General features: G+C 37.6%; 9 protein-coding genes, 3 long non-coding RNA genes and 3 pseudogenes across 26 annotated transcripts; 8 read left to right on the forward strand and 7 right to left on the reverse strand.

Annotated features, from left to right (window-relative positions):
* Positions 1–139,526: 139,526 nt before the first annotated feature.
* Positions 139,527–139,797, reverse strand: LOC129478362 (U6 snRNA-associated Sm-like protein LSm5; annotated as a pseudogene).
* Positions 139,798–146,773: 6,976 nt separating this feature from the next.
* On the forward strand, positions 146,774–169,937 carry AGR3 (anterior gradient 3, protein disulphide isomerase family member). The gene is made up of 8 exons (XM_055269969.1): positions 146,774–146,813; positions 150,222–150,357; positions 155,261–155,324; positions 166,722–166,774; positions 167,325–167,401; positions 167,922–167,985; positions 168,758–168,841; positions 169,718–169,937. The coding sequence occupies exons 2-8, from the start codon at positions 150,249–150,251 to the stop codon at positions 169,765–169,767; spliced, it is 501 nt and encodes a 166-aa protein (XP_055125944.1). The 5' UTR covers positions 146,774–146,813; positions 150,222–150,248; the 3' UTR covers positions 169,768–169,937.
* On the forward strand, positions 163,309–165,135 carry LOC129478363 (cell cycle checkpoint protein RAD17-like; annotated as a pseudogene).
* Positions 169,938–223,538: 53,601 nt separating the features above from the next.
* Positions 223,539–237,165, forward strand: AGR2 (anterior gradient 2, protein disulphide isomerase family member). Its single transcript, XM_055272519.2, has 8 exons — positions 223,539–223,646; positions 226,774–226,919; positions 227,194–227,257; positions 227,376–227,428; positions 228,766–228,839; positions 231,245–231,308; positions 233,946–234,029; positions 236,011–237,165. Exons 2-8 carry the CDS (start codon positions 226,781–226,783, stop codon positions 236,058–236,060), a joined length of 528 nt encoding a protein of 175 aa, XP_055128494.1. The 5' UTR covers positions 223,539–223,646; positions 226,774–226,780; the 3' UTR covers positions 236,061–237,165.
* Positions 237,166–248,850: 11,685 nt separating this feature from the next.
* On the reverse strand, positions 248,851–280,180 carry TSPAN13 (tetraspanin 13). Its single transcript, XM_055272520.2, has 6 exons — positions 279,652–280,180; positions 257,005–257,172; positions 256,266–256,346; positions 255,479–255,592; positions 254,261–254,374; positions 248,851–249,969 (listed from the first exon to the last, which is right to left on the reverse strand). The coding sequence occupies exons 1-6, from the start codon at positions 279,712–279,714 to the stop codon at positions 249,895–249,897; spliced, it is 615 nt and encodes a 204-aa protein (XP_055128495.1). The 5' UTR covers positions 279,715–280,180; the 3' UTR covers positions 248,851–249,894.
* Positions 280,181–326,397: 46,217 nt separating this feature from the next.
* BZW2 (basic leucine zipper and W2 domains 2) lies at positions 326,398–386,306 on the reverse strand. 5 transcript variants are annotated; one of them, XM_055272524.2, is made up of 12 exons: positions 386,164–386,306; positions 366,712–366,776; positions 357,939–358,115; positions 350,660–350,763; positions 349,208–349,273; positions 345,909–346,044; positions 343,263–343,372; positions 337,923–338,093; positions 335,851–335,997; positions 334,704–334,842; positions 328,251–328,373; positions 326,398–326,856 (listed from the first exon to the last, which is right to left on the reverse strand). In XM_055272524.2, the coding sequence occupies exons 2-12, from the start codon at positions 366,767–366,769 to the stop codon at positions 326,828–326,830; spliced, it is 1,260 nt and encodes a 419-aa protein (XP_055128499.1). In that variant the 5' UTR covers positions 366,770–366,776; positions 386,164–386,306; the 3' UTR covers positions 326,398–326,827. The 5 variants fall into 5 exon arrangements, with proteins under 5 accessions (XP_055128499.1, XP_055128497.1, XP_055128496.1 ...); XM_055272522.2 differs by having other exon boundaries at positions 386,148–386,306; XM_055272521.2 differs by lacking the exons at positions 343,263–343,372; positions 345,909–346,044 and having other exon boundaries at positions 386,164–386,278.
* A 323-nt stretch (positions 386,307–386,629) lies between these two features.
* Positions 386,630–431,603, forward strand: ANKMY2 (ankyrin repeat and MYND domain containing 2). 3 transcript variants are annotated; one of them, XM_055272528.2, is made up of 10 exons: positions 386,630–386,939; positions 395,975–396,039; positions 405,130–405,268; positions 407,226–407,324; positions 416,379–416,539; positions 421,502–421,716; positions 422,499–422,634; positions 427,406–427,534; positions 428,866–428,995; positions 430,430–431,603. In XM_055272528.2, the coding sequence occupies exons 1-10, from the start codon at positions 386,873–386,875 to the stop codon at positions 430,612–430,614; spliced, it is 1,326 nt and encodes a 441-aa protein (XP_055128503.1). In that variant the 5' UTR covers positions 386,630–386,872; the 3' UTR covers positions 430,615–431,603. The 3 variants fall into 3 exon arrangements, with proteins under 3 accessions (XP_055128503.1, XP_055128500.1, XP_055128501.1); XM_055272525.2 differs by lacking the exon at positions 386,630–386,939 and adding an exon at positions 387,657–388,100; XM_055272526.2 differs by lacking the exon at positions 386,630–386,939 and adding an exon at positions 388,146–388,534.
* On the reverse strand, positions 425,246–437,315 carry LOC129479434 (uncharacterized). 2 transcript variants are annotated; one of them, XR_008656676.2, is made up of 4 exons: positions 437,060–437,315; positions 428,396–428,514; positions 427,347–427,488; positions 425,246–425,386 (listed from the first exon to the last, which is right to left on the reverse strand). It is a non-coding gene; the product is annotated as an uncharacterized lncRNA (long non-coding RNA). The 2 variants fall into 2 exon arrangements; XR_010120263.1 differs by having other exon boundaries at positions 425,253–425,412.
* A 7,201-nt stretch (positions 437,316–444,516) lies between these two features.
* Positions 444,517–447,938, forward strand: LOC129478365 (ataxin-2-like protein; annotated as a pseudogene).
* A 1,027-nt stretch (positions 447,939–448,965) lies between these two features.
* Positions 448,966–505,332, reverse strand: LRRC72 (leucine rich repeat containing 72). 2 transcript variants are annotated; one of them, XM_055272534.1, is made up of 10 exons: positions 505,115–505,332; positions 499,606–499,679; positions 494,245–494,314; positions 474,453–474,534; positions 472,899–473,009; positions 465,164–465,253; positions 464,024–464,176; positions 451,140–451,167; positions 449,768–449,939; positions 448,966–449,037 (listed from the first exon to the last, which is right to left on the reverse strand). In XM_055272534.1, the coding sequence occupies exons 1-9, from the start codon at positions 505,202–505,204 to the stop codon at positions 449,774–449,776; spliced, it is 864 nt and encodes a 287-aa protein (XP_055128509.1). In that variant the 5' UTR covers positions 505,205–505,332; the 3' UTR covers positions 448,966–449,037; positions 449,768–449,773. The 2 variants fall into 2 exon arrangements, with proteins under 2 accessions (XP_055128509.1, XP_055128510.1); XM_055272535.1 differs by lacking the exon at positions 448,966–449,037 and having other exon boundaries at positions 449,696–449,939.
* A 134-nt stretch (positions 505,333–505,466) lies between these two features.
* SOSTDC1 (sclerostin domain containing 1) lies at positions 505,467–579,569 on the forward strand. Of its 2 annotated transcripts, XM_055272536.2 has the most exons (9): positions 505,470–505,512; positions 509,032–509,118; positions 542,572–542,705; positions 544,772–544,873; positions 557,014–557,139; positions 570,605–570,717; positions 571,509–571,659; positions 574,761–575,154; positions 577,664–579,569. In XM_055272536.2, exons 8-9 carry the CDS (start codon positions 574,950–574,952, stop codon positions 578,077–578,079), a joined length of 621 nt encoding a protein of 206 aa, XP_055128511.1. In that variant the 5' UTR covers positions 505,470–505,512; positions 509,032–509,118; positions 542,572–542,705; positions 544,772–544,873; positions 557,014–557,139; positions 570,605–570,717; positions 571,509–571,659; positions 574,761–574,949; the 3' UTR covers positions 578,080–579,569. The 2 variants fall into 2 exon arrangements, with proteins under 2 accessions (XP_055128512.1, XP_055128511.1); XM_055272537.2 differs by lacking the exons at positions 557,014–557,139; positions 570,605–570,717; positions 571,509–571,659 and having other exon boundaries at positions 505,467–505,512; positions 575,074–575,154; positions 577,664–578,735.
* LOC129479438 (uncharacterized) lies at positions 569,298–620,221 on the reverse strand. 4 transcript variants are annotated; one of them, XM_063637048.1, is made up of 8 exons: positions 619,976–620,221; positions 617,844–617,902; positions 609,560–609,614; positions 606,103–606,157; positions 602,526–602,573; positions 571,874–572,025; positions 571,440–571,536; positions 569,298–570,048 (listed from the first exon to the last, which is right to left on the reverse strand). In XM_063637048.1, the coding sequence occupies exons 1-7, from the start codon at positions 620,205–620,207 to the stop codon at positions 571,523–571,525; spliced, it is 615 nt and encodes a 204-aa protein (XP_063493118.1). In that variant the 5' UTR covers positions 620,208–620,221; the 3' UTR covers positions 569,298–570,048; positions 571,440–571,522. The 4 variants fall into 4 exon arrangements, with proteins under 4 accessions (XP_063493118.1, XP_063493120.1, XP_063493121.1 ...); XM_063637050.1 differs by lacking the exons at positions 569,298–570,048; positions 571,440–571,536; positions 571,874–572,025 and adding exons at positions 579,318–579,452; positions 588,176–588,880; positions 591,305–591,353; XM_063637051.1 differs by lacking the exons at positions 569,298–570,048; positions 571,440–571,536; positions 571,874–572,025 and adding an exon at positions 596,737–602,272.
* On the forward strand, positions 601,558–608,864 carry LOC129479439 (uncharacterized). Its single transcript, XR_008656678.1, has 3 exons — positions 601,558–601,604; positions 606,656–606,794; positions 608,564–608,864. It is a non-coding gene; the product is annotated as an uncharacterized lncRNA (long non-coding RNA).
* Positions 619,296–955,747, forward strand: CRPPA (CDP-L-ribitol pyrophosphorylase A). Of its 2 annotated transcripts, none has more exons than XM_055272530.2 (10): positions 619,296–619,832; positions 634,549–634,825; positions 655,579–655,728; positions 729,108–729,212; positions 736,248–736,293; positions 761,505–761,602; positions 780,827–780,919; positions 781,363–781,455; positions 818,309–818,440; positions 952,982–955,747. In XM_055272530.2, the coding sequence occupies exons 1-10, from the start codon at positions 619,576–619,578 to the stop codon at positions 953,084–953,086; spliced, it is 1,356 nt and encodes a 451-aa protein (XP_055128505.1). In that variant the 5' UTR covers positions 619,296–619,575; the 3' UTR covers positions 953,087–955,747. The 2 variants fall into 2 exon arrangements, with proteins under 2 accessions (XP_055128505.1, XP_063493115.1); XM_063637045.1 differs by lacking the exon at positions 952,982–955,747 and adding an exon at positions 830,023–831,409.
* LOC129479440 (uncharacterized) lies at positions 769,343–830,210 on the reverse strand. Of its 2 annotated transcripts, none has more exons than XR_008656679.2 (5): positions 830,093–830,210; positions 803,152–803,256; positions 777,734–777,931; positions 773,508–773,592; positions 769,343–771,077 (listed from the first exon to the last, which is right to left on the reverse strand). It is a non-coding gene; the product is annotated as an uncharacterized lncRNA (long non-coding RNA). The 2 variants fall into 2 exon arrangements; XR_008656680.2 differs by lacking the exon at positions 777,734–777,931 and adding an exon at positions 804,594–804,671 and having other exon boundaries at positions 803,213–803,256.
* Positions 955,748–1,153,433: the final 197,686 nt, after the last annotated feature.

The raw sequence follows: 1,153,433 nt of genomic DNA on the forward strand, positions 1-1,153,433 counted from the left end.
TGGCATTAAATGGGAAATAAATAAATGATAGCTTTCTGGAGACTCTTTGAATATCTATAATCTGATTTGAAAACTCCCCCTTGAGAAATTTACCCTAAGGAAATTCTCAGAGATATGCATAAAATATTAAATGCTAAAATGTTCATTTTAGTCTTATTTATGACAGCACAAGATTGCAAAACAACATAAATACTCAAAATTAGACCAAATAATGGGATTTTCATACAATAGAAGAACATATAGTCATACAAGATCTTACTATAGAAGTGTATATTCATGTGAGAAATATACTATTATAAAATATACAGAATGATTCCAATTTTACAAAACTAACTACATATATATGCATAGCAAATGCCAAATAAAATGTTAAAGATGCTTGTCTCTGGGCAATAGGATTATGGGTGTTTTGTTTCACAGTTTCAAAACTGAGTGTGTGTATATATATATTATATTATATACATATAAAGTTTTATATGTATATAAAGCTTCTTTTAAAAATAACTAAACAGAGAATATAGAGCAGGAGGAAGCAAGAAGCATGGAGTGGAGTCCAACAGTCATGTGGAAGAGAACAGTGAGAGAACTAGTGGGGTTAGCCAGTACACGGCAAGGGGAAGCTGTCCCTCTTCAATCAGTTTTTCAATAACCAAGGATCCAACCGATTAACGTGTGGTCTTCGAGGATATTTAATTGAGATTGTGCAGTTGCCACACTGTGAACTTCTTTCGGTTTCTGGTCATTTTCATTGAAAAAGACAGGAAAGGGAAGTGGCTGACACAGCTGCTCTTCCCATGGGTAGTCACGTTAATTAGGGGCCAAGGAAGGAGAACAAGGGAAGTTTTCTGATTTTTCCTGAGGAAAAAAACTTACTGTCAGCAGCTGTCTTTCTAATCTCGTTCTTTTAGCAAACCCCTCCTTCTCTTTCTGTCCTCTTTGGGATTTTATTGATGAAAAAAAAATTGTAATCTCTGCCCTAAAATTGAAATAACTCACCTGCAATGCAAATAACAGGTATTGGTTTGCACAAAAGTAATTTAAAATTGCACCTCAGACCAACTTCTCAAAAAACTATAATTCACCAGGCTAATGTTATAAGAAGAAACATCTGGAGTGGAGGAAAGCAAGAGATGGCAGAATTAGATAGAATACAAGGTGTAGAGCAAATGCTCTCAGATTCCTAGAAGTGCAGAAAAAGCATTAGGTATTCAGAGTTTCTGCTACAAGGTGATCAATGTCTATTCTTGGAGGGAAAAGTCACTGGAAGCCTCATCCATGAGAAATCTTGGAATCTTTGGAAATTCTGCCAGCAGGCTGGTGTTTGCCCTTGTGCAGGGATAGAAGCTGTATGCTCATCTCTCTTCTTAACCAGAAAATCCAGGAAAGCCAAGCAGCCACCTTTCCCTGTCTATTTAATGAATGAGGGTGCTTTTCTTCAGGAGATAAGTCACAGCTGAAGACCAGAGTTCTAAAATGCCAGGGTGGCATTCTCCCTAACGCTGCCTCAGAGCAAGATTCTGTCGTACATCGAAGAGAAAATGACTCTAGAGTTTGGTTGATTAAGACTTCCGTGCAGTCATATTTCAGTCATACTTCCTTTAGGAGACATGGAAGCCTTCATGATAATACTCTATTTACAATAGAAATCTAATTATCCTTATTAGCTATTCTGTTTCTCTTGACAAATTAACATTTGATAGTCTTGATAATTCTATTTAGAGACTTTGTTATGGGAAAAACAACCCTCAACAAATGGCTAAATTTCCTAAGCTTACCTCAGATATAATTATTCGATATAAAGTACAGATTGCTTTGATATTTCGGTAAATGGGATTAAAGTTTGTAGGATCCACTTTCTTATTAAGAAAATAGCTGAGGGCAAGTGGGTTGAATCTAAGGTCCTTTGCAATATTAAGTGCCCAGGAGATATCCACCCAGAATCACTGAAAAGTTCCTTTGGGCTTTTCTTTGTGAACCTCAGCTCTACAGCGAAAATGTATTCTGATCTAGAAAGGTCACATTGTTTTTTATTATCTTGGACTACATCTCTAAGCAGGGCTAAAACAGAAAAAATTCTAATGCCACTTCCTGTCTCCCTGGGTTAGCTCTGATACGTCGACAATGACCACAAAATAGATGATGTCGATTATAAAGCGCTAGCTAGTATAGGGCAGTAGATCCTGTTTCAGTTTGAAACAGCAAAATGCCACTAATCCAATTAAGAAAGTTCAGCTTCCCAGGTCACTGAAGGAAAATGTCTCTCAGGAGAGGTTTGGACATGATAGAATTAAGGCCTGCTTCCAATACAATGCTTGGTAGACATCTCAGTCAGGAAAATAATTAGAGATCAGCAGAAATCCATAGATAAATATATGTATTAATATGTTTGCGAGAAATGTGATAGAGCATTGGTTTCTTCATCATCTTATGAACAAATGAAGACCACTTCCACACTGTATCTTTACTTTCATGGCTTTTCTGCCTAGAGTACCTCTACTCTCTTTACTTTTCTGGTTAAAACTGTATGCCAAGGCGTAACCCAGGTCCCACCTCTTCTGTGAAACTTTTCCAAGTTGCGTGAAGATTATTTTCTTTATCTTCATCCCTGTAATAACCACCTATTCCATTGTTTAGCTCATAATTTGCTGTCTGATATTCATTCATTCATTCATCTAATCAACAAATATTTATCCAAACTTATACTGTACCAGGCACCGTATTCACTCCTGAGTATACAATGATGATGAAAACAGAAGTAATACTGCCTTAGTGAAGCTTCGATTTTGGTAAGTTCTAAGGAAGAAAAACCCTAGGGAGCTGTGGAGGGAGTGACAAGGGAGACATGCTTTAGATGGGTGATCAGGTGCGGGAGGTGGTAATGAACATCTGCCATTGGGGGTGCCCAACATCTTTTGAGTACCCTCCCTGTGTCATAGTAGAGTTCTACATTGTGAAAACAGCCTTCTTAAGGTAGAAACCAAAAACATGACTATATAGGGTAAAAATGTGGTATGTATCCTTAGATTCCCTCGACTGCCTTCTTCCTTCTAAAGGTGCTACCCATATCTGAACTGTGCCACCACTCTGCTGGGCTTGCAGGCTGGGAGGAGGCTGAGATGAAGCTCTGGGCCACATGCTCAGTTGTTGAAGCAATCCACCCTAAGTTTCCCCTACATTTCCAGACCTAGAGGAAACGCCACAGTACCAGGAGTGGGATTCAACAGTGACCTGAATTATACAAGTTGAAAGTCTGAGGGAACTGGCCCATGGTGAGGCCAGTCTAGTAAAACAGGAAATGTATATGGGAGAAAGCTCCATAGATAAATTTCTCCTCCTTTCTCCCTTCCTTCTAAAGATTACCCTGAATCAGCTCCTCTTTTTAACTGCTCTGGAGAAGTACGACAGACCAGTGGATACACATCCTGAACACAGGAACCAATACAGAAATACATTATAGCACCTTTCTCTGCTCATTTTCTTCACCCTCACTGCTGGATTTGTACTTCTCAAAGAAAGTGTCAACATGTTAATCCTTGCCTCAGGCTCTGCTTTCTGGAGAACATGGTCTAAGACATGTACATTTCCTAGACTCCTTTGCAGTTGTGAGAGGACAAATATCCAGGTTTCATTAGTCAGATGAATCTCACCTGATATTTGAATGTAGACAGAAGCAATATGAATGAGTGGCTACCAGTGGGGACATCTTTTGGCATGTGCTGTTGTGAGAATAGCATTGTGGAGCTTCTGGAATTCAGATCCAAGATCCGCAAATGAGCACTGCCAGTCAGGGACAAAAGCAGCTGTTTTTTCCTAGGGGTTCGAAATATTGCATACTTCACAAAACTGTTGAAAAGAAACTGTGCCAGCATATGTGAATGAGGTGCACAATCTCTGAAGTGTTACATAAATGCCTGTCTTTTTTTTTCTGTGAATTCAGGATATTGAAATAGATTAGAGATGTCAAAACACCTAACACACTTGCCAACATTCTGTATGCTGGGTCAATGCCTACATAAGTAATCAATTATAGAATTCCTTTTTCCTAATCTACATGCAGTCCCAGAATTCTCAAACAATATTCCACACAACCACTACCATTTCAACAGCATTAACACAAGAAAAAATACCTATTTAAAATCCCAGGTTTAGATGGTTTCTAAGATCTAGTCTATCTATAACACACTAATTCCAATAGTATACTATACATGTGAGTATGTTACAAATAATTACACACTGTGCTATACCAAAAATTTAGTATAATAGATGTTTAATTTAAGGAATGTGTCTGGTGGAGAATTATTTGTATACACTTTTGAATCAGCATGATGCTATTATTAACATGCCTGCTTTAGGAATATGATAGCCCAGATTATTTGACAAATTGAAAATCAGTATAATTATTATGCATTCTAAACCATGTGTTTATTACTTTGATTTTATTTATTTTCAAGATGCTTACTACTCTGTATGCCCACCTAACTTTTATTCTTTTCTTTCCTTCATTACCATAAGCACACTCATATTGATATCAAACACACACACGGATTCATACATATACATAGTTCTTCAAAGTTCTTAAGGTATAAAACAGAACCTACATTAAGAACAAAGGTATAATGAAGTATTTCTTTTTATAAATGACATTACACATATCCACAAAGGGAGAATATGGGAATAATTTATAGATAATGCTCTGTGCTGTATTTGAGATGATAAAATCCAGGAATAAATGTCACTCCAGCTGGGCACCCTCAAAAATCTGTAGAAATTTACAAATAACTCAAAATGCATAGTAGTTTGAAGTTGAAGATCTCTGATCTTCAGATAATAAGTAGTAAACCTCAACATTTAACTTCGGACCCAGGGGACACAACCCAAAAACATCAGATTCACTTGCTTAGCCAGGATAGCAACTAATGAGAGAGGTTTTTCTCTCACTTACACAGGAGGAAGGAAGGCTTTAGTTAGCAAGTTCACTTAAGCACTAGACCAAACAGAGACAAGCCGTGGGCTGCCGCCCACTGATCTCAGAGGTTTCCCAAGACACTGAAGGCTTTAGGTACCTGTCCTCCCAAATGAGGCTCTACCTTAAGCAATTATTAGCATAGTTCCACGTAAAAATACTGTCCATGGGTGTCCTAGTATATATAACAAGGATATAGCTTTGGTCAAATACAGGTCAGTTATTGGTTATGTGTTAAGATGTTTTAGCCAAACTTATTGTGAATTAATATTTTTTGGAGATTAATCTCCCCCATTATCTATTTCTTATCTTTTCATCTAATATGAATAATCAATAAGAGGTCAAGTAAAACATTTATTTTTTACTTAATTTCCTACTATCAACACATAGGAGGAGCAGGGCAAATGGGATTTTCCTCTTTCCCCTGCTTCTTCTACAAGAAAAGGAATAAAGGAGGGTCAAAAGATAAAGTAGGGGAAAGGGAATTTTTTCACTTGCCTTCTTATAGTTTTTACCCTCTAATGTTCTACAAAAATAATTTGATCATTCCAATAGGCAACAGAATGAAAAATGTTCTCGCTATTGAGATAAGAAAATATGGTCATAAAATTAATCTTGAAAACATACACCTACAGTTATATTGATTAGCACAATCCAAGAACCAGAAATCCATTTGGCATGGCCCCAAAAGTCAATGTCTGGAAAAACAATAATAATTTAAATTCTAATCTATGTTTTCTGGTGCAGTAAAGCATTTCTTAAGACTGTTTATGCCAATTACATTCAGATGCATCAACATTATGATATTATTAAAAGTGAGAGGAGGAAGACAAGTCAAATCTCATTATCACAAATAAGGTTTTGTGTTTCCACGCTAGAGCAGTTAGCTTGTTCATTACACATAACTGTAATTTCAATGATAGGGTAAATTCCAGGACAGAGATGGAGAATCTTAATGGAAGCAGTGATACCCCATTGAAATATTGTGTGTATTGAGTCTGGACTATGGAAATTGAGAAGTATCAAGATTCATAATTAAAATGTAGCAGAATATTTTGAAAAACTAATAAATCATATGAAATATATACTAGTAGAAAACTTAAGATTCAAGCAAAATTATATTCTGTTTATGCACTGTAGTAAAAAGCAATAATAGAATAATGTTAGATAAAACCTATATCCCTGCAACAGTGAAAAGTTTCAATGGACATGATTTTGTACAGAGTTACAGATATATTTTCATGCAGAGCTTTTTTGAGCAGTGCTGAAACAACAACATTCAATGTCTCCAAAACTCTACCACCTTGACCTGATTCTGTAAGGCTCATTCAGTCTTGAGTGAATTTGTGCTGCCTAGATTTCCAGATAGAGTACATGAGTCTTGGCTTTAAACTCCATCTTTATGTAAGGCATATGTTAAAAGTCTCATATTACTGAACTGTATTATATTAGGATAATTTTTCAACTACAATAGAACTGTGCACGTGATTCAAACAATTGAGGCATAAAATTATACAGTTAGGTATGCTGTGCAAAATAAACTATACGTATAAACAAAGAGGGGAAAGAAAATTTAGGAAGTGATGGTACCTGAGTTGGATCTTGAAGGATAGTTAGAATGTAAAAATGTCTTGCAAAGACAAATTCAGCCCCTTTGTTTAACTTCATTAATATAGATAACCAATCTAATATAAATAATGAATCAACATGATACAGAGAAAAAAGTCTATTGGGGTTTAACTAAGTGTAAATTATCCACAGATCACCTGTGATTTCATAATAGCATGACATGTGTATGTATTTTTATTGTTCCCAGTAATCTTTATGCAATTAAGGGTATCCTTTTGCTAAATTCACTTATAGAAGCATTTAATCCTCAAAGCACCTATGTTTTCTATGTAACATTTATGTAAACACATTCCCTAAACACCTTTGACAATCTCTACCTCTTTTATGAATTTGAAAAATCTTAAATTTAAGTCTTCTTGCCAATTCGTCAAAACCACAGACATAGACTGTATTTCCGTTGTTTATGGTTTTACTCAATTGAATTTCATGATTACCTTAAAAACACGATAAACACAGCCATATGACTATTACTACATTTATACTTCTTAGAGGAAAGTTGTACACTACACACTTTATATGCACACTATAATTATCCACTGTATTATGCCATTTTTTTCTTGATAATAAAGATGAAAATAAAACATTTCTCTTGGGATTCAGCCTAAAGGAAAGCTCTACTTCCGAACAAAAGATTTCCTTTCATTATTATAATCACCATGAACCTACAGATGTTTTCCTTTTTGCTACTTAGAAATGAATTGAAGAAAGCCTAAATAGATAATAGACTAGTATCTCAATAAATGGCAGATGATCAAAACATTTTACCCCATCATATTGTATTAGAGTGAGTTCAAATTCCATTCAACTAACTCGCTAAGGGGACCCACTCCAAACCACTAATTGCAGAAATGACCTCACTGAATATGGGAAAGTCTTTTTTTCTTCCCCTGGTCCTTCAAGATATCCAGAATCTGCCTTGCTAGTAGCCACATTTATAAATTGTCTAGTTAATTAATGTGACATAAACTCCTCACAAATCATCTATCATTGTAGGATGCTGTGGGACCATTAGTACTTTTTTATCAAACAATGTCAGAGAATATATATAATTCATTTTTAAACTACAAAAGCTAATCATTCTTGGGTCATTTATGAGTTATTATTATTATTACGTTAGCAACAAGATCTTGCTACGTTGTCCAGCCTGGAGTGCAGTGGCTATTCACATGCATGATCATAACGTACTGCAGCCTTGAACTCCTGGCCTCAAGTGGTCCTCCCACTTCAGCCTTCCTAGTAGTATATTAATTTTGAGACACCTTTTCTATATAGGCTTTATACTTCTTGGCTTAAGTTTGTGAATCATTTTAATAAGCTAGTTATCTAAGAAGCCTAGTAGAAATGCTTTTCGGGCTGAGTATTCAGTGAGACCCATGGGAAAACGATGTTTGGAGATGGAACTCACAGCTGGCTCCCACAGCCTTAATCCTCAAGTGAGACTTTCAGAGTGACAAACCTAGACCAAGGACCTTGGCTAGGAGAAATGAAAAGACTTGATTTTGTATGTGAAAGACAGCTACCTATGTAAGCTGTCCTCCAACTCAGCCTCTCAAAGACCTGGGACAATTTTTTCAAGAGTGGAGAGATATACTAAAAATGAATCAAGAAATGTACTCTATAACTAAAGGTATAGTAGAAAAACAAGAAAATGAGGTCGCCCTGGTTTTTGACTCACTAATAAGATCAATGCATGTGATAAAAGGATATTTACCACAAATCTCTTTATGATCATGGTTTGAACAGAGTCAAGACAGTGATACAGAAAAGGTGACCTGAATGCAGTCAGCAGAGAGGGATGGCAATGAAAAATGACTAAGAGCAAAGTGTGAGTATATGCTGGGAACTGGAACCAGGATCCCCTTAGCAGAAAAGACGATGGAGTCTAAAGTCAGAGAAAGTGAGCTTACATTCATGTTATGACTCTATTCATCATTCATCAGTCGCACCCAAGGACAACTGGGTAACAACCTGTCAAAAAATAGGATTTTATAAGTTAAAAGTATAAGATGCACATAGGTGTTAGAGTTCAAGATACAGATGACAAAGAAGTTCAAAAGAGCAGAGGAAACCAACATAGGAAAAAAAAGAATACAGAGTGTTCAGGGCACTTGAGACATCTGCAGTTACTGAATTACAGGATGAATATATTGAAAAGATGGAATTGGAAAGAGAGGTTGGAGCAAAGTTAGGGTTTGAGAACCCTGAAGAGTGGGCTAAGGCATTTAGATTTGTTACTAGAAGAATTTGGGATCCATTAAATATTCAAGAACAGGAGAGTACATCTACCATATTTGTGTCTAAAAAGTAAGAACATTGATAGTTTGGTGGATGGAGTCAAGGCTGATGGTAGGCAGGAGATACTTTCTCCTCCAAGGAATGTCATTGGGGATGATGGTGAAAAAGCAGATTTGAAATATATGTGAGTTGATAGAAGAAAAAAGATAAAGTGACTGATTAAAGTTAGAGGGCATCAGGAGATGTCAAAAAGAGGTCACTCCTTCAACATCTAAGATGATTTTTTGACAGCCTTCCATGTCCCAGGGACTGTGCTTGTTGCCAAGGATAAAATGGCTGACCAGAATAAAGATGGCTTCTGTGGTTTTGGAAAACAGTGGCAGAAGTTAGAAATATATTTATTTATGTAATAATCATTCAAGTGTTTGTATTGCCAGGGCAGGCAGGTAGATGGGGCTGGAGACTGAAAGTCTGGATTCATCAATGTCCATTTGATACTTTTATTCATGACTTAGTGAATTTTTCCAGGGAAGGTATGTGGAAACGAAAAAGAATAGAGTTTAGAATGGAACCCCAGGGAAGAAGCAATAATTAAGCAATACATGGAGTAAAAAGAGGGAGTAATAAGATTGGGTAAAAGTTGTCAGAAAGACTAAAAGAGGGACACAAGTGTGATGTCATGGGAGCCAATGGCAGCAATTTCCACAGAGAAAATGTTAATTGGGTTGAATTCATGTACATGATCAAGCACCATGTACTGTAAAAAGCTCATGTTTAGTCAAGTCACAGGTCAAAGGTAACTTTAACAAAAGAAGATTCAGTTCAGGATAGAGTCCGGAAAGCTACTGAGGAATGAAAAGAAAGAAAGTTCCAGAAACACTGTAAAACAAAGCAAAAAAAAAAAAAATCCAGTTTTATTTCTATATCTCTTAGTAACCCTTAATTTTTCCCCCTTAAAAATAGAGACTTTACCACCTTCTCTAAAAACTGAAGTTGCAAAGCCAAATTCAGTGGATGGTTAGATGCTTGATATGGGAGAGTTTACAATTTTTAAAACTAGCCTGAGATAATTTGAGGGGAAACAAATCTGATATAATTTGAGAGAATAATATTTTTATTTTTGTGCTTTCCTTGTAGAATCAGATTTGGTTTGCAAAAAGGTAAAGGTTACATGTGTGTGGGTAGGATATCATCTTAAACACACAGCAGATTCCAAGAAAGCATTCAGTGGTGTGGGTGGTTAGGCAAACAGTTTTCCCTCAGTTCCGGTACTTTCCGCTGGACTTTCGCCTTCTGAGTTTGAACTTGCCTATTGGGAAAGCAAAGAATGTTGTAGAAACACGTGTCTGCAAGTGTATGCTTATTTCAAAACAGTACAAAAGAATTAAGTATGTAGGTTGCAGTGACTTTGTATAAAAAGTAGATGACCCTCACAAAGTGACAGGTTAACACAAATTTAAATAAATTAAAACTTTTTAACAGCTTTATTGAAGCATAACTGATATTATAAAGAAGTACACATATTTAAAGTACACAATTTGATAAGTTTAAATATATGCAAACACTCTTGTTACAATTACCACTATTAAGGTAGTAGACAGATCCAGCAATTCCCATAGTTTCTTTTTTGTTTTTGTTTGTTTATTTTGAGACAGAGTCTCACTGTCACCCAGTCTGCAGTGCAGTGGCATGATCTCAGCTCACTGCAGCCTCCACCTCCTAGTTCAAGCTATTCTCCTGCCTCCCTCCTGAGTACCTTGGACTACAGGTGCACGCCACCATGCCCGGTTAATTTTTTTGTATTTTTAGTAGAGACAGATTTGGCCAGGCTGGTCTCGAACTCCTGACTTAAGGTAATCTATCCGCTTCGTCCTCCCAAAGTGCTGGGCTTACAGGTGTGAGCCACTGAACCCAGCCCCCGTAGTTTCTTTGTGTCTCGTTTTTATGTTTTTTGTTTACTTTTGTCGTAAGAACACTTAAAACGAGATCTACTCTCTTAACAAATGTTGAAATACACCATACTGCATTGTTTACTATAGGTACAACGTTGTGCAGCAGATCTCTAGAACATACTCATCTAGCGTAGCTGATGAATAACATAGCAGCCCCTGGCAAGCACTATTGCATTCACTACTTCTATGATGTTGACTATAAAGATCTCTCACACAAGTGGAATCATGCAGTATTTGACCTTTGGTACCGGCTTATTTTGCTTAGCATAATGTCCTCCAGGTTCATCCCCATTGTCCATAAATGGCAGGATTTCCTTCCTTTGTAAAGCTGAATAATATCACATTGTACATGTATAGCACATCTTCTTTATCCATTCATCTGTTGATGAACACTTGGGTTTTTCCCACATCTTGCTATTGTGAATAATGCTGTAACAAATAAGGGAGTGTAGCGAGCTCCTCAAGATCCTAATTTCAATCATTTTGGAGGTATTCCCAGAATAAGAAATAAAACTCTACTTCTTCAGCTGGTGAAGAACTTTTATAAAAATACATTTTCAGAACTGTGTTAAAGCTATATATTCTTCTTAATTAACATCCTAGTATAAGTTTATGCAAAATGACAAATTTCCTCCCTATTACCACCAGGTAGGCAGGTGCACACACACACACACACACACACACACACGAAAACTAAAAGGCCATACAGAACTCAGATGAACTCCAAGCTAACAATAAAGGATACAGCATGCAATTGATCTTCATATTAACTTTTAAATTAATAACTTCTGGAAAATTTCACTCACATTCCAAAGAAATTCATTATTTAATGCAGAACACAGATGAGCTTGAGAGTGAAAATATATGGCATATAATGAGATATGTATGTCAAATTCAACAAGAAGACTGATTTTACTTTGAGCAGCGCACCTTTGCTCCATATTGACCCTTAGATTGTATTTCATTCTCTTTAATCTATTAGCAAATCTCACTAAATACTATTTTTATATTATCTTAGCCTAATTTTCAAAACAGTAATCATGATAATAAAACAACAATTTCTCCCATCTTATATGTTGCAGAAAACATGTAGTAGGTGTTTTATATATTTTCATCCTATTTTATAGACAAACTGATACTTGGCGAGTTAATGTGATTTGTCCAAGTTCCCACAGTTAGTAATTGTAAAAGCAGGGATTGAAAACTCAAGTATTAATCTGAAACCCCAACTCTTTCCTTCACCACACTGTAATCCATTATTAGGTCAACAGCTGAATGGAAACATCATGAAATGAGAGAAAAAAAAACAACAAACTAATGTATAGAAAAAAAAATCTGTTAAAATATGGGAAGCCAAAGCTTCTTACGTGTTTCAAGCATTTGTTGTTGCAGCTGAAAATGATTAAATTCAGAAATCCAGATCAAGTGTTCACAAAAGGATTTTTATTCTGGAATCTGTTTCCACGTTACAACCATTTTTATAACTTTCTTAAGTAGTATATTTGACTTGACCACCCCTGGTTGAAATTCTTTCTCTTAGTTCTTAAAGTTGGAACAGCATGTTTTTACTACGATCTTCCTTGAAAACCTCCCTATACCTTCTTCTGTGACTTCTACTGATGCTCCTAAGACATTCCCCAGGGACCCCACCCCTACATACACTCACTTTATTCTATCTGCCAGCCTAAGCCACTGAAGTTGGAGTAGAAATTCAATGGCTCACTCTGCACAGCCTTGCTGTGCCTTATGGGGCAGGGGGAACAACAAGTGCTTTGCTAAATTAGGCACTATTCAGAGGCATCCCCAGTGTATTACCAATCTTATTATCCAAACATGCACCCTATGATGTGACATGAACTACTAAACAAGAAAAGGAAAGGAGAAAGAAATCTCTTCAAAAAAGCATTAGAGATACCTGAAACTCGCTCTGTTTCTAGGCCATGGGTACACTGCTACAACACAGAGGCTGTTCTGTTTTGAGAAAAGTCTAGCTAACCTTGAGACAAAAATGACAACTGGAAATATCATCTGCAGCTACATCAAAACAAACACTCAAGGTGCACAATGTGAAATAACTGCTGGCAACATACGCCCACACAGAGATAGTAATCACTGCCAGGAATGTTATCTTTGAAGGGCAGAAGTCTAAGTGATTGGCTAGCCAGAAAACATAGCATAGACCCTTAGAATTACTGATCAAAGCAAACTGAAGTTCCCTAAAGGAATCAGGATATGAAGTAATATACATGTTTTTAAAATGAAGATACACTCAGATTATGAATGTGTGTATATAATTTTTTAAATCATATATATATATTTAAAATCATATATATATTTTCAAATCATATATTTTTGAATCTATATATATTTTTAAATCATATATATATTTTAATCTATATATATTTTTAAATCAGATATATTTTTAAATCTATATACATATTTTTAAATCATATATATTTTTTAATCATATATATTCATATATATATGAATATATATGAAACCCCTGGATATCACCCACAGGCATCCTAGTCCAGACCACACCTTTTGAGCTCCAAAAGAGTTTGGAGAAATAAGCTTGGCATGGCTGACCCTCTTGTTCATGGTTTTAAGATTGGGAACATTGAAATTCCTCACATTTCTTCCAAATAAGATATTTCAATTGAAAACCCTTTAATCCAACTAGAAAGAGATATCTGGAATGTCTGAGCTCTCCTCCTAGATTGAGAGTTGTTTTTCAATTAGTAACATGGACTGAGGAATTTTCTGGCATCTGCCACTAAGTGAGTAAACTCAAAGATGATAAAATAAACTTAAAAAGAAAACAAAAAAAAAAACCCAGCTCATTTTAATTAACTTCCGGTGAGGCTTAAAAGACAGCCCAAACCACAAAAAGTCCGTTTCCAAAAACACTGCTCTTTTTTATTTTTGCCAGACAGCATGACTCCACTGCTACTTATTAGTACTGATTTTTAAATGCATTGCTTTCTTTTTTTTAAGTAACAGATTCACAAACAGAGAGGATACAATTCTCAGAATAACTGGGACTATATTGTCATCTCTAAGTTGTTTTAAATTGATTCATCAAAACTAAAATATGAACATATCTCAATATTAACTATCTCAAAAATCTAGGCCAAGACCACACTAAATTTGGACCATTTCCCTTAATAGTGCAATAAAATACAATGGGTTTTTCAACAAGGAATACTTCTCTCTCTGTGTGTGTGTGTGTATCTATATATATATAACTACTGCCTCAATTTCCCTTATCCACCACTAGATCCTTACATTTACTGCAATATCCTAACTACAACACTGAAAAGAAAACCTTATATCTATGAATTACATAAATGTATTGGTATTTTGAGAAAAGCTGCCATCATATTGTCATCGGATTCGAGTAATTTTTCTGTTTAATTTTAACTTCTTAAAATTTATTTAATTGTATTTATTTCTTTTATTATCAGTATGTTCTTTGCCCTATGTTTAACCCTATCAAACTTTTTGACAAGCGGAAAGTTTATAAAGGATGAAATTTTATGTTAGAAACACTACACTAAGATCTTGCCCAGATTAGAAATCTTATTCATGTGAAAAATCTTTCCTTCATACATAAATGTGGCCCAATAAAGTGAGAGCTATTCACAATATCTTAATTCAGTTCTCGTATTTTGCAGAGTTGGCAAAAATCATATTTGTAGAAGTTTTACCCCAAGAAAATTGATTGATTGATCTGGCAACTTACTCAGTTTCCCAAATTCATCTTGAACTATAACCTTAGTCAAATCTATACCTAATTGCTCTAAACAATGATGTAGTATTGTTTGCCAATTAGCTGTCCGAAGAATTAGCAACTTTTATTTACTATACTATATAGGGTTTACTTGATATAGCTATCTATGTGTGAAAGGTTGATAACTTTTTAAAAGAAGGTGTTGAAAAACATGGTAACAAATAACCTGTATTCATTTCAAAGAATAATAGCTACAAATTCAACATGTGATATGTGAATTCTAATACTGTAATTCCCCACACTTGAATTCTCTTATGATTCTCTCACTATTCACCCACCACTTGAGAATCATTCTGGAGGCCATCTGAAAAAACACTGGATTTTTCCTACTCACTTTCTTAGAAATTGTGGTGAGAAAACAAGATAGTATTCTTTCTATAGGGTATCTGCTCGAGTGTCAAAAAAGTTCGACATTTTTCTATGTGTTTTTGAAGAGCAAATTTTCCTTTCTTAAAAGACAACTGAATCCTAACACTTTGGGAGGCCAAGGCAGGCAGATCACTTGAGTCCAGGAGTTTGAGACCAGCCTGGGCAACATGGAGAAACCCCATCTCTGCAAAAAATACAAAAATTAGCCCGGCATGGTGGCACACACCTGTGGTCCCAGATACTCAGGACGCTGAGGCAGAAGGATCACTTGAGCCCGTGGGGCAGAGGTTGCAGTGAGCTGAGATCGTGCCACTGCACTCCAGCCTAGGCAACAGAGTGAGACACTGTCTCAAAAAAAAAAAAAAAAAGACAGCTGTAAGAATGCACTTGAAATAACTATTAATAATTGCCTCTCCCTTAAACTCTTTCCATCTCTTTTAGTCATTGAACCTGAATGGGTTTAAGGCAACTAGACTACTTTGTCCCCACTCTAGTCAGGTCTTGTGGGCAGCCTCAGAATTGATTGTGCTCCTTCAAGAATTTTCACGCCAAAGGTGTTGCATACATGGATGACGCTTCCCCAGGATGCACACCTCTCCTTGTGAGATAGCTGAGTATAGAAGAATCAACTGACCCAAGATAGAGAAACTATCTTCTCCTCCCTGCCAGGCATACAGAAATAAAGGGCACCCATTTTGCTGATGTAAAGGACATGAGTGGAGTGAAGCAAAGGGAAGAAATCAGGACCAGTAGCCCAAATTGCAAATAAATCCTCTTAATTAGGCCCTTGTTAGTGGAAAACTAGAAAAGTGTAACCTGTTACCAAAAGGAAGAACTTGTTCTAACATAACAAGAACGCCAGCATAAACATATTGTTCTGCTCTCAGCAATGCCTATCAGTCCCCACCTCAGATTAGCTGCAGAAAATCCTTCCTCCCTGCTCTCCCATCCTCTGACACCCTCCTCTATAATCTAACCTCTTTCAGCCACTGGCTCAAGCTCATAGTGAATCATCCACCCACTTTCCCCTTAACACTTGATGTCCTTTACTCCTCAAGTAGGAGTAAAGCATCGAAGGAAACAACCTTTGCTGATCTGGCCTCAGAAAGACACAGCAATAATGCCAACAATTGATGTCTTGGTAAGTCTGACCACCTTATCACTAGCATAATTCCAGTGAGTTATGACCCACAGTCACTTCATAGCTTCTCCATTTTACCAGACCCTTTTTTTTAATTATTAGGAGACAAGGTCTCAGAATAGGAGTGGGTGAAACACTTATCTCCAGAAAGCCATCATACCATACATGGTATGATGCTGAGATTCCTCACATATCTTCAAAGCATCCTAAGAAAGTAAGTTTGAGTATCTGTGGGCACTTGGGCTTCAAAGAACAAACAAGAGAGGCAGAATCAAGGGAGTTCACAACTCTCTCTCTTTCATTCTTACATTATAACATTTACACATTCATAGACAGCAAATGAAGAGTCTCATATACATCATGTTTAGGATACAGGTCAGAAAGCTGAGACACAAAGATGTCAACCACTTGAGTATTTCTGACTCTTAGTTCGGATTCTCAGGACTTAATTTTTGTCTTTTGTTAATGCCCCATCCCAGAGTAAGGTCAACTATTTCTTCAGGGCCAAGAGACTGTGGGTGTCCAGAGAATCCTCAATTGGAATATTTTTTCAGCTCTTTTTTTATTATACTCTTCAACAATTGTTGGGGGGTGGTTTTTTTGTTGTTCTAAAACAACTCCAGTGGGTTTTTAGCTCTACAAAGTCCCTCTACACAAGTGGTGATGCTTGACATTTCAGCTCCAAGAAGGTAAAATTGCTTGGTGATGAAGTTATCAATGGTGATGTTGAAGTCAGAGCTGCAGCTCTGCAGACCAGGTTATATTTGAGGAAAATATGCTTAGCTAAAAAAAGAAAAAGAGGCCGGGCGTGGTGGCTCACGACTGTAATCCCAGCACTTTGGGAGGCCGAGGCAAGTGGATCATGAGGTCAGGAGATCGAGACCATCCTGGCTAACACGGTGAAACCCCGTCTCTACTAAAAAAAAAAAAAAATACAAAAAATTAGACGGGTGTGGTGGCGGGTGCCTGTAGTCCCAGCTACTTGGGAGGCTGAGGCAGGAGAATGGCATGAACCCGGGAGGTGGAGCTTGCAGTGAGCCGAGATTGCGCCACTGCACTCCAGCCTGGGCGACAGAGCGAGACTCCGTCTCAAAAAAAAAAGAAAAAGAACAGTGATCAGATATGTCAAGGTGTCTGCCCAACCTCTTGGCCTGGGTCTCATGAGGGAGTTGGTGAGATTCAGAAGGCAATGAAACCATTTTCACTGAGTGCATAAGCACAAGTAGATCTGTCCTTGGGCCTGAAGGGCAAGGAAATCATGGGTTTTTACAAATTTAATTAGTATCTGGCCACTTTAACAAATTTCTACTAATGCTAATAATTCTTCAGTTGATTTTTTAGTGCACAATCATATTATCTTCATTTAAAGATAATGTTACTTTATTTTTTTGAAAAGTTGTACCTCCTATTTCCTGCCTTATTGCTTCAGCTGTAAAGCAAGTCTGCATATACTTAGTTTGAATGATGAAAAGGGTGTTGAGATTTTTAAGTCGTTTTGAGAAATATGGATTTGAGTGCAAAATGCTGAAGATAGAGAAACTGAAGAACTATTGTAGTAGTTTAGGTGTGGGCCAGGTGAAGTGGCTCACACCTGTAATTCTAGCACTTTGGGAGGAAGAGGGAGGCACATCATGAGGTCAGGAGTTCAAGACCAGCCTGGCCAACATAGTGAAACCCCGTCTCTACTAAAAATAAAAAAAAAATTAGCCAGGCATGGTGGCGGGCACCTGTAGTCCCAGCTACTCAGGAGGCTGAGCCAGGAAAATTGCTTGAACCCGGGAGGTGGAGGTTGCAGTGAGTCAAGATCATGCCACTGCACTCCAGCTTGGGTGACAGAGTAAGACTCTGTCTCAAAAAAACAAAAAAAAAGTTGAAGTGATGTGACAATGCATGAAATAGGATGATTGCTAAAAATATATATAGAAGAAGAAATAGCTATAGAATATTTTAGATTTAAGAAAAAGATCAGCTGAAGAAGATGGGTAGGCAACAAAAAATAACTCCAGATTTTTAACATGCACTATGGTTGACTAATGGACAATAACCAGGATTGCTACATTTTTATAGACACTAAAATGTGTGACAACATACAAATCTAAACAGGGGATTTAAAATGGTAAATTAATCTTACTTCTTAGTTTAGAAACAGTGTAAAGTATGCAGATCAAGAGAAACATTTAAATATTCTACCCTATCTCCATGATCTCATACAATTTTGCTAATACCATCTCATATCAATGACATTTGTATAAGCTTTCACACTATATGAAGTAATTACACATATGTTATATATAAAAATGGTTCCTGAGAGATTGACACCAACACTTCCTAAAAATAGTTATACTTTAAAAAATATTTTCTATGATCTCAGTTGATAATTGCAATCCATTCTTTATTCTCTGTGCAAACTCCATTCTACCAAACCTGATTTACCAGTGGCTTATGTATGCAAACATCTTGTTCTCTCCTGTTCTATATATCCTTCCCCTTTCCATTCTTGTATACAAAGTGAAATCCTAATTAACCTTCAAAGCAATCTTTTGCCATTCCCTTGAAGCAGGGGACTAAAGGGCAGAGGAGAAGAAATTGGGGGTACAGACAGCAAGTTTCTATAGAGAAGAAATGTCAGTCACCTTGCCCTTCCTGGGCATATGGGTAGAGCAGAGGGTCAGGGAGTGCACCAGCAGCTCCATTCCACAGCCCTTAAGGCAATCACAGGAAGTCACTATGCCAGTAAGCAAAGCAGAGGAAACCGTATCACTGATGATACTAATGCATTTGCCTTGTTTCCATCCCCAAAAACAAAATAAAAATTGTTCCTTCTTCCCTCTCCCTTACCCTCCCCGACCTACAAATCTTTCCCATCAAGCCAAATTCATTTTCCTTATTTAAAGGAGGAAAAAATAGTGGCTTTTATTGCTTGTAAAAGCAAACCACAATGAAAGTTGCAATTCATTTTTCTCCAGTCTCAATTTTACTGATGATTCTTTTGGCCGAGAAGAAATTTTAAAGAAAGCAGAAGAAAATTCTATGAAAAAAGTTCAACATAAAATGAGATAAATCACAAGCAATTAAATTCGTAAAATTATATCACTGAAGTTTTTAATATCGCTTCTATGATGAAGAATGAAGTTATCCAAAAATTTAGCAATTGCTCTTTGTAGAATAGTTTACTCTGTTTAATAAAGTGTATTTAATAGATACAATTTAAGTTCTTTTATGTTTCATCTATTAAAACACTGTTGAGTCTTTCGTGTAAACAAGACTGGTGTCACAAGTATATTTTTCCAAGTTGTATCCCTTCCCTTTCCATTCTTACATTCCATTTCCTTTTTCTAACTAACCTGCTGTTTTCAAATAGTTTTAAAGTTTTCACAACAGTTTGAATCATTTAAGGTATTTAAAGCCCAGATACGACATTCTTAGGGAGTACACAAATAAAGAAGGTAAAAGCATCATGTAAGTATGATGGGGAGAGGTGAACAGCTAGTTGTTAAACTGTAGTTTTTGCCTATTGTGAAGTGAGCACAGCATTTCTTTCTGACTTTATGGCAGAGGTTTATGGGCCATAAGCAGGAGCTTCTTTGGAATCAGACATTCACGATACTAAAAAAAAGCAGAAGTTCCTGAAAGTTAAGATGGAACTGTTATCACAGAGAGGTAGTCCCTATGATCTTGTTTACTATTAACAATTGCTGCTGACTATCCTACTGTTTTCAAATGGCCAAGGTGTCATTAAGAGAGTGAGGCACGGAAAAGGAAGAGGACATACACCATGTTGATTAGAGTAAAACAGTTTTATGCACCATTTTTAGCAACCAAAGAGGTACCATGTGAAAAATCAATGTCTGTTGCTAGTGATCTTATCCCAGACTCTGATCTAATTTTGGCAATGTTAGAACAAAGCACATGCTGTCTGTATTGCTATTTGCTTACCCCATTCACTATGACAATAGCAAAATACAGATTATGAAATAATTTTCCTTGGCATAGATTTTGAGAAGTATTTTTTCCCTTTTTTTAGTTTCGAGACATTGATCTTGGGTAACTTCTCAGAAACTGTGCTCCCAGGAGTAGCAGCTTATCTGACTGACACAGGGTCCTAATATCCATTCTCATTCATCCTACCCTGTGGGTACTTCTCGATATACTAAATCACTCATGGTAGGTGACAAAAAAATCCCAGTCATTTACATCTGTTCAACAAACATTATTGAAAGTGTTATGATATTTTTAATATAAAAGTAGTGATGCTGTATTCAGCCAACAGTGAACTTATTACATCTAATGTACTGAAATCCCTTAGCTCCCCCTATAGGAAGGGTTGGATTAAAGTAGGAAGGAAGAGAAGACAAATTCACATGCAAGCCCAATTTCATGGCAGAAAATAAAAGTTAATGAGTCTGTTCTTCTTGTCTAACCATGTAAAAGCCAAAATACCAACTAAGAAGATTGGTCTTATCTTTACAGCTGCCTGATCCAATGAGTAAAGGAAAAGCACACCGTTGCTATTTTGCAGAAGAGGCAATTAAAAAAAAAAAAATCTCATCTCTGTTATTCACCATTCTGTCTATTCCCCTATTCCCTCTACAGCTCAGTATTAGCACTAGCAAAGGGTCTCATTGATGAAGTTAATACCCAGCTTGGGTTTCAGTCTCATTTAAGCCATTGCACTAAATCATTCATTCATTCAATGAACATTATTATGCAACTAATATATTTAAGAAACTCATAATTTCTCCTCTCAATGGTGGCTTTGAAATAGAGAGGTAGACTGGTATCCGTGTGTTCCAAACTCAGTGAGATAAGAGCTATAATCAAAGTGTGTCTAAGGTATGGAATATTGTGGCACACATAGAAAATTGCGTAATCAATTCTCTGTGGTTGAGAAAAAGAATAGTTTTAAGTTTCACTAATATATCTGCTGATTTCTTCATCAAGTCAAACTGATCTGAAGAGCTTTTATATCAATATTTCCTTTGCATTAGCACTGCCACCGCACTAATTCAGACCATTATTACCAAACACCAAAACTATATAGTCTTTTAAGTGTATTCCATGTTATCTTTCTGTTTCTCAGTACTCACCAGAACTGTGAGTTTATCTTCTTGTATTACTTTTTTAATGTCTCATTGAATAAAATTGTGAATGCCCCATCCACATTATACATAATTTGAATATAGAAACGAGGCTAAATACTTGGACTTCAGGGCTATTACCATTAATCTAGTTCCCTCTTTTATTATTAAGGGTTACATCATAATAACCCAATTGTTATAAATCCATTTAAAAAGTTGCAATGCAATATTTGCTTAATTCAAAATCAAGAGGTATTACAGCACTCCAAAACACCTCCATGCCCATAGTTTACACCTTTTCCATTACGATTTTTCCCTCCTTGCTAGGGATAACCAGCAATGCTGAGTCTGCTATTAGTCATAATCTTGCCTTTTGTGGCAGACACTTTTGGGCTGTGCATCACAATTCCTCAGTCCGCCTCTAATTGCAATCACAGCTCTGTTGGACAGTTACCTGTAAGCTCAGTTAATGCTGACAATGCTGCACATGAAGTGCTTGGCTTGCAATCTCGGCTTTTCTGTTCCAAGAAATTTCCAAGACCACCACATATAGGAAGGGGAGTTATCACCCCAGAGTACAACCCTCTCACAATGGTAAATGGGAGCTGATGGATAAATTCCCCAACGTCCTGTTCATCAGACCTAATTCTGGAAGGCATCTGTCCAGCCCTCAGAGATCCTGGTGTAATACAACCTGTTGTCTTTATCAGTGGCCTGGAAAATACACGCTTATATTGGTCTGCCTTTTTTTTTCTCAGTCTCCCTGCTTCCTAAGATCTCTTCTTACATAAACGATTTGCCATAAGCCTTTGACTCATGTTCTGCTTTGGGAAACCCTAAATGAAAACTTTTAAATAATTTTACCACTTATGAATGCAGTCACAACTGACACATTTACACCATTTTGAACTTCATAAAAATGGAACCACATCATATGAGTTCCATTCTATCTTGTGTCTTTAAATCAATATTATATTTGTGAAATTTGTCAATGTCGTGAGTGTATTTGTTTAGATCAGGTGTGTCCAATCTTTTGGCTTCCCTGGGCCACGTTGGAAGAAGATGAATTTTCTTGGGCCACACATAAAATACACTAACACTGGCCAGGTGCAATGGCTCACCCCTGTAATCCCAGCACTTTGGGAGGCCAAGGCGAGCAGATCACAAGGTCAAGAGATTGAGACCATCCTGGCCAACATGGTGAAACCCCGTGTCTACAAAAAATACAAAAATTAGCTGGGCGTGGTGGCGTGTGCCTGTAGTCCCAGCTACTCGGAAGGCTGAGGCAAGAGAATCACTTGAACTTGGGAGGCAGAGGTTGCAATGATCTGAGATTGTGCCACCGTACTCCAGCCTGGCGACAGAGCGACACTCCATATATGTATTAAAAAAAAATAAAAAGAAAAGAAAAGAAAAAACAAAACAAACAAACAACAACAAAAAAAACTAAAGCTAATGATAGCTGATAAGCTAAAAACATCACAACAAAATCTCATCTTTTAAGAAAATTTACAAATTTGTGTTGGGCTGCATTCAAAGCCATCCTGGGCCACATGTGGCCCACAGGCCATAGGTTGGACAAGGTTGGTTTCGATTATTCATTTTTTGGCTGTACAGTGGGGGCATTGGAAAATTTTTCTCTCAGGAATCCAACTATCCCCCGAAAAACCTTAATGATTATAATATCAGGTGTTTCCTGAACAAAAATAACCAAACTATACCCTCCTACTGAGAAGCCTACATTCAACAAGACTCATGAAATTGCCTACAGCTTGCAATCAGCTCCTTAATGATACACTTGTTAACATAAACAGCCAAACCAAACATTAATAAACTTTAGGCAAAACTCTAACATGAAAGCAACCCAAAATGGAGGTCATTATGACAACAAAGAGAGTAAAAATTTTACAAAATTCATTATTATTCAGCAAAATGAAAGAAGATGTATCTACAAACAAGAACAAAATTTTATTTTAAAATGTCAATAGAAGGAAAAATCCAAATTATCCCTTAAAATTTAAAATATGATGGTAAAAATAGAAAACTTAGAATTAAAGAAAACATTAGAAAGTGGAAGGAGAGAGGAAGGAAGTGAGAGAATGGAGAGAGAGAAAGAGGGGTACAGAGAAAGAGAGAGAGAAGAAAAGGAGGCCAAAGAAGAGAAAAATAAACCTAAAGAAATTATTTATGATGTCCAACAGGTGAATAATAAGGATTCAGTGAGGATGGTATACAAATAAGCAGACAAAATTATCAATGAAATAATTCTAAAAATTATTCCAGAATTGAAGGACCCATGTTTTCAGATCAAGATGCTCCAGCTAGTAACCTGAACAATGGAGAAAAAGGAACTCACAGCAGGACATCCACCTGGAAAATGCAACCACTATGGGAAAAGGGGAAATACTAAAAGTTTCAGAGAACAAAAGTATGTCACATACAAAAGACCAAGAATGAGAATGGCTTTTAACTTTTCAATATCAGCTCTAGATGTTAAGGACAATAAAAGAAAAAAGATTTCCAACTACTAACTAATAATCCAGACAAAGTGTAAATTAAATGTGAAAGTAGGCAATCCAATTGGCCATAGAAGTGGATACCTGAATCTAAATCTCTCCACAAAATTTCCAAGGAGGAGGAGACGGGGAGGAAGAGGGAAGAAAAGAAAAAGGAGCTCAAATCAAATGACATTTGACCCACATTTTCAGCATTACTAAGAGACCAAGAATACTATGAACTTCAATTTCCCTTCAGATAAAGACACAAACAATTCCAGCAGATTTTCACTGATTGGGAAAGGTAGGGTAGAAAGCCTTTAAACACTTTGTGTAAAAGAAAAAAAACGTCAGGGGACTTTTAAATAAAGCAAAGACAAAAAGAGAAAAGTCCAAAGCTAAATACCAAAATACTGAACACAGGTCTGGAACTGGAAAGTTCACAGCAACAGCCACAGGGAAGGGGTTTACAACTGAGTGAGTTGGAAATTGGCAACATTGAAGCATTGCTTCTGTGGGAAAGGGAAAAAAATAGAGAACAGGAAATACCCGTGATATACTGGCAGTGAAGTGAAAGCAGGAAGCAAGCAGGAAAAATTAAGGAGCATGCAGAAATAAAAACTATCACAGTACATGTAGACCCTTCTTATTTCCCATCTACCATCACTGATCACCAACAAAATCATCTATTAGTGATAGTTAACTTTCTTACACTCACTGAAGAGAACATGCTTGACCTAAAAAGCCCATCAAGAAAATGCATAAGAATAGAAGCAAAACAAATTAACCTTATACAAAGCTATTGTAAAAAAAGATATTACATATCATAAAAAATTTCCACCACAAACAACCACAAAGCAGAAGAAACTATAATATAACCTCAGGTCTTAATTAAGTATCTTCAAATAAGCATTTAGATATACATATATAATTTCTAATAAAAAATGCAAAAAGCACAGAAGTATACAAATAAAGAAAGAAATGCAATGAGTTGATAGATGTCAGGAAAGAAATTACACAGATAAAACATCCCTAAAATGAAGAATAAATTATAAGGTATTCAAAGGAAAATAGATTTAAGTGACACATTACTAAGGAATAAATGCAAGAAAGAAGCCAAGAAAATGAAAATAACATAAAGAACTTTTAAAAGTCAGAGAGAAGGAGGTTGGAATCTAAGGTAGACAAATATTCAATATATGTACACTTAGAATCCCTGAAGAAGAAAAACAAGACAATGAAACAGAGCTAATATTTAAACCAATAATCCAAGAAAATCTAAATCTATACATTGAAAGGGCTTCCTGTGTACCTGGAAAATTTTACTGAGGATATTTGAACTTGAGAAATAGCCTTGCAAAATATCAGACTTTTTAAAACAGAAAGAACAAAAATCCACAAGCAGGCCCTCCAGACAAAAAAGAGCAAATTAGGTATAAGAGTAAGACAAGCCAACCATAATTCTGAAGAGCAACTTACAAAGAAAGCCAACAACAGAGTGACATTTTCAAGAAACTTAAATGTTGCGGGAAGTCAGGGACCCCGAACAGAGGGACCCACTGAAGCCACAGCAGAAGAACATAAATTGTGAAGATTTCATGGACATTTATTAGTTCCCCAAATTAATACTTTTATAATTTCTTATGCCTGTCTTTACTGCAATCTCTGAACATAAATTGCGAAGATTTCACGGACATTTATCACTTCCCCAATCAATACTCTTGTGATTTCCCATGCCTGTCTTTACTTTAATCTCCTAATCCTGTCATCTTCATAAGCTGAGGAGGATGTATGTCACCTCAGGTACCTGTGATGATTGTGTTAACTGCACAAATTGTTTGTAGAGCATGTGTGTTTGAACAATATCATATCTGGGCACCTTAAGAATAGGATAACAGCAATGTTCAGGGAACAAGGGAGATAACCTTAAAGTCTGGCTGCCTGTGGGCTGGGTGGAACAGAGCCATATTTGTCTTCTTTCAAAAGCAAATGGGAGAAATATCGCTGAATTCTTTTTCTCAGCAAGGAACATCCCTGAGAAAGAGAACGCATCCCTAAGGGGAGGCCTCTGAAATGGCCACTTTGGGGATGGCTGTCTTTTACAGTCATAGATAAGGGATGAAATAAGCCCCGGTCTCCTGTAGCGTTCCCAGGCTTTTTAGGACAAGGAAATTCCTGCCTAATAAATTTTGGTCAGACCGGTTGTCTGCTCTCAAACCCTGTCTCCTGATGTTATCAATGAAAATGCGTGCCCAAAACTTCATTAGCAATTTTAATTTCGCCCTGGTCCTGTAGTCCTGTGATCTCGCCCTGCCTCCATTTGCCTTGTGATATTTCACTACCATGTGAAGCATGTGATCTCTGTGATCCACACCCTATTCATACACTCCCTCCCCTTTTGAAAATCACTAATAAAAACTTGCTGGTTTTAAGGCTCAGGGTGCATCATGGAACCTGCCAACATGTGATGTCTTCCCCGGATGCCCAGCTTTAAAATTTCTCTCTTCTGTACTCTTTACCATTATTTCTCAGACCAGCTGACACTTAGGGAAAATAGAAAAGAAACTACGTGATATATCGGGGGCTGAATTTCCCCCAATACTTAAAGAAAGCAAAACCCAGAGATTTTGTATCTAAGCTGAAATTGAAATATCAAGACTATAACAAAATAGTCTTAAAAGTACAGAAACTTAGGAAATAATGAACCTATAAACATTTGACAAGAAGTCTTCTAGAGGATGATCTTCATGCAACCAAGAAATAATATTAATAGTAGTAACAAGAAAACATACTGGTAGTGAACATTTAATATGTTTAACTAGAAATCTATGAATAAAACAAAATTGAGAGTATAGGTAAAAAAAAAAGCATATAAAATCATATGTTCTGACAAAGTAGAAAGAATGCATCTATAAAATATGTAGAAAAAATATAAATAGGCCGGGCACAGCGGCTCACGCCTGTAATCCTAGCACTTTAGGAGGCCGAGGCAGGCAGATCACGAGATCAGGAGATCAAGACCATCCTGGCTAACACAGTGAAACCCCGTCTCTACTAAAAATACAAAAAATTAGCCGGGCATGGTGGTGCATGCATGCCTGTAATCCCAGCTACTAGGGAGGCTGAGGCAGGAGAATGGCGTGAATCTGGGAGGTGGAGCGTACAGTGAGCCAAGATCATGCCACTGTACTCCAGCCTAGGCAACGGAGCAAGACTCCATCTCAAAAAAATTAATTAATTAATTTAATTTAATTTAAAATAAAAAATAAAAATAAAATATAGGGTAATGAAGAATATAATAAATTGTTGTATAGTTAAAAGAGAAAGTCAAATGATGCCATTTAGAACTATCAAGAAGTTAAATAAGAACGAGAAAAGCAACACTTTTTCCTTTTTTTGAGACAGGGTCTCGCTCTGCCACCCAGGCTCGCTGCAATCTCTGCCTCCCAAGCTCAAGCAATCCTCCCACCTCAGCCTTCTGAATAGCTGGGACCACAGGCATGTGCCACCATGCCTGGCTAATTTTTGTATTTTTAGTAGAGATGGGGTTTCACTGTGCTGCCTAGTCTGGTCTCAAACTCCCGGTCTCAAGCAATCCTCCAGCCTTGGCCTCCCAAAGTGCTGGGACTGTAGGCTTGAGCCTATGTGCCCAGCAGAGAAAAATCTTTTTAATTTTGGGTTAGCTCAAGTTATAGCATTGAAAATAAAAGGCATTTACTCAATTAAACTGTGTCTGAGTTTCTGTGAAACCACCCAAGGAAGTGGTCCAATTAATAAATTGTACTTCATAAACATTAAAACTTTAGCTCTGTGAAATATCCTGGTAGGAGAGTAAAAAGACAAACAACAGACAGAAAACATTTACAAATCACATATCTGAAAATGAACTTTTATCTAGAATACATAAAGAACAAGAACTCTCAAAACTTGACAGTTTGAAATAACCCAATTAAAATATAGCCAAAAGACCTGAACAGACACTTCACCAAGAAGACATACACACAGCAAGTAAAAACAGGAAAAGATATTCGACATTATTAGTTATGAAGGAAGTGCAAATTGAAGCCAAGTACTGAGTAACTGGAACTCTCATATATTGCTGGTGGAAAGGCAAAATTGTTTGGCAAATTGAAAGTTGCTTGAAAAATTAAACATACATTTACCACATGACCTAGCAAGCCACATCTAGGTATTTACCCTGAAGAAATGAAAAGTTAAGTTCCACAAAGACTTATGTATAGATGTTTATAGTAGAATTATTCATAATCACTAGAAACTGGAAACAACCCAAATGTTTTTCAATGAATACATGAATTTTTAAAAATTGTGGATGGAATGCTATTGGGCCATAAAAAAGAATAAAATCCTGTCATTCATGGCAACGTGGGTGGAACTTTAGAACTCTATGTTAACTGAAATAAGCCAGGAACATAAAGTTAAACACCACATGTTCTCACTCATATGTGGAAACTAAAAAAATTTATCTCATAGAAGTAAAAAGCTCAGTAGAAGTTATTAGAGGCTGGAAAGTGTAGGGAGAATGAGACAGGAAGAGATTTGTTAAAGGACACAAAATTTCAGCTAAACGGGAGGAACAAGTTCTAGTGTTCTATAGCACTGTAGGATGACTACAGTTAATAATACTATATATTTTCAAATAGCTAGAAGAAAGGATATTGAATGTTCCCAACACAGAAAAATGATAAATGTTTGAGATAACAGATATGCTAATTACCCTGATCTCATCACTACCCATTGTATGTATCAAAACATCACTATGTTCCCCATAAATATGTACAATTATCATATGTTAACTAAAATAAATAATTTCAAATTGCAGTCTATCTATATAATGGAATATAAAAAAGCAATGAACTATTGATACATACAAAAACATGAATAAAGCGCAAATGCATTATATAAATTAAAGAAGTCAATTTCAAAAGATTACCTACTGTATGATTCCGTTTATAAGATGTTCTGTAAAAACCAAACAGTAGGATACAGTCACCTACAGGTAACAGTGTTATCAGAATCAATAGGTACCAGAGTTTATGGGCAAAAGGAGGGACTGACTTCAAAAGGGACTTTTGAAGAAATGTTTTGAGGTGATAAAACTGTGTCCTGACTGTAACGATGATTATATGAATCAACATGTGTTAAAAGTCACAGAACTATACATCAAAAAAGTTAAGTTGGCTGTAGATAACTTTAAAATATTTTATAGGAAATTGTTTGTAAATTAAAAGAACCTAAAAATACATAATTAATTGCAATGCATAAACCTAGATTGGACATTGTTGTTGTTTTTCTTTTTAGCAAAATAGTAAAAAGCCTTTTGGTGATAACTGTGAAAATTTGATTCGAACCTGACTCTAGATTTTCATAGGTGTGTAAGGGTACTATGTTTTTGTAATAAATTACGATCACTTTGGAGAGATCTATGTTGACATATTTTGGTGTAAATTTCTCAATGTCTACTTATCTTCACATGGAAAAGCAAAAAAATAGTGAATATATACGTATGTATGTAGATGTATGAAACCTAGGTAGATGCAGGTAACTATTTTAGTATTTTTTCAAATATTTGTGTTTGAACAATTTTAGAGTAAAAAGTTTAAGAAAAACGTATCACAAACAAGTCAAAAAGCAGTTCATTTTGAGAGTGTACAAAAGCTTAGTCATGTAACAAAAAATTACATTTTATAAATTTCTACTTATATAACATCTATGGAACGAAGCAATAATGATCTTCAATGAAAAAAGAGGTGTGCTGGAAGGATGGGGACCAGGTTTATTCATCTCTAGTAAGGTGTGAATAAGAGGAAATACAGGGTGCATTGCATGGTTTGCTCACAGTCACTTCTAGGAATCTTCCTACTTCTCAAGCTGAGTTGACTTTTGTGGTTGAGTGGTATGATGAAGGCCCAAGTGAGGCAAACAGTATAAGGAGGAAGGAAATGTGTTAACCTATCATACTTTCAGTAAACACCAATGTTTCCAAGCTAATTGGGTCTTGTGTGCCAATGCATGTACTTTCATTTAGCTCTTCATTCTGTGATATGCTTGTGACACCAATCTGTACTGCCAGTTCTCTTCTCAGCTGATGAACAGAGTGGTGTGGAATGGAATGGAATGAAAAGAAAGGAAAGCAGAGGGAAAGGGAGAGGAGTGGGGGAGAAGAAAAAGGAGAGGAGAGAAAGGGAAAGAGGAAATGAAAGAAAAGGAAAAGAGTAGAACTTCCTTGGGTAGTTTCACAGAAACTCAGACACAGTTTAATTGAGAAAATGCCTTTTATTTTCAATGCTATAACTTTAAAACAGTTATAATTTTTTCTTACCTGTGAAGTGGGCATACCCATAGCACCTACCTTGTCAGGTTGTTGTAAAGGTTATAATTTATACAAAGTGTTTACTAAAGTGCTTGGCATTTATATAAGATCTCCTATTATATAACATCTCCATAAAATTATATAACATCTCCTATTAAACATTTAGGAGATGTTAGTTGAGCTGTTGTTATTAAGATTGTGGCAAAGAACTTGAGCTAGGGTAAGATAGGTCTAGCTTTATTAACAGATTCAATCATTCAGGTCTGAAGGAGTAAAAATGAGGCCTGACGCTCCCAGGCACCCACATTATAGCTCTATCAGCACTCGATGAGGTCTTCTGTCCACTAGACCTGTCAACTGGATATAATGAAAAAGAAAAGAACTGTAATTATAACAACCCTCATTTATCGGGCTCTTCTATCTGCCATGAACTCTTTCAAGGGCTTTACTTGTATTAAATGATTTAAAACTTATAGGTCTTATAAAATATAATTAAATCCTATTTGAAAGATGTTATAGATGAGGAAACAGGGGCAGACAGCTTAAGCAACTTGCCTAAAGTCATGGTCATAGTAAGTGGCATAGCCTGGGCCCCAGAGTTCATGTTGGTAACTAGACCTAGCTTCTCAGGTTCACAATGGTTTCAATTCCACCTTAAGTTCCTAGGTGTCAAGGGAGTGTGGAATGAGAATTTTCTCACTATGTCTTTGAAGAGGATCATTTGTCTCTTGCAAAATTTCCTAAGAATTGGCCTCTTAAGTGCAGACCCAAGACATTTCCTGGAGTCCCAAGTGACAGGGCTCATGGGCTGCCAGCTTCATCAAGAGCAGCCCTGCAGATGCTAACTATTTATACTTTGCCACAGCTTGGACCTACTTATCAGTGGGGAGTGTGACTGGAAAGCTTCAAGGTAAATACAGTCACTAACACATACTGCTTAAGAATGTAGATTCAACGTCAAACAAGCGCAAATCTCCAGATCTGCCATTTGATAGAAATGACAAGTATTTAACTCTTTTAACCTCAATGTTTTTAATCTGTGAAGTAGGGGTAAGAAAGACAGCTACATGATAAGGCTGCTGTAAATGTGATCATCATAATGACAATAATAATTAAATAATGCACATAAAGTGCTTACCACCAGCCTGAAACTGCTCAATAAGGACTATTATTTTCATGATTAAGGTTTTTATCTCCCTTCAACAAACTAAGCATCAAAGGAACACGCCTCAAAATAATGATAAGACCCGTCTATGACGAACCCACAGCCAATATCATACTGAACAGACAAAAGCTTCAAGAATTCCTCTTGAGAACTGGGACAAGACAGGGATGACCACTCTCACTTACTCCTATTCAACACAATACTGGAAGTTCTAGCCAGAGCAATCAGGCAAGAGAAACAAATAAAAGGCATCCACATAGGAAAAGAAGAAGTCAAACTACCTCTCTTCACAGATAATATTATTCTATATCTAGAGAACCCTAAAGATCAACCCAAACAGCTCCTGGAACTCATAAACAACTTCAGTAATGTTTCAAGATGTACAAAAATCAGTAGAATTTCTACACACCAATAACATTCAAGCTGAGAGCCAAAACAAGAATGCAATCCCATTTACAATGCCACAAAAAAAATGAAACTACCTAGGAATACACCTAACAAAGGAGGTAAAAGATCTCTACAAAGAGAACTGCAAAAGCACTACTGAAAGAAATAATAGATGACATAAACAAATGGAAAAACATGCTATGCTCATGGATTAGAAGACTCAATATCATTAAAATGGCCATAATCCCCATGTGTCACAGGAGGGACCAAGTGGGAGGTAATTGAATCATGGGGGCAGTTTCCCCTATGCTATTCTTAAGATAGTAAGTTCTCACGTGATCTGATGGTTCTATACGGGGCTTCCCTCTTCGCTAGGTTCTCATATTTCTCCTTCCTGCCATCATGTGAAGAAGGACACATTTGCTTCCCCTTCTGCCATGACTGTAAGCGTCCTAAGACCTCCTCAGCCAGGCTGAACTGTGAGTCAATTAAACCTCTTTCCTTTTTAAATTACCCAGTCTTGGGTATGTCTTTATTAGCAGCATGAGAATGGACTCATACAATATCCAAAAGAAAATAAGTTGTTCTACGAAAAAGACACTCATGTTCATCACAGAGCTATTCACAATAGCAAAGATATGGAATCAATCCAGGTGCCCATCAATGGTGGGTTGGATTAAAAAAAGTGGTGTATATATATGCCATGGAATACTAAGCAGCCATAACAAAGAGTAAAATCACATCCTTCACAGCAACATGAATGCAACTGGAGGCCATTATCCTAAATCAATTAATTCAGGAACAGAAAACCAAACACTGTACGTTCTCACTTAGAGTGGGAACCAACCATTGGGTACCCATAGACATAAAGATGGCAATAATAGACACTGGAAACTACTAGAGGAGGGCAGGAGGGGAGCATGGGTTGAAAAAACTATTGGGTAATATGCTCACTACCTGGGTGATGGGATCCATCATACTCCAAACCTTAGCATCGTGCAATATACCTATGTAACAAACCTGCACATGTACATCCTGAATCTAAAATAAAAGTTGAAATTATAAAAAAATTGTATCTCCTTTTAGTTTCTTGCTATAACTATCTTTCTCTCCCACTTAACCTTATTTTAAATGTGTTGCATGACAGTGGGTTTAATATGATAAATTGCCTCAATTCAGTCCTTTTTACAAGTTAAATAGGATTCAAGTAATTTAAAATTAGGTAGGTTTGTTGCTAGTGATAGAAAAACATTATGTTTTCAGCAATGGGTAATGTGTTATTATAAGCATCTATTGGGGGGAGAGTTGTGCAAAAGATAAAGGAAGCAGAAAACCTAATAACTCAGTCTTACCTTGCCATATAGAAACAAAAATGGTTGCTCAACAGCTGCAGGAACCTCAGCAACAAAATTCAAATATCTCTGTCAATGACAAGACTTAGTTTTCCTCTCCATTTCCACTTTTTGTGTGTTCCTCCTCTCTTCTCATACTACTTTCAGCAGCATCCTCATTTTCTACCCTATGTCTTTTACTCACCTAAGCTTCTGTTCATTTATGGTTTCTGCCATCCTCTACTTTTGTCTTATATATGGTCGTCATAGTCTGACTCTGACCATTTCTGCTGACTTTAGCTTTAGCTTCCACTGCTAACTGATATCTATCTTGATGTTCTACTTCAAACTGCTGATATAGAGATGCTGATTGACCTAAATCCTCTTTTCATACCGGAACATGTCAATCACAGGCCACTAACCGTTAGTCTATGCATTGACTGCACTGGTTAGTTTCCCACCTTTGGTCTAATTAGTTGTGTTGCAATAATTTGTGTGACAAATAATTGAGCCTATTACTGTCCCTTCAGCGAGATCCCTGATGTAGCAATTATTAATACTTTATAGGTCCCAGTGAGTATGACAAGGTACTATGCCCTTATGGACTTAAGATTTTAGAATCGGAGAAATGGTCCAGGCTATGGAGGCATTCCTACCAGAAGAAAACTACTCTTTAAACCCATTGTCAAGGTTACTTTTAATGAATAATTTTACTTTGTTTCTATTAGAAAGACTGATGCATCCACTCTTTCTGACAAATTTCCTGACTCATAATGTTAAGAATATCTTCATATTTGTATAGTTTTACCTTGTCAAAATTAGTTTCAGCAGCATATGAAAGAAAAGCCAGCTTAACAAAGGCTTAAACACAAAAGGCATTATTCTGTCATATAAAGAAAGTATGAAGGCTGGCAGTCCAATGCTGACTTAGCAGATCCACAAATTCATCAGTGTTTTTGTTTGTTTTTTTATTTTTTTATTTTTTGAGATGGAGTCTCGCTCTGTCGCCCAGGCTGGAGTGCAGTGGCGCAATCCCTGCTCACTGCAAGCTCGGCCTCCCGGGTTCACACCACTCTACTGCCTCAGCCTCCTGAGTAGCCGGGACTACAGGCATCCACCACCACGCCCGGCTAATATTTTGTATTTTTAGTAGAGACTGGGTTTCACCATGTTAGCCAGGATGGTCTCGATCTCCTGACCTCGTGATCTGCCCGCCTCGTCCTCCCAAAGTGCTGACATTGCAGGCGTGAGCCACCACACCCAGCCAAATTCATCAGTGTTTTACCTTGTGCAATTTTTCATTCCAATATCCCTACAGTGAGAAGCCTCATCTCCACCATCCAAAATAGCAACTAGAGTGTCAGCCATTACACCGGCTAACGTGCTTACGTCAATCCGGTAAGCAGGATTGACGAGAAAAAAAAGGAAGAATCTGAATCCTTCCTTTTAAAAAGTATAATACAATACTGCCTCTTACCGCTTATTTGCCAGACTTTGTGACATAGCTGCACAAGGATGCAAGGGATGCTGGGAAATATAATCATTTAGCTGAGTCAATAGGCCCTTAAAGTGAATTTGCCGTTTTATGATGGAGAAGGAGAAGAACAATGGATTACTTGACATAATCAGTGGTCTTTGTGATAGCCTGCGCTTTTGGTTATTCAACTCCTTCCATGTGCATTCCTCTCCCACAAAAAGAACATGCTTCCTCTCCAGCAGAGATGAACCAAAGTCGTCCCCAGTTACTGCATCTAGCTCAAAGTCCAGGATCTCTGGGTGATTGATGTACAGTTCTCTCTGTCAGGTCAAAATGTTGGCCGTCATAATCTGGTGATCTGATTACTAAGAAAATCCTGCCTGAGGCACACTTGCTACACTCTGGCAGAAAAGAAACAGCAAAACAATACTAAAGCCTCCCAGATGGAAATGAGAAGAATGACCAACACAGCACACTCACTGGCTGAAGCAATTATAAAATCCATCTGAGTAGAGTTGAAAGATGCCCAACCCTAGCAGTGAGGTTGGTTCCTTGGTTTACCCTTCTTGTAGCCTCTGGTTCTGCCTTCTGGGAAAGCACTCTTAGCCATTTTCTGTGACCCTTTGGCCTTTTCTCCTGGGGTCTATGTCCACTATCAGCTATGGACATAGTGAACTAGGTTCTAGAGTGAATGGCCTACTGGGGACCTGCACAGCTTTCACAGCTCCCTTCCAACTGGGACCCAAAGCCCACTCAAAAGGTTTAATTGTCACAGGGCACTGTAGACCAAGTTTGGGGTCTCTTTGCCAATGTCATTCTTCAAATCTTAGTAAGCTTCTATTTGTTTCCAGTCAGTTCCACATACAAATAACCAAGATCTTGTGTGTACTAAGTTTTTCAGCCTGGCAACTCTCATTTTTATTTGCTGTCTTCTCTTCATTATCTATTGCCCTCTCTCTCCAATGAGTGGGAGCCACTAAGACACTATTTGATAAAACAGGCTTGGATGGGAAAATAAGATCCCTAAGCTAATACTTTCAATCTAGTTCCCATTGTCTGCAGAGAGCTCTTGCTATAAGCTTGCTTGCTATAGCTCTTGCTATAAGCTCTTGCTGGCACAGTTATTACCTCCTACTAAGGAGGGCTACTTAGCTTCCATCACCTGTAAGTGCTCTGATTTGAGCTACGGGAAAAGAAGGCTTTTTCAAAATTTCAGCACCTCAAATTACAGGACACATAGGCAATTTATGCCACAGGATACTCTCAGAAAGAGTCTCTGTAAAAAACGATGTGTTTCCTGTCTGGCGTACTGTAGTCCAAGCTCCTCTCTCACTCCTTCAGGACTTTGCTAAGAATGGCAAAAGGTACACAACACCCACCAACATTCTGATGTTTTCCTACCATTTCCCTCCCTTTTGCTTTCACTCTAATTCACATGCGGTTTGACTTCCAAAGGATAAAAAGTGAGCATATGACCACATATTTTCCTATGCCATATTAAGAGTTATTTGTTGTCCAACGTTTGCTATCTGAGTACCCACTATCTAAATGCCTCCTCGCGACTAGGCCAGCCCACATGTTGTTGAGTTCTGTTATTGCACCCCACCTCCAGATGCCAAATTCTGTATTTGTTAGGATTCAGTTTGTGTACAAATAAAACATCGCAACATAACAGAGTCTAAACAAGATAGGGTTTGTTTTTCTCTCATATTAAAGAATTTTCGGCTGAGCACAGTGGCTCATGCCTGCACTCCCAGCACTCTGGGAGGCCGAGGCAGGTGGATCACGTGAGGTCAGGAGTTCAAGACCAGCCTGGCCAACATAGTGAAACCCCATCTCTACTAAAAATACAAAAAAAATTAGCCAGGCGTGGTGGCGGGCACCTATAATCCCAGTTACCCGGGAGGCTGAGGCAGGAGAATTGCTTGAATCCGGGAGGCAGAGGTTGCAGTGAGCCAAAATTGCACCACTGCACTCCATCCTGGGCAACAAGAGTGAAACTCCATCTCAAAAATAGAGAGAGAGGGAGAGGGGGAGAGAGAGAGAGAGAGGGAGAGAAAAGAAAAGAAAAAAGACAAGAAAAGAAAGGAGGGAGGGAGGGAGGGAGCAAGGAAGGAAGGAAGGAAGGAAGGAAAATTCTGGGGGCAAATATGCTAGGAATCCCCCCAGAGCAAGGAATAAGCATGCTTACTGTCCAGTTTACGAAAAATAATATCCCACTGCAGAGCAAGGCCAGGCCTTCTGATTTGCCCATTATAAAATACTTTGGTTCCTAGAATTTGGGTTCATCTCATGTAATGCAATTCACTGCTTGTATCTGGCCCTCTTCGTGTTGCCCTGTGGGAACTGGAGTTCAAGGGAACACTACAAATGCTGCTACTTAGCAACTGTGGCTGCTATGAGTAACAGCCTCGTGTTTCTGATCCAGGAGTTGCGTGTCTTCCTTCAGGATCCATAGAACTCTGAGAGGCTAATTTCTTAGCTTAGCACCAATTATTAGGGCAAAATCTCAAACCTGTCCCAGTTCTCGATGGATAAAATAGATAATATTAGTTCTGTTTCCAGGGTGAAAATTCTGCTCAGGGAAGTAGTCCGAGTCACCTAAAATCACATAACTTATGAAATTTCTTCTCACCCTCATCCAGCATACATTGCCCCACCCATAGTTGCTTCTGTGGAACCAGAAAATAGTTTTGGTGAAAGTTGTGGAAAGTGGCTATTTGTCTTAAAAGTAGGTCCGGATACTAGGATGAGGCAAAACTGTCTCTCAAGGTGCAAAATGTAACCAGGCACTCAAACTCAGGTGCTCAGCCTGCACTTGCATGAGGCTGAGAACAAATGCCTCCTTAAATACTATGCCCTAGGACATTATGCCAGGCAAAATAAAGCAGCCACGGAAGGACAAATACTGCATGATTCCATTTATATGAGGTATCTGAAATAGCCAAACTCATAGAGGCAGATAGCAGAATGGTGGCTGTCAGGGGCTGAGGATTAGGGGAAAGAAGAGTTGTTGTTCAACAGATAGAAAATTTCAGTTATGCGAAAACGTTCTAGAGATGTGCCGTACAACATTGTGCCTATGATTAACAATATTGCGTCATACACTTAAAAATTAAAAGGGTAGATCTCAGGTTAAATGCTTTTACCACTACTATCAGACACACACACACACACACACACATACACCCTGACAGCCTCACTTAATCCTGGCCCTGCTTGGAAGTCTTCCAAACCAGTACTTTTTATGTCTTTAGATGGATTTCCTTCTTACCTACAAATATCCTTACATTTTCTAACCCCACCGTATCTGTCCTCAAAATCTGTAATTTGAAACAAATCTAAAACATATTCACCCAGTATAAAATAACTGCCAACCACTTAACACTATACTCCCAGCACTGTTCAATTCTGAAAGTAAGCTTTTGCCAAAGAAGGAGCAGTAAGGGTAGAATCTCAAGGATTCCAACTAGAATTGTACGCTTCATGTGAAACATCTGAAGGAGAATTTATGGTTGGGAGGAACACTGATAAAGTACTTTTATGACACATAAAAATCAGACCACTCCATATTACCAGATACCAATACCATGTTTATCCCTTAAATCTAGAATCCAATATGTCAGGGTTATTAATAACAAAAAGAATTTTTTAAAGAAATCTTAACAATTAATTTCAGAAGCAGAGATGACCTTATTTGTCCTTTTAAAAATGAATACAAGTGAAGGTTGAAAAGGCACTTCCATTCACAGTCATTCTCACTTTGGTCCAGCCACAGGAAGAAATGAAAGGATTCTCCATCAGCCAGATGGTGCGAGCGAGAAGTCAAGTGAAGACAAACCTTCGATTCTCTCTCTGCCTGGAAGCTGCTGGCATCTCCATCCAAGTGCTGAACAAATGGGACTTTGTGTGCTCTCATGAGAGATCTCTTTGATGTTCTGGCATCCCGATTGGCAACTTTTCATATCTGGCCATCTTAGAGCAGGGGAGATTGAGAAACAGGGAGAGGAAGAACCAGGGAAAGAAGTCTGGCTCCAAGCCCAGTGGGTAAACATGCTGGCTGCCTTCTCACACAGATTACTTTTCAAAAATGAAAAGGGAGTGTCCAGCTTCGTTTGGAATAAAGATGAGGAAATGACTCTCAGCTGTCCACACACAACAAAACAACCAACCACTACAGAGTAGGGGAGCCTTCCATCCAAGGTAGACCAGACGGGATTTGTCTCCCAGACCCAGAATATATGTTCCCCTTCAAGAATGTTTAGACTGATAGTATCTTCAGCATCCTGAGGTTGGGGACATTTTAATGAGATCCATAGTCCTTACTTTCTGCAAAGAATACACAGTCACAAACTTTCCTTCAGGACAAGAGCAGCTTTGCTTTTCTGAGTGCTTTCTTAATCTAATTATATAGATGGAGGCTGTGTGGCCTTTTGTTTTGAGTTTAGAATTATGGGTTTGAAAGTCTGAGGTCCAACTGTAGTTTTATACCTAACTTCTTGTGTGGCCCTTCACAAGCAATTATTTCCTGTCTTATTTTTCTCAACTGTTGAAGGGATTAAGGTGGTATTAGTGGAGGGGGAAGGGGTTTATATATAGTTTTAAATTCTTAGACTTGATTTCAAGACAACAAATTATCAAGCATCTACTCTCAACCTAGCAGTGGGCTAAGAGAAAGAAGAAAAATATATAGAAGAAAACTGTAGGGACTCTGTATTCAAGAACCTTGTAAATGACTTGACAAAACTTAAGTATCATACGTAAGCAAGGCAGTATCCAGTCCAATATATATAATTGGATAACACTAGCTATAAATACTGTAATAATTAGAAAAAAATTAACACATTACTATTAGTGGGGTTATTTGGCATAGGTTTATAAAACAGAATAAATTTCAGATTAACTGTAAGAAAAAAGAAATAATGTATTGACTTGTAAAGAGGAGAGGTAGTCAAAAAAAAACATTCCATCTTTTAGATAAAAAATAAGCACCAAATGGCTTTATCATGGTTAACATCAAGGTTAACCAAAATATGATCTGATTCTCCTGAGTAATTTGGAGACCTATTAAATTAAAAACAAATGCTTATGAAGAGATACTTTGCCGAATTTCTAGTGAGATTATAGCAGGATTACCACAAGGTAAGCGACTTTTTAAGATATTGAGCCATTGTATCTGGTCCCCTGACTCCTAACATCATCCCAAAGTATTTTCTTACCTACTGTTTCTTCGTATTTGTATTTTCTGTTTCCCAAAATGACAGTGTGTTTAAGCTTTGCTTAAAAGGCTTAATGTTGTATGCCTTAAGTTTATACAATAAAAAATAAATTTTAAAAAAAGGTCATTGAAAGTATCTTTATGTGAAAGATGTAGCAATAATATGACATTTCTCCTATTTTCTTATAACTTTTCTAGAAACTAACACACATCCTTACTTTGTACAGTTGTATGCCTTGTTTGTGAGAAGTCTTTTTCTTCTAAAATTCTTAGGACTTCACCAAATTTTCAGTGTTCCCACTCATGTCATCTGTGCCAGTCATGTTTTCATTTTCAACACATTGTACACATACACGGACACACACACCATATTCACTTGCCACAAGTAAGTTTTAAGTTTAACACATCTTAAAAGAGCTTTCAATGGAATCAAACAGGAAAGTTAAGGAAAGCATAAAGCCTATTCAATTTTATTGTCTCATCATCTATCTGTAAAGATACTACTCTAATTTCTTCTAGATATGTAGTATATGATCCAGAACTTGTTATTAAAACTGGATAAGGCAAAACATAAAAATAAAAATAAACTGGAAAAGGCAAAACACAAGCCTAGAATAAAGTGACCTGCATTTACACTCACAGATCTGCTAATGATTACATATCCTAAAAGTAACCTCTGAGAATATGCAATCATTGTGTGCTCTAGAGATGCAGCTATTCTAAAAGAGAGAAGAGAGAGAAGAGACTTTATAAAATGAAGTCTATAAGTTTTATCTTCAAAATTAAATTTTATTTTATTTAAATAGAAGTGAAACTCAACACCAGAGCTATTTATCATAGTAATCAACCTGTAACTAACTAATTTTGCAGAGACATCTGTAGTACCATTAAGGAGTCTTGTCAACTCTCTGACACTTGACACTCTGTCTTCACAACGTCTTACCCTAAAGCAGAAGATGGTAAACCAACTCACCAGTGTAAAAGATAACATTTGTTTGGAGTCATAGGCAATTTTTAATAGAGACAGCAATAAAGAATGTTTTCTAATTTAAAATTGACATGGTTATTTCCAGACAAGACAGAGTAAGAGGGACTGAATTTATCCCCTCCCATGAAACAACTAAAAATATGGATATAATATATGAAACTGTGATTTCCAGACATTGGACATCAGGCAGCATAGGACAGTGACCCAAGAGAGAGAGGAAACAAAAAAAAAGAAGTGACGTCCGTGTCGTTGACACAGCTTTCTACCTGGAGAGAGTTTCCGGGCCACAGTTTGGGGAATAAAAATCCAGGAGGAGACTGGTAGAGTCCCAGAGCTGAGGAAACAGAGCTGGGAGGCCAAGACAGCCAGAGTTCATAGGCAGATTCCCAAAAGAAAGCCACATACAAGGGTGTGCAGAGGGTCCCTTTTGAGCCTTCAGCTGAATTCTGATCAGCACACAACTGAGGAGAAACTACGCAAGTCTAGCAAAAGAAGCCCCTCCGGGATCAATATTTAAATATCACACAGGGACAGGAATAGACTGGGTTCCCACCAGGCCAAGGGGAGAAACTTCGTAAGTCACAAGACATCAAATTGAGCATTCAGAAGGATATCACCTCAAGAGGGGGACCAATTAGCTCTAGGCTAAGGGCTGTTCTAATCCCACCTAACAAAACTTAAAATTTACAAGGTTGAGATCATTTATTTCTCATCCTTGGGGAGAACTATCTTTGAGAATCATCTGGTTCCTCAATCAATATTCGTTAAGTACTTAAAGATTGAATAGAGATTTTGACTTTGTCCCAATTTCAGCTCTGATTCCTGTTATACATGTGCAAAGGAGGATATGGTGAGAATAGCACAGATGTGGAATAAAGCAAATCACTCAGTTTCTACCTTCCCTTCTACCTTGAAGTTTTTTTCCATTTAGCAGGAGATTAATCCAATTCTCTGGATAAAGTCATAGGACCTAATGTCCCCATAAGTTCAACTTGTGATGGCAACATTGGAAACTGTTTAATTCCTCATTTTGAAAGGACAATGTACCCACTGTTCAGTAGCATTACTACATGGTTCTTATGCAATTATCCACATAATATAATTAAGGCAATATATATACATATATAAAATACAACAGAGACCATCCTGTTGATCTTTCCACCCGTGACATTTGCTTACAGCTCAATACACTATGAATGAAACCATGAATTTAATAAACTTAGTAATGTTGCCATCAGATTTGGAGGCTTGGTTTCTGAGGTTGGTCTCATAAACCTTTTGCTCAACAGAAATTTTTTTTAATTGGAGGATTTCATAGTCTTATTTGGAAAACAAAAAACAAACAAAAAGTTGTTAATTCACTTAGGATTTCCCACCTGTTTTGATAAAAAAAATTATATATTCCTCAGAAAAACCCTAATGACAAAAATGCTAAATTGTTCACACTTGCCACCTCCAGCAAGCATGGAAGGGTGCAATATCCTGTAGCAACATGGCTGGTATTCTTTGATTTCTGAACCCAATTGCTGTGACCGGAGAGTAACTGCTGACTTCTCTGTTGGTAGATTCTATTTTGAGAGACTGCTTGGGAAGTGGTTGGCTGCAAGATTTCAGGGGCTGCCTGGATAATATCGGAGCCAGGTGCTTCTCTTCCCTGCCCTCTCACTACTGGTAATTGCTTAGCGCCCCTCACTGAGGGTTTACACAGATGACAACAAGCCTTTGGATGAAACCATATTCTTCTTTGTTATCTTTAACCCATAGTTATCCTTAGCTTAGGAGAAGTCACCGGGATGGCTCTATGACCATTATCCAGTGAGGAAAACCACAACTTCTTGTGTCATTCCTGAATTCAATCATAGGCCAGATAAAGGCCAAATACAAGGAATATAGGAGGAAAAATCCAGAGATCACCTCTCTCTGGCTTCAGTCCATTTCAGCCCTTATTGAGTGTCTACTACTTTGAGAGTCAATGGAGGGAGGGAAGAATGAATTAGAGTCTGTTTACCCTTATCTGATATGGGCTCTGAAATGTTACTCACACCTGGGTACTTGTTCATAATGCTGGAAAGGTCTGTCTCCTTTTTCCTAGGTGATGCAACTAGCCCTTTTTCTTGCAAAAGGAGGGGCTCATATTAACTCATATCTAGTTAAGAATTCGTTCCAAGAACATGAGATAAAAGGAAAAGTTGAGATCGATTCATCAAGCCCAGAGTTTAGAAGAAATTTCCAATTGATTTGAGTTTCTTTCACAGGTAGTTTTGTTTTGTTTATTGTTTTTTGTTTTGTTTTTTGAGATGGAGTCTCACTGTCACCAGGCTGGAGTACAGTGGCGTGATCTAGGCTCACTGTAACCTCTGCCTCCAGAGCTCAAGTGATTCTCCTGCCTCAGCCTCCCAAGTTGCTGGGACTACAGGTGGCACACACCACCACGCCCAGCTAATTTTTGTATTTTTAGTAGAGACGGAGTGTCACCGTGTTAGCCAGGCTGGTCTCGATCTCTTGACCTCATGATCCACCTGCCTCAGCCTCCCAAAGTGCTGGAATTACAGGCATGAGCCATGCCGCCCAGCTCATAGGTAGGTTTTTTAAATGTATTTTTAAAAATCTGAGATTCTTTATAGCATGTACCTTTTATAGTAAAGAAACCTTTATCTGAAGTGTAGCATTTTCTTCAGTTTCCCTTCATCTCTTTCTTCAGTTAAATTGTAGTAAAATTAAATGTAAACTCATTATTTTAAAATAGCACTATAGTATGATCACATTTTCATAACAATGTCTCTGCCCATCTGCCTACCCAACTATCCAAATATATATATATATATATATATATATTCTAGACATTTCTCTCTTTCTATAGACATATATATATATATATATATATATGTCTATAGAAAGAGAGAGAGAGAGAGAGAACAATTTTTACCTAATGTTAATGATGGTGGGATTTATGATAATGAGATTTGAATGATTTTTTTTTTTTTTACATCTTCAAACTTGAATAGGGTTTTGGGTTTTCCTTGGTTTTTTATTTAGGATGACTTTTACTTATTTACTGATACCTTGCTATTTTCAAATTTCTATTCAAAATATGGCTGTTTCATTTTTTAAAGACGAGCGAAAAAAAAAAGTAAAATTTTTAAAAATCCTTGTAAAGACATCAAACTATTTAAGGACTCTTTGGAAAATATGTCCTTAGATTGCTGGTTCAAGGGCTGCAATATTGAGTGTAGATGTGGGTCTCTAGAAAGGTAAAACTAGCATAAAACCATTTTGAGAGAAGCGGCCACCCTCTCTTCAGATTACATCATTACACTCAGCACACACCAGTCTCAAACACGAGGACTCTCAGGCACTATCCCGTAACTACTGTCAAGCAATCTTTTCTATACATAGCCTAGACTATGTTCCTAGTTTTTCCCTTTTAAAGTCCCCTCCATAAATAAAAACAAAAGGCTTTGTACACCACCTACTTATTAATTCGTACATGTCAAACAACAGTTTACTCTCCTAACTGCTGTGATGAATTAATCTCACAAGACAGTGGGTAGCTCTGTCAAGCCTATTGCTATGCAGGCACCCAAGAGACAAAGATTTCTGAGGTTGTCAGTGGTAATGGATATAGCAACAAATAGAAAGCACTTTAGTACTATACTGAGACTTTGAGACAACCAATAGAAAAAGCAGTTAGAAATTCAGACAAGCCTAGGAGCAAGGTGAAGAAATCCTGAGAGAACTATGTAGAAAAACAGAGGCTATAATTATGGAATAAAAGGGCTTTTTTTCTGGATCATATTTTATTACCACCCCAAATGAAGCTCATAAAAATACAGAAATTTAGAGAAAGTACACAAGCTTAAAGTGTGAAGAAGTGGCAGTATCTATATAATATTACCATATAATCAGGAAGTAGTTGTGGGAATCCTTAAATTTAGAAACTTATTTTGTTAATTCTGAAGATATTTTGAGTGGCTTTCCAGAATTAAAAAAGAGTAATAATTAGGAAAAATGTAAAAATTGTGGTAAGAAGTGATAAAGAAAAAATATTAATAAATATCTTATTCACTGGGTTACATTATGAAATTTTTCAAAGAGAAACAAACATATGTCTGGATTCTGTACTGACAGAACCAAGTCTTGAATCACAGCAACATAAACCATCACCTGAGGACCAAACTATCTTTATAGAGAAGTAGCAGAAAACATGAGACAAAATCTGGATAGAGAAGTCAGATCATATGTTACACTCCAAATAAGAGTCTATTTTCAATGACCAAAAATAAGAAATAGAATAAAGTGATATGATTCTTAAAACACTGTTAAGCTCTACAGAAAGAGCACCCAATATATTAATGGACTGTTGATTTTAGGACAAACAATTGTTGAAGTCTCCATCTATACAATACACAACTGTCCACAACAGGTACCGCCACCTATTTAATAGTATTAGATATATGTTGGGTACCTGTCTACTTTGAGCTAGCTCTAAGAAAATTACCCAGAGCCACAGGGCATTCTCTTCCAGTTGCCCAACCTGTTTAAAAGTGGCTGTGAGCAGGTGGGGATAAAATTATGCTCTTACTGAACTCATGCCTCTCTGCATTTCCAACCCAAGTATGATTTCAAAGCATGTGAGAGTTTGTATCTTTTATTTGCTCTCCTCCCCAGATAATTAAGATTTCGTTATATTTAGGAAAACTGCCTCCTTGGTCCCTTGTAAATTCCAGGAACTCTAATTTAAGATCAAACCTCTAAGGAAAAGTCCACTCATTTGTAAAGGCTTTTTTGTGTGTATGTCTTTGATAAAAAGTCTAATTGGCACCATTTCTTTTTGAACATTTTGTTTATCCACCTAATTATCCTGGGAAAACTGACATATTTACCAAGTTAAACTAAACAGTTACACAGTAGAACAGACCCATAAAACAAGGACCTCAGAAGGAGCTGCAGATCTATTGGCAACTGGTTTGAGTTTGTCTTATTTTAAAAACGTATCATATTCAGAGAATTAAATTCTCATAAAGGAAAGAGTACATCGTTAAGTGCAGCTATTAAGGCAAAGTTTGTTTTATGAAGTACGAGATCATGGTAGGCCCATGTAAATCACCATAATTAAAATGCAGTAGGCATTCATGTATTTAACAACATTTACAAGCTTGTTTTAATCTATCTTCTTTGAATTCAATCAGCAATTTATCTTTTAGATTGTTGATGCCCAGACTTGCTGCAGCATAGTGTCCTCTGCTGGTCACACTGAAACACTGCACCATGAGGAAAACAGGAAGGTTCAAAAAAGTAAATGAGTGACTGCGACAGAATGGAAAAAGGAGAGAGGCAGAAAGGGAAGAAAAAAGGAAAGGAAAAGAAAGTAAATAAATATGTTAAATTGAGACATATAATCTTTAACCCCCAGGATATGGCGCACATTAAAAATACAGTGTGCCACATAGTTATGGTTGCTTAGTAAATTGAGATTGTTCTTTCATTGGAAAGAAATGTTTGTCAGACTTGAAATATTAAACAATAATATTGGATTGAAATTGTTCTGAAATTATTTTCTGGTGATGTTAAATTAATTTAGAAGAATTTCAAAGTTAAGGTGCTCAAAAATTACCAATCATAAGATGCAAATCAAAACCACAATGATATTACCATCTCACACCAGTCCAAATGGCTATTATTAAAAAGTCAGAAAATAACATGTTGGCAAGGTTGGGGAGAAAAGGAAACACAATACAACTGTTGAGAATGCAAATCAGCTCAGCAACTGTGGAAAGCATTTTGGAGATTTCTCAGCGAACTAAAAACAGGATTGCCATGTAAGCCAGCAATCCCATCACTGGGTATATATCCAAAGGAATATAAATCATTCTACCAAAAAGACACCTACACTCATATGTTTATTGCAGCACTATCACAATAGCAAAGACATGGAATCAACCCAGGTGCTCAGCAGTGGTCATTTGGATAAGGAAAATGTGGTGCATATATACCATGGAATACTACAAAGCCATAAAAAGAAATGAAATCATGTCCTTCACAGCAACATTGATGTAGCTGGAGACTATTATCCTAAGTAAACTAATACAGAAACGGAAACCAAATACTGCATATTCACATTTACAAGTAGGAGCTAAATATTGGGTACTCATGGACACAAAGATGGGAACTACAGACACTGGAGATTTTAAAAGTGGGGAGGTAGTGAGAGGAACAAGGGTTGAAAAACTACCTGTTGGGTACTATATTCACTACTTGGGCAATGAGATTATTAGAAGCCCAAACCTCAGCATCACACAATATACCCATGTAAAAACCTGCACATGTACCCCCTTGAATCTAAAATAAAAACAAAAATTATACTCTAAAAGAAAAAAAGAGGCAAGTTAACGGTCAATGAAATACAGTGACATCCTCTCCTTCCCATGGTGTCAATCCCCTTCCCCCAGACCAAGATTTTCACATTTTAATGGACATCAAGAACCTCCTAGGGAGCTTGTGAAAAATACAAATGACTTTTGCTCTATGGTTAAGGATTCTGATTCACTGTACTATAAACTTCAGAATATTATTTTTAATATTTACCTTTAGAAGACAATGGTGCAGATATTTTATTCCCCTCAATTAGAATACAAGAGCCACTGTGTCCCTGCCCTCTTTGTTCAGGTACTAAGAACCCCAACCTCAGCGCTCCAGGAGGGTTTATCTTATCCAGATATTTGCATGTCATCATCATCATCAACAATAACCATAGTTGCTATAATTTATCAAATATTTCCTATGTATCAGGCACTATATTACCATTTTCCTTACATATTCATGTTCCTTAGACAGTTATGACTTTGAAAATGCCTCTGCTTTCTTTAATATCAAATTCTGCATGAAAGAAAGCTAGACCATACCTAGTACATAAATGACCTCAACAAATGTTAGTTTTGCTTCCCTTTCTCCATGTTCCTTGTTATTTTAGATTGAATAATTAACTGTAGATTAGCTATATCAAGATCCTTATTAATATCGACAAACTCCTTGTTGTTTTCCATAATTGCTCAAAGATCAAGTTTCATGGAACACAGGCATTATTCCCTGATTTCGGAAGAGATTTTAATTTTCTTCAAAACATTTTTTGAAAACGTGTTTTGATAGCATTAATAATGTTCAAAGAACAACCAGGAATATACCTGCATTCTCTGAAATGCATTTATTTGTGCCTCATTCTGCTTTTCCCTCTCTCTGGTACGCAGTTACATGTCTGGTCAGTTGCCTCTGCATTCTTTGTGTGCTAAGGAGTGACAGCAGAGAAACTGATGGAATTGCATTCAAGTTGAAACGAATTCCTTTATTTCATGTCAACATAGAACCTGATTATTTCTCAGTAGCACCATTAAACAGACATCAGCAGCTTTTGTGATAGAATTATTTCATACCACTTTATGTAATTTATCTAGCACATGTAGGGTCATGTGTATCTCATAAAGCTGGTACACTTTAATAAGAAAAAGGAGTTGGCTAGTGGAATGAATAGAAGCCCAGAAGAAGTTACCAAATTGAATTGATGAAGACTCATTTAGGTGCAAGTTGCATAAATTTACTGGAACTGGCTTAAAGAGGGAAAGGTATCTTTATCGGCATATGTAACACAAAAATCAGGAGTGATACAGCATTAGGCAGGTTAGATTCAAGTTCTACAAAGATGTCCCCAGTAAAGTTGCTTAATCCATCTATTAGCTTTGTTTTCCTCTGTGTTGGTCTCATTCTAACATAAGCTCTTTTTCTCTCTCTTTGAGGAGTTAGAGATGGCCCCTTAACAATCTCAGAAAAAGAGACAGTCCCCCTTGCAGGGATTTCAGTAAAAGACTTTGGTTGAGCCATTTGTATGTCCCTGAAGCAACCATTGAACAGGAAAGGAGAACATACTAACCAGACCAGGGTCCCGTGCTCAGCCCTAGGACAAAAGGATGGAAGCTCCCAGCAAATCACACTGAAGGAAAATGGGGCGAGAAACTGGCAGGAAAAGAAAAATTCTTACTGGTCAGATACGCCCTCATGAATACTCACAGAAGACATTTGTCAAAAATAAAAAGATTCATAATTCTATGACTTAAGAATCTGGAAGTGAGTGTAACTCAACATGGTTGGAGAACCAGCAAAAATACTGTTCTGGTTGAGTAAGTCTGAATCTCAAAAGAGGAGTAAAGGGAGGGGGAAGCTAAAGACTCCAATAAAGACACACAGAAACCATTACAAAAAACAAAGCACACTAAGATGCCTAAATTTCAAAATAGAAAGAATGACGATATACTTTTATAGTCAATAAAATGGACTTATTACTCATGTTTGAAACAAAAAGATGGTTAAAAACCTAAACTTATTTCTCAAGACAAATGTGTTTTTGAAGGACATAAAAAAGAACTCTTGAACTCCTAGTTAGCTTGTTTTCTCTGAGTTTTAGCAGAGATGGCTCATTGCTACCCAATAGCTATTCTCATCTTCTAAGTAATAGAAATCCATTTTCACTGGGGTTGCAATGCCCCTGGACAAAGGTTGCATTTTACAGCCTCTCTTATAGCTAGCTATCCTTACAAATGATCATTAGAAAGCTGTGGCCATTGACGAAGTTCTCGTAAGAGAGGGTAAGAAGGGTACTTACAGAAAGCTGGCTTGGTGGTGAGATGTCTTGTTCCTTCCACTTCCAGCTGCCTGGAAGATGGAGGCAATGGAAGGAACTCCAGCAGCATGTTGAACCTTGAGGCTGAAAGCCAAGTCTCTGCAAGCTACGGTAGCCTAAGGGACAGGTTCACCCAACACCTAGGAGTTCAGGTGATTAGAGAGGATAAATGACAGTAGTGAGTGCCAACTGTGATAAGAGATATATGGGGGATGATCACAGAAGGAAGAGTGACCATGTAAAGCAAAGAGAAGATAGACAGAAGCTGGTTACTACTAAGAAATGTTAGAGTGGGAAAGTGAGCAAATGCAGACTAATTGAGGTGGGAAGCCTAGTGACTCAGGGGACAGACTGTGCAAGTCAGTCTTGCTTAAAAAAGAACTATGTACTGTTAATCTTTCTTTTGTTCGGGCTTTGAAAAAATAAATCTAGGTTCATTTAGTTGTACATTGGTTTTGTGTGATCTAACAGATTAATGTCAATATCTTGTTTAGTATTTCCTTTGGAATGTCCAGGAAGGAAACAAAAATCAACAGCAGAGATTTCTGTCAGTGCCTGGAATGACTCTGCTTTTTCCATTTGAAAGCACCAAAAAGCATCCCATAATGAAGAAAAAAAACTCTAATTCTGCAAGTATAGGGAATCTAAACTACATGAGATTGGCCCTATGGTCAAACAATAGTACTTTCCTAACAGAAAGGAAAGAGAAATTCCAAAGGCAAATTTGCAACGAAAAATGCCCTCTGAGCCTTTACAGTTCAGATCAAAGCCATCAACTTACTCAGCCATCATGAGAACACACACTCCAAGTTTCTAAAGGAGCCAGTAAGCTGAATCATTCCATATTAAATAAACATGCTGAGTTGAATCACAAAGTAAATAAAGGCCTCTTCTGACATAAGTTTGTATTTACAGAAATTCTGTGACTAAAAGCAACTAAATTCGGATCATTAAAAACAAAACAAAACAAGTTTCTCCAAGTTTACATTAATTATACAATGCATCCAGAAACCCAGGGCCTGACAAACCATGTAGCAAAGTCTTAAAAATAAGTTAATCAAAAAGTATTTTTAGCAAAAATGAAGCTATCATTTAAAACAGAAATAAGCCTATTCTCAGACTAACTCTACCTATAGATGAAAAAAATTATCATACTGATGGCACTGGTGATTATAAGTCCATAAAAATAATACAGATGCTGTTTTTTAAGAAATTCAGCATCACCTACGTGAAAACATTTCTGGTTACTTTGCAATCAAAGTACTATAGTGGAATTAAATAATCTATACCTCCAAATAAATTAATTGATAACATATTCTAATATTTAGGGAACAATTTGATCTCACGCTCTGTCTTCAACTACTTTTTTTTAGTCTCAAAAAATAATAACATGAAGAAAACAAAACCAGCTCTTCAGCAGAATCCTATGAAGAGTCCGTTGGAGAATCTCGGGTCAGGAAGATTATTAGCTTTAGGCGGGTCTGCCTGTGCTGTGCGACTTGCTGCACCTTGAAGATGTACATATGATAAATAAGCTGTGGTCTTCTCATAAAAAAGGTAATTAATGCTGGAAAAGATTTCTGGGGAAAAATGAGACATGTTTTTTAAACAACTAGGAGTTAACCAGCAAAATAATTGTGAGGAGAAAAAGAGGATGGGAATTCTAACCGGAGAGCAAAACTGCAGGAGTCCAAGAAAGAAGGGAAAAGGTCTTGTGAAACTCACAGGTACTTCAGTGAAATTGACTGTGGCTGATGGAGAAGCAGAGCAGCAAAAGATGAGACCAGAGAGTTAGGCAAGGGCCAGATCAAGTGCTAAGGGCAGACCAAGTGCTAAGGGTGCCATGAAAAGAAATGTGGACCTCATCCTGAAAGCTGCTGAAAACCACCAATGGGTGCTGATGGTTGCTGTTGCCTTTCCTTTAAGATAGCAACTTGATCAAATTTGTGTTTCATAAGGCCACGCTACCAGCTATTGGTTAAATGGCATGGGATGGGCAAGGCTGGAAGCAAGAGATTGTTAATCACAATCCATGTAGAAAATGTTGAGAACCTGAAACAAGCCAACTAAAGTAGAAACAGGGAAAGAGGAAGAGATGTGTAAGAAGACACAACCAATTAGACTGGATAGGATTTAGGAACTAGGGGAACATAAGACCCTGATTTTTATTGAGAGACAGTATTTATAACTCGGATTCTGGACTTACGAATGTCTCTTGGAGTATAGCTGGATATTAACTCATTGAGGAATTATAATGTGGGAAGTGACATGTCAGATGAAGGGGCAGTGGAGATAGCAAGGAAGACAAAGCTGGGGAGAAAAAAACAGTATGTGGCCCACTGCAGTGTAGTTCAAGCTAGGGAGGGCGAAGTGTCAGGAGAAACATATGGAAACTCCCAGATCTGTGGCTTGGATGCCATAAAAGTACCGGACACATGTTGAGACACGAGCCTTACTTTTTTCTTCCACAATCAGGACAAGTGAATTATATGAAGCCATGCACTTATTCCTTAGAAGTATCAACTATAGAGACATGAATTTGTCAATCTCCAGAGCTGAGAATTGTTCTAGAAGCATAGTAAGTACTAGGTAAATATTTAGATGCATATTTGCATTAACACTAAGAGAAAAAAATAGTACTAAAGCAAACTTGAAAGTGTTCAGATATAAACGCACATATTTACCAATCTGTATCCTCAAAAGTGTGTACAAAAGTGTGTTACTGAACACTTTTGTAACTTTTGAGAATTTCAAGACCCAATCCCTCAAGCTGTTTGAATGCTATTTCCAAGCAAACAACAATCGCAGTCATTTTAAAACTGGTTCCAAGTTGTTAATGGAAACTATTAGCACAATACAACCATCTTTTCTAATTACACAATTTAAACAATAATAATAATTCTTTTGTCTGTAACTCCTGCATCAATGTAAAGAGAATGTTATGTCTACAAAATAATCAAATGTAACTTTCAAATTAACACTGTTGGCAGTATTCCTGAAGAGTTCTCATTTCTTGCACATTTTTTGGCATAATTGAAATCAAACATTTAAGGTAAATAGATGACCAAAAACAAGGTCGAAAATGTTTTTTTCTTTTTATCTGTGGACATTTCAAAAACTGCTTGAAGGCTATCACCTAATGGTTAGCATGCTTATGAAATGAGATCTTATCATTCTTATGAAATATCATTGAGAGTGTCAGGGACAATTTTTCAAGTTGCAAGCAGCCTGCAGAGGGAGGGGCATCTTCCTTTGATTCTCTCTTTGAGGAGTTTGAGATGGAATGTCTCTGGCTCCTCTCTCTGATGCCCTTTTTGCTCCTCCAGAAGAAAAGAATAACTAATTTGATTATCCTAAACTTGATGTTCATGGATTACGTTTCACTGTTGGAGGCCTGCAGCAGCTCAAAAGCAAGAATTAGTGCAAGCACTTCCTCTTTCTCTTCTTACCCTTAGGTGAGGTGTGACCTCTTCCTCAAATGCTTCTTTCAAGCAGTTAGCAAATGTGGACTATGCTTTACCCAAAGGCTGGGAGGAGGATGCCATTCACCCCACATCCACTCTGAGAGAGTAGACGTGAGACTGGCCTGTAGACTTACTACATAAAAGCTGGTTGGGCAACTGGATCCCACAGTCTACTCTACCTACATGATCGTAATCCACTCCTCCAACAAGCACCCCTCAGCATTTTCATTCTGAGATTTAGATTTTCAGTATAGGAGGAAGAATACCTCACTTTAACCTCTAGTCTAAGCTACATTTTCTTTAACCAAAAAGCTCATCATTGGATGGCTTTTAGTCCTAGCTCTAAGTAACAGTATGTCATCCTATGGCTCGTGGCTTGTATGCATTCTCTATATGAAAACTCCTGCAAGGAAGAAAATGTGAAGGATAAACCAAATCCCTGACCAATAGCCTACTCAGAAAATATGTTTCCAAAAATTATTATTAATGAGAATTTTTGATGATTAAATAAGAAGGTGATTTGTAAGGTGAAACTAAGCAGGTTTACTCAGTATGTTCAATTTCTACTTTATATTATAACCTGAATAGTAAACTCCAAGGTACTTAAAAACAGAAAACTTATCTTGTGTTTTTAATTTTGAAAAATTGTGTGTGTATGTGCATGTACATGCATATGTGTGTGTATAAAATTTGTTTTTAGAAAAATGCATAAATAGTCTATTACACATACTGGTGTAGATTTTAGTGCAGTCTCTTAAAATTTTTTTATAGTTCCTCCCTTGCCTTTCCCCCTAATAAGAATATAATCTTATTTTTTTCCAACTAGTTATCCCATTTTAATAATCTATTGTTCTTTATGAGAATGTTATTAAATGCAATTAAATATATATACATTACTGGTTTTACCAAAATGGGATATTACATACACTTTATACTCACACATTGACACATTCTTCTATTCCTGGGCATTAGCTTTTTGATAGATTGGCTCTGTCCACACCCAAATCTCATCTTGAATAGTAGCTTCCATAATTCTCACATGTCATGGGAGTGACACAGTGGGAGGTAACTGAATCACGGGAGTAGTTTCCCCCATACTATTTTTGTGGTAGTGAATAAATCTCATGAGATCTGATGGTTTTAAAAATGGGAGTTCCTCTGCACAAGCTCTCTTGCATGCTGCCATGTAAGAAGTGACTTTGCTCCTCATTTGCCTTCCACCATGATTGTGAGGCCTCCCCAGCCATGTGGAACTTTGAGTCCATTAAACCTCTTCACTTTATAAATTACCCAATCTCAGATGTGTCTTTATTAGCAGTGAGAGAACAGACTAATACGCTTTTCTTTCTTTTTTTGCCATTTCAACAGTCTCACTGTAAATATCTTGTTCCTATATCATATGTACTGGTCTTTTATTAATATTTTTTAGTTCTGAGGGCTAAATTCACAGGTGTGAAATTGCTGAAATGAAAGGTATGTGTGTGTCTAAATTTAAGAGGTTCCACCAAATATATTGTCCCAAATGCTGTAACAATTCATATATCTACCAGTCATTCATGAGTACCCATTTCCTACATTGATTGAGTTTACTCATCTATTAAATCTTTCGTATTGTTTGCCTCTTTTCTATTGAATTGTATTTTTTCTAATTGTAAATTTGTTGTTGTTTATGTTAAGTCTTTCCATTCAAGAATAGTGTCTTTTCATTTGTTTGGATCTTTTTTTTATATCCCTCATAAGTCAATAAGATGTGATAGTTTCTTCATATATATGCTGTGCTTCTCTTGTTAAATTATATGATATTCATCTATATATGTTTTTCTCTTTTTTTTGAGATGGAGTTTCACTCTTGTTGTCCAGGCTGGAGTGCAATGGCACAATCTTGGCTCATCACAACCTCCGTCTCCTGGATTCAAGCAATTCTCCTGCCTCAGCCTCCTGAGTAGCTGGGATTACGGGCATGTGCCACCACACCTGGCTAATTTTGTATTTTTAGTAGAGATAGGGTTTCTTCATGTTGGTCAGGCTGGTCTTGAACTCTTGACCTCAGGTGATCCACCCACCTCAGTCTCCCAAAGTGCTGGGATTACAGGTGTGAGCCACGGCGCCTGACTCATCTATATTTTAATAGAATTTTTTGTGTTTCATCTCTAGGTGTGTATAGCTAGTAGAGAAGGTCTATTGATTTTTGTAGATTTATATTGTGCTATGCAACGTATTAAATTTTTGTATTAACTTTAAAATTTAAACGTAATATCTTGAATTTGTATCATCAGCACAAAGAAAATTTAACTTATTTCTTTCCCATGCTTATATCAATTATTTCTCATTTTTGTCATAAATATCTTAATTAAATTAATTAGGGAAATTTTCTTCTTTTTCTATGTCCTGGGAGATCTTTAAGTAACACAACACAATATATGGTTTAAACATTTTTTAACTTTGCAGATAAAATTTAGTGGTAAGATCATCTAGTCTTGATGAAATTTTTAATGATATTCCTGTATCTTCTATGGAAATTGCTTTGAGTATTGTATTATTTTCTTGGATCAATTTTTGATAATTTGTATTCTGATAGAAATCATCTGTTAAATTCAGATTTTTTTAATGTGCGGCTATAGAGTTGAATGTATTCCTTAGTATAGTTTCTTTCCTTTATCGCATTTGAAATTACTTAAGGATAAAATAATGTGATGCCTGGGATTAGTTGCAAAATAATCTGCAAAAACGTGTATAGGTGAACCACACTCATCTTCATGCTTATCATTGTTGAAACTGAGTGATGAATCAGTGAAGGTTAATCACGCTATTATTTTTCTAAAATTTTTACATAATAAAACAAAAATAAATTTGTGGACAAGTTCTAACGTTTGTAGTATGTAGTTACTGTATAGACTTAGGCACATCACTTATTCTTTTTCTATGCTAGTGTCAAGAGAGAAATCACAATTAAATGCTTTGCTAGTAACCTTCTATTAAGAAAATCAAGCCTGGGAGCAGTGGCTTGCACTTGTACTCCCATCACTTTGAGAGGCCAAGGCAGGCAGATCACTTGAGCTCAAGAGTTCAAGACCAGCCTGGGCAATATAAGGAGACCTAATCTCTACAAAGAAGAAATTTAAGAAAAATTAGCTGGGCATGGTGGCACATTCCTGTAGTCCCAGCTATTCAGGAGGCCAAGGTGGGAGGATCACTTGAGCCCAAGAGGTTGAGGCTGAAATTTAAAATTTCAGACAGAGAAAGACCCTCCCTTGAAAAAGAAAAGAAAAAAGAAAAAAAAAAGCACTAAAATTAAGATCATCGACTGAATTTTCCATTCATCCTCATGTACTTTAAATACAGTGAGTCCTCATGTAAAGTTTTGGAAATGTCAACTTTTAAGTGAAATGATGTACAACACAACCAATTTTACTATAGGCTAATTGATATAAAAGACAGCAAGATCCTAGGGCATAGTTCTGGTCACAAAAACATTACGGCACTTCTAAATAAAAACCAAAACACTTCTAATACTAAACATGGAAATAAATGAAAGTTACATTTAAGAAAGATGAATAAAAGCAAGCAAAATAATGATTTACCCCATTTTTGGTGAGTCAGTGAGTGTGATCATAATACAGGTGGGTTAAATTAAGGAACAAAAATTTGCAAAGCAAAAATTGTCAGGAACACCTACTACTCACCACAAAGTTAAAAAAGAATCACAAATTTTACGGACTCGCTGAGGGATTTCCTGCCTTGTTGTTCATTGTCATGTATTTGTATGACTATTGTCCACTTTACAAATTGGTATTTTACAATAATTTGTATTCATTCATTCATTTTTCAACCTACTTATTCCAGTTCAGAGTGGAGGATGGCTGGAGCCTCTCCCAGCTCTCTCCTGCTTAACCTCTTCCGTGCAGTTAAGCAGGGAACCAGGCCTAAACATGATGCCATTGCGTTGCAGGGCACACTCCCACTAACAACCACACTCACTCAGACTGGGTCCACTTAGACACGCCAATTCACCCAATGTGCCCAGCTTTGGGATGTGACAGGAAACCCACACAGACATGGGGAGAATGTGTCAATTCCACACAGATAGTGGCCCCAGATGGGAATTAATTTTGTTTTTCTCATCCAGGGTGTAAGGAGACAAGTCGAATGAAACGACGTTATTCAAGGACCTGCTGCATTTGGTCTGAGTGAGTCTTCTTTGCTTTCTGTTTTGGATAAAGAGTTGTCTGTCCTCTTCTTCAAAACTAACTCCCCTCACTTTTTCCAAGAACCCATCCAATTATCCTTACAGCATTTTATATGTTCCATAAATCTCCTCTGCACTCAAGTAGGCACAAGCTGACATAGCTTTAAAATATATTTGCAGATTATAGCCACCGAGCAAAAGGATGAATCACAGGACACAATTTCTATTTCTTTCTTCTCTATGAAAAGAGGTATCGGAACCAACTTGAAATGACTGAAGTCTGCTGACTTCTTCTAACCAGCAATGTGTGCGTATCCTAAAATCACTTCGGGAGTCCCCGTCAGAAGGGGAGGAACAGATGTGAGAGATCACCCAGGGCAACCTCCTTTAGAAATGTCGGCAAGTAATCCCCTTATCCAGGGAAAGCATGGCATTCTATATCCACTGTTCTGCACCTTCCCTTTTTTTAGTACCAGTATGTCTTGGAGGTCTTTCTAGGTCAGTAGTCAGCTTGCTCATTCTATTTCTTTTTCTTTGCAGATGCAAACAGTTCCTTTGGATGGCTGAATCATAATTTATTTAACCATATACTTTGTGTTCTGAAGCAAAACAGGAAACTGTTTTATCTTTGGGGGAAGGGGGAAACAAGTGGAATCAGGGATGAACCAGCCAAGTACCACCCCAGTAGGGAGCCTACCCTGGAAGTCACACTGTGCAGGATGCAGCTTCCACACCCGACCCTGTGGGTCAGAGACAGCAGTGGCACTTGACTGTTCATACTGCTCAGGGTAGACCAACACCCTGCATGGATTGTGTTAGTCCATAGGAGTCCTGTATAATTGAAGAGGAGGGTGTTGACTTGGAAGGAAGAACCAAAGTACCCACTAAAAAGGCAGGTGAATGCTTGAATAACTTATTAGAAAGGTGAAGAATGCGACCCTATTAGGTCTAAAGTGGTAGAGTGCTTTCTACAGAAAATATAAGCACAGTATTACTCTTTCTACAGCTAAATTTCATAAATAATATGTCTCAATCTGCTGCTTCTATTTTCTCATCACTATCTTTTTAAACCTGCTTCCTGTTATCTACTATAAGATTACTCAAAAAATAATGAATGAATGCATGACTACTACCTAATGGGCTTTCCTTTATCTCTATTTGACCGAGTATCTATCTCTACAGCACTTGACATGTGCCTCTGCTAAAATAGTAGTGCAGGCTTAATCATCCATCCTCCTTGAAATTATTATTTGGTAGTTTCATGAATTCCTTTCTAGCCTATTCTCCTACTCCTCTGTCTCTTTCTCTATTTTCTGCCTCTTTCCTATCTTTGCCTACTCCTCCTCCTTAAATGTTAGACTTCCCCAACTACGACTATAATTTAAGATTTAATAGATATCTTTATGTATAAGGATATAGAATAGGATAAAAGAAAGAAAAAATGCTTTATCACAAAACGCCAGTGAAAAGGAAATTGCAGAGCCATAATGATATTAGAAAAAGCAAACTTTAAGAAATGATACTAAAGATCAGTAGATATATTTTGTAGTACAAAAATCTCATTTTAACAGAAAGATATAACAAGTCTAAATACATCTGCAACTGACAAGCTTCCAAATCAATAAAGAAAAAAAGAAACAGAACTAACAGAAGAACTAAACAAATTCATGATGATAGTGGGAAAATGTAACATGCTTCTCTCATTAACTGAAAGAACAAAAAAGGCATTAAAGAAGCATTGTAGAAGGTCTGAACACTATGATGAACAAACTTGACTTAATTGACATTTATAGAACACTGTATTCAACATTCCAGAGTCCATATTCTTTTCCAAAGCAATGGAACATTTACCAAAATAGAAAATTTCCTAGGCCATAAAGCAAGTCGTAGCAAATTTCAAAGGATTGAAATAATACCAAGAATGTTTTCTGGTTTCTGTGGGATTAAGCTAAAATAAATAACAGAAAGCAAATTAGAAAATTTCTAAATTTGTTAAAATTAAGCAACACATTCTGAATAGCCCATGGGTCAAATTAGAAAAGATAACATCTCACAGCCATAAAACTGAGCAAAGAAGACAAGACATGAAGGGGTAGATGCTAGACAACTTCAAGTATATAAGGTTCCAAATCACCTCTAGTGACAGAGATCAGAATAATGGCTATCTTTGCAGGAAGAGAATTATGAGAAAAACTTCTAAGGTGGTGCTAATATTCTACACCATAATTTTCTGGGTTATGTGACTGTATCACTTTCTAAAATTTTGCTTAAAATTTGTACATCGTACTATGCTATATTTAAATACAAACTTTACCAAAAGAAGCAATTAAATTTTTGTTAAACGGAGCTTATCTTTAACATCACTCCTTGCTTCTCCTCATCCACTACTATGGTTTCAGTAATTTCCTCTATGCCTTGGCTCTATAACTCTATCATATTTCTGACGTCTAATTTTAGTACCAGTCCTGAACAATGAAATTTATTCCTATTAGACATGCCATTCATGATCCCATTGTAACAGGTTTAAAACTGAATTCTGCTAGAAGATTTCTTTCTACCTTCTCAACAGTGCTATTATTTGCCCAATTATACAGGCTCACAACAACCAGTTGTCCTTAAATTTTCTATTTTTTTAAGTGTCCATACCTTGTCATGAACACCTGAAGATCTTTTCTTCAAATTATCTCTTGCCTACTCCCATTATTTCCATTTTCACTAATCCGATGAAGGACCCATTTCCCTATAAGAGAGCCCCAGTTATCCTTGACCATGTAACTATGACTTTCTGCCAAGAGTACTGCAACAGTCTCCTCACTGGCCTCAGACTTCAGCTGCTCCTCCTTCCAAAGCCTCCTTTGCACAGCTGCTGCATAAATTTGCTTAAAACATTATTTTTATAATATGTTTCTCTAATTAAAACAAAAACTTATTATCTTCCATTAACTGAAAGAAAAATGAAAAGTTTTGAGCCTAATATACAGTTTTACATATTGACTCCAACTTGTGTTTCTAGTTTTCCTAAATCTCCCATAGCTAAATCAGCCTTTGTTATTTCCTTAATCTTCTTTGTGCTTATTTTCCAACCCGATTTGTCCATCTCATTTTTCTCCAGATACTTAAATCTTATCCATCACTTCAGAGCATTACACCACAAGAGGACTTAGGATTTGCAACCACATAGACTGAGATGCAAATGCTAGCTTTGCCATTTATTGGCACTGTGACCTTGGGCAAGTTATTTAACCTCAGACCTTCAGTCTCAGGCCCTCATCTGTACTCCAGAAATAATTATTAGGTACTTCCCATCTGCCAAAGATTGTACTAGGCTTAAGGATGCAAGGGTGACCAAAGGCAGATAAATCCATCTCTGTCCTCATGGAACTTCCAGGCCAACAAAAGAGAGACATTAATAAAATCCTGTAAGACCCACGTTGCAGTGTTAGAACTAAAGAGAATACATGTAAAGCAAGTAACTCAGTGTTGGACACTGTGAGTAGAAAAAATAATAGTTATTACTAATCATCCAAAACCCAGCAAAATATCCATCTTCTGTGATACATTCTAACACTTCAATTTCCTCTCCAAGGACTCTGGAAATTCAGATCACCCTCATGTTACCATGAAGTCTACAAATATCCCCTCATTCTCCAAGTTCTTCTTTTACTGTCTTTACCATGCATCTGGCAACTGACCATGTACTTTTCAGAGGTATTTTCATTTGTTATATTGCCATTAAATATGGCAAGCATTTTATCTCTGCAACTCAATCTAAGCTTTTTAAGAGTATGGACTGAGTTTTTAAAAGTTTGATATGCACTAAAGCTCCCAGAACATGCTAAATATTTGTTGATTTAGTGAGTCCAGCCCTACAAGTCCGGCTCTATGAATCTCTATGGAGTACTTGAAGTGATTCCAGAGGTTTTCTTCCCTCACATAGAAAAACAATCTAGCCAAGAATATTGGGAAGTGGAAACATCATTACTCATTTACCCTCTCTGAGAGTTTCTCCTACCCATTTTCCTCTTTAGCCTGCCAAAATGTTTCAAATTTCTAGGAGCCCAGGAAAAGGCTGGTTTTGGCAGCAGACAAGAAAAGGCTGAAATGTTGATTACGAGGGGAAAAAATTAAAAAGAGCCAGAGCCAGAATCCCTGAAAAAAAATTTAAATTGAATTTCTAAAAGGAGCTTTGATTCTTGGAGTATGTTTATTTCCCATTGAGCTTGGGAGATTTTCCAAAGGAAGTTAAAACCAAAATATTTCCCACTAGGAATAGTAGACATTGGCTCGCCAAGTTTAGAATCTACTAACTCATTGGGCCCTAGATTTTAAAGCAGTCACAAAGAATACCATTTCACTTTTCCCTTGGGAAATGACTTCCAGTTTCATAGTTTTAAATTGTTTGAAGATGTAAAGTTATACTCAAATAATATCTTACGAATGTTAATTTTAAAGAATAAAAAACACAAGTTTCTGTCAGCACAAGTATGTTTGAAAACTGATGAGAAGGCTATTTTGTTAGAATTTGAAATCTTTAAGATAAAAAGAGAGGAGGTGATAATAAATTTTTAAACTACGTGCCTGAATTATAAGCCATAATAATTCTAGCAGTCTGCCTCAAAACATCTGAAACCGGCCGGGAGCAGTGGCTCGCGCCTGTAATCCCAGCACTTTGGGAGGCTGAGGAGGGCGGATCACGAGGTCAGGAGATCGAAACCATCTTGGCTAACACGGTGAAACCCTGTCTCTACTAAAACATAGAAAAAAAATTAGCCGGGCGTGGTACTGGGTGCCTGTAGCCCCAGCCACTCAGGTGGCTGAGGCAGGAAAATGGTGTGAATGCAGGAGATGGAGCTTGCAGTGAGCCGAGATCACACCACTGCACTCCAGCCTAGGTGACAGAGCGAGACTTCATCTCAAAATAAATAAATAAATAAATAAAAATCGGAAACCAATGTTCTAAAATACGGTTTTAAAATACCCACCCACATCTCTCTAAGTACCCACTGTTCAGCAACTAATGTCTGTTAACATCAATCATCCAACTGGATTAATTAGCCATATTTTGTTCCCTGCTTGTATTAAATTCCATGGATATTTTCCGAATGACAGTGGCCTTCAAAGCACCATGTCAGGTTCTATGGAGACATAAAAATGAATGGCATACTCTCAGCCCTTCAGAATCATATCTTAGTTAGGGAGTCAGACACCTACAGTCATAACACAATCAGGAAAATGTTACAAAGCAGCCTTTCAGAAACATGATGACAGAGATCCATACACTGTGCCATGGGAAACGAGACTCATGGATGGGTGGTGGTGTGTCCAGAATTTATTCCTTCCGATGGGTTCTTGGTCTCGCTGACTTCAAGAACGAAGCCGCAGACCTTCGCAGTGATTGTTACAGCTCTTAAAGATGGTGTGTCCGGAGTTTGTTCCTTCAGATGTTCAGATGTGATCAGGAGTTTCTTCCTTCCGGTGGCTTCATGGTCTCGCTGACTTCAAGAATGAAGCTGTGGACCTTCCAGTGAGGGTTACAGCTCTTAAAGGTGGCACATCCAGAGTTGTTTACTCCTCCCAGTGGGTTCATGGGCTCCTTGACTTCAGGAATGAAGCCACAGACCCGCTCGCTGGGAGTCTTGCAGCTCATAAAGGTAGTATGGACCCAAAGAGTGAGCAACAGCAAGATTTATTGTGAAGAACGAAACAAAGCCTCCACAAACCCCAGCGGGTTGCTGCTGCTGGCTCTGGTGGCCAGCTTTTATTCCCTTATTTGGCCCCGCCCACATCCTGCTGATTGGTCCATTTTACAGAGCTCTGATTGGTCCATTTTACAGATTGCTGATTGGTACGTTTACAATCCTTTAGCTAGAGGCAGAATGCTGATTGGTGCTTTTACAATCCTTTAGCTAGACACAGAGCACTGACTGGTGCATTTACAATCCTCTAGCTAGACAGAAAAGTTCTCCGAGTCCCCACTCAACCCAGGAAGTCCAACTTGCTTCACCTCTCAGTGGGAACATAGCATATACACATTCAACTGAGGGAATCCAGGAAGGATTCACAGAGAGATGGCCTTTGATCAATTAATCAGTAGAAATTATTTGTGGGGCAGAAGTTTTCCAGACAGAAGGAACAGCTTGAAGAAAAAGTTTACAAAAAGAATATTTTTTAAAAAGAGAGAGTGTGTGTGTGTCTGTGTGTGTATGTGTGTGTGTAGGGTTTTTGTGCCAGTGTACAAGGTATGCTATAAGAGTATAGGAGAAGCTCAAATGAGAACGGTCAGTGAATGGCTTACACAAAGTATGAAACAATCAGAGGCTGGGTGCGGTGGCTCACACCCGTAATCCTAGCACTTTGGGAGGCCAAGGTGGGCGGATCGTGAGGTCAAGAGATCGAGACCATCCGGGTCAACATGGCGAAACCTCATCTCTACTAAAAATACAAAAATTAGCTGGACGTGGTGGCACGTGCCTATAATCTCAGCTACTCGGGAGGCTGAGGCAGGAGAATTGCTTGAACCTGGCAGACAGAGGTTGCAGTGAGCCAAGATTGCTCCACTGCACTCCAGCCTGGGTGACAGAACAAGACTACGTCTCAAAAAAAAAAAAAAACACAACAACAACAATCGGGAATTCTAGGATTCCCTGGCACCCCAACATGGTTATGGGGCTCAGGCCTAGCCTGGATGCAATGACAGACTCTCACAGAGCAAATACAGATTCTGATTCAGAGAAGACATTGAGGTTCAGTTTTAGAAGAGGCACGGCAGTTGCTGTGGGGACAAGTCTAAAGAAAATGAGGAAGAGCTCAGGACCCAAGAGGACCACCGTGAATAAGTGGCAACAGATGGTGAGTGAAGGTGTAAACCTTGGGAACCTCTAGCAGGAGCCACATCCCATGTGGAAGGTGACCAGAGGGCAGTGCAGCCAGTGCCATGACCCAGGGCCAAGACGTAATGACTCTAATGCTGCTACCTCCACCATTTGGAAAAGCAGATTTCAGTCAAATATTTTGGTTTTCTCATCTACAATATGTAAAGCAAGTGGTCTCATTTTGGCTCTGATTTGACTTTTTTTTGTTTGTTTGTTTGTTTTGTTTTGAGATGGAGTCTCGCTCTGTCGCCCAGGCTGGAGTGTGGAATGGCACCATCTCAGCTTGCTGCAACCTCCACCTCCCAGGTTCAAGTGATTCTCCTGCCTCAGCCTCCCGAGTAGCTGGGACTACAGGCAAGCACCGCCATGCCCAGCTAATTTTTGTATTTTTTGTAGAGATGGGGTTTCACCATGTTGGCCAGGATCGTCTTAATCTCCTGACCTCATGATGTGCCTGCCTTGGCCTCCCAATGTGCTGGGGTTACAGGCGTGAGCCACCACACTCAGCCTGATTTGACTAGTTCTTTCAAAATGTTATAGAGCTGGGCCTCCTTTTATGCAGATTTGGGGATGTATAGAAGATGTCACAGCATAGATATTATGGTTATACAACATGATTTCTTCACAGGAATGGATCATCATCACATATTTTAGATTCTCCAGATTATAGCTCAAGTTTTTTTTAATATTAGCATTTTGAAAACTGATGAAACTACTCATAAGTACTGTAATCAATAAGCCATTTGATAATCAGTTTTATATATATGTGAAAAAAATAGATGTTATATTTCTTAAATATATTCAATGATTGAAGCTGGGGAAATAAGTTGGAACATCAGTGTTTTTATTTTATTTTATCCAATATTATTTTGTATCTATCTTATACAGGAATTTTCTTTGGTTGCTTGTCTTAGAGAGCTGTTGACACAAGATTTCTGCTAAATACTCAACTCCTAGTGGCCTTTTGCCACTTTCCAACTCTTTCACTCTGCCTCTAACCCTCTAATTCATTTGCACCACCTCCTTCCTTCCAAAAACTAAAATATACTTTTCTGCATGAATTCATGATGTAATCAGCAATGTAATTACAGGACACAAACTAGTCTTTATTTCCCTTTTGTCAACAAATCTTCCAATAGGGAGGGGTGATTTTTTTTGAAGGGTAGTCTGATTTCCTTCTAATACCATCCCCCAAAACATTCACTTCTTTCTCTGCAAGATTTCTCTGATGAGGAGGAAAAATCATAAAAGAGTAGATAGGAGAGAGTGAGAGAAGAATCAGGAAGACCAAAAATTATACTTCAGAAAGTCCAGCCTACAAAACATAGCCTGCTGAAAGAATACCATGGATCGAAACAGCAAAAGATTTGAATGAATGGAGTTAAGACAATATGTATGGAGAATAATGAAAATTGAGACTATGGTAATTGACAGGCTGTGATTACTAGGATAAAGAGTTTAGCCCCTGCCCAAACACTATTAGCCCTGCTGAAAGGTTTTAAGTCAGGAGGTAAGAAATGCAATATGTCTAGCATGAGCTTTATGTTTCTGACGTAAACAACCATTGAGATAAGAAATACCAAAAGAGATAAAGATTTGAGGCCATAGGAGTGGGTTTGATGAGGTAAACATTAGAAGATGAATCAATTAAAATACATGTAGATCACGATTCGAGTTTTGAATCCCTTGCTCCAGGCCTGTGTTAAAATGCCTCTCCTCTATGAATCTGTAATTCTCTACCATAGCATATATCATACCATACCTGAATTACTCTTATTTCTTTGTTTGCTTGCTTTATTTTGTCTTGTTTTGTCTTCTTTATGGGATTTTTTTAAATTAAGACCATAATAATAACTAGCATTTTTGAACTCAATGTGCTAGCTACTCTACGCCAGACACTACATATATTTACTCATCTAATGATTAAAAAATGAGATAAGTGTCTTTATTATTACCCATTTCATTCAGCAAAAACAGTTAAATTGCCAAAGCCAGCCAAATTAGAAAGTTCTTGAAACAAGCTGGAACCAGGCCTTGAACCTAAGTAGATCCATTTCGTTCCAAAGCTTATACCCTTAGTCTCTTCACTCTGGTATACTCCCAGGTATCATTGATTATATGATGTTCAGAGGCAAACACATAGCCTCTATATTCTCCTGACTTTGTTTACTGCCTATAAGTTCATTGAAGGAAATAATTTCCTTCATTAACTTCAGGAAACTGGCCATAAAGTTATAATGCTCTTTTTTTAATGCCCTTTTTACTGCCTATAATATAGGTTCATTGAAGGAAATTATTTCCTTCATTAACTCCAGGAAACTGGCCACAAAGTTATAACACCCTTTTGTCTACATTGATATATAATAATACAGGTGTTTCATATTTTCTGGTCATCATTTCCTCTGTTTGCAAAAGAAACAGTAAGATGTAACAGAGAAAATAACTTGAGCGTTAGCCCCAACTCTACCACTTGCAGAATGGCCTTGATATTTTAGGCCTCCACTGGATAAAGGCATTTGGACTAGAATCTCCAATGTCTTCCAGCTCTATAATTCTGGCATTTTCTCATGTTCACATTACTCTAAACTTCTACAATGCCTTTATATTATAGGAAGCATTTAATCCAAATGTTTTAGATGGACAAACTTAGGAATCTGCACATTATAACTTTCTTGTTCCAGAAAGGAATAATAAAACTCAGCTATCCCATTAAATACTTACTGTTCCAGAGAGGGGAAAAAATAGACCCTAGCTATTCTCTCTTCCATCCACTAGGTCTTACTAATTCCAAGTCTATGATTTCAACTGCCTTTATTGGCCTTCCAAAAGCCTGTGATTCACTACATAGTTTAGCATTTACTTTGTAGACTCAAAATAGAGCTCTGCCAGGCCCCTCTCTGCAGCTTTTATGTTTCCTAAATCCAGCCCATCCCCAGGATAGCTATTAGGATAGCCATCTGTTTCTTAAGTGGCGCTGCACAACACTTCCTGAGTTACATCTCCAGTGTGAGGCAAATGTTTATAAAAAGGCAGAAACAACTGCTTATATTTCACTTCTTCAAAGCACTACCTACAACACTTTTTCTCCCAGATAATAGCACTTCTTCAGAATACTCTTTCTGCATTGCATTGTGGATTTTTAAGAATTTATTTTGCTAACTCTTTTTGCTTTCTTTAGGAGTATATTCCTTAAATTCAGATTTAGAATGCTCTAAATCCCCATGACAAACAGAACATGTGGCCAAAATCTAGATTCTTACTATTAAAATAAAAAGCACGCAATTTTACAAAAATGTTATGGCAAGCGTTCTCAATTACATGATCAATATTCAATTTGGAAAAACTTCAAACACTTTTACTCTTCTATGGAAGTGTACATTTTTACAACTTAAAAGCATCCAGTTATCAATATTTTCCAAATGAGCTAGAAGTTTCTGGACAATTTAATCCCATCATCTTAGCTTAGAAATAAGAACAGTAAGAAGCTAGGGACAAGGTTCTAAGGAAATAAACAGAATCCTCAGGCCACAAAAGGAGCTAAAGATAACTGAGTCCATCATCTTCTATAAACAGATGCTGATTTTACAACCCCTAAACAAACACTAAATAAGTATATGTAATAAATAAGCAAATAATATATAAATACAAAAATGTAAGCTTAATATATAAATAAGTATATATTATTAAGTTGCCAAACACTAAAATAAATTATTTTATATAATCATGTTTTATATATATATAATAAGTACATGGTAAAAAATTATAATTACTTCTAAATACATTTTAGAGTGCATTAGTTGATGAGTTTCAAAACTTGTTAATATTTCAGACATTTCCAAAAAGAGATGCTAATGTTATAATTATCTCATCATTTTATAAGAGATGATTCACAGCTGAATTCTACCAGATGTACAAAGAAGAGCTGGTACCATTCCTATAAAAACTATTCCAAAAACTTGAGGAGGAGGCACTCCTCTCCAACTCATTCTATGAGGCCAGCATCATCTTGATACCAAAACCTGGCAGAGAAAAAACAAAAAAAAAGAAAACTTCAGGCCAATATCCTTGATGAACATCAGTGCAAAAATCCTCAACAAAATACTCACAAACAGAATCCAGCAGCATATAAAAAAGCCAATCCACCACAGTCAAGTAGGCTTCATCCCCAGGATGCAAAGCTGGTTTGACATATGCAAATCAATTAGTGTGATTCATCACATAACTAAAGACAAAAGCCACATGATTATCAAAATAGACACAGAAAAGGCCTTAGATAAAATTTAACATCCCTTCATGTTAAAAACTCTCAATAAACTAGGTGTTGAAGGAATATACCTAGTTTAAGATAAATTTTAAGTTTTAAGAACAAAATAATAAGAGCCATTTATAACAAACCCAAGGCCATTACACTGAATGGCCAAAAGCTGGAAGTATTCCTCCTGAAAACTGGCACAAGACAAGGATGCCCTCTGACTCTACTTCTACTCAACATAATATTGGAAGTCCTAGCCAGAGCAATCGGGCAAGAGAAAGAAATAAAGGGCATCCAAATAAAAAGAGAGGAATTCAAACTATCTCTGTTTGCAGATGACATGATTCTATATCTAGAAAAACCCCTTGGCTGGGAGTGGTGGCTCACACCTGTAATCCCAGAACTTTGGGAGGCCAAGGCGGATGAATCACAAGGTCAGGAGTTCGAGACCAGCCTGGCCAACATGGTGAAACCCCATCTCTACTAAAAATACAAAAATTAGCTGGGTGTGGTGGTGGGCACCGGTAATCCCAGCTACTCAGGAGGCTGAGAGGCTGAAGCAGAAGAATTGCTTGAACCCAGGAGGCGGAGGTGGCAGTGAGCCAAGATCGTGCCACTGCACTCCAGCCTGGGTGACAGAGCAGGACTTCATCTCGAAAAAAAAAAAAAAAAAGAAAGAAAAAAGAAAAGAAAACCCCATAGTCTCAGCCCAAAAGCTCCTTCAGCTGGTAAACAACTTCAGCAAAGTTGCAGGATACAAAATCAATGTCCAAAAGAAAAAAAAGGAAAACTAGCATTCCTATACACCAACAATAGCCAAACCAAGAGCTAAATCACAAATGCCACAAAAAGAATAAAATACCTAGGAATACAGCTAACCAGGGAGGTGAAAGATCTCTACAATGAGAACTACAAAACACTGCTCAAAGAAAGCAGAGAAGACACAAACAAATGGAAAATCATCCCATTCTCATGGATAGGAAGAGTCAATGTCACTAAAATGGATATACTGCCCAAGGCAATTTACAGATTCAATGCTATTCCTATCATACTACTAATGATATTCTTCACAGAACTAGAAAAAATATTTTAAAATTCACGTGGAACCAAAAAAGAGCACAAATAGCCAAGGCAATCCTAAGCAAAAAGAACAAAGCTGGAGACATCAGGTTACCCAACTTCAAATCATACCACAAGGCTACAGTAACCAAAACAACATGATAGTGGTACAAAAACAGACACATAGACCCATGGAACAGAATAGAGAGCCCAGAAATAAGGCCACACATCTGTGACCATCTAACCTTCGACAAAGCTGACAAAAACAAGCAAGGAGAAAAAGATTCCCTCTTCAATACATGGAGCTAGGATAACTAGCTAGCCATATGCAGAAGATTGAAGCTGGACCCTTCCTTACACCATATATGAAAATAAACTCAAGATGGATTAAAGACTTAAATGTAAAACCCAAAACCCTGGAATGCAGCCTAGGCAGTATCACCCTGGACATAGGAATGGGCAAAGGTTTCATGACAAAGACATCAAAAGCAATTGCAACAAAAGCAAACATTGACAAGTAGGATCTAATTCAACTTAAGAGCTTCTGCACAGCAAAAGAAAAAGTATCAACAGAGTAAACAGACAACCACAGAATGGGAGAAAATATTTGTAATTTATCCATCTGACAGAGATCTAGTATCCAATGTCTATAAGGAATTTAAACAACTTTGCAAGAAAAAAAAAAAACAACTCTATTAAAAAGTGGGCAAAGGACATGAACAGACACTTCTTGAAAGAAGACATACATGTGGCCAGCGAGCATATGAAAAAAAGCTCAATATCACTGACCATTAGAGAAATGAAAATCAAAACCACAATGAGATACCATCTCACACCAGTCAGAATGGCAATTTAAAAAGTCAAAAAAAATAGCAGATGCCGGTGAAGTTGCATAGAAAATGAACACTTATACACTGTTGGTGGGAGCGTAAATTAGTTCAAACATTGTGGAAAGCAGTATGGTGATTCCTCAAAAAGCTAAAAGCAGAACTACTACATTTGACCCAGCAGTCCCATTACTGGGTATTTATCCAGAGGATTATAAGTCATTCTACTATAAAGACACATGCACATGTATGTTTATTGCAGTACTATTTACAATAGCAAAGACATGAAATCAACCTAAATGCCCATTAATGACAGATTGGATAAAGAAAATGTGGTACATATATACCATGGAATACTATGCAGCAATAAAAAAGAATGAGATCATGTAGGTCAGACGTGGTGGCTCATGCCTGTAATCCCAGCAGTTTGGGAGGCCAAGGCGGGTAGATCACAAGGTCAGGAGTTCGAGACCAGCCTGACCAACATGGTGAAACCCCATCTCTACTAAAAATACTTGAGTTTTTTAAGAGAATTGCTTGAAACTGGGAGGGGCAGGTTGCAGTGAGCTGAGAACATGCCACTGTACTCCAGCCTGGGCGACAGAGGGAGACTCCATCTTAAAAAAAAAAAAAAAGATCATGTCTTTTGCAGGAGTATGAATGGAGCTAGAGGCTATCATCCTTAGCAAACTAACACAGGAACAGTAAACCAAATACCGTATGTTCTCACTTATAAGTGGGAACTAAATAATAAGAACTTATGAACACAAAGAAGGAAACAACAGACACTTAAGCCTACTTAAGCAGGGACAGAAGAGGTAGGGAGAGGAGTAGAAAAGATAACTACTGGGTACTGGGCTTAATACCTGGATGATGAAATATTAGATTTGTGCAAAAGTAATTGTGGTTTCAGACCGTGAATTTTACATCATTTTAACTAGGCTCAAACACATCTTATAGCAACCCTTAAAATCAACACATTTTTACCAATGAGAAATAAGTTTGTTTATTCCTGTAGCATAAAGATCTGTGCTTCAGGATTCGATTAACTCTTGGAAAGCATTTTCTGCATCTTGCTGGCTGTGGAAGCGTTTTCCCTGCAAAAAGTTGTTGAGATGCTTCAGGAAGTGGTAGCTAGTTGGCAAGAGGGCAGGTGAATATGGCAGATGAGGCAAAACTTCGTAACCCAATTCATTCAACTTTTGAAACTTTGGTTGTGTGACATGTGGTCTGGCATTGTCATGGAGAAGAATTGAGCCCTTTCTGTTGACCAATGCCGGCTTCAGGCACTGCAGTTTGAAGTGCATCTCATTGATTTGCTGAGCATAATTCTCAGACATAATGGTTTCGTCGGGATTCAGAAAGCTGTAGTGGATCAGACGGGCAGCAGACCACCAAACAATGACCATGACTTTTTTTTTTTTTTTTTTTTTGGTGCAAGTTTGGCTTTGAGAAGGGCTTTGGAGCTTCTTCTAGGTCCAACCACTGAGCTGGTTGTCACTGATTGTTGTATAAAATCCACTTTTCATTGCACATCACAATCCAATCCCAGAAATGGTTTGTTGTTGTTGTGTAGAATAAGAGAAGACACTTCAAAATGACAACTTTTTTCTTTGCTCAGCTCATGAGGCACCCACTTATCAAGCTTTTTCACCTTTCCAATTTGCTTCAAATGCCACATGACCGTAGAATGGTTGACACTGAGTTCTCCAGCAACTTCTCCTGTAGTCGTAAAAGGATCAGCTTTGATGATTGCTCTCAACTGGTCATTGTCAGCTTCCGGTGGTTGGCCACAGTGCTCCTTATTGTCAAGGCTCTTGTCTCCTTTGCAAAACTTCTTGAACCACCACTGGACTGTACATTTGTTAGCAGTTCATGGGCCAAACACGTTGTTGATGTTGCAAGTTGTTTCTATTGCTTTATTACCCATTTTGAACTCAAATAAGAACATTGCTTGAATTTGCTTTTTGTCTAACATCGTTTCCATCGTCTAAAATAAACATAAACAGCAAGTAGTAAGCCATTAGAAAAAAAATTAAGGCGAGAAATGTGCATTAAAATGATATATTAATATAACATAACTACATTTAAGAATGTATTCCAATATCAAACAGCAAATTTCAACCATGCAAAAACCACAATTATTTTGTTACATAGGTAAACATGTGGCACGGGGGTTTGTTGACAAACCCCCAAACCTAAAATAAAAGTTAAAAAGAAAAACACGAGAGACAGGCAGACAGAAAATGAGACAAAGGAACATTACCAAATTAAAAAAAAAAATTAGTAAGATCTCCTCCAAATCCTAAATTCTGAAGCAGTCAAGGCACGAAGATAGCAAACCAAATGGGCTGAATTGGATGTACAAGTGGAGCCCTGAGAAATCTATGGGTCAAAGTCAGATGTGTTGGATGTTTTAAGTGACAGGTCTGAGATAGAGGAGTAATCACCTACGGTGATGTCAACTAAGTCTAATTTTGGATTGAAAATCTGGGCACATTAGACAGGAGAGGCCATGATAAGGCCATTTTTAGTGGGCCTGAGAATACTCAAGGAAGGAACAAGCTGAATCTTTGGCCACTGCTGAGCTTCAGCATGTGACCCAACAGAAATCTGTTTTCAGAAGGCAAATGGAACCCACTTTAGAAAGTTCTTTCCAAAAGGAAAAGCAGCAGGCAGGTAACAACCTTTATCGAGTTAGAAAACCTTAGTGTCAAAAGAGGTAAAGTGATTCTTTACCTAGACACCAAATGATGGCTGTTACTTCAACCAATACCTCAATGAGCCTGGACACATGTTTGGGTCCTAGTTTAAGAGAGTTTTATGGAGAGACTCGTTTGATGAACCACATGTGGCCAAGCAGCATTGACTTGGGCTGCTAGTACGGTGTGAATCTAAGAGAAAAGAGCTTTCTTCCTCACTCCACTGCAAACTACCAGGAAATGTTAACACCTTTAGAACACAAGCAGACATTAAAATGGAATTGTGTCTGACAAGGAAGCAGGAAAAGCTGATGTAGCCCCTTGTTGAGCAACAATATGGACTGCGTAGATGCTGAAGGAGTACCGCACACATGATTTAGCTGCTTACAAAAATACTTAGAGACAATGATCAGGGGAATGGAGGTTTTGTATTACCAGGTATAAGCATTTAACAAACAAAATTTAAGTATGGCTGTTCTATGATTTTATTTGTACCAATAAGTTAGGGAACATGGATAAATACTAATATTTGTTGCAGCCAATGCTTTAATGTGACATAACTATTAACTACTAGTAAATAATAAAGAGGAAGCTACATTCATATATTCACCCTTCATGTCTCTGTCCGCTTCCCTGGCAGCTTTCCTCCACAAAATAGAAAGCGTTGCTAATCATATTGGTTAGAAACAGAGGTATTCATTGGTCATGGTTACTCTAGGGTAAAGTCCCTGTGCCTTACAAGACACGGACCTGCAAGTCCTCCCCCTCTAAAACTGCTCTTCCACTCCTTACAGCAGAATTAGTGAGTGAGGTTGGAACATCATCTCAGAGACCTGACTCTGTCTCTCTCACAGATTTCATACAGCCCATGTAGGACTGTCCATCCTTCTCTGCATATAGGCACAGCAAAATATACTAGTCCCAAGTTGTAGAATGGATGGGAAGAGGGTGGATGGGGGAGGAAGTTCCACTTAAACCTCTAGTCTAAGTCATACACTCCAAGTTGGCCTGTGACCGAAGCTCTACTTTGCAATAATAGGTGTTTCTTCAGCTATTAATAATATGGTTATGTAACATCCGTTTTAGCCCACATGAAAGAAAAATGATTGATGAGACAGGATTTATGTGTATTTATCAAGTATCTTAACACTCTCTGCCTGCATTCCTAACAATGCCTAAATAATTCCATTAATTTTGAAGGCTGTGAAAATCTATATGATGATCATTTAGATAGGTACTTTGGGACAACAGGATCACAGAGAACTTTTCCATATCACAAATCTTTATCAAACTCCCCATTCCCTGTCAGCACAATATTGTGAATGGTAATGTGACCCCCGGATAGATACTTTTGCTGCCAAAAAACAATTCCCCAGTGGGAGTTGAATCTATTTATATCAGTGCCTCTGCTGGAAGGAATCCCTTAATGTGATTTCCACAGATTGCTTACGAGCCAGGCATGCTCCTGCCACTGTGTACCTATTACACATCTCAAATGCACCTGCCTTATGTAGAACTATTCAGAGTACATACATATTTTTGACTATGTAATATTAAAGCACAGTCATCCTTTTTTTGCTGTTTGCTATGTGTCAAAAATAGATTTCTGCTTCTGTTAGTATTTCCTAAAAATAAACAGTTAAGCAATATTTCATTATATTCCTTAAGGTAGCTATTGCTGCCCTGATATCTAAGTGCTATTCTATTTTTGCTCACACTCACTATTGATTTCAGCAAATAAATACTAAGTACCTACTGTGCACCTATAGGCACTCTGCTAAATGTTGTGGAGATGCAAACATGCTTTTAAAGAGATTTTTAACTGACTAGTCAGGAGTTGCTTAGAAAATATCCTCATCTGGCTGGACACGGTGGCTCATGCCTATAATCTCAGCACTCGGAGGCCGAGGTAGGCGGGTCATTTGAGTTCAGGAGTTCAAGATCAGCCTGGCCAACATGGTGAAACCCCGTCTCTACTAAAAAAAAAATTACAAGATACAAAAATTAAATTGGCATGGCAGTGCATGCCTGTAATCTCAGCTATTTGGGTGGCTGGGGCAGAAGAATCACTTGAACTGAGGAGGCGGAGCTTGCAGTGAGCCGAGATCACACCACTGCACTCCAGCCTGAGCGACAGAGACTCCATCTCAAGAAAAAAAAAAAAATTGTGATCCAACTAAGGTGAGTAACAGAGAGCCCTGCTATGGTGGCTGGTTGACAGATTGCTATACATAAGGACACATGGATTTGTGATCCTGTCTCTACTTGGCTTTTCACTGTGGTTTCTGGGGGTTATTCTTTAACCATTCCAGATGTTGAAACTGGTGCCTGTGGCAGACCCAGGAATAGGTGTCACCTGGTTTACCATCACAATATATTGCTAAACTTGAGCTTGGTCTGGAAAAATTGATTCCACTTTGGGATGTTGGCACTCAAATCAGTGTGACAAGGAAGAAACAGGACATCCCTTTTTTGGATTATTAGCTTTTCTTTCATGTCTTCTTGTACAGCTAAGTCATCACAATCTTAATTGCCTCACCAAGGGGTTCACAGTAATTTTCTAAGGTAACTTTATAACACTCACCCAATTAACACTCAAGCACACATTATATGTAGTCATTTCAGAAGAATATTGCATAGTGACCCAACAGAGATACGCAGCATAGCATTTAAGATGCATTGAGAACACTGAAATATTTACAGCTGAAATGAAATGATGTTTTGAATTTGCTTCAAACTAATCTGCATTTATGGAGATTGATTATAGATAAAATAAGATTGTTTATGTGTAGATAATTGTTGAAGCTGGGTGATGAGTAGATCAGGCTCACTTTTGTGTGTGTCTAATTTTCAATGTAAAATGTTTTTTGAAAAATGCAAGTAGTTACTAGGATATCAACTCTAATCTCTATCTCTATAGATATCCAATCAAAAGTTCCCCAATCAAAGAACCAGTTGTTGATTTCTCATAAATACTTCCTTAGTGCTTGTCTAAATGTTGCTATGGGAAGTATCAGTTAATCAATCAATAAATGTTTAAGTGGCTATTATGTGAAGGCACTATTGAGAATTAAAGGTAAATCACAGATCCAGCCTTTAAGTAGCTTTCAGCCTAATGAAGAAGATAAACCTTGAATATGTGCCAGGGTAAAACAAGAGAGAAAATGATAAGTACTATGAGAGAAAGTTATATGATATTAATATTATGTCCAAGATGGAGAGAGAGAGCCATTACTGGCTGTCTTTCATAGGCTGATCCACCACAATGAGCCTCCTATGTATTCTAAGTGTGTGTGTGCATGTATGTGTGTGCATGTACACACTCATAAACAAAGAGGAAAAGAACGACATCCAAAATTCAAAGTAAAGGCTTGGACCAAAATACATGCAAAGCTCCTAATTCATAGCAGTTTGTTATATTTAAGAAGCGAAGTTCTCCTTTAGGCTAAAGACAGGGCTGAGTCCATCACCCCTCTCCCTGACAGAGGATGAGGTTCCTTGTCATCCTCTGTTCCCTTTGCCCCATTTCCCTCAGCTCAAACCCTAACCTTGGCCCATAGACTGTAGCACTCTGAAAGAGAGAAGAACCCAGAAAAAGTATGCTGAGAAAGAAGGCATTTTTCCCTCAGGCTTTGAACAGTAGTGTAAACTATTCCATCCAGGTGTGCTTTCTGCTGAGCTTTCCATAAGCTGTCTGGGCTGTCTCTGGGAGCTAGAGGGGTGTAGGGGAAAGAAGCCCCTGAGTTCTGTCCAGCTACACAGGAGAAAAATAGAAAGTGAATGTGAAGTAACAGTTAATCACCAGTGAGACGCCATCACTCCAAGAAGACAGAATCTAATTAACAAGCCATGTATAAACACACTTTTAGCCACTAACATTTTTACTTAAAATGCCTGTGCCCAGTGCTGTTATCCCATAATGCCCCTAAAGAATCCATTCTGTCCCTGGCCCAGGTCTCTAATACTCCGCTTCTCTTCCTGATTTAGAAATGAAAGAAAGAACAGATGAAGAGAGTTTTGATTTCCTGGGAACACACAGAGCATTGAGCAAGACACTTATTCCCTGTTGGAATCTCTCATGTCTTACAATTGTTTCCTTTGTGCATTTTTATCCTTTTTATAGGAAATTAAAAAGAAAATTCTTCATGCTATCAATATGTCTGACCTGATTCATAATCTTAACTACAATTTAGTTTTATGTACTTTTCATTTTCACACAGACACACACACACACAACCATTATTTTCTCAATGTGCAAGAATGAATCAGCCTCAATGTTCAATAACCCACGACCACATCTGAAAAGTTTATAGCCATCTCAGTATATTTACTGCTTAGACTTAGTGTATTGCCATAAATGTATGAAATGAAGGCATATATTTTTAATTACCCAATTCATGAAGATGACTTTTCACAGCTTCTTATTGTGAGCTCAGCTGTTTGTTTCATATTAAAGTTCAAGAGCCAAGTTTCAAAGGCAATGAAAGTTTTGCTATGCATCACTGTCTCAAAGACAACCTCAGACCAACTAAGCAAAAACTTGGTATTTTGCAGTCTTTACATAGTTAAATCCTCCACATGTCAAGGGTAACATTTTCAACATTGATAAGGATTACTGACAAAGTACCATACTTGAGAAAAGTTCCAAGTGTTGGATGGAGTTTGTTTTTTTTTTTTTTGGAGGGGGGTGGGTGGCTATAAAATCATGCCATCAGGAAGATATACCTGTCTGAAAAACAGAATGAAGTGGATGGCATGGATTTTGCCATAAGTGTTGGCCAGGCTAGACAATTAAATCCTATGCCTAGTGTACCCAGAAACTTTAAACAGAAAATTCACATTCCTGTTGAAATACGCAAGGATGAGAAATTAATTTCTGTTTTAAGCTTAATGCACATAATTTTACATGCCATTGATACTTTGAAATGGAGAGAATGAGGATGATTGGCAACCTATTTAGTCTTTGGGCTGCTGCCTTTACAGAAACTGTTCCTACTCCTGCTAATGAAAATCTTCTGAAGTTATGTTTACTTAGCTAGAAGTGGGTATTCATGAGACAAGAGTAGATGGAGAAATCAGGAGATAAAGAGAACTTCCATAACCTAAATTTAATATAGGTTACAATGAGCTAGACAATCCAACTGGAACCATCATCCTTTCCCCGCACATGTATGCAATTTAATGAAACAAACAGTACAATAAGCCTGCTTAGGGAACACATCAGAAAGGTTCCCCAAGATAAAAGAAGAGTATTCTAAATACCTTCCATAACTTCATAAGAAACACATACATCGCTACATGAGGGAGTTAAAATAATATGCACTGGCTTCCAAGGTCACAGGTACAATGTCAAGTTTACCCATTGATCTCCATATTGAGAAAACATTTGTTATAGAGCCACAGTCAGTAGCTCTGATTTTATCCAATAATGTTAACATTGAGTACCAGAACATTTTATTAAAGTAAATAATACCTATGAAAATTGTCTTTTATATGACTGAAATTAAATTTGTAATAATCATTCACAATGACCAAGCCACCTTAAGTCAGTAACATCCTTGTTGATATTATATATATGAACAAATAAGCAATTAACAATAGCTATGGGTATACAGTTTGGTCTTTCTTATTGCTTTAAAGTTGCAGGTTTCAAAATCTTCTGGAATATGTTCACCCTTCCCCAGCTAAACAATCTTGTGAATTTTTCATAGTCTTGTTCCTGCTCCTGCAGGAAACCTTGTAAAGAGCTGCTGTCTTTTGCAGAGTGAAAGTACAATTTTATCTCCTTGACTTCTTACATGGTCTGGAAGTATACATTCAATTCTATTCTACACCCATTTTTAAAAAGGATGTTTTCCAATGACAGATTTCCAGTTTTAATCTTCTTGCATGGTCACAAGAGAAAAAAGCAAAAAAAAAAAAAAAAAAAAAAAAAACCATAGAGATTTTTTCTGGCAAATGCACCAAAGCTAATGATGTTTCCCTTCACAACATATGACTATAATTCATGAGTAGATCTAGCTCTTGGTCCAGCTAACCTCCTTTGAATCTTCCTGTTTATATACAAGTTAATATGTTTAGAATGCTGGGGATTTCACTTTACCTAATTTAGCTAAGGAACTAAAACTATATAAACAGGAAGACTGAAAAAAAATGATTTATTAGCTAGATCCAGGTTAGATATACCAATAAAGAAAGGCTCAGATTTAGAAAAGCTGACTAGCTTTTGTGCAGCTATATATATACTTTTTATATTTATAGACTATTTTATAACAATGCATTTGTATAATTGAACTATTTTTTAAATAGAGTAGGTGTATTAGTCAGTTTTCATGCTGCTGATAAAGACATACCTGAGACTGGGCAATTTACAAAAGAAAGAGGCTTAACTGGACTCACAGTTCCATGTGGCTGGAGAAGCCTCACAATCATGGCAGAAGGCAAAGAGGAACAAGTCACGTCTTACATGGATGGCAGCAGGCAAAAAGAGAGTTTGTGCAGGAAAACTCCCATTTTTAAAACCATTAGATCTTGTGAGGCTCATTCACTATAATGAGAATGGCACAGGAAAGACCTACCCCCATAATTCAATCACCTCCCACTGGGTTCCTCCCATGACACCTCGGAATTGTGGGAGTTACAATTCAAGATGAGATTTGGGTGGGGACACAGCCAAACCATATCATTCCACACCTGGCCCCTCCCAAATCTCATGTCCTCACATTTCAAAACCAATCATGCCTTCCCAACAGTCCCACAAGGTCTTAACTCATTTCAGCATTAACTCAAAAGTCCACAGTCCAACGACTCATCTGAGACGTCTCTACCTTTGAGCCTGTAAAATTAAAAGCAAGTTAGTTACTTCCTAGATAAAATGGGGGTATAGGCATTGGGTAAATATAGCCATTCCAAATGGGAGAAATTGGCCAAAACAAAGGGGCTACAGGCCCCATGCAAGTCTGAAATCCAGTGAGGCAGTCAAATCTTAAAGCTCCAAAATGATCTCCTTTGACTCCATATCTCACATCCATCATGCTGATTGATGCAAGAGGTGGGCTCCCATGGTCTTGGGCATCTCTTCTCCTGTGGCTCTGCAGGGTGCAGCCTCCCTCCCAGCTGCTTTCATAGGTTGGTGTTGAGTTTCTGTGGCTTTTCCAAGAGCACAGTGCAAACTGTCAATGGATCTACCATTCTAGGGTCTGGAGGACATTGGTCCTCTTCTCACAGCTCCACTAGGCAGTGCCCCGGTAAGGACTCTGTGTGGGGGCTCTGACCCCACATTTCCCTTCCACACTGCTCTAGCAGAGTTCTCCATGAAAGCCCCACCACTGCAGCAAACTTCTGCCTGGACATCCAGGCTTTTCCACACATCTTCTGAAATCCAGGCAGAATTTCCCAAACCTCAATTCTTGACTTCTGTGCACCCACAGGCTCAACACCACATGGAAGCTGCCAAGGCTTGGGTCTTGCACCCTCTGAAGCCACAGTCTGAGCTGTACCTTGGCCCCTTTTAGTCACAGCTGGCACATCTGGGACACAGGGCATCAAGTCTCTAGACTGCACATAGCACAGGCATCCTGGGCCTGACCCATGAAACCATTTTTTCCTTCTAGGCCTCTGGGCCTATGATGGGAGGGGCTGCCATGAAGACCTCTGACATGCCCTGGAGACATTTTCCCTCTTGTCTTGAGGATTAATATTTGACTCCTCATTACTTATGCAAATTCCTGTAGCTGGCTTGAGTTTCTCCTGAGAAAATGGGATTTTCTTTTTAATCACATTGTCAGGTGCAAATTTTCCAAACTTTTATGCTCTGCTTACCTTATAAAACTGAATGCCTTTAACAGCATCCAAGTGACCTCTTGAATGCTTTGCTGCTTAGAAATTTCTTCCACCAGATACCTTAAATCATCTCTTTCAAGTCTAAAGTTCCACAAATCTCTAAGGCAGGGGCAAAATCTCACCAGTCTCTTTGCTAAAACATAACAAGAGTCACCTTTGCTCCAGTTCCCAACAAGTTCCTCATCTCCATCTGAGACCATCTCAGCCTGAACCTTATTGTTCATATTACTATCAGCATTTTTGTCAAAGCCATTTGACGAGTCTCTAGGAAGTTCCAAACATTCCCACATTTTCCTGTCTTCTTCTGAGCCCTCCAAACTGTTCAAACCTCTTTCTGTTACCCAGTTCCAAAGTTGCTTCCCATTTTCAAGGATCTTTTCAGCAACGCCCCACTCTACTGGTACCAATTTACTGTATTAGTCAATTTTCTTTTTTTTTTTTTTTTTGAGACGGAGTCTCGCTCTGTCACCCAGGCTGGAGTGCAGTGGTGCAATCTCGGCTCACTGCAAGCTCCGCCTTCCGGGTTCACGCCATTCTCCTGCCTCAGCCTCTCCGAGTAGCTGGGACTACAGGCGCCCGCCACCACGCCCGGCTAATTTTTTGCATTTTTAGTAGAGACAGGGTTTCACCGTGGTCTCGATCTGCTGACCTCGTGATCCGCCCGCCTCGGCCTCCCAAAGTGCTGGGATTACAAGCATGAGCCACCACGCCCGGCCATATTAGTCAATTTTCATGCTGCTGATATAGACATATCTAAGACTGGGCAATTTACAAAAGAAAAAGGTTTATTTGGACTCACAGTTTCACATGGCCGGAAGGCCTCACAATCACTGTGGAAGGCAAGGAGAAGCAAGTGATGTCTTACATGAATGGCAACCGGCAAAAAGAGAGCTTGTGCAGGGAAACTCCCATTTTCAAAACCATCAGATCTCGTAAGACTCATTCACTATTACAAGAACAGCGCAGGAAAGACCCACTCCCATAATAAAATCACCTCCCACCAGGTTTCTCATATGACACATGGGAATTGTGGGAGCTACAATTCAACATGAGATTTGGGTGGGGACACAGCCAAACTATATCAGTAGGGTAGTGATTTCTCATGAATATTATAATACACATAAGAAAGTAAATTCAAAATGTCATCTGTCACTAAAAAAAAACCTAACCTAACAATTTACTGTCATTATAAAACTAAATAATGTCTGATCACCAATGACTCCAATCTACTATTATGTCTATTCTAAACCTATGTCAGGCCAATCAAATTCACTCTAAAACTGACAGGAGTTTTTGAAAATATGACCTCCTTTAGATAGGCCCATTACTGTTTTGTTTTTTGTCATCATTACTCATTTCTTACAGTGCCTGATATGTACCCTCTATGATGATGGACAAGCTCAAATAGTTGATGATATATTTATGACAGCTGTGATTTACCAGATGACTCCAAATAACTAATTTTAAAATCACAGTGCATAAATAAAAGGTATTAATATTTGGAGGGTGTACAAGATGACTTTTATAATGCTTTTTTATATTTTGATGAGATTACTTAAAATTCACTATGTATTTTTTTCCTTTCAAAGGTATTTACTTCTTTCACTTTTTTATATTACCAAAAGTTTCCATTTCTAATCTTATCTATATCTGACTAGATCTATTAAAGAGCATTTATGAATTTACTTTTTTCTCTCCAACTAATTTTTCTAGAACTTTGTCTATTTTGTTGCCCTTTACCTTTTTTTAAGGAGGTTTTAATAAGCAGTTAAATAGTAAAGAATGGCAATAACAAAAATAATATGCTCCCATGCAAAACTGCTTCTTGCATATATGATTATACTTGATTATTTCACAAGAGCAACAACTACCATGTAAGACAAGCAAATATATTTAGTATTTTTATAAATAAGAAAATCGAGCTTAAGAGAGGTTGGGACTTGCCAAGTTCACTTAGATAAACACATACATTTCTACAGACACTCTTCTTAAATCTAATCACTTTAAAGATTAAAATAAAGTAATATTATTAGAGCTACTACTCTTCGTTGATATTTTTATGTAATAAGTACTGTTTTAGTAGCTTATCTGGATCTCATTTAATAATAATAAAACAAAACCACTGTGGGAGTACACATATTTTTTTCCCATTTTTATGGATAAAGAAATGGAGACTTAGGGACTTAGGGTACCTAAGCAACTTGCCTGAGATCCAACATTGTCCATTTTTTGGCTAGACGTTCACAAGCATATTATGACTTAAATATATTCTAACAAATATTAGTTATTGCCATTTTGATACGTGTAGTAAGTTATCTCACAGTTTAACTTTCATATCTTTGATTATTAGTCTTAACTAGTAAGCTAGTTACAACAAAGAATGTCTTTTAAAAAATTGTATCCTATATTCTCAGAGGAATGAGTTTTTTTATATAACTTATTTTTCTATGTAAGGAAATGAGAAAATAAAATAGGAGAAAGAAAAATAGAAAAGGGACTCTGAGTCTATCCACCCTGCCTATACATCAAGCCCACCACGCAGAGGTCCATAGCTTCATTCCTTTTCTGCCAAACCTGAGCATGGATCTTCTCTCTGTGGCTTCCACACCTAAAACCCAAATCCTTATCAAGTACCTGGCCAATCAGGCCCTTTCACTCAGCAACAGACTCCTCCCAGCTCCCATCCCAGGCTATTTCTGCCTTGTCTCTTATAGTTTCCCAGAATCTGTAAACAAAAGCGTTGATGGGGAGCCTTATCAGGAAGGTTTCAGAAACACTGAAAATAGTTAATTTCACCTCAGGCAAGGGAAGCCTGGAACAGATGCCTGGCTGTTCCTCCAGATTTAAGGAATCAAATAATCTTTCACGTCTCTTCCAACATGAAAATAAGATCAGAATGAATATCTCAGCTAATTATCCAGAGGGAGCAATGGGGGAAAAAAAGAAAAAGAGAGACTATATTTAATAATACTCTGCTGCAAGTAATGCCACTTTTTGTTGTTAAAGAGAAAAATTATACCAGATGCTTATTGAAAATGGTAAGGAAGACTTTATTCAAGTCTATTGCATTAAGGGTCAAGCCTTCAACAGGGAAGAGAGGTTGAACTATAAAAGAAAAATAGAATCTAGGACCTCAAACTCACTATGCCACAGGGAAAGTTAAGCTTGGGAACTGAGTCACCAAACTGTCTTCCTCTTGTTCCCAAACAGATAGGTGTAATTTCACAACCCCATGTGCAACTCCCTGTGTCACAGCCTCATTTCCTCTACTCCCTCTTTTCACATGTTCACTTTATTTTATGTAAAATGGAGATTTCCTGTCTGAGACAGAATGCATAATCTGACTTTTTCCTCTACTCCCTCTTTCCCCCTGTAAAATGTAGATTTACTGAAGCAAATCAAAGCCTCACAAGAATGTAGCCACTCGCCTCACTGCCTACTCCAACATCTGTTTTCATTCTTCCTTCCCCTCCTGCCTGCTCTTTCCCCTTTAATACTGAAGTTCTCAAAACCCTTTTTGGAAAAAGCACAGATGACAGATGCTCCTGTGATTTGTGATTTTCCCCTGCTGGTTCTCAACCTTGGCAAAATAAACCTCTAATTGACTCATATCTGCCTACATCACTTTTTGGTTTACAGAGCTCAACTCCAGAGAGTTTTTAAGTCCTAGGGTGAGCTAGAGTAAGTTTAGGGGTAGGAGAGCCTGGTCAATGTGATCAGGTCACCTGTGTTTGCTAATTGTGCTTAACAAAGTTAAACTTTACCTTCCCATAGACTGGGAAAGAGGGGTCTTATCTTTCTTGATCATTACATTTCAAAGGAATGGTTCCTAGATCTGTAAGAAGGACATTCCCAATTGTAGATTTACATCTCAGAAAGGCAGAAATTCAGAACTTGCAAGTTTTCTAATGTAAATTCTCTAAGAAAAAGAAGGTTGGGGCCCCCAGTCAGGAAGAAACCTGTCTAAAGTTTAGTCCACCTGAGGGGATATTAAGGCCATGTTGTTCATCTTTATCTAAATCAGATAATTCTACCAAAAACCACATCTACTTGGCTGTCAAGAAATTCTGTCATACATAAAGAGGGACATTTCCATGGAGTGTTTTGGAAGAATCACAAGTGTTTGACACAACTTAGAACATTTGGAGAGAGGCCCCTACCCCAGTCCACACTTGACACCACTGACACTCTCACTGCCTGTTTTGGTGGACACTCACTAGAATTTGCATAGTGCCACAGCTTCCTTGCCAATCTGTCACCTGTAAAGTGGTGTTGTATCCAGAATTGGTGGGTTCTTCGTCTCACTGACTTCAAGAATGAAGCCGCGGACCCTCGCGGTGAGTGTTACAGTTCTAAAAGATGGTGTGTCCAGAGTTTGTTCCTTCTGATGTTTGGATGTGTTCGGAGTCTCTTCCTTCTGGTGGGTTGGTGGTCTCACTGGCTTCAGGAGTGAAGCTGCAGACCTTCACGCTGAGTGTTACAGCTCATAAAGGCAGTATGGGCCCAAGATTTATCGCAAAGAGCGAAAGAACAAAGCTTCCACACTGTGGAAGGAGACCCAAGCAGGTTGCCACTGCTGGCTCTGGCAGCCTGCTTTTATTCCCTTATCTGGCCCCACCCACATCCTGCTGATTGGTCCATTTTACAGAGAGCTGATTGGTCCATTTTGACAGGGTGCTGATTGGGGCATTTACAATCCCTGAGCTAGACATAAAAGTTCTCCAAGTCCCCACCAGTTTAGCTAGATACAGAGTGCTGATTGGTGTGTTTACAAACCTTGAGCTAGACACAGGGTGCTGATTGGTGTATTTACAATCCCTTAGCTAGACATAAAGGTTCTCCAAGTCCCCACTAGACTCAGGAGCCCAGCTGGCTTCACCTAGTGGATCCTGCACTGGGGCCGCAGGCAGAGCTGCCTGCCAGTCCTGCAGCATGCACCCGCACTCCTCAGCCCTTGGGTGGTGGATGGGACCGGGTGCCATGGAGCAGGGGTGGTCCTCGTCGGGGAGGCTCTGGCCATGCAGGAGCCCACGGCGGGGGCAGGGAGGCTCGGGTATGGTGAGCTGCAGGTCCTGATCCCTGCCCCGCAGGGAGGCAGGTGAGGCCCGGCGAGAATTCAAGCACAGCCCCGGTGGGCCAGCACTGCTGGGGGACCTGGCACACCCTCTGCAGCTGCTGACCCAGGTGCTAAGCCCCTCACTGCCTGGGCCGGCAGTGCCAACCAGCCACTCCAAATGCAGGGCCCGCTGAGCCCATGCCCACCCAGAACTCGCGCTGTCCTGTGAGCGCGCGGGCCTCTCCCTCCGCACCTCCCCACAAGCAGGGGGAGCCAGCTCTGGCCTCCGCCAGCCCAGAGAGGGGCTCCCTCAGTGCAGCAGCAGGCTGAAGGGCTCCTCAAGCGTGGCCAGAATGGGCGCCAAGGCCGGGAGGTGCCGAGAGCAAGCAAGGGCTGCCAGCCACACTGTCACCTCTCAGTGTCATTGTCTGGGCTAAATACCCGAAGTTCGTTGCCTCAAGCCAAGGAAATCAAGGACACAGACATACATAGAGTGAGGTTAAGAGCAGAGGTTTAATAGGCAAAAGAAAGAGAAAGGAGGCCGGGCGCGGGGGCTCACGCCTGTAATCCCAGCACTTTGGGAGGCCAAGGGGGGGCAGATCATGAGGTCAGGAGATCGAGACCATCCTGGCTAACACAGTGAAACCCCGTCTCTACTAAAAATACAGAAAAAATTAGTCGGGCGAGGTGGCGGGCGCCTGTAGTCCCAGCTACTCTGAAGGCTGAGGCAGGAGAATGGCGTGAACCCGGGAGGTGGAGCTTGCAGTGAGCCAAGATAGTGCCACTGTACTCCAGCATGGGCAAAAGAGCAAGACTCCGTCTCAAAAAAAAAAGAAAAAAAAAAAAGAAAGAAAGAGAAAGAAGAACAGCTGTCTCCTGCAAGAGAGAGAGAGGGGCACCTGAGTGGAACTTAGAGCCTGTGGTAGAGTGCACAGGGTTTTATAGACAGCTTCCAGCTTGCTTGTCTATATCTGCAGCTCGATTTTACAGGCTGCTCTTTGTTAGAAAAGAAAATGATTTGGGGGTTGCTTTTCATTAAAAGGACAACCTTACCAAGGACTTCCTTACCCTCACTATCTGCCTAAATAATTTCTTCTTAACTCCTATATCACCTGGAGATTCTTCATTAATTTCCCAAGGCCACAGCTCTTGGCAATCTCTGGGACAATTGTTCTTCATGACCTGCCCTATGACCCGTAACTTACCAACAACAACAACAAAAAAGAAGAAGAAGAAAGAAAGAAAATACCAAGAATCACAAAAAACTACAAGAAATATTTTTCTTCCAAAAGACTTGTGTGCTTTTGTCTTTCTCACACTAGGTTTTTCCAAAAAGAAAAGCATAGGTGATGATCTTCTGAGTACCTGGCAACTCTTGCTTCTGGCCAGTCAACACAAAAGTCATAAATAAGAATCTTGGAGTACAACACGTGGCTACATCATGGGATGCACAAGAGGTAGTTCTTTACTTTTTTTTCCTGATTCACATGGCAGAGAATAAAAAAGATAATAATGACCAAGTATCCTGCCATTTATGTTTGTGTGTGTTTACTTAGAAATAAAATGTGGGTATTAGAGGCCAAAAGATTACAATGTTTCTTTTTCCACCTGGATAGTAGAGTAACGATAATAGTTAAATTTCAGATTTTACCTTTTCTTTTTACTTGTTTTGATTGTTCTGTATTTTATACAATAGCCAAGAAAATATCATGGATTTCTTGTGAAATGAAAAAATTTAAAAAGTTATATCATTAAAGAAAGAAAGTGGAAAATGCTTCATATCAATAATTTTAGCACTCCTGGAAAATGTCTTTTTTAAAGTAAAACTTGAAACAATGAGTTTAAACGAGATTCAGGCATACCAAGCCTTTTTTCCCCATAATAATCTCAGGGGAAAGTCAATGAACAGTCATGTGGATTTTGATAAACACTTAAATATGCACTAGGACATTCTGGGATTAAAAGTCTCCACTAATAACTTGTGTATGTCTCTGATAAGAGAGCATCTGTTACAAGCAAGTTTCCATCGTCTAATGTCCACACAGTACCAAACCACCACTGCAGCCTCATCTACTGAAATAATCCAGTAAATATTAGCCTATCAGGCTATGGCTTTTCTTTAAAGCTGTACTTCAAATGGTGAAGAAAGCTCTGCACTCTATGGGGAATTTGTCAGACTGAAAAAAAAGGCGCAATTGAGAAGAGAACAAAGCTATTATGTTATGAAAAAGTTTCTTATCTTCATATTTCCTTTGTGTGTTCCTATTCTTTCTTTCCTATGGCTTGCCCGAGTTCCTGCCACAAAGCTTCCAATTAACTAAAAGGAAGTCCTGTCTAGACTAGATAACATCAACTGTTTCTTGTCTAAAAGATAACAACTTTTATCTCTTACTAGTGTTACAGATGCATTTGCCTAAATTCTAGCTAGATTGTTACAGTTCTTACATTTCTGTTCCTGAAATCAGTGATCAAGGAAAGCAGCTTTAGAATAACTAGTGTTGCTACAAATAGCTACTTTTTATTTTTACAAATCAAGAAATTTCTGCTTGGAGAATTGATACCAAAATTGCATTCAGTTAACTGGATCACATGCATTGAGTCCATCTAGAATCTACCTTAAATTGTCAGTATACTAAAAAAGAAATAAAATAAATAGATCAAGAGATTAGACTACTTCCCAATATTAGAATATTAATCATATAGTATTTAATTCTTATAGATAAATGAAGTAAATATATAAGATCTTTATCTAGTAGCATGGTTTGTTTTCTACATATCAAGTAGTTGTTTGGCAATCATTTATATAGGTAATAACCAACAGATTAAGATTTTGTATAGCAGTTAAAAACAAAAAATCATCAAAGTTGATCAAAGTATGACAAAAAGCTGGGATCCCTAACCCCATATTACTGGTACTGGTCCATAGCCTGTTAGGAACCAGCTGCACAGCAGGAGGTGAGTGGTGGGTGAGTGAGCAGGTACATCACATAGCAAAAGCAAGAGCAAGAGAGAGCGAGCAAGCAAGGTGCCACACACTTTTAAACAGCCAGACCTCATGAGAAGTCACAAACTATCACGAGGACAGCACCAGGGGGATGGTGCTAAACCATTCATGAGAAATTCACTACCATGATCCAACCTCCTCCCACCAGGTCCCACCTCCAATACTGGGGATTACAATTCAACATGAGACTTGAACCGGGACGCATATCCAAACTATATCACCAGGGATCGCTACAATGATCTTATCACTGCGTTTATTACATTTACTTTTCCTTGCATCTTGAATCCTTCCTGCAGAATATGACTAAACCCATTTTCACTAAAACATAATTTTCCTTTTTGAATTATTTTCTGAAATACCAACTACTCTACCTAAATGTTATCAGTCTTACATATTCACAGGGCCCCTCCTGAGAAAACCTGCAGTAAAAAAGCCTATTTAGATATGTCTAACCAGCATTTCCGAAACTTATTCAGACTTGGAACTCTTCTTTGTTGTGTGCTTTGAGAAAGAGAGTCTTTTCCATTTAGCTTAGTTTCATGGATCCCAGTAGCTTTACTTGCTTGGAATAGAGAAGGCAAAAATCAACCAAAGCTGTCTTATTTAAACGGAAAACAAAATTAAGTACATCACATTAGCATAGATTTGGGCACATACATTCCTTTTGTTACTTTTCTCTGCATTATTATTTAACTCTTTTTATGAATTAATACATGCTCACTATTAGACAATTCAGGCACACATATTTCAACTAGTGATTCCTTCCCCAGATGCCTTCAGATGATATCTGCTATGATTGGGCACATTGGGATCTTGGTCCTATCCCCTTTGCTTGAAATAGAGTTACAAGTCCTATTCATGCATGTCTTCCTGAAAACAAACAGCAGGAGAGACAGAGCTCAGCAACAGCACCTCACTGACAGTGACTCACCTGCCACAGGTGAGGGGCCCCATAGCGTGATGCAAAAGGTAGATACAGCAACTAGTGAGAATCATTTCCAACACTAATGAAAAACAAAATCTTAGTAACTTTGATTCAAATAGAATGAAGTAGTTTTGATAATCCTTCAGAGTATGAATATCATTAAACAGGTAAATTTTCTTGAGGTTTTTTTGTGGCTATGAGCAATATCCTTACTTGAAGAATGTGATTAAAAAAACAGCCTTTTTAATTTTTTTATTAAAACAATATGTATGTATGGTTAAAAAAAATCAAGCACTATAAAAGGATCTTAAAATGAAAAGCAAAAATATTGAGCCCAACCTCTACCCACCCACTCCCACCACTTCCTACTTCTGTTTCTGTTTTTATTTCTCATATTGGTTACCTCTTCTACTCAAAAGAATATACCTACAGCATAATTTCTTAAGTATTCAAGGTGTTATCTATTCACTCTGCTCTAAGAAATAGAATTATCATTTTTGGTTGTGTTTTAATTATACTCATATATGTTAATAGTACATTTAAATATTTTGTTATTGCATTTACTTTAAACAATGTTAATATTTATGCTTTGTACTAAGGCTACTTTTTACATCTTCCGTATTTTGCCTATAGGTCCATTCTAAAAATTGAAAACAAATTTAGTATTATCTTTAATAGGGGATTTTGCTTATAGGTACTCCACATATATCCTTAATCTGTTTTAAACTCTGCCTACTCTTGTAGGAGTGGGACGCCTCAAACCACATTTCCTCATCAAAGCATAAGGGCGCTTTCCTGCAGCCATTTCTATGGCTGTTTTTACCAGCAACTAGATTTTCACCAATCAGTTGTACCCAATTCCCTAATTCACTTCTGGATTGTGATTCCACTTCTGGAATCACTTCTTGGAGCCATCCAAAATGGTGCTCCTATTACTACATTTTGCTCGGCCATGTTATGTGTAAGTTCACATCCTACCCTAAGATCTGCAGTTTTGCAAATCCCTCTGTATTTAGCAAATTTATTTTCTACCTTAATATCTCAGTGTATTTTTCTCATAAAATAAAGGTATTCCAGTGCCTTAAGTATAGATAAAAATATTGTAGCTAGAGGGTTCTAGAATCAATTTAAGAGTCATCCAATGAGATGCACTTCGATAAATGTTAGAAGCCAGAGCGGGAGAGAATCTATTCTTTCCCAGGCAGAGATAGCAGCGGGCACACCTGGAGTGCAGAAACATGAGTGTTTGCGGAAGCCAGCTAGCTAGATTCTATGTCCCCTGCCAGTCCCTGCCCCAGGGCCAGCAGAGTGCCTTGTGACTTCTGTGAGGATTTCCTGCAGCTTTCTCCCCTAGGAGACAGTTGAAGTTGCCAAACCTCTATGTCCAAATTGTAAAAGTGGGACCAAAGATCCTACCGGTGGTGCCGTAATCTTCACCCTTCAGCCCTTTCAATGATTATGTAAGTACCTCATCCCCTGCCATAAAATTCATTCTCCTTAAAAGACTATTCAGTGTTTTTTCCACACTGAAACCTGACTGGTACGTGTTTATAAATATTTCCTTCACAGAAGAGCCAAGTAACGTGTTAGGAGTACACTCCTTCTTTGTAGGTCCAATGGCATTACCTCTATGCTATGCAAAAGAAAACATTCACTGATCCCACATCCCTTGCTCAGCATCATGCCCCATTTACAATTCACTCACACTTGACCCACAGCTTTGTTTTTCATGGAGTTGAACTTTTTATTTTCTTGTTGGAGACTAACATATGCTTTTGTCACTGTATCTTTAACCATCCAGCATCCTAACTATATCCATTTAGAATTTCTCCTTTAAAATGGTATGACTTACTCTTTGGAACTATGGTTTTTCAGATCTGCTAATAGAACTGTTATCCTAAAATTAACACAAACCAAACTCCTGGATTAGTGCCACTGTTTATTATACTCCTTGAATTCATCTTGCTTTCTTTTTTTGCTTTCTTTCTTTTCTCTCTTTCTTTCCTTAGCACATATTTTCAAGCAAATTCTTCCAAACATAGGTACATGAAAATTATACTTTATAAGTCCCTGTGTTTCTGACACATTTTAGTTTGCCTTCCCACTTGATTAATAGTTTTGCTGAGTATACAATTCTGGGTTCAATCCATTTTTCCTCAGAGCCTTTATGCATTAATCTGTTGTTTTCTGGTGTTCAGGATTCCTATGCTGTTGTGATTCTTCCTAATATGTAGAAAGCATTTTCTCTGACTCTCTAGAAGTGTATAAGACCTCTTTATCCTTAGTACAGAAAATTTTACAAGTGTGAATCCAAGTGTGTCTCCTCTTCCTTTGCCCTGGTTGTCAGCAGCTTTTTTACTCTGAGGCTTCAGTTCTCTCTTTAGCTGTAGGAAATTTGCCTTTCTTTTCTTTTGATTTTCACCCCCTGTTTTTCTTTGTTTTCCATTTCTGGACCCTCCATTTGTAACTCTTAACATTGATTTGTCTGTTTTATCTTTTCTTTCTAGTTACCTTTACTTCCCTCATTGCTTTATTTTCTAAGAAATTTCATCAGCGTTATCTACAAACTCTTCTACAGAATATTTTACTTCAGTAAAGGCATATTTAATGTCTACAAGTTTGTTCTTGTCCTCTAACATTTTATAGTTTCCTAATTTTTTTGTATGACATTATCCTCTGTTTACTGAATTATCTCTATTTCTATTGGAATGTGTTCTTTTTATTGGTTTTTCTCTTTTATGCTATTGATGTTCTTCATATATTTTGGATGTTTTCTAAATTTAGAATGACATCTCATATTACGTTGCCAAGTAGCTGGTAGGTTTTCTCAACTCAGTAGGTGTTGAATTCCTTTTCTTGGGTATACAAATATATGCATTTATATTTTACCTCTTCTACTTTTCTCTCTGTATAAATCTATGTACCTGAGCATGACTTAGAACTGGCTGGCTTTGGTTGGGTCTTCAGGTAGGAAATCTTTGGGTGAGGAAGGCCTCCCAATGCCAGAATGGAGAGGGGTTTAAGTTAGGGCCAGAGGACCCACACTGGGAGTCTTACATTTTAGAATAGGAACCTCGTAGTTTTTCTCTATGCTCTGAAAACAATGACAGGAGAGGGAGAGGGTCAGGGAATACAGGAAGCTGACATTCGTGGACAAAATGGAGATCTACCCAGTGAGGGCTCCTACAGGGGGCTTGGCTTAGAGATAAAACCACACCAAGAGAACTGGAGGCAATATCAGACATCCTCAGTTTGAAACAATAATAAGGAAAGAAAAACAAGAAAAAGGACCAGCCTAGGCAACGTAGTGAGATCCCATCTCTACATTAAAAAGAAAAAAATTTGCCAGGAGTAGTGGAAAACACCTACAGTCTTAGCTACTTGGGAGGCTGAGGCAGGAGGATTCCTTGAGCTCAGGAGTTTGAGGCTGTAGTGAGCTATGATTGTGCCACTGCACTGCAGCCTGGGCAACAGAGTGAGACTCTTGCTTTATATAAAATAAAAAATAAAACACAGGAAAAGGGAAAGTAGCACCCCAAAGGAATAAAATACACTGAAATGCTCAACCATTTTAAATACTCAATTAATGCTTGTTGAACACAATCTGTACATTTAGAGTTATTCAACTGCTGCGTATTCTTTAACTTGATTATTTCATTGTCTACAGATGAGTAATTCTTCATATCTTGTCTACATCTCCCTAAATAGAGCATTTTCTTCCTGCTCCCTGCCTCTCAAGAGACTAAGCATAGGTAAAGCGTAGCCTAAATATGTCCTTACCTGCTGGCATGACCTTGGCACCTGGGAGAGTGAGAATCTTGGCACAGTTAACGTTTACATCATCACAGCCCTTACAAGGCTGAACTCTATAAGGAAGTTACAAAAATCAGAGCCAGCCTGAGACTGCTCCTAATTTTGATCATGTTGTGAGTATGTGCGTTATTTACATGGTATTGTTTGGAATTGTTGTAACTTAGCATATAAATTCATTAGTTGATTTTTATAATCTTTTATATATACAGGAGGTCTCCGTATTATATTTCCATTATAAATATATGTCCTTATTGCTTTGCTTACTCTTTAGTCCCTGGGAAATCTGATGGATTTTTAATTTTTAATTTTTAATTTTTAATTTTTAATTTTTTTTTTACAAAGTCAAGGTTTCACAAAGTGTGGTCTGTGAGTCAAACACTCAGGGGTGCTTGGTAATAGCGAGTCATCTGGGTGTTACTCCAAACCCAAGCAATTAAAAATAGGCCTCCCAGGCATCTGCATTTTAACGTGTTCCCTCTTGGTGACAATTGATTCTTGAGTATTTGTACATAAGTAAGTACTGTCAGAGATGCAAAATAAATGCCTTGAGCCACCCATGTGCTGGGGGAGAGGACACTGGGAGGGAGACCCCACTCCATTTCCTTGTCAAATGCAGAGGGAGTGGCGTGGCAGCGGCACACCCTGGCGGATGGAATGCCTTAGGCCCCCTGAGTGGAGTTACCACTATGGGAGTGTAATCTTGAAGTAGCCCATGGCTTTAAGGGTTGGGTCCAAGTTTTGTCAAGAATATGCCTTAATTAGGGAGCCATTGTTTTCCTTTATAACCTTACTGTAGGATGAACAAACACACACACACACACACACACACACACACACACACACACACGGGCAAAATCCATTCCTCCCTGCCAGATGGGTTAGCATCCAGTGTTTTCTAGAAGGGGCATGGGTGGTTCAGGACTGCAAGTGTACATCCATAGAGAGAATTAATTCACCACACATAAAGGTGAGAAAGTCCTCCACAGGATAGTGTATATTTGCATTTTTGTTTATAAGAAAATGTTGATTTTCTTCCTCAAAAAGCAGAAAAGAAGTTTGTTTTGATGAAGATCTTTATGACTATTGAAGTGTAAACATGCATAAACAACATGCAGCAGCACCTTCCCAGCCAAGAGTGCAGCACATCCTCTTACCTTCACACTCGAAAAAGGGATCGACAAAAGTGATAGGTTATTTTAAGGTAGAATCAAATGTGACTGGACATTTTAGTATTTCAACAACAGCTTTATAAATAACTTAAAAGCAGCGGACTCCATAATGGGGATGGATTCTGATAAAACAAAAATAATATTTTCAAATTTTAACAGTGTGAGTATGCTGTCGGTATTTAGCTACACACATTATGGATGGGGGAAGGGAGGAATTACCCTTAGGTAGGGGCACCAGGAGAAAGAGGAAGCTGAATATCAAAAAGGGAAGAAGCTCAGAAGGAATAAAAAGGGTGTGGGAAGAGGTAGTGGAGCAGAGGAAGTGGCTGTGCCTGCCCCCAAACCCACAACAGAGAGACAGAGGAAATAAGCCACCAGCCTCGGTGGAGATGTTTCACAGCACAGATGCTGAAAAGTGCAGTCATCTTCATGCCCCGTCTCACAACATCTCAAATGGCTGCTGTGTGCCCCTTTGGTTTTCCACTTGGGAAAATGGCACCATGAAAATGTCCACTGTTTTGACAATGTTTTCTGGCTCAGATGACAGAAGAGGCCTAATGTAAAGTATTTTAGGCATTTTTTGTTGTTGTTTCATTTTATTGTTGTCAGCAGCGAAGCAAAACCACTTGAGGCTTTGAGTGCCCAATTGGCACATTTAGTTCAGTCTCATCACAATGGTATTCGAAGTCGAGACACAACAGAAACCAACACGAGAACAGCAAGAAGGAAGGAAGGACATAAAAAGCCCTGTGGCTCTTAGTACAGAGGAGGCATTTCTCATTTGGTCTCACCATCTTAAGTTGTAGTTAATTTTAAGAAATCAATTAGTATGACTTTACAAAGCTCTAATCCAGTGAGCATTTTAGTTACTTTTGTTGACCTTCCAAGGTATGAGCCATGTCCCTTTGTTCTTTTTTATATTTTGGCTTAAAGAGATACCAACCCACCCTGTGCTCCTTGAGAAATACAAGCCACATGCCACATTCCTTCTGAGACAGGTCAAGAAGAAATGAATTCTTTATTTTTAGTTCCTGTTTCAAAAATAATATAATTTGGCAGAAACAAACAAAAAGTTATAGGGCAAAAATTAACCCACAGCAGATCCTTTGCTGATGCCTGCCATCAATCTAGATCACTGTCCCCACTGGACAGCCTGCACAAACTAGGAGCAATGGTAGCACACTTGTCTTCAAGGTGTTCACTCAGGCTGGGTGCAGTGGCTCACACTTGTAATCCCAGCACCTTGGGAGGGTGAGGCAGGAGGATTGCTTGAGCCTAGGAGTTCGAAACCAGCCTGGGCAATGTAGAGAAGCCCTGTGTCTACCAAAATAAAATAATTAATTAGCTGGGTGTGGTGGCATGCACTTGTGGACCCAGCCACTTGGGAGGCTGAGGTGGGAAGATCACTTGAGCCCAGGAGATTAAGGCTGCAATAAGCCATGATTGCACTACTACACTCCAGCCTGGGAGACACAGGGAAAAAAAAAAAAGAAAAGATGTTCATTCAGCTTAGCCTAAAAATACTCTCTCAGTAGTAAGAGTGAAGCAGCTGCAAAGAATACCAGGAGAAATGCAAAGTTCTCTCTAAAAGCAAACATGCCTAAACCACTCAAAACACTCTGCACTGAATGGTACTATTTAAATAAAAAATAAATTATATTCTTCATATTATTTCAAGCATTTATAATCATAACCAACTTATAAACCCAGAAATGCTGACCATTTCTAATGCTGAAAAGTAAACTCAACTAAAGAAGTAAACTAATTCATTTGCTATCTCAACCTATGCCTAAAAATGTTAATACTACTATTTAAATCTTAAGTATACATAATACAGTTAAATTTTGAAAATATTTTAATTTTATGTAAAAAATGTTTGCTTCTCTCATATTACTGACTAGTTCTTTTAAAAAAAATTCTAAATCTTGTGCAAGGTAAATATCAAGGATCTGGAAAATGTTTTCACAATCAGAAAGCAAAGATTATTAAAACTGAGATTCCTATAAGAATCCAAGGGGTTTTTTTGAAGAATAAAAATAAACGCCAAAAACTTTTATTCTCCTTTTTCATGCATTGACTTCCATGAGGAATCAATTTTGTCTTTCTTAGTAGTTACAGGGCTTAATGATATTTCTTTCTAGTAAGAGTAAAATAAGTTATGTCAGTTAGATCAAGGTTTTTAGGAAAAAATAAAGGATGGGATTCAGAAATAAAATACTCAAATGAGGAAAGGAGAACTAAAGGCATCTTTAAGACTACAACAATGGACTTAGAATGAAGGTAAAAGGTAGAAAAAAACTGGAAAGAGGTTTCTATGCCATTGTCAGCTATGTCTGACAGTGAGAAACAGATAGGAACATCATGCTGGGAAAGAATATTTGGAAGAGAGGGTAGAGTTCAGGAGAAAGATCTCGACTAGCCTGAAGAATCAAAATGCCATAAGCAACAAATATAGTAAAGGCATTAATTATTCAAAGTATTTAAATAGCAAGTTAAGAAAGTAATACTACAGGCATACCTTGTTTTATTGCACTTTGCTTTATTGTGCTCTGAAGCTACTGTTTTCCTACAAATTGAAGATATGTGGCAATTCTATATTGAGCAAGGATATCAATGCCATTTTTCCAACAGCATGTGTTCACTTTGTGTCTCTGTGTTACATTTCGGTAATTCTCAAAATATTTCAAACTTTTATTATTATTGTTGTTGTTATTATTAACTGTGATGGTGACCTGTGATCAATGATATTTCATATTACTATTGTAATTGTTTTAGGGCACCAAAAACTACACCCATATGAGACAGCAAACTTAATAAATGTTGCTTGTGTTCTGACTGTTCTACTGAACAGCCATTTCCCTGTCTTTCTCCCCTCTTTGGGCCTCCCTATTCCCCAAGCCACCACAATATTGAAATTAGGCCAATTAATAACCTACAATGACCTCTGAGTGTTCAAATGAAGGAAGAGTCCCACATCTCTCACTTTAAACCAAAAGTTACAAATGGTTAAGCTTAGTGAGGAAGGCATATCAAAAACCAAGATAGGCCGAAAGGTAAGCCTTTTGCATCATTAGCCAGGTTGTGAATGCAAAGGAAAAGTTCTTCAAAGAGATTAAAAGTGCTACTTCTGTGAATCTACAAATGATAAGAAAGTGAAACGGCCTTATGGCTGATATGTAGAAAGTTTGAGTGGTGCGGATAGAAGATCAAACCAGCCACAATATTCTCTTAAGCCAAAGCCTAATCTAGAGCAAGGCCCTAACACTCTTCAATTCCTTGAAGGCGAAGAGAGATGAGGCAGCTGCAGAAGAAAAGTTTGAAGCTAGGAGATGTCGGTTCATGAGATTTTAAGGAGAGGAAGCCATTTCCACAACATAAAAAAGCAAGGTGAAACAGCAAGTGCTGATGGAGAAGCTGCAGCAAGTTACGTATACCTAGATAGGTTAATTGATGAAGGTGGCTGCACTAAACAACAGTTTTTCAGTGCAGACAAAACAGCCATGTATTGGAAAAAAATGTCATCTAGGACTTTCATAGCTAGGGAGAAGTCAATGCCTGGCTTCAAACCCTCAAAGGACAGGCCAACTCTCTTATCAGGAGTGAAAGCAGCTGATGACTTGAAGTCAATGCTCATCTGTGCTGCTGAAAATCCTAGGGTCCTTGGGAATTGTACCGAATCTACTTGGCCTGTGCCCTACAAATGGAAAAATAAAGCCTGGATGACAGCACATCTGTTTACAGCGTGGTTTACTGAATATTTCAAATCCACTGTTGAGAGCTACCACTCAGAAAAAGAAAATTCTTTTCAAAATATTACTGCTTATTGACAATGCACCTGATTATCCAGGAGCTCTAATGGAGATATACGAGGAGGTTAATGTTGTTTTCATGCCTGCAAACACAACATCCTATCTGTAGCCCATACGTCAGAGAATCATTTTGATTTTCAAGTTTTATTGAAGAAATACATTTTGTAAGCCTGTAGCTCAATAGATAGTGAGTTCTCTGAGGATCTGGGCAAAGTAAATTGAATGCCTTCTGGAAAGGATTCAGCATGCTAGATGGCTTTGTAAAACAAAGTGTCTGAGATAGGTCTCAATTAATTTAGAAGTTTATTTTGCTAAGGTTGAGGGCATACCTTGGAGAAGACACAAATCACAATAGGATCTGTGGTTCACACTTTTTATAAAGAGGATTTTGAGGGTTTCAATATTTAAAGGGGAAAGAGCAGGCAGGAGGGGAAGGAGGAAAGAAAAAAAAAGGGAAGGTATAAAGTGAGGTAAGCGGTCACATTCTTGTGAGGTTTTGATAAGCGTTTACTGAATCCACATGTTACATGTGAAAGGAGGAGGGAGAGGAACAGTCAATTAAACATTTGTCTCATGCATCAGTAAGACGGCATTTTACGCAAGATAAAAATAAACAGTAAAGGAAGCCAAGCTGCCAAATACGTATTTGTCCTATACCTGTCTTTGTTCCATACCCTGTGAAGATAAGCTGTTAATTTACCTTGTCAGGGTGAGGAAGGCCACCTGGGAAGATATGTGATCTTCTATCTTGCAGGTTCAGGAACAAAAGGAAAGGCAGTTTTTTTGGTGACTCAGTTTCTAAGCTTAACTTTTCTTTTTGGCATAGTTAGTATGGCGTCCCAAAATTTTATTTTATTTTATTTTCACAACTTTAAGAACATTCATGATTCAAGGGAGAAGGTCAAAATATCAGCATTAATGAGAGTTTGAAAGAAGTTGATTCCAACTTCGATGGATGACCTTTGAGGGGTTCAAGACTTCAGTGGAGGAAGTCATAGTATACTACAGTATAGTGTATACAATATGCACTGGGAAGCCAAATCATTCATGTGACTCACTTTTTATATTTCCTTATTGCACTGGTCTGGACCTGAAGCTTCAATATCACCTAGGTATGCCCATACATCATTTATGAAAGAAGTTCTGGGACTTGTAGAGTCAGACAACAAAATACAAACACTAGACGTTGGCAACCCTGTTCAAGAATGGCAAACTGTGGTCAATAGAACCGGTGAACTGCTTCCTTTTCTGAACTATTCAGCACCTACTTCCTCTTTCGACTCTTCAGCTCCTTCAGTGTTCCACTTAACATGTTTAACTCTCTTTTTGTGGGTATCTGAACGCCCACCAATAGATCTGAAGGTTCTCGGGGGCAAAGAAATTGTCTTCTTATTCTTCCATCAGTCTCTGCAGTGTAAAAGGAAATGGCATCTCTTTGGTGCTAGTGGTATCCCTTAAAATGTTGATAGAGAAAAGTATATTTTACTTGCCAAGATATCTTTAAAATGAAAAGGAAAATGCTTGATGTTCAACAGATGTCTAGTGACCAAACTTATTACTTACATCAAATCAATTTGAGAGATTTGAAAAACTAAGGGGAAAAAAATAAAGATGGAGGTATGGGCACTGCACCAAGTCCTTGATAAACATAATCTGATTGGATCATGATATAAGTACCATATGCATGCTGTCACCTCTCATTCAAAGTACGTAAGAAAAAATGGGAATGTCTTTATATGTGTACGAATTGGACTGCAAGGACAAGCAACAAAATAAAATTTAAGTAACAGGATTTCAAAAATCGATGTAGTCCTTTATAAAATTGATTTAACCACAAAATACCATAATTACCATCAATACAGAGTGATAATCACTAATGTGTTGATTGCTAAGATTTCCTGTGCCTATGATTTTGGCAAAGTCTCAAAACACAATTTTTTCACATTTTAAAAATTCATTCCTAGGCCAGGTGCAGTGGCTCACACCTGTAATCCCAGCACCTTGGGAGGCTGAGGTGGGTGGATCATTTGAGGTCAGGAGTTTGAGACTAGCCTGGCCAATATGGTGAAACCCCACCTCTATTAAAAATACAAAAATCAGCTGGGCGTGGTGGCAGGCACCTGTAGTCCCAGGTACTTGGGAGGCTGAGGCAGGAGAATCACTTGAACCCAGGAGGCGGAGGTTGCAGTGAGCCGAGATCATGCCACTGCACTCCAGCCTGGGCAACAGGGCAAGACTCCTGTCTCAAAAAAAAAAAAAAAAAAAAAAAAATTCATTCTTTTGACAAATATTGACAGAGGACTTTTTGCCGACAACTATGATTCATGTCAGGAATGTACACGTAAGGTAGGCAGGTACAACCCCTGCTTACTTTTTAGTGAGGGAAAATGATAATGGTGATAATGACAATGATTTCTCAATTATTTACTCATGCAACAGATATTCATTGAGTGCATAATATCTGCCTCTACTGGACCCTTGAAATATAGGGTCTTTCATGGAGCTTATAGTGGGAAAGAGACATCATCAATAAAAACAGATAAATATACACAAAAATTTTTAAATACTGTGGAGATAGATTAAGCAGGGCAATGGGACAGGGAATGGAATACTAGGGGGGCTGGCCTGAGTTTATGAAGCATGGTCAGGGAAGCCCTCCCTAAAGGAAGGAAAAGAGAGGAAGGTGCAATTAGCAAGGGAGGAATGTTCTACCACCCAGAGGCAGTGTTGATTAAAATAGCACTAATAATAATTAATATGTATTGATATTTTGTTATGTACCAGGGCAGGTTCTACACACTTTGCTTGTTTTCATGTGTTAATTCTTTATGACAACCCTATCAGGTAAATAGTAAGCTCACTTTCTAGATGAGAAAACTGAGTTTTAGAGAAGTTGCATTATTGTTCAGGGTCCCTAATTCATAATATTTAGAGTCACAATTTGAATGCAAGCAGATAAAATTCCTTTTAAAAACAAGTAAACAACAACAAATGATAAGCTTTAATGACTGGATAAATACTATGAATAAAACAAGTAAAGGCCCAGAAATAACAAGGGAACCACTTAAGATAAGGTCAACAGGAAAGACTTCTATGAGAAGACCACATTTCACCTGAAAACTGGAGGATAAAGAGGATGGTTCAGAGACAGACCTGAGCAAGGCAAACCAGGGAAGAGTGAGGAGAACGTGTCTACATCCTGCAGCCAGAAGAAGCCAGGCAGGTTGCAGGAGCTTGAGGAAATCAGGACTCTGGAGCCCAGAGAATGGAGAGAAGCATCCTGAGAGATGAGGGCAGAGAAATTAGCAAAAGGCATGTTATGTCAGCCTAATCGAGTCTGGATTTCATCATAAACCATTGGGAAGCCATTTTTTACAGACATTATCTGGTTTTCCTTTTAAAGAATATCACTTTTGCTTCTATGTGGTAAAGGAATTAGATTTTCCTGGACAGTTGATAGAAAATGTGTTATTGGGGCATTTTTATGGCTCACTGTTTTATTTAACTAACAACATAAAGACAGACAAGGTACAGTAAACAGCCCTCAAGGTATGTACAGGTCATACATAATATGTAAATCTTGGTGTCTAATGTTTACTTATAAATAAAGCAAAGTTTTAAAAAAAACTTCCCTGTTGTGCTCATATCATTTTGTTAAATAGACCCCTCAAGCAAAAGGTGTATTCGGCCTGTGTTCCCTAGGATTTCTGGATCCTTGCTGTCATAAATTTACTGAGTGAGGAAGAGAATATGTTCCTTTTCCCTTGTGAACTTTATTCTATAATGTTATCATTTATCTAACAACAGAAGGTCATTAGAATGCTAGTTATGGTTTGCTTGGACTTGACATATTCAAATGCCTTTTAGCCACACATTAGATGTACGATTCTCTGTGAGAAGAGGCTGTTGACAGAAGACTTTTCTGGATCTGTGCAAACAAACTCCACCTCTGTCTGTTTTCGCAGGAATGTTCAATGTTTTATAGCACACTGTGGTTTCGCATTTAGGATCAAATTTGGAATGGAACCTCTTTCTGTTCAGTAAAGCAGAACTAAAATGTCACAACTGTGAAGATTCATATCTTTTGGAAGAGAGCTTCCCTGTCATGAGCACCACCAAGTGGCCTGTACAGCTCCTACAGTCTCCAAAGATGTTACTTGATTACAAGTTACTAAATCCAAAAACTTGACCAGCTGTTTATACAGAGTACCAGTTTTTAAGCATACCTTTCAATGACTCAGAGAATCCATTTGTTAGACTTCCACAAAATTTAACCAAAAAATAAGAATTCCTGCTGCCATCTGAAATCCCAAATGTGGGGCCTAAAAAGTGCTGTTGGATGCACTACACTATATTATCACATGTGTATACATTGATATAAGGGAACTAAAAATAAGCCAAAAACTTGAGGGCATCTCTGCCTCCATGAATGCAAGCTGGCCCCATTTCACACAGCTGTATAAATAAATTGCTCTCTGTTCCTGAGATGCAACCCAACTTTACTGAGCAGCTGTAACCTAGGAACAGGAAGGAGATGAATTGCCACTATTCTTAGTTTCATATTAAAACATTTCTCATCTCGTATGTGTACAAACACGAGGCTGAAAGATTTTTCACATTGACAACTTGCCTGATTTTTTTTTTTAACTATACAAAAACTAGGTTAGGTACAACACTAGAAAATGTGACCTCTGCCTTCGAGAAGATGAGACTCAAAGGACAATGCTACCACATCATCATTCCCTTCTCTGGTTACAAATGCAAAATGTGTGCTGTGGGGAAGAGGAGAGGGCTGCTGGATGGCCTTTGGTGAGAAGAGTAAGCTGAAAGTGATACTTCAAAGAACGTCTTCCAGAGCCTCCATCCCTAGCCCTGTCCATCCAAGTAATGGCTCACTCCCATTCTGACAAACAAAAAGCAAATTATAATTGGTCAAGATTTGTTCAATATTTTAGGAATTTTAACTTATTTTAGGGTCAAAGAATGTTGACTGGAAATCATTTCTGTAAGTAATAAACAAAGGATTACGATTTCACGAAGCAATTAGTAACAAATGCCATTAGAGTAGAAGAAGCCTACTTCTAGAGTAGAAGTCATAATGCACTTGAAAGGTATTTAAGAGTCAGAAGTATTACTATTGTTTTTAAAAATATACTTGACAAGCCTTAAAATTTTTTACAAAAGAAAAATATATATACGTAGTCAGTTTAAACAGATTTCTAAATAGACAGTGATTAAAAGTTGCATAAAATATATATATATATACGTGGTCAGTTTAAAAAGATTTCTAAAGAGAAAGTGATTAAAAGTTGCGTAAAAATATACATACGTAGTCAGTTTAAACAGATTTCTAAATAGACGGTGATTAAAAGTTACATAAGCCCTCAGGTAAAGAACTGGAGACCCGACAGGTGCCCAATTTGCCTGAGGACACAGAGCAAGGAAGCAGTAAAGTCCTGTGATGCCACCTTTGCATTCATGTGGTATTTTGCAGTTTACAAAATGCTTTCAGGTCCTTTTGTCCCCTTCATTTGAACCTTACAAAAATGCTGTAATGTAGAGTGCGCACCATCCCTTTAAAGTTAGAGACTGTGACTATGCTCTCAGAAAGAGTAAAGATTTGGTAGTGGTTGAGTGGCTGAGGGATAGAACCAGGCAGGGTTACCTCATTCTGCAATAATTTGCATTGACTTTATAGTTTTCAACACACTGTAGTGTTTCATTTATTTCTCCCATATGGGTAAAGCAAACATCTTTCCTAATTAACAAGTAAAGAAATTGGCAATACAGAGAGAAAGCAATTGGTCCAAGGTCCAGAATAGCTGGAGCTAGGAGTAGAACCATATCTGCTGAATCCTCACTTGCTTTCTTCCTACTATTCTCTACTGCCACCTTCGAGATCCTAAGTCATCTATTGCAAGACTCAAAGCTGAAGTCAGACTTTAGGCCAGGCACAGTGGCTCATGCCTGTAACGCCAGCAGTTTGGGAGGCCAAGGCAGGCAGATCACGAGGCCAGGAGTTCAAGGCCAGCTTGGCCAACAGGGTGAAACCCCGTCTCTACTAAAAATACAAAAAATTAACCAGGTATGGTGGCAGGGGCCTGTAATGCCAGCTACTCGGGAGGCTGAGGCAGGATAATCGCCTGAACCTGGGAGGCGGAGGTTGCAGTGAGCCGAGATCACGCCATTGCACTCCAGCCTGGGCAACAAGAGCAAAATTCCATCTCAAAAAATAAATAAATAAATAAATACATACATACATACATACAAAAAATTAGCCAGGCATGGTGGCATGTGACTGTAGTTCTAGATACTCGGGAGGCTGAGGCAGGAGAATCACTTGAACCCAGGAGGCAGAGGTTGCAGTGAGCCAAGATCACACCACTGCACTCCAGCCTGGGTGACAGAGTGAGACTCCATCAAAAAAAAAAAAAAAGACTTTAAAGAAAAAATGTCTAAAAAATTAGTTGGAAAGCAATAAAGAAGGGAGAGGTGGGGATTTCTAAAACTGTATCCATGAACTTAGACAATTGCCACACATCATGTTAGTCACAAATATTGAACTAAGAAAAAATATGTTGGCCTATAAAATGGCAATTTATCAGAAGATTTTATATCTAGTAGCAAAATGATTTAAGAGAGATAAAAATTCCAGAACTACTTCTTCACAACTGCTGAATGGTCAGTTCTGAAGGTGACATTTGCACTTTCATAGAAGGCAAAGTGTGATGGGTAATCTCGGGCAGCCCTGGACGTGGAAAGAACCTTCGGTGTGAAGCAAACTGCTGAGATCCACGATCACAAAGCTCTTGTAGAAACACATGTCAGAAAACCTGGTTCCAGCTCGATTCTGCTACCTGGGAGTTAATCAATTACTCTCTACCTCATATTGTAAAATGATATAAATGATCATAACAGTTACTTCCTTTACGCCAAACAAACCACTTGCTTACATTCTGTCAATCATTCTTCACACAACCCCATAATGTAAGTATTATACTCATTCCCATTTGACTAAACAAATACCTAGAGAAGTTGTTATACTCAGAGGCACCGTGGTCTGATTCTAAAGGTAATTCCTTTAACCTGCCTTACTGGAAAGTATTTTGTTTTCCTTGGTAAAGTAATAAACTAGTATTCTGGTTTTACATATTTGTCTTTCATGAGTTTTGTTTGTGAATCAGTCCCCTCAAACCCAGCTTCAAGAATAATGCCAAATTTCTGACATTTCAGAGCTGAAGACTAGATCTCAAAGCACAGTAACAGTGAAACTTACGTTAAATGGCCAGGAAGTCAGTCACTGGAAACACTCCTCTAGGCCTATTTCCAGTACAAATGTTGGCAACTATCATGACACTGCCATGACCGCTTATCAACTATAGTGGGTGGGAAGATGAGGTGGGGTTCAAGCTCACTCTCAGGCTGGGTGTTAAAAACCATGTTTATCAAACAGAGACTGAAAGAGTGAAGAAAGTCAGTGCCTTGAACTTATGCTCTGACTGAATATATTTGAGATCTCAAAAAAGATAGTGGCAAAGATAGAAACTGAAAGACTTCTTCACCAGAAATGGAAATTTGAACTTAGATGTGAGACAGACCCCTATTACCAAACTGTATACAGTGAAAAAATAGCTAGGACAGCTTTGGGCTGAAGTGAGGGATGGGCTGAGAGTTTTTCAAAGGGTGATTTGTATTGATTAGGGAGAAATAGATTATAGCCAAAGCAAGGATTTTAAAATGCGGATTTTACAAGGAGGCATGCTCAAATTGTTAGCAGGCTGAGGCCACCAGGCCTCATTTGCTTTCATCATGGGGATTAGGAACCCGACCAAGTACCCACCTCTTCTCCTATTAGAGCAGGTAGAAAGGAAAGTTGTTTTTTTTTTGTTGTTTTGAGACCAAGTCTCGCTCTGCCGCTCAGGCTGGAGTGCAGTGGTGTGATCTCGGCTCACTGCAACCTCCACTTCCCTGGTTCAAGCAATTCCCTGCCTCAGCCTCCCGAGTAGCTGGGACCATAGGCACGAACCACCATGCCCAGCTAATTTTTATATTTTTAGTAGAGACGGGGTTTCACCATGTTGGCCAGGCTGATTTCAAACCCCTGACCTCAGGTGATCTGCCCGCCTTGACCCCCCAAAGGAAAGGAAAGTTCTACATGCACAGGTTTGGGGCTAAGTAGGTGAAGGTGTGATGAGAAGAAATGTGATCAATCACAAAAGAAAGTTGTGTGTGTGTGTGTGTGTGTTTAAAAAATAATAATAATAATTTAAAAAAAATTTACAGTGGGTTAGAAGTCCTGTACTTCCTGGGAATGGGGATGGGGTGATGTATAAGCAGAAATAAAAATTAATGCTTCACTAGAGAAACACTGGTGTTTCATGTAAAAGACATTTCCTGCCTACTCCCTAGGCAAATATTTCAAACAAACAGAAAAAAAAAAAAAAAAGATGTGTTTTAATCTCCCTTGTAGAGGTAACACCCCACCCCATTTCTCTATGACAGGTTGGCTCTAGAAAAGGTCTAACCAGTCTAACACCTTGGGCCACTGCACAATTTGACCCCATCTCTTCATGGCCTGGGGACTGGGCCTATCTGGTGAAAACAGAAAATCACGTGGGAAATGAATTGCTTAAGAAATGAACTCTATGGAAGGTAATTTCTAAGACTAAATACTGCATACTCTTTCAGAAAGAGAGGGCCTTCTAATGTATGCTGCTCTGGAGGAATCCACTGTGCCTCCTGCAGCATGATTTGTTAAATATTAATGAATCCACAAGCTGTAAAGAACCCCTGGAGTGGCCTAATTGCTTTTAGAACTGCTTAATTCCTGTGAGTAATCCACTTCATTAATTTTGCCAAGCAATACTTATTCTGTGTTCGACCTTTCATGGCTCATTTCCAAAATGCTAACGTTAAGGCAACAACACTGTTTGCAAACCACAGTCTGATAAATAAAATGCTAAAAGAAATAGCAGAAACTTTCAATTACATTCACTTCTTTGAATCGTTCTGTTCAGTGCTTTAAAGACTAAAATCCCTTGGCCTAAGCTATTTGGTTTTTTGTTTGTTTGCTTGTTTGTTTGCTTTTTAGTATGACCCCACGGTAGACTAAATAATAACTCCCTCAAAGATGTCCACATCCTAATCCTGAGAACTGGATGTGGTCTTACATGGCAATAGGGACTCTGCTGATGTGGATAAGTTAAGGATCTGGCGATAGGGAGATTGTCCTGGATTACCCAGGTGGGGCCCTGTAGTCACAAGGGTGTTTATAAAAGGAATACAGGAAGGTCAGGCAGAGGGGAAGGCAATGTGACGATGGAGGCAGAGACTGGGGTGATGAAAGCACAATCCAGGGAACACAGCAGCCAAATTCAGTCAAAGCTTCCAGCTCTAGAAGCTGGAAGAGCCAGAAACAGATGCCGCCCTAGAGCCTCCAGAAGGAATCAGATGCTCTACCACCCTGATTTTAACCCTGTAAGACTCATTTCAAGTTTCTTACCTCCAGAACTTTGAGGCAAGAAATTTGTATCGTTTGTAGCCACTAAGTATGTGGCGAACACTTGTTGCAGCAGCAACTTTCTTGTAAATGTATGAAAGTTTGAAATATCACTGTAGACAGCCCATGAAACACCCTCAACATCTGCCTTGCTTTCCACTGCTGTTTGAGCACAGTGGTCAGTCCGTTCCTCATAAATAAGCTGTCCATCGGCCTGGCTACATCTGATTGGACCCCCTATAAGCTACACACACAGGCCTATGGCTATGAGGAAGCCTGGTGCAAAAAGTCCGCCTTGGAAGACACTTCAGGAAGGACAGTGACCAACCAAAGGAATCAGGTTCTCTCCCAGAGACTTTTGACTGCAGGACATTGACAAGGCAATAAAACTATAAGGAAAAGAACAGGAAGTACAAAAAAGACAGGAAGGGAAAATGGAGAAAAAGGATAAGGGGCCAATAGAATGGAGTCAGGAGAAGAGGGAGTAAGGGACACCAATTTCTGGGAACCAGGCCGCCACACTTCTCCACGGCTCCAGTGCCTACCATAAACCTGCACAGGTGCCCTCAAATGATTGCCGAACATTTGAACAATAGTAAAGTGCATTCCATTTCTTCATGAGACACCACTGCATTACTGCTAAGATTGGTTTTTGTGCTTCCATATTTCCCCACGCAGCCTTATAATAATCACTTCCCACCTGAGATGACCAGAGTAGGTTTTGGTTTTTACAACTCTATTTTATTTTATTTTTGAGACAGAAGTTGTGCTCTGTCACCCAGGCTGGAGTGGAGTAGAGTAATCTCAGCTCACTGCAACCTCCGCCTTCTGGGTTCAAGCAATTCTCCTGCCTTAGTGTCCAAAGCAGCTGGGACTACAGGCACCCACCACCACGCCCAGCTAATTTTTTATATTTTTAATAGAGTGGGGGTTTCACCACGTTGGCCAGGCTTGTCTCGAACTCCTGGCCTCAAGTGATCCTCCCACCTCAGCCTCCCAAAATGCTGGGATTACAGGCATGAGCCACCGTGCCCGGCCTGTTTTTAACAACTTTGACGAGCCTAACCACGATTCTCTCCTCTCTAGTCTTATCCTTATAATGTTATTTTAAAAAAAATCATTGGGGGCAAAGAACTTGAATAAACGTTTCTCCAAAGAAGTTCTACAAATGGCCAACAAGCTCATCCAAAGATGCTGAAGTTCACTGGGGAAATGCAAATCAAAACTACATGGAGAGACCACTTTATACCCACGAGGATAGTTATCCTCAAAAGAGCTTTGAGGAAAATGCAACAAAATTGGAACTCTCATGCATTGCTGCTCGGAATGCAAAATAGTGCAGCCACCACAGAAAACAGTTTGGTGGTTCCTCAGTAAGTTAAACATAGAATTACCACATGACCCAGGAATTTCACTCCTGCATATACACCCCCAAAAATTAAATAACAAGTGTTCAAACAAAAACTTGTACACAAAAGTTCGCAGTGGCACTACTTACAATAGCCAAAAGATGGAGATAACTAAAGCATCTGTAGATGGGTGAATAGATAAACAAATTTTAGTATATACACACAATGGAATATTATTTGCCCATAAAAAGGAAGAACCAATACATGCTACAACATTAATGAACCTAGAAAGTGTTATTCTTTGTGAAAGAATACACAAAGGGCTACATAATGTATGATCCCATTTATATGGAATATCCATAATAGGCAAATTCATCAAGACATAATGCAGATCCGTGGCTGCCAGGGGTTGCGGGGGAAATGAGGAGTAAATGCTTAACGGGTGCAGAGTTTCTTTTTGGGGTAATGAAAATGTTCTGGAACTAGAGAGTGGTGATGGTTGTACAACATGTTGATGTACTAAATTCTACTGAATTGTACATTTTGTAATGGTTAAAATGGTGAATTTTACACTATGTGAATTTTACCACAATAAAAAAGATGATGGGAAATGTATTTCATGTGAGATTTTCCTTTATTTGCCACATGACTGATAGACAATTTATTATATAACCATTTCAACTTATGGTTAGATATCCGAAATGCTGCGCTTGCCCCAAGTGGCTTTAGGGCTTGAGTTACTCCTTTGTTAGCAAGGGTACAATCTAGGGTGTATAACACACAGACACCTGTCTGTGATCTCTCAGTGTCACACTCAAAAGTTTTTTCATGTGGGCCTAAAACTTATAGATTGTTTTGTAAAATGGAATAAAAAGCCAGCCAATGTCACGTCCTGATTAATCTGATCCTGGGCTAAGTGAGAAAAACTATGCAACATTTAGAGTGATGTGGGCCTTTTATTTCAACATTTTAATGTGAGATCAAGATACCTTAAAATAAAGAAACTAAACCCTTGATAATAAGGGTTAGTCACTAAGTGGATTAAGAAGTTAATGATGACACCATTAGGGAATCATTTCTTTAAAGACAGTGACTGATACTTCAAAAGAATGTCATAGGTATTTGTCACCTAGCTCTTCAACAAAATTGAATTTCTCAGTTAAAAATATGACAGATTGGTCCACCTTTGCTGAAAAAAGTAGAAAAGAACTCATAATTGTATTTCTTGCTTCTCAAAATATTCCAGAAGTGTTTTTATTTCCAACAGCAGGTGGCGCTGCCAACATAACTGAAATTCAAAAGCTGCCTGGCCATTTTCTTCAAGCCCTTTATTATATAGGAAATATGGAATAATTCACTTTTTGAATCCGTTTCATGCTTGAAATACATTTTACTATTCTTGGCATTAGTTGGGTATATTTAAGGTTCTGAAATCTTAAGAAATTTAATTCAATTAACTCATGGAAACAGCTTTTAAAACATTATCTTCGTTATTAACTAACATGGATAGGGTATTTTCTATGGGTAGGCACTTTACTGCACCCTCACATCAGCTTTCTCCTTAATCTTGATAAATTTAAAGGGTATTATTTTCATTTCATTTTAAAAAGGAGAAAACAGACAGGTAAGTTGTTCTCTGCCCAACTCACACATCCCTGCAAGGAGTAGAACAAGGATCCAGTGAGACCTGACTCCCTCCAAGGCCCACATCCTCAACCATATCACCCCACATCACACATAGTGCCATAGTGCCCTAGGATTCCCAGCATTTTGGAAAGACATTCAAAGGCAGGTTTACTAGATGAATATCAAGGTAGATAACCTGAAACCACTGAACATGCAGGTGGCCCTCATTCAAGCCATTTAGACAACTAAGTTCATTTAACTCCTAAGCACCAGTTGTATTCAGAATTCAGTCAAAGCTTAAAACAAGTTTGACCTTGTTTCTGTTTGGGAAAAGTTAAGAGTGAAAGGTGATATTCCATTGAGTCAAACTGTCTAGGACAAAGACTTTGCACAATATTCAGAATGAAAGGCACCCTGAAACACAGAAATCATGCCAACTCCATTTACTGTGTGAAACAAAAGGAAGCTAGACTTCAGCAGCAAAGAAGGGAGAAAGAAATAGGTTATTTGCATACTTAAAATTTGACCTTTCCATGATCAGATAGTCGTCTGCTGTTATGACACTATTCTGAGTAAACAGTTTGATATATAATGCAAAAGTTGAAGAAAAAGGAAGTACAGCACAACATAAGTATTCTAAATCTTTCTGATAGACACATCCTACGTAACAATCTACAAAGGTTATCTGTTTTTAACAAATTGAACACTATATGAGTTTTTTCTTCTCTCTAAAAACAAAAATCGTTAGCCATCTCACAAGTAAAGATAAACTGAGGACTGGTCAGAACCCATTGCTCTATTTTCTCATTCAGTCATTTGATACCATCACCCTCAGGAGAAGAAGGAACACTTCAAGCACATGATGGTGGTTTTAATAAATTCAAGAAGATTTTATTCCCGGGTACTTAGGATCAACCGTCACGGACTGGACTAGACCATGTTGTTTCTCTGGCATAATACAAAACCCAGAGTCCCTTTACTGGAAGCCACATCTGAACATTAGCCCTTGTCATTTTACCTTTTCCACAGCAAATCAGGACAGACCCAAGATGAGAGAAAGCTCTCTCAGGCATCCCCAGGACAGAGAGGCCTTCCTAAGCTCCTAAGCATGGCAGATCCCACAGGTCACATGGGAGGGAGCATAAGGACAAAAGCAACCCCAAGAGGCCCTAACATACAACAGCATCGCTTCCAATTTATTCATTCTTCACACTGCACTGCCCCCCGCCCAACTCCTAGCACCACAGCCCATCAGTTTTCTTCCCTTTGATACTATTTCTGGTGTGTTGACTAAGCACAACTCATGTTGTATGCAAAACACAACTTTATTTTTTGCCTCCTGTCGCCTTTTAAAATGTATCCAGTGGGAGTAATCTTTCTTTGCCCCTGGATAAACAGCATGTCCCATGCTTTTTCTGCTCATTCTTAGGTACATACATTTCTACATACATTGGAAGTTGCCAACATACTAATTTAAAAAATAAAACTTTCAGTACAAAATATAAATCAAAACTACTTTGATTAAATAGCAAAACCTTCTTCCTTTTCTTGGCTCAGGCTGGCTTCAGGCTAAACCTACAATAGGAGAAAAAGGCACAGATGGATTATTTTGTTATTTCTCCCGCTTGTACTTTTCTCCCTCCTGTCTCCTTCCCTGTTTCCTAGCTGGTTTCTTCTTCCTCCTGAATGGAGTGAAGGGCTGGGTACAGGATGAGAAAGAGCAAAGCATTGAAATTAGATGAGAAATGTCTTACCTAAAATGGTAGCAAAGACAGCTGGCAACTCTCTGGGTCTGGCAGAAGTAAGGATGACTCACTCTTGTAGAAATACCATTGTAGGCTCTTTATAGAGGTGCACACTGGGGATTTCTCTTGTAAAGTTTCCTTGACTTGGGCAGATGCTTCTCCACGCTGGGTGGGCACTTGCAACTCCTTCCTTGACCCTTAAGTATTAGGCCTTTTCTTCCAAGTCGCTGCTCCTCTATAGGCAGCACTCTTTGCATACAAATGTCCCTGCTGTAGGAGAGCAGGTCCTCGGGTGGCCTTTTTCGACCCAGCTCTCCCCTCTCCAACTTGTAGTTCTCAGAATTACTGTAGAACTTGTGCAGAATACATTACCATAAGAAAAAAAAGAAACAGGCTAGAATAGCCAGAGCTATGTTCCTTCTAGAACAGGATATTCTGCAACACTTGAGCTTAGGGAGCAAATGATACCCAAGGCGCAAAATACAAGATGACGTGCTTTGGGGGTCCCTTGGCTGCAGTACAATATGGGACACACACAGACAAGACTCTATCCACACTGGAGAGCTTTCCTGAGCCCTGGGGGACCAGCTCACCATGAATCCTAGACTATGTGTTTTTGCTGTCTATCAGTGAATAATATATTTGCTTTGCCTGACTTGTTGTGAAAGTTCTGTATCTCACCGTCCTCATGCAAATAGTAGAAAACCTTTGCATCTGCCAGTACATTCCACATCTAGACCACAAGAAACAACCATGCATTCCTCATCACTTGCAATAAACCCTGGGGTAAGCAACTCTCCTGGCTTCTCAAGCACTGAGAGCCCATCTAAATACTTTCTATTCATGAAGATACTAGGGTTCTAGTGTTGCAGAACAGGTTCTGGACCATTTTGTACCTGCAGGGTAGGGTGTATATTACATCACACATTTTGTGACAATGCTTTAACCAGTTCTATAATTCCCCGTAGTAAGTAGTTATGGCTTCCTGGAAATTGTTGAAGTAACATATTGAAGACTGAAGCCACTGTGGTTTGCAGGCCCTTATGATTTTTATTTACTTCATAACACATACCAGCATCTTGGGAATAATAGAGGGAACATCTTAATTTCAGGTCAAGTAATAGTCGCTAATGTCTACATAGGCTAAATACTTTATAATATTTTTCACAGAGCTTCTTCCTCAATAATTTAACCCCCTAACAATCAGAATCTTAAAATAGGGACTTTGAGAATTGTTGTACCTCAAAAATATCTTCTGGTGATCATAGAATGCTTAAAATGCTAACATAAATAGCGCAAGCCAATGAACACTTGAAAATAGCCAAGTAAGCCTAAGCACACCAGGTCTCTTGATGATCCACACAGTGCTCAGAGCCAGAGGCCTCCTCCCTGACATCTGACACCAACAGAGGCTGTGATCAGGGAGCAATGTCTGCACGGTTATGAAACAGAGGAGTGATTGCAATCACATAGCGTATTTACCATCACAGATCTAGATGCAGGGTATTGAGCCACATATACACAATGACAGGGAATCGGTCATCCTAAAATATTAGGTAGAGGAAATTGAAGATTAAAAGAAAGACTATATTTTTGCCTGTTGCCATTTTTACAAGAAACCTCAGTTTTTCGCAGTCTTTCATCTATAAACTTAAAGGAGCTTGGACTTGGAGAAATCTACTATCAAGCGATAAATAAAATCCTGTTATTTGTAGAAACATGGATGGAACTGAAGGACACTGTATTAAGCAAAATAAGCCAGGCACAGAAAGGCAAACAAATATCATATGTCCTCATTCATATGAGAGAGCTAAAAGAGCTGATCTCATAGAAGCAGAGGGTAGAATGATGGTTACCAGAATCTGGGAAGGGAACTGGGGAGGCGGAGGATAAAGAGGGGCTGGTTAACAGGTACAGAAATACAGTTAAAGAGAACAAATAAGATCTAGGGTTCTGTAGCATAGTAGGGTAGCTAACAACAACATTGTGTATTTCAAAATAACTAGAAGACTGAAACTGGCATGTTCCTAAAACAACGAAATGATTAATGTTTGAGCTGATGGATATCCCAATTACTCTGATTGATCATTACACATTGTATGCTTGTATCAAAATAACACATGTACACCCCATAAATACATACAACTCTTCTGTATCCATAAAATTTAAAAAATTTTTTAAATAACTAAATCTTTTAAAAAATAAAAGAGGGGGAAGCAGAGCAAGATGGCTGAATACAACTATCGACACAGGGAAAAGCATCCTAAGAACCAAAAATCAGGTGAGCACTCACAGTACCTGGTTTTAACTTCATATCGCTGAAACAGGCACTGAAGAAGCAGATAAAACAATCCTGAATCTCAGACGTGATCTCTTCCTCTCCCTCAGTAGCAGTAGCAGCAGCAGCAGTGCGGTGTGCAGAGCATCTCTGGGTGCTGGGGGAAGAGAACACAGCAATTGTGAAGCACCGATAGGTGCTGTCCTATCAGAGCAGAAAGAAAAAACAGACCAAACTCAGCTGACACCCACAGAGGGAGCATTTAAACCAGTCCTAGCCAGAGGGGAATTGCTCATCCCAGGGATCCAAACTTGAGTGCTGGCAAACCTCACCACTGAGGATCAAGGTGTGCTCGTTGTCTAAGTAAACTTGAAAGGCAGTCTAGGCCATAAGGATTGCAACTCTTAGGAAAGTCCTAGGCTGAACTAGGCCCAGAGACTATGGATTGTGGGAGCACGCGACATATTGAGACACCAGCTGGGTCAGCCAAGGAAGTGCTGGCATCGTCGCCCCCCCAGCCCTAGACTGCACAGCTCACAGCTCCAAAAGAGACCCCTTCTTTCCACTTGAGGAAAGGAGAAGGAAGACTGGAGATGACTTTGCCTTGCATCTTAGATACCAGCTTAGCCACAACAGGATAGGATACCGGTCAGAGTCGTGAGGCCCCCTTTCCGGAGGTCTCATACCCTAGGACAGAAGGGAACCCATTGCGTTGTAGGAAAGGACTTAGTGCTGCCAGCATTCATCACCTGCTAACTGAAGAGCCCTTGGGCCCTGAATAACCAACAGCGATACCCAGATAGTACATCAACTGCCATGGGTGAGCCTCTGGGACTTGCTGGCTTCATGTGAGACTCAGCACATTACCAGCTGTGGTGATTATGGGGCAAAACTCCCCTGCTTGAGAAAAGCAGAGGGAAAAGTAACGCGGATTTTGTCGTGTACTTTAGGTATGAATACCACCACAAGGGGGCAGAGCACCAAGTGGGATCTTGGGGTCCCCAATTCCAGGACTTGACTCTTGGATGGCATTTTTGAACCTGCCCTGGGCCAGAGGGTGGCCCACTGCCCTGAAGGGTGAGTCAGAGGCCATGCAGAATTCACCACAAGCTGACTTAAGAGCCCTTGGGCCTTAAGGTAACAGTGGTGGTAGTCTGGCAGTACTCCTCATGGCCCAGGGTGGTGGTGCTATGGGCTGAGACTCCTTTGCCTTCGGAAAGGGAAGGGAAGAGAGAGAAGGACCCCGTCTTGTGCTGGTTTAAGTGCCAGCTCACCCACAGTACAATAAACCACCAAGCAGACTTCTAAGGTTTTTGACTCTAGTCCCTGACTCGCTGCACTTCTGGACCCACCCAGGGCCTGAGGGACCTCGCCACCCTGGAGGGAAGGACACAGCCCTGGCTGACTTTGCCACTTGCTGATTGTAGAGCCCCAGGGCCTTGAACAAACCTGGACAGTAGACAGGGAGTGGTTAGAGCAGGCCTGGGGTAAGACCCAGCACTGTGCTGGCTTCAGGTCTGACCCAGCACAGTCATAGTGGTGGTGGCCACAGTGGTGCTTGTGTCACTCCACCCCTAGCTTTAGATGGCTCACAATAGAGAGAGAAACTCTGTATGTTTAGGAGAAAGTAAGGGAAGAGAACAAGAGTTCCTGCCTGGTAATCCAGAGAATTCTCCTAATTCTTATCTGAGACCATTAAGGTGGCACCACTACAAGTCTGCAAGAACCACAGTGTTACCGGGTTCTTTCAAATATCTGAAAGCCTTCTCAGGAAGGATGGCTACAAATAAGCCCAGACGGTGAAGACTAAAATAAATACCTAATTCTTCAATGCCCAGACACTGAAGAACATCTACTGGCATCAACACTATTCAGGAAAATATGACCTCATCAAATGAACTAAATAAGATACCAGGAACTAACCTTGGAGAAACAGAGATATGTGAACTTTCAGACAGAGAATTCAAAGTAACTGTGTTGAGGAAATTCAAAGAAATTCAAGATAACAGAGAGAAGAAATTCCGAATTCTATCAGATAAACTTAACAAAGAGATTGAAATAATTAAAAAGAATCCAGCAGAAATTCTGGAGCTGAAAAATGCTACTGACATACTGAAGAAGGCATCAGAGTCCCTTAATAGCAGAATGGATCAAGCAGAAGAAAGAATTAATGACCTTGAAGACAAACTATGTGAAAATACCCAGTCAGAGGAGACAAGAGAAAAATGAATAAAAAACATAAAACATGCCTACAGGATTTAGAAAATACCCTCAAAAGAGCAAATCTAAGAGTTATTGGCCTTAAGGCAGAGAAAAAGACAGGGGTAGAAAGTTTATTCAAAGGAATAAGAACAGAGATCTTCCCAAACCTAGAAAAAGATATCAATATCCAAGTACAAGGTTATAGAACACCAAGCAGATTTAACCCAAGGAAGACTACCTCAATGCATTTAATAATCAAACTCCCAAAGGACAAGGATAAATAAAGGATCCTAAAGGCAGCAAGAGAAAAGAAACAAATAACATACAACAGAGCTCCAATACCTCTGGCAGCTGATTTTTCAACGGAAACCTTATTTACTAAAGACTCTCAGGAGAGAGTAGCATGACATATTTAAAGTGCTGAAGGAAAAAAATGTTTTACCCTAGGATAGTTATCCAGCAAAAATATTCTTCAAACATAAAGGAGAAACACTTTCCCAGAGTAACAAAAGCTAAGGGATTTCATCAATACCAAACCCATCCTAAAAGAAATGCTAAAGGGAGTACTTCAGTCTGTAAGAAAAGGAAATTAATTGGCAATAATAACCTGAAGGTACAAAACTTACTGGTAATAATAACTGCATAGAAAAACACAGAATATTATAACAACTGTGTTGTGAAAACTACTCTAACACTCCTAAGTAGAAAGACTGAACAATAAACCAATCAAAAATAATAATTACAGCAACTTTTCAAGACACAGTACAATAAGGTATAAATAGAAACAACAAAACGTTAAAAAAAAAAAGTGGGGGGATATAGTTAAGGTGAGTTTTTATAGTTTTCCTGTTGCTTGTTTATGCAAGCAGTATTAAGCTGTTATCAGGTTAAAATAATGGGTTATTATTTGCAAGCCTCATGGTAACCTCAAACTGAAAAACATACAATGGATACACAAAAAATAAAAAACAAGAAACTAAATCATATGACCAAAGAAAATCATTTTCACTGGAAGAAGACAGGAAAGAAAGAAGAGAGAGAATACCACAAAATAACCAGAAAACAAATAACAAAATAACAGTAGTAAGTCCTTACTTATCAATGATAACATTGAATGCAAATGGACTAAACTCTGTAATCAAAAGACGTAGACTGGCTGAATGGATGAAAAAACGAGACCCATTGCTCTGCTGCCAACAAGAAACACACTTTACCTATAAAGATACATACAGACTGAAAATAAAGGGGTAGAAAAAGATATTTCATGCTAAAGGAAAGCAAAAAAAGAGGAGGAGTTGCTATATTTATATCAGAGAAAATAGATTTCAAAACAAAAACTGTAAGAAGGGGTCACTATATAATGATAAATGGATCAATTCAGCAAGAGGATATAACAATTTTAAATACATATGTACCCACCACTGGAGCACCCAGATATATAAAGGAAATATTATTACAGCTAAAGAAAGAGATAGGCCTCAATACAATAATAGCTAGAGACTTCAACACCACACTTTCAGCATTGAACAGAACTTCCAGACAAAAAAATCAACAAAGAAACATCAGACTTAATCTACACTACAGACCAAATGGATCTCAGATATTTATAGAGCATTTCATCCAAGAGCTGCAGAATATATTCTTTTTCTCCACACATGGATCATTCTCAAGGATAGACCACATGTTAGATCACAAATAGGTCTTAACACATTTGAAAAATTGAAATACTATCAAGTACATTCTCTGACCACAATGGAATAAAACTAGAAATTAATAACAAGAGGAATTTTAGAAACTATACAAGTACATGGAAATTAAACAATATGCTCCTGAATGACCAGTGATCAATAAAAAAATTAAGAAAGAAATTGAAAAATTTCTTGAAACAAATGACAATGGGAACCAAACATACCAAAACCTGTGGGATATAGCAAAAAATAGTACTAAGAGGGAAGTTCATAGCAGTAAGTGCCTACATCAAAAAAAGAGGAAAACCTTCAAATAAACAATCTGACAATGCATCTCAAAGAACTAGAAAAGCAAGAGCAAACCAAACTCAAAATTAGTAGAACAAAAGTAATAATAAAGATCAAAGCAGAAATAAATGAAATTGAAAAAAACAACACAAAAGATCAATGAAACAAAAAGTTGGTTTTCTGAAAAGTTAAACAAAATTGACAAACATTTAGTCAGACTAAATAAGAAAAAAAGAGATCTAAATAGATAAAATCAGAAATGAAAAAGGAGACATTACAATCAATATTGAGGAAATTCAAAGTATCATTGGTGGTTACTATGAGCAACCAGTTGTGAAAGACAAATAATGTATGTTATCATTTATATATGGGGTCTAAAAAATCACAACAATTGAACTCATGAACATAAAGAGCTGTTTATCTTAACTTTTTCTACCATGAAGACGTGGGTAAATTTAGCATAGTTTGACAGATGAATAAGACCTACTATTTGACAGCACAACAGGGTGACTATAGTCAATAATAACTGTACATTTTTAAATAACTTAAACAGTATAATTAGATTGTTTGCAACTCAATGGCTAAATGTTTGAGGGGATGGATACTCCATTATTCATGATGTGCTTATTTCACGTTGCATACCTGTGTCAAAACATCTCATGTACTCCATAAATATATACACCTATAATGTACCCACAAAAATTTAAAAAACAAATAAATAGTTGAATTTTTTCTTAAAAAGTGGTAAATGCTACCACTCTGTTCTTGCATTCACCTTATCTGAGAGAGCAATTTTACTGAGAGGTGAGAAATTGGCATCTGAAATAAACTATTTTTCTTTTAAAGTCAGAATTTACAGCACAACAGAGTGATTACAGTCAACAATCATTTATTGTACATGTAAAAATAAAAGTATAATTGGATTGCTTGTAACAATAAACAAAGGATAAATGCTTGAGATGATGGATATCCCATTTGCCCAGATGATTATTACACAATGTATGCCTGTATCAAAATATCTCATGTACCCCATAAGTATATGCACCTACTATGCACATACAAGTGTTTTTTTAAAGAACTGGCATTGGTGACATCACTAATCTCTAATTCCGTTTGTTTCCAGCAGTGGCTGACCTCTATTCTAAATTCCTGAAATGACAACTGGGAGTAAGACTTCATGAGTATCCACTGAAGATCCCTGACCAAAAATAAAAGCCTTGGGTATCTCATGTCAATCCCTCAAATCGGCACCACTTGGTCATTTTTTTCCTCTCTTCGGATATAATCATACACACAATTACAGAAATTAAAGAATATCTAAGAAATAAATCAGAGTTGAATTAATAGCCTGTTGAGGAATGAGAGAGATTAGGAATTTATTCCTTGTTTGATTGCCTCTTTGGTCCTAGATGTTGACAGGTGGATATCAATTGTAGTCACATAAGGAAAATTGAAGCTGAAACTGAAAGAAAATAATCCAGGTGATCAATTTCTTCAGAATCCACCACTCATGGCACCATCAATCCAAAATCCAAAGTGTTACATATTAAATTGCTGCCTGTTTTGAGATGAGATTTTTTTGTCCCCCAAAATAATTAGCTAGTACCAGTTTTCTACAAGCAAGAGGCAGAGATAAAGATATTCTCTATTGTCAAACTTGTTTTTCCATGTGGAATTTTGACCTAAAGTTTCAGAATCACTATTTTCATCATTCCAGATTTTACTAACTACACCTAGCACTTACAATACTTGCAAGTTGTAGTACTAACAGCAGAGGCTGCTCCTGATGTCAGTTTTAAACTTTATGAGGAACTTTATTTCTTAAATATGTGGATGGTGAACATTCTAACTACAATCTGTCAAACTATACTAAAATTTACCCATGTCTTCATGGTAAAAGAAAAGTTAAGATAAACAAAGTTAACCAATGCTAAAGCTTCAGCCAACCTGCTACCACCAGCACTAGTTTATGAAGATTCAGAAAGTGGACACTCAAGACAATGTATGTTTTCAGTACTGTAAGGCATTGAAGTCAAAATCTTATGTAAAACAGCCAGCTCTGGTGAGGCACTGAACTGCTTTGGTGAAGACTTTTGTAAGTCTTTTTTTTTTTTTTTTTTTGAGTTCCTTGATATTTATTACCAAATTTTTTTTTAATTCACTGGTTTTCCTACCTTTTTTTTATTTTTATTTTCCCATAGGTTATTGGGATACAGGTGGTATTCGTTTACATAAGTAAGTTCTTTACTGGCGATTTGTGAGATTTTCATGCAACCATCACCCAAGCAGTATACAGTGCACCCTATTTGTAGTCTTTTATCCCTCGCCCTCTCCCACCCTTCCCCCCAAGTCCCCAAAGTCCATCATTCTTATGCCTTTGCATCCTGGTAACTTAGCTCCCACATATCAGTGAGAACAAATGATGTTTGGTTTCCATTCCTGAGTTACTTCACTTAGAATAAGAGTCTCCAATTTCATCCAGGTTGCTGCAAATGCCATAAATTTGTTCCTTTTTATGGCTGAGTAGTATCCCATCCTGTATATATACTACAGTTTCTTTATTCACTCATTGATGGGCATTTGGGTTGTTTCCACAATTTTGCAATTGTGAATTGTGCTGCTATAAACATGCACGTGCAAGTATCTTTTCATATAATGACTTATTTTCCTCTGGGTAGATACCCAATAGTGAGATTGCTGGATCAAATGGTAGTTCTACTTTCAGTTCTTTAAGGAATCTCCACACTGTTTTCCATAGTGGCTGTACTAGTTTACATTCCCACCAGCAGCGTAGAAGTGTTCCCTGATCACCACATCCATGCCAACATCTACTGTTTTTTTGGTTTTTTGATTGTGGCCATTCTTCCAGGAGTAAGGTGGTATCGCATTGTGGTTTTGATTTGCATTTCCCTGATCATTAGTGATGTTGAGCATTTTTTCATATATTTGTTGGCCACTTGTAACTAATGGTGTCTTTGGCCTTTAAATTTGCACCCATATCTTGACCCTTTGCATTTTTCCACTCTATCAAGAAGAATCAAAGAAATATAAACTCAAGGAAAAGTTCAATAAGAGAAAACAGAGCTAAGCCAGCTACCACAATCTCCTTGATAAGGCTCTCTCAAGAAAAAAGCAGCTTGGGCTGCTTTATCATGTCTGCTTCATGTAAACCCTTTGAGAGGAGTAGCCAAACAGAACATACCATGAGGAAACAGAAGCTTTTAACCTCTTTGAGCTTCACCAAAACATTCACTCCTTTAGTACAATAGCCCAGTGAAAACTTCACCCTTAACCCAAGTCAGAATTTTACTTTGCAAGGAATAAAATAAGCAAAGAGAGTTTTAAACATCTCAAAAAAAGGGATCGGAATTCAGGGGGGCCAGCAGAATACTATAAAGGAAGGTAGAGTATAATGGCAAAAGGGTAACTCAAGCTTAGTTTTATTCTCATGATTGCATCCAGCCAGGCCAAAGAGATTTAGTAAATACATAATAAAATATCTAGGATAGCATTTTTTCCAAAATTTCAATCAGCTTGAGAAAATCATTTATACACACAAAAAAAGACTCAGAACAATATTACAAAGTAACTTTGACCTGAAGAACCACTGTAGGAAGAGATCATGCCAATAATGCTTGACCAAAAATGAAAAATGAATGAGTCTCATCATGCACCACGGACCTTTTTGACTAAAAAATTTTAAAGATGTTCTTTCCTTATATCTAAGAAAATAACCACGTGTACATTTATGGAGAAATCCATCATAAACTAGCTGTCTGGACAATTCTTAATAAGTACTTGAAAATTTTAAACCTCAAACATATAAAGAATTACGATAAAGAACAAAAAAACGTGGTGGGAAATATGTGTAAGATGTGTCCAGTATAGGTAGTAAGTGAGTAACCTGTGAAACATGTTAGCATAGAATAAATGAAATAAGCAAGTAGAACATATGATATTTTTACATAGACTTAAAAGGATAAGGGGAAAAAAACCCAAGAGCATTATTTAGGAATAAAGAGGAAGGGAAGGATGAGGTAAACATTAACTATGCATAAGGCACAAACCTTCACTTCTTCTCATAAAGGAGTAACTGTTACAAGATTGGACAAGACAAGTAGACAAATACTGAAACAACTGTTTTTCATGAATTACACAATAGGCAATATAGGAGGTAATTCCTGAGAGGATAAACAATGAAGTGAGTTCTACGATCACCCCAGCTTTTTGCCTGGAGGTAATTTCTGGACCATAGCACAAGGAAGGATAATATTAACAGAGCTGAGGGGAAAAAGATTCAAGTTCAGGGAGACCACGAGGGTTAGAAATTATGGACCAGAGGATGGGTTAGGTATAGAAAGGGTTATATACTGAAAGAACTACAGAAATATGCATAGGGTTTTCCTTAAGTCTTTGGCTGAATGCCAATTTACAAACACATAAAGTGACATTCCAGGAGGCCAGAGAAGAGCTACTGCTGGGAAAGAACAAATATCAAGAATCTGTAAACTAAACAATTCACTGAGTTCACACAGGGCTGGGAATTGTTTGAGTTTCCACCAGCCAGAGTGGAAATACCTCATTGAACATATGAACATTCACAAGAAATCCCTTGGGTCATATCTTAATAGTGAGACTAAACTGCCCTAGAATAAAAGCTACACCAAGATCACCTTCAAAAAGCTTAAAAATATGGCCTGTAATAATCAAGACTGTCATGAAAAGATCCTACACATTTTAAATAAATTTTTTTTAAATCCCTCAAAAACGTAAAAATTTAAATATTTGTCATCCAATCAAAAATTACCAAACATATAAGGAAGCAGAAAATTCAACCACTATACAGGAAAAAATCAATCAATATAAACAGATCCAAGAAAGACAGTGATGAAAGAATTTACAAAGAATAATTCTAAACAAGCTTTTACAAATACAAATAGTATATTCTTAAGAATATAAAGAAAAACGTAAGTCTAGAAAACAGGGAAATAGAATATATAAAAATAATCAAACGAAACTGTTGGAGATAAAAAATACAATATCTAAAATAAGAATTTCATGGGGTATGATTAACAGCACATTAGACACTTCAGGAAAAATGATCAACGACAATATATAACAACAGAAACTATGCATACTGGAGTACAGACAATTCTAAGAAATGTCAAATACATATATATTTATATATTATATAAACATTCACAAAGTGATAGAAGAGAGACAGGAAAGAAAGTGAAAAAAAAGTTGAAGTTATAATGGCTGAAAATGTTTCCAAATTTGGTAAAATTTTAAATTCACATATACAAGAAACTCAATTTATCCCAAGCAGGAAGAACTCAAAGTCAATCACAGCAAGTCAAATTTCTGAAAAATAGTGATAAAGAAAAAAATTCTAAAAACCAGACAGAACTAAAGGATTCAATATTTTAAAAAGAATAAATCTAAGTATTGTCATAAATTTTGTGTCAGAAACGATTTAACACAAAAAGCAATGTAATGATATCCTACAGTGCTGAAAGAAAAGAATGTCTATTTAGAATTCTAAATCCACTTTTAAAGAAACAGTCTTTAAAAAACAAAAGGCAAAATAAAGACATTTTTCAAAAGTGGGAGTGAAAAGAATTTATCAGCCACAAACATGCACTCAAGCAAGTAATTAAGGGCATTCTTTTGGCAAAAGGAAAATGATCACAACGAAAACTTGGTTCTACTCAAAGGAGTGAATAAAGCTTAAAATAGTAAGTATGTAGGAAAACATTTTTTAAATCTGTTTTAATTTCTCTAAATAGTAATTGATGGTATAAAGCAAAAATAATTCAATGTATTATGGGGTTTAAACATGTAGAAATATAATTCAACACATCTGTTCCAACCACTGATAGATCAAGTAGGCAAAATATGAATAAGGACATAGAAAATCTGAACACTGTCAACCACTCTAATCTAATTAATAATTATAGACCACCTTACCCAAAAATGACAAAACATATATCTTTTTGTTATATATCTGTGATATATATGTATCTATATGTTTATATATTTATATATACACACCCAAAAAAGAATAAATCTAAGTATTATCATAGATTTTTTTGTCAGAAATAATTCAACACATCAAAATGAAATTAAAAATCAATAACAGAAATTACCCAAGAAATTCTCAATATTTAGAAATTAACGCATTTTACCAACCAGTGCATAAAAAAGGAAAAAAAGAGAAATTTAGAAAATCTTTTGAACTGAATCAAAATTCTTTGAAAAGGTCAAAATTTGGGGGGATGCAGCTAAAATAGTGTGTAAAGGGAAATCTGTGAATTAAATATTTTTATTAGAAAAGAAGATGTGAAAACAGTGGCCTAAACTCCTACCTTAAGAAGTCAGAAAATGAAGAGCAAATTAAATAGAAGGGAATCAGAAATAAGGAAATAATAAAGTGTAAACCAGTAAAATATATAACCGAAAATAGAGAAAAATCAATGAAACCAAAGTTGGTTCAATAAAAATATTAATAAAGTTTATAAACTACAACATAGACTTACCTAGAAAAAAGAGAGAAATGAATTGCCAATATTAGAGAAAAGGTGACATTATGGCAGAGATTTTAAGCATAAGAAAATTACTTTATGAAAAACTGTATTCCAACAAATTTGAATATATACATGACATAGTCAAATTCCTTAAAATATTCATATTACAATAACTGACCCAAGAAGAAAGAGAAAATCTGCATAGAATATCAACTTAACAAAACTGAATTCCATAATCAGAAGTTTTTCATTCCACTTCTGCACATATGGAGTAGAAGAAGTACTTTTTTCTACTATTCCCAATAAGTGCAACTAAACAGTCAGGACATTTATATATAAAATTAACATACGACGACTCTGAAAGATGGAGAGAAGAAAGCCGACAACTTAGAGACCTCTGGTCTTGAAAAAGATTATGTTCGTGAGTTTTGGGAATTTTTTTATCCCCTTATATCCCAAACTTAGTGTTGAAGAAGGCAGCAAGTCAAAAACACCAGCAGGAGTTGATCAACAAGAAATTTCAACAAAAGTCAGTTCATGTAACCAAAGAGCAGGAAAGGGACAACCTAGAAATACAGAACATTTTTAGACAATATCTTCTCTATTCCACCAAAGTACCATAGAAGAAAAACCCCTACAAATTCATGCTAACACAGGTCAAATAAAGAATCTAGATTCCTATCATTGCCAGGCTGGAAGGAATCACCTCAACTTACCTGTCAGAGTGATGTCAAAGAAGGCCAAGGAGAAACCTGGATTTTTATATTCATGAGGTCACAGTGAGGTCTACTCTCACAGTGTCTGTGAAGACCACACAGGGAGCCTAGACTTCCACACCCACTAGGTGATAACAAAGTACTCTTTTCATTCACCTCTGAGTTAATGTCAGAAACCTAGTAGAAAGTCGGGACATTCACCGTCACTCAGTATTAATGAGGTCATCTCCCCTGTGGCCTCATGGAGGCTGCATGGGGAAAAATGGCAAAGTCCTCCTATTCTTCTCAAGCAGAGTGGTATTAGCAAGGCATAACGGGGAGTCAGTACTCCCGCCCTAGGTGCCAACTGAGGCCATTTGGGGGAACTGGAATTTCATCTTCCCCTAAAAATAAGTGGGCATTATTTCCTAACTCCCTACCCTTACAAGAGTGGAGTCAGAGGAGGACAGCTAAAACAGAAAATTTATTAAGATAGTCTCATAACATAACACCAAAAATGTCCAGGTTTCAGTGAATAATCATGCTTCATATTAAGACCCAGAAAAGCATCAACCTGCCTGAAAACAGACAATAGATGACAGAAATATTAAAATTCTCTGACAAGGATTTTTAAACAGTGATAATAAAAATCCTTTAATGAGCAATTACAAACATGATAAAACAAATTTTTTTAAAAAGACAGAAAAGAAAGAGAAAGTCTCAATAGATAAATAGAAGCTATTAAAAAATCAGAAGGAAATTTTAAAGCTGAAAAATACAGTAACAAAAATTAAAACTAACTAGATGGGCTCAACAGCAGAATGGAGAAAACAGAAGAAAGAATCAGTGAACTTGAAGATAGAATAAAATAAATGACCCACTCCGAACAACAAAAAGAAAATTGACTGGCAAAAAATAAACAGAGCCTCACGAACCTGTGAGACCATAACAAAAGATCTAACATCCATGTCATTGGAATTTTGGAAGAGAAAGAAGGTAAGGCTGGAAGAATATTAAAATAAATAATGGCTAACAAATTTCCAAAAATGTAAATGACAGAAATTCACAGATTCAAGATTCTGAGTGAATCTCAAATAGAAAAAAACCCAGAGAACTCCTCCTAGAGACATATCATAATAAAAAATTCTAAATAAATACAAAGAAAAAAATCTAGAGAGAAAAATTATACATTACCTAAAGGGAAAAAATATATTATCAATTAATTTGTGACAACAATTCAAATGACAGCAGATTTATCATCAGACACTATAGTGAACAACAGTTTTCAAGAGCAGAAAGAAAAAAAGACTTATCAATACAAAATTCCATCCAGTGAAAATACCCTTTAAAAATTAGATGGGGAATCAAAATCAGATAAAGAGAAATTGTTGCCAGCAGATCTACCCTGAAAGAATGGCTAAAGGAGGTTCTTGAAATATAATGGAAATAATAAAAGATAGAATCTGAGAACATCAGGAAGGAAGAACGACAGAACAAGTAAGAATATCAGTAAATACAACAGACTTCTTGAGTTTTCTAAATTATGTTTCAAGGTTGAAGCAAACATTAGAACACCGAAGTAGCTCTTAATTTATATAGAGTAAATTTTTAAGATAATTGTATTATAAGAAGAGGAAGGTTAAAGGCCATAAATGGAGATTAGTGGTTGTCATGGCTTACAGTTGAAAGAGGGAAGAGGATAGGGGTGACTATAAAAGGATAGTATGAGGGAGATTTTTGTGATGATGGAAGAGCTGTATATATTAGCAGCATAAAAACTGCACAGAACTATATACACATTTTGTGGCAATACCAGTTTCCTGGCATTGTATTGTAGTTAGGTAAGATATAACCAACAAGGAAAACTGCTGAAGACTATGCAGAACCTCTCTGGACTATCTTTGCAATTCCTTGAGAATATATAATTATTTTAAAATAAAAGCCTTTTTTTTTTTAATTTTAAACTTTCCACAAATAAAACTCTTGTTCCAATTGTCTTTATGGTGAATTCTACCACATGTTTAAAGTAAAGAAATGGAGGCATGTTTGGATGACGAAATAGGTGGAGGCAAGATGACTGATTAGAAAGCTAGGGTCCATGGCACTCACAGAGAGGAAAGAAAAGGGATGAGTGAATTCAGTACCTTCAACTGAGGTATCCAGGTTCTTGCATAAATAGGCAAGCAGCTGGACCAATGGAGAACAACGAGAAGCAGGGAGAGGCAGCGGCCTACCCAGGAGTGGCATGGAACCAAGGGAACTCCCACCCCCAGCCAGGGGAGGTGGTAAGTGACTGTGCAACCCCACCCAGGAAGTCACACTTCCCCTATGGATCTTTGCAATCTGTGAATCAGGAGATCCCCTAGTGAGCCCAGGCCACCAGGGCCTTGGGTCCAATACACAGAGCTGTATGGAGTCTTGGCAGAGCAGCCACTCAGGCATGCAAAGACCTAGGAGTTTTACATACTCTGACCCCCAGGTCCCTGCCAAGGTGGAAAATCCATCGAAGAGAAAACACCAACACCAACACCAACAAAAAACACAAAAACCCCATTCAAAGGTCAACAACCTCAAAGATTGAAGGTAGATAAGCCATTAAAGATGAGAAATAATCAATGAAAAAAAACGCTGAAAACTCAAAGAGCCAGAATGCCTTTTCTCCTCCAAATGACCACAACACTTGTCCACCAAAGGCACAGAACTGGACTGAGGCAGAGATGGTTGTATTGACAGAAAGAGACTTCAGAAGGTGGGTAATAACCAACTTCACTGAGCTAAAGGAGCATGCTGTAACCCAATGCAAAGAAGCTAAGAATCATGATAAAACAATACAGGACCTTATAGTCAGAAAAGCCAGTTTAGAGAGGAACATAACTGAGCTGATGAAGCTGAAAAACACAACATGAGAACTTCACAATGCAGTCACAACTATCAATAGCAGAATAGAACAAGTGGAGGAAAGAACCTCAGAGCTTAAAGACTATCTTTCTGAAATAAGACAGGCAGGTAAGAATAGAGAAAAAGGAATGAAAAGGAATGAACAAAACCTCTGAGAATTATGGGTTATGTAAAGAGACCAAACCTATGACAGATGAGGGTACCTGAAACAAACAAGGAAAATGGAACCAAGTTGAAACACATACCTCAGGATATCATTCAGGAGAACTTCCCCAACCTAGCATGACAGGTCAACATTCAAATTCAGGAAATGCAGGGAACCCCAGAAAGATACTCCATGAGAAGATCAACCCCAAGACAAATAATTGTCAGATTCTCCAAACTGAAATAGAAGAAAAAACATTAAGGGCAGTCAGAGAGAAAGGCCAGGTTACCTACAAAGGGAAACCCATCAGACTAACAGTGGACCTCTCAGTGGAAACCCTATAAACCAGAGGAATTAGGGAAGCCAATATTCAACATTCTTAAAGAAAATATTTTCCAACCCAGAATTTTAATCCAGCCAAACTAAGCTTCATAAGCAAAAGATAAATAAGATCCTTTTCAGACAAGCAAATGCTGAGGGAATTCATTACCATCAGGCCTGTCTTTCAAGAGCTCCTGAAGGAAGCACTAAATATAGAAAGGAAAGACTGTTACCAGCCACTACAAAAACACACTGAAATACAGAGACCAGTGACACTATGAAGCAGCCGCACAAACAAGTCTGCATGATAACCAGCTAGCATCATAATGGCAGGATCAAAGTCACACATAACAATACAATCTTAAATATAAATGGGCTAAATGCCCCCAAATAAAAGACACAGAATAGCAAGCTGGATAAATAGCCAAGACTCATCAGTATGCTGTCTTCAAGAGACCCATCTCATCTGCAAAGACACACACAGGCTCAAAATAAAGGAATGAAGGAAAATTTACAAAACAAATGGAAAACAGAAAAGCAGGGGTTGCAGTCCTAGTTTCTGAAAAAAACAGACTTTAAACCAACAAAGATAAAAAAAAAGACAAAGAAGGGCATTACATAATGGTAAAGTGTTCAATTCAACAAGAGGGAACTATCCTAAATATACATGAACCCAATAGAGGAGCACCCAGATTCATAAAGCAAGTTCTTAGAGACCTACAAAGAGACCTAGACTTCCACATAGTAATAGCGGGAGACTTTATACCCCACTGACAATATTAGACAGATCACCAAGACAAAATTAACAAAGTACCTAAATTCAGCTCTGGATCAAGTGGACCTGATAGATATCTACAGAACCCTCCACCCAAAAACAACAGAATATGCATTCTTCTCATTGCTGCATGGCATTTCCTCTAAAATTGATCACATAAGCCAAAGTAAAACATGCCTCAGCAAATGCAAAAGAACTGAAATAATAACAAATAGTCTCTCAGACCATAGCATAATCAAATTAGAACTCAAGATTAAGAAATCCACTCAAAATCACACATCTACATGGAAGTTGAACAACCTACTCCTGAATGATTCTTGGCTAAATAATAAAATTAAGGCAGACATCAAGAAGTTCTTTGAAACTAATAAGAACAAAGAGACGATGTACCAGAATCTCTGGAAAGCAGCTAAGTCAGTGTTAAGAGGAAAATTTATAGCACTAAATGTCCACATCAAAAAGCTAGAAAGATCTCAAGTTGACAACCTAACATTTCAACTGAAAGAACTAGAGATTCAAGACCAAACAAACCCTAAAGCTAGCAGAAGACAAAAAGTAACCAAGATCAGAGCCAAAACGAAGGAGACAGAAACACAAAAATCCCTTCAAAAAATCAGTGAATCCAGGAGATGATTTTTTGAAAAAAATAGTAATAATAAAATAGACCACTAGCCAGACTAATAAATGAGAAAAGAGAAAAGAATCAAGTAAGCAGAATCAGAAATAAGGGGAATATCACCACTGACCCCACAGAAATACAAACAACCATCAGAGAATACTATAAACACCTCTGTGCACATAAACTAGAAAATCTAGAAGAAATGGATAAATTCCTGGACACTCACACCCTCCAAAGACTGAACCAGGAAGAAACTGAATCCCTGAATAGACCAATAACATGTTCCAAAATTGAGGCAGTAGTAAATAGCCTACTAACCAAAAAAAAAAAAAGCCCAGGACGAGACAGATTTACAGTAGAATTCTACCAGAGGTACAAAGAAGAGCTGGTGCCATTTCTACTGAAACTATTCCAAAAAACCGAAAAGGAGGGACTCCCCTCTAACTTATTCTATGAGGCATCATCCTGACACCAAAACCTGGCAGAGGTACAACAAAAAAAGAAAACTTCAGCTCAATAACCTTGATGAACATTGATGCAAAAATTGTCAATAACATACTGGCAAACTGAATCCACAGCATATCAAAAAGCTTATACACCATGATCAAGTTGACCTCATCCCTGGGATGCAAGATTAGTTCAACATATACAAATCAATAAATTTAATTCATCACATAAATTGAGCTAAAGACAAAAACCATGATTATTTCAATAGATGCAGAAAAGGCCTTCAATAAAATTGAGCATCTCTTTATGTTTAAAACTCTCAATAAACTACGTATTGAAGGAACATACCTCAAAATAATAAGATCCATTATTGACAAGCTCATAGTCAGTATCATACTGAATGGGCAATAGCTGGAAGCATTCCTCTTGAAAATCGACATAAGACAAGGATGCCCTCTCTCATCACTCCATTCAACATAGTATTGAAAGTTCTGGCCAGGGAAGAGAAAAGGTAAAGTGTGTTCAAATAGGAAGTAAGGAAGTCAAATTATCTTTGTTTGCAGATGACATGATCATATATCTAGAAAACCCCAAAAGCTTCTTAAGCTGATAAGTTAAGCAAAGTCTCAGGATATAAAACCTATGTGCAAAAATTACTAGCATTTCTATACACCAACAACAGGCAAGCAGAGAGCAAAATCATGAATGAACTCCCATGCACAATTGCTACTAAAAGAATAAAATACCTAGGAATACAGCTAACAAAGGAAGTGAAGGACCTCTTCCAGAACTACAAACCACTGCTCAAAGAAATCAGAGGACACAAACAAATGGGAAAATATTCCATGCTCATGGAAAGGAAGAATCAATAGCATTAAAATGGCCATATTGCCCAAAGTAACTTATAGATTTAATGCTATTCCCATTAAATTGCCACTGACATTCTTCACAGAATTAGAAAATACTATTTTAAAATTCACATGGAACCAAAAAAGTGCCCAAATAGCTAAGACAATCCTATGCAAGAAGAACAAAGCTGGGGGCATCACGCTATCCAACTTCAAACTATACTATAAGGCTATAGTACCCAAAACACTGGTACTGGTATAAGAACAGACACATAGACGAATGGAACAGAAGAGAGAAATCAGAAATGAGACCACACACCTACAACCATCTGATCTTCTACAAACCTGACAAAAACAAGCAATAGGGAAAGGATTCCCTATTTAATAAACAGTGCGAAAGAACTGGTTAGCCATATGCAAAAAACTGAAATTCGACCCTTTCCTTACACCATATACAAAAATTAACTCAAGATGGATTAAAGACTTAAATATAAAACTTAAAACTATAAAAACCCTAGAAGAAAATCTAGGCAGTACCACTCAGGACAACCTGAGTTGTCTGGGCAAAGATTTCATGATGAAAACACCAAAGGCAATTGCAATGAATGCCAAAATTGACAAATGGGATCTAATTAAACTAAAGAGCTTCTACACAGCAAAAGAAACTATCATCAGAGTGAACAGGCAACCTACAGAATGGGAGAAAATTTTTGCAGTTTATCCATCTGACAAAGGTCTAGTATCCAGCATCTGTAAGAAACTTAAACAAGTTTACAAGAAAAAAAAAAAAAACACTAAAAAGTGAGCAAAGAACATGAACAGACACATTTCAAAAGAAGACATACATGCAGCCAACAATCCTTTGGAAAAAAAACTCAGTGACACTGATTATTAGAGAAATGCAAATCAAAACCACAATGAGATACCATCTCACACCAGTCAGAATGACTATTTTGAAAAAGTCAAAAAGTAACAGATGCTGGTGAGTTTATGGAGAAAAAGGAATAGTTAAACACTGTTGGTGCGAGTGTAAATTAGTTCAACCATTGTGGAAGACAGTGTGGCAATTCCTCAAGACCTAAAGACAGAAATACCATTTGACTCAGCAGTACCATTACTGGTTATATACCCAAAGGAATATAAATCATTCTATTATAAAGACACATGGACATGTATGTTCATTGCAGCACTATTCACAATAGCAAAGACATGGAATCAACCTAAATGCCCATCAATAATAGACTGGATAAAGAAAATGTGGTACATATATACCATGAAATACTATGCAGCCACTAAAAAGAATGAGACTATGTCCTTGGCAGGGCCATAGATGGAGCTGGAGGCCTTTATATTTAGCAAACTAACGCAGGAACAGAAAACCAAATACTACATGTTCTCACTTCTAAGTGGGAACTAAAAGATGAGAACACATGGACACATAGAGGGGAACAGCATACACTGGGGCCTATTGGAGGGTGGAGGATAGGAGAAGGGAGAGGAGAGGGAAAAATAAGTCGTACTAGGCTTAATACGTGGGTGATGAAATAATCAGTACAACAAACCCCCATGACACAAGTTTACCTATGTAACAAACCTCCACACATAACCCTGAACTTAAAATAAAAGTTAAAAAAATACAAAAGAAAAAAATCAGAAAAAAAAAATAGTTGAGTGGCTAAACAAATTGAGATCTGTTTATATAGTGGAATAACACTTGGCAATAACAAGGAATGAACTACTGATACAAGAAATAACATGGATGAATCTCAAAAATGTGGTTAGCATAAGAAGCTAAACACAAAAGATCGCATTCTATATAATTTTATTTAGAAAAGACTAAATTAATCTATACAGACAGACAGAAGAGCAGTGGTTGTCTAGGGTTTAGGGTGGGCCATTGACTACAAAGTGGCACAAGGAAATTTTGGAAACTGATGAAAATATTCTTTATCTTAATTGTGCTGGAAGTTACATAAGTGTGTAATTTCTTCAAAAGTCTTGGAAATGTAATTTTAAATGGATGCATTTTTTTCAAATTAAATATCATTAAAGATGTAAAAGTACACATATATAAGTGTGTGTATATATATATCTTTATACATTTTTCTAGATTCAAATTATGCCACCTTCAGTAACATCATAGTTAAGTCAGTCACGCATTGTTGACACTTATTCTGGCTCCTCATGTTTTCTGCCCCATACAGACAAAAGTCATTGCTATATAAAAATAGCTACTGGTCATTTTGCCCTGTGGTATCTCAGATATACCAAGGTGTCTTTGAGCACCTTCTTTCTGCTGAGCCTCCTTTCCCACGTGCAACTCAGTCATCATTTGCCTACCATTAACAGGGAATACTAATGAAGTGGAAAGGGGCAGGATATATGGATATTATGCAGCTCTAGATTTAAGTATTGTAGTCCCTCCTTCTTATTTGCATCCCATCCAAGTTATGTTACTCTTTGTCCTTTGCTTCTCACTGTGCTCTGACTCAATAAGCCACGTAGTTTGAGGTCTTAATTTGGTCTATGAGACCTTGGATCCTGACTTCTGAAACAGTAGCATAGTTAGAAGCTATCATGGCATCATGGTAATCTCTCATCTTGACAAGACTACAACCTAACTATATACTGTGAAATGTAAAGATGTACAATGGAATCAACCTTAAGAATTGGAATTTTTAAGACATTTTTACAAAAAAGATACATGTAACAATGAAATAGAGAGAAAACCCCTAAGTGGCCAAACAATGAGAAATAGTGGAATTAAAAGAAAGTAATTTCACATAATAGTAGAAAAATACAGTTCACTGTGACATCAATGTGTGTCTGGTATTGGTGAGATAAGCTTCCTAATCATGATGGTAATCAGTGATTGTTAAAGTTATAGTGCCAAATATTAATAACATATTCATATTTTTAAATTGTATACTCCATTCACACTTTTGTCAGTGAAAACTTGGCATAATTAAAACAACGTGGCACAGGCACGTTGAGACATATATAAGTAGTAGTCCTCTTTCCTTCCATTATAAAAACTTAGCAGTTTTAATGCATGCAAAGATTAATATAATGCAGATAATTTAGCTGTAAGTTTGGTTCTGAATCACCAAGAAAATGATACAAGTATTCAGAAGAACAGCTTAAATAATTATAGCAAATTCAAAACATTACCAAAATCACTGGTCTGAAATCAGTCATAGGTCCATTTCTTCTCAATGAGAATAATCGACAGAAAACAAAAATATCAATCAAGTATCAAATAAGATTTAGGTAACTACTATGGGCTCAGTAATCTCAGCACTGCATATGATGCGAAAACACCTTGAACATGAAAACTGCCTGCTCTTAGGCCCTTGCAATCCAGTCTTCTTCAACCAATCTACATGAAACAGTTTACATATATTGCAAACTGGTGCATTAATTCTCATGTAGAGCAAAGGAAAAAAATCAGGACACTTTAAAACAAACTTTGTCACCAATACTTAGAACCGTACTCCTATCCCCAGTCTACTTCCTGGGATCACCAAGGTAATGTAGTTATGCTAGACACGAATCTGCCTTTCTGAATCTTCAGAGCTGTATCCGCCTCTTGATGCCCTTCAGAATCAAGGCCTTCATCACAGCTTGAAAAAACATGTAGACATGTAAAGACCAAGCTCCTCTCTGCATATTTCATAAAATTTCCCTCCATGTGGGACCTTCCCATCACTAAAGCAATGTAAAAATTAGCAGCCCAGACCATTATCAAGAGGGTAATGAGAATGAACTTCGATACTTGTACTTGGAACCTAAACCAGAGATCTTGTGGGCTCTTGATAAGCCAAGTTATATATACACAGGCTGATATTCAACCAATAGATACTGGTACAGTCATCCCAGTTGTTAATATGTGTAAGTACTTCCCTCAGGAGTTGATAAATAGGCACTGCAGCAGTTGTTCCCCATCAGATCCTCCCTACACCCATATGGAGCACCCTTATTTTCCCCTGGAAGCCATAGCCATCACTAGATTTAATTCATTGGTACCTGTGCCACATCAATTGTTAGATATTCTGAATCTATTCCAATAGTGTGTGCCAGTTCACACACATAAAAAGATATATTTAATATAATATCCCTTGGGAGGATGGACTTTTCAGTTCACCCAGTTGCCTAGCAATAATTGGAAACATTAGTTGGGTCCCCTGCCCTCCAACTGTTTGTAGATATTTTGCTTAAGTAAACAACTGTGAATGTACCTCGTAATTCTACTCTTAACACACAAATACCAGTAACCTGGGGTTCTTCACATCTTTAAGCAAAGAAACTTTGGAAACACCTGATAAAGTATATAATTGAAGAATATTTGAAAGACAACTTAAGCTTTAAGCATTGAGCTCATTAGAAGAACTAGACTTAGTGATCTGGTCCAGTAAAATTCTCATTTAGAACCTATTAGGAATATTCTGCACTGAAAATCCTTGGGGGCCTCTGTCAGTTCTATTATCTATTAGGGGAAGAAATACCAAGATGTGCAAAGTGGTTAGGAGTTGTTCCTAGTCAATGTCTTAGGAAAATGAATGTGGCTGTCATACATATCTTAAAATGCCCCTTTTTCCCTATGGCAAGGTGGATAGGAAAATCATGTCACAAGTTCTTATCCAGGAGCTTTGCACCCCAATCTAAACATGTCTCTTTCCTCCACCATGTTCAAGTTTCACTTCACTGCTAGCTTGCCCACTCTGCTTTCCTTTGACTGTAGTGACATCTAATGTCAGAGTCAGAGAGCAGCTCAGCTCAGTTCCTGTTGAGCTTCCAAATTTACTCTTCAGGTTGTAAACCTACCTCCTCAGCAGACAGACAGTTCACTAGGATAATTTGTTGGGCCAAGAAAAACATGAACAAAACTGAATTAAACTTGTTTAAATTGAAATGGAATTAGTACTTGAATCATGAATTTTCAAAACTAGCTCCTTCTCCTCTTGAGAGAAGTCTACCCTCTAAAAAATCATGTTTTGGGAAAATACCTAATACATCAGTCCATCTTATTGCTAAGAGAGTTTTCTCACTAGTTCCTGGGCTTAGTGGGCTCACTTGAATAATAGTTATATAATAAATAAGAGAAGTTAATATTTATTGGGAACTCATCAACTATCATTTTTTAAATATTCATTTGTTTTCTCTTCCAAAAAAGGGAGCAACTTGAGCTTTGTATTTGCTGTCTTATCTTCATTAACTACCAAAGAGCCTGCTCTAGGGTAGGCCCACATGTTTGGGAAGGTACTGCCTGCTTTCTGTCACTTTTCATGTTCTTTCACATTTCATCATTACAACACTTCTGTACAATAAACATTATCATCATTTCTATTTGCATTAGTAATTTGTCTGTGGTCATGGTGGCTACTGAGCAGGATTGGAACCCAGACATCCTAGCCCCAGTATACAAGGACCACTAGAGGCTGGATGCTCAGCGCAAATGGCCCCATGATCACTTCTCCTCGCATAACTAACAAGCCATGACAACTGTTAAGGCAATGACAACAATGTTAGAGGAAGCATCACAAAAGGTGGGATTGAAATCAGTGGTCACACTGTGAAGTAAGGTGTGAAAAGAAAATTCTCTTTTCGTGTTCCTGCTTGACTAGAGAATCAATTCCTTGTCATGGTTCCCTATGGGTCTACTCCTCCAGATGTCAGAACCTGTCTACTCTCCTTCTCTAGGATTACCACTCTTAACTACTATGCATACTGCCTTCCATAGTACGAAGAACACAAAATTTGGGTCCAAATGATGTAAGTTTAAGACCAGGCTCTGCTACTTACTGTGAGTTTGGACAAGTCACTCAACCTATGTTAGGTTCAATTTAAAGTGGAGTAAATGGTAGCATTCTATACAAGATGCCAAACTCAGCCCACATTCTTCTATTTTGAATATAGTAAGGAGACAATTATACCCACTTGGAAATGACAGAAAGATGTACTTAGTCAAACTGAAAATTCAAGAAATCTCTCTACGACAGCACAGACAAGATGTGAGGACTGACATACCCATAATCTAATATGTATAAAAGACAGCCTGCAGGGAGTAAGGGAAGGGACAGCACCTGCCTCCAACAAGTTTGCAGTGGGGCCTGAAAATAAAGCTAAGTCATGTGATGTTTTGTGGGAGAAATTGTTCATTCTGCTGGCATTTCCAGGAAGTACAATAAAACCTGGAGTCTTAATGCAGTGGGGAGCTACAGAGGCACCCACAGTGTAAACCTGACAAAGGTGCTGGCTTAGGAGATGAGGTCACTCTGGAGGTTTAATAGCTGGCTAAACCCCTTACAGAAGCATCTTATCATACAGATAAAAAAACAAGATCTGTAGTCATAAACAAAACAATTTGAAAACAGAAAAGAGGTTTCAAACTGAAAAGTGTGATTGCTAACTTTTTTACTGTAATGGGAACAAAGAAGAATAAACTGACTACTACAACGATCAAATCGGTTAAAAAAAAAAAAATGAGAAATTCAGGCCTTTGTGGAGGAAGGCTAAAGAGATGCAAATTTTAAAGGACACATAGATAATAATGTCAGATTTCCAATACAGATGGTTTTACTATGGTTTGACTTACAATTTTAACTTTATAATGGTGCAAAAGCCATATGCATTTAGTGGAAATCCTACTTTAAATTTTGAATTTTGATCTTTTTCCAGGCTAGTGATACGTAGTAGCAGACTCTCTTGTGCTGGGCAGAGGCAGCGAGCCCCAGCTCCCAGTCTGCCATGCGATCTGGAGGGTAAACCAATACTCTGCAGTGCAGTGTGTTGCCAGCTGATTTTACCCAGTTGAAGGCTAATGTGAGCGTTCTGAACACACTTAAGGTAGGCTAGGCTAAGCTACAATGTTCAGTAGTTTAGGTATATTAAATGCATTTTCAATTTGCAATATCTTCAACTTATAATGTGTTTATCAAGATGTAACTCCACCGTAAGTTGAGGAATGTCTCAAATCTGGAAAACAAGTTTTCCAGAAATAAAGAGTTGATCATAATGAAAATCAATAACCAGCTAGATGATAAGAAGAAACATTTCTAGAAACTAAACACAGCCTTGGTGTTTATAATTAAACACATTTATTGAGTCTTAGGCAAAATTAAGAAGTAGCAATTTATATTTTATAATATCTTAATGAAATTTTTTAACCAAAACACTTCCATTTTAGTCTTCAAATAAACTCTTTTTTTTTCCAAGATAAACATGATTAACTTACAAAAATGGGTATACATCTTCAAAACATTTCCCTTAATAGGAAACTTAGCTTTACAGGATCTAAACACTAAAAGGCGAAAAAAAATCTATTTTCTTTTCATTACAAGACAAAACACAATCCAGCATAAGTCAAGGAAACACATTCATACCTCAGGTCCTCCTCCTCCATGAACCAACATTATTATATTATTTCCATTTAGCGAAATCTGACCTAATTTAGTATTCTTTCTTCTGGTGGGATTTCAAACTCAGTGATATCTTACAGTACCATATTGACAAAGTTATCAAATCCCAGAAGAGTATAAACAATTTCCTTATCACTCTTCAGCACAATGAGAATTTTTGATTCTTAGATTTGTCTACATGCTCTAGCAGTAGCAGCTGTAAGGAGCTGATACTAGTGTTAGCCGCCATAACTGTGATGGAAATGGCCTTGATTAACATTTTTTTTTTTTTTATTTTGGAGACAGAGTCTTGCTCTGTTGCCCAGGTTGGAGTGCAGTGGTGCCATCTTGGTTCACCGCAACCTCCATCTCCCAGGTTCTAACGATTCTCCTGCCTCAGTCTCCTGAGTAGCTGGGATTACAGGTGTGCAACACCATGCCCAGCTAATTTTTGTATTTTTAATAGAGACTGTGTTTTGTCATGCTGGCCAGGCTAGTCTCAAACTCCTGACCTCAGGTGATTCGCCCACCTCAGCCTCCCAAAGTGCTGGGATTACAGGTGTGAGCCCACCACGCCCGGCTTTAACATTTTTAATTTTAAGAACAAGCAAATAATTCTATAAGCTTCTAGACAAAAAAAAAAAAAAAAATAGGTCGCACAATAACGACAGATGGTCCTCAAACCTTTCTTCCATAACAAATAGAGGGTGGTGTACACTAAACAGGCAGAACCCTCAACAGCTATATCTAAAATGTACGAACTATGAGTAATCCAACATTCAAGCAAGCTCTCATTCCCATGAGATGAACAAAAAGGCATTTTAGACTTACAAAGATTAATTAACATCACCAATGAACCCTTCTTCTGAAATTATACACACACACGCAAATTTTACCCAGCCTATTAGTAAAGCAAAATAAATAATGATAAAGATAGGACATAAAAGAAATTTCAATCAAAAATGAAACTAAATGTCAAAAAAGGTTAAATATTTAATTATGAAATAAGCAAATGCTAAATAATGTTATCAATTAAGACGCTGCCTGATAGCTAAAAGTAACAAAAATTCAGCTGGCTTAAACAATAGGAAGAAAATTTTTTTCTTAGAAAAAGCCCTGAGATATGACAGTTTCAGGCTGGAGGCTGGTTAAAATGGTGATTCTCATATGTAGACACACACACACAGGGGCACACACACACACACACACACACACAGATTCTCTCCATCTTTCTCTCAGGCTCTTTAAGGTACATCAACATTGTTCTTCCTAATCATCTTCATGAATCTAAGGTGGCTGTCAGAGTTCAATACATTGCATCCAGATATGACTGTATCAGTGGAAAAGGGAGCCATTTTCTTTACATTTATTGATTTTATTTTTTTTTGTCTGCGACGGAGTCTCGCTGTCGCCCAGGCTGGAGTGCAGTGGCTCGATCTCGGCTCACTGCAGGCTCCGCCCCCCGGAGTTCACGCCATTCTCCTGCCTCAGCCTCCCGAGTAGCTGGGACTATAGGCGCCCGCCACCTCACCCAGCTAATTTTTTGTGTTTTTAGTAGAGACGGGGTTTCACTGTGTTAGCCAGGATGGTCTCGATCTCCTGACCTCGTGATCCGCCCACCTCGGCCTCCCAAAGTGCTGGGATTACAGGCGTGAGCCACCGCGCCCGGCCACATTTATTGATTTTTATTAATGAAACGAAACTTTCCTTAGATTTCCCCTATTTCATCAGCAAGAATTATATCACAGGTTTATGCCTAAACCAACAGTGATTTAGAAAGGGGACCACCATGATTGGGTAAAAATGTCATCACTAATGACATTTTGGGATGGATAATTCTTTGTTGGAGGGAACTATTCTGTACATTGTTTAAAATCCTCCTTGCTCTCTACCCACTAGATACCTATAGCACCCTCCCCAATTGCAACAGTCAAAAATGTCCCCAGACGTTGCCAAATGTCCCCTGGTTAAGAACCACCGGAATACACTAATCAATGTAGCCCCGGAGTCTGGCTATGGGGCCCATCTTAAATATAAAACAGCACAGTAGAAAGGGAAAAGCTGAACCAAATCAGCATGCTTCAGAAAAGAGAGCTATATGAAAGAAAAATAGTCTTAAGTAAACAACCAACAATATCTTGTATGGTAATTCTTTAAAAGCAATATATAGCAATGGTAAAAATATGAACTTAAAATTCTGTATTAATCAACTAAGAGGGGTTGGGCGTAGTGGCTCACACCTGTAATCTCAGCACGTCGGGAGGCTGGGCAACTTAGTGAGACCCTGTCTCTACAAAAAACACAAAAATTAGCTGGGTATGGGTGGCACGTGCTTGTGGTCCCAGCTATTCTGGAGGCTGTGGTGGGAGGATCACTTGAGCCCAGAAGGTAGAGGCTGCAGTGAACTGTGATCATGCCACTGCACTCGAAGTTGGGAAACAGAGTGAGGCCCTGTCTCAAAAAATAAATAAATAAATAAAATCAATGAAGAGGGAAATGAATGAAGAGTTTTAGCAGGACTGAGGACTGTTAGTGTATGGTTTAATCATCAAGCCCAGACAATATCAATTTTTACTTATAAGAATATACAATTTAGTTGACTTTTAGAAATACATCTTTGAAAACTAATTTTCACTGTAGATTTGTATATACAATATTTAGCCCTTAAGAAGAAGATCAACTAGAGGAGCTATATTCTCTTTCAGGAGATAATCTTCTATTAGAATTTTTGAAGCTATCAAAATAAAATGATTCCCTATGGAAAGATTCATAGCTTCCCTAGAAACATACTTTATTCTATGGCTTGGTGCTTTTACATCTGCAGCTTATGAATATATTTATTTTTTCATGTTAAAACATAACTTTTAAAACTTGGATCACATTATAACACCTTATTTGCCAACTTAAAAAGGTTCTTTATCCTCTAATCTCATGGTAAGACCACATCCATATTCTCCAGCCTGTTGTATGGAGCCAAATGCCCCACACATCACTCAAGAGCCCTACCACTCTTTCCTCCCCAAACCCATTATCGTCTCCCTCCTTTCCCTGCTTCTGTTACTCTCTGGCTCCGCTTTCTTCTTCCCATTTTCTGTATCTATCCTTCATCTACTTGAGAACTATTTGGGGATCTCACTTCAGATTTACCATAGCTGCCTCCGAGCTACACACAATCCATTTTAATTTTATTCACATCTTCCAAAACAGGCCCTCCCTGACCTGGGCTGAGGAAACTGGCCAGGCTAAGTCCCTGATCTCCACCATGGGAGGAAAAAATGCTATGCCTGTTTAAGATATAAGAGTATTTTTATGGGAAAAAGTACAAAGTTTATCATGACAAGCTACAGGTAAGAGCCTGATTGAAGGACTTGAATCTCTAATCCAAAAGCTACAGGCACAATTCTACTTAATCTTATTTAGCTCACAGGGCAAATACCAAGGAGAAAATCTCATTTATATTTATATTGTAAAAATACCACAGGTTTACCAAGTGTTTAAATGTACTACCCTGCAAGTTCAGAGACTTTATGCTTAATGGAAATAAAACATTATTGTTTTGCAATAGGAAGTGTAACTAATTTTGACAGAGCAAGAACCTGTAGATTACAGACATTGATTATGAGAGGCTTATAAAAACACTATGCATTTAAATGTTTGGTATAAAATTACATGGCTCAATAATGAATTCTGGAGCTATCTATTCCTTTAATCCAAAGAGTCTTTTTTCTCCAAACCCAATATAACTATTTGCCTCTACAGGATTTAGAAAATAGTGATACACAAATGCTCTCTGCAAGACATTATTCTCTTTCATTTACAGAATAGTTTCACAAATACCTGTCCTAATATGGTACAATCTTCAATATTATTACATAAAAAAGAGGTTCAGAAGTATTCCTTGAATGACACCATTTGTGTTAATATACAAACATAAATAGGTAGATATAGAAAGAGATAAACAGATTATTGATAGATGATAAACGGATAGAGACATGCTTTAATAGAGAGAAAGTATTTCTGGAAGAAGGCTCAGAAAGTAATCGTTATTGCCTCAAGAAGACCCATAGACTGGGCAAGAGGAATACCTACTTTCCACTGTCAGCCTTTTAAAATGTATATATATTTTCTTAGTAAGAGACTGATAAACTGAAATACAGACAAACAGATGGACACACACACACACACACACACACACAAAGTGAATAGGTAATCCTAATCCTATATTTAACTAATATTTATGTGACCAATTAAACTTGTAAAAATATAGAACAATGCCCTCAAAAGAATCAACTCCAAGAGCAAAATAGCTTGATTTATTATTAAAAGAGTATATAATTAAACACACTTATATTCTGTTCCTGAATAGAATGAAATAGAGAGGCCCTGCAATTTTGTAGCTTGGAAATTTAATGAAACATTTAAAATAATTATAAGGCAAGATGACTTATTTTACTTGTTTCATCTTGTAAAATTTTCTGTTGAAGAAGGTACTCTAAGCAGAGGCTAAAAGACAATATTTGAGATAATATTTCAGTGAGATTAAAATTAGAATTAAAACTGTCCTCCAGTGAACTGAACTTTCTCAAATTACCAGGTAACCCATCAGTTATAGAAAAATTATTTTCTTAATTAAAAATAGGATGTAATATGAGCTACAGGAAGAGTCAATTGAAGCTGTTGACAATTCCAAATCCATTAACCGTAAAATTGACTTTGAAGATTATTGCAGGCAATTTTATGAAAAAATAAATATGAGGTCGCATTGAAAAAAGAAAGACAGTTAATGCCAGAAAAATACCAGCCACCTGGTATCAGATAGGTACAGTTAAGAAAATGATTAACATAAATATATACAAAGAATAATTTGTATAATTTGCCATCATGTACATGAATATACTTTAAATAATTTTACTTCCAAGAATAATCTTTCATAGAACAATTTGTGATCTATTACACAATAAAACCAATTTTGGCTGACAAATATATATTTCAAAATATTATTTTAAGATGCTATAATTCCATTGGCTTTATTACCTCCTTTTACTTTCAAAATTGTCCTGGGTTAGAGGACACATTGCATTATTACCCTAGTAGGAGAGACCCAAAGACACTGATCAGCTCAGACATTACAGGATCTAGTTTCACTACCCCACAGGTACTCGACTTCCTCTTTCTCACTCTTATCTTATAATTTATTTAAATGAATATTATGTGAGAAGTTTAACAGGGATGCAGAATATTTTGAGATTTTTCCATAACCACTCTCAGTCAACAAGAAGTTGAAAGCATTCCCAGACTTTTCACTAACAGAGAAATGTAAGGCTTATTGCCCAGCCATTTCTTTGCTTTGCAAAGGCTGGTTGGATTTAAAATTAAAATTATATGTCAAGTTTCATAACCTTCAGCAAGAAGGATTCCATTTGAATAGCATGTTCCAGGGAAGGGTCCCTTTGAGAATCCTATGTAAGGAAGAAAGCACAGTTAGACAAGTACACAAATCAGCAGTACGGTTAAAGAATACACAGCCTAGCTACATGAAGTTTCTTTCAGGACAATGGAGAGTTTAATTAGGAAAACAGTAAAATTTTCTATATCAAATGAGAAAATCCATATAGCCATCTTTATAGAACAAAATCCAACATTCCTGATCTTAAGAGATGTAGTTTAAGAATAATGGTTACCTTCTTAACATGGTCAACTCAGCCAAATCCAGCACTACATCTAAAGTTAAAATATTAGAAGCACACCCCCTTTAACATCAGGAGCAAGACAATCATCACTCCCATTCATGCACAGTATATTTGTTAATATATTCAGAGCAATTAGACCCTTCCCCACAAAAAAAGAAACAAAAAAAGAGTGAGAGAAGGGAAGGATGGAGGGATGGAGGGAGGAAGAAAGGAAGGGAGGAAAAGAGGGAGGGAAGGAGGGAGGGAGGGAGGGAGAAAGGAAGAAAGGAAGGAAAGGAAGAAAGGAAGGAAGGAATTCATAAACAATACCCTGGATTAAGGTTCAACAAACATTTTCTGTAAACATTTACTAAAGATAGTAAATATTTTAGGTTTTGCAGATCATACAGTCCCTGTCACAAGCACAGTTGACCCTTAAACAACATAGATTTGAATTGTGTGGGTTCACTTAGCGGAGGATTTTTTTTTAATAAATATATTCCTTCACATGGGCAAGTTCTGCATCCACAACCAAAAGTGGATCAAAAATACTGTGTTCACGGGATGCCAAACCTGCATATGTGGAGGACCAACTTTTCATATCTGTGTGTTACATGGGGCCAGATATGGGACTTTGAGTGTGCACAGATTTTGGTATCCAGTGTCCTGGACTGTACCGGACTTCGCTGTTGCAGTGCAAAAGTAGCCATAGACACTAGTAAGCAAATGCACATGGCTGCATGCCATCCGCCACATCTCTCTCTACTTATGGACACTGAAATTGAATTTCATATAACTTTTACATATCACAAAATATGATTCTTTTGGTTTTTTTTTCCCCAACCATTTAAAAATGTCAAAATCGTTCCTGTTTCCTGGGCTGTACAAAAAACAGGTATACCAAATTTGATGACACCCTGCCCTACGTTATTTTAACAGTAATTAAATAATTACTTTCAATTAATTAAACAGTATCTATTGATAAATTTAAACTTATCTAATTGCCTATTTTTCTAATTTTTTTGCGCAGTAAAGCTTTTATAGAAAAATTATAAAGAATAATCAAATTATGAAAATGTCCAATTTTAAAACAGAATTTTTATTTCCTTCTGTCTCAAAAAAAAAAAAAAAGGACCCAATCTCTTTAGCTGTTAATTATATTCCTGTAAACAGAGTAACCCTTAGGAATTTCTATTTGAACAATGGCATGCACACAGTTCTTAAATTCATTCCAGTTTCTTTCTTCTTTTTTTTTTTTGTGCTGAACTTCAGCCAAACATTAAATTACCTTGGGAAATAAAAGGTAAAAGAGAAAGAAACACAAAGATGGTATTTGACCTTATTTTATGAGGACATTCAATCTTAATTTACAGAAAAAGAAAAGAGCTTTTTTAGTGTGAGAAGCATGAGAACTGGAAAGAAGTACAGAGTTTTTCAGACCAGCCTATTTTTCTAAGTTTGTTTTCCGGTAACTATGCTCTTGTTTCTATGCAGGTGAGGTTGTAGGTCAGGTGTGTGCGTGTGTCTATAAATCCACACCCATTTTTAACCAGAAACATCCAGAATACATTTCCAACAAGAGCACTGGCCAAGTCAGGTAAGCAAGCAAAGTTTCCAGATTACTTAATCAGTGGTCAAGCTTTGCTATATTTAAATAATCACCTTTTGCTATTTAAAAGTGAAGCTTTCAGTAAAGGGTAGGAAAGTAAAATGAATTTTTATTTTTCTTCTTTTACTGAACTGGATTTCCTTTGCTGGTTTCAGAGTTTTATCTCTATTTATACTAATGGTATTAGAATAAATTGACATCAAGCACAAAAACGACTCTTTAAAAGGTATTCTACGAGTAATAATAGCTCTTCTTTATATTAAGTCTTGTTTTATTTTAAAATATAGGAACTTATAGTATCGTTACTTATGTTAAATTACTTTTGAAAAATGAAATACTAGTGTCAGAAAATGCTAATTGACCAATGTTTATACAATCTAATTGCTGACACATGGTTATGTGCCTCCCAAATGCATTTTAAGCTGCTGTAGGCCTGTAACCATGCCATATTTATCTGTGTTGCCCCGAGTAGCTTAACCTTGCAACTGATACTAAAGGACCCTCAGCAGTTTACACTATATTTTACCAAGGAAAGCATTATTTATTCAAAATCTACAATGTACAAGTTGTACTGCTTTGTCACAGAATATATTTAATATCTATTTTATAATTTATCAGTGTAAAACCAGAAAACCAAGATTTTTATTTTTTAATTAGAAAGTATTTGACAATAATACATAAATACTTGAAATTTTAAAGAAAAAATGGCTCCCACTTAACTCTAAGCTTGGCAGCTTTAAAATAGCAAGAATGATGAAGCTATGCTTTTTCTTTTTTAAAATGCAGATTCCACCTGCTTGTCTCTGTACCTAACATAGAAAAATCTTTCTAAAGATTCCTCCAGATTGACTTTTCTTAACTCTTCTTTATATCCAAGATCCCTGGAAGAATTTTAATGAAGTTTTGGACCCTATTCGCATGGAAAAGAACAGAGGCAGATAAAATTTTGCACACAATTTCCAGGGGTTTTGAGCCTTCTCTAGCTCATCCACAGGCCTTCTAGAAGCCTGCTGGATCCAGGTTAAGATCCTGTCCTAGATGGTTGCTTCAGTTCCTCCACTGCAACTCCCAACCTGTCTAACGAAGGCTGCCTTCCCTGGGTTGGGCTTCATGTTCCAGAGTCAACTGTCCCTGTCCTTTACTAAAATCCACCCTTTTTTTGTTTCAGTCTTTAAAGTATAAGATGACCAAGGCCTTAAGGTATAAGATGACATTCTGAAATGTTTTATGGTTTAATAAGTTATGAGAACTTAAACTGAAATTCTTATCGGGCATCATGATAATTGTTTAACAGGGTTTTTATATGCCTGGAAAGAAAGGACAGGAGAGGAGGGGAGGGGAAAGGAGGGGAAAGAAGAGGGGAAAGAGGAGGGGAAAGGAGGGGAAAGAGGAGGGGAGAGGAGGGGAAAGAAGAGGGGAGAGGAGGGGAAAGGAGGAGAAAGGGGAGGAGAAAGGGAAGGGGAAAGGAGGGGAGAGGAAAGGAGGCCGGGCGACGTAGCTCACCTTTGTAATCCCAGCACTTTGGGAGGCCAAAGCAGGTGGATCATTTGAGGTCAGGAGTTTGAGATCAGCCTGGCCAACATGGTGAAACCCCATCTCTACTAAAAATACAAAAATTAGCCAGGCATGATGGCGGGTACCTGTAGTCCCAGGTACTTGGGAAGCTGAGGCAGGAGAATTGCTTGAACCCGGGAGGCGGAGGTTGCAGTGAGTGGAGATGGCGCCACTGCACTCCAACCTAGGTGACAAGAGCAAAACTCTGTCAAAAAAAAAAAAAAGAAAGAAAGAAAGAAAGGAGACAGAAAGAGAGAGAGGAAAAGAAAAGAAAGAAAGAGGAAGGAAAAAAGGAAGGAAGGAAGGAAGCGGAAGGGGACAGAAGGAAGGGGAAAGGGAAGGAAGGAAGGGGGAAGGGGAAGGAAGGAAGGGGAAGCGGAAGGGGAAGCGGAAGGGGAAGCGGAAGGGGAAGGAAGGAAGGAAGGGGAAGGAGAAGGAAAGGAGGGAGGGACTACTGGGGATTAGGGAGGAAAATAAATTAAGGTTAACCTGGAGTGGTAACGATTTTCAGTCCACAGAGGGGCTGTAATAGATACACCACTGGGAAGGGGAAACTAGTATAATGGGAGGAATGAGGAAATGTCTGGAGAAATCTAGAATCTGTAAACTTCTTTACCACCAAATTGTTGTTCTCCTCTACGACTGCGGTTGCTATTTTACAATAACTAGGTGATTAAAATTGCCAAATGTTTTACTAATGCCAAAACATTGTGTCTTATTTTTCATTTTCCACAGTACCTACTACAATAAAATACAGCAACATCTTTGTTTGAACAGAATCACTAAAGAATCAGTCACTAGCCATTTTGGCTAAGGAATTTTACTATTTTGGTGACGAATTCAATACTAAATAATGTAAGTCAATAGGAAAGACATCTTAAAGGAACTTTAAATCAATGTGAAGGATGTCTGTATATTTATTTTATATTTTGAGGTAAAGTTTCAAAACTGCATGCGCCAACCATTTTCAAATGAGTTTTACATGCTAATGCTGTAACTAAACATCTCACAAGTATTAAAGACTTTCTGTAATATATTTATCAAGTGGTTTATGACCAGATCAGGCCCAACTTTGGACTTTAGTTTTTATCTTAACGTGCAAAGTACAAAAGACGCACATTGAGTTAAGAATCAGTTTGAATTCTAGCTAACCAGGAGAGAATGTAATCATGACACATCTACTCTTTTCTATACATATGTCTAATTTATAGTAATATGACAGTACTTGATTTTTATAAAGAGCTGTATCATAAACTGAAGGGCAAAAGTCTGAGTAATTGTTGGAAGGATGAGAAAGTCAAGAAACTATAAAGGAACTGAAGGACAAGAATCCTCCATATTCTATTTTTCCTCTGATTTCTATTTTAAGCAATATTTATTCATGTATAATCTTATCTTAGTATAGAGTTAAAATGTTCTGACCTATTTATTAGATGAAGGAGAATCAAAAGGCAAAGAATATTTCTGCATGCTAAAAGTCACTTCATAGTTTACAAGACATTAAAAAACATAATCCTATTTGAGTTTCATCTTGTTGCTGTGAACACTACAGGGCGGTTCAGAAGCAGGCTTTGTGTGCCCTGATCCAGCTCTCTTTTAATTATACAGCACTATGCCCTGGAGGTCAGAACATGACTTCTCACCAGCTGAGCATGTATTGAGTTGATTAAGTATTTTAAAAATAAAACGTGAATGGAAGTTCTATGTGGTTGGTTAAACCATGTCAAACCAAAAAAGCAGAACAGTTTGTCATCACAGTATTGGTCCAACTCTTAGCAAATATCTTCTAATAATAGCTTGAAGTAACTCACTGGATTCTGAGAATTCCTTTCTGTCATCTAGCTTCTGCTGAGAGATTCTCTAGAAGACATGATGCTACACTCAGCTTTGGGTCTCTGCCTCTTACTCATCACAGTTTCTTCCAACCTTGCCATTGCAATAAAAAAGGAAAAGAGGCCTCCTCAGACACTCTCAAGAGGTGCTGTAATCTCATTTTATTTTCTAAACTCAGTCATTTGGATTGCTTTTTAAAATATCTGGTGTCTTCACTCATAGTCTAATTATAAAGCAAATTCAACTTACTGAATGATTTTTGTTGTGTGTGACTTCAAAATGGATTTTCAAAAACAGAAGGAATCAGTTTATTTTAGGCAGTGAATCAAATCAATTAGCAAACAATAACATAAATTTGCATTATCTTTTGCCAAAATAATGGAGAATTGGCTTGCTGTCTATAACTTTGGTAACCAGAGTCCTAGAAAATAATGATTGATTGCTATGTCATATTGGTGTCCTAATAGCAATTTAAGATTCCTCAAAATTTGCTCAAATTCCCAGTCCTCTATTTCCCAGTCCTCCAAAAAAAAAATTTGGAATGATTTTATATAAGCCTTCCCAGAAAATTATACTATACCCCAAACCCTGAGAATTCGGGGTAACTAAGTCTTTGCTATATTGACTCTGGAAGACAGTGGTTTTAGACATAATCAAGGATTACCATTGGCTACATGTTTAGAAAACATTTCTTTTTGTACTTATTGTTTTACTTTGGCCTAAGAAACAAATATATATTTATGTGTAAAGAAACACTTTATAAAAAAAATTCTTTTTTTTTTTTTTTTTTGAGACAGAGTCTTGCTCTGTCACCCAGGCTGGAGTGCAGTGGCACGATCTTGGCTCACTGCAAGCTCTGCCTCCCAGGTTCACGCCATTCTCCTGCCTCAGCCTCCTGAGTAGCTGGGACCACAGGTGCCCGACACCATGCCTGGCTAATTTTTTGTAGTTTTAGTAGAGACGGGGTTTCACCATATTAGCCATGATGGTCTCGATCTCCTGACCTTGTGATCCGCCCGCCTTGGCCTCCCAAAGTGCTGGGATTACAGGCGTGAGCCACTGCGCCCGGCCAAGAAAATATTCTCAAAGTTAGTTCCTATATCTCTAAGTAACAGAAGTAGGAACAGAATTATTTGTCCCCACATAGCTATTCAAAATTAGCAGTATTACCACCAAGTACTTGACCATTTGTTTGCTCCATTCACATTACCACTGCAAATAGTGGTCAAGTGCCTTGTAGTAATACTGCTAGTTTTGAATAACCATGTGGGAACAAATAATCCTGTTCCTACCTCTGATATATATATTATATATATATATGTAATATATATGCTATATATGTTATATATATGTAATATATATGTTATATATATGTAATATATATGTTATATAGTTATATATATGTTATAGAGATGTAATATATATGTTATAGAGATGTAATATATATGTAATAGAGATGTAATATATATGTTATAGAGATGTAATATATATGTTATAGATATGTAATATATATGTTATAGATATGTAATATATATGTTATATATGTGATATATATGTTATATATGTGATATATGTGTTATATATATAATTATAACAAATTATATATTATATATGATATATATTATAGTATACATTTATGTTATATTATAATAAATTATATATAAATATATGCTATAATATAAATATATAATTTCAAATTCTAAAACATTGACTTGCTTCCCAAGTACACTCATTTCTTAACAGATGTATTGAGTGCCAGCCAAGTGCTCATCAATGTTTACCTAAGCTAATTAACTCTACTTCAGTTTAGCAAACACACAAACTATATATACAGAAAGTCAATATATTTTTGCAAAAGAAAGGAATGAAAAAGTTGAAATATTTTCCTAAACATAACTCTCTCTATATATATAAGCCTAATTGTTGTAAAACAATGAGCTCAGTAGCCTTAAAGTGACAAAGACTAAACTAGTTATTGCCCTTAAAGATTTTCCAGGTCTGCATTAAGCAGCACTGTGATAACTATACCTCAAGGCATCAATATTCTGTGTGCTAACTTGTAAATGTTTATTTAAAACTCTTGTTGAATGTTTTGAAAAATATATTACATTTGTATGCCCTATTTTAAACAACTTAAAGGTTCTGTTATTTCAATTGATAAGAAACCAATTTAACACACAAGATGACTGATATTAGCTGAGAACACCATTATTGAGAATTGGTTTATATTTGGCAAAGTCTTTTACCATCTATTGCTACATGGGAGACAATGGAGAGAATGAGGCTCAGAATGAATGAAGATTAAAGGTAGGGGTGAGTGGGAGGAGTCTGGATACAGTATAAAGTGTAGCATATGGAGCCCCTTAGATCACAGGAAAGCACCAGTTAAGTAGAGAAGGTAGTAAGGAGAAAAGGAAGATTAATGAGAAAAAGGTAGTAGAAGGTTCAGGGAGAAAAAAATACACACACATAGAGTGATCCAAAAAAAATCCAGCTTCCTTTGAATCAGAATTGCTGAGTACCTAGTCCAGTGATTGGCAGATAGTAAATACTTAATATATGTTAGATAAATGAATAAAATCTCAAAAGACAAGAAAATATAGCCAGAGATAGAGATAGGGCTAGAATTAGAGTAATGAGCAGAAGCCATGAAGTGCATTTAAACTGTGTACCAGCTTTGACCTATTGTGATTATAACAGAGTATATAAAAAAATCATTACAATGCAGTATGGCTTTCCTACAGAGCTATGGACAATTTGTTGAGAATAGAGATTATATTGCTCTATGTTTGTATTCCCACTGCTTTGTGGAGTAAGTTATGCAGCAGATGTTCCTTTACTGTTTGTGGAACTAAATTGAGCAGGAGCAGAGAATAGAAATTTTCCCCACTGCTAATGCTCCAGCATTGAATGATATTTGCAACAGAAGAGGGAAAATTAAGCAGAGGCCTAGTCTCACTAGCTGTTTTAGAATAACTTTTACTTAACGTAAAATGTGGTGTATAGATATTGCATGTGTGCAACCAAAGTTGGAAAGAGAATCTTTCAGGATTATTACAGAGAGCAAGAGTTCCTGTTAAGATGTGGCATTAAACTAACAAGAGATGTTTTTCCATGTTAACATTTTAAATCAGGCAAAAAAAAAAAACAAAAAACAAAAATGTTGCTGGTGAGTATATAAAATGATGCAGCTACTTTAGAAAATATCCCAGCAGCTCCTCAAAAATATAAATATAGAGTTACCATTGGATCAGCAGTTCTGCTCCTAGGTATATACCCAAGATAAATGAAAATATATACCACTCAAAAACTTGTACACGTATGTTCATAGCGGCATTATTCGTAAAAGACAAAGAGTAGAAACAACCCAAATATCCATTAACTGATGAACAGATAAATAAAATATGGTATATTCATACAATGGAATAATATTTGACCATAAAAAATGAATTAAATAATAATACATTTCACTGTAAGGATGAACCTTAAAAAGGTCATGCTGAGTGAAAAAATCTAGTCACAAAAGCCTACATATTGCACGATTTCATTTATATGAAATGTCAAGCATAAGCAAATCTATAGAGACAGAAAGTAGATTGGGGTTTCTTAGGGCTGTGGCAGTTGAAGAAAATGGGGAGCAGGTGATAGCTAAATGGTATAGGGTTTCTTTTTGAGGAGATGAAAATGTTCTAAAATTGATATGATGATGGTTGTACAATTTCGTGGATATGCTGAAAAAAGTATACATTTTCTTTTTTTTTTTTTTTTTTTTTTTTTGAGATGGAGTCTTGCTCTGTTACCCAGGCTGGTGGAGTGCAGTGGCGCGATCTTGGCTCACTGCAACATCCACCCCCAGGTTCAAGCGATTCTCCTGCCTCAGCCTCCTGAGTAGCTGGGACTACAGGCACATGCCACCACACTCAGCTAATTTTTGTATTTTTAGTAGAGACGGGGTTACACCATATTGACCAGGCTGGTCTTGAACTCCTGATCTCAAATGATCCACCCGCCTCAGTCTCACAAAGTGCTGGGATTACAGTCATGAGCCACCATGCCTGGCCAAAAGTATATATTTTCAATAGGTGAATTGTATTGGTATATGAATTTTATTTCAATAAAGCTGTCGCCAGAAAACAAACATGAAAAACAAGCAAAAATCATGGAATCATATTTATCAAATTATTATCATATTTACCATGATATTAAAGCCAGAAACTGTGGTCTGACAACATTTGAAACGTACAAGAAAATCTAGGCCCAAATTGACTTCCAAATATTGCTAATTTTCACATTCATTCAATCTCTCTCATTCGTAGACTGAGACACTTCCTGAAAATACTCAGTAATGTTTTTGGAGGTTCTGCACATTCTTCTCCTTGATGATCTTATTCTTTAATTGCTAATAAACATTCCCAACTACTCATACCATTTCTTTAAGGCTAATGCGTTCTCTCTATATTCATTGCTTTCTATTTTTTCTCTCCATTATTTTGGGTGTTTCCAAAACACATGTGTTTTATTATGTCTCTCGGCCATGAAATTCCCACACAAGAATTTTTTCCATGTCAATTCAAAGCAAAACTTGGAATTCCCTTATTTCACAATGTATACTGATTTAGAAGAGGTCAACATCTCCTGGGACCCAAAATAGGAGGACGTTGTAGAGTACAGCCCACAGGATTCCTAATAATATTACAAAGTATGCAAAGATGAACTGTTACTTTCCAAACATTCCTAAAGCCACAGCTTTTACATTATCCAAAGATGTCCTTTCAATCAGCTCTAATCATAACATGTATTAAGCACTTACTGGGTTCAAGGCCATGGGCCTTGAGGTTTGAAATGCAGTAGCAAAACCTCAGTACTGCAATCTAAAGGGAAATCACCTCCATATCTTGTGAAAATTGTGTGTCCTCTGCACCATATGTCAGCCAACAGCTTGATGGCTTAGTTAAATATTTGTAGGTAGATATGTGATTAATAGATACCCATTTCAGAGCGCTTCTCTAGTTGTGGGTTACTGCATTGATTTCTCTCTTCTATTTCAGGATGGGGAGATGACATCACTTGGGTACAAACTTATGAAGAAGGTCTCTTTTATGCTCAAAAAAGGTAACATGCCTCTTAGCTCATTTTTTTCCTTTTATATGTAGTAGACTCATAATAATTGTACATACTTACAGAATATAGAGTGATATGCTGATACATGTACATAATGTGTAGTGATCAAATCAGTGTAATTAGCATATGCATCTCCTCAAACATATCATTTCTTTCTGGTGAGAACACTCAAAATCCTCTCTACTAGCTTTTTAAAAATATACAATAAACTATTGTTAACTGTATGTACCCTATAGTGCTGTAGAATACTACTCGAAATTATTCCTCCTATCTAGCTGTATTTTTGCATCTATTAGTCAACCTCTGCTTATCCTTCCATCTCTGAACCCTTCCCAGCTTCTAATAACCAGAGTTCTACTCTCTACTTCTATTAGTACAACCTTTTTTTAAGCTACCCTGTATGAGTCAGAATTTGTGGTATTTATCTTTCTATATCTGACTTGTTTCACTTACCACATCCTCCAGGCTCATTCATGCTGCTGTGAATGACAGCATTTCATTATTTTTATGGCTAGGTAATAGTCCACTGTGAATATATAACACTTTTTCTTTATCCATCCATCCATTGATGGACATTTAGGTTGATTCTATATCTTGGCTATCGTGAATAGTGATTCCATAAATATGGAGATGCAGATATCTCTTTGATACACTGATTTTTAAAATAAATACTCAGTAGTAGGAAAGCTGGATCATATGGTAGTTATATTTTTAGTTGAGAATCCTCTATATGTTTGCATAATGGCTGTACTAATTTACATTCCTACCAACAGTGTATAAGAATTCCCTCTTCTCTGCATCCTCACCAGCATTTGTTATTTTTTATCTTTTTGATAATATCAGTTCTAACTATGGTGGGATAATATCTCACTGTGGTTTTGATCTGCCTTTCCCTGATGATTAGAGATGCTGAGAATTCCTTCATATCCTTGGCCATTTTTGTGTCTTCTTTTGAGAAATGTCTATTCAGATCTTTTGCCCATTTTAAAATCAAATCATTTGGGGTTTTTTGTTGTTGAGTTGTTTGAGTTCCTTGTATATTCTAGATATAAGGCCCTTGTCGAATGAATACTTTGCAAATAATTTTTCCTATTCTACAGGTTATCCCCTTATTCTTTTGTTTCCTTTGCTGTTTGGATGCTTCTCAGGTGATATAGTCCCATTTGTCTATTTTTGTTTTTGTTGCCTGTGCTTTTGAAGTCTTACCCATACATATTTTGCCGGGAACAATGTCCTGAAGGGCTTCCCTTATATTTTCTTCTAGGAGTGTTATAGTTTGGGGTCTTACATTCAAGTCTTTAGTCCATTTTCAATTTATTTTTGCATATGGTGAGAGATAGGAGTCTAGTTTCATTCTTCTACATATGGATATCCAGGTTTTCCTACACCATTTATTGAAGAGGGTATCCTTTCCCCAATGCATGTTCTTGCCACCTTTGGCAAAAATCAGCTGACTTTAAATATGTGGATTTATTTCTGGGTTCTCTATTCTATTCCATTGGTCTAGGTGTCTGTTTTTATACCAATACCATGCTGTTTTGTTTACTATAGCTTTGCAGTATATTTTGAAGTAGTATGATGCCTGCAGTTTTGTCCTTTTCATTCAGTATTGCTTTGAACTATTTGGAGTCTGTTGTGGTTCTATACAAATTTTAAGATTTTTTATTTCTGTTTCTGTGAAAAATATCATTGGTATTTTGATAGAGATTGCATTGAATCTGTAGATTGCTTTCGGTAGTATGGTCACTTAGCAAAATTCATTCTTCCAATCCATGGCATGGGATGTCTTTCCATTTTTTGGTGTTCTCTTCAATTTCTTTCATCAATGTTTTATAGTTTTTATTGTAGGGATCTTTCACCTCCTTGGTTAATATATTCCTAGGTTTGTGTGTGTGTGTGTGTGTGTGTGTGTGTGGTTTTTGTTTGTTGTTTTTTTGAGATGGAGTCTCACTCGGTCGCCAGGCTGGAGTACAGTGGCGCAATCTCAGCTCGCTGCAACCTCCGCCTCCCAGGTTCCAGTGATTCTCCTGCCTCAGCCTCCTGAGTAGCTGGGATTACAGGCACATGCCACCATGCCCAGCTAATTTTTTATTATTAGTAGAAACAGTGTTTCACCATGTTGGCCAGGCTGGTCTCGAACTTGTGATCTCAGGTGATCCACCCACCTCAACCTCCCAAAGTGCTGGGATTACAGGCGTTAGCCACCACACCTGGCCTTTTTGTGGTTACTGTAAATAGCATTGCTTTCTTGTTTCTTTTTTTCAGCTAGTTCGTTATTGTTATGTAGAAATGCTACTGGTTTTGCATGTTGATTTTGTATCCTCCCACTTTCCATTAATTTTAACAGATCATATAGATACCTCATAGATGAATCAAAAAAAGCATTTTAGTTTTCAAAAGGATGCCACAAGTATTTGCTCTGCTATTGTATGCCAAAGGGACTAATAGTTGCTATTAGAATGCATTTTATAAACAAAAGCTCTAAATACCTCTGTATTAATGTCTTTATTACTCAATCAAGCTTTTAAGTATGTTGTATAAACAAAGTAGTATTACTTATTAGGCATTATACAAGCTTAGACAGAAAACTGGTTTAGGGCAGCAGTTCTAAGGCCTGCCTGTTTGAATATCAGAGCAATTTGAGTAGCTTTTTAAAAAATCCAAATTTATAATCAATCAGTCAAGTATTCCTTGAATGTCCACTGCTATGTGCCAGACACTGTTCTAGGCTCAATGACCAAGTATGATACCATTTTTATTCTTAAAGACCTACTAAGTTTTTGGGAATGAAGCTGAGAAACATATTATTAAAAGCTCCCCAAGAATTAATGAAATATCTAAAGAACATTCTATGGAAATACTCTTTAAAGATGAATAAAGATTCCAAATTGACTATTGTTTCAATATTGGACAAGTATTAGAAAAGAAAGAAGTCTACAGAAGAATCTTACTTCCAAATATCATTGTAACAAACAAACAACATATTAGTAAGGAGCACCAGCAGAACATTTAAAAAATATACGCTGATAAATTGAGGTTTAGTCTGGGAATGCCAGGGTGGTTTAGGATTAAGAAATGTGCTAATTAAAATAATTTAATATTTATAAGGAGACAATTCATACAAGTATGTCTCATCTCCATCAATTCTGAAAATGCATTAATACAATAAAACATCTATATTTGAATTTTTAAGACTTTGTATTTGACAATATTAATTTATTTAAATTAATCCCAACAATAGCATTCCAGCAGTAGCAACAACAACAAAAAACCAACATCATGCTTACTGGGAAAACAAATAGAAGTGTCCCATTAAAGTGTGGATAAGACAAGTGTATCTACAAACACAACAATTACTAACATTTTTCTAGAGGTACTAACTAATGCAATTATAGGAGGAAAAAGAAAATGTACAAAGGAAAAGTTAAAATATCTTTATTTGCAAATGATAATTTATATATGTGAAAAACTAAAAAATTTAAATATTCAGAATAACAAAAATTCTGTTGAATTAGATGAGAATTGATATTTAAAAATTGACTGCATTTATATATAGAAAAACACATCCAAAAAAACTTGTAAAATACCTCATTTACAATGACAAAAAAGAAAATAACCCAGAATAAACTTGACAGATGTGCAAAATCTATATGAACCTAAATACACTGAAAAGAAAAAAGAAATTTCCAAAACAATGGCAGTGCTTATTATATTCTTGGATAGAAAGACTTTAACATCATAAAAATGCCAATTCTCTCTATACTTAAAAAACTTTTTAAGATGATCACAATAAATTGTGATAAGATTTTTTTTTTTTTTTTTTTTTTTTTGAGACAGAGTCTCGCTCTGTCGCCCAGGCTGGAGTGCAGTGGCTCAATCTCGGCTCACTGCAAGCTCCGCCTCCCAGGTTCACACCATTCTCCTGCCTCAGCCTCTCTGAGTAGCTGGGACTACAGGCACCCGCCACCACGCCCGGCTAATTTTTTGTATTTTTAGTAGAGACGGGGTTTCACCGTGGTCTCGATCTCCTGACCTCGTGATCCACCCGCCTTGGCCTCCCAAAGTGCTGGGATTACAAGCGTGAACCACCGCGCCCGGCCGGTGATAAGATTTTTTAAAAAGATAATTCTAAAATTGAAATGAAAAAATAGACACGAGTAGTTAGGATAGTTAGGAACATTCTGAAAAGAGAGCAATAGGGATTAGGCCTTTATCATTATTAAACATTTTACAAAGCAATAATAAACAGTAAGTTACTTGTAAATACATAAAATATAATAAAAGTATAGAAATAAAACTTTGAATGTAAATGGATTTGGACCTCCAATCAAAAGACATGGAGTGACTCAATGGGTTAAAAAACAGGTTCCCCCTGCCCCCTGCAAAAAAAAAAAAAACTTACAAGACCCAACTATAGGCCCAAGCGATCCTCCTGCCTCAGCCTTTCAAGTGGCTGGGACTACAAATGTGTGCCACCACATGGGCCAATTTTTGTACTTTTGGTAGAGACATGTTGCCAAACATGTTCATCATGTTGCCCAGTCTAGTCTCAAACTCTAAGCTCAAGCAATCCTCCCACCTTGGCCTCCCAAAGTGCTGGGATTACAGGCGTCAGCCACCATGCCGGGCCTCACTTCACCTTGAAGGATGTTTATTAACTGCAATTGAAAGGATCAAAAAGTATATCCTATATAAATGGAAACAAAACAAAAAAAAGTAGCTACACTTATATCAGATAAAACAGACTTTAAATCAAAAAATGTAAACAGAAGCAAAGAAGGTCATTATATAATAACACAGAGATTAATTTACCAAGAAGGTATAACAATTATAAATATATGTTCATCCAACATCACAGTACCTAAATACATAAAGCAGATATTAATAAATCTGAAAAGAGGAATAGATTACAACACAATAATAGTAAGGGACTTCAATACCCCACTTTCAACAATGAACAGATCATCCAAAAAGTCAATAAGGAAAACGTTGGACTTGAACTACACTTTAGACCAAATGGACCCAACAAACATATACAGAGCACTTAATCAAACTGCAAGAGAAGATACTTCTCATAGCGTAGGGATTATTTTTTAGAACAGATCACATGATACACAAAACAAGTCTAACAAATTTAAGAAGACTGAAATTATATCAAGTATCTTTTCTGACCATCAACAGATGAATTCATAAAATATGGTATATGTACACAATAAAACACTCTTCAGCCATTGAAGTGAAGGAAATCCTGAATAGCTATCCAAAGAGCCTATCTCCTTTGATGCTCACAATCCACTTAAAATTAAAGCAGTATTTAAAAATCATTCTACATACCCAGACATTAGTCTGGGCAATGATTTTTTTTTTCATATGACCGCAAAAACATGAGTAACAAAAGCGAAAATAGACAAGTGAGATTGCATCAAACTAAAAAGCTTCTGTACAGCAAAGCAGACAATAACAGAGTGAAGAAATGACCAACAGAAGACAATACATGAAAGCCGCACATCTGAAGAGAGGCAAATATGCAAGGAACTCAACTCAGTAACAAAACAAACATGGAATTTGTGTTTTAAAAATGGACAAAAGACCTAAATAGACATTTCTTAAAAGAAGACATACAGGCTGGGCACAGTGGCTCATACCTATAATCCCAGCACTTTGGGAGGCCAAGGCCTGACTTGAGGTCAGGAGTTCGAGACTAGCCTGACCAACATGGAGAAACCCCATCTCTACTAAAAATACAAAATTAACCAGGTGTAGTGGTGCATGCCTGTAATCCCAGCTACTCGGGAGTCTAAGGCAGGAGAATCGCTTGAACCTGGGAGGCGGAGGTTGTGGTGAGCTGAGATCGCACCATTGCACTCCAGCCTGGGCAACAAGAGTGAAACTCTATCTCAAAAACAAAAAAAAAAAGACATACAAAGGGCCAACAGGTAGATGAAAACAATACTTAACATCACTAATCATTAGGGAAATGCAAATTAATACCACAGTGAAATACTACCTCACTCCTTTTAGAAAGGCTATTATCAAAAAGATGAATAATAGCAAGTGTTGGCAAGAATGTGGAGAAAAGAGAACCCTTTTACACTGTTGGTGGGAATGTAAATTAGTACAGCCATTATGGAAAGCATAATGTATGGAGAGTACTCAAAAAATTAAAAATAGAACTACCATATGATCCAGCAATTCCCTGCTGGGCATATATCGAAAAGATAAAATCGGCATGTCTAAGAGATATCTGCACTCCCATGTTCGCTGTCAACAACATAGAAGAACCTGGAGAACATTATGGTGAGTGAAACAAGCCAGATACAGTAAGACAAATGTCACATAATCTCACATGTGTAATCTAAAAAAGTCAAACTTATAGAAACAAAGGAAAATGGTGGTTACTAGAGTCTGGGGGTGAGGATGGGGAGTTCTTGCTCAAAGGACACACATTTCAGTTAAGTGAAATAAATTGAAGAGATCTGTTGTACATTGTGGGAATAATAGTTAATAATATATTTTATACATGAAAATTGCTGAGAGTAAATTTTAAATATTCTCACCACAAAAAGTAAGTATGTGAGGTGGTGAATATGTCAAATAGCTTGATTTAGCCACTGCACAATATATACATATATCAAAACAGCATACTGTACACAATATATGCAACTTTTACTTGTCAAATAAGTAAATCAATTATTGATAGGTTGTTGACAAACTCCCTAGATAAATAGATACTACAGGAATTTTTTAATACAGAAAGTGGTATTTTAAATCAGGAATAGGGGAGACACGTTATGTAATAATTAGTATCAGAAGTTGATCGCCATCTGGGGAAAACAAATAAATTTGCATCCATATCTCACATTTATGCAAAAATAAATTAGAAAGATATAATTATGAAAATTAAATCATTAAGGTGCTAGAAGATACTACTGCAAAATTTTATTTCTTTAAATGCTTGGAATAGGGGAGAACCAAGATTATAGTGAGGCAAGAAAGATACCTGGGGTATAAAAGTAAAGCCTCTAATTTGAGTCCTCTAGATGCTCCCCTGGCCTCGTGCTAGTGCTGTCTGCTAGGCTTGAGCATAGCCAAACAAAGAAAAGGAGAAGATAAAAGAAAAAGTCTAAAAAGAAATTACTAATATTTTCAATTACATGGAATTTTCTGTATAACCAAAAGCTTACAGTAAACAAAGGAAAAATATTCTGTTAAATGGAAAACTGCAGCACATATTACAAGGGTGACTTTCTCTAATATACAACATACTCATATATTAATAAGAAAAAGGTCAACAAGTCAACAGAAAAAAGTGAGCAAAGAATATGAAAGTTCACAGAATAGAAAAATAACTCAAACATATAAGGTTGACTATTTTTTATAAGAAAGACAAACCACATTCGTTTCCCTCTTTTCACCTGTTGGAGAAAAAAAAATTTAAACTAATAACCAGCTTTAGTGAGAATAGCGAAAACAATTACTGCTCACACTACCAGAGAGAGTATGAACTGGTACAGCTTCTATGGAGAATATATATCAGAATTATAAATGCACACACTCTTTGACCCAGAAATTCTACTTCTGGAAATGTATTCACAAACATACCCACCTATGTGCAAAATCATTTTTTAAAAAAACAGCATGGTCTCTCATTTCAGAGACCTGGCATCTTCAGGGACAGTTACCTGCTTTTTAAGGAGGTGAATTATAGTTTAATGTATTACAGGTCCTATACTACGGATGGGAACTATTACAGCTTATAATGTCAAAAACTTTTCTTAGACCAAAGGTATCTTCCACAAAGGTAACAGACTGGATTGGTCCATCATTCAATGATTTTCTAGAGTGTAGAGACATCTCTACTATTACTGCCACATCATTAGGTGTGAATAACTGAAGTCATAGAGAAAAAATGAGTCTTCCACATTAGAAGGTAAGATGTTTCCAGCTAGAAAAATAGGAAATCTGTCTTCCTTAGAACAGATTTATGGTTTAGAAAATTCAAAAGACTACCTGTCTGAAAATGAACCATGGGTAGATAAATATAAACCAGAAACTTAGCATGAACTTGCTGTGCATGAAAAGAAAATTGAAGAAGTTGAAACCTGGTAAAAAACTCAAGTCTTAGAAAGGCAACCAAAACAGGATGAATCTATTTTATTAATAACAGGTCCTCCTGGATGTGGAAAGAAAATGACCAAAAAAAACACTATCAAAGGAGCATGGTATTCAAGTACAAGAGTGGATTAATCCAGTTTTACCAGACTTCCAAAAAGATGATTTCAAGGAAATGTTTCATACTGAATCAAGCTTCCATATGTTTCCCTATCAGTCTCAGATAGCAGTTTTCAAAGAGTTTCTACTAAGAGCAACAAAGTATAACAAGTTACAAATGCGTGGAGATCATCTGAGAACTGATAAGAAGATAATTCTGGTTGAAGATTTACCTAACCAGTTTATCGGGATTCTCATACTTTACATGAAGTTCTATGGAAGTATGTGAAGATTGGTCAATATCCTCTTATATTTATAATCTCTGACAGTCTCAGTGGTGATAATAATCAAAGTTTCTTGTTTCCCAAAGAAATCAGGAAGAGTGTTCTACCTCAAATATTAGTTTCAATCCTGTGGCACCAACAATTATGATGAAATTTCTTAATCAAATAGTGACTATAGAAGCTAACAAGAATGGAGGAAAAATTACTGTCCCTGACAAAACTTCTCTAGAGGTGCTCTGTCAAGGATGTTCTGGTGATATGAGAAGTGCAATAAACAGCCTCCAGATTTCGTCTTCAAAAGGAGAAAACAACTTATGGCCAAGGAAAAAAAGAATGTCTTTAAAATCGAATGCTATGCTGTCAAAATCAAAACGAAGAAAAAAAACTGATAGGGTTTTTGAAAATCAAGAGGTCCAAGCTATTGGTGGCAAAGATGTTTCTCTGTTTCTTTTCCGAGCTTTGGGGAAAATTCTATATGGTAAAAGAGCATCTTTAACAGAATTAGACTCACCTCGGTTGCCCTCTCATTTATCTGCATATGAACGGGATACATACTTGTTGAACCTGAGGAGGTAGTAGAAATGTCACACATGCCAGGAGACTTATTTAATTTATATCTTCATCAAAACTACATGGATTTCTTCATGGAAATTGATGATATTGTGAGAGCCAGTGAATTTCTAAGTTCTGCAGATATCCTCAGTGGTGACTGGAATACATGCTCTTTACTCAGGAAATACAGGACATCTACAGCTACCAGAGGTGTGATACATTCCAGCAAAGCCAGAGGATATGCTCATTGCCAAGGAGGAGAATCAAGTTTTTGACCGTTGCACACACCCCAGTGGTTTCTAATAAATAAAAAGTTTTGGGAAAATTGCCTGGCAGCAAAAGCACTTTTTCCTGACTTCTGCCTACGAGCTTTATGCCTCCAAACTCAGCTACTGCCATACCTTGCCCTACTAACCATTCCAATGAGAAATCAAGCTCAGATTTCTTTTATCCAAGATATTGGAAGGCTCCCTCTGAAGCAACACTTTGGAAGACTGAAAATGGAAGCCCTGACTGACAGGGAACATGGAATGATAGACCCTGACAGCGGAAATGAAGCCCAGCTTAATGGAGGACATTCTGCAGAGGAATCTCTGGGTCAACCCGCTCAGGACACAAAGCCGGAAACCTGGTCTCTTCCTCTGAGTCAGAATAGTGCCAGTGAACTGCCTGCCAGCCAGCCTCAGCCCTTTCCAGCCCAAGGAGATGTGGAAGAAAAGGTAATAATAGAAGACTATGAGAGTGATGGGACATAGAAGCCAGCCTGCTAATCAGATTGCTACTTCACAGATTCATTGTTTCATTCAGTGGTACTTCAGCAGAGTTAATATAGTTCTCTGATGAATTACACAACAGTTTGTTAATTCTCCGTTCTTGTAGTATTTCATCACGAGAAACTAACTCTTCTGTCACCTTGAAGTAAATAGAAGATCAAGCCTTCAAATAATCTCTGAATGTTTTTCTGTAGGATTTATTAAATCTGCGAGTGATTTAAGGAGAGGTCAGTGTGTATAAAGTGTGTTTGAACATTATGCCAAATATCAAAATGTGAAGGACTAATTCAGAATGCAAAAACTTTATAGGGGGTTGTAAATATGAACTATACAAGAGTTTAGGATGCAATTATGAGTGTAAAGAAATTGTGTGCCTTAAAAAAACAGCATGTTTAGCAAATAAATGTACAAATGTAAATGTTTTGGAACAATCTAAACACAAGAGATTGGAAACAATTTAAATATCCATCTTTGGGGAGACTAATAAGGTAAAATATATAATAGAACATAATATAAAAGAACAGTGGCATATCTAAGATTTATATTTTAAAAGCAAAATGTAGATACTTGTGTGCTAGTATTTTTGTTTTTTAAAGAGAAATACATACACATAAATGTGAACACGCATCTGGGTATATACAATATATAAACATATTCATATAGATTTTCAGTTATACGACCTGAAAACCTCTGGGAGAAAATATAAGAAAAAGTAATACAGCATAGTTACAAAAGCCAGCAGGAGGAAGAATTTTTATCTTTTTAACTTTTTATGGTTAAAATCAAAATGACCCCCCAAAAATGTATTAGAGAACTCCCACTCAGGTTGTTTGTACATTCTGCAATGTGCAAGAACCAAAGGATATGAAAATAGCCAAATATTAACAGCTTTTTTGTAAAAACTTTTTAAAAAACTAAATTTAAAAGTCTTTGACTTTCCTGAAATCTTATACTAAGTGTTCATTGGAAATGAATACATTGTTCATAATATCCCTTTATCTCTGGATACAGAATTGATTTTCTCTAACTGCACTATAGAGTACATAAGAATTACCTAATAAGCTTGTTAAGCTACAGATTCCTGAAACCACCCCAACCCCAGAGATTCTGATTAAATGGGTCTGGGATGAAGCCTTTGGTTTTTTGTTTGTTTGTCTCTTTGAGACAGAGTCTCGCTCTGTCACCCAGGCTGGAGCGCAGTGGCGCCATCTCGGCTCACTGCAACCTCGCTTCCTGGGTTCAAGTGATTCTCATGTCTCAGCCTCCAGAGCAGCTGGGACTACAGGCTCACGCCACCATGCCCAGCTAATTTTGGAATGAAGCCTTTCCTAATTTTGGAATGGAGCCTTTGAATTTAAGTTCCTAATAAGTTACCTAGTGATACTGATACTATCAGTTCTGGGGCCACAAATACAGTAACACTGCTATTGACTATAGTGCTATGATTTGTAAATCTGAGATTACTACTGTAAGTCTTATTGAAGCTAATAAAATTTTAAATCTAACTCTACTGTATGTTTTGACCCAAAGTTAATCATTTGACTTAATTCCATCCTTTCTTTGTTTAGTAAGAAGCCATTAATGGTTATTCATCACCTGGAGGATTGTCAATACTCCCAAGGTAATTTTAGCCCCTGAGATCTTATTATAATATATAATATTTCCAATATAAAATAGGAAAAGTGACCTGGTAATAATAGCTAAGAAGGCGCTCAGCAAATCCCATTAAAAACAAATAGACAACTGCCAGAGTACCATCATTTTACTAAAGAGCTTAAAGACCACAATGATTGTTACCAATCTACTGAATATTTCTATTATATTCCCTTGGGCATTAGATATTCCTCTTCTTCCCAAGAAAAGAAAAGGGTGAGCTGAGAGGGTGTAGAAACACTGAAAAAAAAGTTGTTGTCTTAACCAATGAGTCAATGAGTTACATAAAATTATAAAACTAGTGTCTTCACTGTGATTAACCTTTGATGTCTCCTTGAACGGACTGTCCCTCATTGCTTTCCAATGAGGGACAAAGTGGCAATAGGCCAATGAATTATTAATATTTACACCTGAGTTATATATGCAAACGAATGCTAAATATTGGCTTTATTTTGCTATGTTACATTAAAGGTCTCTTGATCCTTAAAACTAACTGGCAATTTTGTTTTCCCCTACAGCACTAAAGAAAGTATTTGCCCAAAATGAAGAAATACAAGAAATGGCTCAGAATAAGTTCATCATGCTAAACCTTATGGTACATAAACTTTATGATGTTTTCTTAATATTATAATGTCATGGAAAATTCTTTTTCTTTTTTTTTTTTTTTTAGACGGAGTCTCGCTCTGTCGCCCAGGCTGGAGTGCAGTGGCATAATCTGGGCTCACAGCAACCTCAGCGTCCCTGGCTCAAGCAATTCTCCTGTCTCAGCCTCCCAAGTAGCTGGGACTACAGGCACCTGCCATCATGCCCAGCTAATGTTTGTATTTAGTAGAGACGGGGTTTCACCTTGTTGGTTAGGCTGGTCTCAAACTCCTGACCTCAGGTGATCCACCCGCCTCAGCCTCCCAAAGTGCTGGGATTACAGGCATGAGCCACCGTGCCCAGCCTCCTTTTTTTCTATTTTTAAAGCACAAAGAGCTAAATGTTGATAATACAGAAAGTTATATGGAATTATAAAAGGCCAAAATAGAATTTACTGACAGTCACACAAAATCATCTTGAAACTATAAAAACAAATGAATCCAATAACATTCTTTTTTTTCTTCTCCTGCTAGCATGAAACCACTGATAAGAATTTATCACCTGATGGGCAATATGTGCCTAGAATCATGTTTGTAGGTATGTATGTGATCTCATTTCATCAGATCTACAAAATTAGTAAAAATCAGCATTCTTGCTTTTATTTTTAAATGCTAGTTCAAGTACTATTCTTTTTAAAGATAAGTCATTTCTAATCCAATAATATCAGCTCTTGTTAGTTCTACAATCAAAATCCACTATATCTGTAATCTGAAAATTTTAAGTATTTTTTCAAAGCATGTATGCTGTTAAATCTGTATCCCAATGTACTTTCAATATAGTGCCCCAGACTAGATTGACAGAGATCTATGACACACTAAAAGGAGAATTCAGGTTAATTCATCATGAACCGACATGTATGAAAACTAATTTTGCTTATAAATTGGCTTGACATTTGTTTTAGATTAAGAAACAAAAATGATTTTAAGAACATTTTATGGATGTAGCCAGAGGCCATTATCCTAAGCAAATTAACACAGAAACAGAAAACCAAATAGTGAATGTTCACACATATAAATATGAGCTAAACACTGGTTACACATGGACATAAAGAGAGGAACAATAGACGATAGGAACTCCAAAACGGGGAAGGAGGGAGGGGGCCAAAGGATGAAAAACTAACTGTTGGGTACTATGTTCACTATTTGGATGGTGGTTCAGTTGAAGCCCAAACTTCAGCATCACACAATATATCTATGTAATAAACTTGTACACATAACCCCCAAATATAAAATAATAATAAAATTTTTACAAGAGTAAAGAAAAGAGCATGCTAAATTATACTTTCGTGACTTGGTTTTTTTCTTGACAGACCCTTCTTTAACAGTTAGAGCTGATATAGCTGGAAGATACTCGAACAGATTGTACACATATGAGCCTCGGGATTTACCCCTATGTAAGTATTCACAAATGATCTCAAACAGTGGTCATAGCTGACCCCTGACTATTTGTTAAGGGCCAATGATGCCCTACATCAGTGCTTCTACACACCAGTCACTGAGGCTAGTGGCGGTGTTTAAATGCCAACTTCTAGCTCCCACCAAAATCAGAATTTTGGGGGTACCTCAGAATCTATTTTAACAGGGATGTCTAAGGGATTTTATGATTACTAAATTCTGAGCTCACTAAAAAGAATATAGTACACGTTAAAATGACACAAACTTGAGACAGTCCATTCTCCTAGTATCAAAGATCTCGTGTGATTTCATCAAATGATAGTAAAATCATTTCATCTTTCTTTAATGCCTGTAAGCAAGGAGGTACAGTCTTACTTAGGACTTTAATCCTTTTTTTATTCTTTTTTTTTTTTTTTGTAAAGACAGGGTCTTGGTATGTTGCCCAGGCTGGTCTCAAACTCCTGGCCTCAAGTGATCCTCCCACCTCAGCCTCCCAAAATGCTGGGATTACAAGCATGCCCTACCATGCCTGGCCAAATCTATTTTTTACAACATTCATTATCAACTATATTTAATAAGACAACTGTGCCTATAAGATCTAGCAATACTAATACAAAGTGATCCATTAAAAAAAGAGGTACTCCTCAAAACCCCTCTGATGAAATTGTTCAAGATAAAGTTGATCAACCAGCTCTCAATGGTCTAATCCCTAAATTTACATGTACACTTTTAGCATATTCTTTAATGTCATAGACGAATTCCCATATCCAAAGCTATTAATTTAAATGGGTCAATTTCAGGTTCTAGAGTTAATAGATCATAGCATTTGTACTTTCATTTATTAATAGCATAATATATATCAACTCTTATTTCAGTGATAGAAAACATGAAGAAAGCATTAAGACTTATTCAGTCAGAGCTATAAGAGATGATGGAAAAAAGCCTTCACTTCAGAGAAGTCAAATTTCATGAAGAAAACCTCTGGCACATTGACAAATACTAAATGTGCAAGTATATAGATTTTGTAATATTACTATTTAGTTTTTTTAATGTGTTTGCAATAGTCTTATTAAAATAAATGTTTTTTAAATCTGAGACTGACAATATAGTTTTATTTCTGCTTCATCAGTAGCAAAGAAAGCCTGCCAAGAGTTATAGTGGAGACAGGAGGACCTAAGTAAGAGATGCCTATACCGTTTGTCTCTGTTTCTTCACCTCTCCTTCACTCCATCAACTAATCTAATTTTATTTTTAATTTTCTAAATTTTTTTTTTTTGAGATGCAGTCTCACTATGTTCCCCAGGCTGGTCCTGAACTCCTGGGCTCAAGCAATCCTCCAACCTTGGCCTGCCAGAGTGCTGAGATTATAGGCCTGAGCCACTGTCCTGGTCTAACCACCAACTAATCTAATTTTAATTCTGTCTCCTCCACTGTACCGTACCTGCTAATCCAGGTCATAAATGATCTCCATGTTACCAAAACAAGTGGATAAATCTCTGCCCACTTGTGATTTTAACTTTTAGCTACATATTACAGCACTAACCACTTACTTCTTTTCATACTTTACACTAAGACATTTAAAACCTAATTATATTTTCAAAATTCAACTACATTTATTTATTTATTTATTTATTTGAGACAAAGTTTTGCTCTGTTGCCCAGGCTGGAGTGCAGCGGTGCACTCTTGGCTCACTGCAACTTCCACATCCCCACCGCTACCCGTTCAAGCTATTCTCCTGCCTCAGCCTCCCAAGTAGCTGGGATTATAGGTGTGTACCACCACACCTGGCTAATTTTTGTATTTTTAGTAGAGACGGGGTTTCACCATGTTGGCCAGGCTGGTCTCAAACTCCTGACCTCAGGTGATCTACCGCCTCAGCCTCCCAAAGTGTTGGGATTACAGGCCTGAGCCACTGCATCCAGCTACATGTTTTTCTTAATTATTGGGTAGATACTTTAAAACTTTTACTAATTTTAAAAAAAGTGTAACTACTTCAGGAAAATTGAAGAATTTCTCCAATTAACTAGTAGGAAAGGATTATATTTATTCTGAAATGATCAAATATCCAATCATCAACTCAGTCCTTTACAGGAAGCCTCCAGAGAGTTAATACCATGTCTTCTATTTATTTAAATAACAGCAACACGAAGAAAAAATCCTGCTAATAGAAATCCTAAAATCAGCTGGGAGTAATTATCAGAAGGTAGAAAATATTTTAGAGGCTGGGTGCGGTGGCTCATACCTGTAATCCCAGCACTTTGGGAGGCTGAGATGGGAGGATCACTTGAGGTCAGGAGTTCAAGACTAGCCTGGTCAACATAGTGAAACCCCATCGCCACTAAAAATAGAAAAATTAGCCAGGCATGCTGGTGAGCACCTGTAATCCCAGCTACTCAGGAGGCTGAGGCAGGAGAACTGCTTGAACCTGGGAGGTGGAGGTTTCAGTGAGCCAAGATCGTTCCATTGCACTCCAGCCTGGGCAACAAGAGTGAAACTCAGTCTCAAAAAAAAAAAAAAAAAAAAAGAAAATGTTTTAGATGGGCAAAAATTTTCCTAACTCACAGGATTTTATTGCATTTAGCAAAATTTGAATTGCTTTGTGATATAAAACTACACTTTTATATGAGATAGATATGCAATGTCTATGATATAGACACCTGTAATTTCAACATTTGATGAGTCAGAGAAAAAAAGGTTTCCTTTGGGTCTTATTTGATCACTATTCTGTTAATTTTAAGCAGGCTTGTAGTAAATTGATCTATTTGGATATAAATAAGTTACATGATTATCAGTACTAGAGACCCATGTATCCTATTTATTTACAAAAGAATATTAAATATCCTATTTTAATTTTTATATTACAGCCTATTTTGATTTTTTAGATAAAAGTCTAGAGTTTTTATTTTAATGAATGCTAAGAGATCAGAATGCACTGGCATTCTCTGATTTAATAGTTTAACATATGAAGACTAAGAAATATAGCTGATTCCATGGTTGCATAAGTAGTTCAGGGGAACAAAATATTAGCAGTTATTTGCAGTGTACTACAAAAGAGATCAGTTGACAATTTAGTTTTTTTTAAGAATTAATAAATAACATTGAACATTCACTTATCTTTCTTCAATTAGCATAAAAATGTTACTAAATGATAAATCGTTCTTTGTAATAAAAATGTATATACCTTTATATTTTAATATGCATGTTTCTATTTTGTTATACATATAATTTTGTTATGCATATAATTATATGTATGCCAACATTTAATATGCACATATTTTACATATAAATATTTGATAATCAGTTTCAGTCATTGTAATCTTGTAACCAACTTAGTTTTCCTTCTCTACCCACTTTAACAAACTCTATAATCCTCACTGGGTGCAGTGGCATGTGCTACTGGGGAAGCTGAGGCAGGAGGATTACTTTAGCCCAAGGGTTTGAGGCTGCAATGAGCTATGATCAAGTCTATGAATAGCCACTGTACTCTGGCTTAGGCAACATAGTGAGACCCCCAATGTGTTTAAAAAAAAAAAAAAAAAAAAAACCCTTTCTATTGTAGTTGATATTTCTACCCCACATCTTCTCATAAAATTAATTGTTTTGATTCCATTCCTTCTTAGGTTACCCTACTTTGGAAATGTAGGACTATGCTTAGTGAATGTGTGTGTGGGTGTGTATGTGTATATACATATAGGTGTGTTTGTGTATGTGTGTATGTGTATAAATTTACTTCCATTTGTTTTTACCCTTATAACCTCCAAGAAATTATTCCTTCCCTAACACAGCCAACAGTTAAAAAAAATTACCAACATCATCTAACTGAAATAGTATGCACAATTCTATGTGCAAAGCATTTTAATGCAGGCTTTCAGAGTTTTCATCTGCATTTCAAAGAGATAACAGTCAAAAAAGTTATACATTCAAAAGGGATTAATTAGATAAAGTCCAGCGTTGCCATATAAAGTACAGGCCATCCAGTTAAATTTAAATAAGGGATAAACAACATTTTCAAAATATAGGCATGTCCTGTTTAATATTTGAGACATTCTAAAATGTATTTGTTGTTTATGTGATATTTTAAATTAAACTGGGTGACCTGTACTTTTATTTGCTAATATTGCCAATACTAGTTTAGAATTACTGCACTAGATCCTTCACCTCTTCCTTGTCCTTCCCATTTGTTTTCCTAAAATAGCAACATTTCTATTCAGATCAAGCTCTCAATTTCTGAGATCAAAATAAAACCTAAATTATTTCCTAGCATTTAATCTTTCCCAATTATTCAATGATTAATTTTCACTCTGCCAGATACTAACTTTGATATTGTGGATCCAAAGATAGACTGAATAAAAGAAATTCACAGTCTAGTGGTAAGATATATCACTGGTGGGAAATAACTCCTTACTAAATAAGCTAATAAAATAATGTGAAATCAGTAGAGAAACAGCTCAACCTTCTAGTAGAACCGTCAGGCTTTATACAAGATGCAGTACCCATGAATCCTGAATGAAAGGAGAATGTATTTCACCATCATGGAAAACAACATGATAAAATAGAAGATCAGGTATATCATAGGGGATGAAGAAATTATTTTTCATTGGTATAATCTTAAAATACATAAGTATACAAAATTTTCTAGGTGGGATCTTTCAGACTTTTAGATTAGAGTTAGTAAGAGTAGGCCAAGCCTCAGGGAAGTGTACTTTTTAAACCCATTGATTTCATACACACATAAAGATTACTTGAGTTTACAAGTAGTACTTCTTACAATGCAATTATATACAATATGTATATTCATGAACCTCCTTACTGAGTAAAGAAAGATAAGCATTCTTTTCTTCTTTTAAAATTTGTTTCTTGTGCAACATCTGTCTTTTTCACTAAATGGAAAGTCCTTGGGAGCAGAAAGTCCCTGTCCCCAGGCCCCTTCTCTTTCACACACCCATGCCCACACACAATCTCACAAAATAAGTTGTGTGAGTGTTAGGAGGGCGACAGAATTGTGGAGAGCACCCACAACAGGAGGCCATTAAACACTTGGCTCCCCTGGTGTTAGCAGTTGATTCAGTTTCTGAACATCTTTTCTGGAATGAATTCACTGGAATGCAACTAGATTTTTGCTAAGTAGTGATTACTGCAACTTCTGGAAGTATATCATAGTTACTTTCCAGGATAGGATACTATAACAGGTTGAATTGTGTCCCTTCCACACAAAAAAATTATAGGTTGAAGTCCTATCCCCCAGTACCTCAGAATGGAGGTATTTCCTATTTGGAAATAAGGTCATTAAAAATGGGAATAAGTTTTAGTGTCCTATAGTACCGTAGGATGACTATAGTAAACAACAATATACAGTTTCAAATAGCTAGAAGATATTGAATGTTCCCAATACAAAGAATGATAAACGTTTGAGATGATCGATATGTGAATTACCCTGATCTGATCGTTATACATTATATGTGTCATAACATTATGTACCCCATAGACATGTATGATTATTATGTGTCAATTAAATTTTTTAAAGGAAAATGTTATTAGATGAGGTCATACTGGAGTAGAATGGGCCCCTAACCCAATATGACTGGGTTCCTTATATAAAGAAGAAATTTGGATATAGAGACATGCCTACAGAAGGAATGCCATGTGAGCAGGAAGCAGAGTGTGATCATGCAGCAGAAGCCAAGGAATGCTCAAGGTTGTCAGCGAACATACTGGATAATAGGCACAGAAAAGATTCTCCTTCACAGCCCTACAAAGGAACCAGCCCTGCCAACAACACCTTGATCTCAGATCTCTACCCTCCAGATCTGTGAGGCAATAAATTGATTGTTTAAGCCACTCAATGTGTGGTGCTTTTTATGACAGCTCTAGCAAACCAATACAGATGCTTTTTCCTCACCTCTCCAATTTACATGATTTCCATGATGGGTGGGAAAACACCAGAACTTCCTATCACACACTTCAAAACGAGCTATGCTAGAATGGAAGAATCATTTCTCACAATAAGTTTGTCAGCTTTTTGTTCTATCCTCCAAACAAAGTTCTGCCCTGTTAAGTATTATTTCAGTACCAAAGAGCTTTATGTCATTGTTTAAGTTAATCAAGTCTATGAAATACCCAAAGTCAATGCTGTAGTTTTAATTCAAAAGCAACAGTCATTCTCAGAGAAGGAGCTCATTACCATCAGCCGCAGTGGCCCACGCCTGTAATCCCACCACTTTGGGAGGCTGAGGTGGGTGGATCACTTGAGGTCAGGAGTTTGAGACTAGCCTGGCCAACATGGCAAAACCCCATCTCTACTAAAAATACAAAAAAAAATTAGCCAGGCATGGTGGCATGCACCTGTAGTCCCAGCTACTCGGGAGGCTGAGGCATGAGAATCATTTGAAAGAGAGAGGCGGAGCTTGCAGTGAGCTGAGATCACCATACTGCGCTCCAGCCTGGGCAACAGGGCAAAACTCCATCTCAAAAAAAAAAAAAAAAAGCTAATTACTATATTTGGTATTTTTGTTTTTATTAAAGCCAACATATATTGAACCTTTTCTATGTTCCAGTCACTGTGCTGAGGTCTTTGCATGGATTATCTGATTAATATCTTACTATCAATGTGAAATATTGTTATACTCATTTTACTAAGGAGTTAGCTGTGGACTGAAGATTTTCAATAACTTGGTAAAAAGGTTGCACAGCTAATGAGTAGAGCCAGGGCTCAAACCCAGCAAGTTTGGCTCCTGAGTTAATACTCTTGTGCTTTATTTCGCATACTGTGAAAAATAGAAGACAATCAAAATTGACACTGTACAATTGTTACCGACGGGTCTATGTTCTTAGAGCTCCCAAGATAGGGTGGACTGCTCCCAAGATGTCAGCAAGCCTTTTGTTCTTTGATCTGGGGTTCTTGGCCTCATGGATTCCAAGGAATAGAACCTTGGGCCATGCAGTGAGTGTTATAGTTCTATTAGAAGCCGTGGGTCACGGAAGAGAACCAGGGAACCCAGTGACCAGTGTTCAGCTCAATTAGGACGAACCCGGGCCCTTAGCCACGCAGGAACAATGGCGAACCTCTAATCCGGATCAGAAGTGGCAACGGGTACCTTGCTGGATCAGAAGCGCAGCGGACACCCTGCCGGATCTGGAGGGGTGAAAGTCAACGGTGGGTCTGCGACAGCAGCGTTCAACAGTGGTGGACTATGAGTGAAAGCTCAGCTCAAGCCGGAACAAACACTGACCAGAAGAGTGTGCAGTTGCAAGATTTAATAGAGTGAAAACAGAGCTCCCATACAACGGGAGGGGACCCAAAAGGGGCTGCCACTCCCTGCTCGAATGCCTGGGTTTATATCCCGATCACTGTCCCTCCCCCTGTGCTCTCAGGCGATAGATGATTTGATTATTTCTTTACCTCCTGCTTTTAGCCTAATTGGTATTTTAATGAGCTTTCTTTTTACTACCTGATTGGTCAGGTGTGAGCTGAGTTACAAGCCCCGTGATTAAAGGTGGGTGTGGTCACCTTCCCCAGCTAGGTTTAGGAATTCTTAGTCCGCCTAGGAAATCCAGCTAGTCCTATCTCTCACAATGACTGAAAATCCTTAGAGTATATCCTTTGTTAAAGAAAGGCAGTTAACATCGATTTTAATTATGTTTTATAGCAAAATCACAGGCAATCCTTCTTTTCCCAGCCCCAAGTTTTCACTTTGCCCCCCAACAAACCAAAGGGCAAGGTTCTATCAGTTTTTGGTGGATCAGTGTAACTGTGATGTTCAAGCTGAGAGGCTTGGGGGCCAGGAGGGGAGGGACAAGGTAGTATTGTTTTAATATCATGTACACATGCACCCTCATTTAAAAATCCCTGATCTAAATGCCCCAGTGTTCTTACTCTATAATATTATGCAATGTTACCCATAAAAAAATTTTTAAGAAGACAAGTGATCTTTGGCAGCATTCTTAACTTTCTTTCAAACCTCTTCCCTAGTCATTCATTGCCCTCTTAACATCACTCACTACTCAACTCCCTCCCCTCCACACTTTACTCTAGTTTATTCTAGGTAAACTCTTACTTTGGGATCTTTTGCTCTCCTCAGTCTCTTTTGCTTTTCCTCAAGCCTCCTGCCCACGCCGCCCCCACCCCCACGCCCCACCCCAGTATCTTTCAAAGCCTTATCTGCCCTTTGTCTAGATTCCCCTTAGAAATCATTCATGATTAAAGTAGCAAATATCTTCTGTAAGGTATTTGCAATTAACAGTATTCCCACCTGTATTTCCATATTTAACAGTGGAAAGCTGAGGAAATCAAAGCTTTAAGAAGTTCCAGGCCCCAATAGTAAGTGATGAAAGAGAGTAAGTGAGGCTTTCAAGTACCTCTATGATCCAGTTTGGCTCTGTGTCCCACCCAAATTTCATGTGGAATTGTAATCCCCACTTGTTGAAGGAGGAGCCTGGTGGGAGGTTATTGGATTATGGGGGCTCAGATTTCCCCCATGCTGTTCTCCAGATAGTGAGCTCTCACCAGATCTGATGGTTTAAAAGTGTGTGCCACTTCCCCTTTCACTCACTGTGCCACCATGTGAAAAAAAGTTGCCTGCTTCCTGTTTGCCTTCTGGCATGATTGTCAGTTTCCTGAGGCCTCCCAGTCATGCTTCCTGATAAGACTGTGGAACTGTGAGTCAATTAAACTTCTTTTCTTCATAAATTACCCAGTCTCAGATAGTTCTTTATAGCAATGTGAGAACGGACTAATACACTCTAAAATCACCTATTCTATCTACCAAAACCTGGATCTTGTACCATATTGAGGTCATACTCTTCTAATTTTATTACCTTATGGAACACTTAAGAATCTTACTAATACTAATTACAGAACTCTGGTAGCAAAAAAAAAAAAAAAAAAAAAAAAATCGCAAGAATTTATGATAAAGACCCCAAAAGCAAATACAATAAAATTAAAAATGAGACTTAAAGATCTCTGCAAAACAAAAGAAATTATCAACAGAGTTGAAAACAACCTACAGAGTGGGAGAAAATATTTACGCACTATGTGTCCAACAAAGGACTGAGATACACGATCTACAAGGAACTTAAGCAAATCAACAAGAAAAAAACAAAGGGTGGTCGCCGCTGTAACCGCTTCCACCCCACCATGCAGGGCACAGCGACACACAGGCCCCTGCAGGAGGCAGCTGCCCACATGGGGAGCTCTGCCCGCCTGAGCACGGCAGCCATGCCTCCTGCCACCACAGACCCGACCGCCTAGGTTCCTTCGAGGCTGGGATTTGCTTTAAGATGTGCCCCCAGCAGGAGGCTCTGGGGGGAGAGCCGCGGAAGCCCGTGACGATGCTTGAGTGGAGCCCGTGCCCTCCTCAGCCGCAGATCCCACTCTGGGCGCGAGGCTGAAGCCACTGGGATTTGACGTTGGAGGTGCGCGCCCGCGAGGGTCATCTGAGGACCTGTCCCGCCCCTCATGGCCAGCACTGCAGCCACCTCCCCTGAAACCCCCCACCCCCCGTTCCTCGTTCTCCATATCTAGGGCCTTATTCTCTGAGCAGACCCGGCAGCCTCCCTCCCATCTCCAGCTGCCTCCCGCCTCATCAGCACCCCGACTCCTCCCTCAGTGGGGGCGCCAGGCTGGAGTGGGAGGGATCCCCGTTCCCCGACCCCTCAGCGTGCCCCTGGATCCCCCGCAGTGGCCTGGGTGAGTGCGGCCCTTCAGCAGGATCAGCTCCGAATTCGTCAGGGCCAGCAATGCCTGCCTGTGCGCTTAGCCCTGGAGGAAGAAAACACTAACAGAAAGGAGAAGTGCCACAGCTTTTAACCCGGATAAAGTCCTGCAAAAACGGCCTAGTACCAGGGAAAGTCCTTCCACTAGCATCACACATGTGCAATTCTGTCATCATTTGTGTGCTCCAATAGGACTCTGTGGATTGACAGCCAGACAGAACTCGGAAGAGGCCTGCACAGACAGGAGCAGCATCTTTTCCTATTCAATGATCTGTTAGCTGTGGCCAAACTCAAATACAACATAACTGTAAGATACAAAATAAAATTAGATTAACTGGTATGTGGACAGCAAGCTGTCTGGATGAAGTGGCAGAAGGCAACACCAATGCCATGAAATCCTTGGTTCTGGGCTGACCCACAGTGAACTTTGTGGTCACTTTCAGTTCTCCAGAAAAGAAAGACAAATAGCTCTCTCTCCTTCAGAGATACATCAACCTAGAGAAAGAGAAGGGATGGCCCAAAGGGCATTTCCCTCAAAATCTGCACCAAGGACATTGAGAATTATGCCTATTCTAAAACTATAAGAGTAATGGATTCACATACAGCAAATGAAGTTATCAACGTATCATTACCAATGCTAAGGATAGCTGGCCCTGAGAGAGATTACAAGTTATGGGTCAATTCTGGCAAAGAAGAGGCTTCATGCCCACTCACTGGGCATGAAGATATGTATGGAATTAAAATGAGCCACCTTCAAAACACTGCACTGCTAACACCAGAACCAAAGGACTCTACCACCCTTTTCAACCAACAAGCACCCTTCCTCACGGACCAGCTTTGGCCTGTGGAGGATATGGCCAGCCCAGACTCAGGGCCTACAGTGACCTGTAGTCCCAGCTACTCGGGAGGCTGAGGAATGAGAATCGCTTGAACCCAGGAGGCTGGGTTTGCTGTGAGCCGAGATTGCACCACTGCATTCCAGCCTGGGCTGCAGAGCAAGACTCTGTCTCAAATAAATAAATAAATATGTATTTTTTTCTACATGCAGAAACTAGAAACTACTGCTAACTTTTAAAATTCTTTGGTTTTCAAGGCACTGATAATGTATGTGTATGAAGTCCATGCTGCCTGTTAAATAAAATGCCTTTTTGCAGAATTAACCATCACACCAGAAAGAAAAAAAACTCCATTATGAAGTGGGCAAAGGACATGAACAGAACAAACACTTCTCAAAGGAAGGCATACAAGCGGCCAGCAAAAATATGAAAAAATATTCAATATCATGAATCATTAGGGAGATGCAAGTCATCACCACAGTGAGATATCATCTCACACCAGTCAGAATGGCTATTTTTAAAAAGTCAAAAAATAACAGATGTGGCTGAAGCTTTGGAAAAAAGGGACTGTTTATACACTGTTGGTGGGAATGCAAATGAGTTCAGCCACTGTGGAAAGCAATTTGGAGATTTCTTAGAGAACTAAAAATAGAATTACCTTGTGACCCAGCAAATCCTATTACTGGGTATATACCCATAGGAAAATAAATCTACGACCAAAAAGACATCTGCACTCATATGTTCATCACAGCACTATTCACAATAGCAAAGACATGGAATCAATCCAGGTGCTCATTAACAGTGAATTGAGTAAAGAAAATGTGGTACATACACACCATAGAATACTACACAACCATAAAAAAGAACAAATCATGTCCTTTGTAGCAACATAGATGCAACTAGAGTCTGTCATCCTAAGCAGATTAACACAGAAACAGAAAACCAAATACTGCATGTTCTCACTTATAAGTGGGAGCTAAATATTGGGTACACATAGACTTAAAGATGGGAACAATAGATGCTGAGGACTCCGAAAGGTAAGAGAGGCAAGGATTGAAAAACCATCTATGGGGTACTATGTTTGCTACTTGAATGATGGGATCATTAAAAGCCCAAACCTCTGCATCATGCAATGTACCCATGTAGCAAACTTGCATATGTACCCCCTGAATCTAAAATAATAAAAAATTGCAGAGTAAAGCACTATATACCTCAAACAAACAGGTTTTGCTTGATTTGCTTTCATACCTAGATTTGGCAAATAACATGTAGATATTTGTCTAAATAACCCAAGAGTCTTAGACAATCAACTTTCAAAATCTAAAATACAATAACTAGTGGATTTTTTGCCTTCATTTTGTATAAGGTTTTTCCCAAAGAATAATCTAAGAGGCAAGCCCTTCAGGGGAACACTTGATGTGTTACGGTGAATCTGAAACTTTTGTCCTCTAAATAGCATTTTTTTTTTTTAGAGACAAGGTCTCAGTGTCACCCAGACTGTAGTGCAGTGACACAGTCACAGTTTACTGCAGCCTCAACCTCTCAGGCTCAAGCCACCCTCCCACCTCAGCCTCCCTAGTAGCTGGGACCACAGGTGCATGGCACTGTGCCTAGACAATTTTTTATATTTTTGTAGAGACAGGGTCTCGCTATGTTGCCCAGGCTGGTCTCAAACTCCTGGGCTCAAGTCATCCTCCCACCTCTGCCTCCCAAAGTGCTAGGATTACAGGCATGAGCCACCACGCCCAGCCAGGAGGGCTTCTTTTAAAAGCGATAGTAGCTACTTCAGGGAACAAGCCTCCACTATAAATTCATTTTCCTGATTCTATAAGCTTCCTGTTGAGTGGCAAGAACAAATATTTCAGGGAGAATTCTAAGGTATAGTATCAGTCGAATGTCTGTCAGTTTAAAATGGGGACTTACGGTCATTTAAAAGATAAACTAGTGTGAGGATGGCTTGAGATCCGGGGAGCAGAGGTTGCAGTGAGCCGAGATCACACTACTGCACTCCAGCCTGGGTGACAGAGTGAGGGTCCATCTCAAAAAATAAATCAATCAATAAAAAATAAAAGATAAACTACTATGAGCAGAGTGTCTTTTTTTCTACCCTGCTCTCAGTACTTGCTAGGAATAAGGTAATGAAAATCCCTTTCTTGCTCAGTTAATGTGACAGCAGTCATGCCTATTGACATAATCGCAGAATGCCAAATGATCTATTCTTTCATTTAATTCCTTGCACTAGAACATCAGAGCGGAGAATCCACAAATGCACCCACATATCCAAAGCTGATGGTATTTTGGCCTCTTTCTGCCCCCATTACTGTGAAAAGATTTCTCCAAGGGAACCTGAAAGTAATCTTTGTGGGTTGCAGCAAACGTACACACCCTTTTGGAATTTTATCAGGCAATCTTAGCACAGGGCAGCTCAAACAAAGCAGGGCCCCACAGCGTCAGTGGCCTTCACTTAAGCACTAAAGGAACAGGATACCAGCCTGTAACCGTCTCCTTACAGGTGGGTGTTGGCTCATTTTAAGCAGATGGTGGATTTATGATTCTAATGTGCTGTATATTGCTCAATGGACAAATATTTGCACTGGACCAGAATAAATAAAAAAAATTCTTCAGCTTAGCTTCCAAAGAATATCAGAAGTTTTAGGACACCTCAGCATTTAAACATTATAGGAAGTGAGTGAATGAGCCACGGCTCCTATCTTTCCTTTTTTTTCTGCTTCAAACCTGCCCTGAAAAATGAAAGAAAATGTTTGGAAGGCACAAGCATAGTGAGTTGTATTCAGGAATTGCTATGTTTCTCCCATGAGATCACTCTTAAAAATGTACAGTTTAAGCATATTTTAGCTGTAACAAAAAGATTCAAGTTAAATTTCCAACTGGAACCAGAAAATGGAGCCTATCTACTTTTCTTTCTCCAGTAATTTCTGTTGTTTCTTTCCATAGGATGACGGTGGTCATTTTTTCCCCCAGGTGTGAATGTACTCATGAAGAAATCTGAGTAATGCTCAACAGGTTTAACAGAACATTAGTTTCACATTACACCTTTAGGGCAAGGGTATCTGCTCTGTCTCTTCTTTATGGGCTTTTCCTTTTTGTTTTTCATATACTTGTTGAAGAGCTGGATATTTTTATTTGATCTGGTTTCCCTGCAGAACTTGAAAGGGCTGCGCCACTGCCGAGCTATGGGACAGATGGATTTCAACAGGGTGATAATATTATGGGAAGCAAATTAACCTTCTCCAAAGCAGCAACAAAAGAAAAGCAAGATTCAACCACTGGAATGAAAAACTATTTCACCAATTCAGTGAATGTTTTAAGTCCTCTAAAATTTGGCATTTTGACTTTTGGAATTAATGAGTAGGAAAATTTATTTAAAATGAATATTCCCTCAAAAAGAGAAGTCATTTGAACCCTAAACTCTCTCATCCAACATGGCTAGCAAATTAGATTTAAGAAGAAAGATAATTTGATTCATCTGAGTTTCTCTACAAGGAAACATCAATCAGAGTGAAAGAAGAATACATGCTTTCCAAGGAACTTCTTGCATTTCCCTCCAGGAAGAAGGTCCAGAGAAATAATTGGGTCTTTTAATCCCCCAAGAATGGTTTCCAATGGCTGGTACTAGGACCAAAAATCTCAGCAACCACAGGGAGATGGCAGTGTAGTAAGACATGGGGGAAGGTGGAATAAAAGAGAAACAAAAGAGGTGGGTATCTGCAAGAGATGTGGGAAAAATATTAGAGACAAACAGACACACACGTGTATACACACACATTCATTCTTCCCCTCTCCCCTCTCTCTTCTACAAATTTGAGAGAATTAAAGGAGAAAAGGAAAGGCACTTAAGATAAATGAGGCTATGAACTATGGCATAGATCTCCATTAATGTTCTTTGAGAACAGCAAGTAAATATGGGAATATTTTCAATTCTTTTTATTGGATAGAGCCGTATAGTGCCTGAGAGTTATTCAAATTAGAATCATTACTTTGGTAAAATATTCTGCTTACTTTATTTTTCTCTGAAATATATGGACATATAAGTGACATTCTGCTTAATTATGATTCATCATGAAATATTATCTTCAAAGCATAGATATTAGAACATATCTGTCTTAAATATAAAACATGATTAAATTATTTTTTGATTATATACATATCTTTCAATCCCTACTCAAACTCTCATCAGGATTCCACAGTGTTAATACCTCTCTTGAAACAATTCCTCTTTTTGTTACTGTAACTCTCCATCCTCCATTTCCCATCTGCCTTTCTGGCCAATTTTCCCTAATCTCATCCCAAGCTCTTCTAGTCAACCTCCAAACTTTGAAGTGCATGAGCTCTATCCCAGGCTCTCCTTAACTCTTTATCTACAATCTCTCCAAAGATTACTTCATCTCATTTCACTTATTTAAAACCCAATTACATGTTGATGTCTTGCAAACCATATCTTCAGCCTTGATTTCTCCACTGAGTCACACACTCATATATAAAACTATATAATTGACATATCCTCATCAAAGAAAAACAGTTCTTTTACACTTTAACATATCGCGAACTGAAATCCTTGTTTTCCACCCATGCCCAAACCAGCTACTCCCATTTCAGTAAATGGCATCATCTTAATTTTTTAAACCAAAACCTTCCTACAGTTTTGGGGAGGTCATCCATGATTATCTGTATTCCTCATTTTCTAAAAACAACTCTTTAACAAGTCCTGTTGATGCTAGTGCCAACACATATTTTTTTCCATATGTGTTTTTCTCTATTTGCAGTGTCACTAGCCTAGGTTTAATCACTTCTCCCTTACATACATTACTACAATTTCATCTTACCCTTTCCTCCATGCTCTGGTTTTTCCCTTTGTGAGTCAATAGATACCTTTATATGTAAACTAGAATAAACCTTTTAAAAATGGCACAAGGGCAATGCCGTTCCCTGGCATAAAACCATTACTTTTCAATGGACTGTGACTCTACAGGCCAAAACAAGGAAATCCAAATCAAATTGGCTTAAACAATGAAGGACATTTATTAACTTATATTTTAAAAATCCAGAGCTCAAAATTGTCATCAAAGTCCCATTTTCTGCTTTCTTCTACCATTCACAATGTTGAATTTCTCCCAGTGACAGCTCATAAGATGTCTACAAAATGCAATCAGGACAACAGGTTGTTTTCATCTCCAAAAGGAAGGAGCAAGGGTCCTGTGGTTTTCCCTTATTGGCTCTCTTGAGTCACAGGTTCACCCTGGAAACAACATCTTGACCACAGAGTTGAAATATTCTGATAGGCCCAAGCCAACCAGGACCCCATCATGGAAATGGAGAGGAGTCAGCTTCCTCTTGAAGTCCTGATCAATGCATAAAGGAAGGTAAGACTCAAAAAGTAGGGAACATGACAGCCGGGTGCGGTGGCTCATACCTGTAATCCCAGCACTTTGGGAGGCTGAGGCGGGCGGATCACTTGAGGTCAGGAGTTCGAGACCAGCCTGGCCAAAATGGTGAAACCCCGTCTCAACTAAAAAACGACAAAAATTAGCCAGGTGCAGTGGCAGGAGCCTGTGGTCCCAGCTACACGGGAGGCTGAGGTAGGAGAATAGCTTGAACACAGGCAGCCGAGGTTGCAGTGAGCCAAGATTGCACCACTGCACTCCAGCCTGGGCGACAGAGAGAGACTGCCTCAAAAAAAAAAAAAAAAAAAAAAAAAAAAAGTAGGGAACATCAAAAAGAGGAAAATGGAAGTTAAGGAGGCAACTAACAATATCAATGATTCCTAGCAGGTCAAGTGCTTATGATCCATTTCTGTTTCTCTGCTCTCCTCTCCATCAGTTGAGTATCAATCTCTCTCTTGCTCACTTGTGATGTCAGGGACACTGGCTGCTTACTTTGTTCTATCATGCTGAGAATCTCTTTCCTACCTCAGATTATTTGCACTTGCTGCTCCTGCCTGAAACACATTTTCCCAGACAGCTCTTCAAACGACTGGTTCCTTTTGTTCTCTAATCTAAACTCAGAACACTGTCTCTTTGGCTTTAGTAAACCCTGGCAGTTGTACACACCAACCATCTAACCATGTAGTCTTAGAAAGGACTACATCTCTTTGGGATTGCATCACATGCAATATAATTACTTAAAAAGTCATTCTACCTTTAATTACTACAATGTATACATTATGAACTGAAATAGATGCTTCATTTAATCTAAAAACAGTTACTTGCTATTTTTCCCTTTGAAACAAAAGGAAATTCTCAGAGGAGTATAGAAGGAACCCATCTCTTGAAACCTTTCTTCCTCAGCAGACCAGAAAGTCAGTTGTAAGGGCAACAGCCCGACTAAAAGAAAGAATGTAAACTAAAAGATGTGGAGCTATTGAGTCAGGGATTATGGCTACAATGGCCCCAGTAGATCAGCCATTTACCACCTGGTTGGTCACTACAATGCCTTCCTTTTATAAGCACTACCTAAAAGAATCCCAACTCTTATTATAATGTGATCATTCTTTTAATGAATATCAAGACCTTGGACTGGCCCACTCCAGCACATGAAAATCACTACACACATGAAAATCACTAAGTTAAACCTGTAGGAACATGACTGAACTCTGAAAATTGGATACGGTGGATGAAAACAAGAATCAGCAATGTTTAGCACTTTCACCACTACCAATGATGAAAAAAACTAAGTTGATATGAAAGCTTGCAAGGTACTCTGATATTTTGGAAAACGCTAAATATAAGATAATCAATTTAGGAAAAAATATTACAAGAAAAATGTCAGAATAAAATGAGGTACCAGAGAACTTTGATGCAGGAGCTGCCTTATTTACAAAAGAGTAGACTAATCGGCAACACCAGCAGTTCCCCAAGTAAGTTGGGCTGGGTTTGGGCTGTATCCCTATGAAACCTAATTCTAGCAGTGACTTTTTAAAATATTGATCACCAAGTGCCTGTATGTGAAGACAATTACCCGAGGGAAATGGGCTTTCATACATATACTTTCAAGGTAACAATGGATGCTAACAGTGGCCTTATTTTAGAGCCTGCTAGATCTCTGACACTCTTTCACTATTCAGTTTAACATTGCAGCAACTACTTAGGAGGGTTCTTGAATTATTTGTCCTGTCCTTGTCTATGTATGCCATTGTTGCAACAATAGTGTATGTCAGATTCCAGTATCTGATAGGTTAAAAATGTAAAATATATGCATTTTACCAAAATAAGACAGCATCTATTCTAAGAAGGATCATTATTTTATATATAACACTAAAAATGACTTAAAATATTGCCAATTTGATGACGAAACACGACCAATTGTAAAAGGCATTCTCATTTCAGAGTTGGCAAAATGTTGAAAAAAAATGTGCATCTGAGGATAGAAGAAATATAATTGTAAAAGACAGAATTTAAAGCTAATCTTGATTTCTAAGCTTAGATTTACTAATTCACAGTTTCCTGGATCCCAGAAACTGTGGATTAAGTTACTAAACTGTTAAGCTACTAAAAAAAAGAGATACAACTGTAACTCTAACACTTTGGGAGGCCACCAGGGATGGATCACTTGAACCAAGGTGTTGCAGACCAGGAAGGGCAACATGGCAAAACCCTGTGCCTACAAAATATTTTTTTTAAAAACGGCTGGGCATGGTGCCACATACCTGTAGTCCCAGCTACTTGGGAGGCTGAGGTGGAAGGATCAGTTGAGCCCGGGGGGTGGAGGTTGCAATGAGCTGAGGTCGCACCACTGCACTCCAGCCTGGGTGACAGAGCGAGACTCCATCTCAAAAAAAAAGAAAGTGTTCCAGATGCTACAGCTAAGTAACAAACCATCTCTAAACACAGTTCTGTATCTTAAAAGAGCGATTTTTTAATGTTCACTGATTTTGTGGGTCAGTATTTCACACAGAGCACAGCTCCTGATGTCAGAGGCCTCAGCTGGGAAGATTCGAAGGCGAGGAGAGGATGGTGTGACTCAACAGCTGAGGATTAGAATCATCTTAAGCAGTCTTCACTAACATGTCTGGCAGTTGATGCTGGCTGTCAGCAGGGACCTCAGCTGGTCTGTCAGCCAGAAAACATACCTGTGTATTCTCCATGTGGTCTCCCAATGTGGACTAGTTTTGGTTCTCACAGCATGGCAGCTGGGTTCCAAGAGCAGACATCCCAAGAGAGCCAGACAGAAGTCTTATTGCTTTTATGACCTCGTGTTGGAAGTCACATAGTGTCACATAGTACCACCAGATTTATGAGGAAACAAGAAACCCACATTTCAAATGGAAGGAGTGTCAAGGTCACATTGAAAGAGGAGCATGTGAAATGAAAGATATTGTTGCAAGCTATTGAGAAAACACAACCTGATGGAGAGTAAGAGAGATAGTGAGAGGCAAACTTTTAAGACAAACTGAAAGATGACTACCTCTAATGGCACAGCCATATGACAAAACAATTTGAGGATGCACTTAATTTTGAAGAGTCAAATAACCATTGCCTAAACACAACAATTCATTCAGAACTATTGAAAGCATACTAGGCTTCTATACTTTGAAAGACAGTGGACTATCACAAATTTTTCAAAGCCACTTCTCAAATTAGGCAGTGAAAGGTAACAAACAAAATAAAGGTTTTTTTCAGATATATAGATAATCAGGACTTATCATAAACTAGGTAAGTAGAAAAATTCAGTCGAGCTAGCATGTGCCTAGAAAATGAACAAAAACAACTTATTTGTAAGCATTCTGTTCATTTTCAGCACTAAATTGTAAAATTCTTATGATTTAAAAATAGTGGTCCTTTATTGTGCACTGGTGTGCAAAGAGCTTTAGTGGAATGTGCACTTTTTAAATATCTGATCTTTGTAACATTATGAAATTCGTATATTTCCCTCCAATTTATAGATGAGAAAGCTAAAGCTCAGTCTAAATAATTTAACTAATTCTACCTGCATCCCAAATTCATGCACATTCTATTATCAAAGACTACTTTTGGTTTGTTTATAAAATTATCTTCCAGAGAACACTTAAGTTAAAAATAACCCGGACACTTCTGGCCAGACTTTGAAATAGGGCCAGGTTAACTTTGAGTATTTTTGTGAAGATTATGAACCAGGAGAAAAAAAATAATTTGAAACGGGTAGATAGCAGATATCTTCAGGAAGATTTCTTAATGTGACAAAACACAAATTTTGAACAAAAAGAAATAAATATTGAGAGAGAGTTCCAGAAATCAATAAATATAAAAAAGTAATAGATACACACATCTGAAGTAGTCTGCATCGATTGGCTGGAAAAATAAATATAGATATTAAACCAATGTTTCTGAAGCTTAATATTGCCATTTTAAAAAAATAGACATTTACAGGAAAATGTTTCAGAATTTTTAATATAGCAGACTTTTTCATTTTTCTTTATTCTTCTTTGACTTCTCCTTAGGTAGTGACCTGAGCCTCCCTCAGGGACATCTTTAGATTTGTATCTCTCTTTTCATTTATTTTTGAGATGGGGTCTCACTCTATCTCCCAGGCTGGAATGCAGTGGCAGTTTCACAGATCACTGCAACCGCCCCCTCCGGGCCTCAAAAGATCCTCCCACCTCTGCCTCTAGAGTAGCTGGGACTACAGGCCCGTGCCATCACATCCTGTTAATTTTTGTTTTTTTGTTTTGTTGTTGTTTTTGTTGTTTTGTTGTTGTTTTTGTTTGGTAAAGACGAGGTTTCACTGTGTTGCCTCAGCTAGTCTCAAACTCTTATGATCAAGCAATCTGCCCACTTCAGCCTCATAAAGTGCTTGGGGTTACAGGCGTGAGCCACCAGGTCCAGCCTACATTTTTCATATTGTCTAGATTAACATGCCCTTTCCACTTTCTCTCAGATAATAGAGTATTTTATTGAGCTAGTAAGATTTTGTTATTTAGAAAGTTTTTTTCAGTATAGTCAAATAAAGGGATTTTTGTTGTAGTTTGATATGTAAGCCAGAAGGAATCCTGAGTATTTTAAACATGTGTCACAGCACAAAACAAATTATAAAACTTTATAAAAGATAATCTGATACCGATACTTCCATCTAAGTAGTGCATAAAGCTCTCTTATGAAGTTGACTATTTACCTAACATCTTGCTGAAGTTAGGAAAACACTTTTCCTTCTTAAATTGAGAAGCATGACCAACTTTTAATGTACAGACACGCAAGCAGAAAATCCAAAAGCAAGTTAAGAATATTAAGCTACATTCTTTCCACAAATAAGCTAGTTTTGCATATTTAAAAGAAGAAAAAAGAAACACTCTTTTCTGAAGCCTTACCCAATAAGAGTTTACATAACACTGTCTTATAACAAAATGCCAAAATCACCCTAACTAGTTTTAGAACCAAATTATTAATTGAATACATTTGAGAGTAATTTTAATTGTGAGCAAGTGCACACACATACAAAGTAGAGTGAGCCAAGAAATAAAACAGTGGTGGGTGGTGGGAGTTGTTCTTGTTTTTGGGTTTTTTTTTTTTTTAATTGTCTTTCTATATTACCTATAGTTACCTTTGGTTTAAATCCTTCCCTATTCCAAAAGCTTCTATATCTGAGACCCTGATTTTTTTCTTAACCTTTAGATTCAAAATTTGGAATTAAGAGTGCTGACTTTACCATTTTACCATGGAGTAAATCATAATTTAAAGAAAACCAGCAGTTAAAATATTTCTGCAGCTAGCAACGATTACCAGATCTGTTTCTGCAGTTACCTTTAGGTCATCTGACCCAGGATGGATGGACTTAAACAGAATCACCAGAGGCCAAGCAAGTGCTCCTGGCTTATTTAAATACACTGGCTGCTTCAGACTAATCCTTGAAAAGGGAAGTAAAAATCTCAGACCCTAACACTGATAAACATTCACCCAGTAGTAAATGACGACTACTCAAAGGTCCATCCTTTATAATCAGTCTTCAACTTATCTTCAAAACTAGGGAAAACACTCTCTTTTGGAATAAACATCATTATTCATTTGCACCTAAGGTTCTAAATTCAAATCCATTGTTGAGTAGGAGGTCATCTGAACTAGTTTTCCAATCTCTGATCTAGAACTACAAGTAGGACCCCAGGGGAACGTAACTAGTTAGCAGAAGGCCACCCTCATCTGCTGCTGGGGACAGCTTTATAGAAGGCCAAGAATTTTTTAGATACTAAAGGATATAGAAAGTCCTTTGGGTTAGAAATACTCCCAGGTCTTCTAATCCATTCCCTACCTTTTCGTGTGTGTTGTTCTGTTTGATACTTTCAGAGCTCTCAAAATCTCACAGACACCAATCAACACCATCAGTCAACCACTGTGTAGACCGCTGAATTGGCTAACAGATCTGGAATTTTCCCCAGATTCTCAGTGAATAGCTCATTTGTACTTCAGGAAGCAAAACAAAATGAACTAGTTAAAAATAAGTATAGTTTACCTCCAAGTTTAGACAGTAACTGGATCTAGCTTATCCAATTTCTGCTAAAGTCTTCACTTTAGCAAATGGATAAAAATGGTCGGTTTTTAATATATAAGATAAACTGTATAGACAAAGTGATTGCAACCTAATGCTATTTGGTTTTATAACTACTCAAGTTTTTAATTAGTTGTCTTAAATAAGTAAATGTTCCTACTCGAAATCTTATTTACACCATTTTTTGGCATAGACTCACTTTTCCAAAGGCATTTGATTCTAAACATTAATCAAAGTTTAACGTCAACTAGCCGGATATATATTATCGTAAAGTCCAAAATAATGATAATTGACAGTATGACATCAGAGCAACACAAAAGACACTGTTTCAAACTGGCACTTAACTATTTATGGAGTTGCAGCATTAAAAGTGTCCAACCCAAAGTTTACTTTTTTTTCCCTCTGCTGTACCTAAATACTCAGACTCATCAATGACAAAGTTTTAAATTAAAAGAACAAAAGGAACCAAAGAAAAATAATAATATAAATAATGGTATCCTCTCCTTAAGGGTCATGCAGTGACTGTGGAGCTTTCCGGACAGAACTAACACAGTAAGATAAATTAGGGGCAAATGTCACTGGATCTTAGTACAAAGTACCAACCATTCTAAAAGGGCGAATTTGAAGTATCTACCTAGGTGGCTGTAACCAATAGGTGTCAATTAACAACATACTCTGATTCCTGGCTTCAGTATAGCAGCATTTGCAGGAATGTTTCTGCTCTCTGTTGGGCCCATCTCATCTCTGCAGTCAGTCTTCCTTTAATTTCTCTCAGCATTTGTTGGTAGGGTGTGTTGTGTCCAAGAACCCAGGTGTTAGAGAGGGGCTAGATTCAAATTCCAGTTCAGCCATTTATAACCTATGTTAGATAAATCACCTAATTTGTTTCAAAACCTCCATTGCTTTATGTAAATAATTATATAATTGTATTATTAATAATAGCACCCACTTGACAGACTGTTTTAAGGAAGAGGGCTAATGCAGCAAAACACCAAACTTAGCACCTAACAAGTGTTTGATAAATAGTTATTATTCATTCAACAAATATTTATCCGATATTACCATTACGAGCTGCAAAGAATCATGAGTTGAATAAATTGAGTTGAATTCCCTCCTAATCTTCATATATTTTGAACTCTTCACCGCAACAACCGAAGTATAAGACGAGGAAATATTTTAACCACCACTAATAGGAATATGTTCTGATAGCCCATACATGTAGTCCAGCACACATTATCTGTATGTGAGGGCATCTTAGAATATTTGTATTGTCATATCATCAGAATAGCTTGAAACTTGAGAATAACCACTCTCCTTTTCATCTGCAGGCCCAACCTCCATTCTCCCTGAAACTGCCTTTGCAAAAATTATAACTGAGAAAATTATGATACTAAAAGATATCTGACCTAACCAATTCCATCTTGCTTCTAATCTCCAAGCTGTCCTTATTCATTTCTGGGCATAGGCTGAACTAACTTTGAGAGGAACTTAGTTTATAGTTTGACTTTGAAACAAAGATGGTAACAGCCCTTTCCCGAAATAAACCCCCTTCCTGCCTGGGGACTAGACTGCCTTTGCAGGACTAACAAATTAGCTACAAGATAAGAAATTATGGTTTAGGAGTCATGTGGCTGCAGGCTGAAAGATTCTAAAACTCCCAAATTTCTCCTCGGGATAACATCACTGTTGTAAAACCTAACATCAGTGCTTCAGATATTTTGCAGACCTTGCAGTGGGTGAATGAGCCGCAACACTCACACAGATAAACTGGCTCATCTGATCTGGTGATCCTAACCCAGGAACTGACTCAGTACAAGAGGACAGTTTCAACTCCCTGTGATTTCACCTCTGACCTGACCAATTAGCACTCCCCATTTTTATCCTTAAAAATTATCCTATCCACCAAATTATCCTTAAAAACCCCAAACCCTGAGTTTTGGGGGAGAATGGCTTGAGCAACAATAAAACTCTGGTCTCCCGTCCAGACAGCTCTGTGTGAATTAAACTCTCTATTGCAATTCCCCTGTCTTGATAAATTGGCTCTGTCTAGGCAGTGGGCTAGGTGAACCTGCTGGTGGTTACACCCACTCATCTTTATATTTTAATTTATGAATAAAAGCTCAGTCTTTAGAATCAGATACATGTTTGATTCCTGGTTTCAACATGTAGTCGTTAAGAAATCATGGACAAATTACGAATCTCTATGAACGTATTTACCTCATCTATACAATTGGAATTGTAATAACTGCTTTATAATATTATTGTAAGGATTAGAAATAACTGGTTGTACATTTCTGGCACATAGTTGGCATTCAATAGCTTGGAGTAATATTATTAAAGTTCTTTGTGTTATTTATCCCTAATTCTAAACTTTAGTCTTAAACTGAGTTGTTTCAGTCTTTGCAAGGATAAAAATCTCAGAGAAAAACTTTTAGAGTTTTAGACAAGATGGAGTAGATATACTTATTTCTATTCTTCTCACCAAGGACAGCTAAAAACCATGGGTATTATAAATAAAACAAACCTAAGAAGACTCTTAGAGATAGAGAAGAAAGCAAACCAGAGACCTTGGGACTGGAGGAATAGCACAGTGGTGAGTTCCCTGGGTTTTCTTTTTTTCTTTTGCCTCAAATATTCTAAAATCGAGACACAAGAAGCTGGCAACCTGAAACTTCCAATGGGCACAGATAAAATAAGCTCCAATAAAGGCGTGCTCTTTCTAGCCAAAGAAACAAGAGAGGCACAGCCCAGAAAGACAAAAAACTTTTGGACAATAACCATTCTACTCCAACCAAACGTTGTTGGAAAAGTTACGGCTTTACTACCACTTTTGTCAGCAAAGGCCAAGTGGAAAGCCAGGACATCCACCACCACCTGGGGATAATGAGGCACCACCTCCCACGGGTGATGGTATCAAGAAGACCAACTGAGAAGCAAGGACTTTCACCACTCTCAGAGTTAATAATGTCCAGAATACATTCAAAAACAAAAAACATTCATCATACCAAGGAACCATGAAAATCTCAACTTGAATGAGAAAAGCCAATCAACAGATGTCAACACGGAGATGACACAGATGTTGGAATTACCTGGCAAGGATGTTAAAGCAGCCATCATAAAGGTGCCTCAATGAGCAATTACAGACATGCTTAAAGCAAATTTAACAATTACAGAGTCTCGGCAAAGAAATAGAAGAGGAATGAATAAAAAGAAAAACCAAATGGAAATTTTGAAGTGGAAAAGTACAACTGAAATTTAAAAAATAATAATAACTCAATAGAGAAATGAAGAAAACAGATGAAAGAATTAGCAAACTTGAAGTAGAAGAAAAAGTCACTAAATATAAACAATAGAGAATATGATGAAAAAATAAAATGAACACACCTCAGGGGCTTGTGGGATTATAACAAAAGTTTTAACATTCATGTCATTGGCATCTTTGAAGGAATGGAAAGAGATGTTGGGACTGAAAAAGTATTTGAAAAAAATCATTTGACTGACAGATACCCAGTTTGACAAAAGATAGAAATCCACAGAATCCAGATAGAGAAACCTACAGAAATTTAAGATATGATGATAAAATTTCTGAAAACTAAAGACAAAGACTTAAAAAGCAGGGAGAAAAACAATGTATGACATATAGGGAAAAATAATTGAAAAGACAGCAGATTTCTCATCAGAAACCCTGGAGGACAGGAGCAGGGACAACATTTTTCTAATGTTGAAAGAAAAAACTGAACCTAGTAGCATCCTGTATCTGGAGAATCAAGGAATCCTCCAGTTAATGAAACTTAAGAGAATTTGTTGTCAGCATCTACGCCCAAAAAGAATGGCTACAGAAAATTCTTGAAACAGAATGCAAATGCTAAAAAGGAATTTGGGAACATCAGGAAGAAAAAACAGCAGAGAGAGTAAGCATATAGGGAAGTACAATGTATTTGCCGCCTTCTTTTGAGTTTTCCAAATTATGTTTGATGGCTAAAGCAAAAATTATAGTATTGTATGATGTGGTGCTCAAGATATACACAGGAAAGAGTTAAGACAACTCTATCTTAAAAAGGAGAAGGTAAAGAGACTTAAACGGAGGTAAATTTTCTGTTCTTCACTCAAACTGGTAAAATGTCAGTGCCAGTAAACTGTCAAGATTAAACAGATAGATAGAATGTAGTATCTAGAGCAACCACTAGAAAATCTAAACAAAGAGATACACTCAAAAATGCTATAGATAAGTCAAAATGGAATTCTAAAAATTGTTCACATAACCTATAGGAAGCCAGGAAAAATGTCTCATTCTTTTAAGTTTGGGTGGAAATTGCTAATGGCTTAGCCATGCTTTTCCCAGTGTAAGTTGTGTCTCAGCTTCAACCTCCCTCTATTCTGAATATTGATTTTAACATGAGACAATACTCAATGCATCCCCCACTAATAGCCATTACAGTCTCACACTCAATATTAATCAGAAAGTACACTGAGGAAAATAATACTTATGCCTGATTGTCTGAAGAACAAGGGGCCTATTTTGCCAAAGAATTAATATAGCCCTGGGTCAAGCAAGATCACAAGAGATAATGCACTTAGACTTCACTGAATTGTACCCCTCTCCTAGCTCCCCCGTACACACACAGGATAGCTTTTATTATATTAATATTTCATTTTGGTACATTGATGTAATTGCTTTTCAAAGAGATGGCCCTGCACCTAACGTTAATAATAATACTGATATCTTCCATTTATTGAGTACCTGTTACATACCAGACATCTTATAAAAATTATTATTAATTCTTAAAACAAGTTCTGCAAGGCAGATACTATCTCATTTACAAGTGTCTGGGCCAGAAGGTGTGCTTATACCTGGCTCACCTGAATAAGTAGTCTGGCTCCACTTACTCAGATTGTGACTGTACAGAGAATTTTATAGAGAGAATTTATTACTTCAGTGTTCTCATTAGGAGGAAATGCCAGAAGAAATTGAGTTCAAGAGAGAGAAACATTGCTAGCAGGAATTAGATTCATGAGGCCAACAGACAACCCAAAGTCATTAAGCCATGAGAGTGGAATGAATCTATGAAAACTCAGTGAAGACAGAACAAGAGAAAAATCTTTTCAGCCACGATGAATTAGGAGGACAAGATGTCAAATTACACTGATGTTGAGTCAAGCTTCTCAAAGCAAGAGATAATCAGGTATGGGAATTCTACAAATTTCAGGATAGCAGGTAATTAAATGTTCCAAGATGTAAGAGGACAATTGAAAATACAAGTCTTACAGTCAGATTCTGGTACAGAGGCTAGGTTTCTATTCATGTTCTGGAGACTTATTTGCATGTCAAAAGCAATCAGATCTGACCCTGGGAATTCTCCTACTGTCTTTCACTATAACACACAGCATTTTATTATTTTCATGGGTACATAATAGGCACACATATTTATGGGGTATGTGCATAGTAGGTGCTTATATTTATGACGGAGTCTCGCTCTGTCGCCCAGGCTGGAGTGCAGTGGTGCAATCTCGGCTCACTGCAAGCTCCACCTCCCAGGTTCACGCCATTCTCCTGCCGCAGCCTCCCGAGTAGGTGGGACTACAGGCGCCTGCCACCATACCCAGCTAATTTTTTTTTTGTATGTTTAGTAGAGACGGGGTTTCACTGTGTGAGCCAGGATGGTCTCTATCTCCTGACCTCGTGATCCGCCCGCCTCGGCCTCCAAAAGTGCTGGGATTACAGGCTTGAGCCACCACGCCCAGCCGGGTTTTAAGTTCTTAATGGTTCAATCTAGGTAGGTTATATGTGTCTAGGAATTTAACCATTTCTTCTAGGTTTTCCAATTCATGGGCATGTGGTTGCTCATAGTAGCCTCTAATGATCCTTTGAACTTCTGTGGTATCAATTGTAATGTCTCTGTTTTCATCTCTGATTTATTTGGGCTTTCCCTGCTTTTCATAGTTGGGCTAAAGGTTTGTCAATTTTATCTTTTCAAAAACCAACTTTTTGCTTCATTAATCTTTTGTATTTTTTTCATTTCAATTTCATTTATTTCTGCTCTGATCTTTATTATTTCTTCTAATTTTGAGTTTGATTTGCTCTTGCTTTTCTAGTTCTTTCAGATGCATTGTTAGGTTGCTTATTTGAAGTTTTTCTACTTATTTGAAATAGACACTTATTGCTATAAACTTTCCTGTTAGTACTGCTTTCACTGTATCCCATAGGTTCTGATATGTTATGCTTCCATTTACATTTGTGTCAAGAAATTTTTTAATTTCCTTCTTAATATCTTCATTGACCCACTGGTCATTCAAGAGCATATTATTTAATTTCCATTTGTATAGTTTTCAAAATTCCTCCTGTTGTTGATTTACAGTTTTACTCCATTGTGGTCAGAGAAGATGCTTGATATGATATCAATAATTTGAATTTTTTAAGCCTTGTTTTGCTGTAGCCTAACATACAGTCTATCTTTGATAATAATACATGTGCTGAGAAGAAAATGTGTATTCTGTAGCCATTGGATGAAATGTTCTAGAAATATCAATTAGATACATTGTTCTATAGTAAAAATTAAGTCTGATGTTTCTTCGTTGCTTTTGTCTGGATGATCTTTCCAGTGCTGAAAGTGGGGTGTTGAAGTCTGCAGCTATTGTTATATTGAGGTTGATCTCTCTCTTTAGCTCTAATAATATTTGCTTTATATATCTGGGTGCTCCAGTGTTGGGTGCATATATATTTACTATTGTTATATCCTCTTGCTAAATTTATTCCTTTATCATTACATAATGACCTTCTTTGTCTCTTTTTATAGTTTTTGTCTCAAAATCTGTTTTGTCTAATATAAGTATAGCTACTCCTGCTCTTTTTGGTTTCCATTTGCATAGATATCTTTTTCCATCCCTTTATTTTTGGTCTATATGTGTCTTTATAGGTGACGTGTGTTCTTTGTAGGCAACAGATTGTTGGGTCTTTTTTTTTTTTTCTTTATCCATTCAGCCACTCTATGTCTTTTGATTGGAGAGTTTAGTCCATTTACAATGTTATTATTGGTAAGTAAGGACTAACTCCTGTTGTTTTGTTTGTTTTCTGGTTGTTTTGTTGTCTTCTTTTCCTTTTTCCCTTTTCTTGCATCTTGCTGTTAGTAAAGGTGATTTTCTCTGGTGGTATTTTTAATTCCTTGTTTTTTATTTGTTTTGTATGTGTTGTAGTTTTTTTTTATTTGAGGTTACCATAAGGCATGCAAATAATATCTTATAAATCATTATTTTAAACTGATGACAACACTAATTGCCTTTTAAAAAACTAACAAGCAAAAAGAAAACCAATAAAAACTCTACTATTTAACTTCATCCCTTTTCTTTTCAACTTTTTGTTCTTTCTACTTATATCTTATTATACTGTCTTGAAGAGTTATTGTAGTTATTATTTTTGTAGGTTTATCTTGTAGTCTTTCTACTCAACATATGAACAGTTTACACTCATATGTTGTTTTTTGACACAAATATTCTGTTTTCCTGTGTACTTACTAGCACCAGTGAGTTTTGTAACTTCAGATTATTTCTTATTGCTCATTAACATTCTTTTCTTTCAGACTGAAGAACTCCCTTTAGCATTTCTTGAAAGACAGACCTAGTGTTGATGAAATCCCTCAGCTTTTGTTTGTCTGAGGAAGCATCTCTCCTTTATATTTGAAAGACATTTTCAGTGGATACACTATTCTAGGATAATTTTTTTTTCCTTCAGCACTCTAAATATGTCATACCATTCTCTCTTGGCCTATAAAGTTTGCACTGAGAAGTCTGCTGCCCGATTTATTGAAGCTCCTTTGTATGTTATTTGTTTCCTTGGTCTTGTTGGTTTTAGGATCCTTTTTTATCCTTGGCTTTTAGATGTTTTATTATTAAATGTCCTGAGGTAGTCTTATTTGGCTTAAATCTGCATACTGTTCTATAACTGTCTTGTACTTGGATATTGGTATCTTTCTCTAGGTTGGGAAAGTTATTATTATCCCTTTGAATAAACTTTCTACTCTGATCTCTCTCTGCCTCCTCCTTAAGGCTAATAACTCTTAGATTTGCCCTTTTGAGCTATTTTCTAGATCTTGTAGGCTATGCTTCATTGTTTTTCCTTTTTTTCTTGTCTCCTCTGATTGTGTATTTTCAAATAGCCTGTTTTTGAGCTAATTCTTTCTGCTGTTTGATAAATTCTGCTATTAAGAGACTGATGCATTATTCAGTATGTCAACTGCATTTTTTAGCTCCAGAATTTGTCTGATTCTTTTTAACTATTTCAATCTCTTTGTTAAATGTGTCTGATAGGATTCTGACTCCCTTCTCCACGTTATCTTGGATTTTGTTGAGCTTCCTCAAAACAGCTATTTTGAATTCTCTATCTAAAAAATCATACAATTCTGTATCTCTGGGATATGTCACTGGTGCCTTATTTGTTTGGTGAGGTTGTGTTTTCCTGGATGGTCTTGATGCAGGTGGACGTTTGTCTGTGTCTGAGCATTGTAGAGTTAGGTATTTATCATAGTCTTCACAGTCTGGGCTTATTTGTATCCATCCTTCTTAGGAAGACTTTCTAGGTATTCAAAGGGACTTGGGTATTGTGATCTAGTCTTTCTTCACTGCAGCCATATCTACTTTAGGGGAAACCCCAAGCCCAGTATCACTGTTGCTCTTGCAGACTCATAGAGGTACCACCTTGGTTGTCTTGAGTAAGATCCAGAAGAATTCCTTGGATTACCAGGCAGACTCTTGCTCTCATTCTTTACCTTCCCACGAGCAAACGGACTCTCTCTCTGTGATGAGCTACCTGGAGCTGGAGGAGTATTGCAAGAGCACCCCTGTGTCCAACACCACTACAACTTTTCTGGGTCAGGCCTGAAGCCAGTACAGCACTGGGCCCAGAGTGAACACTGCCTGGCTACCATCTATGTTCACCCAAGGCCCAAGGGATCTATTATCAGTAGGTTGCAAATCCAGCCAGGCTTGTGTCCTTCCTTTCAGGGCAGAAAGTTCATCTTGGCCCTGGGCAGGTCCAGAGATGCCATCCAGGAGCCAGGGCCTGCAGCAGAGAACCTTAGGGATCTATCTCATGCTCTATTCTACTGCAACTGAGCTGCCATCCAAGCCTCAAGGAAAAGTTCTTCTCACTCTTCCCTCCCCTTTCCTCAAGTGGAAGAATCTCTTCCTATGGTCCCCAGTGCCCCAGGCCCACTGTGATTACTGCCTGGCTACTGTCAACATTCACTCAAGGCCCAAGGGCTCTTCAGTCAGCTTATGGTGAATGCTGCCAGTCCTGAATCTGTCCCTTCAGGGCAGTGGGCTCCTCTCACCCAGGGCAGGTCCATAAATGCTGTCTAGGAGCTAAGGCCTGAAACTGGGGACTCCAGGAGCCCTCTTGTTGCTCTACCCCACTGTGGCTGGGCTGATACTCACGCTGTAAGACAAAGTTCCCTTTACTCTTCCCTCTTCTTTTCTCAAGCAGAAGGAGTTCGTCCCCATAGCCACCATAGCTGGGAATATACTGGGTCACACCTGAGGCCAGCATGGCTCTGAGTCTTACCCAAGGCCACAGCAAGTATTTCCCAGCTATCATTGCTGAATATTCAGGGCCCAAGGGCTCTTTAGTCAGCAGATGATGAATCCTCCCAGGTCGGAGTCCTTCCTGTCAAAGCAGTGTGTTCCCTTCTGGCCCACGGTATATTTAGAAATGTCATCCAGGAGCTAGAGCCTGGAATGCGGGCCTCAGGACTATGGTGCCCCATCTACTGTGGCTGAACAGGTATCCAAGTTGCAAGACAAAGTCCCCTTTACTCTCCCCTCTCCTCTTCTAAAGCAGAGGGAAGGAGTCTGTCCTGGAGCTATGAGCTGCACTGCTGGGGTTGGGGGAGAGGTGGTACAAGCACTCCCTTGGCCACCCTAGCTGGTATCTCACTAGGTCACGTGTACCCAAGTCCACTCTGCCACAAGAATTGTAGTCCTTATGGCCTAGACTGCCTTTCAAGTTTATTCAAGACCCCAGAGCAATATAGTCCACACTGGCAGGACTTGCTAGAACTCAGGTTCTAACTGCTGGGATGGATGATTTGCCTCTGGCTCAGGCTGATCTAAATGCTCCTTCTGTGGGTGCCAAGTGAGTTCTGTCCTCTGTTGCTTTTCACTATGACAGAGTAGCACTGAGTTCCAATGCAGAGTCCCATAATCACTGCACTCTCCCCCTCCCCTCACAAGCACACAGATTCTCTGTGCCACATGGCTGCTGTCAGGGAATGGGGAAGGGTGATGTCAGTGATTCAAGGCTGTCTCCTATCCCTTTCAATACTTCTTTCCTTGATATGATGTAAAAACCAAGCACTGTGATCACTAATCTTATTTTTAGTTGTTATGAAGGTGCTTTTTTGTATGGATAGTTGTTCAGTTTGGCATTCCTGCGGGGAAGACAATCACTGGAGGCTTCTATTTGGACATCTTGCTCCCAAACTTCCAGGCAGCCTTTTCTTGAAGAGTGAGATGATTTGGGATCTTGTCCAGTTTTGCACTAAAGCACTAAGTGTTTGGTAGAGCCCTTAACTCCTCTTGGCCTATTTCCTTATTTGTAAAATAAGGGATCTGGATTAACTGATCTATAAAACCATTCTCAAGTGTAAAATCCTATAATTCTATTGAAAAAATTTTAGATACAAACCTCTACACCCACTTGCTTGAAGAACATTGTAATTATAATTCTTGTCAACTTGTGGGCTATTACTCAAGGTCCAGTAATTTTTGTGAAAGTTAACACAACTCCATAATAACCAATCTTTATAATTCTTTTCATACTGTATTTTTTAGTTATTTCAATTCTCTGAAATACAAATTCATACTAATCTTTTCTCATAGAATATTTATTTTTGTATTTTTCTATGACCATAAACTTTTCTTTCCACCGTAGCCAGATGTTACGTAAGATGTTTTCCAATGACCATTAATGGGAATCACCAAAGAAGATGTTGCTAGATCAACATGAACCAGCAACCATTATGAAAAATACAACTTTAAACACAAGTCCCCCCAGCCAAGCAAGATCACAAGAGATAAGGTGGTTTGATACATTTGTGAAGCAGTGTCTTGTCATCAACCACCATATCTCTGAGTGTCTGAGTAGCTGGTGATGCTACCCTTTTCAGCCTCATTTTTTCTTACACTAACTGGAATAATATCTGCCCTACTTTCTCAAGTAGTGGTTTTAAGAGTCAAATGATATAATGTACATAAAAGAAATTGTGCACACGGGAGCATTATTGACATTAAAGGGTGTAAGTACTGTATTTTTCTCTGAATAGACTGTACATTATCATGTCAACTAAGCTGTGGTCTGAGTCTGTAAAGTATCTATTTTAATGAGACTTTTTTTTACATTAATTCAAGATTTCTTGAAGTTTGTTCCATGAATGTTAATAGATGTTTCACAAATAATTACAACAATGAAACTCCTTAAAAAATGTTTTATTAAATAGGCTGAATAAATGCTTGGTTAAGCAAAGTTAAATGACTTCTTTCCTGCAAAACTTCATAAAACCTTTAATATGCCAATGTGCAATTTTCCATGGGATCCTCACTGTATAATACAGTGATTTCCAGCTTATTTGACCAGAGAACTATTTTTCTAGAGAACATCTCTTAGAAATACTGCCCAGCAAGTATCACTTAGGAAACAGCACTAATAAATTGTTTTCTCTGGTATAACTTGCTGAATGAAGCAGAACCTGTTCAGCATGTACCTCAGAGCTGGAATTTCAGACACACACCCAGAAGCAAGGTAAAGTAGCTAATACTGATTCCAGCTGGGTTAATCACTTTTCTAATAACATTAAAATAAATTGGGTTTCTGAGCAGCAGATATTTTAGAGAAAATGCATCTGTTGATTCCCAGGTTTTAAAGTAAAACCATAGGTAAGTGAATGTAATGTGATGAGCAGCAGATATCTTAGAGAAAATGCATCTGTTGATTCCCAGGTTTTGAAGTAAAACCATAGGTAAGTGAATGTCATCTGATCCAAATTCACCTACCCACATCATTAGAGCTGTCCTCCCTTCTCATTTCCTGACTATATTGTAATAATCCCTTGTTTTTACAATTTTTTTCTCCTCAAAACTTAAGGCCCTGAGCTTTCTGGTACATTATTGAGGGACCTAATAAAGGACAGAATAGTCTAGTAAATAAGAACTTATTCTGGAGCTGGACTGCCTGGATCGAAGCTCTGTGTGTGGCCTTTGGCAAGTTACTTCACTTCCATTGGCCTCAGTTTCCTCTTATATAAAGCAAATATAATAATATAATTATCCTCACTGTCTAAATTTAGGAACTAAATGGACTGGAATAAATATCTTGCTATTTAAACTCCTACTACTTGCTGTCTTAAAATGAGGAACCAAATTGATTTGGATAGTATGATATTGTCATTTTCCAATTTTGCTACTCAAACTCAATGATAAAATAGATTTGAGAGCAATATTCGCTGTACTGACATCAAAGAATCGTTATGAGTACCAAATTAAGCACTTATGAGAGTATCTGGCAATAGTGTTTGCTATTTCTATTACTCTAGCTAATATAATATTCCATAAAAATAATAATACTAGACTTCTAGGCATTTTATTCTTATTTAACACAGGTTCCTGCTACTGTAATTTATAGTTTTATTAAAGGACTGATCCTCAAGTTTTATTTATGTATTCATTTGTTTTGTTTTGTTTCTTGTTTTAGGAAAGAAAAAAACATGGGACTATGAACTAGGAGATCTCATTTCTAGCCCTGTTTCTGCAAAGTACTAATTGTAACATGTTAGGTGGGAAAATAATCTCTTGAAATTTCAGTTTACTCTTCAGAAAAATGGAACTAATACCTACCCTTCATGCTTGGTTAAGCAAAGTTAAATAGAGACTACCCTACTAGGGTAGAGACTTCATTTTTTCTACCCTAGTAGGGTTGGCAGAGAAAATGAATATAAAAGTATGCTGCAAACAGTAACATGTAACACTCAGGAAAGAGACTGACTGTCACTCCACTTAGATCACTTCTTACTACAATCCTAATCCTAAAACCCATAGGAAACCCAGAGTCATGAACAAATCTATTGTTGCAGAGGAAAGCAGAATGTATTTCACACTGATTAGCAGACTGGCGATTAGACAATGGGACATTTTAAAAATAATATTCACTGAAGCAACGAACATTTATTGAACACCTACTAGGTACCAGGAATTGTTCTTGGTGCAAGCCTGCTGGAATCGGAGCATGTGACTCATTACCTACAGAACCAGATGTTAATGTAAATTTCCCCTCTCATCTGCCATCTTACTGATCCTTATCAAGTCACATATTCTTTGATCAAGCTTCCTTTCTTTGTAAAAATGGCCCCCTGCTTCATGAGACTAAGACTATTTGTAAGATCATGTACTAAAGTGTTTGCATTTCCTCAACAGGAAAGTATAACTGAAAACCAGTCTTGCTTATCAGTAATATATCAGGGGACTGATTTCCAATAGCAATGCCTGCTTTGTTGTTCATTCATGTTCTTCCCTCGGAAATTTAATAAACTTTATCTAAAAGGTCATGAGTCCTTCCTGGATAGCAGCACCAAAGGTATTTGTATAGCATTTAATATTTAGCCAGCCCTTTACAATATCGTTGTTTATTTTCCTCTTAGCAACCCAATGTAGTTCATTACTATCATACACTTTTTTAAAATGGAGAGGCTGAGGCCCCAACACATACACAATTTATCAAATTTAGCGACCAATGTTATTCTCACTCTTTTAGTCAAGTGAGAAGTCATCAAGTTGAATAACACTTTTAGCTCCAAAAAAAATTGTATCCCCAAAGTATAACTAACTATGCAAAGAAAATTTAATTCTAGCAGAAAAAAAAGGCTCAAATAGAATATCACCCCATGCCATGCAATAAAAAAAATTACTGTATTATTTAACAGGAACTCTCCTTTCTCTCTCTAATGTCATTTTCCCCTTATCCCAAATATCTGCTAAATGACCCATAAAATATGCTGTCAACTTATCTCACACTAATATGAAACTGCAAAATAAAAAAAGAAAACAAATGGAAAAGTCCCTAAGTGAATGATAACTCCACAATCTCTACTGTTTAATTTCTCTAATTCAAAAGCAATTGATTTTTCTGAAGAAAGGTCATCAACCCTGGCTGTCTGAAGTCAGGGTCTCTGATCTCAGCTACCATCTCAAGTCTTTTCCTTCTGCAATATCCAACTTTGCTTAAGTAGACAAAACCACCTCCCAACTACATGGGTGATGAAAAACAACCCTACTGAACCCCATCAGCTTCCCTCCCGCTGTCCTCCAAACTTTTAGCTGCTGCTAAAGAAAAGATATTCTACTTTCAGATTGTCAAGGAAAACCTTTCCTCCTAAGTTTTTCCACTGCTTCACCATGGATCATTGTGTCTCTTCAATTCTTGCAGTCCTTGGAAATCCCTTCCTTGTTATGCCTAACAAGCTCAGATGGCCTCTACTCTAAAATAAACCTGTATCCACCCTGCTACTCCCTCAAAGTATCATCCTCTCTTGCCACCCATTTCTTGAGTTATTGGTATTAGTTTTCCACAAATTACTCTCCACCCAATCACATCTTAAAGCCCTAAAAACTGGCTTTTGCTCCCAATCACCTACTTTCACATCATATAAAAGGGCACACATATTCCCTTAGCAAATACTTTTGGAACACATACTATGCTTAGCGCTGGAAGTGCAACAGTGACATAGAGCGTACAATATAGTGGGGGAAACCATGAAGACACAGGTGAACAGATTTTAAAAATACTTGCGGATATTGAAGTATCTGTGAAATATCTATGAAGGAAAGAAATGGGGAAAATGATAGATGATGGCAAGAGAAGCCTACTTTCTTGGATACAATAGCTATGGAAGCTTTTCTGAAATGGTGGCAAAAATAGCCAGTGGTAGCCTAGGCAACACGGCGAGACCCCATCTCTACTAAAAATACAAAAATATAGCCAGGCTTGGTGGCACGCACCTATAGTCCCAGGTGTGTGCTTTCTATAGTCAGGAGGCTGAGGTAGGAGTATCACTTGAGCCCAGGGTGCGGAGGTCACACCACTGCACTCCATGCCACTGCCCTTGAGACTGGGTGACAGAACGAGACCCTGTCCCAAAACAAAACAAAGCCAAAATGGCCAGTTGTTCTAAGAAGAAAGTAGAATGACCCTTTAGAACAGAGCAATGAGATCTACAAAGAGGTGAGGCAGGAAAGCACTTGGTGCCTTTGATCCAGTGAGGAATGGTCCAGTCCAATTCAGCAGGTGGGGCATAAAGTGAGGGACCAAGGACCCTGGAAAGAGACCTCCGAGAGCCAGGCAGCATTGAATGTTCAGACTCTGATACTAATTTTCGTAGAAAATTCAATCAGTCAAGCAGAAAACATTATCTAGAAGTGGCAGGTAATTTCAGACAAACAATTTCAGAGGAGAGATTCAACTTGGAGAGCCAGGGAGCCCTAACAAGAAAAACAGAGCATGGAAATACCCAAAAGCAGGAAACATTCAGCTATTCCAACAGACAGCATGAGGGAATTCTGAGAGCAGATAGCAGAGTTCCAGTTACTGAATGCTAGTTTTAGGAAGGTTCTGGAAGAATACGGATGAGGTCCTATTTCAGAAGGACCACAGCAGGTGAAACTTGGGCAAAGGGATCTAAATGAAGACCTAAGCATAGGAAATAACACAGAAATTCATTTACCAAAATCCAGGTAACTTGTAGGGCCTCACTCCTGAGTCTGAGTTTTGAGTGGCAGACAGTAAATACTAGGGAAGTTCAGATTAAAAATAAACTGTTTGCTCAAAATATTAAATCAAAGGTCTCTTTCTTACCATTTCTCATGGCCTGTTTTTATTCTTCATCATCCACTGCCCTTTAGATATAATAAGTCCATCCCACATTTATTCTCTTTTACCCCATCACTAGAAATCTTTTAGGTTAAAAATCATGAAGTTTTTTTCCTCAACTGTAAAGATGAAGATGAAGAAGAAGAGGAGGAGGAGGAGGAGGGAGTGGGGAGGAGGGAAAGAAAGAAGGAAAGAAGGGAAGGGAAGAGAAGGGAAGGGAGAAAGAAAAGGAAAGGAAAAGAAAGGAAAGGAAAGGAAAGAAGAATGAAAGGAGAGAGAGGGAGGGAGAGAGGCAGGAATAGAAGGGGGGGAGGGAAGGAGGGAAAGAAAGAAAGCAGAAAGAAAAAAATCTCGAAGTAAAATACATCTCTTCCATTTTTACACCAAACTAGTTGCCAATTCAGTCTCTTCTACCTCCTCTGTTCCTCATATTTATTCCCACTGGCACAACCCAATTTAGTCTAAAGTATCGACTAAAATTCCAAACAGTCTTCTATACCACTTTTTCTCCCTATTCAAAACAACATAAAATACTTCTAATTGAAAGCCCAGCCTGAATCATACGAGTCTCCTTGAGAAGCATTAGTATGTTGGCTAGCCATATGCAAAATATTGAAGCTGGACCCCTACCTTTCACCATATATAAAAATTATCTCAAAATGAAACAAAAATTTAAATGTAACACCTTAATGTATAAAAATGTTAGAAGAGAACCTAGGAAATATTCTTTTTGACATTAACCTTGGCAAAGAATTTTTTTCTCTTAGCCAATGACTGACCAAAGAATTTTTGGCTACATACCAAAATGCAATGGCATCAAAAACAAAAATAGAAAAGTGGGACATAATTACACTAAAGAGCTTCTGCACAGCAAAAGAATCTATCAACAGAGTAAAGAGACAACATACAGAATGAGAGAACTTTCACTAACTATGCATCCAACAAAGGTCTAATATCCAGAATCTATAGGGAACTTAAGCAAATTGGCAAGCAAAAATATAATAATCTCATTAAAAAATAGGCAAAGGAAGTGAACAAACACTTCTCAAAAGAAGACACATAAGTGGCCAACAAACATGAAAAAATGCTCAGCATCACTAATCATCAGAGAAATGCAAATCAAAACCACAATGAGATACATCTCACACCAATCAGAATGGCTCTTACTAAAAAGTCAAAAAACTACATATGCTGGTGAGGCTGCAAAGAAATGGAAACACTTACATACTGCTAGTGGAAATGTAAATTAGTCCAACCACTGTGGAAAGCAATCTGGAGATTTCTCAAAAAACTTAAAACAGAGCTACCATTCCACACAGCAATCTCATTACTGAGTATATACCCAAAGGAAAATAAATCCTTCCACCTAAAAGGAACATTCACTTGCATGTTCATTGCTGCACTATTCATAATAGCAAAGCCATGGAATTGACCCAAGTGCCCATCAATGGTAGAATGGATAAAGAAAATGTAGTACATATACACCATGGAATACTACACAGCCATAAAAAAGAATAAAATCATGTCCTTTGCAGCAATATGGATGCAGTTGGAGGCCATCATCCTAAGCTAATTAACCCAGGAACGGAAAACTAAATACCACACATTCTCACTTAAATATCCTTTAAACATTGAGCACACACAGGCATAAAGATGGGAATAATAGACACTGTGAACTACAAGAATGGGGAGGGAGGGAAGAGGGCATGGGCTGAAAACCTACCTATTGGTACTATGCATACTACCTGAGTACCAGGAGCCATATCCCCAACCTCAGCATCACACAATATTCCCATATAAGAAACCTGCACATGTGCCCCCTGTTTATAAAATAAAAGTTGACATTTTTTAAAAATCAGCATCTAAATTTTTTAATTATGATACTTATAAAAAGGAATGAAGTGCTGAGTTATGCTACAACATGATGACACTATGCTAAGTAGAAGAACCTTAAAGATATTGTGCTAAGTCTACATGTGACTATTTATATGAAATGTCCAGTACAGGAAAATCTAGAGACAAAGTAGGCTACTTTGGCTTAAGTAGGCTTAAGTCTGGAGGAGGAGGGTAGGGAAATAGGAGAGAACAGCTAAAAGAAACATGGTTTCTTTTTGAGGTGATAAAAATATTCTAAAATAGACTGTGATGTTGCTTGCACATACATGTGAGTATAATAAAAACACCTTATTCTTCACTTGGAATGGGTACATTATATGTGAATTATATCTCAACACATTTTTATCTAAAAATTTAAAAACTTTAAAAATTAAAAAAAGGTATGTTAAAAACTTTAGGCAAATTAAATTTAATAGAGTTTGAGTGAAGAACAATTTAGGAACTGGGTAACACTCAGAACTAGAAGAGGTTCAGAGAGCTCTGCTCACCAATGGGAGCAGCAAGCTTCTATAGGCTGAACGTGAAAGGAAAGTTGAGAAATCACCTGATTGGCTACAGCTAGGTATCTGCCTTATTGGGGTACAGTGTGATGAGGCACTTACCTTATTTGGGCATGGTATGATGAGTTGGCCACCTGTGACTGGCTAAAACCTAGCTATTTGTTACAAAAAACATACTCCTAAATTAGGTTTCGGTTTGTTTACATACTAAGTTAGGTTGCAGTTTATTATGTAGAAACTCCAAGTATGAAGACAGCCTCAGGCTAATTTCTTCCTGCTTATTTAATTTTTTTTTTTTTTTTTTGAAACGTAATCTCATGCTGTTGCCCAGGCTGAAGTGCAGTGGCATGCTCACTGCAAGCTCCGCCTCCCGGGTTCACACCATTCTCCTGCCTCAGCCTCCCAAGTAGCTGGGACTACAGGTGCCCGCCACCACAGCCGGCTAATTTTTTGTATTTTTAGTAGAGACGGGGTTTCACCATGTTAGCCAGGATGGTCTCGATCTCCTGACCTTGTGATCCGCCCACCTTGGCCTCCCAAGGTGCGGGATTACAGGCGTGAGCCACAGCTCCCGGCCCCTACTTACTTGATTTAAGAAGTACTTCCCACTACTGACCAAATCAAGTGTAAAACCCCTAGTGCGGCAATCCACCTCTTTCCATGCTTCAGTTGCAGCTGCCTTGTTTGAAATCTTGGTTCCTACTTCTCCCCTAAACATACTCTATGCAGCAACCAAATGGATGGGGTGCATTTTTCTATCTCTCTTTATTCACTGAATGCATGTTTGTTGAGTTCCTCTTGTGCGAAGCATCATGCAAGGTACTGGCCCTTTCGGGATGGGCAAACTAAGCAGGCTAGCAATGAAGAGTTTAGTCTATAACAGGAGCTTTCAAATGTTTTGCTTCTATAGAACTTTGTTCAAAAGAAGTTTTCACTCAGAAGTCCACTGTGTAAAACAAAAAATGAAGGTTGTTCTAAATGAGATTTGGGACTGCCTAGTTTTTCTCTTCCTCCACAGGATCCTTCAGAGAATCTATAAAAATACCTCAGGCACCCTTGATGTTCATATACTATGCTTTGAAACACACACACACACACACACAGACTCTCTGTGTGTCTTACTTCTCATAGATCATATATTTCCCCAATTTTTTGCCAACTATTTTTCATATTTTGTCCTCCCTCAATCGTATGTTCCTTTAGAAAAACTCTGAGTCAAGTTCTGTTTGGTAGCAGCTATGCCACTGCAAAAGACTTATTTTTTTTTTTTTTTTTTTTTTTTTTTTTTTTTTTTTTTTTTTTTTTTACAAACTCAAGCATGAATTGGGTGTGCTGTGAGTCAGCTTATTCATAAGCAAGTAGCTTAGTAAATTCTCGGATTACAGATGTGAAGTGTGAGTAGACAAACCTACAATAGCTTCTGAACAAATCAAACATTTTTAGCTTCCTTGTATGTCATGAATTACAGATTCTAAGACCTTCAAAAGACCCTTTAAAAATTCTGTACAGATGCAAGTGAGATAAAAATTTCTAAGTTTTAATTTACAAATAACTGGAAAGCACAGAAGTTACTTGTAATTTGTATATACACATATTCATGCTTTTAATTATTTTTCTATTTACTAAAACACTTGCTATAAAGAAAAATATATAGAAAGACTGCTAAGTAACATTCATTAAAGTTTAATTTTAAAAGTTCACCTATCCAGAAACTCCTATAACACTGAACAATTTTAAAATTTAAGAACATTTTTCCCCCAGGGTTTATAGGATCTCTCCATATATTTCTCTCTTGAAAGTCTCCAGATTGCTCTCAATGGAAGAAAAAGTTGTGTTATTTGTTTATGCAAGCATCAATTATTAATAAAGATAAAGCAACTAGCAAGAATTGGTGGCTAGAAAAGAGGAAGAAGAAGTGGGTTTGCTGCTTCGGATACTATATAACATTTGCAGAGGCCTTATGGTGTTCCAAGCACTGTTCTTAGTACATGACAGATGTTAACTTGCTTGTTCTTCTAAAACACCCTGTGCAGTAGCTACTATTTTCTTCCTCATTTGCCCATGAGAAAACTGAGCTACAGAGAGATCAAGAAACTTACTAAGGTCCCTCAGATAGCAGGCAGGATCAAACCCCGGGCACAGCCCTACCGGCCCAGGCTCTTCCTGCTGCCTCACACCACCCAGCAGTGCTGCAGGCTGTCCAGGTTAAAATAAGGTGCTGAGGATCACAGCGAAACACAAGACCAGCTTTTGCAGTTGCTGGCATCCTTATGTTTTAAAAATTACAAGTTATTCCTCCCGAAAAATATCTTCTACACTGGTCATTAACCGTTTCTGAAGTGCTATCATTAGCAGAACTTTATGGTTGGTTGTGAAAGTCTCTTTCCTCCCCATCCCTGTCTTAACGCATCAAGTTTCCTGGGAGCAGGTATCATGTCTCACTCCTCTTTGTATCTCCCTGAGGTACCTAGTACAATGCCACACACACAGTTAAGTACAAAAGTAACTTTCTGTGTGCAAGGAATCAAGTTAAACTATCTTTGAGTCTTAAAGGGTGTTCACCTTCAAGCATCTTAAAGAGGCAAAGTGAGTGACGACCTTAAATCAGTGTCAGCCAGGTCCTGGCTGTACAGGGACAAGTTTATCAGGTGACTTTGAAAGCATCACAGCTGAGCACAGGATGCTGAGGGAATGGTGCTGGGAGTCAGGACAAGCTGAGCCTGATGAAGTAGGCAAAACGGGCCTCAGAGAAACGCTTCACGGACTCTGCCTTTCCTGAGGCTGACCCTGGGAACAAAATGTGCCCTCTCTAACACCCACCCGTAATCCCTCATCACCCTTTAATCCAAAGAATCAGTTTACACAGACACTAAAGTTTCTTCCCAGTGTTCTCAGTTCCACAGAGATTGCACTTCAGGCTGTCAGCCGCACAATGAAATCAGCATCTCTCTGGCTGCATCTTCTACTCCGCCTGCCCCAGCTCATGTGATTCCAGCCAAATGGCCTCCTACACCCCCAGGGCAGGCTTTTGCCCTTGCTTTTTCCTCTGCCTGGCTGTCTCCCTTCCCTTAGCACTCCATTTAAAATTGTAGACACCTCTACCGATGCTCCATGTCCTCCTTATTTGCTTTATTTTTCTCCATCCTTGTTACTTCTATGTAACACACTATGTGTTTCACTAACTTATTTTGTTTACTGTCTGCCTCTCTGTGCAAGAATGTAAATTCCAGGAGGCCAAGAATGTTGCTGTTTTATTTGCTGCTGAATCTTCTGTGCCTAAAAAGGGGCCTGGAAATAGTGGCATGTCACAATTACCTTTTGGTTGAATGAAGTTTCCTTCACTGTTACTAATCAGTCATCACCACCAAAGATACTACCTGGTTATATGCACACAGACACATACATATACGTACATATACAACACATATATATACACACACACATATACATGCGCACAAATACGCAGACACAGACACGCACACCCCTGGATAGTATATTAGATATATTAAAAACATGCTTAGTGTTAAACACTGAGTTTTCTTAGAATAAAGATGGCACATCCTGGGAAATCTGCCGACTTACCCTCTATCCCATGAGATTACTTTCTTAGATATTTACACTAGAGCACACATATCCTGAATGTTATCATTTCTCATTCCAAGGACAAATACATAAAAGCAGGAAATAGAGGGCTTCTTCCACTTCTACAAGAAGAAGGAGGTGCTATTGCCGTTTCACTCACCCTAAACCAGGCCTCTCTCTGGGCACCCATCTGCTGCTCACCACCTTTATAGTCACCACCTGACTTGGCCCGGGCTTGCCCCTGGCTGCCCACCTCACCTACTTCCCTTCTTCAATCTCCCTGTCACCAATCAATATGAGTAAAGCCTGGTGCTGGCTCCACCAAAACTTTAAATAAAGCCACTCCCGTGTTACCACAGCAATAATCGCTCCTTAGACAACACTCTCTAAGCTGTCCTCCTGGATCCTCTTGTCCAGGGAGCAGATACGCAGTAAAAAAAAAAATAATAATAATTATGAGAGTTCACATTAATACAAATCAATTCAGACCTGGATATTCCAGGAGACAGGGTTTCTTTTATCCCTACTCCCCTCCAACTGACAGTTCCAGGGAACATTCGGAAATGTCAAGTGGGTTCAGAAAAAGTGATTTGGGTTCAAGGAAGGGAGCTAAAGCTGTGAGCTCTGCTGAAACTAGGGACCCTGGGGAAAGAGGGCTAGAAAATACCACCTAATGACCAAGAAACTCAGAAGAGAAACTTGTCTTTTTCAGAGACCTGGTAGAGAAAATCAAAATAAAACAAAACATGCTGTTGCGATAAAGCAAAATTCTAAGTCTGTCCTATGTGTGGGTTTGGAAATGAAGTTTATGCTATCCTCATTGTGCTGAAATCTTTTAAGGAAAGTAATTAACATAAAAATGGCTGTGGACTAGAGATACTATTCAGGCACCCGCCAGATGCAAACTCAAAAAGGCTCTATAGAAACCTGTCTACAACCCAGCACACCAGATTCCAACAGAAAAATAATTTGCAAGGAAAAGGAGTTCACAAATAAAAAAAAAATGGACCATTCCAAGAAAAGCATCCCCTCAAGGGAGAGTTGACAAGCAAAACAAATAGGTTTGTTTAGTACTTCCAATTTAAATATGTTTATACTTATTAAAGAAATGTTTAAAAGAAACAATAAAGGTAGAAGCCTATAAAAATAAACGGGTAGACTGAGAAAGAACCCAACAAAATGTCTATAAATGAAAAATAAAACCACCAAAACATGTAGAGAGTGTACCAGGTCAACACCTTGGGGTGGTGAAAGTGGAATATCATCCAGATACTGTCTGAGAGGACTTGAAGTGATTCCATTTGCATTTTATAAAGGGGAAACCTTCCCCAGATGTCAAAAAGACAGGATTCTGCCCCAGTTCTAGCAACGAGATGGCACAATACGTCTCTCTAGAGCCCCAGTGGCATTATGCTAACAAACTCAGTTCTCAGTTTTTTTTTTTTGTTTTTTTTTTTTTGTGTGTGTGTGTGTGATGGAGTCTCCCTCTGTCACCCAGGCTGGAGTGCAGTGGCATGATCTTGGCTTACTGCAACCTCTGCCTCTCAGGTTCAAGCCATTCTTCTGCCTCAGTCTCCCGAGTAGCTGGGACTACAGGCACCCACCACCACACCTGGCTAATTTTTGTATATTTAGTAGAGACGGGGCTTTCACCATATTGGCCAGGCTGGTCTCAAACTCCTGACCCTATGATCTGCCCTCCTCAGCCTCCCAATGATTTTTTTTTTTTTTTTTTGGTCATAACATAGCACTTTGCCTACTGAATACACAAGCATCCTTAAAAACGCTTTGAGGATAGCCAGTCTAGCTGCTGGGACAGATGCCGAGAGTGTGTAGAGGACCAAGGAGTCTTCCAGGTCTTGTGAGGTGGACGAAGCACTATCTTATTTATTCTCCTTTTGAAATAAGCACTGAGTCCAGATATGACTCGAACTACTTCTTTCTCCGACTTTAGGTAAGACAGACTACACAGTGCATTTCTGCGGTCATATCTTTGATGCTGACCTGTGGTTGGAAATAAGATATAAAACTCTTTGTGTGTACCCAGCACCCTAGAATTCTGGCAATTAGCTATTAGCATAAACTGGCCCCCTGGGCACTATTTTTGCATTGGTAACTTCCTTCTTCTGAGCTTAATACATTTGTGTTGGGTTATTGCCTAACCTGAAATGTTCCTCCAGAGTGCCTTACCCAAGTGAAAATGGCCACAAAATCTGAACTTCAGAATAAATGTGTGCAAAACTGCCATGTAAAAGCTGTCATTTAAAAAAAAATTGTGTGCTAGTCTCAATCTTTAGTTTCATTGAAACCTGTGGTGTTTTCAGGTGACAAGATGCCACAGGATGTACTATTGTTTCTGGTATAATGTCCTTTGGAGATTAGTTTTTAAAGTTTAATTTCTCTTGGATCACATATGCCAGAATAAATATTATATTACTTTATACATGGTCTCTGGTTTACTCTGGCTCAGAACATGTAGTTAGTCAACAAAGGAAGGCAGTTTTGCCAAAATTCAGTAGTGTATACTGTTCAAAATAGTTATAAAAGTAACACTCATAACCCATAAACATATAAATTTCATTTTTACCATAAGAGTCATTTTACAGAAAAATATCTTCCAAATTCATATCTTAGTAATCTCAAAGCAATCATTTTAGGTCCTTTAATCAACTTTTCCACAGTCCAGTAATACTAAATTATCTAAATGACCCTAATAGACAAAATTATGCAGAAAAACCTTATGATAAAAAGTTGACAAATAGTGCTGAAAGTGCAGTAACTATGGCAACCAATTCACTACAAATAATAAAGAAAATGCAGAATATAAGTGACCAATTACATTTTGAGAGTATCATGGTTAATAAACGAGTACCCTAATAAAACTTCAGAAATCACAGCTATAGATACTAACAATTTAAGACATATACAAAGGTGTGCTTTCAGAAATTTTTATCACAATTTTCACAGCTTTTCTGCTTTATTTCCTTCCTCTGTCTTCAGGAAGTCCTTAATCTCAGTTTTCTAAACTAATCGGAGCTGTAAATAATACACTTTGGACATGTCACATAAAAGTAATTTGAAAGCACCCTGAGAAAAAAGATTTTCATTTAAGAGCAGTATAAAATCAGCCTGAGCCAGGCCAGTAAAAATGAATCTAATGAGACCAATTTTTAAGTCACAAACAAAATGTCCATATATTCGTTTGAAATGTTTTTAAGTTACTTTCCTATCTATAGTTTGGTGCTTAAAAAACAAAAATTGTCTTAGTGCTAATTCTGGTTTTTTAAACAAAGTGATCTTAATCATGTCATATGGAAATCTCCTTATAGAATATCTACATTTCATGCCTTGGATACATTCAGATATCCCTCAAACCATATTGGCAGCCTCAGAAAATTCACCAAATTCATCAAATAATTTACCATTTATACTAATTAGTTGGTTGAATTGCTTGGACTAAGAGATCCTTTCATTCGGCAAGCCAACATAAACTGGGAATAATAGAAAACTGTAACTAAGAGACATGTATAAAGTTACATCATAAGTATTCACAGAATTGAAACCCATTTTCCCCCATTATAAAAGTCTAAAAGCCCATAAATAATGAACAAGTGTGATCTTTCCCTAAAATCACAGATTAGAAAAAAAAATGGAATGCAGTGAATAGAGCAAAGCTTAGTCTTGAAATGATGACGAGGACTTAAAGAAATCAGGAAGAAAGTAAATGTGACAAGTTTCTTTTCTGTTTGCTTTCTAGGCTGACCTATTGCTGAGGACTATGAGAAAAAAAGTTATTACAGAATGAGTCATATTGAAAACACTTGCAAACAGAAGAATATTGAGAACGTAGTACGTGTTATTCTCTCATTGGTACTTAACATTAAGGATAAAACATAAAAAGCAGGGTAAAGCATCCCAAAATAATTTGTGAAAGCAATAAGTGATTCTGCTTCTTTAAGTAACAATATGGCCGGTTTTTTTGAAAACCCAAGCTTACCCAAACTCTGACTTTGAAACCAATTCTTTCATTTGGAGAAACAAGACAATAAAACCAATTGGTATAAAAGACAAGCACAAGCCCACTCACTAGAGGCAAATTTGGAATCATAGATCACAAAAAAAGTAGTTTGGCCTTCCTAGAAATATATTCAATTACATGCACACAAAATGTGAGGTCTTGGAAAGTTACTTATTACTATTTGAAAGATGAGAAAAATATAAGCATAATAGTATTTTCTTTTGAGCCTATTTAATAATAAAGTGTGTATTCTGTTGTGGATTTAAAATATTTGGGGGGTTTTGCCTGTTAGGAAAAACTTCATAAACTGAAGTATTATATTACATGATGTAGTATACAACGTGTTATATTTACCAAGTTAATATTGATACGTAATACACTTATTATTTCCATAATATGTTGGTTTTTATTTACTAATGTTCCTTATGAAACACCTGCCTTTTCAGTATACAGATGACTAGATGAGATGGAAAACTCTAGATCTAGTCATGACCACAAGATAATTGTTTACATTTGATAATAACTATATAATAGTTTTCAAAGGAGTAAGGTTTAAAAAAAAAAGAATCAGAAGAAATTTCATGGAACTTAGTCAAGGTAAAGCTGTCTTACAAGGTAGAATTAGGCCCTTTTTTTTAAGTCACTTCCATGCTTAAGGAAGAATGACATCTTCTGACAGCATCTCTGTTTATTCAGTGCTCCACCCAAAGGAGTGTATTTGTCATCTAACAATATTGACTCTAGGGTCAGACTCAAACTGCTAAGGACACGTCGTCTTAATCTGTACAAAATCTGCCTTTCATATATGGTGAAAGTAGTTACTGAACCCAATTTGTTTTTTAATGCACTGTTTGTAGCCTATTCAACCTCATTAGCAGCATATCATTTCAATGGAAAATTCTAAGTATTGACTGAGATTATTCACTGCAAATTGTAAAAGAAAGATCTTAATGTCTGCTTTATAAATACCCATCTTCTAAAAGATTAGAGTTCATGGGGAAATCACTTAATAACTTTGGGTGTTGTTACATTTTAAATTACTTTTTATTCCTCTTTCTCTACAAAGCACAGCTCCACCATGATCTGAAAGGATTTCAGGCTGTGGGACTTTTCTCAGAGCAAACAAGGGATTTGAATGGCTGTGAGACTAGGATTCCTTCCAGCTTAGTACAGGGTATAAAATTTCTGCTCACCAGGAAGAAATATTAGATTATGCTTTAAAGCAAGTGTGGAGAGTTACATGCCAAATCTCATGCTGTGGGCTCCTTGAGAATGGCTAAGCATAGAAACTTGAACACAAGAGCAAAAGTTTCTAACCTGCAGGTTTTTACCTGCAGGCTAAGTATAGAAACTTGAACACAAGAGCAAACGTTGGAGGGTTTATAAACCCTCAAAAAGATCTTAGGATTGGATTCAATATGTAAGTGAACCCTCTGAAATAACCGTAAAATAATGCATATGCATATATACGTGTATCTTACCTGCAGATAAAATCAATAGATTTCATCATCCAGATCATGTAACTTATTGTCCAAATCATGGTACTTTTGAGAATGAAAGATGTTCTCAATTATTATACCCAGCAACAGGCTTAAACTGAGGCTCTCCTGGGCAAACTGAGAAATATAATCACCTCATTCATGACCCCAAAAGGTAATACACTATTGCACCACAGCACTTAGGTTTTCATTATTTCAACCCAAGAACCCTTCATGAATTTTCATTTAAAGCCACCGATTTTTATATAATCAGTGTATTCTCCTAGTGTCTAGTTACAAGTCTTGCTGCATTTGGCACCAGTTGTTGCCTTGAGATTTGTAGTTCCTACTGGACTTGGATCCAGGGCTATGACACTATCCTGCCTGTCCTCACACTTTTTACTTTTTGTGCTCTGCAAATATTTCTTTTCCTCACTCCTAAATGGACAATTATTACCAAAGTTGTATGCTGGGCCTTTTGCTCTATACTTTCCTGCAAGAAACACATCTAATTGTATGACATTAAGTTTAACGTATCAATGACTGGTTCTCAGCCTTTGACACATATCATGGTCCCAAACTTTAGACCCAGGAACCTTCGTCCACCCAAGCAGTAAATCTGCTCCACCATCACTAGTCTCAGGAAAGAATACAAAGAAGAGTAAAGCTGGTAAGCTTACTCAAACCTAACCCTCAATACTCTATAGTATTAAGACTTTTATGTTATGTTTAAGTTTTGAAAATATTACAATAAACTTTATGTGTTTGTCATTTCAGTGTTTGTAAGATATAAAAGAAGCTTATATTTTAACAACGCAAATATGAGTCTTGTGCTTAGAATTTGGATTTTAATTTTAAAAGTACAAAATAATTATTTGTGAAGCAAGATTAAAATAACTAATAGAACTTGATTATTCAGTAATTTTTATTTATAACATTTATAAGCATTGCTAAAATGCTTAGAAAGGTTTTGCTAATTATGTTTGCAAATCTGCCCTGTTGGACATTTAGAAAGTTTAGGAGAATTAGATATATAAGTACAGTTTAAACTATTTTTAACAATTTCATTACTGAATATCAATTAAAACTCCAGAAACTACAAACCATTATTTCTGTGCACAAAAGCCCAATTCAGAAATTAAAATAAATTCAAATGGTAACCAAGTTTTCCTCTGTCAAAACACAAATTTCTATGTATCTATTCTCTAAGCTAGAGTTTAGGGAGAATTTATTCAGCTACTTGGTCAGCAGTTAGATATGTTTTTGACAAGTCTTCTTTGAGGCAAACCCTTTGAGTACAACAAGTCATTTGTACTTCCCTCTGCATAAGGCTCATAATAATTCAGTAATGTGGAATTATATGCATCTACAGGCTTATCTCATTATTTCCTGACATCAGAAGGCAGCCTGATGGACTGAAAGAAATACTGGATTAATTATCACCAGCTATGGAAAATTTTAGATCTTCTCTCTGTTCGTCAACTTTGTGGCTTTGGGCTAATTATGTCCACTTACCTGAGCCTTTTTACTTTTTTAAAAGAAAATAATGAAGTCTGGTGAGATTGTTATAATGACAAATTAATTTTTCCAATGAATATGTGTTAAAAGTTTAAGCATTGTGATAGGCTATAATCAAAGGGTAATCCAACAAAGATTCTTCTGTCATAGACTGAGACCTAAATGATCATAATACAGAGAAGTAATACATTCTGTATTAATAACTAATACTTTTGAGTGCTTACTATGTGCTAGGTACCATTCTAAGCACTTTGTATGTATTTTCTTATGTAATCTTCCACAGATCCTATATAGTAAAAAAGTGGGGATAGGAAGACCTACAAGTGAGATGACTAAAGCACAGAGAAGTTAAGTAAGTTGCCTGGATTAGTAAAGTATGTAATAGTCAGGAAACTCGATTCAAACTCGAACCTATCTGAATCTACAGCTTGCCCTCTTAACCCTCACATTCTTCCTCTTGAGGGTAAAGTCTAAATTCAGAATGGCATTAAAGGCCCAGGCAAATAGCCCCAAAACACCTCTCCAATCCTATTGTCTATGAGCTACCTAGATGGCTCTCACTTCAGCTAGGCTTGTCCTTAAATATCCCACAAATATATTTTGCAAATTCTATATCCCTGTCTGTATTTGGAAATCTTGCTTTCTGCCATCAAGTTGAGCACTCTAGTAGGTAGCAATCTCTACTCTCTGAAAAATAATCACACCTGATGTCTATCACACTTACTTGCTTCTTGTTGCATGCCATTCTCATGTGAATGGCTAATTTTTAGTGTTGTTCCATCTCAATTCTTCAATCAGATCGTAAGTAACCTTAGAGTAGAAAGAGTGTTGTAAACTGCTACATGTTTTCCCCATAGCATGGCCCATCAGTCCGAATTGCAATTATCTATGTATGTGTCTGGCTACCTCAATAACTGACCATTATTTTTTCATTTTCATATTTTTAATGCCTGGCACAATATTTGCTACATAAACAGAGTTGATGAATACTTGGTGAAGAAAATAAGTGAATGAGTAAATGAAACATGAGAGTCAGCTACTCATGCATACTAGATTAACAATAATTGCCAGTTATAAGTCTCCTGTTTTAACTCAAAAATAGGATATAATCCACTTTAAAATATGCTTGAATATGGATGCAGCTGGAGGTCATTATCCTAATCAAATTAATGCAGAAATGGAAAACCAAATACCACATGTTCTCACTTAGTAGTAGCTAAACATTAGGTACACATGGGCACAAAGATGGGAACCGTAGACACTGGGGACCCCAAAAGGGTAGAGAGAAAGAAGGGAGAAAGGGCTGAAAAACTACCTATTGGGTGCTATGCTAACTACCTGGGTGATGGGATCAATCATACCCCAAACCTTAGCATCACGCAATATACCCATGTAACAAACCTGCACATGTACCCCCTAAATTTAAAAGTTGAATTTAAAAAAATAAAATATGCTTGAACAAATGCCTCTAAAATTATAATGACATAAACATTTAAAACACAAAGGTATAATATCCACTTAATTACAACCATTGTTAGGGTCCCTGGTACCAAGCTTAGTTTTACTTACTATAATGTTAGACCGGTATATCGAATTATCAAATCCTACTTCAGGAAGTCCTACTCAGGTCTCATCCAAAATATCTACCTGATAACAACATATTTTTACAGTATCAGGCAAACCTGAAGGACTGATCACATGGCATCATTGTTAAAAGTGATGAAGTTTAATAGCAGAAAACAAAAACCCCTCCTTTGCTTGTCTCAAAGCGTACTATATGTACCATCTACAGAACCCTAGTTACCTCACACCAAGACAGATATGCCAAAGATTCCACAGCCACAATAGCATGTGTAGGATATGTTCTAATAATTACCTCCTCCTTGCCATCCCTCAGCCACTATGACAAACTCTGGGTTTTTCCTGACATGAGATTAGGCACATGAGTATAGAATAATTATATCATTATAATTAACTATAACAAATCAGAGACTTTTTTTTAAGTTCCGGAGTACGTGTGTAGGATGTGCAGGTTTGTTACATCAGTAAACGTGTGCCATGGTGGTTTGCTGCACAGATCAACCCAACACCTAGGTATTAAGCCAGCATGCATTAGCTATTTTTATCAAATGTTATGGGCTGAATTGTGTCCCTCCAAAAATTCGTATGTTGAAGTCTTAATCCCCAGTACTTCAGAATAGGGTCTTTAAAGAGGTAATTAAGTTAAAGTAGGTCATTAGGCAGGACCCAAATACAGTATGACTGCTGTCCTTACAAGAAAAGGAAAAAATGACACAGACAGGTACAGAGCGAAAAACCATGTGGCAATACAGGGAAAAGTCATTTAATATTCAAAACGGTCCCATATGTTACTATTATCCCCATATTATAGATGGAGAAACTGAAGTTTTGGGGATGTTAAATGAGATCTCAAATCATCCTATGAGCACGCACCAGGATGCAGGATTCAGATGGGAATCTCGTGACTCCAAATCCCATCCACTTGTTACTTTCCCTGGATAAGGGACTGAAGGACTTTGGTCCCACCTCTGCCCTAAACTGGTTGTGAGACCTTCAAAAAGTTATGAATTTTTTGCTGTCTTCATTTATTCATCTGTAAAATGAAAGACTGGAATTGAATATTCCAAGGGTCTATATAAGGGCCTGCTAGTTTTAAGAATTTTGCTCAAATCATCGTTTTCAAACTCCCAAAGAAATTATTTCTGTAAATTCATGTAGAATTGAAAGGATATTCAGTATTTGGAGAATCACGATTTTGCCCACAGAATTCAAGGATTTATTGGAAAAATATACATACTTGCAAATGTTTTTGAAATATTATGACCTTAACTCATTTTAAAAAGTCATTTATATAAGGCTTGCATCCCATTCGTTAACTTTCTGTTGTTAAAATTTTCTTCATTCTGAGCTTTTAAAGACTGCACATAACTTCATGAACAAAATACAGGATTAAAATTTTCTGACAGAAATTTAAATTCCAGTTTTAAAATCTTCAGGGAGTAATTAAGTAATCTTGAGTGGAAAAAAAAACTTAGTTGCAGACCTTAGTTTTTAGGTCTGAGAAAATGGAGTAAATGGCTTCCTGCTTGAGTAGCAGGAAAGTTTGCCTTTAAATAAGAGATTATCTGCGAAATACCTTTGAACTCTGTGGAGGAAAGTTGCCACATACATTCAATGGCAAGGCCAGTTATTACAAGCTCATGATATTAGGCTGTTTTTTTTTGTTTTGTTTTGTTTTGCCAATACTTCCTCAGTTTTGAAAAATTTTATGGGTTACTTGATTTGTATTTTTTTCATACCTGTAGAAGTTAGGGTGCATTTTTTTGACAGGAGTAGGGAAACTGTAGAAAATAATTTTTATCATAATGGAGTATGGCAGGTTATATGACTGTGAGGATCAGAATTGTGAATCATCTCTTTTGTGTTTTCAAGTAAATAAAGGCAATCTGCCCATGGGGCAGAAAAAAAAAAATCTACAAACTACAAACTCTGTCCAATCATGTAAAGACAAATCAGCCTTCAGGCAAATCAAATGTCTTCATTCAAAGTCTACCTGGATTTGGCACTCTGCCCATTGTTTCAAAACCTCTTAACAATACACTTCACAAATAGTTAAAAACATGCATACTGAAAAGCATACTTTTGCAATGTTATTTTTAAAAACAAGGAACTTTTTAACCCAGGGAAGATAATGACTTGGGGAAAGGAAGGTTTGTTTCTGAGTTAGCAACAAGTAAATGCAGCACTAGTGGGTGGGATTGAGGTGTGCCCTGGTGCATAAATAGAGACTCAGCTGTGCTGGCACACTCAGAAGCTTGGACTGCATCCTGGCCACCGGCTCACACAAGGCAGGTGGGTGAGGAAATCCAGGTAAGGCTCCTGACAGCGGCTTTAGAAGGGTACTTGCTGGAGCGAATTCTGGCCACTGATTGCTATATAAAGTTGTAGGCAATCAAGTAACAGAGAACTCCAAGTTTCCAAGGGCAATGAAGTAGGATTCGGAAGAGAAATCATGGAATTTCCACCAAAGGCTTACTGGGGCCTTTCTTTGGCTAGAGCTGGCACAGTGTGACGTTCCCGAGTTAGTTCAGAGAAATGCTTTCTCCTTTGGGAAACAAAATTTCCACGAGTTGGTGAATCCTAGGATTTTTCAAGCCTGGGACAGGGTCCAGGGATTTTCGTCTCAGTCACCATCTAAAGTTTTCTTTCCCACGGGCTAAAGCAAAACCCCATAGGCTTCTCCACTACGACACCTCAGCTCGGATTGCCTGCTTGGAATATATTATTGCAAATCAGAAAACAGTTTTCTTTCTCTTTTTGGTGCAAAGACATTCTTGTTGCCTCTGCAATCTTTAAATTCATGGGATAGGCTGTTAGAGGAGACCGCTGGTTGCTTTCCTGAAGCATTTACAAACAGGGACACTAAAATGTCTTGCAAGTTCATTCTTTGCTAAAGGCAAGAAGACAGGGATACGGTGACAAGTAAAAAGTGCTGGTTTCACATAGTGTGTGTGTGTGTGTGTGTGTACCTATGTGTGTGTGTCTGTGTGTCTCTAAATTATCAATATTTTCCATGGCTGGAATTGTGTTTTGAGGTGGTTTATGCAGGAAATTTGCAGAGCAGAATCTATTCATATTACAAAAACTCAGTGGAGTGAATCTCAGAAAGTCACCCCAGAGCAGGATGTTTGTACAGCAGGAGTTATATTAGCCTTTCTTGAGTCATCCTGCCATAAAACACAAGCAATATATCAACAGTTCCAACCTGTGATCTTTGGAGATATTGCAAGGTCCTAATAGCTACTTGTAAAACAAGAACTGTAAATGGGCTAAGTAAATAAAAATGCTTTACCATCAATTTACTATTTTTTAGAATATACATAGATGCTGTTATAAATAAAAGACAAAATCAAATGTTTGTTGATAGATTCAAAGAAATTATTTGCCATATGTTTCTGAACCAACCAGTATTCCAAAAGTATAATTACTCTCATGTAAAAGTTCTTGTTTTTTTAACATTAAAAAGAAGGCTTTATACAAAGAGGGCTGAGAATTGTTGACTTACAGTGTACACTTAGGTTGTTTTTGCAAAACTCTAGAAGACAAAAGTTATTGGCATTTCCACATCTTTATAGGTATAGAAAATGAACAAAGTATATCCCTGATTTTTGCTTAACATCTTTTCTGAGTAAGACATTTTGTGCTTACATTCTATGAATTAGTTAATAATTGGTCAGTTAAATACAAAACGTCATTTCAATCTGGTAACTTAGCAACACTTTAAAAAAAAATCAGCTAATGCTTAGCAAAGGTTTCCACTCAAGATATTAGATTACGAAAAACTTCCTGCTTAACAATAGTAATTCCTTGCAGAGTTTGACTTCATTCAAAACCATTCACCATTACTAGAGTTAGGTGCTGTGGTTTCATATTTCCTTTTTAGCACTTTTAGTGTTTGGTTTTATCAGAATCCCAAATCTCCAGCCTTCCATGTTACGGCCCGGTGGACAACCTTAGTGACTTGCTAGAGCAACTCACTTTGCTCCCTCCCTCCCTCCTCACTCACAAAACTTATCTTTGCCATTTACTTTCCTGTTCATAGGCTTTAGCTTTTCCTGGGAATCAACTGTGGAACACCAGAAAGAAAAAGTAATTTAACTAAGATATCGGCTAGGCGTGGTGGCTCACTCCTGCAATCCCAGCACTTTGGGAGGCCAAGGCAGGAGGATCACTTGAGGTCAGGAGTTTGAGACCAGCCTGGGCAGCATGACAAAACTCCATCTCTATTAAAAAATACAAAAACATAGCCAAGTATGCTGGCACGTGCCCATAGCCCCAGCTCCTTGGGAGGCTGAGGAGGGAGGATCACTTGAACCCAGGAGGTGGAGGTTGCAGTAAGCCAAGATTGTGCCACTGTACTCCAGCCTGGACAACACAGTGAGACCTTTTCTCTAAAAAAAGTAAATGTAAATTTCCTTAGCTACTAGAGTATGTACATCTATTTTCTTAAAATATATCTCTATTTATCTATTTCTATATAGATATATCTATATAGATAACTCTATATCTGTAGAGATCTGTATCTTTTTGTCTGTATCTATGTGGATCAACAGACAGCTATCCATACTATATACAAACAGTCCCAGCTTACAGAAGTTTGCTTAATTTTTTGACTTTATGATGGTGCAAAAGCAATACACATTCAGCAGAAACTGTATTTCAAGTATCCATATAACCATTCTGGTTTTTACTTCCAATACAGTATTCATAAAAATTACTTGAGATATTCAACACTCTACTATAAAATGGGCTTTGTGTTGGATGGCTTTTCCCAACTGTAGGCTAATGTGAGTGTTCTGAGCACATTTAAGGTAGGTTCAGCTGTGGCGTTCAGTAGGTTAGGTGTATTACAGTAGTTCCCCCATTATCTGTGGGGGTTATGGTCCATGACCCTCAGTGGATGCCTGAAACCGCAGATTAGTACCAAACACTACATATGCTATGTTTTTTCCTATGCGTACATATCTATGATAAACTTGAAATTATAAATTAAGCACAATAAGAGATTAACAAGAGCTAATAATAAAACAGAACAATTACAACAGTATCTTACAATAAAAGTTAGGTGAATTTGGTCTCTCTCTCTCAAAATATCTTATTGCACTGTGCTCACCTATTTTGGACGCAGTTGACCGTGGATAGCTGAAACCGCAGAGAGTAAAACCCTGGGAAAGGAGAGACTACTCTGGATGCATTTTGACTTACAATATTTTCAGTTTACAATGGGTTTATTGGAACATTACTCAATTGTAAAGTCAAAGACCACCTGTATTCTTAGGAAAATCCCATGGAACAGAGCTGTTTACACCAATCTCATATGTCCAGTCTCAGCAGAGCCTCAGTTTCTGGTATATTCCACTGTTGTGGGGCAACCTGCAGACCCTGAAGACTGCTAGTTCAATTTTGTTTACTGATTTTGGTTGGTTTTCCATACTAGAGTTGCCATGGAGAAAATTTCAGTGTCAGCATTCTTACTCCTTGTGGCCCTCTCCTACACTCTGGCCAGAGATACCACAGTCAAACCTGGAGCTAAAAAGGACACAAAGGACTCTCGACCCAAACTGCCCCAGACCCTCTCCAGAGGTAGGAGTCAGCTTCTTGTTGGCTTCCAACTGCTACTTAATTGGAAAAGATTTCCTCTGTCTTGGTGCTTAAACCTGGTTCTAACCTGGTGCCAGGTTATTTTTGGTTGTGTTCCTTCTAGATTTATCATTGTTTATAATTATTTCTGCTTTCTCCAGGGGTTTTTCTTCATCTTTAGTATCGGGTCTATTAACCCAGTCTTTACCATTGCTTTTCAACAGCTTTGGGTCTGAATTTATACAAGCTTCAAATATACTGATTCATTTCATTCTAGGTTGGGGTGACCAACTCATCTGGACTCAGACATATGAAGAAGCTCTATATAAATCCAAGACAAGGTAAAGATTAAGATTACTCAGAGCTCCCTCAAAGCTCTCAAGAGCACCACCTAGTGACATCTAAATATATGTGAAATCTTACTCATTAAAACTTGTCTAATCTCTCTGTCTTTTAAAGCAACAAACCCTTGATGATTATTCATCACTTGGATGAGTGCCCACACAGTCAAGGTAATTTATTCTTCTAAATATGATTTCCTTTATAGGCTTTTAGCCTTAGGGCCAGGGTTCAGATCACTCATGTTTGTATCTTTAGAACCACAGTTGCATTAAAAAAAGAATATTTTATATAGTAAAAACATTTAAAAGTGACTTCAAATATCTCCACATTTTGTGATAACCATTGGTACATATTTTGAAAAACTAGTTTTAGGATTCATCTTCAACTTCTTGATTTCTCTTACAGTCCACATTCAATATACCAGCAAATACTGGCTTTATCCTCAAAATATATCCTTAAACCAGCACCAGCTTCATAGGCATGAAGCCTGTGCCATCTCACAGGGCCCCAAGCTTAGAAGGTTCCCACACTTGGTTTAAACTCGGCTATCATTGTCTTAAAAGTCTTAGTAATTCTTCAACAAGGGGCTCTACCCTTTCATATCGCACTGGGCCCAAATCCAACCACCTCCTATTGCCTCCATGCTACTGCCCTGGTCCAACCCCAGATCAGATCTTGTCTAGACTACCACAACAGTCACCTAACTGGCCACCCTACAGCCAGTCCACACAGAAGCCGGAGTGAGGCTGGTAGACATAAATCAGATCCTATCACTCACGTGCTCAAGTGGCTTCTTATCACAGAATTAAATCCAAATTCCTGATCACAACCTATGAGGCTGACATGATCAGGCCAATCAATGGCTATCTCTCCCTTCCTACCACTCTCCTCTTGCTTTCTTCACTCTCTCCAGCCTGGCCTTCGTGCTGTTCCTCCCACATCTGAGCTCATTCCCACCTCACAGCTATTGCTTTTGCAGTTCCCCCTGCCCACAGTGGCATACCCCAAAATGGACCACTCCCTCACTTCAACGTTAGCTCCTCAGGAAGATCTGCCCTGACCACTCAGTTTTTAAGCCCTTTGCTTTGCTTTATTTTTCTTCAAAGTACATCTCTCTACCTGAAATTATCATCTATTTATTTCTTTGTTTATGGTTTGTCTCCCACACAAGTATTTGAGCTCTATGAAAAAAAACATATGCTTCTTTTTTTTTTCACTGCACTATCCCTAGCGCATAACACAGTGCTTAACACATGGCAGCCATTCAATAAATATGAGCTGGAGAAAAAATGAATTGATGAATGAATGGATGAATGAGTGAATAGAAAGCAGAGGTAGTCAATGCCATAGATATTACTTCACTAATCATTTGCTAAAAGGCCAAAGTAGAATATTGTATTTAAAATGCAATTCAATAAACAAATAAAATGCAATTTAACTTAAAATAGAACAAAGCTTTTTAACCAATGCTAAGATGGATGCTTAATGATTTTTCTTTATATTATAGCTTTAAAGAAAGTGTTTGCTGAAAATAAAGAAATCCAGAAATTGGCAGAGCAGTTTGTCCTCCTCAATCTGGTTGTAAGTTTCCTTTTCATCATTACTGACATTTCTCTATGGCTCATTACTTGAAATGGATGATTCATTTTTCCTCTACATCTTAGTTATACCACATTAACTGAGATTGCTTTCAAATATCCCATCTCATAGATTAGAGAGAAAAAAAGATATTTCATTTCATTAATAATCCATTTGGCATGTCTGTCTTTATTTAGTAATTAATCATCTTAGTTTGCCTGGAAAATTCTCTCCCGTAGTCAGAATTTTTTCTGTTGCTGGAAGGTTTTTGTTACTTGCTGTGCCCATCCCTCTATAGTCCTGGCTTCTCTACACCCATTCTTAATCCTGGTCATCTCTCGGGAAGAGACAGCTCTCTGGCTTTCCAACTCTAATCATGCCTCTTGTGCTTTAGCTTCATGCATTCCCACCTTACTTCACTATCACCACCCCTCATGGTGCTCAAGCTTTCTGTCTCAGCGAGTTCTTTTTACTGTATACAAATGTTTCATTTTCCTTCTAAAAGCAAGCCAACAAAAAATGACTCTACCTAAGCATACGTTCTTTTGAGCCCCCCTGCCCTTCCTCTTCACAGGTTGGCTTCCTTAAAGACCACTTCACACCAGTAGTTCTTCCTTGCCTCTCTTCCATGGGCTCCTCTTCTTCTTCCTACTCCTTAATGTGAGTGACGTGATGAATCTCTACTTGACCCTTTTCTCTTTCCATATTTTGTATTCAGTGAACAACTTCATCTACAACTGCCTTTGATCAATTCCGACACACTAATAATTCCTACATCTTACCCAAACATGAAACAACTTCCAACTTGTCTATCCAACCATATTCCAGATATCTTATAATCAGCTTAAACTCAGTATGTTCCTCACTGCACATTAATCATCTTGGTTTGCGCTTTTCCAATAGCTCTTCTTTCTCTATTCCCTATTTTATTGAAAGTGGTACCGTGCTAGATTGGACTCTCCTACTCACCTACAGCATTCAATAAGCCCTGTGCTTCTAAATTCCAAGTATTCCTGCTATTAGTCACTTCTCTATAAACTCAGGACCACTATTTTAGTAAGCCTCTTTCACTTTCCCTAGCTTACTGTAATACTGCTAAATGGCCCCCGGTCTACAAGATAAACTCTGTCTAATCCCACATGGCTGTCAGAGTAGTTGCTTTACAGACCAAACTGGGGTCACGGTGCCTCTTCTAACATCCCTCCAGTGGTTCTTAACTATTTCTGAACAAAGGAAAACACTATGGCATGGTGTGCAAAGTCATTCCTAAGCTGGCCCCTGAAGCAGCTCTAGCACCTTCTCTCGCCACTACCCTCGTGCATCCCAACTCAGTCCTTCCCCAGCACTTGGCCATAGGAAAAAATGCTCCGCCTGTCCTCTCCACACTCTTCCCCCTGCATGAAGTATCTTTTCCACGTAACTGACTCCTGTTCATTTTGAAAGATTCCTCCTTATCCACTTCAGAAAGTCCTAGTCGGGGTGGAATCTGCATTCTGGGCTAAATGTCTTGCTCAAGGCAATCACCAAACCCGCATATGCTACACCATAACATTTCACCCACTGAATCCTCAATATTCATTTTCCTACCTGTATCTCTCAATAGAGTGTGCCTTCATTAAAGCACTGTGCCTTGCTAAATACAGTTCTAAATAAAAATTGATATATGGATAAATGAATACTCAAGAAAATCCCATATTTGTCTCTGTAATTTCTCCAGAAATGACAAGTGCTTTTTTCCTTAATAGCTTTTTTCCTTAAAAGGGAATTTATAGATTGTCTGGTCATACCTTGTACAGGAATTCTTTTTACGGCATCCCTGTGGAAGGGCATTTTAACCCACATTCAATTCCTTCAGTCCTAAGAACCAGCTCCAAGGCAGCTTGCTCTTCTAGCTCCGTAGCAGCACCCTGACTACATGTTTGAATCACCTGGAGGATTTTAAAGCTCAAGTTGCCCAGGCCACACCTCAAACCAATTAAATCAGAATCTCTGGGGGTGGGACGCAGGCATCCACACTGCTTACAGCTCTCCAGGTGATTCCAATGTGCAGCCAGGTGAGCTGCTGGTTGGGTATTTAAAAGGCCCTTCTTAGGTTCATTTCTTACAAAGATTAGATCTTATTTCATCCAAGATGTCTTCCCCAAACACAGTAACTCCTTCCAAATTCTCCCTTAATCTTTTTGCTCTTTATCACATCCACTCAGCACTTTATCTCATGTTCTGCTCTATCTTATTATTTCATGCTTGTAACCTGTCTCCTCATCTATATAATAAACTCTTTGTGGAAGAGAGGTGCCTTATGATAGCTTAAGATGCCTGGCCAGAAATGGACAGATTCTTGTATTAACAAGTTTGAAAATGACTGAAAAGTAAAAGTAAACTAAAAGATGCTTTTCTTTTTATCTTAGTATGAAACAACTGACAAACACCTTTCTCCTGACGGCCAGTATGTCCCCAGGATTATGTTTGTTGGTAAGTGGAAGTGACAGTGAGAGAACTCAGAAACTCATACTAGTGCTGCCATCTTCCTTCTCTCCTCCCCACTGTCCCTTGCCACTTTGCCATGGCCAATGTCATCACTAAGCTCTAGCAAAGAGTATGACATTCCTTTAAGTTCCGCAACATATTTTCTTTAGAAAATGTGAGCTTTTACCTATTTCCACACAACACTTTCTTTTCTCACGTGCTAATTGTAACTTTTCATCTTCTGCTATACTTCTGAGAACAAAGCACCCTATTCACTATTTAAACATATTGATAAATTTCCTGAATACAAGAGGCCTGCAAATATTTATTTTTTAATCTAGCAAACTTTCACTTTGTTAGGTTTTTCTGACATTTTTAATCATTATTTTTAAGAAAGTTAGGAATAAGGCTGCGTGGTTCACGCCTGTAATCCTAGCACTTTGGGAGGCCAAGGCCGGCAGATCACTTGAGGTCAGGAGTTCCCAGCCAGCCTGGTCAACATGGTAAAACCCCATGTCTACTAAAAGTACAAAAAAATTGGCCAGGCATGGTTGCAGGAGCCTGTAATCCCAGCTACCTGGGAGGCTGAGACACAAGAATTGCTTGAACCCGAGAGGCGGAGGTTGCAGTGAGCCAAGATGGCACCACTGCACTCCAGCCTGGGCAACAGAGCGAGACTCTGTCTCAAATAAAAAATAAAAATAAAAATAAAAAAAAGGAATATGAGGTGGGAAAAAGAAATGAAAGGAGCCACATGCTCCTTCCTGCCACTGGTATTTTTCATGTGCTTTTCCCACTTCCTTCTCTGTCCCCCAATTTCACATCATTAACTCCCCAATCATCATCATTCATTGACCCAGTCAAATCCCTACTATGTGCTCTTGTGGTACCATGTCTCTCTTTTTAGTCATACTTTCCTCAGGTATAATTTTGCATTTTGGGGGTGGTGATGTAATAAGTATTTCCCACATTGGACTATAAGCCCCTGTGGCAGGGACTGTACCTATTTCTGCTCACCATGATATTCCCAACAGGACCCTGCAGTAGGCTCTCCATCAATATGTGTCAAATTATTGAATGAATGTACTGAGTTTGGCTTTGTTCAAAGTCATACTGATTTAAGGACAATCCATAAAGAAATCCATCACAAGAATTCATGCTAATCGTACGATTCACCTGTGTAATTCAGTAAAGTTTACATTGAATGTACAAAGCAGGGAAAAGAAAAACAAGAGATAGAAAAAAAGGAGGAAGGCTGAAGTAAAGCACTAATTTTATAGGTTTAGTTTTGTCAGAATTTAGAACATTTGGAATCTTAACATTGAAAGGGAATCTATAGATTGTCTGGTCATACCTTGTACAGGAATTCTTTTTACGGCATCCCTGTGGAAGAGCATTTTAACCCACATTCAATTCCTTCAGTCCTAAGAACCAGCTCCAAGGCAGCTTGCTCTTCTAGCTCCATAGCAGCCACCCTGACTGACTACATGTTTGAATCACCTGGAGGATTTTAAAGCTCAAGTTGCCCAGGCCACACCTCAAACCAATTAAATCAGAATCTCTGGGGGTGGGACGCAGGCATCCATAGTGCTTACAGCTCTCCAGGTGATTCCAATGTGCAGCCAGGTGGGCTGCTGGTTGGGTATTTAAAAGGCTCTTCTTCGGTTAATTTCTTACAAAGATTAGACCGTGTCTTTGTATCCTCTGCACCAAACAGAAGTATAGTTGGTCTTAAATCTGGCGAATAAATGTACATCTGCTTCTTGTAATTTATGTGTCTGGCCTTAGTCCAACATTCTGAAATGACAGATTGCCCACTCCAGTACCAGCGACAGACTTTGCAAACATGCAGATGGTTCTCACATGTCCTCCTTGTCTCGTTTTCAGGGCACGTGTCCTAGGTTCTTTCGATTACGTCTCTCAAGGCAAGGTTTCCAGATCTCTCTGTATCCTCACACTTCCCTTTTGGATGCACCTTAATTTTAAAATACCCCTTTTTCTCATTAATTAGATCACTTCAAGTTAAATATAAAACATGGCAAGATGGATTTAAATTTAGAGGGATATAAGTATACATAAGAGAAGACCAATCTCTACTTTTAAAAATGCAGTTAATTAACAATAAAGTAAAATATAGTGATGGTACTATATGCTTATTTGAACTTTGCTGTTGTTAAGGACTTGCATTCCTCTATTAATTTAAAAAAAAAAAACTCGTTTTGAAAACTAGCATTGGATGTGGGTTTCCAATGATCTAGAAACATGTAAACTACAACATAATCATTTCAAGAATTTAAAATAATTTTGCAGTAGAGAATGTTAATGTTTTCACCAAAAAACTAAACACCATGTCACCCCTAAATATATATTATTCTGTTTTCAGGTTGCTGTAGATAGGACAGAAGGGTTCATAACCTTTTCCACAAATAGCACTGCACAGCTGTTGATGTTTCCAGCCCTGCATTTGCTACTAACTGCCAGGGGCTGGGTAGTAGAGTGGATGGATCAGAGCTCCTGTGAGTGCGGACACACTCCATTCCTTCACGGGACATGAATACATGAACTTCAGCTCCCCGGGGCAATAAATACAGGTTATTTGAAAACAAACCATTCCACTCCCTTTTGTTTCATTTATCTTTGCAGACCCATCTCTGACAGTTAGAGCCGATATCACTGGAAGATATTCAAATCGTCTCTATGCTTATGAACCTGCAGATACAGCTCTGTGTAAGTGTTACCTTCAATTTGGATGTTGCCCAAGAGTTGAACACCTCTATTGCTGTAGTGATGGGACTAGAGGCTGCATGGTGAGGTGAGAGAGAGCTAGGCTTAGGGACACCTCAGACTCAGTTTGATCCTAACTAGCCTTGCATCCTCAGGCAAATCACACTCTTTCCATCTCAGGTTTGTTTTTAATCTCAATTGAAGATGAATTATTTAGATTAGGTATCTTTTTCTCCAGGAGGATTCTATGACCACATTACCTGATTTTCAGGTTTTCTGTTAGGTACACTAGCACACACTCCTTCTATCACAGAACTGAGTGTAATAATTATAATAATCTGCATGTCTTAATTTTTTAAATAACAAAAGTGAAAGAATGTGCAGTCCAGCTTAAAATTAAATTCAGGTTCAATTTAAAGATCAGTTTGAAAGATGATCCAAATGATTGCCAAGAAAGTCACCTTCCCTATGGTTGCCATCAATGGAAGAGACAGAGAGAGAGAGAGAGAGACTGACTTAAGGCAGATGAGGTACCTCAATGCAAGGCTGTAGCTAGCTGTGACATCTGACTAGTCCTCTGGGAAGAAAAGTGGGTTTTATCCTAGGAACCAACTCTGATCAATTAGTAGTGGCTGCCTAGAACTGCACTGTCCAATATGTTAACCATTTGCCACATGTTGCTACTTAAGTTAAAGTTAGAAATTCATTCCTTCAGTCACACTGGCCACATTCCAAGTGCTCAATGCCCAGACACTGAACATTTCCGTCATCACAGAAATTTCTATTGGCCAGTGCTGACTTAGAACATCATGTTGGGAAGAGAAGTGAGGCCGTGTCTAGGAAGCAGGAGAGATCATCATGGTCCATTAGCAATGTTTCCAGTGTGTGCTGGACCAGGGGAAGCACATTCCAAGTAGTGTCAGCCATTATTGAGATACTACCATACATTTTAATAAGACTAAGCTCTTAAAAGGCAGGTGTCCTACACAAGTAATATCACAATCCCTTGTAGAACAGGCACTTAATAAAGATTTGTAGGAAGAGTGAATAAGCGGCTGTTCAATGCCTGTCGAGTGGGCATCTTATTTTTAGTAGATCACATACCTCATTTTGATGAATTGCTGTTGAAGAAACAGTGACCCAGAGTTTGGGCTCTGGAACAGTAGCTCCATTACTTGTTAGCTGTGTGACTTTGAGCAAGCTACTCAGCCTCTCTCTGCCTGTTTCATTATGTATATATAAAGTTCTAATCGTGTTTGTATGAGGATTAAAGAATTCATGTGCATAAAGCACTTCGTTTGCTATTATTTATATTTCCCCTACTTCTAAAACAACTTACAGTAGCTGCACACACCTACTAATAGACATTTCTCTTAAACATGATTTAAATTTACTTCTAAATGAGCCAAATTATCTTCTGCTGATAGAGCTTATAAAAGGATTCTTTTGGAAGTGAGGGTTGGAGATGAAGGATCTGGGAAGGAATGAATACACTAGAAAACTAGATTGTCACAAAAGCCATTTCATATAATTTTTAAAAATTACAATAAGATTACCAACTATTCACCTCATGATTAAAAAGCATCCTATCAGCCTGGGCACAGTGGCTCACGCCTGTAATCCCAGCACTTTGGGAGGTCAAGGTGTGTGGATCACTTGAGCTCAGGAGTTCGAGACCAGCCTGGCCAACATACCAAAACCCCATCTCTCCCCAAAATACAAAAATTAGCTGGGCATGATGGAGCACACCTCTAATCCCAGCTACTCAGGAGGCTAAGGCTGAAGAATCACTTGAACCCAGGAGGCAGAGGTTGCACTGAGCGGAGATTGCGCCACTGCATGCCAGCCTGAGTGGGAGTTAGACCTTGTCTCAAAAAAAAAAAGCATCCCATTAAATAATGAATTAAGCATCCAAGTTTGGGGTTTATTATATCGATATAACGTATGATGGTGTCTTGACTCTCCTGCTTTTATCCCCCATTAGTGCTTGACAACATGAAGAAAGCTCTCAAGTTGCTGAAGACTGAATTGTAAAGAAAAAAAATCTCCAAGCCCTTCTGTCTATGTCAGGCATAGACATAGAAGGGCTTCTTGAAACCAGAAGAAGTGTGAGAAGACTGGCTAGTGTGGAAGCATAGTGAACACACTGATTAGGTTATGGTTTAATGTTACAACAACTATTTTTTAAGAAAAACAAGTTTTAGAAATTTGGTTTTAAGTGTACATGTGTGAAAACAATATTGTATACTACCATAGTGAGCCATGATTTTCTAAAAAAAAATAAATCCTTTTGGGGGTGTTCTGTTTTCTCCAACTTGGTCTTTCACAGTGGTTCGTTTATCAAATAGGATTAAACACACACAAAATGCTCAAGGAAGGGACGAGACAAAACCAAAACTAGTTCAAATGATGAAGACCAGAGACCAAGTTATCATCTCACCACACCACAGGTTCTCACTAGATGACTATAAGTAGACATGAGCTTAATCAACAGAAGTATCAAGCCATGTGCTTTAGCATAAAAGAATATTTAGAAAAACATCCCAAGAAAATCACTTCACTACCTAGAGTCAACTCTGGCCAGGAACTCTAATGTACACAACTTCATTTAGTAATTAAAGTTTAGTCAGATTTTGCCCAACTTAATGCTCTCAGGGAAAGCCTCTGGCAGGTAGCTTTCTCCTTCAGAAGTCTAATTTAGAAAGGTCATTCCAAAGAACATCTGCACCCCTGAACACACCCTAAAGAAATCCTGGGAATTGGCCTTGTAATCGATTTGTCTGTCAAGGTCCTAAAGTACCACAGTGAAATAAATTCAGCCAACGTGACTAATTGGAAGAAGAGCAAAGGGTGGTGACGTTTTGATGAGGCAGATGGAGATCAGAGGTTACTAGGGTTTAGGAAACGTGAAAGGCTGTGGCATCAGGGTAGGGGAGCATTCTGCCTAACAGAAATTAGAATTGTGTGTTAATTTCTTCACTCTATACTTAATCTCACATTCACTAATATATGGAATTCCTCTATTGCCCAGCCCCTACTGATTTCTTTGGCCCCCGGACTATGGTGCTGTATATAATGCTTTGCAGTATCTGTTGCTTGTCTTGATTAACTTTTTTGGATAAAACCTTTTTTGAACAGATCTTTTGGCATTATTAATTTTTCCAGGGATATATTTTCAATCTTTTCTATCTCTCATAGTGACTACTGTCATTAGTAGGTGTTGAGCATATGCTGCTGATTTAATGACATACAAATCTTCAGCAAAAATATCACAGGTTAATCAGCTCCCTTCTCACAAGTAGATAACTTACATGTGCTGAAAAAGGTAAAACATTCCATTTAAAAAGCTCTCTGAGGGATAACAAGAGGAAAAAGAGGTTTCCCTTCCATAAACAAATATTTTAAATGACAACTTCTAAGTGATTCAAGTTTCTCCTATAGTATAGCAAAATATTTTTTCATTAGGTGGACGTGAATTAAGGTTAACTTCTTAAAATGTATTGAATGGCAAAATATCTTAACACGTACAAATACTTTTTAAATATAAATAAATATTTAGGAAATCAAATGTTACAGCTGTAAGGAAAATAAGTCCCCTTTTAAAAGCATTGAAGAAACACAAAGCATGAGTCATTAATTGACTTTGTCCCATCAGTCTCTTCTACCACTAAGAATTTATCCTAAGGAAATCATTCAACAGAAACAGTTCTGTCAAGATGCCAATGGTAACATTATTTAAATGTACCAAAGAAAAGCAACCTCCCAAAAATATAATGGCTACATGGTATATGAAGACAAAATACACTATGTTGTCATCTATAAAAATAATAAACATAATGGTAAAACAGAAAAGGCCTAAGTAAAAAAGAATTTAAGACCTTCTATGCTATAATTGCCACTACAAGAAATATGTACATACAAGGTTAAAAACAGAATTGAGGTCAGTCGTGGTGGCTCATGCCTGTAATCCCAGCACTTTGGGAGGCGTATCGCTTGAGCCCAGAAGTTCGAGACCAGCCTGGCCAACGTGGAGAAACCCCGACTCTACTTGAAATACAAAAAAATTAGCCGGGCACAGTGGCCCATGCCTGTAATCCCAGCTACTCGGGAGGCTGAGGCATGAGAAACCAAGGGAGGTGGAGGTTGCAGTGAGCTGAGATCATACCACTGCACTCCACCCTGGGTGACAAAGAGAGGTTCTGTCTCCAAAAAAAAAAAACAGAAGATACAAACATAGAAATGGTTGTTCTAAACTCATTGAAACATTAGCAATGCCTGTTCTTTCTACCAAATCCCTCTTCTGTCATCTCACAATCTATCATTTGCATTTAAATAAATTTCAAGTGAAAATATATCTTGACTATTTCTCTGACTACAGAGAAGTAGAAGAGTACTAGAAGACTGAAGAGTGCTATTTCAAACAGCCAAATAAAAATGTTCATAACATAGTGGGAATATAAAATGGTGCAGCCATTTTTGTTTTGTGGAAAACAATATGGTGGTCCCTTAAAAAATTAAATATAGAACGACCATCCAACCCAGTAATTCCACTCTTGGGTATATGCTTATGAACTAAAAGCAGGGAACAGATATTTATACACCCACGCTCATAGCATTATCCACAATAGCTAAAAGGTGGAAACAACTCAAGTGTCCATCAATGGATGAATGGACAAACAAAATGAAATATTATCAAATCTTGAAGAAAATTCATGGCTGGGTGCAGTGGTTCATGCCTGTAATCCCAGCATTTTGGGAGGTGGAGGTGGAGAACTGCTTGAGCCCGGGAGTTCAAGACCAGCCTGTCCAACATAGCAAGACCCCATCTCAATGAAAAAAAAAAAAGAAGAATAAAGTTCTGGCATATGTAACAATGTGGATGAACCTTGAGGGCATTATGCTCAGTAAATAAGCCAGTCACAAAAGGACAGCTACTATACAATTTCACCTATATGGGGTACCCAGAATCGTTTTCATATAGAAAGTGGAGTGGAGGTTGCCAGGGGAAGAGGGGAATGAGGAGTTATTGCTTAGTGGGTACAGAAGATTAAAAGTTATGGAAATGCATGGTGGCGATGGTTGGATAACAATATGAATGTACTTGGTGTTTAGCCAAGATGGCCGAATAGGAACAGCTCCGGTCTCCAGCTCCCAGCCCCAGCGACACAGAAGACGGGTGATTTCTGCATTTCTGCTTGAGGTACCGGTTTCATCTCACTAGGGAGTGCCTAACAGTGGGTTCAGGACAGTCGGTGAAGCGCACTGTGCGCGAGCCGAAGCAGGGCGAGGCATTGCCTCACTCGGGAAGCGCAAGGGGTCAGGGAGTTCCCTTTCCTAGTCAAAGAAAGGGGAAACAGACGGCACCTGGAATATCGGGTCAGTCCCGTCCTAATACTGCGCTTTTCCAACGGGCCTGGAAAATGGCACACTAGGAGATTGTGTCCCGCACCTGGCTCCGAGGGTCCTATGCCCACGGAGTCTCGCTGATTGCTAGCACAGCAGTCTGAGATCAAGCTGCAAGGCGGCAACGAGGCTGGGGGAGGGGCGCCCGCCATTGCCCAGGCTTGCTTAGGTAAACAAAGCAGCCAGGAAGCTCGAACTGGGTGGAGCCCACCACAGCTCAAGGAGGCCTGCCTGCCTCTGTAGGCTCCACCTCTGGGGGCAGGGCACAGACAACCAAAAACTCAGCAAGAACCTCCACAGCCTTAAATGTCCCTGTCTGACTGACAGCTTTGAAGAGAGTAGTGGTTCTCCCAGCACGCAGCTGGAGATCTGAGAACGGACAGACTGCCTCCTAAAGTGGGTCCCTCACCCCTGAGCAGCCTAACTGGGAGGCACCCCCCCAGTAGGGACAGACTGACACCTCATTCAACCGGGTACTCCTCTGAGACAAAACTTTCAGAGGAACTATCAGACAGCTGAATTTGTGGTCTCACGAAAATCCGCTGTTCTGCAGCCACCGGTGCTGACACCCAGCCAAACAGGGTCTGGAGTGGACCTCTAGTAAACTCCAACAGACCTGCAGCTGAGGGTCTTCTCTGGTAGAAGGAAAATTAACAAACAGAAAGGACATCCACACCAAAAACCCATCTGTACATCACCATCATCAAAGACAAAAAGTAGACAAAACCACAAAGATGGGGAAAAAACAGACCAAAAAAACTGGAAACTCTAAAAAACAGAGCACCTCTCCTCCTCCAAAGGAACGCAGTTCCTCACCAGCAATGGAACAAAGCTGGATGGAGGATGACTTTGATGAGTTGAGAGAAGAAGGCTTCAGACGATCAAACTACTCTGTGCTACGAGAGGAAATTCAAAACAATAGCAAAGAAGTTAAAAACTTTGAAAAAAAATTAGAAGAATGGATAACTAGAATAACCAATGGAGAGAAGGGCTTAAAGGAGATGATGGAGCTGAAAGCCAAGTTTCGAGAACTACGCGAAGAATGCAGAAGCCTCAATAGCAGATGCGATCAACTGGAAGAAAGGGTATCGCTGATAGAAGATGAAATGAATGAAATGAAGAGAGAAGGGAAGTTTAGAGAAAAAAGAATAAAAAGAAATGAACAAAGCCTCCAAGAAATTTGGGACTATGTGAAAAGACCAAACCTACGTCTGATTGGTGCACCTGAAAATGATGGGGAGAATGGAACCAAGTTGGAAAACACTCTGCAAGATATTATCCAGGAGAACTTCCCCAATCTAGCAAGGCAGGCCAGCATTCAGATTCAGGAAATACAGAGAACGCCACAAAGATACTCCTCGAGAAGGGCAACTCCAAGACACATAATTGTCAGATTCACCAAAGTTGAAATGAAGGAAAAAATGTTAAGGGCAGCCAGAGAGAAAGGTCGGGTTACCCACAAAGGGAAGCCCATCAGACTAACAGCTGATCTCTCAGCAGAAACTCTACAAGCCAGAAGAGAGTGGGGGCCGATATTCAACATTCTTAAAGAAAAGAATTTTCAACCCAGAATTTCCTATCCCGCCAAACTAAGCTTCATAAGTGAAGGAGAAATAAAATACTTTACAGACAAGCAAACGCTGAGTGATTTTGTCACCACCAGGCCTGCCCTAAAAGAGCTCCTGAAGGAAGCACTAAACATGGAAAGGAACAACCGGTAACAGCCCCTGCAAAAACATGCCAAATTGTAAAGACCATCGAGGCTAGGAAGAAACTATAGCAACTAACGAGCAAAATAACCAACTAACATCATAATGACAGGATCAGATTCACACATAACAATATTAACGTTAAATGTAAATGGGCTAAATGCTCCAATCAAAAGACACAGACTGGCAAACTGGATAAGGAGTCAGGACCCATCAATGTGCTGTATTCAGGAAACCCATCTCACGTGCAGAGACACACATAGACTCAGAATAAAGGGATGGAGGAAGATCTATCAAGCAACTGGAAAACAAAAAAAGGCAGGGGTTGCAATCCTAGTCTCTGATAAAATAGACTTTAAACCAACAAAGATCAAAAGAGACAAAGAAGGCCATTACATAATGGTAAAGGGATCAATCCAACAAGAAGAGCTAACTATCCTAAATATTTATGCACCCAACACAGGAACACCCAGATTCATAAAGCAAGTCCTCAGTGAACTACAAAGGGACTTAAACTCCCACACAATAATAATGGGAGATTTTAACACCCCACTGTCAACATTAGACAGATTAACGAGACAGAAAGTTAACAAGGATATCCAGGAATTGAACTCAGCTCTACATAAAGTGGACCTAATAGACATCTACAGAACTCTCCACCCCAAGTCAACAGAATATACATTTTTTTCAGCACCACACCGCACCTATTCCAAAATTGACCACATAGTTGGAAGTAAAGCTCTCCTCAGCAAATGTAAAAGAACAGAAATTATAACAAACTGTCTCTCAGACTACAGTGCAATCAAACTAGAACTCAGGATTAAGAAACTCACTCAAAACCGCTCAACTACATGGAAACTGAACAACCTGCCCCTGAATGACTATTGGGTACATAATGAAATGAAGGCAGAAATAAAGATGTTCTTTGAAACCAACGAGAACAAAGACACAACATACCAGAATCTCTGGGACACGTTCAAAGCAGTGTGTAGAGGGAAATTTATAGCACTAAATGCCCACAAGAGAAAGCAGGAAAGATCCAAAATTGACACCCTAACATCACAATTAAAAGAACTAGAAAAGCAAGAGCAAACACATTCAAAAGCTAGCAGAAGGCTAGAAATAACTAAAATCAGAGCAGAACTGAAGGAAATAGAGACACAAAAAACCCTTCAAAAAATTAATGAATCCAGGAGCTGGTTTTTTGAAAAGATCAACAAAATTGATGGACCGCTAGCAAGACTAATAAAGAAGAAAAGAGAGAAGAATCAAATAGATGCAATAAAAAACGAAAAAGGGGATATCACCACCGATCCCACAGAAATACAATCTACCATCAGAGAATACTACAAACACCTCTATGCAAATAAACTAGAAAATCTAGAAGAAATGGATAAATTCCTCAACAAATACACCCTCCCAAGACTAAACCAGGAAGAAGTTGAATCTCTGAATAGACCATTAACAGGTTCTGAAATTGTGGCAATAATCAATAGCTTACCAACCAAAAAGAGTCCAGGACCTGATGGATTCACAGCTGAATTCTACCAGAGGTACAAGGAGGAACTGGTACCATTCCTTCTGAAACTATTCCAATCGATAGAAAAAGAGGGAATCCTCCCTAACACATTTTACGAAGCCAGCATCGTCCTGATACCAAAACCTGGCAGAGACATAACCAAAAAAGAGAATTTCAGACCAATATCCTTGATGAACATTGATGCAAAAATCCTCAATAAAATACTGGCAAACCGAATCCAGCAGCACATCAAAAAGCTTATCCACCATGATCAAGTGGGCTTCATCCCTGGGATGCAAGGCTGGTTCAACATACGCAAATCAATAAATGTAATCCAGCATATAAACAGAACCAAAGACAAAAACCACATGATTATCTCAATAGATGCAGAAAAGGCCTTTGACAAAATTCAACAACCCTTCATGCTAAAAACTCTCAATAAACTAGGTATTGATGGGACGTATCTCAAAATAATAAGAGCTATCTACAACAAACCCACAGCCAATATCATACTGAATGGGCAAAAACTGGAAGCATTCCCTCTGAAAACTGGCACAAGAGAGGGATGCCCTCTCTCACCGCTCCTATTCAACATAGTGCTGGAAGTTCTGGCCAGAGCAATCAGGCAGGAGAAGGAAATAAAGGGTATTCAATTAGGAAAAGAGGAAGTCAAATTGTCCCTGTTTGCAGATGACATGATTGTATATCTAGAAAACCCCATTGTCTCAGCCCAAAATCTCCTTAAGCTGATTAGCAACTTCAGCAAAGTCTCAGGATACAAAATTAATGTACAAAAATCACAAGCATTCTTGTACACCAATAACAGACAAACAGAGAGCCAAATCATGAGTGAACTCCTATTCACAATTGCTTCAAAGAGAATCAAATACCTAGGAATCCAACTTACAAGGGATGTGAAGGACCTCTTCAAGGAGAACTACAAACCACTGCTCAATGAAATAAAAGAGGATACAAACAAATGGAAGAACATTCCATGCTCATGGGTTGGAAGAATCAATATCGTGAAAATGGCCATACTGCCCAAGGTAATTTAGAGATTCAATGCCATCCCCATCAAGCTACCAATGACTTTCTTCACAGAATTGGAAAAAACTACTTTAAAGTTCATATGGAACCAAAAAAGAGCCCGCATCGCCAAGTCAATCCTAAGCCAAAAGAACAAAGCTGGAGGCATCACGCTACCTGACTTTAAACTATACTACAAGGCTACAGTAACCAAAACAGCATGGTACTGGTACCACAACAGAGACATAGATCAATGGAACAGAACAGAGCCCTCAGAAATGATGCCGCATAGCTACAACTATCTGATCTTTGACAAACCTGACAAAAACAAGAAATGGGGAAAGGATTCCCTATTTAATAAATGGTGCTGGGAAAACTGGCTAGCCATATGTAGAAAGCTGCAACTGAATCCCTTCCTTACACCTTATACAAAAATTAATTCAAGATGGATTAAAGACTTATATGTTAGACCTAAAACCATTAAAATCCTACAAGAAAACCTAGGCAATACCATTCAGGACATAGGCGTGGGCAAGGACTTCATGTCTAAAACACCAAAAGCAATGGCAACAAAAGCCAAAATCGACAAATGGGATCTCATTAACCTAAAGAGCTTCTGCACAGCAAAAGAAACTATCATCAGAGTGAACAGGCAACCTACACAATGGGAGAAAATTTTTGCAACCTACTCATCTGACAAAGGGCTAATATCCAGAATCTACAATGAACTCAAACAAATTTACAAGAAAAAAACAAACAACCCCATCAAAAAGTGGGCAGAGGACATGAACAGACACTTCTCAAAAGAAGACATTTATGCAGCCAAAAAACACATGAAGAAATGCTCCTCATCACTGGCCATCAGAGAAATGCAAATCAAAACCACAGTGAGATACCATCTCACACCAGTTAGAATGGCCATCATTAAAAAATCAGGAAACAACAGGTGCTGGAGAGGATGTGGAGAAATAGGAACACTTTTACACTGTTAGTGGGACTGTAAACTAGTTCAACCATTGTGGAAGTCAGTGTGGCGATTCCTCAGGGATCTAGAACTAGAAATACCATTTGACCCAGCCATCCCATTACTGGGTATATACCCAAAGGACTATAAATCATGCTGCTATAAAGACACATGCACACGTATGTTTATTGCGGCACTATTCACAATAGCAAAGAGTTGGAACCAACCCAAATGTCCAACAACGATAGACTGGATTAAGAAAATGTGGCACATATACACCATGGAATACTATGCAGCCATAAAAAATGATGAGTTCGTGTCCTTTGTAGGGACATGGATGAAACTGGAAAACATCATTCTCAGTAAACTATGGCAAGGACAAAAAACCAAACACCGCATGTTCTCACTCATAGGTGGGAATTGAACAATGAGAACTCATGGACACAGGAAGGGGAGCACCACACTCCGGGGACTGTTGTGGGGTGGGGGGAGGGGGGAGGTACAGCATTAGGAGATACACCTAATGCTAAATGACGAGTTAATGGGTGCAGGAAATCAACATGGCACATGGATACATATGTAACAAACCTGCACATTGTGCACATGTACCCTAAAACCCTAAAGTATAATAAAAAAAAAAAAAAAAAAAAAAAAAACCAATATGAATGTACTTACTGCCACTGAACTACAAGCTTATGAATGGTTAAAATGATAGCTTTTATGCTATATGTATTTACCACAGTAACAAAAATTTCAGTTTTATCTGAGATCCAACAGCTTAGGGAGAAAAAAACAGGAATTAACTGTTTAAAAAATGTAGCTAACATAAATCATCTGTAAACGTCATTTACACAGACAGTCAACAAGCCTAATTAAACCATTTTTACCGATTTCGGGGCAACAATCTTCAAATGATCTTCTATGACTGTCTAACTCTGTTTTCTTTCTTTCTTGAATTCAGTAATTCTAAGTAGCCTTCTGAGAACCCTCTAACTAGCAATCACTGATAAGAATACCAGTCAGGAGAAAAATCATTAAAAGCTCTAAGGCAAGAATAGAACTTCCTTCAGTCCAAGGACCTTGACTTCAAAGTCCAAGTCAAGTCAGCTCAACCTATTAAAAGGCTACTTGTCAAGTTAGGACTCCACGACCTATGAAAAGCAAGATCCTAAAAGTAGGCAAAGTGGTTTCACCCTCCAAGTGATGTCAAAGTCCATTCTTTGACATATATTTTAACTCACAGGCCTCAAATCCTCATTTGAAAATGAATTCCAAAAGCTGGTTGGTTTTCCTTTTTTTTTTGAGACGGAGTCTTGCGCTCTCACCCAGGCTGGAGTGCAGTGGCGCAATCTCCGCTCACTGCAAGCTCTGCCTCCCGGGTTCACGCCATTCTCCTGCCTCAGCCTCTCCGAGTAGCTGGGACTACAGGCGCCCGCCACCACGCCCGGCTAATTTTTTGTATTTTTAGTAGAGACGGGGTTTCACCGTGGTCTCGATCTCCTGACCTCGTGATCCGCCCGCCTCGGCCTCCCAAAGTGCTGGGATTACAAGCGTGAGCCACCGCGCCCGGCCCAAAAGCTGGTTTTCCTAAGGAGAGTGACAAGAATTGGCCTGCCACATGGCAGAGTTTGATTTTCCCCTTTCTCATATTTTCAAGAGGTATTTCAATGACTACAATTGCTCAGTTATGACATTTCAGAAACATGTCCACATGAAAAGCCCCGTTCCCTTCTCTCTCTCCTCTCCTCGTGGAGTAGAGGTGTTGGGGAAAGGGTGGATTGCGCTCTTAAATTTATTTAGAACACATTCACTAACACATATTCTAATTTCATTTGGCATAGAAAGCCTGGTCTAAAAATTATTTTAGTCCCAAACGTACCAAATACAGAAGAAAACTTTACACCAATCCCCTCACTTATCCAGAAGCCTGGAAAAGCTGGTTTTTAACTTTATTGTCATCTCTAATAAAACAATTCACATGTGAATGGTCATGTCTGTACAATCACAATGACTAAAACTGTTTTTCTCCTATGAAATACTATGGAAAAATTTGATTCTAACTTTTTTAGTACCAGCTAAAAATTGAAACAGTTTCACGTATTTAGCGTATTTGCAAAATAATGAATAAACTTGAACAGAGTTAAACAAATATTTAGAAAAATTGCAGGAGGAGGTTTCGGCTCAAGGAAACGAAGAACTAAAAGCCAAATGTCTGGTTTCCTTTCCTTCTATGAAAGGTTCCATTCAGCAGCATGTAACTCAGGTCGAACATGCGACACTGGTTTTCACACCAAACACATTGTTGCTTAGATAACAGAGTATCTGAGATGAATTTAAGCTACAACAAGCTCAGGTTTTAGAAATTATAGCTGAACTCTTTTTTCCTTTGTATTAGTATTGTATTCTCTATATAAAATTTAACCCTTAACATCAAGGCTGACTGGGCAAATGTGCCAAAACACATTCCTATAAATAGAATGTGCAAATAGAGAAGAAGAGATTTTTTTAAGCAGTACAGTTTCTTTTTAAAGAAATGCTAGGTTTGGGAAGAAAGGGCATCTAGGGTCTTTGTTTGCCCTACAGCCCTTTGTTGTAATTCAAGGGCAGACCCTGATCTGAAACCCATCCTCCTCTGACACTACGTGTTTGTGGCAGCATTTCTGTGCATGTGGGCAGTGGCCCTCTCTAATCCTGGGATCAGGATGACCTTTGCAGGATCATAGCAGGGCCATCTGGGATTCAGGACTGACTTATTCAGAGGTTTTTTCCACTAAATATGCACCCAGACACAAAGATCACAGGAAGCATCACAGAAGGTGTTAGGTAATCTATCACCTTCAGATCTGCCTGAGAAAACAGAAAGCCCAGACTCATTTGATAGGGACAACCTTGGTGCTTGAAAATGTGTATTTCTTGAGTGGCTAACTGTCATTACCCACTCTTATAATCCCATAGTTTAGTAGTCCTAAATATTCATACTTCCCAGACCCTGACTTTCTTTTTCATTAACTTATTTTACTAAAATCTTAACATCTTAGATATCTTTACATTTTATTTAATATTTAGATATACATGTTTTTCTTAGCCATAATGATTTAAAATCCTAATTTAATGAACTCAATTTCATGAAGCCTTGGGCATGATTAAATGCATTTTGTCAGCACCAGGCTACTTTCAAAAATGTGTTTAGACTTCTCACCCTGACAGCTGTTCTCTTTGCACTTTGCTTTTTAAGTAACACACTTGAGGAAGGCTGACATCAGTCAATCTATATTTGAACAGAAGAAGAAACCTTCCTTTGTTAGAATTTCCAGGATGCATCATTCAACTTCAGCATGAAGCATACTGTGTTGACCCAAATAAGGGCACTGCAATTAGAGCACAAACCAAGGTAAGGGCTGATTCTCTATGGAATAGCCTTTCCACACATAATCATTTGTACCAAGGAAAGTATTAGGAGATTCCAGAGCCTTATAAGAATTTCAAAATGTAACAAAACAAACATGGAAAATGCCAAATGCCTTAAAGGAAGACAGAATTTTAAAATCTCCCACCTCGATGGCAGTTTAATAGGTGCAGCAAACCCCCATGGCACATGTATACCTGTGTAACAACCCGCACATTCTGCATATGTATCCCAGAATTTAAAGTATAATAATAAAAAATAATAATAAAATCTCCCTTCATGTGTCACTTATAATCTTATCTTATGGTATAGGTGGGGACACTGTTAGGGCTACCCCAGAGCTCATATGACATTGTGAAAATGGTACAATTCTGTTTCCTTGGAAGATTAGCTAGTGTTGCAAAGTCATGGAAGTGACAAACCTACAAAATGCTCTAAAACTCCACAGATCAACCATTTACCCTCTCTCGGTCTAAAAACCTAGTAAGACAATAAAATACCACATGCTACCTAGAATGTAAAACAAGAAATTAATAATTTTTTGTAATGGGAAAGAACTTATATATTTTTCCCAAATAAATATTAATGGCTTCTCTTTTTAGAAAAACTTTTTCTCACCATGGAAATAATATTAGCCACTGAAACATTTCAAGAAAGGATTTGAGGATGACTACCAATAGACATTAATGCTGGAAATTTATTTCCACAGCTTGATTATACACTAAAATAGCAATACCCAGTTCTAAGTCCAACCGAGAGAACCTAAAGCAGAAAGAAAAGAATTCCACCTCACTTAATTCATCCACCAATTCTTCCATTACTTTCTTTTAATTCAAACATGCATACACAAAGAAAGGTTTCTGTCCTTTAATTTTTTAACAGAATATACGGAGCCACACAATACGATTTCAATTTCAAATTATGAGAGATCACATTCAAATATGCTTAGGTTTGACAAGTTGCTGTTACAATACTAAGAAATTTCATGAAAACGGTATTTAACAATTTTTAAGATAATCAAATATCTTTTTGCTACGTGGGCCAACTCATTAACAGTAACTTGTTCAAAAATGCAGTCTTTTAGACTTCAAATTATTATAAAACAATATCAAGATTATACAGATATACTTCCTGATTACTCAAAACTCGTTCCATTCTGATGGAGGCTGAAGGTAAATGTTATTCTACATTAGAACATTTCATGAAACCACTTCTCCTTCGCACTTACCTGTAAAAGTCAAAAACTCAACTGCAATTTCCTAAGACATAACTATTTCTAGAACACATTGGTGTAATCATAAAAGACTACAAGTAAATTATCATTTTTATACTAACATATTTTACCACAACACATCTTTCCTAAAAAGACAAAAAAAAATTGGGAATTTGGATTTCCCTTAACATAATAGAATCTTATACTTTCTGATTTTAATAAACTTCAACTCTTTTTCCAGTAGGAACTATCTACACAGCACAGTGCTACATATAATTATACCAGTGAGATGTACGTTTAGATTCACCATATGACCAACACAGTGGTGCCATACAAAGTTTTTCTGCAGGTAAAAATGCTAAGAAAGGCCACAGTGGACAGTGCCCGACACTGAATACAGTAAATTCCAGGTGCCACTGAGCTTCAGAGACCACAAGTTTCAAATATTTTTCAGCAACAGAAAAAGAAAAAAATTTAGAGAAACAGAGTAAAAATATATAATTCCACTATCAATAAGGTAATTTTTCAGATAGTGTTTCCTTCCTTAAACTGGCAAATCGAGCTTAACAGAAAATTACAGAAAGTGAACAAGATCACAATACGAAAGGAAATCTTTCTTGTTTTCTCATCAAAGGAACGCACTAGGATTCGCACGGGGATCTTTCTGGTTCCTGTATCTGTAGGTCAGCCAAACACCCAGGATCTGGAATGGGGGAAAAAAAATAAAATAAAGAAAAAGAAAGTAACATTTATGTATATTTATTCAGTTTATCAATAAAATAACTTTGGAACCTCTGAATCGCTTTGCATCTTTCGTTCAACAGGGAGAGATTTTTTTTCTTTTTGAAATGAAGTAAACCAAATGACGGGCGCTGAGAAAAAATTAAAATGCACACTGTAGTGAACTGAATGACTGGCCCTGAAGGATGTCCATGTCCTAACCCCTACGACCTGCAAACATGTTACCTTACACAGTAACAGGGACTTTGCGGGTATGGTTAAGGGTCTCAAGATAAAGAGATTATTACCCAGGTGGGCTCAATGATATAATCACAGGGGGACACATATGACGGAGGCAGGAAGGACAGAGTCAGAAACATGGAGAGAAGACACTGTGATGGCAGAAGTAAAGAGAAACAGAAAGAGAAGCTGCAACTTTCCTGGCTTTGAAGATGTAAAAGGGGGGCTGGTGAGCCTGTCCTCCAGAAGGTACCTTTATTTTAAACTTTTGGTCTCCAAAACTGTAAGACAATAAGTCTGTGTTGTTTTAAGCAACTATGCGTGTGGTAATTTGTTACAGCAGAAATATGGAAAACTAATACAAAGTCAAAGTAGTCTAAATAGCTAAAATAGCACATATTTTGATAATTCAGGAATAAACTAGGTTCAGTAAAATTTAAGCAACAGCAAAAATCTTAAAATGAATAAATTTTCCAACACAGAAATTTAAAATGTTATAATTCCTACCTCTCTTGGTAGAAGAGATTAAGCTGTTACTGTGCCATTTCCCACACCAAGTTCACTAAATTGTTAGCCAGTATAGTTTTTTAAATTAAGAAATGTGTGCTCTGTTTCTATTTGAAAGTTGGTTTATTTAAATAAATGAAAATTCTAACTTTTTAGACTAAAAAAGATACAAAATTTTAATAGAATGAGTTTTAAACGGTATCTCCCACTTTACACGTGTGCCAACTTTTAACCTAAATTTTGCTTATGTGACTTTGTAGCCACCATTAGCCCTTTTAAACTACTACTAGAGAATTAGGTTAAGTCCTAGATTCTCTCCATTGACCACAATAAGAATCCACAAATTACTGTATGATTCATAACTGGCAGTGTTTATAGCTACAACATGTGTGGGCTGGTGGACTGAGGTCTGCAGGTTGAATCAAGGAAAGGTAAGCCTGATTTGAAGACGTGGAAAGTCATCTGTTTTGGAATCCATCTAATGCGGGAAAAGAAATGTATTCAACAAACATAACAAAGAGTTCTTTATGAAAGGTACCATTCTACAAACTACAAATTCATATAATCCTCCCAACAGCTTTCACAAAATACATACTATCAATATTGTCATTTTACCAGTGAGGAAACTGAGGCAACGAGAGGTTAAATAGAATAATCACACAGGTCCTTAGTGGTAGAGCCCATGTTCAAACCTGGAGTCCATAAACTACCCCACTTTTGTGGTTTTATTCCATAATCTGACATGTCACTGGCTGTTCTCAGCCACACTAGCTGTTACAACACGGAAATACTTATATATCCGAAGTAAAACAACTATTTCTTTGAGATCCCCCGCCCCCACCTCAACCTGCCCAAATATCATTTGCCAAAGCTCCCCACCTTGGAAATTTTTAGCACAGGGAGCTTCTGGTCAGAATTTTTGAGGATGTTAATATTTTGACTATCACCCCTGGATATATGCTGAGAGTGTAAATCACAGTCCTTATGGGAAGAAAGCAATCAAACAAACTAAATACTCATAATCTGGAGCCACATTTTACCAGAATTGTATTCCTCCAACTCGGCTGTAAGTGGCAAAAGGGGAAAATCTCTCCCCTTCCTTGCCCCACTGTTCAGAGAGGGATGGAAAGGAAGGCCACATCCAAAATGCAAAAAGATCAAAACTGGATAATGATTGAACTTCAAGCTTACAAAAGTGTTCATGATTAAGAGGGCACTTTTCAAAGGCAACTTTGATTAGACATCATCATCAACTCTGCGGTCTCTAGAACGTACGCTCAGTGTGCAGTAGGTCACCAAAATATATTGCTCATAACATGAAAATGTATGTAGAAAAACAAAGTATATGTAGAACATGCAATAAGCTGGTACTCATTTTATTAAATATAGAACAGGCAGAAGGAAATATGCCAAAATATAAGTGATTGTTTCTGAGTAGGTAATTTTAGCAGCTACGTCTAATTTTTCATCTTCATAATTTTTTGTATTTTCTGAAGTTACTACAAAGAACATATTAATCATCATAGCTTTTTTCAGATTCTAAATCAATGTTTCTCTCATGGTTTAGGTTTGTTTAAAGGTATAATAAATAGTTCAAATCAAATCTTTCTCTATTTCACCTATGAGAAGAAGTTGTCAGCTAAGTAACTGCATCCCTTCAAATTCTAAGAATCTGTGATTCTGTAAAATATTGAGCAAAATATAAACTTAAAAAGTGAGAGAGCCTACCACTATCACTATCCAAAAAACCAAGTTGCATAAGTTATAAAAATCTCTAGCCAGATTTCCAAAGGAGATAGTATGTAAGATATAAAGCAGGATTCCATGAAAGAATACTTTAGAAATCTAAGACTCATGAGTTCTATTTTTAAAGAACTCCCACTTAAAAAATAGCATAACTGAAGGCAGTGTGATCTGATGACAAGAAAACTGGGCTGCTCAAAAGAACTAAATTCTCAAAATAAATTCCAGAGATAAAAAAGAAGCCACATGGCAAAATTCTGATAACTGCTGACTCTAGCTGATGTGTGGAGAGAAATTACTCCAGTTTTTCTCTATCTGTATTTTTAAGTTTTCATAACAAAAATCTACGGTTTTTAAACAAAAAAAGAGAGAAATGCACAGAATTTTTGTCAAGCTGTATATCATTTTTCTAGAATTAATGTCACAACCAACTCACAAGTCAGATAGCTCTTTTCTGAGAAAAAGTGAAATGAAAAAATGGTCAGACTAAAAAGGGAAGTCAGAGGGAATTTTAAAAAAATGAATACTGGGCCGGGTGCAATGGCTCACACCTGTAACCCCAGCACTTTGTGAGGTTGAGGTCGGCAGATCACTTGAGGCCAGGGATTCCAGACCAGCCTGGCCAACATGGTGAAACCCTGTCTCTACTAAAAACACAAAAATTAGCTGGGTGTAGTGGCGCATGCCTGTAATCCCAGCTACTCGGGAGGCTGAGGTGGGAGAATCGCTTGAACCCAAGAGGTGGAGCTTGTAGTAAGCCGAGATTGCACCATTACACTCCAGCCTAAGCGACAGGGCAAGACTCTGTCTCAAAATAAATAAATAAAAATAAAAAATGAATATTAGGCAGGCACGGTGGCTCATGCCTGTAATCCCAGCACTTTGGGAGGCCGAGGTGGGCAGATCACGAGGTCAGGAGATCGAGACCATCCTGGCTAACACGGTGAAACCCCATCTCTACTAAAAATATAAAAAATTAGCCGGGCATGGTGGCAGGCGCCTGTAGTCCCAGCTACTCAGGAGGCTGAGACAGGAGAATAGCATGAACCCAGGAGGCAGAGCTTGCAGTGAGCCAAGATCGTGCCACTGCACTCCAGCCTGGACGACAGAGCAAGACTCCATCTCAAAAAAAGAAAAAAAAAGAATACTAATCTTGGTCTTTTTTTTCCTATGCTGTTAATGACAGCCAAATGTACATATTTCATTCTCGATGAGGAAAAAAAGAAACTAAACTTGAATAAAATATATGATAAATACACATACATAAATATTGTACTATATATTAATTGCATATTATACACAATACATTATACACATATAGACATTATGCATAGGTTTTAGAAGGCTAGGAACAAGGGAATGAAAAATGGTGTAGGAAGGCAATTTTTCAAAGTGTATCTTTTTATATATGTATGTCTGTGTATTATAGACATTAACGTACATATTAAACAATGTGAATGTCCTACCTTTTCCAAATTAAAATTATAATTCATCATACAACTGTAGAAATAGAAGAGACCCTAGAGATAATTCAATCTAATCTCACTCATTAGTTCATTAAATTTTACATAAGAGGAGACAGATCAAGCATTTCACCCGGTCCTAAAGTTGGTGCTATTAACAGACTTGTAAGATCTTCTGATTCTAAACCAAGGTTCCTCTTTTTACAGTGCTAGTTCTCAATGAAAATGCTCACTGATAACATTACAAGAATCAAGGCCCTTTGCCATACAAAACAGGAATCTCTGTGACAAAGGAGGAAAAATATTGTTATTTGCACATACCTCTGTAAAACTGAAGAAGAGGCCAATGCCACCAACAAATCTCAAAACCTCTCCAGCATATTCTCCTATGATTGGAGCACATGGGGGGCACGAGTGGTCACTTTTAACACAGCTCTGCACCAATTAAAGTAAAAAAAACCTTTATTTCAAAATACATTTACGAAAAGCCCATAAAAACTGCATACACACAAAATTAGTGTCTAAGAGTATTATATCCAATTCGAGGCCTTGGTTTTTTAGTGTGCAAATCTCTAAGATGGCCCCCAAGACTCCCGCCTTCGCCCTCAACGGTGTACACACCCTATACAATCACTGCTCTTGAGTATGCGTCGAACTTGTGACTATGATAGGACAGTCACTTCCATGTTACGTTACATTAGATAAGACTCCATTATTCATTACAAAAGACTCCATCTTAACAGAATGGAGACATTCTCACGGTGACTTTGATGCTGCCACATTGTGAAAGAGTAACATAGGACCTGAGAGCAGCTTCTAGTTGCAGAGAGAGACCTCCAGCCAACAGGCAGCAAAAAAACAGGGGTGGTCCCATAGCCACAAAGACTGAATTCTTCCAACAACCACTGAGCATGGGGAGAGGACCCTAAGCTTCAGATGAGGCTGCAGCCTCAGATGACGCCTTGATTTCAGCCAGGTGAGCAGAGGACCCAGCCAAGCCTGACCCAGGGAAACTGTGAGATAATAAATGGCTATTTAAAGCCACTAAATGGATATTTAAAGCCACTAAATTGTAAAGCCAGTGTGTTTCTATTGCTGTGTAATAACGTGTTATGCAGCAACAGAAACATAACACAGACCCCCTACAAGGAGAAAATCTCACAAAAGAAGTCTCACTGAGGAAATATTCAGCTTAGGGCTCAGAGAAGTGATAACAGGATTTTCCCCAAAATATGAACACATGAACTGACGTACTGTTATTTCTTTCACAACTTGTTCTAGGAAGAGAAGGATGGGAAGAAATTAGGGACAATAAACCATTAGCATCTGTGTCCAATAGGGCCTTGAAATTCTCAACACTCTGGAGTGGGTATTTGAGAACAGGCAAATGATATAACAGAGGACATGGAAATATAATGTAAATATACATATAAAATAATTCTGAAATAGAATGCAGCATCAGAAAGTCCATTTCTTCCATGTTAATCATTATTTATCTGTAATACATTTCCAAAAACATACATTATACAATGTACTTACAGCCAGACAGGTGTCATTTGGGTTAAAACTTCGGAACCCACAGCAGTTTAGATTTCTCTGGATGTCATTTCGAGCACTTGCCGTATTGTTCCAACCAACCTCCAGAAGCTGACCCTAGTAAATGTATTTAATATATAAAATGTGTCATCCCTGCAGAAAATGTATAAAGCTGAAGCCTGTAACTTTTAGTACTAAGTGTACCTAAAATAATTTTTATTTTAAAAATCCTTAAAACTTTTCAAAGGCTTATTCCTCAGTTTGCAGCAAAAATTAAGGCACTATTTCTATCCCAAGACTGAAAAACTCCTAATTTTTACATGCATTTAAAAGAATTTAAATGCAATTTAAAAGAAGCACTTGGTTCAAAGGCATAATTCTCAGAGTGTTAACAAGGCAGAAGTTCTGTTGCTCCATGACAGAAACCTGGATTTGCCTACATATTAGAGCTTGAAAAGAGTCATTGCTAGAATGGAACCGCAAACATTCTGGAGCAAATGCTTCATTGCGTAATAGTGGGAAAAGACTGGGGGAACATCTTTTAGCCATAGCCCTTTTTAACCCAGTGAAAGCAAAATCCGATTTAAAAAGATACCGAAAATGGCAACACCTGATGGTGTCCGGCTCCAACCTGCTGCACTAACGCAAAGGGAACGAGAGTTTTGCTATCCAGAGTGAAGATGGCATTCTGCGCAAGATGAAATTATTTTATATTTTAATCATTTCTCTCCTTTGTTTCATACTCATGCTATGTGGTATAATAAAGTAGAATAAAAAAGTCTTAGCTTACCTGTTGCTCCTGGTTCAGGGCTAAACAAGCGCAAGATACAGAAAACTGAACAATAAATACAAGTAACAGAATAATCATATACTGAGAGTTAGAAGTTAAGGATATTTCTAAATATTCTTAAAATGGCATAAAACAGAGGTACAGACGTACCGACAACTTTAGAATGCACGAGAAGTAATTAACCCAGGATACAGAACAGACGGCACTTAGAGAAAGTTCAAAAAGGATACACATATTATTATTTTGGTAATACACAGCTGCATCAAATTTTTATAGAAAAATACTAGTCATGATAATTACATAACTAAAAATAGATTAGAATTTCATTCAGAATAAAATAAAAATTCTTACATATACAAAACAGAAATAGGTATAGATAAATACATGTAAGCTTTTTTAATATTAAGTCTAAAAAAACACTGACATTCTCAACCAAACATTAACATGTAAAAAAGGGCCTAGAAGTCACCAAATCAATTTAACTCTGAATTTACAATACATAAATAGGACTACACTGAACTTGCAGAATATATTCTTCAGAATGTCACAAGGACAGTGAGAATATGAAAACATACAATAACATTACCCTAAGAAATGTTTCTAATAGTTGCTGAACAAATATGCATAAGGCTTGCTTGGAGTTGCTTTCTGGCAATAAATTTCCTAGTGATAATGTTAAATTAGTTGTAACCATCAAAGTAGTCATCAAGGGTAAAATCTTGATTTTTAAAAAGGATACAAAAAATAGCAACACCTGATGATGTTTTACGGCTCCAATCAGCCCCACTAAAGCAATCAGGAACAAGAAGATGCCCACCGCAATGACCACGCCGACCACTCGAAGACTGGAAATCAGCCCGAAGCCAATGCCCCACGCAGCAATTCCAATTAGCAGCAGACTAACCAACTGCAAAAACACCCAGGGGGCAGGGGTAGAGGACGAGGGAGAGGAGAGAGAATGGGGAAAATGCCAGTTAATTAAATATCAACAATATCCTTCAGGCGCCTACCTAGTCTCTTACAAATAAGCACTAAAACTTAATACAAGAATACACACAAGATCTCAATAGGCAGTATTGTTTTAACAAATTACATTAATCCCCAGGTGTGCCTTATTTTTTCAAAAGAAAAAAAGACTAATATAATAATACCCAAAATTCTCACAAAGCCTCAGAAGTCATCTGTTGACTAAGAGCCTAAATGCATGCTACTTAAGATTTTGAAGAAATCACATACGCAAAAACTTCTTGATGCCATGCTCAGTCCAACATATTGATCTCTTCAAATGGACATCACCTATGTTTCCTTCAAAGCCTAAATGCACTGTAAATTTCCCTGGGAAGCCCTCCTAGTCCCAACGAACTAAATAAATCCCTCCGTTTCCTGGCTGATCTCTGTTCCTGGAACGTGGTTCTCTCGTTCCCTTCATCACAAATTGTGTTTCCAAGCTTTTCTCTCCAGAAGACTGGCAGCAACTTGAGAGTAAGGACCCACATCTTTTCACCTGGCTATACAGCCCCAGAATCTATCACAAGACCAGGTCCCTGGGGAATACTCAAAACCTGCTCATAGAATTGCCACTGAAATTAATTGCTTTAAATGTCATCATCTATTTTATTAAAAATCATACATAGAGAGATCATTAAAACTCTTAGCAGAATAAAAAGAATGTAAGAGACTTTAGCTATTTAAAGTGAACTAGTATTCTGAGCAAAAAGAAATTATTTGATATTCCAATTGTTTTATTCATATATTTATAAAACAACACTGGCTGAAGAACACATGCCTACTGGCTATGACCTGTAAAATTCAAAATGATATTACTTCTTTAAAATCCCACTTAAAAATAGTATGCCACATAAAGATGATAATTCACTTATAGAAGATGAAGCTCACATAGGTATTAGGGGAGGAATGGGGGACAGTTGTTGAACAGGAAGGACACAGTATCTTCACTTCAATCATGAGTCAACCATTTCCTGGAGCAATCTGACACCATAATACCCAATTAGGAAGAATCAAAACAAAAAATCTATTTTCTAGCACCATTTAAAAGCCTGATAAACTTTGTTTAGAAATATAAAAATAAATTACCACTTACTCAAATGGATCTTTTTCTGCTCAAATGTGTAAATTTTAATATGTAATGTAATAGTTTATCAGGCAAATTTTACATCTACTGGTATAGTAAACCTTCTTACATATGTAGATACAAGCAAAACTGCTACATGAGTGTCTATTTGTACTCTTTTTTTTTTTTTGAGACGGGGTCTCGCTCTTTTGCCCAGGCTGGAGTGCAGTGGCGCAATCTCGGCTCACTACAAGCTCCGCCTCCCGGGTTCACGCCATTCTCCTGCCTCAGCCCCCCGAGTAGCTGGGACTACAGGTGCCCGCCACTGCGCCCGGCTAATTTTTTGTATTTTTAGTAGAGACGGGGTTTCACCGTGTTAACCAAGATGGTCTCGATCTCCTGACCTCGTGATCTGCCCGCCTCGGCCTCCCAAAGTGCTGGGATTACAGGCGTGAGCCACCGTGCCCGACCTATTTGTACTCTTAATAGAAAATTATTTTGTTGTTTTTTTTTGCCAAAGAGACAATACTTGAGAATAAAAGGAACCATCTATAGCATAATATAATCAAATTAGAGAGTTATATGGACTTGGTGGGCTCCACTGCAGTTGGTACACCCAGCAAGCTTTTCTTTTCAGAGGGACAAGGAGAGGCAAAAATTTTCACAAATTTTGCTGCTCAGAAATTCGTATAGTCCTTCTCATTTTCCCAACTGCTCCTTATCAGCAGGCCCATTTGCCTCTGTTTCATTTTATCATACTCACTGACAGTCTTCTCACAACTTCAGTCTTGGACTGAGAAAAAGTCCTCTGCCCCTTCACAAGTGAGCTTATTTCTGACTCTGTGGTATTCAAATTTAACACATTTCCTTTCAGGAGCTGTAAAAGACAGAAGCCTGAAGGAGGTGCGAAGGAAGAAGGAGGGCTGGATGATGCGCGGCAGGAGGGCTATGCTTAGCATCCTTGCTGCATCATGGTACCAAACACTGAAGACGGTCCACATGTGTAAGACATCAGAGCAGCTTGCTGTATTTCTGTTTCCAGAGAAACAGAACCAATAGGAAATATATCTATATCTGTATCTATCTATCTATTGAGTGAAAATCCAACAATGAAACAGAGACAGAGAGATTTTAAAGAATTGGCTCACATGATTGTCGTGACTGGCAAGTCAGAAATTTGTAGGGCTGGCCAGCAGGCTGGAAACTCAAGCAGAATTCCTTCTTCCTCAGAAAACCTTAATCTTTGTTCTTAAGGTCTTCAACTGATGGGACAAGACCCACTCACGTGATGGAAGGTAATATGATTTAAAGTCAACTGATTGTAAATGTTAGTCACATCTACAAAATACTTTTGCAGCAACATCTAGACCAGTGCTTGACCAAACAACTGGGCACCATAGCCTAGCCAAGTTCACATATAAAATTAACCATCACATTTGCCAACATCCAAGTCCTGGGTGTGATGCATATATCCTAATTCAGTTAAATTCACAGGAAGAACTACATTATATCTTATAAGTCTTAGAGCCAAAAAAGATAAGAAGCATGAATAGCCTGGTATTACTAATAAAATTCTTCTAACCCCATAGTTCTTTAAGATCTTTAAAAGATTCTTTAAATCCTTTTGGGAATTATACTACATCCTTACTATATTACTGAAATTTTTAAATATGAGAATATTAAAAGTTACATATGCTTAAGTATTAAATTAAAAGTTAATTATTCATCAACAAGTACTTGATGCTGAGTATGTGTTAAAAGCCAGAGACAAGACATCCCTATTAGAACAGGGCTGGCAAACTTTCTCTGCAAAGGGCCAGATATTTATTATCAGGCTTTGCAGATCACATGGTCTCTGCCACAACTATTCAACTCTGCCACTGTACACAAAAGCAGTGACAGACAATATGTAAACAAATGAGCAGGCAGGGCTGTGTTCCAGTAACTATTTATACATACCTTAAATTTGAATTCATATAATTTTAAGGTATCACAAAATATCATTCCTTTTTTTTTTTAACATTCAAAAATGTGAAACCATTCTAAGCTAGCAGGCTGTACAAAAATAGTCAATGAGATGGATCTGGCTGTGGGCTGTAGTTTTCGGACCCTTGCTCTAGAAGTCAGTATAGGAGAGAATGAAAAATTACAATAGGACAAATAATCAAATAATTGCCACACCAGAGATTTTTTATAAGGCGAGTCAGAGTATAGAACAATAATCTCCCCCCGACACACAAAAAAATTCAGATAAGTAGAACAGGCCAGCTGACCCCTCTGTGAATATAACCTTAAGTAGTAAAAGAGTAAGTATTTATTATTTATTTATTTTTTATTTTATTTTTTGGAGACAGAGTTTTGTTCTTTCACCCGGGCTGGAGTGCAATGGCGCAATTTCGGCTCACTGCCACCTCCACCTCCTGCGTTCAAGTGATTCTCCCACCTCAGCCTTCCCAGTAGCTGGGATTACAGGCATACGCCACCACGTCCAGCTAATTTTTGTATTTTTAGTAGAGACGGGGTTTCACCATGTTGGCCAGGCTGGTCTCAAACTCCTGACCTCAGGTGATCCACCTGCCTCGGCCTCCCAAAGTGCTGGGATTTCAGGCATGAGCCACCGCGCCCGGCCAAGGATAAATATTATCTCATATGGTAAAAGATGCAACTAAATTAAGGATCTTTAAAGGAGATGCTTATCCTAGATTATGAGGTGGGCCCTAAATGTCATAACAGGTATCCTTAAGAGAGAGGCACAGGGAAATTAGAGAGAGACACACACACAATGTAGAAAGTGACATAAAAAAAAGAGGCAGAGACTAATGCAGCCACAAGGAATGCCAGCAGCCACCAGAAAACGGAAGACACAAGAACAGATTCTCCCCCAGGTCCCCGAGAGAGCCTGACCCTGTGGACACCTTGATTTTGGACTTCTGGTCTCCAGGACTGTGAGGGGATAAATTTCTCCTGTTTTGAGTCACCATGTTTGTGGTAACTTGCTACAGCAGTCCTAGAAAAGAAATACAGAACAATTCACCTATTTGCAGTTTGACAAATCAGGAACTTCTCACTGTTATAGAACCTGCCTGGAATTTTACCATCAGTGGAATCCTTACCATGTAGCTAGGGTGAAGTGTTCTGGTACCCTCATCAGCATCCTCCCAGCAAAGCAAATACATTATTTGCATCACTGTTTCGGCAAAATGAGGAAACTCTTCAATGCTCACTCGGTTGCCAACTAATAGGCTCATTAATAATGAGAATCTATTAATGTAAATGTAAAGAAAAGATCTCTACAACCAAAAAGGGGGAGAAAACACTAGTTTAGTTCTCAGATTAGGCTTTATGCTATTATTGAGAATGTTATCTAGAATATTCACAAGTACCTCTGTTCTGGTTTTTTTTCTTTTCCTGCAGATAGGGGAAAAAAAGAGGCTGCTTCCTTCTACATAACCCTCTGTCAAGGGCATTCCTCACCAAGTTGATTCTGCTGTGTCTTCAATACAGTTTTCAGTCTACCCTAATTACCACTACCAGGCAGTCCTCTAAAACCATCAAAGAGGGTTTCTTATCGCTGCTTTTGCAAATTAACACAAGTGTAGTGGCTTAAAATAACACAAATGTATTGCCTTACAGTTCTGGAGGCTGTGTTGGTCAGGTTGTGCTCCTGAAATCTCCAGAGGGAGAATCTGTTTCCTTGCTTCGTCTAGTTTCTGGGGGTTTTCTGCATTCCTTGGCATATAACCCCTTCCTCTGTCTTCAAAGCCAGCAGCATACCATGTTCAAACCCCTCAAATATGCACATCCCTTTTTGACTCTGACCCTCTTTCCTCCCTCTTCCAAGGACCTGTGTGATTCCATAAAGCTCACCCAGATAATCCGGAATAATCTCCCCATCTCAAGATTCTTCATTTAATCACACCTTCAAAGTCCTTTTAGTTATGTAAAGTAATGTGTTTGCAGGTTTCAAGGATTAGGATATGAACGACTTTTTGGAGTGTGTGGTTATTTAGCCCACCACAGAGGGTTCTTGGAACATGGGCAACTGAGCTACCATAGAATCCTTTCAGCTACAAATATTTTAAAACACTGAAAAGATCGTAACATTTTATTTAAATATGTAACTGAGCACAGAAAAACTATGGGAAATTCCTACAAGCCAGAAATGAAAGGAGAACGGAAAGCTAGAACTGTAAGCATACAGCTGGTGCGGTGGGGTCCCATGAGCAGGTGGGGAAGGAGTTCCTGGATCAGAACAGTCTCTAACTGTTCTGGGGGAAGGATTTAGGTTTCGTAGCAGAGCTAGGAAGTGGAACTGAGACCCTTTCATAACTGGGATCTCCAAAAAGCTGTATTTTTAGTGTCAGGGGTTAGAGAAAAACCACAACAACCTATCCAGAAAGACAGCAAAGACTTTTCAGTCTCTTCAAAAAGTTTGCAAGAAAGAGAAACAGGAGCCTATCAAACAAGAGCCTATCATGCCCACGCTTGCAGTCTAAGAGTACACTGCTTCAGGCATGCAGGAATCCTCAAGACAAACAATTCAAATGAAAGCTGATTACAAGAGGTGACGGCATTTGGGGGAGAAAAGCTCATAAACGCATATCCAAAATTTGCCCAGGAGGGACCCTTCCAAATCCCAGTCCTTACAGGAATCCCAAAGAAAAAAATAAAAACACTGCTGCCAATCAAAAAATCACAAAATGACTAAGAAAAAAATGTACCATGAGATACGACAAATATAACAAAAGAAGGATAAAAGCTCCCAAGAACTTGAGATGACAGAACTAACTGAAGGAGACTAAAACAAAATATTTTAAACTGACTAAAAAGATAAAAGGGGGCTGGGCGCGGTGGCTCACGCCTATAATCCCAACACTTTGAGAGGCCAAAGCGGGCGGATCACTTGAGGTCAGTTGTTCAAGACCAGTTTGGCCAACACGGTGAAACTCTGTCTCTACCAAAATATTTTTAAGGAATAGCTGGGTGTGATGGTGGGCGCCTGTAATCCCAGCTACTTGGGAGGCTGAAGCAGGAGAATCACTTGAATCTGAGAGGCAGAGGTTGCAGTGAGCCAAGATCATGCCACTGCACTCCAGCCTGGGCAACAGAGTGAGACTCCATTTCAAAAATAATAATAATAATAATAAAAGAAAAAAATAAAAAATATTAAAAAGAAAAATAAAAAGATAAAGGGGGAATAAAAACTATTTAAAAAACCCATATTTTTTAAAATGCAAACTTAAAAAAGAGTCACATAAAACAAACCCAATGGTAGGAGAAAGAAGAGAAACTTACAATAGAAAGAATACATAAAGCTTCATTAAAGGAGAGAAAAGTAACAGCCGTTGGCAAAATTATTTAAGAGAAAGGTTAATAATAAATCCTTCCAAATTTTTAAACTGATAAATACCTATCAAAAAGCCAAAGCAAAAATCACACTCAGTGACAAAAGATAGGAAAGATTACTCTAGCTAATGGAAAGATAAAAATAAATCATAAACATTTTCTCCAAAATTCAGGAATAAGATAGGGTGTGGGCTTTCACCACATCTATTCAGCATTGTGGTGGGGGGGTTTTAGACAACTAAGTGTAAATACAAAAGAACAATGGGAGGACAGAAACACGGCTTTCATTATTCACAAATTATTAGGAGTATCTACAAAGGAAATCCAAAAAATCAAAAAAAATTAAAATTGGTAAGAACCAGCAAAGTTGCTAGAAACAGTATCAATACACAAAAATCAACAACATGCTGATGCACCAAAAAAATATTTTTCATGTACTTTTTAGGATATAATTTGTAATATACCCCCAAAATGAGATATATTAAGAAATCCAACAAAAGTAGTCCAAGATCTTCATGAAGAAAATTGTGAAATGTATTTGAAGAATATGAAAGAAGACCTAAAATAAACAGAGATAAAGAAGATTAAGGAGAAAAGCTTGTATCTGCTGCACTTTTTCTTAGCCCAGCTGCACTGTCACCAGAACCATGAAGAAGAAATGCTCCTGGTAGCAAATCAGTCCTGTCAGTGGTTCAATCTAACTGTCCTGAATGCCATCCTTGTTGTTGTTTTCACCCATGTCTGCAAAACTTGAGCCTGACTCTACATATTTTGGATATATTTCTTTTTTTTTTTAAGTAAAATTAAATAGATAAAATTTAAAAACTAAATAAGTTAAAAACCATCTAACAAGTATCAGAACTTATTATAATGGCCAGGCACTGTGGCTCATGCTTGTAATCCTAGCACTTTGGGAAGCCAAGGCGGGATGATCACTTGAGGTCAGGAGTTCGAGACCAGCCTGGCCAACACAGTGAAACCCCGACTCTACTAGAAATACAAAAATTAGCCAGAAATAGCTTGAACTCAGGAGGCAGAGTTTGCAGTGAGCCAAGATCATGCTACTGCACTCCACCCTGGGTGACAGAGCGAGACTCTGTCTCAAAAAAAATAAAATAAAATAAGAGATATGACAAGTACCTCATTTTAATGGTTCGGTCATTAAAGCAGGTAACTGATACAGATCTAAACAAGCCAGCAGCATAGTCTTTGAGAGAGGCAAAATTCTAAGTCAGTAGAGAAAGAGTGGACTTTAATAAGTAGCCTTGTGACAACCACCTTCTCATTTTGAAAACTGATATTATTAATCCCTACCTCAAACCATAAACTCTAAGCACAACTTAAAAGTATAGAAAATATTTTAATGACTTTGTGGGTAAGGAAAAATTTCTTTGAAACAAGTTTCAAAAAATGCGCATATAACACTGACATGGTATTTACTCTGTTTAAGAAAGTATTATAAGGGTTTTACATTTATTAACTAATTTAATCTTCGCAAAAATCCTAAGAGGTAGGTACTATTGCTTCCATTTTCCAGATGGGAAAAGCTGTGCACAGAGTGAGATGTTAAGTAACTTGCCCAAGGTTAGACAGCAAGGAAGGGGTAGAGCTGGAATATGAACCCAGGCTACCTGGCTGTAGATCTGTGTTTTTACCTGCCATACCATCCTACCTGTTACAAATTTAAACTTCTGTACTGTACAGTGAAAAATACGAGACAAACGAGAGAAGCTTAGGACTAGGAGAATATATTTCCAGCACACATGTATATTTAAAAATGCCTACAGGCCAGGTATGGTGGCTCATGCCTGTAATCCCAGCACTTTGGAAGGCCAAGGCGGGCGGATCACCTGAGGTCAGAAGTTCAAGACCAGCCTGGCTAACATGGTGAAACCCCATTTCTACTAAAAATACAAAAAATTAGCTGGGCGTGGTGGCACCCGCCTGTAATCCCAGCTACTCGGGAGGCTGAGGCAGGAGAATCACTTGAACCCAGGAAGAGGAGGTTGCAGTGGGCCAAGATGGTGCCACTGCACTTCAGCTTGGGCAACAAGAGTGATATTCCATCTCGAAAATAAAAATAAAAATAAATAAAAAATAAAAATGCCTACAAATGAACTTAAGACAAAAAGCAAACTGAAAAGTGGTGAAAGGTAGTAAGAGGCAATTCACTGAAGAAGAATTTGAAAGGCTAATCAACACATGAAAAATGTTAAATCACATCAAAAATCAGGTTAACAAAAATTAAAACAAGGAAATACCATCTCACATGCACTAGACTAGCAAAAACTAAGCATGATGACACCAAGAATGTAAAGAACCTAGAACTTGTGTACAATATATATAGAAATATAATATATAGAAATACAAATTGTTGTAGCCACTTTATATAACAAATTAACAACACCTAGGAAAATTATATGTATCCCTTACTACTCCAGCGATTCTGTTTCTAGGTTAATCCCCAAGAGAACACCTATGTCCCCAACTAGATATATACCAGGATTCTACCACAACCTTGTTTGTTACAGTAAAAAATTAAAAACATTTTCAAACATCATGACTAGGGAATTCACAGACTCTGGTGTGATCACACAATAGAATACAAATGATTTTTATCTATTTCTATTAAATTGACAAATTTCAAAAAAATGTAAAGGAAATCAGACAAGTTGCATAAATGCAGATAAAACATACCATTTATATAAATTTTCAAACACAAAAAACAATACTATATGTTATTTGTACACGATTAATGTATGTAATATACGACACTGTCATACACATTCATGGAAGTGACAGATCTTGATTTCAGAACAGTGACTACCTTTGAGAGGGGAAAATGGGAAAGGGACTGGAGAGTGGGCCTTCAGCTACAGAGTAACATTTAACTTCTTAAAAGAGAAATTAGCTAGGTCCAGTGGTGTGCCTATAGTCTCAACAGTAGCTAGGACTCGGGAGGCTGAGACAGACTGCTTGAGCCTAGGAGTCCTGGGCTGCAGTGCGTTGTGACTGCACCTGGGAATAGCCACTGCACTCCAGCCTGGGCAACAAAGAGAACCCTCATCTCAAAAGAGAGAGAGAAAAAAAACACTGGCATATGTGAAATGTATAAAGCCAGTGAGTTCACAGGGGTCTACCATATTATTTCCTGAGCATATGAAATTTCCTAATTAAAACTAGCCTTGAAAAATGTAACATCCCCTTCTTACTAAGTCACCAATTCTAAATTCTTCTGCTTTGCTTTCCTCTGTAAATTGGTCTAACTTTCCTCATTCAGCCTTAGCTCCCACTATCTCCCAAACCCAGCTACTTAAATCTAGACATTCTCACTTGTTTCTCAAATATTTTACCTCAATTCCCATCCATGCATATTCAAGAGCAGTCCACATTCCCTCCTATAATTTGTCCCTATTTAGGAAAGAGGAAGCTTGGGAATGAAGGTGGTATACAACTGAAGGCAACAGGCAGTATCTCCACATGTTTGTAACAAAAGGCAATGCTCTAGGTCCATCACACTCAGATGGTTTCAAAAGTGAACCAAGACACTGCCCTATCCCATTTTCATGCCTAACTCCTAGATGCACATATGCAAACACATGCACACGCAAATACACATTCTCATTTGTAAGGGCCATTCCCAAAGGTGAAAGAAAACATAGATTCAACTGTCCAATCCAAAACAAATTTTGCACTTATTACAGCAACAGTGAAACTGTACATCAGAAACTTGTTTGTGCTAACCAATTTTCTAATAAACACCCCAAAATATGTTGGATTTTTTCATTTAAAAAGCTAAAAACAATGTGTTTTCTTGTGTATGACTGGTGTTTCTAACACATTATTTTAAAAATCCCCCAAATACCCAAGTTAACTTTTAAAATTATAACACCTGAAGATTTATAATATGCCTCTAATAAGATCTGATTATCAGTGTATCTTTAACTTTACTAAAAAGGAGACTTTTAAAGATAATAGTAAAACAATTTATTTCTCAGTAGCGATTAATTATGTGTTATGGTTGGTTTGTAATTGTGAAGAGAACAAGATTATATGAGGTCTTCCAAACCAGTGATCTAAAAATTGTTGATTCAAACAGTTAACTCTAACTGCATAATTAAAAAGCCTAGGTTTGTCACTAGAACTTGCTAGACAAAGGAACTCCAAAGAATCTTTTGTTCTATTATAATAACAGTTTTCTTATGAAATTAACTGTAATAGAAAGTAAATGTACACCTATGACAGTTTCCTTCCCTTTGGGAGACAGAATGCTGATAAAAAAGGAATTATGCATCTGTTAATTCATTGCTAGTAATGTTTTTATAAGCAGGAAGCACCAACCTTTCCTGTTTTCTCTTTAAGACAAAGAAAGGTAAATCATATAAAAAGAGTTTTAAAAACAGAACTAAAGGAGCTGTAATGGAAAAGGTACACCAAAGTAAGACCATAAAACTGGTCATAAAAAGTGTCTAAAACTGGCATTTCTTCCCCCAAGTAAACGCCAAGAGAAAGTGGCAATGGCAAAACTGCAAGTGTACACATGAGTAGGGTCTAATGAAGGTGGAATAAACAGGAAGGTGCTACTGCAAGGAACATAGAAATTCTCAGCCAGGCCAGGCGCAGTGGCTCATGCCTGTAATCCTAGCACTTTGGGATGCCAGGGGAGGAGGATTGCTTGAACCCAGGTAGTTCGAAACCAGCCTGGGCGACATGGGGAGACCTTGTCTCTACCAAAAAAATAAAAAAATTAGCCAGGTGCAGTGGCAACCAGCTGTGGTCCCAGCTACTTGAGAGACTGACTCAGGATAGCTTCGGCCCAGGAGGTCAAGGTTGCAGGGAGCTGTGTTCATGCCACTGCACTCCAGCCTGGGCAACAGAGCAAGACCCTGTCTCAAAAAGAAAGAAAGAAATTCTTAGCCAGGGCTCACAGCACAAACACAGAACACTAAAGCACAGGTGGGGCGTAGTGGTTCACATCTATAATCCTAGCACTTTGGGAGGCCGAGGCAGGATCACTTGAGCCCAGGAGTTTGGAGACTAGCCTGAGCAACATAGCAAGACCTTGTCTCAAAAAAAAAAAAAAAAAAAAAAAAAACAAAAACAAAAGAGAGACAGAGAGAGAACACCGTGGCACTAAAGTACCTGGCCAGGGATCCTAATCTGCTCCTTTCATTTTATAGGTGAGGAGTGATGTGACTTTTTTTTCTCCCTATAGAACCGCACCATAGTGCCTAGGAATATACTTAAGAAATTTTTAACACCGAGATGTAATATTAAAGACACTATTACAATGCATAAGAAATCGTAGTTCTTGCTTTATAGGCATATCAATAGGTATTTGAATAGCATCTCTTTAATTTACTTCTTATGAGACTTGGTCACACCGTGATGTGTTAAGGACCAGTAATGCCCTCCACTCATATGACCTTCCCATTAGTTAACTACTAAATATTAAGCTTATTCATTTTGTGCTTTTTTACTTTTATCTGATTCAGAAATTTTGTCACATACACGTACATTCACATACAAGCAGAAGAGCACACTGTGTGTTGCCTAGAGTAGGGGAACAAGAAATTCTACTTGGAATTAAGAAACTTAATATATTTGAGATCACTCTAGCAAACAGAATTGTTTTAACATTAAGCAAAGTGTGTTTATGTATCTTTCAGATTGATATATACAATAATGGTATTAAAGAACAAAGAGAGCCAGGCACGGTGGCTCACACCATTAATCCCAGCACTTTGAGAGGCTGAGGCGGGCAGATCACGAGGTCAGGAGTTCGAGACCAGAATGGCCAGCATGGTGAAACCCCGTCTATATTAAAAAATACAAAAAAAAAAAAAAATTAGCTGGGCATGGTGGTGAGTGCCTGTAATCCCAGCTACTCAGGAGGCTGAGGCAGGAGAATCGCTTGAACCTGGCAGGCAAAGTTTGCAGTGAGCCGAGATCGCACCACTGTACTCCAGCCTGGCAAGACAGCGAGACTCCATCTCAAATAAAAATAAAAAAAAAACAAAGAAAGATATATGCATAATGTTCTTTCTAATCTAGCATAAGTGGGTGTTGAAATATTAAACCACTACGCTAAGCCTCGCAGATGATGAAGAAATTGCTAGGATATGCTAGAATTAAGAACAGAAGAACTGGGGAAGTTGCTGCCCAGAGTAAGAATGACCTCTGTCTTAGACATGTGTTGTTTTTGCAACCTAACACATATATTTCCAGTACGACCCTTAATGACTGGCCCCTCTGACCATCATCAGCAGCAGACACACAAAATTCTGGCCTACCAATCACGGTTGCCCATCCTTCTATCAACAGTGATTGATCCATGGGATGGGTCCATAAGCCAACAGGGTCAGTAAGTGTGTCCTGCAAGATCGATAAAGGAATATTGAAAGGAAAAAACAATAGGTTCATCTGACCTAGCAAGGTATAAGGACAACATTGATTCTGCCAGTAGCCATCATGTACAGGGAAAGATCTAGCCCCCAAAAGAAACTAAGCAGAGGCAAGCTAAGCTGAAAAGCAGATGAAAGGGGAGAGTGACTTCTGAGCCCCTTGATCCAGCAAAACCTTATGACCCAACTACTGGATGTCCCACTTATATAAGCCAACACATTGTTTCAAGAACATCTATAACCCATGAAGTATCCTGATTAATACAAGCTTCACCTTGTGTTTATCATAATTTTTTAATACCTGCAAATTTGCACTGACCCTATTTACCTTCACCATTGTGACCACCTTCCCTACCAATACCAAATCTAAATTCTCACCTTGTCAATAAACTTTTAAAAACATGAGCACTCCTTTTAGCTGAAAAGACGTCCCTAAAGCTTCTTACTCTGCCATCAAAAGAAGAGGGGAATCAATGAGCCAGAGGAATGTCCCATCTTTTTTCTACAAACACCCTCCTTAGCATTACTAAATTTAACACCAATGTAAGTTTTACCGCTGAGCAGGTCCGTGGTTGCCTGCAGACTAGGAGGGGGGTTTAGGGATGGGAAAGAGAGATTTCAAAGAAGGATGAGGAGATTTTCAGGGGTCTTGAAATGTGGTCATGGGTTCACAGGTGTACATATATGCCCAAACTTATCAAACGCTATACTTTAAAGTATATTCACCTTACTGTGTCAATAATATTTCAATAGATCTGTTTCCCCCCAAAAGACAAGGCTTTACAAGGAAAGACATTTTAGACCATCTTCTGCCTGGCCTGGAACAATTCATGGTACCTAGAGTTTTATATGGAATTTGGTGGCATGCCAAGGATAGTTGGGCAGGAAAGCAGACAGAGACTGGGCCCATGACAATATGCTTGAATTGTGCACATGCTCTGGGTTACCTGGGTCTTGACTTCTTTTTCCGTGAAAATAATAAAACTTACCATTTTAAGCAGTGATAGCTGGGTTTCTATTAGTTTGGGCTAAACTCTATTCCTAACATTGTGGTCTTTGTTTTAAAGCCCATCAGATCAGGTCATGTCTATGCTGGCTGTCCTTTGTTTCTGATCTGGAGATAAAAGTCCATACTCCAAGGCTGACAAATCCCAAGATGGGAAGGGCCTGGATTATCGCCTGAGGTTATTCATTAGCCACCATTCCTCCTCCCAGCCATACTTAGAATTCTTCTGACGCGCCTTCTACACTTTAAGTGCCAGACAATCAAGGCTCATGTTATCTTACATTCCTAGCACCTGGCTAAGAGTGTGATGCATAAGAGGTGCTCAAAACATACTGTTGAATGAAAGAGCATATGATATTGCTCATTACCCTTTCAGGACGAGGAAACGCTAATTCTCCAATCTATACAATATCTGGAGGGGAAGAAAGTCAGCTTAATGATGTTCCATATTATTCTCTGTCTACATAACCTTCAATCTTTCATCAAATATCCACCACATTTCAAGAACAAGATGAAAAGACAGATTTTAATATTGTGAAAACAACTACCTTTTTTTTAGTGTCAAAATTCTTCCAAGGTAAGTGAATTGCTTTGAGGATGAAAGAATTTAAAACATTTCAAAAAGACAGATTAGATGTTGTAAATTATTCAAAAATGTTATGTTAGCACTAAAGCAACACAGAAGTTATGATGGTAGTGGAAGGCAAGCAAATTTAAAACAGCAGTAAGATACAGAAGGACTATACCAACAAAATGTAACACAGCATCCATAGACATGTAAAGAAAACAAAGGTAGCCAGGTTCAGTGGCTCTCATCTGTAATCTCAGTACTCTGGGAAGCCAATGCAAGAGGACTGCTTGAGGCAAGGAGTTCGAGACCAACCTGGGCAACATAGCAAGACCCCTGTCTCTACAAAAAAAAAAAACAAAAATTTTAATTAGCTGGGTAGGGTGGAGTATGCCTGTAGTTCTAGCTACTCAGAAGGAGAGAGGGTGAGAGAATCGCTTGGGCCCAGGGGTTCAAGGCTGCAGTAAGCTATCATCACACACTGCACTCCAGCCTTGGTGACAGAGGGAGACCCTGACCCTAAAAAAAAGAAAACAAAGCCCCAGACTATCTTCCTTAATATGCCTCAACATTCATGATGAGGAATTACATGTGAATGCTGAACTCTCTTCTGAACTTCTGCTTAATGTGGAAAACTGAAGAGCAATTCAGAAAAGATCAAGCATGTGTTTCTACGATGCCAAACATCTGGATGGAAATGTGAAAACTCTATAAATAATCTAGATTTTGCTAAATAGCCAGATACTGAGTGTTGAAGCCAAAACCTCAGTTCTTTTATTGCTTTATGGTCATTCTTCAAATGACACAGAAGCCTGAAGCGCTCTTGCAAATATTTTTCTTCAATATGGTTCTCTATGATGCCATTGCTTTTATACTTACTAAGCAAAAAATACAAAGTATATGGAAATTATATAAATTATATAATTTATATATAAATTATATAATTTATATATAAATTATATAATTTATATATAAATTATATAAAGGTGATTGACAAGGGACCTCCACTTGTCATTTTCCAAGGGTAACTAGTTTGAGGTGACATCCACAGCTGCCAACAAAGTTCCAACACCACTCTATCACTTCCTTCTTTGGAGCATTTCTGGGAGACAAGAAATGAAGTATGGGCAGAAGAACCCTGTACTGATTCCTGCATTCAATTAACTAAATGCCAACCATATGCCAGGGCTGTGCCGGGCACACAGGAAAGCCAGAATGACTAGGACATGGCCTTTATTGTTCAGAGGATTATAAGGAAAATAAAAGGGTAACTGCTCTTTTCAATGACTTCTTCACTGACAAATTCAAGGACCAACTCTTGGTCCCCATCTCCTTGAAATGGTTTGCACTTGACTTCTGAGACACCAACCTCTCCACAATTTTCCTCCTACCTGACTGGCCATTCCTTTTCAGGCTCCCTTGCTGAATGTTCCTCATCTCCTGCATCTCCTAATGTATGAATGGCACTGTTTCAATCCATGGACCACTGCCCTTCTCTATCTACCTTCACTAACTTGTTGATTTCATCCAATCCCAACTCTTTAAATGGCTCCCTAAATTTAAATCTCCAGAAAGTCCTCTCCCCTGAATGACAGTGTGGTTACTGTAAGTGCTACCTGACATTTCCACTTGGGTTTCTTCAGCATCACATCTAATACTGAATCCTCGAATTCATCCCAAAGCCTGCTCCACCTACCATCTTCTCCATCCTAGTTAATGGCAAATCTATCCTGCCAGTTCCTTGAGCCTAAGCCACAAATCATAAGTAATCTGTGACTTGTCTCTTTCAGTAAATCAGGTCACCCTACCTCTAAAACAGTCTCAGAATCTATTTCTTTTAATTCTGTTGCCACCATATTAATCCAAGCCTCCATCATCTCATGCGCAAATTATAGCAATAGCCTTGTAACTAGTCTCAGTGCTCCCACCTGTGCCATCTACAATCTATTCTTAACTCAAGAGCCATAGAGCCTTTTACATAAAAATCAGACTATATCAGCCTTCAAACCTAAACACACCACTGGCTCCCCATTTCACTTGGTCTAAAAGCTCATGGCCCTATAGTGCTCTCCTGGGTCCACTCATAACTTCTCTGACCTCATTTGGAGGATTGCTTGAGGCCAGGTATTCAAGGCTAGCCCGGACAACACAGACCCTGTCTCTACAAAATATTTTTTAAAATTAGCCAGGTATGGTGGCACATGCCTGTAGTCACAGCTACTAGGTAGGCTGATGTGGGAGGATCACTTGAGCCCAGGAGACAGCTCTCCGGCAGTGAGCTGAGATCACACCACTGCGTGACACAGCAATACCCTATCTCAAAAAAAAAAAAAAGGAAAGAAAAGAAAAAAAAGCAGAAATACTCTTCCATCAGGGTCTTTTCAAAGACCATTCCCTCTACCTGAAACACTTTTCCTAGATAATTGTTCTTCATCTCCTTTAGGCCTTTTGATACAGTTTGGATATTTGTCTCCTCCATATCTCACGTTGAAATGTAATCCCCAATGTTGGAGGTAGGACCTGGTGGGAGGTGATTCGTAGGCATGGATCCCCCATGAATAGTTTGGCACCATCCCCTCAGTGATAAGTGAGTTCTCCCTCTGAGTTCATGTGAGATCTGGTTCTTTAAAAGTGTTTGGCACCTCCCCCTCACTCTCCCCATGTGACACAGGGACTTCCTTTCCCCTTCTGCCATGATTGTAAGCTTCCTGGGGCCCTCACCAGAAGCAGAGGCCAGTACTATGCTTCCTGCAGAACCATGAGCCAATTAAGCCTCTTTTCTTTATCCAGTCTCAGGTATTTCTTTACAGCAATGCAAGAACAGTCTTAACACCTTTCTTACACTGTTTTCTTTCCATGCAGGCCAAGCGTGACCACCACATGTGAAGCTGTGTACCCATCCTCCCACATCCACTCCACTGCCCCACCTATCTTTCCTTTTACTCCACTTTATTTTTCTCCGTAGCACTTGTTTACCTGCTAATATGATATATAATTTACTTACTTATTTATCATCTGTCTGCCCCCATAAATGTAAACTCCATGAAGGCAAGCCACTGGGGTTTTGTTCACTGCTACTGATGCTCAATTAATATTCATTATTAGAATAAAAAACAGAAAGAAAATAACTTGGGCACATCTTAAACTTACATTAGACTCACAAATAACCCCAACCAGTTACAATTATAATACAATTTTACAGGAAGTAGATTCATTCAAGAGAAAGGGTAGAGGAAACCCACAGACATGTTTGAAAGGTTGGCCAAGAATGGAAAAAAAAAAAGGGTATTACAAGAAATATTCGATTCTACAGTGGATAAATAAAAGTAATTCCTACTTAATATTACTACTTTTTAACCTAATGCTAACTTTCATGCTTTAAAATATTTAGCTGTGCTTCTGCACTTAACCTTGATCGCCGCAGACTAAAAGAAACAAAATATTGTTTTAGACGAGTTTTCTTTATGCAAGTTTTACCTGTGCAGAATAGCTGGAAAGAAGAAGCCAAGTCTATAAATTCAGCAAAATTCAACTTTTTCCACCTGAAGCTGTAACAACTTAATTTTATTTCTATTATACATCTAAAGCATTTATACACTATCTGATTTTATCCTTACACAGCTTCATGAGGGGACGACTGAAAAATATCACCACCAATTTATATATGAAGAAACTGAAACTCAAAGTAAGCTGTTTGTCTAGTAACAGAGTTGGAAAAGTTTCAGTTTTCTTCATAAATCCAGTGATCTTTCTTCCCATAATTTGTATGGATATATGTTTTTTATCTAACAGATTAAAAACAGAATTTTCTTCCCATAAATTGTATGGTCGTATTTTTTTATCTAACAGATATGGCACACTTTATCTACTATAAAACGCATCCCAGGCCAGGAGCGGGTTGGCTCATGCCTGTAATCTCAGCACTTTGGGAGGCCAAACTCCTGAGGTCAGGAGTTTGAGACCAGCCTGGCCAACATAGCGAAACCCCGTCTCTACTAAAAATACAAGAAATAAGCTGGACGTGGTGGCGGGCACCTGTAATCCCAGCTACTTGGGAGGCTGAGGCAGGAGAATCGCTTGAACCCAGGAGGCGGAGGTTGCAGTGAGCCAAGATTGCGCCATTGCACTCCAGTCTGGGCAACAAGAGCAAAACTCCATCTCAAAAACACAAATAAAAACAATAAAATGCATCCCAATTTCAGAGGTGATAAAAATATAAATTAAGGTGTTTATGAAGTAATTCAGTATAATTTTTATGCTGCAAGAGAATTTTTCTCAAAACAACCAGAAGTATAAGGAAAAAGAATCACGAAAAAGAGAAAGAAACAAACACGGAAAGATGCTATAAGAATGAACACACAAAGGAGAAACAAAACTGCAACTTCTGAAATTTCCCTCCTGATTTTAAAACTGGCAGGGCAACTCTTAAAAAGTCCCAGTAAATATAGGTTTGGTCATATTTTTCAGTTTTGGTTCTACTTAACAAAGTCAGCTACCTTTTTTTGGTTGTTTGTTTTTAATAGAGCTTTCTTCTCTGGTTAAGAAGCACAAGGAGACACATTATAAAGCTTCAAAATATTACATATTTTAATACAAATTTTATTTCGTATTTTCTAAAATTTCCCACAGATCACTAAGCATAATTTTCAGAAGTTTTTTTCACTATTTGTCAAAATCTTTTCAGCCTAAAATATTCCTATAAACTATTAAAAATAAGTCATTTTCCCAAATCGTTTTCATTTTTATGTATATCCTAAATGGTATCAAAAAGACCCACACACTATTTCTACATTTCCTTGATTCAATCACACCTCCTTTATTCCCCCAACTTCTCTAACCCACAAATATCTCCCACAGTCCTAAATTTTATGGTGCCTAAAGTCAGTATATTCCTTATACGCCATTTAATTTTCCCACTCCATGTCTCTCATCTAGATCCTGTCTTCACAACGCATTTGCCTTTATAGGTATTTATTATTTCCCGCAGTTCTCAAAAGAGTGCACACAGTACACAAAAGTTTATTGACTGAATACAATTCCTGAAAACATATGTATAAAAGGTAGTAAATAAAAATGAGGCTTCATAAAAGCACATTGATTTTTAAGCCCTGTTTGGTTTGCTGCGGTATTTCCAAACTGAGAACAGAGCCTGGCACACAGTAGGCACTCAAATATTTGTTGAATGAAGAAACTTAAAGCTTCCTTAAATGCAGGAAGTTCTGAGGCAAGTCATTCTCTTAGAATACTGTGAAGGTGAATTCAGGAATGTAGCTTCCCCCTTTTCTTCTATATTTACAAATTGTTAACACATACTACACTAATTTAAGCTTGTCCAGTACTGGCGATCCTATTAACTAAAATAATCAAGCCATAAACAACAACAAAAATCAATTGTTAACATTTTGCCTAGTGATCAAATTTCCTTGTTTGGGACTTGCAACTTGTTTTTAGTGACATGCTTTCTGAGCTGATCATGAATGTGGCACGAATCTCAGGCTCATTAGCAAGCCACCAGAGCATGTGGACAGTTCAGCTGATAGAGTCCTAAGTTCCTCGGTAAAATGCTTCAACACAGCAATGATGATGTTTCAGGCAGCCATGGCTTTTGCACCTGCTGTTCCCATATGCGATCCTGGTTTAACCAACACTTTTAGAAATGACCTCAAATGTAATCCTGTAGCGTTGAGCACATTTTAGAGGCAGTGACTAGGGTGGGATTAGAACCTACAAAGAATGTTTCTATTCATGACTTATACAGAAATGTCTCCCAAGTCTTCATGCTCAATCCCATCCCCAACTGCCTCACATTTTTTTCATCTTAAAATGTTAAGAGATCGGGGAGAAATAAAAGCTAAATAATGGCCATGGTACATTTTCAGCATCTATCTAAGACTTGATCCAACTTTTACCTGTCACTTGTCTCCACTTTAAACTGCTACATTTATTTAAGCCTATTTACAATGTAAAAGAAGCAAGTAGCCACTAATTCATTTTAAGAAATGTCCCTTTGTCTAAAAAGTCTATGATTTAAAAGGGCTAGCCATTTTTATTGTCCCGTGAATTTCCAATTCATTAAGTTTTACTGCATAGCTATTAAAATCAATAGAATACACACTTTGAAGGTCAATAATTTAGAACAGATATTAAATAGTCTTAATATGTCCCTTTAGAATCACCTTTCTTTCGCCTCACTTTCCTGATATACTCGAAATACAACTAAAAATGATGTCTAGAAAGCAAGGAACTTCATTTTAAAATAACTTTCCTTTTTAAAAAATAGTATACATTAATTTATATAGACCCTTCAGTGAAGTAAGTATGCAAAGTAGACATTCCACTCTGTGTAAGCAGACACTGTAAGACTGGCAAACAGATGACTAAATCATAGGCAGAAAAAAAAACAACTCAGGGCACAAAATAAGGAATTTAAAGTTCTAAGCAGGCCACTCACACTGATTAAAAAAAAATCCTAGAGAACTGGTCAGCATTTACTTATAAACAGCCAGGGTGATAAGCATGCCTCAGGGTGATATAGATGAATTTTGATCTGAAACTTGACATGTATCTCCAAGGAACTGTATCACCAGGTGTTCTAAAAATTTTTTCCCCAAGTCTACTATTAATGACCATGTTGACTAGATTCTAATTAACTAGCCATAAAAGCGTACTCAATGCCTGTTTCTGTCTTGCCTTCAAAGCTTGCAATCATGTTCACATACAAAGGAACAGTAATGGTAAAATGACCCAACCTCCTTCTCCTTTGGTGACCACAAGGCAGCCTCTCTATTCCAAGGATGTAATCTAAGCTTGCACAGATGGCCTAGCTCTCTGCTAATGCAGGGGTGCTGGGTTTGTTTTCAGGGTGGGTGCTGCAAAGCGCCAGGTATATTTATAGAAGGGAGCAAGACTACTATGGAGGGATGATGACAGAAGAGGAAGTTTCTTCCGCCCGGTAGAGGCACAGCCTGTGGAAAGATCTGGATTCCACAGCCTAGGTTCCACGCCTGACTCGTCAACTACCAGCTATGTAAACTTATTAAAACCTTTTTGGTCTGTTACCTTATGTATAAAATGCAGATAATGCCCCATTCCCTCAGAAGGTTGTCAGAATGATGAACGAACATTGTGTATGTAAAATCTGGGACGTGATAGGCATTCAATAAACGTCGATCTGTCCTGCCCATCCTCCTGTTCACCCAGAATTGCGCCTCAAAAAATCACAAAGAGAGCCTGCAGCGTTAAAACTAAGAGGCCCAAGCTGGCTGGCAGGGAAAGAAACGACTTGGGGCGGGGGGTGGGGGGGGGGCTCGCTTATTTCCTGCAGGACTTGGTTTAAAATGGAGTTAGGATATTGATCATGGGCAAGACACACAGAAAAAGCACCAAGTACGAGCAAAACTGACAACAACAAAAACAAAAAGACATCCCTTTACTGTGAGCACGAAACAAACTTCGGAAGCAGCGGACATCTGTGAACCTACTCAGTGGCCTCAATTAAAATCCCGAGGGTACGTAGAGCTAACCCAGAGGTACACCAGCCATATGCCGCCTCGTCAGTTTCAGGCCACGCCATTCCGCAAAACTGTCCGCAAGCCCGAACGGCTCTCGCGCCTCCACGCCTGGCCCAGATGCGTCTGGATGCCAGGAGCGAGCGGCAGAAGGGTACCGGGTGGGAAAGCGGGGAGATCTGGTTAAATGTTTGAAAAACAAGGCGGTGGGTGAAGGGGCGGGGTGGAGCAATGTGGCAGAGACGCGGCAATCGAGCCTGAGAGACCGCCCTTCACAATGAACGAAAGGAAGAGACTGCGACAAGCGCCGGCGCCCGGTCCCCGGCGGGGACGGATGGTGAGGCCGGGGGCGCGCAGAGCGTGGGAAGCCGGGAAGGGGGCGCAGGATGCAACGAGTGAGTTGCTGACCAGGCAGGGAAGCCAAAGAGCGCCCAAGCAGGTGCAAAGCCCCCAAGCGGGCAGGAACGGACTGGGGATACTCACGGTGTAAAGCAGGTTGAGGGCGCACAGGCAGTTCTTGGAACACGCGAAGCCCCCGCAAACCATGTTGGAACCTGTGGTTGCCGGCAGCTGCACGTAAATTCGACTCCGGCAGAGGTTCCCGGACAGCTGCTTTGTCCTTGCCTTTGGGGCCTGGCCCAGGCGGGGCAGCAACGAGGACGTGGGTGGGGGGTCGGGGCCTGGGGCTGCAGTACGCGGCGCGCGTGGCGGCGGCTCAGACCCGCTTTGGAACCTGCGGCCGCCGCAGCTCAGCCGGAGCAGGAGCCCGAGCCCCGCCCAGCCCCTTCGTCTCGCCCCGCGCGCTGATTGGCCGCTGGCCGGGAACAAAGGTAGAAATATGCAAATAAATGCGCTCCGCCGGCCGGGATCCGGGAGGGGCGGAGCGGTCCCGGGGCGAGGGGGAGGGGGCCCCAGGCCAGAGCTGGTGTCGGCGGCCTTGGTGTAGTTTCCCCAGGAGCAGGTGAGGAGGGAGGGCGGAGCTCGGGGGAGATCCACGCTGGCAAGGAGAAATATGACAGCACCTCTGGATTCTTGGCCCTGGCAGATGACGTGGCACCATTTTGAATGAGATTTCAAAACTAAGCACCTGTCCTTGTTTGAGGGAAGGAAGGCAGGAAGGAAGTAATGAATGAAAACGTGAAAGATTTAAAAGAGAACGAAGTAGAGGGAAATGAAAGGGAGAAAATAGGTGAAACAATAAAAATAAAATAAAATAAAATCCCTGCTTCTCTCAGAAAATAAGATATGTGCCCTATAATTGTGACCTGGACAGGTCAGACTTATCCAACAAAGATTTGTAAAATACTAATAAACTTTATGAATACATGCATGCAAAGGAAAATCGAGAGAGAGAAGGTGGGGATGGTTAATGGGTACAAAAAAATAGAAAGAATGAATAAGACCTACTATTTGATAGCACAATAAAGTGACAATCGTTAATAAGAACTTAACTGTGTATTTTAAAATAACTTAAAGAATGTAATTGGATTGTTTGTAACTCAAAGGATAAATGTTTGAGAGGATGGATACTCTATTCTCCGTGATGTGCTTATTTCACATTGCATGCCTGTATCAAAACATCTCATGTACCCCGTAAATATATACATCTACTATGTGTCAACAAAAGTTTTAAAACAAATTTTAAAAAGAAAATCAAGAGAGATTATTTTTGTGTTCTGGTCATGAATTTCAATAAACTTATTTTTTCACAAAAATAACTGTGAAAATCTTCAAATAACTCAGACTTCACCTCAATTAATTCATTATCAGTTTACTGCTTCTCTACTATAGAAATGCATCTTGTATCCTTAATTCCTCACCTATAAATTGAGATTTTAGAAGTATGTCAAGCACTTTTTGCATAGTGGCTGGCACAGGGGAAGGCCTCAATAAATGTCAGCTAGTATTCATAGATCTAACATTTTGTAAAGGCCTACTGTGTTCCAGGCACTAAACTAAGGCAATAAAGGTTTATTTATTTCAGGGTAGCTTCTACCAAAGAAAAAGGTTTTATAAAGAGATTTGCAAGTTTACAATACTATATCTAACCTAAAGGTTCATACGGAGTAAATTATGTAATTGCAAATGCTAAATTGTATTAAATTAAATTAAACATTGCAGCTGATTAAAATAATTTGTCTTCTTAGAATTCTCTGCTCCCAAGGCCGGGCGCGGTGGCTCACGCTTGTAATCCCAGCACTTTGGGAGGCCGAGGCGGGCGGATCAGAAGGTCAGGAGATCGAGACCACGGTGAAACCCCGTCTCTACTAAAAATACAAAAAAAAAAAAATTAGCCGGCCGTGGTGGCGGGTGCCTGTAGTCCCAGCTACTCGGAGAGGCTGAGGCAGGAGAATGGCGTGAACCCGGGAGGTGGAGCTTGCAGTGAGCCGAGATTGCGCCACTGCACTCCAGCCTGGGCGACAGAGCGAGACTCCGTCTCAAAAAAAAAAAAAAAAAAAAAAGAACTCTCTGCTCCCTCTTCCAGCCTCTCCTTCCCTCCCCTGACCCCATCATACCAACAAGACCTCATTAATTTGTTAGGTTTTGTATTCCACATTAGCCTTTTATATACAGCTAGAAATATTCCAAAAACTAACCTGGAAAATGATCCTCAAACACAAACAATGCTTTGATGATGCTCAGCTTTCCTTTTTAATAGCCAGAGGTTTACAAAAGATGAGGCATTGGCAGGGAATTCTATTCATTCTCTTCCCATTCCTGGGTGTCACCAACATTAGTACCACTTCAACTATTACTCAACCAACTATTGCAACTCTCTCTTTGGCTTCTGAATAATACCCTTCACTATCTCCCTATAGGCTGAATCACTTTCTTTTCCCAGAGAAGTACCACCTATCAGTCAGGGTCCCAGCAAAAAGGAGATGACTCGTTCAAATAGCATAATTGAGAAGAATTTCATAAAGGGACTATTTTCAAAAGTGTGGACAATGTTAAAGGAAACCAGCCGGGTGCGGTGGCTCACACCTGTAAGCCCAGCACTTTGAAAGGCCAAGGGTAGTGGATCACCTGAGGTAAGGAGTTCGAGACCAGACTGACCAACGTGGTGAAACCCCTTCTCTACTAAAAATACAAAAATTAGCCAGGCGTGGTAGCGGGCACCTGTAATCCCAGCTACTTGGGAGGCTGAGGCAGGAGAATCACTTGAACCCGGGAGATGGAGGTTGCAGTGAGCCAAGATCGCGCCACTGCTCTCCAGCCTGGGTGACAGAGTGAAATTCTGTCGCAAAAAAGGAAACCAACAAAGCATGATGAGGCAGCTCAGAGATAGTAAGAGCAGGAAGTTCTAATTACCCCTAAGACTAAGGGGGTGATTTAAGGGAACAGTTACAGAAGCCAGGCAAGAGCTATAGTTATAGGAGAGTTGTCTGATAGGAAATACATCTTTCAATAGAGGAAACAAAACAACGTCTGAAAATAGGAAAACAAATGGATATGTTGCGATTTCTCCTGATTTGGATATAGAAATTTTCAAAAGACCATTTGCTCCCACCCTAATAAGAACAAGCAGCCTGGACAACATAGTGAGACCCCATCTCTACTAAAAATTGAAAATATTAGCTGGGTGTGGTAGTGCATACCTGTAGTCCCAGCTATCCCAGCTACTCAGGAGCCTGAGGGGGAAGGATTGCTGAGCCCAGGAGATCAAGGCTGCAGTGAGCTATGATGGCGCCACAGCACTCCAGCCTGGGTACAGACCAAGACCCTGTCTCAAAGTAAGTAAAAACAAGGTAGATAAGCTACAAAATCATACTTAAAACAAAAAACTATCGAACAACTGAGGGGCTAAAGGCATCTAAAAGAATTAAAATCCAAGAAGTGATGAGATAATATTAGAGGGGGCAAAAAAACTCATAGTCGCTTTCATCTTTTATAGACTGGCTGTGGGAGGGAGACACTACCTTTGAGAGGGATAAGGAGAAACTAAATGACTATTTAACCATCTTCTAATGCCCCTACCTGGACTATGTGACAGTATATAATCCAGAGCCCCAGCTACAGAATGACTGCAACTATTTGCCAGCTCTAACCCATGGGCCTTCTTTTAAAACAAGAAATATAAGCTACAAAGGCTGTGGTCAGGCAAGAGTGCTGCATTAGTTCGTTTTCATTCTGCTGATAAAGGCGTACCTGAAACTGGGAAGAAAAAGACGTTTAATTGGACTTATATTTCTACATGGCTGGAGAGGCCTCAGAATCATGGTGGGAGGTGAAAGGCACTTCTTACATAGTGGTGGCAAGAGAAGAACGAGGAAGAAGTGAAAGCAGAAACCTTTGATAAACTCATCAGATCTCATGAGACTTATTCACTATCACGAGAATAGCATGGGAAAGACCGGCCCCCATGATTCAATTACCTCCCTTGGGTATGTCCCAAAACATCTGGCAATTCTGGAAGATACAATTCAAGCTGAGATTTGGGTGAGGACACAGCCAAACCATGTCAAGTGCTAACAGATATTCTTCATCTCTAACTATTTCAAAGTGCATAAGCCTTCCCCAAATGCAAGATAGTGGCTAAAAGCTGGGGTAAAGTGAGGAAAAATGAGAAAAATTCCAATAAAGCAATCTGGTTCTTTAACTCCAGGACTAACATAGCAGCAGAAAAGAAAACTCTATGGTACACTGAAAGAGCCCTCCAATGGCTGGAACAGAACCACAGGATAGCAAGAGATCTCACAAGATACAGAAAGCCAAGGGTGTGAGTGGAGAGCAAAGACTATTCCCCAGCAAACAAAAAGGTAGCAGGCTGTAAAGCACAAAGATCTCCCAAGCCTCAGATTGCTGGTGGCTAGTCTGCAAAGCACGAAGAAAGCTCTATGCAGACCTCCTTTCTGTAAAAGGAAAGTCTTGATCATGCCTTCAAGAATGTTTGAAGCCAATAATGAACTGAATCCATCAAACCTATAACAAACCCTAATTCAGCTTACTATAGTTTAGACAGACTTAGGCACCCACACCAGCAGCCTGACAGAATAAGTGACGTGCCATTTTCTGGGGGTAAATATTATTTACTTCAGGCTCTATTTTTCTTCAAGGTTGCAAGGCCACATTTTGGAAGAGCATATGTGATGAGACATACTGTGGTGTCTTTAGAAAATAAAATCTGCCATAGGCAATGTCCGTCTTTCATATTATGCCTCCATATTGTTCTTTTGATGAAAAACTGCCTTTTTTAAGTGAAAAAAAGAATGGGACACTGGACTACAGTTCTTCTCACAGAGTTATATTGGAGACTAAGCTATGAGATTACGTATATTTCTGAGTGGAAGGAGAGCTTTTATTTTATTTTATTTTATTTTGAGATGGAGTTTCACTCTTGTTGCCCAGGCTGGAGTACAATGGCACTATCTTGGCTCACTGCAACCTCCACCTCCCGGGTTCAAGTGATTCTCCTGCCTCAGCCTCCCAAGTAGCTGGGATTACAGGTGCGTGCCACCAAACCCTGCTAATTTTTTGTATTTTTAGTAGAGACGGGGTTTCACCATGTTAGCCAGGCTGGTCTGGAACTCCTGACCTCAGGTGATCCACCCACCTCAGCCTCCCAAAATGCCGGGATTATAGGCGTGAGACGCTGGACCTAGGCAAGGTTTTATTTTTATACAATAAAGTTGTCTTTATCCACAAAATCAATAGAATGGATAATTGAAATGTATTTCTTAAAAACTGGGTCTTCTAAACTGTTTTAAGATCTTAAGATGTAGAGTACCCATCCAATGATTAGAAGAGATACAAGATGGAAATAAAGGTTTTATTACTTACTGGGTACCTGGCATGCCTGGAGGCCACACACAGAGATATCCAGGAGTCTGCACAGGGGGAGAGAGGGGGGTCTGTGGGCAAGTGCCCTTATTGGTTCCGGGGGTTTCCCATGGGGAGTTTTAATTAGTGAGTTTGTAACAAGCAGGCACGACTTCCAGGAGGTCACACAGTGACTGACAGGTGGTCATTGTGGCATGTCTGCACAGTCCATGCAGGATGTGAGGCTCAGCGGGCCAGTCAGGCAGGCTGCGTTGATTAATAGCCATCCCACTGGGAGGTGGTCACCAGGAGGAAGTTGTATAAGGCAGATGTCTGGATTGGCCACATTGAGGAACTGGGAAGGTGTAGAACTGGAAACTGAGCCCTGCTTCTGACATGAGTCCAACTTCAGAATGTATGCCATGGCAGCGTAAAATTATAAGAATATACTACAGCCGGGCACGGTGGCTCATGCCTGTAATCCCAGTACTTTGGGAGGCCGAGGTGGGTGGATCATGAGGTCAAGAGATCAAGAATATCCTGGCCAACATGGTGAAAGCCCGTCTCTATTAAAAATACAAAAAATTAGCAGGGAGTGGTGGTGGGCGCCTGTAGTCCCAGCTACTCAGGAGGCTAAGGCAGGAGAATCACTTGAACCTGGGAGGTGGAGGTTGCAGTGAGCCAAGATTGCACCACTGCACTCCAGCCTGGCAACAGAGTGAGACTCTGTCTAAAAAAACAAACAAACAAACAAAAAATATATATATGTATATATACTACGTAAGCAAACTATTTTTAACAGTTTTCAATTAGGAATAACAAAGACAAACATCAATTTTACATATACTTTCTTAGTCTCTGAATAAATCTTTAATGTGAGATGACCTTCTAACAATTTTGGAGATCAGTACGCTTCCTTCCTCCTCCTTCTCCTCCTCTTCTTCCTCTTTTCCCACTCTTCCTCCTTTCTCCCTTCTCCTCCCCTTCCTCGCCTCCTCCTCCTCTTCCTCCTCCTTCTCCTTCTTCCTGCTTATTTAATATGTTTTTGAGGCTGGGCACGGTGATTCACACCTGTAATCCCAGCACTTTGGGACGCCGAAGCGTGTGGATCACCTGAGGTCAGGAGTTCCAGACCAGCCTGGCCAACATGGTGAAACCCCATTTCTACTAAGAATACAAAAAATTAGCAGGGTGTGGTGGTGGGCACCTGTAATCCCAGCTACTCGGGAGGCTGAGGCAGGAGAATCACTTGAACCTGGGAGGTGGAGGTTGCAGTGAGCCAAGATAGTGCCACTGTGCTCCAGCCTGGGCGACAAGAGCAAAACTCTTCTCAAAAAAAAAAAAAAGTATGTGTGTGTGTATATATATATATATATATATATATATACACATACTTTTTAAAAATATATATACATACATATACATGTTTTTGAGTCACAGCAATAACAGAATTCTTGTGCATTAGTCTAGATCTTCTGAGAAGCAGATGCCAAAACTGGGTTAGATGTGCAAGCAATTAATTAGGAGAAATGTCCGTGAGGGGTAATAGGGAGGGAGCTCTTGGAGGCTGGGAGAGTTAAAAGACCACAATGCAGGTTTGACTTCCCTGAAGGAGAGAGAGAAGAAGGGAAGAGAAGAAAGGAAGGGGAGAGAGAGGAAGGAAGGAAGGGTCTATGACTGCAGTGCAGTTTTAAGGAGATTTGGCAAGGCCAACAGGGAGTCCAAGCCAGATGTCAGAGAAATCCACATGCTCTCCTGGAATGACCCTGTCTTAGTGTTCCTGCCACGCTGTTACAGGCTGGAAATATCAGAACAAATGCTGTGATGGATTTCAGAGCATAACATGGGACAGGCTTCATTTATGCTCTCTACAATAGATCTGAGAAGTACATTTTCTTGAAAAATAATTCTGATTACATTTTTTCCCTGTATTCTACAAAGATTTCTCTAGTCACATTTCAAACCATCTTCCAGTTTTGCAGTCTTCATCATTTTATCAGGGAAGAAAATTCTCTCACTTCACTGGGTAATCAATTTCAGATTTTAACAATTCTGTTTTTTTCTTTTCTCTTTTTTTCTTTTTTCTTTTTTTTTTTGAGACAGGGTCTCGCCCTGTCGCCCAGGCTGGAATGCAGTGGTGCAATCTTGGCTCACTGAAACTTCCGCCTCCCAGGTTCAAGCGATCCTCCTGCCTAATTGGGATTACAGGCACGTGCCACCATGCTCAGCTAATTTTTGTATTTTTAGTAGAGACGGGATTTCACCACTTTGGCCAGGCTGGTCTCGAACTCCTGACCTCAGGTGATCAGCCCGCCTCAGCCTCCCAAAGTGCTGGGATTACAGGCATGAGCCACCGCACCTGGCCAGATTTTAACAATTCTTATTGTAAAACTGTTTTCATGGTTAAGGTTTAGCCTGACATTAACTCCAATTTGTGAAATTATTCAAACTTAAGGTCAACATTTATTTTTAAATAATTCAACATGGCAGTCAGGTGCAGTGCCACATGCCTGTAGTCCCGGTTAATCAGAGGGCTGAGAAGGGAGGATCACTTGAGCCCAGAAGTTCAAGTCCAGCCTGGGCAACATAGGGAGACCCTTTCTCTAAAAAACAAACAAACACAAACAAAAAAAAATCCCAAATATTATTCAATCCTTTTCAGACAAGACCATAGGAGGAAAAAAATAATAATAATTGAATACTAGGATCTGATCATCCTCAATAAATCCTAAGCAAAATTACTCCTAAACTGTTATACAGCACTGTTACTGACCCTACCAAAATACTTTCTTGACTTCTCCGAAATATAAACGTGAAATTAGATAAACTTATAATTGCTTATCTAATTGTTTATCATAGATAAGTTATAGACACATAAAATATCAGTGGCATAGTTAATTTTAAATTGCTTCAACTATAGTCCACATTGCTATAAACTTCAGTGTAATATTTCCTTAGCCAATCAAATATCATTATTAAATAAATTGACAATTTTAAAAATATCTGTCAATGATTTTAAGTGGATTGATTCGGTTAAATTTTTTCTAATGACAAATAGATTTTTTATTACACTTTTTTCCATTTTTCCTCTGATTCTTCCGCTTTCTAAGCAAACAAAGAACTGAAAACTTTCCTTTGTAATGATTTGCAGTCTTTCGGATTGAATGAAGCATAGGCAGGGAGCTTCTTGGCTGACAAAGAGACAAAGAAGCTGATCAACAACAGAAGTCTCTCTCCTTCTAAGTCTACCTCTTGCTCTATTTTCTCTGTGTTATCCTACTCTTTTTAATGTATTGCCAAACATTAGCAATTAAATGCAACACATTCATTGCACCTGCAATAATATTAAGTCTCCCTTTTGCTATGCAGGATGTATCACTGTTCACACCAGAGAACTTCAAACCAGAATTCAATTTCAGAAAATGTTTTTCTTCCAACCACAAATTAAACATGAAGTTTTTTTCTGGCTTTTACCAGCCAGATGTTGGATGTAAATTCTTTTTTTCTTTTTCCTTCATATGATGCCAGCAAGAATAAAACATACATATCTATTTGACCATCTGGTTAGATTATATTAGCACTAACATCCCAATTCTAAATTTCTAGAAGTGAGTATTTTTAGTGGTATATTTAGCTACTACGGTATTACATATAATTCCAGAGCCTAAAGAGCAAATCCAGCTGGACAACCAGACAAATCCAGCCTGGCCACTGACAACCTGCCTTCAGTGAGGGGGACAATCAGCTTTAAAGACTGAATAATCCACCTACTCTTTGCCTCTTTATTCTCTGCATCCTCCCTTTCCACTGGTCTTTTACTCACTTTTGGATTCTGAGGCCTGAATCTGTTTCCATTTTGAATATTGTAGGCCGATGTGTTGTATTTATTTGTCCAAGGGCCACTTCAATAGATGCATGTTGTTTGTCTCTGAAAGCTAATAATGCTGATAGTGACAGGAGGCAGGCAAATGCCTAGGTAGATAGGGGAGGGTCCCCGGTGAAACCCAGCCTTCAAGCCAAAGACAGTTTAAAGCCCAGCTACAAGTACAGGGTAAATCCACAGACCAGATTGAGAACCTGTCTTCCTATTTGGCATGCTTTCTTCTGATTGATCTCCATCCTTCACCTATTTTACATATACCTACCCTTTCTGAATTGGTTTTCTCCCCTGCTGTGGCCACCTTTGAGGAGTGCCTTTGCTTTAGGCTTTCTCTACATACTCACTCACAAACCAATCAGTACACACTCCCCTATTCTGAGGCCATAGAAGTCCTGGCATCAGCCACACTGGGAGAGAAACCACCCAACTGTGGGGGTAGGGGACCACCTCCCCCACCACTTCCCCTCTCCACTGAGAGCTGTTCCGTTGCTCAATAAAATTCTTCTCTGCTCACCCTCACCCTTCACTTGTCAGTGTAACCTCATTCTTCTTGGACGCATGATAAGTGCTCGGGAGCCACCGAACATGGGTACAAGCTATAGCACAGGTGGGCCAAGTGGGTGGGGTGCCTCCAGTGGCAGGCCTAGGCCTGAGCAAGGCTCAGGTGAGGGGAGAGGGGCATCAAAAGTTGTGGAGGTCCCTGATTGGCAAAGTGGCCGAGAAAAATCCTGCATCAATACTGCCTCAATTAATACACATAAATCAGAGAGCAATAGGTAAGAATGAACAGGGGAAAGTGCAATTAAAGTGGCCAGCTGAGTTTATTTAAATAAGCTGTCATTGTGTTTAAGAAAATGGAAGTAACCCTGGCATTTATAAGGGTGATTAAATGTTCTTAAATTTTATAAAAACATCTTTCTGTCTCTTATCTATGAAGAATTTATGAGTCCTAAAAGTCAGATTGATCAGTCTAATGCAGCTCCTGGTGTACTGGTAATCCTCCAAACTGGAAACAACTCAAATATTCATTAATAATAGAAATGGATAACTAAATCGTGGTGCATTCACATAACAGTAACCTATCCAATACTAGAAACGAACAAACAAAAAATACAGCTATGGCAACAATATGAATGTGTCTTACAAAGATAGAGTTGAGTAAAAGAAACCAGAAATACAAAAACATATATTGTACGATTCTCTTTATAGAACAAAAACATATAAACTTACAGTGTTTAGGGATGAATGTTAAAGAGTGAAATTATGAATAAAAGTGAGGGCTCCATAATCATAAAAGTCAGGGGAGTCATGCATTTTGGGGGTCCAGGAGTGGGAAAATAGTGACTAGAAAGGACCACAGGGTCTGAACCCCTGCATGTTGATGACATACCCAGATGATTACTTTATGATTAAGCTATGAAAGAGACCAGTGAAGGTAAGATAAATACTTATAGCCTAATGTGCCAGTAATCTGAGTTTTAGATTATATAAACAATGTTATCATAGAAAAAAATAGTAAAACCATCTGTGTGTTTTTTCAAACTTGATTTCTTACACACATTTTTCTTTAGAACCATAGCTGTTTATCAGAGAATGCAGATGGTGAAGTGACCTTTCTCATTTCACTTCAGAGGACTTTGCATATTGGCTGTTACTGCCAAAATATGCCAATTGTGTGTTCGTGATATTTCTGACAAAGTCTACTAGATACAACCTATGGCAAAGACACAGAGTTTTCGGAAATAAAAGTGTGTCAGAGTTAAGTCATATCCTGTTTACACAAGTGCAAATACACTGGAACACATTGTTTATTACTTTCCCAAAATAAGGTGAATGGTTGAAATGTTTAAAGCCCTGTACCCCAGTCAGAAAATACTTTTATTCTCTCTCTTTTGATAAAGGATTTCACAGTGTATTAAATTCTACACTGTTGGAAATTATTTCCTGCTAGAAGTTTGAGGGCTGTTTGCTATTAAATTTTATCTTCCAGTCGTGTAGAAAGGTCCAAAGCCATTTTGATTCTTTGTATGTGGTGATTCGGATTTGGTTTTATTTTATTTTTTCTTTCCCTTTGGAAGTTTGTAGAATCTTGACTTCGATTGTAGAGCTCTGAAAATTTGCTCAAGTTCTTTCAGAAAAAGAATACAAAGTACAAAATACAAAATTTGGTACAAAAGTGAATATTTACATTTAAAAAACAGCAAATTATAAATTTTCAAAACAAATGATATGATGATATATACCACAAGCCTCTTCACAAAATCCTGAAAAATATTATGTAGTTTGTACCAATTAACTGCCTTATAATATGCAAATAGCTCTATAATACATTTTTTCCTACCTTTATTTTTTTCTTTTTTTTTCTTTCTGAGACAGGATCTCACTCTGTCTCCTAGGCTGGAGTGACAAGATCATGGTCACAGCTCACTGCAACCTCAACCTCCTGGACTCGAGTGACCCTCCCAGCTCAGCCTCTTGAGTAGTGGAACTACAAGTACATTCCACAATGCCAGGTAATTTTTTTATTTTTTTTTTTGCAGAAATTTTGCCCAGGCTGCTCACCACGTTGCCCAGGTTGGTCTCAAACTCCTGGGCTTAAGTGACCCACCTTCCTCAGCCTCCCGAAGTGCTGGGATTACATGCATGAGCCACCACAACCAGCATTTCCTACTTTTTTGGCTGCTTACTTTTTCATATCTTCTTCATATGTCAATAGTTTTGTAATATTTTCCAGAGAGAATAGAAAAATAATTAAGTCTTTCCTCTAACATGGTTAATTAAAGCTATTTATTATCAATAATTTATGTTAACTATTTTCTTCTTTACAACTTATAGTCACGATTCATTATTAGTGATACTATATAAATTTGGGGAAATTCCTTGTCTCAATTATTTATTATTATATAATACATTACCCCCAAATTTAGCAGCTTAAAATGCTAACCATATTATTATACCTTGCGATTTTGTAGGTAAGGAATTTGAGCAGGGTTTAGGGGGCCAATTCTGCCCCTGTGATGTCAACAGGGTCACTCTGTGGTATTCAGGTGACACTCAGTCTGGTCTGGAGGGTCCAGCCTCACATGCTGGGGTTCAACTGGGATGTTCTCCCTCCCCATACGGCCTCAGGACCTCTCCATGTGGTTTCTCCAGCAAGGTTGTTGGACTTCTTACACAGTGGCTCACTGTGCTGAGACAAAGTGGAAGCTGCCAGTACTCTTAAAGACAGACCTCAGCACTGGCATTGGGTCACTTCTGCGGTACTCTTTTGGGCAAAGCAATCACAGGCCAGCACAGGTCCAAGGACAGAGGAAATGGACTCAACCTCTTGGTAGGAGTTGTAGCAAAGATTTTGTGGTCAGTGATTCGGTTGCAGTTATCTACTGCTACCTAGCAAACTACCCTCAAAACACAGAATCTTAAAACTACAATTTATTAACATCTTTCACAAGTTTGTGGATTGCCTAGACTCAGCTCCGTGTCTCTCACTTGAGGTTCCTCATTCTGCTCAGTTAGTTGGAGGCTGGGGTGAGAGTCCTCTGAAGGCTCTAGTGGGCTGGACATAGAAGATGGCCTCCTCATCACTTCTCTGGAGCCTCAGCTGGGATGGCTGAAATAGCTGGGGTATACTGGCCTTCTCTGCATGATTGGCTTAAGCTTCCTCATAGCATGACAATATCAGGGTAGTTGAACTTCTTACATGATGTCTTGCTTCCCCTACATATTTCAAGAGATCCAGGCAGAAGCTCCAAGACTTTCTTAGGGCTTAGTCTCAGAAGTCACCCAATCCTTCTACCACAGTTTTTGTGTCAAAATAAAGTAATACAGCCAGCCAAGATTCAAGAGGAGATGACTAGGCCGGGCGCGGTGGCTCACGCTTGTAATCCCAGCACTTTGGGAGGCCGAGGTGGGCGGATCACGAGGTCAGGAGATCGAGACCACGGTGAAACCCCGTCTCTACTAAAAATACAAAAAAATCAACCGCGTGTGGTGGCGGGCGCCTGTAGTCCCAGCTACTCGGAGAGGCTGAGGCAGGAGAATGGCATGAACCCTGGAGGCGGAGCTTGCAGTGAGCCGACATTGCGCCACTGCACTCCAGCCTGGGCGACAGAGCGAGACTCCTTCTCAAAAAAAAAAAAAAAAAAAGATGACTACACAACAACATTAATACCAGGAAGCATTGGGGGCCATCTTTGAGGCTAGTTACCACACCCTAACAAATTTCTTTACGATCTCTGGCACTGCACCATTGTGTTTGATTGCATGAACTGACACAGTGGAAGCACCTTCATACATGGGACCGGCAACAACTTAACTATATATGGAAGTGACTGCAGTCTATATAACTACATTGTACTAAGTCCAATCTAAATATATCCCTAAGTCAACTTACCCCTAACTAAATCTCAATATGTTGGTGGCCTCTATAAAGCCACCTGGCAGAGGTGAAGTTGTAGTAGAGTCAACAGCCTTAACGGTTTGAAATTTAAATATCTTAAGTTTGCAAATTTTACAAAAACATAGGACTATGTGAACACATTCCCAGAATCCCTCCCAAGGCCTTGGAAGAGATCTATTTATAATCTTTTAATTCTTTCCTGTTCTGAACCCTCAGTTCCTGCCTATTTCAGGATCACTTTCTTCTGACATGCTACTATAGCGTCTATAAGTAGTCTTCTTATCTCAGACTTCAGTTGCTTCCATCTATTCTCTACCCTTCAACAAAAGAAATCATTCTAAAAAATAAATTTGACCTGATTGTCACTCTAGCTTAAAATCCTTAACAGCTCTTTGCCATTTTAAAGATTCCTTAACAGTTTACAAAGTTTTTCCAAGCCTGGACCTTATCTGTCTTTCAACCTAATTCTTCTTACTGACCTTCAAGCACTCTTTGATGCAGTCACAGTAAACTATTTTTAATTCTCTGATATTCTTTTCACTCTTGGTCGTTCTAACTCCTAGGTCTGGGTTAGGCTCTGTATTAGTCAGATATGGTAGACTATACTGTAATAGAAAGTTTATTCTTCCCACGTGCAAAATTGAGTCAGAGCAGCGGTCCTTCGTGCAATGACCCAGCAATCCGACCAGCTTCTATCTTATCACACCAGAGGGAGACAGCCTGGAGAACACACACATGCTCGTAAAAACTCCACTCAAAAGTGATTCATGCAACTTGGCTCAGAGTCCTTTGGCCAGAATGAATCAAGCGGATGGAATAATTGGTGAGCACCACTAATTATACTAGAAAGGAATTAAAATTAACTGAACATTATCTTTAAACTATGGCTACTATATCACGGTGTAAATTACTGGGAAAAATCAAGTTAGTAAAAAATCTTCTCCCAAATGAGAAATCACAGTGGTAATAAAGAAAGAAAACAAACCCTTTTATTACTCAATAAACATTAAACCAGAATGTGATGTACATCATAGGCAATCTTCTAAGAGATTGCAAAAACAAAAAGGAATCTCACCCTCTTACATCATCAACCAGATATAATCCACTACACACATGCTTTCAAGATAAGCAATAACTACTTCTGTTTTGAGACAGGGTCTCACTCTGTCACCCAGGCTCGAGTGCCATGGCGTGATCTTGGCTCACAGCAACCTCGACCTCCAGGGCTCAAGGGAGCCTCCCACCTCAGCCTCCAGGGTAGCTGGGACTATAGGTCTGTGCCACTATGTCCGGCTAATTGTGTTTAGCTTTTGTAGAGATGAGGTCTCGCTATGTTGCCCAGGCTGGTCTCAAACTCCTGCAGTCAAGCAACCCTCCTGCCTCGGCCTCCCAAAGTCCTGGGATTATAGTGATGAACCACCATGCCTGGCCAATTAGTTTTCAAATAAGAGGACTGCCAACACCATTTGTCACACCATAGTTTATCCTACCTTTACCTAGCTATTGGGGTGACCATCTGTGTTTTTTCTCTAGTCTCATACAACAATCAACATAGAATACATCTGTGAACAAATGGGACAGGGGGTTCCCCACTACACCAAGCAGCAGACACCAGCAGGGTGTCCTCTAATTCAATTCTGATGATATCTATCTGGAGATAGCCTCACATACCATAGGTTGAGGGCTCAGTCCCCAAGATTATCCCCTCCTTACCCCTAGTTGCAAGTCCAGGCTTCTAGAACTTCTGATTGACCAGCTTCAAATTGGGGTTCCCATGACCCCCTCTTTGGGTTCGATTAATTTTCTAGAGTGGCTCACAGAACTCAGGGAAACTTACTTGCATTTACCAGTTTATTACAAAAGATATTTTAAAGAATATAAGTGAACAGCCAGATGAAGAGACTCATGGGGTGAAGTCTGGAAGTGTCCTGAGTGCAGGAGCTTCTGTCCCCATGGAATTGGGGTGCCGCATCTTCCTGCACATGCTTGAGTTCTTGTTCACCCTCTTGTAAGCCTCCACATGTTCAGCTGCGGGAAGCTTTCCAAACCATGTCCTTTTGGGTGTCCATGGAAGCTTCATTACATAGGCATTATTGATTAAACCATTTGCCATAGGTGATCAACTTAACCTTCAGCCCCTCTCTCCTCCCCAGAGTTTAGGCAGTGGGTGTTGCTGAAAATCCCAGTCCTCTAGTTCTGCCTTAATATTTCCAGTGACCAACCCCCATCCTGAAGCTACCTAGGGACCATCAGTCAACCCACTAGCCACAAAAAGACAGCACTTCAGAGTATCTAAGAATTTAAAGAGTTGTATGCCAGGAAACAAGGAAGAAAACCAAATATATATTTCACCATATCACACTATCTATATTAGTTAATTGACTTTATCCAGAGTGTCATCCAAAAGGCTATCAGGATGGCTAAATAGTAGAAAGGAGAGCTTTTTGGGCAATATTGGTTTGCAAACTTGGAAGAGACATTCTCTGGCATGTGCCAAAGGTGCTCTCTCTTGGAAAAGGGGAAGGACAGGTTGGATTTTACGCCTCACAGGGCCTGTATCACACAATAGAGTCATACATATTCAACAGGTTGGGGGGAAAAGCTACACACATTTAGGAGAGATGCTGAGTGCATGCACAGTGAGTAAATATGTATGTCACATACATTCCATGTTCGCTTTGTGGTGAAGTTTTACCATTAAAATGAATTGGAATTTGGCTCTTTATCTCAAAAGATGAACTACAGAACACAAAGACAGTTTGTATGTGTGAAGTCTCCATAAACTGGTTGAAATGGCTTAAAGTCTGCAATAGCTTATCAGAAAAGATGTCTATCTTTTGTCCAATCAGAGTGTAGTGGTTTGGGCTATAAATCACAGGAGAGGTCTGATAGTTCCATTGTTAGGAAGTTTAGAGCCGTAAGGATTCAGAAATCTGCCTTGCCAGCCAAGCCTCAACTCCCGTAGGTGATTTTGTTTCCTCAACTGTAGGGTTCCTCTTAGTTGATAAAGGAGAATTTGTTTTGGTGTCTCAGATCACAAGATGTTTGAATCCCTCTTTAAAAAAAAAAAAAAAAAAAATCACAGAGGGGCAGGCCAGGCATGGTGGCTCATGCCTGTAATCCCAGTGCTTTGGGAGGCCAAGGCAGGCAGATCACTTTAGGTCAGGAGTTCGAGACCAGCTTGGCCAACATGGTGAAACTCTGTCTCTCCTAAAAGTACAAAACTTAGCCAGGCGTGGTGGCACATATCTGTAATCCCATCTACTCAAGAGGCTGAGGCAAGAGAATCACTTGAACCTGGGACGTGGAGGTTGCAGTGAGCCGAGATCACAGCCGGGGCATCAGAGTGAGATTTTGTCTCAAAAAAAAAAAAAAAAAAAAAAAAAAGATCACAGAGGAAAAACAAACTTCTCCTATCCTTATAAGAAGACGTAGTTGTGCAACTTGAAGCAAGGTTCCCACCTAAATAATCTCCACTGAAACCAGTATGTAGGGTGCTATCTCCCTGATGTTTACATTTCAAAGAGATGGTCCCCAGTTCCTTGAAAAAGGCATTCCTGGGTCATAAAGCTGGAAACCTCAATCTAGTCTTCAAAAGGATTTATATACATTTCGAAAGAAGAAGAGAGTATCTACAATTACAAGTTTTTTTAAAGTAAATACTCAAAATAAGAGGAGAGAAAAAAATTCTCCCATTTTCAACAAGGAGAAATAAGCCTCTTATTTTTCATTTGTATTTGTACTTTCGTTATGTACATATTTTGACTCTAGGTACACAAGACAATTAAATAGGTGAAATTTCATCCAACAAATATTTCTAAGATTGCTTACTATTGTCAACTGAAGAATGATGAGGTTCATACACAAATTTGGAAAGGAGAGCTTTATTTTTCATAAAGAGCTGCAGCCTGTAAGTTGGCCATTCTGACAAGCTGGGAAGCATAATCTCCAACCAGAAGTCAAAAACAAATACTTCGAGGGAGGGACAAGGGGAACAGGAATTTATGCTGAGCAGGGTGGCCAGATATACATATTCAATAAGCCATAAAAGGAGTCCTGAATAGTTATGAAAGGAGAAACATGCACGTGAGCGATTGAGCTTCATGCCCCTTCATGGGTCCAATGTACAAAAAATGGCAGCATTAGCATGATCTGAGGGTAGAGTTTTCTGCCCTCTGACATCAAAAGGTAAAGCAGAGGACTTGAAAATCCTTATTGTGTATTCTCTATAGACTGGCCAAAGGAACTCAATTGTTCGTGCTCTCTTATCAGGCAAAAAATGAGCAACAGTATCAGGTGGTTGGTTGATACCTATGGTGGAATCTTTTGAAAGAGCTGGTTTCTGTTTAGCCCTTGTGGAAGAAAATCTAATCATAGGTTGCAAGGGAAGGGGTATAAGATGTGCATCTTACCCCTATCCCATCATCACCAAGAACTCAAGTTTTCAAGGTAGTTCTGGGGTCCTTTTGGCCAAGAAATGGTCTGTTCAGTCAGTTGGGGGCCTTAGAATTTTATTTTTAGTTTATGTTATGTACTAGCCATGCACTTGGCAAATGAAAAATCCTTCATGCTTGTTCTAAACTGAAAAGCTCTGAAAATTATACAAATTTTTATATCTAGTGCTGAGATTGTTTTGGTAGCAAAATTTGACCTAAAATGACATGAAACTATGTATAATCTTTATTTAGTTCGCTTGATGTAAATAATCTTAATACATTTTGCTGAGAACTATCAGTGTTCTTGAATCCTGGGCAAGACCCCAAATCCTGCTTAATTAGCTTCAGTTGTCATTTTGCTTTGATTTTTGAAGGAAAAATGCATTAAAACATGGAGCGGGAGGTAAAATATTAGATTCAATATAGATAAGTGGTATTTAAAAAAATTTAATTTGGGGCCAGTCACAATGGCTCACGCCTGTAATCCCAACACTTTGGGAGGCCAAGGAGGGTGAATCACCTGAGGTCAGGAGCTTGAGACCAGCCTGGCCAACATGATGAAACCCTATCTCTATTAAAAATACAAAAAGTAGCTGGGCGCGGTGGCAGACACCTGTAATCCCAGCTACTTGGGAGGCTGATGCAGGAGAATTGCTTGAACCTGGGAGGTGGAGTCTGCAGTGAGCTGAGATCATGTCACAGTACTCCAGGCTGGATGACAGAGTGAGACTCCATCTCAAAAATAGAATAAAATAAAATAAAATAAAAAAATTTAATTTCACATTATACCCAGTTAATGAAGTTGGAAGCGTAGAAAGAAAAAGAGAAAGAAAAAGCAGACAGACTGAAGGAAAGGGGAAATGCAAGCACCATGTATACAAATGAGGGCAAGAATCTTATTTGTTTTATTTTTAGTTAAATATCCAGAATTTAGCACAGAGCCTAATACAAAGTAGAAACTCAATAAATATTTGTTTATTTGTTTAATGGGAGGGACAGGAAGAAGTACAGCAAGATAGGCACAGAAAATAGAAACAGTCACAGGATAATCACCAAAGGAAAAGAAACAAATATCATATTCCTAAAACTGGAGATGAGGGAAAAGAGAGAAAGAGAGAGACAGAACACAAAGCTACAAGCAGAGAGAATGAAAAAGACAGGAAAGAGATAGACTAAGAGTGTTTGAGCTATTAGCCTGGTGACAGCTCTATAGAGATGAGAGGAACTCTAAGAGACCTATTGTCTTTGATCCTTGAAATTCTAACTCACTGATTAAAGACTTTCCTCAAATTATTTATACTTAAATTTTTAGAGGCGGCTTCTGAAAGGCCTGGCCACAGCAGTTCACCAAAAGTGAAATTATTCTTTTGATTTAACTGACACGAAAAGATGACGTGATTGGGTTGTATTTGCATGGTGAGTTCTTCCTGCTCACTGCACAGACAAAATCAATTCACTGAGAATGGGGCATTTCAGCAGAGAGTTTAATAGACACAAGGCCAGCCAACGCAGAAGAATTGGAGTCATCACTCAAATCAGTCTGCCCAAAGGCTTAGAGTTTAGGGTTTTTATGAATAATTTGGAGAACAAGGAGCTAGGGAATGGGTACTGCTGTTTTTTGTTTTGTTTTGCTTTGTTTTTTTTTGAGATGGAGTCTTGTCTTGCACTGTCACCCAGGCTGGAGTACAGCAGCACGAACTCAGCTCACTGCAACTTACCTCAAATAACAAAGGTTCAGGGTAAGTTAATTCTACTCAAATTTACAGGAAACCCAAATTAGATTCAACAGAGATAAGCAGTTAAAATTTCCTGGTAAGAGTCACTAATTGAGCTTAGGTATTGGTGTTTCCTTGAATCATCCTCTAAATTGTCTATCTTAAGATTAATTTGTTAGTGATTTTGTTATAGTGAATAAGCCTTCTGATCTATATCTTTGCCACATGTAGGAGAATCCTAGCTTTTTTTCTTTTCTTTTTTTTTTTTTCTTTTGAGACGGAGTCTCGCTCTGTCTCCCGGGTTAGAGTGCAGTGGTGTGATCTCAGCTCACTGAAGCCTGCTGAGTGTCCCTGTACCTAACTCCATGCTCACATTTAGTCATTGAGTCCTGTTGCTTTACTTTCAAGAAATGTATCACAAAATCTCCACTGCTTTCACGGTGCCCAATCACCCCTCATATTGTACCTGGGTTCCTGGCATGGCCTCTGACCAGCTTCTCTTCTTTCCCTCTTACTCTCTTGGCACAAAATTTATGATACAATCTTGCTGAAGAGCTTTCAGAAGCTTTTTAAATTCTGGGATAAAATCCAAATTGTGTAACTTGACTGATTAGGCCCAGCCCACTTGTCCACTGCCCTCACTTCCCCTGCTTCCGTCTCTCCACTGACCGCCTTTCCTTTTTTTTGTTCTGAGGTCTCCTCAAATCTCTCGTCTCTTAAAGCATCCTCATGCAGACTCATTGTCCATTCTACCAGAATTGTCCACTCCCAATCCTTCTTCTTCCTCTCCCACCCTAAATGCCAGGTCCCCACACTGCTTTCTTGTCAGTGAGGCCTGACTACATTTCTTTTACCCTTTAGTTCTCAAGTTAATTCTCTAACTCTGCATTTTTTCTTCAAAGCGTTCCCAACAATTGCAATGGAAGAGTTGCCTCTGCATTTATGTGTTCATCTTCTCCACGAGAATATAAGCTCCATGAGGTCACAGATTAGATATGGCAAATTTCAAAGATAATTTTCAAGTTTTTTGTTTGACTGTTTTTGAGACAGTGTATCACTTTGTTACCCAGGCTGGAGTGCAGTGGCACAACTGTGGCTTACTGCACCCTTGACCTCCCAGGCTCAAGTGATCCTACCACCTCAGCTTCCTGAGTAACTGGGACTGAAGGTGCGTATGCCACCACATGCAGTTAATTAAAAATTTTTTTTTTTAGAGGTTTCACCATGTTGCCCAGGCTGGTCTTGAATTGTTGGGCTCTAGAGATCCTCCCACCTGGGCCTCCCAAAGTGCTGGGATTACAAGTATGAGCCACCGTGACCGGCCCATTTTTAAGTTTCTTATTAATACTATAATAGGCTTGCAAAACAAACTTATTAGAATTTGTACTTTGAAAGTTATGGGCCGGGTGCAGTCGCTCACGCCTGTAATCCAGGCACATTGGGAGGCCAAGGTGGGCAGATCGCTTGAGCCCAGTAGTTTCAGACCAGCATGGACAACATGGTGAAACTCCGTCTCTACAAAAAACGCAAAAAGTAGCCAGTGTGGTGGCATGTGCCTGTAGTCCATCCAGCTACTCCAGAGGTTGAGGTGGGAGCATCATCTGAGCCTGGGGTGGTCAAGGCTCCAGTGAGCCGTGATCACCCCACTGCACTCTAGCCTGGGCGACAGAGTGAGATTCTGTCTTAAAAAAAAAGAAAAGAAAGAAAGAAAGTTATGCAATTTCTTTAAGGGTAGTAGAACATATACTTAAGTACCCATGCCTGGAAGTCACGTTTCCATGACTTATTATCTAAAGATTTGGATGAGTTACTCAGCTTTCCTAAAATGGTTCATCAGCTGCAAAGTTAGATTAATAGCTCAAACTTACAGAGTTGTTTTGAAGATAAAAAGAAAATTGATTGTTTGGCCATAGAGAATTTAGAATAATTGCTGAAATGACAATTATATTTGCCCATTCGCATTTGCAGAAGCCTATGTATTTATTTGATTAGTATATATTTTAATTTGGCAAATGTTTAAATTATGGTTGAGTGACAAGATTCCTAATATGGAAGCATTATAGAACACAATAGTGCACTGCATATTTAATAGTATCCGTTACATTAATCTGTCTCTAAAAGTAGTTCATGATCAATTTTAGGTTGCCCACTTACTAGATATGTTATCATAATTATCGCAAATACTATAAAAACATTTTGACTTTTGTCTTATTCTAGTTATCTCAAATACTATAATAAGACATTTTGACTTATTTGACATTTTATCATTATTATCTCAAGTACTATAAAAGACATTATTAACATAAACTTGACTTCAGAAAATCAGCAGGGGCTGAGCTTTGGGCCTCATGTCTGTGATCCCAGCACTTTGAGAGGCCAAGGCAGAAGTGTCACTTGAGCCCAGGAGTTCAAGAAAGAAAGAGAAAATAAAAGAAAGAAAGAAAGAAAAAAGGAATACTAGCAGAGCTGTTGTGCTTCATGCTCAATCTGGACTTCCTTGTGGGATTTGTAGTGTATTAATTGGCATCTTGGTATCTTAGCTTCAGCTGCTATAAAAAAAAAAAATCATAAGTTGGGCACGGTGGCTTACACCTGTAATCCCAGCACTTTGAGAGGCCGAGGCAGGTGGATCACGAGGTCAGGAGATGGAGACCATCCTAGCTAACATGGTGAAACCCTGTCTCTACTAACAGTACAAAAAAATTAGCCAGGCGTGGTGGCTGGCACCTGTAGTCCCAGCTACTCGGGAGGGTGAGGCAGGAGAATGGCGTGAACCCGGGAGGTGGAGCTTGCAGTGAGCCGAGATTGCGCCACTGCACTCCAACCTGGGAGACAGAGTGAGACTCCGTCTCAAAAAAAAAAAAAAAAAGAAATAAATAAATCATAGACTGGGTGGCTTAAGCAACCAATGTTTATTTCTCACAGTTCTGGAGGCTGGGAAGTCCAGGATCAGGGGCCCAGCATGGTTGGGTTCTTGGTGAGGGCCCCATCCCCAGCTTGCAAGGGCAGCTTCTCACTATATCCTCACATGGCAGAGAGAGAACAACCTCTCTGGTACCTTTTTTAAAATATATATAAAAATCCCATAATCCCATAATGAGGGCCTGTTGGGAATGAAACTTTTGGAGTTTCTCTTCCATTTTGCCACACTAGATAGTAGCTACTGTCCCCAGCAGCCACTAGAGGTCTAGAGGAAAAATCACCAGCAGCAGACCCACCTGCATGTGCCCCTTCACAATGGCCTTGCCATCAGGGGCTGGATTTCGGGCACGGCTTCAGTGACACAATCACAGTGTGAAGGTTTAAGAGTTTTTACTACCTACAGACTCTGGAAGGCAGATTCCCCCGCATGCCTGTAGGGGGGAGCAGGGAGCAGTTGTGTAAGGCAGATGTCTGGATTGGCCGCACAGAGACACTGGGAGGAAGTATACAACTGGAAACTGTGCCAAGGGTGACCGAGCCAAGCTTTTGGTATGGGAAAGCCCAACATATTTCAACATAGATGCCGAAGCAGCATAAATATAAGCATTCACTACAGGACCCCGTCTTCGTGATCTTACCTAAACCTAATCACCTCCCAAAGGCCCCATCTCCAGACACTATCACATTGGGAGTTAGACTTCAACATCTACATTTTGTGGGGGACACAGACATTCAGTGAGTAACATTTTCCTAGGGCTGCTGGGATCAACAGAATTTATCGTATCACAGTTATGGAGGCTGGGAGTCTGGAATCAATGTGGCAGCAGGGTGGGTTCCTACTGAAGGCCGCATGGGAGAATCTGCTCTCTCGGTTTCTGGTGGTTTGCTGGCAACCTTTGGTGTTCCTTGGCTTCTGCTGAATCATCCCAATCTCTGCCCCCATCGGCACATGTTGTTCTCCCTCTGTGCATGCCTGTGTCCAAATTGTCCCCTTTATAAGGACACAAGTCAGATTAGGAGACCATCCTACTCCATTATAACCTCTTTTTTTTTTTTTTTTTTTTTGACAGGGTCTTGTTCTGTCACTCTGAGGCTGGTGTGCAGTGGTGTGATCTTGGCTCACTGTAACCTCCGCCTCCCAGGCTCAGATGCCCAGGCGATCCTCCCACCTCAGCCTCCTGAGTAGCTGGGACTACAGGTGCGTGTCACCATGCCAGGCAACTTTTTAAATTTTTTTGTAGAGATGGGGTTTGCCATGTTGCCCAGCCTGGTCTCGAACACCTAGACTTAAGCCATCTGCCTGCCTCTGCCTCCCAAAGTGCTAGGATTAAGGGTGTGAGCCACTGCACCTGGTCCATTATGCCCTCATCTTAACTAATTACATCTACAATGTTCCTATTTTCAAGTAAGCTCATATTCTAAGGTATTGGGGATTACAACACCAACATATAAATTTGGAAGGTGATGCAATTCAACCCATAACACTTAGTTACCTTTAATATCTATACAACTTGGGTAAGGATATGAAACCTAGTTTTTTTAAGCTCTGAAGTGTTCACAGGCTATATTCATTTTCATACAATTATGAAATATGATGTGATCTAACTTTTTTCACTTGATATCTTTCTTCTGTGAGAAGCATTGGTAATATTGAAATAAAATTCAGAGCTGTGTGTAAGGAACATTTATTTATAAAAAGGAACTGAATCCTACATGTAATGTAGGAACACTGCCAGATCAAATTAGCAATGTGCTAAGTTTCCTGGTATGGTACTTCCAGTGTTAAAAAGTGGTCTCTAAATTAGCTATTAAAAAGCATTTAATTTTGCATAAAGCAGCTTTCACTACAGAGCCTTAATTAAAAGCCAGTACTCAATTATTTATGTACCACTCAGGGTATTCAAATGACTTAGAAGAACTAGCAAGTGACATTTTACAGATTTGGGCCCACTGGCATAAAGGAACTCAGGGTAAATTCAAAGTCTTCTTATGACTTTACTGCTTTGGGTTTGTATTCATTAGCCTTTAGAGAAAACTGCCAGCTACTGCAGTCTCTGCTGAGATCAAAAGCCAAGGAGATGCTGGAAGTAATCTGAATATTTCTTTAAAAGTTCTGAGAAATTTGAAGCTGTAAAAATTTTGCTAGCTCAAAGGAGAACAATTAGGCTGATAATACAAACAGATTTCTCTCCCCGCCCCGCCTCGAGACGGAGTCTTGCTCTGTCGCTCAGAGCTGGAGTGCAACGGTGTGATCTCAGCTCACTGCAACCTCCGCCTCCCGGGTTCAAGCAATTCTCCTGCCTCAGCCTCCCAAGAAGCTGGGATTACAGGCATGTGCCACAACGCCCGGCTAATTAATTTCTCTGTATTTTTAGAAGAGGTGGGGTTTCACCATGCTGGCCAGGCTGGTCTCGAACTCCTGACCTTGTGATCTACCCGCCTTGGCCTCCCAAAGTGCTGGGATTACAGGCGTGAGCCACCGTGCCCAGCCATACACACAGATTTTAAGAGCTAATTAATAATCACAGCCAAAGAAAGAAGACTCAGGTATCTAATGCAACTAGACCTCTGCAGCTCGGTGGTAACTAAGCAGGCTCTAAGGGTGTTGACGTCCCCATTGTGGTGAACTCCAGACATGGGCAGCTGCCTGCCTTGAGGATGCCTGAAGGGAGAGGAGTTTAAGAGCATATCCATGCACCTCTAAAACAATGAGCAAAATTAGCAACACGGGCACCCATCCCTCCTCTTTGATACCTTGATGGTGTCCAAGAGGTGTTCTGCCACCGGGATATATACTGCAGGACAGCTTCAGAGGCTGACGCTGCCCATCAAGGGCAAGGAGCTCAGGGATGAATTATAGGAGTTGCATTCCATGTGTCCAAGAAGCAAGTCTAGTAGTTCCAGGTGTGGCTGTTTTGGGGCAGTGCTTGAAACCCAGTGGCTCAATGGGGACTCAGGCCAGGTATGGCTCCAGCCAGCAAACCTGAATCTCTGATTTTACATACATGGTGTCCCAAAAGTCTTAGTTCAGTTTTAGGTTGTAATATCTTCAGTAGTACAGATGCTGTGAACGTACAAAATGAGCTCACAAACTTACAAAATGAAGAAGACTATTTAAATTTATCTGTACTTAGTTTTGAGATATTTGAAAAATTAATTTTTAAAACATTTTAGTCCCTCTAAAGATGGCAGACACTGACACAACTAAAGATTAAGTTAAAAATGTGTTATTTGGCTAAGTGTATGAAATAATCATTAGAGAAATGCAAAGAAAAAAACACAATGAGATATCACCGCACACCCATTTGGATGGCTACTATCAAAAAAAGGAAAGAAAAGAAAAGAACAAGTGCTGGCACTGATATGGAGAAAGTGGAACTCTTGTGCACCACTGGTGGGAATATAAAATAGTGCCACTGCTATAGAAAACATAGTGGTTCTCAAAAAACTAATAATAGAACTACCATATGATCCAGCAATTCCACTTCTACACATATATCTGACAGAATTGAAAATAAGTCTCAAAGAGCTATTTGTACACCTGTGTTCATAGCAGGATTATTCACAATAGCCAAGGAGTGGAAGAAACCCAAGTGTCCATCAACAGATGAGTGCATCAACAAATGTGGCATATACATACAAGGGCATATGACAGCCTTCAAAAGGAAAAAAATTCTGATGCATGCAACAACATGAATGAACCTTGAGGACGTTATGCAAAGTGAAATAAGCCAGTCATAAAGACAAATACTGTATGATTCCACGTATACGAAGTATCTACGGTAGTCAAATATTTAGAAAGCAGAATGGTGGTTGCCAGGGGCTGAGGGGAGAGGTAAATGGGGAGTTACTATTTAATGAATGTCTTAGTTTGGACTGCTACAACAAAATACCATAGACTGGGTGGTTTATAAGCAACAGAAATATATTTCACACAGAGGCTGGAAGTCTAAGATCAGGATGCCAACATGCTCAGGTTCTAGTGAGGGCTATCTTGTAGGTTGCAGATTGTTGACTTTTTTTGTAACCTCATAAGAGGGAAGAGGGCTAGAGAGCTCTCTGGGGGTCTCTTTTATAAGGCCTAATCTCATTCATGAGGGCTTCACCCTTATCACCTCCCAAATTGTCTTCCAAAAACCCTGCCCCCTAATACCTCACATTGGGGGATTTCAACCTATAAATTCTGGGGAGGCACAAACATCAGTCCACTGCAATGGATATAGAGTTTCAGTTTTGTGAGATGAAAAAGTTCTGGAGACTGGTTGCACAGCAATGTTAATATATTTAATGCTACTGAACTATACATTTAGAAATGGTTAAGATGGTAAAGTTTATGTTACATATTTTTTAATACAATAAAAAATTATTATTGAAACTTTCTCAAAACTTCCTGATTGTGATACATTTAAATCATTACATTTTCACTTTTTAAAATTTTGAAGGATTTATTCTTCTGAAATTACTAAAACTTAAAACTGCAGTAGGACTTTGGAAAGCTCCTATGCTTTGGGACTTCTCTGCATTTATGACAGTTGGTGTGCACTATTAGTGGGCTTTAGGTTTGCAGAAGTGTCATTGCTCCATGTTGCAAATAAAAGCTTGCATATTACTTTGAAATAATTAACGTTTACAAAGTTTGTATGGATTTGAAACCATTTGCATTATCACAGAAATTTCAGTATCACATGTGGCAATGAAAGAAGTGAAGTGCCATTAGATTCTTAAAATATAATTTCAAATGTATATTTTTGTTTCTTTTCAAATGTATATTTTTGAACGGTCATAGAAACAGTTTAAATTTTTTCAATTACAATTATGAAAATTTCAACCCTATAAAAAAAGAAATGCTGGGAGAATTGGACATCCACACGCAAGGCGCAAATGCACTCTATTGAGAAGAGTCGGAAGGATCAGAAGACGCATAAACATATTGTGCTACAGAGAATGGGAAGATTTTTTTGTCGTGTTTAAAAATGACAATTTAAAAAATCAACAAGTATTTATTTGCAAATAAAGTTTTACAAGAAAGAAGGCTATGAGTACATAGCCTTCTTAACTTACATGACTGAACTTCTATTTTTGTAACTGGCTGAATTGATTACAACAGTATGGATGAAGTCATAGTAATGATCACCGGGCGGGTGAGTAAATTCAACCTCCTAAACAAACATTGTTCGCAACTTTAAGTGAACAAACAATTCTCTAAAACAAATATTTTCACAAACATTGTTTTCTTAAGACGAAAGGGTTCTAAGATCAATAAATAGTCCTTACAGCATAACTAATAAAAATAAATTTTAAATATAAATGTAAAAAAAACCAAAATTGACATATTAAGGGAAATTTCCCTTCTCCTTTTAGTAAACAGACTAAGATATTCTGTTTTAGGATGATAAGGGACAGACTACATGTAGATTTAACTTATTTTTTATGGCAAATAAAGGCTAAATATCTTTATTCATTCTCTTTCTCCCTTACCTCTCTAAGCACATTGTAATGACTAACCTAGTACCTTGCATTCTCAGTCTATTATTTCAACACCTTTTCATTTTTCCTTACAGATTTGCTTTTAGAAATCTTTGTACCTTTTTTTCCCGCTTAATTTAATCAAGTCTTAATTAAAGTATCTGGGGATTATAATTTCGTTTACCTTATTCACTGTGAATGAGCATTATAATAAAACTTCTTTATATTCTGATTCACATTTTGACAGTCACTGCAGGCTGAATAATAGCCCCCAAAGATGTCCTTTTCCTAATCTCTGGAACTTGTGAATATGTTACTTTACATGGCAAAGTATAACTTACAGATGTGATCAAGAAAGGATTTTCAGATGGGGAGAGTAGCCTGCATTATCCAGGTGGGCCCCATAGAATCACAAGGGTCCTCTAAGAAGGGGAGTAGGCCCTGTGACCAGAGAGGTAGAAGCTATACTGCTGGCTTTGAGGCTGGAGGAAAGATCCACTGGCCAAGCAATGTGGACAGTCTGTAGAAGCTAGAAAAGGAAAGGACCTGGATTCCTTCCTAGAGCATCCAGAAGGAATGCAGCAGCTCTGCCTATTGTAAAATAATACATTTGTGTGGTTTTAAGCCACTACATTTGTGGTCATTTGTTTCAATGCCAATAGGAAACAAATGCAATGATCTGTAATCAGCTATCAGTCATCTCTTTTGTGGGATTTGCACATTTAGCCTGTGGCATTGCTTTCAGGTGTTTGTGAGACTAATGTGGTTCAAGTCACTCCCTCCATTTAGTGACCAAACTGAAAGGTAGTTGAAGTCTCAGGTGAATTGTGTTGCCTAAGCTATCTTATAATAAATAGTCAGAAGCTGGTGTGGGGTGGCTCACACCTGTAATCCCAGCACTTTGGGAGGCCCAGGTGGGCAGATCACTTGAGGTCAGGAATTTGAGACCAGCCTGGTCAGCATGGTGAAACCCCGTTTCTACTGAAAATACAAAAAGTAGCCGGGTGTGGTGGTGGGCGCCTGTAATCCCAGCTATTTGGGAGGCTAAGGCGGGAGAATCGCTTGAACCCAGAAGGCGGAGGCTACAGTGAGCCGAGATTGTGCCACTGCACTCCAACCTGGGCGACAGAGTGAGACTCCATCTCAAAAGAAAAAAAAGCTAGGATTCTCCTACATGTGGCTAAGATACAGATTAGAAGGTGTATTCACTATAACAAAATCACTAACAAATTAATCTTCAAATAGACAATTTAGAGGACGATTCAAGGAAACACCAGTACCTAAACTCAGTTAGTGACTCTTATCAGGAAATGTTAACTGCTCATCCCTGCTGAATCTAATTTGGGTTTCCTGTAAATTTGAGTAGAATTAACTTACCCTGAACCTTTATTATTTGAGATAAGTCTAGAACCATCAGACCAAATTGATATAAAAAATGTTTCTCCACTGCAATACTTTTATTTTCCTTAATTAAATATTGATCTTGGAAGTTTCCTCTGACTATCCTCTCACCTATTTGGTTCAGAGCCCAGATTGCCTACTGCTTACTTCTGCCTCCATGTAGAATAAAAATATTATTCCATCCCCCTTCATTCTCTAGGCCAAATTCAGTGCTTGGTCTCTCGTTCCGGCCTCATTTATGTTCTGAGGCAGTAAACGGAGGGCTGTTCTGCTGTGTGTGTCCTCCAGCACTTTCTGCTACAATCCTGCTGAAAGATGGGCTGTGGGAGTTCAAATTTTAAAAAAGGCAAGGCACAAAGTTAAATTTAGTTCATTTTGGGTATTGCAATCCTAGGAACTAGCACCACCTCTAACCATGCCAGTCATGTTGCAAAACTAAGATCTTCAACACTGTTTTTCATTTTTTAATTTTGTTTTCAGTGTTTAGGGGAAGAAAAGAAGAATGCATCCAAAAGAAACACTACTAGACCATAATCCGTAATTGATTATTGGACAATTCAAATTTATTACCTGAGTTTTTTGTTTTGTTTTGTTTTGTTTTGAGACAGCATCTTGCTTTGTTGCCCAGGCTGGAGTGCAGTGGTACAATCACAGCTTACTGCAGCATTGAACTCCCAGGCTCAAGAGATCCTTCCATCCCAGCCTCCCAAGTATCTGGGACTACAGGTATATGCCACCATGCCCAGTTATTTATTTATTTATTTTTTTGAGACGAGTCTCACTCTGTCACCCAGGCTGGAGTGCAGTGGCACGATTTCGGCTCACTGCAGTCTCCTGCCTCAGCCTCCAGAGCAGCTGGGATCACAAGTACAAGCCACCACATCTGGCCAATTTTTTATATTTTTGGTAGAGACGGGGTTTCACCATATTGGCCAGGCTGGTCTCAAACTCCTGACCTCAAGTGATCTGCCCGCCTGGGCCTCCCAAAGTGTTGGGATTACAGGCGTGAGCCACCACACCAGGTCCTGTTTTTTTTTTTTTTATTTTTTGTACAGACAGTGTCTCACTATGTTGCCCAGGCTGGTCTTGAATCCCTGGGCTCAAGAGATCCGCTTGCCTCAGCCTCCCAAAATGTGGAATTACAGGTGAACCATTGCTCCCGGCCTATTACCTGAGTTTTTAAAAACAAAAATATAATTTGAGTTATCTACTTCATATTTCTTAGAACATGGGCCTTTGCTTTTTTAAATCTTTTCCCCTCAAACAGTATTATGCAGTGTTCTTAGGCTAACTGCTGAGTTGTGAACAGGAGAAAGGGGCCATCGGAGCAGGCACTTCATTATGTCAGCACCAATTGACATACAATTCCTTTTTGTATCTCTCTTACTCTAAACACCTCATTTTCCCCTTTCTTCTTCATTTTTCCATTGTGAGAACATGTCAGAAGGAAGAACAGCCCTCAGGACAAAAATGAGATTCAATTAAGAGACTCTGATATTCAAAATGGCACATACATTTCATCTGGGAGGTGGGCTGTTGGCTATAACTAACTTCCATGAGTTACTTTTGGGAAGCCCTCACTAGCTGGGTGCTATTTGTTTTTTGTAGAAGTGGCATATTCTTTCATGTGTCCTGTGTAATTTTCCTGAGTGCACACATTTTTAGCATATTTTGCAGTCCAATTTTCAAAGGCATCTAGTGTATTGCTTCAGTTACAAATCTTTCACTGTTAGAATCATTCTTTACTTTCAGAATGATTTTAAGAACTAGAATATTTTCCCCATATCTAACATAATGCACAAATCATAATAGATTCTGGGCAGTTAATTTGTTTGCTTCCAACTTTGTTGGTCATTGTATATAGAAAATAACTTTTTTTAACACAAGGGGGGAAATATCAGTGGCTTTTACGAATTTCATTGATCGTTAAAAAATTGTGATTTGTGGAATTAGAAAATCTTTCAATCTCTGGTTTTTTTTCTTTTTTCTTTCCTTTTTTTGTTTTTTTTTTTTTGAGATAGGGTCTCTTTCTGTAACACAGGTTGGAGTGCAGTAGCACAATCATAGCTCATTGTAACCTCAAACTCCTGGACTCAAGCGATCCTCCTGCCTCAGTCTCCTAAGTAGCTAGAACTACAGGCACACACCACCACGTCTGGCTAATTTTTTATTTTTTGTAGAGAAAAGTCTCACTGTGTTGCCCAGGCTGGTCTCAAACTCCTACATTTAAGCAGTCCTCCCTCCTTGGCCTCCCAAAGGGCTGGGATTACAGGCATGAGCCACCATGCCCGGTCTAATCTTACTCTTATAATCGTTTTTTAGGGTATCTTGAGAGTGTTGATTCAAAGAGGTCAGAAGGCAGTTCTGGATCATCTCCAAGTCTCAGGTCTTATTTATGGAACTGTGGAAAAGTTCTTAGAAAGACTCAGAGAAATACTAGAGGTCATCGTGTCTAACCTCTGACATTGCAAGAGAAGGAACTCAAGACAAGAGGAGATAAGAATGAACAACAGAGAAGCTGTGATCTTTTGACTCCCAATCTGATGCACTTGTCTCAAAATTATGCTACTTCAGACTTTGAACATAAACAAACATGGTTCCCTGCAAACTATTACAAGAATAAAGAGGTTGTAATGTCTATTTTAGAGATTTTTCTGGACGGTTTAGGGAAATATAATTTTGATCTGAAGAAAACTTGAATTCATAATATTTTCAGCACTTAAAAAAATATAATCTTGTTATCCCCATGTAATGGTGTATAAGTCTGTTCTCACAATGCTATGAAGAAATACCCATGACTGAGTAATTTACAAAGGGAAGAGGTTTAATTGACTCACAGTTCAGCGTTGCTGAGGAGGCCTCAGGAAACTTACAATCGTGGCAGAAGGCAAAGGAGAAGCAGGTACCTTCTTTACAGGGAGGCAGGATGGAGTGAGTGCAAGCAGGGGAAATGCCAGATGCTTATAAAACTCTCAGATCTTGTGAGACTCACTCATTAGCATGAGAACAGCATGGGGGAAACCTCCCCCGTGATCCAATCACCTCCCACCTGGTCCCACCCTTGACAAGTGGAAATTATTACAATTCAAGGAGAGATTTAAGTGGGGACACAGTCAAACCATATCAAATGGAATAACCACATAATGGTTAAGAATATGGCTTCTGAAATAAGATTGCATTGGATCCATTTTTATTATCTGTATCAACTTGGGTGTGTTCCTTAACTTTTCTATCTTTGTAATATGTGAAAATATAATCAATCACATTGACCTCAAAAAAATTATTTGTGAAGATCAAATAAAATAAGGTATACACCATGTTGAACATCATTGCTAGAAATAGTCACTCAAATATAAACTATTAATTTTATTGTTAATAAACATAGAAAGACATTAATTTTGCCATCAAGTAAGAATAGTTCTTTAGAGAGATATGATATGTCAGAGAAAATGAGTTTTTTTTCCTTGTTGCTGTTCATCTACTCTCACCCCTGATGAAATGAATTAAAAAGGAAGCTAATCTGAACTGAAAGTAAACTACAGAATTAATAGATCAATGGTTACCAATTTTTTGAAAGGACAATAACTAAAGATACTCACATAGATAGACACACACAACATAATAAGGATCGGTGTTCTTATGCATTAAAATATACTGTTCCTAGTCTCCAAGTCTCTTTGGCCATAATTAAGATCTGTATGCATCAAAATGTGGAACTTATTTTATTTTTTTAAAACTAGTCAATTCATGGCCGGGCGCGGTGGCTCAAGCCTGTAATCCCAGCACTTTGGGAGGCCGAGGCGGGTGGATCACGAGGTCAGGAGATCGAGACCATCCTGGCTAACACAGTGAAACCTCGTCTCTACTAAAAATACAAAAAATTAGCCGGGCGTGTTGGCGGGTGCCTGTAGTCCCAGCTACTTGGGAGGCTGAGGCAGGAGAATGGCGTGAACCCGGGAGGCGGAGCTTGCAGTGAGCCGAGATCGCGCCACTGCACTCCAGCCTAGGGGACAGAGAAAGACTCCGTCTCAAAAAAAAAAAAAAAAAAAAAAAAAAAAAAAACAAAAAAAAACTAGTCAATTCTTTGCAATAAATCTCTCTCTCTCATACACAGACACACGCACACACTTATATACATGTACGTGCATCTGCATATCTGTGTGTATGTGTGTGTGTGTGTGTGTGTATATCCTGCATTCTACTGGTTCTGTTTCTCTGGTAGAATACTAATATAGATTTTAGTATCCTTATATATAGATATTACACTACAGTAAATAATTGAGACATTGATTAAGCTCTGGAAAGTAATGAAACCCACAATCTGTTTCTAAAATTGTTTATTATCATTATCTCTAAGTGCTTTGAACAAGTTGCCAATGGAGGTGATTCAAAAACTATCAGGGAATATGGCAAGATTTGTAATCTTCTGTTTTTCCAATCAACTAGAGCATAAAAAGGTATAATATGTTTTGAAGGTGCTACAAGCCCACAAAACAATCAGAGCCCTGACAGCTGCCATGCCTCTGATCCCCTGCTCAGATGGTGTGATACTGATGCTCATTCACTGTGTGATATTAATTTTGTGATGTGATAAGCTATGACCTAAAGTATTCCTTTCCCACATCAACATAAATTCCCAGTTCCTAAGTTTTAATCAAGATTTTTATCCTATAGGACCTATTCAGTAGGTAGGTACATAGATATAGATGATAGATATAGATAGATAGATAGATAGATAGATAGATAGATAGATAGATAGATGATTGATAGATAGATAGATAGATGATAGATAGATAGATAGATAGATAGATAGATAGATAGATAGATAGATACATACATACATACATACATACGTACATACGTACATAGTACAGAGAGATAGCTTTTAGCCTGGGGGCAGTTCTAGAACAATGATTTGAAAGCTCCTTGACTTCTCATTAGGAAAAAATGGAGCCATAAGACAGTGGAACAAGATCTTTAAAGTGCTGAAAGATAAAAACTGCAAACCCAGAAGAACACTGTATCCAATAAAAATATTCTTTAAAAATTAAAGCAAAATAAAGATATTTTCATATAAAAGTAAACAAGATAATTTTTCAGCAGATTTACACTACTAGAAATTCTGAAAGTAGGGTTTTGTTTTTGTTTAATAATTAGTTTGTACAATCATTATATGTATATGGAAAAAAAGAAATGATACCAGATGGAAACTCAGATCTCTAGAAAGAGGAACACTAGATACAGTAAATAAATGCATAAATATAAAACATATTTTTTTCTATTTTGTTTTTAAATTTATTTTTAGTTTTTCTAAGTTTCAGGGTCTATTGCAGGATGTGCAGGTTCTTACATAGGTAAACGTGTGTGCCATGGTGGTTTGCTGCACAGATCAACCCATCACCTAGGTATTAAGCCAGCATTTATTAGCTATTCTTCCTGATCCAATCCCTCCCCCCACCCCAACAAGCCCCAGTGAAAAACACATTTTTCTTAATTAAAAATGAATAGAACTGTTTAAAACAAAAATTTATAACATTGTATTTTGGAGTCCATAATGTTTACAGATGTAATATATATGACAACTATTATATAAATGATTGAGGAGAGGGTAAATAGACCTGTACAATTACAAGGTATATTTTATGCAACAGGTTACAATAGTAACTCTCACTAGACTGAAAATTGAAGATTGCACAGTGAAATCCCTAGGGCAACCACTACAAAGATAACATAAAGAGGTGTAGCTAAAAGGCAATAGATAAATTAAAATGGAATTCTAAAAAATACTCAATTAATCCAAAAAGAAGGCAGGGAAAGAGGAACAGAGGAGTACAACCAGAAGGAAAAAGCAGGAGAAAACTAAAATTATAGACTTAAAGCAACCATATTAATAACGAGCCAAACATACCATTTAGAAGGCTGAAATTATCACAATAATTTTTTTTTTAAAACAAGACTTGGCCCAGTGCAGTGGATCATGCCTGTAATCTCAGCACGTTGGGAAGCTAAGGCAGGATTGCTTGAGCCCAGGAGTTTGAGACCAACCTGGGTAACTAGGGAGACCCTGTCTCTACAAAAAATATAAAAATTAGCCAGGCATGGTGAGATGCACCTGTAGTCCCAGCTACTTGGAGGACTGAGGTGGAAGGATCATTTAAGCCCAGAAGGTCCAGGCTGTAGTTAGTCATGATCACATCACTGCACTCCAGTGTGGGCAACAGAGTGAGACTCTGTCTCAAAAAAAAAAAAAAAAAAAGAGTGCAAGACTTAGTAATGTGCTCTGTGCAGAAGAGTCATACTTTAAATGTAATGACACAGATAGGTTGAATGGAAATGGATGAAAAAGATACGTCATGCAAACAATATGCCTAAAAGGGTGGAGTGGCTATCCTAATGTCAGATAAAGCAGACAAGAGGCCAGGCACGGTGGCTCACGCCTGTAATCCCAGCACTTTGGAAGGACAAGGCGGGAGGATGGCCTGAGGTCAGGAGTTCGAGACCAGCCTGACCAACATGGCAAAACACCTTCTCTACTAAAAATAGAAAATTAGCCTGGTGTGGTGGTGCACACCTGTAATCCCAGGTACTCGGGAGGCTGAGGCAGGAGAATTGCTTGAACCTGGGAAGCGGAGGTTGCAGTGAGCCGAGTTCGTGCCACTGCACTCCAGCCTGGGCGACAGAGCAAGACTCTATTTCAAAAAAAGAAAGAAAGTTAAACTGAAGACTGTTAAAGTTGTTTATAAAAATCAGATATCTGTGGATTAAAAAGTAGACAAGACAAAGATTATTACCAGGTAAAGCGGGACATTTCATTGCCCAACTCATGAGAAAGACATAACAATCATAAATCTCTATGCATCTAATAACAGAGCTTCCAGATGTATAAAGCAAAATTGGCCAAACAGAGAAATGTAGTTTACAGTCACAGACTGAGATTTTAATACCCCTTTCTCAGCAACTGATACAATTACCAGGCAAACAAAAACAAAACAAAAACATTAAAGATGCAGAACTTCTGAACAACACTATCAACTACCAAGACCTCATCGATATTTGTAGAACACTCCACCCAACAACTGTAGAATACACATTGTTTTCAAGTGCAAATGGCATATTCACCAAGATAGACCATATGCTGGGCTATAAAACAAGTCTCAATAAATTTAAAAGCTTTGGAATCTTACCATTTATGTTCTCTTACCACAATGAAATTAAACTAGAAAGTAATTACAACCATATATTTTAAAACTCAAATATATGGAAATTATACAATGCACTCGTAAATAATTCATTGGCCATTGTCATTGCTCAAAATATTTCAAAGCCATTTAGCAGGTACAAGCTATGATGTGAAACAGGTTGTGATTTGAACAAAACACTAGAGGCCAAAGTGAACAGTTTTTCTAAAATCCATGAAAAAACTTTAAGGTTGGTCCAAAGCAAGATAAATGATCAAATATTTCATCTGTTATTTTATCCTCAGCATCAGAATTTTAAAATCCTTTGTTGCAAGCTAGTTAGCCTGGTACCCTCCTATCTAGACTGCTAGAAGCATATACACAGAAAATTCATCTTTCCCTACTCTGTAGCACTTGTATTACTCTCTATTCTCTGAAAGTTTTAGATATGTTGTAAATAGTCATCTCTTAGATTTCCTTGTATTTAGAAAAGTTGTTGTTTGGTACTACAACAAAAATTGTTGTTTGGTTGTCATTGTTGGTGAGCACACCAGAAAAAAGGAAAAAAAAAACTAAATACATTTTCACTTTATTGCTCACTAAGATAAAAAAATCAAGAAAGACCAGTTTTAGGACTATTACTTTTCACAGTGTTCCCACACACTTGGGAATGAATTCAGATTAGCTGTCATATGGCTATAGGGCACTAACATCTTCTATCCTCTTACATCAGGTAAAACCCACTGAAGGATGCCAGGACATCTTTCTCAAGAGATATTTGCCAGTTTTTAATCAGCTTTCAGGAAAAATGAAATCTACCATCTCACTAATCCCTTATCCTGTACCAAAGCCTGGTCCTGCCTCAGTTCTTGTCTGCTTGCCCTTATGTCTCCTTGGGAATGTGTTCCAAGATGTTTTGACACCTGAAGTTTGGGTTAGGTCAGTGTTCTTAAGCCCAAGCTTGCATCCAAATCACCAGGAGGGCTTGTCAAAATAGATTGCTCGGTCCACCCCCCCGAGTTTCTGATTTCACATGTCTTGGGGGGATCCTGACAGTCTTCATGTCCAGCTAGCCCCCAGGGAATATCAATGCTGCCAGTCTGGAGACTACACTCAGAAAACCATGAGGATTTCCTGCTAAAAAGAAAAGATAATGCAATGAAAAGGTCTAAGATTCCTCAAAGGATTTAGTTGGTTGTAAAACATCAAGGACTGCTTCTTCCCTGGGGAGTAAAAAATAATAATAATAATAATAAATCAAGACTTTGACTTGAGATATTTCCCACCCTCCTGTACCTCTTAAAATACTTTAGAAGTGTTTTATTTTATTTTATTTTTTATTTTTATTTTGAGACAGAGTCTGGCTCTGTCACCCAGACTGGAGTACAATGGCTCTATCTCGGCTCACTGCAACCTCTGCCTTCCGGGTTCAGGCTATTCTCCTGCCTCAGCCTTCCAAGTAGCTGGGACCACAGGTGTGAGCCACCACACCCGGCTAATTTTTGTATTTTTAGTAGAGATGGGGTTTCACCATGTTGGCCAGGCTGGTCTCCAACTCCTGATCTCAGGGAATGCATCAGCCTTGGCCTCCGGAAGTGCTGGGATTATAGGCGTGAGCCACTGTGCCCAGCTGAAAAGTAGTTTTAAAAATACAAAATAAAAATACTTGAAAATACTTAAAAAGTAAAAAAAAACTTTAGGATTTTATGAAAAAAAAAAAAAAAACCTCTCAGAAACAGAAAGTCAAATACCATGTTTTCCCTTTCACAAGTGAGAGCTAAACAATGGGCACACATGGACATAGAGTGGAAGAATAGACACTGGAGACTACGAAAGGCAGGGGTGGGACTGAGGGGTGAGAAATTGCCTGTCGAGTACAATGTACACTACTTGGGTAGTGAGTACACTAAAAGCCCATACTTCACCACTGTACAATCTATGCACCTAAGAAATCTGCACTTGTACTCCCTAAATATATAAACATTTGTAACAACTTTTAAAAAAGAATAATTGGCATTGTTACAGAGCCTGGTTAGATCCTCACAGTATAGTTATTTTTGCTTAGTTTGAAAACAAATAATAAGGGAAAGTGTCAGGAGTATTTTATAAATAAATTATGGGCCCACATTGTATTGGCTGTGTTCCAGGGAATGACACAATCAATAATGATGCGTTGTTGTTTAGTGCATTAATCCAAATTCTCATGAAGTAGCAGTCAGGCTGTGGCTCAAATGCTGAACTTGTTAAAGAAGGTATAGGAAAAATTTAGGATGAATTTTTAATCAACTCTTTAAAAAGGATTTCTTTTCTTTTTTTTTTTTTGAGGCGGAGTCTCACTCTGTCGCCCAGGCTGGAGTGCAGTGGTGCAATCTCGGCTCACCGCAAGCTCTGCCTCCCAGGTTCACACCATTCTCCTGCCTCAGCCTCTCGAGTAGCTGGGACCACAGGCGACCGCCACCATGCCCGGCTAACTTTTTGTATTTTTAGGAGAGACAGAGTTTCATCATGTTAGCCAGGCTGATCTCGATATCCTGACCTCGTGATCCACCCACCTCGGCCTCCCAAAGTGCTGGAATTACAGGCGTGAGCCACCACGCCTGGCCTAAAAAGGAATTCTTAATACACATTCACTCATTTAGACGTTCAGACTTTACGGGACACCACCTTCCTGCCAAGTTATGTGCTACGCTATATGGCAATTGAAGATACAGAGTTGAACAAAATACAATCTGTCTCCTTAACCGAAGACATAATGGACTTCAGAAAGTCAGCACCGAAATGGAGCTTAGTAACCATTTGGCCCTGCAGTTCTCCAAGTGTGGTTCTGACACAGAATAGTGTCATCTGGGAACTTGTTAGAAATGCAAATCCTTAGACCCCAGCCCTACTGAGTCAGACACAGCCTGGCAGGGGTGCAATCAACCGTAACAAACCCTTGGGTGATCCTGATGCATGCTGAAGTTTGAGGATCACCAAGGTAGCCCAGTCATTTTACTTTCCTTAGGTCACAGACCACTGACTATCTGATGAAAACAGAGTTTTGCAGATTACTTTGGGTGGCTCACACTATTGGTTCAAGGCTGAATCTTGTCCAAGCTCTTATTTTTACAATTAAGCAAAGTAAATACCAAGAGTTAAGTGACTAGCTAATTAGTTTAACAGCAAATTAAATGGCAGAGTGGTGTCTCCGCACTCAAGCCAATCAATTCCAAGTTCCTATCTCTACCCCTCCACTTACACAGCAGCAAAAGCCAAATGTGGGAAGAAGTCCAAAGGACTGAAGACACAGTAGTTTATGATTTCATTAAAAAAAATCTATCTTGCCCATAAAGATGTGACTACTCTCCAGAGAAGACATGGATGATTTTTTTTTTTTATAATGAGGAAAACCATGTGCTCCAATGATTATCTCCGAAAAACAGGTATGTACCTAGAAATTATTCTCTGCCAAGAACATAGTGCAACATTCAGGCTCATTAAAAAATAATGTTCTCATTTCACATGTTCCTGCTGAAAGAGCTGGGCATTATTGTTGGTAGGTCAACTGTATCTACTTAATCACACACCAGAAAACAACTAAACACAAAGAACAACAAAAAAGGTAAAACAAGGTTGAGTAAAAGAAGACATTAACAAAATAATATTAAATGCATCCATTTCAAACACAGGCAAAAATAATCCAGGATCTTGATTTCTCGGGTGGAGGCTAGGGTTGGGAGAGGCAAGAGGAGGCTAACGTTCAATTTCTTCATTGGATCGCTGATTACCCAGGTGTGCTATTTCCATTCAAGCCAAAGACTTAGATGCACTTTTCTATATGTTGTATGTCAATAAAACAGTTAAAACACACATAAAACCAAGATGTAAAAGTTTCAATCATGCAAAGATTAGTTCTAAAAAGGTGTTTTACGTGGAAGAAACATTTTACACCCCTGTATTCCACAAGAAAAGGTGTACCAAGGTATATACCAGGTGTAGGGTATACCAGGAGGGACTTTGAAGTCTATCATTTCTCAAAAGTACAGAGAACAGAAAGGAAATAATTTCCATTAGTTCAGAGAAGATGAGGTCAGAAACACTGAATCAGCATGAGCTGGGAGGTGTTTTAGAAATTAGTAATGGGATGCACATTGTCTCAAGCCAAACAATTCTGTGACTATGCAAGACATGATACGTTTCACGATTGTTGGTTTCTTGGTTTGCAAATGAAAGATTTTTATTTCCCTCTACCCCAACAAAATTTTGCAAATTAGAAACTGCTGAATTCCAGAAGTTTCGAAGTGTAGCGTTCTATTTTTAGACACTAACACATAATTTTAAATTTCTTATTGAAATGATACTGCCTTGAACTATGCCCAAAATGGGAGTAAAATCTATTTAAATGTATAAATGCAAATCCAGAAAGTGAGATCACATTGTGTTAAAATGTTCAAACCCTTTAACCCAAATTCCATGTTTTTTCTGAATAACCATAGATGAACAAAAATTTATATAAAGGTATGTTTTAGATGGTAATTTTTAAAAGCAAAAAGTTAAAGATACCTTATACAGAATTCTGGAATAATTAAATAAATTGTGACCCTTCTGGACCAAGAACAATGATATGTTTAAAAATCATGTTTTTGAAGAATAGTTATTGATATGGTAAAAATACAGAGTATGATTAAGGAGCAGGATATAAAAATAATATAGAATAAGCACATTAATTTTAAAATTATGAATGTATCAGATACTCTTTCTAAGGAAATCTAAATAGGTATGAAGAATAAAAAGAAAAATTATTCTTTCCCTTTCTTCGTCCCATCACTGTCCAAGATACATGCAGAAATAACATTTATAACAATTATTAGATAATATTTTCTCCTTTATGTATTTATAAGGGTAAGGTATACATACACATAACTTTTTTGATGAAAAAAATTCTTTAAAACTTGCATTTTTCCTTGAATAATATATTATTAACATCTTTTTTAGTTTAGCTTAACTTAAAATCACTATCTCAAGTTTTGTTTGGGAAAAATACTTCGTGCTAGAAAGTGTCAAGTAGTATTCTAAAACTGTTCGAGTCATAGATTAAAAATGCATATGATGGGACCACCCTGCTAAGCTGCTTCCAGATTCCTGACCTACAGAAACTATGGCAGAAAAAAATGTTTAAAAAATGTTTATTGTTTAAAGCTGCTAAATGTTAGGGTAATTTGTTCCACAGCAAAAAAAAAAAAAAAAAAAAAAAAAAAAAAAAAAAAAAAAAAAAAAAAAATTGATTCATGATATAGATTTATGAAAATTTTTAAGGTAGTCATTTCCTTCCTTTCTTCCTTTCCTTCCTTCCTTCCTTCTTCCCTTCTTCCCGCCCTCCCTTCTTCCTTCCTTCCTTCTTCCCTTCTTCCCTCCCTCCCTCCCTCCCTTCCTTCCTTCTTTCCTTCTTTCCTTCCGTTCTTTCTTGAGGCAGTTTCTCTCTTGTTGCCCAGGCTGGAGTGCAATGGCACAATCTTGGCTCGCCAGGCTGGTCTCAAACTCCTGACCTCAGGTGATCCACCTGCCTCGGCCTCCCAAAGTGCTGGGATTACAGGTGAGCCACCATGCCTGGCCAAGTGGCTTTTTTCTTATACACATTTTTCATCTACCAGCCTGTCACTAATACAGTGATCCGTGCACATAGGTCTTTGGGTACAACTGTGGAATGATTTCTAGAAATGGAGTGCTGGATCAATGGACATGCATTTTTAAAATCTTGATATTTATTGCCAGATTGTAACTGTAAAGGCCATATGTGAAAATAACTCACTTTTCATACAGCCAACATTATTGATTTTAGTAATTTTTTTCTGACTTTATTATTTTAAGTTGTACATCTCCAATTAACAGTAAGGTTGAGCATCTTTTCATTGTAATTATCCATTTGAATTGACTCATCATACTCTTTGTATATTTTCAGTTAAATTCTTTATTTTTTCTTATTAATTTATAGAAGCTGTTTATATTGTATTAACTCTTTTGTTATTTTTATCCATCTGTTGAAGCTGTACTGATCCTGTATGCATTTGGTGTTTATCATTCATATGCCTTTCAGTATAGACACACTTTAAACTTTCTATATTCAGAGCTTTTTTTTTTTTTTTTGCTTTTGTGTCTTGTTTTCTCTATGTGAAGGCTATAAAGACATTTCTCTGTTTTTTTAGTGCTTTCATTGTTTTACCATTAGGTGAAAATTTTAATTTTACATTTTTTTTTTTTTTTTTAAGACAGGGTCTCACTCTGTCATCCAGGCTGGAGTGCATAGTTTGATCACACCTTACTGCAGCCTCAACCTCCAGGTCTCCAGCAAATACTCCTGCCCCAGGCTTGAGAGTAGCTGGAACCACAGGTGATGCCACCATGCCCAGTTTGTTTGTTTAACTTTTGTAGATATGGGGTCTCATTGTGTTGCCCAGGCTGGTCTTGGGCTCAAGGGATCAAGGGCTCCTCCAGCCTCCTCGGCCACCCAAAGTGTTGGGATTACAGGTGTGAGCCACCATGCCTGGCAACGTGAACATTTTTAATTTATCAGATATTATTTTTGTATATGTACTACTGTGGTAGCCAGTCTCCAAGTTGGCCTGAAATTATCCTGATGTACTGGTATTCACACTCTCACTCGGTTCTCGGATACATTATACAGGGCTGGTCTACGTGACCAATAAAATATAGCAGAAGTGATGTTATGTCACTTCCAGTATTAGGTTATTAAAGGTGACTTCCTTCTTGGGCTCCTTGTCTCTCAGATTACTCAATCTGGAGGAAGCCAGCTATTATGTCGTGAGGTCACTCAGGCAGTTGAGTTGAGGTTCTGGCTAAAAGTCAGCAAGAACTGAGGTCCGGCAACAACCTTGTGAGTCACCCTGAAAGCAGATTCTACAGCCCTGGGAAGACAGCGACTCCAGCCCACGGCCTGACGGCAACCTCATGAGGCTGAGCTGAAGCCACCCAGCCAAGCCAGTCCCAGATTCCAGATTCCAGACCCACAGAAGCTGTGGCATCACATATGTTTATTGTTTAAAGCTGCCAAATGGCCAAATGTTAGGGTAATTTGTTCCATGGCAATGGATAACTAATTTAACTACTTTTAAAATAGAAACTGGTTTTATTTAAAAACAAACAAACAAAAAACAGGAAATTGTCTTTCAGAGAAAGACAGGGCTTTTGGTTTGAGGATTCATTACTGAGTCCCTGCTGTTTGAGCATTCCTTTCCCCTCCCCATGCGTGCTGACCTTACAATCACTACTTCAAGTTTTGTTTGGGAAAAATACTCTGCGCTGGAAAATGTTAAGTAGTATTCCATAGACTTCTAGTTCCATGTTGCTTCCATTCTAAGCCCTTGGATAACTGTGCTTTCTGGTTACCTTGGAAATGCTGGAGCCAGCAAAGTTGTTGGCTCACATTTTTTACTCATATTCTGCTAAAGTGGAGCAATAACTGTCTTACACATTGACATATAAAAACACATAAAAGTTGACATAAAATTTGTAGCATGTTTTCAATATTTTATCTTTAAATTTTGTCAATATATTAGAGATGCATATTTAACTTATTCAGTTTATACAATATGCTGGCCATGTATCCTAACTGGCAGTCAGCATGTGTCAAATTAGTTGGCCAAGTTTATTTTTCAGTTAAAATTTTGCATTTTTTCAATTCAAATAAGCACATTAATAGACACTCATGGTATAATTATTATTTATCTTCAAAATTACAATTTTTAGATATACGGAAGGGGGCAGGAGCAGTGACTTGCATCTGTAATCTCAGCACTTTGGGAGGCCAAGGCAGGTGGATCACCTGAGGTCAGGAGTTCGAGACCAGCCTGGCCAACATGGTGATACCTCCGTCTCTACTAAAAACACAAAAATTAGCTGGGTGTGGTGGTTCATGCCTGTATCCCACCTACTCCGGAGGCTGAGGCAGGAAAATTGCTTGAACCCAGGCAGAGGTTGCAGTGAGTCAAGACAGTGCCACTGCACCACAGCCTGGGTGGCAAAGCAAGACTGTCAATAAAAAAAAAAAAAAAGATAGATGGAAGAGCAGATAGATAATGGAGACTTGCCACGAATTGATGGCCTGTTAGAAATCAGCCACCTCTCCCATCAGTTTCCAGCTTTTCTCTCAAGGGACTAGCCTAAAAGAGCCACACATTCTAGAACTGTCCCTTTGTTTAGCGCCATGTGCTTGTCATCCTTGGGGCAGTGTACCGTATTGGAATGGATGCATTAGTACTTTCTTTTATAAAATAGGAGGAAGCCAACCATGAAGGGGAAGACCAGGAAGGAAAATCAGCATATGAAAGAGGGACATTATCCAGTAGGTCAATTTTAGGACGGAATATATATGTTACCACCAGGACTATGCTAAGCACTCCAAGGTGACATAAGCTCTTTATTCTATGACTTTGTTCTTGGCCACAGTTGTCCTGTCATTATTTCTTGTGCAATGAAAACAGCATTCTCACATATAGATGATTTTTCAAAGGGAGGCTGAGGCAGGAGAATCGCTTGAACCTGGGAGGCGGAGGTTGTAGTGAGCCAGTATCATGCCACTGTACTTCAGCCTGGGCAACAAAGCAAGGATCCGTCTCAAAAAAACAACAAAAAAGATCTATTTAAACAGATATTACTCTGTCCATAGCTGGGGCAGAGAACTTGACAGTGCTCTAACTACACAGAAAGAAAGACATTTATCAAATTTTTAAAAGATGGGAAGACTGGTCCAGTACAGTGGCTCACACCTGTAATCCTAGCATTTTGGGAGGCTGAGGTGGGCACGTTGCTTGAGCTCAGGAGTTCAAGACCAGCCTGGGCAACATGGTGAAACCCCATTACTACAAAAAAATTAAAAATTAGCCGGGTGTGGTGGCATGTGCCTGTAGTCCCAGCTACTTGGCAGGCTGAAGTAGAAGGATTGCTTGAGCCTGGGAGGTTGAGGCTGCCGTGAGCTGTGAACATGCCACTGCACTTCAGCCTGGACCATAGAGGGTGCGAGCCCCTCTCAAAAAAAGAGAAAATGATCTATCATCATTTTATGGATATAAATAGTGGTCGAGTCATAGGGAAAATATTTTTTCTTTTCTGAAGACAAACAGGAAATCAGAAAACCCTCTTTAGATAGAGGATGATGATGATACAACAATGACAATTTTCCTTTTGCTTATCTTAATGAGTACATGGGTTACTAATGTATCATCCTTTCGTTTCAAGTCTTAGATAAAATGTTTCCTTCTTAGAGATTACCATCACCCTAGCACCAGGGCAGTACCTTAAGCTTCTCAAAAGTTAAAAAAAAAAAAAGACTTCTGTATAAAGTTTTCCTAAATGTTCAGATGTTTCGTACTATTATTAATACTATTGAGAGAAGAATAACTTAAAGGATAAAATAACTTAGCCATAAATAAATATAAACAAAGACCTAAACCTATATACATAAATCTTTAGCTCTCCTCTAACTAGGGAGAAAATAGTGCTGAGGAAAACGAGCAATGTGAAACATATATTTATATGCTTAATTATTAATAATATAACCATGGTATTATTAATAAGACCAATGTGCATGTATTTGGGGGTTAATTTCTCCTTTGCCATGAGGATAACTGAAATGTATTACTCATGAGATGAGAGAAACAGAACAGTTTTTTGGTTTTTTTTTTATTTGAGACGGAGTCTCACTCTGTCACCCAGGCTGGGGTGCAGTAGCACAATCTTGGCTCACTGCAAGCTCCGCCTCCCGGGTTCACGCCATTCTCCTGCCTCAGCCTCCCGAGTAGCTGAGACTACAGGTGCCCACCACCACACCCGGCTAATTTTTTGTATTTTTAGTAGAGATGGGGTTTCACTGTGGTCTCGATCTCCTGACCTCGTGATCCGCCCGCCTCGGCCTCCCAAAGTGCTGGGATTACAGGTGTGAGCAGAACAGTTTTTAATAGATGACAAGAAATACAACCGTTCAATATTGTGGATGGGTAGAGAAAAAACACCGAAATACCATCTGTGTAAGAAGTCACGTACAGGAAAGAAATAAAAGCTCTGACAATATAAGCCCAGATTTTTAAAAAGCCATTTATTTTAAAAAACTGGTTTGTCAAATCACATACATGAGCAGATACACAACTACCAAAGTGGCCTGTAATAGACACCAGTGGGGCGGTCACCACACAGTACCTGAAAAATACAGCTAAAAAAGGAGGAGTCTGTTGAGTATTTAATTTCAGATTCCTACTTGACTCCTTGTTGAATGGCTTTAAGTTAGCATATAGTGAGTGAGAGGTAGAGTCCCAAGTATAATAGCTGATGCCTCAGGGCTCCATTTAAAAACGAAACAAAAACAAAACCATTTCTCCCTCTGCACAAGGGAAGCCTATCCTATTATTTTTTCCTTTGCGAAAACAGAAGCCAAGTTTCTCTTCTCAAATGGTTCAGCATTCCCAATCAAAAAGTGGTGTGTGGTAACCTAGGTATTGTGCTTGTTGAGCCATTTAATTTTCCTCACCTTCCGATTCGGATTCTAGGAGAGAAGAAAGAAGTTAGATATTTCCCCCCCAGATTCCTCTAATTAAAGTCAAAAGTTACTACTGTCACCAACCCAGAACCCTGCCATTGCGCCAGCATACTTTTACCCTAGGCACCCATTATAAGGTAAAGTAGTCACATGAGGGCAGATAGCAAACTCTTGCTCTTTTCTGCTTTCAGGTAAATTTTGCCTGTCTAAAAATGCAACATGCATATATATACAAATACCTATAAATGAATACATTTTATATATATTACATTTATACATATAAATTATATAAAAATTTGAATATATATAAAATTAAACAATATAACTTTTCTTCTTTGGATCACCTAAGATAAACTTTTTTTTGTTTTTTTTTTTTAGACGGAGACTCACTCTGTCGCCCAGGCTGGAGTGCAGTGGCGCGATCTCGGCTCACTGCAACCTCCACCTCCCAGGTTCATGCCATCCTCCTGCCTCAGCCTCCCGAGTAGCTGGGACTACAGGCACCCGCCACCATACCTGGCTAATTTTTCATATTTTTAGTAGAGACGGGGTTTCACTGTGTTAGCCAAAATGGTCTCAATCTCCTGAACGCGTGATCCACCAGCCTCGGCCTCCCAATGTGCTGGGATTACAGGCGTGAGCCACTGTGCCCAGCCTAAACTTTTTGTTCTTAATTGAATTCACTTTATTTATTTATTTATTTATTTATTTATTGAGATGGAGTCTTGCTCTGTCATCCAGGCTGGAATGCAGTGGCGCAATCTTGGCTCACTGCAACCTCCACCTCCTGGTTGAAGTGATTCTCCTGCCTCAGCTTCCTGAGTAGCCGGGACTACAGGCGTGCGCCACAATACCTGGCTAATTTTTTTGTATTTTTAATAGAGACAGGGTTTCACTATGTTGGCCAGGCTGCTCTCAAACTCCTGACCTCAGGTGATCCACCCACCTCTGGTTCCCAAAGTGCTGAGATTACAGGTGTGAGCCACCACGCCTGGCCTGAATTCACTCTTATCCATTATTATCCTTCCACTTTATATTTCCATTATTTAAAATTGTCAGTTAATTGGTAAAGGTGTCATAAAAATCTATAGAATTCCATAATGTGTGATTAAGCTAAACGTATTTTTCTCCTTTCACATCTACTGATCATTTCCTCCCTATTGTCCTCCATCAGAGTGGATAATTTAAGCATTTCATTTTTCTTTGTTTTTACATGTAGAGATTTTTATTGCCGTGATATCAGAAAGGAAAGCTAAGATGTTGGCAAAATGTTTGATACGAAAGATAACTCTAGAATTTTAGTTTTAGGAAATCAAGTAAAATCTGTGGAAGAGGTAAATATTTTGACATATAATGAGACAGTGTTTAAAGGTCATCAAAGTCTGTAAACAGAATCATACCTTCTTCTGCATTTTGTAACCACTCAACAAACTTCTTCATCTGGTCAAGAAAAACACTTTTGCCTTTAGCAACATGTGCTTCCTTATACCATTTCAGTATTGCTTCTTCGCTCAGAACATCAGCTGCAATTTTAAATCAAAGATTTCAAAGTTACTACACAAATGTCATGTTTCAAAACAACTTCATGTCTTACAGTTTAATAGAAAGCAATCATTTTAAATATAAAGCATTCTGTTACTTATCAGAAGAGAGGAACCAAGTTGATTTTCATGTAGCACAGTGCCATATTTTGATAGCTTACTAAAGGCTTAAGTAGTGATGATGATGATACACATCTTCTTAGGTATGATATAATGCAAGCCTATAGCTCACTACTAGGACTTGGAAATCTCTCACAGTGCTAATTTGCTGGTAGGAAATAGAATTATTTTGTAATTTTGCAAATGAATCAGCAATTCCAGCATTTTAGAACATTTTGTGTCCTGCCAAGTTCAACCATATCTTGATTAAAGAGCAACCTCAAATGACGAGTGTCTTTTAAGGGGGATTGGGATTTTCTTTTTTAGGAGAAAAATGGCAAAGGAAAAAAATGTAGATAGTATGCAATAATGCTGTTAGCAATTAGGTATAAAGAGGAACTTCTGGGGTATGTTGTGGGAGTAATACACACCTAAACTGAAGTTCTACACTTTCTCCATCAGTAAATCACGACTTATTTTCCCACAGTATATCCTAAATTACAAGAGTAATATTTTTCTTCTACTACATTAAGAGAAAACAGACATATTAGCTAATTTCCTACAGGTTTCTAAAAACAACAAAAAATTGTTAACTATCTCTTGTCTAAAACTCTAAATTCCACAAATGTGCCTTGATATTCTCAACATAACATTAATTGAGAGTATTTAATGTTAAGAATAGGAAGGAGAATATAAAAATAAGTGTATATATTCTCCCAATGTTCTAATGGGTTGTTCTAACATTCTTCTAATGTTCCAATGTTCCAATGGGTTGTTGTTTGGGAATCTGTAGTGGGAAATAAGACAGAAAGCAGGTACAAAGCATTTATTATTGCCCCCGAGATGTGCTCAATTCATTACAAATACTGACAAAGCCATATAATGTTAATAAATTACTCTAATGATATATTTTCAGTTAAAATATAATTTCAACTTATGAAAATGACAGAAACAATTTAATATTGTTTTCATTTAAAACATCACTGATATTTTCATAACAAAAACATTGGCTTTTTTATTTTTAAAGAATTATTGGCTCTTGGAAAATGTTCTTGAATTAAATTGAAGAGGCTGAGCTGACTAAAATGAACATGATTTGTTTATGAAAATAAAAGGTTTTTTTAAAAAACATGTTTATTATCATCACTAAAAACACTACATTTTGCAAAGGAAGCAAGAAGTCTGGATTTACTTATAGTGCCTGGATGTAAGAGCTACAATCAGGGGTCCTATGGACTTACTCTTAGCTTCTAGTTATTTTAGCTCTTTGTTTCTAGCTCTCCACTGAGATAAAAGAAATTTCTACTAGCCATCAGAGCCTAATTGTCATAGAGCTGACGAGCAGGCAGTTGTGTCCCGAGGAAGTAACCTGTTATTGTGTAAGACTGCCTTGCAGAGACTTTTAAAGAACATTAACAGGGATTTTAAGACCCTTTTATATAACTTGTAAATTATCTTTAAGATGCTTATGATTAGATCAGTAATTATCAAACCGTTTGGATCATGTCTTCCTGCCTGTAGGATAATTTTGAGCATATACACCCAACATATGTATATTTTTGAGTTTATAAATTATATTCGTGCACTATTAAACTATCATTATTAATGTTCTACACAAACAATATAATTTTAAACTGTGACAAACATGGAAAGGAGAATTTTTTTTCTCCACACCTTAATGAATTGAGGATGATACAAAGTACAGGTTGGAAAGCTGATGTAGACTGCAGTTTAGTGATGCTATTTGTCTGAGCTTTCCTTTTGAAGGTTGAGAGCTCATTCCTGTGTTTTATTGCCCCACAGAGGCTGAAAGAGACCATGCAGCTATTAAAATGCTTGTCAATGTCAGTGCTTGTGAAAAGCACACTAAATGATAGGTAAAAACTATCAAATGCATTGTTTATTGCAAATCTTTTGCCTTGATATTCTTGTTACCATTAATTGAGAATATTGAATGTTACGAATAAGAAGGAGAATTTAAAATAAGTCTACATATTAACGGTGCAATGTGGAGTTCTTAGAAGAAGCCAGTGTAGTAATAACTACTTGCTGAAAGATCAAACTTCTAGTACCAGAGAATTATTAATTAAAAGCTACTGAAGTATCTACACAGAGCATCATATGAGGCAAAGCATGAACATCAAAGAGTTTAAGAAGAAATTAAACTTCTATTTAGTGAAAGGAAAGGTCTGAAAAGGAAGGAACTCCTTGAGGAACAAAGAATTCAGACAATTTTTTCCCTCACTAAGGATAAAGTAGGGAAAAGAGTTAATTAAAACTGAGAAACAATTTTTGGTGGGATATTCCATAAATGCCTATTAGGAATATAGAATAACAGTAAAAGACAGTAAGAAAGAAAGACATTGTATGATAGCACATAGATATGTTTTCACCTTCTGTCTGGCCAACTTCTTCATAATGTCTGGTGAGATACATGTACCTTGAGAGCCTTCACTTCTCCCCCTCCAAATTAGCTTTAACAAGTTAGATGCCCTTCCTCTGTGGTCCTATCCCTTCTGACACCCTCTGTGTGAGGCTTATTTCAGCAGTTGACATGGTGAGTGTAATTCTTTGTTTTCTTCTACATCCTGAAATTCAGGAAGTCAGGGACTATATTTTGTTCAGCTCATTTCCAGCATTTAATGAAGGACCTGCCCTATAGTGTCCATTCAAGACATGTATAAGGAATAAATTTGTTAACTTGATGAGAAAAAATAAATATTTCTCAATTTGTAGAGTTCTAATGTATTCATGAGGATCGAAGAGACAATACTGTAAAAGTGGCTTGAGAACCGCTAAATTTTAGATCATGTTAGTTATCTAGAAAGTCTAAAACTATGTCACTTGAAACTCTTGAAATTCAGAATTTTTTTATTAGGAATGTCACATAGGGACACAAGTCAAAAATAATTTACCCTAAGAATGCTGGGAATATATGCTGAGAAGGGCACTCACCCTTTTTTAGAACTAGAATAAAAAACTTCTTTTAGAAAAATTTGCATGCAGAATAAAACTTAACCTAAAAAATTTCTGCAAACAAGAAAACCCATGATAGAGATAATAACAGTACTTGACAAGGTAGTTTTACACGTTTTAGACCATGCTGAGTCTATGGGACTTACCTTCAGGGAAAAAAGAAGAGAAAATCATTTTTAAAAGTCAATAATGTGATGCTTGAAAGTTAGCAATGGATTTACTGTTTCTTACTGCCTTAGAAATATGCAAATCTAGATTTTAATACAGAGAGTCTTTGCAAAATGACCCATCACCACTTTTTTCTTTGCTGACTAGTATTATTTAGTTTATTTGCTTTTATTGCACTGCTATTTATGTAAAAGATTTATAAATCTTTCAATAATGATATTCAATTAAGTAATTAGATTTGCCAAGGGGGACATGGCTAATCATATGCCCAAGTTTCTGTTATCATCAAGTTCTGGACATGTTGGGAAAGGGGAGGTGTGTGTGTGTCCATGTATATGTTTGTGTGTGCTGTGTGTGTAAGAGAGAGATAAAAATGAAAATGAAAAAGGAGCAACGGTTTCCATTACATTTTAAAAACTTGTTTTAGAGCACTACGCTCCTTATGACAAACTAAAGGAATCCACAGAAACTTGGTAAAAGAAGCAGAGAAGACACTATTCCATATTTGTAAGATGTGGATATGTACCTGAAATCAAAGGTAAGTATAATCTTGAACATGTCACTGGAGTTCATAGCATCTGTTGCTTCTTGAATGCTATACACTTTACACCAGTGGTCCTGGTACAACAGTCAGAGCATCACCTTGGAAACTTGTTAAAATGAAAATTCTCAGGCCCAACCCTGACCCTACTGAATCAGAATCTCTGGGGGAGCTGTGTTTTATAACAAGCTCTCTGGGTAATTCTTACGCATATTAGGAAAGGAGTGCTTTAACACTCACTGTTTATTAAGTCTGTCTCTAGGCATATAAAACACAGAATGAGAGCATCCAAATCTTTACAGAAACAAATCAAATACATGTCTCCTGGTGCACAAGTGTTTGGTGGACAAAATAAGGTGAAAGTAAAAATCTGGCAAAAAAGATACAAGATGGTAAACACAGTTAACACAGTAATGCTCTTAACAGTGGTATGGAACAATCATTCCTCAGGGATTGCATGTTCTCAAGAGAAAACATGGAATTATTTCACTTAAGAAAACAGCCTATATATATCATTCTGTGGAAAATTACCAAATTACCTAGAAAATGGTATTTAAAATGTTAGTTCACTGATGTATTTTAGGTTTACATTTTAAAAAAAGTTTCCCAATTTCATTTCCAAAAATAACGAAGGCAGAAATAAAATTGATGTTGACACTCACCCTTCCTGTGTTCCCTGGGGCCAGGTCATACTTGCCACAGACCTCACTAACTTTAGGTTATTTAAATGCTGATTACCTAGTTAATCAATGAGCCTAAGAGCTCATGCCTCTTCTTTTTACTTCCTAGTGCTTACTTCTTGAGTTATTTTATAATTTCAGGTCATACTGACCCTTAGCATCTGGGGCTGATGAAGAAGAAAAAACTCAAAGTAGCCAGTTTTACTACCTGTCAGTAGTTGTTATAAGAAGTCTAAAGGAAAAGGAGTTGGCATTAGTGGTTAAAATGAGAAATCGGAAGGATTTTAATAGTTCATGTGCCACCTAGATGCCATTTCCCATAACAATGAGTTTGCTGATTCTTTGTGATTTCATTACAATAATAAGATAGGGTGCTCCTGAAGATGAGACTCCAACAATGATGTCTCAGTTAAAAAAAAAATTTGGTGAGAAACACTGGTTGGGTTATCTTTTAAATGACAAGAAAGCAAACTATGTTCAGGTAACTAACTAGTTTACGAACAGTTTGGTTTTCTGTAGTGGAAAAAATTTACCACCCTCAAAACAAATGTGAAACCTGTCCTATAGGTCTCTCTGCCAGTTTTACAAATGGAGCCAGCTGTGGCCACAGAAGGTTGGGCCCCACTTCTCATTCTTGGCTGCTGGGTACCATCTATGAATTGGTAACATGGCTTGCAGGTTTGGTTCTGATGGGTGGATCACTTTGGGTATCATTGGGTGGGGCCTAGTTTTAGGACACTGCTATCTTATGACTAAATCCAAGAAGACCCAACTCAGATCTGGTTGGAGAAAATACCAATTACTGAACTTCAAGTGGCAATGGGTGGCCATCATATTTTCCTACTGACTATTATAATTGTTGCTGAATACCTTTGTGCTCTGAAAAAGTAAAATATCACCCAAACACTTGTGGACAAGATTCATTCATTTGAAGAATCTACGTGGCCAATTAAAATTCATTGTGAAATGCTATTAAGCATTTTTAAAAGAGCTATTATTTATCTAAAACCTTTATTTTCCAAATTCCCAAGATATAATTCAAAATAGACAAATTTAGGAACACATCAAAGGGAAAATAAACATTTGGCTGGTGTTATTTTAACTTTTCTGATATCATGATATTTATGAATATAATAACATAAACATGTTATAATGTTCAAAATGTATCATTTCTTAAGTGTTCCTTTTTCTCCCTCACGAAACTACATAAATGTAGGCCCAAAAAATAGCCTAGGACATTTTTGTATGCTGTAGATATACAGATTGAGATTGGTTAAAACCTTTAGCATTCATTTTTTAGTGCTAGTTGTCATGGCAACCTAATCCTTATAAATACAATGAAAAGACAGTAAATGTGAAAACCTAAAAATAGCCATTCCCTTGGAAAATAGGAGAATGGCTGGGCCAAGTAACTAAAATACAAAGTAAAAAGGCTAATTACTTCAGTAATTTTAAAGTCAGATTTATGGTACCTAAAAGGGTCTGAACATAATATATATAGCATTTTGATAATCATTGTTATTAGAGCTAATCCTTACAATTCAAAAACAGGCTCAATTTTATATAATTACATTTTTTTCCCCACCAACCCCAAGAAACAATTACCAGTTCATCTACCAATGAGAAGTGCCCAGGGGCCTAAGCAGGGTTTCCAAGGCAACGCATATATGGCGTGTATGCCTCCTCTCTATACATGGTATGGTTGCCTCAATAAAACTTTCACAAATTAGCATCTTGCTGTCCCTCTCTAAGCAGAGCCCCATGACCTCCTCTGCCTCATTCTCTGCTCTGCCCCTCAAAGAGCTTCAGCAAAACACAGAAGCACAGCAGTGGCACATGGATGGATACCTTTATAAAAGAGAACCACGATCTTCTGAAAGGCTTTCATGAAATGGATGTTGTCGTAGCAGTATTCCTGAACCTTCTGGAGGAGGATCAGCTCTGACTGGCCTTGGGAGCTGAACACAGCCAGCAGGGGAGCATATTGCTAGAACAGAAGTGGAGAGTAAAAGCCGTCACTTGCGTAGGAGATACAGAGCCGACACTGCTGGAGCCATAACAATAACCTGGAGGGTTGCTTAGAAAAGATTGACTTTCAGGATTGATACCTTTTATCATCATATTGTGCCCAATGGGGTGAGGGGAACAGAACAGTAGGAACAAAGCAGTATGGTCGACCTGTGAGGGAACTGGGAAGAAGATTCACACTTTTTCAATGGCAGAGCCACAGTCCAATAATACAATGGATATTGTATGAGGATATGACCTCATTTTTGAAATATCCCTTAGACATAGCAGGCCAGCAATTATCTTTAATATAGGCAGATTCTCATATTTGGTCTCTTAGTGGGTACAGGGAAAGAATGTTGATGAGCTGCTGGGATAAAAAGCGTTCATTTAGAAATATCCTTGACTTTCTGACAATGATGCATAGCCATTGTTTTTCTGAGACTTACTCAATTCAATACTTATCTCTTCCAAAGGGCCTTCCCTGATCAAAGTAACATGGACAGTTTACTCACTGCTATGTTCTCATGATCGCTGGGTGCAAACTTGAAAAAAATTAGGAAGTATATGTTTAGTCTGAGTCTAGGGTAATTGTAGTTGGAACCCATTTGTCATACTCTCAATTAAGGCAAATTTGGGCCTGGTGTGGTGGCTCACGGCTGCAAGCCAACACTTTGGGAGGCCGAGGCAGGAGGATAGCCTGAATGCAGGAGTTCAAGACCAGCCTGGGCCACACAGCGAGACTACATCTCTACCAAAAAATGAAGAAATTAGCCAGACATGGTGGCATGCGCCTGTAGTCCCAGCTACCTGGGAGGCTGAGGAGGGAGGATGGCTTGAGCCCAGGAGTTCAAAGTTGCAGTGAGCCCAGATCGTGCCACTGCACTCTAGCTGAGGCAAAAGAGTGAGACTCTGTCTCAAAAAAAAAAAAAAAAAAAAAGCTGCAGTTTGCCCTTGGCTGGGTCAGTTCCTTGCTAAGGGCTGTTACCTTCAGGTGCTTCAGAGCCTGCTCTGCAACAAGTTCTTCCTTCTTGTTCCACTCAACAGCATTCATTATACAGGTCCACAGAAGACCAATCACTGCTGTTTCTGGAAGATCATTCCTCTTCATTTCTTCTTTGACATAAAGCACCACCTACATTTCATGGAAATGGGGTCAGAAAGTAACAGGCAGATGGAGGGCTCCCATCTCCCCCCCTAGCTGCCCAGTCAATCAAGGTTTTGGGGCAGCTAAGAAACCATCTGCTTGGCTTCTCCTTTCCTTGTCTGCATTCTCAGACTGGAAGAGGGAGAAAAACTATAATGATTTGTTCTCAAAGCAGATTTATTTTTAGTCCCAAAATTAATAGGCTTAGCTCTGGCCAGGAGCTGCTGGATAATGTGGAGTAAGAGAGGATTTTTGTTTCCTCACGGAGAAACCCCTTTGGGTCTAGTAGAGTAGGGATACTTGAGCCAGTTTGACTTTTTGGAGATTTAAAGAAGGCAACAGAGTTGTGAACTTTTATCTCCATCCCTAAACTTTAAAACCTCTTGATGGATACCATCTTGGGTTTGTACAGGTCCATTCTCCACAATTTATTCTTCAGTGATTACTTTTGATGATCCTTATGCCCCATCTCAGTGAAAAGTTAATTTGTAAATAAATTGTAAGTGCAAAGGCAATTTTTAAATTTCATATACATCAATTCAGCAGTATTCAGCAACTTATTTTCCCCTTTGAATCATGTATAAATATACAAATTTATACTCAACCCTGAGAGTATGGAATATAGGCTTGCCTAACTTAATGTATTTTATATCAAATTTATTTGAAAGGCTTTTTCCTTTTAAAATAAAATAATAAATAGAGGTTTGGGCCTCAGAAGTGATTGAAAGTCATCATATATCTCCAGCATACTACTTTGTGAGTAGTAGTAACACCTTTTTATCCTCCCTTTTCTTTTTTACTGGAAACACATTGCTTTCTTTACTTCTGGCCTGGAGTGTAGAAATGCCAGCAGTGACTTGAGTAAACCTTGAAAGCAGAAGGAGCTGGGCAGTCCCAGTCCCTGTGCTGCCTGGAGGAAGCCACATAAAAGTGTGACATCCTGGCATCTACAAGCATCACAAGGCTTTTTATGTTTGCTTCTTTTCCCCATGGAAAATCATGTACAAATTCTTGCTTGGAGAAATATGATTAAATATACTGCTATCCTTAATACCATGAGACTTAAGAATATTTGTCATTGCAACACCTCCACCTGCTGGATAGTATCAGTCCCACATTCTCCAGGCTTCAACCATGTGAGCTGCCATGCAGGGCTTGGAGCATGGAAGGAGGTATGGGTCAGGCATTTTAGAGCATGTGGAAAAAAAGAAAGGACTCTTTATATTAATTTTTAGATTGTTGCATGAAAGATTTTAAAACTTCAAATAGAAAGCTTTCTCCAGATACACTAAAAATAAAAAAAGATATAGTCATAGCTTTGTGAACTATAGCATGTATATATAAACTATGTACATTCACATTATAAAAAATATAGCTTTTACATTATAGGGAAACACAGCTCTTCCAAGTGTGAGTGGGATTAAACAAGGCACTGATCCAACTAGTCTTTTCCCATAACAAGAATTCAAACTTTTTTCAAATAAAAAGCCTACATATTCATACAGAGTGATGAACAAAAAACCCAGTGTTAATTCCAAACACTAGACAAATGCTTAATCAGGTTAGATAATCTGCAACAAAATTTAAAAACTACCATATAATGGGCTATACTGATAGTGGATGGTCAAATCTCTTTGACAGATGAAATATTTTGAAAATCATAGCAGCCTGGTAAAATAAGTCATTTGTGTGGAAATCACTATTAATTTCTGGACCATCCTAGAGTGTTAACAAAAATGGAGGATACTAAATCAATACTTTGAAGCTGAGTTAATTTAAATGGTAGGAATAAGTACATAAAGTTTACAGCAATAAGCATAGGGCAGATTTTTTAAGGAAAGCCTTTGCTACACAGCCCATGTAATTCCTCTCATTTGTGTATATCGAGGTGATGTCTGCCTGTGGTCTCCCACCTCCTTGATCGGGCATTCCTGAGAAAGACGCTCCTGGAGCTCCTTCTGCAGTTCCTTCCTGGTGCCCAGGGACTGCTGGACTCGGAGGAAGTCGGAAAGCTCCTTAAGACCTGCGTCAGTGAAGTATTTAGCAAAATGATCCACACTCTGTCTGTTAACTGGAAAGAGTTCCTGAAAAACGGAAAAAAGACTGCTATACAACAAGCCATTCAAATTTCAGCAAGCATGAAGGACAAAAGTCTTCATTTCACTTAGAATATCTCACATTTGGAAGAAAAGAATAAAGACAAAACAACAAATTGCTGGTATATTTATTGAGCTAAACATCTTCTGAAATCAGGCAGTTTCACAAAGAAAAAGAAAAAAAGGGTAGGCAATTGAGATAAACTTGGACCCTACCGTGACAATACTGAGAGATGAGGCTTTTAAAGAGTTACTGGATTATAAGGGCTCTGCCCTCATGAATGGATTAATCCATTCATGGATTAGTGGGTTATGTTGGGAGGGGACCTGGTGGCTTTAAAAAAGAGGAGGGAAGACCTGAGCTAGCACACTCAGCCCCCTCGCCATGTGATACTCTGAGCCTTCCTGGGACACTGCAGAGTCCCCACCAGCAAGAAGGCCCTCACCAAAGGCAGCCCCTTGACATGGGACTTAGCCTCCATAACTGTTAAGAAATAAGTTCCTTTTCTGTATAAGCAACCCAGTTTCAGGTATTCTGTTATAAGTAATAGAAAAGGTCTAAGACACCCACCCTACCAACTCTAGTTTATTACATAATTCTGATGGAAATTTTCGAAAAGAGCAATATACCATAGCTGCTCTCATATTTTCACCTCATTTCCATTTTACCCTACACAGTTTGGCAGAATCTCAGTAACACTTAGTCATGATCTAATCCTGGGTGAGTTCAACACCCATCTATGAAATTAAGATGATTTTCAAAGTTCTCACATTTTTCAGACTGCTGCAGGGTCTAAAAAATATATCCAAGCTTTTGTATTGGTTAGACTTGCATATATATGGCCAATGGCTATGCGGTTCCAGGAAGAGCCTCAGTAGATCTGCAATGGGTTTGCCACCACCTATAGGAACACAGCTGGAGGGCTCCTATGTCAGGATTCAAATTTCAATGTTCTATCATCCTATTGATTTCCCCTGTTGAGTCATATGTTTCAAAAATGTCAGAAGAGAGCTGGTGGGAGCAGCTATTAAACACGCATTCATAATAAAGCAAACATTTTATACCACACTGAAACTGCGTCACTGATATTTCCTCTACTGCTCCACATCATCCAAATCTGCAGGGAAGGGAACTAATGTATTTTTATTGAGTTTCTTCTATGAATCAAAATGTACTGGCACTTTCCTCATAATAGTTGTGTAAAGCAGACATTTTTCTAGATGATAAACTAAGTTTCAACAAGGTTAAGCAGCTTGACCCAATCTATGCCGCCAAAAATATTTAAGAACAGAGCTGTGTGCCCCCAAGTCAATACTTATTCCATTACTCTGTGCTAGCACTCAATATTCTATTTAGGAAGAGTGTGACTGCAAAGTTTGATTTAAAGTTATGTTCAGAGCAATATGCCATTAAACATATCACTTATAGTTCACTTATGAACTACATTCCAAATTCTTATGAATAGTATATAATACATTGAAAATCATTATTCAGATTAAGTTGAGGGGAAGCCCGTCTAAATCATACCGTGTCATTTTTTGACTTGGAACATGGTTTGTATTTTTTTTAGAGAAACCATACCCTGGTACAAATCTCTATCACCTCATCCCTAGATTAAGGTCTCTCTGCTTTTGCTCTTGCTCCTGAGTCTATTCCCAAAGTGACAGCAAGAGTGATCCTGTTGAGACTCAAAATCACATTACACACCATTCTGCAGAGAATTTCCAAAAGTTTTCTATTTCATTTGGAATACAAGCCACAGCCCTAGATGATATGGGCCTTGCTACTTCTCTGAGCTTATCTACACTTTTGCTCTTACCTGCTCTCCCCTTGCAGTCCCCAACATCCCATGCCCCAAGGCCTTCCCATTTCCCATTCCCTTTGCCTGGAATGCTCTATGTGGAGATATTTAAACAGTTCACTCCACACCTCCCTCAAGTCTTTACACAAATGTCATCTTATCACAGAGGGCTTTCCACCACTGAAAATTACAACCCACATTTGGAAGCTCCTTAACTCTTTCCTAATTTTGTTTTGTTTTGTTTTGTTTTGAGACGGAGTCTTGCTCTGTCGTCCAGGCCGGAGTGAAGTGGTCTGATCTTAGCTCACTGCAACCTCCACCTCCTGGGTTCAAGCAATTCTCCTGCCTCAGCCTCCCGAGTAACTGAGATTACAGGTGTGCACCATCACACCCGGCTAATTTTTTGTATTTTTAGTAGAGACAAGGTTTCACCATGTTGGTCAGGCTGGTCTTGAACTCTTGATCTCAAGTGACCCACCTGCCTCAGCCTCCTAAGGTGCTGGGATTACAGGTGTGAGCCACCACATCCGGCCCCTACTTAATTTTTACCTTTATCATAATACATATTTTACGGGTTTTAGTTTATGGCCCACTCTCCTGAAACAGAATATAAGCTTCATGAAGGAAAGGGTCTGTTGGTTTGGTTCCTTTCAATCTCTGCATCTCTTGGAAGTTTCTGGCATATAATATAATCAATACATACTTATTGAATAAATAAAGGAAGAGATCAATATCTTTGATTTCTTAATCACCATTCTCTTTGTCAGTAATAAGGGTTGGCTTCTCCCATCCCCTCACCTCTCTGAGTTGCTATAAATTGTTCTTTCTTCTGTATTATAATAGTGGGTGATAGCTAAAGTCTGGTAATACACAAATTTTCCTAAAATGTAGTAGTTCAGAGTTAAAGAGAATTTTGTTGCATATGTTCATGAAACAAAATTTCCTCCTAAAGAGTGGAACTGACTCACTAGTTCCTCATTCTCTTGTTGATTCAACAAATATCAGGCAGGCATAGTGCATAGGCAACTACCCTGTTCTCACCCAGTTTATAAGTTTCTTGCAGAAACCACCACCTATGTTCCATATATATACACAAATGCACACATATGTACACATACACACACACAAAACCTAGTAAAAACAGCTAAATGACATGTGTTTCCAAAAAGAAAATGAATTTTGTAAATGAAGCCATCTAATTAAGTAACCGGGCTATAGTTGTGAATATCTTTAAGAAAATTACTGCTTTAAATTGAACAATGAGAACACATGGACACAGGAAGGGGAACATCACACACCAGGGACTGTTGTGGTGTGGGGGGAGGGGGGAGGGATAGCATTAGGAGATATACCTAATGCTAAATGACAAGTTAATGGGTGCAGCACACCAACATGGCACATGTATACATATGTAACAAACCTGCACATTGTGCACATGTACCCTAAAACTTGAAGTATAATAAAATTTTTTAAAAAATTAAATTACTGCTTTAAGAAATAACCAGATAGACTGTATCTTTGTTCCCAATCATCCACCTCCTCTCCTTCAAAAGAGTATTAAGAGAACCCCCTCCTTGCTATGTCTATCTGCAGAGCTGGAGAAGCAGCCTATTAGTGGACTGGATTTTCCCAATCTATTGCCAGGCATGGCAGCGTCCATAGGTGAGTTTTTAAGGTACTTGAGAGGTTCAGTTCAGTCTCTGTGTGCTGGTACTCTGCCACGAAGACAGAATGGCCCAGATGGGAGCTGCTCCCTCAGCCTGTGCCCGAATGAAAAGGCATGTGGAACTAAGCCAGGCTTAGCCAAGATAGAGCTAATCTACAGACAACCCACAGCCTCATGCACAAGAAATATGTTCCCTTCATATGAACCTCCACCTTCCTCAGCAACCTATTCACTTATCTTCTGTGACTTTTGTTGCTATTCACAGGGATTTGCCCTAAGTCCACTAGAAAGTAGGTTTCACGAGGGCAGGCAACTTTTCTATCCTGTTCTCTACTGGCTCTGCAGCTTGTGGCACCATACCCAGCACAGGGTAGACATTCAGGAAACATATGAGGAATGAAAATTATTAGGAACTAGAATCTAGACTTCTGTACCTTTTTTACCATAATCTAAAAACTTTAAACACACAAATCTATTTAAGGTAAACTTCAAGAAACAAAGTATTCTTAAGTGATTTAAATTGCAAGTATTTACATTTAAAATTACTTTCATGCGTTCTTGAGGAAAAGAGATAGATAGTCTTAGAATTATCTCATGGGATTGGACCTTTGCACACTGAAACACATTGGAAGAGAACAACAGAGAAGAGGCCAGGTGAAGAGAAGATGGCAGGGGTGTGTCTTATTTTTACACTTCATCCTAGAACTGTAAAAGCAATTCCACCTGGAGAAATCTTGGCATTTCACAGCTGCTGCATCAAGAAGAAAGAAATTGTAGGGAGCAGATAGAAATTATAAGAACAAAATATTTTTCTGGATTTTCTTAGAAAAACACAAAGATGGAGAAATAAAAATATAATCAAGCAATTGTGACACAATTAACTTGTTTACTTTCTGAAACAGCTTAAGTATTTCCAGGGAAATCTTGTTTAAACTTTTATTTTGTTAACAAACTATTTAACACACATTTGAGATTAGCACAGTCTGACTGCTACTCAAGACAGACATCACAAGTATTTGATTGAGATTGATGAAATTTTTATCATATTAAAACCTTAAAATGTCTAGAAAGTTATGATTATAGGCTGAGTGTGGTGGCTCACACCTATAATCCCAGCACTTTGGGAGGCTGATGTGGGCGGATCACTTGAGGTCAGGAGATCGAGACTAAAAGACTAACATGGCCAATATGGCGAAAACCTGTCTCTATTAAAAAAATCCAGAAATCAGCTGAGTGTGGTGGAGAGTGCCTGTAATCCCACCTACTCGGGAGGCTGAGGCAGGAGAATTGTTTGAACCCAGGAGGCAGAGGTTGCAGTGAGCGAGATTGTGCCATTGCACTCCAGCCTGGGTGACAGAGCCAGACTCTGTCTCAAAAAAAAAAAAAGAAAAAAAAAGTTATGGCTATAAAACAAAGTCTTAATTCTGATGAAATGTTAATACTATGTCAACAAACTTACAAATTTGGAAGTCTATATTCTTCACAATTCTTTAATTTTATTGTGCCATTTGTTGACAAAATAAAGATTAAAATGAAATCAGTTTCTACTACCAATTACACAGAAATAAAAGGAACAGTGCTCCAAGTCAACACAGATCCAGGGATCTTACACATATACTATATTGCAGGCATTGCTTAAGCTCCAAGAAAGGCATCATACATACAACCCTTTAACCAGAAAACACTTACAAGCAGCCTCTTGTCTAAGTTGGCTTTTCTCAAAGACGAGGTAACAGAGTTGGCATCTTTTTCTGCCATCCATGCTTTGAAAAGCTTGACAGCAAATGAGGCCGCAATGCCTGTTCAAAAACAAAAGAGAATTTCATTCCTTTTACGAGCAAAACCAATTGTGATGGTGTGCAAAGCAACCAGGTTTCCTGAAATGGGTTAATAACTAAAAGACTAATTTTGGTATAAAGGAAAAGTCAATAGACCTCTAGGCAAATTCTCCTCTTCTCATTACTCAAAATAGAATATTTTCAGGAAAAGGAAAATAAAATATTTTTCAAATTTGGACTCCTTGAATCCAACCTGGTCTAACTGCAAGTTTATTTTATTTTACCTTGGTCAAAAACATATTTAACACTCAGTATCTTCGGTGTTATTGCCTTTATTTCACCCTCTGGTTCATATGTATTTCATGTTTATAACAGTGATCTGGATACTGCTGTTCAGCCTGAGGTCTGTGCTAATTTTCTGTTTATTGTTACATAAGAAATCCATGTCCTTATATACCAATTGGACCCAGGTCTTCCAGCAACTGGAAAGTAAAAGCATTTAATTGGTCTATCATTCATATAGACACCAACTAAACCTGATTTTCTTCATTGAATAAGCAAAGAAACTAAGTTAAAAAAAAAAAGGCTATAATAACAAAACATGCATTACACCTTAACTGAAAGTTCATGTTAAACAACTTAAGATGAATTTTTAGCATTATCATTAGCTCATAAAACCAATATAAAATTTAATATAAATTAACACTAGGCTGTAATCTGTATTGTAAGCAAAGAAAAACTATGCTTGAAACTAGGAGCCTAAAATTGAGATTTAACTTTCTTTATAGTTACTCCTCTGAGTAGGATAATCCCATCTCCCTTGGTCATTTATTGAATGAGTTAGGGAAAATGATTAATTTCTTAACCATTTTCTTTATTTCTTTTTTTATTTTAGATAGTCTTTCTCTGTTGCCTAGGCTGTAGTAAGATGATGTGATTATAGCTCACTGTAGCCTCAAACTCCTGGGCTCAAGCAATCTTCTTGCCTTAGTCTCCTGAGCAGCTGGGACTGCACAGGTGTGCCAACACACCTGGCTAGTTTTTAAATTTTTTTTTGTAGAGAAGAGAGTCTTGCTTTGTTTCCCAGACTGGTCTCAAACTCCTGGCCTCAAGCAATTTTCTTACCTCAGCTTCCCAAAGTGTTAGGATTACAGGCATGAGTTACCATACCCAGCCATTTTCTTAATCCTTTTCCAATTAGGAAGCAAGGGTTTAAACCTCTAGTTTGTAAAAGATGGAAAAGCCGTATAACAGAGGCACTATGCTACTTCCATAGCAGTTATTTTTCTCCTCACCACTCCCCAAACATTTTACTATAATAATTTCCAGACATACAGAAAAGTTGAACAAATTGAACAATGAACACTCACATGCCCACCATCTAGTTTCTATAACTAATATTTTGCCGTATTTGCTTTATCACATATCTATCCACCTAATAATTTAATTTTTATATATATTACAAAGGAAGTTACAGACCTCACTTAGGTTTTTAAAAAAACTAGAAAGGCAATTATTTTCTGTTACGTTGGCTAGGATAATTTAAAATAATTAATGATTAATATTTATATTCCATGTTGATTTTCTGTGTGCAAAATGGCTAATAGCAAAAATAAGATGTGTGTTGTATTGTGAATTTTCTTCAGGGAAATACTTTAAAATGTCATAATACTAATAACATCCAACAATTACAGAGTCTGAATTGTCATAAATCTGAGTGATTTTAAGCTAAAAACTAGAGAGAGTCTCTGAATAAGACCAATTGACTCTCAATTTACTATTCTTTTCTTGGCTACAAGAAAACTATAACTCCTTTCTTTCACTATAGGCATGAATGAGGCTAGGACTTCATATACGTAGGAGGAAAACTTTAAGTTCTCAGAAGAAACAGATGTTCTCACAAAAGCTCTTTTAATTTATTTTTAAGGAAAAATAACTGTTTTGTGTTGCATTGTAATTTGACTATCATTATCCTCCTACAAGTAAACAGCCCACTTTTATTTTATTCTATAACCAAATCATGGTATGCATGCCTATCCAACTCTTAATGCCTTAAAATTAAAACAAGACTCCTTCTAATGCAGCAGACTTAAAATTGTTTTCTAAAACTGAGACAATGGATATCTTAAAAAGTGCAATCAAAATGAATATCTGAGCATCAGTTTCTCTAGACCTTGACAGGGGAACAGTTTTTGTTCTTATAATAGGGGTGAGAGTTAAAGGCTGCCATTTTGTGTCGAAGGGCAAAAAGATTACCAGATCGATTTCGGGGTATTTGACCTAGGCATCAAGTCTTCCATGAGATTTTAATTCGCTATTAGTCTTTCTTAATATGTCTTTGTACAGGTGTGCATATTTTTTCCTTCAAATTTCCTACAATTAACATGTCCACTCCTTTTATTATTTGAAAGGCAATATACACCCATACACAGATATTCTCTTATATGAAGAATGAGTAATAGAGGACACCAAAAAGAGCCACTGGCATTTTTCTAACTATCTGTGGCTTTATTTTTCTTTTGTTGTCTGACAGGCGAGAAAACAGGAGCCTCGTTACCTTCTTTGACTAAGCTGTCGGTGAAGAGACTGGTGAGGATGGTGGCGGGCAGGGTGCCATTGCCCAGCAGAATCCCCGACAGCATCGCCAACTTTGTCTGCTCTGTTTCGGAAAAGGCTTTAAGGAAGAGGAGAAGCTGTGGGTCAAAAAAAAAAAAAAAAAAGAAAAAGAAAAAGAAAAAAAAAGGAACCATGTCTATGAAGCAAAGGACTGAAGTGGGAAGATAAACTGTGAACATCCATGGCTACGTGGCACACACACAGAAGGTCATATGCAAAGCATAGTAATTCATTTCATGATAAACTGGATGCTGTGGAAAGTGACTTGAGCAGGCAGAGTTCCTTTCTTCTCAGTTAATTTACTCACAGCTGTAGATAACATTCACGGAAAGGAAAAGAGATATTTGGATGATATGTAAACAGATGGATTTATGTTTGACTATGTGCATGCAAAAGAGTTAAGTATACATGATGGACATGTTTTCTGAAATGTATTGTTTTTCAAGTTTTTCCACTCTTTGGGTGACTACCTCTTTGCCTGCTACATGTACCCATTTTCTCTGAATAGAATTTTTACGGCAAAAACATAGAAACAAAAAAAAAGCCCCACAAAAACAAAAAAACCAGGAAAGAGTCAAAGTTAAGCTTTTGACATTTAATATATACTTTTCTGAGCTCACAGAATACAACAGTCTTCAAAGCAAGACTGTTGAGGGAGAAAGGGGTTTTCTAGGTCCTTGATGTTTTTTTGGTAAACTTTTAGATTCCCTTGCCCTAGAGGCAGGGAACTGAAAAAGTAGCAGCCCTAGAAAATTTGAATGTAAGCTCAAAGCAAACAAAACGAAAAACCCACTTCCTGTATTAAATTCTAAGAGTAGTCAGCCCTGTGGGATGCCCTTCTCTCTCTTGACTCTCCTCTGCTTTGTGCTTTGACTACATTCTACTGTTACTTTCTCCATTTCAGCAGTTATTAGGCTTGCCATGGAAATTCCTTAGGGGCCACTATCACTACAGGGGCCTTGCTGATTTTCCATTATTTTGCACCAATGCAAAATTCACTGGCATTGATAGAGACTTAAGTGTCTCCATCCTGATGATATGATTATTCCACTAACTGTATAGGGGATAAGAAAATATTAACTTACTATTCCCCAAGAATTGAAGGATTGTTATATTATAGACTATTTACATTATGTGAAAGTGGCAGAACTGGAACCAAACCAGTCTATTTGCCTCTCAATTTATACCTATTAAATTCTCAACAAATTAAAAAGAAGTTAACATCTAAGTAAGTGCCAGGGAGTGAGGGAATGAGGGATTGAAAGGCTTAAGTTCCAAGGAGCATCAGAAATGGGGAAGAATGAAAGAACTAACATAAATATAGACAGTTCATGTCAATTTGTCCTTTTCCTCCATTATAAAAATAAATAACATCTAAATGAGAATAATAAAAAAGTCTCTAAAATAAAATTTTAACACCACTTCTTTAAGCTCACACATATAACCATATTCATTTAAAATATACCTAATCACATAGAAACGGTACAAAAATTAGATCATCATAAAAATAACCACATTGCTCAATTATATTAATCAACATTAAAACACAATTACATGTATACACACATATTGTTTTTTACTGCATTATATGCTAATGATAGCTAAAACTTGTTGAGTGGAACAGACACTCTTCTGATCACTTTATGTGTATTAATACCTACAACAGGCTCCATCTCCAATTACAGAAAAGAACACTAAGGTACAAAGATATTAAGTAATTTGCCCCAGGTCAAACTACTACCAAATGGTTGCTTTGCACCTCGCATTTCCACTTAATTTGTCACGGGCATTTTCCCTTATTAATACATGTAGTTATGCCTACATGTATAAAAGACTGCATAGTATTCCACTGTATAGATAGATTGTAATTTAATTAACCAGTCTTCATCTCCCACCAATGAACATTTAGGCTATTTTTCAATACTGTGGTGACATCTTTATACATATAGCTTTATATATCCATGCTAATGGATTCTTATAAATTCATGACGGCTGGGTCATGGGTTATGTAAGAAACATTTCTTTTAATGACTATTGCCAAATTGCTCTTCAATATTATACACGGAACCACTTTGAACTGGGCGGGGTCGGGGGCAGTTAGGTGGGGAGGAGTGGGGAGAGTAAGTAAGTAGGGAAGAAGTAAGTATATGTTATGGTTACTTTTTTCACTTGGTTTTTTACTTTAGATAGTTATCTAAAATTGGAAACAATGACAAAATAACAAACAAATCTGAAATAAGTAAAGGTAGTGGGTGCTATATATAAATACATGAGTTACAAATTGAAGAGGGAACATGCAATTACTCAAAAGAGGACATATTTAAGGAGATGCTACTGTTGATGTGACTAGAGACCAATCACTACACTGAGCCTCTTATATGTTATTTCATATATTCCCACAACAACCATAAGGTATATCCTCTTACAACAGCTATTTCACTGACGAGAAAGAGTACTGAGATTTACACCCATACACTCTATCTCCAAAGAGGTGCTTTTATTCCCTTTGCTAAACTGCATACAATTAAAGAATTTTGCTGAATATTAGCTGCTGTGCTATGTTCTTTCACAGGCTTTAACTACTTAAATCACTTTATCTTGATTCTAGTTTTCATTTTAATCTCTGCAAGGTCAGAGATTATAGCCCTTAAAACTATTCTTACTGAACAAAGCACACTGTCTTACACTAAATATTAATGCAAAAAGTCCAGAATAATCACATATTTCTTCCTATAGCTATTAGCTAATGATCTTTCATACTTATTTATTTACCAAACATTTATTAAAAACTATGTGTTTCACATACATGTTATTACATATATGGCACTTTTGCAATATCATTGTATGTGTAAATTATTTTATTTTATTTTATTATTTTATTTTATTTTTTGAGATGGAGTCTTGCTCTGTCGCCCAGGCTGGAGTGCAGTGGAGTGATCTCGGCTTACTGAAGCCTCTGCCGCCCACGTTCAAGCGATTCTTCTGCCTCAGCCTCCCAGTTAGCTGGGATTACAGGTGCACGCCACCATGCCTGGGTAATTTTTGTGTTTTTAGTAGAGGTGGGGTTTCAGCATCTTGGCCAGGCTGGTCTTAAACTCCTGACCTTGTGACCCACCCGTCTTGGCCTCCCAAAGTGCTGGGATTACAGGCATGAGCCACCATGCCCGGCCACTTATAAAATTTTTATCCACCTCCATTTCATTACTATAAAACAGATAGGCATTATATTTGAATTTTTACCTTTTTCATTTCATCTTCAAATGCCTTCTCCAAATACTTATATCTCCTGATGAGTTTATTGAAGACCTAAAAAAAAAAAAACCACCATTAAATATTAGGTCAACCGAAAAGACACAGAAAGAGGTATAGAAACTCACTATAATGACACCATAGATCTATAATAATAAAAGTGTATAGTTAAACAGGCTCACACCGTAATATAAGAACTGTAAGCATTTCAAAGATGCTATCATGACCTAGGGGAAATGATACATGTAAGATAAAACAAATTCATTCAAGAATATAGCAGGTAGAAAAAAAAATTCGACGAAAATAAAATAAATGTGATTTTTAAACTGTGAGATGCGGAGACTAAAAATCACGGAAATGAAGGTGTTAAAGATATAACCACTTAGATAATGATGTGATGGGGAGGAGAGCAAAGTGCAGGACAGATTCTACTCTAGGTGGACAATAAACATGTTTCTAGCAGATGAGCAAAAAATGTTATAATTTACTAGCAATAAAGGATGATTGGCCCCTACAGTCCTGTTAGAACTCTGAAGCAAAGTTTGCAACTATATTAGTAAGATTCTAGACACTTTTCTAAGTGGAATGATGTTTTTATTTAAATGGGGATTTTGTAAATATTGGTTATTTTAATAACTGTGGGAATGATTTCTTAATCTAGTTCCTTTTTCTCCTACACACAGGCTATAATACTCCTACTTACAACTCTTGGTGTATTCGTTTCCTAATGTAATCAAGATGGAGTCCAAGAGTAAAAAATATGGTTGCCCTTTATGGAGAAAGAATGACCCAGGCAGGGAATTAACACACAACAAGAAAAAGAAATAAATTGCATTAAAATCCCATAAATTTTATTTCCAACTTACACTAATACTTACATATTCCTTAACATGTATACAAGAAAAATGAATTCTCCTGATCCAAGAATAAATATTTAAATTCTCACAAGAGAGGTTAAAAAAAAAAAAAGCATTATATTCCTGTAGTTCTTTCTGTTTTGTTTTGAGATGGAGTCTCACTGTGACCAAGGTTGAGCAGTGGCACGATCTCGGCTCACTGCAACCTCCGCCTTCCGATTCAAGTGATTCTCCTGCCTCAGCCTCCCAAGTAGCTGGGATTACAGGCGCCCACCACCACACCCAGATAATTTTTGTTATTTTTTAGTAGAGATGGGGTTTCACCACGTTGGCCAGGCTGGTCACAAACTCCTGACCTCAAGTGACCCACCTGCCATGGCCTCCCAAAGTGCTGGGATTATGGGCTCGAGCCACACTGCTAGGCCTATTTTTGTAGTTTTAATGCCCATTATTTTCATAAGTTTAAAAGCTTTCTAAGATTCCTATTTAAAAACTGGGTGGGCTGTAGAGCTTCTACAGAGTTTTCCTCAATCCTCTTCAAATGCTTCCATTCTGACTCAAGGGCAATCTCTCAAACAGGCTCTACCTGAGCATAGTTTCGGATGGTTTCATGATCTTCATTTGCTGAAAACACACAGTGGTTGGTCTTCTTGGTCTTGTCACCATCATCTATGCGCGTTCCTCCAGGGGCTAAAAAGATAAAGGTAATTATAATTAGGATAATACTGAAATTGAGAACAGCATTTGCAGAACAGATCAATTCTGGCAAATGAAAGAAAATAATGAAAGTAGATGTAAAATCTAAGAATCACATAACATTTTCAAAGAATGACATGGATGTATAGAGGTACACACATTGCTGTATATTTTTTCCTTTTTTTTGAGATGGAGTCTCGCTCTGTCACCCAGGCTGTGACAATTGTGCAATGGCACAATCTCGGCTCATGGCAACCTCCACCTCCCCGGTTCAAGCGATTCTCCTGCCTCAGCCTCCTGAGTAGCTGGGATTACAGGTATGCACCACCGTGCCTGGCTAATTTTTATATTTTTAGTAGAGACAGGGTTTCACCATGTTGGTCAGGCTGGTCTCGAACTCCTGACCTTGTGATCCGCCCGCCTCAGCCTCCCAAAGTGCTGGGATTACAGGTGTGAGCCACTGCACCTGGTCTTTTTTTTTTTTTTTTTTTTTCAGACAGAGTTTCGCTCTATTGCTGGAGTGTAGTTGTGCAATTATGGCTCACTGCAGTCTCAACCTCCAGGGTGCTCAAGTGATCCTCCTGCCTCAGCCTCCCAAGTAGCTAGGACCACAGGTGCATGCCACCATGCCAAGCTTATTTTTTTGTAATTGTTGTAGAGACAGGGTTTTCCCATGTTGCCCAGCCTGGTCTTTAACTACTGGGCTCAAGTGATCCTCCTGCCTCAGTATCCCAGAATGCTGGGATTACAGGTGTAAGCCACTGTAGTTGGCCTTGTATACTTCATGCTTCCAATATAATAGAAATTAGTTTTCATTCATACTCCCACCATAGTGTACTTCATTTTTGTTCCACATCCTTGCCTTCACTACATCCTATCATTATAAGTCTGGTTCTTTCCAAAGTATATTCTTAATCATGGAAGAAAAGAACAACCTTTATTCAGTAAATTTTTCAGTAAATATTCTCAATGCAACTCCAGACACTTTCCACTCCAGGACATAGTTCTTTCTTCAGGCTTGCTAACATTTTGCAAGTATTTTTCAGATACTCTACCTAGATCACCAACTACAGAACTGACCAGACCTGACTCAGATCTTTTTGCCTTCTACTTGGGTAGCTATTACAATTGCTCCCTCCTTTGCTAACCCAGTTATCCATGACTGGTTGAATAGCATGGACTCCGATGCTTGCTATTTGAATTTGATCGCCCAGCTGCTATGTTGGCTAGAATAAATTATTTTATTCTCTCTCATCTTTTTTTCCCCATGGACTCAATAGATTAGATGCCTTTTTCTTCAATAACTTTCCATATTCAAAGGGTCCTCCTGTAAGTTTCAATGGTAGCCATTAGAAGCATTAGTTGATTAGAAGAGCAGAATGAGAACATTAGGAATTTTTATTTTCTAATTTTACTTCGTTGTAATTAAGGTAGAAGGTTTGAGTAGTTAGATTAATATCTTTCATATATACAACAAATGTTTGTAGTGTATATACTTATACCAGCTACTGTGCTAGGCACCAAGGATACAACGATGGTCAAAGCTGAAAAGACAAACACTCTCTACTCATTAGCCACTCCCTGTATTTGTTTGTGTATTAGTGTATAATCGTCTTGATTTAACTTGTGATTTCAGATCTCTGGATTAAAAGGGCCACCCACAGCCACCTTTTTTTAGCAGGCATAGGCAAATGAGAATTCAATCAAGTTATACTTTCCTTAGCTTATCATCTCCTCTATGGGCTTCAGACTTCAGCATACAGTTTAGTAAGTAAATTAGTTTTTGGAGAAGTCAGCCCCTTCAGGAATCTATTTTCACTCAATTAATTTATGCATGAGATTTAATTAGCCCTTTTAAATGAATATAACCACCTGGAACTGCTGCGGGAAGTCAGGGAACCTGAACGGAGGGACCGGCTGAAGTCATGGCAGAAGAACATAAATTGTGAAGATTTCATGGACATTTGTTAGTTCCCAAAATTAATACTTTTATAATTTCTTAAGCTTGTCTTTACTGCAATGTCTGAACATAAATTGTGAAGATTTCATGGACATTTATCACTTCCCCAATCAATACTTATGCAGTTGAAGATACGGGATGAAATATGCCCTGGTCTCCTGCAGCACCCCCAGGCTTGTTAGGATTGGGAAATTCCAGCCTGGCAAAATTCTAGTCAGACCAGTTGTCTGCTCTCAAACCCTGTTTCCTGTTAAGATATTTATCAATGACAGTGTGTGCCCAGCGGGACATGGACCTTCATCAGTAATTCTAATTTCGCCCTGGCCTTGTGATCTTGCTCTGCCCCCATTTGCCTTGTGATATTTTATTGCCTTTGAAGCATGTGATCTCTGTGACCCACACCCTATTCGTACACTGTCTCCCCTTTGAAAATCGCTAATAAAAACTTGCTGGTTTTGCAGCTCAGGCCGACACGTGATGTCACCCCTGGAGACCCAGCTGTAAAATTTCTTTCTTTTGTACTCTTTCTGTTTATTTCTCAGACCGGCCAACACTTAGGGAAAACAGAAAAGAACCTACGTTGAAATACTGGGGGCTGGTTCCCCTGATATGGAACAAACTTAGATAATGATCTTCTAAAAACTCTGGGCTCATTATTGCTATTGCTTTTGATAGAAATTACAAAACTGAAAAGTTTGATATTGAAACTACAGACTTTTGAGAGGTATGTTTTTAAAGTTACATTGTTTAATGAAATAAAACACTTATTACATATTAATAATATTGCTACAGCTTGCATTAAAATTTTCACTGCTATTAGGACCAATTATTGTTTGCAATTTCTAACGTTTTTGGAGTGACTGCTGTTTTTTTCAAGGTAGAACTAAACTTAATATATTTATTGTATTTACTATACGAGGGTAATATTGAAAGACCAAGACAGCTGCTGTTTTAAGAACAATGGGGCTGGGTGTGGTGGTGCACGCTTGTAATCCCAGCACTTTGGGACAGATCACCTGACGTCAGGAGTTCGAGACCAGCCTAGCCAACATGGTGGAAACCCCGTCTCTACTAAAATTACAAAATTAGCTGGGTGTGCCACACATGCCTGTAATCCCGGCTACTCGGGATAACTGCCTGATCCCAGGAGGTGGAAGTTGCAGTGAGTCAACACTCCAGCCTGGGCGACATCATTAAAAAAAAAAAAAAAAAAGAACGATGGAAGAAGGTAAATTGTGAGTGTCAAGAAAATTCCTACATAATGATTAAACAAAGCATTTATGTAAGAAGAATGCACCTAGCTGGCTTCAGTCCTTACGTTACGTGTCCGGACTCAGTAGACATTTGGTGTTGTACAGCTTATACCAAAACATTGGCCCTATGTTCTTCTTGAATGTATAGACATGGAGTGAAGAAGTAAAATCTGGGCTGCACTAACCAATGGAAATTACTTAAAACCCTTCACCAACCCTTTCACTTAGGCATTGATAGCACCCAGATGGCCAAATTATTATTTACTGGACCAGGCCTTTTCAAAACTATCAAGCAGATAGTCAGGGCCTGTGAAGTGTGCCAAAGAAATAATCCCCTGCACTGCAGGCCATACATTTCAATCCCTGTATCTTTAACTTCCTTGTTAAGTTTGTCTCTTCCAGAATCGAAGCTATAAAACTACAAATGGTTCTTCAAATGGAGCCCCAGATGCGGTCCATGACTAGGATCTACCGCGGACCCCTGGACCGGCCTGCTAGCCCATGCTCCGATGTTAATGACATTGAAGGCACCCCTCCCAAGGAAATCTCAACTACACAACCCCTACTACACCCCAATTCAGCAGGAAGCAGTTAGAGCGGTCGTTGGCCAACCTCCCCAACAGCACTTGGGTTTTCCTGTTGAGAGGGGGTACTGAGAGACAGGACTAGCTGGATTTCCTAGGGTCACTAAGAATCCCTAAGCCTAGCTGGGAAGGTGACCACATCCATTTTTAAACATGGGGCTTGCAACTTAGCTCACACCCGACCAATCAGGTAGTAAGGAAAGCTCACTAAAATGCTAATTAGGCAAAAACAGGAGGCAAAGAAATAGCCAATCATCTATTGCCTGAGAGCACCGTGGGAGGGACAATGACCGGGATATAAACCCAGGCATTCAAGCCAGCAATGGCTACCCTCTTTGGGTCCCCTGTCTTTGTATGGGAGCTCTGTTTTCACTCCATTAAATCTTGCAACTGCCAAAAAAAAAAAAAAAAAAAAGAACTCTGGGCTACAGAGATAAATCTGATCATGGTAAATGAAACTTTAAGAAACTCAATACAAATTATACAGATAATTTTATATGGGGAGGTGGTTAACAATGGAAGCCAGGAGTAATGTAAGAAGTGGCATCCAGAGAGGTAGGAGGAGGTCTAAGTGGTCTCGTGTAAGGGAAGAAAATAAAAGAGTTCAAGAATGACAAAAGGGCCAACAGTGCTGCCTGGAGGTCACTCAGTCTGAAAAGGGTCCATATAAGTGACTACTACAGTCATGTGACTTTGGCAAGAACCAAAACTCGCTGAAGATCACTCTGATAAAAATATATCATAATTAATGAAATACTAGAAGTCAATAATATATTAGGAAATATTCAACTCCACTATTAAAGTTTTAAAATGAAAATACTTATCACTTACCTAATTGACAGAGATCTAGAGAACTGATGAAATTAGGTAGCTAACATTGTTAAAGATGTATGTAAATAGGAACTCATAATTTTTGATAAAATATTAAATATAATGTTCCTTTTGAAGACTGTTTTTCTCTCTCAGCTAGGTAGATGGAGATAGATATAGATAAAAATATCTCCCACTCTGGGAGGCTGAGGTGGGCGGATCACGAGGTCAGGAGATCGAGACCACAGTGAAACCTCGTCTCTACTAAAAATACAAAAAATTAGCCGGGCGTGGTGGCGGGCGCCTGTAGTCCCAGCTACTCGGAGAGGCTGAGGCAAGAGAATGGCGTGAACCCGGGAGGCGGAGCTTGCAGTGAGCCGAGATTGCACCACTGCACTCCAGCCTGAGTGACAGAGCGAGACTCAGTCTCAAAAAAAAAAAAAATCTCCACCTTTTATTTAATCCATTAATCCCTTGCTAAGTAGATAAGGATGTAATCAGGTAAAAGCACAAAGATATGTGCATACAGACACTGATAACTGTTGTTTATAAAAGCAACAACTGCAAACAGCCTAAATATTCTTTTTTTTTTTTTTTTTTTTCAGAGAGTTTCACTCTTGTTGCCTAGGCTGTAGTGCAATGGCGCAATCTCAGCTCACTGCAACCTCCACCTCCCAGGTTCAAGAGATTCTCCTGCCTCAGCCTCCCGAGTAGCTGGGATTACAGGCACCCACCACCATGCCCAGCTAATTTTGTATTTTTAGTAGAGACAGGGTTTCTCCACGTTGGTCAGGCTGGTCTCGAACTCCCGATCTCAGGTGATCTGCCTGCCTTGGCTTCCCAAAGTGCTGGGATTACAGGCATGAGCCACCGCGCCCGGCCCCTAAATATTCTTTAACATCCGTTTGGCTTGCTTTTTAGAATCATCCAGTATAACACTCATGGGTGTGCAAGGCAGCAACATATTGCTGAATAAATACAAATCAGCACGCAGAATATCGTATTTGCATAATATCACCCATTCTCAAAATTTTATGAGGTAAAGAGATTTCTTTTTACTTTTTGAGACAGAGTCTCACTCTGTCACCCCAGGTTGGGGTGCAGTGGCTCGATCTCAGCTCACTGTAACCTCTGCCTTCTAGGTTCAAGTGATTCTCCTGCCTCACCCTCTCTAGTAGCTGGGATTACAGGCAGCCGCCACCAAATCCTGTTAATTTTTGTATTTTTTTTTATAGACACGGGGTTTCACCACGTGGGCCAAGCTGGTCTCGAACTCCTGACCTCAGGTGATCCACCCGCCTCAGTCTCCCAAAGTGTTAGGATTACAGGCATGAGCCACCACGCCCGGCTGCTAAAGAGATTTCCAGAAGGGAAGTAACCAAAATGTTAACAATGATTTTTCCCGGGTAATGGGATTTCAGCTCAATATAGGTAGCTATTATACTTAGACTTGAATTATCTACAGTCATAATGTAAGCTCTTCATAAACAATAAGAACAACAAAACTAATTCAGTATGTGTCAAAAACTAGCAATGCAGAATGACAGAAGGCCTAGTAGTCAATGGGGCCATGTACCAAACAGATTGCTTGAAATAAGAGCTCAGAGAAAAAGGAATTTATGGGCAGTTCCACCTCAAGATGGAGGAATGCATACATATTCTTTTTCAAAGCCAAGGTAGGCTGGCTTAAGCAGTGTTTTCTTAAGGAAAGGCAATGATGGCACTTTGGGCAACGCAATCTTTCATTATGTTGCATGTTCTTTGCATAGCAGGTAGACAGATACCTGCCCTCCCTCCTCAAGTCTTTTTAACAACTAAAACACTTGCACACATTTACAAACGAAAATTCCTGGCATAGGAAATTTGACTATTTCTACTGAAATACAGCTACCACAGGAACTAACTATAAGAACTCAGATCTAAGAATGACTATGAGAGGAAAAATGGGTGGCTATTATACTTAATAAATATTAGAATCATCTACTTAATAAACTTAAATAGTATTCTGAAGCCTACTTTCCTGATGCCTCTGTTCTATAAGGTATAGCTTTTATTTTGTTTTCACCTATCTTTAACAATTTCTAATCTTCTATCTTTAATTTTTCTACTTATACTTAAGACTTAAATGATTTTTCAAAAACCAGGTTTAAACTATGTTTCTTATATGCTTTATTTATGAATGAAATGGCATTAATGAAACCTTGGAAATTTATACACTAAATTATAGTCTTTTGCAGAAATCACCCCTTTTATGGCCCCTCCAAAAACACTGAAAGATTAGGGACATACGAGAAAGGTGGCTTTTAGGAGAAGCAAAGTGGCCAACTTTGTTGTAACGTCAACCAAAGTCCTCCGTTCTATGCTTCTATTAACCAGTAATCATTTCACATCTGCATTAATACCATTCCAAATCCTAAACCAGGTAAAAATTATAGGCTTCCATTTGTATTTTTATTAACTCTAATAAACATAAACTTATAAAGACTCTATCTTATAAGGAAATACTTCAATAGAATTAAAAATATATAAATATACTACAAGAAGCAATAATGCATGGTTTACCAAGCATACTGCCAGCCACCAGGATATCGAAGAGCGTGTCTGCATAGCGACGATAATCTAATCTTGAGCCTGTAGAGTCCAGAAATTTGGCTACAGCTTCAAGGTCATCACCAGCCTCATTAAGCCCCTGGACAAGTGTATCCCTGAAGACTGTGGGTTCGAATTTCTCTTTTTCATCTAAAATAAAACAATTCAAAATAATAGTCAAATAAATAAATACTGAGAGTATAACAATCAAAACTTAAATTCTATTTTATCTAAGATAGGAAAAAAAAAATCCACAGAGCATCGCCAAAGAATGTACGAGAATATACAAATATAAACAAACAAATAAAGATGGCAGAGGGGAATAAGAAGGGATGTCTCTTTTAAAATACATTACTGTAGGCTGGGTGCAGTGGCTCACGCCTGTAATCCCAACACTTTGGGAGGCCAAGGCGGGTGGATCACCAGAGGTCAGGAATTTGAGACCAGCCTTGCCAAAACAATGAAACTCCGTCTCTATTAAAAATATAAAAAATTAGCTGGGCATGGTGGTGGGTGCCTGTAATCCCAGCTACTTGGGAGGCTAAGCCAAGAGAATCACTTGAACCCAGGAGGTGGAGGTTGTGGTGAGCAGAGATAGTGCCATTGCACCCCAGCCTGGGAGACAAGAGTGAAACGCTGTCTCAAAAAAATTTAAAAAAAAAAAAAAAAAAGAATTTACTGCGGAGTACTTAAATATTTAATAGATGTAATGAGCCATATATGTATATCTACAGCTTCAGGACAGATATGCTAAACTTTTTGGTCTCATGACCTCTTGACACGTAAAATGTACATCTGGAATTAGGATTCCAAAGGATCCTTTGGAAAACGACTCTGGAATCCTAATTACAAAGGATTAGGATTCTAAACTTTGGAACCCTAATTCCAAAGTTTTGGATCCTAACCCAAAAACTCTTTGGAATCCTAACTCCAAAGCATTCCAAAGGGAGTTTCTGTTTATGGAGGTTCAATCTATGGATACTTATTTTAAGAAATTAAAACAAAACATTTTATAGTATTTATTTAACAAAAAAATTAGTGAGAAGGAGAGTATTGTTTTATACTCTTGCAAATCTCTTTAGTGCCTGGCTTAATGGCAGACAGATCAATTTTCATATCCACTGCATTCAACCTACTGCAATATCACACATCTTTAAACTCTAGAAAACTCCACTGTAAAATTATGAGAGAATGTGTGAAAGACGTGAATATCTTGGTATCATTATAAAAATGGTTTTGATTTTGTGGGGCTTCAGAGGACTGACAGGGATATAGATATTATATAGCTTTTTTTTCCTTAGAAAGTGGATAAGACAAATACAGAGTAATCACAAAGGCACACATGAAAAGCATAAATGAGCTGTCACAGTGAAATGGACACATGAGCCTGCAGAAGTAGTTTGATGTGGTGACTGGAAGTTTGGGTTTGGAAGGAGTTTTGGTCTAGACTCTAGCAAAACCTTGTGGAAGGTCGACTTGGAGCCAGGTCTTGAACAAAGCAGGGATCATATACTGTTGATAAGAAGTGAAGATGACAAACTACACGTCAGATTTGGTGGAAAAAAATGAGTGGATTAAAGGTAAAGGGTCTGTAGTTCAACTCAAAAGGACATCACCCTTTTTTTCCACACCCATTGAGAATAAGTCTGGATGTGAGGAGAGAGGAGCAAAGGTAGAACCCAAAACTTCAAAAGAAAAAATCATATCATAGATATCTCTAGAGAGAAAGGTGAAAGATACTGCAACAGAAGTGGGAGGGACGGAGGGAAGAGAATACTATAAAAATATTTCATAAATAAAGAGTTCTTGGAAATAAAAAATATGATAGAAAAAGTAAAAAACTCAATGGAAGCATTAAGAGAAAGCTAAGATTATCTTTCAGAAAATAGAAGAAAGGTCAAAGACCTAGAAAATAGTAGCAAAAAGAAGAGAACAAGGGCAGACCTGTCAAATATCCAAAAAAAAATACATCTAACAGACAGAATGAGAAAACAAAGGAAAGGAAATTTTTTGAAAAATCTCAATAAATCTCACAGAAATGAAAGATTGTTTCCAAGTACATGGCTGTCTGGGAACCCAGCACAAAGATTGAAAGTGGATTGACACAAAGTACATTGATTACTGTGAGATTTCAGAATACTGGGAACAAAGCAATTATCTGAAGTTTCCAGGGTAAAAAAAAAAAACAAGTGATATGTAAAAAGTATCAAGCAACTAAATTGCTCAACAGAAATACCAGACACAGAAGACATTTCTTCAAAATTATTAGGGAAAAGTATTTCCAGCCTAGAATTCTTTAATTAGTGTTCAACCAAAAAAAAAAATTTTTTTTTTTTTTGAGACAGGGTCTCACTCTGTCACCCAGGCTGGAGGGCAGTGGTGCAATCTTGGCTCACCATAACCTCTGCCTCCTGGGTTCATGTGATCTTCCTGCTTTAGCTTCCCAAGTAGCTGGGACTACAGGTACGTGCCTGTGCCACCACACCCAGCTAGCTTTGGTACAAAATAATTGTATTTTCAGTACAGACAGGATCTTGTCATGTTGCACAGGCTGGTCTCAAACTCTTGGCCTCAAAAGATCCACCTGCCTTGGCCTCCCAAAGTACTGGGATTACAGGCATGAGCCACTGTGCCTGGCCCAGCCAAACTACTAACCAAGGGTAAGAGCAACATCAATATACCTATATTGAAACACCCAAGGCCTCAAAAATGGATAATAACTGAAGAGCAAGTCATGAGATCCCAGGCAAGAGGGAAAAAACAAGACAGGCAATAGTACTCTTGTGGATAATGGTGAAAGGACATTTCAAGCTTTTCCTTAAGTGTTCTGTATTAAGAGATTCATACAACAAAGGGAAAGGTTAGGGTTGGCTAGTTTTAAGGCACAGAAAACTAAGCCCCCCCTCCAACTCAAGAGATAATTACATTTATTAAATCAAGAGATAACAAAATAATGTTATTTTTTAAAAATGCAGTCATATCATAGTTCAGCTGTGAACAGCATGTACAATGTCACAAAAATATAAACCCTAAACATTGGTGTAGCTGAAACTATATGACACAATGAAAGAATAGAGAAGGACAGGAAGTATGGGGGTGGGGGGAAGCGAGCAATGAAAGAGAGCTGAATCATCATTTTCCATAGTAGAAAAGGCATATCTAGTATCTCCAACAGAAAAATCAAGAACTAGCCATACTATGCGCATGCATAACTTTGATAAAATTTAAAACTACATTTTAAAACCATATAGCAACTGCCTAGTTTGTACTGCTTGGAAGTGGTCTAACAGAAGGGCTGGGTTGTAAGTGGTTAACACTAGTCACATCAGCATGAGAACCAGAGAAGAATGGCATTCCCAGTACCAGTCACAGTCACGCAGCGTGAGATACCATAAAGACACACATAAATTAACTGGGACAATATTCATCATGAACAAGAGATAAAAAGTCCTTTTGATGCTGTAAGCAAAACATTATGCAGTCAAGAACATGCAAATGGTGACTGCAGAAAAAATATAATTAGGGTCTTGTTGTGTAGAGGGGGAGGAAAACGGATAGGAATTCTAGAGGAATACATTAGGTGGAGCGGGAGGAGGGGATAACTGTGTTTCTACACAAAAGGAACCCACTGAAAAGCACAGAAAACTTCACCTCCCACTCAGGGTTTAGCCAACAGGCAATTCTCCTTCCTTGTTGAAAAAAGATATTTTCTTTCCTATAATATGAGAAAGTTGAAGTAAAACAACTACATGCTGTTATATTAAGTCTCGTGACCAGTTTCCAAAATCAAATAAAGTCATTCCCACAAAGGCCCCACAACATGGTTGGATGATTCAGGTGGTAGAACAGATTTTGATGATTTGAAAATTACAAATGGAGGCATTGGGAAATGTAAATGGACAAATGAGGAAAAACCTAGAGTATGCCAAGAATCCGTGCAGAGGACTTTGTTTTCAATGTAAGACACAACTTAAAAACTTGTTTGTAAAAAGATCTTCATCCTCCCATTCCAAAAGAATTACTAGCAAAGAGAAAAAGGAAGATAGCATACTACAGCCAAGGATATTTCAACAGCGAGCGATAAGGGTAGTAGGTCAAAATGATTACTTACAGCTTGGGAATCTTAAAAACTTATGATGGACTGATAGGACTAATAATTGTTTTGCAGGCTGAAAAAAGCTCCCAGCTGCTTAAACAAAGTGCCCATCAAAATGATTAGAAAATTCCCATATAAGAAAATAGCAAGTACACTAATGAAAACTTGAGAAACAAGACAACATTGGAACTGAAGAGTCTTTTCCATCTGAAAGTACAGTAAATGTAGTTTGTATTTTATTAGAGGACAGTCTAGCAGAAATACTAACAAAATTCAAATGAAAATATGCCATTGCCTCCTTGGATTTCCATTTGGCAGTTCAAGTCTCCCTCGAAGTGAGAAGGATGTAATTAGGGTCTCCAATTTAAACTGTGTTGGTGAATCGTAATTGTGATACTCAAGAGTTAGTCATAATAGCCCTTGTACTGACATAGAGAAGAAATGGGCCTAATTCTGACACTCAAATATGCCTATACATTATCTAACTTGCTTACTGTGGGAACTACGGTCACTGGTTAAAAACACATTAGTGAAGTGATATAATAGCAGAACCTACATCCCTTTCTGGATGTCACTGAGATGTTGCAATGAATTTTAAAAATCACATATTTTCTTTTTTCCTGTAAAAACAAATGTATTTTCTAATTATATATATACATATACTCATATTTGCACATATATTTCAAGATTTACAGGTTTACTCATTTAGTTACTAACACCACTTACTATAAAGCTAAAAGTGATTTAAAACCAATATTACATGGCTGGGCACGGTAGCTCATGCCTGTAATCCCAGCACTTTGGGAGGCCAAGGTGGATGGATCACTTGAGTCCAGGAGTTCTGAGACCAGCCTGAGCAACATGATGAAACTTCATGTTTACTAAAAAATACAAAAATTAGCTGCGTGTGGTGGTGCACGCCTGTAATCCCAGCTACTTGGGAGGTTGAGGCACAAGAATCACTTGAATCTGGGAGGCAGAGGCTGCAGTGAGCTGAGATTGCGCCACCGAACTCCATCCTAGATGACAGAGTGAGACTGTCTCCAGCAACAACAACAAAAAACATTATTACAGAGCTAAAATTTCAGGGAGAAACCTGAGCACATGGTCATGCTGAATGCCTGCAGTTTGGCCTGTTTTTCTCTCTCTTGTTTTCACTAATTGTAATCCAATTTTTCTAAAAATGTACAGAAAGACCAGTTTGATTATTAAATGTTTCATTTAGCAAAGCATAATCCAATTGCTCATGGGAGAAATTTTCATCCTTTCAGATTTCCACAAGCCACAGTAAAAAACATAACTACTTTGGAGAATATATCATAAGCGAGATGTATTTCATAAAGGAAAAAAGAATCTGATTAGAGTTCTATTACATAATGTGTCCTGCCATGACGTTTGTATTTTAATGCTAAGCAATAACGATAACGCGATAAGAAATACACTGTCATACTAACTTGGCATGCAGGAGCATTGGTTTTGCTAGGAAATGTTTCAAAGTGAAGACATATCTTCAGAAAACAGCCTATCACAAGGACCTTGAAATATCCTCAGTAGTAATTTTCCCCAGCTCTACAAAACTGCTAACCACTTATTTGATGTCAGCCCCTTCATAATAGCAAAGAAAAGTTAAGGATGAGAAATCATCAGGAGGCATTTCACTGCTAAGAGGAGCAGAAAATGAAGTTGATTCAATTTTTATTCCCCCATCAGCAGTTGGGCACAAAATGGCTCAAGTGTTGCTTAAATCCCCAAGAGATACGAGTTATATAAATCCAGATCAACTGGCAAATAATATATGTTTCTCAGTGGCTCTCCCTGAGTACTCCAACAGCACAATCTTGACCACCAAGTGATTCAGAGGCAAACCGGTTCTGAAGGAGAGAAAACTTTCTGGTTCTTAGCTGAAGACAAATTGTAAGGGCCAGTTTACTCACTGACTCATGTCTGCTGTTGTGCAACACATTCTGAGGCCCTCTCTTGAGCTCAGTTCCAGTGAATTAGCGTCACACTAATAAAGATGCTTGAGGTGGAGATCCAGCTCTGAGATTAACACGATCCCCCAGGGGCAGGCAATAGCAAACGTTTCTGTGCCTCATAGCTGGGCATATATTAGCTATTATCACATTACTAGGCTCCACAATACCTTCGCTGTAATTAGGTTTCTGGACTATATTGTTCATTACTGACAAATCCTTTTAAAATCAACCATGTCCTTTTTTCCAAGACTGCTTTAAAAGACGATAAATTCTGGTTAGCACTTTGTGTTTGATACCTGCTTCCAGATGGCGAGGGGCAATGTAGTGGGGCACAATTTGTAAGACTAAGATGAGAACTAAATAGAGAAGTGGCTCAGGCTATACTTGTACTTATTCTTCTTATGGGGATAGGCCAGAAATGAAAAAAATAGAAAAGGGAGAGTGCAAAACAGAAAAACTGTACAAAGTAACTATTTTCTGGTCACTTAAATTTTTTTTAATTTTTATATTTTACTTTGAACATGAAGCTTCCCAGCAGACAGCACACAGTTAAATTCAGTCTTACTGCTTCCTAGGGACTCTTACAAACTCTTCTGATCCAAATGATCTATTATATTGCAATTTCTTTTCTGTCTGCATGACTAGACTTGTTACTTAAATGGACACAGCACTGCAAGAGAACACAGGCTACTTAGCACTGACTGCCAAAGGCATATAAAGTCAGTTATCGATGAAATAATTTAGCCCTCCAAGATCATTACATGAGATTCTGCTCCAACATCTTTTATCTTTATACATACTTCCTTAAATATTTTTCAGTAATTCCCTTCAACTTTATTTAATTTAATCACTCACATCATGTCTCCTCTTTGAAAAAGTTTCCCTATTGCGTTCCAGTTCAGCTTTTTTTTTTTTTTTTTTTTTTTTGAGATGGAGTTTCACTCGTTGCCCAGGCTGCAGTGCAGTGGTTCAATGTCGGCTCACTGCAACCTCCCCCTCCCGGGTTCACGCGATTCTCCTACCTCAGCCTCCAGAATAGCTGGGATTACAGGCATGCGCCACCACGCCTGGCTAATTTTGTGCTTTTAGTAGAGACTGGGTTTCTCCATGTTGGTCAGGCTGGTCTCAAACTCCCAACCTCAAGTGATCCGCCCGCCTCGGCCTCCCAAAGTGCTGGCATTACAGGTGTGAGCCACAGTGCCTGGCCCCAGTTCAGCTATTCTTATATCCAAGAGGACCTCTATATAATTATGCAAAACTGACTAAATATAAAATCATGTTTAAAATAGTCTTGGCTTGGTATAGTGGCTCATGCCTGTAATCCCATCACTCTGGGAGGCTAAGACATGAAGATCGCTTGAGCCCAGCTTCAAAAACATAGCAAGACCTTGTCTCCACAAAAAAGTGGCTGCTTGGGTGGCTGAGGTGGGAGGAGCACTTGAGCCCAGGAGGTTGAGTCTGCAGTAGCTGTGATGGCACCACTGCATTCCAGCCTAGGTGTCAGAGCAAGACCCTAGCTCAAAAATAAATATGCCAATAATTAATTAAAAATAAATAAATAGGCAGATCACAAGGTCAGGAGATTGAGACCAGCCTGGCCAATATGGTGAAACCTCATTTGTACTAAAAATACAAAAATTAGCTGGGTATGATGGCGGGTGCCTGTAATCCCAGCTACTTGGGAGGCTGAGGCAGGAGAATCACTTGAACCTGGGAGGTGGAGATTGCAGTGAGCCGAGATGGCGCCACTGCACTCCAGCCTGATGACAGAGCGAGACTCCATCTCAAAATAAACAAATAAAAGTCTTTTATACAGGCCAGGCGCAGTGGCTCACATCCACAATCTCAGTATTTTGGGGGGCCAAGGGAGGAGGACTGCTTGAGGCCAGAAGTTTGAGACCCTGTCTCTACAAAAGAATTTTTTTTAAAACATAGCCAGGTGTGGTGGCGTGCATCTATAGTCCCAGCTACTTGGGAGGCTGAAGTGAAAGGACCACCTGAGCCCAGGTGTTTGAGGATGCAGTGAGCTCTCATCACACCACTGCACTCCAACCTGGGCGACAGTGCAAGACCCTGTCTCTAAAAAATATATATAAAATATTATTTATACAAACAGAATGCTAAGATGAATATTATAAAAAAAAAGTCACTCACACAAATAGAAATTTTACCAGTCATCATCAAAATGGGTCTATAACTACTCTTACCACAATTAAAGACACTTGAAAATATGGTTTTTAAGGGGAATTTAGGGCAATAGATTTATTTTGACTTCCTCATTTCTGAAAAATTAAAAAACTCTTCAATATCTCACTTTCTAATTTACTTTTCATTTTATCATCTTTGCCATCAACGTTTTCATAAAACGACAAAGAAAGCAAAAACCAAATACAATGCTAATGTCAAAACCAGTAAAATTTATCAATTGCCTTTATAACCTCCTAAGAAAACCTGAACAGAGATAGCTATCCCATTCTGTAAGTAGCACAGGCAAATTAAATAACTTGTCCAACAAGGAACTGGCAGTTCTATGGTTTCACTAAAGCACTTCAGATTCTACACTCAGAGCTCAAATGAGTAGAATCAGTGAGGCTGGGGGAAACAGGGATCATTCAGATTCTTCTCCAATCTTATATTTTGGTTACAACTTTAAACACACACACACACAACCTACCCCTTTTCCGAGTTTTGAACCGCTGGCCTGTTAGCACTGGCTTCTGATGCTTATTCATAAAATTTCTGAAAAAAAAGAAAATAAAGATTATGTATTTCAAATAAGCATTTTATATGGAAAACATATGGCCAATAAGTTTGGTTGAACATATGTTCAACCTCACTCATTACTGAATATGTCTTTTTTTTTTTTTTTCAATTGAGATGGAGTCTCGCTGTTGCCCAGGCGGGAGTGCAGTGGTGTGATCTCGGCTCACTGCAACCTCCCCATCCCGGGTTCAAGCGATTATCCTGCTTCAGGCTCCTGAGTAGCTGGGACTACAAGTGTGAGCCACCATGCCCAGCTAATTTTTGTATTTTTAGTAGAGACGGGGTTTCACCATGGTGGCCAGGTCTTGAACTCCAAGACCTCGTGATCCACCCACCTTGGCCTCACAAAGTGTTGGGATTACAGGCATGAGCCATGGCACCCGGCATAAATACACTTTCAAAAATGAGATCTAATTTTAACTTGGACTAGCAAAAATTTTAAAGTTTACCAATACTCAGTGTTGGCAAAGGACATAGGAAAAACAACCACAGACACCAACTTTGATGTAAAGATTAAACTCCATGAAATACTTTGAGGAAAATTCTGGTGAGTATTTACTATATTTACTATAAATATTTACATGGGCATAACCTTGGTCCAGCAATACCCTACCGGGAATTTATCCTGTAGTTATATTCACACAAGAATGCAAATATACGGCCGGGCGCGGTGGCTCACGCTTGTAATCCCAGCACTTTGGGAGGCCGAGGCGGGCGGATCACGAGGTCAGGAGATCGAGACCATGGTGAAACCCCGTCTCTACTAAAAATACAAAAAATTAGCCGGGCGTGGTGGCGGGCGCCTGTAGTCCCAGCTACTCGGAAAGGCTGAGGCAGGAGAATGGCGTGAACCCGGGAGGCGGAGCTTGCAGTGAGCCGAGATTGCGCCACTGCACTCCAGCCTGGGCGACAGAGCGAGGCTCCGTCTCAAAAAAAAAAAAAAAAAAAAGGAATGCAAATATACTTGTATATGTAAAAGGATTTAGTTGCAGCAATGTTGTATACATAAAAAATGGAACACGAAATGTCCTCAATTAAGTTATAATTTAGGCACCAAGTGGAACACCATGAAGCTTTATAAAAGCAAGAATTAGATCTAACTGTACCACATTTCTGATCCTGGCTACCTTTCTGACTATATATGTATGTTCAATACACATCTCGTCTCATCGCTCATTGAGTTCCAGTCACATTGATCTCTTTGTTGTTCTTCCAATAGGCCAGATAAGGTCTGGCTTCTGAGACTGTTCCTGCCTCTCTTTCAGGAAAGATCTTCTCCAGCTGTCCACATGGCTATCTCCTTGCAATCATTCAAATGCCTCCCTGAAAACGGAGGTCTTCTCTGACCATCTTCACCAAAGTGGCCCGTTGTCACTAGCTCTCCTTACTTAGCTTTATTTTTCTTTAGCAGTGCCTGCCATTTTATTATTATCTCTTTGTCTGGGGTCTATACCCTCCATGAGTGTAACCTCCACTAGGACAGGAACCTTGTAGATTTTTATTCCATAGAGCTCCTTTAGCTCCTCCATTCTGTATCTTTTATATTAAGCAAAGTATAAACATATAATAAATACTTTTCAAATAAGTTGCTGGACTGATATGGAAAGATGCTCAAGGGATATTGAGAGTGGAAAAAATCAAGCTGAATAAAAGAATGTAAAGTACTTGGTTAAAAGGAGGGTGTATAGAATATATGGTTTTCTATGCAATAACAATTTAAGAAGTATACAAGAAACAGTTAATAGATTTTTTATTTTTTTGGTTTACCTTAATGGACAGGGATTTGAGTACTTTATACTATTTTACTGGATTTAATACACAATTTAAAAAATGTAATATATTATCTTTGAAAAAATGTAAGGCCTGCTCCATAAGACTTCTTAAAAACTGAGAATATGCTTGCTGACTTAAATATTATAAACTGAAAATATGTCTAGATTGCTTCAATTATGAAGGCCAAACATTCAATATAACATGCATTATTCAAGCAAATTATTTAATTACCTTCCAAACCTTTTAGATATTCATTTGGAAATGTCTAGATTTCCTTAATTACTTATGCCATCAAACAATAAAACATTTACATTATTCAAGTAATTTAATTACTCCTGAAAGTTTTTTTAAAAAATCCTTAAGAACATGAGAAAATTATTTATGTACCAAATTTTCCTTCTTATGCATAAAAACTTGTAGCTTCACATAATAAAAAATCTGTTTATTATTGAAAACTTCAAGTTAATCATTATTTTAGAAGGGAAACTAATAAAAAGTCACATAAAAACAAAAAAAGTAATTACATGGTTTGAGAAATAATTTTTGTCAACCCTATAAAGTAAAATGAACTTAATACATCACGCTTCGAGATACAAAGGTTATTAAGCCAGAATCCATGCCCTCGAGAAACTCACTGGGAGGGATAAAATTCAAACGTTTGCAACACAGTGTACTAGTTCAAACAGTAGAAACACAGACCAGAGTAAGAATAAAGTAATTGATTGCTTATGTGTACGGGGCAACAGCAACATATCGAAATCATCACAAATGCTATAAACTTAATCAATGAATTCCCGTTTCACTTGATGGATGTTGAAAACAGAGCTTCTAATGCATCATTTATATTTACTGCAAAAGTTTCATTCAGAAACTTTCCTGCTGGCATTATAAACAGATTCACTCTGGATCAGCCAATACTTTATTGTTGCAAAAGTGATGATGATATACATATTACTGTCTCCATATCTCCCAAACACAAATATTATACAAAATGTATCTGTGTTAGCAAAGAAAAATATGTGTCAAGAATTTGGGTGTTGGGTCTTGTACCAAGATGCAAAAAGAATGTAGCTCAACTAGGCAAAAATCTCTCCAGCAGACTTCTCTGCCAAAGATGTTTTTCTTCTTTCTTTCTGTCCTTCCTTTTTCTTTCTCTCTCCTTCCTTCCTTTTTTTTCTCTCTCTACTTCCTTAGAGATGAGGGTGTTACTATGTTGACCAGGGTGACTTCAAACTCCTGGACTCAAGCAATTCTTTCATCTCGCCTCTTGAGTAAGTAGGATTACAGGCACACACCATTGTGCCAGGCTAAAAATGGTTTTTAACTTGTAATTTAAAAAATTCTAAAGGGTGAGCTCTTCCTAAAAGTTTTGTTTTGGGGTTTAGAACACAAACTCATGGAATTCCCTAATTAACTCTTTGCACCTTGTTTCTATTTTTTCTGTTAATGGAGAAGTACCACCAAACACAGCATATGAAAGAATTACTCTATTTTCAAATGTTAACCTTTTATATTTACTTCCTTTCTAAGCATAAAAGTTTGTTTCTTTATAACCCAGGTATGTGGGCTTACTTCTCATACCCTTGATATATTCCATGTGGAGAAACACACAATAACATGTAAACATAAAAATGTATGCAAAGACTTTGATATAACACCCAAAATTAAAACAAACAAACAAAAACTCACCCACTGGTGGTGACAGACTAAATGAAGATATTCTGCTCTCCAAGAGTGTCTATCCTTTAGCTGTTACTATTTGGAGCAGAGGCCCCACTTCCCTCTAAATTTAGCTCCTCATGCTACACTATAATCTGCTCCAGTAAGGGTCAGCCTTTATAAGGTACTCACTGAGCCCTTATAAAAGCCCTGGCCTAAGACAAGCAAGGACACTTTGAATAAGAAACTGCTAGCTTCAACCTAGCAAAATAACAAAGAAACAGTAACAAAGACAGTTCTATTAGGCCAATGTCAAAGGCTGTTAGTACACTGCCCTACAATGTATTTTCAAATCTAACAACTAAAAATACTTAAGTTTAAAAAAATAAAAGTTTAACATTATCCTCAGAGACAAATCCCCATGGGGGTACAACCTATGCATCATTGACAATTTGGCTTCTGTTTTAAAAACTATAAGCCACACACAAAATACGCACATATTCTATCAAAATGGAACAGTTCCATGGTTTAAAATAATATTAAAATTGTATGTGAAATGGTAAACAAAATGGACTTAAGTATTTCACACGTCATCTAAGAGACTACATTTCTTGGATACTCCACAAGGTAACAGAAGGCTATAAGAATACTAAAATGATTCAATCAATCAAATATTTAGAAACTGGATACTACATTAATGAACACTTTTGCATAAATTCCTATTTTAAGTGTAAACTGAAAGGTTTTTATGTCTAACCTATTACATCTATTTCTGTTACCTGCCTCATTCTGTTAATCTTATAACTGTCCTAATATCTTTTTCAAATTCGGTCCCTTAACTTGCAGTGAGACTCTGGGCCCAGGTGTGACAATGAGCCACACGCACAGATGCATCTCAGGGCAACTGTGCACTAATCCTTCCAGGTGCCCAGCCCACCTTAAGTGGATTAGCACCTTCAACGTAGACTGATCAGTTTTACCTGGGACTCTTCTTTAGTTCTCTCCATTTTGGAAAGGAACTGATCTACCAGAGGACTTACCTTCTAGTTATCCCTACAAGGGAATGACTGCTCCTGTCTAATTATCCAGCACTTTGGTCTTAGATTCTATTTTTGACTGTTCTGGTCTGACTCATCTTTGAACTATGATAACCTGCCTTACGTAACACGCTATATTACTAACATGTGCTATGCATATGTTATTCAAACAACTTTATGAGCATATATACTCTAAAGCAGGGAACACAACATTTTTTGTAAAGAAATAAAAGAAAAATATTTTACTCTCTCTGAGGGATACAAGGTTTCTGTTCCAACCACTCAATTCTGCTGTTACAGTGTGAAAGCAGCCATGGACAATATGCAAACAAATGGTCACGGCTGTATTCCAATAAAATCTCATATTAACACAACAAGTGGTGGACCAGATTGGACCCCCAGGAGGTCCTTTGTGAACTCCTATTCTAGCGCAGTGTATCCAATAGAAGTCTCTGTGATGATGGAAACGTTCTATATCAGCACTATCTAATACAGTAGCCACTACTGATCCCTTGAAATGTGGCTAGTGACTAGAGAAATAAGTGTTAATTTTATTTTATTTCCATTAACTAAATTTAAACAGTGTGGCTAATGGTTACTTATGTTGGGCCATGCAATTCTTATGTCCCAAAACACTTAAATTTGATACAAAGATAAAAATACATCTAAAGAATAGAAATTTTTAATTAATATTTTTCAAATAAAGTAGCTCGAAGAGTAGTCTGCACAAATTTCAAAGCCAGGTGGCTATAGTGAGGAAAAAAGAAAAATTACCACATTTCAAAGTAATACTCTGTGTGCAGTCAATACTGTTTAAGACTTCAGGGAAAAAAGACCTTTTTTTTTTTTTTTTTTTTTAAATGTGGAGTCTCACTCTGTCACCCAGGCTAAAATGCAGGTGTGTGATCTCTGCTCACTGCAGCCCCAACCACGTGGGCTCAAAAGATCCTCCCAAGTAGCTAGGACTACAGGCACACCACCAGGCCCGGCTATTTTTTTTATGTATTTTGGTAGAGGCGGGGTTTCCCCATGTTGCCCAAGATGGAAAAAAGACTCTGGAGTCTAAAAATTATAGGGCAACAACATAAAAAAGGATGAGTTCATGTCCTTTGTAGGGACATGGATGAAGCTGGAAACCATCATTCTCAGCAAACTATCTCAAGGACAAAAAACCAAACACCGCATGTTCTCACTCATAGGTGGGAACTGAACAATGAGAACACTTGGACACAGGAAGGGGAACATCACACACCGGGGCCTGTTGTGGGGTGGGGGAGAGGGGAGGGATAGCATTGGGAGATATACCTAATGTAAATAACGAGTTATTTATATGCACCAACATGGTGCATATATACATATGTAACAAACCTGCAGGTTGTGCACAGGTACCCTAGAACTTAAAGTATAATAAAAAAATAAAATAAAAAAATAAAAATTATAGGGCAACAATATCATTCCCAAAGTATAAAATGTTTCATAAAGATATAATAACAACACACAAAACTCAATAAAATTGAGACACTTCACTGCAGTGTTCTCATGAAGTACTTTGTATTTAATAACAAGTTTCAAGAATTACCTTTTATTCTATATTTTAAATGAGTAAAATTATCTACTATTAAAATAAACTTTAAAAATTACCCATAACTATACAACATTTTCCTTTCCATTAATGCTAAAAGAACAAGTAACATAAAATCCTTTACAGAAAATAAAGGAATCTAGGAATCTTTTGGATTGATAACATTGTATTATTCTCTCCAAAGAAACAAAAAATAATTAAGTTGGTTCTAAAAGTTTAAATTATTGACATTCTAAGCAATAAACTAACTATATGCCTATAATAACACCATACAATTTGTTGCCTGAAATAACATTAGCTTGTTTAATATCCTCATCATGATTTTGTAACAGCCTCTGCCTACTCAAAATCACTCAGCCAGTACAAAAAGCTTAATTACTAACAAATACTATGAAAGTTGTAGTATTTATAATAATTGAAAAAAATTAAAATTCAAAACATGACCCAAGTTATTTGGGCTTTAATAACTCTTTATAAGGTAGATAGTTGGCGCAAGTAAAGGGTCCACCATTAAAGTTCTTCACTGGAAAATATACATTTTTGAGGAGACTATACTTTTTTTATTTTTTTTTTTAGTTTTTAAGAGACCGAGTTTCGCCATGTTGCCCAGGCTGGTCTCCAACTCTTGAGCTCAAGCAGTCCTCCTGCCTCAGCCTCCCAAATTGCTGGGATTCCTCACCTGACCCTGTTTAATGCTTTTTTTCAAAAGTTATTTTTATTCTTTTATATTATTCAGGATAAGAATGAAAGGAATAGGGAAATGACAGCAATATTTTTTTTTTTTTCTGAGACGGAGTCTTGCTCTGTTGCCCAGGCTGGAGTGCAGTGGTGCGATCTTGCTTCACTACAACCTCCGCCTCCTGGGTTCAAGTGATTCTCCTGCCTCAGCCTCCCAAGTAGCTGGGATTACAGTTGTGCGCCACCATGCCCAGCTAATTTTTGTATTTTTAGTAGAGACGGGGTTTCACTATGTTGGACAGGCTGATCTCGATCTCCTGACCTCGTGATCTGCCCACCTCGGCCTCCCAAAGTGCTGGGATTACAGGCGTGAGCCACAGCAATATTTTTATATTAGAAAAAAGAGCACTTGACTTTATTTTTCCCTTAGAGCTGTTAATGCAAATCTCCTTTAAGAAAACATAAAGGCACCATGATAAAGTTTTCATTTTATTATGATACTTCCAAAACTACTTTACACCTTAAACTAATTAGAAGACCTAAGTTGTAAATGCTTGAATGCTTGTTTTTAAAATTTCCTTTTAAATAAAAATAAAAATATTACAAAAATTACATTTTAAATATCCATGTAGAAACAAATTAAGGCAACTACACAATGTCACTTACTTTATCTCAATGAAGCTATTTTCAAAAACTTTTAAGAAGTATAAATTAATTCCTAAACTCCTTTCATTCTAGGAATCACTTCCTGGTCTCTAGTTAATGCAATTCTACTTTTCTAAGAGGTCCCTTAAGGCATGTGCATTCCTTCCTCTGGGCCCTTGCACTTTCCCCAGATGGGTTATCTCCCAGGCCCTGCCCTTTCCCCAAGAGCTAGCCAGCTCATTCAATCTTCCAGATGGTCTAATTTTACTGATGTCATTCTTACGTCTTTCAACACTCTGAAGACACAAACACATATACACTACCCACATTGTAGCATACTTTGGCTTTTAGAAAACCCATCCCTCAAATATAATGTTTCAGGGTACTTAAACAAAATGACCTAAAACTTCTGCTCTCGATAAGTTAAGACCCTTAGGTCTGAAATGTCAATGAAGTGCTGAGGTTGAGAAACCCTACTGTAGAGAGGAAACAATGGTGAGCAAAGCCAGAGATGGTCCCCGCTCTCAAGGGCTGAAAATTTTGCACCCAGGTCTGAACATACCAGTGGCAACGAAGCACATATTTTATTGAACTACTTACTCGTATTTGCCAAACACTGGTGTCAAATTTTAGAAAAAAAAAGTTTATCACTGAATAGATAGTCATATCTCAAACCAAAAGTACAGTTAGAATGTACAAAATACGTGTTTCCCAGTCTCTGATACTAACAATTTATTTCTGAAATTGGTAATTTTACATCTTATGCAATTTAGCAGGAGGGCAGCGGATAGGCAAGAATATGGTTTTAAAGAGAGCAGAAAAAGAAGCTCAACACCAGCAGACAAACTTTTTCTACTTTAGGATATTGCATCAATGGAAACAAAAACAAGAAAGAAAAGAGAAATTTTAATATACAATGTGTGACTTAAAAATGCTAATTTCTATGACTTTGAGAAAACAATGACATGCTATGTAGATACAGCAAAATGCAATATTCTATATACATGATGTGATCTTGGCTATGTAAAATACATTTGCATCCAATGGTGGTCAACGTGAGTAGTGGGTTCAAGGCACCTCTTATTCTTCTTACCTATACTTGTCTATATTTTCTGTAATATAAATACATATCTTTTTTATAATTAGAAAATTGCATATACTTAAGTGAAAAGGTTTTAACCTCTTTTGAAGTTCAAACCAATTCTCAAAGAGTCACAAGCAATAACAACATTTTTGCATAAAAAGATATGTGCCACAGGATCTAACTATCATTCCCTACTGAGAGAAACCAAGGTTTCTTGGATAAATGGCTGACTCCAAGGTTGGAGCAGGGGAGAATCACTATGATCCTGGGATGTCTTGTGTTGGCAAATTCAAAAGTGCCTAAAAAAAATCAAACTAGATCAAAACAACATAAGAGCCATCTTGAGGACAATTCCACTGGCCTAGCCCAGGGCAATTTGAGGACCCAAGTAACTAAGGATAATAGCTAATAACCCATTCAACAAAATACAAACCCATAGGTCCATGCTCATAACTTTTAGGTTCATTTTAAAGAAAACAAATTTTTCAGTACACAAGGAAGGGAAGTAAGTGAAAGATTTTCTTTCAGTAGAATGTCAACTAATAAACAGAGAATGAAACATTGAATTAGAAAACCACCATTTTGCAACAATTAAATAAAAAATTGATTCATGCAAGAGTAATCAATGTATGCTAAACCTATGTGTGTGTGTGTGTGTGTGTGTGTGTGCGTGCGCTGGGGACTGCTTGATGATCAACAAGATACTTACATAGCCTCCAAGCATCTTCACATAAATTTTTTAAAAAATATAACTATATATTGGAGAAACAAGACCATACCTTAACCAAAGGACAACATACAATCACTATAACTCCAGATGTTTTACACTTAGAAGGACATATTGCTCATGTGGTACTCTAGACAAAAACACATGACCTGAATAGCTAATCATGAGGAAATAGATGTATATCTAGGGACATTCTCCAAAACAACTGGTCTGTATTCTTCATCAATGATAACATCTTTCCAAAACAAAGATTGAAGAACTGTTCCAGGAGAATTAAAGGGGCATTGCTAAACGCAATACACATTTCTGGACTGAATGCTGTAGTGGGAAAAAATATCTATGTATATATACATAGTCATTCATATACACACACACACACACACACACACACAAATATACGACTATTGAGACAACCTAAGAAGTTGGAGTATAAAGATAAAATTTACTGAATTTTTTTTTTGCACTGTGGTTCTGTAAGAAAAGTATCTTTTTTTACAGAATAAATACTGAAGAAATAAGGGATAAAGGCAGAAAGCGTATGCAACCTACTCTCAAATGATTAAGAAATAAAACTGATTATGTATACACAGAACCCTGGAGCAATGGCAAACACAGGAAGCCATATGTATTTTAGGGCTTGGCATGGTGGTTCAGATCTGTAATCCCAGCACTTTGGGAGGCAAATATCATATGATCTCACTCACGTAGAATCTAAAAAAGTTGGTATCATAGAAGTAGAGAGTAGAATAGTAGTTTCCCGGAGACAGAGGAGAATAGGAGTGAGGTGGGGATAGGGAAAGATTGGTGAACAGGTACAGAGTTACAGTTAGGAAGAATAAGCTCTAGTGTTCTATTGCACAATAGAGTTATTATAGTTAACAATAATGTATCATATACTACAAAAGAGCTAAAAGAAAGGATTTTGATTGTTCTTACCACAAAGAAATGACGAGTGTTCAATGTAATGAATATGCTAATCACCCTGATTTAATTATTACACAATGTATGTGTATATGGAAACACCACACTGTATCCCATATATGAACAATTACTATATGCCAGTTAAAAACAAAAATGTTATATAGTAACTTAATTTAAAAAAACATTTTCCAGCATTTACCCATCAAAGTAATTTCTTCCTTCAATAAAGAAAAACTATGAACTAATAATGCTTCCATTAACCAAAACTCCTTTTAATTAATAGATTTATGAACCTTTTTTAGAATTTCCTCTGGAGTCTACAGACCATTCTTTTGACTATCCTCAATGATGAGAAATTTCCTTGTTTGATAGAGGATTTAATTTTAGAAAGTCGCCAGAGATCATTCAGAGTCTAATCCATTGAAAAAAGTAGGTGGCCACTTTGAAGCTATCTGGTGTGTCTAACCAGGTTTTTAAAACAAAATACTGAAAAGAGGCAAAAAAGTAGGTGATTAAGCTGAGAAATAACAGCATCTTTAGTTGAAAGTGAGAGGTAACCTTTAAAAATGACTGATTATAAGGTCAGCTCATCATGTATATTATAGAATATTTAAGGAAAAATTAGACAAAATCTATCAGTCTAACTTTCAGTAATGACCACTGTTCACATTTAAACACAGTGTAGTATACAGGCTGGGCACGGTGGCTTATGCCTGTAATCCCAGCACTTTGGGAGGCTGAGGCAGGCGGATCACCTGAGGTCAGGAGTTTGAGACAAGCCTGGGCAACATGGTGAAACCATGTATCCACTAAAAAAAAAAAAAAAAAAAAATTAGCCAGGCATGGTGGTGCACGCCTGTAATCCCAGCTACTTGGAAGGCTGAGGCACGATAATCACTTGAACCCTGGAGGCAGACGTTGCAGTGAGCCAAGATCATGCCACTGTATCACAGCCTGGCTGACAGAGGAACACTCCATCTCATAAATAAATATCATCTGTTTCTTTTTTGGGGGGGGGAGGTTATATACAGAAAAAAATTAAAATTAAATTCTACCATCTTTTCTCACATTATGCGAAAATACAATTTAAAAAATGATTTGCATTTGGACTTGGAGTTACATAACTTGATTCAGTGATATCCTATAGAATCTTTATTTTAAAAGTCATGTGTTCCACTGCATCACTTTAGGAAACACCGAAACTCTTATAGAGAAGGAAATGTCCTTGAAATTTGTTAATATTATAATTTTAAGCTTAGAAAAAAGCAAGATGATCTCTATATTATTATTATTACTTTTTGAGACAGAGTCTTACTCTGTCACCCAGGCTGGAGTACAGTGGCACAATCTCGGCTCACTGCAAACTCCGCCTCCCTTGGATTCTCATGCCTCAGTCTCCCAAGTAATTAATTTTTGTATTTTTTTTGGTAGAGATGGGGTTTCGCCATATTGGCCAGGCTGGTCTCGAACTCCTGACCTCAAGTGATCTGCCCACCTTGGCCACCCAAAGTGATGGGATTACAGGCATAAGTCACCATGCCCAGCTGGTCTCTATATTATTTTAACTAGTGTTTTAAAACTTTAAAGTAATAATACACTGACGGCAAAAACAAAACAAAATCAAACAAACAAAAAACTCCAACACAGTACAGAAGCGTAGTGCTCTTCCCAGTCTTTCACTCTTGACCTCATATCCTAGCCCCACTCCATGGAGATGATAATAATTTAAACCCTTTAACATCATCCTATGTAACCTTTTAGAAAATGCCTATGCATTCGAGATTTTCACCTCCACTGAAGACAAAAGTAGTATTTATTATTAATGAGTCTCCTCATCTCCAATGTTCCTTCCTCCAGAAAAGTGCTTTTTCATTGGAAGATACCTAAATACATGTTGAGCTTTACATAGTAGAGGAGAAAGATGATTTTATATGAGATTTACTTTCCACCTAGAGGAAAGGAGCTATGGACAGCACACACAACACTGGCCTTGCTAACTGAGGCGAGGAGAACCACGAGATGAAAATCAGCAAGGAGTGGAATGGCAATGCCAGAGAGCAAGTTAGTTTACAACAGACACAAAACTGATGGGAGTGTTGGTGACTATTACTCCAATGGGGAAGTCAGAAGATAAGTTATTACAGTAAAAGGGTGTTGAAGTGTTTGCCTCTCTTCAGAGGATTTTTAATCAAGGAAAAGGGGAAAATAAAATCTTCAGGAAAAAAAAAAAGAAATAAAAAGAAAAGTAAGGCCTAGACTGGTAGCCACTGAGAGAATGCTGTTTTGGAGCAATTGCTTAAAAATCGTAATAGTGGACCTTCAGGAAGCTCAAAGGTGGTAGTGGGCATGAGTCCAAATATTTGCTCACTTACTAGTTCTCTCAACCAAGAAACTCCCATCCTCCCAGAAGGGGACCTGCCCAAGCCTGTCTAGCAGGTGAAGCTTTATTTGAAGGGCTACACACACACACACACACACACATGCACACACACATGCAAAGTTACTTTCCATATGCATGCTTATTACACAATGACAGCATGAACTGGATAGAAATGCCAAGCCTACTCTAGGGCACACTGATGACATGGGATTGGATTCCCTGACATAACTTTTAGAAGTGGACCATACAAAGTCGAATTAAAGGAAATAAAACAGAACTAGTACAGAGCTACAAGCTCTCTGAATCATACATTTTAAAAAGGTTTAAGCCAGGTATGGTGGCTCACGCCTGTAATCCCAGCACTTTGGGAAGCCGAGGCGGGTGAATCACCTGAGGTCAGGTGTTTGAAACCAGCCTGGCCAACATGGTGAAACCCCGTCTGTACTAAAAATACAAAAATTAGCCAGGCGTGGTGGCAGGCACCTGTAATCCCAGCTACTCAGTAGGCTGAGGCAGGAGAATCACTTGAACCCAGGAGGCAGAGGTTACAGTCAGCCAAGATCACACCATTGCACTCCAGATTGGGCAACAAGAGCGAGACTCCGTCTCAAAAAAAAAAAAAAAAAAAAAAAAAAAGGCTTAAACCTACAGAGAATCATTCATTTATTTGTTTGCCAAATATATCAGGTCTGGTACTAGTCAATAGGGATGCAGTAAGCACTAAATCAGGCAAGTTTCATGGAGGTCATTTTCTATCAGGTGGAGCTTTGTTCCAAGTATTCCACAATTGGGCAGAACAAGTTAGCAAGCACTGATGGTCTCCAGTATGTTTAAAGACAACATATGATGCATTCGAGTTGCAGTTGTGTTTATTAACGTTTTAATAATTAAGTGCATTTTTTTTTTACTTTGTAACTTACAAGTGGCATCCATGTGGAATGGAATACTTTGAAAACCATGGATGTAAGCCCAGTCCCTAAGCTAACCTTCAGATAAGGCACTGAGATGTCAAACCACTTGGCTGAGGTCAGGAATTCCATTCTAGCATTGGTAAGACAGTGGAGATCAAAGCAGAAAGATCCCTGCCCATCTGGAGCTTATGTACATAGAAGAGTTGGGGCCAGAACCTGATCCACTGTCTCTACTCAGTGCATTTTCCAGGGAGCCAACTAAAGCTGTTGCAATGTCTTAGAGAATTATTTATATGATTCTCGAAGGCAGCTTTTTTATTATTTGCCTCATAAATTTTATAGTTTGGAATTAGATGGAGTAGAGCATAAATATTAATTTGAAGTTGAGTTCAGCACTTGGATAAATTGAATTAGCATATGTTACTTCCAAAATACCAAAGAGTTCTCCATACAGTTCTATTAAGCGGTGGGGGGAGAAAGGCATTTATCTTTAGAGAGAGAATTTAACAATACTGCCTCTTAGGGACATACAAATATTAGAAAATTTATGGTACCATAATTTCCAGCACTATAGGATACAGTTTTTAAATTGTTTCCTGCAGAAGCTCAACTCTAACAAAAACACAATCTTCACACTCCCAAATACTAACACCGCATCCTTTTCCTCCAGCCAGCAGTTTCCTCTGCACCATCAACTAGGGGTTCTCTTTCCTGTTTATAATAGTCCCATTCAATTACCTTGTTCACTAAGAAAACCATATAACATTTCTTTTTTCTTCTTAGAAATGACCATAAATCCAGGTTAGTTTGAAAAGCATTAAAGTCTTCTGTGTGGATATATAAAAAGGATGACAGTAGAATATCATCCAATAGTAGCTTATGATATATTCTCTACAGTGCTAAACATTATTATCCCTTATTATTCATCTCTGCCCCAGGGCTTTTCTTGAGATTTATTTAGAAGTCCTCAAAAATAACAGTACACCTGTTATATTTTTTAAAGTTCTCATCTAGCATAAAAATAACTTGAGATGTGAAAAGAAAATATAATTCTACATCTGACACAAAATAATTCTACATCTTAAGTTATTGTTTTCCTACTAAAATATTAATATTTTCAGAATTAAAAGTATTAAAGATAGTCAAAGGATTATACTATCTTAAATATTAATACAAGGCATTATTCTTTCTTATTGTCATTATACTTTTTTCCTTTAATTTTTGAATAAACTTAAAAAACATCAATGGAAACACCTATTGCTAAAAAGAAAGAATAATGAGAACATTATCTTTTTGGCATTTAACAAAGAATGGTTCATTCAATGAGTTATCCAAATCTTTATTTTCAAAATAGATAGTTTACATATATGACTACCTGAACATTTTTGGCACTCTTCACTTAATACATGCCAAATTTAGAACAGGGCAAATCATTCCACTTGGCACCTAACTGCCCAAAAGATACTTGCTAAAGAGCGCCATGGCCTCAATACACAGAAATGAGTGAGTTAAGAATGAAAAGTATTCTTGTTTATGACCTGCTAATATTGGTGGATTTCATATTAATTAAATATTCTTTTAAAATCCCAAAGTCTAGGATGACATGTTATAAAGGACATTTAATATATCTAAAACACAATAAAAAATTGTAAACATCAAAAAATCAGTTTAAAAAATTGCACAAATTAGAAAGTAGGTGTCAGATTAAGTATTCAGCTAAGCAAACACTGAGTAAGAACCTACCAGTCACACCCCATCCTGGGCCTGCTCCTGATTTTCCTAGACTAATACTTATCCTATCAGTGCTGACATTGCTTGAAACAGTTTTGGTACTCTTTTTTTTTGGAATGCCTTCCGAGTTGGCTTATGACGCACAGAAGAACATCAGTATCTCCACTTCATTCACCTCTTGATTTTCTCTGTTAAACTAAATATATCTGTACCCCTTCTTCAGAATTTTCTTTTCAAAAAAGATGAGGATTAACTACCAGTAAGATATTTGTCAATTTGTTCTACAAGCACTGAGTAATGCCACCAACTTTTTACTTTTTGGAGAAGTTAAAATGTGATGTGAAATGTTTATGGAAATGCATTGTTCACAAGACAGTTCTTTGCAGATTTAGGTGTAACTGTTTTAACACTTAAATGAATAATCACATAAGCGAAACTCCAAGTATAGAAAAAAGAACATTTGTATTTATATTACTTTCTTATGTTGTGTTTAAAAAAAAAAAAAGATTTCTTAGAGGCTGTAATACTTCCAAATTTTCTTTTTAAAAACTGCATTATGGAAAACCTCAAATACATCCAAAAGTAGAGAGAACAGCATAATCAAGTGAATATACTCATCACCCATCTTCAACTGTTAACATAGTCAATTTTATCTCATTTATATTCTCATTCAGTCTCTCTTCCTTTCTGTCACAGAATTATATTAAAACAAATCTCAGCTGTCTTCTCATCCAGTTCTGAAATAATTCTGTTCCTATCTCTAAAAGATAAGTAATCTTTTAAAAATATAACCATAATCTACCTCAAACTTAAAAAAATCAAAATTTCTTATTATCAAATATCCAGTCAATAAAGATACCTAAGTTCAAGGAAAAAAAGTCAAATGTCAAGAAAAACAGTACCCTGAAAGATGTAATACTCAAAAATGCAATAAAAAGGCAGCATTCTCCTAATGTAGAGAGCTGGAAATCAGGGTTTTTAATGGGGAAATCTAAGAATGGCATGCCAAATTTGTAACATGTGCATAGGAACAATTTTTCTTGGTTGATAGCATTCATCAGAATGTCAAGAAGCTTGAGATCCAAAACATTTAAAGACTTTCTGCCTCTGGTTATGATTGTGCGTGCTTACTGCCACCTCACCTCACATTGCCAGGAAGGATTAGTGAAGTAGGAAAACAAATCCACCTAAAATAACTTAGAGATCAAACTGAATTCAACTCAGCTTGTACTGAGCATACACTAGGTGCAAGACACTGGGTTAAACCTGAGAAACAAAGATAAATTTGACCTAGTTAATGTATACTCTAGAATGAGAAGGGACCAAACAGATTAATAATAACTATAATAGAATGCGATGAGAAAGTGCTTGTTTTAGGTATTTTCATGGAGATTCAGATGAAGAAGCAATGATGTCAATTTAGGGGGGTGGTAAAAGAGGGGTCGCTAGAATCCATAAGAAGAGAGAATTAAAGGCTGCCAGCAATGATACCAGTAGCCATGTTGCATATCAATATCCTCCATGTACAAAGATTTTATTTATAACCCTTGCCAAGAGACATGAATAAATGTATTTACTAGAATGTATATTTCCCTTACTGGATAGAGAGGGAGAGATGAACACAAAAGCTGAAGAAAAGAGGTTTTGTTTAAATTGTGTTTGGAAAGTTGAATAGTTCATCAGATCTGGAGAGGAGATTCAGTGAAAAGGGAAGGGAAGTCATTCGGAGGAGGAGAAAAGCAGGAACAAAGGGGTGGAAATTACCGGCAGGTTGGGGAACAAGCAGAGTGGTGATCTTAGAGCCCAGTGTGTGGGAGGGCCCAGATGACTGGAAATGCCTGCTGAGACCATGGATGGATTGGAACCTTCCAGGCCAGACCCAGCCTTCTATTCTGTGGCCAGCAGAGAGCCATTCAAAGAATGATGGGTGCTCAATGTTTATTGAACTGGTAGTTCCCTGAATTAGCTAGATGGAGACAGGTGAGAGAGAAGCTGGCTACTTAAGATGCATTGCAATAGGTCTAGAGTGGTAGTAGCAGAAAAGATATGAGAGGACACATCCAACATTTCAAACATTTCAGAAATCATTATTCCTTATTCCAATTCTGACTCTGACACTTCCTAATATGGGGTTGTGGGCAAATTATTTCCCTTAGTTTCTGTCCTCTTATTTGCAAAGTGGGTATAATACTGGCTAATTCCTTGGTTGTCATAACACTAGAATAACTCTATGCAAAGCATCTGGTAGAACATCTAGCACAGACTAAATACTCAATATGAAGTAGCTATCTTATTATCAATAAAACTTCTTTGATGTGAATCTATTTTAATATGCTCATTATCTAATCTTATCCCTACATTAAATATTTATACCATACAAAACTACTAATGTAATCAGTCCATCTAATGAACAGTACCCATTATGAATCTGTTTCTAGAAATGTAAACTGAACTGATTTATCTGCATTTCTAGGTAGATGTTAGATTCTCTTTCAATGTTATTGTCTCTAAATTCACTGGTCATGTATTCAGAGAACACTAAATACCAACCAAGTGTCATAAGGCATCAAGAAAATAGTAAGCTGCTATCCTCGAGGAACTGACAACCCCAGTGAGACAAACAGGTGTGACCTTCAAGTAACCATGGCCCAGATTTGGCACAAGAGATGGAAATACTAGCAATTAAGTACCCAATTCTGTGTATGCATCTGCTGGTAAGATGCTAAATCACATGTTCCAGGAGGTTACCACTCAAGTGTTTTTTTCGGTTTGTGGGTTTCTTCCGCATGATACTATGTTATAAATCAACTGTAACTCTGAACTAACAGCATTACAAAAGATTGGTCACTCTCAGAAGCCTTACTACTTGCTTGAACAGCCACATCATTATTAAAGCATCATCCAACAAAAGTATCTTTGTTATACACTGAGATGAATAATTTCAAACCATTTTCATGTAAGATATTCTGGCTCAGATCTGTCCCAGCCTTTAATGCTGAAGCTTTAGGGGGGAAACACAGCTGGAGTTTAGGAAAGATTTTTGCTAAAGGCAGGAAATAATGATAAACATATTCCAGGAGATTTCAGATGTGTTAGTAAAAGCTTCACGCAAAATAAATGCCTAAGGCCAGAGGAAAATGCATGTCGCTTTTCGTATGGCACTATGAGAAGAAACAGTGGTCCTGGGGATGCTTAACAAAAACCACCTACATAATTATTCACATATTTCTCTTTGACACATACACCTCTCTTTGACATACATGAGAGAAACAACAATACTACTCTGTAGGGAAACAACAGTACAACATAAACACTAATTTCCAAAGAAACTTTCATTGATGATGTAAATACAAATGTGCACCCTGGAGAAATGACTGATTCCCACATTTTAGCAAGCAAATCTTATTTCTAAATACACACTTGTATTTACCCCCATCTACCTATGGTCGAAGCTCCAGGCTACATATTACAGTTGAATGAAGGTTGGATTAAGAGGCTAATCTAAGGCTATATATAGGCAGCAACACCAATTTAATCTCCGCCCTCTCCAACCTCCCCACCCTCCACTCCCTATTTCCATAAATCTCAAGATCTGAGTTACAAAGAGAACCGAGAACTCTAGCAGAGCAAAGAAGCCCTTCCCTCCTCCTCCCCCAGGCTGTCTCTTAAACGAAGTATTAGTGCAAGTGTAAATTGTTTCCAAACATCTTTAACAAGCAACATTGGGCGATCAGGTTTTCTTCCACAGCTTCCACAGAGGCCAAAGAGATGACAAGTAGTGGGGAGGGCGAGGATCACCAATGTAAAAACTACCTTCTCCCGAGTCTGTTCTCACTGACTCGCTAGTAATGGGGCGCTCTCCTCCCGACCCCTGGCCCAGAGCCCCGGCCCCAGCCTCCCCGGGAGCCGCATCTGGCGGTGCCACGCACGAGACCATGTGCACCCGCCACATCCCACCGCGTGGCTGGCCCCCGCCCGCTCGCCCGCGGTCCCAGGGTCTCCCGGGGCGGCCAAACGTTGCGAGTCGGAGATCTTCATCCCAGGGCACTGATACCCTGTACGCGCGGTGATGATGAGGTAGAGCGGGGGCTTCTCCACCGCGAGGCAGGAAGCCGCCCCAGGAGGCACATGCTTCCCCCCCGCCAGCTCCTGCCCGATGGAAACCCCGGCGGGGCGGCAGTCGCTACTCTCGCAACCCTCACGGCACCCCTTGCCTCACCTGGGCTGCTTCTCACCTGTCCGAGGAGGTAGCGACGACGCGCAAGGCTGGGGGCTGCGGCGATTCGTGCAGCGGCAGCGACAGCAGCAGCAGCAGCGGCGGCAGACAATGGAGGAGTGAAGGACAGACACATTGACATAGACACACGGAACCCGGCGCAGCCCCGCCTCCCGTACCGCCCCCGTCTCCCAGACCGCCCCCGCCCAGACCGCGCCACTCCCGGGGGCATGGTGGGGGTACGGCGACAACCGTGGGCACCTGCAAGCCCCAGAAAGCCGTCGCTGAGCGCATAACTGCCAGCTGTAGAATTTTCAACATGACATGTGGCGAAATATTTGAACCGGACAGGATAGGGGTGCGGAACGTGTAGGAGGAATTTAATTCCCCCCTCCGGCTTTCTGCATTTGGTTTTTTCCTTCCAGGTTGCTCCAATGGCGATCTCTCGCTGCCGCCTCCTGCGGCTCCTCCTCCTCGGCAGGGCCAATGACAGGCGGCAGGCGGTGACTGCCGCTGGGCCTGCAGAGACCGTCCGCCTGGCTCGCCCGAGCTCGCCCGCTGTCCGCCAGCCCGCGGGAGGGAGGAGAGAAGCGGATCGCTTCCGCGGTTGACTACTCAGTGTCTTGGTCTCAAGTTGCCTCATTGCGGCTCGCGTTCCCAATACAGACGCATCGTTTCTTTTTTAATACTTCCTAAGAAACAGAATAACCTTCAAGCTGGCGGGAGCAATGGTTCACATAAAGAAAGGCGAGCTGACCCAAGAGGAGAAGGAGCTACTGGAAGTCATCGGGAAAGGTACGGGTGCTGGGCTGCGACGCGGACGCGGCCAGCCTGGCCGGGGGGCGTGGCGGAGCCTGGGGGGCGCTTCTGGCCTGGGTGACCTTTGGCTGCCGTCTGCAAGGTTGGCAGCCTGGAACGGGGAAAGAGCGTTTCTCCCTTTGGTCTGGGAAGGGTTGCAGGGGGGGAGAGGTGGGGAGGTAGAAGCAGTGCTGGGACAAGAGAGGTGGTTACAGAGGCTCGGCCTCTAAATCTGCTTTTGGAAACGTACGGATTTCCACGCCCCGCCTTAGATTAATGCGAGCGTCCCGGGGTGTGGACCCCAGTGTGTGAATTCTTCACTGCTCCTGAGGGATTTTGACCGCAGTGGGTCCTGGTAGTTTCAGGTTCTTAGGCGGGTCTCTAAATGACCCTTTAGACTTCCGCAGGCCGAATGATCTGGATCCTTTGCCGATCCCCACCCCCGCTTGGGAGTGGAGGGCGCCCTTAGGGAGAGGGGTTCTTCATAAGGGCACAGAACTAGGTCTGTAATTTGCTGCATTGAGACTTCCGCATCCAGGGCCTCCCTGGCTTCCAGAAGCCCCGACAGCCTCAGGAACCCTAGAGAGACAAGGAATTTGGCGAGGCCTCCACACCCACCCCTCGGCCCACGTTGCACAGATGAGACCGTCTAATCGCGCTCCTTCGCGCTTTCTTGTCCACTCCCCCAACGCGTGCCCTACTTCCGCAGTGCTGAGTCCCAGCGAGGAGCCCTGAAGACGAGCCAGAAGCCATATTTCCCCGGAGTCCCCGAGTGGACGTCCCAGAGGAGTTCCCTGCTGAGTCCCGTTACCTGGCAGGTGACATCAGCGTGACTGCATGCTTCTCCTGCACCCTCACGGTGCGGGGATGGTGATGCGTGGGACTCCAGGCAATTAATGTGGTGATTTTAAACTCAATAATAATATAGCCGTGTTTGTCCTCGAATGGCAGAGATGCCAGTCATTGCAGCAAAAGGCTTCCCAGTTTCCATTTTTATTTACTTAGTAGCCAGGCCGAAATGTGGAATCCTAGAGAATAAGAGAGATTTATTCTTCATAGCGACAAGGAAACTCTACATGCGAAGGAGAAAAAATTCCAGTTTGAACTCAACAGGTGCTGATGAGCTGAGCCCACCCGATCTGATCTCAACTATTCTAAGTCAGTCACAGCTATATCTATCAATGATGTGTTCTTTGCCTGGAATTTGGGGATTTGGGTTAGAGTTTAGATTGTTGTACTGCATGGTTCTCGTTGACCTATTTGGCATTTCAGTCTTTCAGTTCTTCCTGTCTCTAGGTAATTTCTCCCTGCCTTTGATGGCTCCGGGATTCAATTAAGCAAACATGCAAGTTCTTGCTGTGTGCCAGGTACTGTGCTGGGCAAAAAGGAGACAAAGGATCAATTCACAATCCACCAGGGACAAAAATTCATTTAAGTAAGACAGAGCTAGTACATGTCCTCTCTCTCTCTCTCACTCTCGCTCTCTCGCTCTCTCTCTCTCTCTCGTTTGTTTGAGACAGGATCTCACTCTTCACCCAGGCTGGAGTTGCAGCTCTCTGCAGCCTCCACCTCCCTAGCGGCTGGGACTACAGGTGGGAGCCACCATGCCCGGCTACTTTAAAAAGATTTTTTTTTTTTTTTGTAGAGATGGGGCAGTGAGGGTCTCCCTATGTTGTCCAGGCTGGTCTTGAACTCCTGGGCTCAAGTGATCCACTTGCCCCGGCCTCCCTAAGTGCTGGGATTACAGGCACGAGCCACTGGGCCTGGCCCATCGTGTGATCTCTTAAAAGTGAAAAATAGTGAGCGGTTTTATAAATTGAGTCTTTGAGAGGGGAGAAGGGATTCCTTGGATACATTCTTAGGTGTCCATCAGTATTTATTCCGAAGATTATATAAACCTGAATTAATGTGCATTTATTCTGGTTAGTGCTGTGATACTTCTGGGCTCACATGGTACATCAAGTTGCATGAGTGCACTGATGCTTTCATCGCTTTAATTTGACTATGCCAATGACAAAAGAACTGATGTGGACCTAGTATGTGATGCATTCTTGTCAAATGAAGGTCTGTGGGACATCACTTGCACTCATAAAGAAGAGTAATGGGAGATATGAGAAAAACAACCACAGCCAACGTTTATTGACTGTTATTGCAAGCCACACATAATTTTAAGTACTTTACATATATTAGTGCATTTAATTTGGATGAGCTAGGAATTAATTTTAAGCTATGACAGTATGAGAGACAGCATGGGATAGTGGTTAACCATGCAGGTCTGGTTTGAAATTCTAACTCGTTTGCTGGTGATGTGGCCTTTAGGCAAGTGACTTTTCCTGAGCCTCAAGTCCTCTGTGTGAAAAATAGGAATAATAATAATACCCACCTCACAACGTTGTTATGGGGATGAAAGTAGTTAGTATAGTTAAAACATTCAAAATACTGCTTGTGTTTGTGATAAATATGGTAATCTTCACTTTATAGGCAAGGGAACTGAGGAACTAGGAAGTTAGGAGACTTAGTGGTGTCAAACAGGTAAGTGGCAGAAAGTGGCAGGGTAGAGGTATCACAGGGCCCATAGGCTGTACTTAAAAACAAACTAAACAAAACATGAAACCAGTGCCATAGCAGTCCATACAATATTCACTTTGAGAGGCCATTTAGTTTTAGCAAAACAGCATCTGTCAAGTTAACTCAGTTTTAAATGTTACTGATTTTGTAGTTCTGTGTGCATTAAATTTAAAGTAAATTTTTATTTTATAGTTGAAGAAAGGCCATAAGCAAAGTTTATATTTGTGCCAAAAAGAGGCATTTTTTTTAAAGTGGCTGAAGTGAGTTTTTTTTTCTTTCATACGTTTTTCAACTTTGAAAAACTCTAGATGAGACAATAAGTTCTAGTACTTTGAACTAACAACTTTTCAGCAAAGTCTAGCCTGGCATCTTGGCCAATCTGAAATAAACTCAGCAAATATTTAAGTGATTCCCATCTGCCAGCCACTGCTCTCCAGAAAGACAGATTGTAAGTAGGGCTTTTTATTTATTAGAATGCCAAGAAGTTCCAGATGAAAATGAAAATCTGTTTCCAACATACCCATTTAAATCACAGTTAATGACAGCATTCATTTAACAATATATGAGAGAAAATTGAAATCACTGAATTGTGTTTAACTGGCTTATATTACTTGTAGAGTGACCCATTCTTCTAAGCTTTGATACCTTTTTCATTAATCTCAGAGCAAGCACTATTATGAAATTAAACCTTTTTTAAGGCTATGAGCTAGATAATTTTCCCATTACTTCTCTTATTTAGTACCTGAAATTCCTGGGCTCACTGTTGCTAACAAGAAAGTACTATACTTCTTTTTTTTTTTCGTATCTGCTTAAAGGAGCTATGAAACAGGTTTGGATAATAAGGCTTTTTCTTACCAACTTTATTGAGATACAATAAGTTGCACATATTACAGGTACACACTTTTTAATCAGTTTTGATTTAAACATACATCTGTGAAACCATCACTAAGATCAATATAATGAACATCTTCATCACCCCCTGAAAAGTCCTTACGCCTCTTTGTGGTCTGTCAGTAACTTCACCCCCATCTGCTGGCAACCACTAACAGATCTTTGCCTCTGTTGATTAGATTTCTCTATTCTAGAATTTTATATTAGTGGAATCATACAATAAGTATCCTTTTTTTCTGAGGGGGGGCTGGCTTCTTTCATTCAACATTATGATTTTGGGGTTCATATTTATTATGTGTACCAATAGTATGTAGATTATTTTCTTCTTTCATGTCCACTGGAAGGATATACTACTATTTGTGCATCCATTCCCATTGACGCCCAATTGTTGTTTCCAATTTGGGACTATTGAAATGAGATCCTGTTCTAAGGTCCTGTGTCATTAATAATACTTCTAGTATCTTTATGGTTGAGAAACATTCAAGTCTGCTTATAACCAATTATAGTACAGAGTTCAAAGAAAAAATTAACTTAAAATAGATGGTTACCATTAGTTGGATGGCTGGACAGGTTATGCAACCTATATGGGCTTCATTGTCTTCATTTTCACAACAACAGCTCTTTTAGATACTCTCAATTTTATATAGTGCTCCATAATACTAATTTAAGATCATTTTGTTACGAAGTCTAAAAATAGATATGAGTAGGAGACCTTTTAGAAACATCACACAAATTCACGATTTCAAAATGCATGTTATAATTAGAAGTCTCGTGTGTGTGTGTGTGTGTGTGTGTGTATGTGTGTGTGTGAGAGACAGGGTCTCGCCCTGTCACCCAGGCTGGAATGCAATGGTGCGCTCTCGGCTCACTACAACCTCTGCCTCCCAAGTTCAAGCAATTCTCCTGCCTCAGCCTACTGAGTAGCTGGGATTACAGGCGTGCACCACCACGCCCGGCTAATTTTTGTATTTTTAGTAGAGATGGGGTTTCACTTTTAAAATATATTTATAGCTTTATATCTATGATTATATCAAAATCTATATCCATAGGTTCTTGTTTTAAAATTAAGGCACTTTAAACATTTTTACATGATTTTACTTATACGTAAACACTATAACAACTAACAAAGCCAAATAGATTTCTAAATCCTTAACTCGATTATATATTCCTTAAAATACCTGTTTTCGTGGCTTCCAATAAATAATGATTGCAATCCAGCTGGACATAGTGGCTCATGCCTGTAGAGTGACCCCTTTGCACTTTGGGAGGATCCAGGAGGATCACTTGGACCCAGGAGTTTTCCACCAGCCTGGGTCTCGACATAGTGAGACCCCAGTGTTACAAAAAATGTAAAAATTAGCTGGGTGCATTGGCATGCACCTGTAGTCCTAGCTACTGAAGAGTCTGAGGCAGGAGGATTGCTTGAACCCAGGAATTCAAGGCTGCAATGAGCCGTGATCACGCCACTGCACTCCAGCTTGGGCGATGGAGGAAGGCCTTGTATCTATAAAAAATTAAAACAATAATAATGAATAACGATTGAAATCTATACGTGTTTGAATCTCATGGTTGTGTGATGAATTGCTGAAAACAGAATGTTTGTTTCTCCTGTTCTGTTTGTTTTGGCTACGTCTTCTTGTCTTTGGTAGAGACCTGTGTTCCCTATCTAGATATTAGAAATGTCACAATGAATTATATTATGCTGCTCTGAATACAAAATAAAAAGAAGATCTAATAAAGGCTTATATGTGCTCCACATTAGGACACTCCTCAGATAACTGTGGGATGGATATTATTATCCTTATTTCATAGATAAGGAAACTGATAGTTTTACAGGTCTTTTTATTTCCTTATTTTTTTGAGACAGAGTCTCGCTCTTGTCGCCCAGGCTGGAGTGCAGTGGCGCGATCTTGACTCACTGCAACCTCCGCCTCCTGGGTTCAAGCAATTCTCTTATCTCAACCTCCTGAGTAGCTGGGACTACAAGCATGCACCACTACACCCGGCTAATTTTTGTATTTTTTTTTTTAGTAGAGATGGGGTTTCACCATGTTGGCCAGGCTGGTCTCAAACTCCTGACCTCAGGTGATCCATCCGCCTTGGCCTCCCAAAGTGCTGTGATTACAGGCGTGAGCCACCATGCCTGGCCAAGTTTTGCAGGTCTTGTTCCACTTTATAGTATTCCTGAAAAAGCTATGATGTAGTAGAAGAGAGAGCAGTAACAGTAAGAATATCTTTCTCTTTTGAGACAGGGTCTCACTTTGTTGCCTAGGCTGGATTACAGTGGCATGATCATAGGTCACTGCAGCCTCAACTTCCTGGGCTCAAGCAATCCTCCCACCTCAGCCTCCTGAGTAGCTGGGACTACAGGTCCATGCCACCACACCTGGCTAATTTTTTAGAAAATTTTTTGTAGAGATGGGGTCTCACTATGTTGTCCATGCTTGGAAAATATTATGTACATAATCTTTTCTCCTAAAATGCTTGTTCATCCAGATAAAGTGATCAATTCCACCCTAATGAGGCAGGTTATGCTGTATTTTCTTCTTTGGTTTGAGCAGTTGGAGAAATTCTCTGAAGGGAAATAAATCACTAATTATTACTTTCATTAGTTTAGGTCTGTTGTTTCCTATCTCCAATGAAGGTAAATGTTGGCTCCTTGCACATCCCTTCTTATAGTACTCTATCTTCCACCCCCAGCAGTTTGTTAAATCAGATTTAACATATTTATTTCCCAGAATAAAGCAATTAATCTTTTACACTTACTTGTAAAATATTATTTAAGTCTACTATGGACAGTAGGAACGACATAAAGTAAAAATCCTTCTGTGTGAGCCATGTGTTTCACATTTCTATGCTATTCTGGACCTTCTATAATTTCCGACTAATGTCATTACATTGTGAACACCAAATTGGAAATCATCACAGTTTTTCCTCTTGGAGTGTTTTGCTCATCCGTGTTCCAAATCTATTTTTATTCTCTAGAAGCCCAATCTGTTTCAGATTATTTTTCTCATTCCAGTCCCTGCATTTCAAAAGGCTAACCTTAGTGTGATTGTGGGTATGTGTACATATATGATATAATAAGAAATATCTATTTGGTCTCTGCCCCTGGCTCCTAACACAGAGCTCCTAAAACCCTTATAATCTCCTGAGCAATAGGGGTGCTAGGTGCATCTATTGTTCTAATATTTGGTCTTTGACCCTGGTACCTGACACAGAGTTTCTAATCCCTTGGAATTTCCTGGGCATTAGAAATGTCTTTTGTTCTAATGAGGTGACTGTTGGATAACTTCAGGATGGGGGCTGGTCATGAGAAAGTCCAAGCCATGATTAAAAGGTTGAATTTTTCAACTCCACCCCTCCCCGCATCTTCAGGAAAGGGAGAGGAGCTGAAGACTGACTTAATAATAGGTCACGCCTATGTAATCAAGCTTGCATAAATATTACTGAACTAAGGTTGCAGAGAGCTTCCAGAATGCTGAACTCGTGGAAGTTCTTGGAAGAATGAGTGCCTGGAAAGAGCGTGGAATCTCTGTGCCCTGTGCCACATACCTTGCTCTTTGCCCCTCTTCCGTCTGGCTGTTCATCTTTGTCCTCTGTAATATTATTTGTAATTGATGGGTAAATGTAAGTAGTGTTTCCCTGAGTTCTGTGAGCTGTCCTAGCAAATTATGGAACCTGAGGAGGGGATCATGGGAACCCTGATTTATAGCCAGTCAGAAGTACAGGGGCTTATGATTGGCATCTGAAGTGGGGACAGTCTTGTGGACTGAGCTCTTGACCTGTAAGATCAGACTAACTTTAGGTAAACAATGTTAGAAATGAGTTAAATTATAGGATACCCCATTGGTGTCCAATGGAGAATTGCTTGGTGTTTATGGGGGAAACCCCCATATATCTGGTGTCAGAAGTGAAGGATTGAGACTACTGAGTGAGAGTTAAGCAGGAGAGAACAGTTTGTTTTCCATTATACATGCATCATCTTTAAAATATATTGTTCTCTTACAGAATATGTTAACTTAGATTGTTGGCTATTTGGCAAACACCTTAGAGAATTATCAGCCTGTTCTCTAATGAGAGCCAAATGTTTATGATCTTAATCCCCATTCTACTCTTCACATGTAGCAGGCTTTGACATGCGCACAATCCCTATAGTATTCTCCCTTTCTTGCAAAAACATCTCCTGGGCAGACAGAAAAAGATAGAAAATAACTTTGGTTCTCAGTGGAGAATGGGATTTGGATGAAGCATCTTCCTCAAGAGAAACTGGGGTGCAGGGTTTTTTGCTCTGGTTTTATTCTTCTATAAAGATTTTTGAGAAAGTCCCTGATGAGGAGCCACAGATACAAATAAGGTTTCATGTAGAACTGGCTTGCATGCTCACACACACAAGAGCTTTGCCCTCTCATAGCGATTCAGCCAGTGATACTAACTGCTTTCAGATGGAATACAGGGTCAGAAAAATGCACTATTTATAAAAAGAAATAGCTGCCATCATACTCCAGGGACGTGTAGATCATTCACTTGACATTTTCCCAACAGAGCTACTTCTCTATGTAGGAGATGTTTCTGTTTCTTCTCTGTTGGTGAGGGGAACTCAGGTGACTTGCTTAAGAAGTGGGTCAGAGAGAAAAAAGCATACTAATCTTTATTTTGCATTTCACCTTTAACTCTAGAAGGCTAGCAGAGTTTAGCACATTCTTGCACTACAAGTCTAAAGAGAAGAAATAATCTGGTTGGGAGACTTACCTATTCTTTTATGTTCTTTTATAGGAGAGGCTTATCTTAGCCTTTCTTCCTCAGCACATTCAATTTCATTGTTCTCTTCCCAGTAAAACCAGAAATTTCTTGGCAAAATGTGTGGCTGGCTTGTACTAATGATAATAGCAACATTCTCTCCTGCAAGTATGCTTCTGTCATTATGCCTTATAGAAGACTGGAAAAACCTGACAACTATGGCCCAATTATAGCTTCTTTCCAAATTTACAGAGAAGTGACCTTCAGGTTTACATTAGTTGACTTTCAGGGTGGTGAGTACTGATCATAGAGCAGTTTAATATAGTACTAGGCATTAAAGATATGTTTCATCTAAGTATTTCCAAACCAAGCATTCTATTATAAATATGCCATCAATTCACAAGATGTGGTGCTGACAAATTATATAAATACTGACTGCATTTCGAATTCCAAGTATTACATTGACTGGAATTTAAGCTTCAGATGGTGATTTGGATTAGATGCCCTTTAAGATTTTTTTTTCAGTATTAAGTCTTATGCTTTGTGGTTATTGTATTACTGCCAAAAGGAAAATGTGGCCAATGTAATATACTTTAAGGTCAGTGAAAATAAAAACAAGATGGAGCTATTTTTAGTTTCTGTAAATCTATTTTACTGGACAATTACTTTGTAAAATAAATAGTATGTGATTGGATGTTTCATTTCTTAGCAACCTATACTGACTAGACCTACTTTTACAGATAACTCCTTGAAGTTTATTTCCTTGATGTTAGATTTTTCTCTTATTCTAGTGATAAATAACCTTACTTTTCATCTTTTTTTTTTTTTTTAAGGTACTGTCCAAGAAGCTGGAACATTATTATCCAGCAAGAATGTTCGTGTCAACTGTTTGGATGAGGTAAGATTTTAGAAGTTTAATAAAGGATTTTACTTCCTATAAGAAGAGATAATCTATCCTTTTTTTTTTCTTTTGAGATGGAGTTTTGCTCTTTTGCCCAGGCTGGAGTGCAGTGGCACAATCTCAGCTCACTGCAACCTCCGCCTTCTGGTTTCAAGTGATTCTCCTGCCTCAGCTGCCCAAGTAGCTGGGATTACAGGCACCCACCACCACTCCTGGCTAATTTTTGTATTTTTAGTAGACACGGGGTTTCACTGTGTTCAACTGGCTGAGCTCGAACCCTGAACTCATGATCCTCCTGCCTCGGCCTCCCAAAGTGCTGGGATTACAGGCATGAGCCACCACGCCCAGTCTTCAAATCTCTTAATACAAGTTTTTTTTCTAGCATTTTTGCTCATATTATACTAATAATTCCTAAACTAAATGTAAGCAAATAGGCCACAAAAGACAAATAAGCATGTAAAAATACTTTAGTCTTATTAGTAATCAAATAAGTGTAAATAAAGTCAAAATCATATTATTTCTTGTCAAGCATGGGGAAAAATGGACTTGTAAATGCTAATGGTTAAGTGTAAATTGATGTACTATTCTGTAGAAAATTTTGGAATATGTATCAATTTTAACTGAGTATATTATTTGATCCAGCAACTTCAGTTCTAGAGAAAGTTAAGCGAACCTAAACTCAATTTCCTAGAATAGTTGCTTCTAAAATAAGTTTTGGAAATGATGGAAACATCTGAACATTACAGTAGCCATTGGCCATGTCTGACCATTAAACACTTCAAATAAGGGATGTTTGACTGAGGAACTGGATATTTAGATTCCTTCATTTCTTTCAGTTATTAGCAGCTTTATTGAGGTGTAATTAATATACAATAAGCTATACATATTTAAGGTGTAAAATTTGTTAAGCTTTGACATATGTATATACCTGTAAAACCATCACTATAATCAAGATAATGAAGATATCCATCACCTCAAAGGTTTCCTCATACCCCTTTGTAATCTCTCCTTCCTGCCTTTCCCCACCCACTCCTGCAGAAAGCATTAATTTGCTTTTAGTCACAATATATTAGTTTGCATTTCCAAGAATTTCATATAAATGAGATCACACAATACGTACTCTTTTTTTAATCTAGGATCTTTTGTTTAGCATAGAGATTCACCCATGCTGTAGCATATATTATTCCTTTTTCTTGCTGAGTAATTTTTTTTATTGTATGTGTATACCATAATCTTTTTATCCATTCATCAGCTGTTAGAGTTTTGGGTTGTTTCCAGTTTGGGGACTATTACCATAAAGCTTCTATGAACATTTATGTACAAATGTTGGTATGGACATATGTTTTTATTTATTTTGAATGATTTATCTCCTCTTTATGGGTTGTATGTTTTTATTCTTTCCATGTTTGATTGTTTTTTACTGGGTGCTAGACATTGTCAATTTTACCTTATTGGGTGCTGTATGATTCTGTATTTCGATAAATACTCCTGAGCTTTTTTTCAAGAACACAGTTAAGTTACTTGGAAGCAGTTTGATTATTTCAGTTCTAGTTTTTAATGTTTGTTAGGTGGAACTAGCAAAATGCTCAGTGAAGGATTTTTTTCCTGGTGTTGAACTAAGGCACTTCCTTGTCCTCTATGCAATGTTCTCAGTTGCTTGAGGTTTTCAAGCCTGGCTGGTGGGAACAGGCACTCTTCCTGGCCCTGTGTGAGCTCTGGATGCTGTTCCTTGTAATGCTGTCAGCTAGTTCTTTGCCCAGGCTTGGGTAGTTTCCACATATGCGTGTATTGATAAGTACTCCAGCCAAACACTCTGAAGAAACCCTCTGCAGATCTTTAGAATTCTCTTTCTGTGCAGCTCTCTTCTCTCTTTTACTCTTCCTGGGAACTGAAGCCAACTTGGTGACCCTGGATGCTCAACTCCATCGCCTCAATGCAGTCTGCCAGGCTCAGTCTGGCTGACCTCTCCATATACTGTAACCTATAAACCCTCTTAAGGTGATAAGTTAGGCAATTGTAGGAGCCAATTCAGTTGCTTTCCTTTTCTCAGGGATCACATGTTTTATTGCCTAACCGACAGTGTCTTGCAAATTGTAATTTTGTCTGTTTTTCTGTTACTCTAGGAAGAAGATAACTCTGGTTTCTGTTACTATATCTTGGCTAGAAGTACCAGTTTCTAATTTTGTTTAATTTTAAATAATTAGAAGTTAAATTTAAATAGCCATATGTGGCTAGTGGCTACTATATTATATAGCACAGTCTAGTGCTAAAAAGTTCATTGAACTTCAGTTTCTCATGCAGAAGGGAAAGGGGTTCTGTTAACTCTTTACCCACACATGGGTAGCAAAATTAATATCAGACAAAATAAAGTTTAAAGCAAAACATTCTGTCTTATATATTAAATTAATAATCCACCAAGAACATAATAGCCTTAAGCCTTTTCTTATAAACTTATCAGTTATAAGCATTGAGGTTCATAAAGAAAAAAATGATGGTGCTCAAAGGAGAAATCTGTAAGACCGCAATAGCACCTTTTAGAAACTAACAGATTAAATAGAAAAAAAGTAACATAGGACGTAGAAAATTTGGATAACCCAATTAACAGTACATGGACTGTATATTAGCAGAAAAAAATAGTATGTCTCTTTACATGTAACATTGGTAAAAATTAATCCATGTATTATACTATTTTATAAAGGAAATTGTAGCTTATTTCAGACAGCTTTGCTAAATGTAGTATAATACATTCGAAAAGAAACAAAAATATAATCCAAATAATGAAGCACATATCTTGGAATTTGTTTTTTTGTCTCTAAATAATTCTCAGGTTAATGAAGATGTAGGAATAAAAATTGCTGACTGTTTACAACTGAAAATACAACATTTATCAAAAGCTTTGTTTGCTGGCCAAAGTGATACTCAAAAGGAATTTTGTGGTGTTTATCATTGCACTTTTAACCTTTATGGTGTTCTAAGCTTTCAATTCATGAAATTGTTAAAAGAGTAAATATACTAAAATAAAAATAAGAAATGATTTAGAAAAAACAGAAATAAAAAATTTTAAAAGCAGATAAGCAACAATATAAAAATAGATAAACTGGAAATAATCAAAATTAAAAACTTTTGTGTTTCAAAGCATACCACCAAGAAAGTGAAAAGACAGTCTGCAAAATGGGAGAAAAATTTTACAAATTATATCTGATAAGGGACTTGTAACTAGAAAATATTAAGAACTTCTACAACTCAATAATGAAACAATATATAACTCAATTAAAAAATGAGCCAAAGATCTGGATAGATATTGCTCCAAAGAAGATATACAAATGATCAATACATAATGAAAAAAGGCTGAACATCATTAACCATCAGGGAAATGCAAATAAAAAGCACAATGAAATACCACTTCATATCCACCAGGATAGCTATAATCAGAAAGGTGGTATAGCAGGTATTAGCAAGGATGTATAGAAATTGGAGCCCTCATACATTGCTGGTGGGAATGTTAAATTGTGTAGCCACTTTGGAAAATAGTCTCACAGTTCCTCACATGATTAAACATGGAGTTACCATATGACCCAGAAATCCTATATATATACTTAAGAGAAATGAAAACATATATCCACACAAAATTTTGCATATGCAAATGCATGTTTATAACAGCGTTATTCATAATAATCAGAGGTAGCTACAACCCAAATGTTCAACTGTTGAATACATCAACAAAATATAGTGTAATCCTATGATGGGTATTATTCAGTAACAAAGATGAAAGAAATGCTGATATTTGCTACAATATGCGTCAGCCTTGAAAACATTAATGCTACGTGAAAGAAGTCAGTCACAAAAGACTGCATATTTTAGGATTCCATTTATACAAAATACCAAAAATAGGCAAATTCATAGGAACAGAAAGTAAATTAGTGGATGACTAGGGCTGAGTAAGGGAGTGGGGGTGAAGTGGGAAATGACTGCTAATGGGTATGGAGTTTCTTTCAGGGATTATGAAAATATTCAAAAATTGATTGTGGTGATGGCTGCACAACTCTGTGAGTATATTAAACCCATTTATTTGTACAGATTAATTGAGTAAATTGTTTGCTATATGAATTGTATCTCAATAAAACAGGAAAGAAAAAACAGTAAAAATTATCAACTTAAAACCAAAATATAGATACAGCTTGGGAAGTACAAGCAAGAAAACAATATGTATAAACAGTAAGGAGGAAGGAAGGAAGGAAAGGAGAAAGGGAGGGAGAGAGGAAGGAATGAAAGGAGAAAAAGAGGGAGAGAGGAAGGAAGGAAAGACGGGGGGAAGGAAAGGAGAAAGGGAAGGAGGGAGGGAGGGAGAAAGAAAAACATAACTGCAATTATAAAGAAGATTGTCAGAACTTTTTTATTATGACAACACATTTGGAAACCCATATGATCTCTGTAGAAAATTAAAATGGATATATTCATCTCATATAGAAGTAGAAAAACTGGGCCGGGTGCAGTGGTTCATGCCTGTAATCCCAGCACTTTGGAAGGCCAAGGCGGTTGGATCACCTGAGGTCAGGAGTTTGAGACCAGCCTGGCCAACATGGTGAAACCCCTTCTCTACTAAAAATACAAAAATTAGCCAGGCGTGGTGGCGGGTGCCTGTAGTCCTAGCTACTTGGGAGGCTGAGGCAGGAGAATCATTTGAACCCCAGAGGCAGAGGTTACAGTGAGCTGAGATCGCACCATTGAACTCCAGCCTGAACGACAGAGTGAGACTGTCTCAAAAAAAAAAAAAAAAGTAGAAAAACTGGAATAATCAATAATTGGAATAATCAATAATTAAGTAAAATTTATATAAATATGTTTAAATCTCCTACCACTTTCAAAAGCTGCAAACCAGAGTAAGCTTTACCAAACTTTAAGGACCAGTTAATTCTCATTTTACACTAATTATACCATTAGTTTAGAAAAAGATGGGAAGATACTCAACTCGTTTATTTGATAAGGCTAACATAATGCTGATGCCAAATAGTAAGAAGTTCCGCAAAACTATGGACCCAATCCACTTTATAAATACAGAGGCAAAAATTCTAAAAATGTTAGCAGGTTGATGCAGCCATCTGTTAAAAGGATTATAAGATATCATAGCCAAGTAAGGTTTTTCCAAGAATGTTAGGATAGTTCAGTTTTAGAAAACCTTTCAGTGTAATTCACTGTATTACAGAATAAAAGAGAAACAAATAGGATCATCTCAACAGATGCTAAAATGTATATTATAAAATATAATAACCTTTGATGGTATAAACTAACAAATCAGGATAGAATGACTCTTCTGTAACCTGATAGGTTTGCAGAAACCTTCCACAAACTTTAGCATCATATTTAATGTTCAAATAGAAGTACTAGAATAAAGACAAGAAGCTTCCTAAGTGTTCCTGAAGATTGAGTGGGCTGCAGACAGCCTTGGCCTCTGTGATGAGCCTTGAACACAGCACAGAGTTTTTTGCACTTTCATTCCCTTTCCCTGGAGCATTCTTCCTATAGTTATCTGCATTCCTTGCCTCCCTAACTCCTTTCAGGGCTTTTGTTCAAGTGCCACCTTTTCAGCGGGACATTCCTTGAATGTCCTCTTTAAAATAATAGTCTTCTTTTTCCCTCTGGCATTACTTCCCTTTATTGTTATTTTATTCCAGCACTTGGATCACTATCCATCTAGTCACCTGTACTGTAAGTCCCAGGGACTTAGACTATGGGAGGCATGAAGTTTGCTTATTGCTGCCTCCAATGTATAGATCAGTGTCTGACATATATTAAGCACTTATTAAATGTTTGCTGAATGAATGGATGTTGCATTTAATGACATAGAATTCCAATGTAATAGTCTAATGTTGATTCTTTGACTTAAGAATTATGAGAGAGGAACCTTATTTTTAAGGAGATTTTATCTAAAGAATTGTAGAAGCTTGTTTCTCATGCTATTCAGTTAAGCAGACTACCTACAAGGTTATCTTTGGGAAATGACAAGGACGTGAGGATTTTTACACTTGCATATCATTGAATCTAAGATGTCATAGATTTAAAAATTCATCTAGATATTTTTTAAATGAGGGGAGTGGAAACTGATGGTAATTTGTGAGACTTTAGTAAAGTGAAAATTCTGGAGATTTTAAATATAAAAGTGAGATGCATCTTAGAATTGATGAATTACAATATGATAACATTTTATGAAATCTTATCACTACCTTTCTAGTTTGAGTAGAGATGGATATTTATTTTAATATTCTGTCTGATACTAAGTTATTTCATCTTTACAATTGTAATATAACATTTTAAATTAACTTGCATCATGTATTTTGAACATGGGAATCTTCTACTTCTGGTAGATTAGCAGTATTGTTTCAAATTATTTCCTTTTCTGGATATTTACACTGAAATACTATAAAAACTCTAGAATAAATAGAAAATTTATAACATGGTGGGTTTATATCTCTATGGAGCATCAAAATTTATTAATATTAGTTCTTTTTACTTTGCCCATGGAAAAGTTTTTATACCAAGAAAATGCATAGTAATCATTGCAGTCAAAATTTATAATTTCCTTCTTACTGTTCTAAATTCTTATAACACAAAATTGTACTAAGATAGGAAAGTACATGTGATATCCACTTCTTTGAAAAATAAGTGTAAATTTGTTACTTATCACTAGTTTTTTTTCTAATACCCAGGACCATCTACCACAGCACTTAAATTTGATGTCTGAAAATCATATACTGCATTACAAACATGACAAAAAGAGCAGGTTCAGAGACTGCACAGCAGATGCCATGATTGGGATACACATTTACCTTTTTTTTTGAGACAGAGTCTCACTCTGTCACCCACGCTGGAGTGCAGTGGTGCCATCTCGGCTCACTGCAACCTCCACCTCCCAGGTTCAAGTGATTCTCCTGCTTCAGCTTCCCGAGTAGCTGCGACTGTAGGCACCCACCACCAAGCCCGGCTAATTTTTGTATTTTTAGTGGAGACAGGGTTTTGCCATGTTGGCCAGGCTGGTCTTGAACTCCTGATCTCAAGTGATCTGCCCACCTCGGCCTCCCAAAGTGCTGGGATTACAGGCGTGAGCCACCGTACCCGGCCGATACTTACCTTTCTGGAAAGAAACTCTCTCATTGATTTGCTCTAAAAACCAATTTCTGCTAAGGTGACAGCTGGTAAACAGAAAAGAACAAGTGAGAAAGAGAAAAGAGCCAGGAAAATTTTTTTTACATGAGAGGAAAGGGAGTAGTAGGAGACAGGTGAATGGGCAGAAGTGATTAACACAGATGACAGTGAAAACACAAACACAGGAAAATACGGACAGTTGGCGATGTGAGATTCAAAAGTTCCGCATATCTGTTTTGCTCTTAAGCAGATTATTGCATTCTGTTGAAAGCTTTGTGTTTTGTTTTGGTTTGGTTTGTTTTGTTTAAACTATAGGCCAGTTCTGTAGGCTGGGGATTATTCATTCTCAGAGCTAGATAACCTCTTGTAGGTTGGATTGCTGGGTGATTGACTGCCCACCTGTTCTGGATAAACAGAAAAAAACTAAGTCCATGGTGAAGTCGGGGTCCTAAAATCTGCAAAAGAAACAGCTGTTTGCTTCTTTGTGGTAGCCTTTCTGATGGGCCTGTGTCCTTCCCCTACCACCCCTCAGGCTACACACTAGCTTCTTATGGACAAATTCTATCATCCTTTAGGAGATATCACCCTAGTCATGCTCGCGATATGGTTTTGCCTTATTTAAAATCTAAAGGCCATGCAGTCCATTCCTACTCCCTTGAAGCACTCCATTGGCTGCCTCTGTACAACGAGATTTACCCACACCCACCCACCCACTCCCAGCATACTAATATTCCATCTCTGTAGAGACTCCCAGCCAAGGGAGTCTTCAAAGTTATCATCTGCTTATCATTTTTCCATTCTTACTCTCAAGAAATGTCCGTTGCTTCCACGGAGTTGCCTCTTGTGCGACTGAAAGGTCCCAGCCTCTCTATCATTCTCGTCTCCACAACCCTCTGAACATAGTGTGTACTGCATTAACAAGATGATGGCTTATGTTCATAATAATAATCTGGAAGCATCAAGAATAATTCACATTATGTTAGCATTCTAAGCTTCACTAAGGTAGCGGATTATATGTTTTACAGAGCTTTTCATCCAAAACAACTTTGATGTTTTGGTACTTACAGTGTTTCGCCTACATAACTGAGAAAATTCACTCACAGTAACAGCTCATCCATTTATCTACCAAATAATAGTAGTGCCTAGTACATGAAATGTTGGATGTTTCTTTGAATATGCACAAAGCATGTGGAGACCAGTGTAGCCTAGCGTAAATACTACCAACCATTTCTCCATATATATACAATCACATATAATGAAATCATATGTATGATCAAAATATATGTGTGATTTGACCAAACAATATACCCTAAATACTACCAACCATTTCTCTATATTTATACAATCACATATAATCAAATCATATGTATGATCAAAATATATGTGTGATTTGGGGAATCATGGTTTTAAAAAATGATACCACTGTAATATGCATTTCCTGCACCTTTTCTCATTGACAATAATTTGTGAAAAATGTTCCAGTTCAGTAGATACAGATGAAGTCATTCATTTAATAGCTTCATAATATCCCATGTTATGCACATACCATACTTTATTCAATTTTCCCCTTGAGAGGCATTATTTGAGATTTTTCTTCTTTTAAAAAAATGTGTTTGTATCCATTTGTTCATTTGCTTTCTGAGAAAGTAAGTATGTTTGGAAAATGTGGTTTCAATCCCTGCCCCCACCATTTATTAGTCATGTGAGGTTGAGCAAGTCCTCTCTGAATCTGTTTGCTAATCTGTAAAAAAATTTGTAGTAATAAAACCATCTCTTCCTCAGAAGTTTATGGAAGATCCAAGTGTGGAAGTAAATATAAAAATACATATTATAATGACCATTTTAATTTATTCATATTCGTTTTATGTTTCTAATTGCAGAAATTGTTTATAGGTACAGAAAAGATAAAACAGTAAAATTAATACTTTTTTCCTCTTTCTATTAAAGAATGGAATGACTCCTCTAATGCATGCAGCATATAAAGGAAAACTCGATATGTGCAAATTACTACTGCGACATGGAGCAGATGTAAATTGTCATCAGCATGAACATGGATACACAGCCCTCATGTTTGCTGCACTTTCTGGTGAAGTTTTAGTATTTATAAATATGAGTTACCTATACAAACTTGTTATAAGTACATGTATACTAAAAGATTAAATTCATTTTGATTTTAGTAATTTTATGATCAACTTTTATGGAAAGGAAGATGACAGTTGGTTGTTGAAAAGCTATAATGCAGGAAATAAATTATATAGTGAATTTGGTGATTTGTTTCTTTTGTTATTTAAATCAATTGATTCTTTATGTGGACAACATTTTGATGGAATTGAGGAACTGGATCTGTTTTTCTTTCAAGTTACCTCCTTTGATGTTCTATATCTTTATATTTTCAAGTGATATGAAAACTTCTTTGTTCTCTTGATCAAACTGTTGCCGTGATAGAGCTGTCTGTTTGCCTCGCTGGCACATGTGTACTAAATATGATGATCCATTTAGAAACTTACTCGGATTTGTATTGTTTATTATTTGCTGAATAAGGACAATTTAGAAATACTGTCTAAAATTAAGTGGGGTTATCTGTAATTGGTGCAGCTCTTTGAAAAATACAGAAGTAATGTAATATCCTTGTACTTTGAAGATAATAATCTATATTTTCATAATCCTGGAACCCAGAAGCACTTCTAAGCATTATATAAACCACACAATCCGAAAAGGACAATATTGATAAAAATTTAACATTTTCATTTGTAGGATATACCATAGAGTTAAAATACAAATGAAAAACTAAAAATATTTATTATGTATCTTAAAAGATTATATTGTTAAATATAAAAAGTTCTTTTAGCTGGGCACAGTGGCTCACACCTGTAATCCCAGCACTTTGGGAGGCCAAGGCAGGCTGATTGCTTGAGCCCAGGAGTTCGGACCATCCTAGGCAACACCGTGAGACCCCGTCTCTACCAAAATAACAAATATTAGCCAGGGACAGTGGCGTATGTCTGTGGTCCCAGCTACTCAGGAGGCTGAGGCAGGAGGATTTTTGAGCCTGGGAGGCAGAGGTTGCAGTGAGCTGAGATCGTGCCCCTGAACTCGAGCCTGGGTGACACAGTGAGACTGTGTCTCAAAAAAAAAAAAAAAAAGAAGACTTCTTATAAATCAATTATAAAAAGAAAAATACTACAGTAGAAAATTGGATGGAAAACAAAAGAAATACAACTGGCTGATCAAAATATAAAACATTTTGCACAGTAATCAAAGAAATGCAAATTAGAACAATAAATTTTATTTTTTAGCTTATTATACTGGCAAATGTTAAGAAAGAGCTATAATGCTCAGGAACTTCTTTACACTGTTTGGGGGAGTGCATGTCAGTCCAACCTTGCTGGATGGCAGCCTGGCAAAATGCATTTAAAATATGCATAATCTTTGATCTGGCAATATTTCCCAGGAACTGTTCCTAAGGAAATCATAATTCAAACTTGCGAAAATGAATGGAAAATACTTTTCACTGAGATAGTTCATAATAGCAAAATACCCATAATGACTACTTTAGTAGAAGAATGTGAATAGAACAACGTGTATGTTTAGATAGAAAAAAGGTGTAGAAAGATAGATGCCCAGTGGTTAATAGTTCTTCCAGAGCCTGTAAGTGTGAGGAATGGGATGGGTTAGTCGATATTAAAGGGGAATCCTATTCATTTTATCTCTTTTTAAAAAATTGTTTTGTATGTGTATTTTGATTTTATAGTAAGTGTTACCTCTAGGAAAATATATTTCATTTTGTTTAAAAAGGCAATATTCAATTCCATACTGCTTTTGCATTGCTTGATTTGTTTTCCAGAAAATAAGGTTAATTTCTAAGGTTCTATAGCATTTTATTCTTTACTGTAGTTATGATTCATGTTTTAAAAGAATGAAAATATCCACATGACAGAAACCTAAAACTAACTGGGGGAATAAAGGGTATAGAGAGTTTAGAAAGGGATGTTTAAATTGTGTCCTCCTTAACATTAACAAATGTGTTCCCTTTAAAACTCTAGGTAATAAAGACATCACATGGGTAATGTTAGAAGCTGGTGCTGAGACAGATGTTGTCAACTCTGTGGGAAGAACAGCAGCTCAGATGGCAGCCTTTGTGGGTGAGATTTTGCTGGCAGTTTTACATTAGATTATACCCAAAATTTCCCTTGTGGAAAAAAAACCACTTTTCTTCTCATGGTGAAAATATTATCATGTTGCTTTAAAAAAACTTAAGTATTTACAGTCCACTGTAACTTAATGAAACACCTAGTCACTCTGGAGAAAACAAACGGCTATTTCGAATTTCCACTTTTTGGAACACAAAGAATAGTGGGGCCATTTTAATTGCTCACAAATGCTTATAACGTGTATTTTATGTCTCTGATGGAAGTAGCCAACGCTAATGTTTAAGAATGTGAACCGAGAAGTCAGTAATCCCAAGTTAAATTTTGGCTGTGCCACGTGATAGCAAAGTACTTAATAACTCTGACCTTCAGTTTCGTCATGGTAAAATGTTACAGGGTTATCGTGAGGATTAAAAGAGGTGATAGACTTGAGCTTTCCATGTAACACTAATAAATGGTATTAGTTACTGTTGTTAATAATTATTACAACAATGATATAACTCTTACGAAAGAGTACTTGATAATAATATACAACTACTTCGTTATCATTCTCATCAACCACAGACATTTATTTTGTGTGCCCAGTAATTCTTGGCATGTTAATCCTATTACTTGACATAATGTAAAGAAAGAGTGGGAGTGAATTCTTGTTCTTTGGTATTTTGACACCATTGAATTGGTGGTGAAGAGAGTCCACTGAGAGAAAAGCAAAGATAGCAACATCTGATTTATTGGGAGTGCAGTTAAGTGGCCTTATAGGGACTAATAATTCATTAAACAAATAATGTTCACAACCTATAAAGCAAGCATCACTGTAGGTGTCTTGGTTATAGTAACAAGACAGGCTGTTCATACTTTCATGGCACTTAAAGGGTAATAGCAATGACAAATGGTGCGAAAATACATACTCCAAGGTAGAACTTCAGAGCTCCATAAAAATAGACGTGGAGGATCTATGCCATTCAAGGGGGTTTTGAGAGAAGTCAAGTTCAGATACAGTGTAAATTAGGTGTGGAGGATGGTAACTGAATATTATGTTAAATTTTATTAGAACATTTTCTTGAAACTACTAATAGAAGCTGCCATTGATTAAGCCAGACACTCAGTTGCTTTATGACAGCTTTTTCTGTTAGAAGAAATATCCTTATTTTAATTTCAGAAGGACTTGAGAAAGGTATGGCCTTGTGTAAGCTTCGGAGAAATATTTTAACTCCCATATGTACAGGCCCCAAGTTGCCCCCATCTCCGTTCTAAGCTAATTTTGAGGGTGTCACTGCAGGGGGAAAGAACACTAAAGTAGGAATCTGGAGACTTGAACTTTAGTTCATGTGTGCTGATAATTAGTTATAGGATCACGGGCAAATTCCTTTACCTCCATAGGCCTCAGTTTTCTGATCTGTATGCAAAGAAGCAGGGGAATTAGGTGATCTCTGAACTTCTATTTAACTGTACAAGTTTTCAGTATATCCACGATGTAACGAAATATTGCTCAGATACAGGTAAAAGAATTATCCCAAGATCACAGGTCTGGAAATGGAGGAGTCTCTTCTTTCAGACATTAATACAATGTTCCTTTCTTTTTCTTAACACTACAATAATAACAAAATTACTACAGTAAAACTTGTTTGCAATCTTATCCTAAAATAAGAGTAATGTTTTCATTCCATTTTAATATATTTAGCTAATTTCACAGACAGAAAATTACATTGCACCCTTCCAGTTGTTACTGTATTTTCCAAATAATTAGCCTTTAAAAAAGCTCATTTCCCCTTTTTGTTTCCTTCAAGTGGATCAGTATGTATACATGTGTACATACATACATAAGATTTTTGTCATTTTTTAAAAATGCCACCCATCACACAGCAGATATTCCTTGTAGCTTGTTTTCTTCACTTACTAATACATCATGGAAGTTCCTCCCATCTCAGTAGGTGTAATTCGTTTCCTTCAACAGCTACATGATATTCCATGATATAGATGTTCCACAAGCTCTCCCTTATTGATGGATTTTACAGTTTTTTAACCACTTTTCTACAAATAATGTAATAGTCATCCTTGATTTTCTATTTTTTATAAGTTAGTACTTGAATATTTTTTACATGTTAGAACTTTAATATCTCTAAAGTATTTCTTAGAAGTAAAATTCTGAGACAAAGGATATAGAGTTTTTATTTTTATTTATTTATTTTTGAGACGGAGTCTCGCCCTGTCGCCCAGGCTGGAGTGCAGTGGCCCAACCTCGGCTCACTGCAACCTCCGCCTGCCGGGTTCAAGTGATTCTCCTGCCTCAGCCTCCCAACTAGCTGGGATTAGAGGTGTGCGCCACCACGCCTAGCTAATTTTTTTTGTATTTTTAGTAGAGATGGGGTTTCACCATGTTGGTCAGGCTGGTCGTGAACTCCTGACCTTGTGATCTGCCCACCTTGGCCTCCCAAAGTGCTGGGATTACAGCCACCACGCCCGGCCTAGAGTTTTAATTTTAATATAAGTCTAGATTCCTTTCCAAAAGGGCATAGTAATTCACAGTAATATCCTCATCAGAGCTGGGTATTATCATTCTTTCATTTTTGCCAATCTGATAGTTAAAAAGATGGTACATTTTCAGCTTACTTTCCCCTCATTATTCATGAAATTAAGCACTTCTGTTGTTGGTAATTTGTATTTTTACTTTTGTGGATTACCTGCTTATACTCTTTATTCATTTTCTTGTGGGGGGATGCCCTTGGTTATTGCTTTGAGGAGCTTTGTGCATACAAATCCATTATCTAACAAATGTGTTTCAAATATTTTATGCCAGTCCTCCTCCTCCTCCTCCTCCTCTTCCTCCTCTTTCTTCTTCTTTTTATTCCTCTTCCTCCTCTTCCTCCTCCTCCTCCTCTTCTTCTTCTTCCTTCTTTCTTCTTCTTTTTTAACTTCATGGAGACCTTTACCATAGGAAATTTATTTATTTATTTATTTATTTATTTATTTATTTATTTATTTTATTTTATTTTATTTTTTTGAGACGGAGTCTCACTCTGTCACCCAGGCTGGAGTGCAGTGGCATAATCTCGGCTCACTGCAACCTCCACCTCCTGGGTTCAAGCGATTCTCCTGCCTCAGCCTCCCATGTAGCTGGGACTACAGGTATGTGCCACCACACCCAGCTAATTGTATTTTTAGTAGAGATGGGGTTTAGCCATGTTGGCCAGGTTGGTCTCGAACTCCTGATCTCAGGTGATCGTCCCACCTCCCAAAGTCCTAGGATTACAGACATGAACCACTGTGCCTGGCAGGAAATTTATTTTTAAGTAGTCATATTTTTTCTTTTATAGCTTCCATGTTTCTTGTTTTGCTAAAAGTGGGCCTCTTAACCAGGAGTTACATAAGTATTCTCCTAAATATCCTTCAGTTATTTTTTGTGATTTTTTTTGGTACCTCTAGAATTTATTTGTTTAGAGTTCATTTCCCCCCAGATATATAGCTAATTGTGATGGCACCATTTATTACACCAGCTAACATTTTCCTACTCAACTGAAATACCACCTTTGTGGTAAGTTAAATTCTCTTTTACTAAATGATTATATAATTATTTGCAGAGAATTAACATTTGTATGAGGTTAGGACTTTCCATCCAATTACACAGTACACTTTTACATTTCTTTTAGGGGAGGGGACTGACTTTTGGTCTTTCAGTAATATTTAATAGGTTCCTTCATATCAATCCTTTCTTTCAAAATTTATTTCTTAGTAATTTGTGGTTACTGTCCATATGGTAAAAATTTGCACTACCACTTCCACACTCAGTCACTTCCAGCTGGTTGTGGATAATAAAGAAAAGCTATTGATTTCTGTATTTTTTCTTATTTTTATTACAGTTTACTGGGTTTTCTAGCTATTAAATTTTATCTTGATTTCTATTTGAATTTGCTTCGGGCTAAGTAAGAAGAAATAGTAGTGATAATTGACATGCCTTTTTCCTGTTTTTAATGAAAATATTTTTAGCTTTTCACTTTTAATATGATATTACTATTGGTTTCATCATTGTATAATGTCACTCTTTTTCTTGTTGAGTTCTTTTAGTTCTACTTTTACTGATATTACAGTTATTCCTAATTCCATTTTTTGTCAATAATCTGCTCATCTGTTATTTTCAATCTTTATCATTTCATTTAAGTAGTACAACTTATAAACATATAGGTGGGTTCTGTTTTATAATCTAAAATGTTAGTTTCCCTCTCTTAACAGGTATTTAGCTTATGTATATTTAATGTAATTACTGATATATGTGGTTGCATTCCTCCTCTTTTACCTCATTTTTACTCTTTATTTTACTTGACTATTGTTTGTGCATGCGTCTGTGTGTGTGTGTGTGTGTGTGTCTGTGTGCGCACGCACGCACATGTATTTCCTTGAAGTGATTGGCTGGTCAAAACTGTACAGTACCACATCCCCCATCCCCAAGGCCCCATATTTACCCATTTAGCAACCTTATAAGATGAAATCCTTATACTTCATTTATTTCACCACATTCTCTGTTTTTGCCTTGTCAGGCCACAGGTCTTTCCTTTCTGCCTTCTCTGATACTTCCTCAAAACCTGTGCCAATCATACCTGTAGCTGCGGACTTTGCTGAGAGAGTCTAGTATTTTTAGCACGAGCTGTAATGAGAGTGTCATTGACAGGGTGTTGCTTCTCTTTCAGTAATCCATACCACCAGCTGTATGATTTGGTTGTCATCTATCTTCACCCACTCATGTGAACTCACTCTCTTACTGTCCTCTCTCTCCTCCCCTTTGTCTCCATTTCTGCATTTTTGTCTTTACATCTCTGTTCTCATTTAGATTTTGGTTATAGGACCTTTTCAAATGGGTTACGTAGGTTGTATATTCTTTGAAACACATCATGACAAAACTATTAATACCTTTCTTTCTGAAATGTGAGTCATATTTTGCCTAGCTTTCTGACTCATATCACAGTTCTTTTCTCTCAGACATAGAAGTTATTCTACAGTTTTCTAAGTTCTGGCTTTGCAAATGAGAATTCAACTTACTTTCCATTGTAAACTTTACATTTCTCATTCTGGAAGAGCGTTTGATTTTCAGCTTATCCTTGGAAGTAAAATATTTGAAAAGAATATGTCTTGTATGTGTGTGTTCCTATTAATCCACTCAGTGAGCCCTGTAAGTCTAGAGGACTCAAATGTAGTGATTGTAATATGGGAGCAAAATGATATACTGGCTTCTCCACCTGCAGCATTTATTTTCTGTATTAATAGTATTATTTTATTTATGTATATTCAGAATTTATAAATTTAAAACTAGTAAAATGTTTAAGAATTTCAATTACAAAAATTTAAACCTAAACGACAAAGTATTTACAAAGATAAACTTTAAACATATTATTCAAATATGTTATTAGCAGATTAATTAAAATAAAATATCAAAATAAGCATTACCTAAAATGAAAAACCTTAATCTGGAAAAAAAAAGGTAAAGTAATATTTTTTTTTCTTTTTAAAAAGGTATAATTAGGCTGGGCACGGTGGCTCATGCCTGTAATCCCAGCACTTTGGGAGGCTGAGGCGGGCGGATCACCTGAGGTTGGGAGTTCGAGACCAGCCTGATCAACATGGAGAAACCCCGCCTCTACTAAAAAATACAAAATTAGTTGGGCGTAGTGGCAGGCACCTGTAATCCCAGCTACTCAGGAGGCTAAGGCAAGACAATCCCTTGAGCCTAGGAGGCATAGGTTGCGGTGAGCCAAGATCGCGCCATTACACTCTAGCCTGGGCAAAAAGAGCAAAACTCCGTCTCAAAAAAAAAAAAGGTATAATAAAGAAATCCCTAGTCTTGTGACAGTATCTTTGTTATGTAGCAATTATTTTTATGTACAGATATTTCTACCTGCTACCTGCTTTTCCTAATTGTACTAGTTGGAGGACTGATGAGAAGATGCAGTTATAAGCTAATTCCATATTTTTCTCTGACTCCTTTATCTTCAGGTCTTCCTATGTCTGGTTCAGTACTTTTGATGAGCTATTTTAGAACTTTTTTGTGTGTGTATGGAAACACCTATCTTTTTATTGAAGCTGGATGTAGATTTTGTTTTAAGGAAGCATGTGCAGTTTGTCTTCATCTTCTCTGGTTTCTTCACATACAGTTGTAAATTTCCTCACAATTACTTGGGTTGATTTTGATACTGTCTTCATAACCCACTTGCATTAGATTTGCTTGGTTGAATGTCATTTTTCTCTCTTGAAGATTCTGGAAGGAAAGGTGATCATTTTCTAAACAGAGCACCTTGGCTTATTTCACATTTTTAATATAGACTGGTACTGTTTGACTTCTCAAGACGTATATACTGGGGAAAGAAATAAAAGAAATACGCACCTCCCCCAGTCCTCCCAAAAAGAAAGAAATTGGGTGTTCTGGTACTTAATAAAAGCATAGAGTACCAAAAGTGGTATTGTGATCACTATTAAATTCTCTTTTCAAATCAGGGAAGTTTTCTTTTATCGTTTGTTTAATTCTCCATCTATTCCTTTTTTTCCTTTGAGATTTCTGTTAATTTTCACTATTAGATTTCCTAGATTTGTTCTTCAGCTCTTTCATCTCTTGTATAATGATTTCTATATCTGAATTTTTCTGTTTTGAGATATTTCATCCACTCGATCTTTTTTGTTTGTTTTGTTGAGACAGGGTGTCTGTTACCCAGGCTTGAATGCAGTGGTGTGATCAAAACTCATTGAAGCTTTGGCTGGGCATGGTGGCTCACGCCTGTAATCCCAGCACTTTGGGAGGCTAAGGCAGGCAGATCACCTGAGGTCAGGAGTTTGAGACCAGCCTGGCAAACATAGTGAAACCCCATCTGAAAATACAAAATAGATTAGCCGGGTGTGGTGGCACACACCTGTAGTCTCAGCTACTTGGGAAGCTGAGGCAGGAGAATTGCTTGAACCCAGGAGGCAGAGGTTGCAGTGAGCCAAGATCATGCCACTGCACTACAGCCTGGGCAACAGAGCCAGACTCTGTCTCACCAAAAAAAAAAAAAAAAAAAAAACACGCTCACTGTAGCCTTCAACTCCTGGCCCCAAGCAATCCTCCTTCCTTAGTCTCCCAAGTAGCTGGGACTACAGGCACGTATCACTGTATCCACCTAATTTTTTAAATTATTTGTAGAAATGGGGTTGTGCTATGTTACCCAGGCTGGTCTGCATCTCCTGGGCTTAAGCAATCCTCCTGCCTCAGCCTCCCAAAGTGCTGGGATTATAGGCATGAGCCACCATGCCTGGCCTTGATCCTCTGTGTTACTAATTTAGTTCTCAATAGTAACCAGGATCACCTCTTTCAGTTTGCCTGTTAATTTTTAAAATTTGAATCTCTCTGCAGCTCTTGAAAGTCTATTTATATATTATAATTGAATCTGCTTAACTTAAGTGCTCTTATTAGCTGTAGTTGTGGTAGTTATTGTTATGGTAAATGTTATCCACACATTTTCAACCCAAGAAGCCCTCTGTTGGAGGCATTGCATAGTCTTCAGAATTGCTGGATCCCCATAGATACCTTGTTCTGTACCTCTCAGGAAGTCAGGTAAAGCTGATAGGGTCCTGGATCAGTGAAAGAAGAAAATTTAATGTCTCAATTAAGACATTAATTAATTACTTTAGAAAATTATCATCCCTCCTTCTAGAATCTTCAAGAAGAGAGAAAAATGACATTCAACCAAGCAAATCTAATGCAAGTGGGTTATGAATACAGCATCAAAATCAACCCAGGTAACTGTGGGGAAATTTACAACTGTGTATGAAGAAACCAGGGAAGATGAAGACAAACTGCATATGCTTCCTTAAAACAAAATCTACATCCAGCTTCAATAAAAAGATAGGTGTTGCCATAAAAAAAAAAGTTCTAAAATGTCTGATCAAAAATATTCAACCATTTAATTGAGACATTAAGCTGGTTTGGTCAGCAAACCAGCTGAGGCACAAGGATGAAGCCCACCACTCCTGGGTTCTCCCAGGAACTTTCAGGGACAAGCAGAGCCCTCTGCCAGCCTCAAGCACCAGCGTCCAGCCAGCCCACAGTGCCATCCCCACGCAGGTCACCTGTTGTCGGCAGGATCAAGCAGGCGCTCCCAGGACCAAGCACAAGCAGGCAGGGGCCATGCAGGCTGCCCGGGGGGACCACTCCCCCGGAGCGGGGGCCATGGCATCTGCACGCTCTCCCCAGGCGCGCCTCCGCTGGTCCCCCAGCCCTCATCAGGCAGAGCGGAGGAAGAAGTCTCCTCCGGAGATCCAGGAAGAGCCTGCGCCCTCCTGTGTGCCCTGTGGATTCTGCCTGCTTGCCCAGAGTGACCACTGCTTTGCTCCAGAGAGGTAGTGGAGAGAGAGCTAGGGAGGGGTGGCTGCAGGAGCACACTTGCAGGCCAGCAGCTTCACCAGGGAAGAATTTGCTTTCATAGAACCATTTTTAACTAGAGATGGCTTAGAGAAGTGGCTTGGAATTCTATGCAAAGCCACGATGTGGATTCCAAGCTTATGGGAGCAAAAGCCTTTTCTCTACATTTCACAAAGAGGGCAAGCTTTTCTCAAATTTAGGGGGTAAGGGATAAGGGGGAGAGGGATTTAGTTTAATATTATCATTATAGTAAGAACAATACTTTATATGGAGTAAATTTAAATTTTGTGTAAATACAACCGGATGTGATTAGGGAAACGAGCATCATTTGTATAGGCTGGGAAGAAGAGACATTTAACTTACAAGCAACTGTTATAAAATACTTAAGGTCTCTTACAAGTTGAATAGTGCTTTCTTTTGTAACCTACGTAATCTTCATATGTATTTTGGATTCTGTGTCTTTCAAAGATTGTTTATCAACTTTACAAGGAATGTTTATAAATGTTCTCTATAATATTTTATCTCTCCTCCTCCTCCTCTACACTCCTTTCCTGAAAAATAAAGATACTGGTGCATGTTTACATCATAAAAATAGCAACATAATTAATTTTAAAAACCAGATATGTTATTTTTAATACTAAAACTACAACTTTTCTATTTTCTATGAAAAGGTCAACATGATTGTGTGACCATAATCAACAATTTCTTTCCTCGAGAGAGACTGGATTATTACACTAAGCCCCAGGGACTGGATAAAGAGCCAAAACTGCCCCCAAAGTTGGCAGGCCCACTGCACAAAATTATCACCACAACGAATCTTCATCCTGTCAAGGTAGTGTGGTGTCTACCGTATTTGCTTTTTATGTAAATATTGCTTCAGAGTTTAAACTGCTTTTATTATACAGGATCATAATTGTCTTGGGTTGGGTTTTGTAGATGTAGAGCTTGCAGTGGGCTCTTTTGGCCTGCTAATTTATTGAAGGAACACTCTGTTGAAACCTGGAAGTGAGCGAGCAAGAGAGAAACAGACTAAAGCATCAGGAAAAGCCATGCAAAGAGATGGGTTTGCTGAAGCCTAGCTTCCACCTCATCCCATCGGGAGCTCTGGAGTGTGAGTGGCTCCAGAGAGGCAAGGGGATTCTTTTGTATTCATCAGTCTGTTGTTGGGTGGGGCCTGTCTCCAGAGGGAAAGGACAGCCTCCCACATAGTACCAAGTGAGGTGGCTCCCTTTCAATGAGGATAGTCCTCTGGGGAAAAGACCATAGTAGCTGACCCTGAGAGCCCCTGGGGCCTGGTATACAGGCCTGGCAAAAAGGATGTATGTGGGGCACTAACAGCATCTATTACAATAATTGTCTTTCTAAGAAAGATTCTGAAATGTAATCATGAGCACGTTTTTAAGCTAAGTGGCTATTTGATGCCTTTAAATAACATAGTTCTTCCAGTAATTCATCAAATCAGATTTTCAAATTTCATAGGCCAACACATAAGTTCAAATGGCTTAACTGGGAAACTTCAAGAGCTATTCTGAAATATTTCACTGCTATTGTCTTCCAGATTTTAAAAATACAGGCTTTTGCTGTTGTTGTTTACAACATAATTTTTTTAAAAAAATCCAGCTAAACAAGTATAATTTCCTCAATAATCATCACAGAAAACTACACAGCTACATGCATGCTACAGTGAGGTCCTATTTCAATTTCAGTATCTATCACATGCTTTTACTCATAAAGATTTGATAGTAGTTCAGAGCTGTTTAAGTGAGCAAGATAGTAAGTTGTGTCAAAAGTTAAGGTTCTTCCTTAACATAAGGCGTTACTATCATGTAGTAAAATAGATTTCCCCAGAAGTTTATTACAAAAGAAGAATTTGTGCAGAGTCTGCTGAGCATCATGAAAATGAGTGGACAGTTCTTATAAGGTAACTAACTCTTTTGAAGACTGACACTCGTTCAAAGATATAAGATCCAAAATGTGCATAGTCTTATTACTTTGTTGATGCAACCGTGTGCATCTTTCTTGAGTACTTGAAGGTTGAGAAACAAACCAAATTTACTCATTGTGTGTTCCTCCACCCAAATTAATTTTCTAGGCCCTTAAGAGAGATGACAAACTAGTAGATACCTTTCGCATCAGACAGAAAAGTGAAATCTGCTATTTTTATTTTAGAAAACTCAGAGTTTTTCTTAATATTCTGGAAGAACTGCCAGAGGCAACACTTGTGATACTAAGTTGGCAAATTCAGTTGTGAACTGCATACTCATGTTTCTAGTGGAGATTACAGAGAGCTTAGAATTTAACCTTTAAAAAATATGTATTTTCTTCTGTGTTAGTGTTTCTCTCCCTCCCAGCATACCTAGGGAAAAGAGAACTAGAGAAGCATTGACCTCTGTCCATGGCACTCTTTCAGGCATGGGCTGGCTGGGATGGGGAGACAGGTTTCTGTCAGGGTACAGTATTTCTCAATGTAGAGAATGTGTGTGGTTCTATAAGACCCTTGTTCCTCTACTGCCTGAGCAATACAGGATATTCTGGCTTAGATTGATTTGAAGAAGTTCCCTGTATTTTGCTGATTCACTGTCTTTCGTATCTATGTTTCTACCCCTTCAGATTGCAATAAGGGTTTGTGGATTTTTTTTTTTTTTTTTTTTTTTTTTGAGATAGGGTCTCGCGCTGTCGCCCAGCCTGGAGTGCAGTGGTACAGATCTCAGCCTTCCAGGTTAAAGCAATTCTCCTGCCTCAGCCTCCTGAGTAGCTGGGATTACAGGTGCCCGCCACCACGCCTGGCTAATTTTTGTATTTCGGGTAGAGACGGGGTTTCTCCATGTTGGCCAGGCTTGTGGAATAATTTTTTATGTTTACTTGGAACCCAGTCTTTCAGGGTTAAATGTCCTAATAATAATTAATACTCTACCTTCAGTTATCTTTGAAGGTATATATTTTAAGTAAATTAGATTGAGGGCATAATTATGCAGACAATAATTTGTAAAGGTATATAGTCTGAAATAGACTACATAATATTTTTTAGAGTATAAAGGGGACTATCCTATTATATACCTTCCTCCAGACCAGACCTTGCTTTTTGTAGGTATAAACAATCTATTTGCTCAAAACCTTTTCTTTTATCCATCCTTTGGATATAAAAGCCACCCAGTTGCTTTTGTTGTTGTGGCCCATTTTTATTGCTCTACCCCCTTTTTAAGCTAGCATGGCCTTTCCTATGGAGTATTATTTAAAAAGTAATAACCACTGTGCAATGTTAAACAGCTTTTAAAACAAGCTCAGAAATTCTCCCCAATACACACCTTACTTTTCATTACAGTGCACGTAATATAGCTGTATTTGTGTCTAGATTAAGTGCCTGCCATAGCAGTAAGGATGCATTTGTTTTCAAAAAGGACTTGGAGGTTTGTGCTGATGCCCAGAATATGAAGGTTATCTAGGAGAAAAACAAAATCACAGAAAAAAATGTCAGCAGAGCAGGGTTTCTAAGTGGACAGGAGGCAGATGTGCACAGAACAATCATGTCTTTGATTATTGTGATTTTCAAGCCCAGTATTGAAGATTCAGCAGTTTTTAAAAATAGGATTTAAAAAATAAAAAGAATTCAAAATGCCACTACATAAACATATTCTCAGGTAGCAATCCTTTGAATGGTAAAAATTTACCTAGTTTTTAATGCCAATAGAAATATGTTTATTTGCTCCTCCTCATTAATTAATAAAATGGATTTCCTTTGTAATATATTACTTCATAATGCTGCAGAGATTAAGGAAGGAAACAAGTACAAATATCCTTTTGTGTGTAGCTATGTAATTGTTTCAATAAGCTCATGTTAATGATGTGGTTATTTGTCATTTTTCCTGGTGTATATTTGTGCTGTGTATTAAAACATAGATAAGGTCTGATGTCTCCAAACAAAAAATTATTAATCTGGGCTCTGTTTGAAATTTTTTGAAAGAATTCTCACTTGTAAGTTTAAGATTCTATAGTTGATTATAAATGCCATATATAAAAATACTGATCAAACAACTTTAAATGATTACAATTAGCAGAAGTAGAAACAGATAATTAATGAGTCTTTTCTTCTCCACCATAAATTGTCAAAGTATGTTTTGGTAAAGAGAGTTATCAATAAGGATTCTGATTATACTTACTTCATTAAGTCTAATACCTTATTATTAAGTGCTGGATTTTTGTAAAACACTGGATTGTGTATAAATCTAATAATGTCAAAAAGTGAAATTAGTTTAATTTTATAAGGACATTTAATCTGTGTTAAATTTCTAATTAGAGGGCTAGCTATGGGCTTTACTAATAGATGATCTTTTTTCATGCCTAAAGAAAAGAATCTAATTCAGGAAATCTACCTGTTGTTCCCTGACATGTACAGTCCCTGGGATATTGATTTAGCTGTAACAGGTAGGTTAGCAAGTACTGACTGGCTGTCTGCTCTGTGCATACAGTTGTGTCCCTGTTAACATTTGTTGTGGTCTTTGTGCTCCTTAGTTCAGCTAGATCCAAGTTCTTGTCTTACAACTAGGGAGAATTAGACAGGTGGACACTGGAGAATGAGTGGAGTAAAATTTATTAAGTGAAAGGAAAGCACTCAGCAAAGAGGGGACACGGGGGTGGTGGTTCCCTACCCAAAGGTGGGAAAGTGGCTGGGGCCAGGTCCTTTTATGGACTCAGAATGGGGAGTGCATGCTGATTGGTTTGTGAGTATGTAAAAAAGGTTAAAGCGAAGACACCACTCAATGGTGGGCACGACAGTGTAGAAAACCAGTTAGGAAAGGGTAGGTGTATGTAAAATACATGAAGGGTGGGGATCAATCGGAAGAAATTGAGTCAAACAGGAAGACAAGTTCTCAATCCAGTTTGAGGATTTAATTTGTAGCTTGGCTTTCAGGCTTTAAACTGTCTTTGGCTTGGAAGTGGGGATTCACTGAGGAGCCCCCCCATTCTCTCTAGGCATTTGGCTGCCTCCTGCCACTCTCACATTCACGTTTACATTACTGTTATGCCACCATGGATGTTTACAGCAGTCCTATGCAGACCTACTTCAAATAATCTACCCTACAACAAAGCTAATACAAAAATACTCCTTATTACACTAAATTTGAGCATAATCTGTGCATACATAGGAAATGTGGGACTCATGTAAGATTTGATCATTCTAATATTTCCCCTTTAAAGTTATTTATGGCTTCCTCTCTGACCTGTTCTCATTACTGTAGATGATTGGAAGCATCTTCAGGAAAATTTCCACAGAGAAATATAGTTAATTGGAAAGTAAAGCATGTTTCATTTTTAGACTTCATTCTGAAAAAAATCTCATTTTCTTGTGCTTAATAAGAATTAATGAGAATTGTAGTTCTCCTAGCCATGAAATTCTAGAGCTGAGTAATGTTAACTAAAAGTGGTTATTGCTCAATGATTTGATTCTTTATGTAAATGTACAAATTTGCCATGTTTATCTTTAGTAAAAGTGCATTTAACAGAGACTGTAAAATCATGTGCTCTTGAGTGGCATACTGGCACTCTGGCGTAGGTAGATGGCAGATCACATTATAACTTTGACATACAGAGTTCAAGAGATTCCACTATTTTAGGGTCTTTCTATATTAGTTCTATAAGTTCTGGGTAATTTGCATTCTAACAAATAACAGAATAACTTCATGATCCTAAGGAAGGCTTTCTTTGGTAATCTTTTGAAATCAACTAAATGGACTACTTAATTTGTACATGGACAAGTCCCTCCTTTAATACCTGAGTGCACTGGGATTTCCTCTAGATCGTGATGCTTGTAAATGAGAATCCCCTGCTGACAGAAGAAGCAGCCCTGAATAAATGCTACAGAGTGATGGATTTGATTTGTGAGAAATGTATGAAGCAAAGAGACATGAATGAAGTATTGGCTATGAAAATGCATTACATAAGCTGTATCTTTCAGAAATGCATTAACTTCTTAAAAGATGGAGAGAATAAACTGGACACCTTGATCAAAAGGTACTCTTTTTACTATGTCGTTTATAAAATACACTCAAGTGAATATTGGTTTTTTATATGAAGCCTCATTATTATGAGTTTCAAAATTAAACATTTTGGCAGCAATTGCTGTTGTTGGAATCACATTTAGTCTTTGACAAACAGAATAATATTATACTTGTATTGAGTGATTATTCAGTTCTGTATCCTTTACTGTGATGTTTTTGTTGTTACCAGCAATTTACAGATGAGGAATCTGAGGTTTGGAGAGGTTAAATAGCATGTGTAAGATCACACACCGAGAAAGTGGCCCAAGTCCAAATTTGAGAATATTTCATGCCCTAGGTTGCAGCTCTAGATTTATAATGGCATCCAGGGTGTCTCTGTTACTGTACTTTGGAGAGCTGTATGTTATGCTTGTTCTCTGACCACCAGAGATCAAATTCTCTTGCATCCTTACCTAGAAAAGGGAACTAAGTCTGAAGGGTGTGACTCTATGAGAGTTTTTATTCTTAGTACAAATAACTGACATGGTAATAAGTAACTAGCTAATCTGATAACAGCGTTTAGCATGTTTTATGGTGGTAGTCACCTTTGCGTATTCATTTAATGGGCCCGAAAACCTTATAAGGCCTAGCCTAACATATAGGTTGAACAGCAATTTGAATTGAGTCCATCATCATGATTTGAAGAGACAAAGAAAATCATAAGTAACAGAAGAAACTACTAAAAACTGTTGAGTTCAGCTAGGAGAGAATGCTTAGTGATTCAACTCCAATTACTCTTTAAAAAATATCTTTCAGCTTGTTAAAAGGCCGAGCTTCTGATGGCTTTCCAGTGTATCAAGAAAAGATCATTAGAGAAAGTATCAGAAAATTTCCTTACTGCGAAGCTACACTCCTCCAGCAGCTGGTTCGAAGCATTGCTCCTGTTGAAATTGTAAGGCTCCTCTTACCTAAGTTGACTCTATCAGTAAGACCTAATTACCACATATTGTATTGTTAAAGGCAAGTTCTTTTTAGTATTTATTTTTATTATTTCAGAATATTTTTAGGAACAAAGGTGGAGATAGGTTTGCCTGCCAAACGTGTTCCTGTTTATTTATTTCCCATCTCACGATCTTCTTCTTACCTTATTATGGTTCATAGTTTAATAAACAGGACGTCCCTATGTTGAAATGTAGATGGTTATGGTAGAAACTTACATTTTAAATACATTCACTATGTAATATAGGTACTCACATGTACACTTGTAGCTATATGAATTACCAGCACAAAGTCATACACTAGATGCAAGTATGAATTGATCGCCTAGGGTGATAGTGTCCAGGCAGTGGGGATGTAGTGGGATAAGCCATGGGAAGGCTCATTATCGTTCCTGATAACAATCTCAAAGTATGCCCCAGCTTCCTATAATACACCTTAATGCCTCTGATTAGAAAATGTCCATACTTAAAACCTATTTGTATGTATGCACTATATAAGTGCATTTTGTTAACTTTATCTGTTATTTAAATTACTTACTATTCATTTGTCATATATTTTAATTTATTTGACCTTTTCTATTTTGTGACAGAGTCTCTTTCTGTTGCCTAGGCTGGAGTGCAGTGGCACAATCTCAGCTCACTGCAACCTCCGCTTCCCAGGTTCAGGTGATTCTCCTGCCTCAGCCTCCTGAGTAGCTGGGACTATAGGTATGCGCCACCATGCCCAGCTAATTTTTATATTTTTAGTAGAGATGGCGTTTCACCATGTTGACCAGGTTGGTCTCAAACTCCTGACTCAGGTGATCTACCCACCTCGGCTTCCCAAAGTGCTGAGATTACAGGCATGAGCCACTGCGCCCAGCCACCTTTTCTATTTTGAATAGATTTTTGTTTACCCTATCTATACCCATTCAGGCTTTTATACGTTTCAATCAAAAACTTGATCAGCTTTTGTCAATCAGGCAAGAAATTGATCCTAAGACCAGTCCCATCCATGGCTTCCTCCCTCCCTCTGGCAAATCTGGTTCCCTTCTCTGTGCCTTCTCTCTGGGTTGTTATGTCATTCTCAGTGTGGAACATCGGGGCTTGAAGTGGGCTCCAGATGCTCCTTCGTACATTAAGAATTCACGTAGTCTGAACCATAAGATAAACAAGAAAGACCTGAGCAGACAAGACCATCTCATAAAGCTCATGCATTAATTTATTCATGTGTGCTTCCCCTACTTTCAAGAGTTTCTTTACTCATAGTTTTTAATATAATTGGCTATTTAGTGTTTATGCTTTTGGAAGAATAAAGTTAGCAAATTATGATTTGTCAATTACAAATGTGTCTTGGCAGCACATATCAAAGCCCAACCAACCATGAATTAAATAGATAAGGGTTTATGTATTCACATATACATAGATGCCCAAAGGTAGGCAGACTAGGTCTGGCATAGTGACTTAAAAATAGTTTGGGGACCCAAACACTTTCTCATCTTTCCCTTCCAATATTCCTTAGCTGTGTAGGTTCTCATACACATACTTATGATCTCATGATTATGAGGCATTTGATGTTCCTCCTCCAGCTCACATTCCTATCCCAGGCAGGCAGGAAGAGCAAAGGGGTCTATATCTGGAAAACATAAGCTCTCCCAGAAGCCCTCTGCCTGTGTTATACGACTTTCCTTAGCTACACAGGAGTCCAGGAAAATTATTTTTTTTGGCTTTTCTAAACACTGCTGCTCTGAACAAAATTATGCTTCTGTTAGTGAGGAAGCTGGGAGAATTGGTATCAGAGAAGCAACTAGCAGTACCTGTTATGTGGGATTTCCAGTACTCACCAACGGGTTGCTGACCTTTTACCTTCATGGGAAAAAAACAGAAAAACTGAAAGAGCAACCCAGATTTCTTTAAAAAAAAAAAAAAAAAAAAAAAGGAAAGCAGGTCAATATCATGGTCGACAAGTTATCCTAGCTCCATATAATAGAATATTGTAATTAGAGTTTATATAGTATAATTATTATTATTTTTATTTATTTATTGAGGGGGAGTCTTGCTTTGTTACCCAGGCTGGAGTGCAGTAGCACAATCTCGGCTCATTACAACCTCAGCCTTCCAGGTTCAAGTGGTTCTCATGTCTCAGCCTCCCAAGTAGCTGGGACTACAGGCACACACCACCATGCCCAACTAACGTGTTTCTGCATTTTTAGTAAAGACGGATTTTCACCATGTTGGCCAGGCTGATCTTGAACTCCTGATCTCAAGTGATCTGCCCTCCTTGGCCTCCCAAAGTGCTGAGATTACAGGCGTGAGCCACCATACCCGGCCTAGAGTATAATGATTAATGTTTATCCCAGTGATCTGAGTCATCAAGAAAAGGTTTATAATAAAGTTAAGATAGTATTTAATGCATTTTAGAAAGACTTTTCTTTAAACATTTTTGTTCTTTGAGAGTTTTATGTTCTTCTGTCTGGAAAACTTCATCCCAAATGCTTGTGATTGTGCATATCACAGCCATTGTTTACTGCCTAATGGGTTTTCATATTCTGCAAGTTCTAAGCATCTGAAGTGATGCCCACCTTTTCCCGGCATACGATGGTTCTCAGGGCTGGCTGCTGTGAGCTTCACTGTGTTGTTTTCTGACAGTGCTAATGCCTGGGTTCTCCTGCTCAGCTTTTGGTTCCCTCTGCTGCTGTGTAACTCTGGCTTCTGCCTGTCTCAAGGCTCAGCATGAAAGAGAATTCATAGCACTTTCATGTGAAAGCAGACCCAGTCATTATTATTTGTATTCAAGAAGAACATGGCAGTTTCAAAATGAGTGCTACTTTTAAAATACTTCTTGAATCTTTGAATATTTTCTTTGACTATCTTGAGTATACAGAACAGTGTAGGACATTGTTCCCAGGTGATATTTTTAAACCTCTATTATGTACAGTTGGTAAGATAATATAAAAACAAATATTCTTAGGAAGAAAAAGCAAATACTCAAATGAAATGAAAATTATAAAGAGTGTCAAAATTCTGGTTTGGAACAAATGAACAAATTTGAAAAACTCAGAACAAAGAACTATTAGGAGTAGATAAGAAAAATAGAAACGCTGTGATTATTTTTTGCTAAATAGGTTTTAGTAGCATTGTCTCAGATAGATAAATACTTACCCTTATAATTTTTTTTTTAAATACAAGGTCTTGCACTGTCACCAAGGCTGGAGTGCAGTGACACGATCTCGGCTTACTGCAACCTCTGCCTCCCGGACTCAGGTGATCCTTCTGCCTCAGCCTCCCAAGTAGCTGGGACTACAGGCGTGCCACCATGCCTGGCTAATTTTTGTATTTTCAGTAGAGTCGGGGCTTCACCAAGTTGGTCAGGCTGCTCTTGAACTCCTAACCTCAAATGATCTGCCTGCCTTGGCCTTGCAAAGTACTGGGATTACAGGTGCGAGCCACTGCACCCAGCCCCTTATAATTTTCTTTGTAAAAAAAAGTTTATAGGCCGGGTGCAGTGGCTCATGCCTGCAGTCCCAGCACTTTGGGAAGCCAAGGCGGGCGAACCACGAGGTCAGGAGTTCGAGACCAGCCTGGCCAACATGGTAAAATCCTGTCTCTACTAAAAATACAAAAAATTGGCCGGGCGCGGTGGCTCATGCCTGTAATCCCAGCACTTTGGGAGGCCGAGGCGGGCAGATCACGAGGTCAGGAGATCGAGACCATCCTGGCTGACACAGTGAAACCCTGTCTCTACTAAAAATACAAAATAATTATCTGGGTGTGGTGGCGGGCACCTGTAGTCCCAGCTACTCTGGAGGCTGAGGCAGGAGAATGGTGTGAAGCCAGGAAGCGAAGCTTGCAGTGAGCGGAGATCACACCACTGCATTCTAGCCTGGGCAACAGAGTGAGACTCCGTCTCAAAAAAAAAGTACAAAAAATTAGCTGGGCATAGTGGCGGGTGCCTGCAATCCCAGCTACTGAGGAGGCTGAGGCAGGATAATCACTTGAACCTGGGAGGCGGAGGTTGCAGTGAGCCAAGATCGAGCCACTGCACCTCTAGCCGGGTGACAGAGTGAGACCCCATCTCAAAAAAATAAAAATAAATAAAAATCATAAATATTTTTTAACCTATTTTAATTTTCCATTGCCCACTAGTAATAAGTTTCACACATTTGGTTTTTCTTAATACTTTGATTCAATTGCTGCATGTGTGTTTCTTAACAAATTTGGAACATACCGATTATAATAGTGATAATTTATTTGAATTGCAAGCCAACATCAAGTAAATGAGTTTAAATATATTGTCTTTAAAATACTTAGATTGTACTAAACTTTTCGGAATTAAGATAGTTAAACATTTTTGATGTGCCCTGTAATTGTCTCACTGAATATGAATATTTTCTGGATGTCAGTTCTCAGAAAAAAATTCCACTCTGGAGTTACTGTCCTAAATCTGAAACCCTATGGACTTACTGAATTATCCTCATTGGAAAAATACTTTTGTTCTAGATTAAGGGTGTTTTTTTCTCTTTAATTATTTGGACATATGACTGACTTTTCGTATGTTTTGTACAGAAAATGGTACATTCTAAAAGATTTTTGTCATTTTTGTCTTAAAGCCTGTGTAATCTATAGCCTTAATGATTTCTTCCTTTTTGTGTCACATTGTAGGACAGCAGTGTCCATGGGCTGATACCTCTGTAGTGTTTCCGTGGTGATTTCAGAATTTTTTTCTCCTCTTCATGCCCACTCTAGGGTTCTGATCCCACTGCATTCTCCGTCCTTACCCAAGCCATCACTGGCCAGGTGGGTTTTGTGGATGTGGAATTTTGCACTACCTGTGGAGAAAAGGGAGCAAGTAAAAGATGTTCAGTTTGCAAAATGGTAAGAATGGAGTTCTTTTTATTTCATTGACCTCTGGTTTAGATGCAGCCAAGCTGATGATTGAGTTTTAATATTCTGTAAGAGTGGACATTAGTTTTCTAATAAATTCTAGCAATGAAAATATTCTATTTAATACTTAAAAAGTAGTTTTGGAAAAGAATTAATAGGATCAATATAGTTCTTTACTGTGTCTGTCTTCTGCTAATAATACAATATATGTATAAGGGGCCAATACATGTATTGGGGCCAATAATACAATATATGTATAAGGGCCCAGCACAGTGCTTGGCATATAGTGTTTAATAACATTCATTCCCATCTCCTTTCCACCCCCACTTGCAAAATTATAAGGCCATTTACAAAAACTTCTTGCTGTTCTTGAACATATCATTTACTTCCCTGTTCCTGCATTTTTGTACTAGATATTTTCTCCAGTTGGAATTCTTCTTTCCCATTTTTCTGTCTACCTTGACTCACCACAGCTAGAGTGAGTTGCCGCTTCCTCTACGCCTCCATCACTCTTACATCCTGTACTGTGTTAAGAAATTATGTATTTAGGTACCTGCCTGTCTCCCTTCTTCCATATCTTTCTTTTTCCTGACCCTGGTACCTTTGGGACAACATCTCTATCTTCCTTGTCATTGTACTGTACTAATTCTGGCACATGGCGGGTTCATAATAAGCTATTTGCTGAAGTCTTTGGTAGACTGTTTGTTATATGTTCATTATTGTTTTAAAGTAAAGCTACGAACTATAAATCTAAATCAATACACAGATACTGTGTTAGGCCATTCTTACGTTGCTATAAAGAAATACTTGAGACTGGGTCATTTATAAAGAAAAGAGGTTTAATGGGCTCACGGTTCTGAAGGTGTACAGGAAGCATGGCATGGGCATCTGTTCAGCTTCTGGTGAGGTCTCAGGAAGCCTTCAATTATGGTGGAAGGTGAAGGGGGAGCAGGCATGTCACATGGCAAGAGCTGGAGCAAGAGGAGGTGGGGGAGTTGCCACATACTTTTGAACAACCAGATCTTGTAAGAACTCACTCACTATTGTGAGGGCAGCACCAAGGGAAGGGTGCTAAACCGTTCATGAGAAAACCGCCCCCATGATCCTATCACCTCCCACTAGGCCCCACCTCCAACATTTGGGATCCCAATTCAATATGAGATTTAGAGGAGACAACATCCAAACTATATCAACCACATATTATGTTTTAAAATAAAGTGTGGAAAATGACATTTTTATAGCTTAGTTCTTGGTTTAATCATAGTTGGGAAATCATACAACCCAAGCTCTGGAAATGAAAATAAACCAACAATTGCTTTCAGGTAATATATTGTGATCAAACCTGCCAGAAAACACACTGGTTTACTCATAAGAAAATCTGTAAGAATCTGAAGGACATTTACGAAAAGCAACAATTGGAGGCTGCCAAAGAAAAGAGACAAGAGGAAAACCGTATGTATATAAAAACCGAGTTCACTCTGCTTAGTGGAGAGAGAGAGATGATAGGTGATCTTAACACACTGAAACTGAGTCTTCTCTGGAAGCCATAGGAGCTCAGGAGTGACCAATGTAAGAATCATATTTAAATGTAAATGTGTCCCTTTTTTAAGTTCTTAGGATATAGTCAGCCTAGACATCACTGGAAAACAGAGACGTCAAAATCTGAGGGATGTAGTTTATTTCATATTTTACATTCTAGCTTAGGTGACTGCCCTGCAACAGTGGGACTCTTAATGGGTATTAACTTATATTCTGTTCATGAAGGATTTTAAAGTCTTTGAATAAGGGAATTAATTAAATTTCCACGAATGGCTACCAGAAGATTTTAAGGGTGGAAGCCTTTAAATTCCTTAATTAAATTTCAGAACTACACGTGAAATTACAGAGTACATTTATAAATCATTCATTAAATTGCAGATCTAATATAAAGATCAAATTTCTACAAGTGTCAGAGCAGTGAATTTTGTATTTTTTTTTCTCCATCCCTCTTGAGGTTTTGTGACCCATTTTCATCAGAAATAGTGAGTTGCTTCAGCAGTGATCATCAGACTGGAAAGGAGAACTGCCCCCACCCTCATGCCTCATTCCAGAGAATATATCATATGTTCTGGGGGAGTGCATGTAGTTTGAAAAAGATGCCTCGGTGACTCTGATACCAGGCATTTCCGCCTCCACCTCTCAAGGAACCATATCCCCTCTACTACTGGGTTGAGAAATACTCTCAGTGGAATTAAATGATTTGTACACAATTAAACCATTTATCCTTAAGAGAATAGTCAGGCTTTCTGACTGCCATGCCTTCTCTTGTTTTCTTGACCAAACTTTTTTATTCTATGTGCTAAGGACAGAAAGTAACAAATGTTCATTACTAACACACCATTGAGGGAGAATAAGATTGTCAGTAGAATGGGCACTCCCAGTTGTTAAGCATCATTCATGCACCAAACACTGCTCTAAATGTTAGAGACAACTTTATTCTTCACCAGTGTAGGATAGCCTTTATTATCTACATATTATAGACAAGGGAAACAACTGCATCCAGGCAATTACCTCTCCAAGGACATCAAACAAATTCACAGAAAAGCTGTATTCAAATACAGGCTTTGTCAAATCCCAAGCAACAATCTTGATTTAGAGATGGCTTTGGAGCCAGAGGCCTGAGTTCAAATGCTGGTTCTGCTGTTTCACTAGCTAGGAAACTTGCAGCAAGTTACCAAACCTCTCTCCTCTCAGTTTTCTTATTTGTAAAATAATGTTAGCGATGACAGTAGATAATCATATACCTCATATAGTTGATAGGAAGATTAAATAATACATGTAAAGCATTGAGAAGAGTGTCTGACACATGGTAGGAACACAATAACAACTTCTTCTTTTTTTAATCAGACAGCAAACTTGATGTCAATTCTAACTGTGTTAATGAAGAGCAACCAGAGGCTGAAGTGGGTATCTCTCAAAAGGATTCCAATCCTGAAGATTCCGGGGAAGGAAAGAAAGAATCTCTTGAAAGTGAAGCTGAGTTGGAAGGCTTACAGGATGGTCCTGCAGGGCCACAGGTGTCCGAGGAGTAAAAGCCAAAGCAAGTGCCAGTGTGGATGGTCCTCACCCTGCAAAAAGCTGGAAAACTCATGGGAATGCATTGTCCTCGCCTCGTTATGCCTGCATGGCACCATGGCAGGATTCCACATTTCATAGAATAGAGGTTTTCAAGCAAACCTCTGTTGACCATGCCCTAATTTCCTATTGATTTCTGTTCTATAATTGAACGGATATTCCTATGGAAAATTTTTTGTTTCAAAATACAGGAAAAACATTCCTATTCCCTTTCTGAGGCTGGCTTTCCAGCAATTGTTTCAAAGAAAAATAGATCCCCTTAAAGAAAAAATACAGGCTTTAGGGAACAAAGGGACAAGTAGAACAGGTGTGGAAGAGAGATTTTCAGGAAGGAAAAAATTTATAGCTACAGAGATGGGTAGTTAGAAAAATCATAACTTATATGTGAATAAAATACAAGTAAACAGCATTTACTGTAGTGGCATTCTACTTATTAAGATGCAATGAAATGAAGAAAAGCTTTATGTTCAAGGACCTTTGCCATAGTTCAGCTAATTGTAGTTTTATATAGAAATGATCCTGAACACTCTGAACTTGACGTAGTCCTGTGGTGATAATTCTATCTACAGTATTTGTACCTCCAGAATGGCAGATCCCTCAGCAGGAACAAAGGCATATTGACGGTTCTCTCAGCATGTGCATTAAAAAAGGTACTTCCTGAAACTTTTGATTCAATAATGACTAAACATACTATGTACACAATTATTGTAAGGCTAATTCAAGTGCCATACTCCACCTGAAAGCCCGAGTTATCTTGCTATAAGCTTTTCATGGAGCACTTCCTTTCCAGAAACTGATTTGTAACTCATTTAGAGAATGTCCTGGCGTCAGTTTTTAGCATATGTGGTATTTAAACAGAGCTAGAATGTGATGTCTGAAGGTAATGCTGCATTTCTAAGTTTCTTGTGTGGATTTTAAAATAAATTGTGCCTACAAATATGAACAACTCATCTTGTTTTATAATTTGTTGGGGAGTGGCAAATATTAGAGAAGTATTAGAGAACTTAAAAAATAATAGGGAACTTGACAAATATTGGAGAACAGCAAAGTAATAATTATTTTAATATGTACAATTGCAGAACAAAATGACTAGAATTCTCACCTCACTTTGCTGATCAAATTCTATCTTGTGGATTTTGTTTGTTTGTTTTTGTTTTGAGATGGAGTTTGGCTCTTGTCGCCCACACGGGAGTGAAATGGCACTATCTCAGCTCACTGCGACCTCCGCCTCTCAGGTTCAAGTGACTCTCCTACCTCAGCCTCCTGAATAGCTGGGATTACAGGTGCCCGCCACCACACCCAGTTAATTTTTGTACTTTTTTTTTGTTTTTTTTTGAGACAGAGTCTCGCTCTGTTGCCCAGACTGGAGTGCAGTGGCGCAATCTTGGCTCACTGCAAGTTCCACCTCCCGGGTTCACGGCAGCTAATTTTTGCATTTTTAGTAGAGACGGGGTTTCATCATGTGAGCCAGGATGGTCTCGATCTCCTGACGTCATGATCCACCCACCTCGGCCTCCCAAAGTGCTGGGATTACAGGCGTGAGCCATTGCACCCGACCATTTTTGTATTTTTAGATTTCACCATATTGGCCAGGCTAGTCTCAAACTCCTGACCTCAGGTGATCCACCCGCCTCGGCTTCCCAAAATGCTGGGATTACAGGCGTGAGCCACTGCGCCCGGCCTATCTTGTGGATTTTTATCTTCCTGACACTCCATTATTTTTTTCCTAGCCCAAACATATACCCTATACCATACACACCCTATACCATGCTGGCTGTAGGATGACTTTGAGTAAATTCAATGTTGAGGGTTAACTGGTTAGGAATTCAGCAGGCAAATTTAGACTGAATTTGTTAATCATGACAAGCCTCCCTCAGAAAAAAATAAAATCATTCATCCAGGTACTTCATCTATACACACACTGATGAACATTTATCTTCAGGTAGTAAAGGAGCCCTCCCAGCCCTCCCTCTCCCACTGACATGCTTTTTACCTGAGTTCCCAGATTTTAGTGATTTTTTGTAATGTTTGTGTTACCATCAATTCACCCCACTCTGTCACACACTGTGGGGGACTCTGCCAAGAGGGCATGGCCCCTGTCTTCACATACCATGGAGGGTTGTGGAAAAGCAGAAGAAATTGTCACCCAGTAAACTGAGTTATTTCCCTGCTCTGCATTAGCTGCAAAAAAAGAACGTACAATTGGGGAAAAAAAAGCAGGCAGGTTTTATTCCTGGCCAGGAATGGAAAAGGAGAGAGCTCTTGCTTGAAAGACACCCTCCTCCCAAGCTGTGGGAAGCTGGGGAACTTTAAGGGGTTAGATGTCGGGTGGAAGATAGGTAAGCATATTCAGAGAGGAACTCCAGATGCACAGGCATAGATCATAAACATGTCTCCATACACGCCACGTTCAGAAAGGGCAGCGATTCTCCTCTGGGTGAGAAGCTTAGCATTATAATGATATGCTAATGATCTAAAGGTAGCAAGGAGTCTCTGCTTCTGGTTTGCTGAGTTTCACTCAGGCCTTATCTTCCTGTAGTAATTGGCGAAGGGTCCTGAAACTCCTGGACCACAAGGAGTCCTTTTAAGCAGGCTTAAAAGGACTTCAAGTAAAAGATTAGAAAAAAAAAAAGCTGTTTAAGAAAATAATGAGCTTCCTCAGCTGTATCTCCTGGACTGCCCTGGTAACAGAATTAGGAAAATAAAGAGCAGTGGCAACGTAGAGGTACTTTTCTCCTTTATTGTCATGAATTACTAAATGAATCAGAACTAACAGAGCTGGTATGAATAGGAACTTTAACATTGGACAAAGAGAAATTCAAGCATAAGCCATATCAATATCAAAAATTTCCTTGGATGTACGTTAGGAAAGGGGTGGTCAGAAAATGGGGTTGGTTCTGATTATCATAAATTATCTAAAACAGCATTTTCCATTATAATACCAACAGAACACGTGGTCATCTTATTTTTTTCCCATGTTGAACTGTTTTCAATATGCTATCAAAAAACTCTTCTCAAACAAAAATAGGACCTAAAGAATTTTGAATACTGTTTGTTAGTATTCCAATACTTCTGGTACCTAGAGCTGATGTAATACAATATTAAATTGGCCAGTTAGTTTAAGAAATCAGATTCTGCTTTTTCATTCAGTAGATAATAATGATAGCTAACAGTGAAAGTTACTCTATCCCTGAAATAATTTTGTATAATATTCACAATGACCCTGTGAATTAGACTTTATCCAGTAGCACAGATGAAGAACTTTAAAGAGGTTGCCTAATTTATCCAAAATTGTAGAGCTGGTGCTTGGCAAGGTCTGCAGTTTTAACTAGTACATTGTACATTCTTAACATGTTAACCTCACTGTAGTATCCCTGCAGCCAGAAGATACAGGGTTGAAGACAAGCTGTTATTTTACAGGGTGTAATGGATATTCCCAAGGCCCTTAAAAAAAAAAATCACTGCTTTTGGTCAACTTTCATATATATGAGTTTACTTGAGTTTTAATGTTATTGAGTATAAAACATCATAGAAATTCTCTCTTTTTTTTTTAGACAGAACCTCGCTCTATCCCCCAGGCTAGAGTGCAGTGGTGCAATCTCAACTCACTGCAACCTCCACCTCCTGGGTTCAAGAGATGCTCATGCCTCAGCCTCCTGAGTAGCTGGGACTATAGGCGCCTGCCACCATGATGAGATAATTTATGTATTTTTTTTAGTAGAGAAGGGGTTTCACCACGTTGGCCAGGCTGGTCTCAAACTCCTGACTTCAGGCGATCCGCCCACCTTGGCCTCCCAAAGTGCTGGGATTACAGGCATGATCCACCACATTTGGCCAGAAATTCTTATAGTGGATATTCTTGCAGTGTTTTCGTCTTCTCAGGATACTGTCTCCCCCACTTCTGAAGCAAATTAGTGCCCTTCCTTCAGTGGAAACTGGCTCTTCCGATTTAGGTGGTTTTGTGGTTGTTGCCAGTAGTGATTGGCCTCCTTGGTCACAATGAGGACAATCAGAACAATTCCCAGAGATTTTTTTCATTCCTGAAGTTGAAGAAGGGGGGCTTTTATTATTTTCTTTATTTGTTTCTCCTTTGGAGAGATTGTAAAGTACAATGATTTGGCTCCAGAACTGAGGCCATGACCCCTGACATGTGAAGGCACCTGAAAATGCAGTTATTAAGTGGACACCAGCGAGATAGGGATAGAGAGAGGAAATGCTTATTTGAGCTGTCAAATCCAGTGGGCTCTGACAGAGCCCACACTTGGGGTTTACAAGGTCTGCTTACATGAGCAAATACATTTCCCATTTGGATTTCTGTCACTTAGAGCCAAAGAATCCTTATTAATAATGTGACAACTAGAAAACAAAAGCAAATTTCAAAAGTTAAATACATAAAAATATAGGTAAAAGAAAAATGAAGGCATATAACTTGAATTTTATGATTATATTCTCTTAGAAAATTAACAATAGCAGTTCAAATTTCAAATTAGATTTAAGGACTAACCTCTATTATTTATCTTGTCCAAATTCCTACCCAAGGGGTCTGGGGAGTCATGCCCTACAAACCATGGATTCTCATCAGATGGGTTTTATTTGACCCTGTATATTGTGACTTGCTTTTCAATCTGACTGTGGCATAACATTATGAGACAAGGAAAAAATATTTAACTGCAAAATATATTTCCTTGCCATGCCTTGAAATTGCCCTGCAAAGTGTTTTGTGGAAAGGATCCCCATTCTATAGAGAATCCCCTTCCCCCTTTGTTTTCCTTCCTTTCTTTCCAGATCCAGGAGATAATCAACTAAGAGCCAGGCACCCCTTTAGGTCTGATAAGAAACGTTTTACAACCTGCTCTCTCTCTGAAGTCTGCTATCTGAGAGATTCCTCTTCACAGCACAGTAAAACTTGGTCTCCACAATCCTTTATCTTTAACCTGAGCATTCCTTTCTATGGATCCCAGGTCTTTAGACAAACTCAACCAATTTTCAACCAGAAAATGTTTAAGTTTACCTATAGCCTAGAAGTCCCCCGCTTTGAGTTGTCCTGCCTTTCTGAACCAAACCGATGTATTTCTTAAATGTATTTGATTGATGACTCATGCCTCTCTAAAATATATAAAACCAAGCTGTGCCCCAACCACCTTGGGCACGTGGTCTCAGGACCTCCTGAGGGCTGTGTCACGGGCCATGTTCACTCATATTTGGCTTAGAATAAATCTCTTTAAATATTTTACAGAGTTTGACTCTTTTGGTCGACAGATTGCAGTTATTTTTGTTAGAAAACCAACACAAAGTGTTTTTGCACCTATTTACTGATATTAATTTTGAAAAAAATCTTGTATTTATTTAAAATTGGAATAGGGCATGTTTATGTAAACTTTGATCATATCAAATCATCATTTCTATGGACAAAGACAAGATCTTAATTTAGTAAAAAGAAATTTTCTTTTTCTCATAATTATTTTAGTAGATGAGCAGATTTTTCCCCCAAAGGTAGCTCTAGCCTGGTTCGAAGTGCTGGTTGTATATATCCTTTAAAGTCCTAGTTTTATAAATAGCCAAAGGCAAATGGTGATCATACTTTGCATAGAATAAATCAGGTAGCTACGTAATTGACCATTTCAGAGCAATGTAGCTAGCTAATTCAAGTACTCACACGAAACCACTTTACCTGATGATTCCAAATCGTTAATATTTTAATGTGAAAAAAATAATCCCAGGAGAAACCATGAGAGAATTCTTTATGACTTTAGCATGAAAGAGGCCTTCATAAATATACTAAACCCAGAAACCACAAAAGGAAACAAATTCAGCTATATTTAAAACATAATCTGAATACTTCTGCTCCTGGGAAGGTGGAGTAGACACACTTTTCACTATTCTTCCCACTAAGGAAAGCTAAAACCCCCGAACAATTGTATATAAAACAAATATAAGAAGACTGTGAAAGTTGGAGAGGAGGTAGACTGGCTAGGGATCCTGGACCCAGGGTTCCACGTAGCAACACCTGCTGAGTTCTCTGGGTTTTCTTCCTGCCTCACGTAGCCCAGACTTGGAGCTGAAGAAGCTGGAAACACGGAAACACCAACAGCTACAGACCAAGAAAAGCCCCAACAAAGGCCTGCCAGTCTGCCAGCCTGTCCTGTGGATTTCCAACTCAAGATTGCAGCATCAACTCATACCTGAAGCTCTGGCTTCCCTACAAACTTTGAACTTGCCAGTCCCCACAATGGCATAAGCCAATTCCTTAAAATGAATGTCTAGTTCTAGATATGCGTGTATTCTACTGGTTCTGTTTCTCTGGAGAAGCCTACTAATAGATCATTTGTCTTAGTCAATTCGAGCTGCTGTCACAGATTACCATAGACTGGGTGGTTAAAACTACAAATACTTATTACTCACAGTTTTGGAGGCTGGAAGTCTGAGATCAGGTTTCCAGCAGGATTGAGTACTTGGTGAGCATCCTCTTCCTGGTCTACAGAGTACTGTGTTACTTAAGTGGAAAAAGTATGGTGAGCTGGTTCTCTGGCCTCTCTTTTAGGGGACTAATCTCATTCATGAGGGCTCCACCCTCATGACCTAGTTACCTCCCAAAGGCTCCATCTCCAATACCATCACAATGGGGATTAGATTTCAACATAGGAATTTTGGAAGGACACCAACATTCAGTCCATAACACCAAGTATAGTCCACAAGGAGCACAACTGCCCTTGGGATAAGAATAATAGTAATAGCTAACATATATGGAGTACTTTAAGAAAGACAGTCTACCTAGCACTTGACATACATTATCTAACTTAATCTCTGAGACTCTATGAGGTAACTACTATTATTGGTTTAAATAAAAGGATATCAAAACCTTGACAGGTCAACTAACTTTTCCAAGTAGCATCTAGTAAATGGAACAGCTAAGCTAGATTTGTTGGATTCCAAAGCCCCAGCTTTTAGCCAAACCCTCTATAGATCTACATATCATTATTTTTTGTTTCCTAGTCATGAGAAATTCCATTGTAAATAAATATGCTTCCACTTGAGACAGTTTGAATGGTCATCTTGTTGTGTTGTTGTTATTGTTTTTTCTTTTCTCTCTTTCTCTCTCTCTCTTTTTTTTTTTTTTTTTGAGAAAAGGTTTAGCTTTGTCACCCAGGATGGAGTGTAATGGCGATCTCAGCTCACTGCAACTTCTGCTTCCCAGGCTCAAGCAATCCTGCCACCATTCCCGGATTTAATTTTTTTTTTTTAGTAGAGGCAGGGTTTCGCCATGTTGCCCGGGCTGGTCTCAGACTCCTGGGCTCAAGCAATCTGCCCGCCTTAGCCTCCCAAAATGCTGAAATTACAGGCGTGAGCCACGCATCCGGGTCTCTTGTTTAAAGCAAAGAACTTAATTTAAAATACCCTCTCAATAATGATGTATTCCATTTTGGCAGAGGTTTAGGTAACTTAAAGATCATGTCTTCTGTTTTGTGTTTCTCCTGAAATGGTATTTCATACAATGTTCCCCATTCACAATAATGAAGGGCCACTCATTAGCCCTTAATTGTTGAATAACATATCCAGTATTGAGGAGTGCGTTCTAAAGCACATCTTTTTTTTTCATGCAGGTGACACAGTTTTGTAAAAAGAAAAATAATTTCTACCTCTTACCAGATGAAGTAAAATTTTTTAGACATTTTAAAATTGGAGTAAATGTTTTATTTTCAGTAATTGTGGGATTAAGAATATAATGTCAAAGAGTACACATTTGAAAATGATTCTTTTAGTGGTTAACCAAGAGATTACATTAGCCCATCCTTAATTTACTTCAATCTGATTAAAAATTAATACTTCTTATGCAAGTATGGGCCACCTTAAACCTGATGTCAAATATACTATTTCCATCATGAAATGGCTTGTTGCCACCCAATGTTATTGCTTGGTGGATCTGATAGTACTCAGCTCATGATGAGTAGCTTTGGTCAAACAGCTACTTGGTCAAGGGTCAGACTCTCGGTTAGTAGTAGAATCTATGCAGCAGCATGTCTAGATGTGCTATTTAAACAGTGACTAGTTCTCTGCTGCAGATGGTGTGGCCTTGTTCAAGAACCCTTGAAACTGCACTGTGACTTTCCTCTCAGTGCTAGCTTGAGACTCCACCGAAGGACCCTGGATTACAGTGGGATATTGTATTAGTTATCTGTTGCTGTGGAACCAATTATCCCTAAATGTATCAGCTTGAAACAACAGTAAGCATTATCTCATATGATTTCTGCAGGCCAGAAATCCAGAAGCAGCTCAACTGGGTGGTTCTGGTTTCAGATGTCTTTGGCTTGAAGATACAGTGAAACTTTCAGCCAGGGCTGTAGTCATCTGCGAGTTTAACTGGGTCTGCGGTATACGTTGGCAGAAGGCCTTGCACTGTACTGGCTTTTGGAAAGAGGCATCAGTTCCTCAGAATATGGACCACTCCAGAGGACTGCTTGAATGTTCTAATGACATGGCAGTTGGAGTCCCCCAATGTAAGTGATCCAGGAGAGAGAGTAAGAGCAGTGCCAACCATAATTCCCAAAGATGCAATCCCGAATGCCATAATTCCAAACGTTATTACCTCTAAAGATCAAAATCCCTAAAGTTAAAAATCCCTAAAATCTAAAACCCCCCAAATCACAATTAGTGCATTTACAGTTGTACACAGGGTAGTGCAGCATATTAGGCAGAACTATTACCTTGTTATTGTCCTTATTTGGAAATAAAGTGTGATTTAAGGAGATGCATATGGATGCTAGGCTAACAAGGGGTAGACTTGTGGACTTAATCTTAGGTGTCAATTTAACTGGATTAAGGAATGCCTAGTGACCTGGTAAAGCATTATTTTCAGTGTGCTTGGGTATTTCCAGAGGAGATTAGTGTCTGAGTCTTAGTGGATTGGGTGGGGAAGATCTGCCTTCAATGTTTCTAGTTTTTCAAAGGTCATCAAAGAAATGAAAATGCAAGCAAAACATACAAGAGGCCAGGTGCGGCGGCTCACTCCTGTAATCCCAGCATTTTAGGAGGCTGAGGCGGACAGATCACTTGAGGTTAGGGGTTCGAGGCCAGCCTGGCCAACGTGGTAAAACTCCATCTCTACTAAAAATACAAAAAGTAGCCGGGTGTGGGATTGTGTGCCTGTAATCCCAGCTTCTTGGAAGCCTGAGGCAGGAGAATCACTTGAATCCGGGAAGCAGAGGTTGCAGTGAGCTGACATTGGGCCACTACATTCCAGCTTGGACAATAGAGCAAGACTCCATCTCAAAATAAAAAAACAGAAATCTCTCCTGCCAGATTATTCAGTGGTGTACTGCTCCTGCCCCTTCACACATAACACCATGCTTGCATTTTTAAAAATATGCCCTTCATCAGAGAACAAAAAAAATTCAAGTTCAGAGATCTTCTGAACCAAAGATGTTTGCTGATTTTGAGATTCCTCCAGCATTACAAAAAATTAAGGGATGACCAATTCTTGGTTAGGGATTTGACTATTAAAGAAGATAGACTTTTTCTATTGAAAATATAACATACAAAAACTAGCAGATGCTTCACTTTGACTCATGGATGTGTTGATCGAAATTAAGGCTGTTGAGGCAGAAATAATTTGATAAAAATTTTTTGGAAACTGAATGTGAGGATGGACATGGGAAGACACCAACAAAGTTAGGCATGTTCCAAAGTCTGTTACAAGTTGCAATGCTTTTATAAGGAAGTTTATGAGAAGGGAGAGGGACTCCTCATACTGGACTTGTCCTTTTTCTTTGGAGGGTACAATACAGAGGTTAACATCATTGGCTACAGATGTCAACATACAGGCTTAAACGTTCTAGGTGCAAGACAATACAACTTCATGATTCAGAAACAAATCAGCAAAACCTTATGATTCAGAAACAAATCAGTGTCCTTGTCAATGTCAGTAAGTTATGCATTAATCAGTGTATCAACAGTTTGAGGAACTCATGATAAGATTTGAGGGACTCACGTGAATCACAAGACTTTCCTCAGGCAGTTAATTTGGAAGCCTGCCAAATGTGACCTGTAAGTTATCAAATGGCGTATTCAAAACTGTCCTCACTGTTTTTTAATCAGATAGGTACTATTCATGCCCCTGTTGGATCTGAAAATTACAGAGCTTATCCATTCATTTATGTATTAATGACTGCAAAAAGTGAAGCACTTTACAAATGCTTATTTGAAGATTTGGTGGAGTTTGCAGAAAAAAAAAAAGAATTCCAACTAAATTCTCAAACCATAATGACAGATTTGGAATTAGGTACAATCAAGCCTTCTAAAAGTGAATTTCAAGGTGTTATCAATAAAGTCTGTTTTTTCCAATCAGCCCAATGCTTTGGCAAAAAAAAAAAAAAAAAAAAAAAAAAAAAAAAAAAAAAAAAAAAAAAATCAGATAAGTGGATTGGTCGCATAATACAGCAATGACAAAAACTTGAGTTTAGAAATTTGTCTGCATTGGCATTCTTTCCAACTGTGAAATTCTAGGAGCTTTTAATAGCTTTCTCTGCATTTGCCTGGAGAAGCCAGTAAAATTACTGACTCGTTCAAAAATAATTATGTGCACAGTAGGACAGGAAAACACTTACACAACAGTTTTCCTGTTCCGTCACCAATATCATTTCTGCCAAATTAGTGGTCTGTCTATAAGTGCATACAGAACAGATTCTGAGCACTCCAAACAACATAGAAGCATGGTACAGAAGATGGGAAAATTTAAAAGGGAATGCTTCTGTGAATGTATATTGAATCATAGAAGAATTTCAAAAAGAGCAGCACCACGTAGAAAATGAATGGAGGCAGGTGTACTATCATGGTTCACTGCAGTCTCGACCTCCCTGGGCTCAGGTGATCCTCCTAGCTCAGTCTCCCAAGTAGCTGGGACTAGAGGGATCGCTTGAGCTGGGGAGGTAGAGACTGCAATGAGCTGTGATAGTGCCATTGCCCTCCAGCATGGGTGACAGAGGGAGACCCTCTCTCAGAGAGAGAGAGAGAGAGAGACAGACAGAGACAGGCTAAAAAGAAACTTTAAGTACAATTAACTGTGATATTAATTACCTTTTACCTTTGCTCACTCCCACTTAGTTGTTTATTGTTATTATTGTTATTATTTCTTTGTTATTGTTTGTTATTATCATTGTTATTGTTTGTTGTTATTCATTTATTTATTTATTTTGAGACAGGATCTCACTCTGTTGCCCAGGCTCCAAGTCCTGGGCTCAAACAGTCCTCCCACCTTGGTCTCCCAAACTGCTGGGATTACGTGAGCCATCATGCCCGGCCTGGTCATATTTTTGATGTGTTGATTCTTTCCAGTCCATGTTCCAGTCCAGATGCATAGTGATAATACAAGAATTGAAAACAAAAATTTTGAGACAGATCCATCTCACGAAACTGCCTTTCTTTTCTAGTAGTACAAGCCCCGTTGAGTGAAGTGCTCCTAATCTCTGATGATTTAAAATACTGTAGAAAGCATTGCGGTAATTAACTCTGGGCACTGAAGATTTTTTCTAGTCCTAGAATACAGATCAATCTAGATATATGGTCTCGATCAATCACAAGAGGATCAATAAGCTTTTTTCCTTATTCTACTTCCTTTTTTTGAAAGGGCCTTGATTTGCATTTGCTGCCTATAGACAGCAATTTGTCTGAATTTTTTTTTTTTTTTTTTTTTTTTAGTATTCAGGGGGTACATGGTGCTTGTTTGCTAAATGAGCATACTGCATTCTGGTGGGGAGTGGGCTTTTAGTGTACCTAATACCTACATAGCAAACATTGTATCCCATAGGTAATTTTTCATCCCTTGTCCCCCTCCCACTCTCCTCCCTTCTGGAGTCCCCGAGTATCTATTATTTCCATCTTTATGACCGTGTGTACCCACTGTTTCGCTCCCACTTATAAGTGAGAACGTGCAATATTTGCTTTTCTGCTTTGGAGTTAGTTCATTGTATAATGAGCTGGAGTATAATGGCCTCCAGCTCCATCCATGTTACTGTAAAAGGCATAAAATCATTCTTGTAGCTGCATCATTGGAGAATTTTAACTTTTTTATTGGTTGGTCTTCCTTTGTCTCTCTCTCTCTCTTACTCTCTCTCTTTTTCTTTCTTTTTGCATCTCAGATGACACAAACCAATGTTTGTTTTTTGGGTCACTCTGTCACCCAAACTGCAATGCAGTGGGAATGATCCTAGCTCACTACATCCTCAGACCTCCTGTCCCAGCCTCCCCAGCCTCCTGATGATATAGGAGTTAAGAAGAAATAATTTAGGCAGATAGTGAGAGTAAGGAAGTCTTCAATAAGGTTTTCCTTTTGATGAAAAGCATCCCCAAATTATTTTATTTTCTAATAAAGAGCAGCCTGTAAAATCGAGCTGCAGACATAGAAAAGCAAGCTAGAAGCTTGCAAGGGTGAATGCCGGCAGCTGTGCCAATAGGAAAAGGCCACCTGGGACTAGGAATGTTCAAAATGCTGGCTCCATCTCCCCTTTTCCTTTCCAACCACTTGTGCAGTAGGGAACAGACAACATGGCACGGCCAAGTGGAAAGTCTATTTGCACAATAAGAAGATTAGGGTGGGTTAGCCAGCTTCCCAAAGCACTATATAAATGTCACACCTGGTCCAACCAATCTGTGGGCCCTGCGTAAATCAGACACCTCCTCCTCAAGCCTGTCTGTAAAATCCGGTGCACTCTGCCATGGGCTGGAAGTCCCATTCGGAAGCCCCTCTCTCCCGAGAGAGAGCTGTTCTCCTTTCTCTTTCTTCTGCCTATTAAAGGTCTGCTCCTAAATCCACTTCTTGTGTCTGCCTACTGGATTTCCTTGGTGAGATGACAAACCCCAGGCATTTACCCCAGACAACGACATGGCTTCACTGAGCTGGGCTGGGTGTGAAGCCTGGGCCACCCACCCTGCCCGGATTTTATTTTTTTTAAGCATTTGGGCTCACCCTCCCCATGCTGTTGCTCCCGGCTTTTCTTTTCTTTTCTTTTTTTTTTGCTACTGCTACATAGCTGTTCTATGTAGGAGAAATCTGTCCTAACAATGATAATCCTTGGAAATTTCCCTTTCAAATCTAGCATTTGCTTGTCAAATGATCATCTCTTGTAAAAGGGAAAAGGTTGAAAAATAAAGACAAAGATAAAAATATTAAAAAAAAGAAAAATGAATGGAAACATATTCTACAAGGAGAGCCATGCCTAAAAGAAAAAAAAAGCAGCTATTCATCAAGATGCAATACTGATAGATGTCGGAGGCAGACAAATGCCTATGCAGATAAGGAAGGGTCCCTGGAGAAGCTGCTCCACAAGTGTGTATGCCAGATGTTTTTGTGCAGATAAGGGAACCTGCACAGGGTCTTGCCTGGGCATGGCCACAAGGGACTGGAGGCCCAAATGCACTGGAGGAATAGGGTGGAGCCACCAGGAATTCACGCCTTATGCGTGGGAGGAACCTGACCTCTTCAACTCATGTGTTGTGGCCTGGCATTCAGTTTGTGAGGTGGAAACCTGCGTGCATGACCCCTCTTTTTGTTCAAATCTTTCCTTTCACTTAATAAATTCTGGCCTCCTCACCTTTCAACATGTCTGCATGCCTAATTTTTCCTGGTTGTGAGACAAGAACCTGGATTTAGCTGAACTAAAGAGCAAAAAAATCCTGCATCAACATTTCAAAATATAATCAAGAATAGGGGTTCTCTCCAGCCCCCGACACCTCGAGGCTCCCCCCGCCTGCCAATGGCAGGCCTGGCTTCCCGATCCCCCTTGCTTCCCATGCTCTCCCGCGGGGCCCCAGCCCCGGCCCCCTGTCTCCCTCCCTTCCTTTTAATTCCCCTTCCGGACGCTGCTATCATGTTGAAGCCTCAGCCGCCACAACAGCTGTCCAAGCCCCAGTAGCTGCCCCCGATGCAACAGGCCATGCCTCCTCCGCAGCTCCACCGGGGCCTCCTGCAGCATCCTCCGCCTGTCTGGGGCCTTCGGCTGTGGGGAGCGGGCTCCGCTGGGGAGCCAAAAGCATCTTGACGACGCAGCCGCCACCACAGAAGCAACACCAGGAGATGCCGGGGGCCGCTGCCATCGGCAGCACCAGGGGACAGAGCACAGGAAAGGGACCCCCACAGTCACCTGTGTTTGAAGGCGTCTGCAACAATTCCAGAATGCTGCATTTCCTTACAGCTGTTGTGGCCTCCACTTGTGATGTAAAGGTGAAAAATGGCACCACTTATGAGGGTATCTGCAAGATGCTGAGCTCAAATTTTGAACTAGCAGTGGATATTGTACACCAGAAAGCATCTGAGACAGCAGGTGGTCCTTGTCGGGAGGACACTGTAGACACCATGGTGTTTAAGCCAAGTGATGTCATGCTTGTTCACTTCCGAAATGCTGACTTCAGCTACGCTACTAAAGACAAGTTCACCGATTCAGCCATCGCCATGGACTCGAAAGGAATGGGGAACACAAAGAGAAGGTGCTTCAGCGCTGGGAGGGGGGTGACAGCAACAGCGACAACTACGACCTCGAGTCCGACACATCCAATGGATGGGACCCCAATGAAATGTTCAAGTTCAATGAGGAAAACTACGGTGTGAAGACCACCTGTGACAGCAGTCTTTTTCCTTATACGATGCCCTTAGAAAAGGACAACTCGGAAGAGTTTCAGCTGTGAGAGCTGTGTGCGGCCCAGTTGGCTCCAGAGATTGAATCAAGCTCCCAGTACCGCCTGCGGATCGCCATGGAGAGCGACGATGGGTGCACTGAAGAGGGAAGCACAGGGCGGTTCAGCGGCAGGGCTCGGGGCGGGAGAGCCCCAGCTTGGCATCCAGGAAGGGGAAGTATATCATCCCTTTGCCTCAACGAGTCCAGGAAGGTCCCTGGGGAGGAGTTTGATGCAGCAGCCCTCTGGGCAGTCGGCCTAGCCTTAGCGATTTGCCACCTCGTGGCCCTCACCATCTGGACAATAGCAATCCTGGCCCAGGTTCTGAGGCCCGTGGTATCAATGGAGGCCCTTCCCACATGTCCCCAAAGGCACAGAGGCCTCTGAGAGGTGCCAAGACTCTGTCTTCACCCAATAATAGGCCTTCTGGAGAAACTTCTGTTCCTCCTCCTGCAGTGGGCCGGATGTATTCCCCGAGTTCACCCAAGTTTGCTGCCCCTGCCCCAGTCTCACCTTCCTGTCCTGAGCCTCCCATCGGCTTGGCAGTGCCAACCTCTTCAGCCTCCATCCCTGTGACCTTATCAGTCTCAGATCCTGGAATGGGCTCCATTTCGTCAGCTTCTCCCTGGCCCCCACAGATGTAAAAGAACTCTCTACCAAGAACCTGGGAGAACCCTGGAGCCCCAGTAGCTGGCTCAGATAGCTGGGAAAGTCTCTAGTCTTCAGAATGAACAGAAACGATTCCAACTGGAAGAACTGAGAAAGTTTGGGGCCCAGTTTAAGCTTCAGCCCAGTAGTTCCCCTGAGAACAGCCTGGATCCTTTTCCTTCCTGGACCTTAAAGGAGGAGGCCAAAGGAAAGGAGAAGGAGGCTGATGGTCTGTTGACCTCAGAGCCCATGGGGTCCCCCGTCTCCTCCAAGACAGAGTCTGTATCAAATAAGGAGGACAAACCACCCCTGGCACCAGAAGGAGGCACTGAGGGGCCAGAGATGCCCCCACGACCTTGCCCAAGCCAAACTGGCAGCCCCCCGTTGGCCTCATCAAAGAGGAGGACAAGGATGAGGGCCCTATTGCTGAACAAGTAAAGAAATCAACGTTGAACCCCAATACCAAGGAGTTCAATCCCACAAAGCCTCTGCTGTCTATGAATAAATCCACCAGTACCCCAACTTCTCCAGGGCCTTGGACTCATTCAGCTCTCTCCATCCCAGTGCTAACAGCAGGCCAGAGTGGGCTATACAGCCCCCAGTACATCTCCTGCATACCTCAGATCCACATGGGACCAGCTGTGCAGGCACCTCAGATGTATCTGTATCCTGTATCCAATTCAATGTCTGGGCAGCAAGGCAAGTACTGGGGAGCAAAAGGCTCCCTGTTCCCACAGCTCTGGGACCAACACGAGCCAGCCTCAGCCCCACCGCGGTGGCTGCTGGGCCGCCTCTGGTGCTGCCATGCCCTGTTCTTCCTACATCCCCTACAACCCTCAGCAGTTCCCAGGCCCACCTGCCATGATGCAGCCCATGGCCCACTATTCCTCACAGCCAGCGTTTGCCCCCATGCTTCAAAGCAACCCACGCATGCTGACGTCGGGCAGCCATCCCCAGGTCATCATGTCATCCTCCACCCCTCAGTACCCTTCTGCAGAGCAGCCCACTCCCCAAGCCCTTTATGTCACTGTTCACCAGGCTTACCCACACTATGCCACACAGCTTCATGCCCACCAGCCGCAGCCGGCTGTCACGCCTACTGGGAACCAGCCTGCAGCCCCCAGTCCTGTCCAGCATCAGGCAGGGGTGGCTCCACACCTGGGCAGTGGACAGCCACAGCAGAATCTGTGCCACCCAGGGGCCCTGACAGGCATGCTGCCCTCTCTGCCACCGGGACCTTCTGCCCAGTCCCCTCAGAGCGGTTTCCTCCAGCCAGCCACTGTGTATGCCACCAACACCTGCAGCTGCCCCAATGGCTTCACCAACACGGCCCATGTTCCCCAGGCCCATGTCCAAACTGGAATCACAGCAGCCCCGCCCCCTCACCCTGGGGTTCCCCACCTGCCCCAGGTGATGTACTATTTGCTCCCCAGCAAAGCGCAGTGCCCAGAGTGGGGTGCCTGCATTCTCAGCTTCCACACCCTCACCCTACCCCTACATTGGACACCCCCAAGCTCTCAGTGACCCTGACTGTCTCCTGATTTACTGGTGGAGTTCAATCTTATCCCTCCCAGAAGCTCCCCTTCCACCCCGCCGGGGAACTGAAGATTTTCCTGGCCCTGACCTGAGACCTCCATGAGTGGAGGGAAGAGTGATCTATGTCTCTTCCCCCAGCAGCTCGGACTACTCCCAGCTCCCCATCCCCCCTTTCCCCAGGGGGAGCTGGGGAATTCCTGCCAAGCACCTTGAATAGGAGGGGCCTCACAGAGGGCAGAGCCAGGGTCCAGCAGTGGTGGGGGTTTCCTGCTCTGCCCCTGCCTGTCCCCACCCAGTATTGCCCTCCCATCCTCTCATCTATTTCCTTGCTGGACACAGAAGATCTTTTATTTTCTATTATTTATAACCTGAGACTTGGGCCCCCGGTTCTTTATTTCCCATTAACTTGAGTGACCTGTGTGAGAGACAGACAGATGCCCCATGCGGATGGCTGGACAAGAACTTTTACTTTTTATTACATAAAAATATTAAAAATAAATAAGTAAATAAAATTTTAAATAATTGTGAAAGTCAGCCAACTCTTATGGCCTACTTCATCCCAATAGCTTATAACCTATTCCCATAATATACTTTTTCATATGTACAATTGTCTTTTTAGTTTTTTGTCCACGATTTTAAATTGTGAGCATTGCTTTTTGTAATTTGCTAACTTATACCTCCATTTCCAATACAGGAATTATATCAAGACTTAGAGTTATAATTTGTTTTATACATTTTTCACAAATCTGACTTCACAAAAGTACATTATTGCAACACTGATTTTATGTGTAAGCTTTGTGTGTGTGTACATGAAAATATTGAAACTTCCTCAATAAATGAAGAGATGTCCTTTTTGTATGTCTGCATTTGTGATATACATTTTGCTTTTTGACCTATTTCTTTATGAATACAGTTTGTCTACTCATAACTGTTATACCTGTGCAACTGTCATTAATATACCTGAGTGCTTATGCTTGCAAAAATGTATATGTCATTATTGCCTATTTTATTGTGTAAAGTGGCCTATAAAATGTTCTGTAGATATAATGTTTCTCAAACAAATCCGTTTTAAAAAATGTAAACAAATGTCTTTTAATTTTTTTTTAAATTATTTTTTCCAGAATTACATTTTTGGGACTATGTCTTTTGTCTTTTGGATTATCGCCCAAGCCCGGCAAGGGAATGCTTCAATTCTTTCTATCACCTCATCTCGGAAGCCACGGACAACTACTTTTGTCATGATACCAGCCACTCACCTACATGAATGGTCAAATCTTTGCATTTTCTTTATTTTAGCTGCAACCTTTTTCCAGGGAACATATCTGAATTTTTAGACTCTGGCCGTGCACAGAATGATAAGTGCCCACAGGTGAATGGAGGCTGTAGATTCTCAGTGTCAATTCGCTATTCCTTCCAGGCCTTCGTCTCCTGCCTATTTTGATTCCAGTCCACTTCTACGGTGTGTCTGTGTTTCCCAAGCACCATCAGCTAGAGGGAGATGTCACTCTGCCCTTTGTAAGCCTTTTATCTAGATCCTTCGGGAAAACCAGTAATGAATTTGAGTTACATTCAATGTTCACTTTTGTCACTCAGTACTAGGCAACTGCTAAAAGCATTTGGATTTTTTTTTTCCCTGAGGAGCAAGTTTCCGGCTACACCAAACCCAGACCGTTAGCCAGAAGTGGCAAATATCTCCAGAGATGAGAGTCAAAAATAGTACACTAGATAAGTTAATTGTGTTATAGTCTTACAATGAAATATTATATAGCAGTAAGAATGATAGAATCATTGCTTCTAGCAACAACATGGATGAATCTTACAACGTCAAGTGAAAAAAAACAGAAAAAAATATTCATCTTCTATGATTCCATTTATATGCCTTTTGAAAACAGACATGGTTAATTTATTGTCTAGAAATCAGGACAATGATTACTTTGGAAGGGTGAGTAGTGACGGTACAGGAATGAGGGAGCTTTCAGAGTCCTGATAATGTTTTATTTCTTGATCTAGCATGCCAGTTACATAAACATGTTCAATTTTTGAAAATTCATTGAACTGAACACTTATGAATTTTATACATTTCTGTATAAAATTTTACTTAAACAACTTTACATTTAAAAACCTAAAATGTAGGAATTATTTTGCATTATTGGTGCTTCTGTTTACATTTAAATGTCTCAAATAACATCATCATAAGTATGTAATATGCTAAGTCACAGGGAAGTTTAGTATACAACTGAAAACCACTAAGATTTCTAGAAATACCAGGGCTTATCTCAGTGTAACTGTGAGCATTTGAGCTGGTTCTGTGCCTTCTTCTTCAAGGTATCTTTCCTCTCGTGTTGGAACTGTGTCCCAGTTCACAGAGGTCAAAGTCATCACTGATCTCTTCATGGACCTCACAAAAACAGCATCTTCTGGGTCATCAAACACAGTTCTGCAAAAAAAGCAATTACGTCAGAAAAAAGCAATCAAAATGAAAATTTGACCAAAATGAATTTTTATTCAAATGAATTAATGCCATGTTTTTCTGTGTTATTTGTAATATAATACCACTAGCAAATAATTTGCGGGCTCCACTGACAAATGACTTTCGGGCTAACGACACTGTTTTTATTGTATATATTGTTTATTTTATAAATAAAGTATCTGAACATATTTGGGGATCGACTATTATGGTTTAGGTCTCACACACTCATGCAGTCATGTTAAATGAGATGGTTAAAATATTTATAGATATATGCATATTATTATTGTAAGTTCATTGTATTGCTAAGTTTTTTTCTACATTACTCTGTAGTTTATAAATGTACATGGAGATAATATTCAATACTGTATCCAAAGAAAAACATCTTAAGTGAAAAAATAAAAAAAGAATGATGACTCTAAATTCATCAGTATTCATGAATTTGAAAAGTCTTCCGTAGTATTAGTGAAGTGCTTGCTTTTGGAAATGTAAATTCCAGTGAATATAAAATGTTAATCTACATGATAACTGCTATGACTGAACATATTTAGAGAATAGCTAAACAAGGAATGTAAAGCCCCACTTTCAGAATAGCTAATCATTAAGGTTTATTTTTTAATTTTTATTTTTTGAAACAGAGTCTCACTCTGTCACCCAGGCTGGAGTGCAGTGGCATGATTTAGGCTCACTGCAACTTCTGCTTCCTGGGTTCAAGAGATTCTCCTGCCTCAGTCTCCTGAGTAGCTGGGATTATAGGCGCCTGCCACCATGCCCGGCCAATATTTTGTATTTTTAGTAGAGGCGGGTTTTCACCATATTGGCCAGGCTGTTCTCGACCTGACCTGAGGTGATCCACCCACCTCAGCCTCCCAAAGTACAGGGATTACAGGCATGAGCCACTGAGCCCGGCCGAGGTTTTTTTTTTTAAGCATCAAATTATCTTTTTACTTATTTGGGATTTTGATAGTAATAGTAAAAGCCCAAATATGTCAATATGAATACAGAGCTTGAACTCATTTATCACAGAAAGACCTAGCAATTTTTCTCATCTATTGAAAAGTCAGTCATTTTTTAATTCATTATAATCTATTTTAGAAAATGGAGATGATTTAAAGGGACAACACAATTATGAAATAATCTGATAATAAAAGTATAGATAAGATTACTTACTTGTCTACATTATTTGCAAATGCAAAATCTAAAAAAAAAATACATTTTAAAGTTAGTATTTTAAAATATTTATCCAGCATTTAAAAACAGTGGAACAATGCTATAAAGGAAAAGTATAAAGCAGGGCTTTCTGTTTTCAAGTTATCCTTTACACAAATAGTTCAATCTGTCAAAAATGCCTTTTTATCTAACTCCAAAGCAAAACTTTCTCTTAGATATAGTGGGTTTTGCCTTAGGTTTGGGGGCAAATTTTTTTAATACAATACAAATCTCAAAACGCTGAGAACAGAAAGCTTAGTCAATTTATAATGTACCAATGGAATCCAAGTGGGAATTTTTATAATTAAGATATTGAGGCTGATATGCAGAAACCTATCCCTTTTCTTCTGAAAGGCATATGCATCTATAAATGGACTAACAGTCCAAATGAGGAGAAATATTTAGGAACATTTCAACCATTTGGATTCTTGGCATTAACTTTAAAGAAACAGAATAAACAAATACTAGATCACAAGAATCTAGATCTTCCTAGCTTTGAAGCTCCAAGGCTAGTCCCCAAAACCTGGATTTCTTACGGTGTCTTCCAGAGACTGTCACTGCTTTGTTGATTTCCCTCCAGAAAGCCTAGGGCCCGTCCAGCAATGGATTTTACCAGCACCTGTTGTGCCAGTAAAGCCCACAGTATCAGATCTTGCCATTCCACAAGCAGCAGTGACCACAAAGCCTCTCTGCCTTAGAATTCATAGCATTGTTCCCTTCACAAGTGACTGACGGAAGTCTCTCGTGTGTTTCTGATCATCCTAGTCTCATTCTTTTTCTACATTTTGCTCCCAGCTTTAGTGGTATAATTGACAAATAAAAACTGTATATATTTAAGGTGTACGAATTGATGTTTTAATATACGTATTCATTGTGAAATAATCACCACACTCAATCTAATTAACATATTCATCAGCCAGACGGTTGCCATTTTTTGTGTGTATGTGGTGAGAACACTTAAGACCTACTCTCTTAGTAAACTTCAAGTATACAATACGGCTAACTATAGTCACATCATATAAGATCTTTAGAATTTATTCATTTGTGTAATATAATTTAAACTTTGTACCTTTTGACTAACATCTCCCCATTTCCCCTTCCCCACAGCACATGGCAACCACCATTCTACTCTCTGCTTCTATGAGTTTGATTATTTTAGATTCTATATATAAGTGAGATTATGCAGTATTTGTTCTTCTGTGTCTGTCTTATTTCATTTAGTATAACGCTCTCCAGTGTCATCCATATTGTCAAAAAATGACAGGATTTCCCTGTTCTCTTCTACATTTTTAATTACAAAAAGCACATACTTTACTTACAATGAATATAAACAATAAAGAAAATAGTGAGTAAAAAGGGACATTTCCCTTTAACCTTTCCACTTCCTCTTATTACTATTAAGTATCACTATTAAAAGTTTTGTATGTATGTTTCCAGCCTATATGTCACACATGTACTCACACATATACATGTACATGTACACAGAGATTTGTTTGTTGACAAAATTCTAATTTTGTTATTACTCATAGTATACTATTTTTTCAATGTGTGTGGTTTTGTTTTTTGTTTTCGTTTTTGTTTTTGTTTGAGATGGAGTCTCACTCTGTTGCCCAGGCTGGAGTGCAGTGGCATGATCTTGGCTCACTGCAACCTCTGCCTCACTGCAACCTCTGCCTCCTGGGTTCAAGCGATTATCCTGCCTTAGCCTCCTGAGTAGCTGGGATTACAGGCACCTGCTACCATGCCCAGCTAATTTTTGTATTTTTAATACAGACAGGGTTTCACCATGTTGACCAGGCTGGTCTCAAACTTCTGAAATCGGGTGATCTGCCCACCTTGTCAAGGTGTTTTTAATACCTCCAAATATATTATGGATTAGTTCTATAATGGAATAGTTTGTATTATACAAATGTGCCGTAGTCTATTTAACATTCTCCTATGAATGACCATTCAACTTGTTTCTACTACTTTTGCTATTATAAAAAATGTTGCAACATGCAGCCTTACACCTATATATTTTTTCTTTGTCCATATGTGCAAGCACTTCTGTAGGGGAGAGATCAAATTTAGTGGCTGTGTCAAATGGTTTGCACATTTTATATGTTGGTGGATACTGCCATATGGTCATCCAAGAGAGTTGAATGAGTTTACATTCCCATAAATAACATGAATTGTGCTTGTTCCCCCCTCATCTTTAACAACCCTTTAAAACTTCTGCCTACTTGTTGGATGAAAATGGTATCTCATTGTTTTGATTTCCATTTATTTGATCATTAGTGAAGCTGATCATTATTTACATTTCTTTCTTTCTATATATGTCTTGTCCATGTCGTTTATTTTGTTTTCTACTGGGATTTTTAAATTGACTTGGAGATGTCCTTTAGAAATTATGGGTGTTAACTTTTGCCTATTATATATGTTATAAAGACTTCCTCCAACCTTGCATTTTAATTTTCTTCCTATATGATGCATTTTATTTTAATTATTATGGATACATATTAGTTGTACATATTTATGGGATACGTGTAATTGTTTTTCATTTTTATGTAGTTAAATCTGTCAACATTTCTCTTTGATGGCCTCTGGGTTTTGTGTGAGGCTTTCATTGGCCTTCACCTTGGGATTATGAAAGTATTTTCTTCCAGTACTTTTTGATTTCATTTATATTTGGATATTCAATCTCTCTGGAATCTATTTTTGTATATGGTATCTCCCTTAGAAAGTAATTCTAGTTTATCTCTTTGGCCCAGGGCTACTTTATGGCACAATTCTAGGGGGGCCTTAGTAAATGTTTTCTGTGCAAAGAGTGTCCACTGGAGTTAGGCAACATGGAAGCTCTATTGACTGCTGATTTTTGCCTTCACAAATTCTTCTTGTACACAACTCCCTCAGTTGCTCAGCCCTATGCCAAACAATCTCTAGATCTCACATTGACCTCTAATACCTACCTGAACCTTCATGCATAGGTAGCAGTTGGCATTTACTCTTCTGGGTGTGCCTGGTATGTCACAGCTACCCAAAGTCAGAAATGTCTTCAAGACTTGATTTCCTGAGCCGTTGATCTCCCAACTCATAACTTTCAATTATCTGTTCTCTCTGGATTCTGTCCTGCCTTGTCTGTACTGGTGCACTCTTTGGTGAATTGCTGTTTGTTAAATAGTCTGCCTGGCCTTCCTTTTTGGCCTTATCCTTCTGTCTTCCTGAGTAGTACATGCCTCATCTGCCAGTCCCAGGCTCTGCGACACTATACCCCAGCGTGGGCTCAGCACCTGGAGCTCTGTCTTGAGCAAACATGGTGGAAATCTGGCAGCTTCACTTTTGGACCACTAATGGACATTTTAAAAGCTTGTTGGTATTTTATTTTAAATACCCCTTAATGTCTTTCTACATTTAGATATAGGTAACTGGTGAAAAATCTGCAAATCAGTTTCTTAAAGCTAGGTAGAAGCCCAAAGTGTTTTGGTTCTGAGAATATCGGCTGTCATGCAATAAAACCCAGAGACAGTAATAAAAATTGGTACAACCCTTTTAACCATACTTATTTGATAAGGACTGATAGCTGGGACTTGAAGAAAACTTAAAATTGATCTTGCTTCTCAAGATATTAGAAATATAATTGGTTTCTTTCTCAACTTCAGATTAAGGATAATAAAATCAAAATATGGCTTTACAATTGCTTCATAAACATTTTTAAGTGTAGTTTCTTTCCAATAAAATCATATTTCCCTTAGAATTACTCTAATAATTTTTTAGAATGTCACCATAAGATAAGATTTATAACAAAACAAATATAGAAGCTACAAAACTATATGGATAAATTTTAAAAATTTACATGGTGTGTTTTATTAGTTTTATTATAAATATTTGCTTAATTAAGATATGCTAAAATAAGCCATACTCTGGGCTAAAAATACTTTTTAGTTGTTATGATATAGTGGCCTTTTGTGGAAAATGAGTAGATTTATAATAATTGTCCTATCAATTATTACAGGCTTTAGTCAACATCTGTTAATTAAGAAGAAAAAGTTTCAAATGCAATAAAATACTCTATCTTTTCAGCTCCTGATTTTGTTTTTGGAGGTTCAGTATGAAAAGGAGTAAAGAGAATTTAAAAAGGATTATAGTTCTTTCAGCAATCTGGTTAAACAAAAGTAATGTAGATCCCTAAAGGTAGGGATCACACCAATAATAATTATAGCACTGAAAAATAGATTGTGGGGGCTGACCTTGCATTGTTTGTTACTGTGTGCATTAGCTGTTTTTAAGAGGGGAGATTTTCTATCTAAAGACTCCTTTCCTACCACAGCATGGTCTACTCCAATAACATTCCATTTGGGCCATCACCTCTCACATGAAGTAAAAGGAAGGACTTTTACATAAACCAAGGAAGTGGCTGATTAACACAATAGTTCAACTTATTATACACTTGGTATGTGTCAGATCAAGTATCTCAATGTTTTGCACATCAAGCATAACAGTCAAAGCAAGATGTTATACTCATTTTAAAAATCAGAAATCTAAAGAAAATGTCCAGAATAAAACTTATAATTATTAGCAGATCTGGTATTCAAACCCAAGGGAGTCTAATCCCACACTGGTACTGCCACCTCTATATTGGTTGATCTCTGACTTGAGTGTACATCAGAATCATCTGAAGGGCTTTATAAAACACAGCTTCTCAGGTCCTACCCTTGTTTCTAGTTTAGTAAATCTGGTTTGGGGCAAGAATTGGTAAAAAGTTTCTAAGATATTGATGCTGCTGGATTGGGGACCATACCCTTGTTGATGAAAAGAGTCAAACTCCATAAAATATTTGAAGGGATTTATTCTGGGTTAAATATGAGTGACCAATGGGCCTATCACACAGCCCTTAGGAGATCCTGAGAACATGTGCCCAAGGTGGTTGGGTCACAGCCTGCTCCCTCCCTCCCTCCTTTTCTTTCTTTTTCTGAGACAGAGTCTTACTCTGTCACCCAGGCTAAAGTGCAGTGATGTGATCTCAGCTCACTGCAACCTCCAACTCCCGGGTCCAACCGATTCTCCTGTCTCGGCCTCCCAAGTAGCTGGGATTACAGGCACCCGCCACCATGCCTGGCTAGGTTTGTGTTTTTAGTAGAGACGGGGTTTAACCATATTGGCCAGGCTGGTCTGAAACTCCTGACCTCAAATGATCCGCCTGCCTTGGCCTCCCAAAGTGCTGGGATTACAAGCGTGAGCCACCATGCCTGGTGAGTTAGACAAGTGTAAAATATATATATATATATATATTTTTTTATTATACTTTAAGTTTTAGGATACATATGCAGAACGTGCAGGTTTGTTACATAGGTACACATGTGCCATGATGGTTTGCTGCACCCATCAACCCGTCAGTTACATTAGGTATTTCTCCTAATGCTATCCCTCCCCCAGCCCCCCAGCCCCCGACAGGCCCCAGTGTGTGATATTCCTCTCCCTGTGTCCATGTGTTCTCATTGTTCAACTCCCATTTATGAGTGAGAACATGCAGTGTTTGATTTTCTGTTCCTGTGTTAGTTTACTCAGAATGATGGTTTCCACCTTCATCCATGTCCCTGCAAAGGACATGAACTCTTCCTTTTTTATGGCTGCATAGTATTCCATGGTGTATATGTGCCACATTTTCTTTATCCAGTCTATCATTGGTGGGCATTTGGGTTGGTTCCAAGTCTCTGCTATTGTAAATAGTGCTGCAATAAACATACGTGTGCATGTGCCTTTATAGTAGAATGATTTATAATCCTTTGGGTATATACCCAGTAATGGGATTGCTGGGTCAAATTGTATTTCTGGTTCTAGATCCCTGAGGAATCGCCACATTGTCTTCCACAATGGTTGAACTAATTTACATTGCCCCAAGAGTGTAAAAGCATTCCTATTTCTCCACATCCTCTCCAGTATCTGTTGTTTCCTAACTTTTTAATGATTGCCATTCTAACTGGCGTGAGATGGTATCTCATTGTTGTTTTTATTTGCACTTCTCTAATAATCAGTGATGATGAGCTTTTTTTCATGTCTTTGTTGGCCACATAAATGTTTTCTTTTGAGAAGTGTCTGTTCATATGTTTTGCTCACTTTTTGATGAGGTTGTGTTTTTCCTGAAAATTTGTTTAAGTTCCTTCTAGATTCCGGATATTAGCCCTTTGTCAGATGGATGGATTGCAAAAATTTTCTCCCATTCTGTAGGTTGCCTGTTCACTCTGATGACAGTTTCTTTTGCTGTGCAGAAGCTCTTTAGTTTAATTAGATCCCATTTGTCAATATTGGCTTTTGTTTCCATTGCTTTTGGTGTTTTAGTCATGAAGTCTTTGCCCATGCCTATGTCCTGAATGGTATTGCCTAGGTTTTCTTTTAGGGTTTTATGGTTTTAGGTCTCACATTTAAGTCTTTAATCCATCTTGAGTTAATTTTTGTATAAGGTGCAAGGAAGAGGACCTGTTTCAGTTTTCTGCATATGGCTAGCCAGTTTTCCCAACACCACTTATTAAATAGAGAATCCTTTCCCCATTGCTTGTGTTTGTCAGGTTTGTCAAAGATCAGATGGTTGCAGATGTGTGGCATTATTTCTGAGGCCTCTGTTCTGTTACATTGGTCTATATATCTGTTTTGGTATAAGTACCATGCTGTTTTGGTTACTGTAGGCTTGTTATATAGTTTGAAATCAGGTAGTGTGTTGCCTCCAGCTTTGTTCTTTTTGCTTAGAATTGTCTTGGCTATACAGGCTCTTTTTTGGTTCCATATGAAATTCAAAGTAGTTTTTTCCAATTCTGTGAAGAAAGTCAATGGTAGCTTGATGAGGATAGCATTGAATCTGTAAATTACTTTGGGCAGTATGGCCATTTTCACGATAGTGATTCTTCCTATCTATGAGCATGGAATGCTTTTCCATTTGTTTGTGTCTTCTCTTATTTCCTTGAGCAGTGGTTTGTAGTTCTCCTTGAAGAGGTCCTTCACATCCCTTATAATTTGTATTCCTAGGTATTTTATTCCCTTTGTAGCAATTGTGAATGGGAGTTCACTCATGATTTGGCTTTCTGTTTGTCTGTTATTGGTGTATAGGAATGCTTGTGATTTTTGCACATTGGTTTTGTATGCTGAGACTTTGCTGAAGTTGTTTATCAGCTTAAGGAGATTTTGGGCTGACACAATGGGGTTTTCTAAATATACAATCATGTCATCTGCAAACAGAGACAGTTTGACTTCCTCTCTTCCTATTTGAATACACTTTATTTATTTCTCTTGCCTGATTGCCCTGGCCAGAACTTTCAATACTATGTTGAATAGGAGTTGTGAGAGAGGGCATCGTTGTCTTGTGCCAGTTTTCAAAGGGAATGCTTCCAGTTTTTGCCCATTCGGTATGCTATTGGCTGTGGGTTTGTCATAAATAGCTCTTATTATTTTCATATATGTTCCTTCAATACCTAGTTTATTGAGGATGTTTAGCATGAAGGGGTGTTGAATTTTATTGAAGGCCTTTCTGTATCTATTGAGATAATCATGTGGTTTTTGTTGTTGGTTCTGTTTATGCGATGGATTACATTTATTGATTTGCATATGTTGAACCAGCCTTGCATCCCAAGGATGAAGCTGACTTGATCATGGTGGATAAGCTTTTTGATGTGCTGCTGGATTCGGTTTGCCAGTATTTCATTGAGGATTTTTGCATTGATGTTCGTCAGGGATATTGGCCTGGAATTTTTTGTTGTTGTGTCTCTGCCAGGTGTTGGTATCAGGATGATGCTGGCCTCATAAAATGAGTTAGGATGGAGTTCCTCTTTTTCTATGGTTTAAAATAGTTCCAGAAGGAATGGTACCAGCTCCTCTTTGTGCCTCTGGTGGAACTCAGCTGTGAATCCATCTGGTCCTGGGCTTTTGTGGTTGGCAGGATATTAATTACTGCCTCAATTTCAGAACTTGTTATTGGTCTATTCAGGGATTTGAGTTCTTCCTGGTTTAGCCCTGAAGTTTGAACTTCCTGGCGGCTTTGTTTACACTGTGAGGGGAAAACCACCTACTCAAGCTTCTGTTTTGGCTGACGCCCCTCCCCCCACCAAGCTCGAGCGACCCAGGTCGACTTCAGACTGTTGTGTTGGCAAGGAAAATTTCAAGCCAGTGGATCTTAGCTTGCTGGGCTCTGTGGGGGTGGGAGCCGCTGAGCTAGACCACTTGGCTCCTTGGCTTCAGCCTCCTTTCCAGGGGAGTGAACAGTTCTGTCTCTCTGGCATTCCAGGTGCCACTGGGGTATGAAAAAAAACCTCCTGCATCTAACTCGGTGTCTGCCCAAATGGCCGCCCAGTTTTGTGCTTGAAACCCAGGGCCCTGGTGGTGTAGGCACCCAAGGGAAAGTCCTAGTCTGAGGGTTGTGAAGACCATAGGAAAAGTGTAGTATCTGGGCCAGATAGCTTCATTCCCCAGGGCACAGTCCCTCATGGCTTCCCTTGGATAGGGGAGGGTGAAAGAGTGACTCTACAGACTCAGGCTAAGACCACGCTGCACCGGTTACGGTCAAGAGATCTTTATTGGAGGCATCAGGTAGGGAGCCGAAGAGGAAGCAGAGAGAGAGGGCTTCGGGGCTTGGGCTTTTTATACTCTGAGACGTTACTTGGAGGTCATGGTTGGCTGGGGGGCTGGGCTCAGACCAAGGCGGGAAGGCTCTCTTTCTGATTGGTTTTTCTTTGGTGGTTCTGTATCGAGGAGGAAGAAGAACCCGGAACCAGCGCCATTAAGCTACCCCTGTTACCTAACAGAGGGAGTTCCCCAACCCCTTGCAGTTCCTGGGTGAGGCGACACCCCATTCTGCTTTGGCTGTCCCTCCGTGGGCTGCACCCACTGTCTAACCAGTCTCAATGAGGTAAGCCAGGTACCTCGGTTGGAAATGCAGAAATCACTCGCCTTCTGTGTTGATCTCGCACAGAGCTGCAGACTGGAGCTGTTCCTATTCGGCCATCTTCCCGGCCACCACAACTGTAAATATTTATCAGACTTAATATCTGTGTTGATGTTAATGCTGGTTGGCTTTTCCTGAATTCCAAAAGGGACGGGGGTATAAGGAGTCATGTCCGGAGCCCCCTTCCCTCACGTCCCGAACAAATTTTTCAGGTTAACTTGGAATGCTCTTGGCCAAGAGGAGGGGTCATTCAGATGGTTGAAGGGCCTTAGAATTTCATTTTTGTTTTACACTCTGAAAGCCGCTGCTTTACACTATGCTCTTCTGCACCTACAACATGTCCTATGGATGTTACTTTCGTTCTATGAGAAATACTAGGAATAAAGGAACAAATTGAATGACACCTTAAGGAAGTAATTTAAAATTGAGGCATTCTACAATATAACTGGCCTGGTCTGTTGAAAAAGTCATGGAAAAAAAAAATACAGAATCAAAAACCAGGGGATCTATTCTAAATTAAAAGACACTGAAGAGCATAACAAATCTAATTGTGAATCTTGACTAGATTCTGGTTTGAAAAAGCACTGTAGAAAACTTCTTGGAACAATCGAGAAAATGTGAATATGGGTTTTTCGTTTGTTTCTTTGTTTGTTTTGAGAGAGGGTCTCGTTCTGTTGGAGTGCAGTGGTGTGATCTTGGCTCACTGCAACCTCCACCTCCTGGGTTCAAGTGATTCTCATACCTCAGCCTCCTGACAGCCTCCTGAGTAGCTGGGATTATAGGTGCTCGCCACCAAACCCAGATAATTTTTGTATTTTTTGGTAGAGATGGGGTTTTGTCACGTTGGCCAGGCTGGTCTCAAACTCCTTACCTCAGGCGATCCACCTGCCTAGCCCTCCCAAAGTGCTGGGATTACAGGTATGAGCCACCACGCCTGGCGAGTTATATTTTAAATAATATAAATAAATCAGTTTTTTCTAAGGTGTGAGAGTGGCATTATGCTTAAACAGGAAAATGTCCTTATTTTTAAACTTTCAGTCTAAATTATTTAAAAGTGTGAAAGTTGCAGATACCAGGATGAAATCATTCTTGTCAGAATCAAACAAATTGGAGCCAGAAGGCAGTAAGGAGGAGAGCTCACGCTTGCATGTCTGATAAGACCTGTCTCAAGGGCATTCCAAAATAACCCCCACAATACATTATTTTGTGTCCTGCACACAACTCATGTTTGTCATGACCTACATTTCTCATGTATGCACACATTTCTATGACTAGGTTTATCACTATACATTCTTTAGGACTCAACAATTCAGATAAGATCCTCTCAAAAGAACATTTGCCTAGTAACAGAATCTCCACCAATGAACTCGTAGCTTTGGGCCTCTGGAATCGATGAACTGTGCTTCCAAGAGGCTTATGTGAATTCTTTTTTTTTTTTCTTTTCTTTTTTGAGATGGAATCTCCCTCTGTTGCCCAGGCTGGAGTGCAATGGCATGATCTTGGCTCACTGCAACCTCCACCTCCCAGGTGCAAGCGATTCTCCTGCCTCAGCCTCCCAAGTAGCTGGAATTACAGGTGCCATCACAGCACCCAGATAATTTTTACATTTTTAGTAGAGACTGGGTTTTGCCATGTTGTCCAGGCTGGTCTCAAACTCCTGACCTCAAATGATCTGCCTGCCTCGGCCTCCCAAAGTGTTGGGATTACAGGCGTGAGCCACCACACCTGGCCACTTTTTCCCAATTAAAAATCTTCCTTCCCTTCCCTTCCCTTCCTCTCTTGCACTTGTGGCTTGCCATAGCTGTGCATCCCGGGTTATAATTCTTTTTGCTTACTCCCAAATAAATTCATTATCTTAAGAGATATTTTTCTCTGATGTCTTTTTTTTGGTTGACAAGAGTGAAATGTAATGATGTCTGCCAGTGAAATATTTTAATCCTTCGGCAATACATTGATTTTCCAATTTACACTGTAGTTGGAAATGCCAAATGAAGTGTAAGTCATTCATTTAGGAAGGACAGGTCTTCTGAGGAGACCTGTCCTTGCTTTTTTTTTGTTTTTATTTTAAGATGGAGTTTCGCTCTTGTTGCCCAGGCTAGAGTGCAATGGCCCAGTCTCGGCTCACTGCAATCTCCACCTCCCAGGTTCAAGTGATTCTCCTGCCTCAGCTTCCTGAGTAGCTGGGATTACAGGCATGTGCCACCACGCCCGGCTAATTTTTGTATTTTTAGTAGAGATGGGATTTCTTCATGTTGGTCAGGCTGGTCTTAAACTCCCGACCTCAGGTGATCTGCCCACTTCGGCCTCCCAAAGTGCTGGGATTACAGGTGTGAACCACCGTGCCTGGCCACCTGTCCTTAAATAGGCAAAGCATCAGATATGGAGGGTGGTAAATATAGCAGAATATGAACACTTGTTGAATATATGTGGGCATATACCAATATTTATTTTAATATTCTTTAACTTTTTCTGTTAGAAAATTTTCACAATAAAAAGTTCAGGGAAGTCTTAATTTTGTCCTCATTCTTCTTTTTCTTTTCCTTTACCTTTTGCTCATTCTTGAATAATAATTGAGTTGGTTATAAAATACTTGGTTAGCCATTACTTGTCCTCAGCATTTTAAAAACTTTTGATCACTGTTTTCTGACTTCCACGATTGTAGTTGGAGAGTCTGTTGTGAATCTCTATGTTATTCTTTTGTAGGTCATCTGGGTTTTCTCTCCGACTGCTTTAAGATGGTTTTGCCTTTGGCGAAGACTTTTGTTGTTGTTGTTGTTATGTGTCCTTTTTGTATTTGAATTCATTTCGTCTGGTGCATCTAAGAATTCTTTGCCAATTCTGGTAATTGTCTGGTCAATCTAAGAATTTATTTATCAGTTTGGGAAAATTTCCAGCCATTATCACTTTAAACATTACCTTCTGCTCAATTTCTATCTATAATTTGTTTTTCAGGAACTATTACTAAAGTTATATTAGACCTTCTCTTTCTAATGTCTCTCCTTTTCTCAACATCTAATTCATATCTTCTATTGCTTTCTTTCTCCATGTAGCATTCTGAGGAACTTCTTCCAAACTATTTTTCAATTCAGTTTCCCCTTTATTTCTAGATAATTGGTTTGGTTTTTTAAAAATGTATGTTGTCTCTTTGGCAAAGTGTCATAAAGAAAAGGATTTTACCTTTGCACCTTTTCTCATCCACCCTCTCTTCCTTCCTGGAATGGAGATGTGAGGCTTGGTGGTATACCAGCCACCTTGTAATCATAAAGCACACTAAGAGTAGCAGAACAAAAGACAGATATATCCTTGAACACTGACAACATCATAGAACTTTATGCTAACCCTAGATACCCTATCTTTGTATTCTTTGCTGTCTGAGAAAACTAAACCCCTATTTTTTCTGCATTTCTGTTACAAATATGAAATTAAATTCCTACTAATGAAACATCCTGAAAATATTCAAGTTATACTTGCATATAATGACCCTGTATGTGAGTATAATCAAAATATTACCAGTGCTTATTTCTGGATGGCAGAATTGTAGATGATCTTTATTTCTTCTTCATATTTTTCTATATTATCAAAAATTATATAGCCTTAATTGGTAAAATCATCCATGTTAGTGGTAATAAAAATAACAATTGCTTATTTATTGAACCCTTTATACTGTGTTAGATACTGGGATAGAGGCTTCAATGTATTATCTCATTATTATCCCAGCACCCCATTTAATTTCACATGCATGAGTGAGGATGAAAATTGCATACCTACTTTAACTGGACTAAAAGTATTATAAAGTTAGCAAATATATTAGAAATTATTCCATTATATAGATACTTAAGTTTATTTTAAATTGTAGTTGTTATTATTACAATCAAATTACCCAAAAGTTTGAGGAGTTTTAATTTCATTAAATTTGTTTTTTTTTTTTTTTACAAAATACCTGAAGGTACTCTCTGGGCTGGTTTTTGCTTAAATGGTGATTTAGGATCCCATGAAGCATCCACTTTTCCTCTGAATGCTATTGATTGAACGATATGAGCCTTTTTATGGTTAAAAATGGTAATCATTGATCTTCTTTCTTTTTCTGTAACTTCTGATAAATGCAAAAAGTAATGTTATTGTATAACATTATAAATAGGCAGAGTGATTCAAAATAGAATTGAACACTTTCAAGAATGTATTTATCTAAACTATGGTATATGTGAACATCCTGTCAAAACTGTTTTGTAAAGGGGCTATCACAGTTATTTTCATAATCTTACAAGCACTCAATGTACACCCCACATGTCACAAGACAGAGCTTAATCCTTCAATCTAATGCATCCCAAACACCCTTTAACACATCACCAAGGATGATTAAAATTTTAGCATGAAACATCCTTTCATTTCCTCAAGGCTATTAGAAAGGAGAGGTGTAACCATAAGTTTCCGATGTATCCTATAGAAAGTGGTTACTCAGTAATAAACTATTAAGAATGTTCAAACCTGTAGAGACAGAAAGGTAAGTAGATAGATAATATAGCATTTGGGGGCAAAATAGGCCTCAAAAAATGTTAAGTGTAATATGCTGAGGTTGATTGTGTGTGTGTGCATGTGGCTTATAGAAATCTGACATGCTATCTTGAAGATGTATTCATAAAGAAGTCATCATTCATTGTATGTTTCAATATATATATTTTTACAGAATTTTAAAGTCATGACTTTTAGAACTTAAATAGGCCTTATGAGATTTATTCCGATTCCCTCACTTTTGAGATAAGAAACTAAGGTGCCAGGAAGTAAACGATTTGGCATCCAACCTGTTAATGTCAAAACCAGGACCAGAAGGAATACTTTCCTCAGCTCAGTTAGAGGGCCTTTCTGATAAAGTAGTAAAGAGACATGAATTTCTAAATTAGGGCAAATTTTGGAGAGCAAATCTTTCAAAAATAAATAATTGAAAAACTTCCATTTACAAAGACAATTATTCAAAGATATATTTTCTACAAAGACATATTTTCAAAGGTAGTCTTCGTTTTTAAACCGCTGAGCTATAAGACTACTTCTCAAATATTTCTTTGCAAGAAGGAAGGGTCCTTACGATTTCGGTCAAGCAGCTCCACTCCTGGAAGGTGGTAGATGATATATAAACGATACAGGTTATATTGGCACAAAGGATTTTGGTATAGACCTGCAAATGAAGAATCCAAAATAAAAATGTCAGATTTCAAAATTAGTTTCACTTATCACTTATAAAATACAAAAAAATTAAGAGATTCATATAAAACATAAGAACTTGTAAAGCTCTTCTTCATATCAAGCAATAGACCCATTAAACCTTTACTCAGAGCACCAGTTAATTTTTCTATCGTTAAATTCATTCATTCAACAAATATTTACCAAGTGCTTACTATCCACTAGGAACTGTGCTAAGGGCTATGATCATATCATTGACCCAAATCTGCCACAAATGAGGGAAATTTTTAACATGTCCATAAATAAGTTAGTAAATGAAGAACTAGATATCAGCTCTATTGGAGTCTTGAGGGTACTTTTTATTAAAATATCACTTGGTACTCTTCTTTCAGTCTCCAAGTTCACAAGGGTGCATGCTTGAAGATAGGTAGAGACACAACACTCTGCTCTAATAGAACTTACTTCCTCCACACCATTGCTCATAGTTCAGAAAGTGTCAATAGTAGCTTCAGATCTCGGTAGGACCAGAGCTGAGCAGATGTGGCTCTTGCATCCCGTCTACCTCTGGCCAGGCACGTGCAGTTCTGAGATCCTAGTGTGCAGGTGCTAGGATGTGTGATAAACCGCATTTCCTAATGCAGTGGTTGGAAGAAGGAGGCACGTGGATGCAGAAGAAGCCCTGGCACTTCTGACATCATATTCCTTGGGAATCACCACATAGGTATGTCTTTAAACATCCTCAACTAGAAATTGTGGGGGCTTTTTTTTAAAAAAAGATATTTTCCCTATTCATCCTAGATGATAATAAACATATTTTTTCAATACAATGTGAAATAAAACTAATGATTTTTAGTTGGGCATTTTTTTTTTTTTGACAGAGTCTTGTTCTTGTTGCCAGGCTGGAGTGTAATGGCATGATCTTGGCTCACTGCAACCTCTGCCTCCCGGGTTCAAGCAATTCTCCTGCTTCAGCCTCCTGAGTAGCTGGGATTACAGGCGCCTGCCACCACGCTTGGCTAATTTTTGTATTTTTAGTAGAGACGGGGTTTCGCCATGTTGGCAAGGCTGGTCTTGAACTGCTGACCTCGTGATCTGCCTTGCCTTGGCCTCCCAAAATGCTGGGATTACAGGCATGAGCCACTGCGCCTGGCCTGGTATCTTTAGTTATTCGGATTCCACCTACCTACATGCAATTTCTAGGAAATTCTTCTGAAAATACATCTAATAAGGAGAACCACTAGATGGCAGTAGTAGAAAGAGCTCCAGCTACTGCACAACTACTTCGTACTCAACAAAATGAAGCTCACTTAATGTACATGTGAAATTTAAAAGTACTGTTGTAGACTATTCATAAAATACAGGTTTGATAAAGGCATGAAAATAGTAAGCATTAGAAACTCTGAAAAAACTGATTAATATTTATAAAGAGCAGTTTGTAACATAAAGAACATTGGGGTAGGTGCATGCTTAAAAGATAACAAACTAGATAAAAACTAAAAAAAAAAAAATCAATCATCTGGATGTTTTCTCTGTAGTAATAAAACATTCTGATATTTGTTGTACAAACACAACTTTTTCTGGCTAATAAAAGCGTTATACATAGCTATTCCCTGTGGAAAACACGAGCTTTAGAGGGACATAAAGCAGGCAATGGAAGACACCTGGTACATAATAAACAAAAGTTACAGGAGTGAGGAGAGGCATACGGGAAAATGTAGAGCCAGGAGCCACAAAGAAATTTAAAAGAAAGGAAATATGTATGTAATGGAGAAAATGAGAAGAAAAATAAAACTTTTTTTTCAAGATTTCTTAAATGACAGAAAATGGTCTGAATTTTATTCTTGAAAGAGAAGGATTTTAAAGTGGTAACAAATAATTATAACTGCAGGACAGGGAATAGAATAGATGTATATTAAACCACTAATAAGGACAGATTTTAAAAGAGCCATAGGGATCATGAATTGTAGTTTGAGCCAGAGAAAGAAAAGAAAAGGACCCTCTTCAAGGATATAAAAGCAAAACACAATTGTTTTTAATGAGAACTCAGAAGGAAGAAAAAGTCACAGATGCTTCAGTACAGAAGTCTGCTTTGTGGTTACTGTCTTGGGGAATCACATCTGACACCTCATAACCCTGTTATACATTATAGCATCTGGAAGTAGAGTCTGCCTTTATGTGTGACGTTAATGGAAAATGTACCAACATCTTTCAATGACGTTTTCTCTAGGTGTACCCTTCGTCTTCTCTTTCGCCTCTGAGGACATTACTATCCATTTCATTTCATTTCTTGGCTTTTTCTGCTAATCCTTGGTTAAGTAACTTCTATATGGAAATTAAAAACTAGCTTCAGCTAAATAAAACACCAAACTTGGGTTTACTACTGTTACATTACTTATTAACAACATATTGATACTAAAAGCTCTATGGACTTGTGGTTGACCATTCATCTCATCCTAAAGGAAAAACTGAATGACACGAAATCAGAAAACTGAGCTGTTAGCCCAGCCCCTGCTTAAATTAACTTTAAAAATTGAATTAAATAACTTGACAGGCATTTCATCATTATTATTCACTGTTTCATAGCTCTTAAATTTTAGAAGAAGCAATCTTATTTTTAACTCTCTTTTTTCCTTTCATACTATTAAACATTTAACATTTTGGATTTATGAGTTTTGGATTGATGCTACTAAAATCAACATAAATTAAATGTCTAAGATGTGAAATCGGTTTCCTGTTTCTGAATGTTCTGAAAGCCCTCTATGATGTATGGGCACATTCTTTTAGAAACCATGAAGAGAAATTGCTTACACTTTCACTTTCAATAGGTTAATACTATTTAATCCACCTTCCCTCTAGGCTACTTACAGAGTACACCTCAGTGGCGCCAGCACTGTCTTGCTTATCTTAATTTGGGATTCCGAGGCTAAGCAATTTACATTTACCCAATGATATATCAAAATGTCTCTACTACCTTACCGCACAAGCTTGGCTTATATGAGTCACGTGTATGAAGCTACTTATTATCGAGACAGAAGAGGAAAAAAAAAGACATCTAAATAATTGGCTCGTTATTTTTTTGTAAACTTTAAAAGCAGAATTTAAAATCGTTATTTAAATGAACCCCAATGTTTTTAAGGCTGCCTTCGAAGAAAGTTGATGTAATTAATAAGAGACCAACATCCCAATTTTAATATATGGGAAAAAGAAAATGACATGGAGAAGTTAAAAGCCTGTAGAGAACAGCCTGTGGAAGGAAGTTCAGCTGTCAATAATCAGATACCAGGATTGTGAGGCTCCGGGTCAAGGTTACTTAGTAAGGTCAGCATCTCCATTGTTAATCACCATTTTGTTTTAACTAAAAATCTGGTGGCCACCACACACCATGTGCTTTTTACTGAATGTGGAAATCACCCCTGATTGTAAAAGGCAAACTACGATAAAGCAGAGGATCGAAAGAGGAGGGATCAGAATATTCTCTTTTTCAGGACAAACAGTGGTGAAAAACACTGTTGGTTCTTTTTCTTTGGTGAATTGTTTTGTCTTTTGGGAAGGGTGGTCTCACCTGGAAGGGCATTATAGGAAAAGAGGCTCAAAGGAAGGGACCCTGGAGATCCTAGTCCCTCCCCATATCCCAGCATCCCTCTGCACCCCTGACTTTTTGCCTTCGGCAGTGGATTGGGGCCACTGCCAAAGACATAAGGCAGACAATGTTTAAAAGCAATACCTGTGGAAACATGGAGACCCTCTCTCGAAAGGAGGAGCTCCCTGTTCCCAATGCTGATACCTGGAAGCTCCGGTAGGAAGCAGGTCTTAACAATTATGGCACGCGGGAGTCTTAAGCATACTTTCCAACAGTGGAGCTTAATAAAACAGAAAATTAGAAAGAACTGAGAAAACTGAAGGTTTAGAACAGGAGAGTGGATTAAGCATTTTGTTGCTGTGGCTTTTGGTGGTGGTGGTTTTTTTCCCTTAGTACTGGAAAGGGGGCAGGAGTTAATGAAAACCATCAGCCACAAAGTGGGTCTTTGACACATGTGGATTCTGATTTAGAAAGAGTTTGGAGGAGGGAAGAGGAAAACTGAGCTGGAAAGAGAGGGTGTGGAAAGGTAGACTGCCTGGAGAGAAGAGGTGGGGCCCCCTGACTCTGCCGGAAGACAGGAATTCCAGTTCCCAGGACCTCATATTCTGCAGCTGGTTTAGGCCTCCCTGAAGCTCTCAGCCATACGTCTCCTAGGCAATCCTTGGCAATTCTCCTCATAAATGCCAATGGAAGGTGCAATGCTGAGAATGGATTAGTGTTTTGCCCTTCAGTCTATTTTCTCACCCTCTGAAGAACTTGTAATTTAAGTGGAATACTAACAACACTTTATAATTTTATATAGATTTACAACTTAGACAAAAATGACCACATTTGAAAATACATAGAGGTCTCATTTTAGTTTATCAGCTAAAGCTAATCTGTGATTGCAAATGAGGATCATAGAAACTTAATCTGAGGACCTGACTGCACAAATAACGTTAGTTGTCTAATAAATACAAACTATTTTTCATACAATATCTTTAACCAAAATGGGACATGAGTTCAAAATGTGAATTTTTAGAAAATGCTTTTTGTTTTTTGTAATTGGACATAGCATTTTCTCCATTTCAAACAAATGACCCCACAACAAGATTCTCAACTGGGAAATTATAGTTATATAACTTCAAATATGTCACTGTGATTTTAAGTAGTGGTCGTAAACTATTGTGACTGGTAATGATACGGACATTATACTACCAAGCTGGTATTTAAAAACTAGAAAACTCCTACCCCTCATGCCTGGCACAATTCTACGCTCACATACACCCTTGACAAGTAGGGTGTGGGCTGGATTTCAGGATCCATTCAGTCCTGGGCTGGGCGCCTTTGTTTAGGGTATAACCTTGTTTATTACTATGGGCATAACTCTGTTTACTACTATGGGAGTAAGCTTGTTTACCACTCTCCAAATGTTGTTTTATAACAAATTTCCTTAAATTATAGAGTTTTTAAAGTAGCAAATTAAATCATTTTGCATCAAACCCCTTCGACTCTAAGAAAGATTTAGGCTGAGTGTTACAAATTTGTAAGCCCTATATAGGTATAGTCTGGGTCTTTCTTGTTCAAATTTGAGTCCTATTATCTAGAATAGTGTCATGTAGTGAATGTGTGATAAACATTTATTAAATGAATGAATGAATAAATTATAAATATTTATTGAGTGAATGAATAAATGATAAGTAAAACAAGGCATGAGTTTATGTTTCAACATTCCTTAAGAGTTTGGTTAAATCTCTGAGCTTTTCATTTCCATGATTAAAGGGAATAATTCTAATCACATCGTAGGATGCTGTAAAGATTTAAATGCGACTATAATAAAACATTTTTTTCAACAGGAAAGACATTCAAACATATTACTATATGATTATTATTTAAAATATCAGTTGTTTTATTGAGTCTATTAGCAGAATTTCAAGACTGGATGCAATTTATTTCATTGTCTGATTTACATAATCCACAATAAAACAATTTTTTTCTTTTTTTAGAATTTCAATTTTTGTTGTTGCTTCAAAATAACATTAATGGTGAGAAACGTTTTCTTAAAAAAAAAAACTAGTTACCTCAATGTTTGAAGCAACCCTGGGAGGTAGCTATCAGCCCATTTATTTATTTATTTATTTATTTATTTATTTTGAGACAGAGTCTCGCTGTCGCCCAGGCTGGAGTGCAGTCGCGCGTTCTCGGATCACTGCAGGCTCCGCCCCCCGGGGTTCACACCATTCTCCTGCCTCAGCCTCCCGAGTAGCTGGTACTACAGGCGCCCGCCATCTTGCCCGGCTAATTTTTGTATTTTTAGTAGAGACTGGGTTTCACCGCATTAGCCAGGATGGTCTTGATCTCCTGACCTCGTGATCCGCCCGCCTCGGCCTCCCAAAGTGCTGGGATTACAGGCGTGAGCAACCGCGCCCGGCCATCAGCCCATTTTATAGAAAAACGAAGGTAAGTGTTCTAGGTCTAGCATAACTAGTCTTTTAATTATAGCAGCATTTTTCCAGCAGACAGGGGCCAGGTGACTCAAATATGCAGGCCAGTTCTTTCACAGAAGATCCAAAAGCGGTAAAAAAAACTCCTGACAGCAGGCAGCCTTCTCACGTTTCCAAAATAAGCATAAAATTGCCATGAACTTGGTGTAATTTTGTGATTTTAATACTTGGGTTTAAAGAATCTAACTATAACAAATGAATCATTTTCCCTCAGTACAGTGGATATAACTGATAACACTGAAAATATATGGAAACCTTAGCAACTCTCTCTACATTTATCTGATTACAACCTTCACCATCAATACTAGTTTACAACTGCTCAAAACACTGTCTCAGGCAATTCTGAGAAATGAATAGAAAAGGAATTAAAAAATATATCCATTGCATTACATTATTATAAAGAGGACTCTAAACTCTAAAGTCTGAAAACCTACTCATTGATCTGCAGGTCTTTTACCTTAGTACACCCAGAATCCTTTATCTTGTATTGTGGTTGTATACATGTTTATTTACCCTTCAAGACCATAAGCTTATTGACAGTAGGAGTGGTGTATTATTTATTTATTTTTGACTCATCTTACACTTCTTTCCAATAGGTTAGTTCCTTACTGGGTGTGATTCAATATATATGAATAAAGTTTGCCGGTCATCCAGTTGAAAGCTTAAAAAGTCTTTTAGTTTTTTTTTTTTTTTTGGTATCAGCTTTATTAATATACTTCAGTACCACACTGTTCACCCAGTTTAAACATATGATTCATTTGTTTGTGGTATATTCACAAAGTTATGCAACTTATCACCACAGTCAATTTTAGTACGTTTTATCACCCCCAAAATAACCCCACACCCTTTACTCTCTAGCTGTCACAACTCCCAATTCCTTGGCCGTTGGCAACACTCATCTATTTAAAAACAGTTACCTCTTGGTGTTGCTGTCCCTATAGATGTGCCTACTTGGACACTTACATAAATGGAGTCATATGTGTTAAAACTTACTTTTGAGATAAAACCAAAAACAAATTTAAACATGTGAATCCTCTTGCTACTTTTGTCATTTTCATTAGACATGTGATAGATAGCATTTCACAAACAAAAATTTTTCTATCTGTTGTTTTTTCAAAAGCATGTCTTAAAAGACAATAAGATCTAGTCTTATTTTCAGGAATATGTAATTTTTTTTTTTTTTGAGCCAGGGTCTTGCTCTATTGCCCAGGCTAGAGTCCAGTGGCACGATCTTGGCTCACTGCAACCTCTGCCTCCCGGGTTCGAGTGATCCTCCTGCCTCAGCCTCTCAAGTAGCTGGGATTACAGGCATGCACCACCACGCCTGGCTAATTTTTGTATTTTTGGTAGAGGCAGGGTTTCGCCGTGTTGCTCAGGCTGGTGTTGAACTCCTGCACTCAAGTGATCCGCCCGCCTCTGCCTGCCCAAGCACTGAGATTACAGGCGTGAGTCACAGTGCCCGGCCTAAATATCTTAATTTTAAACATTGCTCCTCTAATTTTAAACTTGATAAATGGAAAAATGTCTTATTTTAATACTATTTTAATTTATGGCCATAAAAAATTGCAAATTGTTACTTAGGATCTTCAGATTTAGCATTCCCTTTAATTCCTTCACTGTTGCATCAATGTTGGTTAACTCATTGTGGTGTAGCAGGAGTATATGCAATGAAGGCAAATAATGCAGGCCTAAAAAAAACAGAATATTTTTACAAGATTTTAAACATTTTTTTCAATTTATTTTTTTACTGCAAATAAAAATAAACATTTTTAATGCTAATTAACATGCTAACTAAAAAGGAAAGCATATGATAGCTGGTTAAAGAAGGAATAACTATTAATATATTATAAGTTATTATTAAGAATATAATAAGGCATAATTCATACAATTGTGATGTGGGAATAAAGAGTAAATTTCTTTCCACTGTTATTGTTTTCCTTTTTTTATTTTTATTTTTTGAGATAGAGTTTCACTCTTGTTGCCCAGGCTGGAGTGCAATGGCACAATCTCCGGTCACTGCAACCTCCGCCTCCTGGGTTCAAGCGATTCTCCTGCCTCAGCCTCCCAAGTAGCTGAGATTACAGGCGTCCACCACCATGCCAAGCTCATTTTTGTATTTTTAGTAGAGACGGGGTTTCACCATGTTGGCCAGGCTGGTCTCAAACTCCTGACCTCAGGTGATCTGCCCGCCTAGGCCTCCCAAAGTGCTGGGATTACAGGCATGAGCCACCGCGCCCGGCCTGTTTTACTTTTTAAAATGTAGCAATGATTTTGTTTGTTTGATTGATTTTGGAGGGGTTATTTTCTTTCTTCTTTTTGTTTGGTTTTGGTTTTGGGTTTTTTTTTTTCCTTGTCAATGTTACTTAGATTTATAATGCTAGTCAAGGGAAAAATTACTCATCTCCTCCAAATTGCATAGCTAAGTATTTTCTATACATAACTGGAAGCCAAATATTCATATCATTTTCATAGATTGTAAATTGTATATTTTCCCACATTTTTAACATAAATGAAAGTGGGATGTGTCTTTTGATAGCCGTGTCATAGCTTCATTGGCAAGATGTTCTTTCTTAGTGGTGCATGAAATCATGATGGGCCTTAAAATTTATGACATTTTGATTCTATGATATATGATATTAAAGAAAAGTGTTTTGTACTGTACCTCTTTGTATTTCATGACCATGGTATGCCACATGCTTTTGTAACTGGCTTGAAATGATCAGTTTTGAGAGTGTTTTGCATATAAAATTAATTCAGAGTCAAAGCAGGAATTTGGCTAGTAGAACATATAGCCAATAAAATATTTTAAGACTATTTATAAAGTTTTTGTATTTATCAATGCTCCTAACTATTGTTAAAATTTGCTTCCACATGTCTAGTTTATGTCTAAAATATCGTTAAAAATTATTTTACATTTTGAATAAGACATATGGCAATATTAAATTAGAAAAGTAATCTAATAGCACATTTCTTAATATAAAATGTACATTAAAACATTTAAAAATACATTTCTTAATATATTTCCAACAGAAATGTTAAAACAGATTTTTATATGTCATTAGCAGTTACCATAGTTGAAAGTTATTACTTAATTGAAAATCTATTAAATCAACAGAAATTTTAAGACGTACCTTCTATCTCAAATATTGCATTGTTGTTTAGATATAGTTCTGTCAGACAATAGTTTCTAGTTAGAAATGTTATTCCATGGAGCTAAAAATGAGAGTTAGAGAACAGCATGTTTTCTATAATAACTGTATATATTACATAAATATAAATAACCTGATATACATAAATAATATATATTTAATTATAATAAGATAATAAAAGTTTGACCTTTGCTATTATTATTTGTGACCTTTTGGTCTGGCTGTAAGTTGCATTTGGATTGTCTTTGAGGAGAATGTGATGAAAAGAGTATTTTTATCTAACTTAAACCTCTCTTACCACATCTCAACCAAACTTGCTTGCTAGGCTTTCCAAACCACTGTAACCTGGCCCAGCCCTTTTGTGCTGACAGTATTTCTTCTGCTTCTGCTCCATATAGTCTCACTGGATCCGGCACCACATATCCACCACCTAATATTATCATGTGCCAAGGGCTCTCCCCTTAGATTATGCCGAGGCCATTTCTGCATCTGTAGGAGTCAAGATTTCCCTTTGCCTGTATGTCTTTTCTTGCCAGTAAGGCATACTAAACCGTGCATGAGTGGCCTGCCGCAATACGTTTTCACTTGCAGAAATCTGTTGAAACCAAGGGTTGAACTCCTTGTATCTTACTACTTACTGTCTTTTTGCCCTATTGACCCACTTTTTGTTTCTCTAAACTTCTACCTGCTTCAGCACTTTGAGTCAGATTTCCTGAGTGATGGTCTAATCCTGGACTCTTTCTTTATGGCCTCATCTATAACCATCTCCTCTTCTCTAGTCCTCTGCCCTTCTAGTAAACAGATCTCAGTTTAGCCATGGGCTCTGCAATCTGAATACACACAGGAGGCAGCTCTGCCAGATCAGGCCCAGTGCTAACAGCTCAACCAGCTACCATCTGCAATTAGAGGGCAAGGCACAGTATAATCGTGTTCATCATTCAGAGTTCATCCTTTTTCACAAAGCCTTTCCTGACAACTCCTATGCTCATGAACCTCCATTTTCTTGACCATCCCAAATGCTTACTTTGAATTGTACAGTTAATCGCTTGAACACTAGAGTTTTGTGTGTTCCTTAAGGAAAGGAACCATGTTTGTTCAGCACTTTATCCTTTCTACCTCCCTACTCTCCTAACAATATAGTGAAGAAGTCGCATCTTACTTTTAAGGTTAGAATCAAAATTCCATATGGATGGAAATAATAAAAAGTACTCTCTCGAAATTCCTCAAATGAACCATTAGGTACTGTATACATAATATGGGGTATTCAATGCTAAACTGTATGTCAGAAATCATTCTGGTACCCTGTAAGGAGAACGCCTATTTTTTTTTTAATATTGACTCTATAACATCCATCAAATTTAAAAGATGTATTTGCATTGTGAAGATGAGACATGGTAAAGCCATAGAGGAGGAGCAGTTATGTTCTAAGAACTGCAGGTAAGTTAAATGTAAGAATGATACCTTTACTATTTAACACAGGATCTAGCAGGGAAAAGATTCTCATGAACGAGTTATTGATCAAGTATTTAGTACTTTATGTATACAAGAATGTATGTTCCTGACTGTAAATTCTTTTTTGTGTGTTTTCTAAAGCTTATCATAGGAACTATTAATTTTTTTTTTTTTTGAGATGGAGTCTCTGTCACCCAGGCTGGAGTGTAGTGGCACAATCTCAGCTCACTGCAACCTCTGCCTCCTGGGTTCTAGGTTCAAGTGATTCTCCCACCTCAGCCTCCCAAGTAGCTGGGACTACAGGCACATGCCGCCACACCCAGCTAATTTTTTATTTTTAGTAGAGATGGGGTTTTGCTGTGTTGGCCAGGCTGGTCTTGAACTCCTGACCTCAGCTGATCCACCCGCCTTGGCCTACCGAAGTGCTGGGATTATAGGCGTGAGCCACCACGTCCGGCCAGGAACTATTATTATTAGTTAAATAAAAATATTTTGCTCATTGATGAACAGATTCAGAAAAAGGATCCCAACCCATCTGACTTAGTGAGGATTTATTGGACATTTTATTCATGCCCCTCTCAAATCTCAGAAAAGCCTTTTCAGATTTGTATTCAAAGTTTGAAAACTAACTTCTTTGATGAATTTTCTTTACTTTGTTTTTATATTGGCAACATTCACAAACTATGAAGCTATAAAAGGCACATCATGTGCTGTTCATCTGATTGTTCACAGACTCATCTCCACCAAATTATGCCAGTACTCCTTCTGGAGGACCACTAGTAATTTCACCAAATGTTTTGGTATGTCACGAGAGAAGCCGTGTTTCCCCAAGGTAGGAGAAACCGTTCAAAGCCAGAGGTGAGTGTCCCTGTTGGCTCCTTATCGATTTCTAGCTTTTCCCACTGGCCTCCTGGCAGCAATTCGCTGCCTTCTGTTCTTCCTCTCACCACTCCCTGCTTTAATAATAGCCACACTTGACATCAGCTTAGGAAAAGAACGCCAGTGGAAATCATGACTTTTTCCTCTCTCTTCTTCCAGTTACCTGCCAACCACACATTAATAGAACATTACTAATTAGCTGAGACTTTAATTTCTCTTGCATTGCTCATTAAAACAAGAAGAACACTAATAAACCTGACAGTTTGACCTTGATCATAGAATCATGGTTTTCCCACGAGCATTAACACCCTTGGACCATGATCATAGGGATTATAGGACTGCGGTGTTTGTGAAGGTGAGGGGGAGTGAAGGGAGATAGAGTGGAGTCAAAGCCAAATCATGAGGACCTTGGGGAGCTATTAAAAGATCTTTTTTAGAAGAATGTTATTGCCCAATTAGATTTTAGAAAGAAAATGGCCGATTTACAGGGGATATTAAGTACAATGGTAGGAGATGAATAGGAGGGCGTTTCCCTAATTCAGAAGAATTTGTGGTGGCCCAAAGTAGAGTAAAGGTTGCAGGAGAAGAAAGAAGTGGAGGAAATTGAGGGAGTATTTCAAGTTAGAGTTCAATAGACATTGCAAGATAGCAAGTTGTTAAAGTCAGGAACATTATAAGACATGCTATTGTCCTGATACTCAGCTATTATTAAAATAAAATGTTATTTGTTTATTTATTTATTTTGAGACAGAGTCTCTCTGTCACCCAGGCTGGAGTGCACTGGTGCAATCTCTGCTCACTGCAACCTCCACCTCCCGGGTTCAAGCGATTCTCCTGCCTCAGCCTCCCAAGTAGCTGGGATTACAGGCGTGTGCCACCACACCCAGCTACTTTTTGTATTTTTAGTAGAGATGGGGGTTTCCCCATGTTGGCCAGGCTGGTCTCGAACTCCTGACCTCAGATAATCTGCCCGCTTCGGCCTCCCGAAGTGCTGGGATTACAGGTGTGAGCCACTGTGCCTGGCCGTAAAATGTTATTATTATTATTATCCATTTAGAGAAATCTATATTACTGATTCTCAGGATTGCTGTAGGATTTATATTTAGTGTGGCATTTCACAAATCATATGTCTTAGCTTAGGCTTGGAGCATAGCAAGTGCTCAATAGATGACTATTATTTAACCATTATTAATTTTATGGAGCTGGGAGCTTTTATATTTAATGTAAAATACATACAGGTAATCACTAGGGTACTACCTAGGTACAAATGTATACTACCATTAATTTAAAATTAAGGAAGAATTCAGGGTTTCTTAATCTCTACAATAATCACATATATTGGACCAAATAATTCTTCGTTGGAGTTGATGGGGCAGGGGCTGCCCTGGGGGTTGTACATTAGCATCCCTGGCTTCTTACTCAGTAGATGCTAGTAGCATACACGTCCCAATCAGAAATGTCTCTAGACATTGTGAAATGCCCCCTGGGAGGCAAAAACGCCCCCAGTTGAGAAATGCTGATTTAGATGCAAGAGAAGAAAATATATTTATTAAGTGCTTATTATGAGCTGGGCGTTAAGCTAGATGTTTTCACAGACACTATACAATATAACCCTAACAAAAGCCCAATGTTATTTATTTGACCCCCATATCCCCAGTTTACCTAGGAGAAAACCAAGGCTCAGAGGAATAAACAACTTTCTCAAGATCCAGAGATCATAATTAGTAGCAGAGTGAACATTCAAACCCAAGTCTATCTGACTCTCAAACCAAAGATTGGCATATATTACATCATAACTGAGCTCTCTAATTTGGGGAGACTTCTATTTAAACCATCCAGAAGTTACTAATTTGAGAATATTTTGAAGTATATTAGTTTATTAGATTGAGCACTGGAAAATATTCGATGCATCAATTTATTCCTAGTATTTCAACAATAGCCCCAAAAGGTGTCTAAAATGCATCTAAAAATTTTGACCAGAAATGGAAAGAAGAAGAAATGAAATAATCTCTGAAAACTTTCAAATTGTTAAAATAAACAGAATGTAGCCTTACTAATCTTTACTATAAACTCATTAGGAAGGAGTATATTATTATCTTATTTTAAGATGATGAAACTGAGGCACAGAGAGGTTAAGTAATTTACCCACGATTATACAGCTAATACATGGTAGAACTGGGTAGGCTTTGACCCAGGCTCGAGTCCCTGCTGGAAACCACTGCACTTTACTAACGTTCAGGACAGGAAGCTGAACTGTCCAGCCCAGCTCATTCTCAGACTTGGTTTGAGCCCTGGCCTGCCTTGTTCTACCTACCTGATCTAACTTGACCTCTCAAGTTTTCTGGGTTCTTCTCAACAGTTGCTCTAACCAAGCTGCCATCTCTCAAGCTAGTTTTGAGTTCTGGGCACTGTCCTATCTTTTCCCCATCTCTTAGGTGGTGTTCTTATGTTTTTTAAAGAACTTTTCCGCAGAACCTAGATAGATTCGTATGGTTACCAATCAATCCAAACTAAAAAGAAGATCCAACACCGGCACTAAGCAACATCACACACAAGTAACTGTACTTGTTCTTGTCTTCTTCCACTCTTCCTTTCAGCGTTCCGTTTTCTCCTCCTGGCATCTTCTTAACCTTGACCATCCCAATATCCTCTTTTTCTGCACACTTCATTTCCTTTCACGTGCTCTGGAGTCCCATTTCTGCATGTTCCAGAGGTTTCCAGAGGTAAACTATTATATTCTCCCTAAAGATTGATATATTAGCCATCTCAGGGTATTTCTTTTAAATTAGAAGATTATAATCAATGATGCTGTAATTGTTGATTTTAACATCCCTGAATAGACATGTGTGATCTGAGAAAACTTTTGAATGTTCCTCAAATTATGCTTCATAACAACTCATTATTATTAGCTTATGAAATCAGCTTTGGGGACTGAGTTGAAAAAACAGATTTTCTCCTCTGCTCTCACACACAACACAGAAGACTTTTTTGACCAAGTGTGTGGGGCTTTACCCCACATACCATGCAAGCACTTAATTATGCAGCAGACACCAACTGTGTGTCCTCCAGTTGAATTTCTGCACCATCTTCCTGGAGATCGCATCAGATCTCACAGGTTCGGGGCTCAGTCCCACAAGACTGCCCCCCCACCCCACTTCTGATGCCAATTGCAAGCCCCAGGTTGTTTTACCTGTGCTTCTGACCAACTGGCTGTAAATTGGGGTCCCCATTACCCCCTCCTTGGACTTGAAATTTGCTGGAGTGGCTCACAGACCTCAGTGAAACACTTTCATTTACTTTTTTTTTTTAATAAAGGACATTACAAAGGATACAGATGAAGAGCTGCATAGGGCAAGGTATGGGGGAAGGGATGCAGAGCTTCCATGCCCTCCCCAGGGATACCACCTTCCAGGAACTTCCATGTGTTCAGCTATCTGGAAACTCTCTGAACCCAGTCTTTTAGGATTTGTATGAAAGCTTTATTACATAGGCGTAATTGATTAAATCATTGGCCATTGGTGATCAATTTAACCTTCAGGCCGTTTCCCCTCCCAGAAGTAGGGCTTCCGGGAAGCAGAAGTCCCAACCTTCTAATTTTGCCTTAGTGTTTTTGATGACCAGCCCCCATCCTGAAGCTGCCTGGGAGCTGCCAACCATCAGTCAATTCTTTAGCATACTAAAAGATGCTTATCACTTTGAAGATTCCAAGGATTTGGGGAGTTGTATGCCAGGCAATGAGGACTGGGACTAAACATATATTTCATAACATCACAGGGACTATGTCCATTAAACCCAAATAGTGTCATCAATATAAAGAATGGCTTCAAAAAGTTTATTATTATTGGCTTGTAGGTGGCCATTTGGTTCTGGTGTCTTCATGTGATCTCTGTCTATGTGCATATGTCTAGTCTCTGGCTCTCTCTGTCCTAGTCTCCTTTTGTTATAAGAATTTTAGTCATATTGCATTAGGTCCCACCCGAATGACCCATTTTAGCTTAATTACGTCTTTAAATGCCCTGTTCCCACATACAGCCACATTCTGAGGGACTGGGAATTAGGGCTTGAACATATGAATTTGAGGGAGACACAATTCAGTTCCTAACAAAAAGCTAACAAAAAAGCCCAACAAATATAAACTCCGGGGAATTGAAGGAAGTATAATCAAGGAAAACATAAAGCTGAATACATGGCTTAGCTCTGAATAGCATACTTTATCATAACAATATACCAGTGAATACTGATTTAACCAAAATTACAATACAACCGCATCAGGAGAATGGGGAAAAGAAAGTATGTATGTGTGTGGTAGAAGTGAGGGCAGGAAAGAGAAAGAATTAAATGCTCATTTCCTTAGTGAAAATTCAATAGCTATTTTCTAGAAGAGAAAAATCAAGAAGTAACAGCAATACCAGCAAGTGACTTAGAGAAAAGCTGATAAGTAACAAAAGATCACTTAAAAGAATTGAAGGTTGTTGCAACTGGGAAATGACAAGTGAGGGCAGATGTGCGCAACCCTTGCTAACTTAGAGAATTAGCCAATTCTTTCAATTCATATTATATGTTTATATAGCTATGCTAAGAACAACATAAAGAAAAGGAGTAAGGAGGTTGGGTCTTATTGTTTATTCTGTGACTACTGTGTGCAAGTTTCTTTGATTAGTACTTTACACTTGTCATCTCATTTATTTTTCATGACAACCTTGGAAGCAGTCAGAAAGGATAAATACCCCATATTGTGTAAGAAGAACATCGATTTAGAGATATTGTATGATTTGCTGTATATTATTAGATGGTTAGTGATAGAACCATTGCTATACTTCAGTTCTCAGTTTGACACCATTTTTTATTTTATTTTTTTGAGATAGGGTCTCACTCTGTTGCCCAGGTTGGAGTGCAGTGGTGCAATCACATTCACTACAGCCTCACCCTCCTGGGCTCAAGCATCCTCCTACCTCAGCATCCCAAGTAGCTGGGACTACAGGCACACACCACCATACATGACTAATTTTAAAAATTTTCATAGAGATGTGGTCTGACTATGTTTCTCAGACTGGTCTTAAACTCCTGGACTCAAGCAACCCTCTAATCATGGGCTCCCGAAGTGCTAGGATTACAGGCATGAGCCACCTCACCTGAAAACATCTGTTAATTTAATAACTATCCTTTTCTGGTACTCTAACAGGAATCATTAATGCAGATATTAGTACTTTTCCTTTTATTTTTATCTTTCTAAACATTAATAAAATATGAGACATGCCTGTAACTTTTTGGCTCTGTAGCATCTAAAACTCCTCCCCACAATTCAAGGAATTTCTTGTCTAATGAGTCTTGGTGGCAATCAGAAACTGCACCCCATTAAACAAGATATTTGCTTTTCCAGACTTCTGGCAGGGAGGGCATGGATTCATGACCTTGATGCACCCACTCTGAACTTCTAATCAAGAGCTAGTCATGCAAAGAAGCGGAGACAGTTGAAAGTTAATTCTGGTGGTGGTAGAGATGGAGAGAAAAAATATTGCTTTCCATAGCAGTGGAAATGGTGGCAGTGGTGACAGTAGATGTGTCCAGCGGCTGGTGCTGGTGACACCAACGGTACAAGCCACTGCTTCTATTGTTGACTGTTTTTCCACAAACAGTGTTTGTGGAAAGTAGTTCTGTGACATGGTTTTGACCATGGCTCCCTTTGATTTTGAGAACTTTCTGAACTTGATTCCCAAGCTCCATAATATCTATTCAATATCTTTTCGATAAATTATTTTTCTGCTTAAATCGACCAAAGCATGCTTCTGTCATGGCACTTCTGTTACCTTAACTAGTACTCATGCAAAGAAATATTCTTAGCCATGATGTCCAATAAACAGAAACTGACATTTTCAAATGAACAAAAAGTAAAATACTAAACAAAATATTATCAACTTGCCCTCCTCAAATTTATAACTGGTGACTACTTACATGCCATTTGGATTCACTGACAAAATGAAAATATTGTATTTATGAGAAAATATTCGAGTTTTTATTTACTCCTTCTTCCACTCAGCAAACATTTGCTGAGCATCTGCTATGTGCCAGACTCTGTGCTAAGTTCTGGGGGAACAGCCATGAAGAAAATAGACAAAATTCTCTGCTCTTATTGTAGTAGGGAAAGATTAAATAAATAATACATACAATGAGTAAATTATATATTATGACCTAAGTTGATAAGTGCTATGTGAAAAAAATGAAGCTTGGAGATTGTGTTGCGGGATCTTTGGGGTATTGCTTCACCAGCCAGAAACCTCTGTGGCCAGTGGCGCTTTTGCCTGAGTTTTGCTCTGTCCTGCTGGGCTGGTTCTGCCCACTCAGCCTGGAAGGCTGTGCTCAGCTCCTGCTACCAGCTTGGATCCCATGCCTGTCAAGGGTGAGCCAGGCACAGAGCACTGAGGGGTGTGTGAGCAAGTGTGGGGTCCAGCCGGCTGTGGCAGGACAGGCAGCTCCAGGGGTTGGCACGGGCACCAGCTTCCTGTGAGGCTGTGGCTGGGCCAGGTGTATCATAAGCAGCTTCCACGACTGACACTGGGGAATGTGGTGTGGTGCCCAGAAGCTTGAAGATGCCAGGAACTGCAGAACCCTAAAGAGGGTGTCACAGCCCTGGCTTGGGGAGCTCTTAGGTCTGGGTTCCCCAAAGGGCCTCAGCTCTTCTCTCCTCTCTTCTCTCCTTCTCTCTTCTCTCCTCTCTTCTCTCCTTCTCTCTTCTCTCCTTCTTGTCACCCACAATGTGGCAGGCAAGGGGCGTGTTTTTAGCCCTGTTTGTGTTACGGCTCTTTTAGCCCTGCCACTCAGCAGGTCTCAAGTTCTTGTCCTACATCCAGGAAGAATGAGGTACACAGACAACTGGAGGGTATGCAAGACAAAGGGGAGCTTTACTGAGCAATAGAACGCCTTAGAGAAGACCTGCAGTGGGCAGCTCCTGTCCATAACAAGGGTGCCCCAACAAGTGTCCAACTATCAGCAGAGAAGATAGCTCCTCTCTGCAGCTGGTCGTCCTGTTGTCTCCTCAAGTCTGGCTGAGTTCAGGGCTTTCATGGGCCTTAGAGGGGAGGAAGTGCTTGCTGATTGGTTCATGGGCAGCCACAGGCAGGCCCAGAAAAGGTACCACAAGTTTTCACTCTGGTCCATGGGGCTGGCAGCCCAGCCCTCAGCCTTTAGGCCCTCTCCAGCTTGAAGGTGGGGCTTCACTGGGGACCTGCCCCCATCTGCCCAGGAGCCTGTGTGCCTCCTGCCACTGTTCATGGAGCTCAGGTTGTTCATGCCAAGGGGCACCTGCAGGCCAGTGCCAAGCTGCCCTCAGCTCCTGTTTAGCCTCTCTCCCATGCTTGTTGGTGCCCAAAGTCTGGAGGGGGCCAAGGTGGCAGGGGACTGGTGTACCAGCATTGCCTCGAGTGTATGTACCCCCAGCCAGGTTGTGACAGCACCCAGGCTTGGGCTCAACTTTGCTCTGTTATCGGAGCGGGTGCTGACAGCAGGGAGAAGCCAGACAGCAGGAGGAGGCATTTCTGGGCCTGCAGGCGTAAGAGGGGCCTTCCTGGGTCCCCGAGAGTGCAGGGAGATGCCTGGGTCCACAGTGGCAGTTTGGGCAGCTGCAGCTGTGCCTGGGAGGATGGGGCTCCTGCCTGCTCCCAGCTCCCAAGAGCACAGGGGTGCCCAGGTTGCAGCCATGGCTTGGGCAGCTGTAGTTGTGCCTGGGGAGCTCCCGCCATCTCCGTGGAGCATGGCACCACCTCAGTCCCAGCTCTGCCTTGGGACCCCTCTCTGCCCCCTACTCCATTCCCAACCACACTGCTCCTCCACCAGCGGGTGACTCGGCCTGGCCCCATTGCAGCAGCTCCCAGGATGGCGGGCTCTGGTGGGATCTCCCAGGGGTGGGCTCTAGGGCCTTTCCACCTCCCCTCCAGGTTTTCCTGGCTGTGTCTTCAGCTGGGTAATCACAGGTTCCCAAGACACAGCAAGGAGTGAGGTTAAGGCCACAGTGGAGGCTCTGGGCCCGGGAGTGGGTCCTGCATGGCTGTGCGAGGGTGGAGGTGGTGCAATTGGCTGCCTTGGGGATGTGGGGCACAGGGGTCCCACTGCCACCACTGCTGCTCCCACAGCTGCTCCTGCTGTCACTGTCCATACCTCCCTGCTGCAGCTGGTGTAATGGCAGCAGCTGCTCCAGATGCGCCACCATCAATTGGAAGTGATAGAGTGAGGTATTGTTACATTTTAGTGGGGTTGAACAGAGTAGGCCTTGTGGAGGATGCAATGTTTGAACAGACTGTTGATCACAGGGAGGGAGAGGGCCACTGCAATATTTGTAGGAACACCACTGGGGACAAGCCAGTGCACAGGTCCAGAGACAGTATAGTGCCTGGGGTGGCTAAACCAGAATGAGCCAGGGAGAGATGGCAGGTAATAAGGTCAGACAGAGAACCACAGGCCCAATGTGTACAGGACCTTGTTGGTTACTGTAAGAACTTGGCTGAATGTAGCAGAAAACCACCAGAGGTTTTGAGGAGAGGAGTGACATGTTTTCACTTAGGTTTCCACAGATCACTCTGTCTGCTGTATTGAATGATTCTCAGTGGAGGTGAGGGGAATTTTGCCCCCCAGGGAGCATTTGATAATATCTGGAAATATTTTTGTTTGCCACTCCTGGGGGGCATCTCCTGGCATTAATGGGTAGAGGCCAAGGATGCTGCTGAGCATCCTAAAATGCACAGGACAGACTCCACCACCAAGAATTATCCAGGTAAAAACGCAATAGTAGCAAAGTTGAGAAACTGTAGGAGCAAAGTCCCATACATAGACCAGTGATTAAACAACATGATGAAATTCTGAAAAATTCTGTACTTATGTGTTAATTAAAACGGTATGTTATTGTATGTTTAGTACTGAAATCTCAATATTTACTAAATTTACGTAGAACATGAAACATTAGTTGGGAAGCATTTTAATAATATGCCCTAAATTATATAGGAGTAAAAAAAGAAACATTTCAATATACTTTTAGAATTTCTAAGTTTATTTTTATGGTGTTCTTATCCAATAAATTAAAACAATGCATTCATTTCTATCTTAGTTTAAAATGTTTACAGTACTTACACAGTCCATACCTTAAAAATATTCAGAAGTAACTATTTTTAACCAATCCAGACTTTCATTCTCATGTTTTTCCCTCTCTTTTCCAACATACTAAAATATTTGTACCTGCTGTTTCCAAAAATAGGTTATATTTTTTGGTTAAATCATTAAAAACCATGACTAGATATGTATTGTACATATCTTCAAATTTCACAACCATGCAGTGAAGTGTTATTTAGGTTATTTATATTGATTTGCTTTTTAAAGAAGTTTTAAAATATGGAGCAAAATATAATTTTTTCAACAAAGTTGACAAAAAGGATATAATTAATGTTGCCCTAAGGTAACAGAAACACGTAAGAGCCCAAAATATATGGAATGTATGCTAATTCATTTGTTTTTTTAATAGCTCTTACATCCGACAGTGGAATTTGTACTGCTCTAAATAGTTTTTTGGAACAAGGTATTATATGTATAAATGAATAAACAAATACATATACCCAAACTTAATATAGAAATATATCTGATTAAAGAGGCCAACAGAAATTCCATGATACAAAGCACGTTGTAAAGCTACCTGAAAAAGCACAGCCATTCAAAGAATTCTTTATCAAGTATTTGCAACAGCACATTAAAAATAATTATTTCAATTTCCAAAGTATGATTTGCTAATTTTGTAAACCAATATTCCTTCCTAAAATACGTAAATTTGTGCTATTTGCTGAATTCTCACTATGCGCTGCATGTCTAGGAGCTAGGAAATCACAACAGTATCGAAGATTGAGCCTAAGACATTTCTTAAAACATTTACTCTTTATTTTTATTTTATTTTACCTTAAGTTCTGGGATACATGTGCAGAACATGCAGGTTTGTTACGTAGGTATACATGTGCCATGGTGGTTTGCTGCACCTATCAACCCGTCATCTAGGTTTTAAGTCCTGCATGCATTAGCTATTTGTCCTAATGTTAAAGCATTTATTCCAAATCTGACCATTCTCTAGTCAGTTAGTATGAGTGATGTTATTATAAATATCTCAATTATTCTTTAGATAATGATGTTTATAAACAATGACTTCACCAGAAGCGTCCTTTTATGTAAACTGGATTTATAAAATTTATTAACCATTGGTTTTTGCTGCACAGCAGAAACCCAGATTCCATTTTGAATACTTGCTTGGTGAGGCATTAGACAGGTTCTTCATCTGAGACAAAATGTAATATACCAAGCTACTGTCATAATTCCAGAAATAGAAGGATATTAACATTGTGGCACCAATATTATGAATGCATAGTCATTATTGGACATCCATAAAAGAAAATTTTTGAAGTAATGAGCAAAGACAGAAGGAGATTATATGTATGTGCCATATAAATTGTTGTGTAAAATATAGGTCACTTAGGTAACTTATCTGAGCCTAACTCAACCTTTCAGGAAAGGCTGGAAAGAATGAATTCATGGACCTGAAATTCTCTGGGTCAGACTTGTTAGAGGATGAAACGAGGAAGGGAGACTTTAGACCTAAGAGCAGCTGCTTCCCACTAATTATGTCAGCGGATGTTAGGAAAACATGATCTCAAAAAGGAGGAGACGCAGCACTAATGAATATCTATGCAATATGAAGCTAAACAAGCCCTCACAGAGCATAATGAAAGAACTAGAGTTGCCAAAGCAAACCTAGGAAAGTTAGGACGTTGGAGGTCCTTAGAAATAAATTTGTGCTTTTTCATCAGCTAGTTCACGTTTGGACCAGAAGCTCAAGTTTTATCACCCACTAGATAATGATTTGAAGAAATATGCACACTTCCAGCATACTAGGCTTCAAATTTACCAAATTACATTCATTGCCTTCAAAGACAGCTGTGCTGTCTCATTCCAGGCAGCTATCAAATACAATGTACTTGCTAGGAGCAGAGCCACTCCCTTTACCCTTCCTAATTTTATCACTAGAGCAGGGGTAATCACATTTATTGTTGTATTCTGTAGCAGCCTAATGCAAGTACAGAATAAGCCATATCCAAATAGGATGCTTTTGGCTCCAAGCAACTTTTAAGCCCAACTCAAATTGGCAAATAAAGAAATATCATTAATTGTCTCTCATATCACTAAGTGCAGAAGTTGTGATAGCCTTAGTCTTGGCGTCCCCGTGAATCTCTGGGTGCTGCCTTTCTCTAAGTGTTGGCTTCATCAAGTTCGTAGGATAGTTAGTTACTGCCTTCATATCCAGGTAAGAAAACATCCAGAAGCAAAAGTACTCTTCTAGTACTCCCTTTTAAGAATAAGAGAGCCTCTCCCAGGAACCTCCCAGCAAATGTGCCCTTATGTCTCTATTACAGTTGGGTTAGATGCCTGTTCATTGACTAATCACTTGCCAGGGTTAGATGCCTGTTCATTGACTAATCACTTGCCAGAAGAGTGGGATTATTCTGGTTGGCTTAGACAGTTCAGGATCCACACATGGACCTAAGTGGGGCCACCTATTGAGTAGAATGGAGGAGGAGTGTGTACCAAAACTCAAACCCAAATTCTGTTGGACAGGAAGAAGGAAAGAATAGACACGAATGGACAACAAATAATGACCTCATATACTTCAATAAATATTGTGGATTGAATAAGTGAATAAAAAATGCATTCCCTTTATTTTATTCCTTTTGCCTTATTTATTCCTAAATAGAGGGTAGCTAAAATATTCACTAATGTAAGAATAATGCTGGTCAGGAATTCAGATCATTCTTAACAATGTGTTATAACTCTAAATCTATTCATATCTCAGGGTTAATGTTTTTCACAAATCTCTATATCATTTCTACAGTGGCATAGTTTCCTCTTAGTGGTCAATCTAGTATAATCTAGATTTTAAAGAAAACTCAAAATTTTATATATGAACTTTGATGAAATATTATAATAGTTAAAATGCCTGTTAGAGTTTGGCATCTGAATAAGACTTTAATTTTTGATGGAGTATGAATACTTAGGCAGCTTAGCACCCAGTCAATTACTGATCAATAAGAAAACTCACATTAGCTTATTTACTTATCCCATGACCACTCAGAAGCTGTTTTGGGTATGAAATCCTTTCAGTAATACATGGACTAAACCAGTCTCTTTCATAAAGAACAAATTAAGTGATAGTGATTTTAGAAATGTGAGAGGAAAATAAATCTCAGGATCCCAACAGCACTAAGCCAAAGGGAAAAATCAAACTAGGAACTACTTAGGACAAACCTCCCTCCCATTCTATTCCTAAAAAAGATAGCTACTAAGATAAAAAAGCTACACACCTCTCTCACAATTTGTCCACAAGGAAATTCTTTGGGGACAAAGGACACACAGAACTCAAAGTGCTTCCTCTGCTCACTGAGATAGATGCATATCTGATTGCTTCCTTTGGAAAGGCTTATCAGGAACTCAAGAATGCAGCCATTTGTCTTTTATCTACCCATAATCTGGAAGCCTCCTTCAGGTCACAGGTGGAAAATTGATTGAAGTCTCCTGTCCCTAAAATGCATAAAACCAAGCTGTGCCTGGACCACCTTGGGCCAATGTTGTCAGGACCTCCTGAAGCTTTGTCACAGGCACGTGTCCTTAACCTTGGCAAAATAAACTTTCTAAATTGATTGAGACCTGTCTCAGATATTTGGGGTTCACAGAAGTAATATATTTTGTTGCATATAAATAATCAAGCACGAGAAAAAAATTCAGCCTTTTGTTGTGTTCCTTTCCTGCCCCACCCCTTCAAAAACAAAAGAAAGTAAAACAGTTGATGGTGCATGCAATCCCTTTCTAAGCGCAGATGCATCTGCAAGTCCATTGTGTGCATATTCAATGAGTAGTTGGAAGTCAGATGATATCCATTCCCAGAAATATTCCAAAAAAATTATAAAATCCCTAATTATACCTCTCCCTTCTAGACATTTGTACATGTTCTTTCCCTCCAAACTGGACACCACTGAACACCACAGGAACACACACTAAAGACAAAGATTAGTCACTTTTGCCATGCCTGATGATTTTCATCTTTTTCTAACAGAAGTCGCACAATGTGACCGAGGACAAGTTTTGGCAGTGTGTGTGTGTTTGTGTGTGTGTGTGTGTTTGTGTGTGTGTGTGTGTGTGTGTGTGTGTGTGTTTGAGATGGAGTCTCACTCTGTCACCCAGGCTGGAATGCAGTGGCACAATCTCGGCTCACTGCAACCTCCGCCTCCCGAGTTCAAGCAATTTTCTTCCTCAGCCTCGCGAGTAGCTGGGATTACAGGCGCCCGCCACCACGCCCAGCTAATTTTTGTATGTTTAGTAGAGACAGGGTTTCACCATGTTGGCCAGGCTGGTCTTGAACTCCTGACCTTGTGATCCACACGCCTCGGCCTCCCAAAGTGCTAGGATTACAGGCATGAGCCACCGCGCCCGGCCAGCGGTATGTTTTTTTTAAAAGCATTTTGAATTTGTATGCTCTAAAGTGGCGTGTGCACTTTCCATTCCAGCTGTTAGCTGCCTGGGCCTTGAAGGTATTTGTGTTTGTTCTCCTAGAAATTATTTCAAGCTTATGAGATTTATGCTTATAGTTAATATCAAAGCACTTTCATTTTCCATTTTCCACTTAGTTGGTGTTTAAAAAGACTAAGAATGAAATAAACTATTGAAATATTGTTATAAACATGGCTGTTTACAGATTCAGTGCTGAGATCTGGACTTACTACTTGACAGGCAGATGACTACTGAAAACTCAAATTATTTCTTTTGTCAGCTAGTGTTTGAAAGTCTATATTCAAAATGCTAAGATTGGGTTATCAATATACTGTATAATGAACAAATACAAGCTGTCGGAAGATGAATTTTTGAAAGTTGCAAACAACCTAGTCACTAACTTACTGTAATGATTGTCTGGGTTTGAATTTTAGTTCAGTCTTGCTCTTTTGCTTGGAAGAAGCTTTGAGTCCAACACTCAGGCCCTCACTATGAGGGAGGGGTAGGAGAACACTGCCTCCTTAACCCTAGCCCTTAAGAGAAACTTCAACAGCCACACTTGGTGATCTTGAGACATGTTCCCTCATTTGGGGGCATGGTGGCCTGGTGCCTGACACTTCCTGAGGAAGTTAAATCAGCTTGGATAGTGTATTAGTCCATTTTCACACTGCTATAAAGAACTACCCAAGACTGGGTCATTTATAAAGAAAAGAGGTTTAATTGACTCACAGTTCTACATGGCTGGGAAGGCCTCAGGAAACTTACAGTCATGGTGTAAGGCGAAGGGGAAGCAAGGCACCTCTTACATGGTGGCAGGCAAGAAAGAGCATGAAAGAGGAAGTGCCACTTTTAAAACCATCAGATGTCATGACAATTCATTCACTATCATGAGAAGAGCATGAGGGAAACTGCCCCCATGATCCAATCACCTCCCACCCAGTCCCTCCCCTGACACGTGGGGATTACAATTTGAGATGAGACTCAGGTGGAGACACAGAGCCAAACCATATCATTTTGCCTCTGTCCCCTCCCAAATCTCATGTCTTTCTCACATTTCAAAACATAGTCATGCCTTCCCAACAGTTCCCCAGAGTCTTAACTCATTCCAGCATTAACCCAAAAGTCCAAGTCCAAAGTCTCACTTGAGACAAGGCTAGTCCCTTCCACCTATGAACATGTAAAATGAAGAGCAATTCAGTTATTTCCAAGATACAATGTACAGACATTGGGTAAATGTTCTCATTCCAAATGAGAGAAGTTGGCTAAAACAAAGGGTCACAGGCCTCATGCAATTCTGAAACCAGGTGGGGCTGTCAGTCATTAAATCTTAAAACTCCAATATCTCTTTTGACTCCATGTCTCATATCCAAGGCATGCTGATGCAAAGGGTGGGCTCCTATGGCCTTGGGCAGCTCTGCCCCTGTGGTTTTTCAGGGTACAACCCCCAAAGATGCTTTCATGAGCTGGCATTGAGGGCCTGTGGCTTTTCCAGGCACATGGTACAAGCTGTCGGTGAAGCTACCATTCTGGGGTCTGGAGGATGATGGCCCTCTTCTCACAACTCCACTAGGCAGTGCCCCAGTGGGGACTCTGTGTGGGGGCGCCAACCTCACATTTCCCCTCTGCATTGCCCTAGTGGAGGTTCTCCATAAGGGCTCCACCCCTGCAGCAGACTTCTGCGTAGACATTCAGGCATTTCCATATATCCTCTGAAATCTAGGTGGAGGTTTCCAAAGCTCAACTCTTGTCTTCTGTGCACCTGCAGGCCCAACACCGTGTGGAAGCTGCCAAGGCTTGATGCTTGCACCCTCTGAAGCAACAGCTCAATCTGTACCTTGGCCCCTTTTAGCAGCTGGAGCTGGAGAAGCAGGGCATCAAGCCCTGAGGCTGCACAGAGCAGCAGGGCCCTGGGCCTTTGATGCCCTGAAGATCTCTTACATGCCCCAGAGACATTTTCCCCATTGTCTTGGCTATTAACATTTGGCTCCTCCTTACTTACACAAATTTCTGCGCCTGGGTTGAATTTCTCCCCAGAAAATGAGTTTTTCTTTTTTACCTAATGGTCAGGCTGCAAATTTTCTAAGCTTTTATGTTCTGCTTCCCTTTTAAATAAAAGTTTCAGTTTCAGATAATCTCTTTGTGAATGCATATGACTGAATGCTTTCAGAATCAGCCAGGTTATGTCTTGAACACTTTGCTGCTAGAAATGTCTTCCGCCAGATACCCTAAATAATTTTCTCAAGTTCAAAGTTCCACAGGTCTCTAGGGCAGGGGCACAATGCCACCAGTCTCTTTGCTAAAGCATAGTATGAGTGACCTTTACGCCAGTTTCCAATAAGTTCCTCATCTCCATCTGAGATCACCTCAGCCTGGACCTCATTGTCCATATCACTGTCAGTATTGTGGTCAAAACCATTCAACAAGTCTCTAGGAAGTTCCAAGCTTTCCTATGTCTTCCTATCTTCTTCTGAGCCCTCCAAACTGTTCCACCAACCTCTGCCTGTTACTCAGTTCCAAAGTTACTTCCACATATTCAGGTTATCTTTATAGCAGTACCCCACTCTTCCAGTGCCAACTCTCTGTATTCATCCATTTTCACACTGCTATAAAGAACTATCCGAGACTGGGAAATTTATAAAGAAGACAGGTTTAATTGACTCACCATTCCACGTGGCTGGGGAGGCCTCAGGAAACTTAACAATCATGACAGAAGGTGAAGGGGAAGCAAGGCACATCTTACATGGTGGCAGGTAAGAAAGAGAGCAATGGAGGAAGTGCGACTTTAATAACCATCAGATATTGTGAGAACTCACTCACTATCATGAGAACAGCATGGAGGGAACCATCCCCATGATCCAATCACCTCCCATCATGTCCCTCCTTCAACATGTGGAGATTACAATTTGAGATGAGATTTGGGTGAAGACACAGAGCCAAACCATATCTGGTAGCAACTGGGAGGTACCAACCCTCTTGGCCTCTGATTGCAGGACAAAGATATGTGAGTCTGAGGACTGGGTATATTGACCTGGGACACTGTATAAGGGATTCTGCACATGAGGGTGACTTGCTAAGGCCAAAAGACCGTCAGTTGTAAATAACCCTGGGATAAAGGTGAGGTGAGCCAGGAGTGGCCAGTGAAGAGGATTCAGTGTTGGAGAGGCCTAGCAGAGGAACTTCTGAATAAGCCATAAAGGGAAGGATCAACTTTGAACATCTGTTAGTACTACAGGGTACAAAGCAAAGAACTTTGCTTCTCCCTTGCCTTTTTTCTACCACTACGCCACCACATTCCATACCAAACCTGGAGAAGGCTGAAGTGGAGATAAGAAGGAAGGAAAACAGCCAACCATGGCTTTCTAGTTAATAAAGAAGGCAGGTGGCCATCTGCAGTCAGCCATAGCTGGATATAGATGGGGGCGTATCTCATTTGTGATTGAAGATTGACAGTTGACTATTATATTCTCATTTATGAACTGGGACTATGACTATGACTCAATGGGCTGTAAGATTTTGTATTACCTAAGAGAGATGAAAAAGGTTATGGGGCTGCCCAGGTTTTCTTTCAGGAGTCTAAGTAGGAGTAGCTTCCACTAAGTGGCTTTGATAGGACATGGGAGACAAAAGTAAAACTGCAATTTGATAGCACCTCACAGATTGCCCTTATTCAATGTATCTCGTGTGTATATATGTGTATGTATACCAAATATATATATATATATATATATATATATGTACCAGATATATATGTTTTATATTGGTTTCTTAGCTGAATTTAAATTTTAAGAAAAATTTTAATACTTTTAAAGATTAGCTCTATTAGGAATATAAAATTAAGATAGTAGTTTAATTTTAGTAATTGAAAGATAAAATACAACACTACCTTGTTATGATGAAGCCATAAGTATTTTAATTTTTTAAACCTAGAAAGATCAATGACCTCTGTCAGTTCCCTGGAAAGAAAAAAAAAAATGTGAACATTAGCAACAATTAGTTCACATATAGGTAAGTCTGGGCATGTAGTTAGCATGGCTTTGTAGTAACTAGAAAGGCCTCTTTTTGTCCTTTCAAAATTATTGGCACACTCACCTGCTTATTTCAGAAATTCCATCATTATAACTTCATTCACTTGGATTAAGATTTTGTCAGCTAGTTAAAGCTAATACTTGAAAGGGAGCACTTTATCACATTAGCAAAAATTTACACCTCATTATGGCTGAATTTATTGGAACCTTAATTCAAAACAAGTTTTACTGGGGAGAGGACAAAGGAAAAAAGTGAAGCTGATACTGGACTTTCAAGTAAATGTGGGAAACGTAGCTGGGTCCTGCTTCAATATTGTCTGTGGGGTTATTAATGTGGGGCAATAACCTTGAAGTATTTGGCCAGACTGGACTCAGATGGAAATTGCAGGACACCAAGAGACAGACACTGTGTGAAGTGCTTTATTCTCCCTTTATTTATTAATTATAGGATTAAAATATTACCCACTTCTCTTGAACTGTGTGAGATTCCATCTATCCAAGTGGTCTTGGTTCTTGTTGCTAAGGCAGCTCACTCATCAAAGGGGCAGATGTGGGTTTGGGAGAGGGCCCTGTGTGAGGATAGTTGGTCATTTGATTGATGTGGCCTGGGGTAGTTGGATCTCTTATTTCTCAGGGCATACTTGGAACCCAAGTATGTATACATGTACATGTCTATTTATTTATCAAATGCTTATAGATCACATATTGTGTGCCAGGTACTTTTCAAAGCATAAAAATATCAATATTTATTATTATTACAGATATTAATTCTTTTATGGTAAAATTTTATCACAATTATTTTAAACCTTGGGATGCTGAAGGACTAATATTTTTCTAATTTTTATAAAAACATACATTTTTTGAAAGCATGCAAACATTTCTAAACAAAATAAACCTTTTTTTGCCAACTTTTATATTGAAAAATATCAAACCTGAGAAAAGAAGGAATAGCACAATGACTACTTGTATAACCATCGTAATTTTGAACATATTGTCACATGCTCATACTATCTATCTAATTTATATATTTATTGGTTGATATTTTCTTGGTAAATCATTTGAAAATAAAGTTGCAGGCTTATTGCAGGTGTCTCAGCTTAAGGAGTTCAGCATGTGTATCTCCTATATCAGGGCATTGTCCTGCGCAACCACGATACCATCCTCACACCCAAGAAGATGAAATTGAATTCAGTAATGTAATCTAATATGGCATTCATGTTCAAATTTTTCCCTGTTGTTCCTGTATTTTTTTTGGTTTGTTTAAATCCTGTATCCCATTAACATTCATGCATTGCATTTTGGGGTAGTATAACCTTTGAGTCTTTTTAAAGGTAATCATCTTCTTTCCTTTTTCTCCCTTACCATTAGTTTTTTCGGGCTGGGTGTGGTGGCTCATGCCTGTAATCCCAGCATTTTGGGAGGCTGAGGTGGATGGATCACCTAAGGTCAGGTGTTTGAGACCAGCCTGGCCAACATGGTGAAACCCCATGTCTACTAAAAATACAAAAATTAGCTGGGTGTGGTGGCACATGCCTGTAATCCCAGCTACTTGGGAGACTGAGGCAGGAGAATCACTTGAACCCAGGAGACAGAGGTTGCAGTGAGCCGAGATCGTGCTGTGGGCACTCCAGCCTGGGTGACAAGAGCAAAATTCCAGGAAAGTCCAGGATAATTGTCTGGTAGAATGTCCCACATTATTGATTTTTTGGATTGTTTCCTAATGATCAAATGCAAGGAAGATCATGTCTACTTCTCAATTACATGGCTGGTAATTACTGAATCACATAAGGATCCAAATGATGTCAGTCTGCCCCACTCTTGATGAAGCTAAATTCAGTCATTTGGTTAAGAGGGTATCTGCCAGTTCTTGCCACTGTAAAAGTACAAATTTTATAATTGGAAAGTCATACACGAGGCGAATATCTGAGATCATGTGTATATCTTGCTCCCTGACAACTCTTTACTCAATAGGTTTAGCTTCAATTGATGATCCTTACCTGAGCCAATAGATTTGGGATTATAAAATGATTTTCCTAATGTTCTTATTCTTTTAACATTTATTAGCTGCTATTCTTCTGTAATGAACATCTGTTCCCTCCTCTTCTATCTCATTCATTCTCCTCCCCATCTTCCCTGAATTTTCAAGAGTTTTTTTACTTAATCCTTTATCACTTAAAACAATTATCAAATTCTCCCTTACAAAAGACATTTCAAGCAGAATTGTGTGTCTCTTTGATATGTACCATTAATTTTTGAGCACTTCCTGGCACAACAAAGTATTTCAGACTCTTCCAAAACAACTTTCTTTTTTATTCTTTTTTAGAAAGGGTTTGGCTCTGTTGACCAGGCTGGAGTACAGTGGCTCCATCTCAGCTCACTGCAACCTCCACCTCCTAGGTTCATGCGATCCTCCCACCTCAGCCTCCTGAGTAGCTGGGGCCACAGGGGCATGCAACCACAGCTAGCTAATTTTTTGTAGAGACAGGGTTTCACATGTTACCCAGGCTGGTCTCAAACTCCTGGGCTCAGGTGATCCACCTGTCTCAGCCTCTCAAAGTGTTGGGATTACAGGCATAAGCCACTGTGTCTGGCCTCAAAGCAACTTTTAGTTAGGAAATTTCCACAAATAATAATACATTCTCCTCTCTCACTGTAGATATGTAGCTTATTTCAGGGAAAGAGTAGCTGGACCTTGGGGCACCCTAACTATTGCATGGGGTGATAGTGAGAGTACGTTAACTTCATCTGTTCCTATGATAAATAATAAAGAAATTATTACATGGCTACATCAGAGTATCTCATGCCCCACTCAGAGGATTTCCCATAAAAGTTATTTTATTTTATTTATTTATTTTTTTTGAGACGGAGTCTCGCTCTGTCGCCCAGGCTGGAGTGCAGTGGTGCAATCTCGGCTCACTGCAAGCTCCGCCTCCCGGGTTCACGCCATTCTCCTGCCTCAGCCTCTCCGAGTAGCTGGGACTACAGGCGCCCGCCACCACGCCCGGCTAATTTTTTTTGTATTTTTAGTAGAGACGGGGTTTCACCGTGGTCTCGATCTCCTGACCTCGTGATCCGCCCGCCTCGGCCTCCCAAAGTGCTGGGATTACAAGCGTGAGCCACCGCGCCCGGCCTATTTTATTTTATTTTTTGAGACTGAGTCTCGCTCTGTCGCCCAGGCTGGAGTGCAGTGGCGTGAAAGTTGTTTTTAATACACTAAAACTTTAAAGTATTAACTGTGTCAAGTTACTGTCACTAATTTTTTTGTATCAGTAATATCAATGTTGAATTTTCATTGATTAGGTAATGTAATACATTCCTTTTTCATTTTTCTTTTTTAAAATTTAATTAAAAAAAAATTTTACGAGCCCACATCTAATATCACATAAATTCACTTTTCAAGGGTACTTTAACTCTTTCATGTCAGAAGGGTTTATTCTGCACATAAACCTGTCCTAAATCAATAATGGGCTGTTACATTATAAGGTGAGGCCAGTCAAAGGATAATGAGAGGTAATTCTACTAATGATGGCTATGACTCATGCTGACAATAATTGTCAACATCTTGTTACAATGTATGTTCTCCATGATCACTCAAGAACACATCAATAAGATGCTTTCCATTTCCCAGAGTCAACAGAAACTTGGTAAATAACTCAGTATACCAGTGTATTGGCATCTGGACTGGGAAATAGTTTTTGTCCACAGCTGAATGAAATGGTAACTTAGTGTCCTTAAAATGTAAAAGGTGTTATCCTTCTCACAAGGAGTCGATTAATTACCTACTGTCAGGTGATGAATGTCTCAAATTTCTAGTATTTTAAAGCTACCCTTATTATCTGCTTACTGTAGTGATCAATAGTACACAATTTTCAAAATCATGAAAGATGCAATCTTTTGACCACATGAAATATTTATTGTTATTTTAAAACTAACTGACCTATCGAGAGGCCCAAAGCATGATGTTAAGTGTGTCAGAATGCTCTACCATACCTGTTCCATACTAAAAAATATGTTTTTAAACATTTCAAACTGGTCATCAATTTATTCCTTTACTACCAAGATATTCAGAGCCATTACAAAGGTAAACACTTTTCTCTGTACTGATGAACATAAATATTTATTTATAATAAAATATATTTAAAATAAAGGATTTCCCCAAATCACTAGAAATAAAAGTGATTAAATTTGTTGATAAACTAAGGCATTTTCTTTAGAAGAAGCTGAGTTCCAAAGATTACATATGAGCAAAAATATGTCAAACCTATTTAAAAATAATACACAGAATTCAGAGGAATTAAAAAGCACAAAGTAAGGGGGACAAAATGTAGGAATAGGGTCATTGTGCTTAAAATGCAAACTTCAGTGTCACTTACTGGCCAGTGAGAACTGTGGTATCAGAGTCTAATCTTATTTATAACTCCCTCTTCCTCTCATACCTAGGTTCTATCTCATTCTACTCTATAGAAAAACCCAATTTGTTGTCTGCCACCTTGGGGAGTTTGAGTGGAATCAAAGTGGTCTGCTGATGTAAGAGAGGGATTTTTCTACTTACCAGTAAAATTGGTATGGGGATTGGTAGAGGTTGTAGTATAATGGAGGTCATTATCATAGTATGTGGTATAATGATTCCTAATAATAGTAATAATATTAACCGTACTAATGCTCATTGAGTGCTTGCTGTGTACCAGTAACTTTGACTAACTTTTACTAACTCACCTAAGCTTCACAACAACCCTGAGAATGAGGTAGTATAATTACGCCCAGGGAATAGCGTTGCCAGATAAAATACAGGATATCGGGCTACATTTGAATTTCAGGGAAACAATGAATTTTCCAGCTACTGTATGGAATACACTTATACTAACTAAAATTATATTCATTGTTTCTATGAAATTCAAATTCAACTGGATGTCCTATATACTTATTTGTTAAATCTGACAATCCTAATAGGGAGGTTATATGACATACCCAAGATCACCCAGCTGGAAGAGACAGAGCTGGGATTCAAACAGCCTGTCTCCATAATTTTTTTTTTTAATCAATTTCAGTATCTTGTCTCTCCAATAGAAAACTGTGGATTCCAGGAAGTGGTAAAATAATTGGAGTCCTACCCAGTCCTTGAGGGGGAAAAATGGAAAATAACATTTGAATCTATGAAGCATTTTAACATGATCATGATAACATGATACTCTTTCATTTTTTATGTTAAGTACACTTACTTTTTAGAAAGGAACAGCTCAAAAACATCAGCATCCCTCTTGTGGCCACGTATCTTTAGCTGATCTTCAACTGCCTGATAACATATAATTAATCTGTCAAACTACATTCCAATGAACAAAAATGCTGAGGCATTTGCAGTCAATAACAATAATGTCTACATGAAGATCAAAACAAAGGTGAATATGGAGGTAACCATTCTAAACTGATAAATTCCAACACCACAATTATATATTATTTACTCATTTTTGTGGTTGAATTTCATTATCCTTAATCCTGGGCACAGATGTTTAAATAATTTTTAATCGGAGAGAAAAAATTACGTGTGTGTACATATACACCAAAAGCAAGTTTTTTTATTCTCTATGAGGCAAGGTAATTTGGTCTTTAAAGAACTATTCTTAAATGTTTCTTTGAACATGAAGAATTAGTATTTGATAGGTTTCCTATAGAGAATTCGCCCAGTATCAGGGTTGGAGGTGGAGACAGTAGGATAAAATGTATGTTATTATAGGACATTCTTTTTTGTGCCTATCACATTATGCTTGGCACCCAGTAAGTTCTCAAAAAATGTGAAATGAATGAATACATGTCATTTTTCTCTGAACAAATGAATAAATACATTTTCCCTTGCTTGGCAAGCAACAGTGACTTCGTTTTTCACGAACTGCTAACGTACACATGCTGTGAGAATTTTTGGTGGAGAAGCAACTTTTATACCCATAGCTCTGTTTTAAAAATAAAACTTTAGCAACAGCTATTTAAATGCTTTACTTTTTTTTCTTAAAGTCCTTTGCTAAATTATAAAATAACGTTAATAGGCCACATGACCTAAAATAATATGAAAAAAGTAAAGTCTGTCTGTAATTTGCCATGAAAAAGTAGAGCTAACAAGACATGACAAAAGTGAAAAGTATGATCATTGCAATCCTGGAATCTGACAAACATTGTAATTATCAGAGTCAAAACAATCACCGAATTTTAGCTGGGATTTGTTATGAATGGTGAGGTTATAATGACTTATAAATCTTTCTGGGTGATATATGAAATTTTGACAGTGGTTTTTCTATTTGGTAGAGGACTTTAACAGGAGTTATATTTAGTGCAATGAACATATTTAAAGAAATGAGGAAGATAGGTATCCTAGTGATGGAGAGCAGCTGCAAATGTATAGTCCCAAACTTCCCTTGACACCTTGTTAAGCAAGCTGAATCTAGGGGCTTGGAGCATTCATAGGCTCAGGTTTAGGCATTGCCATCAGGGTGCTTTGTTATCCAGTTACACAAGTCGAACCTGGGCTTGGAAAAACTCATTGGATCAGGCTTAGACATTCTCATCTGGGTTTTTGTTTTGTTTTGTTTTGTTTTTTGAGAGAGTCTTGCTTTGCTGCCCAGGCTGGAGTGCAGTGGCGTGATTTCGGCTCACCGCAACCTCTGCCTCCCAGGTTCAAGCAATTCTCCTGCCTCAGCCTCCCAAGTAGCTGGGACTACAGGTGCACGCTGCCACGCCCGGCTAATTTTTTGTAGAGATGGGGTTTCACCATGTTGGCCAGGCTGGTCTCGAACTCCTGAGTTCAGGCAATCTGCCTGCCCCGGCCTCCCAAAGTGCTAGGATTACAGGCGTGAACCACCGAGCCCAGCCCTCATCTGGGTATTTTAACTTAAAGATGTCAACTATCAGCCTCTACTACGTACAGTCAGTCACATCTTTGCATAGTGTTTGGGGTGGTTATAGCCCAGCCAAAGAAGAATTAAAACTTGGCAGCCTTCTATTAAAATTATAAATGTGCTTTTAAATTGATCCAGCCATTCTACCTCTAGGACTCGGAAACACACAGGTGCATGCATATACCCAGACAAATGTGATTTTCACTGCTTATTTCAGCATACATTTTCTGTGGTGTGAAATAGTCCCCATTAATTGGAATGCAGGTTAAATTGACATGTGACATCACAATGGAATACTGTGAAGTAGTTTCAAAATATAGACAGGTGGTCTGATGATTAATTTTATATATAAATTTGACTGGACTAGGGGATGCCCAGATAGCTGGTAAAACATTATTTATGGGTGTGTTTCTGAGGATGTTTTTGGAAGAGATTAGCATTACTATTAGTGGACTGAGTAAACAAGATCACCCTCGCCAACAGGGGTGGATATTATCCAATCCACTGAGGGCCCCAATAGAACAGAAAAACAGAGGAATGTGAATTCATGCTTTCTTCTGGAGTTAGGACATCCATCTTCTGCCTTCAGGCATCAGCATTCCTAGTTCTCAGGGCTCTGGGCTTGGACTAAACTAAATTACTGGCTCTCTTCTGGGCTCCAGATTGCAGACAGCAGATTGTGGGACTTCTCAGCCTCCATAATCAAGTGAGCCAATTCCTCATAATAATAGTCTCTTTCTATATATCGCTATATATCCTATTGTTTTGTTTCTCCAGAGAACTCTAACAATACAGACAGATATCTAGACATCTAAAGATATCTAAAATATATTTATAAATAAAAAGTAATTGGCAGTAAGTGTAACAATATTTCTGTTAAAAGTCATATTTATATGAATACAAAATGAACACACTTCAAATTACTAGCAAAAGTCAACACTTGAGATCATGAGGGACTTTCACTTTCTAGGCAATATATATTTTTAGTGATGTTTTAGTATTTTACAATAAGCACATATTAATTTGATAATCAGAAAGTAATGCATATTTTGAAAATTGTAGCCATAGAATGAATATTTTAAAATTTAAATCAAATTTCAAAAAATAGGAGGTGAAAGGGAAATTGAATGTATCACTATAATATGTAAATCACTATCATAATTATTTACACAAGTTTTTATCATAGCATGTTTCTTTCCAATCAATAATTTTGCATGAATCTTGTACAAAATATTAATATCAAAATGCCCAGAAACATGAAAATGTGCCAATTCACATTTCAGTGAATCCATGGTGGAACAATTCCAGTTCCCAGTTAACATACAGCTTCACTAGTACCATATGCCCTCATCTAAAGGAATTCAATTAAGTTTGCCATCTTATAGGGGCACAGTTCGTGGTCCCTTAAGCAATTACGATAGTAACATTACAAAAGACCCAAAAAACAGTATCTGCAAAGCACAATACAGTGAAGCACGGTAGAAATGAAGTATGCCTGTACTGTTAGCCCGGACATGCTGGAAGATTTCAGGGCACAACTGACAGCCAGGCTGGGCCTTAAGAGGTGAGGCGAAATTAGAAATGGGATGTTGGTGGAAGAGGAGAGTAAGTGCACAAAACAGAAGCAGCAGAAGAATGTATAAGGTATGTGGGGCTGTACAGCCTTTGGCTGAAGTAAAAGTCACGTGGAAGGCAATTGTGAGAAATAAATTAAGAAAGGTGGGTTGGGGTCATATTATTTATGCCAACTTTGAAATTTAGACTCAGAAGTGTGTACTTAATCAGTGTCCAGAGAAAACTTCTTCAGGCCTTGAGAACTCAAGAACTTAACATCATTTAATTTTATATGATACATAAACACATGTATATGTACATATATATGAAATATATATTCTAAGTAACTGTGTGGTAAAATTCAGGTATGAAAGTCTAATTAGTTCTGATTTTTCCCAGGATAACAATGTCAGTGCTTTTACACAATATCCAATATCAAATTATTTCACAAACATTTTTCCTCCTTCTCTGTTAGTGCCCTTGCTTTGTTGGTACCCTGAAAGCACAGAACTACTGGGTGATTCAGCATTGTGCTCACTTCCGGGGCAATAGGAAGATATGACTGGATTTTTGAACTAGAAAAACATGTGACAAAGCTAGGCTTCAGGAAGATGACTAGAGCAGTGATGTGTATGGGGGCCTGGGGTGCAGTGAGAACTGCAGACTGGAAGCAAGGCTGCCTCTGGGAAACAAAGTCCGCTAGCTAATGAGTCTGCCCCAGGGTGGGGGCAGGTGTGAGTGAGCAGTGAACAGATATGACATGGGGCGTGTTTAGGGAGAATGAATGGGAACTGGCAAGTAAATGGAGGCAGAGAATTAGCACGAGGGAAGTCACAGGTGATGATGATGATGATGTGATGACTTGATGAGAAAGGTGACGGGCGGGAAGACAGATGCAGCTGAGAAATGCTGAAATTGAGGCCCTGGTGGAACATACTGGTCAAGGCGCCCAACCAGAAAGCTGCAAGGGTAAATGTGGAACTCATCAGAGATCTCATCAGGGCAGCTGTGCAGATCTGATAAGTCAGTTAACCAGGGGAGAGTGGGATCCAAGGAAGATCACGATGAAGTGTCTACATGGAGAGAAGGGAGAGGGAAACATATTGGAAAGGAGACAGAGGAGGATGGTTGTCAAGTGAGGCAGAGGAACAAAAGGACAGCAGGAGGCAGAGGAGCATTTGAAGAAGGTAAAATTTCAATCTACAACATTGTTCTGGCTGGTGGAGGATGTCACTCAGAAAAGTTACTGAATTTAGAGGCCTGAATTTCAGTAGCTTGAAGAGGGTGAAAAGTCAGATTTCAAATTAGTTGGTTAGCCTAAAAGGAAAATAAAAACAGCCCATCACAAAATTGGGATGTGAACAGTTCTAGCATGGGGAGAACAGCAGCTGCTTCTTCCACCACCCGATGCCTGAGGATCTAGAATCAAAGGGAAAAAAATGTTTGAAAATGGTAGGATTATTAAATCCTAGAAGAATAAGGTCAGTATTAAAACCTATAGAAGAAAATGTCCTCTCTGATGATAAATTCTTATACCTCCATGCAACACGCAGGCACAAGTTAGGACTTAGTGTGAAGAGCTTTCAATTCATTACAGAACTCTCAGCCTCGCTTAATCACAGCAGCCCCCCATCTTTGCAGATGAGTCAGAGAACTCCAAAAAGCCTTGCTAGGTCTTACCTGGCACAATTCTGAGATTTTTTTTCCCCACCCAAATATCCAAATATTCTTTTAATCATTATCTTAACTGCTCTCGACTCTGCTTGTAGGGCTAGGGCTCATCAAATAACGTTTTCTCTTCAAGGTGTTGATTTGCACTTGCTGGGAACAATATATTAGGGATACACACCCACACCCACATCCACACACACACACACCCCTGTCGGAGAATCAAGACTGCAAAATTTACTTAATCTCCGTTTCACTTAATCTACAAACCACTATAATTATATACGCAGCAGATGCTGAGTGGTAAAAGGTCAGTGTAAGTCTATTAATGTGGATTGGGAAGTCCTCAAACCCCACCCAGGAGATTAGGACCTCTAGCCCAGGGAGAGATGCTGAGGGGGGTTCGCCACCACTCATCGCTGTTCACATCCCAATTTTGTGCTGGACTCTTTGTTCTCCTTTTATGTTAACCAATTAATTTGAAATCTGATCTATCCCCGTCTTTAGGCTACTAAAATTCCCCTCCAAATTCAGTACCTGCCTGGAGTCCTCAGGCAGGAGGTGGGGCCCTGGGGCAGGGGGCCAAAGGGGCTGATGGCTTGGGAAGGCAGGTGCCGCTTACCCGGCGGCTGCTCTGTAAGGCAGTTTCGGACGCCCTCCGTAGGCCCCAGCATCGCAAGGCACGGGGCACAGGGTTCGGGTCCCAGGACATCAGGACACACGGGCGGCCGAAGCAGCGGTGATTAATCCGGCCTCGCCCGCCGGTGGCACCGAAGAGAGAGTTGGCTTGGCGCGCAGCTCGTTGTTCTGTTACCAACAGTTACCGCATTCCCGTTGACTAAAAGCCAGTCCACACTGGGAAATATTTGAAGCCAAACGCTGACTTCTGTGACGTTTGCGCGTGTGGCCCTGCAACACCCACGCTTGTGCCTCGGACACACGCGTGTTACCCCTGCTCATGGTGATGCGTCCGGTGGATACCGGAGAGCGGGGGTCAGCTATGTCTGGGACCAGGAGGAGGTCAGAGCGCCTGAAGGGCAGTCACCCAGTAATCATCACTTTGACTCGAGATTTGAATATCAGGAAATTTAGGTTTCTGGAAATTAGACGTGTGTGTGGACCACTGGCCTCATGTATGGGGTGGGGGTGAAGAGGTGCCCTGCAGAGTCACTGTGGATCTTGACGCAAGAGGAAAAAAGCCAGTACTACTGATAGTGTCTCTATTTAAAAGTTTGACATTTTGTTCATTATGCATGTTATTTGCATACTTTTTTTAAATATTGCATTAAGATATTTATTTTGAGGTCGGGTGCGGTGGCTCACGCCTGTAATCCCAGTGTTTTGGGAGGCTGAAGCAGGTGGATCACCTGAGGTCAGGAGTTCTAGACCAGCCTGGCCAACATAGAGAAACCCTGTCTCTATTTTAAAAGAAACACAAAAATTAGCCGGGCATGGTGGCATGTGCCTGTAATCCCAGCTATTTGGGAGGCTGAAGCAGGAGAATAGTTTGAACCTGGGAGGCAGAGGTTGCAGTGAGACGAGATCCAGCCATTGCACTCCAGCCTGGGTGACAGAAGGACACTGTGTCTCAAAAAAAAAAAAAAAAAAAAAGATATTTATTTTGAATGCTGAGTTTTTGGTGCTGCTTACATCTGGATCCAAGGCCACTGCCTTACTTGCCTCATCATAGACCCAGACCTGGGATGAAGATGGGGGTGGTAGAATTAAGGCTCCTCAAGAGTCCAGGTGCACAGAAAAATGGAAGGAACTCTCTACTGACTTTATTGGCTAAGAATAAGTGCATATTGTTTCAGTAGCTGAGAAATCCTTTCTCTGGCAGAAAATGGACAAATTGAGCCACTATTTGGCCAATCTTTTCAACCTTGTTTTTTGTTTTTGTTTTTTGAAATTGCAGTCTTCTGTAACTGTACTGGAACCTCTAGCATAGATTATCTTGTGATTTTATTTATATGAGCTTTGTTCCCTCTAGCTTGGGTAACTTTGGAGGCAGGATCCTGTTTAAGACATCTCTCTCTTCTGCCAGAGCCTAACATACTGCGCTTAATTAACATTGACTGGATTAAATGAGTTGGTTTCTTGGCTCCAAATTTGAACCTGAAATCTAGGAATCAAATGTAGCTTTCTGAAATGGGTCAAGCTACTTGCATTAAAATAATGCTGGTGTTGAAATGAAGCATTAAAAAATGTCTCAGTGGGGAAATCAAGTACACATTGTTTCAGTAGTTCTAATATGTATTTGGGGCTGAGGTGGGGGTAAAAGCTCTCCGAGTTATTGTGGAGGGATTAATCATCTAAGAACTATTGTTTAAGTAGTTTCTATCCTGGAAATAAAACTCAAATGAGAGAAATGGTCCACTGAGAAGGCATATATAATAATTCATTGGCTCATTTTTGCTGTTGATACGTGTTATAGCATTGCAGATATTATTCAGGACTATGCTACATGAAAAAATGGAAATGCACAATACTTGTTCAGTTTTCTACATTACACAAATGTGACTTTATAACCATATGCAAAATAGTTTTAAGGAGCTTCTTGCAGATGTAAACTAGTCGCCAGTTAATTTCTACTAAAATCACATTTAAAATTTTTATTCTTTATTTTTTCAGCATTTTACCTCATATTAAAAAGCTAATTTTGAAAAAAACCCTATTCTTAGGAAAGGAACTCAAGACTCACTTATTATAAGATCTTAATGTGTACCTTCTTCAAGAAAGAATTAACTGATCATGAAAGCTAAAATAAAGCAAATTTAATTATGGAATGTCAAGGATGGAGGTTAATGAAGGCACTTTTTGGACAAAAGCTCCTTCCCAGACATTCTCACATTGGTGACATGAAATTTTTACAAAAGAATTATTCCCAGTAGAGTGAGCAGAGAGAACTTTTACCTCCATGGGGTAGGGTTATAGCCTGAGGAATCCAGCCTGAAATTTTTAAAATTCATGTAAAATAGGCATTCTTCTTTACAATCAATCTTGTTTTAATATAAAAATAAAGCAGTTCCCCAAACTCTCCTCAAATCTTTGTGTAATATTTACATTGAAGCAAGACACCTTGTGTTTATCCTGTGGCTTTACCTCCCTGGCTTGCTGCCATTGCCCGCAGCCGTATGCATACCCCAGTTTGAAAGCTCTATCATATCATGTATATGGATTTGGATAAGAAGAAAGAACCCTCTGCTCCAAGTCAGGGCATGTAGGATTTAGTGTCAACTCTGACATTAACTAGTTGTTAGCCACCTTCAAATCACTTAATGTCTCTGGGCCTCAGTTTCTTCAACAGTAAAAGCTGGAAGTTCAGTTAAAAAAATTTATTATTTAATTAACTCTCCTAGACAGGTAGTGTGTATTGTTTACAGAGTAAAAGATTCTTGTATTGATATAGAATAAGTTTTTAAGATAAGTTTTCAGTGAAAAATGTGTGAGAAAAAAATTATGCATGTGATTGCTATCATTAAAACTACATAATTTAAAAAATTCTTCCTAATTTTGTCTTTAATAATTCCAGTTATCAATCTAGATATTGTTTTTCTAAGTGAGTGAAAAATATTTATTAGATACAATAATCATTATCACTCATTTTCTACTGTGTGAAATGAGCATAGAATAAACAATATATCAGCCACAATCAATATACATATTCGTATATCGCATGTATAAAAAGATATTATCTGGCCAGGCACAGTGGCTCACGCCTATAATCCCAGCATTTTGGGAAGCCAAAGCGGGAGAATCACTTGAGGCCAGAAGTTCAAGGCTATGGTGAGCTATGATCACATACTTTACTCCAGCTTGAGCAACAGAGTGAGACCCCCCCATCTCAAAAAAAAAAATATTCAAAATTTATAAAAATACATGTTTTTATGATATTCAATGACCAGCCTATCAAAATTTTCATTGTTATAATTTTAGGTAAAATAACATCCCATTTTAATTGATAGCTACAATTTTTTTTTTGTTTACATAAAATGCAAATAACAATGGAGTATTGGGGGAAAATTCTCCAGGAGTCTCTTCTGTTACTGCACATAAGCAAAGGCACTAACTGCCTTTGGTAAGGACCACATTTTCAAGGATATTTGTATAGCAAACAGCCTTTGAAGATACAATGTCTACCTACAGCCTTGGTAGATGTAGTGTCTACCTTCAGAGCAAAAAGTAGGTGTTTTTGTTTTTTGTTTTTTGTTTTAACTGAGCAGTATAATAAAGATAATGTCTCCCTTATTTATTGTAAAGATAAACTGAGGCAACTTACTGCCCAGTATAAAAGGTCTGGCTTCCTTAAGTTCAAATTTCCTCTTCCGTAACACAACCCACTCTATGTGCCCATATCACCTGGCCCATTTCACATTGCCTTCTGGAAATCGTGGGTAGGAGAACTGGTGGAAATACTAATATTCTGTCTATGCTACTACCATCAGTAATAGGCTATCTTTTGTCTCTAAGCCAGAAGTATCATCTTTTGCCAGCATCTGTGAAACTGTGGTAGGCTAACTTTTGCTTCTCTGTGTATAGGTGGATTTTAAATGAGATTAAACCATGTAATTTGTTCTTCATCCTTCATTTTTCTCTTTACCATCTCATCAACTTCCACCTTTTCAAGTAAGTGTACATAGAATTACAAAATTGAATTGTGGCATTATGTTCCATTGTAATGTATCTTACAGTTTATTTACTTATTACTCCATTAATGAACATTTATGTTGTCCAGGTTTTTGCTCTGACAAACAATGTTGTAACAAATGTCTTAGCATTCCTGGATTACTATTCCAGTAGCTGAAATTCCTTCATGAGATTATTGGATTATATATGATAATACCCCTTTCTGGATAGGGTATCTTTCTCTATTTGACATCAATTTTGTTGACCTTTGCCAATCTGATTGGAGAAATTTTTAATCTCAATGTTTTGGTTTATATTTATTTAGGGAAGTTTATGATCTTTCCAAAAGCTTATTGGTCATTTGTATTTTTTTCTGTGACTTGTCTTTTCATATTCATTGCCTAACTTTTAATATCCAAATGCCAATGAAAAGCCCTGCAAGGTGGATCTATAAAGTGTTTGCCATTTATTTCTTGAAGTCACCAATGGGTAGCCTCAAGTCATCTTGCAGCATCCTGCAAAGCTGTCTTCTCTTGCCCTCCTGTTCCTTGCTAATGCCTGCTGCCCTTCAGACTATTGAAATAAATTTCATTTCTCTAAGGCCAATTGTCCTTTGCTAGTCTGTAGGATCCATGCCCAGGATGCTATCACTTGATGTTCTAAGTATCAACTTTTTGTTTTTGAGTTATTAGAGTGGTGGTGGGTTTTGAGCTGATAGGAGAAACACTGCCTTACTCCAAAGCCGTGTGACACTTTGCCATCAAGGTTCTGAAGAAACACTGCTCACATGCAGTTTTTCTTAAGCTCTTTCAGGAAAGCAGCCACTTCCAACTCTCTTCCATATGCACCTCATCTCTTTCAAAATTTGCACACAGTCTTCCAAATACCTACCTGTATAGGAACAGAAAGTGGTTCAGATTTGTAAACATTCCTACACTGTCTGAAAAAGTTAGATGCCACTAGACACAACTTCAGCTTAACTAAAATGATAACAATAATAATAATTTTCAATTCCAAACCAGTACAGCTTCAATGTGATTTCACCTTTCCTCCCAAGAATAATGGGTCCCCATGTCTCAGCTCTGTCTATCCTCATAAACAGCCACCATTTGCTTATCCCTTGGGTCTAGGTGAACACATGCCCATCATTTCAGGGTAGGGTAAGATCTCCAGTAGGCACTCCTTCTTCTCCAATGAGGAGGGCCAGAGCAGCCCTTCTAAATCATGGACAAGGACAGAAGCCTCTAGCCTGAAATTAGAGATGGAACAGAATGGAAAAGTCAGATAACTTATAGAAGTTAACTTCCGTTATGCCAGAAGCCGCTGAAATTACTAACCCTTTCCTCACTTCACTTAATTTAGACTTGGTGATAATTATTGACAATTATTCTCTGCCTAAACTGACAGAGAAGTCTTGTGAATGCTAGCAGGAATGCCGCATATTATCACACATATGAGATAACAGTCAGGCATTTGAAGCATAAATACTCTAGAAATATATAGATACATGCATGCGTAAATATACGTGTGTGTGCACACACGTGCATGTGTGTGTATTTAAATGTGAATACATATACATGATCATATACATGTGCATGCATACATGCATGCATGTGCACGTGTGCACAACCTCAACAATGCCCTCAGTAATCTCTGCCTCCTGATTTTCACATTCCTGTGTGATCCCTTTTTCTTGCATGTGGGCTGGATTCTGTTCACATCTAATGGACAGAATACAAAGGATAGGATATAACTTGTGAGATTAGGTGGTAAAAAGACTGTGGTTTCTATCTTGAGCCCCTTCTCTCTTGCTCTCTAGCCCATTCTGAGGAAAACCAGTGGCCATGTTTTAAGCTGACCTACAGGGAGACCCACATGGCAAGATATTGAAGTCTCTGGCCAACAGCCAGAGAGGGCTTGTGGCTTGTCAATAGCCAGATGAGGCAGCTTGGAAGTGGATCTCCCCAAGGGGAACCTTGAGATAACCACAGTACGCCCTGGATTGTAGCCTGGTGGGGGACTGACTGGAGGCACCCAGCCAAGCAACCCCCAAAGTCCTGACATTCAGAAAGGAGGATAATAAATACTTGTTTTCAGCAGCTATGTTTTGAGATAATTGGCTATGTAGATATCTATGTTGTATATTATTAGTTATTATATATATATGCTATGTAAATTGAAATTACAAATATACATAAGACCCAAAAAAGACATCTCTCTGGTCAAACTCAGCTTTTCTTAAAATAATCCTTATCCTTGCCAGTCTATGCAGTAAAAATTTGACAAAATTTCTTGCCCAACACTTTCTGGGTTACTATTTAAATCTAGAAAGACAGATTTACTCTTGGAATGTCATCTCCATGCAGCCTCCTGTTCAAACATAAAAATAAATAATTTTTTTTTGCCATAAGAGATAATTTAGCAAATATTTTTAATGTTAAATAATCTAAGTTGAATGTTGACTTAAAAAAATCGTTTGCCAGAATGTATACTATTACCAAGTCAATAAATATTTTTCTCAAAATAATAGATGCTGGAAAGGTTATGGAGAAAAAGGAACACTTACACACTGTTGATGGGAGTGTAAATTAGTTCAACCATTGTGGAAGACAGGGTGGTGATTCCTCAAACAGCTAAAAACAGAACTACCATTTGACCCAGCTATCCCATTACTGCGTATATACCCAGAGAAATAGATAACATTCTACCATAAAGATACACGCATGTGAATGTTCATTGTAGCATGATTCACAATAGCAAAGACATGGAATCAACCTAAATGCCATTCAATGATAGACTAGATAAAGAAAATGTGGTACATATATACCATGGAATACTATGCAGCCATAAAAAAGAAAGAGATCATGTCTTTTTTTCAAAACATGGATGGAGCTGGAAGCCATTATTCTTAGCAAACTAACACAGGAACAGAAAACCAAATACCGCATGTTCTCACTTATAAATGGGAGCTAAATGATGAGAACTCATGAACACAAAGATGGGAACAACAGACACTGGGGCCTACTGCAGGATGGAGAGTAGGAGGAGGGAGAGGAGCAGAAAAAAATAACTCTTGGGTACTAGGCTTTGTACCTGGGTGATGAAATAATCTGTACAACAAACCCCCATGACACGAGTTTACCTATATAACAAAGCTGCACTAAAAGTTAAAACGATAAAATATTTTTCTTACCTGTTTATGAAAAGCTTTGCAAATGTGCTACATACTTAAAAAACATGGGGACAGTGTAAAGCACAATCATTACATGAAATATATTAATTTTTCTTGAGGTCACACAGCTAGTCAGGCTATCTCCAGATATTCCCTCCTTAATGATTCTTCACAGGACTTTATTACTTTCTTTCTGGATTATCTTTAATTTTTTTTTACTTTCAATAGTTTTTTGGGTACAAGTGGTTTTTGGTTCCATGGGTGAATTGTATAGTGGTGAAGTCTGAGATTTTAGTGCATCTGTCACCCAAGTAGTATACGTCGTACTCAATATGTACTTTTTTTTATCCCATACCCCCTTTCCATCCTCTCCCTTCTGAATCTCCAAAGTTCATGATATCACTCTGTATGCCTTTGTGTACCCATAGCTTAGCTCCCACTTATAAATGAGAACATATGCTATTTGGTTTTCCATTCCTGAGTTAGTTCACTTAGAATAATGACCTTCAGCTTCATCCAGGTTGCTGTGAAATACATCATTTCATTCTTTTTTTTATGGCTGAGTAGTATTCCATGGTGTGTATATACCACATTTTCTTTATCCACTCATTGGTCAATGGGCATTTAGGTTGGTTTCATATCTTTGCAATTATGAACTGTGCTGCAATAAACATACACGTGCAGATGTCTTATTGATATGACTCCTTTTCCTTTGCATAGATACCCAGAAGTGGGATTTGCTGGGTTGAATGGTAGATCTACTTTTAGTAGTAGATTATCTTGACTTGGGGGTAGCTTATTTTCTGGAGCTCATTGCCTTTTTGTTCCTGTTCCAGTTTCCTTTTTCAAAATCTTTGCAAATCAATCGTATTTTGCTACTTTTCTTTAGTTCCCTAAAAGCCATGGCTTCTAGATTTTCTATCAGCATATACTCTCACCAGAAGTTGAACCACTACAGATAGAAAAAGAAAGTTCCATTAACAATGTTTTTAACCAATGTAATAATTAAAGCTTTCCAATATAAGTATTTTTAGAGGTTATATTTTTCAAAGTCAGAACAATGATTCTTCCTGTTTTCTCTCATAGAATAGATTGTCATGGGATAAACAGTGGTCCTCAGCTTCTATTTTTCCAAATAAATAAGTAGAACATGGTCTTGGGATTATACTACTAAAGGTTAATTTTCTTAAAAAGAAAAAAGAAAGATTTTCATCTGCCAGAGTTTTATTTTAGTACTCAGACTGAGGTAGAAACGGGAGCACGAGGTTTCACATTAGGATGACTCGGGTTGTTCTCCTTTAGGCTTGAAGTGCACCCACCCACACTTCTGTGAGAGATATTGTTTTGAACACATAGACTGGATTGGCTGCGTTGTTTAGAACTCAGGATCCCAAAAAGAAAAAAAGAGTCTTGGAAAGAACTACTAGTTTTGTCATGAATGTTTGCCCCATCACTCACGTGAGTCCACAGGGAAGTTTTCCTCACTTAGGGTTCTGTCTATCGTTTCCTGTCTGAGTGTTATTAATTTGTTCTGAGTTATTTTGACTCATTTTGATTATTCTGATAAATGAATTATTTGACTCATTTACTTGGTTATTTTGTCATTTAACCAAGTAAGGGTAATGCGGTTTTTCCTAAAAAAAAAATTGGGATATTATCTGTGAACACATGGGTTTCACTATCTATTAACATATGGGTTTCTCTGATTCTTTTTAACTTAAGCATTTGAAGATACTGGGATTTTCTTCTCCATACTCTCATAATTTTTAAGATAAATTTCAGAAAGAAGAATCAGCTTGGAAGTCATTTTCCTTGATGTCCTGGAATCGTTTTGCAGCTGATCTCTGTTAGCAGTGGCATTCAGGATTCTTGGTAGCAGAGTCTTTGTTGCTCTCATCTGCAAGCTACAGTGGCAGAAAGAGACTCCCAAACCAGTTGCAGGAAGCCTGGGTCACCATGTGTGGCCAGACATGGGCCATCAAGTGATCTAAAGTGTTCTAACTGTATGAAGAAACTATTTTAGATAACCTAGCACCCTTCATTTATTATTGATTTAGCCAGGCAGGCAGTAAAATGGACTGAGTTCCTACCATCAACCACATATTCTGCCAGGCACTGGGGGATGTGAATAAGACAATTTCTAAGGAATGACCATTAGGAAGCAAATAGCCTGAGTACCCATAGCTTTAAACCTACCTTAATTATATTTGGTCCGTTTGATATAGACTGGCAATCAAATGGATTATTAAAGATGTTACTCTTATTTCCTTAGAGCCTGAAGTGTTTCAATTGCCTTCATACATAATTCCAAACTGTCTTCCTTACCACATTAACTGTGTGCTCTTTGTGGCCTTTATTCCACTGCTACGTTCTTATTAATGATATTTTCATTACCACCTTTGCACACAAAGCAAATAACAAAGTTCAATAATCATGTTAATTAGAGGCAGTACATGTTGGAAAGTAGTTCAAAAGAAATCTTTTTCATAAAAAATGCAAAGGTATTGAGAGACTTTAGCAGAGCAAGTTCAAGGCTTCTAAAGTTTTAGAAAATAATTTTTGTTTCATAAATTCATTTGTAGTTATAACAAAGAAAGAAAATCTGTTTTCATACTTGCCAAGAACTTGGCAATTTTCCGTAAATTTGGATAGGCGAGATAGATTAGCAGCGAATGCAGGCTCTATCCAATTATTTACCATTTATCTATTGTTCTGAATAATTCAGGAAGAAGTAGAAATAAAGTTGAAGGCCACCAGATGACCTACAACTTGTATAGGTGATGACTGTGGGTGGCTTTTGTTGGAATGCACTATTAAAAGTGGGCAGAGGGATAAGGAAAGAGAGTGAGAGACAGAGAATAGAACAAAAATGAAGAGAAGGAGGAGAAAGAAGAAGAAAAAAGGAAAAGAAAAGAGGGATGTAGAGAACAGACAGAGTGAAGAAAAGAAATGAGAGAAGATAAGAGAAAGGATGAGAAGGGAAGGGAAGAGAAAGGAAGTTTAATATAGAGAAGCAGGTACGAGGGAAAGGAAGGAGAGAAAAAGAAGGGTGATTAGGAATTATGCTGCCTTTTGATCCCCCTTGTCTTTTGAAAAGAGAATGTCCTCTTTGGGGGCACTGTTTCATCCTCAATTCTGTGTCTCAGTTAGGCTGACAAACATAATTTGCTATACTCCTGGCATTAAGGGTAGGCATGCAAACTTTGCCAGTCTAAGCAGAATAATCCCCCCCAGGTTTTTCAAATTGGAACTAAGGAGAAAGGAGCAGTCTATTATTTGAGTGAAGCTCTGTGGCATAAGGCCTAAAATTAATATCATGTGTTGTTTTGACATGTGAAACAGAGAGGACCTCAAATGGCCTAATTGCAAGTTCCCCTTCCTGTACTGCTCTTTTATTCTGTTGCCTATCCCTGAGTAGCAGGTTCTGCTTTCTGTCTGTATGAATTTACCTATTCTGGGCATTTTATATTAGTGTGATTATACAATATATGACCTTTTATGCCTATCTTCTTTCGTTTGACAGTATTTTTGAGGTTCACATACATTGTCACATGTATTGGTACTTCATTCCTTTTCATGACTGAATAATATTCCATTGTATGAGTATATCAGATTTTGTTAATCTGCTCATCAGTTGGTGAACATTTGGGTTGTTTCTACCTTTTGCCTATTATGAATAGTGCTGCTAAGTACATTTGTTTACAAGTCTTCATTTAAATACCTATTTCCATTCTTTTAGGCATATATCGAAGAAACTGTTGAGTTGTATGCTAATTTTATGTTTAGCTTTTTGAGGAGCCCCCAAACTCTTTTCTACAGTGATGGCAATGTTTTACACTCTCACCAGCAATGTATGAAGGTTCTAACTTCTCAGTTCCTCACCAACACTCATTGCAGTTTCAATTTGCAATTCTCTAGGGACTGATGATGTTGAGCATCTTTTCATTTGTTGGCCATTTACATATCTCCCTTGGAGAAATGTCTATTCAAGACCTTTACCCATTTTTTAGTTGAGTTCTTTTAGTGGTTGAGTTGAAAATGTGCTTTATTTATTCTCAATGGTAGACCCTTATCAGATATGTAACTTGCAAATACTTTCTTCCATTCTATGGGTTGCTTTACAACCTGATGATTTTGTACAGACTGTTTCTACTCTTTCTCTAATTAATACTAATTCGAATTTCTTCTATATGTATTGTTATTCAGTATTCATTCTTCTATCTTATCCATATAATGAGAGGATTTGTTAATGAGCCAATAAGAATAGGAACTACATGGCCCACCTCCCAGTCACAGTTTCTTGTCTAAAGGTGGGGACTGAAGTGGACCATAAAACTTGAGTCACAACTCTTGGTCAACCACACAAGCTAGGCCATTTAAAATCCTTCCCGGAGGGGGAGCCAAGATGGCCGAATAGGAACAGCTCCGGTCTCCAGCTCCCAGCCCCAGTGACACAGAAGACGGGTGATTTCTGCATTTCTGCTTGAGGTACCGGTTTCATCTCACTAGGGAGTGCCTAACAGTGGGTTCAGGACAGTCGGTGAAGCGCACTGTGCGCGAGCCGAAGCAGGGCGAGGCATTGCCTCACTCGGGAAGCGCAAGGGGTCAGGGAGTTCCCTTTCCTAGTCAAAGAAAGGGGAAACAGACGGCACCTGGAGTATCAGGTCAGTCCCATCCGAATACTGCGCTTTTCCAACGGGCCTGGAAAACGGCACACTAGGAGATTGTGTCCCGCACCTGGCTCCGAGGGTCCTATGCCCACGGAGTCTCGCTGATTGCTAGCACAGCAGTCTGAGATCAAGCTGCAAGGCGGCAGCGAGGCTGGGGGAGGGGCGCCTGCCATTGCCCAGGGTTGCTTAGGTAAACAAAGCAGCCAGGAAGCTCGAACTGGGTGGAGCCCACCACAGCTCAAGGAGGCCTGCCTGCCTCTGTAGGCTCCACCTCTGGGGGCAGGGCACAGACAAACAAAAACTCAGCAAGAAGCTCCACAGACTTAAATGTCCCTGTCTGACTGACAGCCTTGAAGAGAGTAGTGGTTCTCCCAGCACACAGCTGGAGATCTGAGAACGGACAGACTGCCTCCTAAAGTGGGTCCCTCACCCCTGAGCAGCCTAACTGGGAGGCACCCCCCCAGTAGGGACAGACTGACACCTCATTCAGCCGGGTACTCCTCTGAGACAAAACGTTCAGAGGAACTATCAGACAGCTGAATTTGTGGTCTCACGAAAATCTGCTGTTCTGCAGCCACCGCTGCTGACACCCAGCCAGACAGGGTCTGGAGTGGACCTCTAGCAAACTCCAACAGACCTGCAGCTGAGGGTCCTGTCTGGTAGAAGGAAAACTAACAAACAGAAAGGACATCCACACCAAAAACCCATCTGTACATCACCATCATCAAAGACAAAAAGTAGATAAAACCACAAAGATGGAGAAAAAACAGAGCACAAAAACTGGAAACTCTAAAAAACAGAGCACCTCTCCTCCTCCAAAGGAACGCAGTTCCTCACTAGCAACGGAACAAAGCTGGATGGAGGATGACTTTGACGAGTTGAGAGAAGAAGGCTTCAGACGATCAAACTACTCTGAGCTACGAGAGGAAATTCAAAACAATAGCAAAGAAGTTAAAAACTTTGAAAAAAAATTAGAAGAATGGATAACTAGAATAACCAATGGAGAGAAGGGCTTAAAGGAGCTGATGGAGCTGAAAGCCAAGTTTCAAGAACTACACGAAGATTGCAGAAGCCTCAGTAGCAGATGCGATCAACTAGAAGAAAGGGTATCGCTGATGGAAGATGAAATGAATGAAATGAAGAGAGAAGGGAAGTTTAGAGAAAAAAGAATAAAAAGAAATGAACAAAGCCTCCAAGAAATTTGGGACTATGTGAAAAGACCAAACCTACGTCTGATTGGTGTACCTGAAAATGATGGGGAGAATGGAACCAAGTAGGAAAACACTCTGCAAGATATTATCCAGGAGAACTTCCCCAATCTAGCAAGGCAGGCCAGCATTCAGATTCAGGAAATACAGAGAACGCCACAAAGATACTCCTCGAGAAGAGCAACTCCAAGACATATAATTGTCAGATTCACCAAAGTTGAAATGAAGGAAAAAATGTTAAGGGCAGCCAGAGAGAAAGGTCGGGTTACCCACAAAGGGAAGCCCATCAGACTAAGAGCTGATCTCTCAGCAGAAACTCTACAAGCCAGAAGAGAGTGGGGGCTGATATTCAACATTCTTAAAGAAAAGAATTTTCAACCCAGAATTTCCTATCCCGCCAAACTAAGCTTCATAAGTGAAGGAGAAATAAAATACTTTACAGACAAGCAAACGCTGAGTGATTTTGTCACCACCAGGCCTGCCCTAAAAGAGCTCCTGAAGGAAGCACTAAACATGGAAAGGAACAACCGGTAACAGCCCCTGCAAAAACATGCCAAATTGTAAAGACCATCGAGGCTAGGAAGAAACTGCCTCAACTAACGAGCAAAATAACCAACTAACATCATAATGACAGGATCAGATTCACACATAACAATATTAACGTTAAATGTAAATGGGCTAAATGCTCCAATCAAAAGACACAGACTGGCAAACTGGATAAGGAGTCAGGACCCATCAATGTGCTGTATTCAGGAAACCCATCTCACGTGCAGAGACACACATAGACTCAGAATAAAGGGATGGAGGAAGATCTATCAAGCAACTGGAAAACAAAAAAAGGCAGGGGTTGCAATCCTAGTCTCTGATAAAATAGACTTTAAACCAACAAAGATCAAAAGAGACAAAGAAGGCCATTACATAATGGTAAAGGGATCAATCCAACAAGAAGAGCTAACTATCCTAAATATTTATGCACCCAACACAGGAGCACCCAGATTCATAAAGCAAGTCCTCAGTGAACTACAAAGGGACTTAAACTCCCACACAATAATAATGGGAGATTTTAACACCCCACTGTCAACATTAGACAGATTAACGAGACAGAAAGTTAACAAGGATATCCAGGAATTGAACTCAGCTCTACATAAAGTGGACCTAATAGACATCTACAGAACTCTCCACCCCAAGCCAACAGAATATACATTTTTTTCAGCACCACACCGCACCTATTCCAAAATTGACCACATAGTTGGAAGTAAAGCTCTCCTCAGCAAATGTAAAAGAACAGAAATTATAACAAACTGTCTCTCAGACCACAGTGCAATCAAACTAGAACTCAGGATTAAGAAACTCACTCAAAACTGCTCAACTACATGGAAACTGAACAACCTGCCCCTGAATGACTATTGGCTACATAATGAAATGAAGGCAGAAATAAAGATGTTCTTTGAAACCAACGAGAACAAAGACACAACATACCAGAATCTCTGGGACACATTCAAAGCAGTGTGTAGAGGGAAATTTATAGCACTAAATGCCCACAAGAGAAAGCAGGAAAGATCCAAAATTGACACCCTAACATCACAATTAAAAGAACTAGAAAAGCAAGAGCAAACACATTCAAAAGCTAGCAGAAGGCTAGAAATAACTAAAATCAGAGCAGAACTGAAGGAAATAGAGACACAAAAAACCCTTCAAAAAATTAATGAATCCAGGAGCTGGTTGTTTGAAAAGATCAACAAAATTGATAGACCGCTAGCAAGACTAATAAAGAAGAAAAGAGAGAAGAATCAAATAGATGCAATAAAAAATGAAAAAGGGGATATCACCACCGATCCCACAGAAATACAATCTACCATCAGAGAATACTACAAACACCTCTATGCAAATAAACTAGAAAATCTAGAAGAAATGGATAAATTCCTCGACAAATACACCCTCCCAAGACTAAACCAGGAAGAAGTTGAATCTCTGAATAGACCAATAACAGGTTCTGAAATTGTGGCAATAATCAATAGCTTACCAACCAAAAAGAGTCCAGGACCTGATGGATTCACAGCTGAATTCTACCAGAGGTACAAGGAGGAACTGGTACCATTCCTTCTGAAACTATTCCAATCGATAGAAAAAGAGGGAATCCTCCCTAACACATTTTACGAAGCCAGCATCGTCCTGATACCAAAGCCTGGCAGAGACATAACCAAAAAGAGAATTTCAGACCAATATCCTTGATGAACATTGATGCAAAAATCCTCAATAAAATACTGGCAAACCGAATCCAGCAGCACATCAAAAAGCTTATCCACCATAATCAAGTGGGCTTCATCCCTGGGATGCGAGGCTGGTTCAACATACGCAAATCAATAAATGTAATCCAGCATATAAACAGAACCAAAGACAAAAACCACATGATTATCTCAATAGATGCAGAAAAGGCCTTTGACAAAATTCAACAACCCTTCATGCTAAAAACTCTCAATAAATTAGGTATTGATGGGACGTATCTCAAAATAATAAGAGCTATCTATGACAAACCCACAGCCAATATCATACTGAATGGGCAAAAACTGGAAGCATTCCCTCTGAAAACTGGCACAAGACAGGGATGCCCTCTCTCACCGCTCCTATTCAACATAGTGCTCGAAGTTCTGGCCAGAGCAATCAGGCAGGAGAAGGAAATAAAGGGTATTCAATTAGGAAAAGAGGAAGTCAAATTGTCCCTGTTTGCAGATGACATGATTATATATCTAGAAAACCCCATTGTCTCAGCCCAAAATCTCCTTAAGCTGATTAGCAACTTCAGCAAAGTCTCAGGATACAAAATTCATGTACAAAAATCACAAGCATTCTTGTACACCAATAACAGAGAAACAGAGAGCCAAATCATGAGTGAACTCCCATTCACAATTGCTTCAAAGAGAATAAAATACCTAGGAATCCAACTTACAAGGGATGTGAAGGACCTCTTCAAGGAGAACTACAAACCACTGCTCAATGAAATAAAAGAGGATACAAACAAATGGAAGATCATTCCATGCTCATGGGTTGGAAGAATCAATATCGTGAAAATGGCCATACTGCCCAAGGTAATTTATAGATTCAATGCCATCCCCATCAAGCTACCAATGACTTTCTTCACAGAATTGGAAAAAACTACTTTAAAGTTCATATGGAACCAAAAAAGAGCCCGCATCGTCAAGTCAATCCTAAGCCAAAAGAACAAAGCTGGAGGCATCACGCTACCTGACTTTAAACTATACTACAAGGCTACAGTAACCAAAACAGCATGGTACTGGTACCACAACAGAGACATAGATCAATGGAACAGAACAGAGCCCTCAGAAATGATGCCGCATATCTACAACTATCTGATCTTTGACAAACCTGACAAAAACAAGAAATGGGGAAAGGATTCCCTATTTAATAAATGGTGCTGGGAAAACTGGCTAGCCATATGTAGAAAGCTGAAACTGGATCCCTTCCTTACATCTTATACAAAAATTAATTCAAGATGGATTAAAGACTTATATGTTAGACCTAAAACCATTAAAATCCTACAAGAAAACCTAGGCAATACCATTCAGGACATAGGCGTGGGCAAGGGCTTCATGTCTAAAACACCAAAAGCAATGGCAACAAAAGCCAAAATCGACAAATGGGATCTAATTAAACTAAAGAGCTTCTGCACAGCAAAAGAAACTACCATCAGAGTCAACAGGCAACCTACAGAATGGGAGAAAATTTTTGCAACCTACTCATCTGACAAAGGGCTAATATCCAGAATCTACAATGAACTCAAACAAATTTACAAGAGAAAAACAAACAACCCCATCAAAAAATGGGCGAAGGACATGAACAGACACTTCTCAAAAGAAGACATTTATGCAGCCAAAAAACACATGAAGAAATGCTCATCATCACTGGCCATCAGAGAAATGCAAATCAAAACCACAGTGAGATACCATCTCACACCAGTTAGAATGGCCATCATTAAAAAATCAGGAAACAACAGGTGCTGGAGAGGATGTGGAGAAATAGGAACACTTTTACACTGTTGGTGGGACTGTAAACTAGTTCAACCATTGTGGAAGTCAGTGTGGCGATTCCTCAGGGATCTAGAACTAGAAATACCATTTGACCCAGCCATCCCATTACTGGGTATATACCCAAAGGACTATAAATCATGCTGCTATAAAGACACATGCACACGTATGTTTATTGCGGCACTATTCACAATAGCAAAGAGTTGGAACCAACCCAAATGTCCAACAACGATAGACTGGATTAAGAAAATGTGGCACATATACACCATGGAATACTATGCAGCCATAAAAAATGATGAGTTCGTGTCCTTTGTAGGGACATGGATGAAACTGGAAAACATCATTCTCAGTAAACTATCGCAAGGACGAAAAACCAAACACCTCATGTTCTCACTCATAGGTGGGAATTGAACAATGAGAACTCATGGACACAGGAAGGGGAACATCACACTCCGGGGACTGTTGTGGGGTGGGGGGTGGGGGGAGGGACAGCATTAGGAGATACACCTAATGCTAAATGATGAGTTGATGGGTGCAGGAAATCAACATGGCACATGGATACATATGTAACAAACCTGCACATTGTGCACATGTACCCTAAAACCCTAAAGTATAATAAAAAAAAAAAAAAAAAATCCTTCCCTAGAATGTTTCCATTGTCTTATCATTAAGCATGGGTCTTCCAGGTTCAGTAGTGCCCAAGCCTAGAAGCTGCCATCAGCCATGCATCTTCCAGCATAGAAGGTGGATGGACAGTAGAAGAAAACTAAACTAATGCAGACAGCCAGAGACGATCAATTCTAATAGTATCTGAGTCCTTTGTTCTAGTTAGCTCCACACCTGTGTTTACTGTAGTTTAGTTATGCAAGTCAATATACTACCCTTTGGGTTTAAGCTGGTTTGTGTTAGATTTTTCTACTTTAAATCGAGAGTCTGACCAAGTTAGTGATGCGGTAACATTATCTTGTGGAAGTAGCTTGCAATATCATTGCATTTTCAAATTTACATGTCATTTCTTGGGTCTACATTCTGCCCATATTGATTCTAATTTTTGTGGTAATACTTGCCCAGAGCTTGCATCTTTTGACCTTTTCCATCCTATTAAGGACTAATAGAAAAATTGAAGTTATTTCTGGTGGATTTTTTTTTTCCTCGTTCTCTTTTTTTAAAAATTGTCATTAAAATTGTTGGACAGCTGCCAAAAACTTGAAGAACAGCTGCATTTTGTGAATTAATTAAATGTTATAACCCTGTTTTCAGTTTCTATCAGTAACTGGAATGATATAAAAAGGCCATTTATTGAAAAGAATGTGTTGTATAATTTAATGTATGCTAGCTGTAGGTGGTCTAAAAATATTTTACTGCATTCCTACTTTTACTCATAAACTTTTAACATACTGTCACTAAAGTGTGAATACCATTAGACAAAAGGAAGTCAACTAAGACCTTTATATGGCATTATTTTAAATAATCCTTTCTGTGTTTTCTAAGTCAGATTGTATAGTTAGCTAATCCATTTACCTATTGTAATATTAGGTGGTGAAAAATATCATGCATCCTGTCTTTGCTGTAATTACATACATTCCTTTTCAATTTCCTTTTGTTGACTTTTGTTATATTTTGTATCACAGCTTTAGTAACTGGGATGTCTCTTGGGGGAAGAAAATCCCTTATTTCCGATCTTTGTCATTTACAAATTAATGGCTCAAAGAATTACATGTGCACTTCCCTAATTGTTTGTCTTGGTGTGGCCCACAATGAAAATTATTTCCACTATCAACTTTATGCTGTTCTCTGACATAATCTCTTGGTATTTTTATGTTTTCTCTAAAAGTTCAAGAATTGTCTGTCGGAAGTCCTTTGACAAGAAAATTTACAATGAACATTATTAGATTGGTAAACTTGACAGTTTCTTTGCTAAGAAATTCTAGCTTCCCTAGCTTAAATTCTTCTTACCCTACAGCTATTTTTTTAAATCTTGCCTCATTTTTTCATATATTATTCTTATTTGAACAAACTTCTTTTTATTAACTTCATTTTGTTACTTATATATGGATCACACCTAAACTATATAGCTATGGTAGTAATAAGTTTATGCTTTGTATTAATTATGTACATTTAAGAAACTTCACTGGCCTGGCTCCTGCCTGTAATCCCAGTGCTTTGGGAGGCTGAGGTGGGCAGATCACGAGGTCAGGAATTTGAGACCAGCCTGGCCAACATAGTGAAACCCCATCTCTACTAAAAATACGAAAAAAAAAAAAATTAGCTGTGTGTGGTGGCCCACGCCTGTAATCCTAGCTACTCGGGAGGCTGAGGCAGGAGAATCGCTTGAACCCAAGAGGCGGAGGTTGCAGTGAGCCAAGATCGTGCCACTGCACACCAGCCCAGGCAACAGTGCAAGACTCTGTCTCAAAAAAAAAAATAAATAAAAATAAAGAAACTTCCTTTAAGCCAGGTTTGGTGGCTCACACGTATAATCTCAGCACTTTGGGAGGTTGAGGTGGGTGGATCACCTGAGGTCAGGAGTTTGAGACCACCCTGACCAATATGGTGAAACCCCATCTCTACTAAAAATAAAAAAAATAAATAAATAAAAAATTAGCCAGGCGTGGTGGGAGGTGCCTGTAGTCCCAGTTACTAGAGAGGCTGAGACAAGACAATTGCTTGAACCCGGGAGGCGGAGGTTGCAGTGAGCCAAGATCATTCCACTGCACTCCAGTCTGAGTGACAGAGAGAGACTCCTTTAAAAAAAAAAAAAAAGAAAAAGAAACTTTATTTAACTGGTGGAATGACCCTGAGGCTCTTGTCTGTAGTCCCACATGAGACCCAATGGGAAATCGTAAAGCTGGGCTATGGATTTCTACCGGTTAACAGGAAGCTTCCAAGCTCCGATTTCTACACTGTTTATCTATAAATAATCCTACCTGTTGTTCCCAATAACCCAGAATATAAGTCTCTCCTATTTACCATGTGCGGAGCTGCTAGCAGACTCACTGGCAATGATATGTGCTAACTTTGGAGTAAAGGTATTGTTACCAGTTCAAATGTTTTTATTATAATATCAGAACACCAAGATTGCTTGTTTAAATAATAAAGGAGTGTCTTGCCTCCATTAGCAAGTAGTTTAAAGAGAGAGCAGTTTTAGGTTCCGTACAATCAGGGCCAAAGCTCTAAATCTCTGCTATTAATAGTTTTAAATCCTACACTCTTCTAAGTTGGCTTTCTTTTCAGGTTGCCTTTCCCCATCACAGCATAGCCATAATAGTTCCAGGATTCACATACTGACATGTCACTCTTGAGAGAAAGTAGAGGGACTACATTCCATGGTCACCTTCTTAGGAGAGTCTGGGCTGTTATAACCAAATGCCATAAACCTCATGGATTATAAACAATAGAATTTTATTTCCCACAGTTTTGGAAGCTGGAAGTCCGAGATGAGGGTGCCAACGTGATTGGATTCTTGCGAGGGTCCTCTTGTGGGTTGCAGATGGCCACCTTCTTGTTGGATCCTCACATGATGGAGGACAGAGAGAGCGCGCTCATGTTTCTTCTGAGAACCCTGACAAGTTAAGACAGGTCTCAGTTAATTTAGAAAGTTTATTTTGCCAACATTGAGGATGAGCCCGTGACACAGCCTCAGGAAGTCCTGATGGCATGAGCCCATGGTAGTCAGGGCACAGCTTGGTTTCATACATTTATGGAGACATGAGACATCAATCGATATACGTAAGAAGTACATTGGTTTGGTCTGGAAAGGCGGGACAACTTGAAGCAAAGGCAGGAAGTCTCGAAGACCAGAGGGAGCTTCCATGTCACAGATAGGTGATACACAAATGCCTACATTCTTTTGAGTTTCTGATGAGCCTTTCCAAAGGAGGCAAATCAGATAAGCATCTATCTCAGTGAGCAGAGGAATGTCTTTGAATAGAATGGGAGGCAGGTTTACCCTAAGCAGTTCCCAGCTTGAGTTTTCCTTAGTGATTTTGGGGGCCCAAGATATTTTCCTTTCACACTTTTTTTTTTTTTTTTTTTTTTTTTTTTGAGACAGAGTCTCGCTCTGTCGCCCAGGCTGGAGTGCAGTGGCGCAATCTCGGCTCACTGCAAGCTCCGCCTCCCGGGTTCACGCCATTCTCCTGCCTCAGCCTCTCCGAGTAGCTGGGACTACAGGCGCCCACCACCACGCCCGGCTAGTTTTTTGTATTTTTAGTAGAGACGGGGTTTCACCGTGGTCTCGATCTCCTGACCTCGTGATTCGCCCGCCTCGGCCTCCCAAAGTGCTGGGATTACAAGCGTGAGCCACCGCGCCGGGCCACACTTCTTGTAAGAGCACTAATCACATGCATAAAGGCTCCACCCTCATGACCTAATTATCTTCCATAGGCCCCACTTCCTAATGCCATTGTGTTGGGAGTTAGGATTTCAACATATGCATTTTGGGGAGACACAAATATCCGGCTCATCACAACTACCTAGAGCATGGAGTAATTTGTGCCCACAATGGTTAGCTATCCCTTTTCCCACACCCAGCACGGACCCTGCTTAGTGGTCATCACAGTGCCGTTGAGGTGTGTTCACCCGACTCTAAAGGGATGTTTGAAATCAGATGACAGCATTACACTTTATTATTATTTTTAATTAATTAAGGCATGGTGTCTCACCCTTGGGATCCCAGCACGTTGTAGGGCTGAGGGTATCCCCTTCCCATGGATACCCTCCTTACTTTTCTTGGGCTCAAACTTTTTACAACAATCCTGCCCCTGCATGAATACCCACACCCATCTCTCCCTGTGCCTGCTTAGCTTGCATTGCCAAGACACTCCCTTCTTGGTCTATACCCCTTCCTCACCCTGCTCTGGCTCTGATACACCATGCCAGTTTCCTCTGCCAAGCTGATGCTCCCCTCATTCAGGTGGAGTCTGACAGTCCACACTTATGTGCCTGGACCTCCCTCCTCACCCTGCTATACCCACCGGGATGCCCTCCTTCCGCGTGAATGTTCTCCTTACCTGGCTTGAACTCTGACACTGCACCTGTGCTCCTACTCACATCTACTCACAGGGTTGCTCCCTGCAACGTGCTGAGGCCCTGAATCCCCAATGTGGACCCACTGCACAGACATTGTCTTCACTCAGCTTAGGCTCTAACATCTGTTCCCTTTTTCATGCCACTGAGACAGACCACTCACCCAGCAAGTCTGTTTCATCAAGAGTTAAAACCTTGCTCAGACGTGATTTTTGTAGGAGTCTATTTAAAGAAGCAAGTTGATACAGCAAATAGCTATGTACAAAGTAAAGACAACGACAACAATAAAAACCTATGAGATTTTTCCACTCACAGCGAATATAATGGGGTTGTCAGAATAGAAAGCTGTAATGCTGCATGCAGACTCTTGCTATAGTACCTAATATAGCTAATAAATTGTGTGGTTTTCATAAATAAATGTGTGTAGCTATTGCCCCCTTCCATCTTCCATCAGAAGTTTCCGAAGTTACAATTGTCATTTTAACCTTTATAACTGTAGTGATACTTACCAATTGGAAAACATAAAAAATAAGAATCTGGCTGTGTTCTGCCAGAGATGAACTTGAAACAGAATAGTTACCTTTTTTAGAGTTAATGTCACGATCCATCTGAGAAGTCCCTATAATAATTGCATTGTTCTTGCCACCAGAAGGCCACTTAAAGTGGCAATAGACCTTTCTTTTTTTTTTGAGACAGAGTCTCGCTCTGTCGCCCGGGCTGGAGAGCAGTGGCGCAATCTCGGCTCACTGCAAGCTCCGCCTCCTGGGTTCACGCCATTCTCTTGCCTCAGCCTCTCCGAGTAGCTGGGACTACAGGCGCCCGCCACCACACCTGGCTAATTTTTTTGTATTTTTAGTAGAGACGGGGTTTCACCGTGGTCTCGATCTCCTGACCTCGTGATCCGCCTGCCTCGGCCTCCCAAAGTGCTGGGATTACAAGCATGAGCCACTGCGCCCGGCGGCAATAGACCTTTCTATCGTGTATTATCTGCAAGATTTCCACCCTAGACTTATTTTACAGATGAGGAAACTGAAGGACAGAGAGTTAAGAAACTGGTCGAGGGTCACACAACTTGTAAGAGAGACAGGCAGTTACCCCCCCCATTTGGCCTGGCTTCCATGCTTTTATCCTCCATACTGTGTGCTGACCCTGGGTAAAAAAACAGAAACAAAAAACCTTATTACAGGATTATCTGTAACAGGAGAAAACCAGGAGAAACTAACCATAGATGAGAAAGATTAATAATTCATCCTGTGGAATTTAACAGTCACCCTGTGCCAACCTGTCCACCCCAGGTAAATCCTGGGCAGAGCCCAAGTCCATGGAGGGTCCTCACTAGAAGGAAAAGCTCTAAGGGGTCCAAGAGACCCAAGGGCCCCTTTTGGAGCTTCTTTTGGGGATTGACCAGCCCTCAGGCATGAATGGTCTACTCAGAACATCCTGACCTGGTTTCTGTTTAATTCCCTTCAGGAGAAGTTTAAGGAAACTCCATCATGAGCTTGGAAGGTGGCTGTTTCTGGGATGTAGAAATGAGACAGCAGGAATGAGGCTCAGCTCTTGGTTTGGGGGGATGAGTGGCCAGGGCTAATGTGCCAGCCTTCTGCCTTTGAGTCTTGCACATGCAACTTTATTTAAGAAGCTATGTTTTCTTTATGACCACAAGGGGTGACCAACATCCAGAATGCAGAGCCCCCTAGGCAAGGCCACAAAACTAGAACTATTCCTGTGGTGATGGCTGCTTCTTCTTTTTTTATACCAGTCACCATACGATGTCACTTGTCATCCTGTCCGTAACATTGGGCTTCCTTGCTGGATTCAAACCACACAATGGCCAGATCCTGCCCTTGTGCAGCTCAGACTCTGGGCTCAAGGTTGGGGGAAGACTCAGTTTGAAATCCAAGGGCACATCTCTTTAATTGGTCCCAAGGTCCAGCAGGTAGTTGGGAGGGTCCCAGGGCCTGGTGAAGGGGGAAGGACCTCATGCCTAGAGTCCCCATCGCTACACTCTGAGGGTGGCCCCAGGGTAGGAGAGAATACTGGGCTTCATATCCTCTTCTATGGTGCCATGGTGATTATCCCCATCTGGTTTTATTTCTTCACAAAATCACCACCAGGTTTCAATGGTCTTGAGAATTTGTGTAGCCGAATATGGCTATTTAGCAAATGTCAAAGACTTTTTGGGTAAGATTTGGTGACCTATGGAAGTTAGGACTTTGATGAAATTAAAATAAAAAATTTTCATAAGGAATATAGTCCCACTGGAATTTTGACCAGGATTGCATTCAATGTGTAGATTTAAGGAAAATTCATGTCAACGTAAATGATTAAGACTTCCCATCCAGGTACAGGAGCACAAAATGTTGCTCTATCTATTGCGAGTCTATCTAATAAGGCAAGTCCATCTTCTTTGTACCTCCCCCAAATTTCTTTTTAAATTTCAAGGCTGACTTGGCTACTTGTGGTTAGAATGAAAGAATTTATACTTAATCTGAATTAGGATAAGACTCCTGGAGTGATTTGAGGAAGTGGTGACAGCATCATTTGAATGTAGTTGGTAAATCATTTAGCTATAAAAATGTCTTGCTTGGTGTTTTTTTAAAATTTGAATTTTTATGTGTACATAATAGGTGTATATATTTATAGGGTACAAGAGATGTTTTGATACAGGCATGCAATGCATAATAATCACATCATGGAAGATGGGGTATCCATCCCCTCAAGCATTTATCCTTTGTGTTACAAACAATCCAATTATACTCTTTTAGTTATTTTTATTTATTTTATTCTATTATTTTTATTTTATTTATTTTAGACAGAGTCTTGCTCTATCTGGGCTATATATGGTGCGATTTTGACTCACTGCAACCTCTGCCTCCCAGTTCAAGGGATTCTCCTGCCTCAGCCTCCCAAGTAGCTGGGATTACAGGCACCTGCCACCACACCCAGCTAATTTTTTATATTTTTAGCAGAGACAGGGTTTCACCATTTTGGCCACGCTGGTCTTGAACTCCTGACCTCAGGTAATCTACTGCCTTGGCCTCCCAAAGTGCTGGGATTACAGGCGTGAGCCATTGTACCTGGCCTTTTAGTTATTTTTAAATGTATAATTAAATTATTATTCACTGTAGTCACCCTGTTGTGCTATCAAATATTAGGTTTTATTCATTCATTCTATTTTTTGGTACCCATTAACCTTCCCCACCTCTCCCTCCCTCCCGCAACAACTATGCTTCCCAGCCTCTAGTACCATCTTCCCACTCTCTGTCTCCATGGGTTGAATTGTTTTGATTTTTAGATCCTACAAATAAGTGAGAAAATGTGACATTTGTCTTTCTGTGTTTAGCTTCTTTCACTTAACATAATGGCCTCTAGTTCCATCCATGTTGTTGTAAATGCCTGAATCTCATTCTTTTTTATGGCTGAATAGTACTCCATTACATATAAGTACCATATTTCCTTTATCTATTCATCTGCTGATGGACACTTATGTTGCTTCCAAATCTTGGCTATTTGAACAGTGCTGCAACAAACATGGGAGTGCATATATTTCTTCAATATATTGGTTTCCTTTCTTTTGGGTATATATCTAGCAGTGGGATTGCTGGGTCATGTGGTAGCTCCATTTTTGGTTTTTTGAGGAAACTGGAAACTGTTCTCCATAGTTATTGTACTAATTTACATTTCCACCAAAAGGGTACAAATGTTCCCTTTTCTCCACATCCTCGCCAGCATTTGTTATTGCCTGACTTTTGGATAAAAGTCATTTTAACTGGGATGTGATGATATCTCATTGTAGTTTTAATTTGCATTGCTGTCACGATCAATGATGATGAGTACCTTTTCATATGCCTGTTTGCCATTTGTACGTCTTCTTTTGGAAAATGTGTATTCAAATCTTTTGCCCATTTTAAAATCGGATTATTAGATTTTTTCCCTATACAGTTGTTTGAGCTCCTTGTATATTCTGGTTATTAATACCATGTCTGACAGGTAGTTTGCAAATATTTTCTCCCATTCTGTGGGTTGTATTTTCATTTTGTTGGTTGTTTCCCTTGCTGTGCGGAAGCATTTTAACTTGATGTGATCCCATTTGTCCACTTTTGGTTTGGTTGCCTATGCTTATGGAGTATTGCTCAAGAAATCTTTGCCAAGCCGGTGTCCTGGAGAGTTTCCCCAATGTTTTCCTGTAGTAGTTTCACAGTTTGAGATCTTAGATTTAATTTTTTAATCATTTTGATTTGATTTTTGTATATGGGAACAGATAGGTGTCTAGTTTCATTATTCTGCATGTGGATCTCAAGTTTTGCCAGCACCATTCATTGAAGAGACTGTTTCTTTCCCATTGTATGTTCTTGGCACCTTTGTTGAAAATGAGTTCACTGTAGGTGTGTGGATTTGTTTCTGGGCTCTCTGTTCTGTTCCACTGTTACATGGTTATTTTTAACGTAATGAATAGTAAGTACTCTATTAATACTTTTTAATATTAATATTAATAGTAATCATTCTGATAAATGATAACATTATGCCTAGCTCTTTTCTTTTTGTCTATGCTTACTTTTCACAAGTTTATTTACCCTAAAATATTTGTTTGAACTCTCCTAGGTTAAGCCATAGACATATATAAGTTAAAAAATTATTGCCCTCATGAAGATTACATTTTAGTGGGTAAAAAAACGTTATACAACATGCTATATCTTTATCCATAGATGTTTCCATAAAAAGCAAGAAAAACAAAAAGCTGAGTTTTTCTCAATGAAGCATGGTACCATTCAAGCTGCTTGCCATATTTCTGGTCCTTCTCACTTTCTGGCACGTAGTTAAGTTGCACTTCTTTGACTCCTTCTGGTTGAGTGGGACCAGGTGATTAGTTGTCACCAGTGAGTTGTAAATAGAAGTAAGTTGGGGCACTTCTGAGCTGGAGCATTTAAATGCCAGTGCAAGACCCTTCAGGACATTTTTATTGCTGTGACATGAAGCTGGACCGCATTGGAGATGGTGGCTGCTTCATCAGGCTGGGCTCCTGAGTGACTACTGGAAAAAGAGACCCCTTCCACCTTACCTACTCCCAATGGGCGTGGTCTGTGACTGTGACATTTTGTAGTTTTGCTCCTCTGAAATTTTGTGGGGGAGGCATCATTTGTTACTGCAACATGCTTCATTTTCTTTCTTTCTTTTTATTTTTTTTTGAGACGGAGTCTCGCTCTTGTTGTCCAGGCTGGAGTGCAGTGGCGTGATCTCAGCTCACTGCAACCTCCACCTCCCAGGTTCAAGCTTCTCCTGCCTCAGCCTTCTGAGTAGCTGGGATTACAGGTGCCCACCACCACACCAGGCTAATTTTTTACTTTTAGTAGAGATGGGGTTTCACCATGTTGCTCAGGCTGGTCTCGAACTCCCGACCTCAGGTGATCCTCCCGCCTGAGCCTCTCAAAGTGCTAGGATTACAGGTGTAAACCACCACTCCCAGCCGCTTCATTTTCTATTGTCAGTGGGAAAAATGGCATGGCTTGGGTATTGGAGTGAGCCTATGCTGACTGATACAACGTGCTTGAAAGAAAACAAAATAAACTACCTTTCTTTAGGACTTATGAACAGCCAGGTGCTGAATTATACTTGCACAGCACAAGTGGGCAGATGTGGCTTTGTGCAATATTCTTTGCACTAGAATTAATTGGAGCTATCTAGTACTTGTCTCTTCTTACCTTTTCTATTTTCTATTCCTGATCATTGGTCCCCATTTCACTGCTATAGTTCTTGTTCCTTCTCTATCCAATGCTTGACATCTTTTCTTCATGTACTTTGTGATACTCTAGAATTGGATCTGGCATTGACTTTCTGTTATGAACACCACGTATTTCTGATTTCAGTCTTCCTATGCTCCTTTTCCACATTAAACCAACTGCAACATAAACATCTTCCTTGCATCCAAAATAGGTCATTCAGTCCAGATGGCTTGTTAATTTATTTGAAAAGTCTGAGGTAATGCTACATTGTTTCAATGCATACTAATAGACTGGCTCTATCATTTTTAGCTTCATTATTTTATTAGTAAATGGCACTTTGGATACAATATAGCCCACTCCCTCTTCCTGATTTACATGAGCAGAGATCATTGGATTGAAGTACCACTTAGGCAACCAGAGGTCTGAGGTACCGAAAAAATTACGGTAGCATTTTGTAATCTCTGCTGCACAATAAAGTTAGTGAGGAGCTTCAAAAGATCCCAAAGCCCAGGCATCACCACAGCCAGTTGCAATGCTATTGCTAAGGCCAGGACCTTGGCAACAGTATTTGTTAAAGTGTCATAGTGTACTCTTAGGAGAGGCAGTTGAGATTGAGAATGACTCTTAGATGTGAGTTCTGGGTCAGATGAAGGCAGGTAACCAAAGTAACTAGCAGCAGTCAGACAGGAAGGAGAATGAAACATAGGAGACAAAATTTCCCAGGTCTTCCCAGCAAGGACTAACCTGCTACAAATCTCATTGTTGATATGCATCATACTTGGGCTTAGACCCCCTTGAAGGCCACCAGGCCTCTATAATTTGTGTCAGCTTCTCCTTTTCTCTTCTGCTCTAGGCACAGCATTAAAGCTACTCCTAGGCTAGCAAATATTTGAAGTCAAAGCCAGGTAAATGGACTCATATTATAAAGTCCAGTAAGAAAGAAACAAAGATTGTGAAGACACTGGAATGGAGTGTCTGGGGTTGGGAACTAGAGCAGAGACAAGAGGGTTTTTCCCTCTTCCATTTTTTGGAAGCCCACACACAATGAAGCAAATAGGCTAGAAGGACCCAGCCCTTTTAATGGGGCAGAGCCATCTTCACACTGCTGGATGGTCCAAGCAGGGGAGAGATGGGAGATGGCATATGACATATTTTGATATAGAAACCAATACCTAAGCAAGTAATAAAAACAAATGTCTAACAAAGTGCTTCTACATTTTTTTTGAATAATAGATAATGATATATTACCATATACTTAGGCAAAGAATATTGTTCACTTCTGAGAAAAAAATCCAAACAGTTTAATATTTCATTAAAAAGGCACATCTTAGGGAGAAGGCAACTTGAGTTCACCTTGATGTTATACCTTGATATTATTCTTCCCAAGGTACATTGGGTGTTAGGTGTAAATGTGTTATACATTAAAGATGTACAAATACAAAGGGGCTCGGTAGGCTGGTTCAACACCCACTTTTGTACTTTCTTTGCTTTTCTCCCCATAACTTCCCTTGTTTTTGCTCCCACCTTCTCTTTTCCCCTTCATTTTTTCCTTGCCTTCTGCATTTCCTAGGTTCCCTGCCTTCCCTGGGCTCTCCTACCACCACCACCAGATCAGCCCACCTGGCAGCTCTGACGCTAGGCCCTCTCCTTCATTCCACTTCATCGATACCACCTCTTCTTGCGACTTGTATCTGTTCTTCAATTTCCAATCTTTGTCTCTGTTAGGAGGCTTTCCCTAAACTGTGTGACCTCGTTTCCCTGCTGTCTCCATAAGACCACCTGCGAAGCTTGAAGCTGCAGCCAGATTTCTCTGGGACTCCTTGCAGTGACCTACCCAGTGAAGCTTTGTTTAACCATTCGCAAGAAATGAGTCACTGAAGCCCTCCATGTTTGGGGAAAACTCCTGCTTGTCTAAGGAGGCCAACAGAGTAGCTGAATGCTATCTGAACTTGATGTCTACAAATCCCAATGAAGAGCTTCATTATTTCTTCTCCTTGATTTTCTAGCTTTAGATCTAATAGATCAGCTGCTTATTCTGTGTGCTCTAGCTGATGACAGACTCTGTCAAGAATCTGTCTGGGCCTGATTACCTTGATGCTTCATTTTCTATGTCTTGTCAGTGGGGAAAATGGCAAGGCTTTGGGCAAGGTATTTGGGTATTGATGGTAGCTCCTGCATTTATTTCCTTCTGCTTCTCACTCTTTGCTGATATGAGACCTCTTGCTTCTCTGTGTTCAGTCTGCCATTTTATCTATTCCCCCTTAAATGAAGATTCTCACCTTAATGTTAGGGTTTGAGTAGGATGGAGAAAGTACAGAACATCTCAGAATCTCTGGAGGTGCATAATAGTTTGGAAACTTTTCCATTATTATAATATTATTATATAGTATAAAAATAAACAAACAAGCAAATCTTTCTACTTTCTTTTTGTTAAGTTATGCTCCAGTGACTTAATATTGGTTAACTGCAAAACTTTTAAGATAACTTATTTTTCTCGAAACAGGGTTAATTGTACTACTGTTCAGTGAAAAATTCCTTACTGGGTTCACATTTATTACAAAATAAATTACTGAATCCTTAATATGGAACTGAAGGAACCCCTTGACACACACACACACACACACACACACATACACACACGCACACACACAGTAGGACTCCAACATAATTTTTCAACATACCTTATTTGCCAACTTATTTTTTTAAGTAAGTACAACAGATATTTTAAAGCTTAAGGAAACTTTGCTTATTCTATTCTTTCTCCTCACATGTCTTCTTTATTATCACCACTCCTGATAACATTTTTTCTATTCTTTCTTATTTTAATGCAAAAATTCTAACATATGTAAGGGCAGAGAGAATAATACATGGCTAATCTTGTTTCAGCTATCTATCTATATTTTTTTCCTGGAGTATTTTAAGACAAATCCCAAATGTCATATTATTTTGCTTATAACTCTAAAAGATAAAGATAACTAAATACTGAATAATTTTATTAATTTCCTCATATCATTTAATATTTATTTCATGCTCAAATTTTTTCAATTTATTCAATAATGTCTTTTTACAATTGGTTTGTTTCAGTCAAGATGCAAACAAGGTCCATAATTAGGATTTGGTTAATGTGTTTCTTAAGTCTCTTTTCAATTACTTCCACTTACCACCCTATTCCATTTTAATGTCCTTTAGTTTTTGCATAAATCAGCTCATTGGTCCTGTATAATGTCCTATCTTCTGCATTTGGTTGCTTGATTCCTCATTACTACTTATTATGTCCTTTTTGCCTGTATTTTTGGTATATTGGGAGTTAGACCTCTTCAGAGGCTTGATTTGGATTCTAGCACAATTATTTTAGGGAGGAATACTTTACAGATAGCCTTGCATACTACATCATTCAGAAGACCCACAATGTCTCCTGCTTCTTTAGTGATATTGAAGCAGGATATTTCCCTGACCCCTTCGTGGGACTAGTGAAGGGGGTACCTCATTTACCAATCCCGCAGCTCTCAAGTCCTCGTAGGAGGGAACGTGCGAGCAAATGAGGTGGGAACTGTAGTGCGCAGGCGCTGAAACTGGCCGGCCACTTCCGCGCTGGCAGGGGCGAACTCCACTCACTCAGACCCGCTGGTCTCCACCCCTCGCCGGAGGGAGCACGCAGGTGAACAGCAGCGGGAGCTGGGGTGAGTGCTTTTGAGCCCCGGCAAAAGCAAACTCTGTGCTGGCCGCGCCGTAGCATCTGGGGGGTGCTTGTGACCCTTGAAGCCCGAAAGGGAGTGGTACAGCGCTCTTTTAGTTCAGCCATCCACGGACGGCTTAAGTGTTAACAGCTCAGTGAGTGGGCCCTCTGCCTTTTTGCGTGAGGTAGCTGCCTTCCACCAGCGAGGGCAAAGGGCAAGTGTGACAGCCTTTTGCATCCACACTCGTGGTTTCCGAGTTCTTGTCCAATGTCCAGGAGAAATGAGGTCACTCGAAGGATGGTAAATGCGGAGGATTTTATTGCCAATAGAGGTGGTTCTCAGCAAGAAGGGGAGCTGAAAAGGGGACAGGGAGGGATGATAATCTTTCCCTGAAATCCAGCTATCTCTGGCCAGATTATTCTCCGAGGTTATGCTGTCAAGCTGTCCCTTTAAAGTCAAGCTGCTTCTCTCCGACGTCCAGCTGTAGTCTCTGACGTCCAGCTGCTGCTTCTCTCTCTGCCACTAAGTTCTGGGGTTTTTATAAGCACAGAATGGGAGGTGGGACGGGCCATGGGTGATTTTGGAAAAGGCAACATTCGAGCAGGAAAACAGGGATGTAACTTCTCACTTTGGGCCACGGTTTCAGGTTTTTTGGCTTGCAGGTAGGGCCCTCTCGGGGGCCCTCTTCTGCCCAGAATTTCCCTGCCTCCTGTCCCTATCAATATTAAGAATGATCTGTGGGCTGGGTGTGGTGGCTCACACCTGTAATCCCAGCATTTTGGGAGACCAAGACAGGAGGACCACCTGAGGTAAGGAGTTCGAGACCAGCCTGGCCAACATGGTGAAACCCCATCTCTGCTAAAAATACAAACAAAAATTAGCCAGGGGTGGTGGCTCATGCCTGTAATCTCAGCTACTTGGGAGGCTGAGGCACAAGAATCTCTTGAACTGGGGAGGCGGAGGTTGCAGTAAGCTGAGATCTTGCTACTGCACTCCAGCCTGGGCGACAGAGCAAGACTGTCAAAAAAAAAAAAAAAAAAAAAAAAATCAGTGCATTCAAGAGATTTCAGCCTGATGATCTCATTATAACTTTTCCTATTAACCTTTCTTTCACTTAAAGGTTTTAGCAGCCTTTGATGTTTATCTAGTTACTTTATTTTATTAGGGGTTGTAAAATTGTGACTCTTCTTTCATTCTGCCTGCATTTATTAGCTATCATTTTCTAAGAATAACTTTCTCTTGTCTGTGATTTAACTACCCAGAAATACAGTTTGTATAGGAAAAAAAAAAGAACAAATGCTTTATTTTTTCCCTTTATGGATTTATTTTCAGAATGATAAGCTGGGACTTAACCAACCTCCAAGATGACCAGTGAATTTTTATTAAAGTTTTATTATAAATTCATAAATCCCTACGTGTTTGATGTATTTTAATCCATTGCAGTTATCATTATTTTTAATCTGCTATCATTGTAATTCAAACCACAGCATATAAAGCCTGTCTAAATTTTCTTGTCTGGTGGGGATATAAGGCAACACAGCAAAGATTCTCAAGATAACCTGTGTGTTAGCCTATGGGGAGTAAGGGGTGATGGTTTTATACTAACCAAAATGGGCCTAGATGTGGTAAGAGGTATTGGTAAGGTTATAGTAAAAGTCAATGTACATAGGGATGCTCATTGTAAAATTCTTTCAACTTTGCTATAAGTTTGAAATTTTACAGTACATAATTGGAAAAACTAAAAAAAGAAAGAATGTGGTTTTAAAAGGTGAGACTCCCTTGTGTGAACACATGGAAAGTTACAGCACCACACAGGGGAAAAGGGAGTTAAGGAATTTCTAGATTTTGTATATAAAAGGTGATATATAGAGTATCTTTTTATTAGTGCAATAAAATTTTTAACAGTGGCACTCAGACATCTACAATTTCTGTTGACCTCTGATATGTAACGTTTTTCTCAAATTAAATCAAGACTATTTAGCTATGTAGGGATAAAAGCATCTTGATTTGTTTGAGAAACACATTGGGAAAAGTTATGATGAACTTTAATGGAAAACACACTTGTATAGAAGCCTGGGCATAAGACTGAAATTGATCATCACATTGTTTGTTTAGAAAAGAAAACATAACATTGAAAGAATATGTTGGAAGCATTGGATTTCTTCACATGAGAACACACACATTGAAAATGATGAGGCTTGGATAAAGCATAAATTACAGACTACTTTTTTTCTTTCCTTGAAAGTGTTGAGCTTTAAAAATATACATATATTATTAGATATACTAAAAGTTAGTTAGAATACTTCTGCACGGAGAATTCTTTTTGGAAAAAGATACAAAATAATAAAGACTTAAAAAAAAATACTAATGACCAGATTTTGAAAATAATTCTACAAATGGCAAAATGACAGACAATTTACAGCAAGCCAAATATGCAGATCTGAGGTGGCAGCCTATCACTGCCAGCATGGGTGGTCTCCCATTTCCCAGAAGAGGGAAATAATGAGCTTCGTGATAAAGTCATGATGTACTCTGCACCCAAGGGGCCTTTGGGGCGTGGAGGGAAAGGAAGAAAGGGGGGTAACTTTTTTAAAAGTCATAGAAGGGGGTCAAAAATTAATATAGGAAACTTTGTAAAGTTATATTACCAACCCATTTACCCCCAAGAAAAACCACACCTAAATTCTTCCAGAAAGATTACAATCTTTCCTATTTCTAAAGACCTCCTCAGAAGGAGTTTCCATTGCCTTGCTTTAGTATTTAACAAACTTCATTCTCAGGAATACTGTCATTGGCTATGTTAAATCCTCAGTGATACTGCCAAGACCTTTATTTGTTCTCTTAATACTCTCATGGGGAAGGAGGACAGCCGAGGGAGCTGCTTCAAGAGCTCTCTCTCAGTCTCTCTTAGCTTCCCAACCCTACCCCACCCTCATGCTCTTTTCTTTATATTTCTTATCTCAGTTTCTTTCTTTCTCTTTCTTTCTTTCTTCTTTTCTCTTTCTTTCTTTTCCTTCCTTCCTTCCTTCCTTCCTTCCTTCCTTCCTTCCTTCCTTCCTTCCTTCTTTCTTTCTTTCAAGACTGAGTCTCGCTCTATTGCCCAGGCCAGAGTGCAGTGGCACAATCTCGGCTCACTGCAATCTCTGCCTCCCAGGTTCAAATGATTCTTCTGCCTCAGCCTCCTGAGTAGCTGGGATTACAGGCACCTGCCACCAGGCCTGGCTAATTTTTGTATCTTTAGTAGAGATGGGGTTTCACCATGTTGGCCAGGCTGGTCTCAAACTCCTGACCTCAGATGATCCACCCACAGCCTCCCAAAGTGCTGGGATTACAGGTGTGAGCCACTGTGCCTGGCCTTCAGTTTCTTTAAGGCAGGGATTGCAAGTGCCTTTAGGGCTTAGGCAGATAATATACAACTTGTAGAATTTAAGACTGCGGAGAGTGGTGCCAAAGTAAAGAGCCCAATACTATTCTAAAGGCATTTGATTACATATTCATTACTCATTAAGTGCACTGATTAGGCCAAGTTGAATCTGACTTTGGGCTGAATTCTGCTTGAAAGCTGCCTATTTCTAGCCTTTGCTTTATACCTTTCCTAAAAGAGTAAGGCAGATCACAAGGTGGCAGTTGCCTGTGTATACAAGTGAAAAACTAAGGCTTAGTTGAGCTCTGTTGAAAGATGGTTCTTGTCTGTATTCTCCAGTGCAATCAGCAGTCTTATAACATAGTTTCTTCTGGATACTATATGTATCTATATTCTGTAGAATATATTAATATATACATTAAATGCAAGATGGTCCCAATGATCTTTGCCTCCCAGTATTCATAGCCTTGTGTGCTAACCCTGTGTGACTAGCAGAATACAATGGAAGTGATGGTGTGTTTCTTCTGACATTAGGTCATGTAAGTCATTGCAACTTTGACTTTTGTTTCTTAAATCACTTGCTCTGGAGAAAGCTGGCAATCATGCTGAAAAGACACTCAAACAGCTCTGTGCAGAGAATCTGAGACCTCCAATAAACTTGCCAGTCTAATGAGTGAGCCACCCTTGAAATGGATCTTCTCGAACCAATCAAGCCTTCAGATGACTGCAAGACCAGTTGACATCTGACTGCAACTACATGAGCAACTCCAAGTGAGAACTTCACACAAGAGCCCTTTCAGAGTTCTTGACCAGCAGAAACTTGAGACATAATGAATGCTTGTTGTTTTAAGCCAGTAAGTTTTAGGGGTGAATTATTTAGCAGCAGCAGATGGCAAAATAGAATTGATAGATTGAGAGCTGTACATTCATGACTACAGAGATCTGTCATTTTAAATAAAAAGATCAAACTTGGTGACCCGTTCCTTTCAGGTTTTTTGTTTGTTTGTTTGTTTTTGTAGCAATGGGAAAGGAGATGTGTGTTTCCTCAGGAATATAGAGCCAAGATTCATACAGAAAATAGGTGATTTTTATATGGATACATGTAACATTAGCTTTTAATGGTAGTTCAACAGTAGCTAATATTGATTAAGCTTAATGGTAGTTCAACAATAGCTTAATATTAATGTTAGTTTTTAATGGTAGTTCAATAATAGGTAATATTAATTGAACTTTTACTATTTGGCAGCATTATGCTAAGAGCTTTACCTGCATTATCTTCATATGATTCTTATGGTAGCCCTACGAAGTAGCTATTACTATATCTCATTGGTTCACTGCAAGAAAACTAAGGAGCTGTTGAAATAAGCTGATGTCTAAGTAGCTGTGATTTGAAAAAATGTTATAAAATTTCCCTGCTCCAAAATATCTTTACAAATCAGATATCACAGTTGCTTAAATTTCATGAATATGTGCCTTAAGCATTTTCAAAATTATCTCTAAACAGGGTACTTGGTCCATTAATGAGTATATGTTTAGCAGGTGTGTTTTTCTATCTCTCCTGGTGAAAGTTCTTGTCTAGTGGCCAGCCATGAAAGTGAGCCTCACAGATCTGGGACTGTGAGGAGCGCAGCTGTGGTACTACGAACTACATACCTGTCTGGATGGAGGCCATGCTTCCCATAAGTGGTTCCTGGCCAGTGATGGAGTGGTAGGGTCACTTACCCAGCACAGTTCCTGCAGGCTGCTGGATTCCTGTGAAGGTGGATTCCCCCATGGCTCTGCTCTTCTCTCAGATAATAAGTTCTGGAGATCTAGCATACAGCACAGTGACTATATCTAATAATACTGTATTGTGTACTTGAAATTTGATAAAAGAGTAGGTTTTAAGTGTTATCTACACACACACACACACACAAATGGTAACTGTAGGTGGTAATAGAAATGTTAATTAATTTGACTGTAGCAATCATTATATAATGTGTACACGTATCAAATCATCATGTTGCACACCTTGTATATAATTTTTATTTGTCAATTAAATATTTTAAACAACAACAAAAACGACACTTCTACCCTCCCTTTTCCTTTCCTCTCTCATTTACCTGCGATCAGGCTGCATCCTGGTTTGACCAGTCCCCACTCCCCTGTCCTTTCCCATCTCCTCCTCAAAGGAGGAGATGTTGTCTGTTATAGTTTGGCTGTGTCTCCATCCAGAGCTCATCTTGAATTGTAGCTCCCATGATCCCCACATGTCATGGGAAGGACCCAGTGGAAGGTAATTGAATCATGGGGGTGGGTTTTTCCCATGGTATTCTTGTGATAATGAGTAAGTCTCATGAGATCTGATGGTTTTATAAAGGGCAGTTCCCCTGCACATGCTTTCTTGCCTGCCACCACGTAAAATGTGCCTTTGCTCCTACTTCACCTTCTGCCATGATTGTGAGGCTTCCCCAGCCATGTGGAACTGTGTGTCCATTAAACTTCTTTTTCCTTATAAATTACCCAGTCTTGGGTATTTCTTCATAGCAGTATGAAAATGGACTAATACATTGCCTTAATAAATCTCTTGCACAGCTAGTCCTGTCTTGGAACCTGCTTCTTAGAGGGCCTGGACTAACATACTCTGGTAGTGCATGAAGCATCTGTGATCACAGTGTGACAAGAAAATAGCACAAACAAACCTATGAGGACTTGAGAGAATTCAAAAGGTAAGTAACCTGTGATATAGTTTTGCTTAAGCAAAGCTGGCACTATACAGAATCAAATGAAAAGATTATTAGGAGGAGGTTACGTGGAGACCTATTACTAACAATAGAAGTGTTGACTAGAAAAATGAAGATGCATAAGGATATGTGTGGTGTTCTGACTGGTGAAGGTGGTAGATTTATTCTTTATTTAGAATAAAGAATACCTATGGGCAGCAGATGCTTTTGGTTCCCTGCTTCACCTCCCTTCAGGCCACCTCTGATTTTAGCTGCAACAGGGGCAGCAAGGTCTGGGCAAGCTCGAACTCATGCAGACAGCACCCCGCCTCAAGCACATGCCAGGAGTGCTATCTAAAATCCTAATTCAGGCCAGACATGGTGGCTCATGCCAGTAATCCTAGCACTTTGGGAGGCCGAGGTGGGAGTTCTAGACCAGCCTGGCCAACATGGCAAAACCCCATCTCTATTAAGAATTCAAAAATTAGCCAGGTGGTGGTGCACACCTGTAATCCCAGCTACTTGGGAGGCTGAGGCAGGAGAATTGCTTGAACCTGGGAGGCAGAGGTTGCGATGAGCCGAGATCGCACCACTGCACTCCAGCCTGGGTGACAGAGTGAGACTCCATCTCCAAAAAAATAAACATGAAATCCGAATTGAATTCAGTTTTGTATTTTACTGGCACTACTAGGCAGAGCTTTTTCTGAAGCCATAGGGGCCTCATCAGCCCTGCAGTGTGAGGGAGTAATTGTGCCCAGGGAACCCTGCATGCACTGAGGGAGGACAGTAGCTGTTCCTCAAGTAGAGAGTGTGGGCGTGCTGTTTCTCAGAGGTTCTGGCAGCCTCACCCCTGCTGCCTACAGCAGCCGTTGCCATAGTGCATGCCTGTCCTGGCCTGTTGCCTTCTTAACCTCCCTGGTCCTCCACTCCTGCTTCCTGTAAATGCCCTTTAAATAAATCTCATTTCGTATCATGAGATCTATGTTTAGGGGCCAAAATAAGACAATATATTTGTGGATAGAGGCAAGTGTCAGCAATCTCATTCCCCTAAAATAATTTTAAGTAGTCAGAAATTTGAAAAATGAGTTTAGTAGTAAATGGTTACCTAATTACACAAAGATATGATTTCAGATTCTAAGTAAATAAAAACGTTAAGTCAATTTACTTTTTGGGAAGGGCCATCTTCCTTATTTGACTGTAAACAAAATAAGCTATTTGCTCATATTAACTTATGGTAAAAACATTTTCTCATGAAAACAGTAAACTACTAGCATGTATGAAGTGAGCAACTGAAGCTAATCAATCTATTTTCTAGTGTGTATATACTTTAAAGGTAATAATAGTTTCGTTTAAGGAAGTAATGAAAACATAGTTTTTATATGGATATCTGTAGTAGATTTGGGGAGTTTGTGATTATTCTCAAGTACTTCTGGTCATCGATATAAATATTGTGATAATATTCAAGAGTTACATTCATATTTTGGCAGTATTTTGCATTTCGTCTACCACAGATTTCAAGTACCTTTAGACCCTGTGAGGTTCTGCATAAAATAATCAATCATTCCCTTTTGGCTGTTTGGCAGAGGCAGCCAATGACTTGTTCTGTCATGAACTGAATTAATATATATTCATGAAGCGCAGAGAAACACTTCATTGTTTCAGACTGTTTTGTTATTTTAGAATAAATCACAAAGGCAGCATCCCACTCATAGCTGGTAGAGAAATATTTGTCCTATGATCCTCACCTTTATGGTTTGTAATGTTTTAACTTGCACAGTTTAGCCCACATAACTTTTTTTAAAAAAAATAGTAAATTGCATGCTTTTAAAAAAGTACCGTGTCTCTGTTACCTTTTATCAGCAAAATTTGAAAACATTAAAAACTGAAATGACATGCATCCCTAAGTCAGAATGATTTGATTTTCACAGACTGAGGGACTCATGGCAAAATGATGTACAGGTAAGTATTGTTCAAGCTCCCACATTCCATCAATCTCAACCTTTATGGTCCCTCATTTATTTGTGAAGAACTCTCAAGAATCAGTTGTAATTGCAAAATTTTTATCCTGCCAGGATATCTGTGTGAACTTCCCTAGGGCAACCATAGCACACGCAGCATGAAAAAGACTTGTTGGGAAAGCTATTTTAGCACCTCTGATAAACAGAAAAAAAAAGGTGAGTACTCCTATTTCAAGCTATCTAACTTTCTCACTTTGTCTGCCTTTTCTAATCAATGTTATCATGTGCTGGCAAAATCTTGTAAAATTCAGAAAGCTAAAATCCAGGGAAATGAAACCCAGGGACAACAACTCCACGAAATGTAAAAGCCATGGAACATTCTCTATCGCCACCAAAGTGGTTCTCAGAAAAGACAGTTTACTGGATCTTCCCTAAGAATTATGTTTTCAGCAACAATACTTAAACATTTACTGTCTCAGATTGTAACAATGGCTATTTGTTTAGGTGGCACTGTGCCTATTTAGAACTTAGTAAAATTCTTGCCATAGGGATCAACAATGTTTAGGAGGACAAACATTAACATAAACACGGCTCCACACGGAGTTGGAGTTAGATTTCTTGGGTTTGAATCCTGGCCCTGAATGCATGAGCTAGTCAACTCAGACAACTTATTTGATTTTAACCCTGGGTATTCTTGTCTGTAAATTATAGATAATAGTGTATACTTCACCATTATGGGAATATGTACTAGCATACAGTAATAATCTATAAATTTTAGTTATTATTTTTATTATCAGTGTGCTTAACTGCAAAAAATGGAACCCACCCCAGCTAGATTAAGCAGAAAAGGAATTTGTCAAAGGAACCAGGTGACTCATAAATCCTGGGGGTAGGAGGGACAGAGAGTCAGACTTAGTTGGCAATGACATAAAAAGGACAATGCCTAGGTCATATTATAGAGGCTGCGGAGTGACAGAGACAGTGGAGCCCACACAAGAACTACATACACTGTGGGGCCCAGCACAAAATGAAAATATGAGTCCACTTGTTCAAGTAGAATACTTCCATTGAAGGCACTAAAATATAAAGCTCTTTCCTTTTTTCTGCAGCCTTTCTCAACTTTTCACAAGTTTCTTTTTTCTTGCCATTTCATGTTATTCTAAGTAAAGAAAAATTTAAAATTAATGAATTTTTAAATTAAAAAATTTGAGTATGAATTTTATCATTTATCTTTACATCAGTTTTAAAGATGGTATGTCGGTTTTAAATGGAAGTATAAAAACATTTAATTACATGCAGAATTACAGAAATTACCACAATTCATAGATTATAGCTTGTATGTGCATATGCATTTTGTTCTTACAAGGAGACTGTAAACACTGGAAAAAAACTAACCTAACTGCTTTCATTTCACTTCTTGATATATGCTCATTCTGCCAACACTCTCTGCCTTTGGCATACTGGTAAGAAAGGAAGAACCACAAAGAAAAGTAGCTAGACTTGCCCGGTCTTTCCATTTCCTTCTGTGTCGTCATTTTCAGTGTAAGTGGTTGGTAACACAGGAAGAAAAGATATGATATGATTGTTAGTGTTTCTTAGAAAGACATGGTATTGTTTTCTCTGTTGGAAGTAACTTCTGGTTTAAAAAGGAAAGTGTCAGCGTCCCCCACTGCCATCCTACTTACTGAGTAACAGACATTACACGTTTACTTTGTACTTGCTTTGAGCCTCACTGAACTCCCATACATTGTGGGTTTACTGGAATGCTGTGCTCATGGGTCAGTAAATGCTATATGCAAATGGGCAGTAAGGAATGGGGGCGGATACACTCAGTGTGCAAATTATCACATTCAGCACAATCTGGTTGGGGTATGCCTTGGAAGATTTCATTTTTAATCGAGAAAGGCATATATTTACTGTCTGAATATTTCTTTCCCAAAAAGTAAATGCTAGTGTCAGAAAATGCACATATTTATTCTGCTTAAAGAAATATGTACAGGCTTCATGAGACTACGTGGAAGAAATATATACTGTATATTAATTTGTCATTGTCCTGTTTGGCATAAAGAGCCTCAGGATGAAAGTCATCTGATACAGCATGTTGTATTATCATGATCCAGAATTTTAAAATGCCTATTGGCAAAATTCACAAAAGCTTAAGCCATCTGTGTTATCCTATAAAGTGAATTTGGTAGAGAGCTATACTTTGTCACTCACTTCCTGAGAACCTTTTCTTGTGACCTGTCATCAATATTCACCTTCAATGTACACTGATGAGTCCAACTAATATCAAGAAAGGCCTTTCCTCAGATAACTGGGGGCGAATGTATAAATTCCCTATGACAGTGTGTTATGAATTTCTGAAGTTCATTTTCAAACTCTTTTTTTATTCTATTTTAACTTTGTATTATTCTTATTATTCTCTATCTTTAAAGACAGGTTTATTTTTACGAAAAACATGTTTCACTTTATCAGACGTTATCCAAATAACTTACATGAAAAACTTCCTGGCTATAAGATTGTTTGTATATTCATCTATCTTTTTTGTTTTATTTTTGTTTGTAAAAGTAAAGGCCTTATATTCTGAATCTTATAAGAAAATTTAAATTACACAAGTCAGAAATACATAATTGTTTTCATGATAGAAATAACATTGGCAAATTGGCTTCTATTTCTTCCCTAATATTTATTGATTCAGATGATTTGGATGAAATTATATGTACAGATAAATGAATACTGAGAATCTTCTTTGTTACTTTTTTCGGATATATTTTTCGGAATTCATGTAAGCAACTTATTGCTCAATAAATATTTATTTGAATGAATGACTCTTGGACCATTCTAATGAATATGTTGGCCCAAGTCATGATAGCTAATAGATTCAGGTAAAGAAACTTCATAAAACTTGATTTCCCATTTTGAGTTACTTGTGTTTTCAATTCAATTTTAGGAAGCGTTATAAAAGGATTCGATCAACTATTTTAAGGAAAAAAGCAAGAAGCTTCCACTAGAAAAGTGGTTGTTAGGGTTCTTTTCTGGACTGAATCATGAGGTTATTGAGCACAGCCTGGGGCAGAGTTCACTCATTCTTCCCTTTGTCCTTAGCAATAAAATATTCAGCTGGGTTCATGGTGGCCCAGAACAAAGATTACATTTTCTAGACATTCTTACAGCTAGTTGTGGCAGTGGGGCTAGATTTGTTTTTTAATGTGACTAAATTTTAAGTCCAACGATATGTTAGCACAAGTGATGTCTGCAATTCAGTTTGTGTTATTCAAGTCAGGAGAATAAAAATTAATCTTAAACAAGTCACCGTGATTCTGGTTTTGCATTGCATACAGCTAAACCTTCATTCTAAACCATTAAATTCCCATGATAGAATGTCTTTAGGGACAAAAATATGGTAAAGATTAGTTAATTTTGTAGTGAAGTAAATTAGTGTAAGATGAGAATATTTTGTTTACATATATACATACATGCATGTATATATATATGTGTGTGTGTGTCTGTATGTGTATTTGTATGAGTTATAATAGTTAAAGACCTTTCTTACAAAATAATTTGCTTCAACTCTCCTTGATTTTGGCACCCCAATTTCCTGAGGTATCAAGACCTTGCCTAGTCCAGTTCTGGCCTTCAGGACCACCTGACTGGCACTCAAGCCCCCTGAAGGAGAATATTATATGTTTAGTATTGCGGTTGCTGCAGTCCCATATGTGGTGGAGACTGCAAACAACTGCAACAAAATGAGGCAGAGCATAATCAAAATAAAAGAGTGTGATACATAGCAAATATACTTCTTTCTCAGACTTGTGATCATAAAGCCAAACTATCCTTTCCTGGATAGTATGAGAGCTGCTCACTACAACTGATCTCTTCCATCTGTTAGCATGCAAATTAGAAAAATGTGCCCCTTATCATCTGTTTGAAAATTGTCATAAGAACCTGCTTTTATTACAATGAGGCATTTCTTTGCTATCTACTGGAAAGATGCATATATATGTAGGTATGTATCTATCTATCTCTGCAGTATAAATGGTAACCTCTAGACTTGTTCAGTGTACTGCATGCACAACTGTACAAGGCAAGCTGTGTGTAACCACAGGTGGAAATTGTGAATTAAGAAAAGTGATTTATGCATCTCTTTAATTTGCACTAAAATTAGACAATTAAAGAGGAATGACTAAGTTTGGAACAACTTCTGACATAGAAGTTTCAAGCCATTACTACTACTAAAGAAACCTTACAGGCTTTTAGAAAGCAGTCACAAGATACTGAAGTGTTTGACAAATCAACAAATTGCTCAACAGTATGCAAATATATGCTAGAGACCATACATAAGAGGAAACATGATTTGATGGAGTTTGTGGCAAATGAAAGTTGGATGTCCATTAAAATGAAGTACAATTATGGTAGAGTCCAATTTTAATACAAGTAAGGACATGGAGGCTTAAGGCTAGGCTGAAGTGTTTACATTGAGATAGGAAAAAAATAAAAGAATGAGAAATATTAGCTTAAACATTCCACTCTGCTTATACTTTTATCAGCTATAGAAGTGGCATCCCAGTTTTCTTGAAAAAGAGAACACAAGGTTTCATTTTCCACTTAAATTAATCATGATTTGCACAAAGATCTCAAGACATATTATTGCATTAAGTTAAAAAATAGTTAATACAAATTACATGCTCTTACATAGGATATGTAAACGATTCATGTATGTATACATAATTATAAGATTTCTTAAAAGATCTCTAGCCAAATTTTTAACAGTAGTTATTTAGTGATTTAAAGTATTTTACTTATTTGCCTTTTCTATTTTTCTACAATAAATATATTTTGTTTTGGGATTTAAATAATTTGGGCTATAAAAAGACTACCAAGCAAAATGTCAGTGTGATCACGTATATTGGACCTCAATATTCTCCATTCCTAATGATATAACCAATAGGATACATAATTGGGAATGCTCTGTAATTCCTCATGCCTAGAAACTCTCAGAATTTCCTACTAAATACAAAGTCTGTTTAAAGAGACAGAAGCAAATTTGGTGAAAGCAAACTCACAGCCTCTTTTATTTGGTTCAATATTTTCGCCAACTCAGTGAGCAATATATTATTTTTATAATTAAAATACTCAAAGTAGGTTTTTAGTTAAGAAAAGTTACAAAGTTTCACTATTGTTAAAAACTACATACAATCCAAATATCCATTAGGGTACTAATTAAATAAATATAGCACAGATACATTATGAGATACAATATAGAACTTAAGGAGAATGAAGTTGACTTTCTTTACATGTTCTATAAAAATTATTCATAGTTGCTACCCCTGGAATAGGAAAAGCATTTGGAAGGGAGTAAGGTGAAGGTGGAATTTAACTTTTGAGTATATAAGCTTCTTTTTGTTTGAATGGTATACAAAGAATATGCAGTCAGAAATTCCGCGTGGCATTTGTGTGTGTGTGTGTGTGTGTGTGTGTGAGATATATGTGACAAAAGAGAAATTGGGAAAGCTCAGTTTGGTTCTGTTGCCTGTGAAAAGTGTCTTTAGATTTTTTTCCGCTAGGTTTGACTCCTGGTTCAATAACTTACTAGCTGTTGATAATGGGTAAGGTGCACACATTCTTTGAAAAGTGTCGTTTGTAATGCAACCTTGCAGGGTGGCTGCTAGGATTATAGAAAATATCACTAGAGCATTGATGTGCTGTTGCCTGGTACATTAAAGGTACTCAATAGATTGCTGCTATTATTGCTGAAATTTCTCTCAGAATGTAGAAAGCTGGAATGAAATCTCTTTGATATATGAGGTTTATAATTTCATTATGTCAGCCAAAAGTTATAATGAGAAAAATAAAGTTTGATAGAAAAAAAATGTAAACAATATTTTAAATAAGTGCATTTTGTAAGTGAATTCCCTGAAGTTACTGTTAAAATATGTTTTATGGACAGGTGCGGTGGCTCATGCCTGTAATCTCAGCATTTTGGGAGGCCGAGGTGGGTGGATCATGAGGTTAGGAGATCGAGACCATCCTGGCTAACACAGTGAAACCCTGTCTCTACTTAAAAAAAAAAAAAAAAAAAAAAGCCAGGCATGGTGGCATGTGCCTGTAGTCCCAGCTACTTGGGAGGCTGAGGCAGGAGAATTGCTTGAATCCAGGAGGCGGAGGTTGCAGTGAGCTGAGATCACGCCACTGCACTCCAGCCTGGGTGACAGAGCGAGACTCTGTCTCAAAAAAAAAAAATGTTTTATTACATAACATTATGGATCATATGGACGACATGATGAAAGAGTTCTATTTATAATGCAGAAACAACAAAAAACCAATATAATAAAACCAGGAAAACTCTTAAAAAAATCTGTAAACCAGCCAGGCACGATGGCTCATGCCTGTAATCCCAGCACTTTGGGAGGCTGAGGTGGGCAGATCACTTGAGGCCAGGAGTTCGAGACCAGCCTGGTCAACATGGCGAAACCCCATCTCTAATTTAAAAAAAAAAAAAAAAAAATTAGCCGGGCCTTGTGGTGGGCACCTGTAATCGCAACTACTCAGGAGGCTAAGGCACCAGAATTGCTTGAACCTGGGAGGCAGAGGATGCAGTGAGCCAAGACTGTGCCACTGCACTCCAGCCTGGGCGACAGAGCAAGACTGCCTCAAAAACAAACAAACAAATCTGTAACACTTATGAAAGCAAGGTTTGCTAAGAAATGTATAAGAAGATGAATAAATTTAGAGACACTGTATTTCTAAATGGAAAAACTAAGTTTTAAAAGAAAGTATCTGTTTAGATAGATAGGTTTGGCACTGTTTAAATTTGTCACAGTTTGAATTCTTCAAAGAAAGAGGTCGAGGTGGAATTTAGGATATAAGACATTGATTAGAGATTGACATCTGAGAAAAGAAGGGGGAAGTCACAGGATTGAGCGGAAGGAAAAATGAAGATGAGATTCAGACCCAGCAAAGCCTTGTCCAAGCCAGCAAGGAGCTTGGGAACAGGTGTTGCCCACCAGAGTCATCCCAGGTCTGCTGAAATGACTGATTCTCTTTACCACCACTTTGCCCATTTACTCAAGGGAAGTGGCATTGGAAGTGCGTGGCCATAAAGGAGTCAACAGCTGGAAGTTGTCCATGTGCTCCCAGCAGCTGGGCAACAAGCCCTTCCTTGATGTGGCATCTGGGGGTGCATCTCTGTGTCTACCACGTTTTGGGGTGAACTTGACAGCGTGGTTTTAAAGTTCAACAAGAGGGATCAGTAAACAAGAAGAACCAACATATTTTTGAAGAAGGAAAATATTGAGAAGGGATTTCTTCTGTCCAGTGGTTACTTTTTTCTTTTTTCCTTTTTTTTAAAATTTTACTTTAAGTTCTGGAATACGTGTGCAGAATGTGCAGGTTTGTTACATAGGTGTACATGTTCCATGGTGGTTTGCTGTACCCATCAACCTGTCATCTAGGTTTGTTGTTGTTGTTGTTGTTGCTTTTTTTTTTTTTTTTTTTTGAGATGGAGTCTTGCTCTGTCGACCAGGCTGGAGTGCAGTGGCACAATCTCAGCTCACTGCAACATCTGCCTCCTGGGTTCAAGCAATTCTCCTGTCTCAGCCTCCCGAGTAGCTGGGATTACAGGCACATACCACCACTCCCAGCTAATTTTTGTATTTTTTGTAGACACAGGGTTTCACCATGTTGGCCCGGCTGGTCTTGAACTCCTGACCTCAGGTGATCTGCCCTCCTCTGCCTCCCAAAGTCCTGGGATTACAGACGTGAGCCACCGTGCCCAGGCCCGTCATCTACGTTTTAAGCCCTGCATGCATTAGGTATTTGTCCTAATGCTTTCCCTCCCCTTGCCCCTCACTGCCTGACAGGCCCTGGTGTGTGATGTTCCCCTCCATGTGTCCATGTGTTCTCATTGTTCAACTCCCACTTATGAGTGAGAACATGTGCTGTTTGGTTTCCTGTTCCTGTGTTAGTTTGCTGAGAATTATGGTTTCCAGCTTCATCCATGTCCCTGCAAAGGACATGAACTCATTCTTTTTTATGGCTGCATAGTATTCCATGGTGTACATGTGCCACATTTTCTTTATCCAGTCTATCATTGATGGGCATTTGGGTTGGTTCCAAGTCTCTGCTATTGTAGATAGTGCAGCAATAAACATACATGTGCCTATGTTTTTGTTATAGAATGATTTATAATCCTTTGGGTATATACCCAGTAATGGGATTGCTGGCTCAAAAGGTATTTCTGGTTCCAGATCTTTGAGGAACCACTACACTGTCTTCCAAATGATTGAACTAATTTACACTCCCACCAACAGTGTAAAAGTGTTCCTATTTCTCCACATCCTCTCCAGCATCTGTTGTTTCCTGACTTTTTAAATGATTGCCATTCTAACTGGTGTGAGGTGGTATCTCATTGTGGTTTTGATTCGCGTTTCTCTAATGTGTTCTGTTCAGTGTTAAAACATGTTTTAAAAGCCTCAGTAAATCTCTGGTAGTACCATCACAAGAGTGGATTGAAAGTTCAGTGACACAGATGTGAAGGCCAGAAACAGCCTTCTGTACACATAAATATTTAGTGCAGGATTGTGGGGCAACAGGTGTATTTATTTATTTAATGAGATATTGGGAAGGTTAAGGCAGTGACACCAATCATGAACACTAGTGTACTGTCTGTTTTCTATACCCCATCCTCATGTGGCTGTCACCTTGCTGATAAGTAGGTTTGCTTAATTTTTTTCTAAATTAAAAAAAAAAAAACTAGATAATTTTCTGTCCCCTAAAAGTACCCATAATTTGAAGCAATTACATTGTTGTTGCTACTTCTCCTGGAATTAGGATATAACCCCAACTATTTAAGATTTATGGAAAAGCAAGTGTTTAGCAATTTACTCTGCTGTGACAGGCCTCTATATGGAGTGTCACCAGTCGCTGTTAAGTCCAGTTAGTAAACTAAGAAAAAGCATCTGCTCCTCTCCTGTGGATGTTTACATTTACATATATTTGGCTAATTAAGTCATAATCATAACATGTGTGAAGAAGAGTAGGAAAATGGAGATTAGTCTCTTACAAATCTGTAATTCTCCTGAAACTGAAATGTTAACTGACAAAAATCAGTGAGAAAAGGCTGGATGTTCAGTAGGCTTTATTTCAAACTTGCTTAATCATTTGGGAAATACAACAAAACAGATCATGACTTTGTACTCTATACCAAAAGGATTAACATGTACATACATATTTATCTGACCTTGGTGACAGAGAAAGCCTTATACCCGTGAAACTATAGTCAGAAACCATAAAATGCATGATTTAGATATGTGATCATACATACCCATGCCCACACAGAGACACGGATAAACCTTATATGTAAAAAGCATACACAACTAAGCCTCAAAGCAAAGTCTAAGACAAAGGTTTATGTGTGAGTAGTTTATTTAGAAATATGATCCCAGACAGCAGGAGTGAGTCACCGAAGGAAGGAGATAGGTTAGCAGAAAAAGTTAACAGAAGGATGCATTGTTCAGTTGGCCACCCTCTGTGCATCAGGTTACTCTAGCCCTAAGGATGTTCTGAGAAGACTCAGAAGATCCACTTGAAGAAATAAAGAAAAAGCTCCATTGTTCCCAGGCCTTAATAGTCAATAGTGGCAGTGACAAAAGGATGTTGACTCCTCCATATTTTCAGGTTGCACCAATGAGTACAAGTGAATTTTGGGAGATATCCTACTGTGGGGTGAGAGAAACCCCAGAGCAGAAAGCAGGAGGCTTGGGACAGGTGGCTTAAGCAGATGCACTCAGATTGCACCCAACTGAAACCAGCCAAAGCCAGGAGGAAGCTGAACATTACAGCAGTGGCTGGAATAAGAGGTGAGACTGGACTGGAGGACTAGGGGTGGGCACCAGCATGCTCAATATAACAAACCAACAAAAAATTTTATAAGCATACTTAAGCAGCAAATCAAACTGAAAAATTATTTTCTATTTATGATAAAGCATTAATAACTCATAGTACACATCCAGAGAAAGAATAAATACGATTTAAAGATGAAGAGGCAAATAAGAAAGAAAAAAAAACTCATGATAAACATGAAAAATGATCCCATTCATTAACAATCTCAGAGATGAAAATTAAATATTTAACATATGTACTCTTCACCTACTCAATTAGCAACTCAGCTAAAAAATATTCTCAGTGTTGGAGTGGTTGAAAGAAATGAGCACTTTCACATGTGGCTGAAGACTGTCTATTTTGATATTTCTGAAGAACAGCTTGGCATTATTCACAAATGTGTTAAAATGAGCACATACAATAATCAAGAAGTAATTCTCTATTAAGTTTTTAGAACTCACAGAGAAATCAAAATGTGAAATTAAAAAAATAGTGAATTCGCAGAGGAAATACAAATAGAGAATCAGTAAGTGAAAAATTAACCAAATACAATAATGAGCAAATAAATGAAAATTTAAACATATGACATTTCTTATCTATTAAAGTTATTTATTTATTTTTATTTTTATTTTTTTGAGACAGTGTCTTACTCTGTTACCCAGGCAAGAGTGAAGTGGAGTGATCACGGCTCACTGCAGCCTCAACCTCCCAGGCTCAATCAATCCTCCCACGTCAGCCTCTTGTTTAGCTGGGGCTACAGGCAAGCGCCACTATGCCCAGCTAATTTCTGTATGTTTTTATAGAAATATGGTGTCACTATGTTGCCCAGGTTGGTTTTGAATTCCTGAGCTCAAGGAATCCTCCCTCCTCAACCTCCAAAAGTGCTGAGATTACAGGCCTGAGCCACCTCACCAAGCCCCCAAATTTTTATCAACTAAAATTCTGGGATGTTTTCACATTGGCAATGCTAAATGCTGATAAGAGTGGGACTTACACACTGCAGGTATATGTGTACAGCCAGCACTGAGAACAGTTTGGCACCATGTATCAAGCATCGTTACATCCATTTTAAGGAAAATAAGAAATACAAATATTTATACACAAAGATCTTTGCTTAGGTGTAATTTAAATTATCAAGGGAAGAGAGATAATTAAGAAGTGTCTATTTGAAACACAACTATGGCATCAAAGTTTAAATGAAATACTAGAATCATTCCAAGTTAAGTCAGGAACAATATAAGATAACCCATCATTACTGATATATTTTAACATTGATGGAAAACTTTAACCAAAGGGATAAATAACAATATATGACAGAAACAAAAATATAAATATTGAAAAGGAAGGAATAAAGTTATTATTATTGACAGATGATGTGATTGCCACAAAACACTGAGATAACTGAAAAAGTATTAAAAAGTATTATTACTGTGGTCAGTACAAAATCAATTATTGAATTCAAAAGCAGTTCAGCAAACATTTGGAATATGTAATGTAAGAAAATCTGATTTCAGCAGCAAGCTAAAACACAAAATAGCTGTGACTAAACTTAAAATGTATAGATATAAAGAAAACTATGAAATTTGATTCAAGGGTAAAAATAAATGGAATAGTCTGGGTATGGTGGCTCAAGCCTATAATCTCAGCACTTCGGGAGGTCGAGGCAGGCAGATCACCTGAGGTCACGAGTTCGAGACCAGCCTGACTAACATGATGAAATTCCGTCTCTACAAAAATACAAAAATTAGCTGGGCGTCATGGCGGGTGCTTGGGAGGCTGAGGCAGGGGAATCACTTGAACCCAGGAGGTGGAGATTGCAGTGAGCTGAGATCACACCACTGCACTCCAGCCTGGGCAACAGAGTAAGACTCTGTCTCAAAAAAAGAAAAATACACATAAATAAATAAATGGAATACATGAATAAAAATAATGGTTAGAAAGAGTAAATATTGCCAAGGTTTTATTTAAACACTCTTCCTAATTATTCTATCAATTCAATATCATGTCAACAAAATTTTCAATGATACACCTATGTAACAGTGGTTATCTCTCAGCATATAAGGATGATGTTTAAATTTACTTTGTCCTTAAGTATTTCTGAATTGTCTCATCTCAAAGATGTTATTTCCTTTGAAAAGTTACCATCTTCCTGGGAACAGAACTTTGGCTCATTCCAGATTATTTGGAAATCTTAAAAATATTTTAAGTTCTGGTTCAGTTTACTAAACTTTAGCCTAAAACCACTGCTGATCTTAGTTTCGTTTCCATACTAAAGATGTTTACCCTCTAGGATTTAGGCAATGTTTGAATTTCTGTTTGCAAAGTGAAGGGATTGAGCTCTCTGCCATAATGTTTGTAAATAATAATGGTTACTTAGAAATATCAAGCAAAAAAGAAATGCTGTTCAGGGGACAACTCTATTCATCCATTTGCTTATTAATTTAGTCAAGTAATACTGAGCACCGATTTTGTTCCAGGTAAATTCTTCATCATGTGGGAACCAACACTAAACAAACTAAAGTCCCTCCTTCAGGAGTTTACATCTGGTAGAGGGTGTGGGGTGAGAAGAGACAAAACAAAGGGAACAAAGAAAAATGTGAATGGTGAGGTGTGCTATTTTAATTTAAGATGGCTTCACTATATCTGAAAACCGTTCAGATATAGTGACATTTGGACAACAGATATCCAAGGGAGGGATGTTTTGAGCAGAGTGATGCTGCTAGCGCAGAAGCCCTGGAATACCTGTATTTTTTTGTTTGTTTGTTTTTTGAGACAGGGTCTTGCTCTGTTGCCCAGGCTGGAGTGCAGTGGTGCAATCTAGGCTCACTGCAACTTCCACCTTCCGGGTTCAAGTGATTCTCATGCCTCAGCTTCCTGAGCAGCTGGGATTATAGGTGTCTGCAATGACACCTGGCTAATTGTTGTATTTTTAGTAGAGACGGGGTTTCACTGTGTTGGTCAGGCTGGTCTCGAACTTCTGACTTCAAGTGATCTGCCCAGCTCGGCCTCCCAGAGTGCTGGAATTACAGGTGTGAGCCACTGCGCCCAGCCCCTGGGATAATTGTACATCTGAGACAAAAGGAAGCCCAGCGTAGCTGGATAAGAGTGAGAAGAGGGGACAGTAGGAGGAGATGGGGACAAATAGGTCGCAAGGGACAAGATCACTCACAGTCTGTAGATTATGATAAGATGATGGAAAGCCACTGGAGGATGATGAACAAAGGAGTGATGCCTACAGAGTGGAAGCAGGTAAGAGTTAGGAAGTTTTGAAATTGTCCAGTTAAAAGATAATGGTGTCTTGGACCAAGGTAGTAATGAAGATGGTGAGAAGTGTTTGGACTCTGGATATAATTTGAGGGGAGAGCTGATAATAGTTGTTGGTAGATTTAAGACGTGTGTGACAGAAAGAGAGCCATCGGGGTTTTTGATCAAATCAATTTGATATGTATTCAATCATAATCATGGAAGGTATGAAGAAATTTCTCAAATATCTTTGTATTATTTTGAGAACAGGCTAGATGAGAAAGAGTAACTGATGCAACATTGTTGGGATATTAAGGTGAATAAAAGAATAATTTGTTTCTTTTTTGGAGAAATAGAATGCCACGTAACTATCTTATGTCCTCCCTGGCCCTCTTTCATCTCTGATTGGAGACCTATGATGTACAGCAAGCTTTACTTCTAATCACCTCCACAGTTTTTTTCCCTCTTTTTCTCTTCTCCCTCTGGCTCTCCATTCCCCCTATTTTTCTTTCTTTCTTTCTTTCCTTTTATCCTTCTCCTTAGTTTTTCTTTCTTTATAATAGTCCTGATCGACAGAAGTAATGGCACAACCTCTGAGCTTTTTGTCCAGCACTATTTTCAGTGCCAGATAGCTTCTCAGTGCTCCATAATGTGAACTGAAATGTAGTCATTCTATGCTAAGTATTTTGTCTTTAACTTTCTTCTACAGTTCCTCAGAATTATCTGTTTAAGACCCCAAACTGATCATGTCACATCTTTGCTCAAAATTCTTCTGAGGGACCACATTGACTTTAGAATAAAATTCAAACTGCTTTGGAGGGCAAAAAATGGTGATTTAAAATCTTGGTGTGCTTATCCATCCCTCCTCTTTTCTGGCTACTCCATGGAGGTCTTTCAAGACAAGCAAAGCATTTTTAATTTTCTCTAAAATTGGTCACGTTTTCTCTCACTGCCAGATCTGGGTACACATACTGTTTCTTCTGTCTCTTGAACACCCAACTTACTTGCTTTTGTCATCTGCCCGCTGCTATTATCCTCAATGCTGTGCTCAGCATTCACCTCTACTTGGAATCTTTTTGGCCCTTACCAAAAGGCTTTGGGTCCTACTTCTGTTTTCCCTTGACCCTGCTCTTACTTGAAGCACTACAAAGCATTATCTGCTTAACTGACCGTCTCTGCCTTATGCAGTTTAGGGGAGGTAGTTTAGTTCCATAACTGTAGGGCAGGTCACAGTCTCTAGTACATAAGAAGCACTCAGTGTAAGTTCAAATGATGAGTAAATGAAGAGAAAAAAAGAAAGCATATTATGAATCCCACAGGGAAAAATCTTATTTCTTTGTCACTGATAAGGGAAACTCTTTTTTTAGATCGAACATGGGGGGGTTAGCGACGAAGATGAGGATTTAAAGATGTAAATTCTTGAAAGGCTGTAGGCCTTGTTTTGAATCATACGATGATTTCACTGGATCAAAGGGTGTTTGGCAAGCAGGAACCCTGAAACTGTGCCAACATTTCTGAGCTGATCTGCTCAAGAGTGAATAAATTTTAAGGAACTGTAATTATGATGTGCATTAGCCACCTTTATAATGGGAAAGGCAAAATAGCACTGAAACGGTGCTGTAAATGACAATATTTATGTGCTTAAGGGTTGTCTTTAAAGACTCAATCTTATAAGGATTTCATCTGCAGGGATACAAGCCTTTCAAGTGTTTCAGCCATGGACTTGTATGGTATTTGGAGACAGAGTCACCCTCGGGTGTGGCTGTGCACAGTTGTATTTTGTTTTGCTTAACTTCTGAAGCTAGCCAGATTCCTGGGACTACCAAGTATGGCAACAAAACTAGCAGAACAGTTAGATGGTCACTAAACAGCTTGCATTGTCCTGGCAGGAGTGTACTTTCTACAGTTTGTTTCAAGTTCTTCGGCTGTTTGTCAGAGTAGCCTGGCCTCCCCAGCACTGGCGGGCTGACAGCCCCCAAGTACTATATAAACATGCTGGAGAATTAGGTTTGAAAAACAATATAAAGTGTAAGTTGACATCATAAAGTTCTAAGCTGTAAGACATTTTAAGGATCCTTTTTTGTCTTTCCTTGTTGAAAACAATTTTAATCAATGCCTCTAAATTAGAGAATAATGGTTAAATTGTTTCCATGAGATTTTTAATGGAGTTAATTTTTTGCCAACTTTAAAGAAGGTTAAATCCTTCAATAGAGATTGTAAAAGTATCAATTAAAAGTAAAAGTGGCCGGGCGTGGTGGCTCAAGCCTGTAATCCCAGCACTTTGGGAGGCCAAAGCGGGCGGATCACGAGCTCAGGAGATTGAGACCATACTGGCTAACATGGTGAAACCCTGTCTCTAATAAAAATACAAAAAAATTAGCCAGGCGTGGTGGTGGACGCCCGTAGTTCCAGCTACTCAGGAGGCTGAGGCAGGAGAGTGGCGTGAACCCGGGAGGTGGAGCTTGCAGTGAGCCGAGATTGTGCCACTGCACTCCAGCCTGGGCAACAGAGCAAGACTCCGTCTCAAAGGAAAAAAAAAAAAAAAGTAAAAGCAAGGACAAACAAAAAAGTAAGAGTCTTAATGCAGGCATTACTTCTTCATAAAGCATTTTTTTCTCTTCATAATAAATTATTAAATCTTGACTCTTCGTATGCGTTTCAGACATTGCTTGATGTCAGTGTGAAAACAAAGTGATCAAAGTGATATAATAAATCTGACAAGCCTGGCACGGTGGCTCACACCTGTAATCCCCCCACACTTTGGGAGGCCAAGGTGGGAGGATCACTTGATGTCAGGAGTTCGAAACCAGCCTGGCCAACATGGGAAATCCCGTCTCTACTAAAAATACAAAAATTAGCTGGGCGTAGTAGTGCAAGCCTGGAATCCCAGCTACTAGGAGGTTGAGGCATGAGAATCACTTGAACCCAGGAGGCAGAGGTTGCAGTGAACCAAGACTGTGCCACTGCACTCCAGTCTGGGTAACAGAATGAGACCCTGTCTCAAAAAAAAAAAAAAATCTAACAACTTGAGACTCTAGTAAAGGTATGGTTTATTTTTGTTGAAATTCTTTTTTAAATAAAAGAATGGATACCCCAAAATTCCATAGGTAACTGTGTCAAGATAAAAGAACGCCATTTTGGCCATACTGCCCAAGGTAATTTATAGATTCAATGCCATCCCCATCAAGCTACCAATGACTTTCTTCACAGAATTGGAAAAAACTACTTTAAAGTTCATATGGAACCAAAAAAGGGCCTGCATCGCCAAGTCAATCCTAAGCCAAAAGAACAAAGCTGGAGGCATCATGCTACCTGACTTCAAACTATACTACAAGGCTACAGTAACCAAAACAGCACGGTACTGGTACCAAAACAGAGATATAAACCAATGGAACAGAACAGAGCCCTCAGAAATAATGCCACATATCTACAACTATCTGATCTGTGACACACCTGACAAAAACAAGCAATGAGAAAAGGATTCCCTATTTAATAAATGGTGCTGGGAAAACTGGCTAGCCATATGTAGAAAGCTGAAACTGGATCCCTTCCTTACACCTTATAAAAAAATTAATTCAAGATGGATTAAAGACTTAAATGTTAGACCTAAAACCATAAAAACCCTAGAAGAAACCTAGGCAATACCATTCAGGACACAGGCATGGGCAAGGACTTCATGTCTAAAACACCAAAAGCAATGGCAACAAAAGCCAAAATTGACAAATGGGATCTAATTAAACTAAAGAGCTTCTGCACAGCAAAAGAAACTACCATCAGAGTGAACAGGAAACCTACAGAATGGGAGAAAATTTTTGCAACCTACTCATCTGACAAAGGGCTAATATCTAGAATCTACAATGAACTCAAACAAATTTACAAGAAACAAACAAACAACCCCATCAAAAAGTGGGCAAAGGATATGAATAGACACTTCTCAAAAGAAGACATTTATGCAGCCAAAAAACACATGCAAAAATGCTCATCATCACTGGCCATCAGAGAAATGCAAATCAAAACGACAATGAGATACTGTCTCACACCAATTAGAATGGTGATCATTAAAAAGTCAGGAAACAACAGGTGCTGGAGAGGATGTGGAGAAACAGGAACACTTTTACACTGTTGGTAAGACTGTAAACTAGTTCAACCATTGTGGAAGTCAGTGTGGCGATTCCTCAGGGATCTAGAACTAGAAATACCATTTGACCCAGCCATCCCATTACTGGGTATATACCCAAAGAATTATAAATCATGCTGCTATAAAGACACATGCACACGTATGTTTATTGTGGCACTTTTCACAATAGCAAAGACTTGGAACCAACCTAAATGTCCAACAATGATAGACTGGATTAAGAAAATGTGGCACATATACACCATGGAATACTATGCAGTCATAAAAAATGATGAGTTCATGTCCTTTGTAGGGACACGAATGAAACTGGAAACCATCATTCTCAGCAAACTATCTCAAGGACAAAAAACCAAACACCGCATGTTCTCACTCATAGGTGAGAATTGAACAATGAGAAGACATGGCCACAGGAAGGGGAACATCACACACCAGGCACTGTTGTGGGTTGGAGGGAGTGGGGAGGGATAGCATTAGGAGATATACCTAATGCTAAATGACGAGTTAATGGGTGCAGCACACCAACATGGCACATGTATACATATGTAACAAACCTGCACTTTGTGCACATGTACCCTAAAACTTAAAGTATAATAATAATAAAATTAAAAAAAAGAACACCATTTCAAATGGGCATTTTCTCTTTCTCTCTTTCTGTCTTTCTTTATTTTTTTGATGGAGTCTCACTCTGTCGCCCAGGCTGGAGTGCAATGGCGTGATCTTGGCTCACTGCCGTCTCAGCCTCCTAGGTTCAAGTGATTCTCGTGCCTTAGCCTACTAAGTAGCTGGGTTCACACGCCACCATGCCCTGCTAATTTTTGTATTTTTAGTAGACCTGGGGTTTCACTATGTTGGCCAGGCTGGTCTCTAACTCCTGACCTCAAGTGATCCACCCCCCTTGGCCTCCCAAAGTGCTGGGATTACAGATGTGAGCCACTTCACCCAGCCCACATTTTCTCTTTAATCAATGTAAAAGATTTAGGCTCTTATGGATAAAATGTCTCCAAAATTAAAGTTTGACTTTAAATATAAAGAGATATTAAATATCTTGGTATCTTGAAAATTGCAAATGTTTATGAAGATGGTATGAATTCCAGTCCAGAAGCTTAGATGTGCAAAATAAATCAACAAAACACCAAAAACTTGAATTGCATTTCTTTATATTTTAAAATCAATTTCACTTAGAACCCTGGCCCTTATTTTCCTCTTCCTCCTTTCCTAGCCACTCTCTAAGAACTTTACAAAGTTTTGTCCAGTAGGACCAAGGCACTGGGGAGGTCCCTACAGACAGTGATCATGAGCAATCAATCCCCATTGGTTACAGCCAAGGTGTCCATGCCCAGTCTGCACAATCCCTTCAGGTCCAGAGGCTCTGGAATTACATATCCTTCTGGGTCCTTGGAGTCATCAAGGAATGTGCTTACCATGCCTTTCTGAAGCCTAGTCTTCTGTCTGGACACTGTCAGTAAACAGGCTTGGCTTCTGGTCTTTCATGAAGTGCGCATGCTCACCCCACTCTTCCACTCCCGCTCTGTATCTCTCCCCACCTACTTGGATAAAGAAATGGAGAAAACAGGGGGATAACAACCTAACAGTTCAAAACTATTAGGTTTTGAAAATATCCCACCACATTTGTAAAGAAGAAAACCTGAAAGCACTCTAAATATTCATCAACAGAGAACTGGATAAATAGGCTGTGGTACATCCATACAACCCATTCAATGAAGGGGTTAAGAAGAATGGGGTAAATCTGTATGTTCTGATATGGGAAAATACCCAATATAGATTATTAAGTGCAAAATGTAGTTTGAGAAGTTATATGTATGGCATGATCCAGTCTATATAAAAGTGTAAAATATATATGTATGTGTACATTTATAAGCATGCGTACATTTATAAGTATGTATAAGTATGTGCACATTTATAAGTATGTTTAGGTATAAATGAGTGTGTACCTAAACATGCTTATAAATGCAGAAAGTATTGGAAAACATCACAAGAAACTCTTAAATGTGATTATCTCTGAAGAATGGCATTGGAAGAAGAATGAGAAGAGGTGGATTTTATCCTTCTACTGAGTAAACTATTTACATTTTTTACAACATGTACATGTTATTTTCCAAAATTTGTATAACCTCAGTTTTAAAAAAGGTAGAAATCTGTACAAGTCTTTTTTATAACATAATCATTTTTGCATGTGTTCAATACATTTTTAAATAAGTTTAAGTATTGTTAAGTAATCTTTTTAATTTTCTTGTTATGGCTGTGGGAGCATGAAGAAGAATATTTGTTCAGAAAAATTGAAAATTTAAAGCAGTATTCTCTTTCAAGCCTCATAAATTAAATATTCTATGTTAAAAAATCTGCATTTTCTCCATTATCTTAATGTTTCATTTTATTATATTTTCCCCTTTTACTAATCATAAATATGTTTTGCAGTATGTTAGGGTTGGAAAAGTGAATCACACAATTGTATTGAGACTAAAAGAAATGTCCTCACATTATTTTAAATTACAGTACCTAATTCTCATAGATCCATACTCCACATGTTCAGAAAAGCTTCCTTTTGCTCCAGTTGCGCTTGTCTCTCTTTCTCATTGCTTGATTAATTAAGTCTATACGTTTAAAAACACTTCAAGGGCAGAATTTTGAATTATGGCAACAATATTTACAGAAAGGAATGGTGTTCTAGGCAGGAGGAACAATATATGCAGAGGCATGAAAGCATTAAATAGAGTCATGAATATGAGAAACTACTACTGAAGCACAAAATATAAATAAGGGAGTGGCAAGAAATCAGAGTAGCTGGCTCAGGAAGGTGTTTGTTTATTATGCAAGTAAAGGGAACAAACAATTTTTGAATGAGATGTTCAGATATGCATTTTTCAAAGATCGTTCTGGATCTCACTGCAGAGAGTACATTTTAGGGTGATGAGACTGGAAGGCCAGAGATGAGCTAAGAAGTTAGGACAGCACTTCAGGCAAATGATGAAAACTTGGACTAAGCCAGTAGGTAAATGGGCAATATAAAAGGAGATCGGAGAAATGTGTATTACCTATGGTTTCATTAAAACACAGGGCATACATTTTATAAGCCTGTACGAATATATCTATACAATAGTTCATCCTACTTGAGAATTACTGAACGTAGGGAGTGAAATTTTAATATCTAGGAGCATGATTAGGTGACTGCAGATATATAAAGGGAAGTCTTAAACCAGTATAATAGTTTTCTAAACCAAGGTCTATCATAATAATGTAGAAAAGCATCCTCATGAAATTGCTTCAGTAGCTGGACAGATTCTTTTATTTTATTTTTTTTACATTCCGGGGTACATGTGCAAGATGTGCAGGTTTGTGACATAGGTAAACGTGTGCCATGGTGGTCTGCTGCACCTACCAACCCATCACCTAGGTATTAAGCCCAGCATGTGTTAGGTCTTTTCCCTAATGCTCTCCCCGCCCTGGACAAATTCTTGAGCTCTGTTTTGATATGGTTTGGCTGTGCCCCACCCAAATCTCATCTTGAATTCCCACATGTTGTGGGAGGGACCCAGTGGGAGGTAATTGAATTACGGGGCAAGTCTTTCCTGTGCTGTTCTTGTGATAGTGAATAAGTCTCACTAGATCTGATGTTTTTAAAAAGAGGAATGCCCCAGCACAACCTCTCTTTCTTTGCCTGCTGCCATCCAAGTAAGAAGTGGCTTGCTCTTCCTTGCTTTCCACCATGATTGTGAGGCTTCCTCAGCCACGTGCAAATCCAATTAAACCTCTTTCTTTTGTAAATTGCCCAGTCTCGGGTATATCTTTATCAGCAGCATGAAAACAGACTACTATGGTTTCTAGTTGTCTCTTAGACACCTTCCCTTAGATTCCCATAAGCAACCTAACCTCGTCTTAACTCAGCCTACACTCATTATTGTCCCAGACACCTCTTTCTCCTGACGCTACAGTCTCCCATTCACTCAGGTTTAAAACATCATTTTCACTTATGATTCCCTCTCCAATTACCTACCAACCTAAACTCCACAGTATCTCTAATCTCTGTCCTAGCCTTTCCCCTCTTCTTCAAGTTCAAGATTATATTCTTTTTCACCTGGGCTCTCACAATAATGTTTCCCCTCCCTGTGTTCTAAAATAACCACACCTAAACCATCTTATATGTTGCAGCTGGATTAAGCGTCCCAAAACATAGTGTTGATCCTGTCCCTGTTTCAAATCTGTCAAGGCTGGTGGAAATTTCAATTGTTAAAATTACTTTGGAAAACTCTTTGGTATTATCTCCTAAAGTTGAACACACACACACACCCTATATTGCATCCATTTCACAACTAGATATATATCAAACGAAAATGTATGACCACAGACATAAAAGAAAGGTACAGGAGCATTTATAGGAGCATTATTCATAAGAGGCTCAATTGGCATCAACCCAATCTAGTAGACTGGATGAATAAATTGTGGGGTGTTCATGCAATGCAATACTACACAACAATGAAAAAAAGTCAGCTTTTTTACATCAATTTCTAAAACAGTCAAAAGTAATAACCTGTGTCAGAAATCAGGAGAGTGGTTTATTTTAGGGAGAAGAAAGGAAGTAGTTACTAGAATGGGACAGGAGGGGAACTTCTGGATATTGGAAATTTTCTAATTTTTTTTTTTTTTTTTTTCCGAGATGGAGTCTCGCTCTGTCTGCTAGGCTGGAGTGCAGTGGTGTGATCTCGGCTCACCGCAACCTCCACCTCCTGGGTTCAAGCAATTCCCCTGCCTCAGCCTCCTGAGTAGCTGGGATTACAGGCATACACCACCACTCGCGGCTAATTGTGTATTTTTAGTAGAGACAGGGTTTTATCACGTTGGCCAGGCTGGTCTCGAACCCCTAACCTGAGGTGATCCGCCCCCCTCAGCCTCCCAAAGTGCTAGGATTACAAGCGTGAGCCACTGTGCTCAGCTGATAGTGGAAATTTTCTATCATTTGACCTGGGTGGAGGCTATACTCTGCTTTCCCTTTGGGAGAAGAAAAACACACACACGTACACATCCTTCAATAGCTCTCTATTATCTAACAAATAATGTCCAAACTTCTCAAATGCAAAGCAAATTGTAGTCAATAATCTGCTCCAACCTAACTTTACAATCAATAGAGTAAAACTTCCTTCCTTCCCAATGCTGACCCCTTCACTCCAGCTACGCTGTTGCTGTGAAACCCCCTACGCCAGCAGTCCCCAGTCTTTTTGGCACCGTGACCCCATTTTGGAAGATGATTTTTCCATGGATGGGGCCGGGGATGAGGATGGTTTCAAAATGAAACTCTTCCACCTCAGATCATCAAGCATCAGTTAGAGTCTCATAAGGAACATGCAACCTAGATCCCCCACACGTGCAGTTCACAATAGGGTTCGTGCTCCTATGAGGATCTAATGCGCCGCTGATGTGACACGAGGAGGTGCTCAGGTGGTCATGCTCACTCCCCAGCTGCTCACCTCCTGCTGTGCGGTGCAGTTCCTAACAGGCCATGGGTCAATACTGGTCTATAGCCCAAGGGTTGGTGACCCCTGCCCTACACCACAGATTCCACCTATATATAACTTGGAAGGAAATTATCTTATTTTAAAAAAAATGAAAATTGAAATGGAAAATTTCTGCAAGGACTTTTTTTTCCAGGAAAGACTGTGGTGTTGTTGGGCCAAATCCTACTAAATTCTTGGGTTCTCCAGCATCCTGACACACCAGAGAACTTCATACTGTAAAGTCTCTAAGCCCAAGTGTCTACCAGTGATGTAAGATCATGACTGACTTAGGCCTTGCCATGAAGCCTGCTGGTACTTGAATAAGGGACTCCTCAGGGAAGAGTGATGCAACACTGCATGTGGCCAGGGCTAGGAGCCCAATGTGACTGGGATGTCATTAAGTCTGGTGGACAATAATCAAAATCACAATGATCCAAGTATTTTACCTAAATCTGGGTCAACGCTGATCTCTGAGCAAATCAGAAGTGGCTTCCAGAATTTCTAGTGAGTGATAGTACTACTGTAGGTAGTAATTTTTATGGTTCTCGGTGTCCATTTCTGTGAAACAAAGCATTAATCAGGACTGAGGGACACTGAGAGTATCCAGTCCCTAGGGAGAAATAAATATAGCAGAAGGAAATGGGCTAGGGTTTGGGCTTTGAGGGCAGAGCTTCAGGGCAGGGCTTCCATTTGATTCTGCAAACTGAAGTATTTGGAGCACAGGCCCAGTTAAATAGACTAGGCAACCCTCATGGGGATCATGAGTCTAGGCCACAGTTATGAGGGCATGCGTGTATCCTATAACAGTTTACTTCAAACTTTAGCATACTTAAGAATCACTTGGAAAGCTTGTTAAAACACAGATTCCAGGGCTCCAGCCCAAGGGATTCTGACTCAAGTCTGAGGTGAGGCCCAGAATTTGCATATCTAACAGGCTCCCAGTAGAAACATTGTTTTAGACCAACTATTAGGCTGGTGGAACAAAACTAATTCCAATCTGCATTCACCACTGGGGGCAGGATATTTAATATGCTGCCAGCCTTTGTCAGATTTAGTTTAGGGACTGTTGGACTGAACGCACACAATGAGGGCATTGATTCCTACTGTGCAATGTAATAAATGGAAGTAAAAAGGACAACTTCCTACTGGCGCTAGTTTGTGCAATCGGATGGAAGCCCTGTCCCTCCTGTCCTCACCTACTCCCTAGCGCTTCCTTGTGAAATTTCTGGGTGGGGGAGGTGCTGTTGGCATCTAGAGGGTACAGCCCAGGGATGCTGCTAAACATCCCCCACAACAGAACTTTCCAGCCCAGAGGTCAATAGTGTGGAGACTGGAGGAACCCTATCTAGATCTCTATCTATTGGATTTGAGATTTTTCACTTGGGTTTTATATCAGGTTACACAGGGCATTGTAAGCTGGGTTCTCTAAATTAATGCTATTCATGGTGAGGCAGTTTATAATAAATGAAACATTATATTCAACAAATAAGACCAGCAAGCATTCAAACAAAATACAAATAAAGAGACAACTCTTGAAGGTGATGAGGGAGAAAGAAAGTTTTACAGGAAGAGTACGTTAAGGGGAGTTCCTTTAGTAAAATTCTAACCAGGAGCTTTCTGGAACAGGAAGAGAGGGTAGGCTTCATGTCTCATTCAGCTTTGCCGGGATGACACCATCTTTAAAAAGACTGGGCACAATACACGCTAACACGAAATGAATGAAAGTGATTAGTTCATTCTCGTTTTAAGGATTTTTATGAAAAAAGATTCTATGGCAGTTTGTTGTGTTTTTTCTAAACTTATAATAGCTAATCACTTTTCCATTTAACAGGTGCTATCTTCTTAAGGGGAACTCTCAGAATAGTTTTAAGCCAGAGAGGAGCAGAAATAGTTTATTCTTGTATTCAGTAAATGCTTTTTGTTTATATATTCAGAAATCCCCTTTATCTGTGATTTTGCTTTCCTTGGTTTCACTAAAGGGAAAATTCCAGAAATAAACAATTGATAAGTTTGAAATTCCACACCGTTCTAAGTAGCGCTATGAAATCTCATGCCGTCTCACTCCATCTCACCAAGGAAGTGAATCTTCCCACTGTCCAGCATCTCCACGTTGTCTACACCACCTACTGTTAGTCACTTAGTGACCATCTAGGTTATCAGATTGCCTGTTGTGCATCAAAGTGCTGTGTGCTCAAGGAACTTTTATTTTACTTCATAACGGCTCTAAAGCACAAGAGTAGTGATGCTGGCAATTCGGGTTTGCCAAAGAGAAGCCGTAAAGTGTTTCCTTTAAGTGAAAAGCTGAAAGTTTTCAACTTAATACAGAAAAAAAATCATATGCTGAGTTTGCTAAGATCTATGGTAAGAAAAAACCTTTGTTCCATGAGAGAAGAAAAAAAAATCCTGCTAGTTTTGCTGTGGCCCTTCAAACTGCACAAGTTACAGCCATAGTACATGATAAGCCTTAGTTAAGATGGAAAAGGCATTAAATTTCTGTATAGGAGAGATGAAGAGAAACGTGTTTGAAATGATGCCAGTCAGGTTCGGAACTGGTTTCAGGCTTTCACTGGAGGTGCTGGAACGTATGCCCTGGAGATAAAGGGTGCTGTTGTATTTGGACTCATCCCCTGTTAAAAATTAAAAACAATTGATTAGACTAATTTCTTAAGCCTAATGACATTTATCCATTATCTCTTACTTTGTTGGGCTAAACAAATCTCCCTTCTCTCAACTTTTTGTTCTTTACCTTAAATAGGGTAATCATATTTTTGTTCGGACTTCTCTAGTCTTTCCAAACTCATGTTTATAATTTGAAGGCTACAATATAAAACTGTGCTTCTAGATTCATATTTAATGGCTATTTTTCTCCACATTTCTTCTGTGCCAGGTTTTGTGCTAGACATTTTCATATATTTTTGTTCCTCTGTGAGGTAGGTAAGCGTGGTCATGTTTTGTAGATGAAGAAACTGACTAGAGGAGTTTCAGAAAATATAACTAACTTGAACAACACAGAAGTTAGGGAGCTAACCCCTGTACAGTTGAAAATTCACATATAACTTCTCACTCCCCTAAAACTTAACTACTAATAGCCTACTGTCAACTAGAAGCCTTACCAATAACATAAACAGTTGATTAACACATATTTTGTAAGATATATATATATTATATACTCTATTCTTAAAGTAAGCTAGAGAAAAGAAGATGTTATTAAGAAAATTGCAGAGAAAATACATTTATTCTTCATTAAGTGGAAGTGGATCATCATAAGATATGTCTTCATCTCCATTGTCTTCATGGTGAGTAGGCTGAGAAGGAGGAATAAGAGGAAGGGTTGGTCTTGCTGTCTCAGGGGTGGCAGAAGTGGAAGAAAATCCAAGTATAAGTGGATCCTCCCAGTTCAAACCTGTGTTGTTCAAGGGTCAACTGTATGTCCAAGTTCATACATATCGTAAATGGTAGAACTAAGATTCAATTTCAGATCCAAATTCAGATTTTCAAATTTAATTTCCAAGTCATATGATAAATGATACGATTTAGAAAATCAAAATTAGTTTCCAGCTTTTACAAATCAAGCTGCTAGTAGTAATTCTAATACCATTATTTGATTATTAATAATGCCACCACACTGATGGCTCAGCTGAGGACTAGAAAGTAAGTCTTTAATAAAATTTCCTATTATTTTATTTTTCTTGCAATGATGCACAGCTGAGAACAGAAAATAAGTCTTAACACTCTCCCAAAGATTGCAAGAGGCACAGTCACCATGTCTAATGATTCCACATCTGATGCTCTCAAGGCCCTAGCATTATTCACAAAATGACTTAATTACAAATAACATTGTACTGATTATCTGTTATATAACAAATTATCCTAAAACTTAGTTAAAACAACAAACATTTATTATCTCATAGTTCTTGTGGGTGCCTCTGGTTTGATATCTCTCCTAAAGTTTGCATTCAGGTTGTAGGCCAGGGCTGCAGCCTCATCTGCCTGTGAGAGGATTTGCCTCTAAGCTCACCCATGTCATTGTTGATGGAATTCTCATCTGTTTGGCCGAGGCCTTCATTCAGTTCCTTGTTGGTTACAGGCATCAGTTCCTTGTTACGTGGACCTTCCTATGGAGAAGTACACTTTAAGATAGCTGGCTTCCACCAAAGCAAGCAAGAGAGTGAGAGCAGCCAGAAAGACAGAAGTCACAATTTTTTGAAAACCTAATCATAGAAGTCACACCTCATCATGTTAGTATGTTATACTAATTAGAAGTTAATCGCTAAGTTCTTCCCATACTGAAGAAAAGGGGATTGCTACAAGGATGTGAATATCATGAGAAGGGGATTATTGGGAGCCATCTTAGCGACTGCCTACCACAAATATTAGCCAATCTCTTTTTAATGAAAGAATATTTTTTCTATATTTCTTAAATACTTAATTTAACCACTTATTCCACAATACCCATAAGATAGAAATGGTTCTTCTTTCGTAAGTCTTGCCAAGTCATCAGGCAACTTGCGGCTCTGGCACATGTATGCTGGATTGAGACGAGCAGATAGAGGGAAGAGAGGACAAGGCAAGTTTTCTCAGTGCTGTTGCCATCTAAACTGAGACTGGAAGGAAAAGTAGGTGATTAGCCAAGGAAGAGGGTGAGGGAAGAGTGTTATAAGCAAAGGGAATAACAGGTACATACTAATGCCTGAAGATGAGAAAGAATCAATTTCAATATTAAACATCTATATCCACTCTTCTTGGGTTATTACAGTTTGTGGTTACCCTTCACTTGATCTTAGCCAAAAGGCTGAGAAGCAATAGTTTGTGGTTATTTTTAATGGAGCTGTTTTAAACTGATCAGAATAACGGTTAAGTATTAAATTTACGATTATTTCTATTTTAGCAGAGTAGTTTTCTTTCTTTTTATTTATTTATTTTGAGACAGGGTCGCACTCTTGCCCAGGCTAGAGTGTTGCGGTGGTATCATGGCTCACTGCAGCCTCAACACCCCAGGCTCAAGCGTTCCTCCTGCCTCAGCCTCCCAAGTAGCTGGGACTACAGGCGTGAATCACCATGCTCAGCTAGTTTTTATTTTATTTTTGCAGAGACAAGGTCTTACTATGTTGTCCAGGCTGGTCTCGAATTCCTGTGCTCAAGCGATCCTACTGTCTTGGCCTCTTAGAGTGCGCGATTACAGGCAGAAGCCACCACACCCAGCCTCAAAATAGTTCTCTAGGGGTCTGTCAGGTAAATTGGGCCTAAGAACTCTGAGTTTGTCCTGTCCACATGCACAACGACATTGCCTTCTCTTCTAATTTTGCTTCTGCCTGAGGTGATATCCTAAGGCTGAGCCTTCAGAATACTAGGTGCAGCAGATTTAATAACTGTGCCTGAATTTGGTCAACCTCATTAGCCCAACCCGATAATTAAATTCCAATTAGAATATCTCCTGCTCCTGACACAAAAAAAGAAAAACTAGTGAGTGACAGATTAGATTATTTTGATCTTTTAATTTCCTTTAGGCATTGGGTCTGTAGGTCAATGATTAATATTAACATGCTTTGTGTAATTAACATCAAGTCCCCTGATAAGTAGGACAGGAAATTCTTTATAGTTAGTATTTTAGAAGGATGCCTGTAATCTCCATTTGCACAAAATAAACTGACATATGATTTTCTGGGAAGGATGTTAGAATAAATGACTATCCAATCGTAGGATAGAGATCTATTGTTAGGAAGTATACGTCCATTAAATTGATTGTCTGACTCTGGTTTTTAAACTTTTTATTATGTAAAATTTGGAACATACACAAGAATAAACAGAATATAATACCATCCTGCTCTATCAACCATCAACTTATAATTAATCTTTTGCCACTCACACCTCTAACCTCCTCATATTATTTTTGAAGCTTATTCTAGCTTATTCCATATAATGTAAAAGATGATATAAAATCATTTCATCTAAGGATGTTCCAGTATATCCCTCTAATAGAGAAGCAGTCATTGTTTTAAAACAAAACTACAGTACCATTTCTGTCCTAAAAAAGAACAATAATTTCTTAGTATTATAATATTTTTCCTTTATTCTTATTTTTACTTTCTTTTATAGTGAGATCAATGAATAGATCATTAGTGGTTAAACTGGGGGTGATTTTACCCTGTAGGGGTCATTTGGCAATGTTTGGAGATATTTTTGTTACCAACTAGGGGGTGCTACTGGCGTCTAGTCGGTAGAAGCCAGGGATGCTGATAAACACACAGGATGGTCCCCCAATAATAAAGAACTGTCTCTTCCAAAATGCCAATAGTGCTGCTATGGAGAAATTCAGGTAGGCAGACATATAGACAAATAGCAGTTACAATGGACAAAAGCTTATACAGAAAAGAGATACAAAATTAGGTGATTTAGGTAACCACACAAAGGACAAAAATGGATTTATAATTGAAAAGGTGATTCAGAATAGTTATTCCAATTGAGATGTCCCATGATGAAACAGAATTTTATGATTGTTTTAAAGGGATCATCAGTGGCCTATAATTAATTAATGGAACACATGTTCTGGGTGCTGGTAAAGTAATTCAGAAAAATAGGTTTCTTACTTGGGCAGCAGAGTCAAACGAAGTAATGAACAAAATATTTACTAAATACGAGTAGAATCTGTGTTCTGAAAAAATCTAGAAAAAATTATTTTGAATCCGCTAAACAGTCTGTCACAAATGGCTTTGTTTTATGTAAAGCAATGCTATGGATTAATGCTTGTGACACATTTTTAAGACAAAAATGAGTATTACTTACTTTAATGTAGACAGAACTATGCTCATTATTCTCCACACAGAACCCTTGGCAATAATTTACCTAGCAGCACAGTAGTTCATGCAGATCAAAGCTGCATTATTTAAGCATGTCCAGGGGGCAGGTTTTAGCTCTGTGCCTTTTACTTTAAGGAAAAAAAAAATATTGGTTTGCTTCTTGAGAGAAAGCAATGTTTAACGAACTAGGCGCTTCATGCAAGTCCTACAATATTTAAACTCACATGAATTTCTCCTGTTATCTGGGAAGAACTCCCTTTCTGACCCAAATACTCTAAAATCTGAGGAAAGTATAGAACAACTGTGGGAAAGCCAGTCTCTTCAAATGAACAGCGATGTATTTTCGTTTAAATTAAACCCGAATGTTAACTAGATTCAGGAAAGGAAATGGCAGAGGAGAGTCTGTCGTTGATATAGGATATGCCTGCCTGCGTCGGCTCACAGACAAGTGATGAAGTCCAACTCTGAAATTTCAGGCAATTTGTATACCAAGCTCCTCCTTTTCTGCAGTCTTCTTTTCCATTGGTAAAATTCTTTTGCAGGGTCATGTAGGGATCCCACCCCTTCGCTGTGTTTTCACTCTGAAGCTCTACACAACTTTACACCTGAATGAACGCCAAACCTCTGTGGATATATAAAGGGAACCTTGAGGAGGAATTTCACAGTTACAGTGCAGAAGCAGAGGCAAAAGAATTAACCAGCTCTTCAGCCAAGCAAATCCTCTACTCACCATGCTTCCTCTTGCCATTCATTTCTATCTCCTTCCCCTTGCATGCATCCTAATGAAAAGCTGTTTGGCTTTTAAAAATGATGCCACAGAAATCCTTTATTCGCATGTGGTTAAACCTGTTCCAGCACACCCCAGCAGCAACAGCACGTTGAATCAAGCCAGAAATGGAGGCAGGCATTTCAGTAACACTGGACTGGATCGGAACAGTAAGTGTGTTTTACTTGTACAGGTTTTTTTTTTTTTCTTTTCTGGTAGCATTAGCTCACATTCCTGTAGAATTGTTTTATTGGTAACTAACCTGAACCATATATATATTGTGAAACAATTTGGGAGTAATCTGCTGCATGTGTAGGTTGGCGTTCTTCCCTAGGTAGTGATTTTAAAGTTAACCTAACTAAAACGGTGGTTTAATAATGCAAGCACAGACTGAAGTTTTATCAAACATCCACAAAGAAAACATTTCCAGGAATTAAACTATTGTTTTGTCAAAATCATGCAAAATGACAGTTTTAAAAAGTATTGTTTTAGATAGCTCAAGTTCTGGTTGTTTTATCAATTTATTTCAGGGCATATGCAATTTTGGTAAAGTGTATAAACGTAACTAATATATATTATTAGTTACCATCCACAAATACATATAGGGAATCACAAGGGAAAAAAGGAAGCTTCCAGGAGAAAAAATTTGTTTACATTGGATTTCTAAAATATGTTTAGTGAGATAGTCAAAAGTTTTGATGATGCTCAATGTAAAAGAGGGATAAACTAAAAATGTTGGAGAACCATATTTTTCTAAAATAATTCCTTGTTGTCCCATTCAAAATTTAGATAATTGTGTATTTCTATGACAGACCTGGGGACATTTTTGTAACTTAAGAGATGTAAAACAACAGCTTAGTTGACACACTAATTGACCACTGGTTAGCGGGATTCAAATTTCCTGTAACTTTTGTTTCCATCTTTTCCTTTAGAAGAGGCCACATGCTAATAATCAGGTTTTAAGAGAGAGAGAGAGAGAGAGAGGGAGAAACAGTGCACAGGAAATCCTACACAAATCTTTTGCCTCTCCTTCACTCCATTCAACTACGAAAAGTAGTTTTGACCTTTGAAAAGTCAAAGCAAATATGACTGTTAATGTCTAAGAAAGCTAAGATGTTTTAACTTTCACGAAGATGGTTGCTTTTAAGTACACAGGACATATCTGATTATTATTAGATTACTGAGCAATGTGGTGGGTATTCATTGTCAATGAACTGTCACTGCAAAAATGCCAAATCTGTATATACACAGGAACAGAAAGCTTGACAAGACAAAATTATTTCTGGCTATTTCCAGGTGCATTCCTGAGGCAGCTGCAGGAAGGTGAGCTGGAGGCAGAATCAGGCACGCTGAGCACACTGTCCAACCAAACAATTTACGCTTTGCATTTTAATCCCACAATTCTAGATTTCTATGCATGCATGTGTATATACATAAGTTTTTCCACAACTATCACATTCCCCTTAAGCTATATCTCTTACCCCAGAAGTACTAGCATACAGAGATGAAGTGAAACTTCTGATTCACTTCTACTTTGACTTATCTTTCAGTACTTTTGGTGGAACCACTTCAGTGTCCCTTATCATTTTTATTTGTAAAATGTCAGCAGCATGTACTTTTAAACATCCTTTTTTTTTTCCTGGTTGGCAAGCCTTGATTTCTTTTCAAGCTTGTTATAGGCAATTCTCCTCAAGTTTAGATAACAAAGCAAGGGTAAGGAAAACTTCAAATATTTAAAGATTAATTTTTGCTTTAATTACATAAGGCATGTAACAAGAAACAGCCAATTAGAGAACATACCTATCAAATCCAAATAACTAAAACAAAAAGTTTGCCATGACCAATATTCAGGAAATGAACACCGTGGTTCCTTTTGCAGTTATAAATCAGACATGTTAGGCATTTTTCTGCCATAAAATTCATGGAAATGTAGCCAAGTTGTTATGGCAACCATACGTTCCTGATTTAGGGGCTTTTATATTCTTTGAGTCTTGAGTTGTAGTGGCATTTTACATTTCAAACATTTTACTGTTTGTATTTTTTAAAAGATAGTTTGGGAATTTATGTTTAAAACATAGTTATTAAGTTTGATATGCAAAATGTCAGAAGTTGTACACATATGTATGTCTGAGTCTCTGCAGCTAAAGTCTATAATTGAAATAAAATATTACCGAGAGCATATGCATTATACACAATATTTAAATGGCTACCACATTTTTTCTCAACAGATTTTTAAAAAGCCTAATTAAAGACACTTGCAGACATTAACCAATATGGCCCTTGAGAAAGAGAATATTAAAGTATACTCTTTTAACTCATTGAATAATGAATATTTACACATAAATGGAAGAGCTGCTAACCCCTTATTGGAGAGTGAGACTAAGAAAAGTGGATTTTCAAACACTCTAATAAGCAATTAGCTAATGTTATATATAAAAAAAATCAGGCCTACATTTTTTTTCCCAAAAAAGTTATAGCCATGTAAACTGATGATTTTCATGAAAGTGTCCCTATACTATCCAGACAGATTTTTTTCATTGTGAAAATAAAGTAGGTGCTCACTTTCTATTTGGCAATTTGCTGTCACTTGCCTATTATTTTTGTCATTGCAGACCACTTTTTAAAAGGTCTTCATTTGCATTTTTGTCTCTGATGCACATTCTTTTTTGTTTCCTGCAGCTCGGGTTCAAGTGGGTTGCCGGGAACTGCGTTCCACCAAATACATCTCTGATGGCCAGTGCACCAGCATCAGCCCTCTGAAGGAGCTGGTGTGTGCTGGTGAGTGCTTGCCCCTGCCAGTGCTCCCTAACTGGATTGGAGGAGGCTATGGAACAAAGTACTGGAGCAGGAGGAGCTCCCAGGAGTGGCGGTGCGTCAATGACAAAACCCGTACCCAGAGAATCCAGCTGCAGTGCCAAGATGGCAGCACACGCACCTACAAAATCACAGTAGTCACTGCCTGCAAGTGCAAGAGGTACACCCGGCAGCACAATGAGTCCAGTCACAACTTTGAGAGCATGTCACCTGCCAAGCCAGTCCAGCATCACAGAGAGCGGAAAAGAGCCAGCAAATCCAGCAAGCAGAGCATGAGTTAGAACTCACACTCCCACAACTAGACTTACTAGTAACCATCTGCTTTACAGATTTGACTGCTTGGAAGACTCAAGCCTGCCATTGCTATTTTCTCACTTGAAGTATATGCTTTTTGCTTTGATCAAACCCAGCAAGCTGTCTTAAGTATCAGGACCTTCTTTGGGAATAGTTTTTCCTTTTCAAGTTTTTCAAGATGTAGGTATATCCATGAATGCAATTTGCATTTAAATTCCACGTATCCTGTAGTTTTAATTCCTCATTGTTCTTAAAAGACTGTTGATACTATAAACATCAGTGAATCATTATATTTTAAAACAGAAAAGGGCTTCTCAGATACCCTCCATCTACTGGCCCATCCCCTCTCTTAAACAAAACTCCTTCAAAACAGAAAGGTTAAAAAAAAATTGTCATGAATCTTCAGAGTAACATTTCAGAAAGGTGCTTTTTTGGTACTCTTCATGGGAACAGTTTAGCAGCCATGAGTGATCTTCCTTTGAAAGAGAATGAAAGACCTTGTGACATTTCACTTCAAAAATAAGCCCTGTAGCTCTTTACAGTCGCATAGTATGAAATTATACCCTGCATGCTGACCCTCGCTTGGAATGGAATGCCAGAAATGCATGGCAGCAGCTAATAAGTAAAGCTGATTAACTATTTATTTGTCAATGTTATTATTTAATGAGCTTTCACATGTGATTTGTTTCAAAATGTTAATTTTTTAATGTTTTGAAACTTTTTCATGGACCTAAATATTTTCCTATATGATTTGTGGTTGATTAGAAATATGAAAATACGTGTTGTAGATATGTAAAATGAATATTTTAGTCTCCTTATTACATATATGTTCATGGTGAACTTTATCAATAGTATGAATCTTTCTAAATCAATAAGATGCTTTGTAAAGTTGAAATACGTAATACTTTCTTGTTTAATCTGTGCAATCAGAAGGTGTCTTGACCTTCAATTCAATTAAAATAAACACTGCTAAAAGTTATTGTCATTGCCTCTAATATGTATAAAGGGTGAAAAAATTGTAGAATAAATGTATAAGGGTAATTGCTATTTTTTTTCTAAGTCACATTCAAGCTTTGACAGAAGTATCTATTCTAAGAGAGGAGACAGAGGGAGACAGGGAGTCCATCTCTTTAGTAAATGGGAGGTTGCAAAAGTTGGGTGTCAATCCAGCAATGAGTAGTCGTGAGAATATCAAATTTACATACACCAGTGGATGCCAAGTCCTGCTCATTATAATCACCTGGGGGAGAGATTATGCGACCCAATGCCCAGGTTTTCATCCACGTTACATCAGAATTTCTTAGGGTAGAGCTCAAATATCAGCAGGTTTTAAAGTTTTCCAGATGATCTCAATGTACAGCTAAATTTGAGAAAGGAAAGAATTGTGAAGAAATCATTATCTTATCTTGGAGAACATTGAATACTATTGTATGGCCCACAAACCAAAAACATGAAATAAAAACGAAACAAAAGCTAATTTTTGAGTGTTTTCAATTTTGGCATGTTGTTATATTGAGCAACATAGTGTCTTGAAGCAGATTATACAGTTGAAGGACTGTTGTGGCAATTCAATCAAATGATTGATTTCATCACTCCAAATGAAGAAAACCAAAGAGGCTCATGATGTATTGGTAATATTTTCTGGGTTTTCCCTTTTGGGATGCTGAGCACGAAAGACTCCTTAGTACTTTTTTTTGTGGTAGATTGTTCTTTTTGTAATTACTAGTCTGAAAGTCACATGTAAATTACATATAGTATACTAAGCTAAACAAGAACATTAATAATGTTGCTTCCCTGTGAGAAGCAGAAGCATCTAAAAAAACCCTCTAGATTTTATAATAATGCTAACTGTTATACCACCAAATAAAGAAACAAATCATTGCCTACTACTGATTTCTCTTTCAGTCTTAATAAGGATCTTAAATTATTTCATATTATATCATCATATTACTACATGAAAAATTCATAATAAATATAGGTTGAACATACCAAATATGTCTTGTTTCATATGTCTAATTTACCTGTCCATCCTCAATGTGGGATATTTAAGATAATGCAGAAAATTTCAGATACAGACACTTTGGCCATTTCTTCCTTCTCAACAAGACAGCACCTTCTACAGAAGACCTTAGAGATGGTCTCAAGAATTAGTGTGCCCTAAGATCTGAGGCATAAAAAGGACTTGATCTGACAACAGCTTTTCACAATCAAGAAGACTATGTTGTGCTTTACTAAAACAAAGGTTTTGGTGATAATAAAATGCTGAAATCTTCAGTGATTTGATTCCTAATAGTGTATTAGCAAATGGACCATAAATATACAAGAAAAAAGAAATGTAATAAAGGAAGCTTATAAATAAGACTTCTGTAGTCTCTCCTCAGTCAAAAATTGGATCTATTTCTAATGATCACATTAAATTTACTGATCCGTTTCAGGCCATGTAACGTTGATGACACATTCATTGTACCATCTTTAACATCAAATGACAGGAAAAGGTCAGCAGTCGATAAGAAAGGCCTAGAATAAAATCAGTGTCTCAGTGAAGTAAAAATTAAAAGCCAAAAGAAAGAATAGCTTTCTAGTTATTATTTTAAAATACTAAAAATCATATGTATCTCAACTGCTAATTATATTTTGTGGTTTATTTTCAGTTAACTCACGTGTTCCAATCTGATAAACTGCATAATTTTACTATCGCCTTAGTAACAATCATCTCAAAATGGTAGATTATGATAATTTTAGCATATTTTTACCTCTAGTTTACATTCATAATATCCATGAAATGATAGAAATTTAGAGGTGTTCTTAATTAAATTTAATAAGCATATTAAATTTAATGAATTACTAATTTATTAAATTTACTTTGGCCACTATACATCAAGGACTTCTTCAAATGGTTTCACAGATACATAGACAAATGAATAGACATAAATATATTGATATTTATAGATAAGTATACATCGACATATATATATCAATAACAAGAATGAAAGAAAAATTAATAGCATATACACAAATGACTAATATATAGTATGCTAGACCTAAGCCAAACATGGACATAAAACCTTTAAAAATATCTGTTTGCAGGCTGGGCACAGTGGCTCACACCTGTAATCCCAGCACTTTGGGAGGCCGAGGCCGGTGGATCACTTGAGGCCAGGATTTCGAGACCAGCCTGACTGACATGGTGAAACCCTGTCTCTACTAAAAATACAAAAATTAGCTGGGCATGGTGGCACATGCCTATAATCCCAGCTACTCGGGAGGCTGAGGCAAGAGAGTCGCTTGAACTTGGGAGGCAGAAGTTGCAGTGAGCCAAGATCGCCACTGCATTCCAGCCTGGGCAACAGAGCTAGACTCATCTAAAAAAAAAATCTATTTGCAAAAAAGTTAATATTTAAACTACAGATCATTTATATTTATTAACTTGTGTTAGTTACAACCAACCAATAATTGGCAACACACTGTGGGCCATGTTTATTTTACTATATGTTTTTTGAAAAGCAACTAAAATTAGAATGTGTATGTTAAATAAAAGACACTGAGCCTTAATTCATTTCTGCTCTATTATCAAATGAGTAATGTTTTACCAGGAGATCTTGCAGCATCATCCATCCTATAAATCACTACTGAATATCTACTATATTGCTAGAATTTTGTTTTTACTATGTAACATGATCTGTTTACTGAGCATGATGTTTTTAATAGATGCTCAGTGGAATGGTTATACCAAGAAGTTGTGAGTAGAGAGAATAATATTTAGCAGCAGCCAAATCAGAAAACTTCCAAATTTCTTAATAAAATTAAAGCTTTTGAAAGCTTAAATTTAGTATGTTGCAACTTTCTCCATTTGCCATCACCATGAAATTTTAGATATCAAAATATAATTCATTATATTTGGAATTAAAACATGATTTAGATTATATTTAACTCTAAGAAGTACTTTTTAATCTTAAAATGGCAATTAACTCCATGCCCTAAATTCAGCATTTATATGCTTTATATGATCATATCATACTAATAAAAAATGAAATGCATGGCAAGGTTTTGATGGAACCCTTGAAGAAACTGAGAAGGAGTTCAGTGGGGAAGTGACTTAGGACGTTCAGTGTGAGAAAGCAGCATTCTCTTATTAGAATGTTTCCTTCCCTCAAAGGCAGATAGAGATGACTCTCATCTTGGTTTCATTGGAACCTATTAAAATGTAGCTCTATGTTGAATAGAAACGAGTCTAGATTTGTGAACTAGGTAGACATTTGGTCACCAGAAAACTCTGTTGCATCTGCAAAGAGACCCACTGAAATAGATATCCCAAAAGACACTGTGTTTGTCAGTGTCATTTTCAGTTCCACTGGTGCATCATTCTTAATGTAATAGCTAATTTCACATTTGGTGCATTTTCCTGCATGTTTTGCAAATTGTCTTGAAGGGTTAAAGGGTAACAACTACTGCAGGAATCTTGAAATCTCAAAGGGAAAATGTTTTGGTTTCCAGGTTCAAGAATTGATTTAAATGAATCAATGCCAAACTGAATGCATAATTATTTCCAGAGCAAATTAAACTGAGTTTATCATCTGCATTTGGGTCACTTGCTGAAGGATTTATTTTTTGTTAACTAGCAAAACAGTTTGGGAGATTTCCTATGAAAAAACTTAAAATATTTTCCTCTAATTTAAGTAACTGCAAACCAAGGGTGACCTTGTATTACTGATTTCATTTTTAGGAATGGGATTAGGTACTTAAATCTGAGACAGATGTCTAAATTGAATGGCATTATCAGTGGCACAGACATATTAAACCAAAGTTTATTGTTATTAAAACTGATCAAGAGTCTGATATGCATGTTACCTGACTTCAAACTATACTGCAAGGCTACAGTAATAAAACAGCATGGTACTGGTACAAAGACAGGCACATAGACCAATGGAACAGAATACAGAGCCCAGAAATAAGGTCACACATCTACGACCATCTGATCTTTGATAAAGCTGACAAAAACAAGCAATGGGGAAAAGACTTCCTATTCAGTAAATGGTGCTGGGATAACTGGCTAGCCATATGCAGAAGAGTGAAGAATGGGCCCCTTCCTTACACCATACACAAAAATCAACTTAAGATGGATTAAAGACTTAAATGTAAAACCCAAAACTAAAAACCCTGGAAGACAACCTAGACAATACCATCCTGGACATAGCAACGGGCAAAGATTCCATGACAAACACACTAAAAGCAATCACAAAAAAAGCAAAAATTGACAAATGAGATCTAATTAAATTTAACAGCATGTGCACAGCAAAAGAAACTATCAACAGAGTAACCAGACAAACTACAGAATGGGAAAAATATTTGCAAACTACTCATCTGACAAAGGTCTAATATCCAGCATCTATAAGGAACTTAAACAAATTTACAAGAGAAAAGCAAACAGCCCCATTAAAATAAATGAAGAGACATGTCTCATAGGAAGATATACATGCAGCCAACAAGCATATGAAAAAAAGCTCAACATCACTGATCATTAGAGAAATGCAAATGAAAACCACAATGAAATAACATCTCACACCAATCAGAATGGCTATTATTAAAAAGTTAAAAAATAACAGATTGTTATTTTGAGGTTGTGGAGAAAAGGGAACACTTATACACTGTTGGTGGGAGTGTAAATTAGCTCAATCATTGTGGAAAGCACTATGATGATTCCGCAAAGAGCTAAAAGCTGAACTACCATTAGATCCAGCAATGCCATTACTGGGTATATACCCAGAAGAATATAAATCATTCTACCATAAAGACACATGCATGCAAACATTCACTGCAGTACTATACACAATGGCAAAAACATGGAGTCAATCTAAATGCCCATCAACGACAGATTGGATAAAGAAAATGTGGCACATACACACCATGAAATACTATGCAGCCATAAAAAGGAACAAAATCATGTCTTTTGCAGGAACATGGATGGAGCTGTAGGATATTATCTTTAGCAAACTAATGCAGGAATAGAAACCCAAATACCGCATGTTTTCACCTATATGTGGGAGTTAAATGATAAGAACTTACGAACACAAAGAAAGAAACAACCAGACACTGGGGTCTGCTTGAGCAGGGAGGGTGGGAGAAGGGAGAGAAGTAGAAAAGATAACTATTGGGTACAGGGCTTAATACCTGGGTGATGAAATAATCTGTACAACAAACCACTATGACATATGTTTATCTATGTAACAAATCTTCACATGTACTTCCAAACCTAAAATAAAATGTCAAAACCACCCCCCCAAAAACAAAAAACAAATGGACAAAAAAAGAGTTTGATATGGCTTAAACATAAGTTACTATAAAAATATAGGCATCATGATTTTCAGAAGAAATAAATTTCTTTTTAAATATTTTTGTCATTAAATTCATATAAATTTAAATTTTTTTTAACCTTACAACATTGGCAAATTTGTCACAAAATGATCATTCAATTTCTTTTATTCATTGAGATGTTAACCCAAATTTGGCATTCAATGACAGCCTAAAACTCTGAACCCAGCCATCCACTAACCAGCACTTTTAAACAATCCTTTACAATCTTTAATCAAAGCTATATTTTATGTTAAATAGTTTACCACTTTTACTGACCTAAACTTCGGGTATAATTGTTTGCTTTACTTCCTCCCTCGCTTTTCAAATATGGTTAACAAGTTATAAAATAATTTCTTTGCTTTTTTTGGTTTACTTTCTTAAGCTCAAAGGGCTTTACAAAACTTTCTTGCCTCAAATTTATTTATTGCAAACCTAAGACAAAAAAAATTGCAAAATGCATTTAATAATCTAGTGAAGGATTGCAACTTTGCCTGTTCATTGACACTATCTTTCCTAAGTTGATTAATTTTGTCTACTTTTTTTTTTTTGTTTTTGAGATGGTGTTTTGCTCTTGTTGCTCAGGCTGGAGTGCAATGGCGCGATCTTGGCTCACTGCAACCTCCACCTCCCAGGTTCAAGTGATTCTCCTGCCTCAGCCTCCAGAGTAGCTGGGATTACAGGCATGCGCCACCATGCCTGGCTAATTTTGTATTTTTAGTAGAGACGGAGTTTCTCCATGTTGGTCAAGTTGGTCTCGAACTCCCGACCTCAGGTGATCCACCCTCCTAGGCCTCCCAAAGTGCTGGATCTTGAACACCCGACCTCAGGTGGTCTGCCCTCCTAGGCCTCCCAAAGTGCTGGGATTACAGGCCTGAGCCACTGTGCCCGGCCTTTGTCTACTTTTTATACTAATAACAGTTTACATTTAATCTGTGACTGAGTTTGACATTTAAAAAATAATAAACAAAGTTTTCAATTGGACTCATCTGCAATTTTGTAATGTAGTAACTTTATACAAGTGACTTTCAAGACATGTGAACTTGGAAGCAGATCTGGGATCTGGATTAGACTCTGTGGCTACTAATTTGTTGGGTGAATTTACACTTGTTTACTCAGCTTTGTAAAGCTTCACTTACTTCATCTGTAAATTAAGTGAGTTGAACTAGATAATGTCTAAAGTATCTTCCTTCTCTGACATATTCACATTCTATTGTCTTAAACAATATGGTCATATTTACAGTCACAGTGACATACACAAAGGCAGATTTGATTCATGCTACTCTCTACTTTTGATTCTGTCCCCAGCGCACTCAAATGTGAACTTTTGCAATAACATTTTGGTCAAACTTGTTATGGAAGTTGACATGGTCTATCATAACCAATAAGGCAGGCAATATAGAATGAAAGTGGAGACCCAGCTTCAGGAGGGCTAAGACTGTAGCTTGTTATCAGGCATTTCTTACTCTTAGTCCAAACTTGATTCAACACCAGGAAAATGTTAAGGATCTGGGAGAAGGTGAGGAAACTCTGTACAAAACAGATTAGGATTTTTCTCTGTTAAAAAACTCTGTTACTACTCTATTACCTCTTCCCTTCTAGAGAGAATACTAGAAAGTGGCTGGAACATACAATGAGAATTGGGTTTTATTTTAAAATAACGATGTTATATTTTGTTGAAAGTTTTTATTTTAAAAATTATATTACATATTATAGGTGAGATAGTGATACTTCTAGTCAATATACTTTATAGTATTTGAAATTCATTCATTAATCTGCTCCTTTATTTAGTAATTGTTGAAAACATAGTCTGTGTCTTTTAGGTTCTAAGAACACTGGTGTACAAAAGGCAATCCAATTAGGAAAAAAACCAAATATCCTGTTGCAAAATGTAAAAGCAAATACATATAATCCCATTATTGAGCAAAATTTATATGTGTCATTGCTATGATCCATCACTTAAATTGTACTATCTGGACTTAAAACAAGAAGAGTATATTTCAGAAGGTATTGCTAATATCCCCACAAACATTTGAGATAAACCACAGCAAATAATAAGCATAGTGGAAAAAAACTTTCTTTTTAAAATTAATTTAATTTACTTTAATTCAATTTTAGATTCATGGGGTACATGTACATGTTGGTTACATGTATGTGTATATTGCATATTGCTGGGGACTGGGCTTCCAGGGTAGCCATTATCCAGATAGTGAACACTGTACTCAGTAGGTAGACATCTTTCTTTATGATTGTAAAACTTGTCACATAGAGCTGAACCTTTATTTGTAAGCAGACAAAATCTTAGCACTAACTTCTTGAAAAGGACCTATCTTCTTTTTTCAAATTGTTAGAAATTTTATAGAGATCTTTCCCTTTGATTATTAACTATTCACGTACTCATAAGTTGCTTTTTGCAGCCCATAGTCTTCTAAGTATTCATATTAAAAATAAAAATTCCTGTATCATGTTAGTTTCCATGTATTAGGTGAAGCCATTTCATTGCTAATGATGGCATGAGTTTAAAGGCAATAGTTGTAGAAAAATTAAACAATCAAAATATGTAGAGACTGGTCCATCTGGGCCACTAAATATTGCTTCTATCCATTATTTAGAAAGATATTTTAAAATAATTATACACATTTCGAATAATGGTATTGTAAGCAATTTGCTCTGCAAGGGGGCCTGTGATGATAGAATGATGTGCCTGGCTGCATATGGTAAGGTCTCAGGAAAGCAATCTCCAATAATATGGAAAATTTTATGGATTACATTGGATGATTCCAATGCTATCATGTAAGCCATGCTGTTATTTTATAAGTTAAGCTGGTTCTCAGCTATTAACATATGTTCGAGGGCAATAATTTTTTTAAAGACTTGAATTGCATTTGGGTAAATATATATTATTTCCCCATTCTTCAATCCATATAATGGGGGAAAAATCCAAGAAAATGCCTCCAGCAGATGTTGGAGCCGGAACAAGGCTCTTTTTTGATTATTGTGTTCTTTTAGAGTTAAGACATTTATGATTCAGTAAAATTATTAAACCAAAACAGGTATGGTTACTGGACATTTCAGGTTAAGACTTTTTCTGTTGTGTTTTATTCTCTCTTTCATTATCAGTAGTAATGATAGGCATATGCCGTTCAATGGGAAGATGACCATGATACCAAGTAGCTGTATGTTAAGCTGAAGTGAAGAGCTGGGAAATGCTGATAACAGGGAAAAAAGTCTTGTAAGGTTGTACAATCAACATGATAGAATAGCCCTGGAATGAGTTCTGAAAAGCCACAGTCCGTGAGGACTGCTGCCCAGACTAGGAGCCTTCAAACCCTGTAATTTCAAGGCTATCCGAAGACCTGCTGCTCTCTTTTCCTGGCTAACAAAACAAAACACCCCTTTGCAGCTCTTCCATAACTACAGATAACTAATTTCTACCATTAAAGTATTATTTTTATTATTTAAAATTTTTGATTCCTCTCACATACAAACATCTCTAGAAGAGAAAACACATTAAGACAAGGTTTGCAAACTCAACACCTACTCAGACCAATAGGTTGGGAGTAAGGCAAGGCAAAATGGTGGAGACTGTAGAAAAGCTGTATAAACAGCTCCAAATCTACTCCCAGACACAGCCAAATACCCTCATAAATCCAAATGTTTTATATAAATTTTACAAATTTTTAAATGCTAGTCACAAATTTTAGAAATATCCTGTACCTGCCAAACTGTACATACCTGCCGATTTGCTGGGTTAGTTGAAGCTGTCCTATGGGCTGTATGGGGCTACTTAAATCATCTCTCAGAAGTTAGGAGAGCGGCACGTTAATCTCAAGTCTGCTCTCCTGAATGGCCTTGGAAGATTCAGCTAAAATGTAAGCTTCCTGAAATCTGAGTTGACATCTCTATTTTAGTTAGTATTCCAAAATGAAACAGAAGGCACGCTCAGAATCAGTTAGGGAGGACTTATTTACAAGGAAACTAATCATAAAAGTCTGGATGGGGAAAGCACAGGGCAGAGCACAGAAGCCCAGGGCCAGCAACAGCAAAGCTGTCACCACCCCAAGCCCTACAAAAATGAGGGATGAGTTGAGGTGATGCCTGGAAGGTGAGAGCACACAGGGAGAGAAGCAGTGAGCTGTGGTCAGTCAGAGGAACCTGCAAAGCGAAGGGGCCAGGGGAGTAATAACTTTGTCACCTTCCTTCCTTCTTCCAATTGACCTCCTGCCAGAGCTCCCCCTTGGCTGGGAGCTGGTGAATGTAACCCATACAGATCAGCCTTGGGCTTACCTTTCTTGAAAGAGTGTATTGCATTCAGTTGGCATTGAATTATTATAGAATCTCGTTTTGTTTTTCATTTCAAAAGGTAGATATTAAAATGCCCTCCAAAGTCCCTTTCAACATCAATCTTCTCACTTAATTACTTTATACTTGAGATGAAATCTGAAAGAGAAAATTTGGGAGAAATTCTGAGAGCTTTGAATGTCTTACACTGAAGTCAGATATCGTGTACTTCAAGAAACAAATAAACCTAAATTAAAGCCAAAAAAGACATGAAAACTGAGGATTTTTTTTTCCACAGTATCATCATGTAGCCTATGAAAAACAGGAGAATGTTAAGCATAGATCCCTGTGTACTCTGAGGATTTTTCACTTGTTTACATTCTAGAGTCGGGATAGGATTTGGCTGCTTGGGGAGGGTGTTTTTATTTTTGTTTGAGAGATAGGTGTCTTGCTATGTTGTCCAAGCTGGCCTCAAACTCCTAGGCTCAAGTGATCTTCCTGCTTTAGCCTCTCCAGTAGCTGAGACTACAGGTGTGAGCCACCACACCTGGCGGCTGCTTGTTTTTGTTATTAATGTTGTTAGAGGTTTTAATAACAACCATGTCATTAGAATATGCAGTGATTGGTGAATGATTAAATGCACAATTTCTATTTGAGGGTTTGTTTCAAAATGGTCACTCAAGCTTTGGAACAAGACATTTATTGAATAGAAACAATATACTTTAGAAGTCCATGAAAAATTAACCGAGAACAATGACTCATCAACTATGTTAATACTCACCAAAAGGCATTATCTAGAACACAAATAAATAGTATGCTAGGCTTTTCCCTCATCCTAGAAAAAGGAAGCATTTGAATCTTGGAGCTTTTAAGTTTGGCTGCCATTGTAATCCATGGTAAGAGTAAAAAGCCAGAACTAAAACTTTAGGGTGGAAGGTTTATAGCTTAGAGGTAGAGTAGCTGCTTAACTCCTACATGATTTCAAAACCTGTAACTGTAACCCATTCACTTTGTACCCTCCAGCAGTCATCATCATGACCCATGCACCACACAAAGTTGTAGAAGGACATCACTAGGGTTCCACATGCAGCTGGTCTCCTCCTGTGGGACAGTGATGATCATATCACAGTTTCACAGAGTGGGACAGATCCAGGGAATGATGACAGCAGTGTGCCAAGCCACTTTAGATACACATCAAAGCCAGTCTTGAAACTTGGCATAGGTGTAGAATGATGGCAAATGAAGCACGCGGCTTTCAGAATTTCAAATACTCACTCTAAGGGGAAAGTACTGCATAGAAAAGATGATGAGACAGAATGAACAGCTGTGCCAGGCTTTGCTTCCTGGTTACACTGCCGAGCAGTCTTCAGATGTACAAAGGAGAAAAAGCACTGCCAACTTTGCAATTTCTTCTTCACCTACATCTGATTGGATAGAAATAACAACTTTGTAATTGGAATAGTTCCCTTTTCCTCTTATTCCATTCCCTTAACTTCAAAGGCCATATGTTAAGCTTAATCCATTTATGGTAATATTACTTGATCAAAATAAAGGCTCTAGAATGCTGGAATCTTAGGAATCAGAACACACACACAAAGTTTAAATGAGGCCGGGTATGGTGGCTCACGCCTGTAATCCTAGCACTTTGGGAGGCTGAGGTGGGCAGATCACAAGGTCAGGAGATCAAGACCATCCTGGCTAACACGGTGAAACCCCATCTCTACTAAAAAATACAAAAAATTAGCCGGATGTGGTGGCGGGCGCCTGTAGTCCCAGCTACTCCGGAGAATGGCGTGAACCCAGGAAGCGGAGCTTGCAGTGAGCTGAGATCGCGCCACTGCCCTCCAGCCTGGAAGGGAGAGCCAGACTCTGTCTCAAAAAAAAAAAAAAAAAAAAGTTTAAATGAGAAATTCATGGAAACCTTACTTGTATTTTATTTGGCATATTACTAGATAGTAGTGCATTGTAGTGAAGAGTATAGGTACTGAATGAAGCCAGATACCTAGATTTGAGTCCTGGCCTTGCCACTTAATAGTTGATTACTTTGAGCAATATATGCCTGAATTTCCTCATCTGTAAAAGGGATAATTATGTCTACCTTAGAAGAGTTAACATTTGTAAGAGCTCATATCATTAGTTTTTACTGCTATTATTATTATGTGTCTTAAGTTGAGATTAGCTATTTGAGTGAGGGAAAATGTCCACTTGAATAGGGAGTTTATCTTCTCCAAGTCCTGGCTGCAGAAAGTAGGCTCAGAGCAGGATAGTGAGAAGCAGAGGAAAGAAGGAAGAGTTCAAAAGAAAGGAAGATTTGAGGTGAAATACCGAAGTATCTTTTGGAGGACATTCTGGACTGATGTTTTTAATTTTAAATAAAGATAAAAAGCTTTGGCCTTGTGTTAGTTTTCCAAGAGGGAGTTTTTCTTTTACTGTAACCATGCCTTTATTTATTCTCTTTTTGAATCATCTTAAGCTTTCTTTTCTTGGCTATGTTGTCATTTCCCATTTATTTCATGTATTTGTGTAACACAAAAATTGATATAAGAAACATTTTTTACACATTTATTCTTTTACTGTACTTGCCTACTTTACCAGTATATCACTTCAGGGCTCACGCTCTTGTCTGTTGCTTCTACAAAAGAAACAAATGCAGCTTCATTCCTGTTTTTTATAATGCCAACAAAATATATTAATCCAATACTAAATGTTCATATTACTGCTTTATTCTGTTTTTTTTTCCCTTTTATTATTGATGTTAACTGATGGGTTGTTACTCCTTAAGGTCAGTGTCTAATTTTAAACAAGTTCTTCCCAAGAAAAAAGGAATTTTGAGCACCTCTCCCCATGTATCTTTTATTCATTTATTTATAATTATATAACCATGTTAATTTATGTACATTATGAAATACACATTTAAAATCAGATATTGAATGAGACAAAATTGAATACAAATTTTCTCCCTACACTTCAATAGTTTATTAAAGCTTAAAAAATAATAATGATACTAGTGTGGTCTAAATGTCTGTGTCTCCCCAAAATTCATACATTAAAATCGAATCCCCAAGGTGATAGTATTAGGAAATAGGGCCTATGGGAAGTGATTAAGTTATGAGGGCTCTAACCTCATGAATGGGATTACTGAACTTATAAAACAGACTCCAGAGAGCTAGCTATTCCCTTCAGTCATGTGAGGACAACTAGAGGTTCCATCCGTGGGGAATAGCCCTTCACCAGACATCAAATCTGCTAGCGCAGATTTTATCTTAGACTTCTCAGTCTCCAGAACTGTGAGAAATAAATGTTTGTTGTTTATAAGCCACCCAGTTTATGGTTTTTTTGTTATAGCAGCCTGAATAGATTAAGGCAAATATAAAGGAAGAAGAATATGAAACAAGTAAACTTGGCTACATTATTTGAAAATAATAAACCACACATAATTTTGGAAAACGTGTAAGATTTTATAGTGTCTATCTGAACTATATTTCGAAGCATTTCTGGCACATTTCTCAAGTCACTGTTACTACTGCCCTTAAGTGATCTGTGCCATCAGCACTTGAACAGTACAAATTATAGTTTCCTATAATCACAACCTGATTAATCCTTCCCTTATTTACTAGTTTCTTTGACATATATTTTTCTTCTACATGCCAAGATGGTTTTATGGAGTAAAATCCAGAAGACAATATGAATGAAAATAAAATATTTAATATCATTCCAAAAGGCAATGGCAAAATTCCAGGAAAATATTTCCTGCTATATGTGGAAATATATTTTATTCTTGGTGTCACAAGAGGATATTTAGAAGAAGTATAAATAGAGGCTTTGTTGCTACAGATTCTTTCAGCATAGTTTCCTGGTATAAAGGTAATAAACCATTTTTATGCCAGTATACTCTTTATATGCTTGGCAAATTTGCTTGATAGCCTTTAGAAACTTTATATCCTCAATTAATGGCTTCATTTAATATGAATATTAATTCTTCACTTGTGTCTTTTTTATACGGGAAAAGGAAGAAGGCACACTGGGAACATTAGAAGTTTTGTGTCTATAGATGAAAAAACTTTGTTTCTTTTTTCTTTTCTATACGAGAAATAAAGTATAATTTCATAATTTTGAAATAGTATCTAGCTTTTTTCTTTTCTGTTTTGTGTTTGTTTTCCATAGGAAAACCCATTGTTATATAAAGATTAAACCAGGCTTGATTAGTAAGCAGTTGCTATTACAACAGTACATGTAAACCTTAGAATAACAATCAAACTCTATTGGAATGGAAATAGAAATATTATTATTACTGGATGACCATATCATCTATTGCCTGTATTACCTCAGCTGCACAATTGAGCTCTTAATTGCACTAGTCTTTAGGTGCAACATTTTTTTCTTTAATTAGATTGGAATTTCTTGGAGGGGTAGACAATGTTTTGTATCATCTGTGCAGCTCTTTAATAATAGGTTGATACCCTCTTAACAAGGAAGAATTTTATTCTTGTTTTTCCAAAGCATAGAATCCTCAAGTAGGTGAGGAAGTTGGGGCTGTTGCTTTTGAGACCCTCAGATAGCAAGATGGCCAGAAGTGTCATGTCTTATTCTTCCCACCACGGGAAATGTCCCACAAGCCATGGCAAGGAGGCCTGGCTGCAGCTCCACCTTCCTGTTGATGCTGGGCCATGCAGTCAACTCCTGAGTCCTGGTTGGCTGGGATCCCTTTGTAATAGGTGACTGCTAAATAGGCAGTTGTGAATTAATCAACAGAAAGGTTAGGTGTTGGTTAGATTTGCTAGAAGAGGGAATACAGCATGTGTCGGGGATATCTGAAAAGTCTTTTTCATGTGGATGATATTTTCCCTTATTTTCTTAACACGCTTTCCCAACTTTTTTTCAAAATCATTGTCTCAGCTCAGTGTGGCATTCCCAATTCTCCATTGTATTTCTTGATTCTGTAATTCAGTCCTTTAAGGGGGTGAAATCAGCATCCCAGGCAGGGTTTTGAAACTCAGACAGATGACTAGTTACAGTGCATACACACTGTCCTTCACACAAAGAATCATTGTCTAATAAAACAGAAAAATCTCAACAATGTGGATAAAACAAAGTAGGTTTTTGTGAAAGTCTCATTGATTCATCTTCTCTTTGATATGGTTCTCATATGTCAAATAGGGTTTTAGGGCTAGTTGAGTCAGGCAGTTATATTATGATTGTTTTACTCCTTTTTTCTTGGTCCTAAGCTTCTTTCAATAATGCTCATAAATTATTTTGCAAGCCACAGCCAAAAAAGGCAACAATATTGACATATTCTTTTAACTTGACGAACCTTGACAGAGCATAGACAAGCTCTCTACTTTAGCCATGATATAATAATTTAATTTGTTTTTTCTTGAATAAATTGTCTTTTTCCACTCCAAATGGGACCTGAGATTTAATGGCCCCTGGCAACGACCTATGGTGAGTAAATAGTTTACTCTTACACAAAATCTAGCTTAATTCTAGAAAGACAGAAAATGGCCCATAAAATGTGTCAGCAATAAGATCAGAGAAGCAGAAAATATTCTCAAATTCTATTCTTAACCCCATCTCTGAGCCACGAAGACTTGATAAAAGTCATTGTTTCACCTCCATTTCTTCATTTTGGTTAAACTGTGTTATTTGTGGAGAAGAATCATGCATATTATTTATTACCATAGGTTATATGATATAGTTGTTATGTGACAGGGACTGTCATATTGGCTGTGGTTAAATTGATTCTGTGTAGTATCAACTGAAATAAATAAGTCCAAAGGCAAAATATATCAATTGAAATATAAATATATTCTAAATTTTTCTATTTCAATTGAAAATAGAATGAAATAGAAGAGAAACATATTCTATTTCAATTGCATTATATTTTGACTTTGGTTTTATTTATCAAGACTAAGAATCCTGAACCTAATACTGAAGGGGGAGGCATAATCCACAAGAAGAAAAACTTAGTTAAAACCACAGGAAAACGATGTAGAGATAGCCTACAATGTGCTTATATGAAGTCTGAGTTCTTAAAACCTTTTCCGAGGAAGGACATTGCCCACAGACAAGGAGACTGGGATTGAAAAGAATGCATCCCCTATTACTTAGGGCAGTGGTCCTCAAACTGTGCTTTCCAAATCAGAAGCCTCAGTCTCAAGTAAGAACTTGTTAAAAACTCAAATTCTGTGGTCCCTCTCCAGACACACTGAATCAGAAAATGATTCGGAAAATGATGTGCTTTAACAACACCTTCAAGTGATTCTCATGACACTTCAAGGTGAGGCCCACTAGCTTAGTGTAAGGCTGGCTGGATACCATGAGCAGACACCAAATAAGCCATCCACTGGAGGTCCATTATGGCATTGCTCTATCATTAAGGAATATAGACAACCAGCTCAGCCCTGGGTTTTTGTTTGTTTGCATTTTAAAAAATTAATGAACTTAATTTTTTTAAAGAGAAATTTTAGGTTCACAGCAAAATCACGAGGAAAGTACAGATAGTTCCCTTATACTGTCTTTCCCCTACACACACACAAAACAAAACAAAACAAAACCCAGAAAAACAAACAAACTCCCCCACTATCAACATCCTGCTCCAAAGTGGTACATTTGTTACAATAAATGAAACTACTGAACCTACATTGACACACTTTACACTAGGATTCACTCTTGATATTGTACATTCTATTGGTTTTAGCAAATGTATAATGACATGTGTCCAAAATTTTAGTATCACACGGAATAGTTTCACTTACCTAAACATCCTCTGTTTGCTACCTATTCAGCCCTCTGTCCCACCTAACTCCTAGCAACTACTGATCTTTTTACTGTATTCATGCTTTTGCCTTTTTAGCATATAATTGGAAACATAAAGTATGTAGCATTTTTTAATTGGCTTCTTTCACTGAGTAATATGCATTTATCTCCTCTACATATTTTCATGGCTTCGTACCTCATTTCTTTTCAGCACTAAGTACTGAAGTACTTTTATTGTGCCAGCTTATTTATTCACCTGCCTACTGAGGACCCCTTGGTTGCTTCCAAGTTTTGGTAATTATGATTAAAGCTACTATAAATATCCATGTGCAGCTCTTTGCGTTAACAAAGTTTTCAGTTCATTTGGGTAAATATTAAGGAGTGAGATTAATGGATTTTATGGTAAAAGTATGTTTACTTTTGTAAGAAACTGCCCAACTGTTTTCCAAAGTGGTTGTACTATTTTTGCAATCCCACCAGCAATGAATGAGAGTTTCTGTGGTTCTACAACCTTGCCAGCATTTGGTGTTGTCAGTGTTCTGGATTTTGGCCATTCTAATAATGTGTAGTGGTATCTCAGTGTTGTTTTAATTTGCAGTTCCCAAATGATATATGATGTGAAATTTGTTTCATATGTTAATTTGGCATTTGTATATCTTTTTTAATGAGGTATCTATTCAGATATCTAATTTTGGCATTTTAAAAATGGTCATTGGCTGGGCATGTTGGCTTGTGACTCTAACCCCAGTACTTTGTGCGATGAAGGCAGGTGGATCGCTTGAGCTTATTAGTTTGAGACCAGCCTGGGCAACATGGCAAAACCTTGTCTCTACAAAAAATACAAAAATTAGCCAGGCATGATGGTGTGTGCCTGTAGTCCCAGCTATCTGGGAGGCTGAGGTGGGAGGATAGCCTGAGCCCATGAGGTGGAGGTTGCAGTGAGCTGATATTGTGCCACTGCATTCCAGCCTGGGCCATAGAGCCAGATATCATCTCAAAAAAAAAAAAAAAAAGAGTCTGTGGGTGGAGGGGGAATTTTTATGTTTTTACTGTTGAGTTTTAAGAATTCTTTGTACATTTTGGATAACAGTCCTTTATTTGATATTTCTTTTTAAAAAACTATTTCCTCATCTGTAACTTGTCTTCTCATTCTCTTGAAATTGTCTTTTGCAGAGCAGAAGTAGTATTTAATTTTAACAAATTCTAGTTTATCAGTTATTTCTTTATAGATAATACCTTTAATGTTGCATCTGAAAAGTCATTACCATACCCTAAGTCTCCTAGGATTTCTCCTATGTTATTATTGTCTAGCAGTTTTATACTTTTTCATTTTGTATTTAGGTCTATGGTACATTTTTGAATTAATTCGTATGAAGGGTGTAAGGTTTGTGTCTAGATTCATTTTCGTCCATGTGGATGTCCAGTTGTTCCAGCATCATTTTTTGAAAAGACTATCTTTGCTTCATTTTATTGCCTTTATTCTTTTGTCAAGGATTAGTCAACTATAGTTATGTAGGTCTATTTCTGGGATCTCTACTTTGTTCCATTGACCTATTTGTCCATTTTTTTCACCAATACTATGTAGTCTTGATTACTGTAGCTTTATAGTAATCTGAAGTAAGGTAGCGTCAGTCCTCCAATTTTGTTCTTTTCCTTCAATATCTTGTTGGTTATTCTAGATCTTTTGCCTTTCCATATAAGCCTTAGAATGAGTCTGTCAATATTCACAAAATAACTTGGTGTGATTTTTTTTTTTTTTATGAGAGGGCGTTTCGGGTTTTGCTCTTGTTGCCCAGGCTGAAGTGCAATGGTGCTATCTTGGCTCACTGCAGCCTCCACCTCCCGGGTTCTAGTGATTCTCCTGCCTAAGCCTCCTGCTGAGGATTACAGCTGGGATTGTAGCTGGGATTACAGGTGCCTGCCACCACGCCTGGCTAATTTTTCATATTTTTAGTAGAGACAAGTTTTCACCATGTTGGCCAGACTGGTCTTGAACTCCTGACCTCAGGTGATCCATGCACCTTGGCCTCCCAAAGTGTTGGGATTACAGGCATGAGCCACTGTGCCTGGCCTCAGGCAAGTGTTTTTTCCATTTTTTGAAATTTCCTATGTAGATGACAATGTTATCTGTGAATAAAGACAGTTTTATTTCTTCCATCCCAATCTGTATACTTTTTATTTTTTTCTTGTCTTATTGCATTAGCTAGTATTTTCAGTATGATGTTGAAAGGAGTGGTGAGAAGGGGCATCCTTGTTTTGTTCTTGGTTTTGGTGGGAAGGCTGAGTTTCTCACCATTAAATATTATGTTAGCTGGAGGTGTTCTGTAGATATTCTTAATCAAGTTGGGGAAGCTCACCTTTCCTCCTAATTTACTGAGAGTTTTCATCATAAATAAATGTTGGATTTTCTCAAGTGCTTTTTCTGTATCTATTGATATGATCACATTTTTTTCTAGCTTGTTGATGTGATGAATCATATTAATTGATTTTCAAATGTTTAATGAGCCTTGGATACATGTGATAAATCCCACTTGGTTGTGGTATATAATTTTTTTAGACATTGTTGAATTCAATTTGCTATTTTTTTTGAGATTTTTTGCATATATGTTCATGACAGCTATTTGGTCTGTAGTTTTCTTATGTTTGTCTGGTTTTGATATTATGGTAATGCTAGCCTCATAGAATGAGTTGGGAAGTATTTTCTCTGCTTCTATATCCTAGAAGAGATTGTACAGAACTGTTAAAATATCTTTTTTAAATATCAGCTTTTGGTTGTGTAGATTTTCTCTATTGATTTCCTGTTTTCAATTTCATTGATTTCTGCCCTCACTTCTAATATTCTTTTATTTTCTTCTCTTCTTCTGCTTACTTTGGATTTAATTTCCTCTTCCTTTTCTAGTTTTCTAAGATAAAAAGTTAGATTATTCATTTTAGATAATTTGTCTTCCCTAAAATATGCATTCAGTGCTATAAATTTCCCTCTAAGCACTCCTTTCACTGTATCCCACATATTTTGATGAGTTATATTTTTATTTTCATTTAATTGGAAATATTTTTAAAGTTCTCTTGAGATTTCTTCTATGATTTGTGTTAGAAGTATTTTGTTTAATCTTCAACATTTTGGGATTTTTCAGCTATCTTTCTGTTATTCATTTCTAACTTAATTGCATTGTGGTCTGAAAGCAGAATTTTATGGTTTCTATTTTTTAAAAAATGTGTTAATGTGTCTTTTATGGCCCCCCATCTGGTCTATATTGGTGAATCTTTCATGTAAGCTTGAGGAAAATGTATAAGCTGCTGCTGTGGGATGAAGCAGTCCAATAAATGGATTAAGTTCATCTATATCGTTACTGATTTTCTACCTGCTGGATTTTTTTCTAATAAAAGTGTGTTAAAATATCCAATGATAATAGTATATCTCATTTACATCTTGTTGCAGTTTATCAGTTTTGCCTCATGTATTTTTCCCTCTGTATCTTCTTACTCATTAACTTCTTTTTCTTTCAGATTGAAGAAGTCTCTTCAGCATTTCTTGTAGGATAGTTCAGGTATTGATGAAATCCCTCAGGTTTTGTTTGTCTGAGAAGGTCTTTATTTCTCCTTAATGCTTAAAGGATATTTTCACTGGATATACTACTCTAGTTTCCAATTTTTTTTCCTTCAGCACTTTAAATATGTCATACCATTCTCTCCTGAAGGTGGAAAACTCACTGGTAATAGTTAGCACACAGAAAAATACAGAATAACACTGTAGCTGTGGTGTGTAAACTACTAAACTTCAGTAGAAAGATTAAATGATGAACCAATCAAAAACAACAAACTAAAATAGCTTTCCAAGACATAGACAGTATAATAAGACATAAAGAGAAACAACAAAAAGTTAAAAAGCAAAGGGAAGAAGTTAAAGTGTAGAGTTTTTATTAGTTTTATTTTTCCATGTTTGTTTATGGAATCACTGTTAAGTTGTCACCAATTAAAAATAATGGGCTACAAGACAGCACTGAAAAGTCTGCTGTCAGACATATTGGACTGCTATTGTATGTTGTTTCTTCTTTCTTGTTGCTTGTAGGATCCTTTCTTTATTTTTGACCTTTAGGAGTTTGATCATTAGAGGCTTTGAGGTAGTCTTCTTTAGGTTAAATCTGCCTGGTGTTAAATCTGCTGTTCTCACACTGCTATAAAGAACTACCTGAGACTTAGGCTTAACAGGAAGCATGACTGGGGAGGCCTCAGGAAACTTACTATTGTGGCAGAAGGCGAAGGGGAAGCACCTTGTTTACATGGCAGTAGGAGAGAGAGAGAGAGAGAGCCGGGGGGAAATGCTACACACTTTTAAACCATCAGATCTTGTGAGAACTCACTCACTATCATGAGAACAGCATGGGGTCAAGCAATTCTCCTGCCTCAGCCTCCTGAGTAGTTGAGACTACAGGTGCTCACCACCACGCCTGGCTAGTTTTTGTATTTTTAGTAGAGACAGGGTTTCACCATGCTGGCCAGGCTGGTCTCGAACTCCTGACCTCAAATGATCCACCCACCTCAGCCTCCCAAAGTGCTAGGATTACAGGCGTGAGCCACTGTGCCTAGCCCTCTGTATCCTCAGCTGTATAATGAGGAGGTAGGAGATTTGAGGTTAAAATGCCTTACCGTGCTAACATATGTATGTTCTATTATGTTATCAAATGAATACTGCTTATTCCATTAAGAGTCAGCCATTTGAGTAGAAAAAAGCATTCAGTGAGGAGGTCTTTTTTTCAAGGTACTAATTATCTAGGGGAAGATTCTGGCAAAATTGTAAATTGGGCTGTAAAGTTGTTTTGTCTTCTTACAAGCTTGAAAAGATCAATGAAATGGCAATAGTCGTTTAGCCGCTGTTGACATATCAATTGAGTTGATTCATCTAAGACTTCTTGAGTGCCTACCATGTACTAAGCACTATGACAAGTACAGAAGATACAATTATGAAGAAAATAGATATAATCCTTCACACATACACTGACGGCAAAGTGGAAATTGGTTTTACCACTTTGGAAAACAGTTTGCCATATCTACTGAAAGTGAACATATGCATACTCTATGACTCAACAATTCCACTGCTAATACACACCACAGAATTCTATACATATGTTCACCAAAAACATATCCTTTTAATAAACATATATTTATAGAATTATGTGGAATAATTCTAACTGGAAATTATCCAAATGCACATCAGCAATAGAATGGATAAGTAATTGGGGGTATATTTATACACAGTAATATCACAGAGCATTACGAATGAATGATCTATGACTACTCCAATAACATGAGTCTCATAAACATTATGTTGAACAAAAGAAGCCAGACACAAAATAGTACACACTGTATGGTTTCATTTATATTAATTCTAAGAATAGGTAAAAATAGTCTTAGCTGTTAAAAATCAGATAATGCTTATTTTTGGAATATAGCAACTTATGAGATAGCACCCGGAGACTTCTGGGGTGCTGTTTGTTTTCTATTTCTTAATGTAGACTCTAATTATACAGATGTGTTCAATTTGTAAAAATTCACTGAGTTCTACACTAGTGATATGTGTACTTTCCTGTATGAACATTATAATTCAATAAAAATGTATCTCCCTCCCCAAGAAAAATGACATTCTTACCACTTAGAGTAGGAGACAAATAAGCAAATAAGAACATAAATAAATGGCAATGAGTGCAATGAGGGAAATAAAGAGAGTGTAGCAAATATTAATCAAGTATTTACAATGGGGAAAATACAAACAAGGAAATAATTCCTGGTTTGGTGATCAAAGTCAATATATGTAGAACCCTTGGTGATTCAAAACTGATATTTGTCTTCTGTTTACTGAGGGTATTTGTCCAAAAGGAGGTGCCCCATCTATAGTAGAGGATGTTGTAGACTGGTCAGTTGATCAATGTGATATTCCGGTAACAGTTATGCAGTGCTCCTTGTATATACTTGCTTTAAGAACTGTAATTATTCTGCCCACCATGCCTATGGTTGCACCTCCTGACTCTACTAGCATCTGTTCTCCCTTTTCTCTCTCCCAAAGGAGGTACTAATGGTATTTGAAGATTTATAATGGAAATAAGTGACATTAAGAACATCTGGAAATCTGGTACTTTGGCTTCATTCAATTTATTTTATTAATTAAGTTTTGGTTGAGATTCAAATATTGCATGAATCTTTTTTTTTTAGAATGTTGGAAGTGTTTGTGTGTGTGTGTGTGTGTGTGTGTGTGTGTGTGTGTGTATGTGACTATACTCTTAAGCCTCTGGGGAATATTATGCATATATTTAATAATGACAGTAGAATGTGCCACTTTAAAAAAAAAGATTCTCACTGCATTGTTGTAGTAAGTGAATATTTACAGATTGAACTCTAAATTAAGTTCTACTTAAACCCAAGTTAGCTGTCCATCCAAAAAGAGGTTGAACTACATCAATCTGCCTGTGAAATATCCCGGAAGTCTTAAGAGATATAATGAATCAATAGCTAAGCCTTCATCGTTACTTTTTCCTGTAATTAATTTGTGACCAAAGAAATTCATTTCTATAATTACAATTTTATAAAGCACAAAATGTGTTTAAAACATGCTGTTAATGTTCAACAGACTGAGAAACCTCTGAAAAATATAATTCCAATTGATTAGAAAAAGATTCATCTCTGCTTAGTCTGTGCTTCCGAATGTCTTGGCTTGGTCACCAGATCCCTACATGTTGCTAGCTGTCAGGTTACATCAACTACACGCGACTTAACAGATCTTGACAAATTCAACTCTCCAGTCTGTCAAGGAGACAATAATGTGAAGTTCTTTGTGAAAAGAGCTTTTTTATATCAACTCTTGACTATCGGAGATCTAATTTCCTAGTTCTCTTTAGCTAGGTCTTTGTCTCTCCCCATGTCTTTCTCCTTGCCTTTTGGACAATTGACCCCTCAGTAATTGAACCCCAGGAGATAGGCAGGATGAGAAAAGCAAAAGGAAATTATTTGGTCAATTGAGCAACTGGATATAACTCTGGCATCTCAGTATACTTACTCTATAAGGCTTGTGGAGATAATAATCATCAATTGCTTCAGAAAAGTGCTATTTAGGAGAATGAGAAAAAAATATAAAATTTGAGTCTTAGGCAAAGCAAATTTAAATAGTACATGAAATATGATTATTTTCAAATCTTCGAATTCACAATTTCTGAAAGTAAATATAATGGTACCTTGAATAGTTAAATTTTAAAATTCATTCTATAACCTCTCTAGTTTGTTTGTAAAACACTTTCTTGGGTTATATATTTGGGAAAAACGCCTAATTAGTCCAAAGAAAGGCACATCTTTGAGAACGGATGTATTTATGCTCAGACACACAGTAGTTATTTTTTATTTCCTGAAACTAAAATTACAGTCCTCAGAAAAATAGGAACATAAATAAGACTGAGATTTAATCAAAAGGATGTCTATTATTATATACATTTAAAACAAATGTGCATACATACAGACACAGGAGAGAAACTGCAGTGTAATCTGAATAAGGAAGGAGCTTAGAACTTTGGAAAATAATTCAACACAAACTCTAGTTTTTTCACTCTTTCCAGAAAAAGAAGGAAATTGGGGAAAACTTTTACTGAATTAAATTAAAAGAATGGTTGGGTAAATCCCTCAAGTTTTTGAATGAGTACACATATCCTTAATTTTAATGGGTTAATTCCTGCATTCACTAAGCATTTGGTAGGCACTCTTCTGTCAGTGAAGATGCTGTAGAGTATGGACAAAGTTCCACAGAACACTTATTATGGGACAAAATGACTAAGGAGCACCATTATGGAACAAACAAAGGATCAACAGTAAAGAATAAAGCACAAAAATTGCCTTGCTGATTAACTGCCAAATTTCCAACACTTCTGTGGGTGGCAGGTTGATTGCCTAGACAGGTATAAATCAAGCATCCTCTCTAGTTCATGCTTTGCCTTTTTATTGATAAAAAGTGCTTGGGGCTACACAAGTTGATACTTGTTGGAACCCCTCAAACACTACCACCTTTTGCTGAAAAGGAAGGGCAGCTTTGAAAACAGAAGCCCACCACTCCTTAGTAAGCTTTTTTTTTTTTTTTAAAAGATCTCATTTTATATAAAGCTCAATTAGACACTGAAGAGAATGTAATAAAAGCTCAAGGTAGTGAGGGACCCTCCCTTCCAATCAAGTGCAATTCAGCAGGAGAAGATGATATAACTATAAGAAATAATAACCAATGTTAGCATTACATTTTCTTTAGAGGTCATGACAGATTTTCACCTACATTTTATTCTGAAAATAACCCCGTGGTGTAGGTAGGACATTAAAATAATATTATGATGCCCAATTTAATTAAGAAACTGAGCTTGGCAAAAATGAATGAGGTTTTTCAAAAATCACAGCACCAGGGATGAAACAAGACTTACTTTGTTCTACTTATAATCATTTACATTTATAACCACATCCTGCTCTTTCCCATAAGAATGTTAATGATAGACCCTCATTCATTCCTCTATTCATATATTTATTAAACATCTATTTGGTGGCTACTGTGAAAGTGATGCAAAACTCAAGTTATTTTCTGCTCTCAAGGTGTCCACACGTATTTGAGTAACACTTTATCTCTTACAAAACTCTTCTTAGAAGAATGATAAATCGTCACTACATCTTATATAATGTATGTAATGAGGAAACAAAAGCTCACAGGGATCTCCTCACTGACCTAATACCATAAAGATAGCCCGAGTTCAGGAAGATTCAGTCATTACTTAAGAGCTAAAATGAGCACAGAACTATAGGATATTAGCTATAAACTTTGTTGGAAATGCATCTCTATTACTGAAAATTTTGACTCTGTACTAGCAGTATATATTTTAAAAAGTTTAAGTAGTGTACATGTGCTACTGTGAGTGCTACATGTATTTAACACTAATGGTAAATACATAACAAAACTCAAAAAATTTAAAAGTTTAAAAGGGATGAAATGCAAAGCACATATAAATAGAAACTTTACTCCTTACTTCCTGTAGCCTAATGGATTATCTTGCATATACTTGAAAGCATACATATCTTTCTTTGGAGATCACTGTTATAATAGGCAATAAATTTTAAACAAGTATTAAAAGGAGGACAGTCAACGTGAGTAGGTATACTTGCATCGAGTTCTGGGTGTCTGTTAAGTTTTGGGTGGATAATCAGCAATCTAGAAAAATCTGATTTTCAGATTCCAATTATGAATGTCTCTATTAAACACTAGAGAGATGCAAGTTTTCATACTCACTCCTACCAGTCTGTTTCTGGGTTACACTTTTCAGCTTTTTGGACAACCTGACCATCAAAAAGCTTGAATGCCAATGATAAAAATGAGAACATTTTGAACAAATGAATGTCTGCTCCAGCAGAAAAGATGAGAAACACTTAGATTTAATTTCATTCATGTGACAATCACACAAAACTCAATTAAAAGGGGTAGGCCTTTATAATTTTGAAACATTTTATTTGAATTCTCTATTAGCTATTAATATAATTTGCACTGTCGCAATAACTGCACCACTCTATAAAAACATTTAATTTCCACTTAGGAACAAGAGATCACTTTTCCCTCCACAATAAACTCTTTAGTTGAGCACAATTTTAATTACTTATTTATACTTTGCCCAAACTCCTCCTCCACAAGGAAACATTTTGTCTTCAAATTCATGGTAATATTGAAATTCAATTTTTTAGCTGTTAGCTCAATGAGTAGTTTTTACCAGAAAGCAAGAACAAATTTTAATTAATCCTTTCTTTGAAGGATCTAAAGCATGGACACCCCCACTCTCAGTCTTCTAAAATTAGTTAACAAGAAGCAACAAAATAATAAATCAAAGTTTCCATTTGTACCACTGTATGACGCAACTTCTGGAAGCACAATTTACAGTATATCTTCTGGACATGGTAACTACTGGAATTTTGCAACACCAGGTCCTTGACCCCCGAGTCTGCCAGGGCAAATTACTAGGGAAATAAAAATATAGTTTTTCTAAGAGTAATGATGTTTTTGTGCTATACTAGGGCTCTTTGAAAAACTAAGTGAACTTTAAGACTTTAAAAAAGCTTTTCTAAAATTCAACAACAAATTTGATTAAAAATTGAGTTACCATGCAATTTTGGGGAATATTTTTATAAAGAAGAGAAAATTTGATTTCAATTTATTTATATTACACTTCTACTGAGGAAAAATTGTGGTGGCTTATGTCGGAAAATTTTTGAGACAATTTTTGAAATAAACATTTTGTAATAATGGAAAATGTTGAAGTAAGGTAATAAAATGAAGAAACAAGTATTTTCAGAAAAAAAGTATTTTATACTTTAGGATGATGTAAAAGCCATTATTCAAGATGAGAAGAAATCTTAATTTCTAAGGAATATTATAGTTTTCAATGCCTTCTTCAGTTGTCTCATCTCATTTCATCCAAGAAAGTTTGCTCAAGGAGACATTGCTCACTGTTCATTGGAGAAGAGTTTATCGTAATATTTTGCTAAAAGAGGCATTAAAGAGGCTGAATTTCACTATGGAGAGAACAGAAACACTGTCCTACCCTTTGAAGACAAGTATAGGTTAGACAGACCTGGGATTGTAGCTCATCATTTCCTTTGGCAAATCACTAATTTCAGGTTTCACATCTGTAAAAAAGGAGCAAGAATAACCTTTGTATCACAAAGTATTGTGAACTGAAAGAATTATTGATATACACATATAATACTGTGCCTAACATGTGATACATGTAATAAGCTAAAATTATTCAACAAGTCTGTTCACAGAGTAAAATTAGACCTATTCCCTGATTCAGTACTCAGTTCATTATACCACACTCTGTTCACCTTAATCAATTACAAATTGTTAATTTAGACCAGGTTTTCCACCTTTGTAGACAATCTAGTATGGTAACTATCAACAAAGGTCTTTATTGGAATAAGCACTTTCATTTTCCTGTCTTGGATTCTGATTTAGCACATGCAGCTGTAAAAACCCCACAGATGATTCTGATGTGTAGCCTAGCTGAGAACTACTAATCTGGTTTATGTGCCAGCCTCTTACTTTCAAAATCTCTAGCTTATCGATGTAAAACTACTGTTGCCTTAGTTGCTGTTATTATGAGCTTTCTTTGCTTCCATTTGCAGTGGAATCAGAAGCTGGAATACAGCAGGCAATGGCAAAAGTCAAAGTGACACCATGACTCTATCTGATTTCCCCCCATTTGTTGATGATTTCTTCCATTATTTCTCGCTGACACATTTACTTATGCTCTTCAGAGGATTTGTAAGTAGGGAGAAGTCTCCTATAAGATAGGACTCTTAATCCGGTTCCAGTCCCAAGATATGAAAAAGCAACTGACAGTTCAAATACGGCACCTATGATTTCAAATGAGAGGTCTAACTCAGATAAACAAGTCGTTGAAGTGGGACACCATGTCCACATGATAGAACATTAGGCAAAATACATTGTTTTTCTCCTATTGTTACTGCCAGTGGGTTATTTATCAAAAACTGATAAGCAGGTGACTTCCGTTAAAGAAAGTTTGTACATTTCTAGTAGATATTGAGCTTTTTGGCTCCCTTTCCAACATAGCGTAGTTTTAATGTTCAGAAATTCCTGGTTTGCTCAGTATACAACTGTAGGTAGAGGAAAAAAAGCTCATATCATTTTGTAGACATTTCTCTTAAAGTAGATGGCCACAAAAAATTATAATACTCAGAGCTTATAACTTTCAGCTTTGAGGTAATAAAAGTCACCTTCTAAATTGTTCATTGGGGCTGGGTGTGGTGGCTCACGCCTGTAATCCCAGCACTTTAGGAGGCTGAGGTGGGTGGATCATGAGGTCAGGAGATGAAGACCATCCTGGCTAACACGGTGAAACCCCGTCTCTACTAAAAATACAAAAAATTAGTCAGGCATGGTGGTGTGTGCCTGTAATCCCAGCTACTCAGGAGGCTGAGGCAGGAGAATCGCTTGAACCCGGAAGGTGGAGGTTGCAGTGAGCTGAAATCGCACCACTGCACTCCAGCCTGGGCAACAGAGTGAGACTCCATCACCGAAAAAGAAAAAACGATTTTTTTCATTGACTTTCAAAGAAATTAATTGCTTTTAATCTATTATTGCAAATGTTTCTTCATATATGTAGTTTTGTTGACTTGTAAATTAAGATCATCATGTGACATGGTTTTAACTCTGATTAAAGTTACATTTAATATGCGTGGTTGAAATTAAAAATAGAAAAAATTACAAATATGAAGAAATTCTCACTGCTACCATTTCTCCTTCTAATAATAAAGTGTCAGTCCATACACTATGGTCCTAAGGAGAGCGTCACTTATAAGTGAGACCTAAATGTTGTCACATCTTGAAAATCAGTTCTTTGTATATCACTTGGGATATGTGAAAGCAGGGTCATCAGTATCAGAAACAATTTCTTAAACATATATTCTCTTTGCTAATATTTCAACCCTAGTTTGGGATTTATGATGGCAAAGAAGAGGGTTTTTGACAGCTATTGGTACCGTAGAAGTGAACAGCCTGTAGAAATAAATGATTCCAAAGAGCAGATAGGGCCATACAGATCACTCTGAATTTCTTTGACATCTCCCTCTCCTGGGAGGAAGGCCAAAGAATAACCTATTGACTCTTCTGCCCTCCTGTGGCCAGAAATCAATGGCGTCTGTATCTCGAGTAGATACTGCTGTGATCTAAAGACAAGTGGATTATTAAAATGGGTGTTTGGTGCCTATGTTAGTTAGGGTTCTCTAGAGAAACAGCACCAATAAGAAGATATATATTTATTATAAGGTATTGGCTCAGGTGATTATGGAGACTGAAAAGTCCCAGGGTAGGTCGATTGCAAACTGGAGACCCAGGAAAGCTGGTCATGTAGTCTGAAGGGTGGGTAGCCCGAGAGCCAATGCTTTAGATTCCAGTCTGTGTCTGAAGGTTTGAGAATCAGGAGGACCTATGTTAGGAGAACATTAATGTAAAACTTAAGCTGTCAAACAGAGAGGCAATTCAACCTTCTTCCACTTTTTTGTTCTATTCAGGCCCTCCACACATTAGATGATGCCCACGATATTGGAGAGGACTATCTGCTTTACTCAGCTTACAAATTCAAATGCTAATCTCTTCTGGAAACACCCTCACAGACACACCCAGAAATAATGCTTACCCAGCTATCTGAGCATCCTGTGCTTAGTCAAGTTGATGCATAAAATTAACCATCTCAATGCCTGTTGAAGATTCTCTGCAAAGATGGCTATTCCTTCATTTTCTGTAAAAATTCCTTTCATCATGATGTGCAGCTACTTTCCCTCTTCTTGAATTCTGTCTGGACTTGTGACTTCCTTTGACCAATCGAATGACACAGATTTGACACTGTGCTAGTTTGGGACATGATATTTAAGAGGCGTTGGCAGAAATCTGTTTGTTTGTTTTTTAAAGAAACCATTCACTATATAAAGAAGATCAGGCTATCCTGCTGGAGAAAAATACCATGTGGAAGAGAACTGAGGTGCCCCAGGCAACATCCAACACCAAGGATCCCAACCTATAAAGGAGTCCATCTTGGATCCTCCTTTAGCTTCAGTTGAACTACCTTAGCCAACCCTATGTGAAAGAGAGATGAACTGTTTCCTTTAGTGCTGCTTAAAATCTGGATCCATAAAACTGTGAACAATAAGATGGTGTTGTTTTAAGCTGCTAAGTTTTGGGACGGTTTTTTATACAGCAATAGACAATTGAAAAAAGTTGTAAACATTATAGTTTTTATTCTCCACAACTTAACTGATTTATCAGTTACAGAGCATATTTACCCTTGATCATCCCCTCAAATATAAGGTATGAGTTATTTTCAAGATGAGTCTTTCACTGGCTCATGTGTAAGGTATATTTCTTGACTTCTTGCCATTATTCCCAGGCCTTGGAAATTTCCAGGGTTAGAACATCAAGCCTTTAGATTATTGTCTTAGTGAATTTCTGCTGTTATAACAGAGTAGTACAGGCTTGGTAATTTATAAAGAATAGAAATTTATATGGCTCACAGTTCTGGAGGCTGGGAAGTCCAAGAACACAGTAACAGCATCTGGTTGATCGTAACTGCATTGCAGAAGGACAAAAGGCAGAAGTAAGCACATAAGACAGAAAAGGAATGGGGGCCAAATTTTCATTGTTTTATCATGAGCCCACTCCCATGATGATGGCATTAATTCATTCATGAGGGCAAAGCCTTCATTACCTAATGAACTTTTAAAGGCCTAACTTCTTAATACTGCTGCAATGGCAATTAAGTTTTCAACACATCAACTTTAAGGAACATATTCAAATCCTAGCAATTATGGTTCTGATACTTACTAAAGTGGAGACGTCTCAAACAACTATAACTACTTATTCTTGAAGATAAATGAAAAGATTAGATTTTTCTTGACAGCCAGATTAAGCAGGGATAGCAGGGCCTTAGTGTCATAACATGAGCAAGCTCAGATCTTAGCAGCACTGGCTGGTGGGGATGGGAAGTAAGCCAAGATCAGGCTGTAGAGCATCCCAGGGAGACCCAGGCATCAGAAGTCACAAGAATAACAATTAAAGCCAGTCAAGGGGTGACATCCTGTTTGTATGTGATTTATCCTTTCATAGCAGTTCTTCAGCCAATTAATCAGAAGTCAGCCCTCTGATGACTCAAGCCTAGTCAATCAAACCGGGGTTGTGTTTTACTTCATGCTAAAGAGACGTGAAATCCCAAGAAGGAGACAGTTATAAGACCTGGGTCAATGAGGTCAAGTTTGGGAAAAAGGTTGCAAGTGGTGGGTACACCCCACGAATAGTAAGACAGTTTTCTAGGCAATGAGACAAATGCAAGATTCGGCCTATTCACAAAGTGAAGCTGCCTGTCCTGGTCAGGACTAGCAGGATTAAGTTTGTAGATGAAAGACACAAGTGAATTCTGGTTCAGCAGAGCTGACAGTGAGATACCCAATTCAGGAGGTAGTGAGGAAAAATAAAAGGACTATAGAAAGGCAAGAGGCCAGGAGAACCAAGACAAGCATAATGAAATTTGATAACTTGCCCAAGACCAGTGTTGGTTAGTTTCATGTACATTTTTGTTATTGTACTATTGTACTATATTTGTTATAACTATAGCAGTTAATAATCATATATTTTTATGAAGTTAAGAGAGAATAATGGCCCGGCACGGTGGCTCACGCTTGTAATCCCAGCACTTTGGGAGGCCGAGGCGGGTGGGTCACAAGGTCAGGAGATCGAGACCATCCTGGCTAACATGGTGAAACCCCGTCTCTACTAAAAAATACAAAAAATTAGCCAGGCATGGTGGCGGGCGCCTGTAGTCCTAGCTACTCGGGAGGCTGAGGCAGGAGAATGGCATGATCTCGGGAGGTGGAGCTTGCAGTGAGCCAAGATGGTGCCACTGCACTCCAGCCTGGGTGACAGAGCGAGACTCCGTCTCAAAAAAAAAAAAAAAAAAAAAAAGAGAATAATTACTAAGGAAGATTTGACAAAGGGGGAAGTTTCTGATTTTCTTTTTAATCACTTGTCAAGATCTTGAATTCTTTCAAGGATAAGTGGTAGGAGAGGTGAAAAGACGTAAGAAGTTGGAGTGACATAGTCTGTACAAACTTAAAAACAAAACAAACTTTTTATTTTGTGAATAGTTTCAAGCACTCTAATTTTTCTGAAGAGTACATGTAAATTGTTCTTTATTGATTTAAGTTTATATTCAATGGTAAGTTTAACGTTCAATTATTCATTTATTCTTTCATTTATGTCTTAAGCCAATTAGTGGTAGCAATGGTCACAAAGGAAAGTACTTAATTTCTATTTAACTTATTTCTATTCACGTACAGTAAAGACAACACAGTGTCCTCATTTATTCCTCTTAGCAATCTGCTGCAAGTTACTTCTACATAAAATATTGTCCTTTTGTCACCACTAAGTACTTATTGTCCAAAACAGTGTAGTTTATTGCTCTCCTAAGTAGATTATACAGCATCTTCCCAAACTCTGTATATTCTTTTTTTCTTCTTCTTTTTCTTGGGGGAGGAGGGAGGGTCTATCCCAGGGAGTGTTCCATGCTAGAGAGCAATGAAACATTTTGCAAAAATCAAAAGCTTGTTTATCTCCTTACATCCTTTGACATCACTGAAAAGACTATATTATTATATGAAAAGACTGTTGCAGTCTTCTCTCTCTCCCTTCTCCATGTTACCCCTTGTGCTTCTACCCTACCATAGTCCCTTTCAATCTGCTTAAGATGAAGATGTGGTGCCCTCATGGGTAAGGCACTATAAGGCAATGATGTCTGAAATTCAGACTCTATTGGACAGCTCACTTCCTGTATTTACTCTGTGCTTGGCAAGTTGATGGGAGTGGTGGCTGTGGTCACAATGCACAATGTCCGCATTCTTTTTTCTTATCCCTCAGATAAAAGATATGACTTTGAATTCCTTTGGACCATTTTCATCTTAAAGCCAATTTTTTCTTCTTTAAATCTTCTTTTAGCAATGAGTCAAGCTTTAAATGCATATAAACAGCTATTGTCAATATGTTTCTTGCAGAAATGACAAATCTACCTTTTCTAGCTGTTGCTTTTCTTTAATGATTCCGTATGTTCCTCCCTTCCACAGATTATTAAGGCTGGCCACCACCATTTCTAGATTAGTGATTTGTTTCCTAAACAGAACTTTCAAAGATATTATCTCTGTTACATTGTCCCTTGTGCAAGGGGTCATTACCCTCTTTCGGTTTCTGGAGTAATGTGGCATCCTCAGTTGAACTGCATGCATTAGTTCTGTGCTCAGAGCAGTTTCAGGCAACAATTTCTATTCTATTTAAGCTGTGGTCAAGAATACCGTCTTTGATGGTTCTCAGAGGCGACACTGTTTTCAAATGACAGCTTTTACAAGGCAAAATGAATTCTAAGTGTACACGCACACACAAAATGACAGGTCTGTAGAAATACCAGGGGATGATCTGGTTTGCTGTTTCTCTTCCATCATTCTTTTCTGGTACTTAAATATTCTTCCCTTGTGTTTCCCTTCTTACAAATTAAAAAGGAAATAAAACAGTTTAATGAATTTCTTACGCAATTTTAAAATAAATTTCTTATGCAATTTTTATATGGTATTTTAATACATTACATGCATTTTGCTTTGGGTACTGAAATTAAATGTATTGAACATAAAGTGAGTTGGGGTATAATTCTTTTAAATTCAGTGTTTATTTCAGCCTGGCTCACAACTACATTGGAACCACCTATGGAGGTGTATCAAAACTCAGATTCCTGGTTCTACTCTGGAGGCATTTAATCAAAATTTCTGTCAGTAGATGCCAGGAATATATTTTCTAAGATTATTATATAATATATACTATGTAAATTATATTGTATAAAATATATAAAAATACTACATAGAAACAATTGTTCCAGGTGCTTCTTATGAAAAGTTAAACTTTAGTATCATTAATTCAGTCCTAAGGCTAAATATTCACCATTGCTTCCTTTTTTAGCTATACAGGAAAAGCAGAGTGGATGGTAGAGACAATTGACAATAACTTTGCAAGAAATATTATGAAAATAAAAGATAATAATAATGTTGTCATGTGGTATTGTTTAGTCTGCATTATTTGCAGAGAGACCTCAATTCTGAGTGTCACCTTTCTTATGAATAAAAATGAGTTAAAGGTCAGAGGTTAATAGACTGTACCATTTACATAAGATACACAATAGCAAAACAGAAATTAGAATTCATAGGCTGCCAGAAATGATGGGGATGGCCCATGGTATAATGTTAATTTATTTCTTCTGGCTCTGATTTCAATGGAGTTAAAGGATGAACCATTAAGCTGTTCATTAGCACTGATGAGAAACACCCCAACTAATCTCGAGAAAGGGTACTAAGACAATAAGTGTAGCTGGGGAGGAGGGGTATGACTGGTAGTGCTAATTACATTTGAGTTAATACTAAAAAAATTAACCCACTGGAAACTAAAATTTTCTAATAAAAGAAATCTCCAAGACAAGTATTCCAGAAAGATATACTAACACGTAAAGACAAACAAACAAACAAAAAAGTAAGTTTTGGGTATTTCAGATATAAAGATGAGAGCCACTTCCATTTAATGTGCACTTCTGTGCATATTAAAAAGTAAAGACAATGGCAGGAACTAATAAGTGATTATAGCAGTGCTGTAGGATCCAAGGTTAATACAAAAAAGTCAATCATTTTCTATATACTAGTAATGAACAAGTGGAATTTGAAATTAAAAACACAGTATTATTTACATTAACCACCCCATGAAATTCTTAGGTATAAATTTAAGACAACATGTACAAGATCCATATGAGAAAAAGTAAAAAACTGATGGAAGACATCACAAAAGAACTAAGATGTTCCATGTTTTTGAGTAGGAAGACTCAATATTGTCAAGATGTCAGTTCTTCCAAAATTAATCTATAAATTCAATGCAATCCCAATCAAAATATCAGCAAGTTATTTTGTGGATATTGATAAACTGATTTTAAAGTTTATATGGAGAGGCAAATCCCAATCGAAATACCAGCAAGTTATTTTGTGGATATTGATAAACTGATTTTAAAGTTTATATGGAGAGGCAAGAGACCCAGAATAGCCAACACGATATTGAAGAAGAACAAAGTTGGAAGACAGACACTACTGGACCTCAAGACATATAAAAAGCTACAGTAATCAGGACAGTGTGGTATTGACTAAAGGATGTACAAATGAATCAATGGAACATTACAAAGAAACCAGAATTAGACTCAAATAAATATAGTCAACTGATCTTTGATAAAGGAGCAAAGGCAATAAAATGAAGAGAAGACAGTCTTTTAAACAAATGTTGCTGCAACAACTGCATATCTACATGCAAAAACAACAAAGAATCTAGACAAACCTTATGCCCTTTACAAAATTAACTCAAAACTCACTGACCTAAATGAATCACCAACCTAAAAAAACCACAAAACTATAAAACTCCCAAGAGATAGCATAGGAGAAAATCTAGGTGATCATTTTTTAAAAGTACCACCAAAGCCATGATCCATGAAAAACAATTGATAAGCTGGACTTCATTATCACTAAAAATTTCTGCTCTGCAAAAGACACTGTTGAGAATAAAAAGACAAGCCACAGACTGGGAGAAAATATTTGCCAAAGTAATATCAGATAAAAAATTGTTCTTCAAAATAAACAAAGAACTCTCAAAACTGAACATTAAAAACACAAATAACCCAACTAAAAAGTGGGCCAAAGACTCTGACACCTCACCAAATATGATACACATGGCAAATACACATATGAACAATGCTCAACATCATATGTTATCAAATAAATACAAATTAAATCAACACTGAGATACCACTACACACCTATTAGAATGGCCAACATCCAGAACACTGACACACCAAATGCTGGTGAGGATGTGAGGCAACAGAAACTCCCATTCATTGTTGGTGGGAATGGCAAATGGTATAGATACTTTGGAAGATAGTTTGGCCGTTTCTTACAAAACTAACCATCCTTTTGCCCATACAATTCAGCAATCTTTCTCCTTGGTATTTACCCAAAGGAATTGAAAATTTTAGTACACATGAAAACCTGCACAGAGGAACAGACAACCAAACACTGCATGTTCTCACTTACAAGTGGGAGCTGAATAATGAGAACATGGGAAGGGGAACCACACCAGGACCTGTAGGGAAGTGGGGAGTGGGGAGGGAGAGCATTAGGAAAAATAGCTAATGCCTGCTGGGTTTAATACCCAGGTCAAGGGTTGATACGTACAGCAAACCACCATGGCACATGTTTACCTTTGTAACAAACCTGCACATCCTGCACATGTACCCCAGAACTTAAAATAAAATTAAAAAAAAAAACTCTGCACAGAGCTGTTTATTATAGCTTAATCATAATTGCCAAAACTTGGAAGCAACCAAGATGTCTTTCAGTAGGTAAGTGAATAAATACATCATGGTACATCCAGAAAAGAAAAAATCAGTGCTAAAGAGAAAGAAGCTGTTAAGCCATGAAAAGATATGGAGAAAACTTAAATGCATATTACTAAGTGAAAGAAGCCAATCTGAAAAGAATACTGTATGGTTCCAACTATATGATGTTCTGGAAAAGGCAAAAGCATGGAGGCAGTAAAAAGTGGATGCCAGGAATTGGGCAGGATTAGAGGAGAGGAAGGCATGAATAGGCAGAGGATAGAGGATTTTAGGGCAGTGAAATTACTCTGCATGATACTGTAATGTTGGATACATATCATTGTAAATTTATCAATCCTATAAAATGAATGTACAACACCAAGTGTGAACTCTAATGTAAACTACTGACTGGGGCTTATAATGATGTGTCACTGTAGGTTCATCAGTTGTAACCAATGTACCACTCTGGTGGGAGATGTTAATAATGTGGGAGGGTATGTATGTGTGGGGAAGGGAGCTATGGGAAATTTTTGTACTTTTCTCTCAATTTTGTTGTGAACCTAAAACTACTCTTAGCAAGAGTCTACTTTAAAAAAATTAAAGGCATGCCAAAGCCAGGTTATGAAATCGTGGTATACATTTAACAAAGTTATGTTTTAAACATTTATAATACATTTTTAAATTCACAAGACAAAGGATTTATTTTAAAAGTCAATACTGGGGGTCTAGTAATGGGACATAAAGTTGAATGAACAGTGCCTTATTTTTTCAATCATATTACTGCATTTCTAACTATATATAACTTCATTTGGAGATTATAGTCCAAATGAGAATCTTCCTCAGTGTGAAGCCTGTATTAGTTTCCTCTCGCTGCTATAATAAATTACCACAGATTTAGCAGCTTAAAACAACTCAAGTATATTATCTTACAGTTCTGGATATCAGAAACCTGAAAATGGGGTGGCAGGGCTATATTCTTCTGCAGGCTCTAAGAGAAAAACCTGTTTCCTTGCCTTTTCCAGCTTCTAGAGGTTGCCTACATTCCGACCCCTGTCTGCACTCTGACGGCTGCTTCCATCCTCATATCTCCTTCTCTAACTCTGACCTCTCTCTTATAAGGATGCCAGAGATTACATAGGGCCCACCTGGATAATCCAGGCTACTCCCCTCCATCTTGAGCTCTTTCACTTAATCACATATGCAATGTCTCTTTAGTAGTGTAAGGTAACATATTCATAGGTTCTGGAGATAAGAACATGGGCATCTTTGGAGGGCCATTATTTTGCCTACCTGGAAGCTCAAAACGGAAACCACTCCAAGAACTTCCAACTCTGCATGCCTGCCTCATGATTCAGTTGGGTTTTATTTTTTCTAAACTCTTCAAGTGATATCTTAGAATGGTTATTACCAATGGGTCCCAGAGGATTTCACTTTTCAGGGTATGTACTTTCACATGCCTGATGCAGAGAAGATATTCTCATATTGTGTCTGCTATAACTTGGCATTAAGTAACAAGGAAGCTACATCTGTTACCCCAAAGTATGCATAATATGGAACTAATTATATTTATATAAAAAAGACACAGAGAAAAATGTTGCTTCATACTATATGTATGAATACTCTAATCTGCCCTTTTTTCCCTACAAGTTGATCTGCTAGACATTGTTAACATACAGTATGTAAGATCTAAGGATCTAAGGATTCATGGAAGATCCAAATTGATATATCTGCTCTAAGAACAAAACTAAGATTCTAGTTAAAATTTGTCAATGTTTAATTATATAAAATCATTCTATAGCAGTTAGTATAACAAGAGCTTTATTACTGTTCTTTGCTCAAGGTTAAGTAAAGGAAGAATACCTTTATAACAACTCCACCTTTAGATTAAAAAGGGAGGTTTAAAGATCAATAAATAGAAATACTAATTTGATTTGCCTTCTTGCCTTCATAGATAGGCTCATTCATTCATCCACCTAGTTAGTCAACAGATATTTAAATGCTTGATACAGGTGTGGTAGTGGTGTTATGAAGTCAAGTATTGTGCCAAACTTGTTTAATATAGCTGCTGCCTGGGCATCCATTTTTAGGCCTGATATAAGCTGTTTGAAACCCAGTTGTATCACATCACTTGTGGCCTACTTAAAACTTCCCCTCCCTGTGATATAGAACACTTGTTCCTCATTCCATCACCAAAAACCCAACAGCTGCTAACCATGATAAAACCCAACAGTCGACACCAGAGTCAAGTTCCCCCTTTGCTGGTGTTTTCTTTAAACTAGTCAAAACACAACCCCCTATGGAAAGCCTAAGGGATAAAGTCTTTGGACCTTAACGTAGCCCCACAGGTCCTCTCTCTTGATCCCCACCTGCTGGTTGGGTGTCCTGTTATCTCCAGACTTCCCATCAGGCTTATTCTCTGGTGAATCTGTAAGTAATAAAATGCGCCTGTTATTTCACATGTTTTGTGTGCTGCCTCCTCTGGCGTCTCACCTGCACACTAGAACCTAGCTTTCCTCTCTGGGCCAGGGCTTTCCTGAAGAGTGGCTGTTCTGGCTTATGGCCACTCCTAAGAGAGAGACCTCGAGATCAAATTAGAAAGGAACAATAGCAATAAAAATTACAAGGAAGTATATTAAGGCACCCACTTTTCGGCTAAGAGGTAGTAGTCTAACAAACCTCAACTAGCACAGGACCTAAATACTAGTTATAATAAAAGTAACAAAAGTGAAAGAATGCATTCAATAAGACTAAACAAAAAGCAGAAAACATATCATTTTTGTAGGCTCTCGAGAAAACAGGTAAAAATAAAAATTGTAATACTATAACTGGATAACATTTCCAGTGTTTAAAAAGATTATTTTTTATGAATCATAAACCACTGGATTAAGACTGAATTACTGATGATTATACACTTTAATGATCATTAATCTATTTAATCAGCAATTCATTCAATAAATATTAAGCTTCTGTTACATTCCAGGAGCTGGGCACACACACACAACCCAAGCCAAAAGAAAAATGTTGCTGCTTTCATGGAGTTTACATTCCAGGGACCTAATACAATAGTGCTCTCCTCCAAATTCTTCACTATACTTTCATTGTAAACCTCACCAGCAACAAGAGTACTAAATAAGGTAAGATATGCTTTAGGCCTGGAATTCTTCAACTTTGGCCTACTTCTATATGAGGGCCTTAAGGCTGCTCTGCCATTAGTTGTGCAATCTTATATAAATTAACCATTTTAACTTCTTTTCCCCTTTGTAAAAAGGGAAATGGCAATAGTTGAGTTCTTCTGGGGACTAAATGACATAAGGTGTATCGATTGTTCAGCAATTAGTATTGCTTTGGCCCTATGGTTCCAAAACGTGCCTGCTCATCAGAATCACCCGAGGATCTTTAAAAACATTCCAAAGTCCGGTGCTCACCAGACCAATTAAATCCCAATCTCTAAGCGTGTCACGACACGCTCCCCAGGTGGTTCCAACGTGCAGACAAGTTTGAGAGCCACCACAGTTTGGATTATTGATGTATCACAATAACACTTGCTAATCCATCTGTCTTTACCCCAGGTGGAACCAGGAAGCCTCCAGAGCTTAATGGAATTCAGATAATCGAGGTGCATACGCACCCTACGTCCCATCCTGTGACTTGAATCCCAATCTCTTCCAAAATTTTAAAGCAGAGGAGGGATGGGATAGAGGCCTGACCTCTCCCGCATACTCATGGCCCTTAAGTATCTGCGATCTTTAGATATGCAGGGCGTGCTGATATTTCCACTTGCGGCGACAGCTGGGCCTGCCCAGGGAAAGCGCAGAGCGGGCAAGTCAGCCCTCCCGGAGGCGCTGGGACCGGGTGCGGAGGCCGCAGCCGCGCCGCGAGGGCAGATCGGCAGCCTCAGCTGCTGCCGCGGCTGTCGGGATCGTCCCCTGCGGGGCAGCAACAGCGGGGCTCTGGCGGCTCAGGGGGGCGCCCTCTGCTTGCGCGCTCTGCGTCCCTCTCGGTGGTCTGCCCTTCGCCCCGCGACCCCCGCCGAGGGTGGGAGCAGCGCGGGGTCGCATAGGCCCAAGGATAGCGTGGCTCGCCGCTTTGCCCGCAGCCATGGAGCCCGGGCCGCCGGGCAGCTCCAGGCCCGCGGAGCCGGGTCCTTGCCTGAGTGGTCAGCGCGGCGCGGACCACTCGGCTTCCGCCTCCCTGCGGAGCGCGGCCCGGACCGAGCCCGGGCGCCACCCGCTCGCCGTGGCAGCTGTGTTGCCTGCCGGGGGGTGCGGAGAGAGGATGGGCGTCCCCACCCCGAAGCAATTCTGCCCCATCCTGGAGAGGCCGCTCATCAGCTACACCCTGCAGGCTCTGGAGAGGTAATGCGGCGCCGGGCGCGCCCCGCGTTTCCCTGGGGCCTGGCCTCCCGCTCCCCGCCCTGCCGCTGCTCTAGCGCTGGCACCCTCACTTCGGGGACTGCCGGGTCGGGCTCAGTTATTCAAGCTTGAGCTCTGTTCCCTACCGCATTTCAGAGATGGGAAGCTCTGGCCTTTAACAGATGGGCACGAAAGCTGCAGCTGCCCCACAGAGCCCTTTACGTCCTCAAGCAGATAAGGTGGTGGGGAATGCCCAGCGTGTGGCGCCGGATTAGTGAGTGCATGGGTTGGGACTAGGCGATTTGGAGTTCTAGCTGTGGGGCCTAAGGAGAAGCTGTGCGGATAGTCTCGCGGTCCTGGGGCTCTGCCTCCGCGCATGCGTGGATTGAGTTGTACGTGCACACTTGTTTCCAGGGTGTGTGTTTGTTTTTTTTCATTCATTTACTGAGCACCTTCCGTGAGACAGACTGCGCTAATTACTAGGTGCTGCAGGAGGGGAGAGGAGCAGAATTTAATAAGCTTTCAATGGTGGAAAGGGCTTTAAGCCTGAATTTGAGGTCATACCCCCTTTATCTTAGAAAAGGCACTGAAGTTAACTAGTTGGGGAAATGAAGGAGACAGGGAATGGGATAAGGAAGACTAGGGGAACAGTCGTGAGGGGCTGAGGAAGTGAAATGGAAGGGTGTGTTATAATATTAACTTACTTTGTTTTTAGCACTAGTAATGAGGTGGAGCTTGGGGCGGGGGTGCAGGGGTGGGAAGCAGCGGCATTACAAATATCCACATAGTTTTGCTAAGGTGTTTGAACTTCTCTGAAACCAGTGGGGAGCTGTGGTAGTTTGTGAAGCCTTGAATTGATGCGAACCGTTTGCATTTCAAGATAGAGGTCATCCTTTAGCATACATAGCCTTTGCAGGAGGTTTTGAAAGCCAGGCTAGTGAGGTTCTAGTCCAAGGGAAGTGGCACGTTCTCCAGAAAGGTGCCCCACGCAAACCCTCACATATGCTTCAAAAGCCAAAAGGTTCAAGTTGTTTTGTAACCGCCCCACGGGTTCACCTTGCCCCTGCCTAGACAGAGCCGATTTATCAAGACAGGGGAATTGCAATGGAGACAGAGTAATTCACGCAGAGTCGGCTGTGCGGGAGTCTGGATTTTTATTATTACTCAAATCAGTCTCAAAATTGTTACTCAAAAAATTATTACTCAAAAATTATTACTCAGATTGAGCATTTCGGGATCGGAGTTTTAAAAGATAATTTGGCGGGTAGAGGCTCGGGAAATGGGGAGTGCTAATTGATCAGGTTGGAGATGGAATCACAGGGGGTCTAAGTGAGGTTTTCTTGGTGTCTTCTGTTCCTGAGTGGGATGGCAGAACTGGTTGAGACAGATTACCGGTCTGGGAGGTATCAGCTGATTCATGGAATGAAGGGTCTGTAAAATATCTCAAGCACTGATCTTAGGTTTTACAATAGTCATGTTACCCCTAGGAGCAATTTGGAGAGGTTCAGACTCTTGCAGCCAGAGGATGCATGACCCCTAAACTGTAATTTCTAATCTTGTAGCTTTGTTAGTCCTATGAAGGCAGACTGGTCCCCAGGCAAGAAGGGGGTCTTTTTGGGAAAGGGCTATTATCAATTTTGTTTCAGAGTCAAACCATAAACTAAATTCCTTCCCAAGGTGAATTTGGCCTACACCAAGGGATGAACAAGGACAGCTTAATGGTTAGAAGCAAAATAGAGTCAGTTAGGACTGATCTTTCACTGTCCTAATTTCCTCACTTATAATTTTCACAAAGGCAGTTTCAGGTTCTCATATGACTATTTTACTTTCTCAATATTGGAGTTTGGAAAATGGAAGTGTAAAAAGCCATAATCACCGATTTATGTAATCTGCCCAATGATTACATCTGAAACTCAAAATTTGAAATGATTCCAGTTGCTAACTTTATTCCATTTCTCTGGGTAGTGGGGGGAGGGGTCCCTGAAACCATTTCATGAACCACTTACCTATAATATTCCAGTGCCATGAACATTGTGACAACATAGCTCATATATGAAGGCATTTCTATGGGACACAATGGGTCTTGGCCAGCAGGATCTTTATCTGCTTGGTAATTAGCTATAGGTGATTATAGTCACTTTTATACTAAACTTTTCCATGGAGAAAACTTTTGCATTAACTTGAATTTTTTGTATCTTCTGAGGCAGCCTAAAATAGGTGGACACTAAAAATCTCACTGATATGATTTGGCTGTGTCCCTACCCAAAAATCTCATCTTGAATTTTAATCCCCATAATCCCGAATGTTAAGGGAGAGATCAGGTGGAGGTAATTGAATCATGGGGCAGAGATCAGGTGGAGGTAATTGCATCATGGGGATGGTTTCCCCCATGCTGGTCTCTTGATAGTGAGTTCTCATGAGATCTGGTAGTTTTATTAGTGTTTGGGAGTTCCTCCTGTGTTCATTCTCCTTCCTGCTGCTTTGTGAAGAAGGCACCTTCCTTTCCCTTCACCTTCCACCATGCTTGTAAGTTTCTTGAGGCCTCCCCAGCCATGCTGAACTGTGAGTCAATTAAACCTCTTTCCTTTATAAATTACTCAATCTTGGGCAGTTCTTTATAGCAGTGTGAAAACAGACTAATACACTCACTTTTAAGGGAAAAGAATGTTTGGAAAGGCCTTGTTTTTGGAAAATAAAACGCTTGTCTTCTACTTTTACCTAATTGATAACAGCAGTCACAAAATCCTAATAGCAATAGTAACTCATCAAAATTTTCATTCTGAAATACTTCATGGCTCATTTTTATCACTATTATGTCTGAAGAACTTATGGAACATGATTATATTTTGGGTATATCCTAGGAAGTCCTTGGAAAGCTTGCTTTATAGCAGTGTGTGGGTGCTGCTTGGCCATTTGCCAAGTGAAAGCCCTTATCTCCTTCTGTAAAAGATCACCCCTACCGACTGTTGATAGTTTTCTTAGGGTATTGTGCCAAAAATCTTCAGTCACTTCATTAAAAAAGATAATTTATACAAATTCAGATAAGGAAAAGGACATGGAAGTATAAAATGCCTTAGAAGACTACTTTTCTGTTATGTTGAGAAATTATGCATGCTTTTTACTTATTAAAGAGAAAACACAGTTCTCATTGTCCCAAATAAGAAAAATAATGTTCCCCCCCAAAAAAAACAGTCACCACTGTCAATCATTTAGGTTATTCTGAGAGAATGTCATTTCTTGTTTTTCAAGGGCTGTATATGATACCCCAAATTTGATTTTTTTTTATAACTTCAACTTCTATTTTAGATTCAGAGGGAGTGTGTGTATAGATTTATTACCTGGGTATATTGTGTGATGCTGAAGTTTAGGGTATGATTGATCCCATCACCCATGTGATGAGTGTAGTACTGAATAGTTTTGCAACATGTGCCCCCTCCTTCCTCCCTCTAGTAATCCCCAGTGTCTATTGTTGACATCTTTATGTCCATGAGTACCCATTGTTTAGCTCCATCTTGTGAGAACTTGTGGTAATTGGTTTTCTGTTCCTCTGTTAATTTCCTTAGAATTATGGCCTCCAGCTGCAATCATGTTGCTGCAAAGAACTTGATTTTGTTATTTTTATGGCTACATAGTATTCCATAGTGTATACGTACCATATTTTCTTTATCCAATCCACCATTGATGGGCACCTAGGTTGATTCCCTGTGTTTGCTATTGTGAATAGCACTGTGATGAACATGATGCATGCATCTTTTTGGTAGAAGCATTTGTTTTCTTTTGGATATATACCCACTAATGAGATTGCTGGGTTGAATGGTAGTTCTGTTTTAAGTTCTTTGAGAAATCTCCAAACTTCTTTCCACGGTGACTGAACTAATTGACTTTCCCAGTAACACCATATACGTGTTCCCCTTTTCTCTGCAGCCTTGCTAACATCTGTTTTTTTTGTTGTTTTTTTTTTTGACTTTTTCATAAGTCATCATGACTGGTGTGAGATGGTATCTCATTGTGGTTTTGATTTGCATTTCTGACTAGTGATGTGGAACAATTTTTTGTTTGTTGGATACTTGGATATTGTCTTTTGAGAAGTGTTTGTTCATGTCATTTGTGCATTTTTAATGTGGGTATTTGTTTTTTGTTGGTTTAATTGTTTACAGTTCCTTATAGATTCTGGATATTAGGCCTTTGCTTGAGAGTGCAAAAACTATCTATTTACTCTGATAGTTTCAATTGCTGTGCAGAAGCTCTTTTGTTTTTTTTGGAAATAGGGTCTCACTGTGCTACCCAGGCTGGAGTGCAGTGGCAGGATTTCAGCTCACTGCAGCCTCAACCTCCTGGGCTCAAGCGATCCTCCTACTTGAGGCCCTCAAGTAGCTGGGACTACAGTCACGTGCCACCATGCCCAGATAATTTTTTTTTGGTATTGCTGCTATAAATGGGGTTTCGCCACGTCGGGCAGGCTGGTCTTGAGCTCCTCAGCTCAGGTGATCCACCTGCCTCGGCCTCCCAGAGTGCTGGGATTACAAGTGTGAGTGACCGCACCTGGCTGCTGTGCAGAAGCTGTTTAGTTTAATTTGCTCTCAGTTGTCAATTTTTGTTTTTGTTGCAATTACTTTTGAGGACTTACTCAGAAATTCTTTCCCAAGGCTGATGCCCAGAATGGTGTTTACTAGGTTTTCTTCTAGGATTCTTATAGTTGGAGGTCTTCCATTTAAATCTTTAATCTATCTTGAGTTAATTTTTGTGTATGGTGAGAGGTAGGGGTCTAGTTTTATTCCTCTAGATATGGCTACCCAGCTATCCTACCAACATTTATGGAATAGGGAGTCCTTTTCCCAAAAATTGCTTATTTTTGTCAACTTTATTTCTGGGTTCTCTGTTCTGTTCCATTGGTCTGTGTCTATTGTGTACCAGTACTGTGCTGTTTGGGTTACTGTAGCCTTATAGTTTAGTTTGAAATTGATGCCCTGAATTTGACTTCAAAATTCATTTTATTTGCCCCTTATAAGTAAGGATATTCTTTGCCCAAACTTTTGCTTTCTCACTAATAGTGGGTTGAAAAGTTGTAATTTTAAAATATCTCACCTAAGAAATTCAAACTACCGTTGAAAATAACTCTTATGGGTTGATTTGTCTTTTGGAATTTTGAACCAAAATCTAATTGCGGACTACAAAACAGAAGGGAGGAACTTCTGAACTTTGGCCCCAAATTCCTAAATTGGGATAGGGAAATGTAAAGAAACATGACTAGTCTTGCCTCTAGTTAAAGACTGCCACTTACACATGCATTTGTTTCCACTACTTCCTTGACCCACCTAAAAGAGCTAAAAATGTATAGCAACAGAAGGGAGAATGAATGAGAGGAAGCGCAGCAGATAAGTACTAATAAACTCAGGAGATAGGTGCGTGGTAACCTAATCAGATTTAATGAACCCAGGAAAGCTAAAACACAAGCTTTCAGGTAGAACTTCAGTTCAGGTAGAACTTACTTCTCAGGAAGTAAGATGATTAAAGTTATACGACCTTGAAAAAGTATAGACAGCAGAGGCACAGGGTATCTCTGAAGGTGGGGTAGAACAATGAAAAGGGGACACCTGATTGAATCCTTCAAAAGGAAGAGTAAAACTCCCAACAGATACTGAGGCTTATTCTCTGGCTGAGAATTAGCACAGCTAATGACTTGAGTTTGGTACTCTATGGCAATGGGGGAATTAAGAGAGACTACATTTTGATACAGTGAGATCCTTAGTGCCTGAGGTAGATGACTCAAGGAAGTTTTCTGCTTTTCAGACATGCCATATATTAAAATAGCTATTCTTCTAAAATCAAGGAGTTGGAGGAGACATTGAAAGAAAATCCATTTTGTGAATTGACTGGAACTTCAGATTGTTTGTCCATTTTCCTTTTGACAAAATCAGAAAAGTTTTTTAGTTTAGCCAAGTTCTACTTTGCGTCATTGAAACTGCTTAGAAAACTACTTATCAGATTAAATGAGATTCAAAAGTACCTCTGAACCCACCAGTGTCTGAGGCATGTTGGCTAAAGGCTCTGAGAAAATGGAGATTTACAGCCAAGTATTTAATATATCAAGATTATGTTGTTTGTGGATATATTTGTATATTATGATTAAGCATCATGTACATGTATAGACATATGTATTAGTGTATGTGAATGTGTGTATAGGTTAATATACTCCAATCTTAAAGAATGCTGGTCCAGAATTGCGCATATGGATATTACTAGGAAAGATCACATATAACAACTCATTTCTACTTTATGCTGGGAACTAGACCCTTTCAGAGGTTGATTAAAAATGTTTCTAGGATTTCAAAAGTTGTTTTGGCTTTTTAACTGAACTGAAATATTATAACCCCAGGTTATAAACTAAAGGGAATCTTAGTTTTCACCTTTTACTAACGAGAAACTGAGATTAGGGGTACTAATCCCTTAAATAACTATCGCTTTGTGACCTGAGTTTCTATAAGGAAATGTTGCTCCAAGAAATCAGATGACAATGGTGTTATTGGCAGGGGCATAAAGCTGACAATTAAACCGTAACATTCACTCACAATTTATCAATTTATGTATCCAGATTTTAGTTTTAAAAAATGTATTCCCTGGATCTGTTGTAGGAGGCAAAAATTCCTGCCAGTAATCTAATTACTGGTTTAAATATACAAGGAAAGTGTCATGGGGTGTGTGTGTGTGTGTGTGTGTGTGTGTGTGTGTGTGTGTGTTGGGGTGGCAGGGTTGTCAACCTGGAATAGCTGAAAAATAGACTAAGATGACAACTACAACAAAAGGGATTAAGAAAGGCAAACTTTGGCCATGCTTATTCAGACTTGGTGATGAGTTGTGTAGGGGTTGGGAATTCCTGACAGTGGATTTGAACAAGGTCTGGCAGGGCTTTCCTCATAGTTCATGAGGTTTTTGAGCTCTCTTAGGTGGAGGACAATGCTTAAGATAACTTTCCTTTAGATGGTTTCATGCTTGTCAAAGTTTGTTATAACTCGGCCTCCCCTATAAATCTTCTACAGGAAAATGTGCTGTTGACTGATTAAAAAGTATTCTAGATCTTATGATAGTTGTGTGTATCATTGTATGTTAATCTATTGGCACTGATTCATGTTTCAGAATATTTTCAGTTTGGCTAGAGTGAATTAGTCTCCTTGATCGGACAACTCCAGGTAAATTTGGGGAGAAAAATCAGTTTTGTAGATCTGTATGTGTTTATATTATGGAAACTAAATCTTCAGATGGAGATTGGGCTTGGAAATCAATGAAAGTCTATGTTTCATTATTGTTTAAAACTCCATATTGTGAGTTTCAGAATATTAGCTTAGTTTTTTAAAAAAACTTTTGTCCATTTATTTGATTTGTTTTCTTGTGTACTTTTACATATTCTGTCCTAGATTTTGGAAAACCACAGCAAATTCTGTTGAACAAGATACACAAGTAAAGATATAAATGTTAGTCCAGATGAACAAGGTTGATCACTTGAATTAGGCTGAGATAACAGGAATGGAGTAGAGAAGACAGGAGAAATATTTAGGAGCTAGTGTTGATAGCTCTTAGTGATTAACTGTATTAGAGATTCAGAATGAGAAAGGAATGCTTTTAGTTGTGTGGTTAGATGAATTTGACTTAAAATTTTGTCTCAAGGCTTCCTTAATAAAAGGGTCAAGTCTGAGTCATGGGACTTGTATTTTGCACAGGTCAGATGATTAGAGGTCAGTGTTACATTTCCAAAGGAACCCATGGAACACCTTCAAAATAAGTGGTAAGACTAAGGCAGGTAGGCTGAGGCCTGTCAACTGGGAGCCTTCATGGGCCATAGTAGGAAGGCTTCACATTGCAAAGGTAATCCAAGAGCCAGCCCCATCATGCCAATTCAATATTTTGCTGCTAAAACGTCAGGGTTGGTATGGATAAATCTATGAATTATGTCCCTAGTACAATCCAGAGGCCAAGTTTCCGTGAAGGCTGCCATGGAAATGAGCAGCAGCTGCCACTGTCCCCCTTGCAGCCAAACTCTGCAGACTGGATGAGAGGGCTTTCAGAGGTGTTAACAGGGCCTGATCTTTCCCATCTGTTTCATAAAGCATTTGTTAAAATGTTCTGTTCCCAATAGATGTGTTAAAACTGTCTGGGCCGAGTATCCCTGTAAGCAATATTTGTTATTCCAGGAGAAAATAACTTTTGAGTTATTATATTTCTTCCTCAATGTCTGTAGGTGTAATAGAGCTTAAGGCTAGGTTCCTTTTTGCCTATGGAATGTGCTAGAAAGGAAATATTCAGGAGAACTTGACAGAATTAGGCTGCTGAGGGTTTGGTGTGGACTTGTCTTCAGTTAAGAGGTAAACTAGATCTCTTTATTCAGCAAATATTTGATCGGTAGGCACTGTGTGAGGTACTTAAGGTCTTTTTCAGTCCCATGATTTTACATTATTAAATTTTAATACTGTAAAAGACTTTTAATTCTATAACTAGAAAAGAATGTGAATAAATCCCTAGAAATACAAACAGTACTTATAAAGACTTGCAAGTACTGGGTGTATGCTTGGTTGCTGACCAAAATAGCTTTATAAGCCTGTTATCTCTGAAGAGTGTTCTAAAACAGTGTTTCCCAAACTTTTTTTGTGACCTGTTACAAGAATTATGTTTTTGCCTCATGGCTCAGTGACAAACGCATATTTACTTACACACTCACACACATTTGAAAGAAAATTCATGAAAACAACCTATCTCTGCTACGCATTTTAATTTTTCTGTTCTATTTGTGTTTCATTTACCCAACAATGTTGCTCTAAAACTTACTATAAACTGATTTTATGACACTCTAATGGGACCCGAAATTGGCAGTTTGAGAAATACTGGTTTAAAATGCCATTTACTGTTTAGAGTCTCATAGAATTGTTTGAAATAGTGTAAGGCCATAAGTGTCTGTAATTATTGACATCTACCCTGGCTGTTTTCTGTCTGATGGAATGGAGAATTTGAGTTATTTTAAGGCAATCTAGTAAAATTGGGAGTTAATTCATTGAATAGATACTTGAATGACTACTTTATGTCAAGTGTTATCCTATCTTCCTCTGAATTCTTCATCATATTTTAACATTTAAGTCAATGTAAATTTTCTTTAAAAAGTAGCAAACTGATTTCCTTAAAAGTTAACCATTATTTTTTCTGGTGGAATATACTATGAAAAGTAACAGGCGAATAGTTTAGAGGACAAGTTGTGATCTTTCCTTTAAAAATACTACTGATTTAGTTGAACACGTATTTATAACTCCTATATTAAAAAGTGAACACGTCACACTAATAAACAGCTGAAGTATATATGAAATACTTTTAGTACCTTTCTGTAAATCTAAGAGCAGTTTTTATGCCTACTTATTCAAGCATTCTCCTCTCTCTTTATTTAACAGATACTTACTGACAAGTGGTTGAGAAGTTAGGAATTCTGTCAGTCTTTGTTCACTACCGACTCACCAGTATCTAGTATAGTACCTGGCAAATGCTTGATACTTACTTGATTTTGTTAGATGACTAAAGGAACACATGAAAGAATGCCTACTTCTGCCTGAGTTACAAGAAATTATAAGAAACTTGGGCGCTTTTGACCTTAAAAGCAGGAATATTATGTGTTTCAACCTTAATATAAATGAAGTGCTATAGATACAATGATCCAAAATAATTTTTTCTCTCCTGGATTTTTCACCTTCCTCTCAGAGACAGTGTTGGGGCATTATTTACAGAGGCTAAAGTTATCGGCTCCAAAGTCAGACTGGAGGTCACAGCTTGGTCCCTTAGTTTCTGAGCTGTGTGATTATGGGCAGGTTACTGCCTGTGTCCTCATGTGTAAAGCTGAGATGATGATAATGTGCTTTATAGAGCTGATACGGATATTGAGATATTGCAGGCGAAATATTCTACACATTGCCTGGTACCTAGCAAATGTTCCATATATCTTAGGTGTTATTTCTACTATGTTACTGAAAGTTGAGTATGTGCTAAGTTCTGGGACATAGTTTTTGCTTTCTATGAGTTGGCAGCCTAGCGAGGAAGATAACGTTATAAACAGAGTGCAGTATAGTCCTTAAGACTCTACGTGTATAAGCACTCTGCAAGCTGAGAAGCAGGGATGTTGTACGCAGAATGGCAGTCAGGGAAAGCTTCCTGGAGGGAGCCATCTCTGAACTGAGAACTGATGAGTAAGTAAGACTCGGGCAAGGCCGGCGGGGAGTGGGGGCAGTTAGGGAGGAGAGAGGGATGGGGACAGTGTTGAGAGGCCAGGTAAGCAGCACATGCAAATACCTGAGTATGAGAGATGCCTTCCCTTCAGGGAGCAGTTGGGTATGAGAGTAAGAGGTCATGGAAGAGACCAAGTGATGTTCATGAAGTAGGCTGAGGTCAGGTCTTGAAGGGTCTTGCTCGAGAGCCAGCAGGTCAGATGACCTCAGATTTGTGCTTGAGAAAGATCATCCAGAAGTGGTGAGAATGGATTGTATTGGGATAAGAAGAGTAAGAGGAAACATCTGAGGGGCTAGTGCAGTAAATTATGGGAGAGATGACCGTCTGGGTCACAGCTGTGGCAGTAGAGCCAGAATCTTGGGAAATCCCACATTTAAGAGGGATTGAAGAATTGTCATTCACCAATTGCTAATAACTTTAATTTGAAACTGTGAGTGCAGTATAAGTTCTGCAGTTGCTAAATTTGCAATGAAAGGCCTAGGAAATGGGCTACAGAACAAAGAACAACCCACGTTTAGTCTTATTCCAGAATCACTTTCATTGCCTGTACAGATTACTACAGATTGTTCTTTGGAGTTCTGAACTGAATTGTTTTTGATTGTGATTAACATCCTCCCAAGGTGTGTGAAACACGAAAGTGATCCCAGCTCTCAAGGAGCCTTAGGACCTAGAAATCAGAGCATAAAGTCAAATACCTAGAAACAAAACAATCAACAAAATCACACTGCATAGGGAATGCTGTTTTCATTCTTAGATTTATTTATTTATTTGTAGCTAGTCAGGATAATGAGAGCCTCCTTTGTTTTCACAATCCTTGAGACTATGCTGTGTTGTAAGATGTTATACTGCCCCTGGTAGATGAGACTGACTAGAGTCATTTTTTCAACAAATAATGTACTGAGCACCCACTAGGAGTTAGGTGTAAGGCAATGGACAAAGCAGACATTGTCTGTATTATGGAGCCTACATTCTGGAAGAGGAAATAGAATGAAATGTTGTATTATCTTGAAAAATGGTAAAAATTTCTTACTGCTTCATTTTTAGAATAAGATGGTAGTATAGAAAAAAGTAATGTCTGTATATTCAGATCTTTTTGTATCTTGTATAAGAGATCGTGTAGAAGTATTGTAAAGATTACAAGAGCTAAAATATAAAAAATGCTTAAGACATAGTGCTTAATTTATATTGGCTATTATTATGTAATACTTGTCTTATTTTGCTACTTTTTCTTCCTGACTCATGTAGATAATTACCTCTAGAATACACTATCTCTAAAACGCCATATGCAAGCTCCACCTGGTACCCAGGCGACCATCATTGCATTGCCCAGATTACAGCAGCCACCTCCTACCTGGTCTCTCTGCATCCTTCCTTTCTCTCTTTGCTGAATCCTTTCTCCTCCCTGCAGCCAGAGTAAAATTTATGATCTTGTGATTCCTATTACTGCTATAAATATTACCACAAACTGAATGGCTTAAAACCACATTCTCTTACAATTTTGGAGGTCAGAAGTCTCAATTTAGTTTCACTGAGCTGTGTCAAGGTGTTGGCAAAACTGCATTCCTTCTGGAAGATTTGGGGGAGAATCCATTTCCTTGCCTTTCTCTAAATTCTAGAGGCTGGCCACGCATGGGGCTCACTCCTATAATTCCAGCACTTTGGGAGGTTGAGGTGAGTGGATCACCTGAGGTCAGGAGTTAGAGACCAAGCTGGCCAGTATGGTGAAACCTCGTCTTTACTAAAAATACAAAAATTAGCTACGTGTGGTGGCAGGTGGCTGTAATCCCAGTTACTTGGGAGGCCGAGGCAGGAGAATTGCTTGAACCTGGGAGTCAGAGGTTGCAGTAAGCCAAGATTGCGCCACTGCACTCCAGCCTGGGTGACAGAGTGAGACTCTGTCTCAAAAAATAAAATTCTAGAGGCCACTATGCTCTTTGGCTTGAGGCCCTGCATCAGTCTGACATCTGCTTCTGTCATCACATCTTCTCCAGTGACTCTCCTGCGACCTCCTTTCCTTTATAAGGACTCTTGTGATTACATTGGATCCACCTAGATAATTCAGGACCATCTCCATATTTCAAAATCCTTAATCACCTCTACAAAGTCCTGTTTGCCATTTAAGGTAACATAGTCACAGGTTTCATGGGTAAGGAAGTGCACATCTTTCCGGGTTCATTATTCTGTTTACCAAAAACTCCTGTTAGAACGTGATAAGTGAGTATTGGTTTTTGGCCTGAGTGCACTCACCTGCTTAAAGCTTTTCTACGGCTGCCTATCCTCTTTTTAGGATTAAAGTTTAAAACCCCTAGGATTCTGCCCACCTCCTGCCTGGGCCTCCAAGGCTCTGCATGGGGTCTTCTCCTTGCTGTGAGAACTCCAGCTCTGCTTCCTTCCAGCCCATGAGGACCTTGCCATGGCCTTTACTTGAACCAGTCCCCTCTCCTTCTCTCCTAGCCCGTTTGCCTACTTACCTGCCACCCATCCCTTGTGTCTCAGTGCAAACTCCCTTTTCTGGGAGAATGCCCCCAAAGCCTCCTCCAGACTGTTTAGCTACTCAGCCTACATGCTGTCCTGAACGTGGACTTCTTCATTGTGTTTAATCACAGCTTGCAATTGTTGATTGGTGTTTTTGTTTCATGTCTATAAGTTCTGAGGGCTTATTTCTATTGTATCCTCGATGCTGATAAGTTTTTTTTTTTTAAAGACAGAGTCCTGCTCTGTCGCCCAGGCTAGAGTACAATGGCATGATCTTGGCTCATTTCAACTTCCGCCTCCTGGGTTCAAGTGATTCTCTTGCCTCAGCCTCTCGAGTAGCTGGGATTACAGTTGCATGCCACCACACCTGGTTAATTTTTTGTATTTTTGATAGAGACGGAGTTTCACTATGTTGGCCAGGCTGGTCTCAAACTCCTGATCTCAAGTGATCCAACTGCCTCAGCCTCCCGAAGTGCTGGGATTACAGGCATGAGCCACCATGCTCGGCCGATGCTGATAATGTATTGGTGCTCAATAAATATTAAATAAATGAGCTTAAAATGAAAAGGCAGTGTCACCTACAAAGTAGCTCTTGGTTTTGTTCATCGGTGTACTCTTGTTTTAACTACAGGCAGAATGGGGTTTTGGGTTGTGGAAAGGGTCTGTTCAATAACGAGAGGTAGGAGACATTACTGGGTGAAACAACCCAATGTTAACTTCATTTTTCAGTAAAGGTAATCTTTATGCAGTAATTTTCAGGCCCTTTCATATCTTTAAAAATATTCTAAAGACTTAACTGTTTTAGCATGAAAGTATAGGATCTCATAGGCTAAGAATTAAAAATTAAGTCTTTGTTCAGAATTAGTATCATGGGTCAGAGACCATTGTCTTGGTCTGGGCTTTTGGGCTGTGGTATATTGAGTCTACAGTGATGCTTGCCTCCATTAGCACTGGTGTTCCAGACAAGTCTGCCAGACTCTAATGCAGCAGCAACTCAGTAATGTGGACTACTTGCAGTCTAGTATGTCAGTAGGTCCTTTAAGAAAATGTTTTACAGGCTGGGCCTGGTGGCTCACGCCTGTAATCCCAACACTTTGGGAGGCCGAGGCGGCTGGGTCACCTGAGGTCAGGAGTTCAAGACTAGCCTGGGCAATATCGTGAAACCCTGTCTCTACTAAAAAAATACAAACATTAGCTGGGCATGGTGGCGGGTGCCTGTAATCCCAGCTACTTGGGAGGCTGAGGCATGAGAATTGTTTGAACCCAGGAGGTGGAGGTTGCAGTGAACTGAGATGGTGCCACTGTACTCCAGCATGGGGCACAGAGTGAGACTGTCTTGAAAATGTTTTACAAGAGAAACATTGCTTTATGTTTTGTTTATGACTCAATAGAACAATCCTATTTCATGAATTGTAAGCTTTCCCACTTTACTTAAACCTTGTTGCTACAATATTATTATGGTTTCTCCCATTTAAGGTACATATTTAGCAAAGCTTGTGTTAGCTAAATTTTCCAGCTTTGTTGGTATTCAGGTGGTTGGCTGCCAACTCGGTGGAATTCTTGAAAGAGACAGCCAACTTTTGGATCTCAAAAGTGCTTTGAATTGTCTCATTGAAGGGAAAAGGATTTGGAAAAATTTAAAAGCATACCCCAACTATAGACTATTTTTCATACAATCTGATATTCTAATTATTCAAATTTAAGTAAAGAATGACATCTGGTAGTACTGTATACTGTGTACATTTACTGTATCATGTAAGATATTCTACGTAATATGAAACACTATCTAGAGCTATAGTGTTAAATGCTCGCTGATTCTTTTTCATCACCCTCTTTACTGGACCTAATAAAAATGCATAAAACTGATTTATTAACTTGCAGTTTTTAATCTCCCTATGTAAATATACCAGTACTAGTGATTCAATTTTCTGTTACTCACTTTAGTTGTCTAAGAATTAACTTACGAATTGTACATATACTTTACTTTTAGAGTATGTTGGATAAAGGACATTGTTGTGGCAGTAACTGGAGAGAACATGGAAGTAATGAAAAGCATTATTCAGAAATATCAGCATAAACGCATCTCACTGGTCGAAGCTGGAGTGACCCGCCACAGGTCAATTTTCAATGGACTAAAAGCACTGGCAGAGGATCAGCTCAACTCTAAACTCTCTAAGCCAGAAGTAGTGATTATCCATGATGCTGTGAGACCATTTGTTGAGGAAGATGTCCTTCTTAAAGTTGTCACAGCTGCTAAGGAACACGGGGTAAGTCTTTTTACTTGAGTCTAGATAGAAGGGACAAGAACTGTAGTGTGGTTCATTTGCTGAATTTTGATTCAATTCTGTTTAAATGTCAAATTATTTAAAATGTGCATGATGACTTAAAGATGTTATGGTGATTTGTTGTAGGAACTTTATAGATTGAGACTGTTCTGGAACATATCTTTTGCTATAGTCATCTACCATAATGTGATATGAGGTATTTGGAGAAGAATGTATTAATGTTATTATAGTATAGATACAAATGAAACTTTAATGAAAATTAAAAGGCAGTTATATTAAAAATGCCTGAGAAATCTCTCAAAAGTAAAGGAGATGTGTAATATGGTCCATTGTACTCAATTTTGTGTTAGTTTCAGAAGTGGTTTGTTTTCTAGTATATACTATATAAGATTTTCAAAGCCCTTAAATCATCTTGAGATGACAATTGTTTCCATTTGTTTCACTAAAATAAACGCAGGATAGCAAAAGACCCATTGTAATCTTTGGAGCATGTTTATTTTTTTCCTTCTATTACCAATTAAAATTATATAAATATGGTAATAGATACTAAACTTTTTTGCAGTCTAAATTGGAGACTTAGTGAAATTTATTGCAAAGCGATGGTATTGTATAATAGAAATAGGCTATGAAGTTGGACAGACCTAGGCCCAAATCTGTCTTTTTATTTACTAGTGATGTCGTGTTTTTAACTTTCTGGGTCCATTTTCCCTACCTGTGAAAATATAAAAAATAATACCTGTAAGGTTATTTTAGGATTGGAAATTATGTTAACTATTAGAATACTAAGTGTTTAAAGGGTATTAATACTAAGTACTTAAAGGGTATTATTTTAAGATGAATTATAACATCTATGTAATAGTTTCCTTTAAGATTATAGACCAACAGGAGGCAAGCCTTCCTAGCCATCTGGGTGCCTAGAAGCTTTTTTTTTTTCCTCTTTAAAACCTATTTAGGAAAGACAGTCTATAACTTCAATAACCCATGTGTATTTGAATTGCCATAGGAAATTTTCCCTAACTTCATCTCTTCCTTCTGCAACATGAATTTCACTTTAAATTTAAAACTGTGTAAGAATTTCATAGACCAAATGAAATATTTTGATTTGCCTTTAAACAAAAGGATAAATGGTATTTAAGGTAGTGAAACTTGTGGTCCAGGAAACATTAATGACCACAAAACCTTCCCCTGGCTCTTGTGCTTCCCCCTTGACTCCTTCCCCTTCTCCAGACAGCTCAATTGTGGTAGAGGCAAGGTAATCAGTTGCAAGGGTGGTGAGAAGGCATAAAGAAGCAAAGGATTTACAACTTAAGAATTTGAGTAAATTTTGCACATTTGGAAAAGTTCTTAGGGATGACAATACAACTTGGTAGATGGACATTCATTCCAACGCATATTATACACAATTTTTTTTTTTTTTTGCCTGTGTTACCTTTTGGAAAATTCACTTAAGCTCACTATAACAATTGCACACATTTGTGATTTTTTTTGTTGAGTAATAAGCAGAAAGTATTTCTGAGACATTGTCCATAAAGTGATTCTTCTGCGAGTATGTGGTAAAAGGCAAAAGAAGCCTTTTATCTTGCTCCAATTAATATGCTAAGGATATCATTGTCTTACATGTGATTTAATAGAACATATTAAAATACATAGCAGTTACTTTTTGCAGATTTGAGGGAGTTCCTATTAGATTGTTTCTTAGAATATAATTTGTAAGATTTAATCACATAATGCATCTTAAATGAAGCAAATTATATTTCAGTGAAATCTGTAATTTTCTGATTAAGAAGCTGGGTCAGAACAAAAGTTTACAACTTGTTTAAACCTCAGAAATACAGTTTCTTTTAGAAATATTGCCTGTTTTTGTTGGTGTTAAAACATAAAGGGTAAAATCATGAGTTTTATATACATCCATGTTTAAGAATTTTTTCAAGTTTATTAATGAGAGAACCAGACAGATGTTACAACTGGTTCAAAGTTGAATCCAGAAAAACACTTACTTTTACAAAGTAAAAAGGTATGTTGAAGTGAATTAAAACAGAAAACTGGCTTTTTTATGGGGGAATCAATTGAAACTCCAATAGACAGAATTTATTTGCATGTTTATAGGCAAGAGTTATTTTGCATTGCTATTGGTTATCTACAACTTTGAAAGTTGTAAAAGAGCTCAAGGCTAGATTCAGCTAGCCTGGAAGAGTTTGCTCTTAGTCACGTAGTTGTCCATTGCAGATATCCTGTAACCTTTTTGGTTTGTTTTAAATTTTCTTAAAACAATTAGGATAGTGTCCCAGTATTCTCAGTTAACTCCAGACACTACGTCCTGCCAGTTCTCTCATGCTGTACTGACTTACAACCATAAAAACATAAAAGCAGTCACACACTGTTCAGATTGTTTTCCAGGCCTCACTGCCTTTTGTGGTCTTAGATAGTTTTCTACAGACTCCTTAACTGATTATTTTTCTTCCTAGGTATTAATTTTCAGGTTCTACCTAAAGGTGCCTTTCACATACATTTTCTGGACAAGCTACACTGTGATTATCTTTAGGGAGGGGTGGGTTATGTATGCTAACAATAATTCTATTTTAACTGACGTTCCATTTTGCTTAATTAAAAAAACTGTTTATAAACTGGTAAAGAGAATGCTTCAAGAGACTCAGATGTCCACGATTAAGGCTGGCATTAAGGTTGTAGAGCTCAAAAGCATCACAAGTATCCAGTTTTTCTTTTTGCCTATATTACATTGTCAGGCCCTACAGGGAGGCAAGATGGCTTCCATAAGGTCGGGAGCAAGATTCCATCAGGGTTATTTCTGCCTTATGTTAATGATGATAGCTTTTCTGGGTATAAAATTCTAAGTCCACAATTTTTTTTTTTTCCCCCTTCACTATTTTGAAATTAGGTTATGTCACTGTCTCCTGGCCTTTGTATTGCTTTTGGGAAGTCTAACCACCCTAATTGTATTCCTTTGAAAGTAATTTGCCTTTTCTCTCTGAATGCTTTTAAGATAATTTATTTTTCAATGTGTTATTTAGTCTCTGTGATGTGTCTATATAGACTTTTTCCCTTGCTTTGGATTTATTGTCCTTTATGAACATTGATTCGTATTTTTATTCTAGAAAAATCTGAATAATTATCTAATTTGAATATTGATTCTGCCCCATTTCTGGTCCTGACAACTCTTTTCCCCTCACCTTATGTATACTGTATACATGATACACTCTTATCCAGTCCTCATGTGTCCTAAGTTCTCTTTCATATTGCTGTTTTTGTATGCTGCATCCTAGGTAACTTGTTTCCAGTTTCTCATTTTTTTTTTAGCTCTGTCTAATATCCTGTTAAGGACTTTTAAAACAAACATTTTAAAATTATTTGGAGTCCCGTTTTGTCCCTTATCATGTATGATTAATCTCCTTTCTGTTTTTTATCTTCTATTGCCTTTTAAGCTCTGAACATAATACTTCATACACTATAGCCAATAGTACTTCTTGGTAGTTTAATTCACTAACTCTTCATTTCTGTTTATTTTTGTTCATAATTTGTTTCCTCCTTTGTTTTATAATTTGGATTGTAAGCCCATGTTTGGCAAGACTTTATCATCAGGAGTTCTGTGAACATGGGATAAGGGTGTGTTTCCGAGGCATGGATTTTTGTTCCTTCTGCCAGGGATCCCAGGGGCTTTACTAAGTTGGAACAACTTTACATTAATTCTTGGCTTGAAGTTTTATAGATTCTGTGGTAATGTTAAATGAAACTCTAAACTCACATGAAGCCAAGCTTATTGTTGTAACTTCTCAGGGAAAACTGTCCCTGCCCTTCAAGATTCCAAGCCAAGATAATTTTGCTTGCTGTTTTCCTTCACTTGTGGGTGTCTCTCCTCCCCTGTCCCAGCTACCTTTTAAATGAGGGACTTTCCCTTTTATGGGTCTTAGTGTGGAAATTACAGTTCTAATCAAGTAGCACATGCTCAAGGTCTTAGTCCTCATTCTTCCTCATCTGTTAAAACTAAAGCCTCCTGTTAAAAGAAAGCATCTCTGCCTTCTTAGTGCTCTGATTTCTAGCTATCAGGTTGTTTTACTCTTAGAGTATGTGTGGTTGAGTCCACACATACTCTTGAAAGGCTGTTTGTAAAATTCTCTGCTTTATTATTATTTTTTAATGAAAGAGGTGTTTCAAGATACCCAGTTTACCATATTACCAAAATTAGAGATCCGTAATCTTTCTAAGCCAGAAGGACTTGTGTATTTCTGCATAATTAAGTCAGAAAAAGAAGTGGCAATGAGGACTTTGTTATAAGGGAAATGTTGGAAAGAGTAAAATAAGTTGGAATGTGGAGAAATCAAAGATAAGTGAGAATAATTTTAAGAAGGACCAACATGTTAAATATTACGTTGACTCTAAGAACACTGACAATAGGATGACTCAAATGAGACTGTATCAGCAAAGCAACCTCCTAAGTATTGCTCCTGGTGGAAGAAGGCATTTTCTAAGTTACTTGTATATCCTTCTTACCTCAGCTTTGTACTCTGGCACCTCTAGTCATTTTATGCTCTTGTTGGTGATCAACTTCTCAAACACTTCTTACCTTCCATACCCCTAATTTATGTTATAAATCATAGCAGTCTGGCTACTTTTTCCTCTGACCATTCTTTCCAAAATCACCTCTGACTACCTAATTCCCATATTAAATGTGCATTTCAGTCTGTTGAATGATAAGGAATTTGCTCTTTATTCCAGGTTCCTGGGAGGAAGACTCTAAATCTTTGGGATTCCTAAAGTAACAGGAGAGTCTGTTATTTATGAGCTCCTTGGATTATAACTGAGCTTATGCTAATGAGAGAAGACATGATTTAGGAAGTGGACTGGTCACCAGAAAGATGAAATAATGTGATTAGAGGCTTTGAACCAGTTCAGCCTCTGGGGACAGGAAGGGGGCTGAAGATTGAGTTCAACCAGGTGGCCAATGATTGAATTAGTCATGTCTGTAGCATGAAACCTCAAACTCTGGACTCTGGTCCAGGAGAGCTACCTGGTTATTGAACACAGGGCTGTGCTGGGAGGGTGGTGTACCCTGATTCCATGGAGACAAGGCATAAAAGCTTTAGGATTCCCCCAGACCTCACCCTGTGTCTCTTCATTTGGCAGTTGTATCCTTTGTAATTAAAACTGCAATTACAAATATATAAGTTTTATAAATGTCACAGGTGTCGGGCATGGGTCAGGCATATGTTGGGCACGTGTCCACGTCTTCCATCACACATATTGGTCACGTGCCACGTCACACATGTCAGTCACGTGTTGCAAACGTGTAACATGTCATACGAGTTATGTATGTCACATGTCAATAATGACTTGATCACATGATCGTGTTGGTTGTTGGTCACGTGCAAATCGTGTCAATTGCGTGTCACAAATGTGTCAGTCACGTGTCAATCGTGTCGATGTGTCAGTGTCAATCATGTGCCAGTCGTGTCAGTCGGGTGTCATACATGTTGATCACGTGTCAATCAGGCATCAGTCGTGTCACACACGTTGATCACAAGTTGATCACGTGTCAGTTACCTGTTAGTCATGTGCCAGTCCTGTCAACCAGGTCAGTCGTGTGTCACAAACCTGTTGGTCATGTGTCGATTGTGTCAATCACGTGTCTAACACGTATCAGTCAAGTGTCAATCATGCTCCTTGTGGCATGGGTCACGTCACACGGGTGATCACGTGACAATCACGTGTTGATCATGTGTAGATCTAGTGTCAGCCACGTGTTGGACATGTGCCAATCATGTTTCAATCACGTCCATGACATGTCACAAATGTCGGTCATGTCAATCCCGTGGCAATCATGTTGGTCATGTGTTGGTCACGTATCACACTCCAGTCACTTGTCAGTCCTGTCACATGTGATCACATGCCAATCACATGTCATGTATTCGTCACATGCTAATCATGTCATTTGTGAGTCAATCACGTGTCAAATGCGTCAGTCACATGTCAGTCGTGTCACATGTAAGCCATGTCGGTCACGTGTCACCTATTGTCACATAACACGCCTGTCACACACATGTTGTTCACATAATCACGTGTCAATCACATCAGTCACGTGTTAGTCACGTGTCAGGTGTCATGCACCTCACGTTCATCACGTGATGATCACGTGTCAGTCACGTGTTGGTCACGTGCCAATCATGTCAATCACTTGTCACTTGTGACATACGTGTCAGTTACATGTCATGTGTCAGTCACGTGTCAGTCATGTCAGTCAGGTGTTGGTCACGTGTCACTGATGTGTCAGCCACGTGTCACATTGATCATGTGTCAGTCATGTGTTGATCTTGTATCAGTCACGTGTTGTACACATGCCAATTGTGTAAGTCGCTTGTCACATGTCACAAACGTGTCCGTCACATGCCAATCGCTTCAAATGCATCAGTCACAAACATGTCATGTCAATCATGTCAATCTCTTGTCAGTCACCTATCATGCTGTGGTCACGCATCATACATGTCAGTTGTGTCACGTCTATCACGTTCTGATAACATGTCACATGTCATTGGCGTTTTGGTAATGTGTCAGACACGCATCTCTAAATTGTCAGTTATGTGTCCACATGTCTTATTTAACACGTGTCTTATTTCACACATGTCTTCTGTGTCACACGTGTTTTCTCACACATGTCCCATGTGTCACATGTTACAGTTTTCCAGCACGTTTCACACACGTCAGTTCCATGTCAGCCATGTCACACGTATCACCAGTGTCACACTTGTCTTTCGTGTCACGTGTCTTCCATCACATGTCACAGTTGTTTTTCATTACACATGTCACATTTGTCTTTCACACACGTGTCATTTTTGTCACATGTGCTTTCAGTCACATATCACCTTCCATTATGTGTTACATATGTATAACATATTCTATCTCACATGCCACATGTCTTTAGTTACACACATGTCACATGTCTTCTGTCACATGTATGTCACACGTTTTCCATCACACATATGTCATACAAATGTATTCCATCACACATACATCACAAATTTCTCTATCCACTCATTTGACTGGTGGGCATTTGGGCTGGTTCCATGTTTTTGCAGTTGCAAGTTGTGCTGCTACATACGTGCATGTGTAAGTATCTTTTTCGTACAATGACTTCTTTTCCTCAGACTGGATACCCAGTAGTGGGATTGCTGGATTGAATGGTAGTTCTACTTTTAGTTTTTTAAGGAATCTTCTTACCACACTGTTTTCTGTAGTGGTTGTACTATTTTATATTCTCACCAGCAGCGCAGAAGTTTTCCATTTTTACCATATCCACACCAACATCTACTGATTTTTTAGGTTTATGGTTTTGGCCATTCTTGCAGGAGTAAGGTGTTATCACATTGTGGTTTTGATTTGCATTTCCCTGATCGGTTGGCAGATTTTTGAACTCTGCATTGGGAAATGTGATACTAAGTAGGATTCACCATGGCTAATAATCACTTGTACTTGTCCATTGTAATCAATATTTTTCAGATCAGAGTTTATTCATGTATGGGGGTAAGATAATGATTTTTCCTGGTTTCTGCATGGGGATAAGATAGTTTTTTTCCTGGCTTATTGGATACCGCAGTATTGTCTACTAGAGAAACGGATACTGGTTTAAATCCTAGATCTAAAGAAGTTTTACTTGTGAGAAAGCAGTGACTTCTGGTTTGTGAGGAAACCCAGGTTCATTTCAAGGAAGGGTAAATGGCCTGGAGCAAGGACTGACCTATTCTCTGAAGTGCTATGGGAATGAGGTGAAACTTGATCTATTTTTGATGTTGCAGAAGCTACTATGTGAAAAAGCTTTTGCTTTGCTTTAATTATTTCAAATTACCTACTTCTGTGTTTCCATTCTATGAATTACTTTCAAAGGAAGTTGGGAAAAGGGTAGGTCAAAGACAGATAAGTGTATCTATGGTTAAAATGAAATGATGTTTAACATCTTAGTATATTCCCAGTCATGTTATAATTAGGGTAAATGGTACTATTGAAATTTTAGGAATTTGTAGGTAGAATGTAAAATGAAGGCCTCTCTATTCCTTTTTGCTGCATGTCCACTTTCAGTGGTGTACTACAGTAATATGAATAGAGGTTTTTTTAAGATATCTCTATTTCTATATTGGGCAAATAAGCTCAGTTCAATTTATTTGTCAGAAAGAGATTGGAAGTATTCTATGATTAAAAATGTGAAATATTCAATCTTACAATTCCCAATGATTAGCTTTAGAGATGCCGCTCTGCAAACACTGATTAAGCCTTTCAATAAAGACAACTTGCCTAACTAAAATCATAATTATATGGTTGGAGGATTTCTGTTGTACATTGTTATAATTAGCTAGAATGCAGTTGCCTGAGGAGGAATGCATGTTAGTGCCTGCTGTATGGATGCATCATAGTATTATACAGTAAAGCAAACAGTAGAGGTGCGGTTTATTATTCCACATTTTATGATTTGTATCAATGATTTCCATGCAGTGACATGTGGAAATATGGTGATAGATTAGCTTGAGAGACAAGTAATCACTGAGGTTGGTGCTGAGCTGTTAAGCTTCCATTCAGGGCTTATTACTAATACTTGAGGAGACATTTGTACTTGATAACTCAGAAATGATGCCTCCTACAACAAGCTTCCCAGGGAGATGTGCCTTGCAGGCCACTAACCAGCTTGTTTATACTTGTCATAATTTTGATACTTTGAATTTCAGAAAACATCACTAAATTGAGGATTCATTGCATGTTTGTTTGTGAACAGAAGTCTCTTACATAAAGACAGCTGTGGAATATATCCCTTTTAACATGAGCATTTTCTGTATCTGTTTATAGCAGATGGCAAGGCAAGTGATGGAGTCAGCCAAGAAGTTATTTTGACTTGTGATCTCTTTTCATGGGCCTTTAGTTTAAGATGCCTGAAGCTTTTTGTCACCTTTTGCTTTGATCTCTCTTCTTGTTGTACTACTTTCCCATCTGATATTCTGGCTTTCATAGACAAGAACCTAGTAATTTGTGGAATTTACCAATCCTGCCATAATTGTATCTGAAATATGGATGGTTTCTGCTCTTGAAGCTAGTTTTTGGTAATCAAGGTGGGAACCCACGAATACACATTCTGAATTTTAAAAAACTACTGAAGAACTTTGGATACCTCTGTGTCTACTACTGGTATAATTAGAACATCGCCAGTCACATTGAAACTATCCCCTCCCAAGTCTTATCTAATCCCCCCAATGAATAAACATTACCCAAACTTTGTTTTTCTAGTTGTCTTGCTTTTCTCTTTAGTTGTGTAACATCTTTTCCTAAAGAATGTTTTGGCTATGTTTATATGATTTTAAAACATGCTTTGCATATATTTTGATAGCATACTTACTTTGCACAGTATATTTGGGGAAATGTATTCATATAAGTCTACGCAGCTATAGTTTGTTCATAGTCACTACTGTATATACCATAATTCATTTTACAGATGATGGAAATTTGTTTTCTAATTTTTTGCTGATGTAAACATTACTAATATGGACATTATTATATATCTTGTGCCCATGTTCAAGGATTTCTCTACAGTTCTGACATATGTAGGTTATGAGCTTTACTAGATGATGCCAAATTATTTTCCAAACTTGAATTACACTAATCAGTAACGTAAAACAAGTTCAAGTTGCCCTAGTCCTCACCGCTACTTGATATGGTTAGACTTTCCTCCAATCTATTTACTTGAAAATGCTCTCTCTTTGTGGTTTAAATTTAGCATTTTGTTAATAGGTTGGGCATCTTTTTATATTTGTGGGCTTTAAATATTCTTATTGAAATGCCTGTGTAAGAATTTACCCTATTTTTATTTTTAAGCTTTTGACTTGTAGGAGTTATATATTCTGGATGCTAATACTTTGGCCAGTGCATGCTGTGTTTTTTAACTATTTTCTTCTATCTGGAATACTTAAAAAAAACCACAATGTGTTGTGATAAATAAGCATTTTTTAACTTAATATACTTAAAATCACTAATGTCTTCATTTATGGTTTTTGGTTTTGCCTGGTTTAAAAATTTTTTTCTTACACTGAAGTCATGAAGATATTTACTATTTTTTAAAAATGTGTTATAGTTTTGAATTTTACATGGACATCTCTTTCTGGAGTTTACAGATTGAGTAGGGGTTGATTTCACTTTTGTCTTTTGCTACAAAGGTAACTCTTTGCCTAGCACCGTTTATTGAATAATTATCCCCTTTTCCACTGACCTGCATTGCCACTTCTGTCATATATTGAGTTTCTTTGTGAGCATGGGTCTGTTGGGACTCTCTTCCATGCTGTTGGTCTGTTTTTGTACCCTGTCTTAGTCACTATTGAGACAGCTCTCTAATAACTTTTCAGACTGCTAGATCAAGTCTGTTTCCCTGCTGTTCTTAAGTATACTTCTTAAACCACTTCTGTTGTTTAATTTTATTATATTAATATTGCTGTGTATATATGCATTCTAAACTATTAGGTAATTTTTAATGTTTCCTAAGAAGTAGTTTGTTCAATCACTTATCCATCCAGCAAGTGTTTGAGAACCATTTCAGGAGGTTAGAGGGTCCCACCCTGCTCTGGAACTCAGGGCTCTCCACCCCCAGTATTTTGCATTACTGTATCTTACAGTTGTTGGCTTGCTAATCTGTCATGTTCATGAGACTTTAAGATCCTTGACGAGAGCAGTTCTATCTTATTTGTTGAAATCCTTAAACCAGGATTCTTTCTTTATACATAGTACAAAAAAAGTGGTCAAGAAATGTTTAAAGAAGTACAAGAATACTTTTTAGAGAAAAGATAGAGTAATTAAGAGATTCTTACTTGGAGTATCCGGGTGGAAAGAGAATATTGTGAGCCTGTCTGCTTTTCACTGTTTGTTGGGTAGGGGAGGAGGCTGGGTGTATGAGAGGGTGTTCAAGTTTTTATTTAAACTACGTAATTCTTTAAAAGTCATAAAAATGAGTGAATATAGTATTGAGAAACTATTAGGAAGTTTTCATAATAGGAACTGAGGTTAAAATGTCAAAAGCAATTTATTAATGGCTTATGTTCATCAAGTAACTGAGATGAGGGAAACGAGTTCACAGTGTATTTGTAGCACTTTAGCATTTAACAACTGGTCTCTGGAAGGAATGCATCTACCCTCTCCCTCCCACCGAAACGGAACTCTTTCAGAGCAAGGATTGCATTTTGTGTATTCCTCATTATGCGAAGCATAATGCTTAGAATATGGTTGTCTAACTCTTTCAGATAATATAAATCTATCATATGAACTAGATAGCTGTGTGAAAGTAGGACAAAAATATGAAGAATCTAAGACTACTGTTTGCCCATGTGCTCTACTGAGATGGATGTTTTCTGCATAATATTCTGTAATTTTGTAAGGCTGACATTTCTATTTTGGTTTGGGAAACCGCCACCACATAACTATTACTCTGTAGGGGTATGATAGCTATTGAGAGAACTTAGTGTGAATTGTTGGATTGGAAGCTTTGATATGTGGGGGCTTTCCTCATAAAATATTATAGTATTAAAGCTGGAGGCGCCCGAAATAAAATACCTGGTTAAAATTTTTCATTTCATAGAAAAGAATATTAATTAAGCAGAGATGGACTTGTTCCAGATAACACAGCTATTAAGTGGCATGAATGAGACTTGCATTATTGTTCATAGACTACAAATACAGGGTGCTTCTATCAAAGCAAGGTAGGTGTCTTACTGAAGGAATGGGATTTGGTTTGACCTCATCTTGAAATTTCTTCAGATGCGTAAAATATCGTGAAGACATGTGTATTACCAAGTAACACTTTGACTTCTTTGTGTGGCCTAACCAGTGTCTCTAAGACCTACAACACTGATTCACAGATGTAACCCTTATTTACTGAGTGCATGCTATGTGTTAGGCACTTTCCTAGGTGCTGGAGAGATAGCAGTCATGGAGTGAACATTCTAGGGCACTGCTGTCCAATAAAACATTCTGCAGTGATGGAAATAGGCTAACTCCACTATCTAGTACCTAAGCTACTAGTCACATGTGGCTATTGAGTACTTAAAATGCTCCTAGTGGAAATGAGGAACTGAATTTTTTAGCATTATTTAAGTTGAATTAAATGGAAGGAACTTGACTAGTTCTTTGAGATGGAAAGCTCTTGGAAGATTTTGAACACAAGAGGGACATGATCTAACTCATGAACAGGTTTGTTCTATTGCTTTGTGAGGAATAGGCTGTGGAAGGACAAGAGTGAAAGAGATACCAGTTGGGAGGCTACCGCAGTAATCTCAGAGGGAGGATGGGTGGCTTGGACTTGGATAGCGGAGACAGTGAGAAGTGGGCAGATTTGGAATACTTTGAAGCTGACAGGGACTGGATTACTGATGGACTGAATTATGAGAGTGGGGGAGAAATCAAGGACAGCGTTCAAGATTTTGGGCAAGAATAACTAGCAGAATAGAGTTCATGTTTGCATAGATGGCCGTCTATAGGAGCAGGTTTGGAGGCTGTGGAGTGGGTAAAACCAAAACTTTGAGTTCAATTTGTTGCAGTAGAGGTATGCATTTTGAACTAAGTGGAAATGTTAAACAGGCATTTGGAAGTGCAAATCCAGAATTCAAGAGAATTCTGGGCTGGATATGTAGGTTTGGAAGTTCTCATGTAGATGGTGTTTAAAGTCATGGGACTTCATGTGGTCATTAATAGAATGACTGTAGATAGTGTTAAATAAAATGTATAGGAGGCCATTGACTTGGACTAGGCTCCTGAACTAAGCCTAACAGACCAACCAATACAGAGTTTAACTTCAATAGCTGAGCATTAGTTAATTGCAGGAGGACCTGTAATCAATTAAGCTGTAACTTATTAAGTCATCTCTACACAGCACTTCCATTTCCTTTAAATGCTGTCAGATTATGTTACTGGAGTTCTCCAAAACTGCTCTGGTTTGGAGGGCCGTGCAATTCACAAGTCATTTTTGTTTTGCTGGTTTTGTTTGCTCAAGCTCAATTAAAATGCAAACTTGTCTAAGTTTTTTCCCATTTAACAATAGAGAAGTATGAGGATGCAGCTCTGGAATACTTTACCATTTACAGTCTGAGAAAGTAAGGACCTAGGAGTTAGTTTGGGAAGATGAGAGGGTGTGGTTGAGAATGATTTCTGAAAACTAAGTGAACACAGTCAAGAAGACTAAGAACTAGTCATTGGATTTGGCAGCGTGGGGGTCATTGGTGACCTTGGTTAAATGTATTTTTGTGGTGGTGTGGTGATAATGGCCCGATTGAAATAGATTCCAGAAAGCATAGGAAGACAGAAATTGGAGATGTGCTCTTATACAGATAATTCACAGTTGGGCTTTATACTTGTGTGAAGAAACTTGTTATTAGCTGGAAGAAGATATATATCATAATAATTGATTTAATGATGGCAGAAGTCATGGCATACTTGTATATTAATAAGCATAATTAAATGGAAGACTGGAAATTGAGGAGGCAGGACAGAAAGAAGAAGACTAAATGTAGAGAAGTATCTGAGAGGGAATGGGTAAAAGTAGCTAAGTAGAGACACTGGCCATTAGAAGCCAGGACATTTTTTTGGAGTTTTTGTAGTAACTTCTGAACTTCATTAAATTTACTCTTAAGTGGCCTTCTCAATGCTTTTGTGAGTGAATTTTTTAAATTTCATTTTTGGGTTGTTGTATTTCTATATACAACAATAAGCTGATTTTTTTTTTTTTTGTATACTAGGCTTGTTCTCTGTATCCTTGCTAACAACTCGCTTCTTCTAATAGTTAGAAGACACTTCATTAGTGTCTTCTATATACAGGATCATGCTATTCGCAAATAGAGATAGCTTTACTTCTTTTGGATAGCTTATTACATTTTCTTGCCTAATTATCCTAGTACTCCCATTACAGTGTTTACTGGAAATGGCCAACAGTGGATTTCCTTGCTTACTCTTGATCATAAAGGGAAAACACTCAGTATTTTACCAGTAAGCATGATCTTAACTGTGGATTTTTCACAGACACTCTTTTTCAGGTTGAGCAAGATCTCTTCTGTTTCTAATTTTTGTGCTTTTCTCACAAAGGGGTGTTGGATTTTGTCAGATGAGTTCTATGTACCTATTGACATGTTCATGTGTTTGTCCTTTATTCTATTAACATAGTGTATTACATTGACTATTTTTTTTTTGATATGTTGAACCGATCTGGTATTCCTGGGATAAATCCCACTTGGTCATGATGTATAATGCTTTCTTATATGTTGCTGAATTGGGTTTGTAAGTATCTTGTTGAGAATTTTTGCATCTGTTTTTGCATTGTTTACAAACTAATATCCCTAATTGGATTTCTTTTCTTGTGCTGTCTTTGTTTTTGGTATTAGGATAACACTGATCTTACAGAATGAGTTGGGAAGCATTCTTTATTTTTTTGGAAAAGTTTGAGGAATTAGTATTAACTGTTCTTTAAATTTTTGACATAGTTAACCAGTGGAGTCTTCTGGATCTTGGCTTTTCTTTGTGAAAAGTTTCTAAATTACTAAATCAATTTCCTTTTTATAGGTCTATTCAGACTTTCTATTATCAAGTTAATTTTGGTTAATTGTCTTTCTAGGAATTTGTTAATTTTATCACTTTTCTAATTTGCTGGAAATATAGTTTGTAGTTTTGTATTCCTTTTTATTTCTCTGAGGTTGATAGAAATGTCACTACTTTCCGATTTTACTAATTTGCCTTTTTTTTGGTCAAAGGTTGTGAACTGTTTTTGTTGGTTTGAGACAGAGTCTTGCTCTGTCGCCCGTGCTGGAGTGCAGTGGCGCCATCTCAGCACACTGCATCCACTGCCTCTTGGGTTCAAATGATTCCCTTGCCTCACCCTCCCGAGTAACTGGGATTACAGCCATGCGCCACCATGCCTGGCTAATTTTTGTATTTTTAGTAGAGACAGGATTTCACCATGTTGGCCAGGCTGGTCTCACACTCTGGTCTCAAACTCCTGACCTCAAATGATCCACCTGTCTTGGCCTCCCAACGTGCTGGGATTACAGGCATGAGCCACCATGCCCAGCCTCAACTGTTATTTTATGAGAGAACCATATTTGGCTTTTTTTCTTTTCCTATTTTGTAATTTATTTCTTTTGTTTACTCTTTGTCTGTTTTAATTTTATACTTGGTGTGATTTTGATCCTCTTAAAACTTGTTTTATGGTCCAGCATATGGTCTGTTCTAGAAAATGTTCCATGTGCACTTGAAATATGTATTCTGCTGTTGTTGGGTGGTATGTTCAATAGATGTCTGTTAGTTTTATTTGGTTTATAGTATTTTTCGAGTCTTTAGTTTCCATGTTGATCTGCCTAGTTCTAGCCACTATCGAAAGTAGAATATTGATGTTTCCAACTATTGTTGGATTGTTTATTTCTTCAGCTTTGTTCATTTTTGCTTGTATTTTGGACATCTTTTAAATTCAACCTATTTGTGTCTGAATCATAGTTGTCTCTTGTAGACAGCATATGATAGATTTAAAAAAAATTAAGTTTGACAGTTGTTGCCTTTTGATCCATTCATTTTAATATATAATTAGATTTGTCTGCTAGTTTACTTTTTTCATGTCTCTTATTGCTTTCTTTTGTAGAAAGTGAATATTTTTATTGTAATACTTTAATTCCTTTATATTTTCTAATTTTTTGAATTTCATTGTTAGTGTTTGCTCTAGGTTCTACAGTATACATGCAAACATTTATTTGCTTCAGAATTTACTACCTTAATTCCAGTGAGATATTTAAAAATTACATGGCTCTACTATTTTCCTCTTTTTTTTTCTGTTATTATGCATATTATATCTATGTAAAAAACCCAACAGTCCATTATATTTTTTGCCATTGAAAGTAATGGTAAAAACTGCAATTACTTTTGCACCAACCTAATAATTATTAGTTTATATTTTGTTATCTATAGAAGATGAAAAGTGAGCAAGTGTGTATGTGTGTGTGTGTGTGTGTATATATATATATATATTTTTAAATTTTAAATTAAAAAAAATTTTTTGAGACAGTCTCTATCGCCCAGGCTGGAGTGTAGTGGCACAATCTCAGCTCACTGTAACCTCTGCTTCCTGGGTTCAAGTGATTCTCCTGCCTCACCCTTCCAAGTAGCTGGGACTACAGGCATTCACTACCACACCCTGCTAATTTTTGTATTTTTAGTAGAGTCAGGGTTTCCCCATGTTGGCTAGGCTGGTCTCAAACTCCTTACCTCAAGTGATTTGCCCGCCTCTCCCTCCCAGAGTGCTGGGATTACAGGTGTGAGCCACTGTACCCAGTTGCAAGTATGTATTTATAGAGTTTGTTGTATTAACTTCCTTGCCTGTCATTTTTAATTAATTGGTTACTGTGGGTGCAAGTTGCCATCTGGTGTCATTTCCTTAATCCAGTACATCTTTATCCCTATCCACCTCCTTTTTGCTATTTTCATCAAATATACACAGTTCAATATGTTATAGACTAATCAGTTAACTATGTGTCTATTGTTCAATATAATTTATACAGATAGGAGGCAGGGAAATACTGGGTAGAAGAAGGCAGTTCACTGGCAAAGGCCCCATCCCCAAGCCTGGAAACTCATAGTCCTAAATGGGAACAGACTTTCCTGTTTTCACACCCAAATGTTGCCTTTTGGCCTGCCACACCCTCCCTATCCTGTACCTACATAAACCCCAAACCCCAGGCTCCATGAGCAGGAGAGCAGACAGACAAAAGAGCAGCAGAATGGCAGAACAGTGTGGCAGAGAAGGAGAAGAGGAAGAGCATCTGAACGTTGAGAGGAGTTTGGCTGGGGATGGTCGGAGAGAAGATTGACCGCTGGACAGCCAAACTCCAGGAGAAGATCATCTTCCCACCCCATCCCCCTTTTAGCTCCCCATCCATTCTACTGAGAGCCACCTCTGCCACTCAGTAAAACCCCCACATTCACCATCCTTCAAGTTCATTTATGATATGACTCTTCCTGGACGCTGGACAGGGACCTGGATACCAAGAGGGCGCTGAGCTGGTTAACACTTCAGCTGTCTGTGGACGGCAGAGCTAAAGGAGCACTGTAACATGCATGCCCGCTGGGGCTTTAGGAGTCACAGGTACCCACCCCTAGACGCTACTGTGGGGCTGGAGCCCAAAAGCGCTCTCTCTGGCTACTGCACCTGTCCATCTGGGTGCTCCCCACCCCATAAGGAGTCTGAGAGTATGGCAGCCAAACAGATGAGCCGCACCCCTGTTGCAGGTCCTGTGAGGGGGTCGGGGAACTCTCACCTTCCATAATTGATTTTAAAAACAGTATATAAAGAGAAACATACATTTATATTGTCTTTTATAATTACATTATCTTTACTGGTACACTTTGTTTTTTAATGTGAATTAGAATTGCTGTCTTCAAATATCCTTCAGGCTTATCATTTGTTGCTATTTTTTTCTAAGATGAATCTGTTAGCAAAGAATTCTGTTTCTGTGGAAGTGTTTTCATTTTGCTTTCATGTGTGAAATACTGGTTTTGCTGGATATGAGGTATTTTTCCTTTTAGTGACTATTACCCCACTGCCATCTAACTTTTAATGTTTCTGATAAGTCACTTGTTAATATTGATGTTCTCTTGCTAATCATTTTTCTCGAGCTGCTTTCAAGATTTTTTTTCTTGACTTTGGTTTTCAGCACTTTTACTATGATGTGTCTAGATGTGGATTTTTTTTCTGATTTTTCTACTTGGAGTTCATTGAGCTTCTTGAAGACTAATTTTTCCTTTATTTTGGGAAGTTACCAGTCATTTCCTTGAATTTTTTTTTCTGCTTCTTTCTCGTCTTTCCTTTTGGTACTCCCAATACAAAATTGTGTATTTAATGGTGTCCTTTATTCTGAGGCTCTGTTCATTTATCTTCATCCTTTTTTCTCTGTTGTTTGGATTGTATTACCTGTATTTATCTAAGTGTAAGTTCACTGATTCCTCTCCAGTTCAAGCCTGTCACTGAGCTCCTTTATAAATGTTCATTATAGTTATACTTTTCAATTCTAGAATTTCTATATTTTTAAACTGGTTAACATTAGTGATATTGTCATACCTTGCCTTACTACTTTAAGTGTAATTTCCTCTAGTTCTTTGAATGTATTTATAATAGCTGATTCTGATTTGAGATCTTTATCTGCTAAGTTTGATATATGGGCGGGGCCTTCTCATAGGCAGTTCCTCTTGCCTGCCCTTCCCCTCCCAGCCCATCCCTGGAGGATATCACTTTCCTATTTGGATGCATGAGTTGTTTGCTTATTTATTTATGACTTTGCTGGCCTACTTTAGTGATGTGTTTTACTTTCACAGGGAAAAGCTTCTGATGTTGCTTTTTCAGAGGGTGGACCTTGAGTATTATGTAGTCATCCTAGAATGATGGTGGTTTCAGCGGGGCTCTCTTTTGACTGTCTCCTTCCTTGACCTCTATTATATTGTCTGCCTTTGATATCTCACCTAGCTGTTAAGCTCCACTCATTGTGTGCTAATTGCTCACCTTTATTTTTGATAATGCCTTGGGTGTATATTCCTTGTAGTCTCAGTTAAATTCTAGCCCCTTTGCAGGGGTAGTTTTTGAGGCCAGTATTTGAGGTTTGTTCCTAATCCCAGGAGAACTTTTGTTAGCTGTGTTTTCCCCTGGCTTTCACTGGTAAACTGACTGTCCGACAGTTTAGCTTTTTGCACTCATGTATCTCCAACATTCTTTTAATTGCTTACCATGATGATCTCTTTTGAGAGTACACTTAGGTTTGAATTTCCAAATAAAGTGAGTTCCCTTTGGGAGAGATTCATAGCTCTCTACTCTCATATCCTTTGTCTTCTACTTGTGAAAAATCACCACATCACTGCTTTGAAACTGTGGGTGGGCACAGTGCACGATTTTTTTTTTTTTGGAGTAAAATCCCTACTCTGTGATCTACATGAGGGCAGTAGAAGACTCTTCTTTTATTTCCCCTGGTATGAAAACTGCCATATGTGTGAGCTGGAAGAAGAGTGATTGGGCCCCAGTATTCTGGGGCATGGGTGGGAACTATGTGAAAGAGGTGAGTCTCAACCTCGTGTCCACCCTTGCATGGATTTTAGCCTCTCTGCCATAGTGCTGAGGGGCATAGGAAATGCTGGCAGTCTACCCTTCATACTGGGAACCTGGGATGAGGGGGCCCTATCTTTTTAGCCATACCTACTCTGAGTAGAGCATCCATTACATTGAGCTGGCTGGAGGATAGAAGAAGAAACGGGTCATGGCTTGAGTACTAGAGTCTGTTCTTACTAAAATTTAGTAGATTTTCTCGAATAAATGTTTCTTCATTTGCTGAATGTCCTTAGGACAATTTTCAGAGGCTTTTAATGGTTCTTAAAATACTTTTCACTAGTTTCAATGAGGAGAGAGTCTGCAGAGCCCCTTGCATTGGCATTTTGGATGTCTCATGTTCTCTTAAGTATTTTTTAACTTCATGCCCTGGTATGGAATTCCAAAAATATACGTAGTTTCAGTGGAATCTTTTTTCTTAAAGCAGCATACATGTTTGTGTGTACATGCATTTCCTTCTTGTCTTATCTTCTAGCCCTACTGATAGGAATTGGGCTTGACCAGTTGACCTACCCTTCACCTACTTGGATACTACTTCCTTTTTGTCACTCTGTGTCCTCATTTTTGCTTTTATGCTTAGGATCCAAATTTCTACTTGAGGCACTGGAAGGGGTGACACAATTTATAAACTGTCTATTTGGCTCACACATTTGCTTTGATTTTCAGCCAATCCCTTGGTTTTTGCAAAACAATGTGTGGACTATCTATCTTGTTCAGATGTCGGTCTCATCAAGAAGACATTTGTTTTATTTGTGCACTAATTTCATATGCTGCAATCATCCCCATGTAGCAATTGTGTGGAGGAAAGGATGTTTTTGAGTAAATATAAGGTTTGGTTAACTGCCCACCATTGAACTTTATTTTAAAGCAGTTTCACTAAGGGAGTTGTTCTGGTAATGACCTTCAAAACTGTCTTACAATGGGACTCCATGAAAGATAAAGGGAAAAATTGTCAGACATGAAATGTCTCTTCTCAAGTTCAGATGCAACTATTATTGAGAGAACTTTCATCATAGCAATTGAAGTCAATGGGTATTGCCTGAGGAAGCATTGCATGCAGACTCTGTTTGAAAGGAACTGTTTTTCCTTGTGAATTAGAGCAAGACACAAATTACAGCAACCCACATTGTTTGGGTTGTTGAGTCTTATCTAGGGGATCTTGGAGAACTTGTTTATTTCCTTAAGTATCTAATATGTAACTCTCCTGAGGGTATGCTAATAAATATTAATTTGCAATCCATATCAATTATTTCATGATAGTCTTTCTCTGCCTCCTTCATCTTCAGGGAATACCCAATTGGATCTTAGCATCTTTTTTTTAGTGTTGATCTCAATGGCCTGTGATCAGAAGGATTTTGAACTTATAATGAAGGAAAATTTCACCTTAATGTATGAAACTGTAATACTACAAAATTGATTTTTTTACCTGAAATAACCATTTTTGAACCAATCACACTTATTCAGATGTTCTCTTAAGGTAGCTTGTTGAAGGTATGGATAAGATCTATCAAAAGTGAGATACTGAATTCAGAATTTCACTTTAAAATGGCTTGTGGTGAAATATATTCTTTGCCTCTTTGTTCTTTAGGCAGCAGGAGCCATTCGACCTCTTGTATCTACTGTCATCAGTCCATCTGCTGATGGTTGCTTAGACTACTCGCTAGAACGTGCCAGACACAGAGCAAGTGAAATGCCCCAAGCTTTTCTATTTGATGTGATTTATGAAGCATATCAGCAGGTAAGAATTCGGGCTTTTTGAATAAGCTGCTGTTATGTCAGGTTCCCCAAACAACCTCCACATTTGGAGAATTTCCAGAACTCATGGGACTGAGCATATAGTTATACTCAAGGCTAAGACTTATTACAATGAAGTAGTAAGGTTATATAGCTGCATCAGCAGAGAGAGATGCAGGCAGAATCTTGAGGAATCCATTTGCAGGCTTCTAGATGCTCTCTTCCCTCCCTCTCCTGAAGGATCATGCAAAGCACACCTTCTTTCCAGCAATGAAAATTCAGCAAATTGTGTGTGACATTTATGCCCAGGGAAGGCCTGTTAGAGATACAATGCCCAGGGTGTTGGATTGGTCATCTGGATATCCTCTGCTTGGCACATACAGAAATTCCAGATTTCCAGAAGGAAATTTGGGGTCCAGCATAAATCATATTGTTGATACCAACAGTCTAGGCAGGCACAGTGACTTGCCCTTGTCAGTTAATTCTCAGGTGCTGGCTGAGGGCCTGTTTTATAAGCCAGTCTTTTTAAGAACAGCAGTCTCAGATGTACTATGGAAAGTTATCTGTACAGCTCTTTAGACATTTTGTTAATCAAAATTTTAGTTAAAAGTAAGTAACTTAAAAATCAAGTAATTTCATTAATATTACTGGATTGCTTCTGGTTTTCATGTTTTGGAAATACTGCTGTACTTACATAATTTTGCTGTCATTTGTTTGCACATTGAGTAAATAGTTATTGAATATCAGATATTGAGCTTGTCAGAAACTTCCCAATGATGATTAGTTTGAGCAACTAATTTAGTGCTTTAGTCAACTTGCTATAGGAGGTGAGGAAGAATTAGGTAAGGGGATAGAAGAGTGGCCGTAAGGATTAGAGGGTAGTATCCCAGAAACTTAGTGTAGAAAGTACTTTCTGATTGAGCTGAATCAGATGCAAGCTGATCCATGGTCATTGTAGAATGTGGCAAAATAAAAGGAGGTGTGCAGTTTTAGGTTATAGGTAACTCTTCCTCTTCAAATGGTACTGGAAGGTCACAGATGTCTAACTGCCATTCTGTTAAATGTTGCCTAGGATTTCTAAAAAGTGAGGACTGAGAACTGTACATAAACATTTGCAATGTGAGATTACCAGTGTTTGATGGGAGCGATGGATATGAAAATCTTGTTGGAATTGATCTAAGAATAGAAGGGCTGATTTTTCAGGAACTTTTATACATATTGAGTAGAGAAATGGAAGGAGGTAGGTGAATAGTTACAGATTAAGATTGATTTTTTTTTTCAGATGGATGATAAAACAGCACATTATTATGCTGATGGGGGTAATTCCACAGTGAGACGACAGTGGTAAAGTGAGAGTGGATGGGACCTACTGCATTAGTGGTATTGAAGTTGACCTTGGCGGGGAATATGGATAGTTCATCCATAGGGACAGGAGGAAAGAGTAGGTGAAGAAAGATGCAGATAGACTGGTAGATGTGATGAGAGAACTTGGAATTTGTCCCTTTTGAGGAATGCACGCGGAAAATACGTAATAGTGTTGACCATTTGGGAGCTGAGCAGTGCATTAGGGTTCTCCAGAGGAACAGAACTAATAGGATATATGTATATATGAAAGAGGATTTATTAGGGAGAATTGGCTCACACAGTTATAAGGTGAAGTCCCACGATAGGCCGTCTGCAAGCTGGGGAAGAAAGAAGCTGGTAGTGGTTCAATTCAAGTCCAAAAGCCTCAAAAGTAAAGTTGAGAGTGCAGCCTTCAAAGGCTGAAGAGCCTGTTGTCTGATGTCCAAGGGCAGAAGAAACAGGAGTAAGCATCCAGCACAGGAGAAAGATGATAGCCAGAAGACTCAGCAGGCCAGCTTATCCCACCTTCTTCTGCCTGTTTTGTTCTAGCTGTGCTGGCAACCAATTGAATTGCCCCACCCACATTGAGGGTGGGTTTTCCTCTCCCAGTCCGCCCACTCAAATGTCACTCCCCTCTGGCAACACCCTCACAGACACATCCAGAGACAATAACGGCTATTTAGGCATCCTTTAGTCTAATCAAGTTAATACCTAATATTAACCATCACAAGCAGATATCTGGCAATTGCAACCAAGGTGTCATATGAAGTTAGTCAGAAGAAACCCATTGCAAGCTGATCCGTGGTCACCGTAGAATGTGGCAATATAAAAGGTGGGCAGTTTTAGGTTATAGATAACTCTTCGTCTTCAAATGGTGCTGGAAGTTCACAGATGTCTAATTGCCATTCTGTATGCTGACTGGCTGGATTGCTTTTTCTCCCTGTTTCTTCTGGCTTATCTCATTTGCCCCCTTATGTATGCTCTAGCCATGCTTACTTTAGTTCTTCAAATACAAGATTCCCACTATCTGGAACTTTGCTTTCTACCTTGCTACTTACTATTTAGTTATCCTGTAATTATCATTTATTCAAGGAATTCTTTTCTGTTTGGCCACACCAATTCTTTTCTGTTTAGGCTGACCCATTCTGTGTTCTTTTAGTGCCTGTTTTTCTTCTCTCCCCAGCATCAGACTTATAATTGAATGATTACTTGAAGTCGTTTGTGAAATGTCAAACTCCTCCACTAGGCTGTGAGCCCTGTGAAGGCAGGGATGGTATCTGTCTTGTTCTTAGCAATCTGATATTACTAACACCAAGAATATATTTGTTCAAACAAATAATCATAAAAGGCTATGCATATAAATATATTAAAAATGGTCCACATACTTGCTCTTCCTCTGCCTAGGCCACTCTTTCCAGATTTTAAACTGCTTATTTCTACTTTTTTTTTTGTTTGTTTTTTGAGATGGAGTTTCTCTCTTGTTGCCCAGGCTAGACTGCAATGGCACAGTCTTGGCTCACTGCAACCTCTGCCTCCCGGGTTCAAATGATTCTCCTGCCTCAGCCTCCCAAATAGCTGGGATTACAGGTGCCCGCCCCAATGTCTAGCTAATTTTTTGTATTTTTAGTAGAGATAGGGTTTCACCATGTTGGCCAGGCTGGTCTCAAACTTCTGACCTCAGGTGATCCACCTGCCTTGGCCTCCCAAACTGTTGGGATTACAGGCATGAGCCACCACACTCGGCCTATTTCCACTCTTTATTGAGGTCTGTAGCAAACATCATCTCCTCAAAGAAGTCTTACCTGATAATCTTATAATCTTAAAGTAGCAGCATCTATCATGTATCCCTTTTTCTGGTATAAGGTTCACTACTCCTGCCCACTTTTGGTTTCCATTTGGTTTGCTTGCAATATATTTTTCCACCTCTTTACCTTAAGTTTATGTGAGAGTCCTTATGTGTTAGTAAGTCTCCTGAAGACAGCAGATACTTGGTTGATTTTATCCATTCTGCCATTCTGTATCTTTTAATGGAGCATATAGGCCATTTACGTTCAATGTTACTACTGAGATGTGAGGTACTGTTCTATTCATCATGTTAGCTCTTACCTAGGTACTTTTTTTTCATTGTGTTATTGTTTTATAGACCCTGTGAGGTTTATGTGGAGGAGGTTCCATTGTGATATATCAAGCTTTTGTTTCAAGATTTAGAACTCATTTTAGCATTTCTTGTAGTGCTGGTTTGGTAGTGGCAAATTTTCTCAGCATTTGTTTGTCTGAAAAAGATTTTATCTCTCCTTCATTTATGAAGCTTAGTTTGGCTGAACAGAAAATTCTTGGCTGACAATTATTTGTTTCAGGAGGCTAAAGATAGGACCCGAATCCCTCTGGCATGTAAGGTTTGTGCTGAGAAATCTGCTGTTAGTCTAATAGGTTTTCCTTTGTAGGTTACCTGATGCTTTTCTCTCATAGCTCTTAACATTTCTTTCATTTATCTTGACCTTAGATAGCCTGATGACTATATGCCTTGGTGATGGTCTTTTTGCAATGAATTTCCCAGGAGTTTTTTGAGCTGCTTGTATTTGGATGTCTAGATCTCTAGCAAGGTCAGGAAGTTTTCCTCAATTATTTCCTCAAATAAGTTTTCCAAACTTTTAGACTTCACTTCTCCCTCAGGCACACCAATTATTCTTAGGTTGTTAATCCTATATTTCTGGGAGACTTTGTTCTTTTTTTAAAAATTTTTTTACTGTGTCTGATTGGGTTAATTAAAAAGCTTTGTCTTCAAGCTCTGAAATTCTTTCTTCTACTTGTTCTAGTCTATTGTTGAAACTTTCCACTGCATTTTGTATTTCCCTAGGTGTGTCTTTCATTTTCAGAAGTTCTGATTGTTTTTTCATTATGATATCTGTTTCTCTGGAAATTTTTTCATTTATATCATAGATTTAAAAAAAGTCTTTGTTTTTCACCTTTCTCTGGTATCTCCTTGAATAGCTTAATAATCAACCTTCTGAATTCTTTATCTGGCATTTCAGAGGTTTCGTCTTGGTTTGTATCCATTGCCTGGGATCTAGTGTGATCTTTTATAGGTTGTTATAGAACCCTGTTTTGTCATACTGCCAGAATTACTTTTCTGATTCTTTCTTATTTGGGTAGACTATTTCTTCAAATTGTTCTTGAATTTATTTTTTTATTGGACTGTGGGTTTTTTTTTAATTTATTTTTTTCCCCTTTCAAGGATCTGACTTTAATGTTTATTATAGCCTAATTTGATTTTTGGTGCTTTTAGGGGAGAAGATGCTGCATGAGTTCCTGAGTTATAGAGGATCTTTGTGCACTGGCTTTCCCGGATGCTGATTGTAGTAGTTGTGTACTTGGTGTGTGGGCAGGTTGAATGTCTCCTGTGGGGTTGGAATGGCAGGAATCTCTTGATGCTTATCTCATTTTGTTGTGGTATACACTTTAATTTTTCTGTAGTATTTTATTTACTGAGTTGATTCAGGCTTCAGGTCAATAGGGAGGTATCCTTTGGTAGGTACCAGTTGTAGCTAAGGCAAGTGAGTAGATGTAATACTCAATGGTGGGCAGAGGTCCTAGCCTTGATAAAGGTGGCTGGGGGAGCTCTCAATTAGACATGCTGAAGATTTATTAGATGAAGGGTGGGAGCTACCTCAGCTCCCCTGCCAGGCCAGCAGGAAAGCGATCTACCTCATAGCCTCACTCCTGTTCCAGTGTTCTGGCTATTCAGATCGAACAGGCAGCTCTTTTCATCTGTAGGAATGTTGATGTTCCAAGTAGGGAGGAATTGTGACTCTGCCTCTCATGCAAGCCTGAATCCAGGAGTGCCCCTTCTATGGGAGTGCAGTCACCCTGAATTGTTCCAGGAAGGCTGTTGATAGGTGCATCCACACTGCATTCCTGTGGGAGAAGCCTCAGCTGTGTCTGCAGTGTGGTGTATGGGGGTGGGAGGTGGGGGAGGGCAGAAGACAAGGACCCCTTCTCCAAAACCCTTCATGATTACAGAGGCTGCCTGCCTGTTGGTGTAGAAGTGCAGACTTTCCCTACTGCACAGCACTGCAATTATGTCTCTGCTATAAGCAACTTCCCACCAGCAGAAAGACCTGGGACTGGAGGCCTGTCGTTTAGATTCTTTTGTCCCACAGGGTGTTTCCTTGATGTAGTGCTCTCTCCCTTTCCCTAGGAATGGGACTTCCTGAGTGCTAGACTGCAGTGATATTGCTCTTCTGGGTCTAGCCACCCAGTGGGGCTACCAGACTCTGGACTGGTGCTGGGGAATGTCTGCAAGGGATCCAATGATGTCTTCAGGTCTCCCAGCAGTAGATTCAGCTCTGATGGAGGTGGCAGGGGACTGACACAGACTCTGAGATTCCTTGGTTGTAGATTGGCTTAGTGTGCTGACTTTCTTGATTGCTGGCTCTACTAGTAGTGAACTTGTCACATGGACAGACTCAGGACCTCTGGTTGGCCAGGGTGTTGCAGACAGGGGTGATAGCTGAGATCATGCGGCTGTTTTCCCCTACCTGGGTGCGATGTTATTCTGCTGAGGTGCTGTAATGGCCTGTGTTGTTTGGCTTCCAGCTAGGAGGTGGTGCTTGCAAGAGAGCAGCAGCTGTGGTATTAGCAGTAGGATTTGAGCTTGCCCTAAGTTGCCCTGGGGAGGAAGTATTCTGGCTTCTCAGGAGATGAGTGGGGCCGTAAAGTTCCCAAAAGTTTGTCCTTTATGTTAAGCTACCAAGGTGGGTGGAGAAATACCACCAGGTAGGGGCAGGGTTAGGTGGGTCTGAGCTCAGACTCTCCTTGGGTGGAAGCTGCCATGGCCACTGTAGGGAACAGGTGGTTCTCCATCTACTGTGGTAATGTTTCAGGGAGGAGTATAACTGCCTCTGCTGTGCAGAAGAGTTCACAAAGGGAGTAGGAAGTAGCAGGCAGCAGTAAGCCTCACCCAGCTCCCACGTAATTGGTGAGGCCAGTGTTGCTCCCATAGTGTCCTGCTAACAGCACCATGTTTAGATCTGGGCAACCTGTGCACAGAACTCAAACATGCCCCAGGCCATTAGATTCCCTACAGAAATAGCAACCATGGCTTTAAGGCCATGTCCCTCCCCATCTGCCCACAAGGCTGGGCACCCAGATCCTGTACTCCTATCTGTGGCACACTTCCAACTTACCCTTGGGTTCTGTTCAAGGGAGTTTATCCCCACTTGAGATTATACCACAGAATTCAGTTGGGAGCTTCTTTCACCCTGTAACCCCTCCCTGAGTTCATTGGCTAACTTCCCTGAGGGCTTCTCTGAAATATAGTCAGGAATGGCTTCCCTTGGCTAGTGCTGGAGACTGGGAATGCCTGCAAGGGACTTCCTGCTGTTGCTTCCACTTTTATTTTTCACACCACTCCCTAAATCCAGTCCAGCTCTGGATAGGGTTAAAGGGCTTCTCCTGTGGTCTGGATTTTCAGATTCCCCAGTGGGGATGTATGATTGCAGGCAGGCTTTCCCCCTCTCACATTCTGGACATTTAGAGATTTTCACCTGTCTTCACAGAGTAGGCTGCAACCTGCCACTTCTTTCAAAGGGTCTGTGGATTCTTCTGGTTTTTCCTGTTAAGTTCCTGTTGTGGTTCTTGGGGAAAAAAAAATCACATTGTGAATCTCTACCCACTATTCTGTCCTTCCAAGTGGGCTAGTCATGCTAATACTGCCTGCTATCTGCCATCTTGGGGGCAAAAAAAAGATCATACTTACTTTGTTCTGCTTTAGTTTTGCTTATTAGGTATCACTACCTGATATATCTTTTTTGGTGTGTATCTTTCCTACTAAAGCCTCAGTTCTGTGAGGGCAGGTGAAGGAAGAGAAAGACCCTCTCATATTATTTTATATTGTTTTCTACTCAGTACCTGTTTTAAGAAAAAACAACAAGGAAGTAAAACCAAAGATAGGCAGCCTGGCGCCAGGCCCAAAACCAGGCCTGGGCCTGCGTGGCTTAAACCCAGTAATTAAAAATCAACTCATAACTTAGAAACTGATGTTATTCATAGATTCCAGACATTGTATAGGAGAACACTGTGAAACTCCCTGCCCTGTTCTGTCTCTCTCTGACCACCAGTGCATGCAGCCCCTGTCATGTACCCCCTGCTTGCTCAAATCAATCGTGATCCTTTCATGTGAAATCTTTAGTGTTGTGAGCCCTTAAAAGGGACAGAAATTGTGCACTCGGGGAGCTCGGATTTTAAGGCAGTAGCTTGCCGATGCTTCCAGCTGAATAAAGCCCTTCCTTCTACAACTTAGTGTCTGAGTGGTTTTGTCTGTGGCTCGTCCTGCTACACTGGGACTTTGTCTTGTTCAATCTCATTTCTAGCACCTAGAAGAGTTTATGGCATGGATTAGGTTCTTAAATATTGCTGATGAATTTCATGTGTATACATATATGTAGACATATTTTATATGTTAACACTAATGCCAGTTATATAAACAGATTTGATGTGAGTTATATATGTGCATATATTAAGTGCATACACATTAATGAAGTCCCCTTAAATCTTTAAGAAATTCATCTGAAAAATTATTCTAAGTATGGGCAAAGATCTGTGTGTAAGGTTGGTGATTTGCAGCACTTTTATAAGTGTGGTCATATTTACTGAGCCTTTATTTCTAGAGATCAATAAAATTGTGACATTTATTAATAGAAGCTTTAAAGGGTCACTAAAAATTATTTTTGCAGAATTTGAGCATGAAATTGTTCATATTAGAATGTTACTGAGAAACTAATATATAAAGTTGTAATAACAACTATATAAAATCTATATATGCCTGTTTGTAAGTGTAAGTGCACACAGAAAATCAGAAAGGTTGATTGCACTTGTGAACACCAAAATGCTACTAGTGCCAATGTCTGGATTGATAATTTAAAAGTCAAAATCTATTGTATTTTACTTAAGATGTACAAATTCGCATATGTTTGTTTTCAAAGAATCTTGGGCTTTTCCATGTAACTAGGTATTTGTTCAGTTTTATTTTATTAAGATTGGAGAAGAAAACTATTTCATCCTTGAGAATTTTTAATGACACATTAGGAGTTTGCTAAAGGAAAATATTTCTAAAGAAAATAACAAAAGAATAATACAAATTCAATAGTGGAAACTATGCGATCTCCAGGAACATGAAGAAAAGCCCACGGATTGGTCCAATGGATTCTTATTGAATCTTCAAATGTGAAATTCTTTTCTGTGCAATTTGAGGGAAAATAATAAATTATTATACAAAGAAGCTTTTTAAAATCCATTTCCTGTGAAAATTGGTGTTATGCTCACAGATGGTATTCTGAATTTTATTGTTCAGAGACCTGGCCTTGATTCTAACACATGTTTTTGGTACATAGAGAATTTTAGAAGGTAATTTGTTAATTAGATTTGAATGAAAATTCACGAAAGATACAGCAGGATTCAGCCAGTGACAGAATCAGTCTCTGGGGTGTTAATTATATACCTTTTGCTTTGATATCCTAGACTTGACTGTGGAGATATGTAATATTTAAGTGTTAATCTTATAATGGAGATTGAGAAGGTGTATTTTTTAAGTGCCTGTTTAACTTAATTGAAACAACCCCTCCCCGCATTTTTAAAGATTCCTGTCACTTATCTGTGGGTAGCTGAATATAATAGCTATAAAATTAAAGAAATATGACAGGAATTCCCATTCATAGCCTGCCTGTACCCCACATGCGTTAGAATAAATAAGACTTGTATCTTGTACTGTCAACAAGTTTGGGCTTTAAATACTGAGTTAACAGGAACAAGTCAAAAAGACGAAATTTTATGAAGTGTCCTTTCTTTATATTCACCAAGCATTACAACTCTCAGAAGTTTTCTTTCAATTTTTACAGTGTAGTTCTCCATTTCTTCTCCTTTCCTGCCTTCCTCCCTGGCTGTTTTTGCTTAGTTGTTTGGTTGGGCCTGGATTGGATTTGCAGATAAGGAAGAGCCTCAGGGGAAACCTCATGTCACATTGGCTTTTGGGATAGGGGGCACAGTGGGCACAGGGAGCAAGGGGTACAGTAGAAAGAGATAAGAAGGCATAAGTTTTTTTTTATTCTGACAAATAGAGATTTGAGGAAAGGGGCAAGGAATGCAAAGATCCTCAGGAGGGTGAGTGAAAGAACATATGAAGAAAAGTGATTTATAAAGAGAAATGAGTAGGGATTTAAAGATGAAGCTTTGAGTCAGAAAGAGCTGACTTGTTACTTAGTGAAAGTATTTGCAAACCATTGTTTCTTATACAAGTCAGTTGCAAACCACAGTAGCAAAGTGGCACATCTCAGTTATTAATGAAAACATGATCTATATATTTATGGTATTTCATCAGAGAAAGTAAATTGACAATCTTGGTGATGGATTTGGAAAGTGTTTAACTCTTCAAGGTCATGCGTCTTCCTATTTGTCATATTTCCCTTTTTTTTCTCCCTCTTGCCTTTTCTTTTTTTTTACTTCTATCAATTATTCTACTAGGTAGGTTCATATAGTCATGTCATTTTCTTTGGTTCCATTTTGGAAAAATTATGAAGATCTGTAGAAAAAATGATCCAGTGACTGGGATCTTCTTTGAGTATAATGTTTGTTATCCCCAGAAATTTCATTCTCAACCATTAGCCTAAAAGCATAAATTAGCCTAAAAGCATAAATTACTTTTATCTGTTGTTCAGTTCATATGTATGGCAGTTTATAAGTGGTTCTAGTTCTGTAAGTTTCTGTGAGTTTCTATAAGACTAATAAGTATAGTTATATAAGGTTAGCAGTGGTTATAGTTTCAGCCACATCTTCTGTAGCTTTTAATGTTTAATTTTCTAGCTTTTGTCAATCTGATGGTTGTATATTGATTTGTGTTTTAATTAGAACTACATTGCTAGTGAGGATGCAGCTTTGTATGTTTGTTCATGTTTGTGTTACTTATTGCTGTGGTCTGAACGTCTGTGTTTCCCCTAAAATTCCTGTTGAAACCTAACCACCAAGGTGATGATATTGAGAGGTGGCATCTTTGGGAGGTGATTAGATCATGAGGGCTCTGCCTTTATGAATGAGATTAGTACCCTTAGAAAAGAGGCCTGAGGGAGCTTGTTTGCCCCTTCTACCAAGTGATGATGCAACAAGAAGGTGCTATCTATCAGGAATGGGTCCTCATCAAACACCAGATCTGAAGACTTGATCTTGGATTTCCCAGCCTCTTGAATTGTGAGCAATAAATTCTTTTTATAAACTATGCAGTCTGAGGTATTTTGTTATAACAGTCTAGGTGGAGTAAGGCACTTACTAACATTTCAATATGCTTTAATGTCTTTTGTCCACTGTCTTCTGGGTGTCTTATCTTTTTCTTGTTGATGTGGTAGGGTTTCGTATACATCCTAGATACTATTTTTTTCTTGGTCTTACACATTACAAATGTATTTGAATCTGTTTGTCAGTGTTGTCTTTAATAAATTAATATATTACTTTGTGGCCAAATCTTGAGTTGAAGGTCTTGTTTAAGTTCTTGTCTGTATCATGGTTGTATTTTATTCTATTTTCCATTTCACACTTAGGCCTTAAGTTTGTTTGGAGGTCGTTTAAAAATATTCTCTGATACAGGGCACCTGCCTTTTTCATCTTTATAAAAGAGATTTTTTGACATCATTTATAAAATCATCCATTTTTTACAAAAAAAATTAGCTGGGCGTGGTGGCGGGCACCTGTAGTCCCAGCTACTCAGGAGGCTGAGGCAGGAGAATGGTGTGAACCCGGGAGGCAGAGGTTGCAGTGAGCCAAGATTGTGCCACTGCACTCCAGCCTGGGTGACAGAGTGAGACTCTGTCTCAAAAAAAAAAAAAAAAAAAAACATCCATTTTTTTGACTAATTTGTGCCTCTATTATGTTGCCAACTTTTTATATATATGTAGATTTATTTCTGGGTTCATTATTCACTGTCTCCTGTGATACCACCACACTGTTTTATTTTCTGTTAATTACTTTCAAGATTATCGTTTCAGCACAGGTTCCCTAGCAAATAGAGCCTCAGGCAAGCCTTAAATACTGATGTAAGATGATGATTACAAATCTGGCCATTATTTCACAAACACAGCTGGTCACTTCATCACATGGGGACATATACAGACAGGCTTATCCAAAACTGTTGTATTGTTACCTCCAATGTACTGTTCTAAGACTCAGAGTTCATCTGGCATCTCCCTCTGTGTTAGCATTTCTCCCAGAGGCAGTGAGCTCCTAGCTTCTTCAGTCACGGGGAGAAGCCAGATCCTATGACCTGTATCATGGTTCTCTGTCTCCAGAGGAAGCTATAGGTAGAAATCAGAGACTCTGGCTGCTGTCCTCAGTTAAGGACCATGAGGGCCCACAAGCAGTTAGTCACTCTGGTGGAGGGGGCCTAGGAGGCAGATGAGACCAAAGGAATCTGAGGCAGGGAACAAGATGTGATCTGATACACTTGGTAATGACCTTTATAACTTTTCTATAAATTTGAAATCTTATGTTAAGTTTCCTCCAGTTGGAAGATTTTATTGGAATTCTTTAATATTATAAATTGATCTAGGTGTGTCTCTCACAGTCTGGGAGATACGTCAATGACAGGTTGTTGTTCAACATTTGTTATGTGGGCTGGCTGATGGTTAATAAAAATAAAGCCATGACAAAAATTACTCCCTGATTTGCTAGATGGGCAGATTTTAATTTACCAAAATTTTCAGGAAATAAGCAATCTTGAAACCCAAGAGAATTCATGCTTTAAATCTGGATGTTTTGTGGTGCTTAGGCCACACTGCGCATTGATTATATGGCAGATAATGTTGAGCATTAGTTCATCATTGAACATTACCTATCACATTTGCATCATGCCAATTTCACTGAGCAACCTGCAAGTCTGCTGCTTCTATACAATGTTTTACACACTGAAAACATTAGTTGAAATAAAGACAAGTATGCAACGCACTGCTGTGGGATTTCCTTCTCAATCGGGACTCATAGAAAATGGAATTGAGAGTTCTCAGATGCCTCCATTCCTTATCTGTCTGGCACAAAAGGCAACATACACATACCAACTTACAGTGCAACCTTGGGGTTTGGATGCTAGAATGTTTTGACTTTTAAGAATTCATTCATCAATTGATCAAACTTATTTTGGATTTGAAATTATTTTTCAAGATGTTTGTCTTTTGTGTCCAGTGCTTTTAGGATGGACACTATTATTATGACCTTTTGGGCATAAATACCTGAGGTTCAGATGCTCACATTTTATGCCTTAATGTAAAAAGACACAACTTTAACTTTCAGGCATGTAAATGTAAAGGCTGTATTCCAATAATTATTTCCTGCCCTCAGTAAATTTTATAACGGAAAAAGATCTAGGGATTAAGTTGATGTTTTTAAATTTTCTTATTTATGAAGATAGTATAATTCATTCAGATATCTTACATTCTTTGAAGGATTTTTTACTTTATATTAGTAATTTCTTAGATTAGTTTTTATCTGTTCTAATATGTTATTTTCTATCACGTTTTCTAACTGACATTTGCTCTTACAGTATTTTTCTGTCAGGTATTTTGAAATTATAGCAGGCAAATTTATTGAACTCTGGTGTTGTTTCTATTTGAATTCTAAGTTTTCTACTCCCATGATTGTATTGTCTGCAATAATGACAAATTTGTATTTTTTTTTCCCAGTGGTCCTTATTTATTTATCTTTGTTGCTTTGGTCAGGACCTCCAGTATCATGTTGCAGTAATGGGGTATGTTTTTCTAGATTCCATCACTAAAGAGACTGTTTCATTTCTTAAGTATAATGTTTGATGCAGGTTTTTTTTTTGATAAAGACTTTATCAAATTTAATCTACCTTTAATTTTCACTTTTCTAAAAAGGCTTATTTCTCTAAAAAAATCAAACAGATATTGTGCTTTTTGAAATCTCATTCTTTTCCTACATGTAGCTATCATGTTACTTCTTTCTTTTTGTCTAATGTGAATTAGTTTGAAATCAGTAAGTCTATAATGCTATCTTTGTGATTCTGGGGTGAATACTGCTAGCTGCAATGTTTCAGACTATTGAATTTAGCTACCTGATATTTTATTTGGGATATTTTCCGTCTGTGTAAGTGAAATTCTTCTTTTCATAATTTGCTGTCCTTAACTTGCAGTTCAAGACTGTGTCAAACTTACAAAATGAGTTGGGTCATTTTTTGTTTGCTCTTTTTGGGAAAAATTTTTAAGATATAGTCATATCTCATTATTGAAATTCCAATAGAGCTCCTCATTAAGACTTTCTAAACTTGGAGCTTCTTTAGGGGTTGGTAGGGCAGGGCAGAGGAGCAGCCTTTAGATGGTAGTTGATAATTAACATTTCAATTTCCATAATGGTTATTGAATATCTAGGCTTTCTTTTTTCCCACCTATTTTGACCCTTTGTATATTTTTCTAGAAACTTCTGTTCTTTTATATTCTCAAGTTTATGGGCATAGTATTATGTTTTAATCAAGAGATATCTGTAGGGGACGGGGAAGGGAAGATGAAGCTGGTGTTGGAGGAAGAGAAATAATTATCAAAAGCAGAAAAACTGAGACAAACCTCTGACAAGCCTTATCAAGCCAAAAAAAGGAAAAGTAAAATAAATATATCTCGAGTTAAATGCACAGATCATTCTTTAAATCTTTCTTAGATTTTAGTAAGTATATTCTAAGATGCTAATTTCTTAATACAATCAGAATTTCTCTAACATGACAAATTGAGATAGTGTTTCATTATCTTGTAGCCTGTATTTAATAACTTTTTCTCATACCTCAGGTGTCCAGGCAAATAATTCTCTCCTTTGTTTTATAAAGTTAAATATACATATTTAAGGCCGGGCGCGGTGGCTCACGCTTGTAATCCCAGCACTTTGGGAGGCCGAGGCGGGCGGATCACGAGGTCAGGAGATCGAGACCACGGTGAAACCCCGTCTCTACCAAAAATACAAAAAAATTAGCCGGGCGTGGTGGCGGGCGCCTGTAGTCCCAGCTACTCGGAGAGGCTGAGGCAGGAGAATGGCGTGAACCCGGGAGGCGGAGCTTGCAGTGAGCCCAGATCGCGCCACTGCACTCCAGCCTGGGTGACAGAGCAAGACTCCGTCTCAAAAAAAAAAAAAAAAAAAAAAAAAAAAAAATATATATATATATATATATATATATATACACATATTTTCAAAGCATGGATAATTTCTTATCTAACACACTGCTATGGTTTGTATGTGTCCCTCCAAAATTCACATGTTGAACTTAAATCCCAATGTGATGACATTAGGAGTAGGACTCTTTTAGAGGTGATTAGGCTACAAGGGTTCTGTCTTCAATGAGATTAATGTCCCAGGCATCAGAGCTGTCCGGCCCTTCTACCTCTTCTGCTATGTGAGGACACTGTGTGTGTTCCTTTTTGCCCTTCCACCTTTTCTGCCGTGGGAAGACACCATGAGAAGATGCTTTCCCCAGACATCAAATCTGCTGGCACAGTGATCTTGGACTTTCCAGCCTCCACGCTGTGAGAATAAGTTTCTATTGTTGATAAACTACCCGGTCTGTGGTATTTTGTTATAGTGATCTGAATAGACTGAGACATGCACTCTTTTAAAAAGTTACTTTGTAGGCCGAGGGCGGTGGCTCACACCTGTAATCCCAGCACTTTGGGAGGCCGAGGCGGGTGGATCACGAGGTCAGGAGATTGAGACCCTCCTGGCGAACATGGTGAAACCCCATCTCTACTAAAAATACAAAAAATTAGCTGGGCGTGGTGGCAGGTGCCTGTAGTCCCAACTACTCTGGAGGCTGAGACAGAAGAATGGCGTGAACCTGGGAGGCGGAGTTTGCAGTGGGCCGAGATCGCGCCACTGCGCTCCAGCCTGGGCGACAGAGAGAGACTCCGTCTAAAGAAAAAAAAAAGTTACTTTGTAAACTTGTGATGAAATATATAAGCGTGTGGTTCAGTGGCATTAAGTACATTCACACCTTTGTGCAACCATCATCTTCAGAATTTATCTTTCAAAACTGAAACTTTGTGCTTATTAAATGGTAACTCCTCTTCCCCTCCCTCCCAGCTCCTGGCAATCCCCATTTTACTTTGAGTTTGACTATTCTAGGTAACTCATGTAATCATTGTATGTGACTGCTTATTTCACTTAGCATCATGTCTTTAAGGTTCATCTATGTTGGAACATGTGTTGGATTTCCATTTTTGGGCTGGCTGAGTAACATTCCATTGTATGTACATACCACATTTTGTTTATCCACTCATCTGTTAATGGACACTTGGGTTACTTCTACCTCTTGGCTGTGGTGGATAATGCTGCTAATGCACATGGGTATATAAATCTGTTGGAGTCTCAGCTTTCAATTCTTTTAAGTATATGCCTAGAAGTGGAAATACTGGAAAGTATGACAATCCTACTTTGGATTGTTTGAGGATTTGCCATACTTTTTCCATAGTGGCTGTACCATTTTTAGTTCTATCAGTAGTTTGCACGGGTTTCCAATCAGTTTCTACACATCCTTGTCAACAGTTACTTAAAAAAAAAAAAAAACAAAGTAATTGTCCTAATGGGGATGAAATGGTATCTGATTGTGGTTTTGATTTGCATTTCTCTAATGATTAGTGATGTTGAACATCTTTTTATCTACTAATTGGCCATTTTTATATATCTTCTTGGGAAAAACGTCTATTCAATTCCTTTGCCCTTTTAAAATTGGGTGGTTATTTTTTGTTGAGTTTAGGAGTTCTTTATGTATTCTAGATATTAACCCTTTTCAGGTATGATTTATAAATATTTTCTTCTATTCCAGAGATTGCTTTTTTTACTGATACATCTTTTGATGCACAGAATTCTTAAATTTAGATATGGTCCAATTTATTTTCTTTTGTTGCCTATGCTTTTGGTGTTATATCCAAGAAATCACTGCCAAGGTTAGTCATGAAGATTTTGCCCCTATGTTGTCTTCTAAGATTTCTATAATTCTTGCTTTAACTTATATTTAGGTCTTTGGTCCAGTTTGAGTTAACTTTTGTATATGTCACAATGTAAGAGTTCAAATTCATTCATGTGTATATGGATATTCAGTTTTCCCAGCATCATTTTTTGAAGAGTGTTTCTTGTCCATTAAATGGTCTTGGCACCCTTGTCAAAATTATTTGAACATATATGTGGGGGTTTATTTCTGTACTCTATTGGTCTATAGGTCTGTCTTTATACTACTACTACTACTACTACTACTACACTGTTTTGATTAGTGTGATTTTATAGTGACATTTGAAATGAGGAAGTATAAGACCTCCAACTTTGTACTTTTTCAAGATTGCTTTGGTTATTTGGAGTGATAAAGCATTGCTTAATGTAATTGACTCTAATCATATTTTCATTCCTCCTTTTGTCTTATTATCTAGAGTATGTCCCAAATCTAATGGATGTTTAATGAATGTTACTAAGAGAATTGATGACTTTTTAATAGCATAAAATACAGCATGCTTTTAAAACAATTTCTTTTCCTCATGTACTACAGAATAGAAAACTGAACTTATTTTAGAATCCTTAGAGATCAATACTATTTTCTAAAAAATACTTTTATCCTAGTTCACACTTGTTCCATAGGAATCATGTCTTAACAAGACAGGAACATCTGTTTTTAGGCTAGACAATTTCTAAAAATGCAGTGTGGATGAAGTCCAATTGTAAACGTCTACAAGAACAACAGAAGACAAAAAATAAAATGGAGGACATAGAAGCAGAGGCTAGAGTGGGGACACCAACAGTAATAGAGTTGTTGCTTCCTTCCTGTGGCTTGTCCTGAGTTCATGGTGTTGTATTGGAAAAGTAGGATTCTGGGGTAAAAAGGCTTTAGTCTGAGAGATTACTGGAAATCTCAAAGGCACAAAATGACTGTTTGTGCCTTTCTAGTAAGAAAGTTAAAAGTGGAGAATAAAATACTAGAGAAGAGGCATATAACACTTATTCTCTCATAAGCAGTAGGTAAAAGGTCCTATTGGCACTGTCAAAGGGTTTTTGTTTTATCTTCTAAAATCCTGTTTTTTGTTACAGATTTTGGCAAGGGAGGCTCCCTCTCCTGAGTAAATAAAAATTAACTGAGAGGCATATCTTCTCTTAATCTTTAAGAATCTGCATCTTAAATTAGGTTGTCACTTCCAGAGGATGGTCAGGAGGGGACAAAAGTTAGAAGGAAGTTGAGAAGTGACACAGATAGATACTAAAGAATTAAACATAACAGACACTTAAAACTGCTGGCTTTGTACATAGCAAGAACTATGCACACCAGTATCCAGGCAATGCTCTGACATTCTTCCAACGATGACAACTGTTGACTACCAAGCAATTCAATGACGACAGTACTTGTGATCATGCTGTGAATTACATGTGTACTAGTAATGATGCCATTATTTAGGGGGCAGAAATGAAGTTTAAAATGAAAAACTTCCATTAGCTGGGTGTGATGGTGCTCCCAGCTACTCAAGAGGGAGGCTGAGGCGGAGGATCACCTTGAGCCCAGGAGTTCTAGGTTACGGTGAGCTATGATTGCACCACTGCACTCCAGCTTGGGTGACAGAGCGAGACTCTGTCTCAAAAAAACACAAACCAAAAACACAACATCAAGATTATTGACTACTAATATTAAAGCAAACATTTTCATGAACTACTTTTGTAGGAATTAGTCAGATCTGAAATACTTTTCTGGCATTCATACACTACAAAATTACATGCCCTTCAACAAGAACTTAGACATTATGGATTTAACAAATAAAAATTATTTTTTCTTTACATTATTTTGAACTTGTCATTTTACTGACATTCTTTGTGGGCATTAATATCTTGAAAAAACTTGATGTTTCAGATTGGGAGCTAAAGATGTAGTTTTGCATTATATGGACAACTTAGAAGAGTCATTTTGAATGCTTTTGACGTTAATCAATTTCTTCATTTTTTAGAAGTAGTAGAAAGCAGTTTTTTCAGAATATTTTGGACAAGTGGAATTTATACTATTGAATGCCAAGATACCTGTACATTTGCCTCAAGTAGGTACTCTGAAACATGAAATAGCGGGAGTTTTCTGCTTATAGTATTCTTCAGATTCTGTGTCAGTCATTACTTAAGGTTTTTGATTCCTAGTAATGACAGAATAGCATGCCCAACCCTCTGGATACAAATTGTAGACTGTGATATATATTTTATGGATGGGGTGAATGGGGGTGGCAGGATAGGTTTGACCTATTTGCATAAAGGCAGTGAAGAGAGAAAACAGGCAAAAATCAGAAGGGATTTAGCCTGTGAAAGGTAATTGTACTTGGTAAGAGCTACCTTTATATGTTGTTCCACTTAATCGCTTCCCAGCTCCAAATCCACCTGTCATTGCCTGCTGGACCCTATAAACATCTCCCTTGCTTAAGACCTCTTTTAAGCTTCATCACTGGAGGGTGCCAAAGGGATGCTGTGGGAGGAGGGGGCTTCTCTTCCTGATTCTGGCATGTTTCCATCCCTGCTGGCTCCAGAGCTGCCATGGCCGTGTGTGTGGCACTTGGTGGTGTTTACTCTCTAGCAGTTTTCTCTGCCAATCTAGCCTGCTGTTCTCTGCCTGCCAGCTTCTGCCTGTGTACACCCTCGTGGAGATTTTCCTGCTTGCCAGTCCTGGCCTATGGCTCTGTGTCTGCCAGTCTCATTTTGCTGGTACCCCAGCAGTACCCTTCCAGTTTGTCAGGCCAGTCTGTCATTCTGTGTTCAGCCTCAGGCTCCTTGGCCATCCATTCGGGGGCTCCTAGGTTGCCAGGCATTTGCGGTTTCTGACACAGCCTTGTCCTGCTGACCACGCACCAACTCTGGCCTACCTCAAGCCATGAAACTTCCTGTCGTCCGGTGGGCTGCAGCTCAGACATGGAGAAGGTATGCTCCTTCATTGGGTACTCCCCCTCAGACTTTGGGTATCTCTGAGTTCTGTCTTATTCCTTCTTAGTAGTAAAACTACCCTAGTTAACACTTTACATGAAATCTTTCCTGTTGAGATTATTGTGGCGTTTATGACTCTTGACTGAATGCTGAATGATAGCTTTTCTCCTGAGGTCATTTCCCAGTTCCTGTAGTGACAAGGCAGACAGCTGCTATCTTTTTGTCCTGTGAAGTAGGAGCTTGCAGCTGCCAAGGTACCTGGGAATTGAGGGGGATATCCTAGAATAGTGGAGCCACAGAGGAGGGAGGCTGCACACATCTATAAAATTCCCTAAAGCTGAGCGGAGGTGGTGGCTCATGCCTGTAATACAAGCACTTTGGGAGGCCAAGAAGGACAGATCACTTGAGGTCAGGAGTTCGAGACCAGATTGGTCAACATGGTAAAATCCTGTATCTACTAAAACTACAAAAATCAGCCAGGCATTGTGGTATACACCTGTAATTCCAGCTACTTGGGAGCCTGAGGCATGAGAATCTCCTAAACCCGAGAGTTGGCAGTTGCAGTGAGTGGAGATTGTGCCTCTGCACTCCAGCCTGGGTGGTAGAGCGAGACTCTGTCTCAAAAATAAATGAATAAATAAATAAATAAATAAATATCCCCTAAAGGCTTTGCTGACTCCTGAACTGTATACACAGGAGGTGATATCCTAAGGGACCCATGGGAAAGCATCCACCTCCCATAGGAAGGCAGAAAGAGAAAAACAGATACTTCAGCAGTTGCTGAGGTGGAGGAGAAACAGTTTGGAGTTCAAATCCTGCTATATTAGTGGGAGTTTGATAAACATCTTTGGCTTTTCATTGATATCCCAGAGAACCACATTTTAGGAGTGAAGACCACTTCTCAGGACACACTCAACATCCTTCAGAGAAAGTTAACAGAATCTCTAAATGTAAAACATCATTTATAGTGCTCAGTATGTAGTTAAAACTTATTAAATATTGTGACTCGTGTTAAGAAAATAGGTCAATAGAAAAGGACCCAGATGTTGGAAATGGCAGAGTAGTTTAAAATAACTATGATGAATCTACAGGAAAAGGTTGATATAATGTATGAGAAATGAGGAAATTTAAGACAGATGTGGAAAGGGTAAAAAATGGCAATCCCAGAACTGAAAAATATCCTGAATGTGAAATGTAGTGGATCTATTGGCTGTGATTAACAGCAGGTTGAAAAATGAATTGGGGAACTTTATGCAGGGTTCAAAGAGAACAAAGTAGAAGCTGCCTTTCTCCTTATAGCCTGAGCCAGACCTCAGACAGCATCACTGCTATTGTACCACATAGAGCAGAGCAGTCAGAGGCCAGCCTGTGTTTAAAAAGAGGAAAACCAGATACTCCCCCACCTCCAAAAGCATTTGTGGCTATCTTTAATCCACCACAATCATTATAAGAGCAGGAAATGTGGAATCAGACAGCTTTGAGTTTATTTATTGTTGTTGATGTGCTATATTTCTGAGTTGTGGTATTTTACTCAAGAAAGAAGGTAGTACCTCCCTTGCTGGGTTGTTGAGAAGGAAGTATGTAGAAATAGAAAAATTAACACAACTTACATGTTAATAATTTTGTTTGGCTTAACTTGTTCAGTGCCTAGTAAAATATTTATATGTAGATACTTTCAGATAAGTTTATAAACATAAATTTTTTTCTTTCATGATTTTGGGATAAATTTGAAAGCAATCTAGAATTTTTCTCTGTAAATTTTTTTTTTTCCAGTTCCACTTATGCTTTGTTACTTAGCTTAGCTAGGGCATGTAAGTTGTCAAACCAGTAAGAAGGTATTGTCACCACTATCACTGATCAAATCATCTGATCTTTTACAATTACTTAGAGTAGTGAAGAGCTTGCAGTGATATGGGGTAATCAGTGAACCCAGATCTTTATGCTGTAATAATGAATGAGAACCATCAGCAGATGCCTACTCAAGTCACTGTGCTGGTGGGCGGCCGCTTTGCTGGGTTAACCTGCCCTGCCACCCTGCTATCTCAACACCCAAACCTCTCTACTTCAAGCCTGTTCTATCAGTCAGTGGTGGTAGATGCCAGAAGAAATGAGGATGTTGGGAGTCCAAGATGACTACCTTTTGTTTCTAGCTAAGTGGTCTTAAGCAATAATGGTCACAGACTTTAATTCCTTTGGGACTACTTCCACACCTGTAACTGAGGAGTTTGGACTAAAACGCTTTCTAACTCTGACTTTGAGAAACAAGTAAAGGGCTGGGTAAAGTAATGATTATCCAAAAAGCATCGAGTAGAGACTGAAAAGACATCCAATGGTCATTTGGTTACATGAGCACAATAGGCATGAGATATGAACAACCAGAACAGACTGTACTGATGGAACGATGCAGTTAAAGTACATGATGAGTTGTAGTGGTGAAGACATTTGCCGGGTCAATTACTGTAAAGATGTCTTAAATTGTGATGGAGAAGAAACAGTTGCTTTTATTTTTTATTTTTATTTTTTTATTTTTTATTTTTTTAACAGCTGCTTTTAAAGAGATATTATTGATTTATGCCAAGGGAAAGGGAAACTAGTTCATTGAGTACCCACTCAGTAGACGCCGTAATGATCGGTAAGTGATATTCCCATTTTTAGTTAAGTCAAGGTAGTTACATGAGGTTAATATATATTAAATGGCAAAAACAAGATAAGTTAGTCTGATTACAATACCTGTTACGTTTCTTGAAGCTGATTCTTATGACATTGACATGCTTTATTTTGATACATTTTGATACTTGCCTATAAAAGATACAATTACTCATGTAAATATCTTTTTGATTAGATTTGGTAACCTAATATGAAAAGGTTAAATAATATTTTCTTGCTGGTTAGTTGGGAGTATATTTGGCTGTACATTTTTATAGCATATTGTCTACCTTTATTTGTGTGGTTTTCTCTTTCTAGTTTAACTTTGCTGTTTAGTTTTAATGTTGAATATGTTTTTTATATACATGCCTTAGGGGAATAAATGTATTTGAAATATATATTAAAAAGGATGACTAACTCCATTATTTTCTGATGGCTGCATTTCAGTGAGGAGGTTCAGGAAACCTCCCATTAAGTATATGTGTTTAATGACACTAAATTCCTTTCTTGGAAACACACCCTTTTCTTAGCCACAGTTGTCTTTGGGGTAATAATAATAATAATAATAAAAACTGCAAGGAAAAATTTTATATCCACCATTGCTCGGAAGAGCTAAAATGAATTCTCCTATTTTTCTCTTCTAAACTAATCTCAAGTTTCTTTGTAAGTTAAAATTTTTTTAATGTCCAAAGCCTCATTAGGCTGATTAGGTTACATCATTTTGTGCAGTCTGTGTGTTCTCTACCACAAAATATTAAATGGAATTAAGAGTTTTAGGAAGTCAGACTTTTCTTTTATTAGAAATAGGCTAGTCTACCTACTGCATACCTGATTCTGATTGTGGAATGCATAAATGCCCTTTGTTTTCAACCATATTACAAATCATGTTGTATCATGTCCTGGTGCTAATACAAAGCAGAATAACGTGATAAAAGTGAGCTATATATTGAATGTTGCATTTTAAAGAAACTTCAGTTTTTTTTATGGCTTTATTAATACAGATAAAATAATTAAATTATTTTTGATAAAAGGAACATTCTTGCCATCATTTGTTTCCAAGAGGATATTGTCACAATCAAATTGTGTACTTACAATGTGAGCTGACAATGTTATTTTTGGTAGGACATTTTAAAAACTGACCTCAATTTTTTTTTTCTATCAGGTTTAAATGATAAGTAGTAAAACAATTTTTTATGGTATAGCTGCGTGATTCCTTTTATAAGTTTGGTTGTATTTTTTTGATAATTATATATATATATGCGGTACAATGTGATGTTTTGATGTGTGTATTCATTGTGGAATGATGAAATCAGGCTAATTAATATACCCATCACCTGAATTATTGGTAGTGAGGACAAATTAAATTTTTTTTTTTTTTTTTTTTTTTTTTTTTTGAGACACAGTCTTGCTCTGTCATCCAGGCTGGAGTGCAGTGGTGTGATCTCGGCTCACTGCAACCTGTGCCTCCCGGGTTCAAGTGATTCTCCTGCCTCAGCCTCCTGAGTAGCTGGGATTACAGGCACGTGTCACCACGCCTGGTTAAATTTTGTATTTTTAGTAGAGACAGGGTTTCACCATGTTGGCCAGGCTGGTCTCAAACTCCTGACCTCAGGTGATCCACCCACCTTGGCCTCCCAAAGTGTTGGGATTACAGGCATGAGCTACCCCCCCTGCCAACAAATTAAATTAAAATTTAAACTGTTGGTTAATATTCAGTGTATTATTAACCATAGTCATCATGCTATGCAATAGGTCACCAGAAGTTCTTCCTCTTATCTAGGAAACTTTATACCCTTTGACCAACATCTCGCCCTTCCAGCCTCTGGTAACCACCATTCTATTCTCTGCTTCCATGAATTTGGCTTTTTTGTTTTATTTTTACTTAATGTTTAGAGACAGGGCTTTGCTCTGCCACCCAGGCTGGAGTACAGTGGCTCAGTCATAGCTCGCTGCACCCTCTACTCCTGGGCTCAAGCGATTTTCTCACCTCAGCCTCCCGAGTAACTGGGACCACAGGCAGTGCCACCATGCTTGGATAATTTTATTTTTTAGTTTAAACAGGGTCTCCCTATATTATCCAGACTGGTCTCAAACTCCTGGGCTCAAGCAATTCTCTCTGCTTGGCCTTCCAAAGTGCCGGGATTACAGGTGTGAGCCACTGCGCCTGGCCAACTGTTTAAGATTACAAATATAAGTGAGATCATACAGCATTTGTCTCTGTCCCTGGCTTATTTTACTTAGCATAATGTCTTCTAGGTTCATCCGTATTCTTGCTAATGACAATTTCCTGCTTTTTGCAGGCTGAAATAGTACTCCATTGTGTGTGTGTGTGTGTGTGTGTGTGCCACGTTACTTAAATCCTTGTGACCTCTGGTCACTTAAGTTGTTTCCGTATCTTGGCTAATGTGACGTCCTGCAGTGAATATGGGAGTGCAGACATCTCTGACATATTAATTGATTTCAATTTCTTTGGATATATACTCAGAAGTGGGATTGCTGGATCATATAATAATTCTATTTTTTGAGGAACCTTCATACTGTTTTCTAAAGTGGCTGTACTAACTTAACAATATTACCAACAATGTACAAGGGTTCCCTTTCTGCCACATCCTCACCAATGCTTCTTAGATTGGCTGTTATCAAAGATGAAATGTAACAGTTGTGAGATGATACCTCATTATGGTTTGAATTTTCATTTCTCTATTTAAAGATGTTGAGCATTTTTCTTTTCATATGTATCTGGCCCTTTATATATCTTTTGAAAAATGTCTATTCAGGTCCTTTGCCCATTTATTTTTTTTAGATTATTTTTTGTTTTATTTATTTTTAAGTTCTGGGATCATATGCAGAATGTGCAGGTGTTACATAGGTATACACATGCCATGGTGGTTTGCTGCACCTGTCAACCCGCCGTCTAGGTTTTTTGTCCTAATGCTCTCCCTCCCTTTGGTCCCCACCTCCCAACAGGCCATGGTGTGTGATGTTCCCCTCTCTGTGTCCATGTGTTCTCATTGTTCAACTCCCATTTATGAGTGAGAACATGCTGTGTTTGGTTTTCTATTCCTGTGTTAGTTTGCTGAGAACGATGGTTTCCAGTTTCATCCATGTCCCTGCAAAGGACATGAACTCATCCTTTTTTATGGCTTCATGGTATTCCATGGTGTATATGTGCCACATTTTCTTTATCCAGTCTATCATTGATGGGCATTTGGGTTGGTTCCAAGTCTCTGCTATTGTAAATAGTGCTGCAATAAACATACATGTGCATATGTCTTTATTGTAGAATGATTTATAATCCTTTGAGTATATATCCAGTAATGGGATTGTTGGGTCAAATGGTATTTCTGGTTCTAGATTCTTGAGGAATTACCACACTGTCTTCCACAATGGTTGAACTAATTTACACCCCCTCCAACAGTGTAAAAGCGTTCCTATTTCTCCACATCGTCTCCAGCATCTGTTGTTTCCTGACTTTGTAATGATCGCCATTCTAACTGGCATGAGATGGTATCTCATTGTGGTTTTGATTTGTATTTCTCTAATGACCAGTGACAATAAGCTTTTTTTCATATGTTTGGCCGCATAAATATATTCTTTTGAGAAGTGTCTGTTCATATCCTTGCCCATTGTTTGATGGGGTTGTTTTTTTTTTTTTTCATGTAAATTTGCTTAAGTTGCTTGTAGATTCTGGATATTTGACCTTTGTCAGATGGATAGATTGCAAATATTTTCTCCCATTCTGTAGGTTGCCTGTTCACTCTGATGATAGTTTCTTTTGCTGTGCAGAAGATCTTTAGTTTAATTAGATCCCATTTGTGAAGTTTGGCTTTTGTTGCCATTGCTTTTGGTATTTTAGTCATGAAGTCTTTGCCCATGCCTATGTCCTGAATGGTATTATCTAGGTTTTCTTCTAGGATTTTTATGGTTTGAGGACCTAGGTTTAAATCTTTAATCCATCTTGAGTTAATTTTTGTGTAAGGTTTAAAGAAGGGGTTCAGTTTCAGTTTTTCAGCATATGGCTAGCCAGTTTTCCCAGTACCATTTATTAAATACCAGATTTCTGATATTGAAATCTGTTACTGTGTTACAATTCATTTCCTTTCATATCTCTTAGTGTTTGCTTTATATATTTAGATGCTCTGATATTGGGTGCCTATATATTTAAAATTGTTATATTCTTTTTGATGAATTGTCCCCTTTATCACTATGTAATGGTCGTCTTTGTCTGTTTTTACAGTTTTTGGCCTAATGTCTGTTTTCTGAAAATAGTACAGCTATTCTTCTTCTCTTTTGGTTTCCATTTGTATGGAATGTATTTTTTCATCCCTTCACTTTCAGTCTGAGTGTTCTTTAAGATGAAATGAGTCTCTCATAGCATATAGTTGGATCTTTTATCCATTAAGCCACACTCTATGCCTTGTGATTAGATAATTCAGTGCATTTAGCTTCAAAGTAATTATTGATAGGTAAGGACTTACTAGTGCCATTCTGTCAATTGGTTTTTGGTTCTTTTATAGGTCCTTGGTTCCTTTCTCTCTTGCTTGCTTCATTTGTGGTTTGATGGTTTTCTGTAGTAGTATGCTTTGCATCACTTTTTAAAAAATCATTTGTGTATCTATGATAGGCTTTTGTTGTTACCTTGAGGCTTACATAAAGCATCTTATAACAGGCTATTTTAAGTTGATAACTTAATTTTGATTTCATACCCAAACTACACTTTTAGTTCCCTTTCATGTTTTATGTTTTTGATATCAAAATTTACATTTTTTAATAATTTGTAGTCCTTAAGAAATTATTCCAGTTTTAGGTGCTTTGAATAGTTTTGTTTTTTAACATTTATACTACAGATATAATTGACTTACTGCCATTACCTTATTAGTGTTTTGTATTTGACAATATACTTCTACTAGTGAGCTTTATGTACTCATGTTTTCATGTTATTAATTAGTGTCATCTTCCCTAAGCTGAGGAACTCCCTTTAGCATTTTTTATAAGGTAGATCTACTGGTAATCAACTCTCTCAGCTTTTGTATGAGAATGTCTTTATTACCTCTTCATTTTTGAAAGATAGGCTTCCTAGGTATTCTATTCTTGGTTGACATTTTTTTTCCAAGTTCTTGAAAATATCATTTCATTCCCTCCTGCCCTGAAAAGTTTCTGCAGAAAAAAATCCACTGATCATTTTATGAGGGCTCACATGTCTAACAACTTGCTTTTCCCTTGCTGCTTTCAAGATTCTGTCTTTAACTTTTGGCCATCTGATTCTGATATTTCTTGATATGGTCTCTTTCGCTTCATCTTATTTAGTGTCTTTTGGATTTCCTAGATCTGGATTTCTATCTCCTTTTCCAGCCTTGGGAAGTTTGTTATTTTTTTTTTTGAATGTGTTTTATGTTTCTTCTGTTTTCTCTTCTGGCATGCGGGTAATGCATATGTTCTTCTACTTGATGGTGTCCCATAAATCTCATGAGTAATCTGTACTCTTTCTCATTCTCTTTTCCTTTTGCTCCTTAGGTTGAGTGATTTCTGATCTTTGAGTTTCTTCTGCTCGATCTAGTCTGCTGCTGATTCCATTCACGTTTTCAGTTATTTTCTTCACCTTTAATTTCTGTTTGACCTGTTTTTGTACTTTATCTTTTATTACTGAAATTATCAGTTTTTGCATTGCTTTTCTCACCTTGGTGGGCATCTTTATGACCATTGTTTTAAATTCTCTGTCAGGTAAATCACATATCTTCACTTCACTTGGTCATTTCCTAGACATTTATCTTGTTCTGTTATTTGGAACATGTATTTCTGCTTTTTCGTTTTCTTTGATGCTGTTGTTTTCTGCATATTAGGTAAAACATCTGCCTCTCTGTCTTGTCAGACTAATTTCATGTAGTGAGAGGATTTCTAATTCATCTGGCCAGGGATTTTAAGGTACCTCTCAATCTCATGTTTATCCAGACTGCTGTCTGTTTTTTGTGGACCTCCAGGAGGTTAGGGTGTGCCACATTCTGGCAGTACTCTGATACCTGGAAGGTAGAAGCCAAGACCCTCTAGATGTAGCTGAAAAGGTTTAGGTGTTGGATGGTCTTCTAGTTTCTTCTATTTTCATGGTGAAGCTAAGCATGCGTATTTATCTCCCATTCTCTGCATCAAGCCAGGGAGAGGATATGTTATAAATATTGTACTCACATTCAAGCTGCACCCTCTGATACTAGGGAGATAGCTGCTGGAAGTGGTCCTGTTGTATGTCCACCTCTTTGTCCTCTGTGGTCTAGGACTCTTCAGGAATACAAAGCCCCATTGACTTCCAGAGGTAGGTTGTTAAGGAGACAGTCCCTTGGGTGGGAGCTAGCTCTGGAAGTGTGGCACTTGGTGCATGGATAAACTCTAAGAAGAGTGGGTAGCCCTGAAGTAATCACTGGGGTGAACCGGAGGAAAGGCTTTAGGAAATGTGCAGTGCCCTGGCTCAGGCTGCTGAGAGGCTACTGTTTGTCTTCTTTGTTAGCTCCCAGATGCAAGTAGACTAGAAGCCAGACCACTAATTAACCACTGAAAGAGTGTGCAGCAACCACCTTCCAGAGAAAATGAGAGCTCTTTTCTGCACTGTTCCCAAAGGGTGTAGCCCTTGTATTTTCATGTCTAAGACTACCTCTTGGTTTGGTGCTCTTGGGGAGATGCTCATGTACCTAGTCCCTTCTGCTTCCAGAGCTAGATTTATAGGATGCATTACCTCAGGGCGGCAGTTGTGAAAAATTAGGCACAGAATGTGTGCGTAAACCTGTTCCAGGGTGAAATAGGGAGCAGCAGTTTTTGAGCCCTTTCTCTACTCTCAGGGGATTAAGCCCCTGGACATGCTTGTTTGCTCATATAAAATTGCTGCTTTTTTCTGTAGTCCAGAGAGATTTGCTTATGTGTGCTCTCCTCTTGAAGAGTTAAGAAGTTTAGAATGCAGTTTCTGAAGTGGAAGCAGTAAAAGTTGAGCATTCAATGGACGGACAAATTCTTTACAGGATAAATTAATAGACCTGGAGTTAATAGGTGGAGTGAGCTGAGGAAGAAGGCTTGGGAAGTGCTGATCTGCTGCTCAGGTTGCCAGCAAGGTATTATCTAGCTGACCCTTTATCTCCTTGATAGAAGCTACTTAGAAACTGGGCTGTGCCAAGTAGCCACTGGAAGAATGTGTCATAAAGCTCCTTCCAGGGAGAAATGGGGAGCTATTTATAGTCTCTTCTCTGCACTGCTCTCAGAGGATGAGGCCCCTGGAAGTGCTTTTGTGCCTGTAGAAAACCACCATTTTTTTTTTTTCCTGTGGTCTGGAGAGTCTTTAATCCTCTTCACTCCCTGCATTGGTGAATTAAGAGCCAAGCCATAAGGAAACTTAGGTTAGGGTGCTATATGTGGTTCAAACCCTCTTTTCCACAGGGAGAAGTTGGGTGCTGGGAATTCTTTCAATTTTATGGTACAGTGCCTATGGCAGAATCTGTGCCTGAGTGTGCCTCAGCTTTTTCTACCCATCCAATGTGGATGTTTTCTCAGTTGCCTTATTGGGTTGGAGACTTGACTAATGTCTGACTTTATGTAAGGGAATTCATCTGTGAATAGATGTCTGTTCACTCTGTCCATGGGTGAAGGGGGAATCTGGAGCCTCCTGTTCTGCCATATTGCTACTTCTACTATCCCTGACTGCTTCTTGACTGTATTTTCTGAACGATAAAATAGTGGCGTTATTTAAACTGGCATCAAAACACGGTAGAACTCTATTCAGTTTGCACCTAGGTAAAGTGGATCTTGACTGAGGCAAGAACAACTGATAACACAAGTCCTTGGTTTATTTTTTGTTCACTCTGTAAGTGGTAGACTTGAAATAGGACAAAGATATACTTACTGATACTAATGTTTTGATAATGCAATAAGACTTTAGTCACTTAGGAAAAGGGGGAATATCACAGTAATAGAGTCATAGAACTTTGAAACTAGACTGGTTGGGCTTTTTTGTTTTCCTACTTGTTATATAACTGTCAGCAGGCTATGTAAGGTGTCAATCTTCGTTTCCTTGTCTGATAAATAGGGCTGAAAGTCATATCTACCTCATGAGATTGGTGGAAAGTTTGGATGAGTTAACCCATGTAAAGCATCTAGTATTATGCCTGATATTGGAAGTATTTATTAGTTATTATGGACAAATATGCTCAAAACTCCATGGCATAAAACAATCATTCTTAATCACTTGTCTGTGGGTTGAGTTGGTGTTTGTTGATCTAGGGTGGACTTGACTGGGTGGCTTTGCTTATAGCTGCAGATCTGGCTGTGCTTGGCTCTTTGCTGAGGGTTATACACAGGACTGTTTCTCCTGGATTCTATGCTGAAAGGGAGGTAGCTACGTTGGTGAGGTTTTTATAGTAGTGGAGGTGTAAGAGATTAATTGGACATATGTGGTTTTTCATGAGGACTAGGAATGGAATGTGCACACTGCCACTTCCATTCACATTCCTTTGGACACAGTAAGCCTTGTGACAAAGCCAAACATCAGTACAGTAAGCTGGCATACTTCACATCTATGAGACAAGGCAAGGGTGTGAGTACATTATTCTACCACAGAGAAAAAAAAAATTATGACAAATAATTCAGCCTACTGCAGTAGTCAACAAACACTAGCTATTGCCTCTGCTAATTATCTTAATTTTTCTTATCATTTTTTTTTCTCTTGCTATGAACTTTCTTGCATGAACAGAATGGGTGCTGAACCTGTAACATTCTTGTGGTTTTAGCACATTACAAGCCTGACTGACCGCATCTTTTTCTCAACTGACACAGCTCTTTTCCTTATCCTCTGGCTTAATTTCAACCCTTTAGATCACAGCTTAAATATAAACTTCTTATGGAGCCTTTGTTGTTATTCCTCTTATTTCTTTTCTAACATTCTTTTACTTCCTTCATAGTACTTATTTCCATTTGTAATTATCTAGTTTGTTTTTACTTGTCTGTTACCTTTATCCTTTTTAAATATGCAGTCCACGAAGGCAGGGACTTTATCTTGTTCACTATGTCATCCTCAGGGCTGAGCGATGGCGCCTGGCACATAATAGCCACTCAGTAATTATTTTGTTCTTATAAGAAGGAAACATTTGGAGAAATTATGAAAACAGCTTTATTTTTGAGATAAAATTATCTTTTCCAGTGTGTCTCATTTTGGTGTATCAGTTTATTATAGGCATTTACTAAATAACACCTTAGAACACTTACGTATACAACGAGACTTTGAGAAATACTGTTTTTATAAGTGAATTCAGCAATGAGTAAACAAAAGCTTTTATAACTTAATGAGGCAAAGAATTAAAGGAAATCATTTGGACTCTGGAGGATAAAACCTGAATAAATGTTCTTGTTGTAGCAGCAGATTTCTATACTTTTATAGAGTCAATTTCCATGTATAAAAAATAATTGTACCTCTTCAAAAACTCTAAAGGATTGAGAGTGACATTTTAGCAGAGTTGCCAAACTAACAGCTTGAGGGTCAAGTATAGCGTCCAGCATGTCTGTATATCCTACATATTTTTTAACTGAAAATTTTTAGCATAAAAGTTCATTTTTTCATTAAACAATGTAAGATTCAGCAATACTGGGTTCTCTTTCCTGTGTGCTGTGTTGTCACATAAATTGCATATTTATACACTGTATACCTTTTAATATTTATATTATGGCTGTCTATAGTTGTCATATAAATCAGGACAATAAAAGGGTTCAACCAAAAGTACATTTATATGATCATTTATATTTACTTATTTGTATATGTGCTTACTTTTACTGGTCCTCTTTATGTAGATTCAGGTTACTGTCTCATGTCCTTTCATTTTAGCCTCAAGTATTCCCTTTGGTATTTCTTGCAGCACAGATTGACTAGCAACAGATTCTCAGCTTTTGCTTACCTGGGAATGTCTTAATTTCTACTTCAAATTTGAAGGATTATTTTGCTGGAATAGAATACTTGGTTGACAGTCTTTTATCTTTTAGCTCTTTGAACATCATCCCCCACTGCCTTCTAACCTCCATGACTTCTGATGAGAAGTAAGCTGTTAATCTTACTGCTGAATGTTGTGCATGATGAGTAGCTCTTACTACTTTCAAGATTCCCTTTTTTATTCCTTTGGCTCTTGATGGTTTGATTTTCATGCATTTTATATGCAGACCTGATTGTATTTATCCTGCTTGTAGTTTGAGCTTCTTGGATATGTAGATTAACACTTTTTCATCAAAATTGGGCAGTTTTTAGTTATTACTACCAAAAATTATTTCTGCCCCCTTCTCTGTCCTGTCCTTCTGGGTTGTTCTCCCATTATGAATATTTTGGCATGCTTGATGATTATCCACAAGTCTCTGAGATTTTTTTTTTGTCCTTCTATTCCTCAGTTTGTATAATCTCAGTTAACGTATCTTCAAGTGTGCCAATTCTTTCTTTTGACTGATCAAGTGTGCTGTTGTGCCCATCTAGTGGACTAGTCATTTGTATTGTACTTTGACTCCAGAACTTATACCTTTTTCTTCTTTTTCAAATAATTTATACCTTTTTATTAACATCTTCTAGTTGATAAGGCAACTTTCTCGTACTTGTAAGTCCTTAAGTTGACTGAACGTATTAGAAAAAGACCATAAATAGGCTCATTGTTTGTTTTAATAGACAAGGTCTCTGTTACTCAGGTTGGCACGATCATAATTCACTGTAGCCTTGAACTTCCAGGCTCAAGTGATCCACTCAAGTAGCCAGGACTAGGCACATGACACCATACATAGCTAATTTTTTTTTTTTTTTTGGGTAGAGATAGGTTCTTGCTATGTTGTCCAGGTTGGTCTGTAACTCCTGTCCTCAAGTGATCCCACCTGCCTTGGCCTCCCAAAGCCCTGGAATTACAGGTGTGAGCCATCACACCTGGCCCACGTTATTTTAAGTAAGTCAAAATTCTGGGTTTCTGCAGGACAGTTTCTCTTGACTGCTTTTCCCTTCTCTATATTGGCAATATGTTTCTGCTGCTTTACGTACCTCTTGGGTTTTTGTTAAAAACTGAACATTTTCATTAACACAATATGACAACTTTACAAATCAGATCTCTCCCTAGGATTTAGTGTTAGTTTTTTGTTGTTGCTGTTTAACAGCTTTCCTGAACTAATTCCATAAAGTCTGTTTTCTTTGTTACATATGATTACTGAAATCTCTTCTAGATTAGCTTGATGGTCAGCCATTGGTTAGACAGATTTCCTTTAATAACTGGAACTAATAACTGTCCCATATTTTGCCTAGGGGCTCTATGCATGTGTAGGGTTACACCCTTAAAGCTCAGAGGTGCTATTGACAACTCTTCTTTAGTCCTCACTTTGTACATGTGCAGAGACACGTGGTCATCCAGAGGTGAGAGCATATGGCTTTCTGAGGTCTTTCCTGGGCATGTGCACAGCCCAATGCATGTATGTGGCATTTTCTAGTTTTCCAGGAATAGGTTTTCAAAGTTTCCCATGAACATCTCATTCCCCAGATTTTCCTTTTAAGTGTTTTGGTAAGCTTATTGTGCACCTCAACTGTGATCACCATCTAATGCAACTGTGATGTTAAACAATTATCACTGACTGTTTTTGCAAATGCCTCCAAGAAAATGCTGCAGTGGGAAACTGAGTCAGGTCAACTAAAAACATATCTTGGGAAATAGATTTTGCAGGAACTTTGAGACAGGTCGAATATGGCAGTTATCTGGGAACTGGGACTTGGAGCAAATCCAACCTTATTTTGCTTTCTTCATTGGCTTCTAGGCTTCTGGTTTTACTGTGATTGTACAATGCCAGTTTTCAAGGCTCCCTTCAGATTCAGAAGAGTTGGGGGGTGGAGAGGAAGTGGTTTTGTTATAAGGTTAATTAAACTGCTACAACTTCAACTATTACCAGGATTCAGTGTTTTATACCTGAATAAACATCCCCTAGATGTTGCATGCTTTAGGTTAATTTCAGATTTCTTTAAAAAAATGATTTTGATCATTTTTCCAAAGTTCTCATGACTTTTATGAATGAATTTTTGGAACTGCTTACTAAGCCATTTCTGTTGATTCAGTCCCTGTAAAATGTAACTTGGTATTTGATTTTCACATATTTGGCTTTGTGCATGTGTCATTTACTTATTTATTTTTTTGAGACAGGATTTCACTTTGTCATTCAGGCTGGAGTGCAGTGGCATCATCTTGGCTTACTGCAACTTCTACTTCCCAGGCTCAAGCAATTGTCACACCTCAGCCCCTTAAGTAGCTGGGACTACAGGCACGTACTACCATATCCCGCTAATTTTGTATTTCTGTATTTTTTTTTTCTGTAGAGACGGGGTTCATCCTGTTGCCCAGGCTGCTCTTGAACTCTTGGGCTCAGATCACTTCAAGAGGTGATCTGCCGACCTTAGCCTCCCAAAATGCTGGGATTACTGGTGTGCTCCACTGTGCCCGGCCTTGTGCATGTTTTTAAGTCTCACTTATTCCTAAGATGAGGATTATCAACATGAAATAAGAGCCAAATACACAAAGCTTCATTATTGACTTTTACATGCCACATCCATTGTTGCTTATTTAAAATTATATTTCAGTACTAAATACAAATATTTTAAGTATTTCTTTTCTTTAGTTGGGAATGTCTTTGCCTAAAATATAAGTTTGTGCCAGTTTTGACCTTTTAATTATCATTAGAATAATGATTTACCTGATCTCTTAACTTAGCATATTTTCTCCCATGTCATTTTCTCAAATGAAATATATTATTTTCACATTAGAGAGAATTAGTGGTTTATTTTTTTGATTTATTAGGTAATGTTTAAGCTCTTATTCACAAGATTTCTGGGAACAGTAACATTGATGTTGAAATAAATTGAAGTATACACCTTCATTTATGGAAGTGAAAATAAAATTTTAAGACACATAATCAGAGGGTCACTTGTGAAATACGAGTTGGTTATTAATACCTAGATGTTATGGTTCTCATGAAACCCATGATTAGAGTTTTATAAAGTGTGTGGGTGCCTGTGTATGTGGAGGAGGTACAGAAATACAGTATGTGCAACAGAGACCAATATTCACAGAGTGAGAAACCAATAGAAAGGCAGCCAGAAAGAAAGATTGTGACACACTCCACAGTGGGGAGCAAAGAGGGAAGGAGGGAAGAAATGACTAGAGAAAGAAATAGAAGACAGACAAGGAAAGGGAGGGAAGTCAGACGGCAGATTCTGCAGAAATAGTGGAAAAGCTACTTTTTCTAGCTGCTCTTAGGAAGAAAGGTTAAACCATCACTTCCCAGACTCTGTTACACGGACCATTATTCTCTAAGATATTAATTGTTGAGATAAGTCTTATTGTAAAATATATTTGGGAAGTGGTAGACATAGTACCCAGTGGGTACTATGTTACGTATATATAATAAATATATGTAAAATATATTTGGGAAGTGGTAGACATAGACATTTGAGGATTCAGAATACATGTTATTAATTAAAGTCCCTAAAATAAACTTGAAATTTGTTTAAGCTAGCATTTCCCCACCTTATATGTATAAACAGTACTTTCTGTGGATTGCAGTTGGTAACACACTGAGAAAATAGGGCAGCTCTGTACAACAAACAGAAGGACTTGTAGGTAATTTTATTCACTTATTTTAATTTTTCATTTCAATTAAATATGAAAGGAAAATATGGATAGGCAAGAAGTAGTGGCAATTAAAAGTCAATATTGTTTATTTTTTAAAGACTTTTTTTTGAGCAATTTTACAGCAAGACGGAGGAGGTATAGAGAGATCCTTTATAGCCCCTTTCCCTCTAGGTGTGCATAGCCTTTCCCATGATCAATATCCCCTACCAGAGTGGTACCTGTTTTTTTTTAAACCATTAAACTTACATTGATACATTATTATCATTATCACCTAGAGTTCATAGTTTACACTAGGGTTCACTCTTGGTGTTCTATGTTTCAAGGATTTGAACTAATGTTATAATGACATGTATCTACCATTATAATATTACATGGAATATTTCACTGCTTTAAAAAATTTTCTGTGCTGTATTTACCTTCCCTCTCCCCCAACATCTAACAACCCCTGATGATTTTACTCTCTCCGTAGCTTGCCTTTACAGAATGTTATAGTTGGAATCACACAGTATATAACCTTTTCAGATTGGATACTTTCACTAAGTAATATGCATTTAAGGTTTCTCCATGTTTTTGCATGGCTTGATAGTTTCTTTTTAGAAGTAAATGATACTCCATTCTCTGGATGTACCATAGTTTCTATATTCATTCACCTACTGAAGAACATTTGGTTGCTTCCAAGCTTTAGAAATTATAAATAAAACTGCTGTAAATATCTGTGCAGGTTGTTGAGTGAGTATAAATTTTCAACTGTTTTGGATAAACATTAAGGAGTAAGATTGCTGGATCATATTGTAAGAGTTTATCTAGTTTCCTGGGGAACTGCAAAACTGTCTTCCAAAGTGGATGTACTATTCTGGATTCTTGCCAACAATGAGAGGTTCTTTTTTTTTGCTCCACATTATTGCTAGCATTTGATAGTTAATGTGGATTTTGGCCATTTGTATTAGTGAACTATTATCTTATTGTTTTATTTGGATTTCCTGAATGACCTATGAGCATCATTTTTCTATCCTTATTTAACATTTGTACTTCCTCTTTGGTGAGGTGTCTTTTAAGGTCTTGGGCTCTTTATTTTATTTGGACTGTTTTCTTATTGATGAGTTTTAAGAGTTCTTTGCATGTTTGTGATAAGTCTTTTACCACATATCTTTTGTGCATAGAATCTCCCAGTCTATGGCATGTCTTTTCATTTTCTCTATGGTGTCTTCTACAGAGCAGAAACTTAATCTTTATTTAGTACAGTGTACCAGTTTTTTCATGTATCATTCCTTTAGGGTTTTACCTAAAGTTATAGACATACCTAAGGTCATCTTGGTTTTTCTCCTTTGTTACCTTCTATGAGTTTTATAGTTTTGTATTTTATATTTAGATCCATGATCAGTTTTGAGTTAACTTGGGTGAAAGATGTAAAAAGTCTTTCTAGACTTTTATTTTTTGCATCCAGATCTCCAGTTTTTCAGCACAATTTGCTGAGAAGATTTTCTTTGCTTTATTGTATTGTTTTTGTTCCTTTTCCAAAGTTGACTGTATTAATGTGGGTCTATTTCTGGGCTCTCTGTTCCTTTCCTTTGACCTATTTTTTTTTAACCAATATCACACTGTCTTGATTACATTATTTTTGTAACTTTACAGTAACTGTTGAAGTCTGGTAGTGTCAGTCTCTTGACATAATGGCTTACTCCAGTTCTTTTTGTTGATGCATTTACATTTTCTGCATAGACAATGATGTCATCTGTGAAAATGAGTTTTATTTCTTTCCAATCAGAATACTTATTTCTTTTTCTTATCTTATTTCATTAGCTAAGAATTCCAGTATGATGTTGAAAAGGAATGGTGAAAGGGGAAATCCTTGCCCTATTCCTGGTCTTAGCAGGACTGCTTGGAGTTCTCACCATTAAGAATGATGATAGCTGTGGATTTCCTCCAGATATTCTTTACAAAGTTGAAAAAGTTTCCTTTATTCCTAGTTTGCTGACTTGTTATCATAAGTGGGTGTTGGATTTTTATCAAATACGTTTTCTCCATCTATTGATATGATCATGTGATTTTTTTTCCTCCTTCAGCCCATCGATATTATAGGTTATACCAATGGATATTTGAATGTTAAATGAGCCTTAAACACCTGAGATAGATCCCCCTTGGTCATGGTGTATACTACTTCTAATACAGTAGATTTAATTTGCTACTATTCTGTTGAGGATTTTTGAATATATATTCATGAGCTATTGGTCTGTAGTTATTTTTTTTTTTCTTATAATGTCTTTTTCTGTTTTTGGAATTAGGGTAAGGCTGGCCTCATAGAATGAGTTAGGAAGTATTCCCTCTGCTTTGATATTCTGAAACAGATTGTAGACAATTGGTATAACTTCTTCCTTAAAAGTTTGCTAGAATTCATGATGAACCCATTGGGAGCTGGTGCTTTCTTCTGTGAAAGATAATTGATTTAATTTCCTTAATAGACATTATATCTATTCAGATTTTCTATTCCTGTGAATTTTAGATTATGCCTTTCCAGGAATTGGTACATTTCATATAGGTTATCAAATTTGTGAGCCTAGAGTTGTTTATAATACTCCTTTATCATCTTGATGTCTGTGAAATCTACAGTTATGCCGTTTCTTCCATTTTGGTATTAGAAATTTTTACCCTCTTTTTTTCTTAGCCAGGTTAATCTACGTTGAAAGGAAGCAATGAGAGTGGACATTCTTGTCTCATCCCTAATCTTAGAGGAAACACTTTCAACTCTGCCATTGAGAATGATGTTAGTTAGCCATTGGCTTGTAATATATAGCCTTTATTGTGTTGAGGTATATTCCCTATATACCTAAACCATTGAGTTTTTATCATGAAAGCGTATTTTGTCAAATATTTTTTCTGCATCTATCAAGATCATATGACTTTTATCCTTCATTTTGTTAATGTAGTATATTACATTTATTGTTTTGCCTATGTTGAACTATCCTTGCATCCCAGGGATAAATCTCACTTGGTTATTGTGAATGCTTTTTAAAAAATGTGTTTTGAATTTGGTTTGCTAATATTTTTTCTTTGGTCCTCTTACTGTCATTCCCAATTGGTTTGCTAATATTTTGATAATTTTTGCATCTATGTTCATTAGGGATATTAGCCTATAACTTTGTTTTCTTGTAGTGTCCTTGTCTGGCTTCGATATCAGGGTAGTCCTAGCTTTGTAAAATGAGTTTGAAAATATCCCCTCTGTTTGGGGTGGGTGGAGTGAGTTTGAGAAAAATTGGTATTAGTTTTCCTCTAAATGTATGGTGGAATTCAACAGTGAAGATATCTGGTTGTGGGCTTTTTTGGGGGAAACTTAGCACTGATTGCAGTGTCCTCAATTGTTATTGGTTTATTTAGATTCAGTTTGGTAGGTTGTCTGTGTTTAGGAATGTATGTTTTTTTCCTAGGTTATCTGATTTGTGGGAGTATAATTGTTTTTAGTAATCTTTTATGATCCTTTGTATTTTGATGGTATCAGTTATAATGTCCCCTTGTTAATTTCTGATTTTATTTGAGTAGTCTTGGTTTTTCCTAGTCTAGCTAAGGAATTTTCTAATTTGCAAAAAATAACAGGTGTCAATTTTTTTTTCCTGTAGTTTTTCTAGACTCTATTTCAGTTACTTCTGCCTGGATGTTCTTTACTTTTTCTAAATTTTGGTTGTGATCTACCTTGATATAGATGTTTAATGCTATAAATTTGCCACTTAGGACTCTTTGCTGCATCCTGTAAGTTTTGGTATGTTGTGTTCCCATTTTCATTAGTCTTAAGGTATTTCTTGATTTTATTTTCTTGATTTTCTTCTGTGACCTGTTGGTTCAGAACATGTTTCTTAATTTCCAAATGTGTCTAGATTTTCCATGATTTCAACTGTTACTGACTTTTAGTTTGATGGTTTTGTGATCTGAAATAATACTTAAGAAGATTTCAGACCTCTTAAACTTAAGATTTGTGGTGTAACATGTAATCTGTGCTGGAGAATAGTTCTTATGCACTTGAGAGGAATGTATTCTGCTATTGGACCGAATGTTCTGTACATGTCTGTTATGTCCATTTGATCTAAAGTATAAAGTCCAATGTTTCTTTTTTCTTTCTCAATGGTCTGTCCATTTTTGAAAGTGGGATATAGAGGTCCCCTACTATTATAGTATTGCAGTCTCTCTCTTTATTCAGATTTGTACATAATTGCTGTATGTATTTAGGTGCTCCAAGGTTGAATGCCTATATATGAATTTTATGTGGTCTTGCTATTTTAACCTCTTTATTAATATAGAATGACCTTCTTTGTCTCTTTGTAGGTCTTGACTCTATTTTATAAGTATAGCTACCCTGCTACCCCTCTTCTCTTTTGTTTTTTATTCATGTGGAATGTCTTTTTTTCCATCCTTTCATTTTCGGTCTGTGTTCTTAACATTAAAGTGAATCTCATTTAGGCAGCATGTGGTTGGATCCTGTTTAGTTTTTACTCCACCCACTTTTGCCATTTAGTTGGAGAACTTACTGTATTTATATTCAAGCTAATTATTATCAGATAGGGATTTGCCACTGCCAGTTTGTAACTTTGTTTTCTGATTGTTTTGTAGGTTCCTTCTTTCCTTCCTTCTTTTTTTTTTTTTTTTTTTGCTCTTTTCCTTTGTGGTTTTATGAGGTTTTTTGTGGTGGTATGCTTTGATACTTTCTTTTTATATTTTGTACAGCTATAATATAGGTTTGGCTCTGTAGTTATGAGGCTTACATAAAATATTTTTATACTAGGCCTACTTTAAGGTGACAACTTGCCTTTAATCACATACAAAAAATCTGTGCATTCACCCTCCCTTTCTATTATTTTGATGTCAAAATTTACACTTAAAAATAATTTGTATCTCTTTTTTTTTTTTTTTTTTTTAATTTTTATTGCCATAGGTTTTGGGGGAACAGGTGGTGTTTGGTTACAAGAGTGAGTTCTTTAGTGGTGATTTGTGAGATTTTGGTGCACCCATCACCCAAGCAGTACACACTGAACCCAATTTGTAGTCTTTTGTCTCTTACACCTTCCAATCCTTTCCAAGTCCTCAAAGTCCATTGTATAATTCTTATCCCTCTGCATCCTCACAGCTTGGCTCCCGCTTATAAGTGAGAACATACAATGTTTGGTTTTCCATTCCTGAGTTACTTGACTTAGAATAATAGTTTCCAGTTCCATTCAGGCTGCTGCGAATGCCATTAATTCATTCTTTTTTATGGCTGAGTAGTATTCCATTGTATTTACATGCCACAATTTCTTTTTTTTTTTATTATAATTTAGGTTTTAGGGTACATGTGCACAATGTGCAGGTTTGTTACATATGTATCCATGTGCCACGTTGATTTCCTGTACCCATTAACTTGTCATTTAGCATTAGGTATATCTCCTAATGCTATCCCTCCCCCCTCCCCCCACCCCACAACAGTCCCCGGAGTGTGATGTTCCCCTTCCTGTGTCCATGAGTTCTCATTGTTCAATTCCCACCTATGAGTGAGAACATGCGGTGTTTGGTTTTTTGTCCTTGCGATAGTTTACTGAGAATGATGTTTTCCAGTTTCATCCATGTCCCTACAAAGGACACGAACTCATCATTTTTTATGACTGCATAGTATTCCATGGTGTATATGTGCCACATTTTCTTAATCCAGTCTATTGTTGTTGGACATTTGGGTTGGTTACAACTCTTTGCTATTGTGAATAGTGCCGCAATAAACATACGTGTGCATGTGTCTTTATAGCAGCATGATTTATAGTCCTTTGGGTATATACCCAGTAATGGGATGGCTGGGTCAAATGGTATTTCTAGTTCTAGATCCCTGAGGAATCGCCACACTGACTTCCACAATGGTTGAACTAGCTTACAGTCCCACCAACAGTGTAAAAGTGTTCCTATTTCTCCACATCCTCTCCAGCACCTGTTGTTTCCTGCTTTTTTAATGATGGCCATTCTAACTGGTGTGAGATGGTATCTCACTGTGGTTTTGATTTGCATTTCTCTGATGGCCAGTGATGATGAGCATTTCTTCATGTGTTTTTTGGCTGCATAAATGTCTTCTTTTGAGAAGTGTCTGTTCATGTCCTTTGCTCACTTTTTGATGGGGTTGTTTGTTTTTTTCTTGTAAATTTGTTTGAGTTCATTGTAGATTCTGGATATTAGCCCTTTGTCAGATGAGTAGGTTGCAAAAATTTTCTCCCATTGTGTAGGTTGCCTGTTCACTCTGATGGTAGTTTCTTTTGCTGTTCAGAAGCTCTTTAGTTTAATTAGATCCCATTTGTCAATTTTGGCTTTTGTTGCCATTGCTTTTGGTGTTTTAGACATGAAGTCCTTGCCCACGCCTATGTCCTGAATGGTATTGCCTAGGTTTTCTTGTAGGATTTTAATGGTTTTAGGTCTAACATTTAAGTCTTTAATCCATCTTGAATTAATTTTTGTATAAGGTGTAAGGAAGGGATCCAGTTTCAGCTTTCTACATATGGCTAGCCAGTTTTCCCAGCACCATTTATTAAATAGGGAATCCTTTCCCCATTTCTTGTTTTTGTCAGGTTTGTCAAAGATTAGATAGTTGTAGATATGCAGCATCATTTCTGAGGGCTCTGTTCTGTTCCATTGATCTATGTCTCTGTTGTGGTACCAGTACCATGCTGTTTTGGTTACTGTAGCCTTGTAGTATAGTTTGAAGTCAGGTAGCGTGATGCCTCCAGCTTTGTTCTTTTGGCTTAGAATTGACTTGGCGATGCGGGCTCTTTTTTGGTTCCATATGAACTTTAAAGTAGTTTTTTCCAATTCTGTGAAGAAAGTCATTGGTAGCTTGATGGGGATGGCATTGAATCTATAAATTACCTTGGGCAGTATGGCCATTTTCACGATATTGATTCTTCCAACCCATGAGCATGGAATGTTCTTCCATTTGTTTGTATCCTCTTTTATTTCATTGAGCAGTGGTTTGTAGTTCTCCTTGAAGAGGTCCTTCACATCCCTTGTAAGTTGGATTCCTAGGTATTTTATTCTCTTTGAAGCAATTGTGAATGGGAGTTCACTCATGATTTGGCTCTCTGTTTGTCTGTTATTGGTGTACAAGAATGCTTGTGATTTTTGTACATTGATTTTGTATCCTGAGACTTTGCTGAAGTTGCTAATCAGCTTAAGGAGATTTTGGGCTGACACAGTGGGATTTTCTAGATATACAATCATGTCATCTGCAAACAGGGACAGTTTGACTTCCTCTTTTCCTAATTGAATACCCTTTATTTCCTTCTCCTGCCTGATTGCTCTGGCCAGAACTTCCAGCACTATGTTGAATAGGAGCAGTGAGAGAGGGCATCCCTGTCTTGTGCCAGTTTTCAGAGGGAATGCTTCCAGTTTTTGCCCATTCAGTATGATATTGGCTGTGGGTTTGTCGTAGATAGCTCTTATTATTTTGAGATACGTCCCATCAATACCTAATTTATTGAGTTTTTTAGCATGAAGCGTTGTTGAATTTTGTCAAAGACCTTTTCTGCATCTATTGAGATAATCATGTGGTTTTTGTCTTTGGTTCTGTTTATATGCTGGATTACATTTATTGATTTGCATATGTTGAACCAGCCTTGCATCCCAGGGATGAAGCCCACTTGATTATGGTGGATAAGCTTTTTGATGTGTTGCTGGATTCGGTTTGCCAGTATTTTATTGAGGATTTTTGCATCAATGTTCATCAAGGATATTAGTCTGAAATTCTCTTTTTTGGTTATGTCTCTGCCAGGCTTTGGTATCAAGACGATGCTGGCTTCATAAAATATGTTAGGGAGGATTCCCTCTTTTTCTATCGATTGGAATAGTTTCAGTAGGGGAGATTTTTAACACCCCACTGTCAACATTAGACAGATCAACGAGACAGAAAGTTAACAAGGATATCCAGGAATTGAACTCAGCTCTACACAAAGTGGACCTAATAGACATCTACAGAACTCTCCACCCCAAATCAACAGAATATACATTTTTTTCAGCACCACATCAAACCTATTCCAAAATTGACCACACAGTTGGAAGTAAAGCTCTCCTCAGCAAATGTAAAAGAACAGAAATCATAACAACCTGTCTCTCAGACCACAGTGCAATCAAATTAGAACTCAGGATTAAGAAACTCACTCAAAACCGCTCAACTACATGGAAACTGAACAACCTGCTCCTGAATGACTATTGGGTACATAATGAAATGAAGGCAGAAGTAAAGATGTTCTTTGAAACCAATGAGAACAAAGACACAACATACCAGAATCTCTGGGACACATTCAAAGCAGTGTGTAGAGGGAAATTTATAGCACTAAATGCCCACAAGAGAAAGCAGGAAAGATCCAGAATTGACACCCTAACATCACAATTAAAAGAACTAGAAAAGCAAGAGCAAACACATTCAAAAGCTAGCAGAAGGCTAGAAATAACTAAAATCAGAGCAGAACTGAAGGAAATAGAGACACAAAAAACCCTTCAAAAAATTAATGAATCCAAGAGCTGGTTTTTTGAAAAGATCAACAAAATTGATAGACTGCTAGCAAGACTAATAAAGAAGAAAAGAGAGAAGAATCAAATAGATGCAATAAAAAATGAAAAAGGGGATATCACCACCGATCCCACAGAAATACAATCTACCATCAGAGAATACTACAAACACCTCTATGCAAATAAACTAGAAAATCTAGAAGAAATGGATAAATTCCTCGACAAATACACCCTCCCAAGACTAAATCAGGAAGAAGTTGAATCTCTGAATAGACCAATAACAGGTTCTGAAATTGTGGCAATAATCGATAGCTTACCAACCAAAAAGAGTCCAGGACCTGATGGATTCACAGCTGAATTCTACCAGAGGTACAAGGAGGAAATAATTTGTATCTCTTAACAACTTACTGCAGCTACAGTTGTGTTTAAGTTTTGTCTTTTAACGCTTTTAAAAGGGATTAATTTGGTTTATACATTACCCTTACAATATTAGAGAATTCTAAGTGCAACTATGTATTATCTACACCCTTGAGGTTTTTAATTTCATGGTTTTTGTTATTAATTAGTAGCCTTTTTCCAACTTAAACTTCCTTTAGCAATTTCTGTGAAGCAGGCCTATTAGCAACAAACTCTCTGTGCTTTTATTTTTGTGGAAAAATTTTTAATTATCTTTCAGTTCAGAAGGACAACTTTGCCATGCAAAGTATTCACGTTTGACAGTATTTTTTCTTCAGCAATTTGAATATATTATCCTACTCTATCCTGGCCTGAGGGGTTTCTGTTAAGAAATCTGCTAAAAGCCATCTTGGGGCTTCTTTGAATAATGTTTCTTACCCATCCACTGCTTTGAATATTGTTTTTTTTGGTTTTTGATAATTTGATTAAGATGTGTGTTGGCGAATCCCTCTTTGGGTTTGATTGGTAATCTCTGAGCTTCCTGTATATGGTTGTTGTCTTTCCCAAAATTCCCAGATTTGGGAATTTTCAACCATTGTTTCTTTAAATATGCTTTCCAGGCCTTTTTCTTTCCTCTTTCAGGAACTCCTATTATGCAAAGACTAGTTTGCTTGATGCTGTCCTGTAATTCTCCTAGGCCTTCTTTATTCTTTTCTCTCTTTGTTGTTATTGTTTTGCTCAATTTCAAATGTCCTCTCTGTGAGTTCGCTGTTCTTTTGCTTGATCACGTCTTCTGTTGAAGCTTTCTAACAAATTTTTCAGTTCAGTTATTGTAGTCTTTATCTTGGATTTTGTTTCTATTTCTTTGTCAAACTTCTCATTTTGTTCATGAATTATTTCCCACACTTTAGTAAATTTTAGATCTGTATTTCTTGTAGTTCCCTGAACTCTGTCTGTGGAGGATGGGGGAAGGAGTCTCACTTTGTCACTCAGGCTTGAATGCAGTGGCACAAATACAGCTAATTGCAGCCTCGACCTCCGAGGGTCAAGTGATCCTCTTGCCTCAGCCTCCTGAGTAGCTGGGACCATAGTGCATACCACTATGCCTGACTCGTTTTTTTATTCTTTTTCCTTTTTTTTTTTTTTTGTAGAGATAGGTCTCATTATGTTGCCAGGCTGGTCTTGAACTCCTGCACTCAAGCAGTTCCCCTGCCTCAGCCTCCCAGATGGCTGGGATTACATGTGTGAGGCACTTCACCTGGCCTGAACTTCTTTAAGAGGATTAATCTGAGTTCTTTTTGAGTCATTTCATACATCTCCATTTCTTTGGGGTCTATTACTGGAGCTTTATTAGTGTACTTTGATGGTGTGATATTTCCCTGATTTTTCATAATTTTCATGCCTTTACATTGATGCCTATGTGATTGAAGAGATAGACATTTATTTCAGGTGTTCTTTTGTAATAGACCTTTAGTATTTAGTCTAGGAATTTGGATGGGGCCACTGATGACAACACTGGAGAGGTAGACCTTGGTGTCAGCTTCTCTAATTGGGCTGGGTTGCTTCCTGTGCTCTGAGGTGGAGTAGTATTGCTGACTACGCTCTGGTAAGATCACTGGCTCAACTTTGTCATCAGTTGAGGCTGTCAGCTGGGTTCTGCAATCATCTGTGATTTGGCAGAGTTTGGATTGTCATCTTTTTCTGGGCAGTACTGTTCAGAATCTGTAGTTAGGCAGGGTTGTGTGAAGGACTCCAAGGCTGAGTGAGGTCTTATGGGATTGCCACATAGGATGGGCAGGACCAGAGGCTATGCTTCATGGATATGTGTGAAGTTTGGCTTGCTTTCTAGGTTAAGATTAAGCATAGCACTGAAGTTTGGATTAACAGCTCTGCAGCTAGGGTTAGGTGGGTCCAGATGCTCCCTCTGTGGGTATTCCCTAACCTGCTGGTACCTCCTACCTTGGAGGATATAACAAGAACACCAGAGCTTAGTTTGATTACTTCTCTACTACTAGGATTAGGTGGGCCCAAGTGCTCCCTGTGCGTGTAATCGCTGACCTGTAGTTGCTTCTTGACCTGAATGAGGACACCTGGGCTATGCGGGAAGCTGCCTTAGGATTCTAGATGGGAAGACCCATGAACTGTGCACTTCAGTTGGCTAGTTTATCTGGTGTGGTGCCACCCTTGGCCAGAATGTAGAGCAACCACTAAGATCCATGAGTTGGTGGCCCTCAACCCCATTTTTTGTTTCTAACTGACTTCAAGTGGTCTAGCCATGTTGGTGCTCCCAATGTTCCTTTTTAGACGAGACAGGAGCGAGCCCCTGTGAAGAGTCCTAGAGTAGTGAGGAAGGTGGATGTCCACCTCCAACTCACTTTTCCAAACATCATAGAAACCATTGTGCCCGAGGAATTCTGGCTTGGGGCAGTGGTAGTATAGTCAAAGACAGCAGTTCGATTGTGGCTTTTCTCATTTTTGTGGTCCACTGCCAAGTTCTGGGATATTCAGGATAGTATTTTTTTGTCTGCAGATAATTGCTAGTTGGATTTCTGTTTGTGAAATTGGGGGAGAAGCTAAAGAAATTCTAATCAGCCATCTTGCTGATGTCACAGATCCATTACATCCATTTTATTTGCTCTAATTTTATTGATTTCTTCTTATATTTGAATTAATTGAATCTTTTTGGTTTCCCATGGTGGAAGCTTAGATAATTTATTCTTTTCTAATACATGCATTTAATTTTATAAACTTCCCACCAAGCACTGCTTTTGCTGCATCCAGAAACTTTGCTAAGTTCTGTTTTAATTTTCATTAATTTCAAAAATTCATTTCTTTTACACGTGTATTATTTAGAGGTGTTTAATCTCCAAGTGTTCTAGGAATGTTAAACTATCTTTCTATTACTGAGATGTTCTTTTAAACTTGTTAAAGGGTTTTTAATGGTCTCAGAAGTTGTTTATCTTGGTGAATGCTTCATGTGAATCTGAGAAGCACATGTGTTCTGATGATGTTGGATGAAGTAGTCAATAGATATCAATTCTATTCTGTTGATTGATGCTGTTGAGGTCAACTATGTCTTTATTGCTTTTGTTTTCTGTGTATTTGCACTGAATATGTCCATTTCTGATAGAAAGGTTTTTAGGTCTCCAATTACAGTGTATTCATCTAGTTCTTTTTGCAGGTCTATCAGTTTTAGCCTGTTTTCACCCTCTCTTGTTAGGTCCAGACACATTGAAGATTATTATGTCTTCTTAGAGTATTGACCCCTTTATGCTCTTATAATCTTTATCCCTGGTAGTTCTCATTGTGCTGAATTTGGCTATGTGTGAAATTAGCTACTCCCTCTGTCGTTTAATTAGTGTTAGCGTGTTTTTTTTCCATCCATTTACTTTCATCTATGTGTCTTTATATTTAAAGTGAGTTTCTTGTAGATAAGAGTTGGGTTTTGTACTTTGGTGTGACAATTTTTTTTCTTAATTGGTCTATTTAGATCATTGAAATTTAATGTGATTATTGATATAGTTGGGTTAATATTGACTACAGTTTTTTTGTTTGTTTGTTTTTGAGATGGAGTCTCGCTCTGTTGCCCAGGCTGGAGTGCAGTGGCGCAATCTCAGCTCACTGCAAGCTCCGCCTCCTGGGTTCACGCCATTCTCCTGCCTCAGCCTCTCCGAGTAGCTGGGACTACAGGCGCCCACCACCACGCCCGGCTAATTTTTTGTATTTTTAGTAGAGACAGGGTTTCATCGTGGTCTCGATCTCCTGACCTCGTGATCTGCCCGCCTCGGCCTCCCAAAGTGTACATTTTTAAACTATTTAGTATATGTTGTCCTTGCTATTTTTGTTTTCCAGTGTTTTTCTGCCTTGTTTTTTAGTTTAATTGAACATTTTGTGACTTGTGTTTTCTTCTTTCTCTCTCAGTAATAGCTGTTTCCCCATTACATTCTTTTAGTTTTTGCCATAGTTTCTAGTACACATTTACAACTAATTCTATTTTCAAATAACACTATAATAATGTGAGTACTTTATAAGAAAATAGTCTTATCGTCCCCTGCATCCCTTGTATCAGTGCTGTCATTAATTTCACTTATACATAAGCATTGATAAGCATGTATATGTACACATTTAAGAAGAAATACATTTTGCTGTTATTTCGAACAAACTTTCTTATACCAGTTAAGAATAATAAAAATGAGTTTTTACCTTTTTTTTTTTCTATGAAGCTCTTCTTTATGTAGAGTCTCTGACCTGTATCATTTCCCTCTAAATAGCTCCTTTTAACATGGCTAGCAAAGCAGGTTTATTGGCAACAATTTTCCACAATTTTTGTCTGAGAAGATGTTTATTCCTCCTTCCCTTTTGAAGTATAGTTTCAGAGGATAGAATTCTAGGTGGATATTCGTCCCCTCCCACCAAAAAAATAATATTACTCAACAATCCTGCTTGCATGGTTTGTGAGAAGACAGATGTAATTATCTTTGCCCTTCTATAGGTAAGGTGTTCATTCCTCTGGCTTCTTTCTGAATTGTTTTATTTTTGATTTTCTGTAGTTGGTGTATAATATGCCTAGGTAGAGTTGTTTGGCACTTACCTTGCTTGGTGTTCACTAAGCTTCTGGGATCTGTGGTTTGCTGTCTTACATTAATTTGGAGAAATTATCAGTCACTGTTGTCTCAAATATTTCTTCTGTTAATTTTTTTCTTTTTCAGGTATTCCCATTATACTTGTATATTACACCTTTTATAGCTCTTAATTATTCTATGTTGATTTTTTTTGTCTTCATTATCTTTACTTTTCACTTTCAGAGGCTTCTATTAAGATATCCTCAAGCTCAGAGATTCTTCCTCAGCCATTTTCAGTCTACTAGTGAGCCCATCAAAGGCATTCTTCATTTCTATTAGTGTTTTTGATCTCTAGCATTTCTTTTCGATTCCTTCTTAAGAGTTCCACCTACCTACTTAAATTGCCCATCTTCTTGCATCCTGTCTAACTACTGGAATACTTTGTATGTAGTTGATCATAGTTCTAAATGTTCTATTAATATCTGATAATTCCTATATTCTTGCTGTGTGGTTCTGGTCTTATTCCTTCTATTTAAGCTGGTTTCTGTGTTTTTTGACCTTTTAATATGCCTTGTAATTTTTTATTAACAGACAGATATAATGTATTGGGTAGAAGGATCTGCAGTAAATATACCCTTAGTAATGTGGCAAGGTGTGGGGGCGGGAAAGTATTCCATAGTCCTATGATTAGATCACAGTCTATTAGTGATCCTATGCCTTGTAAAACACATGTTTCTGGCTGGGTGTGGTGGCTCACGCCTGTAATCCCAGCACTTTGGGAGGCTGAGGCAGGTGGATCACGAGGTCGGGAGATTGAGATCATCCTGGCTAACACGGTGAAACCCCGTCTCTACTAAAAAATACAAAAAATTAGCCGGGCATGGTGGCGGGCACCTGTAGTCCCAGCTACTCAGGAGGCTGAAGCAGGAGAATGGCGTGAAGTCGGGAGGCAGAGTTTGCAGTGAGCTGAGATGGTGCCACTGTACTCCAGCCTGGGCGATAGAGTGAGACTCTGTCTCAAAAAACAAAACAAAACAAAACAAAAAAACATGTTTCTTAATTTTTCCTTCAACCTTAAATGGGACAGGATAGCTAGAGTGTGCTGGAGTTGGGTATGTGGGTGTGTCCCTTCTCCCACATGGAGGGCTGGGTGGTTTGAGTTGGGTATTTTCTTTCCCACAGGTTCATTATGCTCTGATAAAACCTTTGGCAGTTTAGGCTCTGGCTTACTAGAGTCTCCTCAGGTAGGCTTTGCTAAGAAGAGCAGCCTCTGGAGTATTTAAAAAATTTTTTTTTGTTTTCATTCTCCCTGCTGGAAGTAGGAGGAAATTTTTCTCCCATATTAGTAGTATGAGAACCTGATCAAGCTCCTGGAGGTAAAACTCACAGAAGCATGGGAGCCCTCCTCTGTGACTGGGTTTTCCCGGAGTTTTTAACTCTCAGACTTGTCCACAATGGGTCTCTAGGAATTCGTCAATTACATTTGAGCTTTCCCTATGCAGGCACTTGTTCCTCCCGTGGTTTCTGCTTCCGTATGTTGTGATTCTCTGAATCTGCCTGTTTTTCTCTGTGATTCTGGGGACAACAGCTTGACCTATGACCTCACTTCTCTTACGGATATAAGAGCGAGTGGTTCATATTTCAGTAGTTCAGCTTGTTAGGACGAAGTTGCGAGACTTCCAATTTCCTTATGTGTAGAAATAAAAACCGTATGTATTGACGATCTTGTTTTAAATATTCTTCTGGAGAATGGAATCCACTCATTTCTGCTAAGCTATGTCATACAGTTTGGATAATAATGAAGTGTTCATAAGCTTACAAAATGTAAATTCTGTATGTGTCTTAGAACTTTAAGAATACAATTAATTGGTTCTAATTGTCTTGCACAGTCTCTAACACATGGTAGTTGTTAACATGTGTGCTATGTAATGAATGAATACATTTCATTGTGATCTTCAAAGTTAGTTCCAGAGAATTTATCACTTGCAAGAAAGCAAGCTAGAAGGAAATGATATACCATGATTTTCAGCTCCTGATTCTCAGTTACTTAGATTTACCTTTTGAGATAAATTCAGGAAAGATTACTGAAAATATTTGAAACAATCAATATTATGTGGCTTAATTGGATTTGAAAATCACACAGGGCTTCAGGTAGTATTCTTTTTAGTTGTGACCAACATCATGGTTCCTCTATACTTTTCCTTTTTATGTCTTTTGTGATTGCAGCCAAAAGAGAACTACGTTTTATTTGCGCCTTTTGTTATTAATCAAAGATTTCTTATATGTAATTTAAGGCCTACTTTGACCATGAATCCTCAGCTTTTTGTGTATGTGTGTGTGGAAGATTGTTTACGTGTTTGTATTATAACTGCAATTGACTGATGAGAGGCAAAGATTAGGCAGGGTCTGATACAATACTTGTAAGGAGTCTGTTTTTCACATATGTAGTTTAAAACCTTCAGATTGATATAAATGTGTCTCCTAATTGTGTTTCTTAGCCAAATATTTATTAAGTGTGTACACTCTTTGTGTAATCAAAGGCCTGATTGTATTCCGAAAGCCAGTTTCAGATGAAAAATTCCTGCAGATAATACATTACCAGATAATCTAGAGGGGAATATATTTTGTGGCTTCCAGGGCCATGCACTTCACTTGAAATTTTAATAAGAATCTATTTTGATATTTCTGGAATGTACCTTGAATGTGCTGTTTCTTCAAGGGGCAACCTTTCATTTGTAACTTCTATTTGTCAGGCACAGGTAGAAATGCTAGCAATGAAGTCATCTGTAAAGTAAAAAACTCATTATCTTAGTAGCTCCTATTGCCACCACCAAATTAATTTTAGTGTGGGGTCTTGAACAAGCCCGACTTGCCTCTTGGATATAATCAGTAACTAAAATTGCCTATGGAGAAATCCCCAAGTTTTATTTCATTTTAAAGTTGTACCTTAAGGACATTTGTGAATAATAAGGTTCCTGGTAAGATTTCTAGTTTCATGAATTTTGCCATTGTGGACTTAGAGTATGTTACTTGTCTTAATGATTTAAGTCCAGGTGTTATGTACAGTCAAGAAAGCAATTTTCAAAGGGTCCATGTTTCCTCCTATGGCCCAAACTGTGTGCTGTTATTTGATAGTTGGCGGGCTATCATGTTAAAAAAGAACCCCAAATTGCCATACATTCTCTCTCAAAATGCAGTTGTAAGTATTCCATTATGAAAACTGGAGGCCGGGCTTGGTGGCTCATGCCTGTAATCCCAGCACTTTGGGAGGCTGAGGCAGGTGGATCGCCTGAGGTCAGGAGTTCGAGACCAGCCTGGCCAACATGTCTACTAAAAATATAAAAATTAACCGGGTGTGGTGGCACGTGCCTGTAATCCCAGCTACTCGGGAGGCTGAGGCAGGAGAATCGCTTGAACCTGGGAGGCGGAGGTTGCAGTGAGCCGAGATCACACCACCGCACTCCTGCTTGGGTGACAGAGTGAGACTCTGTCTCAGAAAAACAAAACAAAACAACCCCCCAAAAAACCCTGGAGATAGAGAACTATTTATCTGTGATTCTTTTAAAGAAAGCAACCACTTATTAATTTGTTTCTAACAATATTATGATTTAACATAATTTTAGTGCTTATATAGTGCTTTTCATATAAAGAAAATTGAAAGCAAGACTGGTAGTTTTAGCATGTAGTTAACTACTTAGATTGTGTGCTTAGTTATTAGCATTTTTGCATAATGAAACGTCCAGGTATATAAATGATTTGGGCACAGAGGAAAGATTCTTGACTTTTTCAGAAGACTGAATAAAATAAAAAAATAAAACAACAAACTACAGGAGGAGAAACCATGAAAATAAGAAGACTTAAGTATCCTGGACAAATCAGAAGATGTTATCTCCCTAAAGATTCCGTAATAAATGGACATGTGGTTCATTAATGTCACCTAGTATAAAGTGAAATACATATGTAGACTTTAAAAGCATTAGATATGATGAAAGGAGAAACAAAAACAGGAAATCTCATCTGCATTTCATGGAGAAGTGAGAAAGTAAAATTATGGAGGGTTTGTCTTAGCCTTGGGCAAAGACAATATGTAGTGGTGACTATGATCTAGCTTTTTGTAGCAAGTTGGTGTTAGGGACACACCTAGATCAGATGTGTATTTCCACTTCCATGCAAAGCAAGCAGAAGGAGTGTGTGTTGCATGTTGCCCCTTTATTACTAAACCAAGGAGCTCCTTCCCCCTTCAGTGCCTATATTGATAGGTTTTCTTAATAAGCATCAATTTTAAGATAAAAGCCACAGTTTAATTTGAACATTTTTAATAAATTGAACGTATGAATGTAGGAATATCTTACCCTGGGAAGAGCATGTGTATCCCCTCGACAGTTTTGGTCTTGGAGTTTACTCTTTACCTGTCTGCACAGGATGCATGTTGAACAAAGGGTGAGGGCCAGCCATGTTCCTTAGCTTTTTTTAAGGTTGAGTTCTACTTGAAGATAATCAGTTTTACCTGGAGTGAGTTGAAGATACCTCCATTCTTGAGAAAAGAGAAAGCAAAAGAACTGCTGTTTGTTTGAGGCAGGTGATGGTAAAGATCCTATGAAATATTTTTACTCTCCTGGGGAAAAATAGAACAAAAAATTAAATTGTGGCAAAAACGAGCTAGCATGTCTTACTCAGGCACTAATTTTCACTGTTCTAACATGGACAGATGGTAAGACCCAATCTCCTACTTTTTTTCTTATACATTGCATCAGGACAGCCAGAAAAGGAGTACTGGCTAGTGAAAATACAAAGCAGCATTTTTGTGATTTGGTAGTATTTAGGCTCTTGACAAAATTGCTCCCAAATTGGTCCAATTTGGAATTATATCAGGGAAGGAAGTTTGTTGTACCTTTTTGCTATGCATTTGGATGATGAAGAGAGAACATTTGGTCTCTAGTGTAATCATCCTGAGATCTTTCACAAGCATTATACTTATTGGCGAAAAAGAGACTCACACAACTACTTAACAAATGCTACAGGATTTGGCAAGAACTAGTAGTAGATAGGTACTGAATCTCTTTAACTTCAGAACATAATATACACAGAATTTTTAAAAAGTTATTTAACATCGACTTCATCACTTTTTTCCAGGAATATTGCTTCAGTTTTTGTTGTGGTCCCAGTGCCTACAAATTAAGATAATTTTAGCTCACAATGAACTTGATGGTTATTAACTCCTCTGCTCACAGGAGGATTCTCTAGAGGAACAGAACTCTTTGATTGGCTTTCTAGGACAGATGATCTATTTTATTCCATGACATCTACTTTAAGAGGGATTTCCCCCTTCAATATCTACATATGTTTCCTAGCCTTGATATCATCACAATGAAAGCTAATCAGCAAGCTGCGTTTTATTTTTTCCCCTGTCTTTGTATTTGATCTAGGCTTATGTCTGTTAGATGTCTGTTTAATATCATGATAATCCTTTAGGAGAGAATATGCTTTTGCTTACATTAAATACCAAGGAATAAATGTTAACACTGAGGAAATATTTATTATCCAAGGAGGGAATATAGCTCTTTCAGAGGACTTGGAGTTGGAGGTAGATAGGAGTCCTATGTTTCAGCCTTAGTACTGTCACTGAGCTTTTTTTTTTTGAGATTTTCTTACTTAAAGCATATTTACATATGTTAAAACATTCTAATCTTTTTTAATGAAGAGTATTACTAGACCATGATTGTTATGCATGATGGCTGTTTTTAACAGTAGTTCTTGGATAGCTTATCCCTTTATTGTGTTGCCAATTTTACTACATATAACCAATATGCTATTTTAAAATGAATAAATATCATTCCTGTTGATGTTAGCTTGTGGTAGTGGATTCCATTGTATCAGTGCACTTTAATGTTAAAAATCGAATCCTTTGTTTCATAGGGTATCTTAAGACCATTATGCATATCACAAGATTCCATCACTGTTCAAACAGATGCTGAGCTATTATGGAGATTTTAAATGTCCTGTGAATGGAATATCTAAATAGTATACTTACAAACTTTCATTCTGATAATTCCTTGTTTTGTCTTGGAAAAGGTTTTTTGTTACTTTGGCACATTTACAAATGGTTGTCAGTGATGCTGTCAAAGTTATATATAGTCATCACTCTTTCAGGAGTGTTTTGAGATGATTGCCTCTGATAGTTGTTATTGTTCCTGAAATAGTGCAATATCCATGGAATCTTCCTGAGTAGCTCTTGTGTTTGCAAGGAAAAGAGACTCCATTTTTGAAGAAAGACATGTTATTGGAAAAATATAATTGGCAACTGGCAAGTTGCTGAGACCTGAGTTATTTCTAGGCTTTTTCCTTCCTTCCTTATGACAAATCTATTTTTAATTTTCCCAACTGCTTAATCTATCTAATCTATGATTTGTTTCCCTGTAATTTCTGCTTTAGTTTCCATCGTTCTCCAGCTCAGAGAAGGAGTACATGGCATTTAAGGTTTGACTTCCTTTCTCAACTTGTGAATTCTTTATGTTGTAGTTCAAATTTCTTGCAGATGAAACATGATTTACTCATCTTTGCCAACCAGTTCATCCAGATTATAAGTCATTGATTATCTGTTGGGTCAGTGCTTAGTTTTGAAATGTGTTTATGAATTCAACAAAAGCAAAAAGTTTGCTGCTTTCAGAATAAGTCTACATCAGTAGCTGAATTAGCAGGAGGTGAGTGGGAGGCAGGGAATGACAAGAAACAAGGCTGCACCATCCTTAGCAGGAACTGTGGTCTAGACATTTCCTTAAAAAAGGATGAGGACAGGGCGAGTATTCAATATCTGTAGTATAGTCAACTGTAAAACATTACAAGTACATTATCTCATTTGATGTTCCAAGTATGGGAGCAAAAGTGGATAAATTTAGTCAAAGATTGCAAACTCCATATTTTGAGTACCTTCCCTATTGAGATAATTCTGGTTTCATCTCATTTTTATCAGTGCCTTTTAGAGTTATGTTGTTATGTCATGAGCAGATAATGATGTTAGTGATTTAAAGAGTGTAGTCTCTAGGCCTTGTTGATGGTAATGCACAATTTATTTCCCTTCATCTGTACTAGAGGTACCTTCAAGGTGGCAAGGGCCAAAGCAGTGACCCTTGAATGCAGTGTCTTGTTGCTGAGGTCTAACTGCATCAAAAGCCAGTGCCCAAAGTCAGGTGTGATGGGCCAGAGGAGTTGGTGTTTGCCAGTGGCATTCTCTGCTGGCCCATGTTAGAATCGACAGAATGTTTAGAGAAACAGCAAACTGGTCCATTAGGCTGTGTGTTTACCCATTTTTTGTAGTTGTTGAAAACAAATGAAATGATCTCAACTTCTTGATGCTGAGGAGGTTTGTTTTCTAGTGTCGTCAGACCATCCTGACCTATTACCTTTGAACAGTGGCTCACCAGTCTGCAGCTGTCTGTGATATGGAGTTCATCTTGACTAGGGGACCACATCTTAGCTCTCAGCCAGTGAGGGAGGGACGTGAAGGCCTTAGTCCGTTCCCCGTCAGGAAGGCTTTTTGTGTGTATGTGTGCAATAACACATTCTTTAGCATGTATCCTATCCATCTGGTCAGCTGATTTAAAGACAAATAAGAGGTATTTCTTTTTGTGGTCATGATCCATCTCACAAGATAGAACGTTGCCAGTGCATGGACATCTGTGCTTCCTCCTATTTGCATCCCTGTTACTGATTGTGTTCCCTTCCTTCCTATTTGCTGTCCTTAATTTTCTGTTAATTTTGTTGCTTTCCTCTACAGTTTTACCACATATGTAGGTGTTTTCAAAGCTGCTTAGTTTTTAATGTGTTTATGAATAGAATAACACTGGTAATATATTTGTGTGATGTGCTTTTTTTTTGCACAATGTTTGAGATTGATTTCTATTGCCTATATCTGTAACTTTTTACTTTTGTTGATTGCATTAATGTATATGGATTGTTCATTATGCTTTCTCGTTTTTGGCTAATCTTAAACAACTTCTTAAGCAATTATATCAGTTTGCTCTTGTTGCACAAAAGGAGACCTAAAACCATAAAAACCCTAGAAGAAAACCTAGGCAATACCATTCAGGACATAGGCATGGGCAAGGACTTCATGTCTAAAACACCAAAAGCAATGGCAACAAAAGCCAAAATTGACAAATGGGATCTAATTAAACTAAAGAGCTTCTGCACAGCAAAAGAAACTACCATCAGAGTGAACAGGCAACCTACACAATGGGAGAAAATTTTCGCAACCTACTCATCTGACAAAGGGCTAATATCCAGAATCTACAATGAACTCAAACAAATTTACAAGAAAAAAAAACCCATCAAAAAGTGGGTGAAGGGCATGAACAGACACTTCTCAAAAGAAGACATTTATGCAGCCAAAAAACACATGCAAAAATGCTCATCATCACTGGCCATCAGAGAAATGCAAATCAAAACCACAATGAGATACCATCTCACACCAGTTAGAATGGCCATCATTAAAAAGTCAGGAAACAACAGGTGCTGGAGAGGATGTGGAGAAATAGGAACACTTTTACACTGTTGGTGGGACTGTAAACTAGTTCAACCATTGTGGAAGTCAGTGTGGCGATTCCTCAGGGATCTAGAACTAGAAATACCATTTGACCCAGCCATCCCATTACTGGGTATATACCCAAAGGACTATAAATCATGCTGTTATAAAGACACATGCACACGTATGTTTATTGCAGCACTATTCACAAAGCAAAGACTTGGAACCAACCCAAATGTCCAACTACGATAGACTGGATTAAGAAAATGTGGCACATATACACCATGGAATACTATGCAGCCATAAAAAATGATGAGTTCATGTCCTTTGTAGGGACATGGATGAAACTGGAAAACATCATTCTCAGTAAACTATCGCAAGGACAAAAAAACAAACACCACATATTCTCACTCATAGGTGGGAATTAAACAATGAGATCTCATGGACATAGGAAGGGGAACATCACACTCCGGGGACTGTTGTGGGGTGGGGGGAGGGGGGAGGGACAGCATTAGGAGATATACCTAATGCTAAATGACGAGTTAATGGGTGCAGCACACCAACATGGCACATGGATACATATGTAACAAACCTGCACATTGTGCACATGTACCCTAAAACCTAAAGTATAATAATAAAAAATATATATATACAAAAAGTGGCTTACTGACAAATTATGTTCATGCCTCTGTGGATTAGCTGAAGTTCTCTGATTTGGAGTGGACTTGGTGATGAATGGACTTGGCAAGATGGCTGTGCTTTAGTTTCTTTTCATCCTTCTTTGACCAGCAGATTATCCAACCATGTTCTTCCCATGGAGATAGCAGAGGTACAAGAGTAGAAACATACAAGGCCTCTTAGAGCCTAGATTTGCAACTGGTATACTGTCACTTCTGCCTCATTCTATTGACAATCATATGACCAAACCTAAAATCAAGGGGTGGGGAAATTTATTTTACCCCTTAGTAGGGAAAAATGTAAAATTACATAGCAAAGGTTATAGGTAAGGGCAAGTGTGTAGAGTTAGGTCATATCCCTTTGACATTAAATATGCTGCATAATATCCCAGGACCCCTTAAATTCTCATCTAGTCACACCATCATGCTCAGTGTCTCTTTATCTGGAGATTTGTGAACTAATGAAAATTAAAATGAAAAATGAAGTTTTCTATTTAATATGGTTTGGCTATATTCCCACCCAAAAATCTCATCTTGAGTTGTAATCTCCATAATCTCCATGGATCAAGGCCAGTACCAGGTGGAAGTAATCAGATCATAGGGCCGGTTCCCCCATGCTGTTCTCATGATAGTGAGTGAGTCTCATGAGATACGATGGTTTTATAAGCATCTGGCATTTCCCCAGCTTGCTCTCATTCTCTCTTCTCCCACTCTGTGAATTGGTGCCTTCTGCCATAATTGTAAGTTTCTTGAGGCTTCCCCAGTGATGTGGAACTGTGAGTCAATTAAATCTCTTTTCCTTATAAATTACCAAGTCTCGGGTATTTCTTCATAGCAGCATGAGAACGGACTGATACACTGTTCACTATATGCCCAATATACAGTTGTGGAACTTATATGGAATAATCACATTAAATACTCTCCCTCAAATCGGGTAAGAATAGGAAGCAAATACCAATCACGGGTCCGTAGAAATTTTGAAATCCTGCTCAACAAGTGTTGTCAGGTTTCCTTACCCTATGAATAGTGATTATTCCTTAGTTAAGTCCCAGTTATCTGCTTCCTGGAATTGGCTTCCAGGGCCTTGGATTTCATCTACAGCCTCAGGATTTTCTTATTTTGAGAATTGTTTTTGGGGAAAATGGGAGGTTAGAGTTCTGTTTTTCTAGGCTGTCATATTCTGGGCTCAAACTCCTTTCAAATTTGTTTACAAACTGGCCAGTTCTTAGGCCTTCTCATTTGTGTGGTACCTTAACATATTCACCTTAAAGATGCCAGTTCATGCTTTCAGGCTTCTTTCTGAAAGCTACCTTGCCCAAGTTAGTAAACTGATTAAATTATCATCTAAGTCATCACAGGCCCTTCCAAAGTTGTGCCACTACATAACAATGGTTTCCCTCCCACTTTTGTTTCTTTGCCTGCTGGTGCCAGCTTCCAAAGCCAATATCACATATATTAGGTTTGGTATTTTGTGTTCATTTTTGAGGGGTAATGTATTAGTTTCCTAGGGCTATTGCAAAAATATTTCAAAATTGAGTGACTTAAAATCAAGAATGTATTATCTCACATTTTGGAGGCTAAAAGTACAAAATTGAGGTGTCGTCAGGGCTAGGCTCTTTCTGGCTCCAGAGTAGAATGTTTTTGTCTCTTGTAGTTTCTTCTGTTGGCCAGCAATGCTTTGTTTTTTCTTTTACAGTGCCTTTTATTTCATTTGCTTGTATGATTTTTCCTAAGCCTCACCATCTTTCTCAGGACTTAGTATATGGCCTGGCAAATTTTCCATAAATATTTGCTTTGGAAAAGGATAGATGTTCCTCAGTTTTCCAGTTATTCTTTTTCATGTTTCTCCAATACATACTGGGCATATATGTTTAACTGCCTATGAATACTTTTAGTGGTTGTCCTATGGGTAACCTAAATCCAATTGGTTCCTCCAACTAACCAACAGACCTACTCTTTTTGCTACATCATCCAACTTGAGTAATGGTGTCACCAGTCCTGTTGCTAATAAAACAATTTCTGGATCTGGGCCCTCCCTTCCCTATATTTCTTGGACTTATTTCAGATTCTCATAACCTGTTAGTGAGATTCTGGCCAACAGCCTTGTAATGGTTCTCCTTGTATGAATATAAACCACACCTTTCCTTTGGGGTTGAATGGTGATAATTTTGATTTTTTGTCCCTAAGTTATTTACATTGGGGTTAGATATGTCACATGTGATATATCTACTCAAGTGTTGTCATATAAGGTTAATAATTTGTGTGTTAGGGAAATATTTTAGTTTCTCCTTTTGTTGTCTCACTTTTGATGAATTTATCAAATAAGTTACAATAAAGTAAAACATTTTAGGGAGATTCTTAGTTTTTAATAGTTTGATATGAAGGTCAATAGAAATGTCTAAAAAGGCAGTTATAGAGTTACTGATAAAATTGTTGCCTGTATTACTTCTTTCTCCCAATTATTTGGACTCTGAAAAAAATTATCTAGGCAGTGTTTGATAGATATGGGTGGTGTTGCCTCTAAGTTTGTAATGGATTTTTGGTTAGGTGGGGCTAGAAAAAGTTGAATAAACTGATAAGCTTTTTTTTTCCCCACTGATAGGCATTTGAAAACTTCTTGTGAATATAATTGTCTATGCCCATTTAAATAATTTTACTCAAAGAAGAAATCTTATCCTTAGCCAGATTATTCATACTGTTTCTGGAAGAGTAATGGTTGTAGCTATATTATCAGCCTCATATGGACTTAGTCTGAAATTGTTTATTTACTCATAAAATGATTGATAGAAGAACAAAGCTGCTTGGATAACTGTCTCTCATGAAATCCCAAAATACATTGCATAATTTAAACAATGTAAATATATGCAAAATGCTTAAGTTTGAGTTTTAGGTGATAAATCGGATGCAGGTGTTCATTGTTTACCTAATTGTAAGATGGTCTATTTTGTTTCTACTTGAAACATTGTGAGCATGGGGCTGTAACTGCAGAGTGAGAAACCTGTGCATGCATGCCTTTGATTTAGTTTTACTCTAATGTATATATTGTTCTTGGTCGGGCAAACTTCCCGGGCTGCCTAGCAGAAATAATACTGTGAATGATGTTAAGGCTGGAAGGATATGTAATCAGATTATCTGTAGCCATGTGGACCATTATGTGGTTACCATGAAACAATGGCTCCTAACTTTTTTTTGTTATCAAACCTCTGAAAGTTGTAGAATCCCTTCTCAGAAAAATAATTGCATTATATATACAATATTTTTTTCAGAAGTTTTCCAGTCCCTCTGAGTCGTATTCATTTACCGCATGTTAATAACCCTGCCATAGTCTCATACATTGTTTATGGAAACATAAATTGAAACTACTTTTATAGAAGACAATTTGGAATATTTATCTAATTAGAATGCACATTATCTTATTTCTCTCCTGTTTCTGGGTAGAGATAGCAAACTGAGCAGTTACCTAATTTTGCTCATAACTCAAACCTCATTAAAGCCACTAGAAAGGGATTAAAAATGACAAATCCTCAAAAGAATAGGAGAGGTGACAATGACAAATGAAGAATAGCTGGAAAACAAGTGAATTAGTACTAACAGATGCAGCTTGGAGAAGGCCAAATTATAAGCAAATGGTTGGGGCAAGCTAGGAATTAAAACTGTTTGCTGTAGAATTCTCAAAGTCCAGGACCTAGCAGCACCAGGTACCTCTGGAATGGAATGAAGGGGGACAAAATAAGGAGGGTTGGCTGAAAGCTGTTTAAGCAGTCTGATCTCTAAATGTCCTTTCCTAATCTATGACCACCCTAGCAGAGGCAGGTGGTGATGAAGTGCTCTGTCTATACCGGGAGAACATAGGATGCTGTAGAAGGACTGACTGTGTTGCCAGAAGCAGTGACTAACAACCATATGCCTACTGACTGCCGAATAGGAAAGCCCATGGCTGCTTCTCCCACTCAGCCAGCTGCTATCTTGGTGGCTTGGCTTTTTTTCCATACTGGAGACTAGAAGAATTTTCTTTGGGCAGTCTGTCCAGTGTAGGAAGAAAGACCTAAAAATACTAACCTCAGACGTATCCATAAACACCTTAACCCAATCACTCTACAGAAAGCTATTGGAGGATTTGTTCTAACCCTCCAAAATCAGAGTTAGAAAATGAGTCAATCGAGGAAGCAGACTGCATGGGATGCAGAAGCTAGGGGATCCATGTTGGGAGAGAGATGAAGACTCTTTCCAGGACGATGATGTAGGAGTTCTTAGGATGATGGCTGAATGACTGGCAGAGAAGACAACAAGTCTGTTGGAAAAGATCAGAGGACTTTAAGGGTGACCTTTTCAGGAATATAAAATTGGTGCAATACCTTGTGTCTGAACATCTTGAGAGTAGATTTAAATGAATAGCTAAGTGTTTGGCATGGAATGAGTCATAAGCATACAGAAAACCACATAAAACAAAAGATAAGCTATAATTCCAGGGAAACAGAGTTGTATAGGAAATGAATTTTAATAATATATGACTCAGCTATGAGTAGTGTTTACATAGCCACTGATTGAAACACTCAATACTGATTTAACCAAAATTATGATATTGAAAGGGTGGGGAATGGGAAATGTTAGGGTATACTGAGATGAAGTTGGGAAGAAGGACGAAAGTCTTCTGTAGATGATAGCCAAATGGAAGTCGAGAGACAGCATCACAAGAATGTAATTTAGAGATACAGAATGAAAGGTAAATTATTAGTCTCAATTCTTCAGTCCTCAGCAATAGTATTCTACTTTTGTGTCCTTAAAATGGCCTCCTGGTGAATTAAGTTTGTTTCCCTTCTCCTTGATTTGGTTGCCTGACTTGCTTTGGAAGTGAGATTTTTACCAGATGTGATTGATATAGGTGGAGGGCCAAATGTGTGCTTGTGCTGTTGGACTTGCCCTCTTTTGCTACTTTTATTGCCCTAAGGAAGGTATGCTCTGGTTGGTTGCTGCCCCTCCAGTCTGAGCTGCAGAGTAAACCCAAGGAGCAGAGCTGTCACAGCCCTGTAGCTTGGAGCAGAGTTACCTCAGCCATGTCACAACTGTGTGAGTGAGAAGTGAAAGTTTATTGCTACATGCCACTGAGGTTTTTTTGTACATATTTGTTACTCAGCAAAAGTTGACTGTTACATATGGAGAAAAATATTGGAATAGTTAAATATGAACAATGATTGCCTACAGGGAGGACAAAGTGTAGTGAAGAGAGTGGGGTGGACTCTTTTTCATAACCCACCTTGTAGAGATATTTCGGTCTTTAAACCATGTGCATGTGTGACTGATAAAAGCATAAGCTAAAAGTTAAGATAGTAAAACAGATTACATGATTTTGAGGTTAGGATTCGTAAAGAAGATCTAATGGGTGGACAAGAGAGTTGGGGTGCTACTAATAAAATTATTTGTGCCATTAACCATAGTCTCCTTGTTGATAAGAGTAGTCTAAGAAAATAGGTTTTCTAACCACGAGCAATTGGAGGTTTCACGGGGTTGGACGCCTCAGTGAGGTAAAAGGGCTAGGTTAGGAGAAAGTAAGAGAGATGATGGATGGGGCTTCCAGTTAGAGACTGTGTTAACAATGAAAATTCCAGAGGAGCCATGAGAGAAGTAAAGCCAAGTTTCCAGGTTGATTACAGAAACCAGTTGTTCAAGTGAAGACAAGGGTCATCTCACAATTGTTAGAATGATTATTATCAAAAAGACTAGAGAAATAACAAGTGTTGGTGAGGATGTGAACAAAAGAGAACTTTGATACTCTGTTGGTGGGGATATAAATTGGTATAGCCATTAAAGCAAGCAATGCAGAGGTTCCTCAAACAATTGAAAATAGAACTAGCATATAATATAGCAATTTCACTTCTGGATGTGTCCCAAGGAAATGAAATAAGCACCTCACTCCCATATTCACTGAAACATCATTGATGCATTGTTCACAGTAGTTGAGATATGGAAAAAACCCTGTGTCCATTGATGAATAGATAGAATGTGATCACATGTGCACCCACTGGAATGTTACTTAGCCACAAAAGAAATAAATCCCACTATTTTTAACAACATGAATGAATCTGCCCTTTTTCTAAATGGACATTAGGTATAAGAAAAAGCAGAAGGAGAAGATGATGCATATTGTCAGAGCAACCCTCAGTCTCCCTGCAGAGAAAGTAGAATGCCTCTATACAACTATCAGATGTTATTGATTAGCATCTGGTAACATTTAAACCTCAATTTTTAGGGTTAACAATTTACGTTTATAACCAATAATTATTTAGATTTTATCAAGAACTTGTCATAAGCTAGACACTATACCAGGTACATCAGATGTGCTGTTATGTTTGTTTTTTTATAATAACTTTTATTATAAAAGTTATAATTTATTATTATAACTTTTTAATAATAACTTTTATTATAAAAGTTATAATTTATTAACTTTTATTATAAAAGTTATAATTTTTTATTAACTTTTATTATAAAACTTCCACATTCCATTCCCCAATGTGGAAGAAGCTGAGAGACAGATTGAATAGCTTGTCCAGAGTCTGACAACTTGTTACACGGCAACACCGTGGTTGGAACCCACATCTATTTGACTTCTGTGTCCATGCTCTTAATCAATTGGTAATGGTGCCTCATATTCATGAGAATGCATGTACACTTTTATGAAGCAAATCCTATTCAAGGACATATTATGAGTTGTAATGTACAGTTTATACATTGCTTTAAATTACTATTAGAAAAAACTAAGCTGATTGGCATGTAAGAAAACTAATACCCTGTGTTTATCATGATGGTAGCCAGATCTAAAATTTTATAATATAGCAATAATACATAGGTATTATTTTTACAATCGGGTGTTTAGATTTTTAAATAACCTAATATTTTTGTATTAGAGTTGGTGTCTCACTCTGCATTGCCCAGGTTGGAATGCAGAGGTGTGACTGTGGTTCACTGCAGCCTCGAACTCCCGGGCTCAAGTAATTCTCCTGGCTCAGCCTTCTGAGTAGCTTGGACTACAGGAACGTACCCCAACACATGACTAATATTTTACCTTTTTTGTAGAGAGTCGCTTTGTTGCCCAGGCTGGTCTCGAACTCCTGGCCTCAAGCAATGGTCCCACCTTGGCCTCTCAAAGTGCTGAGATTACAGGCATGAAACACCTCATCTGGCCAGTTGTTTAAATTTTAAATGATCTGTAACTTAAATACCACCAGAACATGAGACTGATTAAATATGTACGTTCAGAAACAAAACCATATATATGTTCAGGAACAAAACCATAACTCTTACTTATAAGCATGTTTTTCAGGAATATAACATGTTTTACTACATAGGACATATAACTTAAACATTACATAACATGACAATATAACTTTTTTGGGCAAGAAGTAATAAAAGAATAGTGTGTACATAGCAAAGGGTACAAAAATAAAGTCTTCATGCCAGCCCTGTCCTCTTCTGTCTCCCAGAGATAACCCATTTCTTCTGAGACCCTCCAGAGAGATTTTGTTCATTCTTAATCCCTCCTACGTGGCTTCTCATTCTGCCACCTGCACAGCTATCATCTTGAAGTTTTTCTTCACCACTGTCCTAGCAACTCCCTTTGTTCCTCTTCTGTATAGGATATCTGTATCCCATGTTGTTTTCTCATTTTTTCTCTCTCAATTTTATAGAGTACCATGTCCTACTATAGTTTCCTGAAAAAGAGTGCATGGGGGACTTCTGGTTTCCTGTGTGGCATGTAGGGAGCTTAGGAGTTGTTACTCCATCCTAACAAGTAAAATATTGAACAATTGAAAAATAAACTTTTCATATCTTTCAGAGGGGTGAGGTCACAGGGCAAATTGCTGTCCCCCAAACTGGAGAGACAGACAGGTGACTACAGAAAATCACAATTTACCGGAGCAGAAATCTCCTTGGCAAATAGTGACAGGGTAGGAAAACCTAAATTATAATTGAAGAATTGCTAGAGACTCAGTATAGACAAGTGTGAGTTAGCTTCAGGAGGACCCAGTCAAAGGGGAGCCCCCACAATCTTATGAGTTTTAATTCCAGGAGCTTGACCAGGTTCTTAAAATGGGTACTGGAGAAAAATCTTATTGTGCTTCCTATGGAGGAAGGAAAACAACCATTTTGAAAACTGCTAGAGCATTCTGCTCTTAACGAGGAGGCCCACCCTCAAAAATTGTCTTATAAGGGCCTAAACTATTGTCCTTACCCAATTCCATCCTTTCCCACTCAACTCCATCCCACTCTAGTCATCCTCTGGGGAGTGGCGGAGAACTGAGAAAGTGAAAGTACATGTCCGATTTACCTTAGTTTCTTTTACCCAGTAATCATGTCCAGCTATCAAGGAAAATTTACGAAGTGTAAGAAATAGTGAGCATAAGAACCAGACCCAGATATGGCAACATTGAAATTATCCAACTGGGAATTTAAAACAACTATGATTAATATGCCAAGGACTCTAATGGTTAAAGTAGATAGCAATATGAACAGATGTAGGCAGTGTAAGCAGAGATGGAAATGGAAAGAACCAAAAAGAAATGCTGGAGATCAGAAACACTATCATAAAAATGAAGAATCCCTTTGATGCCTTATCAGTAGACTAGACACGAATGAGGAAAGACTATCTCAGCTTGAGTATATATCTTCATAGAAATTTGCAAAACTGAAAAGCAAAGAGAAAAAGATGGAAAAAATAACAGAATATCTAAGAATCATGGGCAACTGTAAAACACATAACACACATATAATGAGCATACCAGAAGAAGAAAGGAATGGAAGCAATATTTGAAGTAACAGTGACTGGAAATTTCTCCAAATCAATGTTAGAAACCAAACCAAAGATCCAGGAAGCTTCAGGAATACCAGACTGTATAAATTCCAAATAAACTACACCTAGGCATATTATACCCAAACTACACAAAAGCAAAAGATAAGAAAAATAAACTGAAAAGATAAACACCTTACCCATAGAATTACATCTGACTTCTCTTCAGTAGCCATGCAGGCAAGAAGAAAATAAAATATTTAAAGAATGTTTGCATGAAGAAACCTACCACCCTAGAATTCTGTTCCCAGCAAAATTATTTTTCAAAAGTAAAGAAGGAATGGACTTTAGCAGACAAACAAAAATGGAAATTTTTTGCCAGTAGACTTGCCTTGTAAAAAAATGTTCAAAATCTTCTCCAGCAATTTATATACGTCAGAAACATGGATCTACATAAAGGAAAAACTTCAGTTGAGGAGGGAGTGAAGGTAAAATTTATTTTTCTGAATCTAACAGGTAAGTTTGTTCAAAACAATAATAGCAACAACGTATCTGATTGTGTGCTTACACAGTGAAATGAATGACAATGACCTAAGGGATGGGAGGGAGTAATTAGGATTATTTTATAAGACACTTGCCCTATTCACCAAGTGGCACACCATTATTGGAAAGTGGTCACAGATTAGTTGTAAAAGTATATTGCAAAATCTAGGACATTTACTAAAGGGGCATTACATAATGATAGAAGGGTCAATCTTCCAAGGATTTAAAATAATGCTTAATGTGTACACATCTAACAACAGACCATCCTTATATGTGAGTCAAAAACTAATAGAATTGCAAGAAGAGATAGGTAAATCCATTATTACACTTGGAGACTTCAACACCCCTCTGTCAGAAATGGACAGATCCACAGGCAGAAACTTGGTTAAAGACATACTTGACCCCAGTGACACTATAAATCAACTGAGTAAAATTGACATCTGGTTACTTCATTCACAAGCAGCAGATTGCACATTATTCTCATGCTCATATGGAACATTGAACAAGATAGACCACTTTCTGGGCCATAAAACATACCTTAACAAAGTTAAAAGAACAGAAATAACACAAGGCCTACTCTCAGACTTCAATGAAATTAAACCAGAAATCAATAACAAAGATACCTGGAAAATCCAAAAATACTTGGAGACTAAACAACATACTCTTAAATAACACATGTAAAAAAGAAATCTCAGAACTATATTTTGAACGAAATAAAATGGAACACACCAAAATTTTGGAATGCAGCAAGGACAGTGCTTACAGGAAAAATGATAGCATTGAATGCATATGTTAAAAAATACCTAAAATCAATCATGTAGGCTTCCATTTTAGGAAACTAGAAAAAGAAGGGCAGATTAAGCAGAAGAAAGCAAATAAAAATTGAAGCAGAAATAGATGAAATTGATAATAGGAAGTCAGTAGATAAAAATCTACCAGACCAAAATCTGGTTCTTTGACAAGATAAAATAGATCAGCCAAGCTAAGAAAAAATATACAAATTAACATCAGAAATGAAAGCACGGACATTATTACAGATCCCATGAACATTAAAAGGATAATAAAGGAGTATAATGAACAACTCTGTGCCTAAAAACTTAGTAACTTAGGTGAAATAGACCAGTTAATTGAAGGGCACAATAGCTCAAAATTATATAGGAAGAACTAGGAAATCTTAATAAGGCAACATCTGTTAAATAAATTGAGTCAATAATTAACAACCTAATATATAAAATACTAGACTTAGGTGGGTTCACTGGTAATTTCTACCAGATTTTTAAGGAAGAAATTATACCAACTCTCTACAGTTTCTCCAGAAGACAGAAGCAAAGGGAATACTTTCTTAACTCATTCTGTGATGCTAGAATTACCCTAATTCAATAAATCATACAAAAAAGATGTTACAAGGAAACTATGATCAATCTCTCTCATCATTGTAGAGATGTCATGGTCCTTATCAAAATACCACCAAGCTGAATTCAACAATGTACAAAAGCAAAGCCCCACAACTGACTGGGATTTATCTCAGATACACAAGACTGGTTCAACATTCAAAATCTAATGTATTTCATCACATCAATAGGCAGAGAAAAATCATATGATCATGTTAATGGACACAGAAAAAGCATTTGACAAAATACAACACTCATTTATGATACATTTCAGAAAATGAGAAATAGAGATCTTTCTTGATTTAAAAAAAATCCACAGAACACCTGCAGCTAACATTATTAATGGTGAGAAAATCAAGAGCTTTCCTGGTAAGATCAAGAACAAGGCAAGGATGTGCCTTCTCAGTGCTCTTTTTCAACATTGGCCTGGAATTTCTAGCTAATAAGAGAAGGAAATGAACTAAGTATTGTGATTGGGAAGGAAGAAATCATTTTTCACAGATGACATGATTGTCTTTGTGTGAAATCTGAAAGCATTGACAGAAGTTATAGAATTAATGGACAGTAATAGAAAAGTTGCAGGCTACAAGGCTAATAAAAACCCATTGCTTTCGTTTGTACCAGCATGAACATGTGTAATTTGAAAATAGAAATATATTACTCTTTACATTAGCAACCCCCAAAATGATACTTGGGCATAAATCTAACAAAATGTACAAAACCTTTTTTGAGGAAAACTGCAAAATTCTGAAAGACTTCAAAGAACTACATAAATGGAGAGGTGTCCCATGTTTGTGGATAGGAAGACTCAAAGTTGTCAAGATGTAATTTCTCCCCAACGTGATCTACAAATCTGATGCAATCCCAATCAAAATTTCAGCAAGTTATTTTGGAGTATTGACAAACTTATTCTAAAGTTTATCTGAAGAGGCACAAGACCTAGAATAGCTAACACAATATTGAAAGCAAAGAATAAAGTTGGCGGACTGACACTACCTGATTTTAAGAGTTACTATGAAGTTGGAGGAATTGTGGCTGTGTGGTGCTGGCTTAAAGAATAGATAAATGGATCTATGGAATGAAATAAAGACCCCAGAAATAGAATCACATAAATGTAATCAATTGGTCTTTCGTAGAAAAGCAAAGGCAATACAATATAGCAAAGATTTGCTGTCTTTCCAACCAAATGTTGTTGGAACAACTAGACAACCACATCCCAAAAATAAATCTAGGCACACACTTTCAACCTGTCACAACCATTAACTCAAAATGGATCAGACCTACATGTAAAACTTAAAATGCAAATGCAAAGTGACAGTCACTTTAGAAGACAGTTTGGCAGCGTCTTACAAAACATACTCTTACCATAAGACCCAAATGAGTTATGTCCACATTAAAACCCTGCACGTGAATGTTTATAGCAGCTTTAGTCATAATTGCCAAAACCGGAACCAACATAAATAGCTTAGGTGAGGGGATAAACTGTGGTACATCAAGATGATGAAATATTATTCACTCCTAAAAAGAAATTAGCTATAAAGTCACCAAAAGGGAATTTAAATGCACATTTTGGTGCGAAAGAATCCAATGTAAAACAGCTAAACATTCTACGATTACAGCTATGTATTTCCGGAAAAGACAAACTATGGAGGCATTAAAAGGAGGAGCAGTTGCAAGGGGTTGGCGGGGCAGGAGGTATGTATAGATAGTACATAGATAAATTTCACTGTAGTGTGAAACTACTCTGTACGATAACTACAGTGATGGATGTATATCATTGTACATTTGTGAAAACTCATAGAATGTATAATACAATGCATGGGTCATAATTAAACTATGGGCTTTGAATGATAATGATGTGTCAATGTAGGTTTATCGATGCTAATACACATACCACTATGTTTACAAGGTTTCAATAGTAGGAGAGGTTGTGTGTATGTGGGGCTTGAGGGTATATGGAAATCTTTACCTTTTGCTCCATTTTGCTATGAACCTAATATTTAAAGTCTTAAAAAGTGTAGGAAAGAAAACAATGCATAGGTAATAAAATTCCTTTGATACTTTGAATGTGAGGAAAAGTTCATATTCTGCCCTCAAACTTGATAGCTCTCCTGGGAGTAGAATTCTATGTTTAAAATCATTACCCCAAGAATTGTGAATAATTTGCTTCTTTGTTCTAAGTTATAGTGTTTCTATGAAGTCCCAACTCATTTGGATTACAGCTTGTTTGTAAGATAATTTTTGTTAAGTGGGTTTGGCATACTTTCACCCGTTAGCTTCCATACTCTATAATTTCTATTAATCTGAAAATTCAATGTTGTTCATCTTTGGAATATCTTGAATTATTTAGTTGTTTTCATCTATCTTTTTCTGTTTTTCCTGAAATTTCAATATTTTTATTTGGATATTTGACTTTGTCGATGAGTCACACAACTCTTTCCTTTTCTGCCTTTTTAAATATTACTCCGTCACTTGATTTCAAATTATTTATCTTCCTAGATCTATTAATAGTTTTTAAAAAATTGCGATTTCGATTTTCTCGAGTGCTTTATTTTTGCCATTTTGATCTTTTACGTTACAATCTTTCCTTGGATGACAGTTAAATATGGGTTTTCTGCTCATGTTTAGCTGGGGACTGGTTAGACTTGGTGAGTTTTCTACTTGGGGCATGTTGACTGTGCATTTCTCTATAACATAACTGGGCTGGACCTTTTGGGGGATCTCTGATAAGTGTCCTTAGGGCTTTTGCCTTGGCAGAAGGCTATTAGACACTATTTTCGGGGGGCCAAGTCTGGGGAGGCAGATGGTTTTCAGTGTCTGCCTGTTAGCGTGTGTGTTTCTCATGTGATCAATGATATCATTATAACTATAATCCCCCCATGGTGAATCACAAATGTCAAAACATTTTGTATAATACCCTCTCTCATTTATTAACTTTCTTGTCTAAAATCATCTTGCTACTTGCTTTGTATTTGTTCCACCTGTTCTTGGTCCTTTTTCTCACTTTTCTGTTGGCCTTTGGATTAATTTACTATGTTTTATGATTTCATTTTATCACCACTATTGATTTTTTAAACTTAATTTTATTTAGCAATTGACTTGAGTTTAGAATATACATCTAATGAGAATCTCCTTCAAATAATATTAGTTATGGGCACCCAATAGGAGATCACAAGAGAGGAGCCTGCACATGTTTATGAACTCCGTTTGTGACTGTGGGTCCCAGAGGTTTTATATTCTTTCAGTAGCTTCCATGTAAGGATAATAAAATATCTTTGGCAAGGGGTGCTTGATGCCATATTCATATTTGTTGCCTTCCTGCAATCCTTACGTGGATATACTTTCTAAAATAAGTCTCGGCTGGGCATGGTGGCTCCAGTCTGGGAGACAGAGCAAGACTCTGTCTCAAATAAAAAAGGAAGAAGAAAGAAAAATTAGTCTACCAAATGTCTCAAACCTCTGTAACTTTGCATGGCACCTTTTGATTTAAACATAATCCTCCTTGTTCAATTTTATTCTTCTGTTGGAGATCAAGCCATTTCTTCTGATAGGCCTTCCTGATGCTCTCACATAGAATTAAGTATTTTATCCACTGAGCTACCTCTAGACATTCTTCTAGTGCTGCATCTATCAGGTTCTGTTACAAACTGCTTGTTAGATGCCAGCCTCCCCTTCTAGACCTGAGTTCCTTGAGGGCATAATACATGTGTCATTTACCTTTATATATCTGGTACTTAAAATAGAACTTGGAGACAGGATAGGTACCCTGAGTATTGTTCAGCTGAATTGTATTATTACTTGGTTATTTCAGTGGCTCTGCTTAAAATGCTAAAAAAGTTTTCTTTATTTTTACTGAATTTATGAGATATCTTTACACTTTTTCTCACAATGAAAGACTAAATGTTCCATGTTTATAAGCAAAATGTAAATAATTAAAAGATATATTGATATTTTAATTATTAAAACAAGAGAACTATGACCTGCAAATGTCCTGATATAAATACAAGATATGAGATTGAGATTTTGTAGATATATATTTATCAACAGTTATGATATGATAATCCTCAGCTATACCTTCAGGCATTTTATAAACATGTTTGGAAAGGTAACTTATAAGCAAAGGAAACAAAGTATTACATTTATTTTACACCTGGAACTACTGAGGAATCTCAAAACTCATATGATTGCACTATTGCTATTCACTATTTGTTTTGCTTCATATGATGATTGCAGTATTCCTATTCATTGTTTTGCTTTTAGCTAATGGGGATGTTATAACTCAATCAGTAGCTGATTAGTTTGAGCCCTCTAGGCTCTTCCTTTGTTTGCAATTGATTATGAAATAAAAGGCTTGGTTTTACTTAAAACTGCGTTTTAGCTTAATTTTGTTTTTGTTGTTGTTGTTTCTACACCAGTGTACTGACTATGACTTGGAATTTGGAACTGAGTGTTTGCAATTGACCCTAAAATACTGTTGCACTAAAGCCAAACTTGTAGAAGGATCACCTGACCTCTGGAAGGTAAGAGGGATGATACCTTGCTTGGGTTCTTTTCTGTGCTTTTATGTGTTTGCGTGGGTGTACATTTAAAACCAGTAGTGCATTGAGTGGGAGTTAAGGGAGTCTCACGGGTTTACTGAACCATCAGTGTAAAGTATCCCTTCTATTGCTTGGCTTCAAGAAAATTCACTTTGAGATAATTTACTCAGACACATCTCATTTTAACCTGTGAGATTGGTTTATTCACTTTTTTCTTTTTCTTCCTCTCTGTAGATAGCTTTATTAGTCTGTTCTCACCCTAATATAAAGAAATACCTGAGATTGGGTAATTTATAAAGGAATGAGGTTTAATTGGCTCATGGTTCTGCAAGCTGCACAGGAAGCATAGCGGCTTCTGTTTCTGGGGGGGCCTCAGGAGGCTTCCAATTACGGCAGAAAGCAAAGGAGGAGTGAGACACTTCGAGACCTCACTCTCTTAGAAAACAGCTCCAAGGTGGAAATCTGCCCCCATGATCCAATCACCTCCCACCAGGTCTCACCTCCAAGGTTAGAGATTACAATTCCCCATGAGATTTGGGCAGGGACACAGATCCAAACCATATCAATAGCCTTTTTTTTTTTTCTTCACTCAGTTGGATTAAACCTACAACTTTGCCTGCAGTATCAACATTTCCTTTCAGGCCCTGGGTGGTTGCTCCAATTTAACTAGGTTAAAAGGGTATCTGCAACAGTTCCGACCCAGTGGAGGTAGTGGCTGGATCCACTTTCTGTCCCACTGTGAGGAATTAGACTGTTTCCTGTGGCAGGGCCCAGCTCTTTTAATGGCTAACTTGCTTCTTTTTTTTTTCTTTCTTTTTTTTTTTTTTTTGACAGAGTTTCACTCTTCTGGCCGAGGCTGGAGGGCAATGGTGTGGTCTCATTGTAACCTCCACCTCCCAATTTCAAGCAATTCTCCTGTCTCAGCCTCCCAAGTATCTGGGATTACAGGTGCCTACTACCACACCCGGCTAATTTTTGTATTTTTAGTAGAGACGGGGTTTCACCATGTTGGCCAGCCTAGTCTTGAACTCCTGACCTCAGGCTATCTGCCCTCCTCAGCCTCCCAAAGTGCTGGGATTACAGGTGTGAGCCACCTCGCCCAGCCTAACCTCTTTTGGAGGGAATAGAGTACTTATTGCAAACCAGATAATGGCATTATCATACTGTAGCTTCTTATCAAGGCCAGGGATGGTTTAGAATGTGATTTTTTGTTTCATTAGTTGAATTGAACAGGACTTTTGGAAATAAGAGTCTGGAAATCAGAAATAAGTACATTAGCAAATAAGATTATTTCATAATCTTGAAATACATATCACTGCTTTTGAAATATTGCTTGTAGACTTTGGAAATCTTTATGAAACATCCATCAAAATCTGATTAGTAAAGATTCATTCTAATTGAGTCTATAAGCATATTTCCTTACTGATTTTTAAAACAGAAAGCCCTATAAGTTGATCAGTTATTTTGCACAGCAACATGATCAGCCTCACTGCATGCTAAGATTGTCTCAGGGTAATCTTAAATACTTAAAATGTTGAATTCTAAGACTCCAAAATATTGACATGTTTGAATTACTGCCTGGTAGAGAAAATTTATGTGGTGAAGAAATTTTATGCAATATTACTCTTCATTTAAGGACAACCTAAAATGTCTGCCTGCTGGGTTAACTGTCATCAACCCAGCAGGCAAATGTTTTATTCATCCTTTTCTGTATATGGCTTAGTGATATTAATTATGAGGATTTTTGGCAATTACCAATTAGATGTTTCATTAAAGATTGGGAGGCCGAGGCGAGCGAATCACGAGGTCAGGAGATCGAGACCACGGTGAAACCCCGTCTCTACTAAAAATACAAAAAATTAGCTGGGCGTGGTGGTGGGCGCCTGTAGTCCCAGCTACTCGGAGAGGCTGAGGCAGGAGAATGGCGTGAAGCCGGGAGGGGGAGCTTGCAGTGAACCGAGATTGCGCCACTGCACTCCAGCCTGGGCGAAGTAGGGAGACTCCGTCTTAAAAACAAAACAAAACAAAACAAAAAAACCTGACTCACATTTCTTTGGAACTCCTTTGGCTGTCTGGCAGACTTAATTTGAAGACCAAGAAAAAAGGTGGAAACTCTAAGGCGTTTTATTGCTACTGACGTGTCAATAATCCCTGGTCTCACTTTTGACATCTTTGGGGCTGTGATTATTTACCTCTTGTGTGTGTTCTGAGCCTTCAACAAGTTTGTAAAGCACTCTTGAGATCTGTGGATGAAAAGGAAGCAGCACATTACTCTCTGAATGTTACATTCCATCTTCAGTGTTTTCTTTTTGGTGAGGTGTTCATATTTCTCTGTTCTCTCCAGCAAGAGTGTTAGTCCTCAGGTACATCTTGATACTCCGCTCCCCTTTTATGTGCAACAAATATCAGTGCACGCTAACCTGATTGGCCTTTCCACACAGTGCTTCCCTTGGTTCCACTGGTGAGTCCCTTTTTAGGGACATTGTTGTGGGTTCAACTGTCCCCTAAAAAGGTATGTTCAAGTCCTAATCTGTGGCACCTGTGCATGTGACCTTATTTGGAAATAGTGTCTTTGCAGATATAATCAAGTTAAGATGAGGTCCTGCTGGAGTAGGGTAGGCCCCAAAGCCAATATGACTAATATCTGTACAAGAATAGAAGAGACACAGATACAGGGAGAAGGCCATGTGATGATGGAGGTGGATATTGGAGTGACACATTTGCAAGCCAAGGAATGGCAGGGGTTGCCAGCCATCACCAGAAGCTAGGAAGAGGCTGGAAAGAATTCTTCCCAAAAGCTTTCAGAGGATCCTACTTGTATCTTGATTTCGGATGTCTAGTCTCTAGACTGTGAGAGAATATAAATTTTTCAGTTTTTTTTTTTTTTTTTTTTTTTTTTTTTGACGGAGTCTTGCTCTGTCATCAGGTTGGAGTGCATGGCGCAATCTTGACTCACTGCAACCTCCAACTCCCTGGTTCAAGCGATTCTCCCGCCTCAGCTTCCCGAGTAGCTGGGACTACAGGCACGTGCCACCACGCCCAGCTAATTTTTGTATTTTTAGTAGAGACGGGATTTCACCATGTTGGCCAGGATGGTCTTGATCTCCTGACTTTGTGATCTGCCCATCTTGGCCTCCCAAAGTGCTGGGATTACAGGCGTGAGCCACCGCGCCCAGCCAAATTTCTGTTGTTTGGAGCCTGCCAGTTTGTAGTAATTCACTGTAGCAGTCCTGGGAAACACATGCTGAAAGGGCGATCCCCCCCTAGAAATCAGCATCATAGCATCACTTTCCACACGGAATGGAAGTAGAGAGCTCTACTCTTATGAATGAGATTTGAATAATGCCATGCTTCAAAGGGAGCTTGGACCCTAAAAGGCCTGTCATACTCTGGATTGGGGAAAATGTCTTACAGATAGACGTTGTAAGCGTTTTTTGTTTGTTTGTTTTTTGGTATCACATTTTTTTCCCTGTTAAGTGAGGTGATAGTAGAATGCAAATATTGCTGTTGTTTTCAGGGTCCCTATTTTCTCTTTCTGCCTTTTGTCTCATCTTTGACTTCTCTTTTTGGTATTTTCATAGCTAATTATTTAGCCCCTTTTGATAACATTGTAAGATTTGTCATTAGGCTTTTACTTTAATTTTGTGATCTTATTTTGTATGACAAGAGTATTTATTTTACACAACAATGGAGTTTATGCTTTGAAATTAGTGTCCTAATTCTACACTAACTCCAAAGATGCTGCCTTTTAAAAAAAATTGCATCTGAAAAGTTCTAGTACAATTATGCTGAACTGGTACTGGACTCAGATGGCATGGCCATGTACTTGAAACACGATTCAAAAATCTGACAGTAAAAGACACATTTGGACATAATCGAGGCATTTTATTACCATGGACAGTGTAAGGCAAAGGAGGATCCTGAAACATGGAGCAATACACCTTCCCTTTCCCCTGAAAAGTCAGGGAGTTCACTTCACATTGGTTTAAAGAGTGACTTGAAATTTCTGAGGACTGCACATAGTACTAGAATTTCAGTAGTAGAATTTCAGTTGCCACCAGAAATCCTAGGAGGATTATTTTGTATTTTATTTTATTTAATTAATTAATTTTTTTGAGATAGACTCTTGCTCTGTCACCCAGGCTGGAGTGCAGTGGCAAGATCTCGGCTCACTGCAACCTCTCCCTCCTGGGTTCAAGTGACTCTCCTGCCTCAGCCTCCCAAATAGCTAGGACTATAGGTGCATGCCACCATGCACGGCTGATTTTTGTATTTTTAGTAGAGATGGGGTCTCACTACGTTGGCCAGGCTGGTCTGTATTTTGTATTTTATAAATACGTTTTGGTAAAATTAAAAAGTAAACATTCTGGCTTGACGTCACCTTCCTTTGCTAGCTCTTCTGGGGTCTGGAGATAATATCAGTTTTTTTTTCTTTCAAATCACCATGCAGGGTAGAAAATGGTCATAGTACCCCACTCCCCCCGCCAGGATGATGAGCACTGAGGAGTACAGAACTGGTTCTGGGAGTAGGGATCAGCTGTCATGCTTTCCTGGAGTAGTCTTGCTTTGACAGGCCCAAGTAAACACTCTTATTTTGATGAGATTTCATCTAGTCTGCATAACAACTTGAGTCCCTTTAATTTAGAGTTGTACCATATTTTTGACCCCATTTACTTTTAATTAACTTGGTCTCTTACTACACTGTACAGACTTAATTGAACAGACGTCTTGTTTCTAAATGTCAAAACCATCTTCAAGCCATACAAGATTGATAACCAGTTACTGAAGAAATTTAACCACTGTGTTCCATTGTCTGAATGTGCTTTTTTAGGAGTTTCTGAAGTTTTTGTATAATCACAATATTATTGGAATGAATGACTTTTGAGGATTCCTTTTGTTGGGGAATACATTTTTTTAAGGTCCAAGTATTTCAGCATCTGTTTAAAAACAAAAGAAACCAAATAGTCCCTATTTGGTTTTTGTAATTCCAAAAACACAATATGGTGACATTGTTTCTCTTCAGATATTTTTATATAGTTATCCAGCATTTTATATAGGTATCCAGAAAAGAATATTTTCTATATGTATATGACTGGTAAGGAAATAAGTTCTGAAAAATCTATACCTAATAAACATTCTATTATCTTTGAAACGTAAGTTTTGCCTATTTATTGTGAAGGGAAAGATGGGAGAACATTATGTGTCACCTTAAGTTATTGGAGATAGTGGCCAACTGGCTGTGTTCTGAAAGTTTTTTTTTTTTTTTTTTTTTTTTTACTATTTTATGTCTCAACACAGAAAGAAGAACAACATGTAGACGTGATAGGAATGAGAAATTCCCACCGTGTTATTACCTTACCATGCCTATGAAATTGGAATTTTTATCCTCCAGATTAGCTAACTACTAGATTTGTACAGAAACTTTATTTAGTGAAGTGGGCTACTGCACTTCTATCCAAAATAGATTCCTCTGCTATTCCTTTATCCAGGCAGGTAAATCCTGGACCAAAACTATACCTTACTGTCCAGAAATAAAGTAGCAGCTAACTTGGTAACACAGATAAAAAGTTGTTCAAACAATTCAACCAATCTATTAAAATGTGAAATGCTATAGTGTTTCTAAAACAAGCACATGCCAACCAAAACTAGTGACTTTTAAAGTACTTTTAGCCTTATTTTTTTCCTGCGTAGCTAACATACTTCAAAAGCAGTATGACTGGAAAATGTTGTAATTCTCAATTGATGGGTTTTTCATTTTTTCCATCTAACTTTTACAGCAGTATGGGTTGTCCTTATTTTAATTAAAAAAACCAACACCCTGACAATGAGTATTGAAGTTCCTTTTGTTCTGTTAGCATGATCAGTAGTCTTCCTTTGACCTTGTACAATACTCTATAATGAAAAATTACTTAAAAAAGTCAATCCTGTAGTGATGAGAAAGAACTTCAATCCTCTAATTTGCTGGTTTTCAGACTGTGCTCACTAGAGCCTCGGGGGCCACCTGAAGAAGAGGAAAGTTTCTGTGCAGGTGAAATTCCAACCCAACACCTGGCACTCACCTAGTTCAGCTCAATTTTTCTCTCTTTTGTTTGATTGTGCTTCTGTGTGCTATTTCAGCTGAGTTTAGGCATGGTGAGGTAATAATATGGTAGGAATTTCTCAAAATGGGTGTTTAGAACACTTGCATCATAAATATCTAGGTACTTGAATGTAGCTTTTAAGACCTTATAAAAGCTTATTAATACTGTGTCATTATTTACTATGTATTTCAGCTCTGTGATATAGAATTAATTTCTGCAACACAATGCACTTACATGTTCTGTACCTGAGCTCACTGGATGGGAGTCTGTGAAGTATCTGCCATAGGACAGACACATGCCATGTTGGCAGGTTACATTACAAGGAACAGATTACAATTATGAGGAGGCTGCATATTTTTAAGGAAAGATCATCATTGTTCTTAGGCACATAGTGGTCTAAGAAAGCCCTATAGGCTCTTTCTATTTTAGCCACATTTTAAATAAAAATCTTACAAGGTGAATCTTATCTAGGTTCTTACAGATATATGTAATTCAGAAGGAAGTCCCTCTTAACATAAATTGACCTCTCAGAATTATTTCAGCTAAGAATGTAACTCAGTGACTTTTTTGTTATACACAGACTTCCACCCTACCTTTTTTTCTCTAGTATAAAACCTCATTTTTATGCAGTCATGTTAAAACTGTTGTTTAAATGCTGCCACATTTTCTTTCAGTATAATACTTGAGTTACATTAAGATTTCAGTAACCACTGCCACATAATATCTTAATTTATTCAAAGATTTAAAAACAAATCAGCCATTTGTAGAAATAGAATATATTTTATGTGAATTTGCTGATGCTTTTCTAATTCAGAAAATGTCAGTATTACATGTTTATAGCTTCTGAAAAATCAAGAATTTCCTTGGGGGCATTATGTTATTGCTTGCACATTCTTTCCTGCTCTGTTAAGTCTAATGAAGTTTATCTGTCCTTTAGGTGACCTACAAACGAGATCTGTATGCGACTGAATCGATTATTAAGGGTATGTTTGGCCTTATGACTGTCAGTTCCTGTGTTTCAAAAATGTAAGCCAGTTTGGAATTTCTCATGACAGTTTAAATCCCAGCAATCTCGAAAGCAGAAAAGCCTGTAGGCCAAGGTCTCTGATTCGTTTTTTGAAAATAATTACATTTTATGTTGTTTCATGCTAGAGAAATAGCAGTTATTATGATACCACATTGATTTTAATTTTTATAAAGAAAATACTTTATTAACTTGAGGGAAGTATGGGACATTGATACAATTAGAAGGAAAATAGCAAAACCCGATTTTAATGATTTTGTAAAGGTCTCACCTCATTTTTACTATTAAGAGGACTGCCCTCTCCCCTTAACAGTGTCGCATCGGTATATTAGACAGCATCTTCCATGTGAGAAACATTGTTTTTCCTACCTGGAGAAATTAGGCTGGACAGGGTGATTTTTAAAATTTCTTTTGGGTTCTGACAATGACTGCAATTTTGTAATTGTAGATATCATATGTGTGATAACTCTTTTTTAGTTCTTTTTCATCTCTGACTCAAAGATCCCAGCTAAATAGAGGTAGTTTATTTAACAAGCAACAAGTATTTGTTATTTTGCTTAACACTGTGCAAGGAATGTAATTAAGATGCACTAGGGACAGTCTTGCTGTATTTTTGTAGCCTGTTATTTAAGTCAGTTTTCTCAGTCTTGGCACTACATTGGCATTTTAGTCTGGAAAATCCTAAGCTGTGTGGACCGTTTTGTGCATTACAAGTTGTTTAGCAGCATGCCTGGCCTCTGCTCACAAGCTGCCAGAAGTACCCATCCCTCACTCCCCTTCCCTTGGTTTTGACAGCCAAAGATGTCTCCTGATACTGCCAGATGTTCCCTAGGGATAAAAACATCTCCACTAATAGAGAACCACTATTTTAAAATATGGACTCCTAGCAAAATCAGAGCTGTTCACCCCAATCCTGAAACACATGTGATGCTTTACAGTGTGTTAGTAACTGATTTCTTTGAAGATAGATTATGGCTAGAACTACATGCTCAGGTTTTCATTGAGAGGTCAACTTCCAAATTAAAACTTTTCTTGAAGTAGAAAAATGTACTGAATCTGCATTCGGAGTGCATCAATTTATTAAACAATTTTGGGAAACCCTATTTAACCATCAACAGACTTCACATTCAGAAAATGAAAATCTTTTCTCTGATCATGACAATGTATTTGTGGTTTACCCTCAAGTTCTTTGTCCTTCAAGGTATGTTGTTTTAAACTATTAATGTACTATAACTTATGCATCTGTTTGTGTGTATGTAAACGGATCATTTATAGCTATAAATCAAAATGTTGACATATATTTACATATCAACCAAGCAATGCGTAAACATTACTCTGGAAAAGTCAGCTGAACCATGATGTGGTTGGTCATGTCCTCAACACAAGGAAATATAAAACTCAGTTTGGTTTCTTCACAGAGCTTTGTATGTACTACATAGGAAAAATAGAAATGATTTTTTTTTTGTCAACAATTGGTTGTTCGACTAAGGAATATAGTTGTAATACTTGGCCTATATATTATCAGAGGCTTCTTAAAAATGTAAAAACCTATACTGCAAGTGTTATTGCAGGAGCTATGACTTTGGAAATTGTTTGCAGAAATCGCTTTTATTTATGTAATAGGGTCTGGCCTGCTACTTTTATTTTGTAAGTATTTAAAACATGTTCTACTTTTATTCTTAGGGAAGATAAATCCGACCTGCCTAGTGTAAACAGCTCATTTAGGTCAACAAACTTTTAGTTCTTTATGTTTTAGGGTTTGTATATCTAATAACTTCCCAGGAGATTCTGATGCTTCTGGTACACTTTGAGGATTGCTGCTCTGGGGCCTTTCTACTCTGAGTGAATGCTCTAGACCAGTAGCATTGTGATACCGGAGAACTAGAATCTCAGGCCCTACATCATTCAATCAGAATCTACATTTTAACAGGAGCTCTGGTTGATTAGTTTGTACATTAAATTCCAGACATCTTCCTCTAGGCTGCTCCTCAGTCTTTTATAGGTTTATTTCTAAATAATATCTTTATTGCATTAAGAGCTTTAAGTCTTACGATGCTCTCCCAGCTGCAAATTCTTGTTTGCTCACCTGAGATTACCCCTTCCATTTACGACTTGTACTCAAGACTATCTCTGATAGTAGAAATGCCTCTCTGGCATAGGAAAGAGAGAACTCTTGGATTAAAAAAAATTCCAAAATATAATATAGTATATAGCCTACTATGAGAGCTGCATATTTACCTGTAGGCATTTTCCTAGTGTATTAATCAGGGTTATTTAGAGAAACAGAACCAGTAGAATATACAGAGATATAGATAGGATGTATACATAGATTTATTATGAGGGATTGGCTCACGTGATGATGGAGGCCAAGTTCCACTATCTGCCAGCTGCAAGCTGGAGGCCCAGGAAAGCCAGTGGTAGAATTCCAGTACAAACCCAAAGGTGGGATTTTGGATCCTACCACAAGGTGAAACTTAAGATGCATAAATGTTTATGCTCAATGCAGTAATAAAGGCTATAGAGCTTCTAAGCCAGTTCAAGTTCAGGACTGATTTTGCCAGCAAATTTATATATAAAAAATTGTTTATTATGGTTTTAAGAACTTTTTGGATTTCAGCATTGCCTGCAACACTGTATGAACCTGTTTTAGATTGTGATTCAATGAAGGTGGAAAGAATGTCTAATTTTTATGTTGCATCCCCTAACATTTAGTTGAGTTGAATTGCATAATAGGCTAACAGATACAGCTGCAGTTTTTCTCTAGAATCTAAGGGAATGTATGGCCCTTCTCTCCTGCCTTACCACTCTGCCTGCTCCTGACACATGCTTACAGGGAATAGAATATCTATCACTATGTCACTTTTTTTGCTTTTAAAACATAGAAATGGTATAGTATTTGAGCATTCTTTGTCAAGATTTAAAACCAAGACTTGGAGGACATTGGACTCATGCTAGGTGCCTTATATGTTATCTCACTTATTTGCAATAACGCTGTAAGATACATACATTACTCTCATTTTGCAGGTGGGAAAACTGATCTAGGTTACTTTCCTCTGGGTCACACGGTTAGTAAGAGCAAGATCCATTATTTAAGCTCAGGTCTCCATTGTCTTTAAGTTTGACTCTAGGATATGTCCATTTTGTACCTCTGATTCACATAGCTACTCCTGCTGCCTGCTAAAGCAGATGCTGGATTCAAGAGCTCTCTCTTGGGTGAGTGCATCAGTGGTTTATGAAGGTCAGCTTGCCTAGTTCTGATTCCTCTGAGTTGAAAACTATACCTTCAGCTGGTGTGAAGAATGATCCTATAAGTAAGACAGAAAGTTTTCTCTCCCAGTGTTTTCCTAAGCACATAGTACAGTCTTCTAGAAAGTGTTACTGGCATCCACAGGTGTGTGAAAAGCATATAATATTGTAATGACAGATTTCTAGACATGCTCAGAAAAAATAATAAAATTCCAAATCAAAATAATTGTTTTAAAATGATTTGGGGTACTGTTTAATTGTTTTTTCTGTTGTTAATTCTGGTAGTTGATGTTCATTTCTAGGCATAACAGATTTCCTTTCTAGGATGGAACTTTTTTTGTTCTGTGATGAGTGCTTCATGTTTGTTTTTTTTAAGTGTCCTTCCTGAGCTGTTTTTTTCTCTCAAATAACAATTATTCCTGGTCAACAAATTGTATTCTATTAAAGTAACTATTTTGTTGTTTACTTGGTTTGTTTTCAGGTGCTAGAAAACATTTCTAGGATAAATATCATGTCTCATGTTTTGCAAGAACATTTTGTACTCCAAAATTTACTTATCACCAAAGTAGCCTGTGTGTTTTGGTCCATCTTAATTTATGTTCAAGTCAACATCTTTGGTTTAGTATGGGAATTTTGATGTTGGGAGAAAAACGAATATTCTTTCATTGGTATTTGGTGTAGGTTTGCTAACTTCAAGGCATGCTTTTGACTAAAATCTCCAAATTGTGGTAGATAGCAAGTCTCCAAATCTGATTTTTATCTTATGTTTTTAGATAATTTTAAAGCTTAATTTATTTTAGCATCAATATGTTTATATGTATTTCCATTTATGGTAAACTATTTGAAAAAAACATGTATAGAAAGTGGTAGTTTCATGTGTCTTTCAGAGTCTATTAAAATATAATTAATTACAAATTTGTTAAAACTGCATAAAAAAAGCATTCATAATAATCCCTTTTCTTAGGTAGAGGGTTGGATTTGGTTGTTGTTCTTTAATGTTTAACTCATTCAGGGTTCTACTGTGAGTGAAATTTAAAACAATTTTCTAGGGAGTAGTATGATTAATTGGTACAACAAGACACTGGACTGACTGATAAGTTTGTAAATATCCACTTAACAAAGAGGTATTGTAGTTTTGTCGCCCAAGCTGGTTGAGCCCACCCAAGTCTGCTCTGCATGCTCAGATGAACCCAAATGATTAAAGTGGTAACAGATGCCAGTGGTAACATACTTTATATAGATTTGCATAAGCCATACAAACAGTTCCAACCCACACTTGATTTAGCATGCTGACCATATCCTGGCATGAAGGTCAATATTCTAAGAGTTTCTAAGAAAAGCCCCTGTGGAATTTCTAAATAAAATATTGCATTTATTTTCTACCACCATTCTTCAACTACTTAATATATTCAATATTGTGGCTAAACAGTACTTTTAAAATTTTATTTTATTCTTTCTTGGTTATACTTGTACAAACCCAAGTAAGCCTGTGCTACAAAACTGCCTCATGGTGCCTGTTTTCATATATGGTGGTGTGTATTGAAAAAGAGGAAAAATAGGTAAAATTGGAAATCCATTTCATCCCTTTTGGTTTTAACTGGCTTTAGTTAATCTTTTTTTCAAGTCATTATGTAATATTTTCCATTTGTTAGGTATTTTAAGGAAATTGGTTTTCTCTGAAATTCTCATTGGTTCAGAAACCTACATCTTATTCAGATAAGTGATACTGGTAGATTTCTTTCAATAAGTACGTAGCAACTGTCAAGTTATCCTCATGCCGTATTTTGTTTGTTTATTTGTTTTTGAAAAACTATACCAATAGAAAAGCAGTTAAATTCTTTTATATTTATACATTGAAAGTAGCTAAATATACTTTTAATTGGCATTGGCTGCAATGAATAAAATCACATGAGAATACCTTTGGTTCAGAATTGCTGAGAACTAGGAAGACTGTGTTGGAGTGTGTTTTATGAATATGCAGAAACTAGTCCCTTGATTTCTTAGTGATCCTTTAACTTTTTTACTTAAAATTATGGCATTTGAAGTGCAAGATTGTTTGTTTTTGAATCCCTTGGATCAAGTTGGAAAGATGAGGAACTTTAAATCAGGTTTTCCACATCTGTGACCAGACAACATTCCGCATCTGTGGTATGTTCTCATCAGGCTTTTTCTTGTTAAATGCCCAGGGATAACACCATTTATGTTATTAGTCATGTGTTTTGGACAATGCAAAGTGACAGCTAAGATTATTTATATAGTAGCCCCAAGTTTTGATGTTTCTGGCTTTGAGTATGACACTTAATTTTCCAAATTTTCACAATAACACCATAACTTCTTTATACATAATATTTTTTGTTCTGCAGTCACTCAAAGAATACTGTGACTGTATCTTTTGTGAATCTGTAAGAACGTTTGCGTCAAACTTTAATTAGTAAAAGCAGGAAGGCTGCAACAGGATTTAAGAGCAGTTTATTCCCCTTGAAATCTTACTGTAAAAAAAAAAAAAGTAAATTGGAAAGTTCAATATTTGGGTCAGGATTAGGAAAAGTAGAGTTCACTTGTTTTAGTTTTACCATTTCCTTAATTTGTTGTCAGCGAAATAGTAATTTAAGCATATACAAGTAAATCTGTCACTTTTGAAGGGCACATTGAGGTATTAAGCAACTAGCTAAATAAGACTTCATATCAGACAAAAGCCAGCCACTGACACTTCACTCTGATGCAGGTAGTTAAAAAAAAAACCCAATAAACCAAATGATGATATTTATGCGCAAAGCAAATAGTACATTTGGTAAATATCCTCATGAGTCACCAACCTTGGAACTTTGCTTTTCCTTCTAAATTTTCTCTCAACTAACTTAGAGAATATATACTTTGAAAAGAAAAAAACATTGATTTTGTATCCTGAGACTTTGCTGAAGTTGCTTATCAGCTTAAGGAGATTTTGGGCTGAGACAGTGGGGTTTTCTAGATATACAATCATGTCATCTGCAAACAGGGACAGTTTGACTTCCTCTTTTCCTAATTGAATATGCTTTATTTCCTTCTCCTGCCTGATTGCCCTGGCCAGAACTTCCAACCCTATGTTGAATAGGAGTGGTAAGAGAGGGCATCCCTGTCTTGTGCCAGTTTTCAAAGGGAATGCTTCCAGTTTTTGCCCATTCCATATGATATTGGCTGTGGGTTTGTCATAGATAGCTCTTATTATTTTGAGATATGTCCCATCAATACCTAATTTATTGAGAGTTTTTAGCATGAAGGGTTGTTGAATTTTGTCAAAGGCCTTTTCTGCATCTATTGAGATAATCATGTGGTTTTTGTCTTTGGTTCTGTTTATATGCTGGATTACATTTACTGATTTTCGTATATTGAACCAGCCTTGCATCCTAGGGATGAAGCCCACTTGATCATGGTGGATAAGCTTTTTGATGTGCTGCTGGATTCGGTTTGCCAGTATTTTATTGAGGATTTTTGCATCAATGTTCATCAAGGATATTGGTCTGAAATTCTCTTTTTTGGTTGTGTCTCTGCCAGGCTTTGGTATCAGGATGCTGCTGGCCTCATAAAATGTGTTACGGAGGATTCCCTCTTTTTCTATTGATTGAAATAGTTTTAGAAGGAATGGTACCAGTTCTTCCTTGTACCTCTGGTAGAATTTGGCTGTGAATCCATCAGGTCCTGGACTCTTTTTGGTTGGTAAGCTATTAATTATTGCCACAATTTCAGAGCCTATTATTGGTCTATTCAGAGATTCAACTTCTTCCTGGTTTAGTCTTGGGAGGGTGTATTTGTCGAGAAATTTATCCATTTCTTCTAGATTTTCTAGTTTATTTGTGTAGAGGTGTTTGTAGTATTCTCTGATGGTAGATTGTATTTCGGTGGGATCGGTGGTGATATCCCCTTTGTCATTTTTTATTGTGTCTATTTGATTTTTCTCTCTTTTCTTCTTTATTAGTCTTGCTAGCGGTCTATCAATTTTGTTGATCGTTTCAAAAAACCAGCTCCTGGATTCATTAATTTTTTGAAGGGTTTTTTGTGTCTCTATTTCCTTCAGTTCTGCTCTGATTTTAGTGATTTCTTGTCTTCTGCTAGCTTTTGAATGTGTTTGCTCTTGCTTTTCTAGTTCTTTTAATTGTGATGTTAGGGTGTCAATTTTGGATCTTTCCTGCTTTCTCTTGTGGGCATTTAGTGCTATAAATTTCCCTCTACACACTGCTTTGAATGTGTCCCAGAGATTCTGGTATGTTGTGTCTTTGTTCTCGTTGGTTTCAAAGAACATCTTTATTTCTGCCAATAACAGACAAACAGAGAGCCAAATCATGAGTGAACTCCCATTCACAATCACTTCAAAGAGAATAAAATACCTAGAAATCTAAGTTACAAGGGACAGGAAGGACCTCTTCAAGGAGAACGACAAACCACTGCTCAATGAAATAAAAGAGGTTACAAACAAATGGAAGAACATTCCATGCTCATTGGTTGGAAGAATCAATATCGTGAAAATGGCCATACTGCCCAAGGTAATTTATAGATTCAGTGCCATCCCCATCAAGCTACTAATGACTTTCTTCACAGAATTGGAAGAAACTACTTTAAAGTTCATATGGAACCAAAAAAGAGCCCGCATCACCAAGTCAATCCTAAGCCAAAAGAACAAAGCTGGAGGCATCACGCTACCTGACTTCAAACTATACTACAAGCCTACAGTAACCAAAACAGCATGGTACTGGTACCAAAACAGAGACATAGATCAATGGAACAGAACAGAGCCCTAAGAAATAATGCCGCATATCTACAACTATCTGATCTTTGACAAACCTGACAAAAACAAGCAATGGGATAAGGATTCCCTATTTAATAAATGGTGCTGGGAAAACTGGCTAGCCATATGTAGAAAGCTGAAACTGGATCCCTTCCTTACACCTTATACAAAAATTAATTCAAGATGGATTAAAGACTTAAATGTTAGACCTAAAACCATAAAAACCCCAGAAGAATACCTAGGCAATACCATTCAGGACATAGGCATGGGCAAGTACTTGATGCCTAAAACACCAAAAGCAATGGCAACAAAAGCCAAAATAGACAAATGGGATCTAATTAAACTAAAGAGCTTCTGCACAGCAAAAGAAACTACCATCAGAGTGAACAGGCAACCTACAAAATGGGAGAAAATTTTCACAACCTACTCATCTGACAAAGAGCTAATATCCAGAATCTACAATGAACTCAAACAAATTTACAAGAAAAAAACAACCCCATCAAAAAGTGGGTGAAGAACATGAACAGACACTTCTCAAAAGAAGACATTTATGCAGCCAAAAAACACATGCAAAAATGCTCATCATCACTGGCCATCAGAGAAATGCAAATCAAAACCACAATGAGATACCATCTCACACCAGTTAGAATGGCCATCATTAAAAAGTCAGGAAACAACAAGTGCTGGAGAGGATGTGGAGAAATAGGAACACTTTTACACTGTTGGTGGGACTGTTAACTAGTTCAACCATTGTGGAAGTCAGTGTGGTGATTCCTCAGGGATCTAGAACTAGAAATACCATTTGACCCAGCCATCCCATTACTGGGTATATACCCAAAGGACTATAAATCATGCCGCTATAAAGACACATGCACACGTATGTTTATTGCAGCACTATTCACAATAGCAAAGAGTTGGTACCAACCCAAATGTCCAACAACAATAGACTGGATTAAGAAAATGTGGCACATATACACCATGGAATACTATGCAGCCATAAAAAATGATGAGTTCGTGTCCTTTGTAGGGACATGGATGAAACTGGAAACCATCATTCTCAGTAAACTATCGCAAGGACAAAAAACCAAACACCACATGTTCTCACACGTAGGTGGGAATTGAACAATGAGAACACATGGCCAGGGGAAGGGGAACATCACACTCCAGGGACTGTTGTGGGGTGGGGGGAGGGGGGGAGGGGAGGAGGGACTGCATTAGGAGATATACCTAATGCTAAATGACGAGTTAATGGGTGCAGCACACCAACATGGCACATGGATACATATGTAACAAACCTGCACATTGTGCACATGTACCCTAAAACTTAAAGTATAATAATAATAATAATAAAAAGTATGGTATTGATACAGCTCTGATGAGTGGAGAACACCAGGCTTTTCATTTTGAGTTGAATTAGAAAAAATGACATGGACACATGTGGCATAGTTTTAAGGAGCAGGGAGTTTAATAGGCAATAAAGGAGGGGGAAGAAAGCTGTCATTTAGTTAGAAAACAGTCATATGCTTGACAATACTGCTTACATGTAAAAACATGTGCAGGAGACAAGATGTCACATGCCTGGTCCTTACTTTTAGTTCTAAGGTAGGAAACTTCATCCCATATTCAGTGACTCACTTAAAAATGTGGTTAAGATCTGATAATATTAAATGTCTTTTAAAAATCTGCCTATGTGCCATTGTCCTCCAGTTGAAACATGCTCAGTTAGCTTCTGTGTTAGCTTTTCAGAAGACCACTTTGACCTTTCAGTGTGGGCGTGTATGGTTTTCTTGCAAGTCTTTGTTGTCTCTGTCCATTTGTATTGTAGTAATGCCTTGTTAGTTGTTCTTCCTTTATTTTACTGCCTGTCCTTTTCCTATTCTAATAGCTTCCTATCGCGAGGTGTTCAGACAAACCTTGAGTATCCTTTACAGATGAAACTTAGAGACATCAGGACTCAATAGTGGTGATTGTCTTTAATATCACTTTAAAATTCTTTCATGTGAGACAGAAAATAGACTCTAAGATTGGCTTTTGATTCAAAGAATGCAATAGGATAATGGAAGCCACTGCTCTCACTTTGAATGGATTACAACTTGAAACATCTTTTGGAAATGGCTACTTTTGGATTTGATATATTTGTTTCTTATTTCTCAAGGCACATCTAACTTTGACTCAAGAGGTCAGTACAGTGGACCATGAGGCTCAATGGAAGAATTGCATGGTGTTGAATGTTTCCAAAAAAATTGGAGACAGATTTCTGGATGTTTTGCCCACCTGCTTGAGGAGGATCTACCTTAGTGTTTGTTTGCCTTTCTTCCATTGTTACTGAGTTTCTTGTAAAATACAAATACCATTCTTACTAGAGGTGATTAATTGATACAGGTATATGCATATTCCTTGCTCTTTAATGTGTTGTGGGTCTGTCATATGGTAAAGCAGAAGCTGTGTGTATTAGAAAGTTTACATATTACTGTTTTGCGAAATTAAAAGACCCCTGATTACATCCATTTTCTGTCTATAGAGGACAATATACTTTCTATATACCAAGAGATCCAATGTTCAAGGAAAGTAAGAGGAAGTTTTAAAAGATACGTGTGTTACTGATTAGGTTTTGGCCTCTTATATGAACTTTGAGATTTATACATTATAAATCATTTTGCTTATGAGAGATTTTAGTTAGAATAACACTGGAATTGAACGTTTATGAAACCACATTATATATAACTACATTTTGTTGAATCATGTGTTCAAATGAAAAGCGGCTATATTTTAGTTTGCAAATAACATTAAACCAGGGAGTTGAACCTGAAGAAATTCTGTTGCACTTAAAAACTGGACTGAAATTTGAGAAAATTTAAAAGGAGTCTGGCAGATGGATGGATATACTCAAAACTCTGACATTCAGAATTTCAAGCTAGGCATTCCTTAATGCATCATCCTTCAGGGGAGATGGCTTGAATTCTAATTCTTCCTCCCTCTGTGCTACCATCAACTCCCCGAAAGAAGTAGAGGAAGAGGAAGATATTTTGCTTGGAAAAGCCTCCGTGTCTTCTCTTACTTCCTCCACTTAGACCTAATACTACATAGCTATGGCATTGAAGAGTCCTGCACAAAAGGACAACTGACCTCCTGAGAAGTTCTGGATTAATATCGTATGTGCTTCAATAAATACTAATTGTCTTTGGTATTGAGGATATTGTCTTCTCTAGTACATTGTGGACCAGTGAAGCAGCCAAAACTTTTAAGTTCTGTATCTGTAGCCATCAGATTTAGAGTACTGTTGGAGAGTATTGTTAACTCATAATTGATTTATATAACTATGCAAATGAGAGACAGTATGACTTTGATTTTGGTACACGATGGCTAATGTTCTGTTAGATAAGCAGCTGTCAATGAGAATTACGTTGCGTGTTTAGGGAGGCATGTAACAAGTACATTTCCACCATGTTTCATCTACCATGAAGTGCGCAATTGAATATTTTCTACTTCCAGATGGAAATAAGTAAATGTATGTATATCTATATTCTCAAACAGAAGTAAGGAGAAAATAATGCGTGTGCCTATTGCATTAAAGTCCAGGAAAATCTGATTTTTAAAAATTGGTATGTATTTATACATATTTATGGGTACATTGATATTTTGATACAACGTGTAATCAAATCAGGGTATTGAGGATATCATTCATCTCAAACATTTATTTTTTTATTTTGAGGACATTTCACATCCTCTCTTTTAGCTATTGTAAAATACGCGATATATTGTTAACTACTGATAGTTACCCTATTATGCTATTGAACCTTAAAACTTATTTCTTCTACCCGACTGTATGTTTGTACCCACTAACCTCCCTTTATTTCTTTCTCCACTACCCTTCCCAGCTTCTGGTAGTCACCATTCTCTTCTTTAAGAAATCAATTTTCTTTATCTTTCATTATGTGAGTGACAACATGCAATATTTGTCTTTCTCTTCCTAGCCTATATAACTTAAAATAATGACTTCCAGTTCTATCCATATTACTGCAAATGACAGAATTTCATTCATTTTTATGACTGAATAGTATTCCATTGTGTAGTATGCCACATTTTCTTCATTCGTCCATTGATAGATGCTTAGGTTGATTTTGTATATTGGCTATTATGAAGAGTGCTGCAATAAACATTGGGGTACAGATATTCCTTTGATATACTGAGTAGCATAGTAGTTATATTTTTAGATTTTTGAGAAATCTCCATAGTATTTTTCATAGAGGTGTTGTACTAATTTAAATTTTCCACCAGCAGCATATAAGAGTTCCCTTTCTTCTGCATCCTCTTGCAGCATTTGTTATTTTTTGTCTTTTTGATAATAGCCCTGTAACTGGGGTGAGTTGATAACTCATGTGGTTTTGATTTACATTTTCTTGAGGATTAGTGATGTTGAACTTTTTTTATATATACCTGTTGGCCATTCATGTGTCATCTTGTAAGAAATGCCTATTCATGTCCTTTGCCTACTTATTAATGGGATTGTTTTTTTGCTGTTAAGTTCCTTGTATATGCTAAATATTAGTACCTTGTTGGATGAAAGTTTGCAAATATCTTCTTCTATTCAACAGATTGTTTCCTTACTCTGTTGATTTTCTTTGCTGTGCAGAAGCTTTTTCCTTTAGTAAGTACTATTTCTCTATTTTTGTTCTTGTTTGTGCTTTTGGAGTCTTAGCCATAAAATCTTTTTTGACACCAATGTCCTGAAGCATTTCCTCTGCTTTCTTCCAGTTATTTTCATAGTTTTGCATCTTAAATTTATGTCTTTAACCTATTTCGAGTTTATTTTTGTATATGATGAGAGATACGAGTCTAGTTTCTTTCTTCTGCATGTGGATGTCCTGTTTTCCCATTTGTCAAAGGTATGTCCTTTTCCCCATGTATATTCCTGGCACCTTTGTTGAAAATCAGTTGACTGTAAATATGTGGATTTATTTCTTGGTTCTCTATTTCATTGTATTGTCTTCTGTGTCTGTTTTTAAACTAATGCTGTACTGTTTTGGTTACTATAGCTTTGGTGTATTTTGAAGTCAGGTAGTATGATGCATCTAGCTTTGTTCTTTTTTTTCGGGATTGCTTTGGCTATTTGGGATCTATTGTAGTTCCATACACATTTCAGGGTTGGTTTTTTTTTCTATTTCTGTGAAGAGTATCATTGGCATTTTGATAGGGATTGCATTGAATCTGTAGATTGCTTTGGATATAGTGTGGTCATTTTAACAATATTCTTTTGATTCATGAGCATGGATGTCTTCCCATTTTTTAATGTCCTCTTCAATTTCTTTCATTAGTGTTTTGTAGTTTTTGTTGTAGAGGTCTTTGCCTCCTGGGTATTTTATTTTACTTTTTGTAGCTATTGTAAAAGGGATTGCTTTCCTGATTTATTTTTCAGCTAGTTATTTGTATATGAAAATATGACTGATTTTTGTATGTTGAATTTTGTTTCCTGCAACCTTACTAAATATCAGTTCTAAGAGTTTTTTTGTTGGAGTCATTATGTTTTTCTAAATATAAGATTATGTCATCTATGATAGAACAGCAATGTAATTTCTTTGCCAATTTGGATGTTTTTTATTTCTTTCTCTTGCCTGATTGTTCTGGCTAGGACTTCCAGTACTGTGGTGGATAGGAGTAGAGAAAGTGGGCATCCTCTTCTTGTCCTCTTAGAGGAAAGGCTTTCAGCTTTTCTCCATTCAGTATAATGCTAGCTGTGGGTTTATCACATATAGCTTTTATTGTGTTGAGGTATGTCTCTCTATACCTTATTTGTTGAGAGCTTTCGTGAAAAAGGAATGCTGAATTTTATCAAATGCTTTTTCTGTATCTATTAAGGGGATCATATGGTTTTTGGCCTTTATTCTGTTGATAGTGATGTATCACATTTATGGATTTGCATATGTTGAACCATCTTGCATCCCTGGGATAAATCCCACTTGACAGTGGTGTATTATCTTTTGATCTGCTGCTAGATTTGGTTTGCTAATGTTTTCTTCAGGGTTTTGTGTCTCTACTGTATTTTTATGTTGTATTCTTGTCTGGTTTTGGTATCAGGGTGATGCTTGCCTCAAAGAATGAGTTAGGAAGAATTTCCTCCTCTTCAATTTCTTGGAATAGTTTGAGGAGGATTAGTATCAGTTCTTCTTGATATGTTTGGTAGAGCTCGACAGTGAATCTATCTGGTCCTGGGCTTTTCATTCTTGAGAGACTTTTTATTACTGATTCAATCTCGTTAATAATTATTCGTCTGTTAAGTTTTTCTATTTCCTCCTCTTTCAGTCTTGGTAGGTTGTATGTGTCCTGGAATTTATCAACTTCATCTTAGTGTTCCAATTTATCAGCGTATAGTTGTGCATAATAATTTCTCATGATCCTCTGTATTTCTGTAGTATCAGTTATGATGTCTCCTTGTTTGTTTCTCATTTTATTTGGTGGCTCGTTTTTTGTTTAGTGGTTTATTGATGATGATTATTATTTTTGGGTGGTTTACAACCAAACTTCATTTTGTTGATCTTTGTATTTTTTTGTTTGTTTTTCTTTTTTGTTTTTGGGGATTTTTTTTTTTTTTTTTTTTTTTTTTTTTTTTTTTTTGAGGCAGAGTCTCACTCTGTCACCCAGACTGGAGTGCAGTGGTACGATATCGGCTCACTGTAACCTCCGCCTCCCCAGTTGAAGCGATTTTCCTACCTCAGCCTCCTGAGTAGCTGGGATTACAGGCATGTATCACCATACCTGGCTAATTTTTGTATTTTTAGCAGAGATGGGGGGTCTCACCATGTTGGCCAAGCTGGCCTCAAACTTCTGACCTCAGGTGATCCACTCACCTTGGCCTCCCAAAATGCTGGGATTACAGGCGTGAGCCACTGTGCCCAGCCTGTATTGTGTTTTTAGTCTTTATTTTGTTTAGTTCTGATCTTTCTTTCCTTCTACAAATTTTGTGGTTTTGTTTTTGTAGTTCTTTGGGTTGCGTCATCAGCTTGTTATGTTACATCCTAATAAAGTTGAAATTACACTATGTTAAGGATATTTTTTAAGGCTTATTTTATTTTATTTTATTTTTTTAGAATATATAGATTTAAGATAAATATTTTGGCTTGACTTATTGATAGTTGTTACTGGCTTGAAAGAAAAATGGTTGTATTTTTTATTTCTCTAAAATAAGAATCCACTGATAATTTCTTGATCTTTCTACCTCTGTCTTCTTTTTTAAACAGTCTTTGTTTAATACCAATTTTTATTCAAATTGATGTAAGGAAATGTGTATATTAGTCTGCATGTGCTGCCATAACAAAGTACCAAGTCTGGGTGGCTTAAACAACCAAAATTTATTTTTTCACAACTTATCAAGGTTTTGGTAGGTTTCATTTCTTCTAAAGCCTCTCTCCTTGCCTTGTAGGTGGTTTCTTTATCCTTTGTCTATACATAGTCTTCCCTCTGTAGATGTCTGTGTACATGTTTATTTCCTTCTCTCCGTCTTTCCCTCCCTCCCTCCCTCCCTTCCTTCCTTTTTTTCACCCAGGCTGGAGTATAGTGGTACAATCTTGGCTCACTGCAACCTCTGCTTCCCAGGTTCAAGTGATTCTCATGCCTCAGTCTCTCAAGCAGCTGGAATTACAGGCACACACCACCATGCTCAGCTAATTTCTGTATTTTTAGTAGATACAGGGTTTTGCCATATTGGTCAGGCTGGTCTTGAACTTCTGACGTCAAGCGATCCATTTGCTTTGGCCTTCCGAAGTGCTAGGATTACAGGTGTGAGCCACCAAATGCCACCGTGCCCAGCCAATATTTCTTTTTCCTATAAGGGCCCACCCTAATGACCTCGTCTTAGTTTAATCATCTCCCTAAAGACCATATCTCCAAATAAAGTTATGTTCTGAGGTATACTGGTGGGTAGGATTCCAACTTGCTAATTTTGGGGGAAACACAGTTCAGTCCATAACAATGTGTGTTACTCATGATCCTAGTACAGAGCCTGGAAAATAAGTCTTGAGTATCTTCTTCTTGGTACTGTGTTCCAAAGCTTGGGATGATACTGAGAAATCATAAGCTGGAGTTCAGGAGTTTGTGATCTTGTGGAAGAGAAGGACAAAAAATATAATGTAATGTAGAAACTATAATCAAAGTAAAATCAAAACACAAAACAGTGTTAGAGGAAAAAAATCTTTCAGGATGCTAACTTCACATAGATTTCAGCTAGAAATCTTAAAGTTGACAATTTTATGCCTGTGAACTTGGGCAATTTACTTGCTTTATAGACACCTTTTATTGATCTATAAAATGGGGAAAATAATTCATACTGCTTTATTGTAATCATTAGGTAAAATATATAAAAGTATCTACCACAATAAAAAGCAAAGGCAGTATTAAAAATATATAGTATGACATGAGCACTAAATAATCATAATGCATCTGCTGACTATTGAAATGATTATTGGCTATAAGGAACTGCTATGGCTCTTTTGGTGCATAATGCATGGATATCAGCTCTGAATAAACTTATAAGGGTTGTATTACATATAGATTTCTTTTTTTTTTTTTCTGAAACCCTATACTGAAAAGCCTTTCCTCAGGAATACTCAGATTCAATAATACGGTGATTTCTACCTGAGTAGAAGGAGAATGCTGGGTTTGTGTTGATATATGTTTGAGAGAGATACTTTTATGTATTAGAAACAGGAATTTTTGTAGTTTTGAAAGTCTCCTTGGTGATTGTTGCCTGTGCATTCCTTCTCCTAGACAACCCACATGCACACCAAAATACATCTAAAACACAGGCTATAGTTATTAAAACGATGGTACTTGAGGTGGACCTTGTTGGAGAATTAGATCACACTACAGGCAGGGGAACATGTATTTTATTTTTTAGATGCGTTCAAGAAATTGGTAGGAAGCGTTGGTTGATTGAGCAAGGTATCAGTTGATTGCTTTGTATAGGATGAGAAGAGGTAGGAATCCTATGATGAGAACCTGGGAATTATTAGTTATCTGGTGAAGAATGCTTAGACATTTGCCAGTGTGTAAGTTCAACAGACAAACATCAAAGAGGAGATATAGATATGGATACAGATAAACATTTGGCTCATGAACTTATGGAGGCTGGTAAGTCCAAAATGTCTCAGGCTTTCATTTGATTGGATGAGGCTTACTATACTGTGAAGGGCCATCTGCTTTATTCATTCTACCTAGTTAAATATTAATCTCACCCCAAAACACCTTCTCAGAAACACTTAATATTTGACCAAATATCTGGGCACCCTGTGGTCCAGTCAAGTTGATACGCAAATTAACAATGAGAGCCAGGAAAATTAAGTTGTACATTGTTTCTTTTTGGCATATATATATATATATTTATTTTTATTTTATTTTATTTTTTTTTGAGATGGAGTTTCACTCCTACTGCCTAAGCTGGAGTGCAGTGGTGCAATCTTGGCTCACTGCAATCTCTGCCTCCCAGGTTCAAGCGATTCTCCTGCTCAGCCACCCAAGTAGATGGGATTACAGGCATGCGCCACCATTCCCAGCTAATTTTTTGTATGTTTAGTAGAAATGGGGTTTCACCTTAGCCAGGCTGGTCTTGAACTCCTGACCTCAGGTGATCCACCTGCCTCAGCTTCCCAAAGTGCTGGGATTACAGTTGTGAGCTACCATGCCTGGCCAACATAATTTTAATTGACAATTATATACATACCTTTACCATTTAGAGGTTCTCCGACATGGGCTGAGGTATTAACAGAAAAATTTGGGCTTCTTAACTAATGCTTACAGTTTTCAATATAAGTCTATAGACTTTCTCATATTCTGGCGTGAATTTTCTCTCTGTTAAATCACATCAAGCTATGTGACCTTTAAATGCTGTAGACAAAGAGTTATTCATTATAAATCAGAGTATATGTTGAAATTATTTTGGGGGGACCTTACTTGTTATGACATCAATATTTTGCCATCTGCCACTGGCCTTTTAGGAATTTTTTAGAAGCTACTTAAAAAATAGGATAATGTAAAAACTAAAACTCAGAGGCTAATATCAGTCTAATATCAGTCAAGTTGACAGGTCATGTATCATTTAATGTTAAATCTAAATATTTTATAATTTATTCCCAGTCTATTTTCAGGGAGAGACCAAAGACTAGATTTTTGTATTTGTACAATTCTGGGATGTAAAATGATTTTGTGGTTCCCCTCAATATTTTTACTTAAACCTCTGAAATTTTCTAGGAAGTGCTTTATTAATAGAACAGAAGATTAAGAATTCTGAAGGCTTCTATTTTTGTTTTGATTTCATTAACCTCAAGGTAGTTGTTATGTACTTTGTTTTCTTTGAGAAAATTATCAGTATTAATCATATGTTTGGAAAGAATTTTGTGCTTCATGAAAAAATTAATTTTAAATATTTTGTGTGCCTTTTCTCCTCTCATTTAGTTTGGGGATCCTAGAATAACTCTGGGATTGAGGAGGTTCAATTAATTTATTGGAGCCCTGCTCCTATAGTTATTATTTTTTTTTTCTATTCTGAACTTCCAAACACATGGTACAAGTACAGTCTTTATTGTTTTTTTGAGACAATCTTAATTGCCATCCACAATTAAGATTGTCAGTGCAGCATGCTTTTGAAATTATCAGTAGCAATTGCATAAAATGCTTCAGCCTAGATCCTAGTGGACAAACTAAGGTGTAAACAATGAGAACGAGTGGGCATCTGTTTTAAAGCAAATTAGAGATGCAAACATAGGTGTATTACTCAAAATGTATATTCCATTGTCACATATGATTATGGCATGTTTGGTGAAATTTGAAACAAAGCCTTAGTGGGATGCAGTTGATATGGATTGTTTACCAAACCCTGAAATATTAAGACTATAAAAAAGAGATTAATTTGAAGTCAGAAACTGATCATATTTTGAGTGGACAAAGTTATTTCAATTTATGTTCTTATTGAATATATGTGTCCATAACAGCAATAATTCTGTCATCTATTAGGTGTTTTCTTGTACCAGGCACTAGAAATAATTTTACGCATTATCTAATCCTTATTAAAATCTCCAAGTGTAATCTTTTACACACATCTCCTGCCTTCCTCTTACATATGTCTATTTTTAAAATGACAATATTTTATTATACTGAGGGATGAATCTTAAAATCATTGTACTAGTTGGAAAATTCACTAATAGCAGAGGTCACTTCTTAATTTTGAGTGGACAATGCCTAACACACTGAAGGCATCAATAAATGAAAAGACTTTTCAAGTCCATCTCCTTGCCCTTGATTTGCCCTTTTACAGATGTGTGCTTCCTAATAATCTTTTAAAAAATAAAAGAAAATTTGACTCTGCATAGAAATAGTTCCTTGGTCTCTTCTCATTTCATACATGCAAAATGCTGCCAAAGTATCAATATGCTACTTTGGCATCTGTTCCAATATAGAATTGAAATTGTATAAAATTTTAAAAATTGTATTTCCCTCAATTTAACAAATATTATTGAATGCCTATCAAGTCTCCTATATCTGTAGTTATTAAATATGTTACCTTATTTAATATCACCTTTATAAAGGTTAGAGATTGCTTAATCGTAAAACCCAGTGAGACGTGCAGATAAGAGTAGTGTTTGTGTGGGTTTAGGTTTTTAAAATAGTTTTATGTCAGAAATATCAAAGTCTCTGTGCAATGGGTGACTGAACACAGCTCTATCTCACTAAACTCACCATCCTCCAATTGCCACACAGCAGATTAAAGAAAACTGGAAAATTACCCCCAAAGTTATTACATTTTAGGTAATAAGCTATAGTAGGATATGTATGTATCCTACTATATATAAACACACACACCCACACATATATATAGTATATATAGATACATATATACACATAGTATCATTTATATATATATATATAGATCTACCTATCTATACCCATAGATACAGTATCATCTATATAGCGTCATATATATCATATATGATATATATGATATATTATTGAATCTAGGTAGATAAAAGGGAAGCTATTTGTGTTCTTGTATCTTTTAAGTTGGGAAGTTATTAAATAACTTTCATACAAAACTTTCATAACATAAAATAAACGATACTATATAGGTATGAATAGGTAGATCTCTATAGATAGTATCATTTATATATATATATGGTAGATCAGTAGATCATATTTATACATATATAAAATATAAATGTTGTATCATATATATGAAACCATATTTATAAAGGTTCTATATATGATAGACCCTTTTATAATCCCTACATCATAAAAAATCAGTGCAATAGCTAAGCAGAGGTTTTTAATCTGGCTATACATCAGAATAACTTTTGGACAAAAATATAGGCTAGTACCTTGTTTGATGTGCACTAGGCATATGTATTTGAAAATATGAAAGGAAAACAAGATATTTATGTTGATTCTGATGTGCAACTAGTTGATAACCATCAAGTTAGAAATTGATGATGATTTTGTATGTGGTCTAATCTTTGAATGTAGACAGATTGAGAATTTATCAGTAGTAGTAAAGGACATATTGATTGGGTCCATAGACATTGTAAGAAATTGGCCTCTCAGATGCAGACCACCGTGGAATGCAAGTAGCTGAGATTAGCTGACAATATAGAAACCAATACAATAACAGATCCACTATATTTCTTATGATGTTACTTTACCTTGAATCTACATCCTTATGTTTTGCTCACTTAAGAGAGGTGAACTTTAAAGTCTCCTATGAATATAGCTTCATATATTTTGTCTTAATTTTTGTTTTTAGGAGAGGGTGCTTTTTTATTTTAATAACTTTCAAACTTAAAATATACAGGAATAACACAAATAGCTTCCCTATCTTTTACCTACCTTGTTTACATTTTGCCTCATTTACTTTATCATTTCTGTGCATGTACTCCCTTCTCACCTTTTCCGTCACCCTTTCTTCTCCTTCTCCTCCTCCATCTCTTGACCTGTAGCATTGTGAACTACTTAATGGGGTGGTGTTTAAACCACCAAATTTATAGTAATTTGTTACACAGCATTCTAATAAAAACAATAAAATTCTACATAATCCATAGATGAAATAAGAAACCACAATAGAAATTAGATGTTTCTAATAATATGATTCTAAATGAAAGCAAGTGAAAAGAAATGAAATATTTTAAACTAAACGTGAAGTCATTTAAATTGAGTGAAAATATCACAATGTTTGAGGTACAGCTAAAGCTGTTATTAGAGGAAAATTTAGAGCCTTAAATGTAAATAGTAGAAAAAAGGAAGAAAGTCAGCAACTTAAACATTTTCAAAAAGAGAAGCAGCAAACAAAACTCAAAAGATAGTGGAAGGAAGAAAATACTGAAGAAAATGTTAAGAACTCATAAACTAGAAAACAAACATGTAAGACAGAATCAATCATGATTTCCTCGGATGATAGTAATAAAATTGGTAAGACCTTGGCAAGAGTGATCATGAAAAATATTGAATGCTCAAGTAATCAGTATCAGAAATGAAAAAGAATCAATACAATTGTACAGACATTAAGATGTTATGAACAACGTTATGCTACTGTTAATAAGAATTTAGATGAAATGAACACATTCTTAGGGAAATACACCTTACTAACCTGAGACAGAAAATAGAGAATGTGAATAATCATTCATCCATTTAAGATACTGAATTTTTATTAAAAGCTCTCCCACAAAGAAGCAGTTGGCTTTTACCAGTGAATTCTACAAAACCACTCAAAAGAAGACATGACACCAATCTTGCACACTTTCTAGAGAGTAGGAAAAACACTTACCAACTCATGTGAGAATAGTATAATTGTTTAATGGCAATATGACAGAGCCTTATAAGTAAGTAAATTACAGGCTAACTTTTTTCATGAGCATAGAGCCAGTATTTGAAATTTTTCATTATCAGATAAAATTATAGATTGGAAAGAAATAAAACTTTATCACTCATCAGCATGTTTGTATATGCCGAGTTTAAAATCTATAAAACATCAGTTTATAAGTAAATGTAGCAAGGTTACTGACTATACAAGGTCTGTGTCAAAATGTATTTTTGTACATAACAACAAATAGGAAATTAAAAATCAGTTTATAGTGGTATCAACAAACAATTAAGAATAAATCTAACAAAAGATGAAAGGGGTCTGCACTGGAAACTACAAAGCACTATTGAAACAAAGATTTCAGGACATGGGGGACAAATCATGTTCATTTGGAAGGCTTGTTATTTTAAAGATGTCATTTCTATACCAAACTCAACAGATGTTTTTGTGGAAATGATGGTAAAAATTTATGTGGCAATGAAAGACTCCTAAACAACAAATGTTTTCTATTTAGGGTAACTGAAACATGGCATAGGATAAATGCCAAATAGATTTTTTTTTTCCCTTGAAACAGAGTCTCACTCTGTCACTCAGGCTGGAGTGTAGTGGCGTGATCTTGACTCACTGCAACCTCTGCCTCCCGAGTTCAAGCGATTCTCCTGCTTCAGCCTCCTGAGTAGCTGGGACTACAGGAGTGCACCATCATGTCCGGCTAATTTTTGTATTTTTAGTAGAGATGGTGTTTCACCATGTTGCCCAGGCTGGTCTTGAATTCCTGACCTCAAATGATGTTCCACATTGGCCTCCCAAAGTGCTGAGATTACAGGCATGAGCCACTGTGCCTGGCCAGCAAATAGATTTTGAATTCATTTTTTAAAAATATTTCATTTTTGTAAGTTGGTAGTAATATATCAGTTTTATTACTGTACACATGTTGGGTAGAGCTTAGTATTTTATGAAGAGGGATATGTGATGAAACAAGGCAAGGAAAACCTACATATGCTGTTTTGTATTAAAAAATTATTCTTAATGTTATGCATTATTTTACAAATTTATATAAATGTGGCACCATCACATTAATTGTTGCATTTGCAGATTACTTTGAACATTAAATTTCTTGGTTGTCCTAATGTTTTCATGAGGAGCTTTCAGAAATAAAACTGTTGGGGCTTTAGCCTAAGACATTACAAAGCCCAGATTTCTCTAAACATGTAATTTCATGATGTATAAGTTTGGGTTAACTTTGTTTTCAAAAGCCACTGCTTTTATGAGTTAACTTCTAAATGAAAGGCCTAGGACACTCTAGTTTCCAAGACAGCAAGGGATCCCTTTGATTTGATCTCACTAAGTATCCCACTTTAGAACTCACTACTAAATCATTTTATGGCTTTTGATATGGTTTGGCTGTGTCCCCACCCAAATCTCATCTTGAATTCTCATGTATTGTGGGAGGGACCCGATGGGAGGTAATTGAATCATGGAGGCAGGTCTTTCCCATGCTATTCTCATGATAGTAAGTCTCATGAGATCTGGTAGTTTTAAAAAGGGGAGTTTCCCTGCACAAGCTCTCTTCTCTTGTCTGCTGTCATGTGAGATGTGCCTTTCACCTTCTGCCATGATTGTGAGGCCTCCCCAGCCACATGGAACTGTAAGTCCAATAAACTTCTTTCTTTTGTAAATTGCCCAGTCTGTGGTATATCTTTATCAGGAGTGTGAAAACAAGCTAATATAGCTTTCAAGTAATTCTCTTGGTTGTTGGTCACACTGTGTTTATGTGACTACCTACCTCAATACACATTAAAATCTTGTTTCTTTCTTATTTCTGATTGTTTGCAAAGCTCCTTTCTCCCTTCCTAAGCAAAATCTATTCCCCTTTCAAGAGTGAGCTCCTAGCTCATTGTATTATAGAGTTATCTGATCTTGTCTCCAGTTTCTCTCCATCCAGAATGATGTTCTGTAGCATTTACTGTCTAAAACATTCATTTGTGTTTTAATTATGTTGAATTTTATTAGCATCATGTAACTTAGAATTACAGATTTATTTTTTTGGATTTGAATCCTTTTTCTACTACTCATGTCCCTGTGGTCTTGGGCAAATTACTTCTCTGAATTCAAGCTTCCTGAATCTGTTATGTAGATTCAGAATGATACTAATCTTGTACGGTCATCATGAGGATTAGTATTCATATATAGCATATAGCTCCTGGAATACATAATATTCTTGTTAAGTAGGAGGTAGTAATAGCAGTGCTATTAACTGGTGGTATTATTTTCAATAACCTATTCTCCCTAGCTTTGCTTGAAATAATTATTAGCTATTGCTACATCAGTGACTTATATGGACCGTATTTTACAGAGTTGCTCAGGTAAGAAGCAGTTGGGTCAAAAGTTAATCAAACATACTTTTGATTCAGGAATCCTATCTTAAAATTAGGCTTTGTTTTCTTTATCCATGATATAATGCTATGTAATGGCTCTTTAACTGGCAGCTATATAGGCAATTTCCATATAGGATGCCTGAAACTTTGAAGAACTGCTGTTAATTATAAGACAGAAAGATGTGGATTAAGAAAAATTCTACTCAGATTTCAGCTCATGGTTGAACTTTGTATCATGAAAACAAGAGGTCAAGTTACCTTGAATCAGGGTAACTTCTGATTTGCCTGCTGTAGAGGAGGACTTCATATCTTTTGGAAGAATGCATCCAGGGTTTCCAGAGGTGACTATCACTGTGTCACATAGTTTATAAATTTTAAATCAGACCATCTCAGGCCTTTCAGATGTGAAGAAAATTCTTTCAGTTGTTTTTACTTGTTAGTGCAATAGTCAAAACAGGAACTTAATTGTACTGAATTGAAAATCTAGAGGAATGTCAAGGAACACGATGTACTTAACCAAGGCACTGGGTGGCACATTGAATCTGTGCACAGGAGATAACCTATGGCCTAAAGAGTGAATCTCTTTGAGAAGTGGAAATCTATTAGGTTCTGGGAGACTCCTTATAAACATGGAAAGATTGAACTGTTGAACTTCAAATGGTTGTCACCTCTACTCCCTTCCGAATGCATCCTAAAATATCTTATTTCTGTTAGTTGCACAATGGCTGGTTCTTCACCCACAAAGAGTTCAATGGATAGATATATGGACTTGGGTAGTAAACTGAATCAAGGCCATCTCAGTGTGTACACAGATTACTCCACTTGGCCTGAAATCAAAACCTCCCTATTCTTAATCAACAGCTAAGAACATCAAGTAAGTTTATGTTTCAGCATCCTAGGGCCTTGTTACATGTTTTGTTTGAAACTTAAAACTTTTTTTTTAATTTCAGAGAGAATTTCCCAGGAGATTTGTGTAGTTATGGATACAAAAGAAGATAACAAACATGTAGGTCATCTTCTTGAAGAAGTGCTGAAAAGTGAATTAAATGTAAGTATTCAAAGACTGAGTTTGATAAACTTTGATTGCCAAAAATTTTATAGTATAAAGATATCTTTTTTGAAAAAAAAAACATAAAAATCCCTTAATCGTAGTGTTCTTATTATTTTGCCTCGATGAGATCCTTTGGTCTGCCAGCACTTAGGATCTGAAACATACTCCATCCCCCTTTTCATTCCTTTTGTGGATTTTTTTCCAGTGTCCATGTGTGATGACCTTTAGGAAGCCCTGCCTGATGCCTGCATTCCCGAGCTTAAGGCTGATACTTGTCTTAAGAGGCATAGTGGCCAGCACATGCTAGATGCTTAGTAAAGTTTGTAGACTCTATGAAGATTAGAGAGATTATGAAGAGGGAGGGAGAAATAAGAGACATGATGACAAAAGGTGAAATAATCATGATATTGGAAAAGCAAGTAAATGTGAAGTGACCAACTTCCTAGTTAAACTCATATTTAATATTAGGGCTAGGCAAATAGAAGATGCAGTAAGTGTGAGGGTGTCTATAGGAACTCTTTATAATTTTACCACTGAGCACTGCCATTAATCATTTTTATGACAACTTTCAAGTATTTTGTTTTCCACACTTATTTTTATACATTTTAATTAATTTCCCTGTTTTCATTAAAATATATAACTTCTAATCCGAGTTTATGTTCAATATTTGATGACCTTTTGACAACGTACATAATTCTCATCAAAAGTAGAGAGTAAAAGTTGATTTTAGCTGTGCAATTTTTTTTTTTTTTTTTTTTTTTGAGATGGAGTCTCACTCTGTTGCCAGGCTGGAGTATAGTGGTGCAATCTCAGCTCACTGCAACCTCCACCTTCTGGGTTCAAGTGATTCTCCTGCCTCAGCCTCCACCCTGCCCATTGGCTGTGTAATTTTATCATGATAGCACAGTTGGAAAGAGAATAGGCTCTGATATCAGACTGCTTGCACTTTGGATGTCAGCTCTGTTTCCTAATTTCCTTATCTGTAAATTGAAACTGTTAATAACATCTGTGTTCTAAAGTTGCTGGGTGAGTTGAATAAAATGAATATATTTAAAGTGCTTAGAGAAGCATCTGGCATGCAGTACATTTTCAATGGATTTGAACTATAATTAAACTTTCAATGATAAGTTGGCAGAGTGGTGTGACAGTATTAGATAGTACAGACTGTTAGTTCCCATACTTCAGTGCTGTACTGGATACATGAGTTGTTAAAATTAACAAATTAACCAGTATCTTGTACCTCCTCCTTTCTAAAGAATCTAATTTGAATTAGTATGCTTTAACTTAAACTTTATAGCTGAAAGATGACAGCGAACTTTCTTACTGTGTACATTCTTACATTCATGTCATTACCTACTATCTCCCTCAAACAATTGTTTATTCTTAGTCATATAAGTAAGTATATATGTAATAGCCACTACAAATCCATATGTTGATTTCTTAAAAATCATTTTGGTTTTCTGGAACTAATCCTCCAATAGATGCTCTAGTGAGGGCTCATGGGCACAGTATTCCCGAGTTCTTCCATGTGAATAAAATTATTCTTTTGCTCAAAATCTTCAAGGTGGTTTTGGCTAGATTAAAAGCAATCTTAATTCAGTAATTTTTTGTTGAGTATCTTCGATATGCCAATCTATTTTCTTTTGTCATAAAGTATTTTGGTCAAGTGTGATGAAAATCTGACTTTCTTTGTCTTGTAAGTGATTTAGTCTATTTGCCTGGATGCTCAAATAATTCTTTTCCTTTAAAGTCCATTTGTTTTACTACGGTTTTCTTAATTATAGTCATTTTGGCTGATATTGCTAGGTACATAGTGGATTCTTCTGTGTAGTTTCAAATCTTTTTATTTGACATTATTTCTTTAGTTTTTTCTGTTTGGTTACTTCAGTTTTCTTCAGAGATTCCTGTTGGATGAAGCTTACATGTTCTTTGGCCATCCACAGCTATTACATTCTCTTGAGTTTTTCTAATCTCTTAATTTCTCCTTAATTTTCTTACTTCCCATCTTTTATTTCTGTTCAGTCATTACCTTTTGTGTTTTTTCTAATTTAGTCTTCATTTCTGAAATATTTTTTAAATTTTTTCTCTTCTCATCACCTTGTTTCTAAGTTATTCCAAGTCTGACTTTTATAGTTCTGTCATTTTCTTAATTTCTTTTAGCTTATTAAATATGGGGTTACAGTCTTCATTTATTTTATGACTGGGTCTTTCTGACGTGCATGTGTTTCTGTAGGTACATTATTTTGCTCTTTAGTCTTTTTTTATTCTTTCTTTCTGTCATTCATATATATATATATATATATATATATTTTTTTTTTTTTTTTTTTTTTTTTTTTTTTTTTGAGACAGGATCTTGCTCTGTCACCCAGGTTGGGTGACAGAGTACTGGTACTATCATGGCTTATTGTAGCCTTGGCCTTGGCCTCCTGGGCTCAGGCGATCCTCCCATCACATCTTCCTAAGTAGCTGGGACCACAGGCACACAGTGCAATGCCCAGCTAATTTTTTTTTTTCATTTTTGTAGAGACAGGAGTCTCCACATGTTGCCCAGGCTGGTCTCAAACTCCTGGCCTCAAGTGATCCTCTCACACTGGCCTCCCAAAGGGCGGAAATACAGGCATGGCCACTGCACCTAGCCCTATTGTTCCTTTTTAAGTAAAAGAGTTTTATCTAGTTTTAGGAGGAAGGGATGAGTCAAAATAACACCTCCGTGGCCCTCCTTTGCCTGTACTTTCTCTTTTCTTTATTCCTAGTGCCCCTCCCTTGGTCCATCTAGACTTCTTAGGCTGGTGCTTTAACATACTACGGTGCTTCTGTTTATTGGTTTTGAATGTGCTTTGGACCCAGACCCCGAGTTATCCCTAGCAGAGAATGTTCATGTGGCTTCCTTGTTATTAACTTTGAATTAAAGCCTACAAAGGTTTCTCCTAGTTTCTGTTGCTATTCCCAGAATGGAATGGCCTGCTAAGGTATCCAGAAAGTATCTGATGATGATTTTGTTGTTTTCTGTCTTTCTTGGTTTACTCCCATTTTTTTCTACAGTTTCTTAAACTGTGTGTCTTTATATGTGCTACCAATTTATCCATACCCACTAATATTATTTTTTTTTAGACACTGTCTCACTCAGTTGCCCAGGCTGGAGTGCAGTAGTGTGATCTCAGCTCACCACAACCTACACCTCCCAGGTTCAAATGATTCTCATGCCTCAGCCTCCCAAATATTGGTTTTATAGTAGATAATGTCTATAGGTTTTTGGCTTTGATATCCTCTTTGCTTTTTCTGTTTTTATGAAGGGTCTGCAGAGATTCAAAGACTAAAATCATATTTCTAGGTTTCCAGAAACTTTCTCCCCTTTATTTTTTGTGTGCTCTCCTGGCCATTTATAATTTTTAAAGAGCACTTAAATTTCTCTTTTAATTTCAAGTATCTAATTCGTCTATAAATATAGACAGACATAGTAAATTTGGAATTTTTAAAAAATTAGGTTTGACGAAGTTAGGGATTTCCTTCATATAATAAAACTAAGAAGTATTCATATATTCAAAAGTAAGAAAATCACCGTTCCTCAAAAATTTCTTAATTGTAATATCTTCTTTTTTTGGAGATAAATTAGGCTTTTTATTTATTTTTAATGAGGAGCTAATGTAGAACTTCTAAAACTGAACTGTGGGTGTCCTGTTATTTTACTCAGAGAATCTTGGCTCACCTTGAAGGGAGATATCGTTCCTGCTAAGCCTTCCCTGGCTTCTAAATTTGGTTAAAAAGAATTAAAAGTTTAAAAACCTGTTATGCCACACAAACTTAAGAGAATGCTTTCTCTTAGAAACAGCCACAATAGGCTGGGCACGGTGGCTCACGCCTGTAATCCCAGCAATTTGGGATCCGAGGTGGGTGGGTCACGAGGTCAGGAGATCAAGACCATCCTGGCTAACACGGTGAAACCCGTCTCTACTAAAAATACAAAAAATTAGCTGGGCGTGGTGGCGGGCATCTGTAGTCCGAGCTATTCGGAGGCTGAGGCAGGAGAATGGCGTGAACCCAGGAGGCGGATGTTGCAGTGAGCCGAGATCGCGCCACTGCACTCCAGCCTGGGCGACAGAGTGAGACTCCGTCTCAAAAATAAAATAAAATAAAAAACAGCCACAACACTGATTATGGAGTGTCAGGGGTAGTACTGAAATGGGAGTTCCCCTGGCCCCTTCGCAGGACTGGCTAAGGGGTTGGCTCATTTACTCAGCCCACAGCTCTCCACCTCTCATGGGACAGGGATCATGCAGGTGAGCATGTACAGGGGCCAGGACAAGTCCTTCTGGGCGCGATGGCAGGAATAGAACTTCATGCGGCTCCATGGCAGCATCTAGCGGGGTATCCATGACCCCTGAAGCTCCAGAGGATGTGTGTTACATTGTGCTCTTTTACCTTTGCTGTCTACAAACAGCTTGAGTGTTTAATAGCTCAGTGGAGAGTAGGATGACAACCTTTTGCACCAGCCCTCTTGGTACCAGAGTTCTTGTTTGGTGTCCGGGAGGAATCAGGCTGCATCAGTTAATTGAAGGGTGGTGAATGTGGAGGATTTTACTGAGGAGTGGAAGTGGCTTTCAGTGGGATGGGGTGCTGGAAAGGGGATGGAGTGGAAAGGTGGTCTTCCCCTGGAGTTTGGCTGTCCCCTGCTGAACTCTTCTCTGAGGTCCTACTGTCAAGCCGTCCTTCTGAAGTCCCACCTTTAAGCCGTCCCTCTGAAGTCAAACTGCTTCTCTTTGACAACTGCTGCTTCTCTTCTAGCCTCTGCTGTTCCACTCTGCTGCCCTGCTGCCCCTCTGCCATCACTCTGCTAGCGGAGCTTGGGGTTTTTTATGGGTACAAGATGGGAGGCAGGGAGGGCCAAAAAGCAGCATTTGAGTGGGAAACAGGAATGCATGTTCTCACTTTGGGCCACAGTACCCAGGCCTAAGGGTGTGGCCCTCACCGGGAACTGCCCTCTTCTACCCAGTATTTACCTGTCTCCTGTCTGTATCAGTACTATGCAGTTCTTTTCTCTTTAAAATAACCCTATGATTTCCCTCTTTATTTTACAAATAGAAATAGGGAAACTTGCAGTTTGATTTGCCTGAGATCATGTAAATAGTGAATGTAGATGCTAGTTGATTCAAAATGGTCTCTACTAATTAATATTCTTCTAAGGAAAGGTGAGTTAAAAGACTGAGATTTTTAAGTTTGACAAAGGGCTAATACCTAATGTCTGAAAGACATCCCCTTAGGAAAGGATTTATGTAGTTTTATATACTTTTTCCCTTCCCTTATAAAGGTAAATTTATCTCATGACATTTTTCAGCTTGTAACTTACAAACACAAAATGCAATGTATTCTAACATTTTCACCTCTCAAAGCTTTCATCCTACTTTGAAAGGAATGTGTAAAAAGGATGAAGTCACCACTATTGAAATCCTGGCATCTGTAGGGCAGATCAGTGTGGGTGTGGAGCTGCTCAACACATAATGGGAGGATTGTTTTGTTAACATGAAAAGAAAAAATGTTTTCCTTTGAAATTAAGGGAAAAGATTGGGTATGTTTATTGTAATTATCTATACTAGAATTTTGCAACATACCTTACAGGTCAACCAAACATCTAACTTTAATGATACACACCAAATACCTGGAAGAGGTTGTTAAAAAGTTAAGTAAAGAGCTAACTTGGGGAGAGGCACCTCTCCTACTCCCCCCATTCACAGGCACTTTTCACTGATTCTTAAAGGACAAGGCTTTGCTATCAGTCTTGCTATTTTCCTCCTCTGTTTTTCTCAGCAATTTGAAGTATTTCACAGACCTTACCAGCTTTGAAGATAGAGCTCTCCAGAGATAGATCAGGGTGACAGACAGTTTTAAAGGGACCTCTCTCACTTCTTCCCAGTTTTCAGTAAATATCCAAAAATAGTTTATACTATATACTGAACTGAAGGAAGTAAGGAATTTATAAGTAGGAAGATATGATTAGTCTTTTATTCCTAAATTCTCTAGTTTATTTACCAAATAATAAATGCCTATCATGATATAGTCACTAGATATTTGAACTGAGCAAGTATGATTTCCTATTTCCAAGGAGCATATTGTCCAGTTGGGGATAAAAAGTAAACGAATGCAAATTAAAATGTCAAATTGTGATGAATATTCTAAGGAAAACATAACTGTGCTTATGTAAGAGAGCCAGAGAAAGTGACTTAGATTGGGAGTGGAAGGCAGTAAGTGAAATCTCTTGGCAGACGTGGTATTTAACTTAAGCCTTTAAGGGTAATAAATAATTATATATTTAAAGAACAAACCAGAAGTAACAGTATGTGAAAGGCACATAAAGAGCTTCACTGGGGCACAGAAAGAAAGCGTCAGTGGTTGGAGATGCAAATGGAGTGGAAGTGGGAGTAGCAGGAGACAAGGAAAGAGCTGGGGACAGACCCAGAGACAGCCTTGTAGGCTTTTTATGTTGAGTTTACCACGTCTACTGTTACCGTTGCTACTATTATCATTTATATATTGTTTTAAGGGGAAAATGAAGTGAGAGAAGACTTTATTTGAAAATGACATGATCCAGTTTACCTTTACAAGAAGATTATGCTGGCTGCTCCTCTTAAAAGTACAGTTCTAGGTCTAACATATAAGTCTTTAATCCATCTTGAATTAATTTTTGTATAAGGTGTAAGGAAGGGATCCAGTTTCAGCTTTCTACATATGAACAATGAGAACTCATGGACACAGGCAGGGGAACATCACACTCCGGGGACTGTTGTGGGGTGGGGGGAGGGGGGAGGGACAGCATTAGAACATACACCTAATGCTAAATGACGAGTTGATGGGTGCAGGAAATCAACATGGCACATAGATACATATGTAACAAACCTGCACATTGTGCACATGTACCCTAAAACCCTAAAGTATAATAAAAAAAAAAAAAAGAAAAAAAAAGTACAGTTCTACAGAGGAAACTTCTGCAGTATTTGTTTTCATACATCACGTTGCCTCTAAATGCATATAAGCATGTTCAACCCAATATTCATTCCTGTAATAAAAGAATGGAACTCCTAAAGAATGCTGATCTATACTCTGAACAAACAGGGACTGTAGGGGCTTCCTAAAGAATGCTGATCTATACTCTGAACAAACAGGGACTGTAGGGGCTTTTCATGTATTTTGGTTATCCACTCCTTCCTGTTTCCTGGAAAACATAATTTAATTATTGTTTTGAGTAATCACAAATGACAAGCAGGGTGTAACTGAAAATCATGTGTAAAGCATGCTTTGATTTTGGTGAGGCTGTTCTATGGTACTTAGTTTTTTGTTTTTTTTTTTTCTTATGCCCTCAAGGTTGTGTCCAGTGTATGGATCTATGCCTTTTGTTATAGACCTCAGTAAATTCACTGTATGACGTATTAGTCAAACAAAACATCAAAAATAGCACGTGCAATAAAGAAAAGCAGAGAGAAGATAAACAGAGCAAATTAAGCCACAGCAACATCCTAAGACGTATCCAAAACAGTTATTTTATGCTTATTTTGATACATATTATAGTTTAGTGTGAATATACAGGATTTTCATATGTTTGCACCTGAATACTGTATAGTTAATAACAGTGAAATAACACCGGAAAGCTACTTTTTTCTCTTGCGCCTCTCACTCTGAACAGCACCACATTTATGTGGTGCATGCATTTGTATAAAAGAATATAGAAACTAGCCAAAAACCATCTCATTAAATCCATTTGGTTTATTTGATATGTTAGCCAGATTTCCTGAGCAATTCTCCAGAGGTGGAAAGAAACTCCAAAATGATAGACCACCTAGTTGAAGAAGATGGTATGAATTATATTGATGTTGTATTAAATAAAATTAACAATTTATATGATTGTCATGGTTTTAAAATATTAATTGAGGGAGCTAGGATAATTTGCTTTAAATGCTATTTTCTCTATTTTTTCTTTGTATTTCACATATCTTCATCTTTTTAATTGTTTATATTCTTGAAATACAGGAACCTGTTGAAATATTACTCTTCCTAAAGGAACCAGATGGTTAATCTGTAAAAATGGTCTTTTGCATCTTGTCCGCTTAGGAATGAGGTCATTGCTTACAAGTTCTGGACAACCATTTTACTAAGCTTACAAAATAAAAACAGAAACCAGCCACCACCAATTTTTGGGCATGTATTCATAAAGTCAAGTCTTAGCCTTTAACTCAGGAAATTTTTTGATTTTACATATAAATATGTTTAGAAGGAAAATCCGTACAAAAAGTTGACAAAGTTGTTTTTATATGTAGATTATAGTTAACCTTCAACAGTTGATTTTGAAGAATGTTATATACTAAATTGCTTATGCTATTTAAATTGAAATGTAGTTTCAGAACTCAGTCATTTTACTTCATTTCATTAATTTTTTTTCTCCAATTATAGGATACATGATGTTTGCAAAGCATCATTTTGAGCTTATGTTATCCCTAATAATTGAGTTTTGAAATGTATTTTATGTCAAGTATTTGTGTGTAGTATAATTTTACTTTACAATGCCACAAAGTAGGTTATTCTGTTGTTCTAGTAGCTTTAGCTAAACAATGGTTCCAAGGTTTTGGTGGTTCTGGGAACACTGAATCAAATATACCACTTTGCGCTTATAACCACAGTACATTATTCGTGTTATCTTGTTACTGGAAAACTTCTTTCCAAGGCCTACAACTTGTGTTAAAAAAAGTTTATCTTTCTCTCTTACGTTGGCACTATATACCTTAAATAACTATTCAGTATATGAGGGCAAAAAAAAGTCTATACAGCCTGATCCATCATTTAAGATCTTTTGCAATCTACACTGATGTTTTTTGTCACAATGCTATTGCTGTTGTGGCTCAACATGTCTTGAAACGATTAGTCTTCTACCTCTTTTGCACTCTATTCTACTGGATTACATGCCTTCTCTATTTGTAAATTTTATGTTTTAAGGCTTAGTTGATTACTGTTTCCATGAACTTGTCCCCAATCTTTTTTTTTAGTTATTGGATCTCCTAAATTACTCATCAATATTTGTGTCATTCTACATATCCTGCTTATTATTTATCCATTTGCGCATCTCTTTCACCGTCTCTTATCACTGATCCCTCACACAGTGCTGTGGAGATGGAAGGAGTCAGATAAATAGTTGTGGTTAAAGATGAGGGCATGATGAACCAGTAAGCTTCTGGAGTACCTCTCTACCGGGCCAACAGCCAAATATGTTGCTGGAGATAAAGAGGTAGCCTCTGGGCATCCATCAATCATGGGAACAGTTGAGAAGAGTTTAAAACACAAAGCATACTCAAGAAGTTCGAACTGATTTTCTAACCAGAAGAAAAAAACTATGTTCACAAAAGGAGGGAAGACAAGGTGCTGGTAGCAGATGTTGCAGAGATTAGATGAGCTGGAGTTAGCAACAGTGATGAAATTGGTGGTGAGCAGCCTTCTGTCAGGAAAGAAAGACAGTGTTGCAGAAATGAGCGCTGCAGAGGGGACCTTCTAGTGGAGTGAAGAAAATAAGCCATAAGCAATATTTTTAAAATGTATTCTGTAGACTCTACAGTAAGATTCTATATTACATATTTGAATCTATTTTTCAATATTGTCAGAAATGTACTGTTTAAAAAATATTCTATGGTATATACATAATTCTGAAACAAGTCACATGATCGAGTTTTTGTTCAAAATGTAATTTATCCTTAGTATTTTTTAAATATTTTGAACCTCTAGGCTAAACAATGTATATTCAACAGGCTACTAATAAGTCATAATGGGAAAGTTGTATGAGAGGGAAATTTTAAGTATAAATATTGCAAGAATATTTCTCAAAGAAGAGGAATATACATTAATGAAAAATAGTTTGCTTATTACATAGGGTTTGATGGTAGTTTTTAGGTTGAACAAATATTGGGATGGTGTCTGAATATTCCTTAAAAGACTATGGCATGATTTTCTTGGGATTACATGTGAAAGGACTCTTCAGTAAGCTATTCATACATATTATAGCTGATTTTAATTTTCTTTATTTTCTATCATTTTGTAAATCTAGGTGGAAAATGGAGGTTGTTGAGAACCTTTTTAATATTTCTTATCTAGACATTTTGAGAACAATTGTCACATTTGCAGTACAATATCAATCATGTAATTTAAGTGATTGTCATTTAATCATCACATGATTTTAATATGGAAACAGGCTGCAATTGTACTTCTGTATACAGTTGTCCCTCAATTTATATGGGGGTTCCAGGACCTACCTTTCTGCTCTACAAATATCACAATTTATGGGTGCTCTAATCCCTTACATAAAATGAAATAATGTTTACATATAACCTATATACATCTTCCTATATATGTTAAATCATCTTTAGATTACATACAGTCCCTAATACAATATAAATGCTATATAGTTACACTGTATTTTTATAAATTTGTATTTTTATTGTTTAGTTTTGTTTTTCAAATGTTTTTGACCCATGCTCGAATCCTTAACTGTGGAACCAACAGATTCTGAAGGCAGACTGTACATTTAGGCAGCATCTTTATTACTTAGGAAAAGTAAAACTTTATGCATTTAAATTAAATTACGTTGTAAACTTAGCAAGAATTTGAAGGAAGAAAGTTGAATTAATGAATTGTTTAATTTTAGTCATTTATGTTTGCTATACCAATATATGTAATAAAGATAAAGGCAATGGCTTTGGCTTAGTAAGGTTTCAGTTTTCTTTCATTTGCTAGATGAGGACACACTCCTCAGTAAATATCTACTCAAAATGAGAGAGGGCTTTTAGATTAATGTGGATTCAAATGATAGAACCTTTTGCTGGCTCAAAGTGTGATCCAGGCATCAGTTATATCAGTATCAACTGTAAGCTTCTTAGAAATGTTTATTCTTAGCTTTACCCCAAATCTAAAAGAATTAAAATCTGCATTTCTAATAGGATTCTCAGAAATTCCCATAGACATTGAAATTCGAGAAATACACATCTAAAATTTATTTTGTTTTCCCATTAGGCTATAAACTTCTTGGGGGCAGAAACCTGTCTAGTCACTGACGTGGTCTCAGTATACAATTTAGTGTCTGGCTTGTAGCTATCCATAAATATTGGTCAAATGAATGAAATTATATTAATCCATCAATGGTTAAGATACTCTGTTCTTTGTGACCTTGTTTTATTTTTAATTAAGACAGATAGGATTTGTTCATTTTAACTTGCCAGTTCTCAGCTTGCAAATGTTTTATGCATTACTAATAAATATAAAGGGATCATATTACTGTTTGTATCTTTTTCACATATCATTAGTGATTTCCGCTAATAGGTACAGAACATGCCTGCCAAACATGATATATGAGTTAATGCCAGTCGTTTCCCATCTACTACACACTGTCTTTTAGTTATATTATAATCTGTCATGAAAACTCGACAGAAAGAAGAGCAGGGTGGTATTTTGCAGCTTTAGAATTTGTGTTGACACTATCCAACTTTGGATGTATAATAAAACGGGGCTGGGTGCGGTGGCTCATGCCTGTAATCCCAGCACTTTGGGAGGTCGAGGCGGGTGGATCACCTAAGGTCAGAGGTTCGAGACCAGCCTGGCCAACATGGTGAAAGCCCTATTCTACTAAAAATACAAAAATTAGCCAGGCGTGGATACCACTGCACTCCAGCATGGGTGACAGAGCAAGACTCTGTCTTAAAAAATAAAATAAAAAAATAAAACAGGAGCCTTAAATTCTTTGTGTTAGGTGCTCAAGGTTTGTTAAATTTAGAGCTTGTCATTTTCCATTCCACGGTCCTTGTAGTGTTGCATCAGAACAGTAGTTGGCTTTCAATGTGAGTTTTAACAGTGCGAGAGGGATGCACAAAGGAAGACTTACCACAATAATGTCTTCTACCACCAACTGCTCAGCACATGTTTAATGCAGTGGGTCAGAAGCACTTGGCATTACTTTGATATCAAATCTGAAGATTGCAATTGGAGGACACTTCTTAAATACTTTGTACACTATCCAGGACCCAGAAACATCACAGTTAAGGGAATGTGTATACTGGCAATTAAGATTGTTAGTACTTAATTGACTTCCTCCAGAATACATGTTCCTCCCCCACACCCCTTCCCCTGGAGTTGACTTCGGGACATGTAGAATTACTCCTCTCTGGGTAAGGGTCTTGTGATATCTGTGACAATGTAATAGTACCTAGAATAACACTGATGTCCAGTGTGCTTTAGAGGTTATGTATGTGGACCTGGGAGTTCAAACCGAACTGAGTCTGAGTGCTAGCCCCTTACAGCCTGTGTAATCTTAGATTATGCAAACTTTTGTGCCTGTGCTGCGTTATCTATAACATGAGGATGATGATAATACCTGCTTGTGCATAGGTGTACTATGCAGTTTTAACAAGATAATTGTTGAAAGTATTTAGCATAGATTCTGGCAAGTTATAAAGCCTCAATAAATATAATATATTAAATGTAAAGGGATAATGGAGATATGTGTTAAAGGGTCCTCTAAAAGTGGAAGTTAAGAAGTGAGTAGAGTTATAACAGCAAGCATTTAATATAGCACTGTGCATTAGGTGACCCAAAACATGAATGCTACTGGGTCTTTACATATATTCAAAGATGAATGACTTGTCAGTACACACATTAGGCTTTAGACTTCCTAGAACAGTAGTTGTTGGGAAAAGTCCTTGGACTCAGACAGAGGCAGTGTCCACTGCATTACGTAGCACTGCAAATGGATCTTCTGGGCTGAATGTTAGACTCCAGTCTTTGTGCTGTGACTTTTAAGTTGCATAGTGAGGGAAGCACCAGTCCTTTTCCTTGTGCGATAAGAGATAGGGATCCAATAGCAGTGCAATGTCTCATAACCTTGGTTATAGTACTATTCTGCCTACCTAGCATCTAGGATTGGGAGAGTATCAAACCTGCTTTAGTATGACCAGCTAGCTAGGGTTTAAGTCCTATGGTGGCAGGTCATGAAGTGGAAGGCCACTGGTATGATCTACCAGCTTACCATTCATGGTTAGCAGCCTGTAGCTTATATAACCTAGCCGACTGGTAACCCAATTTATTTATTAGCTTACAACTCCACCAGGATTGGCTTCCTTAAAGCCTTCTACGAGGACAAGCTATAGAGAAGACATCTTGGAAAAGTTAACTCTTACCCTTCACATATTAGCTTAGCCAATCCTCATATCAATTCTATGATGTACTTATTTTACTGAGGAGTAAACTGAGCCACAGGACTTATGTAACTTACCTAAAGTCACACAGCAACGTTGTTCTGGAGATAGATTCAAACCCAGGGATCTTGGTACCAGAGTCCATGCTCTTTACTATACACATGCACACACATACAAAAAGAAAAGCTTAAAAGCTTATTCTAAGAAATAGTAAATGCTGAATGCTAGATAGGCAAAAAGGGATGTTAATTGCTGGCATGTTCGCAGAGTGGAAAGAAAATACATCTCTCTATAAGTCACTGGTTTATACCTGTATTCGTGCCATTGTTTGAATGGTAGAGAGGCTAGAAGTTGGAAGATTCAGACTCAGAGATGACCCAGCCAACGTTTTCTGTAAAAAGATGATTGACTTTTCAGAAACACAGATTTGAACCTCTGACTCATGGGAATTGAACCAAAACCTTTCAGGCTTAGTTAGGCCTTAATGCTTTTTGAAATGAAAACTTTTTTGACAATCCATCTTTATTCCTAATGTCCATGCTTCATATAGTATTAATATTGTGAATACACAGATGTTTGCATTTAGTTTATGGTAAATCTTTCCTAAACTCTTATTTGTTACGATGTAAGGAAAGTTTGATTTTTTTTTGTTGTACTTTAATTTACTGAACACATTGGAAGGTTGTTTTAAATTTTGTTTAAATGTCCTTTGAACCAAAATATTTACAGAAGAAATTCTAGCCAGCAGATTGTTCCATTTGTTGTGTTTGAGTGTGGAAACATCAGGAATGACAGCATATGATGATGCTTAGGACTTTTTTTTTTTTTTTTTTTTATAAACAACCTAATAGCGTTGTCTGTTGAGGTCTTTGTTGATTAAAAGTGTCACAGATACCTTTGCTATATTTAGGTAAAATCTAAGTTTCTTTACTCAAGCATGGAAAATACTGATTGTTTTCTGGTTGGGAGGAAAGCAGTATGACTAAAAGAATTAGAAACAACTATTAAGAGTCTCAAGAAGAAAAAAAATTGCAGTTTGGTTTTTCAAGAGTACAAAAATACTAATATTTGATAACTTATGTAAATATTGTGTATGCATTTCTGTCTTAGTTTATGGGCATTAGACAAAGAATGACTTTAAGTGCAGTTTTAAATGTATCATGTAACTGAACAAATATATTTTAATTACAATTACAATAACACTATGTGGCTGGGCATTGTGCTTTCCATATATCTATATTGTACATTCTTTTTTTTTATTTTGAGATGGAGTTTCACTCTGTCACCGAGGCTGGAGTGCAGTGGCGTGATCTCAGCTCACTGCAACCTCTGCCTCCCAGGTTCAAGCAATTCTCTGCCTCAGCCTCCCAAGTAGCTGGGATTACAGGTGTCCACCACCATGCCCGGCTAATACTTGTATTTTTAGTAGAGACAGGGTTTCACCATCTTGGCCAGGCTGGTCTTGAACTCCTGACCTCAGGTGATCCACCCACCTTGGCCTCCCAAAGTGCTGGGATGACAGGTGTGAGCCACTGCGCCTGGCCTACAATTGTGTATTCTAAGAATGTATATCTTATTAACTGTTAAAGTTTAAGAAATACATAATAGCTTTGAAGAAGCAAGTAGATATTGAAGTCAGTATGGGCCGAAGTTGTCATAGGTATGAATGAGCCCAGTATTTGTGACAATAGAGAAAAATTTCTTTAGAGTTTAAGAATATTTGTGTTGAAGAGTGGAATGGGTGGCTAGGATTTGAATAGGTAGAATATAAGTAGACTCTGAAGGGCTTTAATGTCAGTCACTATTTTAGATTTAATCTAATGGGAGTTACACACATATACATGTAATATGTATATAAAGTTACATGTTCTTAATGAGAAAAATGAAGCTCTTCTAGGAATACTTAAAATACTCTTAATGGTTAGGGAATACTTGCCTTTTGTCTAAAGATGTACAATATAAATATAAAATAATTCCTTAAAGTACTTAAAAATAGTAGTGACAGCCAGGTAAATACGATAAAGATCATTCATAAAATCTTCCTTCTCCATTGCTTTAAAAACAATAGAAAATAAGCAAAATTAACAGCAGCCAAACAAACATGAGGGGCCCCACTTACTGCATATATTTTTAAAAGTAACAGTCAAGAAAGTAAATGCAGATGATAATCTGGCTGATGTCTTCTAAACCCTGCCTGTGGATCTCCCAGACCTTGTAATGGGGGCAAAAGTTGGTTCATTAAGATAATTCTTCTACTTTTAACTTAGAAGCAGATTGAGAAGCTGAAATGTGAGAGCCAAGGAGAATCCTTTAAAAGTAGAAAATATCTCAATTTTCTGTGGCATCTCATAGAGACAGAGAAAACTATCAGTGTCTGATTTTGTTTTAACACTCTTAATTCATAGAAAATAACCAGGAAAAGTACAATTTCTACTTAAAAAATTGTAATGCACATAAGTAAGAAGTAAACCTGGATGAAACCTGAGACCTCTTCCTTCTCCCAAATTGTATCTTTTTGTTCTGTAGAAGAACTCAGTGAGAATCTGAATTCAAGGTTAAAAATTCAAAACACAACATTGTAAGAGATTAACAGTGATTGAATAGGAAATAAAATTATTATGAAAGCAGCACTATTAAAGAACTAGTCTCTTAGAGAAACAATACAGCAAGTCAGATAACTGAGGGGAGAAAAGTCAAGATAATTGCAGCATATTCCAATTAAAAAAAATGGTAGCTAAAGTAGAGTAGGTGTTTAGATGACTAAGGCAGCCAATGTGTGGACACTTTTCATATATCAAGTAGAAAAATCAAATTCTTCAGAAAGCTAAAAGAAAGTTTCCTTGAACTAATTCTATTTGATCTAAAAGGGCATATTTTCAGGAAAAGTTGAGAAATAACAATTCGTAATAAAACTTACTGTGGTTGATTTGGAAATTCCCCATGAAGAATACTTCAGGAAGACATCAAGATGCAAAACCCATAAACAAGCAAAATGTAGGATGGTCCGACCTCATATATCTACAGTATTCATTCCAAATATAATGAAGCATTATCTACAAACATCCGAGGGGATGAAGGTGAAATCCAAGAATATCACCACAAGCCAAGTTTTCCTCTGGTAATAAAGACAAAAGAAAAAAACCTCGAATGTAACCACTATGAGTACTTGGAAGGGCAATGGGGGGGGGGTGGTGGGGGAAACTGCTTGACATTGAAATCCAAGAAAATGAATGGAGAATGGCTGAATGACAAATGGAATATAAGAAGCAGAAGGAAAACATGTAACAATTAAAAATAGTGGCACAGTGATTGCAGATCTGTGAGGGAAAGTATGAACCAAATTTTTATTCCTGGATAAACTATTCTTAAGCAAAAACTCAAAGAACCTAAAAATGTTACGGCTTTTCTTAAAAAAAAATTGCTCCAAAACAACTAACTACTTGCCCATATTCATCTAATAATGTGAATTAAAATGAAAAATTTAGAATTGGGGAAAATTTTGTTAAGTCACTTTCCTTGAAGGTAGATAATGTCTAATGTTAATTATGGCCACAAAATAGAATAAGAATCTAATAAACTTTTTAGATTTAAAACAACATGATTGACCAGACCTAGGCTATGGGTAGAACTTAAAATGTGCTATCTCCTTCTCTCACAGAAGGAAGTCAATGAATACTGACTTACAAAAAGAAGTGAGTTGTCATTAAGAGTGCAGTGTCTTTATCCTACTCCTAGCACCTCTTCTTAACCTTTAGAAATTAAACTTCCTGGAAATGAATTATCTGAAATTTAGCAATACTTTTGGTTTTACTACATTTGGTTTTCATTCATTAAAATTACATAATTTAAAATGACATGCATATTATTCCATTTTAATACAACATTCATACTTTTAGTCCTTCATTTGTCTTTCCTGGTTACTACATATATTATTCATAGAGAATTGTTGGAATGATACTTACCTTTCAGAGTAATTATTTCTATGTAGTATTTTTCGATGAGTTTTTATTTTTAAAGAACTTTCCCACATTGTTCATTTTAAGAACGTACACTATTTTCTTGACACAAGATGTTTTTCTTTAAAAAACTAGTGGCAAAGTTTTGTTTTTGTTTTTAAAATTATTAAGCATTTGCTAGTGGTAAAAACATGAATGTTTCTGTCCTCAAAGATCCTAAGCTCTGTCCTAAAGAAATTTATTTTAATACTTCAAAAAAACTGAATCAGAATATCTCTCATGTTTTCATTCTCTACATGCAGAAGGAAATTTTAAAGTAAGATTGTTTTTTTTTTTCTGAATTCAGAATTCACTTGTGCATCTTTGTTGAAGTTAAGATCTGGTGATATGGTTGCCTTATTTCATATCTGTGAAGTCAGAAACTTGGCAGGATGTGAGACTATACCTTACGTGCATGCAAATAAGTCAGCCTGACACAGTATCATAGATATTGGTGGAAGATCTGAGACTACAGTGTCAGAGAAAAGACCATTTATAACCATAGCAGTAGCAAGAACAAAAATGTAGCACTCGTTTTTTTTCTGAATTCCGATTTCCATGGAGAGATGCAATTAGACTTAGTTGTTGCTGGGCAGTAGGGTTCTTTAAAAAGAACCTTGATAGTAGGAAACCCTGGCCTTATACAGGCAAATCAGCCCATCTGCTCCTCAAGAGATAACTCTGGAATGCCAAGTAAGCCTAATCCAGACAGAGAGATGTCCCCATCTTACTGGAAAATAAATCTGTTCTAGGAAGAAATATCTCTATCTCTGCAATTTGTACAAACATCCTTGCAAAGAAAGTATGGAACAAGTTAGCTGTTAACGCCTTTGAAAATGTTTGAATACGTGAGGGACTTTTGAAAAGTTGTCTCCCTGTAATATCTAGATGTTATCACTTGATCAAACTTACTATCGCAGAATGGATACTGGTTTCTTTTTTTATTGTAGTGTTAATGTATTGTTGATGACTATGGACTTTTTGGCTTTTTTCTTAAAAATCTTTGAGCTTTATGCTCAATGTGAATTTTAAACTGAACTAAAATTTTTAAAATTTAATAGCCAACTAATTTCTCGAGCAAAGCTAAGACCTTGAAAACTTTCCTTTCTCATTCTCCAGTATTTTGTCAAAATTATAGCAAATTAAGCTACTAAATAGATAATGTACAGAGTTACAGAGTTTAATGTTTTACTAAGGAACAGCACTGTATTATTTTTAGAACTATGAAATGTAAAGCATTCTAAATGTAATACCAGTAAGAATCACTGAAATGTGATTTCCTGTGGAATTATTACAGCAAAGATACCACAGATCCCTTGTCGAGTAATTCTTAAGTTTTTGTTCATATTGTTATGATAGAAAAATCTTAAAAGAAGCTAATTAGAATATTAAGCTATATGGAATAAAAAATCTTACTAGGAAAGTTTGCATAGTGTGTGTTCTTTTCTAAATCTAATCTAATCTCGGACTACTTATAGTAGTAGAAGTAAGTTCCCCGACAGTTTTAGGAATAGTTTGTGTAGTTTAAGTCTTATTTCTCTCTCACTTATACTGTTGTGATGATTTCTACTGCTTTCCCCATTTCTAGTTATTTCAGGTTTAGTGAAGTCTATTCCCTGTATTAAAACTGTGTTATTTAATGTGCTTCCAGATGCCTGCAATCATCACTGCACTCTTTCTCTTTTAGTCCTTCAACATGCTCTTCAATATTTATTTGTATAAGATAAACCAGACTACTAGCCTGTTCCAGAATATATTCTGTGTATGTCTACATTTTTTTCCTATGTGAAACAATTTTCTATATCCTTGTTTGCTAAAATATGCATTATTCATAGCCTAGTTCAAATGACTTTTTCTTGATAGCCTGATGAACTTCAGCATGTATTAATTTTTTTAAAAAATATAGTCCTAGGCTTTATGTGCCTGTCTTCGAGCAATTATGTGTTCCTTTGTAACAAAGATGTTTATGTTTGGTCTATCTAATTTGTGAATTCATTTCTGATTTTTCCTACTAGCATGTAAAAGTCACATCTGAGGCTCTGTGTCATGCTGGCAGACATCTTCAGCAAATCATCTTAGATCAATGCTACAATTTTGTTTGTGTGAATGTAAGTCAATTCAAATGATTGAAAGCATTAAGGATATGAACAAATGTAATGTGGAAGAGAACTAATTTGATTCTTAAATATTTATATATGAGATTATGATGAGTTCTTTTACATGTTTTTGGAGATTTTATCTTTGAAAGAGAAATAGTACTTTTAACAAGCTAATTCCCATAATGAGAAGAGTGGTATTTTGGACAATATTTTCAATTTTCTGTTTGTACCTGGTCCAAAGTAGATAATAAGAGACAGGTTTGACTCAATTAGTAGATCAAAATTTGACATGTATAACTTTATGGATATCCTTTAAAATTGTTTCTAAATTAAAAACTAAGCTTGATAAATATTTTGAATGTTATACAGAATCTCTCCATTTATTCCTTGAATTAACTTTTAAGTCATTTAAAAACGTCTTCTCATATCCTTTTATTTTTCTGGTCTTTTAGGTGACGACCTCTGATTTTCAAGAAACCCAGAAGTTACTGAGCATGCTTGAAGAGAGTAATCGTTCCATTTTATATCCTGTTGTTGTTGTTTCAGTAAGTGAAATTAATGCAGATTTTTCTCAAACGTATGCTTCCTTCTTTGTAACTCAAGGTACATATTTTTAAAAACTCATCAAATTGAGAGCATTGACCCATACTCAAAAGAAACTCTTGTTTGTGGATTCCTCTGCTTACTCTCTAGCTATGACTTCTATGACTGAATGCCTTTATTACTGCAATCGTTTGGTTGAACTGACAGGTTTGGAAATCTTTTTCAACCCAGCAACCAACTTTATATTTTTTTCCTTCACTAAAATGGCAAAGTATTCGGCTTAAGTCAACTGTTTGTTTGGATAATGTAAAACAGCTTTATTTAATATATTATCAGAATACCATTAGGGAAGCATTCCAGATGTTAATGTGAGGAAGAAAGCTGATTCTTGGGTTGCTTCATTTTCTCTGTTCCACCGAAAGCAAAAGTAGAACAAGCAACAAATTAAAGAGAATTCCTAGAGGAGAATGGCCTGTGAAAAATTTGGGGAGATTTTTCCATGGAAATCTAAAAGTATACATTTAGTGCAGAATTTATTTGATTAGCCCATTAAACTATATAGCAGAGGGGACTATCAGAGAGTAAACTCAGGAAGGAACAAAATCAGAGGCCAAGCTCTCTAAATTGGCTGAGGAGCAGAATGTATAGTTGGTAGCATTTTGCTGTGTGAAGGGGTTCCAGACATTAAATTCTCAGAAGTGCCTAGCAGCTTCGAATTTCCTAAAGCTAAGGCCCATCCCATACTGTGGGAATTTAATTCTTGTCAGGTAAGATTAGTAATAAAGAATAAAGATAATTTGCAATATAAATAACTCTTGACTGAGTAATGCAAGTAGTAACAAATTTGCAACTATGGGAGATTTAATTAATTCAGTGGCCTCTTTATTTGGTCGTATACCATGAAGATAACTTTCATGGTTGCATCTGGTTTTGAAACCCAAGCTTCTTATGTAATTGATCTTCATAGAACACAAGCTTTCATTGAGATTTTTAGGAAGAATATGGAATATATCCAATGTTGGAAGCCTCTGACGCTCTGTAGGATAGAGATAAGTTCAAAGTTCTGTGTTTGGCCTTTTATTCCTCTCTCCACATTTACTTGCTTAGAAATTTCATTTTTCCATGTTCCCAGATACGGTGATGAGGCCGTCCAATGTAGTGAAAATAACAAAGGCTTTGAACTGGGAACACTTGTTTCTTGGTCTAGTTGCTTAATTGTTCTGAGGTTTGGTTTCCTCGATGTAGAAACAAGGCTAATAACTCTAATTCTTTTTTTTTTTTTTTTTTTTTTTTTTTTGAGACGGAGTCTCACTCTGTCGCCCAGGCTGGAGTGCAGTGGCGCAATCTTGGCTCACTGCAAGCTCCGCCTCCCGGGTTCACGCCATTCTCCTGCCTCAGCCTCTCCGAGTAGCTGGGACTACAGGCGCCCGCCACCACACCCGGCTAATTTTTTTTTTTGTATTTTTAGTAGAGACGGGGTTTCACCGTGGTCTCGATCTCCTGACCTCGTGATCCACCCGCCTCGGCCTCCCAAAGTGCTGGGATTACTAGCGTGAGCCACCGTGCCCGGCCAACTCTAATTCTTAAGTTGTTAAAAGGATGAAAGTGAATGAATGCAAAATGTAGTTTCTAGCACAGTGCTAGGTCCTGAGTAGGCATGTGAAGTTAGTTCTGTTTAATAGTCTGGTCCTCTTTTTTTGTCTTTGGATGAGATGACTCCAAATTAACTTCCACAGTTCTAACGTGATTCCTAAGCTTCAGCCATGTATTTCCCAACATTTTTTTTAAATTATACTTTAAGTTCTGGGGTACATGTGCACAATGTGCAGGTTTATTACATAGGTATACATGTGCATGCTGGTATGCTACACTCATCAACTTGTCATTTACATTAGGTATTTCTCCTAATGCTATCCCTCCCCCCGCCCCCAACTCCCCGACAGGCCCCAGTGTGTGATGTTCCCCTCCCTGTGTCCATGTGTTCTCATTGTTCAACTACCACTTATGAGTGAGAACATATGGTGTTTGGTTTTCTGTTCTTGTGTTAGTTTGCTGAGAATGATGGTTTCCAGTTTCATCCAGGTCCATGCAAAGGACATGAACTCATCCTTTTTTATGGCTGCATAGTATTCCATGGTGTATATGTGCCACATTTTCTTTATCCAGTCTATCACTGATGGGCATTTGGGTTGGTTCCAAGACTTTGCTATTGTGAACAGTGCTGCAATAAACATACATGTGCACGTGTCTTTATTGTAGAATGATTTATAATCCTTTGGGTATATACCCAGTAATGGGATTGCTGGGTCTAATGGTATTTCTGGGTCTAGATTCTTGAGGAATCGCCACACTGTCTTCCACAATGTCACCAACAGTGTAAAAGCATTCCTATTTCTCCACATCCTCTCCAGCATCTGTTGTTTCCTGACTTTTTAATGATTGCCGTTCTAACTGGTGTGAGATGGTATCTCATTGTGGTTTTGATTTGCATTTCCAGTGATGATGAGCATTTTTTCATGTTTCTTGGCTACATAAATGTCTTCTTTTGAGAACTGTCTGTTCATATCTTTCACCCATTTTTTGATGGGGTTGTTTGTTTTTTTCTTGTAAATTTGTTTAAGTTCCTTGGAGATTCTGGATATTTGACCTTTGTCAGATAGATAGATTGCAAACATTTTCTCCCATACTGTAGGTTGCCTGTTCACTCTGATGGTAGTTTCTTTTGCTTTGCAGAAGCTCTTTAGTTTAATTAGATCCCATTTGTCAATTTTGACTTTTGTTGCCATTGCTTTTGGTGTTTTCATCATGAAGACTTTGCCCATCTTTATGTCCTGAATGGTATTGCTTAGGTTTTCTTCTAGGGTTTTTATGGTTTTAGGTCTTATGTTTAAGTCTTTAATTGATCTTGAGTTAATTTTTGTATAAGGCTTAAGGAAGGGATCCAGTTTCAGCTTTCTACATATGGCTAGCCAGTTTTCCGCTTATGGCTAGCCAGTTTTCCCAGCACCATTTATTAAATAGGGAATCCTTTCCCCATTGCTTGTTTTTGTCAGGTTTATGAAAGATCAGATGGTTGTAGATGTGTGGTGTTATTTCTGAGGGCTCTGTTCTGTTCCATTGGTCTATATATCTGTTTTGGTACCAGTACCATGCTGTTTTGGTTACTGTAGCCTTGCAGTATAGTTTGAAGTCAGGTAGCGTGATGCCTCCAGCTTTGTTCTTTTGGCTTAGGATTGTGTTGGCAATGCGGGCTCTTTTTTGGTTCCATATGAACTTTACAGTAGTTTTTTCCAATTCTGTGAAGAAAGTCATTGGTAGCTTGATGGGGATATCACTGAATCTATAAATTACTTTGGGCAATATGGCCATTTTCACAATGTTGATTCTTCCTATCCATGAGCATGGAATGTTCTTCCAATTGTTTGTGTCCTCTTTTATTTTCTTGAGCAGTGGTTTGTAGTTCTCCTTGAAGAGCTCTTTCACATTCCTTGTAAGTTGGATTCCTAGGTATTTTATTCTCTTTGTAGCAATTGTGAATGGGAGTTCACTCATGATTTGGCTATTTGTCTGATATTGGTGTATAGGAATGCTTGTGATTTTTGCACATTGATTTTGTATCCTGAGACTTTGCTGAAGTTGCTTATCAGCTTAAGGAGATTTTGGGCTGACATGATGGGGTTTTCTAAATATACAATCATGTCATCTGCAAACAGAGACAATTTGACTTCCTCTTTTCCTAACTGAATACCCTTTATTTCTTTCTCTTGCCTGATTGCCCTGGCCAGAACTTCGAATACTATGTTGAACAGGAGAGGTGAGAGGGGACATCCTTGTCTTGCGCCTGCCTGCCTGTCTGTCTTTCTCTTTCTCTCTCTCTCTCTCTTTCTTTCTTTCTTTCTTTCTATCTTTCTTTCCTTCCTTTCCTTTCCTTCCTTCCTTCCTTCCTTCCTTCCTTCCTTCCTTCCTTCCTTCCTTCCTTCCTTCTTTCTTTCTTTCTTTCTTTCTCTTTCTTTCTTTCTTTCTTTCTTTCTTTCTTTCTTTCTTTCTTTCTTTCTTTCTTTTTTTCTTTCTCTCTCTCTCTCTCTTTCTTTCTTTCTTTGTCTTTCTGTCTTTCTTATACTTTAAGATCTAGGGTACATGTGCAAAATGTGCAGGTTTGTTACATAGGTACACATGTGCCATGTTGGTATGCTGTACCCAGTAACTCGTCGTTTACATTAGATATTTCTCCTAATGCTATCCCTCCCTGCTCCCCTCACCCCACTACAGGCCCCCGTGTGTGGTGTTCCCCACCCTGTGTCCAAGTGTTCTCATTGTTCAATTCCCACCTATGAGTGAGAACATGCAGTATTTGGTTCTCTGTCCTTGCAATAGTTTGCTCAGAATGATGGTTTCCAGCTTCATCCATGTCCCTACAAAGGACAAGAACTCATCCTTTTTTATGGCTGCATAGTATTCCATGGTGTATATGTGCCACATTTTCTTAATCCAGTCTATTGTCGATGGACATTTGGGTTGGTTCCAAGTCTTTGCTATTGTGAATAGTGCCGCAATAAACATATGTGTGCATGTGTCTTTATGGTAGCATGATTTATAATCCTTTGGGTATATACCCAGTAATGGGATCTCTGGGTTAAATGGTATTTCTAGTTCTAGAACCTTGAGGAATTGCCACACTGTCTTCCACAATGGTTGAACTAGTTTACACTCCCACCAACAGTGTAAAAGCATTCCTATTTCTCCACATCCTCTCCAGCACCTGTTGTTTCCTGACTTTTTAATGATCACCATTCTAACTGCTGTGAGATGGTATCTCATTGTGGTTTTGATTTGCATTTCTCTGATGGCAAGTGATGATGAGCATTTTTTCATGTGTCTGTTGGCTGCGTAAATGTCTTCTTTTGAGAAGTGTCTGTTCATATCCTTTGCCCACTTTTTGATGGGGTTGTTTGTTTTTTTCTTGTAAATTTGTTTAAGTTCTTGGTAGAGTCTGGTTATTAGCTCTTTGACAGATGGGTATATTGCAAAAATTTTCCCCCATTCTGTAGGTTGCCTGTTCACTCTGCTGGTAGTTTCTTTTGCTGTGCAGAAGCTCTTTAGTTTAATTAGATCCCATTTGTCTATTTTGGCTTTCATTGCCATTGCTTTTGGTGTTTTAGTCATGAAGTCCTTGCCCATGCCTATGTCCTGAATGGTATTGCCTAACTTGAACTCATCTCTGCACAGAGCTCTCCACTCCAAATCAACAGAATATACATTCTTTTCAGCACCACGTCGCACTTATTCTAAAATTGACCATATAGTTGGAAGTAAAGCACTCCTCAGCAAATGTAAAAGAACAGAAATCATAACAACCTGTCTCTCAGACCACAGTGCAATCAAATTAGAACTCAGGATTAAGAAACTCATTCAAAACTGCACAACTACATGGAAACTGAACAGCCTGCTCCTGAATGACTGCTGGGTGAATAATGAAATGAAGGCAGAAATACAGCTGTTCTTTGAAATCAACGAGAACAAAGACACCACATGCCAGAATATCTGGGACACATTTAAAGCAGTGTGTAGAGGGAAATTTATAGTACTAAATGCCCACAAGAGAAAGCAGGAAAGATATAAAATCGACACCCTAACATCACAATTAAAAGAACTAGAGAAGCATGAGCAAACACATTCAAAAGCTAGCAGAAGGCAGGAAATAATTAAGATCAGAACAGAACTGAAGGAGATAAGACACAAAAATCCCTTCAAAAAATCAATGAATCTGCGAGCTGGTTTTTTGAAAAGATCAGCAAAATAGACTGCTAGCAAAACTAATAAAGAAGAAAAGAGAGAAGAATCAAATAGATGCAATAAAAAATGATAAAGGGGATATCACCAGCGATCCCACAGAAATACCAACTACCATCAGAGAATACTATAAACACCTCTACGCAAATAAACTAGAAAATCTAGAAGGAATGGATAAATTTCTGGACACATACACTCTCCCAAGACTAAACCAGGAAGTTGAATCCCTGAATAGACCAATAACAGACTCTGAAATTGAGGCAATAATTAATAGCCTACCAACCAAAAAAAATCCAGGACCAGACAGATTCACAGCCGAATTCTACCAGAGGTACAAAAAGGAGCTGGTACCATTCCTTCTGAAACTATTCCAATCAATAGAAAATGAGGGAATCCTCTCTAACTCATTTTATGAGGCCAGCATCATCCTGATACCAAAGTCTGGCAGAGACACAACAAAAAAAGAGAAATATAGAGCAATGTCCGTGATGAACATCGATGCAAAAATCCTCAATAAAATACTGGCAAACCGAGTCTTGTGCTAGTTTTCAGAGAGAATGCTTCCAGTTTTTGCTCATTCAGTATGATATTGGCTGTGGGTTTGTCATAAATAGCTCTTATTATTTTGAGATACGTTCCATCAGTACTTAGTTTATTGAGAGTTTTTAGCATGAAGGGCTGTTAAATTTTGTCAAAGGCCTTTTCTGCATCTATTGAGATAATCATGTGGTTTTTGTTGTTGTTTCTGTTTATGTGATGGGTTACATTTATTGATTTGCATATGTTGAACCAGCCTTGCATCCCAGGGATGAAGCCGACTTGATTGTGGTGGATAGGCTTTTTGATGTGCTGCTGGATTTCATTTGCCAGTATTTTATTCAGGATTTTTACATCGATGTTCAACAGGGAGATTGGCTTAAAATTTTCTTTTTTTTGAGTCTCTGTCAGGTTTTTGTATCAGGATGATGCTGGCCTCATAAAATGAGTTAGGGAGGATTCCCTCTTTTTCTGTTGCTTGGAATTGTTTCAGAAGGAATGGTACCAGCTCCTCTTTGTACCTTTGGTAAAATTCAGCTGTGAATCTGTCTAGTCCTGGACTTTTTTTGGTTGGTATGCTATTAATTACTTCCTGAATTTCAGAACCTGTTTGTGGTCTATTTAGAGACTCGACTTCTTCCTGGTTTAGTCTTGGGAGGGTGTATGTGTCCAGGAATTTATCCATTTCTTGTAGGTTTTCTAGTTTAATTTTGTAGAGGTGTTTATAGTATTCTCTGATGATAGTTTGTATTTCTGTGGGATCAGTCGTGATATGCTCTTTATCATTTTTATTGTGTCTATTTGATTCTTCTCTCTTTTCTTTTTTATTAGTCTGGCTAGCAGTCTATCTATTTTGTCAATCTTTTCAAAATGTCATCTCCTGGACTCATTGATTTTTTTTGAAGGGTTTTCCATGTCTCTATCTCCTTCAGTTCTGCTCGGATCTTAATTATTTCTTGTCTTCTGGTAGATTTTGAATTTGTTTGCTCTTGCTTCTCTAGTTCTTTTAATTGTGACGTTAGAGTATTGATTTTAGATCTTTTCTGCTTTCTCTTGTGGGCATTTAGTACTATGAATTTCCCTCTACACACTGCTTTAAATACGTCCCAGAGATTCTGGTACGTTGTGTCTTGGTTCCCATTGGTTTCAAAGAACATCTTTATTTCTGTCTTCATTTTGTTATTTACCCAGTAGTCATTCAGGAGTAGGTTGTTCAGTTTCCATGTAGTTGTACAGTTTTGAGCGAGTTTCTTAATCCTGAGTTCTAATTTGATTTCGTTGTGGTCTGAGAGATGGTTTGTTATGATCTCCATTCTTTTACATTTGCTGAGGAGTGTTTTACTTCCAATTGTGTGGTCAATTTTAGAGTAAGTGTGATGTGGTGCTGAGAAGAAGTTATATTCTCTTGATTTGGGGTGGAGAGTTCTGTAGATTTCTATTAGGTCCATTTGTATCAGAGCTGAGTTCAAGTCCTCATTATCCTTGTTAATTTTCTGTCTCGTTGAACTGTCTAATATTGACAGTGGGGTGTTAAACTCTCCCCCATTATTGTGTGGGAGTCTAATTCTCTTTGTAGGTCTCTAAGAACTTGCTTTATTAATCTGGGTGCTCTTGTATTGGGTGCATATATATTTAGGATAGTTAGCTCTTCTTGTTGCATTGATCCCTTTACCATAGGTGATGCCCTTCCTTGTATTTTTTGATCTTTGTTGGTTTAAAGTCTGTTTTATCAGAGACTAGGATTGCAACCCCTGCTTTTTTTTTGCTTTCCATTTTCTTGGTAAATCTTCATCTATCCTTTTATTTTGAGTGTATGTATGTCTTTGCATGTGAGATGGGTCTCCTCAATATAGCACACTGATGGATCTTGACTGTTTATCCAATTTGCCAGTCTGTGTCTTTTAAATTGGACATTTATTCCATTTACTTTTAAAGTTAATATTGTTATGTGTGAATTTGATCCTATCGTTATGATTCTGGCTGGTTATTTTGCCCGTTAGTTGATTCAGTTTCTTTGTAGCGTCAATGGGCCTTACAATTTGGCATGTTTTTGCAATGGCTGGTAACCGGTTGTTCCTTTCCATGTTTAGTGCTTCCTTCAGGAGCTCTTGTAAGGCAGGCCTGGTGGGGACAAATCTCTCAGCATTTGCTTGCCTGTAAAGGATTTTATTTCTCCTTCACTTATGAAGGTTAGTTTGGCTGGATATGAAATTCTGGGTTGAAAATTCTTTTCTTTAAGAATGTTGAATATTGGCCCCCACTCTCTTCTGGTTTGTAGAGTTTCTGCTGAGAGATCCGCTGTTAGCCTGATAGGCTTCCCTTTGTGGGTAACCCGACCTTTCTCTCCAGCTACCCTTAACGTTTTTTCCTTCATTTCAACCTTGATCAGTCTGATGATTCTGTGTCTTGGGGTTGCTCTTTTCGAGGAATATGTTTGTGGTGGTCTCTGTATTTCCTGAATTTGAATGTTGGCCTGCCTTGCTAGGTTGCAGAAGTTCTCCTGGATAATATCCTGCAGAGTGTTTTCCAACTAGGTGTCATTCTCCCTGTCACTTTCAGGTACACCAATCAGACATAGATTTGGTCTTTTCACATAGTCTCGTATTTCTTGGAGGCTTTGTTTGTTTCTTTTCACTCTGTTTTCTCTAATCTTGTCTTCTCGCTTTATTTCATTAAGTAATCACTGATATACTTTCTTCTGCCTGATTGATTCAGCTATGGAAACTTGTGTATGCTTCACAAAGTTCTTGTGCTGCATTTTTCAGCTCTACCAGGTCTTTTGTATTCTTCTCTACACTGGTTATTCTACTTAGCTATTTGTCTAACCTTTTTTAAAGGTTCTTAGCTTCCTTATTTTGGGTTAGAACATGCTCCCTTAGCTTGGAGGAGTTTTTTATGATCCACCTTCTGAAGCCTACTTCTGTCAGTTTGTCATACTCATTCTCCATCCAGTTTTGTTCCCCTGCTGATGAGGAGTTGTGATCCTTTGAAGGAGAAGAGGTGTTCTGGTTTTTGGACTTTTCAGCCTTTCTGCACTGGTTTCTCCCCATCTTTGTAGTTTTATCTACCTTAGGTCTTTGATGTTAGTGACCTCCGGATGGGCTTTTGTGTGGATGTCCTTTTTGTTGATGATTATGTTATCCTTTCTGTTTGTTAGTTTTCCTTCTAATAATCAGGACCCTCTTCTACAGGTTTGTTGGAGTTTGCTGGAAGTCCACTCCAGACCTTGTTTGCCTGGGTATGATCAGCAGAGGCTGCAGAACAGCAACTATTGCTGTCTGATCCTTCCTCTGGAAGCTTCATCCCAGAGGGGCACCCACCAGATGCCAGCCAGAGCTCTCCTGTATGAGATGTCCATCAGCCCCTACTGGGAGGTGTTTCCCAGTCAGGCTACGCGGGTGTCAGGGACCCACTTGAGCAGGCAGTCTGTCCATTATTAGAGCTCGAATGCTGAGCTGGGAGAGCCACTGCTCTCTTCAGAGCCATCAGGCAGGGACGCTTAAGTTTGCTGAAGCTGCTCCCACAGCTGCCCCTTCCCCCAGGTGCTCTGTCCCAGGGAGATGGGGGTTTTGTCTATAAGCCCCTGACTGGGGCTGCTGCCTTTTTTTCAGAGATGCCCTGCCCAGAGAGGTGGAATCTAGAGAGGCAGTCAGCCTCACTGAGCTCTGGTGGGTTCCACCGAGTTTGAACCACTCAGTGCCTTTGTTTACACTGTAAGCATAAAACTGCCTACTTAAGCCTCAGCAATGGCGGACGCCCCTCCCAGCACCAAGCTCGAGCATCCCAGGTCGATCTCAGACTGCTGTACTAGCAGCGAGAATTTCAAGCCAATAGATCTTAGCTTGTTGGGCTCTGTGGGTGTGGGTCCCACAGAGGGAATCTCTGGGTCTGCCAGTTGCAAAGACCTTGGGAAAAGCACAGTATCTGGGCAGGAGTATACTGTTCCTCCAAGTACAGTCTGTCATGGCTTCCCTTGGCTAGGAAAGGGAAATCCCCTGACCCCTTGCACTTCCCAGATGAGGCGACTCCCCACCCTTCTTCAGCCCGCCCTCCATGGGCTGCACCCCCTGTCCAACCAGTCCCAATGAGATGAACCAGGTACCTCAGTTGGAAATGCAGAAATCACCTGCCTTCCGCATGGATCTTGCTGGGAGCTGCAGACAGGAGCTGTTACTATTCGGCCGTCTTGAGTTGTCTCACTATTTCCCAACATTTTATTAGGTACTTCCATTGGAGTACTCCCCTTTCAAATTTAGCCTATCAGATATATCACAGAAGCACATTCTCTGTAAGTTGACTTCTTTTCTTAATGGTAGTACAGCTGTGGCTATACGGGCACCCAAATTGGAATCTGCCACCTATGAATTTTCCTTTTACGTTTCTCTCTCTGTCCCCCTCCACCAAATGCACAAAGACAGGCGCATAGGCTCTCTTATAATTATTTTTTGAGTTAGAGTCTCACTCTTTTGCCCAGGCTGGATTGCAGTGGCATGATTATGGCTCACTGCAGACTCAACCTTTTGGGCTCAAGTGATCCCTCCAGCTCAGCCTCTTGAGTAGCTGAGGCTATAGGTGTATGCCGCCACATTTGGCTAGTTTTTTTTCTATTTTTTGTACAGATGGGGTCTTACTTTGTTGCTCAGGCTGTTCATGAACTCCTGGCCTCAAGCAATGCTCCTGCCTTCCAAAGTGCTGGGACTACGGTCATGAGCCACTGGGCTTAGCCCTAAGTTTTGAACTGTTAGTTCTTCTGTTCATTGCTATTGTATCTCAATCCTAGGCCTTTCTGTTGCCTCTGTAAATATTTGAATTTAGTTTTCTCTTGACTTCTATTGAGTTCCATCTCGTGTGTCCCAGTGAATGGCAGAATTGTCTGGCTCTCTGTTGTTCCTGTACCAAGTTAAGAGAAAAGATAACCCTTTAGTTAGGGTATACATGTCTCTCACAACTAGTTTTAAAATAGAATTAAAAGTCTGTATGCTAAAATATTGTAAAATTATTTTTGAAATCAGAACATCATCCCTTTATAATACTTGAACGTAGGCATACTTCAGTTTATCGCACTCTGAAGATACATGTTTTACAAATTGAAGTTCTGTGGCAACCCTATGTCTGGCAAGTCTCTTGGTACCATTTTTTCCCACAGTGTATGCTCACTTCCTGTCTCTATCACATTTTGGTAATTCTCACAATATTTTAAACTTTTTCATCTTTATTATATCTGCTATGGTAGTCTATGATCAGTGATCTCTGATATTACTATTATTGTGTTGGAACACTACAAATCACATCTATATAAGGTGGCAAGCTTAAGTGATAAATGTTGTGTGTATTCTGATTGCTCTTTTGACTGTTTCCTCATCTCTCTCTCCTTCTCTTGGAGACTCCCTATTCCCTGAAATAAAACAATATTGAAACAGGCCAATTAATAACGCTACAATGACCCCTATGTGTTCAAGTGAAAGGAAGAGTCCTGTGTCTGTCATTTTCAATCAAAAGCTACAAAGCCTAATTTAGAGCAAGGCCCTAATTCCCTTCAATTCTCTGAAGGCTGCAGAAAGTGAAGAAGCTACAGAAGAAGAGTTTGAAGCTAGCAGAAGTTTATTCATGTGGTTCAAAAAGACAGAATTGTCTTCATAACAGAAAAGTGCAAGGTGAAGCAGCAAGTGCTGATGTTGAGGGTGCACTAAGTTATCCAGAAGATCTAGCTGAGATAATTGATGAACATAGCAATGCTAAATGACAGATTTTTCAATGTAGATGAGACAGGCTTCTATTGGAAGAACATGCTAGTTAGGGCTTTTATGAACAGAGAAGAGAAGTCAATGTCTAGCTTCAAATGATAGACTGACACTTGTTAGGAGCTAATGCAGCTAGTGACTTTCAGTTGAAGGCAGTGCTCACTTACCATTCTGAAAATCCTAGGACCCTTAAGAATTATGCTAAGTCTACTCTCTGTCTGTGCTCTATAAATGGAAGAACAAAACCTGCATCACAGCACATCTGTTTACAGCACCATTTACTGAATATTTTAAGCCCACTTTTGAGATGTAATGCTCAGAAAGATTTCTTTCAAAATATTACTGCTTATTGACAATGTACCTAGTTACCCAAGATCTTTGATGGAGTATAAGAAAATTAATGTTACTTTATATCTGCTAACACAACATTTATTCATCAGCTTATAAATCAAGGAGTCATTTAGATTTTCATGTCTTATTTTTGAAGAAATATCTTGTGTAAGGCTATCACTGCTCTAGACAGATTCCTCTGATGGATCTGAGCAAAGTAAATTGAAAACCTTCTGGAAAGGATTCACCCTGTTAGTTGCCATTAGGAACATTCATGATTCATAGGGGGTCATAATCCAACCCTCATGGAAGACTTGGAGGGATGTGACTTCAACAGGGGAAGTAACTGCTGATGTGGTGGCAATAGCAAGAGAATAGAAGTAAAGTCTGAATATATGACTGAATTGCTGCAATTTCATAAAACTTAGCTGGATGAGGAGTTGCTTCTTATGGATGAGCAAAGAGAAAGTGGTTTCTTGAGATGGAATCTACTTCTGGTGAAGATACTGTGAATGTTGTTGAAATGACAATAAAGGATTTACAATATTATATAAACTTCATTGATAAAGCAGTGGCAGGGTTTGAGAAGATTAAGTCCAACTTTGAAAGAAATTCTGTTGTGGGTCAAATGCTATCAAACAACATCCCATTCTACAGAGAAATTTTTTTGTGAAAAGAAGGATCACTCTAGGCGGCGAACTATGTTGTCTTATTTTAAGAAATTGCCACATCCACCCAACCTTCAGCAACCACCACCGTGAACAGTCAGCAGCCATTACACCAGCAAAAAGATTAGGACTCACTGAAGGCTCAAATGTTCATTAGGATTTTTAGCAATACACAGTTTTAAGATATGTACATTATTGTTTAGTCATAATGCTATTGTGCACTTAATGGATGATATAATGTAAATATGACTTATATGCCATGAGAAATAAACAATTTCATGTGACTTACTGTATTGTGATATTTGCTTTATTGGCTCCAGTAGTCTGGAGCGAAACTCCCAATATTTTTGAGGTATGCCTGTTATTTTCCCATTGCATAGGCACACTTAGTGTGGTGATATTATGAGCATTATTTCCTTAATAGAAAAATGTGTCATTAGATTATATCTAGAATCTGTATCCATAGGATGGAGCAAATCACTAGAAAGGGTACAGTAAGTAATGCTGGCTTCTTGGATGGAGAGGCAAGTGAATAGTGTCTGGGTGTTTGAATTGTCCTGTCAGTGATTGTGAATATGACTGATCAGGCTTCATCCTTTTTCCTTCTGATACCACCTTCACCAAAAATGGCCAGAAAGCAATTTCAGTTTTCCTATTAATGAAAATTTGGCAGAACATTTCAAATGTGCACCAAATTAATAGATGTATGGAAAATATGATAATTATAAAATAAAGTAAAATGAAAGTCTTAAATCTAGATATATCACAGTTTGCTCATTAGAGGAAAAACTACTGATACACATACATACATAGAGTGTTTGCATGTGCAAATTCATATGCAGACATATATACACATGTTTGTAATTGGAAAATTGCATACCAGGCACTTCAGAGGCTATAGTGTTCTCTTTCATTCTGTCTGAATTAACTTTTCTGGAAGATTAAACCAAGAAAGAGGCCCTACCACAAGCTTTTTTTTTTTTTTTTAAATATAAGACTTTTTGTTAAACAACTTCAAAATTTGAAAAGAATGGTCAAAAGGAGTATGATCACTTGCTTCCCTAAACAAGTAGGTTTTATTCATCAGAAAATATATTACAAAATGATAACAAAGTTATAGAAAAATATGTCCATGTTTATTTTTGAGTTATGTGTTTCCATAGATATTCAGTGCATTTATTGTAAATGTTTAAAGGCCATTTTTGTCTTGGCTGAGATTTGCAATGGTTTTCAACGGTTCTTTTTCTTGTACAAGGGTCTTCAAGTTCCAATTTCAGTCCATCTGAAGAGTGGAAGGCTTAGCAGGAATGAGTCGCATGCCAAGTAAAATTGTGGCTATTAAACATTTATGAGGCTTTTCAATAGAGAGACTAGTTAAGGTTGTCATTTGCAATGTCATCACTTTTTACTCTACAAGAACAGATATTTAAAGAAAAATGAAGCTGAATGTCAACTTAGGTGGGCATTTGGCAAAAACAACATTGGGTTAGGTTTAAGTGGCAGAAATATGTTTCAGCCTACAATACTGATGAAACTTCCATTGTCTCTTACATTCTCAAGTATATAAAAATACTTTGGAATTCCCTGGTATCTGTCATTCAATAGATATTCTAAAGGGACATGTAACTTTGAACCTCATCTATATTATTTCTCCTGGAAGAAGTTAAGCAGTGAGTGGATAGTTAATGGTGCTTGGTTGTTGGTACATTGGTATCTAGCATAATTGAATTTTATTTTAGGTTCTGCAGAGGTCTTGACTACATGAAGATCAACTTTTTGTCTCTAATGAAAGGTGAAATGGGCTAGAAATTATTTAACATGGGAAATTTTTGTTAGCTAAGATAAACTGGCACAAGTAAGAGGCTACTATTCTAAGATCCACTTACAGAAGGGAACAAATTTTCACCATGAAAAGCAGAAAAAAATTCAAGACTTTGTTTTTAAAAGAACTAAGATACTTATTAAAATAGTCTTATCTTCTTAAAATCCTTTAGATTATGTTTGCAAAATTAAGCTTTTTGTATAATCTTGTGGACATTATATAATAGTATGTTGTGATATGCTTCATTTCAAGTGGTTATTAATTGATTGATTGACTGAGACAGGATCTCACTCTATTGTCTAAGCTGGAGTATAGTGTGATCATAGCTCAATGAAGCCTCCATCTCCCAGGCTCAAGTGATCCTCCTGCCTCAGCCTCCTAAGTAGCTGGGAGTACAGGTGCACACCACTGTGCCTGGCTAATTTTTTAAATTTTTGGTAGAGATGAGATCTTGTTGTGCTGCCCAGTCTGGTCTTAAACTCCTGAGCTCAAGCAATCTTTCCACCTTGGCCTCCCAAAATGTTGGGATTACAGATGTAGCCACTGCACCCAGCTTTGAGGTGGTTATTTTTGCAAAAATATTTTTAGGGTACTTCTAGATTTCTAAAAATATTCATTATTAATCCTTTGATATTAGAAATATTTTTGGGCCATCTCTTCGGTTATTATTCTCCTTTATTTTTATATGTTTTATGTAGTCTTCTTTTGAGAAGTTCTCATTTCTATGGTATTTAGCATGATTTAAGGAGTCTGCCAATATTACTTTGACCAACTTAATAAAATATTTATGTTTTGCTAGATGTAACTTTATTTTATTGTAATTACATTGAATTCTCAGAATTCTACAGATTTTTACCGTCATCTACTCTATTAGTCTGTTTTCACACTGCTATAAAGTTACTACCCTAGACAGGACAACCTGTAAACAAAGGAGGTTTAATTCTCACAGTTCCGCATGGCTGGGGAGACTTCAGGAAACTTACAATCATGGTGGAAGGAGAAGCAGGCACCTTCTTCAAAAGGTGACAGGTGAGAGAAGAATGAAGGAGGAACTTCCAAATACTTACAAAACCATCAGATCTCAGGAGAACTCACTATCACGAGAACAGCATCAGGGAAACCACCCCCATGTTTCAATCACCTCCCTCCCTTGACACATCAGGATTATAGGTCCCGCCTTTGACATGTGGGAATTACAATTTGAAATGAGATTTGGGTGGGGACACAGACCCAAACCATTTAGAGACTGGTGGTGATATTGATTACTTGAAGTAAAATAGATTTCAGCGTTAAGTGGCCTGAAATTGTTGTGTGGGCCATATTATAAATGTTCTATTCTTAATGAATCTGTATATGTTAGTATGACATTATGATTCTATGCAATCTTTTAACTGTGAGCTTTTAGAAATACTTGCCTGATAACACCACACCTTATACTAAGAGAATATCGCTACTTAGGTGAAAATATTATTTTTTTATTAGAGACTGGTCAGCATAATGGAATTTTACAAGTTTAGATCCCTTATGTCTTAAGAAGAAAAATCTAATGCTACAAACCAGCACTTTCTTTTGTAAAAATAAAATTCTGTCAGAATTCTGTTTGAAACTGTTTTTTCATATGTGATTTTTCTAAATGCTTAGTCTATACTCTGTTGTCGAGGAGCTCAATTTTTGCCCTGATTTGACTGAAGTTATTGTTAGCCTTCTGTTCCTTGCATTTACGGGGGTGTGTAGTATTGCTACCACCTCTGTCAGATTGCATCTTTCAAAAAGGATTTTCTAAAAGTTTTTTGGGTGGTGACCTGTCACAAATGATATGATATGAACATGGGACATGTCCAGTTCTCTGTTTTCTACTCTTATGTGTTTTTGTTCATTAAGTAATGATGAAAACATTCTTAGAAAAAGGAAGTAATATAGTAAATGTGTTGCAGTATTAAAAGGTAAATTCATAAAATTTCTCATGTAAAAATCACTTTAAAAAGATTAGATTTGGCCAGGCGCAGTGGCTCAAGCCTGTAATCCCAACACTCTGGGAGGCAGAGGCAGGCAGATCACGAGGTCAGGAGATTGAGACCATCTTGGCTAACATGGTAAAATCCCATCTCTACTAAAAATACAAAAAATTAGCCGGGTGTGGTGGTGGATGCCTGTAGTCCCATCCCAGCTACTTGGGCGGCAGAGGCAGGAGAATCGCTGGAACCCAGGAAGCAGTGAACTGAGATCGCACCACTGCATTCCAGCCTGGGCCACAGAGCAAGACTCTATCTCCCAAAAAAAAAAAAAAAAAAAAAAAATAGATTTTTACCTACATTAAACAAGATTTATAGGCAGTAAGAATCTGAACTGTAGGCTGAGTTCCTTGCTTACAAGTTAGTGATCAGAGAGCTGTTTTTTTTACCCAGTGATAAAGGAGATTTCAGGAGAAAAAACGAACTGTATGTGTTTCTTAGCAGTATTATGTAAAACCACAAATAATACCTTCCCACATCCAAAAAGTAAAATAAAGTTCCTTATGTATTTGGTTCTGGCAAGATTTTCCCAAAATATCCTTTTCTACTATTAGATAAAATAGTGGACAATATTTTGTTATTTAAAGCTTTTTAAAAGAAACACAGCAAGTTCACATAATAGGTAGCAATAAGTGTTTAATTGTTAAAAGTTGGAAGAAATTGGCAACAAATCTAAGTTCAAAATATAAAGCAAACTCTTTAATTTTACTTGATAAAATAGTTAATCGCATTTTCCATAGCAAAAGTTTTACTGTAATTATCTAGATAATTACATGAGAGCTTTGCTTTTCTCTGCTTGTATATACAATGATTTTATTGGTGTTTTATGAGAGTTAAAAATCTCATGAATTTACTTTAGCTAAAAGCGTAAATTACCAAGGGGAATTTTAATACTGTGAGAAACATAACCTTCAAAAGTATTGAATTTAGTTCTAGTTATTAGGAAGTAGTTTATTGACATTACAATAAATTATCTTTAAAATACTTGAAAATATTTAGTATTTGAACATGTCAGCAAATTAAAAAAAGAAAAGAAAAGAAAGTCACCATCCATTTACACTTGATATTTTCACATCTGGAGAAACTGTCACAGATATAAATTGTTTCCAGAGTGTTCCAAAGCTCACCAGTGGCATAGCCAGCAACTGAATCAATCTAGTGTATTACTATGTATCATATATACTTGTTATTTTTATGTTCTCATGAATGTGCTAAGTAATAGCATGGAAAATAAAAATATACACACATATATGTGTTTAATATTCCTTCTTAATAAAAAATGACAACTTAAAAAACATAGTGATTCCTTCTGTGTGCTAATGGCTTCTTACTTTAGCTTCATAGACAGTATTGAGCCTTACTGAATTTGTTATAAAAATCGATGATGCTGTTAAATTTAATACCAGATTCCAGACATATCTTTGTCATCTTTTACCTAACTGCTTGTTCTTCTGTTAACTCTATTATTACTAGACTAAGAAAATGTGTTTTCAAGGCACAAGTTCATATCAAACAAAGGAGCTGGCTATTTTAGTTCTCACTGCATCCATATTGGGTTTACTTTTTATAATCTGTTTCAGGTCCCTGATAGTTTACATTTTTAAATGAATAGTGTGTGTGTGAATGTGTGTGTGTGTGTGTGTAATAACCAATGATTGACTTTAAGAGCAGGCCAGTCCAAATCCCTGTTCCATTCCTGTCTCAACCTTATGGCTACTGTAGCCTTATGGATTCTTTCATTTTTTTTAATCAGAAAAACTATAGTTTTATTATATACTGAATTTTTGTGTTGGCACTTAAGAGATATTAAAATTTTCTCTTTCATAGTTGTACACTGCTCCAGTGGCAGAAATACAATTACTTGTATAAATTCTATAAATTTTGTCATGCGTTTTCTGCTAATATAGTAAGTCTCAGGTATTTCCTGCCTAAATCAATAAGAAAACCTAAATAAATACTGGTTAAAAATACCTTTGGAATCTTTATCTAGTTACAGTCATGAATGGATTCATTTCTAACACAAAAATGAGGAATGATGAAATCATTCTAGTAGGAGATGTTGAATAGAAAGAATTGACGGTGTTGTTGTAAGTTTTAGGAGATCTTTGCTTATGACTAAATGGTTAATGGAAAGTTTGTGTTATGGGATATAGAATACTCCCTGAAATTAGTTGTGATGGACATGTAACTGATGTTTAAAGAAATGATTCTCATAGGGCATACCTCGCTAGTTTTCATTCTTTTAATGGTAAGTTATTTTCAGATAGAATGGAATTCTGAAGCAATATGTGAATAAAATGAATTCCAGAGGACTTTGTCTAAGTTTTATGAGTAAATTTTTCTTGATTAAGCACAGAGTTTGGTATTGCTATTTATTTCCCTATTTTAAGTAGTTTTGTCAAGTTGGTCAGATGACTGAGATTGGCAAGATTGTGAATTTATTTTCCAGTGCTATTCTAGTAAATCAGTTTATAACATTTAAGATGAAATGCACAGGAGGCAAAATAAATGAAACTAGACTTTATAAGGCATTTCACATTGATTGTAGCCCTAGGTAAGAAATTTGAACAATTTATGTGGTCATTCAGTTTTTTAAAAAGATGCCTGGCAACTTCTCTCACTAGTTTTTTTTTTTTTTTTTTTTTTTGCTACTGACTTCTATTTAAATAATGGAAATAGACTTTAGCTTTAATTCTTGTATGCTATTTATTTACAAAGATGGAACCAAATATTATATTTTCAATATCATTTATTGAAGTTAATGGTTATATTTTGTAATTAATACCTAAAATTAATACAGTTTAAGTATGCCTTTTAATATGGCTTTGTTATTATATTTAAAAGAGCATTACTTCATGTATAAATGTAACTTGTAAAACGAGCATGGTAAGGATACCGAATCTAGAGTTAAGATTTAAGGCACAAGTACTAGGTCTTCAAATAACAAGTGTCTCTTAACCTGTCCAAGTTAGTTAATGTTTTTGAACTTTAGTTCAAAATCCTGATCTGTAAACAGAGTGGGATGCCTTTGATGGCATCTAAATGGCTTTTTTTTTTTTCTTTGAGACAAAGTCTTGCTCTGTGGCTCAAGCTGGAGTGCAGTGGCATGATCTCAGTTCACTGCAACCTCTGCCTCACGGTTCAAGCAATTCTCCTGCCTCCACTTCCTGAGTAGCTGGGATTACAGGCACCTGCCACCAGACCTGGCTAATTTTTTGTATTTTTAGTAGAGATGGGGTTTCACCATGTTGGCCAGGCTGGTCTCGAACTCCTGACTTCAAGTGATCCACCCACCTTGGCCTCCCAGAGTGCTGAGATTACAGGCATGAGCCACTGTGCCCGGCCCTAAATGGCTTCTTTTTCTAAAAATATTTTCTATACTAGAACATGCTGTGAAGTCTTTTTGCTTTCATATGCTCTTATGCATGATTTTAATGTGTAGATTAAGCAGAATAATTCAGGTTTTAACAATCATGTTAAACATGAATCAGGTGATATGGTATTCCTAGTTCAAGCCATTTTTGAGACCTTCTGTGTTAAGTCTTATCACAAGACTCGTAGGTTATTTTGATGTTTTCTCTTGTATTTGTCCATTTCTTATCTTCCTTTTTTATGTCCAATTTTTACAGATTAAGTCTAAATTTTCCCTTTTTGTGTTTCATTATTTTTTTCTCTCTGCTTAATAACTGTTACAAAATATTTTTTCATCAGTGAATCTATCCTTTCATGTCTATCCAAGCCCCTCCATCTGAGAATGACTCCATAGGGAGTAATGCTCACACTGTTTCTTTTTACCAATTCATTTTAAACTTATTTTGTATATACTATCCAGTTAGCACTTGGCAGGGAATGATCTTATTCTCTCCCTTACTGAATAGATTACTTAATATGGATTCACATAGTATTGATTTAATGTCTGTGCGATAGATATTTTGGCCTACACGGAGCTTATTTGATAATATAATCTTTTTTAAAAAAACAGCATCTTACTTTAGATTACTGAAATATTCTATATAAGCTAATTTTCCAGGTTATTATATATTAAGGAAATAATTGTATTGGTCTGTTTTTTCTAAAATAAGGATTAATAATAAGAGTTTACTTAAAATGACCAGAGTTAGCCAGGAAAGTACTTTAGTGACTGGGAGTTGGCAAAATCCCTGGTCCCTTTCCCTTCTATCTACCATCTAAGGTTTGAGAAATTTAGCCAGGTGTGCTTGAGAAAGAGGCAGTTTAGCCTGGAGAAGTCATCTTAAGGATGTGAGAGGAAGCCAAGATTTGGAAGACTGAGCAGGGTCCAACTCTGTGAGGAGTGAGAGGACTGGCATTTCTATATGGACAAAGAAGCACATAGAATGGTTGGAATTAGAAAAAGCCACTGAGTGCATCTGAAACTGAAGGAATGGCAGATTGTAAAGTGTTGAGTTTGAGCTGGGCCTTCTAAGTACGTTTGAAGTCTATAAGGCAGCACTGCCTAGTATTAATTGATGTGATCAGATTTCCATTTTATACATCCTGGATGCAGGACAGAAAGTAGATTAAAATAAGCAGAAAAATTTGTGGTTTAGTTGGGAGGCTACTGCAGTATAGTAGTACAAGAAATAATAGTGGTAGTGAGGACTAGGTTAGTGTATTGGACTGAATGTTTGTGTCCCCTCAAAATTTATATGGTGAAATCTTAACCCCCATAATGATGGTATTAGGAGGTGGGTCCTTTGGGAGGTGATTAGATCTTGAGAGTAGAACCCTCATGAATGAGATTAATGCCATTTTAAGAAGAGTCAGAGTTTGTTCTCACCACCTGAGGACACAATGAGAAGTTGGCAGTCTGCAAGCTGGAAGATGGCCCTCATGAGTACCTGATGATGCTGGCAATCTGATCTTGTACTTCTAACTTCCAGAACTGTGAGAAATAAATTTCTGATGTTAATAAGCCATCTGGTCGATGGTATATGTTATAGCAGGCAAAACAAAGGCAGATAGTTTTAGTGGGAGTGAACAAAATGAAATCAAGATATATTTAAGAGATCAAAGCATTAAGAATTGAAGCTTAAATAAATGAGAGAAAAGAAGTATAACCTCTAATTTTATGTCTCATAAAACTTGGCGAATGATAGTAAGATAGGGAAGATTAGAGAGGGAACTTTGTGGTTTGTTTTTTAAGGTTGAATAGGCAGATGAAGATCCCAGATTTTTTGGCAAAGTATAATTAAAAAGATTTTATTCATATTCAAAAGTTTTCTGTTCGTGTGTGTGTTCGTGTCTCTGTGTGTGCGAAAGCTCTTAAAGCTTACTTTGAAAGGCAAGTTAGACTCCTTTATGACTTTCTTAATATTTAATTTTAATAGAGTTCCAGGGATAGACACAATTTAAAATATATCTTTTATATTATAATGTCTTTTCCAAGCCTTCTATAGTGTCTGTATGGTAGATGATTTTTTTTTTAGTGAAATCCTTTTTACTGTAATACTTCATATTCTGAAAAACAAAAACAGAAAAAAACCTTTTCTGTTGGTTGAATTATTGGCAGACAGGAAGATGGTAAGAGTATTACCAGGCTTATATGCTGTTGCCTTAGGATTAAGATCTGTAGCCACCTAAAAATAGATTACTTTTGCAGGTTTTGGAAAGCCTGACCTCTTCTTGTATGGAAAGTATAGAAAGATAATGGAATCAGTGCCAGAAACTTCTAGATTCAGATTTTTTTGGCTTGAATCCTGTTAGCAATAAGTTTATGTGTGATACTTTTGAAAAGTATAATATGATTCAATTTTCTGGGTACCAGAGATTTTGTTTTATGGAATTATGGAACTTAATTTTACGTAAATGCTCAATACTTAAGCTTAATTCTACTTTTACTTACTAAGGTGGAATGTAGCAAGTGTTGTCAAGGTAGTCCCAGAGTCGATACTGAAAAACTTATTTGGGAACAGTAGGACTGGTTAAAGTCACTAGCATGACTCCTCTGAGTACTGAGTAGTATTTCCACTTCTAGAATATGGTGAGAGGCTTCTAGATTTAAATCTTCTTAGTTAATGTGTTTATAGTAATGACTGAGTTCTGAGTTGTTTCCTCAACTACCAAAAATCCAGCTATGACCTTGTGTTTCTTGCTCTTCCCATTGGTATGAGATGGAATTTCAAATACATTTGTAATTTCCAGAACCCTCCCAGCAAATGTGGCCTGCTAATGTACATTATTAGTATAATTAGGTTAATGTTAGTAATAACAGACACTTACTGAAAAGCTTGAAATAATGAGTCACCATTCTTTTCTTTTAAAATGAATGATCCCAGGGCTTTAGTCTTCAGAGCAACCCTGAGAGTTGATTATCATAGATGGCATTATCCCCAGTTCAAAATTAAGCCTAGTGATCATTTCACTGTATCACATAATGTTCATGAGTAATGCCAATGCTTGCCCTTTTCGAATAGTACAAACCTATTTTGTTACAAGGGAAAAGGATCTTGAAAATCATTTAGTGGAATGCTCTCATTTTAAAGAAGTAACTCAAGCCCTTTCTTTGCCTGGCTCTAAGATACCTTCTTTTACTTTAGGAATTGGCAATTTTTTCCTGTAAAGAAACAGATAGTAAATATTTTAGGCTTCGTGGCCTGTCTACACAGTCTTTGTGACAACTATCAACTCTGCTGTTTTCATGTCAAAGCAGTCATAGACAATATGCAAAAGAATGGGTATGGCTCTGTTCCAGGAATACTGTATTTACAAAATAGGCAGCAGACCAGGCTTGACCCATAGTTTGCTGATTTTTGATTTAGATTTTCAATCTGAAATGACCTAGTTTGCCACAGTTATTAGTACCTTTATCCTATATGTGTTAGGCATTTCTTTAACAGACATGCACGCTCTGGGTCATGAAGCCTCATGATTTAAAGTATTACTCATATACTGACTTATGTGTTTTTATCCATAAATGTCATCGTTTCTCAAAGTTTTGATAGAAATGTTCAAATGCATGCAGTTTAAATGTTAAAAGTCTTTTTCCTTCTCTGAACTATTCATCTCAACTTCTATCTTTTGTTTCCAATTGAGCTTACCACAGCCACCGTGAGAGATTTTGCTAGTATAAATTTACCAAGTTACTCTCCTTATTGAAAACTTTCAGATGCTTCTCATCTCTTAATGGACAAAACTCAGATCATAAAGCCTTGGCCTGGTCTGGCTCTTCCCTAATTCTACTGTTCTGTCTTTCTCATTTCCTAATTGAGTAGTTTGCCCTCTGGAAATACTAAGTTATTTATAGTTCTTCACATGTACCCTCTGACCTGACTTAGATGCGTTTCCTGCATGAGTTTTTCTTTCTACTTGAAACACCTTTTTTTTTTTTAATTGTTTACTTGCCAAACTCTCCTTAAAAATTTGAGTGACATTTCCTCTTGGAATCCTTCCCTAATACCCTTGTGCTCATATCCCTTCTCTTTTGACAAGTCAGCATGTGTAGACATTCAGAAATATTTGTTCATTTGAACATGCCTTGATGTTCCAAGTTATGTTGTCTCCTATCTTACCCTGTTCCAGTGCTGTCTTCTACAACGAGGTGCTTTGTGGTGACTTGCAGAAAAGAAGGAGGCAGATATGAGGAAATAATAAAAATTGCAACTCAAGTAATTGCTACATTCTATTAAGGAGAATAATACTAGTTTTGAGTTTTTATGACATTTACAGTATATAAGTTTAAACTTCATGCATTTTACTATCTTGATCTTTTTAGTAGAATTCAATTTTAAAATTTTTCATTTTGCCTTTTAGAAAAACATTTTTTATTTCAAAATTGTCTAACTTACAAGTGCCTGCTTTTAATTTTTATGAAGCATCTTATTCCTTCAATAAATGACTGCTTATGTCTTATTTTAAATTATTTTCTGTATGTGCCCTGAACAGTAGTATTAACCTTTGAAGTATTTCTCATTTCTAAATGGGACTTCATTTTCCTCTTAAAAATTAAATTTGGAGAGTGATATTCAAACTTTTTTTTGGAGGTAGCATCCTTTATTTAACCCAGAATAAATTTTAAATGGATCACTACTATATTAAGTAAACCAAAAATTACATTATGAACACTAAATTGCTGTTTCAGTTTATATGTGCAACATTTAGAAATGTGAGGTTGAAAACAAAAGTTTGAAATAAAATATTATGGATAATAATTGTTCTTTTTTCCTGTCTCCTTTTATTTGGATTATGTAGTAAACTGGCTGCCCTATTAAATACTGATAATATTAACAGGTGCAGAAGCATTTTTTCTTGCAATTTATCTTTTTCAATTAAACAGATCCAGCACCCTGAAAGCGAATAGCCTCTACCCTTGTCATAAATATAAAGTAGAACAAAAGTTACCTTCAAACTTAAAATAAATGCTAATATTATATAGTATGTCAACAGAATTTGATATTTCATTCATTCATTTATTGTTGCAAAGCCAAATCCCTATCTGTGAAGACTGGGATAAGTATCTACTTCTTCAAATGTGCATTATGATTGTACACGATTATGAAAGCATGTGCCAAACAGATGTTCCTTTGCTCTGGCTGGCCATTTAATTGAGCTCAGCATCCATGTGCTGAGATGGTATACATCATTGTACTGTCTTATGTGTGCAGACATGCATTGAATTTTAAACAACAGTATTTTTTGTATTAGGCACTGTAGTTTTCATCTCTAGAACTTCGATTTAGGTCCTCTTTAATATATTCTCTAATTTTTGAATATATGTGATTTAATTACAACAACCATTATAATATCTTTGAAGATTCTGATGCCTATCAGTTCTGGGTTAGATTAAAAGGAAGTATGTATCTCTTCATTATGGGTCACAGTGTCTTCCTCCTTTCCTTGCCTAAGATTTTTCTTTTTTGTGTGCATACTTAAGATGTGTTGATAGGTTTTAAATTTTTCATTCAATTAGGAATGTTTTCAGCATTAATTTTTCAAATGTTTTTCTGTTTTTTCCCAACTTACCAGCAACTCTCGTTACCTGTGTATTAGGCTGACTAAATATGATCCATATCTCACTGGTGGCCTGTTTAATTTCCTATTTTTGCCTTCTTTTTTTTTTTTTTTACTGTTTAATTTAAAATCGTTTCTATGGCTGTGTCTTCAAGTTTACTAATCTTTAATATCAAATCTTCTGTTAATTATTTCTAGTGGGGGTTTTAAAAATATCACATGCTATAGTTTTCATCTCTTGAAGTTAGATTTAGTTCTATTTTACATCCGTGCTTAATATGTTCAGTCTTTCCTATAGTCTGAACAAACGGAACATGGTTCTAGTAACTGTTTTAATGTTTTTAGTTCTAATATTGGTGTCAGTTGGGTTGGTTCTGGTTGATTTTTCTCCTCATAATCGGCCATATTTTCTGCTTTTTAAAATGTTTGGTATTTAAGCTGTTAGACATTGAGAATTTTATCTTAGGTGATGGATGTTTTTGTATTCTTATAAATATGAGCTTTGTTCCAGATGCAAGTAATTAAAAACAGTTCGATCTATTTGGGTCTTGTTTTTTTGATCTTTCAGCAGGACTAGTATATTTAGTGTAGATAATTATTTCCCACAACTGAGGGAAGACCCTTCTTTATACTCTACCTAATGCCCTGTAAATTATTGTCTTACTCTGTTTTCTGGTGTTATAACAGAATAACATGAACTGGGTAATTTATAAAGAAAAGTGATTTATTTGGCTTACGATTCTGGAGACTGGCAAGTCCAAGAGCATGCTGCTGACAGTTGGTGAAGATCATCCCCTAGTGGAAGGGCAAAGAAGGTGGGAACAAGTGCACATGGCAGAGAGAAGTGGGCTGAACTCATTCTTTTTGTCAAGAACACATTTCTGTAGTAACTAATCCATTCCCATGATAAAGGTATTAGTCCCTTCATGAGCCCTCATGACCTTATTGCCTCTTAAAGGCCCTACCTCTTAATACTGTTACAGTGGCAATTAAGTTTTAATGTGAGTTTTGGTAGGGAAATTTAAACCATATTAATTATGAAGTTTTCTAGTATGGCTCATGGCTATTGCCAATTTTTCCAATGCTGTGTGTGCATTGAGTACTGTTCCTTCTAGTCCTTTGACTAATTTTCTCACATAGGTGCACTGATCAGTTCTCTGCTGTCTATGTGAGGAAGATATTCTGATGTTCTATAGAGTTCTCTCACTGTGATGCTCTCTCCTCTCTGGTACTCTACCTGTGACTCTATTCTGCCTACCTTGGTCTCCCCAGATTCTTAACTTCATCTCTCAATTAAAAGAAATGAAATCTGGATTCCTCCATATACCATGTCCTGAAACTCTCTTGTGGGTAGTAGGATGGGGTACATGTACAGCTCACTTCGTTTTGTGTCTCTTAGGGATTATTTCTTCATTGTATCATGTATAATGTCTTAAACATTGTTTCATATAGTTTGCTTTTTAAAAGTTGGTTGAGGTAGAAAGACAATTTCATCCCTAGTACTCCCCCTTGGGTAGAAACAGAAACTAGGTTCATCTAAATTTTGGGTGTTTAATTTTTACACATTTAATATGCATCCACATTTTTGGAAATTTTTTTATGTAAATAAGAAAAAGTTCAGTCTGTTTTAGCTTAGACTGTGTAATTTTGCTTGTTCCAGATCTAATTTTTCACAGTGGGATTTTAAGTAGTAACATTAGGTAGGAATAAAAATTCCTTTGCAGTATGGCTGTGTAAATTAATGATCAAAAATATTTAATGGGATATATGACCACAAATCATAATATATAAGCACTGCTTTTGTTTAGACAAGCCCTTTCCATTAACACTTTTTACCATGATAACATGTTCTGGATGGGTCGAACAAGATAACAAAGCAGGGTCATCCAGTGATTGTCACCCCACCCCCAGAAACATCAATTTGAACAACTATCCACATGTGAAAATACCTTCACAAGGGCTAAAGAAACCAAGTGAGAGATTCCAGTACCTGGTTGTAGCATGGTAGTAAGAAAATATGCATTGAAGAGAGTAGGAAGTACAGTTTGTTACCTGTGTTACTCTTCCCCAAATCTGGCAGCATGGAATGGAGAAGAGATATTGTTCACTTAGGGAAAAAGAAGGAAGTGAGCATAAGATTTTACCTTGAACCCCAACACTTGGCCCACCACAATAATACTCAACACCAGGGTGATCCCCACAGCTTTGTATTTCAAGCCAGTAACTGCAGACTGAGCCTTTAGACCAGCTGCAGCACCAGGTGGGACCCCAGAGCCCCAGGCTTCGGTCTTTCTTGGCAAACTCAATTTCCAGCTTATACTACCACCAGACTTGTGTCAGTCCTCTGAACAGCACTCAGCAGCAGCAGGTAGCCCCTGGATTCTGGCCAGTTCCAGTGCAACAACTGATGTAGTGAGCCCCAGGATTCTGGCATTGTCACACCTGCTACAGAGCTATCCAGGCAAAGCTAAATCCCTATCTGTGAAGAGTTGGATAAATATCTACTTCTTCAAATGTGCAGACATTGACAAATGACCACAAGAATCAAGAACAATCAGGAAAACATTACATGACCATATGAAAAAAATGTGGTACAAGTGACTGACCCTAAAGAAATGGAGACGTGAGCTTTCTGAAAAAGAATTCAAAACTTGAAGCTCAGCAAACTTGAAGAAAATACAGAGAAACAATTCAAAATGAAGAAAACAGTGACCAGAATGTGAAATATAATGAGATTGAAATAATATTTTTAGCTTCTACTAGATGATGCATGAAATAATTTTCAAAAAATCAAATCCTGGAGGTGAAAATACAATGTAGGGAATGAAAAATGCAATAGAGTACATCAACATCAGAATTGGCCAAGCACAAGAAAGAACCTGAACTTGAAGACAGGTTATTTTGAAATAAATAGAAGAAAAAAGAAGTAAAGGAATGAAGAAAGGTTATAGGGCTTATGGTACAGCATCCAAAGAGCCAATCTTTGAGTCACAGGCATTAAAGAAGGAGAAAAAGATAAAGGGATAGAAAGCTTACTTAAATAATAACAATTTTTTTTAATTTTACAGAACAATGTAAATATCCAGGTACAGAAATGTCAAAGGTCTCCAATCAAATTTAAACCAGATAAGGTGACTCCAAGATATAATAATACTATCAAAAATCAAAGACTAAGAAGATCCTGAAAGCAGCAAGAGAAACGAAGCAGATAACATAAAGGAATTCAAATATAGCTAGCAGCAGACTTTTTGGCAGAAATCTTACAGGCCAGGAAAAAGCTAAAGGATATATTTAAAATGCTAAAAGGGGGGAAAAAACTGTCAGCCAAGAACAGTGTATCCAGTAAAGCTGTCCTTCAGAAATGAAGAAAAGATGAATACTTTCCTGGACAAACAAAAGCTGAGGGAGTATATCACCACCAGACCTGATATATAAGAAATGCTAATAGGAATCCTTCAAGCCAAAAAAAGCACAACACTAATGAATAATATGAAAACATTTGAAAATATAAAACTCATCGGTAAAAGTATACAGTGAAATCCACAATACTCATACTGTAATGGGTGTGTGTAAATCATTTTTGTCACTAGTATGAAGGCAAAAAGGCAAACCTATGAAAAATAGTAACAAATTTAAGGATATGCAATATGAAAATTGTGACATGAAAAATACCAAATATGGAGGAATGAGTGGAGTAAATATGTAGAGTTTTTGTTGTTAAAGTGTTCACCACCTTAAAACAATTTAATGTGGTTTTTGTAAGCATCATGGTAACCACAAAGCAAAAACTTATATTAGATACACAAAAAATAAAAAGTAAGAAATTAAAAACATAACACTAAAAAAAATTACTCGGCCACAAAGGAAGATAGAGGAAGAAAGGAACAAAAATTGGCAAAACAACTAGAAAACAATGAACAAAAATGGCAGTTGTAAGTCTGTACCTATCAATAATTATCTTGAATGTAAGTATATTTTTCCAATCAAAAGACATAAAGTAGCTTAATAGATTTTTAAAAATCCAACAATATGCTGCCAAAAAGAGACTCATTTCACTTGTAAGGATGCACACAGACTGAAAGTGAAGGGATGGAAAAAGATGTCCCATACAAATTGAAACAACAACAAAAAAGCAGGAGTAGCTGTATTCATGAGGTAAAATATACTTTTAGCAAAGAAATATAAAAACAGACGTCATTATATAATGTCAAAGGGATCAAGTAAGAAGATAGGACAGTTGTGATATATGCAACCAACGTTGGAATACCTAAATATATAATATGAAGCAAATATTAATAGATCTGAAGGGAGAGAAAAACAGCAATGCAATAATTGTAGGGTACTTTAACAACTGCTACCAGCAATGAGCAGGTTAACCAGAAAACCAATAGGGAATGTTGAACTTAAACTACGCTCTTGATCAAATAGACATAACAGACATACATAGGATATTCAATCCAAGAGTTGAACAGCTGAAGAGTATACACTCTTCTCAACTGCACATGGAACATTCTTCAGGGTAAATTATGTTAGGCTATGAAACAAGTGTTAAAATACTTAAGATCAAAATTATACCAAATAATATTTTCTGACTACAAAATATGAAACTAGAAATGAGGAACTGGAGGACTTTGGAGAATTCACAAATACATGGAAATTAAACATCATCCTGACAAACCAGAGGGTCAATGAATAATTTAAAGTTATAATTAAAAAATTCCTTGAGACCAGCAAATGGAAACCTAACATACCAAAATCTATGGGATACAGTAAAAGCAGTTCTAACAGGGAAGTTGATAGTAACATACACCTGCATCAAAAATGGAAGAAATATTTCATTTCATCTAGTTTTCACTTTAAGGAACTAGAAAAAACAACAAACTAAGTCTTGAAGTTAGGAGAAGGAAGGAAACAATATAGAGCAGAAATGAATGGAATAGTAGGAAAATGGTAGAATAGATCTACAAAAGTAAGAGTTAGTTTTTCTGAAGGGCTAAAAAAATTGGAAAACCTTTTGCTAGACCCTGAATAGCCAAAACCATATTGAGGAAAAAGAACAAAGCTGGAGGGAATCACATTACCTGACTTCAAAATATACTACAAAGATACAGTAACCAAAACAACATAGTACTGGTATATAAAGACACATAGACAAATGGAATGTTATAGAATGCCCATAAATCCTGTGTTTATAGCCAACTGATTAAGACAAAATTTCCTAGAACACACAATAGAGAATGGACAATCTCTTCAATAAATGTTGTCGGGATAACTGAATATCCACACACAGAAGAATGGAATTAGACCCTTATCTCACACCATATACAAAAACCACTCAAAATGGATTAGGGATTTAAGTGTAAGATTAGAATCTATGAAACTACTAGAAGATACATAGGAGACAAGCCTTATGACATTGATCTGGGCAATCATTTTTTGATATGACTCCAAAAGTAATGGCTACAAAAGCAAAAATAGACAAATTGGGGTCACATCAAACTTAAAAGCTTCTGCACAGCTGACGAAAAATGAAGAGACAACTTACAGAATGAGAGGAACCATACATCTCATATGCGAACTATACATACATCTCATATGCAAACTATACATCTCATAAGGGCTTAATATCAGAATTATGCAAAAAAACTTGGTTCCATATCAAGAAAACAAGATATTAACAAAACAGTAGAAGACCTGAATAGACATGTCCGAAAAGGAAATAGATGGCCAATAGGTATATGAAAAAATAATATCACTAATCATCAGGGAAGTGTAAATCACAACCACAATGAGATATCACCTCATGCCTATTAGAATGGCTGTTATGAAAAGGACAAAGATAAGTGTTGACAACAATACGGAGAAAAGGGAACCCTTACATTCCCTCGTTAGTGGGAATGTAAATTACCACAGCCATTATAGAAAGCAGTATGGAGGTTCCTAAAAAATTAAAAATAAAACTAATGTGTCGTCTACCAACCCCACTACTAGCTACATATCCAAAGGAAATGAAATCATTATTTCAAAGAGATATCTGCACTATTATGTTCATTGCAGCATTTTTCACAATAGCTAGGATATGGAATCAACCTAAGTATCCACAAATGGATGGATAAAGAAAATGTGATACATGCACAATTAAATACTCTTTGGCCATGAAAAAGAAGGATATCCTGGCATTTGCAACAACATGGATGAATCTGGAGGACATTATATTAAGTGAAGTAAGCCAGGCACAGAAAGACAAATAATGATGTTGCTCATGTGGAATCTGAAAGAGTTGATACTATGGCAGCAGATAGTAGAGGGTTAGGGAAATGTCAAAGATTATAAAATTTCACTTCGATGAGGAATAAAAGATTGATTGTACAGTCTGACTACAATTAATACATTCTTGAAAAACTCTGAGAGGATATAAAATATTACCACAAAAGTGAGAACTATGAGGCCATACATATGTATATTGTATAGATTTAGTCATTCCATAACTAATGTATGCTTCAGAACATCATGTTGTGTAAACTTATAAATCTTATCTGCCAATGTGAAAATTAACAAAAAGTTGTATTTCTCTTATATGTGGTAGCCACTATCTAACTGAGGCTATGAGCTCTTGAAATATAGCTAAACTGTTGACCTGAGTTTTATTTTTAATACTAATAAATTTGAATTTAAATGTAGCAGTATATGGCTAATGGCTACTCAAGTGTACAGTGCATTTGTAGACTCTGTTTTATTTGGCCGACCATTGAATTGGGTCTGCTTTACCCCATGATGTACCTTTATGGAAAAAAAATCTGTTCAAAATAAAATGTTAAGTTGGCATTTTATTTTAATCCAGAATAGCCCAACAAAGTAAAGCACAAGTGACCTTCCAGTTTTTCATTGGAAGAACTGTAACTGTAACTTCTTATTATATTTTTTGTCTATGATCATTCTTTTTACATTTCTTAGCACAGTTCTTCATATATTTTCACATTTTTAATGACAAATTCAGAATAAATATGTGTAAGATGTTAATCTTATATATCTACATTGATTTTGATTATTAGATTATCTATTTCCTGGGCTCAAAGAAACCTAAGATTATTTTGCGAAACCGTTGTTCCTGAGATTATTAAATAATTACTAATTACCAAGACTTTTAATGATTTGGGTCGCACCTAAGAGAAGGTACAGGATGAATTGGTGGAGGCTATTCTAATGACTTGGGTACAGTGTATACCTGCCTTATAGGCATCTTGGTCATGTCTTTGAATATTTTTTTTCTGTGTATTCTGAATACCTCATCTTCTAAAAAGTTTTTTTTTTTAAGATTACTTTGCCTTTGAAATACATTAAATATATTTATTTTTAAAAACTTGCAAAAGTAGATACATAAAACAGAATCAATTCTTATAGATTAAAAGTAGCATGATGGACTTGTAGTAGTTGGCCTAAATGCAGAAGTCCTCTTTGTGAAGTAAACTCTAAAACTGTTTAGTATTTTTTTTTTTAAAATGACAAGTAACACATGCCTACATGGCCTGCAGAGAACCTTAATAATAATTACAGATTGATGCTTAAACAGTAATAGTTTTTATAATGTAAAATGAAATATTGACAATTCACTAAAATATGATACTGTAAACTCAGATAAATTTTGAAGAAGCGTATACCTGCTTTTTTTTTTGTAACTTCTTTGGCGATTTATACTCTGACAGTTTTCTTGGAGAAAGTAAATGAACATAGAATTATGTTTTATAGTTAGCTAAACAAATCAATGCCTTATATTAATCAGTGGGATTGTTCTTAACTTTTGATTATAAAATTTGTTACAGATGTTAAGGTAATTGTAGATGTATGTAATGTTGAGATAATTGTGCCATAATACAACAGTGTTAAAGTGATGTTCTTGTAAGAGAGACCACCTTGTAAAACAATTTGAAAAACTATTTATTTTATGACTTAAAATACTTTTGAAGTTAGGTTTTCCTATTAACTGTTTAAAATGTGAATTTCTGGTTTCATTACTTTGACCTTTTGAATAAAGATTTGAAACAGTGTATACTCTTGTAACATTTGTACTGATATGAAATTCATTTGCTTTTTAATTCTTTGACTCAAAAGAAACATTTAAATATTTTCAGTGGTTAATGTTTTAATGCAATATGTTTTGTTTACTACCTTTTGTTAAATGCCATTATTTCTCCATTTAGTTTTGCTGGTATTTTATTTTGTGAAGATTTATCAATGAGTTGCTAAACATTTGCTTTGAGTTTCCATGATAGTTTATAATTTAGTTTCTATTCATCAGAATTATGAGTTGACTTTGATGATGACTCTGATTTAATTTTGTTCTACAATGAAGTGGTTCACCATTAGAAGCTTATTTTAAGCATAGGTTATTAAATTAATTAATAGAATCTAATTCTTATATAGTTGAAATAAGATAGTTTTTCTAAAATCTTTTCTAATCCTTCAGATCAACTATTACTTTGACCTGTTTAGTATTGGCTAGTTTCATCAGTTGTTAGATTCATTATATTTCTTTTGAAAAGTGATGTTTTGAAGATTTTGGGTCTTATTAACACAATTTACTTTTTTATGCACATGTTGATAATTTTGCAGCTATTATGTAGATTCAAAGAATCTCTCTGGTTTATCTACCAATTCTTTTTAACTCATAATAAGAAGTTTCATTTTGACCATCCTTCTTTCCACTTTGGTGGGCATTAAGCAGTGCATTATTTAGGTATATACTTAAGCTTTGGAAATTGACTTTCTTCTTAGTGAAATAAACAGAGACTATTTCCCCGCATACCACCAATCCTGACTCCCTTCGCGTGCCTTTTATTGTGAACATAGACTCTGCAATGAGACGAAAGTGTTAAATGTGGGGTTTTAAAGAACCTCGTGCTGGATACTTACTTATAGTCCTTTAATTAATGTATCTGTTCTCAGAAGTAAAAAATCCCATTTTAAAATATAAAAAGTTAACTGGAATTCATCTGGGACCAGGAATCTATTAAATGATTGCTAGACAAACATAAAGCTTGCATAGAGCTGAGTGTAAAGACACACAAGGCACAGAGGACACTTTTCCAAATACTGAGAGCCAGAAACTTCGCCCACCCACAAAGCCATGAGGCTGACCACATGTTAAATGTTTAAGCAGTTTACCAGTCTATATGAGTAAATGTGCTACCTTTCATTAAAATGAAATTAGATATTCTTTTTTGGAGGGCAGAAGGATAGCCTTATCTTTTTTATGTATATGTGAGAAAGAACTGTTAGAAATGTCACGCTGCATGGGAAATACTGTTTTACTGTAATTTCTATGTAGTGAATTAGTGGACGGTACAAAAAGACACACAAAAAAATCTACTTGATGTGTATCTATAAGCAAATCTGCAGTACTCAACCTATATGAAATGTTTGGCTGTATTTCAATGGATGCAAGCCTGTCCTGGCTGTAAGTTTATTTTATTAAGGCAAAAACATTTACGTTTCTCTTGAGTTATCATTTTGCAACCCTCTGCTGTGGTTATATAAAACTGCTGTTTTTTTTAAATTACAATTGTGATTTTGTAACAACTGAATTTTTTTTCCTAGAACACATAAGTAGTTGGTATATTTTAGAAGTTCAAACTTAGTTGCACTATGTAAAGTATATGCTTAAGTTTCATGGTATTAGGAAGAACATCTGCAGGAGATTGTCTTCTGTTTTCATGTCGTCATCAGGTCTTTGCATCTGGTAAAGAGAATTTTGAGATACATCCTACTTCTTCATGCTTGAATTTTGTTAACCTAATTATGCATTTCATAAGGTTGAGTTCTGTATCTGTGTTTAAGTTAATTCATGAAAAGACCATGTAAATACTTCTCCAATGTCTCTTTAATGTCTTAAAGTTTTCCTGTAATTTAAGTAGTTGGTTTGATGGGATAACATAGAAATAAGTCAGTTTGTAGATGGCATCTAAGTAACAAAGGTAATTCTGTAGTTCAAAAAGTTAAATAGTATGTTGAGACTTTTTAACGTTAAGCAGCAGTATCATTCCTTAGTCCAGCTGGCATGGGAGTATGTAGTGAGTTACAGGTGCATGCCACCATGCCTGGCTAACTTTTGTATTTTTTGTAAAGACAGCATTTCGCCTTGTTGCCCGGGCCGGTCTCAAACTACTAGGCTCAAGTGATCTGGCTGCCTCAGCCTCTCAAACTGCTGGGATTACAGGAGTGAGCCACCATGCCTGGCCAAGATTGACAAGAGTTAATATATTGCGTATTTAGAAATAATTAGAAAAGAGGACTTTAAATGTTCCTAAAACATAGAAATGATAAACGTTCCAGATGATGGTCAGCCTAGATATACTGACTTGATCAATACACATTCTATGCATGTAACAAAATATCACAGTACCCCATAAATATGTAGAAGTATTATGTATCAGTAAAAATTTTAAAAATGTTTTAAAAATGATCACTAGAATATTTTCAAGAAAAACCTAACTGCTTAAAAATAGTCTCTATAAAAGCCCTCTTAGTTTAAGAAATAATTACATGTTAGAGATGACAATTATTGATCACACTGAGATTCTTTTAAAAAACTTAATTTACTTAACTCGATAATCACTCTTCTTGAATTTTATTTATATTGTTAATTTCTTAGTATATGTAATACTGCATTTCTATCTCGCTCAGTTAAAAATTATGATTAAGTTGAATGATGAAAACGCACATACTTTATGTATTTGACTCTAAGCAAAATAGAGTATTAGCATTTGGTTTTTCAACCTCGTGTTCTCAGTGAGTGTTTACTACATCTGTATTTATGAAGGTGGATTCATCGATCTTAAGTATGGCTTGAAGCACAACTAGAAATTAACAAAAGTTAATAAAGATTATTGCAATATTGTAATCATATGGGTTTTGAGCTTCTTTAATGTTTTTTCCCTCCAGAGAAAGTTGAAGGGAATGATATTCTAAATATTGTCTTTTATATTTTGCAGGTTCATTTTCTTGATTTTAAATTAGTACCCCCCAGTCAGAAAATGGAAAACCTAATGCAGATTAGAGAATTTGCAAAGGAAGTAAAAGAAAGAAATATTTTGTTACATGGCCTTCTCATACCTTACCCACAGGTAGGTAAAATGTTTATCTTCTGAATGTATGTTCTGTAGACTAGTTTAAATGGTAGGTATCTGATTTGTTAAAAGCAGGAGGATATTAATGATAAGTGAAATTACGGCTGGAAAGTTATCTATGTGTGTGCTATAATAGTAGAGCCTCTTGCCTCTAGAAAAAAATAGAAACCAATAAAACTCATTAGCACTGGGGAAATGCTAATGAGCAAACGTCTCGTATTAGGTATCCCAGATAGAACTGTCAGGTTTGTCAAATAAAAGTATGATTTTCCCAGTTAAAATTGAATTTCAAATATATAATACTTTTTGTAAGTTTATTCCAAATATGAAATTTGAATTTCAAATCTAATAAAATTCTTATATTTATGTGGCAACCCTACAAAGCCACAATCCTTGTCCACTGGTGTAATTTAAGATTGTTTACTTTTATGTTATGTTAAAGATATTGGTAGTCAATTGTTTATCTCCCTAAACAGGTTATTTAATCATTTGAAAGCACTGCCTGGCATTCAGATATAAGAGGGCATGGTACTTAACTAGAGAAATGCATTCATTGTCACTGTCTTTAATAGCTGCATGTTAGTTACACTGAAGGCACAATGAGCTAGCATTACAGATTCTTTGTGCAGAGAAATGCTATTTAAAACAAAGAATTTGGAAAATCTATTAGGAAATAGAATTAGGGGGAAAAAATTGGAGAATATGTGGATTTGTCCTTTGTGCATAGATAGCTTTCACTGGATTTGTGACTGCTTTAGAGTTTCTTGGAGGTACCATACAAGAGTCTAGCAAGTTAAACAGTCCACTGCCTTTTTTAGTGGTCTCAAAAGTAATTTGGTACTACTGAATGTCTACTGAATGACAGGTATTTAAACTTATTTATGGGTGACAAATAACAGCTATTGTTTATGAAATTATTTCAGCTGCATTTTTAACCTGTGGCTAACATTTCTTCTGAAACTATGCATTTTAATTAAATATCAGGACCATCTTTTAGCTAGTCCCTTGGTTTGTTTTAACTTAGAGTTTGTTATTTCCTCTGCTTCCAAAATATGCAAGCATGACCTCAGTTATCAAGAACTAGGCAAATTTTAGTTCACGTAGGATAATAGAATTGCAAAATGTTAATGCTGTAGGGGGCTACTGAAGTCAGGACAACTAAGGCCCAAGGAGTTACATATATTTGCCCAAGGACAGATAACTGGTAGAGTAACAGAACTCAGATCTGTATCCATGGTCAGTAATATTTTCTCTTTGTGGTGGCTCACGCCTGTAATCCTAACACTTTGGGAGGCCGAGTTGGGTGGATCACTTGAGGTCAGGAGTTCAAGACCAGCCTGGCCAACATGGTGAAACCCTTGTCTCTACAAAAAAGTTAAAAAATTAGCCAGGCATGGTTGTGGGTGCCTGTAGTCCCAGCTACCTGGGAGGCTGAGTTGGGAGAATCACTTGAATCTGGGAGGCGGAGGTGGAGGTTGCAGTGAGCAGAGATCGCCGCCCCTGCACACCAGCCTAGGAAAAAGAATGAGGCCCTGTCTCAAAAAAGAAAAAAAAAAAATCTTTTTTGGTTGTACTCAGATTATTACAGTGGGAAAAATCTGTTCTTTTTCTCATGTTGTCTAAAGGAGTCATGGACAAACACTACTATTGTCACATAGTGCAGTTAGAAAATAGAGTTTATTGAGGGAAATCTCAATCAGAAATTGGAGAGTGTAAATAATCCCAGGAACTCTCATTTGGCCAGGCCAAAAGGGTCTGTATGCACTGCACTGTAGTTGACTTTCCAGTAGAGAGTAATGTTGCCAAGTTATATATATATGATGCCCAGTTAAATTTGAATTTCACATAAACAATAATTTTTAATGTATGTCCCAACTGCTACATGGAGCATACTTGAATTAAAAAAACCTTTGATGTTTACTTGAAATTCAGACTTAATATGCAAACTCAAAAAGAAAATTTATCACTTAAAATAACCTCTTTGTAGATAGCTTAAATGTAGACTTACGGATTATATTATTGGCTCGGCCATTTATACATAGGATAAAGTTTTCTGACTTTATCCAATGCTCACTAACTCATGTAAAATAATTTGGAATGATTTGAAATTCTTGCTCTAGATTAGAAGTGTAACATAAAGCTTGCTTTCACAGTTCGTTGAACGAATTTAAACCAGGCCTTATCTCTCTTTCTAAAATAATCCTATAGACATGACTATGGATAATTAAAATGAACTTTCATAGTTTAATACTTAAAATAGACTAAGGGACAAATAAGAAAGTTACCAAAGCAGTTCTGTAATTTTTTTTTTTTTTTTGAGACGAAGTTTTTCTCTTGTTGCCCAGGCTGGAGCGCAATGGCACAATCTTGGCTCATTGCAGCCTCCACCTCCTGGGTTCAAGCGATTCTCCTGCCACAGCCTCCCAAGTAGCTGGGATTACAGGTGCCTGCCACCATGCCCAGCTAATTTTTGTATATTTAGTAGAGACAGGGTTTCACCATGTTGACCCAGCTGGTCTTGAAATTCTGACCTCAGGTGATCCACCCACCTCAGCCTTCCAAAGTGCTGGGATTACAGGTGTGAGCCACTGCCCCTGGCCAAATTTTTGTTTTTTTAAAAAAAATTTGTAAAAGATTGTTGAGAATTATTATAAAAATCCCCCAAACAGGATATGGAACAATAAAATGAATTTTTTTGTAACAAAATTAAATTAGACTAAGTCCCTTTTAAGTATAATTTTAAATAATTCTATGTGTAAAATATTATTCACTTTTCATTATTAATCTAACTTTGCTATGCAAGTCATCATTAAGGTCCATGATACAAAATTATATTTGAGGAACCTGTACTAATCACCTAAAAATCTGTATTTGATGATCTAGCAGTGAACATACAGAGACAGAATGTTTCTGGCATGAATAGTTCAAGCCAATAGCTTAGAGTGTGTAGTCTTAATTTTTTTGAAATCTGAAAATACCTCTATAATGACTTTTTAATGCAAATATTTGCAACTATATATTTTTCAATTTTGCATGTGAACTGCGTAAAAATTTTAAAGCCTGTAAAATATCTAAAGTACTGTAAGCAGTTTTATCTTTAACCTGTGCATTTTATATGCTTAGGGATTTAGCGATAGAAGCACGTAAGTTCAAAGTTTAAAAGTTTCCCATAAATTATTATAACTGATTGTTTCTTTCACTGAACTAGTGTCTGTTGCCCTCCACACTGGAAAAACTAGTTATATCACCTCCGACAAGCAATGTAAGTTTTATAGGCCCCAGGTTCTTCATTTGTAAAATGCAGATGTCAGAACTTCCACATTAAAGCCTATGTTGGATGAGAAAGTGGAGACAGAGGACGGTGGTGCTGGCTGTGTCCAGAGATGCGTTATACATACATATCTCACTCTGACATGCAGACATTCTGGAATTGAGCCTGGTTTTTCTTTCCTTTCCATATGTGACCACAAACTTCACCTGCACTATTATTTCCTTTCTTTTACTGGAGAAATTACTCATTACGGTGTGTATATTTTAGTAGAGTTCAGAGAGGGAACTGTTCTTTTCTCAGACGTCTTGATCAAAGTACAGTGGAAGACAGTGGGAGAGTTAGCATCCATCAGAGGAAGGCTGAGGAGCATATTAAGTGTGGCAGCATGGTGAGGAGTGTGTAATCGTTTTAGCCTATCCATTTTCTCTTATTTCTTCCCCACTAAACTGTCATTTCACTTACTTATAATATAGTGGGAAATAGAACTTTTGAAAGCAGTGTTACCTTAGTCAGTATTTTAATTGGATGGGGACATTAGAAAGGATGGCACTAATTGGCAGACCTGCAAAAACCAAGCCATGGAGAAGCCATGGGATAAAGCAGAGGCACTCTCTTACCCTCTCCCTTAGCCTGAATTCTACGTTTCCTTTTGTTCCTATGACTGCAGATCTAGGAGACATACAAATAAGAAAGTTACCAAAGCAGTTTTATACATTTTTGTTTTTTTTTAAAAAAAATTTGTAAAAGATTTATGAGAATTTTTATTATTATTATTATACTTTAATACTTTAATAGGGTACATGTGCACAATGTGCAGGTTTGTTACATATGTATCCATGTGCCATGTTGGTGTGCTGCACCCATTAACTCGTCATTTAGCATTAGGTATATCTCCTAATGCTGTCCCTCCCCCTCCCCCCACGCCACAACAGTCACCAGAGTGTGATGTTCCCCTTTCTGTGTTCATGTGTTCTCATTGTTCAATTCCAACCTATGAGTGGGAACATGTGGTGTTTGGTTTTTTGTCCTTGCGATAGTTTACTGAGAATGATGGTTTCCAGTTTCATCCATGTCCCTACAAAGGACATGAACTCATCATTTTTTATGGCTGCATAGTATTTCATGGTGTATATGTGCCACATTTTCTTAATCCAGTCTATCATTGTGGGACATTTGGGTTGGTTCCAACTCTTTGCTATTGTGAATAGTGCCGCAGTAAACATACGTGTGCATGTGTCTTTATAGCAGCATGATTTATAGTCCTTTGGGTATATACCCAGTAAGGGGATGGCTGGGTCAAATGGTATTTCTAGTTCTAGATCCCTGAGGAATCGCCACACTGACTTCCACAATGGTTGAACTAGTTTACAGTCCCACCAACAGTGTAAAAGTGTTCCTATTTCTCCACATCCTCTCCAGCACCTGTTGTTTCCTGACTTTTTAATGATGGCCATTCTAACTGGTGTGAGATGGTATCTAATTGTGGTTTTGATTTGCATTTCTCTGATGGCCAGTGATGATGAGCATTTTTTCATGTGTTTTTTGGCTGCATAAATGTCTTCTTTTGAGAAGTGTCTGTTCATGTCCTTTGCCCACTTTTTGATGGGGTTGTTTTTTTCTTGTAAAGTTGTTTGAGTTCACTGTAGATTCTGGATATTAGCCCTTTGTCAGATGAGTAGGTTGCGAAAATTTTCTCCCATTTTGTAGGTTGCCTATTCACTCTGATGGTAGTTTCTTTTGCTGTGCAGAAGCTCTTTAGTTTAATTAGATCCTATTTGTCAATTTTGGCTTTTGTTGCCAATGCTTTTGGTGTTTTAGACATGAAGTCCTTGCCCATGCCTGTGTCCTGAAGGGTATTGCCTAGGTTTTCTTCTAGGGTTTTTATGGTTTTAGGTCTAACATGTAAGTCTTTAATCCATCTTGAATTAATTTTTGTATAAGGTGTAAGGAAGGGATCCAGTTGCAGCTTTCTACATATGGCTAGCCAGTTTTCCCAGCACCATTTATTAAATAGGGGATCCTTTCCCCATTGCTTGTTTTTGTCAGGTTTGTCAAAGATCAGATAGTTGTAGATATGCACCATTATTTCTGCGGGCTCTGTTCTGTTCCATTGATCTATATCTCTGTTTTGGTACCAGTACCATGCTGTTTTAGTACCAGTACCATGCTGTTTTAGTTACTGTAGCCTTGTAGTATAGTTTGAAGGCAAGTAGCGTGATGCCTCCAGCTTTGTTCTTTTGGCTTAGGATTGACTTGGCGATGCAGGCTCTTTTTTGGTTCCATATGAACTTTAAAGTAGTTTTTTCCAATTCTGTGAAGAAAGTCATTGGTAGCTTGATGGGGATGGCATTGAATCTATAAATTACCTTGGACATTATGGCCATTTTCACGATATTGTTTCTTCCTACCCATGAGCATGGAATGTTCTTCCATTTGTTTGTATCCTCTTTTATTTCGTTGAGCAGTGGTTTGTAGTTCTCCTTGAAGAGGTCCTTCACATCCCTTTTAAGTTGGATTCCTAGGTATTTTATTCTCTTTGAAGCAATTGTGAATGGGAGTTCACTCATGATTTGGCTCTTTGTTTGTCTGTTATTGGTGTACAAGAATGCTTGTGATTTTTTACATTGATTTTGTATCCTGAGACTTTGCTGAAGTTGTTTATCAGCTTAAGGAGATTTTGGGCTGAGACAATGGGGTTTTCTATATATACAATCATGTCATCTGCAAACCGGGATAATTTGACTTTCTCTTTTCCTAATTGAATGCCCTTTATTTCCTTCTCCTGCCTGATTGCCCTGGCCAGAACTTCCAGCACTATGTTGAATAGGAGTGGTGAGAGAAGGCATCCCTGTCTTGTGCCAGTTTTCAAAGGGAATGCTTCCAGTTTTTGCCCATTCAGTATGACATTGGCTGTGGGTTTGTCATAGATAGCTCTTATTATTTTGGGATACGTCCCATCAATACCTAATTTACTGAGAGTTTTTAGCATGAAGGGTTGTTGAATTTTGTCAAAGGCCTTTTCTGCATCTATTGAGATAATCATGTGGTTTTTGTCTTTGGTTCTGTTTATATGCTGGATTACATTTATTGATTTGCATATATTGAACCAGCCTTGCATCCCAGGGATGAAGCCCACTTGATTATGGTGGATAAGCTTTTTGATGTGCTGCTGGATTCGGTTTGCCAGTATTTTATTGAGGATTTTTGCATCAATGTTCATCAGGGATATTGGTCTGAAATTCTCTTTTTTGGTTGTGTCTCTGCCAGGCTTTGGTATCAGGATGCTGCTGGCCTCATAAAATGTGTTAGGGAGGATTCCCTCTTTTTATATTGATTGGAATAGTTTCAGAAGGAATGGTACCAGTTCCTCCTTGTACCTCTGGTAGAATTCGGCTGTGAATCCATCAGGTCCTGGACTCTTTTTGGTTGGTAAGCTGTTGATTATTGCCACAATTTCAGAGCCTGTTATTGGTCTATTCAGAGATTCAACTTCTTCCTGGTTTAGTCTGGGGAGGGTGTATTTGTCAAGGAATTTATCCATTTCTTCTAGATTTTCTAGTTTATTTGCATAGAGGTGTTTGTAGTATTCTCTGATGGTAGTTTGTATTTCGGTGGGATCGGTGGTGATATCCCCTTTATCGTTTTTTATTGCGTCTGCTTGATCCTTCTCTCTTTTCTTCTTTATTAGTCTTGCTAGCAGTCTATCAATTTTGTTGATCTTTTCAAAAAACCAGCTCCTGGATTCATCAATTTTTTGAAGGGTTTTTTTGTGTCTCTATTTCCTTCAGTTCTGCTCTGATTTTAGTTATTTCTTGCCTTCTGCTAGCTTTTGAATGTGTTTGCTCTTGCTTTTCTAGTTCTTTTAATTGTGATGTTAGGGTGTCAATTTTGGATCTTTCCTGCTTTCTCTTGTGGGTATTTAGTGCTATAAATTTCCCTCTACACACTGCTTTGAATGTGTCCCAGAGATTCTGGTATGTTGTGTTTTTGTTCTCGTTGGTGTCAAGCAACATCTTTATTTCTGCCTTCATTTTGTTATGTACCCAGTCAGAAGCAGGTTGTTCAGTTTCCATGCAGTTGAGCGGTTTTGAATGAGTTTCTTAATCCTGAGTTCTAGTTTGATTGCACTGTGGTCTGACAGACAGTTTGTTATAATTTCTGTTCTTTTACATTTGCTGAGGAGAGCTTTACTTCCAACTGTGTGGTCAATTTTGGAATAGGTTTGATGTGGTGCTGAAAAAAATGTATGTTCTGTTGATTTGGGGTGGAGAGTTCTGTAGATGTCTATTAGGTCTGCTTGGTGCAGAGCTGAGTTCAATTCCTGGATATCCTTGTTAACTTTCTGTCTCGTTGATCTGTCTGATGTTGACAGTGGGGTGTTAAAATCTCCCATTATTATTGTGTGGGAGTCTAAGTCTCTTAGTAGGTCACTCAGGACTTGCTTTATGAATCTGGATGCTCCTGTATTGGGTGCATATTTATTTAGGATAGTTAGCTCTTCTTGTTGAATTGATCCCTTTACCATTATGTAATGGCCTTCTTTGTCTCTTTTGATCTTTGTTGGTTTAAAGTCTATTTTATCAGAGACTAGGATTGCAACCCCTGCCTTTTTCTGTTTTCCATTTGCTTGGTAGATCTTCCTCCATCCCTTTATTTTGAGTCTATGTGTGTCTCTGCATGTGAGATGGGTTTCCTGAATACAGCACACTGATGAGTCTTGACTCCTTATCCAATTTGCCAGTCTTTGTCTTTTAATTGGAGCATTTAGCCCATTTACATTTAAAGTTAATATTGTTATGTGTGAATTTGATCCTCTCATTATGATGTTAGCTAGTTATTCTGCTCATTAGTTGATGCAGTTTCTTCCTGGCCTCGATGGCCTTTACAATTTGTCATGTTTTTGCAGGGGCTGGTCCATGTTCCTTTCCATGTTTAGTGCTTCCTTCAGGAGCTCTTTTAGGGCAGGCCTGGTGGTGACAAAATCTCTCAGCATTTGCTTGTCTGTGAAGTATTTTATTTCTCCTTCACTTATGAAGCTTAGTTTGGCTGGGTATGAAATTCTGGGTTGAAAATTCTTTTCTTTAAGAATGTTGAATATTGGCCCCCACTCTCTTCTGGCTTGTAGAGTTTCCGCTGAGAGATCTGCTGTTAGTCTGATGAGCTTCCCTTTTTGGGTAACCCGACCTTTCTCTCTGGCCGCACTTAACATTTTTTCCTTCATTTCAACTTTGGTGAATCTGACAATTATGTGTCTTGGAGTTGCTCTTCTCGAGGAGTATCTTTGTGGCATTCTCTGTATTTCCTGAGTCTGAATGTTGGCCTGCCTTGCTAGATTGGGGAAGTTCTCCTGGATAATATCTTGCAGAGTTTTTTCCAAGTTGGTTCCATTCTCCCTGTCACTTTCAGGTACACCAATCAGACATAGGTTTGGTGTTTTCACATAGTCCCATATTTCTTGGAGGTTTTGTTTGTTTCTTTTTATTCTTTTCTTCTCTAATCTGCCCTTGTTGCTTCATTTCATTCATTTCATCTTCCATCACTGATCCTTTCTTCCAGTTGATCGCAACGGCTACTGAGGCTTCTGCATTCTTCATGTAGTTCTCGAAACTTGGCTTTCAGCTCCATCAGCTCCTTCAAGCACTTCTCTGCATTGGTTATTTTAGTTATACATTTGTCTAATTTTTTTTCAAAGTTTTTAACTTCTTTGCCATTGGTTTGAATTTCCTCCTGTGGCTCGGAGTAGTTTGATCTTCTGAAGCCTTCTTCTCTCAACTCGTCAAAGTCATTCTCCATCCAGCTTTGTTCCGTTGCTGGTGAGGAACTGCATTCCTTTGGAGGAGGAGAGGTGCTCTGCTTTTTAGAGTTTCCAGTTTTTCTGCTCTGTTTTCTCTCCATCTTTGTAGTTTTTTCTACTTTTGGTCTTTGATGATGGTGATGTACAGATCGGTTTTTGGTGTGGGTATCCTTTCTGTTTGTTAGTTTTCCTTCTAACAGACAGGACCCTGAGCTGCATGTCTGTTGGAGTTTGCTACAGGTCCACTCCAGACCATTTGGCTGCGTGTCAGCAGCGGTGGCTCCAGAACAGCAGATTTTCGTGAACCGCAAATTCAGCTGTCTGATCGTTCCTCTGGAAGTTTTGTCTCAGAGCAGTACCTGGCCGAATGAGGTGTCAGTCTGTCCCTACTGGTGGGTGCCTCCCAGTTAGGCTGCTCGGGGGTGAGGGACCCACTTTAGGAGGCAGTCTGTCCGTTCTCAGGTCTCCAGCTGCGTGCTGGGAGAACCACTACTCTCTTCAAAGCTGTCAGACTGGGACATTTAAGTCTGCAGAGGTTACTGCTGACTTTTTGTTTGTCTGTGCCCTGCCCCCAGAGGTGGAGCCTATAGAGGCAGGCAGGCCTCCCTGAGCTGTGGTAGGCTCCACCCAGTTTGAGCTTCCTGGCTGCTTTGTTTACCTAAGCAAGCCTGGGCAATGGTTGGCTCCCCTCCCCCAGCCTCGCTGCGGCCTTGCAGTTTGATCTCAGACTGCTGTGCTAGCAATCAGCGAGACTCCGTGGGCATAGGACCCTCTGAGCCAGGTGCGGGACACAATCTCCTGGTGTGCCATTTTCCAAGCCCACTGGAAAAGCGCAGTATTAGGATGGGAGTGACCCGATTTTCCAGGTGCCATCTGTCACCCCTTTCTTTGACTAGGAAAGGGAACTCCCTGACCTCTTGCACTTCCCGAGTGAGGCAATGCCACGCCCTGCTTTGGCTTGTGCACGGTGCGCTGCACTGACTGTCCTGCACCCACTGTTTGGCACTCCCTAGTGAGATGAATCCGGTACCTCAGATGGAAATGCAGAAATCACCTTTCTTCTGCATCCCTCATGCTGGGAGCTGTAGACCGGAGCTTTTCCTATTCGGCCATCTTGGCTCCACCCGGATTTATGAGAATTATTATAAAAGTCTCCAAAACAGGATATGGAACAATAAAATAAATATTTTTGGTAACAAAATTAAATTATATAAATCTGTATATATTGGTCTTGTATCACAAGTATAAACCATATTGCTCTACTCAATGACGTAAGTACTATTGTTCTTCTCTATTGTCTGGGCTTTGAAGTTTTTCTGTTCACTGTAAAGGACATCCAAGAAACATTCTTGATTGCGAAACTCTGTGTAATTAATTACGTTAGGTCAACTGATAATGATATAGGAACAGTTTTCACTGCTCTATTACGGCTTTGATCCTAAAGATCTGAATGTATAGGGTACTGCTGACATCCATTTTTTTCATCTCAAAGGTCCGCATTTGCTCTGTGTCCACTAGATAGTGGAATCATCCTTTAAGTATGCATGATCCTTTGGAGAACAAATGGGTGTATGCTGTCAGTTAGCAGAACACTGTTTTTTTTTATGGTAATCATGGGTGAGGGTAGACGTAGAAGTTCGACTTTCTGCAATGAACGATTACTTGGAATTTAACTGGGAATTATTTACTAAACACACAAAACTTTCCATGGCACCGAATCATATGGCAGACGTACCCAGCATGCAACACCAAATCTGTTTACAGAAACCCATAATACCCTCTTCAAAGTAATCAGGCTTTTTTGATGTGGGAATGTTTATGAGACCAAATATTTTCCACTTTGAATATTGTTTTGGCTTTTATTGTTTAGACTTAGTCATTCTTTGGGAAACTACAAAGGTCATAAAATATGTTTTCAAAAATTTGTAATTTTGAAAAAAATTGTTTTTAGAGAGTTTGGTTAGCTTACTTGGCAGACTCATTAGAGAGTGGCGGTAAGCTTGTTTTACTTAGATATATGTAAATGAAATGCAATATTAAACACCCACCTTCTGGTACAGATTTTTTTGTCAATACAAAATGCACGTATTTTCAGGGTACATTTGGTAATTTGATCCATTCACATCATGTGTAAAAATAAAATCGGGGTAATCAGGATATTCACCACCTTGAATATTTATCTTTTCTTTGTGCTAGGAACATTTTAGTTATGCTCTTCTAGCTATTTTGAAATGAACAATAGATTGTTAACTATTGTCACCCTACTGATGTATTGAACAGTAGGTTTTATTTCTATCTAACAGTATGTTCGCACCCAGATCTTTTCTTTTCTTTTTTTTTTTTCTGGATAAGAGAAGCTACTTTCTGCATGAAAATGAAGAGAACCATCCTCTAACTTAAGGAGGGTACTGCCATGGAAATTTTTAATGAGAGAATTCCTTTGAACAGTGCATTTGTTAGCTATTACTACATAACCCAACATTTATTATCTCACGGTTTCTTTGGGTCCTCAAGCTCTGGGTCTCCATCAAGGATGCAACCATCTCAAAGCTTTCCTGGAAATTTTCCCAAGTAGCTCACTCACCTGGCTGTTGAAATAATTCAGTTCCTCATGGGTTATTGCACTGTGGCCTCAGTTCACGATTTCATGAGCTCCTGGCTGGAGGCTTGCCTCTGTTCTTTGCACAGAGTGTCTGGAAACATCATAGAATGCAAGAGAGAACCAGAAGATGGAAGTCACAGTCTTTTGTAACATCAGCAACTGACATCCCATCCGCTTTGCTGTATTGGGTTCACCAGAGGCAAATCACTATGCTCTTCCCACACTCAGGGGAGGTGACTACACAAGGGTTATCATTGGGGACTATATCAAATGCTGCCTACCACAGTAATACTGGAGTGCTGATATTGTAAGCTAAGTATTTCTTGCTACTCACCCCCGTGAAGATTAAGGGGTTTATAGGGTAAATAGGGCTAGACATGTTTAAATATTTAAAAAATACAAATTATATACATGTATCTATCCATACACACGTGTATATATATGTATATGCTTTTTTATTGCATGTAGAGTGATAATATCTGGAAGAGGGCATAGGGTGTTAGAAAGGCAAAACTTATTTTTACATTATCTGTAAAATTGTTTTTAAAGAGCTTGATTTGGATCAGATCCATATCAAACCCATTAGTGCAATTATATCATTTTCTTTTTTTTTTTTTTGGAGACGGAGTCTCGCTCTGTCACCCAGGCTGGAGTGCAGTGGCGCGATCTCGGCTCACTGCAAGCTCTGCCTCCCGGGTTCACGCCATTCTCCTGCCTCAGCCTCTCCAAGTTGCTGGGACTACGGGCGCCCGCCACCACGCCCGGCTAATTTTTTTTTTGTATTTTTAGTATAGACGGGGTTTCACCGTGGTCTCGATCTCCTGACCTCGTGATCCGCCCGCCTCGGCCTCCCAAAGTGCTGGGATTACAAGCGTGAGCCACCGCGCCCGCAATTATATCATTTTCTAATTTTTATTAAAGAGAGGGAAATTGCATGTAAGTGAAAAAAATGTGGATGTAATATTGAAATGGGCATCTTCAGCTATAGCTTTAAGTTCTTGTTCTTCAGTAACCTTGTGGCCATTCTCAAGTTACTAAAATTTGTCTTTCTCTATTTAATTATAAAATGGCCATATTCTTTGAGATACCAACCTTAAATTTTTTAAAAATCTAATAAAATGAATATTTTGTTTAGTAGTGTGTTCTTATATACATTCCTAAAAGATCTCATTCTGTAGTGGTTATATTTCAGATGGTACAACCTAAAATTTTCTGTTTTAGAGTTGCTTTCAAATCTTTCTTTTTTTATGTGAATGTGAACTCAAGATTTTATTTTATTCATAATAAAACAAATGATGACACTTAGGGCTGGGTGCCGTGGCTCACGCCTATAATCCCAACACTTTGGGAAGCTGAGGCTTGCAGATCACCTGAGGTCAGGGGTTTGAGACCAATCTGGCCAACATTGTGAAACCCCATCTCTACTAGAAATACAAAAATTAGCCAATTGTGGTGGGGAGCACCTGTAATCCCAGCTACTGGGGAGGCTGAAGCAAGACAATCACTTGAATCCCCGGGAAGTAGAGGCTGCAGTGAGCCGAGATTGCCACTGCCCTCCAGCCTGGGCAACACAGGGAGACTCCTCTCAAAAAAAAAAAAAAAAAAAAAAAAAAAAAGACACTTAGAACGGTATCACTTGGCCGTCTCTTCTTATCTCCTTCCAGTTCAAAATGCTTGCATCTTTTGATAGCTAGCATTCTCTTAGATCTGCATTTGGGCTGGGCTTAATGCACTAAGCCTTAGCACAATCTTCTTTGTAGTTTTAGCTTTTTTCTGGATAATTGGCTTAGTCCGCCCACCAGAGCCACCCTGCTGTCATAACACCACTTTCCCTGGGCATACAGAGAATCCTTGCCCTTCTTGCCCTGTGTCACTTTGTGGGGTTGGTGCTTGCCACACTTCTCACAGAAAATTTGGTGGGTTTTAGGAATGTTCACCACGTTTGTGGGAGTGCTATTGGCATGGAAAGACTCAAATCTTTCTATTCATTCTAAGTCCAAACATCCAGCTTATTTTCTGAGTGCCCAATGTCATTATGTACAACATAATGTGTCGGCTGCTAAGGGTTAGTAGGAACTTCCAACAAGGTTTCAGTCCTCAAGGAATTCATACACCTGGAGATGATATCCTTCAAAATTACACAGGCATACATATGAAGAATGGGTGATATACACTTATTCTCTACCTTGTTCTACCAAATTTTTAAGATGAATTAGCCAAAGATAGCCTTCTTTGATAAGGGTGGGACACACAGTAGTATAGGAGGAGTTGAGAGGAGGACGGCTAATGTTCACCCTGCCTGCCATGCTCTCTCACCTGGTGCAGGGCAGCTTCTGTGTGTCATAAAGGGAGGTTCCATAGAGTCACCATAATTTAGAAGATCATTATGAAGTGAGAAAATTAAATGCATTATCTTGAAATTATGAAATTACAGACTGCAATTTTTTTTTACCTGATGTATTGCTTTTCCAACTCATGTATTTGAAAGGAGATTCAGTATAGAACACTGCAAAATCAATGAAAGTAGCGTGAAGTATGTAAATAGAGGAGATGGGAGCTTTACTTACAACAAATATTAAACCGGCAAAAATAGAGGTTTAAGTTATTTTTAAAAAATTATCCCTTATCCTTTGTTTTTGTGAGACTTCCTCACTATCCCAATTCATGTCATAACAAAAGGAATTATTTTTGACACTTTATGAGTTTTATGTTTTAATTAGAGCATTATATTAGTGGGGGTGCATAGGTAGGCTATATTATTTTGATTCAGGTTGGTGAAGTCAGTGTTACAAAATAATTGCTAGAAAATGGTGGTGTCACAATTGAGAAAGTAGAGATGCATACAGTAAAAGCATGTAATACAAAAGGTGTTGTGTTTCAGAGGTTGTAGAAAGGTATTTCCAGGGGATAGTTATATAGTAAGTCAAGAGGAATAGAAACAAAAGGAAGGCAATTTGACAAGTGGAATCCTACTGGTAGTCTTCAGGGAAAACATGTTGTGGACTTACAGAAAACATTGATGTACTTCATTGAGATTCATCTGATTTCCTATAACTGTTTACTCAGTAAAACTCCTGCTCTATTACTTATATCAATGAAAAATTTAAAATGGGATTTGATTTTATTCTTTGTCCAGTTTCTGATATTTTGAGTAATGAAATAGTGAAGAAATAATGGCATGACAAATAGTCTAAAAGAATACACTGAATAATTAGGCTTTGCAAAATTGAGGGTTTTCTAATGTACATGGCATTATTTTAGTGCATTGAAATAAAATGTGTGTATCCTGCTTGCAGCAGTTTTATGTAGACTTTCCTTGAATAATACATGAGTGAGGGAGATATCTTTCTGTTTGTTTTCACTTTATGCAACACTAATTATCCAAACTGCATAAGCAGCTGTACAAGGAACTGTGAAATTGCAGTGTTTAACAGAATCGGTTGGAGAGCATCACGTTCATGCTGGAGGACTTGAAAGCATCAAGGGTAGGAAATGAAACTAGATAGGAGAAATGTGAAGTCAACCTAATTTTAAAGATTTGACATTCTAAGTCAATGACAATAAGTCTGAATCTTTTGAAACATTTGCGGCGCATTGCCTAATAGATGCTGTATATCATTTTAGAGCAAAGGTAAGTGATTTCCAAAATCAGGAGCTATCTGTCCAAGAATGATTTTCCAGGAATGAGAGTGGAAGAGTGGTAGAATTGGGTCATATGCAAAATTCCTTACTTTCTTTCCCACTCAGTAAAAAGAATAGTTTGCAAAATTAGGCATGTGTTTATAGTCTCTGAGAATCCTATCAATGTTTCTGATTTTGATCACAATGGAAATATGAAAGGGTTTCTGATTTTGATCACAATGGAAATATGAAAGGACTTTCTTCATGGAGAATCAGAAAGGTGTGTAATGTTTGGCTTTGGTTTTGTTTATAGAAAATAGCAAGATTTATTAGTTTTTCATCCATCTCATTACTCACCTTTGACAACTGGTAAGGAAGTATACTTTAATTAAGATTCAAACTTCCTCTTACTGAATGGAAAGTGACAACGTACTAATGCTGTTTAGAAATGAGTTGGTTTAATAATAAACACATCTACAGTAATTCCTTTTAGACTCTGGATTTTAATGGACAGGAAAAACAGATGTGTTACACAGACACTATTCATGATTATTATGCTTTTGTCATTGTTTATATGTATGTTTGTAATCACTGTATCATTCTAAAACACTTTGTAAGGAGGAACATAAAGAGCGTTCAAAAAGAGTACCACAGAGAATTTGCCACTTTTTTCAGCTAAAATTGTACCTTGTAATCTTTTCATTTTTACTATGTTCCTTTTTAAAAAAAGCTTCAGAATTTGTACTTATGGCTCAAAAGTTTCTAAGTCACAATAAAAATAATTAGGCCACAGATCTTATGTACAGACAAATCTTTCAAAAGTGGGGTTCAGAAACACAAGAAACTAAAAGTTCACTATTGAACATACTACTTTTTTTTGTTTACCAAAAATACTTTTGTATTAGAAGTATTGAAGTTAGGACACAAGGAAAGGAAGTTTAATTTTGTTCATAGGCTTGCAAGCTGAAATCAGCACAATATAAAATGTATTAAAATATGGACCACTAAACTATATATTACCTACTGGTATGTATTTACATCATTGATTTGAGCCAACCTTATGCTCCATTCTTACTATAAAGTAACGTAACAAAAAATAATATTTTGACCCTCCAGTGGGGATATGCTTTTGTGAAAATATACCAGTCACTAAATCTTAAGCCACATATAGTTTTTTAATGTATGAAGGTATGCATTTGTGGTTTTATAATACACCTATCTGCATTATACTATTTATTTCTAATTGCCTTTCAGTGAAGAGTCAGGTCATTTCTTGCTTATCTACTGGTTAGGTATCTTGGATTCTGACTTGATCTGTTTGGTTTTTAATTTTAAGTAGGAATAGTATGTTTTATTAAATATTACTAGGATTTAAATTTAATTGTGCCATATTCCACCTTAACTCTCTTATCCCTTTATTAAATTTCTGGCTTCGTATTTAAGATGTTTTGATGATATTAAAGGATTTCAGCTCTTTAGGGAGGGTGGTCTTTTTTTTTCTTTTATAGTTTAAGAAGGTCCAGCATTAGCACAGACTTGCTTGTAATTTTCTCACTGTAATAAGAGGAAATAAGCCAAAGCCCCTAGATAAGAAGTTGCTCAAATCTAGTTACTCACTTCCCAGTTCTAGCCCATGGAGAAAGGAATAAGCATGATCCCTGAGTCTGACTTTTTAGATGAAAATGGTTGCATAAGGTTTCTAAAATATGTTGATTATAGAGCAAACTTTAAAACATGCAATGGCAAATCTTTCTGAACTTTGGTAGCAATTTCAATAATGAAGGCATTGTATTTAGCCTAAAAATTACCAGTTTAAGCAACTATATAAACACAACTGCTGTGTGGGGGGGTAATTTTTAATAAGTGACCTGGCCAATATAATTTCAGAGTCTCATTCATATTTTCTACAGTTGTACCTTCTGTATCATAATTTCAGTTTTTCTAATAAACTGAGAACACCAGGCTTTGCCAGCAACATCATGAGAACTTGGATTTTCTTCACCAGTAACTTTCTCAAGTCATGTAAATCAGGGTTACATCAGGTTAATTGGGTGTTAAAAATGCATGCCTTTTGTTATTTAGAGTTTAATTATCTCCTCAGGCATGTGAGGTTAGCTGAGCAATAGCAAATGTGGCCCTTGTTGTAAATTCAAGAACATAAGTAATGGTGAATAGCTGTTTTGCCTTCTGCTGCCTGTGGGACAGTTGTTTGCAAGCCACTGTCTTGCCAAGTGCTGTGTATATTGCATTGAGATTACAGATCTTTTCAGCTGGTCTGTATTTGGGGCTTAATAAGAAAGCATATGTGCTAAGAATTGTGGAGACATATCTCTTCTAGGTCTTTGAATTATGAATTCTCTAATGTAAAATATACAGTAAAGAAAAATAGTACGAATCCAAAAAGTTACCAAGTTATGATTTTTAAAAGATCTTAGGAAAGTCACAGAAGTTACTACATTTGATTCTACTGTTACAGATGGCTTGGCTTTAACAAAGCTTATGAAGACAGGGGACTGTATTTCTATGACTTTTCAGTTTTACTTGGTGCTAAACTTGAATGAATTATCTCAAAATTCTGTAGTTTGACTCAAAATTCCAAAGTTTGACTTAGGTATGGTGGCTAAATGATTGCTAACTCTGTGCCTTCTCAGTTTTTTTTTTTTTTTAATTTTGTATAAATTTAAGGGAGAACAAGTGCAATTTTGTTACATGCATATGTTGTGTAGTGGTGAAGTCTTGGCTTTTAGTGTATCTACCATCTGAATAGTGTACATTGTACCCATTATGTCATTTCTCATCAATTTCCCCCTTACCCCCCTTCCCCGCTTCCAAGTCTCCAATGTCTGTCATTCCCCTCTTTGTTTGTGTGTACACGTTATTTAGCTCCCACTAATAACTGAAAACTTGGTATTTGAGTGTCTGTTTGAGTTGTTTCACTTAAGATAATGGCCTCCGGTCCCACTCATGTTGCTGCAAAATCTCAGAATTTTAATTGGTTTATATTATTGGATATTAATTTGATTCAGATTAACCTTTCCTCAATTCAGTTGTCATATGGTTTTCTGATGCTTATGACATTGTAGATGGAAGTGTGTAAAAAATTTTTGTCCAACATGCCGAATTCATTTAAAAATTTAAAAGGGAAAATGTAGACTAACACGTGTAAATTGCAAAATTATAACTTACGTGACTAGATTGATAATTTTTAATGAGCTAAGAAATACATGTTCACCATAGTTTGCTAAATAACATAGAAGTGCAACTTTCTAATTTCATCTCAAATTTTTAACCAATATCCTTAAAATTTCGAATATAGTGATCTTTGTTTTTGTAACATGAATTAATACATATGTCAAATCTTTATGTAGATTTGTTGCTATATGGATTCCAGTATTTTGTTTCCTGAATAAAATTTTATGATGATTTAAAATGCAGCCATGCATGTCAGTTTCAGCTAAATTTACCGGAGGAGGATCAAGGCAGAGTGGTTTTTAAGCCAGTTGAATTAATTGATGAGCTAATTGGTTTATCAGTTGGGACTTTTTAATGGCAAATGTCAGAAACACAACACAGAGTGGTTTAAAAATATAACTGAAAAAATTCTAAGATAATGGCTTCAGGCTTTGTCAAACCCAGATGGTAAAAGGGCAATTTCCTCTCTCATCAGTCTCTTCCTCATCCCTATCTATACCCAATAATTTGGTTCTTTATTCTCAGGAGGTTTTCTAAGTACTATCAAGCATATACTATATAATATACTGCTCCCACTTTATATTTTATGTTTTGTAAACTCAGTGGAAAGAGAATGCCTCTATCCCAATATTTTCACTAAAAACCATAGTTCTAACTCTCATTAAGCCTGTTGTAAAACATATCTTCATTTTCAGATTCAAGTACTGTGGCCCATGTTCTATCAATCAGGCCTAGTTAACTTGGCCACACCTGGAACCGGGTCAGCTCCACCCAAACTTCATGAACGAGAATAAGGGTGGAGTGCATTCCCCACAGGATGGGGAACAGATGCTGGATACGCCCAAACAATAGGTCATTATGTTTATTATTTTTGGCAGCTTTCCTCTTTAGCAAATGAGTAAGATAAAGACACTAAAGATTTATGTCCAAATTATATAAAATGTGGATATTTGTTTACTATTAACTGTGGAATTATAAAGGGTCAGATTTTCATGGGACCTTAAAGTACAGCTAGATAAGACCCTTAAAATATTGCCAACCTAGTTATTTTTAACCACTTGTGAAATACACTGTAAGTTACATACATTAAAAATAATTCTAAAATTTGGGATTTATTTTAATAAAAATAACTAATAGTAATACCCATTTGTCTCATCTTTGTTCCAGTATATTCCCTAGGCAAGGAAGGAAAGGGTAGGTCACATCATAGATATCATTTCTTATTTTTGTTGCATTAGGAGGAATTGGGCTGAGAACTACTACTCTACCATATCTGTCAGCCTTGACAAAATTGTCTTTTTCACAAAAAATAGTTTGTTTATACTGTTTTCATCATAATGCTTAGCTTTGGCTTCCTTTGTCATATTGGTGTCTTTCCAGATGTGCTTCCGTTTGTATTGAGCATGAAATGACCTGCCCATCTTTCACTCAAGTATTCCCTGTCATTCTTCATGCTTTTTCTCTATAACAATTTAACACAATCTGGCACAAAATGCTTTACTTATTCATGCTAATTGTCTGACTTCCTTATCTAGAATATGAGGCCAAAGAAGACAGGATGTTTTTGTCTGGTTTACCACTTTATTTCTAGAACTGGAATGGTGCCTGGTCTAGTGTAGGCCCTCAGTGACTGCTGAGTGACCAATATGTAATGTACAAAAATGAACAAACACTTAGAAGCTGTGTAAGGACATCATAGATTTGAGTAGTAGTACTTTTTCATTTAATGTACTACTGTATTGGTTTCTGTTTATACTATAGACATTGTATTCCTGAAAGTGTGTAAAACATGAACAGAATAGTGGTTAAATTATTTATGTATTTATAGGTTCAAGTTATAGAGGTAAAAGTTAATAAATTACAATTTGTAGGCTATTATCATTCATAAACATGAGTACAAACTGATTTATCCTAGGGTTTCAGAGATAGTTTATTATTAAAAATTCAACTGTAGTAATTTACCATATATTCAAATTAAAAGCTAGTGACATCATCTCTATAGTTGGAGAGGAGATGTGATTAAATTCAGCACCAATCATGATAAACTCTTAGCAAATTATAATGTCTTGGTAAAGTCATACACCAAAAATCTAAATCGAACATCAAACTTAATGTGTTAGGAACATTACCTTTAAACTGAAGAGCAAGAAAAGAATGGCCATAATCACCATTTCTATTCAACCTGGTACTGGATGCTCTAACTAGCAGTCAGATGAAAGAGAAGTAAAAGAATAAAGGATGGGAAAGTAAGAAACAAATCAGTCATTATTTGCAAATAATACAATTATTTAAGAGCTCAAAAGTTTTACACATGCAAGCAACATACAGTTGCAGCTTTTTTACTCCTGTAGTTCAGCGGGCAAGAGTGTTACAGCCCTTTAATTCCCACTGCCCTGCAGCTCAGGGAGCAGGAGTGTTACAACTCTTTCACTCCCACGGTTTGGCAAGTTCCAGGTTCTTTTCCCACACCAAGAGGAATAAAATACAGGGACACTGGAGATAAAGTAAGGGAGAGTAGAATTTATTGAGTGAAAGAAAAGCTCTCGACAGCAAGAGGGGACCTGAAAGTGGGTAGCCGTCTGTGAGGCTGACTCCAGTGTTTTTATGGGCTTAGAATAGGGGAATGTGTGCCATTTCGTTTATGGTTGGGCTTGGAAAAGACGCCATTTGATTGGCTAAAAGACATCATTCAAAAAGAACCAATTGAGTGAGAGTAAGACTGCGATAGAGGTTCTCACCTTGGTTTATGGATTCTATCTGTAACTGGTAGCTTGGTTTTCCAGGCTTTAGACTGTCCTTGGCTTGAAGGTAGAGTTTCACTGGGGACCCACCCCGTCTGCCTAGGAATTTGTCTCCTGTCACGAACAATACTTATATGTTTTTATTTCAACATAAATGCAACAAATTTAGAAATTTCAAATGCTATATTTTATGAAATTGAATCAAACTAAATGGTGTGTATGTGTACCCTTGATCTCTCCTTTCATCTTGTGAGATATGTGACTATTGTTTTAATTTATTTTCCTTGCAGTGAATTTGATATTTTTATGTATTCATATGTGTGTTGCAATTTTCTTCATTATTAGACATAGCTCAAAAATATTAAGGAAAAATGCTTACATAAAAATAACATAAATGAACAAGAATAGGACTCCTTTTGGATTGGAAGAATTCAGTGTATGTGGTAGACTGTTAAGCAAGAACTGTTTTTGATATCTATGTATTAGATATTTGTTTCAGGTTTCTGCATGTTTTCTCACCACATTACCGTGTGAAAATTTATTGTCTGTTAGGTTTGCATTGTTGCTTAAGGGAATTGATGATATGCCAATTTATTACTCTTTCACAATACTAAGCATTTAAATGTACACAATGTTTACACTTTATAAAAAGCCTTGTGAGAAGTTTTGTGACTTTAAATTTCTTGTAAACAGATTTTCATTGACTTGTAAAAAATCTTAAGACATTGTAAGGTAGCTGCAGCTTGATTAATTATATAATGTCTAAAAATCAAATTAGGCAGCAGCATATATTTTTAATTGAACTTTTATGTGTCAAGTTATTCCAATGTTTTGAATTTGTAGGATGTGAATGCCTTGCAGAGAATGTTTAATTTAGATCATGCATGTAGTACTCCCACATGATCATTGTCGATGTTACTATTATTGTAAATAAATACTACTCTTGGTGTATTACAACTTTTTGAAATACCATATAGATTTGAGGTTTGTAGTCTAACATTTCCAATTTCTGGTGTGAGAGAATGTTTTCCAATGGAATCACTTTGATAAAGACTAATAAGTCACTTAGTATGTAAGCATAACCACTTTGCTTCTTGCACAAGAACTCCTGAGAGGTGATTGAAGTTTATATTTTTGGAGAAAAGCAGTAATGTCCGTAGAAGCAAAGTCACTTTTAGAAGTCTACAGAGCTGGCCGGGCAGAGTGGCTTATGCCTTTAATCCCAGCACTTTGGGAGGCCGAGGTGGACGGATCACCTGAGGTTAGGAGTTCGAGACCAGCCTGGCCAACATGGTAAAACCTCATCTCTACTAAAAACACAAAAATTAACTGGACGTGGTGGTGCCTGTCTCTAATCCCAGCTACTCAGCAGGCTAAGGCAGGAGAATCGCTGGAAACCAGGAGGGAGAGGTTGCAGTGAGCTGAGATCGCACCATTGCACTCCAGCCTGGGCGACAAGAGCAAAACTCCATCTCAAAAAAAAAAAAAAAAAAAAAAAAACATGCTTACAGATCTGAAGGCAATGGTTTTGGAATAAATTAGAGTGGAATGTCTGATTTTCTTCAGTCCATGTTAGTCACAAAATCTGGAAACCAGAAACACCATTAAGGAATTTGCTGTAGTGAATTCTCTAGCCAGTGTAAAGATACTTCAAGTGAGAGAAAATTCTTTACTGAATTTTTTTTTTAAGTGAACTTATGGTTTGAGCATATGCACAGGAAACATGCAGATTCTACATAGAAATGAGATTCAGGAGAATTTTATTTTAATGGTAATAAGAAATGACTGTGGGGTTAATTTTTTTAAGGAGGGCTCATCCCGCAGAGTTAGTACTTAGAATTATTCTAAATAGTGTGTGAAAAGCAGTTACATATTTTAGTTCCTTTATTATCTATTTTATTGGGAAAATTTTATTCTTTGATATAGATTTTTTTAAATTAAGGTTTTTGGACATATCCTTTACACATATGAAAGGCATTAACTACTATTAAAGATAAACAAAGGCAGACGTTCTCTCACCACTTTAAGTGGTGAGAACAGATTTTATTTAGTAACTACTGATAAGGTAAAGAGTGGAGCTTCCTTCTGAGTTTTGCAGAAGGGACTGATCATTTTTAAGGGAGCATGAAGTGGTAGGTGGGAGGATATTTAAAATCCCCAGGTGATTGTAATCTACAACCAGAGTTGAGAACCACTGGTCCAGTTAGACCCCTCAACTAGCCGTCAGGGGTCCAGGTCAATGCTTCTCAATGTATTCGAAGTCTGGGAGAGAGCAGCACTCCAGTAAAAAATTACAAAGGGTTGGTCAGTGTGAATGTGTTTAGGCTAGTTGTGTATGTTAGCTGGTAGTCAAAGAAGTTAAGATTCTGTTTACCCAGAGGGACTGGAAACAGAGGTTCCTATTCTGCTGATGGAATTTGGTTGCCTCTAGTGCAGAGATTTGGATGGAGTCATTATGTGTTGGAAGTTCTACAGTTCTTACTACTTTATATTATATAAAATTCAGATGAAAGAATTTACCAATTTTTGCTTAGCATTTTCAGAGACAGAGGCAGGAAGGATTGCGTGAGCCCAGGAGTTTAAGATTAGCTAGGGCAACATGATGAAACTGTTTCTACGCAAGTATGGTGGTACATACTGGTCATCCCAGCTACCCTGGAGGCTGAGGCCAGAGGATCGCTTGAGCCCAAGAATCTGAGGCTGCAGTAAGCCATGATTGATTACACCACCACACTAGCCTGGACAACAGAAGAAACCCTGACTCAAAAAAGAAGAAAAAAATTTACTGAATCTTTTCAGGGTTTCAAGTACGTTTGTCTTTTTTAGCTTATTTTTTGAGAAAGTATAAACTTAAATCACATATACTTGTACATAGTGGAAAACCATTGTGTCTCTATCAACCTAGTCCTCATTCTCCACCCTGATTCCCAGGTGTGTGGCTTGGTTTCATAACTCGGTTTTCCTTCTTGCCCTCCAGCATTCTTTAGGTTCACAATGGTGTATTCATGATGTAGGTGTGCCATGTTTATCATGTTTACCCTATTCTGTTTGACCTGGGTTTGGGTAGATTGCTTTTTTTTTTTTTTTAAGGGTTTTTCCCAACATGTTGTCAGATGAACAAAGCACCTGTTGTGTTTCACTAAAACATGAGCGTCGGCATTTGATTAATCAACAGGGTTTGCTTATTTTGTGTATGAAAATAATATACATCATTAGGTTATGAAAACACATTAGTATGGAAACAGCGAAACTCTAAAAGTGATCTAGATGGCTCTACTATCTTGGTTATTTAGGGAAAAATGAAACTGAGAGTGATTATTGCTTTCATGGGACCAGAAAGTTTGATGTGATAGAAATAGGCCTTCTCACCTAATTAGGGAAGATGGCTCTTTTGTCTTAGACTATGAGTGAGTCCTGTAATTCTGAAGTCTCAAACCTGAGAGTCTTTCTCTAGATACTATCATGTGTTCTAGAAAGTCTAAAAGTTCTCTGACATTGTTTGTCTTTGAATTTGCCAGCTACATTACTCAGAAACACTACATTTCTCTTGAATGCACTTTTGTTAGTATCTACAGTGTGTCTTCTGTCATCCTAGCCAAAGATAACCTCACTATTTCTGATTGTATATTTTATTTTCTTCACATAAGTAGCCTAGTAAAGCTGCTAAATGAAAGATATTTGTGAAAATCAGCCATTCATAGAGTATGGAAAGAAGACATATTTTTTTGAGCATGGTGTGCACCAGGCACTTTCATATAAACTCTTATAGAAACTTTAGGATAGCTACATGAAGTGGGAATTGCTAGCTCTGTCATATGCTAGTGAGGAACCCAGGCCCAGAAACTCAAGTAACTTCACATGCATAAACTAATAAGTGACTGAACTAGATTAGGACCTCGGATGCACCACCGTGCTCACATGCTCAGTGAGGCTTTAGCAGAAGAGTTCTTAAAGTAAAAAATACCACATATGTATGTCCTATATTTCTATACACATGTTTGTATATACACATATACTACATATACACATGTACAAAATAAAATGAAAGCCATGTTCCACTGTCAATATTTAGTGAGCTTTCACTTTATCCTAAGAAGCAAACTTGTTTCTATTAATCTCCAGATTATTTTGTGGTCCCTTCTTCTCTCTTTGGCTTTTTGGGGATGGGATGCTGTGGGGAATGGGGGTTGGCAGGGCCTTTCCTCAGCTTTGGATGCAGAGGAACAAAGGAATCTGGCCTGGTTGTGCTTGGAAAACACGACAGTCTTTATTATCAGTTCTTCTGGAGGAGTGCAGAGCAAGAAATGGACCTGAGCAGATGGTCTGTAATCATGATGGCAAGAATGGATGTGCAGGTGTGGGAGGGCCCTTGGAGATCAGAGTCTTCTAATGAGATTCCTTGAGAAGAAGTCATATGAAAGGAAAGAAGCTTTTTTTAATGGAGCAGCCGCAGCCTGGCCCCAGAGATGGGGAGGAAGGTATTAAAGTTGCTGATTAGTTCAGGTATTGCTGCACTTTTTTAGACTCTATCTTCTGGCCAGAGGGAGGCTAAGGATTCCCAGGACTTCTAAATGGGGGAAGCTGCGGCCCTTCCCAGCTCTTCTGGGAAATGCCTGTCTCAGTGCAGTTAGATCTAATATTGGCTGCAGTATCATCAAGATACAGATAGATTGTTTCCTGGGCTACCAAAATCAGCTACAGTGGCGTGAGGAAGAGAGGGGCAAATCTTTCAGTGAAGTATTAAAATAGTGAGTCAACTTAAATATCAACCCTTTTTTAAAAAAAGCAAAATCTCAATGGAAATACTTGGTTTTAGGAGGAATAGTTCTTTGACAGTTGCTTTGTTTCACTGCCAGAATTGGCTTGGTGGGATACATTCCAGAGGGAACTAGAATGCTGTAACACTGCTTTTCTGATAATGCCCACCTTAATTATCTGCACATCTTAATTACTTTTGCTTCAAGGCATCATTGTGTGGTTTACTTTGATTTGGGTTGGGCTCTGAATTGTGTATTATATAAAGAACATTGTAAACAGAGTTTTTCATGCTTTTAAAAAAATTTACCACTATAATTCTTGGTGGGATGAGACAATAATGGCGGTATTGCAGGAACCTATCGGAATGATCTGGGGAATTGTTTCAAGCTGCAAAAGCCTCCACTCCACTCTCTTATGCTAGTGATTCCAAGAAGCCACCTCCCAACAATATCCATCCAAATGTCACATTCTTCATGTTAAGAGAAAAAAAAACCAAAAGACCGAAAACAAGGTTTTAAACTCACTAGAGCATAATTTCCAAAGTTCACACAAGTTTCCAGAGTATTAATATAGATCCTACTACTCTATCATTCAGTTTGGTCTTTGTCTTCATTACCTTCTATCTTGACCCTTAATTGAGAGTATAATTTATACACTGCAATTCAATTGGTTTGTGTAAGAAAAATCTTACCATTAAAGCAATACAGCAAAATAAAACATAATACAAGGTGTAAATCCAAAGTTAGCTTTCTTTGGCACTCAGATTGTTCTGGGTCTTGGGAAATACTTTCCGTAAGTTTTCTCTTTTCTGATACATGTTTAGTAACTTTGTGTTGACAGATTTTAGTTTCTTGCCATGCTACTTTGTTAGAGGCTTTATAGTCAAATTTAGGGGACAGTTAAGAGACAAAGGCATATGGATATTAAGTAAGGGAGTATGAAACTTGGAACATAAGTGGTAACAGAAGTATCTCTGTGTGTAAAAGCTCTGAGGAAGCAGAGTAGGTTTCAGGTCATAAGAGAGCCAAAGATGGCACCATGTCTCATCTACTTGTATAAGGCTACCTTATCTTTCAGTGTTCTAGGGCAATAGTGTTATGTCTAATGAATTAAAATCTAAGTTCACATTCTCCTCTGCCCACAACATGGACTAAAAGGCCTAGATTAGGCTTCCTCCAGGACTAGCAGAGGAGTCTTCATGTGATTTAAAAGCCTCTTTGTCTCATGTGTCACTCTAGTTTTTCATCTGTTTTGCAAATAATTTTTTTTGTCTTAGGTAAGTGTGTTTAATTCTACATTAAGTATTAAATGGTCTGGTCCTGGTAAACTTTTATCGTTGGTGTTTTCAGTTTTTGTGATATCAGCCAAAATGTATAAAAAATGAGAGTCACAGCTATTTGGTTGAAGGAGGTTGCTGACGAAATGGTCTGGAAAGTCCTGAATTCCTTAAGAGTTGGGGAAAATCATCCTGCCTAAGTAAAGGAAACAATATCCAGTGAATTGGCCCTGTTTACACTGCAGGGGATAAGCACACGGAGGAGTTGTGCCTTGAGGTATTTTTGTCCCGCTTCAGCAAAAGCAGTGCTGTTTCTTTGATTTGTAAAGACTTTCATATATATGCCTGAGTGTGTGTATACATACCTATATGTACACACACACAGACACACATATAAAATTGACATTTAATCCCTTTTATATTTATGGTATTTATACTTAAGTATTTATTTGATTTCTTCCCAAGCTTATATGAGCAGAAACTTAAAATATGGTGAAATTATTATCTCAATGTTTATGTTTTTTAAACTACAGGAGACTGAGAGCAAGAGTGTATCACTAATGTAAATGAAGACTTGTTTATTGAAGCAAATTTACCTTAGAAGTAATTTATGTAAAATATTAATTTCACAAGTGTTTAGAAAGAATTTTATGAAAAAGTCCCATAGTTAACTAATTTTAGAGAAATTGTTTTCTTAAATGTAAGGCCAATATAAAAATTTTATATACTACAAACAAATATTGGAAATTAAAGGTAAACAATCTCACTTATAGTAGCATAATAAAATATAAAAGAGGAATATAAGTGTAGAGAAATGTTCAAGATCGCTATACTTAAAAGTATGAAATACCACTGAGAGGAATTAAATAACACCTAAATAAATGGATATGTATATCATGTTCATGGATTGACAGGATGACAGTTCTCCACCAAGTGAGCTGTAATTCAATGCAATGCTAATTAAAATGCCAACAGGCATTTATTTTTGAAAATGACAAGCTGATTTTCAAATTTGCATGGAAATGCAAAGAGTCTATGATAGCTGTAATTTTTAAAAGAATGACAACATTAGGTGACTCATACCAACTGATTTAAAGACTTGTAAGGCTACAGATTCAAGACTGCATAGAATTGGTGTGAGAAAAATAAGTAGAGGAATTAAAATAGTCTAGAAATAGATCCACACATATATAGACAGGTGTCAAGGTGATTCAATAGGAAAAGGAAAGTCATTTCAGCAAATTGTTATAGAATTGGAAACATTTGTTAGAGGGTATTGAGCTTCAATCTCTACCTATCACCTAATGCAAAAGTAAACTCAAGATGATCAGAAATACAAATATGGAGGTTGAACACATCTACAGACATACAACAACAAAGTTGAATCTCAAACATGTTCAGTGATGGAAACCATTTAGGAAAGATTTTTATTATTCCTTTGAAGTTCTAGAACAGGCAAAACTAAGGTAACAGAAATCAGAATAGTGGAAAAGGGCAAGAGAGTTGATGGAAATGTTCTACATCTTAATCAGCATGGCAGATATACAGTTGTATGTATTTGTCAAAATCATTAAGCTTTACACTTGAAATGTGCAATTTGTAGTAAGTGTCAATAATACCTCAGTAGAATCTAGATTCCTTAAGAAATCACAGCAGATTGCGCATGTTATCTGTGCATCTCTAAGCAACCATGTCACTAACATTGTGTTTTACAACTTAGCCTGCCTCAGAACCTTAGGTGTCACTCAGGGTTCTCCAGAGACACAGAACCAATAGAATATATATATTCTTAAGGGGTGAACTGTCATGTCCACCCAAACAGTAAGCATCTAGCAGAGAGAGGATGCCTCTATTCTCTTACCTTATCACCCGCACCATCCCATGTGGAAAAGTTACAAGTATAAATTTAAGAACTATCATTGGATTTCATTTACTAATGAGAAATTCACTTGTTTTTTGAACCACTCTGAGCTGAGCAGGGAAGACTTCATCCCTTTTTTATAAAGAAAGACCAGAAACACCAAGATGGAATGATTTGTCAAAGATTAAATTGTTAAAAAATTCACTATGCCAGGCATTGTTTTAGAAGCTTGGACTGCACCAGTGAACAAATCATACAATCTCTGCACTTGTACATCTTGCATTCTGTAAGTGGAAGACAGAGTAAAAATAGTACAAAAGAAAATTATATGGTTAGAGAATTACCGTGATAACTTCTAGGGGGAAAAATAAAGTGGAATAAGGTAAGGGAGGAGGCATTGAGGATCCCAGATGTGGATTTGCCTCATTAGGAAGATGTCATTTAGCCAAATGTTTGAAGGAGCTGAGGGAAATAGCCATGCAGATACCTTGGGGTAGCACATTTCACTAATTTCACTAAAGGAAGCAACCGATACAAAGCCTCAAAGTCCAATATAACTAAGACTACTACTCTGATATTCACTAGTTCATTCTTTTAGCAAATAAGTATCAAGCGCACTCTGTGCAAGCATAGTGCTATGCTTTGGAGCTACAACAGTAAAAACACAGTGCCGAGGCAATTCTGAATTCCTTCCTCTTTCACCTTAGGAGTGCTTCCTACACCATGAACCACACCACCATTATCAAAGTCTACAAATCTATTTTACTCTCAGAATTCTCTAAGGAATAAATAATTATCTTCAAATATATGGGTGTTATAACTGATGAAGATAATTTAAAGGTATTTCTAAATTCATAATTATGCATTTTTCAACTGATAAATCCTGAAAGTTCAGCTTAGTGGTATGGTCTGTGAACATTTCAGAAGTTGAAAGGGTCTTCATTCTAGAACATACTGGGCAAACCTCTGCTTTACACTATGAGAGTAAGATTGCTGGTTCTTCTAAAAGTAGATCTGCCACTTAATCCAGAAATCCCACCCTGGGTATCTACCCAGAGCAAAAGAAGTCATTATATGAAAAAGATACTTGCACATGCATGTTTATAGCAACAAAAGTAACAATTGGATAATTTTCCAATTATGGAACCAGCACAAATACCCATCAATCAATGAGTGGGTAAAGAAAATGTGATATATATATATATACATATATATATATATATACATACACACACACACACACACACACACACATACCATGGAATACTGCTCAGCCATAAAAAGGAACAAAATAATGGCATTCACAGCAACCTGGGTGAAACCGGAGACCATTATTCTATGTGAAATAACTGAGGAGTGGAAAACCAAACATCATGTTGTCACTCATAAATGGGAGCTAAGCTATAAGGATGCAAAGGCATAAGAATCATACAATGGATTTCAGGGACTTGGGGGAAAGGGTGGGAGAGGGATGAGGGATAAAAGACTACACATTGGATGCAGTGTACACTGCTTGGGTGATGGGTGCACTAAAATCTCAGAAATCACCACTAAAGAACTTACTCATGTAACCAAACACCACCTGTTCGGCAGAAAATCTATTGAAAAAAATTACTAGTTCTAAAAGCCACACTAAAATGTGCTCTTTCTAGAGATGAGGGAGATCTTTGAAAATTCAACGGGAGGAATAGCATAATCAGACCTGTGTTGTTTGGAAGATTACTTTTTATTTTCAGTTATACAGCAAAGCCAAATGGAATAAATCTATTGATGAATGCTTATTGTTGCATTATAGTTATTCTTTTCATTTTGTAACATGGTGACCTAATTTACCATACTTAATTCGTTTGTTCTTATTACCTAAAACAGCTTCAAGTCCCAATTTTTGTGCATTGCACGTTAAATAAAGCAAGTTTTACTGTCTTCTATTAAAAGTTAGCAATTGGAAATAGCTTTCTAGTTTAGCTCTGCCTGGACAACTTCAAATGAAACCTTGGGAAAAATTAAGGCAGACACTTGTGCAGATATATGCACATGCTAGTAGATATCTGGTTTATGTGTCTGCAAGCTGGCTTGACACTTGTAAGTCTGGATGAATTTTCATTGTAGCCTCATGTTTGAAAGTGTAGCCTTTTGTGTTTGAAGTTTTAAATTTGATCTTGATAAGACTATGGTGAACCAAAGAGTTATTGTATGAGAGATTTCAAAATATTTACTATCAGTAAAGGTCCCTCTACTGTTATCTAATATTGGATTTTTTTGAGCTGAGATAAATACTTGTTAAGAGAATTGAAGAAAAGAAAGATGGGTATCAACATATTCAGATTTAAAAGACTAAAGCAATGACATATTTGTAGACGATTTCTCAAACCTGCTATTTACCTTGGATATTTTCACTTGGGATTCTCCGTGTGGTCTGTATTCTATTTCTGTACAATATTCTTTCACACTCAGAAGAACTATTCCTCTGTGATTACTGCTAGTCTCTAACTTATTTCTTAATACTAACTAAATACACATTCACGATGAATTATCGTATATCATGTTCTATTTTGATCTTTGATGTTGCTGTCAGGCAGAATAACAGTATGAAATTAGAACAGTTGTGTTTAACCTGTGTGGTACTTGGCAACATCATGAATATTCATTCTTTGGTAAGACTTAGCCTTTGGCTTTGTTCCTGATTCAGATTTTCCACGCATGTGGCTATGTGGTAGTCCTTGCTCAACCATCTAGATGCTTGCTGGCTAATGCTTTTCACTTGTCAAATGGTAAATATGCAGCCATCACTTTCCAGATAATATTGCCATCTGGGTAGAAATCACCGTACATTCTGAATTTTTCTTGTGTACTTTTTACCTCTGTGAATATCAAATGAGACTGGGCCACAGCAAAATGGCTCTGCTGTGCCCAACCCAGTTCTGTGATGCCTCAGATTTCTAGAGTTGCGGTGATTTTATTCATGCTTAAGGGAATACTTCCCTTGTTAATATACCAGTTGCCAATGAAGGTCGTAAGATAGCCTGAGTCACACTCTTGCTGAGATTTATTCTAGTCCTGATGATCTGTAACAATCAGAGAGAGGAAATTGGAAACTTTGAAATGTGCATGAGGTTTTTTTAAATGTGTGTTTATATCTACCAGAGTCTTCAGAGACATCGAATGATGTCGAAACATACTAAATGTTTGCATGAGTATGGATCATCCAATCTGCACTTATTTTTTTCTTTTATGTTTTTTTGTTATTTTCAATTATTCTGACTAGAAGAGCTGAAAACATAGCTTTTATATTTTGGAACGTGTTAAGCAACTTCTCAAGGAGCTAGAGACCTGCTGTATACTAGTCAATTATTTATATTAATAAAATACATTTGGATTGGAATGATGACAGAGTTCCCATGCTACTCTTCAAGTTATCGTATATGTACATTTCTTTTGAAAGCCACATAAAAGTAAATACATTTAATATGGATTATACTGCTTTTGAAAGGTTGGGTTGTTGATGAGTATTATTTACTGAGGGCGTACTGTGTTCCTGCAATGAACTGACTTCTCTAGGTTAACCTGATATTATGCTTACAGTGGACCTAGTGGGGAATTATTATTTTATAGGTAAGAAAAACAAGGCTCTGAGAGTTTCTGTAATATGTCCAATCTCACACTGCTAGCAGAGGCAGACATTGAATAGAATCCCAAGCCAGTCTGATTTCTAAGTCTTTAATATTAATAACTACAATACTATATGATGCATTGTTTAAGAATAGTCTCCAAATAGTTTTGCACCTGTTTCAATCAGTAATTATGGTTTGAAACTATACTGCTATCTTTATCATTGAACTATGTATTTAATAGTCATCTATTTAATGTACTTCCTCACCTCATCTCTTTGCTTACGCCATACATTTGTTCTCATTGTCCTGACTATAAAATAGGACAAAGTTATTTAGGGATTGAAATAAAGAATTCACCCTTTGGGAGGCCGATGTGGGTGGATCACGAGGTCAGGAAATCGAGACCATCCTGGCTAACACAGTGAAACCCCGTCTCTACTAAAAATACAAAAAAATTAGTGAACCCGGGAGGCAGAGCTGGCAGTGAGCCAAGATCGCACCACTGCACTCCAGCCTGAGCGACGGAGCAAGACTCCATCTCAAAAAAAAAAAAGAAAAAATCCGCCCAAATTCATACAAACTGTCCTGGCATTGGTTCAGTTCTTCATTTATCTAAGACCACAAACTAGATCACCTTACAGCCTGAAACACTCTTTCTGGGTATTAGCACATCCTAATCTTTAAGGATGTTTTATTCATCATCAGTGTAATTCTTTGTTTCAACCACACAAATCTCTAGACTCTTCGTTACATTATTCCTGCTTCTGCTTCAGTAAGGGAGATTTGCCTTCCCATCATCTCAGATCCATGTCTCCTCCCCATCAACTCCCTTTTTCTCAAGGAATTATTTAATTCATACCAATCCCATATTCCCTCAAAATTACCAAATTTGAGTTTGGATCTACAAAGTCACCGTCATTTTTCTTCACATGAAGCCATCGATGTTTTTCTTTTACTACATTTTTATTTCCTTCAGGACATTTATAATTGTGCTATACACATTGTCGATACATGCTCTTTGTTGAGAAACTCTTGAGTTGCCTTGGATCTCTTAAGGTTAACAGAAAAATGAAATAGCAAGAATATTTTATTGACAAGCAAAAGTTAGACCTGAAAAGGACTCAGAAAAATGTCCCAGTTCCTTTGTTTTCTCTGTTATGATACTTGTGCTAGCATGGATTATTGAAATGCTAATAAAACGTCTTTTTGTCTAAACAGAAAAGTGTAAATATACATGTTGGTCCATAATTCAGAAATATTCAAGTTTTAGGAACAGAAAATCCCCTAGAAATTTGTCTAGAGACTGAGTGTATGTTTTTAGTGTACCATAACTAATTAAATGCATATGAGTAGAACAGACAGGAACAATGTAGTACATATGCTTAATGGGCCTAAGTATTTTGACAGGCAATGATTTAGGTATCATGGGGGTAATACTTGAGGAAAGAAAACCTTATCTTTGTTGTTTCAGTTTTTAGTGAATAATATTGGATAATAAAAATATTTTCTTTTTCATGAAGCATACATGAGATTTAATAAAAATAAAATTATTAAAGTGGAGACCACGAATGCGAAAGAGGAACTTTCACTTAAATACTTAATTTTCATCTTTGCGCATGAGCAAAGATTAAAATTATATGCCTAAAATGTGAATGTTAATCTTAGGTCTTGTCTGATTCTTTCAGCAAACTTTCCATGTAGGTTAACAAACATTGTTGAATGCATTGAATCCATTGATGGTGGGACAAAATCCTCTCCTTGGAATGTTTCCTTCTCTGAGTTTTCTAGATTTTGCTCTGTCGTATCTGCTATATCCTCTGTGTATATTTGGGAACTCTGGGAACAAATTCTATTTTTGAGCTTACAAAAAATCAGGACTCAAACTGTTTAAAACATATAAATTTTGTAGTACCGTATCCTGAGGCTAAGACTTGTTTTTGATAGTCTATTATTTTTATTTGACTAAGTAGCCTATCATTTGTAACATTTATTTTTCTTGAAAAATAATAAATGTATCAACCAGTAAATGCCTTTCAATTCTATTCCCCCTCTGTCTTACTCATTTTAGGTTGCTATAACAAATTTCCATAGATTAGGTGGCTTATAAACGGCAGAAAGTTATCTTTCACAGTTGTGGAGGGTGGATGTCCAAGATAGGGTGCCAGCATGGTCAGATTCTGGTGAGGGCCTTCTTGCACGTTGCTAAGACTGACTTCTTGTACACGCACGTGGCAGAAAAGAGCTAGCTAGCTCTCTAGCCTCTTACAAGGGTACTGTTCTCCCTTTTAGGAAGGTCATGAGGACTCTACCCTTCTGACCTAATTACCTTCCAAAAGACTGATCTCCAAATACCATAGGATTAGCTGAACTCTAATACATTGGGATTAGGGTTTCAATATTTAAACTGGGTATGGGGTGTACATACATTTAGTCCGTAATATCCTCAAAAGAAAATAACTGCTAACATTTTAGTAGATATCTACCTAGATAAATTTACTTGCATTATCAAATCTGTCTATATATGTATGTATACATATGGATTTGTATGTCCTGGAGGACTTTCAATGCCAGTTTATCTAAATTTATCATTTATTTTAACTGCTATAAACTATTTTATGATCTATTGGTGCTGCTCTGAACATTAAGATGTGTGAATATGTACAGTCATGCTCATGTGTGTTTATTTCTGCAAAAGAGAAATCTAAGAAATGGAATTCTTAGGTAAACATTCTTTTACAGTTGCCTCCTTATTCATTTCTATCATAGGTAAGTCATTATTTTGACTGCCACTTCTTTCCCTTGTTCACTTTTCCAATCAATGCCTCCTGACCATGCTGCTAAATTATACAGTGGTATTTTTGTTAGAACTTCATACCTAGAAAATTTATTTTTGCCTGACTTTCAACCCCTAGTGGAATATAAAATACATATTTCAAGTGGTTCTCATATTGCAATTACTATTATTCTCTTAATCATCAGTTGACTTCAGACAAAACTAAAGAAATGGTCATCCAAAGTATAAACTTGCTTATCCAGATTAGGAGAAGCCAGGCAGGAGCCACACACAAAAATATTGGAGTTTTCTTTCTGTTCCTACTGCCACCACCATTGTTATGCCTTGTTGTGATAACACTACTATAAACACGAAGGTGTGGATTAGTAAAATGAGCCATGGTGATATGGTTTGACTGTGTCCCTACCCAAATCTCATCTTGAATTGTAGCTCCCATGATTCCCAAGTGTTGTGGGAGGGTCCTGGTGGGAGATAATTGAATCATGGGGGTGGTTCCCCGGTACTGTTCTCATGGTAGTGAATAAGTCTCATGAGATCTGAAATCTGAATGGTTTTATAAAGGGGAGTTTCCCTACACAAGCTCTCTTCTCTTGTCTGCTGCCATGTGCAACATGCCTTTCACTTTCTGCCGTGATTGTGAGTCCTCCCTAGCCACGTGGAACTATAAGTCCAATTAAACCTCTTTCTTTTGTAAATTTCCCAGTCTTGGGTATGTCTTTATCAGCAGAATGAAAATGGACTAATACACATGGAGACATATGTCTGTCTTAAAATAGTCTATGGTACCTAGAACCAGTTCGTTTACTTTTGACAGTCTATCCCATGTAAGTTTTCCTAAGTGTGGAAAATCACATGCACAAAAATGTCCAAAAAAACATTGTAAATCACTTAAAAGACTGTATAGGAATGGTTAAATAAACTGATGTATACCCTCAATGGTAGAGTATGAGTTTATTAAAAATCACTAATGACAATTATGAGAAACATGGGAAATATTTGTTAAATAAACAACCAAAATTATACCAAAACTATGAAAACCCAATCTGCCTAAACATTTGGAGGAAACAAAAGACAACGTAAGTAAAATTACTAAGAGTGACTATAGGTAGTATGATGAGGCACTGTGAGACTTTTCTTTGTGTGCCTTTCAAGGAAAGTCTATTTGTTTTATAATGTTCAATAATAAATAGCATGTGCCTTTGAATTATATTGCCCTAGGGTGTCCCTGCCATTGAGAAGCAGCAAAAAATGTATTTCCCAAACAGTATCTTCTGAGTTTTTATTAAGAATGATATGACTTTCTATTCATGTTAGATATTTAGTTCACAGTGAAGTCATTTACTTTATTTACTAAATGTGATACTTGTCAGACAGGTGGGATATCAATAAAATATGAAAAGCAGATTTGTTCTACAAAATAAATATGAAATAGATGAAGCAGTATGAGAGTATTTTATATTTTCTTTGCTAATTAGAATATTGTATGTCTCTATGAAATGCATTTATAAAAATTTACTGAAAAAATGGATTATGTTTGATGTAGTAGTCCATTTCCATACTGCTATAAAGAAATACCAGGCCAGGCATGGTGGCTCATGCCTGTAATCCCAGCACTTTGGGAGGCCAAGGTGGGCAGATCACGAGGTCAGGAGATTGAGACCATCCTGGCTAACATGGTGAAACTCTGTCTCTACTAGAAATACAAAAAATTAGCTGGGCGTGGCAGCGTGTGCCTGTAGTCCCAGCTACTGGGGAGGCTGAGGCAGGAGACTCGCTTGAACCTGGGAGGCGGAGGTTGAAGTGAGCTGAGTTCACGCCAGTACAGTCCAGCCTGGATGACAGAGCAAGACTCTGTCTCAAAAACAAAAAGCTACCCAAGACTGGGTAATTTATAAAGCAAAACAGTTTAATTTTGTACCTTAAACTAAAATTAGTGCTGGCAACAGTCATCGGTTTGGGTATTTTTCAGGAAATAATACCAAACCTTTTCAGGGAAAAGACCAAACCTAACCTTATTGGCTTATCTCAAGCACCTTCCTTTGAGTATTCTCTGTTCTAACAAACGGGCAGAATTGTATGTAATAAGTTCAATTTGGGGTCATCTTTTCAATTGCCTATGCCGTAGGCCATTACACTGAGGATGGTAGAATAGGCAAGTTTAGAGCCCTATGCCTGTGAAACCCTAGAGTGTCCAGAGTTCTAGAAGAACTCTAAAGCAACTCGCTAGTTATAGTTATAAGGCCATAGATTTGACTAGATTCAGACACACTAGAAGCTTCCTGAATTTTTATGAGAGATCTGTATCCAAAGAAATGCTAATCCTGGTAACAGCCTGAGACTGTTCAATCCGTAAGGCAGGTTCTCAGGCTTTCCATCTCTGACAAAATGAGCTGATAACTGTGTGGCTCCCAGAAAAGGCATTCTCCACAATACTTTTCTCAGTATGGCCATGGGGGAAAACGAACAAGAGACAGCCCTTCAGAAAGCAGAAACTTGGGCTATCCAGGAACATGTTCTTTTCCCAGACCTGGAAACCTGCACTTTCCCATGTTAAGAACATCAACTATGAGCGTGTTATGGACCAGAGATGACTTTGGATTGCTTTTCATTTACTCCTTTGCTGGCATTGTTTTTGCCATTATTACTATTTTTTTTTTCTCTACCACTGATCGACGTGTGAATGTGAAGAGATAGCTACCTTATCATTTAGTTACAGTTCCTGGGGTCTTTAGTTACCCCAGATCTTTGAGATGAGAAACTGGTGCTCTGATTGTAAATAACTTGAACTTTGAAATAGATGTAGTCATTTTTAGACTTGAGTCAGCCCTTGTGATTTAGTATTTTCTGTTACTCAAAGCACAAAGGTCTTTACAGATAGACTTCTTGGGCCTTTGCAGAAAGTAGCTTAATTGCATTTTTGTTACTTCAACTCAGTGTCATTGGCACATTCTATGAGAGTACACTCAAAGTGGAGGGGCACAGGTTAGGTAAAAGAAATCGAAAAAGGTAAGATGATGACAAACTTGGCACAAGTCATAATTAAACTTTGGGTGGATTCTAACTGATTGATTAAAATTGCTGTGGGGGAACAGTGCCTCAAAGTGAGAATTGGGGAATCAGGGCTGATAACTTGGTTATGAAGAAAACAAATATAGTTCTTTGGGCTTCAGTTTCTCTTATTATAATAAGAGGATTGTGTAGATGCTCTGTACAGACCTATCTAGGTTCCTGGTTCTTAATTTATTTTGTTGAGGTTAACACTGGAGTTTTGTTTTGGATAATTTATGAAATACTTCACTTATTTAACACTTTGGATACAAAGCCCCTTTGTAACAATGGACCAAGATGTTATTATAGGATGCTCTTGAAATGATGTTTACAAACTATGGTGACAATCTATATTTTTGTAATTTTAAAAATTCATTTTCTGTTAAACAAGGAATTTTACTGCGGCTTATTTACCAACATCCCCAGCCCTCCCCAAATTTCTAATAAACCTTTTTATATTTCATAAACTTTACTAATTAAAGTTATTAGTAAAATTATTACTATTAAAATTATATAATAGTTGATATAGTTTCTCTAGGACAAAATATTTTTCTTATCCCTATTAATGCTGCCTAGCATCCATTAGTTGGGTAGTTATAGAACAGTGTTAAACAATGTATTTCAGCCAGATGCAAAGAGATATTTTATAAAGCAAATGCAGAGTACATATTACATATGTTTTTATTTATTGCTCACTGGTAAATATTTACCAACCTTTCTAGCAATTACATATTAGGTTTATAAATTTAGAAATAAATATTGATGATATAGTTATAATGGTTCTGTTGCTCATTACAGATTAATTACATTGTTTATATGTATATATATGAACTATATATTAAACAGCTTAACCTGTAACCTATTTACCGTTAAAAGATTGTATTTAAGAAACAATTTATAATTGTTGAAGAATATGGTACTTTTTTGTTTCTCATATTCAGTATTTATAATATCACCAAATATTTCTATTTTAAAGCATAGAAATGTCTTAGAGGCTGTTATATATGTGGAGAGAAATAATTACACATATGTTGTGAAATATCTTTGAATTAATTTAATAATTTATGCTGTTTTTTAAGTTGAGAAAAATGCTCTGTTATTTTCAAAGGGAATGTGATTTTGGAAAAAATGTGCTCTCACAGGATGATTTGGATTATAGCAATGAGAATAATCAATTTCATGTCATTAGGTTTGTGTTTTTGTTCGTTTTGGTGTACTTGATACTACATATGTGTTTTGTTTATACCTTGAAGCTGGAGATTTCATAAATGAGTCACATAAAGAGTAACAAAATTCAATAATTTGACCTGTTTAACATCATGAATATATTCTTTCACCTGTTCAATTTGATTGTGGTGATAGCTAATGAATGATAAAACAGATTCTAATCTTGTTAGAACATTTTAATGAACACTGATTATGGATATTGATGTATTTTAAATTCGTTTGGAAAGGAAGTATGTTTTCAGGGGTTTATAATTAGTATATAATTTTTTTTCCTAAAAGTCCTTAATACATTTTCTTAAAATAATTACATTGTATCACATTCCAGTGGTACATATAAAATAAAAATTGTTTAATCATATCGTTGTTTTTTCAAAATTTTCGATAGAATTAAAATTGGAATTTTAAAAATTTTGACTGTAGTAAAGATCAAAACATTATGAGGAAAAAATATTATCAATTTAAAGTCTTCATCTTTATATCATGGCTTTTCTACAAACATTGTACCTAAAATTACAGTGTAGCTTTTCTAATTATGTGTATCACATCTGTTTGCCATTCTGTGAAACACACAATCATAAAAGATTTTCCTTTTTATATAAAAGCACAAGAATAAGGCACCATAGCAGTTTGGAGATACAAGTTCAGCCATCTTAGTCACATACAGCTGTGATATTTTTCAATAAAATATTAGTTTTATGAATGTTTTGATTTTGACTTTCATTAGATAGCACACGTAGACATAATTCCAATAAGCTATATTTCTATTTTATGAAGGACTTCTTTCCCTAAATGTTTACCATAGAATTTATGGCTTTCTGTTTTTCTTGACAAAAAGCTGATTATAACAATTGGAGAATTGGCATTTCACAGTGAAACCTCAGTCAATTCCAGAATAAAGTTGTAGAAAATATTGTTAGATGAATATATTCCATTGTATGATTTTGAAATTAATGAACAACATAATGCTTGCCACATATACATGTAATGAGATTAGAGAAATTAGCGACCACTTATGCCTAGATCAATAAAACTACCATTACATTATCTATGAAGGATAGCATCTTATAAAAAAAGTGTAACAAATACACTCGTATATTTGTTGCTTTTCTTACATTGTTATATATTATAACTTAACATTTTGACTCTGTCAAGTAAGTTTTGTTACTAATTAAGAGTTATGGAAAATATAGTATTGTATATATTTTTAAATTGTATCTATATTTCTGGTTCCTGGCCCTATCTGTATATTAGAATTACCAAAAGGGCTTTTAACAAATGCTGATGCCTGGGTCCCATCACAAACCAATTAAATCAGAATCTCTCAGAGTAGGATTGGGCAATAGAGTTTGTTTCTAGAATTATCCTGGTAATTCTAACATGCAACTTGGGTTGAGGACCTCTTGTCTGTGTGGTAGAAGAATGTATACAAAGTTATCATCATAGCATACCACTGAAATAAAATTTTATTTATCTCTGTGACTTATAGAGTTCTAACAAACCTAGCAAATTAGGAAAAAAACATTTCTTGACTTATAACCTTATGATGTTATTGCTGATGCTCAGAAAACAGATTTCTTCATTAAATACATGTTAAAATGAATGTAATGTAACAAAATGTAGTGGATGCTCCTGCTATTGCTGGTCGTTTTTTGGAAAATCATCTGCTGACATAAATGAACATCATGGTTCGTTGACTATAACTAAGAAAAGACTTCTGCAAACACCCTTGGGTGTTTTTTACTGCACAAATAATGTATGCCACAGTGTATCAGTTTCCTGTTGCTGCTGTAACAAATTGCCACAAACCTAGTGGCTTCAAACAACAGATTTATTATTTTATAGTTCTAGGAGGTCACAAGTTCTAAAATCCAGGGTGTCAGCCAGGTTGCATTCCTTCTCGAGTCTCTAATGGAGGATTCCATACCTTATTTTCCTGGATTCTCAAGGCTGCCTGCATTACTTTGCTTGTGACCCTTTCCTCTGTCTGCAAAGCGCAAGACTTCAGTCTCTGCCTCCATTGTTACACTTCTCTCTCTCACCCACCTACCTCCCTTTTATAAGGAATCTTGTGATTATGTTGGGCCCCACTCAGATAAAGATAATCCAGGATAACTTTCTCATTTCAAGATCTTTAACTTAATCATACCTGCAAAACTTCTTTTGCTATGCATGACAACATTTTCATGGATTCTAGAATTTGAGAATGGACATCTTTAGAGAGGCTTTATTTTGTGTATAATTTATAAAGTTGAGCTACTTTTTAAAAATGCAGCATTTTAAAATTTTCATAGGATAGAATGCCTGTGAAGGATAGAACAAAAAGAAATTCAGTGCTAGAGTTTCAGAGAGCAGGACAAAAATACTTGATACTTGTTAAGGAAACTATAAAATATATTGACATATTTGAATTATGTAAAAGTATTTTAGTTTATTATTCTGTATTACTTTTCTGATTACTTTACCGTGAAATTAGAATTTGATTTTCCAACAGTGTCTAAATTGAGATAAGACTCATGTGTGCCTGAAACACTCCCAAGGCATACACTGTTTGCTCTATTTCTTTATCTCTCCATGTCTTCGTATTTCTTGTCAGTAAATAGAGCCTCAACCAAATTTATGGGGGTTTGATACTGAAGCGATGAAGTGCACGCAGTGTTTTTCCACACAGGGATAGGAACATAATAAAGACACAATTAATACATGATGTAGATTTATCTTTTAAAAATGCTTATGTTGACACTATTAACATTTAATTATTGTGTGCCTTGGTAGATTTATGTATCTTCTATACATTCATTGAATGTTTTTATGTAGCCATACTCTTAAGATCCTGAGGTAGCTATAATGATATAAAAATAAGTCACTGATAGTCTGCCGTCAACTGAATATATAATATCCTATTTAGCGAGGAAACTTAAAAGCAGTCTAACAGAGATACAGAGAAATGATTTTAGTTCAGATGATAAAACGTTTTTGATAATAATGTATAAATACTACATTTGTGTCTTGAAGCTGATCCAACATGGTTTATCCCACCATTTCTCAGTAATTCATGTAAGAATTTGTGCAGGCATAAATGTTTCTTTAATCTTAATGTTTTACTAATTCTTTATTTTAAATTCTGAAGCATCATGGACATAAATCTTTAGAAGTTCTGCTCAACAACTGTACTTCATATGGTATTGGAATCACTAATAGCTCACTTTTACCAATCTCCAGATGCCAGCAGATGAATCACAGTAATTGCTATATGGTCATTTGTGTATGTCATTTCCATCTGTCACTGTCCTGCAATACATCTCACTGAGCTAGAGCCAGAATCTTACAAGTAAGCACTCCCCCTGTAAATTCAGCATCCAGAACTCTCTAACAGTCAGGAAAAGACCATGTAGTTGCCTTTAAAAATATTCCAGTGTCTTAAATTCTAGTCAAACTTTGCATTTTTCTCTTTTTTTTCCCTTCTTTTAGACAACAGCCTAGAAATCTTCATTAATCTCTCTGCTGTTTATACTTTATTGAAGCTGTCTTCTTCCTCTTGATTTTCTGGAAAAAGTTGGTACAGAGGGTGTACAGAAAGATAGAAATAGAATTTGCTTAATAATTCTCAAGCTTGGAAGAACCACAGTGGTTATATTAGGCTCACAGAAATTCCAGAGGGAAAATAGCCATCCATTTGGTGGCCTATGTAAGAAGATAGTTGGTTTTATAAAATGGTAATGTATATAATTATTGCTGTTTGCTCCTGTGTACTTCCGTTTAAAAAGAAAACTGGAATTGTGAAGAAAAATGTTAATTAGAATATTTTGTTTCTAGAGAATTATTTTTTTCCACAATTAATTGCTCTTAGTACTATAACAAGATGTCTTAGTAAAAATAAAAATAATTCCTCTTGGTATTTTAATCATTTTATTTTAAAAACAAGTAACGTATATAAAAATGTAGTTAAAAGTGGAATCACTTTAACTGAAACAAACAGTATAGTGAGAGATTGTGACTTTTAATCTACTATATTAATAGTAGTTAATATTAATTAATATTTTGCTTATTTTAAGGTAGAATACTTTAGAGAGTACTGTGATTTGGGTTTATATTATGTTTAAGGCTGATCAGTTTAAGTCTTCTAACCGGCATGCTTTCAAATTTGTCCAGTTTTAAAACTTTCTTTTATGTGTATGTGCAAATTTATTTAACTTTAATATTAAGACTTTGCCTCTAAGAACCATTTTCATTGGTTTCCATGGACTGCATAAAGTATAGTACATTTCCACTGAGCCATGTGTGTGTATAACTATGAAGAATTTCCAGATGTTGCTCAAAAACCAACAAAATCTCTCTTCTCTCAGTTGGAGACCTGAGGTGTATCTTCTAGTTGGTGAAAATAATGTGTGGAAATATTTGCAGGTTAGTTGTTTAACCTCTTCTCTCTGACAAAGAGTAGGGTGGAAATTATAGATTATTTTGATCTTAAATTGAGCTGTTTGCTGAATAATGTAAGGGTTCCTTTGAAGCCCTGCTTGGAATATATTAACTGAAAGATATAATTCTTCTAAATAATTCAGAATCCATTGACTTATCTTTACAGAATTCCATGTAAATATCCATGTGCTACATTTAAAAAATGGAAATTATGACATCTAAGTATTTTGTGGTTGATTCGGTACTTTCTGCCAAAAAAAAATTAGAACTGGGTACTTCCGCTAATTCTGTAACTCAGTTTCTCTGTCTTCATCATTTAATGCTTTTTCCTTATGAATATGCTTAAAAGACTAGTGACTATTAATTTGTAATTATTCTTTAATTGGAAGTGGATTTTTTGCGTGGGTCAGCAAACTACACCCATGGGCCAAATCTGCAATTTGCTTATTTCTCTAACTAGTTTTATTAGAATACAGCCAATCTAGTTTGTGTTGTCTACGGTGCTGCTTTTATGCTACAACAGCAGAATTGAGTAGTTGTGACACAAACCATATGGTCCACAAATACTATCTGCCTCTTTACGGAAAATATTTGTTGACCCTGACCTCATAAAATGAAGATTGCCAATCCTGAACCTTGCATTTTCCCCAAATCCTTGAGGTTTTTCTAGAAGCCAGTTCTGAGTTACATCAGGATGATGCTGTTGGGCCATCACCTATTTTCACTGAAAGCATGTTTGCAATGTGTCTTGTAAATGGAATCATACAGTTTGTGGCCTTTTCGGTCTAGCTTCTTGTAGTTAATTTTTTTCTAAGTGTTTAAAGAAGTCATTCCTCACAGATCACAAAGGCAATGTATTCTCCTACATTATTGTGTATGTTATCATTTATTTACCTTCCACATTTGGAAATTTTAACCCATCAGGAGTCCAATTTTTATGTTGTTTTAGGTAAGAATTGAGTTTTTTCTCAATATAGTGAGCTACTTATTTCAATGCCATCTATTAATCAGTGTTTTTAAACAAATACAGGTTACATTTTTATTCAGATTGTATTAAATATACAAATATAGTTTAACTTGTAGATCATGGCTGTTAATATTCTATTCAGTGGCATGGTATATCTCAATCTATTCTCTGTTCCTTATGCCTTTTAAAAGGCTTGTAACCTTTTTTTCTGTAGGGATCAATGAATACTTTGTTAACTAATTCCTACATAGCTTTTTACTTTTGTGAGTGCTCTCCCGTTTTATCATATTCTATAAATATATATTGCTAAATTAGAGTACCATTGATTCTTATAAATTGCTCTTTTATTGGCCATCTTGTTATACTCTCTGATTAGTTTTAACAGTTTATTTATTAGTTTTTCTAAGTGGACCATGTAGTAGTTTGCAAAGAGTAACAATCTCATTCATCCTTCAACATGTTCCATATGTTATTTCATTTTCCTTTCTTATAGCATTGACTAGGACTTGCTCAACTACCTTAAATGTAGTGGTGAGAGTAGAAATACTTGTCATATTCTCTCTCACTAAAAGAATGCTTGCTATATTATTAAGTATAGTGATTGTTCTAGGTTTAGGTCTCAAACATATAACAATGGAATACTTTTTTCCAGAATGCCAATTAGCATATTCCCTAGAAAGGGTAGATATGGCACTTGATTAATGAATTTACTCCTAGCCTGCACTAGAACCACCTGGGTGAACTTAGTGAAATCTGGGCTTTACCCCTGGTGTTTTTTTCATTGAATTGGTCTGGGTTAGGACCCAGGCATCAGCAAGATTCTCAGATAATGCTTACATGCAACTACCTTGATAATCACTGGAGCAGGTCATTAAATTAATTAACCATGAAAGAATAAGTGTCTAAATTAGTTTAAAATGTTAAATATTGACTACACATTTAAAATTATAGTGATAAAACTATACAGAACTGTGGATTTCTCCATTTGAAAACAAAGTATGTTTCATGGAATGCTTCATGGGTATCATGGATTTTAATATGTAAGAAGACAGTTTCAGTTTCTTAGGGAGAAAGGCATTTCTACTATATTTTGTGTGTGTTGATGGCTTCTTTATACTTAAATTGATTTTTCTTAAAAGATCTATCCCACCCCAGGATCCCTCATGTCCTATTCAAATGTTCCTAAAATGAGTTAGGGTTGAAATTACCAACTATGAACTATTTAAGGATCACATAGGACAGAGAGGAGTTTCACAGTTCGAATATTTATGATCACACATGAATAATTTATGAAAAGCACGCCCACTAAGAAGTCTTTATTCATGTATATTATCAGCATGCATTTATTCAGTACTCCAATATTGGCAACCCTCCGTTTAAATAACCTGACAGACATGACATATAACCAAATGTTATCTCTTAAAGGCTCATATTCTTGGCTGATTGGACTGTAACTACAGCAAGAAATTTCCTTCTAGACTCCCTGTATTGTAGGACACACCGGCTCTCTGCTCTTTACCATTTTTTCCTTTGCCACCCAATCCTCATACCACTTTGCTTTTGACTGTTCCTGCTGTGAAGATGGAGCCTACCCCAGCAGCTGACTGATAGCTGCACTTTCCCCTCTAGATGCAGACTCAACTTCAGAACAATGAACACCAAGCTCCTTAGTTTCTACTTTGCCAAGTCTTCTTGTATGATTGTAAAGGGGAAATTCCGCAGTGTTTCTACTGCCTTATCTATGGTGGGCAAGTAATCGGGAAAGAATTTCTTGTAATTACCAAGTAAAGAATGTGTAGGAGGTAGAACAGCAGTCACACTGCTTGTTTGAGGAAGGAAGCAAAGAAAGCATGCTTTGGTAAGCTGGGGTGAACCATAGGGAACTGAAATGACATTTTCAATAGAAAATGAGAAAAATATAGCTACTTGTAGGATAGTTTGCCTTTATTATGTGTCTAAACCACTGGAAAACATTTGTACCACAATTATCAAAAAGATTGGTCGAAGAGGGATATCAGTGAGCAAGTATACCTGCTAAAATGTGTAATATACTGGAAGTGTCAATGTGCAGAACCTCTGAGAGAAAGCACTTATTTTTATTTTATTTATTTATTTATTTTTGAGACAGAGTCTCGCTCTGTTGCCCAGGCTGGAGTGCAGTGGCGCAATCTCGCCTCACTGTAAGCTCCGCCTCCTGGGTTCACGCCATTCTCCTGCCTCAGCCTCCTGAGTAGCTGGGACTACAGGTGCCTGCCACCACGCCTGGCTAATTTTTGTATTTTTTTTTCTTTTTTTTTAGTAGAGAGGGGGTTTCACCTTGTTAGCCAGGATGGTCTCCATCTCCTGACCTCGTGATCCACGCGCCTCGGCCTCCCAAAGTGTTGAGATTACAGGCATGAGAGAAAGCACTTATTTTTAAGAGAAAATGTGTTCTTCTAAACTTTTCTTGGAAAATACTTTGATTTAGTGAGTTGGAAAAATTTTGAGTTTAAAAATCAACAAGATACATTCAAAAGCACACAAGATAGATAAAAAGAGAAGTAGTATGAAAAGATACGTAACGTTTATATTTTATTGTGTAAATTTTAATATGAATTAGCTTTTTAATCATAAAGGGATGAGCAGTCAATGTTGAGTTACATAAAAGGTTGGAGAAACATTTTAAATGTTTGCTATACAGGTGCTTCTACTCAGAGATTTAAAAATAACGTCTTTCTGCCAAAAATCTATCCTTTAATAATTTTCACAAGATGCTGGTGAGAGGTAACAACGTGCTGGCAGCCCTCACTTGCTCTCAGGTGCCTCCTTGGCCTTGGCACCCACTCTGGCCGCAATTGAGGAGCCCTTCAGCCTGCCGCTGCACTGTGGGAGCCCCTCTGTGGGATGGCCAAGGCCGCTGCACTGTGGGAGCCCCTCTGTGGGATGGCCAAGGCCGGAGCCGGCTTCCCTCTGCTTGCGGGGAGGTGTGGAGGGACAGGCGCAGGCAGGAACCGGCGCTGCACCGGGTGCTCGCAGGCCACCACAAGTTTCGGGTGGGCGCGGGCTCAGGGGGCCCCCTCACTTGGAGCAGCCACCGGTGCCACTGGCCCCAGGCAGTGAGGGGCTTAGCACCTGGGCCAGCAGTTGCATAGGGTACACCAGGTCCCCCAGCACTGCTGGCCCGCTGCTTGAATTCTCGCAGGGCCTCAGCTGCCCTCCGGCGGGACAGGGCTTGGGACCTGCAGCCAGCCATGCCTGAGCCCTCAGCCCAGAGTCCTGCTCCTGCTCCCCCACCCCCTCTGTGGGCTCCCGCCTCCCCCGACGGGCGCTCCTGCTGCTCCGCGGCACCGAGTCCCATCGACCTCCCAAGGGCTGAGGAGCGCAGGAGCCCTGCTTGGGACTCGCGGGCAGCTTGGTCGCCCACAGCCGCTGCGTGGGATCCACTAGGTGAAGCCAGCAGGTCTCCTCAGGTAGGTGGGGACTTGGAGAACTTTTATGCCTAGCTGGAGGATTGTATATGTGCCAATCAGCACCCTTCCAGCTCGGGGTTTGTGGTTGCACCAATCAGCACTCGGCGTCTAGCTCAAGGTTTGTAAATGCACCAATCAGCACCCTGTCAAAACGGACCAATCAGCTCTCTGTAAAATGGACCAGTCAGCAGGATATGGGGGTGTGTGGGGGGGTGTGTCAGATAAGGGAATAAAAGCAGGCTGCCCAAGCCAGCAGGGGCAACCCGCTTGGTTCCTCTTCCACATTGTGGAAGGTTTGTTCTTTTGCTCTTTGCAATAAATCTTGCTGCTGCTCAGTCTTTGGGTCAGCAGTGCGTTTATGAGCTGTAATACTCACCGCAAAGGTTTGAAGCTTATTCGCTCCTGAAGCCAGCGAGACCACGAACCCGCCAGAAGGAAGAAACTCTGGACACACCATCCTTAAGAACAGTAACACTCACTGTGGGGGTCTGCGGCTTCATTCTTGGAAGTCAGACCAAGAACCCACCGATTCTGGACGCGCTGGGTTCCAATATTTCTCCTCTGGCAACTAATTTCTAAATTTGCTTATTAATTATGTATAATTGTAATCGTTTACTTTCTGCCCTTGGAAGAGAAATAGAAGAATATGGGCAAACAACACTGTTAAGGAGCTATGACAGTCAATTCTATAAATTAAAAAAAAAATCACATCCTACTTTTAGATTATGGTTTATGCTTCTATATTTTATTTGTTTATAATCGTCTATTTAGGGCCTAAAAATTCACTTTAATAGGTATTAAAACCGCAATTACTTTTGCACCAACCTAATAGATTAATTAGAAATGCTAGCTGCTGGTCATGGAAAAATGTAGAGCTTCCTAAACTCAGTATATCTACCAGGAATATCTAAATTATTTATAGTTTAATATTAGCGTTTGTGTTCCTCTTCCTTTTCCTTCAGTACAGTGCTTCTTGTTTTCTGGATCTAAGGGGAAATGTTTTCCATTGTCTACATAGTCAAAACAACTGTTGTTGGAAATAACCTCATTTTAGCCAGTTATCCAGAAGAAGTGTATGACTTTCTTTCCTGATATAGTCTATAAGAGAGGCACTAGTGAAATGGTGATACAGCATAGCACAAAAAGAACTTCAAGTACAGTTATTCGTGGGCAACAGAGTCACGCTGTGAGTTAGTTGGACAGTGTCTCATTAAATGCGTATATTTTTTTCTTGAATTTAAAGCCTTACAATTTCATGCTTAAGCTGCCTACATTCTTGTCTAAGAGCCTTCTCCTATGAATACTTAATACGTTGAAAAACAGTAAAACAAAACAATCACTTTGCCAGTTTGAGAAATATTCCATTTTGGTATTCACCTTTCTGGCACACAGTTTTAGATTATGATGAGCAGTGTTTAATTGTGAGCCTTTATTAGACAGAATGTAAAGGTAAACAAATGTATAGCTGGAGCTTTTTCTGTTTTTATTTCTTCAAATGGAACAATTTTTTGACGACTTCATTTCCTGTTCTTAATTTCCATTTAATTAATGTAGTAGATGTACTTTTTAACTTTCCCTGTCATATTTTCTTCCATTTTAATTATATCTTACCTTTTATAGGGTAAGGAAGATATAAGCTAGGTATTGGAAGATATAAGCTAGGTATTAGAGTGGAAATAACATGTAATTTCCATGATCTTTTATATTTATGTAAGACAGGTGTGATGTTTCAGTTCTGCCAGCTAAGAAGAATGAAGTTGTTTCTGACAGTTTGATTTCAGTTTCCTAAAAATCTTACATTCATAAACTTTCCTAACAAAATTTCCCATATAGTTTGACATTGACTACAATTCCTTAAGAGTGTAGGGTTGTGATTTTGAGAAGCCCCTTCAGGGACCATTGGTTTTCCAGGTACCCTCAGCCACATCTAATTGTAATTGCTTGAGTAGTTATCATCACCTCGTTTGTTGAGAGACTTTACTTTCATTGACTCTTGTGTAAATAAAGCCATATAATATACATTTCTTTTTCTTTTAGTATGTGTATTTGTTAACCTAACCGTCAGTCTGGCTAACATTGAACAAGATAATTTATTTGTACAGCCGTTGAGTTTCCCTTTTTTAGAATTCTAGATAGATATCCTAATATTTCTGGTTGAATGAAGTTGGAATTCTTGTTTTGGCCATAAATATATTGTTTCCATAAGAATATCAATGTCCATTCTCTCTTCAGTGGTATGTTAATGGTGTGTGTGTGTGTGTTTTACTCAGTGTCCTATGTCATTTTAGGTTCTAATTAATTCAGACTTAATTAGACTGAAAACACTGATGCTAGGTATGAAAATATGGACTATAAATTTAATAGTTTTATATTATCCATCATACAAATCTATTTCAATATAGTACCATTAATACTGGTTTGTGTATAAAGGATTCCAGATATGTCATATTCCTTATATGTCCCTATTCACTTAATTTTACAATTTTACATCAACTATTTAAAAAACACATTTATAGCAAACCAAGTTGTAAGAAGTATTTATTAGTATCAAAGTGAGCAACTAACTTGTCAATGAACATGAATTATCTATTTAGCCAGTTCACACAAAGGAAATACCCATGTTTGTATTTTTTGGCTGATTTTGTCACTTTTCTTATGTAACTTAAAAAAATTTTTATACATCAAGTTATTACATAGTGATTGGTGACCATAATCAATTGCCAAGAAACACATCAAAGAATAAGAAAAGTCACTTATAGGATTTAGGCTAAAAGTAAATCATACATAACAAGAAGAAAGGGGAAGGGAAAAAATACTCAGTAACAAATATTTGCGTTATTTACACAGAGCGCAGGATAATACAATGAGGAATAAGACAAAGTGATCCGTTCTTTCTAGCATGTTACAGTCTCTACTAGGAAAGAAGTTCATTAGATAAATAGGGTGGGATGAGAGAGGAGTCAGGAAAACTTTGTTAAGAATAGATTGATAGGGATTAACTAGGTAAATAGATGGGAAAGAAATATTTAGGCAGAGGGAAGAGCCCTGAGGCGGAGTATGCATAATACATTCAAAGAAATCAAAGAAGTCCGTGAAATATAAATATTATTATCCTTGATTTTTTTCCAAGGTGTCAGTGGCTCAGAGATTGATTTGTGTGCCTAAATAAGACAGCTGATAAGCAGAAAGTTGGAATATTCACAAGCCCATTTCTTTTATACTGTACTACACTGACCAGGGTAATGGAGGCACATTTATAAGTAATGGACCTGGCAATTTGGACCCAATGCCTTTATTCCAGACTGGATAGTCCATGTCGGAAAACCTGGGGCAGATAATATTTTAATTTCTTAATGTATTTGAATATACTGATCACCTTCTTATATATAGGCACCTTCTGATAGAAAATATCCAAAGAAAGTATGAGATTTTTCCTGAGCTTTGCAGAGTTTATGAATTAGATGACAAGATTGGATCAGCTCAACCCAAACAGGTAGGAAATAGCATATAAATAGTGCCAATTTGTATTATGGCCTTACAAATTTGGAGAAGTTGGTGATGAAAGTAGGTTGGAAAGGCTGGGCGTGGTGGCTCACACCTGTAATCCCAGCACTTTGGGAGGCCGAGGCGGGTGGATCACTAGATCAGGAGATCGAGACCATCCTGGCTAACACAGTGAAACCCTGTCTCTACTAAATACAAAAAATTAGTCGGGCGTGGTGGCGGGCCCCTGTAGTCCCAGCTACTTGGGAGGCTGAGGCAGGAGAATGGCGTGAACGTGGGAGGCAGAGCTTGCAGTGAGTGGAGATCGCGCCACTGCACTCCAGCCTGGGCGACAGAGCAAGACTCTGTCTCAAAAAAAAAAAAAAAGTAGGTTGGAAAAGAAGGGGAAAGCTTTCTTGAGGAGGTTGCACACAAGCTTAGGATGGTATTGTTATGTAGGAAGAAAGCAAGAAGAAGGGCATTGGCATGGGTGAAGGAGTAGGCAGAAGTAGGATGTTTTTACAGAGTAGTGGTGGGCTCATATTGAGAGCAGTGGAAACCTGGCAAGATCATGACGTAAGAGTCCTGAAAAGTCATCAGGAGAATTTACACTTGGCACAGTAGCTAGTAAGGAGGCTCTGGAGACTCTTGAGTAGGACAATGTATTTTTAACCAATTGATAACAAATGAGAATTAAGAATGTGCTTCCCTTATAGCCTGTTAAAAGTAGTTTAGGCTGGCCAGGTGTGGTGACTCACACTTGTAATCCTAGCACTTTGAGGGACTGAGGAGGGTGGATCACCTGAGGTCAGGAGTTCGAGACTAGCCTGGCCAGCAAGGTGAAACCTTGTCTCTACTAAAAATACAAATATTAGCTGGGCGTGGTGATGCCAGCCTGTAATCCCAGCTGCCTGGGAGGATGAGGCAGGAGAATCGCTGGAACCTGGGAGGCAGAGGTTGCATTGAACTGAGATCATGCTGCTGCACTCCAGCCTGGGCAACAGAGCAAGACTCTATCTCAAAAAAAAAAAAGTTTAGGCTGTACCAATAGTGTTAGGAATCTTCATGCAACTTTCTACTCCTAATGCTGTCAAAAAGAACCATTTAAATAAATATTTATCAGCTACATCACCTTTAGTCTAAGACTGTACAAATGAAAACAGGTTAAACTGGTGTAATTAACAAAGTATGCTGGGAAAAAAAAACCCACAGGTTTGACTTTGTGTACCAACAATGGTGTTATAACACTTAAGAGGTAAGGAATAAAGGGGTAGCCATAAAGTGTTCGTGTTTAGACAGAATGTGATCAGAGGAATTCTGTCCTTTCTTTCAAATAAGGAAAAATTAATGTAGGCTTTTGGAGCTATTCAAGTGAAGCAAGAGTGAAGAAAAAGTAGCTAGAGCTCCACAGTCTTTTCAACCTGAAGATTTTACAGGTTGAAAAGGGTTATGAAGTGTTAGAGTACACGGAGCCACGACCTCTGTAGAAGTGCATCTGACCAGTTCTACCAACATGAGCTGTGTCACCTTTTTATAATATTTGGGTGCTGTTAATTTTTATAACAGCGTAACTGGGAGTGGGTGGGGGAGAAAAGAGAAAGCAAGGTGGAAGAAAGGAATTATGATGTTTTTACAATCTTGTTCTAAGTATTTTATAAGGAAAAGGCTGTTTTTGAATTTGCATTTGCATGTGGGTTCCATCTGACAATGAATAGATGTTAGTTAATTGTTGACTTCTCCTCATGTGTGGTGTTTCCATACAGACATCTCTGCTGAAGCATATATGGTCTTATATTATTTTCCAATGACAAGAACGTATGTCTGTTATTGACCTAGTTCCAGAACTGATGATAACTGAACATATTTTATAAATATGGCTGCTTTCTCACACATGCCAAAATTTAAGTATCTGGGTTTAGTTTGTGAGACAAATGTAAATATATTAAGCTTCTAGTATTGTTGCTAGTTTGCTTGTTTTATAATCTAAACAGATCATTTCATCTCTTAGTATTTCTCCTTTATCATATATAATCATAAATATTTACAGGTGATAGTAATTTAAAATGTCCAAAATGTATTTTTTTCTTGGAGGAGGTTGGGAGAGATGTGTAGAAAAAATTGTAAGTATTAAATTTAGGTATGGAAGAGAATGTGTAAGAAAACAGACTTATAAAATTAAAGAAAAGTGACTTTTAGGGGGACGGGGCAGCTGTGGGCGTACCTTCAGCAGACTTAAATGTTCCTACCTGCCAGCTCTGAAGATAGCAGCGGATCTCCCAGCACAGTGCTTGAGCTCTGCTAAGGGACAGACTGCCTCCTCAAGTGGGTCCCTGATGCCCATGCCTCTGACAGGGAGACACCTCCCAGCAGGAGTCAACATACACCTCATACAGGAGAGCTCTGGCTGGCATCTGGCAGGTGCCCCTCTGGGAAGAAGCTTCCAGAGGAAGGAGCAAGCAGCAATCTTTGCTGTTCTGCAGCCTCTGCTGGTGATACCTGGGCAAACAGTGTCTGTAGTGGACCCCCAGCAAGCTCCAGCAGACCTGCAGAAAAGGGGTCTGTTAGAAGGAAAACTAACAAACAGAAAACAATAGCATCAACATCAACAAAAAGGATGACCAGGCAAAAACCCCATCCGAAAGTCACCAACATCAAAGACCAAAGGTAGATATATCCATGAAGATGAGGAAAAACCAGTGCAAAAAGGCTGAAAAGTCCGAAAACCAGAACGCCTTTTCTCCTCCAAAGGATCACAACTCGCCAGCAAGGGAACAAAACTGGATGGAGAATGAGTTTGATGAACTGACAGAAGTAGGCTTCAGAAGGTGGGTAATAAACACCTCTCAGCTAAAGTAGCATGTTCTAACTCAACGCAAGGAAACTTAGAACCTTGAAAAAAGGTTAGAGGAATTGCTAGCTAGAATAACCAGTTTAGAGAAGAACATAAATGACCTGATGGAGCTGAAAAATGCAGCGTAAGAACTTCCTGAAGCATGCACAAGTATCATTAGCCAAATGGATCAAGTGGAAGAAAGGATATCAGAGATTGAAGATCAACTCAATGAAATAAAGCATGAAGACAAGATTAGAGAAAAAAGAATGAAAAGGAAGGAACAAAGCCTCCAAGAAATATGGGGCTATGTGAAAACATCAAAGCCACATTTGATTGGTGTACCTGAAAGTGACGGGGAGAATGGAACCAAGTTGGAAAACACACTTCAGGATATTATCCAGGAGAACTTCCCCAACCTAACAAGACAGGCAAACATCCAAATTCAGGAAATACAGAGAACACCATAAAGATACTCCTCTAGAAGAGCAACCCCAAGACACATAATTGTCAGATTCACCAAGGCTGAAATGAAGGGAAAAATGCTAAGCCAGAGAGAAAGGTCAGGTTACCCACAAAGGGAAGCCCATCAGACTAACAGCAGATCTCTCGGCAGAAACTCTACAAGCCAGAAGAGAGTGGGGGTCAACATTCAACATTCTTAAAGAAAATAATTTTCAACCCAGAATTTCATAAGCAGCCAAACAAAGCTTCATAAGTGAAGGAGAAATAAAATCCTTTACAGACCAGCAAATGCTGAGGGATGTTGTCACCACCAGGCCTGCCTTACAAGAGCTCCTGAAGGAAGCACTAAATATGGAAAGGAAAAACTGGTACCAGCCACTGCACAAACCAACCAAAATGTAAAGACCATTGACACTATGAAGAAACTGCATCAACTGTTGGGCAAAATAACCAGCTAGCATCATAATAACAGGATCAAATTCACACATAACAATATTAACCTTAAAGGTAAACAGGATAAATGCCCGAATTAAAAAACACAGACTGGTAAATTGGATAAAGAGTCAACACCCATCAGTGTGCTGTAGGAAGGAGACCCGTCTCATGTGCAAAGACACACACAGGCTCAAAATAAAGAGATTGAGGAATATTTGCCAAGCAAATGGAAAGCAAAAAAAAAAAAAAAAAAAAGCAGGGGTTGCAATCCTAGTCTCTGATAAAACAGACTTTAAACCAACAAAGATCAAAAAAGACAAGGGGCTGGGTGCAGTGGCTCACACCTGTAATCCCAGCACTTTGGGAGGCCAAGGCAGGCAGATCACGAGATCAGGAGATCTAGACCATCCTGGCTAACATGGTGGAACCCCATCTCTACTAAAAAATACAAAAAATTAGCCGGGTGTGGTGGCAGGTGCCTGTATTCCCACCTACTCGAGAGGCTAAGGCAGGAGAATGGTGTGAACCCGGGAGTTGGAGCTTGTAGTGAGCTGAGATCGCACCACTGCACTCCAGCCTGGGCAACAGAGTGAGACTCCGTCTCAAAAAAAAAAAGAGAAAGACAAAGAAAAAAAAAAAAGACAAGGGCATTACCTAATGGTAAAGGGATCAATGCAACAAGAAGAGCTAACTCTCCTAAATATATGTGCACCCAATACAGGAGCACCCAGATTCATAAAGCAAGTTCTTAGAGACCTACGGAGAGACTTAGACTCCCACACAATAATAGTGGAAGATTTTAACACCCCACTGTCAATATTAGACAGATCAATGAGACCGAAAATTAACAAGGATATTCAGGAATTGAACTCAGCTCTGGACAAAGCAGACCTGATAGACATTTACAGAACTCTGCACCCCAAGTCAACAGAATATACATTCTTCTCAGCACCACATCACACGTATTCTAAAATTGACCACATAATTGGAAGTAAAACACTCCTCAGCAAATGCAAAAGAATGGAAATCGTAACAAACAATCTCTCAGACCACAGTGCAATCAAATTAGAACTCAGGATTAAGAAACTCACTCAAAACCACACAACTACATGGAAACTGAACAACCTGCTCCTGAATGACTCCTGTGTAGATAACAAAATTAAGGCAGAAATCCGTACGTTCTTTGAAACCAATGAGAGCAAAGATGCAACATACTAGAATCTCTGGGACACAGCTAAAACAGTGTTTAGAGGGAAATTTATAGCACTGAATGCCCACAGGAGAAAGTAGGAAAGATCTAAAATTGACACCCTCATATCACAATTAAAAGAACTAGAGAAGCAAGAGCAAACAAATGCAAAAGCTAGCAGAAGAAAAGAAATGACTAAGATCAGAACAGAACTGAAGGAGAGACAGGAAAAACCCTTCAAAAAATCAGTGAATCCAGGAGCTGGTTTTTGGAAAAGATTAAGAAAATAGACCAGTAGCCAGGCCAATAAAGAAGAAAAGAGAGAAGAATCAAATAGACACAATAAAAAATGATAAAGGGGAGATCACCACTGATCCTGCAGAAATACAAACTACCATCAGAGAATACTATAAACTCCTCTACGCAAATAAACTAGAAAGTCTAGAAGAAACGGATACATTCCTGGACACATACACCCTCCCAAGACTAAACCAGGAAGAAGTTGAATCCCTGAATAGACCAATAACACTTTCTGAAATTGAGGCAGTAATTAATAGCCTACCATCCAAAAAAAGCCCAGGACCAGACAGAGTCACAGCTGATTTCTACCAGAGCTACAAATAGGAGCTGGTACCATTCCGTCTGAAACCATTTCAGACAACAGAAAAAGAGGGACTCCTCCCTACTGATTTTGTGAGTCCAGCGTCATCTTGATACTAAAATTTGGCAGAGACACAACAACAACAACAAAAAATTTCAGGCCAATATCCCTGATGAACATTGATGCAAAACTCCTCAATAAAATACTGGCAAACAGAATCCAGCAGCACATTAAAAAACTTATCCACTATGATGAAGTTGCATCCCTGGGATGCAAGGCTGATTCAATATATGCAAATCAATAAATGTAATCCGTCACATAAACAGAACCAATGACAAAAACCACATGATTATGCCTCTAGATGCAGAAAAGGCCTTCGACAAAATTCAACACCTCTTCATGCTAGAAACACTCAATAAACTAGGTATTGGTGCAACATATCTCAAAATAATAAGAGCTATTTATGACAGACCCATAGCCAATATCATACTGAATGGGCAAAAGCTGGAAGCATTCCTTTTGAAAACCGGCAGAAGACAAGGATGCCCTCTCTCACCACTCCTATTCAACATCGTATTGGAAATTCTGGCCAGGGCAAACAGGCAAGAGAAAGAAATAAAGGGTATTCAAATAGAAAGAGAGGAAGTCAAATTGTCTCTGTTTGCAGATGACTTGATTGTATATTACATGATTGTATATGTATATTGTATATGAGACAATGGAGAAAACCCCATTATCTCAGCCCAAAAACTCCTTAAGCTGATAAGCAATTTCAGCAAAGTCTCAGGATACAAAATCAATGTGCAAAAATCACAAGCTTTCCTATACATCAACAATAGACAAACAGAGAGCCAAATCATGAGCAAACTCCCATTCACAATTGCTACAAAGAGAATAAAATACCTAGGAATCCAACTCACAAGAGATGTGAAGGACCTCTTCAAGGAGAACTGCAAACCACTGCTCAAAGAAATAAGAGAGGTTACAAACAAATGGAAAAACATTCCGTGCTCATGGATAGGAATAATCATTATCGTGAAAATGGCCATACTGCCCAAAGTAATTTATAGGCTCAATGCTATTCCCATCAAGCTACCACTGACTTTCTTCACAGAATTAGACAAAACTACTTAAAATTTCATATTGAACCAAAAAAGAGCCCGTGTAGCCAAGAAAATCCTAAGCAAAAATAACAAAGCTGGAGGCATCCGCTACCTGACTTCAAACTATACTACAAGGCTACAGTAACAAAAGCGGCATGGTACTGCTATCAAAACATATAGACCAATGGAACAGAACAGAGGCCTCAGAAATAACACCACACCTCTACAACCATCTGATCTTTGACAAACCTGAGAAAAACAAGCAATGGGGAAAGGATTCCCTATTTAATAAATGGTGTTGGGAAAACTGGCTAGCCATATGCAGAAAACTGAATTGGACCCCTTCGTTATACCTTATTCAAAAATTAACTGAAGATGGATTAAATATTTAAATGTTACTACCTAAACCCATAAAAACCCTAGAAGAAAACCTAGGCAATACTATTCAGGACATAGGCATAGGCAAAGACTTCATGACTAAAACACCAAAAGCAATGGCAAGAAAAGCCAATATTGACAAATGGGATCTAATTAAAGAGCTTCTTCACAGCAAAATAAACTATCATCAGAGTGAACAGGCAACCTACAGAATGGAACAAGATTTTTGCAATCTATCCATCTGACAAAGCGCTAATATCCAGAATCTACAAAGAACTTAAATTTACAAGAAAAAAAACAACATCAAAAAGTGGGCAAAGGATATGAACAGACACTTTTCGAAAGAAGACATTTATGCAGCCAACGAACGTGAAAAAAAAGCTCATCATCACTGGTCACTATAGAAATGCAAATTAAAACCACAATGAGAATGGCGATCATTAAAACGTCAGGAAACAACAGATGCTGGAGAGGATGTGGAGAAATAGGAACACTTTTACACTGTTGGTGGGAGTGTAAGTTAGTTCAACCATTGTGGAAAACAGTGTGGCGATTCCTCAAGGATCTAAAAGTAGAAATAACATTTGACCCAGCAATCCCATTACTGTGTATACATCCAAAGGATTATAAATTATTCTGCTATGAAGACACATGCACATGTATGTTTACTGCAGCACGTTTCACGATAGCAAAGACTTGGAACCAACCCCAATGCCCATCAATGATAGACTGGATAAAGAAAATGTGGTGTGTATATACCATGGAATACTATGTAGCCATAAAAATGAATGAGTTCATATCCTTTGCAGGGACATAGATGAAGCTGGAAACCATCATTCTCAGCAAGCTAACACAGGAACAGAAAACCAAACACCACATGTCCTCATAAGTGGGAGTTGAACAATGAGAACATATGGGCACAGGGAGGGGAACATCACACACCAGGGCCTTTTGGGGGGTTGGGGTGAAGGTGAGGGATAGCATTAGGAGAAATACCTAATGTAACTGACAGGTTGATGGCTGCAGCAAACTACCATGGCACATGTATATCTATGTAACAAACTTGGACGTTCTGCACATGTATCCCAGAACTTAAAATATAATAAAAATAAAAAGTATTACAGCAGTGTGTAAGGTAATTTTCTAGATTTTGTGATGTTAGTGATAATTGTCACCTTTTTTTAAAAACTGACTTTCATCGTCTATTGTATGTTAGGTTTTTTAATATGTTCTGCTGTATTTTCTATAAATAAAATTTAGCAATGTTATTAAAAAAGTAGTTTTTTTATTAATAACCTCAAAATGCATTATATGTTTCTCAATCACTAAAACCCCAGCTAGGTTTAGTAGACTCTGCAAAAGCAGAGTGTAGACAAATGTATTTTGTATGATTTTGAAGAAAAAGATCTAAAGTAAAACAGTGTTTCCTATAGCACTTTCAGCCCCCAAATTAAAGAGAATGTCCTATCACTGGGACAACTCTTCAATTGAGTGATTACCTATGGAGAAGAGTGTGGGTAAGACTTAATGGTGTGCACTTGGAGCTAGGCAATTGTGTAGTAATATTGTAAGCATGCAGGAAGAAACTTGGAGGCCAATTATCTTGTTTAGATCTTGGCTCTGTGACCAGCACTATGACTATGGGCAGATTACCTAAAACTCTTCAGGCTTTACTTTCTACGTCTTTGAAATTGGAATAAAAACAGCACTTTCCATAGGGTTTGTTGTATTAAACGTTAAACATGTAAAGTGTCTAGCAAAATGTAAGAGCTACAGAAATACTATCTATGATCATTATTATTAGGATATGAGCATAGATCTTATCAGAGTATAAGAAGGTGAAGCCATAAGATTTGAGAGGGTATCCTAGGCCAACTTGTGAAGAGTGGAGAAAATAACCGAGGACAGTGTCCTAAGGAATCCAGCATTTACGGGACAAGTAGAGGAATGAGGACATGCTGAGAAGTAGCCATACACATAGGAAGAAAATCAGGCAAATATGATATTGTAGAAACAAAGGAAAAGAACATATCAAGAAAAAAGAATTGGTTAACATTACCAAATAGCAAAACAAAAACAAAAACAAAAACTGGTTTGCAACATTTCATACCACCACATGCCACCATTAGGTTATAATCTATATAGATAGACTTCTCTGTCTAATGTTCATATCTTATACGGTGAATGGTGTTCTTAAAGTTGGCTGGTGAAGAGAGGATTCTCTAATTTCCAAAAGGTGCCAGGTAAGGTTAGTAAAAGATAAAGCATTTGCTTAAGTAGGAAAGTTGTAGCTAAGTAGGAAAGTGATGACCTTTGACCAGAACTGTTACAGTGTAGTTGTTAGGGAGAAACCAAATGCAGGAAATAATAGGCTAAGAGCTGGAAAACTGTAGAACAATGATGATATTTGTGGAGGAGGGGAAGAAGCATGCAGCTGACAATCTGTGTTGTTTGAAGATGGGAAAACATGCTAATGGTAAAGAGACGTTAAGAAGGTGGCAGTGTGGGGATAGAGAGGGGCTTGTGTAAGGATAGCTAGCAGGTTAGGATACAGTCCGTGGTGAGCCTGAAAGAGGCAGACTGCTGGGTTATAACAAAATGCAAGGAGAAAAGAATAAATTCCTACGCAGCTACTTTGAAACTTTGGTAACAAGGAGTTGAAGATTCTGTCTGATGGCTAACACTGTCTCTTTGAAATAAAGATGTACATTTTAAGGAGAACTATATAAACCCATTCTCCAAGTAAGAAGTATTATACCACTAGGTACTTTGGAGTAAAATTTGGTAGCCATAGAGGCAATCAATCTTTTTTTTTTTTTGAGATGGGGTTTCACTCTTATTGCCCAGGCTGAAGTGCAATGAGGGGATCTTGGCTCACCACAACCTCTTTTTCCTGGTTCAAGCAATTCTCCTGCCTCAGCCTCCTGAGTAGCTATGATTACAGTTGTGTACCACCACACCCAGCTAATTTTTAGTAGAGATAGGGTTTCTCCATGTTGGTCAGGCTGGTCTTGAACTCCCGACCTCAGGTGATCCACCCACCTCAGCCTCCCAAAGTGCTGGGATTACAGACGTGAGCCACCGCGCCTGGCCGAGGCAATCAATCTTGGACCCATTCAATAGGAGTTACTTATTTAAGGAATAGGATCCCATGGTTTAGCATTCTAATGGAACCCTGTAAGTACCCAGGACCAATGATGATGAAGCTTCTGTCTAGTGGCATTGATGAGCGTCCGAAGGAGGGAAAAGTCTGTTTTACTAAACGAGGCTTGATTAGAGTTTTGAAAATATTGCCAACAGTGATGCTGTAGAGCTGTCAACTCTTTTTTTCCTTGAATAAAAATGATCTTCAAATGTTAAGAAAAAAATTCAGAAAGTACTTACCTCTTCATCGATTTATTTGTAGTACTAAAAACTCCTTTAAATACTTTCCTACAAAAAATTAGTTTTTCGTAATCTATTTTTATATGTTTTTTCTCTGATGATAAACAGAGAAGAGAAACTTTACTATAATGTTTATTTCCATTATGAATTATGAAATATGTGATACAGACAAACCAGAACTTTTTATACTAAACGAAGTCAACTTGAAATTGAAAACTAACAGAAACTAGATATTAAATATAATTCTACCTTGTATTTATTACTGTTATGTATATTCAAAGGAGCTAGGATCCCTTAAGTGATTAAATATCCCACCTATAACAAAAGAAACTGATACTCTTTTTAGTTGTGTTTAATGATTCAGAAGTTACTCCAACTTCAAAAAAATTTAACGTAACCCAATTATTTATGGAAAACACCAACCTGGTAGAGTTTTACCAGATGGTTATTTTTTAGTATCTTTGCATTTATGCATTCTTTTCTATAGGGCCTCATAACAAGACATTTTATCATGTCTATTCTGCATAAAAGTTGGTTTTTCTTTGCCAGAAAATCACTTATAAACATAGAATGCTAACTTTTTAATATCAGTTTGATAAAGTTTGGTATCCAAAGGTTTTTTTCAGTTAAGAAGATATTTGTCATTATAAAAATTAATATTTTTATTAATTTTAAAAGGTCTGCCTTGAGGATCTATTGAAATAGGATAAAAATATAGTATTTCTAAGAATATACAAAGATTTGCACTTTTCTCATACCTCATACTATACGAGTTAGGGGAAAGTGCTAATCATACTGTACTAGTTAGGGGAAAGAGCTAATCATACTGTACTAGTTAGGGGAAAGAACTAATCATACTGTACTAGTTAGGGGAAAGAGCTTATCATAATGTACTAGTTAGGGGAAAGAACTAATCATACTGTACTAGTTAGGGGAAAGAGCTAATCTGCTCTAACAAGGAGATTACAACATTCAGTGGTTCAGACAAGATAGATGTTTATTTCTCTCTTTGGTGATAGTCAAGGTAGACCGTCCAGGGCAATTAAGAGCTCTTCTTCATGCAGCAGTGGCTCTCTCAATTTTTTTTTTTTTTTTTTTTTTTTTGGAGACAGTCTTGCTCTCTCACCCAGGCTGGAGTGTAGTGGCATGATCTCAGCTCATTGCAACCTCTGCCTCCTGGGTTCAAGCATTTCTCATACCTCAGCCTCCCAAGTAGCTGGGATTACAGGCGCCTACCACCACACCTGGCTAATTTGTGTATTTTTAGTAAAGACAGGATTTCACCATGTTGGCCAGGCTGGTCTCAAACTCCTGACCTTAGATGATCCGCCCACCTCGGCCTCCCAAAGTGCTGGGATTACGGGTGTGAGCCACCGCACCAGGCCACTCTCCCAATTTTTAATGCGTAACTTTCAAAGTCATTGGTTGTAACCACTCTAAGTAGTGGTGAAAAGAACAGAAGCCTTGGCCACGGATATCCTCTTAGGCAAGTTAAATAGAAATTGTCACATATTTTATGGAAATCAGTTCGGTTTATAGACAATTGCAAAATAAGTATAGCTAAAAAGCAAATAAAAACAAAACACAAAATAAAAAGTTAGTCACATAATTCTTGCTTGGATTCCATTAGCAATGAGGGATTAATTACATGACGACACTTGTGCCAGAGGGGACTGGGAAATACAATCCCCAGCCAGCAGCCATGTCTCAACCACACTTTACTGTTATGGAGAAGGGTGAAGAAAAGTCTTTAGCTGATAGCTAACAAATGCCAGCATAGATACTATTGGATATATAAGGAAAGCTATGCTGTTTTAAGAGTATCTTTATACCCATTAAGATACTGCTGAAAAGTAAAATTTTGGGTTGTCACATTAATAATATACTAGTTTACTCTGTGCGATTGTAGATTCAATTACAATACATGAAGTTCTTATAGCATCTTTTAGATATAAAAAAAATCTCTTAAGGGAGAGAATACTAGTGTAAAATTGTGTAAAAGGCCAGTGGGTAGAAAATTTCCACCTGTCCCTGTTCTATTAATATTTTCTAATATCTTGAGTTATTTTCCTAAAGTAACTGTATTCCATTTAGAAATTTCATTAGAAATTTATTCATAAATATTTGCTGCTACATATTGTGTTTGGAATCGGGGTTCCTACTCCCTAGAAACAGAATTCAGAACGGGAAATGTATATAATGACAATAATGTATAATATATGAAATAAAAGGGTGGTACAAAGGAAAAATGTTTTAGAGAAGGCCTCATAAAATAGGCGATTCCTACTCTGGGATGTAAAGAATGAACAGAAATATCTACATTTGGCCAGGCACGGTGGCTCACACCTGTAATCCCAGCACTTTGGGAGGGCGAAGTGGGCGGATCATGAGGTCAGGAGATCGAGATCAGCCTGGCCAACATGGTGAAACCCCATCTCTACTAAAATACAGAAAAAAAAAAAAAAAAATTAGCCGGGCGTGGTGGCACGTGCTTGTAGTCCCAGCTACTCAGGAGGCTGAGGCAGGGGAATCGCCTTAACCCGAGGCGGAGGTTGCAGTGGGCCAAGATCGCGCTACTCTACTCCAGCCTGGGCAACAGAGTAAGACTCAGTCTCAAAACAAAATAAAAAAAAAAAAAAAGAAAGAGATATCTACATTTACAAAAAGGGAAATCAGAGTGATACAACAGGAAGCAAGTACGGTATGTTCAAGGGCATGGGAAACTGCAAATTAGTTGATTTAAGTAGAGTGAGGGACAGAGATCGGGCAAAATGTTAAGGTAGACCTTCGTGCTATGCTGGCAAGTCAGTAGGACCTATTCGGCGGTTTAAAACCCCTGGAGTAGGTGAAGGTATTTCTGGGATGTATGTCACTATGGAAAAGTCCTTGCAAATGGAATTATACAATAGTCCCTTTTTTCTTAGCTTTTAAACATAAGGCATATCATTATTAAAAAAAATTAGCTGATTTATTAACCTCAAAATATGAAATTCAAATTTCAGGATACAGTAATTTTTATGCAATTGTAATAACTCAAAATGGTGGAAAAAATAGTATGCTTTTCCTTATAGTCGCATAAAATTTTGGTCTACATTTTAATACGCATTATGTCTTACATCTGTTTTTCTTAAATAATAAACACAAAACAATGCAAATAGCATCCATCCTTTTTCTATTTTATTTTTTGAGACAGGGTTTTGTTCTGTCACCCAGGCTGCAGTGCAGCAGTGTAAATATGGCTCACTGTAGCCTTGACCTTCTATGCTCAAGTGATCCTCCTGCCTCAGTTCCTGTGTGACTTTTTTTTTTGTTTTTTTTTGTATAGACTGGGTCTCACTTTCTTGTGTAGGCTAGTTTTGAAGTACTCAGCTTAAGAGGTCTTCCTACCTCAGCCTCCCAAATTGCTGAGATTACAGGCATAAGCCAACACACCCGGCCTTTTTTATTTTATTTTTTGCATCCTCTTTCAATTAGTCAATGAAATGAGTTTAAAGACTACATTGTGTAACTTGGTACAATATTTGCTAATACAGTGGTCTAAAATATTCTGCTTTATTCTAAGCCATATAAAACCATAAAGTGATTATCACGTAACATTTTGGAAATGTTTTAGAAATCCAATAAAATTTTTGGAGTGAAGTTGTAGGTAATAGGGTAGACACTGAAGTGGGGGGATCAAACCTGAGAATAATGAGATCAGATTTGCTTTATAGAAAGATCCCTTTTGGAGCAGCTTGGTGGATGAATTGGACAGATACGGGAGTAGAAAGAGATGCAAGCAAAAAGGAAGCAAGATGAGAGGTGACTTGAGCTTGAGACTTGGCTGGGATGATGGGCGGGGAAGCACAGGGTAGATTTCAAACATAGTGGTAGAATTGATAGAGTGTGAGGCCAAAGGAGGGGAGGAACCTGGAATTACTCTGGTTTCAAGCTTGCTGTCTGCATAGGTGGTGGTGATGTCAAGTAGAGTGGGGACTGGGAGAGAGGGAGCAGCTTTAGAAGAGGGAGCTGGAACATGTGTTTTGATTTAGAAATTTAATATTTGGTTAATATAATTGCAATAATGTTCAGGATGACTTGGTTTTATCCTAATCAATACGGACTTGTTGCAGAATCATATTGTTTCCATATGAGAACCTTCTCCCAGCTCTCAGATGTCCTTCCAGGTTTCTTTCTTTAACTCCAGTTGCTTATCTTCCTCACTTTTTTCTTTCCAAATCAGAATAGCAATAAGCTTATGAATTTCATTTCTTGGCTCTTTAGGGCAAAAAAAAAAAAAATTGCAGCATTTGTGTTCTGAAAGATTTCCCAATGCCTCAAAAACACAATAAATATTTCTTCTCCTTCTGAAAAACTTCCTGCAACTTACTTTGAAGTCTTTGTTACCAAAGGAATTAAGTTAAGGACTTTCTTCAGGCCATTAGATTGGGAGTATAAAAACAAAAAACAAAAAACAACAATAACAAAAAAACTATGTCATTGCTGCTAACATGCTCTGCTGTGTTAGACAAAGGATGTCACCTCTTTGGAGCTGTATTTTGCTATTTATATTGAATCAAAAATTTCCTGGGGTTGTTGGCTTGATTTCAGGTGATCTATGAGCCCCCTAAAATGTATGAAAATTGTCTCGACTAATGCAAATACTTTTCCACAACAACATCCACAGCTTTCAGCAGATTCTTAGGGTTATAGGACCCCCAAAAAGGTTTCTTAAGAAACGCTATTATGATCATTTAACATGAAGACTGGATTTCTTGCCATGAGACCTCTGTATTTTGATGGAGGTGAAAATATTCAGCATAACATTGAATGGAATTTTCTTAGATGTAGACCTATTATTTTACAAATTTGTTTATAAGTTGTGCCTTGTCTTTTAGTTTTTCTCTGATCTTCTGAGATGCCATAGATAAAATTCCAGCATCTGGTCCCTGTGGGAGAGGCAAGAGTATGGAGCAAAGTTACAGAGATGTCACCAGAGGGAAATTCTGAGTTTGGTCAAAATTTCTGCCACCTGACCTTTAAGACTAGGAGCCTGTTTAGATTTTCTTCCCTTTACTCATGAACACTATCAGAATGGACGTTAACCCCTTGGCACAGCCCTTTGAAAAAGCTGCCAATGTCTGTAGCAGACACAAAAATTGACTGCAAAGTACAAGTGTGGCCAAAACTTGAGAAAGTCTTGTCTAAGAGAGAACAGTGACAGTTATTAGCTAAAGCAAGTAAAATAAAATGAGTGTTGCCCCTAGAGCTATTTTTAAGTCTGAACCTTGGCCAATTATCCAAACACACTTCTTTTTAAGATTCTAGATAGTGTAATTAAATAGCATATATATATATTTTTTTGCTTTTGAATAACTCAGTAAGTCTATACAGGGTTTAGCTGCATTTGTATTGGCTTAATATATATATATAAAAGATGTAGTCCTCATGAAATGTATCCAGTATCCATATTGGCCTTAATCATGTTTGTTTATGCTGCCCCCTCCCGTTAACTTCCCCTTATATCCCTGCCATATCCTGGATAGCAGTGCTTCCCAAACTGAGATTAAGGAACCCTTGTTTGTTGTATTTGAAAGTATCCCTCTATTATTGTGTTTCTTTTGTACATGCCTAGTAAGGAGCTTGTACAGTTGACCCTTGAATAATGTAGGAATTGACGTGCTGACCCACTGCACAGTTAAAAATCCACATAAAACTTTGGACTCCCCCAGAACTTGACTACTAATAGCATAATGTTGAATACAAGCCTTATCAGTAACACAAACAGTCCATTAATGGATATTTGGTATATGTGTCATATACTATATTTTTACAATAACGTAAGTTAAAGAAAATGTTATTAAGCAAATCACAAGGAAGAGAAAACACGTCATATTCCTCAAATGGAAGCAGATCATCATAAAGGTCTTCATCCTCATCATCTTCATGCTGAGTAGGCAGAAGAGGAGAGTTGGTCTTTCTGTGTTGGGTGGCAGAGGCAGAAAGGGAGGCAAGAGAGGCAAGTTCACTCAGTGTAACTTGTATTGAAAAAACATCCTTGGATAAGTGGACCTGCATAGACTTAACGCTGTCTGTGAATTAACTGTAAATAAGACCCACCAGAGTTAATGTCTGAACCAGTGTGTAGCCTGTTCAGTGATGTCAGCCCACTGATCTCTTGCTTGAATATGGGGGAATATGATATGCAGGAATTTTTGCACCTTTAAAATAAGACAATTGATGTATGTAGACTATTTATGACACTGATAGCTGGCCCACAGCTGTGGTAAAAGGAATAAATAAAACAATACAGACAAAGTGGCAGTACTGATGTATTCAAATGTAATAAGGACTCATTTTGAGGCCTGGGGTGGCAGCTAACCCCTGTAATCCCAGCACTTTGGGAGGCCAAGGCAGGCAGATCATTTGAGGTCAGGAGTTTAAGACAGCCTGACCAACATGGTGAAACCCTGTCTCTACTAAAAATCCAAAAAAAAAAAAAAAAATTAGCTGGGTGTGGTGGCGCATGCCCCAGCTACTCAGGAGGCTGAGGCAGGAGAATTGCTTGAACCCGGGGAACAGAGGTTGCGGTGAGCCGAGATTGTGCCACTGCACTCTAGCCTGGGCAGCAGAGTGAGATTCCGTCTTTTTTTTTTTTTTTTTAAAAAAAAAAAAAGACTCATCTCGAATGAGTCTTTTATATTGACGTCAAAATATTGACGATATTTGAATGAGTAAAATATTGACGATATTTGCCAAACTTTGAAGATTGAATCACCTGTAAAATAAAATTAATAGTATTTAAAAGCATTAATCAAGGGTAACTACTGGAAAGACTCATGTTTTGTTGTACAGTCAAGAACAAGACAAGATCAAATGTAATTTTCATTTCTAATCTGGGAAATAAGTCCAAGAAGACATAAATTTAACAGTGATGACTTTTATAACTAATACTTGGGCACACATTTTTTATTCTTACAATTGGGTTAACAGAAGTTTAGTTTTTTTACTCTAAGTATATATGATGTTCTCTTCTCCATAAGCATTTCCTCACATTTAACATATAATTCATGAGGGAAATCAATTCCTTAAAATGTACCCAGTGTTCCTCATAAGTGGGAGTTGAACAATGAGAACACATGGACACAGAGAGGGGAACACACACACCAGGGTCTGTTGGGGGGTTGGAGGTGAGGAAGGGAACTTAGAGGACGGGTCAATAGGTGCAGCAAACCACCGTGGCACACGTATACCTCCGTAACAAACCTGCACGCTCTGCACATGTATCCCATTTTTTTTTTTTTTAAGAAGAAATAACAAAAATTGAAAACTTACTCAGTGTTCAATAAATGTGTTTATATTTAAATTTCTTGAAGCAAAAACTGCATTTTTGTTTACCACATTACAAGGAGTGGGAGGTAGGCCACAACCCCTGCTAACGTCAAGTTATTTATTTAATACTACTGCCTATTAGTAGTTTACTAGACCATACGAAATGACCTGAGAGCCACAAGCCGTTACAAACAATTTATTCTATGAAAGGCTTTCCTGATACAGTTGTTTCTAATGAAAGTCTGTAACTGTAGTTTTGGATTAAGTAGTTAAATGTCTATGGTCTGCTACATAAAACACAAAACAAATTATTTTCATTAAAAAATTAAAATACAACACTTGATTCTGCCTTTCCTACAGTGTATCTCAAGGGAAGAGGTAGAAAGATAATGCTACTTATGATTAAAAAAAAAAGTGAACAGTTTAGTTTTCTGAAGAAAAATTACTCTCACAGAGGTTTAGATTCCTTCTTTGTCAAATGGACCTCGTGATATCAGTGACACGAGATTATTTGAGATATTAAGTTAATGTGAAACATTTTATGTAATACCTGCCTGCTTCATGTGATATACTGAAAAAAATCAGGTCACTTCATGTGAGAAAAGTATAGGAAATAGGACTTGATAAGTATTTATGTTTATGTGTTTACCTGCAGTTTGCTTTGCTTTGTTCAGTAAATACATTCTGAAAGTTAGCTCAAGCTTTTGAATTAAAAATATATAGTAAATTATTTAAACTAGGGAAGCAAGACTTTTCTCTAAAAGGTAATATTGTAAATAATTTAGAGTTCATAGGCTACTGATAGTCTATCATATATTCTTATTTCCTTTTTTAAAAAAACTTTTAGAAATGTGAAAAAAAGTTATTAGCTCATGAACTGAATAAAAATAAGCCACAGGGAAAGACTTTGCTCACAGATTGTGGTTTGTTGACCTTTGATTTATGTTAAAGTCATAATAATAGTTTAAATACCTCGTAGGTAATTTATATATAAATTGTGAAAAGAAATTGGCAGTGAATCTTTCTGATAGGGTAATCATCTTTAATTTTTATTCAATTTGATAAGCCAAAATTGGCATTGCTAGTTTTATGTAAAGCTAAGCATAAATAAAAGACAAGCTGTGAGCAACATGCTTCTTTGCCCTAAAAGTTGGAATTCCAAATATAGAAAATCCCAAATATTCATTTTTTTATTAATTAAGGATATCACAGGCTAATCATAATCATAATATATGCAGAGTAAAATTTATGCTGAACAACATACAACATTGGCTTTCTTTCTGAAAAATACATTGAGCCCCCTAAGAAGTGTACATTAGAAACTAAAAACTCATGTAAGAGAAAAAAATAGAACAAATTCACATTTCTGAAGATATTTTGAGAACTTTTTTAGTTCATTGTATTGGTGCTACAGAAAAAAAGTCCTATTTTATATTGCAAACCACCTAAAGGCTTTGGAAATAAACTTAAAATCATATTCATAACTTTAAACCAAGACCGTGCCTTTCATGTTGAAATACTAAGGGCAGAATCAGTGTATAATTGCTTTATTAGGAACTATAAAAAGAAAAACAGTGATTAAACTATTTTCTGTTGTTTTAACCCCAGTTTCACAACATTTCAGCCCTAATTCTAATTCATTTTATAAATACTTATGGAAAATAATAAAATAATTAGCAGAAAATCTTTTAAACAATGGGAATGCCACTTTTAATTCACAGTAAGGCAAATTAAGTATTCGTCCAATAGAAGTCCCAATATAACATTTTTACACCCTCACTGGAGGGTAGTTACCGTTTTCTTGAGTGTGTTATAGTTCAAATGGAAAATTACTGGTTTTTTCTATTAAAATGAGGTTGTTTATCTTATATAACTTATAAATTCCTGTAAAGTATATGTTATAATACTCTGTACACATTTAATGTACATCAAATTAACATCTCACATATTTGTTATTTTAATTTTATTCTCAGTTTTATCTTGATTATAAAATACTTATCTACTTATACATAAAATGCTAGAATTGCATGGTCTCACATTTCCATTATATTTTCTTACACTTTTAAAATGCAGAGCTTCTTTTATTTACCACATTCACATTGATTATATATAATCATTCCCTATTTGTGGTGATTTAAAAATTATTTATGGAGGAATGGAACATAGATTCCTTGCCATTCTGAGTTTCTTCAGAATCTCAAATGTTCGAAGAATATGTTGTTCAAGTGCGTTAAAATTTTAATTTCATGAAATTTTGGAGTGAATTTTTTTATTTGCTCACTATGTTTTCAGTCAGGGATAACTTTATTGTGTATAATTTGCACATAGTTTTAACCCAAGACACGGTAGTATATTGTAATTTCCTACAATATTTACTAGTACTTTTCTAGAAAAATTTCGTTGAAAATGTTTTATGTTATACTTTTCTTAAAATAGAGTCTTATAATCTAACTAATATATGGTAAACTAGAAGATCAGACAATATGTACAATATTTTTTCAATATGTAAAGTATGTACATGAATGTAAATGTATTAATAGAAAGCCTATGGAAGAAATACACTTCAAAATGTCTAGGAAGAAGATAATCAATTTTATTTTTTTAAATACACTTTAAAATGTTTTTCTACCCATCTACAATGAATGTTTTGGAATTAGGAATATATATAATCATTGAGATGGGCATAATAACTATAGTGTTATCTTCTGACGGTAGCAAGGAACACCCAAGATAGTATTTCTGCTCCTCTGTGAGCAGAGTGCCTTTGTTTCCTATTGCTTAAAAAAACAAATCATCACAACCTACATTTCCTCTATATAATTATTTTAATTTTGAGCCTGAGGTCAATTTTGAGTAAGTACTTTTTCTAAGAAATAGATTTTGCTAAATTGATGATTTCAGGTGGTGGTTTCTAGTTTGAAGCTCCTTTGTCTTATGTTTGTCATTAACTGAAATATTACCTGCTTTAGAAGAGGCAACACACTAATGAATAATGATTTATTATCTTTCACTCATTTAGTCATTGAGGTACATAGTACCCACCTCATCTACATTGTCTCATTTTATCAGTCTACCAGTGAATCCTACTGGTGTATTAACAAAATTCTGACAAAGAAACTCTTTGATTTTTTAATTAGTGACTGCAAAACAGGCATGCTATGGTTTGAATGTGTCCTCCAAAAACCCTGTGTTGGGAACTTAATCTTCAATGCAACAGCATTGGGAGGTGGAGCCTAATGATAGGTGATTAGTCCATGAAGGCCCTACCCTTATGAATGGATTAATGCCATTTGCCAGAGAGGGTTTATTATCACGGGAGTGGGTTTCTTATAAAAAGAACTCATTTGGTATCCCACTCTGTCACTTGCCCTCCTGTCATAGGATGACACAGCAAAAAGACCCTTGCCAATTGCTGGCACCTCAGTATTGGACTTCCCAGCCCCTAGGACTGAAATAATTTTTTCTTTAAAAATCACCGAGTCTCTGGTATTCTGTTAAGCAGCACAAAATTGACTAAGACAAGGCATCTTTCATATTTTCTTATAGCAGATGGTGCTCAGTAAATGTTGCTGACTTACCGGCTTAACTCTTACTCATTTTTTTCTTGTATAGTGGTAGTGTTTTTTAATTCTAAAAATAGCAAAATAGCATGGATTTCCTGTTTTATATCATGTTTTTGATGTGGGATGAAAACAATCATTAAAAAGCCATGCTTCATATTTTCAAAATGTCATGGGTTTCTTTCAAATTCAGTCCTATCATTTAGCATCCTCAAAATGATGATTTATCCCCAGCATCCCTTTAACATCTTCCAGTGCATAGCTGTTCGGTTAAAGTTGAGGATGTATATTCTTCTTAATTAGATAGGAAACGTTATATTTTAATAGTTAAAATAAATTTTAAAAACTAGAAAGTAAGAAAGTTGCTGATTATTCTTACATTGAGGAAAAATAAAACTAATAAATCCTATCCCACTAAATATTGAGTTACAGTTTCTGATAAATCTAACATTATTACAAAGGCATTTTGCTCATTTAAAATCTTTGTTCAATTATAAGAATAAAACGGTTAAGTAATGATTTTACAAAAATACTGACTATGTAAAATGAGGAATACCAGTTTCGTTGTACACATAATATCTCAATGAGGTTAAAAAATAAGCTGTATCTATAAGGAGGTAAATGATAGTTTCTTTTTTTCTTTTCTCTCTCTCTCTCTCTTTTTTTTTTTTTATGACTCTCGCTCTGTCACCCAGGCTGGAGTGCAGTGGCGCGATCTCGGCTCACTGCAACCTCCGCCTCCCGAGTTCAATCAATTCTCCTGCCTCAGTCTCCCGAGTAGCTGGGACTACAGGTGACTGCCACCACGCTCGGCTAATATTTTGTATTTTAGTAGAGACGGGGTTTCACCGTGTTGCCCAGGCTGGTCGCAAACTCCTGAGCTCAGGCAATCTGCCCGCCTCAGCCTCCCAAATTGCTGGGATTACAGGCGTGAGCCACCACTCCTGGCCAATAGTTTTTATCAATTATATAGATGTAATTAGAACTTAACTGTAATTTTTATGAATCAACTTGCTAGTTACCTTCAGAATTTAGTTTAGAGGCATGCTACATAATATCTCTGTAAATATAAGTGATAGTATGCTTGGATGATAAATTTTGTAGAAATAGTATAAGATAATGGCCTTAATTTCCTCATGTTTCCAATGTGTATTGTTAGAATTTCTCAGACCCTAATGAGAAATTAATGGTCATGGCAGGAAAAGGTCATATGCATGTTTCCTGTCCTTTCCTTCTAGAACGCTTTTCTAGATAGTGCATTCTGTAATATTTTCATGGAATTGGTCTGTCTTTCTATGCAGTGGCAGGATAGAGTGAAAATATTTCAGCGTCCTCACTATTCAAATCTGTTACATGTGAACTTGACCAAGAGGAGCCAAAACTGGTTACTCATAGCTCCTCTGACAAGTATTTTAAAATATAGATTCCTGGGATCCATAGGAACCCAGTTCCTTCCAAAGCACTAATAACTTGGCTCATGGTGACTTGGTGAAACAAACCATATGTATATTCATAGTACCCTACTTTTACTTTGTAATCGTACTCTAAATATGTTTATTGGCTAGGATTCATGAATATTTTGTTGTTGATAAAGACAAAATAAATTCAATGAAAATATAAATTACATTTCAGAGTAGAAAACATTTTTTGGAAGTTTTTATGGAGGTTTTATACAGTTTCTTCATTTTTAGTTAATACATAATGTACATATTTATGAGATAGAGTGATTTGGGTACACATATAGAATGTGTAAAGATAAAATCAGGGCAATTAACATACCCATCAGCTCAATCATTTATCTATTCTTTGTGTTGGGAACATTTAAAATCCACCTAACTTTATAAATATATGCAAAAATTATAATAGATAATGCATTCCATAATATTATCACGGACTTGGTCTGTCTTATTGACTCTATTTACCCTACTATAGAACTCATTCTCCCATCTAGTTGTAATTTTCTATACATTAACCATTTCCCTGTTTTCCCCTGGCCATTACCTTCCTTAGCCTCTAATAACCAAAATTCCACTCTCTATTAGTTATATGAGCTCATTTTTTTAGCTCTCACTTACGAGTGAGAGCATGTAGTTTTTCCTTTTTTTGTGCCTGACTTATTTCACTTAACATAATGTCCTCGAGGTTCATCCATGCTTCTGCAAATGACAGGATTTCAATGTTTTTTAAAGGCTGAATAGTATTCCATTGTGTATACGTACCACATTTTTTAATCCATTCATCTGTTGAAGGACATTTAGGTTATTTCCACATGTTAGCTGTTGTGAATAGTGCTGCATTAAGCATAGGAGTGCAGATATCTAACAATACTGATTTCCTTTCCTTTGGATAAATAGTAGCACGGTTGGTAGTTCATATCATAGTTGTATTTTTGATTTTTTGAGAAATTGGAGGTTGTACTTTTAAGAGGAAAAGAAAGTTATGTCTAGTTATGCTCAAATTATTTTATGTACATGTATGGTATGTATACATGTTTGTTTATATGTAAAACAATTTTTAACATCCTATGTAAGATTACATTGGGAGAAATAAGGTATGTATATAAATAACAGCTTTATGAGGCAGTTCAGGGATAGACAATATTGAGGGCTGGAAGAGACTGATTATTATAGTTTGAGGTGATTAAGAAATACTTCATGGAATATATTTCAACATCACATTTGTTAAGGCTGAAAAATCTGAAATACTACAAGTTGTAAGAATGAGGGTAGGAACCAAATCATCACTGTATTAATAAACAGGATGAAAAGCCTGACACATAGTTGGTACTAGAATATTTGTAAAATATGGATGAATGTCAAATTTTATAGGAGGTTAGGCAAGTCAGAATAAAAATGGCAGAATTCTTGGGATACCTGTTAATATGCCTTTATTTATTCTTTGAACAAATATTTTTGAATCCATAGTATGTGCCAAGACCTTGTGATAGGCACTGAAAATGTCAGACATGTTTTAATTCCTCAAAGAGCTTAGAGTAAAACTTACTTTAAGTAGCAAAACATCCTTTTCAAATTTTTCTTAAAAGTGAGGAAGTTCATTTACTTGAACTTACTGCTTTTCTTCAATAAGTTATTTTACTTATTGAACAAAGATAAGTGCGTAAATGACATCAGTTATAAGAAGACTGTGCTTGGTAGAGACATTCAACAAAGGATGTGTTTGTGACTGACAAGTTAAACTGAAGGTATTATAACCACACATAATTATATCAGGCTACTGATGGGAGATTTGATTTTGGGGGTTAATCCCTGGGAGTGTATAGAAGGGATAGAGGTAAAGCACGTGGCCTGCATCAGGGAAATGCTTTCCTTGAAGCCAAGGATTTTGCATCTTTGAAAGGTAAGGTGAGGGTATTAGTTGATCCTCATGCTGCTAATAAAGACATACCCAAGACTGAGTAATTTATAAAGGAAAGAGGTTTAATGGACTCACAGCTCTGCAGGGCTGGGGAGGCCTTACAATCATGGTGGAAGGCAAAGGAAGAGCAAAGGCACAACTTACATGGCAGCAGGCAGGCAAGAGAGCTTGTGCAGAGGAACTTCCATTTTTAAAACTACCAGATCTTTTCACTTTCACCCTGAAAATGAGTTCCTAAATGAATTTCTTGCAGGTAGCATAGAGTTGGATCTTATTTTTAAAAACTGTGTAGCCCCTATGTCTTTTGATTAGATAATTTAATCTCTTTACACTTAAAGTTGTTACAGACTGGTAGGAACTTACTACTGTGATTTGTCTATTGTTTTCTGACTTGCTTTGTAATTCCTTTGTTCCTCTCTCCCTGACTTGTCTTCCTTTGTGATCTGATGAGTTTTTATAGTGGTATGCTTGCCTTCCTTTTTCTTTATCTTTTGTGTGTCTGTTATACATTTTATCTTTGTGATTACCATGAGGCTTACAGAAAACATCTTATAGGTATAACAGTCTCTTTTAAGATAACATTTCACTTTGGATTAATACAGAAGTTCTACACTTTTACATATCTTCTCATGCATTTTAGGTTATTGATGTCACAGTTTATATTTTTTATATGTTGTGTCCATTAACAAATTATTATAGCTATAGTTAATTTTAATATTTTTGTTTTTAACTGTATACTATAGTTGAAAGTGATTTGTGTTATCACCATTACAATATTAGTATTCTGAGTTTGATTATATACTTACCTTTACCAGTGAGTTTTATACTTTCATTTGTTTTTATCTTGCTAACTAGTGTCTTTTGTTTCAACTTGGAGAACTCCCTTTAGCATTTCTTGTCAGGCAGGTCTAGTAGTGACGAACTTCCTCAGCTTTTATTTGTCTGGAAAGAACAAATAAAGAGATAAAGAGATAAAGGAAAGTCTTTATCTCTCCACTCCCGAATGACAGCTTTGCTGGATATAATATTTTTGGTTGGTAGGTTTTTTTTTGGTTTGTTGGAGGTTTTAAAATTTATTTTCTCAGTACTTTGATTACATTTTCTCATTTTCTCTTGGCTTGAAAGGTTTCTGCTGAGAAATCCAGTCATAGTCATATGGATGTTTGTATTTAACTACTCACTTTTCTCTTGCTGCTCTCAAAATTCCCTCATTGTCTTTGACTTCTTACAATTTGATGGTAATGTGACTGGGTGAAGACCTCTTAATTCCACTTACTTGAGGTTCTTTTTACATTGAAGAGCTGGATGTTCAATTCCCTTCACAGACGTTGGGAGTTTTCTGTCATTATTTCTTTGAAAAAGCTTATTACCATTTCTCATTCTCTGCTTCCTTTGGTGCTTCCATAATGAATATGCTGCTTAATTTGATGATGTTTTATTAATCAAATTGGATTTTTTTCCATCTTTTTCTTTTCTTTTTTTCCTGTGAGTAATTTTAAATAACTTGTCTTTGAGCTCACTGATTATTTCTTCTGCTTGGGTCTGCTGTTAAAGATCTCTGTTTGTTTATTTCAGGGATTATATTCCTCAGCTACAGGGTTTCTGTTTTTTTTTATGATAGTTTTTATTTATAAGTTAAACTTCTAATTCTCCTCATATATTGTTTTCCTGGTTTTATTAAGTTGTTTATCCACATTCTCTTGTAGCTTATTGAGCTTTTTAAAGATTTTGAATTCTTTGTCAAGTCGTTCATGAATTTTCATTTCATTATCATTGGTTACTGAGGGTTTATTAGTTTCTTTTGATGGTGTCATATTTGCCTCATTCTTCATGTTTTGTATAACCTTGCATTGGTGTTTGTGCTTTTGAAACAGAAGACTCCTCTTTCATTTTTATAGACTGTTTTCAGCAGGTACAGACCTTCTCTAACCTGGTAGGACTGTTTCTGAAATTGTACTTGGGTGAGATGGAGTGGGGTCCTGTGGCTGTGCCAGGTTCCTCACTCATATCTGCAGTTGACAGGCCTATTACTAGGGGCACAGATTAGTGTACCTTCCTTCAGGTTTCTGAGCATGCTTTTGCCAGGGCATGTCCCTAAACAGGTAGAACTGCTTCCAGACTGGTAGAACAGGGATGGATCCTACGTCACTATGCTGCTTCAGGGACAGCAGTCAGGTCTGAGGTTGCCAGGCCAATTCCTGGGACACTTATGGTTTTGACTCCTGCTGGACAACTGTTTGGGTAGAACAGCCTCCCCAAGATAAGCCTGGAGACTTGTTCTGCTTCAGAGGTTAAAGTTGGATCTGAGATTGGCACATCTGTTACCTGGAATGCCTATAGGTATGACTGCCAAGTCTGTGCCACAGAGTCTGGCCAAGCAACAGATGAAAGAAGTACACTGACACAGGGATTTTACCTGACAGTGCAGCTAGAGGACCACACTACTCGGCTCTGCACTGTTGACGGGAGAGTCCAGCAGCCGCTGAGAGAGTGCAGCTGCTGAGAATGCAGTCACCATAAGCCAGCCCCGCTCGCATTTATTTAATACAGATTTAATGACAAAGGCTTGGAGCAAACACAATTTGTGGGGAATAAACATCTTTGACTCCCCCCACCCAGTAGAGAGCAGTCCTGCATGTGAATGATCAAAGGTTGGATTTAAGACAACTTGAGTAAACAAGCTATTTAGATAAACTCCTCTACATTCCATTGTACCTACGCCCTAAGCCCCAGGGTAAGAACAGCTGCCTTCAGCTCATCCTTCCCTGAAGCTTTGCAAAACCTTCTGTCCTTCCAAGAAGGCTTGCATCTTTCCCTAAAAGTTTTTCTTACAACTTTCCCCACCACCCTGACTGAATTCCTGCATATGACTTCTCCCAGCTCCCTTGGGCATGTCTGTAAACAGGTAGGACTGCCTTGGACTGAAGTAGAATGGAGCTGGAAGTCAGGTCACAGTACTGCTTCAGGAACTTCAGTTGGGCCTAAGGTTTGCAGGCCCTGTTACTGCAGGCATGAATGGACATGGCTCATCCCTGGATTTTTGGTGAAAGGAGCTCTTGGCAGGACTGGGGAGGAGTGGGGCTGGAGCCTGCTCCTTACAGGAACAACATTGTTTCTATTCTGAAGCTGGTGTCAAGGTCTATGGGCTTGTCATCAATGTATAAGCCTGTCTTCTTAAAGTAGTCCTCCAGGGTCTTTGGCTCTACTAGAATTTCCTTCCCTCTACCTGAATTCCAAAGCTTCACATAGGCACTTTGGTCTGTGGATACCTGTCAAATATTTGTTTCTGTAGAGGAATTCAGTGTGAGGACCACCTGTTCCCCCATCTTGTTAATATACCCCTCCAAATGTTCTGAATTCTAATTCTGTTTTTTCGACATTACCCACCTTTCTTTTATTTTGTTGTTGTTTTTGTTGTGACCAATGTAGTTCAGGTGTTGGTTACCACTTGGCAGGACAACTGCCATACTTTTCCAGATGATACCGCTCTAGAAATGTCTTTTCTGAAAATTGCCCTGCATTTTACAGTTTAAACATCTAACCGTATCTTCTTATTCCATTGCTCTTTCCATTGCTAATGTGTTGTGCTACCATTAAGAGAGAGTGATACTTGGTACACTAGTGCTTTACACATAATTACAGAAACCAATAGCTCTATCATTCCCCTGTCAGAGAGCAATAGACTTTATTAATATTTCTTCAGTCAGAATTAGGTATCCAGCATTTTAGGATTCCTTTGGGGAATGAGTAGCAGTTGTACAGGCAGTGACGTTGTTGGTACCTCATTTCAGGTGATCATAAACTGGTCTCTATGGATACTTATTATCCTACTTACCCTTGGCTTAAATACATCTCTTCATAGATTTCATTGCCTCCCTTTCTTTGCCCTGTATTTCCACTGACTTTAATATTGACATTGTTGTGCCAAAGAGAAGTTTTTTATTCCTTGAGTGTCTTGTGATAAACCTTTCCTGAATGGTGGAAATGTTCACCTTGTAAATATCCAGAAACATACAGTTTCATCTCTTGTACTCTCAACTGCTTCACTCCTAGAGAGGAAAATTGTCTGCAGATGAGGTTTTCTGTTTTTGTTTTATTTCTAAGATATGATAATAATGGTGATGGCAGTAATGATTGTGATGCAGACTTTGGGTACTGCCTACTCTGTGCCAGGAACTCTTACTACCTTGTTTGCAATAACTCAGCCAAATACAAGACAATAAAAGATATTTTTCTTTTTCCAACATTGTTAACTGTGAGCTTTGAATACGGTGTAAAACTGCCAACCCTACCTAGTTACAAGTCTTTACTATACTTATTTTGTTCTTGATTTATTTCCGGCATTTATTATTCACCTTTAAATCATCTTGGTGAATTGTTATTACAAACTTTATTTGGACATGAAGAAAGTAAGTTATAGGTGAACTAGCATTGAGATTCATTACTCTTTGTGCCAGTTATTTTATAATGCATTAATGTTCTAAAAATGCAGAATTGCTTAATACCTCATTAGAATTTAACACAGGACAGAATCTTGAATTATATATTATTCTCATGGGGAGAATTATTACAGATCTATACTACAGTTTAGGTGTTACATTTTAAGTAGGCTATGAAAGTGTCCAAATGAATTTAAAATAATAGTGTGTAAATACAAACCTAGGAAAACCCTTATCACAGATTTTACTTAAAGAAGTGGGAACTACTTTGGAAGATCTATTTGACCAAGAATAACTCAACATCTAAAAGTTTTATCAGCATTTATATTCAAATTACCAAGCAACTCAAACTGTAAATAAAGTTTTTCTCTTCCTGCACAGTCTCTTTAATACAACAATGTAGAACTTTATTCTTAAAAGAGGAAACTGTTTCACATTAAGTGTGGTCCATTATTTAAATTAATGTACAAGTTAGGTGGGAGGAGAGAGGGAAGCAGAAAAAAATAACTGTTGAGTACTAGGCTTAGTACCTAGGTAATGAAATAATGTACAACAAACCTCTGTGACACGAGTTTACCTATGTAACAAACCTGCACATGTAGCCCTGAACCTAAAATAAAAGCTAAAAAAAGGAAGAAAATTCTTTTGCCTTAGTTCAAATGTAGAAGCCAGTCCATAGCTGTGGCAGAGCTCTTAGAGGCCCCTTAATATCTGTTCTTGTTTATGTCTCTTAGGTAACAGAACTTGTGGAGCTAGCTATGCCATTTGATTTAAATTCTGTTCACGTGTACATATAATGTGTATAATTTCTTGGTGGTTTTCTTAAAGAGAAAGGTGATTCTCCTTCCCCTTCCCCTATTTCCTCTCTCTTACAGGCTGAAATTCAGCCATGAGGGTGGGCCATCTATGACAGTGTGTGTGAGGACAATGATCTGGGATGGCAGGGTGACAGGATAGAGGACAGTCTGACCCAAGGAGCACCACACGAGCGCCTGACACCCAGCCTCTGATAATAAACTTCTATTTTCTTTAAGCCAGAAAAGAATAATGTACAAGTTGAATGTTTGACATTGGTAGATGAGTACATGCATATATTATACTGAGTGGAAGATCAAGGCTTACATAAAATCACTCATACAGAAGTTTGGCTTGAGTTTTTCTTATGCAGTTTCAAATATAGTGATTAAAGAATCCTTCTAACACACTGATGATTACTAGCTTGAGAAGGATAAGAATTACAGCGAATGATAGAATAATATGATGCCTTCTTGATATGCCCTTTAAAATGAAATGTTTTAATATTCATATTAGCTCACTTAAATTATCTTGTGTTTAATATTTCAGATTTTTTAGTTTTGTTGAACACTAAATCAAAATTTCTGAACAGCTGTTATCTTAATTAGAATCTATTTTTTAGTTTATTTGCATAAGTTACAGAAGGATAGATGGAAAAAATGGTTCTTGATAATTTTTATACAAATCAGATGCTGAGTGTTAAGTATTTCAGAATGTGTATATTAAAACCTAGGTTTCAAAATAATTTATTTATAAATTGGTGTTTTCTTTTTCCTATAAAGGGTTTAGGAAGATATAGGGGTTTTGGGGTACTCAAATGCAATTGCAGTTAAAAAGCAGCCATAGACAAATCTTGAATGAATGGACAGCTGTGTCCCAATGGCACTTGAACTATAAAAACAGGAGGCAGCCTGGATTTGGTCAGAGGACAATAGTTTCTTGACCTCTGGTCCAAGATGCCAATCAACATGGAAAGAAGAAGACACGGGAAACAAGATCTTAAACAAGTGGGGAATGTTTAGTCTAGGCAAGGTTCTTAATATCAGGTCCATTAGTCAGTTTTAGGCATTCGCAAGCAGATGTTGTGCATTGGTTCCTTTTTCATGTGAAATGTTCCATGCTTTTCCTTAGTGCTTGGGGCATACTAGGTGCTCAAAAAAGAGTTCGATAAACAATAAATGAATGAATAGTTCTTAGTATTTCCTGACCCATTAAAAGGTATTTTATTGGTAAGAAATGGCAGAAATTTATAAATAACATTCTGGACTACTGGAAAAGATACACAGAAGATGCTGGGGAATTTTTGATACCCATTGAAACTGCTGTCTGCAAAAAATTTAAACCTGATGAAAGTCTCCTGTGAATCAGAAAGGGCGTTCTATACAAGATTGAGATAAAAAGGATTATATAGTGCCATAGTTTGCAAACTGCTCTGCAGAAGTATTTCACAGATCGCGTCTGGGGCTTCTGTTGATTCAACTTTATATTTTATATCCTTATGTGTCTGTGTAATAATTTGTATGACTAAAGCATATACAGCCATACTTCTTAAAAATCAGTAGTGTAGGACTGGGCGCAGTGGGTCACGCCCGCCTGTAATCCTAGCACTCTGGGAGGCCAAGGCCAGTGGATTGCCTGAGCTTAGGAGTTTGAGACCAGCCTGGGCAACGTGGTGAAACCCCACCTCTACTAAAATACAAAAAAAAAAAAAATTAGCCTGGCATTGCCTGGCATGGTGGTGCATGCCTGTAGTCCCAGCTACTCAGGAGCCTGAGGCACAAGAATCACTTGAACCCGGGAGATGGACATTGTAGTGAACTGAGATCACACCACTGCACGCCAGCCTGGGCAACAGAGTGCGACTCTGTCTCTAAATGAATAATTAATTAACTGAAAATTAAAAACTAGTAGTATTTATAATAACATAAATATGGTACTTACATTTTCATTTTTCTTCTATCTTGTATAGTATTCCTTTGAGTATATTTAATCAAAAAGAATAATTTTACTTGACTTTTTTTTTTAACAGAAATCTTAATGGTGGCAAGATACTAGTAATCTTAAATTTAATTATGTCTGTGGGAAGTATGGCTAACCAGACAGAGTATGTCAAACAAGATACTTTTCTGCATCTTGTAGCAGATTATCTGCTCTGGAAAAGTGATGGAATTCTAGGTGGTTAATCTTTAAATACCAAAAATAGAACATTATGCTAAGTATCTATGTTGGGAATATTTAAATTGTGTTAATTCTTAAATCATGTGGCAGAGTTGAGCCTGGGTAATTCAAGAAACACATTTCTTTTCCTTTCTTCCTTTATTGATCGATTTTTCCTGGGTTTACTATATACCAGGCAAAAGGGATCTGAAGGCAAGTATAATCAAGTTGAAAGAGAAAGATAGAAGCTTCTGGTTTCTAGATAGCATTTCTATTTTAAATTATTAGGTCGGTGCAAAAGTAATCGCAGTTTTTAACATTAAAATTAATCACAAAAACCACAGTAACTTTTGCATCAACCTAATATTTTAGTTTTAATATTATTTAGATATGAAAAACTCATTATATAAGGTTTTAAATTTACCTTTACCCCCAGTAATATCAAATGAATCAGTCATAAAATGTGTATGAGGATTAACTTCATAAAATGTTATATTTGATGAGGACTTTCTTAGACTTTTCATTTAAACCTTAGACAAATTCTGGCATGAACAGGTAGGTTCAGGGATGTACAGATCAAGTTTTGTTGTCTCTGCTTTGCAAAGAAAAAAAGAAAATTAAGAAGCTTAATGATTTACCCAAGGTCACAATGTTCGTAAGTCTCAGATCTTTGACTAGACTACTGTTTCCACCTCCTTGGATTCCTCCAAATACTCCACGCTGCCTCTTCCTCAATTATTAGTTTTAATGGCTCTCTCATTTGAAGTGAGCTCATAAAGGGGGTAAATTGGCCAGGCGTAGTAGCTCACACCTGTAATCCCAGCACTTTGGGAGGCTGAGGTGAGTAGATCACTTGAGGTCAGGAGTTTGAGACCAACCTGATCAACATGGTGAAAACTCGTATCTACTAAAAATACAAAAATTAGCTGGGTGTGGTGGCGGGCACCTGTAATCCCAGCTACTCGGGAGGCCGAGGCAGGAGAATTGCTTGAACCTGGGAGGCAGAGGTTGCAGTGAGCCGAGATTGTGCCATTGCACTCTTGCCTGGGCGACAGAAGCGAAACTCCATCTCAAAACAAACAAACAAACAAAAATGTGTGTGGGGGTAAATGGGCCCTTTACAATGTTTAATAGCTATTTTAACTCATTCTTACTCTCTACCATTGGTCAAAGTATAAGATAATTTTAAAGAAAATTACACTATTCTTTAATTTTGTAAGATGTAGACATTTTTATATAATGAGAAAAGTATAACAAAGCCATCAAATTACATATTTTCCCTGTTTTTATGCTTTGGAGCTTGTGTAGGATTGCAGTTACAACAAGCTCACTTCTAACTGATGGTAGATAAAACATGAAACATAGGTTAATATAGGTAAATGTAGACTTGCAGTATAATTTGGATACCCTCTCATGTTCACTTAAAAGCTTTTAAATGATTCTTTTTTTTTTTTTTTTTTTTTTTTTTTTTTTGAGACGGAGTCTTGCTCTGTCGCCCAGGCTGGAGTGCAGTGGCGCAATCTCGGCTCACTGCAAGCTCCGCCTCCCGGGTTCACGCCATTCTCCTGCCTCAGCCTCTCCGAGTAGCTGGGACTACAGGCGCCCGCCACCACGCCCGGCTAATTTTTTGTATTTTTTTAGTGGAGACGGGGTTTCACTGTGGTCTCGATCTCCTGACCTCGTGATCCGCCAGCCTCGGCCTCCCAAAGTGCTGGGATTACAAGCGTGAGCCACCGCGCCCGGCCAAAGCTTTTAAATGATTCTAAAATGTTCTTGGTATACAGTTTTTGAAGGTATTTCAAATTTTCTACATTTCACAGGCCATACTAAAAGATAATTTTAGCTTTTCCCCTTTACTTTGAGATGTAGTACCTTTGCCAGTGCTATCCTTGCACAGACAAATTCTCTTCTTGAGGCATTGTAGATAATTCAGCTGTAAATCAATTGTTCTGCCTGAAATTTTATTATTGTAGGTGGTAAGTAAACAGCATACATTCTTTAGAAATGATTATCTTGTTTTCACATAAATATCTTTAGCTATAAAGGCTTTGGATGGAGAAATAAGTCAAATATATATACATATAAATGGTTGACATAGTTTATGATCTTTTAACTTTGCTGACTTTCAGAGCATGCTGGTTTTATTGTTGTCTTAATATTTATGTTATCTATTTCTTGTCACTTCACAAAAGAGTAAAGCTTATGCTGTAAAATATTTTCCTATAGGATATTTTCTTAGGTTTTAATGAAGCATCACTAGTTTAATGAACACTCAGTGCTCATATTTTGTATAAAATTATAATTACAAGCATTCATTATACAATTCATCATGGTTTGTGTACTGCATACACTGTGTTAATAAAAAAGCCAAGGTTATAGTTATCTTTAAGTCTGGTGCAGAATTGTTTATTAAGTTTATTCCCAAGATAGTTTTCTGTAGGAAATGCTTAGAAAAAAATAAAACCATCAAAACATTGGATATTCTAATAAGAACTGAAATACAGGATCAGTCTAATTGAAAGAAAAGTTAAACGTCTTGTTGGAATCAGATAATTGAAAATCAGTTTAAATATTATATAGTATTCTTAATCATATGCTAATAAAAGGAGATTTTGTGTAGCTGTCTCTAAAATTCAACCCTCCTTTGAATGTTTAATTTTGAATGCTGTCTTTGTTGCTATTATCATTTTTAAAAAAGTTAATACATGAGCCCATTTTTTAGAGAATAATTTTCAAAGTACAGCAATGTATCAAATAAAGATAAAATATTTTCCTTCATCCATTTATTCTTCTTTCCTGAGGTGTCTTAGTCTGTTTGGGCTGTTGTAAGCTATATACTAGGTAGCTTATAAACAGCAGAAATTTATTTCTTGTAGTTTTGGAAGCTGGGAAGTTCAAGGTCAAGCACTGGCATATTCAGTGTTTGGTGAGGACCTGATTCCTGGTTCATAGACAGTGGCTCCTGCCTGTTTCCTCACATGGAAGATGAGCGAGGCAGCTTTCTGGAGATTCTTTAGCAGCATACTAATCCCATTCATGAAGTCTCTACCCTCATGACCTAATCACCTTCCAAAGGTCCTGCCTCTGGGGGCTTAGGATTTCAACATATGAATTTTGGGCAACACAAAGATTGAGCCCATAGCTCATGGTTAACCACATCAAAAAGGCTGAAATATTAGATTGCAAGAGTTGAGCATCTCAGTTCTACTTTCTGAAATATGACCTTGATTTTGTTGTTTTTAATATAGTTTCTAAAAAATTATCCTAATGGGTTTAAACTTGGCCCACATTATAGAGCTCAAAGCTATCAGATATAGGGAATACTTTTAGATATCATAATCTAGACATAAATTTTAAAAGATATATATCTTATTTTTAAGAGATCTATGTATACAAAATGTTTGTGTATGCGTGTATATGTGTATAAACTTCCTACTACTCTCACCTCACCCCAATAAACAGTGGGCACCTTCTTTCTCTCAGGAAATCATCTTAGTGAAGATCTCATATCCACATATTTAATGTAATGGAGACAGCTGGAAATAAAGATGTTTGTGCCCAACAGTAACTATGAGTTCCTTAAGAATATGTGATATTTAGCAATTGTTGGCAATAATTTGTATTGTAACTCTGTTTCAGGATCTATGTATTTGAAGTCAGTCTAGTTTGTAATTGGGTACTTCTTGAACTTCAAAATGGATACAACATTGTCACAAAAAGAATAGTTTTCTGAATTCAGATGGAACTGATTGTAATACTCAGGACCATTATTTTTTAAACTTGGATGAGATACCTAATCTTTGTGAAGTTTATTTTCCTCATCCGCAAAACTGAAACAATGTTCTTATCTCATGGTTATTAAGTGTATTAAATGAGTTAATTTACAAACTTGATAAAAAGCATGCAAGAAATCTTAGTTCAGATCTACATTTAAATACCTTGAATGGATTTTTATACTTTTAAAATATCAATTTCTAATTTGTAGTAAAAGATGTAATACTTGATTTTATATTTATGTGGTCAAAGTGAATTATGAACTTCATTTTGCATTTCATCTACTCTTCCAAATTAGTTGGTTTCAAGTATTACACAATTGTACTTTTTAGCTAAGAAGGGAAAATTGAAAAGCTGTTAAGAAGTAGTCCCAATAATGTGAGAATTTGGGAGACAGAATAGAAGCCAATTGTAAAGAAAGCAACATGCCTCTCTACTTTTGCTCCTGGGAGGAAGATGTGAATCTTCCATCTGCCAAGGACATGGAAGGGAAAATGGTACATAAATACATAATAAAGGGCACTGTAAGAATTTTCATGCTTCAGAGATAAACAGATAATCGCTACCATATACAAGTTAAAAATAGTTATGGAAATAGTTTTTCATGGGAGATTAACAACTGAAGCCCCAAATGTTTGTGGTTGCTCATATGGAAATTGCTTTGTTAGATGAATGTACTGACTGGGCAAGAAGTAGTCAATAATTTGTGTGAGCTGTTATTTTCAAAGTACAAAATTCTGCATAAGGTGGCTCTGATTTCAGATAAAGTTGCATACCTTGGTAGAATTATTTCTTTTTGGCTTTTGAATCATTTATGAGCAGAATTTTTCTTTTTTAAGGGGAAAGAATAACCTTCCCTCTGGCCTTGTTTTAATCAGAATGTAATGTTTCTGTATGCTTCTTTAAGTGTTCATAACAAGTTTGTGGATGCTAAAAGGGATTGAAGAATTATTTCTGGTGGTCTTTGGGTCTAATTGCTGCCAGCTGAGGAAGCAAAATTCCAAATAAGTTGAGGAAACTTTCACAAAAAAACACTTAACATAATTATAAGGCATAAAGGCTCAATATACTGTTTATATAATAAAATCTTACCTAACCACAGAACATCCAAGGACCAGTCAAGCAGAGGTCTTCACAAAGGTATATGTTAACATTTTGCTTGACACTGTACTTGCTTAGATTTATTAAAACCTTCTGGCTATGCATTTTAGATTAATCCTGTTTTAAAAACCTTTGCAAAGTTTTTCTGTTTTGTTGTGAGCAATTCAAAGAGCATGTAACAATTGATGTAAACATGATCTTCAAAAGTTAGAATATCATTCATCCTTCCCCATTGCTTCCTCCAGGAGTACTGGAATAATATGGCTTTGAGATATTGGCCAAGGGTTCCTAGTGTTATTTATTTATGAATTTAATATAGTGTGTTCCACTTAAAGGAAACATGATACAAAAATCCAGACAACAAAACAGGTATATGAGTAAGTGATCATAATATAAAATTTTTCTGTATTTTTCAGAAAAAATTTACATAGTATTCACTTAAGTCTTTTCACACTACCTTTGCTTTATGATTAGATTTAGTTGTGTGCACTTTTTAGGAGCATTTCTAATATTTTGACAATTAATAAATTTGTACATGATCTGGCTATGATTCAATTGTAATTTACAAAAGCAAGTCTTAGAAATATCAGGGTTGCCCATATTTTTAGGTCATTTCTGTTATCATTTAATCTTATTTTTGTTTTTACTTATCTGTTGAAACTTCAGCAAGTGTTCTTGATTATTGATTATTGATTATTATACCCTTGAACAACATTGGGTTGGGGCATTGAACCTCATGCAGTCAAATGTGTGTAAAACTTTTGACTCTCCAAAAACTTGACTACTAACCTACTGTTGACCGGATGTCTTACTGGTAACATAATTGATTAATACATATTTTGTATGCCAGCAATCCCCAACCTTTTTGTCACCAGGGACCAGTTTCATGGAAGACAATTTTTCCATGGACAGGGGTCGGTGGGAGGATGGTTTCAGGATGATTCAAGTGTTTTACATTTATCATTAGGTTCTAACAGGCTATGGACTGGTAGTGGTCTGTGGCCTGGGGGTTGCAGACCCCTGCTGTATGCTGTATGTATTATATACTGTATTCTTATGATAAAGTAAGCTGGGGAAAATATGTTAAAATCATAAGGTCCGGGCGCGGTGTCTCATGCCTGTAATCCCAGCACTTTAGGAGGCTGAGGCGGGCGGATCATGAGGTCAGGAGATTGAGACCATCCTGACTAACATGGTAAAACCCCGTCTCTACTAAAAATACAAAAAATTAGCCGGGCGTGGTGGCGGGTGCCTGTAGTCCCAGCTACTTGGGAGGCTGAGGCAGGAGAATGGCATGAACCCGGGAAGCAGAGCTTACAGTGAGCCGAGATCACGCCACTGCACTCCAGCCTGGGTGAAAGAGCGAGACTCCATCTCAAAAAAAAAAAAAAAAAAAAGAAAAAAAGAAAATCATAAGGAGGATGTTAAGAAGATGTTAAGAAAATCATAAGGACATTTATAATACTGTATTTGTTGATATGGTAAGTTTACCTCATCTCTTTCTTTACAAGATGAATCCTCTGAAATGGCAGGCATCCTCAGCTGCAGACCTAAATCTGTGGTACATATCAAGCATTTCAGCTTTTTTGTCTGGTAATGCCATGACTTTTCTTAACTTTTTGAGAGCACTTCCAGCATCATCAGTGGTACTTTGTATGGCTCCCGTGGTGTTATGCAAGGTTTACAGTATTACACTAAACATGATGAAAAATACCTAAGAACCATGGGAGATCACTTTTTACTGTTGTAACACATTTTACTGGAGAGATGAACTGCTCATGTGGAGATGATTAGCATCACACAGCATTTTAAGCCGATACTTACAACACTCGAGCCCACTGAAATAGCAACAGGAGGTGGCCGTGAAATTATTACAGTAGTATAGTATGTATTACACTTAATTTTATGCAGTTATAGCTTAATACTATAAATTTGTTTACATTTCTCTTGACTGCAAGTGGTGCTGTGTATTGTCTGTAAGTGGTTGTGTGCATTGAGTTTTGATAAATTTTAACTTTTTTTTTGAGACAGACGCTCACTCTGTCACTCAGGCTGGAGTGCAGTGGTGTGATTTTAGCTCACTGCAACCTCCACCTCCTGGGTTCAAGCAATTCTCATGCATCAGTCTCCCAAGTAGCTGGGACTACAGTAATGCACCACCATACCCAACTAACTTTGTTTATTTTTAGTAGAGATGGGATTTCACCGTGTTGGTCAGGCTAGTCTTGAACTCCTGATCTCAAGTGCTTTGACCTCCCAGGCTCAAGTGATCCCCCCACCTCAGTATCCCAAGTAGCTGGAACTACAGACACAGGCCACTATGCCTGACTAATTTTTGTATTTTTTGTAGAGACATGGTCTCACTATGTTTCCCAGACTAGTCTCAAACTCCTGAGCTCAGGCAGTCCTCCCACCTCAGCGTCTCAGTGTGCTGGGACTTCAGGCATGAACCACCATGCCCAGCCAAATATTAACTTTTTACAATAGATTTCGGCATATTTTGTTATAGTAAATGATAAAACAGACTAGCATCTACATATATTTTGTGCATTCATGACATACCTAACTTTTTATTTTTTTGTTATTTCTAGGCTACAGTGTTTGCCAATTTTTACAAATTGTTGCAAATCTCCAAAAAAATTTTCAGTAAATTTCCTTTTTAAAAATTTGCATATAAGTAAACCCATGCAGTTCAAGCTTATGTGGTTCAAGAGTCAATGGTATTATAAAACCTACTATAGACTTTAGTTTCATAGGAAGAAATCATTTACTCAATCTCTTTTTCCACTTTCTACCTCTTTCTCACCTCATTAAAACTTCTACTAATTTTAAATTTAAATTTTAAATTTAAATTTTAAAACTTCTACTTCTCTAATTTTACTTTTTTGAGTACTATTTTCCCTTTACAAAGTCCTCAGTCATTCTTAATCCTTTCTATTCTCTTTCAATGAGAGAATTCTATATATGCTTTCTTCATTATGTACCTAAGACTCATTTGTTTAGATCCTGTCTTCATCACTGTAGTCAAGGTCTCCTGAGGCAAATTGTTCTCTAGCTGGGAACCTGTGAAACAAACATGTTGTATGTTTCCAAAATACAATGATGTTACAGGCATACGATGGACATCGCCACTCTGAAAGAGAATAATAGAAAAGATGAAAGGAGTAACCAGTCCTATGTAAGTTCAAAACCTAAGGCAAATGCCATTAGTTCATAAGCCTCAAGATCACTCTTTGGTTCCATACTCTTTTCTCTAGGCCCATGGAGCTGGCAGTCTTACCCCTATAGCTTTGCCAGGCAGAAGGTGGTTCCCCAAGGCTCTTGGTATTCCCACCCACTGCAGCTCTGCTAGGCATTGCCCTAATGGAAGCTGTTTGCAGTACCCCTTCCCCTATAGTGGTTCACTGCCTAGGCTTTGCCCTACTGGCTTCGGTCCTATACCGTGACTCTCTATGGGTGGGATCCCAAGCCTGAAGCTCTGCCTGATGACCTTTGAAATTTAAGTGGTGGCTGGGTGCAGTGACTCGCTCACACCTGTGCTTTGGGAGGCCAAGTTGGCCAGATCACTTGAGCTCGGGAGCTCGAGAACAGCCTGGGCAACACGGTGAGACTCCGTCTTTACAAAAACCACAAAAATTAGCTGGGCACGGTAGTGTGGCCTGTAGTTCCAGTTACCTGGGGGGGTGAGGCAGGAGGATCGCTTGAACCCAGGAGGTTGAGGCTGCAGTGAGCCAAGATTGTGCCACTGCACTCCAACCTAGGGGATAAAGTGAGACCCTGTCTCAAAACAGAAAAATCTCGGTGGAGAAAGCCTTGCCACCTGGGCACTCTGCACATGGCTGTCAAAATGTGCTAACTTTGTACTCCAAAGTGGGCTTCCATCAGAGCCCAGGTCATATTTCAGCCCACTGGAGCTGTACCTGGGGCAGCCACTTTATAACAAGAATCACCTTTCCTCCAGTTTCCAATAACATGTTTCTAATTTCTATCTCAGACTTCATTAGAATTACTTTTCCCTTCCTTATTATTATCAACATTGTATTCAGGAACACTTATTCTGTAAGAAAATTAAAGCTTTCTCTATAGCTTTCCTCTTTTCCTTCTAAAATTGCCTCTAATGGTCTGTTCATGGCAATGTATGTTTTTTCTTGTATGCACCTCAAAACTCAGTCTCTACTCATTATCCAGTTTCAAAGTCTCTTCCACTTTTTTTGGTTTTGTTACAGCAGCCCCCACTTTGTGGTGCCAATTTTCTTTTAGTCTGTTTAGGCTGCTATAACAATACAATAGACTTGGTGGTTTTAGAAACAACATAAATTGTTTTTTCACAGTTGTAGAAACTGGCAAGTTCAAGGTCAAGGTACTGGCAGATCCTGTGTCTGGTGAGGGCCTGCCTCCTGGTTCATACATGGTCATCTTCTCACTGTGTCCTCACATGGTGGAAGGGCGTGGGAACTTGCTGGGGTCACTTGTATAAGGGCACTAATCCCAGTAATGATGGCTCTGTCCTTATGACCTAATCACCCCCAAAGGCCCTACCTCCAAAAACCATCTCATTGAGCATGAAGCTTCAACATAGGAATTTTGGGGGACGCAAATATTCAGTCTACAGAAGGAAACTTCATCATCTTTAAAGCCCAAACTTCTAGGAATACTTTCCAAGTGATGTTCATCTGGACCTAATTTTAAAAATAGGATATAGACACTAATTACTCATTACTTGCCATAAATAAATGTACTACTTAGTATACAAAAGGAAAAGAGAACATTCCAGGAAGCCTTCCAAATCCTGCGATTTGGCAGAAGGAGGAGTGGGGTCAGTGTTACAGAGCTGACTCTTGCCCTTTGGAAATCCATTCCTCAATTTAGGAATGGATAGTATAGAACAGAGGAATGGAATTTTTCCTTTTATTGTTTAATTCTGTTTTAAGAATTAAATAAAATTCAAGACACAGTCTGCTGGGTTATTCTCTTTTTCTTCACTGTAGATACTCAATTTTTATTTGGAATAGCATTTCCCAGCCAGCCTTGTAGCTTGGCGTGGCTTCTGTGATGTAACTAAAGATTTTCTGGAGACTTTATTTAGAGATACCCTTTGTTCTCACTTTTGCTTACTTCTTCCTGCCTGGAAAATATCCAGTATTGTACGATTAAAGAAACAAATTATGAAGTCTTGCTTTAAAAAGCAGAATGTCATCTATTCCCATTAACAAAAAATTATAACATGTGTACTCTTTTTAACATCACAGTGTTATTGTTTACACATAACTCCTATCAAGAGTTTGGTCAGGACAATGGATTTTCTTGAGGGATGTGATAGGCATGCCATGGATGGAATCTGAGATGATCCAAGGTAGAATGGGAACAAGTTTTTTAAAAAAATCAGTAGTTATTTATTTGTGTGCTTCCTCATTCTTGTGAAGCTAGGGCACCAACCAGGAAAAAATGGGTCCTGTGAGTTGGAATAGTTATAGGTCAGAAGGGTTGGAACCCATGAATAGAAATGTCTTTTCTGGTCATTATAATTGGATGCCAATGAGGAAAGGAAAAGGTGGGAGGAAGAGAGATGAATTGTAAACATTATAGGAAAAGACAAAAAAGTTGCATCCTGAAACAGTTGCAGAAACTCAGCAACAAATAGTTCCAGAAACCGAGATTCTATTCCTTATACTTTTACTTATTCAAAATCTGTACAAATCTTGCTTAGCTCCCCTCTCCTTGACAATAAAATATGTACTGAGCAGCTCCTCAGGTTTCGGTAACATGGCACATATTCAGGATGGAATTCTGAGCAAAAACAGATGATGTAACATGGTATCTGGTATTGTGGCATAAAGCTTCAGGCAAGAAAAGAATCACTAACACATAAAATTGGGACAAAGACGTGCTAAAAAGGAGAGAGACAATGAGAGCCTAAGATGGATGGATTTGACCAATGCAGGAGATCAAAGACTTTCTTGAGGAGGAGGAATGGAATGAATACCAAATTTTCCATCCAAACACAAAAAATTGGGACAGAGATGTGCTAAAAAGGAGAGATATAATGAGGATTGATTTGACCTAGGCAGGAGATCAAAGACTTTGTTGAGGCGGAGGAATAGAATGAATAGCAACTTTTGCATCCAAGCAGAGATCTGAAGGTAGAAGAGAGCATTCAAGAGAGGAGGCAACATACATGAGGATCTTGTGACAGAGGACATGTTCAATTCAAAGGACTGAAAAAGAGCTAATTAGGTTAGATGAGAGAAAGAGCATGATGTATGATGTGGCAAGAGAAATCAATGTCATTTTCCCCTGAAAATAGTGGGTGTGGTAATACTAATTAAAATTGGATGGATTACTGAAATTTTGAATCTTTCACTCATATGCTTTTACTCTTAGGATTTAGCTACAATACTTGAAGCAATATATACCAACATTTCTTGTTTGGAACAGACCTATAAGACTGAAATAATTTATATATTAAGCATTTAATCATGAAGTAAAAATAATTTTCTGTTATTGGGATCATTTGCTTCTGTTATTATACTCTTCTTTCTTCTCTTCTACTCATCTTATACCTTAGTCCTAGTAACTTTGCTTTCTGTTTCCATAATTATCATAATCTGTTATAATTGCAACATATTTGGCTTTTTCTAACTTTGTCCATTACAGAATTCTACTGAAGTGGTTTGTTATTAGGGACAAATTTTTCCATCTGGCCAACAACTTGGAAATGGTATGGATGATTCTTTTACTGTCATCCACCCCCTTTCTACCTCATATCACTAATAACTCCCATGTTTTATATTCTGGCCAAAGTTCAGCTTTCTTGTCAAGTTATTTCTTTGGCTTTGTTACTTATCTTCTGGTTTATCTTTCTTCTATTAGAAGCCCTGTGTTCTCTGAATGTTCTTCCTACCTGAAAGTCAGATTATCTCTAACCCAGATTAGCAGGTTTTTCATTTAAAAACTCTTCAGATTTCCCTAACTACAGGCATCCTTTCTTTGAAAAAAGAAGAAAAAATAGGACTTTTGATCACTGGTATTATTTGGGGAGGTTGAGATGAATTTTTTAAAATTATAAAATTACATCTTTTTTTTTTCTCAAGTAATACTTTTTAAATTTTAATTTTCAAGTTTTATTTTAAGGTTGAGGGTACATGTGCAGGTTTGTTATATAGGTAAATGTGTGCCATGGTGGTTTGCTGTACAGATTATCCCATCACCTAAGTATGAAGCCCAGCATACATTCAGTTCTTCCTGGTGTTCTCCCTCCTCCACCCTCCAGCAGGGCCCGGTGTGTGTTGTTCACTTTTACACTGTTGGCAGGAGTAAAAATTAACTCAGCCATTGTGGAAGACAGTGTGGTTACTTCTCAAAGACCCACATAATACTTGAGAACAGTAAAATTTATTCCATTGTAGCTGTAGTCAAAGAATATGGCAGCCTCAAAAATTGCATGAACTCATTACTTCCTTAGTGTAAATTGGGACCAAAATTAACATAATATTTGACTGTTTAAGCAGTCAACAAAAATTCAGTGTAAGAATACTAATAACATTAGCTATTAAAATGCTGAATAAGATTTACCATTAGAGCAGCTTTTTGTGATTTATTATTTTTGTATCTCCAAAACTATAGTCAGGTTACTTGTCTTAAGATGCAATTGCAAATTTTTATTGGTGATTTATGTGTTTTAATTTGGCAATATCCGTGCTTTACCTGACACCTTTCCATACTTCATTATGACTATTTTATGGGTTTTTGTTTTGTTTTGGCTATTGTGATTATGATTTTTTATATTTTATAACTAGGTACTTGCAGTGTTTTCAAAGCTACCAAATTTTGTGAATGGAAATTTTTAGAACATTAAATTGTATAATAGGTTATTCTCTTTACATAGGAAAGCTCACATTGTTTTGTGAGTTGATTTTTTTTCTTACCCAACTGCTTACTTTACTCTATTAGCACTTATTTTATGCCTTTTTATGTTTGAAAAGAAGGTTACATTTTATTCTTATTTTCTAATATTTAACCTTCTTATTTATTTTTCTTTTCTTGTTACATTAGCCTAGAACTCAAGTACAAGGATACATTTAATAGTGACACCAGTCATCGTTATTCTTTCTCTAACTTTAAGGCAAACTCTTGATAAAACAGTGATTCTCATCCCTCTTTTCCTTTATTTAGTTTTTGTTTGTTTTCATAGGGATGGTTGTTGAATAATGCAAAATGCTTTTTGGCATCTAATTAAAAGTTTATATTATTTGGTTTTTAATTTCATAATGCATTAAATCACATTGATTGATTTTTATATGTGAATGAAACTTGAAATCCTAGTATACATACTTCTTTCTCACAATGTAGTGCTGTGAGAGAACATTGTCTGCATATTATTACAACTTTTACTTAACACAGTATTCACTGTTCACATTATTTTCATTGTATAAACGACATTTACTTCTGAGTCTTGTAGCATACTATTTTTTCTTTGTACAAATTTGGGAATAAATCATTACTTCAAATTTCTTTGCCTTTTGTTGCTCTTTTTTCTATGACAAAACTCTAATGTCCCTTTCATTTGTAAGCACATCATGTAAGTTATCAGTCATTTTTGGAACTCTTGTATCTGTCATCTGTATTTCTGTCTTCCTTTTGCTCTGTATTCTGGAAGAACTCCTGGAGTCAGTTGTCCAGCTCACTAATTTTATCTTCACCTGTACTCATTCTGCTGTGTAGTCTTCTACTGAGTTTTTCAGTGATTATATTTTTAGTTTTCATTATCTCCAAATTCAATTCTAGATATTTTAGACATGGAAGATTTTTAATTCTCATTTGGATATGGACCTTGTATTAGGAACATTTTTAATTTTTTTGAAATACCAACACTTTCTTTGAGTATTTGTTAAATTCACTGACTTCTTTTCATGGTATTGGCCTTCTATACACATTTGATTGTTGTTAATCTTTGAAATTAGCCAAAGTATATCTCAGTGGTTCTGGGGTGAGAGAACAAACAACATGTGAGACATTTGGGCCTTGCATCCTGATAGTTTGTTTCCTTTATATGGGAATCCTTTTTCCTTCTAGGATTTCCCAGAAACCTGACACTGTTATTTCTCTGGATGAAGTGCCCACATGATTTTATTAGATGGTAGATAAACATACTTACTGCCAGTTCTTTAATGCAGGTAGGGAATGGGGGAAGAGCCTATTGACTGCTAAGAGTATAGCTTTATGGGTACTTACTGCGAAGACTGGCACAGGATCTTTTTCTGCTTCTTGATTCCTGCCCGCCTCCCCAAAGCTTAAATAAACCCAGTATTGGCTTTTATAGAGCCCTACCTTGTGCATGTTTTTGTCTGTGTTTTTTGTTTCCAGTCTAATTTTATTTTTTTCTATTTCTCAGAAATTCTACAATTCCTAGTCACGTTATAGAATTCAGCTTTCTTTTCTAGTATTATTATGTATGTAATTGTGTGTGTGCATGTGTAGGCAAGCTTCTATTGTGCATCTAACACCACTACCACCAATACATATTTGTAGGGATTTAAAATGACAAAGGCATGTGTCCTGAGGTTACCATCTTGATCGAGCTTCTTGAAAACTTTTTGAAATAAATTCTTACAACAATAAAATACTGGCCTTTTGATAAATTTTGAACTCATCACCCATTACACAGCCTGTCTCATACAATTAAAAAATAATTGATTTCTTTTTCAAAGTTATACTTAGGATTTGTGACACTTGCTTATTTATGAGGGGGGTCCATTACTATAATTTTACATATGATCTAGTCAATTAAGAGTATACCATGTCTTGCTATTAGCTTTCTTACATTATCTTCAAATTTATGGTGATTACTCTCTAGTTGACTCATTGAATTTATTTTTAATCAGCTTCTAAACTATTCTATTGGGTTGCATTAAAGAAACAAGCTGTTTTTAGATAAATTGTACATTATATAAATGGCCCCATAGTAAATGACAGAGACTATACTTGGTACTGTTTATAATTAGGGGGCAGGGGAGAAATTGAGAAGTTACTATATTTAAAGGAACAAAAACTCTGCTTTGTGTTTATTTGCAGTTGTTGTTGTTGATTTTTTTTTTGAGACAGTCTCCATCGGTCACCCAGGCTGTAGTGCAGTGGTATGATCTCGGCTCACTGCAGCCTCTGCCTCCCAGTTTCCAGCAATTCTTCTGCCTCAGCCTCCCAGGTAGCTGGGATTACAGGCATGTGCCACCACGCCTGGCTAATTTTTGTATTTTTAGTAGAGATGGGGGTTCACTATGTTGGCCAGGCTGATCTCAAACTCCTGACCTCAGGTGATCCACCCACGTCGGCCTCCCAAAGTGCTGGGATTACAGGCGTGAGCCACCGCACCCGGCCTATTCACAGTTTTAAAGTAGTGTGATTTGGTTTCAAAAAAGCTATTCTTTCTTTTTTGTCTTCCTCTTTCCACTCTTCAATGAAAATAGGAGATTACATATATATTTTTTATTTTAAAATTATTTTAATTGACATTTGATTGTACATATTTATGGGTACAATGTGACATTTTGATACATGTATACAATGTGTTATAATTAAATCAAGGTAATTAGCATATCTAGCACTTCAAACATTTATCATTTTTTTGTGTGTTGGAATATTCAAAATTCTCTCTTACAGCTATCTGAAAATATACAATAGATTGTTGTTAGTTATAGTTACCTTGTAGGCCTGTAGAACACTAGAACTCATTCCCTCTGTCTAGCTGTAATTTTGTATCTACTAACCAACCTTTCTAGATCCCAGCCACTAGTAACCACTACTCTACTCTTTATTTCCATGAAATCAACATATTTAGCTTCCACATATGAGTGAGAACATGTAGCATTTATCTCTTTATGCCTGACTTATTCCACTTACTATTCTCCAGGATCATCCATGTTATCACAAGTGACAGAATTTCATTTTTTTTATGGCTAAATACTATCCCATTGCATATATATATACTACAAATTAATCTGAAAGTCACTTCTCAAAATTATACAAATGGCCAACAAATTGCATGTAAAAAATGTGCAACATTGCTAATCATTAGCAAATCTAAACCACAATGAGATATTTCATCCCAGTTAGAATGGCTGTTATCAAAAAGACAATAACAAGGATGCAGAGAAAATGGAACTCGTACACACCATTGGTGGGAATGTAAATTAGTACAGCCATTATGGAAAACAATATGGAGGTTCCTCAAAAAAAAAAAAAAAGAAAGAAATTGAGCCTCTATGATCCAGCAATCCAACTACTTGTTATTTATCCAAAGGAAGGGAAAAGAGTATGTGATAGGGATATCTGCACTTCCATGTTTATTGCAGCTCTATTCACAATCGCCAAGATATGAAATCAACCTAAGGCATTTTATTTTAAATGTCAATATGGATGTCTGAGTGGGTTTTGAAAAGCAATGATTAGCAATTAAGAAATAGGATGAATGTTTGTTGTTTAAGTTAAATTTAATTCACATTTTTAAATAAAATTTTATTTTGTAAAATGGCTGGTGTTGGAGAAAACCTTTCCATATTTTTGTTTGTTTAGCTGTTTTTCCAAAATGTGAAAAGTTATAAGTAAAGCAGTTAAACAATCACAAATTTAGAATCTCCTTTAAATCCTCGACTCATGGATTTCCAGAGTTTAATTTGCTGTAATGACTTCTTCCCATGCCTCTTAGGCACCATACAATTTGGCATACAACCCATATCTCAGAGTTTATCATCACTATTACATGATATTTACTGGGTGGCCTAGCATGTTGGATGGTCCCCTGCTAAGAGCTATAAAACAGTTATTTTTTGAAAGCTATCCTTGGCTTATTGTGGTTAATGTGAAAATGAATGTTGCTGGACAGAGCTTAAGTTACTGGAGTTTTTGGATTTTGTTTCCTGACAGGACAAATTCTCATGAGTCTAACATAGTTTGCCTTTGGACTTCTCTGAAATTTGAGTCTCTTATGGGTTATCTATATTTGATATTCCTCTTCTCCAAGTTAAATGGATTTCCTGCTGTTTTATGCACCCTAGAAATTAGCAACACATTAGGCCTAAGGAAATGAAAACTATTTTGTTTTGAAGGGAAGAAAAATAAGCACTTATAAGCTTAATGTCATGTCTTAGGGTGTTTAAATTTCAAGCATATTAAACTATAGCATGTGTCAATTATATTTATAATTTCTCATAGCTTTTTTGATTAACAAGCCTATTATAAGCAGCCAAACTATAAGATATTAAAAGCTCTTTGCGTCGCCTTATGTGCCCCTATAACCTCATACCTAAAATGTGCCTAGGTAAAACTAAGACACTTTTTACTATTTTTTTAAACAAATCTATTTTGCCTCCTTCTGAAAACACCTACTTGATTCCTTCTATATGCCATATAACTCATGAGTGGCAGAAAGGTTAACATGCTATAAAGGGATGTACAAATTAGTTATCACCTCATGTTGAAAATAATTATTGTAAATTGTATATTCTTCCTGCTTTGATTATTGAAAACATGAAGAGCAAGCCCTCTGGCTTCTTCCATACCAATTAGACAAACCTCTCCCACCCTTTCTTTCTAAACTCTTACCATTGTTTTAAAAAGGAGTATAATAGCATCAAGAATGTCAGTGTAAGCTACAGTTTTCATAGATAATCTAGATGAGTTTATGTTTTTGCTTCATTTTTGTCCCTGACATGATGACTTATTTCCAAGTAAGACATTAAAACAAAACAAATCTGAGTGGGATAGGTTTCTCAGTTCAAGTTTTCCTTTCATTTTTCATGTTATATAAATAAATATTTTATTCTGTAAGAGGAGTATGTTTTTATAAGAATGATGCGTGTAATTATAAGAACTTCCTATTGAACATGTTGACTTTTAATGGTCTTATAGCATGTTCTTATAAAGATTATCAATTGTTTTTTTCTTTTCTAAGTTTAGTATTCAGTAGTGTCTCTCATTCTTTTCATTGGAAATGTGTATAATCAAGATGGACTCTTTCTTTCTTGTAATTATTATTGCTCTTTGCTAGTATTTTAATTATTTATAGCTGCCAGACATTTGTCTTTTAAAGGGCTTCCAATCCTAATCAGAATGAATAAACAATTAAAAGGAAGAAAGATTTTGTTAGCCCTAGCGCTTCTTTTCCTTTTGATTGTGAGTGTTCTATATAACAGTTAAATTATTCTTTATGAAATTAGTATATCCAGGAAATGGGAGAATTATGCCCTAGGCTGAGTGAATGGTAAACATGTTAACATTTCCTTTGTAGGGTTTCCAGGGTGCCACAGGAGATTTGTAATGTACTGCTTATTTGTATTTTCCCCAGATCTCTTTCAGTTTATTATAATGCTGGAGCAATAATTAAATGTTCCTTAGCGTTTCCTATGTCCTACACCTCACTGAAAACATGTCAGCAGAGAAGGCAAATGTTCATCATTTCTCAATATAAAACAGATCCTGCCAGAGATCATGCCAAACCCGACCAACCATGACAGTCAAATCAATGTATGTTTTGGTTTAAATTTTTATTTTTGCCTTTGCTTTAGCAACTTGATTCTGGTATTTGTTTTTCCCTATGGCTTATCATTTTATGGCATGACAGTTCCTGAAATTGACAAGGCTTCCTGCTTACCTTTGTAATGCATATGTGTGACAATATAAACTATAAGAGAAAATGACATTTTGACTCAAAAAATATTTGCTTTATGTCCATTACATCTGTTTTACGAAGTCTTTTTTTATTCCTCCATCAATATTCACTGAAAAAGAATGCTTACCTTCTACCTTTTGTCTGGATATTGCAAATTTGGGAATCATTAGTGTCCCAATTTTCAAGTTAAGGTTTTTATTATTATTGACCCAAGAGATTTGATTCTCTCATTAGTCTGTATTCACATTGTAAACATAAATTAACTAGGTAATTGTTTTTCTTTTTTGGGAAGTGGAGGGGGTATTCCTGAAGGCAAGTTATACATACAATGGAGGTATGAATGTGTGTTAGACCACACAGCCAATTTTCTGCTGCCAAATCATTTAAAATCTCAAGACAGGGATTCTATTTTTAAATTTGATATAAAATTGCATAAAATAACAAATAAATCTAAACTTCAAATAATCATTTAAAAGCATGTTTTCTCAGATAAGTATATTTCTAATGTAGCTATGAAGTGGTTGGACTCTCTAAATTTCAATTCTGGTTTGAACTCTGGTTTTTTCAGTCATTACCTATGTGAGTTTGGACAAGTTATTCAAATTTTATTACCTTTTATCCCTGGTAATTTTGTAAGACATAAGCTTGTTTTATACTATTGCTGATTGGTTTTGTTCTCTATGTACATTTTTTTCTTAAGATCAGTGATGATTTAATATATATTGGCTTATCTTTGTGTAAAATGAGAAATTCAGTACCACTTTCAACCCTATCATTATCTCTTTACATTCCCAGGTTCTGTGATACACTTTAAATAATGTATTTTTTAAATCCTTATCTTTGCAGAATTATTAGTCATGTTGCTTTGCTTCATAATCTATTAAGAACAATTGTCTATCTCTTTATAACCACTTCTTTTTTTCTGTAATGTTAAATATTATTTTAATACTTGTTAAAGATAGTAAAGAAGACTTTATTCAATGGATGACTTCAATGAGGTTTTGCAGTAGGAGAGAGAGATTGGCCTCAACTTTGAATACAGCAAGGAAAAGTAGGGATTTATAGCCAAGGAACAGGACCAGGAGCCAGTGGGTGGAAATAAAGATTTGGAGAACAATGATGTTATAGCTTTTTCTATCATTCTTTGAGACATTACAAAATCCTCATAAATTTGATTCTAAAAGCCTACCATAAATTTGTTTACCCTTCTTTAAGTACTGACATCTATATAGTACAATGATGGGATTTAGTGTTTTACAGTCACTAAGAGAAACATTAGGGGTAAGGGGTGATTCTGGTTAAACTCACTTGATGGGATTCTTATTGAAGGCAGACCAGGGTGATGAGATAGCACCTGGAAGATGGTGGGGGGTGAGAAATTTGATCGGATATTGAGGTTGATAAGATATTGAGGGTGGAGAATTTTTGCTAAATTAATTTAGCAAGATTCCTGATAAAACCGGATGATACAGAACTGACCAAGGTCAAAACCTAAAGGCCTTAAAGGAGGCTGATTACAGTTTGATCAAGGAGAAAGGCTTTGTTAGTAATACTCTGTAAATACTAATGGTTAACAAGGTACCATTTTCTTCTTTATGGCTTTTTAATCTCAGGTTCCATTACACAGCAGTGTCCTGATTTCTTTCTATAAAATGTGTCTGTTCCTTGTTGGACTCCTTGCCAGCTTGACTTCCACTAGATCCCTAAATGCTGAAGATTCTTTTTTTTTTTTTTTTTTTTTTTTTTGAGACAGAGTCTCGCTCTGTCGCCCAGGCTGGAGTGCAGTGGCGCAATCTCGGCTCACTGCAAGCTCCGCCTCCCGGGTTCACGCCATTCTCCTGCCTCAGCCTCTCCGAGTAGCTGGGACTACAGGCGCCCGCCACCACGTCCGGCTAATTTTTTGTATTTTTAGTAGAGACGGGGTTTCACCGTGGTCTCGATATCCTGACCTTGTGATCTGCCCGCCTCGGCCTCCCAAAGTGCTGGGATTCCAAGCGTGAGCCACCACGCCCGGCCAATGCTGAAGATTCTTAAGACACTCCTGTGTGATCCTTAGGAATTCTTGCACACCTCTAAGGATTTAAACACCTTTTATTTGCAAATGACTCTTTTCCATGTTCCAGACTCAATATATACAGCTGTCTACTTGATACCTTCTCTTAGTTGTCTTCCTGGCATTTCAGATTTATCCAAAGCATACTTCATTGCTCTTAACATCCAAAACCGGCCTCTGGTGAATTAAACTTTTTATAACTTTTGTAGTGACACTCTATAATACTGCTTTTTGTTTTGAAGTCTATATTTTCTGGTGAATATAGTGAACCAAAGTTTCTTTTGGTGCATACCTGGTCTGGCGTATCTTTTTAAATTACGTTCAGACTTTTGGGTCCTTGTGTTTTAGGTATGACTATTATAAAGGTCATATGGGTTACATTTGGTTTTTAATCCATCTTGACAATCTCTGTGTTTTCACTTCAAGTTTTGTCTATTTACATTTATTGAAATTGGAAAATTATTTGGACTTGTATATCTCACCTTATTTTTTGCTTTCTGTCTTTTTTTTTTTATTTCTTAGCTGTTTGAGGATCTTGGTGTTTTGCATTTTATTTTATTTTATTTTTTTCAGATTTTTAGACTTAATGGAAATGAACATGGTCTACCAATGAGATGTGTGATTCAATTCAGCACCCACTTTCTATGATCCTACTGTGTGCCTGCCCAGGGCTGGGCAAAGGACCCATGTGATATGGAGGGCACAGTCCTTGTCTTACCATCTGTGCACATAGTAGCCTTCCCTGTAATTAGAAATTGTTTTGAGTCTTATCAAGCAGTTAAGTGATGAATCTAGGACAGTCAAGGGTTGGAAAATGTGGGTTTTAATCAAGGCTGGAAGTTGGGGACAGGAATGAGCCATGGAGCTGGCTGTGGGGCTGGGGCACCAAGAAAGACTCCTTCGGAGACCAGGCAAAACAAGTGAGTGAATGGGGCAGACGTTGTCTGAGGATGAGGGCAACCTCATCCTCCTCCTATCTCTGATCTGTTTTCACAGGTTCCCTCCTCCCTCAGCTGAGTAAGGGCCACTGAGGACACAACCACTGCCCAGGCTTCGTATCTCTAAACCAAGGAGGTCTTTAGGTCAGAAATAATCAATGTCTTAAAAGCAAAAGCTTGTCCATTTGAGCTCCATGATGCTAGGATTTATACTTCAGATTTAGTTTTCCTTAGCCAACTTCTTCAGAGCTGACATGGTAGAAAGCAATGCCTTGGGAAACTTTGTTTCCAGTCATCCTCAGACACTGGAGACGTCACAGCTAACAGTCATGAATTCATCTTAACTATCAATGAAAAGGAATCCCAGGCAGTCCTAGTTCTTTCCTTTGTCCAGCATTTTATTGATTCACACATTATCTCACTTGTGCTGACTCTCAGGAAGCAGGCTACACACTGGGATTGCTATTTGTGCCTCTGTACTTTCTTTTAAAGACAAGAAGTCAAAGAAGAGATGCTAAGTGACTATTCAAGAGCACAATTTGTAAGTAGCAGGGCTTGGATGCAAGTTTTCTGGCTCCTTGTCTGGGGTTCAGATCAGTCTAACCCAATGCCAGCAGTCACGTGTAGGAGCAGTGCAGGCACAGTATGTCCCATAGGCCGAGTGAGATGTGTTCTTGGTTGGCTGGCTTTCTTCCCTGTGAGAAAAAGCTACACAAGTCGGCCCCATCTTGGTAAGACCACCACCTTCTGCAGTCTGGACCTCAGAGAGACAGAAGTAAAACTTCTCCTTGGGTGGTGCACCCAAAATTGGCTGGATTCGGAGACCAATTCATGAAGAGTTGATATAGAACAGTGGTTAGCATGGAGCCGAGACCTTGTAAGTACTTAATGAATGGATAAATTCTAAGAGCCAACTCAAAAACCTGATGAAGATTTATTGAGGAAAGGAAGTTAGTTGGATGATCTTAATGGCATGATTTTGGGATATGTAATTACATTAGAACACAGAAGCTTCTTACCATCTTGACACTGACCTTTTATGTTTTAAAGCTTACTCATGTCTTGGTACATTTAGGAGACAGTCACTCCAGGACTCAAATGTGGGGAAGTAAGTTACAATAACACAAGGGCAATGTTACATATTTGGAGGAGCAAGGCTGAGGACTCTGGAACTGACCTGTATGAGCAATAGTAACCTGAGTAACTGCAACATGAATGGATTCTGGTCAAACACATGAGGCCTTTCTTACAAGGAAGATGGTGGGAATGCAGATGAGGTTGGTAGGAAATGTTAGAGGATCCCTCTTTGGATTGTGCAACCTGGATTAGAAAAAGGGAAAGGAAGTTGTGAAGCTGCCAAAGCCCCTTCCAGGTGGCAAGGATGTGCTCCCTGGTTCTGATGATGTACTGGGGTGTGCATAGCTCCTGCAAGGTGTATGCAGTCTTGCAGCAGAGCCTAGAGGTTTCCCGCCAGGGCTGCTGGAGGGAGGCTTGCTCTTCCATCCTTCCTGACAGCAGGATGGCCTGAAGGTCTAGAGGCCAAAGAACTCCTGCCTCACTCAGCCTCTGTAACAGAAGACAAGGAAAAGCAAATGCCTGAGGGAAAGAAAAGGAAGGCTCGTCTACCCAGCGTTCCACATGTAGACATGACTACGTGCTCAGTTCCGAGTCACTTCCAAAGAACTCACCCCTGATGCTGCAGATTTGGCCTGGAACAGATTCACACTACCTGGTTTCACTTGAGACATGAAAACCAACACACAGTGGGAATAAAGAGAGAGAAACAACCGATTCACATGGAAGATACAACAAAAGGAATACTGAAAGCATGTTTCTTAATGCTTAACTCATTTTAAAATCCATCATTTTCCAAGTCGACATCTTTTTAAGGGAAAAATCTGTATATAAGGTCTATATCAGAAAAATACATTTGGAAGTCTGCAGCCCAGCTCTAGATGCTAAAAGAGCAGCAGGGCCTGGTTTTCAGTGCTGATGATGATTCTTAACAACAAACAGGAAAACATGGTCTCTGGAGTGACACATAAAGACTTTCAGCCAGATTGCTTTGTATGGTACGTGGGCAGAGTCCCTGTCAGGTGGTTAAAATTGATTAACTCGATTATGTAAGCTGCAGATCTTATTCATGTTTTGTTCTTGTTCCTCTGATATACTTTTTCTGATCCAGGATTCAATCCGAGAACACATGTTGCATTTTGTTGTCATGTCTTCTTGGTCTCCTTTATTCTGGAATGTTTGTTTGTTTCTCTCTCTCTCTTCCTTTCCCCTCCCTTCCCTTTCCCTTCCCTTTCCTTTCCTTTTTTTTTTTTTTTTCCCTGACAGAGTCTCGCTCTATTGCCCAGGCTGGAGTGCAGTGGTGCAATCTTGGCTTACTGCAACCTCCACCTCCCGGGTTCAAGCAATTCTGCCTCAGCTTCCCGAGTAGCTGGGATTACAGGCAAGTGCCACCAGGCCTGGCTAATGTTTGTGTTTTTAGTAGAGATGGGGTTTCGCCATGTTGGCCAGGCTGGTGTTGAATGCCTGACCTCAGGTGATCCACCTGCCTAGGCCTCCTAAATTGCTGAGATTACAGATGTAATCTGTAATTACAGATGTGAGCCACTGCACCCAGCCACTCATTCTTTCTTTGTCTTTCATGACTTTGTACTTTTGGCAAATACTGATTTGTTTTGTATAATGTCTCTCATTTAGATTTCTCTGCTGTTTTCTCATGAATAAATGCATTTAGGCAAGAATACCACTGAAATAGTGTTATATCCTTCTCAGTGTATCATATCAGGGATCACATGATATCTGTCTCACTGCTGATATTAACCTAGATCACTTGGTTAAAGTGGCATCTGCTGGGTTTCTCCACTGAAAATATATTGCTACCTTTAATAATTACAGTAAAATATTTGGAAACTATGTAAATATCCCAATTTTTAATCATACCATTACACGATAATTTTAGCATGCATCAATGATTCTTGTCGGAAACCTTTATATGGTGTTGCTTGTCACATAGTGGTTTTTTATTCCCATCATTCTTTCCAAATGTATTAATTGGAATTTTCCAATAAAGAATATCTTTCCTTTTTGTGCCATCTATCTCTTTCTGCTCTTTTTCCCTTTCTATCTATCTAATCTATCTGAATGAACTCATTAGTATTAGTCTTATTTTATGGATTCTGTTCCATAGTCTCATGATTTTGTTGCTCCAGTTTTCCCACGTGTGGTGACTGGGAGCTCCTTCATGTTGCCTTATGTTGTCCTTCACGATGTTCTCATCAGATTTTGAGGATGTCCCTACATTCTGGCATGAAAAGATACTTCAGACTCATCTTATTCTTCATCTAGGCTTGAAATGAGCAATTTCTCCAAGAAACCTTAATTTCTTTTTTTAAAGATCGGTATTTAGAAACCAAGATCCTGAGCACTAAGGGTGCTCATTGCACCTTGCATGTCACAATTTGTAAGCTCTTTCAAAGTGAACAGGACTAGGAAATATATCTATTTCTATACATAGAAACACTCATCTATACCTATTTCTACATTTGTAACTGATTGTATTCGTATGTAACTTATAATCTAGCTAAAAGAAACCATTTGTTGATATCTTGATTTTTCAGTCCAACATCATAGAATTTTCTAGCTCTCCTTTTTCTTATATGTAACTCCTCTCTCCAACATATATCTTACTCAACATAGCATCCACATAGTATACTTTCAGAATTGCTAACCCATATCTCTTAGAAAACAATAGTACTAATGAGTATGATAGTTTTATATATAGTTCTTTGTCTTAGAATATTGAATCAAAATACTAATTTCCAAATTTAGTTAGGGCCACCCTCTTCAGTTTGGTTCTTTATTCATAGTATATTTTGGTTTATTTCATATTGTTAATCGATTTTGGAGTATCCCCACCCAATCCTGCTTGATTCTAATTATTTTTTTGGAGTGCGTGAAACATTAACATAGTTTTGAAAGTCAGATAGTCAAAGGCTATTCAGTTTGGAGTGTTACCTTAGTCTTTTGCCTCATTATTTTTTGGAGAGCAGGGGAGTCATTAACTGAGGTAATTGAATTTTATTTTATGTAATAACTATATATTTATTAAGTTCTCTCTTATTAATTTCTTGTGGATTTGACTAGGGTTTACACAATACCTAATTCAATGCTGCCCTCTTCTGTCACTTTAGCAGAATCTGGCTTCTTTAGTTAATCTTATTTAATGGTGGAGAAAGGAGTTGTGTGTCCTCCAGTTGTTTGGTCGTCTTTTGTATTTCAGGACCCTAATTTTTTTTCTTTTACTCTTCATTACTCTATCGCCAAATATTTCTTCTCCCTTGTTGTGTGTGTGTGTTTTCCCCAGGAGAAGTCTGCCAAATCAAGCATAATTTTAAGTCCCTTCCTTAAAGTCTTGCTGGTTATACCTTCACACGTTTTAGTATTTTCACATTTAAGTCAGAATTACTGTTTTTGGTGGTGATTTTAAATAAACCTTATACTCATCAGTAGCTCCCTTCTTTCTTTTCATATTTTTTCTGTTTTCCCTTAGTTGCCACACAAACATTTATGGCAGAACAGGAGAAGGAGAAATTGCTCATTGAGATTTGCTAGTTTTCCCTTATTTTCTTTAACTTGCAGTTACTTTGAAGTTTGGAGATTTTTTTGTCTTAAATGGTATCAAAGGTGTGTGTGTGTGTGTGTGTGTGTGTGTGTGTCTACTTTGATCTTGTTCACTACTATTTTTGGAGAAAGTATTGAGAGTCTCCATTGGCTTTAGCCACCTGAGATCCCCTTTGTTTTTACTCCAATTTCTCTCTTCTTGTTAGAAGTTTCACATCCTATTTTTATACACTGAGCAGTCTCTTAAAATTTTTCTTTGCATATTTATTTGAAAATCTGAAGTCAGTATTTTACTCTCCCAACACTTTTATGAATCTTAGAGCGTTTCAAGTTTGATCACTTACCTCTTAACTTTTATGCTACTGTTCTTACCCAGTATTTTGATTTTGTTCTTTTAAATATCCTTTATGTTTAGATGTTACTTATTTATAATTTTCTGGAGACTGCTGTGTTTAGATTTATGTACTTATTTTAAAATCATTTTTAAATTTTCCATGCCTTCCTGGTCTTTAGACCTTGATTCAGAGATTATTTTCCTTCCATGTGAGTTACAAACTTTAATGTAAGAAGGGATTTTAAGGATATACTTTCATATTTTATTTGAAGGAGGCAGTATTTTATTTCTAATCTTGAAAAATAATGTTGGTGTGTGGAGGGGGGAGTGTTGTAAACATTCTAGTTTGATAGCTTTGTTGAGGGGGGTGTAGTGTTTGCTTTTAATTTTAGCACTTTGAAAATACTGTCATTGTGTTCTTGCTACCATTATTTTTGGGAGAGACACTGCAGGCTAATTGTTGGTCTGTTTTGATGTATTCATTCTCGTTGCTTTAAGATTGTCTCTACTTAGTATTTCAGTTTCCTTACAATTTATCTACTTGTTGTGATTTTTTTAATCCACCTTGAAATTCGTTAGGTTTCCTTGATGAATTTTTGTTCTGTAGTTGGTGGAAAATTTACAACCATAAATTATTATTTTTTTGCCTGTTGTTTTTATTCTCCCTTTATGGGATTCTGATTAAATATATATTTGACATTCTTATTGTATCTACCAAATCTTTTAACTTCCTACTACGTTTTCCATTTCGTTGTCTAATATATATTCTGAGTAATTTCCTTAATTATTTCTCCAGTTTCAGTCATTCTCTCTTCAACTGAATCTAATTTATTGCTTTTGAGATTCTTTTTTCTTTATGTTCAACAATGCTTTTCATTTACAAAAATCCTGTCTTTTGTATTTCAGGTCTCATTTCTGTTTGTTATTTTATGTTTCAAGGCTCTCATTGAGAAAGCCTTGTCTTGCTTTCTTATTTTCATGATTTTATATTTATTTATTTAAATATTTTACATAGTTTAAAAGGTATTTTGTGCCTGAAAAAAATTTAATGCTGTATTTATTTTGATGCTAATGGGTCTGTTTTTCATAGATTTTTATTATGAATGCATTTCTGTATTTACGTATTTGTCTGTCTTGCCTAACTACATATTCCTTCAGGGGAAAAAAAGCCTATATACTCATATCTTTATATATAGCTTAGAGTCTGGCATTAGGTAAGCTCCTGAAATATAGTCATTGAATGAATAAAGGAGTTCCCATTCTCCCTGCTCCCACAACCTTACTTATTTCATTATTGGACAAATTAAGTTTCTAGTTCCTAAACAGTTCCCCCCACCACCCCCAAGAAAAAGAAAGGTTCCATTAATTGCACTACTTTCAAAATCCTTGCACATAGTACAATGTCTCTTTTTTTGTTTCTCTGACAGCCTGGAGTCTTGGGTAACTACTTTTCTTATATTCTATTGTTTTTTGTTACTTAGTATTCTAGAAAAGTTGCACATCAGTCATTCTTCTCTGTTAAAAGCAATCTGTATCCTCTGCTGGAGGTTATTGAATATTTCTTTAAATTTGGAGGTATCTTCTAAATATGACTTCTTTTTTGTTGTTCTTTTATTAATTTTGTAAGGCACCAAATGATAGCTATCTATCTGCAGATCCTTAACTTAGTTCAACTAATGGTATTTTCTTTCTTAAAAAAAGGTTTTAGTAAATTGACTTTTTTTTTTTTCTTTTGAGAGACACCATCTCACTCTGTTGCCCAGGATGTAGTGCAGTGGCACAATCTCGGCTTACTGCAACCTCTGCCTCCCAGGTTCAAGAAATGCTTCTACCTCAGCCTCCTGATTAGCTGGGATTACAGGCACATGCCACCACACCTGACTAATTTTTGTATTTTTAGTAGAGATGGGGTTTCACCATGTTGGCCAGGCTGGTCTCAAACCCCTGAGCTCAGGCAATCTTTCCGCCTCAGCCTCCCAAAGTGCTGGGATTACAGGCATCAGCCATGGCAATTTTTAATTATATAAGTTAATGGGGTACAAAGTGATGTTATAGTTTATGAATACAATATGAAATAATTAAATCAATCTAGTTAACATATACATCTCTTCAAGTACTTAATTTTTTGGGGTGAGAACATTTGGAATTTACTCAGCAGTTTTGAAATGTACAATATTCCCATTATTAACTATATTCAACACATTGCAATAGAACTAAAAAATAAAAAGGAAAACATATTTCTCATGTCTGAGATTTCTATACCTTGTGATTGTTATTTCCCCATTCCCCTAACCCCATCTTTTGTAACCACAATTCTACTCTGCTTCTAATTCAATTGTTTAGATTCCATATATAAGTAAGGACCTGTGGTATTTGTCTTTCTGTGTCAGGCTTATTTTATTTAGCATAATGTTCTCCACTTCCATCTATGTGGTTGCAAATGACAGTTTCTTTTTTAAAGGTTGATAGTATTCTGTTCTGTATATGTACTGCATCTTCTTAAACAATAAATCTGTTGATGGACACTTCTATTAATCCCATAACTTGGTTATTGTGAATAGTGCTGCAATGACCATAGGAGTGAGTGCAGATGTCTCTTTGAAAAACTGATTTTAAATCTTTTGGTAGATATCCAGAAGTGGGATTTCTGAATTACATAGTATTTCTAGTTTTAGATTTTGAGAAACAACCATACAATTTCCCACAGTGTACTAATTCATAATCCTAGCAACAGTGCACAAGAGTTTTTTTCTCCACATCCTGCCAACATTTCTTATCTTTTATCTTCTTAGTAGTAGCCATTCTGACAGGTGCGAGATGATATCATATTGTAGGTTAAATTTGTGTTTCTCTAGTAATTACTGTTGTTAAGCATTTTTTCATACACTTGTTGGCCATTTGTATTTTTTCTTTTGAGAAATGTTTATTCAGGTCCCTTGCCGTTTTTAATTTTTTTTTTTATTTTTTGGTTTGTTTTCTTGCCATTGAAATGTTTGAGCTACTTAAATATTTTATTTTATTTTATTTTATTTATTTTATTTATTTATTTTTTGAGACGGAGTCTCGCTCTGTCACCCAGGCTGGAGTGCAGTGGCGCAATCTCAGCTCACTGCAAGCTCCTCCTCTCGGGTTCACGCCATTCTCCTGCCTCAGCCTCTCCAAGTAGCTGGGACTACAGGTGCCCGCCACCACGTCCGGCTAATTTTTTTGTATTTTTAGTAGAGACGGGGTTTCACCTTGGTCTCGATCTCCTGACCTCGTGATCCGCCCGCCTCGGCCTCCCAAAGTGCTGGGATTACAAGCGTGAGCCACCGCGCCTGGCCTAAATATTTTAAATGTTAACCTCTTATTAGGTATATGGCATGCACAGATTTTCTCCCAATCTGTAGATTGTCTCTTCCTACTGTTGCTTCCTTTTGAGTTTGGTCTAATCACACTTGTCTACTTTAGCTTTTGTTTCCTGCACTTACGTAGTCAGATCTGAGAAATCATTGCCCATGTTGTGCAGTTTTTCTTCTGTCTTCTTCTAGTAGTTTTATAGCTTTTGGTCTTGTGTTTAAGTCTTTAGTCCATTTCAAGTTGATTTTTATATATAGTGTGAGATTAGGGCCCAATTTCATTCTTCTGAATGTGGATATCCAGGTTTCCCAGCACCATTTATTGAAAAAAATTATCCATTTCACATTGTGTGTTCTTGGCACCTTTGTCAAAAATCAATTGACTGTATATGCATGTATTCATTTCTGAGCTTTCTACTCTGTTTTGTTGGTCTTTGTGTGTGTTTGTGTATGTGTCTCTCTCTCTTTTTAACCAGTACCATGCTGTTTTGATTATTATAGCTTTGTAGTATAGTATGAAATCAGGTATTGTGATGCCTCCAGCTTTTTTCTTTTTGCTCATGGCTGCCTTGGCTATTCAAGGTTTTTTGCAGTTCCATATGAATTTAACAATATTTTTTATTTGTATGAAAAATGACATTAGAATATTGTTAGAAATTGCATTAAATTTATAGATTGCTTTGAGTAGAAGGGGCATTTTAACAATACTAATTCTTCCAGTATGTGAACATGAGATATCTTTCTATATATTAGTGTTGTCTTCAATTTTTTTATCAGTGTTTTACAGTTTTCACTATATAGGTCTTTACCTTCTTGATTAAATTTATTCCCAAATATTTTTACAGTTATCATGAATGTAATTGTCCTCTTGATTTCCCTTTCACAGGTTTGTTGCTAGTATATAAAAATGCTACTGAGTTTTGTGTATTGAGTTTGTATTTTGCAACCTTACTGTATTTGTGTATTTTTTTCAAGTATTAACAGCTTTCTATATATATATATAAGATCATGTCATCTGCAAACAGTGAGAATTTCACTTCTTTCTTTTCTGTTTGGATGTCTTTTATCTCTTTCTCTTGGCTAGTTGCTGTGGGAGGGATTTCCAATATTGTATTAAATAGAAGCGATAAGTGTGGGCATTTTGTCTTGTTTTGGAACTTAGTAGAAAGGCTTTCAGTTCTTCAGCATTAACTATACTGTTAGCTGTGGCATAATGTTTCTCATATATGGCCTTTATTGTGTTGAAAAGAGTTTTAACATGAAAGGATGCTGAATTTTGTCAAGTGCTTTTTTGCATCTGAATGAGATTATATGGTTTTTTCCTTCATTCTGTTAATATGAGGTACAGCACTTGTTGATTTGTAGATGTTGAATCATCCTTGCATCTGTCATAGTAGATTATCCTTTTAATTTGTTGTTCGGTTTGCTAGTATTTTGTTGAGGACTTTTACATCTATGTTCCTGAAAGATATTGGTCTGTAATTTTCTTTTCTTGTAAGTGTAATGTTTTTGTAATACAGTTTATTTTCTTGTAGTTTTTTAAATATTTGGTAGAATTCAGCCAAGAAACCATTAGGTCCTAGACTTTTTTTTGGTGGGAGACTTTTTATTCTTGATTCACTCTCCTTACTTGTTATTGGTCTTTTCTTATTTTCCATTTCTTCATGGTTCAATTTTGGTAGTTTGTATGTATCTAGGAATTTATGCATTTATTCTGGGTTACCCAATTTATTGACTTATAATTGTTTGAGGTAGTCTCTTACCCTTTGTATTTTTGTGTTATCAGTTGTAATGTGTCCTTTTTCATTTATATTTTATTTGAGTCTTCCCTTTTCTCTTACTCTGCCTAAAGATTTGTTAATTATCTTTCCCAAAGACCAACTCTTAGTTTTATTTATGTTTTGTGTTGTCCTCTAATCTCTTTTATTTACTTTGCTCTTATCTTTATTATTACCACTTTTTTTCTGCTAACTTAAGGCTGAGTTTGTTCTTTTTCTAGTTTCTTGAGATGTAACACTAGGTTGTTTACTTGAAATTTTTTTTCTTTTTTTGATGTAGGCATTTATCATTACAAACTTTCTCCTAAGGCCTGCTGTTGTGTTCCCATTTTTATTCCTTGCAAAATATTTAACAAATTTTTCTTTTCTTTGTTGATTCATTGGTCTTTCAGTAGCATGTTGTTTAATTTTCATGGATTTATAATTTTTCTGCCATTTCTCCTGTTATTGATGTCTAATTATATATTACACTATGTGGTCAGAAAAGAGACTTAATATAATTTTAGTATCTTAAATTTTCTGAGGCTTATTTTGCACTCTAACATGTGAGATCTATCCTGCAGAATATTTCATCTGCTTGAGAAGAATATGTATTCTATTGCTGTTGGATAGAATGTTCTGTATAAGTCTGTGAGGTCCATATGGTCTAAAGTATTGTTCAAGTACAATATATCCTTATTAATTTTCTGTCTGGATGATCATTTCATTGTTGAAAGTGGGATATTGTTGTCCCCTACTATTATTGTATTCTCATGTTTATCTCCTTTCAGATCTTTAATATTTGTTTTATATACTTAAGTGCTCTGTTGTTGGGTGCATATATATTTATAATTGTTGTATTATGTTGACCTTTTATTATTTATAATATCCTTTGTCTCTTTATGGTGTATTTGGTGTAAAGTCTATTTTGTCTGATAGAAGTATAGCTACTCTTGCTGTCTTTTGGTTTCCTTTTGCAAAAAATATCCTTTCCATCCCTTCATTTACAGTCTATGTGTGTCATTAAAAGTGAAGTAAGTCTCTAGTAGACCTAAAATTGGATCTTGTTTTATTACACATTTAGTCACTCTATGTCTCAGAGAATTCAATTCATTTATGTTCTTGGTAATTATTGATAGGTAAGGATTTACTACTGCCATTTTTGTTGTTTTCTGTTATTTTGTAGATACTATATTTTTTTTCTTCTCTTGTGATTTAATGGTTTTCTGTGCTAGTATGCTTTGAATCTTTTTATTTTTGTTTTGTATTTCCACTAAATATTTTTTCTTTGTGGTTACCATGAGGCTTATGTAGAACATCTTATAACTGTCTATTTCAAGTTATTTCAAAGTGAAAAACTAACTTTGGTTGCATATAACTCTACTTTGTACTTATCCTCTCTACATTTTATATTTTTGATGTCAGAATTTTCATAGTGTATAATATGTATCCCTGACAATTTTAGCTATATTTATTAATAGTGTTTTTTTAAACTCTCATACTAGTATAAAACCCTCATACTAGGTCTTACCATCATTACAGTTTTAGAGTGTTCTGAATATGACTGTTTTACTTACATGATTTTTTTTTGCTTTTTTGTAGTTCATATTATTAATTAACAGCTTTTTGTTTCAGTTTAAAAAACTTGCTTTACCAGTTCCTATGAGTATACCAGTGATGAACTCCCTTTGCTTTTATTTTATGAGAAACTTTTTATTTTTCCTTAATTTCTGAAATACAGCTTTGCTGAATAAAGTATTCTTTGTTGTTTGTCTTCATTTTTTATTTAACACTTTGAATATATCATCCCATTTTCTCCTGGCATACAAAGTTTCTGCTGAGAAATCTGCTTATAGTCACATTGTCATTCCTTTGTATGTGATATGTTTCTTATGTCTTGCTGCTCTCAGAATTTTATTTATTTTTAGATTTTTATAGTTCATTATGTGCCTTGATGAATTTATTTCTGGGTTGCATTGATTAGAGACCGCTATGCTTTCTGTCCTTGGGTGTTGGCATGCATCCCCAGAAAGACATTTCTCGGCCATTTCTTTGATTATGGTTTTTTGTTTTTTTTTTTTGGCCCTTCTGCTTTCTATTCCTTCTTCAGTTCCCCATTATGTGAATGTTCGGTCCTTTGCTGCTGTCCCTTAATTCCTATAGTCCTTCTTTCTTCTTTTGTGTTTTTCTTCACTAACTGTATAATTTTAAATGTTCTGTCTTCCAGCTAATTGATTCTTATGCTTAATTGAGTCTGCTGTTGAAGATTTCTTTTGAGTTTTTCAGATCAGTCACTGTATTTTTAATTTCTAGGATTTTTATCTGATTTTTAAAAATTATTTTTATTTCTTTGTCAAGTCTTTGTTTTCCAAATTCCATGAAATTTCCTATCTGTATATTCTTATAGTTCACTGAACTTTTTTGAGTATTATTCTGAATTCTCTTCTTCATTCATTTCATAAATGTACATTCCTTTGAGGTAGACTATTGGAGCTTTATTATTGTCTTTTAGAGGTGTCACAATTCTCTTATTCTTCATAGTTATTAAATTATTATGTCTTTGCATTGTTGTCTGTACATTTGAGACAACAGCCCCCTCTTCTAGTCTAACAGGTATTCTTTGGTGGGGATAGATCTTCACTATTTAGCCTAGACTGTGATTCTGGAAGGGCCAGCTGGTAACAACCCCAGACAGGTAGAACTTGTTGTGAGTTCTCTAGTTGGCTGAGTCACCGCCTTTTGCTCAAATGTCAGGTGGGGCTACTGGTTGGGCTCTTCTGTCCGGTGGCTGGAGTCTGCTATTGGGCATAGTTTCTGGCTGGACACTGCAGTAGCTTCTGGTCAGACTAGTCAGAAGATATATTCCCTGGATGGCCAATTCAACTCTTTGGGATCTGTAGCTGGGCAAGGCTACAGGCTGGACTCCAAGTTTAGGCAGAATTGCTGCTCAGCACAGATCAGAAGAGAGGCTATGCTCTTTAGAAATGCGTGGTTGACAATTGACTACCTGTCAAGATGGAGCCACAGGATGGGTTTGTTTTTTTTTGCAGAATTGAGTGGCTGTTTGACTTCCATGGTCAAGCAGGTCTATCTCTTATGCTTCTCCAAATTTGTGGAAATGGAAAAGTTATTGGGTGGGCTTTTGGGCTGGGTGGAACCCCTGAGTTTTAGGTTCCAGTGAGTGGAACCACTGTTTGACTTCCTGGGTCAAGCTGGCTACACTTCTCTGAGATGTGCAGATGTGGAATTCTCTCTGCCTGTGCAAAGTTGTTGGGAGGGCTTATTGGCTTACTGGAGCCACTGTTTGATTTTCTGGGTCAAACTGGTATAGTCCATTCATTTCTCTAAAATCTAAAGAAGTAGGATTCTTCTTTCCTGAATGGGGTCATTGGGTAGGACTTTTAGCTTCACAGAGCTGCTGCTTGGCTTCCTGGGTCAAGCCAATTTAGCCTCTTCATGTTTCTGACATGGAAGGAAGTGGGCACCTTTCTGCCTGTACAGGATCTTTGGAGTGGTCTCTGAGGTTGGGCAGGATGACTTACGATGTCTAGGACTCAAGTTTTGTTGAACATCCCATCAGGCTTCTGAAGGCAAACAGCTCAGCTTTGTGGGCGGATTATGAGGTTGACTGATATCCGCAGCTGAATACCACAACTGGTAGGAACACAGAGGTACCACCAAGATCTGTGACCTGATCACTAGGACCTCTGCCTCTTTTCTTTGTTTCTACCTGATCCGAAGTGGTGTAGCCATGACATTTTCACTACAGTTTTCTATGAAATAATAAAACCAAAGTGGGCTTTCTGGGAAGCATCCCAGAATGGTAGGAATGGGTATGACTGCCTCTATTTCACACCCGTGCCATCAACTCATAGAAACTGTGGGGACCCAGGGAAATTCTTTTCATTTGGCATTGTGCCAACTTAGAGAAGGATGAGGGATGTCATAGTTGGAGTGAGATCATTCTTCTTACCTTTCTCATTGTAATTTCATTCATTTCTATGGACCACATTGGTGTCTCAGTCTTGTTTCCAAGTGTTGGGGTTTAAAAAAAGATATTCTTCCAGTCTGCAGATAGTTGCTAGTTGAACTTTCTCTGGAGGGCAGTGAAGGAGAAGACTTCCCATTTTGCCATCTTGCTGACCTCACCTATTCTACACCTGTATAATGACTTCCACAATATCTGTTGTGTTTTCTCTCCAAGATTCCCTTAGATTTTTAATTAATGCCTTGATTTTTCTGTCACTGTTTCCTTCTGAGTTCTAGACGTTTCAAGTCTGTCTTCTATGTATATAATACAGTTTTGATGATAAAGTAAGTTGTACACTACCTCTAATGAGATTTTTCTTTCTTTCTTTCTTTTTTTTTTTTTTTTTTTTGAGATGGAGTCTCACTCTGTTGCCCAGGCTGGAGTGCAGTGGCATGATCTTGGCTCACTACAGCCTCTGCCTCCCGGGTTCAAGCAATTCTTCTGCCTCAGCCTCCTGAGTAGCTGGGAATACAGGCACACGCCACCATGCCTGGCTAATTGTTTGTATTTTTAGTAGAGACGGGATTTAATCATGTTGACCAGGATGGTCTTGATCTCCTGACCTCGTGATCTGCCCACCTCAGCCTCCTAGAGTGCTGGGATTACAGGCGTGAGCCACCGCGCCCAGCCTCTAATGAGATTTTTAATTCAAAATACATTTAATATCCACATGAACTCTTCTGACACAAGATTATTCCTACTTTGTGCCCACCTCTATCGTTGAAACATCTTTAGTCTTCCTGAGACTGAAAATCAGAAAATATGTAACATGTTTTCTAGTTTTACTCAAAAGCATCATTTCAGAGAGACATTTAATTATAATGATTCTTAAAAGTTCTTTCCACCTGGAGAATGACTTCATCTATATGTTGATTTTTTTTCTACCTCCCTATTGGGAAGAATCTCTATAGGCAATAATTCTACCATCTGTGACCTTGATAAAGGATTGCTTCTGCTCTTCATTCTGGGAGGAAGCTTTGCCAGGCTAGGATTTTGCTAACTAAGGCTGATAAAAATTGGCACTACTCTATTCAGAACAGAAGTATTTTTGCAGGTTGTAATTCATGGCCACCTTCTTGGAAGGAAATAATTTCTAATATAATGATAAACAACTGTTAAACTTCGAGATTAACACTTTGGATACTAACTATCCACCCATTAACCAATATTCAAAAGCCTAATAGTCATTAACCAGGGTTTTTTTTAACTAGTCAAAAATATCCTTTAAATGATCCTTTTCTTTGCCCCATGTTTCTGCCAAGAAGGTATGTTTGAATTGGCCCATTTTATTCTTTTTTTGCATTAAGTTTATAATTTAAAATTTTGAAACTAAATGTTATGTGAACAAATCTAACCAGTCTTTCTGCTTCTTAAGAAATTATCAATATTATTCTACTGACACCTGGACCATTAACTAGAGAAGTAACTCTAGGATAAGCTTTCTATCCCTCCTATAAGTTATCATATGTTCCGGAAATTGTATCCATTGCCTAACAACAGCTGGTGTGTAGCTTTCTATTTATGCAGCCACCCCATTTAAGAGAATGCCTGCCTCATTGTCTGCCCTTATCCCCCAGACTTGGGTATGTTAGTGTAGATTTATCAGTGTCCCTTACACTTACTTCTTAGACTGGGTGTTTTTTCATAGGAGAAAGAATCATGGAGTACAAATTCTTAGTTGTTGACACCGTTTCCAGTTCCCAAGTACAAATATAAGGTTTTTATTTTTATGATGTTATTTTCATGACAATGTAGACTTCATCTAAAACCTTTGATATTTCTTTTTTTTAAATTATACTTTAAGTTCTGGGATACATGTGCAGAATGTGCAGGTTTGTTACAAAGGTATAAATGTGTCATGATGGTTTGCTGCACCCATCAACCCGTCATCTATATTAGGTATTTCTCCTAATGCTATCCCTCCCCTGGCCCCGCACCCACCGACTGGCCCTGATGTGTGATATTCCCCTTCCTGTGTCCATGTGTCCTCATTGTTCAACTCCCACTTATGAGTGAGAACATACGGTGTTTTGTTTTCTCTTGCTGTTAGTCTGCTGAGAATGATGGTTTCCAGCTTCATCCATGTCCCTGCAAAGGACATAATATCATTCTTTTTATGGCTGCATAGTATTCCATGGTGTACATATGCCACATTTTCTTTATCCAGTCTATCATTGATGGGCATTTGGGTTGGTTCCAAGTCTTTGCTATTGTGAACAGTGCTACAATAAATATATGTGTGCATCTGTCTTTATGGTAGAATGGTTTATAATCCTTTGGGTATATACCCAGTAATGGGATTCCTGGGTCAAATGGTATTTCTAGTTCTAGATCCTTGAGGAATTGCCACACTGTCTTCCACAATGCTTGAAATAATTTACACGCCCATCAACAGTGTAAAAGCGTTCATATTTCTTCACATCCTCTCCAGCATCTGTTGTTTCCTGACTTTTTAATGGTCGCCATTCTAACTGGTGTGAGATGGCATCTCATTGTGGTTTTGATTTGCATTTCTCTAGTGACCAGTGATGAGCTTTTTTTCATATGTTTGTTGGTCACGTAAATGTCTTCTGTTGAGAAGTGTCTGTTCATATCCTTTGCCCACTTTTTAATGTGATTGTTTGTTTTTTTCTTGTAAATTTGTTTAAGTTCCTTGTAGATTCTGGATATTAGCCCTTTGTCAGATGGATAGATGGCAAAAATTTTCTCCCATTCTGTAGGTTTCCTGTATATTTTGATGATCATTTCTATTGCTGTGCAGAAGTGCTTTAGTTAATTAGATCCCATTTGTCAATTTTGGCTTTGGTTGCTTTTGGTGTTTTAGTCATGAAGCCTTTGCCCATGCCTGTGTCCTGAATGGTATTGCCTCAGTTTTCTTCTAGGATTTTTATGGTTTTAGGTCTTACGTTGAAGTCTTTAATCCATCTTGAGTTAATTTTTGTATTACGTTGAAGTCTTTAATCCATCTTAAGTTAATTTTTGTATAACGTGTAAAGAAGGGGTCCAGTTTCAGTTTTCTGTATATGGATAGCCAGTTTTCCTAACACCATTTATTAAATAGGGAATCCTTTCCCCATTGCTTGTTTTTGTCAGGTTGGTGAAAGATCAGATGGCTGTAGACGTGTGGTGTTATTTCTGAGGTCTCTGTTTTGTTCCATTGGTCTACATATCCGTTTTGGTACCAGTACCATGCTGTTTTTGTTACGGTAGCCTTGTAGTATAGTTTGAAGTCAGGTACTGTGATGCCTCCAGCTTTGTTCTTTTTGCTTAGGATTGTCTTGGCTATACGGGCTCTTTTTTGGTTCCATATGAAATTTAAGGAGTTTTTTCTAGTTCTGTGAAGAAATTCACTGGTAGCTTGAGGGGGATAGCACTGAATCTGTAAATTACGTTGGGCAGTATGGCCATTTTGACGATATTGGTTCTTCCTATCCGTGAGCATGGAATGTTTTTTCATTTGTTTGTGTCCTCTCTTATTTCCTTGAGCAGTGGATTGTAGTTCTCCTTGAAGAGGTATTTCACATCCCTTCTGAGTTGTATTCCTAGGTATTTTATTCTCTTTGAAGCAGTTGTGAATGGGAGTTCACTCATGATTTGGCTCTCTGTCTATTATTGGTGTATAGGAATGCTTGTGATTTTTGCACATTGATTTTGTATCCTGAGACTTTGTATCCAGGAGCTGTTTTTTTTTTTTTTTTTTCAAAAGATTAACAAAATGGATAGACCACTAGCCAGACTAATAAAGAAGAAGAGAGAGAAGAATCATATAGATGCAATAAAAAATGATAAAGGGGATATCACCACGATCCCAAAGAAATATAAACTACCATCAGAGAATAATATAAACACACCTACACAAATAAACTAGAAAATCTAGAAGAAATGGGTAAATTCCTGGACACATACACTCTCCCAAGACTAAACTAGGAAAAAATTGAATCACTGAGTAGCAAGTTCTGAAAGTGAGGCAATAATTAGTAGCCTACCAAGCAAAAAAAGCCCAGGACCAGACAGATTCACAGCCGAATTCTGCCAGAGGTATAAAGAGGAGCTGGTACCATTTATTCTGAAACTCTTCTAAACGATAGAAAAAGAGGGATTCCTCCCTAACTGATTTTATGAGGCCAGCATCATCCTGATACCAACACCTGGCAGAGACACAACAAAAAAAGTTGTGTCTCAGGCCAATATCCCTGATGAACATCGATGCAAAAATCCTCAATGAAATATTGGCAAGCCGATTCCAGCAGCACATGAAAAAGCTTGTCCACCATGATCAAATTGGCTTCATCCCTGGGATGCAAGGCTGTTTCAACATACACAAATCAATAAACGTAATCCATCACATAAATGGAACCCATGACAAAAACCACATGATTATCTCAATAGAGCGCAGAAAAGGCCCTCAATAATATTCAATACCCCTTCATGCTAAAAACACTCAATAAACTAGGTGTTTATGGAACATATCTCAAAATAATAAGAGCTACGTATGACAAACCCACAGCCAATATCATACTGAATGGGCAAAAGCTGGAAGCATTCCCTTTGAAAACTGGCACAAGACAAGGATGCCCTCTCTCACCACTCCTATTCAACATTGTATTGGAAGTTCTGGCCAGGGCAGTCAGGCAAGGGAAGGAAATAAAGGATATTCATATAGGAAGAGAGGAAGTCAAATTGTCTCTGTTTGCAGATGACATGATTGTATATTTAGAAAACTCCATTGTCTCAGCCTAAAACGTTTGATATTTCAAAGATATCTTAAGGTCAGCTAAAAGGTCACCTCGCTATAGAGTTAATTAGCCAATTATTCTAACTAATAAATATTTACCGAGTGCCTACTGTGGACATAGTACTATGTTTGAGCTTAGAATTTGGAAAAGTTATCTTTTAATATCTTATGATTTAGCTGATAAATTAAGTCCTGTAGATTGCAAACCAAATAAAAACATCAGGGATTTTGAGAAAAACTGTAACATAAATTACTGATATGCAATAAAAAATAGATGACATCTTAAGAGGTAGTCATTACAGCTGGGTCTTTAAAAATTGATGTGAATTAGAAAGACAGTTACTGGGAAACCATTTTTCTGGGGGCAGAAATAATAATGATTATACTGGGATGGCAACAAAAGTGGATTCTGAACAGTAAAAGAAAGAGAAGTGCAGTTAGAAGGGTTGATTAGGTTGATTGTGGATGACCTTGAAAGCTAAGAGGAGTAGCTGAAAATTTGAGTTTGATAGTGTGAAGGTAGCTATTTTAGGGAGGTTGGAGCAGTCGCCAAAAACAGAGAGAAATGACCAGTTACAGCATCCTGGAGGAGTCCAGGCATAGGATGGTGTTAATGTAGGCTTACAGTGGGTGGAGCATGGCAATAGAAAACTAGCAGGTATTGGTAACTGCTGGGTGAGTTGTGTAGGATCAAAACATTTTTTGCTAATTAAAAGGGATGTTGTATATGACACTACTTTTTCAATTTTATTAAGTTGTGGAATTTACATTATGATTGATTTAAGAAAATAAAATGTAACAGTGTCACAAGTCCCAGATCTAGAAATATTGGATGCAATAATGAACTGTTTGTTCTTCAGGCCAGATGTCTGATGCCTTTTGGCTGTCTACATTTTTCCTCTCTGCAATCTGGCTCTGAGCACTGTAGTTTGGGTCTTTCCTACTCTCTGTTCCTACTCAGTAAAGCATTGGTGCTGCCTTACAGGGTTTTACTGAACTTTATTGACCAACCTTTCCCTTCTCTTCTTCCCTTTTTCCTTCCTTTTTCCCTTCCCCCTTCCCTTTTCCCTTCCCTTCCCTCTTCCCTTCTCTTTCTTTTTTCCTGCCCTTTTCCCTCCCACCTTTTCCCCTCAACTTCCCTCCCCTTCCCTCTCCCCTCCCCTCCCCTTCCCTCCCCTTCCCTCTCCCCTCCCCTTCCCTCCTCTTCTCTCTCCCCTCACCTTCCCTCCCCTTGCCTCCCTTTCCCTCTCCCCTCCCTTTCCCTCTCCCCTCCCCTTCCCTCTCCCCCTACACTCCCCTTCCCTCCTCTTCCTGTCCTTTCCCTTTTTTCCTTTCTTTTTTCCTTTCCTTTCCTTTTTTTTTCTGTCCCTCTCCGTCTCCCTCCTCTCCCTCCTCTCCCTCTCCTGTTTTTAGAGATAGGGTCTTGCTCTGTCACCTAGGCTGGAGTGCAGTGGCACAATCATTGCTCACTGCAACCTTGAACTCCTGGGTTCAAGTGATCCTCCCCACTCAGCCACCCGAGTAGCAGAAACTACAGGCTTGAGCCATGGCACCTGGCTTCCCAATCCTTTTTTCTTAATTATCTCTTTCTGAAACAGCTATTGAATTCCTACTGTATTGTAAGGCCCTGTTTCTAGACACAGAAAATAAAAAAGACTAAATCTGTTGTGTGATGATTATGTTAATCAGTAAACCCAGGTGCATTTTCATTAGTATTATCTAAGTTTTTGAGAGACATTTGTTTTCACTCACAGGAGCAAGAGGAAAATGTTTCTCATTTGGAGGGGGGTGTTTTGTTTTTCTCACACCCTATCAATAGGTATGATCAATAGGTGATCGCTTTTTCCTGCAGTTTTGGCAATTGACATACACTGAAAAGTTATTTTCATCTCCACTAGGGGACAGTGTGTCACCGTTAGGTTTTTCTTCCATACCAGCAAAATGTTTACAAAAAGAAAATTTAGCTTCAAATTATTTTGATTTGATATTAATGATCTTATAACAAGCCTGTTGAAGGTTTAGTAAGTCTAACACTTGCGGTTTTTGTATATTGTATATGGTACAGAGATAGGGATGTGTATATTTATGACTAGATGTAAATATAGCTAGTACATTTTTGTTTAGTGTTTGAAATTTTGTGACATTTAAATAATAATTTTTGCATAAGTTCTCCAAAACAAGGATGGAAGAAGGGTATTAATATCAAACTATAAGCAACCTGAATTTCAGGAGATTTTGTAACTCATGGAAATTGAATTAGGTTTTAGGTATGGAATTTGCTGAGACAATGTAATGTTTACCCTTAAAGAAACATTGTGTAATCTCTTGAGACATCTAAAGCCTAAATACATATGCATACATTTTAACTTTATAGTTTTCCTTTTAGCAGAGTACATTGTGTTCTTTAGAAGTGATGTGTATAGAGGATAGATATCTCTAAGAGATTTCCTTTCAGCTTGTCCATAAAGATTCAGAGGACAATTACATCATAGCTTTTCCTGCTATTCTTTGAGATGGCATTCCACCAAATCCACATAAATTTGATTCTAATAGCCTGCTATAAGTTTGTTTACACTTTTTAAATTCAAATGCTGATATGTGTGCAGTTCAATTATGGGATTTAATGTTTCAAAATATACTTTTTATAAAAGCTTGTCAATATTAAGTACTCTGGGAATAATTTCTCCCGAAGTTACCCTTTGAGAAAATTGAAAGGGAGAGTTAGTAAGGAAGGATTTTTGAGGACCTGGGCATCATATAAAGTTGACCACTTACACACTTGCAAGGTGCTACGTTTAGTAATTTACATTACTGCAGCCTTTCCTTGCTCAAATTTTGAGGTGGGAGGTGGGGAAGGATGTAAAAGAAGAGCCACTATGAGTTATAGAGGTGCCACTGTCATTTCCAATCTTCCGTGAAAATAAATCTCCTGCTTTTCCTGATTTCCCACAAGTTTGCCAAAGGCTTAGGAGTCACATCAAAGTTTCATCAAGACTTCACTTGATGCTGGATATAGTCATCACAAAAGAACCAACTCAACAACAAAAAAACAAACACACACAAAGACTGGCATGTGGGATTTTATTGACACGACTTCATTACTATGGACTAAATTTAGAATTACCTTGTATGTTTAAAAGATAATGGTAATTAGAGCTCTTCTTTTGTGCATCTTTCACCCAAACATGGTATATTTCATCCTAAACTTGAAATTATAGGTGGTAGAGAAATAGCTAAATATAAGTTTCTAGGTAAAACTCATGGTGAATTTTAATCCTAAATAATTCAGTTTGATAATTTAGAAAATTAAAAATACATATATTATATTGTGATTTTTTTGTCTTCTAATAGTCTTAAAACACAGCTATTATGAAACTCTTTAAGATCTCAGTGAACAATTGTTACATGCTGGGTAAAATTAAGTACACTTTTTTTGTTATTACTTTTAGCTAGAATTTTAGATAGTTTTCTTAATATCTAAGAAGAAAGCTAAGACTTTGTGAATTATTAATATGATTCCTTTAGGGGCCTTTTACTGAAGCCTTGAATTTTCAAGCAAAAAAGGTTTTCTTTGTATAGATTTTGAAAATATTTATGGAGACAAATGTTCTCCCGGAATTTGGACAATGTTCAGTACTATTGATTTTCTATGACAACAAATCAAATTTAGCTCTCTGAATTTAACAGTCTTAAAACTAAATTTTAAAATAATTTTTTTTTCCTCTGAGAATAAAATGTGTTCATTGTGGGGGTTTTGAAAATATAGCAAAGCAGAAAGAAGAAATAATATTGTCATAAAGCCATCATCCAAAAATAATTTCTGTCAACATGTTTATATTTTCCCTCCCAGTATTTTAAGAAAGCCGACTAATGAAGAGTATACTGTTTTACCCCTTTTTAGCTGGTCTCTATTTTTGCTATAATATAGTTGTAACCAAGGAAAAGAGTGAAGCTGGATGTAATAGCTCACACCTATAAGTCTGGTACTTTGGGAGGATGAGGTAGAAGGATTGCTTAAGACTAGAAGTTTGAGATCAACCTGGGTAACCTGCACTCTACCCTGGGCAACAAAATTTTCTAAAACAAAATTGACACTGTTTATGAAGTGAACAAGATGATAAAACAAGCACACCAGCTATGACAATAATTTAGATTTAATAGAAAATACAGACTTCAACACATTATATAGGATTAAATAGTTCTGTTTTTTGTTTGTTTGTTTTTGTTTTGTTTTGTTTTGTTTTGTTTTTTTGAGACGAAGTCTCTCTCTGCCGCCCAGGCTGGAGTGCAGTGGAGCGACCTCGGCTCACTGCAAGCTCCGTCTCCCGGGTTCACGCCATTCTCCTGCCTCAGCCTCCCAAGCTGGGACTACCGGCGCCTGCCACCACGCCTGGCTAATTTTTTGTATTTTTAGTAGAGACGGGCTTTCACCGTGTTAGCCAGGATGGTCTCCGTCTCCTGACCTCGTGATGCGCCCGCCTCGGCCTCCCAAAGTGCTGGGATTACAGGCGTGAGCCACTGCACCCGGCCAGTTCTGTTTTTCTTTAAATTGCACAAGTGTATGCTTTTTATGTTTATGTGTGGATGTGGAAACATTGTTATGCAGTTTTATATTTTATGCTCTTTATGGCTGTTGAGGTGGAATCAAGGTAAACCAGTCCTCGAATTTTTTTTTTTTTGCTAGAGTTACAGATAGTAAATAAACTGCTGCTGAATGTAATTTCAGTAGTTTTCTTTATTTACTTTTTAATCTGGGGATTGCAGTACCTGCTTTTCTTACAATACCTTTGTAAGGCCTGTCGTACCACATTAATATGCCACAAAAGAATAAGTCATATCTTTTGTTCCCAAAGTATTTCTTGTCCATCCTGGACTCATCCGTTTTTGCCACCTCTTTCTCTCATCCTTTGGTTCCACTTCTTTTACGAATCATCTCACCATTATTTAATGTTATCATGCTCTGAATTCCCTCATCTTTTTATGCCCAGCAATAGTGATATTATCTACCTTCTCACCTTATTTGTGTTTATTACATCACACATTGCTTTTCTAGGAATGGGGTTGATGTTTCCTTTTTCTTGTTTGTTTCATGAAAGCAAATATTATCAAATGACTTGGCTGCTGTGATAGCCCGTATGTGGTTTTCTAAATGTTCCAAACAGGTTTCCTCGTGGTGAGGGGGTTACCAATAGATAAGATAGGAATAAGAAAATGGAATAGTAATAAGATCATAAAGTATTAAAACGACTGTAATACTAATTTGTCATTTTCTTCTCTCTGTGCTACAGGTCAAATTTTTTTTTTTACTATCTTCAAGATTGCTTATACTGTGTTCTGCTCTGCCTATTCATTATAAAACCAGTCCAATTAATTCTTAATTTCAAGCATTTTATAATTGTAAAATTCTCTTTATTATAGATTCTATGTTGAAAATTTCCATTTTTCATCAACATTTTTATCTCTAGTTCTATTTTTTAGTGTGTTAGGCATAGTTATTTTGAAATCCTTGCATGATGATTCCAATGTATGTCTCATTTCTGGATCTGCTTAAATTATTTTTTTTTCCTGATTATGGGTGGTTTTTTTTCCTGCATCTTTGCTTTCTGCTTCTTTGCCTATCTAGTGATATTTGATGCCACGCTTTGAGTGCAAAACATTATAAAAGCTCTAGATTATTTTAATGTCCTCTAAGGAATATGAAATTTGTTCTAGCAAGCAGTTGTATTGCTGAATCAATTTGATCCTGTGGACGTTGTTGAAGCTTTCTTAGGGCAGGTCGGGTTCAGTTTTGCCTTATACCCAGGCTGTAGTCATGGCTTTTCAGACCTCCCAGCTGAAAGCCATGGGTGTTCACCAAGGCGTCTTCATTCTAGCTGGACTCAGATTTAACCTCCTGCTCCTTGGCACAGTGGGGCCTCGAAAATCTCTCCTCAGCTCTCCAACTTTCCAGCAGTTATTCTCTGCTTGGCCTCGTTGCTTTTCTCCCTGGGCATGCACAGTTAGGAGCTGGCCAAGGACTGAAGGAATTTTTAGCAGATTTTTAGGAGTTCTCAGCAATTCCTTCCTGTCAGGCATGCTGCCTGCAGAAATACAAGCCACTTTGACAGCTTTAAATTGTTATCTATGTCTTTTCTACCCAGAGAGATTGCTACGCTCTCCTTGGGTTCTGTTTCTCTTCTTTGTAGATTGGAAAAATGCTCTCAGCATGACAGCTGGGGAGAATGTTAGGAGGCTTTTCTTTCAAGGATTATAGACATGCATATGTTACTGTCCAAGACCTGCAAAAAATATTCTCACATAAGTTTTCCAGACTTAATGGCTATATATGGTGAGAGGGTGATATACACTACTCTGTCATGGCTGAAATTATTTTACTTCATAAAGGTGATAATTCTAACTGCTATTATTATTGAATATTTACTAGGTATCAGTGCTTTACATGTCTTATCTAAGTTCCCACAAAAAATGTTATCCCATTTTTAGATGAAAAAATGGAGAGCTGTACAACTTGAGTAGTTTGCTCAAAGATCACTTAAGTTATCAAAGCTGCGTATAAATAGCAGCAATCTGACTTCCCAACTGCATAGTTTATTAAAGGAATATTGTACGTTTTTCAAGGAATATACAAATGGGCCAGTGTGCAAAAATAAATTACCTTTGTAACTCTGGTTTTGTAATCCACATAACATTTGTAAATGGTCATCAATTAAAAAATACCTTTTTGAAAGGAGTATGCTTCAGTTTATAGATATACAGACAAATTCAGAGGATGCTGCAGAGAGTTCCCATATACTCACACCTAGTTTCTCCCATTATTAATATGATATGTTTGTTACAATTTATGTACCAACATTGATGTATTATTATTAACAAAGTCCATAGTTTAGTCAGATTTCCATAGTTCTACCTAATGTGTTTTTCTGTTCCGGTACCCCATGTTACTTTTAGTTCTCTTCAGGCACCTCTTGGCTATGACTGTTTCTCACACTTTCCTTGTTTTTTGATGACCTGTACAGTTTTGAGGTGCACTTGTCAGGTATATTGTAGAATGTCCCTCCAATAGGAACTTTTCTGATGTCTTCCTCATGATTAGCCTGGAGGTACAGGTTTTTGGGAGGAAGCTCACAGACATCAATGCTATTTTCACATAATTTCAAGAGTGTAATTATGATTTTTCACTGTTCATATGGACCCTGCTTACCTGAGTTTAATGAACATTTTAAATGTTTATTATATAATATTTGGAACTCACAATGTGTGTGTGTATATATATATATACACATTTATGTATGTAAATAATAAAGTGATCTCCTGTATTGCACCTCTGCTCCCCACTCTCCTTAAGGATTAAAACCATTTTTTTTGTATATTTGCTGGAGGCAAGAAGTGCTTTTATAAGACATATCGGGTTTGCATTTTTTCTTGTGTTAATACTGTTCTAGAGATATGAAATTTTTAGATGAGTTTGAAATCCATGAATTGTGTGACTATCTAATCTTTTCACATACTAGAGTTTCCTGAATATATGTGTGTCTAACCATCTTAATCAGTTTTTAAATTTCCATGTTTCTTAAGGGTAGAATGACCAAATGAGTTCAGGCAGAGAGGGAAAACAAATGTTCAGTAGAATGACATAGTTTCTTGTCCTTCAATTCTAATCTTTGAAAATGAAGCCTGTAAAAAATTGAAGAAGTAAATTAATCTTTAAAAGGACATCTTAAATTCTTTACTAAAAATATGTACATTATGGAGCTATCAAAATGAACATAGATGATTTATTGTAAGATATAGAAATGTGATTTTTCTAGCCCTGGGATCTTAAACAGTTTTTCCTTAATTTCTTCATTTGTTACTGTGCTGCCTTCATTATAACAAGTATAAACTGGTTTCAACAGGGCGATAGAGACAGACTTGTTCTGTTTATTTTTGAAAGAGGAAACTTAATTATCATCATCTGTGTTATGTCTCAATTTAATAAATGAGACTTAGGAATAGATGTGTGTTATAGACCCTGCAGCACTATAATTAACTGATCATTAAGAATGACAAATGCATATCAATAGTTGGTTTGTATTTGCTCATTTTAGAATATTTATATGTTTATGAACGATGTGACACAGATGAAATCTCTCATATAAATCAATCATATTTTAAGCCCAAACATATATAGTTTTATGGTTTGTTTAGATGTGGTTTAGGTATTATGATATTCTGGAAACCAAAATGGCATTTGAATCCAATTTTAAAATGTCGTATAAAACCCGCTTTCAAGAAGCGAAGTAGCTGACATTCAGCATCTTGCAGATCTTTTCCAGCTCCACCCCTTAGAACACAATCAAGGAAATTGATAGAAAAGAGCACTTTAAGCAGAGATGGCCTCTCACCGTCATCCTCATAGCTGAGGAACCCAGACACAGGGTGGTGGGAGCATGTAGTGGTTGTGGTGAGGCTTCAATAGTATATTTATTTTGTACTATTGCCAGGCTTTAGGCTAAATATGCAAATAGGAGTGAAGAAGGTAAGCAATTGCAGTCAGTGTTAACAACTGAGCTCAGCTAAAAGGGCGATATGTCTATCATAATCAGAAACTCTTCTGCTTTGAATTTGTTATATTTTATGGAGTGCTACCATGTGTTAGGCATTGAGCAAAGTGTTCCATATTCAAAGATAAAATGAAAAATTCTTTACATCAAAAAATGCATCATTTGGTAAAATAGATGGTCAACTAAAAAAGACTATAAAATTCAGTGTGCTAGAGGAATTCACAGCTGTGGAAACATACATTCACTTCACCCAAACTGGACTGGAGGATAGGAGTCAGGGTAGATTTCAAGAATCTCTGATACCTAGGTTGAACCACGAAGAGTAATTAGGATCAGCTAAGCTAGAAAGGGTGTGGGAAAGCTTTTCTGGCAAAGGAATTAGCTGGCCCAAAGAGATTCAAGCTCAGAAAAACAGCTTGTTTGGACAATCTTAAGCAGTTCTATGTGGCTTGGAGAATTGAGTAATTTTAGGGAATATCAAGAAGAGGCCGAGAGGATAAGAGACATTTTATTACCAGGTAATGGGATCGGACTTTATCCTGAGGTTTAAAAGTAGTCTTCAAAGGATTTTAGTCAGGATACTGATGTGATCAGATCTATATTTTAAAATAAGCATTTTGACTTCCCTGTGGGAAATGGAGTATAAGAGGGCAAGACTTTAGAGGGACTATCTGTGAGAATATTCCAGTAATTGAGGACAGAAGGTGCTATGCTGGCAGTGGCAGTTTGAGCGGCATCATGCTTAATGCCTTATCTCAATGTATATGGATGCAAGAAACAATAGGAAGGAGCTACAATCGGTCCTAGTAATATATTGGATATTGGGATAAGGCATTAAGGATGATTCTGGAGTTTAGAGATTGGTTACCACATCCCTCTTTTAAAAGATAGCACAATTCACAACACAGAGACTTGAAAGATATTAGCTCTGTTTCTATTTTCCCTTCACATTATAATCTCCTCATTATAAATAATTAGAATAAATGGATTCTTACAGGCAATATGATTTCAAAGGCAAAACCACTTTTTAGCAACTTGTAAAATAACCCATTTCTTGAATTTTCCCGATTCTTACTCTACAAACAGCAAGCAGGGTTTTCCCCCCATACCAGTACTCACAAACAGTTCATAACAAAGTTGGAGAACGCTCAGAAACAAGATGAAGAAAAGGATTGCATCATTGATGAAATATTCACACTTCTGTGAAGAGCCAAAGGTTGTCAGAAATTGGATTAAAGGAAAATAATCTTTTCTTTCTGTTAGCATTTGAAATTGTGTCAGTGTTTTTCCTTGTATCTTAAGCAAATATTTTTTGGTCTATAATGAAGTGTTTGTGAAAGTATTTCCGCTTTATTTGGGGAACCATGTCCGTGAAAGTGGCTAAAGTCTGAGTTTCTAAAATGCCAAATCCAGACAGCAGCAGATCTTGAAAAGTGGCTTTTTATGAAATTTAACACATGGCATATTTTTTTTTCTAAAATATTATTGTTTTATCCTTTCTTTTCAGGATGATCAGAAGCTACAGGAGAGTTTAAGGCAAGGTGCTATCATTATTGCTTCATTAATCAAGGAAAGAAATTCTGGACTAATTGGTCAGCTTCTGATAGCATGAAGAACACAGAAAATTACCTACTTTCTAAACCATCTATTTCAGTATCTCTATCGCTATTGTGCTTTATGCCCCCGCTGCTGTGTGTGGTAGAATGTTTCAGTTGTCTTTTATATCTTCTCTATAATTTGTAGGATGTGATGCTTAGATTATAAAGCAGATTAATGTTTACATCTATGAAATAAAGAATACTTTTGTGTATGACAAATATTAATTGCCTGAACCAGGAAAAAATAGTAGATAAGTGGAAAATAATAGCCTTCAAATAAATCTTTCCACAGAGACGTGAAAGGTCAAATAGAAATAATGATAGGCGAGCTATTCTTTCAAGGAATGAGAATTTAGAAAACTTCAGCTATTATCCTAACTGTTAATTAATAATTTACACTATTATGAAGCTAATGGATAAACTTCAGAATTATTCTCACTTCTATAATTGTCCTGTCACCAGGTGATATTTTGTCTTTTTGTCTTGTGTTAAAAATGTCTACACCATAGTAAAAAAGAGTGAGGGGGATACCAGGGATCGGAACTGTTTGTTTCTAGTGTTTTCCCCATTTGCTACATATTACTCAAGATTCCTAAAAGAGATGTCATTTCCTTCTTTTCTATTTTTGAATTGTATGTTATTTTTGGTTTATGAACTATAATTATGACTTACATTATTTTAAAGTGTCTCTAGTTTTTCTGAATGAACTTAAAAGTGTCTGGAAAGTTTCATATGTGATTCTGGTCAATCCCTGGTTAGTTATCTTCTATAAGGTAGAGAATCTATTGTACATCATAGAGTTAAATTAGTTATTTCAATTCAGATACTGCTACCTTTTAAAATCAAGTTCTTATTTCCAGTTTCCATTGGTATATACATCTGAAATATTAATATTTCCTCTTGCATTTTATAATTATGGGTGTCCTTTAATTCATTAGAGGTGCCTTTTAATCTATACATACACTTACCTCTATTTTATTTTTTATGTTTTTGAGATGGAGTCTCCCTTTGTCACTCAGGCTGGAGTGCAGTGCCACAATAGCTCACTGCAACCTCTGCCTCCTGGGTTTAAGCAATTATCCTCCCTTAGCCTCCAGAGTAGCTGGGATTACAGGCACCCGCCACCACACCTGGCCAATTTTTTTTTTTTTTTTTTTGTATTTTTAATAGAGAAGGGTTTTTGCCATGTAGGCCAGGCTAGTCTTGAACTCCTGACCTCAAGTGATCTGCCTGCCTCGGCCTCCCAAAATGCTGGGATTATAGGTGTGAGCCACCATACCCAACCAACATATATTTATTTTATTGAAACAGATTAGGGCTTAGGCTGCACGTGGAAACTATAAAAGTTGCATGAAATGTTTTCAGTTAAAGATACACTATACAATATCTACCTTGTGGAATTTTTATTTAACATGTTGGGTGATTTTCCCTCTAGTGTTCAAGTATCTATATAGTAGGAGAGTTTACATTTTACATTCTCCTAATTGAATGTGTTATTTGAATGCAGGCTTGTATCTAAATTCCTGGGCCTGCCACTTTTTCTCTCTCTAGGAATATTAAGAAATTTAAAACCCATTAATTTAAGTTTTTGAGGATGGAAATAGGTAAGCAATGTGTGGACTGTGGTTAGAATGTCTCTGCCCTTGTTCAGGTGTTGGCTGTGTGTGGCGAAAACCACAGCTGCCGAGTCCGCAACATGGACCTGTTGAAGTCATCAGGTGAAAATGTTTAAGACTTTGAAAGTGCTCATAAAGGAAGAAGGGGAAATGTTATCAAGGCTTTAAAGAGAGGGTAAGTGCCTTTAAGAAGAATGCAGGAAACTGGACGTATCTGTGGCACAGCAAAATCACCCTGATCTCTGGAGCGCTGGCTGAGTTAACATAGACTTCAGCTTAAGGAATCCTACAGCAGACAAGAATTTATCCCAGAGCACTCACTATGACATTACCGTAGGCAACTGGTAATATTTAGTATAATTTAGTTAATAAAATATTAAATTGTGCCTGAAAAAAATAGCATTTGGTCCTTCGTAGCAGACAAAGCAATTCACAGCATTGGAAAAAAAAAAATATATATATATATATATCTGCACATCCTTCACTATTTTCATGAGGAAATTGGAGCTCAGAGATCTTAGTTACCTTGCCCAAATCATGTGACTGAATAGTAACAAAAGTTTGGGCTTAAACTCAGGAAGACTGATAATAAGTGTTAAGCTTATATTCCTGTCTAACAATGACCCCTGGCAAAGACATCTGAAAGACGTGATATATAAGCCAGAGGCACTGAATGAACATTGGCGAAATGAACAAGAAGGGTGGGACACATATGTCCAAGGACTAGATGAAAGTCCTGGAACTTTTGGCTCTCCAGCCACCTTCCCAACATAAAGAAATTGTAGCTAAAGTTAAGGGAATGAAGAGAAGTATTGGCCAAGAGAGAAATTATTTTGTTGTTTAAGAGATCTGGCTGGGTGCGGTGGCTCACGCTGATAATCCCAGCACTTTGGGAGGCCGAGGTGGGCGGATCATGAGGTCAGGAAATCGAGACCATCCTGGCTAACACCATGAAACCCCGTCTCTACTAAAAATACAAAAAAATTGGCCGGGCGCGGTGGCTCACGCTTGTAATCCCACCACTTTGGGAGGCCGAGGCGGGCGGATCACAAGGTCAGGAGATCGAGACCACGGTGAAACCCCGTCTCTACTAAAAAATACAAAAAATTAGCCGGGCGTGGTGGCGGGCGCCTGTAGTCCCAGCTACTCAGAGAGGCTGAGGCAGGAGAATGGCGTGAACCCGGGAGGCGGAGATTGCAGTGAGCCGAGATTGCGCCACTGCACTCCAGCCTGGGCGAAAGAGCAAGACTTCGTCTCAAAAAAAAAAAAAAAAAAAAAAAAAAAAAAAAAAAAAAAAAATTAGCCAGGCATGGTGGTGGGCACCTGTAGTCCCAGCTGTTTGGGAGGCTGAGGCAGGAGAATGGCGTGAACCCAGGAGGTGGAGCTTGCAGTGAGCCGAGATAGTGCCACTGCACTCCAACCTGGGCAATAGAGCAAGACTCCATCTCAAAAAAAAAAAAAAAAAGAGATCGAGAGGTAACTTTACAGTTACATTTTTATCACTGCTTCTGTAAATTTACTTCAGTAAAAGCTGTCTATTCTCATTTTATTTTCCAAAATCTCTTAAAAAATAATAGTGATTATGCTTCAAGGTTTTTGAAAATGCTTCTACTTGTGGGAAATTTTGTTGAAAAATGGTTTTCTTTCTAAACTTATGCTAGTTAGTTAAATGCAAATTAAAGTTAGTCATCTTAGGGGTACATCATAGCGTGAGTAATGGTTTGATTAATGACATTTTGGTAGAGGTCTTTTTTTTTTCCTAAAAGTGCTCAATTTGAGATGACTTGTTGCAAGTATACTCATTTACAGGTAAGAGTCAGCTCCCTATATTCTCTCAGAGTCATTGTTATGGTTATTATTTTAAGCATTTTACATTAATTTAACAAACTTTTTTCCTTCACTAACTTATAACTGTCAACTTTATGTAAATACAGTGACCATCTTATAAAAATCAAATTGCAGAATGTCTTAAAATCTGTAAATTTGACTTTGTTTTAATGTTGAAACTACAAATTCACAGAGGCATAAATCATAACATCTTAATTAAAATGTCAACCATATGCAAGAAGATAGAAGTTATTTAGAAAGTTTAATTTGAAAATAGAATAATGAAGCATTTTAATTGATATAGGATTTGTTAATATGGCTTAAAATCAGTGGACTAGAAGTAGCTGTGTAGGTGGTGGTTGGCATTATAGTTGCATTGATATATGTTCTTATTAATTTCAGTTTCAAAATTGTAAAAAGCATATGCATATTTTTAAGGTGACATTGAAAACTACTATAAAGATGCTAAATATGGTGTTTTTACAAAACAAAATATAAGTAAATAATTGATTTAAAATCTAATGGCATTTTCTTTTTTTTAGTTTATACATGTTTTTTCAAACTCAGTCATAATTGAATAACTAAATGTAACATTCTCAGAATATAACATTGTGATAGTTTATATTATAGAAAGATAGAATTTGAAGTCCAGATCTATATTCTGTAAATATATATATTTACATATCTACCTATGTATGTAAATATAGATATATTATAGTACTCACATATATATAATTACATGTATAAACATATATATAACCGTATATATATATGATTATGAAACCAGAAGTCTTAAATAGATTTCCTCTTCTTCTCCTAGTTTTTAGCAATTATAGTGGCTGCTAAGGATATAAAACCTATGCTTGGACACAGTGGAGAAAAGTATTATGATTACTTAATCTCTGTAATGAGGTGAATTATTGCTCAGAAATAATCTTTTCTTCCCATTGTGTTCTGGAGAAATATTTGTTCAGGACTTTGGTATTCATCATGTGACCTGCTTTGGCCAGTACAGTGGGTCAGAAATGTCAGTGTGCCACTGAGACTAGACCTGCAGAGACCTTTCGTATTTTTACTCTCTCTCCTGAACATGCCCAGCCTAGCCCGCTGCCTCCAGAAGGAAGTCGAGAGCCAACATCAGCTGACCTCCAGCTAACCCATAAATGGTTGAAGGGCCCAGCTAAGATCAGCAGAGCCACCTAGCCCAGTTAGGTTGACCTCCAGCAGATGTGTGAGCCAAATAAATGCTCATAGATTTTGCTAGTACTGAGTTTTCAGTAGTTTTATTGCACACCAATTGGTAACAAAAGAAAATCTTTGGCAATGTGAGGTATATTTGCCTTCACAAATCTAGGACATATCTAGAGACACACATTTGCTAAAGCAGAATGCTTATAGAAGAATTGTTAGAGCAATGATCCCAAAGTACTAGAAGGCTTTGAGGATCACTCATTTCCTACTCAATAGTTTTTAAAGGAGAAAGATAGACCTGAGTGTTTGTGAAAAGTTTTTGAAAGAGGTGAACTTTCTTGGATATGAAATTATATTGAGTTAAATATATGGGCATTTAAAATAATAAATAATAAAAATAGCGAACTTGCTGAATGATCACTATGTTCCCAAAACTGTTCTTAGTATTTTAGTTGCACATAACTTCTGTATTCTTAATAGTTACTTTATGTGCTAGGTAGTACACCTATAAAACCATTTAAAAGGTGTCAAAACCGGCTGGACGCAGTGGCTCATGCCTGTAATCCCAGCACTTTGGGAGGCCGAGGCAGGCAGATCACGAGGTCAGGAGTTCGAGACCAGCCTGACCAACATGGTGAAACCCCGTTTCTACTAAAAATACAAAAATTCACCAGGTGTGGTGGTACGCGCCTGTAATCCCATCTACCCAGGAGGCTGAGGTAGGAGAATTGCTTGAACCTGGGAGGCGGAGGTTACAGTGAGCTGAGATTGCACCACTGCACTCTATCCTGGGCAACAGAGCGAGACTGTCTCAAAAAAAAAAAAAAAAAGATGTGCAAACCAAGGTGCATACATTTTGAATAACTTATTCAGAGTTAGCCAAGCAGCACGTGGGAGGAATGAGATTCAAATTTGGTTATTGAGTCCCAGAGCCTATATTTGTGAGCGGTATGCTATGCAATATTTTAAAACATACTGTTTTAAGATCGCTGAAACGAATGACTCTCAAAGATGAGACCTTTTTTTTTCTTTAATAACAAGAGAAATAAAATGAGTAAAGCCCATTACTTTTCAGTGTTTCAGTACTCTTCCTTTCCCCATCTCCATCCCCCAAAAACATATTTTAGAACATCCTTGGGTCTGTATGTGCTGGTGAAACCAAGGAGGACCGATAATGTACATAAGATTATTATAAGTGCTATCTCTGTGAGCCCTACAGTTGTTGGGATTTCCTCAGGCAATGAATGATGAGATACACTTGGATAGTGAAAGTGGAAGATGAAAACATGGAAGCATGCACTTTCTTGATGGACAAGAGATGCATGTAGCCATTTGTGCCTCAGCAACACAGCAAGACATGAGAGTTGAAATCTTTTTATCCTTACAAGAGAAAGAAAGGTTCAGAGAAGTGCCTAGGAATGAGAAAGTATAAAGTCTTTCTTTGTCTTGGGATTCTCTTAATCACATATGTTACCAGTGTTTGGTCAGCAGGAAAATTTTGGGGTGAATTGTGCCTAGTTTGATGAGAGGCCAGAGTGGAGCCAGGTTGTTTTTCCCTTATCTGAAACATTGGAATCGTTTAACAATGTCTTCACAGCTGAGATGCATTATGCAAATTAATTCTCTACTTAGGATGCTACCATATAATCCGAACAGTTGTTAAAACATCTGGGTCTGTTTAGCAGCATTGATGAAGCCTGGCTTGTCAAATGCATTTTTTTCTTTCAATTTAACCTTAATTAATCCTTGCAGGATCTCTACGAGGTAGGTCTGTATCAAACTTTTGATATGACAGTTGCAAAAAGGCAGATGCAGAGATTAAGAACTCGTCATCGCTGGGCACACTGGAAGCCAAACTGGAATTCTAGCATTTCTAACATAGGACAATTTTGGACCAATAATAGTCCATCTACTTTGAATAATTTTTTAGGGAATTGGATCACATATAGGAAGGACTGTTCTTAAGGATTAAAAAACTCGATTTAAATCTATATCCAGAATTTTATCTGGATGCATTCACTTATTTTCCATTTTGCAAAATTGCAGTTAAGCCCAGAGGCAAAAGCTTCAACAAGACAATCGCAGAGATGGTTTTGACTCAAGTTGGAGACATGATTTGAGATTCTAGATAGAGGCCAATTTTGTAAGAATTTCCACTCGTCTGCAGACTGTAATAATTGTGTTATTTGGATAAGGTTTGGCAAAGCATCTAGTAAGATTAACTGAATGAGTTTTCTGGATCTTTGCCATTTGGCGCTATCCATTATATTCTTTGTTCTACCTCATTATAAAATGGGCTATTGAAATTGAAATTGGTTGGTTTATTGGTATGTCAGGTTTTTATTTCCTTTTTTTCCTTTCCTATTCTTCGCATCTGGGCTCTTAATTTGGTTGAAAGCAAGCTCTTCAGCCTAAGTGGATAACAAAACATCCCTTTGAGGATGAGGAAATAGACGATAAAATCTGTGTTCCTAATTTTCTTCAATAGTTCGGAGGATTTTTTTTCATCCTGTGTGTTTTTAAGACATTGTTAAGTTCATAGTTCTTTTTTCTTTTATTGTTTGAATAGAACACCATTCTCTTTAATCCCACCTGAGTTTCAAAAATGTATTATTGAACTGCCCAGTTCAGGAATTCAGTTGCCTGTTTTACTGAATGGAGGTATGTATGACCCGATGGTAAAAGAATGTTATTCAAAGACATTTCCGCCTGTTTGTTTCTTGGATCAGTTACTATTCACATAAATCTGGAAAGAAGCCAAAATATGTAAACAAATTAAGAGTTTGAGGATCCCAGTGGGAATATCTATAAGTTCTGCTGTAATACAGGAATTTAAGATAAATGAAGATAAATGCAGTATGTTATAATAAGATAGCCAGGAGAAGCAACTGTAGACCAACTATTCTTGGCTCTGGTTTGGGAATCTTAATGAATATTAAAAGATTTGGGTTAATCATGAGGTTATGCATAATGTCACTCCTTCCCAAGCCTATATATGTTGCCTAAAGAGAATTTTATTTTCATTTTACTAACTTTTAATTGTTGCTTAATATCAAACAATTATTCAACTTAGAAGCTATATTCTCAAACCCTATTACATATTTAAAATATGCAAATTACTTATTTTTATCATTAATCTCTTTATATATTACATAAATCAATGAATACAGTAAAGTATAGTTTGAAAGACTGGAGATTTTCCTCCAAGAGCTTTTTTGATGCACTGTCTTCTTGAAACTGTCAGTCTTAGCCTGTGAACGAAAAACTGTGTTAGAAGAGATACAAAGTAATGTGATGTTCTCTGGTCGTTTTATTACCTTTGACCCAGGGCTACAACTTAAATGTAAAACTCCCTCTTAAGAAAGATAGCACAAAAATTTAATTTTACCAGTATGACATGTCGATTAATTTTCATGTGAGTGTAGAGAAGGAAAAGTGTGTTTTTTTGGTGAACATTTTCTGGAAAGAGTTGGAAAACAATTTCATTGTGAGTTTGTGCTTTGTATGCATATACAATAACTTATAGAGACTGGGTGTCACTGATTTGGCAAAGCAGGAAAACAGTAAATGAATATATCTAGTGCATATGTATACATAAATACATGTTTATACCTAATAATTATACATACACAATTAATGATACTCATTGGCAATGCAGGTTAAACACTTTTTTTTTTTTTTTGAAACGAAGTCTCACTCTGTCCGCTCCGCCTGGAGTGCAGTAGCGCGATCTCGGCTCACTGCAAGCTCCGCCTCCCAGGTTCACGCCATTCTCCTGCCTGAGCCTCCTGAGTAGCTCGGACTACAGGCGCCCGCCACCACGCCCGGCTAATTTTTTTTGTATTTTTTAGTGGAGACGGGGTTTCACCATGTTAGCCAGGATGGTCTTGATCTCCTGAACTCGTGATCCACCCACCTAGGCCTCCCAAAGTGCTGGGATTACAGGCGTGAGCCACTGTGCCCGGCGGTTAAACACATTTTTAAAGCAATGGCATATCTTTTATGTTGGTAGCCTCATGACATAAAAAGCCTGTGACATAAAAATGAGATTACACTTTCATTTTTTTAACCCAAATTATTGTAACATCAGCCCACATTATTACTGCTAGAAACTAACCTGACTCACAGTATTCTTAGCAATTTCATGAATGCTCTAGAATAAGCCCCTCGATTTCTTATACCTTTAATTTTTCATCTTGTCACCATGCTGTTACCCCTGATGCTGATGATCCTCGTGAGAAAGCCACTCTACCTGGCACTGCTGCCTCCAGTCTTAACTATCCCTGTGCATCCCACCAAGAGGGGGACTTTCCTTGCATCGAAGGTATCAGTTTGGGATGCTCTTCCAGCTTGATCTCAGATGCATTCAATTGAAGGAGATAGAAGCTAGACTTTCTCTGAAACTTCAATAAACTTTCTGGACTACAGAAACATGTACTACAATCAGAAGCAAAGGTGGCTTTGCCACTCGTATCAGGCCTGTCTCTACCTGCCTATCAGAAACACTTCGGATCCCTGGATGTTTGACCCCAGCTACTCCTGAACCAGAGGGCAAGCAATGGCTACCCCATCCAAAGGATGTGCCTTATTGGTTATATGAAGATTAGATACTCCTAGAATGGGTGATACTACTATCATCCATTCTCTTCAAGAAAAATGCTCATGTGTCCAACAAGTGAAACACAAAATAGTGTGGATACTGATACATTTCCCTAAGTCTGGATTGTTTTAGCCACAGTCAACTGTAACATTGTAATTTTAAAAAATGATTTTTTTCAAAAATATATTTAACTGGGAGAAATATTTTGTGACTTGAATAAATTAATATGATTTCACCAAGGAACACAAGCGTGGGCAACATATGTAAAAGACAGACTCTGCTTTTTTCTTTATAAAACCTCTGTGATCTTTATTACGGTAAAAAAAGTATCTTGGAGACAAATGAGTTATTTAACGATAATTACCAGTAAGTTGTGTCTTACTTTTTACCAAATAATTTTCACATTATCTGATGTAACTTTCTTGAGAACTTACAGTTACCCATATATTACAGAAGAGCCTGAGCCTCTGGAAGCCAAGTGAAGATCCTGAAATTACGTGGCTAGTAAGTTGCATGGCCAGTACCCAAAGCCCCTATTTTTTGTATTCTCCCTACACTGCTTCATATCAATTAGGGTATAAAAGTGATCCTAAAAAATAAAATAATCTGATGACAAAATATATATTTAAAGTCTACATATTCAATTGTGTTCCAGTTTTTTTTTATTTTGATTCTCATGCTTCTATGGGCTCCAGGCCAGTTGGCAGTGTCATTAGCAACAGATATGTGCCTCTTAGTCATTAAGATGAGAACTGCGTGGCAGACCAAATCCTGGTTCCTAATTATTTATTGAGCATCTCTTATGATCAAGACCTCTAGGTTACATGGAAATTCTACAAAGAAATAAAAGTCAGGATTCCTATTCTCCTTGATATGTTTTCTGGAAAAGTGAGAAAGACACAATTTATGACAATGGAAAGTGGTATATGCTAAGAGTGAAGTAAATGATATTGTTATATAGTCTTAGAAGCTCAGAGGAGAGAGATTTCCAGGATCTGATGTGCAGAGAATATTCTAACTCTTTATGGCCTTAGTATTCAAGGTGTGGTTTAGGCTTCTACTAAATTCTTTCCCTAAACTTTCCTAGAGGTCAACATATCCTCTTGATATTCACATAGCACCAGTGGACACCTCCACTTTGCTGATTACATTCAAAATTGCTCTCTTTATGTATCTCTGTTCACTTTTAAGATGTAATCTCCCTCCAGGCTAAGCATTAAGTTGTACCTATGTGGGTAACTCCAGCTTTCATTAAAAGTAACTTGCCTCTTTTCCCTTACCCAAGTATCACTTGTATAATCTAATGGATTTTGTCTTTTACACCAGAACCAGCAGCACCTGTAAATTTAGGCTCTTCCTGCCCTCTTTCTATATTAGTCAGTTCTCATGTTGCTAATAAAGACATCCCCAAGACTGGGTAATTTATTAAAAAAAAAAAAAAGGTGTAATAGACTCACAGTTCCGCATGGCTGGGGAGGCCTCACAATCATGGCAGAAGCCTAAGGAGGAGCATCGTGGTAGGCAAGAGAGCTTGTTGGGGAACTTCCCCTTTATAAAACCATCAGATCTGTGAGACTTATTCACAATCATGAGAACGGCAGGGGAAAGACCTGCCCCCATGATTTAATTACCTCCCACTGGGTCCCTCCCATGCCACATGGGAATTCTGGGAGCTACAATTCAAGATGAGATTTGGGTGGGGACACAGCCAAACTATTTCACCTTCATTCTGAAATCTCTGAGGCAAAGAACTGTAAAACCAGGCTACAAGCTTTCAGTAGAAGGGGGAGGATAAAGAACAGGGCAAAATAAATCAATAATCAAAGTAGTCCTGCCTTCTGTATATTGCGTAGTAAATGAGAGGTACAGATAATGAATGCCTCTGTTTTCAATGCGGTTTTCTCTTCCCTCCCAGACCCATGCTGCCTCCTAATGACTATTGCATGATCTACAATCCTATATCTTTGTCTACTGAAAAACATGTTTATACTTGCATATCTTTTCAGTTAGAAACAGACTATGTTTTCTCCCCCAAGCTTGACTTGTTCCCCACATTCTTGTCTTTGTTGATGTTAGTGGTGCTCACTCTTGCTCTACTGCTTTTGGAGTTTCGGACCCTTTTCTATTTTCCTTCTTCCCTATCCAAGCACCTAGTTTTCTTTGAGCTATCCCTCAAATCTAGGTTGGCTTCTTCACTTCTCCTTCCATCACTTCCATCTACACAGTCGTCACAAGCCACTCCTGCCCTACGTGCTTCACACTCCAGCAAACCACTTGCCATTTCCTGATCAACACTGTCTTTTTTGCCTTGTGCCCTTGAATGTGCTGTTGCTGTCTGATGTGGCCTGTTGTTATCTTTTTACACACATTTGTTTCTTCTTTATACTTATGTCATATTTTATTATAGAACTTACAGTATTTTAACACTAGACAACTTAAGAGGGCATATCGATGGCATACAGATGTTCTTTATTCTCTTTGAATCTAGAAGAATAAACGTTGGTGACAGGTATAAAAGAAGTTAGAAATGCAGGATCAATATGAAATGAGCCTCCCCAATTTTTTTCTCTTCATAAGCTCCACAAATAATGCTCTCCTCACTCTACATTCCTATTCCATGATCTTCAGTAACTCTCTACTTATTTCTCTAGCAAGTAAATCCATCATTTTTCCTTTACTGTATATTTCATCATCGTATTCCACCTCTCTATTTGCATTCTAGTCCTACCTATTAGGCCAACATTAGTCGTGCACCTTCAGTGGAATCAGACCAGTTGCCTTCCTGACCACATACCCACGCATCCCCTTCTTCCTGTTGCACTTTGACTGATGGCCTTGCTCTTACTGGGAACACATCACCTGCCCTCTGTTTATTTAATTCCTATGCTTCCTACAGTATTTATTCCTGTTGCTGCTCAACTAGCATACCTTCTTGGACCTTTCCATTATTTTGATATTTAAAGGCTGTAAACTCACAAATCCACACTGTATACATGCTGACTTGGGATATACTAATTAAATGTAGCATCATTTCTCCTCAATTTAAGAACAAACAACATGTTACGGTTTACAATAGGTCTTCTGCAAGGCCCTGCCATGTTTGAACACACAATGAGCATTCATATATATGCAGAACATTGATTTGGTAGGACTGAATCATTAAATGATTATCATCTTTGAGAATATGGTGGAAGACACTTTTACTGCCAGCTGACTCTTATTTCAGGTGCTGCGCCTAGATGCTTTCTGTACTGTATTTCATTTCATCTAATGGCAAATACATTTTCTGCTGTGTGAATTAGAGTCAATGTTTACACAATATAGCCGATTTGTTTTGGTAATTTTACTTCTTAGGCTCTGTTATTGTGATAATCTGTGATTTTTATTTAAAGTCAGGCACTTAAATGTATAGGAATTTAACATTCTCATACAAAGAAGGAAAAGAACAGAAAGGAAGGAAGTCAGTTGTCAAGCCATTCATGAATAGCCCCCTAGCACCTGATCAAATGAGTACTGATGAAAAATACTTAAAGGCCTGTGGCAACTGGCATTTGTGACAGGCTTTTGAAACACACACTCTCCTTTGAAGTTCACCTTTTTTCTTCAGGTCTTCCCCCCCCCCGAGGGACACAAAGAATTCAAACAAACACTAGAAATCCTCTTCATATATCTGCTGCTTTAATGGAAACTAAGCTCCACCTGGTGGTAGAATGGGTTTTCGTCTTTGGACTTCAGCATGTCCACTGAGATGTATTCAGCAGGGAAACAAAATCTGTATACATCTAAACATATGCATACCTTGATGTGTTACGTATGTGTGGTTTTCAGATATTCTGTCACAAAAGTTGTAAATTATGCTTATTCTTGTGCTTTATTGGCATTTAAAGCAAGGCATTCAGCATTTGCTTACTATCAACGTCTCATGATGTTCAGACTCTCAGCAGTGACCAGAGTGATCTTATTGTGATAATCACAAAATCTTGCCTCTGTTTTATATCAAGATTGCTTTCGAAAGGATTTGACTTACACTTTGGTAGTAATAGTAGTTTATAACTAATATAAAATTAAAATGGAGAAATGCTTGCAAATATTAACTCAAGTAATAGTGCTGGTTAGTACAACTCTTAATACATGACTATGTCTTTTCTCTCTCTCATATAAGAGCATTATTATGTTGAGTGACAGAAGTTTGTAACATTTAGCTTTATAAGAACTAGAAGCCCTCCAGCTGGATTTAGCCCACAGATCTGTTGTCAGATCTGTATTAAAAATACAAAATAGGTGCTTACATTTGCAAATTGGGGCATTTCATTACAAAAATGCAGCCATCTAGCAATGACGGGCCTTTTTCTTTCTTTTTTCCTTTTTTTTTTTTTTTTTTTGAGACGGAGTCTCGCTCTGTCGCCCAGGCTGGAGTGCAGTGGCGCAATCTCGGCTCACTGCAAGCTCCGCCTCCCGGGTTCACGCCATTCTCCTGCCTCACCCTCTCCGAGTAGCTGGGACTACAGGCGCCCGCCACCACGCCCGGCTAATTTTTTTGTATTTTTTAGTAGAGACGGGGTTTCACCGTGGTCTCGATCTCCTGACCTCGTGATCCGCCCGCCTCAGCCTCCCAAAGTGCTGGGATTACAAGCGTGAGCCACCGCGCCCAGCCCCTTTTTCTTTTATTGAAACAGTGTCTGCCCTGTCACCCAGGCTGGAATGCAGTGGTGTGATCTCAGCTCTCTGAAGCCTCAGCCTCCTGGAGCTCAAATGATCCTCCCACCTCAGGCTCCCAAGTGTCTGGGACTACAGGAACCTGTTATTACACCTGGCTAATTTTTGTATTTTTTATAGAGACAAGGTTTTGCCATGTCGCCAGGCTGGTTTCAAGCGACCCTCCTACCTTTGCCTCTCAAACTGCTGGGATTACAGGCATGAGCCAATGCGCCCGGCCAGGGGATCTTTTTCCTTCAAGGCAAGTGACCTCAACCTGAAGAGTAGCTAGCCTTTTAAGAAGCGGCACTGATACGGTCAGGATTTTGTCCCCATCCAAATCTCATCTTGAATTGTAATCCCCATAATCCCTACATGTCAAGGGAGAGACCAGGTGGCGGCAATTGAATCATAGACCAGGTGGAGGCAATTGAATCATAGACTAGGTGGAGGCAATTGAATCATAGACCAGGTGGAGGCAATTGAATCATAGACTAGGTGGAGGCAATTGAATCATAGACCAGGTGGAGGCAATTGAATCACAGGCGTGGTTCCCCCCAGTCTGTTCTCGTGATAGTGAGTTCTCACGAGATTGAGGGTTTTATAAGCGGTTCTTTCCCATTTCACTCAGCACTTCTCATTCTTGCCGCCTTGTGAAGGAGGTGTCTGCGTTGCTTTCCGCCATGATTGGAAGTTTCCTGAGGCCTCCCCGGGCCATGCTGACTGTGAGTCAATTAAGCCTCTTTCCTTTATAAATTATCCAGTCTCAGGTAGTTCTTACAGCAGTGTGAGAATGGACTAATACAGGCACAAACTCTTATTATCCACAGGCCCATCTACCCCTTGAGGTAACACACTCTGCCTTCTTCACTCATTATTGCCTGATTTCTGTAGTCATTCACATTTATGACCACTGTATTTTATTTGTAATGTCTTTCTGAGAAATTTTTAGTTTAGCACAAGGAGAAAATGAAATGAGTTAATAAACATCAAAAATATGAAAGAAAACCACCCAAATGGTATTCAAATGCTTTCTCTATAGTTTTTCACAATGGCCCAGTGGTGCAGTAGGTATACTTCAAATAGTATGATAGATATTTAATTGAATTTGTGTTGTTTTAAGCCACCAGGTTTGTGGTAATTTGTTATGGCAATAATAATAATGAAGAAAACTAATACACTAGCAAAGAGAAGTTTTGAAGTTTGCTTTCTGAAGTTCTTATGAGAATATTTTTTCAATATGTAAAATTATAGTACTAAGCGTGCAAACTGCCTACAATTCCCTTCCTTGTGCTACCTATTCCCTTGAGAGTTACTTTTCTAATCCTTCCCTACCCCTGTATAGCAGGGAGAGAAGGTCATGGTTAAAGAACTGTACTTCTGTAGCATGGCAAGGAAGGCAGGCCATGGCAAATAGGAGAACTGTGGAAAGAGCTAATAATAGGGAGGATGTTTCAAAAGATAAACTTTCTTTTTCCTGAAGATTGCCATAGTCTCTGGATAGATTATGTAGATGTTTAAAATGACATATGGATATGTTCTGGAAGTAGTAGAAGTGATTTTGCTCATAGTTTTTCTAGTGTGATAGAAAGGCCATATCTACTGGTGTTCTAGACTTAAAGACGTCCAGGTTCAGACTCATAGTATGTAGATTATTGAGAATAAAGTAGGTTGAAGGGATTGAGGAGGAAGCATAGTTAATTGATCTGTAGTGGGGAAGTGGGAGTTAATTGAGAGAGTTTAGATATCAAGATACTGAGAATTTGTAAATAGAACTGGATTTAAATGTATATCATATTTATATGTAAATACATTGCAGAATGTTCTCTCCAATTTGGAAATGCTCCTTTTATAGCAAAAAGAAGTCTGAGTCAATACTGTTCCAGCTTTATTATGGATATAATATTTAGAAAATAAAAGCATAAATTTGTGTAGCCTCTCCAGGCCCCTGCAGATGACCACCTTAAGAAGAGAGAGCACATTTTAACTATGATCACTTTGTTCACATTATTGCTGTTTCTTCTCTGAGATGCATGATATTTGTTAGGAAGAACTTTCTGTTGCTTTTGAATGACAGAAAACTACTGAACCACCTTGCAACCTGCTAAGAGAATGATACTTTAAAATGTTTCCATGAGATTATGGCACTGTAAGACCCCTTTGCCATCTGTATACTATCACTGATAAGCACACTGACTGTCAGGTATGTGATGGTGTAGGGGGGATAATGCAGTTACACATATTCACAGTCAAGCCTCCAGATGCAGAAATTCATGGAAATAGATCTCACGGTTGGGTACTCCTGAGAATATGCTGGATTTGCACAGAGAAGTCCAGGGATACTAACTATGACTGCATTTAAATACCATCAGCTGAATAGGTCAGTAAACTGATACTCTAAAATGAACATTTAAATACAGCTTTTCTATAGAAAAAAAAGTTTGTTTGAATAGAGACAGGGTTTTACTCTGCCTCCTAGGCTGCAGTGCAGTGGTGCTATCATAGCTCACTGTAACTATGAACTCCTAGGCACAAGTGATCCTGCCGCCTCAGCCTCCTGAGCAGCTAGGACTACAGGCACGTGCCATCATGCTTGAATAATTTTTAAATTTTTTGTAGAGGCTGGGTCATGCTATGGTCCCCAGGCTGGTCTCTAACTCCTGGCCTCAAGTGATCCTCTTGCCTTGGCCTCCCAAAGTGCTGGGATTACAGGTATGAGCCACTACCTCTTGGCTGTTTTCTTTTTGTTATCAACTCATGAATAATTGAAACTTATCTCTAAACCTCTATCTGGTTGTCCTTATGGATATTTTTTTTCACTTAACTAGAATACTTAGTGTGTTTTAAAATATCAACCTGACAATAAAATCTAGGATGGAAAGTTCTCACATTATGTTTTCAATTTTTTACCATATTATTTTTTTGGAAGCACAACAAATGCTAATGTCACCATTTATCTTGGTATTCACGTCATTAAACATAGTAGTTGCTCAATATATGGGTGAATGAAGTAATAAATGGATACATCCATCTTTTCCATTTATTGGCACATATTCTCACTTAACCAAAGGATCTAAAGCTGCTGCCACTTTAGCTGGTCTCAGTTTTACCCTGGGCTTCTCAGAGTGTAACTTCCCTAAGCTCAAAATGGTTCTAGAATTTAAAGATAAATATTTTTCAATGTGGCCTCTAAATGTTAGCCAACTTATGTAATCTAGTGCTCAAAGAAGAAAAATTCTTTTTCCACACAGAAGGAAAATAAAATTGAGGAACGGTATATTAGTCTTCAGATGTCAATTTTTAAGAGATTTGTAAAGATTTATGCGTGATTTCCCTCATGAATGCTGATATTTTAAAGCCTGAAGTTTCCCATACCACCATTCCCTCCCACCACATGGAAAATGTTTTTTAAGTTCTTGGTGCTATAATTCATATTATTAATACTTGCTTTTCTATATAGAAAATCAGCTGGTGAGCTTGTTAAATATGTTGCTTATCAGTTAGCACCCGCAGGAATACAGATTGAGTAGCCTTTGGGCTGCAAGTGTTTATAAAAATTGCAGGTCAATGTCAAAGTTTTGACCCAAGGCCACGCTGTGAGAAATGTTGCTTTAGATTGCTTGCTGCACTTATGTTGTTGTTTAGTTGTATAATCTTCAATAGGTGCCTAAGCAATCTGATCTACAAGTAAATTTGCTGCCATGTAGTGGTCCCTGTCCTGATACCTCTCCTGTGCCTCACGACTCCCACCCCCAATAATTGTGCAATGATTTTACAAAGTCATGCTTCTGAGGAGACCTAGGGCAGATAGAATTACTGCAGAAAAGTCCTGTAATTCTCTGGTATAGGTAGCACTTTGCTTTCAAAAAAGGTTAAGCTTTCTTTTCTGTGGCATAGCAGATCTGAGCTGACCCTTGATAGGTTTGTATCTTTGGTATCTCTACCACTCTCTCTCAAATACCATCTCATCCTATGTTGATAGTGTTCTGCCTGCCAAGATTTCCCCACTGTCAGACACCACAAGGCTTGTCCAGGATCACATGGATCTCTATACCTTTCCTGACTGCCTCTTCCCACAAAAACACTTCTTTCAGCAGGAGATAATCCAAAAGACAATAATTGTCATATGGTACAAATGGGAATTAATAAATGTTGGCAAGCCCAAGCATTCAATCTGGGGCATCATCTTCATCCACAATAAGCATGGCTTAAGTATCAACTTAGTTGTAGGTTCTGTGCCAAGTCAAAGAGACAGGAAGATTTTTCTGCTCAAAGGGTATATAATGTAATGGTAGGAATTTGAGGAAAAAAAAGCCTTTATCCTATTTTTCAGCTTTTTTGAGGTATAAATGACAAAAGTTGTATATATTGAAAGTGTACAGTGTGATGTTTTGAGATACGTTGTGAAATGATTACTGCAATCAAGTTAATTAACATCTGTATCACCTCAGAAATTTAGCTTTTGTGTGTGTGGTAAGAAGACTTAGGATCTACTCACTTAGCAAATATTAAGTATATATTAGGTTGGTGCAAAAGTAATATTAGTAACAATATTATTAATCACAGTCAGCACAGTGTACATTAGGCCTCCAGAAATACTCATAACTGCAAGTTTGTGACTTTTGGCTAATGTATCCTTGTCCCCACCCCTGCCTGACCACTGGTAACCACTCATCTACTCTGTTTCTATGAGTTAAATTTTTTTTTTTTGAATTCCGTATATAAGTAAGATCATGCAGTATTTTTATTTCCATTTCTGGCTTATTTCACTTAGTATAATGTCCTCCAGGTCCAACCACATTGTCACAAATGGCAGGATTTCCTTCTTTTTGAAGGATGAATAATATTCCATTGTATACACATACCATATTGTCTTCATTCATTCATTGGTGGACACAGGTTATTTACATATCTTGGCTATTGTGAATAACACTGTAATGAACATGGGAGTACATATGATACTTCAAGATGGAGATTTTAGTGTCTTTGGATATATACCCAGAGTGGGATTGCTAGATTATATGATAGTTCTATTTTTAATTTTTTGAGAAACCTCCAGTATGAACCCTTTTATTTTATTTTTATTTTTTTGAGACAGAGTCTTGCTCTGTTGTGAAGGCTGGAGTGCAGTGGCGCAATCTGGGCTCACTGCAACCTCAGCCTCCTGGGTTCAAGAGATTCTCACGCCTGAGTCCCCCCACTGAGTAGCTGGGACTACAGGTGTGCGCCACCACACCTGGCTAATTTTTGTATTTTTTGGTAGAGATGGGGTTTCTCTATGTTAGCCAGGCTGGTCTTGAACTCCTGGCCTCAAGATGATCCACCCACCTTGGTCTCCCAAAGTGCTAGGATTACAGGCGTGAGCCACTATGCCTAGTAGTATGAACCCTTTTAAATTGGGAAGATGAATTCGACCATCTGGTAAGATAGACATACCTTGAGTCACTTTACTCTGACAAAATCTTGCTGTTTTTTACACATATTTTTGCTTCACCCTTCGGGCGGTGAGTCTTCTGAGGCCTTTTAGGCTTCACACAGGGCTCTTCTGCTGCTGTGGGCTAGCAAAAATAATAAGTTGCTCTAGATCTTCCATGAAATAGAAATTATACAGTTTCATACGAAGAGAAAAACATTTTAAAATTTGAATTAAACATTGTTGGGGCATATTTTCTATGCTCAAACTAGTGTCTATGGGATTCAACACTCAGTTTTAGTTGTGATTGGCAATGGCATATATAATGGCAAAGAATATAACCATTTGATGTTTCTAATTTCATGGATTATTAATAATGCATTCTTATTTTGTTACCCCTGCCTGAAACAATCTATTTTAAAATGGCTTCTTAATGTTATTGATTTTCACATTTTTAGTAGCTACTCTCGTTCTGAGATATTTTAAAAATATACCATGAGGATTGGCAGAATGGGAAAGAGAGTATACTCTTCCCAGTTTCTTCATGAGGCCCAAGAATTACATTGTACAAAGAGTGGAATTTGGATTTATTATAAACGTAATTTCCTAACAATAGTTACATTAAGATAGAAACGATCGCTTTCCCGAGGGAACGACACTTAGGTAAATCACAAGCTGACTTACTCGAATTTCTCCATCACAGGATAACCTGCAAAGACCCTTCCCATTCAGGAGGGTGAGAATCCTGAAACTCAAAACGCACTGGCGCCTGCAGGGAGGTTGCTGAACTTTCCATTTAAAAAATGCCCACTAGAGGGAGTAAAACATCATAAATTCCTTTTGCTTGTTGCCTTGCTTCTGGTAAGCTGGCAGGAAAGCAAGATTCGAGTGCAAATATCTAGAATCTTTTATATTCTAATTTTTTCTCATTCACATGTTATTAAATATTCTGATGAGCAAAGAAAAACTGACAGGAAAAATGAATATATACTATGTGACATTAATATGTTTATATGTGAAAATTCAGAATTTAAAATCATTGTCTCGAAATGAAATATAGATTATTTGCATCTAACAATGTAAAGCATCTTGGAGTAGGAGAACACTTCATCAAATTATGGGGGGTTTGTTGTTGTTATTGATTTTATTTGCCATGGATATGATTAAAATATTTACCTGTTAGTCTGTCATTTTCTGTTACAGTGTTCCCATATAAACTTTTTTACTGGGCAACTGTTTTGGTTACATAGTAGCAAAATCAAATGTTTAATTCTCAAGTTTAAAGCAACAATCTGCTACCTGCCTTAGGAAAAATAACAATTAGTATTTCTCAAGAGTAAAAGCACTTATCGTAGAATGAATGGCCTGTATTTTAACTTTTTTGATATTTTCATTAAACATTTTATATGTTTTTCCTGGTTTCTGTAAATTGAAATATGGTCAAATTCTAACATAGGACTCCAAGTTCGATTTTGGATTGCATTTTTTATGTTTGATCATTTGGAGATAAACTAAAAATAATTTCTATAATTCATTTGAAACATTGAGCAATGAAACAGCATTTTAAAAGTTCAAAAGGAAAATCTTTATGAAAAATCGAGATGCTATTAGCTCCTTATATATTAAAGTACATTTTAAATTTGAATTTATATAATTTTCAGCAAGGAAAAGAGCACATGTATGTTTATTTCAAATTTATTTTTAATGAAAAAACTTAATTTCTTATGATCTTAGCTATTTGAAAACCATTTCTAACTGATTTCTTTTTTTAGTTACCTATTGTTATTATCAGTGGCCACAAGAGTTTTTCACTAACTCCTCCAGTTACTGAATATTGCCTTTTCTATTTAAATGAAAACATTTTTGTTCTCTTTTCCATTGCAATAACACACACACACACACACACACCTTTGCAATTGATGTGTCAACAGGGAAACAACGAAGTTATTTTGATTGTACATTGCTGTTTAATAAGTGACTTGGGATATGGCTGATTCCTTGACCTGCTCTTCACATCCTTTTTTTACATCTCCCTCTCCTTTCCTGAATGATTCTAGGACTAGGTCGGCTCCTTCGTTACTCCCCTTTGTAAGTAAAACCGTACCTCCAACTAACCTCAAAAGCCGGGCTTACCCGTCACATTTTATTTTACTTATGTTTAGAAAAGTTCAGTATGAAATTAGCACATATTGGTTGTAGATAAATAAAAATATGTAAGTTGTCCTGAAGGATAACGATTAAAAGGTCAACAAATATTTTTTCTCCTCCTCTTTGACCTTGCTGTTCCTCTGTGCAGTTTGAAATCTCTTCCAATATTTTCTAGCACATGCAATCCTGTATATGAACAGGTTATTATATATGCACATTTCCTTAATTTTTTTATAAAAATTGGGTCATATGAAAAATATTCTTCGGTGGCTTGACTGTATTTTTAAGGTGTTTCCATGTCAGTACTTACAGAAGTACTTCATTTTTTATGGTTGCATAAAATCCTATATTTTATTTAGACTCCAGACTTCTATTAATATATATTTAAATTGTTTCCAGTATTTCATTGGATCAAATAGTGCTGCAGTGTAGAAACTTGAATAAACACCTTTGGATCTTGTGCTTTTTCTACATTTTTATAAATAAAATCCGACAGACATTGAAAACACAGCTGGCTTGTTATTATTTAGATTTTATTCATGGCCTGACTACCTCCACAAAGCTTTTAAGATGTCTGTGTTTTATGTTGTTCAGTGTCTCTGAAAGATATTTACTTTTATCAAGAAAACATGTTGGTTGCCAACAATCAGATTTCAAAACAAAAAAATGGTAATTTCTCTAAGTGCATCTTTACTAGAAAGTGAAAGAATTATTCGTCTCAATAATTCAGGTGGAAAACTCTTACATAAAAGATTGGAGGGAAAAAGTTCCCTTGCTGAATTAACCAGAATCACTGTGACTTTAGATCAGGCTGATGGAATATGAGGTTAACTATTGGATGTTAATATTTTTGTATATGGCAAGCATTGAATAGTTAGGTAAAAATGCAGTAGGCACATACTCTGGAATATTCTGGAGTAATTAAAAGCAACAAATGACATGTAGACAAAATAACACACATATATTATAAGAACACTGTTGAGAGCTTAAAAGTAACAAACAATGAATAACAATCTGTATGAATCAATAACCTTCATTATTAGGTTATAAATCAGTGCACTTTACACTAAAATACACACTCAATGCTACATATTCTATAAGAATTCATAGAAATTCAGTGATATAAAATACGTTAGCATTGTTCTAGAAGGGAAAGCGAATTAGGGATTGGGGAATAGGCATCAAAGATCTTTTACAAAAAATAAAACACAAAGATGGTGTTCTTGTGTTTTCAGGGACACTGACGTGTCGTTTTCTAGAAATAAATGGTTCATTTGCAATGAACACTTTCTAAATTGTCTTGTGATGAGAATTTTTTTTTTCTGTCAAATTGACAGTTGTTAGAATAGGGCAGAAAAGATGCAATGCAAATGTTCCTCAAATGCAGAGATGGGAAGTAGTATCCGGCAACACTCTTGTGACAGCGAATGATGATGTATTTTGGAGACACCATCAACCGTAGTTACAGTTGAGAGTTACTTGTGTTCTGCATCCATCTGGGGCATTGTTCAAGGTGGTTAAACTTCTGGAAATATGAGAGGTACATGATTGTATTACAGCTTTCTTACAACGTGACCTCAAAGTAAGGGCACAAGGATAGCCCAGGTAGCTAGCTCTCTGAACCTTCATCCAGACTATATGAAGAGATGTTCCATGCGCTAGCAGCTGGACCTGAGACTGGGTAAAACTGTGAACAGGCAAGGCTTAGAGCCAGGGGGAACTAAAGCCTGCATCCTGAGTGAATGATAAAAACCAACAGCTAAAACTTCCGTAGCACTTACTATGTATCTGTCACAGTTGTAAGCACTTTACACATAATTGTTCAGTCTTCACAACAAAGCTATGGGATTATGAATGAGGAAAATGAGCAATAGAAAAGTTATTTGCTGAAGATCATCCTATTATTTAATAGTAAACGGTTGAACTGGGATCAAAATTCAGAGATTGCTAGTGTCTATGTTCTTACCCAATATCGCCTCTGAAGAAGATTGGGGAGTGGCTGAAATAATACAACCTGCTTAATATCTTAGGTTCTAATGGACTTGCAGAGACATTGTGGAATTAAATCCAATGATCTGCACGAAAGGCTGTTAGGCTGTGGGTAGTAGGGTCAGAAAAAACGAGTTGGTAGAAATTCCTCGAGGTGCCACTCTGGAGGGAGGAGCTCTGAGAGCCCTCCAGTCGATTTATATATTACCACGGTTTCAATCCACGGCGTTACTGGAGCCATAGAGTGGATTTCGAAATAATAAGGTCACCAGTGTGAAGGCAGCCAAATCAGGATTCTCGAAACGTGATCCTCTTTGTTTTGGTGAGATTGGCAGCCCTCTCTGCTTCTCCTTTCTGGATGAATAAAAACCCCAAACATAATGAGCCGGATGTTTGAATGTTTTTAAACCTTGTAATTTTGTAAATTGTCTGTTCCTGGCCCCTTCCCTACCCTCCCACCCCAGCTGAATGTCACGATGTTCTTCCTTTCTGTTGACTTTCGAATGAAGAAACTGTGGTTTGAGTTTGTTTTCTCAGCAAGGTGATGGCAAAAGGATATTTATGGTGTTGAAGAATTTTAATTTTCTCTCAGACAACTAGGATGTGTAGTATATTTTCAATCCTACTCTCCAGGATATCTGCCTTCTGCCCAGATAATAAAATTGATCAGATGTTTTGAGGTTAAATAAACTGTTGTAATAATCTGGCAGCTGCCTGCTGGTTGTGGTTTTCAAAAGCAATTACTCACTCTGGAGTCAACTTTGAACTCTACATTTTAATTGAAAAACCTAATTGTAGGCTATTGCTCCTGATTTAGCATTTGATTTGGCAGATTAGGAAGTAAAAAGACATGTGGAGGGGAGGGGAGAGGAAGAGAAAGTAAGTAGGGGTGTTGCTGAGCTCAAATTCCTGTTTACTGTGAGTGTTTTCACACAGGGTACATTGTATGCTAACCGGAGAGGAGAGAATGCAGTTGGACTAAAAATCTCTGAGGCATTCATCTGAGGCTTGTCTGCAAAATCCTTATTTTTGGCTTATTTGCTCACTCTCTCTGACCCACACATAGCAGAGAGAGAGATGCTACATATGTTAGTGTCTTAACTGTAATTCAAATCTGAAAAGAATATTATCAGACCATCTCTGATGAGAAGCTTATTTCTTAAAATGTTGGAGATGCGAATGGACAGAGATGGCTACTCACTTTCACTAAAACGCATCTAACGATTTTACTAAAATTCAGCACAATACGGGAATTGCTCATTTGGGTGCCCAAAAGAACAAATCAAGCCTCTATTGGAATCATTAAGATTCTGAATAATTAGAAACAAAGAGACAGCTACACTCATATTTTCCATCCAGGTCAATTAGTAGCATCCTTAAAATAGCCAGAAAATAGCTGTTAGTGCCAAGCTGAGGAGAGTGAGAATTTGCATTTCTGCAGTTTTTTTTTCCTCTTTGAAAAGCAAACTCAGTACTATTAGGTTGACCTAGCACAGATGATATTGTGCATTTTAGAGATACACATTCTTTAAATTTAAAAAAGGCATGCGTGTATGTATGTGACTGCTTCAGACTTTATGCTCTAAGATCGATTGACAAACTCCTAGGAATCTCCTGTGAATATGATAAAATGGTGACTGTCCAAATTAGAGCTGAAGTGAAAAGCAGATACAGGAATACATTAATTTTATAAGATGTTTTCAAATACTAGTTACATGTCATTTGGAAACTCAATTTAATTTTAGACTTCTTATGGAATGCAGATTTGGCTCATCACAGTTCTGTTAATATTTTGTTGACTTCATAAATATAATTTAATCCCTATACATCAGCTTTATGATCTGTAAGAAGATAAATATTCTTCCCACACATTTTGCACTCAGAGCTCCTCTGTTGAAACAATAAGCAGTGTTGTAATACATGAATTTGAGCATGGCTTCAGAATCTGATGTTCTCTTTATCAACAAAGAGTGGCTGAGATTTATTTGGTGTTTCAGTATCACCAAATTTGAAGATATTACAGTTAATGAAAAAAAGAAACATCTGTGTTGATATTATAAGAATTATTCTGAAATATGAATATCCCTGGAAATGTCAGCTGCCTACTACATAATTTCCAAGAGTCATTTTTGTGATCTTAATATTCAGAGGTCCTCAACTAAAAATGACTCATAAAAAGAAAGAAACCTTACAGATATGAAGACTGATTGAAAACATTTACTTCATTCAAAATACATTTTTCACCTATTTACTTACATATTATTTACTCATAGATCTCTACTTTGGGCAAAGTTAATCGGTTTAGAATGCAGGGGAAAAATGACTTCTGTGGTGAGATTTTAAAACTTTTTTTCCTGTGGGAGGAAAAAAGGTTGAAGAAAAAGTTAAGCTTTTTAGATAATATTATTAGTGGCAGAAATCAGAGACAATGGATTAATGTTTTAGTCATGGGAAATCTTCAGATGTGCAGAAAGGAAAAATAGTTACATAATGGTTTTTAAAAGTGCTATGAAATTGTTGAGGTAAATAGAATTTTCCCTTTTGATGGTCTTAAAATATAAAGAAGACATGTTTAAAATGACAGTTCTAGAGTCTGAATTTCAAGAACCAAACCAAACCAAAAACTTTTTATCATGATGGTATAATAGACATTTCAGAATTCTGTTTCTGGAAAAGCAAGGTGGGGTTGCATCTCCGGTATATTGCTTACTTTTGACCTTGGACAAATTACAAAATCCTGAGAAATCTCAGTTTCTTCATCTGAAAAATACCAGGATAATAACACCTATCTTTTTTGGTTATGGTTAAGATTAAATGAGTTACTATTAACTGATATAAGATGAAACTACCAATGTATACTAACTGCTATTTTATTATACAGTATCTTTGTTTTTATAAGTAATGATAACCAAGTTTCCTTCAAATTGTCAAAAAGGAATTGTAGAAATGAAAATGCAAAGTCACATTTGACACAAAAAATGAAGCTAATTTTCAGGAAACTTAACCACAATCATAAATTTAAAATTGATATTTAGGTATATGGATAGAATTTTCTTTAGTTGTCTGCACTTCTAGAGAAAGAAAAGTGAAGGTTGAGAAGAAGCCAGAGTTTTAGGAATTCTTGCACCTCATTAACATACACCATTATGATAAAATTATTAGAAATGAAAAAATATAAGCAAGGATAACCTCTTGTCTTGAGGTAATTTCCCATGTTATTTCCATACAACATATCTTGATTTTAGACTTAGTGGGAAATTTATTCCTTTTCAAGGAAGATAAAAGATCAAAATTTTACTGTCGACGTAAATGAAAATTTTGTAACTACTAATGCTTAATGGGGTTTTGTTGTAAAGCCCATGCTGTAAGTTTCTATAGCTGTACTTATCCTTTTCTCTTGTCTGGCATACAGACATTTCAAATATCTCACTGCCAGTTCTCCAGTGTCACCTGAATTATTTCTCCTCACTAAAAAAACTGTGCGTGTGTGTGTGTGTGTGTGTGTAGTATGCTGTATGGATGTGTAGTATGCTGTATGGATGTGTGGTATGTCTCCCTTGAGAAACTTCACAGAATGACGTGCAGGTCACTAGCTACTACTACCTGCGGGAAGATCAGGTTCACCGAGAGTGCTAGCCGAAGCAGAGGCATGACTCTTGGCGTCTCCGGTTACTTGGTCCATCTGTGCTCAGCTCTGGTGGAGGTTTGATTATGAAGGCTGCATTTTGCCTTACAGACGTACACTTGAGTCTTATTGAGATAATTTGCTGCAAAGAAACTCTGGCTACTGCTCAGGTGAAACAGCTTTCTTTCCATAAGGTTTCACTTTACTGGAAGTGAGATTCAAGAATGCTTTTTAATGGGAAAAGAAGGATTTGTCCAAGGTGACTTGCTAGGATTTCTTTGTTCAATCTATTTTCTTTCATTTCGAGTTGATTGAGGGACATCAGATAGGATTCTTGTTTCACCTTGCATGCTTCTTGTCAACTATCTTGCCTTTTACAGCCTGACTACACAGGGACGTTTACAGCTTTCCAGTGGTGTCTGCCAGACCTAGGTGTTATGCACCATACCTCCAGGGATCATTACCATATGGTATTTTAGGAGACGACACAGTTCATTTCAATGCAATTCAAATGAGCAGATTTCTTTTCTTTATTACACCATTGCATTTGGCGGCAATCCACCAGAGGCAGAGCCTAACTCTCAAAGGAATACTCTGCCCACTCTGTCCATTTAACTTGAAAATCTAGTCGGTTGATCACACATGTGCAACAGATGTGTGAGCATGCGTAGCGAAAATAAAAAATAAAAAATCCCAGCAGTGTACTGTGGGAAATGTAGCAGAACTACTGGAAAACAGGGACACAAAAAAGTCTGGTACTAAAACTTTGATTTTTGTTGTTGGAAGGGCAATGTTTTTTATTAATCTTTCCTGCCTTTCTTGGGCGGAAAAGGTATAGGTTTCCATTATTATTTTGCAGTGATTACTCATGTAACACTGGTAAGGAAAGTTTGTTCATTTTCACAGACTTCATCTTATATCGAAATAATTCTAAATATTTTGACCAGATTTTCTTGGGCCCCTGCCTCTCAGGAACTGAGTGTTGGCACACTTCCACTGAAAAAACCACCCATTTACAAGAGAGGATATCAGAAATATACATCCTTTCATCCGTGCCCCACAGGCTTACATGGAAGGAGAGAGCACCAGCTGTTTTTCTCATGGTGAATAAGGGTTACTTGGGGAAATCTCTCTTCCTGTTTTTATATGGACAACTAAATTGTTGCATAGCCAGTTAATTTTGGTTAGGTCAACAGCACAAGGTTAATTATTGGAACCTTCCTCTTTTTGCCTCTGTGAGAGTACAATATTAACATGAAATAGAAGAAAATGTAATATAGTGACTTATTCTAGAAGTGCTGTTTATTTGGAAAGTACTTGTTTTTATTACACTTTCAAAGATTTTGCACACACTCAACTTTGTCTTCTAGGAAATAGTGGAAGAAGATTTTGATGTGAAATTAGATTCGGAAAAAATTTTAGAATATGTTAACACATTTAGAAAAAGTATATCACTTTTACTTTATAATGGGAACATGTTTTAAAAGCTAGAACAATTGGCTAACCTGTGAGAGAACTTTGAAGTTGTTTTCCTGCTCTCTGTTATACCTTAATTTGGCTTGCATGATTTTATACCTTTATCTAAAGGTATGTTATAATGTCACATTATCTTTCTAATCTTGGATTTAATTAATGCATCAAAGGGCACATGGATTGATTTATTTTAATGTATTATAGAATATTTTTACCCAGCTGTATAGTATTATAGAATTGCTTTAGAATAAAGCAATAATATCACTGGTGATATATTTCACTTCTGACTTTGGATTTGGTCAATATTACATATGGAAGGAGAAACCTACCCTGTATTGTTACAGGGATGGTTTTTCATTCATATCCTTATTGCTCTTAATAAACGTCCCAAAGAAAAATATTCTGCAGCAGCCACTCATAAAGAAGCAGAAAATGGCAAAACCACAGCATAGGAGGAAACCTATGTGAAAACAGTGGTTGTGTCTTCCTGGATACAGAAAACAAATAGAGCTTTTGAAAAAGCTTGCCAATAGATGCCTGCCAAATAAAATATTGTTTTATGAAGTCAGGAAAAAACTAATTTTAAAGGTTATTGTAGGTTATTTGTGGTCACTTCTGGTGTGCATACAGCATGCTGTCATCCTGAACTCTTCTCTATTTATATTTCAGTCTTAGAGGTCTTTTGTCTAAGACTTGATCTCAGCTACTAGAGACATCTAAAATGCTCTTATTATTTGATACTCATAAAAAAAATTAGACTACATGGAAGAGAGTCCTGGCCAAGTCCAGACAAGAAATCATTCAGGCAGATCCATCTTCTGAAATCATACCTACACTGTAGACATCTTCATGGGACTCATTTGCTGGAGAACTTCTCAAGTGATTAGAAAGTAGCCATGTGTCCAAATGGCTCCACTAGTGAATTATTGCCTTTGAACGGGAGTAGATGGAAGCTATGCCAAAGACACCTCTTTTGAGGAAGGGGACCAGGGGATCCCGTGGGCAGTCCAGTTTCTTTCTCCTTCTGAGTAGATGTAGCCTATATCTCTGGTATCTTTCAATTTGCTTATGTGACCTCTTGCAGCAAGTTCTCTTCACCCTTGTAGTGGGGCCAATTCTTTTTTCTCTGTGGGATTCTTTTTTTTGTCTTGGAAAACCCCTCTTTGTTGAGGTGGTTCTCAGTAAACTAGGAAATGTCAAACACTGGTTGAGGACAGACTAGATAGCCAGTGAGATGTTAGCAATTGGAAATGGAGGAAGCTGAGGAGACTCTTGAGGGGGAAAAAACCCACAGGATTTGGGTATTAGAAAAAACATAAAATATAAAAGAAAATGCATGTTTATAGTGGAAAGATGACACATTAATAGCCATATCTAGATAGACAGCTGACATCATTTGCATCATCTTTAAATGTATTCATTCATTCAAAAAATGTTTTTTCATGCATCTAGATGTACCAGGTGTATTGGTGTTAGAGGACAGAAAAAAATATATTTAATATAAATATATAAAATAAAAAAGTCATACAGTAGAAGGCATTAAGTGCTATGGAAAAAAATGAAACAGAGAAGAAAGGTATGGAGTGCTGGGATGGTGGGGTTGTAATCTAAAATTTGGTGGTCCAGTGACAACTCACCAAGAAGGTGACAGCTGAGCAATGCATAAAGTTGTGAAAGGAACAAACCATATAGTCACCTTCAGGAGAGCACTGCAGGCAGAGAAAAAGTAAACAAAAGAGGCCTGAGCCCAGGGGACATGTGGTGTGTTGGAGGAATAGCACACCATATGTACTATGCCGGCCAGCCTATGTACACCACAGTACTATGCCGGCCAGCATAAGTACACATCACATACACACATGTGCAGACACACCTCTCCCCTTCATACATGTAGGTGCTTCAAAATGCCAGAGAGATTTAGAGCAAATACTTCTTCAATAACACAATTTTTGTCACTGAATGCGAAGGGATACTATTCATAATTTAGGTTTAGCTAAACTTTGGAAAATCTGCTCTTTGCATGAGAATGGAACATTCAGCAAACCCAGTGAGCTGAAAGATGATTCTCAAGTCATCACCCTAAGTCAGCAACTGTCAGGTTAGAGAACATACTGGTGTGTTTGTAGTTATTTGATCATTACAGTGATTATATTGTGCTAATGTTTGACAGTATATTAAGCACTCCAAACCTATAAACAGATTTTATCATAAGATTGGCACTGATTCCTTACTAATCCTTTCTTTTGGGAAGCTAGCCTGAGAAATTATTTCCTCTTCTCTCTTTGCATAGCTTTGTAAATGACATAAACACAAGATTTATTCAGTTCTGATGAAGTAAAACTGCAGAGAATAAATAGGACAGGACATAGGAATACATGGGGAGTCAGCAAACAAGATATAGGAAAATCAAAAGTGGGATATTAATTATCCCTTTCATGCAATTCTCCATCACACTGAAAACTTGTCCACCAACATGGGATAATTTTAGGAAGATGTGATTTGGGGTTCTGTGTTCCTGGGTTGCAATGTGTTGGGGAGTAATCTCTTGAAAGAAGAAAGAATGAATTAAAACTAGCAAGAAGGCCAGACGCAGTGGCTCACAGCTGTAACCCCAGCACTTTGCGAGGCCGAGGTGGGTGGATCACCTGAGGTCAGGAGTTCGAGACCAGCCTGACCAACATGGTGAAACCTCGTCTCTACTAAACACAAAAAATTAGCCAGGCATGGTGGTGCATGCCTGTAATCCCAGCTACTTGGGAGGCTGAGGCAGGAGAATCACTTGAACCTGGGAGGCGGAGGTTGCAGTGAGCCAAGATTGTGCCATTGCACTCCAGCCTGGGCAACAAGAGTGAAACTCTGTCCCCCAGGCCCCCACCCCCGCCCAACCAAAAAAAAAAAAAAGAAAAAAAGAAAAAAACTAGCAATAAGAAGACAAAGATTGGAACTCTCCTTTCCTCTTTTAATTGCAGGAGGAAAAGAATACATTTTGGTCCCTTGATGAGATTCCACATTCTGTTTGGCAGCATCTAGGGAGCTGTGTTGATAGCACAGGTAGCTAACAGCAAACCACCCAATGAACTGAGCAAGCATCAGCCACCTACATCACTATGGGACAAATTTGCAATTTGTAATTCCTGCTCCTATGGGAAGAGAGCAAAAAGATAATATTTTGACTCCAATAGTTTCTTCAGTTTTAAAGCTTGAAAAAAAAAGGGCAAACCAAGTACACTTTGGTTTTTTTGTTTGTTTGTTTGTTTCAAGTTTGTACAGGGGTAACTGGAGACAGAATGGGACCGACTCGTCAGAGGAGCCACACCTCTGCTGGCAGGTCCTATGTCACTGTAAGGTTAATTGAGTGATCCTCAGACCGGGAGCATCGTTGCATCTATTTAGGTGTGTTTGGATTAAGGGGCAGTGCTGTTCAGAGGGCTGAGCAACCATCTGTGCAACCCCGTGGGATCTCTAAATTCCAGTTGTGCTCTGGCTATATGTTACCTTGAAAGATTTCAGGAACTCTTTGATTGCTTCTTTCTGTTCCTCCCCCATGACTGACACTGACAATTCAGCTCACTTATGAGGACGATTATAAAATATTTTACAAGCTTTTGACAAAACTTCCTGCAATTCATCTCTAGGTTTTATTTAGGTTCTCTTCGTGCAAAGGAAGATAGGTATCATGATATGGGCTAGTGCATCTTGACACAGGAGTAAAAATACTCTTGTGTGGAGGATGTAAGATAAGGCTGTGTCATCCACTAGTTAACAGTAGTTCAATGATAAAAGTTCTGCACAAGTCATTTTATTTCGGTGTTGTGTTATTTATCATTTATTCATTATTTACTCACTTATTTAGATGAAAGTGGTTCATTCAAATAGGAGAAAGATTACCTAGCAGAGGAGGTCTGCTAATGAAACACAATAGTTCTCTGACCCACACATCTTTCTACCCACAGTTCTATTCCCAAAAGGCAGCCCCTTGGAATTTTAAATTTTTGTTCTGCTACTTGGTTTTCTTATTTTTTTTTAAAAAAAACTCCTATTAATATCATTATAATGGTGTTTTTGTTTTATGAAATACTAACTATGGATTTTCCAATCTGACAAATGGTGGTATAGTTTATCCACAGTAGCAGGGACAAAATGTCCCTGTTTTCAAATTTCAACAATTACAATACTATTTCTTTATTTTATTGGTTTTATTGAGTTAAAACTCAGACAATTCTTTCTAATTTCAACAAATACAAGTTTCTTGTAATTCCCAACGATAAAACAATTAGAATATTCATACTACAAACTTCTGTCCCTCTTTCCTCCATCTCCTAACTTTGTTCATTTGTACCTTTACTTTTGCATTTTCAAAATTGGTGATTTACGTGCCGCGCTAGAATCTTAAGCACAGAATGCTTTAAATTTTGTCCCTAGATTACTCGATAGTATAATCTTAAATTTTTTTAAATTATGGTTATTATAATTAATAATTATACAAAACCAAAAATTGTGCTGGAAATATATTCTCTCATTTAATTCTAAAAGGGTCAAATGTCATAACCTACTTGGAAGAAAAAAGAATTTTAGAACCATCTCAAATGGATTTTCGTTCTTAATGATGTCTAACTCAATGCTTCACATTTTTAGTTCATTATGTTTCAGTAATTTTTTTCATCTTTTTCTGAAACATTTCCAGTTTCTATTTCCTATTTACATTTCTGTCTCCTATTGTGAGACAAAAGACATATTTTTGCTATATTATTTTCTTTCATCTGTTTATTCATTTTTCTTTCTAGTTGCATATTTGTATGTTTATTTTAAAATAACTTCTAAGAACACAGAGTTAAAATAATTATGATTCTTGTTTTATGACTTTGCCATCACTGATCCATATATTAATACATTAATATTATTAATATAATGAACTCTCACAACAATAACCAAGGATTAGAAAACTAATATCAGTTTTGTTTTTGAGTTTTATAAAAAGGGTATCGCACAGTATATAATCTTTTGAGACCATTTTTCTTATGTTTCTAACATTCATTCAATGTTGGCACATGTGGCTTTGATTAACTGATTTTTACTATAGTATAATTCTCCCTTGTGTGAATATACTATAACTTGTCATCCTGGTGATATACATTTAATAGTTTCATTATTTTATATTACAAAGAGTGCTAAAATGAATATTGTTAAACATGTTTTATGATTCATATATGTAAAAGTTAACTTGAATATGCTCAATATGGTAAAATTAGTGGCTACGGAGTATATGGTTATCCAATTTCAAAAGTTAATACAAAAATATTTTATAATATATTGCAACCAGAAGATACTTCCACTTGTAATGCACAAAATATTGCATTTAGCCACATATTCTCTAATGCTTGGTATTTAATGATTTCTTCATTTTTTTTTCTATTTAAATTGGCTCAAAATGGAATCATGTTAAGGGGTTGACTCGCTTTCACCTGATTATTCTTTTGCCACTGGTTTAAAAATACTGGTTTTGTTGAAGTATAATTGCATGGAGTATAGTCATCAATATTAAAAGCATAAATTAATGAGTTTGAAAATGTGTATAGTCATATAATCACCACTGCATCAAGATATAGATAATTTCCATCTCCAACAATTCCATTCTCTCATGCTGCTTTGTCATCAACCCTTTCTCCAATCCAGCCCCTGGGAAAACACTGATCTTCCTTCTGTCACTATACTTTTATCTTTTCTAAAATTTTATGTAAATGGTATCATGAAGTCTGTAGCCTTGTATGTCTGCTTCTTTCACTTACAGTTCTTTTGAGATTCATCCACATTGTTGTTCATATTAGTAGTTCATTCCATCTTGTTGCTATATAGCATTCCATTACATAGATAAAACATAATTTATTATACATTAAATGAAGAGTGGACATTTGGGTTGTTTCCCATTTTTGGCTCCTTTAAGTAAAGCTTCTATAAACATTGGCTTACAAATCTTTGGTGGGGATGTATGTTTTCATTTTTCTTGGGTAAATATGAAGCAGTGAGATTTCTGGGTGATTTGTTTATGTTTAACTTTATCAGAAAGTACCAGAATGTTTTCCAAAGTGGTTATACCATTTCACATTCCCATTAGAAATGTATGAGAGTCCCAGCTGCTTTACATCCTCATTAATTTTTTTTATGATCAATCTTTATAATTTTAGCCATTCCGGAGGATGATAGTGATATCTCATTTTGTGTGTGTGTGTGTGTGTGTGTGTGTGTAACGTGTCCAGATAGTTTTTCTTATTTTCTGTCATATTGCTTATATTCTGTATATATTCTGCATACACGTATTTTACTAATTATATGTTTTACATTTTTTTCCAAGTCTATGGCTTACCTTTTATTTTTTTGACAATGTCTAGTGATGAATAAATATTTTAAAATTCAATTATCAATTAATTTTTCTGTTACTGTTTCTACTTTTTCTGCTCTAAGGAATCTTTCCCTGACCACAGCTTGTGAAGGTCTTTCCCCATATTTTCTTTAGAAATTTTATATTTAATTTTTATTTTGATAATGTTTTTCAAAATAAATTTTGTATATGCCATAGGATAAGGGTTACGGTGAATTTTCCCCTTATATATTCAGTTGTACAGCACACTTTTGTTAGAAAGACTACCGATATGGTTAAGCTTGGTGTTCCCACCCAAATCTCATCTTGAATTGTTGTAATCCCAATAATCCCCATGTGTCAAGGGAGAGATCAGGTGGAGGTAATTGAATCATGGAGGCAGTTTCCCCCATGCTGTTCTTGTGATAGTGAGAGAGTGCTCACAAGATCTGATATGAGGGGCTCTTTCCCCTTTGCTTGGCACTTCTTCCTGCCACCTTGTGAAGAAGGTGCCTTGCTTCCCCTTCACCTTCCACCATCACTGTAAGTTTCCTGAGGCCTCCCTAGCCATGCTGAACTGTGAGTTAATTAAACCTCTTTCCTTTACAAATTACCCTTTATAAATTACTCAGGCAGTTCTTTATCGCAGTGTGAAAATGGACTAATACAACTATTGTTAAACTAAATTTGGCCCGAGAAAGTCTTCTTACTTGCATACTTCAGTTCTCATGAATTGCAACCTAACTTAGCACATAAATAAACTGAAATCCCAACTTAGGAGTACGTGTCTGTAAAAAATAGGTGAGGCTCAGTCAACCACAGCAGCTGTGCTTCAGCCAATCACAGATAAGCAACTGTTCAAGCTGTGTTCAAATAAAGCAACTGCTGAGCCGTAACCAAATCAGCAGTTTCTGTATCTCACTTCCATTTTCTGTATGTCACTTTTCTTTTTCTGCTCAGAAATGTTATGCAACCATGCAGCAACCCCAGTTTCTCTAAGCATCTTCTGGTTCTGAGAGCTGCCTGATTTGCAAATCATTTTTTTTCTCAATTAAGACTCTGCTAAATTTAATTTGTCAAAAGTTTTTCTTTTATTACCCTTTCCTATTGCATTATCTTGGATTCTCTAGTTTCTCTTCAGAACATATACATCTTTCACCTTTTAATATAATATTGCATTATCTTGGTATATTTGTTAAAAATTAACCACATATGTAGGGGTCCATTTCTAGACTCTTCTCTTCCATTGATCTTATACCAATACTGTGTTGTCTTGGTTATTGTACCATTAAAACAAGTCTAGAAACCATGTAGTATAAGTCATTCAAACTTGTTCTTCATTTTCAAAGGTTTATTATTGTATTTGCATATAAATCTCAAAATAAACTTATTAATTTTTATTTTAAAAGGCCTATCAAAATTCAGGTTGAGTTGAATTTAAAAATCAAACTGATAGAACTGACATTTTAACAATACTGAGTCTTCTGACTCATGCAATAGTATAACTTTTCATGTATTTAGTGCTATATTTTTTATGCATTATTTTGTAATTTCAATGTAGAAGTCTTAAACATAATTTTTAAAGTTTATCTCTATGTATTCCACTTTATTGGTCATGTTGTAAATGGTATTATTTTAAAAACTTTTAATCTAATTATTTGTCATTCACATATAGAAATACTATAGATTTTTGTATATTGAACTTATGTCCTGTAGTCTTCCTATTTTACTTGGTAGTTGTGGTAGTTTTTTGAGGTGGAGGAGTAGATTCCATAGGATTTTCTACGTAGATGGCCAGATGATTGGCAAATACAGACAGATTTACTTTCTCCTTTTCTATGTGTATATATTTTTAATGCATATATGTATGTCTACATTTATATGTTGTTGTACTGGCTGAAGCTTCCAGTACAATGTTAAATTTGTTTGAGAGAATATCCTTGTCTTTTTTTCAATTATAATGGGTAGGTATTAGTCTTTCATTATTAACGATGATTTTGGCTGTATGAAGTATGATTTTTGATAGATTTTGCATGTAGGTTAGACATATATGCTTTTATCAGGACAATGAGGTTTCCCTCTAAGTTAGTTGAGAGTTTTGCTTCTTTTTTTTTGCCATGCATTGTTGTTACATTTATCAGATAAGTTGCATCATCAATTAGTGATGAATTATCAATTAAGATAATCTTTTTTGTTTTATATAATATAAAAAATATATATATATGAAATCTTTATATATAAATCTTTGAAGGTTGTTCTCTATACCCCATGTATTATGAGTTTTTTTTTTTTTTTGAGCTACATAAAGCACTATTCTCATTTTTGTGTGAGCTCCAGAGATTGTTTGGCCTAAAGGTTTCCTGGTTTTTATTTCTACTATCTCAGGCAATTTTATCTCACATATGTGCAGATCAGTATTCCAACAAATACTTGTTCTCTGGAGCTTTTTCTATATGCAGCTCCCTCCTATTTAGTAGCCATCCAACAAATATTAGCTGTTTTAACCTCTCCAAATTTCAGTCTCTCTGTATTCAACACATTCACACCACTGGGCTCTGTGTGGTTCCCCTGCCTGTGTTGATAATCAGAACTCTCCTCATTACTTCTCCTTTTCTCTAGGATCCGAATTCTGGAGTATAATGTCTGAAAACTATAATTTCATATATTTTGTCAATTTTTTTTTCTTTAAGGCAGAAAGATAAAGCTGGTTCCTGATATTTTAATTTGACCAGAAGCAAAAGTTAGCCACTGAGTTATTCATTTTTTATTACTAAAAATGTTAAATTTGATTATTTTCCAATCTGAGTTACTTTAGAGTCTTTTGCTCTTTACTCACATATCCAATTCTTTTTTTGAATTTTGATTTATCCAGGCTAATATAAATATATTGGTTAGAAAAACTATATTAATTTTTAATGAGTTACTTGACACATCGAGAATCTGACTCTACTGTGTTAATTTTTCTGGTACATCATCATGGTGCTTGACTTCCTACATGTTTTGTAATTTTGTTTATGAGTTCATATTTCTTGGAAACTTGTCTGTTATTTCCTTAAGGTCTTGGTTTACCATTGGTGTCCCCAAGGAAGGATATTACGTTTTTTTCTGTCAGAGCCTAGAGTTACTACTAATCTAGAACCACTTCAAAATAAATTCATGGCTTAACATTTTCAGACATTCCAGGTACTATAGCATTGGTTTGGCAAACTCATTGAGAACCTACTTGTATTTGCAAATGCTTTGGAGAGTTATTTTTTTTTCCCTCTACCAGCACTAAGTTTCAAGATGAGCAATTTATTCTTTTTATCATTAGCGGCAGAGGTGCGGGTAGGGGCAGGAGGTGGAGGGGCGGGATGAGGATGGGGAAGTAGGAGATTATAGGGAACAGAGTTTACCTGTATTCCAACCAAGAATATGTTACCATATCCTCTCCAGTTTATGCAGAAAAATTATCCATAGTGTTGGATTAGTTCTAGGGCTTATCTCATATTTCTTGTGACCTGTGAATCCTTGACAGGCAGTCAAGGTTACCTAGGTTTGGTAAATATCCTGAAGGTGAAAACAATTTTATTGCTTAGTTCTTGTCATTTACTTTTAGCCTCCAAATAACTCTTAAGCACATTCGCAAATTTAAACTGATGCTTTGCGTGTTGTATCCAGCAATTTTAGTTATTTTCAGGGCAGATTATGTTAGGCTGCCACAATGCCAGGAAAAGAATTCTCCTCATCTATTTTTTTGTTGTTGTTCTTAAGTTCTCTAGTAGGCTATTCATTCTTCTATTTCTTCTATCATAATGAATGTATTCTTTAATCTTATTGTTGTTATTACTGTCATTTTAAATGAACTGCCATAGGAAAGGAAGACAAATATAGTCGAATTCAAGTTATAAATTATGAAAAGTCTTCTAAGTTACTTCTTTTAAAATGCTAATTTTCAAAATAGAAGACAGCAGGAAGTTAAAAAATAAATATCTGATATTCTTTATTTTTTATTATTTTGAAAGACGAGTAGATTAGTGAAAAGGGATTTTATATTGACTGGATATATAAAAGTTTAGACAATCACAATTAACATGCTAATGTGATATTTTATATAATTATATGTCTAATTTGCTCTTGCAATAAATTCAATCTTTTTGAGCATGTACTATATGCCATATGCCCAGTAAAAATATTCACAGAAAGAATTAGGATATTTTCCTTAGGGTTGTACTAAAGAAATAAGAATATTCTTCTATTTTTGAATATCATGCATATTTTAAATATTATTTGAGGCTAGTTATATAAATGTAGATTTGACAAACGTGTTAAGTCAAAATATCCGGATATAATAGAAAATCTTTTTTTTTTTTTTTTTTTTTTTTACTATTCTTTCAAAAGCTGGTATGGCAGAGATTTCTGGCCTCTGATCAGAACACATATATTAAGATTTAATAAAGAAAGGGAAATTTGGATCAAATTTATGATATGCCAAATAGTAAAATAAATATACACTAGATAAGAATATTTCTGTGGTTTGGCCCACACAGACTCATTCCCTGGCCAGCTGACAACTACTCTCTTGGGGATTGTGAACATCAAAAAAAAATTTTCTTTGGCACTGTCTGCTTTAGAATGGGCTTAGCTAGGGCTGTTTAGTGTAGCAACTGCCAGGGTTGGTAACCTTCAGTAGATAAGACTAGACAGAGAAATTAGAAGGTATTTCTTTTGGATTGATGTAAATCTGAGTTGGGCGAACTTTTTCTCAGATTCTAAGATTTGGGGGAACCTGAGCTGTGTCAGTTCCACAGAAAACTGATCCATGTCAGTTCCATGGATCTTTGTATTTAAATTTGCATCACTGTTAAGAGGACATGTATTGTGTTAGACAAGGAAGAAATGTCTTCAACAAGATATTCCTTTGTTAAATTAATACCACAATAACTCTGATATGACTCAAGAGTAAACTTCAGTAGACTTGATTCTTACTGTTGAAATTAAAAGGCATTTGAAATTATGAAAGACCTTGAAAATCGAACTGGCTAATCTTTGGATATGTATTATTATCTATCCCAGTTGTGGGTTATCTTAATTACTGGAATAAAGTTCCTTTGGAAAGTTTTTCTAAACCAGTGGATAGCAGTACAAACCCATAAACAGAAATAAATGTTCCTGTCTCTTCAATTTGAGTGGTGTTTTCAAATTATCAACATAAAGCTGAGATTTTTGCAGTGGATGTTTGAGGATTCTACCACAACCAAAAGTTATTTCACTGACATTGTTTAATCATATGGAGTCTTGTCAAGAGTTTATTGGTTATGCTTCATAGAAATACTTTGTATATTTAGTAGGACATAGAAGGCAAATTTGTAACTTGCTCCATTTTCTTATTATTTTTTGACAATTAGAATCAGTACCAGGCTATCACTCACAGTTTCTTAACAGTGATTTAGGTGAACAGTTTGAAAATGTTATGTTTGTGGTATTACTATGCTAAAGCACTGACTACATTATGGAATAATATATTTCCTCATCACTTTTAATGCAGTTATACATTAGCTGCCCATTTTTTTTTTGTTGACCATTTTAATGGACTGAAGTTGGCTTTATTTCCTCATGGAGTTACACAGTTAAGTGCATCCAATTTAAGACATGAATCAAGGAAGGTAGAGTTCCACTGTTACAAAAATTTTATTAGCATAAAAGAGTAGGTCCTTTCATTTTACTCTAAACTCATGTTCAAAATAATCACAATTATAGTGTTGCAATATACCAATTGCAATTAACATACTACAAAAACTTAATGGATTCAAGTTTAAGAATGATCTAGATTTTTCTCTGCATTATAGCAGGCTTAAGGATATTGTTAGAATACTATCACCTTTATTTATTTTTACTCCTAAAAGTTTTCTGACAAGAGAAAGTTTGAGTTGATTTAAACAAAATATTTAGTAAATTGTGCTTGATCTTAGTATGCCCATGCAATTTTTTTTTTCTAAATTCTTTTATAGAATCCTGTATTCTCAATATGGTAGCATTGATTATGTTTGACTTTAATTTTAATTTTTGTTTGTCTCTCAAGAAATTATAAGCTTCATGAAGGCACATACCATATTCATCTGGTTAATATCATATCCCACTATTTATTACAGTGTCTTTCTCAGAATAAATTCTCAAAATACATATATATTGAATGGATAACTGAATGAGCAAATTACTTCTTGGTTTGAGAGAAGGTTTAACATTTTTGCTCTAATGTATAAACTCAGAATACTCCTCTCCCACTAAGATGTCCAAGAAAAACAAACAAAAAAATGAAGAAAAAATACAGGGATACATTATTTTTAAGCTGTATCTACTTACACCCTCACCTGCAAAGTTTGTTTTTATTTCTTTTTTTATTATAAAAATTTATCAAGGGAATAGTTTGAGTTTTTAGAGTCTTGGTTTAGCAAGGTAAAAAAGACAACCAAATTATTAAAACACTTTATAAATTATTTTAAAACCTACCAATTGAGGCCTAAATGAAATAAACCCCCTATTACCTTAGGAAAGAGACAGCTTTCCTAAATCACAAAAGTTGATTTCCAAGCTACACTCTTACTTCTAATGCCTTGGAACCCTAAGGAGAACTAAAGCTCACCAGCGATGGCTGCTCTGGAAGTCAAGGTGGGAAGAACAGGCAATATCCTGACACAGGCTAGATATAGACTCTGAGCCAAAAGCAGAGTCTGTGACATGGAAAGGGACCACACAGTTTTGTTTTGTTTTTTTTTTTTTTTTTTTGAGACGGAGTCTCGCTCTGTGGCTGTGGCCCAGGCTGGAGTGCAGTGGCGCGATCTCGGCTCACTGCAAGTTCCGCCTCCTGGGTTGAAGTGATTCTCCTGCCTCAGCCTCCCGAGTAGCTGGGACTACAGGCACCCGCCACCATGCCCGGCTAATTTTTTGTATTTTTAGTAGAGACGGGGTTTCACCGTGTTAGCCAGGATGGTCTCAATCTCCTGACCTCGTGATCTGCCCGCCTCAGCCTCCCAAAGTGCTGGGATTACAGGTGTGAGCCACTGCACCCGGCAGGGACCACACAATTTATTAACCAACCAGGACACTTCTTTTTTTTGGAGATGGAGTCTCACTCTTGTCACCCAGGCTAGAGTGCAGTGACGCAATCTCGGCTCACTGCAATCTCCACCTCCTGAGCTCAAGTGATTCTCCTGCCTCAGCCTCCCGAGTAGCTAGGATTATGGGCGTCTGCCACCACGCCCCACTAATTTTTTGTATTTTTAGTAGAGAATAGGATTTCGCCATGTTGGCCAGGCTGGTCTTGAACTCCTGATCTCAGGTGATGCGCCTGCCTCGGCCTCCCTAAGTGTTGGGATTACAGGCGTGACCCACCATGCCTGGCCCCAACCAGAACACTTCTGAGCATGGAAGAGGATGCTGTTAATTACTCAAGACCAAAAGGCATAAAAGGAGACATATGTCCACCCAAGTGATAAGGCAGTATGGGAAACTACATTTCCCAGTATGCCCTGCCCCTTGAAAGTTAAAAATCTTAACTGGCACAGAGCACCCTGGGACACCTGTGGTTAGCACCATTTAAGAAGTAAACGGGATAGGGCTGGGTTCTGATGTCAAGGCTTCCCCCTTCCATGGGACACTTAACCAGACACAGGACACAACACCTGAGGTGAAATTTCAATGGGTATTAAGTCTGGGGTAGAGCTTCTCTCTCCCCACAAATCTAGCTTCCAAAGATGTGGAGCTGGTGGAGCTGTCCATTGGTCCACTGCCCTGTTTCTCCTGGGTGCTGCCTCTGCCTCCCCATATCACCAGCGTCCCCACTGCCACTAGTCTGTAGGGGGATTCCTGTTTTTATTTCTTTAGGCTGTGAGTATGTTTATTCAACCTTAATTTGTAGTTGTGCTGAGCTGATTATCATAGTTACAGATAGAGCTAAAATTGAGTAGGAAATGGAAGAATAGAAGAGAGAAACTAAATTTTTTTGCCAGGAATTTTCATCCTTTGCTAACCTTACAGACCATTTCCCTATACTGTGCCAATGTAAGTTGCCTTAAAAATAGCTTATGAGATAGGGGAACAAAGAATACAAGCCAATTGTCCTCTAAATTTCAGAGCAACAGTCTTCTGATCCAAGCAGAGGTTGTTATGACATCCTGTACCTGGCTTCGTAACATTTCCTAAGGTAAACACATAATTCAGGCAAAGGATACCTCTGGAAATACTTGTCAGTTGTTCTGCTTTTAAAAATGGCTTTGTATTAGATTTGCAATGAATGACATTGAATATTATAGTTTTGGTAAATGGCCTGATTGTTGACAGTAACATAATGTAATTTGCTTATTTCAAAAGGACATTTTTCTATACCCTACTACTTTCTTAAGCTTTCACCAATAATAAGGCAATTTGGAGATATTTATTGAATGTCTCCATTCAATGGGAGATAATTCTCTTTTATGGGTCACTTCATTCCTAGTTGATGGGACAAAAGTACTCATTTCCCAAGTTACAATAGAAGGAAGGTATAGAGAGTGGGTGAAGAACTGGACTAGGAAGCTGAATCCTGGATTCCAGGCTTGGTTCCTTCCCTTACTGTAAATGAATCTGAGTTATGTAAATAGCTGAACTGATCCTCAGTCTCCAAATTTATATTTGTAACACTCCCTACCTGACCTACCTCATCAAAAACAAGATAACAAACATGAAATCTCATTATACTCTTAAGATACCACACACATTTGAGATATTACACTTATAGATCAATATTAGTGTCAAGAAACCCAAGAATGCTATCGTTTAGAAATGAGATTTGAGCCAGGCGCGGTGGCTCACGCTTGTAATCCCAGCACTTTGGGAGGCTGAGGCGGGCGGATCACGAGGTCAGGAGATCGAGACCACGGTGAAACCCCGTCTCTACTAAAAATACAAAAAAAAAAAATTAGCCGGGCGTGGTGGCAGGCGCCTGTAGTCCCAGCTACTTGGAGAGGCTGAGGCAGGAGAATGGCGTGAACCCGGGAGGCGGAGCTTGCAGTGAGCCGAGATTGCGCCACTGCACTCCAGCCTGGGCGACAGAGCGAGACTCCGTCTCAAAAAAAAAAAAAAAAAAAAAAAAAAGAAATGAGATTTGAAAGGTTGATAGATATGAAAATAAAAAGGAAAAGAGAAGGGTGGTTGCAAGGGCAAAAGAAGCACTTAAGATAGCAGATTGAGAAGTCCTAACCTGAGAATCTGTCTCTGGGAAGAGAAAAAGATGAGAATGCAAGAAACACCTAAGACTTTTGTTCCTATGGCCAAGAACTATGGTATATTTCTTAAACTGTTGTTGTTTAAGATTACCAGTGAATGGCATGTAGCCTCAGGAAGATCTATCCTAAAATGTTTTGTTGGCTTAATTTTCTGGGATGGTAATTAATCAAAAATATTTTTCCTTGTGCCTTTGAATGACACGCTTTTTCTAAGCCAAGGAGTGGTTTAGATGGAAAACCAAATCATATGAAACATCTCAGGTTTTTGCTCATCATGGCAACTTGTTTTCTCATGTGGGAGGTAACTCCCTCAAAGAAATAATGCCTGACAATTCAGCAATTGAATTGAGCTAAGACTTCTGAAATGAAATAATGCAATTGGCAGGGAGAAATTGCTGAAAAAAGTATAAGTTTTTAACAAGTTCTGTTAACTAAGAAAACAGAAAATCTCTTAAAAATTCACTCTTTGTTTTAAAGGGGCATTTTGACAATATGCTTTTAACTTTATGATGTTAAAGATTATGTATACCGTATCTTAAGTAACGATGTAGCCTCATTTTAGAATAAATCAGATGAAAGGCTCCTCTTCCTTTCATTTTTCTTTGCATGGAGAAAGGAAACAAGAATTATTAAAAGCAAAGGGTAGCTTTCATTTATTCTCTTACATGTAAGGCTATGATTTAAAAGTAGAAACAAAACCAGAAACTCCAGACTGATAGGTCCTCAGGTTCAGTGGTATATCTTTTGAAGTGATTTTTGTATTGACAACCACGTATCCTTTTCTTGGAACTATGCCCTAGACATTTCCTTGAGTTTCAAAAAGAGTGGCTAATATAGCCAAAGAATAAAGAATCCTCAAGTCTTCCTTTTTTAAATTCCTACTTTTCTACTCCTCTGCTAGTGAAGATGTTTGGAGAGGTCTCAGGGAATAGTGAATAAGCATTGACCACCTTCCTATGTTTTAGTAGCCCACAAAATTTGAAAGTTTCTCACTAGATCAAACAATTAGGCTTTACCTAACTTTTATTTTTTGAGACGGAGTCTCGCTCTGTCACCCAAGCTGGAAGGCTGGAGTGCAGTGGCGCGATCTCAGCCCACTGCAAGCTCTGCCTCCTGGGTTCACGCCATTCTCCTGCCTCAGCCTCCAAAGTAGCTGGGACTACAGGTGCCCGCCACCACGCCCAGCTAATTTTTTGTATTTTTAGGAGAGATGGGGTTTCACCATGTTAGCCAGGATGATCTCGATCTCCTGACCTCGTGATCCACCCGCCTTGGCCTCCCAAAGTGCTGGGATTACAGATGTGAGCCACTGTGCCAGGCCAGGCTTTGCCTATTCTGTGGCCATTGAAAGATGATCACTTGCTCTGATGAATTAAAAATTTTTAAGTAGGTTAAAGATTTTGTTTTTTTTTGTTTTCTGTATTTCTGAGGTAGCTGCCTAATGTAATGAGGATAAACCTCAGAAGAAGAATATTTATTTTGAATAGCATTATGCTATTTGAGTTGTGAAATAATGTTCTCTTGGTCAAACAATGACAAAACTTTTTTAAAGACAAAAATGAAGAATGTTAATATATGAGTCTGGGTTGTAAAGTATGACAAGCTTAGATGATTTCTGCATGGATAGGTTTTATATGTGAAAAGTTGTAATTGGCTAATAGTGTCGATTATGTTATTTTTATATTGCTATTATTTCTGTCAATCAATAAAAAATATAGAGATGGCAGTTGTTGGTACCTGTTCAATAGCACAAGAGTGTCAGGAACTCAGGGATGGATCTCTTAGCCTTTTACTCATGGTCCTTGAAAGGCTATTGGACCTCAAGACATTACCACCATATTTTGGAAAAGAAAAAAATGAGAAGGGTAAAGAGGGATCCGTTGGCTGAATAAACTTTTCCAAAAGTGTCACCCAACATCTTGTTTATAACATATATCTTATAGGCCAGGCGCGGTGGCTCACGCCTGTAATCCCAGCACTTTGGAAGGCTGAGGCGGGTGGATCACTAGGTCAGGACACCAAGACCATCCTGACTAACACGGTGCAACCCTGTCTCTACTAAAAATACAAAAAATTAGCCGGACGTGGTGGCGGGTGCCTGTAATCCCAGCTACTTGGGAGGCTGAGGTAGGAGAATGGTGTGAACCCGTGAGGTGGAGCTTGCAGTGAGCCGAGATTGCGCCACTGCACTCCAGCCTGGGCGACAGAGCAAGACTCTGTCTCAAAAAAAAAAAAATAGATATACCTTATAGACCATTCTTTGAGCAAGTGAGGCTGTTTATAGCTGAGTACATGGCCTTTCCCTATTCTCTCTTACAAAGGAAGAAGTAAAGAATGGAGATAGTACTGGGAGTGAAGAGTTACTGTCACATACATGTAGCATTTCAGTGCCATCTCAGACTTCTGTTAGGAGTTAAGCAACCAAACTGAAAGAGAAGAAATAGAACTTCATCCACAATGACCATTGCTGTGGGAAGCTAAGTTTCATCCCTCATTGTTAATGGAGCAACAATGAGAACACACTTACTCGGAAAGGTATGGATGAGATTGTATAGGAAAACTACAGCCTAGGACAGACTTCTGACATTCAACATTTGAGGTTTCCATTGATCAAGGCCAACCTTTAAAGTCCATGGCATATAATAACTTTAACTTTTTCTGTCAAGTCACCTTTACAACCAAAGCTGGTGTATTAGTTTGCTAGGACTGTCATAGCAAAGTCTCACCAAGTGGAACAACAAAATCTTACTGTCTGACAGTTCTGAAGACTAGAGGTCTGCGATCAAGGTGTTGGAAGGATTGGTTTCTTCTGAGGGATATGAAAGGGAATCTGATCCATGGCTTTCTCCTAGCTTCTGGTGGGCTGTTGGCAATCTTTTGTGTTCTTTGGCTTGTGGATGTATCACTTCAATCTCAGCTTTCATCTCTACATGTCATTCTGCCTTTATCTCCACATAGTATCTGTCTCTAAATTTCCCCTTTTTATAAGGATACCAGTCCTATTGGATTAGGGCCCACTCTAATGACCTCATCTTGACTACATCTACAAAGACCCTATTTCCAAATGAGGTCATATTCTGAGATACTGGGGTTTAGAACTTAAACATATCTTTTTTAGGGGGACATAATTCAATCTCATTATATCTGGTATGCAAATTCATTTGTTAAAAAATGAACCTGGAGGATCCCTTACCTGACCCTGAAGCCTCTACACTGCAACAACTATTTCTTTTTCCATTGGAGGAAATTTTAGACTATAGAGGTATTTGAGAATTTTTAAGGGCCTATTTAACGGCATACATTGAAAATTTTGCTTTCAGTCCTTATGAAATTATCTGGATCACAGCGGGATTGTTCATGAATCTGAAGATGTATATTTATTTCATGTTATGACTATTCAGTTAAACACTTTTACCACACAGTTCACTTTTCTCCAAGTCACATTTTTTGGGGGGTGGAAATAACAATTTTTTAAATCCCAAAACACCCTGAATACAATATACTAAATTAATAATATTTTAGAAAAGACACATTTATCCACTTACTTAACGTAATAATCTCTAATCAAAGAGTATCACATGGAACAAATTAAAAGCGAGCATCATGTTTGGATTAAAAAGCCACTTTTGCTTTGTTGGTATGCCAGGTGGGAAGAATGAAGAGGAAGCATCTTCTGAATCTTCAGTTTATTTTACACTTGTGTTTTCTATGTTTTGAACTGCTCTCAGGTTGAGCCTTTAATTTCTTGTAGTCCAAGGAAGAGACATTTTTTATCCAATGAGCTGAATTGTGTTCAATAAAAAGTTAAGTTCAAGTTCTAACCTCTGGTACCTCAATATGACCCTATTTGAAAATAATATTTGCAGATGTAACCAAGTTATGAGGTCACAATGGAGGGTGGGTCCTCCAATGATTGGTGTCCATATAAGAAAAGGAAAACCTGGCCACAGGGACACAGGTAAGAATGCTGTGTGAAGACAGAGACAGAGGCTGAGTGATACATCTCTAAGCCAAGGAACTACAAAGATTGACAGCAATCACTAGAAGCTAGAGGCATGGGACAGATTCTCCCTTACCACCTCCAGACAGTTTGCTGAAACCTTGATTTTGGACTCAGCTTTCATAACTATGAGAGAATAAATTTCTGCCTTTTTAAAGCTACCAATCTTGTGATAATTTGTTGTCAACCCGAGGAAATCAATACATCCAGCATATGCAACTTTGATATCAAATGCCTGCCTGATGATATGAACCAACTGCCACCCCAATTCACTCGCTTCCTTCCTTGGTGAGCATAAGAAACTTCATTACATTACATCTTATGTTTGAACTAGATCTTACTTTCTCATTATTTATTGTTTATACAAACTTGTTTTCACTGTTCAATTGATGTGTGCTCAAATTATTAAAAATCGGAGGGTTTTTTTTTTTCAATTTGTGGCTTTTCATTTCAGGACAAGGGTTTCAGGAACACACTTAAAATCATTAAATGAGACATAGACTTTACCTTGATTCTTATGGTCATCTCAGTAAAGAAAAGTGTTCACAGCAAGGATAAGGTAAGTGGGCGTGTTGGTTTCCTGAGAAGATAGTAATACTGGAAACACTTCTAGTTATTCACTTAATTTTAAAAGTGCTTATATAGAAACAGGGAAAGCACATGAATTTGGCAGGAAAAATAGAAGAGTAAAGCAAGAAATGAGAACGAAGAAAGGTGTGGAAAAGAAGCTCTTGGGAGAAGCAATCCAAGTGAGATGCAAGTGTATTTTTACCATTTGTGCTCTCTAAAATTTTAATGATTAGTCTTCAGTTCTGTTTATCAGATCGGTGTGTAATTCTATTGATTTGAAAATTACACACCGATCTGATAAACAGAACTGAAATATACCAAGTATATTTAAAACATAGCAAGTATATTTAAAAATACTTGCTAATGCCCTCACTTCCTTCAAGTGTTTGTTCAAATGTCACCTTATCAAAGAATATATAGATAACTCAGATTCTCTGACCTGCCCTCCTTCTCCAATTCCTGCACTTGGGAAGCTCCCTTCCCCTATTCCACCTGTTCATCTTTTCATTGTACTTACTATCTTCCCATAAGCTTTGTAATTTACTTGTTATTTTCTTTGTTCCTGTCTGCTCCCTGCCACCCATCCTGCCCCCCAACCCTTTTTGGACAGAAACTCCTTGAAATCAAGCCCCTTAGACTCTGATGAATTCCACAAATCTAGAGCAGTGTCTGGCATATCATAGGTGCCCTTTTTTTTTTTAACAATTGTATTTTCTTCACAATAATCTGTTGTGATATTTTCAGGATTTTAAAAATCATTCATCTTATATTTTATATACATGTGTAATCCTTGCATGTTGAGCTAAAATTTTTGTGGCTTGTGTATTCCCATTTTATCTCTTGACATAAAATTATGTATGGCTAAAAAGGATTTGTTGTTGCTTGACCTAATGTTTTCTCCTGAAAAATCTCTATAACACAGTTTAGCAAGATGCTAACAAGTCCCAGTGAAACACATCTGCTCTACTGTTGTCTCCAACTCCTGGTCTCTTCAAACTTTTAAACTGTCATAGATTACTGGAAATGCAACTGCATTGGAAATTAATTCAATAAAACAGTAGTTGCAGATGCTTCACTAAGGGTTTAAAAACAAAATTGTCAGCCAAAGAAAATGGCTTGTAAATGTCTAGCCATCACTCCAGTGCTGCAGAAGTAAGTTTTCTGGCAATGAGGGAAGTGGGGCTCCCTGCCTGCTGACACATAAATGACTAAACTGGAGAGATTTCTTAGTCTGTCTGCTAAGCAGTGGTGTGGATGTGTAACTGGATGCTGGTATTGCGGTGCAGTTGTAGGTGAAAATCCTGGATGTGATGAAAGACAATCTTTGGTAATAGAATTGCAGGAAAGCAGGGGTTTGAGTCAACCAGGTACAATCTTGCTGCTTTCTCTTTCTCATTTGTATAAGATTTTTTCTATAATCTAGAAAGCATAAGGGCAATGCCTTCCAATTTAATTGATGGCTCAGTCTGACATAATTGATTCCACATGGTGGGTGACAAATGACTCTTGGGTTAACCCCTCTTCCTATTCAAGAAATAGATAAATCTACTAGGATTTTCTCTTTTCTCACAAAACTATCACTTGGGCATCAATTTATCTATCTTTGATGAAATTTTAAGTATTTCCTAAACTGGTGAAACCTCTTATTCTTGGTTTTTGGGGGCAGGTGGAAAATAATAGAATTTTCTTATATTCCATCATTGAGTTCATGGATGGCTGAAGGAAAAGCAGCATCCTAGGTTTTTCAGAGACATGTCTATGCTGAAGTCAGATTATATGGTGACTTGCAGTGTAACTATACTAGTATCTCTTTACATCTGTACACAAGAAAAATTTCTGTTAAATAACAATATCAGTTTGGCATTGCTCAAGGGACTTAATAGAATGGCTTGGAATATGGCCATGGTAATACACATTCAGACGGTCAAAATTTCTCAGCTAGAGAATGGTTCAGTATGCTCATTCATCACTTTCTACTTTTGCTTATATGAAAAAAAGACATACAGCTACATGCAAGTTGAACTGTAGCACCCACACAATCAGACTTAAAAACAAAGTACTAAATCCCAACCTACTGCTGTCAATTCACAGGATTCATCCTGATGTAATCTTTATGATACAGATGTTTATTTTCAAAACTCATGCAAAGAAATTAGTTGAATGACAAACAATGCTGGTATCTTTTATGCATATAACAAATTTCATCCAAAAATTACATTGCACTATATAATTAGCCAGTTAATAATTTTATATAAAATCCTGAGTAAAATATTCTCAACTTCTCAAGAATCAGATGAGTGAGAGGAGACAAAGTTCAATTTTTCCTCAATCTGTTGGATAGCGTAGATGAGAAAGATGGCTTTTGCAGCATTCTTGGAAAGTTCACAGTTTAGGATTCATAGCCCGTGATTCTTAGATGAGGACAGCTAATGCTATACATATTACTGAAGCCAAGTGGTGGGATGATATATTCCATCCAAGCTGTTTCCATGAGTGAGTAGGCTCTGGCCTTTCTAGCCTGGTTTCTCAATGCTGGAGAAGACAACACACATTCTTTGGAAGTTGAGTCCAAACCAAAACTCCACTTCATCTGCAGTTCTGCCTCTGGGTGGTCCTGGGTGACCCAGTTTAGCTTGGGGAAGCCCTGGGAAACTTGATATGGCCACATCCAGTTTAAACGCTACTCCTGGGTGGTCTTCAGCAGTTAACAGAGTTTGGTTGTGTGGCCATTATAAGAACTTCAGAGAAGTCCAGGAATCTGGGCCTGGACAAGGTCCAGACTATTGAGTGATGATTACTCCTGAGCATATCAGTATAATAAACTGGAAGGACTAGAGTAGTTCTGGGAGGACTAGGTAGTTCATGCCAAACACACCTCAGCAATTCTATGTTGCTGACATGGTTGGCATCTTCCAACGCCCAAACTCAAGGCACCATGTTGTCAGATTGAACAATAACTGGGCTGCCTCAAGGCAAGGGTTCAGAACATTCCAGGCATTGCTTTATGGCAAGGAAGACACAGAGAAATTTGCTTTGATAAATTTAAGTCCTGTAAATTTGCTAGATAATACCAACCCTTAATTTGATAGAGAGATATGAATATATATAGACAGATAGATAAAGGGGAACTGAGTTGAGTTGATAAAAATATCAACCCTTAATTATATATATATTGATAACGGGGAACTGAGACTTAGTCAATCCAAAATCATTTGTATTTTGCTATAGAAAATGGTATAGTACAGTGAAAACAACATATGCTTTGGAGACAGCCACTCCTGGGTTCTAAGGTCCACTCCACCATTTATTGTCAGAGAAACTGGCTGAGTGATGTGGAATATTATCCCAAAAGATAGTCACGCAGGACGGGCACTGTGGCTCATGCCTGTAATCCCAGCACCTTGGGAGGCTGAGGCAGGTGGATCACCTGAGGAGTTCAAGACCAGCCTGACCAACATGGCGAAAAGCCATCTCTACTAAAAAAAAAAAATTAGCTAGGCGTGGTGGTGAGTGCCTGTAATCCCAGCTACTTGGGAGGCTGAGAATTGAGGCAGGAGAATTGCTTGAACCCGGGAAGCAGAGGTTGCAGTGAGCCGAGATCATGCCACTGCACTCTAGTCCAGGTGACAGAGCAAGACTCTATCTAAAAAAAAAAAAAAAAAAAGATAGTACATGCAGAAAATATAAAAAATATTTAATTAAAATATGTTCACACATACTTATGCGTGTCAGTCTGTTGAGATAAGTAGTGATATTTCAAGGGTAAAAATAGTTAAATGGCAAAACCGTGGGGCTTGGGTTCAGACAGACTTGCATTGACACTGAGTGATCCTGAGAAATTTCTTACCTTCTCTCTGAATCAGGGTTCTTCATACACAAATGAAATTAATATGATCTACCTTGTGGAATACTTACAAGGATTAGATAAGATGGAAGTTCCTAGCATGATGCGTGACACATTCTAGGTGCTAAATCAATGCTAGCTTACATTTCCTCCTTTTCTTACTTTAAGATATCCCACAGAGGTTTGGAACCTCTGTTTCCCTCCTCCCCAAAAAGGAACAAAATTTTGAGCGGATAAAATGTGGGTCTGGACTGGGACCATTCTGACAGTTCTTTTTTTTTGTTTCGTTTTGTTTTTGTTTTTTTGTTTGTTTGTTTGTTTTTTTGAGAAGGAGTCTCGCTCTATCACCCAGGCTGGAGTGCAGTGGCGCGATGATCTCGGTTCACTGTAAGCTCCGACTCCTGGGTTCACGCCATTCTCCTGCCTCAGCTTCCCGAGTAGCTGGGACTATGGGTGCCCACCACCACGCCCGGCTAATATTTTGTATTTTTAGTAGAGATGGGGTTTCACCATGTTAGCCAGGATAGTCTGGATCTCCTGACCTCATGATCCGCCAGCTTCAGCCTCCCAAAGTGCTGGGATTACAGGCGGGATTTTTTTTTTTTTTTTTTTTTTAATACAAGAAAGAGCAAATGCACGCTTTCAGTCCTCAGTATAGATGCCATGGGTAGAAGTCCAGGGTAACAATGAGACAATGCAAGATTTTCTCTCTATTTCCTTTTTTTTCTGAGCTACTGGTTTTGCTATGTTGCTCAGGCTGGTCTTGAATTTCTGGCCTCGGGAGATTCTCCCACCTCAGGATCAGCTGGTGATCCTGCATCTCTTGTCCCTGCAGGGCAGTTCTCTGGGTGGTCTTGCAGGGACCCAGTTCCCCCCCTACTTCCTGCATGCAGCTTTCAGAATAACCATAGAATGTGCTGGGAATACAATATCTTAAGATAGGAAGGAATTGCCTGAAATGGCTTGGGACTTGTCCTGTCCATCCTAGGGAATGTAATATCTTGAGTTAGGGAGGAGATGCCCAGGGAATCTGAGGCTTTGTTCCTTTCTCCCCTGGAAACAAAATGTCCTTCAAAGTTTTTCCAAGTGGGTCATGTAGCCCAGGGGTCTCTAATCCCTGGGCGGCAGACCGGTACTGATCCATGATCTATTGGGAGCGAGACCACACAGCAGGAGGTGAGCAGCCGGCAAAGGACCATAACCACCTGAGTTCTGCCTCCTATTAGATCAGCAGCTGCATGAGATTCCATAGAAGCGCGAACCCTACTGTGAACTGTGCACGTGAGGGATCGAGGTTGTGCATTCCTTATGAGAATCTAACTAATGCCTGATGATCTAAGGTGGAACAGTTGCAGTTTCATCCTGAAACCATCCCTTCCCCACACCCCACTGGTTCATGGAAAAATTGTCTTCCGTGAAAATGGTCCCTGGTGCCAAAAAGTTTGGGGACCACTAATGTAGCCTCTAAGTGTATAAGCTGGGCAGGCTGTCTCTAAGTTCCCTCAGCTATGGCACAAGCAAAGCAAGTTCAGTAGACTCTATCCATCCCAGGCAGTTGAGTGACTGGCTCACAATGGATCTGAAACTTCTTCTTTCCCTTTACTGCCTGTCTGTAAGTAACAAATCTGCTCATATAACTTGTTGCATGTGAGTGAGATCTGTCTCACTGGACTCAGGCAATTAGTAAAACTGTAGCCCAAAATGCAGTGAGCAGAGGTGTTTAGATTCCTGTTCCTGATGGTTCTGTAGTGATGATCTTTGCCATTCTACATTGAGTGGGTGTCTTCCCTTAGGATTGGTAATTGGTGAACCTGCTTTGCAGCCCCAATAAGGGTTCTTGGTTTTTATGACCCCCTACTTTCATCACCTTGTGACTACACTTTATTATGACTTAACTCTTCGCTTACTCTGCTTTAACCCCATTGGCCTCCTTATTTCTTTAACATGCCAGGTATTCTTCCTCCTTCTGGGACTTTCTTCCTCTCTCTATTAACATATCTTGCTTTCTTCCCTCCTTTAATCTATTCGATATTGCAAACATCCTTTGCTTTGTGTCTTGATAGCAATCATCAGCCTCAAACATAATATATATTTTACATATTTACCTTTCTCTCTCCCTGACTCTCATCCCCACTCTACTCCTAAAAGTAAAGTTTTGCTACTACAGAAACTTGTTTGTTTTGTTCACTATTGCATCTTCAGGAACTACAGTAAAACCTGGTACATAGTTTTGGTTGTTTCCTGGTTGTAGCACAAGTGGCTAATTTCTGATGGGTCGTTTCTCCAGTTGTCTGGGAGTCAATCCTGCAGGCCAATTCAGAGGCTGTTTCACCATGTATTAGTTCTTTCCCATATTGCTATAAAGAACGACCCGAGACTGGGTAATTTATAAAGAAAAGAGGTTTACTTGGCTCATGGTTCCACAAGCTGTACAGGAAAATAGCTGGGAGGCCTAGGAAACTTACAATCATGGTGAATGAAGAAGTGGAAGCAGACAGATCCTATATGGCTGGAGCAAGAGAAAGAGGGTGAAGGGGGAGGTGCTACACACTTTAAAACCAGATCTCCTGAGAACTCACTCACTATCATGAGAACAGCAAGAGGGAAATCTGCTGCCATGATCCAATCACCTCCCACCAGGCCCCTCCTCCAACACTGAGGATTACAAGTCAACATGAGATTTGAGCAGGGACATAAATCCAAACCATATCACCACCTTGCCAAAATTTGGTAAGCAGTAATGAAATAAATTGATCCTTTTTCTACTTATAACTGCTAGAGTCATTTCAGCTTTCTGAGACTGAACTGCTATTATAATTTAGAGAGTGAAATTATTTGGAAATAGCTGTGCTGTGAGTACAAGATAAAGCAGAGGGTGGGAATGTGCTTTATTCTTCACTTCAGATCGAAAGGAAGAGCTTTAGAGCTGACAGCTTCATGGGAATCCATGGCAGATTAGGGGAGACACAATAAACTGGCTTCTGGGTGCAATCTGTTAAATCTAAGGGTCACAATTGAGTGACTGGCTACAGCTGATAGATGAGTCAGGGAGAGGGAGTCTGGGAGTGGCTCTTGTCTTCAGAGATTCTCAAAGCAAAGGGCGCACTGGTTGCGTCCGCACACAGGATAAGTGCCATGCATGAGGGAAAGCCCGCATGGGATCATCTCAGTTCCTGTCAGTCTCAGGACTCCCCGAAGGGGAACTGTAATCTCAAAGGATGTGTGATTTGAGAAGCATGAAAAAGAAGTCTGGTTAAAAGAATATACAAGAGAGGGAATGAAATATGAGGTATAACTAGAGAAATGCAATTAAAGAAGATTCTATGGCAACAAATTTGAAAACCTAGATAAAATATGTTTTTCTAATATAATGTGCATTTCTAAAATGATCCAAAAGAAAGTGAAAAAAAAAAAACCCAATAATCATAAAAGTGATTGAGAAAGTTAAAAATCTGTCACTAACAAAAGTAACAAGGACCACAGATTTTCACAGCTGAGTTCTATCAAAACTTTAAAAACTAGATAATTTCCAAGTTACTTATGCTATTACAGACTATTCAGAAAAAGTTTAATATAAAGCCTTATGAAGTTTGAAAACACCCAAAAGTATAGCTTAACTTCACATATAAGTACAAATGCAAAAATAGTTGTAAAATAAAAGATTTCCAAATAATCAGAATTTATCAGTAAAATTGTATCAATCAATAAAAATCAAAACCATATGATATCAACTAATCCTGAAAAGATATAATATTTAATAAGCATGTTAAATAAAAATTCCAGGAATAAAAATGTACTACAGAATCCACCAAAATAATTTACCTCAAATCAAATCTAATTATGGTTCTAAATCACAGAACTCTCATTTTAATTAATATGAAAAATAGGTTAGAATTTCTACTACCACCATTACTTTGATATGGTGAACTAAGAAAATTAAAGTCAGTGTAAACTTTGGAAAATTAGATTTTTTTTCTTATAATAACACTGTATGTCTAAACTCCCAAGATGCTTGTTAAAATCAATACCAATGAATAAAACCTTGAATAAGTGAATTTGTTAGGATAGAAACATGATAAATAAGGACAGATCAACTGTTTTGTCTTTATTATCTGTAAGCAAATGGCAATGAAAATTGAAAAACACTCTATTTACAATAAACAACATAATATCCTTATAGATAATTTAAAAAAGGAAACACAGGATCTATGTGAAAGTGTCTGAGAAATCTTATTGAAGAACATAATATAACATCTGAACTATGGAAAAACACACTGTGATCTTGGATAAGAAGAATTAATACAGTAAAAATGCCAATTCTTAAACAAGTTGTTCTATAAATTCAAGACACTTCCGAATAGAACTTCATCAAGTGTTGATTTTAGAATTGGATACAATGATATTAAAGTTCACTTGGAAAAATATATGTCTGAGAACAGCCAAGAAAATTTTGATATAGGAGAATGAGAAGCTGGGAAACTTGCTTTACACATTATTTGTCAGACTATAAAGTCAACCATAATCAAATCAATATGGTTTTTAGCCATATGGATCCATGAAAAAAACAAACAATCTGGAAAATAGATGTCTGTATATGAAAACTTTATATATGGCAACATTCATATTTCTATTCAGTGGGAAAAGAATAACTTACTTAATACCCAAGGCTGACAATTAGCTATTTATCCCGAGAGAAACAAAGCTGGACCCACTCTCATTATGTCTGTGCTGTCCAATATAGTAGCCACTAGCAAGAAGCACTATTTACATTTAAATGTAAGTTGATTAAAATTGAATAAGAATTAAAAATTCTGCTCCTCAGTGACATTAACCATATTTTAAAGTGCTCAAAAGCTACATGTGGCTAGTGTCTAATTTATCAGGCAATGCAGATTATAAAACTTTTCCATCATTGCAAAATGTTCAGTTGGACAGAAGGCTCTCTCTTTGTCTCATTCCCCCCTATATAATATTTAGCTATATTTCTGTATAATTTACATATGTATAAGTCAATTAAACATAAATGTATATACATAAATATAAAATATATTTTTATTATATGGTACATTATATCTTATATACAATAGTTCTCAATTGATTAAAAATTTAAATATAAAACAGAACAAAATCATCAAAGTGACATAAACAATATGGGGTTGAGGGAAACCTCTTAACTAGATATCCAGAAAAAATAGAGATTTGTTTGACATAAAAAAGTTAAAGTGATATACACGGCAGGCATGGTGGGTCAAACCTGTAATCCCAACACTTTGGGAGGCCAAGGCAGGAGGATTGCTTGAGCTCAGGAGTTTGAGACCAGCTTGGAAAACATAGTGAGATCCCCATCTTTAAAAAGAAAATAATTATAATAAAAGTTTTAAATTAAAACATAAAAATGATATACAAAAAGTATGTGTATCAAAACATCACTTCGTAAACCTTAAATACACAATTCTTATGTATCAATTATACCTAATAAAGCTGGAAAAATATAGATGTTAATATCCTAGAATATGTTATAAAGGGAATAAGCTGTACGATGAATCAGGAAATAATTCAGCTAATTTAGAACGGGTGGTTTGGGATTGCCCCTGTCAAGAAGGTATTTGAGCTGAGACCTGAAGGATAACAACAACCTTTATTGTGGAGAGCTGGGCAAAAAACACTCTAAGCTGAGTCCATAGACCTGATAGCTCTTTTGAATGACAAAGAAGCCAGGGTGCCCCCTGTGTTCAGGGGCAAAATAATGGGTTGTATAAATTAAGATCAGAGTAAAATTGGGCTGTGGATCGCTTCTGGTCATGAAAGTTAAAAACCTTTACGTTAACTTTTCACATTGCTGAGACTCCAGCACTTGATCACTGGACTCATTTCAGGACATAGAACAGTTCAGGTGTTTCAAACTTGCATGGTATATCTCATTGCTAACTGCTTTTAACCATGCGCAAATAGGTCCACAGTGGAATAGAAAAACAAAAGTAAAACAAACTCATCTCTTTACAGACAGGTAGAGAAACACTGTTGTAAGTCCTGGAGAGATATTTGGTTGCTATTCATAGAGCAAAGAAACTCACCAAAATGTTTTATAAAGAAGTGAATTTTTACATACGTTTTACAAAAGAACCCTAGTTTAAAGCCAGAGTTACCCTAGATTATATTGTGCAGAATGGATTACAAAGGTACAAGAGTTAAATTAAGGAAGGTATTAGGAGGCTATTGTTGTGGTCCAGGGAGGAGCTGATGGTGGCTTGGACAGGGGTGAGGAAAAGGGAAGAGTAACAAGGAGCCATAAAAGATTTCTAGTTTTCTTTGCTTCAGTTTATTTTGCCATAATTACTGATGACATCTGTGGAGATAGAACATAAGGAGAAAAGAATTTGAAGGCAAAAATCAAGTTCTGTCTTGAAAAAATTTAAGTCTGAAATGAATATTACAAATCCAAGCAGATCTAAAACTCATCAGAGATGGTCTGGATTGGGAACATAATCTTGGGAGTTATCAGCATGTAGATCTAGGGTGATCAGACTTCCTGGTTTGCTCAGGACACTCCTGCTTTAGCACTGAAAGTCCCAAGTCCTGGGAAACTTCTCAGTCCTTGGCAAACCAGGACAGTTGGGTACCCTAGAGAAATGGTATGTATAAGAGAGCAACCAAGAAGATCACACAGAAGGATTGAGTCAGGCAACTATTTAGAAGAAAGAGAAACCTAGAAATTATAGCCAATGACATAGGAGGAAGATAAGATAGGAAAGTACCAGATTTTTTGGAAACCAAAGGGAAAGAGTGTTTCAAGAAAGAGAGAATGCCAACCATAGGATGCTAGGGAATGTCAAGGAAGAGGAGAATCAAAAACTAGATTTGACAAGATGGTGGTCACAAATTACCTAAAGAGAAGATTTTGAGGAGTGATGAGAAAAGAAGCCAAAGTGTAGTGTGTTGAAGAGTGAAGAGTAGGAAAAAACATCAGTGAGTGTGAAAAAATCATCCCAGTATGTTTGCATTGAAGGGGGGCAGAGTGATGGGCAGTAGTCTGAAGAGAGAAAATACAAAAGGGTTTGTTTGTTTGTTTTTTGTTTTTTGATTCTGTTGCAGGACTTTTCCTTACTTCAGCTAAAGGCAGGGTTCGTTGTCCCGTGGCCACAAAAATTCAGGCTCGCAGACAATTTGGTGAATAAGGCAGGTTTTTTTTTTTTTTTTTCAGATGGAGTCTCACTGTGTCTCCAGGCTGGAGTGCAGTGGCGCAATCTCCGCTCACTGCAACCTCTGCCTCCCAGATTCAAATGATTCTCCTGCCTCAGCCTCCAGACTGAGGGACTGCAGGCATGTGCCACCATGCCCAGCTAATTTTTTCATTTTTAGTAAAGATGGGATTTCACTGTGTTAGCCAGGATGGTCTTGATCTCTTGATCTTGTGATCAGCCCGCCTTGGACTCCCAAAGTGCTGGGATTACAGGCGTAAGCCACCGTGCCTGGCCAAGACAGGGTTTTATTGGGTGAAAAGGAAAAGAAGGAGGAAACAGGGACTCTAGCTAGGCCAGATTCCCTGCTAGAGTGCTTATGTCCTGGCCATTGGAATCCCAGGTTCCACACAGGAAGAGGAGGGGCCAGGCTCCTCCCCTCTGCAAACAGGGTGAACTTCCTGAGGCTCCATCCCAGTGGGCAGGCTGGTTGGAGTTTCTCCAGGGACCCCCTCCCACCTGGCTGTCTCAATTCTACTGGGGAGAATAGGCTTGTCAGGCAGTGTTAATTATGTATATGGATATTTTAGCATAAATGTGATTTTATTCTTCGTAGTGTGTGACTTTCTACAATTATATTCAGCTTCTCAGGCATTGACATGAAAAAGAGTTTTTGAATGTTTTTTAATCAGTGCTTGGGTTTCCAGGGGAGGATGCTAGGGAAGAGCAGCAAGTTAAAATAATTAAAAGATAATTACTTCAATCAGGAAACATGGATTAAAAGCCAGGTAAAGGGGGAAGAGGAAACAGAAGCACATAGGAAGATAACAAAAAGCAAAGTCAGTGTTTTTGAGGTTTCATTTAAATTTGAAGAATTATTGCAAAATGAGTACTTGAGAATGCAAACACAGAACAGCAAGTGGCAGCCAGAGGAGAGAGGGATTGATTTTAAGCTTTTGAGGTATGGTCAGTTAGTGCGGATGCAATGTCAAGAGTGTGACCACTGACTGGGGATTGGTGGAGGAAAAGGTGATTGGCAGTGAGGACGCAAAGTCTGTGACAGGCAGGGTTTGAATGGTTCATCCCTATGAATTCTGCAGTTATCAAGAATGATGATGCAGGCGCCAAGGGAAAGCTTTCCCCTTGGCCCGCCGCAGGTTCCCTGAAAAATCAGCTTGCAAAGGCATATTAATAGGACAAAAGGCATACAAATGTACTTAACATGTGTACATGGGAGCCTTCAGAATGAAGACCTAACCAACCGCCAATAAGATACAGAAGCTTATATGCCATCTTGAGGTTATAAAAAGAATGAGGGCTCAGAGCATGGCCAAAAACAAGCAATGCTGGTAGACCACGTTTTAGTGGCAAGACAGGTTATGGGAGGGAGAAGGGAAGAGGCCTGGCTAGCAAAGTTTCCTTGTTATGTAGTTGAAGCTTCATAGGTAACAGTCTTCAGAGAGAATAGACGGCAAATGTTACTTTTCAGACCTTTAAAGGTGTCAGATTCTCAATCTCTTCTAGATTTAGGAAAGGCCTGGATTAATGGAGATTCTCTGCAGATGCAAATTTCCCCCACAAAAGACAGTTTTTCAGGGCTATTTTAGTAGGCCGGTGTCAGCCAACTGGGAGGGTCTTCAGGGATTATAGGAATTTAATCAATTTGAGCAATCAGCCTGTTTTACGGCCTCCTGCCTTGCAGCCTGTTTCTTCCTAAACTGTGGATTGCAGTCCCCTAGTTGGTTAGAACCAGCTCCTGACAGACCCCAACATCGTAGATGAACCCTAGTGAACTTTCCTCATTACCCTGGAAAGAGCTGTATCTTCTTTACCATAACATGCAGCCTATGAGCTGGCATAATGACTCACTATGTCTGCACAACTGGGACGACTCCTCTACATGAGATGATGCACCCTCTCCCCTCTCCATCACCCCATAAAACCCTCCTGTCACCTTCTCTCCGGGAGACACTGCTTTGGAGAATATACCCAGTGCTCTCCTTACTTGTGCCAAGTAATAAAACTCCTGTAATAAAACTCCTATTTGATCAAAACCTTCATTCTCTTGGAGAGTCATTTGTAATTCACCAGGAGAACAAACCGTGGGTTTTTTTTTTGGTAACCTCTGCTGCAGCCATTTCAAAATATGTCAAAGAAATAAGAGATGAAGATAAAGAGGAAGGAAATGAATCCAGCAAATTTGAGAATGAATGGGTCAGTATATGACAGTAGGAAGGAGGTACCATGTGTAGTTTAGTAGTTCAAGCTTCAAATGGGTGGGGGTGATAAAGAAAATTGGAAGCAGAAGGCATCCCAACTTCTTGGCTTGTGATGCTATGATATATAGGGTATAAAGAAAAAATATCCTCCATTTTGTACTGTTTGTTGTAGGGAAAATAACGTCAGCAGGACTCAAATTAAGAAGCTAATGAGAATATCCAGAGAAGAGTGAGTTTGAAGTTATAAGGGTATCTCTTGATGACATGTTGTTTAGGATCTGCTACATAATTTCTGGGGCCCAGTAAAAAATGAAAATGCAGGATATCATGTTTAAAATTAAGAATTCCAAGATGGTGACAGATAACCATTGTACCAAGTGTGGACCTTTCTAAGTGTGAGAGCCTGTGTATGACTGTATAGATCACATACCCATGAAACTGGCCTTACGTATTCTGGAATTTCATAGACCTAGGACAAAGATTTGAGAGCGAGGGCAGGTTTGAGTCACATTAGGGGATATACTATACTTATTTAGTTAACAAATACTTACATGGAAATACTATGTGTCAGTCATTATTCTAAATGATTAACAAATGTTATAATTTAATCCTCCTAACATCCTTATGATATTATTTCCCCATTTTACAGAGAAAAAACTGAAATGCTGGAAATTTAAGCAACTTACCCCAGGGTCATTGTAGCAATTGGGTTCTAGAATCTGTGTCCAGGCTACGTGGCCTCTCAGCAGTTCTAGAGATAATAATAGTTTGGGAGATTTAAAATTAGGGTTGACCAAAATAAACAAGAATGTGAGTCCAGATAGGATTAGTCCTGATGAGGTCTCTAGAGGGAAAAGAATAATCAGTTCCAGGGATAGTTTTGAATCCATAACATACAAACAGTCTCAGCCTTCTCTCATTTCCACCTTCTAGAGAGGAAAGATACTTTAGGAAGTTTCTGGGTGTGGATTTTTTTTTTTTCCTGGCTGAAATGCAAAGTGGATGAAGTAGAGGCCTTAGGGCACCTGTCCTCTGTGCCAGCTCAAAGCCTGAAGCTGTCTGCTGTGAGCTCCTTGTGAGCAACACAATTCAGTTTTATTCTTGGTGCTCAAAATGGCAGGAGTGCTTGGGAAGGAACTACACAGAGGCAGTTCTCCTCTACTTCCCCCTTCACCTTCATAGAACTCTTCAGAATTAACAAAGTTTGTTCACAATCATTATCCCAATTTCATAGAGTACGATGAAGTGTTATCTACAACTTATATATTCTTATTTCACACAGTCAACCCTAGAAACCCATATTTCAAAGGGTTATCATCAGAAATAAATGGATTAAACTGATGAGTCTAAGAAACATAATTGAGTAAATAAAACAATTGTTTATGGAAATGCCACAAAAGGAATAAAACCCATATATGTATATATGTGAATTTTCACACATTGAAAAATATTTATGTTCTTTGGGAAAACTTGCATTCTAATTTCTTAGTACTGACTTGTTTGACTGTAGACATACTAACTCAATGATTCTGATTCTATTATGTATTACTTGTTATGCATGCTGAATAATTTTGTAATAATATATTGTTATATTATGACAAAATCATTTATTTTTTGCGTGCAGATACTTTCACACTGCTGAGTGTAGGGGTGTGTAGAACGGATGCAATTAATTTCAGTCCAACTGATTATTTACCATTGCTTTAAAAAAAAGACACAGCTGCTTGCATGATTTATTGGCCTATGTAATCTGTGTACTTATTGAAATTGAACTGATTAATGTTCTCTTTCTAAACTTTGCTTTTGCTTTAATGGATTAATTATAAATATAAGTTTTTGTAAGTTTGATGTAATCCAAAATTGAAAACAAAGACCAACTAATGACATAGGCCTCCTAATTTCTTTAAGGCATTCTCTGGGGTATGCCATTTCCTTTCCAGTTATGTGGTCTTGATGAATGTAACTGTTAGTACATTCAGTTAGTACTGTATATGTTACACCTTAGAAAGGCAGAGCTTGATTAAAAATGAAGGAAACACATTTTGCTTCTTTCCATTATTCAGCATTATTGAAAACAGAAATTTTTAATTAATTATACTTCTTGGTTAATAAAGTTATATAGTCACTTTTAAAATAATTATAATAAACTAATGGTGCTCAAGAGGTACATAAAATGTATCTTTTTCATTATTTTGATATCTACCTTAGGAAATTTAGTAATATAAAAGCTTTTATTTTTACTTAATAAAGTATATTTTAGTTAAAAACAGTTGTATCTTTTAGAATTCACTGCTAAAAAAACCTCATATCTGCTTTTGGAAATATTGGCATATGTGATTTTACATGAATGCCAATTGGAGATTTTTTAAAAGTCAGTTTGTATAAAATTAAATGTACTTTTTTTTCTGCATGTTATATGCTACTATTAAGACTGTAAAGATGAAGAAAAGAGGCAAGAGAGAAGAAATGGCAATTCTAGAAAATAGTTTTGTAAAGCTTTAATAGAGAATCAGAGATATTGGGAGCAGCTGCCACATTGTAATGACTAGGATTTTAGGGAAGACAACTACATGAGGGTTTTCAGTTCTGATTATGGATATAACTAGAATTCCCCATTCAAAAGTCTTTTTGAAAAATATCAGAAATACAATTTTTTTAGTGTTTTTGAATATTGAATTAAGTTTTCTTTAAAATAAAAAAAACTGCCATTTATTTGTATTATACATACAACAAAGGATGAACATATTTGCAGCTCAATCCTCAAATACATCCATAATTACTATATAAAGTGTTTGGTAAAGGGTGAGGAAAATTTAAAGGTTTTGATTCACATTTTGAAATTGCTGCTTAGGAAATTAGTGTCTCTAGACCCATCAATGCTATTTTAAAATACTTGTTTCCTGTTTTCTTACTATCCCTTCAGCGGTCACAATCTGATCATGAATAATGATATCAAGTTATTTTAACTTGTATTTTTATTAAATGTGCTTGGATATTCTATCTATTATCTATCAATCATTTATCCATATTGTGAATGAATGGCTGGTTTATACATTTCCTTTTTATTAAAGATTGGATATTCATAAAATGTATCCAATGTTATCCAATATTTATCAAATTTATAGTACAATATTTTCACTTTTAAGTGAAATACTAAGCTTATATATTACGTTTAAAAAATCAACTTCAGGTGTGGTGGTACAGACATGACATTTTCTAAAACTATACAAATTTTGCAGTTACAACTTGAGGAAGTACTGTTTTTCATTATTCTTTCTTGTAGGTGTGCCATCTTTTAGATTCTTATTAAGTATAGTCTCTGTTTGTCTATCTCATGTTTTAGATACATAACATCTGGCAGATTCTAAAACTCGTATCAAGTTTCAGAAAAAAGTGAGGATAAACTCATTTATATTTTCATTTTTTTTTCTTGTATCATCTGTAGTTTCAGAGGGTAAAATCCTATATCTCCAATTGAAACTTTAAACTTTTCCTCCTACTTCTCTTCCTTCTTCTTCCAGTAGTTTAATGAGGCTGTCCTTATACTCTGGGCTCCGTTGTTTCTGATGAGAAATCAGTGGAAGTTTAATCATTGTTTCAAGCTGAAGACAGTTTAAAGCCTGAAAGCCATGCTACAAGTTAAATCTTTGGACTAGATTGAGAACTTGTCTTCCTCTGGGGCGCACTTTCCTCTGATTGATCCCCACCCTTCACCTATTTGACATATACCTACTCTTTCCTAATTGGGATAGAGCAACACGATGTGAGAAAATGAGAATCTAAACTAATGAAGATTTGCTGGGCAGTTCTCTCCTATCTATAAAACTAACAATTCTCGTTTTTAAAATCAATTATTACACACACATGCACGTACAAAGTGCAATGCAATCTATTTTATCTTTAAAGTATTTGTTAAAATTTTGTTTTCTCCAACTTAACTGTAAATTCCTTGAAGATAAAACTTGTATCTTGTATTATTTTTAGATGCCACACACATAATACACTGGTTATGCTCCAGATATTTACCTGATAATTAATATTTTTTCCCCAGTGAACATTACTGAGAAATGAGTTAATAAGCCATTAATGCATAGTTAACATACATACCTTAGTAATTGTCTTTTACCTTACCAAGTTGGGTAAACAGCTACAAGGAGCTAATGGCACTTTTACCTCTCATCTGCATCATTTTTAGCACTATATAAGGAGGACAAATGGAAGGAGAAAAAAATCTTCATTCTTTTACACTTGGGAGATTACATGCCTCTGAACCTTAGGTTCCTTGCATTCAGGGACTGTGACTCAATATTTTATCTCTAGTATCTGGCACATAGTAGGTGCTTAATGCATGTTTAAATTAATTAACTAAAAGAAAACTCTAGGTCACTGACTTTTAAGAAACATTCTAATAATTAAATGAAAAGAACAGAATCTGGGGTGGGGATTCCAATCAATAAGCACCGGCAAATAAAAACTAAATTTTATATTAGAACCAGAAATAACTTCCCCTTGGTGGGTTGAAATTTAGTTAGAGCTAAGAAAGTTTCAGATCACATCTGTCACTTGATTTGGGGTCTTGAAAAAGTGATAAAAGACTGGCATTCAATGATAAAATAGAGAAAATGGATTTCTCCGTCCTATCTTTTTGGTATAGGTCATTTAATTCTTTGTTTGCTTCCCATTCTTAAATGTTTTCAAATTGTGGGAAGCAAAATCTCCCAGTATCATAACCAGACATGGGGTGGCCATTCTAACCCCAACCATAATTACCTATAGGATACCTCTAGGGCAGTCTGGTAGGTGTGTCAGACATGGCAGCTTTGGCACCTTTAAACAATTATGGTGTGATACATTTGTACATATATAGCACAGAGCTAAGCCTCAGCTGGAGAAACTGAGACAAGCATTTGGGGTTTGAGACATATAGTTGAATAAATACTAATGTTGACTTTAGAGTTGTGCCAAAATGAGGAATTTGTTTGAATTATCTAGTATGACATTCATCTTCTTATTGCTGAGTGAAGGAAGTTAGAAAAGAATATTTTTGCTGAATTATGCCTATCACTTTGAAATTCAGCGCTCATCATCCAATGCATAAAGGAGGGAACACTGGAATTTTATGGTGGGTATTCTTAAAAATAAAGGAAATGTAGTTTGTACTGTTCAGAAGCCAGGGAATCCAACGAGTCCCCTCGTTTGCTTTTCAAGTTTTGCTTAAATTGGCTTACAGATTTATCTACAATGCATTGCACATGGATATTTTTGTCACCACATATTTTACAACAGCTGTGATCCTGATGGGGATTTAGTTAACCAAAGGCCCCTCTGCATGCAAGCGGTCACCAGGCAGCTAATGGGTTGAGGGCTGAAACGACAATAAAGTGAGTACAACCATGCAGCTGTGGACCAAATGTAGAATAATAACTAGCAGTTGGCCATTACGGGGTTAACTACTGGTGTTCTGGTAAGTGTAAAAAAATGTGGAGGTCCTGCTCAAAAACACAGCCAAATTTGAACATTTCCATTGGGTCAAAGTAAAAAATGCCTCTGCTTCCTTTTAAACTGGTGATTATTTTTAGGATGCCAATCTTGTTGGAGTGCCTAACATATATATTAGTATAATTATAATTTTTTTGATAATGATGTTGTACTTTTCCAACGTGCTTTTAATCTAAATAAGGGATCCTTGCAGAATATCAGCCTCTTAGTCTCTGGGGTTTCAGCCACCAGTGCCTGTGACTTTATAATTTCCAGACTTATTACACTTACCCTGGGAAGAATTTTTACCTACATTTGTTGAGTTAAAGAGCCATTCCTTCTGTTGTTTTAAACAAATGAAATAGTATCACTACAATGTCAGTCCAAACATGTGTAATTAACATGGAAAATATGTCTGAGTCAGATTGGTCAAGATAGATGACTTCCTTGCATGACTTATAAACAGTCAGAGGCATAAAGCCAGGATGTCAAAACCAAGTTGTATACCACAAAGGTTTATCTGGGAGGACTTTCACATTACAAAGGAAAAAGAAAGACAAAAGCAGGCTGCCATACTTTCTTAACAAGTAGAGAAGTTTTCTGCTATCTGAAGAAAAATAAGCCTTCTGTCCTGCTTTTCGACATGTGTTACTCACACTGCAAAAGTCAAAACAGACATCTCGTTCTTCTGGAAATGTTCATCAAACAATCTAATGGTACGTGTCAGGCCTTTCAAATTATTCTGGATGGAAATAGGTCTCTAATCTCCTTTTAAATTTTAGTGGTGTCTGTGCACAGAACTCTCTTTGGAATTCTCTGATTAGTGGCCTAGGCCCTAATGGAAAGAGGTCCAACTCTGTCTCCTTTGTATTTTTCTGAGTATGCTGAAGGCCAGCAGCCCTCTTCTTGTGTTGTTTTTCTAGATAATTATCCAATCATGCTACCAGCTAGGTAATAGACTTGCGGCCCATGGGAACAAAGAGGACTTACATGCAGCTGCTCTGTTTCTTAGCTGGGTAAAATGAGCTTATTCTGAGTATACCAGAAAATGCTTTGTGTTTTCAAGTTTACCTCTGTCCTTGTTTTATGTCATCAGTGGCATCAGTTAGAAATTAAGTATGCCAAAGAGCTTTGAGAAAATCCTACTTGTGACTGAACCATATCTTTATCCAAGGAGGTTTTGTTACTGAGGCACCATAAGTAACTCAGGATGAGGAAAATCCAGCTTGACTGTGGCTCTGCAGAAAGAGCTCTTGTTCCAGGAGCTGCAGTGATGAATTGTCCACGTAGAGTTTAGCCAACTTACTTGTGAAAAATAATGTCATTGGAAAGTCTTCCTCTGAGAAAAGTCCCTGATCCCATCCTGGTGCTATACTATGAAGGTTCTTATTTTTCTTTCTTTCTTTCCTTTTTTTTTTTTTTTTTTTGAGACAGAGTCTCACTCTGTCACCCAGGCTGGAGTGCATGGGATTATAGGCGTGTGCCACCATGCCAGGCTAATTTTTGTATATTTAGTAGAGACAGGGTTTCACCGTGTTGGCCAGGCTGGTCTTGAACTCCTGACCTCAAGTGATCTGCCCGCCTGGACTTCCCAAACTGCTGGGATTACGGGCATGAGCCACCACTCCCGACCTAGGTTCTTGAGCACTAGATTCATGAAAGCTTGCTGTTAATAGACTAAAGTCATGTGTATCCTAATAGTAAAAGCCTTAAGATATGTAATTCAGTCTTAAATTATGAAGCACTTTGGGCTCTGAGTGGTGTGTGTACACATGAACAAAAGGGAGAAGCAGAAGGAAAGACCTAGGAATATTTTGCTATGCTGTTCCAGAGGGGAAAACTGTCCTTGGTTCTGAGATTGCTTGAGGCAGAGTGCTCTTGAAATAAGGCTGCTGCCAAGATCCATTTCACTGTGAGTTCCAAGAACAAGACAGGTGCATTTTTTTGTATCTGTGAAGAAAGGGAGGTTCACATGCTGCCAGTGACACACATTCATGTGGGCAGGGAAGGAAGATATACTGAAGCACATGGGCTGCCCAGGAACTGAACAAAACTGTGAGGCCTTCATCTGTCCTTGGGAATGTGGTAAAGAATGAAAGCAACAGCACATCTCCATTCTTGTCTTTCTTAGCATTAGCCACATGCCAGGATTCTACAAAGCCTCCTCTACCCTTCTTTCTCTGCATTCCACTTCAGTGATAATATCTAAAATATTAGCAGGATAAAGTTGAATAAATCATGGAAAAGAGATGGCTTCCCTTCCCATCTTTACCATAGTGGGTACTTTACAAGGATTCAAGAATGAACAACTCTTTATTAGGTCCTGTTCCTCATCTATGTCTAAGGAAAAGCCTAACTGGAGAATGTTGGCTGCTGTCTTTTACATAATGGGCTAGTGTTCCCAGGGTCAACTGGCCAGGCCCCAGCAGTTAGATAGTTTCACCGTGTCTATTTATCTAAGCTGAGCTCACTTCTGAATAATGTAGCTTAGAAGTACTCACTTCTATCTGGATGGAAGACCTTTAAAAAGAGTGGAAAAAGTATTAGGCATCTTTAGAAATAAAACTAAAGAACTTATCAAAACAGGAAGAAAATTTCAAACTTGTAGCCATAAACCTAATTTTATTTTTTTAAGTATATGGTTTAATGCCATCATTAATGTGAGCAACTACCAACAAATCTATAATTATAGTCCAAGAGATTCATTCTTGATTTGAAAAAGTTGAAGGTGTAAGGTAGTAAATTTCTGTAAGATATATTTTTAGCCAAAGGAAACCTGGGGATGTGTTATATAAACAACATGGTATATATCCGTGGGCATATTGTCACATATGTATACATCAAGAGATTAATCTGTCACCATGAATATATTCAATCCCTTATGAAATACTGGACACTAGAAGTTGGTAGCTGCAGCAACCACAGCATATGCTATAAGCATTTCAGCTATTAAAGTCTGACACTTGGCAGGTGCATTCAGGAATGACAACTCTTGGCAAGTTCATCTTATCCTTACACATGAATAATAAAGAGAAAGGAATATTTTCAGCCTGGCAGAAACAAGCAACAGGTGCTGAAGGCATTTTGATGTAGTTTAACAGAAGAGAGTATATTAAACAGTGTGAAATAAGCAAACATAATTATAACAGGCTTATAATGAACGTGATGACTCCTAGTTAATTCTGGTCTAGACTGGTTCAAAGACCCTAGGGCCAACACACCTTACGAGGGATTACACCCTTTAAAAATAACAGAATGCATAAAATATTTAATAGTGTACCCTTCAATAGTAAAAGTCCTTTAGGGATTCTAAAGTTTAAGTGCTATTTTTTTTCTGATGTGAAGCTTTAAGGGCTATCCCATATGTTCAAGTCTGTGGAGCCTCTAGTATGTCCTTATCTAGGGTCTATATGTGCTTTCTTTAGTCTAAGGAGGTGAATCCAGCAAGTACTTTATCCACATCTTTATTCATTCTGGTTCTTGGAATTGATTATTACTGCATTGAGCTTCCTATTCATCATGCGTTTACAATCTGTAATGTTAAGAGCAGTTATTCCCAGGGGACTCTCACTTTAGAAGCTAGCAATGATAGTGATGTCTTCTAAAGTTCTTACATAACTATATCCCTTACAGTACCTTTTGCATCTAGTTCTTTGTTTGCAACCGAGCAAAGAACTCATTCAAGAACACCTTGATAATTGTAGTCACATTGACTAAGATACTTAGGTTCTGGGGTCAGATGTGTCTGATTCAGAATTCTGCTTCTAAATCCTGTATATGTGGCCTTGACACCATTAACTAAATTCTCTAAGCTAAAGTTCCTCTTTCTGTCAAGTGGGGATAATAAAACTATTTACTTCACAAGCTGTTTGAGAGTTAGATTAAATAGTTTGTTTGCCTTAGTAAAATGTCATACTGTGATTGTTTTAAAATGTTAGCTACTTTTATGTGTTTTAGAGTGAGTTCCTTCAAAAGGAAAAGAATGGGAGAGGCAGATGGAGTTTTTTAGAGTGTCTTTTTTTTTTTTTTTTAGTGTTTTTTAGTGAGTTCCATTGAAAGGAAAATAATTGCTGAGAAAGATCATTTGATATTCAGACTTCCCTGGATACAATTTCTAGGATAAATCTTGTCTCCTTTGTCATGACCTGGGGCTTTGCTTCTTAAAATGCGGTCTGCAGGCCAGCAGCATCAGCATTGCCTGGGGAGTTAGAAGTGTAGAATCTGGGGTGCCATCCCACACCTGCTGACTGGGAATGTGTATTTTAATGAGATCTTAGGTGATTTCTGTGCATTTTAAAGTTTGAAAAGCCTTGGTCTATACAGCTGAGGTCCATACGTATCCTTTCAGATTTTTGTGACCTTCCCCCTAATGTAATAATGTCTATCATTTTTCCTGTATATTTTCTTTAACCCAAGAATGGCTATACAGGTCCTAAAGTATAAGCGATACTTTACTTATTAACATTATTTTAATGTTTTCTAATACATACTAGGCCCCAAATAGGCAATATTGATAGCAGTTACTCTTTCCTGTCTCACTCTGAAACAGCTTCCTCCTTTCGTCATCTGAATCCTAGATTTTGACTTTGAGTTGCCTGTTTCTAGAGAAACGACTAAGATAGATTTTTTCACTTTCCTCTCCTGATCTGGAAGCTGAAATAATATCTATGTTGGGTTTCATAGGAGGAAAGTAAGAAGAGAGGTATGGATACTTTCATAAGTCTATAAATTATTTTTCTTTTGTCTTTATTAAATTCTTGAGAAATTTAATTCTGTCTTGAAGTTTAGAAAAAAAGAAAAATGTAATTATGACCAATAAAAGACAAATGCATTAAAATGAATTGGAATTAATTCATTCATTCAAATGAGTCTTTTAAAAGAAGAGCAGGTAAACATTTTGGGGAAAATTTGATTGTAAGTTTCTGCTAAATTGATTTACTTTTCCACTTCAAGTAGCACTTCAGAGTTCCATTTCTTCCTTTGTCTTTCTGATATTTAAGACTGTCATGATTTCAATTAACAGAGGGGTTTTCTATACTGATTATTTTTTCACTTACAACATGAGCGCTATCTCGTAGCAAAGACAGCTTGAGAATGTGTGTTAACAAATTCAAACACTACAAATGAATTTTACAGTCCTCTGCATGGCTCATTCTCAGCTCATGAATTCAGAAGTGTCTATGAATTTGAAAGATTGCTGTTGGTAGATGATCTCATCTTCTATACTTACCTCGTCTCTGGTTACGTTTTTTCCCCTATAAATGGTTCCCTATACTTGGGGATGCAGTGCCAAACTTTCTAGACAGGTGTAAATTACTACTACTTCTTCCTTTCCTTTTTTCTTCATTTATGTTTTATACTGTGTGACAAATTAAAACAATGGTGCCAATGGCCAGTGACTTTTTATTGCATTTTCTTCATATTTGGGGCATTTTATGTATTTCAAATACTGAATTGTGTGACACTGAATTATATCAATCATATGAGATCAAACAAGAGGACTTTACAATTTTCATTTGTGGGAAGGTTTTATAAAGGCAGCTGCAAATTAGATTTTAATTGCTAACTGAAAGGAATGGTTGTAATACGTAGCCAGGCAAAATATGAAAAATATAGAAAGGTCAAAGTTGTAAAGTATACATTTCCTCTTACAAAGAGCACAGAATCATTCACTGAACTGACATTCCTGCCATACACTCATTCAGTCTCATAGAAAAATATGTATTTTTTCATTCTGGGAGAGGGAAAGATGACTGTCATTCTATGCATAATTCCTAACCCATCTTAACAGGAGGGCAACACAGCAAATACCTTCTCCTACTTTGTTCCTTTTAAATTTATAGACCTTTTAACTGCTTAACTAACTTCCTTCCTCCCTTCCTTCCTTTTTTTTTTCTCCCAAATAATCTTAAATTTTTTCTCAAGGGAAATACCAGTTATCTCCTTACTGCTCATAAGGTAAAAGCACTCTTCCAGTTTTTATTTTTATCCTAAAGAAGATACAGACTATCTTATGCTCTAAAACAGACTTGAGGCCAATTAAAAAAAAAAAAGTTACAAAACAGCCAATAGTGGTAAAACTGGTTAATTTCTTTCCTAAGTGGCTTTTACCCAAATTAAGGAGCCAAAGGTTTGATGTGATATTGGAACTGAAATACCCAAGTTAAAAGAAGAAAGGAAATTAACATTTATTGAGGGTCTACTATGTGCCAGAAATTTTCCATACATGTTTTCTTTTAATCCTCATAACAACACTATGTGAGAGCTGTTATTCTCTCTAATTTGCAGTTTAACAACAAATTCACAGGGATTCAGTAGCTTGCCCAATGTCATATAGTTACTAAGTTTGTATGACTCTAAAATGTTGAATCTTTTCCACTCTGTTCCATGCCTATATCTTCCTAATTTTGCATATGAGAGCCCTGAGGTATAAAGAAGTTAAAGGGCTAAATTGATGTCTGTGTTTGGACTGGAAACAGGTCTTGTGACTCAGTTTACTTCACTATGTCATTGGAAACCCAAAGATGCGGGAAATAACCAATAAAATTGGCCCTAAAATTAAGTCACATTTAAAAATCTGTAAGAAAATTCACCATGTTCATATTTTGAGCAATGGAATCTATTAAGATATTACCTGTCTATTACTGGGGAAAAACCCCACAAACTCTTGTGATTCCTTCCTTCTCTTTTTATCTCCTTCCTCTCTTCAATGCTATGAGTTGATCAGACCTCAGAGATGATAACTGTTATTCCTAAGGAATCTTGTGTGTATGTTTATAGGCAAGACAGCTTTCCCTGTCTCCATGGGGCTGGAGCATAGGTCAGATTATGCTGTGCCAAATTCCAAATCTTTAGCATGGAGTTTCTATTTTCTAATTGTTAAAGCAGACTATCCTAACTAATAAATTTGTACAGCTGTCCAAAGAGTGAGCCTTATCTTATTAATATTTCCCCTGTCTCTGCCTCCTCCCCCCACCTCCAGAATTGGAGCACGATAGGGACTTGCACCACAGTGAATGTTTTTGCATATTTATGTAAGTCCTTTTTTCTTCCTACCATAATTTACACAGAACAAGAACTCAAAAGATGCTAATGGATAGAGATAGATGTTCTGTATAGTTCTTACTATACTTGCCGATGAAAATACAAGCTTTGGTAGGTAAGAGTTAAATTAGGGGAAAAAGGATTGAAAAAAGCGTTTCAATATTGTGTTAATTCTTATACCCATTGCTGCTAAAGATTCGGTTTCAGAAAATACTACAACAGTAACAAAGTCTGAACACCTTTTGCCCCCAGGACACCTGCCTTAGAGGTGTGCAGAAAGTAAGCTTGGACTCTAACTCCTGTATACTCAGGCTAACTCATACTCCTCACTGTTCCCCAAATATATCATGTGTTTTCACTGCTCTATTCTTGTAAAATGTCACCTCTCAATTAACTGTTCTTCTTTCCTTTCCTTCTACCTTTCACTTTTCCATCCATCTCTCAACATTGGGCTTAAATACTACCTACTTCAAGCAGTCCTCTCCTGAACTGAGTGGCACGAAGTTCCTCTCTTGTACAACTGGAGCACTTCTACTAAGGGTTTTTTGTTGCACTTACCACTTCCTATACTACATTTTAAATATTGTTTTATATCATCTTATGTTCTTTACTTGTTTCTACATAATTACAAAGTATAATCCTCATTTTATTTCACTGTTTTCTCTTGGCACCCAGGACATGATACTTTCCTAACTTCGACCCCCTATCTGCCTCCCCTAGGCCTCCGCATGGCAATTTCGTCTTGGTCTCTCATCTCTATTCCCCTGCCTCTGTTTTTTACCTTTTTTTTTTCCCCCATTGGTTTTGGCTCTTAATCTGGACTCTTAACCATGTGGTAAGCCTCGGTTTTTGGACTTGATCAATATCCACTCCCTCCCTAAGTGATCTCAATGAATTTTATGACTTTAGATATTGTCTATATACTGAAGACTACCAAATGTATATCTCTATCCTGAACCTCACCCCTGAACTCCAGATGGGTATGTCCACCTGCATGCCACATCATCTTTGCTTGTATCTTTACTTGGCACCTCAATTGAAATGTGTCAAAATGGAAATCCCAATTCCAACCCCCCACCCCCACTACAAAATTTATTTTACTTCCTTAGTCAATGGAGGTACCTTTTTATTTACCTTTAGTAAATGGCAACCAGTATCTTAGAATCACCATTGATTCGTTTTTCTCTCATATAGTACATCCACTCTTTCAGCAAGTTCTGCTGGTTCTACCTTCAAAGTATACCCAGAAGCAGACCACTTTTCTCCATTTCACATCATCACATGGTTCCAGCAGTCATAATAATCTCTTACCTGGGGTATACTCAATGGCTCACTAAGCGGTCTCTCTGTTTGTATACTCACACTCTACTGTATATATGCAACAAAGCAACCATACTGTTTTCGGCATTATTATGTTATTAATAAAACAGAAATTAGATACTGTCTCCCCTTATTCAGCCTCTCCAAAAGCTCCCGTCTCACCACGGTAAAAAAACAAAGATTTTCTAATGGCTTACGGGCCATGTATAGTTTGCCCTGTTACCTCTACAAACTTGTCTCTTACCACTTCCCATGCCAGACACTCACATACAGCATCACTAGCCTTCTGTATTTTCGAAAGTATCCAGGACTTCCCACCTGAAGGCCTTGATGGCTCCCTCTGTGGGGGGCAGTCTCCTCCAAAATACCTATATTGCTCACAACCCTTACTTCCTTCAATCTTTCTTAGAATTTCCCTACTATCATCTTATTTTCCCAAATAGCATGTTCCTGATCATCCTATTTAAAAGTCAACCTACCTCCAGCACTCTGTCTTCCTTCCCTGCTTGTTACTCTTTTTGTTTGTTTTCATAGCTCACCTTCTATAGCCTGCAAGAGGGCCTGACCCAAAGTGGCTGTTCAATAAACATTTTCAGATTTTTTGGACTCCATGGAGGCTGCCTTGCATGGAGTAGGTGGCCTCTATTTTTTTCTTCTAATTGACAATGCGAAGTTCCAAATTATATTTAACTGCAGAATGGGAAATGCAGGTTTTTTAACATTTCATGAATTTTTCACAGTTAAGAATTGAAAGTGGTTGTATATCAGAAACAGGTGCGTTTCATCTGTGTAGTAAAACATGAGGTTTCAAAGAATGGAAAATTTTGGTCGTCCATAGCAGAAGGAACTATTGAATCAATAACAAGGACATTGAGCCAATGGCTATATTCTTATACAGACTGTGCCACATAACTAGGAAAATGCTCATTCAAATGCTCTGAGGGCACCTTTGATCGTATTTAATTAGATAAAATATAAAATGCACTTTTCACTTGAAGTTTTCTTGCCCAACCACAATTAGGCAAAATCTTTCAAGCATAGGAGCCCAACAAAGATAAGGCATGGTGACCTTCTACTCCCAAGCACCATAAATACTTTTATTCCCCCCAAATAAAGCATTTAAAAAGTTTTAAAAAGGTGTTTCTCTGAGTTAAAGGAAAATAACTTTAAGAACCACTCATACTGTGAAAGTTGTTTTGCTTCAGCTTTACTCTTCATTTGTTTTTTCCCTTTAACTTTTCCTCTCATTGAGAAGTATATGGCAGGAAATTTTATTGCAAAGATTTAAAATAGAACACGGAATTTCAGGCAGAGTTAAGATCCATTGTTAGAGCAATCTCTTGTGGGTTTTGTGGCTCTTGCCATACATATATTTCCCTGGGACCGTAACATATACAGCATCCATAATTTCCCTGGGATCAGGATATTTTTATTCCTACCCTGGTCCAGTGCCCCTGCACATGGTCATCCTCCTTGCCCAGGCATAATGGCATAATTGAAATAGATAGCACTCACATTGAAAGAGTCTGTGAATTCTAGTGCAGTGAAAACCACTAGGAATTCTTAGAGGTCACTGACCTTAGAATTAAGAGAAAGACATTCCCATCTTCACTTGGCAGAGCATTGTTCTGCTGAAAGTTCTAGAAATGATTTCTAAGCTACCTGAACAATTTTCAGCATCGCCAATGTAAGCAAAGAGAGGATTTATTGACTTAATATGCTGCGCATGTATTTTTTTTTTTTTAAAAAGCAGCAGATTGGCAAAAAATACCCTGAATATTTGAGCATAATCTCCTTTGTCTCTTATCCTTAGCCCAGCCAGATCTAAGATATATGCCAGAGGCTGGGTGCAGTGGCTCACGCCTGTAAACCCAGCACTTTGGGAGGCCAAAGCAGGCAAATAAGGAGATCAAGGGTTCAAGACCAGCCTGGTCAACATGGTGAAACCCCATCTCTACTAAAAATACAAAAATTAGCTGGGCGTGGTGGCACGTGCCTGTAATCCCAGCTACTTGGGAGGCTGAGGCAGGAGAATTGCTTGAACTCGGGAGGTGGGGGTTGCAGTGAGCTGAGATCACACCACTGCACTCCAGCCTAGGTGACAGAGCAAGACTCCGTCTTGGGGGTTTGTGGGGAGGGGAAGATATATGCCAGAAAGAAGCTCCCATCTGTCTGTATCCATGATGAATGATTTGGGAAAAGTCCAAGTAGTAAGAGAGGGTTTTAGCCCAGTTTCCTTGACTCTAGCTCCATTTACTTATGACAAGGTTGAGAGAAGATTTACAGGGAAAGTGAAAAAAAATTCCATAATGTGGCTTTTCATTCAAACTTGTGTTTAAGGGTAATCAATGTTGTTACCTCTACAGGGTGGGTAGAGGGGCAGGGTATGGCGAGGGAGGGACTTCTGCAACCCATGTAGTGAGAAAAAGGGAAAAAATGCAACAAAGTAATTGCAATTTATTAGAAGTTCTGTAGTTTGATACTTTCTTTCCAGCTCCTTATTTTATCATTAAAACTCTGGCTCAAATGTACTTTTCTTTAAATTCCATCAAATTTATTTTCTTCTTTTCTGTTTCCTTCTTGTTTTGTTTGTGTGTGTGTGTAGGTGTGTGTGTGTGTTTGTGCGATAGTAGTTTTTAATACCCACATTACTTTGTTATTCCTCAGAGGACTCTTAAGGGTACATGCCAATAATTTGCTCATTTGGCAAATGATGAAACCAAGACTTGGAAAGTTTCAATAATATTTACAGGGAAACAAAGCTAGTGAGGGGGTGAGCCCAATTCAAACTTAGATGCTCCTGACTTCAAGGCCTCGAGATTAAAACACCATGACTTTTGCCCCTTATGTATTGAGGAAGAGCTTATGCCATTTGCTCATCGGCATGATGTAGGTCTGTGAGCAGGCAGCCACATACCAGGCTTGTTCATTCCCTGGCCAACACACTTCTACGTTGGTTTCCATGCCCTTCATTTTGAGAATGGTGTCCTTTTAGGTAAGAAAATCATTCCTTTGTATGTTAAATACAAAATTCCCTTGTTAAATCACGCGATGTTGATTTAAACAGAATAGCAAGCAGAACAGGAAAGACTTCTATTTAAATTAGACAGCTATATTCAATATTTCTCTTGCTGTTCTCACTTCAACTTTTAGTTTTCAGGAGCAATCCTAAAAAAGTTCATCTGCATGATCTGTTTCCTACTATTTTATCATGGCAATTTCCAAACATACAGAAAATTGGAAAGCCTTACAAAGTGAACATTCATATACTCAGCTCCCAGCATCTATAATTTTGCTGGCTTTACATTTCATTTATCCACTTATCAGTCTAGCTCTCATAAAGTGGACGTGTAGGACAGATAGAATTCTACACTGAGCCATGGGATTTATGACACAATTCAATCAATTGATCTTATGTTTCAAATGCAATTCAAGTTAACTGCAGATATCGGTACTCATTACCCCTAAACACTTAGTATGCATGTCATCAACTACAGTTTAATATTTATTGAATTTTTTTGTTTAGGTAAATTTTATATAAGGCAAAATGCACAAATCTTGTGTATCATATGATGGTTTTTTGGTGAATACATATATATATATAAGTATATATATGTATATGTATGTATATAAGTATATAAGTACCTATATATGTATCTATACATGTATGTATACATATAGATACATATTATACGTATACATATACATACTTACATACATATACATAAGTATATAAGTATATAAGTACATAAGTGTATATATATATACTTGTATAACTAAAACTACTTTCAAGGTGCAGAATATTACTACTCCAAATTCTAATTTAATCCTCACCTCCTAGCCCTCTGCTCACCAAAACCGAGACACTCAGTTTCAGTTTTGAGGTCATACATTAGTTTTACCCATTTTAGCCTTCATGGTCATTCAAAGGAATCAGATAACCTCCAACTCATTTGTGTAAGACTTCTTCTACTCAGCATAATGTTTTTGAGATATATCCAAGTTGTCGTGATTTGTTCCTTTTTATTTTTGAGTAATATTCCATTGTATGAACATATCCCAGTTTGTTTATCTATTCTTCTGCTGATGAAAACTTCAGCTAGTTTTCAGCTTAGGGTTTTACCAATAAAGTTGCTATGGTTATTTTTGCACAAAGCTTTTTAATTTACACATGTTTTCACTTCTCTTAGGTACACATCTAAGAGTAGAACTGATGGATCATGAGGGAGGCATTTGACTAGTTTCATAAAGAAACTGCCAGACCTCTACCCAAAGGGTGTGCATCACTTTACATTCTCATCAACAATGTGTGAACATTCTGATGACTCCATAAGCTTGTCAACATTTGGTATTTTCTGTCTTTTAAAGTTTAGATTTTCTGGAGTATACCTAGTGGTGTCTCATTTTTGGTTTTAATTTTAATTTCCCTGATGATTAATGACACTGAATAATTTTTCATGTGCAAATTAGCCATTTGAATAGCTTTTAACTAAACAGTTGTAAACTGTTCAATATTTTTGCCCAATTCAAAGAATTAGATTGCTTGTTTTTTCTTGCCTGATTTTGAAAACTGAGCAATATTGAATTCAAGTGAAATCACTGTTATTTAATTAGTTTCCTGAAAAACTCAATCATATAAAACCATCCAAATTGTACTAGTGGTTGTAGATAAAGCAGGTTAAGGGCTATTAGGTATGGTCTACAATTGACAAGAAAAAAAAATGTGATTTTAATTGCAATTACTCCAGGGCTGATGTGGAGTTGTCCTATCTGGAGCAGAGCATGACAGGACAAATTAATCTGGGATCTGTCAGCCTATTTTTGAGTTTTATTTTAACTCTTGGAAATCTTAAGATGACCATCTGATTTGGTTAATGCTTCTCTGAAACTGTCCTTCAAATCTGCCACTCTTTCTGCCTCATTCATTATTTCCTTGTAAAACTCAACTGGCCTTCTCATTCATTACCCTGCACATTATTTAACAATTCCATAGAATCAATGGCCAACTGCTGAACTTAACAGTAGAGGATCAACTTGAGAGGGAGCAGAGGAGTGATAAATGCATTCCCCTTATTATCATAAAGTTGGAAAATTATGACCATATGCATGGTCTCCTTATTATTCACCCATGGTGCTGTTCTAAGTTCCTTTAGTGGTCAAAGGGTGACAGAAGCAATACATTAAGCCTTTGCTGTAAAATGTTATCTAAAGGCAAAAAGTGGACCTGTAGGACAGATAGAATTCTACACTGAGCCATGGGATTTATGATACAATTCTATAACCAAATAAAAAATATCTGTGACTACATTTATGTGAAGCAATGGTGCCATTCTTTGGCTGGTTTAGGTAATCACAGGTGCACATTCTTTGTCATACTAGAGATATATCCCAGTAGACATTTTGGGATCTGTTTTAAATTTAAACTGGAAGTTCCAAGACAGATTTGGAAATTCTTTTCAAATTTTATTTTTCAGAGGAAAATACACATTGTGGAAAAATACTAAAAAAAAATATTGCCACTCAAAAATAGTGCGCTACATGTATAAATATAAAAACACACACCTTTGGTTTTTATATATTACTTTTTTCGATGCTCTGTGTGTGCATTGGGCCCATGTAAAGAGAAACATATAGATAAAATTCAAAATGTGAGAAAGGAAGTTTAGCAATGTGCACATGTGGCAGACAAAGCTTAAGTACAGAAGATCAGAGGGTTTGAAGTTGAAATTCAATATTGGATAAGTTACACCATGATAAAATGGTTGCAACACTATTTTTAAACATGCAAATTGATTATCTGGATATGTCAGCTATTCCTGTTTCAAAGAAAAACACTTTGGGTATTTTGACCAAAATTGAGAAATAATTTTTCTTCCTTTATCATTTCAATTAATATGCCTGCCTTTCCGTCAATGTGAATTTTCTACCATTACCTAATGCAGGCAATGACACTGTGCTGTCTGAATTTATTTTTTCATTTCCACGAGGTAGGACAGAAAGAATTTGGAGTTATTTCTGTATTAACCAGAAAGAGGCAAGCCTGTGAAATATTATAAAGATTAGCCAGCTATATAGCCGAATGAAGAAACAAATTCAACATGTCTCATGGGAAACCAGTCATTTAGCTTTTCTCCTCGCTTCCACTTCTTTCCCCTCTCCCTCTGGCCTGCTAGGCATGAGTGTATCAGGGAACTTCTAGCTTATACCCCTATTGCAGCAACTTGGTCAAGATGACTATCTTCAACAGGAAGCCAGTAGTTGAGTTGGACTTTTGCTTGTGTTATTCCTGAGAGCTGTGCTGTCTAATACAGTGGCCACTAGCCACAAGTGGCTACTGAAAATTGAAGGGTGCTAAAAGAAATCATAGATGACACAAACAAATGGAAACACATCCCATGGTCATGGATGGGAAGAATCAATATTGTGAAAATGACCATACTGCCCAAAGCAATCTGCAGTTTCAATGTAATTCCCATCAAAAATACCATCATCATTCTTCACAGAACTAGGAAAAAAAAATCCTGAAATTCATATGAAACAAAAAAAGCCCGAATAGCCAAAGCAATTCTAAACAAAAAGAACAAACCTGGAGGCATCACATTACCTGATTTCAAATTATACTACAAGGCTGTAGTTCCCAAAACAGCATGGTACCTGGTATAAAAATAGGCATGTAGACCAGTGGGACGGAATAGAGAACACAGAAATAAAGCCAAATACTTACAGCCAACTGATTTTCAACAAAGCATACAAAAATATAAATTGGAAAAGGACACCCTATTCAATAAATGGTGCTGGGAAACTGGCAAGCCACATATAGAAAAATGAAACTTCATCCCTATCTCATATTATACAAAAATCAAACCAAGATAGGCCAAAGACTTAAATTTAAGACCTAAACCATAAAAATTCTGGAGGATAACACTGGAAAAACTCTTCTGGACATTGGCTTAGGCAAAGAATTCATGACTAAGACCCCAAAGAAAATACAACAAAAACAAAAATAAATAAATCTCAATAATCTAAAAAGCTTCTGCACAGCAAAAGAAATAGCAGGGTAAACAGACATGCCACAGAGTAGAAGAAAACATTCACAAACTATGCAACCAAGAAAGGACTAGTATCTAGAATTTACAAGGAATTCAAACAATCAGCAATAAAAAAACAGAGTCCCATCAAAAAGTGGGCAAAGGACATGAATAGACATTTCTCAAAAGAAGATAGACAAGCAGCCAACAAATGTGAAAAAAAATGCCCAACATCACTAATCATCAGGGAAATGCAAATTAAACCCACCATGAGATACCACCTTACTCCTACAGGAATGACCATAATTAAAAAGTGAAAAAGCAATAGAGGTTGGCATGGATGTGATGAAGAATAGGGAAGAATAATATATATTATATTATATATATTTTATATATATATATATATATATACACACACACACACACACACACCCCATAGAATACTACTCAGCCATAAAAAGAAACAAAATAATATATTTTCCCGCAACTTGGATGGAGCTGGAGGCCATTATTCTAAGTAAAGTAATTCAGGAATGGAAGACCAAATATTATTATGTTCTCACTTACAAGTGGGAGCTAAGCCATGGAGATACAAAGTCATGAGTGATATAACAGACTTTGGGGACCTGTGGAGGAGGGTTAGGAGGAGGGTGAGGGATAAAAGGCTACATATTAGGTAGTGTGTACACTGCTTGAATGACAGGTGAAGTAAAATCTTAGAAATCACCACTAAACAACTTATCCATGTAACAAAAAGCCACCTGTACCCCAAAAACTATTGAAATAAAAAAATTGAAGGGTGGCTAGTTTGATTAGAGATGTGCTATAGATGATTGGGCTTCTGAAGACTCTATGAAAGAATGGATATAAAATATTTCTGTAATAATTTTTAAAAATATTGACTATAGTTTGAAATGTTAACATTTTAGATATACTGGGTTAAAAATAAAGTATATTATTAAATTTAATTTCACTTTTTTCAGTTTTTAAAACGTGGCTACTAAAATTTTTTAAATTTTAAATTATATATGTGGCTAATATTATATTGCTGTCAGACAGTATTGCCTTAGAATACAGTGTAGTAATTTCTCTTTTTACCTAATTAGTAAGAATGGAGTCCTCTCTTGCCCCAATTTTTATTCTTGTATTAGACAAATCTTTAAAACTCACACTCAACATTCAGGGCTTGGATGCATTCCTTTATACTATGCACATAGGAAACAGAATGTTCTACTTACCCCCTTTGGTCTATCTAACTCTCCAAGTCTTCATTTAAGAGCAATTTGTTGCTAAAATAGAAATCTGCTCTAATATTTTATTAAAAGTTAGATTTATAAACCTGTGACCAAATGTTTTGTGCATATAAATTATGCATTCTGAAGAAGGCATATGCCCTGGTTCCACAAGTGTCCTGTAAAGCAGAACTTTCCAACAAGTAACCTCAGCAATGAGTGGCAGATTTGCAGCCCCCAGGAGTCCAGGAAGGGCCTAGGGTGGCTGACATCCTGGTTCAGTAACTTCTAGTTATGAGCAATATTCAGATGATCCATGTATAGATGGCCTGAAAGCACCCAAATATGAGAGAAGGCCCAATAATGCCTGCAGCCATCAGACAATCTGAATAGTCTTTCTTCCTGGGTAAGGAAGTGTTCTACACATGGTCATCTATTCAGGAGTTACGTTCAGATTGTGCTAGTTGTACTAGAAAAGCAGATCAGGTCTCCAACACCCAAAAATCATGGCACACAGGCTTTAGGGGGAGGATATTTTTACAAGAACTCTTAGTAGACCAAGCTGTGACTAGCAGCCTCAATCTCTGTCTTCACATATATGGATACTTATATCTATTTTTGATATGTATAATCTTCTAATAATGTTTAAGCTTCATCTTAGTCCATTTTGTGCTACAATAACAGCATAGCAGGGCTGGGTAATTCATAAAGAAAATAAATGTATTTGGCTCATGATTCTGGAGGCTGGGAAGTCCAAGGTTGAGATGATGAATCTGGCGAGAGCCTTCTTGCTGCATCACAACACGGTGAAAGGCATCACATGGGCGAGTGAGAGCGGAGGCAGAATTTGTTTTTATAACAAACCCAATCTTCAAATAACTAATGCATCCCCTCAATAACGACATTAATCCTTCTGCCCTTACGACCTATTCATCTCTCAAATTTCCCACCTTTCAACACTATTGCACTGGGTATTAAGTTTCCAACATATGAACTTTGAGGAGACATTCAAACCATAGCAAGATTCTTGTATGTTGACTGCTTTAATAATGCATACTCATTCTGAGTCCTAGTTTGAAATATTTTTTTTTTTTTTTTTTTTTTTTTTTTTTTTTTTTTTTTTTTTTTTTTGAGACAGAGTCTCGCTCTGTCACCCAGGCTGGAGTGCAGTGGCGCAATCTCGGCTCACTGCAAGCTCCGCCTCCCGGGTTCACGCCATTCTCCTGCCTCAGCCTCCGAGTAGCTGGGACTACAGGCGCCCGCCACCGCGCCCGGCTAATTTTTTGTATTTTTTAGTAGAGACGGGGTTTCACCGTGGTCTCGATCTCCTGACCTCGTGATCCACCCGCCTCGGCCTCCCAAAGTGCTGGGATTACAAGCGTGAGCCACCGCGCCCGGCCTGAAATATTTTTTATAAAACTCAATTGGAGTAAAAAATGTTTTGCCTTTAGAAATGCCAATAATACATTTATCAGTGAAAGACAAGAATGAGTTCTTCAAGCTTAAAAGCTACTATAAAATATAACTGAAGTGTTTCACTGGAAATTTGAAAAGAATTCATTTACAAATTCAACATTAAATATTTTCCCTAATGCTTCGTATTATTATAACTATATAATGTTAAGAGAATGTAATGCTTTTTTTTCCAAAAGGAGTTTTATAGACACTCTTAAATCCCTCTGGATTCTAGTGAGCCATGCAGATATTGTCATTTTCTCTGTATGCTATGACTAGAAAAGCATGGGGAAGCCCTGAAGCAAAGCATGTTTCTTACTTGCCTTACATCTATAGTATCAGCTACTGATAACTTATGGACTAACATTGCTCATCTCACTTCATTTACTAATGAATTAAAGCTTCTTTCTCCCATGAGAAATTATAAAATAACAAATGAGCCAGTAAGTACCAAAAACAATTATAAGTAAGATATAGGAATAAGTATCTACTATTATCTATCAACTGCTCCTCCCAGAACCCTGGCCCTAGGAATGCTGGGATACTAGACTTTAGCATTTCTGTTTGATAGACAGTCACTCCTTTGCCCACCTCTCATTTCTCTTGTGTGCTCTTCTGCCGTATGCTTATGTCTTCTCTTTTCAGTCTTGTATTTATTGCAGAGAGTCTCCAGAGTCTCTTTTCAAATGCTTAAAAGAAATTTAATATAGAGAAACTTTCTCAGTTTATACAAACTACAGAGTCTAGGAATGCATACTATTTGTGAAAATCGTAATAAGCAAGAATATGTACAGAGAATTTACAGTTCTTTCTAAAACTCTCCCCAGTGTCATACTGATTGCCCAGGTAATCTCCCCCTGACCTTTGTTTCTGATAATAATAAAATTTTATCTTAGCTGCTCAGATTTCATCAACTGCAATTTATTGAACAATGGATATATAACCCCACAGGTGTGAAAAATATTGGAAACAACTTTAAAAATAAACTTCTCATGAAGAATTCATGTTTTTTACTAGTTCTGTACTTACCTCTTTTAAATAGTTTTTTAACTATATTTCATCAATATAAAGAGTGTAATGTTAAAAGAAACAAATTTTCTGATTGGAGAGTTGAGGCTAGAGTTTCATTTACTGGAACACTTCAAGCAGAAGGTTGGGCCACTGTATCAACAAGGACTGAAGGATTAAGAGAGCCTTTCAGAATTTCTTTGGGAACTTGATGCATGTAGACAGATTACTTTCATTTCTGCCATCACCCTAGTCCAAACCACTATCATGTTGGACAACTGCAATATTGACCTAGCCTGTCTTCTTGCTTCTGTTCTTTTCAATGTATCACCTATTTTTCACAGAATAGCCAGTTACAACATGATGTTCTTCTCCTTAATGTGATACACAGTCTTACATCTTCAGTCCTCATCATCTTCTATTCTTGTCCCTGCTCACTATGGTTCAGCCACATTGTGCTTCCTGCTCTTTCTCAGCCACTCTTAGTTCTGTACAGACTTATGATCTTTGCACTGGCTATTATTATCATCTATTAGATCTTTTCCATCTACCTTGATCTATACAAGGCTAGCTTTTTCATATTGACCATATGCCAGCTCAAATGTCACCTGACCATGCTACTCGCAATAGCACCCCTATGCAAAAACCCTCTCAGCCTCCTATTTCTATTCTTTATAGCACTATAATGTTCTATATTTGTTTATATACATGTATGCATTTATGTGCATTTTCCCATAATGACAGGAATGCTATCTCTTATTTCAATGTTATATTTGCAGCATTACAGCAATGAGTAGCACTAATTGATTAATAATTCTTACCAAAAACAAATAATGGTTCTAATATATATCTAAAAACCAATGAGAAAATGATTTTCCATTTTAAGCATATGAGTTGTTATCAAGTAAAAGTACCAAGATAACTGAAAATCTCTCTTTGGCAAATGTCTACCTCATCTAATTCTTCCTCTTCTCTCCCTCCCAGGCACTGGAGCTATTTTTGTGTTAGGGCAAATCTAGCTTGGTAACACTTCAGCCAAATCTTTGCTATAAAATATCTCATGGCCCAATATTTCTTTTCTTTTCTCCTCCGCTTAAAATAAAAATATCCATTTAATCAGTACCCATAATTTACAGCAAAGGGGAAGGAGGGAAGCAATTTGCTTAAACCTCACCCTTCATGGGCATGTCACATTTAAAAAAAGAAACTTATTGATACAGATATTTTCCCTAATAGGAAAAATATATGGATGGGTATTTTTGAGTATGCCTGATTCCCACATGTCTTAGTCTTGAGTTAGAGGTAAAGGATTTAGGAATTTGGCATCTTGCGTCAGAAAGATCACCAAAATCTTGCTTAAAGCATACCAACCTACATTAATCCCTAATGAAAGTATCATGCAAGATTTCACTCTTCCTTTTAAATTAGTCATGCATGCCTCACCAATCTTCCCTTTCTATAACAATTATATTGGTAAGTTTGATCTGTAAAACACATACACTATATTAAATAATCAGTTGATCAAAAGCAACATTGGTTGTATATTAACATTTTATTCACATGCATTATGCCTATGCAACCTTGGCATGTTTGTATCAGAATTCCACTAGCAGAGTTTTGCTTTTGATCTGTGAGCTATTAGAAGCGCTGTTACTACAGATGAAAGGAGTTAGAACGTTCTATATCATAACACAGTGCGATCAGTAATTCACAGAGCAGGTAATTTGCAGTGACTTGCCAAGCCTTTGATTGCACAGGGTTTATGGCTATTAGCAGTTTCCCCTTTCAAATTTGTATGGTTCCATACTTCCTTTTTGACCTCTTTTTCATCATTTATGGTCCAATTTGGTAGTGAAAAAACATAACTGCTTGCTTAGCGCATGGCTGTCATTCAAACCCCGGTGACTTACTGAGCACTTTGACATTTGTGATGATGAAAAAAACATTAAGCAGGTGTACAGAACACTAACCAGGTTCCTGAAACAATGCTTTATGGGATTCACAATGTACCTCTTGGCTATAAAATGATTCAGACTTGATTTTCTCTATCAATTTAATCTCAGTGTTCAAATTCTCATTCAAAGAAGGAGGCACAGTTTTCACTAAAATTGAACTTAAATAAAATTCCCAATAATAATATAGGATCTCATAGGAACAATTGGAAGGGCAGTGATTGCTTGCCACTAAAATAATATGAAAGTAGGGCTCATATGTCTACTTTGAAGTCATGCAATTAGGGGTACTACTTGATACCGGACTATATAAAATTTAAGCCCTATAAAATGTCTTTAGCAATGAAAACTTACAGCTAAATGGCATGATTCAGCCCTTTAGCTGTCTGAGTTGTATGTACACCATGTGAAGTAACATCATATTATTTTGTGGAGGTTTTTCTTTGCACATTAAAATTGGTCATCTGTTATACAGGTGTGCAGCACATCTTGGCGTGGGTTAGTCTGCTCTCATGTGCAGTTTGTCTGGAAGATGTGGAAACCTGCAAAATTCAACATAATCCAGGTCCCCAATTAGTGTTTGAGGAAGCACTCAAAGTTGGTACCACTGAGCACAGGGAACAAGCTTTCAGTGATTTCCTTGTTACCAGCATCCAAACCTGGTTACTGTTAGATGCTGCAGAATCCATCATTCAGGCTCAGAATCATTTTTGATTTAAAATGGCAAAAATGTTACAGACTCACACATACTTAACAAAATCAAGATTGTTTTCGGGATCATCCATTTCCTGTCATCATTACAGCGTTACTGACAAAAAAAAAATACCTTTGTCAATAATACAGGGCAGACAAAACATTGTACTTTTACCTTCTGCATATTTAACATAATCAGGAAATCATTTGAAAAATTCTAAACCTAGAATAGACAATTTTGAATCATTTTATGTTTGAAAGTGATGACTTCTAATAGCATAAAAGTTGTACCCATTTACATATAATGCAGAAATACTTTCTTGGCATAGGAGTTCTGGAAGAGTAGCTGGAAATAGAAGCTAAGTTGGAAGATATGATAATGGCAGCTTCACTTGTCCTTACCATCTTGTTATTTTATTGTAACATTTTTATCTCCTTTCTATACATACCCATTTCATATTCAACGCCATGAGCACTTACCATCTTCTTTCCCCGTGTCAAATGTGTGGGGCAGAGAGCAATGACATGAATGAGACTAAGATAGGAAGTTCAGTTTAAAAACAAGGCAACAGCGATGCTTTATGAGTTTTACGGTGATGGCAAGAAATCTTATATCTGCTGTGTCCCTCAGGCTGGTTGTAATTTCAGTGTAGAGTGGAGCTGTTCCTAAGAAATTATTGATCTTGACTTTTACTAGGCCTGCAGTAAAGCAAAGGTAACAAATAATGTCATGCTTGAAGTTAGTGAAAAAATATTTGCAGTCATGGTTGTAAGTTGGGACGAAACTTGGAAGCACTGAACCCAAACCCAAAAGCACCCTGACTTTTTTCAGTTTCACGTCATATTTTTGTTTGTTTAGTTTTACTGATGAGATTTTTAGGTTAGTTAACTAGTACTTCCTCTTAGCCTATCTTGATACTTTACCAAGTCCTACCTAAAAACCCAGCCTTGTTTTGTGTACACGTGCTGACAACTACTTAGATGCAGCACTGCTTATTTATTGCAACCTTTGCCTGTGCTTTCATCTTTCAAAGACTTTGTTTGATCCCTTGGTATAGGTTATTTAGAAAAATGAATGAATTGATGAGGTATAACTTTGTAGGAAATAGCGTAAGTGTCTCATAAAAGAAGTGCAAATGTAAACCAAAGAAGAGACAACAGTTTCTTTTTGGGTGTGTGTGTGTGTACAAAGCTGTTATATTATGTTTCTTTTCTTTACAAGTTCATGCATCTTTGGCTACAGTTATATATTTGCATTATAATGTGGGGTCTGAATGAATTCTTGCCAAAAGTGCAAATACCAAGGAAAATCATTTCAGTTTATGAAATTACACTTAGCAGGTTTATTTGTTCTCTCTCAACTTGAAACCCACAAGTTTTTGTTAAGGCTATGGTTCATATTTCAAATAGCAAGAAATCTTCAGGTCTCTCCCTTTTCTTCCCCCTCAAAATAAATCTACAAAGCACCTGGATTTAGAAGAACAACATGGATATATTGACCATTAACTCTGAAAACTAGCAAACACTTCCATAATAAAAATAAATAGTGTGTACTGTAATCGATGAGGAGGCAACATCCCACATTGTTTATTGATTCATAAGGTTAAGATTAAAGTGGGATTCTTCCCTGTGTTTATCAACAGTTTTTTTTTGTTTTTTTTTTTTTTTTAAGCAGTAAGTGAACCTGGAATCTCACAAACCAATCAATAAAGTTTAAAAGCTTCAGTGAATCTAACCCATAACAGGTCCTTGTTTGGAGAACATGCTCAAGAAACACATGTGCCTTTAAGAGGTCTTGAAAGACTTTACACTCATGGACCATTACCATTTCCAAACACCCTGCAGCATTACCAGCCCAACATATGCTGACTGTATATCACTGTGACCCTCTCACTAAAGCTCTTTTGACTGGAGTGCTTTTAATACCCACTTTCTCAGCTGAGCTCAGGAGTGATTTGTTTTACATGCCACATTAATCCTTTCCACATTTTCTGGATGAGGCAACCACAATTCCACTTGTGAGGTGTTTCTAAAACACAGTTATAGGAATAAAGCAGCAGGGTCCCAGACTTGACAACTTCCCTCTAGGCAGCTGACAAAGTGGGCTATCGTGCCTCGGTTTAACTCTTCAAACAAGCAATTGTGCCCAGCCACTAGGGTGGGCCAGCCTTCTAGGCCGGTAGGAGGCCCCTTTTATCGTAGGCAATTTACTCTCAATTAAAACGCTGTAGGAATCTTCATAGACCTAATGCTTTATTGATACTAATACATATTAGTAAAATTAAGATCAAGAATAAACTAAAAAGAGCAGTAGAACCAAAAATACATAAAACACAGCTGAGTAAAACCAAAGAAAGTTCATCCATCAAACCTTCACAATAGTAGGAAGAGAGCTTTTTCTTACTTAATGCCTGGGCAATTAGTGTTCAAAGCACAGGCTTTTATTATGTGGTAATTTTACAGTTTTAACTTTAAAGGTAACTTCCCCCCCCCAATATATTCCAAAACCAATGAATTTCCGATGCATGCATTTATGAACTTTTCTACATTTTTAATTTCATTGAATATAAGTAATGTAGGTTTTTAAAATTTCAAGTTGTCAACAAGGCTAACCGATTGAACTAACCAATTGTTTAAAGAAATGTTTTTACATGTCAGCACTCAGCTGATTTTATTAACTTGTTAGTATTATGCTCCCAATTTTATGTGTTAAAATCTAACTGTACAAGCAACTTGAGGCCTAAAATTATGCCTTTATCCAATCCTAATTTATTGTTCTTCCCTCATAAATTTTATTTGCAGCTTCTATGGTCTGAAAAAAGCAATAAATCAGAATGAGGTGAGTTTTACATAGTTTAGATTGAGTTCCTTATTTTTGTTTGAAATTAATCCAATCCATTCCTCCTGGTGTCATCGTCATATGGCTAATAGTATGTCTCAAAGCAAGAGATCACTTGAGTCAAAGAGATCTTTTTCTTCTAAAGCAGAGGATGGCAGTTCCACATGCTCAGGTGATTAATCATCTACATAAATTATGTGGGGATTGATGTAATGTTTAGAAAATATTTAGAGATCTGTAAATGAAAAAGTACTCTTCCATTTATCTCTTGTTTCAGGTTGTCTTCCTAAGATAATCAGGAATATGATTCTAGCTGTTTTTCTGTAGAAGCATTTTGGAGGACCAATGCACCGTGTTTACATTACCATGGTTAAAATCCTAGTTGCTAGACTGCCTGACATACCATAGTGCTCATTAAATATTTGTAAAATGGATGGTGGATTCAAACACACACCTTCACATTCTAAATACCAGTGTAATTTTAAAACAAAAACCACCAACATTTATTTTAGCACTGGAATGCTTACTAAAAATTTTGCTAATTTCACTCAATTATTTAAATTCCTGGTATCCTTTAAAATTAAAAAAAAATTAAGTGAAAGATAAAAGACGCTGATAATGATCTTTCTCTCTATACACACACTCTCTCACACACACACACTCCCCACACTTACAAGAGACACTGCTTTAAGAAAATAATGTATTCTCAAATGTAGAAAACAGAACTAATACTTAACAGGTCATTTGCAGAAGTGAGGCCATGTTATACATATATTTAAGAGAAATTGTTTTAATTTTAAAATTATATGTGTTTAGGACTTCAAAATGGTGAGTTTAAATAAATTTATCAACAATTGATAGAGAACTGTGAATCCATTTAATCTATCTTTGTGTTAAAATAGTTTTATGACAGTGAATTTTAGTTTTGGGAGCCCTTGTCTCACTATCTAGAATCATCTCAAATGAGAGAAGACTTTTAAGGAAAAAAGTGCCTGAGTGTAAAGTTGACTTCTGCCTTAAACTTTATTTTCAATATGCTGTTTTCAGTATCCAAGAAAACTTTCTAGATTACTTTCTTTCTCTAAATTTATGTTTCTTTAACGGGATCTAGAATTCCTTGGCCGGCTTAGAGAATTGTAAAAACACTGTTTTATACTCTGCTTGGACATTTGCTCAGCTGAGTTTGGGTTCAAATTTAGTTTTATCCACTAAAATTGCCCATTCCTCTCTTGCCATTGGGCATTTTTTCAATCTTAACAAAACCAAGTCCATATTATAGGCCTGCTGGCCAACATTCCAGGTAAATGAATGGTTTTAAAGAAAAATGGTGCTATTTTTCAAAAGCCTGACATTTAAAAAATACAAGTCCAGAATTGAAACCTTCAGTAATTTTTCCATGCCTATATGCTGCAAGAAGCAAATAGTTACACAAATGAATACATCTGGGATTATTTTCAAGCTGTTATTCCCCACCAGGGAAAATATTTAGAAATAAGGCTCAGTCTTTGTGCTGGAACTACAAAGAGGCCAGCCATCTTGATGCTTTTCCAGATCATTTAATGATTTTCCTCATATTGTGTGGTGGCTTTACTGCCCTGTTTCTTATGCCTTCCCATTCGCTGTTGGTAACCATTTATGTTGGGTGTGTTCCAATTTCCAAATCTGTTTTGTGGCATTTATAGCTTGCAGCTAATAAGGCCATTCAGTATTTTAAAAATATAAATATCAAAAAATATATTTTGCCATGGAAATCTAGAGGAAATGATTCAAAATTTAAAAACAGCCTTATTAAAGAATGGCATACCCTACTCTTTAAACTGTTAAGCGAGTGTGATTGTGCTTGAGAGATGGCAATTTGATTCTAGAGTCCAGGAGGTGCATGATTAGGCATGTATGTGTATGTGCGTGCATGCTATATGTATGTAGACATACACATTATATATATGTAAACATATAAAATGCAGTATGTGTGTGTATATGTTTGTATACATGCACATGTGAAATTACGTATATGGTTAAATAATTTGTACAAAAGGAAAGGTAATCCATATATCTTACTTTGCAACCTTTGACTTTTGTAACATAAAACCTCCAAAAAGTTTCCCTCTTGTTGCCCAGGAAAATAATTTGAGGCATCCCTACTTATGAACATCGCCTGAGTTATTGCTGTGATGTATGTAATACCCATTACCACCCTTTTTTTTTTTTTTTTTTTTTTTTTTTTTTTTTTTTTTTTGAGACAGAGTTTCTCTCTTGTTGCTCAGGCTGGAGTGCAATGGTGTGGTCTTGGCTCACTGCAACTTCCACCTCCCGGGTTCAGGCAATGCACCACCAAGCCCAGCTAATTTTTGTATGTTTAGTAGAGACAGGTTTTTATCATGTTGTTCAGGTTGTTCTCGAAATCCTGATGTCAGGTGATCCAACCACCTTGGCCTCCCAAAGTGCTGGGATTAGCTACTGCGCCCAGATTCCTGGTGTTATTTGTATTACCAGCTTGGATTTTAGATTTTTTGAAGTTTTAGAGTTTTCGCCTTCCTGTGTGACTTTGTGTAAAATAAAAATTAGTTGGGCTTTTAAGGTGCATAATTACTGTATGTCTAGGATACCTAAAATCTCTAGAACTAACTCCAAATTAAACAATAAAACATAAATATTATTAAGGTAGTCTTTTCACTAAACATATATTCAAAGAGATCATGTTAAATAGGCATTTATAGCCCATTTTAAATTAAATCTAAATTAAATATTTAACATTAGCTGTTTAACACTTTGATTTAAATGACGTATTTCTCAACCTCAATTAGATTTAGTTCATAGTTTTACTTTAATTTCTTATATTTAAAATGTACCTTACCAAACTAAAAATTTTTATATTATTTTTTCTTTAACTCAAATGGCCAGTTTGAGATAATATAAAATTTTCTTTTTTAATATTATGCTCAAGTATTTCAGATTAAATGTCATAAAATCATATGAGAACAAGGTTTCTTTTTAACATTTTTAATTGGTACATAATTGTACATATTTGTGGGTTACATGTGTTGTTTTGATGTGTGCATACAATGTGTAAAATTCAAATCAGGATAATTAAGATATTCATCACCTCAAATATGTATTATTTCGTTGTGTTGGAAACATTTCAGATAACTAGCATAGAAGACTTGAAATTCAGAACGTTTCTTCCCAGAAAATCTGAGCAATTAATGTTTAAGAGTGTGCCAATAATGTATATGGTGGGAAATATGGGTTGGTTAACACTATTGTAGCTCATTTATTTTCACATTTGAAGTTCTGTGAAAAGAAAAATTCTCAACCATAGCCAAGGGAGGTGAGGATGAAAACCCTTGTCATTCTATTTTTATGTTACTGAATGAGAAAACAATGCCAACTTTAGGATCTGGGCATCAATGAAATTGTTTACAGTGATATTGTACAGATCTACAGAGAAATAAACTAATTTCCCTGAAAATAATTTCAGGCATGTCTACTTATGAATGTCACCTGAGTTATTGCTGTGATGCGTGTAAATAGACAATATTTAAGCTCGTGGATATTTATATTTGAATAGAAATTACGTCATATTAATAGGTATTCACATAGATTATAATTAATTAAGCAAAGACACCATGCTTAATTTCACCAGTCAAGTTACCCTTCCTGTTAATAATGTGTTTGTATAGACATCCAAACCGGAAAGAGGTGTTTTTAAATTATCATTTATAATACATTTTAATTTTTCTGATTTTAAGAGTAATAAATGCTCATTAGAATTTATCAATATGAGAGCAGAAATTCAGGGAACCCCTTTAATGTTACCCTTCAAATATAACAAAGGTTTGTATATATGTAAACAGATTAGTGTATACTATTGCTGATTTTTTACTATACACTAATAAAGTAGAGACTGATAGTTCTCATTGTTGTTATGTAAATAATGTTACTATTATCAATTTACAGAAATTATCAAATTTTAAGTCAGGTCCTCCAATTTCTTACTTTTGCTTAATAATTCGTGGGCCACTTCTGCTAATACACAGAAATATGCTTTAATACTTTAAATATTGCAGTATATCCTTCTAATAAATAAACTTACTATAATTTGTTTAACCAATTCTTTATTGGTCAAATATTTAGGTTGTTTCTAAATTTTAAATATTAAAAACCATTATTTAATGAACATTCTTTCAAACAGTTTTGTTCACTTGGGCCTATATAGCTATTGTGTAATTTTTGAATTTATCATGATTGGCTCAATGTGTATGAACATTACTCAATTCATGGATGCTACCAAACGCTTTTGAAAAAATTCTAACAACTTACATTGTCATAAAATTGTCAGAGGATGCCTGTTTTTTTTACTCTTATACAAACATAGGTATTATAGCAACCCCTCTCATTTTTCTTCTTTTCTTTTTAAAATAATGCAAATAGTACATATTCATACAAAAAAACTTCTAGCAACCCAGAACTATATCAAAAAAAGATTACAAGGCCATTTTCACCATCCTTCTCTCTGCTCCCCCATGCCCCACACTCACACACTGATCTCACTCTCCTCTCTACTATGCATGCTGTGGATTTCCAAGCATTTCTGTTTGAGCATGTTTCCTTAATATAAATACTACTAATTAGTCATAAATACAATCTTATTCTATATTTTATTCTTCAACATTGTTTTCTTCACTTGAAAATGTATCATGTATATCTTCATGTTACTTTTAATACCTGTGTATTATGTAGTACATATGCTAATTTAGTTCTTTCCTTATTGCACAACGTTTAGGTTATTTTTAGGTTTTATAAATATTTTATTCTTCTCTACCAACAATATAAAATCACTACTTATTATAAAATCTGTACATATTAAGTACATATAGAAATCTTTGCACCTGTGTATTTGTAAAGAATATTTAGAATTGGAATTAGGGGGTCAAAATATGCACAACTGACGTTTTAATAAATTCTGCCAAGTTTTCTTATTATTTAAAAACATTTTCCAGCCATAGTGCCACAATATTTTATTGTTTGTGCTCATAATATTGTTGTATTGTTGAAATAAATAATCTGATCATATGTTTTTAGGTCATCAAAAGTCTTTGACTCTAAAATGCCATGTCAGGAAATTTGCTAAATTTTCTTTTATGTTGTTCTTTGCTTACTTTATGACTCGTGGAATGTTTTTTCTCTATTATAATTATTGACCATTCGGCTATCATAGTTTTTCTTTCAAATTTTTTAAGTCTTTACCATTTTGTTTTGCTTGCATAATTTATATTCTAAAATTGTTTTTTTCTTGTTTTTGAATTTTTTAACATGCTTAAAAAAGCTTCCCTACCTCAAAGATGAAAGATATTTACAATTTTTTTTTAGTATGTTTGTTATTTTTTACATGTGTAACACTTTGAAGTCAATTTGAGGTTTATTTTAGTTAAAGTAAAAGTAAGTGTTCAGATTCATTTTCCAAGTTTATTTTATTTTTTTCCAAATGCAAGCCAGTTGGCCCACCGTCATTTGATGAATGATCTAGACTACTTAGAAATGTCAACTTTTATGTATATGAATTTCCCATGTGTGCTTGCATCTATTTTTAAATTCTCTATTGTATGCCATTGATATGTTTGTTTCTGCATCAATATCAAATATTTCCAATCACTTTAACTTTATAGTAAAATTTAATGTTATATAGGATTTGTCACACTCATTGCTTTTATTTCAAATAATTTTCTTAGCTTTACTCATGTTTGAGACCAGAGACAAAGGTCTGCTTTCATTAGGAATGCATTGAGTTTTTACATTAACTTAGGAATAACTGATATTTTGAAATCTTGTAAAAAATATACTATTACTATTTGAGATACAATATGTATCTCCATTCAAGATCTCTTTACTGTTCTTCAGTAGATTTTTATAATCATATTCATATGGGTATTAACTATTTTCTAAAATGTTTACTTGTAAGTATATTGTGTTTTTACCAATTTTATAGATGAAATATATATTGTACATTTGGTTACTGTTGGTAGAGAAGAATAATTTATTTTGCTAGTGGCTACTGTATTGAAATGTGTTATAATTTTTAATCTGTATAGTAATTATACTTTTGTATAGATACTATTATACAATCTATAAATAATTAAAGTTCTGTTTCATCCTTTCTTTGTTGGTTTCTTATGCATTTACTGATTTGTTGACTTCTTATGGAAAAATAAAATAATAGTAATGATAACTGATACCCTTATGCTAATTCTAACTCTAGTACTCTTTAAAATTAGACTTTTACCCTAAAGTATATTCTGATTGGTTTGTGATAGGAAAATCATTTTGACTTGTTAAAGACCTATTACATATTTCTGATTTAGTAATGGGTATTGAATCTTATCACATGATTATCCATTTATATTAGGGTGCATGTGCTGTTTTTATTATTTAACATATTAATGTAGTGAAGCTTATTAATAAATTTCCTAATACCAAATATCCTTACTGTTTATGAAAGAAATTCTTAAGTTATTGAAATATATTGTTGGATTTTGTATATCACAATTAGATTATAATATTTTTATTATATGCTATTTTATTAGATGCTATTTTATTAGATTGGATAAAGTAAGTCATATTGGAATTTAATTTCCTTTTGGTATGATATAGGCTTCTTTTATGCTTTGAGATACTCACATGACAAGTGATTTTTCCTGTTGTTCCTAAGGGTTTCTACAAACTGTACTTAGGCTCCTTGTGAGCTAGTTCTTTTTTGTTTTTAACTTTAAGTTCTGGGATACATGTGCAAAACATGCAGGTTTGTTACATAGTTATATATGTACCAGGGTGGTTTGCTGCACCTATCTACCGGCCATCTAGGTTTTAAGCCCCACGTGAATTAACTGTTTGTCCTGATGTGAGCTAGTTCTTTAATAAACTTTTTTGTTTGTTTGTTTGTTTGTTTTGTGAGATAGAGTCTCGCTCTTTCGCCCAGGCTGGAGTGCAGTGGCGCGATCTCGGCTCACTGCAAGCTCCGCCTCCCGGGTTCACGCCATTCTCCTGCCTCAGCCTCCCAAGTAGCTGGGACTACAGGTGCCCGCCACCACGCCCTGCTAATTTTTTTGTATTTTTAGTAGAGATGGGGTTTCACTGTGTTAGACAGGATGGTCTTGATCTCCTGACCTAGTGATCTGCCCGCCTCAACCTCCCAAAGTGCTGGGATTACAGGTGTGAGCCACCTTTAATAAACTTTTTAAGTTCTTTCATAGATATTGTCTCATTCAATTCCTTATATCTTTAATCAATTTGGTAATTTATACTTTTCACAAAATAATTGATCCATGGTTTCAAAATAATTTTTATGTTACACCGAATTTTCTGTTAGAATTTTAAATATTCTATTTATAAATATTTTTATTCCTTCTTCTCAATATGTGTTCTTATTTTTCTTTTATTTTTCTTGATATTTCTAGTTAATATTTAATCCATTTTATTATGCCCCCACAAAAGAACCAGAGTTTTTTTGTGTATTCAATTCTATTGTTGTTCTTATTTCTGAATAATTAACTTGGCTTTTGTTTTATTAAATCTCCACTTCATTTTCCCTTAGGTTTTATTTCAAAGGTCCATTCAAATTTATTCTCATATCCTGCAAACAAAGCTAAATTTCGGTCGATATATTGTTGCTCAGCTAAAAGAATATTTCTCCTCTGAAACAGAAATATAGAGGCGTTAGTTCTATTGCCTGCAAGAGAAAATTTCATTAGATTTGTTCTTGTAAGAGAATTTTCTATTGCCATGCAAATAGAAAAGGCTTAGAAAGGGTAACATTTAATAATCGAATAATCTTTATTTACATAACATTTCTTTGCAGCAATTGTTGCTAAACTTAAAATATAGAACAAATTTTCTATAATGAATATAAAGTGACAAGATATATAAAAGCACATATATTTTGTATCCTATACAACTGTACTGAATTTATCAATTCTAATAGTTTCTTTTAAGTGGAATCTTTAGGTTTTTCTAGATCTAAGACCGTATAATCAGCAAATGAGGATAATTTGACTTCTTTCATCCCAACTGGGTGCTCTATTTCTTCCTCTTGTTGAAGTGCTTTAGCTAGCAATTCTAGTACTGTGTTAATTACAGTAGTGAAAGTCATCATTTTGTTCCAGATTTTAGGGAAAAGTCTTCCAGTTTTTTCTCACTCAGTATATTATATGTGGGTCTGTCATATATATGGCTTTTATCATGTTGAGGCATGTTCCTTCTATCCCCAGTTTTTTGAGTTTTTATCATGAAGAGGTGCTAAATTTCACTGAATACTTTTCCACCATCAATTGAAATGGTCATACATAAATTACTGGCATTTTTATATGCCAGCAGTGAACAATCTGAAAAAGAAATCAAGAAAGTAATCTCATTTACTATAGTTACAGATAAAATAAAGCACCTAGAATAAATTTAACCAAAAAAGTGAAAGATCTCTACAGCGAAATCTGTAAAACACTGATGAAGTAAATTGAAGGGGACACAAAAAATGGAAAGCCATTCCATGTTCATGGATGAGAAGAATCAATATTGTTAAAATGTCCATACTACCCAAAGCAATCTACAGATTAAATGCAATCCCTATTAAAATACCAATGACATTCTTCATACCCCAGGGGCACCTGGAACCCCAGCAAGACAGGAGAACTGCCTCACACAGGAGAGCTCCGGCTGGCATCAGGCCAGTGCCCCTCTGGGATGAAGCTTACAGAGGAATGAGCAGGCAGCAATCTTTGCTGATCTGCAGCCTCCACTGGTGATACCCAGGTGAATGGGGTCTGGAGTGGACCTCCAACGAACTGCAGCAGACCTGCAGAAGAGGGGCCTGACTGTAAGAAGAAAAACTAACAAACAGAAAGCAACAATAACAGCAGCAACATCAACAAAAAAGACCCCCCCTCAACAAAAACCCCATCCAAAGGTCATCATCCTCAAAGATCAAAGGTAGATAAATCCATGAAGATGAGGAAAAAGCAGCACAAAAGTGCTGAAAATTCTGAAAGCCAGAATGCCTCTTCTCCACCAAATGATCGCAACTTCTCTCCCGCAAGGGAACAAAACTGGACGGAGAATGAGGCTGATGAATTGACAGAAGTAGGCTTCAGAAGGTGGGTAATAACAAACTCCTCTGAGCTAAAGGACCATGTTCTAACCCAATGCAAGGAAGCTAAGAACCTTGATAAAAGGCTTTAGGAACTGCTGACTAGAATAATCAGTTCAGAGAGTAACATAAATGACCTGATGGAGATGAAAAACACAGCACGAGAACTCCATGAAGCATAGACAAATGTCAGTAGCCAAACAGATCAAGCAGAAGAAAGAATATCACAAATTGAAAACCACCTTGCTGATAAAAAGGCATGCAGACAAGATTAGAGAAAAAAAGAATGAAAAGGAATGAACAAAGCCTCCAAGAAATATGGGACTATGTGAAAAGACCAAATGATTATGCCTATGATTGATTGGTGTACCTGAAAGTGACGGGGAGAATGGAACCAAGTTGGAAAATACACTGCAGGATATTATCCAGGAGAACTTCCCCAACCTAGCAAGACAGGCCAACATTCAAATTCAGGAAATACAGAGAACACTAAGATACTCCGTGAGAAGATCAACCCTAAGACACCTAATCTTCAGATTTTCCAAGGTTGAAATGAAAGAAAAACTGTTAAGCGCTGTCAGAGAGAAGAATCAGGTCACCTACAAAGGGAAGCCAATCAGACTAACAGCAGGTCACTCTGCAGAAATCCTACAAGCCACAAGAGAGTGGGGGCCAGTATTCAATGTTCTTAAAGAATTTTCAACCCAAAATTTCAAATCCAGCCAAACTGAGCTTCATAAGCAAATGAGGAGTAAAATCCTTTCCAGACAAGAAATGCTGAGGGATTTTTTTGCCACCAGGCCTGTCTTGCAAGAGCTCCTAAAGGAAGCAATAAATATGGAAAGGAAAAACTGGTACCAGTCACTGCAAAACACACCAAAATATAAAGACCAATGACATTATGAAGAAACTGCATCAACTAATGTGCAAAATAACCAGTAGCATCATGATGACAGGATCAAATTCATATATAACAATATTAAAATGTAAATGGGCTAAATGTCCCAATTAAAAGACAGACTGGCAAATTGAATAAAGAGTCAAGATCCAGCAGTGTGCTGTGTTCAGGAGACCCATCTCACGTGCAAAGACATATATAACCTCAAAATGAAGAGATTGAAGAATATTTACCAAGCAAATGGAAAGCAAAAAATAGCATGGGTTGCAATGCTAGTCTCTGATAAAAAAGACTTTAAACCAACAAAGATCAGAAAAGACAAAGAAGGGCATTACATAATGGTAAAGGTATCAATGCAACAAGAAGAGCTAACTATCCTAAATATATACACACTCAATACAGGAGCACCCAGATTTATAAAGCAAGTTTTTAGAGACCTACGAAGAGACTTAAGACTCCCACACAATAATAGTGGGATACTTTAACACCCCACCATCAATAATAGACAGATCAATGAGACAGAAAGTTAACAAGGATATTCAGGACTTGAACTAAGCTATGGATAAAGTGGACCTAATAGACATCTACAGAACTCTCCACCCCAAATCAACAGAATATACATTCTTCTCAGTGCCACATGGCACTTATTCTAAAATTGACCACATAATTGTAAATAAAACACTCCTCAGCAAATGCAAAAGTATGGAAATCATAACAGTCTCTGAGACCACAGTGCAATCAAATTAGAACTCAAGATTAAGAAATTCACTCAAAACCACACAACTACATGGAAATTGAACAACCTGCTCCTGAATAACTCCTGAGTAAATAATGAAATTAAAGCAGACATCAAGAATTTCTTTGAAATCAGAACGAAGAGACAGTGTACCAGAATCTCTGGGACACAGCTAAAGCAGTGTTAAGAGGGAAATTTATAGCACTAAATGCCTACATCAGAAAGTGGGGAACACCTAAAATCAACTCCCTAACATCACAATTGAAAGAACAAGAGAAGCAAGCACAAACAAATTCAAAAGCTAGCAGAAGACAAGAAATAACTGACATCAGAGCAGAACTGGAGATAGAGACACAACAGACCCTTCAAAAAATCAATCCAGGAGCTGGTTATTGAAAAAATTAACAAAATAGATAGACTGCTAGCTAGACTAATAAACAAGAAAAGAGAGAAGAACCAAATAGACACAATAAAAAATGATAAAGGGGATATCACCACTGATCCCACAGAAATATATACTACCATCAGAGAATACTATAAACACCTATACACAAATAAACTAGAAAATCCAGAAGAAATGGATAAGTTCCTGGACACATACACCCTCCCAAGACTAAACCAGGAAGAAGTCAAATCCCTGAATCGACCAATAACAAGTTCTGAAATTGGGGCAGTGATTAATAGCCTACCAACCAAAAAAAGCCCAGGACCAGATGGATTAGCAGCCAAATTCTACCAGAGGTACAAAGAGAGCTGGTGCCATTCCTTCTGAAAATTTTCCAAACAATTGAGAAAGAAAGACTCCTCCCTAACTCATTTTATGAGGCCAGCATCATCCTGATATCAAAACCTGGAAGAGACACAACAAAAAAAGAAAATGTCAGGTCAATATCCCTGATGACACATCGATGCAAAAATCCTCAATAAAATACTGGTGAACCGAATCCAGCAGCATATCAAAAAGCCTATCTACCACAGTCAAGTCGGCTTCTTCCCTGGGATGCAAGGCTGGTTCAACATACACAAATCAATAAATGTAATCCATCACATAAACAGAATCAATGGCAAAAACCACAGGATCATCTCAATAGATGGAGAAAAGGCCTTTGATAAAATTCAACATCTCTTCATGTTAAAAACTCTCAATAAACTAGGCATTGAGGGAGCATATCTGAAAATAATGAGAGCTATTTGTAACAAACCCATAGCCAATGTCATACTGAATGGGCAAAAGCTGGAAGCATTCCCTTTGAAAACCAGCACAAGACAAGGATGCCCTCTCTCACTGCTCCTATTTAACGTAGTACTGGAAATTCTGGCCAGGGCAATCAGACAAGAGAAAGAAATAAAGGATATTCAAATAGGAAGAGAGAAAGTCAAATTGTCTCTGTTTGCAGATTACATGATTGTATATTTAGAAAACCCCATCATCTCAGCCCAAATACTCCTTAAGCTGATAAGCAACTTCAGCAAAGTCTCAGGATACAAAATCAATGCGCAAAAATCACAAGCATTCCTATACACCAACAATAGACAAGCAGAGACTCCAATCATGAATGAACTCCCATTCACAATTGCTACAAAGAGAATAAAATACCTAGGAATACATCTTACAAGGGATGTGAAGGACCTTTTCAAGAAGAACTGCAAACCACTGCTCAAAGAAATAAGAGGACACAAATGGAAAAACATTCCATGCTCATGAATAGGAAGAATCAATATCATGAAAATGGCCATACTGCCCAAAGTAGTTTATAGATTCAATGCTATCTCCATCAAGCTACAATAGTAGCTTTTTTTTTTTTTTTTTTTTTTTTAGCAATAGTAGCTTTTTTTTTTCTAATCTCAGGATTAGAAAAAACTACTTAAAATTTCATATGGAACCAAGAGAGAGCCTGTATAACCAAGACAATCCTAAGAAAAAAGAACAAAGCTGGAGATATCATGCTACCTGACTTCAAACTCTAGTACAAGTTTAGAAGGCTACAATAACCAAAACAGCATTATACTGTTACCAAAACGACATATAGACCAATGGAACAGAACAGAGAACTCAAATAACACCACACATCTACAACCATCTGATCTTTGACAAACCTGACAAAAACAAGCAATGGAGGAAGGATTCCCTATTTAATTAAAGGTGCTGGGAAAACTGGCTAGCCATATGTAGAAAACTGAAACTGGACCCCTTCCTTACACTTTATACAAAAATTAACTCAACATGGATTAAAGACTTAAATATAAAACCCCAAACCATAAAAACCCTAGAATAAAACCTAGGCAATACCATTCAGGACACAGGCATGGGCAAGGACTTCATACTAAAACACCGAAAGCAATGGCAACAAAAGCCAAAATTGACAAATGGGATTTAATTAAACTAAAGAGCTTCTGCTCAGAAAACAAACTATCATCAGAGTGAATAGGCAACCTACAGATTTTGCAATCTACCCATCTGACAAAAGTTTAATATCCAGAATCTATGAGGAACTTAAACAAATTTACAAGAAAAAACAAAACCCCATCAAAAAGTGGGCATATGAAAAAAAGCTCAACAACACTGAGTATTAGAGAAATACAAATCAAAACCACAATCAGATACAATCTCATGTCAGTCAGAATGGTGATTATTAAAAAGTCAGGAAACAATAGATGTTGGCGAGGCTGTTGAGAAATAGGAACACTTATACACTGTTGGTAAAAGCATAAGTTAGTTCAACCATTGTGGAAGACAGTGTGGCGATTTCTCAAGGATCTAGAACCAGACATACCATTTGACCCAGCAATCCCATTATTGGGTATATACCCAAAGGATTATAAATCATTCTACTATAAAGACACATGCATATGTATGTTTATTGCAGCACTATTTGCAATAGCAAAGACTTGCAACCAACCCAAATGCCCATCAATGATAGACTGGATAAAGAAAATGTGGCACATATACACCATGGAATACTATGCAGCCATAAAAAGAATACTATGTCCTTTGCAGGGACATGGATGAAGCTGGAAGCCATGATTCTCAGCAAATTAATACACAATAAACCGAACACCACATGTTCTCACTCATAAGTGGGAGTTGAACAATGAGAACACATGGACACAGGGAAGGGAACCTCACACACCAGGGCCTGTTGGGGGTTGGGGGCCCAGGAGAGGGAGAGCATTAGGAGAAATACTGAATGCATGTGGAGTTTAAAACCCAGATGACAGATCGATAGGTTCAGCAAACCATCATGGCACATGTATACCTGTGTAACAAACTTGCACATTCTGCATGTGTATCCCGGAACTTAAAAAAAAAAAAATGATGCTATATGCATTTCAGACCCATGTCATAAAGAAAAGCACTCCCCCCAGCCCACATCAGAAGTAAACAATAATATTTTATACGCTGATTTCTGTGCCCTATATCAACATCTCTGCTTTGATGCGTTACAACAAGCAGTGTCTAGTCACTCGTGATTACTATTTTTTTTTGGATGACTCTCTCTTAATTATATCAACTTGAGCACATCCTTACCACCAGAGAAATTTAATAGGCCAGCCTACACATCCTCTTGGTATCTAATCCCAAGAATGTGTTCCAGGCTTTGAGGTTTTCGCTTCCTATTCTTAAATGCGTTGGCACTCAAGGCACTTAAACACGCATCAACAAAGGTGCCTGTCTTCTTTGAAGTTATTTTCTGCGGAAATCACAGCCACTGACCAAATGATTTGAAGAGATTAAATTGTGCTTATTTTATGACATTCTAAAACAGCAGGGTTAAATGCTGGGCTGGCTGCCAGCACCACAGCACCCACACTCTCATGTTTGGCTGCCAGATACATCCACCAGAATTGCTCTGGAGGAGAAATGTGCAATGGTGCCATTCTGGAGAGAAGAAATGAGTTTTTTGAGTTTTACACTTTGACAAATGGATAATTCAAATATATTTTACATGCGTATGAACTATTTTTAAAAATTAAATTGAATTTCAGTTGTTGGAGGGATTGTTTTTCCCTTCTCTTGGAGGAAAGACATTACCTCTACCAGTTAAATTACTACTTTCTTTGTTTCAGGGTAATGTGGGATCCCTTTCTGTAATTCTGTGAAAAATTAGGATGTGCGCTTAGCCGTTGTACTTATAATGGGCGCTTTAGTAGCTGTATGTATAAAAACACCTATGTATATATTAATAGAACACATTTAAAAATAGTATTATGTGAAAATTATAAAAGAATCGAATGGCTGTATTTAGACATAAGAGTGCAACTTAGTTTAACACTGGAGACATTTTCACCACTAAACTCTCTGCCACAGTCACCAGACTATGGTGTAACGTGTGGCTGTTCATTCATTTTAGATCTCTTAACGGGAGGAAAAGAGGAGAGTTTCACAGGCTATGCAGAGCTCTGAGTGGGGGCATACGCTGAATCATAGCCTCATACTCAAAGTTTACAGTCTAGTTGGGGAGGCTATAGACACAGAGGTAAAACTTAATAATATGAATGATTAAAAAATGTCAAACAATACCAAGAAGTCTAAAGCAAGTATATACTTCAAAGAAACAGTGAATGGTTACAGACAAGCAAACCTGGGAGTTTTTGGACAAGAGAAGCCACTGCCTCTAAAAAGAAAGTTGTAAAGCGCATTTGGGAGAAGGCAGGCCCTGACCTGAACTTAGAGAATATTGGGGATTTCCCCAGATTTAGAAAGAGCATCTACTTATATCCTAGAGAAATAATTTTCATAAAAATAGGGAGATGGGGAGATCTATAGGTTGCATGGAGGGCAACTTGAGGGTTTGCCTAGATTCATTGGGGTTTTGTTTTTTGTTTTAAAAGAGATGGAAAAACAATGTTGGATTTAGATGCTAGCAGATTGGAAATTACCAAGCTGAATTGCATGAACTTAATCCTACTGACAACAGAGAAAGAGTTAATACTTTTGGGCAGGACCAGAGCAAGCAAAACCAGCATTGTCGAGAGACTCATGTGATGTGCAGATGGAATGTGTGGAAATCTGCATGTAGGCAGGCAGATTTTTTAAGACAAGTTTCTGGATAAAGTGCTATGAGACAACCAAAACACCATAAATGCCACTTCAAAGAAATTAGTGGACAATAGTAGAATCAAGAGGACCTGGTAACTGAGTTTCTAGTGAGCAAAATATCACCAGCTGACTTGTGAAGGAATGCATCTGTGACAGAACCCAGCTTACATCAATAAATGTTCCTGAAACATTGAGAGTCAGGAAGTACAAGATGTACCACTTCTGAGGAATTACCTTGGCAGTGCAATTGCCAATTCACAGAAGATGAGAGAGGAGAAATGATTGGATGCAAGGAGATTGGAGAGGGAATTCTAGTGAATAATGAAGCCAATTCTAATTTGAGTTCAAAGGAAAATGAACAAAAGTGACAGGGGAAAAAAATCATATCATGTGTTTGGAGATTTCTTAGAATGGTTGTGTTGATGGGACAAGACAAAATATCTTGTGGATTTAGGCTTAGGTTATATTAAAATTAAAGTCTACTGACAAGCTTTTCACTATTCTTTGTTCACTCTTTTGGCAGCATTTTATTTTCATATTAAATAGCTTTTATGCTCCCTACATATTTTCCTATTCTTTTGCTCTAAGCCGGGAGTTAATCTTTGTCATTTCTTTCCTTAGGGGTATTTTGCAGCAGAAAATAGAAGCTGTATAAGGTAGACACCTCCTAAAATCAGTGACAGTATTATGTTAGAGTCTGGTGAGGGCAGGACAAAGAGGTGTGCTTTGGAGAAGCAGAAAATTTGGAGGTTTTTCTGTGACCCAAGGGAGGGAAATCCATAAGTCACACAAGCCTCTGGAAATTTGTGGAGAAGGTCCAGAATCCCAGTTTTTTCAGAGATGCCTAAAAGGGAGCAGCACCAGAGTTTCTGAGAGCAATGAAATATCAGGCCTCCCTGCAGTAGCCAGTATCAACTGTAGATATTCGACCAGAGAGAATTCCCATTTCTTAACACTAGCAGCTTCGTACCACTATATCAGGGGAGCCCCAAGGATAAGGTTGAATCTTCTATCAGTCTTACAGGATGGGAACTCAATTTTAAAACTAGTTTGATTAAATAAAAAGATAAATGTAGTATTTTTTGTATTATGATTTATTATCATTTATCAGTGAAAACTGGCAAGCTGAATTAATGATCCAAAATTGTGTAGTATTTTTATTTTTAGTTCTTTTTTTCTGCCTCTCCATAGTCAGATATAGTAGGCATCGCCCAATTTCTTTCAGTCTTGGAATTTGTATTACAATACTCTGCTACATCAAGGGCCAAGTAGGGTATTTACTGATCAGTGGTTCCAACACTTTGGATGTTCTGTCAGGCTCCATCATTCTACCACACTATGAACGAGGTGGTTAAATTACACAGAACAATTGCCCACAGGCATTTCTTGCTCAGGTTCTGTGTAGCACGGTCTTAGGGAAGAATAGTTGAATATTTTGGTATTGGATCTGATATCACACGAGGTTTCAGGCAATGGCAGTTCTCTTTTTGAGCAAAAAACAGTTGAAGAAATATCACTTTTATACTAAGGCCAAAGTACTCGAGATTCTCCTCTTCTAAATGAGTCTTGATTATTTACATTAAAAATTAATTAACATGTTGTGCATTGTGCTTAGGCCAGCCATCTCAAATCCTTTGTAATGACAATTGATACATAAGCTATAAATTCAGTAAACAAAAACAGTGTATGATATTTTTCCTTTATATAAAAAATGTTAATTTTCTGTCTTCTTGAAATCAAGAAGGCCTCGTGGAATCACTTTCTCTGTTTTATAAATCATTCACTGACTTTTCCAATTATCTACAGTATTACCAAGTGACTAATAAAATTTGTATGGCATTATAATTGAAACTGCACTGGAAAAATTTGCATATGTCAAGTTGTGTGAAGTGATGTTGAAATCTTGCCGTAAGTGGTCCAGGTCAAGCTTAAAAAACTATTATTATTTCTTTTCATTAGTGGCTAAGTAATCTGCATTTTTGATAACTTCAGTAAGCCCCATGACTGTCAGCATTTGCCATCTCCTTTTATATTCCTCCAAATTGTTTTTGACATTTTGCTTTCCATTTAACAAGTGGTTTTTATTCTTTGATATGTTACTTAATAGATACCACGTGTACAATACCATAAATAAACAACATTTACCATAAAACTGGTTAATAATACAGTGCAAATATTGTTCCTACAGCCCTATATTATGGAAATAAGAAAAAAACTATTTTGTAGCAATTATCTGAACCTGCCAAAAACCAACAAAGGCCATCATGCCTCAGGTGGAAATTAACACAAACTTAAATTTGTATTAGTTTTCCTTTGAGGAAGGAAGCATTAGCAAATGCTTAGAGGCAGCTGCTCATTTGACTATACAGCCAAATGCTACCAACAGGAGGGAATACTTAGGAGACCAATTTGAATTAACACTTGGAAAGTTAGTGAAAGTATAAACACATATGATGTTAAGAAAATGGAGAGGACCATACATAATAATTCTTTCTTGGAGCCACACATTTCAGATTTTTCCTGATATCTCCAGAAATTCTACCTAGGCCCATAATCTGGATGCAGTTCCCTACAATGACAGTTTATCAGTATATCAATTTAAAACATCTTCTTAGCTTTATGTGATGAAGGATTACAAACAAAATATCACTTTTCTTGACAAAGTTGAAGTACACCTCTTGAGACTGATCCAAAATAATACTGACTCCAGACTATTAACTCAAAAGGAGGCAAAGAAGAAAGCTGTTATATGCCCCAGTTTAGTCTGCAAGGATCCGAGGCTTGGACTACAAAAGGACGACTGGGGAAGGCAGATTGTAAAGAGAGTAAGGGAAAGGGTTTCATCACAGTTTTTGAGGCCAGAATTAGAAAGTCATGTAAAGAAGATACTAGGAAACTGGCTTTATCAGACTATGAAGTCTATGGTACTTAAAGTAATATTAAAAGTTGAAAAAATTGTTTCTCAACAGTAAATGTTTGAAAACAAGTATTTTGTTATTGTAGCTTTGTTCCTTTATTAGGGGATTTCAGAAAAACTTTGGTTTTTGGAGTTTATTTCCCAGGTAGCATTACAATTTTTGTTTAACCTACGTATGCTCCACATGCAACAAGCATTAAGCACCAGTGTGTAGCAGATACTGCACAAGGCTCTCAGGATACTCTTGCAGTTCCAGCTTACAAAGATTTTACAGTACATTAATTTGTTTGAAGAATGCCTTTATTTACTTTTAATTGTAATAATATTCTGTTTCTTGGTATAATCTTAGGCCAATATAACCTAGGTATTTATGGTTATACATTTTTGAAAAGTGTGAGTGATTTTTCAAATATAAGGAATTATATTAATAATATGATGACCGCCTTAGTCAGCTTGGGCTGCCATAACAAAATATCATAGGCTAGGTGCCTTCAACAACAGAGTTCTAGATGCTGGAAGTCTGAGATCGGGTGCCAGCCAGGTCAGATTCTGGCGAGGGCTCCCTTCTTGGTTGGCAGACGGAGACGGTCACCTTCTCACTTGTCCTCATATGGTAGAGAGACAGTCACAGAGACAGCAACCTTTGATTATGAGAGCCCCACACTACTGGACTTCATGGTAACATAATTACCTTCCAAAGGTCCAGCTCCAATTATCATCACATTGGGTGTTAGGGCTTCAACATATGAATTTTTTGAGGGGACACAATTCAGTTCATAGCTTTGACTCAGGTGCTTCATTTGACAAGTGTAGTATTTTGCCATATTTGCTTCAGATTTATTTTATTTTTTTAAAAATAAAAAGTTTAAAATTGAAGGCTCCTTTATATTTCTATTACCTTGCCTATCTAAAAATAACAATTTCCTTGCATTTTTGTGTAGCCTTTCAGTGTTGTTTAATAGCTTACTACTTATTTATATATCTATAACAATATTTAATATTGCAATGTGTGCTTTTATATGTTATGTAAAATGGTACCATAAATGTATAATTCATTCTTTAATTTGTGTTTTACTACTACACTCAAGATACCCTGAGATAGAAAAACATGTGTGTATAGATATACATTTGGAGTGGTTTATTTATATATTTGTAGTATTTGTTTTATATATTTGTAGTGCATTTGATATATTTCTAGTAGTTTGTTTTCTAAAATATTGTGAAAAATCTTGTTCCTGTTTTCTAGCTATTTGCCTCTTTAATGTGGTGGCCTGGCTATTTCATTGAATTGCAGGTATTCTTTGTATATTCTATGTAGCTCTTTGTCACATTTAGGAGTGGCATATGTTCTTAAATTATTTGCCGTTTTACTTCTCTGAATAGTATTTTGATGATCAAAGTTCTTAATTTTTTTTTCCAACTGAAGCATATTTTTTTTAAATTTTATTATTATTATACTTTAAGTTTTAGGGTACATGTGCACAATGTGCAGGTTTGTTACATATGTATACATGTGCCATGTTGGTGTGCTGCACCCATTAACTCCTCATTTAGCATTAGGTATACCTCCTAATGCTATCCCTCCCCACTCCTCCCACCCCACAACAGTCCCCGGAGTGTGATGTTCCCCTTCCTATGTCCATGTGTTCTCATTGTTCAATTCCCACCTATGAGTGAGAACATGTGGTGTTTGGTTTTTTGTCCTTGCGATAGTTTACTGAGAATGATGGTTTCCAGTTTCATCCATGTCCCTACAAAGGACATGAACTCATCATTTTTTATGGCTGCACAGTATTCCATGGTGTATATGTGCCACATTTTCTTAATCCAGTCTATCATTGTTGGACATTTGGGTTGGTTCCAAGTCTTTGCTATTGTGAATAGTGCCACAATAAACATATGTGTGCATGTGTCTTTATAGCAGCATGATTTATAATCCTTTGGGTATATACCCAGTAACGGGATGGCTGGGTCAAATGGTATTTCTAGTTCTAGATCCCTGAGGAATCGCCACACTGACTTCCACAATGGTTGAACTAGCTTACAGTCCCACCAACAGTGTAAAAGTGTTCCTATTTCTCCACATCCTCTCCAGCACCTGTTGTTTCCTGACTTTTTAATGATCACCATTCTAACTGGTGTGAGATGGTATCTCATTGTGGTTTTGATTTGCATTTCTCTGATGGCCAGTGATGATGAGCATTTTTTTCATGTGTTTTTTGGCTGCATAAATGTCTTCTTTTGAGAAGTGTCTGTTCATATCCTTTGCCCACTTTTTGCTGGGGTTGTTTGTTTTTTTCTTGTAAATTTGTTTGAGTTCATTGTAGATTCTGGATATTAGCCCTTTGTCAGATGAGTAGGTTGCAAAAATTTTCTCCCATTTTGTAGGTTGCCTGTTCACTCTGATGGTAGTTTCTTTTGCTGTGCAGAAGCTCTTTAGTTTAATTAGATCCCATTTGTCAATTTTGGCTCTTATTGCCACTGCTTTTGGTGTTTTAGACATGAAGTCCTTGCCTATGCCTATGTCCTGAATGGTATTGCCTAGGTTTTCTTCTAGGGTTTTTATGGTTTTAGGTCTAACATGTAAGTCTTTAATCCATCTTGAATTAATTTTTATATAAGGTATAAGGAGGGAATCCAGTTTCAGTTTTCTACATATGGCTAGCCAGTTTTCCCAGCACCATTTATTAAATAGGGAATCCTTTCTTCATTGCTTGTTTTTGTCAGGTTTGTCAAAGATCAGATGGTTGTAGATACATGGCATTATTTCTGAGGGCTCTGTTCTGTTCCATTGATCTATATCTCTGTTTTGGTACCAGTACCATGCTGTTTTGGTTACTGTAGCCTTGTGGTATAGTTTGAAGTCAGGTAGCGTGATGCCTCCAGCTTTGTTCTTTTGGCTTAGGATTGACTTGGCGATGTGGGCTCTTTTTTGGTTCCATATGAAGTTTAGTTTTTTCCAATTCTGTGAAGAAAGTCATTGGTAGCTTGATGGGGATGGCATTGAATCTAAAAATTACCTTGGGCAGTATGGCCATTTTCACGATATTAATTCTTCCTACCCATGAGCATGGAATGTTCTTCCATTTGTTTGTATCCTCTTTTATTTCATTGAGCAGTGGTTTGTAGTTTTCCTTAAAGAGGTGCTTCACATCCCTTGTAAGTTGGATTCCTAGGTATTTTATTCTCTTTGAAGCGATTGTGAATGGGAGTTCACTCATGATTTGGCTCTCTGTCTGTTATTGGTGTACAAGAATGCTTGTGATTTTTGTACATTGATTTTGTATCCTGAGACTTTGCTGAAGTTGTTTATCAGCTTAAGGAGATTTTGGGCTGAGACAATGGGGTTTTCTAGATATACAATCATATCATCTGCAAACAGGAACAATTTGACTTTCTCTTTTCCTAATTGAATACCCTTTATTTCCTTCTCCTGCCTAATTGCCCTGGCCAGAACTTCCAACACTATGTTGAATAGGAGTGGTGAGAGAGGGCATCCCTGTCTTGTGCCAGTTTTCAAAGGGAATGCTTCCAGTTTTTGCCCATTCCGTATGATATTGGCTGTGGGTTTGTCATAGATAGCTCTTATTATTTTGAGATACATCCCATCAATACCTAATTTATTGAGAGTTTTTAGCATGAAGGGTTGTTGAATTTTGTCAAAGGCCTTTTCTGCATCTATTGAGACAATCATGTGGTTTTTGTCTTTGGTTCTGTTTATATGCTGGATTACATTTATTGATTTGCATATGTTGAACCAGCCTTGCATCCCAGGGATGAAGCCCACTTGATCATGGTGGATAAGCTTTTCGATGTGCTGCTGGATTCGGTTTGCCAGTATTTTATTGAGGATTTTCACATCAGTGTTCATCAAGGATGTTGGTCTAAAATTCTCTTTTTTGGTTGTGTCTCTGCCAGGCTTTGGTATCAGGATGCTGCTGGCCTCATAAAATGTGTTAGGGAGGATTCCCTCTTTTTCTATTGATGGGAATAATTTCAGAAGGGCGGTTACCAGCTCCTCCTTGTACCTCTGGTAGAATTCGGCTGTGAATCCATCTGGTCCTGGACTTTTTTTGGTTGGTAAGCTATTGATTATTGCCACAATTTCAGAGCCTGTTATTGGTCTATTCAGAGATTCAACTTCTTCCTGGTTTAGTCTTGGGAGGGTGTATCTGTCAAGGAATTTATCCATTTCTTCTAGATTTTCTAGTTTATTTGTGTAGAGGTGTTTGTAGTATTCTCTGATGGTATTTCGTATTTCTGTGGGATCAGTGGTGATATCTCCTTTATCATTTTTTATTACATCTATTTGATTCTTCTCTCTTTTCTTCTTTATTAGTCTTGCTAGAGGTCTATCGATTTTGTTGATCTTTTCAAAAACCAGCTCCTGGATTCATTATTTTTTTGAAGGGTTTTTTTGTGTCTCTATTTCCTTCAGTTCTGCTCTGATTTTAGTTATTTCTTGCCTTCTGCTAGCTTTTCAATGTGTTTGCTCTTGCTTTTCTAGTTCTATTAATTGTGATGTTAGGGTGTCAATTTTGGATCTTTCCTGCTTTCTCTTGTGGGCATTTAGTGTTATAAATTTCCCTCTACACACTGCTTTGAATATGTCCCAGAGATTCTGGTATGTTGTGTCTTTGTTCTCATTGGTTTCAAAGAACATCTTTATTTGTGCCTTCATTTCATTATGTACCCAGTAGTCATTCAGGAGCAGGTTGTTCAGTTTCCATGTAGTTGAGCGGTTTTGAATGAGTTTCTTAATCCTGAGTTCTAGTTTGATTGCACTGTGGTCTGAGAGACAGTTTGTTATAATTTCTGTTCTTTTACATTAGCTGAGGAGTGCTTTACTTCCAAGTATGTGGTCAATTTTGGAACAAATGTGGTGTGGTGCTGAAAAGAATGTATATTCTGTTGATTTGGGGTGGAGAGTTCTGTAGATGTCTGTTAGGTCTGCTTGGTGCAGAGCTGAGTTCAATTCCTGGGTATCCTTGTTAACTTTCTGTCTCGTTGATCTGTCTAATGTTGACAGTGGGGTGTTAAAGTCTCCCATTATTATTGTGTGGGAGTCTAAGTCTCTTTGTAGGTCACTAAAGACTTGCTTTATGAATCTGGGTGCTCCTGTTTTGGGTGCATATATATTTAGGATAGTTAGCTCTTCTTGTTGAATTGATCCCTTTACCATTATGTAATGGCCTTCTTTGTCTCTTTTGATCTTTGTTGGCTTAAAGTCTGTTTTATCAGAAACTAGGATTATAACCCCTGCCTTTTTTTGTTTTCCATTTGCTTGATAGATCTTCCTCCATCCCTTTATTTTGAGCCTATGTGTGTCTCTGCATGTGAGATGGGTTTCCTGAATACAGCACACTGATGGGTCTTGACTCTTTATCCAATTTGCCAGTCTGTGTCTTTTAATTGGAGCATTTAGCCCATTTACATTTAAGGTTAATATTGTTATGTGTGAATTTGATCCTGTCATTATGATGTTAGCTGGTTATTTTGCTTGTTAGTTGATGCAGTTTCTTCCTAGCCTTGATCGTCTTTACATTTTGGCATGTTTTTGCAGTGGCTGGTACTGGTTGTTCCTTTCCATGTTTAGTGCTTCCTTCAGGAGCTCTTTTACGGCAGGTCTGGTGGTGACAAAATCACTCAGCATTTGCTGCTTGTCTGTAAAGTATTTTATTTCTCTTTCACTTATGAAGCTTACTTTGGCTGGATATGAAATTCTGGGTTGAAAATTCTTTTCTTTAACAATGTTGAATATTGGCCCCCACTCTCTTCTGGCTTGAAGAGTTTCTGCCAAGATATCCACTGTTAGTCTGATGGGCTTCCCTTTGTGGGTAACCCGACCTTTCTCTCTGGCCGCCCTTAACATTTTTTCCTTCATTTCAACTTTGGCGAATCTGACAATTATGTGTCTTGGGGTTGCTCTTTTCGAGGAGTATCTTTGTGGCATTCTCTGTATTTCCTGAATCTGAATGTTGGCCTGCCTTGCTAGATTGGGGAAGTTCTCCTGGATAATATCCTGCAGAGTGTTTTCCAACTTGGTTCCATTCTCCCCGTCACTTTCAGGTACACCAATCAGATGTAGGTTTGGTCTTTTCACATAGTCCCATATTTCTTGGAGGTTTTATTCATTTCTTTTTAATCTTTTTTCTCTAAACTTCCTTTCTCACTTCATTTCATTCATTTCGTCTTCCGTCACTGATACCCTTTCTTCCAGTTGATTGCATTGGCTCCTGAGGCTTCTGCATTCTTCACGTAGTTCTCGAGCCTTGGCTTTCAGCTCCATCAGCTCCTTTAAGGACTTCTCTGTATTGGTTATTCTAGTTATCCATTCATCTAATTTTTTTTCAAAGTTTTTAACTTCTTTGCCATTGGTTTGAATTTCCTCCTGTAGCTTGGGGTAGTTTGATCGTCTGAAGTCGTCTTCTCTCAACTCATCAAAGTCATTCTCCATCCAGCTTTGTTCCGTTGCTGGTGAGGAACTGTGTTCCTTTGGAGGAGGAGAGGTGCTCTGCTTTTTAGAGTTTCCAGTTTTTCTGCTCTGTTTTTTCCCCATCTTTGTGGTTTTATCTACTTTTGGTTTTTGATAATGGTGATGTACATAAGGGTTTTTGGTGTGGATGTCCTTTCTGTTAGTTACTTTTCCTTCTACCAGACAGGATCCTCAGCTGCACGTCTGTTGGAGTTTGCTAGAGGTCCACTCCAGACCCTGTTTGCCTGGGTATCAGCAGCGGTGGGGGGGTCTGTAGAACAGCAGATATTGGTGACCCACAAATGCTGCTGCCTGATCATTCCTCTGGAAGTTTTGTCTCAGAGGAGTACCCGGCCATGTGAGGTGTCAGTCTTCTGTCCCTACTGTTCGGGGACCCACTTGAGGAGGCAGTCTGCCTATTCTCAGATCTCCAGCTGTGTGCTGGGAGAACCACTACTCTCTTCAAAGCTGTCAGACAGGGACATTTAAGTCTGCAGTGGTTACTGCTGGCTTTTTGTTTGTCTGTACCCTGTCCCCAGAGGTGGAGCCTACAGAGACAGGCAGGCCTCCTTGGGCTGTGGTGGGCTCCACCCAGTTCGAGCTTCCCAGCTGCTTTGTTTACCTAATCAAGCCTGGGCAATGGCAGGTGCCCCTCCCCCAGCCTCACTGCCGCCTTGCAGTTTGATCTCAGACTGCTGTGCTAGCAATCAGCGAGACTCCGTGGGCGTAGGACCCTCCGAGCCAGGTGCGGGATGCAATCTCCTGGTGTGCCATTTTCCAAGCCTGTTGGAAAAGTGCAGTATTAGGGTGGGAGTGACCCAATTTTCCAGGTGCCGTCTGTCACCCCTTTCTTTGACTAGGAAAGGGAACTCCCTGACCCCTTGCGCTTCCCGAGTGAGGCAATGCCTTGCCCTGCTTTGGCTCATGTGCGGTGTGCTGCACCCACTGTCTGGCACTCTCTAGTGAGATGAACCCGGTACCTCAGATGGAATTGCAGAAATCACCCGTCTTCTGAGTCGCTCATGCTGGGAGCTGTAGACCGGAGCTGTTCCTATTTGGCCATCTTGGCTCTACTGCCCAAAGTTCTTAATTTTAATGTAGTCCACATTTTCAATCTTTTCCTTTTGACATTAATGGTGTGTGTGTGTGTGTATGTATGTATGTGTGTGTGTGTGTGTGTGTGTGTGTGTCTGTGTGTTCTCTTGAAAGCTTCTAAACTAAGGTCATGACAGTATTTCTCTACATAATTCTTACAAACTTTAATGTTGTATCTTTTACATTTAGACTGAAAGTCTACATGGAATTTAATTAATTTTTGAGTATGGTAAAAAAGAGAAACTACTTTCCTTTGTTGTTTTCTTGTTTTTGTTTTTAATATTAATATATAACTGACTGAATGAAATTTATTGAAAACATGATGACTTCTGTCATTGTCCAATGGGTCACGAACATAGTAGCCCATAGTGGCAGGGATGGAGGTCGTGCATGGGCTCAGAAACATGGACTTCCACTCACCAAAGCTGATCTGGCTACAGACCCTGCTGAGTGCCCAGTCTGTCATCAGCAGAGATCAACAGTGAGCACCTGCCATGCCATCATTTCCCAGGGATGACCAGCTAGTTACTTGGTGGCAGGTTGAGTAGATTGGACCACTTCCATTTTTAAAGGGGGCAGTGTTTTGTTTTTTTACTGGAATAGACATTCTAGATAGGGATTTGCCTTCCCTGAACAAGATGCTTTTGCCCAAACTATCATCATGGACTTACAGAATGCCTTCTCCACCATCACGGTATTCCAGCAGCATTACTTTTGATAAAAGAACTCACTTAACAGCATATGAAGTATGGCAATGGGCCCATGCTCTTGGAATTAACTGTTCTTAGCATGTTCTCCACCACCCTAACGAAACTGGCTTGACAGAATGGGGGAATGGCCTTTTGAAGATTCAATTACATTGCCAGATAGGTAGTGATACCTTGCAGGGCTGAAACAAAGTTTCCAGCAGGCTATATATGTCCTATATATCAGTGCCCAGCATATGCTGTTCTTTCTCTCATAGCCAGGATTCATGGATTTAAAGAATCAAGGGATAGAAATGAAGTGGCACCACTCACTATTACCCATAGTGATTCACTAGCAACATTTTAACTTCCTGTTCTCACGACCTTATCTATGCTGATATAGAGGTTATAGTTCCAAAGAAAAGGATGTTTTCACCAAGAGACATCCATGATTCCATGGAAATGGAAGTTAAAACTGCCATCCGGGCCACTTTGGGATCCTCATGTCTCTGAATCAATTGGGAAGGAAAGGAGTTACTATGCTGGTTGGGGTCATTAATCCTGAGTACCCAGAAGAAATTGAGTTCCTATTATATAATGGAGATAAGGAGGAGTACAGGAGATCCCTTAGGGCATCTGTTAGTGCTATGATGCTTGTGATTAAAGCCACTGGAAAACTACAACAACTCAATCTAGGCAGAACTACTAATGACCCAGATCCTTAAGGAATGAAGGTTTGGGTCACCCCACCAACTGAGATGCTGACTGACCTCAACACCACAAACTGACCAGCGGGGTGATTTCTGAGGTCACAGAACAAAAAGAAAAGGTAGTTATAAATATTAGCTATGGCCGGATGCAGTGGCTCACGCCTGTAATCCCTGCACTTTGGGAGGCTGAGGCTGGTGGATCACGAGGTCAGGGGTTCGAGACCAGCCTGACCAACATAGTGAAACCCCGTCTCTACTAAAAATACAAAAAGTTAGCTGGGCGTGGTGGCAGGTGCCTATAATCCCAGCTACTCAGGAGGCTGAGGCAGGAGAATTGCTTGAACCCAGGAGGCGGAGGTTGCAGTGAGCCGAGATCATGCCACTGTACTCCAGCCTGGGCAACAGAGCAAGACTCTTTCTCAAAAAAATCAAAATAAAAAAAAACAAATAAATAAATATTAGCTATGAGCATGTGATCAGTTGCAGAAATGAGGACTGTAATTGCTATGAGTGTTTATTCCTTATTTTGTCACGAATATGTTTATGTGTGTGTATATTTTGATTTCTTTCCTCTCTACTCCTTATCATGAAACATAAGATGTATTAACTTCACATCATAGTATTTAAGTTTTGTTAACGTTACTTCATTGTATTTAAGTTACAGGATATCAAGGAGATGAGTGTTTATCACCCAAGGACTTTGCATTTTTTGGTAAGAAGGTTAGTGTATTTTTGGTTGTACACAGGATACATTGTATCATGTTAGGCAGAAGTATGACTCTGTGATTGTCTTTAGACATTAAATACCATTTAAGGAGATGTCTATGGGTTCCAAGTTGACATGGGGTGAACTGTGATGGTTAATTTTATGTTTCAAGTTGGGTAAGCTATAGTGCCCAGTTGTTTGGCCAAACACTAGTCAAGATGTTGTTGTCAAGGTATTTTAAAAAGTAATTAACAGTTGAACTGTTAGACTTTGAGTAAAGCAGATTACCTTACACGATGTGAGCTGCATTCAATCACAAATGCCTTAAGATGGCAATATAGAAACCCTGGCTGTTGGCTTACCCTGCAGGTTTCAAACTCAGAAATGCAATATCAACTCTTATCTGAATTTCCAGCCTACTGGCCGACCTTACATATTTCAGACTTGCCAGCCCCCAAAACTGTTTGAGCCATTTTATTTAAATCAATCTCTCCTGACTCTCTTTCTCTGAAGAACGCTGACTAATACAATCTTGTATCCAGCAAGCATCTTGTACCCACTTATTAATGATAATAACTCATATGTAGCTTATTTTGGGTTTTCTAACTGTGAAGAATAAGCATTTTATTTATTTCCATTCGTTATATATTTTATTTCCTTTCTTGTCTTTTTATAATGGCCAGGGAAAACCTACACAAATAAACATATATTAGAAAAAGGAGAGAGAGAGAGAAAAAAGCATGCTTACATTTTATAGCTGCATATGTAAACTCATAATACAAACCATTGGAAAGAAATATGTTCTAACAACATATTTTAAATGTTTGCTTACAAAGATGTTTCTCAGTCAAACTCTTCCACTCACTGAAAGACAGCAGTTTATGATGCATATTTAAATAAACTCACTTAAAAAAATAATGGCTTGGGGCCGGACGCTGTGGCTCACGCCTGTAATCCCAGCGCTTTGGAAGGCCAGGGCGGGCAGATCATGATGTCAGGAGTTCGAGACCATCCTGGCCAATATGGTGAAACCCTGTCTCTACTAAAAATACAAAAATTAGCCGGGCGTGGTGGTGCTTGCCTGTAGTCCCAGCTACTTGGGAGGCTGAGGCAGAAGAATCGCTTGAACTCAGGAGGCAGAGGTTGCAGTGAGCCGAGATCGTGCCACTGCACTCCAGCCTGGGCGACAGAGTGAGATGCCGTCTTAAATAAATAAATAAATAAATAAATAAATAAATAAATAAATAAATAAAAAAAAAACAAATGGCTTGGGAATCTAGTAGAATGTTGAATTGCAGAATTGATAATAAAATATTCAGGTGGAAAGCTTTTAATATTTTAAATTCTGTATTTTACCATGGATTTTTATAGATATACTTTATTACGGAAGGAAGATTTTTAAAATTCAGTTTTATTAAAGTGTTTATAAGTGATACATGTTGATGTTTGGCTAATTCTTTTTCTGCACATAAAAGCAAAATCGCTTGAATTTTAAAATTCTATTAAGGTAACTAAACACACTGATTGGTTTTGAAATGTTGAACAAACCTACCATTACTGGAATGATCTCATCCTGACTGGAACACTTTACTGTTATATTTTGTTAGATTCTGTTTGTACATCTTTTCTTTAGAATTTTCACATTGTGGTTTTTATGATTTTTAATCCTTGCTTTCTAGCCCAGTGTGTGGTAAAAATTTGTAAAATATTCCATATTTATTTTTCTATTTTCCTTGTTTTTCTGTTAATTTTGTATCATAAAATTAAGGCTATGTAATTAAGCATTTAGAAGTGTCGAATTTTTGCGGTCATTTGCACCTTTTATCACTATAAAATGTTACTTTTTATCTAGACTCATATCTCTGCTTTATAAAACTCTTTGATATCAACATCATTATAGTAGCTTTTTGTTTTTAGTTTGGTTTCAGCTCTTTATAGTCTCCTATTTGTTACTTTTAACTATTTTCTTAGCTTTATTTTTAGATGTTCTCTTGTAACAAGCATAAATTTATTGCTGTTGCTGTTAAATTCAGTCTGACAATCTTTGACTTTAACAGGGTATTTAATCTATTAAGTAGTATTGGATTGAATTTTACTGAAATTACTAACGTTTGTGTTTAACCCTACATTTTACTATGTGCTTACAATATTATTCACATTTTACATCCATACCTTTGCTCTACTTTATACCTTCTTTTAGTTTGAATTTTTTATTTACTATGAGCCCATTAACTTGAAAAATCCGATTATATCAAAGCCAGAGTTTACTCTTTGCATGTGTAACTTTTTACTGCCATTCAAGACTTAAACATCAAGCTCTCTCTGGCTTAACACTCAGTTATTATTGAGGCAAATGACACACGCCAATGAGTAAATAACCTTAGGCCATGAGAATTGATAGAAGTCACTATAACAATAAAATTTTCTAGAAACTTCATCTCTTACCTTAAAAATTCACACATTTTTCCTCACGGTGTACTTTAATACACTATTTGCTTTAATATTTAAAAAGTATATGTAAAGTGCCCACTAATAAAAAATAAACAAGTCCTCTTATTAGTTATTTTATGTAATGCTATATCATTGGCTCAATCAATTCCTGAAAGCTGGTGAGTGGAAAGAGATTTGATCCTGCATATTGAGATCACCTACATGATTTTTCTTTTCTGTCTCAGTATTGCAGTATTTAAAAGAGCTAGATGCTTATGAAAGAGCCAGAAGCGGATGTTTACAAATATGTGTGTGTGTGTGTGTGTGCGTGTGTGTTTTAATTCACTGCTTTTTAAGTTGTCAGAGTAATCACAAAATATTACCAGAAATGTGCTGGGTTTGGCAGAGATAAAAAGTATAATTTTCAGAATGCCTCTGTCTTCGTCACTTCCTATCTGAGTAACCAACCACATTGCTTGACAGAATCTAGGTACTCAGGAAATGTATGTTGTAGTGGTGGTGGCTGTTTTGAGGATGTCTAGGTTTGAACTGTTCTCATCTTAATGATGCCCAATATCTCAGAGTCGGAAGGAATAGGATGCAACTTTGAGGACAGTTCCTTGATTTAGAAAAACTAATATCTACTCTAAGATTAAATTGTCTTTTTTAAAAACGTACTTTACACTTCTAAAACCACAGTTAGGATATGAAAAGGCAAGTCATAGCCTAGTGGAAACTTCACAGTGTATTTATTAGCCAAAAGATTTATATCAATAACATACAGAGTTCTTACAAGACTCTTTCAAAAGAGACAACCCAATCAAAGAATAAACAAAGTATTTGAAAGTCACCTTGCAAAAGATTACAAATGGTGAATAAGCATATGAAAATATGCTCAATATTAGAGAAGTTAAAATTAAATCCACAATGTGATACCACTGCACACCTATTAGAATGCCTAAAATTAAAGAGACTGTATTATGTTTGTGAAAATATGGAGCAACTGGAACTCTCATACAATGCTCAAAGGAATGTAAAATCGTAGAAATACTTTGGAAAACAGGTTAGCAATTTCTTAAAAAGTAAAAAAATACACTTTCCTATGACTTAATCATTCCACTTCTAGGTATATATCCAAGAGAAATGAAAACATGTTAATACAAAGATTTGCCCCTTTATGTTCAAAGCATCTCTATTTATAGTAGCCCCAAACTGTAAACAACCCAAATGTCCATCAACAGAGGAACTGCAGTATATCCATACAATATGATGCCACGCAGAAATAAAATGGAATTAGTTATTGAGACACAATTAAGAACCAGTGAGTAATCTGGAATTCATGGGTAACTTAATGCTTAGACTGACTACAAAAAAAAGTGCAATTAATTATAATGCCATTGACATCTCAGAATGAAATAGACAAACTGAACTGTAGCTGCTGGCATAGAGTCCTCAAAGTAAAATTGAGCTATCCATATAAGTGAATCCAGAGAATACTTACAATACACTTACCTAAACATGCATAGAAACTTGTATACATAAACCTTAGTGCATGTACATTTCAAATTTCAACTATTTTAAATTCAGGTTAATTAACCTGGTTTTGTTCATTGTAGTACCCCACAAACGTAAATGTATGCAATATTTTTGGTAACAATTAAAATAATGGACTCTAATTAAAACAATGTAATTTTAAGCAAAATTGATATGAACAAAGTTGCATAGTAAATTGGTCTCCCTGTTTCATTTTTCCATTTCTAACACCTGTTTTTCCTTCCAAATAAACAAGATCCTCTCCTTCTGACTTCCATCCCATGAAGCCTCTCAATCCAATGGGGCTTGTTCTACTTTCCCTCCGTTCACTCAGCACTTTACAATTTGCCGGTAAAAAGGAAAATGCTGTTTTCAAAATCAGAAGTCCTTCTTTGAGGTAAATGTTGGTAGTCATTAGCGCTCTTGGCAAATGCTTTTATATTCCCCCAATTCAGACACATATTAAATGCTTTTGGTGGCCCATTTGCAGTTGTAGGGCATGATGTGATTAGGACTGGCCAATGACTTGTAGGAAGAAGTGATAGGTGTCCCTCTGGAGGGTTGAACACCCAGTTGTTATTGCAAGACTCTCTCAGGAATCCTTTTTTCCTTTAGAATGATGATAAAGAAAGTCCCTGAGTGACTGTGCTGAACAGAAGCCCTCTGTTGCACTAATAGAGATGTAGTCTGAACCAGAAAAAAGAAAAATCTTTGTTGTATTGTTACTGTGACTTGAAGGTTGTTTGTTAGAATAGTATAAGCTAGCCTATGCTGACTGTTGTAGTAGCATGCATTAGATAGTCACGGTGGCATTCTAAGGGCATCGATTTAATCTTTGGTATGGAATCTATAAAAAAGACTCTGATGGTAAAATTTCTGCCATGATAAAGGGAGCAAGAATTGCCATGCTGAAGAATATTCGGGGCAAATAGAATTTTTATGTGTTCCTTAAAATATGTAATATAAGCAACTACACTTCAGTCTACTTACAAGGTTAATTGCTGATGGTAGTTTAATCAATACCTTTATGTTTTGAGTTTCTGGTTAAAAATGAAAATACAGGGTACCTATTTAAGGTCATATCTGTCTCCAGTCTCCTCCTTCTCACACAGTTTCTTAGCATTTTGATTTTCAGATATTACCTAAAATACATGAGTAGCTGATGGAAGACATTGACTACAGAATTCACTTACTTTAAAGCACAACATTATCAGAAGGCTTCTTTCCTCTCACTTTAACAACTGTGATTTATGTAAAATTAAGAAATCAGAGAAACCTACTTTGCAATAACCAAAATGCTTATGGAAAAAAAAAACCCAGCACTTGTATTGATAACATTGCCTAAGGCTCCCTGAAAAAATTTTCTGAAGCTTAAGTAGGAAAAATGCATTGTAAGGGTGATGACAGCGGCTCACCAATAATTCTGTACAATATGACTAATAGTATTGGAACAAGAATAAAGATTTTAGATTTTTTTGGGAGGGAACACACACAAACAAAGACTGGTCTTTTGTTATAGACAGATCAGATATAACTCCTTAACAAAAGCCAGCTACCTGCCAGAAACTCAAAAACATTTTTTTGGGAATAATTTTTCAAAGACAGTGTCAAGTCTTACCCAAGATAAAGCAAAATGTCAAATCAGCAGATAATTAAAATATATTTATTTTTTTTAATGCAGGCAAAGGGCATCTGATGTTTTACAGACATTCCAACACCTTCAGGAAATTTGAACTCACACCAAAGGGTCTGATAGTCATTTGAGTCTGCATCTGTACTAGAACACATGTGCACACACCAGGCACATTGAAATCACTCCAGTGGAAAAAAAACCCTCTGGTCTTAAATTATAGAAGCCTTCTACCATTCTTCTTACCACAAATTCTTTGGCAGCTTGAAACATCAGAGTGACTTAGGGTGATCTGGTCACAAAGCTGCTTTTGGTACCATAAGCCACAATGCTGACTGTAAGTAACTGCTGCTCCAGCGACACAGCAACTATACACTAGAAGGTCTAGAAGAAACCTAAGAGTGAGGGACATATTGGGGTGCAAACTCTTAGTTTCCCTTTAAGGAGGCATTATTTGTTCTGATGTGTCTAAGATAGCCACTTCTCAGTGTCTTCTTAATTTAATATTTGCTTCATTCATATCGTCAGATTGTTGTCAAAAATTTGGATGTACTAAAAATAATTTTCATATCCCTTAAAACCAAGAACACCCCTGCCATTCTCAAATTCTTGGTGGTCTACAGAAACTAATCTTTTAATGTATATTTTGAGACTAAAATAAATGGAAAATTTAGATTGTATTGGGGTGAGTTCACTAATAGGTTGCTTGGGGGCAATGTATATAAAAGACATTAAAGTAATCGCTAAAATTTACTATAATGTTATTATGTTAGTTGTATGTTATCTAATATGTACCGTCTCATTTAACTTTACAGAAATCTTATTGATCCCATACTACAGATAGGAAAACTGAGTCTTAAGGAGGTTTCTTCTTGTCCAAGTCTGCTTGGAAACAGGCAGAAGACAGAATTCAAATTCAGTTTCAATTCTTAACCACTGTTCTATGTTGCCTTCTTAAATACTCCTTCTTTTTCTACTTTACTAAAGTGTTAGTTCCTCTTGTGCATCTATACGTCTTTGAAAATTATCACTAGTGTTCATATCAGAGATTTTATTGGAAAAGTGAAGCAGATGCTTTATTACTTGTGACCACCAACTCTGTGCCAGGACTACCATTTCCTAGCTGTGGGACCACGGATGAATTACGTGCATTTCCTGTGTTCAGTTTTCACACCATATAGCCATGCTGTTGAGGTTAAATGAGTTAATATTTATAAAGCCCAAACAGTGCCCAGTAAATCGTATACAAATACAGGTGTTTTATTATTATTACATATGTCTGTCAATATCATATTTACATATTTAAATAAATCATAGCCCATTGATAAGCTAGTCCAGCTCAGCCGCCCAAATGGTGCAGAAAGTCCTTTTCAGAAGGTTAAATACTAAAAAGCCTCCCTGCAGCTGACTCAGAGAAGTCTCAGTCCAGAGCAGGACTCAACAAAAAAGTGATGGTGTGTCCCATTGACTCGTAAACATTTAACTCAAACTTTGACCCCCTTCTCTCTCCTCCAAAAAGAAATTCAAATTTGTATTCTTGACATAGTAGTCCCATTCTGAACTTCATTTTACATTTCAACAGCTCTTTGGGCCATCTCAGTTGATACAGTTCAAATTTCCTGCTGGCCAGGTAGCACTAATATCTGCGTTTCCCGTTTATTCCCTCCACATCATCTCAGGGCTTTCTTCGCTGAGGAGGCATTTCCAGATTTGGAGTGAAAATTGAAACTATAGAGCAGTAGTTGGGGGTAGAAAGGCCAAGAGCGTGGAAGGGCTCATTAATCAGGATCCAGAACTGCCACTGATTAGAACTTGGGGAAGTGGGGCACATTCTTCCTCCAGTGTGAATGTGGAGGTGCTTGGCCTCTCTCATCTTTCTCTTTTCCTGTGCTGACTCAAAAAATGTGCAAGCTTTGGCTCCTTGCCAGTGGGGTGATTTTTTTTTTTTTTTTCGTTTTGTTTAAGGAAAAGTGTAAAGTATTTTCACATTAAATGAAGAACTTCAGACATCTCCAGGAATCTGTGCATTGAGGGCTTGTTAAAATTCAACAAAGACCCATTTATACTTTAAGGGAACTTCTTCTTCCTTTGCTAGGTTGCCTTGGGGATTTTAATTTCTTTCTGCAACACTACTCTATTTTGTCTTAGCTGCTCCTAAGAGGAATCATGGCCAAATGCATCTTTTTAAACCCTCGGGTCTCTCTTGTTTTTATTTAATCTTATCTATGTTCTTAGTATTCATACTTTTTTTTTAAAGAAGATATATGAGTTGATTTTAATCACCTAGTCTCCATGTCAGGGGTGACACAAACACTTATTTCTGACTTTCAAAGTCACAGGAGATTTACCTAGAAGCTGATTTTCTCTGAGCTTATTTGATTCTTCATTCCAAGTTTTGTAAGACCTACATATATTCAATTTTCTCAAGAGTTTTCAGGAAATACATAGGAGAACATTCAAATGAAAATTATTCTCACCCCCCTGTATTTATGTGGGCACATATTTATCATGCCTTTTTTGGTGGTGAATAAATCTTATTGTTCATAAGAGCAAGAAGATTGTAAACTCTCACAAGCTAAGGTTCCATATGCTACTCTACTGGCCAGCAAAGTGCCTTACATATGTGAGGCACTCAAAACATGTTGTTTGAGGAAATAAATGAAAAAATAAAAGATGACAAAATATTCAGCCTCAAAAAGCAGTTTTGAATTGGGTTTTTTATCTTTTATAATTAAGCACTTGACTTTTTCTCTGGCCCTGTTTGTACAATTCACTATATACCACACACCTTACAGGAAAGAAACAAATGTAATATTTCTTATTAATATGGTATTGGGTAGAGTGCCTGGAAGATTGAGATCATGGCTGCAGCATGGGCATTTAGTGCCACATGGCAGGCTGGCTTGTCTGTAATTGTGCCAGCAGTCATCTCCCACTGGTGCCACACTCGACTCCCAGGCTTCAAAGCAGCACATAAAGGAGGATTTATTTATTTATTTATTTTGAGACAGAGTCTCGCTCTTGCCCAGGCTGGAGTGCAGTGGCACAATCTTGGCTCACTGCAACCTCTGCCTCCTGGGTTCAAGCAATTCTCCTGCCTCAGCCTCCCGAGTAGCTGGGACTACAGGTGTGCACCACCACATCTGGCTAATTTTTTTGTATTTTTAGTAGAGATGGGATTTCACCATTTAGCCAAGATGGTCTTGGTCTCCTGACCTTGTGATCTGCGCGCCTTGACCTCCCAAAGTGCTGGGATTACAGGCGTGAGTCATCGCACCTGGTCCCAGGAGGATTTATCTTTATTATTTTTTGAGAGTTCCAACTTAAAAACCAAAAGAATATTTAAGTGAGTTTGTTTTCTGTCCATTCACATTTGATTAATTCATCTGGAATAATGTAAACTTTATGTGCATGACTTTGGACAGTTTTCTAGCTATATAATAGAGGATGTCAATAATACTAATCATATAATTTAATTGTCTGAAAAATTAGGTTAAATTATATGGCAGGCCTCGTACGAGACCTTTAAACGATAAAACTGAAAAATGCTTTTTAAAAGTATTTTTAAATACTCGGCCTGGAGATGAGGCAGATGCACTTGTTGCTCATTGACACTTCTAGGTAATCTGTTCTCTTTCACTTGTACATCTTTGCAGCTTTAAAGCTCATGCTGGAAGACTATACATTACCCTTCCTTCCTTGTTTCACTCATTTACTGGCCTCCAGGTCACTCTCTCTTTTTCCTTCAGGAGTTTAGTTTTTAGGTAAAAGTTGCTCTTCTCCAAACTATTCCTGATTTAATTCCTTGTGATTTCAAAACCTATTTTCAATCAGTTTCTCGGTTCTTTGACATCTTCTTCTCTTAAATTATCACCTTCCATCTACATAAGACAATTCATACTATGGCTACACAGTATAGTTTCTTGTTTTTAACCAACGATTGTTAACTTCTTTAAAGATGTCGATTTCAGGCATTTCTCTCTATGACCACCACTTGTCTTTCCAGTTCACTCCCACTATATCCCACTGGGGCTGAAATCAATTGCTCATACCACTTTTTCCTTGTCCATTACCATAACTTTTGGTCCTTTTATTTACTCACCTTACATTCCATGTTCTATCGTTATAATAACCTTCTCTCCTTACAGTGTATCTGTCTTGACATTTTCATCCCTGGCTAACCTGTGATGAAATCCATCTCTCTACCTACTCCACATCTGCTTTTGTACTGCTAGACATGGTTGTAGAAAAACACAACCATAATGATTGTCTTCTTTCAACTTCATGACCTCTAATCTCAAGTGGGTCCTTAATGCCACCTGACAATCATATTTCTTCACATCATTCATTCTCCCACTCCCCCTGAAAAATATTTCGTACTTTTTATTCTCTCCTCTAATACTTTCTCTTAAACCCTAACTCCTAGCTGATAACCTTGCTTCCAGAGAAAATAGAAATACTCAAAAGAGAGTTTCCACAAGCTCCTGCCATCATAACAAACCACATACTTGCATGTGTTTCTTGGACAGTGGATGACTTAAGGGTGTTCCTATCCAATGGCAATCTCTCCATGTGGCAGGAGACTGCTTGCTTTCTCTCCTACTTCAAGATATTCTTCTCCTTCCTGTATCATTTCCCCCTACTTTCTGCTGAATTGTTTATGTCAACCTATAAACATGCTCTTATTCCTCCCGTCTGAAAAGAGGATATTATTGCCTCCATCCTCCCACTCAGCTACCATTGACTTTCCTCATTTCTTTTTATAGAAAAACCTTTCAAAATATTGTCTAAATTCACTCCCCAATTCTACTCCTACCTTCTTTCTTAAACCTTCTCCAAATAAGCTTTTGAACCCACTACTCTAATAAAATTTTTTTATCAAAAGTACCAGCAGCCTCCATATCGCTAAATCCAATGGTAGGTTCTTATTTTTTCACCATCTTACTTAAACTTTACCAGATTTTGATACAGTTGATCACTCCCTCCTCCCTAGAAGTTGCCTTATGTGGCTTCCAGGATACTACACTCTCCAGTTTTTTTTTCTATTTCACTGGCTGCTCCTTCTTGGTCTCCTTTGAGGATTTCTCTTAATCTCTCAGAACACAAATTGCCAAAGTACTGCAAGGCTCAGTCCTTAGACTCTGCTCTTTTCTCCCTATACTCACTATTTTGACAACCTCATCTTTTTCATTATTTTAAAAATCATTTGATTTTTAAATCGCTTATGCATCTCTTCTCAACTTCAGCCCTCTTTTCTTAGATATTCAATAAGCATCTGAAATTTAGCAAGTCCAAAGTTACACTCCATCTTTCTCTCCAAACCTGCTTCTCAATGAGTCTTCCCCATTTCCATAAATGGCAACTCCACATTTTCATTTTCTCAGACCTAAATCCTGGGAGTCATATGTGACCTTTCTTCTTCTTTCATAACCTGTATCTAGTCTGTCACCAAGTGCTGCTCACTGTACCTTTAAAATACATCTATAATCCAACCAGTCTATACTCTCTTCATGGCTCTTAGTTCATTCTAGATCATTATCAATTTTTGTCTAAGTAATTGCAATAACCTCCTAACTCATATCTTTATTTCTGCCTTTGTTATCCCAACAGTTTATCATCAGTATAAGAGATTTATAAAGCATAAATTCATACATGTCAATTTTCTACACAAACTCTCCAATGTCTTCTCATCTTAAACAGAGTAGGAATGAGCTTACATTGTTCTACATAATATGGTCTGTTCAGGGCTCTGTGAATATCATCTACTTGTTAATCTACTTCGGCCACATTCACCACCTTGCTCTTCCTCGCATACTTCACTCATAATCTATCTTCAAAACTGTTGTACTTGTTTCCTTTACAGAACAATTTTCTATCACAAATCCGTCTAACTGTATTTCTGTCTTTCTTTATAGATGCATTTTACTATCCTTCTCAGTGAAACATTTCTTGGTCACAATATTTGATATTCCATTCTGTTTGTTTATATATTCATTTCTTTATTTTTTTCCATGACATCTATTCATATATCTAGCTTATTATACACTTTACTTGTTTATTTTACCTATTATCTACCTCTATTGGGTAGAATTTTTGCTCCATTCTGTTTTATGAACTAGTGTACTTCCTAGAATAATGCCTGGAACATAGTTGGCATTCAGTAAATATTTGCTGAATGGATAACTGAATGAATTGATGAGTAAGTATAGCAATGCTTCTGATTACCTAATGGCAAAAGCCATTATTGAGATTCTGGGGGCAAAAATGACTGCAACAGACAAAAAAGAAGAAAAATTCTCTTCGAGTGTTTAAAAAGACAACACTGAAATAGAAGGGTGTACCTGGTAATTGTGTTAGTATATTAAAGAGCTAAAATGTATGTACAAATTATGTAAGATTCTTTCCTATATTTACAGCTATATAGCTTACATGATAAATTATTAAGAACATTTGTTCTTCATAAGAGTTTGACAGAATATTGAGGTGAAGTTCATTAAACATCAATTTTACAGGACAGAAGATTTGTAAGGCTCTACTGGCAATAACAAAATAAGATGACTTAGAACATCGTATATAGAGATTTTCATTAACTTTTTGGTGTTGTTCCTTTAAGGATTACAATTAACTAACTTCACATTTAGAGCCAAAATGAAGTACCATATGAGGTGGGAGATTTGTGCCCTATGATACAGATTTTGCACTTGGATTTTATGTAGACTCCAAGATAATTTAGTTAGTCCTTAAAAGTTATTTTACTATAATCGGCTATTAGCACTTTATATACTTGCAGAATTTTGTACCACATTATTAATCAGTCTATGCTCCCTCTCCTGCCAGTAATTCTTGAGTTCCTTTAGAAGGTTGAATCTTCTTTCTTTCAGGGAGTGAAAAGGAACCAGAGACAGACTGAAGAATTCCAAATGCTGTCCAAAAAAAGAAAATTTTCATAGTGAATTAGCAGAGGGAGGAGAAGGGAAGTGGAAAAGAACGGCCGCATGAGTTCATGGGCCTGGCTTTTTATCATGCCTACTCTTGGGGCCACATCAGTGGCCTTGCTTTCATGCCAGAAGCAGTGCAAATCATAATTAGAATATGGAATATTGCAAAGAAAAGGGAAAAGGCCCCATCTGTGCAGCCACTTTAACTACAAGCCCAGAATCTGTTTTACAGCTGAGGCACAAAGACGGTATTAATACATGTGGTTAGTTCCTTCTCTATACATACTGTAGATTCATTGTGTCTGCTTTTCCTAGGTGGAGCAAACACAGACATACAATATTTTGTTCTCTTTTTGCTGTTACACTTCCTTTCTTGCCAGATGCAGCAAACCCCTTCCTAAGCCATTCTGTCTGTACTGCTCTACACGTTGACACCCATCAGCTTGCAAGTGAGCAGGGCTGTCAGCACTGGATATTTTCTCCTCCATTGTCACTGGTCTAATGACATCCTCTGGTTTATGCACTTTTCTCTCCAACACCACCATAAACTAGAATAACTCACTCAGTCTGGGTGTTAGGCACTTCTCCTATAATTCATGCCAAGTAAAGGAAATCCCTAGACTTAAGGACAAATAGTGTAGCACATGTACAAAGTACTGGGCAGTCTCCATGTGTAAAATTTCTATTAAATGTAATGAAACAAAGCATCTCAATGTGCATGGTGTTTTTCTACAGATAAGTAATTAGAGATGAGAGACCTTCAAACAATAGGGCCATTATTCCCAAAATCACCATGGGAACCAGTGAAAGTTTCATATATTTAGGTTGATTTCAGAGTCTAGAGTGTTATGGGAGCTTAACAAATGATTGTTAATTATTATTTAAGCACCAGTTTTGACCAAATCATAATGCTAATGGATCTCTTTGGGAATATTCTTTAGATAGCCATCATTTATCTAGACTTGATATCAGGCTTTGATTAAATGTGTTTACTCCAGTATCAGCATGAAAATGTCTTACACATTTTTATACTTACAAAAGACACAATAGGGCTCAGCACATAGTAGGGGGTTCAAAAATATGTTTTAAACAGTTGAACTAAATTTGTGGGATTTTTACAACTCTGGGTTTTATTTTGGCAGCTAAAGCCAACTGAGAGCTGTGTTCTTGCTGCTTTAAGAATAATTGCATAAGAACAATGTTTTAGGATTTTTTTTTTAGGACTTTGGACAGTACTGCTATCTGTCTTTAGCAGAAGTTACTCTTTTTGGGAATTTTTCTTTGTTTGGATGGGTCAAGTCATTAGAGGCAGTGAGGAACAACCTTCAGGACATAGTGTTATGGATGAAATGTTTTCAATGTGTTCAGTTTTTTTTTTTTTGGCAGTCAAGATATATATATATATATATATATATATATATATATATATATATATACTTTAAGTTCTGGGATACATGTGCAGAATGTGAAGGTTTGTTACATAGGTATACATGTGCCATGGTGGTTTGCTGCACCCATCAACCCGTCATCTACATTAGGTATTTCTCCTAATGCTATCCCTCCCCTAGTCCCCCTACCCACCAACAGGCCCTGGTGTGTGATGTTCCCTTCCCTGCGCCTATGTGTTCTCATTGTTCAACTTCCACTTATGAGTGAGAACTTGCGGTGTTTGCTTTTCTGTTCTTGTGTTAGTTTGCTAAGAATGATGGTTTCCAGCTTCATCCATGTCCCTGCAAAGGACATGAACTCGTCTTTTTTTATGGCTGCATAGCATTAGTGCAGTATTTTGGTTTTACCTTCAATAATGATAATTCTGTAACTAAGATGATTGTTTAAACCCAGGTACGGTATATTTTAAGGTTGCTACCATTCTTGTGTTTCTGGTTAGTGACAATGCAATGGAAAAACTGGGCCATGAACCTTATTTATTTATTTATTGAGACGGAGTCTTGCTCTGTCGCCCAGGCTGGAGTGCAGTGGCATGATCTCGGCTCACTGCAAGCTCCGCCTCCCGGGTTCAAGCAATTCTCCTGCCTCAGCCTCCCGAATAGCTGGGACTACAGGTGCCCGCCACCACACCCAGCTAATTTTTTGTATTTTTATCAGAGACAGGGTTTCACCATGTTAGCCAGGATGGTCTCAATCTCCTGACCTCGTGATCTGCCCGCCTCGGCTTCCCAAAGTGCTGGGATTACAGGCTTGAGCCATCTCGCCCAGCCTGAACCATCTTTATTATAATCACATAGCATAGTAGTTCTGCATGCATCAATGTGAAAATCACCATATGAGTAGCATAATTACATGAAAATGGAGCCAATTAACAAAAAAGAGAGGAAAACGTGGAATAAAACCTAATCAAGATTGAAAGAAAATCTGTTAAGAAATTTCTACAAAGTTATAAGTAGAACAATCTCTGAAAAGGATCACTTACTATGTCTGTAATGATGTTGAATTTTAAAAAATGCTTTGTGTTCTTCACTTGAATTAGAAATGTGGTTGATTTGGGCTTGAAGGCTGAGTTTAGGTTTCTCTTACATGTCTGGATCACAATTGGATCGTTTATCTCTTAAGGTTCTTTTAAAACAAATTTTGTTATTATACAAGAAATTCTTAAGAGCTTAACATTGTTATACATGAAAATTATTTTGTGCTTGCTAAGGAATCACTTTCTTATTTTGGTTTTAGTTAATATAAATGTCAAAATAAATATCTATCAAGAACTTGTTTTGTGCAGGCATTGTGCTAAGCAACTTCCTTCATTTACATTAATAAATGTATAATTTTAAATAAGTGGTCAACATTTTTCTCTAAGGCTAATACATCAAAAGCCTTTTCTACTAAAAGAAGAAAATAATTAGCCTTCTTTAAGTTGATTTCCTATGCTTTTTGAAACTACTGTTGAAATCTGAATTTTAGTCCATATTCTTTTATTAGACATAATAGTATAATACTTATCTGATATATAAAACACACACTCATCTTTTGATCAATAAAGAATTTATATCATTATTGATATTGTTCATTGTTCTGTTCATTTTTCCAATCACTAGAAAGATGAACAGAGCTAACTGTCAACCTTCAGTCTTGTATAACCAAGCTATAGCAGTGTTTTACATCACATAGCCTCAAACATGGCAGACTCAACACCACATGTTTACTACAAAATTTCCTCTTCATGAGGACAATTCTTTCTTTTTAGCTTCTCTTGAATTTTGTTACAACTTGGAGCAGACACTATTGTTGCCCTGCCCAGTCCCTCAGATCTCCTGTAACCAGTCTGTGTGCCCATCAGTCAGCTTGCTGCTAATAGTTGGTACGTTCACCTTTAGATGTTTCCTCCAGGTGCTGATGCTGCCTCATCTTTAAGATGTGGAAATGCCTGAATTTTATATCTGTGTGTTCATTTCACCACATCCAATGGCATATCCATAGATAATGACTGAAATTGCCTCCTTGCTTAGGTTTCATATCTTGTGTTTCTCATTCACTATTGATTTCTCCCAGGATTACTTGTGAAATAAACCACTTGGATGTAAATCGTTGGCTGAGTCTGCTTCACAGAGTAACAAACCAAAGGCTGGTATTACTGAGTTCTGACAAATAGTAAATGAAATGACACGTCATTTTTGCTCTGAGATATTTAAGAGCCAGTGTGCCTCTTCCATCTCTTTTCTCCTTTGACAGCAACTTTGGAGGCTGTGTTTTAGAAGCATCCTGTGTTCTTGGGTCATAATATGATGGAACATCGCTCTGGCGAACCAATTTACCTCCTTAAGACTTTGGTGAATGATAAATAAACCTTTATTATGGGAAGCCACTGGTGTATCAGGTTGTTTTTATTATTTACTATAGTGTAGCCTAGCCTATTCTTGCAAGTAAGCGCCTTTTTTTTTTACATTTATATATTAATATTTTATTCCCTCCCGCTAGATTTAAAGAAGTATACATGTGACCTGTATAACTTTATATACTTCTTAATGCCTAGGGCATAGTAAATGTCCTGTATTTATGGAACATTTGTTGAATGGTTGAATGCTTAAATGGATTAATGGGAAAAAAAAAGAATTGAAGCTACTAAATCTACATATACATACTTATAAGTATATGAGTATGTGTGTGTGTGTGTTTATATTTAAAGTAGAATAAGCATTTTCATAATCCAGGTAGATTAGCTCTTTCTTCCAATATGTCAGAAATAGCTCATATAATTTACCAAAGTAAATATAACCATGTAAATATAACTTCATAATTGTTATGGTTTTAGGATAGAATTACTACCCAGACTTCTTTCATAAGTGGTCCTTAGAACTAAACAGTACAGTTCCAAAGAGGTGAGTTACAACGTCCTGCGAGAATCTAACCAAATTTATTTTTCAGATATTATGCTATTTTCTTGGCCTCTGATCTTGGGGAAGTGTTGGCACATGGCTCCAGTTCCTGCTCTTTAGTTTGTTTCCTGAATGGAGAAACCCTGGGCACTGCTTTCTTTTCTTCTGGTGGTTAATTATATTTCAGGGTGGTACTTACAGGGCAGAACACTTTTATAGCTATTTGCCTCGATCTGGCCTGCTCTGCCAATCCTTGTTTCACTTGTGGTCAATGAACCCAAACTCTGGAGAGGTTAGCTTCCCACCCAAACTGCCCACCCAGGCCGGGAGCTTGAAATTACCATTTGCTTTTCCTGTCAATTTCACCTTTTTCCATTTGCTTTTACCCTCCTCTGGTTCTCATTGAGTCAAACCCAGCATGGTTTTCCCTTAGTTAACTGCTGTGTTGTTCTAGGCATTAATATCATTGTCAGCACAGTTGTGTGAACAAGTTTTATTGGTTATTTTGGATTTTTTTCTGCCAGTAGGAAGACTAAGCCTATTCTAATAGCAATCAAATGCCTTGGAGAACCATTCATTTCATGTTTGTCATTTTCCAGTTCCATTGAAGAGGGTTGCAGCTTGCTGTTTGGAATGATTACTATTTCTGAATAAACGTATTAGTAGAGCATGAATAGAAAAAATAGAAAAGAAATCTCACTCTTAATTCTATTACCCAGAAATAAGCACAGTTAAATTTTTTGTACAATTTTTAGCCTTTACTTCTTAACATTTGTGTATAATTGTATACACATAAAACACATGCATGCATGCTCAAACATGTTTATATTGAGATTGTACCCCATATATAATTTTCTTTTGAGTTATTTAATTTACACATTATTATAGAAATTTCCAAAATTTTAAATTATTGTTAGTAGGATTTCTCATGGCTAAAACAACTTCTTAAGTAGATAAATCACCGTATATGCAAACCATTCAGTTTTGATACACATATGGAATGTTTCTCACTTTTTAATGAAACTCACTTTATTTTCACTTTATTATGAAAACATCCAGATTATTCTTATATATCAGTTTGTGCATGTATAATTATTTTCTTAAGATCATTTTCTAGAACTGGGTTTTCTGGGCAAAAATATTATGAATGTCAGCTTTAATATCTCTTCCTTTACTATTTCAGATTTCTTTCCTAGATGGTTTTGGCAATTCCCATTTCCCACCTTTTATAGCGATACATTATAATAATTATTGTATTTAACCTTTATTAAACAGATTAAAATTAGGTGTCATTGTGGATGTAATTTGCATTTCTTTAATAGTCATCAAATACTTTTTTCATAGCTTTTTGGTCATTTGCAATTCTTTCTGAGCAACCAGTCTGTGTGCCCATCACATAAACCTGAGCAAACCTCAATATTTTGCCCTTTGCTCCCTATTATGCCCTATGTAATTTTAATTTGCTTCTAAGAACTTCTACATATTAAGGATATTAAATTTCTGTCATATATATTCCCACTGTTCTTCTCCTCTTCTAAGTTTGTCATTTCCTTTTAAATTTTATTTATTTTTTACATAAAGCATTTAGGTACTATTTACATTCTGCTTTTTGAGTCTGCCTTCATCTGCATATGTAGAAGCATAATACTCAAAATGAGACTATATAAATTTTCTCATATTCTTCCCTTGAAAATTGAGAAAATTTACCACCATAACCATGTGGCTCCAATTTCTTCCACAGTTTACTGAGATTTTTCTTCCTGTTGGTTCAATTCTAGTAATACGTTTTCCTTAAAACGTGAATTTTATCTAGATAGTAAAATGTAGCACACAAATTCATTATTTTCATTTTACTTTAAGTTCTGGGATACATGTGCAGAACATGCAAATTTTTTACATAGGTATACATGTGCCATGGTGGTTTGCTGCACCTATCAACCCATCATCTAGGTTTTAAGCCCCACATGCACTCGATATTTCTCCTAATGCTCTCCTTCCCCTTGCCCCCTATTCCTCAACAGGCTTTGGTGTGTGATATTCCCCTCCCTGCGCCCATAAGTTCTCATTGTTCAACTCCCACTTATGAGTGAGAACATGCGGTGTTTGGTTTTCTGTTCCTGTGTTAGTTTGCTGAGAATGATGGTTTCCAGCTTCATCCATGTCCCTGCAAAGGACAGGAATTCATTCTTTTTATGGCTGCGTAGTATTCCATCGTGTATATGTGACACATTTTCTTTATCCAGTCTATCATTGATGGGCATTTGGGTTGGTTCCAATTCTTTGCTATTGTTAATAGTGCCGCAATAAACATACATGTGCATGTGTCTGCATAGTTGAATGATTTATAGTCCTTTGGCTACATACCCAGTAATGGGATTGCTGGGTCAAATGGTATTTAGGGTTCTAGATCCTTGAGGAATCGCCACACTATCTTCCATAATGGTTGATCTAATTACACTCCTGCCAACAGTGTAAAAGCATTCCTATTTCTCCACATCCTCTCCAGCATCTGTTGTCTCCTGACTTTTTAATGATCACCATTCTCATTGTGGTTTTGATTTACATTTCTCTAATGACCAGTGATAATGAACTTTTTGTTCCTATGTTTGTTGGCCACATAAATGTCTTCTTTTGAGAAGTGTCTGTTTATATCCTTTGCCCAGTTTTTGATGGTGTTGTTTGTTTTTTTCTTGTAAATTTGTTTAAGTTCCTTGTAGATTCTAGATATTATACCTTTGTCAGATGGGTAGCTTGCAAAAATTTTCTCCCATTCTGTACATTACCTGTTCACTCTGACGATAGTTTCTTTTGCTGTGCAGAAGCTCTTTAGTTTGATTAGATCTCATTTGTCAATTTTGGCTCTTGTTGCAAATACTTTTGGTGTTTTAGTCACGAAGTCTTTGCCCATGCATATGTCCTGAGTGGTATTGCCTAGGTTTTCTCCTAGAGTTTTTATGGTTTTGGGTTTTACATTAAGTCTTTAATTCATCTTGAGTTAATTTTTGTATAAGGTATAAAGAAGGGGTCCAGTTTCTGTTTTCTGCATATAGCCGGCCAGTTTTCCTAGCACCATTTATTAACTAAGGAATCCTTTCTCCATTGCTTGTTTTTGTCAGGTTTGTTGAAGATCAAATGGTTGTAGATGTGTGATGTTATTTCTGAGGCCTCTGTTCTGTTCCATTGGTCTATATATCTGTTTTGATACCAGTACCAGGCTGTTTTGGTACCAGTACCATGCTGTTTTGGTTACTGTAGCCTTGTAGTATAGTTTAAAGTCAGGTAGCATGATGCCTCCAGCTTTGTTCTTTTTGCTTAGGATTGTCTTGGCTATACAGGCTCTTTTTTGGTTCCATATGAAATTTAAAGTAGTTTTTTCTAATTCTGCGAAGAAAGTCACTGGTAACTTGATGGAAATAGCATTGAATCTATAAATTACCTTGGGCAGTATGGCCATTTTCATGATACTGATTCCTCCTATCCATGAGCATGGAATGTGTTTTCATTTGTTTGTGTCTTCTCTTATTTCCTTGAGCAGTGGTTTGTAGTTCTCCTTGAAGAGTTCCTTCACATGCCTTGTAAGTTGTATTCCTAGGTATTTTATTCTCTTTGTAGTAATTGTGAATGGGAGTTCACTCATGATTTGGCTCTCTGCTTGTCTATTGTTGGTGCATAGGAATGCTTGTGATTTTTGCACATTGATTTTTATATCTTGAGACTTTGCTGAAGTTGCTTATCAGCTTAAGGAGTTTTTGGGCTGAGACGATGGGGTTTTCTAATATAGAATCACGTTGTCTTCAAACAGAGACAATTTGACTTCCTCTTTTCCTATTTGATGAATACCCTTTATTTCTTTCTCTTGCCTGTTTGCCCTGGCCAGAACTGCCAATACTATGTTGAATAGGAGTGGTGAGAGAGGGCATCCTTGTCTTGTGCCAGTTTTCAAAGGGAATGCTTCCATCTTTTGCCCATTCAGCATGATATTGCTTATGGGTTTGTTATAAATAGTGCTTAGTATTAATTTTTTTGTCATATTCTCTGTGTATTTATTTTGTCAAGGTCAACTTTCCCATGACAATTTTATGTCCATCAATTTCCAGATAGCATTTGCTTCATGAATTCTGATGTGAGTTATCAGTATGCATTAACATATCACAACACATATAGCATATTGAAGACTATTATATTTTCGTTGTAGGCTGTACACTTTATCAAGACAGAATTATTCTCCTTTTCATGGCCTCAAAATATACTTTATCTGTAATATTCCTCATCTGATTTTTTTTTAATATTTCTTGTTGTTATCATTGGTTTGGCATATTTTGGTAAGCTTTTGCCCTTCCTCTTATTTCATTTTTTTCAAGGATTTTTACAAAATTATATCAACCACTGTGAATCCAAATGAATATGAAATATTAGTATGATAATTAGCACTCCACAAGCCCAAGAAAAGGGCAATAGTTGTATTATTAGACAAACGTTTTCTGAAGAAGATAAGTTGAACCAAGATTTTACAGAGCGATTTCAAGGTTATCTTTTGAGAAAGCCAGAGCCTGTGGCCTAGAGTAGGTATCAAAACACAAGGATCACAAAGATCACTGCTGTCCAGTTGTCTGGCAGAGCTGTGGTCTGGGACAGGTACTAGGCATCCCATAGGGACATGGAAGGGAATTTGGGGCTGCTTTGCATGTTCTGCCTCTAAAATTACTATAGTTTACCTCTAGCTCCTACAAGTACACCAAAGAAGAAATTTTTTTATGGCATGAAGGAGAGAATAAAACTTTTCTCAGCACATGGTTAAATCAACACAATAATGAATAAGAATCTGGGCCAGCTTCACTAGATATTTTGTCCATCCAGAATTCAACTGTCACCATGAAATTTCCTGTCATCATCCTCATAGAGATTCCCTTACTCCATTGTTAGATTTTTGTGTTTTCTGTATTCTCATATCTTCTTTTTTTTCCTCATTGATTTTGGTGTGTCATATTCTACAACATATTTTTATAAATGACAGGTGAGTATTTTGAGACATTGGTGGTCAGAAGATATCTTAAATTTATCTTAAAGATATCTTGACACTTCGTTGATATTTCAGCTGCAATAAAATTCTGTTCGGTTGATCATATTTCTTTTCAGAATTTTGAAGGCATGACTTCGTATTCTTGGTTCTTTGTGTTGCTATTTAGAAGGAAGACATTCTTATTTTTGGTTTGATATGAGCCTTCCTATATTCCCCTTTCTGTAAGCCTATAGAATTTCTTTTCTCTATTATTTGGAAATTTCATAGTGATGTACCTTGGAGTACAACTTTTTTTACTCCATTATCTTGGGCACTAGATAGAAATCTAAGTCCTTTAATTCTGGAAAACGCTCTTAAATTACATCCTTCATTATTATTTTCTCAATTATTTTATTTATTTTATTTTATTTTATTTTATTTTATTTTATTTTAATCTTGAGACAGAGTCTCGCTCTGTCGCCCAGGCTGGAGTGCAGTGGTGCGATCTTGGCTCACTGCAAGCTCTGCCTCCTGGGTTCACACCATTCTCCTGCCTCAGCCTCCTGAGTAGCTGGGACTACAGGCGCCCACTACCACGCCTGGCTAATTTTTTGTAGTTTTAGTAGAGACGGGGTTTCACTGTGTTAGCCAGGCTGGCCTCAATCTCCTGACCTCGTGATCCGCCCACCTCAGCCTCCCAAGTGCTAGGATTACAAGCGTGAGCAACCGGGCCCGGCCTCTTTTCTTAAATCCATTTACTCAGATGTTAAATCTCTTGCATAGATTTCTAATTTTCCTACTCTTACCAGTTATTTTTCATCTTTGTATTAACTTTTCTTTGTAATCAAACATTATATCATTTTTTCTTAGCTTTCATGGCATTATTAATTCCAAGACTTAAAAAAATTCTCTAAATAATTATTTCTTTTTAAAAAGGTTCTGGATATACTTTAATCGCAGATTCAGTATCTCTCTTAGGTTATTAATGATATGTTTTTTTCCCTTTTTAAATTATTTTCTCTTCCTCCAGATTGTCTTCTTTTTCTGTTTGTTTTGGCCTGTTATTTTTTGTATGAGAGACTTTCCTAAAACACCTGGTAACTTTGGGTCCTTTAGTGTGTTTAAGAGTGAAAGGTCTGAGGTGTAAGGAAGGGATCCAGTTTCAGCTTTCTACATATGGCTATCCAGTTTTCCCAGCACCATTTATTAAATAGGGAATCCTTTCCCCATTTCTTTTGTCAGGTTTGCCAAAGATCAGATGGTTGTAGATGTGTGGTATTATTTCTGAGGGCTCTGTTCTGTTCCATTGGTCCATATCTCTGTTTTGGTACCAGTACCATGCTGTTTTGGTTACTGTAGCCTTGTAGTATAGTTTGAAGTCAGGTAGCATGATGCCTCCAGCTTTGTTCTTTTGGCTTAGGATTGACTTGGCAATGTGGGCTGTTTTTTGGTTCCATATGAACTTTAAAGTAGTTTTTTCCAATTCTGTGAAGAAAGTCATTGGTAGCTTGATGGGGATGGCATTGAATCTATAAACTACCTTGGGCAGTATAGCCGTTTTCATGATATTGATTCTTCCTATCCATGAGCATGGAATGTTCTTCCATTTGTTTGTGTCCTCTTTTATTTCATTGAGCAGTGGTTTGTAGTTCTCCTTGAAGATGTCCTTCACATCCCTTGTAAGTTGGATTCCTAGGTATTTTATTCTCTTTGAAGAAATTGTGAATGGGAGTTCACTCATGATTTGGCTCTCTGTTTGTCTGTGATTGGTATATAAGAAAGCTTGTGATTTTTGCACATTGATTTTGTATTCTGAGACTTTGCTGAAGTTGCTTATCAGCTGAAGGAGATTTTGGGCTGAGACGATGGAGTTTTCTAAATATACAATCATGTCATCTGCAAACAGGGACAATATGACTTTCTCTTTTCCTAACTGAATATCCTTTCTTTCTTTCTCCTGCCTGATTGCCCTGGCCAGAACTTCCAACAGTGTTGAATAGGAGTGGTGAGAGAGGGTATCCCTGTCTTGTGCCAGTTTTCAAAGGGAATGCTTCCAGTTTTTGCCCTTTCAGTATGATATGGGCTATGGGTTTGTCATAAATAGCTCTTATTATTTTGAGATACATCCCATCAATACCTAATTTATTGAGAGTTTTTAGCATGAAGGGTTGTTGAATTTTGTCAAAGGCCTTTTCTGCATCTATTGAGATAATCATGTGGGTTTTTGTCTTTAGTTCTGTTTATATGCTGGATTACGTTTGTTGATTTGTGTATGTTGAACCAGCCTTGCATCCCAGGGATGAAGCCCACTTGATCATGGTGGATAAGCTTTTTGATGTGCTGCTGGATTCAGTTTGCCAGGATTTTATTGCAGCACTATTCACAATAGCAAAGACTTGGAACCAAGCCAAATATCCATCAGTGATAGACTGGATTAAGAAAATGTGGCACATATACACCATGGAATACTATGCAGCCATAAAAAATGATGAGTTCGTGTCCTTTGTAGGGACACGGATGAAGCTGGAAACCATCATTCTCAGCAAACTATCGCAATGACAAAAAACCAAACACTGCATGTTCTCACTTGTAGGTGGGAATTGAACAATGAGAACACTTGGACACAGGAAGGGGAACATCACAGACCGGGGCCTGTCGTGGGGTTGCGGGGAGAGGGGAGGGATAGCATTAGGAGATACAGCTAATGTAAATGATGAGTTAATGGGTGCAGCACACCAACATGGCACATGTATACATATGTAACAAACCTGCGCGTTGTGCACATGTACCCTAGAAGTTAAAGTATTCAAAAAAAAAAGAATCACATAAAGAATATGAGTTCATCCAATATGGAGATGTGTTTCAAATCATTAAATCTGGCACTCCTAAATTATTTGTTGACTATATCCTCAGTAATTCAACTTTTGAGATTCTGTTAATATCCATCTCTGGACTTCTTAAATAAAGGTCTAAGTGAAAAAAGAAAAGAGTGAAAGGTCTGAAAATCTAATTTTAAACTGTGTGCATGAGAATGGGACCCATTGACCTTGGGATTCACAGTAAGGCACAGTAAGATTATCTGAGACATTTGTTGGGGCTTCCTCAGTGTGAGTCTCTTAAGTCCCCTCCTTCTTGGGCTGGTCGTATTTCCTAGGAAAAATCCCTCTAGCCTTTTGCCTAGAAGTTAAGTCCTGGCTGCAGCATTCTGGTAAAAGGCAGGGATAATTAAGTAGAAAGTCTCATCATTCAGTTTGCAGATGTTCTCTTGATCTTCCTTTTATTTTTGTTTATTTTGTTACAGCACATGTGCTCTCAACTTTTCCTGGTGTCCCTCTGTCCAGAAACCCTCTCTTTCAAGTTTCCAGAGAATAAAATTTTAGACATCTATTATGCTAGGTCAGGGAGGGGCAGCCGCTAAGGGCACAGAGTAGGGGAGAGCTAGGCAGATAACACTCCTCAAGCAGTTCTCAACCAACCTCCTTTCTCAACACCAGTCCCACTACAGAGTCTCTGTGAACATCCATTTCTGAGCCTTTGGAAGATTTGGCAGTGCAAATCAGAACAAAGCCACTTATTCACATGCTTTCCAGGCTTCAGGGTTCTGTTGGTGTATCTCTACTTTCATTTTCTTCCATTTTACAGTTTGTGTCTTTTAAAATAACATCTTTATTGATGTTACAATGGGGTTTCAGGAGAGAGCCTGAATACTGGATGGCTCAGAGCCATGTTTGATTTTAGGCATTACTCTTATTACAGCATGTGAATGAATTATTTTTTAAAATGCAAATGGAGAGTTTTGTTACTTAAGAGGGAGTTTAACTCATTAATATTATCACAAGCAATATGACTAATCCTACTTGAGTAATTGTTTAATGCATTCTGCTATTTGCCTTTTCTTTGAATTTTTTTAGTTTGTCCTTTCATTTTCTTTCATTAAAATATATATTTATGATGTTTTCTAACTTTTGCAATGATGGGGCTATTTGGTGGTTCTATAGAGTATTTTGGCTCAGTATAGAATTGGAGGCTAGCAATTTTCCTCCGAAAAACTTTCATTCTTTCCTTTTTTATGGTATTCAGTTATGGTAGGTATTACTCTTGATTCACAAACTCTGTCGTGTCAGAAAATAAAACTTTATTCTTGGTCATTCCTTTTTAAATTCTGACTCTGAATCTCTAGTACTTAGGAAAAAGGTAGAAGGTTTAACTTCATTTCTTGAAATATCCATCCTTCTTGGACTAGTGCCGCAGACACAGAATGGGATGGGGAAATGACAAATGTTGGTTTGCACAGAACTGAATGATTTTTCCCAGATATGCGTCTCTCAGTGCTAACACCTGGAAAGTCCTGGGCTACCAAGATCATTGGTCACTCAAGATGTAGACCATTGTGATTGGTTCCTGTGATTTGCCTTCATGATGTCCATTGTGGAGCCCTTCTAGGCTCTTCAAGTTCAATTGCTCCCTGCTGCTTCCCTGACATGCTTGGTCTAGAGGGCTTGTTAATTTTAATTATGAACTTGACTGAGTTAAGGGACACCCAGGTAGATTGGAAAGCATTATTTCTGGGTGCATCTGTTAGGGTGTTTCTGGAAGAGATTGGCATTTGAATGAGTGAACTTGAATAAGGAAGATCTGCCCTTACCCAATGTGAGAAGGCAACATCCAATTGACTGAGAGTCCAGATAGAATAAAAAGGCTGAAAAAAGGCAAATTTGCTCTTTCTTCCGAAGGTGGGACATCATTCTCATTATTCTTCTCTTTCCCTTGTATATAAGAACTCTAGGTCTTAGGCCTTCAGGCGTCCAGACTTACACCAGTAGTCTCCCCATTTATCAGGCTTTTAACCTCAGATGGAGAGATATACCTTTGGCTCTCTGGTTCTCAGGCTATCAGACTCAGAATGATTTGAACAAGCAGCTTCCCTGGTTCTCCAGCTTGGAGATCATGGGACTTCTCAGCCTCCATAATCACACACACACACACACACACACACACACACACACACACACACACACACACACACAGAGAGAGACCCTATTGATTTTGTTTCTCCGGAGAACCTTGACCAACGTAGGATGCAAGGATCCTGTGTACTGAGCTGCACAACACAGTCAAGCCATTTTTTTTGTCTGCCATCTTGTTAGCTCCCCAGAGGAACGACTAGAAAATCAGATCTAGCTATCCCTGTCTCTAATCTATAGCCTCCTTCTATATGTTCCTCTTTACATACTGCAGGCATATTTTTCTAGTGTGGAGATAATTCTTCTCCCTCTGCATTCAGAAGCTTATGCCCATGAAACCAAAGAATCTTGGCTTCATCATAAAATCTTCCAGCTTTTCCTGAGATCCTAAAAGACTTGTGGCCAATTCCTCTTTTTTGTCCTGCCATGTCTTTCTTGAAATGATTGAATGTAGAGCTAAATACCTCCTTGAAGGGGAGAGGAGAAAACAAGATAACACCTCAACATGGCATCCAGCACCATAGCTTTGGAGACAAATGGGATCCCTGGCAACATTAATTCTTTACAAGAAGTCTGTTTATTTATCTTCAAATTATTGGTAATTTTTACATCATATATATATATATATATATATACATATGTCTATCTATCAAGAGAGGAATTCATTTGCATGCTTTCCTTTTTTGATATTGACTGTTTTTTGTCCACTTTTTTGACTTGCTCTAGTTCCATTACACCTACCTTAACAGATTTGTGGACAGTTAAAAAGTAAATCCAATAATAAATCTAAATTGACTTTTAAAATAGTTAAATAAACTTTGTCAGTTGTGATGTAGCTATATAGTCAGACTCTGTTACTTTTGCTCTCCTGCCTGAAGCCTTCCAAGAAGTGAGAAACTAGCTCTCTGCTGAGATACCCATTTTTTTTTTTTTTGGATACTTCTAATACTTACACTTACCTTTCTTTATGTTGAGCTAATATGTTATTCCTAAGAATTACCATTTAGAAAGTCTGGCTTTCCCTTTTAGTTAATCAGAATGATGCCTCACTAAAGACTACTTCAGGGCTGCCCTTAAGATAGTTGGAGAAAACTCTTCCAATTGCAGTTTTCTCTTATGTAGTCTTCGTATATTCCCTTGTTATTCTTCTGTGGAATGTCTTTGAGTCCCTTTACCCTTCCTACAGTTCTACAGGCATAAGTTCTGTAGGTCTTTTAAAGAATGAGGCTATGACTTTTTCCCAAACGCTCCAGTATACTTTGACTATCATAGAGAAAGGACATATATATCAGCTCTGCCATTCAGAACATTTACCCACTCATTGATGGAAATCAGACTAGCATTCTTGACAGTCTTGTTGCAATATTGATATACCAATTTTATACGAATAGGAAAGAAGGACTAGAATACTGACTTTGAATCTTGTGATACATAGGGGTTTATTTTATCACTCCACAGTAAGGGAGTAGATAATGGAATGTTATGGACTGAGGAGTTTCTCCTGGGTTTCTGCCCTTCAACAATGCTACCTATGAAAAACCCTACCCTTTCAAGTGCTCCTTTGCAAACAGCATTGACATACGGGATCAACTGTTTGAGTGAGAGAAATAGTGTGGCCACGGAGGGAGGCGATTAGCCAAAACAAATTGGGGAAGAGATGAGAGACTGTGAGACTGAAAGGCTCTTGTTTGAACTTGGACTTGAACAAGACCTGCCTGGGACAAAACCAGAGCATGAGACAAATAAAGAGAATAAAATATTTGGAAATGTACTCTTGGAATAATAGGAGACTTCAAGGTCTGGCTTTTACTCAGAGCCTGGAATTGGTGGATCTTTGGCCTAAATGAAACATTCAGTCATTATGAACTTCACAAATATGGTAAGTCAAGTTCAAAAGGAGAATTTGACTCATTCTTAAGCTCCTAATTCTCTGAAGACAAGAGTTATACAATTTTCTGACAATGTGATTTTAATACTGGGGTGAGATTTTTTTCAGTTTTTAAAACATTCTTAACAATTAAACTGATAGTATCTATAAACAATTTATACAGAAAAATGTCCATGTTGGGTCAGAAAAACTAGAATTATATCTCAGCTATGTTACTAGATATGTAATATCTCTCTATCCCAGCTATGTCACTAGATATGTAATTTCTCTCTGCTTTAATTTCTTCATATATATATAGGGATTGTTATATTTATTTCATAGATTTAAAAGCAATATTTCATAGAAAGATCCTTGTAAAATAAAACATACTAAAACTTTGGCGATTGCAATTTATATTTATGACAGTACTCATATTTCTTTAAGAGCCTTTTCTATGTATGAAGTGCATCAACATTGTAAACAAATGTTAGGTTGAGAATCTCCTATAATGCTCCTTATTCTTGCATCACAGGCTGATAGCCAACCACCAAAATCTTTCTTCCTTTCTTCTACAGCACTAGAATTGTAACTGATACCATTTCCAGACTTCCTTACGGTTAGATGTGGCCAAATGTCTCAGTTTATGTGGGCTAAAGTGATGTGTGCTATATCTAGGGAAATTTCTTAAGACCAGGCAGTACGTAGATGTTTTGATGTTTCCCTATGATTACAGAAAACACACAGAAGGAAATTAGAAATTATCCTAAATTTAAAAAAATCTCAAATTGGCATCCTGTAGTGAATACATTGACAACCTACTGCTTGAATGATCAAGGAATTTAACTCTTCAATACTGAAATAATTTTACAGTGATAAAATAATTCCAAAAATAGTACAGAGAGTTCCATCTACCCTTAATCCATCTTACCCTTATGTTTATATATTATATAACTATAAAACATTTATCAAAAGAGATTACCTTTCATACAATAGTACTAACCAAAGCACAAGATTTATTCAAATTTCCCCAATTCTTCTATTAATGTACTTTTTCTATTCCACATCTAATCTCAAATCCCACATTGCTTTTAATTGTCAAGCCTCTGTGGTCTTCTTCAATCTGTGACAATCATCAGTCTTGACCTTGACATTTGAAGAGAATGGATCAGAGAACTGGTCAGTGGAAGCGTCACGTATTTATATATACTTAAAGTTTCAACCTAAGCTTGTCTAATGTTTGTCCATGATTAGATTGAGGTTATGCATTTATGAGATGAATGTCACAGATAATGTGCTTGTCTCGGGGCATCACGTCAGAGTATTGAAGATGACACAGTTTGAATGACAGGTTATGTTAACCTTAATCACTTGACTATGATAGTGTCTGTGAAGAGTTTCCACTCTAAATTTCTATTTTCCTTGTTGTAATCTTCTTGTTGCAAATGTCTGGTTTCAGCTTAAACTTTTGCCCATTCATTTTAGCATCCATCTCTGGATCATGCCTGTGGCAATTTTTACTGTGATATTCTAATTGTGATTTTCCATTGATAAATATATAAAGAAGAACCATCACCCATGCCCCACTGTATAAGTCCATTTTCATGCTGCTGATAAAGACATACCTGAGACTGGGTAATTTATAAAGAAAAAGAAGTTTAATGGACTCACAGTTCCACATAGCTGAGGAGGCCTCACAATTATGGCAGAAGGCGAAAGGCACATCAGACATGGCAGCAGACAAGAGAGAATGAGAGCCAAGTGAAAAGGGAAACCTCGTGTAAAACCATCAGACCTTGTGAGACTTATTCACTACCATGGGAACAGTATGGGGGAAACCACCCCCATGATTCAATTATCTCCCCGTGTCCTACCCACAACACCTGGGATTTATGGGAGTTATAATTCAAGATGAGTTTTGGGTAGGGACACAGCCAAACCATATCACCCCATTTATTTATGTTAGTATGAACTCAAATTTTTATTGTTAGGAGTTTATCTCAAATACCAGTTACTTATTTTTTGTTCATGCTATTCCAGCTTTAGACATTGGGAGACTTTTCGGTTTGGCTCTTGTGATTATTCAGTATTCCTCCATCCTTTGTTTTCTTTATTTATTATTTTACCCCAGTTTCTTATTTTCTGGCATTATGAAGATACTTCAGGTGTACTTTAAACTTTCCTGTCTCAATCCTTGAATCAATCATTTCTCACAGGAGTCCTGGTTCCATTGACTGGAGAGTGGTATTTAGAAACCAATGTGTGGGTGCTAGGTGTGCTATTTTGTTACAGGGGTCTTACTGATTCTAGCCCTATTCAGGGATAAAAGTAGGAAATATATGTAGCATACTAATTCATGCTTACACTCAATTTTCATAGCTATTTTTGTATATGTTTACATGTCCATATATATGTGTGTGTATACATATACAAACTTAAAAATAAGGTAATATTGATACCATTTACTAAAATCCAGCACCATAGGAGCCGTTCTAATCTTCCCTCCTCATCTTTTTTTTTTTTTTTTTGAGATGGAGTCTCGCTCTGTCACCCAGGCTGGAGTGCAGTGGCGCGATCTCGGCTCATTGCAAGCTCCGCCTCCCGGGTTCACGCCATTCTCCTGCCTCAACCTTTCCGAGTAGCTGGGACTACAGGCTCCCGCCACCACGCCCGGCTAATTTTTTTGTATTTTTAGTAGAGACGGGGTTTCACCGTGGTCTCGATCTCCTGACCTCATGATCCGCCTGCCTCGGCCTCCCAAAGTGCTGGGATTACAAGCGTGAGCCACCGTGCCCGGCCCCCTCCTCATCTTTTACAACTTCTTTCTCTGGTAGCAGGAAACCTGGCTTTTATTATGTACAATACATTTATTTATTTGTTTAATCCTAATATAAAAATGTAATTGTTTTAGGATTCCTGATCCATATCCCTGAAAGAAACAAAGTCACAAACTAGAGCATATTCTTTCACTCAGCAGAATGTATTTAAGATTCATCCATGTTGTCGTTTGAACCATTAGTTTGCTCTGTTTATTGCTAATACTGCATTTGAGCTATGTACCACAGTTTGTTTATGTCTTTACTGGTGGAAGGGCATCTAGGTTGTTTCTAATTGTTAAGAATTATAAGCAAAGCTGATATAAATACTTGTGAATAGGTTTTTGTGTAAATATAATGTTTCATTTCTTCTGAGTAGATACCTAGGAGTGGACTTCCTGGATTTTATGGGTAGATATATATTGAACTTTATAAGAAACTGCCAAACTCTTTTCCAGAGCAGCTGCGGCATTTTCTAAAATTCCACCAGCAACGTATGGGGCGCCTCATTGCCCAGCAAGCTAACCGTTATTCAGTATTGCTAGTTGTTTTCATTTGAGAATATAGAACCTGAAAGAGACTTTGGCAGCTAGAGCATCTTCTTCATGTAACAGATGTGTCCAGATCCCCAGAAATACAAAGTCATTTGCTTAGGAACATACAACAAGCTAGGAATAATCTGGACTACAAGAAAATATCTCTTGCCTGGCTCTCAGTCTTATGTGATTTTTTTCCTGCCAATTTTTCATACACCATTTGTTTCCACATTTGGTCTTTACCCGACACAATATAAGCAATTCTTAAGCCTTATCACTTGGAATGGTAAAATGATATTGATACATCTTTTAGGTCTTTTTAATCTCTGGAGATGATAAAATGTGCAGGGAGAGGGGGCAGTATATTAGCCTATTCAGCAGCTGAGATTATAAACAACTTGTATTCATTCATCTGGTAAATATTTATCAAGCATCTAGTCTGTGTCAGACTCTAACCTGGGCACTGAGTTGACTATAATAATAAAAGTATTTTCTTGCTGCCAGTGACCTTTATGTTTAATTCATTAAAAAAAATATGCTACAAGGGAAATATAGAGATCTGTTTCTTTTCAAGAGTGTATTATTAGCATTTCTCAACACAGCACACACCCATAGCTAGGGTGTGTATTGGATGACATAGGGCACTTATGATGGTTTCTTTAAGGAGAAAAAGATAATAATCACTTTTGATTTTCACTTTCTGGGTGAACAGATGCAAATATTTTCAGCAAATTGTTGAGATACTTCCTGTGGTAAAGCAGTTCTTAGAGACTTGGAAGAGTTATTTGCTTACATCAGTTTTTAGGAAGTAATTCATAGAAGAACAATTCAACTGCAAAACCTAATATCGTTCCTCAAGCTACACCCTCTCTTCTTGTAGAAAAACACTGCCCGGGCTTCCTATTAAATACAACCTTTTCCTAAAAGAAGGTGAGTGGCACCGAGTTTGAAACAATGGAGTGCCATCTGGAATGACAATTTATAGAAGCTACAAAAAGCATTATCCTTAAGGAATGATAATACATGCTAAAAATGAACAGTATTGAATTAGATTTAAATCTCATGAAACTTATAATCTTATTGAAAAACATAGGTTTTGAATCAAAACTCAAGGTAAAACAGAAATACATAGATAAATATTCTCCAAAGTGTGTGTGTGAATATACACATATACATATGTATACATATTACACATATATTTATTTAATGTATGTATAATATGTTTTTTAAATGTTTTAAAATCTTTAAAAATGATTCCATATTCTATATAGAAGACATGAGAAATCAGAAATAAAAGAGAAAAATAATTTCAAACACTGTAAAATAATTCAATATTAATTTTGAGAAAATTACCAACTGCTAACTTTTTAAATTATTAATAAAATGTAGTTTCCAACGTGGTGAAAATATTTCCTCGTTTCTTTTGTAAGTTTTCATGAATTACATTTATAAGATTTTCTTTAAGGTTATATTTTAAAGCATATAGATATTTTTAAATTGCACATGTAAAACAGATTGGAGAAATATTAGATTAAAAAGACAGAGGACTTGATAATTCTCATATATGCCACTAACAACTGTGTGTTCATGTATGTTCAAAGACATCAGTCATTACTATTTTTTTAATCCAAATCTATTTCAGGCAAAACCATTATTTTCATATACATTTAAATGTTGATAGTTATCTTTTATGTTTTACTATAATATGCGTGACTATTGTATGCCATCTTGATCTCTGACCATCATCAGGGTTTAGAAATATGTTGCTCTAGTGGCAATAAATTGAATCTCATAGCACACCTTCTCATGACAAGAAACTATGATCCCTACTCTATGTAATGAGTGAGAGGGTTTTATATTTGGAAGTCTCAGGAAATAGAACTAGCAGGGGACATTTGGGTCATAGTTTGAAGAAACATAAAAAATAAGATAGATGAGTAGAGGTGTGAGTAAAAAAAAAAAAACCGTAGAAATAGGAGTCATTTTAATGGTACGCAGTTTAGAAGGAACTTCCCATACACATTCTCACATGGTCACTTTTTGATCTCTATGGAAACATCAACTAAAATCAGTTAGTAAAAAGCTGATGACTTTAGGGAAAAGATGAGGGTATGCTGTGACTGAGATTTCAAGAAAACAACTGTTTCTAAGAAAGGTACACGTGTCTTCCTATTATGTTCTGGATGAACCCATTCAAAACATGTTAATAATGTACCTTTTTCTTTCTCTCTCTCTCTCTCTCTCTCCCTCCCTCTCTCTCTCTTTTGCTCTCTCCCTCCCTCTCTCTCTCTCTCTCTTTCTCTCTGCCCCCCCTTTCTCTCTTTCTCTCTGCCCCCCCTTTCTCTCTTTCTCTCTTTCTTTCTTTCTTTCCTTCTTTCACGGAGTTTTGCTATTGTTGCCCAGGCTGGAATGCAGTGGTGTGATCTTGGCTCAATGCAACCTCCGCGCCTCCCGGGTTCAAGCATCTCTCCTGCCTCAGCCTCTTGAGTAGCTGGTATTACAGGTGCATGCCACCACATCCAGTTAATTTTTGTATTTTTAATAGAGACGGAGTTTCACCATGTTGGCCAGGATGGTCTTCATCTCTTGACCTCATGATCTGCCTGCCTCGGCCTCCCAAAGTGCTGGAATTGCAGGCGTGAGCCACTGCGCCCAGCCTAATGTACATTTTTTAAAAATACTTTTGTCTTTCTTCCCTTTCTCTCTCTGTGTGTGTGTGTGCGTGTGTGTGTTTAGGATTCACGAATATTTCTTTAAGAAGGCTAATATACTGTTGAGTTCTATAGGCTACATGAATTTTTGTACACAACCATATAAAACTTGTCATTTAGACATTCTTTTATGGACCTTGTAAATGTCAATTTCTGAATGCTTGGCATTTTCCAAAAGGATTTCCTGTTGTACCTGCTATGTGGTCACTTTGTTGGACGGCTGAAAGGATATACTTTTTGTTACTAAAATGGACTAAATACTGTCATTGAAAACTATGAAAAGGTTTCCCTTGTCCAAAAAACTGTTATCTATTGTAATACTTAAATGATTTGTTCTCATTGGTAAGCCATATTTTTGTGTTAAATTTCAATTGGTTAGCAGAACAGAGATTAATGTTCACATTCAATTAATACTACATATTTTATCTCATGATTATTAATAATGTGACTAGATGTATGAAATAGAGTATATTTTTGCATTTTTATAAATTTATAAATGTATAAATTTTACTTTTAATAGTGACTAAAGAAGAATCAAGGTAATATGTATTATGTTGTTCACATTTCCATGCTTTACTGACTACAGGAAACAAAATTCTAGATTTTTGATGCCTGACCCTGAATATGTCCATGCATGGGAACATTAATTGCTAGGGAAACTAATATAGAAAAAAATCTGTAATTTAAGTAAATTAGGATAATCTTGAAGAAGATGCAGGTTACATACTTTTACCCTGACACATTGATTTTTTTAAGCTAAAGTTTTCCTTTGTCAAGTGTGACTCTGTGGAACAAGCACTAAGTCACCTTGATTCACCTTATATATTTGATGCTTTTAGATGTAAAAAGAGGCCTATTCTCTCCTTAACCCTTTTGCCTCAATTTATTAACTGTTTGCTCTGCTCTGTCAGAAATTTTTGCAGCTGCTAATCTTATCTTGACATCTTTGACATTTTTTTCAATGCCATGAAAGCTCTAAAATGAAGCTATCAGATGCCAGAATGAAGCTCTGGCATGAGACTGGCAAGAATTAGAACCTGGAAATTAGACCTGCTGGTGGGACAGAGGCCTTTGGGCCAGGTCCCGTTTTGGTGACAAGGGATACAATGATGAATATGGCTCTTTGGCTTTGGGGATTTTTCACACTCGGGGACAAGATAAAAAAATTCATCTTCCACATTACTTCAATAATCTTTAAAATTAATGATTTTCTCCATTTTTTAACATGGCAAATAGAACAGCTTATGTTACAAAGCATTGCACTACTATGAGAATATACAGGTTTATAAATATTTCCATTCCACTACTTATTAGTTGTAATTCCAAAGGATGGTTTTTATCATAGGAGGCCAGAAAAGATTAATGACTGGATATGCTGGAAGTCAGCAATAAAAGATACCGAACCAGTAGCAAGTACTAGAACTGGACTCCAGTCACTGCAGAAATGTAGCTAAAGCAAACAAGACTAAACATTCTGGGAGGAACTGAAGTATTACATCAGTTATTAAGAGAAGGACTCAGGCATGACAGAATGAACTATGAACCCACCTACTAAAACTGATGTAGAGCTCAAGGACTTGGTCTTAAACCTTATACTGAATCCCTGAATTTAGAACTACAATTTATGGTCAGAAAGGGCCTCATGGACCCAGTGATTTGAAAATGAGTCATGGCTTAGACCTCCCCTTAACTAAGGGCAAGACTGATTGAGGACCTCAGGGGACACTTGAGACCCTTATATGAGACAACAGGCACCCAGCCCATAGTCTGGCACTTGGGCAAAATAAATACTTATCTCCTTCCTAAATGCCCGGAATTCTTAAATCCAGGAATCACTGAGATCATTCACAACCATTTCAGGATAGGTCAGCAAATGAATAACTTATTATCTTCTAAATCAAGAGAAATGTAATCTAGGGAGGATTTTAAAAATGCAATCTGTATTATGCTTTCTTCTATGCTAGAGCAATACAGTGGTCACATCAGCCCTCTATGAAAATGAATTGCTTTCTTATCACTAATATATTGATGGAGAAACTAAAACAGATTTTAATGAAATGTTGTTAAGGAATTGCTTTAAACAATATCAATTGTAGGTGACCCTTAAAATATTTAGTTTGAGAAATTCTTCCCACTGCATTCCTTTTGTAGAACTATAAACTGTGAGAAATTAAACAAGGGCATCTTCAACTTGAAACTCTGCATGGGAAACCATCATCTCACAAAACTGAGTCATGGGTCAAGAAGACAATTTGCAAGCCCCTTTTCTATACTGAATTTCAAATGTTTGGCACAAAGCAGCAGCCAGCCAGCATTATCTGACTCCCTGTGAACTGCCAGTAAGATAAGGCTAAAAGATTTCGACCACAGATTTTTTTTCTCCAGAAAGAATACCATTTAAACTTCATGTCTCAGGGTTTATATTCGGTATATAACCACTTGAATATCACTCTTGTTTTATGTGTATATTTTAATAACTCATTATGTTGACGTGCTTTCAAGAAAAATCTTCCTTAGAAATCTGAACAAGATGTTCAAAAATGCAAAACTGGTTTTTCGTAAATTTAGTTGAACTTAAAAGTGACGCTGTGAGGAAAAGAGCAACAAAATGTTTCCTTGTGGTTATGTACGATTGTTTTATTAGGTTTGATAAGACTAAACAGTCCAAAGGTATGACAGTCCTGACACCTGGCATATGAAAGATGGAATTCCTGAATGGAAATTATTCTTATTGAACTTCTCTGAAGAGTTTTGGCTGGAAAGAGGTATCTTTTCCAAAGCCAGTACATTCTCGGCGCTCCTTCAACTGGCTGAAAAATGAGGTACTGAATTCTTTGCTTAATGGGAAATCTACTGTTGTTTTAATACATATTTTTTGGAACCCCTTTTTTTAAAAAATGTTTCTGTCATCACTTTTCCTTTGTGGAAATAAATATGACACCATGTGGAAAAAAATGTTATAGCTCCATGTGTATAGAATAATGGTTTAAATTTAAAGATGAACTAACACTAAACTCCATTGAGTGATTAGAGATTACTGAAAATAAACACACATACAAGTTTATATGTTGCATGGTTTCTATGCAAAACACTAGGGTAGTATGAATACTGTGTACTTGGCTGTGTTTAGGTAAAATCAAAGGTGTTTATAATAAGCATAATAAGGTATTTTTATGCGGCTACATTATTTATCTTTCTGGTTCTACTGTGTGATGCACGACAGACCCGTTATTGTATTTCAGCTCAGATATTTATATACGATTCAGTTCAAAGAATGGATTCCTATCCCTCCACCTACTAAAAAATGTAAGACAGAGAACCAAATAAAAAGAGGTCATAAATCACAATAGTACAGATGTTGAAAAAGGAAAGTGTTTTTCTTTTTTTGGGCTGTCAATGTAGCATATGAATTTTTAAGTTATGAAATCCATAAAGAATAGTTTTATGGTTGAAAACAAAAAATGGAGGGTATAAATTAATTGAACGACAAAATACAGGATTTTAAAGAGTAGATTTAGAGCTTGTTAGAGGAAGCTGACCATTTTGAAATGGCTAAAACACAAAACTATTTTGTGACTCTGAATTACTTGCTCTGTTCTGCCCAAGGCCCAAAAGTAGGAGCCAATATGGGGCCCTACTTGGGGCAGGGAGTCAACTGGTATCTCTATACTTTACCTCTTTAACCCATTTGAATACGTCCCATATGAGTTTAATGTGATATTAGATGATGAAACAGTATGAATACTGTTTATGAATGAGCCAAGTCAAATTCCATCCTAGACATGATTCAAATCACCTATCTGACCACCTCAGATTGTAGACAACTCGCTTCCTTCTGAGATATCCCATTCTATCTATGATCCAAACATGATCTCCCTCTACCTTTTTCTCATTCCTCTCTGGCAGCTAAAGAAACATCTCCTTTTCCACATAGCTGTTTTAAACATGTGAAGATAGTTCTCATATTTCTCAGTGTACCTGTTCAATTGAATTCTGTATTCTCCAGAGAAAACATTCCTGGTTCTTCCTGTCATTTGAAACAATTGGTGTCATGTTTGTTCCACAACTTTAATGAGTCATTGTTTATTCCGTGTGCTTAAGATACACTTTAAAATGTGTCACTAAGCATGTCCCACACACATTTTAATTATTGTAAATATAGGAACATTATCGCCTCCTTATTTATGTTACCTGTGGCCAGAGAATACCATATGTCCTGCAACAATTACAATGAACCATTCTTTCTCCTGTGTTACCACTCTTGATTCATCAACTGAATAAACTATCTGTCTCCATATGTGTATGTGTATATATGTGTACATGTGTGTAGGTGTGTATATGTGTGTACACATACACATATATACACAGAGAAAAATTCTTATCACAGTCTAATACAATGAGGAATGAGAAAATAATTTTGAATAGACCTAGAGAAATGTTCAAGGTTCATCAAATTTGGAGGGAGATAGATGGCATTATTAGTCATTAGACAGTTGAAATATTTCTTTCCTTGTAAATACTGTAATCTTATTCAATAATTTATGTGTAAGACAGCAAAGCAATACCTTCATCTGTAGCAGAGTTCTTTTCCACTTGACCTTTTTCATGCTTGCCAGATTTCAAATGTGTATTATTTTTCTGAAGTGTGAAATAAATGACAACATAGTCATTTTTTATATCCTCCTCTATTCCAAAACTTGGTTCAATTTCAAACACCTGTTAAAATGCAGGTATTAAGGTTTCCCTCTGGGACCTCAGACAATTGTTTCAGTATGGTCCTTATCTTTTTCTTCTGTTAATTAAAAAAAAAATGGTTCATCAGTTGTGAGGAGGCTCCTCTTTTGTGATCCTTCATTGCATTATTTATACTTCTGCACACAAATAAGACATATATGCTCACTCGATATCAAAAGAAAAAAGAGAGGGAAAAATCTAGAGATGAACAATCTTCTCTCTCATCTGTCAGAATATCTCTGGGAATACTAAGAAGTTGTTTATTAGGATTATTGATTTTGATATTTTCAGCCTCAGTGAAAGTTTTAAAAGTTTCTTTTGAATGTACTTGGCATGTCTAAGGACTGTTTCAGTAGCAATTAAAGATTTATCATTCATCACAAATGCTGTCAGAGCTTTCAAATGCATTAAATATTTGGATAGTAAAATTTAAAACCACATATATACATGTGTATATTTTACATGTATTTTTTACTCTGAGGAAATTACATATAATGCATATCAATATATAAAACATATATAATTTTCCAGCAGTAACTGATCTCTGTAGATCATGAGAAACCCTTGCAGTTCTTTCATTTTATTATTCATATAGTGGGATCAATTCATAAGACAAAAATAAAATTGGTCTGAGCATCTTATTTATCCACTCCAATCCAAGAATGGAGGATTTAAAAGCCAATTTAAATTGCGGAGAAATTGTGTGTTTTTCTAGAGATCAACGAAAGAGAAAGAAGCAGCAATATTTTAGGAAAGTCTGGGAGCCTGCCCCAAACTGGAAATGCTGTGGTGTTGGCAGATGATACTGCTATGACAGGGTGTTAGGAGACTCATGTCGACTCCATTTCAAATATGCTACCATAAGAGAGACTGGGATACCAGAGTGGATATGAGGCACATCTTTATATGCAGTATATATTTATATAAAATATCTTGAGTTCCATCTTCACCACTCCAAGAACTCTCAGCAGATGAAGAATATACAAAAGTTTGAAATGTGGAGACAGCAGATTTCTGAGGACAATGTCTTTGGGAAAATGGCATTGTGAGCTCTGTGACCAATTTGGCACCCTCCACACAATGTACCTGGGTCTGTGGCACTTCCTTAAGCCTGGTAAGGAAGGCTTTCACAAGATAAATCGGAAAGCCATGTGTGTCTCTGCAGTTTGGGGTCACATTGACAGCAGTAGTGGGCAGAAGACAGACAAGCCAATTGCCTGGTGGCAGAGCCCGCAGAGCATTGCAGCATTGCAAACATCCTGCACTCCCAGAGTTTGTCAGAGCAAACAATGTGAGAGTGTGACTTGTAGGTCGGTGGCGGGTCACGTGGAATAGAGAGTCGGCTTGAGGTAATCGAAGATCATGATGAAGAGGGTGACTAGAGGCCTGCGAAGATCCCATCAGAGAGAGGCTAGTTAGGGTTTATCACTAGATTCTGAAAGAAAAATTCAGAGTATCTGCTTAGAACGGCAGATGGCCATGGGACTTCAGGATAGAAGTTTCTAGAGGTGAGCGTCTCTGAAAAGCCTATGCAAGTGCCTCACAAGAGTCAAGTTAATCATGTGCCAAGAGCAGTGAGTACAGCTGACTTAAAATATCTGATTCCCACTCTCCTGATGCCTTTTGCAGGCTCCAGAATAAAGCTGGTCTAAACTAGCAGAGAGATTTATGTTTAAACAGATTCAAAGTTCTAATTAAAATCTTGTTCTGGACATGCTAATTATTGAAATAAGACAATGATTTTGACTTACGGCAACCAATCCCGTAAGAATGTGCAGAAAATCACAGGGCCTAAGTTTTCATCCAAGAATGAAGAAAAATTACCCATTGAATAAAACCTAAAAGGTCTGTGGGAAACAAAGTCACATTTTGATTAGTTACAATTCATGATTTATGCTATTTTGGAAGACTCACTTCCAGCTTCTTTGCAAACCTCTGAGGAAGTGGAAGAACTTTGGAGGGTAATAACTTTAGGGTGATCCTAGAAAGGCTAGATCCAGCACACTGAGGCTGCCAGTCTGGGCAAAATTTCCTCTCTTAAGCCTGGTGAGAGACAAGTGGTGACTCCTACCCTCAGAAGACCATTCCCAATTGATCCACGAATAATGGAAAACAAAATTTTTTTAAAAACCCAAAACTGGAGGTCCTTTTCAATTGTTCTGAATTATATACAATCCTTGGGACCTGGGGTTTTGCAATATAAGAGATAGAATTTCTCACTAGTGACTCAGAGTTGGACTTACTTTGATTTGGAAATATATATGCTTTTATACCTAAATGTTGTGGATTTATTTAAAAAAAAATAGTGCTTGCTTCATTCTGAAAAGTTTGTGGAAGAGAAGAAAATTCATGGCAGTAATTGAATCAGGACACATACTGGTGAAACACCCCATGGATGGGCATGTGTCGGTAATGGGTAAGTATTGAGGCAGTATTATCTAAAGACAATTCACGTGTCTCTCTGTCTGCTATGCAGTTGTATATAGTACAAATCCTGGAATGGTGTTTTTGAAGATTTCTAATCCTGCTTTACTTTCCTTCCTGGCAAATTCTCTGTCCTTGGTTATTTTTGATCCTTAACAGGTAGGGGGTTTATGTCTTTAGAAATGTACTGCAATTTTATGACTCTCCTTGATGAGTGAATTTTTCAGCAACCATATGGTGTGGCTGGCTCTGACTCTATCAAACTCTAATAACCTTCAGAGTCAGTGGAGCAGCTTATTCATTCCTATCTTTCTTAAGCTTTGCTATGTTGATTGCAGTCTTTGATAAGTAAAGTGGTTGAGTTTTCAGTCTCTGCCAGAAGGTTTGAATAAGAAAGCTTGAAAGACATCCTTTGGTTGAGCTTTATTTTACAAAGTTTACTTTCTCCAATGGCATAGGCACAATAGATTAACAGAAAACTTTTGTTTTTTGGGTATTTCAGAAAATATTTCTTAAGCCTCTACATGTGAAGTGATTGAGTTTCCTGGGTTAGTCTTACTGTCTCTTCTCATTTTATATATATTACAATATGTTATTTCTACTGTAACCTCCAAGAGTATACTTACCTCAATTCTTTCAAGTGTGCTTAATTTGCACAATTATTTCAGAGTTTAAAGAAGTGAAATATTAGTTTGCTTTATGAAGTTTGCTTTATAAGGTAGTGCTCTAATATTTTATATCCAAGTAACAATTATTTAATTAATATGTACCGAATACCTAGCATAGCACATGCCCTGGAGAAAGTTAATGTCTAAAACGAAGTACTACTATTAATAATAATGAATATAGCTACAATTTGTTGAGTGATTTCTACTTGCCAGGCACCATCACAGGATTTTACAGGTCTGATGTCAAGTCTCATACATACCCAGATGAATACTATTATTATTTTAACATTAAGGGAAACTGAAACCTGGGCAAATTCAGTCTCTAGCTCCGTACAAATAAACATCACATGGATAGCAAACCACATGACTCAAATTTAGGCAGCAAGACTCTTCTGAATTATACTGCCTTTCTAGACAAGACAGAGAAGGATAACTAAAATAGAGTATCTCTGGTGAGAGAGAAGTTTAGTTCATGAAAGTTTTAGTGAGCTTTGCAAACAAAATGGGGCTTTATCTTGAGGACAATAAAGATCATTGAGGGGACTTAAGCAAGGGGCTTACATAACTGGGTACAATTTTAGAAAATTTCATCTCATAGTTGTGTGGTGAGTTAGAGACAGGAAAGATGAGAAAAAGTCAAATATTAGTCTCAAGTTCCTGGTTTGTTTTGCTGGATGAATGGAACAATAGGATGGAGGAAGATAATGAACTCACAGTTAGAAGTGTGGGATTGCACTGAGTAGAGTAAGGGATGGAGCAGAATCTGACACTGAAAATAGAGATTTGCATTAGAGTTATGGATAGAGTAAATAAGACCAAAAAACTGAATGGTATTACCTTTTGATTATTATAAAACCTTGAAGAAAGAGAGCCAAGAACTCCAGAAAAGCTCCAACAATTTTGGAAGTTGCAGAACACTGTTGACAAAGTTGGCTGAGAACAATTTTGAACAATGATGGGAGGAATACAAAGCTAGCAGGTGTGTAAAAGCCAAGAAAGGTCATTTCAGGAGACAGGACAACTGTTATATAACCTTAAGATAGGCTTTGCAATCTGATGTTTGAAAATATTCTGTTGAATTTATCAACAATCAGATTGGAATCTAGGTATGGATAATTTTAGAAGAATAATGGACTCAACAAAGCTGGCTGAAGCTGACTGAGGAGAGAACTGGGAAGAAAAGAAGCAGAAATAGTAAATGTAACAACTCTTTAAGAAGCTCAATTGCAAAGGATATGAGACCCTATCTCTTACCATATACAAAAATTAAGTCAAGCTCGATTAACAAGTTAAATGTAAGACCTGAAACTATAGAAACACTAGAAGAAAACCTTCTTTTTCAACCCTTTCCCTTACCCCCAGCCTCCTTCCTTTGGAGTCCCTGCTGTCTTTTATTTTCATCTTTATGACCTTGTGTACCCATTATTTAGCTCTCACTCATAACTGAGAACCTGAACTATTTGGTTTTCTGTTTCTGAGTTAGGAAACATTTCACTTAGCCATAATGAAATCGATTTTCAGTTAGGATAATGGCATCCAGCTACTTCCATGCTGCTACAAAGGACATGATTTCATTCTTTTTATGGCTACGTAGTATTTCATGGTGTATATGTACCACATGCTACATAGTATTTCATGGTGTATATGTACCACATTTTCTTTGCCCAGTCAAACATTCATGGACACTTAACTTGGTTCCATGACTTTGCTATTGTGAATAGTGCCAGGCATTTTTGTCCCTATCTCAGAGACAGTATAGCCTCTAGCAAATGACCATTTCCAGTGAAAGATGAAACTGTGGGTAGTCAATAGCCAATATTTCTAGCAGTTTATATTACAACTGAAAAAGGATGAGGATAGAGGATGAAGTATTTGTTATGAGAGGACTCAAGATGAGACCTTTTATTTTGTGGATGAAATATATAGATTAAACCATAAAGAGACAATAGAAAAGAGTTGGAGAAAAGCATTTCAGGCAGAAGGAAGACCATGTGTGAAGGTTCTGAATTTAGAAATGAGCATGTCCTTCAAATGAACATAAAGATGTCCACTGTGAAGTGGACCAAACAAGGGAAAGAAGGGCTCAAGATATATTTGGAGAGAGAGGAAGAGTGAGATCAGGTAGTTCCTTCAGTTCCTGTTAGGGATTTTGAATTTTAAGGTAACATAGTGAGAAGCCTTTGAAGAATCCTGAGTTAAAAAGTTTAAAAAGTCAAAGTAACATCATCAACTCCTATTTTAAAAAAATGTTTTTCTGGGAGCAAAACTGAGAATGACTTGGGTTTAGAAAGCAACCAGAATACAACCTGTGACCCCTGTTAGTGATTACAGAGACTTGATAGATTATTTATGGACATATATATTTGTTTGAGCTCCTTATATATTTTGATTATTCATTCCTTGTCAGATGGGCAGTTTGCAAGTATATTCTCCCATTCTGTGGGTTGTCTCTTCACTTTGTTGATTATTTCCTTTGCTATGCAGAAGCTTTGAACTTGATGTGATCTCATTTATCCATTTTTGCTTTGGTTGCCTGTGCCTGTGGGTATTGCTCAATAAATCTTTGCCCACACCAATGTCCTAGAGAGTTTTCCCAATATTTTCTTGTAGGAGTTTTATAGTTTGAGGTCTTAGATTTAAGTCTTTAATCTGCTAAGTCTTTAATCCATATCCTTGATAGTTTTATATATAGAAGAGATAGGGGTCTAGTTTCATTCTTCTGCATATGGATATCCAGTTTTCCCACCACCATTTATTCAAAAGACCGTCCTTTCCTCAATTTATGTTCTTGGCACCTTTGTCTAACACAAGTTCACTGTAGATGTATGGATTTATTTCTCGGTTCTCTATTCTGTTCCACTGAAATATGTGTCGTTTTTTTTTTTGAGACAGAGTCTCGCTCTGTCACCCAGGCTGGAGTACAGTGGCGCAATCTCAGCTCACTGCAACCTCTGCTTCCTGGGTTCAAGCAATTCTCCTGCCTCAGCCTCCTGAGTAGCTGGGATTACAGGTGCATGCCACCACACCTGGCTAATTTTTTATTTTTTTTTTTGTATTTTTAGCAGAGATGGGGTTTCACCATGTTGGTCAGGCTGGTCTTGAACTCCTGACCTGATGATCCGCCTGCCTTGGCCTCCCAAAGTGCTGGGATTACAGGCGTGAGCCACGGCACCTGGTCTGTTTTTATGCCAGTACCACGATATTTTGGTTATTTTAGCTCTGTAGTATAGTTTGAAGTCAGATGATGTGATTCCTGCAGTTTTCTTCTTTCTACTCTGGGTGACTTTGGCTATTCAAATCTTTTGTGGTTTCATATACATTTTAGACTTTTTTTCTAGTTCTGTCAAGAATATAATTGGTAGTTTGATAGGGATTGCCTAAAATCTATGGAATGCTTTGAGTATTATGATATTTTAACAATCTTGATTCTTCCAATCCATGAACATGGAATATCTTTCCATTTTTTGGTGTTCTCTTCAATTTCTTGCATCAGTGTTTTATAGTTTTTATTGTAGAGATCTTCCACTGCTTTGGTTAATTCCTAGGTCTTTTATTTGTAGCTATTGTAAATGGGATTACTTTCTTGATTTATTTTTCAGATTGTTGCTGTAGGTATATAAAAATGCTCCTGGCCAGGCACGGTGGCTCACGCTTGTAATCCCAAAACTTTGGGAGGCCAAAGTGGGCAGATCATGAGGTAAGGAGATTGAGACCATCCTAGCTAACAAGGTGAAACCCCATCTCTGCTAAAAATACAAAAAAAAAAAAATTAGCTGGGTGTGGTGGCAGGTGCCTGTAATTCCAAATACTCAGGAGGCTAAGGCAGGAGAATGGTGTGAACCTGGGAGGCGGAGCTTGCAGTGAGCCGAGATCATGCCATGCACTCCAGCCTGGGCAACAGAGCAAAACTCTGTCTCAAAAAAAAAAAAAAAAAAAAAAAAGAAAGCTCCTGATTTTTGTATGTTGTGTTCTGTAACTTTACTGAAATTGTTTATCAGTTCTACTAGGATTTTTTTTTGTGTGTGGAATCTTTAGGTTTTTCCAAATATAAGTTCATATCATCTTCAAATAATAATTTTTACTTCTTCCTTTCCAATTTGGATGCCCTATTTCTTTGTCTTGTCTGATTGCTCTGGCTATGACTTCCAGTGCTTTGTTGAATAATGGTGAAAATGGATATCCTTGTCATGTTTCCAGTCTTGGAGAAAAAACTGTTTTTCTCCATTTAGTATGATACTAACTGTGGGTCTGTTGTATATAATTTTTATCATGTTATGTTCATTCTATACCCAGTTTTTTTAGGGTTTTTGTTTTGAAAGGATGGTGAATTTTATCAAATGCTTTTTACATCATGAATTGAAATGATCAGAATGTTTTCTTCATTCTGTTGATATGATGCATCACATTGATTGATTTGTATATTTTAGACAACAGACCCTTGGGTCTTGTTTTTTGATCCTTTCATTCACTCTATGTCTTTTGATTGGAGAGTTTAGTCCATTTATATTTAATGTTATTATTGACAAGTAAGGACTTACTCCTGTGATTTTGTTATATGTCTTCTGGTTGTTTGGTGGTCTTTTCCTTCTTTCTTTCCTTCCTGTCTTCCTTTTAGTTAAGGTGATTTTCTCTGGAAATACGATTTAGCTTCTTCCTTTTTATTTATTATAAATCCATTGTATGTTTTTTGATTTGAGATTACCATAAGGCTTGCAAATACTGTCTTGTAACCCATTATTTTAAGCTGACAACAACTTAACAGTGTTTGCATAAACACACACACTAATAAAAACTCTACGCCTTAACTTTTTACTTCCACTTTTAAACTATTTGCTTTTTTCTATTCATATCTTATTGTATTCTCTATGTATTAAAAAGTTGTTGTAGTTATTGCTTGTTTTTAATTGGATCAACATTTAACCTTTATATTTAAGATAAAAGTAGTTTACAAACCATAGTTACAATGCTATAGTATTCTGTGTTTTTCTGTGTACTTACTACTACCAGTGAATTTCCTGCCTTCAAATGATTTCTTATTGCTCATTCATATCCTTTTCTTCACTGCTGAGGTACTCCCCATAACATTTCTTGTAGGACAGGTCTGGTGTTGATGAAATCTCTCAGCTTTTTTACGTCTGGAAGAGTCTTTATTTTTCCTTTATGTGTGAAAGATATTTTTTCCAGAAATACTATTCTATGGTAAAAGTCTTTTTTTTTGCCTTCAGCACTTCAATGTGTCATGCCACTATCTCCTGGCCTATAACATTTACACTGAAAAAGTCTCCTGCCAGACATATTGGAGCTTTATTGTATATTACTTTTTCTTTTCTCTTGATGGTTTTAGGAAACTTTATTTATCCTTGACCTTTGAGAGTTTGATTATTAGATGCCTTGATGTAGTCTTCTTTGGATTAAATCTGCTTGGTATTTTATAACCTTCTTATACATGGATATTGAGATCTTTCTCTAAGTTTGGGAAGTTCTCTGTAATTATCCCTTTCAAAAAAGTGTTCTACCTCCATCTTTCTCTCTAGCTCCTCTTCAAAGCCAATCACTCTTAGATTTGTCCTTTGGAGATTATTTTTTAGATCCTATAGATGTGCTTCATTGTTTTTTATTCTTTTTTCTTTTGTCTCCTCTGTATATTTTCAAATAGCCTGTATTCAAGCTCACTAATTCATTCTTCTGCTTGATTCATTCTGCTAAGACTGATGAATTTTTCAGTATATCAGTTGCATTTTTCAGCTCCAGAATTTCTGCTTGATTCATTTTAATTATTTCAATCTCTTCATTAAATTTATCTAAGAGAATTTTGAATTCCTTCTCGGTGTTATCTTGAATTTCTTTGAGGTTTCTCTAAACAGTTATTCACTATCTGAAAGGACACAAATCTCTGTTTCTCTAAGATTAGTCCCTGGTCCCTTATTTAGTTCATTTGGTGAGGTCATGTTTTCCTGGATTATCTTGATGCTTGTGGATATTTGTCTGTGCCTGGACCTTAAGGAGCTAGATATTTATTGTAGTCTTTGCAGTCTGAACTTGTTTGTACCTGACCTTTTGGAAGGCTTTCCAGATAATTGAAAGGATGGGTGTTGTGATCTAGCTGTATCTGCACTGGGGGTACCCCAAGCCCAGTAATGCTGTGGTTCTGGTTCTTGCAGACTTGCAGAGGTACAACCTTGCTGATCTTAGACAAGATCTGGAAGAATTCTCTGGGTTACCATGCAGAGGCTCTTGTTCTCTTCCCTTACTTTTCCCCAAATAAATAGCTCTCTCTCTCTCTCTTTCTCATTATCTGTCTCTCTGTTCTGAGTCACATGGAGATGGGAGTGGAATGACACAAGCACCCCATGTGGCCACTACCACTATGACTGTGCTGGGTCGGACCTGAAGCCATCACAGTGCTGGCTCTTTCCCAAGGTCTGCTCTAACCACTCCGTGGCTACAACCTCTGTTCAGTTAAGGTCCTGGGGTTCTACAACCATCAGGTGGAAAATCCAGCCACGTCTATGTCCTTTTCTTCAGAACAGTGAGTTCCTCCAGGCCCTGGGTGGGTCCACAGGTGTCATCTAGGAGTCTAGAGTCAAAAACCTTAGAAGTCTACCTGGTGTTCTCTTGTACTGTGGCTGAGCTGGCATTCAAACTATGAAATGCAGTCCTTCCCATTTTCCCTCCCCTTTCCAAAGGCAGAGGAACCTCACCCTGTGGCCACTGGCACCACAGGCCCATGGGGAGGATACTGCTGATGTTCCCTTTTGGCTCATGGGCTTTTCAGTCAGCTTATGGTAAATGCTATCTGGTCTTGGACTCACCCTTCAAAGCAGTGGGCTCCTTTATGGCCCAGAGCTGGTCCAGAAATGTCATCCAAGAGCCAAAGACTAGAATTGGGGACCCCAAGGGCCCACTTAGTGTTCTATCCCACTGTGGTCAAGCTGGTACCTAAGGTGCAAGATAAATTTCCCTTTACTTTTGTCTCTGCTTTTCTCAAGCAAAATGAGTCTTGCCCACTATCCATCACAGATGCAAATGTGCTGCGTCTCATCTGAAGCCAACAAGTCTCAGAGCCTCACCCAAGGACCCACAGCATACTTCCTGGATATTGCTGCTTGTTATTCAGGGCTCAAGGGCTCATCAGGTAGCAGGTGGTGAATCCTGCCAGGACCGGATCCTTCCCTTTAAGGCAGTGGGTTTCCTTCTTGCCCCAGGTGTGTCTAGAAATGTCATCTGGGAGCTAGGGCCTAGAAAGGAGACCTCACGACTCTGGTGTCATATCCTGTAGCAGAGATGATACCCAAGATGCAAGACCCAGTCCTTTTCACTCTTCTGTCTCCTCTCCTCAAGTGAATGAAGGGTTCTCTTTAGGAGCCATGAGCTTTGCAGGCTGGGGCTAGGGGAGGTGTGGTGCCAGCACTTTTGTCTTAGTAAGTGGGGCACCCGTTCAGTTCCCTGTCTCTGAGCCCAGTTCAGCGCTAGGACTTGCCTAGGAGTTGCAGTCCTGTGGCCTAGACTACCCTTCAAGCTCACTTAGGGCCACGGTGCCCTTTAGCCCATGGTGGTGAGGATTGCAGGTACTTAAGATCCAGCTGCTGGGATGGGCAATTCCCCTCTGGCTAGGGCTGTTTTAAATGCTTTTTCCATGGGTGGGTATCAACTGAGTTCATTCTGATTTTGCTTTCTGCTATTAACAGGGAAGCTCCGAGTTCAATGCAAGTCTCACAATTGCTGTACTCTTCCTCTTTCAAGCACTCAGATTCCCTTTCCACACCATGCCACCACTGCTAAGGGATAGAGGAGGGGTGGTGTTGGCAATTCAAGACTGCTTTTCCTATCTTTTTAGTGACTCAGGGATATGAAGTTAAAATCAGGTAGAGTGCTCATCTGGTTTTTGGTTTTTATGAAAGGTGCTGTTTTGGGCCGGGTGTGGTGGCTCATGCCTGTAATCCCAGCACTTTGGGAGGCCAAGGTGGGTGGATCACGAGGTCAGGAGATCGAGGCCATGGTGAAACCCCGTCTCTACTAAAAATACAAAAAATTGTCTGGGAGCAGTGGTGGGCGCCTGTAGTCCCAGCTACTCCGGAGGCTGAGGCAGGAGAATGGCGTGAACCTGGGAGGCAGAGCTTGCAGTGAGCCGAGATCGTGCCACTGCACTCCAGCCTGGGCAACAGAGCGAGACTCTGTCTCAAAAAAAAAAAAAAAAAAAGAAAGATGCTTTTTTTGGTATAGAGAGTTGTTAAATTGGTATCCCTGCAGAAAAGATGATGAGTGGAGATTTCTTTTATGCTATCATGCTCCATCACCACTCCCAACAACATTTGTCAAAGAAACTACCCTTTTCTCATTGTGTATTCTTGATACCCTTGTTGAAGATCAGTTGGCCATATTATGTGTTTATTTTCAAACTCTTTATTCTGTTCCATTGGTCTATATGTTTTTCCTTATACTAGTACCACACTATTTTGATTACAGTTGCTTTGTAACATATTTTGAAATCAGGACATGTGATGCCCCCAGCTTTGTTCTTTCTCAAGATTGCTCTGGCTATTTGGAGTCTTTTGTAGTTTCATTTGGATTTTAGGATTGCTTTTTCTTTTTCTGTAAAAAATGTCAATGGGATTTTGATGGAGATTGCATTAAATGTGTAGATTGCTTTGGATGGTATGAGCACTTTTAACAATATTTATTCTTCCAATTCATGAACATGGGATGTCTTTCCATTTATTTTTATTTTATTTATTTATTTATTTATTTTGAGACAGAGTCTTGCTCTGTTGCCCAGGCTGGAGTCCAACAGCGTGATCTCAGCTCAATGCAACCTCTGCCACCCAGGTTCAAGTGATTCTCCTGTCTCAGCCTCCCAAGTAGCTGGGATTATAGGTGCCCACCACCAAGTCCAGCTAATTTTTTTTTTTTTTTAATAGAGACAGGGTTTGACCATGTTGGCCAGGCTGGTCTCGAACTCCTGACCTCAGGTGATCTACCTGCCTCAGCCTCCCAAAGTGCTGGGATTACAGGTGTGAGCCACCGTGCCTAGCTGTCTTTCCATTTATTTGTGTTTTAATTTTTTTCATCAGTATTTTCTAGTTTCAGGTGTACAAGAACTTTCACTTCCTTTGTTAAGTTTGTTCCTAAATTTGCATTCTTTTTGAGGGTATTGTAAATAGGATTGCTTTCTTTTTTTTTTTTTTTTTTTTTTTTTTTTTGAGACAGAGTCTCGCTTTGTCACCCAGGCTGGAGTGCAGTGGTGTGATCTCGGCTCACTGCAAGTTCCGCCTCCTGGGTTCATGCCATTCTCCTGCTTCAGCCTCCCAAGTAGCTGGGACTAAAGGTGCCCGCCACCACGCCCAGCTAATTTTTTGTATTTTTTTAGTAGAGACGGGGTATCACTGTGTTAGCCAGGATGGTCTCAATCTCCTGACCTCGTGATCCACCTGCCTCGGCCTCCCAAAGTTCTGGGATTACAGGTGTGAGCCACTGTGCCTGACCAGGATTGCTTTCTTAATCTCTTTTTTGAACAGTTCTTTGATAGTGTGCTGAAATGCAACTGATACTTGTATGTTGATTTTGAATCAACAACTTTGCTGCATTTCTTAATTCTAACAGGTTTTTTTTTTTTTTTGGTGGAGTCTTTGACATTTTCAATGTATAAGGTCATGTCATCTGCAAACAGAGATAATTTTGCTTTTTCCTTTTCAATTTGGATGACTTTTATTTCTTTTTTGCCTAATTGTTACATCGAGGACTTCCAGTACTCTGTTGAATAGAAGTGGTGGAGAATGGGGCAGTCATGCCTTATTTCTTATGGGAAAATCTTTCAGTTTTTCACCATTGAGTATGATGTCAGCTGTGGGATATATGTATGTATGTATGTATGTATGTATGTATGTATATGTGTATATATATATATATATACACCTATATATATTTAATACATGACCTTTTTAATGTTGAGATGAAGTCCTTCTCTACCTACTTTGTTGAGGGATTTTAATGTAAAAAGATTTTAAATTTTGTCAAAAGCTAGAAAGCCTGGTGTTCAAATCCAAATATTTGCTCCCAACCTAAAATGTTTCAGAACCTTCTTTTCTTTCCAAAGCTCTCTTTTTTATACTTTTACTTTTTTTTTCAATTATGCTTATGTCACAGAAGGACATTGTTACTCCCATTTTTCTTGTCTATAAATACTCTTTGAAGAAAGACAGGGCTCAGGATGTGTGAGCTACTTGAATGTATTAACAATGTATTAAGCTAATAGTTAATAATTTTTAACTCAGTGCATGGCAAAAAAGTATAGTGGTCAAGAGATACTTATTGAATAAATAAATAAAAACTGAATAGATGACTAGGAAGTTGGTATGGGTCAGGGGTCAAATTATTATAACACCAGAAAAAGGAAGCAATGACTATAATCCAAATCATTAGAAAATTATTGTAACAGGACAGTCTTCTGTGTAGCCTCCCCTAACTCCTGGGAATGGTAATGGCTTCAGAGATGCTGTTATTTATACCACATTAAAATATTAATTAAATATTTAAAAAATAGGCATGTTTCATAACGCTATAAAAGTCTACATACTAGGATTCTAGTGGGAATTCTTTTTTAACATCTGCAAGATAAATTTAGTGGCACCACTAAGAATGCCTGAAGCTACAAAAAAAAAGGCAGGGAAGAAATGACTCACTTGGCATAGTAATGACTAAGAAAATAAGGAAATATTTTTCTATTAGTCAAACATCAAAGTGTGTAGCAAAAAAAATCAAAAAGCTTCAAAACAACAAAACCAAAGTAACATTGCTACGGGCAGGAAGAAAATATCAACCAAGTGATACAGGTTATTTCAAAGGGATTTCAGCTCTTTTCCATGTTCAACAGCAAGGTGGCGGCAACTCAGGTTTCAATGATTTACTTTACCAACGATGATAAATGTGTTACAAATTTTTATTATAAACAGTGAGGAAGAGAAGAATGAAAAAGCAGGAGACTGAAGTGAGAGGTGTTGGGAGGCACTGAGTAGAGCCTCCTAGGGAACTAAGATGCTGTGTTTGAGCAATATGTGCTTTCTGAAAACCAAAAGTTCAATTTTTTGTATCATTCTTTTAATAAATGACATTTCTTGTAGGCATAATAAATATGTTTATTAATAAGAAATCAAACTGTGTAATGCCAGCTTGAGCAAAGCAAGTTTCTGGTGCAGGGTTTCATGTGTTGCAAACCATTTGAAGTTGTAAATAAAACTTTCATGTTTTTCTTTCCTATCCAATATTTTGGGGGCATTTTGAAGGGAACTTTTTTCATTATTCAAAAAGGAAATGATTAATCTGCCTGTGTCCATTGCCAGCCAGATGGTGACATGAATTTGCAGTTTATTTAAGGATTGCCAAAAGTGGGGGAAGGGGAATCCTTCCTATTTGTGGTATACCAATAATTTGAGAATAAATGAAATTATTTACCGTGAGGTTGCATATCAGATAACGTTTCGTGTATCTTCTCTGAAGTCACCATGAAAAAATGCAGCCGAAATCATATTATATGCTGACAGCTTTATGAGACTGTTCAGATATTTTCTCTTGCAACTTTCTTACAGTATATATTTTATACTAACTTTTTAATGGTAATATACTAACTTTTTGTAGTAGTATATATGGAGATATATATGTGAAGAGAGATATGTATAATATAATATAATTACATAATAATATATATATATATGGAGGCAGAGCAAGAGAGAGAAACAACTTAGGCAATGTAAAGATCTGAAGTTGCTTAATTCACACAGATTTTTAGGGTATTAGGTCTTTTAGGGGTATCAAAAATTCTGATTTGACATGAGATTAAAACGACTTTCAGTTTACATTTATAATATAGTTATTTAAAAAATATGTTGGCTGGGTGCGATGGTTCACACCTGCAATCCCAGCACTTTGGGAGGCCGAGATGGGTGGATCACTTGCGGCCAGGAGTTCGAGACCAGCTTGGCCAACATGGTGAAACCTCGTCTCTACTAAAAATACAAAAATTAGCCGGGCGTGGTAGTGTGGCACCTGTAATTCCAGCTATTTGGGGGGCTGAGGCACTAGAATCCCTTGAACCTGGGAGGCGGAGGTTGCGGTGAGCTGAGATCGGACCACTGTACTCCAGCCTGAGTGACTGAATGAGACTCTGTCTCAACAACAATGACAATAACAATAACAACAAAATATGTTGAACATTCTTTTCATCAGTATTTTGTAAAACGAGTTTTCTTAACTATGGAAAAATTCAAACATATACAAATGTAGAGAATATAATAAAATAAACCCTCTTATCTCTGCTACTCAGCTTCAACAATTATCATCTCAGGACAAATCTTTTTCCTTTTCCCATAAGACCTCTCAAAATTATTTTGAATTCTCTATTTTGTATAATTTCATTCATAAATATTAAGTGCTACTGAAAGTTTATCATTTCAACAAAAAAGAAGGTGAGATAAAAGGGTAACTGAAGCAAATCCTCTGATCTCAGCCATTCAGCTACAGGACAGAGAAATGATATTATTCAGCCTGAAATTGTGCCCTGAAGAAGCTTCATAAGTATTACATGTTTTTTACCTTTTAACTGTTTTTAAAATTGATAACAAAACTCAACAGTAATGAAACTCAAAGTACACTGAATCTGTGAAGATGAATTATACACTTCCTAGTAGTTTAAGGCGATTTCTTATGTGGCCAGGAGTCGTTTAGGTATACTGACTTTTTCAGTTCAGTTTATTCCTTTGGCCTTGGGGTCTAACACAAACCAGTTCAATGCAAGCCAGAACCCAGAATGAACCTAGAAATCCTGAGTGATGTCCATTGCGTACTTTCAGTGACAGCAAGAAAATAATATAGTCACTTTAGTCATTTTATAGGATTTCATGCTTTCACTTTATATTCAATGAGTCATTAAAACTCATTCACTGTTTATTCAATCATTAATCCATGTATATGTATCTACTTGTGTGTCTATTAATTTAATGAACATGTGTGTAATACTCTGAGCGATATGGTAAGGCTACAAGGGTGAAATACAAATCTATGGCCTCTTATAAAATGGAAGATTATTCAGTGATTTTCTAAAAATGAGCTATCAAACGAATAAGGGACATGAAGAAAATTTAAATGCTGATAAGGTAACAAGTCAATCTGAACATGCTACATACTGTATGATTCCAACTATGTGGCTTTCTGGAAAAGGCAGGTGGAGACAGTAAAAAAGATCAGCTGTTTCCAAGGTTTGGGAGAAGGGAAGAATAAATAGGTGGAACACAGGATTTTTAGGGCAGTGAAACTATTCTGTATGATACTGTAATGGTGGTTCCATGTCATTAACATTTGCCTAGACCCACAGAATATACAATACAAAGAGTGAACCTTAATGTAAACTATGGACTTCAGTCAAGAAAAATGTATCACTGTTGGCTCATTAACTGTAACAACTGTACGTCACTAATGCAAGCTGTTAATAATAAGGGAAACAGGAAGGGGTATATGAGAATGCTCTGTACTTGGAACTCAATTTTTCTGTAAAGCCAAAACTGCTCAAGAAATAAAGTCTATTAATTTAAAGACAATGTGTGACATCTGCCCTGCAGAATTTTAAGATATAGTTAGGAGTGAATGTATAAATAGCTATCTACATTATTTTCCTAGGGCTGCCATAACAACTTACCACAAACTCCGTGGATTTAAGTAATGGAAGGTTAACCTTTTACAGTTTGGAGGCCAGCAGTCTGAAGTCAAGGTGTTTACAGGGCTTACTCTTCCCAAAGGCTCTAATGGGGCAATCCTGCCTTGCCTCTTCCATGTGGCTCCAGAGTTTCTTGGGTTTTGGTCAATCCAATCTCTGCCTCTGTCTTTACATGGTCTCCTGTTTTCCCTGTGTGGCTCTGCTCTGTGTGTCTCTTATTGGTTCACTTGTATTGGATTTAAAGCCCACACATATAATCCAGGATGATCTCATCCTCAGATTCTTAATTATATCTGCAAAGAGCCTTTTCCCAAATAAGGTCACATTCAGAGGTTCAGGGATTATGATGTGATGTACCTTTTAGGGAGGCCACCATTCAACCCACTGCACCATCCATAATATGATTTGCACATCATTAATAGATTAGGAGTGCAGTGCTCTGTGAGGAAATTGAGGATGCCTCATAGGGAAGGTGACATGAGAAGATTAAAGGTGGAATGGAGTTTTTTAGACTAGAGCGGAGTATTACAGTGTGAGAGGTAATGGAATTTCATCTCTTGGGAGATATTCCATGCAAAGATAGACAAATAACAACGAGACATGATTAGGGAATGGTATGAAAATCAATGTGGCTAAAAGTCGATAAAGGCTAAAGGAAATAATAACATATGAGTCTGAGATGTCAGACTGAGGCTGGGTTATAAAGGAGTTGACAATCATAAGAAAAAAGCATTTGTTTTTCATCTTATTCAAGAATTTATTAAAGACAAAATCAGATTCCTACTTTAGTTGGCATCGGAATCAGGACTTTAGGTAAGCAAAGACTAATGGCAGGGAGATGAACAGGCTAGAATCAATGAAATCCTACTGTGAGGCCTCACGAGTGGGGAGTGAACAGACAGATGAGAAATAAGAGATATTTTGAATTTAGAATTGCCAGCGTGTGATGAATAACTGGATTTGTCTAGCAGAGAAGGGTGACTCTGGTTTATGGCTTTAACACTTAGCTCGATGCCATTATCCAAAACAGGGATTTTTAGAGGAAGGAAGTGGCTTTATGGGGAGTATAGAAAATTATGAGTTCACTTTTGGATATGTTTAATTTTGTCATACTTGTACTCAAGTTTTAAGTTTGGTTTATCAAATTTTTTTTTCTTGCTTGTGATCAGTAAAGGGCTCTAAAAAAACAAGCTTTTGGGGAAATTTTCAAAAGTACCTTTAGAATTTCCCACATGGGTCCCTCCCAGTCAATTCCTGTCACAGATGACAAGCTCCAACAGACCACATGGCTTTGGAAACATAAGAGGACTGAGGGAATCACTAAGTATTAAGAAGGATTACTGATTCACAGAGGCGAGAAAATAGTTTCTCTTTCTGAGGAATAGAAGAAGGCTGCAATTACTGCTATGAAGTAGCAGGCCAATCTTATTATAAAGAGATTGTAAAAAGAATTAGAGCCTACACATTCTCCAGGGAAGCGGTCCTCAAACCTATAGCATTCTGCTTCATTACCTCTTATTTTTATCTTTGCAGAGCTGGTGCAAAGAAGAAATCTACATTCCAGCATAAAAATAAACATAATATCACTGTGACAGGGACTGATTCAGTATGGAAACATTGACTGTAGAGGCATTCTGGTTTACTTCAAAAGACTTTCAATAACTGCCAAAAGAGTTTATTTGGATAGTTTCAGTTTCATGTGTTTAATCAACGAAAAACTCAATCCAGAGTTGAAAGTTTGGCACAGCATGTGTTCGGAAAAGGGGTGCATGTGTTCTTATTTTGGGGAGCATAAGTATGTTTCTATGTGTGTATGAGTATGAGCAAACGTCTGTGTGTGTGTGTGTGCTATATTCTGCTTTATGTGATTCATTTCTTTAATAGGGCCCACACTTATAATCTTCAAAGCTGGCACCATCTCAAGCCTATGTTTCCGTGATTTCTACAACATTTCACCATGTTCTACATCTTACAATAGTAAATGTTGCAAAGGAATTCTGTAACTACAGATAAGACTACAAGGTAGAAAAGTACAACTGATTTCCCTCTGGTTAACAGCCGAATGCTTGATGTCACAGGCCTTTATTCTAAGAACTCATGTTCGCTCTGTAGGTTTCAATGCACAGTATGTGTGAGTGAATCTATATTTGGCCATTTAGTTATACCGTAAAAGCAAAACAATGTGTCCTTAAAGGAAATGATCTCTTAGATTTGTTTGTTGTTGTTGCAATAGGCAAATCTCTCACCTTAGCCATTCATATAGAAATGTGTTGATAATGTGATGATGACCACCTCCTATACTACTGACTTTTTACGGTTAGGGTGGGGAGGTCAAACAACACTTCATCCAGTGTTATCCAGTTTTTCTTATCATATCAGTTACTTGGAGTATTTACTAAAATTGTAGTTCATAGGCTCCATTCCTGCTAAATAGCAATGTACAGGAACAGGGAACTGTCACATCAGGCAGCACTTTGTGAACTTATTAACATTGAATAAGTTTGGAAACAATGAACTACTCAAATCACTTGTTTTGCAGATACCAAGATTAAAGCCAGTGAAAATTACTTATCTAAAGTATGATTTATTTAAGTCTAAAAGTCAGATCTCTTTCTTCTAAACCACTGTTCCAGTCCACCCACCCACTAGGCACACGATACTCATAAAAATTCTGATTTGTGTTTCTCAACAACGGTGAATCTAAAATTAGTCTAAGATGTCATAGTAAATTTGCTCTCAGTTCAAATATACATAGTGGCGTGCAGTTTAGCAGTTGTGGAGAATACAGTGTTAATAATGCCAAAGGTATGATATTTATCCCTTTAGTTTCCTACATATAACCAAAGCTAGTGTTATGCTCATGCAGCTTGCAACCATGATTCCAGCCAGCTGCCTTGCAAATGTTTGCTGCTGATCAAAAGGGGATCAAGAGACAGAGTATGGGTGACTCAACACCACCATCTACATTTGCAAACACATAACACTAATGTGTTGCTGACAATGCCTCAGTATCATCTTTGCAGGTGAAGAACGTTTTTTTTTTTTTTCTCGAGATGGAGTCTTGCTCTGTCGCCCAGGCCAGAGTGCAATGGCACAATCTCGGCTCACTGCAACCTCTGCCTCCTGGGTTTAAGTAATTCTCCTGCCTCAGCCTCCCAAGTAGCTGGGATTACAGGCACCCACCATCACGCCCGGCTAATTTTTTGTATTTTTAGTAGACACGGGGTTTCACCATGCTGACCAGGCTGGAGAACAATTTCTTTATAGAACCAATGTCATTATGTTCTCATTCTGCATTAGTTTTAGAAACACTGGCTGGGAAAAAGGCAAAGAAACAGCCAAAGCTAAGAAATGTGATGGGGATACAAGAGATAAAATATTCTAAGGGACTTTGGACAATCAGTGATATATCTGTGTAAGAAATCAGAAAAGTGTAGTATGCCTTGGTGTACTGTCCAATGAAGGACTATATGATTCTCATGCATATTTTTGCTCCATTATAACCTATTCTTATGGTGATTATAATATGACAGAGTAGCTATTTACTTTGTAGAGTTATTCTTCAAGTATAAATGTATATATTCTCATTACAAAAGTAAAACACATTTACAAAACAAAAATTGTAGAAAAGTTACACACCAAAAAGGAAAGAGTAAACAACCATATTACCAGCACCCATCAGTAAATTCTGCCAATAATTCAGTGTGTAAACTCTCAATTCCTCTTTCAAGTATACATTGCACATATATGCATACACACAAATCTGTCTCTGATAGATCATACTGTATCCTTTATATTTTTATGATCTTTTTCCGCATTAATAAAAATTAATAAATATTTATATTTTCTGATTGACTTATCACTTAGCGTGACTGCTTGATGGAGACTGAGAAGTTAAGAGACTGTGTCTTCACAATAAATAACCATAGTGACTCATAGAGACTTTACCTCTTTAATGGCTGCTTTCCTCTGCTTGTCCCGGGTTAAAACCACCACCACCAATCCCTGTCTTGCCCTTTCCCTGGAAAAAAAGATTGCTACAGTTAACTCTCTTTAGTTCATCTACTTACTTCAGATTATTTTCCCACTCACTGCTTTATTTACTTATTTTTTTAATTTTATTTTTCTATAAGTTATTGGGGTACAGGTGGTATTTGGTTACGTGAGTACCTTCTTTAGTGGAGATTTGTGAGAACCTGGTGCACCCATCAACTGAGCAGTATATACTGCACCACATTTATTGTCTTTTATCCCTGGCTGCCCTCCCACTCTTCCCCTCAAGTCCCCAAAGTCCACTGTATCATTCTTATGCCTTTGCGTCCTCATAGCTTAGCTCTCACGTATCACTGAGAACATACGATGTTTGGTTTTCCATTCCTGAGTTACTTCACTTAGAATAATAGTCTATAATCTCATCTAGGTCATTGCAAATGCTGTTAATTCATTCCTTTTTATGGCCGAGTAGTATTTCATCATATATATACACACACTGGAGTTTCTTTATCCACTCATTGATTGATGGACATTTGGGTTGGTTCCACTATTTTGCAATTGTGAATTGTGCTGCTATAAACGTGCATGTGCAAGTATCTTTTTCGAATAATGACCTCTTTTCCTCTGGGTAGATACCCAATAGTGAGATTGCTGTATCAAATGGTAGTTCTACTTTTAGTTCTTTAAGGAGTCTCCACAATGTTTTCCATAGTGGCTGTACTAGTTTACATTCCCACCAGCAGTGTAGAAGTGTTCCGTGATTGCCGCATCCATGCCAACATCTACTGTTTTTTGATTCTTTGATTACGGCTATCCTTCCAGGAGTAAGGTGGTAGTGCATTGTAGTTTTGATTTGCATTTCCATGATCATTAGTGATGTCGAGCATTGTTCCGTATGTTTGTTGGCCATTTGTATATCTTCTTTTGAGAATTTTCTATTCATGTTCTTAGCCCACTTTTTGATGGGATTGTTTTTTTCTTACTAATTTGTTTGCCACTCACTGCTTTAGACTTCTCTCACTCTCTCTCAACGATCTAGCCTTTGGGTTGACAATATCCTAGGGTGGATTGCCTGACCATCTCCTCAAGACTTTGATTTTGAAGTCATCAGCCTTTGTACTCTGCCTCTAGCTTCCTATGAACCAGTAAGATTCTCTAATCCTGACTTCAGCTAAGTATTCATGAATTCATGCTTACATTTGGACCAATTTCCTAAGCTTCTAATTCTTCGTGAGACATAGTTATGGCTTACTAAACATTATTTGTTCATGTATACTTTATTTGGTAATAACTGTTCTTAGCAGAAGGGTAAGTCATGGCCCCTATATTTAAAGAACTTAAAATGTAGGTGGAGAACAAAGATTGACACAAAAACAAGAGGCACAGGCCAGAATAAACCTGTACATAGACCTGTCATTTTGAACCAGGGATATGACACTGATAAGTTCACTCTCAATCTTCACTTCACTCACGTGGAAGTGATATGTTATGCCAATCGCTCAAGAAAATATTGTGGATTTTTTTTTTACATTAACAGTCACTTTTTATATTATACTGGCATCAGTCTTTTGAATTATACATTCTTTTTTGAAGAAAACAACTCAGTAAATATATATGCAGCTACTTATCTTTCTTTGGCTGTGTCTCTAAAATAATAAGCAAGGAATTAACAGCTATTGTATTTCCCTTTTATAGAAAACGTGGACAAGACTCACCTCTTCTTCTCAAACATTTTGTGAATTCATGTAAACTGCTCACATTTTCCACATTCCAATTTTCTCCATCCTTAATTTTTTTTTTTTGGAGACTGAGTCTCACTCTGTCGCCCAGGCTGGAGTGCAGTGGTGCAGTCTCGGCTCACCACAACCTCAGCCTCCCAGGTTCAAGTGATTCTCCTGCCTCAGCCTCCCAAGTAGCTGGGATTACAGGAATGTGCCACCATGCCCAGCTAATTTTTTTTTTTTTTGTATTTTTAGTAGAGATGGGGTTCTCCATGTTGGTCATGGCTGGTCTTGAACTCCCGACCTCAGGTGATCCTCCCACCTCAGCCTCTCAAAGTGCTGGGATTACAGGTATGAGCCACCAAACTCAGCCCTTCTCCATCCTTAATTGTGATGAAGAGCAACTGGTGTAACAGATATGGTCTCACTTGTGACACTGTAAGCCACATGCTCATCTGCCCAATCCTTATGCTGCAGTTTTAACAGCATAAGAAGCCTTTGTGCTAACAGACATTTACCATTCTGTAGCTTGCCACCCTCTCTGGCAGCTCAGAATGCCCACTTTGCTCTAAGTTTAGTAGAGCTGGCAACTGAGACAGTTGGCTTGCAAGGAGAAGTGGGAAGATAAGGATGGACCCATATTAAATGTTATCAACATCTTCCTGTTATCAGAAAGTTAGCAAATGGTGTTAGTATGCCATTAATCAATGCATTTTCCCTCTGCCCCTTACCTTCAGCCTCATCTTTAACACTTGGGGAATAATTTAACAAATCTTACCATGTGCCAGAGTCTAAGATAAACATTTTACTTGCATCAATCTTATTTGATCCTCTCTACTACCTGATGATGTAGGTTAACATTTATTCAAGTCTTCCAGGGAAAATTAAAGCTCAGAGAGGGATCATCATTTTCCCAAGTGTGCAAGACTTTAAAACCCTGGCATTTGAACACTTTCAATATGGCTCCAGGGCCAAAGCATTTAGCCACTTGACTACACTTTCTTCCGAAGAAAAGCTATGGGACTAGAAACAACTGGAAGCATCAACCCAAGTGAGGCACTGTGGCCTATCTCAAAGACAGAAAGTAAATGCTCAACATTTAGTAGCTTCCTCTCCTCTTTCTCCTCATTCCTTGGGTAAAACCTTTTTTACATTGCTGTATGAAGGATTAACTAAGGCAAATTACACAGGAAGACAAATACATTTGAGTAATTTACAGAGAATAGACCACTAACTACTCAGGGAAAGAAAGAGAAGGGGCATCCATTGAATGTCAGGCATAAATGTTTTCATTTATGACATGTCCCTACTGCTATGTGGCATTGGCCTGTTTTACAGATAAGTCATTTGAATTTTTCACATTTACAAGTTGCATTGCTTTTGATACTAAAGATACAAAGATACTGTCCCTGTTCTTCTGATTGTCCCTCTGCCTACTGGGAAGTCAGATACAAATATCTTAATTAAAATAGAGAGGAATAAATGTGATTAAAGGAATGTATACTATAAAATATAATTCCTGAGTCTTTTGATTTACTCATCCAAAATCTGCAAATAAAGATAATACAGGTATTTTCCTGAGAATTCACAGAATTTCAGACTTCTCATTTGGAGAATAGGTCAATGAAGTCTAGGTTTGAATTTAATTCATGTTAAGGTAGTCAAAAGTAATTTTTAATTTTGAACGTATGCAAACAATCTAAGGAAACATCAAAATGACTGTTTTGTGTGTTCTTGGATAACTTCCTCCACAAACCTCCATGGATGGCGCTGAACACAGGACTGCTCACAGAGTTACGCAGGTGAAACTTGAACAGACAATTTTGTGTAGTCTGAGGCAGTAAAATTATAGCTATGACATTTTTTTCTCATCAAGTTTTTCCAGATACAAGTTCTACCTTTTGACGAGATGCCAAGAAGTTAACCATTAAAGTAATATATCTGGCACCACAATATCTGGCTTTTTAAATACTCTTAATAATAAAACATAACAACATTGTACTTGAGTTTTCAATTGCTTTTTCTTTTTGATTGTCTCTGCAGAGACATGTATTTGATTCACAAGATGCACTTAAGTTTAATGTCTCCAAAACCACAGACAGAATTTTGAGCTATTTTAAATTGGTATTTTAATAGAAAGTATGGACAAAAGTAAGAAACGCAGTAAAACCTGGTGGCTTCCCAATACATCTATAAACTGTTGGCTGTTTTAGAAAAAATGTAAAAACAATGGACAAAGAAACCCACTTCCAAAAATCAAGTCTCAAACATTCTCAAATCTAATATAATTAGAAGGAGCGGTTGAAACTAAGAAACATTGTCCTATGTTGAAAACCTGTGATGAAAAAATTATTAAAGTCAGTCTCAAATATTAATAAAACAAAAATACTTGGAGATGAACAACTGTAGTTTTGAAAAGACATTATCAATACTGAACAGAGTTGTATAAATGATAACCTAATTGATAACATAGTGAAGATTTCAAAGTTTTATAAAACAAAAATATATACATATATGGTATGCATAAGGAAGAAATGCATATAACAGAAGTGAATTCTTTGTTAAATAATATTACAAATGTATATGTTTTATTACATTTGCTTTGTTTCATAGAGACATGTAACAATACTTTTTGTCTTCAGTTTCCGTACAGTAAAATAAAAATTATATATGCTTCCCACCTTGCTTCCAAAGCAAGAAAACGAGCCCATTCTTTCCACTGGCATTAGAAGTCACTATTTTCCCCCCAACATATCACCTTTTTTATTGTGTTCAGATCGAGGATCTCAAAAATGCAAACCAGCCCTCCTGTTTTAGAAACATACATAAGAACTCTTTCTTTAAAAAAAAAAAAATAATAAAACAATAAGTAAATGCTTTTCATATTGGGATCTGGGGTACTGTAAGAAAGGTATTCCAATTGATGGCAGAAAGCCATTATGAGGAAACAAACCGTATATAAGCGTGGGGACATAGCCTTTGTAGCTCTGAAATAGCTTACACAAAGAGCTCATATATAAATTTGGCTCACCTCAGCAATGCTTTTTCTTTAAATTACAGAGAAATCTGAAATGCATTGGGTATATGTAAGGGCAAACTGTGGCCCTGAGTAAAAAATGTGTGTTTAAAAGGGGAAATGTGGAAGTAATTATTACCTTGATGTATTTACCAGAATGCACAGAATATATTCAGCAAGTCTTGCCTGGGCATTGAGGGTTTCTTAGCACACCTATGACTAAAAATCCAGCATTTAGCATCATACGATCAAGGAGTGAATGATAAACCACCCTTATCCGGGTATTGTTGCCTTGGAAAGCCTCAAGGAGCCAGGCTGCTGAGATGGACCGAAATAACCATTTTTAATGAATAAGTCTCACTTTTGCTGGCTTCGGCTGTTCTCTGGTTCAAAATGAAAAAATCAGTGTTGCAGGCAGGCACTTTAGAGAAATAAACAGGAACTTTTGTTTCCTTCCATTTAGAGGCTAGAACACAAGACTTAGGAAGAAGTGCTAAGTAACTGAAAAAAAAAAAAAAAAAATCTGGCTGGATTTCATGATCCACTGTTGGGCCTTTAAAAGTGTGCTCATGGCTAAGCTAACATCCATATTTCTTGTTAACCAGACTTAAAAGGAGGCTCTGGTCAGTAATAAGAAGTGGGGAAATGTACAAGGAGAGAGTTCCAGTGGGTTGGCTACAATAGGTAAACTCTACAAAGTAGCTTGAAGTGGAGACAGCCATGCCAGAGACCTTGAGGAAATGCCCAAAACAAGATGCTTGTGAAAACACAGGAAAATCTCTAATTTTTTTTTTGTAACAAAGTTACCAGTTGGGCCCTAGGAAAGAAGTTATGCTGAAGGGGGCAGGCCCTAAACAACATGGAGTGTCCCCTACGATTTCAGCAAATGCCAGTGCATATTTAGGGCTTCTATTATAGAACAAGTATGTAATCCATGGGTATATTGAGCCAGCCAAATAGTACAGGATCAAAAGATTTAAATTTTTGCATTTGCCTTGGCTTCCAGAACAATAGATAATAAACATTGCCTGTTTGCAGCAAAGTTCTTGGACACATTACTACTTCCCGTTCCCTTGTGACATATCTCACTGATTTTCCAAGTGAATTTAAGAAAAAGGGTACAAATAGAACGCTAAGCTTCTGAAGTAGAAGGACTGAGGATTTTTAGATAATATAGAACCTTAAACAAATCTACTAGAAGGAAGCAAAGCTCAACTGAGTCTCAGAAGGCATATAATTTTCTGATAGGGCCAAATGTTGACAAGGTCATTCCAGGTAAAGGAGAAACATTATATGCAAACAACTAGTGTGTCCAAGGAACAGAGATAATTTGTTATGGATGGAACACAGATTATCTGCAGGGTAGAAGTGGCAGGAGACTGGGTTAGAAGTGTGGAGTCTTAAGCCAAGCTATAAAGGAGTTATGGATATACTATGTAATTAGAACTTTATCTTTTAGGCAGTAACTGGCTATTGAAATTGTTTATGTGGGTGTTGAAAGGGGCCGGACGGAGACCAAACTACACCGGTCGCGGTCAAGAGATCTTTATTGGAGGTATCGAGCGGAGAAGGAAGAGAAGAGAGAGAGGGCTGCTGGTGTGCTGGGTTTTATATCCCTTGGGCCTACATGGATTGGGCTGGGGCGGGCCCAAGAGAAGGCAGGAGATGCTTCTTTCCGATTGGCCCTCCTTTGGCGGGTTCAGACAGTGCCTGGTCAAGGAGGGGAGAAGAACCCGGAACCGGCCCCATCTTAAGGTATGGCGCCATTTAAGGTACCCCATGTTACCTAACATTCCTCCCTTTTTGTTTTCTTAAATGGGGGAAAATGGGCATCGTGGTTCATCTGGCTGCTCCCTGCTGAGTGGGGGCGCTGTGGGGAGGGGGAACAGGGAGAACTGTCAGGGTTATGCATGGGGTACAGTATGAGTATGAGGCCAAGCAATAGGGCGCTATACATGAAGACTTCGTTAGACGGGAAGTCCATGAATGTTCCTTGTCCTCCAGTGCCATGAGCCAGTTGAGAGGCAGGGATGGGTTGGCGATGAGCCAGCTGTCTGAGGGAAAAGTGTTTAAGAATTGGTAGAATCGGCTTGCTGTAGCCATCTGGGGTACTAGGGGTAGAGTTTTGTCTGCCCAAAGAGAAAAGAAGATGGTAGTTAATTTAGGGTGCGAGGGCAGGCCTACCCCCTCCCCCCCCATCCTGAGTATCTGTTGCCGGTCGTTGGCCGTTTAAGAGGTCAGCAGGGTGTGAGACTGTCTCTGGAGTCTGCTGTGTCTTCACAAGTCGCTAGGAGCTGGTAATTTCTCAGGAGAAGCTGGTTAAAGGTTTGGTTAGAGATGGATAACGGGAAATAGTTATGGTTTGAGTTGGATATGCCCAGGCATTGCTGGGTTATATGCCTCCTGTAACTGACTGGCCCCAGACCAGGTCGGTGGGTTTGTCGATATGTATGGCTCGGGAGGAGGCGTTGTTTTTAGTGGTATAATATAGGAAGGGTGTGTGTTTGTTGATGTGGGAGCCAGAAGGCGAAGTGGAACATGTGGAAGAGAGGGTCCCAGCCGTTTTCTATCACAGTGAGAATAGGGCTGGGAAGAGGGCCCGCCGGCGGAGGAAAGTGTAAAGATGTGAGAGGCAGAAAGCCAGAGAAGAGGACTTAGGAGATGCATGAGAGCGGGGCGTAAGCAGTTTGGTTCTTCTCGTGGTCCGGGTTGGTAGCCGGTTTCAACCGGTTGAGTAGCGACCAGAAGATGAGGTGCAGGGTGGTGGTATGGAGGGGGGTCCGTCAGCCGGATCAAAGTTGGGAGCGGAAGGAGAGGTTGGTAGCTTGAGAGCAGCGATAAGGTGTTGCGGCTTGCAAGGGCGGCAGAGGTTGGGTTTGTCCCATAGAAGAAAGAAGCCACGAACGTAGGGGATCTCCGCCCATTTTCCTGTTCACTCACAATAGTTGTAGAGATCCCGGAGAAGGTTGAGATCAAAGGACCCATAAGTGGGCCATCTGTTTTGGTTGTCTAGGGGGTAGGTGGGCCAGTTTTGAGTGCACAATTTAATGAGGCGTGTAAGTTTGAGATCAGCAGCCAAACCAAGGGCTGATAAGTTATTTAAAAGGCATTGTAAGGGAGAGTCGGCCGGCAGGGATGCAGAGGCTCCCATTATGAGAAGAGGGGGTTTACGGAAATATATGGCAAAGGGCTGGGCAGGGCGTCCCCTACCAGCCCATGACCATGCTGTGAGACAGACCCTTCGAATTGGTCGTCACCGAAACGAAAGGACTGAGGGCCTCTAGGAGGCCGAGGGCCATGGGCCACCTGGTACCAGGATTTTCGGAGCGAGAAAGGGGAAGGGACCCAGGCCTGGCGAGTGAGGAGGAAAAGGAGGGAATCCTGCTCCCTGGAGGCCGAGTCTAAAATAGGATTTACGGCAGCCGTGTGGGCGGCTGAGGCGGGAGCTGGTCTACTGGTGTCGGACACCGGAAGGGGAGACTTACCGAGATGAGGCTGGTGTTGGGCATAGAGGTCGGCGAACAGGAAAATGAGCGAAGACCAGCCGGGGTCTGGACTGAGCCCGAAAGGGATCGGGGTCCCACCGAGGGGGGTGGGGAGTCCCGATCCGAGTCACGGCACCAATGAAAGGGGCTGGGCGGAGACCAAACTACACCAGTCACGGTCAAGAGATCTTTATTGGAGGTATCGAGCGCAGAAGGAAGAGAAGAGAGAGACGGCTGCTGGTGTGCTGGGTTTTATATCCCTTGGGCCTACGTGGATTGGGCTAGGGGCGGGCCCCAGGGAAGGCGGGAGATGCTTCTTTCTGATTGGCCCTCCTTTGGCGGGTTCAGACAGTGCCCGGTCAAGGAGGGGAGAAGAACCTGGAACCGGCCCCATCTTAAGGTACAGCGCCATTTAAGGTACCCCATGTTACCTAACAGGTGTCACCCGTTTAAATGTACACTTTAGAAATTTCACTCTGGCAACAACTGAAATACAGTTGGAAGTGGGAAAAACTGAAGGTAGGGGAGAGCAATTAGGAAAAGATTATTGCAATAGGTTAGCCAAAAAAATATTGAGATTATATATTAAGCAGCAAGAATGGAAGAATAGAGGAGAGGATGGGTTCAAGCATTTTCAGGTGAATGTGTGGCAGTACTTATGTAAGCAAAATGTCAGTGGGAGTGTTTTTTGTTTTTTGTTTGTTTTTTGGTGACATGGAATATGGGAGAGGAAAACAAGTTTATTTCTTAAGATGTGCTTATGAGACATCTGTGTGGATTTGCCAGGGATCAGATAGAACTGTTGCTTTCAGAATGAAATGCCATTTTCCAGTCACTTTTTGTTGCAAGTGACACAAATCCAATTCAAACTAATTTAAGCCAAATCAAAGAATGTATTGACCTTTGCAAATGGACATAGCTGGATTCAGAGATCTAAACATTGTCGTTAGAACTTTATCTCTCATCTCTCCCTGTTTCTGTTTGGCTTCAATTTCAGAAAGGTTTTTTCCACAAGTCAATAAGATGGCAGCTGAGAGCCCTAATTCTACATACATTTGATTCTTGAAGAAGAGAACATAACTTTTCTCAGTATCTCTGTCAGATTAACTGAGTTTGTCATGACCCAGTCATGCTACCAGGGCATGAAATCCTTGTCCAATCCTTGGTCACATTCCCATCCCCGGTGCCAGTGCCCAGGTAAAGCTCCACGACTGACTGTCCCAAGAGAACTGCATGAAATGGAGAGGAGTGAATCTCTACTGGAAAGGGGAACTCTTGAGTGGCACATTCTCTTCTTTCCAAAGCTCAATCTAACCATAAAGATGTAATAAGATGCTCTGCCTTTCTCTCAGACCTGCTCTACAGCATTGTACCTATAGTCAACAAGATTGTATTGTACATTTAAAAATTTGCTAAGATGGTAGATCTTATGTTGTCTTCTTATCCCAATAAAATAAAACATAAAAAAGATACTCTAAAACTTAAAAAAACAGATTTGAAAGGCTTTAGAGCAAATACTGCATAATGAGAAACAATACAACTGCATTTGAAATGACAGTCAATAATATGTTTTTCTTTTTCTTTTCTTTTTTTTTTTTTTTTTTTTGAGACGGAGTCTTGCTCTGTTGCCCAGGCTGGAGTGCAGTGGCATAATTCCCGCTCACTGCAAGCTCTGCCTCCCAGCTTCACGCCATTCTTCCGCCTCAGCCTCCCGAGTAGCTGGGACTACAGGCGCCCGCCACTGCGCCCAGCTAATTTTTGCATTTTTAGTAGAGACGGGGTTTCACCATGGTCTCAATCTCCTGACCTCGTGATCCGCCCACCTTGGCCTCCCAAAGTGCTGGGATTACAGGCATGAGCCACCGCGCCCGGCCAATAATATGTTTTTCTTGCAGATGTGATTGAATTTCCAGACTTGCTTTCACTAGAGAAAATTAATGAAGATAATATTAAAATATAATCAGGCCGGGCACGGTGGTCCATGCCTGTAATCTCAGCACTTTGGGAGGCCGAGGCGGGCGGATCACGAGGTCAGGAGATCGAGACCATCCTGGCTAATACGGTGAAACTCCGTCTCTACTAAAAATACAAAAAATTAGCCAGGCACGATGGCGGGCGCCTGTAGTCCCAGCTACTCCTGAGGCTGAGGCAGGAGAATAGCGTGAACCCGGGAGGCGGAGCCTGCAGTGAGCCGATACTGCGCCACTAGACTCCAGTCTGGGCAACAGAGCGAGACTCCTTCTCAAAAATATATATATATAAAATGAAAGGGAATCTCCTAGAGTCAGTCCAGGCTTCAGAGGAGCAATGCATATCCCAAACACGAAAATACAATGACTTTTTTCTTTTTGATCTTTTAAGGAAAATTTTTGAAAGTCTGATAACTGGTTGTGTAAACAAAATTATTTGGGAAGAATGTTTGAAACCAAATCTCGACCTCTAGATAGAGGATGCAGAGCTGAGAGAAATCTGTATGCCTGTGTGTGTACACACACGTGCACAGGGGGAGTAGAGAGAAGGGTGAGCAGAGAAGGGGAGAAAATCACACCCTCTGCCCTGGAGGCCAAGGGAAAGGATCTGCTCTTGTTTTAAGCTGACTGCCCCACATCACCCAAAGTGAGGTTTAGTCAGAATAGATTTTTAATAACTGAATTCCACCTCTCCCTGTGCAGGGGGCAGGTTTAACTTTGGATGTGATTAGAATGGCCTAGAAATCTTGAGTTGGAAAAGTGAAGAGAGTAGGGGGAGACTCTGCCCCTGTGGCTCTCTAGGGAGCCTGAGTGGGTCAGTCCCATTCTGAGTTCTGGCAACTGCAGTGAGAGCTGGGCATTCTGAGCACTGGACTGGCCTTTGCCTTGGACTGTGCCAGCAGATCCAGGTTGCTAATCAGGTTTTCAGGGAGTGGTGCAGCCCAGGGGAGAGCAATACCTCTTGAGCATCAGCTTCAAGGGTTAGTACAGAAATAGGCTTCAAGGGGACTAGTGAGAACTAGGCAGGGCCACAATGCCAGCTTGATTAATAGCTTTAAAATAGTCTCATAGACAACATGCAGGTCTCAGGCCCTGCAGACCTTAAGAGCAAGCCTGTCTCTGGCATTTACCAATTCAAATGCTTTCAACGTTTTTAATACATAGCAAATTTATAATAAACCTAATTTTGATCCTGGTGCAAAGAGGAATGTCTGTATTCTTAAAAGTTGATGCTGAAGGAATATACACTCCTAATTTCACTGGGCTTGCCTTCTAAATAGGTTTGCTATTTCTGCTTATGTATCATCCACCATAAAGGGCATTTACAAAGTGGTTTTATATTCTACTTGATTTACTTACGTCGTAAGTATTTTTAAAGCATATATTTGTGCTTTGTTTTTATAAGTTTTTTCTTTTGGCAATTATGAGGTATGGGATGGTCTTCCCAAGAAAGTAGGTGAAATTTATAATATTTCATCTAGAGGAAAAAATAGACTGACCTACGAGAAATCACTGAGCAGGAACAGATTAGGTTATTGGTTGGGGGTCAGCTTCCAGTTACGTTTTATAGTGCTCTTCGTAAGCAGTCGCTTGCCTGCCCTACCCCTTAGCCAATTTGTAACTTAGCACAGAGCTCGAGCTCCACCACCTTGGGAAGCTGAATTTCTGACACATCCCTTTCTGTTACAAGATTCTGGACTATCTTCAAAGGCTTTTGTCCTGGTTTTTGTCAAAGCTTGAACATGTGAAAGGACAAGTATGCAATCTTGTTCAATTTGTAATGTTATTTTAGCTATAAGGAGCATCCCCAGGTGCAGTAAATACACTCAGTGCTAGACAAATGGATAATGGAATAATTGTCCAAATAATATATGGAAGAAGAAAAGGTTGCTTTAAGATAATACATTTTGACTGGTATTAGTTTCCAATATGGCAGATTGAGTTAAATTTTACAAAGTTATTTGAAGTCTGTAGATGTTTTCAGATTTTGTAACCTCAAAAACAGATGTCTGAAAAGTTATTGTGCTTTTCCACAAATGGCGTATAGGAAGAGTATTTGCAGAGCACAGATTACATCAACCCTGTTCTGTGAGTCTCTGTCTTCGGTTGTATTCTTTATGGTCTGTGGTACATAAACTTTTTATGGCGAGTGGGAGGAGACAGTAGCTGAAGTAAAATTAAGTGTCTTTCCATGAGAGAACTTTTATTACAACTTCCTCTGTGACTGAGCAGAACCCAAAAAGAATACAAAACCCTTAGCCACAGAGTGCTCTTGAGGCATTTCTAACCAATAGAAATGCTTAATTTTGATAACCATTGGGTGAAAAACAATCTTTTCTGTTAACTATTCCACACACCTAAGTGTTGTCAAAACCACATAGAGTTTGGGTTCAGATCAAACTGGATCCTTACTAGCTGTTTGTGCTCAAGGGAATTAGTTAGAGCCTCATCTATAGATTAGGGAAGAAATACTTACCCAGCAGGTATATCCTGAGGAAGAACTAGAGTAAATACCACAGAGTCTGACATATAATGGATGATCACTGTAATAAATTGTACATAGGTATGTATGACCATAATTTTTTGATTCTTTGGTAGGTCAGCATTAATACTATTCTACTTAATAACATCTGACATATGAGCTCACTTTTATGAAGTAGCAGTTCATCTTAAGCATTAGAAAAATGAAAAATATAAGTAATATATTATAAATTCATAACACATAATTGCCTATGCTTTAATAGAAGCCTGGCAGAAATTACTGTTTTTTTTGTTTTGTTTTGTTTTGTTTTTGAGACGGAGTCTCGCTCTGTCACCCAGGCTGGAGTGCAGTGGCGCAATCTCAGCTCACTGCAAGCTCCGCTTCCTGGGTTCACGCCATTCTCCTGCCTCACCCTCTCCGAGTAGCTGGGACTACAGGCGCCCACCACCACGCCCGGCTAATTTTTTGTATTTTTAGTAGAGACGGGCTTTCACCATGGTCTCGATTTCCTGACCTCGTGATCCGCCCGCCTCAGCCTCCCAAAGTGCTGGGATTACAAGCAACCCCGTCTCTACTAAAAATACAAAAAAATTAGCCGGGCGTGGTGGCGGGCGCCTGTAGTCCCAGCTACTCAGAGAGGCTGAGGCAGGAGAATGGCGTGAACCCGGGAGGCGGAGCTTGCAGTGAGCCGAGATTGCGCCACTGCACTCCAGCCTGGGTGACAGAGCGAGACTCCATCTCAAAAAAAAAAAAAAAAAAAAAAACAGAAATGTCATTTTCAGGCTCCATCTCAGACCTAGTGAATCAGAATCTCTGATGGCAGGGCCCAGCGCTCTACGCTTCTGCACCCTCAAAGTGATGCTCATGCTCACTGAAGTTTGAGAACCACTGGCCTGGGGATCATGTCCTTCAAATTGCATTGAGGAACAAAACACATGGAAAATAAACATATTAAGGGGGAAATGAAAGAGAGGTAATATGGGTTCAAGAACTGGAGGGGCCAGGTGCAGTGGCTCATGCCAGTAATCCCATCACTTTGGGAGGCCGAGGTGGGCAGATCATGAGGTCAGGAGATCGAGACCATCCTGGCTAAGACGGTGAAATCCTATCTCTACTAAAAATACAAAAAATTAGCCAGGCCTGGTGGTGGGTGCCTGTAGTCCCAGCTACTCGGGAGGCTGAGGCAGGAGAATGGCGTGAATCCAGAAGGTGGAGCTTGCAGTGAGCCGAGATCGGGCCACTGCACTCCAGCCTGGGTGTCAGAGCAAGACTCTGTCTCAAAAAAAAAAAAAAAAAAAAAAAAAAGAACTGGAGGGATAGTGTGCTTAGGAGAGATGAATTAGATGTGAGACGCAATAGGTGGTTAAGCAAGTATGTACTGGAGTCAGACCGATCTGGTTATGAAGCCTCAACTCATTTTTTTTGTTGTTGTTTTTTTATTTCTGGGGACCAAAATAAGGTCCAGAAACTCTTATCTGGAACTTAATCGGGTAGGATTCATTTGTTTGTGGGACCATCTTTCCTTTTGGTTTTCACAGGTCAGTAGCACAGGCAAAGGGGAGAAAACTCCACTCAGGCCTTTTCCCTCATCGGGAGGGGGCAGTTTTTTTCAGAAAATAATTGTCCTGGGAATAGTTTGGAAAACAATTCTATGGAGAAATTGTGTATTCCAAGAGAAGGAGTCTGTAGATGTTACACTTGGGTTCCCCCATGAACCAGGCCAGTCAGAGTCCCCACTGACATGCACCCATGTGCAGCCTCTGCTTCTTGATCAGTTTTTCATGCTCTGCCTATGATGTAAGATCACAGCTGAGGATCACTACACGGTTCAGAAAAAGCCCCTAAGAGAAAGGAAAGCGACTAAAACAAAAAAAAAGACAGAAATAAAAACTTGGATGATATAGAAGCAAAGAAGGAAACAAACTTAAAATAACTGAAATGTCTACAGTAAAGGGTAAGAGATAAAGTCTAAGTTTCTTCAATCTCTCTCAGGAGATACCCTGAATGGTGGAAAAGGATGGAAAGGGAGGGTTAAAATGAAAGATTCTGCATCTTCAAATGTTATAATCATGTCAGGACTTAACCCCACACCCAAGCTACTTCATACAATCCAGCCCTCTGGTTCATATCCTAGGAGATGAACATACTCACATATATTTGAGGTGTATTCATAAGAGGTTACATCTGTCAGAGTCCTTTAGCTATAACACTGATTTTATACATGTGAAAATTAAGGCCCAAGAGTCTTATGTGGCTTGTGGTCATTTGTGAGCCATTGGATCCAGATTTCCTGACTCTCAAGTTGCTGCATGTTCTGGTATTTTAAACAAGCCCTTAGATAATCACAGCGTTGCGCTTCATCTTTCCCACCTGTGAACCAGAATGTAGCTTTTTTTTTTTTTCAGGAGAACATTGTAAGGAAAGTTTAATCACTAAATCATTTTTAATCCTTGCTGGTAAACTAATATGAATTACAATGCAGTAGTACCAGTATTACTTCAAAGCTCCGATGTAGTGTTATTTAAAGTGAGCTATAATTACTACAGGGAAAATAGGCACTCACATGATCCTCCATGTTAACATTAAATAAGTAAAGAGAAAAAACCTTTTTTGTCTCAATCATAATGTCTTGACCTATATGTTTGCAATTGTTTACATGAAGTTTTAGAACCAGATGAAAATATGTAGATTTAGGTGTAGAAAAAAAATATTACTAATTACAGATGGTCCTGACTTAACGATGGTTCCATGTATGATTTTTTGATTTTGTGATGGTGCAAAAGCAATATGCATTCAGTAGAAATCATACCTTAAGTACCAATATAACCATTCTGTTTTGTACTTTCAATATAGTATTCAATGAGACATTAAATGCTTGTCATAAAATGCGCTCTATGGTAGATGATTTTGCCCATCTGTAGGCTAATTGTAAGGCTTCTGAGCATGTTTAAGGCAGATGAGGCTGAGCTATGGTATTCAGTAGGTTAGGTGTATTAAATACATTTTGACTTAGAATATTTTCAACTTACAATTGGTTTATCTAGATGTAAACCCATTGTAAAATGAGGAGCATCTGCACATGAAGGTATTTTGAGGATCCAAGTACTGTGAGAATTATAGTTTAAAAGAATTTGAGAATTATTTTCTCATATACAAAATATATTGATAGTTTTAATTTTTAACTTTATTAAGTATAATTAACTGAATCACTTTACTTTATCACAACATGGACATTTGTAAAGCATTCAGTATTAAATTGTTACCACTTAAAAATAAGAGGTAAATTCTTACAGGTGTATGTATTTAGGGAAAAATATTCATTAAAGTTTCATAGCCCTTCTTTTAAGATTATGAAGCAGTTTAATGAGAAACATGCTATTTTGGCTGATGAATACTACCTTTGCCATCAATCCTATAATTTGTGATAAAATAATAAAAGTGTTATTTCTCACTCACTTTGGTATGTCATAAACAGGAAATGCATTTCTGGCAGTTTTTCCTATAAACTTTTCACCAAAGTTTTTGTACACATAAAACTTATTTGGGGACAGTGTGGTGTGGTGACAAGAGAGCAGGATGAGAAAGCACATCAAGAGAGGTTTCGTTATGTGACTCTGGGCTTTTGTTTTTTCATCTGAAATGTAGTAAGGACTAGAGCAGTACTGTTCAATGGAACTGTCTGTGACAAGGGAAATATTGTATAATCTGCATTGTCCAATATGGTAGTCATAAGCCACATGTGGCTGTTAAACCCTTGAAACATGTGACTAATGAATGAATTGTTCTCAATTCACTTAGTTTTAATAAATTTGTGAAGATTTTACTTTTTTAGAGTAATTTTAGGATCACAAAAAAATGAGAGAAAGGTGCAGACATTTCCCATATACTCCCCGCCCCTGCACATGTACAGCTTCCCTCATTATCAGCATCCCCTATCACAGTGGTCATTTGCTACAATTGACAAACCTATGTTGACATATCATAATTGTCCAAAGTCCATGGTTTATATTAGGGTTCGCTCTTGGTGGTATACATTCTATGGGTTTGGACAAATGTGTAATGACATGTATCTACCATTACAGTATCATACAAAGGATTTTCACTGCCCCTGAAATTTTCTCTTCTCTACCTGTTTATCCTTTCCTCCCACTTAACCCCTTCCAACCAGATATTTTTACTGTATCCATAGTTTTGCCTTTTCCACAATGTCATGTAATTGGAATTATACAGTATGTAGCATTTTCAGATTGTCTTCTTTCAGTTAAAAGGCATTTAAGTTCCCTCCACATTTTTCAAGGCTTGACAGCTTATTTCTTTTAACTCTGAATAATGTTTCATTCTTTGAGTGTACCATAGTTTATCCATTCTGCTACTGAAGGACATCTTGGTTGCTTCCAGGTTTTGGCAATTATAAATAAAACTGCTATAAACATTTATGTGAAGTTTTTGCGTGGACATAAGTTTTCAACTACTGTGGGTAAATACCAAGGAATATAATTAATGGGTCATATGATAAAAGTATGTTTAGTTTTTTTAAAAAACTGCGGAACTTTCTTCCAAGGTGACTGTAACATTTTGCATTAGAGTTCCTGTTCCTTCACATTCTTGCCAATCTTTGGTGTTGTCAGTGTTCTAGCTATGGGCTATTCTGGTAGGTGTGTAGTGGTATCTTGTTTTAATTTGAATTTCTCTAATATTAAATGGTGTGGAACAGCTTTTCATATGCTTATTTGCCATCTGTATATCTTTTTGATTTCTGTGTTAAGATCTTTGGTCCATTTTTTTTTTCCATTGGGTTATTTTCTTATTGTTGAGTGTTAAGAGGTTTTTTTTGTATATTTCAGATAACACTGCTTTATCAGATGTATCTTTTGCAAATATTTTCTCTTACATTGTGGCTCATCTTTTTTATTTTCTTGGCATTGTCTTTCACAGAGCATAATTTTTAATTTGAATAAAGTCTAACTTACAAATTATTTATTTCATTAATTATGTCTTTGGTTTTGTATTTAGTCATGACTGTACCCAAGGTCATGTACATTTTCTCCTATGTAGTCTTCTAAGAGTTTTGTACTTTTTGCATTTTACATTTTGGTCTGTGATCTATTTTGAATTCCTTTTTGTGAAGGGTGCAATGTCTGTGTCTAGATTAAATTTTTTTTTTTTTTTGGATGTGGATGTCTAGTTGTTCCAGCACCATTTGTTGAAAAGGCTGTCTTTGCTCCCTGTATTGCCTTCACTCTTTGTCGAAGGTCAGTGGACTATATTTACGTGGGTTTGTTTCTGGGCTCTCTGTTTTGTTCTACTGATCTATTGACTTGTTCTTTTGCCACTGTCACACTGTCTTGATTACGATAGCTCATTGTGAGTATTGAATTTGGGTAGTTTCAGTTCTCTAACTTTGTTCTTCTCCTTCAATATTGTGTTGACTGTTCTGAATCTTTTGCCTCCCTGTATAAACGTAAGAATTACTTTGCCAGTATCTACAAAATAACTTTCTGGGATTCTCATTGGGAACATTGAATCTATGTATCAAGTTGGGAAGAACTGACATCTTGACAATATTGTGTTTTCCTCTTTATGAAGATGGACTATCTATTTATTTTATTTTATTTATTTATTTATTTATTTTTTGAGACAGAGTCTTGCTGTGTCGCCCTGGCTAGAGTGCAGTGGCGTGATCTCGGCTCACTGCTAGCTCCGCCTCCCAGGGTCATGCCATTCTCCTGCCTCAGCCTCTCAAGCAGCTGGGACTACAGGCACGTGCCACCACGCCTGGCTAATTTTTTGTATTTTTAGTAGAGACAGGGTTTCACCGTGTTAGCCAGGATGGTCTTGATCTCCTGACCCTGTGATCTGCCCACCTCGGCCTCCCAAAGTGCTGGGATTACAGGCTTGAGCCACCGTGCCCGGCCTAGATTTTTTTATTTTTTTATAAGAGTTTTTATAGTTTTCCTCATACACACACACACACACAAACACACAGACACACACACACACAAACACACATATATACACACATATACATGTATAATTTATACCTAAGTTTTTCATTTTGGGGGTGTTAATATAAATAATATTGTGTTTGTAATTTCAAATTTCACTTGTTTATTTTTGCTATATAGGAAAGTGATTGACTTTTGCAAATTAATCTTGTATACCGAAACCTTGTTATAATTGCTGATTCATTTCACAGTGTTTTTTTGTTAATTATTTTGGATTTTTTGCATAAACAATCATGTTATCTATCAACAAGCCCTATTTTATTTCTTCTTTCCCATTTGGTATACTTTTTAATTTCTTTTTTGGTCTTATCACATTAGCTAGTACTTCTAGTACAATGTTGAAAGGGGATAGCATCTTCTCTGGTTCCTGATCTTAGAAATGCTTTTAGTTTCTCACCATAAAGTATGTTAGCTATACAGGGTTCTATTTGTTTTTTGGTAAATATCTGTATCAAGTTGAGAAAGTTTCCCTCTATTCCTAGTGTACTGAAAGTTTTTATCATGAATGGATATTGAATTTTGTGAAATGCTTTTCCTGTATCTATTTATATGATTATGTGACTTTCATTTTTAGCCTATTGATGTGATAAATTACATTAATTGATATTCATATCTTGCATATCTTGGATAAGTCCTAATTGGTCATGAGGTATAATTCTCTTTATACATTGTATGATTCATTTGCTAATAATTTTGAGGATTTTTACATCTGTGTTCATGAGAGACATTGGTCTGCAGTTTTCTTTTCTTATATTGTCATTGTCTAGTTTTGGTATTATGGTGATTTTGGCCTTCTAGAATGATTTAGGAACTACTCTTTCTACTTCTATCTTTGAGAGAGAGATTGCAGATAAGTGATATAATTTCTTTCTTAAATGTTTATGAAAATTCACCAGTGAACCCATCTGGGCTTGGTGGGTGCTTTCTGTTTTGGAAGGTTATTAATTATTTATTAAATTTATTTACTAGATACAGGCCTAT

The sequence above is a fragment of the Symphalangus syndactylus genome, chromosome 3 (assembly GCF_028878055.3).
Source record: "Symphalangus syndactylus isolate Jambi chromosome 3, NHGRI_mSymSyn1-v2.1_pri, whole genome shotgun sequence".
In the NCBI taxonomy this organism is placed as follows: Eukaryota; Metazoa; Chordata; class Mammalia; order Primates; family Hylobatidae; genus Symphalangus; species Symphalangus syndactylus.

Bases quoted from the DNA above. Each gene is read 5' to 3' on its own strand.
- AGR3 (XM_055269969.1), top strand. From the start codon at position 150,249: ATGATGCTACACTCAGCTTTGGGTCTCTGCCTCTTACTCATCACAGTT. The intron at 155,325-166,721 runs GTAACATGCCTC...TTCTTTGTTTAG, and splicing joins CTCTTTTATGCTCAAAAAAG to TAAGAAGCCATTAATGGTTA. The intron at 168,842-169,717 runs GTAAGTATTCAC...CTCTTATTTCAG, and splicing joins GCCTCGGGATTTACCCCTAT to TGATAGAAAACATGAAGAAA.
- AGR2 (XM_055272519.2), top strand. From the start codon at position 226,781: ATGGAGAAAATTTCAGTGTCAGCATTCTTACTCCTTGTGGCCCTCTCC. The intron at 228,840-231,244 runs GTAAGTTTCCTT...TTTTTATCTTAG, and splicing joins TTGTCCTCCTCAATCTGGTT to TATGAAACAACTGACAAACA. The intron at 234,030-236,010 runs GTAAGTGTTACC...ATCCCCCATTAG, and splicing joins ACCTGCAGATACAGCTCTGT to TGCTTGACAACATGAAGAAA.
- TSPAN13 (XM_055272520.2), bottom strand. From the start codon at position 279,714: ATGGTTTGCGGGGGCTTCGCGTGTTCCAAGAACTGCCTGTGCGCCCTC. The intron at 257,173-279,651 runs GTGAGTATCCCC...GTGTTTTTGCAG, and splicing joins CCCTCAACCTGCTTTACACC to TTGGTTAGTCTGCTGCTAAT. The intron at 249,970-254,260 runs GTATGTGCAAAT...CCCCCATTCCAG, and splicing joins TCTTCTTCAGTTTTACAGAG to ATCCTGGGTGTTTGGCTGAC.
- BZW2 (XM_055272524.2), bottom strand. From the start codon at position 366,769: ATGAATAAGCATCAGAAGCCAGTGCTAACAGGCCAGCGGTTCAAAACT. The intron at 358,116-366,711 runs GTAGGTTGTGTG...GTTTTATTTTAG, and splicing joins GTTCAAAACTCGGAAAAGGG to ATGAAAAAGAGAAATTCGAA. The intron at 334,843-335,850 runs GTAACAGCCCTT...CTTCTGTTCTAG, and splicing joins AGGCTCTGAAGCACCTGAAG to CAATATGCTCCCCTGCTGGC.
- ANKMY2 (XM_055272525.2), top strand. From the start codon at position 387,887: ATGGCAGAGATGCCAGTCATTGCAGCAAAAGGCTTCCCAGTTTCCATT. The intron at 396,040-405,129 runs GTAAGATTTTAG...TTTCTATTAAAG, and splicing joins GTGTCAACTGTTTGGATGAG to AATGGAATGACTCCTCTAAT. The intron at 427,535-428,865 runs GTAAGAATGGAG...AATTGCTTTCAG, and splicing joins GATGTTCAGTTTGCAAAATG to GTAATATATTGTGATCAAAC.
- LRRC72 (XM_055272534.1), bottom strand. From the start codon at position 505,204: ATGTCCTGGGACCCGAACCCTGTGCCCCGTGCCTTGCGATGCTGGGGC. The intron at 473,010-474,452 runs GTACGTCTTAAA...TGTTTTTTTTAG, and splicing joins TGCAATATTTGAGATAGAAG to GCCTGCATTATTTGCCTTCA. The intron at 451,168-464,023 runs GTATTTTGTAAA...TTTTTTTTTTAG, and splicing joins AGCCCAGAGAGTACCTTCAG to ATTTTGCATTTGCAAATAAT.
- SOSTDC1 (XM_055272536.2), top strand. From the start codon at position 574,950: ATGCTTCCTCTTGCCATTCATTTCTATCTCCTTCCCCTTGCATGCATC. The intron at 575,155-577,663 runs GTAAGTGTGTTT...TGTTTCCTGCAG, and splicing joins CACTGGACTGGATCGGAACA to CTCGGGTTCAAGTGGGTTGC.
- CRPPA (XM_055272530.2), top strand. From the start codon at position 619,576: ATGGAGCCCGGGCCGCCGGGCAGCTCCAGGCCCGCGGAGCCGGGTCCT. The intron at 780,920-781,362 runs GTAAGTCAATTC...CTGGTCTTTTAG, and splicing joins ACAATTTTGTTTGTGTGAAT to GTGACGACCTCTGATTTTCA. The intron at 781,456-818,308 runs GTAAGTGAAATT...TATATTTTGCAG, and splicing joins ATCCTGTTGTTGTTGTTTCA to GTTCATTTTCTTGATTTTAA.
- LOC129479438 (XM_063637048.1), bottom strand. From the start codon at position 620,207: ATGCGCGGAGGCAGAGCCCCAGGACCGCGAGACTATCCGCACAGCTTC. The intron at 617,903-619,975 runs GTAGGGAACAGA...TATTACTTACAG, and splicing joins CTTCCCATCTCTGAAATGCG to ATTCACCAGAGAATAAGCCT. The intron at 572,026-602,525 runs GTAAGTATACTG...TTTTCCTTCCAG, and splicing joins ATCTCCACAAGCCTTATAGA to TCTCAGTTTAGATGGCAACA.